General features: G+C 42.8%; 9 protein-coding genes and 1 long non-coding RNA gene across 24 annotated transcripts; 7 read left to right on the forward strand and 3 right to left on the reverse strand.

Annotated features, from left to right (window-relative positions):
• Positions 1-8,442: 8,442 nt before the first annotated feature.
• CRABP1 (cellular retinoic acid binding protein 1) lies at positions 8,443-24,412 on the forward strand. The gene is made up of 4 exons (XM_033921095.1): positions 8,443-8,512; positions 9,211-9,389; positions 19,048-19,161; positions 24,159-24,412. The coding sequence occupies exons 1-4, from the start codon at positions 8,443-8,445 to the stop codon at positions 24,207-24,209; spliced, it is 414 nt and encodes a 137-aa protein (XP_033776986.1). The 3' UTR covers positions 24,210-24,412.
• Positions 24,413-88,575: 64,163 nt separating this feature from the next.
• Positions 88,576-140,853, forward strand: IREB2 (iron responsive element binding protein 2). The gene is made up of 23 exons (XM_033920303.1): positions 88,576-88,866; positions 89,348-89,429; positions 92,711-92,800; positions 97,218-97,383; positions 99,691-99,828; positions 101,147-101,368; positions 103,350-103,419; positions 106,338-106,521; positions 110,766-110,905; positions 111,827-111,998; positions 113,345-113,442; positions 113,804-113,920; positions 114,543-114,702; positions 115,210-115,345; positions 117,839-117,923; positions 119,748-119,904; positions 123,573-123,697; positions 126,810-126,914; positions 128,340-128,482; positions 129,422-129,569; positions 129,655-129,777; positions 136,112-136,297; positions 138,393-140,853. The coding sequence occupies exons 1-23, from the start codon at positions 88,750-88,752 to the stop codon at positions 138,501-138,503; spliced, it is 3,075 nt and encodes a 1,024-aa protein (XP_033776194.1). The 5' UTR covers positions 88,576-88,749; the 3' UTR covers positions 138,504-140,853.
• A 3,722-nt stretch (positions 140,854-144,575) lies between these two features.
• Positions 144,576-161,183, forward strand: CHRNA5 (cholinergic receptor nicotinic alpha 5 subunit). Of its 2 annotated transcripts, XM_033921102.1 has the most exons (6): positions 144,576-144,815; positions 152,539-152,690; positions 153,141-153,185; positions 156,010-156,119; positions 159,240-160,071; positions 160,938-161,183. In XM_033921102.1, the coding sequence occupies exons 1-6, from the start codon at positions 144,749-144,751 to the stop codon at positions 161,109-161,111; spliced, it is 1,380 nt and encodes a 459-aa protein (XP_033776993.1). In that variant the 5' UTR covers positions 144,576-144,748; the 3' UTR covers positions 161,112-161,183. The 2 variants fall into 2 exon arrangements, with proteins under 2 accessions (XP_033776993.1, XP_033776994.1); XM_033921103.1 differs by lacking the exon at positions 144,576-144,815 and having other exon boundaries at positions 152,649-152,743.
• A 21,149-nt stretch (positions 161,184-182,332) lies between these two features.
• Positions 182,333-515,602, reverse strand: ZNF609 (zinc finger protein 609). Of its 4 annotated transcripts, none has more exons than XM_033920159.1 (10): positions 515,262-515,602; positions 391,820-392,708; positions 263,114-263,339; positions 232,096-232,183; positions 224,518-226,909; positions 223,098-223,461; positions 212,949-213,124; positions 203,315-203,540; positions 196,247-196,325; positions 182,333-184,891 (listed from the first exon to the last, which is right to left on the reverse strand). In XM_033920159.1, the coding sequence occupies exons 2-9, from the start codon at positions 392,564-392,566 to the stop codon at positions 196,252-196,254; spliced, it is 4,293 nt and encodes a 1,430-aa protein (XP_033776050.1). In that variant the 5' UTR covers positions 392,567-392,708; positions 515,262-515,602; the 3' UTR covers positions 182,333-184,891; positions 196,247-196,251. The 4 variants fall into 4 exon arrangements, with proteins under 4 accessions (XP_033776050.1, XP_033776047.1, XP_033776048.1 ...); XM_033920156.1 differs by lacking the exon at positions 515,262-515,602 and adding an exon at positions 514,494-515,188; XM_033920157.1 differs by lacking the exon at positions 515,262-515,602 and adding an exon at positions 514,490-515,188.
• On the forward strand, positions 513,642-555,640 carry LOC117348264. The gene is made up of 3 exons (XR_004536941.1): positions 513,642-514,004; positions 529,671-529,778; positions 554,639-555,640. It is a non-coding gene; the product is annotated as an uncharacterized LOC117348264 (long non-coding RNA).
• Positions 555,641-564,567: 8,927 nt separating this feature from the next.
• TRIP4 (thyroid hormone receptor interactor 4) lies at positions 564,568-712,335 on the reverse strand. 3 transcript variants are annotated; one of them, XM_033920643.1, is made up of 13 exons: positions 712,151-712,335; positions 709,806-709,975; positions 691,844-691,986; positions 677,845-678,063; positions 669,801-669,879; positions 662,442-662,556; positions 656,184-656,399; positions 655,251-655,374; positions 639,219-639,388; positions 637,424-637,548; positions 631,204-631,295; positions 578,771-578,873; positions 564,568-564,946 (listed from the first exon to the last, which is right to left on the reverse strand). In XM_033920643.1, exons 1-13 carry the CDS (start codon positions 712,228-712,230, stop codon positions 564,876-564,878), a joined length of 1,707 nt encoding a protein of 568 aa, XP_033776534.1. In that variant the 5' UTR covers positions 712,231-712,335; the 3' UTR covers positions 564,568-564,875. The 3 variants fall into 3 exon arrangements, with proteins under 3 accessions (XP_033776534.1, XP_033776533.1, XP_033776535.1); XM_033920642.1 differs by having other exon boundaries at positions 677,845-678,066; positions 712,151-712,334; XM_033920644.1 differs by lacking the exons at positions 691,844-691,986; positions 712,151-712,335 and having other exon boundaries at positions 677,845-678,066; positions 709,806-709,937.
• A 5,529-nt stretch (positions 712,336-717,864) lies between these two features.
• Positions 717,865-733,952, forward strand: PCLAF (PCNA clamp associated factor). The gene is made up of 4 exons (XM_033919725.1): positions 717,865-718,044; positions 718,905-718,988; positions 724,566-724,731; positions 733,768-733,952. Exons 1-4 carry the CDS (start codon positions 717,999-718,001, stop codon positions 733,823-733,825), a joined length of 354 nt encoding a protein of 117 aa, XP_033775616.1. The 5' UTR covers positions 717,865-717,998; the 3' UTR covers positions 733,826-733,952.
• A 17,118-nt stretch (positions 733,953-751,070) lies between these two features.
• Positions 751,071-1,006,224, forward strand: CSNK1G1 (casein kinase 1 gamma 1). Of its 6 annotated transcripts, none has more exons than XM_033919970.1 (15): positions 751,071-751,437; positions 792,892-793,091; positions 811,388-811,834; positions 837,174-837,214; positions 847,299-847,368; positions 877,968-878,119; positions 891,507-891,741; positions 906,004-906,089; positions 922,708-922,792; positions 932,707-932,855; positions 936,495-936,602; positions 941,754-941,813; positions 972,695-972,799; positions 980,934-981,040; positions 1,002,443-1,006,224. In XM_033919970.1, exons 3-15 carry the CDS (start codon positions 811,654-811,656, stop codon positions 1,002,495-1,002,497), a joined length of 1,434 nt encoding a protein of 477 aa, XP_033775861.1. In that variant the 5' UTR covers positions 751,071-751,437; positions 792,892-793,091; positions 811,388-811,653; the 3' UTR covers positions 1,002,498-1,006,224. The 6 variants fall into 6 exon arrangements, with proteins under 6 accessions (XP_033775861.1, XP_033775860.1, XP_033775859.1 ...); XM_033919969.1 differs by lacking the exon at positions 792,892-793,091 and adding an exon at positions 809,236-809,410; XM_033919968.1 differs by lacking the exon at positions 792,892-793,091.
• A 14,962-nt stretch (positions 1,006,225-1,021,186) lies between these two features.
• Positions 1,021,187-1,035,941, forward strand: PPIB (peptidylprolyl isomerase B). Its single transcript, XM_033919987.1, has 5 exons — positions 1,021,187-1,021,392; positions 1,026,295-1,026,408; positions 1,030,423-1,030,516; positions 1,034,209-1,034,393; positions 1,035,390-1,035,941. Exons 1-5 carry the CDS (start codon positions 1,021,261-1,021,263, stop codon positions 1,035,510-1,035,512), a joined length of 648 nt encoding a protein of 215 aa, XP_033775878.1. The 5' UTR covers positions 1,021,187-1,021,260; the 3' UTR covers positions 1,035,513-1,035,941.
• On the reverse strand, positions 1,035,773-1,121,395 carry SNX22 (sorting nexin 22). 4 transcript variants are annotated; one of them, XM_033919984.1, is made up of 9 exons: positions 1,121,055-1,121,395; positions 1,065,033-1,065,116; positions 1,062,687-1,062,791; positions 1,051,665-1,051,769; positions 1,049,754-1,049,848; positions 1,040,891-1,040,923; positions 1,038,272-1,038,339; positions 1,036,569-1,036,707; positions 1,035,773-1,036,512 (listed from the first exon to the last, which is right to left on the reverse strand). In XM_033919984.1, the coding sequence occupies exons 1-8, from the start codon at positions 1,121,115-1,121,117 to the stop codon at positions 1,036,595-1,036,597; spliced, it is 666 nt and encodes a 221-aa protein (XP_033775875.1). In that variant the 5' UTR covers positions 1,121,118-1,121,395; the 3' UTR covers positions 1,035,773-1,036,512; positions 1,036,569-1,036,594. The 4 variants fall into 4 exon arrangements, with proteins under 4 accessions (XP_033775875.1, XP_033775874.1, XP_033775877.1 ...); XM_033919983.1 differs by having other exon boundaries at positions 1,035,773-1,036,707; XM_033919986.1 differs by lacking the exon at positions 1,062,687-1,062,791 and having other exon boundaries at positions 1,035,773-1,036,707; positions 1,121,055-1,121,392.
• Positions 1,121,396-1,148,429: the final 27,034 nt, after the last annotated feature.

A 1,148,429-nucleotide genomic window follows, 5' to 3' on the forward strand; every position in this document is an offset into this window, starting at 1 on the left:
AAAAAGTAGATTATTTTCTTTTTAAGAAATGCACTGCATACATTATTCATTTGAATAAACGCCACATTTGTTGTTCATTACATCCTGTGTCCCATTGCACGTTCCCCCTGTAAATTAATTTGGCATTTGAATTTACTACTGCAATTTGCCTTCCAGAGGTATAATTTTTTCATGTCAGAAATAATTTATTCTATACTTTCTCAGACCAATCCCTTTTCTGGCACCAACTTAGCAAATAGAATTTATTGTATCCACAGAGGCTGTTGTGCCTTTGCATGGTCAGTCAGTGATCACAGGGGGATACTTTTGATCACAGTATTGGTCACTTATTTGGATGGATGATGGAGTGTCCTGGTACCATCTGCACATATATTACTTTCTTTTGTCTTTAGGGCAATTTTAAGAAGATTAATTATCTCCATCTACAAAGAACAGACTACCCTGGGGGACTCAGGTAAATAAAATGAAATCTAGAGATAGGGTGATGGCTAAGGAACGCATCTAAAGGCAAAATTATTTTTCTACTGCATCCAAAATAAAAATAATGTTGAAGTGAAAACAAAACTTCCTGTTTTTCAGTTCAAGAACTGGCACAGTAAAACATTATCTTGCTGCATTGTGGAATTGAGTGATTAAATAGGCATCATATTTTTTTTAATCATTAAGAAGACTTTCATTGGAGTAGATTATTTACACTCCAGTACAATTAATATGTGAATTTCACACAAATTAGGAAACATTGGTTATTTCATATATTAGCAATGGTGCAAAGACCATGGCTGTGGCCGAACTATGAAGGTGGTATAATCCTGGAGACCAAATAATAAAGTAGTAACTAGAATATGCATGTAACATCCTGTCTCAATGTCTTTCAAATGTGCTTTATTCAACTAGGATTCAATTTGACCAAAACTGAGACTTGGAAACTTTTCTGGCAGAATTGGCGACTTTGGCCAAGAAAAATATTCACATTAAATTTGATTAATACCTCAAGATACAGAGATTACAATGTAAAGTTATCTGCAGCACTGGACAAATACAAATTGCTATAGTCCAGGGTGTCCAACCTTTTGGCTTCCCTGGGCCGCATTGGCCGAAAAAAATGTTTCTGGGGCCGCACAAATGTGCAAATGCTGCAGCAAGACAGAGGAGGGAGCCAGCAAGACGGTAAATGCCCGGGGGCAGCAGAGGAAAACACTGCATCGCCCTCAACCGGGGCCTCACAAAATACTTCATGGGGCCACATCCAACCCTCGGGCCGCAGGTTAGACACCCCTGCTATAGTCTATGTTCAACAATAGCATTAAGGGGGCCCTATGTAACCCTCTATTTTCTTTCCAACCCAGTGGATGTTGAATTGAATTATATATAAGGGTGCAAGAATGTTTTGGGGGGAGCAAATTAACCAGTGGTGGCATTTATAGCAGGGGATTCAGGAGATGAACTAAACTGGCGGTAACTAACCTTGGCCCTTGTCAAGTCAGGTTTTCAGGATTTCTCCAATGAATATGCATGAGATCTATTTGCATATAATTCCTATGTTAAACATTAGTGCAATACATGCCCTTAATCAAGGTTAAAGTATACATTGTTTCTGCTGAAAGTCACCCATAATATTTGTCTCCTTTTGACTTCTGTGTTGATGAGAAGAAAAGAAGTTCTGTATCGCCACCACCTTTCCAAACTGTATCCTTCAGAGGGCTGTTCTCCCTGGAAAAGTGGAGACTTAGAGGAGACATGATAGAAACCTTCAAAATCCTGAAGGGTATAGAGAAGGTAGACAGGGACAGATTCTTCAGGCTGTGGGGAACCACAAGTACAAGGGGTCACTCGGAGAATTTGAAAGGGGACAGGTTTAGAACAAATGCTAGGAAGTTCTTTTTTACCCAGAGGGTGGTAGACGTATGGAATGCACTTCCGGAGGCTGTGATAGGCCAGAGCACATTACAGGGGTTCAAGGAAGGTTTAGATAGGTTCCTAAAGGATAAGGGGATTGAGGGTTACAGATAGAAGTAAATGTAGGTTATAGAAATGCTCAGAAACCACTTCACAGGTCATAGACCTGATGGGCCGCCGCGGGAGCGGACCGCTGGGCGCGATGGACCTCTGGTCTGACCCAGTGGAGGCAACTTCTTATGTTCTTATGTTCTTATATATAGACTGGCATTATGTGGTATTGCACTGCAGATTGCATCAAAAAATTACCATGCGATTCTAAGGCTGAAGCAGCAAGTTGCCAGGATGAGTCAGCCACACATAGGTGACTCCCAAACTGAGGGCTATCAAGGGATATTCTGTATATGGTAGAATCCTGATTAACTGGTACTCAAGCAACCGGCATTCTCACCTAATCGGCAAAAAAATTCACCAGCAAAAAAAAAAAAATCATCCCTGAAGCAGCAGCAGCAGTCTTGACCTGTGAAAAATCTTCCATTCCTCCAGCTCCAAAGCAGCAGCAGCGGTCATGAGCCATGAACACCCCTCCATCCTTCCCTCCCTTACCTGAAGCAGCAGCAGCAGCTCTGAAGAAAGGCTGCTTGCGGTCAGCCTCGGCAGGGCCTTTCCTCTGACACATCACTTCCGATGCGACAGAGGAAAGGCCCTGCCGGAGCTGGCCCTGAGTATTCTGTTTTTAGCGCTGCCTTTGCTTATTGGCTGCTACTGCTGCTTCTGTAAGTGAGGAGGGTCCAGGAAGCTAGGACCCGTGCAGATGGAGGGAGGGCAGATGGGGTGTGGGGGAGAGCAGACGGCAGAGAGGGGGGTAGGTGGACCAGAAGTGTGTGTGGGACTGTGGGGGGAGAGTCCAGCAGGGTGCAGGGGAGAGGAGATGGCTGGATGCCGGACCTATAAGTCGGAGGACAAGTGGGGCAGAGAAAGTGACCCAGAAGAACAGATGGTGGACCTACAAGTGGGTGTGGGGGGATGATAGAGTGAGGTGGGAAGGGAGACAAAACTATTTTTACAGTAACTTCAGGTAACAAGAAACTACAGGTATCCGGCATTCATCAATCCCCAAGGGTGCCGAATAACAGAATTTACTGCATTAGTGATAAGTCACCATTTACAACCCATGGAGTGTGCTGTGGTAGGATGTAACTGCATAAAGAGAACACGACAAATGTAAGCCAAGGATAGCAATGGATCCTTCTGTGAAATATTATAGGTTCCATGTTATACAGAGAAAATTTGTAGGAAGAAGTTAAGGAGGCTTTGTGGGCCCATGTGTCAGGTTAACTAGTTTGATGATTAAAAAAACAGATCTGGCCTCAATATGTACAAAAGAGGGTCTTTACTGAAATTTTTTTTTTTTTAAACCTTTTTTACCTATTGGACCTGGATTTGCTTTTTTCTGCATATAGAAACATGATGGCAGATAAAGGCCAAATGACCCATCCAGCTTGCCCATCTGTAGCATCCACTATCTCCTCTTCTCCCTAAGAGATATCGCCTGCTTGTTCCATGCTTTATTGAATTCAAACAGAGTCTTTGTTTCCACCACCTCCATGCATCTACCACCCTTTCTTTAAAAAAAAAAAAAAAAAAGGTATTTCTATAGATTATTCTTGAGCCTATAACCCAGTGGTTCCCAAACCTGTCCTGGGGCACCCCCAGCCAGTCAGGTTGAATATGCACGAGAGAGATTTGCATATAATGGAAGTGACAGGTATGCAAATCTCTCTCATGCATATTCATTAGGGATATCTTGAAAACCTGACTGGCTGGGGGTCCCCCAGGACAGGTTTGGGAACCACTGCTATAACCACTTAACTTCATCCTATGCCCTCTCATTCCAGAGTTTTCCTTCATTTGAAAAAGTCTCATCTCCTTTACATTAATAATGACAAGTAGATATAAAGTGGCTCATAATCCCCCCAAAAAACCCATCCAAAAAGTGGACTAAATCGGTACTTGGACAATCAAAAAGCCAGATCATCCAAGTACCGATAATCAAATCTGGTTTTAGACGTATCTAAAACCAGCTTAGGCCTTTCCCTGCCTCTAAATGCCTAGAGCGAAAAGAGGCATTTTTAGAGGAGGGGAAAGGGCGGGAGGTGGACTGACCTAGACTTAGTAGTACAGCAAGTAGAACCAAAACCTTTAACAGGTTGCCTAGTCAGAACTTGTACGTTTTGACATAAACTAAATCAAAACAGGTATAAGTTCCAAATAGGGGTTGCTGAGCTGATTGCGGCTGCTGCGATCAGCTCAACAGCCCTGGCAACCTGCCCACCCCCGCAACGATTGCGGCAGGAGAGATGCCCAATCTCTCCTGCCACGGGTCACGGCAGTTCGGAAGGGCAATCACGATCGCGGCAGGAGAGATGAGTCATCTCTCCTGCCGCAATCGTTGCCGGGGGGGGGGAGGGGGTGGATTCTGTAACCAGTGTTGTTTTTGACAGATGCTGGTTACAGAATCCAACTTTTAGGCGAAGGACTGGCCCCTCCTTCGCCTAAGAGGTCTTGTTTTGGGCTTTTGGGACCTAGGCTATTTTTTGGTTGATAATGTGTTCTAAGGTAAGATGTAGTGGTGGTCTGGGCATTTAAACTGCTAAACATAGAGGTAGGCCATTCTCAAAAAAAAAAAACCTCATTTGCTGCTACTTTCAGCGTTTAGGGCCTTAGGCCAAAAGGGGACTTAGACGTTTTTGGTTTTTTTTTTTTTATTATTATGCCCTTCCATATCTCAAGCATATCCCCTTCTCTCCTGCCTTTATTCCAGAGTATACATACTGAGGTCTATAAGTCTGTCCCCAGATGCTTTATTACAGAACCCACTGACCAATTTTATAGTAGCCCTCTTGACTGACTCCATCCTATTTATATCTTTTTAAAGGCGCAGTCTCCAGAATTCTAAATGTGATCTCACCAAAGACTTATATGATGTAATAAGGGTATGGGTAGAAGGTTGTATGTTATTAATTTCCGCTTGTCTTGAACCCAGTTCTTCTTTCTTTCCAGGGATGGGTTGGGATGTGGGGTTGGGAGGTTGGTAAAATGCTGTATCGCCCATTTTCTTTGTATATTTTGCTTCTTCTAATAAAAAAATTATTTTTGCATAAGCGTATGGGTGATGTCGGTCTGTTGGCACCTACGCAGATGTTTCTGTACAGGTCAAGAAGTGCTGCTATGAAACAAAGGCTGACGTGTACTGCTTGTCCGTACTCCTTGCTCTGCTGTTTTCCCCATGGCCATAAAGACGTGTGCACACCATATGGCCATGTCTCTGTGGAAAGGTGACTAGATCCCAATCCACAATAGCACATGACAGCCACTCTGGCACCATCTGTGTCAGCCAGAGCTGTGAGGCAGCTGATGGATAGGAAGCCAGGCTATTCTGGTGTGGTTTCAAGGGATTCCACCTAGTGAGAAATGATGAACTAGACTTAACATTCGGTCTGGAATTTGGGAGAAGGAATGGTATCAATCCACATGATTGCCAAAGAGATTGATAGGATGGCACAGCATTATTCAACCTAGTGGAGTCTACCAAACCAGAAACATCACCTGATTCTGTTTATATCGGTATATGGTTTACCTCAAGATTTCCTATAACCACTTCATTAACTAAAAGCAAGTCAAAGTGGGGTATAAAGGTTTAAAATGCAAATAAAAAGGCAGGAAAAACCCTTCATACTTTATAGGACAATTAGCGCACTCATACAGTGATAAAGAACTCCATACTTTTAAAGGAATGAATAGTTAACACATTCATATCGCAACTGAATAAATTCCCTAACCTCATTTATTAAACTTTAAAACAGTTTCAAAATTCAAATTCCACAACTAGGGAGGGCTGCCTGACCTCTGAATGCTAACTAAAAGCAATTTTGAATAAGTGTGTTTTCAGACCTTATAAGTCATTCCATAATCTGGGGACCAGGAAACAGAACGCATTATATCTGGTGGATTCCCATTTTATCTAAGAGGGACCAGGAAGTCTAAGGGCTCCTTTTACGAAGCTGCGTTAGCGGTTGAACGTGCGCTAATTTGCCGGCCGCGCTAACCGCTACCGCCTCCTCTTGAGCAGGCAGTAGTTTTTCGGCTAGCGTGGGGGTTAGCGCACGCTAAAAAGGTACATGCGATAAAGCCGCTAACGCAGCTTTGTAAAAGGAGCCTTAAGTCAGTGGTTGGTGAAAGAATGCGAAGTTCAGGAAGGGGAGTATAGGATAACAAGAGACAGTAGCTAATCAGGGGTACCTGACCAAAGTGTCTTAAATTTAAGAATGAGAACTTTGAATTGTATTTGAAATCATATTGGGAGTCAGTGGAGTAGTACAAAAAGAAAAGCTGCAGTGTTTTGAAGAGATTGTAAACCTTTCAATTCTGATTGGGTAATGCTTGCATAAATTACATTACAGTAGTCCATTTTTGAAGAGATGAATGTGTGGTAAAGGGTTTGTGATAAGTTATGATCCAGGAATTCCTAATTGATCTAATTTTGCAAAGAGAGGAAACCCCACTTTTAGAACTGCTGAAATTTGCTTTGAAAAGGATAATTGGAAGTCAAGAGATGCTCCTACATAACGGAAGAACTCTACCGGAATAATAGGACTAATAGAATGAGGAGGTATAAGAGTAAATACACTTCCTAGTTCAATCTGTTGGATCTTTGACACTCATTCAAATGATGCTCTATTTTTTTCTATGACTATGTCAGATGGCCTGCCTGGTACATCCTGGGATGCTCTGGGAGATATCATATATGAAAGCTAAATACCATTTAAGGAGAAAACTCCTTATATGATAATTAGGCCCCTCCCAGTTCATCCCATTTTAGGCTTAGGGAAGCCACCACTTATTTCTGGGAATGAACAACAAGGAATGTCTTGATTCCTTGGGATCCTATTGGGTACTTGTGACCACATTGGCTACTGCCATGGGCAGGATGCCGGGTTTGATGGATCTTTCATCTGACTCACTATGGCATATTTTCTGATTTCATGGCTCCTTTTTTGCCACAGAGGTAAGACTGCATTAGCAAGTTTGAGCATATTTAAATAAGGCAGTGAGGTGACTTAAGTGGGGGACAAGCATTTTTTACTTTTTACTCTTAGTTCAAGCTGATATCATTGCTGGAGTATTCTCCATAGGCTTCCTCCACCCATTTCCAGATGTTGATGATGTGATGAGAAAGACTCCATATATAAAAAAAAACAACAAAAAAAACCAAGTAATGAGAGGCATTTAAATTTGTAATGAAGTTGATATTATGCAGTTTGATGCAGAAGCAAAACTAGAATGAAGCAAAAAGATGATTTATGAGTTTTCTTCTTTAATGTGCAAATGCTATGAATTGTGTTAACATAGGTAACATAGAAACATGATGGCAGATAAAGACCAAATGGCCCATCCAGTCTGCCCATCCGCAGTAACCATTATCTCTTCCTCTCTCTAAGAGATCCCACATGCCTGTCCCAGGCTTTCTTGAAATCAGACAGTCTCTGTCTCTACCACCTCTTCCGAGAAACTGTTCCACGCTTTCTGAAAAAAAGTGTTTCATTAGATTACTCCTGAGCCTATCATTTCTTATCTTCTTCCTATGCCATCTCAGTATCAGATATTCAGAACTGGGCCATACTTAGATACCAGCACTGAATATCTGGGTATAATGCAGCAGCCAGCATTTATCCTATACCTAGATAACTACCCAGATAAAGTTAGGGCAGTTTTTTTTAGCTATCCTAATTTTATCTGGATAGTTACCCAGTTAACAGACTAAAAATGGCCGCCAACAGGATAACTCCTGGCTGTGCCTTAGCTTCATCCCAGATCACTCAAGCATTATCCAGATAGTGCCAACACAATCTGATCATATATTTCACAGTATTATTCAGATAATGCCACTGAAAATTCAGAAATGGACCCAGTAAATGGGACATCCAGGTAGGAGTATTTCCTACCTGGATAAGTTCCAGTGAATATTGACCCACTTTTATTTATTTTATGAGACTTGATGGAAACTTTCTAAGTTTCAAAATTGGTGAATGAAGCCCTACATAAAATCACAATCTGCTGCCAAGAATATGTAAACATGTAAGATGTTCATTTTTAAATTGGATATGAGCAGTATAGAACTCTGCTCATTTAGAAACATCACTTCTAGCAATTTAATCATGTTTCTTTAACTGCTTGCTCTAAGTTTCTCCCAGCTGCTCTTTTCTTAACATAGTCTCTCACAAAGCCCTTACCTTGCAAGAGACAGAAAGAGAAAAGAAGCAAGACATGAGTTGATTAGGGCGAGGAGGGGAAGTGGGAGGGTCGAGGAAGGTGAAGGGAGTGGGCTTACTCTAAATGTGACACATCAGGGAGGCTCAGCAGCCTTGGAGTCAAAAGGAGTCTGTGTGACTGACTGAGAGAGCAGCAGCATCCCTCCTGATCCCGAGTGGACTCTGAGCATCTCTTAGTCCCTGCCAGCCACTTCCCCCAACAGGTTCAACCAGTATGCCGGACTTTGCTGGCACTTGGAAAATGAAAAGCAGTGAGAATTTTGACGAACTTTTGAAAGCTCTAGGTAAGCAATTTTTGGAAGCTATAAAATGGTCGCTGCGTTTTTCAATGATATTTAATAATGGTTCTTCAAATGCCTCTCTGATCAGCTACGCCCCCAAATGCGGACGCTTTTCTGATCGCATCCTGCAGATAGCCAAGATCCTGGAAAATCAAATCTAGAATATGTCAGCTTGCCAGTCTACTACAGTGCAATACACTGGCCTTCATCCAGCATTATTATCTATTATGTCATTGAACTGCATTTTTAATCCCAGAAGGTTTTCATCTGTGTGCAACTGTTCCTTGTGACCCTGGGCAATTCGCTTAATCCTCCACTGCCCCGGGTACATTAGATAGATTCTGAGCCCACCAGGGAAAATGCTTGAACTACCTTCGTGTAAATTGCTTTGAGTGTGGTTGTAAAACTGCAAAAAGGCGGCATGCAAGTCCCAATCCCTTTCCCTAGTAGCAATTAGTGCTATATAAGTGGTTTCATTAGGATTAATATTGGTATAATGAAGACAAGCCCAGGATCAAAATAGAAAAAAATGCTTAAGGCATTTACCTGTGAAAATGATTGTAGTCAGGGGATATTTGATCGGCAGACTCTTGACATTTGTCAGATTTGATTCCTAAAGGGATGGATATCTTTGTTTGAGAAGAAGCTGGCATCTGATGCACTGCCTGGTGGGGGATTTTTGGGTCTTTTTTTTTTCTCAGGTGTCAATGCCATGCTAAGGAAAGTGGCCGTGGCAGCAGCTTCCAAACCACACGTGGAGATCAAGCAGGATGAAGACTGGTTTTACATCAAGACATCAACTACCGTTCGAACCACTGAGATCAGCTTCCGAATTGGGCAAGAGTTTGACGAGGAGACTGTGGATGGAAGAAAATGCAAGGTAAGGTATGAATCCATATTCTACTCTTAGCCTAAAGATAAATGAATGAGTCCGTCAGAAATATTAATTTCACAGGGTTTCTGAAACATTTTTGTGTTCACACCCAAAAGCAGTTGATTGGGGAGGGGGGGGGGATCATTTGCAAAGCACTTAGACACACAATGGTACTTTGTATGTCTAAGTGCTTTGAAAATGAGCCTCCCTGTGTTATAAATGTAAAGACTAATTATTGTCTTTCCTTGCCCTTCTGAAATTCCCTAATCTCATTTTACAAGAAATATAGACCTTTGCTTTCCTCAGTTTCGTATAATTTCTGATCTCTGTAGGCTGGGGTTTAGGATAAGCAGACTATAGTATGAGATGCTGAGTAGCAGTACAACTTTGTAATCCCTTATTTATTTAAAATTAATTCTATAGATTTTGAAAATGGTTTATTTAATTTCTTTGTTTCTCAGGGGAGAGATTTTGTAGGATTTAGAGAAAGTTTAACAAACAAAGAAAAAAAAGCTGCAAACAAGTAATTATACCTATTCTGAAAATGTTCCATAGCCTATACACTGTCCAAGCACGGCAATTATTAATCTGCTGCAATTTTTATAGTTATTATTTAATGATATGGGGAAAATTTGTGTCTTTGTCCCTGTTTCCACACTCCATATCTATAAAGTTTGAGAATGATAATCTCCTGAGTGTAATTACACCTTCTGAAATGTTCTGCACATTATTCACAAGAATAAAATAATAATAAAAGTTGTTCATATCTTCTGGTAAAGTGGTACATTTAAGAACATAAGAATAGCCATACTGGGTCAGACCAATGGCCCATCAAGCCCAGTAGCCAGTTCTAATAGTGGCTAATCCAAGTCACTAGTACCTGGCCAAAACACAAAGAGTAGCAACATTCCATGCTACCGATCCAGGGCAAGCAGTGGCTTCCCCCATGTCTTTCTCAATAACAGACTATGGACTTTTCCTCCAGGAACTTGTCCAAGCCTTTCTTAAAACCAGCTAGGCTATCTGCTCTTACCACATCCTCTGGCAACGCGTTCCAGAGCTTAACTATTCTCCGAGTGGAAAAAAAAAAAATCCTCCAATTGGTTTTAAAAGTATTGCCCTGTAACTTCATCGAGTGTCCCCTAGTCTCTGTAATTTTTGACGGAGTGAAAAATCGATCCACTTGTACCCATTCTACTCCACTCAGGATTTTATAGACTTCAATCCTATCTCCCCTCAGCCATCTCTTTTCTAAGCTGAAGAGCCCTAACCGTTTTAGTCTTTCCTCATACGAGAGGAGTTCCATCCCCTTTACCATATCGGTCGCTCTTCTTTGAACCTTTTCTAGTGCCACTATATCTTTAGAATCAAATGCGCTCTAAATGTATGGATGCCAATGAAGTTATCTGCATGTGCCAAGTACTTCTAAGTTGCTTCTTAACATCTTGCTACACTGTCAACAATTTATTGATAAGACCAGAAAGCTATAGCACTAATCACTGCGGAAGTGTTATCCAGATAATTATCTATTTCAGAGGATACTCATTTCTGTGATGTCCATTTGTAACTAATAGTTGTCATTGAATATCTAGTAAGTGTTTAAATTGTATGAACAAAATTCATGAATCCCCTGAGGCTGATGTACTAAAGTGGTATATCAAATCTATATATATAAAATCGGAGGTATGTATGTGTGTATGTATGTGTGTGTGTATGTGCCGCGATCACGCAAAAACGGCTTGACCGATTTGAACGAAACTTGGTATGCAGATCCCTCACTACCTGGGGTGATATGTTCTGGGGGTCTCGCGGCCCACCTGCACACGTGGGCGGAGCTACAAACAGAAAATCAGATTTCACCCATTCATGTCAATGGAAAAAATGTAAAAAGCTGCCAACGCAAAAACGGCTTGCCCGATTTGAACGAAACTTGGTATGCAGATCCCTCACTACCTGGGGTGATATGTTCTGGGGGTCTCGCGGCCCACCTGCACACGTGGGTGGCGCTACAAACAGAAAATCAGATTTCACCCATTCATGTCAATGGAAAAAATGTAAAAAGCTGCCAACGCAAAAACGGCTTGCCCGATTTGAACGAAACTTGGTATGCAGATCCCTCACTACCTGGGGTGATATGTTCTGGGGGTCTCGCGGCCCACCTGCACACGTGGGCGGAGCTACAAACAGAAAATCAGATTTCACCCATTCATGTCAATGGAAAAAATGTAAAAAGCTGCCATTCTCACTGTAATTCAAAAACGGCTTGACCGATTTGAACGAAACTTGGTATGCAGATCCCTCACTACCTGGGGTGATATGTTCTGGGGGTCTCGCGGCCCAAAACTCTATGTTGCTTGCTCAAGGCTGGGTTCACCCAAGAATTTATATGTTCTTGCTCCAGGAGGTGAAACTAAAAATGTTGTTTATAATCACGTTTTGCGTTAGTTGTATTGTATTCATTTTGTCAAATATTTCACATTATAATTTGAATATTGTACTTTTTATTAAGCTGTAAAAAAATAATTTAATTCACCACTATAAAGTATCTTTATTTGAATCCATTTACAGTGTTATTGCTATAATTAAATACCCGTGCAACGCCGGGGCATCAGCTAGTGCTAAATAAATAAAGTGCACCGATGCTCATGATAGCATTAAACACGTAACACATGTTATTAGCACATTTAATAAGCATTATTTAGCTATTATGAACACCAATACAAAATCTAAGCAAAATAACAAGCTGAATGCTTTGCAAATCAGCATGTGACTTATGAATGCATAATGAAACTATTATAGGAAATAACTGACCCCCCTCTTCTATTAAACTGTGCTAGCAGTTTGTAGGGCAGAGAACTGCGCTGAATGGCCCGCGCTGCTCCCAACGCTCATAGAAACTCTATGAGGGTTGGGAGCAGTGCAGGCCATTCAGCGCGGCTCACTGTGCTAACAACTGCTATCGCAGTTTCGTGGAAGAGGGGGGTTAATATATCTTGGCAGAGGTTTAGTTTTTTATTGCAAAAATGTGTCTGCATTAACCCAATAATATTAATTTGAGAAACATAACTCCAAACTAATCAGTACATCACTAAAAAGGGCCACTGACAGGCCTTTTAATGTCCATGTTACCTCAAATTACTCCATCCATTTCCTTGTTCATATCATTAAATCAACACAGTCTACTATCTGTCTTAAAAACGTCCCTGTTCTTTTTAGTAACCTGGATTGGCCACTGTGAAGAGAGGATGCTGGGCTCAGTGGACATTTGTTCTGATCCAGCATGGCACACCTTATGTTCTTATAACTTATCTGCTTTATCCCTTAGTAAAATGAATTGAAATAGCTGCATTTTGTATACAGTGCCTTTCAGCAGCTGTTGTCCACCTAGCTTTAATTTAAGAACATAAGAATAGCCTTACTGGGTCAGACCAATGGTCCATCAAGCTCAGTAGTCCATTCTTATGGTGGCCAATCCAGGTCACTAGTACCTAGCCAAAACCCAAGGAGTAGCAACATTCCAGCACCTCAAAGAATAGCAAGATTCTGGAACCCCAATGAGAGCAACATTCCAGAGCTGAGATTGTGATGTCATAATGCCTCATTCCACAGTGTCTCAGAGCCACCGTTATCAGTGATGTTACAATGGCTTGATTGTCCTATACTTGGCACAAGTAGGAACATAAGAATAGCCATACTGGGTCAAACCAATGGTCCATCATGCCCAGTAGCCCATTCTCACGGTGGCCAAAACAGGTCACTAGTACCTGGCCAAAACCCAAGGAGTAGCAACATTCCATGCTACCAATTTATACTCTATTTTTTTTTTGCTCAATCAGTTGCATAACTAATTTTTCAAAAACCCTTTTAATTCAACCTTAGGACTTCATGGAGAAAAATTCTGCTGTTTATCAGCTCCTGATTTTCCCCATTCTTGCCAAATAATTATTCCCCATAATCTACGGAACTTCATACTTCAAGGATTCATTGAAGAAATCCCCTCACCTTTCCTTCCGGAAACAATTGAAATCAATTCGGTTCCACCAACTATCGAACCCTATGCGATTACTCGCCATAGTCTGCGTATGAGCATTTAGCATTGACAACAGTGGCTCTAATTCTTGTTGATCTTTGTTGTCTCTGATTCTACTACTTGATTCTCACATGTTTATGTTTATTGTACATTTGATATCCCGCTTAATACAAAAGGTCAAAGCGGCTTTACATATTATAAAAAGAATTTTTAAAAACATATAGAAAAGAACGTCAATAATAATAGGACAGATAAAACAATCATAAAATCCATACAATTAAAACAAGCAATAAATAAATAAAAACTAAAATATAGGTAGTAGTGCCCTCTATCGACTCTTTCGCCTTTCTTCTACCCTCTGATGGTTTGTAAACATGTAACTCCTAACCCTAATGTATTTTAAGGTTTTTATTTTTTTAACCTCCATTCCTATTGCAGTAGTAATGTATAAACCGCCTAATACTTACGTACTAAGTTTCCAAGTTTATTGTAAATTTGATTGAATGCTTATCAAATACTAAGGGGCTCATAATCAAAAGAGAAAAACGTCCAAAAGCCGGCACTTGAACGATCATCATTCAAAAACGTCCAAGTGCCGATAATAAAACCGGGTGTTGGATGTATTTCAAAACGACCTAGGCTTCCACAGTGCCGCTGCACGACCATAGCTAAACGGGCCGCTTCAGGAGGAATGTCGAGGGCGGGATTTGTGCGGGACATGGGCAGGCTTAGACTTAGTTGCACTGCATGTATAACCGAAAGTTATACAGCACAGCATAGACGGAACTTGGACATTGTGACTTAGACCATTTAAAACATGGTCTAAGTCACAAAAACCCACCTAAAGTGACCAGATAAGCACTACAATCACATAATACAGACCCCCACACACTACCCCAGTGATCACCGACCCCCCAACCCCATAAACATAGTAATCACACCTTTAAAATTCAGCCTCCAGACCATCATCACCTGGCAGCCCAGCATAGGAAAGCCTAGTCGACCTGCACAGGTCTTGGGGGGTGGGTTGGTGGGTTGGGGACCCATGGAGAGGAGGACCCATGCCCATAAGCTCCTGTAATCACTGCATTGATATTGAAACATATGCACTCCCCTATACACCCCCAAACCCCTTTTGTACTGGCATATAAGTGGCTCCTGCAGCCATAAGGGCTATTGGGGTGGTAGATAAGTGGGTCAAGGGGATTCTGGAGGTGGTTTGGGGGGCTCACCATGACCTATAAAGGAGCTGTAGTGAGATGACATGGCATCCTTTTTGTGAAGTTCACTGCAGTGCCCTGTAAGGTACCCCACTATTTAGGTGGCATGTCTGGGTGTTCAGTCCATCACTTTGCAGACCCCTCCCATGTCCAACAGGGCTTGTTCTAGGCATTTTTGACTTGGACGAAAATGTGGTATAAAGATGGACGATTTAGCGGCTTGGACGATCAGATCAGCAGGTATAGTTAGACGATTTTCGAAACGAAAAAAAATTTGGATGTATTTTTCAAAAATGTGTCCTAAGCTCTTTTTTTACTTTGGACGACTTGCAACTTGGACGAAAACGGACTTAGACGTTCCTTTCGATTATGCTCCTCCATGCGTTTTACAACAATAAAATAGGGGTTAGAACAAAATTTAAAACAACAATAATAAGCAGACCAATTGTACTCAGACAAACACAAAATAAACGTACTAAGAACAAGCAGGAGAGGGGGGGGGAGAACTACATTAAATACAGGAAAGAGAATGCATATGGGAGAAAACCAAAATGACTAAGGGGATCAATGAGAAAAGAATCAGTGAATAGCGGTATATCAAATGTAATACATCCAATCCAATCTATAGCTAGATATCTAATTTCCGCAAAATAGACACAATCAAGAACTTGTTCTTACTTGCTGGAGAACATGCCTTCAGCTAGCATATTTCAAACTCAGGAGTTTTTGAAACTCAAAGGCCCGGATTCTATAAACAGTGCTGTAAGTTCGGCAGCAGTAGGTAGCCTACTGCCGCCGAACTAAATTGCTTTAGTTGGTTTTAAATTGACCATGCCTATTAAAAGAAACAACTAAAAAGCTGTTTAATAAAAAGTAGACGCCGGAATTCCATCTAAGCATGGCGCCTAGCAGCGCCCAAGGTCAAAGTAGACATGGTTAGGGGTGGAGATGCTATAGGTGATTCTCTGTCAAACTTAGGTGCTGATAATGTAGGTCTTTAAAACCCTGGCCTACGTTACCGCCACCTAAGTTTTTCACCTAAGTAGCCACGATTCGGTTAACGGTGTCTAAACTTGATTGGCACATAGCCAGTGCCGTTTATGAAGGTGCCGGCCGACATAGGTGCCATTTACAGAATCTGGGCCATAACGCACTGTTGAAGAGAGATATTATTGCTTCTAAATTTCCAATGCATCCTATTTCAATCATTTTCGCTTATAACGTGTTCACCATATTCTGTGCCTTGATCCTGAAATAAACTCCCATTATGAAGATCATTGATATTTCTTGATCATTATATTTCTTGTTAAATATGGCTATGGACTATTACAATTAACCATTTTAAGAAAAAAAATCTCATTTCCCTAGTCTTGTGCATTTTTTTTGTTGTCTTCGGCTTTAAAATCAGCTCAGATTCCTTATTGCTTTCATAAAGGCTCTTTTACATGAAAATGGGAAGGATAATCCTCACTGATATTTCAGTGGAGGACAATAGCTTAATTTAAAATAAAGCATTTTACGATGCAGTGCTGTCAAGTAATTTATGTTCAGGCCGAATGATGGAGTAGTACTCCAGAGCTGTATAAATTCATTATAACATTCTGTGTTTCCAGGACATAGAATGACAGGCACCTCATGAGACACAATTTATTATATGTGACAAAGATGTTTAACGGTTATGGAATGCAAATGATTTTGTACGTAGGCTATTGTTTGGCAGACAAAGAGAGATGTGGTTTAGTGGGAATAAAAGGCATGGAGTAGAGAAAGTTGGGGGGTATTGGGGCGGTGACCTGTCAAAGGCGCACAGGACATTGGTGTGGCGACAATCCCACCCCGACATATGCATGCAGGACAAATGTGTACCGCCCTATTGCCTTCCCGTTTGCGCTTTGTGGGGGGTTTAGGGAGACCCCCCCACATACTCGCACTCTCGGTCAGGGGTGTGGGGGGAACCCCCCAACACTTAGAACTCGCTCTCTCATCTCGCGAACTCGAAGCTTTCCCTTTTCTGCTCCAAGGGGCTACAATGAGGGGGATGTCGACGCAGCTCTCAATTACACCATTGCCGCAAACCCCCCCCCCCCAAATCCACTTACAATTTCGCTCGCTCTGAAGGGAAGGAAATAGGGTGGCGCGCAAATGTCAGGGTGGGATTGTCAGCGCACCAATGTCCTGAGCACTATTGACGGCGTACCGTTGGGGCCCCAGAGCATGCATGCAGTTTAAAGGATTTCAGTGAAGGGTGGGCATTCGAAATTGAATCTCTACAACAGGGGACACCAAAGTCCCTCCTTGAGGGCCGAATCCAGTTGGGTTTTCAGGATTTCTCCAATGAATATGCATGAGATCTATGTGCATGCACTGCTTTCAATGCATATTCATTGGGGAAATCCTGAAAACCCGACTGGATTCGGCCCTTAAGGATGGACTTTGGGCACCCCTGCTCTACAAGTTCTGCACACTTAGAAGGGAAGAAGGAGATTTTCACAACTCAGCTTTTTATCAGTTAGTTGTTTTTACTCATTTCTATTTACAGTAACTCCAAGTTCCAAGTTTATTAAGACTTTTTATCTCGTGCTTTATGGTAAAACCTTTTTGGCGGCTTACAATTCTAAAAATAAAATTTAAGGAATGTGCCGATTTAACCCCCTCTTTTACTAACGCGAAGCACGAGTTTTAGCGCCGGCAGTGGTGGTAACTGCTCCGATGCTCATACTGAGCGTCGGAGCAGTTACCGCTGCTGCCGGCGCTAAAACCTGCACTGTGCGTTAGTAAAAGAGGGGGTAGAAGACTAGGCAGTGAGGGTAAATAATAGAAATACATTCATTAAAAAGAAGGGAAAGGATAAAACCTAAGGTTTAGGGCGGGGGTAAGCAATTCCAGTCCTCCAGAGCCGGAGCCAGGTCAGGTTTTTAGGATATCCACAATGAATATGTATGAGATGGATTTGCATGCACTGCCTCCTTGTATATTTATTGTGGATATCCTGAAAACCTGACCTGACTCCGGTTCTCGAGGACCAGAATTGCCTACCCCTGGTTTAGGGTAATATGCTTGTATTTTCTTTTTCAACAATTTGCTGCAAATCTACACATTTTAGTTATATAAAAGCATCACTAAAAAGAAACGTTTTTAATTCTGATTCAAAAGATCCCAGATTAGACTCTAGTCATATATGTTTTAGTAAGGAATTCCAAAGAAGAATGTTGTATATACTTATGAACTCATGAACTAATTAGTACACTTCTCCCTCTGTATTTGTGATTTCAGCATTTGCGGTTTCGATTATTCACGTTTTTTAGCTTGCTGGCTCCTCCCCCCCAAATTACGTCAGCTTGCATAGAGAAATCACTGATTCCAAGCTTTTACAGAGAAAATCGCTGATTCCCAGCACTTTCTTCACCATGTTTTGCCTCTCCTTCAGAAACAGGCCAGGTCTCCCACCATGTTATTCGCCATATTCACGATGGTTTTTAATAGAAAACAGCGAATAACATATAAATAAGTTATTTGCGATTTTTCAGTATTTGCGGTTCTGTTAATCCCCTATCACAGCGAATAAGGAGGGAGTAGTGTAATATCCTTTTGAATCCAGACTCTCCCTGGAACTAGCACAGAACGTTGGGTTTCACATTTATCAACCTTCCCTTTGCCGAAGTAGATGGATATAAATACAGATATGCTGCCTGTAGAAAATTCTCCAATGTGATTAATTGAGTTTTCCGTGTGGTAACTGTAAATGTACTTCCCCAGAAACAGTGGCCTAGCGAGGGTGAGAGGTGCCCGGGGCAGTGGCACCCCTCCCCTGCCCTTTTCTTCCCCCCTCCGCCCTCCATATGCTCCTTCCCCGCCCCCTCCTACCACATGCGCAGTGCATCCCTTCCCCGCACCTCTGTAATGTTCCTGGCACGAGCGGCAATCGCTATGCTGCTGTCGCACCAGTGTTGGCTCTTCCTCTGATGTCACTTCCTAGGCACGGGTCCAGGAAGTGATGTCAGAGGAAGAGCCGACGCTGGCGCTAACAGCAGCTTGATACCAGTGTCCTGTGTTTGTTAGCATTGAATAATTCTTCTATTACATCATAGTTTTAAGATGACTAATTGCATTATTTTTGTTTAATAGCACTGCTATAAATTTAATTCAGGAAGAATCCTTTTGTATTTTCATTGAAAGAAAATATATAATGTTATTTCAATTTCTAATTTTCAACTATTCATGCTGCTGCTGCCCCTTGAAATCCTAATTAGTGTAAGCAGCTCTTCAGGATGTGATTATTCTTCATTTGCATTCCCTAGCAATCGGTTGGTGTGTGGTTTACCATACTATTACTGTCACTTCATGTGTATCAGTGCCTCAGCTTCGTGCTGCCACAGACCATAATTAATGTCCCTAATGGTTGTCTTGCCTGCAGAGTTTAGCCACTTGGGAGCATGAAAACAAAATCCATTGCAAACAGACCCTTCTAGAGGGAGCTGGACCAAAAACATACTGGACTCGAGAGCTGGCTAACAATGAGCTGATTTTGGTAAGGACTCACTTTGGACTCTTTCTGATAATGAAGTGTGATTTAAGGGCTCTTTTTACTAAGGCGCGCTAACGTTTTTAGTGCACGCAGGAAATTACCGCACGCTACGCTTCTAGAGCTAACGCCAGCTCAACGCTGGCGTTAAGGTCTAGCGCGCGGGGCAATGTAGCGTGTGCTATTTCGCGCATTAAAGCCCTACCGCGCCTTAGTAAAAGGAGCCCTAAATGTTTGACTATGCTCTGCAATTGTTCTGCGCATTAGGATCAAAACAGGCAAAATGGACAAAGAGTGTCAGCTTCTAGACGGTGCCTCATGAATACCAGAGTAATTCATTTCCCGAGAACATTAAATCTATTTAACACATTTATATTCTTTTTCTCAAAATTGTATTTAGTGTTGCGCAATGTTAAACACAAATAAAATGATATAGTACAATTAAATGTATATTTTTGTAAATTACATTTTGTGGCGGAGGAGAGGACATGGCCATATAAAAAAAAAAGTCCTTGGTTTCTAAAGATAAAAGCAAAAGGGTGCTGGAGTTTCAGAGCATATGACTGGCAATGTGTCATCGATATCATTTATTTTTCTCTGGCGGTAAATAAGTAACACTAGCATGTTTCGGTAAAATTGATGATCGGCTCCTGGAAAATAAGTAAACATTATTAATCTAATACTACACTGTATCCAAATTCAGCAAAACCAAAGGTCAACATAGAAAATGTGTAAGGTTATACTTTTTTATTGAACCAACTTAATACATTTTTTTTATTACCTTACACATCATCAGGGAGTCTAATTCTGGAGAGAGCTAGATCAATCATTGGGAAATCTAGGCAAAGAGCTGCCGCAGTCAAAAAAGCAGCCCAATAAGCCTGAGAGCTACACTAACTCGAATAACCATCAGCTTGTTCTTTTAGCTGCAAAGATGGTGGGCTGTTTTCAAAGTAGCTTATGTACCTGTGTAAATGGCAATTTGAAATTCCCCTCATTATGTGAACCTAAGAACATAAGAATTGCCACTGCTGGGTCAGACCAGTGGTCCATCGCATCCAGCAGTCTGCTCCCGTGGCGGCCCCCAGGTCAAAGACCAGAGCCCCAACTGAGATCAACCCTACCTGCGTACGTTCCAGTTCAGCAGGAACTTGTCCAACCTTGTCTTGAATCCCTTGAGGGTGTTTTCCTCTATAACAATCTCCGGAAGAGCGTTCCAGTTTTGCACCACTCTCTGTTTTTGCTATCTGCATATACCTGGACATGAATATCAGCACTTATCTGGCTAAGTGCTGACTCCTCCCCCAAGAATGCCACAAAATAGTACCACTGAATATGCCTGGTTAACCCTGGACAAGCAATTTAAACAGCCAGAAGCAATGTCTGGCTATTTAAATCACTTTGAATTTCTATCCCCTGTTTGTTTGTTTTTTTGCCAAAGCACTCCCTGATTTGAATAGTAGGTCGACTCATTCTAGGTCTTATTTTATGAGCTGAACCCCTTTTTTTATTGTGATTACTATAATCATATTCCTGAGCATATACATTATCATCTAATCTCTACCCCTCTTTTTGTTTTCCCTGTCTTCATATTTTTGTCTATAATAATTTACTTATTGTTTCTCATGAAATCCCAGTAAGGGGGGGGCAGTGGTCCACCCCGGACGCCCTCTTGGTGGAGGCTCTGGCACCCGTCCTCCTCTCCATCCCCTAATCCTAAACTAAAACTAAACTAAACCTTGGATTTATAGACCGGGTCATCAACCTCAAACAGAAGCTCAACTCAGTTTACAATAATTAGAAATAAAAAAACATAGAAAAGGAAAGAAGAAAGCACACAACCCACACCCACACACAGCCCCCCCCCCCGCCATGCGTGTGTGCCTCTTCCCTTTTCCCTTTTTCATTTTTGCAGCGCATGCAGTTTCATGAACTTCCTGCCCGCGTCGTTGTCAGCTCTTTCTAACATCACTTCCAGGTCCTGAATCAGAGGGAAAGTCAACACGACGCGGGCAGCAAGTTCATAATACTGCTCGTGCTGGGAAAATTAAAGAGGTACGGGAAGGGGGTTTGGGAAGGCAGAGAAGGGGTGCCACTCACCCTCACTACACCACCGGGTGGGAGTTGATATACTGCTGCTCTGTGGTTACAATCAAAGCAATTTGCAGGTTATATACAGGTACTTATGCACCTGGGGCAATGCAGAGTTAAATGACTTGCCCAAAGTCACAAGAAGCTGTGGTGGGAATCGAACCCAGTTCCCCAGGTTCTCAGACTGCTACACTAACCACTAGGCTACTCCTCCACCTATGAAGTTACTCTGGGAATGGCAATATAACTAATACAGCAAAAAAATAAATAAATATGAAAAAAGTTTAATATTTAAAAATTGATGTCTAATTATGCAGAATTGTTCTGAGAGGGACAATGGTAAGGTTGTCATTCATGATTGCGCAGTTTAATGATCAGATTCTCAGTCAAGAGGGATCTGTGGCCTGGAAATTTAATTGAGGGAGCAGTGGGCACAGCTAATTCCATCACAAAGGCCCAGATTCTCAAAACAGCGCCAGGTTTTCAATGCCTGCATTTCCAGCACCTATCTTTTACATAAAATCAAGCTTGGTGGTGCCGAACATCAACCCCACCCATAACCAAGCCTCTTTTGATGTTCAGCATCGGTGAGTGTCTGCATAGATGTGATTCAGGCGCCTTTTTTTCTAGGCACATTGCAAAACCTACTTTTTTTTTATTAATCGGTTTTTAACGGCATGGTCAGTTATCTCACCATTAATTGTCAATTAAAACACAACTTAGGTGCCATTCGGATCCACCTTTTGAACGTCGAAGAAGAAAAAACTCCAATTGAATGTTTAAAGATCAAAAGACAAAGAAAAATACATTCAAAATATTAATATGTGAGAGAGACTAATATGTGCACACAAGCCTACGTGGAGGAAAAGACCTCAGTGTCCACTAGATAAGCAAAAAACAGCTGATCCTAAGGACAAACCTACTTCAAATACAAATTTGAAGAGGCAGACATATCCTTGGTCTGAAAAAACTCCACGAAAAGGAATAGGCTAAATATCACAGAAGACTTATGACTGAGTTAAATGATCGAAACATTCAAGGTACTAAAGGGGATAGACTTAGTAGATAAGGACAGGTTGTTCACCCTCTCCAAGGTAGGGAGAACGAGAGGGCACTCTTTAAAGTTGAAAGGGGATAGATTCCGTACGAACGTACGGAAGTTCGTCTTCACTCAGAGAGTGGTAGAAAACTGGAACACTCTTCCGGAGGCTGTTATAGGGGAAAGCACCCTCGAGAGATTCAAGACAAAGTTAGACAAGTTCCTGCTGAACAAGGACGTATGCTGGTCTCAGTTAGGGCGCTGGTTTTTGACCAGAGGGCCGCCGTGTGAGCAGACTGCTGGGCATGATGGACTTTGACCCAGTAGCGGCAATTCTTATGTTCTTAAATATCTTCTATTAAATCTTTTCAATCAGTCAATGGCACTTATCTTAGGTTGAGCTTTCAATAGAAGTCTCTTCGACACATAATTCACTGCATTGAAGATACAGAAAAGGTACTTTCACCCAACTGAAATAGTGGTGAGATTACTCCGGTTTACTATATTTCATTAGCGATCTCACTCTGAACAGTGCCATTTTGAAAATGTGGCCAAAATGTATTGATCTAATAGAAGGGTATCACTTTTGAGGTTTTTTGTTTCTGTTTAGTTTGTTGATCTTCATTTCTATACATTCAAGTAAATTAACAGAACAGCCATACTAGTTTATCATCATTCAGGAATTTATAATGAAAAATTAAAATTGAAAATTACTGCTAGGGGTTGCCAGCGCTATTTTGAACCCAGCACTGGCAAGTGCGGAGAGAGGGGTCTTCAAATTGGAGGGGGGCAGTAGTCCCAGGTGGATGGGCTTGACTTTGGAGGGCACTTCTGGGAGGGGTATTTCCAGGTGGGAGGTCTTGAAATAGGGGGGGAGCTTGATTTGATGGAAGCATTTTGGGAAGGGGCTTACACACTGGAGGCCTTTGGAAGGGGAGTTTGTGATTGGAGAGCTTGGGGGATAACTGTTATATTGACTGGCCCCTTTATGAGTCAGCTTGGGAATATTGGGGCATGGCTTTGCAGTCTGATGTTCCTGAATCAGTAAAATAACCCTCAGTTTTTACCAGCAAGATATGTTATAGAACTGACATAGTAATGAGGGTTCTTGCATGCATTTTCATACTTTGCATCTCGTTACGGTGTATCCCACAATGACTTAATTAATGCCGTGTTACAGCACTGTAGTTCAAACAAGAGGTTGACCCTTGGTACTCCACAGAAATTAATCTTGAACAAAAACAAAAACGCTTTGGAGAAGATGATGTTCAAGATGCAGGCTTTATTAAAAGTACAGCTCAATAATCCACCTGAGAAATGCCTAGGACCCAAATCATTGTGGACTTGGACCCAACATGGTCCGTGTTATGACAAAACTGTCTTCCTCAGGGGTTCCTAAAGGTCCTGACATAAAGACTCGTGGATTAAAGACTAAAAACGACTCTAGATAAAACACTACATGGCTGAGAGCCCTTTAATACATTGAGGCAAATGACACGCGATATAGCTGTGACAGCTTGATAACTATCCCCCTAAATTTGATAAATTGAGACCATACTCCACATGCCCTAGCTGAGGAATGAGGTCTATTACTGTCAAGACATGTGCAAAATTAGCCCACTTGGAGATCTTGCCCATGAGTGCATAAGAACATAAGAATTGCCGCTGCTGGGTCAGACCAGTGGTCCATCGTGCCCAGCAGTCCGCTCACGCGGTGGCCCTCTGGTCAAAGACCAGCGCCCTAACGGAGACCAGCCCTACCCATCTATTTTAACTGTAATCCTCTTAGAAGCCTTTATTAAACTTTCATTAAATTCTAGTACTTAAAACAATGTTGAGTAATTTGTAACTAAAATATTTGTTTTGCTTCTAGACTTTTGGAGCTGATGACGTTGTATGTACAAGGATTTATGTAAGAGCATGAAGGAATTTTTTTTTTTACCAGCTGAGATGGACAAACTGAAAAGCAAATGTTGTGAAATAAAAAAATACAGCGATAACTGTACATTTCAGCTGCCAATGAAAACCTACATCTGGCAGTGTGCTTCATATCAAAATTAGGATCACAATTAATAAATGAGTGCAGTTTTGCTCTTTATTTTACTCAAGCACTGTTTTGCTTGTCTTTCAGGCTATATTTTTTTTTTCTACTTACATTGTATTTTGTAGTTATAAACTATGTATACTTAGTTATTAAATATGTTGGACATATCGTATGACTGTTCTTTCCATTCCTAATGTATATATTATCAAACTAGTCTTTAAGCCCGTTACATTAACGGGTGCTAGAATAGATGTGTGTGTCTGTCTTTCTTTCTTTCTCTCTCTCCTTGGCCGCTGTCTGTCTGTCTTTCTTTCTTTCTGTCTCTCTCTTTCCTTGGCTGTCCACCACCACCCCTTGCCTGCTCCCCCTGTCCAGCAGTAGCCCTTCTCCCTTCCTTTCACCTCCCCTGTGTCCAGTAGCACCCCTTCCCTACTCCCCCTGTCCAGCAGTGGCCCTTCTCCCTTCCTTTTACCTCCCCCCTGTCCAGCAACACCCCTTCCCTGCTCTCCCTGTCCAGCAGTAGCCCTTCTCCCTTCATTTTACCTTTTACCCAGTTTTCGTCGTGGTCTGCAGTGGTTTCGGGGTCGCAGTGTCGTGGAAGAAAGGCAATGTTTAAACCGGCGCAGGCTCCTACTAGTGGGGAAACTGCCGCACGCTCTACTGCGCATGCGGAAACCACCGAACGAAACAGTCGCACTCTCCTTCTTCTGCCTCCTGCTGCCCCATGCGCCGCAAGCTGCTCCACGCGCCTCAAATCGAATTCGGCATGGAGGCACACATCACGGTGGCAGGGATCACGGCCTCCTAAGTGTGCATGCGCACTTAGGGTTTTATTATAGAAGATTTACTCCAAGATTCTATAAAAGTTGTCCAGATTTGGTCACTCAAAATAGAGCGCTGATCCCATATCAGTGCCCATAATTATTAAAAGGCTCCATGATTCAATTATTGGAGCTAACAATAATTTGATTGTCACTAATTATTTGGGTGCCAAGCTGGCTACACACTATTAACAATGGGCACCTAAATTATATTGGGCAAGATTCACTAAGCCAACCAATCAACTTCCGACCATTTAGTGACCCCCTTTACGACCCAATTTCCCTCCGACCCAATTCACTAACCTATGTCTCGATCATCCTCCGATCCGCACATGCAAATGAGGGGGAACGGCATTCAAATGCAGGCAGGAAGTGATTCACAAAAAACAAAACAAAAATAAAAACCAACTCCAATGGGCTGGCCGATCCAAAAATAAGCGACTGCTGAGGCCCTTTCCGACTGCCCTGCCTTCTGTTGCCCTGCTCTCTGCTCTCAGTTCCTATCTCCTGCTCTCTCCTGCTTGCCCCGAATCTCTTGTTCTTCTCCTGCCTGCCCCGAATCTCTCCTGCCACTCCGCTCTCGCCACGAATCTCTCCTGCCCTTCCCCGCACTACGAGCCCATGGTTTTAACCCGCGGGTTTAATGTGGGTTAAAACCACGGGCTCGCATAGAAAAAAAAGAAACAAAAGTAAAGTAAAAAAAAAGGTCGCTGCTCTTAAGCATGCCCAGATTGTCTATAGATGGTCTGCGCATGCATCGGGATCGCTAGAGAGCGATCCCAACAGTCGGATGGGGGCGTGATTCCGATCGCCCTCATTTGCATGAGGGCGATTCGTGAATCAGCCCCCCAGAGACGGGTCGGATCCGATCCGCGCCCTTTGTGAATCTAGCCCATTGTGTGCAACTCAAAAGGGAGCATGGGCATGGGCAGTTTAGCAGCATTCATAACGTGACCATTTATTTTTTTCATCAAAATGGGACATCTATTAATTGTCAGTCCTGCCCCAATCCTGCCCTAGTCCCACCCCAATCCTGCCCTAGCCCCGCCCCAATCCCGCCCTAGCTCCGCCCCCAATCCTGCCCCCAATTTATTCCATTCATTTTTCATGTACACATATATCTTATTAATTCATAATGGTAACCATAAAATTTAAAAAAACACAAAGCACACTATAACCAGAGAAAATGTTAATTATCATTTATATTTGAGGGTTTTTCAAAGATGTCAAGGCAGATGACTTTAAAATAGCAATGTCACCTCAGTAACTATAGAAAAATAGACAAATATAGTGCAAAATATAGACATCAGATAAATAGCTTAAATTGGAAGATATTATGGTTTATAATCATGCCTCATTTGTGGAACTTGCTTCAAATATTTTACAAAGGCAATATAGGCATTCATGTACTTTATAAAATGGACAAGGGAACCAGGTTTAATTCCCACCGCAGCTCCTTGTCATTGCAATGATGTGTCTTTGACATAAAAAAAAAGTTCAATCCATGCATAAAATTAGTGCCTTTGCATAATGAAGGCATTTATAACATATTTCATTTTACTCCTTGTGCACATTTTGCACTTTGCTTGCATATAGCAAATTTTTAAAATGTATGCCAATATGGGACAAATCAATATATCCATAGGAGGATGTTTGAACTGTAACTTATATGAATTCTGTTTCCAACCAAGTTTCCAAGTTTATTTAAAATTTGATATTCCATGTATTAGGTTTCTAAGCAGTGTACATAGGGGTGAGACATAAAATAAGACACACAGTCGTACTAAAACAAGAGGGGAAGAGAGGGAAGAACTACATCGTCAAAATAGGAAAGCAAGACATTTAGGGGTGATACATGAGGAAGGGGCCCACCTGATATAATAAAGGTTTAACATGAAAAAAAGAATTACAAGTCAAAGGTGTCTTTAAATAGGAATGCTTTTAGATTTAAATCAATCTAATGACGATTCTTCACGTAACTGAGCTGGAATAGAGTTCCACAACATGGGGGCGGTGATTGAAAATGTAATGTAATGTAATGTAATGTAATTTATTTCTTATATACCGCTCCATCCGTTAGGTTCTAAGCGGTTTACAGAAAATATACATTAAGATTAGAAATAAGAAAGGTACTTGAAAAATTCCCTTACTGTCCCGAAGGCTCACAATCTAACTAAAGTACCTGGAGGGTAATAGAGAAGTGAAAAGTAGAGTTAGAGGAAAAATAAAAATAAAATAAACATTTTAACAAGACAGCATTGATCTAAATACTTTGGAAGGTAGAAGAGAGGAGAGAAAGGAATAGAAGCAGAAGGGGGAGCCGTTGAACAGTAGAATTCTGGAAAAATAGAACAAAACAAAGACAAAAGGCAAAACAATAGATAAGATTAAAGATAAATCATAAGCTGGAAAGAAAAATAAAATAAAACTGAAAATATTGTTGAACAAGTCATGCTAATGTGTCTTAGGGAAGGAATAGATAGCAAATGCTGGGTGTTAGAACAGATAGATCTTGCTGGGGTATATGGAATTAGAGGTCTCTCAAAAATTGGCACTGTCATTTAGATATTGGGACATTGGATCATCTGTTGTTCTATTGTCCTTTGATACTTAACTTTTGGAGGCCAATATGGGATAGAATTAATAACATTTTGGATTCATCAATTCCACTAACGTATGAGGCAGTCATTTGCGGTACAATATTACATGTTAATCCCTTTATAGATCAATATAAAGGTCGTCTTTTCCTGATAATGACTGGGATAGCCATCCAGTTGACCACCCGAAACTGAAAGAATTATGATCGTTTAAATTTTTTGTTCTGGTGGGCAAGTCTTTGGTCCAGTTATAGATTTGAAAAGATAAATGCTGATAATTTAGGTCATGGCAATATATTTAAACTAGTTTTTTAGCCCGTTACATTAACGGGTGCTAGCAGCCCTTTTCGCTTACTTTTACCTCCTCCCTGTCCAGCAGCACCCCCCAATTCCCATTCCATGAACCACACCAGGTGTTTTCAAAACCGACTCCTGCTCGTGAAAACATCAGCAAACAGACCCAGAAGCTTTTTTTTTTTCCCCCCCCAGAGCAGTTCAAGGCTTGGCAGAGAATTACAAATTTGATTGGATCTACAGTGAAAAACAGCATTTGTTCCCCCCCCCTCCTCTCTGTGCAGCAGCCACAGCACGTTCTTTACCCTACCCCCCTTTCCCTTCCCGCGTTCAGGCCTGCTATCTAGTTCCTTGGCACCCTCCCCCTTCCCTTGCCACGGTCTCACAATTTTGAAAAACTCAACTTCTGCTGGTGCTGGAGTGGAGCTCGATGGCTAATTGCCTCGGAGGAGTTTGAAGGTTGATTTTTAAGTTTTAAGGTGCCGTGGCGGCTCCTCTTACGATCGCCGCCTGCGTCAGAAGCCTCGAGCTTCGGGCGGCGACATCCGCCGCGGGCCGCCAACAGTTGCCACAGCCGACATCCACCTCAGGGGGATGGATAGAGCTTCGCGTGCATGCGCACTCCTATCTGCGGTGGCTTTCAGCTCACAGAAAACGGATGCACGCGATGGGAGTGCGCATGCGCGGCCTAGCATTTTATTATATTAGATTGGTATGGGGCCCACTGACATCTTATGTTACCTCTTTATAATTGATTATTGATGTGAGTCAGTATTTTTTATTTATTTAGGTACATATCCAGGGAAGGGTGGGAGGGGGGGTTATTTTCTGTCTTAGTTTTGCCTTAGGGTACATACATTTGGGGGGAGAGTGAATGGATGGGGGAATATCATTAATGAAAATAGAGTATGTTTTTTTGTGGTACTCTATGTTTTTGTGTTTTATTGAGTAATCATTGGGTGGGTGGGTAAGTGGGTGGATGGGGGAATTGGTTGATTAAGAACACGTGTAAGTTGAATGTGCTTTTATTATATTATTATATGTTACATTTGTTGTATAGCACTATTTAAGTTTTGAAAATCAATAAAGAATAGTAATTTAAAAATAAAGAAGTCTTTTGTAAATCATCTATCTCAGAACATATTAAAAATTAGTATAATTATGAGCTGTAAGGGCCCCTTTTACAAAGCCGCGGTAGCGATTCTCCCATGGCAAGTGGATCAAGGCCCATAGAAATGAATGTGCTGTGGTGCATTTGCCATGGGGAATTGCTACCACAGCTTTGTAAAAGGAGCCTTAAATTAGGGATGGGGGACTTGCCATGTTTACAAAATTGCTTTATACATTGGTTATTAGAATCAATTTATACCTAATTAGACAATTAACTTGTGTGCCTAACAGCTGCTGTTCTATAACCTTTGCATACAAATTCACGCCCAAGGCACATAAATTTGTACATGAGATTACAGAATGAAGGGGAGAACTGTGGTCAATTTTGTAACAAGGTGCCTATAAAAATACTCAAAACTTGCCTATTTTGTAAACATAGTTTAAATTGGAAGATATTATGGTTTATAATCACGCCTCATTTGTGGAACTTGCTTCAAATATTTTACAAAGGCAACATAGGCATTCATGTACTTTATAAAATGGACAAGGGAACCAGGTTTAATTCCCACTGCAGCTCCTTGTGACTCTGGGCAAGTCTTTTAACTCTCCATTACTAAAGCTACAAAATACATACCTGTATAGAATATGTAAACTGCTTTGATTGTAACCCAAAACCATCCATTCTTGGCTCAGGCCCATCAAAGACTATTCAGCAGTGGCTGCCTTGCTTCCCTCTCTCCCACATTGGGATCCAGTACTTGCTCCCCCCATTCCCCCACTTGCCTACAGCCCAGCAACTCCCTTCTCTCTCTGAACCTCCCTCTTCCCAGTGTATCTTATCACCTTTGCAGGCAGAGACAGCGGCACGCATCTGCTGCCTGCACCACCCTACAGACTTCTCTATGTCATGTCCTGAACTCACTGACATCACTTCCTGTTTCCTTTCTGCCAGGACATAGCCTGTGGGACTGGTGCAAGTAGTGAATACACATCACTGCCGCCACCCACCAGCTGAGGTATACCGGGGGGAGGGGGGGTAAATGCCAGATCCAGGGCAGAAGACAGGGGGCAAGATGCAGGATAAAAAGGGTGGATGGTTTGCCCACCCAAAATAACAGGTTTGGCTATGCTACTGGTGTGTACGCTGCAACTCTCCCTCTGCTGCACCCAAACTATGCCCCTGAAAATATCAGCTAAAAGTAGGTGCTATCTTTTGGTATGCTTGCTTTTTACAGGTGTCAGGTCAAAAGCGCGCCGGGACAAAGGCGCGCGCAGACAATTGAGCGCAGCGTGGAGGCGCACACCGCAGAAAATTACTGTTTTTATGGCTATGACGGGGGGCGTGGGGGGGAACCCCCCACTTTACTTAATAGAGATCGCGCCACGTTGTGGGGGCGTTGTGGGGGGTGTGGGGAGGCACGATCTCTATTAAGTAAACTGGGGGGGCTCCCCAACAATACCCCCCGTCGGAGCCCCTAAAAACTGTAATTTTCTTCGGCGCGCGCCTCCATCTTGCGCTCAGTTGTCGGCGTGCGCCTTTGTCTTTCGCGGGGTTGTCTATGAACCCTTTTTACATGTGTAAAACACCCACACAATTTTATAAAAATAATTTTCTATATAAAACATGTGGTTTTTAATATGCATAAAATGATTTTAGAAAATTATACTCACTACATATTACAGAAAAAGATATAATACTGCATGTTAACTGTTAACCTTGCTGAGATCCGATAAATGACTACATTTACAACAAAATATATATTAGGTAAGCTTGAAAAACTTAGTACATTAATAACATTAGGAAAAAAGCAGCAATACCACTACCTACAAAATCATATTACTCAATAGCAATACTATCATTATTTACCCTATTTCATTCTCCTATAATACCATCTCTGTCTGCTCTGTGCTATTTTTGAATATTAACATCCTCAGCATCACTTTCCCCAATAATTAATGTAGCATTTTCTCTGCCATCCCATTCCCAGCTACAACATTGTTATCCTACTATGCTGTTGCACTTATTGCAGTATTAAAAGTAGCACCATTAGATTTGTCATGTCAATTCTATCGCAAAAGACTGCCCGTGTCGACCTCCTACTACAGCAGTACAGCTAAAGAACATAAGAAGTAAAGGGATGGGGGGAGGGAGAGGATGGGAGATGCAGCCCTCACATGGAGGGAAGGGGGATTATAGAGAGGCAGAAACCAAAGCTGGACTTTTGCAAAGAGGGGAGAGAGCAAGAGCCAGAGAAAATGTAAACAAAAAAAACAACACAGTACTTTCAAGAACACTATAATCAAATAATCAGAATCTTCTATCTGTCCCTTCTTTACGACATATTGTTTATGACACAACACAAAAATCAAATTTTCAGTAAAAGTACCCACATTATGGAATGCTATCATGCCTTTACATCTTCACCAAGAATCTTCAAGAGCCAAATTCAAATCCAACCTCAAAACATTCCTATTTTGAGATGCCTATAATTTATAATTTTAAAAGCTTCCCTTTATTACTCTACATTTTAACTATATTGTATTCTCTTTTTTAAAAATATAACTATTGTATTTCTCCTTCTCTTTCTTTATGTATCATGTCAATTTGCCTTTGCTATCCCTGTATATGTATTTTAATTTTAAGCTATTTTTGCTTTTATTGTTAACCACGTAGATACTTGATAAGTGGTATATCAAGAACGAAATAAACTTGAAAGTTGATTATATGCATGATAATATGGTACATGTGCCGCATACATATAAAAACACCATAAACAGTAGGAAGCCTTAACTATTTTCTGCCAAATAAAATATTGTTGGAGCAACATGATTTTAGGCCTGGCCTGGGTCATAAAACAGGCAGCCTTGTCATGTCCTGGAGGGGTATCATCATGGAAACTGTGCTGCCGGGTCACATTTGTAAACCTGGCCAAGGTCTGAGCTCCATCTTATCATTAATTGCTAATTCCCAAATTGGGCAAGTCAACTGCTGGCAACTCATCTTTGAAATGGTTTTTAAATTATATTATTGACAATGACTGTGGGGTAATAATAGATTAGACAGGTTTCAATGTGACACCTGTGTTTACTGGAGATGCTCCAGGGCTTAGATTTTAGAGGCCAGCCGTTTACCTTCTCCATCATTAATCTTTCTGTGGTTCGGTCAGAGACAAGAGGCAATTAGAAGCTGATAACAGTCTTGTTTGGGGCTGGTGGCAATATTAGTGAAACCGAGAGGAATTCTGCACTCACTTCTGATTGTTGACAACCTTTACAAGCAAATAGCTTCTAAAAGGCAACAAATAAATGTCTATTTTGCTTTTAACTCTTTATTTAGAGTGCAAAGGTTGGGCAGACTGGATGGACCATTCGGGTCTTTATCTGCCGTCATCTACTATGTTACTATGTTACTATATGCATATCATTGGAACAAGCAATCCAGAAATATATAACAATCCAACGAAAGCCAGGCAATATTTGAATTTGCCCTTACACCTATTTCAGTTGTAGCTCAAGGTAAGTTACATTCAGGTACAGCAGGTATTTCACAGCCACAGATAACAGGAACCCATGACAGAAAAGCTACAGAGGTGGCAAACATCGTAATGAAAAGAAAAAAAGAAAAAAAAAAAAGCCCAAATCAAATCAAGGGGCATTATATTCGAAAATAGCTGAGCTCTTAAACTAGGCTTCTAAATTTGTGCCTTATTTTCAGCCAAACTTAGGGTCCATTTACTAAAGTCGCAGCAAAAGTGGCCTTAGGGCTCCGCTTATACGTGTCTTTCCCATGTGCTAAGGCCACTTGTGTCGCGGCCAGGAAATGGCGGTCTTTCCCATTTTCCGAATTAATGGCCACACACTAATTTTACCATTGGCATGTGGCCAATAAAAAAAAGTTACCGTGTGAGCCACTACCAGCACCTATTTTATAGGCAGTAAGGGCCAACACACTAACCCCACGCTAATCAGTTAGCATGCAACAATGCCTCGCATGCTAATTAGTGCTGTCACAACCACTCTCCACCCCTAAACATAGCCCCTTTGTGAAAAATAGAAAATAACGCATGGTGTAGGCAGGCAAATATACCACTGGATGCCAGGTCTGGCATTTTGCCCCACCCCCTCCCCCAGTTAAACCTCAAAATCTTTGCCAGTGTAGCAGTGACACATTTCAACTGCCTGCCTTGTTAACATTATTTCCTAGAAACATGATGGCAGATAAAGGCCAAATAGCCCATCTAGTCTGCCTATCTGCAGTAACCATTATCTCTTCCTCTCTCTTCTTGAATTCAGACAAAGTCTCTGTCTCCACCACTTCTGCCATGAGGCTGTTCCACGCATTTACCACCCTTTCTTTAAAAAAAAGTATTTCCTAAGATTACTGCTGAGCCTATCACCTCTTAACTTCATCCTATGCCCTCTCATTCCAGAGCTTCCTTTCAATGCGCATTTATGCCACATAGGTATTTAAATGTGTCTGCTCTCTGTCAGAACGTGGCAGAGAGAAGCCTGCAAATCCAGCAGAGGTACACGGGTGCTACACTGGAGAGGATGCTGAGGTAAACCAAGGCAGTTGCCAAGGCTGCCGTCTTTGAACATGGACTTTGCTATTTTGATTTGGTGAAATGCGAATAAGAAGATTGAAAAATGCTTTTCCCCTGAGGTCGCCCTCTTTTTTTTTTTGTGGCGAAACAGGTGGCCTTCTATCGGTAAGTTGTGCAATTGACTGCAAGATTTTGGCCTGGCTTGTACGACAGAGCTTTTAAGATAAGTGGTTACTTTGTTGTTGGGGTTGTTGTTTTTTTTTTTTTTGACAGTGTTGATATACACTTCTCCCTCCGTATTTGCAGTGGATGCGGGTGGAACATAGCCGCGAATATGGAAAAACTGTGAATAACTTTTCAACTGTGATTTGCGGTTTTTGGAAACAGCCACTATTATTACTATTGAAGGAGAGGCAATATCCCAGCAAGTTTAGGGCTTATAGCAAGCAAGCAGTGATTCCCAGCAATTATAGGGCTTATAGCAGACAAATAGCGATTCCCAACGATTTTCGGGCTTACTGTACAGTATAGCAGGCAAAGAGCGAGCCCCAGCAATTTTCAGGGTAATAGCGATTTTCTCCATGCATGCTGGGAAGCAGCGTTTCTCTCTATGGATGCTGGGAAGCAGCGTTTTTCTCTGTGCACACTGGGAAGCTGGGAAGCAGCTATTTTGAGGGTGAAAGATTTGAAGCAGCGATTTTGTGGGAGAAAGCATGGAAGCAGCGATTTTCAGAGTGAATGTTGGTAAGCGCTAAACATTTTTATCGGTACAGTAAAAGAAAAGGAACTTTACTCATAATGTAATTTTGGTGGGTGGAGTCAGCATGCAAAAAATTGCGAATAAGCGAAACCGCGAGTGCAGAAACTGCGATACGGAGGGAGAAGTGTACTGTGTTTTTGGTAACCACTTTTTCTTTGGTTTTCTTTTTCTTTTTTTGCATATCTGCCTCCTACCATTGGACCTATCACTAGTTACAAGATTCTTGTTATTGATTTTTCGTATTTTAGATCATCCACAGTATAACCCAGAATTGAAAGCACAAGTCTGAAAGCAGCGAAAGTATGATGTCTAAGTAGAGGCGTTTTTTCTGTACCTGTGATGATAGTGGCTCATTTTGCACTTTTTTATTGTCTTTGAGCCAAAAGATTGAGGTCTGTTTTTCTTCACTTGTCATTGTCCATATAATTGTAAGTGTTCTACGTGGATGTATGTGAAAATCATAGCATAGACGTCATACAGTGTGTATTAGTTTTTGGGTTTTTGGGATAGTTGCACGGACTGTGCCTTATTTAACAAGTGGTTGCTGCAAAAGATTAAATAAAGCAAGAAGAAAATAAACTGAAAGACATAGAAAAAAAACAATAAGAAAGTTAAGAGAAGCGAGATGTTAGATACTTAGAGAATGCCTCCAGCTGCTCAAAACTCTGAATGGTTAATTCAAGGGTTTAGCCAGCCCTCCAATTTTGGGGGCTCCCAGGGGTGGATGGGGTCAACACATTCCTCACTACCTCTTCATCCCCCCTCCTCCTCCACTCACTTGCTAAATATACCTTTGCTGGCAGGGATGCTAAAGAAATACAGTTCCCGAGCTCCTTCCCTCTTCTTTACACTGCTTCTTTAATGCAGAGGTTGGTGGCATGCCTCCTGCTGCCACTGGGACTTCGGGCACATGATCACTTGTATGCACGAGAAGTCTCGGCAGCAGCCAACCTCTGTGTGAGGAGAAGGGAAGTAGCTTGGAAACTGGCTGGTGAGGCTTCGACATCCCCGTCAGCTATTTAAAGGGGTGCTGTAGATTTGGGAGCCTCTTTTTGGACGAGGTTCCCTAGTCAGTATTAAGTCACAGATCAGAAAAATAATTGTGAATTTTTGGTTGCGCCGCTTGGAGGGGCAGATCAAGCATACTTTTCAGTACATGGTTCAAAATGCTGGCATCTAGACTGAGAGTTAATGTAGGGCTTTTATAGAAAAAGATTGTAAGCTTACTATTTGCTACAGACTAGGAGGGTAGAGTGTAAAATGATTTATGTGTGGATTGCCTTTTATGATGTATTTTATGATTTTTTGAGCACATAGGGAAGTGTGTTTTAGTTTGAAATCACCAATACAACAACTGGATAAGAGTGCACAAATAATGTCCCAAAAAGTAATTGAAATCAAACAAAAACAAAAAAATGGAACAAAATATATTTTAATGCCTTTAAACCAGGATGGTGCTCAGATTCCATAGATGGAACGGAAATTTTCAAAGCGGGGGACTAGCCCCTATAGAGTCTTTCACCAAATCTATCACTGCACCAACTTCTGAGGTAGAAAGGTAATTAAAATGTAGTCTATTGTGATATAATTGTGTGAAAAAAATGTGATTTTCTTTTTTTCTTTTTAACTAATTGTTTCTATATCTTAATTTTGGTTCTAACAAGAACAACCAAGTGCAAAGAAAGCGACTTAGCTTAAATGTCCATACAGCATAGTCCGGCAAGGTTCTAACGCGTTTCGCCCGATGGCTTCTTCAGAGAACCTGCTAGTAAAAAAGAAAAAAAGAAAATCACATTTTTTTCACACAAGTATATCACAACAGACTACATTTTAATTACCTTTCTACCTCAGAAGTTGGTGCAGTGATAGATTTGGTGAAAGACTCTATAGGGGCTAGTCCCCCGCTTTGAGAATTTCCGTTCCATCTATGGAATCTGAGCACCATCCTGGTTTAAAGGCATTAAAATATATTTTGTTCCATTTTTTTGTTTTTGTTTAGTTTGAAATTAAACATAAATATATGTCTAAAATTCAAATGATGCAAGTTTCAAGTTTCAAGTTTTCAAGTTTATTAAAATTTTTGATTAATCGCTTAATCTTGCTTCAAAGCGATGTACATACATAAAAGAAAATATTTAAATTACAACTATAAGATAAAAATTACATTTTTAAAATTAACAATAAAACATTAATTAATATATAACCATTAAATAAAAACAAACATGAACGAAGGGAAAAAGGGGAAATGAAATACAATTTATAATAGAAAAGTAGGTAGGGAAAAACATAAGGATGGGAGTTCAAAGAATTGTCGAAAACAGCATTATTAAATTCAAGGGAAGAATTTGTTAATCAAATGCATCTTTAAAAAGAAATGTTTTTAAGTTAATTTTAAATTTCTCAATGCCATTTGTATCTACTTCTGCTCTTTTGAACCTTTGATTAGGGGACATGAATGAGAGGGAAATCTTGCTTACCTCTCTGGTATTAAAAAAAACACAACTGAAAAAAATATTCAGCTTAAGAGTTCCACTTGGACATATAGGGCTCCTTTTACGAAGCCGCATTAGCGACTTTTCATCACGCGCTAACCCCCCGCACTAGCCGAAAAACTGCCCCTGCTCAAGAGGAGGCGGTAGCGGTTAGCGCGGACGGTGGATTAGCGTGCGCTATTACGCGCGTTAAACCGCTAACGCGCCTTGGTAAAAGGAGCCCATAGTTTTTGCAAAATCCAGTACATTAGTAGGTAAACCCCATACTAGACCTGATTAATGCTGCTCTTTTTTGTAAAATGGCTGACAAATGCCTGTTTTTCCTATGGCCTCATATATATTTTACAAAAGGCGCCAAGCACAACAAGCCTTTGGTAAAATACACTGCAAACTGAACTGTCCAGACGTAGACAACCCTTTATCAACCTAGCTGGCCTAAATAAAATTAGGCCTTTAAGCTTTTACACTATATTGTATCACAGACCCTTTAAAAGTATTCTAATCCTTATTCATATATCAAAGGAGATATTGCCCTGTTCATTTGATTTATTAACAAACTTGCTGTGCATTTTAAATTTCACACTTTAGAAGCACAAGCCTATTGCCTGCTGAATGAAAACATTATTGTGTATACATACTCAGTTGAGTATTCTACTGCCATTGTATTGTTTCCTTTTAATGCCCTGGGGTATGGCTTTGGCCATAGCTTCTTTTCTGAGTAATCAATCAGTCAGTCAATAAACATCAAAATGTTCCCCCTTCCTCCACCTTTTCTTCTTTTAGGCTTCTGACCTGGAAGAGATCAGCTAGCAAAGGGCAGAGGTCTTCTGACCCCAATTTTATTTTTCTTTTGGCTCGGCTGCACAAAAAAAGGATTAGAAATCCTAAGTCAAGAGATGTCTATTTTATACCAAATGTCAGAGTACAAAGTACTATTTTGGCCTTGTATGCTGTGTGTTTCACTAATTATTCACTGAATTTTGGTTATTTATTTACTTGAGTTGAGCACACGGGTGATATCCAGTGATGGTGTGTAGGTGGTGGCTTTGTGCCCCTCCCTTAGAGTGCTAAGCGCTGGAGGTTCTCCTCCCCTCGCTGATCCCTCACCCTGAGGATATCCCGTTCACTTATTATTATTGTTTTTTGACTCTGTTTCATTTACATCTAGTGCTTACTTAGAGGGTGTATTCACCTCACTCTCCTAGCACAGCCCTAATACCACTCTTAGAACCTATTGACTATACTGCCTGTTTGTTGCCTCTTGCAGAGTACAAAGTAAGACATGGTAACCCTGAAAAGGGCCAAAACCTTGGCAATGTTACCACTGCAATAGTAAACCTAGTATTATATGTGAATATACTGTACATAGGATGATTGATTTGGCAGAAAAGTATTCATATAAGTAGGATGATTGATGTGCTGGTAACATAAGTAGGATGATTGATTATGGCATAATTATGCCGGTATTAACAACTCTGTATTGTAACACCACTACAGAAGCCCCTGTAACTCTGTATAAAGCCCTTGTATAGAGTCCATGTATTGTAACACCTCGCAGAAGCTCTTTGTAGCTCTGTATTGTAACACCCCTACAGAAGCTCATGTATTTTAACACCTTTACAGAAGCTCATGCAAACCGCTCTGAACTGACTCCCTAGTCATAAGTAGCGGTATAGAAGCTCTCGATAAACAATGTTTCTTCAAACATGTATTACAGAAAGTACGTATAGTTTATTTTAAATATTTGGGTAATTTATTCATTCAATTTTCTATACCAGGGGTAGGCAATTCCGGTCCTCAAGAGCCGGAGCCAGGTCAGGTTTTCAGGATATCCACAATGAATATGTACGAGATGGATTTGCATGCACTGCCTCCTTGAGAGGTGGGTGGGTGGGGATTTTTTATACTATTAGATTTTATTTGTTAGATATTACAGTGCTATATGATACATTTTTGTGCACTTGTTATTTGAGTTAAAAATGAATAAAGATATAAAAAAAAAAAGAATGTGAAGTCTTGCTAGAAAGATTCGTAAAGGAATCAAATTGGCTAGATAAACACCAATATGGATTCAGGAAAGGTCATGGGGTGGAGACGCTATTGTTATCCACACTAGATGTGCTCCACAAAGGGATGGATACTGGTGCAACATTCTGTATGGTGTCCCTGGCTATATCAGCTGCTTTTGACACTGTTGACCCATGAATGTTGTTAGATAAACTAAAGATGGTTCTGTTCTTTCCTAATGAACAGGAAATATGTAGTAAAATATGGAAGAGGACTATCTTCAATGATGGTATTGAAAAAAGGAATCCTACAAAAGATCTGCCTTGTCAGCATTATTGTTCAATATCTATATTGCTTTGATAGGGCAAATTCTTGATCATTTAGAAGTGCGTTATTGTATCTATGCGGATGACATTTATTTTTTCTTCCCAGTGATGAAAGGGGTTGACTATGCCAACAAGTTGACCAACAGTATGGAAAAGATAAAAATCTAGATGTATGATAATACATGGAAAAAATAATTAATTTTTGTACCTTGTTCCACACTGGCCTGCCAGAATGTTTGAACCAGTGGGCAATAAAATAAGAGATGATCTTGTGTACCCACTTCTTTCTTGCAGTTCCAACCCGCATTAGATTTGTTAGCATCCAACTTCTGCAACTTAACCGAGGTCCATAATGTTCTATGAAGCACAAAGTAGAGTAATATTATCTGGAGTGGCACTACAATCAATAGTTAAAAACTGGAAAGATTTCACATTGTTAAATTTTCACTTTTGGTGGGAAACTGTGTGCCTTTTCTACAAATATGAAGCTAACCTAGCTGAAAGATATGGCAGCATTTAAGGATGTTTGGAGTTACAACAATGTGTGTAATGGAATGATTGACCTGCCAGACACATGAGAGGGTAGGTTGGGTGGATTGGGTGGGGATTTGGGTTAGGGAGGGATGGGTAGATAATGACATTTCTCATTAAGAATTTCTAATGTATGTTTACACATGTTTATAGCATTTGTGTGTTGTATTTTCTGTAAGATGTTAAAACTGATTAATAAAGATTGAATTTTTTTTAAAAAAATGAGATTATCAACCGAATCAGTAGGGGAAACACAAAAAGAACCTAAGCAACAGCTTTTTCAGTAGTTGGCCCACAACTGTGGAATTGTCTGCCAGGCTGCCTGAGACTCTGCAAGGACTTGAAATCTTGGTTCATAGACAACGGCGCGAAAGACAAAAGCGCGCGCCGACAATTGAGCGCAGCGCGGAGGCACACGCCGCACAAAATTACAGTTTTTAGGGGCTCTGACGGGGGGGTTTTGTTGGGGAAGCCCCCCAGTTTACTTAATAGACATCGCGCCGGCGTTATGGGGGGTTGTAACCCTCCACATTTTACTGTAAACTGAACTTTTTCCCTAAAAACAGGGAAAAAGTTAAGTTTCCAGTAAAATGTGGGGGGTTACAACCCCCCCCACCCCCCACAACGCCCCCACAACGCAGCGCGATGTCTGTTAAGTAAAGTGGGGGGGTTCTCCCCCCACCCACCCCCGTCGGAGCCCTAAAAACAGTAATTTAGAGCGGCGCGCGCCTCCGCGCTGCGCTCAATTGTCTGGGCGCGCCTTTGTCGAGGCGCGCTTTTGACCTGACACCGAAATCTTTTAGGAAGGAACTGAAAACGCATTTATTTGTACAAGCATTTAATCAATGTGGAATACTTTTTGTGTGAGATGTATGTAAAGTACGCCCCTGAAATTTGTGGGGGTTCTGTGAATTTTGAAAAACCCAAATGTGGTTTAAGGGGCTGATCGAAGGCAGGAGAGCACAGCTGGGGCGCCAACGGATGCTGAAAATCATTTGCGGTACCGCCTCTTCCTGGTACTAAAGTCAGGCTACACCAATCAGGAGCTGCTTTGACGTGCCAGATAACATGTCAAAGCAGCTCCTGATTGATGTAACCATGACTTTAGTACAAGGAAGTGGCGGTTGGAAAATACCGCAAATTACTGAGTCCGCAATTCGCAAACCTAGCAGGGGTTTACTATAATTAGACTAAAAGTAGAAGATCGATGTGATGGCTGATGTTGTTTTCAATGTTATTAGCTTATAAGGAGGAGCTTATGTATGTGCCTTAATGTAATCTGTTTACGATTAAGTGGAATAGAAATTTTAAAATTAATTATTTTTTCCATGTATTTGGTCAATGTTTGGTTTTTGGGGTGGTTTTTTTTTTTACTTTTATATTTATTCAAAATTTCAATTATTCCAAGGACAAGTCACTTGAAAGAAAATGCAGAATTAACAAAAAACAAAGGAAAAATGGCAATACCAGCCATTGCAAAGAAGGAAAATTTACGTTCTTATACAATCCATAACAATGTAGGATGAAGAAGAAGAAAATCAGAGGAAATCCTATGACTATAGGGCTCATTTAAAAAAAAAAAAAAAAACCATAGATGTCCAAAAGACGACATAAACCGGCACTTTGAGGTCTTACTAGTCAATACGTCCAAGTGGGCATTTTCAAAACTGACTTTTCAGATGTCTCTCTGGTCATTTTGTCTCCAATACATCTAAATCTTAAGTAGACATGTTAGAGGCTTGTTTAGGGTAGGATTAGGGCGGGCTTAGCACTTGGATGTTTTACAGCGATAATCAAACATTTCACAAAACATCGAGACCTGGGGGTTTTTTTTGTTTGAAGAATATATTTTATTAAATTTCAAATAGAACCAAACCAATACAGAATACCACAGTGTACCATATCTTACAGAGAATACAATAAATTGGAAGACATAGATATAACTGCACATCTTGACCCAGAAATTCTAACTTCACACAATAACTTAATTACTAGTCTAGTCTCTGCTTGGAATCTTTCATTAACCTCACTCTTAGATACAATAGCCCCACTAACCTCAAAAACTATCTCTCTTAAAAAAGCCAGCAATCCCTGGTATAATTCAGAGCTTTATCAAATCAAACGACAATTACGTTCTCTCGAAAGAAAATGGCGACAAAACAAAACAACCGACAATTTACTAAAATACAGAGATAAAGCAACTCATTATAAAACAAAAATTAATATGACAAAGAAAATTTATTATTCCAAAAAAATTGAGAAAGCGAAAAACTCCTCTATTCTTTATAACATTTTAAAATCAATGGACCCTTTACATAAATCAAAAACCTCAACGCAGAAATCAACCTTAAAAGCTCAAGAACTATCAGACGCCTTCATTCTTAAAATTAATAATATCCGGAAAACCTTCTCCCAAAATCTATCTGTTTGCATCAATGACTCTGATCAATCCGACCTTTTTCCTACGGCAAAATGTTCAAAGTTCAAAATTCCCTCCTTACAAGACATTGAATCATTATTTTCTCAGGTTAATCTAAAAGGTTCCCGATCCGAATTAATTCCTCCATTCTATTTAAAAAAAAACCTTTCTCACTTTGGTCCTTTTATATTGTCTCTTATTCATTGTAGCTTGACTACCTCTACAGTCCCATCAGAATGGAAATCTGCTTACATTACCCCCATTGTGAAAAATTACAAAACCAGTATTAACGAATTAACTAATTATCGTCCAATAGCAAACATACCATTTCTCGCAAAATTGACCGAAAAAATCATATTCAACCAACTTTCTGATTTTTTCGAAAAAACAAACGCATTACACCCGAACCAAACAGGTTTCAGAAAATTCCATAATACTGAGTATTCCCTAACAGGCTTAACCTCTAACATCCATTACTACCTCGACCAACACAAATCAGTAATACTTTTTTCCCTAGACATTTCCGCCGCCTTCGACACCATCGACCATGATCTCCTCCTAAGAAGACTAAAAGAAAAAGGAATTACCGATCAAGTCTTAGACTGGTTTAAATCTTACTTTACTGACAGAACCTCCATCGTCAGATTTAACAATGAGGATTCCACCCCTTACACGGCAACCTTTGGAATTCCACAAGGATCCATTTTGTCTCCTCTATTGTTTAATATCTTTCTCGCTCCTTTATTAGAACTTTGTCAGGCCATAGGCTTCATCCCTTATTCTTACGTAGATGATATCCAACTCTTACACCCTTTAGATCCTGAAAACACTACAGATATTTCCTCAATAAATCAAAAGCTAGAGCTCGTCCAAAACTGGTTAAACACAAACAAATTGGCATTAAACATTAATAAGACTCAATCCATTTTATTTAACTGGAAAAATGATATTTCTCTTTCTAAATCTTTTGTTCTCAACAACATCCCCATTAACATGGTATCTACAACAAAAATTCTTGGCATTTACATAGATGAAAAACTATCCTATCATGAACACATATCCTATATGGTTAAAAACTGTTTTTATAAATTACGGCAGATAAGATCTATTGCTAAATTTCTTACCCCTTCTTCTTTAAAGATCCTAATTCATTCATTTATAATAGCGAAAATAGATTATTGCAATGCTCTATTCCTAAACATCACACATAAAGAAATAAGAAGAATAAGCAAGCCCGAGAGCTGGTCTCGATGGGCGACCCTAACGCGGGACTGGGTGGCCCGCTGAGTCGCTCGTCGGGAACTTGCTAGTCGGGGCTAGGAGGGGGGGGGGGGCGGTCCGTTGCCGTGGGATCGCGGCTTCCCCTTTAGCAGGGCGTCGCAGCCGTGGGGGATTGTGGGTGGGAAGGGATAAAGGGAGGCGTCCTCGGAGGACCTAAAAGGTTTGGTCCTCCGAGACTGCTTGGCTCACCACGTGCGGTCTCTGGCTGGGTGCGCGGCCTACTGGGGCGGATCGTGTGCGGTTTTGCGGCGGGCGTCTTCCTTCCTTGCCGGTGCTTCGATTGCTCGATGGCGCGCACACCTTTGGCTTCGGCGGCGGACTCAGCGGAGCTGTCTATTCTGGCGGGGGACTCCTTCGATGAAGGAGACGCAGCTCCGGTAAGTGCAGACGCTGGGGCGGGTAGAGAGTTGCCTCCCAGGCGCTCCCGTTCGGCCGCCCGAACGGCGATTGCGCTGGAGGTAAGGAGGGAGTATTCGGTAGCCCGGGGATGTGCGGGTTCGACCCGCAGGGGTAGGGGCCGACTTCCTAGGTCGCGCCCACGTGGCAGGGCCGCGGCTAGGAGGGAGGAGGTGGTTGCTTTGCCCGCTGTTGTGTCGGGGTCCAGGCTTGTGTCCCGGGAGGCGGGAGAGGTGCCTGCGGTGCGGGTGGAGGAGCGGCACAGGCTGGGTCCGTCTCCTTTGGTGGGGTGTGAGAGCGGGGGGAGCGGGTTTCCGGGGGCTCCAGTTCTCCCTTCTGCTTCTGGGGTGGCTAGTGGCCCGATGGGAGGCTCGGCGGGAGGTTGGTCCCCTTGGGGTATGTGGGGTTCCCCTTGGGCTATGGGTCCGTGGGCTTCGGTTCCACCCTCTTTTCCTGCAGTGGGTCCCTCGTCTCCGTGGGGACCGGGTTTTGTTGGGGGATTCGGGGGTGGCGAGATCCGTGGTGAGGCTATGGGTTCTGCGGGGCTAACATACCCTCCTGCTGTTCAGGTTGCTGGCCCCTGTCCGGATTTCTCCCCACAGGCGGTCGCCGCTGGACGTGTTGCCATGGCCAGTACATCTTCTGCGGGACCAGTTCATGAGGGCCACACGGGAGCTGTGCGGAGGAGCGTCGAGGATCCGGCCCGGAGTGCTCAACGTCCTGCTATGGCGGCTGCTGCGGAGGGCGCCGCTTCTGAAGGAGGCGACGGCGGACGTGGACAAGGAGCTGACCGGATTACGGGTAACATGGCCTTAGAGGCTGGGGTTACTAGTCGGGGTAAGAAGGGGAGAAAGAAGGGTAAGGGTAAGAAGCGCCGTAGGGACAGGGATTCTTCTTCGTCCTCTTCCTCCTCTGTAACATCATCTTCCTCTACTTCGTCGTCGTCTTCTTCTGGGTCCAAGCGGCCGGTATCGAGTGGGGGTCAGGTACAGGGAGGTGATGATCGGGGGGCGCCTGCGTTGGTTGCGTTGTCAGAACTGTGGGAAAAGGTCCCGCGGTCCCTGCGGCGTAGAATTAGGAGGCGGGCCTGTGTTGATATATTCGCGCTAATGGAAGGTCGGGTCCGCAGTAGGAAGAAGAAGAGCAAGAAGGAGGGTGGGAAACCCAAGGTGGGCGTGGTGTCGCGTAATATTGTTAACTGGGTGCGCGCGTTTTTGCGTTTGGCCAGCGTATGGGGGAGAGAGAGACCTCAGGACTATGGCCTTCTGTTGGCTTACGCGGACTCCGTTTTGGATGCGTATCATCGTTTCGGGGGTTGGGCGTGGCTGAATTACGATGAAGCGTTCCGAGACAAGATGGAGGAAAATCGGCATATGTCCTGGGGCACGCAGGACATTAATCTCTGGCTCACCCATATGGCGAAGCCAGGAGTTTCGGGTCAGGGACCTTTGGGGAAGCAGTTTCAGCAATCAGCTGGGGCGGGGCGTTCCTTTCGTCCGCCCGGGAGTGCCGGTGCCGGGGGAGGTCCAGGCCTCTGCTGGCAGTTTAATAAATCTACCTGCTCCTTTACCGATTGCCGTTTCCGACACGCCTGTTCCCTGTGCGGTCAAGGTCACTCGGCCCTTAAGTGTCCCAAGAAGGGAGCGGGTGTCCCTCCCCCTCCGGGTAAGTGAGTCAGGGGCACACGGGTTACCCACCCCGGTTTTGGTGGGTGCCATGCGTCCGTGGCTGGCTCGGTATCGCGATGCGAGGGCGGCGGACGTTTTATTGAGAGGGTTTGGTGAGGGATTTAAGATACCATGTGTGCTGCCTTTATCGAATGTGCAGGCTTCTAATGCTTCCTCTGTGTCTCATCTTCGGGAGGAGGTTCGCCGGAAGTTGTCTGAAGAGATCGAGTTGGGGCGGATAGCGGGGCCTTTTAGTGCTCGTCCATTTCCGGTGATGGTGATATCTCCGCTGGCAATCATTCCGAAGAAGGAGCCGGGTAAATATCGCTTGATTCACAACTTGTCCAGGCCGGCGGGCCTTTCGGTGAATGACGGCATTCCGCGGGAGTTATGTTCGGTGCGCTATGCGTCCTTTGATAGTGCCCTGGGTCTCATTCGTCGTGTTGGCCCATCGGCTTTGTTGGCCAAGGTTGACATTGAATCGGCTTTTAGGTTATTGCCAGTGCATCCGTCCTCGTATCCTTTGCTGGGTTTTAAATTTGAGGGTGCCTTTTATTTTGATCGTTGCCTGCCGATGGGGTGCTCCGTTTCATGCGCCTTTTTTGAATTATTTAGTTCCTTTCTGCACTGGGTCACGACTCGGCGTGCGGGGAGGGACTCGGTAGTGCACTACTTGGACGATTTTCTTTTTGTAGGGGGTGCTGCTTCCGAGGATTGCTGGCGATTGAAGACTGTCTTTGAGTCTATAGCTGCGGAATTTGGCGTCCCGTTGTCGGCTGGCAAGTCAGAGGGCCCTGCTACATGTCTCACGTTCCTGGGGATTGAGATTGACACAGTAGCAATGGTTACTCGGCTTCCGCTGGACAAGGTGCGGCAGTTGCTGGATTTGATATCGCTGGTAGGGGGTGCTCGTAAGCCTACCTTGCGACTGGTTCAGTCTCTGTTAGGGTCCCTCAATTTTGCCTGTCGGGTGTTGCCTATGGGTCGCCCATTTTCACGTCGTTTGGCGGTGGCGACTGCAGGTGTTTCTGATCGCAGACACTTTGTGCGGATTTCGGCTGGGATTCGGGCCGATTTGCGGATGTGGTCTATGTTTCTCGAGTGTTTCAATGGTTCGCTTCCCATACAACTGCCGGAGGTCACTAATGTGGACCTGGAGCTGCAATCTGATGCGGCGGGGGGCGTCGGTTTCGGTATTTACTTCCAGGGCGATTGGTGCGCAGCGGCGTGGCCAGAGGCTTGGCGACGGGCGGGCCTTACCCGTAATGTTACTCTGCTGGATCTGTTTCCGTTGTTGGTGGCTTGTGAGTTGTGGCCGGACAGGTTGCAGAACAGGCGGGTGGTGTTTTGGTGTGACAACATGGGAGTGGTGGAGGTAGTCAACAGACAGACGGCGAAATGCTTGCAGGTGACTGCGCTGATGCGTGAGCTTGTCGTGCGCTGTTTGCGACTTAACCTGTACATTCGGGCGCGACACGTTCCGGGAGTGCAAAATAGCCTCGCTGACGCTCTTTCTCGTTTTCGCTTTTGCAGTTTCGACAGCTGGCGCCAGAAGCACAGCCGGAGGGATTGCCGATGCCGGAGCATTTGTGGAGCCTGGCGGAGAGCGGATCTGGTACCTCCTACAGCGCTCAGTAGCACCTACTACGTGGGTCCGGTACAACAGGGGATTTGTGACAGTCTCGGGTTTTCTTCAGTCCCGGGGATGGCTCCCTGGACCGGTGTCAGAGTTACTGTTGGCAGAATTCTTGGCCTCGGCGCATCTTCGGGGATGTTCTCGGAGCGCGGCGGTTGGGCATCTGGCGGGTTTCACGTTCTTTTGCAGAGCATTAGGGTGGACGTGCCCTTCGTCGGGGTTTTTGCCCCGTCGGATGTTAGCGGCGTGGGGTAGGATGGCTCCGCGAGTGCCTGACTCGCGTTTGCCTATTACCCATGCGTTGCTGGTTAACCTTGTCGAGGTGCTGCCTAGGGTGACGAGCTCGGGTTTTGAGACATGCTTGTTTCGGGCAGCTTTCTCCTTATCGTTTTTCGGTGCGTTGCGCGTAGGCGAGTTGCTTGTCCATCCGTCGGATGTCCTGGGACTGCGAGGCCTGAGGCGTACTCAGGTGTGTATCTCCGGTCCGACGTTGCAAGTTTTCATTGCTCGTTCAAAGGCGGATCAGCTGGGCAGGGGGCGTACGTTGGTCCTACATCAGGTTGAGGGTTGTGCGTCATGCCCCGTCCAATCGCTGGCTGCCTATATGGCGATCCGTCCTTCTTCTGCCTTGGCGTTGATGGTACATGAGGATGGTGCTCTTCTGTCGCGATATCAGTTCTTGGCCGTGCTACGTCTGGCTTTAGGTGAGTGCGGTGAGAACCCGGCTAGCTACGGCACTCACTCATTTCGCATTGGGGCGGCTACCAGTGCGTTCGCGGCGGGAGTTCCGGAAGCAGCCATACGTCGGCTGGGTAGGTGGTCGTCAGACGCGTATAGGGCTTACATCCGACCGTCGAGTGCGAATCATATGGATCCGAGGTTGGGGGGATTGGAATAGTGGTGGCATGGGGGCCTCGTGTTCGGGGGGTGGTGGTGGTTAGCGGGGTATGATGGGGAGGGGGGGGCCCTGGCGTGGCTCCCATTTTACTAACTGTGGGTTGTTGGAGGGCTGTGTCTGAATTCCGGGGTTTGCCTTGCAGGTGCCGTGCAGCGGGTCATGTCTGTCTGGATATTCGGGCATTCCTTCATCCACTGGGCTGGGGAGCGTGCAGTGGTCCGACCTGGTGGTCGTCATTTGGGTCTCGGGCATCGCGGCGTATTTGTCTCCTGGTGGGGACAGAGAGGCATGCGGTGGCACCAGTTGCTTCCTCTGCTGAATGATCTTCGTCGGCGTCCTCGCCGCCCGGATCTGTTGATTCTTCATCTGGGGGGCAATGATGTTGATGCGCTGAGTGGAAAACATCTTATCGACATGGTGATTGGGGATTTGGGATTAATACAAGGTTGGTTCCCCGAGGCTCGGTTGATCTGGTCCGATATCATTCCTCGACCCAGCCGGCTGGAGTCTCGGCGGTGGACCAGGGGGCTCATTAAGGTTAACAGACAGATAGGTCGATGGGTGGAGTCTCGGGGAGGTATTCAGGTGAGACATGATTGGGTGGATGTGTCTTGTGGAGGGTTGTTTTATAGGGATCGGGTTCATTTGTCCGATATAGGTTGGGATTTGTTGTTGGATGACTTCGCCACCTGTTGTGAGCGAGTGTTGGTCTCCTAGCCGCAGCTCTGTTCCTTGTGGGGTTGGGCCTGTAACTAGTTACAGTCCTGTGGCGGTATCCCGAGCTACTGGCTACTGGGGCTCATCAAGGGATGAGCGGTGGGCCGGCTGGGCGCCGTGCCTGGTGGGTCGGTTGACCATGGATAATGGGGCATGTGTGGGACATGCCACCCCTCAGACCCTAGCTTGGATGGCGGGGTCGGGGGCCAATTACTGCTGGTGGTAGCTCGGGATCTGGTAACAATGGTGATACCATTGTTAAGGGGTTTTTTGTTAATGTTTTAATTGTGGCTGTTAAATTATGTACCTTTAATTGTGTTAATTGTATTAAGAATATGTTATTATTCAATAAACAGGGCTGCGGCCAGGTTTTACCACTTAAGAGGTCTTGGTATTATTGGGATTGGGAAGAGGTTGGACGGGAGGAGGGGGTTATCGTGTTAACAGAAGCGGGTCACTCCAGGTACCGCTGTTATAAGCAAGCCCGAGAGCTGGTCTCGATGGGCGACCCTAACGCGGGACTGGGTGGCCCGCTGAGTCGCTCGTCGGGAACTTGCTAGTCGGGGCTAGGAGGGGGGGGGGGGCGGTCCGTTGCCGTGGGATCGCGGCTTCCCCTTTAGCAGGGCGTCGCAGCCGTGGGGGATTGTGGGTGGGAAGGGATAAAGGGAGGCGTCCTCGGAGGACCTAAAAGGTTTGGTCCTCCGAGACTGCTTTCCCACCCGCCCGCCCAATGGTTTATGGGGGTAGTATCGGTAAGGGTTGCGGTATCCCGAGCTACTGGCTACTGGGGCTCATCAAGGGATGAGCGGTGGGCCGGCTGGGCGCCGTGCCTGGTGGGTCGGTTGACCATGGATAATGGGGCATGTGTGGGACATGCCACCCCTCAGACCCTAGCTTGGATGGCGGGGTCGGGGGCCAATTACTGCTGGTGGTAGCTCGGGATCTGGTAACAATGGTGATACCATTGTTAAGGGGTTTTTTGTTAATGTTTTAATTGTGGCTGTTAAATTATGTACCTTTAATTGTGTTAATTGTATTAAGAATATGTTATTATTCAATAAACAGGGCTGCGGCCAGGTTTTACCACTTAAGAGGTCTTGGTATTATTGGGATTGGGAAGAGGTTGGACGGGAGGAGGGGGTTATCGTGTTAACAGAAGCGGGTCACTCCAGGTACCGCTGTTATACAAATAATTCAAAACACAGCAATAAAATTAATTTATAATGCAAAAAAATTCGACCACGTATCTCCATTATTAATAGATGCACACTGGTTACCAGTAAATCACAGGATCTGCTTCAAATTAATGCTTCTAATTTTCAAAACGTTAACATCCAACGAACCTCAATTTATCTCTAAAACTTTAATCCCATATAAACCTCATCGATCTCTTCGCTCTTCCGACCAATGCTTATTAACAGTTCCATCATTAAAAATCATAGGCACCAGAAGAGCTGATACTTTTACCGTCGCCGGCCCACAAAGGTGGAATAAACTTCCTCAATTTATTCGATCAGAAAAAAATATTTCAACATTTAAAAAACTTTTAAAAACATACCTATTTAATGATGCCTTCGACCTTTAGTAGTTTTTCTTTTTTTTTTATTCTTTTAAACGATTTACGAACTGGTTTTATTCTTATAGAAGCTAACGAAGTTTGCTTGAGCCATTTTGTTTTATCTTTTTACCCTACCTTTTGTACTTTCCCTTTTTTTCTTATTACCCGAAATTGTAACTTTTTAATTTTCCCATGCCCCTCAAGTATGTTTTAAATGTTTTTATTTTATGTCATGTAATTAATTATTATGTTAAGTTTCTTATCTCGTTTTATTATTATATGTACATCGCTTAGTAATTGTTATAGGCGATCCATCAAAAGATTGAATAAACTTGAAACTTGAACTTGTACAAAGCACAAAAATGAGATCCAAAGTTCTTATCATATTTCACCAAGGTATGCTGCTACCCACCCATCCACCCCCTCCCAAAAAACAGAAGTCAATGCACAATCCCTATTCCAGTGTGTCATGAACAGAAATAATTAAACATTCAGCAAGTGACTGCGCACCCTGGGCGTCAAAGTGGTCCAAAAAGGTTCCCAACATGAACAATAGGGCAGAACGTGATTTGGGAGTAATCATTAGTGAAGACATGAAAACTGCCAAGCAGGTGGAGAAAGCTGCATCCAAGGCTAGACAAATGGTGGGATGCATCCGTAGAGGTTTCGTCAGCCGGAGGCCCGAAGTCATAATGCCCCTGTACAGATCCATGGTGAGACCTCATCTTGAATATTGTGTTCAATTCTGGAGACCACATTATCAAAAAGATGTGCGGAGAATCGAGTCGGTTCAGCGAGTGACCACCAGGATGGTCTCGGGACTCAAGAACCTCCCATATGAGGAAAGACTGAATAAACTGCAACTATACTCGCTCGAGGAACGTAGAGAGAGGGGGGAACATGATTGAGACTTTTAAATATATCACGGGCCGCATCGAGGTGGAAGACGATATCTTCTTTCTTAAAGGAACTTCAACCACAAGAGGTCATCCGCTGAAAATCAAAGGTGGGCAATTTCATGGCGACGCCAGGAAGTATTTCTTCACCGAAAGGGTAGTCGATCATTGGAATGAACTTCCATTGCAGGTGATTAACGCCAGCAGCGTGCTCGATTTCAAAAAGAAATGGGAAATGTATGTGGGATCTCTAGCCGGGTGAAGTCTGGGGGTGGGTCATTAGCGTGGGCAGACTTGATGGGATACAGCCCTTTTCTGCCATCATATTCTATGTTTCTATATAATACGCTCGCCCCCCTAGGAGTGTCCAAAGAAGGCGTTCCATGGATGCCAATTCGATATCCAGACCTGTTTTTAAAATGAATATAGGCCATAAAGGTACCCAAACTGACCAGATGACAATACACTCCCATGAGTGTCGGAGCAGTTACCATCGCTGCTGGCACTAAAACCCGTGCTATGCATTAGTAAAAGAGGGGGGTAAGTGACTTGTCCAGGGTCACAAGGAGCAGTGTGGGATTTGAACCCACAACCTCAGGGTGCTGAGGTTGTGGCTCTAACCACTATACCACACACTCCCCAGAGTAATAGTAATAATAGCTTTATTTATATCCCGTCATACCTTTTCAGAGTAGATAAGTAAGGTCTATACAATTGCTTCTTTAAACAGAGGTATTTGATGAAAAGCTGTATTCATTACTAATAATACTCAGGCAGTTCAACAATTTGACTAGCGTTAAGTTCAAACTGACCATGATTGAGACATGTCAATGGCTGGAAACATCTTGAAGTTATTATACAGCCCATGATCAAGCAACTTAGGAACGCCACCAAAAAAAATGTATTTTAATTAAACATTATAGTATAGTAAAATAAATTTGAATCATTTGAAAATTGCTGGTATTAAAATGTCTAAAATATGATTGCATTCTACATTCCAATAACTAATTAGTGGTAGTCAATTTAGTGTTAGAAAAAGAGCAACAAAGCAATAAGTATAGCTCCTTCAAATTTTAAGTTGTTATACTAACTATGGTACAGTTATTGTACAGGATGTAAAAAGGACAGATTGTCGGTTTTTTAAATTCTGTTTTGTGGGGTAAATGAAGACAAGTATGTGTAGCCTACCTTTTGCCAAGGGCTGATGGTAACTCACATTGGGCAAGGGGGTATAAAAGAGATTTGTAGAAAGGAAAAAGTAAAGCGTGGGGAAAACAATATGCCTCATGACAGGGGTGGACCCATCCTCCACTGGCTTCCACCTAATTTAATCATTTTTGATAAGTGGTTAGGTGCCCCTGACCCATGGAGGGGCATTTTCGATAGGACATCTAATCCAATTGTAGACTTTTCCACAAAGACGTCCAAAATACAGGTCAGAGAAAATGACCATTTTCAAAACCGCAAGACATCTTTTTTAAAAAAAGAAATAAAATAAAATAACTTGTCTAGACATTCTGGCCCATAGCACATCTATCTTTTATGGCCATGTTAGAAAATGTGGATGTGGGGTGGGGGGCCAGCATTTTAATGGACTGGCCACACAGACATACCAACAGAGCAGTGGGGCACCTTAGGGAGTACTCCTGTGAACTTCACATAAAGGGTGCCAAGTTAACATTTCACCTTAAACCCCTTACTGTATGGCGAGTCCTCCAAAGCTCCCCCAAAACCCACCTGTCTACCACTCCCAATAGCCCTTATGGCTGCAAGTGTCAGCCACATGGCAGTACAGTAGGTTTTGGGTGGGTTTTGGTGACCTCCAAAAACTAGAAAAAAGAAGAATACTGCCAGAGGAGAAGCTGCAAAAATCAACTGACACAACCTGATGAGAATTATGAATAATAAAGAGGTTATGATCAATTAGGACATTCTGGCTTAAATTCTGTAAAGTGCGCCTAACTTTAGGCGTGCAATAGACGGCCTTGTAGCGCAAATGTCAATCAGCGTTATTTGGGCACTGTTTAGGCATCGTATAGACGTCTCTAATGCACTAAGCGTATCTTAGGCGTCTTTTAGGCACGTGTTCCCAAAAACCCCAGAGAGACGCCAGATAGACGTCCCTACGATGTTATATATAAAAAGGTGGTTTTTACTGATTTGTTATCATTATTTCAGGACTGTAAGCTTTAACATGATTAACCCAAAGTATACCATCATTAAAAGGATAATAAAAACACCGTATACCATGTTTAAAAAGGCTATTTATAATATATTAGTTTCAGTAGGAGTTGATCAGCATGGAAGGGGGGAAGCTTCACTCCTGTGCTACACAGAAACTTGTATAGTAATGGTATCATTAGCTCCTAAAAGAAATGTAAAGCATAGGACTTTGAGCTCCATATAGGCTTCAGATAGATGTGGTTTAAGCTCCAGAAAGGCTTCAGCACAATACATGCTATTTAGGTCATCCAATCAGCTTTCTCTGGGCATCCCACAGACGTTATTTGAGAGAGGTTTTTAGAAGCGATTCCTTGCTCTAAATCAGTGGTTCCCAACCCTGTCCTGGAGGAACACCAGGCCAATTGGGTTTTCAGGCTAGCCCTAATGAATATGCATGAAGCAAATTTGCATGCCTATCACTTCCATCATATGCAAATCTCTCTCATGCATATTCATTAGGGCTAGCCTGAAAACCCGATTGGCCTGGTGTTCCTCCAGGACAGGGTTGGGAACCACTGCTCTAAATAACACTCTCTTTATCATGAAAAATTTCTACAATCAGCTCATTCTTCTAAGCAAACATAAAGCCCATAACTTCAGTTGGCCAAGTTTAAAAACAGAATAAAACACAGAACGGACCTGAATGTGGCTTCTTTTTTTTTTTTTTTTTTTTTGAGTTCAATAAATTTTTTATTGAGTATTTTGAAAAATACAGAGAGCAATTCAAATACATAAAAAATAATATAACATTTTGTATATATATAGGGTTTATAAATATAAAATAAAACTATAAAGGATCATAGTATTAAGAAAAGCTCAGAGTAATGGAGTTATTTATGAAGACTGTATGAGAAAAAGATGAGATAGAACAGAATAAAAGTTAAGGAAAAAGGAAAGAAAGAGGAAAAGTGAAGAAAAGGAAAGGGGGACAGGAGTGTTTACAAGTCAGAGCGTACATATGAATCTAAGAATGACCAGGGTGATTTTTTGCTTTTCAAATTCTTAGAGATTTGGTGTGTAATTTTATTCTCATATGCATATGATTCAAATCTATGATACATACATAAAGAGTTCCACCAAAACGTATAATCTAATAATGAAGATGATTTCCAATTTTTCAGAATGTGCATGAGGGCCATTACCAACATGGTATCAATGAGTTTAGGAGGACAATTTGATTGCGCAAAGCAGGGATGTTGAGATCGAAGGATTATAATGTCCATAGAAATCTCTTCTGAGCAGTTAGTGATAGATTGTATGGTGTTCCAAATTTGGGTCCAAAAAGAGCGGACCAAAGTACAATGAAAAAACATGTGATCAAGAGTTCCCTCCTCTTTCAAACAATTCCAGCAAACAGAGTCTTGTTTTAATTTGGCTTTCCACATGCGAAATGGGGTCCATATTGCGTTCCACATAATAAAGAACATTGATTGTGAAACTCTAGCAGATAAAAGTGGGTGGTTTGTTGAATACCAAAAGAGTTCCCAATCAATGTCAGAAAGTGGCTTCTAATTCATTGCAAATTGAGGTATGGAGCTGCACAATGATGACCTCATTGTGACATCATCAAAGTGCACATGCACAAATAAAAGACAAGCCAGGAGTTAAACTCACAACCTCTGGAAGATCAGTATAGCTCTTTTACTCATTGAGCTATAGCACCTTCCACTCCAGTTTCTCTGACTCCCCTGTCATATCATAGTTTAGTGATCTGCTAAAGTAAAATCTGCTTAGCTATCATCTTACAGGTAGCTGAGACAAAAGACTGGTAGCTCAGTGGCTTAAAGCGCTGCTTTCATTGTCCCAAAAGCCAGAATCTCAAGTTGGGTTCAATAAATACTGGATTCAAATACTGCTGTTTTGTATCACATGCAAACTCAACTTTTGGAATAGATTGTTTCTAGTATTGCTAATATTGTGCTGCTTGAGATGAAAATTAGATGTGATTGGTCTGTAGCTTGTAATTTTTTATTAAAATGAGTATTTTGTCAGCTGAAGGGTATGAGGGAGTCAAACCCAGACCAGGCTCATACCCCAACCTTCATTCTAACCACTGTGCTACAGAATCAGCCATAAAAGCATAGCCTAAGTCCGTCTAAGTTCCAATTAACGCTTAAGACCCTTAAATCGCTCATTATCCACATAAATCGGACGCCTAAAGCACGCCTAAAATTAGGTGCACTTTACAGAATCTATGCCTCTGAGTCCAGCCTAAACAGTTGGATGCAGTAAAGCTGGTAATGAGAGAGAAAAATATAAGAACAGCAGTAGTAGGTAGGGTGGGATATGAGCTTGAATCCCCTCTCTATCGTTCACTATAAGACCCACCAGGCTACTCCAGACACTTGCTTGCTACTCTACTAGGATTTCCCATAATATCTGCAGCTGTCATAAAGGCTGGTAAGTACTGTTTCTTTTACATCTTTGGGGGTAGAAGGGGGTCTGTGACCACTGTGGGAGTGGGGGGGGGCATGCCTTCATTACATTACATTACATTACATTACTGATTTCTATTCCGCCACAACCTTGCAGTTCTGGGTGGATTACAAAGAGACAACTGGACATTTCCAGGATAATTACAGAGAGAATTCTGGTCATTACCAGGAGAAGTTACAAGAATAATGGAGCTGTATATTTCAAGAGCTACAAGATGCTGTACAAATAGGAAATAGTGCAGATCCAGTATATATACCGTTAGGGAAGCAGTTGACATGCTTGAGGCTAAAGAGAAGGGAACTGGTGAAGGGGGGAGGAGGGGGGAGTTGCGTTGAGGGGGATCTGGTTGGGGGTTAAGCCATCTGTATAAATTTTTTGAATAGGTGGGTTTTGATTTCTTTGCGAAAATATTTGTAGTCGTTTGTTGTTATCAGCAGGTTGGAGATAGTGTGGTCCAGTTTCGCTGCATGCGTCGCCAGCAGACTGTCAAATATCTTCTTGCGCTGGGTACCTTTGAGTGGGGGGTAGGTAAAAGGGGTCTTAGTTCTTCCCATTTGATTTTGTCTATTGGTGGTGTTGCTCGTGTGAATCCAGGATCTTTTTACTCCAGTTTATTGAACTATATATTTGGTTAGTCCTGGCAATAAATTGGGATCTTAAGATATGGATAGGATGCAAACTTAGATATCAGTTAGTATCCATAACATCCCTACATAGAGGAAACTGAAATCACCTATACTGCAGCCCAATTTGCCATCTTTCCTAATTTCTTTAAATATTACACCCTTTCCCTTCACACACCGAATTTCTGTCTACTGGATATTCAATGCCACTGCCCAGATATGGCTTGCATTGAATATCTAGGCCTAATTCAGCCCTCAGCAGCTTTAAAACCAACCACTATAGTAGACTAAATATTTTATTTGTAGAATTTATATGCCACTTATAGATTAAGTAGTTTACATTCAGGTACTCAAGCATTTTTCCCTATCTGTACCAGTGGGCTCATACTCTATCTAATGTACCTGGGGCAATGGGGGGATTAAGTGACTTGCCCAGAATAACAAGCAGCAGCATGAGATTTGAACCCACCACCTCAGGGAGCTGAGACTGTGGCTCTAACCACTGTGCCACACACTCCCCACAATATCATCCCCTATGTTTCTATATGTCTAAACGTTCAAAGGTGCTAACTCTATGGTTGTATGAGAACCCCCCAATATTGAACAAATTTTGACCAGGGAACATTCACTTGTACTGAGTTTAGCACCCCCAATCATTTTGGAAAAGTTGGCTCCTATGCAAGCATTCATGGTTTGTCACTGTCCAAGACGGTGTCAGGTCAAAAGCACGCCAGGATGAAGGCGCGCGCAGACAACTGTTTTAAAGGGCTCCAATGGGGGATGTGGGGGGGAACCCCCCCCCCACTTTACTTTATACAGATTGCGCCGCGTTGTGGGGGCTTGGGGGGTTGTAACCCCCCACATTTTACTGAAAACTTCACTTTTTCCCTAAAAAACAGGGAAACAGTTAAGTTTCCAGTATAATGAGGGCGGTTACAACCCCCCAAACCCCCCACAACGCCGCCGCGATCTGTATTAAGTAAAGTGGGGTGGTTCCTCAACAAAACCCCCCGTCGGAGCCCCTAAAAACACTCTTTTTCTTTGGCGTGCACTTCCATCTTGCGCTCAGTTGTCGGCGCGCACCTTTGTCTTCGGCGGTTTTGTCTATGAACCGTCAAAGACAATATGCTTGACCAGATGGACATTTGGTCTGACTCAGTTTGGCAAGTAATATAGGCCTCCTTTTACGAAACTGGATAGCAGTTTCTAGCGCGTGCAGCCACGCTGAATGGCCCGCGCTACTTCCGACACTCATTGGGTTCCTATGAGCGTCGGGAGAAGCGCGGCTCTCTGCGCTAGAAACTGCTATCGCAGTTTCATAAAACAGGGGGGCTATTCTTATAGATGTAAAAGGTGACAGTCCCTCTCTTTTACAAAGGTGCGCTAAGCTTTTTAGCGCACGTTAAATCTGCGCTAAACGCCAACACATGCATGTTATACTATGGACGCGTTAGCGGTTAGCGCACGCTAAATCCGTTCCTTTGTAAAAGAGGGCCTGTGTCTTATTCTAATAATGAGTTCACATATTTAAGAAAATCTCACATTAGAATGGAAAGTATGAGTATTATCAATTCAGTGATTTGGTTCCGAAATCTATTCAAATTATATTATTGCACTAAGAGGCATTTCCTGCATCACGTTATTTTCTGGTTCAGATTCTTTTGATGAATGCTAGCAATAAAATCTACATTTTTGTTCATGTAGAGCAGCTACTTTCCAAAACTGAAATAACATTTCTTGTCTAATGACAGAGAGCACATAGTCTTCATACATTCTATAAGCCAAAATCCATGAACATAACATCCTCTGCGCTTTATGAAGAGGTTTGGCTCTCTTTAGTATTGTTGAGTCACTGTGAATGTGGTTCGACTGATCTAGCAAAAAAGAAACAGATGGCAGTTATTTGTTGGCAATATGAAAAGCAGAAGTAGTTCGTAACAGCTAGCATACATGTTAAAATACACATTGTCCACATTTCACCACTTTGCCTCCACAATAAGACATCCACCATAAACTTTGTGTGAACTTTGTCTTTTGGTAAATGATCAAGCCATGCAACAAAGGCACTAGCTGTGGGAGCACTCCGTGTGAAATCAAAGGAAGCTTATACCCATCTATTCAGAGAGACTTTAATGGTAGTTTTCATTGTCCAAAGAATGCACATAAGTCTTACAAACTTTTTAATTTGCTTTATTAATGGGAAACTGTCATATACATATAGTTAATCTTTTTCTTTTTTGCTATTCCCTTATATACCAATATGTTATTACAAATTAGATACAGATGGGCAATCCTCCTGCTCTTTGCACATTTGTTCCTGTATTGGGGCAGCAGAACACAGTTTTGGTAGGAAAGACCAGATCAACCAACTTTCTCCCCCACCACCACTCAAAGCTCCCTGATGCTATATGGAGCAAAAGTTGGTCAAACAAGGGCCTCAGTGGCTCACCCCATTCTGCTGATCTGTGCACCTCCAAAAAGATATAAATAGGATGGAGTCAGTCCAGAGGGCTGCTACAAAATTGGTTAGTGGTCTTTGTCATAAATCGTATGTGGACAGACTTAGAGATCTTAATCCTCTTTCCTCTGGAGGAAAGATGGGAGAGAGGGGATATGCTAGAGACACCCCAGGGGTGTTAATGTACAAGAGGAGAGTCTTTTTCAAATGAAGGAAAACTCTGGAAGGAGAGGGCTTAGGATGAAGTTAAGTGATAGACTCAGGAGTAATATAAGAAAATACTTCTTTACAGAAAGGGTTGTAGATGCGTGGAATAGTCTCCTGAAGAAGGTGGTGGAGATGAAGACTGTGTCTAAATTCAACATAGTGTGGGACAAGTATGTAGAATCCATTAGGGAGAAGAGGAGATAGTGGATGTTGTGGATAGGCAGACTGGATGGGCCATTCGGTCTTTATTTGCTGTCATGTTTCTATTTCTAAAATTAGAACAAGCATGTTATTAGCTCCAAGACCAAAGATAAGAACGTGAGAGAGAGTTTGGAGGAAACACCAGAAGCAGGAACACTATCCCTCTCTTCTATTAAACTGCGCTAGCGGTTTTTAGTGCACAGAGCCACGCTGAATGGCCTGTGCTGCTTCTGACGCTCATAGAGTTCCTATGAGCGTCAGGAGAAGCGTGGGCCATTCAGCGCGGCTCCCTGCACTAGAAACTGCTAGCACAGTTTAATAAAAGAGGCCCTATATCAGTTGGAGAAGAGAAATAAAACAATATGAAGATAGCAGTAACTGAAACCAAAAAGTTATTTTGCAATAACACGATTAATCCGTCAAGAAACTCTTCCAAATGTCTCTATAGGATCTTTCATTAATATCCACCAGAGATATTATTGATGGATCTGCTTTGCATCAACCTGATGAAGATAGCCAGGCACATAATTTTCAGGACAAAAGAGAAGAAAGGCAAGGGAGATGTCCTTTCCACCAAAAGTAAGTCTCTATTGTGTCAAAAACACAATCCCAACAAGGGGACACTCTAAAACACAAGCAAAAACACATTTAAACTATACAACTAAAATAAAATATCCAAGAAAGCATCAGGGTGACATGCATATGTGGAATATGGTATAGGACGAATGTCAATGTAAGCTTAAAATACTAAAAGATAAATTAAGGTAAATGAAAATAAAGCAATTTAAAAGCATAAACAAAGGTACTAACATATGGTAAGTAAAATCTTGTGTTTAAATATAAAAATAAAAATGATAAAATATGGCATGTTTATAACAAATTGAAATGTAAAAACACAAAATTGGGTAATAATCATAAGCTAAGCTAAAAACATTAGAGAAAACACTGACATTAGTCCAGCATACCTTATTAAACGTAAAACGAGTGGCTTGAGAAATAGAGGAAGAACTGAAAAGGGAAAAATATAGGGCTCCTTTTACTAAGGTGCGTTAGGGCCTTAACGTGGGGAATAGCACACGCAAAATTGCCGCGCACACTAGACCTTAACGCCAGCATTGAGTTGGCATTATTCTAGAAGCATACCGTGCGGTTTAGCGCGTGGTAATTTTGTCCGTGCGCTAAAAACGCTAGCGCACCTTAGTAAAAGGAGCCCGTAATAATGGGCTGGATAAATGCCATGACATAAGAAAAGCTTTATTTTCAGGAAAAGATTAGGTCAGTAAGAGAGTCATTTACACACACCCTGGAGGACTGTATTGAAGTAGATTCTGTAAATGACATTATGCAAAAAGCTGATAGATATTGGAAAGAATTCCTTGTTACAACAGAAGTCTCTGCCATGTCAGGAGGTTCTGCTTTACGCAGCGAGTGGTGAACGCCTGGAATGCTCTTCCACAGGAGGTTATTAAGGAATCCACTGTGCTAGGATTCAAAGGCAAATTAGATGCACATCTCCTTATGAGAGGCATAGAGGGATATGGGTGGTAAAACTACATCAGGTGTATACCTGACTGGGCCTCCGCGTGTGCGGATCGCCGGACTCGATGGACCATGGATCTGATCCGGAGATGGCAGTTCTTATGTTCTTATGTTAAGGAGACTCTCTAAAAAATTTTGTTGCTTAGATATTTGTCCAGCTGTCATGGTTGACAGATTTTGTTAATGTATGCTTAAAAAAGGGCATATTCCTCAAACCAACATCTACCGTTGCGCTGACTCCCATACCTAAAGCCTCAGTAGCAAATCTATTAGAATTCTGTGTTAGCGTACAGTTCTCTGATTTTCCATGTCTAACTGATGGAGTTCATAGAACACAACACGGCTTCAGGGCTATGCATAGTACAGAATCCTTACTGTTAGAACATAAGAAGAACATAAGAAGTTGTCTCCGCTGGGGCAGACCAGAGGTCCATCCTGCCCAGAGGTCCACTCCCGCGGCGGCCCATCAGGCCCACTGCCTGAACAGTGGTCTCTGACTAATTTTATAAATTACCTCTAATCCTGTCCCTATAACCTTACCTCTACTCCTATCTGTACCCCTCAATCCCTTTGTCCTCTAGGTACCTGTCCAGACCTTCTTTGAAGCCCTGTAGCGTACTTCTGCCTATCACATCATCCGGCAGCGCGTTCCATGTATCCACCACCCTCTGGGTGAAAAAGAACTTCCTGGCGTTTGTTCTAAACCTTTCCCCTTTCAATTTCTCCGAGTGCCCCCTTGTACTTGTGGTTCCCCTTAGTTTGAAAAATCTCTCCCTGTCCACTTTTTCTATGCCCTTCATGATCTTGAAGGTTTCTATCATGTCTCCCCTGAGTCGTCGCTTTTCCAGGGAAAAAAGCCCCAGCTTTTTCAGTCTGTCAGTATATGAGAGGTCCCCCATCCCCTTTATTAGCTTGGTTGCTCTTCTCTGGACTCTCTCAAGTACCGCCATGTCTTTCTTGAGGTACGGCGGCCAGTAACATCAAAAGCAAAACCATACCTCAGCAAAAGTAAACAAACCGTTCTGTTACAGTTTGACATCCCTGCCGCTTTTGATGCAATGGACCACTCTCTATTACTTTTAAAACTTAGGGGTCCTTTTACAAAGGCGCGGTAGCGGTTTAACGCGAGGAATACTGCACGTTAAACCGCCTGCCGCGCTAGTACCTAACGCCTCCATTGACGAGGCGTTAGGATTTTAGGCTGCCGCGGGGGTTAGCGCGTGATGAAATGTCCGACGCGCTAACCCCGGTAGCGCGCCTCGATAAAAGGAGCCCTTAGTGAGCTAGACAAGAATGAAATAAAAAAAATAAAAAGATCAATTAAAGGGCTGCTGCTGGATAAGGTGATGGGGTGGTGGAGGACACAGGGGAGGAAAAAGGAAGAGAGAAAGGGTGGTGGTGGACAGCCAAGGAAAAAAGAAGAAAGATAGAAATACAGAAAGCGGCTAAGGAGAGAGAAAAAGAAATAAAACCACACCCTCACACACATATATTCTAGCACCCGTTAATGTAACAGGCTATAAGACTAGTATGGAATGATTTTTAAATGGTTTACAGAATTCCTAGGCAATAGAACAGGGGTGTCCAATGTCGGTCCTCGAGGGCCGCAGTCCAGTCGGGTTTTCAAGATTTCCCCAATGAATATTCATGAGATCTATTTGCATGCACTGCTTTCATTGTATGCTAATAGATCTCATGCATATTCATTGGGGAAATCCTGAAAACCCGACTGGATTGCGGCCCTCGAGGACCGACATTGGACACCCCTGCAATAGAAGATACGAGGTAAGAAAAGACAATATGAAGTCCAAAAGTTGGAGGGCCTTCTGCAGTGTTGTCACCGTCCTTGTTCAATGGTGCTATTTGAGAACCCTGGGTAAGAGTTTCTCCTTTCTACAAGTTCATACAATTTCTTATACAGACAATATCTTCCTCCTTTGTGTGGCCATAGAATCCTACAATGATACGTTGCAGTACTTAACGAGGCTCATTGAAGATCTGAGTATGTGGTTGCAGAAGAACTTTCTTAAACTTAGGGGTCCTTTTACTAAAGCGCGCTAGACGTTTTAGCGCACGCTAAACACTAATGTGTCCATTATAGTCTACTAGTTGTTTAGCCCGTTGCAGGGGTGTCCAATGTCGGTCCTCGAGGGCCGCAATCCAGTCGGGTTTTCAAGATTTCCCCAATGAATATGCATGAGATCTGTTTGCATGCACTGCTTTCAATGCATATTCATTGGGGAAATCCTGAAAACCCGACTGGATTGCGGCCCTCGAGGACCGACATTGGACACCCCTGCTAACGGGTGCTAGCAGCCCTTCTCCCTTACTTTTACCTCCTCCCTTTCCAGCAGCACCCCCACCCATTCCCTGCTCCCCCTATATAGCAGTAGCCCTTCTCCTTTTATCTCCCCCTGTTCAGCATCACCCCATTTCCAGCTCCCCATATCCAGCAGTAGCTCTTCTCCTTTGCAGGAGCCCTTCTCCCTTCCTTTTACCTCCCCCCTGTCCAGCAGCACGCCTTCCCTGTTCCCCCTGTGCAGCAGTAGCCCTTCTCCCTTCTTTTTAAGTCTCCCCCTGTCCAGCAGCACCTATTGTCCAGCAGTAGGTCTTCTCCCTTCCTTTTACCTCCCCCCATCTAGCAGCACCTCTTCCCTGCTTCCCCTATCCAGCAGTAGGCTTCCCTTCCTGTTACCTCACCTCTTCCCTGCTCCTCCTGTACTGCAGCACCCCCTTACCTGCTCCCCCTGTCCAGTCCGGTGATCTCCAGCCATCGGGCCGGCTCCTGCAGGGAGTGTAGTTCCTAGCCGGTCCCCGCCAGGCGTGCGAGCCTGCTCCGCCCCCTTCCGACCTGCCGGGAGTATTTGACTTCGACCCGACGGTTCCTGTTGAGGGAAGCACTCCTCACCGGACTCAGCAGTGAACTCCAGCCATCGTGCCGACATCCGCCTTGTCTTTTTTTTTTTTTTTTAGTTGAAAGACGCGGCGGTGGCTCTTCTCATGATCCCCACCTGCGTCGGAAGTCCGACGCAGGCGGGGATCATGGAGTAGCCACCGCCACGTCTTTCAAAGAATTGTAAGCCGCGCATGCGCACTTCCTATGTGTTGCTACAGCTCACGGAAAACCGGCGCACGCATAGGAAGTGCGCATGCGCGCCTTACCATTTTATTATATTAGATGACTCAAAAAAACAAGGGTAATCAAATTATCAAAGGTGATATGTAATATATGCACTATCATTGATCACCTAAAAATATTTTATAAGTCTCAAAATACCAGTAGTGTTTTCTGTTTGCAAGATGGAGTTCCCGTCCCGTACCCCTCCTGAAGAAGCCAACCGGTGAAACCCGGGTTGGGGAGTCGGTGAATCTGTGTGAATGTTGTTGTAGCTTTAAGGAGGTGCCCGGAGCAGCTGTTGATTGTTTCCCGCCATAAACCAAGATATGTTATTGCAGTTTTTTTCTATACAGATTTGGTTTATTGTATGCTCTGTACTGGTTTTGGTGGGTGAGACTGTGAACCACTATGACGGTCTCTCTGCACAGCTACTCCGTGATCTTTGTTCACTGGGATAATATTGTGGGTCTGAGTGTTCACTTTGTATAAGTTATATTCATGTATTGAATATATTTTGAGACTTATAAAATATTTTTAGGTGATCAATCAATGATAGTGCATTATAGTCTATGGACACGATAGCGTTTAGCATGCACTAAAATGGCTAATGTACCTTAGTAAAAGAACCCATTAGTAAACTGAAGACTAAGGTGCTTTGGCATGGAGATTAAAATTCACTAACAAATATAGATCTGGTGTTAGTTATAGGAGAAAAAAAACCTTGACTGATAAAACATCAAAAGTACTAGGCATTATTTTTGACTCTTATCTAACCTTTGGAGCACAAATTGACTCCTTAGTTAGGAAATTTTTCTTCAGAATGAGACAACTTAGAACAATAAAACCTGTCTTAAGTTAGACCAGCTTTAGGAAATTGCACATGTGGTTTTACTCCCCTATCTGGACTTTGCAGCTCCTTATATTGTGGAATCTCACAGAAGGAACATAAGAGATTACAACATCTCCAAAACATGGCAACTAGACAATCTTTCGTTCAGTGAAATATGAGAGGGCAGTCCATTATTGGCTGAGCTACACTGGCTGCCAGTGCAAAACAGAATTCAATTTAAGATTTCTTGCATGGTCTATAAAGCCAGATAAGGTGAGAACTCCAATGGACTAACATCCGAAATCAAAGTCATGCACTCCTTCTGCAATTTGAGAATGACACAGTGCTTTAAGTTGACTTTTCCTTCTCCTCAACAAATTCACTGGAAAATGTTATTCACGTCTACCTTCAAATTTCAAGGTCCCAAAATCTGGAACAGTCTACCGCGCTACCTGTGTCAGCTCTCTATCTACTACCAGTTCAGGAAAATGTTGAAGATATATCTCTTCTCATTGTAATTCTCATGACTTATACTCCTAATAGCCTATGGGGCTCATAATCAAAAGAGAAAAACATCCAAAAACCAGCCTAAGTCGGCACTTGGATGAACATTTCCCAAATACGTCCAAGTGCCAATAATAAAAATGGGTTTTAGACGTATTTCTAAACGACCTAGGCGTACATAGTGCCACTGAACAACCAAAGCTAAACGGGGCATTTCGGGAGGAGTGTTGAGGGCGGGAGTTGGGCGGGACGTGGGCCGGCTTAGACTTAGTAGTACAGCATGTATAACCGAAAGTTATACAGTCCAAGATCGACGGAACTTGGACGTTGTGACTTAGACCATGGTCTAAGTCACAAAAACCCACCTAAACTCACCAGATAAGCACTGCAAACACATAAAACAGACCCCTCCCCCCACACACTACCCCAGTGATCACTGACCCCCCCACCCCCGCACCCCCATAAAAATATTAATCACACCTTTAAAATTCAGCCTCCTGGCTACCTGGCATAGGAAAGCCTAGTCGTTCAGCACACAGGCAGCTTAAGTCATCTTGGGGGTGGGTTAGGGACCCATAGAGAGGAGGACCCATGCCCATAAACCCCTGTAATCACTGCATTGATACTTAAACATGTACACTCCCCTATCCACCCCAAAACACTTTTATACTGGCATATAAGTGGCTCCTGCAGCCATAAGGGCTATTAGGGTGGTAGATAAGTGGGTCTAGGGGATTCTGGAGGTGGTTTGGGGGGCTCACCGTGACCTATAAGGGAGCTGTAGGGAGGAGAAGCCATGGCACCCTTTTTGTGAAGTTCACAGCAGTGCTCTGTAAGGTACCCCAATATTTAGGTGGCATGTCTAGGTGTGCAGTCCATCACTTTGCAGACCCCTCCCAAGTCCAACAGAAAATGTTCTAGGCATTTTTGACTTGGACGAAAAGTTGGACGGAAATGTGGTATAAAGATAGACATTTTAGCGGCTTGGACGATCAGATCGGCAGGACATATAATTAGACGATTCTCAAAACAAAAAAAATTTTGGACATATTTTTCGAAAATGTGTCCTAGGCTGTTTTTAACTTTGGACGACTTGCGAATTGGACGCAAACGGACTTAGATGTCCCTTTCGATTATGCCCCTCCACGAATCTTATTGTAACTTCAATGAACGCTCAGAATTATTGTAAACCACAATGAATCCTTGTTGAAACTTGCAGGGTATAAGAAACTGTATGGTATGGTAAATGTTGGCAGATAAAGACCTGCTTGGTTTATCCAGTCTGCCTATCAGTCACATTCATTATCAAGGCAATGCTGAACCACAATTCAGTATGTTATTACATGTAGGGGGCTATTTTCAATATGATGTCTAAGTCCGAGTTTGGACATTTTGTGAAGTGTGTCCAAAAATCGTCTGATCTGGCTGGCAGGTGAATGTCCCTTTCCTCCCTCACTGCTCCATGCTCATCCCTCCCAAAGCTGCACACTCAGTCGAAGAGGCTGACCTCCTGATAGAAGTACCGTTCTTTGGTCAAGGGTATACCAGTAGCTGTGTTCCCTTGCTAGAACCTCTGAACAAACTGAAAAATCAGGTAGAGAAATGGCCATTTTTGAAACTGCAAAACATCTCCTTTTTTTTTTTTTTTTTTTTCAAAAATGGCTTTTCTAGATGTGTTCACCCTTAGTGCATCTATCTATTTTGACCATTTTTGAAAAACAAAACATCCAAATGAAAAACATACAAAACAAGCCATTGGAATGTAGAAGGAGTCCGCATTTTTAGTAAACTGACCACACAGACATCCCAACAGAGTAGTGGGGCACCCTGGGGAGTACTTCAGTGACCTTCACATAATGGTCCCTGGTACGCATCTCACCATAATCCCCTTATAGTGTATGTGGAGCCCTCCAAAACTCACTCAAAACGTACTGTACCCAACTGTTTATCACCCCAATAGCCCTTATGCTTGCAGGTGTCAACTATATGTCAGTACAGTAGGGTTTTAGTGGGCTCACATTTTCTATCACAAGTGTAGTAGTTAGAGTGGGATATGGCCTGGGTCCACTGCACAGACCACCAGGTTACTCCAGATACCTGTTCTTAGGGAGAGAGAGTAAAGTAAATGCTTGCTGCTGTACTAAGTCTGGCCATAACATCTGTACTGTTTAATTCACATCTTTGGAGGGTGAGAGAGGGTCAGTGACCACTGGAGGAGTGTGTGGGGGGGCGGTCAGTCTGGGAACCTTCTTGGCACTTATTCACTATTAAATCAGGTCTAGCCCCAAACTTCCAAACTGTGGCCTGGACGTTTTGTCAAATGTTTGATTATTACTGCAAAATGTCTAGGTCATAAGTCTGCCCTAGCCTCACCCAAAACATGCCTCCAACGCCACCCCCCCCCCCCCCCACACACACACACACACACTTTAAATTTAGATGAACTACTGATACAGGTAACAACACGAAAGAATAAAATAGTGGGGTGGCCATGTTAGTCCACTTTTCAAGGTAATATGTAGAAATAAAACAAAGGAAGTAAGGTAATATCTTTTTTATTGGACTAACTCAATGCATTTTAAGAACAGATCAGAAATAAGCACATGTTGACAAATATCAGTATATATAAGGAAAACATGAAAGCATTTAAGTGATAGTTTCACAGGAAGAGGGAGAGGTGGGTTGTTAAGTAGGAGACAGAGAGATGACAAAGGAGTTTTAAATTCTTTGCAGTGTGAAAGAGAGCCGAGATCTTTGCTCAGTCCTGTCTGGTAGATGTCAAGATATTTCATCATTATAATTTCATAGGTCTTACATTCTTGGATTGTCTTAAAATGTCCTTTCAGTATTCTCACCATAAAATTATTGGTGCAGTGGTCAGTTTTTCCAAAGTGTTGTCTGACAGAGGTGACATCCTGGTTAGTATTGCAATTTTTAATATGATATTTATGTAAGTTGATTCTAGTCTTTAGCATCTGGCCTGTTTCACCAACGTAACATCCCTCTTTGCATTGAATGATGTACACCACGTTAGAAGATGAACATGTGAAGGATCTCCCTTATGTTGAATGTTGTTCCCAAATGAGTGAATGTGGTTTTTGGCTCCGAGGCAGAAGTAGTGAAGAGTGAGTTGAACTCAGTTACGCACTACCCCGCCTTGAAAAAGGTTTGCAAAACGCGTTGGCATATAAGGAGAGGAGCATACTACTCTTCATGATAGATTGAAGAATACATGTATAGTATACTAAAAAGTAAAAAAAAAATAAAAAAAGAAGAAAAATAATAACAATGTCAGATTAACAAATCACTGGGACTTATGAGGATTGGAACCACTTGAAGGTATATCATTCAGTGGTGTTCTAAAGATCCCTGAGTAGCATACTCATGATTTGAGACATTGAAATAGAGGTTATGTGGTGTCTTTAAATGGAATAAAGACTAGAATCAATATAATGATCACTTTGCGGGAATCAATCAAGGAGAAAAGATGAATAAAGTTCTTGGATTATTATTTCCTGTTCTGAGTTTTGAAGAACTCTGTGGACAGCGGTTTTAAAGGGTGTCAGGTCAAAAGCGTGCCGGGACAAAGGCGTGAGCAGACAACTGAGCGCAGCGCGGAGGCGCGCACCGAAGAAAAAGACTGTTTTTAGGGGCTACGACGGGGGGTGTGGGGGGGAACCCCCCACTTTACTTTATACAGATCGCGACGCATTGTGGGGGCGTTGTGGAGGGTTTGGGGGGTTGTAACCCCCCACATTTTACTGAAAACTTAACTTTTCCCTGTTTTTAGGGAAAAAGTTACGTTTTCACTAAAATGTGGGGGGTTATAACCCCCCAAAACGCTGCCGCGATCTGTATTAAGTAAAGTGGGGGGGCTCTCCAACAAAACTGCCGTCACAGCCCCTAAAAACAGTCTTTTTCTTCAGCGCGCGCCTCCATCTTGCGCTCAGTTGTCGGCGGGTGCCTTTGTCTTCCACGTTACTGTCTATGAACCGTTTTAAAGACATCAAGGAAGCTGTGAAGTTCTGGTTTGAAGTTCAAGCAGAATAATTCTTTTCAAGGGGGTTAAAGTCATTGCAGGAAAAGTGGATGATGTGTATGGAGCTATCAGAGGACTATATTAAAAAATAAAACAAAATTTTTTTAAAACTCTTTTCTTTCCTACTGAAGTAGATAAATTATTGAATGCCCCTCACATATATTAACATGAAAGAGAAATGCCAAGTAGAGAACTATTACAAAAGAGAAATAAAAATGTGTCTAGAAATGCACTGCTTGAGGAATAGCAAAATTGCTTTCTGACACAGGCCATTGAGCAGCTCAGTCAGAGGCACTTCTAGACATAATGTTAAGAAATTAGTAACACATGATGAAAAAGATTAGAAGTGAAGTGCTCAGGAGGATACCTTCGCTCCAAAAACATGCCAAGAAAACCAATTACTGTCCTAAGTAAAGCAGTTAGTCAGTTTAATAGCGGACTCTTGACACTTCTGCAAATAACATTTTAATAAGTATTTAATTATCTTTTGAGTATTTAAAAAGGCATGTATGTTCCTACATTTAAATAAGTACTTAAAATTATCTCATTAATCCCTAATGGAAAAACGCATATAATGGAAATAAGTCACTAACTGAGTAACTAAATTACTCACTTTGATTAACAATAGGGTAGGACTCACATGCAAGGCAGAAGACACCAGTCTTGAGACAGGATCTGAACAGAGTGAGACACTGCGGTTATTAGCGCAGGGAACCGCGCTAAATGCTCCATGAGTGTCGGGAGCAGCACAGAGCATTCAGCGCGGCCCCCTGTGCTAATAACTGCTATCGCGGTTTAGTAAAAGGTGGGGGGACTATGAGGTGAAATCCAGAGCAAGACTTCAGCATCAAACAAATAAATACTTGCAAAGAAGTATGGTGAGAGTATACTTAGGGCTTCTGAAAATAGATATTTACTACTCCTACTACTATTTATTATTTCTATAGCGCTGAAAAGCATACGCAGCGCTGTACAATTTAACATACAATAGACAGTTCCTACTCAGAAGAGCTTTCAATCTAATTTAGACAGGACATTTCAGGGTTGGGGAGATTATAGTGGGTATAGGTATCTAACAGCAGTGAGTGGGAGTTAAGAGTTGAAAGCAGTTTCAAAAAAGTGGGCCTTTAGCTTGGATTTGAACAGTGCCAGGGATGGAGCATGACGCATTGATTCAGGCAGTCTGTTCCAGGCATACGTTGCCGCAAGAAAGAAGGGATGGAGTCTGGAGTTGGCAGTGGAAGAGAAGGGTACAGATAAGAGGGGCTTGCCCAATTAGCGGAGATCATGGGGTGGATCATAGGGGGAGATAAGTGAAGAGAGATATCGGGGGGCTTCAGAATGAATGCACTTGTAAGACAGCAAGAGGAATTTAAACTGTATTCGGAAATGGACGGGGAGCCAATGAAGTGACTTGAGGAGAAGGGTAATGTGAGAATAGCGGCTCTTGTGGAATATGAGTCACGCAGCAGAATTTTGAACGAATTGAAGAGGCCCGAGAAAAGTATGTTGCAGTAGTCTAAGCGCGAGGTGATGAGAGCGTGGACAAGGGTTTTGAGTGTGTGTTCAGAGAGAAGAGGATGGATTTTGGTAATATTATAAAGGAGGAAGTGACAGGATTTGGCGGTTTGTTGGATCTGAGCAGAAAAGAAGAGAGAGGAATCATAGATCACCCCAAGGTTGTGAACCGACGAGACAGGGAGCTTTGGAATAACCTTACAGCCCCACTTCTGAATCTGGGCTCCTTCCAACTGCTCTGAAAGCATCTGAAAACTAGGCTATTCACAAAAATGTAATGCTCTTTTCCTCCCTACTCAACCTCACTAAGTTGTTCCTTCCTTATATTAGGCTCTTGTAAACCGTGCCAAGCTCTATAATTATGGAGAAGATGTGGTATATAAACTTAAGGTTTAGATTAGATTAGAGGATAGTGTTATCCACAGAAATAGGAAACGGTGAGAGGGGGGAGGTGGGTTTATTATATCTGTGTTTATTTTTCAGGCAGTTGTATGTTTTTGGAGGGCAATGAAAATAGAGGTTTATGAGTGTTTTTTCACCAAGGACAGGATTTACTCTTTGGGGGGGTGTCAGTAAACAAGCGCCTTGGGCCTTAATACATTTTAAAACTCTCACAGACTTGGCACTTCTTTAACAAAGCTGCGCTAGCAATTTCTATGTGGCAAATATGAGGAAGCCTATTCAGTGCCTATGGGCTTCATTGCAGCTGCCAAGCGGGATTCACTAGCATAGCTTTGTTAAAGGAGCCCCTGACTACAGCATAAAAATGGCAGAGAAGGAAGCAGAATGCAAGTCGTGACATTTGCATTAGTGTTCAAGTTGGTGCAACGGATGTCTCAAAAAACAAACAAACCTGAATGGAAGATAATACCCAGTTAGCCCCAAATGCACTAAAGTCAGCGATCGTTGCTAAACCTGTTTTCACAGCTTTAGTGAAAATCGCTATTACCGACCCAATTCACATAATGGCGCACCACGTGTTTATTCCCCTCAATCGCCCATTTACCAATCCAGTCAAGCAAATTAGCTAAAACCCCATGCAAAGTAGCCCAGCGATTGATACACCAACATCGCTTGGCTATGCAAAAAAAAACAAAAACAACCCAGCCAAACACGGGTTTTAGCTGTTGGGACAAACCGACAGTTTAGACCTATCAGTATCCATGTGGTCAATGACCAGCTTAATGATGTCCAGATATGAGGGAAAGAATGTGGTCGGAGCCACAGAACTGAGAAGAAGACACTGACAGGACTTCCAGTTTTAACTCTTGCAGCGAGCTGGAAATAACACTAAAAAGTGCAGAAGCACTGAACAACCAGTGCACTGTGGGGTCTTCCCCTGATCCAGCGTCACCACCACCTCTTGGCCACTGTCCTCCCACATGTAAGCAGACTCTGCCAGGGAGACTTCATCCTGCGATTACAGTGACATGGAATTGGACTTGCTATTCTCCCAGTCTATGACTGACTGAACCTCCTGATCCAAGTATACGTCCTTGTCTCGTCGGGGCACCTGTCGAGGGGGAACCTCTGCGCTGCTGCAACTGGTGTACTGTTAACAACCGCTGAGGACCTTAGGCAATTCAAATACAAGGATCACAAAATCAGGTGTGAAGCCTTGTACTAGGGGTCTGTCCAACTCCTGCAGGGGCCCCCCCTGCCAATCCTTCTGGGCTCCACGGCCCCCATGCAACTGTATTTGGCCAATATAAATTCAGAAGGTTCCAGGAGGAGTCTATTCCCCTGGAGACACGCTTCTTGCAAATCCCCAGCCCTGAAAGACTCAGAGGAGGCTGAGCTTGAGGCTCCCACCCCTCCTCTGCATGCTCTGTCACATTCACAAATTGGACGCTCCTCGGCCGGCCATTCAGTGCAAACCTGGCAAGATATAGGGGTAAAAAGACCTAAGGAGTCCATCCCAGTTGATTTTGAGCAAAAATGGAGGGGTTTTGAGGCAAATGGAGGCAAAAGAAAAAAAAAAAGATTGTTTAAAATCCAAGATGGCCGCTGTCAGAAAAATTGCGCCAAAAACAGCCCATGGAGACAGCCCTGAAGGAAATAAATCACAAGGAAAGGGGTTTTAGAGGTGTGGGACCTGGGGATCAGAAACCATCAAATTCAACTTTTAAAGGACATGACCCTTCCCCCCACCCACTGATTTTCCCCATAGGCTTCAATAGCCTTACTCACTGTGCAATGTAGTGCCTGCCTGCTTCAGCTTAGGATTTCAGCTGGAATCAAAATGGGAGAAGAAATTTGTCTCACAGATTCAAACTTGGTTTTCTGGCTGCCAGTCCAACCAAGGTCAGACTGAACCTCAATCCCTGGAAACTGTTAGTCCTGGCTGAGCTGGGAAGAAGCCCATACAGCCTCAAGCTCCTAACTAAATCAGGTATGCGAGTAGCTATGTAGGGGACTGCCCTGACCTCTACAAAATCCCATGAGGTTGATCCTGCTAGCAGCATACTCCCACTGAGTGAGTTTGCGTCTTCTCCCAGGCAAAGGTCCCATCAGGAGGGAACCTCCGGGCATCGAGCCTCCAAATAACACTAAGCAGAAATACCTGAAAATAATAAAACTGCAGACCAGATCAAAAACACTGAGCAACTTGCTTGCAGAAAACAAACTGAGGGGGCAGGAGCAGCTCCCTGGGAAGAAGGTGGAGTTGGAAAGCATGATTGACAATTTTCTGCAAGCAACTTGCTAGTTCAGATACAAGACCTTAGCGTTCAGGAGCACTAGACACATTGCACTAGAACAGGGGTTGGCAAACCTTTTGACTCATGGGCCACAATGGGTTCTTAAATTTGACAGAGGGGCCAGACCAAAAGCATCTTTCTATCCCTCCATCCCTCCCATCCTCCTGTGCAGCAGAACCCTTGCCCAGCTTCGATCCTTCCCTCTCTCCCATCCCTCGTGCAGCAGAACCCTTGCTCAGCTTCCATCCTTCCCTCCCTCCCTCCCATCCCTTATGCAGCAGAACCCTTGAGCACCTGCCCCCACCGTGCAGCCGAACATCTGCAAACCCTACATCCTTCCCTCCCATCTGAACCCCGCTGACCTACATACCTACATACCTCCCTCCAGAGCAGCGGCGGGCAGGCAGCACTCTAAACAGGCTGCTTCGCAGCCTTCTTTCATCGGGGCGTTCTGTGTACCGCGTTACTGATGACATCATCACTGATGCGGCAGAGGGAATTCCCCGAAAGGCCGTGAAGCAGCCATTTCCTCATGGCAATCTGCACGGGGAAGGAGGGTAGGAAGATCGCTCCTGCCCCAAAAGTCTGCTAGACCACCAGGTAAGGCCGGGAAGGCAGCAGGGAGGTAAAAAATATGGGTTTTTTTATTTTCCCCCTCCCCAGAAAAAAATCGCGATTATAATATAAACCATTCTGAGCTCCCCTGGGAGAACAGTATAGAAAATTGAATGAATAAATAGTGTGAAACGTTTCAGCCTCTGATAACCATTGTGATGTCATAATGCCTCATTCCACCAATACCTAAGAGCCAGCCTCATCTGTGATGTCACAATGGCTTCATTATCCTACACTTGACTCACTTCTACTACATTTCGATTTCTGCAGTGGTTAGAGCTTCAGCCTCAGCACCCTGAGGTTGTGGGTTCAAATCCATGCTGCTCCTTGTGACCCTGGGCAAATCACTTAATCCTCCCCATCGCCCCAGGTACATTAGATAGATTGTGATTCCACCAGGACAGACAAGGGAAAATGCTTGAGTGCCTGAATAAATTCATGTAAACCATTCTGAGCTCCCCTGTGAGAACAGCATAGAAAATTAAATAAATAATAAATAGTGGCATGACAGGAATAGTAGTCAAAAAACTAAATCTACGTTTAGTAGGAAACCAGTGCCTAATTGCCTTCCTGCCAACCACAACTACAGTTAGTTGACACATCAAATACATCTTTCTAGTTAGAACAAACACAAATCCTACTTAAAGTCTTTATAAAGATCTTGCCAACGTAAATTCCCTGTGAAATCCACACAAAGCAGTGCTCAGTTGTTGCACTTCATCGGCCAGTGAAGAGGTGTTCATCACTCCGGTATGAGGCACCGCCACTGCTGGCCCCCTTCATTAAGTGCTTCTGACTCTCATCTATGAGCAGAGCAACAGTTGGTCTGGGAACAGGAACAGCAAAGATGGTACATGGCTCTGAAGACAACTGCTGTTGTTCACCCAAGCAGGCAATTGGGAATCTAGATTTAACACCTTGGGTAGAGAACACATTTTATAGGGAAAAAATGATCTGCCTAAGATAATGAGATGAAGATAAAGCCCTGTAGAATTACTGGGAAATCTGGTATATATGCCCTGTAGCATATGTTAGCAAACTCACATACTTGTGAGACGTAGATCATGGGTGAATTTGAGGAAACCATTCGTTATTAGAGAATTGGAATCATCTGCAAGAATGTTAACATCTCTGAGCAGAACAAAATGAGTTGAATCCACTATGGTTAGCAATCAAATTTTGACATTCAAGTGATAAAAACAGGAGGGGGGATTGAAAAATCAGAAAAAAAAAGTCTATGGGAGGAAATGCTGCTAACCAAAAGGGTAAACTTTCAATTAAGATTAGTGGTCAAATCTTGGAGTTAGGATTTTCAACCAATTAAACAAATTGCTAGACCCCTCCACACACACATTTTCCCCTCTTGGTTTCCAAATAATTATTGAAAGCTAGGGGGAGGTGCCTAAGCTGAGTAAAAGATTCTGGCATCAGCCAGGATTTTGTCAGATATCTCTAATTTGTGGTCTCTGACTAGGAAATATTTGTTATGGAATAAACATTCATTTGGAAGTTCAATAGTGATTCCAATAAACTATGAGATTTCCAGGGCAGGCCATTTTATATAGGCCTGATAACGATCAATCCAGTAGCATCTCTTACCTTATAATGAAGAGATGAAGAATCCATAGAGTTATGCCCATTAGCCCATGTCATGGGGATGGGGGGAAAAAGTTGCACATAGCTGAACTACAAAGAACAAACAATAAGCCCATATAAAAGTGCCCATAGCACCCTCATGAGATGCACCAAGTAGCACATTTGGAAAAGACATTTATGCTACTTTTCCTAACCCCTCCATACTGTAGTCCCTGGTTTATCTAGAGCAAGGGTTCTTAACCTGGGGTCCGTGGATGGGTTTCAGGAGGTCCATGAGGGTCAGATAAAAGTTAACCTTTATATTCACTGTACAGCCCGGGACTGTTGATTTTTCTCATAGATAATGAGAGAGTAGATGTAATAGTAGTAATGATGGTAGTAGAAAACGTAGTAGATCTGTTTTCATTTGCACAACTGGATTGTATTTCATAATTATAAAGCATAGCCATAACCTCTTTGCATAAAAAGGAGTGTTTTTTCTAGATTGTTTACTTAAAAATTTAATAATACGTTGTGTATGTCATTTACATAGAAACATAGAAATAGACGGCAGATAAGGGCCATGGCCCATCCAGTCTGCCCACCCTAATGTCCCTCCCCTACCTTTGCCCTGTGAATAGATCCCATGTGCAGATCCCATTTGGCCTTAAAATCAGGCACGCTGCTGGCCTCAATCACCTGTAGTGGAAGACTATTCCAGCGATCAACCACCCTTTCAGTGAAAAAGAATTTCCTGGTGTCACCTCGTAGTTTCCCGCCCCTGATTTTCCACGGATGCCCTCTTGTTGTCGTGGGACTCTTGAAAAAGAAGATATCTTCCTCTGCCTTGATGCGGCCCGTAAGATACTTGAACGTCTCGATCATGTCCCCTCTCTCTCTGCGCTCCTCGAGCGAGTATAGCTGTAATTTGTCAAGCCGTTCTTCGTATGGAAGATCCTTGCGTCCCGAGACCATCCGGGTGGCCATTCTCTGCACCGACTCCAGTCTCAGCACATCCTTGCGATAATGCGGCCTCCAGAATTGCACACAGTATTCCAGGTGGGGCCTTTATAAATAAAGTACATTATATTCATTGCATGCAACATTGTGTGTATGTGAATATTTTGGGGAATCTGGGTCCATAGCTTTCATCAGATTCTTAAAGTGTAACTGGCATATAAGATCATTATCCAATCATGCCTACTTCACAATATAACAATTCTCTAGCAATCCTTTTTATAGGTCATCATGTCCAACAATAATCATATAGCAGGGAGCAAAAAGCAAAATCACTCCTTGTGAGCTGCAATAATCAAATAGCAAAGAGCAGAAAGCAAAATCACTCTTTGTGGGCTGAGGTTCACACCAGACATTAGTATCAAATTCTTTTCTTTTAATTTATATATTGCCCAGCTCTTGCAAATCTCTCTTATTACTCCTGCCCTACATTTCATTCATTGCTATAACTCCTCCCACTATCTACGAGAGTACCTCTTCCTTTGCACGCATTAGTTTTAGTAAGTTATTAAAGAAAAAACGTAAAGATAATATTTAGCCCATACATGTTTGAGTGCTCTTGTATTAAAGCTATAGCATGTGCTACATTTATTTACTTACATTTCTTTCATACCACTTCAATTTGAAGTGGTTTACATTTATGTACTACAGCCTAGATTCACTAAAGATAGCGATTCAATCACTGTTGTCCGATTCCTGGCCGATTTTAAAACAGTGATTGATTCACTATCTTTTTTGCATGCAAATGATTTGCACGGAGGTGCAAATCATGTGCATGCAAACTCCCAACTCAGTTGCTCAGTGAGCGATTGAATCGGGCCAGAGCCCCGACTGTAGTGACAGAAGAAGCAGGTTCCTATCACTGCTGTCAGGACTTCTGCCAGTTTATTTTTCTTTTTTTTTTAATTGGGCAGATATTTTACGTGTATTACACACGCAAAATAATTGCCGGATTAAAATGTTTTTTTTTTAAAACCTCCCTTCCACCATGACAAGGTGCGCCCTCCTCCTTCCCTCCACAAACCCCCCAAAAATGCCCCCCGCTGCCACCTTAAAATTATGGCAAGAGGGATTCCCACTCCCTTCTGCCATTGGCCCCTCTTCTTCTTCCCCCCTAAAAAAATAAATGGCAAGAGGGATGCCCACTCCCTCCTGCCACTGAACAATAGCCCAGCCACCGATGCCCCCTGCACCCTCCCCCTCCCCATACCTTAAGTTGGGAGCAGGAGGGGTGCTCAGTCCCTCCTGCTCCTCCAGACTCCAGCGATGCATCTGCCTGAGCCTTAGGCCCCGCCCTGGTGCATCATGTGATACCCCAGGAGGGGCCTAAGGTGCCTGAACCAATCAGTGACATAGGGAGTAGCCTAAGGAAGTCCTAGATTGGTCATTGGTTCCTCCCAATCAGGGCCTTAGGCCCCTCCCCGTACATCACATGATGCACCTGGGCGGGGCCTAAGGCCCTAGCTGATGCATCACTGGAGTCCAGAGGAGCAGGAGGGACTGAGCACCCCTCCTGCTCCCAACTTAATGTACAGGGAGGGGGCAGGGGGCATAGGTGGCTGGTCTGTTGTCCGGTGGCAGGAGGGAGTGGGCATCCCTCCTGCCATTTGGGGTTTTTTTTGGGGGGGAAGAAGAAGAGAGGCCGATGGCAGGAGGGAGTGGGAATCCCTCCTGCCATAATTTTGAGGTGCCAGCAGCATAGGCAGGTGGTGGCGGGGGACATTTTGGGAGGGTTTGGGGAGGGAGGGGCACTTTGTCATGGGGAGGACCTTTTTTTTTTTTTTTTTTAAATTAGGCAGTTATTTTGCATGTGTAATACACACAAAATATCTGTGCCATTAAAATTTTAAAAAAACAAACAAACAGGCAGACCTGTCGGTAACACAGTTACCACCAAAATATTACAGTTACTGAAAGGTTTGCAGCAGTCGGATTTTAGGATTGTAAAACCCGATTCAAAATAGCTGAGCAATTGTTAGTGAATCAATCGCTTGGCTATTTTGCATGGGGTTTTACCAATCTGCATATGAGGATTGGATTGGGTAGGATATTCATCAGACAGCAGTTTAGTGAATCAAGTCGGGGAATAGGAATGATCGCAAAACCAGTAAAACTGGTTTTGTGACCATTGTTACAGGATCATTAAGTTTAGTGAATCTAGGCCTAAGTATTTCTCCCTATCTGACCCGGGGAGCTCACAATCTAACTATAGTACCTGGGGCAATGGAGTTTTAAGTGACTTGCCCAAGATCACAAGGAGTGGTATGGGGAAGCATTTAGTGTATGCTAATTTGATTAACACATATTAAACACTCCCCCCCCAAAAAAAAAAAAAAATATGGCCTGTGTTCTTTTGCTCCAGGCAATTCTGCTATAGTCTCTCCATCCCTCCACCCACCTGCCTCCCCGACTTCCAAGCCTCAGACTCATTACCAGCAGAGTCAGTGATTGAGACATCCACTGCTGGTCTGCTCCTGAACTTTTTCTCTGCCACATCACAGTTCCTGTGATGCAATTTCCTGTTCCTACACAAGTGGGACACAGCAGAGAAAAGAGTTCAGGAGCTGGCTGGCAGCAGGTGTCTCAATCACTGAAACTGCCAGCAACATGCCTGAGGAGCGGGGAGTAAACAACCCCAGAGTTGCTTGGTAATATAGCTCAGAAGTTGTTATAGGGAGCCCTCTCCAGCATCTAGACCCAAAACATTGCTGAATTCTGGCACTCAATCTTTTTCTCTGCAATGACTGCCAACACAACCTGAGGAGGTAAACCCACAGGCCAGCCAGAAAAGTGAATGGGCAGTAGAATGGAGAAGGTAGTTAGGAGCCGATAGGCAGGGACGGATTTAGATGAAAAGAGGCCCTAGGCTATTCCACTTATGAGGCCCTTTCACCTCCCATTTTTAAGTTTGTAAATTACATGAGAGATAATAAAATACATCATTACTGTGATATATATCAATATGTTAAATGAAACATGTTGTTCTTGGTACTAACATTTATAAAAAATGTGACACGGATAATAAATAAAAAAAAGTCGAGAACACTTATTTGGACATTTATTCTCAGCACTATATATAGTACTTGTAACAATAACTAATCAAACATAACACACAACATTGCCTCTTCCTATGTCCATAGTGCCCCCAGTGCGTCCTTCCTCACCTCACCCCTCCCTCCGATGCCCGCCTGCCTCCCATCCCCCTTCCATTGAACACCCCCCATGCCATCCTGCCTGCCTGCCTTCCATTAACCCCCCCACCCCCCTCCGATGCCAGCCTGCCTGCCTCCCATCCCTCTTCCACTGAAACCCCCCACCCCACCCCACCCCCCGATGCCAGTCTGGGCCGCCCTGTCCTGATGGATCCACGTTTTGCCTCTATCCCCGCGGGGCTGGGCTTTGCCCAGCTGTTTCCGGACTGACGTCTTTCCCTCCCTGATCCTCCTCCCAGGGCGAGAAAAAGAAAGGGAGAAGCCGAGTCGGCACCCCGTTGCGGCCGGAGCCGGAGCCGGTTCCGATCCCGAAGCGTAGAATTTCTCCTTATTTTCGGTTCAGTGTTTTAGTGTTCACTGTTTTTAGAATAGTGTAATTTTAATTTTGCTAACAATTTGAATGTAGGCCCCTCTTGATCTTGAAGCCCTAGGCTGAAGCCTACTTAGCCTATAGGAAAATCCGGCCCTGCCCAGAGGTCAGCCAGAAAGGTGAGTGAGCAGTGGAACAGAGAAGGTAGTTAGTGCACAACTTGTAGACTTGGGAAATTGTCAACCAATGAGGTTGATGGAATCTCCAGTGGTTTCAAGTGTAAGGGAGAAAGCTGCCAAATTGGGGGAGGGAAAGGTAGAGAGAAGGAAGACCAGGGAAGAAATGGGAAAGGAAGGTGGTGAGGAGGGAAGGAGAGGAGAGAGATGCCAGAGCATGAGAGAGGAGAGATGGATGGGAAGGAGAGGGAAAGAGACAGAGATGCCAGACTGTGGGGTAGGGTTGGAGGGAGAGATGGAAGGGAAGAAGTGGTGATTGTCCTCCTTTTTGTCTTCACAAATGTGGTAACTCTACCATGGGAGTGCACCTTTTACACATGAAAAGCTTTCCTTGATACTCTCTTGTATTGCCTTGGGCATTGCTGAAGAGCTACTTTCCACTGTTAAGTTTACTATCTCCTGGTGAAATAATATGCAGTAGAAAGAGTTGATGCCGGTGATCTATCCTGCAATGTTTTAATTTTACTCAGAAATTGGAAACATGAACAGAAGATGAGGCTTTTTTCCTTTATTTTTGAGTCAGAGTATAACTAGGTTCTAAGGCTCTCTTTCAACATAGCAAAGATCAGCTTTTTGTTTCCTGATGTTTTCAAGAGCAAACTAAATTTAGAGGTCAGTATTCAGGCAAATGGTCAACATAAAGGTATCAAATAAATCCTAATTAATAAATATAATTTGACATTACTATATAACCCCCTCCTTTACTAACGCGTAGCGCAGGTTTTAGTGCCCGCAGCGGCAGTAAAACTGCTCCGACGCTCATAGGAATTCTATGAGCGTTGGAGCAGCTATGGCCGCTGCAGGCGCTAAAACCCGCGCTACGCCTTAGTAAAGGAGGAGGTAAATTAGACGTTTTCAAATAATATTTATGTACAGACCTTTAAGGTTCTGCTCTATGCAGTTAACAGTGACCTCTAGTGGCTCTACTAAAATCTTTGACTTTGATTTATACATATCCTCAAAACAACAAAAAGATTGTGGAACAGAAGATCGGAAGCACCAGTTTGTAGTTTAATATGCGTCCAAATAACTTAAAAACAATCCACAAAGGGTTACATCCATTCTTCTGTTGTTTTGCTGCTTCATTTCCTTTGTGGAACCTTTTACTGCAATTTGATTTTGTTGTTTTATAAATATCCTCACCATGGCCAGAAAAGGCTCTCCGGACCAGTGAGGAGATTGCTTTTGGAGAGAAACTGTGATTAGTATAAAACTCCAGCTTTGTATGAATTGCCTTTGGCTCCTGTTTTCCCCGCCATTATACTGCATACTGAGGGAAAAGGACTCTAGCTCTGATACTTCAACCACTGTACCAGCTTCTAGAGGGGTCAAGGAATTTAGCTAGCCCAGCAATAGTGCCAAGAGGAGAAAAGAATTTGTGAGCAGTGACAGGGTCGCTGAGACTTTTGCACTTGTTCAGAGGGGTAGCCTGGAAAAGGAAATCAGTCCACCACTACTAAGAATAAGAAAGTAATAAAACAGTTGTAAAAACAAGAGAAATAACTAGAGATCCTGAGCCCGGATGCACTACAAATGGTTGCTCAAACCGAGTAGGTTGCTATGGGCCGATTTATTGTCTAATTTTGAAACGGTGATCGATTTTCCAATGACTTTGCATGCAAAGTAGTTTCGCAGAGGTCTGCCATAATCCCACCCTACCAGTCATTGGAAAACCAACTTTGACACATGCACAGAGCTGGTAGGGGTAGCCTCCTACTGCTCAGCTGTTTGGGGCAGAAAGACTTTTTTTTTTTAATGGACACTGGTATTGTGTGGGTGCTACACACTCACAATACCTGTCTACATTTTTAAAGTCATACCGGCCTCCCCAATGATGGCTCCCGAAAAAAAAGAGAGACAAGAAGGATGCCCATTTCCTCCTCACCTCAGCTACCCAGAAACCTCCACACTCCAGATCCTCCCAACCACCACTTCAAAGATCACAGCCACCTGGACACACTCCCCCTCCACGAAGATCACGGCCCCCAGTCACACCCCACACTCCCAATCCCCCATCCCTGTAAAAATTACGGCCATCTGGACACCTCTCCCCACCCCACAAAGATCGCAGCCCCCCTAAAACTCTCCCCACACAAAGATCCTTTACAGGATGGATGCCCATTCACTCCTGCCTCTACCACTGGGCTCCCCTCATCCCCATAGAAGAGAGCAGGAGGAATGCCCAGTCTCTCCAAAATGGCAGGCCTTCCCCTGTGATGCACTGAGAGGGGCCTAAGGCCCTGATTGGCTCAGGCACCTAAGGCCTCTCCACAATAAAATTGTGGGACAGGTAGACAAATATAATTTAATGGAACAGAGTTAGCAGGGGTTCAGCTGAGGGAAATCTTGCACCAGTTTGCTGGACTTCTTTTAAAGTGTGACTAAACATGTGGATAAAGGTAAACCAGTTGATGTATTCTATCTAGATTTTCAGAAAGCTTTTTGACAAAGTTCCTCATGAGAGGCTCCTGAGAAAATTAAAGAGTCATGGGATAGGAGGCATAGTTCAATTTTGGATTAGGAATTGGTTATCGGATAGAAAACAGAGGGTAGGGTTAAATGGTCGTTTTTCTCAGTGGAGGAGAGTAAACAGTGGAGTGCCGCAAGGATTTGTACTGGGAATAGTGCTATTTAACTTATTTATAAATGATCAGGAAATTGGAACGACAAGTGAGATGATTAAATTTGCAGATGACACTAAATTGTTCAAAGATGTTAAAACGCATGCAGATGTGAAAAATTGCAGGCAAACCTTAGGAAATTGGAAGACTGAGCATCCAAATAGCAGATGAAATTTAATGTGGACAAATGCAAAGTGATGAACATTGGGAAGAATAACCCAAATCATAGTTACCAGATGCTAGGGTCCACCTTGGATGTTAAAGCCCAAGAAAAAGATCTAGGTATCATTGTAGACAATATGATAAAACCTGCTCAATGTGCAGCGGCGACCAAAAAAGCAAACAAGATGTTAGGAATGATTAAAAAAGGGATGGTTAGCAAGACTAAGAATTTTATGTTTCTGTATCGCTTCATGATGCAACCTCACCTAGAGTATTGCATTCAATTCTGGTCACCTTATCTCAAGAAAAATATAGCTGAACTAGAAAAGGTTCAAAGGAGAGCAACCAAGATGATAAAGGGGATGGAACTCGTCTCTTATGAGGAAAGAATAAAAAGGTTAGGGATCTTCAGCTTGGAAAAGACACACTGAAGAAGATATGATTGAAGTCTACAAAATCCTAAGTGGTGTAGAACGGGTACAAGTGAACTGTTTTTTTCCTCCATCACAAATATAAGACTAAGGAACACCTCAGAGAATAGTTAAGCTCTGGAACGAATTACCAGAGGTTGTAGTAAGAGTGGTTAACATAGCTGGCTATCCAAATTAGCTCTCCACATCAAATTCACAAATTTAGAAGAAAAGGCATTACTAGGCAGGGCTGAGTCCCCTTTAGGTAACTCCACCTTACGTCTCTTGGAATCCACATAGCTTCCACGCTCCTATGCTTACGTAAGTCACTGTTCCGGAGCTTTGGAAGAGATCTTCTCCCAGCAGACAGGCCCCCCAATGTCTCCTCAGCCCTAGAGGCCCGAAGGAAGGCTAAGCCCGAAGCTCCCCACCCCCTTCATGCGCTGAGCTGCAAGTGGTACAAAGGCGCTCTTCCAGCATCCAACCAGCACAAATTTGGCATGAATTAGTGGTACAAGAGCCTGAGGACTCCACCCCTGCCAGTTTTGAGGCAATATAATGTGTTTTGAAGGGTCTGCAGAACTTTGGAAAAAAAATCAGGAAATCAAAGATAGCCACCATGGCAGTATTTTGGCACAAAAATACAGCTCAAAAACAACTAAAATTTAAAAATCCTGAAAACAGGATTTTAGAGGTGAGGGACCCTAGAGGAAGTAGCAGACACCTTTAAAAACAGCTCTTTCAGACCCCTCTCCCAATTTTGTCCATAGATTGTAATAGCCTTACTCACTGCGCATGTGCTCTGAAGGTGCTGCAGCCTGCTGCAGCTCTAAGAAGTAGCTGGTTCTGGGAGAAGAGTCACTGCCTCAGTCAGTTAGTCCTCCAAACACTGAGATCTTCAGGCATCCAGTCAGACTGAAGTCAGACTGATACTCAACTCCCATGGAACTGCACACACAAAGGGGGGGAGGCAAAATTGCAGCTGGCACCCTGAAGAGCCCTGCTGAACCCCCCTGTGGATACCTAACAGACTGTGCTCATACCCTGAGATTCAGCTACTAGGGATGTGGATCACACACTCCACAAGTTTTCTGCAGGCTGGCTAAACAGGTCCCCAAGGCATTAATCTGCCTGTTGCAGACCCGTTTGCTTCTCCATGCAGGCACAGCTTACACCCTTACTGGGGAGCTCTAGTGCACTGAAATTCAAACTGTGAAAAAAAAAAAACCCCCACCCAAAATAATAAAGAAATATGCAGAGCAGAAAGACACTTTCTGGCTCACAAACAGAAGGAAAAACTGAAGGGTGCAGCAGATCCCTCTGGAGAAAGAGGAGGAGTTGAAAACCTGGGGTGGATTCCTCCTGCATGCCTCACGAGCATGGAGAGAATACCCTACTGTCCAGAATGACACACCTATTGCACTAGTGCTTAGAGTGCATGAACATTAAGTGGCATTTTTTGTTGCAATTACACATACAGTTAAAAATTGCCTTTCACATGTATAGCTATCCAATTTAGTTTGTCTGCTTTTCTCTTATCATCAGGCTTGTGGGGCTGGGAGGGCTGTGGCCCCTCCACTTTGGGGTCAAACCCACTTAGTTGGCAGTGGAAGCAGCAACACAAAAAAAATAAAAGGAGAACCAGTAAAGTCCACCCATCAGGGCCAACGTTAGGGGAGGGTAAACAGGGCAGCTGCCCTGGGTCCCAAGGCTCAGAAAGACCTGGACCGGCATGGGACCGGGGGGGGGAGAGAGATGGTGGACAATAATCTGAAAGGAAAGAAGAGAAAAGGAGAAAACTTGGATGTAGGGTGGGGTGGAGTGGAGGAAGGGGAAAAGAGATACTTGAAGAGAGGACTGTTGAGAAGAGAAAGGAAGAGATTGTGAACCTGGGGAGGGAGGGATAGATAGGGGAGGCTAATTGAGAAAAGAAAGGGAGAGATGGTGGATTTGGAAATGGAAAGAAGGGAAGAAGGGAGAAATGTTAGGTCTGGGGGTGGAAGGATGAGAGAGATGCAGCATCACTTTTCCCCTCCATCCCATTGTTCAGCATTAAGGATGAAGGGAAGAACAACAATAGAAAAAGAGAGAGAGCAAAATGTTGGACCATGGGGATAGAGGAAGAGAGTTGAACCCATGGGAGGACAGAAGGGTAGAGTGGTGGGATAAGAAGATTCTAGGAGATAGAGAAAAAGAGACAGGGAGATATAGCCTGACGAGTGGAGAAAGAGAAGTGGATTCTGGAATAAGTCAAAAGGGAGAAATATGGTACATAGGGAATAGCTTGAAGGAAATATGAGGCTGGAAAAGGAGTGAGATGGGAAATGGGAGAGAGGTATTGAGAGGAGATGGAAAATTGATAAGTAGTTGAAATTTTTTAATTTAAAAAAAGAAGAGAATTGAGTGAACAGAAGTAGAAAAGAAAAAAAACCTGAAAGGATAGGTTACCATTTTTTCGGACCACAAAAATCGAAATGGCCCTGCCCTGTTCCGCCTCCGGCCCCACCCCTTTTCACCCCAGCCCCACCTTCAGCCCCACCCCATTTCACCACAGCCCCTCTCAGTTTAGCCTCCAGTCCTGCCCCCACAAATCTCCTCTCATTGGGACTTGAGTATCTGATTGTAAAACCGCTTAGATAACCTTGATAGGCGGTATATAAAATCCTAATACACTTGAAACTTGAGCTTTCCAAAACCTGGACAAATGCTGGATTTTGGAAAGACCGTCCAGGAGCTCAGATAGTCCTCTAAAAGAGGATATGCCCGGGTTTTCCCAGACATCTGGTAACCCTATGAAAGGGAAAAATCAGTATGTTGGAGGCATGCATAGTGAGGGAAATGCAACAAGAGAGGAGAAAAAAATGGACAGCAAGCACTGGAAAGAGAATTAATAGAAGATAGACAAATAGCAGCAAGAGAAACTGGGACCAAGATGATGGAAAATCAAAATGTCCGGACTACAAGGTAGATAAAAGTGTTTTATTTTGAATTTATTAACTGGAATTTGTTATCAAATATTTTTCTGCTATATTCAGTGGTGTAGCCACCAAATTTTCTCCCCACCTGAATGCAAAATATAAATACTTCAGCTGGTGGAGATCCCCAAGCCCTAGCAACTGAAGAAGACTTCTTCCTCCAGTCTTGCAACCAGAAGTCTCCAAGCTTCGCAGCTAGTGGCAGTATCCTTAAGCTGCCAGTGCTTTCATGCATACATGAGAGTCAAGTAGGAGGGGAGTGAAAGAGGGAAGGCAGCAGCTCTGTAATACTGCTGCCAGCTGCAGAACTTTGAAAGTTCTGGTCACTGGCAGTGGCATAGTAAGGGTGAGTGGCACCCAGGGCGGTGGTGTCCCCCCCCCGCTGCGCGCATGCATGCGCTCCCCCTTCCCTTTCCCCATACCTTTTAAACTTCTCTGGCGTGAGCAGCATACCACCCACTTCGGTGTTGCTTGCCCTTTCATGTCACTTCCCGAAAGTGACATCAGAGAGTGCACTAAAAAGGTATGGGAGATGGCAAGGAGCGTGTGCGGCAAAGAGGGAAGCAGGCAGGTGAGTGAGCAAGTGGGGAGGCAGAGAGGAGGAAGGATGCTACCACACCCTTAGGAAGACCATGCCCAGGGCAGACTGCAGCCCCCAGAACCCCCTTACTACACTACTGTTCTTGTATTATTTACCTTGTTTTAATTAGTTTATTTTTGATGATTTTATACCCTTGTTAACGTTACTCGTTATTTTATGTACATTTTAGAAACTTATTTTATTATGTGTACATCGCTTAGTAATTGTAATAGGCGATTAATCAAATAACAAATAAACTTGAAACTGGTCACTGGACTTGAGGAAGGGGAGGATGTGGTCATCAGCTGATGATGCTTGGGGATCTCCAGTATGTACATCAAGGGAGATGTTCATTTTGAGGGGGCCTAAGCTCAAAGTGGGAGGCCCAGCCCCCCTCTCATGGTTATGCCACTGATTAATTTCAGTACAAAATGAAGTACTTGCAGAGTTTAACTTTTTGGAGTTTTCAGTTCAGCTTTGGTATTCATATTTCTATTGGTAATTTGTGATCCATTGTTCTGTATTTGGTGAAGGTCTGTCATTTAAAAGTGGGTGGGGAAATTGGGAGATGGCGGGTAGGTAGAAGAGGGGCCCCCTTAATTTCTGCCCTAGGCCCCATTATGACTAAAACCAGCCCTGCCACCCATGCTAATCTCAAGACTCCCATCAAAAAATTGGCTAAGATACTGTGTCAAATTCTACAGTTATATTTTATGTCCATTTATTCACATTTGTACCACAAAAAAAATCAAATTTCATTATACTTCAGCCTTAAATTCACTGCACTTACCCATTCTGCTATTAGTTCTCCTTTATTTTTAATGTCAACGATCTTCCTTATCTTTTGGCATTTTCTTCCATGATTATAGTCTTGCATTTGATTTGATCTTAATTCAAACGTGGATAGTACAGAGATTCCAATCTGACCCTTGGTGTCTACTTTTATGTGAAAGCACTTAGGTAGAAATTGCTACATGGTGACACAAAAAAAGAAATGAAAAGAAAGTGAAAAAATGCTGATGGCATTCAATTATGTGGCTACCATGAAAATTCAGCGCACAGTTAAAACTCCTCCCAACGCCTTCATCCAAAATGGCCGCGGAACACACAAGCGTGCCTCATGCGAGTCACGTGACCCGTGGCCTGCCCAAACCTTTAGAGCGCAGGCTCAGCTTTACAGTGTGGCGAAAGAACCCCCCCAAGACAAAGTGGTAAAGGTAACGTTGAAAGTGCGCATGCGCGTCATGGGACGCAGGCGCACTGGAGGAGGAGGGGGGGGAAGACCGTGCCGGACCTAGCACAGTGAGCAGTGGGGAGCTCTGGGGGCCATTGCCGTACTGACTGCAGCTCCTAGTGGAGCAAAATGGCGGCGGAGGCGGCCAAAGCCAAGGAGAAGCAGGTCTCCAGCTTACAGCCGGCACAGCGGTTGGAAGAAAGTCCTGCGGGCGAGAAGCCCCTTTTGTTTTCCGAGACCGGTCAGGTAAGAGACGGACTGGGGCCTTCGTGGGGGGAGGGGGGTTTCCTGTATGTAGTTTTTATCCATTCTCTTGAGACTTCCAGCAGGAAGGTTGGCGTTTGCTCACTTTTAATGAAAGTATTGGTAGTAATGCATCCCAGAGGAAGCTGGAGCTGAATGTTAACAATGCCGGGCTCTGACGCCCCAAAGGCTGTGCTCGGTGAAGTCGAAAAAACCTATGCAGTTCACAGTTCAGTAATGTCCTCATCTGACCGGTGTGTCATAGCAAACGTGACGGTCAATGTCCTTAAAGAGATGGACGGCCCGAATGCTAATGTTGATCCTGTTGTCACAGCTTTCAAAGAGAAGAAACAATAGTGCCATATAATAAATGTAACTCACGCCTTTGTTGTATTGGATGTGTGTGTAAAATTATATAGACGTCTTATTGGTAAATGTTGAAAATATAAAGAGTCGATTAACGTGTAATTTGTCATAATTATAGTATGCTGATGCAGAAGTTGCCCATAACCTTAGCACAACACTGTCTTCTGACATCCCGACTGGTCTTCAGCAGGAAAGAAAAGGTATTCTTATACTTTTTTGTATAAGTGTTTCTGACATATTTATTAAATATTTTGTCAAGTTGTAATATGAACTCTTATCTAGCATCTTAGTTTTTGGGGAGAGAGGATGTTTCTTTGATATTTTATTTTTTTTTTAGTTCTGTGTAGTTTCTTGCTAATTTCTGTTGGCATTGTCTATAGTTGGGCTTTATTTTGAACTCTTACATGCAAAAAATTATTAGCTAGGAGTTTTTCTAATCACAAAAAATGAGTATTGGGCCAGGATGTAAGTGGTATTTTTTACCAAATTATGTAGCTTTGTATTTTTTCCCCCTTTGAAATGTTAAAATTTAAACAAATCTCAAAATTCTGTTTACAATTTCTCCTTTCTTTTTTCTTCTTTTTTTTTTTTTACACATTTAGAGTGGAATTATTTAACTTATGGCGAACCAAGATTTTTAAGCATTAATCTGCCTGGAATATAAATTTAGTTTTTCTGTTCTTCCTAAGAATCTGGAATTATTTTTGAAATCATATGTAGCTTGCAAGAGAATTCCATCAATTTGGTATAATTCTGTGCAAGTTAATTTGTGACCAGCATCAGATGATTTGACCCATAGTAAATGACAGCGGATAAAGATCTGAACAGTCTGCCCATTAGTCACTCTCATTATACAGTATATTCATGGTTAAATTGTCTTTTGTTTAATATTTTTGGGCAGTAGACCATAGAAGTCCACCCGGTATGATCTGAGTTGCCATTGAAGCCCACTCTATTCTGTCCTAACCATCCTGTCACTGGAGCTTCTATCAAAGCCCCCTCCAGCTCATCCTAAACCAAATCATCATATACGGAACATAGACAGTGCAGGATTGCCCAGTACTGGCCTTAGTTTGTTTTATACCATTCATTTCCTAATTGAAGATCCTTTGTGTTCTTCCCATGCTTTTTAAAAATTCTGTCACCATTTTCCTTTCCATCGCCTCCCTCGGGAGGGCATTCCAGTTATCTACCAAAAACATTTTTCCTAAGTCTGCCACCCTGCAACCTCAATTCATGCCCTCTATTTTTACAATGTTCCTTTCTCTGCAAAAGATTTGTTTCTATATTAATATTTTTCAAGTATTTAAATGTCTGTATGATATCTCCCCCTGTCCCTTCTCTCCTCTAGAGTATACATATTCAGGTCTTCCAGTCTCTTCTTGTATATCTTTTCGTGCAAGCCCCATATGATTTTCTCTGGACCTCTTCAACTTTTTATATCCTTAGCCAGATATGGCCTCCAAAACTGAACACAGTACTCCAAGAGTGGCCTCACCAACAACCTGTACAAAGGGCATCAACACCACTTTCTTTTGCTGGCTATGCATCTCTCTATACAGCCTGGCATCCTTCTGGATACAGCCACCACCTTATCACACTGTTTCATTGGTTCAGATCCTCAGACACCAGCACCCCAAGGTCCCTCTTCCCATCCTTGCATATTAGTCTCTCACCACTTAGTTCCCTCAGATTTCTACTCCCCATCACTGCACTTTGCATTGTATTTTTGTTTGTTTGTTTTTTTAATCTTTATTCATTTTTAAAACTTTCAATAAGTGTAGCATAAGATACAATCATTTTATACTTTAACATCACTAAATATACCATTAAAGTTTGACTCACTTCAAATATCCCTCCCCCCTTATACCCAAGAATTGTACTTAAGCATAATAAATCATAAAATATTCCCTTCCCCCTCCACCCTGGACGTGTATGAACAAAGGGAGAAAATAATATTCATTCTGTACAATATTTTGTTAATGGCTCCCAAACATCCCTAAATTTTTAAAAATGCCCCTGCTGTATGGCTATTACCTGTTCCATTTTAAAGATTTGGCATAACGAATTCCACCAAAAATTATAATTCTGAAATTTTAGTTGCCAAACATTATACCATTCTTCTAACTTTTGCAGATCTTTTTTCATGTTTTCCCTTGGCTTTGTTTACCTTCTCTTTTTCAAGCTATTCATAAACATTTTATTCCGTGAACGGCGTGATATCCACACCATTTTCACTTGTAATTTTGCTAGCCAATCGCAGTCATTCTTTAGGATTTTCTTCCGTGAACACAGAACATAAGTATTTGTTTAGCCCATTTGCTTTTTCTTCATCACTCTCCATATAGCGGTTCCTAGCTTCTTTTACTTACAATTCCATTTTTCATCTTCCTTCTTTCACTAATACCTGAAAAAATTTTTGCACCTCTTATATTTCTAGCCATTTGCTCTTCATCCTGCTTTTTCGCCATTTTCATCTGGTATTCCTTTTTGTGCTCCTCTTCTTGAGTATTTTTATAGTACCCTAACTCTTTTTGCCTTTATTTTCTCTGCCAGTAGTTTGGAGAACCTTATTGGTTTCCTCTTTCTCTTGTTTTTGTTTATTTTCCTCATATAAAGCTCTGTAGCCATTTTTATTCTTTTAAGCTTGGATCATTGCTTTTCCATTTCCCTTATGTTCTCCCATCCTATTAACTCTTTCGTCAAATACTAAAGTCTGCACGTTTGAAATCCAGGACTTTGAGTTTTGTGTGGCTGCCTTCCACTTTAGCTGTTGTATCAACTAAACCGTTGATCACTACCACCCAGGTGGGTACCAACTTGGACATTAGAGACACTTTCCCCATTTGTGAGCACCAGATGTAGTATTACTTTTTCCCTCGTCAGTTCCGTCACCATTTGTCTGAGCAGTATCCTTTGACGGGCCTCTACTATCTCCCTACTTTCTAAATCTGCAGATACAACTTTCCAGTCCACATCTTTCAGGTTGAAATCACAGCACCTCTCCTTTCTTCCCCAACTTTATCAAATTGCTGCGATTGAGTCGGAGGTCTGAAGACAACACTCACATGGATAGAAGTTCCTTCTTAGCTTTTCAAAGCTATCCATAGCGCTTTTTCCTTTCCCCAGTTCACCCTGCATTTCAGTCGCTTAGATATTGGTCTTTACATAGAGAGCATAGAGAGCTACTCCTCCACTCTTGAGAAATGACATGATTCCTTTCTTCCAGGGGGCTGTGAGTACTGTCTCCTTAGCATACTCAGCCAACTGAAGGGGCAAAAGACCTGTCCTAGTGAGATCCTTCCAGGTTCAGTTTTTCTAAAAGTCTGCTTTTCCATTCATGGCTAATCAGAGACTTAAGTTACCCAGGACAGTGGATGGTTGAAGAAAGACATTTTATGTAGAGAAAGCATTATTTTGAAAAATCAGCTTCATTAGAATAGTAATAAAGTATTAACTAGCGGTCTGGTCTATTTTCCAGGATGCCCTTTCCAGTACTTAGTAGAAACGCTGAACGACAATCCAGAGAAAAAATTCTTCAACGTGCAGAAACTTGGAGGTTCACAGTATGGTAAATGTGCTTTTTCTACAGACAACTCTTACTGTAATCAACTTAAATTGTCAGTTAACACTTTGCATTAGAAAAATAAGTAGTCTGTAACTGTTGGAGATAACTCATTGGACATTATTTTGGCCAAGCAGGTGTATAGACTAGTGCTACCCGTTTCACGATTCGAATCGGTTCACCGATTCACTTCAGGTGAATCGATTCAAATTGATTTAAATTTTAAAAAATCGGCTTCCCGATTCAGACCCTCTCCCCTCGCCCCCTAAAGCAGGAGTGGTAGCGCTGCTCTTGCTGGCCGCTGTCGCACATGTTTTAGAGGGCAAGGAGAGAGGGTCAGTTGGGAAGTGCTGAATCCAGCTTCCCTCATTGCCTCCTCGAAGGACTGCCCCCCTCTGAAAGACTGCCCCCCCACCCCCCGAAAGACTGCAGATGTCAGAGGAGGGGCGGGACCGCAGCAGAGGAAGCAGCTCAAAGCACTGCAGTGCAAAGAGCTGTAACCGCAATCTTCGGCTGAAGCTGTAAGGGAAACGGTTCGGGGAGGCCAGGGGGAACATGGAGGCCTTCCTGGGGGGGAGGGGGTGCGCAGTCCTTCAGTGGGTGGGACAGGCCTTTGGGGGGGTGCAGGCCTTCAAGAGTTGAACAGGCCTTTAACGGGTAACAGGCCTTTAAGGGGGGGTTAGGCCTTCAAAGGGGGGACAGGCAGTCCTTTGGGGGGGCAGTCCTTCAGGGGGTGGGACAGGCCTTGGGGGTGCAGGCCTTTAAGGGGGGAACAGGCCTTTAAGAGGGGGACAGGCCATAGATGGTGGCTTATGCCTTCAGGGAGGACAGGCAGGCCTTCGGGGGGGGGACCAGCCTTCAGGGGGGAGGTGCAGGGCTTCAGGGAGGGGGCAGATCTTCAGGGAAGGGGGGCCGTGGTGTAGAAGTACATGGAGGGAGGGAAGGGGGGTTCAAAGAGATGTGCATATGCCGGAATTTGGGGGGGAAGAAATAATGGGTCTAAAAACAGGAGAGGGAGAGAGATGGTGGACAATGGGATTTAGGGAGGGAAGGAACAGAAAGGGAGAGAAGTTGGACACAAGGGATGGTGTGGAGGGGGGATAGAGATACTGGATAGAAGGGTACTTGGGAAAAGAAAGGGAGAGATGGTGGACCCTGGGGTGGTGGGGAAGGAGGGAGAGATGCTGGATGAAAGGGTAGTTAAGAAAAGGTGGATCTGTGGAGGGAGATGAAAACAAGGAAAGATGCCAGACCTCCTGGGGAGGGAAGGGAAACGGAAGAGGAGGACAGAGATGGCAGATGGATGGTTAGCATGCAGAAAGATGAAAGGAGACCCTGGCAAGCAAGTTATCAGAAGACAACCAGAGCCTGGGACCAACAAGATTTGAATAATGACCAGACAACAAAAGGTAGAAAAACTAATTTTATTTTCCATTTTATAATTACAATATGTCAGATTTGAAACGTGTATCCTGCCAGAGCTGGTGTTAGACTGCAAACATGAGCTAGGATTTAACAGAGAGAGGAAAAGTCTTTTTTGTTTGTTTATTTTGTTTACACCACAGCGACAGTGTGGTTAGGAGAAGGCAAAGGGGGTGAAGAGGCTATAAAATAAACCCACCAGGAAGTTTGAAAAAAACACCCAATTGGGCAGGAAAATTGAATCGAAAAACCAATTCAGTAGGCTGAATCGAATCGAAATTTTTTTTCCTGAATCGGGCAGCACTAGTACAGACTGTCATTTGTCTTTTATATACTGATAGCTGTCTTCATTTGCTTATCTTTGATCTGAAGAAGGATTACCTTCGAAAGTTAATCTAACTGTGCTCTACATAGTCCAATAAAAAAGAGGTACCACTTGGATTCTTTTTGTTTTATTTCTTTTTATTTATTTATCTTTGAGTGGACTAACACAGCTGCCACACCATTTCTCTCAAGTTAGCAACTGGAACTTTACTTGGTGCTGGGGTGGAAAAGTCTTTTGAATAAAAGCATTTGTAACTTTTTTCAGATATAAAGCATGAATAAGATTTGAATATGAGTTGGATCCCATCATCATGGCATAGTTATGTGTGGTAGATTTTACCTAGGAGTTTGCCATCAGTGGTTTATTCTTTAAGCACATATTTTTTTAATGGAAGTACATGAATAAAAGAATGAGAAGTTGCATATATGTAACAGGTGTTCTCTGTGGACAGCAGGATTCAACCTTCAGCACGGGTGTCATCACCAGATGACAGTGCTGTACATTCTCTTGTCCCTTAGCTCAGGCTGTAGTGCAAGAGACTGGAGATAGAAGTGGACTAGTTTGCCATCATATTGCATTATGAGATGTGGAATGAGTGGGAGATGAATGTGAGAAACTTGGCAGTAATAGAGGGAACCAAGGCCATTATGGTGCAAATAGAATGAGATAGTGCAAATAGAATGAGATGAGCCAACTCTTGATGCAGTTTTTGCAGTGTTTTTTAGATGAGTGGAATAGGAAGGAAGGTAGGCAGGAGATGTGATGTCCCTCTGTTTGATATGGTACATGGTGACTCAGTTGTCAGTTTGTATTTGAACAATGTAGTTTGCTATCTAATTAGATAATGCTTTATTGTATGGTAAACTAGTCTGAATTCTAGTGGGGGGGGAGCAGGCAGGCTTCAGCACAGGTCGGCTTCGGGAGGGAGGAAGGGGTGGGACAAGGGCTGGAAGGCAGTAAGGGGGAGGGGACACAGAAGGAAGGGAGGGGGCATGAACGTGGGACACAAAGGAGGGAGGAAGGGAGCACTAACTTGGGACATAGGAGGCTGGGAGGGAATAGAAAGGGACAATTGTTGGGCCTGAGTGTGTGAGTGAGAGGGAAAAAGATGGTGCACATGAGGAATGAGGTAGAGATGCATGGGTAATAGAAGGATGAGAGAGAGAAATGTTATATGGTGGTGGAGAGAGAACAGGAGGATAGATTGAAGGGGATGCAAGGGAGAGAAATGTTGGGTATAGTGATGGAGGGAGAGATGACATGTTGTTGGAGAGGGGTGATAGAATGAGAAATGGGCATGAGGCTGGTGGGCAGTGGTGAAAAATGCTGCACATGAACTGGGGGATGAGAGAGGAAGAAAAGTTGGACTCCTGGAGGGACAGAGAGAGATGTTGGTTGGGGAATGGGACAAGGTCTGGAGGAGAGGAAGCATGCAGGAGGCAGAAAGAAATATTGGAAGCACAGTCAGAAGGAAGTACAACCAGAGACTCATGAAATCACCTGACAACAAAGGTAGGAAAAATGATTTTACTTTCAATTTAGTGATCAAAATGTGTCAGTTTTGAGAATTTATATCTGCTGTCTATATTTTGCACTATTTGCCTATTTTTCTATAGCTGTTACTGAGATGACATTGCATATTTTAAAGTCATCTGCCTTGACCTCTTTGAAACCCCCCAAATATAAATGATAATTAACATTTTCTCTGCATACAGTGTGCTTTGTGTTTTGTTTTGTTTTTTGTTGTTGTTGTTGGTAGATCATTCTGACTTGGTCATTTTAAAAGTAGCTCATAAGCCAAAAATGTGTGGGCACCCCTGCCCTACATAGACCAACACCAACTTACTTTCTTGCTTTTTTACAAAACAATTGAAACATGCTCAGGTTGTTGCCTGTATATCTGATTGTCATGTTTAAATTCTGTTACAGTTCTTGCCTCTACTACCTTCACTGACAGTTTGTTTTAGGCTTTGTCTTCTTCCCTTTTGATTCTTATTAAATCAATATTTAATACAAGGCCCATGCCCCCTCTTGATTCTTAACATTAAAATTTGTAATAATCTAGATGGCTACCAAACCTATTAAGGCTTTTGGATAGTAGGATTGTAGCCATGACCTTGCAAGTTACTAAGGGCTCCTTTAATCAAGCCGCGCTAGCGGGGTTAACGCGCGTGACTTTTCATCACGCACTAACCCCTGCGCTGGCCAAAAACCACCGCCTGCTCAAGAGGAGGCAGTAGCGGCTAGCGGTGTAACGCACACTATTACAGGCGTTAAACCACTAGCGTGGCTTGATAAAAGGAGCCCCAAATCTCTTTTGGAAAACTAATAAAGCCATACTGCCATTAACTGCCCATTGGCATGTTTTCCCCCCTATTTGTTCCTGTCCCTTTGTCCCTGAGCAAACACCAACAGTGCCTCCCTCATTTTCTTACTTGTTCTAATCCACTTTCCTTGCTCCAGCCCTCAACTGTGCGCTCTGTCTAAAATATTATTCATCTATTTTTTTTCTGTTGTCATTATTTTTTTCTTGAAATTTAGACTTCTTTCAGGTTCTAAATTGTAATATTTGTAATATTTAAGCATGTTCATTAATAAAAGAATAGTCTTGTAGTTGTACATTGTACAAAAAATCTGGATTGCAATATCTTGTTAAATTTCCTTAATTTCTTCTAGATAGTTTACCATACTGTATACGTGTACTGTTAGAAGCTGCTGTTCGTAATTGTGATGACTTCCTTGTGAAAAAGCAAGATGCCATGAATATTTTACACTGGAAAACTAAACAGACTCTAGTTGAAGTGCCCTTCTTGCCTGCTCGCGTTCTTCTTCAAGACTTTACGTAAGTGATATGTTTGCTTTTTATTTGTTTTAATAGAATTTTCTTTTCTACACATTCACCTCGGTTCATCCTCTCTAAAGAAACTATTCAGTGTAACCAAACATTTTTGTATATTATGTATCCTTGAATGTTAAGTTCCAAAAATAAAGCATAGTTAGGGCAAAGCAGTTAACAGTTGGAGGCATTCCCCTATCTGCCCTGCAGTTATAATAACATAGGACAGATATCGTGCAGTAAATGTACCAGCAGCATGGATACTGTGGCCTGCTGCTTTAAAAAATGAAATTGCATTCCTCCCTCCCTCCTCAGCATTAACCAGTGTATGTCCCTAGTGGGTTAGTGCTGGAGGGTAGAAGTGAACCCCAGAGAATCCTGCCTTGGTGCAAAATATTGGCTCTGACACCAAGTATAATCTCCTGCTAGGAGTTAGTTGCCACATAAGGAGCTCTGTGTGCAGCCACACCTATTCTTCACCCATAAACTTCCCAGTACATCACACAACATGGCAATTAGTCAATGGGTAAATTAGCACATGCTGTCTTGCATGTATGGTAAGTTCTCACACCCCCAAGTGTTTAACACCACATGCTAAGTGCTTGGCACACTGTAGTAAATAGGCCCCTTGGTATTAACCCCCAGATTCTGTATGGCACCTAGATTTGCTTGCTGAAATTTATGCACACTCCTGAGATGCACATACAAATTAATTAACTTAACAAGCTTTTAACCATCAGTAACATCAATGCTAACAACCAATTGTTGATAAGTGGCACCAAGTAACATTTGCAGGCATCTGGCTGTATGCTATTCTATAAGGCAGCATATCATCCAATAAACAGTATTCTACAAAACTTCAATTTTCTTCTTAGGTCTTCGGAAGTGCCAGTATTAGCCAAGTGTTTTCAATGGCTAAAATACTGTTTTGACACTGGCCTCCTCATTAGACCCGTTTATATTTTTTATATAAAGTGTTCTTAGTGCTTTGTGCTAAATTAAAAAAATGTTTTATACAAAAAGCTTCTGAACAATACTGTGCTTCTTTGTTCAGAAGCTATCATTGATCGGGATGGTGCAGAACGAAAATAAAAGGGGTGGACTTTTTTGATATAGCCTTCGGGCAAAACATGTCGAAGTGACAGGTCCCTTCCTGATATGAGCAACAAAGTAAAATAAAACAACAAAAAAGATAAGTTAAAAGCTTTTTATATAAAAAAAATTTTGATTTAGCACAAAGCACTTAATATTTATATAAAAAATATAAATGGGTCTAATGAGGAGGCCAGTGCCAAAACAGTATTTTAGCCATTGAAAACACTTGGCTAATACAGGCACTTCCGAAGACCTAAGAAGAAAATTGAAAGAATGATTGAAGTTTTGTAGAATACTGTTTATTGTATGATATGTTGATGAATTACAGTATTAAAAGCTTGGCTGCAGGACAATACTTGCTTATTCTATAGTGTGTATCCTGAAAGCGGATGTAACCATGGGAGGGGTTATGAGCAGGTCAGAGGCATTCCAAAACGTGTGTGTAGTTATAGAATTACGGGTCAACATGCCCAATTTGGACACCAGCATTTACACCAGGATTCAGCAAGCATAAGTCCAGCACATAACGTTTGGGTCAGGGAATCAGCACTAAGCACAATAGTATACAGAGCATATATTCTTTATAGAATTGTACTTAGCATCTTGCATCTATTTCTGCACCTAATTTTGAGCACTGTAGGGCTCCGATATTATACACAAATGGGTCTTTGCACCAGATGACACCCCCAAGTTACTTCCACAAGTTCCTGTCCCAGTGGGTTCACAAGCCAATACTGAGCTTCCCTTATGCGAGTTATTTCTTCTACTTTAAAACTGTTTTAACTGGGAAAAGAGTTTGCTCCAAGTGGCAGTTGAAACCTCATTGCTTTCTATCCAAACACATGTAAATTTAACCCTTTGGGTAAAATATGTTATAACACTTTATTCATTTGAAAATGTAATCACTTTCAAGAAGAATTGCTTTGTTCTCTCAGGGTTTCCGCAACTGGCATTGTGCTTGTTGCAGGTTTCCAGGTCTCACTGCAAGACCCAGAAACCTGCAACAAGCAAGAATTGCTTTGGCTGAATTTACAGCTGCAGCTTTAGCTACTGATATGAAGTCATAAACAATGACATTTTCTACATTTTTATCTTTATTGTGTCCTTGAATACATTGTTATCTGTAGCAAAGAAATTTGTATTGCTAGTGTTTATAAAGCACAATTTAAAAAATTGCAATGTGTACAGATACATTTTTTTTTTTTTTCTCCTTACCAGTGGCATTCCTGCTATGGTAGATTTTGCTGCAATGAGAGAAGCTGTGAAAAACCTCGGAGGTGATCCTGCAAGAGTCAGTCCTACCTGTCCAACAGATCTTATCGTAGATCATTCTTTGCAGATTGATTTCAGTAAATGGTATTGAAACTAAATTTTATATTTCTGTGCAGTTAAGCATTTGAACAAAAATGGTGATGATGGGACATACATACACAAGGGATGTCGTACTCCCAAAGCTTCAATAATTGAGTGTTCACAGATTTTCCAAATATCTTGCATTTACAAATTTCATTGGTTTTAAATCTGCACTCAACATAGTTTGTGGTAGTTATTAATCCTACTGCATGCCAGATATGCTAAACCTTTTTCCCCATAAATGTAAGGTGGCTAGATCTATCTGTAGTAGATCTACATCGGCGATTCTCAACCTTTCTTCTGTTATGACCCACCTGACAGACATTGTTCATATGTGTGACACTGAACACCACAATTCACAGCTCAACAAAAACTCCTTATTGTTAAAAATCATGCAATAGAAATATAAAATAGTCTTAAACAGAATTTACTCTAGTTCCTTTGTAAACTGTTAAAATTAAAGGGACTATAAATACTTTTGAGAAAAAATAAAATGTAATAACTTAATCAGTGAGAAATTTGAGATTGATTATGAGGTTGAATGGTAGACAAATTCACACTAAACTTACTGTCCACACCATAAAATCTTAACCCATCTGTGCAGGGTATAGAGCTTACAGCTTGTCATACAAAACAAATTCAAATTCTAGTGTTACCTCCAGTAGCAGCAAATCAAAATCCTTCCAGTGACATACATAACCTCCTTTTACAAAACCGCGATAACATTTTTTAGCGCAGGCCGGTGCAGCGCAAAACATTCAGCGTGCCGGCCTGCACTAAAAACCGCTATCGTGGGTTTGTAAAAGGAGGGGGGTTAATCAGCAAAGTAACACAAAACCCTTTAAATATGCTATTCAGAAGCTATTTAGTGAATAAATTTTATGGACAGCAGACCCTCAAAGTTTCTCATTATATCAGGTGGCAATTATTTTTGTAGGTAGTAGGCAAGGAAAAATTGGGACTAGTTAAGGAGATTTCAAGTACCTGGTTCTCCTCTTCCTAGTTTGCAGGCACAAATGGTGGTTAAGGAAAGAATAAGATTATTGTAAATGCTCAGTTTTGGTGACGTACCTCCCACCTCTTCATGACAGCAGTGTGCTCTGACACACTGGTTGAGAACCACTAATCTACACAAATGATCTAGTGCAATGTGTATGAAAAGCCGATCTGCAAAGCCGGTATACAGCAGTTCTTGTATTTGTTTAATTTTATATGACAGCTACAACATTTGTATACCTTGCTGATAGTTAATGTGCTTGTTCCTGAATATTATGCAGTAAAATTTAAATAGTAGCTAATGCCATTTTCCACTTTGGAACAGTGCTATACAGAATGCACCAAATCCTGGGGGTGGTGAGTTATCAAGGACCCCAGCAAAGCCATCTCCGCTTAAAGCTCCCATTCGGAAGCCACAATGCAGAGGACAGAGTAGCTGTAAAGGTCCTTGCAGTGGTGAAGAATTAAGTCCTGGCATGGGAAAGACTTCTACACAGATTGAGAACACACCGTTGCTTTGTCCTTTCCATCTGCAGCCCGTGCCCGAGTAAGAAACTCTACATACATTTAATTTTGTCTGACTTAGATTTGATGTTTTTGAGACTATAGGAGGGGTTAGCCTCTATTTCTAAGCAAATGAATTTGTATTAATTTTAATATTTTGAACAATTACAATTTGTATAATATGTTTGAGTTATTGTGGTTCTATGTTCTATGAAAGTCTTTGTGCTGCTTTCTCTGGCTTCATAGGTAACTGTGTATGTGCATATACAGTACATGTAATATTGTACAGGACACGGTACAGTTTTCTCTGAAGTCTCTCAAAATAGAAATGAAATGGATAGTATTGTAATTTTATTTCTTTCCCTCTTGTTTGGGAAGACTGAAACAGAGGGACTTAAACAAGGAGCTAGACTCCACAGACTTGTCTGCCTTTTTACTAGAGAATGACATGGTGGCTGTTACCTGCGGCTAGCCGCAGGTAACCTGTTGAAACAGGGGGGGAGGGCGGAAGTTTCTCCTCTGATGCAACTTCCGGTTGCGTCAGAGGAGAAGCTTCCGCCCACACACACGCAACTGCAGGCAGGCTCGGCCGACTAATAACATGCCATGAAGGTAAGGGGGAGGGAGGGAGATTCTCGGGCACGCAAGGGGTGCCGAAGGGCGGTGAGGTGGTGGGGAGAAGACGCTGAAGGGAAAAATGGGAAGGCAGAGTGGGGAGAAGACGCTGAAGGGAAATGGGGATTGTGGAAGGCAGAGTGGGGAAAAGACGCTGATGGGAAAAAATGGGGAAGGCAGAGTGGGGAGAAGACACTGAAGGAAAATGGAGATTGGTGAAGGCAGAGTGGGGAGAAGACGCTGATGGGAAAAAATGGGGAAGGCAGAGTGGGGAGAAGATGCTGAAGTGAAATGGGGAACAGAGAGTGGGGAGAAGATGCTGGAAGGGAAGAAGACAGAGATGCCAGACTATGGGGGCAGTGGAGGGAAGAATATGGGTGCCAGACCAATTGGGGAAGGGAAGGGAGAGGCACAGTAACGGAGAAAATGGAAGACGCAGAGAGAAGACAGACAGTGAATGGAAGGAATTGAATGAGAAGATGAGGAAAGCAGAAACCAGACAACAAAGGCAGAAAAAAAATTCTATTTATTTCCTTTTTTTTTGCTTTAGGATAAAGTAGTATATTAGTTGTATTGATAAAAATTTATAAACAAAGCTCTGCCAGCTGAACATCTCTTTCTAGTTCAGCAGCCAGAGCTTTGATTTATAAGGAAGGAATAAGCTAAATATTGCAGTACTGAGACTTGTATGGATGCTGCGGGGACAGTGGTCGCGGGGACGGGGCGGTGACGGGGACAAATTTTTTTCTCTGTGCCATTCTCTCATCTAAGTAACCCCATCCCCCAAATTTTCTGAAGGAAATTACTTATACTTTTATTTTCTATTAGTCATTATGTGCCTTCCCACCCCATTCATTCCCTCCTTTTTTCCTTTATTTTTTATTTTTTTTACTATTACTACTTATTATTTCTATAGTGCTACCAGATGCACACAGCACTGTACATTCTCTGATAGAGTTTCACGGCACTTGTTGTTTTTGATTCGTTACATCCTGTTTTGACACTCATGGTTCTCTATCTGTGATCACCAATGGTCCACCCAACTGGTTACCAAATCAGTTGAAAATTGTAGCATTGAACCCATTTTCAAATTTATGAGCTGACTGTGCTGATGTTATGTGTAATGCACAGCCAGACCATGAATTTTGAAAATGAACCTGGTGCTTTCAACCAAAAATAGGTCAGCAAAAATTATATTCAGGGCAAGCACATCATATGTTTCCAGTTCCTATGCTAGGGTTCATTTCTGATGTAACAATCATAGATCATATTTTCCTTCAAGCATTCCCACTGGCATCATAGACCATTAGTGGTCCTGATATTAGCATTTCTTCAAAGTTTAGTCCTTTGTTTAGAGTGGACCTTCCTAAACATGAAAGTATTTTGTTCTCATTTTCACTTCCTTCTAGGCCTGATATAATGTTAAAAAATCAAGAGATGGAATTTGGCCGGAATAGAGAGAGACTCCAGTTTTTTAAGGTATGGCTTTTTTTTTTTAACCTTTAAAGAGATGTGGTGTTTATCATGTATCATGGAAATCTGGCTCCAAACAGTCTTGGATCAACTAACTGAGAGCCTTATATATTTCTTTGTCTTCAACCAATTTGCATTGTTAGCAGGCTTGTTTGGGCATAAACAGACAAGAGTCTGTACTCTCTTAGATGTATCTTGATGAGAGTCGACTTCACCAGCATAATATAGACAACCTCTCTAATGCACTAGTTACAGTGGCAGGGGTCTTACTCCCTACAATAAAATAGCAGAGTAGTTGCTACAAGGATTTAATAGTCTTGTTTTCCATTTTTAAGGCATATTTCACAATAGTTTTGAGTAGTTTGGGGGGAGGGGGTGTGTCTCCATCTGTATTTAAATGTTGATGTATACATATGGCCACATATGTCAGAGGGGAAAGTGGGATATAAGTGCAAGCAATAATGGGAGGCCATGCTGTTGAAGCAAACATTCATGTCACCAAAGAGTGGAAGGAACAATGCGAGTTGTTGCCATCACTTCAGCTGCTTGCTGGTGTCAATTGATGTATTATGTGGGGCTGAGTGGTCTGGAAGAGATGCTGCATGAACTTTCCAACTTAATTTTATACCATGTGTGAATATTGTTTGTGTTCATATAATGAAATACTGTGCAAAGCACAGTGGGTACAGTTTTTTTCTGAATGATTGTAAGATAGAAACAGAAATGGATGAACTAATTTTATTTCTTCTCTTCTGACCCCTGATGATCAGTTTATGGAGACTTTTTTTGCATCTGAACACAAGGCCATTTGGCTCAGTCCTCTAAGTTCAAAAGGAACCTCAGATTTAGAAGGTGCCTTTTACAGGCAGTTCCCAGGTTAAGAATGAGTTACATTTTTAAAGCTGTTCTTAAGCTGGATGTGTATGTAACTCAGAACTTGTAGATTTTTAAGATTCTTGCTGCTTATCTCTGCTCCCAACTGACAAAAGGGCCAACTGTCCCTACTAGTGTTCCCTCTAAGGTACTCATATATAACTTCCACAAGTGATAAAGAACCAGTGTTATAGTGAGCATAACTATGCATACGTCAGTGCTTAGGTATCCAGGGATTAGGGTTAGCTGCCAGAGACTATGTTGAAGCATGCAAGCATTATGAATCAAGATTTCCCCATCCTGATGAAGTGATAGCGAAACGCGTCAGCTAAGGGAACAGAAATCATATATATAAAAGCTAAGTTGGCTTTATATACATACATAAAGTACATTACATAGATGAAATATGTAAAAAGAAAAAAATCCGTTAAAATGTCATAAATGCTAGGTTGGGATTAATGAGGATCATGGGTTATGCTACTCGGGTGGCTGTCTGAAAATCCCTGGATACCTAAGCATTGACATATGCATAGTTAAGCTCACTATAACACTGGTTCTTTATCACTTGTGGAAGTTATATATGAGCTGATTTGGTGAATTGATAAAGAGGAAATAAGTTTGGAAAATCCCTCTAAGGTACAGCATGTACAACCACACACTGTTCTTAATGTGGCTGAATGCATCATTCCTGAATATGCTACAGTAGGAGTGTATGCTACTGGAAATACTGCTTAGTAAAGTCAAATGAAGCCGCAACCGTGTTAAGTACGAGTCATGTGGTGGTTTACTTTTATTGTGGCTATTGACCTCAAACTAGAATTGGCCATCTGAGCATCAGATAAATATTTTGAAGAATTATCAAAAAGTACTGCATTCCATATCAAGTGAAAGAATTAAAGCTTTCCTTTGTGAGAAATTATAGACACCGTGGTGTGTGTAGTTTTCTTTTAATGTTGCTATAAATGAATTCTGTGATCACTGAGTCTTACCCTTTAATCAGTAATTCTCTGTACTGTAGATTAGTGTATTTAAATTGTTTGGGGTTTTTTTAAGATTGTAAAGGTAAGTAGCTAGCGGCGCACCCAGGCCAGCACGTAGGAGCGAGCTTTTCGTGCTGCCGGCTGGCCCTGCACCGCTGCTTGATAGGCTGCCGCAAGTTTTCACTGTTCTTGCAGCAGCCTATCAAGGAGCGGTGCAGGGCCAGCCAGCAGCACAAAAAGCTCGTTCCTGCGTGCCGGCCCGGGTGCGCCGCTGGCTACTTTACAATCTTCTGGAGGATTTCAACACGGGATACACGCTGGACCACTAGGGAACAAACAGGTACGCGAGGGAGGGTAGTAATTGTTAGTGTCGGCTGGGGCAGGAGATGAGAGGGATCCCTCCTGTCCCAGCCTACCACTAGGTGGTTTAAGTTAAGGGGAATGGTTACTGGTAATCTGCTGGCTGGGTTAGAGGGCAGAGGGGAGTACGGGACAATCAAGCCATTGTGATATCACTGATGAGGTTGGCTCTTTTTAGGGGGGCAGAGGGTACAGGGAAGGAAGGTGGGACAGTGTTCAGAGCCTGGCAGGAAGGGGAGACAGTATTCAGAGCCTGGCAGGGAAGGGGGCTTGGTTCATATACTGGTAGGGAATGGGACTGAGTGCAGGGCAGGGAGGGAAGGGGGCTGGGTGCAGAACTTGGCAGGGATGGGGGCTGAATGCAGAACCTTGCAGGGGAGGGCGTGACGGAGGGAACACTGGGTGCAGAGCCTGGTAGGGCATATTAAGCCCCCGACTTATATTTGAGTCTACCATTGTTCCTCCTTTGGGGGGGTGGGAGTCTCGACTTATATTCAGATCGTCTTATATTCGAGTATATACAGTAATAGGTTTGTGTTGGCTGAAAAAGTAGGAAGATATGCTTTAACAGAGAAATACAATACTCAGAAGTAGAAGATTGGAAATAAATGTGCCAGTGGCAGTTCATCTTTCAGAGCATGTTAGCTGGTTGGTGCTTTCTGAGAACCTTAAAATCACATGCTCCTCATTTTCTTCTGTGTTTTAATATAGTGGAGTTCCAAAGTCTTTAAGAATGTGACCATAATCCCCCCAGGAACTGGAATGGTACACCAGGTGAATGTGGAATATTTGGCTAGAGTTGTTTTTGAAGTTGAGGACTTAATTTTTCCAGACAGTGTAATTGGCACTGATTCACACATGACTATGGTGAATGGCCTTGGGATCTTGGGATGGGGTAAGTAGAACATAGATAAAATTAAGTTGATAATTCATTTTGTTTTTGTTATTTATGTACAGTGAACAAATTTTTCTCAAATGGTTTTTCATATAGTAACATAATAAATGACGGCAGATAAAGACCTAAATGATCTATCCAGTCTGCCCATTAGTTATTCTCATTAGAAATACATGATTAAGTTAACTTGTCTCTTTGATATTTCTGGGCCATAGACTAAAGTCCACCTGGTATTGTCCTAGGTTCCAACTGCTGAAGTTGCCATAAGCTCACTCCAGCCTATCCATCCTTCCTGTCGTTTGCTTATTTAAATCCTGAAAAAATGTTTTATATTTTTATGCTTTAAAATTTGAAAATATTTAACTGGATAAAAATGCATTGGTTGCCATAATGTTTCTCATGAGTGGAATTGAACACCATCAGCTTCTTCTTTCTTAGTACTGTACATAATTAAATGATTCCTTATTAGATTTCTACAGCTCAGAAAAACTAATGCATCTAGAATGAAGGAGTATTGGGCTTTATTTGCATTTTTAATTTTTATTTCCATATATTCCTTCCTCTACTTGCTGCTGTTGAATTAATGTATGATCCTTTTGTGGTCAAAATGGTTAAGTCTTTTGCAAGGAAAATCTTGGCATTTGACCATGTGCAAATTTTTCCACACTTATTCAACTACCAATTACCGTACATAATGTAGTGTTAGCTGAGGACTAGTGTGATGGTTAGAATAGCAAACAAAAATCCTGCTGATGCCCCTTATGATTTGGATAAGCCATTTCATGCTCCATTGCCTCAGATACAACCTAAACATTTGGATAAGCCATTTCATGCTCCATTGCCTCAGATACAACCTAAACATTTACTGATAGGGCTTGCATTATAGTGCATTTATGCTCATTATTCTCATTGAAGCCTGTTTACTAAGTAACACATTAACACAGTAAATGACAGCAGAAAAAGACATGGTCCATCCAGTCTGTCGAACAAGGTGAGTAGAGCTGTGCCCACCACTCTCTGCAGGCCCCAGTCACCCATGTTCAAATGCAACCAAACATGATGGGGATGATACGAGGGGTGTTGAATAATTTATTTACCTCAGTAGGAAAAGTTTTCCAAAAATTTTTGTTTTATTTTTCAATAAAGCCCCTTGATAGCTCCATACACTTCATCCACTTTTCCTGCAATGACTTTAACCCCTTTGAAAAGAATTCTTCTATTTGACCTTCAAACCAGGACATCACAGCTTCCTTGATGTCTTCATTACTTCAAAACTCGGAACAGGAAATGGACTGTAGGGTGGATGGTTCAGCTGCTGAAACCCATATTCTTGGATGGCAGCCTGTGATTGTCGTGACGTGCACCGGCGCATTATCGTGAAGAAGCAGCATGCCTGCTGTGAGTTCCTTGTCTTTTCTCCTTGATGGACTCCTGCAAAGTGATCATTTTGATGGTTTAACTCTCCCTAGTTATGATTGTCTTGAGTGGCATGAACTCCAAAAGCATAAGTCCTTCATCCCAGAAGACAGTTGCCATGAACTTGCCTGCAGATTTTTCTATCTTGAACTTTTTGGGGGTGGGGGATAACTTGTGCTTCTGCTACATTGACTCCATTTTGGACCCAGGATCTCTGTGATAGATCCAAGTCTCATCTCCAGTCACCAAACAATGATAAAAATTCATTTGGTCTTCATAGAACCATCTCCAAGTTCTCCTGACAGCACTGGAGCCTTGTGGCCTGACATAGAATCGGCATTCTTGGAACCCATCTAGCACTATCCTTGGACATGCCCAACTTTTTATGAATTTTTTTCCAAACTATACCTGCTGAGTTACCTATTTCGTCAGCTATTCAGAAAACCTTAATTCATCTGTCTGACATGTTACTTACCGTAACAGTTGTTATCCAGGGACAGCAAGCAGCTATTCTCACGTCCCACCCACCTCCCCTGGGTTGGCTTCTCTGCTAGCTACCTGAACTGAGGAGACACGCCCGGACCATCGGGCGGGAAGGCACTGGCGCATGCGCGGTGCGGGCATCTCGAAACTTCTGAGTTTCTTCAAGCAAGACATGCTTGTGAGACGTCCGTATCGGGGCTCTGTCGGATGACATCACCCACTAGTGAGAATAGCTGCCTGCTGTCCCTGGATAACAACTGTTACGGTAAGTAACATTGCTTTACGGAGAGGGTGGTGGATGCCTGGAATGCACTCCCGAGGGAGGTGGTGGGGAGGAAAACGGTGACTGAATTCAAAGAAGCGTGGGATGAACATAGAGGATCTAGAATCAGAAAATAATATTAAATATTGAACTAAGGCCAGTACTGGGCAGACTTGCACGGTCTGTGTCTGTATATGGCCGTTTGGGGGAAGGATGGGCTGGGTGGGTGTAGATGGGCTGGAGTAGGTTTTGATGGAGATTTTGGCAGTTGGAACCCAAGCACAGTACCGGGTAGAGCTTTGGATTCTTGCCCAGAAATAGCTAACAAGAAAAAAATTTAAATTGAGTCAGGTTGGGCAGACAGGATGGACCATTCAGGTTTTATCTGCCGTCATCTACTTTGTTACTATGTTTTACTTTGTATACTTTTATAGGCTACCTGAAAGGGTCTGTCCACATATAATTTAGGCTTCAGGTAAGGCAAACCAACTTCTAAAACTATTGTTGCTCACTAGCTGAGGTGGTAATTCATTGGCATTTATATTTAATTTCAAAAGGAAGTGACCTAAGGTATGAAAACTTTCTATCGGAGGCGTTTCAACTTTGAGGACAGAGTTGTGATACTTTAACTCACATTTGTAGATCAATGATAGTTGTTCTCTTCTTGCATTTCCAAAGCATTGTCTGCTGCAGGTTGGAGAATGACACAGGGACAAAATTTTCTCTGTCCCTGTGGGAACTCTTTTTCCCATCCCAGTGAGTTCTTTTCCTGTCTCTGTCCCATCCCTATAAGCTCTGCCCTCATCTGCACAAGCCTGAAACACTTTAAAATCATAAGTGTTTGAAGCTTGTGCAGTTACAGCAAAGCTTATAGGAATGAGGCAGCAACAGTGACAAAACATGCAGGGAAGGTACAGGGAAATTCAGAACCTGCGGGGACAAATTTGTCCCCATGTCATTCTCTATTACCTTCTAATATTCTTTCCTTTTGTGTCATCAGGCAAGTTGGAAGCCTTCCCTAATATATTTCCAGTTATTAGTCAACTTTAGTAAATTTTAACATTGCCTTCTTCAGGTTCAACATTCCGTTTTCTCTAACAGTTAAATGTTTTCAATATTTTTTTATTTTTTTTTTTTAACCAGCAGTAGGAGTATTAGTACAGCAGTTGGCTGATATGGAAAAAAGATGGTCTGTTGCTTTGTCATTCAAAATATTGAGCATCTAAGACTCTGGGACTTTTTTTTTTTTTAACCCCTTGGTCTCCATCTGCTGGTCAACAGGCACAACCCATAGGTTTCTAACTTGTCAGGTGGGACTAAAGGAAATAAAATTAGCAGATAAAACCTTATTTCTACTTAAACAAATCTTTGTAGCTTCTGGGTATGAGTAATAATGTTTCTACTCCATGGGATCCTATCAAGTACTTTGTGACCTTTGGTCTGATCCAGTATGGTATCTTATGTTCTTATTTTTATTTCTGAACACTCTGAGTCATTACATGCAACACATCTGTGGAGATGTACGAGTAGTACTGGTTCACACAGGGCAATATTTGGACTACAGTACTGTGCAAAATCAAGATTTGTTTTCCATTTGGGAGCCAACATTTTAAAATGTGTGTTTATTGGCCACCAGTAAATGTAATGGACTGAAAATTCCTCTAACTGCTCTGGCATGATCTGTCTAGTGAAGGAGGGGTGAGGACAACAATGCATCTATATACCAGTGATATTTATCCATCTACCACCCTAAACTGATAATGGTGGCAATGGTAGCAGCAAGTGCATATGTTCAGTGTCATGTTCTTTTAGCACACTGAGCACCACTGGTTAAAATCCAACCCATTGTTTTTAAATTGAAGTCCCAGTCTCTCTAAAGCAAAGGTAGGTCTGTAGCATACTGTATAAGACAGTATTTTTCATTATAATTGTTTAAAAAACTGTTTTGCTTTGTTTTCTTGTAGTCTTAGAGCAATATAAAGTGACTTTACTATAAAAAAAAAACAATTTATTACACTGACAGAAGTACCAGGTGAACAAATTTATCAAATCTTTATCCTGGATATATTTATTTTTCCTCCAGGAGTTGGTGGAATTGAATCAGAAGCAGCAATGCTGGGTATGCCAGTTACACTCACCTTGCCTGAAGTAATTGGATGTGAACTTACAGGCTCGACAAGTCCACTTACTACTTCCATAGATGTTGTCTTGAGTATTACCAAGGTAAGTTTAAAGTAGCCTAGTGATTAGAGCAGCAGACTGCAGCCAGATAACACAGATACTCCTTGTAACTTTGGGCAAGTTACTTAACCATCAATTGCCTCAGATACAAAATTAGATTGTGGGACCTCCAAGGATAGTGAAGACCTACTGTAGCTCAGAGCAAGTCATGTTTAAGTACTAAAATGAAGGGAGTTAAATGTAAATAACACAAAATCTGTTGATCAGAAAGACCAGATTAGGAAAACAAAATTGTGTTTGAGAATTTATAGCAACAGATGAAATCTGTTGTATATTAAGCTTTCTTCCTAAGTCCCCTCCATATTTCACTAGAAATATGTGACTGAAGTATCCTCCCAAATTATAGAATGGCAGTTCATGAAAAGTGCACTGCTATCTACTTGAAATGCTACAGATAATACTGAGTTTATTCTAAAAATGACCTACCACTATATATTAACCAGCACAAATAAGTTCTTTTATTGTTATGATTTGTCCTGAAGGGTTTAATTCTAGGTCATAATCTACACACCCTGGGGAATTGCCTTAATTTTACTTTTGCACTTGTCTCAGCATGAGCCTCATGGTACAGCCCTCTCTAGGGACCTGGACTTCAGTTTCCATTAGAGCCCTGTACAGGTGCACACTGTGTTTGACCAGTACTCGAATAATGCCATACCTATGCCTGTCTCCTCCACTCTTCCTACAGCTTTCACAGCCCCAAGCTGCCAAAGTAGCATGAGTTAACACCTGTACTCAAACCCATATTCTGCATTTACACTAGATTGCAAATTGGAGGGCTGCTTGATACATGTTGAATCTGGTCAAATAGCATAATATGCTATAAAATATATTAAGGTGTTATCTACTTTGAATTGTCCATGTTTTTAGAATAATGCATTATTTTTTTTCCTGTTGAAATAGCATCTCAGACAAGCAGGAGTAGCTGGAAAATTTGTTGAGTTTTTTGGTACTGGAGTTTCCCTGCTGTCAGTAGCTGATCGAACCACAATAGCAAACATGTGTCCTGAATATGGTGCTGCTGTGAGTTTTTTCCCTGTTGACAATGTAGTGCTGAATCACTTAAAACGGACAGGTAAGAATAAAAATGCTTTTATGCACACCGAGAACTCTTGCATCAAGTAGTAATCTTGTTTTTAAGGTGCATGCTTACTGTGCTCTATATGTTATGGGGTTTTTTTCCAAATCTTTATTCATTTTTATATCTCACAACAAGTGAACAATAATACAACAATTGGTTCATACAAATCACTTGAAAATCTTTTCTATTATCATTGTAAATACATAAATTTAAGTCCTTCCCCCACCCTCCCCTTCCACCAATAATATAATTCAAGCATATTATACATATATTATATTCAAAAATACTGAAAAGCCAGTACAATAACAATATACCCCCCTTTCCATTCTTATAACATACTATTTGTGCAAAAAAGGTGTCTAATCATCACAATATGCTGTCAATGGCCCCCAAATCTTTTTAAAATTATTATAGTTCCCTTTTTGTATGGCAATTATTCTTTCCATTTTATATATATATGGCACAGTGAATTCCACCAGAAGGTGTAATTAAGTCTGGTGTAATCCTTCCAATTGCTGGTGATATGCTGAATGGCCACTCCTGTCATTATTAATAAAAGTTTGTTATTATTTGCTGAAATTTGACTTTTTATTCTCATAGATGTTCCAAATAAAATTGTGTCATACGCTAGAACTACATGATTTTCTAATAAACAATTAATTTGAGACCAAACTGAATTCCAAAAGGCCATGATGCAGGGACAGAAAAATATTAAATGATCAAGAGTCCCTGCTTCCAGATTACAGTGCCAACATCTATTAGACTTAGAGCTATCTAACTTTTGTAACCTAACTGGGGTCCAAAATGCTCTATGTAATAAAAAGAACCAAGTTTGTCTCATAGATGCAGACACTGTACATCTCATTCTCCAAGACCAAATTCGTAGGCCATTGAGATGCAGAAATTTGATGCTTAATCTCAATGCTCCAAATGTCTCTAAAACCAGTCTTTGGTTTTTTTATTCATATATCCAGATATTAATTTATACCACTGTGCAGCTTGGTGTCCCAAAAAATCCGCCTGAAAGCACAAGAATTCCAGACCATACTGACTATTAAGAATTTTCCATTCAGGGAACCCCTCCTGAATAGCCTGCTTCAGCTGCAACCATTTAAAGCTTTGTGATTTGTTTAGACCATATTTATGTTGCAACTGTGAAAAATCAAGCAGGTTACCATTGGAAATAACATCATTTAAAGTTTGTATGCCTGCAATAATCCATTGCTTCCAGACAATTTTAAAACCACCAATTTTGATCTTGGAGTTTAGCCAAATAGATTGATTTAATGATTTATGTATTGGATTAGGTGATAATCTATATGTTATGTTAATGCATGCAGGTTTTGACCAAACAAGACTGGAATCTTTACAGACATATCTTAAAACTGTGAAGTTATTTCGAAGTGATCAGAGTTCTGAAGTTCCAGAGTACTCCCAGGTATATGTCACATTAAGCTTATATTTGTAATACCTGTTTTGCTGGAGTGGGCAGAAAAAGCCAAACTGCTTTGATTGCAACGGGAAATCACTGCTGTGCTCTGCTTTGTACATACATGCAGATACTACATACATGCATGTATGTAAACTTAGGTATCTGCATATGCTTGTGTTTAAGCACCAGATTTAATGTGAAACATTTGTGTAATATCAACTTGTGTGTGTTAAGTTTAACACTGAAATTACCAAAACCAGTTGATGTCTTATTTTAAGAAAAATTCTTCCTGTGCTAGACCATAACATCTTTTAGCAAAACATTTCTAATATGCATATTTATACTACCCAATTGTTTTTCCCCTGAGGTAATACAAATAAGTCTGAGCTCTATCAGTCCTTATGTCAGTGGCCCTAAGAGACCACAGGACAGAGTAACTGTGATGGATATGAAGAAGGATTTTCAAGCTTGCTTAAATGAAAAGGTATGCAAAACCCCCAAACTCTTCTCCCTATTCTTGCTTTTGTGATGAGTGCGTATGCTAGTGCTGAAACTGATTATCCTGGAAAGCTGGTTCATTTTGTGGATAAGTACTAGATATCGTTACTGTGAAAAGACTGTTATGGAAGCTCTGCTATTTCCTGTGCTGTATCTAGTCTATGCATAATTGAATGACTTAGTTTCCAGGTCTAGCAATGTCTTGCCTTTAAGTAAGGAAATATCTTAAACGCAGGAAAAAATATTTGTAAGATATTAATAAAAGTAAAGATGTATCGCCACCATCCCAGTGACTATAATTTTATTGCAAAGAATTTAAAGTGGGAACCTTGTTTTTCTTTTATTTAGAGCTTAAAGTACAAAACCCACAAGTGAGTAGATAGTGACAATAAACATTTAAAATTAACTTATAAAGGTTTAAAATTAACTTGACAAGAGAAACTACTTTTCCAATGGGGCACACTTTTATTTAAAATGTGTAACAGATAATCTGTTTTTGTGGGGGGGGGGAAGGATTTCAAGCTATGGCACAATAAGTAGTTGTCCTATGATTGAGCTCTTTTAACATATTGGCTTTTACTTTTCTGTTTTATTTCCCTTGAATCTAGATTGGCTTCAAAGGGTTTCAGATTGCTGTTGAAAAACAAAATACCATTGTGCCTATTCAGCATGAAGGGAACAAATATTCATTGAGTCATGGGTCTGTTGTCATTGCCGCAGTAATCAGTTGTACAAACAATTGTAATCCATCTGTCATGCTGGCAGCAGGTACGCCAGACATCTTAACATATCACTGTGTTCATTGTACTTTTCCAGTTTATGACCTTAGAGTAAAACTAGTTTGTCATAACAGGTGTCAGTATTCACATAGAGCAACTTATTTTTTATTTTTTTTCTTAGCAATATCTTTATTAGTTGATTGAGCTCCTTCGATGAGATCACATTGAGGGAATTTAGATCCTTTTACAGGTCTATAATTTTTATAGGACTAGAAAATAAAGTTAGACAACATGGAGATGATCACATCCTTTGCACAGGTTTAATTCCCAGGATGTCAAAGCCATTTTTTATAGTTGAGATAAATTTGAACATCTGGGAAAAGTGTAAGGTTTATAAAAAGGATTCGTCTTTGACCTGGGAAGAGCAAAAGAAATATGTGGTATGGGGAAGTGACTATGTAAGATGAGGATAAGATATCAAGTGAAGGGGTGGATTCGTAAGGGTTTGTTTTGTTTTTTTTAAGTTCTTTTTACTAAAGGTTATGTCCTTATTTAGGTCTGTTGGCTAAAAAAGCCGTAGAAGCTGGCCTTAAAGTAAAATCCTATATAAAAACAAGCTTATCTCCTGGAAGTGGAATGGTAACTCATTACCTTAGCACAAGCGGTGTGCTACCATACCTCAGCAAACTTGGGTAAGTGCCTTATAGGCAGGGCTTTGGAATTGTTTACTCTTTGGAATTGGGTATTATGTCTTCTTATATGGCAGGACAATTAGTTGCAATGTTTGAATATTTCCCAGGGTATAAAAAAATATTGTTTTTAAATTTTTAAACCAAAACAATAAATAAATGAGAAATGGTTCCTTCTTTCCTTTTCCCAAAGAAGCTTGGAGATGCCAACAAAGAGCATTAAAAATCTTATACCATTATTAACCACCAGGCCAATGTAAATGTATTGGTTTCTCCAGGGCCATGGAGTCGGTATACTAAACCTTTGACTCCAACTCTGACTCCTATTTTTCTACTGTCCAGCTCCTACTGATATTAGGCTTTAAATTTTTCATACTGAATCTAAAGTATTGGTAAATATAAGTTATGCTACCCTGTCCCCAGAGGGCTTACAGTTAAAGTTTTATACCTGAGACAATACAGGGTTAAGTGGCTTTTCCAAGATCACAAGAGTTGCAGTGAGATTTGAACCGAACTCCCCTAGTTCTCAACTCAGAAGCTTGGCATTATATAAAGGTTGTAATTTAGAGAAAAGTCCAGACACAAACACTGAAGTGTGCGGATGTTGCCATGATGACATCACGCACATGCGTGACATCATCACGTTGACATCTGTACATGTGCAGAGGCCTTCCAGATGGGCCCTGAGATGCCAGTAGGGGGTGCCAGCAGGGAAGAGGGCGGGAGAGAAGGAGAGATACTGGTGGCAGCTGATTGCCTACAGCAGTGTTTCTCAACTACTTCAAGCTAAGTACCCCCAACCATAGACCTCCCAAGCTCCACCGTAAACCCACCCAAGCTCTGCCCCAGATCCTGCCCCCTTTACTAATTGTAATGCAATTTTTTCCTTTCATTTTTCATATACACACAGCAGATTTAAATTCTCAAAACAGACACATTTAAATCACTAAATTGAAAATAAAATCATTTTTCCTACCTTTGTTGTCTGGTGATTTAATTAGTTTCTGGTTGGACTTCCTTCTGACTGTATATCCAACATTTCTTTCACAATCCAGCACCATCCTCTTTGGGTCCAGGTCTCTATCTTTTTTCCCTCTGCTTACCCTCCCCAAATCCAGTGTTAGTTCTCCTTTGTACCTGCCACCACCTTTGTTCCAGGTCTCCCTCTCTGTCCCTCCTCTGTTATGATCTTGCATCTCTCTGTTGCCTTTGCCCCTGATTTCAGGAAAAGGGGTGTTCTCTCATTGCTTAAAGAAATACTGACTAGGTATGGACTAGTGCTGCCCGATTCAGGAAAAAAAATTCAATTTGATTCAGCCTATTGAATCTATTTTTTTCGATTTGATTTTCCTGCCCAATTGGGTGGTTTTTTCCAAACATCCTGGTGGGTTTATTTTATAGCCTCTTCACCCTCTTTGCCCTCTCCTACCCACACTGGTCCTGTGGTGTAAACAAAATAAACAAACAAAAAATACTTTTCCTCTCACTATTAAATCCTAGCTCACGTTTGCGGTCCAACACCAGCTCTGGAAGGATACACATTTCAAATCTGACGCATTGTAATCACAAAACAGAAAATAAAACTCTTTTTCCTACCTTTTGTTGTCTGGTCATTTTTCAAATCTTGTTGGTCCCATGTTGGTCTGGTTGTCTTCTGATTGGCTCTCCTTCTTTCTTCTTTCTCCGTGCTAACCATCCATCTTCCATCTCTGTCCTCCCCTTCTGTTTCCCTTTCCTCCCCCGGAGGTCTGGCATCTTTCCTTTTTTTCATTTCCATCCCTCCACAGCTGCAGCGATGGACCCCACCATCCACAGACCCACCATCTCTCCTTTTCTCATTTACCCTTTCATTCATCATCTCTCTTCTGTATCCCTGTTCCTATGCTCCCTCCATGCCCAGAATCTTATCTCTCCCCATATCCAGCTTCTTCTTTCTCTCTTCTTTACCTGCTCTGATGTCAGGGGCAGGATCAGGGCAGAGAGAACGTGCTGCTGAGGACCACGGGCAGCTGCAGGGATCGCTATAACACCAGCGAGCCTGCAAGCTGCCCTATTAGCCTAAAGAGGTAAGAACGGGGAAGCTGGGGGGGAGGCAAGAGCGGGCAAGCTGGGGGAGGCCTTTCTGACCGACCCTCCCTCCTCAAGCAGGAGCAGCAGCAGATGGCCAGCAAGAGGCAGCGCTGTAGCTCCTGCTTTAGGAAGGCACAGGGGAAGGGTCGGCCATTGAATCAGGAGGCCAATTTTTTTATTTTTTTTTTTTCTTCAAATTGAATCGATTCGAATCGGTGAATAGATTCAAATCTTGAATCGGGCAGCACTAGTATGGACTGCAATGAACATTATGCAGGGTGATGTCAGCAAGTCAGTCTCCATCTACTGGCAGGTGAAGATAAACCTCTGGGTCTGGAGGGTCTAAAGGAAAGAGAATTGAAAAGGAGAAATGAGATCTCATCTGCTAAACGTAAGGTATTAATTTCTCATCTTTTCTAAATGCAGATTTGAAGTTGTGGGCTATGGATGTGCAACATGTGTTGGAAACACTACTCCTTTACCAGAGGAAATTGCGCATGCAATAAAAGAGGTAAATATGTATAGTAGAGCAACACAAGGTGGCTCATAAAATTAAATTAGGTTTTCAGATTGCAGTCACTAGTATATGTATCCCAGAGAATTAAGTTGGGGCAAGTCTTAAATGAACAGCACCATGCCCTGGCTTGCTCAGAAGTCACTTTTGAAACCACTATTAACAATTCTCTTTTTTGGAATTAATAAACAGATTCAAACATAGCAATTCTTCAGCTGGCATAGAACCGAACTAGAGCTACTGAGCATCTTTCTGTCTAATTCAAGTATCGAGAGATTTTAGAAAAAAATAATAATAATTTGTTCAAAATTTAAGTCTTTGGAAGTCTAATTTTATTTGAAATGCCCATTTTTCTTTTATGAAGAAATATGTGGGCATTCCACAGGGCACATGAAAGAGGTAGAGAGAACATAAGAATAGCCTTATTGGGTCAGACCAGTAGTCCATCTAGCCCAGTAGCCTGCCCTCATGGTGGCCAATCCAGGGCAAGCTATGTCTTCACCCATGTCTGTCTTCATAGCAGACTATGGACTTTTCCCTCCAGGAAATTATCCAAACCTTTCTTAAAACCAGTTACTTTATCTGCTCTTACCACGACCTCTGGCAGCGCGTTCTGGAGCTTAACTATTCTCTGAATGAAAAAATATTTCCTCCTGTTGTAACTTCGAGTGTCCTCTAGCCTTTGTAATTTTTGATGGAGTGAAAAATCAATCCACTTGTACCCATTCTACACCACTCAGGATTTTGTACACTTGAATCCTATCTCTCCTCAGCCATCTCTTTTCCAAGCTGGAGAGCTCTAACCTTTTTAGTCTTTACTCGTCCCCCTGCCATCCTTCAGCTTAATAGTATGGGGGGGTTGTCAGAGGACCCCTAGCTGCCTACTGGCAGGAGGGAGTGGGCATCTCTCCCGCCATCTTTCAATTTAAAGGTATGGGGACGGGGGGGCCCTGCAGGAGTGGAAATACATCCTGCCACTTTTTTTTTTTTTTTTTAATACTTGGGACTGGGGCATCAAATGGCCCTGGGGGGATCCAGTGGGAGGGAGGAATTGGGGAGGGATCTCTTAATTTGTGAGCAGGGGAAATTTTCTTGTGGTGGGGCACTGACAGGAAAGTAAGACTATGACAGCTCAGACCCTGCTGGTAAATTGTTGGCCCTGATTCCTCTAAATGGAGGGATGTTCCTTTCTACGAATTGCAAGGAGAACTTATTTTAATATTAATGATCTCATTATACTGCTGTTTTAATCTTAATGATGAAACGAACAGACAGAGAAAGAACACCTCGCCTTAGGATATCAGTATACAGACAAAAAAGGCAAGGGAGGCATCTGTTCAGCCAAACATACAGTTTTTATTTGAAATAGATAGTCTCTGACCTCATTGTATTACATTTGCATAGTACAATCAGATGCTGCTAGAAAGCACAGAAAAGACCACAGTGAGCCGTTTTGATAATCGGGAGGTAAAATATATGCATTTAACGATGGTTTAGTGCCATTGTTAAGGCTGCCTCTGTAAGGAATGAACTAAAACAAGATGGGATATAAATATAGAAAAACTCCCCTGCTAGTTGTGAATGAAGGCTTATGGTATCAAATCTCATTTCTAGTTTGAACTATGCTGGAGACCCAAGGGAGCAGGGTAAAATTGCAAAGTCAAAAAAATAAAATAAAATTAAGCTAGTGCAAACTTTTTGACATAGCAATGTATTTATTCAAATCAAAAATGGTGTTTGTACATTATACAGTATAATAGTTCCCATATTTGAAAAAAGGTATTTTATATTAAATCAAAATGTATTTGTTTTGCTTTCCAGGGTGACCTAGTGGCATGTGGCATTTTATCTGGTAACAGACATTTCGAAGGTCGTCTCTGTGACTGTGTCCGTGCCAACTATCTTGCTTCTCCACCGTTGGTGGTTGCTTATGCCATAGCAGGAACAGTAAACATAGATTTCCATTCTGAGCCATTGGGTAAGTGTATTTTATATCATTTTTCACATTTTTCCCTTCTTGAGCTTCTTTCCACCCTATCCCACACACGCAGGGAATGTGATCTTTAGAAACCCTTCGAAGCCTGAGAATGGAGGTCTACCACTTCCAAGATTCACACTTCACAGCATGCAGTGATAGTAAGCTTCATCTAGTTAATCTCTTCATGGGCCCAGGTGCACTACCTTTGCATCTGGATAGTACCAGCAAAGGGACCTAATTATCTAATTGCATGAATGTACATTAAAGCATATTCATTATCCTCTTGCTAAACTACTCTAGATGCAGGAGTTTATGCTTCCCAATCAGCAGATTTTTCAGCAGTATCTAAGTGAAGCATTAGCTTAATGCTTAATGTGATGGGCTGAAACTTGGGCATCTGGGGCTCCTTGTGACCGTGGGCAAATTAGTTAACACTCCATTGCCCCAGGTATAGAAAACAGATTATTGAGCTCACAGGAACAGAGAACATACCATAGAAAAGTGATTCTATAAGAAAGGTAGCAGCAATCTTCCTATGCAGGGGGCATTCTTGGTCTTCTGTTATGCAGACAGTGGGATTTTGTCATTTAGACATCCCAACTTGCAGTCAGCTTCTTTAGTTCCTTCTGACCTTGATCTGTTCCCAAACACTCCTTTTCCGACCCACATTGCGAGGCATATTCTATATCTCGGGCTCATTCCTCAGACTCTTTCTTTCTCCCTTTGCCTTTTTGTTTCTCTGGTCTGACCACCACCATTCACAACTTCCTGTGCTTGGACCTTGGTCTCAACATGTGTATTATAGAACAAGCCATCTTGATCCAGCTACTCTTACTCCCTTTTGCTCTCTTATTTCTTCAGAGTTTACTGCTCTTCAGTCTCTGATCAGGTCACTCTCTGGAGTGCTGCTTTTTTATCCACCTTCAATAAAAGGGACTCCTCTTTGTCTCTTTGGGGGCCAACCATCAGTTGATACACCAGGTCTAAAGGGCTGAGAAACTGTGGCAGAAGTCTCCTAACCCTGAAACTTTCTAGCCAGTGTAGTGCAAATTTTATCATTCATGCCTTGAGGAGTAAAGATGTTGGTACTATTTCCTTGTCGTCAATGTTCCTCAGCCTTCAAAGAAGTGTTTTGCCTTTTTTTTTTATTTATTAACAGGCCCTATTGACGCTGAAAACCTGAAAACCTCATCACTGAGGACTTTGCCATGATCTCCTCTGACAAATTTGAGCAGCTGTGTTTGTTAACTTCTTTATCTCCTGATGCTGCTTCTCCAGGGCTCCTTTCCTTCACTCTTGCTCTTTATCAGCAGGTGCCTTCATCTGCCCTCAGGCCATGGACTGGTTTTGCCTTATTTCTCTGATTTTTCTTACTAAGCTGGTTCCTTGACCTTATCCTGTCATCATCCCTTTTCCTCTGTATGGTTGTGTCCCCCTTGAAGATGGCTTCTTTGAGCTTCATTTGTTGCTGGCTTACTTCATTGAGGTGACATGCTTTCTTTTTCCTTACTCCCTCTGGAACTTGCACCCCATTTCCCTCTGTGCCGAGTTCTCTTATCACTAATTCTGATTGGATCTCAAGTCCTTCCTTTTTGCTCAAGCCTTTCCTGGCTTAGGCAGATGAGGCATGCAGGCAGTTCTATGATTTTGCAGTGGTCTCTCCTTTCCTGGTTTTGCTATCCTACATCGTACCTTGTAGATTTTTTTTCTTTTATTACTGATTTGATTTATATATCACTCTGCTTCTTAAGGGTGTAATATTAGATCCACTTAAACAGTAGCTATGCCAAGCAAGGCAGAACAGGGAATTCAACCATATTCTGTGGTTTTCAGGTTCTCAGTCCACTAGAATTGCTGATAAAGTTGCAGAAGAGCAAATCTGCTGCTTTACATTTTGAGTATAAGAGAATTCCTTCATATCAAAAGGAAAGAAGAGAACTAAACCCTTAGCAAAGAAGGTGCAAGGCTTCATACCCTCCTTCCTCCACCACCATTTTTTTTTCTAAATCTTCACCCCAGACATACTTTTCCTCAGAGATTTTAAATTTCAGGGTAGTAGCTCTGGATGTAGAACCTTGGGCACAGGCATTCATGTGTCTCCTGAAGGAAATGAATCGGGATATTCTAGTTAATCTTCTTGTCAGAGATATGTCTTCGAGGGGAAGCCCATGTCCAGGACAGCTTGACAAGGGAGCAGAGGCCTTAGTTGGGAGTGATTGGCTCTCTAGAAAAATTCAAATCTAAACTCAAGACTTCTTTTCAAAGATACTTATAATCTCTAACCTCAGCTCTTTCAATCATTCTCATGAAGATTTTTGAAGTATCTTGACAAGAACCTTTCTTTTGAAGTGAACCCTACCATAATGTATTTTCTCTCCCTTCTCTCTCCTCCCTTTTATTTTTATCTCGATGTATTTACTAACTTACCCTCACCTTTCCCTTTTCATTTCGTGTGTGTTGGTCCGTTCAATCTCCCTTTTTATTTATTTTTTTAACTCTAGATAAGTTCTTTTATTTCGTTTTTTAATCTCTATTTTATTGTAAACCGTTTAGATAACTATTTAATAAACAGTATATCAAAAATAAAGAAACTTGTAGAAACTTGAAACTCCTTAGCTAGGCTAAGACTGGTCAATTCAGTGTTTTATATACTATCTTCGGTCATGGGCAGAATAAATTAACCTGTTACTGTATGTATATATCACTTATGAGTAGGCACTATGCATTCCTTTATTAGACATGTTGACTGCAATGCTTTATAAATCAGTGTTCATATCTCTGTTAGACAACTGCAAATAATACATGGTTGTAAAATTTATAACCAACTCCGGGAAATATGATCATGTGATTTCTCTGCTCTGTGAGGAGCATAGTTTACCAGTCACAGAATAACATTTAAAGATGGTTCATAAGGTTTATTATTCTGGCTTCCCATTGTACCTGTCCCTGCTAGGTCATTAATATCTTCTCAACAAAACTGTTTTTTTATGCCATCTTTTTGCATCATTTTTCTTTGAACTATTAGAATAAAGATCTGTAGTGTAACTGGTCCCTCCCTCTGGAACTCCCTTTTCATATCTCTTAGGATGGAACATTCACTATAAATATTTAAGAAAGGGCGGAATACATTTCTGTTCCAAAATGCATTTGAATGTAATTAATGTTTTGTGTTTGTAGTATTATATTTATCTCTCTTCTTCTACCTGCCCTTTGCATCTCCTTAGGAGGAAGGCTTTGGTGCTCTTTAGCAACCAGTTTTTACTTTCTTTTTTGTGTGTCTCTTTTTATTATTATTTATTGTATTGTATTGTAAACCATTTAGATAGTCCACTGATTGGATGGTATATCAAGCATTGAATAAACTTGAATCTTGTTTGGATTAAAAAGAGGATATTAAGCTTTTCACTGATAAAATGTCCCTTGTATATAATGTGGTTGTTTGGGGATTTTTTATGACATTTATCCAAACAGTTCTAAATACAAGATTTAGATGCCAAAATAACTGAAAACCATGAAGTTAATATTAGAGATTTGCAGGGGTTTTTTTGTTTTCTTTTGGCATTGATTTGTTTTGCCCCATTTTCAATGAGCTGAACTACAGGCACCTTCTGTGTTCATATTTTCATACTGTATTTTAAATGCTTTGTTTATCAACAATAATTTTTCAGGAACAGATAAGAATGGCAAAGAAATATATTTGCATGATATTTGGCCCAGTCGAGAAGAACTTCATCAAGTAGAAGAGCAGAATGTGATACCATCCATGTTTAGAGAATTGAAAGAAAAAATAGAGGTAGGCTAATGTACTTCTTTTAAATTTGGTACTGCCAGGTATGTGATACCCCTCTACCTTTTTTTTTTTTTTTTTTAAATCAAGTTTATTAAGGAATCAAAGGAAAAAGGCAATAATAACAATACAGAGTAACACAAGAAAAAAGATGTACCAGCAGGCAAAAACCCCAAGGAAAACAGATGGATCATCAAACAGTGCCAAGCAAACTCTTCTACACAAACAGGAAACATTTGGGTTATTGCTGATAACATCTGTAACAAAGATGCCCCTCTACCTATCTTTTTATCATTCACATAGTCTTTAAGATTGATATGTATTTTTATGGTGGCCTACATAGTTGAGTATACAAATTCCCATATGTAACCCAGCTCCGTTAATACAAAGTGACAGCATGTCATCTGGGTAGACTGGCCAGTTCAATGTTTATCTACTATCTTCTGTCATGGGCAGAATAAATTAAAATACCAAAAAATTGGCAAAATTTTTAATCCTACTCTCAGAACAGGCACCAGAGAGCAGGATTAAAAATTTTGCCAATTCTTTAGTATTTTGATGTATATTCTTTGGCAAACCATAGGTTCTTTCTTTTGGCCTATTTGGCAGAATAAATTAACCCATTACTGTATGTATTTTTCATTTATGTAGAGATAAAGAGGACAATCTAGGAATGCATACATTCCAACAGCAGGGGAAATGCTATTATCCTAGGATGAGCAGGCAGCATATTCTCACATGCAAACTTAAATATGTGCCATGTAGAATGGCTGCCTTTGTATCTTGATAACTGCTGTGCACACCGATAAACCAATTTGACCAACCCTCTCTCCCCGCGCATATCTCACTACTGACCAAGTGCAGCAGCAGGCTAGTTTAAAAGTTATTTCTGAAAATATAGCCGGAGTGGAGAATGTTCAAGCAGACTTCCTCAGTTGTCACGTGCTAGATCCTGGAGAGTGGTGTCTAAGCCACATGGCCTTTCAGTTGATAGTGCAGTCCTTCCTTGATAGGGTCAGCCCTTCATGGACCTGATGGCCAACGCCAAAACATCCTGCTTCTTCAGTCGTCGCAGAGACAGTCAGGCCAAGGGCCTGGATGCTCTGGTTCAACCATGGTCAATGGAGGGGCTGTTGTATGTGTTCCCTCTGTGGCCATTAGTGGGCAGAGTTCTACTTTGCATTGTATGTCACCCGGGCTTGGTGGTTCTGGTGGCTCCAGATTGGCCCTGACGTCCATGGTATGCGGATCTGGTGCGGCATCTGATGTCTGATCCTCTGCCTCTTTCGCCCGATCTTCTGACTTGGGGAAACCCGGGTCCCTTTTGTCTTACGGTTTGGCTCTTCAAGGGAATGCCTAGGTAAGAAGGGGTATTCAGATAAAGTGATCTCCACCCTCTTGGGGTCCCGGACACTTTCCACATCTCGGGCTTATGTGGGATTTGGCATATCTTTGAAGACTGGTATGGGCTACGTAGAGTGTGTCTTTTCACGCTTCCCTGCCTAACATCTTGGAGTTCTTGCAGTATGGCCTGGACAGGGGCCTGGTTTGGTCTCTCTGGGTTCAACTGGCGGCCTTGTTAGCCTTTTGTGGGTTGCTACGGGGTAAACGGCTGACTGACATTCCTAATGTTGTTCGCTTCTTGCAGGCGGCCAAATTAATCAAGCCTCCTGTGTGGCCCTCTTTTCCCTCTTGGGATTTGAATCTTGTCCTGTCTAGGCTGGTGCGCCCCCCTGTTTTGAGCCTTTGGGCGCCTGCTCGTTGAAGGACCTTACTTTTAAGGCGGTCTTCTTGGTGGCTGTTACTTCTGCTAGACGTGTTTCGGAGCTGCAGGCTCTCTTTTGTAGATCTCCCTTCTTGGAGTTTTCTAGGGAGCGGGTAGTGTTCCTTCCTTTCTGCGAAAGGTAGTTTTTCCTTTTCATGTCAATCAAGGCAGAAGTCCTCCCAGTGTTGTGTAGTCGGGAGGGATCTTCTGAGCAGAAACAGTTGCACAAGCTAGATGTCTTTCGGGTTCTTTGCTCTTATGTGCAGAGGACCCAGGAGTTTGGGAAATTAGAACATCTTTGTCTTTCTTGCGGGTCCTCGTAAGGGGGATGGCGCTTCCAAGGCTGCCATTGCGCGTTGGATCAAAGAGACTTATGCGTCCGTATATCTTCTTCAGAAAACGCCTGTTCCGGAATTTCTCAAGGCTCATTCCACTCAGGGGTCAGGCAGCTTCTTGGGCTAAATCTTAGCTAGTGCCTCTGGTGGACATTTGTAAGGCTGCTGTTTGGTCTTCCTTGCATTCCTTTGTCAGACACTACCATGTAGACGTTCAGGCATGTCGGGACGCGGTGTTTGGTGAGCGTGTTCTGGTGTCAGCCCTTCGGAGGTCCCACCCATGATGGGGACTGCTTTGGTACGTGCTTGCTTGTAAGATACCTATACCGGTCTGGAGAATTGCTAAAGAAGGAGAAATTAGGTTCTTACCTGCTAATGTACTTTCTTTTAGCCTCTCCATACCAGTATAGGACCCCACCCTGTCTATTGTCATGCTGTTCTTGTGGCTGTTGTGCATGCAGATTTTGGGTTTTCTGCGGGTTCTAGTATTTTTCTAGGGCCAGGGAGAATATTTTCTTGCTAGGATATCTCCTTTGCATTTTCCAATAGCATATTAGTTGTTACTCCTGTTCGGAGTCTTGTTTATTTCTGTTTCAAGTTCTTAGATCTGCTTGGCTATTCGGCAGACTGGTAGGAATAGGAATAGGGAAAGGCACCTATTATGTACTATTCCACAGTTCTGTTTCAGTCTCCACCTGCTGGTCATAATGAGATATATACCCGCTTGTAAGATACCTATACCAGTCTGGAGAGGCTAAAAGAAAGTAAATTAGCAGGTAAGAACCTAATTTCTCCTTCACTCAGCTCATGCTTCGGTCAGAGGACTGGATATTCTGTCTACATGCTCTTTTTAAAATCAAGGTTTGTGGGGATGTGATTGTCTAGTGAGGGAGGACTAAAAAGCATTTTAAAACAAAAAAGAGCAAGTTTTTACATTCTACATCTTTGTTAAATGAAATAAATGGATTAAGAGGTGTTTGTCATTTTGTTAACATGAATATTGTTTTTCCTTCCCTAGAAAAAAAATAAGAGATGGAATTCTCTTGAAGCGCCAGATTCCATTTTGTTTCCGTGGGACTGCAAGTCCACCTACATCAGGTGTCCTTCATTTTTTTATAAACTTGTGAGTATATAATCATCTTAACTATAATAAACTGAAAAATTATGAAAGGATAAACATACATCTCAACAAAGCCACCCCTGGAAATCTTGGAAAGTAAATGGATCGATAAATGAATAGCTACTTTTTCTTTTGAAAGCCAGTATTACAGTTAAGTCAAACACCAGACAATATTCTTATGTTTTTTCTCTCTTAAAATAACAAAAGGGCCCTTTGACTAAACTGTGTTAAGTGCTACTGTGTGGCTAATGTAGAAAAATAATGACCTAACCTGGGATGCATTCCAATAGCCTCCCCTGAAATAATTGTGGGGTCTCCTTCTGTTCATGGAGAGAAGGACCTGCACACATTTTCAAATTGTTTTGTCAACTCTCGGGTAAGGAGCTTTTATTCTTGCTACTATTGTGCTTTGTTAAAAAAAAAGGGGAAAAAAAAGGAGAAAAGCACAATGCTTTGTGCCTCTCGTGCCAGAACCTCTTACGATGAGCAGGTACTAGTTTAATTTCTGTGAAATATTGAGATGGCAAACAAAACATGTAAATTTGAGCTATTAAAGACTTTTAGAACTATAATAAAGCTCTTCAAGTTTAACAGAATTGCTGCACTGAACCTACAGTACCTCTAGAATAGTTTTAACTTTGAGTTCTTGAACTAGTAAGCCAAACAAGCCAACATTATTTTGGCTTATCCTTTCAGTACTGCAGTGCTATATCAAATCAGTCTCCAAGATGTCTGAAACATCAATTCAGCATTTTAGTTTGCCCCATCTGATGCCATACTGTATCCACCACTCATTAGTCCTTGATAGAAAGGATAATGTATGTGTGGAATGGCATCTCAGTGGTAGTGGTAGAGACAAGGAGTGTATCTGAATTCAAGAACAATGGGAGGGAATAGAACTGGATAGGCTTATATGGTCTTTATCCACCACCATATTCCATATTTCTATGCATCCAAATAAGCAGTATGAAATTGCAACAGTTGCCACTAAACTGATTGCTACCTGGAAGCCTCTGCTTGAAATGAGAGAAGTTTAAGGAAGCTAGTTTTCAGTTTTTCTGTGGTCCTATTTGGCCTTAGGTATATTGTACCCACAAAACTCCCAGTGGAGTTTACTTCTGAAAATTTGGCAATGTCTGATGTCATGTTTGCATCTGCAAAGTAAATAGAGCAAAGTACCCAAAAGTTAGGGCATTCTTTTATTGGGGGGGGTATAACTCTTACCTTCTATGTTCCACAAGGGGGTAATTCTCAGGGGTGCCTTTACCACTGAGAATCCATATGAAAGATGGACCTTTAATTTATTTTGGCAAATTCATAATATAATTGATAAACTTTTCCCATGCTAATATTTCTTTCTTGACCTTTAATTTATTAGTCATGTGTAGTACATTCTTACTGTTTGACTTTTATTTCCTTTTCATTTAGGCCAAAGAACCTGTTATTCCTCAGGCCATCAAAAATGCACATGTCTTGTTATATTTGGGAGATTGTATAACTACAGACCATATATCGCCTGCTGGAAGCATTGCAAGAAATAGTGCTGCTGCTAAATATCTAACAAATAGAGGGTAGGAACAGTTTGAGTATTTACATCTACACCAGTCATAGCTTTATTGAACAAAAAAGTTGCTTACATTTCATTAAGGCACTTTGGGCTGTTTGTATTATGCAGCTTTCTCAGAAACAGAATTGGAAGAAATCTTCAGTACATCTGGCCTTTTGGTAACTTGTATGTGTAAGGGGGGGGGTTCACCTTCTAATCTCAAAATAAAAGTCTATAGATATTTTAATGAATATCTCTCTCCCCACCATCTCCTCCACCCCCACAAAAGAGTTTTAAAAAAACCTCTTCAGCAGGCTTATTAAGAGAAAGGGGATTAGATTTGGTATACCGCCTTTGTTTACAATCAAAGCAGTGTATATATTACTGTATTTGTATCTGGGGTAGTGGAGGGTTAAGTGATTGCCCAGAGTCACAAGGAGCTGCAGTGGGAATCAAACCTGGTTCTCAAGCTGCTACACTAACCATTAGGTTGCTACTCCATTTAGACAAGTGACGGGAACTCTTCACATTTCTGGTTTGACTCTTTTTATGACTTTTAACTCATTGAAAAACATTTAGAAATAATGACCAACTATAGAAGTCTAGAAATGGAAGTCCATAGTAATCCTTCTGATCCTTTCTTATAGGAATTATTTGAATCATACTTTGATATGCTAATATAGTATCATTAGTAGTATAATGATTCCTAAATGTGCAAGAATTAATAATTATCTGCCTTTCTGTTGAGTAGACTGACTAAACAAACAAGTAAATAAGCCAGCTATTTTAGTGGTCTTGCAAATGTCCATACCCAAGGTCACTTACAGCACCAGTTTCATTTCAACTGAAGTACGACGAAGAATGTGTTATACATCACTGTCCGGTATTAAGGAGAAATTACAACATATAACGTAAGTCAGGTTCTCTCCCAAATATTAAGTACAATTTTACTTTATTTTCTTAGCCTCACACCTCGTGAATTCAACTCATATGGTGCTCGAAGGGGTAATGATGCTGTAATGACAAGAGGCACCTTTGCAAATATTAAGCTATTCAACAAATTTATTGGAAAAACTAGTCCTAAAACTATTCATTTCCCTTCAGGACAGATGGTAAGTATGAACATAATTATTAGGGGTGGGAGTGGCAGTGTGTTTGCAATCAAAAAATATCTAATTCTCCCTATTTTGTTTGCAGCTAGATGTGTTTGAGGTAGCAGAGCTGTACCAGAAGGCAGGTATTCCACTGATAATACTAGCAGGAAAAAAGTATGGATCTGGTAGTTCAAGAGACTGGGCTGCTAAGGGACCTTACTTGCTGGTATGTTTTGATTTCAGATATCCTGACTTTGAAAGAGAAATGATTGAATATAAATTACTATTGTTTTATCTCTTACTATTATTATTTTATATTTGTATGCAATCTTAACTAGATCTTTGTTAAACATAAAATTTTTGTACAATCCCACGTTATTCCGGGACCAGTGGGTTATTTCCCTTTATCTGCCAGGACTTTGTAGGAAGCCTCAGAATTTCAAAGGCTTAAACCCCTTCTCCTCATATCTCATCACTGTGCCACTATCCTGCTCCTCTGTCTTCCTTCCTATAAGCCAGGCTGTAGGAATCTATCTTTTCTGCTCATATTTTATTTTACGTAGTTTCAATGTTTTGCATTCGCGGTTTTCACCCTCGTGCTGTGGAGGTTCCCTGCAGGGACATCCTTGACTGTGGGAGATCGCAGACCTTTGGAAAAAGTCTGTTTCTCAGTAAGCCCCCTAGTCAGCCTGCGCATCAGACCAGAGCTCAGGGACCACTCCCTTGGGAGCTTGCCTCACCCCAGGTTCGTCTGTGAGTGGGTAGAGTTCAGGCTGAGCAGTTCTGTGGAGGCGTGACCAGGATGAAAGCCAGACTACGTTCCTCTGCCAGGAGTCTGCGCAGTGTGTCCAAGGGTGGTGGAGGTCTCCGGCCCTGGTGGTCAGGCCGATGGGGCAGTCAGAAGATTTGAAATCTAGATTTCCAGTTCATTAAGGCAAAGGATCTCCCTGTGAGTTGTTTTCAGCACTGTCTGCAGTTTTTCCTCATTCAGCACGTCACAGTGAGTACAGGTTGCAGTGTTTTCCTGTCAGCACATGTTTGTTGGGTACAAGCTAATGGCTTGAATCAGAGATTTCAGGGGGTCTTTAAAAAGAGGGTTTTAGGTGGTTTCCCTGCATGCCGTACATCCCACCTCACCTCTAAAATCTGTTTTTGAGGGTTCTCTCTAGTTTTCCCAGGCTATTTTTTGTCAAAACAGGCCCTCAGTGGCCATCTTAGATTTTTTTTCCAGATTTGATTTCAAAGTTATTTTTTATATTTGCCAGCTTCATTTTTGAAAGAAAACCACAAAGATGACTTCCCCAGAGCAGGATGTCATGGATTCATGCCTCATTTGCAGTGGATGGCTGTCGGATGCACAGCCGTACTTCACGTGTGCTGCAGCCCACGAGGGGGAAAGGCTTGCCCGGATTTGATGCCTTTGACCTCCATCAAAGGTCTTCTAGCACCTTCTGTCCCAACTCCCACGAAAATGGCATTGAGGGGGGGGGCCTTGGGGAGTACGCAGGTGAGTCTCGGGATAAACCTGGTAAATCCAACAAACTGTCCCCAACTGGAGCGCAGGGGTCAGCTCCTGCCGTGGAGGATGGGGTTTCCCCAGATTGTTGATATGCTTTATCAGGCATAATGGGGGGGGGGAAGTCTCTACCTGCCTTCCTTTTGCTGGCCTCTGTGTTTGGTACAGGGACCCCTGTGACTGTGGTGAAGGGTCTTTTCTCTTGACTCCCCTAAGGGGTGCTGGCAGATACGCAAGTAGTGCCCATGGTTGCACCAGATTCACTTTCTATATATCTGCTTTCGCAGGAAGACGTAGTTGTGGCAGATCTGGTAGTTCTCCAGGATCTGGATCACTGTGGAGCCCCTGATATTGGGGAGGGTCCCACTTTATACAGATTTTTAAAGCACGCGTTTATTGTGGATTTGATCTCTGAATCTCTACAGGCATTAAAGCTGCAGCCTGAGCTGCCTGTCGCTGCAGAATGTTCCCTCATGAGTGACCAGAGGCCACAATTTGCCTCTTTTCCTGATCATCCGCAGGGTAATGGCGGAATAAAAATCACTAATGTAATGTAATCACCCTGACCTCGTTTGGATTCTAATGGACATCGAAAACACTCATAAGGGTCCCTTGCGCTGTGCTCGCACTGTGGCGCAGTTTTATTCCCTGGCCTTTAACAAGTGGTTTGCTTCCCCAAAGATGGATGCCTCGGTGACGCAGGTCCCCAAGTGTACTTCTCTCCCCAGTGTGGATTTTGTCCTTAAGCATCTGTTTGATTTGGCAGCCGCTGGTGTTCAGGCGGCATCGGCCTTTTCTTCATGGCTCAGACATGCCATTCCAAGCTGCGCCATGATCCTGACACTCAGGAACTGCTTCTACAGTTTTTTTAGTGCTCAACTTTTTGTGTTTGATTGATCCAGCCTTGTACTAACAAAGGACTTGTTATCTGCGAATTACAACATCAGTGACCCCTGATGCAGGCATTTTTATTCGCCGAACACAGTGCTGTGTTGGATCCACAGTTTGTGTATGTCTTTTACTGGAATAAACGAGACTCTTTTACATCAGTGATCCTATGTGGAGTGTTCATTGTCTGTTCCTACTGTTTTTTGTGTGATTTTGAACCAGTGTTTTTTTGGCCTGTTGGACTTTTGGCGTTTGCCTGATACCTTGTATGACATTTTGAAAGTCTTTGCTAAACTTTCCGCCTATTCTGTTTTAGCTCACAGGATGCTCTGGATCCGGCAGTGGTCTGGCGATTCTTCTAAAGTGACCAGCTGCCATTCGGCCAGGGTCTGGATGACCTTATGGCCAGTGTGCAGGATCACTGGCCACAAATTAATTCTTTCATTATGCTTTATTCACTTTCATAGTCCTTTGAATGGTACAAAATCTCAATCCTCTGAAAGCAAACAACTAAATCATAGCAAATATAGTAAATTCTTAGAAACTGGAAGTCTAATTAAAGAGCCCATATAATTGCATTTGAAAGGAAATAAATCGTTGTTACTGCTTGTAGGTTATAGTAACTTGTTTTGGACTAATGGCAGGATATGGTCTTCAAGTGCCTCAGATTTTCAAGAGATCCATACTGAATATGTTTAAGATGATTTGTATCTGCAATACTATCCTTCCAAAAATCAACCCAACACTACATACAATATAACATACAATTGATATACAAAACAGGAGAAAAGACCTCAGTGTCTAATAGGGGTGTTTTATCAAAAATGCAACTTCCCATTTAGACAAACCTATCTCAAAATATCAACTTTGAGACAGTAAGACACATCCTCGGTTAAAAACTCCAAGACAAGTAGAAAAATGTATTTCAAATTGCAGCTATCTTATAAATATATCAAAATATCATCACACTTATCTGAAAAAGTAGTCTTCTTAGTACTGGGCTTCGGAAGCAGGAAAAATCCGCAAAGTGGAGCATAAGCAAGGTGCAGAGCAGCTATTCAATCTCCACCGCCTGCACACTAATACCACAATTTCCAACAAGGCTCCCTGTTTCGCAAAAAGCTTCGTCAGGGAATTTCTGAAAAAGAAGAAAAAAGTAATACATAAGGCATCTTTCTTTTAAATCTCTATTTCAAAGAAAAAAAAAAGACACAAAGCAGTCCAGCTCACAGCGTAAATTATCCAGCTTCACCACCTATTGTAAAATGGCCCCTCAGCGTTCTTTCCGGCTTAAGTGTGCAAACATGATCACGCGTCAATGTGATGATGTCGTGACATTTCAAAAAGACTCCAAATTGACATCCTTGTGTATGCATGTCAAAGATATACAAAAAAGAAAAAGACAAAAAACATTTCCAAACAATCATGTCAGAAAAACGCTCTCCATTCTACACAGCTGTTTAATTTTATGGGTACACATGTTTGTAGAGAAAATATCCATCACTGTTCTCTGCGTAACAAAAGTTATTTAAAGCCACCACCTCAGGCTAAAGGAACCACACATTTTAGGACCCAGCATCGTAAATCTTGAAAACTATGATGATAATCCAAACAGTGCTGAACAAGTGGGGCTTCTGATTGTTCTCTAAAAAGACAGGACCGATGTTCTATCAACCTTGTTTTAAATGTCCGGGAAGTTTGCCCAACATAAAGCTTTTGATAGGGGCAATTAATAATATATACTACCCCACAGCTCTCGCAATCAGTTGCACTGTATAGTATACAGTGTTCCCCCAGTCGTTCGCGGTCGGCGGTTGGAGGTCCTGGTCATTCACAGTATTTTCCGACTGCGAACCGCCAACAAGGAGAGGGCAGCAGGAGAGAGCAGCCGGAGCATTGGTGAGTGCAGGAAATCACTCACTGTATGCTCCGACTTCCTCTTCCTGCACTAAGTCGGGCCTTATCCAATCAGAAGCTGCTTTGACATGCAGCTCCTCATTAGTAAGGCCTGATTTAGTGCAGGTAGAGGCGGTCGGAGCATACAGCGAGTGATTTCCTGCACTCGCCAGTGCTCCGGCTGCGCTCTCCTGCCTCTCCCGCTGCCCTCTCCAGTCTCCCTCATGAAAAACCATATTCGCAGTTTTTCAAGATTCATGGGGGTTTCTGGAACGGAACCCCCGCGAATATTGGGGGAGTACTGTATAGCTTTTATGGTCTACAGGATTAACAAAAGATGTTCACTCTTCCATCACATCACACACTGAACAGTGTCCACATTTGGTGTGTCCCACCCTCCCACTGCCATTACATAACACTGTTGAGGATTCAATTGCCACCTTGCTAGTTGGACTCAGGAGATCCTGTATGTTCTTGTCACTGAACGGTCTCTGAAACATGAATGCACAGACAAGCCGTTCCAAAACTTTTTTTTAAGCTGCGTCCATACATACTAACTTGCTGGGAATATGAAAGTATGCATGTAATTCTCTTGTCTTCTGAAGTAGGAGTAGAATATTCTAAGAGTTGTTCTCTGTGGTTATAGAGGGCTCCAGCATATGCCGTCTTCACACAGTGTTCTGGATAGCCTCTAACTCGCAACTTATTTTTTAATGTTCTCGCTTGAACTTTAAACTCTTCTTTGGTAGAACAAATTCTCCAATAACGTAAAAATTGAGAGTTAGGTAAACTTTCCTTTAAATGAACAGGGTGAGAACTTTGGAAATGCAAAAATGTATTTCTGTCTGTGTTTTTACTGTTGTAAAAAAACCAGAGTCCTTGATTTCAATAGAGACATCTAAAAATGATATCTTCCTCAGATAAAAAATGCAAGTGAACTTGATAGTCTGGGTACATAAATTCAGCCAGTCTACAAAGGACAAAAGGTCTTCAGATGTCCTACACCATAACGATATCTGTGAAAACCACCTAGATGGGTAGACATATATTTCTTCAAAATGTGCCATGAAAAGATTGGCTAAAGATGGAGCACATGATGCCCCCATAGCCGTACCACTACATTGCTGGTAAAACACATTCTGAAAAACAAAAAAGTTTTGTTTCAATGAAATCGATAAAGGTTGAATGATAAATTCTGAAGGCACCAAATGTGGATGAGGGCGAGATTCTAACGCCAAACTGAGCACTGTCAGGGCTTCCTCTTGAGGTATATTAGTATATAGCGATTGTACATCTAAAGTAACAAGAATAGTGTTCCTAGTTGGGCTATATTGCTGTAGAGTTTTCAAAAAAAATGTGTAGTGTCTTGCACAAAAGATTTAGTCATAGGTACTAAAGGATTCAAAAACAGATCCACATATTGTTTAATCCGCTCTAACAAAGACCCTTTAGCTGATACAGTAGGTCTCCCAGGTGGACATGAAAGATCTTTATGAGTATTAGGAAGAGTATATAAAAAAGGAGTTCGAGAGAATTTAGGTGTCAAAAAAATTAATTAATGTTAAGTGAGAAAACCTTGTTATAAGCCTTTCCCTACAACCTCCACAATCTGTTCTCGAATAGAAGCAGTAGGATCAATTGGTAAAGGACAATACACAGTTGTATCTTGAAGTTGACGTAAGATCTCACCAGTATATTGTATCTTATCCTGAACTACAACAGCTCCTCCTTTGTCTGCACAGTTACCAGGCAACGCATTAACTAATGCTGTGTAGCTTATATGAATGCTTCATTTTTGTTTTTAACAATTAAAGGTGTCTCACCCAGCCTGCAAAGTATCTGGTTTTGCCCAGGACCAATTCAGTTATTAGAGTTCCATACTGTAAACTGAGGGCAGCAGAAATCTTGAAAACTTCCAGCCTCACAATACTTCCTAATTTGTGTATGCAGTTCTCCTTTTTTTCAGTGTTCAAATTTAATACTTGTACTTCAACACAAACATGGTAGATGATTATTGCATGTAGCAGTTCTCTGCTCAGTTGAAAGATGCAGTTAACACAGGAAACCTAGATGGTTTGTTTCCGAAAAGTAGCTTTTATCATCAGAAAGGTGAAGGTGCTCTTAACTATTCAAAGAAATAGGCGTCCCTTGACCTATGCCAGTCCAAGTTCCAATAAATTTTCATGATATACTTCATATGTTATAAAATTACTGTGGTTCAAACAACCAACCAAATTACTTTATTTTTGTTTTGTTATAGGGTGTCAAAGCTGTTATAGCTGAAAGTTATGAGAAAATTCATAAAGACCATTTGGTAGAAATTGGCATAGTTCCACTTCAGTTTCTTCCTGGAGAGAATGCAGAAACTTTGGGCCTCACTGGCAAGGAGCAGTTTTCTATATTTCTTCCTCCAGAGCTGTCTCCCAGAATAACATTGGAAGTAAAGGTAAAGGTATATGCGATGTAATTCCTAGTAATGCCTATTTGTCTTTTTTCACCTTTTTATCCCACATTATCTGTAAAATCTATACTCGGTATAGAACTGTCGAGTATTTTCTGGATTATAAGTACATGTATTGTACCTTATAATTTGGTACTTATATTCCACACTATACCCACGAAGAGAACTAGGTAGATTACAATATAGGCACATTAAGACTTTCACAGAATGTAATTATAAGGTACAATATAAAATGATTTTTCAAAACCCTATTCACGGGTATTTCCCTAATTACTCTATTTTCCTGACAAGTTAAAAATAAAAGCAAAAATCTCTAACAAATCAAGCATACTCTGGGTCTCCCTGGCTAATTCAATTAAATTTGCATTTAAAACTTACAATCTGTGCAATAATTTTTCAAACAATCAAGTTTTCAGTTTCTTCTGAAAAGGAAAATAACTGAACTCCTGTTCCCTTGGTACAGTCTGACTGATTGCTATTGGGTAGGGGTTAATTGTATTTCTTTCCTGGGGGGAGTCTTCAGTCTGAGATCTGACCAGATTTGCTTACTAAGTACAAAGGCCCATATTCTATAAACAGTGCTGGTAGGCACCCAAGCTAAGTGAAGAACACTATTTAAACTGATCTTCAAGGTGCCAGCAAGCACCAGAATCGCACCTCCTTAGGTGCTTTATGGCACCAAATGCTACTATAGGCATGGCTAATATCATAAGTAGCATTAGGCACCATAAAGCACCTATGGACATGCGATTCATGTCAAAGGTAGGCGCCAGAAATGTAGGCCTTGAAAACCCTGGCCTACCTTTGCCGGAGACACAATTCTGTAAACAGCACCATCACATGATTGACATACAGTTGGCAGTCGCTTTTAAGGCTGCCACCATTTAGAGAATCCAGCCAAAGTATTCAAAAATCTATATCCAACATCATAAAAAATTCCAAAAAACAAGTATAAGAAGTTTAAAAATTGCCTGCTAATCTAACAACCAGTACAACATTATCAAGAGCAGGTTGGCATGATCCTGTCTTTTGCCTCTACAGAAAGGGTGGCAAAGAGAAAAGTGAATTTAGGGATTCAAAAGAGAAAATGAAGACAGGCTCCTGGTGGAAACAGACATTTTGGAGGTTAACAGAGGTGTCTGTACCACCATAAAGTTAGTCTTGGGGGTAAGATACAACAGTACAGAAGCAGATGGGGATTATTTGGGCTGGTGATATCCTCTCTTCTCCTTTTTTATATTTGCATTGTTCTGAGCATAAATTGAAGTTTACCTGCATTACTGAAAAGAAAAAAAATGCACCTCCTTAAGGAATCTATGCATCCACAGAGGTTGGGAATAGAGAATGACACGGTGACAAAATTCATCACCGTTCCCGTCCCCGCGGATAACCACGGGAAACCATCTTCATGCCATTCTTTAAGGAAAGAGGAAAGAATCAGACTATGAATGGCCACAACCACTGACCCGCAAGCTTTGCTTTGAAGAATGCTGGTGTAGAAGGATTGAGATTGAAATAGACACTAGAAAATGACATGGGATTATTTCCCACGGTTATCCGCGGGAACGGTAACGGTGATGAATTTTGTCACCGCGTCATTCTCTAGTTGGGAACTCTTGTTCTAGAATGTTTTCTACTTGTCACTGCTTATGAGGGAAGAACAAGACTAGCTTAATTTTATTTTTGTAGTTTGGCTCTGTAGTAAATATATAGTGTAGCTCATAACTTGGATTAGAAGAACATGAGGAGGTAGATTTGGTTGAATTTGTCTATTCAGTAAATACTCTAAAGAGATGGAACCCAGAGCATATGGAAATATGTAGAATACATATGGAAATGAAACTATTTGATGCTATTTTTCCATATAGTTTTAGATAATGTGTAAACACAATCTTTATTCTGTGCAGAGCATTTAAGCAAACTGTAATTGAAAGTTGTCTTTTGTCATGATAGCTTGCAGGAATAACTCAAATATCTTTGCCTTTTCTCTGACTGAAAAAGAATGTAGATAACTAAACTGCTACCAAAATTATGAAGTTGGAAAGTTTTAACCAGTATCAATGTTCTTTGTTTTGTTTAGGTAAGCACTGGAAAGGTATTCAGCGTGATCACTTTGTTTGAAACTGACGTAGAAATTACGTTATACAAACATGGAGGAATATTAAACTATGTTGCCCGAAGATTTTTATAGTACTGGCAAAATTATGGTCTAGGTACCGGCCAATCTGTGAATGCCTTGTGAACCCTGACATTCTTAACGTTGAACCACAGTGCCAGTGAGCTTGGAAGATCATTTTGTCCAAGGACATGAAAGAACAAGAATGACCTGAGATCCTTGATTCTAGTTGGTGCTATCAATATGGCTACCATTGACATTTTACAGTGTGTTTGATTGAACAAGTGAAAAGGAAGATACCGTATGGGACTGGTCTGTAAATAATCTCACTGAATAGAACACCGAATTCTTTAATCAAGATTGTCAGAAGATCTTCCTGCAGCTGTTTGAGTTTGTATCTATGAGGCTGTTTACTGCTGTTGGGCCAATTTATGGGGTGCTGGGAGGAGGGAGAGGGTTTGAACATCTGAGATGAGGCCACTAGTGTTTCCTGTCAGAAAAGGTAAGATTTGGATTTGCAGGCTTGTACTCATCTTGATGTTATCAAGTTGATGTTATCGAGCTACGCCTTTGCCATTTACAGTACCTTCAGTTTGAGCTGTTCATTATAATTTGTTTAGCTAAAGTGCCTAGTTATAAAAAGATTGTGTTTTATATTCACCCAGCACCACTGTCCTCTTATTTTAAATTATGTTAAGTGTATTCAGTCTCAGTGTATGAAGCATTTGAGATAACAGTTTCAAGTATAATTTTGATCAGGGTACATTTTCCTTTCAACTTTTAATTAGTTATTACTTGTGTCATTTTAGTAATGCTGAAAATTCCAAATTTTTAAATATGTTCTTCCTTCCCTTTTTTTACTGCCTCAGTTTTCTCTTTCCTTCCCAAACAGACCTCCATTTCCTGTCCATCGTTAGGCATATGCATAATTTTTAGGAATATGCACAAATAAAAACGTTCATCTCTGGATTTTTCAGACTTCTCCCCCCATTTTCGGGCATCCTTTGGTTTGTTTTAGATGACAATTTTATTTAAAAGAATTAATGCACATTAGAATTTTTAAAGTGCACAAACCAATTATTTCCTGTGTACAAAATGGAACTGTGAGGCATGCTAATAAATCATATTAATTTTTAAGTAGATAGATGAAAACATGTAACACAACACATGGGGGACAATTTATAACAGGGTGCTTGATAAGACCCTATTCTATGAAGAAATGTAAGTGCCTACTAGTGTAACCAGATCCGAAAGCGCTTATCATTTAGGCATGAGCACTTACACCAGCCATGGATCTAGGCAGCCCCTAAATTCAACAAATATGTGCATAACACAGGGTCCAACCTATGCTCCACTCCTCTGTACACCCCCTTGCAAATAAGCACTGTGGCCGGCTTTTACAAAGCTGCACTGCCAAGCAGTGCACGCTAAATGCCTAGTCGCACATAGAAATAGAATGGGTGGCTCAGCATTTAGCAGTTATGTGGCATGTTGGCATATAAGCAAGTATGTGTGCACATGCGTGTGTAAATGCTAGCATTGTAAATATTTATGCCCCAAGGATGCTTCATTTGTTTTTATTTTTTTAACTTCTGTGATTTTATTCTGTTTCTCCCCATTTGTAAAGTCAGGTTTCTGTCCTTTTGCTGTCTCATCAACTCTGATAGCATGCAAATAGCCTGCTTCTTGATGTTTGTCCATATATTGGGAAACAGGCTAAGAATGGTCTGTGAAAGGGCTTTGTTATTCCTTTTATTTGGGGAGGGAGGTAATTTTATAATGAGCTTCTAGTTTTAGGCACCAAAATTGCCTGAAAATGGCCTCTTAAAATACCATGCCACATATATGTACATGTGTAATATATTTTACGCATGTGCTTGCAACAGAGAGGTGCTGGTATAAGTGATCACACCTTTAAGAGACATTGGCCACTAGAGCTAATAATTTATAAAGAAAATTAGGCACCTTTATATAGTATAGGTTTCAATCAAGTACATTAAATAGTGCTTTCGGTAGGCACCTTGTTCTAAAACCACCCTTCTCTGAGGAGAACAGGTTTCAGGTCAGTACATTCAGCTGGTCAATAGCATTTGTTCCTCCCTGGAAGTGATCCTAGCCCAACTAAAACCTCAACTTCCCCTCCCCACTGCATTAAACGATGGGATCACACCATGTGTAGTAGCACATGATATCTTGTGTTAGCAAACACAGAACAATTCAGTTGTCCAGGGTACTTAGGGACCCTCAGTTAAATATAGGCTCAACATGGCAGTAAAAAGTTTTCTGGACAATCTTAATGTTAACAATTGTAATTTACGTTACTGTTAATTTATAGAAAGTAAAGTATAAGATGTACTTGTCATACAGCTGCTTGAAATGTTTTCCTTTTGTTTTAGTAAACTGAATAAAGAAAAAAAAAATCTTATTTTTGAATATTTTTTTAGCCCTGCTTCATTAGCTAACTGAATATGTACCTTTTTATTTGAAAGGCAGGAAATCCAAAGTTCATGCTTGGTTTGATGAACCCTAAACTGGCAATTAGAAAACCGCAGCCAAGTTGGGATCTCGGCCTCATACACCAACTGGTCATGGAAGTTCCTCTTTAAACCACTAGCTCAAGTATCCCTAAAATATCTTTCTTGGAAAGTTGCCAAAGCTCCTTCCAAAAGTTGTTCTTGATTTTTATATTAGTCAAAGCATATAGTTTTACCCCCAAAGCCACACACAAGTTGAGAAGAAAAACTATGTACCCTAGATTCCAGGTGAGCATCAAAATGTACATTTCTTGAAAAGAACTTGATTATGCCAGCTGTAAAGCAGCCAAGGTACATAGTGGCTTGAAAACATTTGTATGTAAAATTTTAACATGCATTCACCTCGACTTCATTTTAGAACCTTCTTTTATTACAAATCAATGCAATTCTCAAAGATATAGGGAGAGTACTTGGCACCCTGAGGTTGTGAGTTCAAGCCCATGCTGCTCATCCCCTGTTGCCCCATATACATTAGATAGATTGTGAGCCTGAAGGATGACAGACGGGGGTTTGCAGGTATTTCCTTGTTGCACAGTTCTTGCTCACTAGTTGTTGTTACTCCATCCTGCTGGGTTGCGCAGACATGGAATGGGGGCAGGGGAGGGGCTTTGTTTGTAAAACCATTTTGATTGACACAGGTTGCTTTGTTATGCTGTTCTTGTGGATTTGTACATGCCATCAATAAAAACCCGTTTAAACATAGATAGATTGTGAGCCCACCAGGGCAGGCAGGGAAAAATGCTTGAGTACCTGAATAAATTCATGTAAACCATGCTGAGCTCCCTTGGGAGAACAGTATAGAAAATTAAATAAATAAATATAGGGGAGACCTTGTTGCAGCTCTCCATAAACACCTTATTCAAATGGGTTAAAGAAATAGATACAATTTCCTGTTGCAAGTTTGTTTTTGTTGCTACCAACTGTGGGACTGCATTTATTTGCTGCAACAGAAAAGTCAGAGTTAGAAATCCTTAAAGAGCAGGAAATGCAGCCCCAAATGTCCTTCCCTCCTACTCTGCAACAATTAAAAGCCTTGTTGCTAGAGGTCACATGACATGCTGAGCAAGGTAGATGCATTTGTTCCTTAACTCTTAAGGGTGCTTTCACTACCTGGCCCCATCCATAGTTTGTCTCCCAGCAGTGATTTTGCCAATTGGATGAGACTGAAGGATCATGTATTTCAAGTCTATAGTGTAACCAGTCAAAGAGTTGTCAGAAAAATCATGGCTTACCAAACCAAAGATGGCAGATGCACCTAATGGACAATGTGATGTGAATCCATGATTAAGCAGCTAACAGATGCAATACTACAGGTATTGGATGGAAAATTGGATAAAATTAGTTAGTAACTCAGCAGGGGCTCCAGTGCCCTGACAGAGGTGAAGTGGAGCAGTGGGTATCTGATGTAAGCAGACACTGGGATAGAGGTTGTTTCAGAATGTGTGGCCCTGAAGGCTGTGGTGGGGCAGTGTGAGGCTAAGCTGAAGGACCCAGAAAACTCAGGTGGAATAATTTTTATGCCTGAATTGCATGGGCTTCCTTGAGCATTGGCTGGTGGATGAACTCATTCTGGATAAGCATTAGTAAATAGGTAGAGTAGCATGCCAAACCTTTGTGGCTATTACTAGAATAAGTATTGCATTACAGGCACATACTGAAGGTCCATTAAACCCAGAATGCTGTTTCCAACAAGAATCTGGCAGGATCCCAAAAGAGTAAAATAGATTTCATGCTGCTTATCACAGGAATAAGCATTTTCTCCAAGTCCGCATTAATGATTTATGGACTTTTCTTTCAGGAACTTGTCCAAACGATGTTTAAACCTTGCTATGCTAATCGTTTGTGCCACATTCTGAGGCAACAGGTTCCAGAGTTTGAGTAAAAGAATATTCTCCAATTTCATTGCATGCTCCCTAGTCCTTTTATGGAAAAAGAAGCAAGTGATTTGACGTCTAGCTGTTCTAATCCACTCATTTAATTTATTTATTGGGATTTATTAACAGCCTTTATGAAGAGATTCACTAAGGCAATATACAGCAAGTACAGGTCAACATTATTTTATGGGCCTTCGTATCTCCCCTCAGCTGTTTCTTCTCCTTTATCATTTTGGTTGGACTTCTCTGTACCTTTCTTAATTGAACCAGAGAGTGGTAGAAATCTGGAACGCTCTTCCAGAGGCTGTTATAGGGAAAAAGCACCCTCCATGGATTCAAGACAAGGTTAGACAAGTTCCTGCTGAACCAGAACGTACGCAGGTAAGATTAGACTCAAATAGGGCACCTAAGGGCTGCCACGTGAGCGGACTGCTGGGCGCGATAGACCACTGGTCTGACCTTTGTTGCATGAGCTATGACTACTTTCTACTGCAACAGTAAAATGGCCAATTCGCCTATACACTATTGCTGTTAGCACATGCCCATTAAAATAAATTAGTGCAAGAGCACTTACTGACACCTATTTTGTTAGGCAGTAAGGACTCATATACTAATCATGTGCGCAGAACTATTTAAGCTGAGGTAAGTGCATGTTAGCATTTAGAAGTACTCCAGCTTCGTAAAGGAACCTTACGTGAGTAGAGTTGTAATTTGCCTAGGAAATTAGGTGGAATATCAATCAATAAATACTCCATGTCCCCAAACAAAGCAGGCAAACTACACTTATTCTCCTCCCTTGTGTGGCTCTGAAACTGTTTTTAAATGCATAGTATGTCACCATTAAGTAAGGAAATGGCCTTTGATTTTAGTACAGGCATTTTTTTTTTAAAAAAAATCTTTATTCATTTTCTTTTTTTTTTCTTGATTTTTAATCAAAAACAGTGTCATACAATTAAAAGAACAGTAGGCATTACACTAATTCCTGTTCAGGTAACATAAAAATCATTCAATAATTTCAGATTCTTGCATCTAATATTATCAGAATATTACCTAAGATATACTACAAAAGAAGACTAAAGTTACCCAAATATCTCTATGAATATTTATTCCCTACCCTCCAACCCCCCCAACCACCCTGGATGTGTAAAGATGAAAAAACCAAAAGAAAGATATGATGATAAAAATACATTATGCTTTTACAAATTTAGTCAAATTTTATTGAATTCCTTACTAATCTTTATTCATTTTCAAAAGCCAACAGTGTAAGTGCAACAGATAAGCAAACAAATAATACAATAATCAGCACTCAATACATTCAAATGATATTTAAAAAAAAAAAAAGTGAACATAACTACAGCAATAAAAGATATTACATCCTTGCCAAAACATAATCTGGTCCGAGAGAATATTGACACTATCAAAACCAATATAACTGTTTTTCTTATTTCTCTCATTGGATTTGGAGAGTTATGCTTTTGTTTACTAGTGTCTGAATACATTTCCCAATGTTTGTATTATGTACAAGTATTAAAAGAAAGTGTGCAAACAATTCTTAATACATGGTGCATTCTTTTTTTTTTTGCATTTGATTCAGTGCTCGTTTGGAGTTTCATAGGACTACATGACAACAATCTATGCCTAAGTATTTTGAGCATGAAAATTGTACCTTCCAGGTTACCATACCACAGTGACATCCTAGAGCCTCCCCTCCCCACCTCCTCTTCTCTGGTTCCCTGGTTTCAATCTTAGCTATGGGCTGAGCTTTCCAGGATGAAATAACACGGGGTTGCAAGTGGCTGTAGAGGTGGGATCTTCCTGAAAGGAATGGAGGTAGATTTTGATCTCTTCGTCTTTCTTTAATGGATGCACTTGTTTGGCTCGCTGAAGATACTCTCCTTTTCCCACTTGCAAGATGAATGGGTGGAAGAAGGGATTTGTACTGCTGCTGTTCTGTTTGCGGGAGCTGCAACGAGCTAATAGTAAGTTGATGTTAATTTGCAAATTTGATTTCCCCGAGAATCAGTGCTCTCTGTGCCTGGTGTGAAGCAAGGTGGTCAGAAGGGAACATCGCTTAATTTCTGCTGTGATCCTTCTGGAGCACAGTCGTGCTATATGTTATACATTTTCCTCTAGACTGTGTTCACAACTTTTAGAACAGAAAACAAATACCTTTTTTTTTTTTTTTTTTTCATTTGATGGATGCCAGATGCAACATTTGTGTGTAGATGCCAGTATAAGCTTTTAATGCATGAACTATGTTTGAAAAAGAAAAACTGCAAATTCACAATTTTCTCCTGTAATGTTATGTAATATATTTTGTTGTTATTCCGAAATGCCATGCTTGATGATGCCACAAACATAGTAACATAGTAGATGACGACAGATAAAGACCCGAATGGTCCATCCAGTCTGCCCAACCTGATTCAATTTAAATTTTTTCTTCTTAGCTATTTCTAGGCAAGAATCCAAAGCTCTACCCGGTACTGTGCTTGGGTTCCAATTGCCGAAATCTCCGTCACAACCTACTCCAGCCCATCTCCACCCTCCCAGCCCTTGAAGCCCTCTCCAGCCCATCCTCCCCCAAACGGCCATATACAGACTGTGCAAGTCTGCCCAGTACTGGCCTTAATTCAATTTTTAATATTATTTTCTGATTCTAGATCTTCTGTGTTCATCCCACCCTTCTTTGAACTCAGTCACCGTTTTCCTCTCCACCACCTCTCTCGGGAGCGCATTCCAGGCATCCACCACCCTCTCCGTAAAGTAGAATTTCCTAACATTGCTCTTGAACCTACCACCCCTCAACCTCAAATTATGTCCAGTAACTTATAACCCAAGACGGTGCTTAATATTCAGAAGCAGATGATGTGTGGGGATGTTTTTTATGCCGTCTGCTTCAGGCTCCTGCTATCCCTTACCAATAGCGAGATGTATTTCTTTAGATGCCAGTTCACTGGAGTTTGGCAACATGCCACACCTTAATAGAGGGTGATCCGAAGGGTAAAACACTGTAGATGAGACTATGTTTAGTAGATATGTAATTTGAATCTTCTTAGTTTACACAGATTATGAGCATACACGGATACAGTACAAATAAAATTCTGTACTTATCAACATGTACCTAGACAGTTTACAATTCTAAAAATTTAAAAGAGAATAAAAAAAATAAAGAAAAAGGGGGAACAATTCTTTAAAATAATATATGTTCAGTTTGTCATATTTATAAAATGGAGAGAGTGCTTGCTCTTCACAAGGAAGTTATAATAGATTCAAAAAGATTTGGGGGCCATTGATTGCATATTCTAATGATCAGACACTTTGGACACCTTGTTATTACATAGGAATATAATTAGTGTGGGGATGGGGAGGTATGTTATGTGATTTAATGAATTTATTATTGATGGTTGGGTGGGGGGAGGGGAGTCTTTGTTTTTATATGTAATGGATAATAATTGTTAAGAATGTCAAGTGATTTGTACAAATTATCTGATTGAATATTGTACACTTGTTGCAAGAGTCAAAAATAATAAAGAATTATTAAAAAAAATATATATATATGTTAAATAGACAAGACATAAACAGAAGGATCAGGGGTGTAAAACACATTGACATAAAAATCAATAAAAAAGGGAGGTGAGAGGGCAGGGAGAACATAAGAATAGCCTTACTAGGTCAGATCAATGGTCCATCAAGCCCAGTAGCCTGTTCTCATGGTGGCGAATCCAGGCCACTAGTACCTGGCCAAAACTCAAGGAGTAGCAATGCTACTGATCCAGGGCAAGCAGCGGCTTTCCCCATATCTTTCTCAATAACAGACTATGGACTTTTCCTCCAGGAACTTGTCCAAACCTTTCTTAAAACCAGCTACAAAGGAGGGGGGATGACATTTCTTAAAAGTGGTTCATATTCTTATATTCTACAAATACCACAAGATTTGATGCAAATCACAGTTAATTTAACCGATTCTAATCATGAACTTCAAAAGACATAAAACCTACAGTAATGTTACAAAAAAAAAATCTACAAGTATCATAATTGCAAGTCCAGATGCAGTCTCTTTTAAAAAGAAATGACTTCAGGTGCTTGTGAAATGGAAGATATAAATCTAGTTTCTTAACATGAATAGGTAAAAAAATGCCAGTGAAAAGCAGCGTGATAAGACAGTGGTTCCCAACCCTGTCCTGGAGGAACACCAGGCCAATTGGGTTTTCAGGCTAGCCCTAATGAATATGCATGAAGCAAATTTGCATGCCTATCACTTCCATCATATGCAAATCTCTCTCATGCATATTCATTAGGGCTAGCCTGAAAACCCGATTGGCCTGGTGTTCCTCCAGGACAGGGTTGGGAATCACTGTGGTAGATCATATCTTAAATAAACATAAACATTATCTTGCTTTTTCTCTTTGACTGTAGTGTATTGTGATAGAGGAGTCTGGAATTAGAGCTGGAGGGGGGAGGAGAGTTTTATTGTCATTGTAGTCAAAAATCATCATTGTCTTAAAACCATTTTAATTGATTTGCCAAGTATGGTGAAGATTCCCTAATAATGACTTTTATGCAGGCGTTTTTACTGTAAACAGAAAATAAGGATAAGAAAATAAATCATTTACAACTCTATCTACGCTTCAAATCTTTTACCCTAAGGCAGGGGTAGGCAATTCCGGTCCTCAAGTGCCGGAGCCGGGTTAGGTTTTCAGGATATCCACAATAAATATGCATGAGATAGATTTGCATCTCAAGGAGGCAGTGCCTGCAAATCCATCTCATACATATTCATTGTGGAGATCCTGAAAACCTGACCTGGATCTGGCTCTCGAGGACCGGAATTGCCTACCCCTGCCCTAAGGGATCCTTCTTGAAGGCGAAGGTTCTGCACATCGTGGAAAATGATGTAAAAACTTTGCGATCTGTGGCTGGCAGTGTTTGAGGCTGGGAAGTAGTTGTTGGCTGCTCCTTTAATAGAAAATCAAGTCAGAGTGCAAGAGAACCATATTTGGATCGATCCAGGCTGGTCCATCTTAAAGATGCCCTCACCATTGCATTCGGCTTTTCTTGTTCTTGCAGAGTTATTCTTCCTTCTTTTCTTTCTCTCTCTCTTTTTTCCATTCTAATTCTTTCACTTCATTTCTAGTTGCTTTCTTCTTCGCTTTCTTTTGGTTCTCATTTGCCCATCCATTTCTCCTTCCCCTACTTGTCTTCTTTCCTATCCGATATTGTATTTCTTACCCTCCTTTCCCATTGGCACAGTAAGTCCTGTACGTCTTTTGTATGTTTGACATATGGTTCTCCTTGAATGTTGTAAAATTTTTAGCAATGTTTATCGCTTAGAAGATTGATTAAGCGATTTATCAAATTTTAAATAAGGCTTGAAACTTGAAAACCTAGTGCAGTTCTTTGATGAGCAGCACTGAGTAGTTTTGCCTAGAAGGGACTCCTTTTAGCCCTCAGCTGGCAGAGCGACATTCATTACTACTCAGTGGCATAGTAAGGGTGAGCGGCGCCAGGGGCAGTGGCACCCCCCCCATCCTGTTGCATGCCCCCTTCCCTGTACCTTTTTTACTTCATCAGCATGAGCGGCATGCCCATATCGATGTCAGCTTGCCCTTTGATGTCACTTCCTGGGCACGGGTCCCGGAAGTGACATCAGAGAGAGTGCCGATGCCGACGTGGGCAGCAACCTCGTGCCAGGGACGTCAAAAAGGTATTGGGAAAGACAAGGGATGTGTGTACGCAGCAAGGAGTGGAGAGGAGGAGAGATGTTGCGCCCTTAGGAAGACTGTGCCCACGGCAGACCACCCCCTGTACCCCCTTTACTATGCCACTGTTACTACTTATATTAAAGTACTCCCCCCCCCCCCCCCGAAATTCACAGCAGTTCCGTTCCGCCTCTTCCTGTTGTTAAAGTTAGGCTACACCAATCAGGAGCTGCTTTGACATGCAGCTCCTGATTGGTGTAGCCTGAATTTAGTACAGGAAGAGGCAGTCAGAAAATACCATGAAGTAGTGAGTCCGCGAAGATCCCAGCTCAATTGGAACTGGTGCTACAAACCTTCATTACAGCTATCCAACACTTTCCCCCTAGTTTATAACCGCAACCCCCCCCCCACCCCCACCCCCTCCCTCTGTGGCATACCTAAGCTGGTCATTGCTATGATGGTCCTAGGTCAGCAACCACGTACTTCTGGAGCTGTAGTTCTGGGCCCTGATCTAGCCAGCAAAAGTCAGCCTTTACTGCTGAGAAAAGCACAAAAACTGAATGGATGGCACAAAATTAGCAAGGAGAGGGATAAAGAGTTCTAGGGGAAGTGGTATTTTTCTGATGTTTATCTAAAAAAATATCATTGAATATATAAAAGTATATCAATCTTATATATCGACATATATTCTATTTCTTTGAATCTTAGTCTAGCATAAGAACATAAGAAGTGCCGCTGCTGGGTCAGACCAGTGGTCCATCATGCCCAGCAGTCCGCTACGTCCTTGTTCAGTAGGAACTTGTCTAACTTTGTCTTGAATCCCTGGAGGGTGTTCTCCCCTATGACAGCCTCCAGGAGAGCGCTGGAGATACTGGACATATTGATACTACTCATTATTGATCCAAACGGGTTAGTTTCATTCTCTGTACCAGGTGCTTCTGTACATAATCTGAACTTCTATCCCCATGCATTAATTTTCTGTCCAACTGCTCAATGGCAGATACTGAAGGTAGAAGCACAGTTTTAAAAACGATTTCACAGTTTCTCCTATGCTAGGCTCAGCCTCCCTTCTGACATGAAGGGAAGTTAGTACTTCAAAAGGGAAGGGGGGGCAGGAATCTAATGATTTAATTGTTCTTGCTGACCCAAACATAGTAACACAGTAAATGATGGTAGGGCACAAGCGTTTTGATTTTGACCTGTCCAGAAATTCCCAGTGTTTTAAAACCCTTTTTGCTGGACTGAGCTCATACAATAGATGTGAGATGGTAATCTTAGCATCATGGCGATCTCGCTCTCTCTCCTAGGCATATCTCTGCCTTTGAGCCCACCCTGCTCTTGCTCTGCGTTTGGGTTGCTTTTTTGTTTCACTTCATTCAGTTTGATGTCTATGACATCATCTTTAAATGCTGATGAAGAACAGATCTGCAGCCAGGAAGCTCCTTGCCCATTATCTCATTTTATTAGAATCAGTGAAATAGAAGTTGACGATAGGAGAGGAAGTAGCTAAATAGTCTAATTCTGCTTCTGACTTGAGCAAGTCATTTAATTCCCATTCCTTCAGGAACCGACTTAGGTTGTAAACATTTTGGGACATATTGTATTGAATATACAATGTCACCACACTTTTTTTATGTTGTTGTTGTTGTCTGAGCATTGCTTTGATTCCAGGTTTTCTTTTCTGCTTTTCTTTGATTTTTTTTTTTTAACTCTCTTTCCAGGGTCTTCTGTCCTTTTGATATTTCTCCAAGTCCACCATCCAGCTTTCCTCATCCCTTTCCTTCCTTTCAAGCATCTTTGTGTGTCCTTGTTTAATCCTCCTCCATATTCAGTATCTGCCTCTCTATCTTTTTCTATGCAGCATCTGTCCTCTGTGTCCTTGACCCTAGGCTCCCTCCATGCCCAGCATCTCTTCTGTGTCCCTGTCCTTCCCCAGGTCTAACTTCTCCTCACTCTGTTCTCTTCCTCCTACATCTCTGTTGACAACCCCCATGGTTTGGTATCTTTATCTCCCTCCCTCTATTGGTTCATCATCTCTCCTCCTGTCCAGTCTCTCTCTTCTCTCTGTCTCCCAGTCCAGCATCTCTCCCTCTTCCCTTCACTCCAGTTCTCTCTCCTACTTTCTTTTGTTCCAGGTCTCTCTCTGCCTTCTAGCTCCCACCCCCCCCCCCAGCATGGGCAGAGGCTCAGGTACTTACATGAGGGAAAAAGGCTGAGGTACAGTGGCAGCCATAGCATATTTGACACCCACAGTAGATCACATTTTAACACCTTTCCTCTGTATTACTTTCAGCAATAATCACGAGATGAAACAAATAATAATAACATTGTCTAGAATTGCCCTTAGGGCGGGATAGAAAATTTTAAATAAACTTGGAAACTTGATAATAGAAAGCAAACTGACTTGTAGTCAGTTTTATTATTATTTTTAAATTCTCTACAGAAATTGCACAGCCTTATCGCCTGCATCCAGGACAGGCTGCTCCTTCTGCCCCACACTTCGTCCACCATTGCTTTGGAGTGATTCATCTTGAGCAGTGTGGCGCAAGCTGTGTGCTGCAGCACGCACGAGATTCCAGGTGTGCCTTCCAGGGAGGAAGAGAGGCGCCAACGCTGACTGCCTACAGGACATGCCTGTTACAGCGAGAGGCACATCCTGCAGGCAGTCAGCCGGTCCCTCTCCTTCCTGACGTCTCTCCTCCTCTCCATGCCTTTTCTTTTTCAGCACCCCCTCCCCGGCGGCTCAGGGCCCCGTCTGGAAGGTCCCCGTGCATGCGTGGATGTCAACATGATGATGGCACGTATGTGCATGACATCGCATCAACATACATGCACTTCCGGATGCCCTTGAGCCTTGGTCCCCAATTTAGTGTGTCGCCAGCTTGCAAAGTTTGTGAGACACCGATCTAGAGCTAGTCTGGCTGATGTAAATGGAGTATCCATATGCTCCTGTTTGCAGCCCTAATGCTAGGTCATTAATATAAATAAATATGGTGCTCACATGCTTCCTTATGATAGCCATTGCATTTTAGGCACCAGTGGCTATGCTTTCCTCTTTGCTCAACACAGAAGTGATGATTTTCAATAAGTATTTGGATGTGTTGAACTAGTCAGTGGTACATCATTAGGTCAGAGATATTACAAAGCAGCTTCAGTGATTAGCTCTTTCACTGTGTTATATGTTTTATTAGATTCTCTTGTTCCTATAATATTTGGTCTTATTCTCCTTTGTAAACTTAATGGTGTTTCCAGGAAGGTCATATATAAAGCATACTGCCTGACATTGAGAATCAATGAGAGCAACACTAATAATCTCGTATTTCTCCAAGCCATCCTTCGTATACTGGACGAGATTCAGCATCTGGTAGGACTTCTCTAACTGAAAGCAGCTTGTCCAGTTGCTTTTCGTAATAGGTGGGCATCAGTTCCGGTTTGAAGAGCTCATGAAATCCATGCAGGCTATTGTGATCCTTATCTAGTTGAAAATGGGTGACTGGATCACACCGCCAAGCCAGGGAAGTGATACCCTGGTCATTCCTGCTCCATCTAGCGGCTTTTCTGATTTATTTTCAGAACTGGCATTAGTACTCCACGATTGGTTGATTCCTTTTAGATGCTGGATACACTATTAGCTAGCAGACAGATCCTTTTATCTTTCTTTCTTTATCCTTTGGTATATACTTTCATATTTGGGGGGGGGGGGTTCCTTAAATGTGAGTCTTTGACTCCCTTCAATTTTGGAATTATTATTTTTCTATTATCTGTTTGTTTGGAATTGTAACCCCTTTCTCTCTCCTCCCCCCTCCCCCCACAATGGTTTCTGTTACAAGAAGTATTTTATTGGAAATGTAAATTGATTTATCTTGAATAAATAAAAAAGTAAATAAATATACTCTCCCTGGCACAGCGCCCGTGATCAGCCCTGCCAAATCATGTAATTGTATAGAATCAGCAAATATAATTTAATTCATCTCTGTAACTACATTTTTCACTTCCCATGCAGGCTTATCTGAACCTTCTTATATGGCAAAAAGCGAAGCTCGATTATTTAAACATTTATTTCAAGACTACCAAAAGTGGGTGCGACCAGTTGCACATCTCAACGACACCATACGTGTGAAGTTTGGCCTTGCAATTACACAGCTGGTGGATGTGGTCTGTGTCTTCTTTTCTGATAGAAAATCCTAAGTGGAACATTTGCTTTAGAAGTAATCAATTTACTTACGTGGTACAGATGTCAGGCTGATTTCAAATATATTCCTCCTTATTATGACAGTGTAGTTATAAATGTAATGTCAGCAAGAAGAATTTATTAAAATAATGTGATTGGAACGCTGTAGAAACACACGTGAGTTTCCTTAAAATCAAGAAATGGATATTACAAATGTGAGAGAAGATTAGCATGAGGCTGAATGCACAGTTAGTAATGCTGAATAATAATAATAATGTCATTCATACTTACTACAGAGAGAGTTAAGATGTAGCTGTCAGCAATATTGCTCCAATTTTTCATAACTAGAATAATTCATAGGATTATCACTTGATGAAATATGTGAAATTCAGGTAGTCCTGCACTTAATAATCAAGACTATTTAAATTTTGTAGGATGAGAAGAATCAATTAATGACCACCAATGTGTGGTTGAAACAGGTATGTAAGAAATGTCTGCTGAATTATTATATAGTATCAAATCAACTAATATATCCACCTGAAAGCAATGCACAGTGCACCTCATGCATTTCTATCAACTTGTTGGCCAACAGTAAAACAGCTTAGCTGTCATAGTCTATTTCTTAAAAGCCACTTATTGCCCACCAGAGCAGAGTACCGATGTTCTCCTAGTTGCCATTGCCTGCTATTACCGTACATCCAGCTCTGGGATGTGTTCTCTCAACTAGGACCTCCTTCAGGGCTCTCATTACTTTCTGGGCAATATTTTCCCTCCTCGCAGCTTTTCAGGCTACTTATCTGTAAACATTAGGGAGGGCATTGATGCTTCCATGTATTAACAGCTGACCTTGATGCACTTCAATGCAAAACCTCTGATGAGGGTGGAGGGAGGGGGGGATTTCAGGCACTGAGGGGAAGATAGCAATGCAGGTGAATGCTGGGTGGTGGTGACTACTGCGTGTCAACGGTACAGCCTCTTATGTGAGTACCTCTGGAGACATCGTTAACCATTCCACCTTATGTGCTATGTTAGCTCCCAACGATTTCTGACTTTTTTGCTTTCCCTTCCATAAAGAACTGTCGCTATAAAAGCTATTTTGACAAATTATTTTCCTTTCAAGCAGCAGTTAGGGACAAAGCGCTTAGCCTGTTAATAGCTAGTGCTACCTCATATCCGCACTTTAGAAAATCTCTGAAAACATTTCTATTCGATAGATTTCTATAGGAGGTCTGTACTACCATTTGATAACTTTATAACTTGTATCTCCCGAGTATGTCTCAGCCTCTTCGAATTGTAAACCACGGAGAACTGAAAGGTATTGCAGCATACAAATAAAGATGTTGCATTAATGCGTGTTAAGGACACCTACATTAACTGTAGAGTGTATTCCCCACCCACCTAGTATGGATTTCTGCACAAGGTTTCTAAGATGATAGTAAATGCAAAGAGCTCAAGGGTGAACCATCCCAAAGAGTGAGATTTTTCAAATGGTACATCCAGGACATAAATGTAGAATGATTTATGTGTAGTATTGCTTTATAAATGAAGCATTTCACATTAAATGATATTGGCTTTTCTTTGGAGCCTCTGAAATAATACAGACAAATGGGGGAGTAATTGGGGTACATTTTATGAGCTGAAAATTGTCTTCCACCCAGTAGTTAAAAATATGTACATCGGTTTCAGAGCACAGGTACTTGCAGTAAAGGGAAAGGGGATAGGGCCGGGAGAAGCAGTAAGCAGGAAGGTGGGCTCAAATTTCTTCCTCTCAGTCTCATGAGGTTGTCATGGGAACTCACAGCAGCCATTTTTTTCAGCGAGGTTGCATGGGCTGGAGTATAAAAGGATTGCTCTTGCCTCGACTCACCCCACTGGACCTCCAGTAACTAAGGTAGGCCCGGGGGGGAAGCCTGTGCAGCTTCTCTTAGTCACTGGTGCTCCAGTGGGGTGGAGTCAGGGCAGGAATGATCCTCTTACACTCTAGCCCTTGCAGTCTCGCTGAAAAAATAGCTATCGCGAGGCTGCTAAAGTCTTATGAGGTTATCATGGGAACTCACAGCAGCCATTTTTACAACAAGACTGCACGGGTAGGTGTATAAAAGGATCGCTTTTGCCCCGACTCACCTCCAGGACAGGACCTGACACTTCACCTTGGGGGAGGTTGGGTTGCTCCTGTTCTGGCTTGGCTCACCACTGGACCACCAGGATTTAAGATGGACCCGCAGCGAGGCCACTGCTGGGTTCGGGAAAGGGGGGGAAGCAGGTGGGTATACGGCTGGGTGGCACTTGAATGTAAATCCTGTTTGTATTCAAGTTAACATGTATCCCCTAAAAATGTGGGGGATAAATATTATCTTGGTTTATATTTGGATCGGTTTATATTTGAGTATATACGGTAATTCCTTCAAAATAGAACTGTAGCCAACCCTCCAACCTTTTTTGAGGAGGGAGCCAAGAGTGGACATGGGGGGCAATGCATTCTATATCTCCCCCACCCCTGCATATTAAAAATACTTTTGCTGATGGGGATGCCAAAGCCCTATCTGCCAAAGAATTGCAGTACCTGAGTCGCTCCCCTTCCTTGTGCTGCTTCTATAATGCAGATGTCAGAGGCATGCCTCCAGCTGCCAAATCTAGGACCCCTCTCCCCCCCCAGCACACTAGTTTAATTGAGTATGCTCAAGATGTCTCAATCCTTCCTGCCAGAACCCTACCCCCACCAATATCACATGGCAGGAGGGGTGACCAGTCCTTCCTGCCCGTCACCTCACCAACTTCCGCATTACAGAAGTAGCACAAGGAAGAGGAGCAGTTCAGGCATTACATGTCTTTGACTACGAGGTTTCGGCTTTCCCACAAGCTGTTTAAGGGGGTGCTCAGGTTTAGTGGGGCATCAAGTCTAAAAATGGCTCTACGGTATTTTTCTTTTGCTAATGTGGATAATAAAATGAATCCAAATATAAAATGAGCCAAAATTAACTTTTGATAGCCAAAACATATTTCAGTAAACTATTTACAAGGAGTGAGGTCACAGAGGTACACATGCATATTGCTGCTAATATCTTCTCACAATGTATAATAATGATGTTGATATTGCAAAGGCTTGTCCAGCTAACTTTGGTGAGTTAGTGGCACTCGTTTTCAGTCAAAATTTTCCAGTAGCTGACTGGCTAAATATTGCATAGTGTACCAAATTTACTTGCATACAAAGAGATGATGGACTTTCTGGGATTCAAAGTTTCAGAGCTAAGATTGTTAGAATGATCTGAGTAATACTAGAAACTGTGTTTCTGTTTATTGTAGGAATGGCTAGATGTGAAACTACGATGGGACCCCGATGACTATGCTGGAATAAAATCCATTCGTGTCCCTTCAGACTCCATTTGGACGCCTGATATTGTTCTGTTTGACAAGTATGTCCTTCATTACCTGTTTTCTGTATTCCTATAGATGGTAATAGCTCACATTAAAACAAAGTTTGGTGTTAAGTGTGCTCGCTAAGCAATATTTTAGGTATGTCCATAATACACATTTGCCCAGCAGATTAATCAACTTTTCCAAATGAAAAGCAATGTCAAACAGCTCTTCCTTTTGTCCAGAAAGTCTTACCCCCTGGTGATTCAGCAAAAAAAAAAAAAAAGATTTGTTGCTTCTTTAGATTTTATTTGACCAGACAAATTCTCTAACTATCCATGTCTTCTTCTGTTGCAATCAGTAGCGTAGCGAGGTAAGAACAACCAGGAAGTGATATCAGATGCAGAGTTGAGGCTGATGTGAGCAGCAGGTAGGAAATGCTGCTCGCACTGCCAAAGCTTTAAAGAGATGGGTGGGTAGAGAGGTGACAGCAATGGTGTCTGGGGTGGTCTACATTCTCCACCTTCCCTTCCTACACCGCGAGTTGCCTACCCTCCGCTCAAAGGCACTCAGCGCAAGAAGATGTTTGACAACCTTCTTGCGACACAAGCAGCGAAACTTGACCACTCCATCTCCAATCTGCTGACGGCAACAGGAGATCTCAAAACATTTCGAAAAGAAATCAAAGCCCTGTTGTTCAAAACATTTATCCAGATATATTAACCCGTCCCCTCTTCCCTCTCCTCCATGGTAAATTCCCCTCCCAAAGCCTCCACTTTGGTAATCTCTTCCTCCTCAAAATACCAACCAAGAATACAGATCCCTAAAATGTAATGTAATCTTATTGTAACCTATTTGTAATATTACCTAGAAATGTCCAGTCATTTTTACGATCCAATTTGCAAGTTCTCCTGGAAATTATCCAGCTATCTTACCTCTTTTATAACCAAAAAACAATTGTAACGTTACTGGAAATGTCCAGTTAGCTCTTTTGCAATCCGCCTTGAACTGCAAGGTATAGGCGGAATAGAAGTCACTAATGTAATGTAATGTAATAAACCTTTGTGCTTGCTCATTCATATTCTTAGGTGCTTATTTAGAATCGCTATATTCTAAACACACACAGTAAAGGACCTCATTTTATATACTGTGCCCAAAAAATCTACACCAAATAAACCATGCTTAGCACTATTCTATAAGCCACATCTTGAGTTAGGCACAGTTTCTAGAATACACCTAGCGCCCAGTTCCGTGATTAAAATTTAAACGCAGCCAACCTGGTGTAAATGCCCCTGCCTAACTTAAGCGCTGATTAGGTGTGTTCTATAACAGCTCTCATAACTTATAGGAACACCCATCACCTGCTCACACCCCCCTTTTGAAATCAGCACAGAAGAATTTATGTACACGACATTGTAGAATAACGCTTAGCAAGCTGCGCATGTAAATTCTAATTAGTGCCGATAATTGCTTGTTAAGTGGCAATTATCGGCACCGACTGGGCTTGTTAGCCAATTAAAGTTGCGTATGCAAATTGGCAATGTGTACAGATTTGGGCATGCAATGTTAGTTGCCATATATAGAAACTGGGGGGTAAATGTATAAGTCCTGATTAAAATGAGGCAATGGGGTGTGGCCTGTCCCCATTTTTGTTTAAAATCATTGGCGTTAGGGTTTACACCTTCTACTTAGATTTCAGAAAAGGGCTCCTGTTAAGCAGCACTCCACTGAAAAGTTCAGGGGAGATTACCCCCCTTAATTCCCCAGTGGTTAATGTCCCCCTGAATACAAAACTGGCAAGGGACACTGGGCTCTATGACAGCTTTGGGAAAAATAAACATTTATGTTGCTAAAACGACTGACAAACGTTGATATGCTGGCATATATAGGCAGTGTAGTAAGGGGGGGGGGTTGAGGGGGGAAGTCCATCCCAGGCACCATATTGGTGGGGGGCGCCAACACCTCTTCCACCTCTCTGCCCCCCCCCCAACCTCTTCCCATTCCTCTCCTTCTGAGTACCGTGCATAGGACGTGGCGTTAGAGGGAGAGGTGACAAGGTTGTGAGGAGCACGTTGATGACTGCCGCAAGCAACAACTTCAACTAGAGGTACGGTGAAGGGAAGGGAGGCACGCAGCGGGAAGGAGTAAGGGTGGAGACAGGGTGGGGGAGGGGCGCCTCTCACCCTCGCTACACCACTGCATATAGGTCTGTCTGTGTTGCCATTTTGTAACATAAATGTATGTTGAGTTGAGGTTCATGTTGTCTCTCTGATATTTTAGACATTTATGTTTCTGAAATGGATGCTCCTGTCACCCTTAACTGGCACATAAACATCTACTTTTCCGTGTATTTAAGAATAGGATCTGCTGTACATTGGCAAATCCTGTTCTAAAACAGTAGCAGAACTTGAGACACCTCAACTTGAAGATCCCAATTCAAATTTGTATGATTTTTGTAAAAGTCACCTCCATATAAGGTTGACCTTGATGTTCCTCTTATTTGAATAGTTACTGTCTCTGCCCTTGGGAACTAGACTCTCTTCAGCCACAATGCCTTCAAGGTTACTCTGATCTGCCCACGCTACATGATTTTGTCGACAGAGGATCATCGGATGCTACTACACTAAAATGTATTATTGCCTCCGATGACTCAAGTACAGGACATGACAATCATCCTAAAGAAAGTGCTAGTTTTTAATTACATCCAGAGAATTGAGCAATGGCCTTGCACATTGTATTGAGCCTACTATGCTATATGACAGGGCTGCCCAAGTCTGGTCCTCGAGATCTACTGTCAGGCCAGGTTTTCAGGATATCCACAATGAATATGCATGAGAGAGAGATTTGCATACCAAGAAGGCAATGCAGGCAAATCTCTCTCATGCATATTCATTGTGGATATCCTGAAAATCTGGCCTGCCAGTAGATCTCAAGGACCGGACTTGGGCAGCCCTGCTATACAATAACACATCTGGGGGTTTTTGGTATCTCCTTCAAATTTCTGACACCAGAATTCTAATTCCTCCAACTGGAAGGATGCATACAGCTCACTCCAAGGCCAATTACACCATAGTTATTTTTGATGAGGGGGGAATGAATTCCCAAGGAAACATTTTTTCCCCCATAAGAAAAGAAAATTTGTAGCAAAACTGAATCCAGTTTGTTTTTTTCCCTTGTAGTGCTGATGGGCGTTTTCAAGGCTCAATTACCAAGTCAGTAGTAAAATATGATGGCACCATTACTTGGACCCCACCTGCCAACTATAAGAGCTCCTGCACTATAGATGTCACATTCTTTCCTTTTGATCTACAAAACTGCTCCATGAAGTTTGGATCCTGGACGTATGATGGATCACAGGTTGATATCATCTTAGAGGACCATGATGTAGACAAGAGAGATTTCTTTGACAATGGAGAATGGGAAATAATGAATGCAACAGGAAACAAAGGGAACAGAACTGATGGGCGTTGCCAGTACCCATTTGTCACTTACTCATTTATCATCAAACGTTTGCCACTATTTTATACGCTGTTCCTCATCATTCCTTGCATAGGACTTTCATTTTTAACTGTTCTTGTTTTTTACCTTCCCTCAAATGAAGGGGAGAAGATTGCCCTCTGCACCTCTGTCCTTGTGTCTTTGACTGTCTTTCTTCTGGTCATTGAAGAGATCATACCATCATCATCCAAAGTCATTCCTCTCATTGGCGAGTACTTGGTCTTCACTATGATTTTTGTCACCTTGTCCATCGTGATAACTGTTTTTGCTATTAACATTCACCACCGGTCCTCCTCGACACATAATACCATGGCACCTTGGGTTCGAAAGATATTTCTCCACAAACTTCCAAAGCTGCTTTGTATGAGGAGTCATGTGGACAGATATTTTACGAGAAGAGAAGAAACTGGTACAATCAGTGGCTCAGACTCCTCCAGGAATACTTTGGAAGCAGCTCTTGATTCTATCCGGTATATCACCAGGCATGTCATGAAAGAGCATGATGTCCGGGAGGTAGAGTTGCCGCTTCATTTTCCTATATTGAACTAGTTAATTTTTTTATTTATTTTAGCTATAGAAACAGTTGAAAAAACCCAGCAACACTAAGGCAGAGATAATCTGGAGTTGTATATTGTATTCTAGTAGGTCCAGGCACATGAGTGATGTGAGGTATTCAAAATGAACTTAAAACGGCAAGCTTGGAGAAAGCTTGCTTTCATTGCCAGTGCAATTTTGAGGTGAGAGAGGGAGTAAGAAATTTAGAGGCCCTCTTTCTAAACTGTGTTAGAGGCTAACACACACCTAATACAGCTTAAAATGATGTACCTTGGGAGGTGCTCAGGCATCCTGTGGTAAGTGCCAAATGTGTGTGCACTACAAATTTTTTTGTTTGAGGGGTGTGTCTGGGGGGGGCAGAGAATGGGTGTTCCTGTGCTAATCAGCACATTACATTAGTGCACACTAACTGGTTAATGCGGCTTTACTGCATGAGCCATTATCATATACATAACGCAATGTCTTGCAAACTTTGCAAAGCCGCAGCATACTAAATTGGTGGCTGCAGTTCGAGGGCATCTGGAAGTGCGCAGTTGTCAACATCCGTGCATGTGCGAAGGCCCTCCAGACGGGGCCCTGAGCTACCATTGGGGGTTGCTGGAAGGAAGTATGGAGAGGCGCCAGGGGGGAGAGGCGCTGTCACCAGCTGACTGCCTACAGGATATACCTCTAGTGATCCACATTACTTACCTAGAGAAAGAAGCACAGGGCATTGAAGGAAACAAACTTACACACACAGCCCCTGCTTGACAGTTCCATCACCCATTTTCTGGCAAGCAACACATCTATATCAAACATGTAAAAAAAATTTTCTCCTTTTACAGGTGGTTGAGGACTGGAAGTTTGTGGCCCAAGTGCTCGATCGGATGTTTTTGTGGACTTTTCTCCTGGTTTCCATCATTGGATCAGTTGTATTATTCATTCCGGTTATTTATAAGTGGGCAAATATAATTGTGCCCATTCACAATGAAAATATGCACGTGGATAAAAACACTTGAGTTTTAAAAAAATGCATTTTATGTTTATTTAGCTATCTTTAATGTGTACCAGTAGTTGTTAAAAAAATAATAAAAAAGCTTGATCCTGTATATTTGGAAATGTGGAGTATGTTCATTTTTTTGTTGTAAATTGCAAGTACTATGAAAAATTTAAATACACTCCTAAGAACTCTTAAGTTAAAAAAAAGAAAAATTAAACGGAACATTAAAAGTTCATAAAGAATAAACACTGCATAGGACATAGAGGGCCCGATTCCCTTTTAGAGGTCAACATAAGCGGCCACCTAAAGCAGCCGCTGATTGCCTATGAATCATGCGTCCAAATGAGAATTGCAACTACAGTCCCAGTCAGATGCCCAGGCCTACATTTAAGGCGTCTGTCTTGCATCTAACATAGATGCGTAGCGATGCTTAAACCCACCCAAGGCTACTTCCTGGCAAAAAACCACACCCACACACTGCCTTAGGTGTGCTTAAGCATCACTATGCATCTACATAGAGGCCTACAATTGGGCGTCCTGCCTCAGAGAGTTGCTTTTTTAAATGTGCATTCTGATTGGCTGCCAGATGGCGGTAGGATGCCTACCGTTGCTTGCCATTGGGAGGCGTGGTTTTTTTTTTTTTTAATAAAATCTTTATTCATTTTAAAACTTACAATAAGTGTGACTAAGTTAAAACATTTTAACACATATATCACTTAATATTCAGCAACAAATCAAAATCATATAATATTATCTCCCTCCCCCCTTTCATATTAAATATAAAAACACCATATGATAAAACTATTTTTACATATTCCTATATAGTTAGATGATATACTAAAAATAACCCCCCCCCCTGAATATTGAACTTATAAATTTAAGGGAAAAAGTGTATCTATTCATTACAATATTTTGTTAACGGCTCCCACACATCTTGAAATTTCCTTAAATACCCCTGCTGTGTAGCAATTACTCTTTCCATTTCATACATGTGGTACAACGAGTTCCACCAAAAATTATAATTCAGTCTACTCTAGTTCTTCCAATTACAAGTATTTTGTTGTATGGCAACCCGTCATTATAAGCAAAAGCTTATTATTATTTGAAGATATCTGACTCTTTGCCCTCATTGACATGCCAAATAATATAGTATCATAGGTCAATGTCACCGGGTTTTCTAATAAATAATTTGGCCCCAAATTGATTTCCAAAAAGCCATAATAAATGGACAATAGAACAATGAGGTGTGTTTTTGAGAATCAGGCCCATACTATTCACAAGATTTATGCAGAATAAGTATAATTTTATCTGAAAGCCATAGGGCCAGTTTTCAGCTGATGGAGTGACCGGTGTAAATGATTGCTGACTACAGTATTCAGTATAATCTGTACAGGCAGTGACACTGAATATACAGGTGGGGGAAAACCACCTTTCCAGCCCTGTGTTAAAAGTATATCTTACAGTAAACCGAGAGCAGTTGACCATTGCGTCTGCCTAGGCAGCTTTCTGCTTGCTCTTGCTCCAACTCTATTTTAGTATCAGACAATTTAGCAATTTTAATGGTCCAATTTTAGCCATATATATATATTTTTTTTAAAAAAAATACATAGATAGGCAATGTTCACTGGCAGTTGGTGACTAACAAACTTCCTTTGAATACTGACAAAGTTTCTTTGCTGACCGGCAGGGCCAGCAAAAGTTGTGCATTATTAAGGATGCGTTGTCTATGGAGGGTGTGTGTGAGAGAAAGAGAGAGGGAAGGAAAATGGAGGGGGAGAGAAATGCACCCAATTAGGGAGAAAGAGGGAGGGAAGGAGAAGGAAGACCAGAGAAGGGAGAGAAGAGGAAAGAAAGATGCCAGCCAATGGGGAATGAAGGGAGGGAGGGGAAGGAAGGAAGGAAGGAAAGAAAGAAAGGAGATACCAGACCATGGAAGGGGAGGTGCCAGGGCATGGGGGGGAGGGAAGGAAGAGACAAAGATGCCAGACCAAGGAAAAGGAAGAAGATGCCATAACAAGGAGGGGGAGGGAGAGATGAGGGAGTGAGGAGGGGGAGGGAGAGAGGGGGGTGAAGCTGAAATGAATCATGTACAAAGTAGAGAAGTGGCACAGGATAGACATGGAAGGAGCCTAGAAAGAGGAAAGATGCCATATGGAAAGAGAGAGGGCAGACAGTGAATGGAAGGAGCAGAGAGAGGACAGATGCTGTATGAAAAGAAGAGAGCGAAGAGAAGATGATTAAAGCAGAAACAACAAAAAGTAGAAAAATATTTTTTTTGTTGTTGCTTTAGAATAAAGTAGTATTGTAGCTGTATTGATAAAAGTTTATAAACAGGAAATGGAAATAAGACAACCTTTTTATTGGAATAAACCCCCTTCCTCAGGTCAGGACAGGATACCTTAACAGCAGTATACTGGTTCTGACCTGAAGGAGGAGGATTTGACCTTTGAAAGCTAATTGAAAAATGGATTAGTCCAATAAAATGGTATTTTCTTATTTCCCATTATTTTGTTTTATTTCTGTTTGTTATTTTGTAAAGTGATGATTGCTAGATAATACAATGAAACCTTCCACCCAATGTGTGGTGGCAGCCATAAAAGCAAATAAGATGCTAGGAATTATTTAAAAAAGGGATAGTTAACGAGACTAAAAATGTTATAATGCCTCTGTATTGTTCTATGGTGTGACTTCACCTGAAGTATTGCGTTGAATTCTGGTCTCCTTATTTCAAGAAAGATATAGTGGCACTCGAAATGACTCAAAGAAGAGCGACCAAGATGATAAAAGGGATGGAACTCCTTTCATATGAGGAAAGACTAAAAAGGTTAGGGCTCTTCAGCTGAGGAGAGATATGATTGAAGTCTACAAAATCCTAAGTGGAGTAGAACGGGTACAAGTGGATCGACTTTTCACTCCGTCAAAAATTACAAAGACTAGGAGATACTCGAAGTTACAGGGAAATTCTTTTAAAACCAATAGGAGGAAATATTTTTCACTCAGAGAATAGTTAAGCTCTGGAACGCATTGCCAGAGGTTGTGGCAAGAGCAGACAGCAAAGCTGGTTTTAAGAAAGGTTTGGATCATTTCCTGGAGGAAAAGTCCATAGTCCATTATTGATAAAGACATGGTGGAAGCCACTGCTTGCCCTGGATTGGTAGCATGGAATGTTGTTACTCTTTGTGCTTTGGCCAGGTACTAGAGACCTGGATTGGCCATCTTGAGGACTGGGCTTGATGGACCATTGGTCTGAGTCAGTAAGGCTATTCTTATATTCTTATGCTATTTCTCAGTTTTTTCAAATTTACATCTGCTATCTTTATATTTTGCACATTGGTCATTGAGGCCAGCAGCGTGCCTGATTTTAAGGCCAAATGGGACAGACACGTGGGATCTATTCACAGAGAAAGGTAGGGGAGGGTCCTTGGGGTGGGCAGACTAGATGGGCCGTGGCCCTTATCTGCCATCTATTTCTATGTTTCTATGTAAATTCAGGGTAGAATAAAATGTTTTATTTGGAATGTATCCATTGACATATGTTAGCTTTGGGAAATATTAATTGCAGATGTCTTTGTACTGTATTCAGTACAAAATATGGAGCCCCTATTTCAGGTTTGGTATTTCACAATGTGCCTGGTAGTGGAGAGCTTTGTGTTGCTATTGCTCAGATAACATGAAAATCAGGATTCTTTTTTTTTGTATGGTGACTTCCAAAGAAAAATGTTCTAGTTCTGATCTGCACGTTGTGGGAAGGTATAATATCAGCTCCCAAATAGCTAATTTTATTATAGTGTGTTAAACGAGCTTTTCTTTTGCTTTCTTTCTCATTTTGCTCCTTGTTTCTTGAGCTTCGTCTATCTCCTTTGTGTTTTTGTTGAAAAGCAGGTTAAAGTATATATGGCAAGAAACATGGTTCTTTGAGTTTGTCTGGCAGGATCTATTGGTTTGCTTTAAACATGGGTGACCCGGGCCTAAAAGGAGTGGTGTGCGAGGCTCTGTAGTCATTTACTGTGTTGCTGAAGCTACTACCCTCTAAGAAGCTGCTGCCATAGGCAGCTGGCCAGTCTTGCCTAATAGTTGGGGCAGCCCTTGCCCCACCCCTATTTTGGATGCTTGGGGGGATGGGGGCACCAGCTCATCCTTTGCCTCAGGCAACAGATTGCAATGAGCTGCCCCTGATTGCAATTCTTATGCACTCGACAAATAATCAATGGTCTATGACATAAGAGCCGTCTTTGATGCAGAAGGAAACTTCTTTCGATGGCTGGCCACTAGCTGAAGAATAAATTGCTTCTGTTCTTCATTTTTTTTTGTCAAAGTATCATATTTTTCAATAAGGCTTTATCCATCGTTCTGCTGCATCGTTAACAACAGTCAATTTGGATGCCCGATTCCAAAATCCCTTGAAGACTGGATTGTCAGTCCACTCTGTGGTATGTTTCTTCAGGAATATTTTCACTTTTGTTGATCCTCCTTCAATCAAGAGATCAAAAAATGACTATGTTCTCCATGTTACAAGACTTTCAAAGGTCACAGGTCTGGCAATGGTGGATGCTGTAAGTTTCACACCATTCATAGCTTTGTTTCTGGTGCAATTCTGTGATCAAAAAAGGCAAGTGCTTCTGGGTGCTCGGACAGAAATCATAGATCTTTGGAAGTGGCTGTGAGCACGTTATTTGCACAGAAAATGCAGGAGATATTACCTTCACTGGGCATGCTCAAAGATGGCCGCACATACTCTAGTTTTGTTTGGCAAAATGTGAATTGAAGATTGAAAAGATCTCTCCCCTGAGGTATCCTCCTTTTTTGTACCGCTAGTCCCCCCGCCACGAAATTGTGCACTGGACTGCTAGACATTGGCCTGCCTTGCATAACAGACCTTCTAAGATAAGTGGTTATTTTTTTCTTACCTTTTTCTCTTTGAGACAGTGTTTCCTTTCTGGAAACGTCAATCGCTCCTCCTAAACTTACTTGCTCCACTTCATCACTGACGCTGAAACCGTGGATTGAAGACAAAGTTTTATTTTATTTTTCTTTCCAGCTTATGATTTATCTTTAATCTTATCTATTGTTTTGCCTTTGTTTTGTTCTATTTCTATCATTTAAATTTCTCCAGAATTCTACTGTTCAACGGCTCCCCCTTCTGCTTCTGTTCCTTTCTCTCCTCTCTTCTACCTTCAAAAGTATTTAGATCAATGCTGTCTTGTTAAAATGTTTATTTTATTTTTCCTCTAACTCTACTTTTCACTTCTCTAAAGTACCCTCCAGGTACTTTAGTTAGATTGTGAGCCTTCGGGACAGTAAGGGAATTTTTCAAGTACCTTTCTTATTTCTAATCTTAATGTATATTTTCTGTAAACCGCTTAGAACCTAACGGATGTAGCGGTATATAAGAAATACATTACATTATACTGCGTTTTTGGTAGCCACGTTTTCTTTTGCATATTTGCCTTCTACAATTGGTTTGCTATCACCACTTATAAGATTCTTGCTATTGACTTTTCACGTTTTATATCATCCACAGTTTTAAAACATCTGTTTGAAAGCACAAGTTTGAAAGTAGTGAAGTATGATGTCTAAGTGGAGTTTTTTTCAGCACCTGTGATGATAGTGGCTCTTTTGGCATTTATTTTATTTTATTTTTTTTAGTGCCAAAAGATTGAGGTCTGTTTTTCTCCACTTGTTTTTGTGCATATAACTGTGATTGTCTTATGTGGATGCCTATGAAAATTCTAGCAAAGACTTCAAACAGCGCGTATTAGTTTTTTTGAATATTTAGGAGAAAACTGGTACCATTTTTGGAATCAGCAGGCCACATCTACCCAGAAACAGGTCTTACATTTGATGCGCCAAAATGAGTGTTGGGCCAGTGTTGTCGCTGTTAACCTAACTGTGAAAGCTATCCCAGTTCCACCCACAGACCACCCTGGCACTCTCCAGATAGTGCCACAACAGTCTGTAAGCAGTGGCATAGTAAGGGGGGTGGGGCAAGGGTGGTCCACCCCGGGTGCCATGTTGGTAGGAACTCTGGCACCCCTCCTCCCCTTATCTCCATACGCACCCTCGCTTCACTTCCAGGTGCTATGCACAGGAAGTGACATCAGGACAGATGACGTTAACGTTCTTGTTGCTCGTGGCAGTGAATAGAGGTGTGGGGAAGGGAAAGGGGTGCACAAGTAGCAAGGGGGATTGGGAAGGAACAGGTGGCGGAGATGAGGGGCAGGGGAGGAGTGCCACCACCTCGAGCGCCTCTCACCCTCGCTACGCCACTGTCTGTATGGACATTCCACGATGCTACCCGGATAGTGGCATGGAATATTCACAGATAGGTTTTACAAAACCATTTATCAGCATAACTGTAGCTGTTATCCAGATAAATGGCTATGAATATTGTCCTGGATAATTTTCCACAAATATTTTGTCATTTTATGTAACAAATTGTCTTGTCTAAATAACTTTACTCTTTAATCAGATCTTGGTTTTTACTATTTCGGTTAGTTCATATAAACAGTTTCATGTTGCCTAGAACATTTTTCCCTTGAAATATTTCAGGCTACGTGTGTGAAATGAAGCAAGCATTATAGCACTACCAGAGTGTAAAAAGGATTTATGTAAGAAGGCAAAGACTCTTAAAGAAAATAACCCCATTTCCCAGTGCCATTAATAGACTATTTCCAGAACTAGAGCCCTATGAAAAAGCACAACTGTCAAATAAGATCAGTGTATACTTTTTGTTTCAGTACTGGCAGAAATTCTCACCTCGAGGGGCTGTGAATGTTACCTCTGCAGTCAGACCATGAAGCAAAAACCTGCTCTAATCTAATCTAGTATTTCTGAGTCCCACTGTGCCTAAACAGGTTCAAGGAGACTTAAAATATAAGGATCTACAGAATGTATGTACTACATTATAGCAGTTTGAGGAGGGTAAGAGTTATGAGCGGGAGAATGGGGGAGGTTCGATGACTGTACTGGTATAACACTTGAGTTGAGTATAGGATTGAGTAGGTAGCCCCGAGGATGTTAATGGAAGGTACCTGTGTTCTGAGGTTTCCAAGGGGTTCTGACCGGTTCATCAAGCCCAGTAGCCCGTTCTCACGGTGGCTAATCCAGGTCACTAGTACAGTGGAACCTTGGTTGACGAGCATAATTTGTTCCAGAAGTATGCTCGTAAACCAAATTGCTCGTATATCAAAGCGAGTTTCCCCATAGGAAATAAGGGAAACTCGCTTTGATTTGTTCCACCTCCTCCTCCTCCGCCCCCCCCCCCCCCGAAGCTACCGGCGCTGCTCCATTCCCCCCCCTCCCATGGTCCAGTATCCCCCTGCGAACCGGCATCCCCCCCCCCCCCCGAAATGACATCCCTTACCCCGATCGGGCACCAGCACCAATGCAAAGGACATGCCGGTGCCCGAAGAGCCTGCCTCTTCTGGGCTGGGGGGTGCGTCGGAGATCCTCCCTCTTGCCTATGCTGGGCTGGACTGGGCCTTGAGCATTTGCGCATGCTCGAGGCCTTCTGGTCTTGCTCTCTCTGAGATTCTGAATCTGAGGATCTTGGAGAGAGCGAGACCAGAAGGCTTTGAGCATGCGCAAATGCTCAAAGCCCAGTCCAGCCCAGCACAGGCAAGAGGGAGGATCTCCGACGCACCGCCCAGCCCAGAAGAGGGATGATCTTTGGGCACCGACACCAGCATGTCCTGTGCATTGTGCTGGTGCCCAATCGGGGTAAGGGATGTCATTTTGGTGCTCAGGGATGTAGGATCGCCGGGGGGGGGGGGGATGCCAGATTGCGGGGGGTGGCGCTCGTAAATCGAGTCAAACTCGGTTTCCAAGGTGCCGATTTTGCGAATGTTTTGCTCGTCTTGCAAAACACTCGGCCACTGCAGAGTCTAATGCTGATTTCTGCTGCTGCTACGCTGGAGTCACAGTAGACAGCTGGCAGCTTCAGGACTAGTTTGCTTGATACAGACAATGGGGCCCTCCCTGGGGAGGGGATTGCCTTGGAGCATGCCTCTGTTTGCATCTGTGGTGGGCCTGGTAGCCAAGTTGTGGTGGTGAGGTTGTTGGTCTGTAGTTTGGAGGGATATTTTTATTTTCTGCTTCCCATCCTTCCTGTTGGTTGTGCGGTCAGGAAATCTTTTAGAGAATGCAGCCAGATCTTGCAGGCCCTTGGGGACATCTGCAACTACTGTGGGCAGGCAGACATGATGTGGACCTCCCTTAGGCAACGGACACCAACCTCATGAGGGTATGTGGAAAGATTTGGACAATTTCCTGGAGGAAAAGTCCATAGTCTTGTTATTGAGAAAAATATGGGGGAAGCTGCTGCTTGCCCTGGATCAGTAGCATGGAATGTTGCTACTCCTTGGGTTTTGGCCAGGTACTAGGGACCTGGATTGGCCACCGTGAGAATGGGCTACTGGGCTTGATGGACCATTGGCCTGACCCAGTAAGGCTATTCTTATGTTCTTACGTGAGCCAAGTAAAGGACAATTAAGCCATTGTAACATCAGCTGAGGTTGGCTGAGGTAGAGAATGACACGGAGACAGTTTACCACAGTAAACTGTGGTCACCGCAGTAAATCCGCAGTAATGGGGACATTTGCAACTAGTTTACCGCAGGAATGGGGACAAGACCTTTCACTGCCCCGTGAAAGCAGTGAAAAGTCTTCTTCTGTGGTAAAAAAAATTGTGCCCGTGTCAGACTCGGCATCCCCTCCCCAGCTCCTCTTGGGCCTATTTTACCTTCAGGAGCCAGCCATGCCATGATGAAGACAGAAGGAACCCAAAACCAAAGCCTGAGACCAATGTGATTTGAAGAATAAAATTATCAGACAACAAAAGGTAGAAAAAAAATTATTTTATATTTTGTGATTAGAATATTTCAGATTTGAAATATGTATCCTGCTAGAGCTGGTATTAGACATATCTGGGAACTGCAAAGCCCAGGCTGTGCTTCTGTAGCTTCCAGCTGGCTTAGGGCTCTCTCTCTGACCAGGGGGCATTTGCCCTAGATGCTCTCCCCTAACACTATTCCTGTCATGTGTGACTGAAGTATTCTGTTAGCTTGATTTTTCTATGTAGCATTCTGTAGTAATTTGGTTTGTTCAGTTTTCACTATTTGCAAAAGGGAAGGGGAGACAGGGGTTTTGTTGATCCTTGCTCTGTATTATTTATATTTATAAAATAAGTTCAGTATAAAATCGCAGGTGGGATCTGACAGTTTGCAGGATGGGGACGGGGATTGAGCTCACGAGGATGGGGCAGGGATGGGGACTGAGCTCACGGGGACGAGGCAGGGACTGGGCGGGAATGGTGATAAATTTTTTTCTCCATGCCATTTTCTACTCTAAGGCACTGTGAAATGAGGCATTATGACATCACAATCTCAGCTCTGGAGTGTTGTTCTGATTGGGGTTCCAGAATCTTGCTATTCTTTGAGATAATGGAATGTTGCTACTCTTTGGGTTTTGGCCATGTATTAGTTACCTGGATTGGCTACTGGACTTGATGGACCATTGGTCTGACCCAGTAAGGCTATTCTTATGTTCTTATCTTTTTTCTTTTTTTTTACAGTTGGGGTTTTTTCTTGAAGCCTGGTTTGGCAACTGCTAGTTTCTTTTTCTATTGATCTGATATTCTCTGGTATGGAGTCTTTTTTATTTTTATTTATTTTTGAGAAAGAGAAATCCAACCATTGAGCTGGGTGGATAAAGTAAACTGGAGGCACAGTGGTCTAGCACAGGATTATATGGAGCTACCTGCACATGCTCAGAGGAGACTCTCCAAAAGCCTTCGTCTGAGCTCTGGGAGAGCAAATTCGATTTAGGCTTCTTGGATGTCACCCAGGTGTGGCCAACTCAATCTGCTTGAACATGGAGAAAATGGGATTTTCTACATTTTAAAACTGGTGACAAAATTATTTCCCTTTCCCTGCCCTCAGATGCCTGAAATCTGGGGGTCGTCTGTTTAGCACGGTTTAGCATTACAACACAGAAACAAAGAACTCTGGTGGTAATTTGTGAGCTCAGTTGAGTCATAAGAACATAAGCAGTGCCTCCGCCGGGTCAGACCATAGGTCCATCCTGCCTAGCAGTCCGCTCCCGCGGCGGCCCAAACAGGTCACAAACAGTCATTAGTAAATATTAACCTGCAGAATATGTCAATCCGTTTGAGCTAGCTCATTATATCTCTAAGACTGGAGACTGATGTTGCCTCATTCTTCAGTTAGACCTGTCTCATCAATTGAGAACATTTACATAAATGCAATGAGAATATCTCCAGTGCTTCTATAATTTTTACAACAATACTATTTTATCTTTGTTTATTGAATATTTTATATACTGCCCGTCATGGAACAAGGCGGTTTACAACAATCTTGAAAGGAAAAGAACTACACGTTTAATAGAATAAAAACAAAAAGGGGGAGATAAGAGGGAGCGTGAGAAAAAGAAGAGGCCTTTTAACCCTGGACCTCATTCAAATCTCTAGACCAAAATCCCTAGCGAAAATGAGTTTTCAGGTGGGTTCAAAATTGCTATACTAGAACTCCAAAAGTAAGGGAATTCCATAACTCCAGGACAAAAGAAAAAAGGCCAAATGCCAAGCACCATTTCACTTGATGATATAACCAATCGGGAAATTCCTGTACATCACACAAGTTTAGGAAAGGGAAGATTAATCATTACAGCGGGGGGAAATGACCTGCAGTAAAAACATTTGGTTTCTTTGTTTGCATTCTCTTGGAAGTCGTTAGAGGACATATGGAAAACAGCCTGGGTTGGCCACTGTTGGAAACAGGATACTGGGCTTGATGGACTTTCAGTCTGTCCCAGTATGGCAATTCTTATGTTAGATCGAAACCACAAGAAATTTGTGAGGTGGTTGGAGAAGAAAGTATATGTATTGTGTACTTATGTTGAGTTTTCTGTGGAGGGGGGGTTGTGTTTTTTTAAAAAAAATATTTTGTGAATTTTTTTATTGTAATCTGCATAAGTTTTACATGGAATATAAATCTGAAAAGAAATATAATAAAGGCTAAGTTTCTGAAGCATTCCTTTATGTAGTTTTAACTACACAGTAGTGTTATAAATGGATAGTGTTTTATATCACCCTACATTTAATTCAATGTATGCAAATGGAGAACTGTGCAAAGCATAAACCGAGCAAGAAATAAACTGGTCCTTGCCTTCCTTATATGCATTTTTTTGGAACCTGGCATTGGAAATACAGAAATATTATCAAGCCTACTCTAATTGAGAGGGGTCACCAAACTTAGATTGGTAGAAAAAGACCTGCTCTTGAAACACTGTGGGTACTGAGGGCTCTTTGATATAGTGTTCAAAATGCTTAAATACTGATTTTTAAAGCACAGGGTGTTCGATCAGTTCATGGGAACTTTTTTGTAAGCATTTTTCAAAAGTTCACCAGGGTTTATCACCGCATTTGGCTCAATTCAACATTCGGCAGGAGGTGCCCCTGATGAAGGACACGAAGGGCGATCAGCTGGCACTCCCTGTAAACAGACTTTCTTACCGATGGATGGCGGTCTTGATTGAGATAAGTTCTTGTTTTTAGCAGCCATATTTTAACGTTTGACAACTGATATTTTGGGGCACAGCAAGAATGATTACTAAGTGACTTCACACTAGTCCGTGTTTTTGATTTAATGAATTAGGTTATTTTGGCACTGGGTACTTTGAGTAACTCTGCATATTTTAAACACTAATTAAAAAAAAATTTTTAAATATCAATTTTATCAGTTACAAGGTGTACAATATGATGTTTGTGGGTCATTCCTGCAATGCACTGTAGGGTGCCAAATGCGGTGAACTTTTGAAAAATGCTTACAAAAAAGTTCCCATGAACTGATCAAACACCCTGTACTTTAAAAATCAGTATTTTGAACATTATACCAAAGACCCCTCAGTGTTTCAAGAGCAGAGAGCAGGTCTTTTTCTACCATTGGAAATACAGAACCATGAATTCTACATATTTCCACATCAATAATTTTACTTGTATTTTGCAGATGGCGAGAATGGTCCATCTCACCGATACCTTGATTCTAGAGGCCAACCACATTTTTAAACTAGAGCAGCAGGTGTGAAGCAGCAAATAACGCAAGCAGCAATAAGTAGCAGTTCGTCCCCATTTTCACGAGAATCTCGGCGAGAGTGGGAGCCACAAGGCCTTGAGCCCAGGCAAGAGGCAGGATCTTCGGGTGCTGGTGTCAGATCGGGGTAAGGGATTGTGTTTGGGCGGCACGGGCGAGGGATGCCGGATCGTGGGGGACGACGTGAGCGGGGGGCTCGCAAGTCGAGTCAATGCTCGGTTTGCCAGGCACGATTTGTGAGAATGTTTTGCTTGTCTTGCAAAACACTCGCAAACTGCGTTACTTGCAAACCAAGGATTACTGTATTTTTTTGTCTGATCTAGAAAACAATGAGGAGAGCCTAGACAGCTGTTTCCAGTGTAGTATGCCACCTTGTGATGAACTTCATTTAAAATGCCAGTTACTGGGCAGGCAAAACCTCCTCCTCACCCCCCCCCCCCCCGCAAACACTTATTTGTTAATGTATATAGCGGATCAAAAACCAAACCTAGAAGCTAAAACAAATGAAAGGTTCATGGGGAAAGGGAGAAAAGGACGCCATGGGAGGGAAAGAGACATTAGAAGTACATATTACCCTCTGTAGAAAAAAAGACAAGAAGTGACAAATAGCTTTAACAGATTACTTTTTTTTTTTTTCTTCAATTTTTACAAAGCTAAAACTGACAAACTGTATATGAGACGTGAGGAGTTTACTCTTTCCCCACACCCATGCTGAAAACAAACAAAAAAAAACCAACCCTGTTTTCAAACATTTTCTTTTTACAATATTTACACAACATCTGTGGAGACAGCGAGATACAAAAAAAAAATAAATTCTGGTACAAGGGTATTTTAGTGCCTGGCACTACACAAAATGCATGCATGCACAAAAATCCAACAAAAACCTCTTGCCCATCTGTGGCTCTGGTTTGAAATGATTAAATCTGACACTTTTTTAAAAAATACATATATTTTAACAGATGCTGCAGAACCCGCTCCCCAGCCTTCCCCCACCAAAGTCCCTTGACACCTTTAGGGGGCACTGCTGTCTTTGCAATATCAGAGTTAAGAGAGTCTCAGGCACATGAAGTTACTCTATGCAGAGGGTTGCAAGATGTACAGTAACTAACAGATTTTTTTTTGCTTAGAAAATTACATTTTTTCACTACCCCCTTCCCCAAGATTCAGTGCCTTATTGCTCAACCCATTCTTCTGTTCCAAGACAAAAAGTCCCATTGAATATCTTGCACATCTGGCAACCCTACATCAAAGCTGTTGAGAAAGTCACTGCTTGCAAACACTGCCAAACTGAACGAGGGTGGGTGGGGAGGAGGAAGGGTAAGACATAGATATTAAAGGGAAAATTGTAAAGTTATGGAGCACCAAATATCGTATAACCACCTGTATTCCACCTATGACCTGGAACTATTCTATAAGATTCACAAGAAGTTCCCTTATAGAGAACATGTTGAATATGGCGTTCCAGAATGACTTGGATAAAGCATTGTGGATGCCATGTTATCCACTTTGAAGGCAATCATTAAAAATAAAAAGAACAAAAGAAAGGAAAATAAGTTGGTGTGAGAAAAAAAGTTTCACCTCAACACATTGTTGATAAGCTTTTGAAGGCTGAACCTTCTTCTTGTCAAGTATGAGCAAAAGATCACATCAGAATATATACATGAAAAGCATTCCAATGCTTTCCCTAAAGTCTTATGGGAATGCAAAGGGGTGGGAGGAAAAGTGAAAAACAGGGAGAGATGGATAAGTAATTAGATAATGACAAAGCACAGTATAATTTTTGGGTTTATAATATAGGAAAGGCAGATCCTTGATAAGTCCTTTCAGATGGGTATCAAAAAATATTTCATCATTTTAACTTCTACAGTCTCACATTCCTTAATTGTTTTAACATTTCCTCGGAATTCTGACCATAGGGACATTGATGCAATGCCCAGACCTTGAAAAATTCTCACCCCGCGAGGTGCCACATTTGCTTGCTTTGTTTGATGTGGTGCCTGTGTGAATTGATTCTCGTCTGTAGCATCTGTCCTGTCTCCCTAATATAGCACAATTCTTCACAGTTTCTCTGTCATACACAACATTTGAGGAAGTGCATGAATAGGATCCATTTATGCTGAATGCTTTTCTCATGTGGTTAGCTGTAGGGTCGTGTGACATGTGCTGGCACAATCTGCAGGGACTTGTGCACATCTCTTTTCTAGCTTTTGATGGGAGTTTGGTTTTTCACCACTATGAGATTCAGATTTGCTGGCTGTCAAGAAGGGCTGCACGATAGAGCTGGGACTTTCTGAAGAACACAAGTCCCTGCAATATACCAAGTTGCAAACTGAGCAAGCACATTTCACAGGACCGCACAGTAACATAGTAAATGACAACAGATAAAGATCTGAATGGTCTATCCAGTCTGCCTAATAGGGAATTGACTTAGTAGAGACAGAGAGATTATTCACCCTCTCCAAGGTGAAAAGAACGAGAGGGCACTCGCATAAGTTAGAATGGAAAAGATTCCATACAAACCCAAGGAGGCTGTTATAGGGGAAAACACCCTTCAGGGATTCAAGAGAAGGTTGGATAAGTTCCTACTGGAACAGAACATACACAAGTAAGGCTAGACTCAAATAGGGCACTGGTCTTTGGCCTAAGGGCTGCTGGGCACGATGGACCGCTGGCTTGACCCAGCAGCAGCAAATCTTATGTTCTTATAACATAACATAAGCAATGCCTCCACTGGGTCAGACCCGAGGTCCATCATGCCCAGCAGTCTGCTCACACGGCGGCCCAACAGGTCCAGGACCTGCGCAGTAGCTCCCTATCTATACCCCTCTATCCCTTTTTCCAGCAGGAAATCGTCCAATCCTTTCTTGAAATCCAGTATAAATGAATGTCTTTTTTCTTTGATATTTCCGGGTCATAGATTGCTTGGTACTGTCCTTAGGTTCCACCTACTTCAGTTGCTGTTGAAGCTCACTCCAGCCTATCCAAACCACATCTTGTCGTTTGCAGGATACAGACCGTAAAAGTCTGCCCGGCCCTGTCCTCGTGTTCCAAATGACTGGAGTTTCCATCAAAGCCCTCCCTAGCCCATCTTAAACTAAATTGTCATATATGGAACATAGACTGTACAAGATTGCCAAATACCGGCCTTACTTCTTCAATTTATACTATTCATTTTCTGATTAGAGGATCTCTGTGTTCATCCCACACTTTTTTGAATTCTGTCACCATTTTTCCCTCCACCACCTCCTTCAGTAGGGAATTCCAGGCATCAACCCACCCTTTCTGTGAAAAACATTCAATATAAAGGGATCTTTACTCATGCTTTTCCTCAAATGATATATACATGAAGGAGAAAATGTGACGAAAAATGATATTCTGGAGAGACTTGACAGATGCTACAGACAACAAGAATCATTTCATTCAGGCGCCACATCAAGCATTCAAGTTTATTAAAATCTTATCCCGCTCCATGGACATTCCTTTTGGGTGGCTTATAACCTAAACTTCAGTAATAGAAGTGATAAAACAATATCACATTTCACATACACCTCAAATTTGGGATAAATCGAATTACAAAATTTTATAGTAAAGGAGGGGGAGATAAACACAATCTGGTAAATCTTGTGCGTTCCAAAGCAAGCAAAGGTGACACCTCCGTAGGTGAGCATTAATGAGGATCTAGGCATTGCATCAATGGCCTTATGGTCAGAACACTGAGGAAACTTTAAAACAACCCAGTAATGTTAAGACCTTAGAAGTTAATCTGACTGAATTTGACAAGGATCTGGGTTTCCTATCACAGGTGAAATCATAAAATTATACTGTGCTTTGTCACTTTTGTCTCCCTGTTTCTCACTTTTTCCCCACCACTATTTTTCATTTGAGACTGTCGCTGGAATGCTTTTCAAGTATATCTTATACATATTCTGATAATGTCAGCTTTTGATCATACTTGACCCGAAGAAGGTTCTGTCTTCAAAAGATAGTCAAAAAGTACATCGTTAGTACAATAAAACAAAGAAGTTATCAAGTTTATTACGATATATCCTGCCTATCATAAAACACATCTAAGCATCTTACAATCTCAATCTAAATGGGAGGGGATGATGAGCAGGTCTGGACGTGACAATGAAAGAAAGGGGAGAACTACAATGATTCATAGGATAGTTAAGTGGGAAAAGACAAGAGGTAGGATAGCTGTCACCAGTCACTCCACGCAGCTGCCGTCACATTTGGAGTTTCTGGGGGGGGGGGGAGATCAAGGTGTACGCATCAGAAAAAAGGAAAATGTCAAGATCTGCTTTGAATTTGCCTAGGGAGGTCTGTAGTCTCAGGTTGCAAAGTAGAGAATGACATGGGGACAGATTTTTTCCCATCTTGTCCCCACAAGTTCTTTTCCTGTCCCTGCCCCTTCCTCATCTGCACAAGCCTCAAACACTTTAAAATCATAAGTGTCCGAGGCTTGTGTAGTTAAGACAGAGCTTACAGAAATGGGGCAGGGACGGGAAAATTGAGTTCCTGCGGGGACGGAGAAAAATATGTCCCCGTGTCATTCTCTATTCCAAAGCTCAGGACCCTGAACTAAAAATATAGTGCAAAAGGTGGGAATGATAAGGCGGTTTCAGTTTCAGGGTCTAAGGGTCTGAGAAGGACAATAGGGAGTCAACTATCTGTAAAAATACAGAGGAGTTTCAGTAGTGTGGATCTTAAAAATCGAGCATTAGGATGTTATGTGATGAGATGGGGCGCCAGTGAGCTGATTTGAGTAGTGAGGTGATGTGATTGAATCTGTAATTAGTTTTATGGCACTGCTTTGCATGATATGGAGCTGTTTATGATCTTTTATGCCTTTGTAGAATGAGTTGCAATAATCTAGGGAGCTAAGGAATGAACCAAAACATTTAAGGTGGATGGTTCTAGAAGGCTACAAATGGAACGGATAAGTTGAAGCTTACAGAGTGATTGTTGGACAACAGTAGAAACCTGGAGTGTGAAAGAGAGGGTAGCGTCAAGGATGATCCCTAGTACTTGAGTACTGGTTACTAGGGGGACAGTGGTAGAGCAGAGTAAAATGGAGGAGGAGAGTGACACACTGTGGTATTTGGAGAAAAGTAATAATTTGGGTTGGCTAGGGTTGAGAAGCAGTCTAATATCGGCCAGCCAGGTGGTTAAATGTTCTAATTTAGTGTTTATGGGAAGTGATGTGTACTTGGTTAGTGGGATCTAAGGTGCACATAGCCTGGATGTCATCAGCACAGACATATGAAGTGAAATCTAAAGACTGTAGGGAGAATTAGTAAAGGAGCCTGGTAAATGCTAAAAAGGAAGGGTAGGTGCAAGAATAGATCTCCATGGAACCCGAGGCAAGGGTAAAAGGGACCAATTGGAAAGAGCAGAACCAGTCTTGTAGGCCGAGCTCTTGCAGTCGGTAGAGTAAGATGGCGTGATCTACAAGGTCAAAGACTGCAGATAGATCAATGGACTAAAGAAATACAGTGGATATATGTTGTAACGCCTAATAGAGGGTTTCAGTACTGTCTGATTAGGGTGTAAGACATTCATTTTATCTAGAAAATCCTGCAATTGGGCATGACCTATGGCTTCTATTATTTTTGCTATAGTGGGGAAGATTGCCTGTTGGTCGATAATTAGCACAGGCAACTGATGAACTTGAAGAATCCTTAATTTTTGAGCATATAAATAGTTTTTCAAGTCAAAGTAAAGTATCAGTATTTTCCTTTCATTTGTTCTGTTTTATTTCTATTACCATAGTGACTTGAAACATGATAAATGCATTAGGCTGAACTACTAACTGGAGTCCTTTGACAATTTAATCTCATCAGACCTCCTGAATTTAACTGCATCAGACCATCTGAAAACAAAGATCTCACAACACGCAGGAAGTTTGGAAAGAAGCAGCAAATTTTGGCATTTTTCTCTGTTCAAACTGTAATGTCTAAAGCTCAAGACATCTCTTTGTTCACTAATCCAAGAGATGCTATCTGTGGGGACTGGGTGGAAACCAGGGTCATATTCCATAATTATAACTATGAAGATGCAATACTTAGCTTAAAAATAAGTGGTCATTCAACTCCTATCTCAATGTATCTAGGTAAACACAGGCCTGCGAAAGCCTAAGTTTATGAGTTTTTCTATTTGAAATCCAGCACAGAATTTAAAGGGGTTCATAACCAAATTGCTTGTTTCTTTCCTTTTTAATTTAGAAAATGAGACCATTCTGATAGCTGTCTGGAGACAATTTCTCTCTTAAGTGCTTAATCTCTACCTTGAGCCTAAATATTTGCAAGCTGTTGAACTAAAACATAAACCAACCAGTGTCTAGAGGAAAGAGGAACATCCTAATCCCAAGGGGGCCTCAACTCAGATGGAAAAGGGGCAGGAGGATGCTTTTGAGCAATGATCATGTGAAACACAGGCATCTCCGGAGATCTAGCCATAGTACTGAAGAGAGCACCTGTAGACATATCACCTGACAAGGTCCATGTATCACCCACTCATGGGCTGCTTCAGTCCTCAAAGTGGGAAGGCCAAAGGATTTGTGATCCCAACTAAAATGTACAAAAATCTACAGAAACATTCAATGCTCATAGACTGTTCTCTCTGCCAATGGCAAACACACGCAAAAATCCAGTAGCGAATATGACCATTTTCAAAACAGAAAACTGTCTCTCTCTTTGTTTCAAAAATGGCCATTTCTCAGATGTGCTTGTCCTCAATGGGTCTATCTAAACCATGTCCAAAAGAAAAATGCACAAAACAAGCCACTGGGATGTAGGGGAACCAGCATTTTTAGTAGACTGGTCACAGACATCCCACCTGAACAGTGGGGTACCTTAGGGGGCACTGCAGTGAACGTCACATACTAAGGTCTAGTTAAATCTTACCATAACCCCCTTTATAGTGTATGGTGAGCTCTCCAAAACCCACACAACATCTACTAGACTCAACTGCACAGCACAATAGCCCTTATGCCTGAGGGTGCCACCTATATGTCGGTACAGTGGGATATGGGTAGATTTCAGAAGGCTCACATATTCCACCGTAAGTGTAATAGTTAAAGAGTGGGATATGGGCCTGAGTCCCCACCTCTATGGTTCATTACACCGCCCACTAGGCTACTCCAGGAACCTGCTTGCTGCTCTACTAGGAATGGCCATAACATTTGAAGCTATCATACAGACAGGTATGTACTGTTTCATTCACATCTTTGGGGAGTGGGAGGGAGTCAGTGACTACTGGGGGGAGTGCCTTCATCCTTCCAGTGGTCATCAGTCAGTTTAGGCACCTGTTTGGCACTTATTCATTGTTAAACAGGTCTAACCCCAAATCCCCAAATTTTGCCTTGGACATTTTCTAAAATGTTTGATTATTGCAGAAAAACATCATAAACCCACCCTAGAACCCTCTAACACGCCCCCTAGAACATGGGTTTCAAAAATATTGAATTGAAAGGGTTTGGCAACAAAAAGGTCCATCTGTCCCTTTAGGCCACATTTTGGATGTTTTCCTTTTTTTTTTGAAAATGAGCCCCTAAAGCTCATTACTAATGCGGTTTGGGGGCCTCTAAAGAAGCTCCAATCTAAGCACCAGCAAGCTCCATAAAACAAAAAGCCTTTCATTCCCACAATTTCCGGAGGGAGGGAAAGCTTGGTGTAACATATCCAAACAACTCAAAACTATCCTTTTTTCCCTAGTGGTGTTTAGTGGCCTATCTAACACTCGACACACTTCCATGTCAGTCAACACACTGCTTATAAGTGGCTCACCATGTGACTCCCCCCCCCCCTCCCCAGCCTGTGTACAGTGCATCTGGGACCCATGGCCATCTTTCCCTATCTTCCTTTTCCTTTTAAATGGCAAGTTTGCAGCACCACCTTTGCAAGTTTCTTTGAACTGTATAGTGTGTTGCAAAAGCAGCAGTATCTTAATACACTGAGGCCCAAATTCTGTAACCAGTGCCGTGGTTGGTGGGCGCCAGGGTTTTCTGGCACCTACCTACGGAAGCACCATAGGCCGCCTAACGCCACTTCTGGCATTAGTCAAGCCCACAGTGGCATTCAACAGCCTAAAGTGCCTCCATAGACATGATTCTGGCGCCGATTTTCAAGGCACCGGTAAGCACCTTAAAACTATGTTACAAATGCCATTTGAATGGCGTTTTTAACTAAGTTTCAGCACCTAAAATATCAGCGCCGGTGTGCGAATACGGGCCTTACTGATAGAGCACCAAAATATCTCTGGGCAATTGTGGATAACTGAACTTAAAGGGGGATCTGACGTGTCTATTCCTAACTACTTTTGCTTACCACTTACAAAAGTTGACAAAAACGGTCAGTCAGGTATTGACACCAGCAGATGATAAAAACCGCTTTGCCAAATTAGGTCAGCTTCCTTTGAGAATCATTATTAGTCTTAACACAATGTTATTGAGCAGTAACAGGTGTCTGAAAAATGATTTTTAACCCACTGATTAGAAAATCATTCAGTAACCAAAGACAGGTCCCCTCGAGATCGCGCTCTAAGTGATTTATTGCTTTATGGAAGAGGGTGGAGCCTCAGGGAGAGAGACACCTGGTCCACAGAACTGGAGGATGGCATTTTAGGCACAGACCCAACTGCCAAATTGTTTGGCTCTATCAGAGAGTGTCTGGGAAATAAAATCCAATCTGGTATCACATAAGGCACTGAGTCATCACATTTCTTCAGTACTGTCTGTTCTCTCACACTTTAAAGCAGCTTCATCTCAACCCACTTTTAGGTAACTCTGGAAATCAAGTGTCTCTAATCAGCCTTTAATTGGCATTTAACAAATTAGCAATTGAGAGTTAATTAAACAGTAGAAGAGTTAATTGACTGGTAAATAATATTTAACAAGGCTATTGCTATTTAATTAACTGGTAAAGGCTAAGTTTCAGTACCTCAAATAAGCACCTAATTGTAATTTGAGAAGTATTGCTGAATTTTTTTTTTCCTTTTTATTTCGTGGTAGAAAATGCTAATCTAATGCTTATTAGAAACACCTGCTTTTAAAGGAGTTATGTACTACTTCTGCATTGGTAAAATGGGGCCACTTCCACTGACTCCATCTCAATTCTTGCACACAAGGCAGAAAGGGCTGGAGCTCAGTTTTTTATCCAAGAAAAGGAATTTAAAAATTGCACTTAATTCTGCTTTTTTTTTTTTTTCTTTTTAAATGAGAGCAGATCCTCTGTGGCCTGGAGGCTCACTAAGTCGCATAATCAATTAATCTAATCCTCAAAAGGCCTCCGACATTACAAATTCTGGGAGATAAAACTTTGATCAAAATGGTTCAAATCTGTGCGAGTAAAATAGAAAGATCTTTCCAGTCTATTCCTGGGCTTCAATTCTGCTCATTTTGAGACAATTTCTAATGCTGCTGCAGTAAAAGACAATGTGAATCTGCACATATAAAGGAGAACAAAGTAAGGCCTACATTTAACCATTTGTCTTTGCATTAAATCATGCCAGACTTTCCCACCAACAGGGCTTCCTCATGTTCATGTCACCCAAAAGCTCCCGAGGCTCCCGCACAATGCTGCAGAGCATTAAATACACCTGTAATTTTAGTGGCTGACTCCTCAAATATTGTAGCCTTTGCCATTTATTTTATAATCTATCCCTGGCAACCACTGAAGCACCGTTCTAGTTTGTAAAAAGTTTTTACATTTGTGTCATTTGGAGAGTAGCTTGGTTTTCACAGTACTAAACATGGTTTCACTCAGAGCTGCTAATATATACATACACACTCTGTGAAGAGTGAGTGTGTGTGTTAGCTATCCATATACACCATGTACATATCATGTACATATATACATATATATATATATATATATACACACACACACACAGTTTCAATATATATACACTTTCATTGCAAATACGAGATTGCTCTTTTGCTCTAAGTCAACCACATCTGGAAGGTGCTTTGCACCATGACTCAGGAGTGTTTTACACTCCCTATATCTTCCAGTCAATACCCTTCACAGACATATTCCCGGTTTATACAACTTGCTGAAATCTGTGAGAACAACGGCTTGAACTGTTCAGTGCCTGCAACGTGGTGCCTGTTCTGGGAATGCTAGAGCATAACGTTCGGCGGCACCCTGGAGACATTTTTGGCTAGCCTTTGGCTTTAACACAGTTTTGCTTATCCTACTGAGAATGTAGGCCTAAAATGTTCTGGAAAGGAAAGCAAGACTGAAAACGAAAGGGTCATATTCATAAGGAGTTAAATATTTTACCAGCAATTGAGAAACGCAGAACTCCTTAAACTACCAATTTTCAAAAGGCACCGTTCAGATAGTGCCAGAAAAAAAATTACCTCAGCGCCCTCCATACAATGACTGGGCAAAAATGCTGAAGTAAGCAGGGTCACTGCATTCCACATACATTCAGTGCTGCTGTCTCTCTATGTGGCAAACTGAATATATAATAATGTATGTTTAAAACGCCTCAACTAATATTTAGAAAATACAGTGACCTCCTGTTTAAATATTAACCCCAAAATATTTTAGCCTTTGAACTGTCTGGCTGCCTTCATTTGTTATATTAATCTCATCTCTGTTTTTGGATATTTTTATACATACAGAGATACTATTTTTTATATTAAGCAGGAGTGTACTTGTTGCTTTAAAATGACTGTGGAAAATGATAAAGCATCAACCCCAGTCCAGGCCATCAGCCAGTGAATTCAATCGTGATGTGTCCCCATCAGAGTGACTTTTCCTGTCAGCTCACATTTATGGAATGCTTCTTCTAAGGATGGCATGTCATAACAACAAACTTTCTGATGAGACACAAATAAAAATGCTTGGAAAATGTACAACGAATAGGTCTAAAAGTAAATGTATCCTTCCTCAATTTTAAAATAATAAAAACCCATGACATCCTACCAAATCCACTGAATAATGGAAGACCATCGTTTTTATGTGGTGCATCCTTGAAAAGGTGGATTCGCCCCAGTCTATTTTGACTCACAAACACGTGGCATTAGAACCAGAGCTGACATTTTTCACTGCGTATCCACATACATGATGTTAACACACAGTCGGTATCACAAGCTAAAAATAGCCCTGATTTTCTTTGCCGAGATTCATAAATAGCCCATTTCAAACCAAGGAGAAGACCACATAGCCGGCTGTTTTAAGAATGTGAGGGCAAGGGGTAAAATCGTTTAAAACCTTTGTTTTAAAAGCCCTTAGACAAAATGTTCTGACAAACAAGATCAGATGTGAAGCCCCCTCCCGCTGATCCTTCAGCTAACCTGCAACTTAACCATAACCGCAAAGCAGTGACTTCCTACATGAAACAGTGAACAGTATGAATTTGCATTGTGTTACAAAAAAAAAAAGAAAAACATTGTGGTGACTTTCATACTCTCAGTCAGTGAGTTCAGCATAGTCAACTGTCAGGAGAATAAATATTTTCTTCTTAAAGTACCAGTTCTGCATCTCCACAGAGGAGGTGGTAGTCAGCACGTCTCTTATAAAGGAGAGAAGAAGACTGTCCTTAGTTTGCCTCAGATTACGGCAGGAACTTCAAAACATAAACAATCAACACCATTTAACTGATGTCTAATGGAAATTCCAAAGCTTCCTCATGTGATCCAGTCACATGACTCGAGATAGGCTAAGTCACCCGTTGACATCTTCCTGTCAAAATAAAAAATTTTAAAAAAAGATTAACCTTTGACAAAATCTTATGCTTTCTGTTATTGCTCAGAGGAGGGTAGTGGGAAGAAGATCTTCTCCCTCTGTCCTTTCCTCTTTCTAAATTCTCAAAACTCCAGGTCCATAGGATGGGATGGGTATAACACAGGGGTTGTAAATCCAAACCTCAGGACACATGCAGTCAAGTCAGGTTTTCAGGATACCCAACCATGAGTATATGAAAGAGATAAATTTGCAATCAATGGTGCATGCAGATTTATCTCATGCATATTCTGATATTCTGGATATTCTGATAACCTGACTGGCTTGGTGTGTCCCAAGGACTGGAATGAAGTTTCCCAAGTTATAACTGCTTCCTGTGCAAACAGCATATGATTCTTTATGGATGGGCTAAGCACCTCAACTTACGAGTAGCTTGCAGAAGACATCAATCATTTTCTTCTCTCTGGCCCCTTGTTTCCCTGGGCAGTGCCCCCTCTCCTCAGTCTTAATTTCTGCAAATGAGTTGAGAAGATGTCTTTTCATCTGCTTTGCACTAGATTTTTTTATTTTGTGGATGTAATCCAATATTTTTTCAAGGCTTCCTTGTGCTACGAGGTTTCCAGTAGTCCTGGAACAGCTGGGCAGGATCTTCTGTCACAGGGACCCATAACCCTAGAGTATGTGAAATGCTTTGGGCTTACAGCACAGCTGCTGAGCACGCAGCCTTAGCATGAACAGGATAAGGTTATCATAACTCTTCTACAATTGAAGAAGCCAGCAACTATGTGAAAGTGTGGAAATCTTTTCAGCACTGGTGTAAGGAGACGCAGTTAGATCCCTTAGGGGCTCTCATTTTCGAGATCCTGTCCTTTCTGCAAGAAGGTCTTGAGAAGGGCTTGGAGGCAGGATCTCTCAAAGTTCAAATAGCTGGTCTTTCATGTTACAGAGCTAGAGTGGACCAGAAGGTCTTTGGCCTCTCATCCGGATGTGTCCAGATTCTTGAAGGGAGTTCTCAAGCTCTGTCCTCCAGTGCAGCAACTGGTCCCCTACATGAAATCTCAACACTGTTACAAGCTCTCACTAAAGCACCATTATGAGCCTCTGCTAGAGGCATCGTTCATCATGTATCTAACTGTGAAGACAGTTTTTTTAGTCACGATCACATTGGCAAGGAGGGTGTTGGAACTGCAAGCATTATCTTGCAGAGAGCATTTCCTCAGATTCACAAAAGCAGGGGTATCTTTATGCACCATGCCTTGCTTTCTACTAAAGCTAGTTTCAGTGTTTCATGTCAACTAGGAAGTGAAACTTCCCGCTTTTCAGCCCACAGGCAAGAAGAAACAGGACAAAGTATTAAAGTTGCTGGATGTCAGGAGAGGAGTTCTTTGTTATCTTGAGGTGACAAAAAGGAGATTATGAACTTACCCTGGTAAGCTCTTTTCCAGTAGATAGGTGAGACATTCTAGACAGTAGGGTTATTTCCCTTTAGCCACATACTGCAGAGGGAATCCAATCCGGATTTTTCACTCTGCCTCTGTTATACTTCACTGAGCTCTGTAGCTCCATCTTCAGTCAGTACCCAAACACGTAGAGCCACCCAATACACGTTAAGTAGAGGCACCTTTAGCAACAGGCTCAAACAAATTGTTCTGCTCAAACAATAACTAAACAGTACCATTAATCACCAACACAGGTTTCAAAGGAGTTCAGACAAGTATCCAAGAATCAGCTTGGAGAAGCATAAACAGACTGAAAACTGTAAGTAGGCACATTAAAGACAGGGCATAAGCCTAAAATGTCTCATCTATCTACTGGAAAAGAGCTTACCAGGGTTAAGTACATATTCTCCTTTTCCAGTGCAATAGGTGAAACATTCTAGACCAGTCGTTCTCAACCTGTGGGTCGCGACCCCTTTGGGGGGTCGAACAACCCTTTCACAGGGGTTGCCTAAGACCATAGGAAAACACATATTTCCGATGGTCTTAGGCAGTGTTCTTCAACCACCGGTCCGTGTACTGTTGCCGGTCCGCAGAAATTTTCTGCCAATCCACAGGGCCAGCACATCCATTGGGCCCATGACAGCATTTTTCAGCCGCCGGTCACTATGCTTTAATATGTTCAATTTGTAACTATGAAAATACATCCTGCATATCAGATATTTACATTACGATTTATAACAGTAGCAAAATTACAGTTATGAAGTAGCAACGAAAATAATTTTATGGTTGGGGGTCACCACAACATGAGGAACTGTATTAAAGGGTCGTGGCATTAGGAAGGTTGAGAACCACTGTTCTAGACAGTAGGGATGTATAAAAGCAGTCCCTCCAAAAGCTAGGGTGGGCTTGCTGTGCCGATCCTTAAGACTGAGGACCCAAAGGAATCCTGTAGAACTTGGCAAACAGGTGAAGAGACCAAGTTGCCACCCTGCAAATCTACACAGGGGAGACAGCTCTAACTTCGGCCCACAAAGAAACCATACTTCTAGTAGAATGCGCCTTGACGGATACAGGAGACTATTTCCCAGCAAGAATGTAATCTGACAAAATGGCCCTACGGATCCATCTGGAAATCGTGGCCTTGAAAGCAGGAGAGCAGAACACATCTGCAGTCATGCGTGCAGAAGGAAAGAACTGAAGGTAGAGCTACAGAGCCAAGTGAAGTATAACAGAGGCAGAGTGAAAAATCCAGAGTGGATTCCTTCTGCAGCATGCAGCTAAAGGGAAATAACCCTACTGTCTAGAATGTCTCACCTATTGCACTGGAACGAATTCTACCTGTTGGATCACCTATTTGTCTTGACCAGTGCTAGCCATCAGGGCAGACAAGACAGGAGGAGTTAGGCATTCTCCTGTCGGTGATGGGACAAGCGGCCACAACAACCGCGGCCGCTATACATATTGCAGCAGGGAGATCCCTTGCTGCCATAAGTATAGCAGCCGTGTCTAATTTAACCCGATTCTCTAAAGACGCCGGTTACAGAATCGGCGTTTAGTATAGGACGCCTCTCCCGGGCGGCCTGCCTGGGGAGCATTTTTTTTAAAAAAACGTGCATCCCGATTGGCTGATTAGATAGCTGTAGGACGTCTACAGCTGCCTAAAATCGGGACGCACTTTTGGAGAATCAGGCCTTAAATGTTTTTCTGGTTTGTGATACAGTTTTTTCTGGTTTGTGATACAGCTTTTTTGGTTTGTGATGACCTGTACCATATACAGGTAATAAATGTCTTTTTTTCAGCAATAAATGTGTACTGTATTCTTCTTCATGGAAAAATAAGACATCCCCCTGAAAATAAGACCTTGTGCATATTTTGGAGTTTTTAAAAATATAAGACAGTGTCATATATTCGGGGAAACAGGGTAGGTGGGTTTTTTGTTTCACCACCATTCTTTGCTGCCTTATTGGGTAGTTGTTTATTAACTCTTATTTACTACTGCAGAGCAATCAAACTTATCTGGATCAGGGAGCTCCCTGAGCCCCCCTCCTTTGTTTTCATTCCTCTCCTAAGGATTATCACTTGCTTTTGTAAAGATTGAGGAGAGAGGATGCTGCCCAGAGAGACAAAGAGGTGGAGAGAAGAAAGTGATTGATGTCTTCTGCAAGCAATTCAAGAGTTGAGGTTCTTAACCCATCTGTAAGGCATCAGATGCGGTTCTACAGGAAAGAAGATATCGATCCTTCCACATAGCACCAGTGTGTATCCACTGTGGCCTAAAACCATGTCCTTCATTCATGCATCCAGTTTCTACCAGGTACAATCTGATGGAGATAAGAACTTTGACCTTCTGTGTCAAGCACAAACAGCCAAAGAACCATGGAATTACAGCAAAATCAAAATGAACAAAGAGTGATACCATAAGAGCCAATATTTTACAATGGCTGGGGGGTGCTAAACCCAATGAAAATTACCCCATCCCTGAACACAGTCAATTCTCTGTGCAATATTGGGGGTGCTCAAAGACCCACGGTGCTGGCTTCTATGAGTAATACAATTTATCATAAGTCATGTTTAAAAATGGAGACTTAATACAGCAATTGCTCTAGTACTAACCTGATAATATTATTAACCGGGCCACAATGTTTTGACATCTTTGTAACAAGACATTCCCTTGAGATAAACGTGATCTCTGGTACAGTGAAGTGTTCAGTACAGCACATTTCCATTTAGGCATGCATTAGTAAGAAGATTTCTGCCAGTCTCTTCTCTGAAAGAAGAGACACTGAGAATAGAGAGAGCTGGGAGCAGGGTAGTGCCCTGTCCTCACCACTATACTAAAGCAGTGTTTCACAACTCGGTCCTGGAGTACCCCCTTGCCAGTCAGGTTTTCAGGATATCCACAATGCATATGCATATACTTGATTTGCATACACTGCCTCCATTATATGCAAATTTCTTTCATGCATATGCATTGTGGATATCCTGAAAACTTGACTAGCAAAGGGGGTACTCCAGGACTGAGTTGATTGTGAAGCAGACTGTAAACACCATACAGTCTTTATTCTCATCTCATGCTCTCTGCTTCTGTGTCCCTTCTTTATCACCAAACATGGCTGGGGCGAGATTCTGGGAGCAGAGAGAGGTCTTGTGCATAATACAAATATTTGTGCTTTAACCTAAATAAACTATCAATATGATGTTTAAACTGGGAGAAGTATAGTAAGAGTTCTGGAAACCTAGATAAGCCGCCAGAGAGGAGCACAGGTTTGCTCTAACCCCAAGGCATAGTGCCCTTTGTAACTAAAATGCCTTCGAGCACAACAGTTGTGAGAAAGTCTGTTCTCTCACAGAAGGGAAGAAAATGTAAATTACTGAGTGTACAAAGTATTGAAGTAGCTTTCTTCTCTACATTTACCTCAACTAATAAAAGTATAAGCTCCTAGTTGTAGTGAAATTTGTTTTGTAAAATAAGAATTACGTAAGTTTATATACCCCTGGCAGAATTTGTAAAATGTGAACCATCTGTGGAAAATATGAGTGATCCTGCAAAACACCATTCTTTAATTTAGAAATACTGGCCAGGAAGCTATCATTACAGAAATGTGTTTGCTTTACTAATCATAATGATATCTAAACTCCTACAGATTGGCCTGATCAAAAGTTTACCTACCTTGAATGTTTGGGCCGATAATATACATTCAAGTTGACATGCACACGTTGAGATGGCAATGAAGAGTAAGTAATAAACCAAAAAGCAGAACAGTTCAGGATGGAGACATCTGATTTAGAAACATAAGCACCCGAAATGGCCACATTTCACTCTCAGGCTGCGTCAGGGTAAAAACCGCAGGGTAGACCAGGATGAAGACATCTGATTTAGAAACACAAGCACCCGAAATGGCCACATTTCACTCTCAGGCTGCGTCAGGGTAAAAACCGCAGGGTAGACCAGGATGGAGACATCTGATTTAGAAACACAAGCACCCAAAATGACCACGTTTCACCCTCAGACTAAAAACCACAGGGGAACACTGATAAACTCCTCCTGCTAGTCACTTCCAATCCACAGAAATGATTAGTAGTAAATGATTCTTGCCATTTGTGGAGTGGAGAAGTAGCCTGATGGTTGGTGCAGCAGACTTTGATCCTGGGGAACTGGGTTCAAGTCCCACTAACATAGTAGATGACAGCAGATAAAGACCCAAATGGTCCATCCAGTCTGCCCAACCTGATTCAATTTAAATGTTTTAATTTTTTTTCTTAGCTATTTCTGGGCAAGAATCCAAAGCTCTATCTGGTACTGGGCTTGGGTTCCAACTGCCAAAATCTCCGTTAAAACCTACTCCAGCGCATCTATACCCTCCAAGCCACTGAAGAGCTCCTTGTAACCTGAGCAAGTTAATTCACTTTCCATTGCCCCAGGTGCAAAGATTGTGATCCCATCTGGGACAGAGAAAGTACCTGCATATAATGTATTCAGTGCTGTCTATATCTAGCAGGGCTATAGAAATGATTAGTACAGCCCTGCACAACATGGGGCCCAAAATGGCTCTCACTCCGCGCTCCTGCTCTTTTCCCCTAGTCTCACCTTTAGAAACGCTGCCGCTTATCGAGGACCAACAAGCTAATTATGGCAACCTGCAGAGCAAACCTAGCAGATTGCCGTCAGTCTCCGCACACGTTCCCTCTGCTGCAATCCCGTTCCTGACGCCATAGGAGGGGCGGGACCGTGGCAGAGGGAATGCGTGCGGAGACGACAGCAACCAGCTCGATAAGTGGTGGCAGAGCTTTTAAAGGTGAGACTAAGGGGGAAGCAGGAGCGCGGAGTGAGAGCCATATCGAGCGCAGCAGTCACAGCGCGGAAGATGACCTCGCTGGGTGTGGGAAGCAGCAGCGGTAAAGCCCTGCCCATTGCGAGTGCCCTGGCAGGATGGGGATTGCCAGAGATGCTGGATCTGGACACCGGGGGCAGGGACAAAAAAGGACCTTGAGGAGGGGTGGGAAAGCAGATTTCAACCAAAAAGGAGGGGGAAGACAGGGAAGATGCTGGACTAGAGGGGGTAGAGAGGGGAAACACCCTGAACCGAGGAAAGAGAGATGCCAGGACTTGGAGAGGGGGAAGACAAAGAGAGTGAGAGAGACAGAAAGACCTGGATCAAAGGTGGGAGGACTCAAAATGTTAGCAGAAGGAAGATAGAGGGAGAAACCTGAAACAAAGGGAAGGCAGAAGAGAGGGGGGCAGATGTTAGACTTGGGGGTGTATAGAGAGAAGAGACAGAAAGAGACTGCAGAGAGGTGGAAAGATTCTGGACCAGGGAGGAAGGAGAGAGAAAGAAGACCTGGAAGAAAGGAGAACAAATACTGGGGGGAGGGGGGTTGTTTGTAAGCAAAAGAAAGACAGAGAGAGGCCTGGACCAAAGGGAAAAGACATGAGGCAGATGCTGGACTATGGGAGGTGCAGACAGAAGAGACAGAGAGATGCAAGATCATAACAGAGGAAGGAGAGAGAGGGAGACCTGGAACAAAGGTAGTGGTAGGTACAAAGGAGAACTGACATTGGATCTGGGGAGGGTAAGTAGAGGGAAAAGAGAGAGAAACCTGGACCCAAAGGGGATGGGGCTGGATTGTGAAAGAAATGTTGGATGCACAGTCAGAAGGAAGTGCAACCAGAGACTCATGAAATCACCAGACAACAAAAGTAGGAAAAATGATTTTATTTTCAATTCAGTTTTGAGAATTTATATCTGTTGTGTATATTATGTATATGTGAAAAATGAAAGGAAAAAATTGCATTATAAATAATAAAACGGGCAGGATCTGGGGCAGAGCTTGGGTGGGTTTAGGGCAGAGCTTGGGAGGTCTGTGGTTGGGGGTACTTAGTTTGAAGTAGTTGAGAAACACTGCTGTAGGCAATCAGCCACAGCCAAGCCTCTCCTCCCCTGCCCTCTTCCCTGCTGGCACCCCCTACTGGCGTCTCAGGGTCCATCTGGAAGGCCTCTGCACATGTGTGGATGTCAACGTGATGATGTCACACATGCGCGTGATGTCATCACAGCAACGTCCATGCACTTCTGGGTGCCTCAAGCCGTGGCCACTACCCGCGGCACTCGCTACATTTTCCAACTTCGTTTCGGCCCCGGATCATTTTTGAGTTGTGCAGGCCTGGATTAGTAGTAAATAATTCTTGCATAGTGGTTATAGCTACAGCCTCAGCACCCTGAGATTGTGGATTCAAACCCACACTGCTCCTTCTGACCCTGGGCAAGTCACTTAATCCCCCCTGTTGCCCCAAGTACATTAGATAGATAGTGAGTCTGGCAGGATAAACTGGGAAAAATGCTTGAGCACCTGAATAAATTCATGTAAACTGCTCTGAGCTCCCTTGGGAGAATAGTATAGAAAATTGAATAAATAAATAAATAACAGCATTTTCTGTTAAAAAAAAAAAAAAAGTGAGCAGTGTGCGGCGTAATGGTCAGAGCTACAGCCTCGGCACCCCGAGGTTGTGAGTTCAAACCCCGCACTGCTCCCTATAACCCTGGGCAAGCCACCTAAATCTGCCACCGGGACAGGGAAAATGCTTGAGTACCTGTAAGTACACTGCTTTGAGTGTGGTTGTACAAGTCCCAATCCCTTTCCCCTTTCAAAGCAGGGGTTGTCAGTGTTCCTCTGCAGTTTCTACCCCTGATGCAGCCCAAGGGCGAAATGTCGGGTGCTTGTGTTAATAAATCAGACCTCTTCATCCTGTACTGTTCTACCTTTTGGTGTATTGCTCTATATCAGGGGTCTCAAAGTCCCTCCTTGAGGGCCGCAATCCAATCGGGATTTCAGGATTTCTGCAATGAATATGCATGAGATCTATGTGCATGCACTGCTTTCAATGCATATTCATTGGGGAAATCCTGAAAACCCGACTGGATTGCGGCCCTCGAGGAGGGACTTTGAGATCCCTGCTCTATATGCTGTGACAATTCTTTGCCTCTTTTGTCTGCTCAGTGAGGAGTAAGTATCCACATTTGTGCCTTGTCTGTGTACAGTTTGTTTGCTCTTGAGAAACCCTTGTGCATTTCATCCTGGGCTGCACCAACTTTGCTGGTTATTGAAGCATGGGGAAAGGAAAAGAACTGGCAAAGGATCTATGAGCAAAAGTAGTTCAACTTTATAAATCAGGAGAAGGATCTAAAAAGATAGCCAAAGATTTGAAAATGCCAGTCAGTACTGTCCAAACTCTAATCAAGATATAGAAAAATAATAGGTTCTGTTAATATCACGTCACGGTCAGAAAGATTTCAGGCACAACCTAGTAGATATGCAAAGAAAAACCCACAAGCAACTTCTACTGAAGTATACACTTCTCTGAAACAATGGGTTGCATGATACGGTTGCCAGAAAAAAAGCCCTTGCTGCACCAATGCCACAAAACAGCCTGCTTACAATCTAATCTTATATTTGTGTATCGCACATGCGTACGGAGGCTCAAGGCAACTCACAGAGAGAAGAGGGTAGAGAGAGGACAGAGCAGGAAAGGGAGGAGAAGGGGAAAGAGACTAACAAGCGGGTGGATACACATAGAGATTCAATTAATGCTCAGGTGTCAAAGAGAAGGGTTTCCCGTTTCTTCCGGAACAAGGTGTGGCTAGGCTCTGTTCTGATAGTTTCTGCCAGGGCATTCCAAGTCTTCACTCCCAGGAAGGTTATCATGGAGTGAAATATATATCTGTATTTAAGGTTTTTTTTGTGGTTGGAAGATTTAATTGTATCCTGTTCAGGATTCTACGAGAGGTAGACCTTGCCGTTGAGAATAGCTGGATAAGAGGAGCCGCTGAATTTTCATGGAGGATGCGATGAATGATGCATGATGTTTTGAATTTTATTCGTGATGGGATGGGTAGCCAGTGTAATAGTTTGATGAAGGTTGAAATAGAATCATATTTTTCAAAACAGCACTTAGAGAAGCCTCAGAACTTCTGGAACACAGTAATTTAGAGTAATGAGAGCAAACGTGACCCTTATGGTCAGAACCATAAACACTAGGTTCAGAGAGAAGTTAACAAGGCCTGTGAAGAGAACCACACCAGCCCTACCATGAAACATGGAGATGGATGTCTACTATTTTAAAAGAGGGTGGGGAAATAGCTTTCAAGCAGTGTCGTAGTTGTGGACTCAGTGGCATACTGTAAATGTCCCGTATTTCATTATAAGTCATCAAGTCACGGATGGTCCATATTCCACAATTTTGCCATATCATCCAGTTCAATGAGTCACCTTGGATTCTGATATCATAATTGGTTGTATAATGTCTCACTTTTCATTCGTACCAAACCAATAAAATCTTTGAACTATTAAAAAAAAGAGGGAGGGAGCTACAGCAAAACAGGGAATTTAGTCAAAATTGATGGCAGGATGAATGCAGTATCTTATCAGAAAATATTGGAGGAGAATTTGCAATCTGTAGCCAGGAAGCTGCACATGGAGCACACTTGGACAAAGATCTGAAACATAAGGCCAAATGGACCCTTCAGTGACTGCAGCCGAAATAAGTGAATGTTCTGGAGTGGCCATCACAGTCTCCCGACGTCAACATCATTGTGCCACTTGGGGAAGAACTTAAACATGGAGTTCATGCTCGAAAATCAAAGAATTTACAGTATCTGGAGGCTTTTTGCCAAGAAGAATAGGTAGCATTACCACATGAGAAAATAAAGGGCCTCGTTCACAACTATTAGAAAAGACTGCAAGCTGTCACTGATGAAAAAGGGGGCAATACACAATATTAAGAATTTGAACAGAACCAGCTTATTATTCCCTTTATTGCTATCATTTGTTTAATGAATGTGCTATTCTGTGATGCATAATTATTTAATTTGAAACACATTAAAAATAAAAGAAATGTGTTTTCCACAAGTGGTATACATCATCAACAAATTCTCTTACTGGAGGGTCTTGGTAAATATTCTCAAACCCTTCCCCCTCCATCTCAAAAGAAAGAACACTCAGCCCGGGCACATACTGGGGTAGTTAATATAGAAAACGATGTCAGATAAAGACCATATGGTGTCAGAATACAGAGTTTGGTGCTTAATAGATTGGGAGGCAGGTAATCCTATTTCATGGGACAAAGGAAGTTGCAGTTCTCCTGAAAGGAAGAGGAAATGGGGTCGAGGGTAGATTACCTTTGAGGGGAAGACAGTTGGTACCTGAGGAGTCTTCAGTACGTTACTCACTCAAATTTTTTTTTATTGTACAATGTCTGATTGTTGGATTGGATTTATATTCACAAATTGTTTTGGAAGATGTTTACTTGTTGCACATTCTTTATCAAAGATATGCCATCTAAAAATCATATAAAGTTCTAATTATAGATGGTCATTTATAATTATGGATTAAAGCACTTGGGCAATACCATATATACTTGTACATTAAACCCAAGTTTACTTAATATAGCTTGCAATTTATCAGCTGTTCAAAGGCTTTTTTAATTGCTCTATAATGGGTTTTCTATAAGAAGAAAGGCAAGAGACGGTCCCTGCTCAGAAGAGCTTATAATCTAATTATGACAGACACACAGAGGGGGCTAAAAGGTGATAGCGGACTATGAGGGAATGACATCAGATATGTTGGTTGGGTTAATATTTAAATGCAGGTTCAAATAAGTGGGTTTAAGAAACAATCCAGAAGGGCTTCCAGTGCAACTCAATTTATATTAAAGCCTTTTGACACTTTAGTCCTTCTGCATCAAGGGAAAAGTAGCAAGACCTTGCTCCTCAAAGCCTCTGCAGATAAAACAGCTAAGCGTGGAGGATCAAACAACTGTGCAAGACCACAGACCAGATAAAGACACAATCGATAAACTGCATGACTTTGTTAGCTATAATTACTCAGTCTAATTCCCCATGTGGAAGAAACCTGCTCTTACCATTCTCACCTCCTTGGAGGAGGGTACAAAGAAGGAGCTGAGCCTTGCTGGCTGGCCACAATGGCTGTGGAAGAAAGACCTGTGGAAAGAAGAAAAAATAAAAATAAAATAAAAATATTTATTTCTATAAAATAGAATTTTAAAAAACTGCACGTATACTGTACAGTTGAATGTAATACATTAATTTCCTAAGAATCTTGTAGACAAATACATTTTCAATGGTCTCCTAAAACGCTGGTATGAGCAAGCGGTCGCTATTAGAAAATTCAGATCTTTATCCCATATTGCAGTTTGAAACAACAGGAGACATTGATGCACTTCTGTTTTCTGATCAACTTGTTTCTAAGAGCCAAACTAAACCACAGAGAAAGCTCTTGCCTCCTAAAACAAGTGGGATGAGTAATAAGTCCTCATGGTCACCCCTCATTGGCACAAAATGATTCCTAAAGGAGAATCCAAAAAATTAGATATACTGTACCAAATTTCTTTAAATACTAGGCACAAGGAGAGCCCTGGGCGGTGGCACCTCTCCCTATCCTCTTCTCCACCCCCCCTCTCCAAGCCATTTCCTCACCCACCCTGCTGCGGGCATGGGCCGCTTCCCTTCCCCTGTACCTCTGTAATATTCCTGGCACGAGCAGCAAACTCCAACCTGCTGTCGCTCCTGTTTGGGCTTTCCCTCTGACATCACTTCCTAGGCGCGGGTCCAGGAAGTGATGTCAGAAGAAGAACCAACTGAGGCACGATGGCAGGTTGGGGGTTGCTGCTCGTGCCAGGAACATTAGAGGTACAGGGGAAGCGGTACGCATGGTAGTGGGGGAAGGGGGGGCAGGGAAGGAGCAGGCGGAGAGGAGGATGGGTGCCATGCCCCTACCAAGGCAGCACCCAGGATGAACACCACCCCCCTTTACTATGCCACTGGTAACACAGAGACACTAGGATTTAGACAAAGTAGCATAGAGCTGTTCTTTGTCAGAACATAAACTTTTATTTATATATCACCATACACCGTTAAATGTGATGCGGTTTACAGGGTTATCCAAAGGTTGGGCATGACCAGCATATGTTACAAGTTGGGGACATTAAGAACAGAGGGCTGAGCATAGATGGTGCAGAAAGGGGGGGGGGGGGGAGGATCTTTGCTTTGTAGGGATTTATTGTATAAATAGGTTTTCAGGCAGCATCTGAAGGGCATGTATGTAGGGTTACCAGATGTCTGGGAAAACCTGGATGTTTCCTCTTTTTAGAGGCTCCCGGACGGTCTTTCCAAAACCTGGCATTTGGCTGGGTTTTGAAAAGCCCCGACAAGCTCTGGCCACATCTGGAGGCCTCCGAACATGCGCAGATGATGTCACACACATCCGTGCATGCTCCAGGCCCTCCAGACTCGGCTGGAGCTCGTCCGAAAGAGGCAGCTTTGTGGGGGCGGGGCTGGAGGCGAAACTAGGTGGGATCACGTGTCTGGGGTTTCTCGGAGAAAAATATGGTAACCCTACATGTATGAGGGGGAGATTAGGATAATGGGGAGTAGCTCTCAGCTAAAACGGGCAGCCTGATAGGATAGCAGTTGAGTCACATATGCTTTTCGTGGCTTTCCAATAGAGTTGCTTTGCAAGAAGCATGTGGGAGTGAAGAATTCAAATGCTTCCATCAACTGGTTTGGTAGAAGGCATTGTATGGCTTTGTACATGAAACAGCCAAACTTGAACAGTGGACGGAAGAGAGATTTTATTATGACTTAACTACTTTACTTGTTGTCCAGAGCTTTCTGCTCTGCAATATATTGTTTATTGGAAGCTTCTAAACCACTACTAATGACAGGGGAGTCAATTCTGAGCTGTTCGCATGAGCTTCAGTAGTGGTGTTACAATACATGAGCTAAATATATGTGAATCTTACCTATTTATACCATCTATATATATATCCTACAATTATTGTTTCTGTATTATTTGTGAGTTCATCTTTGAGCAGCTCAAACTGCCCAGTTATAGAACTTCTCTCTTTCCTTACATTTCATTCTGTCGGGGTCTCCTTGTGCTTAGTATTTAAAGGAATTTGGTATATCACTCATTGGCAACAAGACGCTTGTGGACAGAAAATATATATCTAGGTGTTTAGTGCTTAAACCTCTTATACAAGCCTACTATAGCACTTCTAGACATACGCAGAACTATTCACATTATATGCAGGTACTTTCTCTGTCCCTTATGGGCTTACATCAAGTTTTGTACCTGGGGCAATGAAGAGTTAAGTAACTCGCCCAGAGTCACGAGGAACTGAAGTGGAAATTGAACCCAGTTCCCTAGAATCTCAGCCCAATGCACTAACTATTAGGTTACTTCTCAAGAGCCCATTAGGAAAAGAAAAAATGCCTAAATTTATTAAATGTAAACTGCTTTGGTTGTACCACAGAAAGGCAATATAGCAAATCCATGACCCTTTACACAAATGAGCCGATTTGAAATCTGATTTGTAGGAGAGAGGGTGGACATGGCAGAACAACTTCCCTTGACACCCAGTTTTCAACCCAATTAGAACTCGCATATGCACTACTTATTATCAAGATGCCAAATATTATGACTTCACAGCCCCCCTATTCCCAGAAGCCAAGCCCTCCCCTCATTCTAATACTTTCTCCAATAGGAGCTGTGGGTTCTATTGGAATGTTGCTACTCTTTGGGTTTTTGCAAGGTCCTAGTGACTTGGATTGGCCACCCTGAGGACGAGCTACTGGGCTTGATGGACCATTGGTCTGACCCAGTAAGGCTATTCTTATGGTCTTATAAAATAGGAAGTTACATCTCAGCACTTCCTGTCTCTTCTCTTCCTCCTGCTGGAGCAATTTGTGATCTAAGATGTTTAGCTCAACACAATCTATTTAATGTACCTGGGACAATGGGGGGAATTAGGTGACTTGCCCAGGGTCACATGGAGCAGCGTGGGTTTGAACCCACAACCTCAGGATGCTGGGGCTGTAGCTTTAACCACTGCACCACACACTACCCTGCTCAGAAGAGCTTACAATCTAACTTGGACAGATAGACAAGACATATAGGGTTGAGGTCCTGACTACAATACGAGTCGATAGAATATTGAAAGGAAAATTTCAATTCCATCCTTTATTTATTTTCTACATTTAGCTCACATCTTTTCAGAAGTAACTCAAGGTGAGCTATATTCAAGTACAATAAGTATTGTCCTTGTCCCAGAAGTCTCACTCTCAAGTTTATACCTGAGGCAATGAAAGGTTAAGTGACTTGCTCAAGACCACAAGGAGCAGAAGCAGGATTTGAACTGGGCTTCCCTCATCACTAAGCTACTTTTGCTCCCAAACCTGCTTCAGCACCTGCACAGAGAAAGAGGACCATGAATTAGAGTGCTCTTGAGTTCAATTCAAGTGTTGAGTTAGCCCACAGGTGTTACTGATGAATGACATCAGGTGAAATTTTGACACTATTGGTTCCCAAGATCCATATGTGGCCTTTAAGGACCAGTGTTGGGAACTTCAGATTCCAATTCTATCTTAGAGGACTACTAGCCAGTCATATTTTCAGAATACCTTCAGATAATATTCACAAAATAAATCTGCATACAATGGAAACAATACATGCAGATCCCTCTCTTGTATATTCATTGTGCATATTCAGAAAATCCTTCAGAATGTGTTTGGGGAAGCACTGCTCTAGAGCATTCCCAGCCCTGGCTGGTATAAAAGCAGGAGTAAAGCCAAGCCACAGAGCATGGAACATCTGCAAAGCATGGAGATATTGTAGGGAAGTTTTGGAAACTCTTTCTGCAGTGATAATCAATGGGAAGTTCTGTGACAATGAAAAGGGACTCTCTTACTGAGGATGCATTCAAACAAGTACTGGTTCCCATGTAAGGGTAATGAATTTGACATACTGCCTTTCTGTGGTACAACTAAAGCAAGTACATACACAAGTTCTACTTTTTCTGCCCCTTAGTGGGCTTATAATCCCTAAATTTTTGAACCAGGGCCACTGGAAGGCTAGGTGACTTACCCAGGGTCACAAGGAACTGCAGTGGGAGCTGAACTCAGTTCCCCCTGGTTCTCAGCTCACTGCACTAACCATTAGGATAGTCCTCTGAGGACTGGGTTGAGAACCCCTGCTTTTAATGATCATAGTAAACAGAGTCATACTCGGCCAAGTCCGATGAATGTAGAGAGCAAGTTTTGGAGCTAACCTTGCATTAAAAGTCTCACCATTTATTTTAGCAAATATTTTAACTGAGTCATTACTTTACGAAATGGACAAAATCAATATTTCAGTCCTTTTGTTACTAATGTGCATCTACTCTGTGGAACAATTTAACAATCCATATTTATCTTAAATTCTTATTTGCTTTTAGTTTTCTCAGGTAAAAAGGTTGTTGAAAATGGTTTACAAATTAAAATTACTTTGAAAGAAATAAATTATGAAAACAAAGTATTCTTTAACATGAAGGAAAATGCCTTCAGGGGGATATAAAGTAGAACTGCATAACACAATGTATTATTGTGACCTCTGCTGGGCAAAAAGCAGCACTACAGTACAATGCCAAAATGAAAGAGTGACAGAAATATCTATAAAGAAATTCTGGTTAACTGGAACAAGTTCACAGCAGAGAGATATCTTTCTGTTCTAGTCTTCTAAAACTCAACTAAAGCTGCTGTTTTATCTTGATTGGTATACTTATAATGGGATCAATTTTCAAAGGTGACTAACTTTGGGAATTTGGCACCTCTAAAAAACAGTAAAGGCTCACTGGCCAATATTCAAAGCGATTTAGCTGCAGCTGACTGGTTAAATTGCTTTGTTGGGGCTAGTCGCTGAAATTCACAGTTAACGCATAACTCAAAGCCAGCTGCGTTTGGGGCATTCTGGGGATGGAGTCAGCACTTGGTCTCTTAAGTGTTGATAATTGGCCCTTGAGTGGCCAGGTTTAGCGCATAAATTTGACCACATAAAGTCTGACATAGTTTTATGCGCTAATCCATGGCCACTTAAACGCTGAATATTGACTTAAGTGACGGTTAGCTGGCTAAAAAATAACCAGATATTCAAAGCTGAAGTCTGGACAGGGCCCTGTGCAGGTTTTGAATATCACCACAGCTGGCTGAATATTGATCCCTGAATGCCTAAATTTAGCTTCCTAAAAAGTGGATAACGAAAGGGGAACACAAGCAATATGTCAAACAACAAACAAAAAAGAGAACTGCAGAGATGATAAACAAAATACCAAGTCTTTAATCTGAATCAATAAACAGTTTGTATCCCAAAAATATAGTCCGCTTTGGGTTTCAAACTGGGACCCGACATGGTCCTTGTTTTGAAAAACACTTCTTCCTCAGGGGTCCTAGAGAAACCACATTCTAGTGAACCATTTGGTATACAACAATTTTGGAGGACGGAAAAACGAATCTGGTAAGCTCCTTCGCATTACAGCAGGTGCCCCCACCAAGCCAGTGCCCCCCCTTACATTAGTGCTCCTAATATTGGTTTTAATTCTACACCTATAGAAAATAGAAACAACAAACATACAAGACTACCAGTGAATTTGCTGGCAGATAGAGAAGAACTCCGATTTCAGAAGAAGAATATTCAAAAAAAGATAGCAGCAACATTTGGGGCTTTGAACACATAAAAACAAAGACCACATGCACAAGGGCCTCTCCAATCAGGAGTGAATGCTGATGGGGAAAATATAGGTGTGCATTAAAACTGTAAAATGCGAAATGTGCGTCGCTTTTTGGATGGCCCAAAGCACCTACATGTAAACAGCAGCACTGTAAACTCCAAAGTGTGCCATATACACACGTAGATGCCAAGCAAATCTTCAAAACCGATCTCCTAAATCTTGGCAAATGAAGTGAAGGGCTAAATTTAGGAAACTATATTTTAGGTTCTACATATAAAGTACTTTTCAGCTGAAAACAACTAAACTAAACTAAACCTTAAGTTTATATACCGCATCATCTCCACAGAAGTGGAGCTCGACATGGTTTACAGGAATTAATAAAGAAAGGAACTCCAATGGAAAGAAGAAGGGCTTGGTAAAAAGGAAGGAAAGAGGGGACTTAGTATAATGGAGAGGGAGGGAGTAGTTACATTTTGGAGAAAAGCCAAGTTTTCAAATGTTTTCTGAAGCGTTGGAGGGAGGTCGAACTCCGAAGTGGATCTGGTGGAGTTGGGATTCGAGGAGAGAAAGAGGGGAGGAAGGATGCCGTGAAGAGATTTGAAGGCTAGACAGACGCATTTGTAGTGAACCCTGAGGATGACTGGGAGCCAGTGAAGCTTAGACAGAAGCGGGGAGACATGGTCCAATTTGCTTTTTGCGAAGATTAGTTTAGCTGCAGTGTTCTGAATCCACTGAAGTCTGAGAAGACTTTTCTTTGTTAGGCTTAGGTAGATGGAGTTGTAGTAATCTAGTCTGGATAGAATAATGGATTGAACGAGGACAGCGAAATGTTGTTGGTGGAAGCAGAATCTGACTTTTCTTAGCATGTGAAGATTGAAAAAGCATTTTTTTACTAGGGAGTTGATGTGGTCGTTGAAGGACAATGTAGAGTCAATGATGATTCCCAGAACTTTGCTAGAGTGCTCAAGCTGCAGATTGGTGCCAGAGGATAGTGGGATGAGGGAGGGTAGCTGATCTAATTTTGGGCCGAGCCAAAGTAGTTTTGTTTTGGTCTCATTTAGTTTCATTTGAACGGTGAGAGCCCAGGATTGGAGATTTGTTATACAAGAAGAGATGTTATCAGAGAGGTTGGTGAGGTTAGAGTCGGTCTCGAGAAGGACAAGGATGTCATCGGCGTAGGTGTAAAGTCTCTAATCTTGGTTGAAAGTTCTCCTAAAATTTGAGAACTTAATTTAGATACTGAAATTTTTTTGAATACTACTCCAACAAGAAAGAAAAACTTTAGTATGACAGACCATGTTTCATTTTCAATGTCTTAATCATCACACAAGTTCTACAAACTTTGGAGGGAAATGAAACAAAGAATTCTCTTATCAAATTAAAGCAAAGAAGCTCCATTTGGGCCTGAAGATATTCTACCAAGCTTACCTGTTGCATAGGGCAGCTGATACTGCCCTGGAAGCAATGAGTATCCTAAATGGTGGTGGTGGTGATGCGTTGACATCAAACGCTGAGAAGGGGAGGTCCGCGGCCGATCGCTGTTTCTCTCTCCACCTCCAGGTCCAACGACACTACTAGAGATACCACCTCCCCCACCGCCTCCAGGCACCCCACAACCACCTCGATCCCTTTCCTGAGATGACTTGTCATTTATCTGCCATAAAAAAGAAAATAGTCACAAGGGCTTTGCACTCTTGACAATGTAATGACCCTTATTCCGTATATTCCTGGAAATTAGTTTTCAATTCACTACTCAACAGAACCACAGTGCAAAATACTTTAAAAATTTCTCCTAGCTAAAGGATTCAATCCACAGCCAAAATCAAGACAGTGGAAACAATCAGTGTTATCATGGTGTGTTCATATATGATGTAGGCATCTCTTGCTTTGGGTTTCATTTGAATTTTATTCAGCATTCCCTGTAAGGTGCACCCAGGCAGCATATCCCAGACTGCCATTGAACATTGGAGCTTAAAGGGCCCCAGGTTCCTGTAGAAGTGAAGTGGCAAGAAATTCATTCCTCTCCCAGTTAGTGCTCTGCACTGGCTGCCAGCATCACAAGCATCTGTCAACATTAACATTCAGCATCACATTGTGTTGGCATATCCAGAGTTTCAGCAAAGGCTCCTGGGATATTATATTAAAGAATCTAACCCTTGAGAATATATGCAGATAGACTGAAAGGCCCCTGCCCATAGTTTACATATTTTAAACCCAATGCTTAGGAATATTCTTCAAGCCCTGGATTTTCAAAAAAGATATGGTAAAGACAGGAGCTTGAGTATAACAAAGGAACCCAGACAGCCTGGCTCCATCTACCAGGTCTTCAAAAGGGTCACACCTCCTTGTCCATTAGATCAAAAGGAATACCAACAGGTGATACAGAAGATATTGGAAAAAGGGAGAAATACTAGATTTACCTAAAATAATAGGACACATATCCTCTCTTCCCACACACTCCTCCCTCAGTCATTTTCAGAGAGGCAGCCACATTTTTCCTTATACACAAAAGAAAACAGCTCTATGACCTCTCTCTTCTAAGTATTGTACCTTTGTACCTTTGTAATAAGCCTATTTCTATTCAAACTATATCTTTTCTGCACCACCCCAGGCTGTTGTCTTATTATTCTGCAATCCCACTATCTCTCTGTTGGGACCAAAAGACTAGCAAAGATTACAGCATCTTCAAGATTTGTTGACCAGAGTTTCTGGCTGCAGATCTCTTGCAACCGATTAAAGGGTAGGCGAGAAGGAGCTGAAAAGATAGAGGATCAGCTACAGAGGAGTGAGATGAGATGATAACGAAAGGATGCAAACCAAAAAGCAGGAGAGCGAAGGAAATAAGTAAGAACTGAGAGGATAAAGGAACCACACTGATTCCCATGGCTTGTGCACTATTTCCTTCTGGTGGTGATTTAGCAGTCGTTGCTGACAGGTCATGGGAAACATTTTGCTCAGGTTCAGATTTTTGATATGAAGCAACTACTGTCAATTCATATTTATTGAGGACGTCACCCTCAGTTTTTTTGACCTGGGTGAGTTTGTTTGAAAGGTTCAGCTTCCTACCATGGTAGAGAATATTGTTTTGATGCCTTTATTGAAAGATCTATCTCAAGATAAAAGTATGGTGTCCAATTATAGTCTTCTTGCCAATATTCCTATATTTACAAAGGTGATTGAGGACTGGGTGGCAGAACAATTTCAGGGTTATTTGGAATAGTATACTGTTTGGCTTTCGTAGGAGTTTCAGTACAGAGACCTTACTGGGCTGCTACTGGACCAAACAGGAATCTCAAAGATGGTTTTAAATTGGTTCAGAGTTCTTTTTTAATCTATAAATTGGTTCAGAGTTCTTTTTTAATCTATAGCATAAAGATGGCAGAAGATGGCTCAGCTTCTTCCCTATTTCTGCTTTCTTCTGTTCTTTTTAATCTCATGTGTACACTTGGGAGGGATTTATTAGAACTTGGGGTACATTTTTATTCCTATGCAAATAATATTACTCTTAATTCCAGCATCACCTGATTTGGATAGCACATTTGCTTATCACTGTTTTTTGACTCTGAAGAATTTGGTTAAGTCCTCCACAGCTAAAGCCTGTTCAGAACAATGTTTTTCAATTTCAATCGGAACAAGGAGAACAAGATCCTCATAGATAACAAGTAGCAGAGATGAAGTGAGGTCCAAAGAAGAGAGTAAAAATCTGAATCACCTTTAAGCGTTTTGAGTGTAGTTTTGGATCCGGCCCTTACTATGGAGATACAAGTTGCTCGGTTGACACATAAAGCCTTTCATGTCCTACAGAAACTTTGCAGTATTAGAAATAATTTTCTGCATATCCATTTTAGGATATTGGCTCAGGCTTTGTTTTTACCTTTGGTTGACTACTGTAACCTTGTTTTTGCTGGAGTTTCTCTGAAGTTGCAGAGTTTACGAAGTAGTGCAGCTGGGTTGATTTGTCATGTAAAATGGTTCGATAGAGCAACAGCTTTATTGAAGGAATTGCAACAGCTACCAATGCAAGTTCACAACTATTTTAAGGTTTGTTCTTTGACTTTTAAATCCCTTTATGGCAGTCTCCCAACTGTATAAATCGCTTTGGGCTTTTATCTGCAAACAATTTAATCTATTTGAGTTTCTTATTAGTTGTTTCTACATTTTCCATTAATGATTTATGATATGTATAAAAGATATGTTCAACTATGACTGTCCTATCAGACTACAAATTCCTGTTTAAAAAGTTTCTGTGTTGATGATGTCTTTGGGTTTTGTGTATTTTATTGAATATCCTAGATATGGCTAATCATCTTTGTTGTGATTCACACAGAACCTCTTATGGCACTTAGGAATTGGGTTGGCCACTGCTGGAAACAGGATGCTGGGCTTGATAGACCTTCAGTCTGTCCTAGTTTGGCAATTCTTATGTTCTTATGTTATGTTCTAAAGATGGCCAGCAGTGACACTCACATTATATTACATTAGGGATTTCTATTCCGCCATTACCTTGCAGTTCAAGGTGGATTACAAAAGAATTATCCAAGATGTATTACAACAAGAACTTACAAAAAAAAAAAATTTAAAAAAATTGGTCATTTTCAAAAAGAATGATAAATGGGTAAGGTTATTTGTTTGGGCTTTAGTGAGAGGTGGAGTTTGAGACTTGCGGTATTATTTCTTTTTTCAGAGTTTTCTTGAAGAGTATGGTCTTTATTTCTTTTCTAAAAGTCTTGTAGTCGAGGGATGCCGTCAGTAGATTGGCGATTTGGTTGTCTAGTTTGGCTGCTTGAGTGGCCAGAAGGCCATCATATAGTTTTTTTCCGTTTGACCTCCTTAATTGGGGGGTATGAGAATGGGGTGTGAGTTTTCCTATGTCTGGTTGCGGTGTTGTGGATGAGGCGGTTATTCAGGTAGTTTGGACTGTCTCCGTATAAAGTCTTAAATAGTAGGCAGTAGAATTTAAATTGTATTCTAGCTGGGATCGGAAGCCAGTGCGATTGGAGATATGCTTCTGTAATGTGATCATGTTTCTTTAATGAGTAGATGAGTCTTAGTGCTGTGTTTTGGATAGTTTGTAGTTGTTTTGTTATGGTTGTAGGGCATGGGAGGTAGAGGATATTACATTAGTCAAGTAGGCCTAGTATTAAGGAATGAACTATGACCTGGAATTGAGTTTTCTCAAAGAATTTCCGAACTTGTCTTAAGTTTCTCATGACTAAGAATGACTTTTGTATTGTTTTATTTGCGGTTGCATGGTGCAGCATCTGTCGATAGTTATTCCTAGCAGTTTTAGGGTGGTTTGTATGGGGTAGTTGATTGCATTGATTTCAATGTTGGTTATGGTTGGTATTTTGTTGTTTTCTAGGAAGATGAATTTTGTTTTATCTGGGTTCAATTTCAGTTTGTGATCTTTCATCCAGGTTGCTATTGATTTTAGTGTTTGGTATATTGTGTTCGTCATGGAGAGTTCAGGTTGATCGAAGGGTATGAGAATGGTAATGTCATCGGCATAGCTGTAGGAGGTTATGCCTTGTTTTTCCAGGTGAGAGCTGAGGGAGGCTGTATAGAGATTGAAGAGAGTCGAAGATAGAGGGGATCCTTGGGGAACTCCGCAGGGGTTTGACCAAGGTTCAGATTTTTGTTTGTCTGATTTTACTCTATAGGTTCTTGATTTAAGGAATCCTTCAAACCATGAGTATACTTTATCTGTAATACCTATTGTATCCAGGATTTGTAGTAGAATGTTATGGTCCACCAAGTCGAATGCAGTGGTAAGGTCTAGTTGTATGAGCATCATTTTTTTTCCTGTGCTGAGATGTTGTCTGGCTGTGTCCAAGAGAGATCCTAGTAGTGTTTCCGTGCTGAAGTTGTTTCTGAAGCCGGATTGTGTGGGATGGAGTATGTTATGGTTTTCTAGGTAATTGGAGAGGAATTTGGCAACTAGTCCTTCTATTATTTTGACGTAGAGTGGAATAGAGGCAATGGGTCTGTAGTTGGCTGTTTGGTCTATCGGTCCTTTGGGGTCTTTGAGGATCGGAGTGATGATGATTTCGCTGAGGTTGGTAGGGTAGTGGCTGTTTATTAGCGAGATTTGTATCCAGTTTAGAAGAAGAGCACAGAATTTTGTGCTGGATGTTTTTAGGAGATATGGTGGACAGTTGTTGAGGTCACAGGATGCATGGCTGTATTTTTTGTAGTATTTGTTGAATTCGGTCCATTGTATGTTGGGGAATTGAGACCATATTCTATCTGCTGCAGTAGAATCTCTATCTATGGGGAGTATTGTGAATTCGTTAGGATGGGTAGAGGTGTCATTGAGGGTAGCTCTTGCATTGGTAAAGTGCAAAGTGAAATTCCGCTGTTAGGAAATGGCCAGGAAACAGCAATGATCTTGGAGAAAGTTCTTGGTGCCGTGGCCAGACCAAAGGACAATATAAGAACATAAGCAGTGTCTCTGCTGGGTCAGACCAGGGGTCCATCCTGCCCAGCAGTCCACTCACGCGGCGGCTCATCAGATCCAGGACCTGTATAGTGATCTCTATCTATACCCTTCTATCCCTTGTTTCTTCAGGAATTCATTCAATCCCTTCTTGAACCCTGATACTGTACCCTGTCCTATCACACCCTCTGGAAGCGCATTCCAGGCATCCACCACCCTTTGGGTGAAGAAAAACTTCCTAGCATTGGTTCTGAATCTGTCCCCTCTTAATTTTTCCGTATGCCCTCTCGTTCTTGTAGTTTCTGAAAGCTTGAAGAATCTGTCCTTCTCCACTTTCTGTATGTCCTTCATGATCTTGTAAGTCTCTATCATGTCCCCTCTAAGTCTCCGCTTTTCCAGGGAAAAGAGCCCCAGTTTCTCTATTCTTTCAGCATATGAAAGGTTTCCCATACCTCTTATCAATCGCGTCGCTCTTTTCTGAACCCTCTCGAGTATCGCCATATCCTTCTTAAGGTACGGCAACCAATATTGGACGCAGTACTCCAGATGCGATACAACGGCAGGATGACCTCTTTTGATCTTGTTGTAATGCCTTGAACTGGAAATATCTGCTCAATATGGCAAACCGCAGAAATTGTTGATAGCTTGGCCATATTGGAACGTGAAAAGTACACTTTTATTTATTTATTCAATTTTCTATACCGTTCTCCCAAGGGAGCTCAGAACGGTTTACATTAATTTATTCAGATACTAAGCATTTTCCCTGTCTGTCCAGATGGACTCACAATCTATCTAATGTACCTGGGGCAATAGGGGAATTAAGTAACTTGCCCAGGGTCACAAGGAGCAGCATGGGTTTGAACCCACAACCTCAGTCTTGAGGAACTCCCCTGGATGAACTGACACAATCATGGGATGCAGGGTCTTCATGCAGAACTTTGAAACTTTCAAACACTGATTTAACCCCTTGAGGTCTAGCACCAGCCAAACGTGCTCTCTTTTTGGGGACCACAAAGTAAATGGAATAGAGACTGATTCCCTGCTCTTCCAGAGGAACAAGACAAATAGCCTGAAGAGATAAAACATTCAAGGTTTCTTGAATGGCGAATTCTTTGACGCCCACTCACACATGATTCTCCAAGGGTGGTCCAGTCCTTCCCAAACGACCCACCTCTAAAGGGGAGCCTCACAAGTCTAGCTTTGAAGGCTGAACCTGCAGCCCAGTTGTGCAGCCAGGGAAATTCCCCTCGAAAAGCTGCATAGCAAGTCACAGACTCCATCCGTCAGGTAGGCCAGACCAGCCTTAATCTGCATACCCAGATGGGGGTCCTTCCCCAACAACTGTTGATACCACTCCAGGCAAGCTCAAGCCACTTAGGATGTACAGACCAAGGCTTGAAGACCCAGAGCTGCCACCTCAAAGGCCCGCTTCAGGGCATGCTCAATTTTCCTTTCTTGGAGATCCTGGAGAGCAACTCCACCTTCCACTGGAAGCGTCATCTTCTTCACCATCGCAGACACCAAAGGTTCCTTCCTTCTCTTTCAACAAAGGGGGATAAAGGCGAGCAGTCGCCTAGCCCAACTTCAGACTCATATCTGGATTATGCCATTCCACTAAGATCAGGTCCTGAATGTCCGGATGCATGGGAAATGCCTTGGGTGGCCCCTGAATGCCCTTCATCTGGAAAGCCTTCTGGTTGGCTGTAGCAGTGGTCATTGGCTCCGCGATGGCACCGTCAATGCCTCCATAATCAGAGAACCCAGTTCTTCTCTATGGAAAAGTCTTAAGACATTCGGGTCATCCCCTTCGCCAGGTGGAAGCTCTCCATCCTCCAAAGGCTCTCTAAAGCATGCCTCTTCTGGGCAAAAGGAGGCCCAGGCAGATGGGGAGGGAGACCTAGACCAATCTCCACCATCCAAATCCTGCTGGTGCACCCTAGGATGCTTTGGCACTGGGGGAACCAATTGATTATCCATAGGGAGGGCCACACTGAAGATCCAGCCTGGTGCAACACTAGGACGAACTCTAGGGAGAACATTGATCCCTGCTGCATATCTATGCTCAATGACACTGAGGAAAAGAGGTCTGCAGATCCGGAAGACTGGAAAGAGGATAAATGATCATTCCCTTGTGTTGCCAAAAAGGCCGCTATTCCTGCACTGCCTGAAGCTTGCTGAGAACCTGCAACTTACCATGAATCAGAGGGTCATATTGCCAGCTGGAGTGGTATGCGGTCCAGAACCATGGATTCACCTGCTCTTTCCTTCTTGATATGTGGTTTACCTGCCTTGCAAGGACACCTCCCTGAGGTTTCCCAATGAGCTCTGCATCAGGGTCAGCACTTTGTCATCTCCACTGGAGTCGTCACACTGAGGGCTAGACCATCTGCCAAGACTTTTTCTCTTGGATCAGGGACTCCCTTAACTGTTGACAAGTGATTCCCCAAGGTCGAGCAGTGATGACGCTATCGAAGAGGAATGGCTGAATCAGGGAATCCTTCCACCCTCAGGCGCAGCAGTCCCCCATCCCTACCCTCTAGCTGCTAGCAAAGGAGTCCCCAAGTCGGATAGTAACCACTACTGTCGCTAAAGGGTGATCAAGGCCTGCACTGCCAATTTAGAAAATCCCTCACCTGCCAGACAGGGAAACTGCTTGCCAGCTCACATGGTCTGGGGTAAACGGAAACCCTGCTACTGATTCCCACCTCTTAAACACAAACTGTGTTCCCCTGTCTTCCTTTCCTCTCTTTGTAGTCCCTGAGAATGCAGCCCTGCTCTCCCTTGCATTTAATTTGATCTTTTCTTTTTGTTGTTTGTTTTTCAGAATCAGGCTGAAGTGGCTGCAAGACCTAGGAAAGGAACCGAAGGGCAGGAGATATCAGGAAGGAGGCAGAGGCTGGCATCACCATGCATGCAGAGCCATCCTAGGGAGTTCAAATGGAAGCCAGTCACCAACTGGACCAGGAGCAGTCTATCCAGTCACAGAGCTGAAAGCTACGTACATCCACCTGCTTGGAGATAGAAAATACTGAGGAGGTGAGAAGGAGGTTAGAACCTATATCTCATAGCTCTTCACGTGTGTTCTATCTCTACCTGCTGGTCAATGGACATAACTATTTCGCTGGTCTGGAATAGTGGGATGGATGCTATGGAATGCTGTATTCATTTCTAACTAACATAAAACAACACTGTTTGAGACAGTCCAGGGCCTTGTAAGGTGCTCTCTGGTTGCTGGGTAGCTGGCCTTTTGGAGCAGATAAAGATCACATGGAGACTTCCTAGGCAAGTAGAGATTTGTGTCTACCTGGCACTTTTGTTATAAAACCACCATTATTTGAGAACAAGAGTGTGCATCCTTTCTTTTGAAATAAAGGTTAACTTTCCTCAGTTATAAGGATTCTAAATGGATGCAGGTATTATCAGTGTCTAAGTATACAGACAGTAATTAACAGTAAAAGTCAGTAGCAATAGGGTATTCATCTTACAAACACTGATTAAAAAATCCATAGTCATGGGCATCAGCGTTCACAGCAACATGGTGTCACTATGGAGTTGCACATGAACCCATTAAACGTGGACAGATGAGGTGCTAGCTTTCACTTAATTTTCTGGAAGGAAAAGGCAAAAGACCAAGGGAGCGCTGTAAGTTGTCTGAATAAGCCAGCAAACATTGCGCATGTTTGAAGGAAGGGGATTTTCAGACAGCCAGTTTAGACAAGTTAATGGACTTAAGGACTGTCCTTTTAGTTTCCAAGAGATTTTCTATTACATCATTCCACAAATTTCGGAGAGATGACAACAGTTTTTCCCATTAGACTATCTAGCAGCCTTACTGTATATAATCCTTTTTCTTATTATGTGTGCTTCTCTCATTGTCTGAATAGTGATACTAACCCTTGGCCCCTTAGACATGACACTCTGAACTGAAAAGTTGGTTAGCACTGAATTGCTGTGACTGTTGGCAATACATGAGTCCCCACTCTCCCCCAAAGTTCCAGTGATTTTCCTATTTCCCGCTGTGTATTGTCCAGACATGATTTGCTTCCTCTTCCAGTCAGGTCTAGCAAGTAGTTACTGATTCCAAACCTCTGGCAGGAGTGTGTCATGATACACTTCAGCCCAGAGTGCAATGGGGTTATTTCCTCTACCGTACATATCATGGCCCTTCTCATGGTTCCATGAGGCTAGACTCTTAGAACTCTCTCTCTTATCTTTTTAATTGTACCTTTTTGAAAAAAGCCAAGCTTTCTGAGTTCTATATCTGCCTTAACAGCAGAGATTTGTATTTTAAAGAGGGCAAGAGGTTTTTAAGCCAAATTATCCACTTTCTGTCTAATATAATTTATTAGACAAGTTAAAAGGCGCTGCAAAAGACAATCTACCTTATCATCTAAGACTGTGGCTCTCAGCCAGGTTTTCAGAATATCGATAATGAATCTACATGAAATATGCATCCGCTCCCACTACTGAAGACACACTGATCTCATGCATATTCATAGTGGATATTCTGAAAACCTGACTGGCTGGTGCTTCCCCAGGACAGATTTGAGAAACACGTATGGTCGGATTTACTCTGCTGCCTCTCCCGAAATAAACACACACTGTCTTGGTGTCTACTCTCCTTACCGTGGGTGACTTGCTCTTGTAGTGACTGATGTGCTGCTGCAGGATGTCCAGTGCCTTTGACTCGGAGCTGGATTTACAGCTGACACTGGGGCTGGCTCGGGACTTCTCTAAGTCCTCACTCCCAGAGACTTTGTTCCCATAGGGGGAGAAGGAATAGCTGGAGGGCAGGTAGGAACCTGGCAAAAACACAAAACAAAACACCACACCCAACTAGTAAAGCAACAGTACTAACAACAGTCATATCATTTGGTCTATAGTCACAAGAAACAAAACCATTAGGTCCCCCCTCCTATCTTTACCATTTCCCATTTTTTAAACTTTAATTTTACTTCAAATCTATAATAAAACAACCAAATGCAAATACAACATATACAAACAGAACAATTATAAATTATCTAATTTCCCTCCCCCCATATAGTCCCAACAAAACAGCATAATAGCAAAAAACAGTGTTCTTCAACCACCGGTCCATAGAAATTTCCTGACGATCCACAGGGCCAGCATGTGCATCAGGCCCAAACAGTGTTCTTCAACCGCCGGTCCACGGTGCGATCGATGCGGCGTTATCTGAGCCAGCTCCCTCTTCCTCACTGATTCAGTGCACAAAGCCACGGGCAGTGGCTCCTACGCGCATCCTGCGCCTGAACCGGAAACCTTTTCTCTGACTTTGCAACATCAGAGGGAAGGCTTCCAGATGAGACACGGGACGTGCACGGAGCTGCTGCCCACAGCTTTGTGCACTGCATCAGTGAGGAAGAGGGAGCTGGCCCGAAGATAATACCAGGGGCGGAATAAAATGGCCAGGCGGGAGCAGGCCAGAAGGTAAGGCATAGCATGGAGGGAGGGAGACAACAAAGGTAGGGGTAATGATTTTATTTTTGAATTTAATGGTTGAATTATGTCAATTTTGAGAATTTACATCTGCTGTCAGTGTGCTTTGTGTAGTTTAATTTTGTGGTTAACCATTATGTGTTGTTAATAAAATTATATTGTGTATCTGTGAAAAATGAATGGAAAAAATAGTGTTACAATTAGTACTATTATGGGGGCGGGGTCTGGCCCACGACTTAGCCCAGTGTTCTTCAACTACCGGTCCACGGACTGATGCTGGTCCAAAGAAAAATTCTTTTATTTCTGCCGGTCCATAAGTGTAAAAAGGTTTAAAAACATTGGCAAATAAGATAGCATTAATAAAAAATAGATATAAAAAAGAAGAATAAAACTAGGTCCTATACTTGTACACATTCTGGAGAGACAAGGTATACAGTGCATACAATACATCCTGTCAGAATTATATTACTGTGTGCTGGCATATCCAGAAGGAAAGCAATGGATTCTGGGATATTATATTGAACAATCTGACCTTGTGAATGTCTGCAGATACACTGAATGGCTCCTGCCAATCTACATGTCTTAAGCCTAATGTCTGGGAGTATCTAGGTCTTTCAAAAGATATGATAACGACAAGTGCTTGGCTCCTGCTACCAGGTCTCTGCAAGAGTCATACTCGCTTGTCAATTAAGGGCCATTATTTCAAACAAATACTAAGGGCTAGATTCACTAAGCCCATCGAAGTCCTATCTTCCCGTCAAAGTCCTAACCCTCTGGCCTTGCACCTGCATGACCTGGTGACCTGGTGAGCTGTCTATTCCTATAAAATATACTTTTTATGCACTACCTGGCTCTTGTCTCATCATCTTATTTCCCACTGCCTCTGAGGCCTGAACCTGGGACCCCAAAAGACTACACATGCACAAAAGACTACATCTCCTAGACGTAAAGTGAACATCAGTGGTAACATTAAGTATGTGCTGAGTATATACCATTCTACAAATGGGGGTCAGACTTAAATCTAAATGTCCCTGCCAGTCACAGTAAATTTACATATAAAATATGCATGCCATAAGACTGTGTCTTGAAATATCATAATGTGGGAAGACCCGAGTTCTCCAACTACTATTTCAATTCAGATCAGAGTATTTCAAAGGGATTCTGCTATTTATTTTGACCCAGCACTTTCCTCCTGCACCGTAAAAAAACAGTAGGTTCGGGCTGCAGCCTCCTCCTCCCACTCCAGCTACAATGGGAATAGGTAAGCAAGTTCCAAAAGATGCCAGTGGCTTTTCAGGAAAACACAACAAAGGTTACCAATGGTGTTAGGTCTCTTTTTATTGTGATTGACTCAACACAATCGTGTTTTGGCCCACAAGAGGCCTGCCTCAGGAGTCTTGTAGTTAAGTCGTGATAGACAAAATCACAGTACTCTTTTACCCATCATGGAAAGTACTACTCCATATAAAACCTGCATTTGCGGCTGAACTGTAACAAAAAAAAAACAGGGCCATTGTAAAAATGGTGCGATGTTTAAATATCAGCTGTTTTTCTTTGTTACAGCTCAGCCGCATATGCAGGTTTTATACAGAGTACCGGTAGTACTTTCCATGATGAATAAAAGAGCATTGTGATTTTGTCTATCACGACTTAACTACTGAGGCAGGTCCCTTGTGGGCCGAAACACGATTGTGTCGAGTCAATCACAATAAAAAGAGACTGAACACCATTAGTCACCTTTGTTGTGTTTTCCTGTCAAGCCATTGGTCACCATTGTTGTGTTTTTTTGATATTCACGGTTGTGAAGGCAGATTCTCCTGTTCATATTCCTTGACAGGAAACAGCCATAAATAGGACTGGGACCTGGCATCAGAAGCCTTTCATTCAAAACCTCTGGTGGAATTGTCTCCTTTTATCTCCCTTCCATGCTCCATGGCTCCCTGTGGAATCCTGCCACATCTTGTAAGGAATATGACTCCCATTCTGCCCCACCCCCAACGCATCCCCAGTCTTGGCCAAATCTTGGTAATGTAGCAGAAAGTTTGAGCCAGGAATTATGTACATGGCAGTGCTAAACACTGAGCCACTATTGTTTTCACTTCTATCCTGCTAGTTTCCTTCTTTTCCTTTGGATGTCTGCCATAACTGGAACTGGCTATTACTAGGCAATAGAGCCATGACAATTCTTTGCATATTCTTGTAGACTTCCCTAGCCAGCCACTGAAAGGACCACCCTATAGTTCCTTCTGGAACCAGTACGTACATTCTAGTTCCAGCCAGCTAGTGTCACTATTGGGCAATGTCTGAACTCCCTCTGAAGAGCTATGAACACAGTTCCCAGGGAGCCAAAGCTGGGTCTTCTGCATGACATTGCTCTACCAGGTCAGTTTAGTATTTTGAAGTTATTGAATGCAGCCATTCCCCACCAATATGAATCAAGGAGACTGCCAGTTTATTCTGATCAGAGCTCCATGCAGGCATCACGCTGATATACATATCAAGTATGAATTTAATATACTGTATAAGGTTTAAAAGTGAAATCAAACAATTTTGGGCATATTTGGCAAAAAATGAAATTGCCTATTGTTTGAGGCTGTTATCTGTTATCTATGTACACCTGTCTTGACCCAGAAACCTCTAGAAAAAGTTTCTCAGTTTAAGTATTGGGTAGATGGGATCAGAACTCTTCAGAGAAGCACAGAGGACAGAGCCAAGGCAAATTGGGATGCCCTAGATACAGAAGCAATAGAGGCAGAGTTTTTAACTGTAGAAGTGTGCAAACATTTTATAATTAAGGAAAATTCCAGTAGCCTAATTACGGTAACTGGTTCAGTTAAAAATATTAAACACTTTTTCCCCCAGAGACCCTTGTCAAATGGTCCTGCTGGGACCCTCCACAGTTGGGATTATGGAGATTTTGGTACATTAGAAAAACATACTGATGTCTAGGCATGATGACTCCTAGAGAGGAGAGAGCAGGAGCAAGAAAGGCCTCCCAGGCTGGAAGAAACAGAAGCATCGCTAAATGGTCCTGAGTCCTGCAAACATCTCTTTTGGAATTAAGTCATTATACAATCAAACTTGAATAAGCTGTCATGCTGATGAAACCAGGGGTTTTGGTTTCCTGCAGGTACTGTGATGGCATCAGTTATTACATTAACTTACTCTTTTGGAGGCACCAAAGTTTAATGCCAAAATTTGGGAGCAACGTTTAAACTGTCCCCATTATCAAAGGTCTTCATCGGGTTTCAAAGAGAAGGCAGCTGCATGTATTTACTCTGAAACTTAATGAGAACATTCTGGACCTGCTTTGGGTAGCTTTTCTACAGAAAACAACACAGGAACACTTGAAAATACAATCCATGTATGCTAGCTTCCAATCCCCAAACATGGCCCAAGGCCTCTCTTTAAGTGAGGCTAACCAGTACCTATAGTGTGGAACACCAAGCATATTTTTAACAGTATGGAAAAATTATGTTCTTACCTGTTAATTTTCTTTCCCTTAGACGCAGCAGATGAATCCAGAGACCAATGGAATAGCTCACATCTACCAGCACGCGGAGATAGAGAAACTGATTAACAGGTGGTCCTACTGGCTGGCACTCCTCCTGTCTCATCAGTATAGCTCCTTGCCCAAGCACACGTAACCAGCAATAGGCATAGCATGTAAAAAACTTCTTTCCCATAACAAATCTCAAAATGCAATAATACAGAAAACAACCCGCCATAATAACAAACTGCGAAAGTTGCAAAAGAAAAAACCGAGAGACAATATCCAGAAAGGGTGGGGCTCTGGATTCATCTGCTGCGTCTAAGGGAAAGAAAATTAACAGGTAAGAACATAATTTTTCCTTCCCTAGCAACAGCAGCAGATGAATCCAGAGACCAATGGGATGTAGCAAAGCAATCCTCAATCTGGGTGGGAAGCAAACGCCGCCTCCGCAACAACCGAAGCACAAAACGCCCCTACCGCATGCGCCCCCACATCCAAGCAGAAATGGGGAGAGAAAGCACTCTCGGAAGACCAATTAGCTGCGAGACAAATCTCCTCCAAGGAAAAAACCTCTGGGCCGAGCCCAAGAAGTAGCCATCGCTCCAGCGGAATGGTCATGAAGTTCTTTCGCCAACCGCTTCCCTGCCAGCAAGTAAGCATAAAGAATGTCCTCCTGGACCCATTGAGCGATGGAGGCTTCGGACGCCGCCAAACGTTTGAGGCGTCCCTTGAAGAATACAAAAAGGAGATATAAACAACTAGAAGTCGTTAGAAACCGAGCTCATAGAGAACGCTACGTACATATCAAAAAATGCAGTGAATAAAAGCACTGCTCCCAATTTCCCCTCCCAGGAAGAAGGAAGGAAAAGCGAGCATGACATAAAAGAAAGGATGACACCCCATTAGAAAAAAATAATGGTACCATCCGAACTGATACCCCATATTTCGGAAATCAGAAATAGGAATCCCCATTGAACAAGGCCTGCAACATAGAAAACTGCAGAGCTGAAGCCATGGCCACAAGAAACCCCATGTTCAACGGCACAGCCCTTTAGAGTCCCAAAAGACAAGGATGAAATGAAGCCTTCGGTATACTGAGAAGTACGTGAAGATTGTACTCCAAACCGGGCTTTCTAAGAGGCGCATGAATATACTGCACTCTGTTTAGGACCTGAACTACATGAAGCTGAGAAGTAAGCGAAGAGCAATATACCTAGCCCTTGTAACAAGCCAAGAATGGCACTAGAAGCTGAAGGAAATTGAACGCTAAGCCCTTGGCAATACACCTGTGCCAAAAAGGAACTCTGGAGTGGTTCAAACGTTAAGAAGCACCCAAGAAAGGAAAAACCTCCAAAAGGAAGCAGAAGCCACAGGAGAAGACGTCCGTAGCACCTGGATAAGAGAAGAAACAACCTGCTTCGCATAACCCTTACACGTCAGCCAAGATTTTTCAAAAAACTAGGTCGTAATACTAAAGTAGTACAAATATCCATGTTGAACGGACCCTAGGCGAGCAAAGCCGAAGATACCAGGAAACTTCTTAGTCCGGCTGTCGAAAGACTCATCAAATCCGCAAAGTAAGGATGGCGCCGCCAATCCAGAGATTCTACAAATACTGTGCCAGGAAAGCGAGCTCGAGGTGGCAAATCCAAGCCATCATCAGCCAGCGGAAAACACTGAAAAAGAGAAGGCAGAAGCGAGAAAGGAGCCATGCAGCTACCCCCTCTAACTCCCACTCCCTGGGCCCGCCGAAGAAGCTAGGAAGCTTAGAATTGAGAGACGAGGCCATGAGGTCTAGGTCAAGCAGATCTCACGTCCATAAAAAGAGCTAGAACGCTTGAGCCACAAATCTCAATATCCAGGATGCAGAAGATTACACTATTACTAACATGCACACTTTCCAGAGCGTACACAGCGCTGTACACTGTAACATACAAGAAGTGGGCCATGCTCAGATTCCGTGGAGAGAAAGTCTATCCAAACTCTTATCCTGATCCATAAAAGAATCTGCCAACAGAAGACGAAGATGAGAGTCCACCCATTGAAGCAGAACAACTTCACCTGTCAATGAGTACAACACCTACTGCCCAAGCAGTAGAGAAATACCCCCATCCTAATACTGACCAAAAGGACCCTCAGCGGCAATCCGGAAGAATGATCTGAAGCTCCAGAAAGGTAGCCTGACCCTGCTCAAGAGCAGAAGAATGAACAAGTACTGAGTCGCCTCTGAAGACCAGACTCCAGGAGCTGAGGATGGAAGCCACGGAGCCCCCCAACCCGACAGCCCGGGATGGTCGGTGGTCATGAGATAGTCCAGCAAAGACCGAGGCATGCCTTGAAAAGAGAAATCGCGCTGAGCCACCAAATCATACAGAGTGATGCAGGAGGAGCATACCAAATAATTGGTGCCCTGAGATACCGGGAACCACCGGAACAAAAGCGACTGCTGTAGCGTAAGAAGGGGAAAGCAAGCCAAAGTCCCCAGTGGAGTCAGCAATATGGATCCCAGAAACTGTACAGAATCCCATACTCTTGGTCATGGTAAGCGAAGAAGAATACCAATCTGAGACCGAGACCCCACGCCCAAGTCTCCGGAAAGAAACACATGTCTCTCCTATATGAATAAAAACATCACCCAGATATACCTATAAATAGTACAGGAGAAAAGAGTGCTGTGCAAATTCAAAGATGCACGTGTAAAGAACTGAGGAAAAGATATCACCCTTTTCGTGTCAGTCAAATGGCCTGACTGGAAGTCGTCTGAATCAAGCAGGCAGTCAAGAAGAAATTAGATGAATCGCCTGGAAGCGCCAAAACGGTACCACCGCCCACATCACCTAAAACGTTCGTGAAGCCTTGGGTAGGCAAAATGGCATGTGCCAAAACCGAAAGCGCCGCTCCAAGAGAGGCAGGCAAACCAAGTGCCGATTCGGAGTCATAGAGAAAATGTAAATATACTCCCAGGTTGTCTGCAGAAATGTGTAACCCCGAGAAACTAATTCAGCAGAATGGGATCCAGCCTGCCTAATGCCCCCTATCTCGGGCACCATGCAGTAAGTGGAACAACGTCCCTTAGTTCCCGAAGAACTACAAGAACCGTCCTGAGGACCAGTAACACTGAAAAGGGAAACACAAAACATAAAGACTCCAAGTACGAACTGGAAAACCTGAGGAGAATGCAAAGATGCAAGCATCCTGAAAAATTTTCACAGCCCTCTGACCTGACATTATAGCGTCTTCTCCCTCATGAGAAAGCCTGAAGAGTCATTGGAAGAAGTCAAGATCCCCTCAGAATGAAGTGCAGAAGGTCAGGGAATGGAAGAATGAGACTGTAGGATCTGCAAGAAGATTCTTCTAGGAAAAATCAAGGTTCACAATGTAAAGAGGAATATACTGGAACCATGAAAACAGTACTAACCCCATGCAACATGAACGAAATACGTATGTCCTTTAAAGTGAATACGTACTAGACTCAATCAAGATGCTGCATCTACCGCCCCGTGGAAAACAACAGCATCCTCACAGGTATCAGACAAAGCTCACATCGTTAATGAGAGCTTCAGGGATGAGGCTAACAGCCACATAGTGCGTGATCCTCCGTGGGTTTGATAGAATAGGTACTGGCTCCTGGTTAAAAGGAGCTGTACAGCCCTTTCTGTCTGGTCGGGGGGGCCCGTCTAGCATGTGCCATGAGAAAATGGTGACAGGAGAAACCAGCGTGATAAGCATGGAAATCTGAAGTCCAGGCCCCCTCAGAAATAGAGAAAGAGAGTCCTGGCCGCAGGAATATGCGCAGTGTCATTATGCCCATAGAGACAGCCCGAACTTGGAAACTGCTTGTACTACCTTTAGGCATAAATATCCTGTGCCACTACTAGACACATGCAGCTCAGTACAGAGGTCCAAACAAGGACAGTTACCAATAGACAAAGGCTCAATCTGCAGGGACCCCAAGAGAGACAATGAGATACCTGTGTGAAATACAGGGCACTATCTTACTGCTGATCTCACTGTGCCATGAGTTGCCGTATGTCGCCCCAGTCTGGAGACAAACCGAGACTGGGTGACCTAGCACAGGTCAGAGTCTCTCTGGTAAACCCCTTGAGTGCTAACTCCAGAGTCCGATTAAACAAGCAGCTTCCTTCAAGGGAGTACAGCAGGAACACAGACATAGACATATAAAGCTGCCCAAGCTTGTCCCAAAGCTGGTGAAACACATACAACTTGTCTGAACCGGAAAGGAGAGAAGCCTCGGCATACCCTGACCAAAGTCAGCTGGAAATAAACTACCGGAACGCTGCAGCTCTCCCGCCATCGCCGGAGACCCGCTGCATCAACGCTCCTAGAAACATAGTCGGATTCGAGCCCCGCAAAATTTACCCTGCCGCGGCTTGCATAGAAAGAAAATCAGACTCGGGGAATAACCAGAAGAACGGCCCACAGTGCCGGAAAAAACATATCCCATCTCATGCGCGCTGCTATAAACCGGCACCTGCACATGGCCGTGACAAACACTGATGAAAGAGAGCCTCAGGATAAACAGGACTACTGCTGCACTGAAACCCAACAATGAGAACAAGTACGAGCATGAAATCGCATCGCTACTGCTGCGCTGTAACCAACAAGGAAACAAAGCGCGTGCATGCAAAGGGCGGGAAGTTCCGCCTCCTCCATGGATTTCTAGTCATAAAACTTAGCCTCAATAAAATATCCATACCTTAAATGTATGATGACCGAACCCACAATACTAAGACTCCCAAACAGAAGTTCAAACAACCGTAAAAGCCAGACATACTCACAAGCTAGTTGTTAGGGCCAGTTGAAGCCAGTTTGCAGCAAAAGCATGGCAGAATGTAACAACTGTGGTCTCTTTTTTTTTTTTTTTACAGAGAAGGGAAAGAAGAAAAAAATTGAGACCCAGTCAGACCCTCTAGCAATGGAGGGAGGGTGAGGCAGGGACAAGGGGGGGCCCAAGTGTAACCTCTAAAGCCGGCACCGTTTAGCCGGACACCCCTGTCTCACTGAAGAGAAAATCTCAACAGGAGAAATAGCACTGCCAGCTCACTGAAGAGAAACCTCAACAGGAGAAACAGAATGGCAGTCTCACTGAAGAGAAACCTCAACAGGAGAAACAGAATGGCAGTCTCACTGAAGAGAAACCTCCACAGGAGAAAATAAAGTTCCAGCCACAGCCAGAATTCAGGAGCTAGTTGAATAGCGACCTTTTCCTGATGGGAGATAGAGATTACTGATGAGACAGGAGGAGTGCCAGCCAATAGGACCACCTGTTAATCAGTTTCTCTATCTCCGCCTGCTGGTAGATGTGAGCTATCCCATTGGTCTCTGGATTCATCTGCTGCTGTTGCTAGGGAATGAGAGTAATTTCCAGATACTTAAATGATACATGTAAATGGCTTAGAACTTTTTTTTTTTAACTTAAAATCATTATATGAAGCTCCTTATAACTAGACAAGGACCATACTTCTATTACAAATGTTAGTTTTAATCTGTAGGACATAGTTGAGGGTCCTTCTGACAATCTATAAGAATTTTTACCTCCTCCTTAAAAGAAATGCCTTATTATTAATTAGGATATTTCTTCCTCTTGATGTGGATTTTGTCATTGCTTGATATGATTAGCTTTTGTTTATTAATAATCTATATTATATGTGTTTTATTTATTGTACATGATTATGAGAAGCAATTTTAAAAAACCCAATCCAATCCCAATGTCAAAATCCTATTTCATTGCTATCCTCAGAATTCTTTCAAATTACATTTGTTCTCACTTTCTTTGCGAGGTGTATTTTAGTGGCACTACATACCTGGGTAGTTCTGCATCATGACTGCTCCCATGCCACGATAGCTGGGGTGATTGGGGTCATACGCCTGGCTGTATGAGTAACCATGCATATAAGGGATGTAGGACTGGTGTTGAGAGAGGGGAGATGAGACGGGGACATGGACACTGGGTCTGGGGTCCTTCCCTAATAGACGAGGGTCCTCAGAAGGCAGTTTGCTCTCTGTGCTTGTACTTTCCTTCCCATCCTCCTTGGGGGCAGGCTCTTTGCTTCTACTCCTCTCTTCCTTCAACTTCCTGTCCCTCTCCTCCTTCCATCTCTCATCCTCTGCCTTCAGCGTATCTGAGTACTTGGGATAGACATAAGTCCACATCCGAGATTCTGCTTCCTGAGGCAACCAATCCAAATTAAAACAGACAGACATTATTATATTAGGTCCAACATTTCTACTCACCACAAAATTCATCCTCACTATCATCATAATGCATACATAAGTAAGTGAAAATGTATATTAACAGTGTTTTTACATTCTGACAGAAATCACAGTTCAACTGACAGAACAGTACATGTTGCCATCTCAGAAGTGTTAGGCCCAACAGCATCAGTATTTCATACTGGTTTCCCCTGTAGTTATGACTATCCTTCTACAGTGACGTGAACTCTTTGGCTCCTTTGTGCTTCCTGGTATATCAAGGGTGATTTCTTGTGGTACTGAGAAGCATAACCTCAGGTCTCCCTAGAAGGACAGGACCTCAAGACATGAACAAGTGCTCCAATTCTATCAAAATACCTTAAACACCTTTATCACACTGTTTAGGGACTTAGCACCAGTATCAAAAAAGTATTTGATTTCTGCATGGATTTTTAGCAGATAAAGGAAAATTGACAAGGTTTCTAGCACCTATACATATGAAGAAATATGAGAGAAAATACCACCATCCAAGCATAACGAATCTGAATATGCAATCCATGTATCACCATTAAAATCTATACCAAACTTAACTAAACAAGTAATAGTACTTAATGGTGATATTCGGATTCTTTGTGCTTGTCTTTTGGCTTTTATTTCTTTATATTTTAAAGAATATTAAAGTCATTGTTTGGCACATTGCACTACAAATTTAAAAACATGGTGTCATTTGACAACAAGACCAAAAAGAAAGCTATTTGCTGTAGAACAGTGGTTCCCAACCCTGTCCTGGAGGTCCACCAGGCCAATCGGGTTTTCAGGCTAGCCATAATGAATATGCATGGAGCAGATTTGCATGCCTGTCGCTTCTACTATATGCAAATTTCTCTCATGCATATTCATTAGGGCTAGCCTGAAAACCCGATTGGCCTGGTGGTCCTCCAGGACACGGTTGGGAACCACTGCACTAGAAAACAGCCACTGCCAACACAGGCAAGGGAGACAAACAGAAAAAGAATGAATTTAAGAGTTTACCTGTCGGTACCAAAGCACTGGATCCAAGGTAGACTGCCTGCTACACTCTGACCCTTGTTTACATTCAGATGCCTCTTTACCTAAATGGCCGCTGCTCTCACTCAGTTTTACCTTAAGCCCCTCAGTCTGCTGGCTCTGTAATTTTGAAGAGTCCTCCAGCTTAGGGATTATCACTGACTTGGCTACATCTGTACCTCCAGGTTCTTTAGTCTTACTTGGTCCTGATTTGACAAGGTCCGTAAGACTGGGGGCCTTAGTGAGAGTTGGAGGAACAGATGATTTGTGCTTCCATTCCTCCTTGAGAACGATTTCCCGTTCTCTCATCCCAAGTTCAGCCTTCTTCTCCACACCTCGCGGCTGCTGCTGTTGTTCCAGATTTTGTCTCTGTTTCTGCTGTTCTTCAAACTGCTGCCGATAAGCTGGGTTGGTGCTCAGCAGGTGGGCATGATAGCCTTGATCACTGTAGCCATATGGAGGTACATAAGCATACTGGTTGTAATACAGTGACTGCATGTACATGTTTGGGCGTTGCTGAATCACAGACGGTTGTTGGCTTGAGCTTCCCAGTTCAGCTTTCTTCTCTTCAGGAACTTCAGGCTTGGCCTTGGCCTCTGTAAGTTCCTGATCATCATCTTTTTTGACCTTCAAAGGCTGACCCTCAACAGCAGCCTGGTTGCTGGGATTCAAGTTGCCAGGACTTGACTGTGCATAATTGGGAGAGTAATAGGCTTCAAAGCTCTGATAATAGGGAGAGTCTTTAGCCTGGGGCTGGGGAGGAAAAAGCGGTTTCTTAGGGCCTTCCTTGACTACCTGATCAGAGTCTTTTGACTTCACACCTTCCATTTTTCCCTCTCCATCTTCTCCAGCATCAGATATATCAGAGTAGGCTGGGCTGTTGGTTTTTACAGATGCTGCTTCTGCCCCATTTTGAGTTACTACATGTAACGGAGCCATGGCTTGGCCCGAATTAGGATTTTCCAACCTATTGGACCCTCCAATGGAGGGACTTGGTGCATTGTCTGTAAAGCTGTAGATTTTGTCAGCCTCAGCTTTGATGCTAGCCAGCCGACTCTGGTGGGGATCAGAAGAGCCATTGAGAAGACCTTCCCCTTTGGTCCCAAGGTCTGCTGATGAGTCCCTATAAGGGCTTTTGCCATCTTCTGGTCTACCAACTTTGCTTTGCACTGTCGGGGTTTCAGTTTCCTTGCTCTCTTTTTTTTTCTTGTCCTTCTTTTTCTTATCCTTGGCAGGAGTCAAAGCAGGGTTGACAGTGGAAGGCTCTCCCATTACCGTGGGCTTTGGCTGAATAGGCTTGAGCTGAGGGCTAGTAGGCATGGCTTGAACTAAAGTAGTAGTTAAACCTGTAGACAACCCAGGACTTGAAGCAGTGAATGTTGTTGCCTGGATTGTATACATTTGCTGGGGAGCAATTGCTGGAGCTATGGGTCTAGCTGATTTCACACTTTTAGAAGGAATTTTATCTGGCTTGGAATTACTGTTACTACTTGATTTTTTCAACATGTCTTTATCTACAGATCTTTTCTCTAGGGAATCAAAGTCATCATTGCTAGTATCATCAGCCAATGATGGACAATCCTCTGAGCCATCATTAGAGAGTGCTCCAGGGTCCAAGTCTCCCTCTCCACCAATCTTCTTCTTGCTGGGTACTTTAGCACTGAATTTACTTGTCGGAGAGGGGCTGTGAGGCTCCAAGAGACGACCTTTAGGAGTAGTTGATCGAGCTGGTGAGAGAGAGCCCTTCTGAGAGACAGTGGATCCATTACAGCTCACAATGTCTGCATGAAGGGAAAGCTCTTCCCCATATTCACTGTCTACATCTGCCTCTGGTTTGCTGTCATCATCTGTATGTGCATGAGCCTGGTGGTACTTAAGCCCATTGATGTGTTTGTATTTTTTGTTACAGTTTGGGTGGGGGCAGTCTATGAGAACCGGTGAAGGACAATTTCTATCCAAGACAACAGTCTCCACTTTGATGGCTGTAAGTGATATAGGCACTGGCATGGGTGCAGGGGGCACAGCTGCTGAACCTGTTGAGTTGGTACGCACTCGCTTGGTGCCCTTCGAGTCTTCTGAGCTGGAATTCAGCTCCATATCAGAGAGGGGCTTGTTTTTTCGTTTGCTCGCAGAAGAAGGGCTAGCCTTGACATCCTCCGTAGCGTTGTTGGGAGGCGTGCGGTGATCTGACGAGTTCTGACTCCCCCGACGTCCTTTGCTGTTGGCCCCTGCTCGGGTCTTGCTGCTATTGCTGGTCCCTTTGTTTTCTGAGGTTGTCGTGGTATCGGTCACAGGGGTGTTGCTGCTTGGGCGCATTCGTTTGCCCCTTCCACGGCCATTCCGCATCTCTAAGTCACTTGTGGGCGAGTCACAGAACCTAAGGCAAAACAAAACAGATGCACAGTTAAAGCACAGGCTTAGAATTCTCATCCAAAGATTTTTTCATGTTGCAGAAGATGCCAAAATGAAATCTGGCTTTTCCCATTACTGTTGAAGTAACTTGAGACGCTGCTCTGTGACAAGGATATCATAAAGCTACTTTAAATCCAAGGGTAACTTAGCTTCACAGTTCATGCATTCAAACAATGCATAGGGTGTTGTGGAAACTCCCTGATCTTGTGAATGCGATAACATTAGCTGATCAGTGGTATCGCCACAGTACAGTACTTGCATTGCAAATTACTAGGTGCAAACAGATGTATCAAGAGTGAGACAGACCATGAAGAGACCTGAGTAGTTCAGTGGTCCAAACATGTAACGATCCTGATCAGGGCCAGTGTTAGGTGGTGAAAAACAGGCAGTTACCCTGGGCTCCCACACCTGTCTCAGGCTGAAGGAAATAGCCTAGTCTAAAAATGGCTTTTGGGCCTCCTTCCCAGTTTCTGCCCTGGGCCCCTGTACATCTAATACTACCCTTATTGCCAACCCTACTATGAGAAAGATACCTAAGAAGGCATCTTAGTGCCTCAAATATCATCATGTGGATTCTAGAGAATTTTTACTTTTTATTGGTATAAATTGTTTAAAACCAAACCAGAGTGGATGATCTGTCATGCCAAGAAGCAACTAAAAAAATTCAGATAAACCAGTACAGAGGTGCCTTACTCCAGGTCTCGAGGGCTGCAGACATGACTAATTTTCACAGTGTGGTTACCCTGAAAGCCAATCTGGTTCTTGGAATAAATGTAAGTATATATCAAACTATGCATTGCAAATATCATAAGTCAGACTTGTTTGTTGTTGTCAGGATTTTACTTATGTACCTTTGCCCTGTCCATCTGGGATCCACCAGAAACCTTTGACAAAAAACAGAAGATGCAATGAATAAAGGCCAAATTATTATTGACTAGTGCTTAAGCCCGTTACATTAACGGGTGCTAGAATAGATGTCTGTCTGTCTTTCTCCTGCCCCCCCTGTCTCTTTCTTCTTTTCTTTCTGTCTCTCTCCCTGCCCCATCTAACTTTTTTCTTTCTGTCTCTCTCCTTGCCCTGTCTATCTTTCTTTATTTCTTTCTATCTTTCTTTCTCCCTCCCGCTGTCTATCTTTCTTTCTTTCTTTCTATCTTTTTTTCTTTCTGTCGCTCTCCCTGCCCAGACCCTCACTGAATAGCCCGTTACATTAACGGGTGCTAGAATATATGTGTGTGTGTCTGTCTTTATTTCTTTCTCTCTCTGTCTCCTTAGCCGCTTTCTGTATTTCTGTATTTCTTTCTGTTTTTCTTTTGGCTGTCCACCACCACCCCTTGCATGCTCCCCCTGTCTATTCTCCCTTCCTTTGACCTCCCCTGTGTCCACCACCACCCCTTCACTGCTCCCCTTATCCAGCAGCAGCCCTTCTCTCTTTGTTTTACCTCCCCCCTGTCCATCAGCACCTCTTCCTGCTCCCCCTGTCCAGGAATAGGCCTCCGTTCCTTTTTTCCCCCCCTGTCCATCAGCACCTTCTGAAAGCTTGCTTGGCAATCTGAGTGGTATGGCTTTAAGGCGGTTTTTGGCCACCTCCAGTATAGTTATGTTATAGAGAACCTGGGCACCATCCATGGAGAAGAGCTGATTGGCAGAGAGAAAAAGTTCTGTTAGGTTCTCCAGATGTCTCATGTCTTCAAATCTCAGATTTAAGCAATCACCTCACATACATAACTGGCTCAAACTGCAACTTCTATTTCTGCTGGCATCTTTGTCTTGGGGGTGGCTCCTCCCTGGCGCTTTCAGGCCTTTCCCGGGGCGCGTTAACCAGGCAGGGATCGTGAGAGGAGCCACCATCGCGTCTTTCAACTAAAAAATACAATACGGCAAGGAGCAGCAGGGAGCAGGCCAGACCGAAAAACAGCAAGGAGCAGCAGGGAGCAGGCCAGACCGAAGAACCCTATGCCGCGCATGCGCACACCTACCTGCGGGTCCCTACATCGCACGGAAAACCGGCGCACGCAGAGGGAGTGTGCATGCGCGGCTTAGAGTTTTATTATATTAGATTAAATCATGGAATAATTTACCCCACTATCTTAAGTTTTTAATTTATTAAACCTTCTCATATACTGACATGTATAAGTTCAAAAAAAAACCCAAAACCCAAGCTTACAATCTGTCATGATCTTACTGTTGATAAAATGAATGTCTCAGATATTGAGATAAGGCCACAAGTGAGCGCTGCCAAGTTATTTTAAATGAGAAACAGCAGCTGGCTTTGCATTTCCTCCTGTGTGTCATTGATGGCCAGATCTTCACAACCAGTGCCAGAGAAGCACTCAGAGACACAACACCACAAAAACTTGAATACTGTCACTCAATGTTTACTGCAAATATCTATCTTCACAAAACTTGTTGAAGCTTATCACAAGACAGGGATAAAATCAATTTTTTAAAAGAAAAGAGTGCAGCTAGATTCTGGTCTAAAAGGCTGCCTGCCCATCCAGGGGAGTAATTTTATGACAAAATGCAATGTATAGAATAGTGTTTCACAGGCTTCTATGGCCTCTTACAAACCAGTCTGGGAGTATGCATGTAGAACAGGTGCGTGGACAGATCGTATCCATTTTTACACATGCACACATGGCAGGTGAAGAAAGACAGAGAGATTTGCATTTTTGTACACACTTTATAACACAAAACTTGGGACAATTGAATAATGAACACGTGGGTGAAACAAGTTTCAAAAATCAAACCAACACCTCACTTCTATCTCATCAATGCCACATTTAAAGAGTCAAAAAGTGCTCAGGACCGTTTGCTGGTAAAAAGATCACAAGCGGAGTAATACCCCCAAAAGCCGTGCCTTTTACTTTCAATCAATGCACTTAGATATCACGCATTGTGGCCATAATGCTCCTTAACATTAGAAAGTTATCTGGCAGCACTTATCTCAATGCAAATTCCAAATCCAACGGAGGCCACAATGAGCGATATCTAAGTGCAGCGATCGAAAGAAAAAGGCACAGCTTTTGGGGGTATTACTCCGCTTGTGATCTTTTTACCAGCAAACGCTCCTGAGCACTTTTTGACACTTTAAATGTGGCATTGATGAGATAGAAGTGGTGTGTTGGTTTGATCTTTGAAACTTGTTTCACACTTTATAACATACTTGCACGTGCGCTTGTTATTTTTGGGCTAGGTGCATATGTGTGTTCTTGCTTTCTCTGGGGTAATTTCATAAAGGCACATGTGTTTGTCTTTATAAAACAGGCATAACATATGTACTTGTGTAGCTTGTTATGCTATTACCTTTCTGGGATCTACACAGCCTCCTGAGAATACAGCAACATTTCCCTGCTTAAGTATTTAGAGCCCCAGTAAAGTCATACGGTTGGGTAAAACTTAACTATTCTATTGGTGCCATTTTCTCTCTCTTGCCTGGAAAGAGAATTTATTTAATTTATATGTACATATATATATATTTTTAAATAAATGTAATCACTCCTACTTTTGTTCACAGCAGTGAACAAAATCTATTAATAAAATTCTGCATTTTATAACAATTCCCAAGTCACCCAATCCACTCTACAATTTCTAATACATCCAATCACACCCCACACACAATTTCCCCAGTAATAATCTAGTTTAACCTTTTAATAGGTAATATAAATCCCTCAGCTATATTCTTCAGCCAAAATCTTCCTATCTAAACTTTTGTCTGTTTTCTGATGTGACAGAGAAAAGAACTCTGCACTGAGAGAGTAAATAACTTTTCATCTACCTCCATTAAAACAATGGCCTGACTGCATATTCTCAATTTGGTAGTAGTTTCTAAATAAAAATTTAAAAAAGGGGCCTGAAAAAACAGTCCAGAGACTTCCCTAAAAAGAACTCAGATGCGCTGAAGCAATGCTAACCATTTACCGTAATTAACAGTGCTGAATATACATATAAGTGGGAGGGTGCAGACAATATCCATTTAATTTTAAACTGCTAAATGAAATGGATAACTTATTGATTTAATAGCCGATATCACTGATAAAACAGGTAATTGCAAGCTCCGCTTTTACTCCTGTCTAAATCAGCAGGCCATTTAATAGGGGAAAGGGGGGCAGTCATGGCATTGATATATTGCCTTTCTGTGATATAACAACAGCAGTTTATATATATTATATATAGATATCTTTCTCTGTCCGTAGTAGACTCATGATCTAATTTTTGTACCCGAGCTAACTGAGAAGCACTTTTCCAAAACTCACTGAGTCCATTTTTTGTTAGTTTTGAGCTGTGTTGAGACAGAATTCATTTACTGTAGCTTACAAGCTATTTCTGTGTCAAAAACCCGTGGTCTTAGTTGCTATTTAGGTTTCTGCCAGATATTATGTCCTGGATTGGAAGCAGGATACTGGGCTAGAAGGCCATTGGTCTGATCCAGTATGGCCTGCTGGCCGGATGGGGTAGGCATCCCTCCAGCCAGCCTTTGTAAATAAGATAAGGGGGCGGAGTCGTTGGGGGCACAACGGTAGTGGTGGGATGGAGTGGGCATCTCTCCCACTGCCTGGGGGGGGAAGGGGGCGAAGGTTATTGCATGGCGGATGGCGGTGGGAGGGAGTAGGCATCTTTCCTGCTGCCAGGGGGTTTGCTTGACATTGGCAGCGGAAGGGGGTGGGCATGCATCCCTCCCGCCAATCTTCGATGGGGGGGTGGGGGTTTGTGCATTTATTCTGCGCATGTGCTGATTGCTATCATCAGCGATCAACATATGCAAATTAGCGACCCTCTGCAAACCTCATTTGCATGCGCAGTTTTTTAAGAATGACTCACCTTTTCGAAATCATTATAGTAGCATCCGTGACAACTGCCTGTTGGATTTTACTGCAAACATTTGATAATCTTCCCCTGAGTCAGTTTTGGAAAAGTGCTCTTCAATTGGGTTTAAATAACTTACCTAGGGTCACAAGGAGGAGTTAAAGTGGGAATCAAACCCAGTTTCCCGGGTTCTCAGCCCTCTGCGCTAACCATTAGGCTCCTCCTCATCTTGGTATCTTTATAAGTTTTGAAAATAAATACATAAGTGAGTTATGTATTCACCACCTGTTGGCAAGTACCTAACTTCCTTTGTAAATCAGGCCCAGTGTTTATTAATCCCTCGCTCACCTTGGAGGTGCCCAATCGTGTCGTGTGCAGTCAAGCAGCGTGCCCACGTATGTTTTATTCCGCCACGTCACATTCACCACCAACATACCTGAAAACCAAACAGAAATTAACCATTTAATGTAAAGTCACCAGGGGGCATGGATGGTGTCATTGCTCTGGTGCAGGGCAAAAGATAATGGCAACCTGTCAAACCACTTTCATTTTGAGGGCAAAAGTGATCAGTTCAAGAGGTTTCCCCTTCTCTTATTTCAACAACCTCCAGTGGCATAACATTCACAAACAGCCTACATCCACTGGAACCATTCTTAGAAACTATACAACCATCTGTTTTAGTGAAGCCAGGTTTACTTGCCTTAATATACAGTATATAGTAACTTATATACCGCAGAAACAAACCAGAAAAAAACGGTTCAATGCAGTTTATAATAAAATCAACCTGGTAAATTTCAGAGAACATACACACTACAAAACACTCAGATATAGGCAAAAAAAATGGACTTCTCACAACAGGTGATGCAAATAGTAATTCATTTACTTAAACCAGTGAACAGAACCAATTTGGTAAATGGATTATTGTGACCGCATGGATTTGTCTAAAGTTCCACGCAGACTGTTGCATTATCTTGCTCTCTCTAAGGGATTGGGACTTATATAACTACAAAAAGGCGGTATACAACTACACTCAAAACAGTTTATGTACAAATACTTCAAGCGTTTTCCCTATCTGTCCCGTGGATTCACAATCTACCTAATGTACTTGGAGCAGTGAAGGATTAAGTGACTTGTCCAGGGTCACAGGGAGTAGCACAGGATTTGAACCCACAACCTCAGGGTGCTGAGGCTATAGTGCTAACCACTACGCCACACACATACACAGACACGTCTAGTAAATCAAAGTTTCTTTTTTTCCTCTCTGTCCTATACAAGGTACAGAATCTAAAAGTTCTGCCAGCACAGAGTCAACTGCCTGCTAGATCCAGACCCACTTAAGTAGCCTGACCTTGCTCAAATAGTGTAGACTCTTCCCCCAAACTGTCACCATCTGATCATCTACCTGTCTCTCCATCACCCAAACACACTTTTGCCCTTCAAACCATTACTGAAAAGTTTTTATGGTTCACTTATATATTCTAGCACTGTTACTTTTCACTGACCTGAGGAAGGGGATCTAAGGTCCTGAAAACTGGTGAAAAAAATCGTATTAGCACAGACCAATAGAGAGGCATCACCTTATATTTTTTGTTTGATTTCTTTTTATTAACTTATATTTCTATACTTTCAAGTAGACCAACACAGCAAGCACAATCTTAATTCTGACCTGTCACATCGCAGTTTCTAAATTAAAGTCTCCTATCTGCATCGCCTGTCTTTGCTTTCAGACCAGCCTAAATCACTGCCCAAGTCCTCATCCCTCTCCTACCCAGTTGCTTCTGCCACCCTGGCAGAGGTTAGCCCTAGTCTCCTAGTTCCCTTATTGTGTTTTTTGGCTTTTTCCGAACAGGCGAGGATTCTACACCACTCTCCCATGCTATGAAAAGCCCCATGTTTCCTGTGTATTGCCACAGGAATGCATGGGCTCATTTTAGCCACCCTGACTGGTCGCTCTGGGCAGAATTTGCTTCAACGTTCATTACAATACTAGTTCAAAAGCAGCAAAGGAGGAATATTGTCAGAGCCGAGATGCAGTGGGAAAGCTGTGTGGGCTTCAAATCTGCTGCCAATCAAGACCACAAAGCAAGAATGTCTTACCATTTAAAAAGAGTTCTCTGAAAGACTGCACATATCCTGCAGCAGAGGTTTCCAGCACACAGAACCATCTGTTCCCAAATACACAAGGGGTGAACTTGGCCCAAATTCCCATTTCTTAGGTCTGAATAAGGAACCAAAACTGAATTTTACAAATCTTAGATGCTACAGCGAGGGAGACATCACAACTCCTTCTTTGTTCCAGGGTCTCTTCCCCCAGTCACAGGCAACTCTCACCTGCTCTCTAAATCTGTCCCCGAGTCCAGCCCTTCTCTTTCCTCCTCCTTCCTGTTTCCAATGTCCCTCCACTTTCTTCCTCCCTCGCTTTCCCTCCCTTCTCATAGCCCATCTAGCCTTCTTTTCCTCACTGCAGTAGTGGTGCATTCACCTACCTTAGCTACTGCCTTGTGTTTTTAGGCCTTTCCTGTGAGCGTCCAACCCTCTCTACGCAACGTCAGATGCAATGTCAGATAGGGCTGGATGTTCACAGGGATTGCCCAAAAATATGAAGCAGCAGCTGAAGTGGGTGAACACACTGCTACCACGATAAGGAAAAAAAGATTGGATGGGCTGCTGGAAGGGAGGGACAAAGAAGAACCGTCATGGGATAAAGGAAAGAGGAGGGATCCTGGAAAGAGAAGGGGCCTCTTGGGGCAGCGCCTTGCCCCCCCTCCCCCCCCCCCGATTCCTTGGGTCTGAGGCATGTGCCTACTGGGCTACCTTTAATCTGGCCCTGGGGAGGGGGAAGGAGTGAGGGAAGAATCCCAGCCATTGCTCAGCATCTATTGGCCACAGAAAGCCCACGTTAGATGGCTTCCAGGGCATGGACAGCCAAACTGACTGGGAAAAGTTATATAAAAACTGGAGAAAATAATCCCTCAGGTTGCTGCTGCCCATCAGAGGTGCTTCACTACTGAACTGTGGAAACTTCAAAGGAGCATCACACCAGAAAAGACAAAAGAAAAGGAATTGGTGAGCAGCAGACTGTTATCAACAAGAAATTGTGAAATGGATTTCAGAAGGAAAAGCTGCTTTTCAAGTCTGCTTCTCATTTTATTCCAGGATGAACTTATGATTTTAATTTTAGTGAGGTTGGAAACTGCTGTAACACCAGTGACTCTAAAGAAGAGCTGTTTTACTATGGATGTCGGGGAAAAATAAAAAAGTCTCCCTCGCTGTAGCATCTAAGATTTGTAAAATTAAGACGTTCAAATATGTCACGGGCCGTATCGAGGTGGAGGAGAATATCTTTTTTCTTAAAGGTCCCAAGGCAACAAGAGGGCATTCGTTGAAACTCAGGGGTGGGAAATTTCATGGTGACACCAGAAAATATTTCTTCATCGAAAGAGTGGTTGATTGCTGGAATAGTCTTTCACTAGAAGTAATTGAGGCTAGCAGCGTGTCAGATTTTAAGAAAAAATGGGATTGGCACGTGGGATCTCTTCACGGAGGGACATTGGTATGGGCAGACTAGATGGGCCGTGGCCCTTTTCTGCCGTCAGTTTCTATGTTTCTATGTAACCTGGGGACTGCCTATACCTGGAAACAACATATATTGTATCTGCTGAGCAATCTGGTGTCCAAAGGAAGAAATGCACCCAAAGATTCTCCACACAAGCACATATCTACAAAAGACAGTATCATCAAGAAAAGTCCCAAGCTGCTGGCTGTATTCGAACCTGTCAATTTGCCCAAAGAAGAACCTGCCTTTTTGTCATCAGCACTCACAGAAGACTCATTTCATCTTCATTTTTAAGACATGCTGTTGCCACCACGCTGTCTGTCTGTATGAAGACTAATCTTCCTCACCCCTGCTGTTTCAGATTCATGAAAGCATGAAAAACTGCCCTCATTTTACAAACACTGATTGATCATTTGGATTCTTTCTACACCCACCTGTTCCGAGATGAAATCTCGCTCACTTGGGCTTCCTATCCTGACAAATTAGCATCTGTTGCTACTCTGTGATTCTTAATATGCTGACATATTAACAAAAATATATAGGTGTCTGCTAGGTTTTAAGCAGTGTGTTCCAAAACTCAAAAGATGAATTGCAGAGGGTACATAAACAAAAGTCATTATTGGGATGGCCTCGAGTCAGCACACGCAGAAGACCTTGTTTGATTCCCCAAGTCTGGCTTCCATCCAGCTTCCTGGCAATGCTGCAGAGTCTGTGGCCCAGATGCACTAAAGCCAGCAATTGTCGCTAAACCTGTTTTAACAGCTTTAGTGACGATCGCATTTGCCACCCCGATGCAGAAAATGGCTCACTGTGTGGGTTTCTGCACGATCGCTCATTCCCCGATCCGACCATGCAAATAAGCTCATTAATATTGAAATGCCATGTATACTAGTAGAGCGATTGATGCTCTAACATGGCTTCCTGATGCACAAAAAAAAAGTGATCGCTTTTAGCGATCCAAAAAAAGCGACTGGTCAAGACCAGTCACTTGCCTGTCTAGCCTCAGTTTTGCCCTTTTTTTTTTTTTAAATGGGCACAGATGCTGTGCATGTACCTGCCTCATTAGGAAAAAAGAAAAAAAAAACACTCCCCCACCCCTTCAGTCGATGACAGCCCTTTCCGACAAACCAGCACCAGGAAATGACCTACCCCTGAGGCAGTGAAAATAGCAGGGGGAATGCCCACTTCCTCCTGCCATGCCAATCCCACCTCCCTGTGCAATAAAAAAAAAAATGGCAGAAGGGATGCCCACTCCCCCGAACTACCACCTACCCTCCCTCTCAAAAAAAGACAGGAGGTATGCCCACTCCCTCCTGCCACCGGATACTCCCCCGAATCCCTTCCCCGTATCTTCTTCCACTGGAAGCAGGAGGGAAGAACGAACCTTCTACCTTGAAGATCCGCTGATCCAAAATGGCGGGCCTTCCTGCCTTGGTGCATCATGTGATACACAGGGAGGAGCCCAAGGCCCTGATTCGCTCAGACACCTAAGGCACCCCCCTTAGGAGGAGGGAGTGGGCTTCCCTCCTGCCAATTTTCTCTCATGCAGAGGGAGGGAGGGAAGTCACCATGGCAGGAGGAAGTGGGCATCCCTTCTGCCATTTCTTCTCATGTTGGGGGGGAGGGGGGCGCATGGCAGGAGAGAATGGGCATGCCTCTGTTGTTTTTGCTGCCACGAAGGGGGGGGGTGTCAAGTGCCAGTTCAGTGGGGAGGGGAGCTTTTTTTTTTTTAATAGGGCAGATATTGTGCTGTAACATGCATAGCATATGTGCCCATAAAAAAAAGGTTTCCTGCCCCGAATAGCTGAGTGGCAGGAGGCTGTTTTCTGGGCTTTGCCTGCCGGCTCTGCATATGTGTGATAGTCGCTCTCACAGTGATCAATCGGACAGGAGAGAGGGGGATTATGACTAACCTCCACGTGAATCATTTGCATGCAAACATTTTAGTGCATCAATAGCTTTTTTTGATTCGGCCAAAAAATTGGACCCACATGGTCTTACCGATCCTCTTAGTGCATCTAGGCCTGTGTTTACAGTCTCCGTCATTGTTCAATAGCAACACCTATCTGTCAGCTTTCTGGTGTATGAGTCAGAAACAGCCAAAGGTCGTCACTCAAATACAAGGCTCGATGTGCATTATAGAATAGGGGAAAACTTTAGGTATCTGCAAATGAAGGCTCATGGTGACAAAGTCCACATAGGGACTGTTTTAACTGCATTGAAATCCAAAATGAACAGAAGGAAACTGCAAGATCCAAAAATAAAATAAACCTGAGCCTGCAGCACTAATCAAATGCAGAATACCTAAAACCATGCTCCTACCTTGAACTATGAGTTTTTTAATGACATATCTTTACTCCTTCTGATAAGAGATGTCAACCTTGAGACGTCCTGAACACAGCTCTCATTCCAAAGACCATGTGGCAAGGACACTAAAGCCACAAAGAGGAGTTGCTAGATATAAATCAACTGACCCAGCCAGTCTGCCTGGTTGGTTTGGCTATGCTGTCCAAGGTATCCCAATGGCAGAAGCTTAACTGTTTGCAAGTCTGCCAACATAGAAACATACAAAAAATGTTAGATAGAATCCACATGGTTTATCCAGTCTGCCCAACCTCCCTTCCTCTCCTGAATCGAGATTACAGTCCTCATCTCCACCACCTGCAAAGAGGCCATTCCACACATTGATCACCCTTTCTATAAAGAAATATTTCCTTAGATCACTCCAGAGTCTGTCCTTTTACCTTCATCCTATGCCTCCTCATTCCAGAGCTTCCTTTCAACTAAAAGAGTCACCTCCCGTGCACAGAGTATTTAAAAGAATATCAGAACTCCCATATTGGGACAGACCGCAGGTTCATCATGCCCCTATAATATTTCCCCTCTCCCACCTTTCTTCCATATTTCAGATCTCTAAGTCTGTCCTCAGATGCTTTATAATGAAGGCCATCCTTGATAAAAGAAATGCCGACATTTTCCCCATATTCTTGATGGCATTAGACCTCATGGAAAAGGTATTTACTGAAACTCAGATCTTCAACTATGAATCTGAATACATTTTCTATGTAACTGTCTAACCGGAAATGTGCCTAAATGTGACGTCAACTAAGATTATTACCATGTTTCCCCCAAAATAAGACCTACCCCGAAAATAAGCCCTAGTCGTAGGCAGCTGCACTTCCCACGCCCCACCCCTGTCGCGCAGCCGAACCCCTGCTGACCCTCCATCCTTCCCTCCCAATCGATCCCCGCTGACCGCGACCATAAATATCTTACGGCAGAGGAGCGTCGGGCCAGCAGCACTCACAGGCTGCTTCACGGCTTTCTTGCTGGGGCCTTGTGTGTACTGATGACATCATCAGTAACGCGGCACACAGAAAGCTCCAGTGAGAAGGCCGACAAGCAGCCTGTGAGTGCTGCTGGCCCGACGCTCCTCTGCTGGAAGGTATTTATGGTTGCGGTCGGCGGGAATCAGTTGGGAGGGAAGGATGGAGGGTCAGCGGGGGTTCGGCTGTGCAGCAGGGGCGGCAGCATGTGTTCAAGGGTTCTGCGGCACAAGGAATGGGAGGGAGGGAAGTAGGGAAGGATAGAAGCTGGGCAAGGGTTCTGCTGCACAGGGGGATGGGAGGGAAGAATGGAAGCTGGGCAAGGGTTCTGCTGCACAGGGGGATGGGAGGGAAGAATGGAAGCTGGGCAAGGGTTCTGCTGCACAGGGGGATGGGAGGGAAGAATGGAAACTGGGCAAGGGTTCTGCTGCATGAGGGATGGGAGGGAGGGAAGGTTGGAAGCTGGGCAAGGGTTCTTCTGCATGGGGAATGGTAAGGATGGAGGGATAGAAAGATACTGCAGAGGGAAGGCACAAGGGGATAGGTGAAAGGGGAGGAAAGATGTTGCACATGTGGAGGAAAGGAAAGAGGAAGAATTGGGGTGAAGGAAAGGAAGGGAGAGATGATCATGTACATGTAAAAAAAATAAGGCCTACCCGAAAATAAGAACTTGTGCCTTTTTTGGGCCCCAAATGAATATAAGACACTGTCTTATTTTCAAGGAAACAGTATAGTGCTACAGCCCAAAATGTCGATTTCAGTACCTTTTAACTGTTCTCAGAAATGGTCACAGGACAGCTTGTGGAATATCCCACTTAAAGGTACCTATGGAAGAAAACTTAACAATCCACAATACTGGAAGAACCAAATTATACATATGCAGGGTGCAATTATTCTTCTTCTTCATTTTTTCTATAACACTACCAGATACTGCAGAGTAACAAAGATGATGCAATGGTGCAATGATGCTTAACTCCCGAATGATATCGTATGGGGTGTCTCACTTCATTATGTGCAAAAATAAATTTGTATTGGGTTTACAGCCTGCATACTCCAATGCAGACTACAAGCAAAAGGGGAATCTGCATGCAAGGGAAGGGGGAGGAGTCAGACGAACTGCAGACCAGCTGGACTGCAGCAAACTCGTCTGACTTGTGTTTAGGCCTTGCAGACAAAGGTTCTTAGTAGACATGATCTGATGAATGCATAATAACTGGAAGAGGTATAAGGTGAATTAGCCTGGGGCTTAACATGTATTTATTCGGCTTATAAGATTACCTCGTGAGGGAAAGAAGCGGCTTATCTCACAGATGGGGATCAACATTTGGGAAAAAAAAAACCCACTTGCAATATTTATTTTCAAAACAAACCCAAGTACTACCCACAAATGATACTTACAAGGAGTGAAAGCTCTAGGGTCAGCACTTTTTAGCTCTTTGTGCCAACAAGGACTGGTTAGGGTAAGTGTCTGGAGGAGACCCCCTTGTGCCTCTAGATGTCACTGTTTCCCACATAACTAACCAACATGTAACAATCTGATGGCTATTTATCACTTATGCGCTTTCCATTCCAACTGCCACTTGACAATTTAATTTTGATCTCGCTGAATCAAAATTCAGACACAGGAAATTGTGCACCAGGTACAGAAAAATCTGTAGGAGTCGAACTGCAGCTTGTCATTGTGACATACCACGTTCCAGTGCAAATTCATAGCAGATGTTTGAATCTATTACAAAGTACAGCAGCCGCAGCATCTGGGTTTGATGTGTTTGTAAATCCATCAGGAGGAGAGACATCATTTTCCTTATGAAACCCTCACAGAAATGAAGAGAGGAAGTGAAATGCACTGCATTTTATTGAATATCATTATCATCCTGGGTGTTTTCTCTTATTTATTTATTTTTTTTACATCTTTCCCTCTGCAACACACAGTCTTTTAGCCAGAGGCCACAAATATGTAAGTCTTCAAGCTAGTCCTTGGTGATCCCCCCCCACCCCCATCTAATTTTTATTCAGGATATCCATCATAAATATGCATGATATATTCACTGCGGAGATACTAAAGACCACCGTGCTCCGAATGATCTCCAAGGACCATCATTGCCTGTTGTCCTATCAAGCATCATCTTGGGATAAGGACTTAAATCTTTTAATTGTGACTTCTAATACCTATCAATTATTTAGGAGACATTTGAAAACATATTTGTTTACTAGATATTTAGGTAATTAAAATACTTCACTTAACTGTAATTATTTTACTTTTGTAAATTGCATAGAATTTCACAGTATTGCGGTATAGAAATAAATTTTTATGTTATGTTATGTTGAGGACCACTGCCATAGACTACAGCTCACTGGAGTGACAGTATCTGAGGATCTGATGGTGACAAAATAGTGCGACAAGGCAGTAGCCAGCCAGGAGAAAGTTAGGCTGTAGAAAGAGACGCGTAACCATCAAAAGAAAGGAGGTGTTAATGCCCTGTCCTTGGAGAGGCCCCACTTGGGAGTATTGTGTTCCCTTAGATTGTGAGCCCACTAGGGACCGAAAAAGTACCTGCATATATAATAAAAAGAGAAGTCCATAGGCCATTATTGAGATAGCTTGGGGAAATCCACTACTTATTCCTACTTGGGATCTTGCTAGGCACTTGGGACCTGGGTTGGCCACTGTTAGAAACAGGGTACTGGGCTTGATGGACTTTTGCTCTGTCCCAGTAAGGCAATTCTTATGGTCTTATGTGAGCCAAGTATAGGACAATCAAGTCATTGTGACATCACTGATGAGTTTGGCTCTGAGGCATTGGTAGAATAAGGCATTATGACATCACAATCTCAGCTCTGGAATGTTACTATTTTCTGGGTTTCTGTCCGGTACTTGGGACCTGGGTTGGCCACTGTTGGAAACAGGATGCTGGGCTTGATGGGCCTTCAGTTTGTCCCAGTACGACAATTCTTATGTTCTGATTTCTAGTAGCGCTATAGAAATTACAAGTAGTTTTGGAGGCTGTACCTTGCTAAGGATGTAAAAAGATGAAGCGGTCCAGAGAAGGCCACAAAAATGGTGTGGGGCTTGCACCAAAAGATGTACGAGAAGAGACTGGATGGCTTGAATATGTATACTGTAGAGGAGAGAAGAGAAAGGGGAAATATAATACAGATGTTTAAATACTTGAAATGTATTAATATAGAAACAAATCTTTTCCAGAGAAGGGGAAATGGTAAAACTAGAGGAGATGAATTGAGATTGCATGGTGGTAGGCTGAAGAGTAATGTCAGGGTCGTTGATGCTTCGAGTGTCTTCCTGAAGATGGGGGTGGAGATGAAAATGGTGAGGGAATTCAAAAAAGTATGGGATGAACACATAGTATCTGTAATTAGAAAATGGTATGAAAAACAAAACTTAAAAGGATGCACGTGTGATGAGTTTGATTACAACTCCAGCTGTGATGAACTAAGGCTGGTACAGGGCAGACTTGTACGGTTTGCGTCCCGTATATAGAAATTCATTTAAAATAGGCTGGAGAGGGCTTCAATGGAAACTCCAGTACAGTAAACTCTCAGTTATCCAGCACCCATGGAGATTGGTGGATGCCAGATAACTCTAGTTTCTGGTTGCTTGAGAGTTACTGTAAAAATAGTTTTGTCGCCTTTTACTTCACTCTATCATCCCCCCACCTCCACTTGTAGGTCCAATATCTGTTCTTCTCTTCTTTCTGGGTAACTTTCTCTCCTCCCCTCCTCCCCCAACTTATGAGTCCAGCATCCATCCATCTCCCCTTCCATATCCCCTGCTGGACCCTCACCCCACAGGCCCACACACATTTCTGCTCCATCCACCCCGGGCCTGCCTGCCCTCCCTCCCTCCATGTGGGGCAGGCCTCTTGGATCCCCCTAGCTTTCCTAAGTAGCAGTGACAGCTGGTCAGCAGAAGCAGCACTGAAAACAAGCTGCTTGAAGTCAGCCCCAGCAGGGCCTTTCCTATGTCACATCAGAAGTGAAGCATCAGAGGAAAGGCCCTGCTGGGGCTGGCTGCGAGCAGCCTGGTTTCGTCACTGCCTCTGCCGACCGTCTGCCACTGCTGCTTTGGTGAGGGAGGGATGGAGAGGGGTTCAAGGCTCAGGATTGCTGCTGCTGCTTCGGGGCTGGAGGGAGGGGGTTCGCAGCTCAGGACCGCTGCTGCTTCGAGGACTTTTTTTTTGGGGGGGGCAGTAAACTTTTGTGGTGGTTGCTTGAATGCTGGATAATTGGGATTCTACTATAATTTGGAATGTGAGGACAGTGCCAAGTAGATTCAGATTGGCTGGAGTGGGTTTGACAGCAACAGTTGGAAATTAAGGACAGTGCCTCTATGTCTCAGAAATGTCAAAAGACAGACTATTTTATCATGAATGGATGAATGTGTCTGTTGAGCAGACTGGATGGACTTGTTTAGGTCTTTTTTTGCCATCATTTACTATGTTAACTTTGTGTCCTGGTAAATGTGTTGTAGAATCAATACTAATATTCAATTTTAATGTTTAAAACCCACTCTGAACAAGCAGAAGTATGTGTAAGCTTACGATATCGTAAAGAGCTTCTGACATATAAGCTAGACCTGTCTCCATGTCTGGAAACTCCAAGGCCAGAGTTGCCCCCAATCCTACTAGGGAGTCTACAACCTGATGGACCCAGGAAACGCAAGTCCTGGCAGCATAAGAACCACAAATAGCTTCCTGCAAAGATAACGCCAAAATCTCATAGGACTTTTTCAAGGATGACTCTAGCGTCCTATCCTGCATGTCCTTCCACCGGGAGGGTAGTCTTCTTCATCATCGCTGCCACAAAGGAATCCACCTTAGGAAGCTTTAATTTATCCTGTTCATCCTGAGAAACTGGAAAAAGGCACGACATAGCCTTAGCTACCTTCAGTCTTGTGTCCGGAATGGTCCACTGTGCCGTAATTAACTCCTGAATTGCTTCATGTACAGGAAAAGCTTTTGGCGGTTTCTTTGTACTCGCCATCTTAGAGTTAGAAGCAGACAGGGTCTGTTGCTCAGGGGCAGAAATATTCAGTGCCTGCAGTGCTTTAGAAATAAAAGACGACAATTCCTCATGGTGAAATACCCGTACAACTGTAGGATCATCCCCCTCAGTACTCCTAAGCTCTGCCTCCAGGTCCTCCAGATACACAAGTAAATTTATAATCATGTGTTTTGCGATGCTTTCTGGTAATTAGGATTAAAGATTTATGTGTTTATTTTTTTTTTTTTTAGTTTTGCATAGTCCCAGAGCCCTGAGGCAGCTTATTTCAGTGACCAGGTGTAATCCCCTAAAGCCAGCACTGCTCATCCAGGACACCTCAGCTCAACTGAACTAGAAACTAGAACAGGAGCTAAGCAATAGATAAAAACCAGGAGCCAGTACAGTAACATAGTAACATAGTAGATGGCGGCAGATAAAGACCCGAATGGTCCATCCAGTCTGCCCAAGCTGATTCAATTTAAATTTTTTTTTTTTCTTCTTCTTAGCTATTTCTGGGCAAGAATCCAAAGCTTTACCCAGTACTGTGCTTGGGTTCCAACTGTCGAAATCTCTGTTAAGACTTACTCCAGCCCATCTACACCCTCCCAGCCATTGAAGCCCTCCCCTGCCCATCCTCCACCAAACGGCCATATACAGACTCAGACCGTGCAAGTCTGCCCAGTACTGGCCTAGTTCAATATTTAATATTATTTTCTGATTCTAAATCTTCTGTGTTCATCCCACGCTTCTTTGAACTCAGTCACAGTTTTACTCTCCACCACCTCTATCAGGAGGGCATTCCAGGCATCCACTACCCTCTCCGTAAAGTAGAATTTCCTAACATTGCCCCTGAATCTACCATCCCTCAACCTCAAATTATGTCCTCTGGTTTAACCATTTTCCTTTCTCTGGAAAAGATTTTGTTCTACGTTAATACCCTTCAAGTATTTGAACGTCTGAATCATATCTCCCCTGTCTCTCCTTTCCTCTAGGGTACACATATTCAGGGCTTCCAGTCTCTCTTCATACGTCTTCTGGAGACAATATTGGATTACCAAGCGGTGTCCCATCCAATAGGATAGAGTGCAATTTACTACTCTCTATCTCCACCTGCTGGTACATGGACACAACCCACTAGTCACTGGATTCATCTGCTGATGGTGCAAAGGAAGAGACTATTAAACCCGACTGCATTTCTGGCTCATCTATTGTTTTGTTTTCTCTTTAATGTTTTAAATGTATTTATTAAATTTCAAAGTGCAAGCAAACAAATCCAGCAAAATATAACTTGTCTCTTACATATACGCACAATATGATCCCCCTTCCCCCCAGTTTTGTTAACACTACTTAGTTCCTATCTTCTTCCTCATTCTACACTTGAATGGGAAAACTTTGCTGAAGGTAATGACCCATGAACAGCTCAGGTGCAACTCTCCAAGCCCATTAAGTAAGGCCAGTCTAATTCTGAACTTAAGAGCCTGGCTTTAGTATGCCTTGCTCCATATCCAAAAGAGAGTCACAATAGAATGCCTATCCAGATCTGGATAATTAATTATACCTATATGTGGAAGCGATTAATTAGAAAGAAGGCCGCCTCCCCCAGAAGCAGGGTGAACACATGCAGACCCCTGCTTCTTGGCACAGACAGGCTGCTTGCTGCACAGCTAATTTAACAGCAGCAAAGTCAATCCAATTCTGTGTTTATCTCAGCAGGGAAAATACTTCTGGAGATGGAAATCTCATTTGTGGAGACAGAGGGGAAAGACTGGTTGTAATCGGGCAGAATTATCCGGCAAATTAAAGCTTCTAAACCACAATGTCCAGCTAGAATCAGTATTTACTAAAACACCTTGCATGTTTCCTCTGTTAGGAGATACAGCTTTGGTGTTAGTTTGTAGATATGATCTCTGAGGATTGTTCGTGTGTTTGTCTTATTATGTTTTTTTTATAATTTTATGTATGTAAATTATGTAAACCATTTATTGCTAGACGGTATAGAAATTTTTTAAATAAATAAATAAGTTCCCGAGTGGTATACAGTTTACAGCGCTGGGAGGGATTTACAAGTTTATTCAGTCTAAATCCACTTCTAATGAGTGCCTCAGGTGACAGATCACTAGCTGAAGGAGACCTTCACAAGACCAGGCCATACACTGGCAATACTGAAGGGGCAACCAGTGACTTTATGTACCACTGTGAGTCCATCATTGAGGGAAGTACTGAGATACCTCATAGGAGGGCCAATTGCTCAATGCTTTTTCCCCTCCAGGATTCTGCAGACCCTCAGTGGAATCTTCTATTTCCTCCAGTTGAGAGTGAAGGAGATCCTGCAAAGCTAGCCTTTGGCTTACCATATTTTATGATGTAAAATCCCAGATGCTTGGCCCCGCCCTGTTTTGTTCCCAGCCCTGCCCCATTCTGCCCTTAGCCCTGTCCCCACAAAACCTCATCTCTTCACTCCTGACCTCAGGGCCGCATCTGGAAGGCCTCCAAGTATGCACGGATGAATGTGACATCATCTATGCATGCTCAGAGGCCCTCCAGACGTGTCTAGAGCTCAGGACTTTCCAAAACCCAGACAAACTGCCAGGTTTTGGAAAGTCCGTTCACCCTGACAGTCCTCTAAAAAGAGGACATGTCCGCATTTTCCTGCATGTCTGGTAACCCTACCTGCACTCATATACGTGGTTTGAATTTCATTCGTGTGTGCGTTCTCTTTGCTGCAAAAAGGGAGCCTCGATGTGGGTGTTAAGGATGGGTTGGGTTTGCTATTATAAAGAGATTAAGTTTTTACTTTGCTAATGTCTTTTCTAGTAGATAGGTGTGTCATTCTGAACTGTAGGGTATTCTCCCCATTCTCACAAGCCATGCAGAAGGAATCCACTCCAGGTTTTTAACTCCTCCTCCTTCTCTGGGATACAAAGGGAGGAGCCTAAGGCCCTAACTGGCTCAAACACCTAAAGTTCCTCCCCTTGGAGGGGCCTTAGGTGTCTGAGCCAATGAGAGTCTTAGACCACTCTCAGTGCATCCCAGGATGCACTGGGAAGGAGAAGGTCCATTTTGCAGTGGTGGGCCTGAGGAGCAGGAGGGATTGGGCATCCCTCCTACCGATTTTATTTTATTTTTTAGAAAGAGAAGCAGTTGAGGGGAGGGGTAAGTTCAGGGAGGGAAGTGTAGGGGGGGTTCACAGTGGGCAGTGGCCATCCCTTCTGCTAATTTTTGCCGGCGTGGGGGGAGGGCTCCCTGGTGGCAGGAGAGAGTGGGCATCCCTCCTGCCAACTCTGACTGGCGCATGGGGAGTTTCCGCTGTGGCAGGAGGGAGTGGGCATCCCTCCTGCCTCTATTCTGTTTCCGGGGTGGATCGTCAGGGAGGCCGCCATGGCATTTTAAATTTTTTTTTAATGCAGCAGATATTGTGCGTGTGTAAAACATGCACATCTGTGCCATTAAAAATAAAAAGATAAAAGCCCCAACAGCTGAGTGGCAGGAGGCTACTTTGGGGCTTCCCCAAACTGGTTCTGTGCATGTGTCAAAAGTCACTCTCAGAGTAGTAATAGCAGCAGCATGTATCTGGGAAAAGCAGCTTTTTCACACCCATGGCGAAACGAACTCCCAGGTATTCTAGGTCTTGCTTCAGAAATGAGGTAACTCTTCTTAAATTTGACCACCCAGCCTAGCTTCTATAGCAACTGGATGACTTGGTGAACAGCCTGGTGTCCTTCAGGCTCTGATGAGCCAATCATCCAGAAACAGGTGGACTCAAATATTGAGCCTGCGTAGGTGTGCCACCACAACCACAATCACTTTGGTGAAGGTTTGAGGTGCTGTCACCAGCCCGAAGGGTAAGTTGGAAGTGCTGCTGCAAGACATGGAACCTCAAGAACCATGTGTGCTCTGGAAAAATGAGAATATGAAAGTAGACCTCTGCTAAATCCAGAGAGGCCAGAAATTCCCTTGGCACAATCGAGGTAACCACCTCGTTTCCATTTGGAACAGAGGAATTTTGAGGGCCACATTGACTGCTTTGAGATCTAGGATTAGTCTCTTGTCTTCGGAGTCTCTCTGGCATGATGAAGTATAGAGTATCTATTGGAGCCTGAGTCAAGACTCTGGAATGGGCTCTTTGGCCGCATTGTGCAAGAATTTTTGGACTGTTGTTCTGACCTTTACTTTTTTTTCTGGTTTCCTCACTTTCGAGTCCAGATAAAGCTCTGGGAAAGGCTGATAAACTCATTTGTACTCCTCTCGTATAATGTCCAGTACCCATCAATCTATGGTGATGTCCATCCATTCCTTATGGAAAGCCGAAAACCTCTCTCCAATATGCCAAGGCTCAGCCGATGGCCTGGTGTCATAATTGCCTCTTTGGGGAGGAAGAGCGTACTCCCAAACACTGTGAGCATCTAGCTTTCCCAAATCTTTGTTTGGCATTCTGAAATGATCTTTGGATCGAGGGACCTCCGGAATACTTATAACATCTGGAGGCAGAAAAAGTAGAGCACCTCGGTCCCTTAGAGTACTAGTGCCTACTGTCTGGCAAGGACTTAGGTTTACAGTCTTGCACACTTGAAATAAGGTCATCCAGACCTTTATCAAACAGTAACTGACCCTTAAATGGCAGCTTATTGAGGGTCACCTTGGAAGAATCACCAGACCATTGTCTGATCCACAGCATCTGGCAGGCAAAGAAGATAAGAGTAAGCAGACAGCTTACATCAATCACCACCCTAAAAAGGTCATACAGGGCATCAGCCACATAGTCCACCCTAGTGACCAAAAATGGAAGATCCATCATCTATGATAGTGTCAGGAGCATGACACAACTTGGAGTGACAGGCTCCGGCGACAAAGGATGCCACTGTGGCTGCAGAATCATAAATCCATTTGAGCACAAAACCTATTCTGCAGTCTTGGGCGTCCTTCAACACCACACTGCCTTCACTGGGAAGAGAAGTGTGCTTAATAACTTGCACCACCAGAAAATCCAACTTTGGGGAAACAAAAAGCTGATTAAAAGTATCTGCCATTGGACAGAGCTTAGACCTAAGCCTTTGCCACATGCAGAGGACCTCCCAGTGATCCTTGAGCATCTTTGTGATATCCAGATGGTTAGGAAAACAGGAAGACTCTGGCTTTGTGCTACTCATAAAGGAGCACTGCGCTACTGAGGAGTTTCTAATTTCAACTCATGAAGGGATTCCGAGATCATCCCCATCAGTGCTGAAGGTTTGAACAGTCTCCACACAGTGGGGTCTTCCCCAAGATCCAAAGTTTCCCCCAGATCCAGTTCCTGTAGATCTGCAACTGCAGCATCATCCCCCACTGTGGAAGTACCTGTCAGAGAAAGTAAAGAAATAAAAACAGCATCAGGATTATCTGAATCATCCATAGGCAGACTGACCCCTGACTGCGCATGGTTCTGTTGATGGGGACCCATGATCTTGAGGGAGGAAACTCCCGCCATGAACAGGTTCACAAGATTAATAAACCTGAAACATCATATTAATAATCTCTGGGAAAAATTCTTGCCCCTCTGGACCTTGTTTCGAACTTTTGGAGGTTTTTTTTGTGAGTTTGGTGCTGAGTCACGGCTGCGTTTCACTAGAGATGCACTTGCGCTGCTCCCCGCCACAACTTTGGACTTTTTCACAGGTTCATGGATGGACTGGGCACCAGAACCCTCCCGAAGGGCAGGAGGGGCCAAATCAAATGCTATCCCCTCCCCCCTTACATGCTGTGCAGCATGTGGAAGACGGATGCTCCTCTGATAACCATCCGCTGCCAACAGGGCATGAATCCACAGTATCCTGTCCTGAGGAGTCCATCCCAACCATCTTGGAAGCAAAACAATGTGTTTTGAGGCAGGTAAAATAATTTTAATTCAAACTGAGAAATCCAAAATGGCCACCACAGCAGTTATTTTAATGCCAAAAATGGCCTGAGAACGACAAACTAAAGTTTAAAAACTGGCGATTTTAGGATTTTTCAGGTGGGGGAACCCAGGACAACTCACCAAACCTCAGTCTGTTACTCACAGTGCCATGCTGTGTGCTGGGAGGTGCAAGATAGAAAGCTGCAAAAGCTTACAGGAAGATCCTCTGTCTCAAGAAACCTGAGCTGCCTGTTTCTTCTGACTGCCTCTTAAGTCCAACGCACCAGCTGGAGACGACCTCCACTCCTCCCAGAATCTGCACACGCCAAAGGATGGAGGAACACAGTTGGCCCCAATCCTGGATAAACTGCCACAGAGTCAAGCAGCCTGTGCTCACACCTACTAGCGGACAAACCTTGGGTGAGCAATGTTCCCAAGGGAACAGGCCCTGAACCCCGAACTGAGAATGTAGGCTGTCCAGGTAGGTGCACTGCAAAGTAGCCAACCCCCTGAAAGAAGACTTTGCCCTTAACATCTGTGATCTTCTGCAGTCAGTGCTGTCCCCCAAGGGGATCCTCTGCAGCACAAAAACATGTGAAGCAGCGGAAAAATACTGGAAAAAAATACCCCAAGCAGAAAAGACTAGCTCCTGTTCTCTTGCTTGTAGGAAGACAACTGGAAATTGGAAGGCAGTCTAGAGCAGTGGTCTCAAACTCAAACCCTTTGCAGGGCCACATTTTGGATTTGTAGGTACTTGGTGGGCCTCAGAAAAAATTGTTAATGTCTTATTAAAGAAATGACAGTTTTGCATGAGGTAAAACTCTTTATAGTTTAGAAATCTTTCCTTTTGGCTAAATGTTAATAATAATATTGTAATTTATAGCTAAATAGACATATGATCATGAAACTGTTTTATTTTACTTTTGTGATTATGATAAATATACCGAGGGCCTCAAAATATTACCTGGCAGGCCACGAGTTTGAGACCACTGGTCTAGAGGTAAGAGAGGAGAAGCAAAACTATGCAAATGAGAGGGCACAGGATGAAGTTAAGAGGTGATAGGCTCCGGAATAATCTAAGGAAATACTTTTTTACAGAAAGGGTGGTAGATGCGTGGAACAGTCTCTCGGAAAAGGTGGTGGAGACAGAGACTGTGTCTGAATTCAAAAGGGCCTGGGATAGGCACGTGGGATCTCTCGGAGACAGAAAGCAATGATGATTACTGCGGATGGGCAGACAAGATGGGCCATTTGGCCTTTATCTGCCATCATGTTTCTATGAGATTTCAAAAGATGGGATTGACTATCTGTGTTAAGGAATAGAGTGGGGTTGTACAAGAATGACAATGCCCCTAAATATCCCCTCTGACTGCTATGCACTATCTGGGCAGTTTATCGGATAATGGTAATATTCACTCTGCAACCTAATTAGCTAATTAATCTGCAAGTCTACTGCTACAGGTTATAGCTTCCATTTTGAACCAAGCTCCAGCATGGGCAAAAGCAACTGGGGATCACTGCTACTCATCCTACCCTAGACCACCAGGCACGTTAAGGGGTTCATAGTCATTTGCGCGCGAGACTTCAGCGCCGACAATTCAGCGCAAGACACCAGCGCGCTGCCTAAAAGTGACTTTTAAAGAGTTCCGACGTGGGGTATGAGTGGGGAACCCCCCAGTTTACTTCATACTCTTCGCGCTGCCATTGGGGGGGAGGGTTGGAACCCTCCATTATAGAGTAAACTTAACTTTTTCGTGATTTTTTATGGAAAAGTTAAGTTTTCTCTATAATGTGGGGGGTTGCATCCCGCACACCCCCTCCCAACAGCAGCGCAAACAGTCTAAAGTAACACCCCCCTGTCGGTCGGAGCTCTTTAAAGGTCACTTTTTAGGTGGCGCGCTGGTGTCTTGCACCGAATTGTCGGCGCTGCAATGTCGGTGCGCTGAAGTCTCGCACACGAATGTCCCGTCACCACGTTAAGGTAGGCTCAGGGGGGCCTTTGGGCAAAGTGGATGTGTGGGAAGGTGAGGGAGTGAAGTGCTCCTGTTACTTTTCAGGTCAGCATTAATTTTAATCACCATTCATGTTTGCACGTTAATCACAAACACTGACCGCAATTAATCAACAGCGTTAATTAACTTTATTTATAAATGTGTATCCCGCACATCCAACAATTCTGTGTGGGTAACAACAGTATATACATATTAAATTAACAGACAAACAACATAAAATCAACGGTACTCTTTCTATATAAGAACACCATTAAATGCAGGTCACAACAAAGCCTCCCAAAAAAATTCTACGAGAAATTTACAGAAAAAGACAGATATGCACAGATGCATTGGTCTTTAAATAAATATATATTTGATGAGTTCAGTTTCACAGCAACAAAATAAACCTATGTATGTGTTTGCATTGCTTGTTACTGTTTACAATTACTCTGTTTAGCCATGTTAAATGAAAGGTGGGAAAACAGAATTAAATAATAATAATTTTTTAAAAAAAACTATGGTCTGTGTTCATCAATACACATTTTAAATACAATAGCATCTTTAAAAGTGATCTGCTCAGAAAATTTAGGGAAATCAAAGCCACTGAGCTGTCTTCATTTCCCAAGTGAGCCGCTAATTTTCTGCTTGAAGCAATCCCTGGAATGAGGAATGGTGTGCTGGCAGCTTTCCCAGGGAAACAAGAGAGCCTCAAACTGAGCCAAAGGGCATCATGGTGGCACAAAGAAGTGACTGACCTGACAATACGCCGACCCCTTCTTCTACATGACAGGCTGGCGCTCCGCCACACAAAAATATTGAACCTCTGTAAGAGAAGTGTTCTATCAGTATCAGCCAAATCCCTCAATACAGTACAGAGTGACCTCTGGGTGCCTTCAATCCCTCAGAGCTGCTGGCTTCGCAGAAGCTGTCTGCAGGCAACCTGACCTGTGCTTAGTAGGCAGTAACCAGTCACCTTGAGGAGCAGCGCTTTGATTCAGGAAAGAAAAGAAACAGCACACCGCTAGCTGTTCAGAGGATCACTAATAGCTATTCTCATATGACCCTGGATGCTGCAAAATGTTTCTCTAAGGTCACGTTCACACATGACGTACTAATGATTTAGTGAAAGCAATCAAAGGATGCTACAATTACTCAAAAATCCATAGCTAGCCAGAAAATTGTAGTAAAAATGAAGCCTCCTTTTATAGATGTGTTGACTCATCTTTCCAGAGCAGTGTTCTTCAATGAAAGGCCCAGAGGTCAAAGGCGGTCCCCCATTGTCTCTGGGGTTTTTTTCTTTTGTTTTTTTCCTGCTTATTCTGCCTCTCTACCAGGCTCAGGACAGAAAGGGGAAAGTTGATGGGGGGTGGGGGTGAGGGGGGGGGGGGCGAGGAGCCACATGCTTCAAGGACAAGGCATTTCTCGACACAAAAAAGAGAATGCATTTGGAAAAAGAGGAAAAGAAGGTCGCTTTGGTCCTCATAAGTAGAAGTTGAGAAGGTAAGGAAAAAAAAGTTAGCTTTCATAAACTACAAAAGATCGCAGAAAGAAGAAGACAGGCTAAAATATCTGGAAAAGTTTAGAGAGGTTGGTTGAGTAGTAAGGAAATCAAAGATGCAAATGGAAGAAAAAATAGACTTTTTTTTTAGATATATTAGTGATAGGAAGAAGTGCAAAAGTGGCTTTGTGAGACTCAAAGGTGATGGGGAAAAATATGTAGAAGCTGATAAAAATAAGGCTGAATTGCTTAACAAATATTTTTGTTCTGTGTTCACAGCTGAAGTGCAGTGAGTGGGACCACAGAAGAGAAAAGGAAAAAGGGATGGAGGTGTGGTAGGCCCTGATCGATTTTTAGATGATTGTGTTTGTGAGGAGCTAGATAAACTAAAGGTGGACAAATCAATGGGGCCGGATGGTGTACATCTGAGGGTGCTGAAGGAACTTAGAGAAGTTCCGGTGGCTCCACTGACTGACCTTTCAATGCTTGTCTAGAGTTGGGAGTGGTACTGGAGGACTGGAGAAGGGCGGTTGTGGTCCCTCTGCACAAAAGTGGAAGTAAGGAAGAAGTAGGGAACTAAAGGCTGATGGGTCTGATTTCTGTGGTAAGTAAGTTAATGGAAACACTTTTTAAAACAGAGAATAGTGAAGTTTCTGGAATCCAGTGTATTACTAGACCTGAAGCAACATGGATTCACTAGAGGAAGGTCTTGTCAGACAACTCTGATCAATTTTTTTGACCGGGTGAACAGAGAATTGGCTCAAGGGAGTGTGCTAGATGTGGTGTATTTAGATTATAGCAAAGTCTGTGACAGTTTTCCACACCAGAATCTAATAAATAAACTGAATGACTTTGGTATAGGCTCCAAAGTGATGGCCTGGGTCAGGAACTGGTTGAGTGGAAGGCGACAGAGGGTAGTGGCTAATGGAGATCGCTTTGAGGAAAGGAATGTTACCAATTGTGTGCTTGTTGTTTTTAACATTTTTGTAAGCGACATTGCTGAGGGGCATGTTGCCGGCCCACAAGCTTTCTCCCGACGTGGGCTGGCGACGTGCAATCGCTGCACGCTAGCCCTTCCCTTCTATGAATGGCGGCGCAGCGGTGGACCTGGGCCAGAGGAAAAGGAATCGACGGAGGATAGGCAGGCTTCAGCGCAGCAGGGAGGGAGGAAGGCAGTGTCTGGTGCAGCATGCTGGCCCTTCGCTTCCCTTCCTGGAGTTGCAGCGCAGTGGCGGCCAGCAGGGAGCAGCGGCGGCGGGTGGGCGGCAGTCAGTCCACATACCCCCAACGAGTGGGACATTTTGAAAAGGTACAATGGAGTGGGTGGGGGTGTTTTTAAAAGTTACCTTCACTTCATAAGACACACCGAAATTTCCACCCAATTTTTGGGAAAAAAGTGCATCTTATGAAGCGAAAAATAAGGTATATTTACAGATGTATAAATGCATAAACACTCGACATGTGGTGTGCTGATAAACCAATGTAAAGTGATGAAAAAAACAAATGGAAGAAGACAATCCTGAATAAATGGTGCCGATCCATGTGATGTGAACAACAAAAATCAGCGACAGGTCTGGGGGTGCCGGTACAGTGACAGAACTGTTAAAAATGCATCTTATGGCATGTTTTGACTGTAGCTAATGAAAAAAAAAATAAAAAAAATTACAGGGAGAATCATAAATGGTCTATTTTGGGGATTTTTGGTGGGAGTAGTAAAACCACACTTCTTGAGCACGTGTATTATAGCAACCCTCAGCAGCGGGAGTGATGCCCAATCTCTCCCACCGCCAAGAAACACTCACCAGTACCTCCTGCTCTGCTTACCACACCCCTAACCCTGTAGGGCTGGCTCTTAATGATTCAGGTGTGTCTTTCATTCATTGTACTGAACCTAAGGCACTTGGATATGTAGAAATAAGTGTCAACAAAAACTGAGGTGATATGTTTTTGTTGCACTAGATTTCATATGCTACATTTATATGGGAGCCTTTTATTTTCAATTTGCTTCTGTAGCTGTAGGGTCCTGTGATGTGATATGCTCTTGCATAATTTACAATCAAGACAATTAAAGCAGGACCTCCCTAACCTGACTTGGGGATCCCACAGCCAGTCTCTCTTTTTTTTTTTTTTTAAGATACCTAGTAGAGAATAACACGGGGAAAAAATTTGTCCCCCGTCTCCGCAAGCTCATTCCCCATCCCCACAAACCATCTGATCCCATCTGCACAAACCTCAAATAGTTTTATACTGAACTTATTTTATTAAAGTATAAAAAGAAATAGATTCCTAGAAAACAAGATGGCGGCGGTGTGAAAGCAGTCGAGGCTAGAGCTCTACCTTACCTTGCAACTTAATTCATTTTCTTCGGAGCCTGACCACTGCTACGTGTTAGGCAATATGCCCCATAGTAAGCGCAAGGGCGTTATCCGGCAGGACCCTCCTTCACCCGGACAAACACAAATGGACCGGTTTTTGACCAGCTCACCGCCTGTAGTAGGTGGGGGAATCCCTGCTGCAGCACCGATGGAGGGAGACGTCAGAGCCTTGGGGTTTGAAACATTGCTTCCCCCTCCAGCAGCACAATCGCCGCCGAACCTGGCTACGGAAAGCGTGGGCGGTGTGACTTCTGGAGATCCGACGAGCTCGATCTATTCACACAGAGGAGGGCACCACGTAGCACAGGAAGCCGAGTCGACTACCTATCAAGGAGCAGAGGGAACTGACTCCTCGGCAGCGACTCTTCAGAACATAAGGAATGTACAGTATTTCCCCGATATTTGCGGGGGTTCCATTCCAGGAACCCCTGCGAATGTTGAAAAACCGTGAATATGGTTTTTGGCAGGGGAGACAGGAGAGGGCAGCCAGAGTGCCGGCGAGTGAAGGAAATCACTCGTGGTATGCTCCGACCGCCTCTTCCTGTACTAAAGTCGGGCCTCACCAATCAGGAGCTCCCTCTCTCTTCACTTCCCTTCAATGGCACTCAACCTCTTCCCCTCATCGGGTCATCTTCCTCCCTTCCCCTCACTTTTGCAGGCGCTTTTCAGAGTTTTCTCTTTCTGAGGTCGTGGCAACCGTTTCTCACAAGTCCCCCCCACCTACCCAAAACTTCTCCTCTGACGTACCTTCCTATTTCCAACTGGGCAGCTTGCATCAGAGGAGAAGCTTCAGGGTAGTTGCACTGGACTTGTAAGAAAGGGTTCCACGTCCGGACACCTCAGAAGAGAAAACTCTGAATAAAAAACATCTGAAATTAGGATGATCAAACACTGAGATTGACAAAAAAAATATGCTAGTTTTCTAGTCCATTATCAGATATTTGGCTGTTCAGCTGTAAAGTGTTACTTCTGTTCCTCCACCACTGCCTGTGCTGTAATAGTGTATGCATACAATTTAAGAAACTAGATTACTCTGTATTATTTAAGCCAAGTGTAACAGCTCTGTGTGTGGTGTATGACCGGCAAGGGAGAGGGAAGAATGGATGGATAGATAGATTCCAGCAGGCCTACGTAGGTATGTCTTAACACTGGTTTGGGGGGGAGGCAGTGAATGGTTGCATGCATGTTTGTGTTATGTACATGTGTCTTAATAGTGTGTTCTACTTCTGCGGAGGTAGTGTATGAGTTTAGGCCCAGGATAGCAGATAGAAGGAAAAAGGGGGTAATCTGTCCTTTCAAATTCTAACTGTTGTGATTCAGTATATCAAACTTTCTATGTTGCAGAAGCTGGAACTGCTTCTTCCACAGAAATGCACTGGCATTTCTGGAGAAGGGGGTTTATTTCGGCAAAATCTCAATTTGGAGGAGAGTGTGCCGCAGTGGTTAGAACTGCAGCCTCAGCACCCCGAGGTTGTGGGTTCAAACCCCATACTGCTCCTTGTGATCCTGGGCGAGTCACTTAATCCTTCACTGCCCCAGGTACATTAGATAGATTGTGAGCCTGCCACAACAGATAGGGGAAAATGCTTGAAGTACCTGAATGTAAACCACTTTGAGTGGGTTGTGTAACTACAAAAAGATAGTATGCAAGTCCCAAACCCTTTGATCAGGTTCATTTTCAAACTCAAAAGCGTTTTTTTTATTCTAGGCCTAATTTGGAACCATCCTGTGAAACGTTTGGAGAATTGTTTTGCACCTCCCCCACTCCCAAAACAGACATTCTTGACCCCTTAGGCATGATTTCTTTCTAACATTTATTGGGTTGGAAAGAATAAAAAGGTTCCCATGTATAACTTGTTTGCTGACCCTTATTCCAGATGTCTGAGGCCCAGATTCTCAAAAATTTAACATGGTCGCTAAACTGGTTTCTGACAGTTTAGCCTGCATGCATTTTAGCGACGGATTATCAAAATGGATTATCTCAGTCTTTAATGAGTTTTTTAGCAGTCTCTGACATTGCCATGCAAAGGAGCTCTTAAAAATCGTCGAGCCATTCTTCAACAGCGGTGTTGGCTTTTGGTGACAAAAATCAGTGACTGATCCAGGGGTACTGGTACAGTGACAGCACTGTTAAAAATGCATCTTGTGGCATGTGTTTTGAGTGTCTATTATAGCCCTCTTTGGCAACTCTTCACCAACCTCATTAGGAGGGGCCTTAAACAACCTGGGCCAATCAGAGTTTTAGGCCCTTCCCCGGTGCATCCCGGGAAAGGCCCAAGGTTCTGATCAGCCCATATGCATAAGGTCTCACCCACAGGAGAGGCCTTACACAACCTGGGTCAATCAAAGTCTCAGGCCGCTCCCCAGTGCATCCCAGGATGTATCAGGGAGGGGAAGGTCCGTCATTTTGAAGAGGCAGGCCAGTTGGCCGGAGAAAGCAGGCATCCCTCCAGCCAGCCATCTGAAAATAAGGTAAGGGAGGGTTGTCAAAGGCACAGGGAGGGGGTTGTGTGGCGGTGGAAGAGCGTGGGCATCTCTCCCACTGCTGAGGGGAGTTGGGGGGTGACGGTTGGGTGGGAGAGACTGGGCATCTCTTCCACTGGGGGGGGGATGTCGGTTGGGGGGGAAAGATTGGGCATCTCTCCCACTGTGGGGGGTGGTGGTGGTATGTCGGTTGGCCAGGAGAGATTGGGCATCTCTCCTGCTGCTGAGGGGAGTTGGGGGGTGTTGTTTTGCAGTGGGAGACATTGGGCATTTCTCTTGCTTTTATTCTGTTTTGGGATTTTTTTGTTTATTCTGCGCACTGTAACCAGCGATGGGCACATGAAAATTTAACGAGTCTTCTCTTCTCTCTATCACCTTCCTTTGCATGAGCATTTTGTTACAATCGCTATTATAATGGCTGCAACAGCAGCCTGTTGGGTTTTTACACGGTTTTCTGAAAATCTAGCCCTCGGTGGGCTAACATGGCAACCTTAAGTTGTAAAACCTGTGGGAAGGGGTGCCAGGAAGATCTCATTTCAGCCCTGAATAACATGGGGCAGTACAACCAGCTTCTGGAAATATGAGAATTTCTCACCATTGGTACTAATTAACACTGTCCATGGCACAAAATAGATCTGCGTTGCCTCTCTGCCCATCCGAAATCAACCCCAATTTCCTGCACTAGGTAGCCTAAGGAACTGGTTCTAGCTCTTGCTCGATTCACAAATTAACAATTAACTAGGTCAAGCCAAACCTATCAACAAATGAAGCATAGTGCCTTTCACTGGTGGCAGTTTGTTACAGACACTGGCAGGGCTGGGGGAGCCTTATCGAAAGCTGGGAGGATGAGTCAGTGTAGCAGACCAACAGCAGAAGCCCTGGTACTTAGAGAGCTCAGTGGTGCAGGTGCCTGGGAACTGCAGGGCAGCTGCTCCTGCTAAGCTCATATTACAGTATCAGCAACTATTATCACAGGGAATCTAAAGGGCAGTACAGACAGTCCTCCCAAGTGATTTTCTCTTGTCAAACTGATGCCAAATGCTAACGGCCACCAAACAGGCTATTATAGCCAAACAGGTGCGTGCCCAACTGCATCCACACTTGTTTATGCAGCCCTGTGAATCTTATGCAACAGTAGGCCCAAATCCAGGGGGTAAATGCACACACAATTACTCCCATGCCTACAGCCTCAAGCACAGCTCATGTTCCCCTCATGCCAGTACAGTACTTTTTTACCGTGTGCACAAGGACCCCCTTTCTCACACCACAGACATTTCCCCCCCTCCCGCCATCACCACCAGGTACACAGATATTGCTTCCTTCTGCTCTCTCTCCTCACAGGCACAACTCTCTGCTGCAGCAGCCTGCCTACATGGAGACTAAAAAAACATAGATTCCAAAGCAAAGAAAGAATTGCAGAAATAAAGAAATTGCAGAAGTAAAAATAGAAAACAAGTGGCAGGTGAAGCAAATTTGCGCATGGCTTCCTTTCACTTATATGAGAAAGTGGTTCCCCAACAAATATGCCTAATGAGAGGTGCTGCCACTGCTCATTTAGTTCAAAGAGCTGTGCAAATTTGCAAAGGACAGAAACTCCAAAGCAAGAGATATCTGGCCCAGTGGATATGGCTAGCACACAAAGCAGCCACTGTGCACTGGCAGGGAGGGAAAATCTCTCAAAATGTATACAATAAAAAAAAAAAAATGAAACATGCATGGGAAAATCTGAGTAGTCTGGGGATTATTATTATTATTATTTTTTTTAATAAGAAATGGCCATCAGATGGGAAGTGACAATGTGCAAGTGTGGGCTGACAGAACAGTCTATCCTAGGCCTTCCTGAGCAAACAAGCACAGAGGCACTGCCCAGAAAGTATTCCTTTATAACACCTGCCAAGCTTGGCTCAGAAAACCAAGAGCGAGTGAAGCTGTGCCTTGCTGAACTGCTGAACCAATTTCCCAAGAATGTGTCTCTGTAAACACTGATTTTTATAAAACCTGCTTCCACCGGATGCACAAGGGCACAACGATGGCCACAGACAGACACACCCCCACACACAGAACTGCTGCACAGTTTATGAGGACACCATACGGGTTTGCTTTTGTTGTAAATGGCATTAGATAAAAAAGTATGACTTGCTTTGCATGTGCAGAATATTTCCTTGAATTTCTAGAACATAAGCATAGCCTTCCTGGGTCAGACCGATGGTCTAGCTAGCCCGGTGGCCAATCCAGGTCACTAGTACCTGGCAAAAACCCAGATTCAGAGATACATGTTGAAGTGGCTAATGACATTGGACACAGAGAATATGACACTGCATCAGGGCTGTATAGCCCATCTGGTCTGCATTTCAGTCCTAGCGCAATGCTGCAGAACCCAGATTATTTTCACTAGTTTCCATATACTGTAGGTTGCTCTGCTAGCTCTCTAAAAGCTCTCTAAAAGCTTCCTGGCCCCTGGCTCTTCGGTAATCACAGCAGCACAGGAGGCAACATACACAGCTCTTTGGATATGAGCACAATCGCCTTCACTCCCTGAACTGCCAAGCAGCCAGCGTGGGAAGAGTCTGATGCGCCGTGCTGCAGGGAACAAGCAGATTGCTTCACAGCTGGAAGAGGATTTTTCATCCACTCCAGCAGGGACTTCCTCCCTATTCAGTACAACTGGATTAAAAATAAAATATTCCTCCACATACACACACACACATTGGAAAACTGAGACACCGTCTCCATTCCTACCAAAAAACAAAACCCCACACCTTATAATCCACAGCAGACTCCCAGCATTGAAAGGAGATGCTTTTTCTAGGATAAGGAGAGCTGAGACCCACGTCAAAGGATTCACTGTGATCTTGGAATCATAGAAACATAGAAGTTGATGGCAGAAAAGGGCTACAGCCCATCAAGTCTGCCCACTCTGCTTACCCACCCTAATGACCCAATTTCCTTATCTTGACCCTCGTAGGGATCCCACATGGGTATCCCATTTATTCTTAAAGTCTGGCACGCTGTCTGCCAGCTTGTTCCAATGATCAACCACTCTCTCTGTGAAGAAATACTTTCTGGTGTCGCCATGAAATTTTCCGCCCCTGAGTTTGAGCGGATGTCCTCTTGTGGCCGAGGGTCCCTTGAGAAAGAAAATATCATCTTCCACTTCGACACGTCCTGTGAGAGTACTTAAATGTTTCGATCATGTCTCCCCTCTCCCTACGTTCCTCAAGAGTGTAGAGCTGCAATTTGTTCAGTCTCTCTTCGTACACAATCGCAGCTAGTGAAGATAAACTGGTGAGAATCTCAAATGGGAACACACATGGGTGCAGGTGAACACTAGGACTGGCAATCCAAACCTAGGTCTCCCACATTCCTACACTAGTTACTAAAAGAAAGCCACTCAAAAGAACACATCAGTGGAGTGCTTCTACCGGCTCACATAGGTAAAAGGAACAAGCACACAATGTCTTTTAAAGCTTGACAAGTGGCTTTGCCAAATGTGGAGAGTCATTAGCCAGTACTAACTAAAAAGGATGCTCTCATGTCTTACTAGGGTTGAGAAAGAGAGTGCACATCTGGCCTGAGCCTGTGCCACACACACTGCCTATCATGTTTCAAATAATGAGATTTCTGACAAGAACACAAACATCCACACAGGCCCACAGGGACACTTGGCATCATGATCAGGCTGTGTATTAAACAATATTCCCTTTATACATCTGGTTGGGTCTTAGTCAATGGCAACACAGTGGCTCAGGTGATGACACTGTTGCCTCACCACTCTTGCCCTGACTTCTCACCACAAGCCACTGGCAGGCTGTGACTCATTTTCATTTCAAAATAGAGATATAAATAAAAGCAGTACCACCCAGTCAGGACCAAAGTTGTTCTTTAGCAAACAGGTGCTCGGCTGAAAGTGTCAAAACTAATGCAGCAAAATAAACTGAGGTCATCAGTTTTACTTGCTTGATGACAGTGGAAGAATACACCTTCAAACTATAGTGCTACTACTGTTATGACTATTTCTCATTTCCTATTGGAGAGCTAAACATACACAGCTCTGAACAGATAATAGGAGCTGTTGCAAAAGAAAGATAAGTAGGGTGACCAACTGAAAGGCCCAGTCTGAGCACTGGAAAGTGAGGGGGAGGAGAAAGCAGACCACCACGTCTTCTCTCTCTCCAAACCACACAAAGCTCCAGAACAGTGGCAAAGCTAACCATTCTTGGCTAAAGCCCATCCTATCTGATCTCCAAAACATTTCAGTGGCAGCTGCCTCGCTCTTTCTACCTCCATCCACAAATCACACATTTATTTGTTCCCCGCCCCCAGCCTGGAAACACTCTTCTCTGAACTCTCCCTTGATCTACCTCAGTACCTTTGCTGGTGGTAGCATTGATGCGTGTTAACTGCCTGTGCTGGCCCTATAGGCTTCTCGCTGTCATGTCCTGCCTTTGCTGATGTCACTTCCTCTTTCTTCTTTGGCAAGACATGGCAGAGGGAAGCTTGCAGGAGCCTGCACAGGCAGTGGACTTGCATTGCTGATACTGCCAGTGAAGGTGCCAAGATAGAGTAGGGGATGGGGGGAATTGCCAGGCAGTGGGTAAATGCCAGATCCAGGGGCGACAGAGTGAGAGAGAGGTGGGGGGAGGGAGGATAGTTTTTGAAGCCATCCCTATCATAACTCTGGGCCCACCCATAATGAACAGTCTGCTACACCCCTGCTCCAGAGATATAGTTCAAACAGCTGATGTGGATCAAATGAGGCAGTACCAACACAGTTGGAAGAGAAGCAGCTGGATTCAAGTACCTGGGGCACAAGAAGTGCAAGGGAATATGAGGAGGAGAGAACAGACTGGGATATGCCATCAAACATGTCTCCTCCATCCTCTTCCCTGAAACCACCTGGGTGTGATTTAGCTTGGTGACAGCCCTGCATAAGAAGAGCAGGTCCCTGCTCAACGAGCTTACATTCTAGCCAACACACAAAGACAAGCTAAATAAGTATGATTAATGTCAGCAAGGCTGCAGTCAAGGACAGATGAGTTTAAGATTTAAAAGTCTATTTAAAACGAAAACTATAATGCTTAAGGTAATATTAACATCAGGAGTCCAATCATATCCAAGAGAAGGCACATAAATAGGACAAATTTAAAAGGTTATCAAACCAGAATCTGCATAAGTTGAGTTTCATCGGTTGAAAAATAAGGGGGGGGAAAAAAGGTTTCTCATTGTACTGAAAGCAGAACAGGAAGCCATAAAATTATCTTACCATCTTCAGTTTCCTGCCACACGATCCCCTCCAGGTTCACGCTAGTCCCAGGTTCACAGGGGCCCAGACACTCGGGCTCAGTAGCCAAAGCCACGTCACAGGTATTAACCCCAACAGAGCGTGTGCGCACCATGATCTGCTCGCATGGTGACGAGATGTCATTGCTCACCACAGGCACAAGCAGGTGCAAGGGGAGTACTGGGGGTGTGGAAACAGGAGACTCCATCTGTTGGGAGAGAAGGGAAATCTCTTATCAGAAGTCAAAAGGGAGAACACATCACTAGCAATAAATTGGTAGTTGTCTGATAATATCAGCAGAGGAAGGAAGCAGAGTGAGACACACAGAACCTATGGTGTTTTTGCACTATACATGAACGACCACTAGGAAATACACAGAGGATCAATTACTGCATTCACATGGTCTCCAGAAGCAAAGGAGTCAGTCCCAGCTCAACCTAAGTCATTCTTTGCCCATTACATGATATTTAACCCCTACACAAACAGCAACTGCAGCCTGTGTATCATGCTTCATACAGATTCTCTGAGAGTCAGACAGCTTTGCTAATAGCAAAGGGAACAAACTCTCCCCCTCCCTACATCATTTTTCTCTTCCTTTCTAAAGCCCTGGTTCAACCTGAACTGCTCCCAGCTCCTACTGCATTTATTCATCTGCCTTTTGGCAAAGACCTACTTGTTTATTCAAATTGTGTCTCCTGCGTTCTCTCTTATAAATATCCATAAAAACTAGAGTAAACTGCTCATGCTCTCCACTGGCACTGACTGAACATTTTGACACCAAATTAGAAATTTCATATGGCAGCTCTGGTTCCATGTATCTTCTAGAAAGGTACCAGGCAAACTGCTTGACTGGCATTGTGGGAAGGCAAAGAGGCCTGCTCCTGAGGAGAAGAAAGCAGGTGAGGGAAATCTTGAAAGGATTGGAAAACCTCAAAACAAGCATTTAACTGAGAAAAACCAAAGGGTGATCTGCAAAGCATGAGAGCTAGGCACAGTCTGAAATGTGTGCCCTCCCATTCTGTACATATTCTATTCGTAGGCAAAAACTGTGATTCATAAATAAAAATCATTATAAAGCACTTACAAATGGGAACAGCCACATCAACACCTTGCTAGACGCAGGGTAAAAAAAACCTCAAGAAACTTTTTTTAATTAGTTAAAATTTCCTATGTCTGTTGTTCTGGGTGATTTAGAGGGTGGCTGGAAACAGAGGAACTTTTCAGGCAGTTAGAGAAGGCCAGATATAGAAGCTGGATTGTAACATAGTAAATGACAGCAGATAAAGACCTGAATGGACCATCCAGTCTGCCCATTAGTTAATCTCATTAGAATTACATGATTAAGTTAACTTGTCCCTTCTTTGATATTTCTGGGCCATAGACTAAAGTTCACCTGGTATAGTCCTAGGTTCCAACTGTTGAAGTTGCCATAAGCTCACTCCAGCCTATCCATCCATCCCATTGTTCGCTGAATATCTACTGTAAAGTCTGGCCAGTAACATCACAAGAAGAATGGTACACAACTGATTTATAATAAATTAAAACACCTAACACAACCATGTCTCTGCCACTTCTGCATCAGGAGTATTGTAGAGTCACAAGGAGTTCTCCTTTGTGCTATTGCAAATAGTCTCGTACACAAACAGCCCTCAATGAAACACACAGAGTGAACATTTTCCTTTATACTAAGCTAGTGACCTCCAGAAAGCAAGTTTAGAGGTTCATTGATGGTTGGTGATTTATATGTTCTTTACTCCGTTAGCATAGAGGAAAGCATTCACCTTATGTGTTTACTATTTGCATTAGCACAGAGAAGAATGCCTCACAGTTGAACTGTACCCCCCCCTCCCCCCCGGTTCAGCTCATGGCTAAAACACAGTCAAAATGGGTGTTTAAATAATAATAACTTGTATGCCACACTTCTCATGTTGTGTCAACAGTCCACCTTTTATATCCATGCTTTTACACTGCAGTGTTTTGATGTTTGCGAGCTCAAGATGTCTGGACTAGTGCTGCCCAATTTGACAAATTGACACCCCCTCCACCCCCGGTGAGACCTGACATACCTCTTGGGCCTAAAGCAGTAGCAGCAGTGGACAGCTAGCAGAGGAAACACTCTGAACAGGCTGCTCATGGCCTGTCCCACTGGGGCCTTCCCTCTACCACATCACTAATGACGCAGCAGAGGGAAACCCTGGCGGGACAGGCCGTGAATGGACTGATCAGAGTGCCTCTTCTAGCCATCTACCACCGCCGCTGCTGCTTCTGTATTACGAGACCTGATGTTATGTCAGATCTTAGGGAGGGTAGTCGGGAAGCGCTGCACAGGGGGATGGGAGGGAGGGATGGAAAGCTGCTGCAAATGGGGAGAAATAGGAAGAATTGATGGACATGGGGTGGAGGAGAGGTAGGGAGTGCAACAAAGAGGTAGAAATGGGTGAGAGGGAGAAGTCCTGCATATGGTGGAGGAGAGGAGACATGCATGGAGAAGACAGAGGAAGAAATGTTGGACATAGGGTGGAGGGCAGGAAGAGTAGGTACATGGGGAGAGAGAAATAAATATTTCACATGATAATGGAAGGGAGAGATGCCACATGGAGTGGAATAGAGAAGGACACAAGGCAAGAAGAGAGAGACAGAGAGAAGAAAGATGGTAGACAATGGGAAAGAAATGTTGGATATGGCAGTGGAAGGGAAAGTACAGAGATGGAAGATGGATGGTGAGCAAGGAGAAAGAAGAAAGCGTCAAATGGTCATGAGACCCTGGTGTGCAAGTTAACAGAAGACAAACAAAATCAGAGCCTGGGACCAACATGATCTGAATAATAAAATGACCAGACAACAAAAGGTAGAAAAATAATTTTATTTTCTATTTTGTGATTACAATATGTCAAATTTGAAATGTGTATCCTGCCAGAGTTGGAGTTAGACAGCAAATGTGAGTTAGGACCTAATAGAGATACCAGAGACCACCGAGACAGGACTGATTTTTGCAGAGGCCTTATCTGCACCTTCACTCACTGCACCACCTCCAGGGTTGTGGCCACGGAACCTAGGATCTATACTTTGCTCCATGTTAGTTTTGGGTCCTGCAACAACAAGAAAACTTGGGTTTGCAACTTAAGATGAAAAGGATCCAGAAGAAATACTACCCCCCTGCCTCATATCGAAGTGAATCCCCATATAATCTAGAGTCCGGGAGGGAGACGAAGTGGCTCTTGGAAAGATTCATCACCCAGCCAAACAACCGGAGAATGGCTATGACCAGGGACATCGCTGCATGACTCTCCGTCACTAAGGATATCAGAATCAACCAATCATCCAGATATGGGTGGCGCCCGATACCCTCTTTCCGAAGGAAGACATCCACCACCACCATTATTTTTGATGCTAGGTTGCATAGGGAGAGGTATGGCTGGTAGGAAAAAGGAGGTATTGATGCCCCTGTATAAGACTTTGGTGAAACCTCATTTAAAATATTGGATACAATTCTGGAGGCCGCACCTTCAAAAAGATAAAAAGGATGAAGTCAGTTGAGAGGAAGGCTACTAAAATGGCCTTCGTCATAGGGCATATGGAGACAGAAAAAGATGTCAATATGTATACTTTGGAGGAAAGGCGGGAGAGGGGAGATATGATAGAGACATTTAAATATTTACGTAGCATAAATGCGCATGAGGCAAGTCTCTCATTTGAAAAGAAGCTCTGGAATGAGAGGGCTAGGGATGAAGTTAAAAGGCTCAGGAGAAATTTAGGGAATTTTTTTTTTTTTACGCAAAGGGTAGTAAATGCGTGGAATAGTAGAAGTGATGGAGACAAAGACTCTGAATTCAAGAAACAATAGGCAAGCATGTGGGATCTCTTAGGGAGAGGAAAAGATAGTAGATGCAGCGGATGGGCAGAATGGATGGGCTATTTGGCCTTTATTTACCATCATGCTTCTATATTTCCATAAGCTGATCACAAGATGCCTCGTGGCCATTAAAAGAATAGCTCTTCCTTAGGCTGTTCCAGCAATTGGCAATATATTATGTTCCCTGCCTTGAGGGGTCATAGCACTGCCAGATCTGTAGAGGAGGAGAAACATGCAGAACAGCAACAGTACATGGTAAAAACATAAGAACTTACTAAGTCAGGCCAATGGTTCATCTAGCCCAGTAGCCCATAAATAGTAGCAACATTCCATGCTACCGATCCAGGGCAAACAGTGGCTTTCCCCATGTCTGTCTTAATAGTAGACTATGAACTTTTCTGCCAGGAAGTTGTCCAAACCTTTTTAAAACTAGCTAGATCAACTGCTCTTACCACATCCTCTGGCAATGTATTCCAGAGCTTAACTATTCTCCGAGTGAAAAAAAATATTTCCTCCTATTGGTTTTAAAAGTATTTCCCTATTACTTGAGTGTCCCCTAGTCTTTATCATTTTTGATGGAATCAAAAACTGATCCACTTGTACCCGTTCTACACCACTCAGATTTTGTAGACTTCAATCATATCTCCCCCTCAGCCATCTCTTTTCCAAGCTGAAGATACCTAACCTATTTAGTCTTTCCTCATATGAGAGGAGTTCCATCTCCTTTATCACCTTGGTCGCTCTTCTTTGTACCTTTTCTAGTTCTGCTATATCTTTTTTGAGATAAGGCAACCAGAATTGAATGCAAAACTCAAGGTGAGGTTGCACCATGGAGCAATACAGAGGCATTATGACATTCTTAGTCTTGTTTACCATCCCTTTTCTAATAATTTCTAGCATCCTGTTTGCTGTTTTGGCCGCCGTCACTGCACATTGGGCAGAAGGTTTCAGTGTATTGTCTATAATGGCACCCAGATCTTTTTCTTGGGTGCTGACCCAAGGTGGACCTTTGCATCCAGTGACTATGATTTGGGTTACTCTTCCCAATATGCACCACTTTGCATTGGCTATATGTAACTGTCTATCAAAGGTTGTACCAATGAGACAAACTGAATAAAAGGAGAGAAATAATAATAATAATAACTTTGTTCTTTTATACTGCCATAACCAAAAGTTCTAGGCAGTTTACACTAAAAAGAGCTGGACAATCAGCAAAATACAATAATACAGTAAAAAAAATACAAATATTTATAAAATAGAATTTCAATAATAAAACTCACTAAGTAATAAACTTATCGAACAACTTCTGAAAACTTCCGAAAACTGCAATAGGATAACATAGCTTGCTGAATACATTTACCTAACCAAGATTGTTGCCTACCAGCTTGAAATGCTAGGGTCCTATCTAAGAAGGTCTTATATCTACACCCATTAATTTTTGGATAAGGAAATAAGTAGAAGTTTCTAGTTTCTCTTGATGGTCTATGCAACACAAAATGAGGAAAAAGGTAAGCTGGAGACAATCCCGATATCAGCTTAAAGCAGATACAGGAAAATTTGAATAATACTCTTGCCTCCAAAGGCAGCTAATGAAGTAAATGATAATATGGACTAATATGGTCGTTCTTTTTTAAACCAAAAATCAATCGAACAGCTGTATTCTGAATTATCCTCAATTACCTTAGAATGTTTTTGGGTGCTCCTAAATAGATGATATTACAATAGTCTAAAATAGATAAAACTAATGCCTGCACCAATAGTCTGAACAATAAAGGATAAAGGATGGTTCTTAATTTGCACAATGTAAAAAAGCATTTTTGTACCACTAAGTTCGTGTGTTCTGCTAATATTAAAAGTCGGTCTAGTGTCCTGGCTGGGGAGGACGTTCTGCTCTCAGCTGTAAAAGCAGATAAATAACCTGCAAAGGCTGAACCATAAGACTGGCTCACTCTCATCCACCCAAGAAATCAGAGAACTTATTTGAGACATTAAGATAAGGTGCCAAGACAAGGCAAATGGCCTGCTAGTAGCAGTTGTACTGTGCTTGCTCAGCTGTGGCATACTGTCCCCACAACATATACAGAGTGTACCACGACGTGAAAAGCTGACAGCCCCAAGCAGTTACATCTCACTCAGCTTTGGTTGGATGCAGAAAACACAAGCTGTAGCTTGTCCTTCCTCCCACACTTGCACTGTATGGTGTGCCACGTATACTGTAGTTAGCTTCCTTGCAAGTGAGTACACAATCACACAGAACAAAATATGCTGAAATAAGCATTCAATCTGCCCCATCAGGAGCATCATGAAAAAAATATCATAAGACAGTGCTCCCCTAACTCTGGGTTGTGACCAAAACAGGCTCAAAAACTGCTTTCAAGATCATGACCAACGCCATTGGTTGTTATACCTCAGCTTGCTTGGTCTCACTGGGAGACTATAGCCGATGCTAAACCTGGGTTTGCAGGGGCAGCACAGGAGGAGACAGAGCTGATACCTCATGCTTATTTGCCCCGACAGAAAACAGCTGCAGTTACATAAGGTTTGGGAAGCAATGAGATAAGTTGGACCATACTGGGTCACACCAAAGGTCCATCAAGTCCAGCATATTGCCTCCCACAATGGCCAATCCAGATCACGAATACCTGACAAGATCCCAAGGAGTAGGTAGATCTTTTCCTTATTGCTCACAAGCAGAGATAAGCAATATCTTTCCAAAGCAGGCATAATGTTTCCTATTTACCTTTTCCATCCCACTCATGATTTTATAAATCACTATCATATTCTCTCTCAGTTGTCTCTTCTCCATATTTATTCTTTCTGCATAGAGAAGTAATTTCACCCCATTATCATTTTTGTTGCCCTTCCCTGTCCCTTTTCTATTCTGTCTTTTGAGAGATGCAGGAATCAGAACAGCACACAATTGTACCATGGATCATATTTTCCATCCCTTTCAGAATTATTTCAAACATTCGATTAACTTTTTTTGACCACTGTGAGCGGAGGATTTCAATGACTTGTCTACAATATTGTCCAAGATTCACTTCTTGGGTGGTGACTTCTGAAACAGAATCCACATCAACCACTGCAGCTGTAATGAACACTTGTGGCCCTCACAATTCTGCATTGAGAGAGTATAACCTCACAGAGTGGCACTTACTACCATGCATACTCCAGGATATAGCAATTATCAAGGGAAACTGGCGATTGTAACACTTGTGATGTGGCTTCACATTTTCTTCTTACACTGAAAAGAAAATTACACAGCACACTTACAGTCCCAGGTCCAAGACTTCTGAGAGCAGGTTGCAGAACATAGTATAAGAACATAATAATTGCTGCTGCTGGATCAGATGAGTGGTCCATCGTGCCCAGCAGTCCGCTCACACGGCAGCCCCCAGGTCAAAGAGCAGTGCTCTAAATGAGTCCAGCCTCATCTGCGTATGTTCCAGATTAGCAGGAACTTGTCCAACTTTGTCTTGAATCCCTGGAGGGTGTTTTCTCCTATAACAGATTCCGGAAGAGCGATCCAGTTTTCTACCACTCTCTGGGTGAAGAAGAACTTCCTTACGTTTGTACGGAATCGATTCCCTTTTAATCTTAGAGAGTGCCCTCTCGTTCTCCCTACCTTGGAAAGGGTGAACAATCTGTCTTTATCTGCTAAGTCTATTCCCTTCGGTATTTTGAATGTTTCGATCATGTCCCCTCTTGGTCTCCTCTTTTCAAGGGAGAAGAGGCCCCGTTTCTCCAATCTCTCACTGTACAGCAACTCCTCCAGCCCTTAACCATTTTAGTCGCTCTTCGCTGGACCCTTTCGAGCTACTAAAGGAAATGAAATTATCAGGTAAGACATAATTTCTGCTTCCTTAGCCATCAGTTCCACTGTTCTGCACAAGTGGAATATACCAAAGCAGATGTACTGGGCAGGGGAAGACAAACAACAGCCCTCCCAAAGTCCAAAGTGACCCTGGACAACACATTCAATCTGCAGTGATTGGCAAATGAATAGAGTGATAATTACATCAATGCCCTACAAATTTCTTCAAGGAACTACTGTCCAGGATGTAGCCTGAGCTCATGTGGCGAGGCTCGGTGTTGGATGGTTTTTGCAAAGTATGTGGTCTCAATAGCTGCCTTGATCCACCTGGCTTTGGAAAACATAGAAATATGATTTGAGCGGCAAAAATCTTTCATCTTCTTCAGATACCTCAGCAGCTTTCTCCGAATGACCAGCCTGTAGAGCCTCCAGTCCACAGGAGCAGAGCCCTCTCACCACAAAAGAGGGAAAACAAGCTTCCTTATTCAGATGGAATGGAGAAAGCACCTTAGGGAGAAAGAAAGGGACCATACAAAGAGAAGCTGAACCCTCTGCAATGGAGTGATATGGGTCCCGACAAGACAGAGCCAGTAGCTCAGAAATTCTTTGAGCTAAGGGAATAGCAACCAGAAACGCCATCTCAAGAGTGAAGTCTTTAATGGAAGCTGAGCACAAAGACTCAAACAGTCTTGGCACCACTTGGAGAACCAGATTAAGGTCCTATGAGGGAAAAGAGCAACTTACTGGGAAGCACAAATTCAAAATGTCTCTCAGGAAACAGGACACCTTCCCATGCAAGGCCATAAACTGGAAAGAGTAGCTGCTTGGACCCTCATGGAGCCCTGTGCCAGACCCTGCTGCAAGAAGCTAGAAAATCAATGAAATGAGCCCTCTAAAGGGACAGAGACCGTCTCACAAACCAGGTTTCAAAAACCTACCTTCTGCTGAGGCATAGAAAATACTGGATCTTTCCAGGTAACATCATCAAGCTAATTTGTCTATTTAGATTGTAGCTCTTTTGAGCAGGGGCTGCTTTCTTCTTTTTGACTCTGGACAGTGCTGTGTACATCTGGGAGCGCTATAGAAATAATTAGTAGTAAAAATAATATCAGTGAGGTCACTGGTAAAGTTTAGCTTTTTTTTTTTTTTTTACCACTAATTGCTGGTAAGAGGGACTAGCATCCACTTGTGTTGAAACAAGGTAGTTAGATGCTATGGAGAAGATAATAAGCCAACCCTCCCTCCCCATCCAGATTCAATGGAAACAACCTCAAGATACTAGGAAAAAGTGAAGCCCTGCTAACTTTAAACGTACAACAATTTGCTCACTTCTCATCCTTCTGATTTTTGTAATTGAGCACCTTTGGCTTTACCCTGGAACACACCTACGAGTCTCTCTCTTTATGTCGTCTCCAGATAGGATATTTTTTAAATAAAAGAATTTAGAGACAAGATCACATAATATCAACAAACCACAATACTTTATTTCCCCCTCCTTTTTTGAAACTGAAATGTTGCATAATATTTAAAGCTCGTCTACAACAGGGGCTCCTAAGGTGCGCTAGCGTTTTTAGCACGCGCTACAATGTCGCGCGCGCTAGACGCTAACGCCTCCATAGAGCTAGCGTTAATATTTGCCGTGTAGCGCAAGGTTAGCACGTGCTAAAAACGCTAGCGCACCTAGGAGCCCTAGGAATCAAAAGCACAAGTAACTGTGTTAAGACCTTTACAGTATTCAGAACCTGTACTTTTTTGGTTAAAATGAAACTTTAAAATCAAGCTGGGAGAAAAATCCTTATGGCCGGGTAACAGTGTCTGGCCAAGTCATGCAAATGGCATATTCAGGCCCTGGATGGCGTGCTCGTGTTGATAGTGGCACATGGCTTGGTTGGCACCTGTTAATCAAAAATGACACTAAAGTGTTGAGGTCCATAGGAAAAGTCCCTTCTAGTATCCTCCCTCCCCCCATCAAAAAAACTGAGCCCTGGATTGCAGTCACCAAAAGGCAAGTAAGTGTGAAAAAAATAAATAAATGCTCCTGCTCCCAAATTGTATGGATATACAATTTGTTCTTGTTATTTGCACATCTCATATTCATGATTTCACGTATTTGCAGTTATTTGCATTGTGACCACTATTCACACCACTGTGTTCGCCTATTCGTGGACCTGTGCACTTAAGTCAGCTTTCTTTGCTTTCACTTTGTGGTTTTGGCATTTCCTTCCAGAAATGGTCACCAAGCATCCCATGCAAGAACCCAATCCTATTTTTCCTATAGGATCCATTATTCACTTTCCTTGGTTTTGTGGCATAACTTGTATTGCTGGAACCTAAGCTTTAATTTCCCACAGATGCAGCATTTCGTTATTCACGATTTCACAGTTCGCAAACATTTTCAGGAACCACACTGCCGCAAATAATGAGGATGGACTATGAACATATAATTCTGACATGTACATGTAATTCTGGTTCAGTAGAAGGCAACAGAAGGTAGTGGTCAATGGAGGTCTCTCTTGAGAAAAGAGCCTGTTCTTTTTAACATTTTTTGTAAGCGATACTGCTGAAGGGCTGTCAGGTAAGATTGGACTCTTTACGGATGATACCAAAATCTACAATAGAACAGACACCCTGATGACGTGAATAATGTGAGAAAGGACCTAGCGAAGCTTGAAGAATGGTCTAAAATTGGACAGCTAAGATTGAATGCTAAGAAATGTAAGCTCATGCATTTGGGCTGCAAAAACCCGAGGAAACAGTACAGTTTAGGGGGGTGAAGAACTTTTGTGCACAAAAGAGGAGCGGGACTTGGGAATGATAGTATGTGATGATCTTAAGGTGGCTAAACAGGTTGAAAATGACGGCGAAAGCACAGGAAGAGGTATGGCCAGTAGGAAAAAAGGAGGTATTGATGTCCCTATATAAGAATCTGGTGCGACCTCATTTAGAATATTGTGTACATTTCTGGAGACCGCACCTTCAAAAAGATATAAACAGGATGGAGTCAGTCAAGAAGAATACTACTAAAATGGTCAGTGGTCTTCATATGGGAACTTTGGAGAAAAGGCGGGAGGGGAGATATGGTAGAGAAATTTAAATACAATCAGCAAAAAAATTGTTATTAGCCTAGGGGTGGAAATACCCCATGAAATTTAAATACCTTCATGGCATATATGTGCATGAAATGAGTCTCTTTCATTTGAAGGAAAGCTCCAGAATGAGAGTGCATAGGATGAAGTTAAAAGGTGATGGGCTCAGAAGTAATCTACGAAAATACTTTTTTACAGAAAAGGTGGTAGATGTGTGGAATAGGCTCCCGGTAGAAGTGGTAGAGACAAAGTCTGTGTCTGAATTCGAGAAAGCATGGGACAGGCATGTAGGATCTCTTAGGAAGAGGAGAAAATAGTGGATGCTGTGGATGGGCAGACTGGATGGGCCATTTGACCTTTATCTGCCATCATGTTTTTATAACTATAAAGCTCTATGACCTCACAATGCAAGTGTTAAGAGCCTTAGCCAATAGGAAGAGGAAGAGATAGTGGATGCTGTGGATGGGCAGATTGGATAGGCCATTTGGCCTTTATCTGCCATCATATTTCTATGTATGCTCAATTCCTTCTTAGCTCATGTCTATGTACAACTTATCATTACATATACTTCACCCATAAACCTGTTTAAGTTGATTCAAACCAGCTCTGCAACTTTCTTTCAACCTCCGATGCACATATTCCACTACCTTATCCTTGACTTTCACCTTACCTTTTGGAAATGTCCACCTCTAATAGCTGTGAGTCTTTGCAGATAAGTAATAGGAGGAACTGATCAGCGGTGCATTTCAAGTTTAGATTGCAAGAGCAAAAGGGTTGCAGACATCCACTAATTAGGTTACAAATCGTAGCAACTGTAAGGCAGCAAAACCAGTTTCCATCAGTATTTGGCCAAACAAAGGCTAGGGCTTTAGTGGGTGTGCCTTCAAGGACCACTGGTCTTCCCTCTATGACCTTGGTAAATGACCTTAACCTCCGTTTGCCACAGCTTCCTCATTCACAGTCACTGGGAAATTATCTGTTTCTTGTCTGTGGTCAGACAACTCCGCAATGCACAAACATTGAAAAGGCAAAACGCCCAGACAAGTGGAAGAAGCTGCTACCAATGCCTTTGAGGTACAGTGTGTGTTTTGAGATGACTGTGTTTCTGGAGCATGCTTGGTTAGAAAATTGCATTTAATTAATGTGCCTGGTTAGAAAAGCACATTAGAAAAAAAATTAAATATTTTCTTACAGTCAAAGGGAAGAACGAAAAGAAAACTGCTGAGGTAGAAGAGCACAGGGTAGAAGGGTAGACAACGCACACAACAGATGGCCATAAAATACACTGGATTTGAATGATCCTCACCCAGCATTTGAATGATCCTCACCCAGCAATGTCCATCTCCACAGGACCAATTAATCATTGGGCAGACTAGGCATTCACCTAGGGTGGCAAAGAGCAGTTCAGTCAAAACAAAACAGAACCCAAGAGTCATACTAACTCAAAGAACCATCTCTTAGCCACAGGGACAGCAGTTTCCAAATAGCTCTTTTGCCTGCCTTTTTTACGGGATTCTTCCGCGATAGATGCTACTGGAATGATTACAATTGTTGAGATTAATTATGAAAAACTCTGGGAAGTGCTTTTCAGCTTGAAAGATAATTGACGGGGAAGGGGGCTTCAAGTACACAGGAATCTGTACAAGCCATTAAATCATCCCTCTCACCACACACTGAAAAACTTCACATTTTTTTTAAGAAAGTGCATTTCTGAAATATTTCAGAATAACATTACTTCAGCAGAAGTGCATGCACAAGGCAGAACCTCTCACAGGGGCTTAAGTGGCCTAGACAGGTTTATAGCCAGTTATTATGTACCACACTGCTGAGCCTTAGCCAAAAATAAGCATTCCGAATTCAGAGAACTTCTCACAGAAAGCTCCTGAGGATTGCTGACCTGAGTCCAGCTTCTCCAAAGCCTCTCTCTTATGAATAGATGTCTAGCCTAAAACTTCCAAAGACCTCTCATCGGTATCTCAGCTCCCAATGAGGGGCTTCAGAGGACCTCTCTGAGAGATCAGTGAAGCTTGCTATCATCTTTGTCCATCTACACTAAAAGCTATTAAGTCATTCAATTTTCTATATCGTTCACCCAAGGGAGCTCAGAACAGTTTACATGAATTTATTCAGGTACTCAAGCATTTTTCCCTGTCTGTCCTGGTGGGCTCACAATCTCTCTAATGTACCTGAGGCATATTACATACACAACAAAATACTTTTATCCCCTGTTGAGAATGAAGAATGATGCTCTACAACAATAAATTGTTGGCCATATTACATACCCACCTTACAACTCCCCTCACCTACACCCATCACGCCTTGTAATACATTCCCCCCTCACCCATCACATAGCCCATGTCTTCCCTCATCTACTAGACTTGATCAACCACACACATCTTCGAGTACAGTCGGACCCAGCCCCCATCTTACACACAACTACATACCCCCCAAAAAAAACAAAACATACATCATTCCAAGACACACACCGGCATAATCCACTCCCCTCACATACAGACACACATACCCTTAGACACAAACCCCTTTCCCCATACACACACAGGGCTCCTAGTTGCACACACAGCCCCTCTGCTGAGTTTCAGTGGACTAGACAAGCTTTAATAAAAGAGTACCATAATCGTCTTAATATACAATAGATCATTTGGATTTATAACAAAATCTGTTGAGAGCTGCAACCACACTGCACAGAATCTGCAGCACCCAGCCAGCTCTGGGCTGGAGGACTAGCTATCTGTTCTGAACCTTTTTCTCTACATACATGCCTCTGAATTAAAAAGAGACAGCAATGCTGTTATGAATACTAAAGAGAGGCCTGGCAAGGTAAAGTGACCTGCCTAAGGGCATACGAGACACTAGGTAAAAAGCAGAGCTCCAGTTTCTACAGCATAAGAGATGGGGCCTTTACCAGGAGTACACATTCATTAGAAAATAAAGCAGAGCAGAGCAAATAAAAGAGGCGGGACACAGAATCCTTTCACACTGGCCCTTGCCAACACAATACTGTATGGTGTCCCAGACAGAGGTGAAAATAACACCCCTCCACCAAACTTCACTCGCCCTAGAAACAGAAAGAGGTGCACTAGCCCAAAACTAAACAATGTTACCAAACCCCTTAAAATTCCTCTCACGACAACACTGCTTGAGGGTTGTTAGCTCCTAACCTCAACCATAACAGAGAGGCACACAAAGTACTCTTCCTTTCAATGCCCCCACTCTCCTTGTAAATCTCTCTGCTATTATTCAAGTAGCCAGTCTGCCTTCTCCACAGCATCCCCTGCTAGTCACCTCCTAAGAGCAGCCAATACGATCCCTTGTCTGCATGTTCAAGTAGTCTGCTCAAGGAAGAACAGTCACAGCTCAGCCCAAGTGACTCCGCCACCCTCCCTCTCACTGCCCCCTCCCCAACAGTTAGTAGCTGCTTTGGAGAATTACTTTGTGTGTAGAGGAGGAGAAAAGGGTCTCTGTGGGCCTGAAGCAGCTCTGCTTCTTCCTACTACTCCACAGCAGAGACCTACCCCCCCCCCCCCAGCCCAGCAAACTACAGCAAGAAAGAAGCAACACAATGGGATTTAATTACTGCTCCAGCAGCAGCTCAGCTAATTACCGCCTGGTCGCGTTTCTAATCTGCATACACGCTGTAGTGCATAGTAATAAGCCCTAGTGATTTCTAGCTAATAACTAAGGAGTCTCCACAGCACTTTCAGGTTTAATGTAGAGCCAGAACAAAACACAAGATTTCATTTTGACTGGGCTTATCGAAAAGAAGGGAGAGAAAGCATGATTGCTGAAAAATACAGATCTCTCACTTTATGTTGTTTGGCTATCTTAAGGTAGATGTAAACCATCTGAAACATGGGATCCAACGTATAGATCAGCCATGCTAGGATTTCAGTTTGAACTCTAGCCTGGAGGCCTCAAGTACATGAAATCCAGTTTTCCTATTACCAGGACACATTGTTAAACTAACAGAGCCATAAAAAAAGTTCACAATTTAGGGAGGTTTCTTTGCTTGTTTTTGCCATATTGTAAACACAATGAAATTTCTTTTGGGAAAAGTCATCTCAATTTAAATTAAGGACTGCATATATGAATGGAAAAGGAGCAGAGCAATCTGAGTGCAATCAAGAAGACTGATGCAAGCCTGCTAGCAAAAGCTTGACTATAGGGACTTAGGGCTAGATTCACTAAGCAAACCGATCGTGTGCCACTCGGTTTTCGCTCACTTTCCGACTCCGGCTCGATTCACTAACCTTCCTCCAGACTCCATTCGCACCTGATCCGATCTGTGCATGCAAATGAGTAAAAAGGCATATAAATTTCTTAACGCCAAACCGACTGGCCTTTCCTGTCCAAAAAGTTACAATTGCTGAGGACCAGTTGTTTACATCCTCGCCGACTATTTCTGCCTAGCAACTGACGTCTGCATCTTTAAGAACCCCATTAAAAATATATATCTAACCCTCCAAAAATCCAAAATATATCAAAACTTTTAAATATATATAAACATTCATGTACATAAGCGTTAGAAATATATTTTTTATTTTTTTGGAATGCGCATAGCGAGCGCGGAAGTGAATCTTGGATTTGTAATGCGCATGGCGAGAAAATCACAGAATAACCCCGTGCTCTCCTTGCGCATTGTACATTTCAAATGTCAATGCCAAATAACAAAAAAAAAAACAAAACCCCAAAATCAAATAAAAAAATTTTATGGGCCAGCTATCCCTCCCTCCTTCCTTCCAGCTGGATTGTCGCGTGCATGTGACGTCAGGGTGTCGCTAGTGGTTGCTACGTGCTTCATGGCTGATAGAGCCGCACAACCTCCTGGAATTCGTAGGCTGTATATAACAGCGCATGATCTCAGCGCATTCAACAGCTGTTAACTGTTGTGCCTTCTAGCAACTTAATAGTATTTTTCCAGAGAGAAATGGATAGAGCTCGTCAGCTACACTATCTACTTCTTTTGGAACACGAGTATCCCGAGGAAGATGAGGCTACAGGTAGAGAAACAAGAAGGCGAGCACTTCCCTGCCTATGGTCACAGCTTGTACAGCTTTCAACAGTACTTCAGAAAAATAACGGTTGGTAAGAAGACTTCCTTATATTGCCTTTTTTACGATAACAATGCTTTGCGGTAGGCGCATTCGGAGCCCGCTAGTGATTAAACCACACCCCATTTCTAAGCAGTGAAGTCCTAAAGACATAGCGCATGCGCTATGAGCTTCAAAACCAACAAGGATACAGTGCGCACACGCGTCAATCGATGTTTCAGCGCTAATAGTGGTGTGTTTACTGAATCGATTGCCTACAATGACTCGAAAACTGATAGGACACGAATCGGATAGATTTTGGGACTTTATTGAATCCTGCCCTTAGATACTGTGGATTAAACTTCTCAAGAGATGTCCAGATCCCAGGGTGGCTGTTCTTATAAAATTCTTCTTAAACGAGCTTGAAGCAAGCTGCATATTAACATAAAACCATATATACAAAGGGGGACAAGCTTCAGAACAGAAAGCTCACAAAGGCCCAGATTCTCAAAACTTTAATGCCGTCGCTAAACTATTTTCCAGCAGTTTAGACTGTAAGAAGTTTAGCGACAGATTATTTCCCTCTTTAGCGAGGATTCTAGCAGTCTCCGACACTGACATACAAATAGGCTCTTCAACAATGAAATGAGCCCTCCAGTGGATTCTTAAAAAATACCGAGCTATTTTTAAAAAGCGGCGTTGCCTTTTGGCAGCTAAAAAAAAACAACTGGTCCAGGGGTGCCAGTCAGTGTCAGAGACTGCTAGAAAACCAATCTGCACTGCCCGACCTTACCCCAAATCCCCCCCCCCCTCCCCAGCAGCAGGAGAGATGCCCACTGTCTCCTGCTGCAATAAAACTTTCTTGCTACTAACCAGACCCCTCCCCCAGCAGAAGAGATGCTCATACTCTCCCGCTGCAGTAAAACCTTCCTGCAACTGGCAAGTAAATCACCACCCCCGCTGCCCCCTTACCTCCAAGTTGAAGAGCGGGACACGGACCCATTCCTGCCAGCTGCCTGCATTGTCTAAGGGGATGCACCAGGGAGGGGCCTAAGGCTCTGATTGGCCCAGGTTATATAAGGCCCCTCCCACAGGAGGGGCCTTAAACAACTTGGGCTAATCAGAGCCTCAAGCCCCTCCCTGGATGCATTGCAAAGGGGCCTAAGTCTCTGATTGGTCTGGATGCCCCATAGGAGGTGCTTTAGGCACCTGGGCCAATCAGAGCCTTAGGCCCCTTTACGATGCATCCGGGGAGGGGTCTGAGGCTCTGATTAGCCCAAGTTGTTTAAGGCCTCTCCCATGGGGAGTCGCGGTGAGGTTTTGCGTTGCTGTGTTTTTTGTTTTGGGTTTGTTGTTTTTTATGGCGGCGTTGACAGCAGCATTTTTCCTGTGTTTGTAGCAAATCTTAACTGCTGTCCGCCGACCTAATTTCTGTGCGTTATTTTTTAAAGAATGTCTCCGGTAAATGGCTGCGTTAGCAGACCATCGCTTTTTAACCCGGGTTTTTGAAAATCTTCCTCAAAGTCACTTGTGGCAGGGTGGCAGACAAATTTTATAACAGCAAGGTTTCTCTGGGAGCTGGAAGGGAAGGGCAGTATATGAGACTGGAGCCTCACTGGGAGGTGGAGGGGCAGTCATAGTTGGCATGAAGTCTAAGGCATTTGGGATCTCACAGAGAGAGAAAGAGATTATGGTTACTGCAGATGGGCAGACTAGATGGGCCATTTGGCCTTTATCTGTCGTCATGTTTCTATGTTTAAGAGAGTCATATTTAAAACTGGAGAATTTTACTGTGGTGGGGAGGTTCATGAAAGAGGCACTGGCAGGAAAGTGTGCCAGGCTTTAGGGTTTCATGGTGGGGGAGGAGTGGGGCGGAATCTGGCCAGTCACACTTCACAGACAGCTTAGGAGGGGAGTGTATGAGACTGAGGAGGAAATGAGTCTGGGTGAACAACAGCATTGTGCCCCCTGGCCTAGCCTTCTCCCCTAGCTACCAGATACTGCGGGAACCACAATATTACTGGGATAACTGGGAACAATAGTTGAAAGGGACTTACCATGACTTTTAAACTGTGGTCTGAGAAGTTGCATTCCACCTGCCCACCTCAGGAGCCTTTTGGTTCCTTGCACATTGTCTGTTGCAGTGGTGGGTGTATTCAAGCTAGGGCAGAACTTGATAGACTATGGATAGAGGCTGATTGTGGCAGGGGTGCCCCTTAACAAACAAGTAACGACTAACTGCGCTGTACAATCTCGGAACAATATACAGCTCACACCGAGCCTAATAAGGGCAAGTGTCACCCTCCTCGCATCACAGAAATCAGCGGTGATGATGGCAGTCTCGTTATCTATTAATAAAGACACAGCCTAATGTTTTCCATTAAGAAGTCCTGTCTCTCTGAGAATTGTGTACAGTTTTGGGTTATGAAAGAAGAGAACAATGAGAAGCAATACTGCAGGGTTTCATGGTAGGGTTTAAATCACAGCCAGGCTAGGAGGGTGGCGTGTGAGAATAGCAGATAGCATTCTCTACACTGAGAACTATGTAGTATTACCGTAAGAGTACCCGGCCGTCTAATACAAATTCTTCTTTCTGTTATTGTAAAGCAAGTGTAAATGAAAGCAGAGGAAAGACATGCACATTGGTCTGCAGAGATGAGACGGCAATACCAAATCCAGGCCAGGTTCGAAATGAAACTGTGTAGAAGCAGAGGCTTGGAATAAATATACACAAGGAAAGAAGGGCTTCCAAATGAGATTGAAAACCAATGAATAACCTAGAAAAGGAAGAATGGGAGGAGATTTCCTTTGTCATTCTTGGGTCAGCTACAGTGCACCTGGCTGAACATCTTCCATTTCTCCCAGTTTAGTCATGTGTGTCCATAGCATGTTCAGCACTGTGCTGCCCATGCAGATGATACTCACGCAGGATCTCTGCGATGTGAGCTACAGCGCACAAACTGTCCTACCGTCCTATATACAAAACATATAAACCTCTGCCTAGTAGGTTTGCCTAAAGTCCAAGAAAGATAGTAGAACCTAGACCTTGAGCTTGACTTAAACTTCACATCATGCCCTTTTCTCCTTTCCTTCCCCACCACCTTTTTATTTCATAGCAATGTAACCCTCCCCTCTTCCCTTTTGTATCTGGTGTAGTTGTTTATGAGATTTGACTAACTATGTATTTGTAACCCCCACAATTTTATTGTTTTTAATTTTTAACATTGTAATGTTGTAAACCGCTTTGGAAATGAAAAGCTATATCAAGTCATAATAAACTTGAACTTGAGATCAGATCAAAACAGCCCAGAATTGGACCAAAGCCACCAGGATAAGGAAGAGAGCATCTGATTCCAAAACTCCCCCCTACTGTTCCCTCCATATACCCCCAAAGCCATTCCAAAGAGGACGCTGCCCATTCCCCACACGAAGAAAGGAAGGGACAGAGGGGCACCTGAGCTCTCCTCTGAGGTTGAGAGAAGCCTCCTGCGCTTAAAATCAAGGATCTCATGGCACAATTGAAAAGACCCCCAGGAAGAGCACTAGTACTCCTAGTTCTCTTGAGCAATAAGCCCTATGAAGCAACCAGCTAAACTGAGGGGAAACAGGTTCAGACTAAGCCCCAGAAGATCAATACTTGCCAAGCTCTAGGCCTTCCAACTAAGCAGAAGTGGAATAACCGACAGGTCCCCTGAAATCGTGGCTACCGAAACCACAAGAACAGACTACAGCTGAAACCAAATGGCTGCAAAGTAAAGAGAACACAGCCACCCTTCTCTGCAAGGGAAAACAAAAGGCTCTTGCATGCAACAGCCAGGACCAGAGTATGAGTGGCGGAACTGCTGGTTGACCTCCCCCCAATGTTTCCTGATGACCAGAACAGTGCAAACTGCACTTAGAAATCTCTGCTGCCATTAACACAGCTGTTTTGCAAACCTGCAGGAGAAAATGTAAAGGTGTACACACAAATTTGCCACTGAATAAAAAATGGAAGACACACAAATCTCACCTGGGTGCAGCAAGGACCACCCTCCTTCTAGTGTATGCAGCAGGTGATGCTCCAATACTAATCTGAGCAGTCTCTTATCTTTTTTGATGTGAGTGGGAAAGGAGAAAACTGTATAGAGGACTAAAGGGAGGGTGGAGTAGGTAAAGGGAGGGTGGAGTAGGGACCTGGGGGAACCTGGTGTATCCTCTAAAGCTGGCACTGCACAGCCAGACACCCTTCAGTTCAACTGAAGTAGGCCAGAACAGGAGCTAAGCTGCCAAGACCAGGAGCTGGTAAGGATACATCCATCCGCCTTCTGAAGTTTTCTAAGAGACCAGGAGGTTGAGCATCCAATAAGGCATGCCAAGTTAGTATTCTCTATCTCCACCTGCTGGTAGACAGAAATAACCCACCAGTCTCTGGATTCATCTGCTGCTGATGCTAAGGAAAAAGCCATTACCCTAGCCCTGGGGTAGGCAATTCTGGTCCTCGAGAGCTGGAGCCAGGTCAGGTTTTCAGGATATTCACAATAAATATGCCTGAGATAGATTTGCATCTCAAGGAGGCAGTGCATGCAAATCCATCGCATACATATTCATGGTGGAGATCCTGAAAACCTGACCCGACTCCGGCTCTTGAGGACCGGAATTGCCTACCCCTGCCCTAGCCTACTGACAGGATTAGAAGCTAAAAATAAAATTAATTAATTAGAATACATTTCAACCCTTTGAAGTGTTAAAGTTAAACCATTATAAGTTGCTCAGAGCCCTGGCCACTGATATTTAGCAGTGCCACTGAACATTGGTTATAACTGCTAAGGCAGGGTCCATTTAGTGTCAGGGAGATCCGTGGACAGAGATTGAGCAGAACTGGTACTTAACCAGTTAGCTGTGATATTCAGTCCACTAACAGGTGAAGTAATATCTTGAAAATTCTTATTCTGAAGCAGAGATCCTGTAACTAAAAAAGCCACAACCCTAGTATCTGTATAATGCATCCTGTTCAAAGGAGGTACAGTAAGCAGTTTCTCTCCATCCAATCTTAGAGGCCTCACAGGCTGATGTATCTGTAAAGAGTGATATAAATAAAAAGGCAACACACACATCCCCCCAAAGAAAAATCACGCACGAGTCAGTAAAATTTTAAAACAAAATCTGAAATTGTAAAAGTGTAGTATGCTGCTTCTAAGAAAAACTGGATACCAATCGGTCAGCAGCATTTTGTACACCTTCAAGTGAGTATGAGAGCAAGCTCTAAAATTTAAGTTAATTGTAATAATCAGCTTTAGAAAAGTACCAAAATTTGTACAACTATTCTAAAATTATTAAAAGGAATCATTGGTTTAGCTTACTCAGCAAATGAATTTAATAGAAAGCTTTTATCATTAATATAACCTGGTCTTCCACAGTAAATTATTTTAACATAACTCCCAAACTATATAGTCTATTTTAAGGTGGGTCAGAAAAGGACAGCCACGCCCTTGACCATGTTAATGGAAACAAAAGCAATAGAAAAGCTCCATCAGTTGAATTCTTTACACACAATCATAATTGAATGAAATCATCCACTTGCATTTCAAATTGGCCTTTGTTTCAAAGACAGCTCATACTCAGATTGCTCTTGATGACCAGATTCCTGTCCCTAGGGCAAATAAGTATCTAATGAAGTCTTTTGACGAACTCAGAATTCTAAGTGCTGACCCTGCTGTTTCCAGACTGCTCACAACCTTCTGTATTATCAGATAACAGGGGATAAAAAAACCTCATGCCTAGTCCAAATGGGATCCGAGAAAGTGAACATCAAGTGAGAGCTAACAGTGATGATTTCTGCCTCTTATGGGACAGCTCACCACAATCTAAAACAGGGGCTCTTAACCGGGGATCAATGGATTGGTTTCAGGGGGTCTGTGAGGGTTAGATAAAAAGTAGCATTTATATTCACTATACAGTCCAGTACTGTTGATTTTTCTCACAGATAACAAGAGTAGATATAGTAGAAGTAATAATAGTAGTAGAAAACGTAGTAGATCTGTTTTAATTTGCACAAGAGGATTGTATTTCATAATTATAATGAGTGGCCATTGCTTTTTTCATTAAAAAGGAGTGGTTTTTCTAGATTGTTTACTTGAAAGTCTAATAATACTTTGTGTATGTCATATATGTATGAGACAATCAAATCTCGATAAATAAAATTCATGATATTCATTGCATGCAAAGTTGTGGTTATGTGAATATTTCTGGGGAAGGGGGTCCATAGTTTTCATCAGATTCTTAAAGGGGTCCATGACTCAAAAAAGGTTAAGAATCACTGCTCTAAAAGCTATCACACTTGTTACCCTCATGCTAGACTGTGTGAGGTGACAAGGAAGTACTAACAACAAAAACGGAATGTTTTATCAACCTTTCTGGCAATCATTCCATGATAATAAATACCGGTACTGTATTTTTCGCTCAATAAGACACACTTTTCCCCCCCAAAAGTGGGTGGAAATAAGGGTGCATCTTATGAAGCGAATATACCACCCCTCCCCACCTGTACCTTTAAATTTTGGAGGTCGGTAGATGGCTGACTGCTGCTTGTTGGGGCCTGCAGCGCACAAGCGCGCTAATGCCTGGGCCCGCGACACTTCCTAATTGTGCCAGTCGGTAGTGACCGATGTTCTAATAAATTTGCATGTTCTTGTTCTCCCACCCGTCCAAATTATGTCCTTGTTTTGACCCCATTCCCCCTACTATTATTTGAATTTTTATTCTTTTTAAGTAATTTTAAATATTTTCTTTTTCTTATTATTCCTATTATTGTAAACTGACTAGATACCTGTGATGGCCAGTATATCAAGCTATGAATAAACTTGAAACTTGCTGTAATCCCATTCGATCAATCACTGTGAAAGCAACTGACACATGCGCAGAGTCAGTTTGGGGAAGCCCCAAAGCAGCCTCCTGCCACTCAGCTATTCAGAGCTTTTTTTTTTTTATGGCACAGATGTTGTGTGTTGCACATGAACAATATCTGCCCCATTAAAAAAAAAAAAAAAGCTAGCCTCCCCCTCCCCGATGACAGTTCCCCCCAACAACTTCCCCCTGGTACCAAAATAAAGGCAGGAAGGATGCCCTCCTAAAACCACAAAACTTTCCCCTTGCCAGTCGAATCCCCCTCCCCAATTTTTCTTTGTCATATCTATATCTCAGAATTTATCAGTTAATGATGTGTATGTTGAGTTTTATCATGTATGCTGGACTTTATTAAGTGTAATCCACCTAGAACTTGTGGCAATAGTGCAGAATAGAAATTTGTTTAATAAATAAACAACATATCATTGTATTAGGTTAATTTTGTGTATAATATAGATTAGTGTCCTGGAGTTACACCTAACCAGTCTAGTTTTCAGGATGTCTGGTAATGAATACGCTGAAGATAGATTTGCATACACTGAAGACCCAATGTATGCAAAGTCACAGTGATTATTTTGAAAACCAGACTGATTAGGTAGGCGATACATGTCTATTATTCTAAACCACCATCACCAACTTTGGTCAGTGTTCTTTTCCAAACACCTTAAACAGAGATACAAATTAGAGAATGACACGGTGGCGGTTACTCACGGCCAGCCGTGGGTAACCCGCCGAAACGGGGAAAGAAAAATAGCAGTCGCTGCGGGGACGGGGACAAGGCCATTCACCGCCCCGTGGAGCGGTGAATGGTCTTGTCTCCGCAGTGAGGCATCAAGGATCGCGCGGTCCCCGCAGCCCCTGCCCGCCCAATGGATCTTAGGCATCTCCCTCCCTTCACCTCACCTTAGTTTGCAGGTTTTTCTTTTTGGCGACCTGCATGCTTTCAAAGAGACGTGCACGGCTGCTCAGTGTTCAATCTTCTGCTCTGACGCAACCAGAAACAGGAAGTTGCAGCAGAGCAGAAGATTGAACAGTGAGCAGCCAGCGACGGGCAGGGTCCGGCCCGGGAGGCCGACGGGATCAGGTCAAGCGCCCCGAGGAAAATGGCCTTGTTGGTGTGAGAGTGACGGGCGCCCCTCCCCCCATGGATCCGCCGCCCCCTCCCCAGAAGAATGCCTACGCCCGGCTCGTGCAGCAGCACCACAGCCCCCGCTTCAGGTTCTTCTTGAATCCTTCACCGACATAATGGACCTGCATGAAGGAGCCCCGAAGGAGGAGCCAGACGCGGCCCCCAGCCAAGGCCCTGCACCGGCCAAAAGGAGAGGAGAGGACGAGTCGAGGAAAGCCGGGCTGCTCATCGTCATTGACGCTTCGGGCAGCAGAGTCGTGTTCAGTTGCGCAAACGAAGAGGAGGGCAGCAAAGTGCAACCGAGAAGAAAGAGGGCAGGTTGGCCAAGGAGCAGCCTCGCCCCGCTTCCTTGCTCTCTAGTCCAATTCATTGTGAGGCTTTTGGCCCCTTCCTTCTGCGCTGGCAAGACTAGGCATGAGAAATCAGTGCTAGGAAGTAGAGAGTGGGGGGAAATGATGGGTTTTCAATGGGTGAAAACTCCGGAGGGAGCTCAAGAAGCTCCTTTGAGCTTGGGCGGTGAAGGAAATGCTGGCACAGGAAGTAGAGGGTTCCTTCTGCTTTCTGGGGCTTATTTGCAAGTAAACTTCCTTAGACAATGACATCCTAAGCCTTCCTTCACAACCCCAGGTGCTTTCTCCCTATCTGCTCCTCATCAACTAGCCCTGGTCTTAGCTGTGGATGATATCTCCTTCAATTTATTTATCCCACTAATACCAAAGAAGGTTCAAGGTGAGGAAGGTAGATAAATAGGCCACGCGAGAGGAGCTGAAGGGTGGTAGAAAGGAACAGATGGTAAAAGAGGGAGGGAAGGGTGGTGGTGGTGGAAAGGAATAGAACAGACATTGAAGGAGGGTGAAGGGAAATGTGGAAGACAGAGTGGGGAGAAGATGCTGGAAGGGAAGAAGACAGATGCCAGACTATGGGGGAGCGGAGGGAAGAAGATGGGTGCTAGACCAATTGGGGGGGGAAGGGAGAGGCACAGTAACAGCAAATGGAAGACGCAGAGAGAAGACACACAGTGGATGGAAGAAATTGAATGAGAAGATGTGGAAAGCAGAAACCAGACAACAAAGGTAGAAAAAAAAAATTCTATTTATTTATTTTTTGCTTTAGGATAAAGTAGTATATTAGTTGTGTTGATAAAAATTTATAAACAAAGCCCTGCCAGCTGAACATCTCTTTCTCTAGTTCAGCAGCCAGAACTTTGATTTATAAGAAAGGAATAAGCTAAATATTACAGTACTAAGGCTTATATGGATGCTGCGGGGACGGTGACGGGGCAGTGAATGGGATGGCAATGGCGGTGACGAGGCGGTGAAAGGGGTGACGGTGATGGGGCGGTGAAAGGAATGGCGGTGATGGGGCGGTGCAGAGGATGGTGGGACGGGGACAGGGCGGTGACGGGAACAGATTTTTTCCCCGTGTCATTCTCTAATACAAATAACTGCCTACTGCTTAATGGTGCTGGATTTGGCTCTCACATATTTCCTCTTCTGACTTAATAACTTAAACTGCCAGATATAAACCAAGCAGAAAACTTTACCAAAGTGTGTCTTGAGTAAACTGGCAAGAACTTCAAGCCACACGCATTGTCCATTAAGAACTTGGCTGAAAGATTTTCCATCCTTGGCTCCCATACAGTACTATCCACCACAGAATCCAAACTTCACTGAACCATATTTTCCTCTGGAAGCCTGCTTAGCTTGAAAAGGCTCTTTGGAATGGCTCCCTTGCTGTCTAGAAGAACACATGGCTTCTCTATAATCTCCCTTACTGTCAAAGCCACTGTGGCAAGTAAAATCAGAACTTAGGCTTTGCAACTTGAACACCTGGGCAGTTCCACTAGAGCTGCTTAAGTCAGCACCTGTGGCTGACTCAAGTCTTCCATACTGCGTACCCTTACTGCAGCACCTCCAACTGCAAGAACGAGTGCATTAGAACACCCTCACCCTAAATCCGCTCTGACAAGCAGAGAGAACAGAAAAGTGGTTCTGCACCAAGCCAGAGCCTTCTCTCCTGCTGTCACTACGACCCAGTCAAGAAGATCCAAGAAACTACAGTGGTGCCTCACACAACGAACTTAATTGGTTCCAGGAGCAAGTTTGTTATGCGAAAAGTTTGTTATGTGAAACGCGTTTTCCCATAACAATACATGTTAAAAAAAATAATTCGTACTTAAGCAGATGTCTGGACTCCTCCCACCAAACCAGGTGCCTCCATAGGTCTTGAAAAGGGAAGATGGGTGTCAAACTCTAAGGATGGCACATGTGACCCTTGCCCATGCCACCACAACCAACCTATACCATCTGCTGGAGGTCGAGAAATACTGAAAAGTTCTAGGCAGTACTAACCCTTACACCAGTGATGTTACTGGAAGAATTCAGTTTCTCTACCACCATCTGCTGGTAGAGGGCCACAATCATTGGTCTGGACTGGTCTAGGAGGATGAAAAGAAAGTTCATGTGTTCTTCAGAAGAGCTGAATAAACCTTGGCAGAGCATTTCTATTTTTATGACCCCTTAAACCTGTTGTGTCGAACTGTAGTCTTAAAGCAGGGCGGGGGGGGGGGGGAAGAAATCTTACCAAGCATTGCATTCCCAAGTTTCTTTCTCACTCTAAGCAGGTTTGTCAACGGTCAGTAATTTTTTTTTTTTTTAAATAGACTCTCAGTAAACGACATGCCCATAAAAATAATGCCATAAGCAATAGGGACCTGTGCCTCCGCTCTGGCTCATACTCTGTGAGGAAGCAGTATTGACAGTTGAAGTCTACTATTTGGTGTGCATAGGGCTAAGTCTTCTTGGCAGAGTATGTCTAGCCAAAGACAAAATGGAGATGGAAAACCTGTATCCCTAAGAAAAAGCCTGGTTGTCAGTAAAATCTGATAGACTGTTTAAAAAAAAAATTATGAATTTGCAACCCTAATTCTGAGAACCAATGAACATTTTACTCAGTGGATTCAGCCTGTAACAACAAACAGTAGTAGTTTAATGTCAATTCTTACCTAATATTAGTGGATTATTTGCTCTAGTTCTACAATCTACAGCTCCGATAAAATTTACATGTTTGGGGGAAGGAGAGAAGAGAAAACAGATAGAACTTAAATACTTGTTATATTGAACTAAGTTTAGAAAAAAATCAAAGTTTTAAAAAATATGGAATGAAAATTTTGGAGACCCATCACTGAAGAGAGAAAGCTCTGAATTACTTTAGAGTCAGTTAACTAAATACTGTAATTATTATAGAACTGTAATATCATCTTTGCTCCAAACTACCCACACCTCTACGCTTTTGCATACTTTTCCACCTGCTGATTCACTAATGAATGGAACTGTGATAGTCAATGCAATAAAACAGGTTTGATATTAAATGAAAGCAACACCAGAGAAATCTATGAAAACAAACAAGGTGGGGCATATGGGGGGTGTCTTTAATAAATGTGCCAGCTGTTACAGTTGAGAGGTGAGCACAACTATGTGAGACAATACATTCCACACAAATTTTTAGTCTCATTTTCTAGGTTCTGCTTATCTTCAATGAGCAAAAAAATAAAATATGTAAGATACAGACTCTCTTATTCCAACTGAAGGGATTCTTGGAGCCTGGTTGTGAAATCACTAATGTCTGACGTTAACTAGGGGCTATCAAATTAAAATACAAAATGGCAAGTTTCAATGTGATCATGTCATAAAAAGTATTTTAGTTTCAAATTCGAAGGATACAGGCTATGGAAAACAATAAAGACAGTCCGGGACTGAGCTGTAGAGGTTTGAGAAAGATTAAGGCCCGTTTCCAAACATCAGGCCTTGCATGGAGGTTGCCATGGCAACCTCCCTTCACTGCATAGTCTGATTGATTTCTCTTTCCCCTGACCTTAGCTTTTCTGCCATTCTGCTCTTGTTGTAATGAAAGGGGAGGGAAGACGACAAAAGAAGAATGGGAAAGCATTTGCTCGTTTTTCTCCTATTTTAATACAAAATTAGCTGTGAAATTAGCAGTTAATGAACGCAACCATTTTTATTTTTGCATTTTGGATAAGGAGGAGAAATTTTGTCCTCAAAAATGAAAGCCTCAGTAACCATCAATAAATAATGTATTCCATGAATATTGCTGAATTCTCTTAAGTGCATGTAGGGAGAATTATTCTCACTCTATTTTGAGAGACATGCAGAGTTGCAATTTAAATGCTTTGATGCACAAAATGTTATGAAGAGCACATTTTAATCTCTTGTTGAAAGGCACTAGACCAGATTTCTTTTTAAGACACACAAACCAATAATGATCAATTTTTTAATCCGGAATGAGAAGTATTTGCTTTGCAAGATTGCATGTTTCGTTTTAGCTAATAAAAATCAATGTTACAATGCTATAACTGGAAACCAATTTGCTCAGTGTAACTGAGTTTTATTGACACTAAGGCCACAATACTTCAGAATTCTAAACTATACAGGAAATTGGAGGTAAGTGTGCCAAAATGTGGGAAAATAGCACAAAGCTTTTTCTTTATATTGTTCTCACCTTCAACCCCCCCTCCCATCTTTACCCCTCCCCAGACAGCACATTCAGATGGCTCAGAAAATGCTTACTGGCTCAAGGAAAGTGTACCTCCTCCTCCCAGCATCCCCAGGAACACTTGTTGACTGACAGACCTCCGTAGCAGATATCCTCAATCTCTTCTCCTGCCTAAACACATTGGCATAACCAGTCATTACATAGAATCTCTACACTACAGCACACACTCCTACAGGCCAATTCTCAGAACTCCCGCGGTGAAGCCAAAAGCACAGATCCCATACCACCGGAACAGTGTAGAAAAATAGCTCTCCAATGCTCAAAGGAAATGATATTCAAATTACATGTACACTGTAAAAGTGAAAGCAAGGCCGAGGAACATGATTGTTGCTTCCGCAGAAGAGTTTTGTAGTATATACACTTATGCACCAGGCAAACCCAACTGTGAAGCAAACATCAGTGTCACTCTTCTGTGCCTTTAAAAATAAGTTTTTCGATTTTTTTATTTTACTTGGGATCCTTACATTTAAGCACAGAAAACAGGAGCTAAAGTGTGCTTTCACTTTTGGGTTTGCTCAGACTCGAAAGCATTATATTTCTCAGTACTGGCGTTTACAGGCTTGCACATGTTTTCTTCTGCTGACAAAAGAAATCAGAAGCAGCAGATTTTAAACTGGAAATCAAAAGGCATCTTTCTCTTCAAACATTCCACTACCAGCCCCAAGTTGGAGTTATTTTGCCAGCGATAAAATCAGAATTTGTGCACTGTTCTCTGATCACTGGGAAGGCATTGCAAATGGCATTATTAATATACGTTTGATTACATTTAAATACAATTTGCGGCCATCTCTGCCATGCATTTTGTTCCTGTGCTAAAGCCCTCTGAGCATTCCACACAAATTTATTCCTGCACAAATTGGTCTTACCACCAGCAGAAGGTTTTGAGAATTAGCTTGCTAGTGCCTGAACCGCAGGCAGCCTAACCTTATAAGATACATCTCTCAAGTTTTGGTGAAGTAGGCATGAATCGAATAGGAAAGAGATGGGTAGGATGGGGAATGGGTGGGTGGGATGATTTGGTTTGGTTATTTGGGGTTGCTCTCATTGTTGGACAAATTCAATATTTTCTTGCATTTCACTCCTGGATTTTACCCTTTCGAGGGTTTGTTGGGATAAATGAAGACTAGGCATTCTGCTCCAGGTAGCTGATTATTTTAATGTATCCTCTGTTTTACTTCTGGTTCTGATGGTACCACCTTTTTTTGATGGCTGAGTATAGTACCCTAAGTTAGAGAGTGGATTTATTTTACAGGGATAGGGGGAGTTGGACTGGGGTTCTGGGTAATTTCACTGATGTTCTGTATGCTAAGTGTCAACTCTGTATTGAGCATGGTTGTTGTATCTTATGTTTAAATCTGTTGAAAATTTTTTTCAACATCACTGCTTCTTTGCTGGAATTAAAATCTGGGTATCAAAACAATGTGTTATTGGGGGGGGGGGGGCGGGACGTTCCTTTTTTTAGTGAGATGATATGGATTCTGTCCAAGGTACTAACGGGTAACATCAACACTTCAACTGAGTTCTTACTGCTATAAGAAAACTGAAAAATAAACCACAAACACTCAAAACAACAACTTTGATAACTTTGTGAAAATCATTCCGAGACAACGGAACATATTACACAAGGCGCATTATATAGTACTGTTAGGTTTTAAACAAGTAAAACAAGTCAAGATTCATAAAAAAAAACAGATAGGTTTGTAGAAAACGCAGAGTGGTAGATACAATTTCCTTTCCTCTCTAGAATAACATGCTCATCCAGTGGTGTAAACCAAACACGTTATTTGAGGTACAGCATGATTTTATTACCACTCTGCAACAAACTTTGCTAAAGATGTACGTGGTGAGTGAAAGAGTTCCACTTTCTTCTGGCTTGCAACATACAAAATAGCTATTAAGGAAATTCAAAGGCGGTTGGCCTCAATTGATTTTCATATTTTTTTCTACCTAATTGGCTATACAAGCTAATTCTACTTGCTACCTTAGACCAGTGATTCCCAAACCTGTCCTGGGGGACCCCCAGCCAGTCAGGTTTTCAAGATATCCCTAATGAATATGCATGAGAGAGATTTGCATACCTGTCACTTCCATTATATTCAAATCTCTCTCATGCATATTCATTAGGGATATCTTGAAAACCTGACTGGCTGGGGGTCCCCCAGGACAGATTTGGGAACCACTGCCTTAGACGGAAGCATAGGTAATGTGAGCTACTGACATCTCACTTAGAACATAAGAATAGCCTTCCTGGGTCAGACCAATGGTCCATCAAGCCCAGTAGCCTGTTCTCACGGTGGCCAATCCGGGTCACTAGTACCTGGCCAAAACCCAAGAAGTAGCAATATTCCGTACTACCAATCTTGATGAATTTGTCCCATAAAAATCATACCATCATAGAAGCATCACTATCTTCTCCCTCAGATTTTCTCGACTTTCTTTGCTGGTCCACTTTATCCAGAATACGTCTCAAATCTGAGCCATGCAGAAGAGAAGTAATGATCAGCCTTGTGAGACAGACAGCATCCCCTGAACCGCGAAGGATGGACTGGAGCAGAGCATGCCAAAAACAATTGTAGATGACCAACTCTTCCAAATTCTCTTCAACTTTCTCTTCACTTGCGGTTTTGTCCAAACTAATTTGGAAAACATCAGGGACCCAGCGATCTTTTATAAAGGCACTTTTTCAAACATTCTACAAGACAGCACTGGGTTAGAACTGAAGAAAGTTATCAATATCAATATTTTTCAAATACTTAGCTTCAAAGAGAAAACCTTTTTTTGGTTTTAAAGTGAAACAAAATCCTGTGGAATAAATCTAGATAGCTACCACCTTGGCAACACTACCCAGGTCATAGTCAAGCCGATACATGCCTGCTCTCCAGGGATTTATAGCTTAAAATAATGCAATACTAACATGTTTATGTAGGTGAAGACTATCCTCAAGTGATCCTTCATAGATTCAGTAATATGAGACCTTCTCCTCCTCCTCACTGCCTACTTTTTTAAGGGAGGAAAAAAGTCCAGACAAATTTAAAGGAGCTCTAAAATGCTTTCTTTTTATGTTCAAATCTGTTTTATTAATATAAAAAGAGAACCAACCGAATCCAAAATATACAGTCAACAAGGCATAACAGTGCAAGGAAACACAATCCACCCAATCCTGCCCCAACAAAGCAGAGCCCCCCCTCCCCCAACACACACACACACACATACATGAGAACAGTAGAGAAGACGACCCAGAGGTCTCTAACACCCTAAGGGGTCCGGACTCTTGAGGCCCCTGGATTATCCAAAAAGGGGGGGAATCCTAAAAAATTGCAGTATCTGGTGCCGAGCTAGAGTTCAATATTTCATGGACTTCCTAAGGAATAGAATTCAAAATGAGACTACGCCTTCGCGGGGAGAGAGAATTCCGATAAGCATCCCAAACGATCAAAAAGTGACCACATCTGCGGGGGCGGCCCACCATCTCACGGGCCTCCCGCAAGGCCAAAGTATGCACCAAGGATCACCATCCCTAAAAAGGTGGCTTTTGAATGCTAACACGGACATTCCCGAGCAATGTTAAACATTAATCTGCTCTTTCCACTTTTCGGTCTTTTCCCCTCACCTCTCGTTCTTCCCTTATGTTTCTTTACTATCCAAATTGTAGTTCTTCCTTTTCCTTATGTTTCAGTCTGTTCAAAGTCTCTGTCTCTCGTTTTATACGTACACGCGTTTCCCCCTCATTTAAATTGTAAATCGCTTAGAATTTTATGTAAAGCGATCAATCAAATTTTAATCAACTTGTAAACTTGCCACTATGTCCCAGCTTACCTTCATCTCCTAGAGTACTGCCCTCCGTTTTGTTTTAAAGGCAGACATTCACTTCCTTATACTCAACCTTGCCTGCCTGACTGCAACAGCACCGACCAAATAAATGTTGGAATCAGTCCACAAACAACTGCAGCATTTCATACTTCTGTCTGATAAAAACACATAGTCACATTCATTATTGAATCAACGGATGTGGAGCAGTACATATTTTAGAGTTAGGAATACGGAAACATTTTCAACACCTACTCATAGGCTAGTGTATTTAAACTTTCCATTCTTTGATGGGGGCCCATAAGGATGTCTATCAAGCTTCAGATTTATTTTTTTTTAGTGTTTATTTTAGTTTCTTCACTGTAGTTTCACAGTTGTATGAGGTCTGGTTTTACTTCTTTTCGCATTGAGTCATACTGTAAAATAGATTGCCACACACAAGGCATCAATTGGAAAAATATGAAAAACTAGTGCCAAGCCTGCAATGAAGCTGGGAGAACTGACGAGCAAGAGATAGAACATGAACACAAACACTGGATGTGGCAAATTAGTATTCTATCCACCTGCATTTTTGAAGTACTGTCTCAATTACTCAGGATAGAGATTTGAATCCAGTGCAGCTTCTATTGCTCCTACTCCTAGGTCTATTTTGATCCTAATTTGTTTTATGTAAAAAAAAAAAAAAAAAAAAGGGAGATAAGAAAGTATAAAAAAAGAGTGCAACCTTTTTGTAGCCAGTTCAAAATTCTTTTTCCCTTCATCCAACATTCAGCTATTTGTGCTATCTTCATACTTAGCATGCATCACTATGGGTTTCTAATAGGGATTCATGTGTGTGCGGTGGAGGGGGGGGAGGGGAGCACAGCATATGCCTACTTCAAAACAACAGTATTGTAAATTGAATGTTGGCAATCCAATGTTTTCACCAGCCTACAGAGGTAGATGCCTTGAACTCAGCTCTGCTTCTCAGATGCCCGATTCAGGGAAAATGTTTTTGATTCAATTCAGCCTATTGAATCGATTTTTCGATTTGATTCGCTATTCCTGCCCAATTGGGTGTGTTTTTCTAACATCCTGGTGGATTTATTTTGTAGCCTCTTCACCCACCCCACCCATGCTGGCGCTGTAGTGTAAACAAAATAAGAATTTTCCTCTTTCTGTTAGGTCTAGCTCACGCTCGCTGTCCAACACCAGCTCTGGTAGGATACACATTTCAAATCTGACATATTGTAATCACAAAACAGAAAATAAAATTATTTTTTCTACCTTTTGTTGTCTGGTCATATTCAAATCATGTTGGTCCTAGGCTCTGGTTTCTGTTTGTCTTCTGTTAACTTGCTTGCCAGGATCTCCTGTTCATTTGACATTTTCTTCTTTCTCCTTGCTCACCATCCATCTTCCATCTCTTTCCTCCCTTACGTTTCCCTTCTCTCATCCAGAGGTCTGGCATCTTTCCTTCTTTCATCTCCATCCCTGCAGTCCAGTATTTCTCTAATGACTACTTCCCCCCCCTCCAAAGTTCCTCTCCTCCATGGGATCTGATAAGGCAGTAAATTTGCGCTCTTCAGGCCACCAGCAGCGCGAGTGAAGCTTTCCCTCTGCTACTACTTTGAACCTAAGTGGGACCAGGAAGCAATAGCAGATGGAAAGCTTCTAGCCGTGGATGCCAGCGTGTTTACTTCACTCAAGTTGCCAGCGGGCACAAAGAATGAAAGAGCAGCTGCAGCGATGGATTCCACCATTCTCATATCTACAATCTCTCCTTTTCTCAACTACCCTTTCATCCAGCATCTCTCCCTCCTTCCCCACCACCCCAGAGTCCACAATTTCTCCCTTTCTCTTCCCAACTACCCTCCTATCTAGTATTTCTAGCCCCCCTCCCTCCACACCACTCTTTTGGTCCAACTTATCTCCCTTTCTTTTCCCTCCATCCCATTGTCCACCATCTCTCTCTCTCTCCCTCCCTCTCCTCTGTTTTCAGACCCATTATTTTTTTCCCCTTCACCAACCCCCCCTCAGTCTGGCATAATATCCCTCTCTTTGGAACCCCTCTCTCCGTGTACTTCTAATAGCTACACCAGGGGGCCTCCAGAGGTCAGCATGTTTACCCCTTCTCTCCACCGTCATCATCCTCACCTCCTGGTCTCACTTTAAAAATTAATTACAGCCTGCAGAGGATTGCCGGTGCTGTAGCAATTTTAGCATGCTGCCCGCGGCCTCCTCCACATGTTCGCTATGGTCCCATCATGGACTGTGGCAGAGGGAACATGCAGTGGAGGCCAACGGCAGCTTGCCAGAATCACTACAGCACCGCCAATCCTCTGCAGGCCATAATTAGTTTTTAAAGTGAGACCGGGAGGCCAATGGGGAAGCCAGACGATGATGGAGAGAAGGGGAAAACATGCTGGTTTTCGGGGAGCCCATGAAAGCCGTAGGGCCAAGTTTAATGTGTCACTTAAAGTCCCGTCCCCCCCGTAAGCTGTGACACTGGGCCTCCTAAAGCAGAAGCAGAAGCAGCCAACCAGCAAGAGGCAGCGCTTAGGACAGGCTTTTCACTGTTAAAGCACTGCCACTCCTGCTTTAGGAGGCCCAAAAGTATACAGGGAGGAGGGTTAGTCACTGAATCGGCGAGCCTGATTTTTTTAAGAAAATGAATTGATTCAAATCGATTCACCGAAATGAATTGATGAATCAATCTGAATCGGTGAATTGGACAGCACTAATACACAGTGTAAGAAAGAAGAAATAAAAGGGAAAAGGAGTTTACATACACCTCTTTCATCATCGTCGTTTTTCCATATTAGTTCAGTCAATTATATTATCTCGCCTCGATTATTGCAATGTTATCTACCTCAGTACCACAAAAACTTGTCTTTATAGATTGCAACTGATTCAAAATACTGCTGCAAAATTGATCTTTGGGAAATGTAAATTTGATCACGTGACTCCATTGCTCCAGAGTCTCCATTGGCTCCCGGTTTATTTTAGAGTTCAATTTAAATGTGCTTGTGTTCTTTTTAAAATCCTATATGGTATCTTTACTTCTCTCCTTCCTTTATTTTGGAATGCTTACAGACTTTCTTTTGCAAGAGGTAACCAACAATTTAAACTCTCTCTACCTTCCTAAAAAGGGATTAAAGGAATCAAGATTTTTAGTCAATCTCTGATCTTTAAGTTTTCTCAACTTTGGAATGATCTTCCATTTCTTTTAAGGAGTTCCGGCTCACTTTTTCGCAAATCTTTAAAAACTGCTTTATTTGCTAAACACTTTGAAAATTAATTTCCTGAAATTTAGTCTTATTTTTTATGGTTTTTATTTGTTAAGTTAATTATTGTAAACCGAGTCGAGCTTTCTTAGAATGATGACTCGGTATATAAAGCTAAGCCTTAGATTAGATTAGATTATGTACTTCAAGCGTTTTCCCTACCTGTCCCAGTGGGCTCACAATCTGTCTAATATACCTAGGGCAGTGGAGTGATTTGCCCAGGGTTTGAACCCACAACCTCAGGGTATTGAGGCTGTAGCTCTAACCACTACACCACCGTCACCAAAGGAGTCACACCAGTCTCCTGGTCCTTGAAACAATGATCTCTTTGATCCTGGCATTCTTCGAGTCCTAGGCAAAGCTCAGCACTTCTGGGTGTGGGCTCAGATTTATAGATTTGTGTTATACACATCGGCAACTAGGAGGATGAGATTGTACACAAATCAAAGGGAGAGGAGGTCTTGAAAATCAAATAACGTTTCAAGATAGTATTCCAAAAAAACCAGTCAATTCTCACCTATTGCCCATACAGAGCTACTAAGAGAGTCCCATTTCTGAGAGGGAGATTTTAGGATACACCTCTTCCCGTCACTCCAGCTCCTGGCTCTAACCCTTGTATAACTCAATTCCACAGCCTTCTCTTAATTCTCCACTGCATCAACCAGCCACCTTCTCCATCAGCAGCAGTAGAAGCTTTAATAAACTGTCATTTCGTGTACAGCATTGCTTTTTTGTGCTCCTTATCTCTCCCTCCCTTCACTTTTCCAAAATTCTCTTGTACTACCACCCACTTTCCAGGCCTAACATGGACTATATCTCTGTTCTTCCCCTCCCCTGGGCCAGCATGCCTCTCTCTCTCTCTCTCTTTCCCTACCCTGGGACCAGCATATCTCTCTCTCTGTCCTTCCTTCTGCTCCCTCTCTGGGATTTAGCAATTGTCTCTCCTTCCTTCTCCTCCCCTCCTGCCCCACCTTCCCTGGAATCCAACAAGTGCTTCTCTTATCTCCTCCATTCCAGACACTCATTTTGACCTTCTCCATCCTTCACTCCCTCATGTCTTCCTAATTCATCCCTTCCTCACTATTCCCTCTGTCTTTCCCTCCATTATAATGTAGTAGAAGAGGAAAAAATTACCATGAGGCTGCAATGCTGAGATGGGGAAGATTAAGAAGCTACTGATGTGGGGGGGTCACATGATGGCTGGTTCCTGAGCGGACGCTCGTGCACGGAGCTCCGCTCTGACTTCCCCGATTTCTCCCCATAACGGATCGTCCATGGCCGGAATTTAACTTCTTTTCGCCTCACGGCATTTGGCCAGTGACGAGGCTCGGTGGAACACTCGGGGACGCGTGGCTTGACTCCTTCTGTGGCGGGGCATGCCGCCAAAAGTTTTGCGGCCGGCGAAAGTCAGCGGGAGCCCGGCGCGCAAAATGGCGGAGACTCAGACTGAAGCTTCAGCGGCCCACTCTTCAGAAGATGTGCTGCAGGTCTCCATGAGGCATCTCTCGCAGTTGCTAGACGACAAACTGGCTAAACTGCATGCCTCCATGCATGCCTCCATGGATGACCTTAAGGATTCTTTGGTGGGGCAGGCGGCACAGCTGCAGCAGGTGGAGGAGAGACTGTCGGCCCAGGAAGACCGGGCGGGGGTGGCAGATGGCAAGATTGCTTCTTTAGAGGCCCGCGTCTGCCAATTGGAAGACAAGGTGGAGGACCAGGAGAACAGGGCACGTCGAAAGAACCTTCGGCTAATTGGAATCCCGGAGAGTGTTAAAGATTCTGAGCTCCTGCACTTGGTTGAGCAGTGGTTGCCCAAGGAGTTGGGCCTGTTGGATAAAGAGGGCCCTGTGGTGGTGGAACGTGTCCACCGCGTGGGGCAACGTAGGGACTCTGACGGCAATGGCAGACCTCGAGCTGTGCTGGCCCGTTTTCACAACTATGCTGTCAAGGCCCGCTTGCTCGACCTCTTCAAGAGATCTCGCCACCTGGTCTATGAGGGCGCTAAGCTACTGATTTTTCAAGATTTCTCTACCAAAGTGGCGGAACAGCGGAGATCTTTCACGCCTTACTGCTCTCAACTGGTAGCCCGAGGAATAAGTTTTGCCTTCCTATACCCGGCTAAGGTGCGCTTGACCTATGAGAATCGCACCTTTACGGTGTCTAAGGCGGAAAAGCTGAAGCGCTTTGTCGAGAGCCTCCCTGCCTCGTAACGTGACTGCTTACCTTGGATGATTCTTGCTGTGGGAGGAGCGGGAAAGCTCCAGTCTTTGGTTGACACTTTGGGCCTCCCTTGTTTCCATGGGGTTTTCTCCTGAAATGGGGGCCCTCACTGTTCGTCTGACTGTTGTCGCTGTCCTCTGGATGGAGTTCTTCTGGCTGGACATTACCCTCATTTCTTCTGTCTTGGGGAGTCGGAACTTCGCCTGGACAGCTTGGTGAGATGTGTGGGGCGGCCTCCCCATACCAGCTTTGGAGCTTTCTTGGCCAACTACTGGACATCTCTTGGCTATCTTGTGGACTCTTTTGGATTTGTTGGGGGGCCAGCCGCCTTCTCCTGTTGAGAGGGTGGGGGTGTGGTTTCCCCGGTTTTCCTGTTCTTCTGGTTTCTGACTTTTTGATTCTCGGCCTTTTATTTAGTGTTCAGGCTGCCTTCTTTGTTCTCAGTTTTTGCACTGCTTTCTTATACCTGGGCCATGGATGAGCATGGCATTTGATGTTGGAACTGATTCTGGGGGGGGGGATTGGGGGGGAGTGTGAGTATCTGTGTTTGCTAGTTGGGGGAGTTGGGGGTATGAGAGTGTGGCTGTTCGTATGGATCGGGGATGGGGGGTTGTGGTTATGGGGGGGATGGAGGATGGGGAGCTTTGCCTGTAGGGGGGGGGGGTTGTTTGGAAGAGCTGACTGTTTGGTTGGGGGGCAGTGGGGGGGCGGGGTTGCATCCTGGGAGTCTGATCCAGTTTGATTCTCTGTATGAGTGGGCGGAGTGCCGGCGCGGCTGGGAGGCCGGTACTGCTGTCCCGAATGATCTGTGGTCTTATTTGTACCTTTTGGGTATAACCGACACTTATGAGTGGGGTTAGGGTTGCTAGCTTTAATGTAGATGGATTGCACTCCCCTGTGAAGCGCAGCAAGGTGCTTCAATACTGTAGGAAACTGCAGGTGGATGTCTTGCTTCTCCAAGAGACACACCTTAGTGCTCCTGAGCACGCTAAGCTCCGAAGGGATTGGGTAGGTGAGCTTGTATGTGCTTCCTATAATAATAGGCAGAGAGGTGTCGCTGTGCTTTTTCATAAGAAACATACTTGTACGCTGCACAAAGTGATTTCTGACTCTGAGGGTAGATATGTGATATGGGCAGGAGTGTTTATGGGACAGAAATATGTTTTTTGCTCTATTTATGCCCCCAATGTGTACTCTCATCGTTTCTTTTCTGTTTTGGTTGCTGCTCTTGCCCCCTTCTCTGAATACCAATTAGTGCTGGGTGGGGATTTTAATATTACTGCTGATCCTCTTATTGATTGCAGGCCTCCTAAGCCTCGTTTGCATCAGGGGGAACACAAGGGGGTCAACTTTGTCACTTCGCAGTTAGGCCTTGTGGACCTGTGGCGTACGCTCCATCCAGACGAATCTGATTTTACTTATTTTTCTCAAGTGCATAATGTGCATAGTAGATTAGACTACTTGTTAGTAGCCCCATCTTTATTATCTGGAATCCGGAGAGTGATGATTGAAGATGGCGTACTTTCCGATCATCACTTGGTCTGGATGGAGCTCCTTGATCCCCAGGTGCCCCAGAGGACCTTGTCTGGCTGGAGAATGAATCCCACATTGTATGAAGATACTGATTTTCGGACCTTCTTGGAGGAGCAATGGGATTCTTATCTAACAGACAATTCCTCTTCTGATGTTTCTGAGGTAGTGTTCTGGGAGGCCAGTAAAGCTGTGTTACGGGGTAAAATTATGGCTTACACTTCCCATAAGCGGAAGATGCAAGATCAGGCACTACTTGATTTGACCCGTCAACTAGGGTTGGTTCGGGGGGAGCTGCACAAATCGGGGTCAGCAGCCCTCAGGAGTCGGCACCTGGAGCTGCGCCGTCAAATTAATGATTTACTGGCACAGCGGGCCTTACGGGATATTCAGATGTATAAATATCGCTTACACCGATGGGGAAATAAAGCGGGGAAACTGCTGGCCTCCCTGGTCAATCATAGAGCTTGCAAGCGTCATATTTCCAAAATTTGGGCTCCTGATGGCTCTGAGGTGACCTCGTCCTCGGCTATACAACGGAGCTTTGTAACGTTCTACCAGGCCCTATATGATCGAGGGAACTGTGACACTGAGATGAGGGCAGAGTTCTTTCGTGATCTTTCTCTTCCTGTTTTGACCCAGGCCCAGCGGGATAAGCTCAATGCTCCGGTGCAGGGGGTGGAAATTCAGAGAGCTATACGGGCTTTAAAGCTAGCAAAAGCACCCGGCCCTGATGGCCTGGGCCCTGAATACTATAAATTGCTGGGGGATCGGGTGGTAGGTCCTTTTCAGGCTCTCTGCCAGGCCCTGTGTGTGTGTGTGGGGGGGGGGGGGAGTTTGCCTCCGCACCGACTCACTCACGCGCATATTGTTGTGTTACCGAAGCCTGGGAGAGCGGAGGACCAGTTGGGGTCTTATCGGCCTATATCTTTGTTGAATCAAGACATCAAGCTTTTTGCGGCCATTATGGCTGCGCGTCTTGGTCAGGTTTTGCCCCTTCTGGTTCATCCGGATCAAGCAGGTTTTGTTCCGGGTCGGTATTCCTCTGCTAATGTACTGCGAGCGCTTGCTGTGAGGTTCGGAAAGCCAAAAGAGAGTATGAAGAGAGGCTAGCCAGGGAAGCAAGAAATTTCAAACCATTCTTTAGATATGTTAAAGGGAAGCAGCCGGCTAGAGAGGAAGTGGGACCGCTGGACGACGGAGACAGGAAAGGAGTGCTGAAGGAGGAGAAGGTAGTGGCAGAAAGGCTTAACATGTTCTTCTCGTCTGTATTTACAAACGAAAACACGTCCAACATACCGGAACCTGAGCAATTCTTCAACGGAAGTCAGGCAGAAAAATTAACATCCATAGAAGTGAGCCTTGAGGACGTTCGTAGGCAGATAGAAAAACTAAAAACTGACAAATCCCCGGGTCCGGATGGCATACATCCAAGGGTTCTGAAGGAATTAAAGGAGGAGATAGCGGAACTACTGCAGCAAATTTGCAACTTATCCCTGAAAACAGGCGAGATCCCGGAAGATTGGAAGATAGCCAACGTTACGCCCATCTTTAAAAAGGGATCAAGAGGTGACCCGGGAAACTACAGGCCGGTGAGCTTGACTTCGGTTCCGGGGAAAATGGCAGAAGCACTGATAAAAGAAAACATCGATCAACATTTTGAAAAACATGAACTTCTGATAACCAGCCAGCATGGTTTCTGCAAGGGAAGATTGTGCCTAACAAACTTATTGCACTTCTTCGAAGGGATCAACAAACGGATGGACAAAGGAGACCCCATAGACATGATATATCTAGATTTCCAAAAAGCCTTTGACAAGGTGCCCCATGAACGTCTACTCCGGACTGAAGAACCATGGGGTGGAAGGAGACGTACATAGATGGATCAGAAACTGGTTGGAGGGTAGAAAACACAGGGTAGGAGTGAAGGGTCACTACTCCGACTGGAGGAGGGTCACGAGTGGTGTCCCGCAGGGCTCGGTGCTCGGGCCGCTGCTATTTAATATCTTCATAAATGATCTAGAAACAGGAACGAAGTGCGAGATAATAAAATTTGCAGACGACACCAAACTATTTAATGGAGCTCGGACTACAGAGGACTGCGAAAAGTTGCAAAGGGACTTGAACAAATTAGAAGAATGGGCGGCGAAATGGCAGATGAAGTTCAACATTGAAAAATGTAAAGTATTACATGTGGGGAGCAGAAACTCGAGGTACAACTATACAATGGGAGGGATGTTATTGAATAAGAGTACCCAGGAAAGGGACTTGGGGGTAATGGTGGACATGACAATGAAGCCGTCAGCACAGTGTGCAGCGGCCGCTAAGAGAGCGAATAGAATGCTTGGTATAATCAAAAAGGGTATTACAGCCAGAACGAAAGAAGTTATCCTGCCGTTGCATCGGGCGATGGTGCGCCCGCATTTGGAGTACTGCGTCCAATATTGGTTGCCGTATCTTAAGAAGGATATGGCGTTAGTCGAGAGGGTTCAAAGGAGAGCAACACGTCTGATAATAGGTATGGAAAACCTGACATATTCTGAGAGATTGGAGAAGCTGGGTCTCTTTTCCCTGGAGAAGAGGAGACTTAGAGGGGATATGATAGAGACTTACAAGATCATGAAGGGCATAGAGAGAGTAAAGAGGGACAGATTCTTCGAACTTTCGAAAAATAAGAGAACAAGAGGGCATTCGGAAAAGTTGAAAGGGGACAGATTCAAAACAAATGCTAGGAAGTTCTTCTTTACCCAACGTGTGGTGGACACCTGGAATGCGCTTCCAGAGGACGTTATAAGGCAGAGTACGGTACTGGGGTTCAAGAAAGGATTGGACAAATTCCTACTGGAAATGGGGATAGAGGGGTATAGATAGAAGATTACTGCACAGGTCCTGGACCTGTTGGGCCGCCGCGTGAGCGGACTGCTGGGCACGATGGACCTCGGGTCTGACCCAGCAGAGGCATTTCTTATGTTCTTATGTGTTACAGACCCCTACGTTGCTACGGGAACATCCGGATCAGGAGAATGCCCTTCTTGTTAGTCTTGATGCTGAAAAGGCATTTGACAAGGTTCTCTGGGACTACTTGTTTTGGGTTCTGCCGCAGGTGGGTATTATGGGGGGCTTTCTGGCCGGGATCCGCTCGCTTTATGAGCAGCCGACTGCACAGATTTTGGTGAATGGGGAGCTCACCTCCTCTTTTTCTTTGGCTAGAGGTACTCGTCAGGGCTGTCCGCTCTCCCCTATGCTGTTTGTGTTGGCCCTTGAACCTTTAGCGGCCAAGATCCGGCACCTCCGGGATTTTCGGGGTATACAGATGGGGTTGCAGGAATTTAAAATTAACTTATTTGCTGATGATATGCTTATTTTTTTAGGAGATGCAGTTACGTGAGTACCTATGTTAATTCAACTTCTCCAACAATTTGGTGCGTTCTCCGGTTTGCGAATTAACTTTGATAAATCGGAGGCCTTAGCGGTCCACTCGCAGTGTGTGGCGCGCCACGATCCTTCTTTTCCATTAAAATGGTCTGTGGGGCCGCTTAAATACCTGGGGGTTTATCTGCATGCGGACCCTCGGGTGGTTTATAGAAGAAACGTGGTGGATAAATTGGATGCGATAAGAATACTCTGCAAGAGGTGGATGGACTTTCCGATTTCTTTTCTCGGTCGTATTGCTCTTATTAAGATGGTCCTCTTGCCAAAGTTGCTCTATCCTCTGCAAATGGCGCCCCTTTGGGTTACCTCTCGGGATTTACTGGTGTATAAAGGTATTGTTTCTTCTTTTATATGGCGCTCTCGGTGGGCGCGAATTGGCTATCTTAAGCTTGTGAGGGAGCGGTCTCAGAGGGGTGTAAATCTCCCGGACCTTCGGCTTTATAACGTGGCGGCTCTACTTCGGTGGGTGCATGAAGTTTACTCGGGTGCGACTAAGTTTGTCCTGACGGGGTTCTGGTCCCTGTTGGCGGCTCCGGTGTCAGTGTTTAACGTTTTGAGACCTGGGGCCGGCCCTTGTGCCTCTTTGCTACGGCCCTTGCGCAGCGCGTGGTGCTGGTGGCGCAGGGAGATGGGGGGGCTCGTTGGGCCCCTCCCCCTTTTTGGAGTTTGTGGCTAATCCTGCCTTCCCGGCAGGTAAACATGCTTTCTTTGCGCGAGCTCGTCAGTCCGGGTGTCGATTTGTCGGTCAGATTGTCGCGGTGGGTTCGGGACGACTTTCTAGTTTTCAATCTTGTCAGGATCACTGGCCCTGGTGGGTGGGGTCAGAATTATTCTATTTACAAATCCGTAGTTACTGTTCCTCGCTCCGGTTGCCGACAGGGCAGATGCCTACTTTCTCTCCATTAGATGAGGCTTTTCTCTCCCTCTCGCTAGAGTTTAACACGTTGTCGGCCTGGTACAAGCTAGGGAGGACCTGGAAGCCTGCGGAGGTTTTTCTGTCTAGGATGGCGGAGGCTTGGAGTTCTGAGTTGGGAGAGGAGGTCACGGTTGACGACTTGTCTTTGTGTTTTGTGGAAGGTGCCGCGGCGACCCCTAACGTAGCTTTACATGAGATTCATATTAAGATCTTGCACAAGGCTTATATAACTCGATGCGCAGGGAATGCTATGGGCCTGTGGCCTGATGCCTTTTGCACCCGGTGCCCTGCTTTCAGAGGCACGATGGTGCATCATTTTTTGGAATGCTCTTTTGTGGGACCATTGTGGGTGCGGGTACTTCGGGAGCTGGATGCTGTTCTGGGGTGCTCTTTGGAGTGGTCATACAGGACTCTGCTGCTTGGTGTCACAGGTCCCTTGGTTGAGGCTGGGATTTGCGAACCTTCGCAACGCTTTGTGTTGGTGGCACTAGGGCTAACCAAGAAGCTCATTTTGCAACATTGGGTAGAAGGGGTGAGCCCTACGTTCCAGCAATGGAGAGCTAGTATGTCTCAGATGGCGATTTGGGAGAGGCAGCGCAAAAAAGACGCCACTAGTTGGCATTCAGTGGCTTATTTGGAGTGCTGGAGCTCTTTCTGACTGGGCCCGATTTCTAGAATGCAGAGGGGAGGGTGGGGGAGGGCGGTGGGAGGGAGGGGGGGTTGCATTTTTTTGTAGTTTTCTTTGAAAAAACAAAATGTAGGACTTTTCACGAGAGGTCCCTGTCTGATTATTTGACTTTTTGTCTAGCTGCATTGCTCATCTGTATTACTGTTTTTATGTGACGTTTTTGATGACTTGGCTGCTGTTTGTTTCTCTTGTGATTTGTTCTTCAATAAAAATATATTCAAAAAAAAAAAAAAAGAAGCTACTGATGTGATTCTGGGAACAAAAACGAAGTATGGCCACGGACCCACAAATGCTTGCATGCATAGGAGCACTCTGGGCCAGTGGAAAGAGCAAGTTTGTCTTGGGGCAGATCTTAGTGCCAAAGATTGAGTCCAAAAGCTATATTGGGGAACTATAAGCTTAGGATGAATATCCCCCAAATCCAGCATTATCTCCTCTTCCCTCCTTTCAGCCCAGCTATCTTTCACTCCTGATCTCTGCCCCCATCTGGTCTAGTCATCTCTCACGCCATCTGAGCCCTCGTTTTCCAAATGTGCCTTAGATTGCCAGCTGTGGCAGTGCTTCATTCAGGCTATTGCTGGTAAACTTGTGAGTCCCCTTCCTCTGCTAGATCCTTCCTACCAAAAACTGGAAGTTGAAGCAGAAAAATGGGATCTGGCAGAAGAAGGCCCCATGAGTTGGCCAAAGGCAGGTTTGGAGGGTGGGGGCTTAGAGGCTGTAAGAGATGCTGGATTGTGGGATGAGTGAAGGGTAGACTAATCTCTCTTTTTATTGTAATCCACCTAGAATTTAGGAGTTTCTAGTAACTTAGTAGAATGAATAACTTTCTGCAATGATAGGAACACAGGAAAAATGACAGGCAATACTACAAAAATACAGCTTTTCAGAACTATATGGTGATATTCATCTTCGAAAAACAAATTCCTGCAAAATGGATTAAAAGATATTGACACGTTATCTTTTTCTTGAAATGCCTTCATAAAGATATTCAAACTTAAAAAAAAAAAAGATTCCTAAATGCTTTATAATGTAACACCCCCAAAAAAATCCAGTTGCTGATTCTGCGATGAAGGAAATGGGAGTATAACATAACAAAAGACACGAAAAGAAGTCAGAGTTTAGGATCACTGATTGGAGGGAGCATCAGCCCCCTAGCTACCCATAGCCAAACGCTGCATTTTCAAAGGCTTAGTATTTACGTTCAAGTCCTAACACAACATGGCACCCAGCTACATAATCAGTCAAACTCCCACCTTATGTCCCAAACAGATCCCTTCCATTCCCAGGAGGAAACATGTCTTCAGATACCCCCTGGTCGGAGCCTCCAACTAGAAAGTGCCAGATGAAGGTCATACTCTCACTTCTTACCGAAGTATTGAAATCATCAACCTCCTAACATCAAATCCCTTATTGAAATTTTGAGCTTTAGAAAAGCAATAAAGACCTACCTCTTTACCTGACTCCTCAGGACAAGCTAGTATTAAGACTGTTAGTCCCAAACCACTGCATTCTTAATAGATGTTTAACTGACTATCTCCCTATGCATGCTTCAGGCTTCAAGTGTCTACTAAGCCAGAACAACTGAACTAGACACATCTCACTGTACCCTATTGCCTTAGTCTTCTGTTCCTTTTTGTGAATTATGCGTCTTGTTTGCTAACTGTTATGTATGTTACCATGTAACCTGTTCTGGGCTCCTTGGGGAGGATGGGATATAAATCAAATTTGATAAATGAATTAATCAATGAATCAATCGGTCCCTCTCTCCCACATTACCCCCACTCACTTGTGAAAAATATTCAACACTGGAGTAAATTTGATTAAACACACAAAAAATCCTTCCAACTAACTTTCATTTAAAAAGGTATGGAAGTCTAACACAACAACCATGTGGCACTGATTCCCAAGCCTTGCTCTTGCTTCCTGGACCGGCTGGGATTTGGAATGCTGCCGAGCAAAAAGGGCTCTTGTGACTCTTGGCTGAGAACTGTCAAGGCAATGACTAGACCGGAGGAGAGAAGAAAAATATGAGGAAAGAGAAATCTGTAACATAGAGGCAGCTCAATTAGGATGAAGGTGGGGTGGCAAAGAGCCACTACAGTCAAAGCAAAATAACAGGTCCTAATAGTCACATAAACTCAAAGAGCCAGCAGTGAATACTTTCATCTACAGAATCAGTGGGTAATTTTCAAACAGCTTATTTACCCAGTTAAAAGGTTTTAGAAATTGCCCTTTTTCTATGAACATATATATAGTAAAGTTTAATATTCAAAATTATGATGTACAATTATGCATTTTTCCAGGATCATTCTGGGAGGGGTGGCAGTGGAGTGATCACAATTCATAAGTTTGATTCTCAAAATCTCAGAGGGAAACGTAGGGCCCTCAAACATTGGGGGACAAAGGCTATATGTTATCCTAGGCCATCTAATATCCTGTGAGCCACCTTTCAGAACTGATTCCAATTGACCTAGATGCCCAAAGGAGGAGGAAGAACCAGGCCACAAAATAATGCAAAAACCACACAACTTACAGAATAGTCAATCACTTTTTTGTTACATTCACCCAGAACCGATCATGGAGTTCAATGCACTATATAACCAATCAACTAAAGTTATTTTAAACTACTTTTAGAGAGAGAAGCAATTCAGAGGCTTCATAATGTACCGTATCTTTCACTCCATAAGATGCACTTTTTTTTTCACCGAAAAGTGGGGTGGAAACGTCGGTGTGTCTTATGCAGTGAAGATACAATTTTTACCACCCCTGTGCCTTTTTAGAACAACCCCCTGCCTGTTGTACCTTTTAAAATGAGGCCCCCCCTCGCCGTACCTTTTAAAAAGTGCCGCCCCCCCATCGTACCTTTTAAAATGTGCCTTATAGCCTAGTGGTCCAGCGCTTTATCAGCCAGCAGAAGCTTGCTTTTTATGTTCCTGCTTTCGCCTGCGCCACTTCTGAATGGCTGCAGTCATTCTCGCGGGATTCACGAGAACAGACGGCAGCCATTCAGAAGCCATGCAGGCCCAAGCAGGAGTACAGAAAGCATGCTCCTGCCAGCCGATACACCGCTGGACTACCAGCTATAAGGTGCATTTTAAAAGGTACGACCGGGAGGGGGGGGCATTTTAAAAGGTGCAACATGGGGTCATTTTAAAAAGGTATGGGGGATTAAAAAAGGTACAGGGAGAGCAGATTGGCTTGGGGCTGGCTGACTGCCACTACATGCCCTTATCATTAGACATGCCCTGTCCTGGCCTACCACTAGACCACCAGAGGGGGGACAGGGTACAGGGCACACCATTTGGTTCAGAATTTTGTTTTTCCTCCTCTACAGGTGGGCGCATCTTATGGTCAGGTGCGTCTTATATAGCGAAAAATACGGTAACTGTATTTTCTCCACTGCATGATCCTTTTTTTTTTTGAAAATATGTTTATTGAGGAGTCAACAAGAGAGACCAAGAAAATACAAAAAGAATAGAACAATGGTCAACAAAAATACAATGAACTCAGTCAGGAGCGTAGAACACATCCAAGGAGACCTCTACTTATATCCAAAAGCATAAATGAGGTGTCTCTCATGGCAACCCCAACAAGTATTTTTTATATATAACAATCAAACAAATCCATCTGCGAAACCCCCTAAACATAGAACTCAGCAACCGCCCAGACAAGCACACCATCCACTCCCACAAGCATACCCCACATCCATACCCCCATCAATCAGACGCCCCCCCTGACCCCCCCAAGCTGGAAACCATAGGTAGATGTATGAACACCCGCCATAAGGCTAAGTATTCCATGACCTCAGGATTAGTAGAATGTTTATAATAACCAAGCTCAAAGCGGGCTAACTCATGCATTTGATGGATCCAACAGTCCAAGGGGATAGCCCCCGGCTGGGTCCAGTATTGCAAGATCAGACGTTTAACCGTCAACAACATCAGGTAGATAAAGCGCCTCTGAGGAATCGTGAGGCCCTGTTCCTCCAACAAAGTCTGGTCACCCAACAACAACGTCTTATAATCCCACTCAATAGTGCAGTGGAGAACCAATCGAAGCTGCGCGAAGGAAGAGTTCCACAGACAAAGCTCAGGACATTCCAAAAAAGAATGTAGGAACGTCTCATGTGCCCCGCCACACTTAATACAGGTAGGTTCCTCCCACAAACCCATCCTGGCCCCCCGTGCTGTGGTAATGTAGGCTCTATGGAGGATTTTGAATTGGGTCTCCTGCCAGGCCGCAGATTTCATGAAAGCATGAAGGGTGTGAAAGAGTGTCAGAAAAGAGTCAGGGGTATAATGAGAGGCCAGGTCCCTATTCCAGGCAATACATAACAATGTCAAAGGCCCCTGAGCCACGGACGAACGCACCACCCTGTACCAGAGCGCAAGAGAACTCAGGGCAGGCGGGATACTCAAGAGTTGTATATCAAGATGTCCACATGGCCACTCCGCGCCATACTACAAACAAAGACTCTGAAAGTAATGGCGGGCCTGTAAATAAGCGAAGAAGTGAGTTTTAGGTACGTTCCACCTATCCTGAAATTGGGCAAAAGAGTCAAATACCCCCGAATCCCCATCCATCATGTGAGCGAGTGTCGAAGCCCCCTGGACCGCCCATGCGGCAAAGGGGGAACATCCCAATCCTGGTGAAAAGTCCGGATTACCCTGTAGTTGCAGAAAAGGCGAAGCCCTGGGAGATCTCGTCTGCAGCCGGCGCCACCAGTGCCAGGCCTGGCAAAAAGGGCGCAAGAACTGTAACTTAGAGGACAACTCACCCCGCAGTCCCCGTGGGGCATGCAAAAGGTTCAAGAAAGTGTAAGGCGCGCACCATCCCTCCAGCCATCCTTGCGGGGAAAATCGAGCCAACCCCGTCACACCCTCGTGAATAAAGCGCATTAAAGCCGCCACGTTGTAAGCACGAATATCGGGAAGCCCCAGGCCCCCCTCCAGCTTGAAAAGGGTCAACTTAGCATAAGCAATGCGGGCAGTCCGGCCACGCCAAAGAAATACAGAAAAAAAGAGAGCAAAGCCGTCGGATATCGCACTGTAGAATCCAAAAGGGCACCGCTTGGAGGGGATAGAGCAGCTTAGGCAGTAAAATCATTTTAATCAGCGCCGCCCTCCTCAAGAGGGATAGCGGAAGGTCCCACCACGCGTGACACAGAGCCTGAATCTTATCAAGTACAGCCAAGATATTACTCCTGTACAGAACCCAAGGGTCCGGATGCAGATAGATACCCAAATACCTCATAGGAGTCATTACTGGGGGGAAAGGCAGGCCGGAATGCCACGGTTCCCACCCAAGCCCCGACAGGGGTAACAATTCCGATTTCGTGCAGTTCACACGGAGACCGGAGAGAACACCAAACTCCGATACCAGCTGCAACGCCTCCGGCAAATGGGTGGGGGCTTGGTCCAGGAAAAGTAAAATATCGTCCGCAAATAATGTAATATGGCACTCTGACCTACCAATGCGGATGCCGCGCAGGGCAGGACTGGAACGAATCTTAATAGCTAACGGCTCTATAGCTAGGACAAACAATAGGGGAGAGAGGGGACAACCCTGGCGAGTACCCCGGCAAAGTGGAAACGACTGCGAAAGGCTGCCGTTAATAAGTAGCCTAGCTTGCGGCTTCGTATAGAGTCCCTGGATCCAAGCAAGGAAAGTCCCATGGACACCATATTCCTGCAACACCCAAAAGAGGTACTGCCAAGAAATACTGTCAAAAGCCTTTTCCATATCGAGCCCGACGATCGCGGAAGTACCCCCTCTCCCCCTATGTTCATGGATCGCAGTCAACGCCTTAAGAAGATTCATCGATGCATAACGTTGAGGGACAAATCCCACCTGATCATCCCCAATAAGCTGAGGGAGAAACACATTGAGCCGAGTTGCCATGATAGACGCTAACAGCTTAACATCTTGATTCAATAAGGAGATAGGCCTATACGAACCGACCTGCGTGGGATCCTTTCCCGGTTTCGGGAGCAGGGTGATATGAGCAAGATTATGCGGAACGCCCGCGGGTGCCGAGGAAAGGAAATTGAAATAATTACCCAAAGGTTGGACAAGCAGGTCAGGCAAAAGTTTGTAGTATTCGGGGCCAAAGCCATCAGGACCAGGCGATTTAGTGAGTTTTAGTTTTTTAATCCCCGACTGGATTTCCTCTGAAGAAATAGGGGTTCAAATGCTCCGTCTGAACCTCGGACAACTGCGGGAGAGACAAATCCCGAAAGAAACGGTCCCGCTCCTCGATGGTAAAGTCTCTCCTCGCATAGAGCGCGCTATAAAAATCAACAAATTGCTCCCATATTTGAGATTCCTGAGTGAGGGTCTCTCCCCGAGAAGTCTTGACCACTCGTACAATTTGCTTCTTCCGGTAGGGCCTGACCAGATTTGCTAAGAGTTTACCCGCCTTTCCGCCCCAGCGATAAAGGTGAAATTTTTGATAGTAAATATCTTGACGGGCCCTAGCATCCAGTATCTCGTTAATTTGAGAGCGTAAGGAGCGAATCTGCTGCCCATCCGTGCCCTGTAGCGTCGCTCGGTGTCGTTTACGAATCTCAGCCAATTGCTCCGTCAGGGCAAGGAGTTTCTCCCCCTGTCGTTTCCGCTGTGCTGACACATATTGGATGATATGACCCCTCAACACAGCCTTCGAAGCCTCCCAGAACACTACCGGGTCTACGTCAGAAGTATTATTATACAAATCATAGTCTACCCATATGTCCCGCAGAAATTCTCGAAACTTCTGGTCACCATAGAGAGAGGCCGGGAACCGCCAAGATCTATCCCCCCTACGCTCCGTAACCGCTATAGTCACAAGGACCGCCGAATGGTCCGACAGAGTGGTATCCTCAATAGAAACCTTATCCACACGGTGAAAGAGAGCGTGGGAGACCAAAACATGATCCAGTCTAGAATACATGGAATGGGGGTGAGAGTAAAACGTATATTCCCTGTCAAAAGGATGAAGAGTTCTCCAGGTATCCACCACCGCCAATTGAGTACACAGAAAGTTCACACCCCTCTGGCCATGATTCCTAGGTCGCGGCCTGGCAGGAGAACAATCCACTGTCGGGTCAGCTGCAACATTAAAATCACCTCCCACAACCAATTGATAAGTAGGGAATTGAGCTATAATACCCAGCAGCCCAGAGTAAAAACTATGGTCATAAACATTCGGGGCATATAGATTGCAAAAAAGAAACTGAAAGCCCCAAAGGTCCCCTGCAACCATAATGTATCTGCCCTGTTTATCTTGAATTGTCTTGTGAACTTGGAGTGGTATGCTTTTATGAACCAGGATAGCCACTCCTCTCTGGCGGCCATTATAGGCAGAGTACCGCACATCCCCGACCCAATCCCTGCGCAGCTTCTCATGCTCAGCACTCGTAAGGTGAGTTTCTTGAAGGAATGCAATATCTACCTGACGCCGTCGAAGCCATGTGAGAATTTTCTTTCTTTTAATAGGAGAGTGGATACCATCAACATTAAGAGTCACCATTGTCAAATTAACCATAACTATGCAGCATAAAAAGCCACCAAAAGTGCAGCAATGTAGAAAAAGAAAATGGAATAAGAGACCAGGCCCCCCAGCTAAGCCCGGCCCCCATCGTTGAAAATACCCACAGTATCCAGCAATCCTCTGCCCTCCCCCCTCCCCACCTCATACACACCGACCAAACACACAGCATCCACCATGCATACTCCCCATTCAGTCCTCCCATCCTCACCCCCCTCCTACCACCCCCCTCCCCCCTTAGCATGCCAACCCCCCCAACATGCACTCCCAGAAACAGATCCCCAACCTACCCGGAGAGCCCCCCCCCCCCCCGCTACCCCCCTCAATGTCCCCTAAACCCCCAAATGCAGCAAGATCAAACTAGCACAAAGAACAAACAGATTGTCCAGTCGAAAGACAGAGCAAATAGTCCAGCAATATCCAGGGCTACAAACCGCAGCAATCAGGACAGGTCTCAAGGCAGGTCCAAGTGCAAGTGTGCCCCTCTCAGCCTCCAGCCAGCAGATGACAAAGAGAAGAATTGGAAGGAGGGCAGTAAGGATGAAAACCAAATCCACTCCATAGGCCCTGTAGTTCAGGAGGCATAACAAGAGATCCTGTAGATCCAGAGCAGGCAAGCCTGGAGGGTTATCCTGAGCCCAGTAGGACCACTCCCATCGCAGCGAACCCTCTGGAGCCCGAAAGTCCCACCAGGCCAGAGAAGAAACAGGTCGGGAAGGCATTCTCAGGCTGGCAACTGAGCCAGGAAAGCCCGAGCCTCCTCCACTGTAGCCAATGAATGGTTTTGGCTCTCATGCCAGACTCGTAGACGGGCTGGAAACACCAAGGCGAACTTAATCCCCTGATTGTGCAGATCGGTACAGCAGGGCGACATGGCCTTTCGCAAAGCAGCCACCCTGATTGAGTAGTCGTTAAAGGCCAGCACTTTTGAGCCCTCATATTCTAGGGCCCCCACCTTCCGGAATGCACGGAGCAGCACGTCCTTCTCTCTCCAATTCACATAGCGGGCAATAGCTACGCGAGGTCTCCCGGCCCCAGAAACACGCGCTCCTACACGGTGAGCCCGCTCGCAGGCAAATTGCACGGTGTTCTCCTCAAGACCCAGAGCGGTAGGCAGCCACTTACTGAAAATCTCATAGAGCTTCGCATCCGTGACCGATTCCGGAATCCCGATCAGCCGCAAGTTGTTCCGTCGGCTGCAGTTTTCCTGATCATCCAACTGTGCAGTTAACTCCCGGGTCTGTTGCTGCAGTGCCGCCATCTGCGCCGCCATACTCGTGCACGTGTCTTCCTGATCAGACACGCGCTACTCCACATCGTTCAGCCGCCGAGTGTGTGAGTCAAATTTTTCATGCATTTCATCAACCGCTGACTGTATTTTGTTTAATCTGTCCGCCAAAGCAGCCGACACAGATTTTGTAATGTCGGTAATCCAGTCCCCGGCCGGGATCGTGAAAGTGGCCTGATCCGCCGCCATCTTGGAGGGGGTTGACATAGATTTTTCCCGGGAACCCCTAGCCGATTTTATAGGCATACCCGGTGCTCAAATCGCTCTCCAAAGCACCCAGGGGGTAGCGGCAGCCTATCCCTAGCAAGTCAGCAGAAAAGCCCCAGGGGAAAAACCGGAATGCAGGTAGTAATCGCTGAATTTAGAGGGGACAGGGCGGGAGCTCTCCACACAGACGTCCTCTAATTAGGCTGCATCTCGTGACCCCTCCACTGCATGATCCTCACTAGATTTGATTCACATTGCACTCAGAGCTGCCAGGTACAGAACATGATTTGCAAAAGTGCAGAGCAGGCAAAGAAGGAGGAAAGACGACGGCAACAATTCAAAGAACCAGCTGTACTGCAAAATTTATCCTTCTCCAGTAATGACCTTTATAGGGGAAGGTGTGGCTCACTGGTAGAGCTGCCGCCTCTGCACCCAGAGGTTGCAAGATCAAATCCCAGTGCTGCTCCTTGTGACCCTGGGCAAGTCACTTAATCCTCCAATAGTGCCAAAGTCACAAAAAGGCAGTATACAAGTCCCTATTTCCTTAACCCACACCTGCCAGAACACAATTAACTAAGCAAATCTAGACCCAGGTCAAGTCTTCAACTCATAAGAAACTGGAAGGAAGAAACAAACACACAAAACAAACACACATCTCCTCTAGTCTATTCCCCCAAAAAGTTACAGAAAATGGCTAGTCTTTTCTAGCTTCCTTACTCTGCTGGCTGTTCCCTACATGCCAGTGAACACCATCTCTTTCCATATTCTTGGTGCTCACAAGGCTTTACAATTTGAACCTGGCCTGGAAGTCAGCTCAGTGCACCTTAAAGAGCGCACTATAGGGTTGCAGCTTTTCTTAAAGCATTTCTCCTAGATCTCCTGTGTGGCAGCACAGTGCCACCTAGCTGTTGGGTGGGCCCTCGGTACCTTTTAAGTCAAAGTTAGTTTGATGGTTTCTTTTGTGCATTTAAGTTTTTTTTCACCAGTGAGTGAGAGCAATGTGTGTAATAGAGTAGTTTTCAGGTATTACATGCAGAGAATGGTTCTTATAACTCTGTACAGTTGAAAACACCCTACTAGTCCGCACGCCAACAAAATCACATGTATTTGTATGTGTGCCATGCAGCATAGACTGGGCTGAGTGACCAAGGGCAGAAAAGCAAATACATGTTTTATAAAATGCATCTTTCTTAGCATCAGCTGTTCTGAGCCATCAGGTGCTCTTCCTTCCCACCAACAGATGGATGTAGAGAAAACTGAATTCAACCTTTGGCTATATTGTGTGGTGCTCTATGGAACAATCCAATTTTTTTTTTTTTTTTTTTTGCCTTCCTCTAGGGGTGGGAGGTTGTGTTGTGGTGCTCTGTCCCAGGCCTAGCTCTCCACTCTGCCTCATCCCTCCACCCCTCTTGTTCATTCATGCTGTTTGGTTATATCCCCCATGGGCTCCCTCTGCAGCTCTCAGGAGCCTAAATTCCCTGAAATTACCCTGGGCAGCCTTTTATTTCCTGTTTTAGGGAATAAGGCTTTTTGTTGCTCCGGTCCCCTTAAGGAATTTTTTTTTTTTTTTTTTAAAGAGCAGACCAGCCCTGAATAGGGAAATTCCCTTCCTCTGGGTTAAGGGATTTCCCTTAAATTTATACCCCCAGAAAGCCCAGGATGGCAAATGAGCCATCCTGGGCCAAAACAGCTTCATGCGGCATGTCAGGCCTATACCTGACTGACATATGGCCGAGAATGCCCGCCAAGAAGTGCTGTTCTAAATGCAGGAATTGGCAGCTCAGCAGTGATGCTTAAAAAAAGCACAGTTTTCCCCTGTAGTAGTACAGGAAGACCTTCACGACCCTGAATTACATCATGTTCTGGTGAGTTATGAATCCTGGTGTGAGGAACAGGCCCTATTCCCCTAGAGCAGTGGTCCTCAACCCTGTCCAGGAGGACCATCAGGCCAGTCGGGTTTTAGGGATAGCCCTAATAATATATATGCATGGGGCAGATTTGCATGCCTGTCACTTCCATTATATGAAAATCTCTTTCATGCATATTCATTAGGGCTATCCCAAAAACCCAACTGGCCTGGTGATCCTTCAGGACAGGGTTAGGGACCACTGTCCTAGAGGACTCAGGTTCCTGACATTTTGGGGTTCCTACAGCAGGGGCTTCCCGATTGTCCATATATATATATATATAAAACTGAAATGGCTCCAGCTTGTACACAGAATCACACACGCTCAAGCAATTCCTTCATCCTTTCACAAACTGAGGCAGTCTTGGAACAAATGATCTTTTCTTACATTACCTGCAGGCTGGGTGTTTTCTCTCTCTCTCTCCCTCTACCCTTTTCCTGGTATGAGAATACACAGTACACCTCCTTTCAAGGAGCAAAGAGGAAGGAAAGGGATCAGGGGAGCCTCCATCAGCTGCCCGGGGAGACTTGTGAAGGACAATGGTCCCTCATCAACACTTACAATTAGAGGGCAAATTCTCAAAAGGCGAAGCAAGCTAAGAGGGATTCCTGTGGGAAGACAAAATCTGCTGCGGGGTTTCTAGTGTTCTGCATGTGTGGTTTTGTGGGGTGGGGGCAGACTAATGAAAGTGAGAGAAGCAGGTGTGCGCGAATGAGAGAGAAAGAAAACATGAAAATCAGGAGATTGTATGTATATGACATTAGAAAGTGTGTGTGAGAGAGAAAACACAGAGGAATATGTAAAGGGATGTATGAAACAGAAGAGGGGATGAAGAAACACTAGACTGATCTTTCCTAAATGACGCCACATGAAGCCATTCGCCATCCCTCCCCCCAATCGAGGATATGAGCTTCCATCCTGGCACTGCTCAGCTACAACAGAAATCACAACCTGTGACCTTGTTGAAGACAATGCATTCTTTCAGGTTTGTTCCTTTTCACAAGCCTTTGTCTGAGAAGGGCTTCATTGTTCCTGGACTTGTATTGGCTCTGTACAAGGAAAAGCTAGTCACACACTTGACCTGCCCCATTCACTCTCGCTATTTGTTAGACAGGTCTCTTCAGTAACAGCTCCACTGTGACCAGCTTGGAGGTTCAAGTAGAGAATGATATGGGGTAACGATTTGTCCCTGGTCCCCCCGGGCTCTGCCCTCATCCATACAAGCCTCAAACAGTTATGATTTTTATACAGTATTTAAGCCTTTTTATTAAAGTAAAAAAGGAAATCTATCTTCTTTACAGCTGTCATTTATAAATCACAAATAGATACGAACACAGATCCACAAAAACCCCATCTTTTCTCCTCCATACCCCCTCCCTGCCCCACTTACAAGGACATCAGAAAGGGAGAACAAATAAAACCCGCTCTGTATGTCCTAGTGGGAAGAAATAGCCCCTGACCTATACCAGCATAACCTATACTTCAACTGGTCTGATTTTCTAAACCAAGAAGAAACAATAAGTCATCCACAGTTTCTTGATTTAGTCTAGCTCTCCTTTCTTCCACATTCCTTCCCGCAATAGAAAATGCCCTCTCCGAAGAGGTGCTGGGAGCAGAGTCTTCCCCTGTGCAACTTTTGCTAGTTTAGGCTAGCTCTGTTGCTTGTTTTTCCAAAATGTCCAAACATTGTTGTCAGTATCATCAGTCGAACATAAATAATTTTCCAACTCATTAATAACAGCCTTCCAACAAACACATTGTTCCATAAAAGTCATTAAGGAAAGTAATGGTTGTATCCATTTTCATTCTTTTGGTGAGGCTTGGGAGCAATTCCACCATGACACTCTCTAGAAATGTGGAACATGGAGGATCCCGAGATGTTGAACGCGAGCCTTCCATTTCAAGCTGTTGGTACAACCTTCTCAAAGATTTGGTTGCCTGTGTTTTTATATCTTCTGGGAAGAGAATTGGATTATCTTTCAGACATGGGTGTAAAAGGGAAGCAACTCTGAATAATGGATGAACAGAAAAATAAGGGTTGATTAAGTTCAAAATGCTCCAGTTGATGAATCTGTTGCCGTGTCAAACACTTGAACAACTGGGCACGTTTTGGAAGGACTGCAAATGGTAGGCGTCTGATCAAGAAAGACTCGTGTTGCCAGCTCAAAGGTAGACAAGACACAAATATTGTCATTTAGCAGTTCTTCATTTAAATCCCCAGTTTCTTAAGTTTATCACCACACTCAGCTGCTGGTTATTTAAGATGTGTTAGGTTTTGACATTCTGATTTTAGCATTTTATAGATGCTGTTCCATCTCGTTGAAACACCTTGTTTAATGTTGAGGCTGAATATGCTCAGAGACATAGAGGCAAAAACAAGGGGTATCTACCCCAAGAATATCGCCTCACCACCCAATCATCGCATATGCTTAAAGTGCCTTCAAACACCTTTTAGTGCTGTATATCACATCACAGTCTAATCATTTTTCAAAAACTATTCAATTAGAATGACAAGACACTTAGCTTTGTCAGAGGTTCTGACAGGCTAAACCTGTTTCGCTCCTGCGTCAGGGAACCACAAAGAGATTTAATCGATTGTAAAGATGGTATAGTCTCTGCTAGAGATTCAAAACAGCTTGAAGAAAATGTATGCTTATGAAGCTGTTTTGAATCTCTAGCAGAGACTATACCATCTTTATAATCGATTAAATCTCTTTCTGGTTCCCTGACGCAGGAGCGAAATAGGTTTAGCCTGTCAGAACCTCTGACAAAGCTAAGTGTCTTGTCATTCTAATTGAATATTTTTTTCAAAAATGATTAGACTGCGATATACAGCACTTAAAGATGTTTGAAGGCACTTTAAGCATATGCGATGATTGGGTGGTGAGGCGATATTCTTGGGGTAAATACCCCTTGTTTTTGCCTCTATGTCTCTGAGCATATTCAGCCTTTGAATTATATATATGAGAAGTCTAATGCTTATGTGCACAAGATTGTTCATCTTTTTAAAGGAGTGACCTTTATTCTTGATATATAAAATTTAAATCTATGACAAATGGACCTTCCTGTTCTCAGTCAGGTCAGTGGACCCACTCTATATAAAGACAAACTGCAGACCTCACAGCATACCCTGAAGCAAGCTACAATATGATGGCTGAAACGTTGGTTCTACCTACCCAGACGTGGCAAGACCCAAACAACAGCAACAATCATACTTTAGTTCAATTCCCCCCTCCCTCCCCCCAAAGTTCAAACTACTCTGTCAGTGCTCTATATGCCTAGCCAATAAAACTTAGCTTTTCTTCACTTCTCAGCCTACTGAGAGTGCTTACCTTGGACGATGAATGCCACCTAATCAAATCAGGTTAGCATGATGAACTGCAAAAAATCACTGCTTCAAAACACTAATCAGGCCCCACACTGGCATGATCTGCCATATTGTCTCTCCTATCCTCACTGATGCCAAGGAGCAATTTGCCCAGAAACAAAAGCAAGACACTGATCCAGCTAAGGTTTTATTTATAGGGCATCTGAAATAGCAATTCAGCAGCATCACATGGGAACTTTTTCAAGACTCCCACTTTGCTGAATGAACCATTTCCAAACACACAAGGGATCCCTCTCTATGTAAGGAGCCTGCTGCGTATAACAAAGCTTCAGAATGAAAAAAAAAAAGCTGCAATGACTTCAATTGCAAAAAGAACAGGAGTCGAAGTGTTTTAGAGGATATTTTATGGCTCTGTAAAAAAGAGGTCTCTGCTATGTCTCTATCTCCAAGGGAATTTAGATTTCTTCTGATCTGTGCCTGAGAGAGGATAAAGATGCCAAGGACAAGCAGGTCTGACCTCCTATGGCTGAAGCCTATAGTATTTCAAGAATCTCACCTCTCAAAAACTATCCAGGAAATGCATTCAGTCCTTTTACTAAGCTGCAGTAAAAACTGGCCTTAGCACAGTAGTGAAATGCCTGCTTTTTTCCATTTTTATCATTAACGTCCAATGTAGTAATATTGCCATTAGCACGCAATTATTTCAAAAGTTTACTGCATGAGCATTTACAAACACCTATATTGTAGGCGGTAAGGGTTCAAACAATAATTCTGTACTAACCAGTTAGCGCACGGTAAGGCAGATGTGCTGATTAGTGCAACACCCCTCTCCAGACATGCCTCTTCAAACAAAAAATTAAAAATAGTTTTTAACACATGGTTAGCATGCACACATTTGACAATTACCACAAGACGACCAAGTGTATCCCATAGTATGCCATTTTAAGATGCATTCGGTGCAGATTAGCGCTTAACACAGCTTAGTTAAATAGCCTCTTGGTTACTCCAATCAAAAGATATTGCCCTGTTTTATATAATTATATTGATGGGGGAAGAGATGATGAGGATAATTTATTGATGCTAAATTAAATTCCTCAATCTTTGAAGCAAAAAGGGCACACAAACTGAGGATGAAGATCTGGCCTACATATAGGCCTAACACTGCGAAAAAGAAAGGAAACTTGAAGAGCTGCTAAAAGCTAAAGAAATACACAGGTTAGAAGAAAAACAGAAACTGCTCACAAAAAAACTAAAGAAAATTATTTGAAAACTAAAGGAAAAAAAATCCCAAATGGGAAGGCACAATTGCGTTCACACTAAGATGTGTTCACTCTGCTCTGCGGAAAAATGAAGACTGAGGAACCTGCACCGGCAAGTCGGGCAGGAAGGCACCCATGCAAGCACGGTACGGCACCGTTAGAAACTTCTGTAAGCTTCTTGCTAGCAAGCATTGGCATCGGGCTCCACTGGGTGACATCACCCAGCTGTGAGAATACGAAGGCCTGCTGGTCCAAGGAGAACTGACGTTGTTTGGAGCTACAGTAAACTAAGGAAGCTGTTTATCCTCTTTGGGAGAGACTGCAAATAGAGCACCACAAGTACACTAGTAACATAGAAACATGATGGCAGATAAAGGCAAAATGGCCCATCCAGTCTGCCCATCCGCTGTAACAATTATCTCTTCCTCTGTAAGCGATTTCACGTACTTATTCCAGGCCCTCTTGAATTCAGACAGTGTCTCTGTCTCCACCACCTCTTCCGGGAGGCTGTTCTACGCATCTACCACCCTTTCTGTAAACATGTATTTCCTTAGATTATTTCTGAGCCTATCACCTCTTAACTTCATCCTATGCCCGCTCGTTCCAGGGCTTCCTTTCAAATGAAAGTGCAGTACTTCTCAATCTGGTCCCCAAGACACAACCGTCAGCCAGGATTTCATGCTATCCACGAAGACCAAGGAGGCAGTGCATGCAAATCTCTTTCACACATTATTTATTGTGGATATACTGAAAACCTGTATGGCTAAGGACTGGGTTCAGAAACGCTGCACTAGTGGGTTCATTTCTGAAACAGTCCCTCACCCCAAATTTACATAAACATACACACACACAACAAAAAAAAATCTCTCTTCTGTGGAAATTGGATTTTCAAAATTTAATCAGAATCCCACTTATCAGCATGAAAGCAGGAACACTACTCCAGTAAGTCTTCCATCAGGCATGAGGGACTAAACTTCCCCCTCCCAAAACAAATAACCTAATAATGATCCTTATGGGAGGAAGAGCAATTAAAAAAAAATTATTTTCCCACGTGTAAAGTCCTTTTTCCATAAAGTGATCTTTTATAAAATTGTGGACACAACGGCAACAAGATGGCATGTAGTTATATAAGTGCAATGCATAGGCATTTCTGAAGCATGCACTGGACAGAACTGTGATTCAGGAACATCTTTAAAAAAAATACTCAAATACATGCACACAACTGGGGTAGTTGTAAATATTTAAACCAGCGTTTGCATTTAACAGGGGCTAGTGCTGGGTGCTGATTTTATAAAGATAATAAAAACAGCAAAGACCACGCTGTCAAATAGGACAACGTACTTTAATCACAAACACGTGGAGGGCCATAATCAAAAGAAACGTCTAAGTCCAATTTGGACGTAGGGAGCTAGTCACCCAAAGTTGGCACCAGTAAAATGTCCATTCTCAAAAAGTACGTCTAAACTATTCTGTTTTTCGACAATCGTCTATCTGTACATTCTTGAGCAAAAATTCATCCAAGTCCCAAATGCCCAGAACAAGACCTTTTGGATGTGGGAGGGGCCAGTATTGTGATAGACTGGCCACCCAGACATGGCAACAGAGCAGCGGGGCACCTTACAGGGCACTTCTGTGAACATCACAAAAAGGGTGCCACATAAACATCGCACCAGACCTCCCTTATAGGTTAAGGTGAGCTCCCCAAAACCCACTATACCCACCTGTCTACAACCCCAATAGCTCTTATGGCTGTAGGTGGCACCTATATGGGTTTTGGGGTTTTTTTGGTGGTTAGAGTGGCTTATGGGCCTGGGTCCTCCTCTCTATGGTTCACTAGCCCACCCCTCAGACTATTTAAGCCACCTCTGTGCTCTACTAGGCTTTCCTATGCCAAGTGCTGATGTTCCAGAGGCAGGTTATGTATGTTTTTGTTCTGAAGTTTGTGGGGGTGCAACAGGGTCAGTGAACACAGGGGGAGTGTGTGTGTGTGGGGGGGGGATCTTTACTTTGTCTCTGCAGTGTTTATCTGGTCACTTTTGATACCTTTAGGGCACTTATACCTGTCTTTACATCGTCTAACTCACAACGTATAAGTTTCACCTAGGCAGTCTCGTCAAACATTAGATTACCCCTGCAGGACAACTAAGTCTAGGTCGGCCCAAACCCCGCCCTCCAAAAACACCCCTTTCAGCTCTGGTCGCACAGCGGGATTCAGGACTGGGTTCAGAAACACTGCACTAGTGGGTTCATTTCTGAAACTAACAAGTCCCTGGATACGTCCAAAAAGCCGTTTCGATTATCAGCACTTGGACGACCTGCCTTTTAGATCATCCAAGTACTGATTTGGGTGGGTTTTCAGATGAATTTAAGTTTTGATTATGAGCCCCATAAGGTGGAACTAGAAGCTTTTTACAGTGTTACAGTGTCTGTTGTATGTGTTTGTGATGATGCTTTGATAGATTTGTTAGTGCTGTCCATCATCTTTGTCAATTGTTTTTCTGGAATAATCCAAGTCTTGGACTCCTGATACTAAACTAAACTAAACCTTAGGTTTATATACCGCATCATCTCCACAATCGTAGAGCTCGGCACGATTTACAAGAGTTGAGAGAGAAAGGAAACTCCAAAGAGGTTAAAGGGAATAGTGAGAGGGATATCTGGGGGGCTTAGAAGGCCAAAGAAGGGGTAAGTGTTACATTTTTGAAAAAAGCCAGGTTTTCAGATGTTTGCGGAAGAGTTGGAGGGAGCTCAGGATCCGGAGGGGGGAGATAAGGTTGTTCCAGAGCTCAGTGAATCTGAAGGGGAGGGAGGTCCCTAGTTTTCCTGCACGGGAAATGCCTTTTAATGAAGGAAAGGCTTGTAGCAGAAACACAGTCCTTGTCGGGTCCTATTTCTGGTTTTAACAACTGAAAGCTGACTGCAGTTCTCTATGCCCAGTTTGTGTGAAGTTTTGCATCCGATGGATTATACTATATACGGTAATACAATCATTGGATGCTTGTTTGGAAAATCCCATAGAGACTTTATAGAACATGGGACCCTCTGCTATTAAGGATATTTAGTAATAAATACGGTAAACATTTGGAAAGATTAGAGAATATGATCAAGTCAAAGAATTTGTGAATTGTCTCTTGAAATTCTCATAAGATGGCATTAATGAAGGTCTACTTTTTGAGGATGCTGAGAGTTTGATTTTACTGAATTAACGATGTTTATTACAATCCAGTAACCAAGGGAGAGAGAATTCTTTAGATTTAACAAATTTTCGTGAAACCTCGCAAGATGTTACACTAGAGCAGGGGTAGGCAATTCCGGTCCTCAAGAGCCGGAGCCAGGTCAGGTTTTCAGGATATCCACAATGAATATGTACGAGATGGATTTGCATGCACTGCCTCCTTGAGATGCAAATCTATCTCATGCATATTTATTGTGGATATCCTGAAAATCTGACCTGGCTCCGGCTTTCGAGGACCGGAATTGCCTACCTCTGCACTAGAGCTACCCTTTTGACTACTTTTGCTAACTGTTCTTCTGTTTATTGTATTTTTTTTACAGAATAAAATAAAACTGTATATAAAAAAGGAAAAGGAAAAAAAAAAAAAAAAAGACAGCAGCTAAATAATGCAATTAGACTTACAGACCTGGATTCTTATAGGCCAATATACAGAATTGCATCTCCGGGAAAGATAGGCACAGGATTTTCCAGGCCTACCTTTCCAGCATCTATCTTTGTCATGAATGTGTCTGATGAGTGAGGGGCATACTTAGCACTTATACATTATGGGAAAAATTCTACAAGTGGCACCCTACCAGAGCCTAGGTTAATTAAGAAATGCCATTTAAAACAGCAAAAATCTGTAAAGTTAAAGTGCCTACCGACGCCAAAAAAATTTGGTGCCAGAATCACACCTCTGTAGGTACTCTAGGCCAGTGTTCTTCAACCACCGGTCCATGGACCAGTGCCAGTCCACAGAAATTTCCTGCCGGTCCACATGGCCAGCACGTACATGAGGCCCAAAACAGTGTTCTTCAACCGCCGGTCCACAGTGTGATCGATGCGGCGTTATCTTCGAGCCAGCTCCCTCTTCCTCACTGATTCAGTGCACAAAGCCACGGGCAGTGGCTCCTACGGGCATCCTGCACCTGAACCGGAAGCCTTCTCTCTGATGTTGCAACGTCAGAGGGAAGGCTTCCAGATGAGGAACGTGACGTGCAAGGTGCAATTAATACTATTATGGGGACGTGGTCTGGGGTGGAGATTGGGTAGAGATGGGCGGGGTCTGGCCCACGACTTAGCCCCATGTTCTTCAACCGCCAGTCCACGGACCGATGCCGGTCCACAGAATAATTATTTTATTTCTGCCAGTCCATAGGTGTAAAAAGGTTGAAAAACACTGTTCTAGGCCACCTAACACCACTTCTGGCGTTAGGCGGCCTAAAGTGCCTACAGAGGTGCGATTCCAGCACCTTTTAGTCACTTTGACATTACTATTTTTTGCTGTTTTAAACGGCATTTCTGAATTAACTTATGTGCCAGTAGGGTGCCTACTGGCACCTAAGTTTAGGCCCTGTTTATAGAATTTTCCCCATAGTGCATAAGTGCTACGCCAAACCCCTCATCCATCTATGCACCTCCCACAGGCACATCCCCTTGCAGCTATGCACTATAGCACTTGGACACTTCTAGAACAGCAACTAAATGCTGTAAATTAGTGCCCAATACCACAGATTAACTCCAGTTACCACAGAGGACTGTATTTTAGCACCAATAAGTACTTAATTTATCAATTAATTTTACATGCATAACTGGCAGTATTCCATAACTAATGTGCGCAATTTTGTGTGCTGAGTGCAAAAATGTGTGCACAGTATTACAGAGTGAGAGGGACAGTGCACCAAAACAGGTTTTACTATATATTCATTGCCCAATAACCACAGAATATGAAGCTCAGAGATTGTTCTCTGAGCTAAGATTAACTGGCAATAAGATATGAATTGTCTACTACGGTGATTTGGTTTTCTGTTAGTTGGCTCCGCAAACCCACCCATCCCGACCTTTGTAGTTAATTCTATCGCACAGGAGCTGAACGTGTAAAAGAGCGTGATGTCTATCGGTAAATATCCAGGGGTTACTGTGCAGTCACACATAAGTAATCCGAAGATTTCATTTTTCACAGAACGCTTTTGACGATGAGAGGGTCGCCTTCAAGAGTCAGGATTCATATCTTGCTGCTAAATCTGACAGCTGCACTGATGCACTGAGCTGAAAACGAGCTCCCGCCTGTCAGAGGCCCAGTGACCCTGTCTTCCAGCAGCCTGTGAAAGGCATAGAGCAGATCAGAGAGACAGAGAAGGAGAATCACTGCTGGCAGAAGGGCAGGTTAACAGCTTGTGTAGGGCCAGCCTAAAGAGCTCCGAGATCCTGTACTAAACACTCTCCCTGACAGTCATTTCACAAGACAGAGGAACACACTGACAGAAAGGGAAAGTGGAGAGTGTAATAATGGGTGGGTGGGTGGGGGAAAATGGTTGATTATGAACATGTGAAAGTTGAATGTGCTTTTGTCGTATGCTGCATTTGTTGTATTGCACTATTGAAGTTTTGAAAATTAATAAAGAATTATTTAAATAAAAAAATAATGCTATTAATCTATTCATCCAAATGTATCCAACAGTAGACTCCCAGCTATTTGGCACCCATGGAGATTGGTGGATGGCGGATAAGTGCAGTTTCTCGTTGCTTGAAAGTTACTTTAAAAAAATAGGCATAACTACTGTCGCTGCTATCTTCCAACTCCAAGCTCCTCCCCCCCGCCCCCAACTGCTACCCAACACTCCAAACCCCCACCCTCATGGTCACTGACACTGCTCTCCTCCCACCCACCCCCTATTGACCGGCACTATGCTTGCCATGTGCCAGTGTTGAAAAAGCCCGCTCATGAAATTCTAAGCTGGGCTGCTGTGGGGCTTGAGCATCTACCCAGCTCAGAACTTCAGCAGCAGCACCGGCACGCAGCAAGCATAGTGCCGATCAGTGAGGGGAGGAGGTGGAAAGCAGGCTGGTGGCCTCAGAGGTGGTTGTGGGGGGGGGGGGGGGGGTGGAATTTTGGGTAGCAGCATTGGTGGTCTCGGGGGGAGATTTTTTTTTTTGCCGGTTGGTTGAGCGCCCTTGTTAACCGGGATTGCACTGTACTAGGAATAGATCTTTATCACATCTCTTCTCAATCCCAGCCAGCCCCCAACACTCTATCTTTCTTTCTCTCTCCCTCCAGCCATTCTCTTTCAGTCAGTCTCTTTTTTCCCCTTCCCTCACCAGCTGCACTAGTACTGTACTCAGTACGGAATAGGGGACTGCAGGCCTCATATACAGTCATAACCGTATCTCCAGAGCTCACAATCCACCAACTTCAAACTTGCTTCAGATGCATAGAAAACAAGCTAGCCAACAACTTTTAAATGAATGCCACTCTTGGGGGGTTTATTTTTTCCCTCTGCTTTCTGGACCTGGTGGTTTTCACTTGTTCCACTGGGCTTCCTGCAAAATCACCAAGAACCTTCTTTGTAATTACTCTAGAATTTTTTTCCCCTAGTAATATACTCCCTTCCAATATAGAGTAGTTTACTTATTGCAGTGACATCTGACAGGGCTCTGACTGTTCCTCTACCCCACCCGAGCTATGAACACCATCTCCCTGGGAAGGGAAATTTGGATCTTTATACAAGAATTCCCTGCCTCAGCACAGGATTAAGGCATAAACTTCCTAGTCACATCCCTAGGGCTGGAAAGTTTAGAAGGGATCCCATATGCCGATTCAATTACTCCCAAGGCAGACTTTTGCCATGTCCCACAGAGATATGTCCATACCCCTCACCCCTGTTCACGGTTCTCCAGTAGAGAGCTGCATGGGAACAGGGACGACGGGAATCCCGCGGGAACCGCGGGTTCCCCCTTCGGGTCGCGGGGATCCCGTGGGGACGCCCCCTAGGGTCACGGGGATCCCGTGGGGACGCCTCTGAGAGTCGCAGGGTTCCTGCGGGGTTGGATGCGAGGCTCGTCTTCTCCCTACCTGCCCTGCCGCAGCACACAGCCGATAGGATGGAAGTCTTCCACGATGTCAGCGCTGACGTCGGAGGGAGGGCTTAAGCAAAGCCCTCCCTCCCTCTGACGTCAACGCTGACATCGGGAAGACTTCCGTTCCGATTAGCTGTGTGCTGCGATCGGCAGTGGCGTACCAAGGGGGGAGGGGCGGGGAGGGCGGATCGCCCCGGGTGCAGCCATAGGAGGGGGGTGCACAGCCAGGGGCGCTTCCTTTGTGGCGCTTCCTCCGACCGACCGACAACAGGCCCGGTCCGACAAACCTCCCTGCCCTGTAGCCGCGAATCTAAATTACTTTCTTACAGTAGCTTCATTACTCCAGCTGCTGTAAGAAGGTAATTTAGATTTGCGGCTACAGGGCAAGGAGGTTTGTCGGAACGGGCCTGTTCTGTTGTCAGTCAGGCGGGGAAGCACCACAAAGGTAAGGAGCAGGGAGGGAGAAAGGGAGGAAAGGTGGAGTGGAGAGGAAAAGATGCTTAAGGTAAAACTGAGGGGGGAGAAGGACGCTGAAAGCACTGGGGAAGACAAAGGGGTGGAGAAGGACGCTGAAAGGACATGGAAGACCAGGGGAGGGGGGAGAAGGACGCTGAAAGGACATGGGGAAGACGGAGGGAGAGAAGGACGCTGAAAGGATATGGGGAAGACAGACGGGGGAGAAGTACACTGACAGGACATGGGGAAAATGGGGAGGGAGAAGGATGCTGAAAGAAAATGGGGAAGAGAGAGTGGGGAGAAGACGCTGGCAGGGAAGAAGACAGAGATGCCAGACTATGGGGGGAGCGGAGGGAAGAAGATGGGTCCAGACCAATTTGGAAGGGGGGAGAAAGGGAGAGGCACAGTAACAGAGCAAATGGAAGACGCAGAGAGAAGAGAGATAGTGGATGGAAGGAATTGAATGAGAACATGAGGAAAGCAGAAACCAGGCAACAAAGGTAGGAAAAAAATTATATTTCTTTTTTTTTCTTTAGGATAAAGTAGTATATTACCTGTGTTGATAAAAATTTATAAACATTAGAGGCTCTGGTAGAAACTTGTTTACAAAGTATGTATTCTTCCCAATTAATATTTCCAAATTAATAAAGTCTTTTTGCTTATTTGTAAATGGGTTTCTACCAGAGCCTTTAATTCAGTAGCATAATTAAATAACTATTTCTGTAGTTTATAGGGATGGAGGGGATTCCTCGCGGGGACGGGTGGGGACGGTGGTGATTCCTCACGGGAGAGGGTGGGGACGGGTGGTACTTCTGTCCCCGCGCAACTCTCTATTCTGCTGGATCCTCCTCTGTTGTCAAAAGTTCTGAACTAGAAAGCCCCTCTACCCCTTTTAAAACATTATCTGTATTAAAATAGGGGTAGCACAACTAAAGGGTTAATCCTGCCCTGTCTGACCCTAAGACCAAACAGGTCACATGGGTCCCTGAGGCAACATGAGAAAAGGGACTTTGCTCAGTTATGAGATGAGTGGAAGAAGCAGAATTTGAATTCTGGTTTTCAGCGTCTTGCTCTACTTATTTGACCATTGTTTTCCAAATCTGTCTTGGAGGGAATTCACATTAAATCAGATTTTCAGAATATCCACAAAGAATAATTATGAGGTAAAACTTCCATGCAAATCTCTCATATGCATATTCACTGCAGGTATCTTAAAAACCCAAATAGCTAAGGGCTCTCTTAGAACACAGTTAGTAACCAGATCAGAGGCCCTCAAATTTTCTGAGTTGTGTGAATCCATTATTAACCTCCAAAAAGCTGAGGGACCCCAGTTTATCTCCTCCACTCTAACTGGACTTTCTCTCCCAGCACCAAGACTATTGCCACTACCCCTCCCCTGGCCAGTCTCCCTCTGTCTCGCTCCTCCTAACGTTTTTTTTCTTTTTTACTCTAGCCAGTCTACACCAGGCCCAGTCTCTCCTTCCTTCTATCAGCCAGTTCCCTCTAGTCTCTTTCTCCCTAGCCAATCTTCACTAGCCTCTCCCCCTCTTCCAGCCAATCCACACCAATCTCTCCCTCACTATTCTGCTCCATCCAGTCCTTAGAAGTCCCAATCTCTCTCCTGCCCGCCCCAGCCAGTTCCCAACATGCATGCATGCACACAAACCAGTGGTATAGCTACAGGAGGAAGGGTCCTCATGAACCTGGACCCCCCCCCCTGCTTTCATGGTTGGTGGGGTTACCAAGCCCTACCAGCCAAATATTTTTCCTGCAGTAGCACTTAATTCAGTAGACATGATCTGGCCACTCAGGTCTAAGTGAGCATGCACAAGACAGCTGGTATTAGTGGTCAAAGCACACCTGCTGAATTAAGTGCTGTTACAGGTGCGACTCAAGAAGGACAGTCTTCAGATGACAGGGCTTAGCATCCCTGCCAGCAAAGGTAATGTTGGCGGGAGGCTGTGGCAGCAGGAGGGAGGGAACCCTCAAGAAGAGACTTCTAGCTAGGCCCCTGACACACACACACACACACAAACTCTCTCTCTCTCTCGCACCATCCAGCCATTCTTTTTCAGCAAGTCTCTTTCCCTCCAAATAGTCCTCCCCTTGCCTATTGATTTTGCACCGCTGTTCCCAGGCCCTGCAGGCTGGTGCTTGCCCAAGCTTCACAGCTGCCATTCATTACAGCTCCACTGCCACAATCCCTTCTGCACACAGCCTGCACAGATGCCTCTAATCACACCATCATGTCTACTGTTACTTCTAGCTTGTGCAGACGCCTCCAATTCCATCCCTGCAATTCCATCCCTGCAGCTAAGGATGATGCTCCCGCCATCTCTACAGTCAATGCCACTACAGTAGTCTTCTATTCACACGGATTATAGCAGTAGGAAAATACTACTTCTTCACTGTAACCTGCAGACCTCTGTAATGGTCTCATGGACCCCCAAGGGTCCACAGACTAAAGGCTAAAGGTGAGACTGATGAACACAGCTCAGGTGAAAGACTTTGGTGTGACAGTGTCTGAGGATCTCAAGGCAATGAAACAATGTGATAAGGAGGTGGCCAAAGCCAGAATGATGCTAGGCTGCATAGAAAGAGGTATAGCCAACGCAAGAAAGGAGGTGTTGACGCCCCTATACAAGTTGTGTTAGAGTACTATATTCAGCAGAGGTCAGCCAAAACTGAAAGTGCCATCGAAACTGCACCAAAACTGTCTGAAACGTTTCTGCCAAAACAAAATGCAGTCAAATCTCATCACCTGGTTTTGACCAAAGTCAAAGCCAAAATTGAAAATTATACCTAGAAGCCCAGATCAGATGTATTCCCTGTACCATTTTTGCCAAGTCATGTCATACTATATTAGCCATGCTTTCTACCGCATACCGTATTTTTCGCTTCATAAGACATACTTTTTCCACCCCCAAAAAGGGGGTGGAAAAAAGGGTGCATCTTATGGAGCAAATACCCAAACCCTCTCCCGTTACCTTTATTTAATTCTGCCCTGTTCATACCTGCCTACCAGCCACTAGGCCTGCCTACCCTGTCCCGGCCTACCACTAGACCACCAGAGGGGGGTCAGGGTACAGAGCCTGGCGGGGAGGAGGGACAGGGTGCAGAGCTTGGCAAGGAGTGTGGGGTTGGATGAAGAGCCTGGCAGGGAGAATTTGGTTCAGAATGGGTTTTTTTCTTGTTTTCTTCCTCTAAATCTAGGATGCTTCTTATGGAGCGAAAAATACAGTATAATTGAATATAAGGACAAGATTTTTGGGCAAAGAAAATGGCTCAAAAATTGAGTCTCGTCTTATATTTGGGTCAGCGCCCACCCACTCCCCTCCCGGACTTGTTGCAGGCCTCTGCCAGTCTGCCATATGACCTGGTGGGCCGGGACAGGAGGGCCCCTCCCATCTCCTATCCCTGCCAATCTGACAATTTTTTTAACCTCCCTACCACCTCCGCCCGAGTACCTTACAGGGTACAGGGCAGGGAGGGGACTGGGTGCAGAGCCTGGCAGGGAGGAAGGAGGGCTGGGTGTAGAACCTGGCAGAGAGGGAGGGGAGACAGGGTGGACAACCTGTTAGGGCGGGAGGGGGGCTGGGTGCAGAACCTGGCTGCGAGTGAGAGGGGCTGAGTGCAAAGCCTGGAAGGGCACTGATTCTGGCAGGGCACATAAATATTAACACACACACACACACACAGTATTATATTCGAGTCATCCTTTTCTCCTCCTTTTTGGGGGAAAATGGGTACCTCGTCTTATACTTGGATCAACTTATATTTGAGTATATACGGTAATAACTGTGTTTAGAACATAAGAACATAAGAAATGGCTTCGCCGGATCAGACCCTAGGTCCATCCAGTCCGGCGACCCGCACCCGCGGAGGCCAAGCCAGGTGTTCCCTGTTGAGAAACCTTGTTTACTCGTATTCCTCAATGTGATTTGCGAGAAGGTGTGCATCCAACTTGCCCTTTGAATCCCGGAATGGTGGTCTCCACACGACCTCCTCCGGGAGTGCGTTTGTTGTGCTATGTTTTGCCAAACTATGCTCGCCATACCATATTTTGTCATATTATGTTTTTACCATGCTTTGATAACTACGTATTACCATCTTTATCAGACAATGTCTGCCATGCTATCTTTTACCATACTATAGTCTGAAAGTGTGGTACAGTGGTTAGAGCTGTGTGGATTCAAACCCACGCTACTCCTTGCGATCTTGGGCAAGTCACTTAGTTCCTCCATTGCCCCAGGTACATTATATAGATTGTGAGCCCGCCAGGACAGACAGGAAAAAACGCTTGAGTACCTGAATAAATTCATGTAAATCGTTCTGAGCTCCCCTGGGAGAATGGTATAGAAACTGAATGAACTAACAAACGAATAAATGAATGAATGAAAGTTTGGCTGTGTGAATGTGAATAAATAAGGGCTTCTGAGAAATAACAGAGTTTGCAGTCTGCATCCCTCTGCTAAATCCACAGTATTCAAGCCAGAATATAATAATGACCATGTTTTGCCTCCAAGCAAAATAACCTCCTCCCACATGGACTGGATGCTTTTACAGTGACTGACTTTGCACTCTTGGAGTGACAGGTGACATCATACCTCTAGAGAATCTAATTTCTAAGGCTCTTATCTCAAATTTACTGACAAATTCCTGCTAAACATTTTGTACCAAAAGCATTTGAAGCACTCTATTTACCATATAAACTACTGTGCAAGATCGTAATTGCATTACTTGCAATCGCAGTATGAAAAAAAGAATACAAAAAGTAGTGGCTCCTCCTTATCCCTGGACTACATTATAATCCCTAGTGATAAAGTCAGGGCAGGAGGGTTCATAGTCAGTGGCGCGCTGATAATTCAGCGCAAGATAGAAGCGCGCTGCCGAAAAACTTATTTTTTAAGAGCTCCGACAGGGGGTGTGAGGGGGAACCCTCCCCACACTTAAATGCATAGTGTTCGCGCTGTCGTTGGGTGTGTTTGAGGGATGTAACCCCCCACATTATAGAGAAAACTTAACAGTTTCCGATTTTTTTTAGGAAAAGTTCCGTTTTGTCTATAATGGGGGGTTGCACCCCCCACACCCTCTCCAACGGCAGCGTGAACACTATGGGTTCCCCCCACACACACCCCGTCGGAGTTCTTAAAAAGTAAGTTTTTCGGCGGCGCGCTTCTGTCTTGCGCTTGATTGTCAGCGCGCTGGTGTCTTGCGCGCCACTGACTATGAACCTTCCTGCCCTGACTTTATCACTAGGGATTATAATGTAGTCCAGGGATAAGGAGGAGCCACTACTTTTTGTATTCTTTTTTTCATACTGCGATTGCAAGTAATGCAGTTAGAGAAAACGGAACAGTTTCCGATTTTTTTCTGTCTTGCGCTGGTGTCTCGCGCGCGATTATCCCATCACCGGGCAGGAGCGATGCCCCAATCGCAGCAGCCAATTTGATAGTAGAGTTGCACGAGGTATTCCTGCCCCATACACACCCCTAGATTACCTGGGATGGTAAGATAGGCCCAGGGGGCCTATGGGAGGAAGAGGGAGGCATTTGGGAGCAACTCCTGTTTGGAGGAGAGGAAGGGAGACGAGACAAAGGACAAATTTTCAGTTTCTACCAAAAACAAATAGTTTTGACTAAAACTGAAAACATGGCCAAAAAATAAAATAACCTTTTGGCTGAATCCAAAACAAGGAAGAACAAGAATTTTGGGCCAGTTTCAGCATCATAACTGAAACTGAATATCAGTCAGCCTCTAGTGTTCAATTTTGGAGGTCATATCTCACTAAGGATGTAAAAGGACTTGAAGCGGTTCTCTGCCCATCAAGCTTGTTTCTTTCCTGCAGCTGTAGAAGCTCTCCAGTTTGGCATTCTTGGCCAAAAGTACAGCCTGTGCAGTGAGGAGGTCATGTGGGTCTAGGACTATTTCCAGCTTTTGGGCTCCGTGGCATCAACTCTAGAAGTGATGCCCAGGGCTTGGACCAATATGCTTCCTGTCCAGATGGCCTTTTTGTCTGGATATCCCCCAGCCCTTCTTTGAGGGGGGGCTGGAGGATATCCACCCCCAGCCCCCCCTCAAATCTCAAGCTCCCTTTTGGTTTTGCCTCCCTCTAGCTCCGAGATCTATTATGGCCTAGTCACTAGTAGGCTACTGCATCCATATACTGCAGATACACTGTACAGAAAAATGATTTGAGATTTAGCTCACATCTTTTAATCGGTAGCTTAAAGGAAGTTATACTGAGGAACTGAAAGTATTTCCCTGTTCCTAGAACAGGGGTAGAGAACTCCGGTCCTCAAGAGCCATATTCCAGTCAGGTTTTCAGGATTTCCCCAATGAATATGCATTGAAAGCAGTGCATGAAAATAGATCTCATGTATATTCATTGGGGAAATCCTGAAAACCCGACTGGAATACGGCTCTCAAGGACCGGAGTTCCATATCCCTGTCCTAGAAGGTTATCTGAGGCAATGGAGGGCAAAGTGACTTGCCCAGAATTACAACGAGCATCAGTGGGAGAAGCAAAATTTGAATCCTGTTTCCTTCATTCTCAGTCCACTGCTCTAACTACTAGTAAGCTCTCTCCTCCACCTATTTCAACATGCTGCAGTTGAAATACTCGTAAGATAATGCGCACTGACACTAGCAAACAGAATACCTCTTCACCACAGAGCTCACTTGTATAATATAACATGAAAAATGGGGGGGGGGGAGGAAATTACTCTATTGTAAGGTTGTGCTGTTATCGCCTGGCACAACATGCAGAACTGTATCCCAAGGCAACAGCATACACTGATCTACAGCCTGAGCTTCAGTTAGGGAAACACGTGGAGAAAGTACATCTGTATGAGTCTAGGTACACCCCAGGGGGACATGCCCTGCCTGTCGGGGAATGCCCTCATCTGGTTTCCTTTATTACCTCCACCACAGGGGAATTATAATGACTGCTCAACAGCAGTCATTCAGAACAGCAGGGGATGGTTCCCAGAATGCACTGGGAACCCACCCAGCTATTCCTCATTCTGCTTGTTAAAAGTGCTGGGTAAAGTGGGCCATTAAATCTCGAATTTTCAATTTCTGGTTTCAAATTGATTCCACTACAAAGGCCTCTTACTATTCTACTTAGAAACTGAAGGTTAGGATTGAAACCCCCCACAAAGAACAAGTCAAGATCTATAGCTGAAAGAAAAAGAAAAAGAAAGACAGCTATGAGCTAGAAATGATGTTTTGGGGACCAATCTATTTTATTTGACATTCATCATCTTGAAATTGATAACACTTCTGAGCCTCCTTCCACGATAGTTCTTTGCATAGGATGATAGGGTTTCAAAGAACAGCAAGTCCAAAATTTCAGGGTTATGAAGAAATTTCCCTGTATTAAGAATGGCTCGCTCTCTCTCTCACACACACACACTTACTTTTGTACTACATGGCTGCACTTTATCAATTTTACAGCTTTCTCTGCCAAGTCTAGCTCCATAGCTTACTTTTATCCATGGCAATCTGCTAAAAACCTACGATGGGAGATCTAAAAGCTATGATAATTCATTCTTTTTATGCTTTCCAGCCAATAAATAAATAAATAGAATACTACAGTAAAAGCCAATTATACAAAATGGTTCTATGCTTGTCTATGAGCAAAATAACTATTCAAAGAAGGAACAGAAGATCACCAAATCTGGTATATTGGAAGAAAATGGGAATACCTTGGATAAGTTCAACAACCTGAAACATCCAGCCAGAATTTTAGGAGAATGAAGCATCCCAAACAAATCTCCCTTGCTTTACTATGGGAATGTGGGCAGTTACAGGCTACAGAATGTCGACAAGCGTTCCATTCCAACAGCTCCTCCTACCTCTAGCAATTTGAGCAGAGCAGTATTCTAATCCGCTAAGTTACCACAAACAATTCTGATATCATTTCAAACTTTGGAAAGCAAGCATGGAAGTCAAGACATAAAGGTCTTAACATATTACAATGAGGGGGAAAACCACAGAGGGGTATAACGTGCACAGAACAGCAAGTACAATCCTGAACAAAGGCACACTATATGTACCAAGCTGGTTTTTAATTTGCCATCGTTTACTGTGTTACTATATAAGAATCTTATTACCACTTTCTGCAAATCTACGTAGGAAAGAATTCCCAATGTCATGCCTCTACATGCTTTCCTTGCTTGTTTCTTTCCTCATCTTTCTAACCCTCATGTGTGTTACTGCCCATGCTTAATTATGTTAGATGCATTGCTCTCTTGTGTTTGACCATGTCGGATCTCTATGAGGGAAAAGGTCATCAGAGAGCGATTAACTAGGGGGGTGGGTCAATGGAGTGGGCAGACTCGATGGGCCTCGGCCTTTTTCTGCCGTCACTTTCTATGTTTCTATGACCACATGATATGAATGGCTTTTGCAGAATGTCCTTTTTATTACTTCATAAAGCTAACACGTTAAAACTCACAGTAGACCATAAGCTGTAAACCGTGCCAAGCTCTATCTTTATGGAGATGATGCGGTATACAAATTTAAGGTTTAGTTTAGTTTAGATCCTACTCTTTCCTCCACCTCATCACCAGCACCACTTTATTGATCAACAGAAATTCTCTGAAGAACGGGTAGTCTTTAAGTCTACTGCAATTCTTATTGGTACCCAAGTAAAATCATCCCCCTCAACCTATCCTTAAAGTTTGCATTACTACGCAGGTCAGTACACGAATATATGGTGTAAAGACAATAAATAATGCAAGGGAGCCCCTAATGAACTAATGCATCTCAGCCATGATCCAACACCACCTACTAGTCTACAACCAAGCTTGACTAAATCCTACAGTACCTTTCCCTTTATCCGTCTCAGTAGGATTTTCTACATATCTCTAGAAACTTATCGCCAACAACAATCTCTAACCAGCTTTGTTATTCTAGTACTGGCCCCACACACATTGCGAATGTACCTCAAGTCATGCCTGAAATATCCTGAGTCTGTGACTCAATTGAATTGTATGTTCTGACACCTCAAATACGAAGTACAGAGGAGTTCTCAGTGATTGGAGGCAGTTTTATAAACTGGATAGAGCAAAAATAGGACACTATCATTAGTCACAATGATCACCAAGGACACCCACTCTGCAAGCTCTGATCAGCAGAAGGCAGCAGACTCAGGATTTGGTGGGGGGGGGGGAGACGTCACTTCCAACTCTAGGTTGAATCATAGCAACATTAATGCTTGTGAGAAGATGTGTCTGAGCACTGCTTCAAGGTGTTTAACACATCCAAAATTAAGCTAGACTAGTGAGGGTAATACTTCTACTAATTACATATGGCACAGTTGCTTCATCAAATAATTAATGAAAGAACACAGATGAGTGCATTATCAGTGCTTACAGGAGATGCAGATCAATAACCTACAGGGCTGATTCCACCTACACCAGCATCTCACTGAGCACTAGCGAAAAAAGGACAGCCATGGGTGCACGTCAGCAGTGGACAGAAAGCAAAGCATGCTTTAATTGCATCAGCAATCACTAAGCAACTCCAGCAGAGGAACCGTTTCCTTTACTTGATAACCAGCTACAAAGTAGGCCCTGTTTTCCCAGTATTGAGCAAACTCCTCGAGTGTGTTCAGGGAAGAGTAATTTCTAATGGATTTAGCACCCTCGATCGTTTTGAAAAGTTGTCTCCTATGAACAAGACTGAGGATTACTTAAAAACATAGCTGGAAAGATCTGTGGAAGAAAGTCAAGGATTTAATTTTGTCACACAGACGAATTAAGGTTTCCCAAATAGTTGAAGAAATGGGCATCTTCAGCACCGAAACAGCCATTGTGGATTACATTTCCCACATACTCAGCTCAGGGAACTTTGCACTAGTTCTCCAATTCGACCTGAGCAGTGTGTTCGACCTGGTAGACCACGGCATACTAGCTGTCTAGATGTCATAAGCATCTCTGGCCACGTGTTAAATTGGTTCAAAGGCTTCCTGAAAAACCAATTCTACCAAGTCATCAGAGAACAAGTCTACTCCCAATCTTGGACCAACTCCTGTGGTGTCCCACCAAGCTCCCTACTATCTCCAACCCTGTTCAATCAAAACATGTCTTCAATAGGCCATGAACTATCCAAACTAAATCTCCAAACATACATAAACGCTGATGACATCACAATCATCATCCCCTTCTCTGCATTATAGACTGAAACCAGATACTTCATTTCATCTGTCATTGATCATGTAGAACAATGGACAAAAAACTTCAAACTAAAACTAAACCCCCAAAAAACCAAAATATTTATGGCCACCCCAACAAACAAATACAAAGTACCATCAATCAGCTTACAAGGGATAAACTTTCCTATTAACCCCACTATAAAAATCCTAGGAATGACTTTAGATCAATAATTGGCAATAATTAGTAAAAAAAAGAATGCTTCTGCCTATTATGGAAACTATGTATAATAAGACCATATTTCAATTTCGCATCGTTCAGACTGTTAGTGCAATCACTAATCCTAAGCTCACTGGACTACTGCAGCATCATTTACCTAGGATCCTACAAAAAAATTACCAAAAGATTGAGAACAATCCAAAACACAGCCATACGACTTATTTTTTACCTGAAAAAAATCCAATCACATCACTCCATATTTCAAAAAACTGCATTGGCTACCAGTCAAGGCCAGAATAATTTTCAAATTCGGTTGCCTATGCTTCAAAACACTATTCAGTACCCACCTACCTTCTGAAACACTTTGTTCTCCAAAACAAACTCCGCCTCTCACGCAGAACACTATTATTCGCCTTTCTGGATCCCAAAGGATGCCAATTCAAAACATTCCTCGACAAGACAAGACAAGCAGGAATCAAGAACAATACTATAAGTGACTCCTTAACTCATCGTCATAACAATCATTCAGATCACTGAATATCCATTTATTTGACAAATTCGTTTAAACTTCCTCAAGCGATTTCCTTTACATCTACTTGCATGCTCCTGCCTTCTGATATATATATATATATATATATATATATATATAAAATTATATAATTATATTACACGCCTGTTTGTTTACTCCTACTTCATTCTCTTGATGAAACTTTGCTGCATTCCTGCAGCCTCTGTTGTTGTAAACCATCTTAAACTAAAAGGTATAACGGGATATAAATAAAGCTATTATTATTATCTCAGCATGAAAAGTTGGGCATTTTGCTCATTTCTGCTCCAGTGAAGAATAACCACTGCTACCCTTGAGAGGATCTCAAGTCTTGCTCTTCCCCATGCCCAGGAAAAATCACTGTTGATGCCTCTGAGGGCCCTGGTTTCCTGATTTCTGTTCTGAGGAAGAAGAATTAGCTATTGTGAGGTCCAAGCATCCAGGGAAGAATCAACATCATTATTTAAGGGATGGTATATCTGGTCTGCTACAGGGGGTGGGAACAGAGAGGGGAGTCAGTAAAAAAAAAAAAAAGACTGAGAAGGTGGTAAGAAAAGAAAGGAGAAAGCATAGAATTAAGAACAGATGCCCACCTCTTAAGTTTCACTTTTCATTGACAGACCATGTATCATTCCTATCTAAAGATGGCTCTGGTCCCAAGAGCTATGAAAGCATACAGAAAAATCATGTTGGCAGATTGAATCAATGGTCATAGCTTCAGCACCTTGCATTCTCTGTGTGAGGCATGCACACATGAACTACGACTGCTTCTGCAGCACAAGAACACTGATACACTGAAACAAAGCAAAAAGGAAACTGTCCCTTTCCAATTGTCTCTCCTTCTACTCTCTGGTCACATATACACAAAATACATATTCACACCCAAATATGCCCAAACATAGCAGACATGCTCTAAATGTTTTCCCACCAACTCTCCCTACCTCCATCCCTCACTGCTACCACACCCCACACTTACTAAGTTGGCCTTAGTGATTAAGATGTATATTTCATTTTATTTGCAGAAAATTCTACTGTGAAACCTTGTGATTTAAATGTCTACATTTTGTGGTTGCTATGTATAGTGATACCAAAATGTCTGAACCATGCAGACTGCTACCGATTGCTACGTGTACTGCCAATACCTCCAACATAGGACAGTGATATCATGCGGTTAAACTATAAAATCCATCCTTTGAAATCTGTTAACAGGGACATCTAATGATTTGATACAAGGGGTGTTCAATAATTTATCTACCTGAAATAGCAAGCGTGTGCATGTTGTGACATGTCTCAGGGTTACTCATGCACAGTTGCGGCTCAGCGCAAGTCTAACATTCCAAGAGACAGGATGTTAGGAGAGTCCTCATGTGACTCAAGTAAGAAACTGATATATCTGGAGCACCATTCAGTGATAACTTCCACTAACAGCAACTTCCACAGAAATGTGCAAGAAAGTTGAGGATTTAATTTTGTCAGACAAGATTTTCTGAATAGCTGAAGAAATGGGCATCTCAGCAGGTACAGTTTGGAAAATAATTCATGAAAAGTTGGGCATGTTCAAGGTTAGTGCAAGACGGATTCCAAGAATGCTGACGTTATGTCAGAAGGCCACGAGGCTCCAGTGCTGTCAGGAGAACTTTGAGATGCTCTTTGAAGACCAAGTGAATTTTTTCATCGTTTTGTGACTGGAGATGTAGGTCTATCACAGAGATCCTGAGTCCAAAATGGAGTCAATGAAATGGAAGCACAAGTTATCCCCCATCCCAAAAAAGTTTAAGACAGAAGAATCTGAATGCAAACTGATCACAACTGTCTTCTGGGATAATGAAGGACCTTTTTTTCTGGAGTTCATGCCACACAAGACAACCATAACCGGGGAGAGTCACGCCAACACAATTATTGCTTTGCGGAAGTCAATCAAGGAGAAAAGATGAGGAAAATTCATAGCAGGCATGATGATTCTTCATAATAATGCACCGTGCACATCACGACAATAACAAGCTGCCATCCGAGAATGTGCGTTTCAGCAGCTGAACCATCCACTTTCCGGCCTGGGCTCCCTCAGATTATTTCCTGTTCTGAGTTTTGAAGAAATCTCTCCGTGGACAGCGGTTTTCAAGTAATGAAGATGTCAAGGAAGCTGTGACGTCCTGGTTTTAAGGTCAAACAAAATAATTATTTTCAAAGGGGTTAAGGTCATTGCAGGAAAAGTGGATGAAGTGTATGGAGCTTTTAGGGGATTATATTGAAAAATAAAACAAATATGTTTTTTTTTAAACTCTTTTCTTTCCTACCGAGATAGATAAATTATTGAACACTCTTCAAACATTATCACACTTAGTTTTAGTTTTTTTCCAAACCAACTGGATGGTAGGGTATCACTCCATTCAAACCATACCATCCCTCTTACCTCCAAAGTCAGAGATGAGGCAGATGCACACACACAAAAAAATTCTGATGGGTTGGAAAGAACTCTATAAGCTATGCTCTGCATGCTTTTTCCCACTTGTTTCTTTTAGAGAAAAGACTCATAGCTTTTCTCTTGGGAAACTGACTCAGTTGGAAATACTTTTATCTTTCAAGATAATAAGCCTGAAGAACGAGTTTTTCAATGGTAAAAGTTCAAAAGCAAGCAGAAATCAGGACTAGGGATCAGAATCTTTAGGGAAATGCTTCCAAAAGCAGTATATCCTTCACACGAAATTGCTTGGGAAGTTGCTACTTGTTTGGGGAAGAGAGAAATTCCCATGTTTCTCACTGCTCCAGAAATAAATCTTACACAAAGATATTAAAGTGGGAGAAAAAGAATCTGGACAAGGGATTCAACAAAATAAAGTGCTGTCTCATCCACCAGTACTCGGGTCCATCAGCATCTCTGCTCTCCTCTCAGTCACACCCAACTCACTAGCATCATACTTTGAGAATAAGACAGAGAATATATTTAAACTATTTGATAATATGGCAATCAACTAGAGGATACTATTTCTGAAAGCAATTCATTAGATATACCAGTGGACAGAACATGGACTGCGTTTAATATTGTCACAACAGAATTAAGACCTCTGGTGAATAGGCTATATGAAATGAAATGCCAACTGGATCTATGACCATCCCACCTATACTGAAATATGCTGGAAGAAGTTCTCAATTGGTTAGTTGAGATGATTGATTCTACAATAGAGCAAGGATAGTTCTGAGGAATTCAGGGAAATTCTACGTTTATCTATCCCTAAAGGAGCAGACCTAGACCTATCCCAGGCTGCAAGCTACGGACTGGACGCAAGCATACCATTCATGATGAAGTTGATAGAGTTTGTAATCGCCACCCAACTAAAAGATTTTGTTTCAAAATGGAATTTACTATTAGCCTCCCAACATGGGTTCAGAAACAAACACATTAAAGAAATCAAGAGTTAGATCAGTTATTAAGCACAGGAAACAATGTTACTACTATAGTTCGCTATCACAGTAGCATCTGACATGGTCAACCACATTCTGCTGCTAAATAGACTAGCTGAACTAGGAATCTCAGGAATGGTATTACAATGGTTCCAAGGCTTCCTGATGTAAAGACACTACAGTGTGTTAAAAGATGGAGCCTACTCTGACTACTGGTCTCCACTAAGCAGAGTTATCACAAGGACTCCCATCTCACCACTATTATATAACATCTTCATGACCACATTGACCTCAAAAAGTCTCAGACCAGGGAAATGGCTCTTCTCATACACAGATGAGGTATTTCTACTAATCCACACAAGTCTGAACCAAGCAAGCATGACTACAATATTGTCCAGAATTCTAACTAAAGTGCAAGAATGGTTGGAGAAACACCATTGCAAACCAAACACTGAAAAAATCAAACTATTATGATTTGGGCAACATGTATACCTAATCCCATCTACCATACTCTGACAACCGGAACCAGCTTTAATATTGAGAAAACCTCCAGCGTATTGGAAGTCACTTTAGATAACATACTTTAGATAACATGATCTTCAAAACTTAACAAGCTAACAACTTAGTCCTTTCTTACACTACAAAAACAGAGGAGTGTGTGGCACAGTGGATGGAGCTACGGCCTAAGCACCCTGGGGTTGTGGGTTCATACCCCGCACTGCTCCTTGTGACCCTGGGCAAGTCACTTAATCCTCCATAGCCCCAGGTACGTTAGATAGATTGTGAGCCCGCCGGGACAGATAGGGAAAATGCTTGAGTACCTGATTGTAGAACCGCTTAGATAACCTTGATAGGCGGTATATAAAAACCTAATAAACTTGAAACTTAAAGACCCTACTTCTTCCAACAATACTAAAGGATACTGATGCAGGCAACAATATTGTCACTACTAGACTACTGCAATACTCTACTCTCAGATTATGAAATTAATGAAAAAACTTCAACTGATATAAAATACTGTAGCAAAACTCACGAACTACAAATCAAGATTTGACGTCATACCACTGCTTATAGAACTACAGAAAACAGAATGCGAACTATGTTGCATAGCATTTAAAATGCTATATGGTAATGTCCCTAACAGCTTCCCCAGATTTACTGTAGATCTGTGGACCAACGTAAAATTATCCTGCAGAAGCAATTAAAATGGGCAGGGTAAAGGGCTCAGGTTTAGCATATAATACAGAACGGTGAGGACACAGCGAAAGACAGGGTTAACATAAACAGAGGACCAGGAGATTCCACATCTCTGCCATCATTTGCTCATGCTTTAAAAGGTATCAGAAACTATAAAAATGCCACTGGGACATTGAAAATAAAAAAAGGAATACACTTGAACAGGAAAAAAAAAAACAAAAAAAAGGCAAGCTGGTCTTGTGAGGAGTCCTCTTATATCAAAACAGTCATTTTAAGTATGAAACCAGTATCCCTCTTGTTGTAAGAAACAGTTCTCACTGGGAGTCTATAATGGCACACCTTCCAGCTAGAAACACTATTGAAGCCAGAGAGCCTTGATTTATGAGAGCATCGTGAACTCCCTTAGTAAGAGCTGGCTTTTCACCAGCATCTGATTTGTTGGCAGGGACCTTAACATTTGTCTGGCTTGGAAGACCAGATTTTCCATGACTGCAAGGCGGGAGTCAGATCCACTCAGTACTCAGGCCTGCGGGAATCTGTTCACATGGTAATTACACAAAAGCCCTGTAAATTTATATGGTACAGAAAGCTTCTTTAAAACCCAACAAAATTAAGTTATTATGGACAACCACAGCTATTTGTAAACTAACCAAGAATCCATTGCAATTGCAATGCTAGATGGCAGTGGTACTTACTAGGTCACATTTTCAGCACAAATCCAAAAGATTCCAAAGGAATGCAAAAATACATCACAACAAAAAGTCATCACGATACAACTGACAAAACTGCAGTAAGTGCTAGCGCATGCTTACCACACTTTAAAAAGGCTTATCGAAGGATATGCACTACCGTCCCAAAGTAAATGTGTCTTTTTGTGTGCATACACCATGCACTAAAAAAATATTTTTTATTTTCCTTAAAGGGGGTATATTAGGGGGTGAAGAGGGGGCATGGACAGCAATAATCAGCATGTAAGGCATTGCCACATGCTGATTAGCATGAGGGTCTTTACACTCAGATTCTCTAACCGGCGCCTATGTCGGGGGTCACCTTAAAAGCAGCAACCAATCATGCGAGACCGCCGTTTAGAGAATATCACTTCAAGTGCCTACGTAGGCACAATTCACACAAAGATAGGCACCAGAAATGTAAGCTTCGAAAACCTTGGCCTACATTTCTGACACCTATCTTTGATGGGGGATCCTGAAAATAGTCCACAGCTTACCATCAACTAATCGCGGCAGTGGAATCCCCGATCAGCTGAGCTAGCTGGACTCCCCGTGAATTTGGTGAGTCCTGCTGGCTTAGCTGATTGGAGATTCTCCTGCCACAATTAACTGAACCAGCAAGGAAATCCCCGATTCCTCTCTCCCACCCACCCACCGACACTCCCCAGCACACCTCCAAAGAAAGCCTCTTCCCGCCAATCCCAGTACTCCACACAGTCCTGACATCCCCACACAATCCCAATATCCCCATTGTACCTTTGAATGGAAAACCAGCAGGAGGGATGCCCATTTCCTACTGCCTTTCGTTTCCACTTCAGCAGGGAAAAGTAGCTAAGGAGTCAGAAAAATGCTAAATTGTAAAAAAGACAGACTGACTCAGTAATTAACACTACCAAAGAGGAGAGCCCGCTGTACAAAAACTCAGCTCAGAGAAATAAAACTCTGAAGAGGGAGAGGAAAAGAGTTTATCTTCCAATCATTGCTTAATCAATGTTAAAAGCGAGTCCAGCTCAATGGTGTGAAAAAGGTTTCAAATATGTATGAATATCTTAATTGAAATACTGTATATGCTCAATTCACAAAACTTTTGCATTCAGGTTAACACTGAAATTTCTAAATGCACTTAGCTTGGTTGTAAGAGAAAACTCATCAGGGTCCCGACGCGGCCCCGTTTCGGTGTCTACTTCAGGAGACCCCGCCACACTGTAATTTGATATTTGCTAAGAAGTAACAACCGTGAAAGATTCAAGAGTGATCGTTCAAAATGTTGCACGGAAATTTTTTCAACATTTTGAACAATCACTCTTGAATCTTTCAAGGTGTATTGCTATTGTATGTAAGATGCTGCCTTTTCCTAGGTACTCATGTGTGACATGTGGCTTGTTACTAAAAATCATGTTTTTCGTGCAGATGGGGGGGGTCAAAAAATGATGGGCCTCGGGTGTCACATATGCTAGGTATGCCACTGGGAAGAAGATGTAAGAAATCTACCTGAACTGGAAATGGTTTTCAAGGGTGATGAGGCAGAGGAATTGAAAGAAATCTCGGTGAACCTGGAAGACATACTAAGTCAATTGACAAGTTAAAGACTGATAAATCACTTGGACTGGATGGTATACATCCCAGGATACTGAAAAAACTCAAACATGAAATTGCTGATCTGCTGTTAATGATCTGTAACCTGTCGTTAAAATCACCTGTAATACCTGAAGATTGGAGGGTGGCCAATGTTGCACCAATTTTTTAAAAGGGTTTCCGGGAATATTTGGGAAATTACAGACCGGTAAGCCTTACTTCGGTGCCAGGCAAAACAGTGGAAACAATTATAAAAAATAAAATTGTGGAACATGTAGACAAACATGATTTAATGAGACAGAGTCAGCATGGGTTCAGGCAAGGGAGGTCTTGCCGCAACAATTTGCTTGACTTTTTTTGAAGATGTGAATAAACATGTGGATAAAGGCGAGCCAGCTGATGTGTATCTAGATTTCCAGAAGACTTTAGACAACATTCCTCATGAGAGGCTCCTGAGAAAATTAAAGAGTCATAGGATAGGAGGCAATGTTCAAATCTGGTTTAAGAACTGGTTATCGGACAGAAAATAGAGGGTAGGGTTGAATGGGATAGGAACAGCGACTTATCATTGGGGAGAGGGAAGGGTAACTCAGCTCACTTTTTTTTTTTAATGGGGCAGATATTGTGCTTGTGTAACACGCACACCATCTGTACCCATTAAAAATAAAAAGGTATGGTATGTTATAAATTTATTAATTTCAGGGCTGAACTATCGGTAGGACAGGTAAGCGACTGGTCTTGACCAGTCACTTTTTTTGGATCACTAAAAGCGATCACTTTTTTTGTGCTTCGGGAAGCCATATTAGAGCATCGATTGCTCTGCTCGTTTGCATGACATTTCAATATTAATGGCCTTATTTGCATGGCCGGATCAGAGAATGAGCAATCGTGCAGAAAACCACATGGTGAACCTATTTGTGCATTGGGTCGGCAAATCCAATAGTTACTAAACCACTCTAAACTGGTTTAACAATGATCGTTAAGATGATTGCTGACTTTGGTGCATCTGGGCCTCTGTCTCAAAAGAGAAGGAGAGAAGACAAAACAGCCAGGCTCCGTAGGAGTGTAACATGCGAGCAAAGAGGAGATAGACTTATTTCATTTATTTCATTTCTTATTGATTAAGGTCACTCAGACATATATCTGAATGACTTTAATCAATTCAAGTTTTTGATGTGTTTATTAACAGACCCTTGATATCACCATTTCTATCTCCCCCTGGCCTCTCCACTCCTTTCTTGTTCAAAAGGGAAGGGTATCCAGGTAGGGTGATAAAGAAATCGTATCGTAGGGCGAAGTATAACCATCCAGAATGGCTCCTACAACCGTCTGAGGTTTCTAGCTCTGGTAATTCCCCAGACCAAGATAGTTATAGTGACCTTAACATTGAGAAAGAGGGTCAAACATTTATACTCAGACATAACGCTGAATCTGAACATATAGCCACAATTATTCGTAATCACTGGAGGATAGTGCAAGGTTGTCCTTGTTTTGAAAATTCTCAAATACGATTAACCTACACTAGAGGTAGGAATCTTAGGGAATATCTTAGATATAAACCAGACCCTGAGCAGATATCTACGAGTCGGGGGTCGCACTCGAAATGTGGTAGATGTCAGATTTGCCCGTTAACCATACAAGGGAGTGTGTTTGAAAATCCAAGTAATCATAGACAGTATCAGTTATGTTACACTACTACATGTAAATCTGATAATGTAGTTTACATCATCATATGTCCCTGTCAGAAAATATATGTAGGGAAGACGACCAGACAATTTAACATCCACATGGCGGAGCATAAATCCTGCTTAAATCACCGCAGGAAAGAAGCTCCGCTAGTAGCTCATTGTATACAACATAATCATGAGTTTAACCAACTGAAATGCATGATAATAGACAGAATCGAGGTTTCAGTAAGGGGAGGTGATAGGGGAAAAAAGTTATTACAAACAGAACAGAGGTGGATCGATCGCTTAGGAAGTCTACAACCCCAAGGGCTAAATATAGCCATTAACTGGCAAACTTTTTTCTAAGAATATAGTATGTTAGGAAGCGTGTAAGTTTATGCTGTAAGGGTAGGAGTGTCTGAAATGAGTGCTAGATAGTCCCGCCCATTGTATGGGGTGAAGTAAAGGATTATAGCCCCAAGTAGTGCAAGTCCGTATAGGAAAGATGACATAATGATAAGTAGATGGAGGTTGAGCGGGCTTTGGCCTGCCAAATTTCCGCCGGATGTGTCGTCAGACGCCGCTGTTAAGCTTTAAATAGGTGTGTTCTTTGAGCCCTGTGTATTCTCCGCTTTCTAAGCTTTGGGCACTCTGAGAGGAAGTCAATTTCTCAGAATAATATCTTTCCAGGAGCTCCGCGTTAAAGGTCATTATGAGGTTTGGGATAATATTTCTGTTTGTTCCTTAAGCGTCCCTGTGTGCACTTTTACTATATGGGGGTTTGGATAGTTGCCAACACTAAGTTGTTCTCCAAATATAAAGAAATATATAAATAAAAACAAATGTAAGAAAATAGAATAATAAGAGTAATAATCCTTAAGGATTGAGTGATGGTAAGAAGAATAGATATGATAAACTATAGAGAATATCTAAAAGATTATTTAAAAGAGCAGATAGTGTTCCTGAGAGCCAGCGCCTTGCATCCTTGTTTAGCGCAAATAGTTATGGGTAAGAGTGTTAGCATTAAGTCTAACTTTTAAGTGAAAGAATAAAGATATGGTTTGCTTTTTCTACAGTGGCTGTTGGTGCTTTCCTGATGAAGCCCCTTGTTAATATCTGGGTGCGAAACGGAGATCTTCCGTAGAATAAAATAGCAGGAGAAAGAAAAAAAGCTAAGTAATCCTGAATTATATGGAATGGGAATAAAACAGGAGAAAGCGAAAAAAAGCTAAGTAATCCTGAATTATATGGAATGGCGAATCATTAAATAATACATATTTTATGAATAATTTATAAAGAAAAAAATATAAATGCACGAATCATAGGTATAGAGATTATAAACGGGACCGATGATAGCTCACGATATCAGCCAGTGGCTTTGAAAATTACCTCAGGCCTCTCTGGCTGTGAGCACTTGAGACCCCTGTTAGTCTCTTATAATCCTACGATAGTGCATAGAGATTTGTGTGACAGCGCAGTTACGTAAGTGGATAGTGTGATTCACAAAAGGGAAGGGTGACAGACTAATATCATTATGTTCTATTGCCTGCCCTAATCACTCAAATTCAGTTCTACACCATGTTCTTTAGGTTTCCTGCCTAAAGCTAACTGGATTTTCTGGAATGTCCATGCATTCCTATTTACCTTCTTGTTATCTAGCTTTCCACCCCAGATTCTACTTTCACGCTGAGGATTTCATTTCCCTGTGCATACAAATTTTTGTTTCTGCACACAAATAGTCTTCCAATCAATAGTAATTAGAAAGTAGATTGCTCCCTACAGCTCCTTGTACAAAAAATAAAATCCATCTATGCTGCTGATAAGAGAGGATGTAATTTTTAATGACCAGGCTTACATCAGTCCCCACAACCTTAGCACTGACTGAGCTCATTACTACTGTATGCTTGGTGCGGCAGAGAAAGAAATAAAGCATCTTGTCTGCCAAACATGAGCCAGAAACATGCCTCGAAATTTGTGGCAATGTTGTAGATGACGGAAGTAAGAAAACAAGGTGGTAGCCAATCCACTAGATCCACTGTAGGAGAAAACAAAGCAGCAGACCAAATAAAATACAAATGTAAAGTCAAAGGACTCCCAGGAACACAAGGATGTGTCCGACGTGGCCACGTTTCGCCTCTATGGCTGCATCAGGGGCAAACCAGCTGGTGAGAAGCATACTAAAAACACCAAAGCTGTAAGATTGCAAATCTTCACAGATCGAGGTACATTTGTACTTACAGCTTTGGTGTTTTTAGCATGCTTCTCACCAGCTGGTTTGCCCCCCGATGCAGCCATATAGGCAAACCACCTGTATTGAGAACCAACTCAGAAAACGTTAGCTCTGTATTGTAACAATTTTACAAAAGCACAAGTATTATAATGTCTGTACTGAAACCAGCTCAGGAAACTTCTGGGAGAACAGGATAGAAATCGAAATAAATAAATAAATAACACCATTACAAAGCTCATATAAAACCGCTCATAGAAACATGATGGTAGATAAAGACCAAATGGCCCATCTGGTCTGTCCATCCGCAGTAACCATTATCTCTTTCTCTCTCTGAGCGATCCCACGTGCCTATCCCAGGCCCTCTTGAATTCAGACAGTGTCTCTGTCTTCACCACCTCTTCCGGGAGACTGTTCCACGCATCTACCACCCTTTCTGTAAACATGTATTTTCTTAGATTACTCCGGAGCCTATCACCTCTTAACTTCATCCTATGCCCTCTCATTGCAGAGTTTCCTTTCAAATAAAAGAGACTCGCCTCATGCACATTTATGAAACGTAGGTATTTAAACATCTCTATCACATCTCCCTTCTCCCACATTTCCTCCAAAGTATACATATTAAGATCTCTAAGACCTTATGATGAAGATCACCAACCATTTTAGCAGCCTTCCTCTGGACCGACTCCATCCTATTTATATCTTTTGAAAGGGCAATCTCCAGAATTGTACACAATATTCTAAACGTGGTTTATAGTTTATTATTTATATTCTGTCTTTAAACAAGACGGATTACAACCAGAATCTTATACAGATGTATCAATACCTCCTTTTTCCTACTGGCCATACTTCTCCCTATGCACCCAAGCATCCGTCTAGCGCCAACTTAAGATCATCACATATTATTACACCCAAGGCCTGCACAGAAGTTCTTCACGGCCTAAACTGTACCATTCCCTTGGGTTTCTACAACCCAAATGCACGACCTTGCATTTCTTACCATTAAATATTAGCTGCCAAATTTCAGACCATTCTTCAAGCTTCGCCAGGTCCTTCATGTTATTCACACCATCAGGAGTGTCTTCTCTATTGCCAATTTTGGTATCATCCACGAAGAGGCAAATTTTGCCCGACAGCCCTTCAGGAATATCACTTACAAAAATGTTAAAAAGAATAAACACAAGAACTGAACCTTAGGGATACTATTGGTAACATCCCTTTCTAAGCTTTGTAAACCGTGTCGAGCTCCGCTTCCGTGGAGATGATGCGGTATGTAAACTTAAGGCTTAGTTTAGTTTAGTTTAGTTAACATTTACAGGTTACACTTTGTTTTTTGTTTTTTTTTTTAAATCATACAGAGTTTTTTTGGTAACACTCTGTACTAAATGTAGTTATTCAAAATGAATTATACTCCAAACTAAACTTAAGTTTTTATGGATCTCCAGTCCCAGGTCCAGGGAGCTGCTAATGGGTCAGATTTTCAGGCTCTCTCTAAAGAATGCACATGAAATTTCTGCATATAAAGGAGTTAATGAGTATGCAAATCTCTTTCATGTATACAATTCATATCCTGAAAACCTGACTCACTGGCAACCTTCCAGGGGCTAAGAAGGAATACCAAGGTTCCTTTGTTTTTAATATGAGTACTATTTCTTCCTTAGAAATCTGCACACGCTTCCCTCTCATGTCACCCAAACCACTTTAGAGGCGTAGAGTCTTGAAAACAATTGATCATTCATGTGCTATTTAAGGGCTAGATGCAATGCCAGGTTCTGTTTTGCCTCCGGCCCTTACCACTACATTCTTGGATGCCTCTCTAAATGGCTTCTTCCTTCAGTCACAGTATGTAGCGATCAGCTCAGCAGCTTTTGTCTCTCCCTACCTCTTTTTCTCCTCATTACAACAGACTGACTTGGAATCGATGCCCAGGGCACTTAGACAGAGTCATATTACTCTCTAGCTGCCAGTAGTCAGAAGAGCCCCCGAGACCTGTGCATTCACACACTGAGCTCCTGCACATCACTTTCCCTGCCACATCTTCACTTGGGGTGATGGCCCTGGTCACTCTTTCTAGCTATCAGTCGCAGAGAGCAGCCGCCAAGGTCAACAGCTAGACTATACATCAGGCGTGCCTAAGTTCAATTCTCAAAGGCTGCAAAACAGGCCACTTTTTCAGACATCTCTAATGAACACCTGTGAGAGAGCTCTGCATGCCCACTAACTCTATTGTATGCTAATTTTTCTTGTGTATATCCAAGTGCATAATTTTGTTTTTGGCACTCAAGGACAAGCCTGAAATGAACATAAATACACACACAAACCATCTTTGAAATCTGGTAACATCAAAGTAGATGTGGTGATCTTTTAATAAAAGGGGCCGTGTCAAGGTGAATGATTGCTAAAGACAGGGGTTCCCAATAGGTCGATCGCGATCGATGGGTAGCTCGCCAAGGCAAAGTGAGTCGATCACCCAGGACTCACTTTGCCTTGGCGATTTATTGGGCCAACCAGTCTTCCTCTCCCCGACGTCAATTCTGCCATCGGAGAGGAAGTTCGGGCCAGCCAATCGCTGCCTGGCTGGGCGGAACTTCCTCTCCGACGGCAGAATTGACGTCGGGGAGAGGAATGCTGGTTGGCCCGAAGAAGGGAGAGCATGGGGCGGCGTCGGCTTTGGGGCCTGTTATCCATTGGTGGCGGTTTGGGTCCTGTTCCCCGATGGCAGTGGCATTGGCTTGGAGAAGGGCAGGGAGACAGAAGGAAAGAATAGAAACAGAAAAAAAGAAAGGGGGCATGAAGAGAGAAAGAAAGAAAGGTCAGGGAGAGAGGAAGAAAAAGTTGGGGGAGGGAATGAGATATGGAAGAGAGGAAGCATACAGGCTGAAAGAAAGATTGGATGCACAGTCAGAAGAAGAAAGTGCAATCAGAGACTCATGAAATCACCAGACAAGGTAGGAAAAATGATTTTATTTTAAATTTAGTGATCAAAATGTGTCTGAATTTATATCTGCTGTCTATATTTTACAATATGGTCCCCTTTTACTAAACTGCAATAGTGGTTTTTAGCATAGGGAGCCTATGAGCGTCGAGGGCAGCGCTGGGCATTCAGCACAGCTCCCTGCGTTAAAAACTGCTATTGTGGTTTAGTAAAAAGGGGAGGGAGGGAGGTATTTGTCTATTTTTGTATGGTTGTTACTGAGGTGACAGTGCATAGAGTCATCTGCTTTGACCTCTTTGAAAAAACCCCGGAATAGGAATGATAATTAACAATTCTATGCGTATAGTGTGCGTTGTGTTTTTTTAAAATTTTATTGTTGGTAGATCATTTTGACTTGGTCATTTTAACAGTAGCTCGCGAGTCAAAAAAGTGTGGGCACCCCTGGCTAAAGACATTGAGCCTTGTAATTTAGCAAACAGTATTATGTACTACAAGTTTGTTAAAATTTGATTAATTGCTTTACATAAAATTCTAAGCGATGTACAATTAAAATGAGGTAAAAACAAGTAATTGTCTAAAATATAAAAAGGGACAAAAGACTGAATCTGTACATTAGGAAAAAGGGTGAACTAAAAATTATATAGAAAAGAGACAAAAAAAGGGTATAGAATGAGAGGACCGGGAAAAGAACCTCGAGAGAAAAAAGAAAAGCATTTAATGCTCGTTGCCAAAGATAAGGCGATGCTAAAAGTTCAGGGAGGAGTCAAATTTAAAACTCAGACGCATCTTTAAAAAGAAAGCTTTTAAGGCAGGGGTGTCAAAGTCCTTCTTCGAGGGCTGCAATCCAGTCGGGTTTTCAGGATTTCCCTAATGAATATGCATGAGATCTATTTGCATGCACTGCTTTCATTGTATGCTAATAGATCTCATGCATATTCATTGGGGAAATCCTGAAAACCCGACTGGATTGTGGCCCTTGAGGGGGGACTTTGACACACCCAGTTTTAAGGGCTCCTTTAAATTTATTGAGACTCTACAGTGCACTGAAAATCTGTAATGTACAGTCAGCATATCATGGATAACCACCAAAGATAAGACACCTTCAACATGTCTGCTAACAAAAATGACTGCATTCAAACATCAATGACTCTTTGATACCAGCTCGTTATACAAGTGCACAGACACCTCTTGGGTTTAAGCACACTGTTGTACTGGGAGCGCTTTGTATGTCTGGTAGCGCTACAGAAATCATTAGTAATAGTAGGCCTCATGCTAATACACTGTGGTGCACACATGCCATGGTATTACTGTGGCAATTACCAGCCTAACATATCTAGCATTTGAAGGGAAAAAAACAAACTCAGTGCATCAAAACCAAGCTATTATTTTCCTAGATATACTCCCATCCTTGGAAAGGGGGGGTTTCTTCACTGAAAATCTCTTCACAGCTCATAGCTTTCTTTGTTGGTATAATTAGAGATTAAAAAAATAAAGCTATTGATTTTTACCCATCAATGGCCTAGAATTTATTTTCTCCAGCTGGAGCCTTTTTTTTTTTTGCTGTTAGTTAGATGCATATATCCTGCCTAATAAAGATGCCAGATTCCTCTGGTCATTAAGAACTGAATTAAGGGGGCAATTTTTAAACTATCGACACTGCTCTAAAGCCAAAGGTTCACCGCGGAGATCTCACACCTCATTAAGGAGAAGAAAAAAGCGTTTCTCTCCTACAAGCGCACGGAGAAAAGAGAGGCAAAGGTAGAATATAGGACCAGGTCTACAGCGGTCAAAATGGCAGTTAGGGAGGCAAAACTTCGAGTGGAAGAAATTCTGGCAAAAATCATTAAAAAGGGGGACAAATCCTTCTTCAGGTATATTAGTGACAGAAAAAGGAACACAGGCGGGATAGTACGCCTTAGAAGACCAGACGGAAGTTACGTGGAAGCAGATTCCGATAAAGCCGAACTACTGAATGAATACTTCTGCTCAGTCTTCACCTGTGAGGCACCGGGACACGGTCCGCAGTTGAAGGCAACACAAAGCACAGAAGACCCGTTTCAGAATTTTGAGTTCACACCAGGTGAAGTTTACAGTGAACTGGCAAGACTCAAGGTGAACAAAGCCATGGGACCAGATAATTTGCTCCCAAGAGTGCTCAGAGAATTGAGCGATGTCCTGGAGAAACCAACCGCTGAGCTATTCAATCTCTCCCTAAGTAAGGGGAAAGTTCCCCTGGACTGGAAATTAGCTAATGTCGTTCCTCTGCATAAAAAGGGTTGCAGGGCAGAGGCTGCGAATTATAGACTGGTGAGTCTCACATCAATAGTGTGCAAACTCATGGAAACACTAATTAAAAGCAAATTGGACACGATCTTGAATGAAGAGAATCTTCGGGATCCCAGTCAGCATGGATTCACCAAGGGTAGGTCCTGCCAATCCAATCTCATCAGCTTCTTTGACTGGGTAACAAGAAAGTTGGACTTGGGAGAGTCTTTGGATGTTGTGTACTGGACTTCAGTAAAGCTTTTGACAGTGTCCCACACCACAGGCTGCTAAGCAGAATGGAATCGATGGGGTTAGGAGAGACACTAACTGCATGGGTCAATGATTGGCTGAGTGGCAGACTTCAGAGGGTGGTGGTTAATGGTACCCTCTCTAAAACATCGGAGGTGACCAGTGGAGTGCCGCAGGGCTCGGTCCTGGGTCCACTCCTTTTCAACATATTCATAGGGGATCTGACTCAAGGGCTTCAAGGTAAAATAACACTATTTGCCAATGACGCCAAACTATGTAATATAGTAAGTGAATGCAGTTTACAGAATTATATGGCGCAGGACCTGCTTACATTGGAAAGTTGGTCCTCAACCTGGCAGCTAGGCTTCAATGCTAAGAAATGTAAGGTCATGCACCTCGGAAGCAGAAATCCATGCAGGACGTACTTCTTGAATGGAGAAACTTTAACTAGGACTTCAGCAGAACGAGATTTAGGAGTAATCATCAGTGCAGACATGAAAACTGCCAATCAAGTGGAGAAGGCTTCATCTAAGGCAAGGCAGATATTGGGTTGTATCAATAGAAGTTTCGTCAGCCGAAAGCCTGAAGTCATAATGCCATTGTACAGGGCCATGGTGAGACCTCATCTGGAGTACTGTGTGCAATTCTGGAGGCCACATTACAGTAAAGATGTGCGCAGAATTGAATCGGTTCAGCAGACGGCCACCAGGATGATCTCAGGGCTCAAGGGTCTCTCGTACGAAGAGAGACTGAACAAATTGCAGCTCTACACTCTCAAGGAACGTAGGGAGAGGGGAGACATGATCGAAACATTTAAGTACCTCACGGGACGTGTCGAAGTGGAAGATGATATTTTCTTTCTCAAGGGACCCTCGGCCACAAGAGGGCACCCGCTCAAACTCAGGGGCAGAAAATTTTATGGCGACACCAGAAAGTATTTCTTCACAGAGAGAGTGGTTGATCATTGGAACAAGCTTCCAGTGCAGGTGATCGAGGCAGACAGCGTGCCAGACTTTAAGAATAAATGGGATACCCATGTGGGATCCCTATGAGGGTCAAGATAAGGAAATTGGGTCATTAGGGCATAGACAGGGGGTTGGTAAGCAGAGAGGGCAGACTTGATGGGCTATAGCCCTTTTCTGCTGTCATCTTCTATGTTTCTATGTTTTATTTAAAATAAGCAGCGAACACCTTTATTCCCAAGATGCTAGGCAGGGGATAACAGGATCTGAATTAAAACTGGTAAATAAATACTATCACTGCACCTGTTTTCAAAGAAAAAATATTTGCTTGTTTTTGCTCAGAAAACTGCCATGGCACAAGACATCTGCAGACATTTTGGACATTAAAACAATGTGAAAAGATACGATTAACAAAAGTGGCTCCTGATTTCAAGTCATGTTAAATTTAAGATTTTGATTTTAGCATATGCCTATTACATATGATATGGATCAGGACTTAACTCATTCTATACAGTCCTGCTCACCTCCTTAGATCTTTCAGGGAAATCTTTTAACTATTCCGTCAATATCTCGATTTAGACTAGATATTCCTCAGAATATATTTAGCTGCTTGGCCCTTCATTATGAAATGTGCTCCCTTTGGACATGTATCAGGAAAGCTCATACAAGAAATTGAAAATAATTTATATGACAGCTCTCTGCTCAGGCTTTTAATTTACCAAACTTTTATAGAAGGAGGATTTCAGGTTTCCCTCCTAAGATGCTTTTTATCCCTCATTTGTTGCAATCATATGTTTTCTTAGATTGTCCTGTTGTGCAATTACATCACCATCCTTTTTAACTGCTTGAGTTTTGTTCCTAATTTCTGTTTATCTTTCTGGGAGGGGTTTTCTCTTATTAACTTGAAGAATGGTACTGTAGAACAAATACTTGTAAATGCATATATCTGTACAATCAGACACTATTTTTTCTTAAGTTGCTCTATTAAGTTTCACAAATTCTTAGCCATAAAAAAGACTTGTAATAAATTAGGGTGGATAACAAGAAACAATGATAACTAAAAAATAAAAAATAAACCAATACCAAAACGCTCTCCCAAGTGTCCCCAATATTACAAAACTTAGAGAAGACACAGAATTGAAGAGAGAAAAAAAACAAGAAAATAATCTTTAAGTCCTCTAACCCTTGTCTTCCCAGATCACTCATTACAGCCTTCTTCACCAAGTTGCAACGGAAACTAATTTTCTAGAAAAGCTTAGCAGATGTACATCTCAGGCAAAATAAAAGTGTGAACATGCATTTCAACATGCAATCTGCATGCATTATTTTCTTTCATCTGAAGTACGACTCCAGGAATGGAAGATTAGGTTTCGATAATCTTCTTTGTTAGACCCTGTAGGATTCCATACGCTAGGTGTTCAATCCTAACCCACAATCCGGGAGTTGCAGAAATCCAACACTTTTCTGACCACATGCTCTACCCCCTTAGCATGGCAGGTTGAGAAACTGCTACTCTTGTAGTGTCAAGGTTTTGTTGGCTTGGATATCCTGATGTTTGTTGTTTTTTTTTATATATGATGTCTTGTGTATTTTAGTAAAGCTACGACAAATTGCACTATAAGAAAACCTTGTGTTTGGAGTGTTATTATGTGGTGTGGGGTCTTTGGGGTTTGTTGTTCAGGATATTAAAACTGCCTATGTTAATGCTTCGTTAAAGTGTCCTAGCCCATGCACAGATTTGCCTGCTGCATCTCTTCTCCAGCTAGATTTAAAGGCGGCAAGAGAGTTTGTGAAAACTTGAGTCACATTTGGGCCTGCAGTGACACTTTAGCAATTAGACCGTAATGCCCATTCCTGTGGTAAAAGATATTGCTGAAGATAAGATCGTAAGATATACTGCACTGCATTAAATGAAAGGTCCATCGAACCCAGCATCCTGCTTCTCACAATGAAGGATCCAGGTCTCAAGAAGCCACCAGGAACCAGAGGAATAGAGAGCTTGGGTAAAGTGTGACTTTCCCTAAATACTTAGGCCTAGGAATTATGACCTTTTCCTCCTACATCCTACAACTTTTCTAAACCTTTTTAAAAACCCAACGATGTTAATCACATCTCCTAGCAACAAATTCTATTGTACATTGAGTGAAAAAAATACTCTGCAAATAAGGTTTTTTGTTGTTGGGATTTTTTTTAATATGCAACCTATTAGTTTCATGGATATCCTCTCATCACTTACTGCTATTTGAAAAGTGAAAAGAGGTTTATTTTATCTGCTCCACCCCACTCATGATTTAACAGATTTCCTTCATATTTTGGATGCCTGCATTTCTCCTATGAACGAGTTGTCTTTTTATGATTATTTGGCATTCTTTTCATTTTTATTTAATTTTTAATGTGCAAAACAACTTTGCTGTTACAAAATTAAAGCAGTACATCAAATTTTTTAATAAACACAAACATATCCCCCTCAGCCCCCTTATCCAAAGCATGAGTTTTGGGGCCTAACCCAGCCTGTGGTATATTAGCACAAGCTGCATTAGGGTATTTGCATAGTAATGAGATTCAAAACATATTTGCATTTTTTTTGCACCTCATTACTGTGTTATCCGTGTCGGCTTAAATATTGGCGCACTATATGAGTGAGGTCTGTTCAAAAAGTTCCAGGACAGTTTGAATTGTGCAACAGGATGTTCTTTTGAGACCATAGGCAACATTGAGTAGCTTGAAACTTCACGAGTAATATCCTCTTTTCTGTTTGTTGATATCTGTTTTCATCTTCGAGCTACAGCAGTTTTTTGTGAAAGTATGTTTTCGTGATCGGTTATTTTCCTCATTTGCTACCTCAATGAGCAGCGCTACAGCATGAAGTTCTGTTTTAAATTGGGTAAAACTGCTACAGAAACTTATGAAATGTTGAAAGTGGCTTATGGGGAACATGACATGAGTCGTGGAAGGTGTTTTGAATGTGTCTTGAAAGTGTCAAAATTCACGAATTTTGCGCAAAAGCACGATGACAGTTCTTCCCCAGACATCTCACTTTCCTGACTTGACCCCTACTGACCTCTTGTTTCCTAAACTTAAATTCACGCTGAAAGGAAAGTGATTCGACATCATTGAGGACATAAAGCAAAATTCAACGCAGCAAATTTTGGCAATTCCTGAAGATGCGTTTAAAGACCGTTTCCAGAAGTGGAAACGTCGTCGGGAAAAGTGTATACATAGGGAAAGGGAGTACTTTGAAGGGGACCCAATGGAATAAGTTGTAAGATTGTTTAATACATTTTTATATAATCAGTCCTGGAACTTTTTGAACAGACCTCATATTAGGCCGTTTAAGTTGCATTAAGGGCCTAATCATACTACTTAAAGCCCTTATGCCACTTGATGAATTTCCCCCTTAATAACTGAATAATTCTGTCTCATCACTTCACTCTTTGCCCCCCCCCCCATTGCAGATCATTTATGAATACATATTAAGAAGTACTAGTCCCAGTATACATCCCTGGGGGGTGACGGGTCAAAAGCGCGCGAGGACAAAGGCGCGAACAACACAGCGCAGACAACTGAGCACAGGGCTTCATTGCGCCAAAGAAAACCCGCATTTTAAAGGGTTCCGACGGGGAGTGTGGGAACCCCCCCACTCTACTTAATAGGGATCGCGCTGCCTCACGCTGCCATGTTGGGGGGATGTGGGGGTTTAACCCCCCACCATTATACTGAAAACTTAACTTTTTGCCTAAAAAACAGGGAAAAAGTTAAGTTTCCAGTAGAATGAGGGGGATTACAACCCTCCAAACCACCCATAATGCCAACGCGATCTCTATTAAGTAAAGTGGGGGGGTTCCCCACCAACACCCCCCGTCGGACCCCTTTAAAATATGTTTTTTTCTTTGGCGCGATTAAGTCCTGCGCTCGGTTGTCGGTGTGTGCTTTTGACTATGAACCTCCCTGGGGCACTCCACTATTTATCTTTATTTCTTAACACACTACAAATTCATCTTGGAAAAGACATCTGAGGATATACAGCAGTATGTGAGATTATTTTTGTTTTAAACTCAAATGCTTCTCGTATTTTAACATAATACTGAGATTGAGGAATATTTGTTTCTGGCGTCACTGCAGTGTTTCTTTTTCTGATCTGCTCATTTTGGGCCAACTGAATCCAATGCCACAAGCATTCATTCAACCCATCTGATCTTATTATGTCTCTCAACCCCCAACACAGGTCATGAGTTTGATTCCCACTGCAGCTCCTTGCGACTCTGAGCAACTCACTTAACACTTTGTTGCCCCGGGTACGAAATAAGAACCTGTCTAAAATATGTAAACCACAGAGAAAAAGTGGTATACAAGTTCCATCCCTTTACCCCTTTTAGCTTTTTCTTAACCATTTCCTCATTCATCATAGTTGCCCTTATGAAAGTTAACGGCTGTTGCAGTAGATGTCCTTAGTACCTTCACAAAGAAAAGAATCCAACACAACGGCAGTAAATGTCGGACAACAGGATCCAAAAGAAAATACCACAGAGCCAATGTATTTGATGCCAAGGTTTTATGTCAGTCAATAAATGTAATTTTTTGGTTGTGGCCCACCTTTGTCATAGGGAAACAAGGACCTGACATGGTCTGTGTTTCAATCAACACATCTTCCTCAGGAATCCAAATGGTTCCTTAATGAGGCACGTGCAAACCACCCTCCCATCCCCCCTCCCCCCCGAAACTTGTGGGGAATCAGTAAAAACCTTATAATGGTGCTTCTCAGTGCAAAGCTGATAAGTATCTTCACACCAGTTATCTCAACTTTTCTCATATTATGATCACTATTGCCCAGTGGCCCCGAAATCATTAATCTAATCTAATCTATTTCTGCGTCGCTCATACCTAGGTAGGCTCAAGGCGACTTAAAGAGGGAGGCGAGGAAGGATAAGGGGGAGGAGGAGTGGGAGAAGAGAAGAGGAGGGTAGGAAGGGGGAGGAGAGGATACAGGTGATAGTGTCAAATAGATGAGTTTTCAGTTTCTTCCGGAATATGGTGCAGTTAGGTTCCATCCTTGTCATTTCAGTAAGGTCATTCCAAGTTTTACGCCTAGAAAGGTGAGCATGGAGTGGAAAACACATTTGTAATGTAGATTTTTTTAGCAGAAGGGAGATTTAGAAATATTCTGTTGAGGGTTTTGCGGGAAGTAGACCATGCCTTGGAGAAGAGTTGGATGAAAGGCGCTGCAGAGTTCCCGTAAAGTATACGGTGAATGATGCACGCTCACGCCAAGTTCTGCATTCCACTGATGATTAGATCTAAAATCCTGCTGCTCCCCTTCTTGTTGGTTCTTAAACCAGCTGCTCCATGAATGTTTTGGGTAGTACTCTTTCAAAAGTGTTTTTGCCCAGGGAGTTCTAGGCACACATTCCAGAAGCTTCTTTCAAACCCAGAGAAGTGGCAGGTCCGGCAGAGAAGCATCAGATCAGGTAAGAGGGAGAGAGTTGCTACATCAGTGGGATTTGGGGGGGAGGTACAAAGAGGCAGACAGATGATTCTGACAAAAGTTAATTCTGCTTACTTTTTTTCTTGAATATCCAAGCAGGTGTATTTGGCATTGTTGATGATGTCCTGAAATAGGGAAGCTTCCTTGAGGGAATTATTTTCAGATTCTCTGCCTAGCAGTCTGAGTCATTCCAGCCTTTACATTTTGCTTAATGGGGCAAAGCTGTTAAAAGGAAAAAAAAAAAAAAAAATTATGCAGCAACCTGCTGCAGGTGTCTGGCTGACAGCTGGAAGGTGTCATTGCCAAGGAAGAATGATGACCAGGGCTAGAATAGTTTGGACAGGAGGGAAAGAGAGGCACAGGTACCAGACGATAAAACAAGCAAAAGGGTATGTACCATTAAAAAAAAAAAAAAAGAAATGAAAAGATGTTTGAATGATACAAAATTAATTACAAATGTAATAAATTATGCAGTGGGAATCAAACTCATGAACTGTGTTGGGGGTTCAGAGATATAATAAGATCAGGTGGGTTGAATGAATGCTTGTGGCATTGGATTCAGTTGGCCCAAAATGAGCAGATCAGAAAAAGAAACACTGCAGTGACGCCAGAAACAAATATTCCTCAATCTCAGTATTATGTTAAAATACGAGAAGCATTTGAGTTTAAAACAAAAACAATCTCACATACTGAAGTCTGTCCCTTTCACTGAGATTTTTTTCCTCTGTAAAAACAAAAAACGCCCATTATACAATATTGATAGCAAGTTTGTTGTATAACATTAACAACAAGACTGTCTGGGTCATTACGTTTCCACTGTTGGAGTGTATAGGAATATATTTATTGTGGATTCTTTCCCCTTATTTTTGATCTAAAGTAGATATGATCTTACAAGTGGCCAAAAAGGTTGAAAAGGTGACGGCAAAAGCTAGGGTGTATAGGAAGAGGTAAGGCCCTGGAGCCTTAGGTCCCACCTGGGGGCGCGGCCTGAGGCACATGGGCCCAACCCGACCATGTGTCTCAGGCCGCGCCCCCAGGTGGGACCTAAGGCTCCAGGGCCTATTCTGATTGGCCCACGCGCCTTAGGCCCCACCAGTAGGCGGAGCTTTAGGACGGATGGGCCAATCCGGCCTCATTCCTTCGTTGGCTGCCTGCCGGACAGGCGGGTTTGGCTCCCGTCTGTCCGGCCAACTACCAAAGGTACGGGGAAGGGGGGTGGGGGGGTCGTGGGGGTCGGCCAGGGGGGTCGCGGGTCGGCTGGGGGGGCGGTCGGAGGTTCTTGGGGGGGGCGGTCGTTGGGTGGGAGGGGGGTTTGCGTCGAGGGCAGGAGGGCCTGGGATCCCTCCTGCCCTTAATGTAGTGCGGGGTGGGGTTAGGGGGTCGCCGTGGCCAGGAGGGTTTGGGCTCCCTTCTGGCCCAACTACACAAAGGTACGGGGAAGGCGGGTGGGGGTGTTGTGGGGGTCGGCCAGGGGGGTCGCGGGTCGGCTGGGGGACGGGCGGAGGTTCTTGGGGGGGGGCGGTCGTTGGGGGGAGGGGGTTTGCGTCGAGGGCAGGAGGGCCTGGGATCCCTCCTGCCCGTAATGTAGTGCGGGGTGGGGTTAGGGGGTCGCCGTGGCCAGGAGGGTTTGGGCTCCCTCCTGGCCCGATATTGTTGGGGAGTCGGCGGTCCTTCGGGGTGAGGGTGCGAGTGGTCCTGCCGGGGGGGGGGGGATGTATCGGATGTCGGGGGGGGGCATCAGGCTTTCAGGATGGGGACAGACCTTCAAGGGGGGACAGGACTTCAAGGGAGGACAGTGCACGGAAAGTCAGGGGGGGGTGAACGGAGAGTCGGGACAGCGCATGGAAAGTCAGGGCAGTGCACGGAAGTCAGGGGGGGTGAACGGAGAGTCGGGACAGCGCACGGAAAGTCAGGGCGGGCGAAAGGAGCGTCGGGCATCATGCGCGGTATACCCGTGAGCGCGGTATACAAAAGTTTTTGTACATGTCATCGTGATTTCTGCGCGCTATACCCGTGTGCGCGTTTTACACGGGTGCGCGTTATATCCGCGAAAATACGGTACTTTGGAGGAAAGGCAGGAGAGGGGAGATATGATAGAGATATTTAAATATTTACATGGCATAAATGCGCATGAGTCGAATCTCTTTTTTTGAAAGAAAGCTCTGGAATGAGAGGACATAGGATGAAGTTAAGAGGTGATAGGCTCAGGAGTAATCTAAGAAAATCTAAGGGAGGTAGATGCATGGAATTCGCGGGTGCCAGTAAGGAAGCTGCTCAGTGCCGAGAAGCAGCACCAAATCGCACTGCTGCTCATGCCGCTGATTTGGACTAAGTGGATCCATGCAGCCGTGCACCAACGATCGGCAGAAGACCTTCTGCACCTACACTAGATCGGCAGAGGTAGGAAGATAGAGCAGGGAGGGGGCACAGAAGGCAGAGCCTGGGAGGGAGAGTGAAAAGTCTGACAGGGGAGGGGAGGATGGAAGGGTGCTGGGCGCAGAGCCTGACAGGGGAGGGGAGGAAGGAAGGGGGCTGGGTGCAGAGCCTGACGGGGTAGGACACTTGAATATTAAGCCGCCCAACATATTCGAGTCAACCATTTTTCCTCCTTTTTGTGGGAAAAAGGGGGGTCTCGACTTATATTCGAGTATATACGGTTCATCGCTCCTGGGCTCCTCTTCTATCCAAATCCTGATTTTCTCACTTGTCATTTCCAAAATTTACTACTGTAATTCTCTATATCAAGGCATCACACAAAAGGAAACCCGCTACTGGGTTTCAGGAAGGGATTAGATGATTTCCTGAAGGAAAAGAGGATTGAAGAGTATAGATAGAGAATTACTATACAGGTCCTGGACCTGATGGGCCGCCATGTGAGCAGACTGCTGGGCGCGATGGACCTCTAGTCTGACTCAGCAGAGGCATTGCTTATGTTCATTCAAAATACGGCCAAACTCATACATAGGTCAAGAAAATATGATCACGTCATCCCTTTACTCCACGAAGCATACTGGCTTCCCATTTCACATTGAACATACAAAATTCTTCTACTTGTCTTTAAGATTAAACAAACTCTCCATCCTTTCTCGATAAACTCCTTATTCCCTATGCCCCATCATGTGTCTTACAATCCAACAATCAAAAGTTACTTAATATCCCATCCATAAGAGATATTCTACACGCGCAACACTGTTTTCTCTGCCACAGCCCCTTCCCTATGGCATGCTCTACCATCAGATATCAGACTTGAAGAATCCCTTGACAAATTCAGATGCAAATTAAAGGCCTTCCTACTCAGGAATGCCTACCAGCCATGAAAACAAAAAAAGAGGGAACAGAGTAATAATCACGAACCGCTTTTAAGAAGTGCTATTCCCTTCCTATTGTTATTACTATCCCTTTTTTTACCTCCCTTTTAATTTATTTTATCTCAATGTACTTTACCTATTCTTACCCACGGGCCCCTTTGTTACCATATGTCTTTGTCCAATACGTCCTTGATATTTTAACTTTGAATGCCTCCCATTTCTTTCTTTTTTTAAGTTTAGTATTGTAAACCATCTAGGTAACCTTTGATAGATGGTATATCGAATATGTAATAAACTTGGAAACTTGGACAAAGTACCCCATGAAAGACTTCTAAGGAAAGTCATGGGATAGGAGGTAATATCCTATTATGGATTAAGAATTGGTTGAAAGTCAGAAAACAGAGAATAGGTTTAAATGGTCAATATTCTCAATGGAGAAGGGTAAATAGTGGGGTTCGTTAATCAAAAACAATATATTTTTTTAAGAAGATATGGGGTCCATTGGCTTTATTCGTTGATTCACTTTAGGAATTTTTATTTTTCTGATTTTATCACTACACATCCGGATGGGTGGGAGTTAACTGAAGATAATTTCTATGTATATCAAATTTTTGTTTTATTTGGTATTATTTTTAATTGACAAACACGAACTGATATGTTCTATGAAATTACTTCTGTAATAATTGTCAAATTAACAATTATTATTCACTATTTTAGTTTATGTACTTTATATTATTATTATTTGATAAGAAGGGTGGGTGGGTAAAACAATATTTTTTATAATTAATTGTATGAATTGGTGTATTCTATGAAAATAGTTCTGTAATAATTGTTCTATAACAAATGTAAACTGTAGTTTATAAAATAATAACATTTTTACAAAAAACCCAAAAACAAATGTAAACTAGTTTATAAAATAATAAAATTTTTACCAAAAAAAATAAAAAACCCCAATATATATAGGATAAAGAGAGATCAATTGTAAACTCGCAAAAATACCTCTCTTGTTAAATTTTCATATTCTCAATTGGAAACAGTGATGAAGTTTTCTCTTATTAGGCTTTATCTCTAACGATACACTAAAGTGTATCGTTAGAGATAAAGCCTAATAAGAGAAAAGTTATAAATAGTAGGGTTCCCCAGAGGTCTGTGTTGGGACCGCTGCTTGTTAACATATTTATCAATGATCTAGAGATGGGTATAAGTAGAGAAATAATTAAATTTGCTGATGACACAAAGTTCTTAAATCTAAAGAGGATTGTGAAAAATTGCAAGAGGTCCTTATGAGACTGGGAGACTGGACAACAAAATGGCAGATGACATTTAATGTAAGCAAGAGGAGCCCAAATTATAGCTACATGATGCTGGGTTCTATGGGCTAGATTCACTAACCTGCCCGATCCGTGGCAGGTCGACCAATTCACATCGGGTCCATATTCAAATGGGGGCAATCGGAGGAATGCCTCCCACCGACAACACAGATTGCTAGAGAGCGATCTTGACGCATGCGCAGACCATCTTCTTTGCCTGTCGATGGTCTGCGCATGCTCTCTCCACACAAAGGAGGGGGGGGGCAATCAGAATAAAAAAAATTGTACCGAATTTAGCACCTCGGTTGTTTAAAAGGTGCCAGACTGCAAATGAAAGAAGAACATAAGATAATTTTCTTCAAATCTGAATAAAATGCAATAATGCATACATCGCTAAAGATCCCAGGGACCGAATGCCACAACATACTCAGCTTGTACCACTGTACTTATAGGGGGGGCATCCAGTAGTCTGAACCTCTTTGGGACCCTGAACATATTTTTTATTTTATAAAAGTTATATGTTTAAAATTGTATATTTTTTCTGTACTCAAATAAACAATGTGAAAAAGATGATTGTCAGGAGTCTTAATCGAACTCTACTTGGGAAATTTTATTCTTCCGAGCTCTACCATTCTTCCTACATCCTAAGAACGAGGGGGGGGAAGGAATTTCCTCTGGCCTCGCTCTGGGGTATTGTATATGTATTTCTGAGTTTTAAAGTCGGGTTTTTATTTCTTTAAACTGGCACCAGTGGTGGTGTCAGGAGAGGACACTGCCCCGACTCTCCTGCTCTCTGCCACCTTCCCTGCAGTACGACCTCGTGGCTTTAACCCACAGGGTTAAAGCAGGGCTGCACTGCGGCGTGTTCTGGAACATGCCGTAGTGCAGCCCTGCTTTAAACCCGCGGGCTCGCACTACAGGGAAGGGCGGCAGAGATCGTCGAGGTGGCAGAGAGCAGGGGGAACCTCAAGCAAGAGGGTTTTGTAGGTTTCCTTTCATATCAGTTTGGATTTCTAGGCGGCAAGGAGTAGGAGAGTCGGCAGAGACATGAGCAACTGGTCCTCAGCAGTCGCTTATTTTTGGATCGTCCAGCCCAATTGGTGTTCCCTTTTCTTTTTAGTGAATCACTGCCTTCCTGTGTTGCATGCCATTTTCTCTCATTTGCATGCGTGGATCGGAATCAGATCGGGAGGAAGGTTAGTGAATCGGGTCCGGGTCACAAAGGTGTTGCGACTTGATCGGTGGGCTTAGTGAATCTAGCCCTATGTTAGGTGTTACTGCTCAGGAAAAGGATCTAGGTGTCATTGTTGAGGATATGTTAAAACTCTCAGCTCGGCAGTGGCTAAGAAAGCAAATAAAATGTTATCAGAACAGGAATGGAAAACAAAGATGAAAATGTTATAATGCTCTTGTATTGCTCTATGGTACAGCCGCACTTCGAATACTGTGTGTAGTTCTGGTTGCTGCTGTATCTCAAAAAAGATATCGCGGAATTAGAAAAGGTACAGAGAAGGGCGATGAAAATAATAAAAGAGATGGGACGACTTTCCTATGAGGAAAGGCTAAAACAGCTAAATGTCTTCAGCTTGGAGAAGAGATGGCTCAGGGAGATATGACAGAGGTCTGTAAAATAATGACTGGAGTGGAAAGGGTAGATGTGAATCGCTTGTTCACCCTTTACAAAAATACTAGGACTAGGAGGCATGCAATGAAGCTACTAAGTAGATTTTTTAAAAACTGGGATAAAATATTTCTTCACACAACATGTAATTAAACTCTGGAATTCACTGCAAGAGAATGTGGTAAAATCAGTTAGTTTAGCAGGGTTTAAAAAAGGTTTGGATCATTTCCTAAAAGAGAAGTCCATAGGCCATTATTGAGATGGCTTGGGGAAATCCACTGCTTGTTCCTAGGATAAGCAGCATAAAATCTGTTTTACTACTTGGGATCTAGCTAGGGACTTGGGACCTGGGTTGGCCACTGTTGGAAATAGGATACTGGGCTGATGGACCTTCGGTCTGTCCCAGTATGGCACCTCTTATGTTCTTATGTACAGTGAAACATTTTTTCAAAAAAAATATCAGAAAAACACACATATGGGGTATTTACGAGTACACAGATCACATGCGAGTGCTAGATATTTAAAATGCCACACAGACAGCTAGGTTACCTCTTTACATTTGAATTTCGTTTTTGTTTTTTTGTTTCAGAGCAGAGGTACACTGTCTTAGGACACCTCTTCCCCCAATATGCCTCAGGATCCTCTAGAGCAGAAATACTTATCTCTGATCCTCAAGGACCACAAAAGAGGTCTGATTTTCTAGGGCTTGTAGTCTAAATCTCATGAATAATCCCGACACATATTTTCCCACCGGTCTGTATCTCTCCCCTCCATCCCCCCCCCCCCATACACACACACAAAGGCTGAAATGGATCTCCCTAATCTGGTAGGTCCAGACTCTCGCTTCAGGAACAGTTCCAGGACTAGGGCTTCAAACAGAATGGACTGGCCGGAGTGCCTGCATCATCTCCTTGCCACTCACGGTCGCACAATACTAGCAAATTACTATAGAGACAAGCTGTTACAGCACTGCAATTACTGAGCTAAAATAACGTGTAGAAATACAACTTTATTCCAGCATACATTATAGGTGCAACGTCTCTCACAAAGTTGACCGATGTGGGTTTATACACTGAGCGCAGTTATACACAAACAGTGCAATGTCTCAGCTTTCTAGCTCTGCTCCATGGAGTACTCCTGAACTGCTTTCCTGGACAGAGTCCTATCATTGCTAAAAGACAAACCCCTCTCAAACAGTGGAGAGCAGCCGTGGCCTTTCTTAGAACCACAGCATGCCCAGAACTTACCAAACTTGCCTCCTGCACGTCTCTCTCCACACAAAGCCAGGGCTCTGCTGGTACCAGCTAACGCTTGTTTTCAGTCAGTTATTACCTCGGATAGCTTCCTGGCATTCCTCCATTCCTCTCCCTTCCGGATCTTTCACACTTCAAACGGATCTTCCCTTACGTCTCCTCATTTTTAACCTTACATCGCAGGGACCAAATACACCAAACATTCTCTTGCGCACAATTGCCCCTCTCCATTCTCCTCCTCAAATTGTACATACTGTTTCTTCTTCACCAATTTACACATTTTCACTAATATATATACACACATAGTTTAAATTAGCAACACACAAGGGGAAACACAATATCTTAAAATAACCATGTAGTGGGGCCTATGTAAATATATTCTTCCCAGTTCTCCCAGCTGTTCATGAAAACAAGAGGATCAGAGGCAACATGGATCACAAGCCCTCGATCAAAATGTAAATGCATATTTTAACTGAACCACAGATAAGTGTAGTGAACAAATTGATTGCAAACAACTAAAATCTATCCACACAATCAATATACAAAGCTGCATAAATTAACCACCTTACAAAGCTGGTTTGTGCAAGCAAATGCACACTTAAGCAATAAAAAAACAGACTTATCCCCCCCTTTTACTAAGCTGTGGTAGAGGTTTCTACCACGACCCATGCGCACTAAATGCTCCCATGCTGCTGCAAAGTAGAATTCCTATGAGCATCAGAGCATTTAGGGCTCTGGGCTGTGGTAGAAACCTCTACTGCAGCTTAGTAAAAGGCGACCTTATTTTGCTCTTTTTCCTGGGGGGGATAATTTTAAAAGCCATTTATAGACGTAAAACAGCAATTTATACCCAGACAAGATTATGGAAAAAGGAGTGTGGTTGCGATGTTGGTCCATTTTAAAGGCTGATAATGTTAAAAAAAAAAAAAAAAGAATAGAATGATGGTGTATTTTTTGACTAGCTTTTGAGTTTGGTTAGTGCAATTAAAAAAAGTTATTTTGTATTATATTTTACTTATGGATTATTATAAAACCGTCTGTAAAAAGTGCAGGTGAATGCATGTGCATAATGCCGTATAGAGAATACTTTTATCCATGACGAGCTTAGGAATTCCTGGAGGGGGGAATAGGAATGGGGCTTGGACTTACACTCATATGTTTGGAATTTTCTATGTATGTGCGTAAATTTCTAAGACATTATGCATCCTATCCAACAAGTGTAAATGACGCCTGTATATTTCCATGAGGTAATTAGCAGAGGGAATGTACATCCCCTTAGAAAACTGGTATAACCATAGGCAACAGAATGAGGTGGGCCACAGGTACCATGGCCCAACCAATATTTGCCGAATACAGCATCAGCAATTAGAGAGTGTTTGGAGCAGCACTGGATGTTGGTTTTTCTCTCCAACCAGATCGATGTCCACTGATCTAGGGTGTAGTTTGCTGGACTCCAAGAGTTGTTTATTCCAGCTGCCCTCCATGAGAATCCCAAATGCCCTCAGGCAAGAGTAGCTGCCCTCCATGGGGTTTTTATGTTCACTTCCTTTCTTTTTTAAGTGAGGAGGAAGACAAAGAGGAAAGCAACTCTGATGTGGGCAGCGGAGTGGGGTAGGGACCGGGCACCACCAGGTGTATCCAGAGTAGGAACTCCAAGAAACCTACAATCCCCAAGCTCACTAAATTTAATAATAAAATAGGAGATGAGCATATGATGAGACCAGGAGCTGGAGAGAGACCATCCATCCACCTGCTGAAGACAGAGAATACTGGCTAAACAGTGAGCTTACCATCCTATATATGACAGAGCTCACTTTTGGTATTCTCTATCTCTGCCTGCTGGTGGATGTTCAGAACCTATGTGTCTCTGGATTCATCTGCTCCTGAAATGCTGGTGCTCATGATTGGAGATTTTAGAAAAAGAATGGTTCGGGGCAGGGAGGCTGGAGCTAGGTTACATACTAGAAGAATCTCAACTGGGCAGACTGGATGGGTCAATTCCAACTTTTTCTGTCATCGACCGTGTGACTTTTTCATCTTAAATCATTCTTTTCTGAATAGTGTAAGAACACCAACAGTCACTACAGGTTCCTAGGGCCCTTGTGTACATCATAACAGGTTGTCACATGTTACCCTGTTCACTGCCTTCCTGGCTTGCAGCTACTGCTGGCTCAGATTTACAGTCTAGGGAAATGTGCAAGGAGAAGGCTTGGAGCATAAAGAGAGCAGCTACTTTAGTCATGGCAATGCCTGAGCAAACAAACACAGTAGGACAAGCAAGCTCCATGGCACTAAAGCTATAAAAAAAGGCAGGAAGGGCATTTTATAGGTATATTTGTAGGGGGAGGGGAAGAGAACCAACAACTCCTGCAGCTAAACTATCATGTTTCTAGATTACTGGCTTTATAATTATATCATTCAGCTTATGGAGCAAAGCACATTCATCATACGGATATCTGTAGCAGTAAACCCTTCCCAAGGAGTGCAAGGCTGGAAGAAGCACTCAAAAACCCTTTTGCTTCACTGGCAGTAGGACAGCGATACTTCTCCCATTTCCTAAATCTGAAAACACGCAGACACTTTTCTAAAAGAAACAGCACACTTTGATTTCTCCCAGTATGCCCAGATTGTCTCCCTTCCCTGCTAGGCTGTGACAAAATCTTAAATTATTGCAGAATTATTGCTTCTCACCTTTGCCTGGAGGCACACCTAGCCAGTCAGCTTATCAGGTCCACCGCCATGACTATGTATGAGATTGATCTGCATATCTAGGAGCCAGCTCTGTGGTGGCCAGTGATAGCAAGCTCCTTTACTGTGTCCAAGGAGAGGTAACTTGTATTGTATGTGGTAGCCCAATCATTTTGAAATACTGGCACTATGTTTGATTATAAGGAGTCAATATATCTGCAACCCCTGAAAACCCAAAGTTGCCACTAGGAGAGGTTTGAGAATCACCACTAGACCAGTGATTCCCAACCCTGTCCTGGAGGAACACCAGGCCAATCGGGTTTTCAGGCTAGCCCTAATGAATATGCATGAGAGAGATTTGCATATGATGGAAGTGATAGGCATGCAAATTTGCTTCATGCATATTCATTAGGGCTAGCCTGAAACCCCGATTGGCCTGGTGTTCCTCCAGGACAGGGTTGGGAACCACTGCACTAGACTATCCAAAACCCTCTCTCAATACCCCTCATCACATTGATAAAGGCAGCATTGCTTGGCGGGACTCTGTAAAAGGGAAACAAAGCCTGGCCTATATTGTACAACCGAAAATGTACCCAGAATACATATTGTCTCTGAATATAACTGGCCTTAGGTTACAACTGAAAAGGCAGGAGTTAAATCCCTTCTCTGATGGGTGCTTTTCCCTGTCAATAATTCTTGTGACAGAACCCTTGTAATTCAAGCACTTTCCACTGCTACTCCCACAAGCTGTCAAAGTACATTTTCTCTACTTACAGCTAATTACATACGAACCACAGTTATTTAAAAAAATGAATAAATAAAAAAGGGAGAGGAAGAAAGAGTATGTTTTTCCTTCTGCTGCCTTGTTCACAATAAAATGACATTCTGCCCTAAGCTTATGGACTGTTGCTTTAAAACACAGGCACCAGGTTAAAATCCTGATTAACAAGCTCATTCTTTCATTAACCCATGCTAATGTTTCTACTCAGACCAACAAAAGTCTCCATTCTTTAAAAACAAACTGCACATCGCCAGCACCACATCTTTGAACCAGTCCCATGGAAGCAGACTCCACCATCAACAATGTAAAAACTGTAGGGTGGTGGAGCTGGAGGCATGGGGGGGGGGGGGGGGGGGAGGAGAAAGGGGCACAGACAAAAAAAAAAAAAAAACCACCCAAATCCCTCAATACATTTTGTGATGACTGTAAGAGAAGCCTTACCTAAGGATTTCATGAGACTAGTACCAAAAGCAAAGTCTGCATTTAAATTGAGCTGAAGATTATACTCCACACGCTAGAGCCCCGGGGTTGTAATACGTCCCCTGTATCAGGCTAAGACTGCAAAGCTAAAGCACATTTAATAGCAGGCTGGCATCTTGCCAAGCGACGGAAGACAAAGAGAGCAGCGGGCATTCTGGTAGAGCTGCCATGAAGGGCTCTGATCCTTCACGGATGCATCCAAGTCCAATTTTCAGATTACCCATAATGAATATTCACAAGATTTATTTTTTTTTTTGTATACAATGGCTTTAGCTTATTGGATTTGAGGTTATCCAGAGCGAGTCGGCAACACTAGATAACCACAGGAAGATGTCCTTAGTTCACACTGCCACCAAACAGCTCTTGGGATCATCCCTGCTTTTACAGTAGCTCAATTTTTTATTTTTTTTTACATTAATTTCCTAGGATTTCCCACTTAGGAGCCAATGTAATGAAATGCAGTTTTTATTGTTTTAGGATCTTGCCAGGTACTTGTGATGTTTCCAGCATATTCCAGGATATTGGGCTTGATAGACTTTCAGTCTGTCCCAGTAAAGCAATGTTTTTATGTTCTTAGGCTTAGCACACAACTCAGCGCAGTTTCCAGGCACTATTGTATAAACTGTCATGGCTGCCCTAAGAGAAGTTTAGCACCCAAGACACCCCTGCACAAAGAACTGCCTAAATCAGAACACTGCCTACTTAAAATTTCAATGGTTAAAAAAGATATTAGCCGATAAACCGTGATGCAAAGAGGAACACAGAAGAGCAAAAGTTGCACAAGGTTTTGAATGGCTGGGGCTTTAGCACACATTCTGAAGAGAGGTATAAAACTAGCTTATTCTTTTGCAGAGTTAGGGTTTTGTGCCAGTTTCTTCTCTTTTGTTAAAGTGCGACAGAGCCACAACTATTTTCTTGATTTAAACTAAACTAAACCTTAAGTTTCTATACCGCATCATCTCCATAAAGATAGAGCTCGACACGGTTTACAGGTAATTCAATAAATGAGGGAAGGACATAATAAGAAATTAGAGGTTATGAAGAGGATAGCTAGCTTTACATTTTAAATAGATAGCTTTACGTTTTGGAGAAAAGCCTGGTTTTCAGATGCTTTTGGAATAATTGGAATGAGCCTAGATTCAGCAGTGGGGCAGGGAGGTTATTCCAAAGCTCAGTGAATTTGAAGAAAAGGGATTTCCCTAATTTAACTGCATACATAACATCTTTCAACGAGGGAAAAGATAATCTGAGTTTGTGGGCAGATTTGGTAGTGTCAGGACTCGAAGAATTCCAGGATAGTGGGATTAGGGGAGGAAGAATGCCATGTAGGATCTTGAAAATTAGGCAGGTACATTTAAAGTGAATCCTAGAAATCACTGGAAGCCAGTGAAATTTTGACAGAAGTGGGGAAACATGATCGAATTTGCTTTTTGCGAAGATCAACCTAGCCGCAGTGTTCTGGATCCGCTGAAGTCTTTACTGAATTAGCATTTTAAAAACAGGCCAGGAGATGAGAAACTGAGGTGAACAGGAATGCAAGGTTAAGGGGAAGGATGGACAATGTGATTGACTGCAGAAATCTATATATCACAGATATATACAGCTAGGGGCAGTAGTGTAGTAAGGGGGGGTAGGGTGGTGGCATCTCATCCTCTCCACCCACCCACCTCTTGAAATCTTCTCTGGCTATGAGTAGCACCTCCTCCCCTGCTACTTGCACCAGCCTTGGCTCTCCTACCGATGTCACTTCCTGGTGGCGGGGAACCAGGAAGTAACATCAGAGAGAGAACCAAGGATGGTGAGAGTAGAAGGGAGGAGGTGCTACTCATAGCCAGAGAAGATTTCAAGAGGTGGGTGGGTGGGTGGAGGCACAAGCAGGGGAGGCATTCTGCTCAGCGGTGCAGAGCGCCACCACCCAGGTGCCTCCTTCCCTCGTTACACCACTGGCTAGAGGTAAATTCTCAAAGAGTCAGCAAAAATTAGGGACTGGGATGATGCATGCTAAGGTGAATTCTATAGCAGCAGCTGTGTGTATAACTGCCATTACAGAATACTACCATAAGTCTATATTTGCATGCCTAACTTTCTTGAATTCAGACACAGTCTCTGTTTCCACCACCTCTTCTAGGAGACTGTTCCATGCATCTACCACCCTTTCTGTAAAAAAGTATTTCCTCAGATTACTCCTGAGTCTATCACCACTTACATCAGCTCAATAGCTGGCATAAATACTGTTTAAATGTAGGCAGTTATGCACATAAATGATTGCATTCTATAACCTGTGCACCTAACTACCAGACATGCCTCCAAATCACCCATGCCCCTCCCAGGTCTATGTTGCCCTTGAAGCTTCATACCTGAAATATGAGCTCGCAACTCATAGAATAGTGCCAAAGGCTAGATTCACTAAACTCACCGATCTGGGCGATCCGTGTCCAAGTCTTGCCGGGCGACCGATTCACTACGCCTCCTCATGCAAATTAATGCAATCAGAGACATGCCCCACAGCGCCCCCCTCGGATTGCTGCAGAGCGATCCAGACGCATGTGCAAACCAACTTCTTTGCCTGTAGATGTGGTCTGCGCATACAGTGGCTCTCCGAACAAGCGAGGTCAAAATAGGAGTGGGGGGGGGGGGCTTTACTGAAACAGAGCACGTTTGAACAGAAAACATTGCAGCCAGGAACAGAACACGCTTTTAACCCACAGATTAAAACCGCGGGCTTGCACTGCAAGGAAAGGCGGCAGAGAGCAGGAGAGTTGGCAGAGCTTACCTTCTTGTGCTTTTTGCACAAGGGAGATATTTTTAAAATGTTTTGTTTCAGGGCAGCAGGACAGTCGGCAAGAACATGAGCCACTGGTCCTCAGCAGTAGCTTCTTTTTGGATCGGCCAGCCCAATCAGTGTTCCTTTGTTGGTTTAGTGAATTGCTGCCTTCTTTACTTTGAATGCAATTTCCCCTCATTTGCATGTGCGGATCGGATCAGGTATGGATCGGATCGGGCAGAAGGTTTGTGAATCAGGTAGGGGTCACAAACTGGTTGCAAACTGGTCGGGACACAATTGGTGAGCTTAGTGAATCTAGCCCTTGGAGTAGTTAAGCGTATAACTGCTAACTAGTACTAATTATAGCCAACAATTGGCAGTCAATTATTGAATTAAGCTAGGCACACAACAGATTTTATTCTATAACTTGTGCATACAAATTTGTGGCTAGTCAGAAACTTGAATGCAAAAGTTTACAAAATTAGGGGGCTAATGCATGTATATGTGCATACGTGTCTCCAGGTCTCAGAGCAATTTCTGCATAAAATATTGATTCTGCTAACACAGAACTAGAACACGTGCACTAGAATTGTAGGCATGCTTCCACAGTGACTGCCGTGCTCTCTGTGTTTGCCACACACTTTTTGCATATATTGTTTACTGTTTCAGGTATAAATTTATTAGTATTTTTTAGGTGAAATCTGTTTTTTTATTAAGCAACAAACTACAACAAGTACAAACATCGGGCAAAAAGTCAAATATAGAAGACATGGCTCCCCTCCCCAAGAGGACTGGACTCATGTCCTCTCAGGTTACAAAGCGCCCCACCCCCCATATCTCCCCCAAAAGCAGACCCCCTCCAGAACCCCACACCCCAAACCCCCCGTCCCCCAGATCAGACAGGCAGAATGGAATACAACTGCAGTCTATTCAAGATACGACTACGAACCCGGGGAGACAAACTGTCCAAATAGGGAGTCCAAATATGAACAAAGTCTCTGCTCCGTCGACGAGAGGAAGAAGCCAGCATGGCCTCCCAGCCTAGAAGGTCATGTAATTTATTCCTCCAGTACCAGAAGGAGGGAGGAACATCTGCCAGCCAGAAATTCAATATACACTTTTTCCCAAAAATATAACATTTGCTCAAAAACAGTTTCTCCGTAGAGAAATAAATAAAAATGAGCGAACAACATATGATATGCAGAGACAGGAACAGAAACCCGTAGGAGACCCTGAAGAAAGGAAGCCAAGGCCCCCCAAAAGCTCTGAATACTCTCACAATCCCAAAGACCATGAAAGTAAGAGTTCACCTCCGCATGACAGGTGAGACAGTATTGGGTGTCAACACATCCCATATGGTAGGCCCGGCTCTGGGAGGCATACGCTCTCAACAAGGTCCTGAAGTGGCACTCTCGAAGCTCCGCACTATGCACCAAAGTAGGGATACTGCGAATAGCCCGAAGCAAAAAACCCACCCCCGAACTCCCACCCCAAATCCTTCTGCCACACTTCAGCACACGGCTTATCATATCTGCCTCTTAAGTGGAATAGGCCTGGCACCATGCACCTTCATTCACATCACCCTGTCCCTGCTCACTTCTAGTCTAGGCATGACCCTTCACTACAGCATCTGTGAACGTTTCCTCAAAAAAGCCCGGTAGTTCAAGGAGCAAAAACCAAGCTCAGGAATCAAACCTGGATCTCGCACAGAACCGATTCGTACATTTGCTCCTAAAATGGCAGGTGGTAGGGTATTCAATGTGTGCAGTTTTGCTTCACTCGGCAACAAGGAAAGAACAAATTCTCCTAAGAGCTAACTAACCTGGTTCCAGTGTCTTGGGACAATCTACAAAGCAGGCAAGAAACAGACAATATTACATGGGTGAAACAGCTCAGTATGAAATCAAGAAATTCAGAATAGTTTTTCAGGGAGACACAATGACTCCAACTTTATTTTCACTAACCTTTAACACAGCCGTTCTCTACACCCATTTCAAACTAATCCATGCCATTGCGCATACAAAAAAAATCTTCCAAAAACTTACTCTACAACCTTCAAAAAACTCACAAACTGTAGCTAGCCAGTAACTAAACTCTACAGTTCATGCTTCTTTTAAACACCAGCTGTGGCTTTTAAAAATATTGCTGGATATTAAATGCTAGGTACTGTTCGGACAGCAGTGCTGAATACCCAGGTAGGCCATGACCTGCTTAAGTATCAGACAAAGGCAATATCCAACAAAGGACATCAGTTTTTCTGTCTTCAGCTATCTGGTGTTGAATACTGCTACTATTCAAATAATTTTCCCTCATTACACCGCACATTACCCAGATAGTGTCACTAAAAATCATTACAGAGTGCCCTGGCACTATCTTGGTATTGTCACTGAAAAATCGATGGATGGTCCTGGTCAAGGGTACCCAGAGTGCTTTTGAATGCCTCTTGGGCGACTGTCCCTCTCAGCCAAGCCTAATTATGGTGCTACTTGATTCCTAAAATGCCATAGTTTCCCAAGGAGGTGAGGACATGTTCTGAATCCCTGCCATCCATTTCCCATCACCAGTAAATGGCTGGACAAGGTAGGCCGCAGCGTTCCTCATGCACTAAGCGCCAAACGTACACAACAAATAATGTAATTCTGTGTTAACGTGTGATGGACAGAAAGCTAACCTACCGCACTCCAAAAGCACAGGGCTGTATTTAACAGAGAAGACTTTAGCCCCAGTCAGATAGAGGAACCAGTCTGAAGGCAAGGCGACCTCTAATGAGACTGAATCATCGCACAGAAGAATCGCCACTTAATGTTCTTTAAGCCATATAATACAAGATGGGATAGAAAAGACAAAACAGAGCAGGGCACATTCTTTATACCCAGTGCAGTATAACACAGCGAGACACCCAGACTGAGTTTGGAAGACGGACGGATCTAACCAGTCTGCTAATGCTTTCCAGTCTTAATGGTAAAGCATGAAAAACTGGGGATTTATGACTCCCAGGAAGCATTCAACTGGTTAAATCGAATGGCCAACAGTGGCTCGGAACAACACGGCTTGGAAAGTTTAAATCAGCTTCTTTGCCTTTTAGGTAGAGTATCAGAGGCTTGGACTCTTGAAACACCTCCATATCTGGAGATATTCAGTCTCAAGCGTTTGCAGACATAGCCATGCAGCTCTTTTATGCTATAATGTAGTGCCCTCTTTCAGCCAGACTTATTGATCACCACAGCACTTCAGACAGGCTTCAGCTGCACAAGGGAATCTCAGCCATCCATGTGCCGAAGAGCAACCTACAGCCCGAGGCCTGCCCAAACGAGAAGCACGGAAGGGATCTTGACAACACAGAGGCATCACAGGAATTCTGCCAAACCCACAAGGTACCCTGATATTTATACAAATGAGATTTGTCCCATGATTTGTCCTGTGATATAGTGTGTATCCTCCAAATTTCAAAGATTAGAGCAAGAGTTCTCAGACCAATTTTAGGACACACCAGCCAGTCAGGTCTCACAATGAATACATATGAGAGATACGTCTGCAAGGAGACAGTGTATGCAAGCTTCTCTCATGCATATTCATTGTGGATATCCTGAAAACCTGACTGGCTAGGAATGTCCCAAAGTCTAGGCTGAGAATCACTGGATTAGAGGCTTAAAGGATTTCCCTTATATACACCAAGCTTTCCTCTGGGGCAATGTCTCCAAATGGGTTAGGTTTTGCACATACCATGACAGCAATGAACCTAAATCCTAAGTCAGGGTATGTGTAATATAATCTCAATATCTCAGATTTATGGTTTACAATCTCCATAGTACTTGCCTCATGTCCAAGACAGCTTGTACTTCTAATGTTCATAATCACAATACATTATATATCTACTTTTCATCTTCACCGCTTACCAGATTTTAGTCTTAATTTTTTTCACCAGTTTCTTTCATTTCTCTCACATCTAGTGCAAGGGAAACAATGAAAGGGAAAGGTGAGGAGACTTGACATGTTAGGACATGCCGCCTTTATTTTTCTCTTTCCAACATAATGAATCCTTGGAAAGGAATTGTATATCAAGGAATTGAAAAAAAAAAAAAATTCTTCATCTAGATGAGGGCAAAGGAAAAATTGTGTCTTACCTGATAATTTTCTTTTCTTTGGTCAGTGTCATTATTCTAAATCAGCAAGTGTTCTCTCTTCCTACCAGCAGATGGAGGTAGAGAAAACTGAATTCCACCAGTGACAACACCGGTTATATAATTTGTGATACTCTCCGGAACAATCCAATATTTTTCTATATCTTCCAAGCAGGTTGTGTGGTAGTTCTCTATCCCTGACCTAGCTCCCCCTCTCTGCTGACCACAGCCACACAGGGTGGTTGAGCCCTAAGCCTAACAACTGCTCCCAAGTCACAGACTCAGGACAGTACCTGTTTGAGCTCAGAGTTTGGCTCTGCAGCACCCAATTGCACTCCTTGGTGTCACTGGATGAGGCTTTGACTTGAAAAAAATGTTCATCTGGATGAAGACAAAATAACTTTCTAAAACTTTAAGAGAATGGGTCCAAATTTGAAAGGCAGGTGAAGAGACAGATTTCAAAAATAAGCCAACCAGACCTGGGGGTTGCAGAGGCAAAGCCCCATTCCCCACAAAAAGAGCCACCTAATGCATTTCTGTGGGAGAAGCCGGTCCAGCAGCTGCAACATACAAATATTGTTGCTATGTATCATAGTGGTTCTCGAACTGCACATTTCAGACTGCCCTCTATTCTCATTTTTCTTGGTCACAGACATACACCCAAGCAAAACAGATCCATGCATTAGGTATGTACAAGTAGATATGTATAAGCAAGTAGACTGATTATATATTATAGGCAGAAATAAGAAAGAGGATTGGTTTAACAGGGCTGTATTGAGAACCAGCTCAGAAAACACTAACTGTATTGTAACACCTTTACAAAAGCAGAAGTACTGATTGAGGTTTAATAATGTATAATAATAACAACTTTATTTTTACATACCGCAATACCACAAACAGTTCAGAGCGGTTTACAGAGGACGAGACTATATACAGACAGCGATATTACACAAAACTTTCGAAATTACATTAGCATGTTAAGAGTAATCAGATTTATCTGGAAATGTTTTAGAAATACATCAAAGCAGAAATGGAGTCAAAGAAATTTATCAAAGAGATAAGTTTTGATTGACTTCCTAAAAGTTTGATAAGAAAGTACGTTAAACAATTATTCCATTTGCCTGCTTGGAATGATAATGTTCTATCAAGGAATCTCTTGAATTGATTACGGTTTACTAATGTCTGTATTGAAACCATCTCAAGAAACACAAACTCTGTATTGTAACACCTTTACAGAAGCTCATATAAACTGCTCTGAATTGACTCCCCCAGTCATTAACAGCGGTATAGAATCTTCCAATAAACAATAGGCACACCTACACATATCCACATATATGCATGCACTAACACAAAGTGAAGGGTCAGAAATAATTCCACGAGGCATGCTCTGAGGGGCCGATTCTACAAACAGCGTATTAAGTTAGGCAGCAGTAGATGAAACAGTGCTGTAATTGACTGTGTCATTTAAAACTAATTAAAAAGTTGTTTTTTTAAAAAAAAAGGTAGTCGCCTGCAAGCGCCTTCAAAGATAGGCATTCAGTTCTCATCCATAGAGGTGCCTACAGGCACCTATGTCAAAGGCAGGCCTTATTTACACCAGAAGTCGATGCAAGTGTCTCTATGGAAGTGATTCTTGTTGAAAGTGGGTGCCAGAAATGTAGATCTGTAAAACTCTGGCCTACATTTCTGGCACCTACTCTGGAGATGCCCGCTATTCTGTAAATGGTGCTGTCATGTGACTGACACGCAAACAGCACTACTTTTCTGGGCAGCCGCCAACTGCGGCATTGTTTACAGAATCCAGCCCTGAATGCTTTCCACAACACCATCTTCCCTTCTGTTACATCCCTTTTTCTGCTGGGCTACTCTAGTGATTCATCCATATATTTCTCCTCTTCTTCCATTCTCTGCTTCTATAAATAATCATTCCTGTATCCTCAGCTCATTAACCCAGGGAAAATCTTTTGGCTCCTCTCTTTTCATCTGCACATATCCAACAGATTGCTAAAACCTATTGATTCTAACTCCATAAAATCACCAAAATCTGTCCCTACCTTTCTGAACACATTACCAAAAATCCCTTATCCACATTCTCAATTCCCATTCAGACTACTGCAACTTCCTCCTTACAGTTTAGTGGGGCACCTGTATCTCTCCTATAATATCTCTCCTCTTCCATCTGATCAAAAGTCTGTTGCATGACTTATCTTCCGCCAGTGTCGCTACATTCACATAACCCCTTCTTAAGCTGCTCCATTGGTTCCCTATCTGTTTTTGTAAACAGGTGAACTCTTACTGACTGCACCAGGGTGGGGCCTGAGGTGCTGATTGGTGCAGTTTAAGGCCTCTCCTGTAGGTGGGGCCTTAGACATCTAGGCTAATCAGAGCTTTAGGTCCCTCCACGGATGCAACCGGGGAGAGGCCTAAGACGCTGACTGGCCCAGACGCCTAAGGCCCCTTCTATGCTGTGAAACCTAATGATTGAATTGTATAGCTTCCTTAATGTTTGCTATATACAGCAACACCTACTCAATGAACTGGTCACTAAATGTACTGCCACCCAGTGATAAGAAAGGAAAGTGATGTCTAATGCCTTGTTACACAGGCACTGTAAAATCCTTTGGCATTTGTTGACAGCGACATCTAATGACTAGATATATTATCACACACAGTTTTATTTTATTATTCTTTCCAGAGCATCACTCTATTCAACTCATCTCACCTCCTCCTCTCCAAGAGCGCGCACACACAGGCAACACAGACAAAAGCACATACAAGCAGAAACATGCATAGGGGTTGCCATGTTGTGCATGCTTTAACTGTTTCAAATTGTCTCTAGTACAAAAGACGAAGTATGTAAGAGTTTTGTTGTTTTTTGTTTTTTTACAACTGCATCATTTAGAGAATTTTCTAGAAAAACACTTCTACTTAACTCCATGTGGGAAAAAAAACTCTTCAAAGATGGTACATAGGTTATTTGCCATTAAACAGGCCACAATATGAAGCAACCAATGCTGTTAAAGTCTACACACAAAAACCTACAGAGAGTTGGCTGGCTCTAGTCAACTCTCATGACCTCTCCCTTGGCTGAGAAGAAATAGACCTGTTGTGTCCTACAGAGCCATAGCATTTTCCAAGCAGGTCCAGACGAACAGTTACTCACACAATAATATAACAGAAATCCAAAAGAGGAGACAGCAGCTACTGTGATTTTATTTTTTTTAACTGTCTTAACAGAAACTCCTCCTCCTCCTCTTCCCTCTAGCTTTTCGCAGAGAGCGAGACAGCACACCAGGTCTACAATGGAAAGCAGCAGCTGCTCAGAGGCTACAGGCATGTACAGTGGGGGTCCATTATCAATAGCCTCTTTCCCTTCCCCAGCACTAACAAGAATACAAGAACATTATTTTTCTATGCCTCGACATGTCCTCACCCACGAGAGTCGCTCCAGTTATAAGAACACTGCCCGCATAGAGAAGAATGTAACTCCCACCCCCTACCACATATTCTTACATAAAGGGGTATGGACTCTCTCCAGCAGCCACTATCACTGTTGCTGCTGCAGAGAATATCAAAGGCATGTCAAGGGGCTTTTCATGTAAGCAGCTCTTAACGAGAGGGAGGAGAAGAGGGCACAGGCATGCACGCGCGTGCATGCACACACACACACGCATAAAATGAGATTTCCATCGATTGAAACAGGTGCCTTGGAAATGAGGCTGCAGAGCAAAGGCTTCAGCCCTGGCAGGTTATATTTCACAGCTCAACCCAAGCGCATCGACACACACAGCCAGTTTACACAACACATCACATGAAATACTGTATATACTCGAATATAAGTTGATCCAAATATAAACCGAGACCCCCATTTTTCCCCCCATAAAAGGAAGAAAAATGGTTGACTCAAATATAAGATGGAGGCTTAATATTCAAGTGCCCTGCCAGGATCTGCACCCAGCACCCCTCCATCACTGCCCATCTCCCTCCCTCCTGATGCCTTGCAGGGCTCCACCAGGCTTGCCGCAGGACCTGTTGGTCCAGTGGTGAGCCGGGAAATGAGGGATCCCCTGTCCCAGTCAAATCCAAAAAATACGCTGCGCAACCCCCCCCCCCCCCCAACTCCTCAGCAGCCTCGTGCTGGGCGGGAAAGGAGGAACCCCTTCTGAACTTGATGCCACACCTCCTTCCTACCTCCCCCACCTACCTTTCAGGTCTCTAGGTAGCCAACTGGTGCACTGAGCAGGAGCAATCTTCCTGCCCTCCTGCTCCATTTGAGCCAGCGTCCTTGAATGGAGCAGAGGGCAGGAAGATCACTCCTGCTCCGTGCACTGGCTGGCTACCAGGGACCTGAAAGGTACGTGGGGGAGGTGGGAGGGAGGTGTGATTGTCAAGTTCAGCAGGCACAGGAGGCAGAAGGGTGCACACAGGGGGAGGGGGAGGGTTTTGGATTCATCCGGGACGGGAGACAAGGGGATCCCTCATTTTCTGGATCAGCAGGTCTTGCGGCTGGCCCTGTGGAGGCCTGCAACATATAAGCAGAGATCCCCATTTTGGGGCCTTTTTTGGGCCCAAAAATCTCAGCTTATATTAAAGTATGTACGGTACATCCAAGCACAGCTAAGCTGTGCCAACCCAAGCTCCTGTGTTCCCCAGAACACCAGAAGGGGAAAAGTGGAAATGGGAGGGGGCAGTTTTACAACAAAGGGACTCGGACAGGGCTCTCACTAGACTAGAACCAGGGATAAAAACGTGACATTGTACCATATGTCCTATATTCTGTAATCAGCTTTCCTGGATTGCTTATTTGTTTTCATGTCTTTACTAGATTGTAAGCTCTTTTGAGCAGGGACTGTCTCTTCTATGTTTTGATGTACAGCACTGCACATGTCTAGTAGTGTTATAGAAATGATTAGTAGGAGTACTATGTCAAACATTTGAGAAGGAGGGAGAGTTGATTGGTTTTTTTTTTTTTGTTTGTTTTTAACTTACACCATTCTAGTAAAATGCAGAAAAATGGAAGAAACCCTTTGCCCCAAACTCATAACCAAAAAGTGTCCAGTGTAGCAAATGTATAACTGTTCTCCCTTCTCCTCCACCTGGTCATGATTTCAACGGTTTAACACAAACCACTTGACATCTGCAAGAGGAAATCTACCCTCAACAGCCATTTCAAGTAATGCTCTCCTCTCCCATTCCAGAGCCCTGTTACATTTCAGAGTCTTTCTTCATACTGTACATTATCTTTCAATATTTCAAACTACTTTGCTCCCCTACACATAAAAATGGTAAAGAGATGTCTTCTGGCAGGTTACAGAGATATTATCACTTAAAGCCTTGTAAATGCTTTGAAGAAAATTGCACTTTTTTTTTCCTCTGAAGGGCTGACACCATTCAGAAACCCTGAAGGAGGAACCCTCAGGCAGGCATACAATAGACCCAAAGGCAAGCATACCGGGTAGAGAATGACACGAGGATAAATTTGTCCCCCGTCCCCATAGGAACTCAATTTCCCCGTCCCATCCCCATGAGTTTTTTTCTCTGTCCCTGCCCCATTTCTGTAAGCTCTGCCTTAACTGCACAAGCCTCGAACACATATGATTTTAAAGTGTTTGAGGCTTGTGCAGATGAGGACGGAGCTTGCAGGCATGGGGCAGGGACAAGAAAAGAAAAGAACTCGTGGGGACGGGAAAATGAGTTCCCGCGGGGACGGGGAAAAATTTGTCCCCATGTCATTCTCTAATACCGGGTTCTAGAAAGATCCAAGGTCTCAGCCGCAACAATGCAGAAGAGAGAGGGATAAAAAAACAAACCAACCAAAAACCAGAGAGGAAAACCAAATATTTGTGAATGAACGCACATGGCTCCATAACAGAGCAGTTCTGATTCATCGTGAACACTCCCCTGCCCCCCACCCCCTGAAATCAATCCATTTGGACACATTACTTGGAAAGAATTAGAAAAGGAGAACCATTTCTCAAGGGAATCGATGATTCAGCACAGCAGTAAGAAAAGTCATTACGAGCTAACATCCATTCGCCAGCCCATGTGAAATGAGCTGTGGTCTGAGCTCAGCTCCCAACGGGCCCATGGCCATATCAGTAAAGCCACCGTCACAATTAACACTAAATGACAATTGACTGCCCATTGTAGCAAAGTTGTCAAAAACGGAATTAAAGAGGAAAGAGAACTAGTGTCTCTCCCCCCCCCCTCAACCATTAGAGGTGGTCCCTCTCTCCACTAAATACTCACAAGGCAGAGCCAGAAGGATGTCAAGCCACACCAAATAGTCTCAGCATAATGAGAACATTTTCACAGAATGGCCAAATATAAGCGAGCTCTGGTACAGGCTATCATGCATGTTCCAGCAAAAGCACATGCAACGGTGAAATAGGAGACAGGGGCTTAGTGCCAGGATCCTAAGTAAAGATTCTCATCAGTAATTCAAGGGCAGATGCTAGATAATCGGTAGCAGATTTATAGTTGAATGGCACGGAACTCAATTTCCCCCATCCCGTTCCCGTGAGCTTTGGCTGAGGCTTGTGCAGATGAGGACAGAGCAGGCAGGAATTGGGCAGGGGCAGGAAAAGAACTCACGGGGATGGGACGGGGAAAATGAGCTCCTGCGGGGACGGGGAAAAATTTGTCCCCGTGTCATTCTTTAATTTATACCCCTGGATGTCCTTAGGCATGAAGAAAGCTGACTGATTTTGCCTTAGGCATATTAGGGGTTAGCCTAGAACACCAAGGTTTTGGGATCAGCAAAAAGTAGGAAACCTCTATGTTTACTGGCATAGGGAAGAGGGTGGCGCAGTGTGGCTCAGTGGTTAAAGCTATAGCCTCAGCACCCTGGGGTTGTGGGTTCAAACCCACACTGCTCCTTGTGACCCTAGGCAAGTCACTTAATCCCCCCATTGCCCTAGATATATAAGATAGATTGTGAGCCCACCGAGACAGGCAGGGAAAAATGCTTGAGTACCTGAATAAGTTCATGTAAACTGTTCTGAGCTCTCTTGGGAGAACGGTATAGAAAATTGAATGACTAAATAATAAATTGATATCATGTCCTATCTTGGTGCAGCCGTCCATGTTTAAGCCAGGGCAAACATTTTTCTAACTTGCTGAAAATCAGCCACGTCAGCCCATGAGTTTTTAAAAGTGCTTGCAATGCTGGCACTGGGCTGGTGGTAGAGCTCATTCCCCCAGCTGCCTTGGCTCAATGGGCCTGCTTCAGGCCAGCTTTGGCCCCTCCCCCCCAGCACAAGTAAGATAGCGCCATAAAGAAATGGGAGATGGAACAAGAACATTTCCTTGTAGAGCACAATGCCACGGAAGTGACCAGAACCTGCAGCACCAAACCTCCCTCCATCTTGTCAATGACCCCGTCTCAGAGAGCAGTTGCTGGCGGGGACAAAATTGGGACAGCAAGACAATAGGGTATGGATACCACCTCAGACTAGCTTTTTATTACTGTCAGCTCATGAAGGTGGCATGAAGAAAGGAATGAACGTGGGGGGAGAAAGGAAAAGGGATTGGACTTATATACCACCTTTTTGTAGTTATACAACCACACTCAAAGTGGCTTACATACAGTACTTCAAGCATTTTCCCTATCTGTCCTGGTGAGCTCACAATCTAATCTAAAGTACCTGGGGCAGTGGAGGATTAAGTGACTTGCCCAGGGTCACAGGGTTTGAACCCGCAACCTCAGGGTGCTGAGGCTGTAGCTCTAAGGGACAGAGTGTAAAGGGGGGAGAGAGAGAATGAGGGAATGTGGGAAGGGAAGTGGAGGGACACAACAAGATGGACTGTGCATGCAACCATTTGCTTGAAGTGCTGCTATCACCGTGGGGCTCAGGTTCCCTTTTGCCATTATTAATAGATGCAACAGGGGAGAAGTGCTAAGTGGAATGAGAGAGGACACAAGCTCTGCCAGAGCTGCTGCCACCAGAGGTGTAACAATGGGTGAGAGGGAGAAGTCGTTTCCTCTAACATCCTTGACCTGGCCCAAAGTCTCAGAAGTTACAAAGAACCTCCCTGTCCTGTTTATTAGCAAATTGGATTATTAACTAGCCAACAACATCAAAGAATTACAGGGACCCAAGGGATGTCACTAACTACACAACATACGAACGAATACACTTACCAAAATATGAAAATCAGGCATACAATACTGACAGTCTGAGTTAAACTCAATTGCTGGCCTCCAAAGACTGCAGGAAACCTGCAAGTCATTTGCTGACCTCTTTGCACGTTTTTGAAGCCAGCCAAATTGAGCTCTTCAGTCTGTGCTAGGATAAAGCCAACATGTATATCAGATACCAGAGGACAGACCAGACAAGGCCTTTAATTCTCCTCACCCTCACTCAGTAAACAAGAGGAGCGCCAAAACATTAAAACAAAACCACCAGTACTTGCATCTGGAATGAGGTATTCCCTGCTGCGGCTGATGAAATGACTGAAACATCTAACCATGCAGCATCTGCGGAGGCTTGGGAAACCACAGGGAGAGAGCACACAATACGGCAGAGAGCAAAAGGCAGAGCTCCAAGGCACAGGCAGCCTTTCAGCAGCTCCACAGGAAGCTGCAGCTAGGCCAAATTGTGTGTCGATCTAGCCTGGCAAATGCCAGCACCTACTTCAAGGAGGGTAATACACGGTTCCCCCCATTCTTTGTTCCCATTAATGCAGAACCAGACCCACACATTTTCAGGTCCCCTCCCCCCCCCCCATAGCTGGCACCACTACATACAGGCACACTCTGTATACACTGGAGACTGTGACGTCAGTCACTAAAAAGAAAGCAGGTGCTGCTAGCTCATAAAATGCCTCCTGCTCATTATTATTTCTACAGCACTCCAAAATGTATGCAGTGCTATATAAATACATGTAAATGAGAGCCCCCCCCCCCCACAAGGTAGAGCTTACAGTTTAGTTAAAACAGACAACTAAAGGCAGCAGTAACAGAGCTGGGACAACAAACCCACCACACTCCCTGTCCCAGCCTCACCTCCTACCTGTAATGTTGCCTCATGATCGTTGTTTCTGTTTCTCTCTAACTCTTCTGGCAGTGCCTGATTCCAGCTACAACTAAAATCACATGCCCAAAGGGACAGGAAAGGGTAGGGCTACCAAGGGCAATAGGTTTACTATTCCCAAGCTACTGCTGCCACCTACTGCCAGTGGTGACAGCCGAGAGAGAAAAGAAGCAGGGGTAGAAAAGCCAGAGAAAGAAAGAGGGGGGGGGGCTGGAATAGACAAAGCAATGGATATACTCATTCCGTTAACATGTTTCTCCAATCAAACACACTATGTATTTTTTTCTTCCTTATTTTAATTATTCACATGAAGAAAAAAACACTGCAAATGAGATCAATCAGGTTTTAAATTTTAAGAAACCATGAAAAAAGATTTGATGCTGAACTGCTGATCTGTACTTTAAAGTTATAGGCAGTGTCATCTTACCTTCTCTACCTTGATCTTCTTCATGGTCCGGCACTCACTTTCTAGCTCCTCTGGCTCCGGCTTAATTCCCAAAGGATTTAGAATTGCACCAGGGTCTATGGCTATACTCCCAAGCTGCTCTGGGGTGGCCGTTTCTGCAGTCGGCCCACCATCATACTGTCCAACCCTCACGCCCAGGACCAAGGGCTGAAGAACGCTGGCCTCTTTCTCAGCAATGGCCCCCACCACCTCGATTCGCTCCTTCTTATTTTTAGATGATCCGCTCTCCTTATCCTTCTTGGAACCAGCTGTACTACGAGCAGCCTTGGTGCCCTTCTCTGAACCCTTTGGGGTGCCAGCTCCAAGCCCGCTTGAGTTGGCACCTTCACCTGAGCGTCCTTGTGTCTCTTTTTTGCCACTGCTTCCTCCCTCACTTGTAGAGAAAAGAGAGGCCGTTTGAGCAGTCTTGCCACTATCTTTGCTACTCTTGTTCCTTTTGGACTTTGATTTGGCCTCTTTGCCTTGCGGGCCTGGCACCGGTGTCACAAATTTGATATTTTCCGGCAATGTAGCTACAGCATTGGGTGCAGGGAGCCCTACTTCTTTGGAACCGGACATCTCGAGTTTCTGCTGATCCTTCTCCAAATCTGCATCCAGGTCAATGATTAGATTGCCAACACCAATATCCCACTCATCCCCACTATCATATGTCTCAACTGAATTTGCATCCACTCCTTTCCCTCCAGAGGCTCCACCGCTCAAGGACATCTTAGAGTCAACCAGCCACTTCCAGGTCCAAGGTGGTGCCCTGCTCCCACCACCCTCCCAAGTTTTTGGACTGAAGGGAGCAGTCGCAACTAGGTCCTCAGGCCTTCAAATGTTAAAATTTTCCCGGTTAACGACATCATTGCTGAAAAGAAAGGAGATGAAGAATATTGATAGTTAGAAAAAAAAAATAACTGCTGGAAGGAATCTACTTTCAGCTATATATCTGTACATGCTAGCAAAATACAGCAGAGGAGGCCATCCACTCGAGTTATCATAGCAAGATGTATCACAGTTTGGGAATGTCATCTAGAGGATGCTAAAGGGTGTGCTACAGGGGCTTTACCAATCATGTTAAGATAGCAAGCAAATTTCTCTTCCAAAGGAGGGGGGGGGTGTCAACCATAGTTTATTATTTATATTCCACCTTTATACAAGGCAGATTACAACATTACATACATAATTTAAAAATACACAAGACACTTAAAACCATGATGAACCTCTTCATAAAGGCAGTTAAATAAATAAATGGATGGATGGACCTCAAGAGTCACAATCTGATTGGGTTTTCAAGATTTCCACAATGAACACGCATCAGATCTATTTCCATACAATAGAAGCAGTGCATGCAAATCAATTTTGGCCACATTCATTGTGGAAATCTTGAAATCCCAATTGGTTGTGGCTCTTGAGTACTGTGGTTACCCACACCTATACTATACCCTGGGGACTAACATCTCAAGACGTTATTATTAAAGTAGAGGCCTCCACTGGTGTGACACTATGTGAGGCATTGTCTACCCAAAGCATTACAGCAAGCAAAGGCCTCTTCAGGGGTCTACAGATACTCATAAATGCAGACAAAGTTAGGGCATACTATTTTTGTTTTTACCCTATCTGTGTGCTTACTGGAAGAGACTCAAATGTGAAGTGCATTGTCCGCAAGTTAAACTCTCTACACTTGCAGTAATGTGTATTTACTACGCATATAAATAAAATTAAAGATTTTATTTCCACAGTGTAAAAATGCAGGTGAAAGCAGAAGAATAGATAGAATTCACAGCAGGTCATAAAAGAAGCAGAAGAAAACAAAGCAATTACTACGCACAACCAAAGGCATTTGGAGGTCAGAGGGCAGATGAATAAGTAAAAGCATCAGGACCAAAATCAGAAGCACCCAGGATTGTCCTGACCCACTTTCTAGATTCTCTCAAAGAAGTGTGACGTATTAGGTAAACCACACTCAGATTGTTTCCTTCTTTCTAGGGGAGACAGCCAGGTTCCCTCATCAAGACCTCTTTTGCTCTTCAAGTCAGTTAGGCCTAGGGATGCTGTGAAGACTACGTCCACAGTCTCCCTTCCCATCCTCTAAGTGTCGCACCACTCAATGCTCAATAGCACATTAGTACCACATTCTAAAGGGAAGCACAATTTGTGTCTCTCAGTTTGTGGTCCTTCACTGCCATTACTGGACTACTTGGATATGGGTTTAAAAAGGGAAAATACCAGACAGACACAAATGGGGGGTTTATGGAGCTAATTCCAAACTCTGTTTCCTATTCAGCTAGAAGCCTTAAAAAACAAAAGGAGAACTGTCAGATTTTTTTTTTAAACCCACAAAAACACACAAATATTGTTAAATGTAGAGTAAACATAAGTAGTGCCAATTCACTGCACACCACAAGAATCAAGAAGAGATTGCAAATATGCATTGTACGCACTCGGATAAGCACTTATAAAATTTCAAACTCCTCTCTCTAGACTGGTCTGACAAGACTAATCCCATACACACACAGGCTATGCGTATTGCAATAACTATTAGTATAGCCAGTGTGTGCGTGGGGGGGGGGGATTAATCATATACTGTATATGTTAACATTAGGAGCATGTACACACACAAAGCGCCTACTTTTTATGTAATGCGTGATTACCGTTATTTGAATATTTTTTACTGCTATAATTGTCTATTACCTAAACAATATACATAGCCAGTGGGGGGGGGGATTAATCATATATATGTTAACATTAGGAGCATGTGCACATACAAAGTGCCTACTTTTTATGTAAAGATATACCTCTAATGGCTATACATAAAAACCGGATTTACTTCGTTGATTAAATATCAAAAAACATCCAGTTGAGATAATCGTCACACACTCATAAATAGGTGCTCATAAAGGAAATACTTTGATACTCGATCCTCAGAGGGTAAATCTCCCATTGGCTCAAATGGACAAAGCCCACCGAACCCGATCTTCATAGGATCTCATAGGATCAAAATATATCACGTATATTTTGTCTAATCTTTTTTTTATATATATAAATTCAATAGTTTTCATATAAATAGTGAATATAAAACATTCACTTAGCTTGTGAATTTTATTTTAAAGAGGGGAGCGCCTCCACCAACATGTCCATGTCTCCCACGCCTTCCCCAGGGCCGAGGCTCCCCTAATATATTGTGTTACTCCACCGAAAACGCTCCGTTTGTTGTGCTATCATACTGATTAGCACAACAAACGGAGCAGTATGATAGCACAACAAACAGAGCATTTTCTGTTAAGGTGATTTAACTCCGGTCACAAGGAGCTCCAGTGAGAACTGAACCCAGCTCCCCTGGATTTCAGTCCACTGCATTAACCATTAGGCTATCTCTCCACTGGTTCTGCTTTATCTTCAGTTCCCTACACACGGGGAGGGTTGTAGGAGAAATAAGTCCTTCAGAACCCCATAAACCCAACAGGAAATCACCCTGTAACTGCACTCTACCTCGCCAGGCCTAAATACATTATATCTGTAATATGACCATAACACTGCCAGTCCCCACAGAGAGCCGAGACTCAAAAACAATCCCCAATATTCTATACTGCTTGTTCTCTCACATTCCCATATCACAATCATATCCAATTTCTTCCAGTCCCATCTGACTTCTTTACACGACACTATTACTATATAATGTGTCTGTTTGCACCCTGAACATTCAATAACCATTCATCCTATGCGATCCATTTTCTTCTTTATAAATGTATTCACTTGATACAAACAGCATGGGCCATCATAAATCATCCTATCGGCACAGAAAAATACAGGCATATATATTGTACCAATGCTAATTCAACCCCTTTACGTCTGTCTTACCATAACTTTGGAACTTACAATCAACAACTAATCAATGATAGCATGCCTACTGCTCACAAAATTTCAACCTCTTTATATAATAGTGGAAATGGATAATTCTTCATACAGGTTTTTGCATATGAATCAAGTTGGACCCCCCATCCTGTCTTCCCTTGGGATGAACACAGAAGATTTAGAATCAGAAAATAATATTAAAGATTGAACTAGGCCAGTTACTGGGCAGACTTGTACGGTCTGTGTCTGTGCATGGCCGTTTGGAGGAGGATGGGCAGGGGAGGGCTTCAATGGCTGGGAGGGTGTAGATGGGCTGGAGTAAGTCTTAACAGAGATTTCGGCAGGTGGAACCCAAGCATAGTACCGGGTAAAGCTTTGGATTCTTGCCCAGAAATAGCTAAGAAGAAAAAAAAAAAAAAAAATTTAAATTGAATCAGGTTGGGCAGACTGGATGGACCATTCAGGTCTTTATCTGCCGTCATCTACTATGTTACTATGTTACTTAGTTGCCACCAGAAGCAAAGAGGTACTGGTCAAGCAAAAATTAATTTGTAGGTGTATATGACAACCAAAGATGAACATAGGAATAGCCATACTAATAGTCCACCTAGTGTTCTGTTTCCACAGTGGCTAATCCAGTACCTGACAAAAACCCAAACAGTAGCAACATCCCATGCTACCAATCCCAGGGCAAGCAGTGGCTTCTTCCATGTCTGTCTCAATAGCAGGAACTTATCCAAACCTTTTTTTTTTTTTTTTTTTTAAATCAATACATTAACCGCTCTTACCACATATGAGCATTCTAGCAACGCACTTCACAGCTTAACTATTCTCAGAGCGAAAACATATTTCCTTCTATTGGTTTTTAAAAGTAGTTCCCTGTAACTTCATCCCTAGTCTTTATAATTTGGGATGGAAGGCCCCCACATCCTGTAACTTGCCAAGTTTTCTGGGACAACTGCTCACTTAACCTCATCAGGCCTGAAACCTGTTCCAATTGCTGTAATGTGTTTGGGACGTAACTAGTGTGATCAAGGGGATGTTTTAACTTGTTCTTTCCTTTTTGTCTAAGCTGCTCCATTCTGAACATGTGAGTGTTATCCTCTCCTACAAGCAGATGGAGGTAGAGAAAAATTTAGATTTTTCTAATGAGCCCATCAGGATAGCCTACTACTGTTCAGTGGAAATTTCCAGTATTTTTCTCTACTCCAGCATATGGTAGGTTGTTTGGGTTAATGCTCTTCTGATCCATGACCTAGCTCCCTGCTCTTCTGGCCAAGGCTGCACAGCAAGGTTGAGCCTAATGGCTGCCCCCAGGTTATACTGCCCCCAGGTGTATTGTAACCCATTACTATAGCTCACATATCATAGCTCATATATTGTAACACAATTACTGAAGCTCATGTACCATATGGTCATGTAAACCGCTCTGAATGGACTCCCAGTCATTAGCAGCAGTATAGAAGCTTTTAATAAATAATAAACATACTTTTTACTTGTGCATGCTATTATAAATTACCTTCGTAATGTACATTTCATCATAAAAGGCATGGATCCCTAGCCTCATATTGCCTGTTTGGGTATTTCACTCCAGGCTCTCCTGAAGCTCCCAGATATTGTTAAAAAAGAAAAAAAGAATTGGATCTGACTTAGCTTTATTCCCTCTATTGAGGAATAGAGCTAATTGAGCTTAAATTAAAAAACATAAATAAATAAAATAACTCCACCCCTGAGCACACCCACAGAAAGCAGTGGAATGGCAGAAATGACAGAGCCCCGGGCTCAATGAGGCATGTCTGCACATACCTGCTAGCAAGCGTTGTCCTACTTGCAAGAGCTGGCAGCTGAGTACAGTTGCCAGTTTTCTCTGCCCCTCCTATGATGGGCCATTTTCAACTTCAGAAATGTTCCGGGGGGGGGGGGGGGAGAGAGGGGGGGTCTGCCATAACAGCTATATTGGAACCCTTTGTTTTTTTTCTCCTGCTGCAATTTCAGCACAGGAGAGGGCTCAGACCTCTTTGGGGCCCCGACCTCATTGGGGCCGCTGATGTTTTGGCCAGAGCTTAACCCAAATGATTAAGCAAACTCTGCAGGCAGAAGTTGGTCCCTCAGTTAGTAGGGAGGTCCTAGAGGCCAGATGGCGCCAGCCAGAGCCCCATTCCAGGGACCAAGCATCACAAGGGGAACCAAGGGACTTCGAATACTCTAAGTGGCTCTGAAGTGACTCCTAAGGATCAGAAAGGCCTCTCAAAAAAACATCAAATTCTGATTTTGAGGAGGAGGAGCTTCCCTATGTGTTTTGGCTCTTCCATCAGCAGTTTTTTCCTTGTCTCACTGATGAGGTCATGGAGGCCCTGGAAATGCTTAAGGTTCTTGCTGCAGATCTTGTGGAAGGGTATCCCGTGTTAGAGGTGCATTTTCTTCTCCACAAGGCCTTCATGTGCATGATGCTGGTGGAACATTGAGTTACCTGATGGAGTTCTCAAGGGGGCTGTGCCCTGTAGCATCTGTATGCCTTCACCCCCAAGGACTTGGAGAAGTACTGGTTGCACCCCAAAGTAGACACACTGGTAACAACAAACACCAGGATGACACTTGTCTCCATGCAGAGGGGTTAGGCTCTCCATGGGCTTCATAAGAAATGGGTGGGACAGCAGTTTTGTCTTGGGTTTTTCTTTAGGATTGGCTGGCATTCAGGTCCACCATTTGCGGCAAATATGTAACTGAAGTTTCTCATCTGGAATCTGATGCGGCCTTCCTGACAAAAATCTTTATGATTTGGTCCGTCTATCCTCCCAGTTAGTGGCTACCTCAATGGTGGGACAGAGTGGACTGTGGCTCCATCACTGGGTCAGATACACGGTCTCCAAGAAGCTCCTCTGTCAGCTGCTCTTTAGGGAACACTTACTGATTAGGAAGGAGCTGGAAAAGTTGGTGAAGGACATGAGGGAGGTGTGTCCTCTCCATGCCCCTTAAGGAGGAATTTGTCACCTTAGAATTTCACTGTGATTCCTTACTAAAATTTGATAAACAGATTAGTCATGTAAAATCATGCTGGTATTTTCAACTAAAACTGATTCAGCAGATGAAATATTTTCTAACTACAGGTAACCTGGTTAAATTGGTCCATGCCTTTGTTACCAGTAGGCTAGACCAGTGATTCCCAACCCTGTCCTGGAGGAACACCAGGCCAATCGGGTTTTCAGGCTAGCCCTAATGAATATGCATGAGAGAGATTTGCATATGATGGAAGTGATAGGCATGCAAATTTGCTTCATGCATATTCATTAGGGCTAGCCTGAAAACTCAATTGGCCTGGTGTTCCTCCAGGACAGGGTTGGGAACCACTGCTTTAAAGGATGCTTTTTTGGCTCTAATAGCCTCTTTCACTTCACCTTTTAACCATGTCAGCTCTCATTTCCTCTTCTTTCCACCTCTGTTAATACATGAAATACATCTGGTCTGAGCTTCCACAATAGTATTTTTAAATAACATCCATACCTATGGATCATCAGTTTAAATTGGTTTGTAGGAAAGCTTTTGGCCTTTTAAGGAAATTGCAGGTAATACATAAATATTTTGATATAGCAGTGTTTGCAATTATAGTTCAATCACTTATACTTTCTTTGATGGATTATTGTAATATCTAGTAGTATACCTGGGATGTGCAAAAGGGCTGCTGAAGAGACTACAGACAGTACAGAATACTGCAGTTAGGGTGATCTTTTCGATCTCTAAATATGACACAATTACATCATATTTTATTAAAATGACAGTGGTTGCCAATACAAAGAAGGATAAATTTTAAGCTTTGTGTGATAGTTTTCAATATTTTATATGGTTTATATGGTCAAGATGCAACTATACATGAACAAACTGATTGCAGCAGATTTTTATACCAAGACCTCAAACACCCAAGACACTACTTAATTTGTTTTGTGTCCTTACTGGGGTGACGTGTTCATCATCGGTCTTGTTTTCTTTAATGCAGGCTATACCCTACTGCATCTATATGGTGCTATACATAATTTTAGGAAGAGCACTTAACTTATAGCCCGATGGCTACCCAGTCGTTTCACTGGAATGTTTCCTCAGGGGCTGTTGGAACATAAATGGTGCAGGGAAAGCCTATCCACAGTGTCAAAAAATAACATTGAAGAGAAGAGGAAACATTCCAGTAACATGGAATTCCTTAAAGGCAAAACCTCCCTGAACCAGGGCTGCAGTTGCCTTCGTGACCACCATAACGAGGCTGTTGACCTCAGGGAACAACCAATAATTTGCCACCTTCTCAGGAGCAAAGCTATATAAGTGAACCAGTATTCTGGGCGGCCTTCTGCAAAGGAAGTACTTGGTGAGCCCCCCCGAGTCCCTCCAACAAAGGGCTCTCCTCTACAAGATGCACATCTACAGTCCAAGCCATGACCAGAGAAGCAGTCACAGCAATGAGATGAGAATATCCCTCTGCCTGAAAAAGTCGAACAACATGAAACCACTCTTTCTACGGTTCCAAGGAACGACTAGATGCATTTTACAGTGCTGAGATCCCAAAATGGGCCCTTGCTGAACCTTTTGGGACCCCCCTCCCAAGAGGATAAGCCCCCAAAAGAGGCCTGAGCAGAGCTTGATTAACCATTCGAGTCAAGCTCTGGAGCTAAAATAAACACCAGGAACCCCCCCCCCCCCCAAAATAGAAGGAGTGGCAGAGCAATGTATCCATTCTAGCTAAAGAGGGGAAGGGAACAGCACATGTAAAATACTCATCGAGAGATAAAAATAATCCATTATCTTTTCCAGACAGCAAGCTCTAAAACATGGCATATGCATGCAGGCCGGCCTATGATTGTCTCCAGCCTCTCTCATCTCGCCAAATGGCAGAGTACAGCAAAAAAAAAAAAAAAAAAAGCACAAAGGGCCTCAATGAATAAGGACTTGTCTTTATTGACCCGGACTTACCTTTACAGAGCCAATACGAGCCATGTTTCGGTGCATAACACCTGCAACTGGGGGCAGCCAAAGAGCAAAATGCAATGAACTCAGGAATCAGAATCAGTCCTTAAACCAGAGAACAGAAAGCAGTCTCAACATCCTAACATAGTAGATGACGGCAGATAAAGACCCGAATGGTCCATCCAGTCTGCCCAACCTGATTCAATTTAAATTTTTTCTTCTTAGCTATTTCTGGGCAAGAATCCAAAGCTCTACTCAGTACTGTGCTTGGGTTCCAACTGCCGAAATCTCTGTTAAAACCTACTCCATCCCATCTAAACCCTCCCAGCCTTTGAAGCCCTCTTCAGCCCATCCTCCCCCAAACGGCCATATACAGACTGTGCAAGTCTAACCAGTAACTGGCCTAGTTCAATATTTAATATTATTTTCTGATTCTAGATCCTCTGTCTTCATCCCACGCTTCTTTGAACTCCATCACCATTTTCCTCTCCACCACCTCTCTCGGGAGCACATTCCAGGCATCCACCACCCTCTCCATAAAGTAGAATTTCCTAACATTGCCTTTGAATCTACCACCCCTCAACCTCAAATTATGTCCTCTGGTTTTACCATTTTCCTTTCTCTGGAAAAACTTTTGTTCTACGTTAATACCCTTGAAGTATTTGAACGTCTGAATCATATCTCCTCTGTCTCTCCTTTCCTTTAGGGCAGGGGTGTACAATGTCGGTCCTCGAGGGCCGCAATCCAGTCGGGTTTTCAGGATTTCCCCAATGAATATACATGAGATCTATTTGCATGCACTGCTTTCATTGTATGCTTATAGATCTCATACATATTCATTGGGGAAATCCTGAAAACCTGACTGGATTGCGGCCCTCGAGGACCGACATTGGACACCCCTGCTCTAGGGTATACATATCCTGTTCTTGCTTCAGCAGGAGATCAAACTAGAAGCCACAGCCAATAGCACTATCAAGTGGCGCTAAACTCCGTATTCAACTAGACACAGAACAAATCCATAGGCCTAGCAGCGGCCCTTAGGCTTAACCATGCTGCTCAGTCATGACCAGCAAAGCAGGCAGATAGGCCAGGGATAGAGGGGCACCGAACAGCCTAACAGAAAAAATAATGGAATCTTCCAGGGGGCATCAGTAATATCTCTACCTTTCTCCATTTGTGCAGAATGGTGAGCTGATGCTAAGAAAACGATATTTAAAAGCAGGGGGTATGGCTGCAATAAGAGTGGTCAGAATCTTTTTTTTTTTTAAGATACTAAACCAAAAAGTGACCTGGAAACAAGAGAAAAAGAAGCAATATGAACTGCCAACAGCAAGTAAAGTGGATTCAGCGACTGTTCTCTGGTTTCAAAACTCAGGCTAGAAACCAGTCAGCTCCTGTTATTGGCGCAAGTCAGGCAATGGAAGATGCCATCTCATCATTAAACAAGAAACTAGTCTCCTGAACACTAGAAGGCGGCTATCACAAATCAGGCTAGTAGAGCATCACTTATTACTTCACTGATACAGGGTACATGCACTGTTTTCCACTTCCAGGATGGCCAAAGACAGTCCCAGGGATTAACATGCTGCTTCTCTCCATCCCATAGCACCAATACATACATCCTGCACAGTCAATGCCACCAGCACCACAGCTGTCAGTCTCCTACTTATGAGCAGTAATGCAGCAAAGCCAGAGCATCTCAAAGGACACAGTGCCACCAGGATGCTCTGGGCAAAAAGCAAGCATTTCTAAATGATACCGCTTCAACATCTGGCTGGCTATGTCCAGAACTGGAACAGCAGCTGTACTAGCTCCTCAGGGTTGATGGAGGTACGCATAGCAACAGAAACCGAACATAAAAGTATACCGGGTTGGGGGGGGGGGAAGAGTAACAAGTAACCAGCTAGCATTTAAGGGAAAAGCCCAAGGCAGATGAGCTGTAGCGAGAATGGATTGATACCTGTCACCAGAAGCTAAGCCACTGCTATTTAAAAATGATCAATTATCTTTGAGCTGCAGTATGTGAGTGTCAGCAAGGCAGATCAGATAGCTCCAGGGACTGAGGGATGAGCTGCACCTGGACATGAAGCGAAAGATTACTGTCTATTGTTCAACCGTCCCCCTCCCCTTCTCCCCTCCCCCCCAAAAAAAAATATTGAGTGGCTCTGCCATGTGTCTATGCCTCCAAAGATAAAATCTTGTAAAAGAGTAATGATTAAATAATCACACAGGGCTGCAGCCAAACCATTTCCCATCTGCTCCCTGCAGCAGCTCACAGTCTAAACAGCTAATAATCAACTCCCTGACAGGTTATTACAAAGATTTTCAGGCCCAGAAGTCGGTGGCTGAAGCAAATGCTGAGCACACTTATTGAAAGACCCTGGAGAACAGATACTAGGGCACACAGCGCCAGGTTGGCATGCAGGCTTTGCCTAGTGCAGACAGGGAGGAAGGAGGATTCCACTCAACTAGAACTAATCAGTTTACCAGATAAAGAACAAATGTAAAGAAATTGTATGAATGGAACAAAGGAAAACATTGTAATTAAGTACACAATGACAAAGGTACTAGAACCCTTCAGGATGCAAGTACAGGCCTTCAACAGCACCACATTATGCAGAAAAAAAAAGGATCTCGCCGCAGGAGTACACTGACAAGAGGGTCTTTGCTGAGATATGGAAAGACTGTGTCAGACAAGCACACGCACACCCCCTTATTATAAGGCAGACAAATTGAGTAATTGTAGCAGTACTGCCAATAAGTTATGAGTCACACTGTTAGTCAGCCCTGCTTTCCCAGGATTTATTTTCTTCTCCACGCTTTCTGGCATTTCCCTCCATTTTGTCAACAGAACCACTCTGAAGTGGGTGCTTAAAAGCCCAGAAGTAGCTGGTGGGTCACAGGGGGGAATGGAAGTAAGGGTGCTCGACAGCGTAGGCTGTGACTGCACGAGAAAGAACAGTGCAGCACCTCACTCAGCAACAGATGCAAACCATGGAAGTCATTAACCCACCAGATGTCTTTGGGCACCGGAAGGTGAATTCATCCCATTTTCTCAGTCCTAATATAGCAGCTGCCCAGGATCCCTGGTTCCCCTGGAGCAGCCTCTTTCCTCTCATCCCCCACCATCTGTTCCTGTAGCAGCTCAGGCCCTGGCAGCCTGGGATGAGAGAGAACAGAAGGAAAGAGATGCAAATCACAGATATTTACTTTTACCAGTGGCCAGATCAAGATTTATGATAGCTACTGACCCTGAGCTCTTAACACACTGTAGTAAGACAATGCAAACGGTACGGGTTTGGAGTACTGTCTGCATTCTTTGGGTAAGGAATAACCCATTTCATGCTCAAGGGGTCTCTGAGGAAGAGGAAGAGATTAGAAACCTAAGTCCACAGTATGGATATGCAGACTGGATAGGCTGAGGGGAGATATGATTGAAGTCTACAAAATCCTGAGTGGAGTAAACAAGTGGATTGATTTTTCACTCCCATCAAAAATTACAAAGACATGGGGGACACTTGATGAAGTTACAGGGAAATACTTTTAAAACCAATAGGAGGAAATATTTTTTTCACTTAGAGGATAGTTAAGCTTTGGAACGCATTGCCAGAGGTTGTGGTAAGAGCGGATAAAATGGCTGATTTTAAGAAAGGTTTGTACAGGTTCCTGGAGGAAAAGTCCATAGTCTGTTATTGAGAAAGACATGGGGGAAGCCACTGCTTGCCCTGATTGATAGCATGGAATGTTGCTACTCCTTGGGTTTTGGCCAGGTACTAGGGACCTGGATTGGCCACCGTGAGAACAGGCTACTAGGCCTGATGGATCATTGGTCTAATACAGTAAGGCTGTTCTTATGTCTTTACCTGCCATTGTGTTCTAGGTTTCTATTTATTTAGTTTTTTAGCCCATCCTCCCCAGGAGCCCAAAAAGGGTTACAAGGATATATACACAGTAGTTTTGAGGATCAATAAGCTACAGAAAATTGAGATGGTTTTTGATAACATACGTGCTATAGAGAAACTAAGAACACACATGCTATAGTGAATCTACATGCTACAGGATCAATAATGAGTTACAGGAACAGCACACACGTTACAGAAAACTGAGATGATTTATATATATATATACTATACTATATGGAGTCTCAGAATAATATCTATATGTAAAGCACTGAAGAATTATTTCAAGTAACTACCAGCAAGAGTTTTGAACATGTACCAGCCCCTTTAATGTGCATCATTAGTAATTCGGTCTCACTGCATACAAAAGGGACCTGCTTTAGATTGATGCACATTGACAATGTTAACAAGTCAGGGCATACTAGAATCTCTGGCTATAAAAGTTACCTAAGCCTTAAGATATAGCAGAGCAGTCCAGCCGGTCAGTACCCCTCAGGACTGACCAAGGCCTAGAAAATTCAGCTGCACAAGACACACTTGGCTCTAGAATGGCCCCAGCCCTGTTACGCTAAGAACAAGTATTCTATTTAAACATAAAAGCAGACACAAAACAGGCACGCTCGTCTGATCGCAGCAATGGGAGTGGACACCAGGAGTTCAGAAATATTTAGAAAACCACCACTGCTATAGTGCAACTGGACTTTCTGAGAAAACGCCATATGCTCAGAAAAACAATCCTCAAAAGGATGTCAAAGAAACCTGAAAATGGATTTCTGCCATGTCACCCTTGTAACAGGGCACTGCCCCCAAGAGCCTGGCACTACTGCGCTGGTCTCATTTGGAGGATAAATATTAAGCAGTGTGCAGCTGACTGGGTGCTAGAATATGTGTGTGTGTCTGTCTTTATTTCTTTTTCTCTCTCTCTCTCTGTATTTCTGTCTTTTTTTTTTCTTGGCTGTCCACCCCCCCCTTGCCTGCTCCCCCTGTCCATTTTCCCTTCCTTTTACCTCCCCTGTGTCCACCACCACCCCTTCACTGCTCCCCTTATCCAGCAGCAGCCCTTCTCCCTTTGTTTTACTTCCCCCTGTCCATTATCACCTCTTTCCTACTCCCCCTGTCCAGCAGTAGGCCTCCCTTCTTCCTTCCTTTTCAGCCCCCCCCCTCCCCCCGGTCCATCAGCACCTCTTCCCCTGTCCATCCCTATCCCCCTATAATCAGGCCCGCCATTAATCTATAGGGTCTTGGCCAGGAGAGGGAAGAAACGCATGCGCATGTACCTGTTGCCAGCTCAACCCAGACACAAACACTTCCACCAAGCCCCACACTCCATTCTCTTCCGCAGCCATGAAGGAGAGGGGCGGGGACAGGGGGAGGAGCCACGGCTTGGATGCCTACCGAAAAGCGCAGCAGCAAAGGCACAGGTCGTATGTTGGGGTGAAGCGCAGTCAGCTGCATTTTTATATATATTTTATATATATATATATAATAATATATATATATATATATAAATGTAACCAATCAGCTGCACACTGCTTAATATTTATCCTCCAAATGAGACCAGCGCAGTAGTGCCAGGCTCTTGGGGGCAATGCCCTGTTACAAGGGTGACATGGCAGAAATAACATAAGAACATAAGAAACGCCATCTCCGGATCAGACCTTCGGTCCATCAAGTCCGGCGATCCGCACATGCGGATGCCCTCCCAGGTGTACACCTGGCATAATTTGTAGTCAAAAAAATATATATATAATAGCAAGTGGAATATTAATAAGACACACCACCAAAAAGTATTCCAAAAAATGCTCACTGCTATGGAGGAAATACAGACTAGAGATAAGGATATGTAGTTATATGGAGAAAAGACCTCAGTTTCCTCATAAAGAGGTCTCTATGTCTGCCGTACACAACTTAAAGCAGCATAGGAGAAAACATCCCTGGTCAGAAAAACTCCACTACATACTACTAGCAAAACGACTATGTTAGAATCAAAAAGACTAGTAGTAAGACAAAAAAACTTATCTCTTAAAGTCACAGTTCTCCAGGTGAGACAAGAATCCAGATAGGTAACATAGGATTATCACATTAATCTTCATTAATGTGATAATCCTATGTTACCTATCTGGATTCTTGTCTCACCTGGAGAACTGTGACTTTAAGAGATAAGTTTTTTTGTCTTACTACTAGTCTTTTTGATTCTAACATAGTCGTTTTGCTAGTAGTATGTAGTGGAGTTTTTCAGACCAGGGATGTTTTCTCCTATGCTGCTTTAAGTTGTGTACGGCAGACATAGAGACCTCTTTATGAGGAAACTGAGGTCTTTTCTCCATATAACTACATATCCTTATCTCTAGTCTGTATTTCCTCCATAGCAGTGAGCATTTTTTGGAATAATTTGTAGTCACCCATATCCTTCTATGCCTCTCATAAAGAGATGTGCATCTAGTTTGCTTTTAAATCCTAGGACGGTCGATTCCGCAATAACCTTGTCGGGGAGAGCTTTCCACGTGTCCACCACTCTCTGCGTGAAGCAAAACTTCCTGATATTCGTCTTGAATTTGTCCCCCCTCAGCTTCATTTTGTGTCCTCTTGTACGTGTCCAATTGGACAATGTAAATAGTTTTTTCTGCTCTATTTTGTCAATTCCTTTCAGTATTTTGAAGGTCTCGATCATATCCCTTCGCAGTCTCCTTTTCTCAAGGGAGGACAATCCCAGTCTCGTAAGTCAATCTTCTTATTCCAGTTTCTCCATACCCATTACTAGCTTTGTTGCTCGCCTCTGCACCCTCTCCAGCAGTTTTATATCCTTCTTTAGGTTGGGGGACCAATGTTGGACGCAGTATTCCAAGTGGGGTCTGACGCATTGCTCTGTAAAGCGGTATTATAACCTTCTCCGATCTACTCGTGATTCCCCTCTTTATCATGCCCAACATCCTATTTGCTTTCTTTGCTGCCGCCGCACATTGTGCTGACAGCTTCAGGGTCCTATCAGTACACCCAGGTCCTTTTCTTGTTCGCGCTTACCCAGAGTTGCACCTGACATTCTATACTCGTGTCCCATATATACTGTATACAGTATACACACACATCTCTGTAGGACCCCCTGAGGAAGGCTATTTATAGCCGAAATACAGACCACACCACACCATCTATATACAGTTTTATTGTATTTGTATTATTACACATTTGCTCTACATATGTGTATATTTTCTATCATATGTGCATTTTTTAAATATAGCAGCATTTAACTATATTGACTGTTTTTAATTTGTTTTAATAAATTTTGCAATCGAGAACAGCCTTTTTGTTTTGGATCTTCCCTTTTCCTGTGGAAATTTTTGGTGCTGGTTTTTTTGGTGTTATTTAGGTAATCAGAGAAGGATGTGCTTGATAATGGGCAAGAATGTACACTATTTATCACTGCTTCCATTATTTATAAGGGAGCTTATCCACTAATAAGGTGTGTGTGCCAAACTTTAGGAAACAGAGCCTTAAGAGTGTACTCAAGCTCCTTTAATACCGGTAGTAATATGCAAATCTCTCTGCTCCCCAGAGGAAACACGCCTCTAAACTCCCCCTGGTCGTGCCCTTCAACTACAGACCGCCAGACGAGGATCCTACTCACATTTCCTGCCAAGCTACAGGAATCAACTACTCCCGTGAATCAAATCCCTCGAAGGACTCCTGAACTTTAGGAAAGCAATTAAAACTTACCTCTTTCACCTGATCCCCTGCCTATTGGCCACCAAAGCAGCAAAACTGGACAGACAACTCACCAATCTGCTGTCATCGACCACACACTACAAAACCTTCAAAAAAGAAACAAAAACCCTACACTTCATAAAATACATAAAACCTATATAACACAACCAGTTTATCTCAGAAAAAAAAAGTTCAATCTACAGTACTCCATATGTATTTCCAAATATCATGACAATTCTTATGTAATCTGCCTTGAACCGCAAGGTAATGGCAGAACTGAAATCACTAATGTAATGTAATGTATTGCTTATTAGAAAAAGATTCTCTGTACAGATTAGTTAGGATAAACACATTGTACTATAAATATGGCAAAATGTATGATAATTGCATTGTATTGTATACATGACAACATGTAACCTGTTTGACTATATCTTATGTATGTTATCCTGTAACCCAGTGGTCTCAAACTCGCGGCCTGGAGGCCACATGCAGCCCGCCAGGTACTATTTTGAGGCCCTCGGTATGTTTATCATAATCACAAAAGTAAAATAAAAGTTTCTTGATCATATGTCTCTTTAGCTATAAATTACAATATTATTATTAAGACTTAGCCGAAAGGAAATATTTATAAACTATAAAGAGTTTTACCTCATGCAAAATTGTCATTTCTTTAAGAAGACATTACCGTATTTTCGCGGATATAACGCGCACCCGTGTAAAACGCGCACACGGGTATAGCGCGCAGAAACCACACTTGTATGTACGGAAACTTTTGTATACAGCGCTCATGGGTATACCGCGCATGCTGCCCGACTGGGGGGTGGAAATGGACCCGGAGTTTTCTCAGCAGAATTTCCCAGACCACCTCTTCCTCTCAACACATTGACACGCTAGTGGGTTTATTTTATAGCTTTTTCACTCCCTTCGGTCTGCCTGTCCCCCTTGAAGTCCTGTCCCCCCTTGAAGTCCTGTCCCCCCTTGAAGGTCTGCCTGTCCCCCTTGAAGGTCTGCCTGTCCCCCTTGAAGTCCTGTCCCCCCTTGAAGGTCTGTCCCCATCCTGAAAGCCTGATGCCCCCCCTCGACATCCGATTCTTCTCCCCCCTCGGCAGGACCACTCGCACCCTCACCCCAAAGGACCGCCGACTCCCCGACAATATCGGGCCAGGAGGGAGCCCAAATCCTCCTGGCCACGGCGACCCCCTAACCTCACCCCGCACTACATTATGGGCAGGAGGGATCCCAGGCCCTCCTGCCCTCGACGCAAACCCCCCTCCCCCCCAACGACCGCCCCCCCAGCCGACCCGCGATCCCCCTGGCGACCCCCACGACCCCCCCACCCCCCTTCCCCGTACCTTTGGTAGTTGGCCGGACAGACGGGAGCCAAACCCACCTGTCCGGCAGGCAGCCAACGAAGGAATGAGGCCGGATTGGCCCATCCATCCTAAAGCTCCGCCTACTGGTGGAGCCTAAGGCGCGTGGGCCAATCAGAATAGGCCCTGGAGCCTTAGGTCCCACCTGGGGGCGTGGCCTGAGGCACATGGTCGGGTTGGGCCCATGTGCCTCAGGCCGCGCCCCCAGGTGGGACCTAAGGCTCCAGGGCCTATTCTGATTGGCCCACACGCCTTAGGCCCCACCAGTAGGCGGAGCTTTAGGATGGATGGGCCAATCCGGCCTCATTCCTTCGTTGGCTGCCTGCCGGACAGGTGGGTTTGGCTCCCGTCTGTCCGGCCAACTACCAAAGGTACGGGGAAGGGGGGTGGGGGGGTCGTGGGGGTCGCCAGGGGGATCGCGGGTCGGCTGGGGGGGCCGTCGGAGGTTCTTGGGGGGGGCGGTCGTTGGAGGGGAGGGGGGTTTGCGTCGAGGGCAGGAGGGCCTGGGATCCCTCCTGCCCGTAATGTAGTGCGGGGTGAGGTTAGGGGGTCGCCGTGGCCAGGAGGATTTGGGCTCCCTCCTGGCCCGATATTGTCGGGGAGTCGGCGGTCCTTCGGGGTGGGGGTGCGAGCGGTGGGGGTGCGAGCGTCCTTCCGGATGATGAATCGGGCGTCGGGCGGGGTGTGAAATATGTAAAAAAAAATTTGTATACCGCGCTCAGGCATATAACGTGCGAAGGGTATGCGCGGTACGTAAAAACGCGTATAACGCGCGCGTTATATCCGCGAAAATACGGTAACTATTTTTTTCTGAGGCCCTCCAAGTACCTACAATTCCAAAATGTGGCCCTGCAAAGGATTTGAGTTTGAGACCACTGCTGTAACCCATTCAGAACTCATTGGGGAGAATGGAATAGAAAATTAACTAACTAACTTAATCAATCAATCAAAGGCCAAGTCACTGCCATTGATATGATGCGCACACGACCCCTCAAGCCATACATTTTAAAGGCAGTTTCAATCCAACTACTGGAAAAGGTGGCAGGTTAACCTGACTTATAAGAACATAAGAATTGCCGCTGCTGGGTCAGATCAGTGGTCCATCGTGCCCTGCAGTCCACTCATGCGGCGGCCCTTAGGTCAAAGACCAGTGCCCTAACTGAGTCTAGCCTTACCTGCGTACATTCTGTTTCAGCAGGAACTTGTCTAACTTTGTCTTGAATCCCTAGAGGGTGTTTTCCCTTATAACAGCCTCCTGCTTCTTCACTACTCGGAATAACTTCGTATCGCCTGCAAATTTAAGCACCTCACTCGTCGTACCAATTTCCAGGTCATTTATAAATATGTTGAAGAGCACGGGTCCAAGCACCGAACCCTCCGGCTTCTGTCCTAAAATTTAAAAGAAGGGCTAGTCTTTTGTTTTCCCAGCACGGAAAGGGAACAACATGCCCTGGATATTCACTGGGCCTGACAAATCAACCCCCAACAAGTTTTCTAGCGAAAAGGAGATAAAATACCACAGCCAGGATGTGCTAGAACATTCCTCAGGCTATTTTCTCTGACAGTCTGGAGCTGACATGAAAGGTGCCTAGGGCCCCCCACTTGCTAGAACAGCACTTTTGTTACTTCACAGGGTCACAGCAGCACCTGAAAGAAGCCACCTCGTGCCCACCTCACCAAAAGCCAGAGGGGGGGAAAAAAAGTCATCTCTTCTACAGTACAGTCACAGGAAGCATTTTAATCTAACTGACTGAGATTATGACTGCACTGAAACACTCATTCACAGTATACAGAATGATCCGATACAGCCTTAAATACTGTAGTTATCTGCATTTGTTAGATGTCACATGCTAGAAGTGGTCTGTGGTTTTCTGTGCACTGATCTAACTCTCCTCCTGACTTACCCCTAAGGAGCCTCAAACTCATAGACCGCAAGAGCATATCCAAATGAAGGTATCTCAAGAAACAGAACACAAGCTTAACTGTATGTACCACACACTTGGGGAAATATATCCAGGAAGGGAACTGCAACACCCATATGGTCACACATAAATCAACAATGTTACTGTACCACCCACCATCTTTCCCAACCCTCTGCATGCCCCCACGCCTTCAAAAGAAGCTAAGTGTGTCATCCAAGTAGCCATTTGCCCCGGGCAGGGCATAGAAAGGGCATCTTACAGGCAATGGCAAACTGTAATGGGTAATCACCACTTTCCCTATACTCCTGCCTTTCAGGAGCACTCAGGTTAATTTCTATAACATGACTCTAGTTTATGGTTAATTTACATATAGATAGTATCATGAAAGGCAGAATTATTTGTGATACTTTATGAAAAAAATTAAAAAAAAATTCACAATCTCCCTTGGGGTCCCAACAAAAACATAAAAAGATAGATAAAAAGCAAAAACTGTACCACCAGTTCCTCAGCAGATTTGTACCTGGCAGGTACTAATTATGGCAAAAGACAGAGAACCTTTGATGGCTGAACAGCCTCATTCACAAGGGCCTGCTTTGGAAACGAGCAGAAATGTCCTCCTCCTATTTCTGCCCCAACTTCTTATTTACTTTTATTTACCGTATTTTCGCGGATATAACGCGCACCATTGTAAAACGCGCACAGGGGTATAGCGCGCAGAAATCACGATGATATGTACAAAAACTTTTCTATACCGCGCTCAGGCATATAACGCGCATGCTGCCCGACTCTCCTCTGGCCACCCCGACTCTCCTTTCGCCCTCCCCGACTCTCATCTGGTTGCCCCGACTCACCCTGACTTTCGGTGCACTGCCCCGACTCTCCTCTGGTTGCCCCGACTCACCGTTCACCCGCCCTGACTTTCGGTGCACTGCCCCGCCTCTCCGTGCCTGTCCCCCTTGAAGTCCTGTCCCCCCTTGAAGGTCTGCCTGTCCCCCCTTGAAGGTCTGCCTGTCCCCCCTTGAAGTCCTGTCCCCATCCTGAAAGCCTGATGCCCCCCCTCGACGTCCGATTCTTCTCCCCCCTCGGCAGGACCACTCGCACCCCCACCCCGAAGGACCGCCGACTCCCCGACAATATCGGGCCAGGAGGGAGCCCAAATCCTCCTGGCCACGGCGACCCCCTAACCCCACCCCGCACTACATTACGGGCAGGAGGGATCCCAGGCCCTCCTGCCCTCGACGCAAACCCCCTCCCCCCAACGACCGCCCCCCCCAAGAACCTCCGCCCGTCCCCCAGCCGACCCGCGACCCCCCTGGCCGACCCCCACGACACCCCCACCCGCCTTCCCCGTACTTTGTGTAGTTGGGCCAGAAGGGAGCCCAAACCCTCCTGGCCACGGCGACCCCCTAACCCCACCCCGCACTACATTACGGGCAGGAGGGATCCCAGGCCCTCCTGCCCTCGACGCAAACCCCCCTCCCTCCAACGACCGCCCCCCCCAAGAACCTCCGACCGACCCGCGACCCCCCTGGCCGACCCCCCCACCCCCCTTCCCCGTACCTTTGGAAGTTGGCCGGACAGACGGGAGCCAAACCCGCCTGTCCGGCAGGCAGCCAACGAAGGAATGAGGCCGGATTGGCCCATCCGTCCTAAAGCTCCGCCTACTGGTGGGGCCTAAGGCGCGTGGGCCAATCAGAATAGGCCCTGGAGCCTTAGGTCCCACCTGGGGGCGCGGCCTGAGACACATGGTCGGGTTTGGCCCATGTGCCTCAGGCCGCGCCCCCAGGTGGGACCTAAGGCTCCAGGGCCTATTCTGATTGGCCCACGCGCCTTAGGCCCCACCAGTAGGCGGAGCTTTAGGACGGATGGGCCAATCCGGCCTCATTCCTTCGTTGGCTGCCTGCCGGACAGGCGGGTTTGGCTCCCGTCTGTCCGGCCAACTTCCAAAGGTACGGGGAAGGGGGGTGGGGGGGTCGGCCAGGGGGGTCGCGGGTCGGTCGGAGGTTCTTGGGGGGGGGGCGGTCGTTGGAGGGAGGGGGGTTTGCGTCGAGGGCAGGAGGGCCTGGGATCCCTCCTGCCCGTAATGTAGTGCGGGGTGGGGTTAGGGGGTCGCCGTGGCCAGGAGGGTTTGGGCTCCCTCCTGGCCCGATATTGTTGGGGAGTCGGCGGTCCTTCGGGGTGAGGGTGCGAGTGGTCCTGCCGGGGGGGGGGATGTATCGGACGTCGGGGAGTCGGCCGGGCAAGAGGGCTTGGGCTCCCTCTTGCTCCGATCGTGGATGCGGGTGCGGGTGGGAGCGCGTGCGAGCGGTCGTTCGGGGTGGGGGTGCGAGCGGTCCTGCTGGGGGGGTGAATCGGGCGTCGGGCGGGGTGGGAACTATGTTTAAAAACTTTTGTATACCGCGCTCAGCCATATAACGCGCGAGGGGTATGCGCGGTACGTAAAATCACGTATAACGCGCGCGTTATATCCGCGAAAATACGGTATTCAGTTTTCTACACTGTTTTGCCAGGGAAGCTCAGAACGGTTTGCATGAATTTGTTTAGGTACTAAAGCATTTTTCCCTGTCTGTCCCGTGGGTTCACAATCTATCTATTATACCTGGAGCAATGGGGAACCAAGTGACTTGCCCAGGGTTGCAAGGAGTTGAGCCCACAACCTCAGGGTGCTGAGGCTGTAGCTATAACCCAAGTCACACTCTTAGATATAGTGTGGTAGGAGATCGCATGGCAAGCATTGTCTAACAAAGATGGCAGACATAGTTAAAGCAGTACACAGCATGACAAAACATGGCGTGGCGAGACATAGCATGGTGAGCAACTGAGCATAGTAATGAAGAACATAGCACAGCAACATTGTATTATGAAGCATGGCTAACATAGTATGACATGACTTGGCAAAAATGGTAAGGCGAGCGTGCATGATGAAACATAGCACGGAGGACATGGAATAGCAAACATTGTTGCAGACATGGTATGAGAGATTGTGGCATGGCAGATATAGCACGGCACACCCAGTATGGTATGTGTGTGTCTTTCTTTCTCTCTCTCCTTGGCCGCTTTCTGTCAGTCTTTCTTTCTTTCCTCGGCTGTTCACCACCATCCCTTCCTTGCCTGCTCCCCCTGTCCAGCAGCAGCCATTCTACCTTCCTTTTACCTCCCCACTGTCCAGCAGCACCCTTTCACTTTCTCCCTGTCCAGCAGCAGCAGCCTTCTACCTTCCTTTTACCTTCCTCCCTATCCAGCAGCAGCAGCCCTACCTTCCTTTTACCTACCCATTGTCCAGCAGCACCCCTTCACTGTTCCCCCTGTCCAGCAGCAGCCCTTCTCCTTTTCTTTTATCTCCCCCTGTCCAGCAGCACCTCTTCCCTGCTCCCCAATACCTGCTCTCAAACCGCCGTTCCTACCCTCCCTCCATCCCGGCTTCCTGGTCTCTTCTGGCCCATCGGTACGAACCGCTGCTGCTCTTCATTTGCGTCTGCCCCTCCTCTTCAAAGCAGCCTGCTGAGGATCGTCGGCTGACTGCAGTGAACCTCGCAGGCCGCTTTCCACCACAGTAGCAAGTTTCATCTGACACGATCCCGTACGTCAGAGGAGGGGCGGGACCGCGTCCCAAGGAACGTGCTACTGAGACAGAGAGTGGACTGAAAGGTACGCTACAGCTGGCCGGCGATCCTCAGCAGGCTGCCTTGAAGAAGAGGGCAGATGTGAATGAAGAGCAGCAGCAGTTGCTACAGCGGTTTGTGCCAGCAGGCCAGATTTACTACCCCACGGGCCAAAGTTTGACATGTCAAGACTTACAGTGAGTGAGGGCGGGAGGGGGGAATCACCTCCTTGCGTCCGTGGTCGCCATTTCAAACTCCGCATGAGCAGTAGGAGCCAGAAAACCGCCACAGGCTCATTCTACTGGCACGGACCTACGGATCACAGACGCAGGGATCACGAAGTTTTGAAGTGTGCATGCGCGCTTAGGGTTTTATTATAGTAGATATATATACCTGCCACTCAGATAACCTGCCAGGTGCAAATCTGAGGAACTGGTGGTACAGTTTTTGTTTTTTATCTATCTTTTTATGTTGTTGTTGGGACCCCAAGGGGGATTGTGAATTTTATTTTATTTTTTTCATAAAGGATCACAAATAGTTCTGCCTTTCATGATACTATCTATATGTAAAATAACCATAAACTAGAGTCATGTTCTAGAGATTAACCTGAGTACCTAAATAAATTCATGTAAACCGTTGTGAGCTCCACTGGGAAAATGGTATAGAAAACGGGCTACTGGGCTTGATGGGACCATTGGTCTGACCCAATAAGGCTATTCTTTTATTTTTAAGCTTGCTCAAGGTCACAAGGAGCAGCAGTGGAATTCAAACCTTAAGTTCTCTGGTTCTCAGTCCACTTATAACTACTAAGCTATTTCTCCCACTATTGTTAACATACTCTCATAATAGCAGTGGTAGCTTTTTATTTTTGAATATTTTTCTCTCTTATCAGTGACAACAGAACAATTATGCAACACCATAAAAATGTCTTCTCCAGCCTCTGCCTACTTAGCTACGGGCTGCAGGTGGAGGAGGCAGTTGCTACAGGCTGTATCTGCTCAGTAGGCCAAATGCCCCCTCCCTAAATTACCATTTCAAATTTGATAATATGGGTCATTCCATGTCAAGTGATCAGATTCTTGGAAAGTGCCCTGCATGACCATCACGGATTTTGATGAAACTTCATATGCAGAGTCCACCATGTCTCAAACGAACTTTGGTAAAGTTTTAGTTTCGCCTGTGGAATATTTGTGGAGATATAGCCATTTGTTTGACCCCATACCACAATGAAATACAGTATGACAATGACATTCTGACAACTTTGAGACACAATATCTCCCGAGCTGTGTTTCCAAAAAAACTGAAACTTAGCTACCCTGCACAACTTTTGGAGCTCTATTCAGTGCTACCAATAATAATTTTTGTCGAGCACTGAGTGAATGGCTGAATTACAGTAAACTTGGTCGAAAAAATTAGTGCTCCAAAAAAAGTCAAAGTTTGACATTACTTAGCTCCCACAATAATTGAGTAATAAATGCGAAATTTGGTGCATGTCTCAGTACAACGTTGTTTTCAAAAGTACAATTTCAACCTCCAAGCTCTTTCCATTAGTTTACAAATTAAGTGTAAAGTTGCTAATTTGTGTAAAAAGGCCAAAAATAGGGTATTTTCAGCCTGCTTTTACAGAAAAATACCTTTTAGAAACTCTTTCAAATCAGTCTCATTAGAAAGAGCATATTTCAAACCCCCTAGAAAAGTGGACTTCATTTTTCAACACAGGTTAACAATGGCTGAAAAAGGGGGACAAAGTTGGGAGACGTTGCCACGGCAACAACCTCTATTTAAACATAGTTCTGTCATTTTTAAAGTTACAGTTTTGTATTGACGTAGTATTACTACTACTCTATTGCGTTGGTCCATGGTGACATTGTCACTACCAGTTCAAGAGTTTGAACTGGCAACCCCATCGCCATAGGGGTCCCGCCCGATAGCTGTGCAATACCAGCCACGGGTGGGCCACTTCGTCCAGGTTCCCAAGCCTCGCATTTGGTTTCTTTGTCAAGGTTCCAAAGCCTTTTGTTGGTATCTTTCTGGTTCCAAAGCCAATGATTAGGGTGTCTTATCCTAGGTTCCCAAGCCTAAATTGGGTATCTTATATGGTTCCCAAGCCGAAGTGAAGTCCACTTTGTTGGCATCGATTAGTTGGCATCCATTTTAAACTGAATTAATAATAATGTGGATCTGATAAAGAAAACAAGTTGTAATTTGTGATCTGCATGCAACAAAATTATCACCTCAATTTCTAGTTAGGAATAATCATTAATTAAGAACACTATAATTGTACCCAAAGCTTGAGTAAAAATAAACAGTGTGAAAAGTGACATAATTGTAAGTTGAAACATCTCCCAACTTTGTCCCCCTTTTTCGGGCATTGTTAACCTACGTTGAAAAATGAAGCCCACTTTTCTAAGGGGTTTGAAATATGCTCTTTCTAATGAGACTGATTTGAAAGAGTTTCTAAAAGGTATTTTTCTGTAAAAGCAGGCTGAAAATACCCTATTTTTGGCCTTTTTACAAAAATTAGTAACTTTACACTTAATTTGTAAACTAATGGAAAGAGCTTGGAGGTTGAAATTGTACTTTTGAAAACAACGTTGTACTGAGACATTATGCGCCAAATTTCGCATTTATTACTCAAATAAGAAAGTGCCACATATGGAAGTCTGGTCACTAATGCAATCAGGCACCTGGGATTTTGCACCTCTGGATATGCTCAACATAAACTGATCTAAAGACCTGGCTAATCTGCATGCTTCAGAAACCCATTTGACAATCTTAAGTACCAAAGCTACTTTACCCTTCTTCCAAGTGATCTCCAGGAACTGTACCGGCAACATGTTTGCTCCGTTTACAGGAGCACTTAGGATTCTTGCAATGTAGTCTAGTAAAATTCAATTTGCTCACAATAAACTAATGCCGATGCTGAGGAAATCCTAGGAGATAAGACCCTGTCAAATAGGGCTGTTATGAACTCCAGCTCTGTCAGCTGAAAACCAGTGTGTAAAGCATCTGGAGGGTCATTTCATGACAAGAGGGAGTAGTTTAACGGCTAGAGTAACTGGCTGAGAAGGTGCAAATCCTACTGCCAATGTTTGTGATCTCAAGCAAGTCACTTAATCCTCCATTGCCTCAGGTACCAACTTAGACTGTGAGCTCTCCAGGGACAAGAGAAATAACTACATTATCTTAATATAATTTGCCTTAAGCTCGTCCTGAAAAAGGTGTGAACTAAATCCCTACTTCCACATGTGAAGACTAAGTAGACATCTATTTCTTACCTAATTTATAAACGATATAAGTACTTTCATAAAGTACTAGGGGTAAAAGGATAGAAATTGCCAGATTGAAGCCATAGACATTTTCACCTGCTCAGAAACAGACAAATACATATGTCAAGAATGACTCCGCCTCCGACCTGCCCAAACACACCTACACGGGGGTCACATAAAAGTGCTTGCCTTCTCTGGAAAAGAGGAGACTTAGAGGGGATATGATTGAGACCTACAAGATCATGAAGGGCATACAGAAAGTGGAGAGGGACAGTCTTCAAACCTTCGAAAAATACAAGAACAAGAGGGCATTCGGAAAAGTTGAAAGGGGACAGCTTTGAAACAAATGTTAGGAAGTTTTTCTTCATGCAACGTGTGGTGGACACCTGGAATGCGCTTCCAGAGGACGTGATAGAACAGAGTACGATATTGGGGTTCAAGAAGGGATTAGACAATTTTCTGTTGGAAAAAGGGATAGAGATAACTGCGCAGGTCTTGGACCTGTTGGGCTGCCGCGTGAGCGGACTGCTGGGCATGATGGACCTCAGGTCTGACCCAACGGAGGCACTTCTTATGTTCTTGCCACTATGCATACTTTAAAAGGGCAATTCCTGATTATAAAGACCTTTGTATATGAAAAATCATTTATAAACCCTCAACCCATCATTGCAGATATTCCAACACAAATCCTGCATCGCTGTACAGCTGCTCCCTTACCTTATTTGATCTGGCTTAGAGTCAGCCTAGCAGTCACTTGTAGGTTCAGTTCCTCATTGTACCACTTCCCTGGCTGCTCTTGTACCTGTTGGCATGCCCTTTGAAATAAACAGCATCTGCCATCAACTTCCACTATGCTGGCTCTTTCTCCTTTGAGAAATCTCCTTTGAAATATCTTATTCCTCCCCCTTCCCTTCCCTCCCCCACACACACTTGCTTTTAATCCCTCAGACAACCCTGCATTACCATAATCCACCTGCTTGAAGCTTGGCAGTCACCTTATCCAGGAACTCAGCAGCACTTCATCCAGCCCCTATCAGATTCTTCCTATAATTAGACGTTTGCTCACCAAAGATCCTGGACTAGCAGCGCTAAAATTCGAATCTCACCATTTTTGCACAGAACACCAATGGTGCAAGCTTTACCACGCTCCTCTGGCCTCCCTGCTGAAGGACTGCAAGCTGTGATAATGGCTATAGTGGTACAGAGGCTTGTCCACTTGGAACTGGGTCAAAACCAGCAACTTTTCATATGGGCCACACCTTTTCAATTCTCAACTAATTGATGCAGGAACAGAATCTCATAATTTCGCTCTCTGAATATTACTGGGCTACTTTATCATACACAACAGGAAAATGAAGTTACAATATATTACATTACATTAGGGACTTCTATTCCGCCTATACCTTGCAGTTCAAGGAGGATTACAAAAGAGCTAACTGGACATTTCCAGTGAAGTTACAACAGTTTTGTTGGGTTTTTTTTTTTGGTTACAAGGGAGGAGAGGTAGCTGGATTAATTCCGGAAGAACTTGCAAATTGGATATTAAATTGACTGTACGTTACTGTGTGATATAACAAATAGATTACAGTTAGAGTACAAATAAGATTACGTTAATTTCAGGGATCTGAATACTTGGTTGGTGTTTTGGGGAGGAAGAGATTATTTAAGTGGAGGTTTGGGGGGAGAAGTTGAATTGTGAAGGTGATATGACAGAACTGTACAGAACTGATCCATTCATGAAGTGTTTACTGTAAAAGCTAGAAATATCCAGACAGCATGCGTAAGGTTTCTTTCATGTGAGGATGCACAAAATGCTTTTCAGCTGAATGCATCCAGGTATACACTTGCGTACAAGGTGAAGGATGAAGCAAAGGAGAGAGTCATCAACTATCCAGAAAGTGCAGAGGTGAGCACATGTGCTGTGAGAACTGTATTCTGCTGTTCTCCATTCCCCAGCTGTGACATTGCTGATTATATGCACATGATTGCTAGAACCCACCGGAATATGCACCCCTATTAAATTAAATCGAGTGTCTTAAATCTGCTGTCAGGTTCTTCGCGTACTTACCTCCATCTCCCAGAGACTGTTGTTCAAGCCACAGCAGAGGTTGTAAACCACTAAGCAACACCCAATCGCTCTTCCACAACAAGCATGGAAACTAACCTAAGTTGTCAAAGTCCATATTAACATACCCCTTGCTTCCTGACATTTTCTGGTACCTACCCCCAGTGCAGAGATCTGGAACAGAGTCAAACTACTGGCAAAGATGGATTAGAACAATGGTATTCAACCCAGTCCTCGGGGACCACCTGGCCAGTCGGGTTTTCAAAGTCTCCATCATCCATATTTATTGTGGATATCCTGAAAACCCAACTGGCCAGGTGGTCCCTAAGGACTGAGTTGAATACCACTGGCTTAGAATCAGGAAGTCATACCGCAACCCAAGAAAAAAAAGCACTTCCACCTGACTGCATGCACTCCCTATGTGCCTCGATTAGGGACCCTGAAAACGGGAGTCCAAGGGCAATGGAAGAGGAATTGCAGAATGAGGTACTGTGACAGCAAAATGAGGGGGGACATGAGAAGCTTTCAGTTTGAGGCCTGAGGATCTGGGCACATAAGTCCAGCATTTAAGGCTACAATACTCAACAGAGCAAATCGCACCACAAAGACATGTACAGCTGAATACACACATACTAGTGCTGCCCGATTCACTTTTCCCACCCAATCAGGCATTTTTTTTTTTTTTTTCAAATATCCTGGCAGGTTTATTTTGTAGTCTTTCTACCCGCCTCGCCCCTCTTTGCCCTCTCCAACCCCATGCCGGCGCAGTGGTGTAAACAAAATAAACAAAAAAGACTTTTCTTCTCTCTATTAGGTCCTAGCTCATGCTCACTAACACCAGCTCTGGCGGGATACACATTTTAAATCTGACATCTTGTAATCTCAAAAAAAAGGGATGGTTAACAAGACTTCTCATAACCCTCGATTTATCAGCAGCATTCAACATGACCTCCTCCATCATCTCAAAAACAGTGGAATTTCAGGTCCTGCTCTCCTTTGGTTTTCATCCTATTTTAAAGATCTGAACCTCAAAGTTCACTCCAGAGGCTCATCCTTTTCCCCAATCAGTCAAACCTACAGCATTCCACAAGGCTCTATTCTCTCTCTGCTACTCTTTAATATCTTTCTAGCTCCATTTTTGACTCTAGCTCAGTCAATAGGATTTACCACTTTTGCCTATGCTGATGACATTCAACTCCTGCACCCCATCAACTCTTCAAACATAAACGACATTCAAGAAATAAATACCAAACTTGACAAAATCAGCCTCTGGCTCCTAACTAACCGATTATCTCTTAACTTAGACAAATCCTGTGGCATACTCTTTCCGGCTAAAAATAACAAAACTTTAAAAGGACCAATTTGCATAGATTCTAGACAAATCCAAATCAAATCTAAAGTTAAATCACTAGGAATCACAAACTTCGACTAATTTGCTCTATAATTTCCATTCTTGAACCCTCCTCTATCCAAACATTAATTCATTCACTGATTATTTCACACATAGATTACTGTAATTCTTTATACCAAGGAATTACTCAAAAAGAAACCCGTCAATTGCAACTAATTCAAAATACTGCCATCAAGCTTATTCAAAAAAGCAAAAAAATACGATAACGTCACTCTGTTACTCCGTGAAGCCCACTGGCATGCATCAAATAACTTACAAAATTATTCTACTCATCTTCAAGATTAAACTAACACACTCCCCATCGTTCCTAGACAAACATCTCACCCCTTATGCTTCTCTTCGGGCCCTGAGATCTGCTGATCAGCATCTGCTGACTATTCACTCGCTTAAAGAACTTTTTTTACACTCGAAACACTATATTCTCCATCACAGCCCCCTCCCTCTGGAATGCAATGCCAACACACCTCCGCTTGGAAAACTCTCTCAAAAATTCAAAATCAAACCTTTTCTGTTTCAAGATGTATACTAAAATTCAAGATAACATCCTTTCCCCACCCTTCCTCAACGGCTAAAGAGAACCGCTTTTAAGAAGCGACCCCCCTTCCCTATTTGCTCATTCCATGCCCCACCTTACCTCCCTTTTATTTTTATTTTGACTTTGATGTAATTTTGAATCTTCCCTGACCCCAATACCTTTTGTATAAATTTTGTCCATATCTTTGTCCTTGTTCTGTTCATTATATTGCCCTATTTTACTTTTTATTTCTTTTTTAAATCTCCAATTTTAGTAATTGTAAACCATCCAGATATTTGTTTAATGGTCAGTATATCAAACTGTAAATAAACTTGGAAACTTATATTGCCCCTGTATCGCTCCATGTTGCAATCTCATCTGGAGCATTGCGTTCAATTCTGCTCTCCTTATCTCAAGAAAGGTATAGTGGCGCTAGAATAGGTTCAAAGAAGAGCGACCAAGATGATAAAGGGGATGGAATTCCTCTCATATGAGGAAAGATTAAAAGGTTAGGGTTTTTCAGCTTGGAAAAGAGACGGCTGAGTGGAGATATGAAGTCTACAAAATCCTGAGTGGAGTAGAATGGGTACAAGTGGATCAATTTAGTTAAACTCTGGAATGCATTGCCAGAGGTTGTGGTAAGAGTGGATAGTGTAGCTGGTTTCAAGAAAGATTTGGACAATTTCCTGGAGGAAAAGTCCATAGTCTGTTATTGAGAAAGACATAGGGGAATCCATTCCCTGCCGTGGATTGGTAGCATGGAATATTGCTACTCCTTGGGTTTTGGCCAGGTACTAGGGACCTGGATTGGCCACCATGAGAACGGGCTACTGGACTTGATGGACCATTGGTCTGACCCAGTAAGGCTTTTCTTATATTCTTATGATCCCTCTCCTAGGACAAGCAGACAGAATATTCTCACATGTAGGTTCCCCCTAGCTGCCAGGATCATGATTGTGAGCCTGGCAAAACCAAACGGGTTGAAGGAAAGTTGACATCTAAATGTGGAAAAAAAAAGTCTGTAGAACAGCTTGGCCGAACCAACTATCCCTTCTGGAATGATTCTCCAAACAATAGTGGGATGTGAATGTATGAACGGAGGACCAGATGTCTTCTTTACAGATGTCTTCAATGGGAGTGGAACGTAGATGGGCTACTGAAGTTGCCATTGCTCTTACTTTATGTACAGTGACACGACCTTCAAGCGATAGCCTACTCTGAGCATAGCAAAAGGAGATACAGTTCACCAGCCATGGAGAGAGGGCTCTTTTGGTAAAAGGAGCTCAGTTAGGATCAAATGAGAGGAAGAGCTGAGTGGAAGTTCTGTGAGGCTTGATCCAATCCAAATAATAAGTAAGAGCCTGTTTACAGTTCAATGTATGGACTGCAGCTTCACCAGGGTGAGAATGTGACCACATTAGTAGTAATTGTTAACCTGCAGCACCCATGTTATTAAAAGCCAGGAATCAGTGCCGGGAGTCAAGCTAATACTCGCTACCCCTCAACCGCAGCACCACCTGCTCCCCTACACCTAAGAAAGAATTTTACAAAGAGGCTGCAAATAAATGTTAAACAAAACAGTAGATAAGGCAGAAACCTGAGGCACACCTACATCAATGGGACACCGGCTGGACTGCTAACCACTGAATCTGATGATATTTCTCAGACAAAACGGAACAAGCTCAATTCCACACTGTCCCTCCAATACCTAATGCGTTCAAAATCTGGTGGCTACTGGTGTCAAATGCTGCAGAGATATCCAAAAGCATCACCAAAAACGATTTACAGTGGACTGAAGTAATAACCCAATAGAGTGCTTAGGGCAAAAACCCAAATTGATAGTCATCCAAGACTCTATACTCATTGAGAAACTCTTGCAACTGTACCAAGATAGCTTTTTCCAAACTTTTTGCGAGACACCCTAGGGACGAAATAGGGTGATAACTCAAAATCATCTCAGGATTTTGATGACTTTCATACAGGGCAAACAACAGCCTTTTTCAACTTGGTGGGCACATACCCCTCTTTTAAAGAAGTATTATGAATGGTCCAAGGGCCTCTTTGATTGAAAGGAATATGCCAGTTGAACAAGGATTCAAAACACAGGATGACCTATTAAGACTTAATGCTATCGACTCTAGCTGCTTAATTGACACAGATTGAAATTCATTCCAACATTCAATTGTAGGTGAAGATATAACTGGTAAAGGAACATCTTGAAAATCGCTTACAGAAAAAAAAATTAGCATGAAATTTTGACTTAAAAACAAGCAATCATTCTGGGGTGTATATACTGTAGTGAATTTTCAGACAACCTTAAATAATTCATTAGAGGATAGTGCTGCATCAACCAATTCTCTTATCAAAATAATCCTTTTTTATGTCAATATAGCATTTTAATAATTTTTCCAATTGTGCTTTATATGCCTCCATAGTAAATGCATCAGGATACCTTTACCACAAGCGTTCTTTATGCCATAATTCTTGATTTAAGGTCTTCAGTTGATTAGAGAACTAGGGGGCAGCATTGCCTCGTTAAGGGTGCCAACTTTTTAAGACAACAAACCAGGACAGCATACCAACTCTCTACAGTATCAGAGAGCTCCTTAGCATCTAAACCAGGGATCTCAAAGTCCCTCCTTGAGGGCTGCAATCCAGACGGGTTTTCAGGATTTCCTCAATGAATATGCATTGAAAGCAGTGCATGCACATAGATCTCATGCATATTCATTGAGGAAATCCTGAAAACCCGACTGGATTGCGGGCCTCAAGGAGGGACTTTGAGACCCCTGATCTAAACCTTCCAATTTTGATAAACAAGTTTGCTTATACCTCACTAAGGGCTCCTTTTAAAAAGGTGCGCTAGCGTTTTTAGCACACGCACCGGATTAGCGCACGCTAGCTGAAAAACTACTGCCTGCTCAAGAGGAGGTGGTAGCGGCTAGAGCGCACACGCTAAAACCGCTAGCGCACCTTTGTAAAAGGAGCCCTAAAACTAATTTGTCTCTCACTGAAAAACTATTTTTTTTCCCCCTGCTTATAGCATATTTTCATACAATAGAGGTACAGCTAAATCTGACCAAATGATGGTCAGACCAGGGAACTGCCTCAATCAAAACGGTCAGATTAGACCTTTTCAGGATTTTAGAATCTACAAAACATAGACCCAAAATGTGTCCTGCTTGATGTGTGCTACCAGAAACAATCTGAGACCAACCTAATCCTTCTAATACTATTAGGAAGGTCGTAACAGCTAAATCACTCTCAATCAGATCAACATGCAAATTAAAATCACCTAACAAAATGGTATTCTCAAAATGGTGATCTTATTTACCAGGAAGGAGGGTTAGGTGTCTTGCCCAGATTCAGGAGCTGCAGTGTGAATCGAGACCAGTTCTCCAGAGTCTTAGCCCAGTGCACTAACCATTAGGCTACTCCTCCACTCAAGCTACCCACAGGCTGGTAGGGGAATCTCTTATTATGACTGTTACAACTTCTACAGCACTACCAGATGTATAAAGTGCTGTACAGACACACTTTAAGAGTTCACGCTCCGCAGAACAGTTTGGGAGAAATCGGTTTATTATAATTGTATAAAGATGTTTACATGGTGGAAAGCTTAAAACATTGTATCGCAAATTGTGTGCTGTGGCGAGATTCCAAGTGTGCTGCAAGATGCCGGTGAGGAGGAGAGGCACTGGCCGACTGCTTGTGGCGAGAGACACATCCTGTAGGCAGTCAGCTAACGGCTGGCCACTCTCCTCTCTACCTGCAGCACACACACAGAAAGAAACACACACACATACCCCGACGTAGCAATTGCAGGCTCAGGACACCATCTGGAGGGCCTCGCACATGCGTGGACATCGATGTGCTGACATCACGCATGCAAGTGGCATCATCGTGTTGACATCTGTGCACTTCTGCATGTCCTCCAGGCGCGGCAGCAAGTTTAGTGTGCAAGTTTAGTGGCTGCAAAACGTTTGCGGAACACTGGCTTAGAACAAGCTTTTTAATCAATCACTTAGGAAAAGCCACCCTGCAACCAGAGCGAGTACTATTCCCTCTTGTTTCATTGTACAGTCAAGCCTTGGTTTGCCAGCATAACTTGGTCCAGAAGCATGCTTGTAATCCAAAGCACTCGTATATCAAAGCGAAGGTCCCCATAGGAAATAATGGAAACTCAGATGATTCGTTACACAATCCAAAAACTTTATGTACTCGTGTATTGCAAGATCTCGCTCGTTTAGAACAGTCATTACACTCCTGCAGCGCTGGAGAGAGAAGAACCATCGGCTCAGTTGTGATGATGTAACGCGTGTATACTGTATGTACTCGTATTGCAAGACCTCGCTCGTTTAGAACAGTGACTACACTCCCTCAGCGTCAGAGAGAGAAAAACCATCGGCTCATTTGTGAGGTTGTGACGCGTGTATACTGCATGTACTCGTATTGCAAGACCTTGTTCGTTTAGAACAGTCACTACACTCCCGCAGCGTCAGAGGGAAAAGAACCATCGGCTAAGTTGTGATGATGTGATGCGTGTATACTGCATGTACTCGTATTGCAAGACCTTGTTCGTTTAGAACAGTCACTACACTCCTGCAGCGTCAGAGAGAGAAGAGCCATTGGCTCAGTTGTGATGATGTGACGCGTGTATACTGTATGTACTCATATTGCAAGACCTCGCTCATTTAGAACAGTCACTACACTCCCGCAGCGTCAGAGAGAGAAGAACCATCAGCTCAGTTGTGATGATGTGATGCGTGTATACTGCATGTACTCGTATTGCAAGACCTCGCTCGTTTAGAACAGTCATTACGCTCCCGCAGCTTCAGAGAGATAAGAACCATCGGCTCAATTGTGATGATGTGACGCGTGTATACTGTATGTACTCGTATTGCAAGACTTTGCTCGTTTAGAACAGTCACTACACTCCCGCAGCGTCAGAGGGAGAAGAACCATCGGCTCAGTTGTGATGTGACGCATGTATACTGTATTCACTGGTTCACAGACTCGCATGGGTGGGATATGGTTATACCAGGCTACAATCTACTTCGTCGAGACAGAGAGGGCAAGTTAGGAGGGGGGGGTAGCACTATACACTAAGGATAATATCAAAACTACCAGAATCACAGAGGTTAGATACACAGGGGAATCACTTTGGGTAAACCTGGCCAGAGGGAATGAAAAATGCCTTTACCTCGGTGTGGTATACAGACCTCCAAGACAAAAGGAAGAAAAAGACAAGGAATTGATTGAAGACATAGAGAACATCACTTTGCGTGGTACTGACACAGTACTGTTAGGGGACTTCAATATGCCAGATGCAGATTGGAACACATTCTCCGCGACTATGAGTGGTAGCAGAAGAATATTAACCTCCATTAAGGGTGCACAACTCAAACAAATGGTATTGGAGCCCACAAGGGAACAGACAATACTGGACCTGGTACTCACCAATGGAGACAGTGTCTCAGAGGTATCAGTAGGAGACACGTTGGCCTCCAGTGACCACAACATGGTGTGGCTCAACCTCAGGAAAGGCTTCTCTAAAATCAAACACAGTAACGAGGGTTCTCAACTTTAGGGGCGCAGACTTCGACCACATGAGAGACTTTGTCCATCAAGAGCTGCAAAACCATGCAGAAACTGACAATCCGGAAACTATGTGGTCAAATCTGAAATCCATCCTGAATGAAGCAACTAACCGCTACATTAATACAGTAAGCAAACGCTGGAGAAACAAAAGACCACAAAAGACATTTAAGTACGTCACAGGTCGTGTCGAGGTGGAAAACGACATATTCTTTCCTAAGGGACCTTCAGTCACAAGGGGGCACCCGCTCAAACTCAGAGGAGGGAGATTTGGTGGTGACACCAGGAAGTATTTCTTTACAGAAAGGGTGGTGGATCACTGGAACAAACTACCGGTGCAGGTGATCAAGGCCACTAGCGTGCTCGACTTTAAGCCTAAATGGGACATCCACGTGGGATCTCTACGTGGGTCGAGCAGCACTCTGACTTAATGGGGTGGGACAGTGGAGTGGGCAGACTTGATGGGCTACAGCCCTTTTCTGCCGTCATCTTTCTATGTTTCTATGTTTCTAATGGTTCAGCAAGGAAATTTCGGACCTCATTAAAAAGAAAAAAGAAGCATTTATCACCTACAAACATCTTGGGAAGAGGGAGGCAAAGGAAGACTATCTGGTCAGATCGAAAGCTGTCAAAAAGGCAGTCAGGGAGGCCAAACTACGAACAGAAGAAGATCTAGCACGGAACATTAAAAAAGGGGATAAATCCTTCTTCAGGTACATTAGCGACAGGAAGAGAAACAAGGATGGGATAGAGCGCCTTAGGCAATCAGATGGAAACTACGCGGAATCTGATTCTACCAAGGCAGAACTACTAAACGAATACTTCTGCTCAGTATTCACCTGTGAAGCACCGGGAGCTGGTCCACAACTACAGACAAGAGACAGCCAAAAAGACCTGTTTCAGGATTTCGAGTTTACACCCAGTAGCGTCTACTACGAACTTTCAAGACTCAAAGTAGACAAAGCCATGGGACCAGACAATCTACACCCCAGGGTGCTCAGAGAACTGTGTGAAGTTCTAGCTGAACCACTATCCGTGCTCTTCAATCTTTCCATGCGCACGGGAAGAGTACCCCTGGACTGGAAAACAGCTAACGTAATTCCACTCCACAAAAAGGGCTGCAGAACAGAAACAGAAAATTACAGACCGGTGAGTCTCACATTCATAGTGTGCAAACTCATGGAAACACTGATCAAACAGAAACTCGACCAAATACTAGACGAAGAAAATCTACGTGATCCACACCAACACGGATTTACCAGGGGAAGATCCTGCCAATCTAATCTGATTGACTTCTTTGACTGGGTGACTAGTCATCTGGATGCCGGGGAGTCCCTGGACGTGATTTATTTGGACTTCAGCAAAGCTTTTGATAGCGTCCCACACCGCAGGCTGTTGAACAAACTAAAATCTATGGGATTAGGGGATACACTCACTACATGGGTTAGGGATTGGCTAAGCAGTAGGCTTCAAAGGGTGATGGTAAACGGTACCCCCTCCAAAACGTCAGCAGTGACGAGTGGAGTACCACAGGGCTCCGTCTTAGGGCCGATTCTATTCAATTTATTCATAGGAGATATGACCCAAGGGCTTAGAGGAAAAGCGTCACTGTTTGCCGACGACGCCAAACTATGCAACATAGTAAGTTAAAGCAGTGTGCCTGACACTATGACGCAGGACCTACGGCAGCTGGAACAGTGGTCGTCAACTTGGCAGCTAAGCTTCAATGCTAAAAAATGTAAAGTGATGCACCTAGGTAAAAAAAATCCACACAGAACTTACACACTAAATGGAGAAACCTTGTCCAAGACCACGGCAGAACGTGATTTAGGAGTGATCATTAGTGATGATATGAAGGCTGCCAATCAGGTGGAGAAGGCTTCGTCCAAGGCAAGACAAATGATGGCCTGCATCCATAGGGGTTTTGTCAGCAGAAAACCTGAAGTCATAATGCCGCTGTACAGATCCATGGTGAGACCTCATCTGGAGTATTGTGTTCAATTCTGGAGACCGCATTACCGGAAAGATGTGTTGAGAATTGAGTCGGTTCAGCGAATGGCTACCAGGATGGTCTTGGGGCTCAGGGAACTCACGTACGAAGAAAGGCTAAAAAAACTGCGGATGTACTCACTGGAAGAACGAAGAGAGAGGGGAGACATGATTGAGACCTTTAAGTATATTACGGGACGTATAGAGGTGAAAGAAGATATCTTCTGTCTTACAGGGCCCTCGGTCACCAGAGGGCACTCGCTGAAAGTTAGGGGAGGGAAATTTCATGGTGATACCAGGAAGTACTTCTTCACCGAAGGGTAATCGATCATTGGAACGAGCTACCTCAGCAGGTGATTGAGGCCAACAACATATCAGATTTTAAGAGAAAATGGGATATTCACGTGGGATCTCTAGGGGAATAAAAGTCAGGGAGTGGGTCATTGGTGTGGGCAGACTTGATGGGCTGAGGCCCTTTTCTGCCGTCAATTTCTATGTTTCTATGTACTCGTATTGCAAGACCTTGTTCATTTAGAACAGTCACTACACTCCCGCAGTGTCAGAGAGATAAGAACCATCGGCTCAGAAGTGATGATGTGGCACGTGTATACTGTATATACTTGTATTGCAAGACTTTGCTCGTTTAGAACAGTCACTACACTCCCGCAGCATCGGAGAGAGAAGAACCATCAGCTCAGTTGTGATGTGACGCGTGTATACTGTATGTACTCGTATTGCAAGACCTTGCTCGTTTAGAACAGTCACTATACTCCCAGAGCGTCAAAGAGAGAAGAATCATCGGCTGAATTGTGATGATGTGACGCGTGTATACTGTATGTACTCCTATTGCAAGACATTGCTTGTATCGTTTAAAAAAAAAAAATTTAATAAAATGTTTTGCTTGTGTTGCAAAACACTTGCAAACCAAGTTACTTGCAATCCAAGGTTTTACTGTATTTTATAATTTTGGCACAAAACTTAAAACACAGTGGCTAGAGCTATAGCCCTCAGCATCCTGAGGTTGTGGGTTCAAAACCCCATGCTGCTCTTTGTGACCCCGGGCAAGTCACTTAATCCTCCACTGCCCCAGGTACATTAGTTAGACTGAGAGCCCACCGGGACAGATAGGGAAAATGCTCGAGTACCTGATTTGTAATCCATTCTGAGTTCTTTTGGAAGGATGGGCTAAAAACAACTGCATGAATGAATATGTCACAGGTCATATCGAGGTGGAAGAAGACATCTTTGTTCTTATAGAACCCACGGCAACAACAGGGCATCCGTTGAAAATCAGAGGTGGGAAATTTCATGGCGACACCAGAAAATATTTCTTCACCGAAAGGGTGGTTGATCGTTGGAATAATCTTCCACCACAAGTAATTGAGGCCAGCAGTGTGCCCGATTTTAAGAAAAAATGGGGTAGGCATGTGAGATCTCTTCATGGAGGAAGTTAGGGGGGGTGGGTCATTACAGTGGGCAGACTAGATGGGCCCTGGCCCTTTTCTGCCGTCATTTTCTATGTTTCTATACTATGTGCAGGGTCCTGCATGGCGCTGCTACAGAGCTAATCTGGCAGTAAACTTGTTTCCAGAGAAAACATGTCTAGTCTTCCTCTTTCTTTTCAGCTATGATTTGCTTTTGCTTAAGTCTGAAATCCCCTAATGAGGAAACCATGCCTTAGCAGTCATGTCTCAGGGCCTGATTAATGGCTCCGCCCGGGGCTCTCTTCTAACCTGAGCAGGCTGCCCTCCCAAAGGGTGAGAACAGGTCACTTGCTCTACCACTGTAGTCCATGGCCTTTCCTGAGCAGAGGCTCTCAGCCATGAAACAGCAGGCTAACACCAGAACCAGCAAAGGGGGGGGGGGGATAGAGGGAAGAGGAACTCGACTTAACAGCGAAAAAGCATGTGCTGTCTTCAGCATGTCCTACAGCCCTCAGGGTCAGCTCTGTATCCTGTTTCTAATTAGGTTCTGGGTGACAAGGTCAGGGCCTGATTTTCGCATGAAAGGAGAAGGGACCAGCTAGCTACAGTTAAACCTGAAATATTGCTTTCTGAGCTGGAAGCCATCTGTACACACACCTGGGAAGCCCGGAGCTAGCCAGAAGCAGAGACATGGTTGCAAGACAACCGCAAAATAGCCTATGCTTTAGCTAATAAGACTGCAAACAACTCTGTTATTTAGATTTTTAAGATCTTCTTCTGATAGTAAACTGCCAAAACCGCCCAACAAACTGCATTACTGAAATGAGACTCAGAGACCAAAACACTGATAATTGTTTTTTACCATTTAATGACTTTCTTCAGCCCTTCTGACTAGAGGCAGGAAAGGCACATGTAGCGGAGTGAACATTTCCCATTCCAAAAGCTCTGCCACCTCCACCACATTAGTGGCAATTGTTATCTGCAGCACCCATGCTATTAAAAGCCAGGAATCAGCGCCGGGAGTCAAGCTAATGCTCGCCACCCCTGAACCGCTGCAGCACCTGCTCCCCTAGGCCCGGGTCCCTTCAGACGACAATGATGCAGAGACACTGTCCTCCAGGAACAGGTTGAAAGCTCAGTTAATGCTGGAAAATCACCAGGCTCTGACCCCAGCGTGTGGCAGTGCTCCCATAAGCAGCACACTATAGGCCTGTGTGATTATAGGATCACAGCCCCAGCTGCTGCTCTCTCCAGACAGCCGCTCATTGCCATCCACGTTAATTCAATGAAAGCTCCCAGACTGCCACTCTAACATGCTTCTCGTCCTCCAAGTGCTATTATGTCTGTGATGGGGAAACCAAACGGAGCGCAGGAGAATGGAAAACACAAAGAAATCTATGTCCCTGCTTTATGATAGCACTCTTATCATTACAGCATCCAGACCACTAGCTGTGTTTGTCAGTTTTGCTGCTACAAAACCAAGGCAGCAGGTGGCACCTTCCAGATTAACCAATTTATTGAGGCAAGAGCATTGGAGAGCAAACCTATAATGGTGCAACCAGACTCCATCATTTTTCTAATTACAGCACTTACCTATTCTACTACACAGATACACAAAGGCATACATATACATCCTAACTGCTATTTCTTTCTCAATGTATTTATCCACAGACAGAAAGAAACAGATGGAGTGTATATGCAACCAAAGTGTTAAAAGGTAAGGCTGGTATGGGCAGCTCTGGACCTCCATAGCTGCAAAACATTCAAGTTTTCAAGATCATTTACACCAAATATGCACGAGGTGCTTTTGCATGGACTGCCTCTATTATATGCCAATGTATCTTCTGTATATTCACTGTGGATATCCTGAAAATCCAACTTGCATGCCTACCCCCTGGCCTAAAGCTTACCACGTGACTCAGAGCAGGGGCTTAGCCAGCACTGGCTTTTGGAGAGAGGCCGTAGGTGGACTGGTGGGGAGGGGGGGTGGGAAATGCCCAAGACATACAGGGCAGGATTCTGGATTCATCTGCTTTGACTAAGGAAAGAAAATGATCAGGTATGAAACATAATTTTTCTTTCATTGTCATCAGCAGCTGATGAATCCAGAGACAAGTGGGATGTAGCAAAGCAGTTCTCAGTCCTCAGTAGGGCGGGACATAGAACAGAACGTAGGAAGTGGTCCACAATTCCCTGAGGATTGAAGGAAGAGCTCAATTAGAACTGCTGTCTGTTCCTCTCCAAGAGCAAGAACCGCTCCACCCTAAGCACAAAACTAAACCACAAAAGCAAATCATCGAAAGCCTGATAGTGATGGAACAGAATCCAAATCGCTACTGTACCTAGGAGAAAATGAACACCCCATGATGGAAAGGATGAGTAGCACTCATGTCCTAGGCAGACTTCAGAGAATAAAATATGCATGCCCTCATCTCAGAAAGATGGAAGTGGACTACGGAACACACCCGTCAGCCAAGAAAGACAGCTGTTTTGACAGCAGGTGGAGACTGCACACCTGAGAGATAACCAAAGGCGGATCAAGGGAAGCACTCAACAAAGGGTCCAGAGCTGTGTCCAGCAAAATAGAGTAGTGCGCAACAGCCAGCGACCGAGCTGTGCTCTACGATTTAGCCACCCACAGCTGAAGCCATGGATCAGTGCATGACCTATAATGATTGTGACAAGGCAAGCAACAGATGGTGGTGGGTTGACCAGTCCTACCGAAGGAGTGGTGTCAAACAAGCAGTTGGAGCCGCACTCTGCAGACTCACCCAACATCCCGATGAGAGAACACCACGCCGGCAGCAGTAATCACAAACATCCAGAAATGGAGTAATAACAGCTGAATGCATGCTCTATATCCAGAGATGGAGCAGCATCCATCAGGCAGCTAGATCCGGACTCTGTATCCAGAGAGGTATCAATGCCAAAGAGGAATCCAAAGCCTAAATCAACAGCCAAAGGAGCAGGCAGCCAGATCCTTGGCCCCATCCAGAGAGGAGGCCATGCCACCAACATTTGGAAATGGAATAGCAGCAAACAGGAAGCCACAGCCACATCCACACTCAACATCCAGAGGTGGCATAGTGGCAAAGAAGGGGAGTCAAATCCAATCTCTACATCCAGAGAGGAAGCAGTATCAGATAGACTACTTGAGCTGTGCTGTACATCCGGAAATGGAACAGTGTCCACCAAGCCATCCAAGTTGTACATCCGGAAATGTAATGATATCAAATAGGACACTGGATCCATGTTCTACATCTATAGATGGAGCAGCAGCAAACAGACAACCAGATGCATTCCCTACATCTGGCGAAGGAGTAGTGGCCAATCTGCAGCTGGACCCACGCTCTACATCCAGAGATGAAGCAGGCCAATCAGGCCACCAGATCCATGCTGCACATACACAGATGAATCCACACCATCCAGACCACGAGATCTGTACTCTACATCCAGGGATGGAGCAATGCCATCCATACATGGAGCAGTGCCATTCATGCAGTCGGATCCACGCTCTACATCCAGAAATGGAGCAGCACCAACAGATCGCCAGGGCTGCTTTCTACATCCAGAGAGAGAGCAGGCCAACCAAGCCACCAGACCTGCGCTACATATCCGGACACAGATCAGTGCCAATCAGGCTGCCGGATTCACGCTCTACATTGACAATGGAGCAATGCGGGCAGCCGGATCCACGCTCTACATCCAGAGATGGAGCAGTATCAACCGGGCAGCCGGACCCACGCTCTATTATCCAGAGATAGAAACATAGAAACATAGAATATGACGGCAGAAAAGGGCCGATGGCCCAACAAGTCTGCCCACTCGAGAACCCTCCCTCCAATGCGGGCAGCCGGATCCACGCTCTACATCCAGAGATGGAGCAGTATCAACCGGGCAGCAGGACCCACGCTCTATATCCAGAGATGGAGGCGTGCAAACAATTGCTAGGGCTGCGTTCAGCCTCTGGAGATGGCGTAGTGCCAACAAGCAGCCAGAGCTGCATTGCACTTCCAGCTGTGGAGTTACACCCAACAGGCCATTGGAGCCATTCTTCATCTCTAGAAAAGGAACTGTGCCAAGCATACAGCAAAAGCCACACTCTACATCCAGAGAGGGAACTATATGTAGAGATGGAATTCAGCCATAGATGGAGTTAAGGCAAAAGGCATCACCCTTCAAGTTTCCGAGATGGAATATCGCTGAAGCTGCAGGAGGAGCCCATCCCTATCTGTAAAAATGAATCTAAAGCACAGGCATCTCTTCCTCCAAATCAGGCATCAGGCAAATTAGCAATCAGGCAAATCAGGCATCAGGCTTCACTTCCTCCAATTTGAGCTGGTCCATACGGGAAGGATGCTGTGACCCACTGCCATCAAATGCCTGTGCCAACCCAGTGGAAGGCGCAACATTCCACCACCAACGAAGAGGCTGCGTGGCAGATACCGGGCAATATGGACTAGACGCAAGGACAGAGGTGCTAGAAAGTCCTCAGTTGTCAGGCCTCCTGGCGCACAGGCAGCAGCACACTAAGTAAGCCACAGCACAGCCAAGCAGGACCAGCAGAAGCTGAACCTCACCATCAGCAAAACAGCCCTCCCATCCAGAGGTTGGAGGCCCATAAGGGCACAGAGGACCATGCTTCCTGAGAAGGAGCTAATGGAAACTTCCAAGGTTAGCAGAGCTGCGACTCCAAGATAGGGCCCTGGAACCAAAGCAGGAGAAGACATGTCCTATTCCCAAGCCATGACATTGAGAGTCAGAGAGCAGCTAAATAAAGGATATTTCCCAAGAAGAAAGGACACACTGCCCAAACAAACAGCAAGGCACCACTCGAAAGATGATAGGAGCCCACTAAGAGATATTGTGCATGTCCTCCGGAAGATTAGGTTACTTAATAGGACTAGGGTGAGAGAGCCTGATAGGAGCCTCCAGTTTGGCTTAACCCAGGGGAGGCCAACAGCACATGGCGCCCTGTCTGACCAAGAAAATAAAATTTCTCCAGATGGGAAGCACAAAGCGCATACCACACTCCCCCAGCTGTCTCCCAAAATTGGGGAGCCCAATGGATACAAAGAGACACCAACCCCCTAGTAAATGAGCCAGAGGCCCAAGCTTGATGTCCCCCTCCCCCTCCGAATACACTCAAAAGGTTTCTTCTTTTTTTTGTAACACAAGCCTAGGAGCCAGGTTTCTGTGGCACATCTGAGAACCTGGAAACTAAACCACCACTCTCCTCAAACTTTTAAGGGACTTCATCAGTCTTGACGGTTCACAGGAAATCTAAAGGACAGCAGCGTCAGCAATGCCAGGATAAGAGTTCAGGCGTCTCTTAGGAAGGAAGGTCCTACTTGTCCTGTCTGCCTGTATAGAAGCCCCACCATAGATAAAGAGAGAGAGAGAAGGGGGTAGTTGAGCTGTGCAGAGATCTGTTGAATCTCTACAAAGAAGGATGAGTACAGACAAATACCAAATGAAGGTGGGGAAGGGCCCCCAACTCTCTCATTTCACCACAGGCCCAATCATATCAGCTCTTGATAGGATGGAAATAAAATATTCGCAGGAACCAACCAGATGCTTAGTAGTCAGAGTAGACAAGAGAATGCAGCCTAAAACCAACATGGAAAATACAAAATGAGGCTCCTTGCATCTGCTTGTCTACAATTCAATTAAAATAAATTTATAAAGACCAATAAGAAGCACAGCTAAAGTCAGCAATCATAGGGAAGCGTAAATGTTTGCAACCTAAAAACGGAGGTGGTCAAGAACACCAGCATTTCCCTTGCAGAATATAGAGGTTTATTTCTCTTGCACTCAATAAATGAAGGTATCAGCGAGTACATACTATATAAATCATCTCAGCATTCATGGCTGAGAGAACAGTAATAATGTGTTAAACACAAACAGAGCTCCAAAAATTGAAAATATTTGTTACTTTAGATGGAAGGAGCCACCAACCAGCCACTGAAGTGGAAAAGTATAGTGATTAAACAAAGGTGCAGTCACAAAGTGTAGACTAGGTTCCAAAACCACGGTCAATGAACCCTCTCAAGTCCATGAGCTACTATAGAAACTCAAGAGTCGAACTTGGCGGACCAAAACCAGTGCAGTCATAGCCTACCAAACATTCAAGCTTCCCCCATACAACCCCTCCCCCCTTACAGATGCACTCGTTAGTCACCAAGGAAAAAGAACTGCAAAGGAGGCATGGATCCCATAACCCCACGAATTGGGAAACTCGGATGGAGGCACCAATTGACAAATACAAGGTTACCCCCTACAATCCATACCCGCCTCCAATGCACTGACTCTCACCCCAATAGCCTAAAGGGAGACATTCACAACAAACACTGAAGCACAGCTACCCGACACCATCCTAATAAAAGGCTTTCCAAATCACTGATTCTGGCCGCAGGTTATACACGAGTAGGCTGTACAAACCGAGCAGCAAACCAACCAAACCTACTCAATGTGCTAAGACAGGATTGTAAGCACACATATCCAACTGGCTGCCTTTTTCCAAATGTTCCCAGCTCACTGCACTCCCTCTGGGTTTAGTAAGAAGCAATATTTTTTTTTAATGAAGGAGGAGGGAGGAGTGCCAGACAAGTACTAAATAGGGCAACTGAGGGACAGGTAGAGAACTGACACCACCAGATGTACCCTGAAATAGGCACCCAGGTAGCTTAATCCCCTAGCTCAACTGAATTAACATAATCAAAACAGAAGCTTAGCTGGGCCTGAAGCCAGACCTAGTCGCCGTTTGCAGGTCACACTGAGCAGGAGAGAAACCATCCATCTGCCTGCAGAGATAGAGGATACTGGATTACCAGTGAGCAGACTATCCAATATATGACAGCTCTCAGCTTAATGCTTTCTATTTCTGCTTGCTGGTGGATGGACACAAACCACTCATCTTTAGATTCATCTGTTGCTGATAACAGCATTGTATTTTTTTTTTTAATTGGTTTTATATTATAGAAAACAATTCTCAAAATATGTATTAGTGTATAAAAAATGCAAATTTAAGAAAGTGTAACAAAATACTGTAGAGAAAAAAGGTGCCCTCAAACTATAATCACACTCTCAACAACAGGAGTGCACCTCAGTGCTATACTTTGGAGGAAAGGCGAAAGAGGGGAGATATGGCATAAATACACGAGGTGAATCTCTTTCAATAGAAAGGAAACTCCAGAGTGAGAGGGCATAGGATGAAGTTAAGAGGTGACAGGCACAGGAATAGGCTCTCGATAGAGGTGGTGGAGTCAAAGACTATGTCTGAATTAAGAAAGCACATGGGATCTCTTAGGGATAGTGGAAGGGCAAACTGGATGGGCCATTTGGCCTTTTATTTGCCATCATGTTTCTATGTTTCTGAGCTTCCACTGACCAACCCTCTGAACCAGAATAAAGTGCTGCTGTGCTGAATACACTCTTCTTTCCTGCGCCAAACAAAGCCTCTGGAGCATCCCACCCTGCCTCCTTTGAAAGAGCTTTCTGTTTACGGGCATAATACTGTAGAGAGGTCTCAGGCAGCGCAGGAAAGGATCATGTGTTAGGCATGGCAGCACTCTATTTTGGTTCAGAAAGTTGGTCAGTGGAAGCTCAAAGCAAGATGATGCCAACCAGGATGGGGGGCAGATGAGGTGAGGGGTGTAGAAATGTTGTTGGGGGGGAGGAGAGAAAAATAGGGGGCAGGAACGGGAGACAAAAAGCTCTCTATGGATGGATGAGAAGAGAGGGGTTGTGATCCTACTTATGGATGAAGGAAAAGGAAAGAGAGAGAAACTAGATGGAGAAGTAGGAAGAAAAACTGAAGAAAGTACAATGTGAAAGATAGCAGGAAGTGAAGGAGGAACAAGATGATTAGAAAGGTGAATTCTCCAGACAACAAAAGGTATGCATAATGTTTTTTTTATTTTAAAAATCAACTGTGCAGGCCTGAAATCATTTTGCGGCTCTCTGAATTCTTTCATGACCACAATGTGGCCCTTTAGGTGAAAAAGGTTGGAGACCCGTGATCTAATGTAATCTTCCCCTCATTAAAATATTCTCCTACAAGATTCAAGATGTTTTTACCATATCACCTCCTTATTACCAGTTTCATAAAGAGGGACAGCATTCCTTCTTAAAGGATCTATTGAACAGACCTTTCAGCAGACCTGTCAGAATATTTGGAAGCTCCTTTAATATCCTTTGATATTTCTTATCTGACGTCGCCTCTTTGCCAACTTCTAGATTTTCTAGTTCCACAGAAACCCTCTTTCACAATTATCATGGACTCTGCTCCAACAACCAGATACACAACTGCCAGTCCTTCTCTAGTCCCTTTAGGAAATACTAAACAGAAGTATTTCTTTAGCATTTCTGCCTTCCTCTTCTCTGTTCATATATTTCTCATCTCCTCTCACTTTTACAACTCCACATGTGCCATTCCTTATTTCATGGACATATCTGGGGGGGGGGGGGAAGCTCCTTTACCTCAGTCTATCTGTCTTTTCTACTACTTGTGCCTTTGCTATTTTAACTACTTTCTTTATCTCTTTCAGAATTTTATTTTCCCTCGTACATCTTTCTAGAGCCCCTTGATATGTTTTGCATGGTAATCCTTCTGCCCTTACTTTGTCAGCTATCCCTCAGAAAACTATATTGGTCTCCTTTTTTTCCATTTAGTTCCTTAATTGGTATTTATTACTGTCACTGAAAGATTTTATTGTGTTTCCAAGTTTATTAATATTTGATATACTGCCCATCAAGTTTACAATTTCAATATAAGGAGTTCAATATTGTTTTTATTTATTTATTCAATTTTCTATACTGTTCTCCCACGAGGACGGTTTACATGAATTTATTCAGGTACTCAAGCATTTTTCCCTGTCTGTCCCGGTGGGCTCACAATCTATCTAGTTTACCTGGGGCAATGGGGGGGATTAAGTGATTTGCCCAGGGTCACAAGGTTTGAACCCACAACCCCAGGGTGCTGAGGCTGTAGCTTTAACCACTGCACCACTCTCCCCCTATTTTACCTACATCCTCCCACCTTGTCAGCATTGCCTTCAGGTACTTCTTTATACCAAAACTCTCATGTTTAAATCCAGGACCTTAACTTTTGGGGCATTTCACTCCTGCCATTATATCAAACCACGCAGTCTGGTGATCACAGGCACCCAGCAGCCTACCTGAACATTAAGAACATAAGAAGTTGCCTCCGCTGAGGCAGACCAGAGGTCCATCTCGCCCAGCGGTCCGCTCCTGCAGCGGCCCATCAGGCCCTTTTGCCTGAGCAGTGGTCCCTGACTAGCTTTATAACCTATCTCTACTCCTACTCCTGTACTTACCTTACTCCTATCCCTATAACCCATCTCTACACTTATCTATACCCCTCAATTCCTTTGTCCTCTAGGAACCTATCCAAGCCTTCCTTGAAGCCCTGTACAGTGCTCCTATCTACCACAGCCTCTGGAAGCACATTCCATGTATCCACCACCCTCCTATCATTTGTTCTAAACCTGTCCCCTTTCAATTTCTCCGAGTGCCCTCTTGTACTTGTGGTCCCCCTTAGTTTGAAAAATCTGTCCCTGTCTACTTTCTCTATGCCTTTCAGGATCTTGAAGGTTTCTATTATGTCTCCCCTAAGTCTTCGCTTTTCCAGGGAGAACAGTCCTAACTGTTTCAATCTGTCAGTATATGAGAGATTCTCCATACCCTTTATCAGCTTAGTTGCTTTTTCATTTCATAAGTGCTAGGTCCAATATCACCCTCACATCTGCCTTCTTTCTTACCTTTTGGACATCTTCAACCACCAGTCAGTCCGTCTAGGTTCATCCATCTGCTATATCACACCTGGAAGTGTAATAAACCCTTTCCAAGATAACCCACCATTCCTCCTCCTTCCGCTGTATAGCCTACATTTAAATTGGTTTTATTTCATATGATTTATTGTAAATAAAGGAGCCATCTCTCTTCCCATCTTATGCTGTCCTATCATAAGAACATAAGAATTGCCGTTGCTGGGTCAGACCAGTGGTCCATCTTGCCCAGCAGTCCACTCATGTGGCGGCCCTCTGGTCAAAGACCAGCACCCTGAGACTAGCCCTACCAGCGTACGTCCTTGTTCAGCAGGAACTTGTCTAACTTTGTCTTGAATCCCTGGAGGGTGTTCTCCCCTATAACAGACTCTGGGAGAGCGTTCTAGTTTTCCACCACTCTCTGGGTGAAGAAGAACTTCCTTACGTTCGTACGGAATCTATCCCCTTTCAACTTTAGAGAGTGCCCTCTCATTCTCCCTACCTTGGAGAGGGTGAACAACCTGTCCTTATCTACTAAGTCTATCCCCTTCAGTACCTTGAATGTTTCGATCATGTCCCCTCTCAATCTCCTCTGTTGAAGGGAGAAGATGCCCAGTCTCTAATCTTTCGCTGTATGGCAGCTCCTCCATCCCCTTAACCATCTTAGTCGCTCTTCTCTGGACTCTTTCGAGTAGTACCATGTCCTTCTTCATGTACGGCGACCAGTGCTGTATGCAATACTCCAGATGAGGGCACACCATGACCTGGTACAGCGGCATGATAATCTTCTCCGATCTGTTTGTGATCCCCTTCTTTATTATTCCTAGCATTCTGTTCGCCCTTTTCACCGCCGCCGCACATTGCGCAGACGGCTTCATCGACTTGTCAATCAGAACTCCCAAGTCCCTTTCCTGGGAGATCTCTCCAGCTACCGCCCCAGACATCCTGTATTTGTGCATGAGATTTTTGTTACCAACATGCATCACTTTACACTTGTCCACATTGAACCTCATCTGCCAGGTCGCAGCCCATTCCTTGATGATAAGGAAGATAAATAATTTCTTTTCAAGCTAAATTTTTCACTCATCTATTTCTTCTTCTTCAGTCTTCTTATGGTTATTCAAATTAATTTATCAGGGGGGGGTTCCAAACCACTCATGCTATCATTCATAGTCAACTGGAAATACTTTCACATTAAAATTGAAATTGATATGACTGCATCCCATCCATTGGACTCCCTGAATTATAAAGGTGTTTATTTCCTAGACTATAAGTATTTGTGCCTATAGCTTTCCAGTTGTTTCATCTCTCATTAATATAACATTATATATATTATTTTATATATATATATATATATCTGCTCTCTATCTGCCTGGTTGTTAGAAACCATTTTTGTGTTTAAGGGGCATGAGGTGGGAAGGTATTTGTTGGTTCATTTGTAACTGGGGTTCTTCCCTGTTAGTGAACTTAGTTACTGCTGTATGCAACTCAATTTCTCCAGGCTTCTGGTTTGTTTGCCAATAGAGCCTGTTATCCTTCATAATCTTCCTTTCAGCGGGAGGGGGGGAAGGGTGGTAGTTGTCTTTTGTTACCATGTGGATGATAATCTGTTATGTGTCATCTGGATTTCATTGAAAGTTAATAAAGATGATTTAACGATAAATGCTTGTCAATATATGAATTGAATATCTCAACTAAGAGTCTTAAGTTATTGAGTTAGGGTTTAGTGCTTATCCCGTCCTAAGAATCAACGAGAGGATCGGCAAAATAAAGAATCCTAAGAATCAACAGAGGAGGTTTGCATGGGTTCGAGCTCCTGCCAAGAAAACCTTTATTGGAAATTGTCATCGTTAGAAACAGTATAGGTCCTCATCTTAAAATAATCCTATCACTAAAGATCATGTTTAAAATTAGACTATCTAATTTGGCCTTTATAACAAATTCTTGTATATATCCAGGATGTAGCACTCTAATAGATATAACTCAAGCCCTCAATGATTATTATAATCAACCAGCTGACCAGTCTGCTTTAAGAGTGCTGGCCGAGGGTTCCCCACTCTCTTATATCAACTCAATACAGCAGAAAATGCTGCATGATCTGGAGTGCATGTTAAGATACAACTTATAAAGGGTGACAATGGATAAAAGAGGAACCATTCTTATCTTTCACCTCCTCACCTCAATTATTTTAGAGTCTTGGTACCAGCAGCCACCACCTTATTTCACTACAACCTCCTACAAGGTGATGCATCTGGGTAGGAAAAACAAGGAACATGAATATAGAATGTTAGGTGTAACCTTGGGCAAATGCGAGCAAGAAAGGGACTTGGGGGTACTGATAGACAGGACCCTGAAGCCATCGGCTCAATGTGCGGCAGCGGCAAAGAAAGCAAATAGGATGTTGGGCATGATAAAGAAGGGCATCACGAGTAGATCGGAGGACGTCATAATGCCGCTTTATAGAGCAATGGTCAGACCACACTTGGAATACAGTGTCCAACACTGGTCTCCATACTTTAAGAAAGATATAGCCTTGCTGGAGAAGGTGCAGAGGCAAGCCACAAAACTAGTCAAAGGTATGGAAAAATTGAGCTACAAAGAACGCCTCGGAAAACTAGGACTGTTCACCCTTGAAAAGAGGAGACTGCGAGGGGATATGATAGAGACTTTTAAAATATTAAAAGGATTTGACAAAATAGGCCAAGAAACATCATTATTCACTTTTTCAGATGCGACACAGACAAGAGGTCATAGACTGAAACTGAGGGGCAGCAGGTCCAGGACAAATGTCAGGAAGTTCTGTTTCGCACAGAGTGGTAGACGCTTGGAATGCTCTCCCGGAGGAGGTTGTGGCGGAGACTACCGTTCTGGGATTCAAGGGCAAGTTGGATGTACACTTTCTTGCAAATCACATCGAGGGATACGGGAAATCAGGGTCTCCAACAGGGAGCACCTAGCTTGGCCTCCACATGTGCGGGTCGCCGGACTAGATGGACCAAGGATCTGATCCGGTGAAGGCGTTTCTTAAGTTTTTATGTTCTCCTGTGAGGGAGTCTATAGGACACTACCACTACTCCTGTTGGATACTCCCTCACATACACCTTGAATGGAGAAACACTAGCTAGGACTTCAGAAGAACGGGACTTGGGAGTAATCATTAGTGCAGACATGAAGGCTGCCAAACAAGTGGAGAAGGCCTCATCCAAGGCAAGGCAAATGATGGGATGTATCAATAGAAGCTTCGTTAGCCGCAAACCTGAAGTCATTATGCCACTTTACAGAACCATGGTGAGACCTCATCTGGAATACTGTGTGCAATTCTGGAGGCCACATTACCGTAAAGATGTGCTTCGAGCTGAGTCAGTCCAGCGGATGGCCACTAGGATGGTCTCCGGACTCAAGGGTCTCTCATACGAAGAAAGACTGGGCAAATTGCAGCTCTATACTCTAGAGGAGCGCAGGGAAAGGGGTGACATGATAGAGACATTTAAGTACGTCACAGGTCGTGTCGAGGTGGAAAATGACATATTCTTTCCCAGGGGACCCTCGGTCACAAGGGGGCACCCGCTCAAACTTAGAGGAGGGAAATTTAGTGGTGACACCAGGAAGTATTTCTTCACAGAAAGGGTGGTGGATCAGTGGAACAAACTTCCGGAGCAGGTGATCAGAGCCACCAGCGTGCTCGACTTTAAGAATAAATGGGACATCCACGTGGGATCCCTACGAGGGTCGAGTTAAGGAACTGGGTCATTAGCACTCGGGCTTTATGGGGTGGGTCAGTAGAGTGGGCAGACTTGGTGGGCTGTAGCCCTTTTCTGCCGTCATCTTTCTATGTTTCTATGTTTCTAATGTTAGAACCACCTACTTAGGGGGAAGTGACATAGGAAGGAGAAGGCGGGGAAGCAGCTGCCAGAAGTATAAGAGGCAAGACCAGAGCTAGATTAAGAAGGTCCAGGGGAGAAGAAGAAAGAGGTGATTCCCATATGCACCTTAACTACAACCACTATACACTTTGTACCATTCTTTTGCTATCACCTGCGGGACTTGTTCTAAGGTCTACCTGGGACCAGATCTTGTTGCCTGACTGAAGGAAAACTGTTGCAAGACTGTGTTTGGGGGGTGGCAGTCACAAGGCGCAGTCCATGTCTTGGGTCCCGTCAGCCACAGGCCCATCTCACGCCTTTTGAACAAAAAGACTGTTCCTTGTATGCCTGGCCCTGTGAAATTAACAGGGGGCAGGACTTTTCTTTTGAGTTAATAAAGAGTTTTCCTTTACTGTTTGTGGTTGTGTCTGGCTATGTGGGCACGGGTCCAACCCAAACCCCACTCGCGCGCTGTTACACCTCCATACATACTTTTAGTGCGTGCAGTCACTGCTTCTGGCAGACAAAGTGTGCCTCTGGTTCATCTTCTTGGCTTGTAGGACACAGGACAGTCGGTCTATTTTCCAGCTCTGCAAGATTCACTCTCATTACAACAGAGCAGAAAAGCAGTAAACCTATAGAACTTTCAGAGATTGGTCTGCTCCCAGAGTTCAATTTAATAGGATCCCACTGTTCTGACACAGAACTCTCTGCTCTGCTTTCACGGTTGACTCTACCAGAAAGAAGAGCTTCAAGTTTCACCTCAATTAAACCTTCAGGAATGCTTACAAACCAGAGCAATTAAACCTCGAGGCATGTTTGAAACAAGAGCAGTCAGGGAAAATGTGCCAGACATAGCGCATCTCCCAGGGGGAAGAACTGCAAAACACATTTCTCTGCATCACACGGCCTCCTTTCTCCTCTTTTATGGCCAGCTCTGCATTGAACATGAACTTAACTTACTGCAAGGGTTTAGCTTTACACGCCGAGAAGAATCCTGCTTTTACTTCATGTTGTTTTCTGTGTACGCACACAATTTTTCTGCTATGCTCCTAGAGCAGTGTTCGCAGCCATGAAGTGTCTTACGCTGAAATCAAAGCCTTCCAAAAGGCATCACCATCCCATTTTAAGTTTTTAAGATCATCCCCATCAGGACGCCGCTTTTGTGCGTTTTGGGAACCTTTTTGGACTGACCTCACGCCTCAGGCATGCAGCAGAATGCTGAATACTTAACATATTTGCCATGATGTTTGTTTTTCTTTCGCAGGATTGTAAGATGGACTGTTGGAGGGGAGGGGAGATATGGGGGGGGGAATTGTCCTCGATGGTTTGGTTCTAAATGACTGTGTAATGCTGGTTTGCTGTGTGTATTTCATTAAAACCAATAAAAATAATTTAAACATAGAAGGGTCAGAACTATGGAAGAGTGTGAGGACCTACAAAGGGACCTAAGCAAACTGGAAGAGTGGGCGAATAAATGGCAGATGAAATTCAATGTAGGGAAATGCAAGGTCATGCATATAGGGAGAAAGAACCCGATGTTCAGCTACCAAATGGGGAAACTAGTATTAGAGGGAAGTAACCTTGAAAGAGATTTGGGTGTACTGGTGGATACAACAATGAAGTCAACGACGCAATGCGCAGCAGCCGCGAAGAAGGCGAACAGAATGTTGGGTATTATTAAAAATGGTATTACGACCAGAACAAAAGAAGTCATCCTGCCGTTGTATCGGGCAATGGTGCGCCCGCACCTGGAGTACTGTGTTCAGTATTGGTCACCGCACCTTAAGAAGGATATGGCAATACTTGAGAGGGTCCAGAGGAGAGCGACACGAATGATTAAGGGCATGGAAAACCTTTCATACACTGAAAGATTGGAGAAGCTGGAGCTCTTCTCCCTGGAAAAGCGGAGACTCAGAGGAGACATGATAGAGACCTACAAGATCATGAAGGGCATAGAGAAAGTGGAGAGAGACAGATTCTTCAAGCTTTCAAAACATAAAAGAACAAGAGGGCACTCGGAAAAATTAGAAGGGGATAGATTCAAAACAAATGCTAGGAAGTTTTTCTTTACTCAGCGGGTGGTGGACACCTGGAATGCGCTTCCAGAGGATGTAATAGGGCAGAGTACGGTACTGGGGTTTAAGAAAGGATTGGACATTTTCCTGTTGGAAAAGGGGATAGAGGGGTATAGATAGAGGATTATTACGCAGGTTCTGGACCTGTTGGGCCGCCGCGTGAGCGGACTGCTGGGCACGATGGACCTCAGGTCTGACCCGGCAGAGGCATTGCTTATGTGCTTATATAAAAAAATTATAAACTCAAAAAAGAAGATATCAGTCTAATACATACATACCTCTCTATCCGATCCAAAATATGTTTAAAGTATATAGAAAGAAAAAAACAATTTTATTAAAATTTCCGGGGCTGCCTAAGCAAACATGCAGACAGCCTTTCCAAATTTACCTTTATGCCTTTTTTTTTTTTTTCTTTGTTCCTCTTATGGAAAAAAGAAGAGATACGATTTGAGAGAAATCCACTGCCTCTCAACTGCCTTTGCACAAGACATTTAACTGCATCTCCCCCAAATTCAAGTGTGTAAGGCCTCACTACTGCAGAAACCAAAAAAACCACTGTGGAGTGACGATGTTCTTTTTTTTTAAATGGACTTTAAGAAAAGTCAAAGTTTAAAAGTACAATAATATAATATACTCAAAGATAAAATAATCCACTTGAAAATAAAATAATCCACATAAAAAACCTAAAGGACCTAGTCTGCTGAAGGCATGGGACCCAATACGGTCCGTGTTTCAACAAAAAGTCTTCCTCGTGGATTATTTTATCTTTGAGTGGATTATATTAATGTACTTTTGAACTTTGACTTTTCTTAATAAAGTCTATTTAAAAAAAAAGAACATCGTCACTCTACAGTGTTTTTTTGGTTTCTCATGTTGTTGTTTTTTTCTCTGTGGATTTCCTGAGGTCAATTTTCTTTGCTTAGGCCTCACTACTGCAGCATCTGGAGCCAGAGGAGTAAGTCTTGCTCGTTCCGGCCACTCCTAGTATGTCAGGAATATCCTCTTTATCAGGGACACTGGCAGTGGTGTTCACTATGAAGATGGCCCTGGAAACCCCATCTTGGAAGAAACACTGACACTACTGGTTAGTGGTGTTTGTCATAAATCATATGGGGACAGACTTAGAGACCTTAATATATATACTCTAGAGCCAAGATGGGAGAAAGGGGATACGACAGATGTTTAAATATCTCCATGGCATTAATGTACAGGTGGTGAACTCTAGAAGGAGAAGGCCTAGGGGTAATAGGCTCAGGAGTAATGTAAGAAAAAACTTCTTTACAGAAAGGGTAGTCGATGTGTGAAATAGTCTCTCAATGGAAGTGGTGGAGATGAAGATAGCATGGGATAGGCATGTGGAATCTCTTAGGGAGAGGAGACAGCGGATGTTGTGGATGGGCAGATTGAATGGCCATTTGGCCTTTATCTGCTAACACATTTCTATGTTTCTATGTCCTCCTGAAAACAAGTCGGGAAGGAGGCCATGTCATTAGAGCTATTTTTCTTCCAAATTTTGCTTTCTGCACAAGACCAGGCCTCTATTTCGTAATGCTTGGTAAGGTGTTACTAGTATTTCCTGTTAATAACTTTTACAAATTTCTTGAAACTTGCCAGAGAATATGGTGAAATCAGTTAGCTTAGTGGAGTTTAAAAAAAGGCTTGTATAATTTTCTAAAAGAGAAGTCCATAGGCCATTATTGAGATGGCTTGGAGAAATCTACTGCTTATTCCTAGGATAAGCAGCACAAAATCTGTTTTACTACTCGGGCCTTGGGTTGGCCACTGTTGGAACTAGGATACTGGGCTTCATGGACCTTCTGTTCTTACAGTAGAACATAAGATAAGTGTGCATATAACTCCTAATTAATGCCAATTAAGTGCCAATCCCAATTAACTCCAATCTAGGATCGGTGCCCAATTTTGGGCAAACTTTACAGATTCCGGGGGTATATGTACATACTTCTAATTATCCAGGTCATTAAAAAAAATTCCATATCCACATAGATCTCTCTATTATGCATATAATTGAATTTTAAATTTACCCTCTTAAATGTGCTAGCCCCGAGGCCTATATTGAGGGCTTTAGATAAAATATATTTAATGGAAGGAAAGACATTCATACAAGGGCATGACCTTTGTTGGCCTTTGACAGAAAGAAAACAATAATATTTTGAAAATCTTTTTGCAGTAATTAGTTCTCAACTTCTATGCCATCAGATTCTGAAAAAGCAGGGCTGGGTTGAAGGACTGGTCTTTGTAAAAGGAGATCTGGGATTAGTTAATGCACAAAACATTTTGAGAACAGATGTGTCTAGTAGATTCTCCTTAGGCAACAGAAATTGCATCCGAGAGAACCAGTCTGATTTTTGGACTCGACAGATGATAACCATAGGGCAAAAAATGTACAACAGATTTTTCTCCTCTCTCTATGCAAAAGCATCTGTCAGTTCAGTATGATACTTGCTGTGCTGAAGGATTTTTTTTTTTTTGTTCTGGAAGGTTGCCATAGTGTCTGACTGGCACATCCCATTTTCAGGTTTTGAAAAAATTCTGAATTTAGTTTCCATTTTTCTAGTTCTTGAGGTGAATGTCAAGTCTGCTGAAATGTTCTGCTTACCTGTAAAATCAATCACTGAAAATCATACAAGAAGGTTTGTTTGGGGGGGGGGGTTGTCCAGGATAAAACCCGAGATGCAACAGACATCAAGGAAGCACTTATGGCCAACACAGCATTTATTGATGCAGGAGAGAATCAAAATGCTGTTGGAATTTACCTTGGCCGCGAGTCAGAAAAGGTGTAAAATACAGCTTTTGTTTCTGCCAAACGCAAATGAAGATATTTTCCTGTTGATTCCAAAGATCTGGGGATGATGTTCAACAAACACAGCTATCATTTCTGATTTGCAATCAAGCTGATAGATTATCATGACAGACCACCTAGAAAAGATGCTGTTTCTAAATTTACTTTATCGCTGAAGTGTGGCATAGTGGTTAGAGCTACAGCTTCAGCGCCCTGAGGATGTGGGTTCAAACCCTGCACAGCTCCTTGTTACTCTGGGCAAGACACTTAATCCTCCACTACCCCAAGTACATTATATAGACTGTGAGCCCACTGGGGACAGATAGGGAAAGAGCTTGACTACCTGATTTGTAACCTGTTCTGAGCTCCTTTGGGAGGACAGGCTAAAAAATTGAATAAATAAATAAATAATACAAGATTTCTGAATCGCTCTAATACCATTTCGTTCAATGTGATTTAGATCAAAAAGAAGCCATAATAATTCTATAGGAAAATACAATTCCTTGGATAAAAAGATGTCACCTAAGGAGACATTTGAGAAACGTTAAATTTCAATCTACCAAATTCTATGAGCCAATTCTAATTAATACAAAAATGAAATGTTGCCATCATCCTGGATGAAAAACACCATTTTATTAAGATGAGTTCTGACAGAATGAATCCAACAGGATATTTCTGCATCAGTTGTCTAGTTCAAATAATGGATATTTGTTTATAAGTTTAAAACACTGCTAAAACTGAAGCACATACACTGTGCCACACAACGCCAGTTTATAAAAGAACATGTGCTTAACATGTAAATATGTCTACCATAAGACACGATTTGCTACTTACACATGTAAGTGGCACATTTTAAGAACATAAGAATAGCCTTACTGGGTCAGACCAATGGTCCATCAAGCCCAGTAGCCCGTTCTCATGTTGGTCAATCCAGCTCACTAGTATCTGGCCAAAACCCTAGGAGTAGCAAAAACCAAACCAGGACAAGCAGTGGCTTCCCCTATGTCTTTCTCAGTAACAGACTATGGACTTTTTTCCTCCAGGAAATTGTCCAAACCTTTTTTAAAACCAGGTACAAGTCCACAGGAAACCGATTAAAGAACTGTCCTCCAAAATTAGAGCTTTTTGGAATTCAAGGTGTGGGCCGAATGTTAGAGAGGCAAGCATAACCAATACCTTCAAGCATTCCTGCACACCCATGTCCCACTAAGAAATTAACTGAGAACGATGTGTGATGGGGAATTTTCCAGGATGCACATCTTTTGCCATTCGAACAGAAGATCGGCCAAGATGTAAAGGCAAATATGGTATAAGAAGTTTACCTATAAATTGTGGTGCCTTTGTTACTTGCGTTTTAAATGTCAGGGTCCTGGTAGTGTGCTCAGAGAGGAAGGGGCAAATTTTGGTGATGTTGTAGAGATAGAAGCAACAGGCCTTAGCAGTTTGTTGAAAGTGCCTAGAAAATGAGAGGTCAGAATCAAAGATAACTCCAAGTTTGCGAGCAGAGGAGACTGGGGAATGATGACTGTGGCTTCCCTTCCTCCCATCCAGTGTCTCTAGTCTCCCTGTCACCCTCCCACTTAACCTCTCGTTGCTGCTGTCCTTGGCTTCCTAAGCACAGCAGTAAAGATTCTCGGGTGAGACCATGTTCTGCACAAGTCTCTGTTAGGGGAAGGACCGATAAACCTACGACAGACTCTAATAATTCCAAGGCAAGGGATGGTCATGAGGGTCATCCAATCAGCGACAGACTGGGATATTCAGAGACACCATCCAAAGTGCCTCTGAATATCTTTACAGACCACTGTGCAGATAGTACCAGGGTAGAACCAGGACAGTCCAAGAACTTATCCAGATACTGGCAATATTCAGACTACTATTTTTTTTAAATAATACCTACAGTCTATGCACCAGCATTGATCATTCCTAAACATCGAGCAAGTTTTGCAACTGGCTTATCTGGGAAAGGGATACATTAGTGAATGTAGTGTTAGGGATATGCTTGCTTCTGAAATCTGATGGAACAAATTTTCCTGTAGAAAATAACAGCTTCCACACAGGCAAAAACATGAGAGTTAGCCTTTTTTAAATTTTCTATCAGGAAACTGATCTATATTAACACTGCCTAGGTTTATTCTGTGGAAAACGTGTTGTCTTCAACCAGGTCGCTATATAGCTTTTCCAACTGCGGCCCCAATACACTGTTCTCCTTCACATGGAATTCTGATTAAAAGTAATACAGATGAGGGGAAACAAATATCAGACCTGTTTCTAAGAGACTACTTATTCTATTCATTTCTATTCCACCTAAACCAGTGGTCTCAAATGCAAACCCTTTGCAGGGCCACATTTTGGAGTTGTAGGTACTTGGAGGGCCTCAAAAAAATAGTTACGGTAATGTCTTATTAAAGAAATGACAATATTGCATGAGGTAAAACTCTTTATAGTTTATAACTCTTTCCTTTTGGCTAAGTCTTAATAATAATATTGTAATTTATAGAGAGATATGATCAAGAAACTGTGTTATTTTACTTTTGTGATTATGATAAACATACCGAGGGCCTCAAAATAATACCTGGCGGGCCGCAAGTTTGACCTAAACCCTACACAGGTTATAAATTAATGTACATGAGCATTAAAACAATAAAACACATATCATTTACAAAACAAAACACAAACCGTACTAAAATATTCAAACTGCCTTTGATCAGCTATACAGCTATGTATTGACAGGCAAAGCGCCTTCAGTTGTTTCTTAAATATAATCATTAGTAAGCAATCCCAAACACAAGGGCAACTTATTCCATAGTAAAAGGGCTTGCAAGTAGCTTCCCTCATTTCAGCAAAACCTCTCTTTCCCATAAGGAGATACTAGCAACTGCTTTTTCACGTCTGATCTCAACATCCTTGCAAGGCAATAAACTTGCAACTCCTGGCTCAAATAAAACAAGCAACCACCATATAATGCTCTGTGAATCAACATCAGAATCTTGAACAGAACCCGAGATTTGATGAGCAACCAATTCAACCTGATAAGAAAAAGGGTAACATGCTGACATCATGACACTCCACTCACCAACCTAGAGGCTGCATTCTGTTAACGGCTGCAGAACCTTAACACATGCTGAGAAACACCCAAATAAAGAGCATTAAAATGATTTAGCTTGGAGCTACTATCCTAAAGCCATATGCAGGAATCATAGGTTTAATTTTACTAAGTGGAGATGATAAAAAGATGACTTTATAACAGCCATTATCTGATCTTGCTTAGTCAAACAGGTAGAGAGAATCAAACTCACAATTCTATGTTAGTGCAATCAAGGCACCCTGAAAAGCAAAAGGCAACCAAGGAGGATTTGATGTTTGACCTTTCATCTTGTCCTGTCTTTACAAAGCTCAGATTAGAGCTAAGTTTACAGGCCTACTAAATTAGCTACTACAACTTTTGAGGACAACTGATAATATTGTATGTGCAGTGTCCTGGGAATCTCATGGAATTTAAGCAGACACTGTATAATTGTTAACAAGAATTAGGAATTCTGAATACAGCGATTCATTTACCTTCTCCGGATTCCAATTCAATCTAACTACTCTCTGGATGCATAGGGAGATGATAAAGCAGACTGAACTAACTATTCATGTCATATATTCTCTTAAAGTAGGTATCCTCTTACAAATCGATGTAATCTTTAAACTAGAAGTTTTTGCAAGGATTGCAATGGCAGAATCGACACTGAGGCAACTGAACCACTTTAAGACTCTGTACTTTTTGGAAGTCTACTAGATATAGGGGAAAAAAAAGGCCTAAGGAATTCATCCTTAAGAGCAAGGCTGCACAAACCAGAGCCCAGGGGTGTCCTCCTGAGCTGTGGCAGTGTCTTACCATCATGGGCTAGTGCAGGGGTAGGCAATTCTGGTCCTCGAGAGCCGGAGCCAGGTCAGGTTTTCAGGATATCCACAATAAATATGCATGAGAGAGATTTGCATCTCAAGGAGGCAGTGCATGCAAATCCATCTCATACATATTCATTGTGGATATCCTAAAACCAGACCTGGCTCCGGCTCTCGAGGACCGGAATTGCCTACCCCTGGGCTAGTGGAAGCGATACCTTTGCTGCTCTATAGAGAATCAATCTGCCACTCTGCCATCGGAGTTCCTCCTCTGGGCAGTGTGGCCCGTCACTCACACACGAGCCACAACTTTTTCCCGAGGCCAAAAGATCTGATCATCTCTGCTTTACAGATTTCTCTCTTCAGTTTTGAGAATTTCCACAACTGCAGGACAAAATGGAGAAAAAAGTTTCCCTAATTTTTGCTGTCTTTTGTCACGGGATCTTTAAAATGGTTATATAAAAGATGCATCCATTAAAGTTAGCTTTTGTGCTATCCAGCATTTCTAGATGCACATGGCACTGTTTTTAGTGTACAAACATATGTACAGTAAAGTTTGCAAGTGTTTTGCAAGACAAGCAAAATATTTGATTAAATTTTAACTTGATATACAAGCAATGTCTTGCAATACAAGTACATCCAGTATACACACATCACAATTGAGCCGATGGTTCTTCTCTCTCTGACGCTGTGGGAGTGTAGTGACTGTTCTAAATGAGCGAGGTCTTGCAATACAAATACGTATAGTATTTTGTATTAAAATTTTGGAGTTGTGAAACAAATCGTCTCAGTTTCCATTAATTCCTATGGGGAAATTTGCTTTGATATGAGTGCTTTGAATTACAAGCATGCTTCTGGAACGAATTATGCCCGCAAACCAAGGTTTTACTGTATTATCAAAATATTTCTGACTTAGATTCTTCTACTTCTGTTTCAGACCAAATTAGAACTTTCTAGGGGGAAGCCAGGCCACAGTTGAACAGGGATGACTAGAGTTTAGAGAGAACAGTCATATCTCTGCTTCTTTTGTGTTTTTGTTTGTTTAGGGTTTGGGGGGCTTTTTTTGTTTTGTTTAAATTAACCATGCAAACAACGCAAGAATCCGGAACTATCTGAAACTATGCCACAACATTCCCAGCTCCTATCTGGCCAGCCTAATTGTACCTCTTGTTCTCCGTTTGCTATACTTCAGGGCTGTCCCATGCTACTTCCCAATCCTGCTGCCTGCTATGATTCAACTCTGCCGCCTGGAAGATGTCTTTAAATCTAAAGCCTTACTGTGGTACACAAGGCAGGCACATGCACAAGAAACAGGACATAAGTGCGCTACTTCGTGTGTACATGAGTGTACACGTTTTTCCAACACCTCTCTATATTATCTTTTATTCCAAACGCTTTAGAAATCCGGTCACTGTTCTTTCTCCTTCTGACCAGCTTGTGGTTCTCAAAACATTATGTCCCCTATTACTCTATCTAGACCATTCTACCCTCACAAATAACTTTCCCTCAGGTAAGAACCCTTTTGTCGGTTTCCTTTTTCTACTATAGTATTTCTTCTTCAAACCCTTCACCTCCTAAGAACTTACATATGGGAATCAATGGGAGGTAAACAATTCTTGACTGGAGATTTAATTTTAAACTTCAAACTTGATACCTTATGTTTAACTAACACATTTCATGGATCCTGAGATCTCTCATCTCAAACAATCTGCTCCTTTTAAGTTTCTCTATATTATTCCTTAACTAATCTTAGGGTGCTGAGGCTGTAGCTTTAACCACTGCGCCACACTCCCCCCAAAATGACTTACTATATCTAACTGCAAAATTAAAATTAAACCGAGAAAACACACACCTTATTAATTCCTCGCACCAGCTCTCCCAATTCTGATCTCCATCAAACCTTTTACTCCAACATCTTTATTTTTCTACTGTCTGACTCTGATGATATTGGGCTTTAATTTTTTTTTAATCCTGAATCAAAAGTACTAGTTATATTTCCCAGAACTTTAGATCCAGCATACATATATAGAGTATACATATTATCTAAGTATATAATGATAAAAATTTGCCATGTATTATAATGTAAGTATAGAGTGCCAACCCGAAGTCCTCTATGTAGCCAAGGCTCAAAGCGAGGAGAGACTGTAATTCAGGGGTGTCCAACTTTTTGGCTTCCCTGGGCCACATTGGCCGAAAAAAATTTTCTGGGGGCTGCGCAAACACTGCAGCAAGACAGAAGAAGGAGCCGGCAAGACAGTAAACACCCAGGGGCAGCAGAGGAAAACACTGCATCACCCTCGACCGGGGCCGCACAAAATACTTCACGTGTAATTCATGCTGGTAGGAAGGGGAAAGAGGGCTGGGGACATGCACACCGACTCTGTAGCTGCCAGTGACCATGCAGCCTACCATAGGAAAGAAGGTTGTAGTAGCTCATAGTAGGCTGTAGATTGAACTCTTTTCCCAATCAACTGCATTCCCTCTGGGTTCAACATCTGGGTGTGGTTTGTTTGGGGGGCAGGGGTTTAAGGAGGAATAAAGGGCATAGTCAGAAGGGGCTATAGGGAGTTGGTAGGGAACTGGCACCACAAGATGTATCCCAACAGGCACCCAGGAAGCCTGCCCCATGCTCCCAGAGTCGGCAAAGTCAAAAACAGGAGCGAAGTAGCGCCTGCATCTGGACCGAGCCATGCCTGAAGGCCATGCTGAGCAGCAGATAAGACCAGGAACAAAGACAAAGACCTTCCATCCACCTGTGGGAGATAGAGAATACTAAAGTACCAGTGAGCAGATCATCGTATATATGACAGAGCTCAGCTTTGTGTTCTATATCTCCGCCTGCTGGCAGGTGGACTTAACCCACTCATTTCTGGATTCATCTGCTGCTGATGACAAGGAATGTAAGTATTTATTTTGAAGCTAGAGTCGGTATAATTTTACTAATTCCATAGCCCTGGGCAGAAGCACTGTATTACTAAAGAATTGTTTCTCAACATTTAGCCAGTTGGGTTTTCAGGATCACTGCAATAAATATGCATCAAATATATTTGCACGTATTGGAGACCCGTTATATGCATATCTTTCTCATCCATATTCTATGTCTCCAGGACTGTGTTGAGAAGAATTGCCTAGAGGACTCAAGGGAATGGTCACAATGCTATGGTGCCTTTCATTTCACTCCGTTCATTCCACTCAATCACCTAAAAATCAACAAAAGCTCTAGGCAATATATAATTATACAAGCATAAAATCATATAAAACAAATTCAAGTCAAAACATCTTAAAAATCACAACAACAATGTCATCTAATTTTCTGACTGACAACAAATTACAAAAACAGAAACTTTTGTGTGCTGGTCACCAAATGAAATCCAGCTCAGGCCATCAGGGATTAAAAAGATGGCCTAAGTGATATGAACTGCAGCCCTGGTCCATTTCTTGGATCAACAATAGAAGCAATAGGAGTTGCCATACAGTTGAAAGATTAGATAAACTGGGCCTTTTCTCCCTTGAACAGAGGAAATTGAGAGGGGACATGATCGAAACATTCAAGGTACTGAAGGAGATAGACTTAGTAGATAAGGACAGGTTGTTCACCCTCTCCAAGGTAGGGAGAACGAGAGGGCACTCTCTAAAGTTGAAAGGGGATAGATTCTTCTTCACCCAGAGAGTGGTGGAAAACTGGAACGCTCTTCTGGAGGCTTTTACAGGGGAAAACACCGTCCAGGAATTCAAGGCAAAGTTAGACAAGTTCCTGCTAAACCAGAACGTAAACAGGTAAGGCTAGTCTCAGTTAGGGCGCTGGTCTTTGACCAGAGGGCCGCCGCGGGAGTGGACTGCTGGGCAAGATGGACCACTAGTCTGGCCCAGCAGTGGCAATTCTTATGTTCTTACTCATACTACAAACAAACCCCATCAGATTCCTGTATATCTGTGAAGTCTGATGCAGAACTTGCCACAGACTCAACCCAATTGTCATATAATTGCAACAACGCCCAGCCAGACTTATTAGCCTAGTTACCTAGCCTCTAGCTGAGGACTTCACTGTTAAAACTGGCCTAAGTGAGTTGTGAGGAAAGGTCTCGGTGCCACTGCCCAACAGAAGGCTGGTTCTAATTAAACTAGAAGCCCCACAGAGCAAAATAAAGATATTCTGGGTACTATTCAAGTTTTCTAAAATTGTTTCCACTCCTGCCTGTTAAAATCAAAGGATAAATCATAAGCATACCAGACCCACATACAAAGAAGCACAAACTAACCAGTTGCTACAGCTATGTCCAAAACAGATACCACCACATTCCAGCTGAGAGCCTGAGGCTATCTTATTCCCTAGCGGGCACTAGGATTCCTTTACAACTTAAAAGTGGGTCACAGAAACCACAGCTTTACATGATCTACAGCAGTGTTTCTCAACTTCTTCAATCCAAGTACCCCCCTAAATCTAATAAATATCAACTGAGTCCCCTGCCCAGGCTCCGCCCCAGACCCAACCAAGCTCCACCCCTGACCCCACCCCCATAATAATAGTACTAATTGTAATGCAATTTCTTCCATCCATTTTTCATATATACACAAAATATAATCTTAATACATAATGGCAACCACAAAATTTTAAAACACAAAACACACAGTATGCAGAGAAAATGTTAATTAGCATTTACCATATTTTTTACTCTATAAGATAGTAACATAGTAACATAGTAGATGACGGCAGATAAAGACCCGAATGGTCCATCCAGTCTGCCCAACCTGATTCAATTTAAATTTTTTTTTCTTCTTAGCTATTTCTGGGCGAGAATCCAAAGCTTTACCCGGTACTGTGCTTGGGTTCCAACTGCCAAAATCTCTGTTAAGACTTACTTCAGCCCATCTACACTCTCCCAGCCATTGAAGCCCTCCCCAGCCCATCCTCCTCCAAACGGCCATACACAGACGCAGACCGTACAAGTCTGCCCAGTACAGGCCTTAGTTCAATATTTAATATTATTTTCTGATTCTAAATCTTCTGTGTTCATCCCACGCTTCTTTGAACTCAGTCACAGTTTTACTCTCCACCACCTCTCTCGGGAGCGCATTCCAGGCATCCACCACCCTCTCCATAAAGTAGAATTTCCTAACATTGCCCCTGAATCTACCACCCCTCAACCTCAAAGTATGTCCTCTGGTTTTACCATTTTCCTTTCTCTGGAAAAGATTTTGTTCTACGTTAATACCCTTCAAGTATTTGAACGTCTAAATCGTATCTCCCCTGTCTCTCCCCTGTCCCCTGATCATAAGACGCACCTACCTGTAGAGGAGGAAAACCCAAGAAAAACAAAAATTCTGAACCAAATGGTGTACCCTGTTCCTCCTCTCGGGGTCTAGTGGTAGGCCGGGACAGTCAGGTCTAGTGGCAGACCGGAACAGGGCAAGGTGTAGCAATATTCCATGTGCACTTACTGGGTCAGACCAATGGTCCATCAAGCCCAGTAGCATGTTCTCACGGTAGCCAATCCCGGTCACTAGTACCTTGCCAATACCCAAGGTGTACCAATATTCCATGCTACCAATATAGAGCAAGCAATTGCTTCCCCCATGTCTTTCTCAATAACAGACTATGGACTTTTTCTCCAGGAACTTGTACAAATCTTTCTTAAAACCAGTAACCCGCTCTTACCACATCCTCTGGCAACATGTTCCAGAGCTTAACTATTCTCCGAGTGAAAAAAAATTTCCTCCTATTGGCTTTAAAGGTATTTCCCTGTAACTTCATCAAGTGTCCCCTAGCCTTTTTAATTTTTGACAGAGTGAAAAAAATCGATCCACTTGTACCCGTTCTACTCCACTCAGGATTTTGTAGACTTCAATCATCTCCCCTCAGCCGTCTCTTTTCCAAGCTGAAGAGCCCTAACCATTTTAGTCTTTCCTCCCCTTTACCATCTTGGTCGCTCTTCTTTGAACCTTTTCTAGCGCCACTATATCTTTTTTGAGATAAGGAGACCAGAATTGAACACAGTACTCCAGGTGAGCGATACAAGGGCATTATAACATTCTTAGTCTTGTTAACCATCCCTTTTTTAATAATTCCCAGCGTCCTGTTTGCTTTTTCGGCCGCCGCCACACACTGGGTTTTTACACTCAAGTACTTAAGCATTTTTCCCTATCTGACCCGGCAGGCTTACAATCTACCTAATGTACCTGGAGCAATGCCAGGTTCAAACCCACAACATCAGGGTGCTGAGTCTGTAGCTCTAACCACTAGGCCACTCCTCCCTAGTCAGCACAGCAATACCTACCCTTTGCCCCCTTCAGACATGCCCTCTCCAACATAAATTAAAAAATTTTTTTTGTGCATGCTAGCACTTACCGCAACTTAAGGGAAAGGAAATGGGACTGCATCCACCAAAGGTGGTTTATCATCAAAGCGGTTTACATATTATATACAGGTACTTATTTTGAACCTGGGGAGGTACAAAATAAGACTTGCCCAGAGTCACAAGCAGCTGGAGTGTGGTGCAGTGGTTAAAGCTACTGCCTCAGCACCCTGAGGTTGTAGGTTCAAACCCACGCTGCTCCTTTTGACCCTGGGCAAGTCATTTAATCCCCCCATTGCCCCAGGTACATTAGATTGTGAGCCCACCGGGGCAGACAGGGAAAAATGTTTGAGTACCTGAATAAAATCATGTAAACCGTTCTGAGCTCCTTTAAGAGAATGGTATAGAAAATTGAATAAATAAATAAATAGTGGAAATCAAAGTAAAAGGAACCCTAAATTCTTAACATTCCTATTAATCAATGTTAGGAATTTTGGTAAAGAAGGGAAAAAACCCCCAGAAGAACAGCAATTGTTTATAGAAGTATCACCAGCAAGAGATTATAGGTAGAGATTCTAATCCAAGGCGTTCAGAAAAATTGCAGTTTTAGGTGTTTATTTTTCAGGCAATTAGGTATTTTGGAAAGGTAATAAATATCTCTGTGTTAGGGGTTTTCACAACATAAAATCAACAATTTTACAAACATATTTTTGATTGTTTCCATTTTTTACCTATTAAATACTAAAATTTTTATACATTCTCTCTCAGTCCCATCATCAGTCAGATAAACACACATACACACATTCTCTCTCTCAATCTCTAATAATCCTCCTCAGGGGGCCTACGCATCCAAAAAAAGTGACATAAATAACAAATTAAATTGAAATGTCTGGTGTACTGAGCAGAATTTCCCCCATTTGTGCGATATAGTGTTCCCTGTGCAGAACTGATAGATAAAAGTGAGAACAATATTAATCTGAGAGGTAGCACCTTCAACTACAAAGTTCTATCATCAGTCAAGTGGCCTCCAAACATTATTTTCCTTGCATCAAGCCTGATCTATTAATAGTTGGATCTTCAGAGAACGCCTAGATTTGAATTATTGAATTTTTTAGACTCCCACAAAAAGCCTAGCAATCTTGTCAAAATAGTAGAAGATCAAAAGAAAACCAATCCATTTTAAATTGTGCGAACATCCAATCTTATTTAGAAAACGGTTCACAAATCAATTTACACTGTAATCATTTCTGCAGATTTAAGACAAGTTTGCGACAGTGAATCACCAGCCTCTCTTCCCCAAGTCCACACATCACTGGGACCAAGGATATAGTCTGTCAGCTGCTGTACTGGAAAGACCCAGACTAAAAATACAAGGTTCCTTTAGCAGTCATTAACTCTACCAGCATCCAAAATAGACATAACTTAACTATAACAAACACAGACTGGTAAATCAAATATTCAAGAAGATGAGTGTACGCCAAAATTAATATTGTCGGTAGTGTGCTTCATTCTTAGAATAATTCCAGTTAGGGCCCAGAACAGTAGCAGTACCACATCTGGAATAAACTATCCTGTAGTAAAGAGCCCTCAACACAGTCCACAATTGCACTGTTAATGAGCAGGAACTGTGTGGAAGAAGATAGTATGGCAAATAACCACCACCACCTCTTCCTCCTCCTCCCTGAGCTCATGTAGCCCAGCAGAGAACAACCACCATGATATCATCTTCATCCTCTTCCGAAGGCCCATGTGACCAAAGATGTGCCTTCTCTCCACAATCCTTCAATTAGGCCAACTACCTGTCACTGGAGTGGGTGCAACTGAGTGGCCAAAGAAAAAGAAAATGCCACCTTTTACCACAATGACTTCATCAGGCCATGTCATCAGAGCTGGTCTAGCTGAGGGGCCATGGAGGGAAATGTCATCACACTGGACTCAGGAGAAGGAGGTGGTGGTAGTAAAGACAGGCCCCACTGAAGTGTGGACTGAGCCAAGGGTATTAATTCAAGACATGGTACTGTTAGCCAGATATCAGACTACAGAAAGGTGCATTTTTAGGATTCAAGCGCTTGATATATTGTCTATACTTAGAGTGGATGAGTAGCCTAGTGGTTAGAGCAACAAGCTAAGGCTGGGCAAGTCATGTTTCAAATCCCACTGCTCTCACCAATACACCAAGTCACTTCATCCTTTAATACCATAGATACAAAATTTGATGGTAAACGCTCTGGGGACTGGGAAATAATTTACTGAACATGAATGTATCTTACTTTGAGATACCAGTGAAAAGACTTGAGCCAAGTGTAAATAAATATTATATCCCACGAACTCCAGAAAAAGACCTTTTTGTGATCCATGACCATTGCCAGTTTCTCTCATCTCACCACATGGCAGATAGGGAAGGGCCTGCTGAGATTTGGGGGGGGGGGGAGAAATTCCCTCGACCCAAAATCTGAGCACCTCTGATGCTTCCTGGGGTGCTAATTGAGGAAATCCCTTTAAGCTGCAGGGACACAAAATATAGCTCTTCCCTTTGTTAAGGAATTGAGGTTAACAGGGTTTAAAAAGAAAAAAAGAAACCTGAGATTGCAAGAAAACCTGGGAGTGTCAACCCCAACAGGGGTGCCAGGCAAGGCAGGGGTGGGGGAATGGGGAAATCCTGAAGCCACAGCCAGTAACACTATCAACTGGAGGCTATGGAGCCAAGTTCTGCATTTAACTAGGCACAGAATAAATCCGTAAGCCTAGGAACAGCGCTTAGGCTCAACTATGCAAACAGGGAGCTAGGCCAGGGGCAGAAGGGCACTGAACAGCAAACTACCACCTGCTGAAGCTAGAGAAAAATACTGTATGTGAATCTTCCAGGGAGTACCACAGCTTATCCAGTGATGTCACTGATAGAACTCAGTTCCCTCCATCTGCTAGTAGGAATGGATAACTAATTTGTTCAGAATGGTGAGCTGACGCTAAGAAAGAGACTTTTTAGGTAAAATGCAAGTATTAAAAGTACTGGCAGTACACTTCAGAGAATATCCAACATAGCCTGGTTTAGGAGCTAGGTTTCATGGCACAAGCAAAACTAACCCATTTGGAGATCACTGACCCCAGAGAGAAAACGGAATTAAACATGAGCATAAATGTACTTTAAAAGAACTGGGGAAAATACAAGAAACTTTGCACAGAACAGATCCTACTTTCAGGAGTTATGCATACTTGTAGGTACCTGCATTGTGTGGATACAAATTTTAAAAAACCCTGGCAGGATATATTTGGTGTAGATTGGACACCCATTCAAAAATGACTGTGGCTATGCACAAAAACACAGAAGCATGACACTGTTTGTGGTATGGCGGTATATAAAAATAAAGTTATTATTATTTAAATAAACTAAAACCAAGAATATCAAGCTCTCTAATGGTAAAGGTAGGGGTAAGATAGATGAACCGCATGCAGTAGTAGCAGTTTCAAGTTTATTAAAATTTTTGATTGATCGCCTATCATAGTTTCTAGGTGATGTACATAAAAAAGGGAAACATGAGACAAGGACAATGACGTACTCAATGATACACAAAAGGGAATGGGAGGAACTACAATAAATTCAGAAAAGTAAACGTAAAGATGTGAAAACAAGAGGGAAAGGGAGAAGAGGGTGGTAGATTAAATTCAAATCATGAGCAATGTATCAGGGTCGAGAACATAGTAGTAGTACATATGTTTGAAAACAGCAACTATTTGAAAATGACTAAATGCTCAAATTCATTTTAAGGATTTTAAGGACTTTTGGACAGTACTTCATCATATAACTTGCGCGATAGCTTTAGTTTCTCGGTGAGTTTGGGGGAAGGCATCAGACAGACATTGTGTATCATTTTATGACTAAACTAAACTAAACCTTAGGTTTGTATACCGCGCCATCTCTGCAAGTGCAGAGCTCGGCACGGTTTACAGAGTTAGGATAGAAAGGAACTCCAATTAAGGGTTAAAGGAAAGGAACTAAGAGGGTAGAGAGGGGCCAGGGTACGAGAGAACGGGAAGTATTAGATTTTTGAGAAGAGCCAAGTTTTCAGGTGACCCAAAAATTATTTTAAAAAGGGATGGTCAACAAGACTAAGAATGTTATAATGCCCCTGTATCGCTCCATGATACAACCTCATCTGGAGTATTGCATTCAATTCTGGTCTCCTTATCTCAAGTAAGATATAGTGGCTCTAAAAAAGGTTCAAAGAAGAGTGACTAAGATGGTAAAGGGGATGGAACTCCTCTCATATGAGAAAAAACTAAAACAGTTAGGACTCTTCAGCTTAGAAGAGAGACGGCTGAGGGTAGATATGATTGAAGTCTACAAAATCCTGAGTGGAGTAGAACAGGTACAAGTGGATCGATTTTTCACTCCATCAAAAATTACAAAAACTAGGGGACACTCGAAGTTACAGGGAAATACTTTTAAAACCAATAGGAGGAAATTTTTTTTCACTCAGAGAATAGTTAAGCTCTGGAACGCGTTGCCAGAGGATGTGGTAAGAGCAGATGACATAGCTGGTTTTAAGAAAGATTTGGACAAGTTCCTGGAGGAAAAGTCCATAGTCTGTTATTGAGGAAGACAAGGGGGAAGCCACTACTTGCCCTATATTGGTAGCATGGATTATTGGTACACCTTGGGTATTGGCAAGGTACTGGGCTTGATGGACCATTGGTCTGACCCAGTAAGGCTATTCTTATGTTAAAATAGAAGATAGTTACTACAGTCGACTCCACCTAAGTGCACATCGGTTAAGCGCATGCTTCAGTTATCCTCAGCTTACCACCATGGTTCCGTTTCTTTTACATTAAAGTCAATAGACATAAACTCCTTATAATTGCAATTCTGATAGGCACACAATCCACTTATGCGCACTGATGTTATAGGGCTCACCTCTATTCGTTCACGTTACGTTATGTTACGTTACGAACCTAACGGATGTAGCGGTATATAAGAAATAAATTACATTACATTACATTACGTTCACTCCGGTTAAAAGCAATCACGTGCTCACGTGGATGAGCCACGTGTTTCAGAACAACAGTCTAGGCCTGGCCAGGTGTTCGAACTTTCGGAAATGCACCATGGCGTCAAGTGGACAAAAGTCATTGTCTTTGGCTGAACTACCATGCTGGACAAAAGTCATTGTTTTTGGCTGAACGTATCGATGTCTTAAAGAGACTTGGCCAACGGGAGGGTCAGGTCTCTATTGCAAAACATTACAGCGTTCATCCTAGCCAGATTTCTCAGATTTACAAAAAAAAAAAAAAAGCAAGCCATATTGAAAGACTGGCAAAACAGCAGCAATCCTACCAGAAAACAGAAAATAATTGGGAAGGCTGGAGACGTTGAACAGGCATTGTAGCGATGGTTTGCTGAAGTTAGAAGTCAACAACTTCCAATCAGTGGGCCTCTGATGACGGAAAAAGCAGTACAGCTATCCGAAGAACTGGGCGTAGAAGACTTCAAAGCAACAAAAGGATGGCTGGAGAAGTGGAATGTTCGTAACAGCATAAAATTTAAGCAGCATAGCAAAAAACAAGATGCGGATGAGTTTGGTGCAGAAAGATGGGTCATGGAAGTATTGCCATCAGTCATTAGTGGATATGAACCATGCAACATTTTCAATGCTGATGAGATGGGCCTGTACTGGTGTGCCATCCCTGATGGAGCTCTGGCTTTCAAACGCAACAAAACTGTTGGCTTCAAGGTGCCAAAGGAATGATTAACATTGCTGCTCAGTTGCAATATGGACGGTAGTGAAAAGCTCGAGCCACTGGTGATTGGGAAGAATCAAAATCCTCAGTGCTTCAAAAACATTAAACGCCTGCCTGTTGAAAAAGAAAGCAACAAAAACGCATGGATGACGGTGACATTGTGGATTGAATGGTTGCAGAAGCTTGACAATCTGATGAGAAAGCGTAGGAGGCACATTGTATTGTTGTGTGATAACTGTGCAGCACACAGAAATGACATAAGACTAACCAACATCAAACTCGTGTTTCTTCCAAACACGACCTCCTTGATCCAAATTTCAAACGTCATTACAGGTTGCTCGTCTTAAGATATGTGATAGCAGTGATTGATGCAAGCATGGAATCCAGCCCCCGAGCTGCTGAGCTCGTGAGAAAAATGACGGTGCTCAACTCTCTTCACATGGTACGGGACACGTGGAGTCGAGTCTCATCATCAATGATTTCAAATTGCTATCGACAGGCGAGCTTCATTCACGCATCTGATGAGACAACTGAAGTGGACACTTCGTCCACTGAACTCCTAGTTGGGCTCTCGCCACAAGAGTTTGAGCTGTATGTCGCCGCTGACAATGATGTGCCCACATCATCTGACAGCACTAATTCCAATATCTGTACAATCTTAAAGGACACAGCAGACAACCAAGAGTCTGATGAGGACGGATATACTGCTGCGGTCATCATGACTAATGAAACACCTGCAGATTGTTTCCTTCTTGGACGCACTGAAGTCCCTACACACACTGTTGTTATCTGGAGATAAATGGATGTCACGACTATGGACAGTTTTACAGCATCAGTAGTCAGATACACAGCCTGAATCGTGCAATCTGCGTGCAGAAAACAATGACTGTTGGTTTAAAGAAAGGTTTACAGTGTATTGCATTAAACGGAACAGTGCTGTTTCTATAACTCAGTGTCCAGCAAACTTTCTCGAGCCACAGCACAGTAAAAGTAATGGCCGTGGCTCGAGGCACCTAGAAGTGCACAGATAGCGCTGTGATGACATCACGCGCTGCTTCTGAGTAGCACCTCCTTTTCTAGTGAATTCACCCTCATAACATGTCCAAAATAGGTCAGTTTCTGTCTGGTAATCTTACCTTCCGGGGACGACTCTGGGTTTTTATGATCAATCAAGAACATCTTTGCTGGTGATCCTAGCTGTCCATGGGATTCATAGAAGTCTTTCCCAACACCACATCTAAAAGGCATTGATTTTTCTTATATCTGCTTTCATGAGTGTCCATGTCTCACAACCATATGTCATGACTGGAAGCTAGTTGGGATCATAAAATGAAGGAAAATCCGGAATACTATTTGCAAATAAAGGCCCATCATAGAATTGCCCAAGAAAGGCTAGTTCCAATTGAGCTGGGAGTTCAAGAAACTAGAGGACAGTACTGTGTTAAAAGAAAAACGTTCCTCAGCCTTTGTTGACAAGCAAAGAAAAAATGTGCCAGATGTGGGCACCTCATTATTCCTTGCAGTAGTTCATTAGAAATTTTCTTTCTATGTCCTCTGTTTTTCCTTTTTTATATATCTTCCCGCTCCCTTCACTCTCAAGCAGAATATGGGAAATTTGGAAGATTTGGAGTCTTCTGGCCTGTTTTGCCACTTGCAGTGTAATGTAGCAAGTTCCAATTCACAGCATTATCAGCCAACTTGTTTAAATGCTAATATCTCCTTATGTTAGGCAGCTAGATTCTTTCCAAAACTGACCACAGAATACAGGTAGCCTCCAATATAATGACCCAATTCATTCTCCTCCAGAGGTTGCTGTAAATTTGAATTTTTTTTTTAAACACTGGTATACTTTTAATAATGGAGTTTCTGTTCCTGGGAAGCATTTCAGTACCTAAAAGCACAAAACTTCGCTCTGTAAATGGAAAAAAAAATGTGAAAACAATTACTACAAAGAAATTAAAACCATAAAATCCATTCGTAGTTTCCACCTGCAAGACGACGACTTTTTTAAGCATTAATCCAAAGAAGCTTGGGCCATAACCTATTTTTTCATAAGCCCTCTCTTTGTTAATGGGATCAACATTCCTAACGATTGAGGTCACTTTGAACTGCATTCAATATTGGGATTGTCTTCTTCAATCATTTTTGGAGCACACTCAAAGAACTGAATACTTCCAAAAGCATCATTGTCAATCCTGTATATAAGGGAGTTGAGAGATTAATTTCATCACTTAAGCTTACTTCTTCCATTTGCAATAAATAGGTCTTCATCAATAAGTTCCTGATCATGAGAGTCCAACAACTCATTCAAATCTTCAAAGAGAAAGTTTGAGATTCAGTCCATTTGCCTTCTCAACCACAGATCCAGAGACTTCTGGTACAGAATTTTGGAAGTTTTCAACAATATGACCTAACTGAGGACATTTCTTCCAAACTCCTTTGAGGCTGGATTCAATGACTGCTCTCCAGGTTCCTTTATTGATTTTTACAATGTCTATGATATTGAATGACTTCTAAAATTCATTTGATTGTTGGTTCACCTTCTACAAACTGTTTTTATCAATTTGTGATGAACCCTGGTCTATAGGTATAAGCTATGCAAGCATTTTAGAAGAGAGAAAGACAATTTCAATGTTCAAATCTGCATGTCGAAGAATTATGGGATGTCCTGGAGCTCTATCCAAAACAATTAGAGCTTTAATTGGAAGGCCATTTTCTGCACAATGATTTTGAACCTCAGGAGTAAAATTAGGAGAGAACCAGTCTTCAGAGATGGAAGTTGTTAACCAAACTTGGGAGTTTGATTTTAATAGGAAGGTTTTCAGTTGTCAAAACACTTAAAATGTCCTCCAAATTATAGAGAAGAATCTAAACACTCTGTACTTGGATTGTACGAGTAGTTAACTTAATGATTTCCTGAAGAGTGCTGACCTGGCCAGTTCTGGAACTATGATAGTGTACAAGGGATAATGGATAAGGGGAGGGAAAGTGAAGGGAGAGCTGGTTACTCAGAAGGTATAAGAATCAAGTCTTCTGAGATGATTTATCTGCTCTATTCACAGGTTAAGGGGAGAGAAGGGGGATGGATGGAAGGTTAATTGTTTTACTTGATGTTGTTTGCTTTGCTATATTATAATGAAGGAAAAGTCAATAAAAATTGTTTAAACATAGACAAGCATCTATTTTAACTTCACTGTCACCTATAACATTAAACCATAACAACAAAGTGAGTCTATCCTAAGCTGCTTTGACTCCAGTCAATGACGCCTCCTTCATTTGCTATGCAAGTTCTTTAATTTTTTTTCTGAAGAACAGTCTAGTCCAGACATGGGCAACTCCGGTCCTCGAGGGCCAGAATCCAATCGGGTTTTCAGGATTTCCCCAATGAATATGCATTGAAAGCAGTGCATGTAAATAGATTTCATGCATATTCATTGGGGAAATCCTGAAAACCCGATTGGATTCCGGCCCTCCAGGACCGGAGTTGCCCATGTCTGGTCTAGTCTCATTGATGTTGAAGATTTGTTGAGAATAGCAGCCTTCCTTTTCTATAATTTTGGCTTTTATGGAGAATGCTTTCTTTACCCATATCAACACTAGCCACTTTCTTTTAAACCTCAAATATTTTGCCCTACAGCTGTCTTCTGAAAGAACTCAATGCCATCAAGATTTATTTTAAAAGAACCACCCTTGTATGTTTCACCATGCCCTTGACCAATGGACTACAAAGAAATGTATATTGGTACCAGAACCAGTATGTGTCACATAAGGATAAGTTGTATTTTAAAATCATACACTAACTATCTGTGTGTTAAATTAGGATAAAACTTGTACTGAAAACCTCGCACCATAAGGATAACTATGGTAAACCGTAACCCAGGGGTGTCCAACCTTTTGGCTTCCCTAGGGCCACATTGGCCGAAAAAAAATTTTCTGGGGCCACACAAACATGCAAACGCTGCAGCAAGACAGAGGAGGGAGCCGGCAAGACAGTAAACACCCAGGGGCAGCAGAGGAAAACACTGCATCGCCCTCGACCGGGGCCGCACAAAATACTTCATGGAGCCACATGCGGCCCTTGGGCCACAGGTTAGACACCCCTGCTGTAACCAGTAAACTGTATGTTATATATATTAATATTAGACCCCTAGTATGTGTCAGGTTAGGATAAAAACTTGTATCGTAAACTTGTACTGAAATTATGTATGTTCAACCTGTAACCCTTTCTGAATTCTTTGGGGACAGCGAGATAGAAAATCTATTAAATAAATAAATAAATATATTTAGCTTTTGGCAATTCAAAGCAGCTCTTTGGCTACAATTGTTGCCTAACTGAGAGGCATATGGATGCACTGGGTCCAATCATTTATCCACAAAATTAAAAGCTCTTTTTAGTTAAATATTTTGTTTGGTCCTTTAAAATCGTACTTACAGTGGAATGGGACAGCTCAAATCTTTTAGCCAGTTCATCTACTTTTATCCCAGAATTGAGAACCTTTAGGATCATACGAGGGAGCGCTCAAACAAGAAGGAATGACATGGATATGGTTCAATTAATGATCTGAAACAATGTCAAAACCTATAATTTTGTTTTTGCAAATTGGTACTTAACAAAATAACGCTCTTTTCAGCTATAGTGGCAAAATAACACTCAGAATTTAGGAAGTTGGTTGGTCGAGCGAGCTGAGAACTTTTCAGCACCCCCTCTTATGCTTTAAATTTAATTTCTAGGTGCCACTGCTTTTCTTTTTCTCAGACTTTTTATCACTTATAATATCTAATAAAGGCAGATTATGGAGATGCATTATACAGGCAGTCCCCGAGTTACAGATGCCCAAATTAAGTACGACTCATACTTAAAAATGCAGTTGTGGTTTCATTTCAAGTTTATTTCAGTTTGATATTCCACTTAAAATATATCCTAAGTGAAGAAGTGCTTTTGCGCTCTGTGGAAATTAAGGATCATTAAAAAATACTTTGACTCTACATCCTTTAGATCACAGTTCTTCAACCGCCGGTCTGCGGACTGGTGCTGGTCCGCAGAAAATTTCTGCCGGTCCGCACAGGGCTGGCGAGATCAAGTCGGCAGTTAAATTTCCTGCCGACTGCGGTTCCTCCCGATTAATGTTCCTCCCAGCCTCAGGCGATCAAGATAGGCTGCCAACGTCGGGGCCTTCCCTCTCTGAGTCTCGCCTGTTCGGAAACAGGAAGTTGAAACAAAATAGGCGGGACTCAGAGAGTGAAGGTCCCGACGTCGGCAGCGTGTCTTGATCGCCACCCCTGCCGAGTTGCTGAAGAGGGCCGCGGGGAAGTTGCGATTAGACCGGAGAGAGCTGCAGATTAAGGTGCAGGTGGAGGGAGATGGTCAGCTTGTTCGAACAAGATCCTGGGGAGCCTTCACAGTGGCTGTCTCCCCTCCCACCAGCTCTCCAATTTGCCAGGGCAGTGATTTACCGGCAACTTCCTGCAGGCAAGTACCGAGAGCTGCTGGAAGGGGAGGAAGCCACTGTAGGAGGCTGGGAAGGTGCTGGATAAAGGGAGAGCTGTTACTGGACTTGAAGGGAGTTAGAAGGAGAGATGCTGCTGGGAGGGGAAGGAGGGAAAGGGATGGGAAGAAAGTTAATGTTGGATAGAGGAAGGAGGGAAGGGAGAAGAAGGAGAGATGCTGCTGGAAGGGGAGGAGGGAAAGATATGGGAAGAGAGTTAATGTTGGATAGAGGGAGGAGGGAAGGGAGAAGAAGGAGAGATGCTGCTGGGAGGGGAGGAGGGAAAGGGATGGGAAGAGAGTTAATGTTGGATAGAGGGAGGAGGGAAGGGAGAAGGAAAAAAAGGAAGGAGGGTAGGGAGAAAGAAAAAAGGAAGGAAACAGCTGGCAGTGAGATTACAGGAGGGCAAGGGGGGTCAGGGTGGAATGGAGAGATCAGATGAGAGAAAGGGAAGAGAGAGGAATGAGAAAGTAGAGAGACATTGATGCTGGAAAGGGGGTCAGCAGAGAAATGAGAGAGGGATAAAGATGCTAGATCTGGTGTAGGAGAGATAAAAATGAAGAAGGCAGTGAAGCTGGAATGAATTATGTAAAAAGGAGAGAGGAGGATGGACAAGGAAGAGGGGCATAGAAAGAAGTCAGATACATATGGAAGGGGGAGAGGGCAGACATTGGATGGAACGGGCAGATGCTGGAAGGAAAAGAGTGAAAAGAAGATGAAAGCAGAAACCAGAAACAAAAGGTAGGAAAAAATAATTTTATTTCTATTTTGTCATTAGACTATATCAGATTTGAATTATATATCCTGCTAGAGACATAACTGGGGACTGCAGTATTCTGTTAGCATGATATTTCTATGTAGCATTCTATAATAACTTGGCTTGTTCAGTTTTCTTGATAGTAGAGGGGATATATGTGAAGGGGAGGGGAGACAGGGGTTTTGTTGGTCCGTGCTCTGTATATTTGTATTTATAAAATCACAATTGTTCAGAATATTGTTTCTTTTTATACTTTAATAAAATACGTTCAATATAAAATCATAATTGCGGCTTGCGCAGATGGGATCAAATGGTTTGCGGGGACCGAACTCACGGAGATGGGGCGTAAACGGGGTTTTTAAATTTTAGTCCTAGTAGTTTGCCGGTCCACAAAATAATTATTTTATTTCTGCTGGTCCACGGGTGTAAAAAGGTTTAAGAACACTGCTTTAGATTACTGGTGCAGTCTTTGGTTCTATCAATACTGGACTACTGCAATATCGTTTATCTGGGTATCCCAAAGAAAACAGTATGAAAATTAAGAATAGTACAGAACATGGCAGTTCGCTTGATATTCGGATTGAAGAAAAGCGACCACATTAGCCCCTACTACAGACTGGTTGCCAATGGAGGCACGAATAATGTTCAAGTTTGCTTGTTATTTGTTTCAAGGAGGCCTGGGGACTGGCGCTTTCTTATCTTCTACCACATTTCGCACTATACAACCCCACACGGTCAACCAGAAACTGTAACATATTTGCATACCCAAGGAACACTGGCTGTAAATACAAATCCTTTTTTGGACAGGTCTTTCATGTTTCAAGCAAGCAAACAGAAGTCCTGGCTGGGTAACTACATCAATGGAGCTAGGCTGACCTATGGCGCCTCTCGGAGAGTAATTAAAACTGTACTGTTTGACAGATTCATCTCCTAAACAGAAGCCACACTAAATTTATATTTTCCTTCTGTCTATTTCTTGTGTAATATGTTGTACCTTCACTATTTGCATTCTGTAATTCGCTGATTGTCCAATTCTCTTCGATATGAACTGCCTAGAAGTCATCTGACTATGGCGGTATAGAAGAATAAAGTTATTATTATTATTATTATTATTATAAAGCATTGTTAAATTATTTAGAACAGGAAGGCTTACATAGACAATTAAAATAATGAGGAAGACTATACAGGAAACAAAAGGAAAACAGCAGGGGTTACATCATGTCATAAAATAAAACAAAAACTGATGGGGGGGGGAGAAACAAAAGAGAGTAAGATTAAACTGAAAACAGGATCCAGGTCTATACCCCAAAGGCATCTTTAAAAAGAAAGGTTTTAAGGCTAGATTTAAATTTAGAAGCATTGGTCTCGTCTCATATTCGTAGGGAGGGAATTCCATAGTGTGGGAGCCATGACTGAGAAGATTGTTTTACGAGTCATATCATACGCTATTTGATTTCACTGAGCAGTATTTCCAGTGGCATAGACTCCTACACTTCTCCTGTAGCAGATTCAGGAATGATGCATCCAGCCACATTAAGAACAGTGTGTGGTTGGTGCATGCTGTACCTTAGAACAGTGGATCGCAAACTGTGTGCCTTGACATACTGGCGAGAAGGAGAGTCATCCACACCGGCCGACTGCCTACAGGATGTGCCTCTAGGACATTGTTCTTTAACCGCTGGTCCGCGGACCGATGTCAGTCTGCAGAAAATTCCTGCCGGTCCACGCAGGGCCGGCAAGATCAACGCGGTTAAATTTCCTGCCCCGGTGGTGTTGGTGGAAATCTGCTGTTCCTCCCAGCCTCGGGCGATCAAGACAGGCTGCCGACGTTGGGCATTCCCTCTGTGAGTGTCGCCTATGCGGAAACAGGAAGTTGAAACAAAATAGGCGGGACTCAGACAGGGAAGATCCTGACGTCAGCAGCCTGTCTTGATCGCCAAAGAAGGCCGCGAGGAAGGTGCAGATGGAAGGGAGAGAGGTGCAGGTAGAAGGGAGCTGGTCAGCGTGTGGATTGGGGCCATCAGCAGCGTCTGTGCTGAGAGTCTGCCCACGTGCGGGATACGGCGGGTAGGGGCATCCGGCTCATCTTGGGCGGCAGGGCCTGCGGGAGCAAGATCATGGGGAGCCTTCGATAGTGGCCGTCTCCCCTCCCAGCAGCTTTCATACTTGCCAGGACAGTGATTCACTTTGGCAACTTCCCCTTTCCTCAGAGGCAGCAATGGACCCAAGGCTGCCTAAGTAAATCACTGCTACAGGCAAGTACTGAGAGCTGCTGGAAGGAGAGGAAGCCACTGTTGGAGGCTGGGAAGCTGCTGGATAAAGGGAGAGCTGCTACTTGACTTGGAGGGAGGTAGAAGGAGAGATGCTACTGGGAGGGGAGGAGGGAAGGGAAAAGGAAAAAAAGAAGGAAATAGCTGGCAGGGAGATTAAGGAGGGGAAGGGGATCAGGGGTCAGGGTGGAATGGAGAGATCAGATGAGGGAAAGGGGAGAAACAGAAAAATGAGAAAGTAGAGAGAGATTGATGCTGGAAAGGGGGGTCAGCAGAGAAATGAGAGAGGGATAAAGATGCTAGATCTGGTGTAGGAGAGATAAAAATGAAGAAAGCAGTGAAGCTGGAATGAATGATGTAAAAAGGAGAGAGGAAGCACAGGCTGAATGGAAAGGGGAGAGAGGCACAGAAAGAAGTCAGATACATATGGAAGGGGGAGAGGGCAGACAGTGGATGGAACAGGCAGATGCTGGATTGAAGAGACAGGGCAGATGCTGGAAAGAAAAGAGTGAAAAGAAGATGAAAGCAGAGACCACAAAAGGTAGAAAAAATAATTTTATTTCTATTTTGTCATTAGAATATATCAGATTTGAAATATATATCCTGCTAGAGATATAACTGGGGACTGCAAAGCCCAGGCAGTGATTCTTTAGCTTCCAGCTGGCTTAGGGCTCTCTCTGACCAGGGGGCACTCCCCTAACACTATTCCTGTCATGTGTGACTGCAGTATTCTGTTAGCATGATATTTCTGTGTAGCATTCTGTAATAAACTTGGCTTTTCAATTTTCTTAATAGTAGAGGGGATATATGTGAAGGGGAGGGCAGACAGGAGTTTTGTTGGTCCTTGCTCTGTATATTTATATTTATAAAATGACAATTGTACAGAATATTGGGTTTTTTTATACTTTAATAAAATACGTTAAATATAAAATCATAACTGAGGCTTGTGCGGATGGGATCAGATGGTTTGTGAGGACCGAGCTTGCGGAGGTAGGGCGAAAAAGTGGTTTTTTTTTATTTCAGTCTTGTAGTTTGCCGGTCCACAAAATAATTCTTTTATTTCTGCCGGTCCATGGGTGTAAAAAGGTTGAAAAACACTGCTCTAGGAAGTCAGCCAGCATAGATGACTCTCCTCCTGGCTGGGGTCTCTCCTCCTCTTCTCCCCGCACCTCCCAGATCCCTCCACCGAAGCGGGTCGTGACCAGATGGGCCTCCACACATGTGCAGATGTCAACACCATGATGTCACGCATGCATGCGACATCATCGCATCGACATACGCAAACTTCCAGGTGCCTTCTAGCTGGGGCACTGGATTTAGTATGCCACCAGCCAGAAAGTTTGCGAGACACTGCCTTAGAGGGAACACTGGTTTTGTCAGCTGGGAGCAGAGATAAGCAGCAAGAATCTTAAAATCTACAAGTTCTGAGTTACATACAAATCCAACTTAATAACAGCTTTAAAAATGTAACTCGTTCTTAACCCGGGGACTGCCTCTACATCACTGTGAGTGCAGACTGTGGATGAAACCCAAGATGACATATGGCTGAAAATGTTGAGTAGAGCAGTGGTTCCCAACCCTGTCCTGGAAGACCACCAGGCCAATCGGGTTTTCAGGCTAGCCCTAATGAATATACATGAGAGAGATTTGCATATAAGGGAAGTGATAGGCATGCAAATCTGCTCCATGCATATTCATTAGGGATAGCCTAAAAACCCGATTGTCCTGGTGGTCCTCCAGGACAGGGTTGGGAACCACTGGACTAGAGAGAGGTACATGGTTGTACAGTGGGGGATGTCGGTACTTCTCCCCACTCCCACCTTCCTCCCTAATTTGCACAGAATGCTGGCACCAATCCATTCCGCACCAATTCTAAGGTTTCAAGGAGGAAATAAAAAGCAGAATGTGCTGCTTAGGAGGAAATCAGCAACACTTCTTTTGAGAATACAGGAGACACTGAACTGAGGATCGAGAAACCAATGTCACAAGTAAATCCAATGGTACAGGGCGAAGCTATCTCCCAGATGTGGTGGCTCCCAAACCTTATCTCGAGTGAACCCCAGTCCAGTCAGGTTTTCAGAATATCTACAATAAATATTCATCAATTAGATTTGCATGCCACGGAGGCAGTGCATGCAAATCTAACTAATGAATATTTATTGCTGATATCCTGAAAGCCTGACTGGTGGGAATCCTCCGGGACAAGCTTAGAAACCACTGTGCTTGGGGGAAGGGATAAGAGGCCAGCAGTCTAGGGTGTATAGCTAACATGCAAGCTAAATCCACGGGAGTCTGATTTAACCTGCTATGGCTATAATTCATCATTAACCTGTTTTCTCTCTCCCTAACAACCCTCAACCCCAGGAGTGTCCCAAGGGCCACCACATTTTGAATAGCTAAAAGCAGCAAGATACAGCAGCTCAACAGTGGTTAAAACCACAAAGTCTTTGATCTAGCAGTCTACACTATAGTTAGGTGACTAGACTGCTAAATGTATTCTGCCTTTCTTTTCAAAGTATGTCCAGGAGCCAGAATCCCAGGCAGTAACTATTTGAAAAGCAAGGAAAAAAAAATTCCTCTTCTCTTTTAACGGCGGCAGCAACAGAAAAGTATATTTTCAAAAGCTAGCGACACTGCTTTGGCTGGGACGTGACAAGTAGCTTATATAATTTCAGTGCTTGTTTGATGCAGCTCAAGGATGCAAGGCTCAACCACAATCAAATAAGAAAAAAAAGGCCACAGAGTAACTGGGCTGACAAAACTGGAGCACATGCCAACATGGTTTAGGGCTCACACTGGGGCCTGGCTGCTAGCCAAAACTGAAGTTCATCTGTACTGCTTGGGAGGCAGAAAGAGTAAAAGAACAAGAAAGAAGGATGCTGTCTGGTAATAGACGACCGTTAGCATTTAAGTGGCTTCTGGGTCATTCCATGTCAAGTGATCAGATTCTTGGAAAGTGCCCTGCATGACCATCACGGATTTTGATGAAACTTCATATGCAGAGTCCACCATGTCTCAAACGAACTTTGGTAAAGTTTTAGTTTCGCCTGTGGAATATTTGTGGAGATATAGCCATTTGTTTGACCCCATACCACAATGAAATACAGTACGACAATGACATTCTGACAACTTTGAGACACAATATCTCCCGAGGTGTGTTTCCAAAAAAACTGAAACTTAGCTACCCTGCACAACTTTTTGAGCTCTGTTCATTGCTACCAATAACAATTTTTGCCGAGCACTGATTGAATGCCTGAATTACAGTAAACTTGGCCGAAAAAATTAGTGCAGGGAGTGGATTCCCCTATGTCTTTCTCAATAACAGATTATGGACTTTTCCTCCAGGAAATTGTCCAAACCTTTCTTACAACCAGCTACGCTATCCGCTCTTACCACAACCTCTGGTAATGCGTTCCAAAGCTTAACTATTCTGAGTGAAAAAATATTTCCTCCTAGTGATTTTAAAAGTATTTCCCTGTAACTTCATCGAGTGTCCCCTAGTCTTTGCAATTTTTGACAGAGTGAAAAATCGATCCACTTGCATCCATTCTACTCCACTCAGGATTTTGTAGACTTCAATCATATCTCCCCTCAGCCATTTCTTTTCCAAGCTAAAGATCCCAAACCTTTTTAGTCTACCCTCATACGAAAGGAGTTACATCCACTTTATCATCTTGGTCGCTTTTCTTTGAACCTTTTCTAGCGCTGCTATATCTTTCTTGAGATACGCAATACTCCAGATGAGGTTGCACCATGGAGCGATACAGGGGCATTATAACATTCTTAGTCTTGTTAACCATCCCTTTTTTAATAATTCCTAGCATCCTGTTTGCTTTTTTGGCCACCACCACACATTGGGCGGAAGGTTTCATCGTATTGTCCATGATGACACCCAGATCCTTTTCTTGGGCGCTAACCCCCAAGGTGGACCCTAGCATCCGGTAACTGTGATTCGGGTTATTCTTCCCAATGTGCATCACTTTGCATTTGTCCACATTAAATTTCATCTACCACTTGTATCTGGCGCCAAAACTCCTTCTGACTCAGTCTTCATGGCACAAAAAGTACAGTGCCCAGCTACTGTCCATCATTTGCCACAGTGGAAGCCAAACTAGAATATACAGCCAGGGCTGCAGCGGTCAAAAAGGCAGTCAGGGAGGCCAAGCTTCGAGTGGAAGAAAATCTAGCGAAGAACCTCAAAAAGGGAGACAAATCCTTCTTCAGGTACATTAACGACAGGAAAAGAAACACAAATGGGATAGTACGCCTAAAAAAACCAGATGGGAAGTACGTGGAATCAAACTCCGAAAAGGCTGAACTTCTGAATGAGTACTTCTGCTCAGTCTTCACCAACGAGGCACCGGGTCATGGTCCACACTTACAGACAAAGCAAAGAGCGGAAGACCCCTTTTGGAATTTCAAGTTTACACCCGAAGGCGTCTACTGCGAACTGACAACACTCCAGGTGAATAAAGCCATGGGACCGGACAATCTACACCCCAGAGTACTCAGGGAGTTGTGTGATGTTCTGGCAGAACCGCTATCCGCACTCTTCAATCTCTCCCTCACTACGGGGAGAGTACCCATGGACTGGAAAACGGCTAACGTTGTTCCACTACACAAAAAAGGTTGCAGAGAGGAGGCTGCGAATTACAGACCGGTGAGTCTAACATCAATAGTGTGTAAACTCATGGAAACACTAATCAAACGAAAAATAGACATGATCCTGGATGAGGAGAATCTACGGGATCCCAGTCAACATGGATTCACCAAGGGTAGGTCCTCCCTATCCAATCTCATCAGCTTCTTTGACTGGGTAACAAGGAAGCTGGACTCGGGAGAATCCCTGGACGTAGTGTACCTAGACTTCAGTAAAGCATTCGATAGCGTCCCTCACCGTAGGCTGTTGAGCAAGATGAAATCGCTGGGATTGGGAGAAACGCTAATTGCATGGGTCAAGGACTGGCTAAGTGGTAGACTTCAGAGAGTGGTGGTTAACGGTACCCTCTCTAAAACGTCAGAAGTGACAAGCGGAGTACCGCAGGGCTCTGTCTTGGGCCCTCTACTTTTCAACTTATTCATAGGGGACCTGACTCAGGGGCTTCAAGGTAAAATAACACTATTTGCCGACGACACCAAATTATGTAACGTAGTGAGCAGCTCCAATTTACACGATAGTATGACACAGGACCTGTTTTTGTTGGAACATTGGTCTTCGACCTGGCAGCTAGGCTTCAACACCAAGAAATGTAAGGTCATGCACCTCGGCAGTAAAAACCCGTGCAGAACTTACACCTTAAATGGTGAGACCTTAGCTAGGACTGTGACAGAACAAGATTTGAGAGTGACTATCAGTGCAGACTTGAAAGCTGCCAATCAAGTGGAGAAGGCTTCATCTAAGGCAAGACAAATGTTGGGTTGCATCCGCAGAAGTTTCGTCAGCCGGAAGCCTGAGGTCATCATGCCGTTGTACAGAACCATGGTGAGACCCACATCTGGAATACTGTGTGCAATTCTGGAGGCCACATTACCGTAAAGATGTGTTAAGAGCAGAGTCGGTTCAGCGGATGGCCACCAGGATGGTCTCGGGGCTCAAGGATCTCTCATACGAAGAGAGGCTCTACTCTCTCGAGGAACGCAGAGAGAAGGGAGACATGATTGAGACGTTCAAATAAATCACCGGGCGTATCGAAGTGGAAGAAGATATTTTCCTTCTCCAGGGACCCTCAGCCACAAGAGGGCATCCGCTTAAACTCAGGGGCGGGAAATTTCATGGTGACACCAGAAAATATTTCTTCACTGAAAAAGTAGTTGAACATTGGAACAAGCTTCCGATACAGGTAATCGAGGCCAACAGCGTGCCAGATTTTAAGGGTAAATGGGATGCCCATGCGGGATCCCTGAGAGGGTGAATGTAAGGATGGGTCATTTGGAGCGGGGGCTCTAGAGCAGACTTAGGGGGTGGGTCTGTGGAGTGGGCAGACTTGATGGGCTATAGCCCTTATCTGCCGTCATTTTTCTATGTTTCTATGTTTCTAACTTACCCGCCATAGAACAAGACCCACAGTAACTGCTGAGAAATGGCAAAAATTCCTCCACCCCTCCCCCACACACATGGAATCAGGAACAGTGATGCTCACTGATAAACTGAGCCTTTTTTTTTTTTTTTTTGCTCTGTACTCACAATTGCTGGTTAGACTATGTAGATCAGCAACCAGCCCCTGCCACCTGATCATAGGCCTTTTTTTATGTGGAAATATTTTTATTAAAGTTTTACAGGAAAAACAGCAGAAAAATGAACAACGTAACAGTGCAAATACACACACCCTCTCCCCCCCACCCCCCATCCCAGATACACAAATGTAAAGTAAAACAACCGTCTTCCAGAGAAAGAAATATCATGGGTTTAGCAAATTACTTCGAGCTCTATGTGATAGAGTAAGCCAAAATGGCTCCCAAATGGAGCAGTAAGTGCGTCCCTTAGGTGAGTCCAGCGTATGTATAAACAAGCGCTCCATAGATGCCTGCTGAAGCATGAGAGTACGCCAATGAGATAAGGTTGGCGATTCAGGTACAATCCAGCAGTGTAAAATAGATTTTTTCCCCAGCAAGAAGGCCCTCTCCAGAAATCCCCAAAACCCTTTAGGAGATGCTCTAGAAAGATGGTCCAAAGTAAAGAGCAGCTCGGGGCCCTGAGGATAACTAAGATGCCACATAGCTGTAATATGACGATGTAGTTGAGTCCAAAAGTCCTGAATTCGAGGGCAAGTCCAGTATTGGTGTCCTAAAGAAGCCTGAGGTTGGTGGCACTTAAGACATAAGAACATAAGAACTGCCTTCTCCGGATCAGACCTTCGGTCCATCAAGTCCGGCATGTATCAGTAGTGCTTAGTTTGACTCTATGAAGATAAACCGGGGACCGGTGAAGTCAAAGAAGAAATTTATAGTTCATTTCAATCAGAGTAACATAGGTTGTAATAACATGTATTCTCTTGAGACCAGTTTGAATTTGTAATCCAGTAACCACACAAGGTAGATCTCTAGACCAAAGAGCTGCATAATGATCATAGGAAATTGGTCCCAGGCTCTCCCGAAGATACCGAATATGGAACTTCAAGGGAATTTGGTCTTGAGCTGACAAACACAAGGCTTCCGAAAGAGCTTCTCTACTTTGGCTGGTAAGTCCTGTCCTCTGAAGAGACTGCACATAGGAGACCATCTGAGAATATGCTAGCCAATCCCCAGGTGTCCATTGATAATCCGCTTGCATCACTGTAAAAGGTGGCACAACACCCTGCGAATTAACCACCTGGAAAATGTATTGAATATTGGTAGTTCTCCATATGGAAAGTGGATAGATAGAAGTTCCCGGAGGGAAGTCCTTATTGTCCAGAAAAGGCAGGTAAACCGTATCAGTAGGTGGTATATTCAAAAACTTACATAACCTCCGCCACACCTGGCGAAGAGGAGTAATAAACATACCTCCACCATACCCACTCGGAAGATGACGAGTATGGAGCAGATAACTGAAGTGGTATGGGTCACAAAGCGTGAGCTCCGAAGCAGTCGCAGAAAAGTAGCGAGTGCCCCGGAACCAGTCGTTCAAATGACGCATTTGACACGCTTGTGAAATCAAGCGCAAGTTCTGCAATCCCAAACCCCCCTGAGATTTGGGAAGCATCAAGACAAGCAATGCCAATCTCGCATGCTTCCCATTCCATAAGAAGGACGTCAGGCTTTTGCCCACCAGTTTATCATGTTTAATAGACAGCAAAATTGGAAGCATTTGAAGAACATAAAGCCATTGAGGCACCAAAACCATATTATACAAAGCAATTTTGCCCAGCAATGACAAAGGAAATTCCCGCCAAAGTTGCAATTTTTGTTGAGTAAGAGTCAGGAGTGGCAAGACATTCAATGTGTACAATCTAGTGAGATCCATAGGTATCTTAATCCCCAGGTAAGTCAAATGGTCTGTTGCCCACCGTAAGGGAAAGTCTCCCATCCAGGTGCCAGGGACCTCCTTAGACAAAGACAACACTATCGATTTTTGAGAATTTAGAACCAGCCCCGAATACAAACTAAACTCGTCTAAAATGGCCAATGCCCTGGTCAAGGATGACTGAGGGGAAGACAAAGTCAACAATATATCATCTGCAAAGGCTAGGATGCGTAATTGAGAGTCCCCTTCTGGAAGACCGCTCAATTCATCATCTTTTAATAAAGTACGTAAAAATGGATCTAAATAGAGCAAAAACAGGAGAGGAGATAGAGGGCTTCCCTGACGCGTACCTCGTAGTATGGGAAAAGACTCCATTTTAGTGCCGTTGACCAAGACACTAGCCGTCGGAGTCGAGTATAACAATCGTATCACGCTGTGGAACCAACCCGTTATTCCCATATGTGTGAGAACCGCGAACAAGTAGTGCCAATTGACCTGGTCGAAAGCCTTGGCGGCGTCTAGGCTAACCAGAATACCAGCAGTGTGAGTAGCTTGGGTTCTATGGATAGTCATCAACAGTCGTCTAATATTTAAAACCGAGTGTCGATGTTTCACAAAGCCCACCTGTTCAGGTATAATCAATTGATGGAGTAAGGTAGCCAACCGGTTAGCTAACACTTTATCTAGAATTTTTATATCAACGTTTATGAGGGATATTGGGCGATAAGATTCTAAATCAGACGCCGGCTTACCGGGTTTCGGAATTAGTGTAATATAAGCATGGTTGGATCCCACCGGAAATGCACCCTCTACCAGCGCCTGTGTATAATAAGCCTCCAATGGGCCACAGATGTGCGTGAACAGGATTTTATAAAACTCCGGGGAAAACCCGTCTGGGCCCGGGGCCGAGCGATTCCTCAACTGTTTAACAGCTGATTGCAATTCTTTCCCCTGAATTGGCCTATTCAGTGCTGAGCGCATAGGAGAGGACAAACGAGGCATACCTGCATCCTCCAAATAGTCCTGCGCCTCAGGCCCCCCTCCCCCTCAACAGAAGAGTAAAATTGTTTATAGTGACGAAAGAAGCGGTCAGCTATATCCCGTGTTTTGCTCACCTTCGTGCCGTCAGGCAAGTGCAAACAAGGGATATAACGATTAGATCGTTTAGGTTTGGTCAGAGTAGCCAGTAATCTGCCAGGCTTATTCCCATGCTTATAATAATTAAATTTGGCATAATACAATGATTTCTTTGCGCGGTCGTGTAACAACGTGTTAAGGGCATTTTGTGCAGAAGTTAACTCTCCAGAACGAAGCGTGGGCCGATGTAAATGTTGCTGCTTAAGCACCACACATTCCCGCTCCAGCCGTACAATACCCTGTGCTATTCTCTTCCTGTGAGCTACCACATATGCAATAACATCCCCCCGTAGGACCGACTTAGCCGCCTCCCAGAACAAGAGTGGTGTCTCCCGGTGTTGAGCGTTAAATCGAAGATAGTCTTCCCATTTTTCAGTAATATATTTAACAAAATCAGGGTTATCTATTAAGTAAGCTTGGAAACGCCAACCCCCCAACCAAGGAGAGTCCCCCAAGAGGACATCAATCCACACCGGGCAATGATCCGAAATCGAAAGAGGGCCAATTTCCGAGGAATCTATCAAAGAAAAGGAACCCCGAGAAACCAAAATGTAATCTAGTCTTGAGTAGGTCTGATGAGCTCGGGATTGATGGGTGAAATCCCTCTCATGAGGATGGAGTAGCCTCCATGGGTCGAGTAGTTCCAGCGCTTCGCATAAGTAAGGAAGGCCTCTACCCATGACAGTTCTCTGTGTAGATCCCGGGCCCGATCTGTCCTGAGCATTATCCAAAACTTGATTAAAGTCCCCCAGAACCAGCAAAGGATGAGTTTGGTCCCTTTTACCTATGCGGATCAGAGTCCTAAAAAATTTGTGGTCATATTGGTTCGGACCATACACCATTAAAACATTAAACACTTGATCTGACATAGTCACTCTACAGTAAAGAATCCGTCCCAAGGCATCTGCAAAAAGCTGTTCAATCTTCCCAGGAAATCCCTTCCGAACCAATAGCACCACCCCTGCGTGTTTAGTAGAAGAGGACGAATGAAAAATCTGGCCCACCCATCCCTTCAGAAGCTTAGCATGTTCTGTGTTGGACAAGCTCGTCTCCTGTAAGCAGGCAAGATCCGCCTTGTGGTGTTGTAATCTACTCAGGATCTTGGTACGTTTCACTGGGGACGTAATGCCTCCCACATTCCAGGATATCAACCGGAATGTCTTACCACACACCAGGGCCACAGAAGCATACCTGCCACAAATGCAATCCCCGTGGACCCCTGGGTGCCCAGCCTTCACCCAGAGGACAACCGGAAGCAATTAACCATATAAACCCAGATGAAAAAGCAAACACTCTAAATAAACACCCTCTGGAAGCGGAAACAGAAACATCTGTATCCAAAGACCCCAATACCTTACCCACCCCCCTTCCCCTTCCACACCTCCCCCCTTCCCCCAACAACCCTATATCCCCCCTTATCTTCCCCTGAAACCCAAAAGCCATTCAGCACCCAAACGGACACTGAAAGGTAGAGCACGTCTCTTGTGCCATCGGAACCTGTCCCTCTTATAAACAAAAATATTTTACATTGCAGGAATAATGGTCAACACTCCAAATAAACATGGAAACATCAAACATGAAGAACATACACAAATACTGCTCAGGTATGAGGAGGAGTAGTAGCTCCCAATCAGTTGACAAAATCTCCAGCCAGGGTGTCCGAGTCAAACACATGCCATTTACCATCTAGGTATATTTTCAGAATTGCAGGATACAGGAACAGAAAACGGCATTTGAGATCCGCCAATTTCTTGCAGATAGGGTAAAAAAATTTTCTCCAGTCCGTCAGGGCCGACGAGTAATCTTGACCAATCCGTATTGGAGTAGATTCATATTGTAAGGTCTCCCGTTTTAAACGAAATTATACGCCTTTTTTTAAACTAGGTTTAGTGGCTCTTAATCACTTTTTTTTCCAAATGGTGAAGAGGGAGTGCAGAGAAGATTGCAGCAGGAGGAGGAGGATCAGAGGGTTAGTGACCTGGTGCCACCAGATACAGCCCCACTAGGCACCCAGATAGCCTAATCCCAGGCTCAACCGAGTTGGAGAACCAAAAACAGGAGCCTAATGGGATGATTAATCCAAGAACACTGGTGAAAGCCATCCATCTGCCTGCTGGAGACAGAGAATACTGAGAGACCAAGTCCTTGAAGGCCTGAGAAGGCCATCTTATACCACAGGTCACAAATTAGTGATCTCTATCTCTGCCTGCTGGTGGATGGACTTAATCCATGCGTCAGGATCCATCTGCTGCTGACAACAGAGAATAGGGCGTTTATGGTAAAATGCTGCCCCAGCCAGTTGGGGTACAGGAGAAGAGTTCAGGGGGATCAGACCTAATATAAGCGAACTAGGTCCCCTCTGAATCTTTGCTGTTAAAGGCACAGGGTTTGAAGACCAGTAATACAGGAATAACAGCCAGCTGATGAGCTCTTGTGCAGTGAAAGAGAACAGATAAGGAAACAAATACTGCGGCTGGAATTTATTTGCAGGAACTTGCAGCAGCAAGGCTGGGTGGGAAGGAAGAGAGATACCGAGGGAGAGGAGGGATCAGAATAGGATTCTCACGCCTGGGCCAATTTTTGGTTACAATTTGTCCCAAAAGGGCTTCCCCCTCCAATGACACAGCTGGGGTCCCTGGCAATCACAGAAACTGCTGTAGGATCTCCTGCTGCTAGATTAGCGGCAGCTGCCCGCCCTGTCTAACAGCCTTGCCAGAGTGGGCAGGTTCCAACTCGGCTAGCAGTGAAAAGAGGAAGAGGCTGCCAGGCAAAAGCAAAAAGCTGTAGTGATTAAACTCTTTAAAAACTGACAGCACTATACTAGAACACAGCACAAGCCATGGCCACCTGCAGCAAAGTCAGTGACAGAATTTTCACAGAGCACTATTATAATTTGCAAAGCTGAGGCATAAGCACATTACAAAGAGCAAAAAAAACAGGGAATGTTTGCACCTCTTGGTTTCTTTTTTTTATTGGCAAAGGAAATGAAGTTGGAAAAAAAAAAAAAATCCCCGGATGCCTGGTTACTCTGGTGAATACACTTTTGTTTGCCTGGTTCCTGCTGTGGAGCTGAGGAACTGTGGCCAAGCCACAGAGAACAGAAGCTGCTTGCACGGGGAGCAGAGTTCAATGGAAAAGGCATATGAGAAAAAGTTAGGTAATTGGAGAACTGGGAGAGAAAGAGGAAAAACAGCAAAGTGAAAAGGCAACTGAAAAAAAGCAAACTCCTCAATAAAATGAGAGAGAAAAGAGAAAACAATTAAATTTGCATAAATTTATTTTATATAAAATATTGTCTGATTATTTTTAAATTTGTTTATAGTCTGTCATGACAACGTTATGTGTTTATATTGTGTATATTGATTTTCTATAAGTTCTTTTTGTTAAGCTGCTTAGGTTTAAGCAGGGTATATTTTTAAATAAATTAAATAAAAAGCAAACAAAGGATAAAAAATGGAAATAAAACAAAAGGGCTTTTATAGAAGTGTGTGAAGCACTTAAGCATGTGAATTGTCATGCATTGTTAGTGTACAGTAAAGCTAAGTTACTGCACTGGCTTGACACTTAACCTTAAATTCTGTATATGGCCCCTAAAGTTATGCACATATAGCACTGCACATAGCCGATGTACATGAACAAGTCAATTGGGCTACTTGGCGCCAAAAGTTGGCAATTAACATGTCATATAATTGAAGCTAACTGTGAATAATTTAAAAAGTTATTTGCACAGCTCAGAAAGCACATGTAAACAGTATATATGCCAGGTGCAGTGTGTGACTTTAAAAAGGGGGTGTGGCCAGGGGCATTTGAGGCATTCCCAAAAGTCAGGCACACTGTTATAGAATACGCCCGGCGCATGTGTAACTTAGGCGTAGGCATTTAGGCCTGGTTTTAGCTGGCTTAAATGCCTGCTCCTAAGTTATGCATCGTGCACTGGTGCTAAGTGCAATTCTATAAAAAGGTATGCAAACCTTGTAGAATCCCGGTAAGTGCCATTTTAATTGGCACCAGGTTTTTAGGCATCATATATAGAATATGGCCCTCAGTGCATAATAATTACACATTAAGGCCCGAATTTTCTAACCATTTAAACACCATTTTAACCGAGTTTCAAGCACCAGCAGCAGAATCGCACCTCTATAGGTACTTTAGGCCGCCTAATGCCACTGAGGGCATGGCTAATGCCAGAAATGGAGGCCTGGAAAACCCTGGCCTACATTTCCAGTGCCTAGTTTTGCCAGAGACACGATTTTGTACCTGGTGCTGTCATGTGATTGACATACGATCAGGAGCCACTGACAACAGCGCTGGTTGCATAAATCCAGGCCTAAATGCACACCATGGAGTGGGGACAAGAGATACATAGATTTTAGGCAATTTACTGCTTGTTAACCGTTTATCGCTACATATGGTGCAGATCATTTAATCTCAAAAAATTAGAGAAATGTCACTCACCAGCAGTGGGCTATATTATTAAGATCCTTCATTAATTAAATAAAAAAAATGGGTGGAGAAAAAGGCCTCAATAAATCATTTATCACGCAGCAATTATTGATGATTTACAGCTGGCGTTAGTATTGTCATTGGCAAAAAACTCACACCCTGAAAATCAGGGGATCTATAGAAAAACAAACCCCACTACTGTGCACAGTATTCTATTTACAATATTTTTAAGAGCAATTTTAAATATTAAGTTAAATTTATATTTTCATGGTCTCATTTTATAATAATTTTTCAAAACATCATTTTAAAAGCTTCATTTTCAAAGCACCCTAGGTCAAAAACCAGATGGAGAAAGGATGCCAGAGGAATACTGCTGCTGCTGGAAATAAAAGCACCGGTATCAAACTTTTCTCTCTTCAACGGCGGTCAAAACATTCTCACAGCTTAAATTTCCAAGTTGGCAACAAAGCACAAAACTCTAAAGCTCATACAAGGAAAAATTATGTTCTTACCTGTTAATTTTCTTTCCTTTAGACGCAGCAGATGAATCCAGAGACCAATGGGGATAGCACACATCTACCAGCAGGCGGAGATAGAGAAACTGATTAACAGGTGGTCCTATTGGCTGGCACTCGTCCTGTATCTTCAGTATAGCTCCTTGCCCAAGTATCGTAACCATCAATAGGCATAGCATGTAAAAAACTTTTTTCCCATAACAAATCTCAAAAGGCAATAATACAGAATACAACCATCAATAATAACAAACTTCGAAAGTTGGAAAAGAAAAAACCGACAGACAATATCCAGAAAGGGTGGGGCTCTGGATTCATCTGCTGTGTCTAAAGGAAAGAAAATTAATAGGTAAGAATATAATTTTTCCTTCCTTAGCAACAGCAGCAGATGAATCCAGAGACCAATGGGATCCTCAATCTGGGTAGGAAGCAAACGCTGCCTCCGCAACAACCGAAGCACTAAACATATCTATCGCATGGCGCCCCCACATCCAACCAATAATGCTGAGAGAAAGCACTCTCAGAAGACCAAATAGCTGCGAGACAAGGAAAAAACCTCGGGATCGAGTCCAAGAAGTAGCCATCTCTCTAGCAGAATGGTCATGAAGTTCTTTCGCCAACCGCTTCCCTGCCATCAATATAAGAAATGGCTTCGCCAGATCAGACCCTAGGTCCATCCATCCAGTTGTCTGGTATTCGCTCGGTTCTAATTGACAAGTTAGCTAGGGATTGTAATAGTTCTCCGATTTTTACCTTAAGCTCCTTTAGCACTCTCGGGTGAATTCCATCTGGTCCAGGGGATTTGTCACTTCTTAGTTTGTCGATCTGATAGTATATCATGTCCAAATCCACATTCAAGCAAGCGTAAAGAATGTCCTCCTGGACCCATCGAGCGATGGAGGCTTTGGACACCACCATACGTTTGAGGCAACCCGTGAAGAATACAAAAAGGTGATCTAAACAACTAAAAGTCGTAAGAAACCTAGCTCGCGGAGAACGCTACGCACTTTCAAAAAATGCAGTGAATAAAAGCACAGCTCCCCATTTTTCCTCCCAGGAAGAAGGAAGGAAAAGTGAGAGTGTCATAAAAGAAAGGATGACACCTCCTTAGAAAGAAATTGTGGTACCGTCTAAACTGACACCCCAGATTTTGTAAATCAGAAACAGGAATCCCTGCCAAACAAGGCCTGCAACTCAGAAAACCGCCGTTCAAACAACAGTAAAAAAACACATACATACTCACAAGCTTGTTGTTAGGGCCGGTTGAAGCTAGTAAGAGCTGATTGTGCAGCACTAACAGGGCAGAATGTAGCAACTATGGTCTCTTTTTTTTTTTTTTAACAAACAGTGAAGGGAAAGAAGAAGTTTCAAGTTTATTGACTTTTTAATATACCGACCATCACAAAGTATCTGGCCGGTTTACAATAAGCTTTATAAAAATTTTAAATATAAAATGTAGTGAGTGAACATTAAAACATAATTTGACTAACATGAACGGATAGAAGGGAAAGGGAGGGGGAAAGTTACATATTTTAGAGAAGAAAGGGAGAAGTAGGGATGGGAAAAAACATATTGGGTAGGATCGCTTTTTTAAAGCGGTTGGTTGCATGAATTGGAATCGGAAGAGTTTATGAATAAAGTAAATGGGAAGAAAAAGGAAGAAAAAAAAAAAACTAAGAAAAGGAAAATGCATCTTGAAATAGAAATGTCTTCAAATTGATCTTGAATTTATCTAGATGTTGTTCTTCTCTAAGTTGTTGAGGTAAAGCATTCCATAATGTAGGGGCAACAACTGTAAAATTTATTTTTCGAGTATTATAGTCAGATCCTCTAGCAATGGAGGGAGAGTAAGGCAGGGACCTGGGGGGGCCCAGGTGTAACCCCTAAAGCCGGCACCGTTCAGCCGGACATCTCTGTCTCACTGAAGAGAAACCTCAACAGGAGAAAATAAAGTTCCAGTCACAGCCAGAATCCAGGAGCTATTCGAATAGCGACCATCACCTGCTGCTGTTGCTAAGGAAGATCTTGTTTCACCACCATACAAGTGATTTCTTCAGGGATTCAGAAATCTAACGTCCATCTTTACTCGAATTGAACTTCAAATAATTTTGTGCACACATAAGTTCGATTCGAGCAAAGATGGAAGTTAGATTTCTGAATCCTAAAGGCATTTTGTCACCTGAAGTTTTCTAAATTTCTCCAACCCTGTTTTGTTCTTTTTTCTAAGAAACATGATGGCCAATGAAGGCCAAATGGCCCATCAAGTCTGCCCATCCACAGCATTCACTATGTCTTCTTTTCCCGAAGAGATCCCACGTGCCTGTTCTCTCTGGGAAGCTTCAGAGTTAAATAAGCCCCAGGAAGCTACCAGCCCACATGATGGCATGAATCCAGCCTGGCTCACTACTTTGCTCTTTGGCTTGTCAGAAGGACTTTTCCTCGGCCTGATGTTCCTACATTCCTCCCCATCTCTCATGGAACCTAACGCCATCCCGATACAGACATAGGACCCCTGAGGAAGGCATTTTTTTGTAGGGTCAAGGTTCTAATGTATTTTTGTTACATTTTCAATAAAGCATTGCACTTTTTTACCTCCTGGCTCCAAGTTTTGGTTCCATTCTGTGTGACTTTGGACACCTGTTTTGTTGTGAAACCCTGGTCCTTTGCTTCTGACTTTGGGTTCGCAGTTGGTGCTGTGTGCCCCCTCAGCAGCATTTGTGGATTGTGCTCACTACTTTACCCTTCCACCAGGATTACTAGAGCGCTTTTCTCTCCTGGCTGTTTGCTTTCTAAAAGACAAACACAACAAAGACTGACTGGGGGGGGTAGGAGGTAATAACCAGTCCAACAGTTGCTGGTCTCTCAAAATCTGGAAGCTGCAGTGGATATAGTAAAACCCATTCTCAGTATAACCCAGAGCTCACTTCTTCCTCCTCTACTGCCCCAAATGCGACCCCAACCATGACCCTTTTCAGGAAAGGTCAAGGGTGAGCTGTCTAAATAATGACCCAAATTTGAGGCCTGTCCTCTCCAAGAGCTGGTCCATAGTCCCAGGGGGCAAGGAGTCCAGAACTGCTGTGCACTATAGAACTCTCCCTTCTGTTAGGGCAAAATAACATTTTACCATGATCTATGCATGACAGAGGAGAAAAACAGACCAATATTACCGTGAATAAAGTGTCCTTTATGCACAATAAAATGTCCTTTATGCAGTGGTAATGAGGGGTGAAGGTTCACCTGGAAACAACAGTCTCTCTCCAGAAGGCTGCAGTGAGGAGATGGTGCATGAACACAGAACTCTCAGTTTAGTTAAATGGTGCTCCAATTAACAAATTAATTGGGCTCAGACCAAATTCCAGACAGCTGTAGTACATCGTGCCCTCTCCAGCTGCTGCTCAATTCCTGGTCAGGCCCACCCTCCACCGCTCAGCTTCTTGGTCAGTTACTTACAGCTCTCAAGGATACTCCTTATCGCTGGCCCGAGGAACCTACTCTCAAGAGCCGATTCTCACCCACTGTCAGCAGACTGTGAACATCAGTACAGGTGCTGTAGTGTATGGTACAGTCACCGATGAGAAACAGATGATGCTATGCCTTCCCGCACAGTGTTCGCTCAGGGTTCATTAACTGAACCTTCCTAGGTAGGTTTCTGGTGTGGTATTAAATTAAATGCATGCATTTCCCATCCCCTTCAGTCACTTATTCTGCTCAAAACTGAAATTTTGCTCTGAAAGAAAGCAGTGTTGCTGTAGAGGTTCTTAGACTAACATAACCCATTCTTTACTATAACACGAAGGCTCTATCTTCACTGAAGCACTCTGTTAAGACTTAGTTGCTAAAAAGGTATTTGCAACACTACCTCGTTCCTAAAGACCACATTTTTTCAGACAAGTCCCCAATAAACACACATGTGCAATACCAGATATGAATACTTATTCCATCCCACAATATACTGTATGACATTTCAGAACTGATATGAAGGCAGACTCGGTTCCTCTCAAGATACATTAAATTTGTACCTTTCATGTCACCTCACAACCTGACTGCACTATTAATTCTGGCTGCTGTTTGTAACCTTCCTTGAATATCTGCTGAGCTTGCAGATCGCTCTCAGCTTGCCAAGGGCATTTATGTACTCCAGTTATCTAGTGCAAGATGGCATAAATATTCTACCACAACCATTAATGCCCCTCAAATTTCTACTTACACAATAAATTAACACAAAGAGGAGAGGGGAAGGTAAGTGACAAAAATGTTAGCAGGATACTCCCACAGTACTGTACAGCTCTTTCAACCGCTCCCAATTTTATTGTGAGCTTATTTGGGAACACCTGAATTTGCGTGTTTTATAGCTGCAATGTTCCGATAGAACAGTACTCAAATTAATAGCAAAAGCTGCAATGACTCAGGGCAAGATTCTCAGAAAATCGCGTTAAAAAGCGACAGTCTACTAACGCAGCCGTTTTGACAGCGAATTTTAAAAAGTGAGACATTCTCGCATGCAAATGATGTCGGCAGACAGCAGGGAAGATTCACTAAATTTACATGCATCAAATCGCTGGTGCTAGTGACCAGCACATGCATAGAATATACAAGGAAAGAAGCGTGAATGTGCGCATGTCCCTGGAAAGCAATGCAACACAATCAGCACTTGTGTTGTTTAAGCACAGAATATGCTTATGTCATAAGCGGTGTGTCAATCATAGGCATACAAGAGCTATTGGACGAATGGGAAGGGAGAAGCATCATCGACTTTTATCAATCGCGCATACAACATGCCTTTCTCTCCAAAAAAACTACTATAATTCAGGTAAAGCTTGTAATTTGTTTTTAATGTAAAATTTAACCAAGACCCACAGCCAGAAACACACAAGACAAGGCCATCATACACATGCTCTAGAAGAAATGTTGGCTTTTAACAAGCACGCATGAAACATACCTGTCTCTCCCATAAACTCAAAAGAATCGTGATTTTATTACTCTCCACTTATAAAATATATAGATACACTTTTTTTTTTCATTAGCCACAGTCAAAATACAAGTGCAGGCATTGTAACGGCACCCCTGGACCAATCGCTGCTTTTTGTTGCCAAAAGTCAATGCCGCTCTTCAAAAATGCCTCGGCGATTTTTCAAATCCACCAGAGGGCTCATTTCAATGTTAAAAAGCACATTTGCATGTCACTGTCGGAGACTGCTAGAAACCTCGCTAAAAGATAGAGATAATCTGTTTTGATAATCTGTGCGGGCTAAACTGCTGGAAAACAGTTTAGCGATCATGTTAAAGTTTTGAGAATCTTGCTCAGTCAGCAGTAGAAATCATTATTACATAATGGATCACATACCCTTGATTCTACAACTCTCTGTTCCCTCTACTTTTATTTCAAGGAGATTACATTACATTAGAGATTTCTATTCCGCCATTGCCTTGCGGTTCAAGGCGGATTACAAAAGAATTACAAAAATCGTATTACAAGAAGAAGATATTACAAGAGGAGATAAAGAGTAGATGAGATTGCTTTGGGGAATCGGGAAGGTGGGAAGTGGGAAGGGGGTGGGAAGTGGGAATCGGGAAGTGGGAAGGAGCTAGTGGTATTAAGTCATTTGAAGGAATTTCTTGAAAAGTAATGTTTTTACTTCTTTTCTGAATGTTTTGTACTCTGGGGTCATAATTAGTAGATTGGAGATTTGGTTGTCGAGTTTTGCTGCTTGTGTGGCTAGGAGGCCATCTTATAGTTTTTTCCGTTTAACTTCTTTGATTGGAGGGTGTGTGAATAGAGTGTGGGTTTTCCGATGTCTAGTTGATGTAGTTTGGATGAGGCGGTTTTTGTAATTCAGGTAGGTTAGGCTGTCACTGTTTATGGTTTTAAATAGTAGACAGTAGAATTTGAATAGTATTCTTGCCGGAATTGGAAGCCAGTGTGAGTTGAGGCATGTCTCTGTGATGTGGTCGTGTTTCCTCAATGAATAGATAAGTCTCAGTGCTGTGTTTTGGATTGTTTGTAGTTGTTTTATCATTGTTGCTGGGCAGGAAGATATGAGGAAGTTCACAAGTCTGTTCGGAACTCTGAAAACAAAATAATTCTGAGTGTGCAAAATTCCTTTCTATTAGTTCTGCAACTAGTTCATTGTGCACTCTAATTTCTTCCTACCGAGACAAAAAGTCGATACCTATCTTTCAACAGAGACTGCAAAAGTCCACCTAACATGCCAAGCTGCCCAGGCTACCTACTTCCAGTTTTATCTTCATTTTCTCACAACTAAGCGTTCTCTGAATTCAGCTATTGTTCTTACTCCTTCCTCAAAACATCCAATACCATTTCTGAGAAGAGTATTTCCTTATTACATAACATTAGTGATTTCTATTCCGCCAATACCTTGCAGTCCAAGGCGGATTACATAAATGTTTTCAGAAATTACACAAAAGTTTACAGGAATAGTATAAGAGAAGACGTAAGAGTTGCATATGAATTACCAAAGAGTTGTCGAGATTTTAAGGTGATAAATGTTTGGGTAATAAGAATTACCAGAGAGTTGTCGAGATCTAAGGTGGTAAGTGTTGGGTAAATGGAAAAATTATGTTCTTACTTGTTAATTTTCTTTCCCTTAGACGCAGCAGATGAATCCAGAGACCAATGGGATAGCTCACATCTACCAGCAGGCGGAGATAGAGAAACTGATTAACAGGTGGTCCTATTGGCTGGCACTCCTCCTGTCTCATCAGTATAGCTCCTTGCCCAAGCACACGTAACCAGCAATAGGCATAGCATGTAAAAAACTTCTTTCCCATAACACATCTCAAAATGCAATAATACAGAAAACAACCTGCCATAATAACAAACTGCGAAAGTTGCAAAAGAAAAAAAACCGAGAGACAATATCCAGAATCCAGGGGCTCTGGATTCATCTGCTGCGTCTAAGGGAAAGAAAATTAACAGGTAAGAACATAATTTTTCCTTCCCTAGCAACAGCAGCAGATGAATCCAGAGACCAATGGGATGTAGCAAAGCAATCCTCAATCTGGGTGGGAAGCAAACGCCGCCTCCGCAACAACCGAAGCACAAAACGCCCCTACCGCTTGCGCCACCACATCCAAGCAGAAATGCGGAGAGAAAGCACTCTCAGAAGACCAATTAGCCGCGAGACAAATCTCCTCCAAGGAAAAAACCTCTGGGCCGAGCCCAAGAAGTAGCCATCGCTCCAGCGGAATGGTCATGAAATTCTTTCGCCAACCGCTTCCCTGCCAGCATGCAAGCATAAAAAATGTCCTCCTGGACCCATTGAGCGATAGAGGCTTTGGACGCCACCAAACGTTTGCGGCGTCCCTTGAAGAATACAAAAAGGAGATATAAACAACTAAAAGTCGTTAGAAACCGAGCTCACAGAGAACGCTACGTACATATCAAAAAATGCAGTGAATAAAAGCACTGCTCCCAATTTCTCCTCCCAGGAAGAAGGAAGGAAAAGCGAGCATGACATAAAAGAAAGGATGACACCCCCCTAGAAAGAAATAATGGTACCATCCGAACTGATACCCCATATTTCGGGAAATCAGAAATAGGAATCCCCGTTGAACAAGGCCTGCAACATAGAAAACTGCAGAGCTGAAGCATGGCCACAAGAAACCCCATGTTCAACGGTACAGACAAGGATGAAATGAAGCCTTAGGTAAACTGAGAAGAAGTACGTGAAGATTGTACTCCAAACCGGGCTTTCTAAGAGGCGCATGAATATACTGCACTCTGTTTAGGACCTGAACTACATGAAGCTGAGAAGTAAGCCCTTGTAACAAGCCAAGAATGGCACTAGAAGCTGAAGGGAATTGAACGCTAAGCCCTCGGCAATACACCTGTGCCAAAAAGGAACTCTGGAGTGGTTCAAACGTTAAGAAGCACCCAAGAAAGGAAAAACCTCCAAAAGGAAGCAGAAGCCACAGGAGAAGACGTCCGTAGCACCTGGATAAGAGAAGAAACAACCTGCTTCGCATAACCCTTACAAGTCAGCCAAGATTTTTCAAAAAAACTAGGTCGTAATACTAAAGTAGTACAAATATCCATGTTGAACGGACCCTAGGCGAGCAAAGCCGGAGATACCAGGAAACTTCTTAGTCCGGCTGTCAAAAGACTCATCAAATCCGCAAAGTAAGGATGGCGCCGCCAATCCAGAGATTCTACAAATACTGTGCTCGGAAAGCGAGCTCGAGGTGGCAAATCCAAGCCATCATCAGCCAGCGGAAAACACTGAAAAAGAGAAGGCAGAAGCGAGAAAGGAGCCATGCAGCTACCCCCTCTAACTACCACTCCCTGGGCCCGCCGAAGAAGCTAGGAAGCTTAGAATTGAGAGACGAGGCCATGAGGTCTAGGTCAAGCAGATCTCACGTCCATAAAAAGAGCTAGAACGCTTGAGCCACAAATCTCAATATCCAGGATGCAGAAGATTACACTATTACTAACATGCACACTTTCCAGAGCGTACACAGCGCTGTACACTGTCACATACAAGAAATGGGCCATGCTCAGATTCCGCGGAGAGAAAGTCTATCCAAACTCTTATCCTGATCCATAAAAGGATCTGCCAACAGAAGACGAAGATGAGAGTCCACCCATTGAAGCAGAACAACTTCACCTGCCAATGAGTACAACACCTACTGCCCAAGCAGTAGAGAAATACCCCCATCCTAATACTGACCAAAAGGACTCTTAGCGGCAATCCGGAAGAATGATCTGAAGCTCCAGAAAGGTAGCCTGACCCTGCTCAAGAGCAGAAGAATGAACAAGTACTGAGTCGCCTCTGAAGACCAGACTCCAGGAGCTGAGGATGGAAGCCAAGGAGCCCCCCAACCCGACAGCCCGGGATGGTCGGTGGTCATGAGATAGTCCAGCAAAGACCGAGGCATGCCTTGAAAAGAGAAATCGCGCTGAGCCACCAAATCATACAGAGTGATGCAGGAGGAGCATACCAAATAATTGGTGCCCTGAGATACCGGGAACCATCCGTGGAAAATCGAGGGTGGGAAATTTCATAGCAATACCAGAAAATACTTCTTCACCGAAAGGGTGGTTGATCGCTGGAATAGTCTTCCACAACAGGTAATTGAGGCCAGCAGCATGCCAGATTTTAAGAAAAGATGGGATTGGCATGTCGGATCTCTTCATGGAGGTAGATAGGGGGTGGGTCTTGGTGTGGGCAGACTGGATGGGCCGTGGCCCTTTTCTGCCGTCATTTCTATGTTTCTATGTAACCAGGACAGGATTAATTATACCTTTTGGTGGGTAAATGTGTGTACCACATATAAGTATGAAAGAATGATGGCGGAATATTTGGGGACTAGTAAGTCCTTTAATGATGTAGGGAGTCCATTGACTATTTTTGTTGCATTAAAATAAGGGTCATGTTTCTTCCCTTTTCATTAGATTTCTTTACACATCCAGGGAGGGTGGGTGGGGGAAGGGAAATGTACGTTGAGGAGTTAAATTATTTAATTATAATATTGAAATCATATCATCTCTGGACCCTTTTGAGTACTGCCGTGCCCTTCTTCATGTACGGCGACCAGTGCTGGACGCAGTACTCCAGGTGAGGGCGCACCATGGCCCGGTACAGCGGCATGTATTAATAATTAAAATGAGGATGAGAGTAAATGATTATTTAATGTAATAATTGTGTAGTTATTAGTGCGTTTTATGCAGTATTTATGATTTACCAATTGTATTGTAATCAATAAAGATTTAAACAAAAAATAAATAAATTTTTCCTTTTGGCTAAGTCTTAATAATAATATTGTAATTTATAGCTAGAGAGACATATGATCAAGAAACTGTTTTATTTTACTTTGGTGATTATGACAATCATGCAGAGGGCCTCAAAATAGTACCCGGCGGGCCACATGTGGCCCCCAGGCCGTGAGTTTGAGACCACAGCTCTAGGTGGAACTCGTTTATCATGGATAGACATCTATAACGTACGCCTTGCATTAAGCAGGTCTGCAAAGCCATCAATATCAAGGGTCCAGGACAGAAACATTCAGCGACAATCTGGCGCATCTCGGCCAATATGCCAGAAACTGGTGCTCTATCACTAGTCTGCCAAATATGGCCTGGCAACTCATACAGAAAAGTGTTAAAGATACTACAGAATAAACGCAATGATTTCAGTGTTCAAGTTATATGCAAGTCCAGCCCCACTGTACTCTGCAATAGTGAACATTCTTCCATCAAACTGAGGGGACACTGCAAACTGGACATACAGTGCAAGGCAGGAGGCCATGCTGAATCAGACCATGGTCCAGGGAGCCCAGCATCCCATCTCTGGCAGCAGCAGCCAGTCCAAGAGACAACAGATCCCAAAAGGTAGATCGAGGTATAAGTGATGGCTTTGACCTGGGGGCCGGCGCGTGAGCGGACTACTAGGCCCGATGGACCACTGGTCTGCCCAGCAGCGGCAATTCTTATATCCTTATGTCATATTATTGTTTGTTATAGTTTATGAAATGATTTGTTTTTATGTCTTTTCGTAGTTTGTGACATTGTTTTAATTACATATGTTGGCTTGTAACTCGCTCAGAATTGTTGGATGGTTGCGAGTAATACATTTTTAAATAAATAAATTGTAATATCATATCTTTTACTTGTGTCTGTGCTTATTGTGGTCGCTGTAAAAGTGATCTTGTTCTCCAACCCAGCAATGGCTGCCTAATGTGTCTTCAATCATCATCAGCAGCAGTTTTTTGAAGCTGTGGGTCTGAAGATGGATATTGAGACTGTTCCAAGATCAATACGCTCTGTTGCAACTTAGGCACATGTTTCTGAGCAGGGGGAATGTCAAAGTCAGGAGCTTGGCGTTCAGGTTTGCATTGTTCTGTTTTGTTTGCCTGTAATCTTCTAAACGTGGAAGGGATACAAAGATCAGGGGTAGGCAAACATTTGACCCGTCACATTGGGGTCTGGATATTACATAATGGATCACATACCCTTGATTCTACAACTCCTTTGCCCAGCAGAATAAGGTTTTGTAAAACCAGCTAATCCCTGTAGTAATCTAGCGGTGTGACACTCTGGATTTCAAGGGTGCTGGGTGGAAGCAGGAGGCATATTAGGGGTGCACCACTGTCTTCTGGTAATCTCACAGGATTTCTGATGTGTTCCCACATCCTGCTGGTACCATAAGGTTTACAGCAGCCTCACAATCTCAGATGGATCATTAAGGAAACATGTTGCATATCTTTGTTTCTGTGATTGGAGGGGGAGAGGTTGGAAAAGATGGTCAGGTTTGGAGGTTTCTAGGAGTGTGTATGCATGGGATTGGAAGAGCAGGAATTGATGTAGGACAGGGGATCTTGCAGGTTTGTATATGTTCCTGGAAGAAAAGTCCATAAAATTATTAGCCAGGTAGACTTGATAAAGCCTTAGAGAGTGCCCTCTCATTTTCTCTACCTTGGAGAAGGTGAACAATCTGTCTTTATCTGCTAAGTCTATTCCCTTCAGTATTTTGAATGTTTCAATCATGTTCCTTCTCAGTCTCCTCTTTTCAAGGGAGAAGAGGCCCAGTTTCTCTAATCTCTCACTAAACGGCAATTCCTCCAGCCCTTTAACCATTTTAATTGCTCTTCTCTGGACCCTTTCGAATAGTGCTGTGTCCTTCTTCATGTACGGCGACCAGTGCTGGACGCAGTACTCCAGGTGAGGGTGCACCATGGCCCGGTACAGCGGCATGATAACCTTCTCTGATCTGTTCGTGATCCCCTTCTTAATCATTCCTAGCATTCTGTTCGCCCTTTTCGACGACGCCACACATTGCGCAGACGCTTCATCGACTTGTCGATTGGAACTCCCAAGTCTCTTTCCTTGAAGGTCTCTCCAAGTACCGCCCCGGACATCCTGTATTCGTGCATGAAATTTTTGTTACCAATATGCATCACTTTACACTTATCCACGTTGAACCTCATGTCGATGCCCATCATTTCTTGAGAGAGAGGAGAAAAGCCACCGAAGAAAGCACGAGGGAGCAGAGAGAAGGCAGAGGGTGAGGGGCTGAGGCAAGAGGTAGCTCCACCCACTCCCTCACATCACTCGAAGCAGACTCGAAGCTCCCCCTTAAAAGGGGAGGAGCCAACACCGCATGGCAAAGGCGCTCCCCTTAGCGAGAGCGCCTTTGCAAAGGGCCTCAAGAAGGACCAAGTCACTACACCCAAGGCCCAGGGAAGGACAGCAAGCAGGTAGAGAGAGAGAGAGGACACCAGCAGCAGGCAGAGAGAGAGAGAGAGAGAGGACACCAGCAGCAGGCAGAGAGAGAGAGAGGACACCAGCAGCAGGCAGAGAGAGGAAGAGGGAAAGGGAGAGGACACCAGCAGCAGGAGGGAGAGGGAGAGAGAGAGAATGGAAGCAGAGGGAAACCAGAAGATGATCTTTCCAGTGTTCTGCACAGACTGTCATATGTATGACTACCTCCCCTCGGAGAGACAGTCATATGTATGCGGTCGATGCCAGGAGCTGGAAAGCTTGAAGAAGGAAGTAAAGCGACCAGAGGACAAGATACAGGAGCTAGAAGGACTTCACACTACAGAGGACCCAATCAGGACAGCTATAGACTTCATGAATGAGAGACACATTGAGGAGGAGGTCAGGGAACTCAAGAAATTCATTGAGGAAGCCTACAGGAAGAGAGTGGAAGAAAATGAACTTCAAATGAACGATGAAGTTACACCAACACCAACATGGAAGGGAGACAAGAAGCAGATGACATCATAGAAGACACCCACAGAGGAATATCGCACGAGGGGGAGAAAATGGCTAGTCGAGGGAGGGAGAGAGGATCGACTGGTGACCTGCCTCCCAGGAGCGAGAACCAAGGACATCGTGGACAAAATTGGAAAGATCCTGGAAGGAGCAGACGGAAGAGACCACAGTAATGATCCACATCGGGACGAACGATGTCAGCAGGAGAGACTACAGAAGAAGCACGCTGATAGAACAGTTCAAGATTCTGGGAAGGAAGCTGAAGATGAGGACCCAGAAGATAGCGTTCTCAGAGATCCTACCAGTACCAAGGGCAGATGTGAAAAGGCAGGAGGAACTACAATCAATAAATGCATGAATGAGATGGTGTAAGGAAGAAGGGTTCCACTTCATGAGGAACTGGACAACGTTCTGGGACAAGAGCAAGCTCTACAAGAGAGATGGACTGCATCTGAGCATGGCGGAAACAAGACTTCTAGCAAACAACGTCAGGAGAGGAATAGAACAGGCTTTAAACTAAGAAGAAGGGGGAAAGCCGACAGTCAACCAAGCATCGATGATTCAGAAGAAGGTATCCCGTGAAGATACAGAGGGGAAAAAAGGCTGGGAAGAAACAATGGACAAATTACAGGAGTCGACTAACCCAGACAAGGAGGTTAGAAGGATTATAACAAAAGAGAAGAAACTAAAGACCGAAGCACTGGGAAAGGAAATGAAGACAAGAAAATACCAGGATCTAAATTACATATATACTAAAGCAAGGAGCCTAAGAAACAAAATGGGGGAATTAGAAGCCATGGCCAATGCAGAGGACATAGACATCATTGGAGTCTCTGAAACGTGGTGGAATGAAGAAAACAAATGGGATACAGCACTGCCGGGGTACAAGCTCTATCGCCAGGACAGGTCAGGACAGAAAGGAGATGGAATAGCCTTATACATAAAAGAAAGCATACAATCGACAAAAATGGACACAGCAGAGACGACCAACAAGCTGGAATCGCTATGGATTAAAATACCGGGATGGAAAGGGCCTGAAATAAAGATGGGCAAACCGGAGATATCGATGAAGAAATGGAAGCCGAGATGAAGCGAGAATGCAAAAGCGGTAACATGGTTATTATGGGAGACTTCAACTACCCCGGGATATACTGGAGTCTTGGAAGCTCAAAATGCACTAGGGAGACAGAATTCCTGGAGGCTATACAAGATTGTTTCATGAAGCAGCTTGTTAGAGAACCAACGAGAGGAAATGCCACTCTGGATCTAATCCTAAATGGGTTAAGGGGGCCTGCAAAGGTAGTGGGACCGTTGGGAAACAGCTATCATAACATGATCAAGTTCAAGGTTGAGGTAGGAATACCGAAAGGAAAGAGAACCATAGCGACAACTTTCAACTTCAGGAAAGGAAACTACGAAGCAATGAGGGAAATGGTAAGGAAGAAACTTAGGAACACTTCCAAAAAACAGCAAACGGTAGAACATGCCTGGTCTTTTCTCAAGAACACGGTGAGCGAGGCGCAAAATCTGTATATCCCCCAGATTCAGAAAGGGGTGCAAAAAGAGTCGAACAAAAGACCCGGCGTGGATAACTAAAATAGTGAAGGAAGCGATAGGCAATAAGAAAAATTCATTCAGGAAATGGAAAAAGGACAAAACTGAGGGAACTGGAATCAGCACAGGAAGTATCAAAAAGAATGTCACTGTGTGGTTAGAAAAGCCAAAAGAGAATATGAAGAAAGGAAGCACGAAATTTCAAACCGTTCTTCAGATATGTTAAAGGGAAGCAGCCGGCTAGGGAGGAGGTGGGACCGCTGGATGACAGAGACAGGAAGGGAGTGGTGAAGGAGGAGAAAGAAGTGGCAGAAAGACTTAACATGTTCTTTTTGTCTGTATTCACAAACGAAGACACATCCAACATACCGGAACCTGAGCAATTCTTCAATGGAAATCAAGCAGAAAAATTAACATACGCAGGCAGATAGAAAAACTAAAAACTGACAAATCCCCGGGTCCAGACGGAATCCATCCAAGGGTTCTGAAGGAATTAAAGAAGGAGATAGCGGAACTACTGCAGCAAATTTGCAATCTTTCTCTGAAAACAGGCGTGATCCCGGAGGACTGGAAGATAGTCAACGTTACGCCCATCTTTAAAAAGGGATCAAGAGGTGACCAGGGAAACTACAGACCGGTGAGTCTGACCTCGGTTCCGGGGAAAATGGCGGAAGCGCTGATAAAAGAAAACATCGATGAACATTTTTGAAAGAAACGAACTTCTGATAACCAGCCAACATGGTTTCTGCAAGGAGAGATCGTGCCTAACGAACTTATTGCACTTCTTCGAAAGAATTAACAAACGGATGGACAAAGGAGACCCCATAGACATCATATATCTAGATTTCCAAAAAGCCTTTGACAAGGTGCCCCATGAATGCCTACTTCGGAAACTGAAGAACCATGGGGTGGAAGGAGACATACATAGATGGATCAGAAACTGGTCGGCGGGTAGGAAACAGAGGGTAGGAGTGAAGGGCCACTACTCGGACTGGAGGAGGGTCACAAGTGGGGTCCTGCAGGGCTCGGTGCTCGGGCCGCTACTATTTAATATATTCATAAATGATCTAGAAACAGAGACGAAGTGCGAAATAATAAAATTTGCAGACAACACCAAACTATTTAGTGGAGCTCGGACTAAAGAGGACTGCGAAGAATTGCAAAGGGACTTGAACAAACTAGGGGAATGGGCGACGAGATAGTAGATGAAGTTCAACGTTGAGAAATGTAAAGTATTACATGTGGAAAACAGAAACTCGAAGTACAACTATACGATGGGAGGGATGTTATTAAATGAGAGTACCCAAGAAAGGGACTTGGGGGTAATGGTGGACATGACAATGAAGCCGACGGCACAGTGCCGCTAAGAAGGCAAACAGAATGCTAGGCATAATCAAGAAGGGTATTACAACCAGAACAAAAGAAGTTATTGCTTATGTTCACATTGCAGATCTTCGCAATCCCCCTGTGTCTTCACTACTCTGAATAACTTTGTATCGTCCACAAATTAATCACCTCACTCGTCATACCAATGTCCAGATCGTTTATAAAGATGTTGAAGAGCACGGGGTCCAAGTACCAAGCCCTGCAGCACCCCACTGGTGACACTCTTCCAGTCCGAGTATTGTCCATTTACCCCCACTCTCTGTTTCCTATGCTCCAGCCAGTTTTTAATCCACATGAGTATTTCACCCGCGATTCCATGGCTCGCAATTTTCCAAAGTAGTCGTTCATGTGGAACCTTGTCGAACGCCTTCTGAAAATCCAGATATACAATGTCGACCGGGTCGTCCTTGTCTATCTGCCTATTTACTCCCTCGAAGAAGTGCAGCAAGTTCATCAAACAAGATCTGCCTTTGCTGAAACCGTGCTGGCTGGTCCTCATCAGACCGTGTCCGTCAGTCATTTATCAAAACAAACATACACAAGACAACAAAAAAAGATTCACTTAAATAATTCCTACTCAATCATTTACCAAAACATTTCTAGAAAACAAAGTTTTAACCAATTTCCTGAATTAAAGCAAAGCCAGTAGCATTCTTTATATCTAATGGTAAGGCATTCAACATTACACCCTGCACAGTTAATATAGCATGCCAAACAACTTAATCTGTTTAATAGATTGAACCTCAAGATTGATCTTATCTTCAGATCGTAAAGCGCAACGAGGATGATATATCTGCAGAAGAGAGTTAAGTAGAGTTAGACATTTGTCCTTCAACAGCTTAAAGATTACACAAACCGTTTTAAACTCTATGCGATAAACAATAGGCAGCCAATGAAGATCACGCAAGGTAGACGTGATGTGGTCAAACTTGGATGCTCCCACAATCACGTGAGCTGCCGCATTTTGAGCCAACTTTAATAATTGAATCTTGTACTCTGGCAGGCCCAAATAAAGAGTTACAGTAATCACACATAGGTGTCAACATTGCCCCAATAACCGTTCAAAAATTCTCTACCAACAGATAATCTCTTAACCTTCTTAGCACACAAAGTCTACAAAAGACCTTGGAAATTACCATCCTGACTTGATGCTTAAAAGGCTGCATCGAATCCAATATAACTTTAAGATATTTACACTGACTTGATGCTGGAACCACTGCATTATCCAGTACAATCTCTGAAGGAAAAATGCAGATGCCTTTCACAACTAATACGGTACATATATATGGGCTCTTAAAGAATGAAATAGACTCCCATCTGAGATTAGGAAAATACCATTGTGTTTGGCTGTTAGGAAGGCACTGAAAACTTATTTGTTTCCCAGATTTTAAAAATGTTGACATTGTGTGTTTTAATTCTGTATGTTTATTATTTCACTGTACTTTAACTATACTATTCAACATCTTGAAATGGTAATTTGTCAAGAAGAGGGTATATATTGTTTTATAAATAGAAACTGCCATTGACATTTCTCAAAAGCAGATTGGTAAAGCAAGACACAGGATGTTACAATTGATTTGAGCCAGGTCAGCGATGCAGTTATTGTCTGACGTTCACTCCACGTCTAAAGCCTTGTTCCTCTTGTAGGAAAAATCTCCTGCAGTGACTGGATGGCACAGATCAAAGGGAGACAAGAGCTGGCTGCAGCTCCCGCTACCCAGCAAATGAAAGGACCTAGAAGTAGACACAGCACGCACTCTGGTGATCTTCCAGAATAACCAGGAAGTCCCAGAGTCTCATAAACATACAGTTCCTCTATCCCTGCACAAGAAATGCCTTAAAAGTAAATGTTTATGTACTTCCCATCAGACAGCTCTGAACTCTACAAGCCAACTGCAGCGGGGAGCACATCCGCAAGGAGAATTCTCTCTGCCCCAGTTCTCATTAGCCAGATATACATTGAATCAGTGAAGTTCTATCCTTAGTGTAACCTCATGGCATTAGATTAAAGGAACTTTGCTTATCTACCACTACTAATAATCACTTCTATAGTGCTACAAAGCATACGCAGCGCTGTACACAGTATATACAGGTACTTTCTCAGTCCCTAGTGGGCTCTCAGTCTGAGGCATGCTGTCCCTGGGGAGAGTGTGGCGCAGTGGTTAAAGCTACAGCCTCAGCACCCCAAGGTTGTGGGTTCAAACTGCTCCTTGTAACCCTAGGCAAGACACTTAACCCCCCTCCCCCCCATTGCTCCAGATTGTAAGCCCACCAGGAAAAATGCTTGAATACCTGAATAAATTCATGTAAACCATTCTGAGCTCCCCTGGGCGAACGGTATAGAAAATTGGATAAATAAATAGTGTGAAAAGTTTCAGCCTCTGATAACCAGAGCTGGTATTGTGACATCATAATGCCTCATTCCACCAATGCCTAAGAGCCAAACTCATCAGTGATGTCACAATGGTTTCATTGCCTTATACTTGGCCCACTTCTACTACATTTTGATTTCTAGAGCGGTGCAGTGGTTAAAACAGCCTCAGCACCCCAAGGTTCAAACCTACGCTGCTCCTTGTGACCCTGGGCAACTCACTTAATCCCCCCACTGCCCTAGGTACATTAGATATATTGTGAGTCCGCCAGGACAGACAGGGGAAAATGCTTGAGTACCTGAATAAATTCATGTAAACCATTCTGAGCTCCCCTGGGAGAACAGAATAGAATATTGAATAAATAAATATTAACGCTTTCTGTCAGAAGCGGGGGAAAAGGCCTTGGATAAATCAGAGTCCAAGAAGGTGGCTATTGCAGTGTTCTCCTGGCCACTCTAATTCATGCCTTCAGAAAACACAGACTGTGACACCGCAAGCCTTTTACAGTGCAACTGACAACCTCCACAGGGTAGAACTTAAGACTATCAGAGTTCTTGTATCCTGGACAATAAATTAGTTGGGCCTGAGAGCACATTGGTTCAGTTAAAGCCACAGTGACTGAAAAGACACTTCATCTCAAAAATTTAAAGTGATTTAAAAGTCTTTCCCCAGCTCCTGCTGTTTGGGGAGGGAGGGGTATAGTGATTTTTCTTCTTTAAGGCAGAGTATCTTTCTTTGTCTACTCAGTCTCACCAAGGTCTCAATGATTCTTGCTCTTGTGTCTGCCCAGCTGGTCTGTAATAATACCTTTTAACATCCTCTTCAAATCAATAAGAAACCCACATTCTGTAATGCACGCATTAGATAATGCAGTGTCCCACAAACTTTGTCGAGCCGCGGCACACTAAGCAAAGTGGCTGCAGGTCGAGGCATCCGGAAGTGCGGGGACGTCGCCGTGATGATGTCAACGCCAAGTGCAAAAGGCCCTCCCGAATTACCGGTGTGGGGGGGGGGGGTGCCGGCAGGGAAGATGCATGGAGAGAAGGCGAGGCACTTCCTGTAGGCAGTCAGCCCGCGCCTTCACCCCCTCCCCAGCATCTCGCAGTACACCTCATAACTCAGGAGTTTGCGATATACTGAGTTAATGTAATAGGTGCCCCTCTCTCTCATTTTAGGTAGTTTCCGCCCCTACTCCCTTATATGTCCAACTCAACTGGAACCAGGACGGGATCCAGTACAATGAATCTTTATTTACAAGTGCCTTAGAACTTTTTTTTCTTTTGTATCCCCCTTCTACCTCAGTCCAGCTATTGAGGCAACAGCCCTCCTTAGCCTCAAGTCACAGCTCCCTCTGCACCTCGCTATGGGCTTCCAGGCCTGTCCATTGTGTGTCATCACTCACCAATGAGCAAGAAGTCCTGCCTGATCCCAGCCTACCTGAGGAAAAGAAGACCTTAGCCAGGAATCATACCAGGTCCTCTGCATGGCACAGCTCTTGCCACTGGGCAGGGCCAGGAGGGTCTATGATCCCAAACATTTAAAATTATCGGTACAGTACAAGCTTAATTCTTCCAGTAGAGAAGGCGAAGCAGGAAGATTAAAAGGCTTTGGCAAGGTCTGCATAAGAAAAAGAGGAGCCAAAGGCCTTTTCTTGCCACCGAAAAGCAACCTTCTCATCTGAGGATTCAAGGAATAGCAAAAGCCTGTAAGAGGTTCTCTTACAGCTAGCGAAGCCCATCTCTGTGCTAGAACACTGACCTCTCACCACAAAGCTGTTCTTAGAAACTAACAGGTAGAGATGACACGGGGACAAATTTGTCCCTGTAGGAACTCAATTTCCCCGTCCCCATGAGTTTTGTCGCCGTCCCTGCCCCGTTCCCATAAGCTCAGCCTTAACCTCACAAGCCTCGGACACTTGGCTTGTGCAGATGAGGACAGAGACAGGAAAAGAACTTGCCAGGACAGGGAAAAATGTGTCCCCATGTCATTCTCTACTAACAGAGACATTTTGTAACCTGGTCCTAAGGCTCTAAAGGCATATGAGTATGTTGCACCTGTTTTATAAAGACAAGATATGCGTTCACATTCCAAGTAAGGTGGGCAAAACTGTTCCATGTAAGGTGGGCAAAACTGTCTATATAAGTGCTAGTAAGAATAAGTGCATTTTAGAATAAGTGTCAGTATTGCCCTGATACTAGAGAATGACACAGGGACAAATTTTTCCCATCCTGTCGAGTTCTTTTCCTGTCCCATTCCTGCAAGCTCTATCCTCATCTGCACAAGCCTCAAAAACTTTAAAATCATAAGAGTCCAAGGCTTGTGCGGTTAAGGCAGAGCTTACAAGAATGGGGCAAGAACAGCGACAAAACTCACAAGGACAGGACGGGGAAACTGAGTTCCTCTGGGGATAGCTAAAAATTTGTCCCCTTGTCATTCTCTACCTGCCTGATACCATCAGTAGGGCATGGCTGTGTGAATCTCTCTTCAAAGTAGAAACTAGGTCAATTTTATAAGAGCCTATTTGAGCATGTAAATATTGTATATACCCAAGTTCTTACAAAACTACCCCCTACACGAACATGCGATCTGGGGTAATAAAGGGATGTAACAAAACGATGCCAGAGTGCACCAGCAATATCATAGAAAGTGGACAGTACCACACATATGAAAGCAAAATTAACAATGTCCTTCCAGATAAAGATTTCAATTCATTTATCAAATGTTACCCTGCAAGTCTGAAATCTTTGTTCCCAAGGTGGCTCTTCCACACCCGTGCAGAACAGGGGAAGCAACCTGGAGGATGTGTACCCTAAAAGGGAACTCTCCCTCTGAAATAGGTCCAACAGGAAAGCCTACAAGGCTTGTATGTGTGCTCAAGGAGAGGGGAGGGGAGGAGAATTGACACATTTCTGAGTCTCAGACAAGGCATGAACCTGTGACCTCCATGCTGTGTACAATAATGGAGGGAGAGAAAGAGAGGGGGGAGGAGAATCTTTTCAGACCTCAACATCCACCTCCCTGCTGCTTTTCCCTGGATTCAGATAGATGTACCCAGCACTGGAACACTCTACTAGCAATGTTCCCTCTAAGGATTGATGAGGTGTGTGCAAAAAAAAATATGCATGAGCGACAAGTTACATATTCCACAAATTTATGAGCAGGCACGGAAGACGCATTTTTAAACAAATGTAGTTTATCCTTGTACTCCTTATGTATTTTTAATCATCTATGGATATGTTTGTATGTTTATTGTTCAAATGGTTTTTTATTTATTTCCCAAAATTTATTTTTGTTATACACATTGAAAATATTTGATATTGCGTTTAAATCAAAATCTCAAAAAACTTGAAACTTGAAACGAGTGCCCATGAGATTGTGGGAGGGTTAAATACTCAAAACTTAGAAGAATAACAATTTACTTAAAGTTTTTGCTTCGCCAGCTTTCTGGTATCTTTACATAATGCAGTGGCGTACCTAGCATATGTAACACCCGGGGCCCATCATTTTTTGGCACCCTCCCTATTTGTACGAAAAACATGATTTTTAGTAACAAGCCACACGTCACACATGAGTACCTAGGAAAAGGCAGCATCTTACATACACCCATTGTAAAACTAAACAAGCCAGACCAGCATAGATCAATCCTACACCGTCAATCCTAACAGAAAACTATGTCTTTCGAAAACACAGAACACAGAACACACCTTCGCCTAGTATGGAATATGTAATCACAAACTAACCTCTCCCTCTTTTACAAAACTGTAGTGTGGATTTTAGCTACGGAGGTAACAGCTCTGATGCTCATAGAATTCTGAGCATCAGAGCTGCTACCACCACAGCTGGTGCTAAAAAACGCTTCACAGTTTTGTAAAAGGGGGGATAAAATAAAAATACATAGACAAAGGTTAAATTGAACCAGCAAGAAGCTGGACTCTGCATACAATGCTTCACAGAAACAGTGACACATGTCTCCTAAAGCAATAAATAAATAGAAATTTTTTTCTACCTTTGTCTTCTGTGGTTTCTGCTTTCCTCATCTTCTTGTAACTCTCTTCCTTCCATCCACTGTCTGCTGTCTCTCTTCCCCTATATGGCATCTTCTCTCCTTCTATGCCCCTTCCAGAAACTGTATGCCTCCCCCTTCCATCTCTCCTTTCACCCCCATTGGTCTGGCATCTCTCTCCTCTCCTTCCCTCTCCCACACCTCTCCTCTGCAATCCCTTTCCCTTTTTTCCCTCATTTCCCTTTTCAATTTATTTTCTGCATCTGTATAGATTATGTTCTTACTACCCTCTCATCAATGTCCTTTTTTACTGTCTACCTAAAGCTTGCCACCTCTTTCCCTCACCCCTCCAATGTTTCCCTAACTCAATCCTTTTCTCCCCATCATGTGTCCTCCTTTTATTTATCCCCTCCTTCCATCATGTACCCTCTTTCTCCAACCCTTCCATCTAGTACCTTCTCCTCTCTCTGTCCACTTATCATCCAGCATCTGCTCCCCTCTTTCTCTCCTCCCATTTCCTTCTGGCATTTGCTCTCTTATCTCTCCCATCTGCACTTCCATCCAGCATAGGCTCCCCACTACCATCCAATGTCTGCCCTTTCTCCCTCCATCCACCCTTCTTCAATCAGCATCTTTCCCCTTTCTTTCCCTCCAATATCCTTCCCCCTTATGTCTCTCCCCTTTTTCTGTACATCAATTCCATCAGCACCACCCTTCCATACCACCCTGCCCCCTTTCTTTCCCTCCACCACTCTTCCATTCCAGCAGTCTTGCTCCTTTCTCTCCCTTCATGCAGCAAGGTCCCGCGATGAATGTAGCTGCCTGCTGCCAATCCACCCCACTCTGACGTACTTGCTCTAGAGCGGACTCAGCAGCCGCATGCTGGAAGGGCCCGCGATGACTCGTCTGCTGGCTCTGCTCTGGAAGAAGTAAGTTACGTTGGAGGGGGTGGACCCGGCAGATGCAGGGAGTTGCGGCAAAGTCCCGCAATGACTGCGTCTGCCGGGTCCACCCCCTCAGACGTAACTTACTTCTTCCAGAGCAGAGCCAGCAGACGAGTCATCGCAGGACCTTCCTGCACCTCAGCGCGGATGCTGACTCTGCTGAAGAGAAAATAAGTCAGTGGTAACGTGACCATTTATTTTTTTCATCAAAAGGGGACATCTATTAATTGACTGTGTATCCTTTCTTTCTTTCTGCACTCAGGCCCAACAATTATCCCTTTCTATTCCCTCCCTCCTTCCTTCCCGTGTCCATAGTGCCCCCAGTGCCTCCTTCCCATGTCCTTTGTGCCCCCAGTGCCTCCTTCTTATGTCCCCCCACTGCCTTCCAGATTTTGCCCACCCCCAAAGCCAGCCAGCTCTGCCACCTCTCCATTTTTTTCTCTCTGTCACCAACCCATCCCCTATGCTCTGGCATCTCTCTCTTCTCCTTTCTTTCCTTTGCACCCCATAGTCTGGTATCTTCCCTTCCCTGATTCTCTGGCATCTCTCTCCTTTCCTTTTCTTCCATCTTTCCCTCCCCCTCCATGCTCTCACATCTCCCCCTTCCTTTTCCCTTAGTCTGGCATATCTTCTTCCTTCCCTCCAAGCCCTGGCATCTCCTTTCATTCCCTCCCTCATCTTCCTTTTTCCTCCAGCTGGGAACCGCAACACTCTTCCCTGCAGCTCTGGACTTCCCCACACCTGCTCCCCCCAAATTGCCATGCTTTGGTTCCTCTTCTTCCTTTCTCCCTCCCCCCGCGGGACCCTGCGGCACCATCAACTCTTACTCCCTCTAACGCCGGCCCTGCAGCTCCGGACTTCCCCGCACCTTCTCCCCCCCCCCCCCCCCGGATCGCTATTATTTTAAATGTTATAACCACGGGGCTGTATCCATCAGTGGAGATGTCTAACCTCGGCCTGCCCCGGAACTCTTACTGCAGCAGCCGCCCGTCTAGGCAGGATCAGGAAGTCACTGTTGCAGTAAGAGTTCCGGGGCAGGCCGAGGTTAGACATCTGCACTGATGGATACAGCGCCGCCACTATAACATTTAAAATAATAGCGATCCGAAGGGGGGGCAGGTGTGGGGAAGTCCGGAGCTGCAGGGCCGGCGTTACACCAATAAAAACAAGGGGCGGACCGCCCCCCACTTAGTACGCCACTGATTGTGGGGATCATGAAAGGAGCCGCCGCTGCTGCATCTTAGGCGAGCAGGGCAGACCACCACCGCCGCCGCTTCCTCTCACCTCCGCTCGAGTGAGCGACACCAGAAGAAGCATGAGCGCGCTACTGAAAATAGTGAGCGATCGCTCATGCGCTCACCTTAGAGGGAACACTGTCTACTAGTACAACATTTCTGCATCCAAATACACCAGTCCTTGCACTAGTTAGTGGGATCTGGTTGTGGGGGTTTTTTTTGTTTTGTTTTTAATGGGGAAAGTGTCTATATCTGAATGGCGAAGACCAATGTAACAAGAGCCAGGGTACAGCTATCAAATGCAGACATAGGAAACATTTTCTTTTGCTGGCTACCATTAAAAGGTAGTTGGTGTTATCTGTAGTCAATAAACAATCCCAGGGAGTTAAGGAAACGTTTACAGCCACCTGCCAGGCTGGATGACAATTACAATAGAACCCAAAGGGAACTAAACATTTTAGGTCAAATGTACTAGTAGGATCCCTAGTGGTAGAACAGTGACCTGAGGCCCAGGAAAGAACAGTTCTCTGTCCACTGAACTCCCTCCTTCACTGCCTTAAATACAAACTTTAGACTGTAAACCTTCTGGAGTCAGGGCAACTGAATGTAACTTTCACTGAGCCACTACCGACTCCTTTCCTTTCTCTGTAGCTAGAAGCCTAGGAAAGATTGCTGGGGATTTTCTGTAAAGAAGAGAAAATCAGCACCAAGTAAAAAGGAGGCCATCCTACATATCAATATCATGTTGGAAGGTATAGGGGCCGTTAGAGATCCAGAGTTACTACAATTTAAAAAAAAAAGTTCTAAACATACTAATCCACGGGCCACAATCCAACCCCCCCCCACCAAAAAAAAACAAAAAAAAAAACCTCCTGCAATGAAACGCCAAAGATATTTTAAAGATGATCAGCCACTTGAGAAGGAAAAACACCTTTCAACAAAGCCACGGGATTCACCGGGTTAAGGCCTCGGTTTCGCACAAGCTCTCTGCAGCCCGAGTGACCCGAAATTGAGTGCAAGGGAGCGGCGTTTGTTACAAGTCCTTAGACATTTCAGGAAAGGAGAGTCACCGCCGGCACCGATGGAATTCGACGGAGGGCCAGAAGGCACATGCTTCCGACGTCTCCACTCTGAAACGCGGTTTTGCAAAGTTTGGGCATCTCCAGCCCTCGCCGTCTGCTTTGCGCACCGTTTCGACGAAGGAAGTAACGAAGCAGAAAAATAACCTCAAAAGTCATGAAAGCCGGGGCAGGATGAGAGATGAGATTAGAGATCGAGGGGGGGCTACAGCTGCTACCTCCTGCCCGGCAAGGAAAAAGGGGAGAAGGATCCCAGGCCACTCACTGCCGAGGTTTACTACTCCAATACCTTCTGGTAAGGCTCACTAGGGTTTAAAGAGGAAACAACCCCCCCCCACCCCCCCCGAAATGTCCTAATCCAGCCCAGACACTGGAAGTGGGGGAGGGGACACGATTCCACGCTGCTCTTTACAACCCCCCCAGACTTCAGAAATACGAAAACTGCAGGGGGAAGAAGAAAAAAAAAAAAAAACAAAGGCAGAGCTGAAGAGGGGGGGGGGGGGGGAGGACAAGATCTAGAGCCTGCTCTGAAAGGCTTTTTTGTGCGATTTCCCTCTGGCCCCGGCTAATGGTTTCTACATCTGCTTCGGAATTTGTTTTATTTTCTTTCACGTTTGCAAAAAAAATTAAGTCGTTCATCAAATACAAGCTGATTTGTTCCTCCTCCCCCCCCCCCCCCCCCCCCAATCTTTCATCAGAAAACACGTTCTATGCTTTTCAGTAAAATGCCATATTTACCTTTTATTTTTTACTACTCAAACGTATAAAATATTCACATACCTACCTCGTTTTTATTGCAATCCTAGACCCCCACCAAACAAAGCAGGGAGGAAAGAGTTTATGTGTACTCCATTACATCCCAACAAAAGCGACGAAAGATGCAAACACAAAAATATTGCATGATCCTCTTGCTTGCCTGCCCTTCCCTGCTTCTTCGTTCGCATCCACAGAGCAGGGGAAGGGCTCTGGTTACTGGAGCCGATCCATCACACGCTGGGATTCCCTCCTAGAGAACAAATTACACAAAAAAGAAAGAAAGCCGACCCAAGGAGAAAATCCCTTCTGCCAGGCTGCTGCTCGGCCTGGGCTTCCGCCGCGCTGCCCTCACGCGCTCTCCGACCGCCCCCCGGCCGCTGCCTCGTCCCGAGCGGCGCGGCGCCCGCTCGTGCGCTCTCGCCGCGGAGGCAGCCGGATCGCCGGCGCGCGCGCGCGCACAGGAGGACCCAGGATTGCGCGAGCTGCAGCCCCGCTACAACGTAACCAGAAGCCCCACAAGGTGAGAGCGAGAGCCCGGAGGCCGATCCGGGATCGGGAGTCGCAGCGGGAGAAACCCGGAGCGGCCGAGGCAGTCGCTGGCAAAAAAAAAAAACTGCGAAGCGCGGATTCTTAGGCAGGGGATCGGGAGTCACGCGGAGGCCTGGCCTGGCCGCCGCTGGAATTACAGAGGGAGACACCTGGAGCCCAGAAAAGTGGAAGAAGGAAAAGGTGGCAGAAATTGGCAACCTGGAGTTTTGTTTTTTTCTGTAATTGTACTAATGATCATCTGACATACCTGACTTATCACTTAGGCTGGCTTTATTGAAACTTGAGGATTTTGGTAATTAATTGTTCCTTCTGGAACAATTCAGTAAAGTTATCCACACTGTATCTGAAACAGGTCCATTTAGGATCCAGTGCAGGATTCTGGCACCGACTTGTAAATACTGTACTACATTTTCCCTTTAACCACTGTTAAAGAAAAAAAAAAAAAAAGAGAGAGAGGGAACGAACTTCAGGCAAAGCATTTACAGCCGATTATTCACAACCTTTCCCGACTGTGAGAACAGATCACTTTGGAGGAAGGGCAACGATTGAACAGGAAGCGCATGTGCTGGCAGCTGTGATGCTTGTATGGGCAGAACTTAAAAAGTTTTAAACCACTAGTGGAGTTCATCAAGGTAAGGAAAGAAGAGACCAGGGGGAAATACAGGAGGGAGGGAAGAGAGAGAGAGCTAGGGTTAAAGAGAAAAGAAGACATGGAGGAAGTGCTGTGGAAGGGAGCGTTAACTCCTGGGAGCTAGTCAAAAAATTAGCCCAAGAAAAAAAGTATTACTGTACCTTAAGGTTGTCAACCCAGTCCTCAGGACACACTTAGCTAGTCAGGTTTTCAGGATTCCCACAATGAATGCATGAGAGACATTTGCATAGAATAAAGGTAGTGCATGCAAATTTATCTTATTAGTATTCATTGTGGAGATCTTTAAAGCCTTACTTGCTGGATTTGTCCTGAGAACTGCCTTGAAAACTCCTGTAATACCTCTTTTGCAGGGCTGTGGAGTCAGAGGAAGGGTTAAAGTCTATAGAAATGTACTTACTCCAGATTAAAAAAAAAAAAAAAAAAAAAGTATGGTACTTTTATAGTTATAAAAACATATCTTAAGATCAGGGGTGTCAAAGTCACTCTTCGAGGGCCGTGATCCAGTCGGGTTTTCAGGATTTCTCCAATAAATATGCATGAGATCTATTTGCATGCAGTGCTTTCATTGTATGCTAATAGATCTCATGCATATTCATTGGGGAAATCCTGAAAACCCGACTGAATTGCGGCCCTCGAGGAGGGACTTTAACATCCCTGCTTTAGATCTTCAATTATATTTACCAATACAGTGGTACCATGGATTACGAGCATAATCCGTTCCAGGAGCATGCTCGTAATCCAAAATGCTCGTTTATCAAAACAAAGTTCCCCATAGACAATAGTGGCAACAGCAAGGATTGGTTCAGAACCCGGGGTCTGTACCTGTTGGGGCCAGGTGCTGCAGCGCCGTCTCTTCCGTCTGCCTCCTCCGTCCGTCATCGGAAGAAGAACCCGACAGTGCCGCTTTGGGGGGGGGGGTTGCCAGCCGCCGGAGAACTTCACAGTGCCTTCAGAGGGATGCCTCCTCCATCCGCCGGCCAGCCCTCCACGTCGGATGCCCCTCGCATGCTGGAGAGCCCCCACCCGAGCCCACGCAGCCGAGCGCCGCCCCACCCGCACGCCGTGCACGACACGCACAACGCCAATGATTGACGTTGTGCGCGTCACATGCAACGCACAGGAGGGACAGCACCCGGCCGCGCAGGCCCAGACCGAGGTCCTCCAACCTGCGGAAGGCACCCGATGTAGAAGGCTGGCCGGAAGACGGAAGAGGAATCCCCTGTAAGTGCTCATTGATCAGGGCAGCGGTCGGTTTGCGAGTCAAAAGTTTGCTGAGTGTTTTGCTCGTCTTGCAAAACACTCGCAAACCGGGTTACTCGCAAACCGAAGCACCACTGTACTTTAAATCAGTGTTTCCCAAATAGAGAGCTGCATGGGATGATGGCGATCCCACAAGGTTCACTTCTGGGGATGACTGGGATCACCCCCCCCCCCAAAAAAAAAAAAAAAAAGAAGTATGCATGGATCCAGTAGCGATGGATCAACTCTTGCGGGGCTCAGATATAAGAAAGAAGGCTTCTGGGTCAGCCACAGGCAGCATTTATTTATTTATGTATTCATTTATTTAGCCCGTCCTCCCAAAAAGCCCAGAACAGGTTACAAAAGTACATTCACAGTATAGACAGGACAGACATAAGTGAAAAGTACATACTTGGCAGATATAGCTTAGTAGATAGTGCAACATTCACAGAATAGATATAACGTAGCGTAGATTGATATTGGAACTAGAGAGTTGCGCGGGGACAGAAATCCCACCCATCCCCGCCCGTCCTCGCCAGGATCTTCTCCGTTCCCACCCATCCCCACCAGGATCCTTTCCGTCCCCACCCATCTCCGCAAGGAATTACCTCCATCCCCGCCCGTCCCCATAAAAAAACAGCAATTACTTCTGACAGGATCATCAATTCCACAGTTTCTTTTGTGTTTGCGCTGCTGTTTTCCTTGTGGAAAGAAGGAGAAATGTTGGGCAAGGGGCTAGTGGACAATAGTGCTGCTTGATTGACTGATTCACTTTGGTGAATCGAATTGATTTGTTTCCCCCAAAATCAGACTTGCTGATTCAGTGAACAGCTCTCACTCCCACTCTCTCTCCCCCTCCCCCCCCCCAGGTGAGGGGCCTCCTAAGGAAGAAGCCACGGCAGTGGGCAGCTAGCAAATGCAGGTTCTGAACATGCTTGTTCGCGGCCTGCCCCATCAGGGCTTCCCTCTGCTGCATCAGCAATGACATCGTCAGAGAAGCAGCAGAGAGAAGCCCTGGCAGGGCAGGCTCTGGCCAAGCATGTTCAGAGCCTGCGTCTGCTAGTTGTCTATTGCTACTGTTGCTTTAGGAAGAGGTCCTGGAGGAATGTCAGGCCTCACTACCGGGTGGGGGGTCGGGGGAGGCGGAAAGTGGGATGGGATGGAGGGACAGAAAGCTGAAGCACAGGGAGATAGGAGGGAGAATCAATAGGCTGAATCGAATTGAAAAATTTTGCCCTGAATTGGTTAGCACTAATGGACGGGCAAAAGTGTCTGGGGGGATGAGAGAGAGAGAGAGAGAAATGTTGGACATGGCAGTAGAGAGGCTGGGAGAGATACACCCTAGATCCCTCTCTCTCTATCCCCACTCCCTTTGCAGCAAGAGAGGGAATGAAAGAAAGAGAGATGGTGGACAGTGAGAGAGAGGGAGACATCTTGCACCTCGGGGTGGAGGAGAGAAAGAAAGAAATGCTGTGCAGTGGGGAAAAAAAGAGGGAGATTGATGCAGGACAGAAGGAAGTGAGGATGCTGTACAATGGGAGAGGGGGAAATGCTGGACCATGATAGGAGGAACCAATAGACAGCAACCGAGGAAGAATTTGCAGAAAATAGAAAAGCAGAAAAAAGAGAAACTGAAACCAATTTGATGGAAAATAAATCTCCAGATAACTAAGGTAAAAAAATGAATTTATTGACTGAAATATGTTAGCTTTGGGAAATGTATGTATGTCTTTGTATAGTGCTCAACAGAAAAGGAAATGCATTTCTGGTTTTATTTCTCCAGTGTTGAAGTACTTGCTGATGCTAGCTTGTGGGGATCCCCAAGCACAACCAGCTAAGGAGGACCTCCTCCAAAAGGTGGCTGGAACTCCCTTCTACCAAGCGTAGCAATCATTGACAGCATCCTTGAGCCACTAAGGTGCCAGCATCTGTGACTTAGGGACACGGCTGCTTCCTGCCAAGCTTGGTAAAAGGGATTTTTGGCCATCTTCAGAGAAAGTCTTCAGCTGACATAGCTTCATGATCTTCATCAGCTGGATTTTTTAGATTTGCATTAGAGCAGTGGTCTCAAACTCGCGGCCCGGGGGCCACATGCGGCCCACCAGGTACTATTTTGAGGCCCTCAGTATGTTTATCAAAATCACAAAAGTAAAATAAAACAGTTTCTTGATCATATGTCTCTTTAGCTATAAATGACAATATTATTAAGACTTAGACAAAAGGAAAGATTTATAAACTACAAAGAGTTTTACCTCATGCAAAACTGTCATTTCTTTAATAAGGCACTAACTATTTTTTTTCTGAGGCCCTCCAAGTACCTATAAATCTAAAATGTGGCCCTGCAAAGGGTTTGAGTTTGAGACCGCTACATTAGAGGCTCCAGCATAGACCCATTTTTAAAGTATGTGGCTCATAATCAAAACGTAAATATGTCTAAAAACCCAGCCAAGTCAGTCTGCACTTGGACAATCTAAAAGACAGGTCATGGGACTTTTTATGCCTCTGAATGCCACTGTGCACCCAGAGCTGAAAGGGGCATATCTGGAGGAGTGGTTAGGGCAGTATGTGGGTGGGATGGGGGCCGACCTAGATTTAGTTGTCCTGCAGGGATAATCAAATGTTTTACTAGACATTCTGGACGAAACTTAAACGTTGTGAGTTAGACGATATAAAAACAGGTATAAGTGCCAAAAAGGTATCCAAAGTGACCAGATAACCACTGCAAAGACCCACACACACTCCCCCACTGTTCACCGACCCTCTCACACCCCCACAAAGATCAGAATAAAAAACTACATACCTGTCTCCAGAACATCAGTGAACCATAGAGAGGAGGACCCAGGCCCATATAACACTCTAGCCACTAAATTTATAGTGAAACATATGTGCCCACCAAACTCTCCAAAAACCCCACTCTATGGCCATATAGGTGCCACCTGCAGCCATAAGGGCTATTGGGGTTGTAGACAGGTGGGTATAGTGGGTTTTGGGGGGTTTACCATAATCTATAAGGGAGTTCTGGTTAGATGTTTATGTGGTAACCTTTTTGTGACATTTACAGCAGTGTCTGGGTGGCCAGTCCATTGCAATACTGGTCCCTCCCATGTCCCTGCCCATCCCCCCATAAAAGTTATCAATGACCCCCCCCCCCCTTCTCCCCCTTACCTTATTTTCAGATGGCTGGCCAGAGAGATGCCTACTCCTACCAGCCAGGGGGCCCACCTCTTCAAAATGGCAGGCCTTCCCCTTCGCACGTGGAGGGACCTGAAGCTCTGATTGACCCAGGTTATTTAAGGCCCCTCCTATGGGTGGAGTCTTATACATCTGGGCCAATCAGGGAGGAAACAAAGTAAATAAAAGCGTTAATTCCCGCGGCTGGGGGATGGAGATTAATTGTGGGGATGGAATGTATCTTATCAGCTACATGTGAGTATGGGTTACATTCCATTGGGGATGGGCAGGGATGAGTAACATTTCTGTTACTCTGCAACTCTCAGACACAATAAGCCCCTGCTTCAAAGAGCTTAGAACTGTTTGTGGTATGGCGGTATATAAAAATAAAGTTAGTATTATTATTATGTCAAATGGGTAGTAGAGAGTTGCGTGGGGACCGAAATCCTGCCCTCCCCATCAGTATCCTGCCTTTCCCTGCCCATCCCCGCCAGAATCTTCTCTGTCCCCGCCCGTCTCCCCATAAAAGTTACCTATCCCTATAAAAAGCAGCAATCACTTCTGACAGTGAACAGAAATAAGAGATGCATACATCACCAGAAAGAATTAGAATAGACATTAGGTCATGTGACTGAGGGTCAACCATTTCTTGCTAAAAGAAATAAAAGAGTTGGAATTTTTTTGGCAATATAAAGCTCATATCTGTAGAGCAAATATCTGGTTCCACCACTTGGCATAGATAACTTGTGAGAGGTCCTTCTAAGATCCACAAATGATTTTTAATGCAGCAATAAGTAAAAAATCAAACAATACAACATCAAAATCATTTAAAGAAGAATTGAGAGAGGCACTTTTCAGGACAATGGTTGCATAAGCAAAATGTGACAAAACTGAACTGGAAACCCCAAAACAAACTCAGCAAGCACTTCATTTTGTACTAAACACAATTGGTGGCATAACTATGAGGGCCTCCCACTTTGAGTTTAGCCCCCCTCAAAATGAACATCTCCCTTGCTGTAGCTGGTGGGACATTTTGTTTTTCCATCATCGTGGTCCCAGTTTCTAATTCTTTTGCCAGGCCTCTGGATCCCCCGGGAGTCCCATAGCCCTGAGGGGATCTCCATGGGAGTCCCATAGATCTGACAGGATCCTTGCAGGGTTCCTGCGGGACCCGCGGGATTCCCACAATCCCCACTCCCGTGTTTTAGCTAATGGGTAGCTAAAACAATTGGAGATTTAATGAGCTGCTCAAGGTCACACAAAGTGCTAGTGAAGATGCAGGATTTGAAGCCTACTTTCTGATTTTGAGTCCAATATCTGTCAGTGTTCTTCAGTGCAAGGCCCAGGAGCCAGTAGCAGCCTCCACCAACCCTAAGTATGGTCCCCTGATTTTTCCCTCTATACATATTATTCTCACCTCCCTCCCCCCCCCCTTTAGGGCCACATGCATAACAGTTGTTCTGTTTCTGCCTGCACCATGCAGCTTTCTGTAAGTGTGAGACTTATTCTTTCCCATCTCCCACACTTTTCTCCTGAGACTGAAAGTTCAGTGAAGGAATTGGGGCGCCATACTTTTCAAACTCATTGAAGAGTCATGAAGTAGTGGAAGAAAATAGAATACAGTAGCTGCTTCAGAGGCCCAGAAGCCTGTGCAGAAAATATAGATGAGTGGGGGGGGGGAAGGGTAAAAAAACCTGGAGTGAGAGCCACTTTGCTTGTTTGTTTGTTTTTTTTAAATCTTTATTGAGTTTCCAAACTACAATTGTGCAAAACAAATAATACATATACATATAATATTACAAGAAAAGCACATTGAACTTACAGACATAAATAGAAACATAGATAGACGGCAGATAAGGGCCATGGCCCATCTAGTCTGCCCACCCCAATGACCCTCCCCTACCTTTCTCCATGAATAGATCCCACGTGTCTATCCCATTTGGCCTTAAAATCAGGCACGCTGCTGGCCTCATTAACCTGAAGTGGAAGACTATTCCAGCGATCAACCACCCTTTCAGTGAAAAAGAATTTCCTGGTGTCCCCTTGCAGTTTCCCGCCCCTGATTTTCCACGGATGCCCCCTTGTTGCCGCGGGACCCTTGAAAAAGAAGATATATTCTTCCACCTCGATGCGGCCTGTGAGATACTTGAATGTCTCAATCACCCCTCTCTCTGCGTTCCTTGAGTGAGTACAGCTGCAACTTATCCAGCCGTTCCTCGTATGGGAGATCCTTGAGTCCCGAGACCATCCGGGTGGCCATTCTCTGGACCGACTCCAGTCTCAGCACATCCTTACGATAATGCGACCTCCAGAATTGCACACAGTATTCCAGTTGGGGCCTCACCATGGATCTATACAATGGCATAATGACTTCAGGCTGACGTATGCAACCTATGATATGCCTTGCCTTGGATGAAGCTTGCTCCACTTGATTGGCAGTCTTCATGTTCTCACCTACGATCACCCCTAAGTCTCGTTCTGAACAGTTATTTTACCCCTCCCTCCCACCTAATATTCAAGAAAAATAAATACATATATAGAATCTATCCATAAAATTCCAATGCAAAACCCTCCCACCTCCCTCCCACCCTGGATATGTATGTTTAAAGACCTATAAAATAAAGAGAGCCATCTTGGAGGTTAGAAACAAGATGGTAAAGGCTAACTGCTGGGGATGGAACAGAGACTGGTTGAGATTCAGATGGAGAAGTGTTTAGTGGAAATGAGTTAGGTGAGAATGTGTGTGTGTGGGGGGGGGGGGGTGTAATGGGCTGAGAGACATGGATAGACAATGGGGAGAGTATGGATTTAAGGAAAGAGAGAACGCATGGAGGAGTACACTATTTTAGTTACAGAAGTTACTCTAAATTTGCATAAGCGGGCAAGCTGAGCATATCATCAAAGGAGGAAGCACCAGGCCAGTTGTATCATTGGATGGACTACCCCCACCCCCCATGCCCAGTGCACTGTTCATTTTGTCCAACGATGATCCTGATAATTGTTTTTCCTATTGTAGCCACCACTGGAAAAATAGTGAAGTTCGCTGATCTAAGCACTAGGCTGCTCCTTTCCTGTTTCCGCTAGCATCAGTGTTTGTCATGATACTGTGTGCATGCACATCTTTAAGACCCTGTTTTGCATATTCTTATGTGCAGTGATGCAAAGCAGAACTAGTTAAAAAGTGCACACTTACAATGTGACAAAATGGCACATTTCCCCTTGCCTTTATTTACAAAGTCATGCATGTCTGGGGGGGAACTGGATATGAAACCATGCCTCTGTCTCACAAGTCCAGATCCTCTGCCTCCCCCTCTCAATTCCATTTTCCTGCCCTCCTCTCTTCCCCATCTTCACAGTCTTTCTTCCTCTCCCCTCCATTTTCTATCCATCTTCCACCCCCTCACATTCTACCCTTCCCCTCCCTTCCATTCTCCCTCCTACATCTGGATTTCCCCGCCCCCTCCCCCAGCCTCCTTCTTTTGCAAGCACTCTGCAGGCAACTGAGCAAGGCCATGATGACATAATCGGGCGATTCTGCAAGTGAGCATCCCATCCCCCATGGGCAAGCACTGTAACCTTGCTCAGTTCTGCCAGCAGGAGACAGGTTCAGTCATGGGTCTTCACTCTGCCCATGGCCTTGCAGGGCAGTGACTCTCAGACTGTGTGCCCCGAAGAGATTCCAGAATTTTACTTTATTTAAAAAAAAATTCCCTTCATAAGTATACACTAGAATAGATAGCGTACGCAAGAGTCTGCCAATGTTATGAGCGTCTGTGTGCGTAAGGATACAACTACGGGAAGGGGTAAAACACGGACCTCATGGACCTCGCAGATCTAAACCCACACGTCCTTAAAATTCTGAGGTCCGTGCCGATTGTACTTATTTTCTGGCTCTGACAGACCTCGGTGACAACTTAGCGCTGACAGATCCATCTCAGCATAGGGAGGGAAAAGTATTAGGATCCGTCAGCGCTACAATGTCACCGAGGTCTGTCAGAGCCGATTTACTGGGGCTACAGGAAACCAGTTTAAAGGATTCGTTTTAGAGCCGCTCCAGCACTAGTCTCTGGCTCCGACAGACCTCGGTGACATTTTAGCGCTGACGGATCCTAATACTTTTCCCTCCCTATGCTGAGACGGATCCGTCAGCGCTAAATTGTCACCGAGGTCTATCAGAGCCAGAAACTAACTACAAGCGGCGCGGACCTCAGAATTTTAAGGACGTGCGGGTTTAGATCCGCGAGGTCCGTCAGGTCCGCGTTTTACCCCTTCCCTACAACTACCCAGACAAGCATCGTTCTTTGATGTGATTGGTCCTTGAAAACTAACGCAAGTCATTTTATTTTTTTATGCAGCAGTTATCCTAACTTCAGCAACAAAGCAATCAAGGCTTTGTTACCGTTTGGATCTTCTTATCTTTGCAAACTTGGATTTACAGCTCTGACAGAAATTAAATAATAAAAAAAAAGAGAACGACGGCAGATGGTGGATGATGAAATGCGTATTTGCTTGTCGACTAGCAAGCCGCGTTTTGAGTTAATTTGCACTCAAAAACAAGCTCATTCGTTGCATTGATTAACAATTCTGTTCTACCTACTTTAGTTTCGCCGTTGTTACAATTACCCATACACAGCTTAGGGCTCGTTTTACTAAGATGCGCTAGCGTTTTTAGCGTGCGCTAACCATGCGCTAAATGAAAAATACTAATGCAAGCTCTATGAAGGCGTTAGCGTTTAGCGCGTGCGGTATTGTAGCACACGCTAAGCGCGCGTGAAAACCGCTAGCGTACCTTAGTAAAAGGAGCCCTTAGAGAACTTTATATAAATAACTCTCAAATTTAATTTTTTGTTGCTTTTGCAATTTTATCATTTCAATTTTAATGTGCTGTGAAAACCACTTGCTCCGATCAGTGTCCTGTAGCTAAAAACATTTGAGAGACACTGGTAGGGATTGGGGTCACCGCAGCCTCTCTTTTCCTCTGCTGGCGGTTGTTGCTCCTCTTTACCAAATCGCCTCCTTTGCTGACATATTTCTGCTGGCAGGGAATGAGTCCCCACGAGCAGCTGCTGCTTCACCTCCTCTTGGCATGGCTTTCTTCAGTTTCCCTGACAGCGAAGGATGGGATCCCTGCTCACGATCTCACGATAATGCCGCCTGGGAGCTCCCGTTATTGGAACTCATAGGTTTGTCTGCACAACCAAAACCAAACCTAGTCATACATATAGACCAGGGATCTCAAAGTCCCTCCTTGAGGGCTGCAATCCAGTCGGGTTTTCAGGATTTCCCCGTGTCGAGCTTTACGAATGTAGAGATGATGCGGTATACAAACCTAAGGTTTAGATTAGATTAGATTAGAATATGCATTGAAAGCAGTGCATGGACATAGATCTCATGCATATTCATTGGGGAAATCCTGAAAACCCGACTGGATTGTGGCCCTCAAGGAGGGACTTTAAGACCCCTGATATAGACAGACAGATGGCCTTCACCAATAAGCACTATGAAACCCTCCTAATAAATTATTCCAGACTGGCCTTATACAATTAGGTTCTGATTCTATAAAAGCTGCCTAGGGCTCATGTCTCCATCCTGGATTATGTCTTAGCCTCTTGGGGCCTGTTCAACGAAGTAGAGCAAGTGGGTATTGGTTCCTATATGATATCTGATCATGCTTGGGTGTGGGTTACATGGGGGTGAGAGTGGAGAGGGGAGGACTGAGACGTTGGACTTTTCCGTTAGCGAAGGATGTCAAGCTTCAAGAGCGTCTTTTGAAAGGTTGGTAAGATTATAAGACCCATAATGTGGGCTCTCTCAATGACCCTGTGCTGTACTTCGGGGGGAGATTTTGAGTTATAGTATTTATGTTAAGAAAGCTAGGGACAGGGAGATCTTGCATTTGGAACAGGAGGTGAGAAGAGCAAGGCAGCAATATGAAGGGAATGGGACGGGTGGAATATTAAGCTGCATTATTGGAGCTTCAAGTAGCCCTTAATGAGCTATTACATCAGAAGGCGGTTAAATCTTTTGCTTATTACAAATGTCATCTTTATAAACATAGAAACAAAGGGGGTAAATTGCTAGCCCGGTTGGTGAATTCTAGGGAAAGGCAGAAAAAGATTTTGTGTTTACATACAGTTACAGGGGAGCAGGTCACTATGGATTACGGTATATATAGGCTGTTTGCTCACTATTATAGCCAATTATATGCTCAGCCAAAGGAGGAGGACTTATCAGGTCAGCTTTATTTGAACACTTTGCATTTGCCTAGATTGGACCCAGAGGAATAGGCGAAACTAAAATGCACTGATAATGGCGGATGAGATTATGTATGCAGTGCAACAGAGTCCTTTTTGAAAGCCCCTGGGGTTGATGGATTCCGGGTGGAGTTTTACAAACTCATGGGAGAGATGATAACAGATCTGTTTGCTCAGATGTTCAATGTCATGGTGCAGGCCGAGGCCATGCCGGACCATGTAAATGTTGCACGGATCTTGGTGCTGCCTAAACCAGGGCGGGATCCGTCTTGTGTAGGGTCATATCAGCCCATCTCATTGCTGAATGTGTAAATTAAGCTACTAGCAAAAGTGTTAGCTTATAGGCTCATGCAGGTTTTGCCAAGACTCGTACACGATTCTCAGGTTGGATTTGTACAGGGCAGATCTATAGTAAAGAATATGCATAAACTGTTGATTTCCTTGGAACAGATGGCGAGGCTACAATCGGATACTATAGTCATCAGTTTTGATGCAGAGAAGGCCTTTGACAGGGTTTGTTGGGACGTTCTTTATGCTACACGGGAGAGTTATGGTTTTGATGTTTTTCTTGTCTCAGCTATTCGGGCATTGTATGCATCTCCCCAAGCGATAATAAGTGTTAATGACTGTGAGTCCAAACGCCTCCTGGATACTGTCGAGGCACAAGACAGGGCTGCCCTTTTTCTCCGTTGTTATTTGTACTTACCCTGGGCCCATTGCTTCGGGATATTGCTGCTATGCCTCCTATCAGAGGGATCCCAGTAGGACCTTCCACCTTTAAAGCAGCAACATTTGCGGACCATCTCTTGGTACATTTGGCTTCTCCAGAGACATCGGTGTTTCATTTGCTTGAGTTGCTTAAGGAGTATGGGGACTATGCGGAGTTACGCACTAACTTGGATAAATCTGAGGCCCTCCTTTCATCGCTGGAACAGCAGGTGCAATGGGGATCTAGGTTTCCCTTACAGTGGGCAGAGGGTTCATTTAGGTTTCATGGACTACAAATGCCCATCAGTACAGTCAGGCTATATGAGCTTAATTTTCCTAAATTGCTGCGGGAAATGAGGCTTTTGTTGGAGGGGTTGCGGGAACTTCCTTTGTCCTTGATGGGTCGGATAAGTCTGATATGGATGGTGGTACATGTTGCAGACTCTCCCTCTCCAGCTACTGCATAGAGACCTCTTGTGGGATTTTGCTGGGCGGCTAGAAAACCGAAGTTGCAGTTTAGGCTGGCATCAGGGGGATCTCGGCTTACCCAATATGCAATTGTATAATTATGCTTATCTACTAAGGCATGTGGGAGAGTGGCTTTCTGTGACCCCCCCATAGTGATGGAACAGAACTTTTGTGCACATACCACCTACTTTCCATGTTCTTTGCATCCCAGGAACAGACTCCAATGGAGTTGAAGGGGAGTGTTTTACTAAAACCTTGCGGGTAGCATGGAGGCGGTTGGTCAAGTGATTGGAAGGGCATCCTTTTGTAACCAAATTATTGCCCCTGAGAGTCACTGTGCACTTTCCACTGGGGAGGGAGAATAGGGTGTTCCTTAAGTTGGAGAGAGCAGATATAACACGCTTATTTATTTAAAAATTTGTTTACCACGTAATGGAGAATGATGGGTCACCCCAGGTGCAGCTCCTAGGGGGCGCTCCTCCAATCCCTTGTTATATGCGGGGGTGTTAAAAATGATCGGCCCCAGGTATCACATACCCTAGGTACGCCATTGAGGAAACGTGCACCCTTGCAATGTGACAGAATGGTACGTTCAGCTTGTTTTATTTCTTTTCATAAAATGGAGCAGTTCAGCTGAAATCTCAGGGAGGCTGGAGCTTTCTGTGATGCCATTGATTGACCTTGAGTATATGAAAGTTCCCATGCTATTGTATAGTGGTCTGAATTGACTGACTGAACTTCCTGCTTAGCTTGTTCTAGGGAAAACATATTTAATGTTTAGTGATAGATTTACTACACACAACAGGTCAGAGAATGAATGTCATCAAAAGCAGGTGCTAAGGTATCAAAGAAGGATACATGCATGACATTATGAAATGTTCACACATTTCTCTGTATTTTATAACTACGTATTACAGCAACTTGTTATGAATGCTTTAATTATTTCCTGTCCCATAATGGTTCCCAAACCTAGGGTTCCTTTTACAAAGGCGCGCTAGTGGGGTTAACGCACGTGACTTTTCATCATGCGCTAACCTCCGCGCTGGCCAAAAACTACCGCCTGCTCAAGAGGAGGCGGTAGCGGCTAGTGCGTCCGGCGGTTTAGCGTGCGCTATTACACGCGTTAAACCGCTAGCGCGCCTTCATAAAAGGAGCCCCTAGTCTTGGAGGCACCCCACAGTCGGGTTTTCAGGAAATCCACAATAAATATTAATGAGAGAGATTTGCATGCACTGCCTCCACTGCATGCAAATCTCTCATGAATATTCACTGTGGATATTTCATTTCTTTATCTCCTCTTTATTATTCTCTGCTTGGCTTCCCTATCACATACAGGATTTCAGTTGTAAAGCTTCACTTTACAGCAGAGTCAGAATAACTAGCTTGCATAAAATTAAATGTTCACTTTTATGTGACAGTTCTCTAAGGCACACTGAAATCTCTCAGCTTGTGAGGAGATCACAGTGTCCGATCTTCTGTCTTTCTCCTCGGCTCCCCTCTGTTTGACCCTCTATGAAAGTGATGAGTCAATTTTATTCTCCATTTCCTTTTATTGCTTAAAGCACAGATGTCGTTAAAAAAACTAGTAATTATAAATTTAAAGTACAATTCTACCCCACCGCTCGGTGCCAATGTTGCCCAGCGGTGGGCAACACTCCTGGAGGAGTCAACTTTTCAGAATGATTGGGGGTACTAAACCCAATGGAAATTACCCCTTCATGGACATTGTTAAGGAGTGTGCTCAATATTAGGGGTGCTGAACCTATGTCTGTAATTTTGTAAGGTGATGGGTTTAGGGTTTAAAACCACCATTGATTTCACTGTATAATAATACTTTCAGATGTGCGGAAAAGGTGCTTTTGATACTGCTGAACCTTAGTTCAGTAACCCCCAAGATGAGCCAGCCTTAGCAGTTTCAGGGCTCTGTTCAGACAAACCTGAACTGCCACCACCACCACCATAGTCTAGTGTCTGTCCCTCCCTCTGAAACATCCCAACCCCACAATCCAGCATTTTCCACCTCCACTTAGTACCTTAAACAGTATCTGTCCATTAATCCACAGTTCACCAGCAGCAGCAGATTCATCAGTGCTGCCAGGTGCCAGTCTCAGAAGCTTTCCTCTGTGGTGTCAATGCCCTCTGATATAACTTCCTGTTTCTGCAGGGGTGAGATGCTGCAGAAGAAGGGTTCCAGACCAGACCCTGGCAACACAGGTGAATCGCTGCTGCTGCTGCTGGCAAGCTATAGACTAAGGGAGAGACACCAGTTAAGGTATGTGGGAGTAGGGGAGAGATGCTGGACTGTGAGGGACAGGGATTCACAGAGAGAGATGCCGGACCGTAGGCAGAAGGGTTTGAGAGAGAGGTAAGACGCCAGCCCGGTGGGCTGAGGGGAGGGAAACAGAGGTGCTGACTCAGTTAAACATGGGGCCCTGTATGGCTGCTCCTGTCACCCCTGCTTAAGGCCAGCCCTGGGTCCCAGGATTTCACTGGTGAGATGTGAGCAGGGCTGATGTTAGATATGCTGGGGCCCAGGACAGAAATGTGGAAGCAGGCCTCAAAGCTAGCTAGCAGGCTACACTTTCTTTAGCTTTGGGCAGGTGTGGGGCTCTCTGAGGCACAGGAGCTTGGGGCAATTGCCCTGTTTCTGCCTTTTAACACCAACTCTGAATGTGAGGTATTGGACTGAAGAGATGCTGTTAGGAAGTGGGTTGGATAATTGTTGGATTGCAAGGGAGTTGTAAATATTAATGGTTGCTTCTCTGCACTTATGAAAATGAGGCACAGGGTTCCTAAAGGTCTTATGTCTCCCTGTAACTATTTTAAAGATGTAAAATTAAACTAGAGAAACTGGAGTGATAAACAAAAAATACAAACATCCTGGTTATTACTGACAATTTACCAAATTCTTATAAATAGCAAGAAAATATATGTAAGTTCCATGGAACAAAAAGGCAATGGGGAGGAAAAAAGCCACAGATCCCAACCTCTACCCTTGAAATCAGTAGTAGGTATTACTGGGTAAGTTAACTTCAGAGGCATTAAAAAATTCCCATATTTGTTGTAATCTGATTCTGTGCAATGCTTTAGCCTCTTACTGGTAATCCTTAACAATTAGTAAATAATATTTTAAAACTGTGACTTAACTTAAAAAAACAGACGGTAGTGTTTTCCTCCTTATGTCATTCCAGTAAGAGATTATACTGTATTAGCTATTTTTTTTTAATTTCCTGTCTACTTTACCAGTTACTATTTGCTTTTCTAGATACTGTTGCTTGTCTTCCTCATTCTATGATCACTTGTAGTTTATGAAGGCTAACCTCTTTTCCTTGTGTTTTCAGCTACTTCATTGGAGAACCACAGCAGTCTTCTTTTTCTCTTATTTACTTTCATACATATAAGTTTGTTTCCCTTAAAAAAATCCTTTTCAGTTTCACCCTCTGCTTTTCAGTTTTCCTTAAATGTTCCCATCTTGTTAACAAAGGAGTAGGCCACCTCAGTCCTCGAAGGCTACAACCCAGTTGAGTTTTTAGGATTTCCCAAATTAATATTTATTTGTTTATTTATTTGATTCAATTTAAATCCTGTCCTCCCCAAGGAGCCTAGAGCGGGTTACATGGTATCATACATAACAGTTAGCAATAAGACATATTACAATTAACAAGAAGGAACAGAAGACTAAGGCAATAGGGTACCGTGAGATGCGTCTAATTTAATTGTTCTGGAGTAGCAGACACTTGGAGCCTGAAGCATGCGCAGGGAGACGCATGAAGTCAGAAGCATGCACAGGGAGAGAGTTAGTGTGTGCTTAGAGAGAGAGTCGGTTGAACATCTATTAAGAATACAGTGGTTTTGGAGTAACAGTCTGAATGCTAGCTTGTCCTGAGGAGTCAGGTGAAGAGGTGGGTTTTTATTGTTTTTCTAAAGTTCAAAAGTCCATTAAGGGATTTGATGATAGGAGGTAGTTGATTCCAGTACTTTGGTACTGGAGAGAATGACCTTTGCCTAGCACTTTCTAGTTGGAGGCTCCAACCAGGGGGTATTTGAAGACGTGTTTCCTCCTGAGAGCAGAGGGGTATGTTTGGGACATAAGGCGGGAGTTTGGCTGATATGTAGCCAGGTGCCATGTTGTGTAAGGACTTGAATGCACATACTGAGCCTTTGCAGATGCAGCATTTGGCTAAGGGTAGCTAGTGGGCTGAAGCTAGCTCTTGGGATACTGAATCGTGTTTGTGAAAGTTCTTAGTCTGATTGCTGTGTTTTGTACACATTGGAGAAGCTTTATATTTTTTTTGTCATCAGTCCATTGAATAGTGCATTGCAGTAGTCCATGCGGGAGGGGATGAAGGCATAGAGAAATTGTGTAAAGACCGGTTCAGAGAAATAGTTTTCCTTAGTTGTCGTAGATAGTAGAACGAAGTCAAGACCACTTGCGAGATATAGTCGGTAAGTGATATGAGTCTAGAAGTACCTCTAGGTTGCATACTTGGTCTTTGGCAGTTATGGTAGATGATAATATGCATGGAATCTATTTGCATGCAATTACCTTCCCTATTGTTCTAACCTTCTTTGTTTCTCTTTTTCTTTAATTTATTGTGGTTCTACCTGCTCACCTTATGTATGCCTGGTATTGTCCTCATCTAGTGTGATTTGAGTGTTGTTGGTACTCCGATTTTTTTAAAATGTACACCACTTTGAAATATGATATTGCAATTTAATCAAAGTTTCAACTAAACTTGAGAAACTTGGGAGATTGTCTAACTAAACTAAACTAAACCTTAAGCTTATATACCGCATCTTCTCTATAGAGATAGAGCTTGACATGGTTTACAAGAGTTTTAGAGAAAGGAAAACATAATAAGAATTAGAGATTATATATAGAGCAGCGGAATTTACGTTTTTGAGAATAGCCTCCCCCCCTCCAAAATAAGAATTCCTTGAAGTATTTTCTATCTTGACAATTAGGACTCTCTCTACCCATGTCCTAATAAGGAACTACATCTGGTAGTCAATGGAGGCCAGATTGTTTCTGATGGTACAGTGGGTGACTCTCTTTCCATTTCTAAGCACCAGGGTCCTGATGCTCAAAGGTCCAGTGCTAAACCAACAGCACAGAAACCTAGATGTCAAATGTTCAAAGCAAAGGGCATTCAAATTTGATGCATGCCTGGAGCATGGTAGAAACGTTTCAAGGTACATGTAGCTCTTGTACGCAAATCCAGACAAAACCGGAAGTGTAAGTTTTGGCGCCATTTTTCTGCACCTTTAAATATAAGCTTTTTCAAAACTTGTTTGCAGTTACATTTTTGAAAGGCTCATATTTATGTGCAGAAAAATAGGCGCCAAAGGGTGCTTTCACTTTTGCTCTGACTCACACACGTTTCTTTCTCACTACCAGTGCTTAGAAGCTATACGGGTTTCCTTCTGTTTCCAGAACAACACAAAGCCAGCAGTTTAATGCAGAAATTCAGAATAAATCCTCTCCTCAAAACCTTTAATACCATTTCCAAGCTAGTGGCAAGTTTTCAGCATTAAAGGCCATCATTATTTTCTGCGGTGTTATTCGAGCATTGGGAGGGAATACTGAGTAACCTAATTAACATACATTTAACTACAATTTGCAATCATTTTGGCTTGCATGTTGATACTTGCCCTAGAGCCCTCTAAACATTCTACACACATTAACATGCGTGTTACTCTAGGCTAATCACCTTTAACGCCCCCAGGTGTAGTGTGACTCCCCCTCTTCAAGTTCCTGTACCAGTTGCTGGAAGGAACAGTTCGCCCTATAGTTGATGGAGTGAATGTCCAGGAAAGCTGAGATACTCTAGGACAGTGTGTCGCAAATGTTTTAAGTTGTGGCACACTAAACTCGGGGCCACAGATGGAGGGTACCCAGAAGTGAGCGGATGTCGATACAATGATGTCATGCGCATGTATGATGTCATCACATCAACGTCCACGCATGCGCGGAATTCTCCAAACTCAGACCTGAGCCTCCTATTACTGCCAGTGGTGGAGGTGCTGCAGAAGGAGAGGTGAGGAGACGTGTTGAGGTGAAAGATGATATTTTCTTTCTCAAAGGTCCCTCGGCCACAAGAGGGCATCCGCTCAAACTCAGGGGAGGGAAATTCCATGGAGACGCCAGGAAGTACTTCTTCACGGAAAGAGTGATTGATCATTGGAACAAGCTTCCAGTGCAGGTGCATCCCAGACTTTAGGAATAAATGGGATACCTATGTGGGATCCCTACAAGGGTCAAGTCAAGGAATAGGGTCAATAGGATATAGACGTAAAGGGGTAGGTCAGTAGAGTGGCAGCAGACTTAAAGGAGGTCAGTAGACTTAAAGGGGTGGGTCAATAGAGTGGGCAGACTTGATGGGCTATAGCCCTTTTCTGCTGTCATCTTTCTATGTTTTTATGTTTCTATGAGAAGGAGCAGAGGTACCAGCGAGGAGGAGAGATGCACGTCGCAAGAGGCACGTCCTGTAAGCAGTCAGCCAGCGCCTCTCCTCCTCGCCAGCATCTTGTGGCACACAGTTTGCAATACATTGCTCTAGGGAGATCGATTGATGATAGACATTTTTACTTTGGGTTTTGTTTTTATTCTGATGTTTTAACCAGGATGTATTAGTTTTTGACCTAAACCACTTTGGTCATTCTTAACATAGTAACATAAGAATTGCCATATTGCGACAGACCGAAGATCCATTTACGATAGTGGCCAACCCAGGGCCTAAGTACCTAGCTAAATCCCCTAGTTTGAGCAGTCAGGCAATATACTGTATACATAAGACTTTAAAATAAGTAGATTTATTTTACTGCAAAAAATAGAGAGGAATGGTGGGAAGTGTAATACTGTACATTCTGTCTGAGTGTGCTTTTAAAGGATAGCATAGAAGATACACAGTGAGCTCACAACTGCTTGCTTTAGCCAACACTCCTTTTCCACATGCTTGAAAACGTAGATTACTGGGGCTTTGCAGGTCAATGTTCCAGAATAAATCTGCTTCTCCTTCTTTTATCAAATCACACAGTAATTTTCCTGATAAGAAAGACTTTTCTTATCTGTTGCTAGAATGACTGTTGCAAGCTTAAGAATAGAAAGCCTCATCCATCTATTCCAGGCCAGACTCCTCCAGGGAATACCAGACACTTCTGTCAGAAAGCGGTGCTGCAACTTGGCTTTCACCCCACAATTTAAAAAGGTGCAAGTGGACAGATAGAATACTGAACCAAACCTGAAAGAATCCGTCTTCCTCCTGCTCTTTATTCTTCCAGGAGAAAACTGGAGCCTTTCAAGGTAATAGCAACTTTTTCAAAGGTCTACGAGAATGAGGGATTGTTAACAAGACTAAGAATGTTATGATGCCCCTATATCGCTCCATGGTGCGACCTCACCTGGAGTACTGTGTTCAATTCTGGTCTCCTTATCTCAAGGAAGATATAGCAGAAATAGAAAAGGTTCAAAGAAAGCAACCAAGATGATAAAGGGGATGGAACTCCTTTTGTATAAGGAAAGACTAAAAATGTTAGGGCTCTTCAGCTTGGAAAAGAGACAGCTGAAGGGAGATATGATTGAAACCTACAAAATCTTGAGTGGAGTAGAACGAGTACAAATGGATCAATTTTTCACTCCATCAAAAATAACAAAGACTAGGGGGACACTTGATAAAGTTACAGGGAAGTAATTTTAAAACCAATAGGAGGAAATATTTTTTCACTCAGAGAATAGGTAAGCTCCAGAACACATTACCAAAGGTTGTGGTAGCTGGTTTTAAGAAAGGTTTGGACAATTTCCTGGAGGAAAAGTCCATAGTCTGCTATTGAGACAGACATGTGAGAAGCCATTCCTTGCCCTGGATCGGTAGCATGGAATGTTGCTACTCTTTGGGTTTTGGTCAGCTACTAGTGACCTGGATTGGCAACCGTGAAGATGGGCTACTGGGCTTGATGGACCATTGGTCTGACCCAGTAAGGTTATTCTTGTTCTTAATGAGGTGGTAATACAAGATTTTTCATGACTCAACAGGTCTTCAGGTGCTGTTCTTTTAAAAAAGTGTCACAACCTATTATTCATCCAGTTTTCCTATTCTCTGCTATTCAGAGGAGGGCAGATCTATTGCTTTGCTGCTGTTTGGGCTGTCTGTTCACCTCTTGGCCTTGTAGAAACCGCTAATGTTTCCTTTGCTTCCTTTCTCAGAGAGAGGCAGCTGTCTTGGGGCCCAAGCCTGCCTATAGCTGAAGGAAGTACAGCTTCGTGGCAGGCTTTGGCGCCCTCTCCCACATTTTCATCCTGAGCCCTGTCAAGTGTAACACTGGCCTTGACACAGTGCTATGCAGTCAGTGCTCAGTGTCGTTGGGAAAACGCTTTGGAAAAGTGCCCTCGGGGATTCATTTAAGAGATGTTGGCAGATAGGGAGCAATTGTTCCATTTCTAATTTGTGCATTTTGTACCTTGATGTGCAGTGGTGTGGTTATGCCCTGTTCTATATGTTGATTTGAATAAATTGTGTTTCTAGTTGCATTCAGTTTGGCATCCACTCATTATTTTTATTGCATAACACTGGCAACTCTGACTGAGATTGTTTCCTCAGAAGTACATTTCCATGTATAAAATAAAAGGATAAATAATGATGTTACTTGCCTTGTGGTTTTGGGCAGGTTAGAAAGCTCAAATAGTTGTTTGTGATCATAACAGTCTCCCTGCACCCCTTCATTCCTGAAAATCTGTGTAGTTTCCACTCACTGCTCTTAGCTGCCACATGGAACACCTGGGTTTGAATGATTCCTGCCTGAGCTAGGCTTGTGCTCACAGCCACTACACAATGCTGACACCTATGGGTGGGATGTAGGGAGCACATGCTGGCTGGTAAGGGGAGAGAAAATCAAACATGTTTTTGTGCTAGAGAGCATTGGCTCCTCAGCTACCTGAGGTTCCAATTGAAGTAGAGACCCAAAAGGAACAGCTAAAAGCTGCTAGGGCTGGAAAAACCCCCACCCCTATTATTGAGCACAGAACCAATTAGTTTGCATTATGAACAAGATACAACTATTCAGATGCTAAAAAAAAAAAACAACCCCAAACAAAAAAAACTGTTACTAGCTTACAAGAACTAAAATACAGGGTTAGAAAAATACCAAAACATTAGGTGGAACTAAAAGCAAGGAAAGAGGGGAAAACTGTATGCATACCTTTTAAAAAAAAAAAAAATTTTACAGATGCACTTTTTATTTGTGTCCCCTGCAGGAGCCCCCAGCAAAGTTAATTCTCTGTCCCAAGAATGCTTTCTTAGAGGAGGAAGATAAAGATACATAGTAAAGTTCCCATGCAAGTTCCAAATCCTATTCTCAGCCAAGTGTATCCAAAAACAACACCAGAGCAACCATTGCCAGCATGGCACCCAAGTATGGAATCTCTGAAAGGAAAACAAAGGGGACCTAGACAAGTATCTGGCAAACCAATGGAAACATGGCATCCTTAAGGAACCCAAGCATACATTTTTAGACAGCAGGGAGGTAGTGGCAGTGCACGTGACACTAATATTACTCAGGTTACAAGGCACGTTACAAGGCTTCAAAGAAGGTTTGGATAGGTTCCTAGAGGATAAAGGAATTGAAGGGTACAGATAAGAGTAGCGGTAGGTTATAGGGATAGTCTGGGACCATTGCTCAGGCAATGGGCCTGATGGGCCGCCGCGGGAGCGGACCGCTGGGCGAGATGGACCTCTGGTCTGCCACAGCGGAGGCAACTTCTTATGTTCTTATGTTATCAATATTCTGCTAGACAGCTATTATAGCAACAGATCTTGTGCTACTTACGGCTTGTATAGAACAGTTCACCGTTGATTCCCAAAGTTTTGTACTGAAAAACTAGGAGTCCTCTGAATGGCCAAGCACTATTGAACTCACTCCTTTGTGGCGCGTGCCTGTCACACGAGCTTGCGCAGGGTGCCATCTGCAGAAGTGGAAGTGCCTTGATGCCTGAAGAAGCCACTCCAAAAAGGGTTTTTTAAAAATATGTATAATATCCTAGCATACTGAATTCTCCAGGGACTAACAGAAAGAAGATGATCAAAGGTGAAAATCTACCCTCCCTAAATAAGCCTCCCTCAAAAATCAAAACAGAAGGATTCTAAAGACGTTGCATCTTTCAACTATTACAGTGCTCCAGACCATTCCCCACCCTAGGCCAGTTCTCTCCTCTGACACTACTTACTACCCATTCCCAGCAGGGTTCAGCTTCATAGGCCAGCATCAGTGTCAAGCAGTAGCATCAGAGGAGGGAAGTGTTCAAGTGGCAGGGTAGCTTCACTTATGGGCTGATATCACAGCCCTGGGCATTTGGCACCCTTTAGCGCTGGCACCCTAGGCCAAAGGTTAAGCTGGCCCTATACAGAGTCATCTAAAGACGTTATGGCACCCTGGACCCACTTCTGTTTTGATGCCTGCCTTCAGTGGTATAGTAAAGGTGGAGGGGGTGGTCCGCCCCGGGTGCTGTCTTGGTGAGAGCGCAGGTACTTGTACACCACCCTCTGCTCCTTACTGCCACGCTTGCACTCCACTTCTTCCCCCATACCTCTGTAATGTTCCTGGCACGAGCAGCAACCCCCAAGCTGCTGTGGCACCATCGTAGGCGCTTTTGACATTACTTCCTGGACCCGCACCTAGGAAGTGACATCAAAAGAAGAGCCAACACTGACACGACAGCAGCTTGGGGGGTTGCTGCTCATGCCAAGAATGTTACATAAGTATGGGGAAGGGAAGCGGCATGCGCGCGGCAGGAGGGGGTGGGGAAGGAGCGTGTGGAGGTGAGGAAGCGCCACTGCCATGGGTGCCTCTTACCCTTGCTACGACACTCCTTGCCTTGCACCCCAGACCCACTTCTGTTTTGGAACCCCCCCCCATGTCCCGTCTCCCAAGCCAGTTCCTTCCTCCTTCCTCAAACACTACTGCCCGGTCCTCACAGGATGCAACTTCATGGGCCAGCTGCTGTGAGGAGGGAGGGCTAATGTCGGTATCAAGCATCAGCAGGAAGATGGGAAGTGCTGCACTTCCCTTCTTCCTCCTCTGACTCTGATGTTGGTCCTCCACTCTCACGACAGCTGACCTATGAAGTCACATCCCGTTGGGACCAGACAGCAGTGTTGGTGGAAGGAGGAGGAGCAGAGTGGTCAAGCTACATCTCATAACTTAACTTATAGGCCAGTGAAGTCACTGTCCCGGACATTTGACACCCTTTAAAACCAGCGCCCCGGGTCAGAGCCTCACCTGGACCATAGGTTAAGCTGGCCCTGATTATGTACAATAGAATTATATGTATGCTAGAAGTATTTAATCCCAGGTTTGTACGGAGGCCATATATATTTTAAGCAGGCTTTGATATGGTTATTTTGAATTTAAAAATTAGTAGGGAAAGCTTGAGAAGCACGGATCATGTCATTTTTTCCAACTCCACCGAGGGATCCTGTGTTTAAGTATGCGTGTTTATGTGTATCTGTTTTGTCTCTATTTAAATCTCTGACATTCCTTTGGCTTGGAAACAATGATAGAATTAAACCAAATAAGTTAATATATTAAACCACTGAATGTTGCTGACAACAGATTTCAAAAGATGAATTTTACAATTTGACTACAGAATGCCATTGACCCATGGCTTCTACACCACTAGTTGGCAGTACACATAGTAAGCAGTAACAAATTATACAGGTCTATTGCTAGGTGTCACCATACATAGCACTCGTGATAAAGCTGAGTGGTTCAGTCTCCAGGTTTCCCAGTAGAATTTTCAGCAAAGAGTGAAATACACATTTGAATTACTAAGAGCCAGTGCAGCTGGGAAAGGGGAGTGGCAGTACTTGGGGGTGGGGTTAGGGGGTAGGCAATGTGCATGATGAGGAAAGCTTGCAGAGCACATGTAATGGAATTATTTCCAATCTGTGCATGCATGTGTATCTTAACTGGAGGGGAAAGAGGAGAGACAGTTTGAATGGAACTGTTTCCAAATGCTCCTTTAGTTCAGAAAGAACAATAAAATGAAACAAAAAGTTGTAAGTTTTTATTTTGAAGTTGAAGTCAGAGTGGAAGTTGGTATATTTGAAGCAACTCCATCAACAACTTCACCTCCACACCCTGGTTAGAGCAATGGCCTGAGAAGCAGGAACATCAGGGATTAATTATTGGTTTATTACAAGTGCTTGGGATGGAAAGAATCAAACTAAGACAAGGAAAAGAGAATTGTGTAGTTGTAATTACAACAGTACCTCTGCTTTGCTTGACTCATAACCCTCCTACGGAGACACAATGAATCCTCTTTAGGTTCCTATCACATCTGTCAGGATTAATGATTTTGGTGGTCAGAAAAATAACTGCAGAGAAGACATGAAAATGCAATGTGTGCTTTCTTGGTACAGGGCTTTAGCCGTTAACCCTGGTGGAGGGAGAAAATCTTCCGGTTAAAGCTCTGAATTAATTTACATTTTTGAGATATTTCTACCTTTGAAGTAATGCTTTGAATTAAGATTTTGGTTCCCTGACGCAGGATCGAAACGGGCCACGTCAGAACCTACAATTCAAGATAAGTTTGTCTTTTGAATGATTTTTGATTCATTATTATATGAGAAAGTGACACTGTGGGTACACAACTGAATGAAGACTTTTGAATTTCAACTAAAAATATATTGAATATGCGATGATTGGGTGGTGAGGTGAAAGTCTTGGGGTTCGCCCCTCGTTTTCACCCCCATGCCTCTGAGCACTGGTTTCATTATAACTTGATAAGACCTTCAGGAAATATTATTGAATATATTGGAGTGATTTTGTATCAGATTTGCTATAGCCTCTGTAATCACTCAGAGCACATCAAGTATTGAATTTATGGTCCCCTTATTCATTCTTGGTACAGGGAGCATTCGGTGAAATTGCATTGGGCTGCAGGATGGGGGAGCATATGAAGGGAGGAAGCCTCACTGCCTTGTGCTGCTGCATGCATGCTCTGAATCTGACAGCCATAAATGAAATCTATGAGGGGAGGAAAGAGAAGAAATGTCATTATTCAGTAATTAGTAGTTAATGGATGTGTCTGAAGTAGGGAGGGAGAGACAGCAGCAAACCTCCGCTGATCATTCTCCCAGCCATCTCTGCCTGTCATGAAATCTCTCCAAGCGTGATGGGAACCTCATCGAAAGCTGTTGAATGATTTTGTTGTGATCATGATGGATATTGGCTAACTCCAGTTTTATTCCGGTGCTACAGATTCAACGCACTGATGTGTAACTGCTGTAGAACTGTGATGCTTTGCAATCAAGGCAGGATTAATTCGTCGAGGGCCCCTAGGCACACAAGTACACTGGGCCCCCCTGCCCCGCCCCACCCCACCATGCGCCCAGGCGGAAACAGGAAGCTGCGTCAGAGGGAAGCTTTGGGCAAGCAGCACCGCTTGCACAATTACAGTTCCCGTTGCCTTTCTTACCCGCATGGTTTGCTTGTCTTACTTTCCGTCAATGGGGGTGGGGTGGGGCTGTGTTGCCAATCGGGGTGAGGGCCCGCGTTGCCGATCGATGCTGGAGGAGTCCATCACCGTTTGGAAAAAACAATGTTGATACCCTCCTTCATTGGGCCCCCCTGACCATTTCAGGCCCTAGGCACATGCGTACTTGGCCTATTGCTTAATCCTGCCCTGTTTGTAATGCTGCATTCCTGTGACAGTGACATGAAATTGTCACATTAACCTCTGGTAGTAGCCGGCCTGGCAAAGCTATGATGAACCTGAAAAAATTAATGCACCCAATGAGAGAAACTGAGACATCAAAATAGATCAACTGCTTCAAATGCAGCTACTGTACCTTGAATCTTGTAACCCAGGATCTTTTTTTTTGTTTGTTTCTTTTCTTTGATAATTGCCATTTCAGTAGGTTTCACACTCTAGTAGGACATGTTTTCACGGGACCATACAGCTACGAGTAATGCAAGCCAGGGAAAGTGACAAAAAAAACCCTGTGTACGCTAAACAGTAATTAGCACAAACACAAGCATTCTCCGGGGTACTGAAGAGTTCCGGGGGGCTGCTGAACACGTTTCAATGAAAACAATTGTTATCGCAGGAAAGGTGAATCATGCCAGCTTGACGGGGTGCCTGAGGTATGCTTTTCTTGTGAAATCTTATATAGAATGCACAACTGTTTTCTCAAGATGAAGACAACTGTAAAAGTATAAATACCCAAGACTCTAAAAATGGCTTTAGTAACATTTATTAGAACACATGAATTCCGTACACTGTACATATTCCGAAGGTACGAATGGTTGAGAGTTTGTTGCTTTAAGACAGGGGTGTCAATGTCCCTCCTCGAGGGCCGCAATCCAGTCGGGTTTTCAGGATTTCCCCAATGAATATGCATGAGATCTATTTGCGTTGCACTGCTTTCATTGCACGCTAATAGATCTCATGCATATTCATTGGGGAAATCCTGAAAACCCGACTGGATTGCGGCCCTCAAGGAGGGACTTTGACACCCCTGCTTTAAGAGAAGCAGGTTGCTCCAGGAGCGACTTGCAGACTGCGAGTGTGCATGAAACAATTAGACTTGCCTCACTATCAAAAACATAGACACCAGTGTGATCATCTTTGCATATGTCAGAACCACTCAACCCCCTCCCCTTTCTACTAAGCTGTGGTGGAGGCTTCTAAATGCTCTGATGCTCATAGAATTCCCACAAACATCGGAGCAGCGTCGGAGCACTTAGCACCCCAGGCCCAAGTCACTGAGGTGTCCTTCACCGGTGTCAGGTCAAAAGCGCGCTGGGACAAAGGCGCGCCCAGACAACTGAGCGCAGCTCGCGCCACCGCACCGCTCTAAATTACTGTTTTTAGTGCTCCGACGGGGGGGGCGTAGCCCACTTTACTTAATAGACATTGCGCCGCGTTGTGGGGGGTGGGGGGGTTGTAACCCCGCACATTTTACTGAAAACGTAACTTTTTCCCTGTTTTTAGGGAAAAAGTTCAGTTTACAGTAAAATGTGGAGGGTTACAAACCCCCCATAACGTCGGCGCGATGTCTATTAAGTAAACTGGGGGGGGGTTCCCCAACAAAACCCCCCGTCGGAGCCCCTAAAAACTGTAATATAGAGCGGCGCGACGGCGAGTGCTGCGCTCAATTGTCGGCGTGCGCTTTTGTCTTTCGCGCCGTTGTCTATGAACCCCTTCACCAGTGACTCAGGGGACTGAGGCCCAGATGCTCTTAACTTACCGTGACTTTAATGATTGACGCTAAACCAGATCTTACCGGTTTAGCGTTGAAGTATTTTACCTACATAATGGCTCACCGAGGCCTTTTCCATGCTTCCTAGCAGCCTCCAACTCTGCTATGTAAATATAGTAAAATGAGGTAATTAATATTAAAACTAGTTCTCCCAGTGATGCTCTGACATTGCCCCTTGATGCACAAAATGAAGTGCTGACTTTTTAATGCTTGAAATGACCGGCTGGTCCGGGAGTGCCGGGAGTGTTAAAAATGCGGTTCAGGTGCGTGTGTTGAAGGCGGGTCTGAGCCACATGCGTAAAAGCTTAGGTTGTCCATTGCATGCGAGGTAGAAGTTCATCATATTTGGAGAGGGGGGGGGGCTTGCCAATTGCATGAGGGAAGCACGTTTCCCGCCGAAGCAGTGCAAAAAAAGTTTTCACATTTCACCCCTCCCCTTCCCTACCCATATGATGTGCTCCTATAAGGCATGCGTATGATTGATGCTCATGCGCACGTTCAGGCCTCATTCCATGAAATATTCTGCGCAAATCTCATTTGCATACAAAGCTGTTTGAACATCGATCGTCGTTTTCAAATCGGACCCACAGGATTTTAATAGCAATTTTAGAGCATCTGGGTGTGAATGGTGTGCTCTGTTATTTAATCACTATGGCCTTCAGCAAGTACATTAGATAGATTGTGAGCCTGCGGGGACAAACAGGGAAAAATGCTTGAGTCCCTGAATAATCTGATGTAAACCGTTCTGAGCTCTCCTGGGAGAATGGTATAGAAATTGAATGAATCCTAATGGGACTCCGCCTTGCTTTTTCCCTGTGAAAATTCACGTGTGATCCAGGCTATTCTTGTTTTGTTTATTTATTTGAATAGCAGGTTTAACTCACCAATTGGCAAAGGTTGTAAATTTAGGAACCCAGTAGAGTCACTAAATGGGGTGTTAACCTCTGTATTTTATAGATTCTCAGCACCAGATGCTCTAAAATTGCCATTAAAATCCTGCGGGTCACTGTGGTGCCAGTAAATGGTCCAATTTGAAAATGGCAGTCGATGTTGAGAAACAATTTCGCATGCAAATGAGTTTGGCAGACATTCGCCATAATCCCATCCTATCACTTGTTGGAGAAAGTGACTGACACATGAACAGCAGGGGAAGCTCTGAAGTGGCCTCCTGTCACTCAGCTGTTCGGGGCAGAAAGAGTAGGTTGTTGTTTTTTTAAATGGGCACAGATGTTGTGCATGTGTTACACATGCACATCTGTGCCCATTTAAAAAAAAAAAGTTGTGCCTAGACCCCCTGGACGATGGCCCTCCTTCCCTACTCCCCCAAACTTAACCAAAAAATCAGCATGAGGGAAGCCCACTCTCTCCTGCCTCAGTCACTGAACCCCCCTCCCCCCCCACACCCAGGACTCTCCCTTTAAACTGAAGATCAGCAAGAGGGATGCCCAGTGCCTCCTGCTACTGGGGCCTCTCTGCGAAACCCCTCCCCCCACCTTTAAATTGAAGATTAGTAGGTGGGATGTCCACTACTTCTAAATGGTGGGCCTTCCCTGGGCCAATCAGCATTTTAGGCCCCCTCCCAGTTCATCCCAGGATGCACCAGGAAGTAGAAGGAACACCATTTTGAAGAGGTATGGGGAGTCAGGGATTCGCTAAGGCTCTGGCAGCAGGAGGGAGTGGGCATCTGTCCTGCCAATTAGCCATTTTGGGCATCGATAGCTGAAATACTTTGATGCTAAACAGGTTAAAACTGGTTTAGCATTGATCGTTAAAGGCATGGTGAGTTTTGAGCATATGGGCCTCAGTCTCAGCCAGTAGGACCAGAAGCAATCACCCTCAGCTCATAACTCAGACCCCATTCCTCAAATTGTTTCCATGTCAGTAAGACTCCTTAAAGCATGGAAGCTCTCCTCCCAATGTTCTAAAGGGTTCTCCATGGCTGCTACCGATGCTCCTAGCAGCTACTGAGAACCCTATTTAAATGCATTACAAGGAGCTCATTGATATTCTAATGAGCTTTTTTTTTGATGCACGAAAGGGAACCCCCTCCCCCCATTTAGGAAGAAATTTTTCTGGGTAGCTGTTGTGCACTCATACAACACACGCACAACAGCAGCGCTCTCCCCATCCCTCACCCCCAAAATAGGAGCTAAGAAGGCAGCCCCTGCTCTCCCTGCCAGCTCATCTTGATCACTGTGCTAGAGCTGTGGACCCTATACTGAGAAAAGACCTATTTCTGTCTCTCTTACTACATAACATGAGGTCATTTCCTAGCCCTGTGAGCCAGAAGTGATTCAGAGGGTAACAGGCAGGTGTAGTCCAGGTTATAGAAATGGGATGTCAAGTTCTCCACCCCTTAGCCTGCTGTGTGTTTGATACTCCAGTTGTAGTATGTCAGGATCCTCTTTGGAGGAAAGGCAAGCTGCTGGTCTTTGCTTCCCGTTAAGTTTCAGGTTTTGAGACCTGGCTGTCATGACTGGTGAAGATGATTAGTAAGGCTCAAGCACGTCATTAGACTGATCTATTTCCCCTAATAAAACTTTCATTACAATAACTACTTTGCATAAACAGTTTGTGAGACCATTCATCCATTACAGAGCTTTAAAAGAAAGGAGTCTGAAAGCGGAGTCAGCTGAAAGCCCTGAGCTGAGGCTGTTAATGTCTTCATGTAAAGGCAGGGGGTAGAGGGGGGGAGATAAGTGATGGGGAGTGTCCACTAACACTATAGCAAAAATAATCCAATCATTTCAGAACCACTCACTGCCAGTGGCGTACCTAGCATATGTGACACCCGGGGCCCATCATTTTTTGGCAACCCCCCCCCATCTGTACGAAAAACATGATTTTTAGTAACAAGCCACACGTCACACATGAGTACCTATGAAAAGGCAGCATCTTACATATTGCAGTGAGCAGTACATCAATACACCCATTGTAAAACTAAACAAGCCAGACTAGTACAGATCAATCCTACACCATCAATCCTAACAGAAAACCATGTCTTTGGAACACACAGAACACACTTTCGCCTAGTATGGAATATGTCATCACAAACTAACCCCTCCCCCTTTTACAAAACTGTAGTGTGGATTTTAGCCACAGTGGTAACAGCTCTGACGCTCATAGAATTCTGAGCATCAGAGCTGCTACCTCCACGGCTGGTGCTCCACAGTTTTGTAAAAAGGGGGATAAAATAGAAATACATAGACAAAGGTTAAATTGAACCAGTAAGAAGCTGGACTCTGCATAAAATGTAACACCACAGAAACAGTGACCCATGTCTCCTAAAGCAATAAATAAATAAATAGAAAATTTTTGTTCTACCTTTGTCTTCTCTGGTTTCTGCTTTCCTCATCTTGTTAATGTCTTCCTTCCATCCACTGTCTGCCCCTCCCTATATGGCATCCTCTCTCCTTCTATGCCCCTTCCAGAAACTGTATGCCTCCCCCTTCCATCTTTCCTTTCACCCACATTGGTCTGGCATTTCTCTCCTCTCCTTCCTTCTCCCACACCTCTCTTCTGCAATCCCTTTCTTCCCTCATTTTCCTTTTCAATTTATTTTCTGCGTCCATCTAGATTACATTCTTACTACCCTCTCATCAATTTTCTTTTTTACTGTCTACCTACAGCTCGCCACCTCTTTCCCTCACCCCCTCCAGTATTTCCCTAACTCAATCCTTTTCCCCCATCATCTGCTCTCCTCTCTCTCCCCACTTCCATCATCTGCCCCTTCTCCCTACTTCCTTCATCTGCCCCCTTCTCTCAATCCCTCCATCCACCACAGGCCCATCTTTCTCCCTTCCTCATCCTTCTGATTTTGGCAACAAGATCTGCAACCCCCCCCCACCCCCGATGACACTTAAGATCGGCAACAGGCCTCCTTCTACCCCTGGCATCAACAGAACTTCAGATCGGCAATGCGGTGCTCAGTCAAAGAGCAGAAACAGGAAACTGAGTCAGAGGGAAGCTTTTGACGTGAGCACTAGAGTATGACACGGGGAAAAAATCTGTCCCCGTCACTGCCATCCCATTCACTGCCCTGTCACCATCCCCGCAGCATCCATACAAGCCTCAGTACTGCAATATTTAGCTTATTCCTTCCTTATAAATCAAAGTTCTGGCTGCTGAACTGGAGAAAGAGATGTTCAGCTGGCAGGGCTGTGTTTATAAATTTTTATCAACACAACTAATATACTACTTTATCCTGAAGCAAAAAAAAAAAAAAAGAAATATAATTTTTTTCTACCTTTGTTGCCTAGTTGCTGCTTTCCTCATGTTCTCATTCCATCCACTGTCTCTCTTCTCTCTGCGTTTTCCATTTGCTCTGTTACTGTGCCTCTCCCTTTCTCCCCCCTTCCAAATTGTTCTGGCACCCATCTTCTTCCCTCCGCTCCCCCCATAGTCTCTGTCTTCTTCCATGCCAGCGTCTTCTCCCAACTCTCTCTTCCCCATTTCCCTTCAGCGTCTTCTCCCCACTTTCTCTTCCCCATTTCCCTTCAGCGTCTTCTCCCCACTCTCTCTTCTCCATTTCTCTTCAGCATCTTCTCCCCACTCTCTCTTCCCCATTTCCTTTCAGCATCCTTCTCCCCCTCCCCGTCTTCCTCATGTCCTGACAGCATCCTACTCCCCCCTCTGTCTTCCCCATGTTCTTTCAGCGTCCTTCTCCCCTCCATCTTCCCCATGTCCTGTCAGGGTCCTTCTCCACCCTCTGTCTTCCCCATGTGCTTTTGGCGTCCTTCTCCCTCTCTGTCTTCCCCATGTTCTTTCAGCATCCTTCTCCCCCCTTGTCTTCCCCATGTCCTGTCAGCGTCCTTCTCCCCCTCTGTTTTTCCCATGTCCTTTCAACATCCTTCTCCCCCGTCTTCCCCATGTCCTTTCAGCATCTTTCTCCCATCTTCCCCATGTCCTTTCAGCGTCCTTCTCCTTCCCCCCGTCTTCCCCATGTCCTTTCAGCGTCCTTCTCCCCATGTCTTCCCCATGTCCTTTCAGCGTCCTTCTCCTTCCCTCTGTCTTCCCCATGTGCTTTCAGCGTCCTTCTCCCCCCCTTTGTTTTACCCATTTCCCTTAAATGTCTTTTCCTCTCCACTCCACCTTTCCGCTCTTTCTCCCTCCCTGCTCCTTACCTTCTTGGCGCTCCCACCCGACCGACCGACAACAGGCTCGGTCCGACAAACCTCCCTGCCCTGTGGCTGCGAGTCTAAATTACCTTCTTACAGCAGCCGGAGCGTTGTAGTTGCATATGGCTGACTTAAAGGTCGTCTCTGATGCAACTTCCGGTTGCGTTACAGATGACCTTTACGGCAGCCACATGCAGCTTCAATGCTCCAGCTGCTGTAAGAAGGTAATTTAGACTCATGGCCACAGGGCAGGGAGGTTTGTCGGACTGGGCCTGTTGTTTGGTGGGCGGGGGGCAAAGCGCCACGAAGGTAAGGGGCAGGGAGGGAGAAAGGGAGCTGTTTCAACACCATTCACCGCTGAATTTTCCGGACCTGGCCGGCTGTGCACCCCCCTAAGACTGCACCCAGTGCGGACCTCCCCCCCGCGGTACGCCACCGCTCACTGCAAAAGCAATGAAAGTAGAGAAAAAGCCTCAGGTTGAAAGAGTCAAACTCCGTTGAACCCCCACAAGGAGTACCTAAAACAGGGTGACTCACCTTCAGTCATTGGCAGGAAAAACTCCACTTACTAACTGACTTTCTCATATACTCCTGGCAATAACAAACATTCATCAAAATATTGCAATACCTGGTTGTCAGATTTGATATTCTACCACAGAAGAATAATAGAAGATCACATGCTCTTTTTGCGTTTCCTTCGGTTAAGGCAGGGTTGTTCAACCTGTGGCCCGAGGGCCGCATGCGTCCCCGTGAAGTATTTTGTGCAGCCCCGGTCAAGGGCGATGCACTGTTTTCCTCTGCTGCCCCCGGGTGTTTACCGTCTTGCCGGCTCCCTGCTCTGTCTTGCTGCAGCATTTTGCACGATTGTGTGGCCCCAGAAACATTTTTTTTGGCCAATGTGGCCCAGGGAAGCCAAAAGGTTGGACACCCCTGGGTTAAGGGCTGCAAAAGTAAGATATATCTGAGCATACCCTTGCTTATCAGGCAGCATATCATGACAAAGATTTCAGATTACTCTTAACGAATTCTATTTCATATGAGCACTTTAGAGAGTTGCTGAAAACTTATCTTTTTCTAAATTTTTGACAAATTGTTTCTGCACTCTTCATAAAAACTATTTTTTTTGTTTTCTGTAGTATAATCCTTTGTAAACCGCATAAAACTTATGGTTATGCGGTCTAGACATTTGTTGTTATGTTATGAAATCCCTTTCCCAGGATGACATTCACTTGACATTCCAGTAGTGAAGTTCTTGAAATCCTAACGGTCATGAAAACACAGGGTCAGTGGCATAGTAAGGGGTGTGTGGACCACCCTGGGTACTCAGTTGGTAGTGTTGGCACCTCTCTGTTCCCCTGCCACACTCACACCATCCCTCCCCTCACCCCATACCTCTGTATTATCTTCGCTAGTGCGAGCAACCTCTATCTGTTGTTCGCGCTAGCCTGGTTCCCCTATGAATCACTTCTGGGTCACAGGGCCAGGAAGCGACATCAGAGGGAAACCCAACGCTGTTGCGAGGAGCATGCAGCCAAAGCCACTCACGCTGGTGAAGATTTAGAGATACGGGAGGGAGGGAGAGCACAAGTGTGGAATGGGGGTGGGAAGGAGCGGGGAGGGGGCACAGGAGGAGTGTGGCAGAGAGGAGGGCATGGGGAAGTGCGGGAGGGGGGGCGCCATAGCCCTAGCCAGGCGCCTCCTACCCTTATTACGCCACTGAACAGGGCAATAAAATTCAAAAATATATGCGCTAAGAAACGTTATTCATTCAAAATCAAAAGTACTTATCTTCAAATGACGCTCCTTAAACAACCTGGGCCAATTAGAGCCCTAGGCTCCTCCATGGTACATCCCAGGATGCACCAGGGAAGGGAAGGCCTGCCATTTTGAAGAGGTGGGCCTGCTAGCCGGAGGGAGTACACATCCCTCTGGCCAGCTATTGTAGTCAGGATGGGGGGCAGGGGGCCCAGTGTACTTGTGTGCCTAGGGGCCCTTGACGAATTAATCCTGCCCTGCCTGTAGTTGATTACCTTGTGGCTGCATGTAATCCTGTTATGCCTGCTGTGATCCTCTCATTTCCTTCACCATAAGTACCTAGCTGCTTTCTATCCCTTCAGATAGCACTTGATCAGGGTGAGGGGGAAAGCTTTTGAATAGTCACTTCTGGGAACACTAGGCATAAAAGCCCAGACTGACATTTTACTCCAGGAAGAGGACAAATGGACAGCTTCTCAAATGGGCACTTGAGTAATCAATGCTTTGTATTTCGCAAGTTACCGGTAAGTGGATTCTGTGAACCCTCCTCAACCACACACCAAACTCAGCATGGACATCCCTAGCAAGAGCAGCATATAGTAGCAACATTCCAGAGTTGAGATTGTGATGTCATAATGCCTCATTCCACTAATGCCTAAGAGCCAAACTCATCAGTGATGTCACAATGCCTTGATTGTCCTATACTGCCATAAGAACTATCATACTGAGAAAGACCACATGTCACATGAAAGCCCTCATGCAACACCTGTAGAACATGATGGGGTCAATATTCATCTGAACTCATCTGTGTATCAGAAGCTTCAAAATTGATAAGTGCTGCTCACCGGAACTCTGGATAATGCTTCTGACAATGATTACGGACTGCCCTAGCACCATCCAGATAGTGCTGGGACAGTCTGGAGGCAGAGTCAAGAGAGCCAGAAATTATTCGGGTTCCACCAATATTCAATGCTGGTACCCAGATGACTATTTGGATAAGTCAGGATGTCAAACTAGTAATTCTAATTTATCCAGACAATTATCTGGGTATCAGTTCTACAATACCTGAATATTGACTGCTTTATATCTGGGCATTCAGCGCTAGTATCTGGGTGTAAATTGAAACATACTGTCAAGCTTTATTAATTCAGCCCTAACCATGATGTTTAACTATTAGAGGGAGGGGTATTTATAGAAGCTAAGTTACCTGTAAGCTTCAGCAAATGCTAGAAGATCGATACTGTATTTTATAGCCAGAGCTGTTGCAGTTCATTTAATTTCTGGTTCTCCCAATGGTGGGAAAGAACTGTACAAAATTAAGGTCAACCTGACTTACTTACCTTTTAACTTGGAATAAAAGAGCTCTTGAAAGGGTAGATGAAAGAATGATAAAGGAAAGCAATTGATTCCGCTGTGGGCTTTGTGCTGGCATTAGTATGAAAAAAGCAAGGACTTGCAGTACATTAATTCCACCAAAGTGGTCCCTGTGGTGCTGAATGTTCACCTGAAATGGCTGATCTCTGCAGAAGGTGTCTGTTGGGAGAGTTTGCAGCCTTCCCCGGAGCTGTCAGAATTTGGCATCTTTCTGCCTAAACAGAAAACGTTATTCTCAGTTCACCATTTGACTAACTTGACAGGGGCTGAGAGAAGGAGAGACGTATGCATATATTTTGCATATTAAATAAAGATGCATTTGAATTTGACCTTTTTAAATAAAAGCTTTATGTGACATTGCATGTGTGCAGTTAACTTATTTTATCATTTTGAGGTAAGGGGATTTTAGATATTGATACTGTGAAGGGAAGAGGGAAATAGAGAAGCGAGAAGTACAGAGAAGAGAGGATAGGGAGAATCAGAGAAAAGGAGAGAAAGGGATGAGATTCAGGATCAGGAAGAACAATTGTTTAGGTGCAAATTGGGAGGAAGGCAATGCTGAATTGGCTCCCATCTCTCCACTTGGCCTTCCACAAAAGTATAAGACCAAACACTATTTATGGATGATTCTCTTACACCAGTGGTCTCAAACTCATGGCCCAGGGACCACATGCGGCCTGCCAGGTACTATTTTGAGGCCCCCATATGTTTATCATAATCACAAAAGTAAAATAAAATAGTTTCTTGATCATGTGTCTCTTTAGCTATAAATTACAATATTATTATTAAGACTTAGCTGAAAGGAAAGATTTATAAACTATAAAGAGTTTTACCTCATGCAAAATTGTCATTTTCTTTAATAATAATAATAATAATAATTTTATTTCTTATATACCGCTGTACCGTGAAGTTCTAAGCGGTTTACAGTAGAAACAGAAGAAATGCAATAAGTAAGATTAATTAAGATGAAGAGAGAGTACTTAGAGTTCCCTGACTGTCCCAAAGGCTCACATTCTTGCTAAAGTACTTGAGAAAAATAAATTAGTTAGGTTATAAACATAGAGTAAGACATTAACTATTTTTTTCTGAGGCCCTCCAAGTACCTACAACTCCAAAATGAGTTTGAAACCACTGCCTTACACCAAACAACAGCCGAGTGGATGGGAACAATGACAAAATAGTCCATAGATGAAAAAGTAAGATGCAAATTAAGAACCTTTATTGAGTCTAGATGTACATTGACTCAACATGAATCATGTTTCAGCCGTAGCCTGCCTCAGGAGTCACAAAGCTGTATTTTCTGTGATCATATAGTGCAACGCAAGCTGTAAAACAACAAATGGGACCCATGTTGTCTTGCATGTTGGTACGCTCCGAGTGAAAACAGATGTTTCTGCCATTTTTGCTCACAGCGTACCAAGGTGCATTACAAGGTGGTTCCAGCCCACTATGCTGTTGTTTGTTGTACATTTAGTCTGCAGCATGTTTTGATCTTCTTTGATCCCCTTATACTCCACAAAACCCCTCTCTCACTTTCCCCACCTTCCTGTATTCCAGATCCCTTCACCCATTATCACAGAGCACTTCTGATCTTATCAACCTTGGTCTCTTTCTTACACCCTCATTCATTCTCCCCCCCCCCCCCCAACATCTTCTCACTCACTGTTTTGTTCCTGTATCCTCTATCACTCTTTTGTCTCTCTCGCCTTCATCTGCTCACTTATGCTCCTATGACCATGTCATCTTGTAGACAAGAAAGATAGCAGTGGAACTCTCCAATCACATCCTCTTCCTGTGTTGTCCAGAGTCGGTCTCATACTTTGAACTGTGCAGGACATCAAAGCTCAATATCAATACTGGGACACAGAGGATGAGGATGCCTTTAGAAGCACTACACTGCCATTATCCTTCTCCTAATCAAAATGATCAGTGCAGGAGGAGGAAGAGAGCCACCAAGATTTATACATTTGGGACCTACCGGTAGTAATAGGATGAGAAGGTTGCGGCTCAAGATGAAGCACTATCACTGTTCTTCTTCCCCCTCCCACAATCAGCTGCAGTGATGGAGTAGAGAGGAGGACCACCAATCCTCCAACACTTCCGGAGGCTGTGATAGGCCGGAGCACGTTACAAGGCTTCAAAGAAGGTTTGGATAGGTTCCTAGAGGATAAAGGAATTGAAGGGTACAGATAAGAGTAGCGGTAGGTTATAGGGATAGTCTGGGACCATTGCTCAGGCAATGGGCCTGATGGGCCGCCGCGGGAGCGGACCGCTGGGCGAGATGGACCTCTGGTCTGCCTCAGCGGAGGCAACTTCTTATGTTCTTATAACAAATGTGACCTGAAATGTTGCACTGTTGCTATTCTTCCTTCTCCTGACCATCGGGATCATTACAGTGCTGAATGGGGAAGCCCTTGCCACTTCCACTACAAATATGGGGGTCAGATGAAGTGTTCCATTGGGTCTTATGTCTGACATTCCTGATGACCATTGAAATCACAGAGATTTTAGCTTGCAGATCTGAGCTGGAAACTTGGCTCATGAGTATAGCTTTTAATCACAAGCTTCAACACCTCCCAACTTCATATAATATAGTAACACTAGTATTTTAGCCCGTTACATTAACGGGTGCTAGCTGTCTGTCTTTCTTCCCCCCCCTTCCCTGTGCAGCAGCCACAGCAGCATTCCCTCCCCCTCCATGTCCATGTGCAGCAGCATTTTCCCCCACCCTACTTCCCTGTACAGCAGCATTTTGATCCCCCCCACTTCCCTGTGCAGCAGCATTACCTCCCCCCACACTACTTCCCTGTGCAGCAGTAGCATTTCCCTTACCCCCTTCCCTTCCTGCGGTCCCGACAAAGCTGCTGATTCCAGCAGCGTGTGCAGCACTCTACATATGCAGCTTCGGGGCCTTCTACTGCCCTGATTTACTCTGGCACGTCCCTGATGACATCATCAGACGCGGCAGAGCAAATCAGGGCAGTAGAAGGCCCCGAAGCAGCGTGTGTAGAGTTCTGCACACACTGCTGGAATCGGCAGTTTTGGAGTCGGGACTGCAAAGCGGCTGGAGTGTTTTTTCGGCGTTTCCCTTCCCGCCCTGCAAGGTGTCGCTGCGGCTCCTCTCGATCCCCGCCAGTGTCGGAAGCCTTCTTCGATGCTGGTGCTGCTGGTGAGAGGAGCCAACTATTGGGGAGAGCAGGGAGTCCAGAGCTGGCGGCCAGTCCTGTCGGCCAGTGTAGGTAGGTGCTGGGAAGGCTGGGGACTCGCGCATGCGCACTCCTGCGGCCACAGACCTACGGATCATGGAAGCATGTAGTTAAGAGTGCGCATGCGCGGCTAGGGTTTTATTATATAGGATAGTAAATGACAGCAGATCTCTAGAATAAGATCTGTGATTGTCTACTGTAACCTATTTGTTGTCTTGACTAGTCTGTTTTCATACGATTGTGAATGTCAATTTGTAACCCATTCTGAGCTTCTGGAAGAATGGGATAGAGATAGAAATCGAAATAAATAAACAGATAAAGACCTGAATGGTTGGTCCATCCAGTCTGCCCAATAGTTAAACTCATTGTAAGTTAATGATTAAATTAAATAATCTTTTTTTATTTGATATTACTGTGTCATAGATATTCACCTGGTATTGTCCTTATGTTCCAACTACTGGTGTTGCTGATGAAGCTCACTCCAGCCTATCCGAACCATCTCATCTTTTGCAAGATACAGCACTATCCTCCTGTTCCAAATTACTGGATTTCCCATCAAAACCGTCTCCAGCCCATCCTATATGGAATTGCCATATAGCTTCAAGTTTTATTGTTTGATTATAAAATGCATTATAATAATATCAACGTGGTGTACAATATTTGTAACAGGAGTGAAGAGGAAATGGAAAGAAAATGTGAGAGAGAAAAGAAAAAAGGAACTACAATATATAATAGGAAAAAGTGATAACCCCCCCCCCCCCTGTTTGTCTGTACCTTGCTTTAGAGACTTTGCAAACCTGTTAAAGTGAAAGGATGGAAGAATCAAATATATCTTGGAAAATAATTTGAGGATAACTTTAAATTTCTCTAGAGAAGTTTCAAGTCTGAGATGAGATGGAAGAGCATTCCATAATGAAGGGCCAGTAACCGAGAACATAGAGGAACATGTGAAGTCATAAACAGTGTGTATGGAGGAAGGAATTAACTTGTATAAGTAGGTTCTGTTGCAATGTCTACCCAGTACCGGCCTTAGTACTTTAATGTATACCATTAAATTTCTGTCTCCTTCTCTGTTCAGCTTCTGGCTGCCTCAGAGGCTCTGAACCCAGTCTGTAGGACACACATAGCCAGTCAGGTTTTCAGGATATCCACAAAAAATATGTATGAGATAAATTGCAGGTTCCCTTCAGAGCCCAACTAATCTTGACCTTAAGTATCATCACCGAGTGATGGAGGACTTGTCTGAGCAACTAGTGTGACCATATAGGAGAAGCATTGTGGAAAAAGATGCAGCCCCTGATGCATTGTTGGGGTTGGCGGGAACCCTTGATGTTTGTTGCACAGTATTACTGGTGCCAAAGCCAGCCCTCTTTTTGGCACAATGACAACTTTATTGTTAAAACAGTTGTTGACTTAATAAAGGAATCATCTCTACTCAACCACATTGTTGGTTTTCATTCAGCTGTTATTTTTGGCTTCTAATTTGCTACACCCTTTGTTAATACAAAATAAATAATAATGGCAGTACAAGTCTGGATTGATATCAGCTAAGTGTTTCTACATGCTGTACATTCTTTTGAAATATTGCACAGTACACAGGGGCGCAGCTTTATCTTAACTAAACCTGTTTGTCATGTCCAATCAGTGACCTAGTATGGATTTCTGGTAGCATTTAGTAGACTGAGGATACTTCATGCATTGCACTTCATCTATTGCTTCAAACCCAGTCAGTATCAATACCTGCAAACAGCACTGTTCTGAACCGGACACATATATGAGGTCACTACCATAAAGAGAGATTTAGGTTCAACTCCCAGTCTGGTCTATGACTCCCTGCATTGGTTGGGACTGGAGATGCCAAGGAAGCAGCATTCATTTGACAAGAGCAGATCATTCTGCAAGCATGACACCTTGTGGCTAGATTTCTGCAAGCATGACACCTTGTGGAATTATAGGATTACTGGTGCACAGCCAGTGGCGAGGGTAGGAGGCACCTGAGCGGTGGCATCCCATGTTTTCCTCTCTGCCCCCACTCCGTCCCCACCCCCCATGCCATACTCATGCCCTCCCTTTCCCCCATACCTCTTTAAATCTTCGCCAATGCAAGCAGCTTCTCTGGCCTGTTACTCACACCAGCATTGGCTTTCCCTCTGACATCACTTCCTGGCCCCGTGACCCAGAAGTGATTTCAGACGGGAGCCAGGCTGATGTGAGCATTAGGCCAGAGCAGTTGCTCATGCCATAAAATATTTAAAGAGTTAGGGGGTGGGGAGAGAGGACATGAGCGTGGCATAGGGGTATAGAGAGGTGCCAGCGCCCCTACCAAAATGGTGAATGGGTCAGTCCAAACCCCCTCCCCCCTCTTACTATGCCACTGTGCACACCCCCTGATCAAGGACTCATTTTGCAATGTCTGGGCTTGAAGAAGTTGGAAGGGGTATCACATGGGGGAAAACTCCCAGGGCATTTGTGAATGAAAAATGAGGGTGTCAGTTTCTGATTCAACTGGAATCGTTAAAAGGTAGAAGGATAGGGCTGAGTCAAAAAACAAGTCATCCCAAGGGGACAGGTATTTTAAAACAGTGAAATATAGGTAGTTTCAAGGCAACAATTCCTTTCTAAGTACTAAAACTCAAAAGTGATAAAAAGCACTCTGATTATCCCAAATATGTTTAAATTATGTTACGTGCTGGTCTTTGTCTTAAAAAAGTGAAGTGCAAGAGGCTATTAGAGCAATTAAAAAAAAAAATCCTTCAAAGAATGGAAGAATGATACAAATGAAGAAAATAAGAATCAGCATAAGAACTGGCAAGTTAGATGCAAAGCACTGATAAAGAAGGCTAGTGAGCACATTGGGATATATAGGGACAAAAATGACTTGAGTACCTGATTGTAAACCGCTTAGATAATAGGCGGTATATAAATAACCAAAATTAATTAATTAAATATGTAGAATATGAAGAGAAACTTGCCACAGAGGCAAAAACTCACAGTAACAACTAGAGCCAGAGTAACTCTATATTGGGCCCTAGGCAAGCATATATTTGTGGGCCTCCCTATCAGGGTCCTACTCCTCCACTATTATTTCACCTCTCCAGAAGTAGCAGTAAAAAATGCAGAGCCCAGATATGGATGTGATAGCAGTAATAGTTTTTGTGAGTGAGCATGGAGATTATGAAAGCACATGCTTTGAATGGAGCTTAATAGGTAGAGCTGGAGAGCAGCCAAGTCACCCAGTTTAAAGGGAAATTCAGTCCTGGATTTCTGCAACCCTATCCTGGTACATTATGGGACCCGAAGGGAAGATTAGGTTTTTACCCCGATAATCCTCTTTCCAGTCTAAAGGAACATGAATCTTGACCAATGGGTTAATTATCTCTACCCGTAAGTTTTTTGCAGAAGGAATCTTCTGCAGCTTTTCAGTTCCATCTCCTTGTGTCAGTGGGCACTGTACATCTCCTCAGTTCATAATAAAGCAGTTGATCACTCCTAAAAGAGGGGAAACAACAAGGAGGGCACGGGGAACTCCCCAACCAAGTCAAGTCTTTTCTGCTCTGCAACAAAGACAATTAATGAAAATCCCATGAGACTTAATACAAGCAAGGTAGACCCAAACAAGCCACCTACCTGAGTGTAATCAGCCCTCATGTTTATATAGCTATTATAGGCTGTCCCATGGACTTTGCCATAGCAAATAATTGCATTACTTATTGCACTTGCTGGACAGTTGAAAAACAATCACCTACGTACTCTCTTGGCTACTCCAAGGCAAGCATTTGGATACACATATATATGTCTGAGACAGCAAGCAGGCTAAATTGATATCTGACAGGGTGGGTGTCAAGACTCATTCCTTTATGCTGGAAAGAAGATTATTGAGACAGAACCTAATCTTATCTTCCAGTGCAAAAGGAGCATGAATCTTGACCAGTTGGATGTACCAAAGCTGTCCCCTGTGTCTAAGGGAGGGGGGAGGGTGCAGGTGAGCCTGCTGCTAGCACCAAGGACCCAAAAATGGCATCCATTTGCGCTTTCACGTCCATTCTGTAAAACTCTGCGAAAGTATGCGGAGTGGACCATGTAGCTGTCCTACAAATCTCCTTGGGCAGCACTGCCTGGGATTCTGCCCACAAAGTCACACCTGGTGGAATATGCCTTCAAGGAGAGTGGCAGCTGCTTACCATAGCCAATGTAGTCAGACAAACTAGCTATGTGGATCCATCTGGAAATTGCAGCCTTAGATGCTGGCTTCCTTGGTCCTTGAGATAATGAGAAGAACTTTCCTCATGTCCAGTAACTCCAAAACTTTGTCCTTTTTCTTTACTTCTGTAATCTGGAACGGAGGCAATGGGACTTCCTGACTGACATGGAACACCAATATTATCTTTGACAGAAAGGAAGGCACCATGCATAGAGACATATCTGCCTCCGTAAATCTGAGGAATGTTCTCTACATGACAGAGCCTGAAGTTCCAAAACCCTTATTGTTGAGGCAATAGCTACCGGGAAAACCATCTCGAGGTTAGATTCATTAGTGATGGCTCATAGAGGGATCTACAGAGGGTCCCTAGCACAATGTTAAGATATCATGTTGGAAATGGTTGACTCATAGGAGGATGCAAATGCAATGCTCCCTTCAGAAACCTGGACATATCCAGATGAGAAGCCAAAGACCCTTTCTCCACTCAAGCCAAAAGGCACAAGAGGCTTGCCACCTGTACCTTGAAGGGGTCAACTGCCAGGATCTTTTTGAGACTATCCTGAAGAAATGAAAGAACCGCAGAAATCGGGGCTCTAAAAGGCTTTACCTTCTGTTCCGCACTGAAAGGTCTTCCAAGCCTTAGCATAGGCTGTGACTGTAGCCAGCATCTTAGATTGTGAAGAGTAGCTATAACTCCCTCTGAATATTCTTTCTTTTTTAAGACTGCATGCTCAAGAGCAATGCCATAAGCCCAAAGTGTTCCAGACTCTCTAGGACAATTGGACCCAGCAAAAATAGCGCTAGGAGTAGTGGCAGTCTGAGGCACTTGTCCTGCGTTAGGCAAACCAGATCTGCATACTATGTGCGACACAGCCAATCTGGTGCATGAGAATCCCTACCCCTTGGAGGGTTGCTGTTCTTCAAATAATCCAGTCTCATCCAGTATCATTGTCCATGGGGGAATATGTACAACAGGTCCTTCATTGGCCATGGATGTACCACAGTGTCTATGCTGGCGCTTCCCGGCTCTACTTTGAGGCTGAAGTAACAAGAAGCCTTCTTGTTGACTACTGACACTACTAGATCAAACGTCAGCCTCTCCCAGTGCTTTACAATTTTGTTAAAAGCATTCATGATCAAAGACCACTTCCCTGAATCTAGAGCCTGGTGACTGAGATAGTCTACTTGTATATTGTCCATTTCTACTACATGTACCACCAACATGGCTTTTAGGTGGGATTCTGTCCAGCAAAACAGAGCCTCTAGCTTCTGCCTTTGCTAAAACCATGCTAACTGGTCCTCATCAGCCCATTTCCGTCAAGGTGATCAATGATGTGATCCTTTATCAGCGCCTCTACCATCTTTCCTGGTACCGAGGTCAGACTCACCGATCTGTAGCTTCCCGGTCTCCCCTTGAATCTTTCATGAAGATCGGCGTAACATTCGCCATCTTCCAGTGTTCCGGAATCTTTCCCACTGCTTGCCCTGGATCGGTAGCATGGAATATTGCTACACCTTGGGTTTTGGCCAGGCACTAGTGACCTGGATTGGCCACCGTGAGAATGGGCTGTTGGGCTTTATGGACCATTGGTCTGACTCAGTAAGGCTATTCTAATGTTCTTATGTGTTTCAGTTATGTATATTAGGACTTGTAACTTGTGGTCCTACATTAGCAAAGGGTTCAGTATGTGACCAAGGCCAGGTGTTCTGGTAGGAATGAATGTTGAGAAGTTGCATGTTGCATCATGGCCACATGCAGGAAGATATCTCTCAGCTCTCCTTCAGTCCTTTTAGACCCAAAATGGCCCTCACTTGAAAATGAGCACAAACCATTGTCAGGATGATTATCATAGAAGCAATAATGACATACCAAAGACATTTGGAATATTAGTTAAGGCAGTGGTTCCCAACCCTGTCCTGGAGGAACACCAGGCCAATTGGGTTTTCAGGCTAGCCCTAATGAATATGCATGAAGCAAATTTTGCATGCCTATCACTTCCATCATATGCAAATCTCTCTCATGCATATTCAATAGGGCTAGCCTGAAAACCCGATTGGCCTGGTGTTCCTCCAGGACAGGGTTGGGAATCACTGAGTTAAGGCATATTAGTTAAGATGGCCAAATGTTCTGACATTGAAGGAAAGAACTTATAAATAAATCAATTATAACTACATCTAGTTTATATGTTTTTTTATACTGCATTTACAGCAAAGATTCGGAAACTTCTGGCTACAACTTCTGCATAAATTCTGTTCCAAATTTTAACTAAAGGAGTAATAACAGATGAACAGTTGCAAGATTTTGCTTAATGTTCTTTATTCTTCTATCATGTTGATGTCCCATTAGCTAGATTTAGGGAATTATCACCTTCTCAGCTGAGGTGGTTAAAACACTTTCCTGCCATTCAAATTCGTTCACACTGCCCATGGCTGCGGGACTGCAGCACTGGAAATAAAAAGTGCTGGATCCCGACAGGATGGGGGGAGTGAAGGCCTAAATGATCATTAGTGACCAATCGTATTTATCAACCCCGATGCACAAAATGACTCATCGCTTGTGTTTTTCCATGTGATCACTCATTATTTGATCCAGACATGCAAATAAGATTGTTAATTTTAAAACACCATGCAAAGTAGCTGACCAATTGATGCTCTAATATTGGTTCGCCATGCACAAAAAATAGTGATCATCTCTAGCAGATGTAACACATGCACAATATCTGGCCCATAAAAAAATGCCATGCCAGTTCCCCCCCTGATGACGGTCCTCACCAACAAAACTCTGCAACCCCCCTGCGCCAGTCAACCCCCTTACTGCCCCCACCTTACCCTGCATCCCCAAACAACCCCTCCCCTTCCCCACTCCCCTTCGTTAAAAAAATAAATCAGCAGGCCTTCCTCTTTCCAGTGCATCCTGTAATGCACAAGGCCCCTCCCCTTAGTCAAGCCAATCTGGGCCTTAGGCCCCTCCCTGTGCATCCCAGGATGCACCAGGAGGGGGAAGGCGTGCCATTTTGCAATGGCAGGACTGGGCATCCCTCCTGCTGTTGTCTATTTTTAAGGTAGGGGTAGATTTGGAGCGGGGGTATGGTTGGGGGGCATCCTGTGGCAGTGGGCATCCTTCCTGTCGATTTTTTTTAGGAATGGAAGCAGGGAAGGGTCGGTTGGTGGGGGGCATGGCAAGGGGGTTCAGTGTGGGGGGGAGTTGATCTGTAGCGACAGGAGGTGGTGAACATCCCTCTTGCCGATTTTTGGGGAAAGGGATTCGGGGGTCCTTGCAGGAGGGGATGTCAATGTGGGGGAGCATTTGCAGCGGCAGGAGGGAATAGGCAATCCTCCTGGTGATTTTTTGATTTGGGGTTGTTTGTCGGAAGGACCATCATTGGGTGGGAGGCTTTTTTCTCTTTTTTTTTTTATGGGGCAGAAATTATGTGTGTGTAACCAATATTAGAGCTTCAGTGCTCTCTCTGACATCATTTCCTACAGTGCAGGTCCCGGAAGTGATGTCGGAGACAGCGCCAACGCCGACAAGCAGCAAGTTCGTGGCTTCTCGCATCAAAGTTAAAAAGTACAGGGGGGGATAAGAAGGGGCACACATGTGGCAAGGGGAGAAGTGCAGGAAGGATGCCAGCATCCCGAGGAAGACTGCGCCCAGTGCAGACTGCTTTCTTACTACACCACTGGCAGGGAGCTATCTAATTACACTTGCTAGGAGTTTGGATTTGGTAGGGAAAATAAATTATATTTTTAAATTAAAAAAGGAAATCAGTGGGGGTGGGAGGGGTTGTTGGTGTTTTCTATACCATTATTGGTCTGTAAAACTGAGCTTCATGTTATTCTTCTGTATGTTCTGTACCTTTGCTTGATTTGGATCAGTAAATATGGTTTTAACATAAAATGTAAATCCAGAGTAGTGGGGTTAAGATTATACCCTCAAAGAACTCCTCAATAGCTGGAAAATAAATACTTACCGGTAATTTTACAATTTATAAACTCTAAGACGAGAGGCTCTAATTAGCATCCATATATTATTCATGCTGAATGCTTATTGAAATGGTTGATATGCAGCAGTAAACAGGTTAAAAAATCTAAGCCGAGGCTCTCCAAACTGTGGGCCATGCAGGCCGCATTTGGGGTCATGACTCATAAGGTGACCATACGTCCCGTTTTGAACGAGACAGTCCCGTTTTCAGATCCCCTGTCCCGTTGTCCCCACACACAGCTTCGGGACGCCAAAATGTCCCGTTTTAGGGACAGCGTCCCGAAGCAGTGCATGGGGACAATGGGACAGGTGATCACTTCCTATCCCTTCCCTGCCACACCAAAAAAAAGAAAAGCCTCCTTCCAGGCCCGATTTAAACTTCTCCCCTGGTCCACCGCCACTGCTTGGTTGGCCCAGAATGTCCTCTCCCACGTCAGAATTGACGTTGGGAAGAAGGCTTCCGGGTGCGAGTAGTGGCAGCAGAGGAGCAGCGGCAGTGGACCGGGGAGGAAGTTTAAATCGGGCCTGGAAGGAGGCTTTTGTTTTCCGGGGAGGGGGGAAGGAGGTAGGCAGGCTGGCTGGCTCTGGAGGAGGAAGGCAGGTAGGCAGGCTTTGGGGGAGGTAGGAAGGCAGGATGACAGGTGGGGGAGGCTGGCTGGCTCTGGGGGAGGTAGGCAGGCAGACTGGCTGACTTTGGGGGAGTTAGGCAGGCAGGCAGGCTGGCTGACTCTGGGGGAGGTAGGTAGACAGACTGGCTGACTTTGGGGAAGACAGGCAGGCTGGCTTTAGGGGAGGCAGGCAGGCAGGCTCTGGGGAGGTAGGCAGGCAGACTGGCTGACTTTGGGGAAGACAGGCAGGCTGGCTTTAGGGGAGGCAGGCAGGCAGGCTCTGGGGAGGTAGGCAGGCAGACTGGCTGACTTTGGGGAAGACAAGCAGACTGGCTTTGGGGGAGGTAGGCTGGCAGGCTTTTTGGGAGGGGGTGGGACAAAGGCTAGAAGTCAGTGAGGGGACATAGGAAGGAGGGATGAAGGAAGGAGAGAAAACGGCAGAGAAGGGGGGGTTGTAAGTAGAAGAAAGACTAGAGAGATAAAGGCCTGGACCAAAGGGGAAAGACAAGAGGCAGAAGCAGGACTTTGGGAGGTGCAGACAGAGGGGGAGAGCCCCTGAGGAAGAGCAGAGAGAGGCAAGATCATAGAGGAGGGAGAAAGGGAGACCTGGAACAAAGGTACAAAGGAGAACTGACACTGGATCTGGGGGCACTAAGGACATGGGAAGGAGGCACTGGGGGCACTAAGGACATAGGAAGGAGGCGCTGGGGACACTAAGGACATAGGAAGGCACTGGGTCACCAAGGACATAGGAAGGATGCAGGGAATAGAAAGGGACAATTGTTCGGCCTGAGTGCAGAAAGAAATGAAAGATAGAATGCACAGTCATAAGGAAACGCAACCAGAGACTCATGAAATCACCAGACAGCAAAGGTAGGAAAAATTATTTTATTTTCAATTTAGTGATAAAAATGTGTCAGTTTTGAGAATTTATATCTGCTGCCTATATTTTGCACTATATTTGTCTATTTTTCTATAGTTACTGAGGTGACATCGTTGAAACCCCCCCAAATATAAATAATTAACATTTTCTCTGCATATAAGGTGCTGTGTTTTTTTAAATTTTATGGTTACCATTATGAAATAAGATAGTGTGTACGTGAAAAATGAATGGAAGAAATTGGGGGCGGGGCTATGGTGGGATTGGGGGCGGGGCTAGGGCAGGATTGGGGTGAGGCTAGGGCAGGATTGGGGGCGGGACTGAATATTAATAGATGTCCTGTTTTGATGAAAAAAATAAATGGTCATGTTAGCCTGTAAATATAGGTGCACCTTGGTGGGGTTGTTGGCACTGATACAGCTGTGAACATGGGGGTCACAGCTCAAAAAGGTTTGGTAAGCTCTACCTAAACAATGTTTTTTGCCATTTCTTTTCTTGTGGTACAAATTATTACTGACCACAGCAAAGTATTTTTATAAGTTTACAAGAGCTTCCAGGATAACACACTACATCTGGGAACAGCTCAAGAAATGCTACATCTGGGAATAGCTCAAGATTTTTACAGCCTGACAGAAAATTCACTTCCTATCCACTTCAAAATATCCACCATGGACAACACCCTTTGCAATAGTAAAATACATTTTTAGAGACAACACTCTTTTATTATGTAGTTCTTGGGTTTTCTTTTCACATTTCAAAATACACACACTACACTTTAAACATTTCTCAAAGTGATGTAATTATAAAACCAGCACTTTGTACTGTACTTTGGAAGGCAACATCTGCACAGCATTTCTTCTCATTGCAGAGAGATCCATCATGTTTCAACAAAAGAAACCAAGAGCAATATGGTTCACATCCTCAATGCGCGATATCCCTACTCTAAGACATGGGATGCAGGTAAACCTTTGAAAGTGAAGTAGCATTCATCAGCATTCTGTGTCTTTTGGCTTCATTAACCCTTTCTTAGCTCCCTGATGGATTTTGGACTCCAGTTTCCCTATTATTAAAAAAAAAATTAAAAAAAATTAAATCTTTATATACAATGCAAATGCAAGAACATTGATCAAGCAGGGTATATTTGTTACACTTAATTATCTTGCCTCAGAAGTCACTTATAAGGGTAGTTGGCCTCATATAATTTAGTATAATCTGATCTCAGCTAAATCCCCAAATACTTTAATTCTCCTGAAACACACCTAAAGGGGAACGAAGAGTACAGCCTCAGTAAAGTGACCTGATCAATACACTTCTCCCTCCGTATCTGCGGATTCGCTTAGTTGTGATTTTTTGGCTGCTGACTCCGCCACCTAATTTTCATCACTGAACCCAGCATTTCACATTGGAAATCGCTGCTCCTGGCGTTGTATGGAGCAAATCGCAGGTCGGGTTATTCACGGTTTATTATTTTTTTCAGGTGTATTTTACTGAAAAACCGTGAAAAACATACGAAAAGTTATTTGCGGTTTTTCGGTATTCACAGCTATGTTCTGCCCGCATTCCCCGAGAATACGGAGGGAGAAATATACTGAGGTTAAGGGTTTCAGTCTTATTCATATTTACCTTGAACCCTGATACCTGAGAATAAGTCTTCAAAATAGTTACTAGGTTAGGCAATGTGATCACTGGCAAAGTCAAAGACAACATGACATCATCAGCAAACATACGGATCTTAAACTCTGAACTACCCTCCATTACCTCCTTGTTATTAGTATTGAATCATATAGCAGAGGCAAGAGGTTCCACCAAAATGCAAACAGCAGTGGAGACAAAATATATCCCTGTCTAGTCCCCCTAGACAGGGAAAACATAGTTGAATTACCTCTGTTCACTTGCATACATACCCTAGGGTTAGAGTAAAGTCCCTGAACATTGTACCCAATCCCATAGTTAATATATGATCTAAAAATTGCCAGTGGCCCTGTCAAAGGTCTTTTCAGCATCAATCCCTAAAAGGAAAGATTGTTGCAAAGATTTAGAGGACACAGTTAAAATCTATAATTTTAAGAATATTGTCTGTGGCCTGGCTCTTTGGTATAAACTCCACTTGATCGGGATTGTACAAAAATAGGCATGACATTACTCATTCATTCTGCCAATACTTTCTACTACTACTATTATTTCTATAGCGCTATATAATCACAAAGAAGACAGTCCCTGCTCAAAGAGCTTACAATCTAAACAGACAAACAGGACTTTCACTAGTAATTTCACATCTGTATTCAGAATAGATATAGGATAAGACTGGCAATCAATTTTGTCCTTGACTTCCTTTGGTATGACAGATATCCAGGCTTCCAAAAAACAAGGAAATATCCGAGACCTACCCTTTATCCCATTCATCACATCAGCTAACAGATGAGACAACTCGGGGGCAGAAGCTTTGTAAAATTTCAAAGGAAGGCCATCCAGGCCAGGAGATTTCTCAGTCGTCATTGATCTAATAGAACAAATGTAAAGGTAAAGGAGATGGAACTTGATATACCACTTTATCTGTGTGGTTACAAAGAACCTCCTCTGTCTGATTTAAAGCTTCAAAGCGCTCTCTCTGCACCTCAGTCAGAGTGGGTAGACTAATGGAGTTCAAATATGAGTCTACAGCATCCACATATATAGGCCCGAATAAGAGAAGATTTATAAAGCAACTGGACTGAAGAATCTTTAATTTTCTCCACTGTTCTTTCAGTTCTGGCTTTCTTCAATCTATAGGCCACGATAGAGTTAGCCTTCCCAGAATATTCGTGAAGGGCCATTTTCAATAATTTGAAGTTAGATGTCATTCGGAAGTTGTCCAAAATCTAACAGTGAGACTCAAAATTTTTTTTAAAAAACCATATGGCATGTTTTGAAAATCACCAAGATAAACATCTAGGAAATCAGCATCCACAGATGGCATCACTGTTTGCTGATAAACATCGCCATGTGTTGAAAATACTCAAATAAAACATCCACTGTATGATCGGACATGGAGAATGTCGGCGATGTCTAGAGAGTACTGTGGTGGTAAACAATGTTCCCATGACATGCTGAACGTGTATATATAGCACTTTACATGAAGAAACATTTTTTGTGGGAGTAAGAAGTTATAGAGAAGAGGAGAGCTAATGGGGATAGAGAGACAGCAATGAAAGAGAGAGGATAGAGGGTGAGATAGAGAGGAGGAAGGAAAGACGTGAAGATAAGAGGATAAGAGGCAGAAGAGAGAGGGAGAACACTAGGAACATGTCGATCAGGAGAACACCCAACTATTTTCCCTGGGAATCTGGGGCCCTGGTACTCCTGTGACTCCATTATAGGAGGCAAATATTTAAGTTCCACCACCACTTGCCCCCCCTCCTTTGTAGGCTCTCAGGGAGACACTAGTCATCTGCTGCAGCCCACTATACGTAGGTGAGTATGAAACTGTGACCCCCCCTAGGAGTACTGCAAAGCTCGTGTGTACCACACACAGGTAGGGTGTAGCTTCAATACATACAACTGCTCATGTCCTCACAAAGAAAAAAACAAAAACCCACTGTGCAAAGCACAATCCATGCACTAAGGAATAAGGAGCTCACAGGGTCACCCCACCTCTGCCCTGCCAACATGTGGGCCTCATAAATAGAAGACCACTTCCCTTCCCCCTCTTGTCCCACATCTACATAGTCAGAGCAATCTTGGGGCCAGCTCACTAAAGTACACTCAGCCACCTGCCTTTCCCCAGTAACCAGCCCCACCTACCTCCAATAGTGCAAATGCACCACACAGAGGCCACTAGGCAACCCTTGGGCCCTATGCCCACCCCAGCTCACAACCCACCTGGCCTGTGTTGGCTAGCCCCCCAGCCCTCCCTGCAAGCAGTCTCTTGCCATCTGTCCCAGGCCACGTTAGGAGCATTGCACAGAATGTCACCAAAACAATCATGTATATGAAGTCCAGACCCATCACCTGACACCAGTCTTCCACAACTTGTAGGCTCCTCGTCCACCATGACCTAAACTCACTGTGGTGCCACTATAGGCTTGTGTACCAGAAGGATACAAACCTCATCCGGTATATATAAACTGCTATTATTATTATTATAAGATTGCACCTCAGAGCTGAATGTACAGTAAGTACCTCCCCACAGCATCCCTGCCACATCCCTGTCCCTTATCCTGTCCCCAGTGTGCAATGATCCTCCTTTCAGTATGCCCACAACCCCAAACAATAAGGTGACATGGTATGACTCAGGGGAGAGGGTGGCATTTGTCCACCAGCAGCCATCAATCCAAAAGGACACAGAGTGCCACACACTCATATCTACCACCTTGCAGCACCTGGGGGAAAAACAAAAGCAGACTCCACAGATACAAATAGTGGGTAAATATGACAAGCATAACCCCCTGTTCAATTGTCACCTGAAATTAATCAGGCCAGAAGCCACCAGAAAATCACCAAGAAGGAGCTGCATGATCCATCCACTATCTGCTTGGAGATTGAGAAAAATACTGAACATTTCAGGCTGCACGATACCCTTATAGGGCAAAGCCTGTGGGACTATTTTGTTGTCTATTAACTGGTAAATGGAGATAACTCATTTGTTCTAGACTGGTCTGGCATAGATGTAATGGAAGTAAGCATGCTTGCAGTGCTGGCATCAGGGCTCCCCTGTTGCCAATAAGTGCAACTCTTTACTTGACTTGGGACAGCTTTCTGATGGGTGAGGCTGGGGCAAAAGCAGACAGGCCCATATCAACTCAGGCTCAACTGTGGCTATGTCCCTGCTTCACTATCATATCTGTTCCATAACAGGTAGGTACAACAATTTATGCAGTGGCAGAGGAGTTATATACTGTATATCAGTGTCAAATTTTGAGGGAAGAGTTTGCCTCCATGTGCAACAGATTATTTTCGGCAGGACCAGGTCCTGCATGGAATGCACTCTTATTGTAGTTTTAGTTGGACAAATACAATCTTAGAGACACACAAAATGATAACACCAGAGTTGATGTTGAGTTTTTCCCTTTATAAGTATAAGACAGCATTTTTGGTGTGCACACACTAGAAAAGTCCTTTTGTTAGTGGCCATTTTCTTTCTAATAAAAGAGAAGGACTATAGGAATTTCTATCAACATGACATGAAAAATCATTTAAAGTGAAAATCAGTGTCATGTGATATGAACCCTCTCTTCTATGAGTGGAGATATTTCTGGATCTAATCCCCCTCCCTTCCCTCCTAACCTTCCTTCATTTACAATCTGTTCAAAGCACATCACACACACACACGCTGATCTGAAGTGATACTCCATGAGGTTATCACTCTAGGTTGAAATCAGTATCTAAGTCTTGTGATGTTTTATTTATTAAGAGACACCAAAGAGAAGCTGCTGCCTGAAGACAGGAAAGAAAAAAAAATAGCATGTCAAGAAGGGAGAAAGCAGATACTGAACAGCTCGTACTATACTTGAAAGAAGATGATCTTTGTATTACTCTCCAAACTTGAGATAGATACGAGATAAGAAAGTAAGATGATACTTATATTAGGAAAAAATTGCAAGACAAGCGAATAGTGACAGAAGGCTTATAATATCAAAATTAAAGAATCAGTTTCCAATCTGCCAAATGACACAGGTTATGGATGGTCACACACCATTTAAGCTCTTTGAAATTAAAGAAAACAAAACTAAAAACCCAAACACACAACAGAGTAAGCTTTAAATGGAAGTGAGAAAATAAGAAAAAAAGGCAAGCTTGTTTTGTATTGATCTACCTTACCTCAACTGATTACAGTACAGAAACTGGTGCTACAGACATTCTATTCTTCATCAGATTCTAATGTGCTAATTCACTAATGAAGAGAAATTATCAATTTCCAATAGTTATAGTGGAGAATTTGTAATACAGATGAAGGTAACCCTCCCCCAAGAAATAGAAACTCACCAAATCTTGGTGTGCTGCAGAATAACAGGGAAATAAGTATGATGCAGATGAACCAGACATAAGTGATAGAGATGCCCAGCAAAGTAAAATGATCACAGCTGATCCATCCTATTTATCAGATAACGTCTCTCTTTATATGTTAGCTAGAATCATTTTGGAGGCTCTCTACATAGCCTAGGAATGGAGTTATTTTCTAAATGTAGGAAACCTAATATTTAAGTTACTTACTTGGAATGACAGCCCTCTGTAGGCGGCAGGATACATCAGATAAATTAATGGATGATGCCATTTGAATATGCCAACACAGCCTGCTCTAGAAGAGCTCAGGAATAACCCAGAAGAGTTTTCTTGAGCATGTGCAGGACTTCCTATGCTGGTGCCACAAGACTCCTCAGTATCTTTCTGACCTATTTAGATGTTAACTTTCCCAGATGGTATGCCTCATTTATTCTGCTGTCTACAGGCAACCTTTGGTAAATGTAAACTTTGCTTTCGACGATCTGGATCAATCAGCCACAGAAGTAGGGAATCTCATAACTGGATTCTGCATGGAAAACCAATAGATTTGGGGAAGATGACTATAAATTGGAAAGTTGCTTGTGTAAAATCACTGGCTTTGCAAGACATATTGTCTAAGACAAGTAGTGGAATATAAATGTATGGATAAAGGACCACATTGTAGTTTTACATATGGAAAAATTATGGCTTACCTCAAAATTTTCTTTCCTTTAGACTGTTGTACTGTTCTGCACAAGTAGGTGTTATCCTCTCCTACCAGCAAATGGAGATAAAGAGAAAAACTGACTTTTACCAGAGACCTCACTGGTATTAGGTGGTACTCTCTGGAAAGATCCAGTCGGCATCTGCCAAAGCAGTAGAAGGTCATAAGAACATAAGAAGTGCCTCTGCTGGGTCAGACAAGAAGTCCATCGTGCCCAGCAGTTCGCTCACGCGGTGGCACAACAGATCCAGGACCTGTGTAGTAGTCCTCTATCTATACCCATCTATCCCCTTTTCCTTCAGAAAATTGTCCAATCCTTTCTTGAACCCTATTACCGTACTCTGTCCTATCACGCCCTCTGGAAGCTCATTCCAGGTGTCCACCACCCGTTGGGTGAAGAAAAACTTCCTAGCATTGGCTTTTCCAAATGCCCTCTCGTTCTTGTAGTTTTCGAAAGTTTGAAGAATCTGTCCCTCTCCACTTTCTCTATGCCCTTCATGATCTTTGTAAGTCTATCATATCCCCTCTAATCCTTCTCTTCTCCAAGGAAAAGAGCCCCAGTTTCTCCAGTCTCTCCATGTATGAAAGGTTTTCCATACCTTTTATCAAATGGGTCACTCTCCTCAGAACCCTCTCGAGTATCGCCATATCCTTCTTAAGGTATGGCGACCAATATTGGACGCAGTACTCCAGATGCGGACGCACCATCGCCCGATACAACGGCAGGATAACTTCTTTCATTCTGGTTCAAATACCCTTCTTGATTATACCTAGCATTCTATTAGCTTTCTTAGCGGCCGCCGCACACTGTGCTGACAGCTTCATTGTCTTGTCCACTATTACCCCAGAGTCCCTTTCTTGGGTACTCTCAGTCAATAACATCCCTCCCATCGTATAGCTGTACTTCGGGTTTCTGCTTCCCACATGCAATACTTTACATTTTTCTACATAAGAACATAAGTAGTCGCCTCCGCCGGGGCAGACCAGAGGTCCATCCCGCCCAGCGGTCCGCTCACGCGGCGGCCCATCAGGCATATTGCTTGAGCAGCGGTCCCTGACTAATTTTATACCTACCTCTTACACTTATCTCTAAACCTTCAACTGCTCTTATCTGTACCCCTCAATCCCTTTGTCCTCCAGGAACCTATCCAGGTCTTCCTTGAAACCCTGTATTGTGCTATTTCCTATCACGGCCTCCGGAAGGGTGTTCCATGTGTCCACCACCCTCTGTGTGATAAAGAATTTCCTTGCGTTTGTTCTAAACCTGTCCCCCTTCAATTTCATCGAGTGTCCCCTTGTTCTTGTGGTTTCTTTCAAATTGAAAAATCTGTCCTTGTCAACCTTTTCGATGCCCCTCAGGATCTTGAAGGTCTCTATCATATCTCATCTGAGTCTCCGCTTTTCCAGGGAGAACAGCCCCAGCTTCTTCAGTCTGTCAGTGTATGTAAGGTTTTCCATACCCTTAATCAGTTTAGTTGCTCTTCTCTGGACTCCCTCAAGCATTGCCATGTCCTTTTTGAGGTACGGTGACCAGTACTGTACACAGTATTCCAGATGCGGGCGCATCATAGCCCGGTACAGTGGCAGGATGACTTCCTTCGTTCTGGTCGAGATACCCTTCTTAATGATACCTAACATTTGGTTTGCTTTCCTCGAGGCTGTGGCGCACTGTGCCGACGCCTTCAATGTCGTGTCTACCATCACTCCCAGGTCTCTTTCCAGCTTACTGACCCCTAGCATTGATCCCCCCATTTTGTAAGTGAACATCGGGTTCCTTCTCCCTATATGCATGACCTTGCATTTCCCTACGTTGAAGCTCATTTGCCACTTTTTCGCCCATTCTTCCAGTGTCGTAAGATCCCTTTGGAGATCCTCGCAATCTACCGTGGTTTCAACCTTGCTGGGGAGCGGGTGGGGGTGTGTCGGGCGGGGAGTACGGTGGTTGACTGACTGGGGGTGTGGGCATGGGGAGTATGCGTGGTGGCTTGAAAGTACTAGGTCAAGTATTGCATGAGGCGGTGGTCTGTAGTAGTGCTGCCCAATTCAGGAAAAAAAATTTCGATTCGATTCGATTCAGCCTATTGAATTGGTTTTTCGATTCGATTTTCCTGCCCAATTGGGTGTTTTTTTCAAACTTCCTGGTGGGTTTATTTTATAGCCTCTTCACCCCCTTTTCCTTCTCCTAATCACACTGGCACTGTGGTGTAAACAGAATAAACAAACAAAAAAGACTTTTCCTCTCTCTATTAAATCCTAGCTCATGTTTATGGTCTAACACCAGCTCTGGCATGATACATGTTTCAAATCTGACATATTGTAATCACAAAACAGAAAATAAAATTAGTTTTTCTACCTTTTGTTGTCTGGTCATTATTCAAATCTTGTTGGTCCCAGGCTCTGGTTGTCTTCTGATAACTTGCTTGCCAGGGTCTCCTTCTTTCTTCGTGCTAACCATCCATCTGCCATCTCTGTCCTCCCCTTCTGTTTCCCTTCCCTCCCCAGGAGGTCTGGCATCTTTCCTTTTTTCGTCTCCCTCCACAGATCCACCTTTTCTTAACTACCCTTTCATCCAGCATCTCTCCCTCCTTCCCCACCACCCCAGGGTCCACCATCTTTCCCTTTCTTTTCCCAACTACCCTCCTATCCAGATATCTCTATCCCCCCTCCACACCATCCCTTGTGTCCAACTTTTCTCCCTTTCTGTTCCTTCCCTCCCTAAATCCCATTGTTCATCATCCCTCTTCCTCTCCTCTATTTTAGACCCATTATTTCTCCCCCCCCAAGTCCGGCATATGCACATATCTTTGAACCCCCCTTCCCTCCCTCCCTCCGTGTACTTCTACACCAGGGCTCCCCTCCCCTGGTCTGTCTCCCCTGAAGGCCTGCATTTCCCCCTGAAGGCCTGCACCCCACCCCAAAAGGCCTGCCTGTCCCCCCTGAAGGCCTGTGCCACCATCCCTGAAGGCCTGTTTCCCCCTTGAAGGCCTGTCCCCCCTTGAAGGCCTGCATCCCCCCCCTTGAAGGCCTGCCTGCCTGTCCCCCTGAAAGCCTGTCCCACCTCCCACCCTGAAGGCCTGCCTGCCTGTCCCCCCCTTGAAGGTCTGTCCCCCCTGAAGGCCTGCACCTCCTCCTGAAGGCCTGTCCCCCCCTTGAAGGCCTGCATGTCCCTCCCTGAAGGCCTACAACCCACCCCTGAAGGCCTACAACCCACCCCTGAAGGCCTACACTCCACCCCTGAAGGCCTGCCCGTCTCCTCTGAAGGCCTGTACCCCTCGAAAGGCTACACCCTCCCTGGAAGGCCGCACCCCCCCTGAAGGACTGCATACCCAACCCCCCCGGAAGGCCTGTGTGTTCCCTCTGGCCTCCCGGAATCAATTTTCCTAATTTCAGCAGCCTGCAATAAGATCGCTGGTGCTAGGGATCTTTGCAAGCTGCCATATGGTTTCAGAGTGTCTTCTCTCTGCTGCGGTCCCGCCCCTCCTCTGACAGCGGCAGAGAGAAGAGAGCTCCGAAGCCGTACGGCAGCTTGCAAAGATCCCTAGCACCAGCGATCTTATTGCAGGTTGCTGAAATTAGGAAAATTGATTCTGGGAGGCCAGTGGGAAAGACGGACAGTACAGCAGCGGGAGGCCAGCGGGTAAGTCACTTCCCGACTGACCCTCCCCACTCGCCCTCTAAAGCAGGAGTGGAAGGCCAGCAAGAGGCAGCTTTAGGGGAGAGGGTCAGTCAATGAATTGGGAGGCCGATTTTTTGTCCTGGTAAATCGATTCGAATCGTGAATCGGGCAGCACTAGTCTGTAGTCCTCGGAGGTATCAGGAATGTTCACATCCCTTGCTGTCTGTGGGGGGAGGACCTGGCTGGGGGGTCCTTTCCCACTTATATATAGGATTGCCATGTTTCCTTTACACTGTTGAGCCAGTAGAGTATGGTTAAATTGAAAATTTCCACATTAAATGTGGCTGGGATCCATTCTCCTATCAAACGTAGGAAGGTGTTGACATGGTTCTGCAAAGAACATGTTGAAATTGCCTTCCTACAGGAAACACATCTCACGATCATAGAGCATTAGAAACTGAGAAGGGACTGGGTTGGGGAGTAATACTATTCCTCCTATAGTAGCCAACAACAGGGGGTGGCTATTTTGATTCACAAGCAACTTCTATTTCATTTGCATAAAGTTTTTCAGGATAAAAAGGAAAGATTTATGATAGTCCTTGGGGAGCTCTGGGGGCATAAATTGTTGCTTTGTAAGTGTACGCACCTAACATTTATAGCCACAGATTTTTTTCAGGAATGTTGGCAAGACTGGCACAGCACTCGGGTTATCAGATTGTTCTAGGGGGGATTTCAACATTATGGCAGACCCTACCTTGGATTGCGCTCCCTCAAAATGCTTCACTCGAGATCACGGCGGCAAGGGGATAAACTTTTTGACCCAACAGATTGGACTTTTAGATATCTGACAGTTGATGCACCCCACAGAGCGCACTTATACCTTTTTCTCCAATTGATATAACCTCTACACTCGCCTGGATTACCTTTTGCTGTCCCCTTCGTTCCTGCCCATGGTGGAAGTAGACATTTTGGAGGGTCCCCTTTCAGATCACTCTCCCGTGTTGCTCTCTTTCCTGTTAGCCGCAGACCCTACTGAGTGGATTTAGCGCTTCCCTTGTTATTTGTACAAGGATCTTACATTCCATAACTATTTGCGGGACAAACGGTTAGATTACTATGGTACTAATTTTGCACCTGACTTTGACCCGGGCCTCTTTTGGGAGGCGTCCAAGGTGGTTCTTAGGGGCTTCATTATAGTATATGTTGTGGGTAAAAAAAGGAAACAGGAGGGGAAGCTGCTGATGTTGTCTGGAGAGATGCAACAACTACGGAAGTATCACAAGAGCAGTCTGTCTGAGGCAGATCGTTCTAGACTGCAAGACCTTCGGAAGCGGGTTAACACCATCCTTGTGGCCCGGGCAGAACGGGACATTTATTTCCGTTGCTATAGTCTTCACAGATGGGGGGAGGGGAAGGCGGGCAGTTTGCTGGCCCGATTAGTTAGTCCATATCATAAACGTCAAGTGATTACGTCTATTACAGACCCGCAGGGCCGTACGCACACCACAGAAGCTCATATCCACCAGCAATTTGTGACCTATTATAAAGATTTGTATGCCCACAGGTCTTTTGCAGAGACGGATCGGGATACGTTTTTTCAGAACGTCTTACTCCCTCAGCTTACACAAGACCAGATTCAGGCTCTAAACGCCCCCATCACACTCTTGGAGGTGGAAGCCAGTATTAAAGGGTTTAAACTTACTAAATCTAAGGGACCTGATGGGTATGGGCCTGAATTTTATAAGATTCTTTCAGACATTATCTCACCCTCCCTGAACACGGCTTACAATACTCTGCATTCTCATAAATCTCCAGGACCCGATGGGTTGGGCCTAAATATTATAAGATACTTTCAGACATTATCTCACCCTCCTTGAGCACGGCTTACAATACTCTGCATTCTCAAAAGAGTCTGGATCGCTACAATATGGCCCATGTTGTTCTGCTACCCAAGCCAGGCAAGGATCCATCCCAAATGGGCTCTTACAGGCCCATATCACTCTTCAACCAAGATGTGAAGCTGTTGGCTGCATTACTTGCAAAGTGTTTGCATGCCTTTTAACATCTCCTTATCCATAAGGATCAGGTGGGTTTTATTCCAGGCAGATATGCCTCTATGAACTTAATTAGAGCAGTGATAGCTATCTACTCTAGGAGGGGGGGGGGGTGTAACAGTAGAGCTTTAATAGTGGGCCTGGACATGGAAAAGGCATTCAATAGCATATCCTGCTCCTATCTTTTTTGGGTCATGGGTCGTTATGGCCTGGAGGGTACTTTTTCAGAGTGGGTGCGCAGTCTCTATTTTTCCCCTCAGGCTCAGCTTCTTGTCAATGGCCACCTTACCTCTCCTTTCCCTTTGGAATGAGGCACACGTCAGGGTTTTCGGTTATCCCCACTCCTCTTTCTTCTTGCTATCAAACCATTGGCGGTTAAAATACAATCGGACCCTATTCTTCAGGATATTCGGATGTGATTGGGAAAGTCGCCTTAACTTGTTTGCAGACAACATCCTCTTATATTTAGAACAAGCCCATTTACATTTGCCCCGGGCTCTAAATCTAGTGCAGGACTTTGGGACAATATCTAATCTCCGGGTTAATTGCGCCAAATCGGAACTACTCCCATTGGCTTTGGAGAAACATGAGCGCTGGCATGACTTTTACTTATTCCACCAGTTCGGAAACCGATGCGCTATCTGGGGGTTTACTTGAATGTCCATTCGAACCTTATGTACCAATATAACGTCCTTAATCATATTGAGGCCATCCACACACTCTGCGTTAAATGGAAGGACCTACCGCTTACTCTTTGGGACCGAGTGGCTTTGTTTAAAATGGTCCTATTACCAAAACTCCCATTTCCCTTATGGATTACCACTAAAGATGAGCGGGCATTTAAATCTATTCTTCTTTCTTTTATATGGCGTAATATATTGTCCTTAGATAAGCGGCTGGGTGGCTTGAATCTTCCAGACATTCGTCTGTACAATGTAGCTTCATTGATGTGGTTTGTCCACGAGGGTATCACGGGATGCTATAAATTTTCCCCAATCGATGGACGACTGCGTGGTGCACTTCCCATTCCTTTTTATCCTTATTGCATGTGTCGCCCGGGGTGGTTCCAATTTTTGACGCCTTTACGCCAGGTGGTGGTGGAGGAAACAGCAGCGGTCCCCTCAGGCATCTCCCTTCCTCCCTTGAGTAGGGAATGCTGACTTCTTTCCAGGAATGGGTGTTTCCGGGTTCCGGTTATGGGCTGTGTCTGCGGCACCTTCTTGAAGGGGACATAGAGGTTTTCCCCACCTTTTCTCAGCTGCAGTCTAGATGGGAGCTTCCGGCCACACATTTTTGGGCATATATACAGATCCAGCATTATTATTCTTCCCTGGTCCGTCAATGGGGGGGAGCAGTGGCCTCTCAGCAGATCGGATACACAATTGGCATTGGTGCTCCCGCAGATGAACCGGTTAGCTACATGGTACAAGGTTTTTAAGTTTGCCCCTTCGGCTCTATTTCTGGACAGGCTGGCTGGCCTTTGGTCTGGAGACCTGGCAATTGACTATTCCAGAGCTCAATTCTTGGATCTCTTTGCTAATCTTTCCTCCTTAGTGGGCTCCACAGACCTTAGAGAAACGCAATTTAAGATATTGAATCGTGCTTATATTTCTCGAGCTCAGGGCAAAAGTTGTGGGTCTCTGGGATGATGCCACTTGTTCCCATTGCCAGAGGGCCCCGGGCACACTGATCCACATGTTTTTGGAGTGCCCTCATGTGGCTGTCTGGCTTAAGGTTCTCCCCTTCCTGGGCAGAGTGGAGGGGCGGTGAGTGCCCCGGGACTATAGCCTATTGTTTTTAGGAGATCAGAGAGAGTTACTTCACAGGGGATTTGCCCTTCCGCACAGAAAGTTCCTGTACACTATACTCATGTTAGTAAAAATCCATCTTGGTCGCTAAAAATTTAAGCATTACTGTACACATCATCCCCGACCCTGAGGAAGAACGAAACGTGTCGGAGGGGAATGATACAGTTATGCTCCAAGCCAAGCTAAGTAGCACTTATTATAGCTTTATGAATTTTTGAACAAGCACTGGCACTTTAGAATGAATTAAGACACTGAAGAAGGATTGTGGGGGTTTTTTTAAATAAGAAAAATAAGAAAATTTTCACAATGTTCCGATGAAGATGGTCACCACACCAATATTATAATCAATATAAGAGTATAAGTGTGGCATTCTGAGGAACTTGTTATTAGAAGATTTTGAGGTTTATACAGTGGTGATTAAGGTATTTCTATGAGAAAATAACCCATCTGTCTAGAATGTCTCACCTATTGCACTGGAAATTAAATTCAGTGCCTAGATCAGCTAAGCGCTCCGATCTAGACACCTAACTGTAGGCATGTTTTGTAGAATCGGGGCATTAGGACTGGCCAAGGGGTTCTTTTGTTACCTCAGACATGCTGCCCATAGTAGAGAGATTTAAATAACAAGGAAAAATGTGGAAAAGCACAAACATGTATTGATATAATAAAATGTCTAAATGTTTTTAAATAAATACATTTTGAATTTTAAGTTACCAGAACTTACATATCTTGTGTTTTCCTTTGATGGGGAATTTCAAGATTAGCTCCTGTGGATATGTGCAGATGAAGACAAATGGTGATCCTGACTCCTGACATAGATTGGGATACTATAAAACACAAGGGAAAAGATATATAAGTCATATATATATATATATACAATTCTAGTGTTATTAGGCCTGATTTTCAGTAATAGTGAGTCAGGTAAAGTGTTGGCATTTATTTGTATATTCAGTAGCACATTGTTTCCCCTTTCCTATAAACTTCAGAAGTAGTTATTTTATTTAATTATGCTACTAGTAGAGACCCATTTACAAATAAGCAAAGACACTTTATTAATTTTGAAATATTAATTTATATATATATATATACACATACACCGTGTTTCCCCGAAAATAAGCCCAAGCATGATTTTCGGGGTAGGTCTTAATATAAGCCCTACCCCCAAAATAAGCCCTAGTCCCTGAATTTGCTGGCAGCAGCCCCCTCCCGTTGACTCTTCCATTTCTCCCTCCAGTCTGAACCCCGCTGACCCTCCGACCACGAGACCTACTATCTCCCTCCACAGAGCAGTGTCGGCAGCACTCTAAACAGGCTGCTTCGTGGCCTTCTCCCACCAGTGAATTCCATCTGCCGCATCACTGATGATGTCATCAGCAACGCGGTGCATGGAGGGCCGCAAAGCAGCCTGTTTAGAGTGCTGCTGATGCTGCTCTATGGAGGGAGGTATGTAGGTCTCGTGGTTGGCGGGGTTGAGATGAGAGAGAGAGAAGGAAGGATGGGATAGTCAGGGGGGGTTCGGCTGTGCGGTGGGGGGGCTGCTCAAGGGTTCTGCTGCAGCTGCATGGAAGGAAGGGTTAGAAGCAGGGCAAGGGGCACGAGGGATGGGAGGGAGGGACAGAAAGATGCTGTGCTTAGTACAAGGATTCTGTTGCACAGGCGGATGGGAGGGAGGGATAGAAAGATGCTGCAGAGGGAAGGCATAAGGGGAAGGGTGAGAGGGGAGGAAAGATGCTCCCATTTACAAATGCTCCACCTGTGGGGGAGAGAAAGGAAAGAAGAAGAATTGGGGTGGAGGAGTGGAAGGGAGAGATAATTATTGTATATGAAAAAAATAAGACCTACCCCGAAAATAAGACCTAGTGCATTTTATAAAAGGTGGTATATAAAGCTTAATAAACCACAAACCATAACCATGCATTTAAGGAGCACTGCTGAATATACATTTATGCATTGGCTACAACTTCCACTTATCTATTTCAGCTACATCTGCTACTTAATGGTTCTTTACTGGAGATGAAGCCCAAAGCTCCCTCCCCCAGCGCACTATGGCACACGGTATACGGTCGCTGATCTGGCACTAATCCGGTGCAATCAATGTACACATTTGACAGTTTAGGGGCTGGGGAGTCAATCCCAAATGATTTTTAATCAAATCAAGGGGTTTTGAGGCAGAAATAAAACATTGAAAAAAATTGATAAAAATCTAAAGATGGCCACCACCAGTGAATTTGCACCAAAAACAGCAAAAATAAATAAAATCTGAAAATAAAAAATAACAATTTGGGGTTTGGGAAGGTAGGAGACCTGAACCCTACCCTCAGAAATTCTCAAAATAAGTTTTAGAGAGTTTCACAGACCACCCCCCGAAATTCCCATAGGAAATAATGGAGGTGTAACTCACAGTCTCTGAAGTGCCTGCCTGTCAGTTCTGTACACTGCAGCTGAATGGAGGAAAAGGATTTTCTGCCTCAAAACAACTTCAAAATGACCAGACTTGAAGATCTTTGGACTGCCAGTTGGACAGACATTGACTGTAACCTCTGCTCCCACGGATCCTCTCCATGCAACCTTCTTTCTTTTTTTACTCAGGACGCATACAGCCTGCGCTTAAACCCCCGGAAAAGTCAGAGGGCAAACGAGCTTCCAGGGGAATGGATCCAAAATCTAGGAAGGGTGACACACAGCATGATAGCTCTACAGATCTACCGAAGTCTCTCAGTGAAGAAGCAGTTTGGCTCTGCGAGACTGGGTCCTTTCCTCTTATTATTAGGATTTTTTTATATATTGCCTATCAAGGTTATCTAAGCAATTTTTTTACAATCAGGTACTCAAGCATTTTCCCTATCTGTCCCGGTGGGCTCACAATCTATCTATCTATCTGACAGAGAACTCTCACAAAGGGGGCTCAAGGCACCGCAAAAGTTGAACTTTAAGTGAAAAAATAAGAAAAACATGCAGAGCAATTCCAAACAACTTCTGCATGGATTGCTTACAGAAATTGAAACTAGAGGGGGCTCTAATTCTCTCTCTAAGGTAGGAAGAGCATGTACTCAGAAAAATGTTTGGATTTCTACAACTCCCGGATTGCGGGAAGGGATTGAACACCTAGCATACTGAATCCAGAAGGGACGTAACAGAATTGGGCAATACGTGTACTAAACAAAGGAGTCAAACATTGGTGCTGTAAACCTGGACGAGTCAAATCCTGAAATTCATGGCTTACAAAATCAAGTGCAATAAATAAAACCTCAGCAGAATAAATATTATTGTCTAATGGAATCACTTGATTCAAATAAAGCTATTTTAATACAGCTAGACCTGGTATTTTATGCAGGAAGCAACACACAAGGTCTTTCTTTGGCAGACAAAAAAAAAAGATATAATTCACAGAGAAGGGCTGGAAAACATCACTTTCATTTCTGGATACAATTTAGTTTCACTGATCTGAAGAGAATATTCCCATAAGACAAGAAAAAAAAAAAAGCAGCTTGATAACTTTATGTTTAATGTTACATAGTACCAAAGGGCTGATGCACACAGTAAATGCAGTTTCTTTGTTTGATTTGCTGTGCTACCACAATCGCCCAATGCTAAAAGGAGTTTTATATATGAGCAAACTGAGAACAAATTACACAGATATCAGCACACAGCTCATTTAAACCCACGGTAATGAACTTATTAAATCCAAATGCAAAGGAATGTGTGCTTTTTTTTTTAATACCAGGGCTTTAATGTCAAACCAGAGGCATGCAAGCTTGGAGGAGGAATCCACTGTTAGAAGGGAGCAGCTGGCTGTTCCAATGCCTATCGGCAGTCAGAGTTATATCAGCCATGGCACACAAAAAAGGAAAGTCTTTTGTTGCTGGCATTGAGGTTTTCATGTCTGTTTCTTCTTCATTCAGCAAGCCTGAATAACCTGCCATGTTTTCTTAATTTGTTGAAGAACATGGATTAAAAAAACCCCAAAACATGGCAGGGAATGAGGAGCTGAGAGGGAGATGCTGAAGCTACGAACAGCAAAGCACTGCAAAGATTCAAACAATATTAATAATATTGACGTGCAATACAGTATCTCAGTACGTGCACATATCTACATGCAATGAAACTTTTGAGTGCAGATACAAATTGTTATTCGCAAAATATAGCTGCTACAAACACAGACCTTTGTGTGCATGCTTCTGGTGTACTTTCCCATTCTTGCTCTCAACTTATTTGCACAGCATTTGGTTAGTGCACTGGGCATCAAGCCTCAAGTGCAATACCTGGGGTTTAAGTGTTTGCTCAAGCTGTTCTTCTCAGACATCCTTGTAACAAACAGAGAAAATAGCCTTCACAGATAGTCAAAAGAGAGCAGTGACAACTCAGAGAGACATCAAAAGACAAGTACACAGAACTACTTTACTGAAATCCAGATGTATGATTAAACCTGACTGTATAGAGGCCAACCATGTTTCATTTTGACCTGTATTTGGTTTCTTTTCAGTTTTGGATGAAAATGCTGGTATTTCTGGTGCCTGTGGCTCAGGGTGACTAAAGTAGGGAAAATCCTGTTATAAATCCTGTGTTTTAGGGTAGCACTGATAGAACCTGCAGTTTTGTTTAAAATACTGTGTTTTAGGTGGTATAGAGCCTATATTTCTGGTGCCTGTGGCTCAGGGTGACTAAAGTAGGGAAAATCCTGTTATAAATCCTGTGTTTTAGGGTAGCACTGATAGAACCTGCAGTTTTGTTTAAAATACTGTGTTTTAGGTGGGATAGAGCCTATATTTCGGTCTTACTAGTATTCAGCCATTGTTTTCTGCTGATTAGGTGGTGAAGGGAGGGGCTCTAGTTTACTTCTAAGGTTAATTGCATTATCTTTGGGACATTGCTGTGCAAGGCTGCCCTGTGAACTTCTAAAAGCTAAGTTACTCAGCATTTCATATTCTGCTCTTTTGACTGGTTTTCAGCATTATATCTGCTTAATTTCTCTTCTCCTCCCTGTTTCTTACTAAAAAAATATAAAAAAGCACAAAAAAATAAATCCTTCTCTTTCCTCTGTTAAATCTTATTTCCTCTTCCTGCAGTTTTGTTTAAAATACTGTGTTTTAGGTGGTATAGAGCCTATATTTCTGGTGCCTGTGGCTCAGGGTGACTAAAGTGGGGAAAATCCTGTTATAAATCCTGTGTTTTAGGGTAGCACTGATAGAACCTGCAGTTTTGTTTAAAATACTGTGTTTAGGTGGTATAGAGCCTATATTTCTGCCTTACTAGTAGTCTTACTTATAGTCCCACCAACCACAGGGACCACTATTCATATATAGAGACCCATATAATCAGGACTACTCAAATCAAGTCACTTCACAACCAATCAAGATGTCCTTTATTCTTTGCAATCACTGTGGTGCTTTAATTCCAAGACATACTATTTGGAGGCTTAAGGCTTGCCCCATCTGTCTTCAACTTGCCAGTATTAAGGAGGAGCTCTGCAAACTTAAACAGGAATTGAATACAATTAAAGCAGCTTCCATCACTCCACAAAATCATACCAACTTACCACCTCTACCTCAAAGAATAAAACAGCCCAGGAATAAATGGGTCACAGTAGGCTCAGGAAGACTGCGACATGTAACACATAAACATCCACCTTCACTAATATTACCTCTACAGAATTCCTTAGCTCCACTAGTGCACTGTGATACTCAGGAAAACAAAAGGGAGGTGGGACTGGAACCAATGAAGGTAACTCAAGAGAACAAGCGCACCTAAGTACAAATAAAAAAGCCAAAAACAGAAAACTATTTCTGTTGGGGGATTCCATCATCAGAGGCATTAACCTTGGAACACAGGGCGAGGAGACCAAAATAGTGAAATGTCTTCCAGGATCCTCAGCTACCAGGAGTTCCAGGCAAATACTGACTATAATTAAGGAAGAAACTAAAGATTTTAACACTGATGCTGTTATCCATCTGGGAACAAATGACCTGGCCAACAACTCCACACTTGCAGCACAGAAAGCTTTTCGGGAGCTTGGTGAGGGCGTGAAACCTTTTGTAAAGACTTTAGCTTTTTCTGAAATACTGCCTGCATATGGAAAAGGAGAGCAAAGAGTGAAAAACACAGAGGACTTTAATAGATGGCTCAGAGCCTGGTGTCATCAAGAAGGCTTCAGGTACATAGGAGGATGGGGAAATACATGGAAGGACAAGAAGCTATATTGCACTGATGGGCGACATATTACTACAGCAGGAAAAATAAACCTTGCAGAGAAATTTAGACAATATTTTTCTAGGCATTTAAACTAGAAGGTGGGAGCGGTGTTTGTACGAAGGACAATTATAGAGACCACCCCCGGCAAAAGAAAAGATGTGATAGTAGTAAAGGCTGCAACATAAGCAATATCAGCAACTCATTTCTTAGTATTGCAACGGAAAGTGAAACGACACAAAAATCCATACGAAAAAGGAGATTATCGCTGAAAAATAGCTGGAAAGCGATGACCACAAATGCTCACAGTCTAAGCAACAAAGTTCATGATCTGCAAGCCCTGATATTAGAGGCAGATCTAGATATTGTTGCTATCACAGAGACATGGTTCAGTGAATCACATGGATGGGATGCAAACATACCGGGATGTAATCTTTTTAGGAAGGACAGAGATGGTCATAAAGGTGGAGGAGTAGCTCTCTATGTAAAGATCAATATCCAAGCGACCAAAATGCAAGGGACCTGGGGAGAGGAAGAAGCGATATGGATTGCTCTAAAAAGAGAAGATGGAACTTCTATCTACGTGGGTGTAGTCTACAGACCTCCGACTCAATCGCAGAAAATTGATAAGGATCTGATTGTGGATATCCAAAAGTTTGGAAGGAAAGAGGAGGTTCTGCTGTTGGGAGATTTCAACCTGCCGGATGCGGACTGGAATGTTCCGTCTGCGGAATCGGAAAGAAGTAGGGAGATTGTGGATGCCTTTCAAGAGGCTCTGCTCAGACAAATGGTGACGGTACCCACAAGGGAAAAAGCGATATTGGATCTGGTCCTCACAAATGGAGAGAGTATCTCTAATGTTCGAGTGGGTGCTCACCTGGGTAGTAGCGATCATCAAACGGTTTGGTTTGATATAACGGCTAAAGTGGAGAGCAGCCGCACGATACTTAAAGTCCTAGATTTCAAACGTACGGACTTTAATGCAATGGGAAAGTACCTGAAGAAAGAGCTGTTAGGATGGGAGGACATAAGAGAAGTGGAAAGACAGTGGTCTAAGCTGAAAGGAGCGATAAAAATGGCTACGGACCTTTATGTGAAGAAAATCAATAAAAACAAGAGAAAAAGGAAGCCGATATGGTTCTCCAACCTAGTAGCTGAGAAAATAAAGGCGAAAGAGTTGGCGTTCATGAAATATAAAAAAAACCAAGAAGAGGAGAGCAGAAAGGACTACAGGGTGAAACTGAAAGAAGCCAAGAGAGAGATACGTTTGGCGAAGGCACAGGCGGAAGAACAAATGGCTAAAAATGTAAAAAAGGGAGATAAAAATTTTTTCAGATATATTAGTGAAAAGAGGAAGATAAAAAATGGAATTGCTAGGCTAAAAGATGCTGGGAACAAATATGTGGAGAGTGATGAGGAGAAAGCAAATGTGCTAAACAAATACTTCTGTTCTGTGTTCACAGAAGAAAATCCTGGAGAAGGACCGAGATTGTCTGGCAAAGTTACATGAGAAAATGGAGTAGATTCTGCGCCGTTAACGGAGGAGGGTGTTTATGAGCAACTTGAAAAACTGAAGGTGGACAAAGCGATGGGACCAGACGGGATCCATCCCAGGATACTAAGGGAGCTCAGAGAGGTTCTGGCGAGTCCTATTAAAGACTTGTTCAACAAATCTCTGGAGACGGGAGTGATTCCTGGGGATTGGAGGAGAGCGGATGTGGTCCCTATTCATAAAAGTGGTCACAGGGATGAAGCAGGAAACTACAGGCCAGTGAGCCTCACTTCAGTTGTTGGAAAAATAATGGAAGTGTTGCTGAAAGAAAGGATAGTGTATTTCCTTGAATCTAATGGGTTACAGGATCCGAGGCAACATGGCTTTACAAAAGGTAAATCGTGCCAAACGAACCTGATTGAATTTTTTGATTGGGTGACCAGAGAGCTAGATCGAGGACATATGCTAGATGTAATTTACTTGGATTTCAGCAAAGCCTTTGATACAGTTCCTCATAGGAGGCTGTTGAACAAACTTGAAGGGCTGAAGTTAGGACCCAAAGTGGTGAACTGGGTCAGAAACTGGCTGTCGGACAGACGCCAGAGGGTGGCGGTTAATGGAAGTCGCTCGAAGGAAGGAAAGGTGACTAGTGGAGTCCCTCAGGGTTCGGTGCTGGGGCCAATCCTGTTCAATATGTATGTAAGTGACATTGCTGAAGGGTTAGAAGGAAAAGTGTGCCTTTTTGCAGATGATACCAAGATTTGTAACAGAGTAGACACCGAAGAGGGAGTGGAGAATATGAAAAAGGATCTGCAAAAGTTAGAGGAATGGTCTAATGCCTGGCAACTAAAATTCAATGCAAAGAAATGCAGAGTAATACATTTGGGGATTAATAATAGGAAGGAACTGTATATGCTGGGAGGAGAGAAGCTGATATGCACGGACGGGGAGAGGGACCTTGGGGTGATAGTGTCCGAAGATCTAAAGGCGAAAAAACAGTGTGACAAGGCAGTGGCTGCTGCCAGAAGGATTTTGGGCTGTATAAAGAGAGGCGTAGTCAGTAGAAGGAAGAAGGTGTTGATGCCCCTGTACAGGTCATTGGTGAGGCCCCACTTGGAGTATTGTGTTCAGTTTTGGAGACCGTATCTGGCGAAAGACGTAAGAAGACTTGAGGCGGTCCAGAGGAGGGCGACGAAAATGATAGGAGGCTTGCGCCAGAAGACGTATGAGGAGAGGCTGGAAGCCCTGAATATGTATACCCTAGAGGAAAGGAGAGACAGGGGAGATATGATTCAGACGTTCAAATACTTAAAGGGTATTAGCGTAGAACAAAATCTTTTCCAGAGAAAGGAAAATGGTAAAACCAGAGGACATAATTTGAGGTTGAGGGGTGGTAGATTCAGGGGCAATGTTAGGAAATTCTACTTTACGGAGAGGGTGGTGGATGCCTGGAATGCGCTCCCGAGAGAGGTGGTGGAGAGTAAAACTGTGACTGAGTTCAAAGAAGCGTGGGATGAACACAGAAGATTTAGAATCAGAAAATAATATTAAATATTGAACTAGGCCAGTTACTGGGCAGACTTGTACGGTCTGTGTCTGTGTATGGCCGTTTGGTGGAGGATGGGCAGGGGAGGGCTTCAATGGCTGGGAGGGTGTAGATGGGCTGGAGTAAGTCTTAACAGAGATTTCGGCAGTTGGAACCCAAGCATAGTACCGGGTAAAGCTTTGGATTCTTGCCCAGAAATAGCTAAGAAGAAAAAAAAAAATTTTAATTGAATCAGGTTGGGCAAACTGGATGGACCATTCGGGTGTTTATCTGCTGTCATCTACTATGTTACTATGTTATTTTTGGCTGAAACAAACTTACTTTTTACCCATAGTGAATACTCCCAAACAGTAGTGGGCTCAGCTTATTCCTTCCTTCTCCCCCTCCCCAGAACAGCGGGCTCAGTAGTAGGCTTGGCATCCTCTACCAACCACCAACCCACCTTAGAGTTCCTGGTAGTCCTGGTAGTCTAGTGCAGTGTTATTCAACCTTTTTACACCTATGGACTGGCAGAAATAAAATAATTATTTTGTGGACTGCCACCGGTCTTCGGACTAGTGGTTGAAGAACATTGGGCTGTCATAGGCCAGACCCTGCCCATCTCTGCCCCAGACCCCACCCCTATAATAGTACTAATTGTAACACTATTTTTTCCATTCATTTTTCATTTATACACGCAATATAATCTTATTAACAACACATAATGGTTAACTACAAAATTAAATTACACAAAGCACACTGTATGCTTCTCAACATTCATGCCTACCAGAACACAGATAACCCCTATGCAAATACGGGACCAAAAACTAAAAATACTAATATATACAAACAAAACTCTAAGATTCAAGACTCTGCATGCAGTACAACCTCCAAAGAAATAGAAACAAATGCATTTCTTCCTGAACAGTGCAAAATACAGACAGCAGATGTATATTCAATTGACACAATCCAATCACTACATTTAAAAATAAAATAATTCCCCCTACCTTTGTTATCTCTCTCCCTCCATGCAGTGCCTTAATTTCTGGCCTGCTCCCGCCTGGCCGTTTTATGCCACCCCCGGCGATATCTTTGGGCCGGCTCCCTCTTCCTCACTGACACAGTTGCACAAAGCCGCGGGCAGAGGCTCCTCACGCGTCCCGCACCTTATCTGGAAGCCTTCCCTCTGACATTGCGACGTCAGAGAGAAGGTTTCCAATTCAGGCGCAGGACATGCGTAGGAGCTCACGGCTTTGTGCACTGAGGCAGTGAGTAAGAGGGAGCCAGCCAGAAGATTACACTGCATCGATTGCACTGTTTCGGGCCCAAAGCACATGCCAGCCCTGTGGACCGGCAGGAAATTTCTGCAGACTGGCACCAATCTATGGACCAGCGGTTGAAGAATACTGGCTTGTTGGAGCAGGAGTGAACCCCAATCGCTCCTGCCCATGCCATTTCCATCATCAAAATGTATGCTGTGACCTTCAGTAGCAGTCTCAGGAAACTGGAAAGATGGAAATTCAGCTTGAGTCTTAGCAGCATTTTCTTCCTTATTTGTGAGAATTAACTAAGTTGCTTTTTACACAGATATTTGAAAGAACTGAGGACATTACCCAGGCTGAAAATACTGATATTGACAACCCCTAACGCGGACATTATGCTGAAACACAGCTTGTGTTTGGTCCTTCATTCAAGTTTCAATGTTAACCCCTCCTGGAGGCCTATTGTACTTTGTTTGCTTGGCTTGGTTTTCAGTCCTTTGGGCTCCCTCTTTTCTGTTCATCTAGTGTTATACAATTCCAAAACAGAACTATGATTAGACTTTCTCATCAGGGATTTTTCATACAAATTAATCTGGTTTTCTCTGTGTGACGCACACTGATATATTTTGTACTATCTAAGAGCACAATATAGGACTTTCTGAGTGCTATACAGCTAGGAACTAGATCAATGGTATTCTCTCAGTTTATGATGGCCGCCAGAAGAAAGATCTGCATGCCTACTACCATTTTCGTAATAGAATCTCTCTCATGCATATTTGTTAAGGATGACCTGATCACCTGTTGGAGGCGCTTGAGGACTGGAAATAAAGACTAAGGAGACAATACAGAAAGTTGGTTAACACTAATTTGAAACAGTTTTACTGTGAGATAGCGATACAGAAAGTGTTTCAGCATGGAAAGCCTGATTGCATTGAAATGAATGCAAATGCAGTGCTATTTGCTACCTCTTGGCACTAGGGATTTATTTATTTTGAAATATACTGGTGGGGAGCAGAATGGAATGGGCTAAGTCAGGGGCTGGTGTAGATCACTGGCAATTATTTTTTAATTGATACGTTTCCTGTCAGTGCCTGAGCGTATTGCACGTAGTTGACTTACGGCAATTGGAAAAAAAAACAAACCAACAACCCTCTTACTAAATTAATTAACTTGGTTCTCAAAAGTCAAATCACAATCCAGTATAAAATCCCAAAACCCTAGATTTTTCCTCAACTATAAGTATCTCGCCAGTAAATGATACTATTGTTTTTACTCATAAAACCTTCTGGATTGCCAAAACAAATCAACTTGGTTTTCTGTTTATTCAATCTTAAATTAATAGATGTTCAATTATCAACTAATGTTAATGTATTCTGAATAAATCTAAAAGCCTCCTCACAATTTTCTAAAGCTGGACTCAAATATATATCATGCATATAAGATAAGACAAATATTCCTAAACTAATCAGCCATTCCCCCAAATGGCTCATATACAAGTTAAAAAAGTAAGGGCGTTTTGATTGTTAAAGTTACAGTTTTCCAATAATAAATTATAATTCTTTAAGACAGGCTAAGAGTTAATTATTTTTTATTTTGTTGTATGCATACCTTGACATTAATTGGCATTTTATATAGAGGACAACTGAATTTCAGTTTCAAATTCAGCACCAAAACCTGACAGAGTTCTCAAAAAGAAGACATATCAAGTGACTATTCCAGGCTTTTCTTGAAATCAGACACAGTCTCTGTCTCCACCACCTCTTCCGGGAGACTGTTCCACGCATCTACCACCCTTTCTATAAAAAAGTATTTCCTTAGATTACTCCTGAGTCTATCACCTCTTAACTTCATCCTATGCCCTATCATTCTAGAACTGTCTGTCTTAGATATTTATTTCCTGCTCCTTGCTCCAGGTCCCACAATTTTATTTATTTTTAACTTTTATTCTGTTTTTTAGCACTTATCTTTTTTCTGCCTTTTCTCCTGCTTTCACATTCATATTTAAATCCTGAGATTTTAAACAGGGAAAAGGTAATGGATGGATTTGAGGAACATTCTCACATTGATCACCTGATCTTCCCTCACTTACCACTATTTTCAACCCTGCCTGTTAGGCTTTCCAGTTTTTCAGTAGTCTTCTCTGCAACTCCTCTTTTGTGTATAGAGGAAAACAGGCCATAGGGATAGGCAGTGCAGAACCTGTTAAAAACTGTGTGGCCGGCTCTGCTTCCCTATGTAAATTGAAATCAACAGGCAGCGAGGGCTGAAATTGAGCCACTGAGGTGCAAATTGGAAAAGAAAGCCCTGAGCTCTGTTTTGCTATAGTAATCAAGGAGCCAGGAAGGACTGCACCAGATTCATATTGTTGCTGCTGGGACATAAGCAGTGCCAATCTCTAACAAGAAAACAAACTACATTATGGGGGCAGGAAGAGAAATCCTGCTCAGGAGCTTATAGAAAAAGGAATGAAGGATTCGCCAAAATCACCATATGGTATATTTGAATGAGAAATGACGTAAAACAACTAGTTGGCGTTTTCTGCCAGGTATTGTGATGAGGGTGATGAGAATTCCCTCTAGTAAGCCATGGGAAAGTTTTCATGAATTTTACTTGAGAAGATATTTAGGATAAAGGGTTTATATAGATTATTTTTGGCTTTTTTTTTTTTTTTTGTTTTTCCCTGATGAAGCCAATTATGGCAAAAACCAGGAACCCAGTCAGATTTTGTTTGGTGACACAGGGTGAATATTTGGTGGTTATCATTATGGAAGTTTCCCTGGAAGACATTCTTAAGCACTAAAGAGAAGTGAGAAAGAAAAACTGAAACAGGTAAGTGCACTTAATTCTCTTATGCTTTTTGAAATTAGTTGTGAATCGAGATACTGTGGACTAGTGCGATGATTGAAAATGGACGCTTCCTCACTTTGACTTAAAAAAGAGCACATGCATGTGAGCTACATTAGCAGCCGTTTTGAGTGATATACAATTGAAAAGAGTAAATTATTATAATACTAGCTTTATTTTATTTTTATTTTTGCATTGAAATGTTAATAAAGTGAAAAATATGAAATTAAATATTAATCCAGAAATTAGAGATTTGTATTGAAATTAACTTGTGCTCCCGCTTTGGATATATTAGTAGGCCAGCAATAAAGCCAGATTGATTAGGGTGCACTAGCTGTGGGACCCAGCTCATCAGTCTATCTATCAATATCCTAGTAAAAATCTTGAGGCCAACCCCTAGAAGGGAAATAGGCCTACATTAACCACACAAGGTGGGGTCCTTGCTCTGTTTGGGTAAAACAGTCACTCCTGCCAACCGCAAATAGTAAGGAAGATGGTCCCCTGCATTTAATGAGTTGAAAAAGCAAGGGAGGCAGAAAAGAGTGCTGAAATACTATATAGAATTTGGCTATAAATCTATCAAGGCCAGGCGACCTTCATGTCTTTACTGTAAGGACTGATGAACTTCCACTAAAGTGACAGGGTGGTCCAAGTACTGAGAATCCCCCGCTTCTATAAACACCCAACCTGACTGACCCCAAGTACGCATCAATTTCTTCTTCTCCCTACCTCCCCCCCACCGGTGCACATAGTCTTATAGTATTGTACAAAGCATTCCTGGATCTCCTTTCCTGTTCTCACTAACATATCATCTACATTCTTTTTTTGTTTAATAGTTTTTATTGAAATTTTCAAAAAAAGGAAATAGCATGAGAATTCTGCAATCACTGGAATGTCAGCCTATGGGATACCAGCCTGCTTGCTTTGTTATTGTATTCAAAAAAGTATCTATATGAGTATCTGCAACTGAAATTGTCAAATATGCCTGTCTTCAGGTTTGTGTTTATAGTCTCCTCCAATCTCGAGAGAGTTTTGTACAGAGTCGAAACAGCTTCTTACCTCTGTCTATTTTTATAAACTGCCAAAGAGATAAGATGTCCCCTCATAGTGGCTTTGAGTCCTTCACAGACCATCCTTGGTGATGCCTCCCCCCATGTTAAACTCAATATATTCTGCAATAATGGATCTTAATTTCTCCACCAACTCCCGGTTTTCCAATAGGCTGGTCTTCCAATAGGCTGTCATTTAGCCTCCAATATTTCTGGTCCTGTCCCTGTGTGATCAGCCAATCATACCCACACCGGGCATGGTCAGACCAAGAAATTTGCTCTATCCCTGCCTGGGAAACCTGATGTAACTAGCCTCTCTCCACTAATATATAATCTATTCTGGAATAAGTACAGTGTACTGCAGAATAGTGCATATGGAGGGACATAATCAAAACAAACATTTGTTTTGGGCCTAGGGCACTAGTTACCCAAAGTCGGCAGCATCCAAAGTTCATTCTCGAAAAATACGTCCCAAAAATATTTTTGGGGAAAATCGTCTACTTCTACATCCAGCTGTTTGATCGTCCAGACTGCTAGTACGTCTATCTTTATACTATATTCTTGTCCAAAAAATTGTCCAAGTCCCAAACATCTAGAACAAGACCTGTTGGAAGTGGGAGGGGCCATCAAAGTAATGGACTGGCCACCCAGACATGAGAACAGAGTAGTGGGGCACCTTATAGGGCACTGCTATGAACTTCACAAAAAGGGTGCCACATAAACATCTCAACTCCCTTGCAGGTCATGGTGACTGAGACCCCCTAAACCTACTATACCCACCTGTCTACAACCCCAATAGCCCTTATGGCTGCAGGTACCACCTATATGGAAGTACAGTAGGGTTTTGGTTTTTGGGGGGTAGACTCACATTTTCCATCATGAATGCAGTGGTTAGAGTGGCTTATGCCCTCCACCCTACCCCCAGACTACTTAAGCAACCCCTGTGCTACTTAGCCACCCCCCCCTCCCCTCAACTACTTAAGCCACCTCTGTGCAGCTCTACTAGGCTTTCCTATGTCTGGTGCTAATGTTCTGGAAGTAGATATGTACGTTTTTATTCTGATTTTTAGGGGGGGTCAGTACTTTGTGTCTGCAGTGGTTATTCTGGTCAGATTGGATACTTTTGGGCACTCAGACCTGTTTTTAGATCGCCTAAGTCACAACATATAAGTTCCGTCCAGGTAGCCTCATAAAACTTTCGATTATCCTTGTAGTATGACTAAATCTAGATCAGCCTACATCCCACCCTAACCACTCCTTCAAAAACGCCCCTTTCAGCTCTGGGCGGAAAGCAAGATTCAGAGGCCTAAAAAGTCTCTGGACATGTTTAAAAATCTGTTTTGATTTAGCACTTGGACAACCTGTCTTTTAGGTCGTCCAAGTGCCGATTTGGGCAGGTTTTTAGACATATTTCTGTTTCATTTATGAGCCCAATAGTCTTTTAACCTGGGGGTATAGCCACCTCTGTACATCCACTAGATGGAATTCTCAGAGTAACTCCTTCAATGCCTCTCTTTCTTGCCTTCTATACAGTGGATAGAGAGGGTGAGAGATGTCTGGGGCAGTGATGCCCCTCCCCCACCCTTTTCTCTGCCCCCACCCCTTCTGCTGTGCACATACCCTTCCCTTCCCCCATACCTCATTAAAGTTCATGGCAAGAGCAGCAACTCCAATCTGCTGCTCACGCCAGCGTCGGCTCTTCCTCTGATATTGCTTCCTGGGTATGGATACAGGAAGTGATATCAGAGGAAGATCAGATGCTGGCACGAGCAGCAGGTTGGAGTTGTTGCATACACCATGAAAATTAACAAGGTATGGGGGAAGGGAAGCGGCACACACACACGTGGTAGTGGAGCGAAGAAGGATGGGTGCTGGCGCCTCAGTGAAGACGGTGCTCGTGGCAGACCTCCCCCTTACTATGCCACCGCTTCCATATGAAAACCTCCTTCCAGAGTTATCCAGGTGCGGCATGCAAGTAAAATTGAAGTCCCTGCCTACATGAAGGTAAACTTCTTTTACCTGTAACAATTTGGGAATCATGGCTTGAAAAAGTCCCCTTGCCCCTCATTGGGAGCATAGATGTTTACAAAAGTCAATTTCTACTCATTAATACCCACCACCATTACCAAATATCTGCCCTGTGGATCCCGCACTACCTTACTAACTTCCACAGCCAACCCCCAAGCAAAAAGAATACCTATACCACACTTCTTAGAGGTGCCTACTTTCATGGGAATCGAGGATCCTGGATCAGGCGCTCATGATCTCTAATTATGTGTATTTTCTGTAAAAAGCAGATTGTGGCCTGGGTTTGCATCATCTCCTTGAAAAGAGCTTTGTACTTGTGGCATGAATTAAGTTCTTTTATATTGTAGGACATAAGCTTTAACCCGCTTTTATCCATCCTTTGCTTAGCTTATCTACCACACTCAGACCTACCAATCCCCCCATCAGATCCTCCTTGCCCCTCCCATCCATATACCCCTTCCCACAACCTAGTGGGATCAATATGACCTCCCAACAAAAAGACCTAGAACACCCCCCCAATAGCCATAGTCTCAATAGTCTCCCCCTATATCTGAATCCCAATGTCCAATAAGTAAGCAAAATCCCCAACCCAGCTCACAAAGCACTAACCCCCTCCCCAGCCACTCTCCTGACAGTTATAGTACCAGTTCATAGTTTCCATTCACACTCCATGCTCTCTGAGTCAATCCACTGAATATCAGCTCCTCTTTCAACCAATATGTTCCACTGAAGCCCTTTTGAGATGGCCCCTATTTTCATCCATGCTCAAGCCCCATCATCAATTATGGGTTCCCTCAGCTCAATGATCTGGTGCTCATTGATCTCCCACTCTTTTGCCAACGGAATACAGTCAAACGCTGCTGAATAGGGCCCCTCCTGATGTTCCTGGTTTTGGAGCACATTCAATCCTTTCAATCCATCAGTGGATTTAGCTTCCCAAAGAGGAAAGTACACCGGTAACGAATGTTAGTTTTAGTCAAGGCCTGGGTCACCTCTTTAAATGATCTTCGTTTCTGGAGAGCACTGGCTGCTAAGTTTTGATAAAACTCCAAACAGCCATTTTAAGTAAACACTCCCATGTCTCTCACATGGTGCTGCACCTGCTGCTTCAGGACAAAACTTTGCAACGCAACCACTATATCTCTAGGTTGGTCTTGGGCATGAGGTCCCAGTGCCCTTTGAGCCAGTTCTATGCTTGGATCCAACTTATCAGCCAGTATCCATCCTATTATATTGGTGAACACCTCCTGGGCATTCCTGTTAGAATTGTCATTAGGCACCCTATGCACCCTAAATTGTCCCAATGGGTCCGATTTTCCATTTTGTTGACCAGCTCATGCAGTTCAGCCTGCAAGTCTTCTATTCCACACTGGGCTCCCACCACCGTATATTCACATAAGTACATCTGAGTTTCAACCCCATCTATGCGGGTACCCATATCATTGAGATCATATTTAAGCTCTTAGATGGCCTCATAGACTTGCAGAGTCAAAGCAGATATTCAGCTTTTACCTCTGTGAGCCACTCATGCATATCATTCCTTGTCAGTGAGGCAGGACAATCACTCTCACCCATTGCTGAGTCCCTCTCCTCCACCGAAGACTGACCAGGAGGCCCACTGAGCACTCTCGCACCATGTGGCGGACGACCCAGCATTCAGTCACTGGCACAACTCAGAGGCTTCTCAGCTTCGGTCTTTTTCTTCAACGCCATCTGATCAGACTCTCGGCTATAGACGGAGCCCATGGATTAAGAAGCCATCTATCCTGGTGACATCCACTGTTGATGTTTTAAGCAAAACATCTACATTCTTTATTTTTGACTTAAGTTTTTATCTGCTCCTTCACAGTTTTGCATTACCTATTTAATTGAAACTGGCAGCTACTGTGTTAAAAATTATGGCAAGGATATCTAGTCTTTGTAGACTCTTTCACCAGGACCACCCAAATTTGTAATCTCAGTTTCTATTCAAGTCAACCTTTTTTCCTCCTTTTTAGGAGGGAAAAGGTCACACATTTGAGTATATACGGTAGTGGATGAAGCTACCATTTTATCAACTGAATTGATGTGGTGCTACAAACATGTAAATTATCTACATTTACCCATTTCCTAACATTCTTTCTCTGTGCTCCTCAGCAATTCCCAGCATGTAACAATGGGAAACTATAATATTTTCTGTTCTAATATGTAATTAGCTCTTGGATTTCAAATTAATTCTTTTTCAGATAATAGTGTAGTACTCTTTAAAGTCTCAACCCAGTGCCAGACAGCTTTAAGTTTATAATCTATTTTGAAAGACATTATTTAAATAGTACTTGTCAACAACGCAGAAGAGCTTAATCCTTGACCTGTTTCCTCAATCACAGTATCAGATGACAAATAGTACCTGTGGTACAGGCAATTAGTATTGCCGTCTAAGCATTTTTAAATGTTTTCTATACCACATTTAAATGATACATAATTTTTTGTGTGTTATGCAGAATCTTTTCCAGATCTGTGCTTTCAAAACTCACTTCCTCCCCTTAAAATTATTGCTCAAATTAGTGAGTGGGATACTGGATAGTGATGGTGAAACAGAACACTGCATCTAGATAGCTAGCATACTTTAAGCAAGTTAGGGGTCCTTTTACTAAGCTGCGATAGTGGTTTTAGCGAGCGCAGAATTGCCGCTCGCACTAGACACTAACACCAACATTGAGCTGGCGTTAGTTCTAGCCGCGTAGCGCGGGTTTAGCGTGCACTAAAATTCTGCGCGTGCTAAAAACGCTATCGCAGCTTAGTAAAAGGACCCCTTAGTGTGTGTAAAATCTATTTGATGTACATTAAAAGTTTCTCATGTGTGTTAAAACTTTATTAAATGTCTGAAATGGATCAAAAAAACAAAAATATCCCCAAATTGTGACAAAGTCTGAAAAAAAAAAAAAAAAATCCAAAAATGAACCAAAAATGCTTTGCTTATACTCATCCCCAAAATACACAGTAGGAGGAATAAGAGGAAATCTTATTTGGGCTGTAAAAAAATCAGTTTCTCTCAGATAATTTATGTATAAACAACTATGCTTAATTCTGTTAGACTAACTGAATGCCCTAAAAATCCATCTCATGCACTAGGCTTTAAAATTCCAAGGCCTGGTTGCTTGGGAGTCTGAAGCTCTGGATCTAGCATTTAATAGAAGCCCTTACTCTGCTGGATGCAGCTTGGGTCCCATATATCTCTCAGGTTCTAGAAGCCATGGATTTGGTTCTTGGTCAGGGGCTTTTATTGCAAGGCATGGGCTAGATTTTATCACATGGTTGTACATGAAGGCTCACAGCATTATAGTCCTATAGAGATTGTCTTGAATCTCTCCCACTATACACATGGAAAATAATAATGGGGTGCTAATTTTATAAAGGCAAAATATCAAAATAGTAGCAGTTTCTGATAAATCAAAAAATGATAAAATCTTTAAAAATACCCCCCCACACAAATCTTATCTATTGTATAAATATCAAGTTGACTATGTGAATGAAATGGGACATCAAACCCAGTGCATCTAAAAATGCAAAATTTTAAGTACTTTGTTGGCTCAGCTGGCGCCGGTTTAGAGTAGACAGACGGACAGACCTCTCTGGATACTCAGCTACCTCAACTGGAAACCAGCTCTAAATATCTTTCCTACCTTTTGCTTGACAAAGCATACACTAACTCTAGGAGACCTTTGGAGATAGTTTCCAAAGCCTCACTGTGCACTCAGCCCTAGACTCTCTCACCCACACTTAGGCTCACATTACATATATAAACGCACCCACAAATCACCCTCAACACCTTTCACCTGTTATCCAACCAAATGCAACCTAAACAGACTAAACATAACAAAATATAATTCACCAACACAAATGATTAATCTCCTGAAACTTATAACAATCTTACTCATCATGTGCTTTTCCATTCCAGTCAACATCAACCAGGGCAGATACAGTAAACTAAGAAACTTCCAAAAGAAAAAACCCTCCCAATACAGCCCCCACAACCTAATATTAATCCCCACATCCCCCTTCACCCCTACAACAAAAAACCTGTCGCCCTCATAAATGCCAGATCAGTAAATAACAAAGACATCATTCTAAATGACCTCCTCACAGATAAAAATTCCTGATTATTGAAACCTGGCTTAAAGATAATGATGGAGTCACATTAGGTATGATTTGCCCCTCTCAGGCTATCAAGCCTTAGCATGCTCCCGTTCAAACAAGCAAAAAAAAAAAAAAAAAAAGAGGAGTAGCAGCAGCCATTATAAAATCAAACATCATCCCAAGACTGATAGACACTATCACATTAAATGGCATCGAATGCCTCACCTTCTCCACTGGTCACACCAGAAGCCACAACTTTTCACTAATCTACAGAGCCCCAAACTCCCCCATGAATGCCCTAGATGATCTCATAACAGTCATCAGTAAAGCTATCTCCCACCAACAAATCGCCATCCTTAGTAACTTCAACTTTACAAACTACCCAAACATCACTGAGACACCAGCTGACTTCATAACAATATCAGACCTAAGCTTCCACCAGATCATCACCTCAACCACCCACACAGTGGCCCATACCCTTGACCTAGTTTTCTTACAAAAAGACCAACCTGCTGACCCTCACATCCAACACATCTCTGAACCAGTACTCTGGTCCAACCACCACCGTATCACATTCCATCTCATAAACTCAGCTATAGAATTCCTGACCAAGGACACCACCCCTATGTGATGAGCTATGCGGTATCACCCCTACAGATCACCTGGCCTATCATGTGCCAAGGGAGAAACACATACAGAAGCCCTGTCTCTGGCCATGGTTGAACTTGGGCGTCTAGACCTGCACTTCCAGGCTCGTATCCTTGATTGAAGAACCGATCTACCTTCTTGTTTTTTGCAGTTGCCATGAGGTAGAATGTTGGGCAACTCCATCTGCTCACAATGGCCTGGAATGCTTGCAGAGAAAAAGTCCACTCTCCTGGATCTAATTTTTGCCTGATGAGGTGTCCACTCTGGCCACATGCAACGCCGCGATTGCCTACAGGTGTATTTCTGCTCAACCAAACAATGCTTTTGCCTCCTGTCGGAGTGGTGTGCTCCTGGTGCCTCCCTGCCTGTTGACATAAGCCACTGTTGAGGCACTGCCTTGCCCTCCAGCAAAGACTGCAGTCGGAGTAGCGCCATCCGAATTGCAGTAGTCTAGGCGAGAGGTGATGAGGGTCTTGGCAGTGCACTCAGAAAGGAAATGTCTGATTTCAGCGATATTTTAGAGAAAGAAATGACAGGTTTTGGTAGTCTGATGGATATATGAAGCGAAGGAGAGAGATGGTCAAAGATTATCCCAAGGTTGCAAGCCGACAAGACAGGGAGGATGAAGGTATTGTTCACAGAAATAGAGAATGGGGGAAGAGGAGAGACAGGTTTAGGTCTTGGACATGTTTAATTTTAGATGGCGGTGAGCCAACCAGGTAGCAATGTCAGACAAGCAGGTTAAAACCCATGATTGAATGTCTGTCAAGATGTCAGGTGTAAAGAGAGAGATTTGTAAGTTGTCAGCAAAGAGGCAATACTGAAAGCCATGGGAGGAGATTAGAGCACCAAGGGAAGAAATGTAGATGGGAAAAAGAAGTGGTCCCAGGCAGAACTCTTGAGGTACACTGACTGACAGTGGGATGGTGGTGGATCAACCACAGTATACGCTAAAGGTGCGATGGGCAAGATAGGAAGAAAACCATGTGATAACAGAGCACTAAAATCCAAGTGAGGACAGAGTATCGAGTAAAGTGGTGATTTACCATGTCAAAAGCTGCAGATATATCAAGAATGATGAAGATGGAATAGAGGCCTTTGGATTTGGAGACTTTTGTAAGGGCAGTTTCTGTAGAGAGGAATGTAGGATGGGAGGTCAGTCAGTCTGGGAAGGGAGAGATAGTTGTGGTGAGTAGGATAGAGAGAAGGGAGCTAGAGGGCAAAAAGGAATGAGAAAAGGGATGAGTCAGAGAAAGCAGTGTGGTGTGAGAGGATAGGAAGAGAAAGAGTGGGGCAGGAAGGAAGAAGCCTGGGGGAGACAGATTAGGTAAGGGAATAGCAAAAGAAAGGAGAGTAGGCCAATATGAAGGGATGGGTGGTAACAGCAGGGGAAGCAAAAGGGATGAGGGAGGAAGATACCTGGCACAATGTGCTAGGGAAAAGAGAGGATGGAAATGGATAATGGTGGTGTTTTTATAAAGGTAGGAAATGTGATGATAGGGATACATGGCTTCATCAATTTGTAAGCAGGTAGAAATATTTTGTTGGAGTTTGCCACTTTTGCAGTAAGTATTCAGAAAATATCATCATATGCCACTGCAGTAAAGACTGTAAGAAAGTTCCATTTAAGAATAAATGAACATAAAAGCAGGATTACAAACCAAGTCATAGAAGTGTCCTCAGTGGCTCCCTGTGCTGAGCAGTAGCATTCTTTTAGAAACTTGCACTGCACCACCACAGATCAAATCCCATCTTCAGTGAGGAGTGGAGATAAACTGATAAGGTGAACAGCAATTGTTTCTACTCTTTCTCCAGATGGATAATTTTCTGAGGCTGGTCTGTTTTTTACTGAACCTTTGGAACTACATGAATTTGAGCAAGAGTTGAAATTGCTTACATGCAGATCTGCAGTGGCTCATGACTCTAAGGGACACTACCATTTAGATGATCAATGCCAAGCAGTCTTGGGTTTAAATCTGAGAGAAAAATGTTTTTTTTCTTCCTTTTTAGAATAATGAGGAAGGAGTGGCCTAGTGGTTAGAGCACCCTGAGGTTGTGGGCTTAAACTCTATGCTGCTTCTTGTGACCTTGGGCAATTCACCCAATCCTCCAATGTCCCAGGTACATAAAATAGATTGCGAGTACACCAGGATAGATAGGGAAAATGCCTGAGTACCTGATTATAAACCGCTTGACAGGCAGTATATAAATACCTAATAAAAATAAAAGAATATACTTACAGGAAGTAACAGCAAAAGCTATAATAAAACGTGAACAAAATTTCAATTCAAATGTCTGGAATGGTCACAGACAAAAGATGCAAATGCATCTAAGATGAAAAGAAATTTAAACAATCATTTTGCTGTAGCAGCTCTAAAAAGATTGGGTGAAACCAAGCAAATTCTAAATCCCACAAGATGTTAGATGGAACTCTGTTGTGAGCAGTATATCAAGAACTAGCTTATTCTGATGTTTGTGAACAAAACAGAGAGAAAATAGATGGCACTGATACAACCAAAATCTTTAATATTGGGCTTAAGAGAAATGTTGAAGAGAGACTGCCACAGGAGGTCTTGGCAGCCATTGCATCTGACGCAACAACACAGGCAGGAATGATTAGGGTCCATTCCTGGATAAAGGGTCATGGATTTGATATACTGCCTTTTTGTCCCTGGCTGGCTCAGAATCTAAGTTTTGTAGCTGGGGCAATGAAGAGTTAAGTGATTTATTCATGGTCACAAGGAGTAGCAGTGAGAATTGAACCCCATTTCCCAGGTTCTCAGCTCACTGCACTATTCCTTTCCTGACCCCACAGAAGCCACTAGACCATCAGGGCTTCCTAAGGTAGGCCCAGGGAAGAACTAAGAGTAGTCAGGGTAAGGGGTGGGTGGGAGAGTGAGTTTCTGGTTTCTTCAAAAAATGCACACATATTTTCAGCTGAAACCCAAAACTGGATTTCAGTGCCGATCTGAAACAAAGAATCAGTAGGCCTTTAATCTGGAGCGAGAGCATTTAGAGAGTGAGGCCCAAGCAACTAAAGGGAATTTTTCATTAAGTATCAAGCCACAACCCAAACATGACTAGACCAATGAGCAGATTTGCTTTTGAGAATCAAAGAGTATGGACTTGGAATCATAGGACCAAAACAGAATGTAAGTATCCTAGGATAAGAATTTAATAGTCACAGTGGCTAAGATTAAATCCTGAACTTTATTCAACCTAGAATTGGCAAGTCCTGGTCCCTCAACAGAGGAGATAGATGACAAGTCACTTAGCCATTCAATTTAAAGCCAGCACATATATTAGTGTAGAAATTAAAATAAATTCTCATTTTCTACACTTCTAAGGAATTAAACTTGCATAATGAGGTTAACTGAAGCTTTGCAGCACAGTTGTTTTAATATCTAAATATGTATTACCTTTTCTGCATTGACTGCATTTTTTTTTTTAAACCCTTCAGAGGCATGCTGCAAACGAAGATGTCTGGAAGGGATAATGGAACACTGAGCCCATTTGCTGGCAGAAAACCTGGATCATTCCTCACCGTGACCGTGAAATGAATTTTAAAAAAGGCCTCTTGGCAGAAAGAGCAAGAGGCAGCTGCTGCCGCCTAAAAGAGGCCTGTGTGAGGCAATAAATCAGACCAACCCACCATGACAGCTAAACTAAGCACAAACTCTTTTCGCTGAGGAGGGCAAGAGTTCCAAGAAGCCAGTAAAACCCTGCAGAAGGCTAGTGACCAGAAATGCTTTTAACCTATGTGTCTTGTTAAAAACATATTAAGACTAAAAAGCCTGGGTCTGCATCAACAGATCAAAGCATCAAGTTCCAGCTGTTCTGCAAGCTGAAAGTATGGGGCTGTTGGGAGGGGGTGCATTAGGAATACATCTTGCTATTCTGCCCAATGTGAAAATTCAGCACATCCAATCTCTCCATTCCAAAACTGTGGGCAGGTGGGTAACTACTTTTCTTTCACACCTCATTAGATTCATAGCTGTCAGTCTAATATAACAGGTAATTAGGCACTAAACAATCCATTTCTCCTCCTCTTCATACTTCACTGTTCCTAGCTACAAAATTATCTCCAGCAGGTTCTAAGAGTTAAAACATTTGGTATCTTCTAGTCAATAGTCTGGAGTTACCTCCTCTCAACCACACCTTGTTGAAACCCTAATGATAGGTCCAACCAAAAGCCCAAAGTCTTAAGCGTTGTACATTTTGTTTTTATTTTGATCATTGTTCCCAACTTAAATGCTGACAAAAAAGTACAGTCTGGGTTCATGAACATGGAAGGGAAAAGGAAAAGCACGTCAAAGCAGACATTCAAAGTGGTGAGCACTGCAGGATTAAGTGACTTGCTCGGGGTCACAAGCAGTGTTCCCTCTAAGCTGCGCTGGCGCACAAAATATTACATCCAGCGCACAAGTTTCACGTCACAGCGCACGGCGGGCAGGGCGGCGAGAGGAGAATCGGGCGAGTTGGCTCATAACTTGCTGGCGCCCGATATTTGTAGCGCACAGCGAAAAAAATTTTGCTCACAACACCCGCCCGCTTAGAGGGAGCACTGGTCACAAGGAGCAGAATTGGGATTTGATCTCACAACCTCTGTGTGCAGAGGCAGCGGCTCAACCAATGAGCCACAGCCCTTCCTCACAGTACTTATGTATTCTGAATAAAATCTCTCATTTTCTCCTGTTCTGAACATAAGAAAAGTCAGACCAGATCCAAGAATCCCAGCAACTTATCTCTGACAGTGGCCAGTCTAGGTCACAAGTACCCAGCAGATTCTACTGAATTTACTAACATACAGAATTTCTGCAAAAAAATAAGAAATAGTCATATGCACCAAGTTTCTTGTTCAGAACTTAGATTGAAAAGTGTGGCACTAGCTTGGTGGTTCAATCAGGGCTGTGGTGTCGGTACATAAAACCTTCGACTCAGACTCGTTTATTTATGATATCTCCACTTTGACTCCAATTCTGTCTCCTTTATTTATATAGGAAATGTAATCGTCCAAGTACTTGATATCAACATATATTCTAAAAGCAACATATCCTGAAAAAATGGGTTAATCAAATTATCTGTGAAATAAGAAATTTAAGCATTATAATGCAGTTGGCACATTTTCACCGACTCCAGTAACCTAAAAATGGCTTCAAACTAACTCCATAGCCCTGGGTTCAATGGCACTGCTGCATGCTGTCATATTTTGGAAGGCTTGGGTTTGATTCCCAGGTCAGGTCTTTCACTCCCTAGAGGTGGCCAGGCCTGGGGGAGGCTGCAGAAGCAGTATTCATAGTTGTTAGTTAAGGGAGAGGAGAAAAATGGAGTTTCAGCCTTCACTCAACAGTGACACCTACTGGCTGGAATTAATGGACAAAGCATCCTTTTACAATCGGATGCCTAAGTGAGGTGTCCAAAAATCTGTTTTATAAGGGCAACCCTTAGGTACCTGAAACCTGCCATTGTAGCCTGTAAATGCCAATGCATACGTGCTCTAAAGCACGTATAAATGTGTGCATGTACTCTTATGCATGCAGAAGCATATATTATAAAATATGCAGGGACATGGCAACTCCAACCCCTGCTCTAACCCAAGGAATGTTAACAAGTACTTACCTGCACAGCAAGTGTAACCTTATCATTGCACATATGCAATGGGTAATTTTACAAAAGGCTGTTTCCACATACAAAAACTGTTATAAAAATGTCCTCATACTGAGCTTCAGAGGGGTTTTGTGGTCTGTGGCTCTGGGCCAAGGTCTGTCATGTCAATGCTAGGCTAAGTGGGTGATCATATGAATAAGGCAGAAAAGTTATGGAGTAGTTATGAATGAAGGTTTAAAAGTACCATGGTCTAACAGAAGCTGGTTTTGATTGAGCTGGAAACACTACAAAAGCAACAGGAAACTGCCAAGGAAAAATACCATAAGAAAATAAGACTCAGCGGAGGGAATTCAATGATGCATATCACTAAAAGGTCACATTTGGAGAAACCAGGATCGTTTCAAACACTCCTGTACATTATTATCTTGGGATAATTTTGGTGCTGTTCCAACCAAAGATGTCAGAACGTGCAAAGTATTTAGCTTCCTCAGAATGAATACAGCTAGAATGTTAAAAGCTGGAATTCCAAGCTGGTCCCTTTACAATACACTGCCACTACACTAAGCAATATTCTGTGTCAGATTTCTGCTTTCAAAATGTTCCATTTATTAAATACATCATAGCAGGAGGTTAAACTATCAAATGCTGATATGCATGCCGTTGCTTTAGTTTAATTTGGATCTGGTTATATAAAAGGTTCACTTTAGTCTCATTTTAAAAGAAAACAAACAGGACAGATTTATGGTGCTGGATGGGGTCCATGCCATCCAGTGACTGCTCTAGTTGGTCATCATATGTTTTCTTTCATATCAAGAAAAGCAGAGTCTTTTCTTTAAGGTGCTGAAGCTGTAGCTCTAACCACTAGGCCACTCCTTCCTCATTATTCATTAGGCCTGAAAGTTCAGATTTTTCCAGATGTCTCTAGGGTCACAAAAAAAGGCATGGGCACTTTTTGCTGATAAGACCAGGAGTACTTCATATTGGTGCTACTTTTTCCTTAAGATACCCTTGTAAATGTATTGTCAGTCATCAATCCATAAAATGTGTTTATGTGAAGTTGCTATTTAAAGGTTCTGAGGGATTACCCTTGAAAAACAAGTCCACTGCAGTTCCCCTGCCCTGGAGGTATCAGAGGAGACTCAGCACATGGCTTCTGCCCGCATGGCATGTGGCACACAAAAGTTCCTCAGCTGGCCATCCAGTACAAAATTGGCACGATACAGGGGTAGAAAGGCCCGAGGAGTCCATTTCAACTGATTTAAATCAAAATTGAGGGGGTTTGAGGCAGGTGGAGGCTTTTTAAATAAAATTGGGAAATCCAAGATGGCTATCGCAGGAGCAATTTTGCACCAAAGAATGGCCTGGGGAAGCTACACTAAAATCCAGAAAATTATGAAAAAGGGTTTTTTGAAGTGGAGAACCCTATGTCTGGCCCCAGAAACCCTTAAAACTGGAAATTTCAGAACCCCTCCCCCTGATTTTCCCATAGGCTGCAATAGCCTGTACTCATGGAACTGTGCTGGTGCCTGCCTGCTTCAGCTTAACCTGTAGCTGGAATTAATGGAGAAGTTTTCTGCCTCTGGACTGGATTCTGCTGCCATCTTTGGGCTGTCAGTCGGGCTGAAGACAGACCAAAACACCACAAAAAAGGGAGGTAAAATGTAGCTGGAACCTATTAAAACCCTCGGTCCACCACAGTGCCAAACAGCCTGCGTTTAAGCTCCTGATAGATCATGGATGAGAACCAGCTTTTAGGGGAATGGACCATGAGCTCCAAAAGGTTAATGCAGGCTGGTTACACAGGGACCCAAATGGTTGCCCTGCTAGCTGCTAGTCTGCATCCTCTCCCAGGCAGAGCTGCCCCAGAAAACTGGGGTCCTCTGGGCACCAAAACCTCAAAATTTAGAGAAAAAATCCCAAAGACAATAAAAGTTGTCAGAGCAGATCATAAAAACACCTTCTCAGTTCATTTGCAGAAGGAAAAATTGGAGATGGCAGTGCAGTCCAGGGGAAGGAGGCAGAACTGAAAGATGTGATTAACCTTCTTCCAGCAAACTCTTTGCAGAAGGATGAGATCCAGAATCCTTTGCACTACCAAACTTCACTGGCTCCAAGTGATTTCCAGAATCCATTTCAAATGCTCCTGCCTGGCTTTTAAGATCATTCACAGCATCCTTCCTCCCTTAATCCCACTATCTTTTAACTCCTTGAGTTCTGACTTTACCAGACCTACCCAAAGGTATAAACTATCCTTTCCCTCTCTACACGGTATTCGCTATGCAGGCAAACTGGGAAAATCCCTTGTCTTCAGAATCACAGGTCTTTGGAACGACCTTACTACCCCACTGCGGAACTTGGGCTCCCTCCAATTATTCCGCAAGCAACTGAAAACCTGGCTTTTCACTAAAATGTAATTCTATCCCCCCTTACTCTTCTCTTCTATATATAAGTTCATGTAAACCTTTTTTTCCTTCTCTTCCTATATTTTAAGTTCTTGTAAACCATGCCGAGCTCCACATCCGTGGAGTTGATGCGGTATATAAACTTAAGGTTTAGTTTAGTTTAGGTTATATTAAGGCCACTTTTTATTGCAGCTTAGTAAAAGGAACCCCTAAGTAAAGACTAGTCTCAGGATTACGTAAAGAAATCTCTCTACAAAGAAAACTGTAGTAGAAGATACATGTGCGGACCAGAATCCTAACACAGAACATGGCAGCAGAGAATGGTCCTTAATTTGTGAATGGATTTTAAGTATAATATCCCTAAATCCATTCTGGTCATAACTGAAATGGCTCTATTCCCAGTTTAATCTACTACTATTTATTTTGGTAAACTAATTCAGTTTAAATTTTAAGGGCCGACATTCAGCAGGTCAACGACTAGATGACTTTTGGGAGAATTTCATCTGGATAACTTTGTTCAAATAAGTCTTATTGCTGAATATAATTTAAAAAAGTTATCTAGATGACTTTAGGAAGCTCTACGGCTCATTTTCAAAGTTTATTTAGATTTACTATCCCACACACTGGACTGGCCTTCTAGGATGTTCACCCTCTCCAAGGTAGAGAGAACGAGAGGGCACTCTCTAAAGTTAAAAGGGGATAGATTCCGTACAAATGTAAGGAAGTTCTTCTTCACCCAGAGAGTGATAGAGAACTGGAATGCTCCTCCGGAATCTGTTATAGGGGAAAACACCCTCAAGGGATTCAAGACAAGGTTGGACAAGTTCCTGCTGAACCGGAACAAATGCAGGTAGGGCTGATCTCTGTTGGGGCATTGGTCTTTGACCTGGGGGCCCCCGCGTGAGCAGACTGCTGGGCACAATGGACCACTGGTCTGACCCAGCAGCGGCAATTCTTATGTTCTTAATCTTTCTCCCCCCCCCTCCTCTAGTTTCCCACTCCCCTCCATCTTACCGTCCAACCCAACTATGATAAACCTGTGCCTCCTTCTACGCTACCTGCAATTCCGATAAAAAATTTTTGTAAATCCGGGTTCAGACCGGATCCTAATGTAACGAATGTAAACCGCCTAGAACTCTTTGGGTATGGCGGGATATAAGAACCTAATAATAATAATAATAATAATAATAATAATAAAACTGAAGGGAAGGGGAAAGGGATCATGCAGAAGAAGACAAAGACATGATCGTGTGGGTAAGGAAGGTAGAACTATAAGAAAGGATAGTAGGTGCCAGAGCCCAACCATTCAATCCTAGAAGAGTATTGGACTGATTAGGAAGGAGCCACAAGTAAGCATCTTTGAAAAGAAAACCTTTAGACATACAAAGAAAGATTAGGTTCTTACCTCAATAATCTTTCTTGTAGATGTGTCTAGTAGTTCTGAACACTATGGTTATTTCCCTGATCCCACAAGTTGTTGCAGAAGGCTATCACACATCTTTCAACTCCGCCTCCTTCTCAGTGGGATGTTTCATGCCTCCTCAGTTGTCCGATCTGCAAGCAAGTTTAGAAGGTGTTTTTCTCATCTGCTCTGACATGTTTATTATTTTTGGGTTTTGCTTTTTATCTGAATTTCAAGGCTTGGTGCCTTGAGGTTCCCACTAGTCTGGGACCTCTGTATGGAGAAGTAGACTTGCTGCACTGAAGTCTGCAGCTAGCAGGATCAGCCTTCAAGGATACCTGACTAGCCAACCTGCTTTAATATTTTTGGAACTCGGGGGTCTGTTCCCCTAGTAGCATGCTCACATCTCTGATTTATCAGGAGCTTGAGTGCAGGCTGTTTGGCCTCATGTTTGGCCGTTTGGGCTTTATCGGTAGCTGGCTGCGTTTTTTTCTTCCCCCCTGTCAAAGAGAGGGTGTGGTGAAGTCTGAGGATATACATACAGACAGGGCCAACTTCACAATAGATTTGAGGATTTGAGAGGGGTTGAGGCTCAGTCCAACATCTGTTTGACTGGCAGCCTGAAGATCACATCTGTGGAGTTTATTTGAGGTAGAAATCTTCTCCAACATCCGATCTGCACTTCTGAGCTGAAGCAGGCAGGCACCGCATGGTACAGTGAGTAAGACTATTGTAACCTATGGGGAAAATCATGGGGTATTTATTTGATAGTTTTGGGAGTGTCTGGGGTCAGGTATAGGGCCCAGATGCGTCCCTCCTGCCAGACTCTCTTTGGAAAAGGTGCGGGGGTTTGGTGGTGGTGGGGGGCTTTGGAGTGCCATAAAAAAAATTAAAAAGGCAGATGGAGGGAGGGGAGATGGGGAGTAGGTGGACTGGAGGAGAGATGGGGAGAAGATAGATGGGAGAAATGAACTTGGTGGAGGGGGAGATGGACTTGGGAGATCATGGAGAGGGGAGATGAGGGGAAGGATAGAAGAAATAAAGATCTAAAAACAGGAGAGGGAAAGAGATGGTCGACAATGGGATTTAGGGAGATAAGGAACAGAAAGGAAGAGAAGTTGGACACAAGGGATGGTGTGGAGGGGAGGGATAGATATACTGGATAGGAGGGTAGTTGGGAAGAGAAAGGGAGACATGGTGGACCCTGGGATTGTGGGGAAGGAGAGAGAGATGAAGGATGAAAGGGTAATTCAGAAAAGGTGGATGGAGACGAAAAAAAGGAAAGATACCAGACCTCCAGGGGAGGGAAGGGAAACGGAAGGGGAGGACAGAGACAGAAGATGGATGGTTAGCACAGAGAAAGAAGGAGACTCTGGCAAGCAAGTTATCAGAAGACAATTGGAGCCAGGGACCGATAAGATCTGAATAATGATCAGACAAACAAAAGGTAGAAAAATAATTTTATTTTCTATTTTGTGATGTTGGACCACGAACGTGAGCTAGGATTTAAGAGAGAGAGGAAAAGTCTTTTTTGTTTACGCCACAGCGCAAGTGTGGGTAGGAGAGGGCAAAGTGTGTGAAGAGGCTATAAAAGGGGTGAAGAGACTATAAAATAAACCCACCAGGATATTTGAAAAAACAAACAAACAAACATCCACTTGGGCAGGAAAATCGAATTAAATCGAAAAATCGATTTGATAGGCTGAATCTAATTGAATTTTTTTTCCCTGAATCGGGCAGCACTACTGCACAGTGCTAAATATTAGCTCAGTCAGGTCAAATACAACTAGGTCCCTGCACTGTCCCAAGTCCTGCTTACATATCACAAAATGTATCTAGTTAACTTACAAAATGTGATAGAGGATTTATAAAATCAAGCATTTGTCTGGGTAGTGCCTGATATTATCTGAATAAATCTTTTCAATGCTGGTCTTTAATGACCAAAATTTATAATGCAATAGAGTAGTAAAACATCATTTGGATGTCCTATCTCTGGCTCTAGATTGTGAGCGACAGGTTAGTTTTCCACAAAGAATGTGTTACTGGAGCTGTCCTCTACCCTTCTTAAAATCCGACTCTATCGAACGAACATAGTGCTACATTTTAGTGCCAAACCTTGCACTTTAGCATTTCAGTTTACTTAACTTTCTGAGTCAGGACAGTTAGAAAGTCTCTCTTTTAGGGTAGCAGCTCATCAGAATTGCCCATTTAATTCCTCTTGATGCCTTCAAACAGATGATTTCTGAAGAAAGAATGCTATGGGGATTTCAGACTCAACATAGGACATGTCACAGATCAATTACACAGCATATTCTTTAGCCCTAACACACTGACCTCCACATAGAGAAACACAAGTCAAATACCAAAAGCTTAGCAACCTGATTACTCCCAGACACAGATCCTAGAACTGTACACTATGCACTACTGCATTTTTTTTTAACTTGACCTGACAGTTTGCTCCTGCTCCTCTGGGTCACAAGGGAATAGGGAGCACCATGGGGATCTGGTGCTATAAACCTGTGAATTTTCCCCCCTGCTTGCCATCTCCCTCCAGTTATTGAAGTGATAGATCTCAGTCAGGGATCATGCACCACAGCTGTTATCAGAGACCTTAAATCTAGCTATTAGATGTCACCTTTCAGCAATGGCAACAGTCTCTGCTTGCTACCAGGGGCTGCAAACACTCCCTCAGCAGCATCCCCAGCTCACCTGAGAAATGGAACCAGGAAATGAACTCCTGGCCCCTCTCCAGGGCAAGATACTGAGTCACCAAGCTAGTCCTAAGAGTGCATATTTGAAGAAGGAAAACAACCCACATGCTATTTCTACAATAAACCACATCTGAACCTTAGAAGCAGAAGGCAGTGAAGAAGTATGGTGTAAAGCCAGCCAGCCAGCAAGCACCAGGAGACTGAAGAGTGTGAACTACAGAACGAAATATAACACAGATTTCAGACTGATAGAATTTCCAGAGATAAACACAAAAGAAAAGCACTTAGCCAGGGTTTTCAAATAAAAGCCTACAAGGTCTAGACTATAAGGAAGGAGCAGGTCACAGTCACAGCTGTAGATGATTAGGAGCTTGGCAGCAAGTCTAAACATCTTTGTTGAAGAAGAGAGAGAGAGAAAGAATCTCTGTAGAGTGGTCTAAGAGGTTGCATCCTCTCTACCATTCTGCAGACCCAACTGCTGAGGGGCAAATAAGGCACAAAGGAGATTTTGCCCTTTGTTTCTAGCCTTGATATCCAAAGCCAGAGTGTCAGAGACTTCTGCTTCTAAGGCCAAGTCATACTAAGGTACCATGGGTAAGGAGGGGGCCTAATGTGATGTCTACACTCACCCTAGCCTTTCTGTTTAACAAGCAGAAACCTGACCCCTGAAGTCAAAGGGCAGAGAGCAGCCCAGAAGGGTTCAGTCACAGAAGAGAGAATTCCTTCCAGCTCTATGCCCAGTAAAATTGTCTGTGAAAGGCAAGATAGAGACACCAGGCATTAAGATGAAAAACGTATGAATCTATGGGACAGAGGTTGTCTTAGAAAGTGAAAAGAAATTAATTCAATTAACAGAGTAGTGAAAGAAAGGCAAAAGGCATTATGGAAGTTTTCTCAGGGCAAAACGAGATAACTAGAACCAATAAATCTGTTTCCTCATCCAGACAAGATTGATTGAGACTAATTTACAAGCGAGAGCCGAGCAATTCATCATTGGCTTTAGTTCTTAAAAGTGGAACCTCAATGTACATCTTGTGATTTCTCATTCAAATTCTGCTCTAGTTACACTCATGAGTAAAAAGCAGCCAATGTGAGGGCAGAAAGCTAAGAAACTAAAACTGTGGGACAGGATGGAAATAATGAGGGTTTTTTTTTGTATTAAGTGACTTGATAGTTATACTGTGCTTGTATATGGTAAAATTTTGACTTCAGATGGTATATGTTGGGATAGAAATCTAAAAGATTTAACTGTTATTGTGTGTAAAAGAAAGAAGCAAAGAAAAATTATACTTTTGTTTTCTTTGGTTACCTCAAAGAATAGAGTAGAGACTGTATAAAAACAATTGAGAGAAGTTTGCCTAGGCAACTAACATAGAAGCACTGAAACATGATGGCAGATAAAGTCCAAATGACCCCATCCAGAGCATCCACTATTTCCTTCTCTTCCCTAAGGGATCCCACATTCTCCAGGATGAATATTTTGCTCCACTCAGGGCTGGATTCTCAAAACTTCCCGTGCCTTTAACGACGGTCATATTCCAGCTGGTTTAGCATGGAGGTATTTTATCGCCCGATAACCAGAACAGCTCACCGTGGTCTTTTTCAAGTTTTCTGCCATGCAAATGCAATACAACAAAGGCTAGAAAATAGGCTCATTAATATTTAAACGAGCACTCCAGGTGATTCTCCATCATTGCTGGATGATTTTCCAAGCGAGGCGCTAGCTTTTAACAACCAAAATTAACGACTGGTCCGGGGGTGCTGGTACTATGAAAAGCATGCCTCGGGCATGTGTTTTTGGGTGTGGCTCATGATAAAAAATGTTTTAGAAAGCATACTATTCACATAAATTATAGTAATACTAGTGTTAAAGCCCGTTACATTAACGGGTGCTAGAAAGCAGCCCCCTTTCCCTCTCCCCCTCCAGTTCCTCCCTGACTGTCTCCCTGTGGCCCCCTTCTGTCTTCCTGCCCCCCCCAAGCAAAGCTGTCTGCCTCGCAGCACTTTTTTTTTTAATCTCGAGTTATGTGTTACCTCCAGAATACCTTATAATGTCCTATAAATAAAGCTCAAGGGGTGTTTGGTTTGTTTTTTGGGGGGGGTTTGGGGAGGGTGACTACCTTGCACTTTCCTGTACAGCATCGGTATGAGTATAATTTTGTCATATCATTTTCCTTTTGACTGCCGATGTTTTTCTCATTTCCTTCAAGCACCTTTCAGGTTCCTCTTATTTGCCGCCCCTTTCCCACGGTCCCGACAAACGTCCTGACTCCAGCAGGGGCCGCAGCACTCTAAGCACGCTGCTTCATGGCCTTCTACTGGCCTGATTTGCTCTGCAGGGCGGGAAGAGAAGAGGAGTGGCGGCAAGAGACTAAGGGAGCCGAAGGGATGGTCGGATGAACGGGGGTTTGGGTGTGCTGGGGAGAGGAGCGAAGACGACGACCTAGTGGCTGGAGTCTTTTTTCGGAGCTTCCCTTCCCACCCCTTGAGGTGTCGCCGCGGCTCCTCTCGATCCCCGCCAGTGAGAGGAGCCGACAGGATGTCCAGCGCTGGGGTCCAGTCCTTCTGGCAAGTGTAGGTAGGTGCTGGGGATTCGCGCATGTGCACTCCTGCGGCCACAGCCTACTGATCACGGAAGCACGCTGATAGGAGTGCACATGCGTGGCTAGCGTTTTATTATATAGGATAGTGATGGGGAAAAAATCTCAAAAGCACGTGTCTTGAGAATGTGTATTAGAAGCAGATATTAAAGGCATGTCTTATACGTGCTAGTTGAAAGCCAACAATTGCACCTCCTCTCCATTCTATAGCGCTAGCACACCTATGATTGACACAATGACATAGGGTTGCTGGTAGTTCTCTGCTCCTTCTATCCACAGACTATTCTGAGCATGTGCCAATCGCCATCACCAGCAACTAATCTCATGCAAACCTCCACAAATCTCATGCAACCCTCCACAAATATCATTTGCATGTGTGGTTCTTCGAGAATGACTCATCTTTTTCGAATCGTTAGATTTACGGCCAATACAGTAACCTATCAGATTTTACCGGTGATATCGGAGAATCTGGCCTTCAGTGGCTAAAAGTATTTATGCAGTTTCCCCAGCAGAAGTACTTGTAAGTGCAGGGAAACAAAACAGGGCAGGGAGAGGCAAAATACACAGGAAGGTGTGCTCAGATTTCTTCTTTCAGGTGGGGCCACTTGGCTTTTTTTCTCTTAAACATGCCTCTCATAAAAACATTGAACAGGATCAATACACTGTCCCCGAGGTTCTGTAATGAGTGAGAAAAGGGGTTTCAAAAAATGAGATAACCTTCAAATGAGTGTGAAACAATCCTAATGAGTGAGACTTTGGTGCACTAGAAAGGGCAGAGTATAAAAACGCTGATCTCCTCATCTGTCATATTAGTCCACCTCTTGCTGTCTGCGAGATAAGTGAGGCTGGCAGAGTTTCTTTAATTCCAGGGAAGATAAGCCTGAAAAACACAGCAGTGACTCATGCACTGTCAGATAATGGGCAGAAGGAAGAAAACAATTAACCAGCACTTCACCTTTAAAATACAAGCCAGACCACAGAGTGTGGAAAATTTAAGAACCGACAATGCCTACCTAGGAGACAGCAGTATTTCCTACCTGCTGCATAATTTGAAGTTAAGTAGGAGGGGGACTGAAATGTTAGTGTAAGCATTTTCCCAGGTTCTTTTCTACAGTGCCCTGAGACAGCTTACATTAAAGTCTTATTTAATGTAGTTCAGCTAGAACCGAGATGATAGAACTGCACCTACTACTCCTCCTTACATCTCTCCTGCCAACCTAACTGGCATTGCAACCAAGCCAGCCAGTTCATTTTACTTTGGTAGGTTACAAAAAGATAGGCTCATACTGTGATAGATACATTGGTTATGATATCTGTCAATGGAAATATGACCAATTAGATCACTTGGGAGACTATTTCTTACATGAGTCTTCCCAGGGAATTTGGATGCACCAAGGAATATTAAAGGAACATTTTATTTTATTTTTTAACACTGTAAACCAGTCAGGTGTGCTTCGATAGTCGGTATATTAAAATTAATAAACCTGAACTTGAACTAGTTTCCTGTAGATGTTAGCAGAAGAAGATGTGATTCTGGAAACTGTGTCTATCTTAAATAATTGGGTCTTCTTTTTTTTAATGTGGTACATCGATAAAAGAAATCTGTTGCCTACTGCTACTGCCATGATATCAAGACAGTTCTGCACACCTGCTGCCCTGCACATAGAAGTACACACCTACACCAATATCAGATGTGATTTCCTAATATTACAATAGCAATTAAAAAAAACCAACAAACCTGAAGATTGAAGTAACTCCAGCAGTAATTTACAAGAGAGTCATGATGAACGCAATCTTATTATCACACCTTCCTTTTCAATACATGTAAGCTGGTTAGCAACTTTTCCCTCTATCCAGTTTAAGCCAAGATCTCCTGGTGCTATGCTTTTCAAATCATAAGCCAGCTGCAGTATATCCGGCGATGCCCCTAGCTTGCAAGCCATTGTAATAGAATATGTAGCTAAAGAAAAAAAAAATATATTGGCCGTCTCTAGCCTGGTTCCCCAGAATTATCAATGTAATATCTAGTACTTACATGAGTCAAACATCCAAAGTACAAGGTTCCAAGCTGAACTTGGTCTACGTGACTGTAGTAGTTATTATTCACATGTACGTGGTAGAGGTGGCAAATGCAGTTGGGTGTTGCTGCTTCCCTCCGGGCCACTTTAGCTAACTGTCTTGGACTTTTGTACTTCTTAAACCATGCCCTCCTGACCCAATCCCATGTCACTTCCTCCTTGGGAGAACTACATGTTTTAAGTTGGCTCCGACACGAGGGAGTATCCTTAAGGGGAAGTAGTAGAGTCCTATAGACTCCCCCACAGTGCACTTTAAAATATGAAAGAGTTAGGGATAATCAACTGGTTCAAGTTTGTTAACTAGAATTCCTAATGAGTTGGAAAGTCACTTCTAGGTTTGTAGCTCCTGGTAAAGGGCATTCTGGGAGCTTCTCAGTGGTAAAGACTGAATGAGAAGAACGAGGGTTAAAGCACCAGTGACTTGAACTATGGAACACAAATGTCAAACCTAAGATCATGTGTTATACTGTATAGGATCAAAGATCTATCAAATTCAGTATCTTGACAGCAACTAACCCAGATCACTAGAAGTATCCAGAGCAGGGATGGGCGACCTGTGGCCCACCACTGAACTTTATGCAGCCAGCAAAATCACAGAAAGTATACACAGAAAACATCATTAACTAGAGTTTTTACATTTTTAAATACTCATATTGCATTTCCCAAATATTTTCAGAATAGCCACTCTAGCAGTTTGTTTCAATCATTTTTAAATACATAATTTAAAAAAATGTAACTATCACAGAAGGTCTATGGAGTTCTGTGCATTATCAATTCCAACATTACATGTTGGGGCCCGCCAGGAATAGTACTGACAATCACGTATATAAAGCTTGCTCACTCTTGATCTAGAGGAATCCAAAGAGTAGATTCAAGGTTAATTCAAACCCTTAAGCCTCCTTTTACAAAACTGCGATAGCAGTTTCTAGCATGGGGAGCCACACTAAATGGCCTGCAGTGCTCCCGACGCTCATTGAGTTCCTATAAGCGTCGGGAACAGCGCGGGCCATTCAGCGCAACTCCCTGTGCTAGAAACTGCTCCTTCCTTAATGGGTGGTTTCTCCTTTCTCCTCTTTTCGTTAGTACCGGAAAATCAGCCGATGTTCACAAACAAAATGGGGGGAACACCACTAGGGGTCAGTAACCTGGAGAGAGACCTGGGAGTGATGGTAGACGCAACACTGAAGGCATCGGCGCAATGCGCCACGGCCTCAAGGAAAGCAAACAGAATGTTGGGTATCATTAAGAAGGGTATTACGACCAGGACGAAGGAAGTCATCATGCCGCTATATCGTGCAATGGTGCGGCCGCATCTGGAGTACTGTGTCCAGTACTGGTCGCCGTACCTCAAGAAAGACATGGCGGTACTTGAGGGAGTACAAAGAAGAGCAACTAAACTGATAAAGGGAATGGAAAATCTCCCATATACCGACAGATTGAAGCAGTTGGGACTTTTCTCCCTGGAAAAGCGGAGACTTAGAGGAGACATGATAGAAACCTTCAAGATCCTGAAGGGCATAGAAAAAGTAGACAGGGACAGATTTTTCAAATTATGGGGCACCACAAGTACAAGGGGGCACTCGGAGAAATTGAAAGGGGACAGGTTTAGATCAAACGCTAGGAAGTTCTTTTTCACTCAGAGGGTGGTGGATACATGGAACGCGCTTCCAGAGGCTGTTGTAGACAAGAAAACATTAAATGGTTTCAAAGAAGGTTTGGATAGATTCCTAGAAGAAAAAGGGATTGAGGGGTATAGATAGGTATAGACCATTACTCAGGCAATGGGCCTGATGGGCCTCCGTGGGAGCGGACCGCTGGGCAGGATGGACCTATGGTCTGCCTCAGCGGAGGCAACTTCTTATGTTCTTATAAGCGAGTATTGATGCACCCCTGATAAAGCTCTTGGTAGAGTTTAACGGGGACGCTCAGTTAAGAGTGCATTAACACATCACCTCATAACATAGGAGAAAGCCGTTATTTATCAGTTGTATGTAAAGCTGGGAGAAGATTATATTTTCAATCTACGGGGGAGACAAAGCTAAGTATAGTACTTAATAAGTTATAGAGAAAAGCTTTGCTGCCCCTCTAAGACTATTATAAAAGAAACAGTAAATTAAGACAGTGTTGAATATAAAATAGTTTTTATTAAGCAAACATAAAAAAGATAGAAAAAACAAAAGGGAATATATAAGCTTGCACTAGGCTGTTATGACAAGACTTGATCTAAAATCATACAGCCGCAAGCATTGGAGGTCACCTTTTCCCTATAAAATGCTTAAAGAATAATAATCATCAATATGCACAGTGTCAAAGAAGTTGTGTTAGACAACTATTTCAGACATTATCAGGTTAAGGGTGATTAGTCTGGAACAATACTTTTGAAGGAATAGACGTTTTATAAGATGGACAATCCTATGCTGCCATACAGACATTCATGTCCCTTGTTTTCCCCCATTCATAATTTGGATGTTTCAGTTTGTGAAATGGATGTTCATGCTAAACGCTTCCAGTACACAGATATGCATCTCACATATACTATATTTTAGCACAGGCTGTATGTATCCTGTTCTAAAACACATATGAAATAGACATCCACTTGTGATCTGACTTGCATGTCTATATTCTGAGCTGAACATCCTTTCTAAAAAGCCACTCCAAAAAACTAGGAAAGTAGCACTCGGGAGCCATCTGCTGCTTATGAGCTGGAGCCAGATAACCACTGTATGCAAAGCACATGAAGGCATTTCACAGTTTTTAAGCTCTCGAGGCTCCCTCTGCTGGCTAGCTTTTATTTCAAATTTTAAAGCCAGAAAAGCAGGAGGGGAAGCACAGAAAAAGAGCACACATGCATCACTGTCTCACACCAGCTCAACTGAAGGAGTTTTGCCCTACTGCATCCACAGATTTGTAGTTTTCATTTTCCCAGGCATAGAAATGACAGTAAACAAAACAATAAGGCAATATACATAAACTAGTCTTTAAGCTCGTTACATTAACGGGTGCTAGAATAGATGTGTCTGTCTGTCTGTGTTTCTTTCTCTCTCTCTCCTTGGCCACTGTCTGTGTCCTTCTATCTTCCCCCCCTCCCCAAGCAAAACTGTCTGCCCCCAACACACCCCTCCAACCAAAGCAGCCCCCTTTCCCTCTCCCTGACTGTCTATCCGTGGCCCCCTTCTGTATTCACCCCAGAGCAAAGCTGTTTGCCCCCAGCACAGACCTCCCCCCCAAAGCAGCCCCCTTTCCCTAACTGTCTCTCCATGGCCCCTTCTGTCTTCCCCCCACAGCAAAAGCTGTCTGTCCCCAGCACACTTCCCCTCCCCTCCAAAGCAGCCCCCTTTCCCTCACTGTCTCTCCATGACCCCTTCTGTCTTCCCTTAGTGCCCCCCGTGCCGCCTTCCATGTCCTTAATGTCCCATTCAATGTCCTTAGTGCCCTCAGTGCCCCCAGTGCCTCCTTCCCGTGTCCTTAGTGCCCTTTCCTATGTCCTTAGTGCCCCCAGTGCCTCCTTCCAATGCCCCCCTCAATGCCTTTTAGACTTTGTTCCACCCACACCCTCCCCCCGAAGCCAGCCTGCCTGCCTCCCATCTCCCTGTGCAGTAGAACCTTTAATTTCTACCCCCCCATACAGTAGAACCTTTAATTTCTACCCCCCCATACAGTAGAATTCGCCATTTGCAGCATGTTTCTATCTACCCCCCGCCTCCCCCACGCCACTACCGCTGCCATGCAGCCGACCCCACTGACCCTCCCATCGTGAGACGAACACAAACCTCCGGCCTGCAGCAGCTCCACAGACAGTAGAAGGCTGGAAGCAGAATGTTTACAGTGCTGTTGAGCTGCTGCAGGCCGGAGGTTTGTGTTCATCTGGCGGTGGGAGGGTTGGATGGTAGGCTTAACCCGTCGGGCCGAATTGTAGCCGTGTAGACACCTCCTTGGGCAGCAAGGTTCGGACGCGCACCGCCATGCGTTTTCGTCGACCCAGGGCTTCGGCGCCATCGACGAAGGGAAAGAGGCGCAAGACGCGAGCCGCTTCATCTTGTTTCTTCGGCAGCCGCCCCTTCGCCCGGAGCGACTCCGACCTCTACCGGGCCCTCCAGTAGCTTACACTCGCACATCCGTACTCTCCCAGCAGGGAATTTTGAAAGCTGCGGCGCGAGGTGGAGAGCAGGGAGGCTGTGGTGACGTAAAACGCACGCATGCGCACTCGTGTTTCTGCGACGGATCAGGGAACACGACTTTTGAGTGCGCATGCGCGGCCTAGCATTTTATTATATTAGATGAAGTGATATGACAGCTTTGTGCACATTATTGCAGTGTATGGATGCACTGAGCATCCAAGAAAGCACTAAGATAAACCTACACTTACTTCTCCCTCTGTATTCGCGGTTTCAGCATTCACGGTTTTTATCTTGCTGGCTCCTCCCCCCAAATTATATCAGCTTGCATAGAGAAATCGCTGATTCCAAGCATTTACAGAGAAAATCACCAATTCCCAGCACTTTGTTCACCATGTTTTGCCTCTCCTTCAGGAACAGGCCAGGTCTCCCACCATGCTATTCATTATTTCACCATATTCACGACAGTTTTTAATAGAAAACAGCGAATAACATATGAGAAAGTTATTTGCGGTTTTTCTGTATTTGCGGTTCTGTTAATTCCCTATCACAGCGAATACAGAGGGAGAAGTGTATATGAAGTGCAGTTAAGAACTTTAACAGCACTAACACAACAATATGAGACTTACAAGGCAGCTGGCTTGACTGCATGGAGGAATCATGGTTGGATCTTTGTCACAGCATCAATAACTTTGGTGGCTATGGGGAATACTACAAAACTTGGCAATGAGAAAGGGGCATGTGTTTTAGTTTAGGTACTAGCTTTGTGAGAAGCACTGCTGAAAATAGCTGGGCCAAAAATAGCCTACTAACAGAGGTGAAAGATTTGGGGCATGATCAGAAGACGAAAAACGGAAATTCACGTCAAGTTGGATAAGGCAGTGTTTCTCAACTCTCTCTTGGAGGCATTCCTAGCCAGTTAGATTTTCAGGATTCCCAATATGAATATGTATTAGACAGATTTGCATACAACAGGTCCCGTATTAAGTGTATCTCCAAGAAAGGGTTGAGAAGAACCAGCACAAAGTATTTTGTACCTGCAATCAACCTAAATTGGATGAATTTCTACTGGTTAAACTAAATATTTGTCATGCATAGGAACAGAGGAAAAGTCTATGCAGTCGTCCAACAAAGCAGCATGCTTTGGGGTGGTTTGGACAAACCTTTCATTATATGTGCATTTCCTATTTTTGCAACAGAAATCCAAGTATACTTCAAAAACTCTGCCATCATTTACACCTGCTTTGCAGCATACAAACAACTGTCAGTTAACTGCTTTTGTTTGGACATGCATTTTGGAGGAGCGATTGGTGGTGGCGGTAGATTGCGATTACCGTTCTGGTGTTCAAACCACATCAAACAGTTAAAACATTGTGTTTTATAGCTAACTCCTTAATAGTTCCCACTTGAACATACAGTTTTGCAAAAAGTCTGACACCTGCTGACATTTACATGTGTAGCCAGGAAAACTCAGCTGCTTACAAGTATTATGTGCCACTACTTACATATACACAGTCCCAAGTGATTCTGTATTTTTTTTTTTCTTGCAAAATGTTTCTACTATATATACCTCCAAATCTACATTTTTCTCAGGGACTTATATGAATTTTAGTATAGGTTCCATATTCAATGAGCCTTTTGCAAAATTCATTGCAAATTGACACCTTGGAGATGACTTTTATGGGGCTTTGAATAAACGCTTACACTGCAGCAAATTAATTTTTCCCAAGTATATTTGAAGCAAAAAGTCTGCAAGGACGTTGGCTGGATCATTGGAAGGACAAGAGGTTAAAAGGGTGCTCAGGGAAGAGAAGGCCAAAGCAGAAAAACCAAATGGGTTTTTGCTTTAGTCTACTAAGAAGGGTGTCTGGGAGTTATCTACACTAGAAATGTAACTAGGATAATGATTCAGAGGAAATGAAGCAAATCATGGTGAACTCCAAAGATTTAATAGAATAAACTGACAAAGTAAAAAGTAACAAATCATAAAAAAGTAACAAATCATTGGGACCAGATGCATACACTTTCAAGTATTAAAAATTTGAAACTGAAAACTTATATTTTCATTTAAATCAGCTATGGCATTTAAAGGTGGAAGGTGGCCAATATAACATCCATTAAAAAAAATAACTCCAAGTATGATCTGGAAAACTATAGATAAGTGAGCCTGACATCAGTGCCAAGCAAAATGGTAGAAGATATTCTGAAGAACAAAATTACTGACCATCTGGAGAGTGACAGAATGAGACACAGTCAACATGAATTTTATGAAAGCAAAGCCTTGCCTTACAAATCTGCTGGATTTTTTTTTTTGAAGGAGGCAATAGATATGTGGATGAGGTGATTGATATTGTACATCTGTCAAATGCCTCCTGAAAATCCCTCAAATCCCTCACTAAATTCTTTTCAGAAAATTAAAAGTCATGGGATAGTAAGTAATATATTTGTGGATAAATAGCTACAAGAGACCCTAGTGAGATTGGGGAACTGGGTATCTAAATGGCATATCAAATTTAATGTGAACAAATGAAAAGTGATGCATAAAAGGAAATCAATCCTAAGGCACTCTACGCTGGGTTTCATATTAGACATCACCACCCAAGAAAAAGATCTTGGGCTTACAGAAGACAGATTGAAGATCTTCAGCTCAGCATGTGGTAGCAGTCAAAAAATAGCAAAGCAATTGTCAGGAATTATTAGGAAAGGAATGGAAAATAAAATAGAGGATATCATTAGCGCCTCTGTACAGATTCGTGGTACAATTGCATCTCAAGCATTGTGCAGTTTTAGTCCCCACACGAACAACCAAAAACAAAAACATCTTTGCATACCCAAAGATCACAGGCTGCAAATACAAATCCTTCCTGGACAGAACCTTCATGTTCCAAGCAAACAGAGAGCAATCCTGGCTGGGAAACTGCATAAATGAAGACAAACAGACCTACAACGCATTCCGAAAATCAATTAAAACCACTCTATTCGACAAATTCATTGCCTAAACAAATGACCTTCTCTCACTATGTTAATTCCCCACTGCAAACCCTGATGTAATCTATCCAGTAACTCCAATATCTCATGTATTCCTTCCCCATGTAACTCCAATTTCTTATGTAACATTTCTCTTCATGCATTCTGTAATTCGCTGATTGTCCAGCCTTCTTTCAATGTGAACCGCCTAGAAATCATTTGACTATGGCGGTATAGAAAAATAAAGTTATTATTATTATTACAAAGGTAGTAGACACCCCAGGCAAGCCTTGCAGGGGTATCCCCTGTATCACACCTGAGGCCCCATCTTTTCTGAACAATACCATCATGGATTCTGCATGCCTTCCTGGAAACCCTGTACTACCTGGCATCCAAGGATATGCTGTCCACATGCACTACCACTACTACTATTATTTCTAGAGTGCTACCTGACATATGTAGTACTGTACAGAATCACGAGACAGTCCCTGTTCGAAAAAGCTTACAATCTAAACAGACAAGACAGACAAAAAGGATGCCAGGGTGGGGGATACAGTTAGGAGGGGATGGTTAATTTGCTGGCTAGGATGGTGAGAAGTGGCCAGTGGAGAGTAGGGTTATGAATTGAAGGCTATATCAAAAAGGTGAATTTTCAGTCTATTTTTAAACAAAGTAAGGGAAGCGGTGCGACAGACACACTCAGGTAGTTTATTTCAGGCATACGGAGCAGCTAGATGAAAGGAATCAAGTCTAGAATTGGCAGTGGAGGAGAAGGGTCAGATAAAAGCATCTTATCTGAAGAACAAAGTTCTCGGAAAGGCATATAAGGAGAGATAAGAGAGGAGAGATACTGAAGGGATGCAGCATGAACACACTTGTAGTTTAGCAATAGGAGTCTAAACTGTATGCCGAGGTGGATAGTGAGCCAGTAAAGTCATTTGAGGAGAGGGGTAAGGTGAGTGTAGCAAGGTTGACAGAAGGCAAGTCATGCAAGATTTGCATTGTTTGGAGGGGGAAAGACAGTTCAGCTGGAGACCTGTTAGAAGTAAATTGCAGTCGTTTAAGTGTGAGGTTATGAGTGTGGACAAGGGTCCTGGTGGTGTGTTCGAGAGAAAGGGGTGAAATTTGGCAATATTGTAGGAGATAGAAGCGACAGGCTTTAGTAGGCTGTTGGATGTGCATAGAAAATGAAAGGTCAGATTCGAAGGTTGCAAGCAGAGGAGACTTAAACGATATCAGTATTATTTACAAAGATGGAGAATGGAGGAAAGAGGAGCAGCTCATTCTTGGACATGTTTAGTTTCAGATGGTAGTGAGACATCCAGGCAGCAATGTCATCAGTCAAATAGGCTAAGACTTTTTCCTGGATTCTAGGTGAAATTTCAGGTGTAGAGAAGTAGATCTGGGAGTCATCAGCACATAAAGGGAAGAGATCAGGGCACCAAAGGAAGAGGTGTAGAGAGAGAGAAAAGACAGAGACCTGGGGTACGCCAGTGCACTAGCCTTACAGTCTATCTTGTGTGAAGCTGCAGAGGACAGTGTTTCACAGGAAACACTGGAATGAGGTAAGCTTCATTAGTGAGGCATCCTGTATCAATCCTGATCAGAGAGACCATCTGGAAACCCATCAGCCTCTCATTATGGGTGACTGTATGTCACCTCCTGGACAGATGTATACTGTTCTTGATTGGTCTAGGATTGTCACCTGTGAACCACTGAGGCACGGCTAGCACCAGGTTTGGGAGAAGTGAAGGGAAGACTACCTGATGCCATACGCATCTCTCTGAGGAGAGAGACTGAATTGTCAGTAACACCTATGAACTGTGTCTTTCTGTGCCAAGTTCAGTACAAGGAAGAATTCAGGAGGAGATTTATGACTTCCACCAGACTGAGAATCCAGCTACCTGTGTAGGGCAAGAACTTGTAGAACTGTTCCCGATACTAATCAGGGAATTCACTGTGTACAACTAGAGCCCTGAATTGGAACCAATTTATCACCATCGGAAACTGAATCTGACCTCTAAGAGTGAAAATGAGATTTCTTCTATAGTTCAGGGGCTAGTCACTCACTTATCTTAGCCTACCAAGGGTTGGTTATTCTTGGACATATGGTTTATAGCCCAGTATAGCTGCTGCTTTGTTATTTCTTCTCAGGAAATACTGTAGTGTAACCAAATATATATCTATTTTGTTTAACCCTTAGTATTTTTATTTATTTTTTTTTTTTTGTAACTTGCTTGCCATATTTGCTAATTATTATTATCTATAATAAAAAATATATCCCACATTGACATTATTTCTTCTTATAAAGGCAGCACTACTAGAATTTCAGGGCCTCTTAAGTGCCGTCCAGAGTAATTACTATCTGCGTGATTTTCTGTATTGTAATTGTACCTACAGCCTTACACTCCCACCTCAAGTAACTTTCAGCCTCCCAAATTTTGATAATCAAACTAAAATACAAATATACAATAAGAATGAAGTTTAAAGTATGACCTAATGGCTCTTTGAGTTTGTGGCTGTTAGGACCTCTTGTTTTACTTTGTCTGCAGCTGCTCTTTGCTGCCCCAGGTAACCATCTAGTTCTGCCTAATTTTTGGACCTTGTAGTCTTGTAGTCACCCAGTCTCAAAAAGTAATGTTCTCCCCAAAACCACATGAATGGGTGCACCATTCAGCTGATTTTACTCATCACCCAGCCAATTTAATAGAAAATTGTATAGAACCATGTAGTATGGGCTTCCAGTGACATTACCAACCAAGATGGTGGGTTAGAGTGGAAGCTCTGATCCTGGGAATCAAATAGCCTCCTCTCACCCATGTGGAGCTGACTTGAATTTGGATTTCCAAATATGCGCTGAGAGTGGAAACCTTGCAAGAAATCCAAGAAGAATGTCCATGTGCAAGTCGGGAGAGAGTACATCAGAAAAGGAGTCAGAAAGGGGAGCCTCCCCCAGGCTTCAGTGCATGGACAATTCAGCTGCTGTCATAAAAGCCTACCTCCAACAATGGGCTTCAGATATTAAGAGCGAGGAGGCAGCAGTCAAGGGCAAAATCAAGGAGGCGGTCAAGGAAATTAGACAAGACTTTGCTGACCTTTTGGGGGTGGGTGGAGGAAACAGAGAGACGGATCGGCGATCAAGAGGACGTGATGCAGGATTGGAACTCAGTAATCAGTGAGGCCCAGAAAGAATTGCAAGATTGTCTATCTCGAGTGGAAGATCTAGAGAACAGACCGCAGAGACATAATGTCCATATATGAGGGGTCCCTGACACGGAGGAGTACAGAAATGTCACTGAAGTAGTGCAAGAGATTTACAAACATATCTTTACACCTGAAGTGGATCATTCTATGACCTCTGCCTGTACTCTGAAAGTGGATAGGGCGCCCAGGACTTTGGGCCCTAAGAAAGGGGACTACCCCCCACAGATATAATTGCGTGTCTGCACAATGTCACTGAAAAGGAGAAGCTGGTACAGAAAGCCTGAGAAATGGGCATTATCTCATGGAAATCTCATAAAGTAGAGATATTTAAGGATCTCTCCCCTATTACACTGCAGAGAAGGCGGGAATTCCAACCTGTGCTGACATCTCTGAAACAGAAAAATATTAGATATCGCTGGCTGTTTCCATTTGGACTGTTAATCACGACTAACAATACTCATAAAAGAGTGACTACGGAATCCAAGGTATGGAACTCGCTGTGTGCAGAGGGCTTGGTAGCTAAGGAGGACATGACGATGCCTGGCATGTTTGATGCTCAACAACTGAAGAAATATTGATGGCATGTGGCTCTGCAAAGATCTCAGAAGCGGAGACCTGATGCGGGAAACAGCTTTTGAATTTTTCCAATGCAGGTTTAGCACGCAAATAATTTGGTAGATTATTCCAGAGCTGAGGAGCTACAACCGAAAAAAATAGTAGATCTTCTTGTACCTATTATTTTTAAGGAGGGGATAGTCAGCAGATGCTGTTCTATAGATCTAAGTGTCCTAAATGGAGTGTATGGTATCAAAAGACAGTCCAGAAATATTGGTGCATTAGATTGTTGGATTTTAAAAGTTAACAGAGCAATTTTGTATATAATTCTGTGTGAGACTGGTAACCAATGTGTCTTTTGCAGAAGTGGTTTTACGTGGTCATATTTTTTGAATTAGTAATGATTTTTATTGCTGTGTTTTGTATAATTTGCAATCTTCTCATTTCTTTCTGTGTTATACCCCGATACAATGTGTTGCAATAATCAAGCCTAGAGATAATTAAAGAATGGATAATGATATTAAGAGCTACTGGATTTAAGACTTCTGCTAAAGATCTTATAGAAACGGTTCTTAACCACTGAACTGATCTGATCGTGATATGTAAGTTCCTGATCTAATATTACTCCCAGTATTTTTGTCGTCATTACTGTTTGAAGTAGAGTTTTATCTAGAAGTATATAGAGGTGAGAATTTAACATTATTTTTCCATGGGAAAAACATTACTGAGGATTTTGGTATGTTCAGTACTAACATATTATCTTTAAGCCATTGACTTATCTGCTTTAGTTTAATGTTAATGTTATTTATCTCATTGGGGTCTTCCAAGTTCAATGGGTGCAGGAGTTGAATATCATCAGCGTAGGCAAAAGAGGAAAATCCAGTTGATTGACAGAGGTTAAGTAAAGGTTACAGAAAAATATTAAATAAAAGTGGAGAAAGAATTGAACCTTGGAGGAATACCATAGGAATTTGAATAATTATTTGAAACAGAGTTGTTAAAGACAACTTCTGACGAGCGATCTAGAAAATATGATTTGAACCAATTCAGTACTTGGTCAGACATACCAATAGAAGATAATCTGTTGATGAGTAAATGATGATCTACTGTGTCGAATGCCAAGGATAAGTCAATTGAAATCAGGAGAACAGATCTGTGAGGATCCAGATAGTACTGGATGCTAGTTGTAAGGCCTATCAGTAGTGATGGAAACAAGTCTATGCAATGGAAGATTACATTTTGTCACAAAAGAATAGAAAGAACTGAATATTTCCTAACCAGTAGTGCTCCCTTTTAAAGAAATCATTCCAAATAGTTCTTCTTTAACACGGAAGTCTTCAAAAACCATCCGGATAAAGTCTAGTAACTGAGCTATGTCTCTTATGTCTGTAGTTGGAGTGAGAAAGCAACACAATTTGAAACATCCTCCAACAATTTTTCAGTTGTGTCTCCATACATCTTTTCTATTCGCCGCATGACGGTGTTGCTTGACAATTGTATATCTTGAATAGCAGCTATGATCTCTTTCTTATTTTTAAATCCTTCAAAAAGATTGTCAGTTGCTTCAAGAAAACAGTCTTTTACAAATTCCTCTTCAGTGAAAAGTTTGCATTTCTTTGCAATCAGGTTGTTGACCTTGAAGGATGTTATGGTTGCATTGACCGAATGTGACCTTGGCTTTGCCATCAACTGTTGCTGAGTAGCCAATTTAAGTTCTTTGAGCTTCAGTTTACGAATTTCACTTTTGGGTGCAAAATCGCCATCAAACTTATTGCTATGCAGAGCCTTATAATGATGTTCCAGATTACCCTGTTTGGGTAAGGATACAAATTAGACAACAACACTTGTCTTTCACCATGATGAAGAAGTAGTCCATTTCCCATTCATCATGAAAATGGTAGGTTTTGCTCTTCTTTGGAATACGCATCTTCGTTATATTGGGGTGGCTGGATGTAAGAAGGCCAAATCTGCTAAATTAGTATAAACACTGGCTGAATCTGGTCCAAAACCGTCAATGTCCCAAAGTATTAAAGATCAACAGGAACTGAAGACCTATGGATGATGTGCAATACAAGGACTGGAGATGCCAAAACCAAACATGCAGTTCTAAAAGTAAAAATAAGAATTCATCATACTGGCACCAATAATCAAATACCACCAAACAATCATCAAACTCAAACACCTATCCGGCAAACCACCAAATAAAAATTAAAAAAACACCAAATAAAAATAAAAAACCACCAAACAAGTTCAAATATCACCACATGCGATTTAATAAATTCTGCACACAGTGTAGAATCTACGCAAAGGCAAGGCGAAATAAAATTGCAGTGTAGAATCAACGCAAAGGCTAGGCAAAATAAAATTGCAGAGGCAAGCAAAAGTCACAGTGGTTAGAACAAAATTGGAAAAGCCCACCAAAATCACCAAATTCTTGACACTTTGTTGTGTCTGCCCAAAAACGTTTATTGAAAGCGAACTATAAAACGACCAACAACCAGCACATGACACAACTAATATGGTAAGTGTATTCAGGTAAAGCCCGGGTGAATGGATATCACCCGGTATATAACACACTTCTAAGGGGTGTTGGGGTGGGGGCAGGAATGGGTGATTTTGAGAGGGAGGAGACCAGGTATGATGCCAGGCCTGTGGTATATCATCACGGGGCACGGGCAGAGGACCCCTGGGGCACCCACAAACTATTGGCATGAAAACAACAAGCGCCCCAATACACCCGCAGGCAAGATTCCTGCAGGCATGGAAAAAAGACAGGCAAAAGGATCAGCGGCAAGCCCTTGGCAAACGACCTGCTGGCTTGAGCTCTCTCCTAACAACGGGGCGAGCTGCTGGAGAGATGGAGCCAAGTGGGGCTGGTGATCTACCTCTGACCCCTCTGCGATCTATAGGTAGATCGCGATCTGCCTGTTGGACATGCTTGCCCTAGAGGAAAGGAAGGCTAGGGGAGATATGAAACAGATGTTTAAATATTTGAAAGATTTTAATATAGAAACAAATATTTTCTGGAAATGAGGAAACAGTAAAACTAGAGGACATGACATGAGGTTGGAGGGTGATAGACTTGGGAATAATGTCAGGAGATTCTTCTTCAAGGAGGAGGGTGGTGATACTTGGAATTCCCTTTTGAGGGACGTTGGAACTTAAGGACTGACAATGCCCTTGGTCTGTATCCCAAAAATGGTAAAGGAAGACCAGGATCAAGTATTCTATACCACATTCATAGTTGGTTTAATCATGAACTGATGAGTGCAACTGTTGGGCACACTGGATGGACCATTCAAGTCTTTATTTGTTATCATCTACTACACTACTATGGTGTTCATTTTTGAAGCATATGTCTAAATGGACATCCATGCACTTGAAATCTCTAAATCCCCATTTTACAAAGGCAGAAAAGGGGCAACACTGCAGTACAGTACATTCAAATAGAAATGGAGCATGCTATGAGTGGGACTAGGGAGGGCCCAAAATCATGACATCAAACACAATTATTGAACAGGAAAAAACATCCAAGACTACTAGAGGGATTAAAGCATAACACTTCCTTAATCCCCTATTGGTTGCTGTCCCCTTCCCTCTCTCTTGAAAGAGGAACTGAAAGATATCAGGCTCTATGACAGTTTTAGGTATTATGTGCATTTTTAGTAAAGCAGGAAGCAAGTCTGAGAAGAAGCCTAGTTAGAGTTACCAGACATCCTGATTTCCCCAGACGGCTTTTTAAATCCCGGCACTTTGACTGATGATCAGTTAGATCCACAGTAAAGTCAGGACAGTCTTATTTAACCAACAGCACCACTAACTAGTTCAGTACTTGTTCTTCTCAGGCTTAGCTCAAGAACTGCCCCAGAACTAACTGGACAATGTAGGGGTGGTTAGTGATATATTCCAGCAGTACTGATCATTTCAGTGCTGCTGAATATCAGCAGTTAGGGGGCCACAAGTGATTCAACTGGAAAGGAACCTCTTGTTTTGAATATCGGGTGGATATTGTTTAAGGCAATGCTGCCACACAGTAACTGCAGAAACTCATATTGCTAGCAATAGAATATATTTCTCATGAAACAGGAATCCAACTCTAACTTTTCAATTGAAATGAATGAAGACATTTCAATAGAAAATGGATGAGAAATCTGACACATTCAGTCAAGATAAACTTCCCCTTCCATCCCTGGAAATAGAATTCATACTAGTAAGTAGTTTTGGGAAGAAGGTACAAGTATGAAACAGAAGTAAAGTGTATCCTTTGTAGAAGTCTCTGATTTCTGATTTACTGTGCCAAGTGATACAGCAGATCGTCTACAGATTTTAACCAACTGTCAACTCTCAAAGAGCTATCCTTGCTCACCTGTTCCTTAAACTGCTCTTGTGAAACACAATCTGTCACATTCACACAGCCCAGCAGACATCCCGATGGGTAATCCTTGGGAAACTCAGTATCTGTAGTGAAAGACAAACATGTTAGAAGCAAGTTATAGGTATGAAAAAATGAATGCTGAAATGCTGGTGCATAGTAATATATTTAAGCTGGTTTGGGGCCTGTTGACATCTTTTATTACTTCTCTGTAGTTGTTTTTTGTCTTTAATTTCTGTGCCATTTCCATACACATCCAGGGCTGGGAGGGAGGGAGGGGCGTGGGATTGTACTATTATATTATTTTAAATAAGTGTAGGTTATTGAAAGAGTATAAACATTTGTGTTATTGATAAAATCGATGGGTGGGTGGGATAAAATGATTGATTTTGAATATCTGTAGGTTGAATGTGCTTTTCTTGACTTGTTATATGTTTTTATACCTGTGTGTTGCACTGTTAATATTTGAAAATTAATAAAGATTAGAAAAAAAAAAAGATAAACCCTCAGAAACACCCTAAAAAGTTATCTGATAACATCTTCAGTACATACATAACAGGTACTCTGTATATTTTCAGCTAACATCACACAAATCTACTCCTGCTATGTGCATCCTTCTTCGGTTAATTTGAAAGGTGATTAATCAAATCAAACATAAATAGATTATGTACTTACCCTGGTAACCTCTTTTCCAGTAGATAGGTGAGATACTAGACAGTAGGGTTATTTCCCCATAGCTGCATGCTGCTGCAGAAGGAATCCAGTCCAGATTTTTCACTCTCTAGCTCCACCTTCAGTTAGTACCCAAGCACATAGAGCCACCCAATACATGTGAAGTAGAGGCACCTGTAGCAACAGGCTTAAACAAATTGTTTTGCTCAAAAGGTAATTAAACAGTACCGTTAACCACCAACACAGGCTTCAAAGGAGCTTAGAAACTACTCCCCAATAAATTGAAACATATATACAAATTTTTCCAGCCCTCAAGGGCTGACAGGCATCCAAGAATCAGCCTGAAGAAGTATAAACAGACTGAAAACAGTAAGCAGGCGCAAGAAGGACAGGGCAGGAGTCTAGAATGTCTTATCTATCTACTGCAAAAGAGCTTACCAGGGCAAGTACATAATCTCTTTTTCCAGTGCAATAGGTGAGACATTCTAGACATTAGGGATTAGACATTATGTTAGGGATGTACAAAAGCAGTCCCCAAAAAGCTAGAGTGGGCTTGCTGCACTGTCCCTTAATACTGAAGGCCCAAAGGCAAAGTCCTGTCTTGCCGCCACATCCACTCTGTAGAACTTGGCAAACGTGTGAAGAGAAGACCATGTTGCCGCTCTGCAAATCTCCTCAGGGGAGACAGATCTAGCTTTGGCCCACAAAGAAGCCAACACTCTTGGTAGAATGTGTCTTGACAGAAACAGGGGACTATTTCCCAGCAAGAATGTAAGCTGATGCAATGGCCCTATGGATCCATCTTGAAATTGTGGCCTTGGAAGCAGGAGCACCTCGCTTAACTGAATGAGTCGTCAGCACAAACAAATGGTCAGAGAGACAAAACTCGTTAGTGACTTCCAGATAATGCAGAAGAACTCTACACACTTCATTTCTTCAACAGGTGGAGCTGTCTTGGAACTGGCTGGTTGAAAGGCAGGCAAACACACTTCCTGATTAACATGGAAAGCCGAAACTACCTTCAGGAGGAATGAAAGAACCATCCGAAGGGAAACCCCCTGCCTCCAAAATACGGAAAGGGTCTCTGTAAGACAAAGTCTACAGTTCTGACACGATGCATCAAAGTAATAGCAACCAGAAAAACGCTCTTAAGCGTCAAGTCCAAGAGGGAAGCATCTCGAAGGGGCTCAAAAGGAGCTATGGTAAGGCTAGACAACACCAAATTAGGGTCCCAGGAAGGGAAAGGATGCTTAAGCGGTGGTCTGACACGAAGAGCCCCCTTCAAGAATCTAGCAACATCAGGCTGAGACACCAAGGAGGACCGATGCTCCGGTGATCTAAAACAGGAGAGCCTGACAAGAAGCAACAGATATTCCAATGATTGTGTGGGCCTCGGATGGCTCTTCCTGAAGTTGACAATCCAGTCCAAGTCCTCCAGCACATGGAGCACCCACTCCATCATGTGCCATCCCTCAGCCAACAAGGGAGCTCTGATCAGCCAGTCATTCAAGTAAGGGTGACCTGGAGACCCAAATTTTGCAGGTAAGCCACCACTGCCACAATCACCTTGGTGAAGATCTGGGACTCTGATGCCAGCCCAAAGGGTAGTGCTAAGAACTGGTAATGCTGTTCCAAAACATGAAACCACAAAAATTTGCAGTGAGTTGGAAAAACGGGAATGTGCAAGCATGCCTCTGTAAGATCCAGAGAGGCAAAAAACTCTCCTGGGGCAACTTCTGCAATGACCGAATGCACGGTCTCCATTCGGAAGCAGGGAATCTTGAGAGCCACATTCACGTGCTGAAGATCTAGAATAGGCCTCCAATCTTCTGAGCCTCTCTTTGGCATGATAAAGTATATAGAGTATCTGCTTGAGCTTGAGAAGTCTGGCGGTACCGTATCTATAGATTCAATATCCAGTAAGCACTGAACGGTGGCCTGAATCCCGAGCGCCTTCTCCGGGTGACCTGAAGGAGAGTCCATGAACTAATTTACTAGAGGCTGAGCAAATTCCACCTTGTAGCCCGACAGAATAATGTCCAAGACCCACTGGTCATACGTAATGCACATCCAGGCAGGTAGAAACGCTGAGAGCCAGCCCCCTATCCACAGAGAGGAATCCCTCAGCCTGGTGTCATTGAGGCTTTCTGGCAGAGGGTGCAGAACGGGAGGTAGAAGGCTGGGAACACCTGCAGCCAGCATACCATTGTTGGGAACCCTGTGAAAATCTCTGTGAAGTGGCATTTGCATATGGTCTGGAGCACCATGAGCCATAAAAATTAGAACAACCAGAACCCCTAGAGGGTCTGGGTCTACTATTAGGCAGAGGCTTAGTGTGACAGACCATCACAGAATCTATGAGGTCATCCAGACCTTTGCCAAATAATAACTGCCCCTTAAAAGTCAGCCTAGCCAACATGACTTAGAAGTGAATCACCAGTCCACTATCTGACACAAAGCATCTAGCAGGCAGAGATGGTGTACACTGACACCTTTGGCAACACTCTCATAAGGTCATATAATGCATCAGCCATATAATTTATCCCAGCCATCAGAAATTGAGGAAGGGGATCCACCGCCTCACTCTTCAGTATGCGAAGTTGAGAAAAACAGGCGTGTGCCACAAAAGACGTCGCAGAAGTAGCCTTGATTCCTAAAAGTAGCTGCATCAAAATGTTTCCTGAGGACCACATCTACACAGTAGTCCTGCATTCCTTTAACACAACACCACCCTCACTGGGGAGAGAAGTGCGCTTAAACTAAACTAAACCTTAAGTTTGTACACCGCATCATCTCCATAAAGATAGAGCTCAACATGGTTTACAGGTAATTCAATAAATGAGGGAAGGACATAATAAGAAATTAGAGGTTATGAAAAGGATAGCTAGCTTTACATTTTAAATAGATAGCTTTATGTTTTAGAGAAAAGTCAAGTTTTCAGATGCTTTCGGAATAATTTGAATGAGCCCAGGTTCCGCAACGGGGCAGGGAGGTTATTCCAAAGCTCAGTGAATTTGAAGAAAAGAGATTTCCCTGAATACATGACACCTTTTAACAAGGGGAAAGATAGTTTGAGTATGTGGGCGGATCTGGTAGTGTCAGGTCTCGAAGAATTCCAGGATAGTGGGATTAGGGGAGGAAGAATGCCGTGTAGGATCTTCAAAATTAGGCAGGTACATTTAAAGTGAATCCTAAAAATCATCGGAAGCCAGTGAAGTTTTGACAGAAGCAGGGAAACATGATCGAATTTGCTTTTTGCGAAGATCAACCTAGCCGCAGTGTTCTGGATCCACTGAAGTCTTTGAAGATTTATCACCTGCGCCCCAAAGAATCCACCCTCAGCTGGCCCAAAAGCTGCTGACACTCCTGTGCCAGAGGATACAAGCAGGACATAGCTCTAGCAATTTTCAGACAAAGTTCCCTCCAGAGAGTTAAACTGCTCCAAGACCAGAACGCTCATATCAGGGTTGCAGGGAAAAGTTGCAGACTGTGAGCGCACACCGCAAAGCCAGGAGAAAGAAGTGGATGGAGCCTGCTGAGTGACTAAGTTCAATTCGGCAAAGACTCAGCAATCAGGTCTGGCAGAGCCAAAAACTAAATAATCGCAGGACCGTAGGATCATCCCCGGGATCCAAGACCCCAGAGGCATCTGCAGTTCCAACACAGTGTGCCTGATCTCCTGCCCTGGGAAGCGCTGTACCTTCAAACAAGGGATCAGTGAGGGAAACATCAGCATCCAGGTCCTCCAGATCAGGTAGTGTGAAAGCCGCAGCAGGCTGAGGCGAGGACGTGCCCAAAGGCACAACACCATTAAGAGATGCCACAGTGGCGGATTGAGACTGCTCAGGAGGAGAACACTTGTTCTGAAACTCAGACCACAAAAATTTCATAAATTTGGCAAAAGTGTCCAGCTTCTGGGGCATAGAGTCACCCTTAGATGACTTGCATTTGGGTTTCTTAGGCTGCAGAGGGTCCGTAGCCTGGCTAACTGAAGTAATAGTTGTGCCAAGCCACGAAAGCAACGACGGTTGCCCCGCCAGGCTAGCTGAGCATTTTGTCATCTGCTTCAGCAGGGGATAAGCTAAGTTGAATGCTGCAGCCCCCCCCCCCACCCAGCTGTACCATGCAGCACATGGCGCAAGGATGCTCTAAAAGCATTAAATTTGTACAGTCCTGGCAAGAAGCCAAACAAGAGCTCAAGGACTCAATCTCAGCAGGTTTCGAGTCAAAATTTGCAGTTTTGAAGAAACAGGGAGAATGCTAAAATCCAAGATGGCTGCCATAAAAAAATATTTGCGCCAAAATCATGTTATTTTTCACACTTCCCAAACTCTGAAAACAGAAATTTTATGATTTTTAAGGAAAGGGAACACAAGGGAACATCCTGAAACACTCAAAACCCTACTTTTTCAACCACCCCAGATTTCTCTCACAGGCTGTCACTGTGACATGACAAGATCTGTGTTGCAACATGCTTTCATCTCTCTCACAGTAGCTGAATGAGAAAATTCACTGCCACAATGCTGGGAATGCTTCTGCAAAGCTGAACTTCGGGCTGCCAGTCAGACTCCTATATCTGACTATACCTTCACCCCTGCGGACCAACAGATGTGCACCGGGACGGGTGGAGGCGTGAAGACGCAGCCAGCACCCTGCAAGACACCGCCGAGCCTCTTAAGGGTGCCTAATAACCACCCAACTCCTGCTTAACAGTAGGTGAGACCACATCAGGGACAGCCTTGAGTTCCAGAGAAAGCTATGCAGGCTAGCTAACAGGTACTCAGTGGGATCAGCCTGTCAGCTACAGACCAAATTTGTACAATCTGAGGACAAAAACCTACTTACAATCCCGTCTTTACAAATCATAAAAACCAGATGTAACACACTTTTCTCTGTCACTGCTCGCTATACTTGGAACCTATTACCAGCTCCGGTAAGAGAAGAAAAGACCCTGAAAAAGTTTAAATCAAAATTAAAAAGTTACCTATATAGGGATGCCTTTAATTAATTAGCCTTTGAAGTTCAGTTAACAGTTCCACTCAAAGAAGGCAAGCACTGATCTAATAAATCTCCTATTGTTCTTTCCTTTTTCCGTTCTCTTTCTTATACTAAATTGTAGTTCCTCCCCGCATTTCCCTCTCATGGGATGTATGTCTGTGATTCCCCAAAAATTGTTTGTCTCTCCTATGTAAATTTTTATTGTTCAGCACTTTGTAATCCATGAAAAAAGCAATTTTATCAAATATGAATTAAACTTGAAACTTGAATTTTCAAGCAGGCAGAGCTTACCAAATTACCCAAAAGGGACGAAATTACATCAAATTAAAAATATTAAAATGGGGAGAGCAGAACAAACACTCCTGCAGGCATGTGTGCAGAAGGAAAGAACTGAAGGTAGAGTTAGAGAGCCCAGTGAAGTACAACAGAGGCAGAGTGAAAAATCTTCTGTAGCAGCACATGGCTATGGGGAAATAACTCTACTGTCTAGAATGTCTTACCTATTGCACTGGAATAAACATTAGTACTATTAATACCATCTCACCTTTCGGCAGCAGCATTCTGTAGGAGGCTTCCAGCTGGGAGATCTCTTGTGGGGCTGGTCTCTTGGCTGTTGCTGCTATCCACAAACGGCCTCGGTGAGAGCTGTACCAGGTTCTGCCTTCCACTCTGCAAAACACAACAAATCCAAAACAGAAAATGTACTTCAAGTTCTGCCAGTTTCCTCTAAAATTCACTTACACTGTATTTAAATGACACAATAAATATGGGAAGGAAGAATCATCCAGGCAAAAGAGATGTATGACACTCCATTATAGACTAAGGAAATAAAATTTATAATCATAATTTCACAGAATGTTGTAAACATCTTCCTGCCAAATAGCTGCAAGCAAACACTTCTTCAATAAGATAACCTTAAGAGCTCTAGTTTCATTTATATGCAGTATGTATGTAAGGGATAAAAAGATTTCTTATTTAACAGTTTTTAAACTAGGTGAAGCTGCATAAGGTTAATTAACACACCTAAAAGAAGAATAATTAATGTTTAAGAAATGTTTTGATGTTTACCACTAGTTTCTTCTCCATTTATACTCCCACCAAAATGAAACGAGGGCTAAGACATGGACTCATCAGCTTTCACTTACAAGTACTCCTACTTTTATTTTCACAGTCCACCCACTCCCCTCCAGTCAATCCTTGGAGCATGATCTTTTCGGTGCATGTAACTGTGGACTCAAATTTGGCCATTAGAAGTCACTGTTGAGTAAGTGTTAGGGCTTCCCCATCTCTTTTTTACATGATTGTATAATTTTGTTGAAGAAAAATTTTCCACTCTGGGGGACTGTAAAAGTTGTTTCAGCATGATTCCCAGCTAAACAACACGAATATTCTTGGGAGCAGGTGTGGTAAGTCTCAAGTTTCTAAAAAGCCCAAACTGGTGTGATAGTCCACCTATTATTTTTAAGTAAGTAAATTAAATAAACCATTTGGGAAGTCATTCAAACTATAGTGTCGCAAGCTCCACAGTCCCCTAGGGTCAGCCCTATTTGATTCCTGGACCAGGAACGTACTCCCAAATTCAGGTTCTTCTGCATAGATGTGTATAGTACTGATGCTGGAGCCAAAACTTTCTCTCTCTTTCTTCTGTCTGGCAAATTTTGACCACTAGGCTAAAAATTGCATTTAGTATTTAGCATATTACAATGAGAAATCAAACTGTCCCTGGGTATTTTTATTGCATATTTTTACTTTGAAGCTTGCTGCAAATACAAAGTACCTACAGACATTTGCATCTGGTTTTTGTGCAGGTAGAATTTACTGGAAACAAAAAGGAAAGGGGTGTGATTTGATATACCACCTTTCTGTAGTCACAATCAATCAAAGTGGCTTACATATTATATACAGGTACTTATTTTAAAAATCCAAGCAACACACTGTGGAACAATGCACATACTTTGAGATAAATTGGAAGAGGGCAATTTTTAGAAATCAGATTTATGAAAGAAAATCACTATTTGCTTATATAATTATTTGAAAATTGCCCTTTTAAAACACTTAACACATAAATGAAAAAAATATTTGAGAAGGTGATAACGTTACCACCCATTTATCATGTCTTTTGGAGAATAACCAACATGTATGAGATATACTGAGATTACTTAGAAATGTACTCAGGCATGATATATTGCTCCACCTGTAGAACCTCGTTAGAATCCGAGGACCCTGGCATTTCCTTTTTTTGTCCTCACAAATACAAGATACTTTTAAGGAAGAAGGAGGTTGCGTTACAATGTTCTTCTACAACTGCATCCAAGCTATGTTTTGAGTCAGTATTTTACCTTTTGATTCCTTTGATAAGCAATGATGCCCAGGGCTGATGCATGCTGAGACACATGCCCTCATCCGACATCTCTTGCAACTCCCGATCCTGAATACGCAGTCTGTTTCTCTCTGCATCTCCCAAGAATGAACTCTTTCTGTGTGTGCCTGAACCAGTCTGCTCTACCCACTGTGGGATGTATAAAAAAAACAACAGCTAATCAGAAAGTCAGCAAAACATGCAAGCATTTCTAACCCTCAACAACCCAACCACAAGCAAAGCCTTGCTTCAAGGATGCCAGTAGATGATATCTTACCAGCCATGAACTGAACTGACATCCACTTCCACACTGGACTATTTTAAGATAAATGGATTCTCGTTTGTTATGGATACAAGGGATCCTACACATTGCAGAACTATAAAGAAACCATGGCTGACAAGGCACCTACAAACCATGTACCATTAATTGTGGAATATCACAAAGTTCTGCCCTTTCACTAGTACTCTTCAATATTTTTATAGCTCAACTTTTAAGTCTCATTCAAGAATTTGGAGTCAATGTGTATTGTTGTGCAGATGACATTTTGATCACGGTTAAAGTTGATCTCCTGAACTTAGATCTTACTTTGGCTCAGGATTGTTTGATGACAGTAAACACACGGCTGAAGGCTAGAAAAGATCGCAGAAAGAGGAAGACAGGCAAAAATATCTGGAAAAGTTAAGAGAGGCTGGTCGTGTAGTCAGGAAAGCAAAGACGTAAATGGAAGAAAAAATATAGCTGACACGGTAAAACAGGGAGACAAGGCATTTTTAAAATATATTAGTGATAGGAAGAAGTTCAAAAGTGGCATTGTGAGACTCAAAGGTGAAGGGGAGGAATATGTAGAAGCTGATAAAGAAAAGGCTGAATTGCTTAAAAATATTTCTGTTCTGTGTTCATGGCTGAAGCACCGGGAATGGGATCACAGAAGACAAACGTGAATAGGGATGGAGGAATAATAGACCCTGATTGATTTTCAGAGGGTTGTGTTCGTGAGGAGCTAGCTAAAATAAAAGGTAGACAAAGCGATGGGGCCGGATGGTGTACATCCGAGGGTGCTGAAGGAACTTAGGGAAGTTCTGGTAGCTCCGCTGACTGACCTTTTCAACGAGCCTCTAGAGTTGGGAAAAGGGCAGATGTGGTCCCTTTCCACAAAAGTGGAAGTAAGGAAAAAGTAGGGAATTATAGGCCGGTAAGTCTGACTTCTGTTGTAAGCAAATTAATGGAAACACTTTTAAAACAGAGAATGGTCAAGTTTCTGGAATCCTGTGGATTACAGGACCAGAGGCAACATGGATTCACTAGAGGTAGGTCCTGTCAGACAAATCTGATCAATTTCTTTGACTGGGTGACCAGAGAATTGGATAGAGGATGTGTGCTAGATGTGGTGTATTTAGATTTTAGCAAAGCATTTGACAGTGTTCCACACAGATGTCTCATAAATAAACTGAGTACCCTCAGGATGGGTCCCAAAGTGACAGGCTGGGTCAATAACTGGTTGAAAGTGAAAGGCGACAGAGGGTAGTGATCAATGGAGATCGCTCTGAGGAAAGGGATTTTACCAGTGGTGTGCCTCAAGGTTCTGTTCTTGGGCCTGTTCTTTTTAACATTTTTATAAACAATATTGCTGAAGGGTTGTCGGGTAAGATTTGCCTCTTTGAGGATGATACCAAAATCTGCAATAGAGTAGACACGCTGGATGGTGTGAATAACATGAAGAAAGACCTAGAATCATCTACCACAGGATATTAGAAGTAACCACAATTCATTCAAAACTAGACTTAAAGATCTTCTACTTTAAGGAGTCATTTGGAACCGACATATCTTTACCAGATATTTTCCATATTTATTTATTGATTGAACGTGATTCAGCAGCATGAATCTTGGAGAGTGGATATTTGGGTCAGTATAGAAACCTTTTTTTTTTTAACTCTTATAACATTGTGCTATATGTATCCTATCGCTTTACTTTCCTATCTTTAATGGAGTTCCTTTCATAAAATATTTGTATTGTAAACCGTTTAGATCTGTTATATACTGAAGCGGTATAACAAGTTCTAATAAAACATAAAGAAAATAAGATTATGTTATTCCTCTTTTTTAAAAAAAATTTCATTATATTATATTATAATATATGATACAAAATGTAACATATGATTAAAAAATAATAGAAGGGTGGGGGGAGGGAAAATGAATAAAATTTATCCAGAATATATTGTATTAGATATAAATATGTTATTGAATAATTATCAATTATATTCTAATATGTTGTATACTTTTATAAAATTTGAAAATTAAAAATATTATATTAAAGCAATAAAAGGGTGGGGGGAGGGTGAAGGGAAAAATCAAATCCAGACATACATTGTGTTAGATATAAAAGTGATACCATGCATTTATCAACTGTATTTTATTATTATGTACACTTTTTGTAAAATTTGAAAATAAAAATATAATGGAAAAAAAAAAAAAAATTTCATTATTTGCTGATCTCTTGCAGAGTTAGGTTTAAGAATATAGTACTGACCCATAGGGCCTACCATACTGTACTTGTCTGCCAGGTTATTTACATTCCTTATCCCCCCCTCCTCCCCCCCCAAGGATGTTGAGATCATTACAAAACCATAGGCTAATTGTGCCTTATTTATAAAGGGTAAGATGCTTACCAGAGCTTTCTTTTATTTAGCACCCTATTTAAGGAACTTGCTTCCAAATTATAATTTGTTTAGTTTCACACAGTTTTATTGGTGATGAGTATAATCCAATAGGACAAAACCGACAGAGTTAACCGACAGAGTTAACCGAAAGATAATACAGATGCTCCATAAATCACAAATTGCACTCCAGCACCATTTTCATATATAAAACAACTCCCTCCTCTCGCTGACCATTTTTAACATGCAACAATTTTGTACTGAGGACTTTATAACTATATAACAATAAAGAGAATATAACAGTACAAAACACATCAACTTGCTCAGAACTGGACTAAAGTGGATACTGGAGTAGGGAAAACACCTCCCTCCCCTCCAATACCCCAAGACCCAATCCACCCTCTCCCCCTCCTTTGTGTTCCCCCTACCCCACCCCAACTAGGAAGCTTGGAACTGGTAAAAAGTAGAACTAGGGAAGAGAAAAAGAGAAGATTAGTGACCGAAAAGTGAAAGTGATTGTAGATAGGGATCCCATTTGTCCAAGAAACTCTTCTTCCGTTTGCTAGTACCTTTGGCTTCCATTGCCTCCCAACCCAGAAAGAGGGAGCCCGGTTTGACATCCACTCCTTCAGGATAGCTTTCTGTCCCAAAATACTCAGCTTCTGGATGCAAAAGATGTGGCCCCCGCCCCCTAATCCCACTAGAACCCATTAGGCCCAGCAAAAGTACCTCTGGAGAAACTGCCAACTTCCAACCCAGAATCCTAAATAGGCTCTCACCCTTTTCCAAAAAGCCTGCACACTGGGGCATATCTAAAACACGTGAAGGTAGTTGGCAGCCTCCAGGTTACATTTCAAATACTGTTGAGCCTGCAGAAATCCCATTTTGTGCAATTGAGATGGTGTCATATAAGCCCTATGGTTAAGCCGAAGAGCACATTCTCTCTAATGCATGCTACGAACCGCTGTTTGGACATGCCTCACACCCATGCACACATCCCAAAAGATAACAGACCACCCAAATCATGCTCCAAATTATATCTGCTTAAAAGGAGAATTTAAAAAAGTTTAAATGCTTATTGAACACTGTTATTTAAAGGAGACCTTTGGCATCGACTTGGAGGGTGGTACAGTGCAGCATTTACTGTGGATTAATAATACCTGATTATTAGTTTTTGTAATGAGGTTTGAATGATTCTGTATGACTGTGGTTGGGTCTTTCCTATCTACTCGATAGAGCTCTTATAGATTAATTTTATACTATATATTTTTAATGTGTTTTTAATTTTGTTAACCATTATGGTCTGTAAAGTTAAGCAGGCTATGAACTTTGTAATAAACATATTTCAACCAGTGACTACCTCATAAAAAATTTTGAAACAAAAATGGAAATAAAACACATGGTCAAACGAATACATTGCAGCATATTGTCAAACTAGTTTCAGAATTTAAACACACAGACATAAAAGCCCGACAGTGTATTAAATTTTAGGTCTTTTCAGCTCATACAATCACACCTAAACAGGTAAGAGGCTTATGTGTGTTGGACTATTGAGTCTTATGTATGTTCATTATTATTTCATGTGTTTACGTAACTCACACTTAAGTGATTGGTGGGTTAGAAATGTTTTGAAATAAAATACAATAGCAATCTTACATGTTTTTTTATGGATGCAAGATTGTTAAGAATATAATTTTAAACAGGATTTGTTGCTAAGAGACATTCTTCTAATAATACATTAGCTTGGCTTTTTACATGTTTTTACATGTATTTAATAATACAGATTGGCTTTTTACATGTTAAATTTAACAAAAGCCATGGATGATCCGGCTTTTTCTGTCTCTTTGGATGCAGAGAAAGCCTTTGATCGAGTGGAATGGACTTTTATGTATCAGGCATTAGATTGGTTTGGTATAGGTTCTGGATTTATACAAATGATTCAGACGTTGTATAGCTCCCCTGCTGCAAGACTGTATATTAATAATAATTTATCAGAGCGTTTTAATTTGCGGAGGGGGGTTAGGCAAGGTTGTCCATTGTCTCCTTTGCTTTTTGATATTGTATTAGAACCCTTGTTATTAGCCATTCAACAAGCAAAGGGGATACAAGGTATTCCTTGTACAGATTGGGAATATAAAATATCTGCATATGCAGATGATATACTGCTTTATTTGAGGAATCCAGAAATTACCATGCCATGCTTGCTTGAGTTAATAGAGAAATTTGGAAAATTTTCAGGGTATAAGATAAATTGGAGTAAGTCAGAAATTCTTCCACTTAATGTACATTGTACGAAAGGCTTATTTGATTCATTTTCATTTATATGGAAAGAAGATGGATTAAAATATTTAGGTATTAGAATTAAAAATACGCTGGAAGATACAATGAAAGAGAATAAAATTTTTTGTTAAAAAAAGTAACTGAAATGTGTGAGCAATGGAATCCTTTACATCTTTCTTGGTGGGGGAGAATCCAAACTATTAAAATGATGATATTGCCTGTGGTTTGTTATCAATTGAGCATGATACCAGTTTTTTTTCAGGGGTCCTTTTATAAAAAGTTAAATGGTATTCTTACAAAATTTGTTTGGCTGGGTAAAATGCCCAGAATTGCCTTAGTATCTTTACAAAAATCAATTGTGGAGGGTGGGGTAAATTTTCCTAACTTTTATAGGTATCATCAAGCCTATATTTTACGCCAGGGTATGTATTGGGTCCTCCCAGAGCTCATGGAAAATATCCTGGATTGGCTGTATTTGGAATGGCAACTCATGTTTCCTATTAATTTGTCTCATGTTCTTAGTGTTACGATGCCTAGAAAATATAAATAGAACAGAATTTTGATGGATACATGGAAAACATTACGTTATGTCAGCAATTTAACTCCAAACCCAATACACAAATCAACATACCAATCTTTATGGCTAAACTCCAAGATTCAAGTTGGCGGTTTTAAAATCGTATGGATTATTGCAGATATACGGATTCTAGGTAATGTTATTTTAAATGGTAAACTGCTTGATTTTTCGCAGTTGCAGCATAAATATGGTCTTAACAAATCACAAAGTTTTAAATGGTTGCGATTGAAGCAGGCTATTCAGGAGAGATTCCCTGAATGGAAAAATCTCAACAATTAGTATAGTCTGGAATTCTTATGCTTTCAGGCGGATTTCTTGGGTCACCAAGTCGCTCAGTGGTATAAATTAATATCTGGATTTATGAATAAAAAAATCAAAGAATGGTCTTAGAGACATTTGGAGCACTGAGATTAAGCATCAAATTTCTGCGTCTCAATGGCCACGAATTTGGTCTTGGAGAATGAGATGTACAGTGTCTGCATCTATGAGACAAATTTGGTTCTTTTTGTTACATAGAGCATTTTGGACCCCAGTTAGATTACAAAAGTTGGATAGCTCTAAGTCTAATAGATGCTGGCATTGTAATCTGAAAGTAGGGACTTTAGATCATTTATTATATTTTTGTCCCTGTATCATGGCCTTTTGGAAATCAATTTGGTCACAAATTAATTCTTTATTGGAAAACCATGTAGCTCTACCATATGATACAATCCTATTTGGAACGTCAATGAGAATAAAGAGTCAAATTTCATCAAATAATAATAAACTTTCATTAATGACAGGAGTCGCCGTTCAGCATATCACCAAAAATCAGAAAAACTACACAAGACTTAATTACACCTTCTGGTGGAATTCATTGTGTTATATATATATAAAATGGAAAGAATAATTGCAATACAAAAAGGGAATTATAATAACTAAGAAGATTTGGGGGCCATTGACTACTTATTGTAATGATTAGACGCCTTTTTACATTGAAAGTATAATTATAATTATGGGAGGGGGGTTTATAGTTATAATATAGATTTAATCAATAATTATGAAGATAGCATATATATGTTAACTTTTTATTATAATATCTGTGAATAGGGTGGGTGGGGGAGGGGGATAATTTATGTACTTCAGATGATAATAGAAAGAATTTCAAGTGATGTGTATGAATTAATTGATATAATATTGTACACTTGATGGAAGATGAAAAAAATGAATAAAGAATTTGAAAAAAATATATAATTTTAAGACAGCGCAGAGCTTCATAGAACATAAGCAATATACAACAAAGAAAAGGAAAAATTCAATTGAATAAAGAAAAAAACATAGTGGCAAGTTACTCATACCCACTCAAATGAAGAGTATGTATGATGGTTAGGATAAAAAAAATTCTCTACTACTGGCTCATCTCTGAAAATTGCTTTAAAAATTTTTCAATACAGGGCAGAAGCATAGGAAGATCACTCCTGTCCCGTTTCACCCCTGGACCAACAGGGCTTTAAAAAATAGGTTTATTAAAAAAGTCAGGGAGGTGGGATAATAGGAGGGAGCGATCCCACCTGTCCCAGCCCACCAAGGCTTATAGGAGCCCAGGGGAGGCCTGCAACAGGTCCAAAACGGGGAGGGGGGGAAGTGTTTAATAAATTATCTCCAGAACATCTGTATCCACAGTTTTTTGTTTTCATCGGTGGATTGTTTTCACTGTGGATTATTGGGTCTCCCCATTTTTCTTTATAAATCAAGACCCCCATTTTGGGGCCCAAAAATCTCAGTTTATATTAGAGTATACGTATATGTAGTTTATATAACTACCTTTTTAGCAATTGCAAAAAAGTAAGCCTGTTCTCAAAACAGGAAAGTTACTTTATCTTCATGCACTCTGTATATTACTTGCTTACAGGTGGGTATACTGAACTCTCACCTTAGATACTCCTCCACATACTGTATACATGATCTAGTAACTAAAGCATCACACCAAAAGGATAATGCAAAGATCTACAGCACAATTACATATACCCAGAAAGATTATGGAAACATAACTCAGTGAAGGAATTACTGATGGCAGGTATTTTATTTAAAATATTTCTTAATCACTCTATTCTACAATTCTAGGCAAGGTACAAAATAAAAATCTGTAGTAGTAATAGTAGTTATGCTTCAGCAGCCAGAGTATTAACAGCTGCTATTAGATGTACCCTTCTCCTCCACTACCAATTCCAGACTTTGTTCCTTTCATCTAGCTGCCTCATATGCCTGGAATAAACTACCTGAGTTTGTCCACATTCCCTTCCCTTTTTTAAAAGAAGACTGAAAATCCATATTTTTGACGTTGCCTTCAATCCATAACCCTACTCCCCACTGTCCTAGCCATCAGATTAACATTCCCCCTAACTGTATCCATACCATCCTGTTTGTCTGTCTTGTCTATTTAGATTGTAAGCTCCTTCGAGCAGGAACTGTCTCTTTCATGAATCTGTACATCTGGTAGCACTATAGAAATAATTAATAGCAGTAGTAAACATAGTTAAGTTAACATCATCCCAAGTACTGGAACACCCATCTTCAGAAAGGGTTTAATACTGAAATAAGGTTCTGAAGAGGCAAGCTGGCAGGTCTGTGATCACCTCAGCCAGAAAATGTGGGAGAAACCTACCAGAAGGAGTTCCAATTGGCTGTAGAAACAGAACCATCTGCTGAAATCACAAACTGCTCTGATGCACCATAGCTTGCAGTGTACTGAGCTAATCAGTTGCACTCTTAAGAGTTCTCAAGAGATGGGAGCATAAGCCTGGCAACATACTGTGCTGCCATATGGTATACTGGTGATCAGTCAGCCATCTGGTACAGCAGTAGCACACCATTAATTCTGGGCATCTTAAGTAGAGCTTGAAGGCACTGTAGCTATAATTACATTACATACTCTGTATTTTAATACAATGTTAGAGCTCAGAGGCTACATATTATAAGTAACTTATACAATCTGCAAATATCTTGGCCTGAGCCATCCACTGCTTCATTGCAATAACACTTACTCTTCTAGTATAGAGTACTCTGGATCTGTTATACTAAATGAAAATTTATTGATGCAGATAAAACTTCTACAAAGCGGGTGGTAGACACCTGGAACGCGCTTCCCGGAGAGGTGATAAGACAGAGTACAATTCTGGGGTTCAAAAAGGGACTGGATGACTTCCTGGAAGTGAAGGGGATAACAGGGTACAGATAGAGGTTTACCTTACAGGACATTGAGCGAATAGGGTATGGACATTTTAGGTTAGGTAGGAAACACTTTCAGGTCATGGACCTGGAGGGCCGCCGCGGGAGCGGACTGCCGGGCACGATGGACCCCTGGTCTGACCCGGCAGAGGCAATGCTTATGTTCTTATGTTAAAGCAATAGCTGATGTTATCAACATTTCATGTATGACCCAATGCAGAAAATAATGCATGAACACACTGGTTCAATAATATCTAACAACAAATTATAGAAACAAAATCACACTAAATTGAAGTAAAACAATTTTCAGAGGATGAGGGGTAAAGGGAGGAAGGTAGCATTATATTGTTAAGTACAGTTATTTAAACAACCAAGAGCCCACCTCTGTGCCAAGACTCCTTGAAGCTTCTATAATTACAACTTTTGGAATTCATTTTAGCCACAACAGGAACCACAAATGATGATGACTGATTAAAAGAACAGACTTGTTTCCAAAACTGTGCAAAGAATTACATGAAAGTGAAACAAGACCATAGAGTCTAAGATGGCAGCTAGTTTGGTTGTGATCCAGACAGCAGAGACTGCATAGACGATACAAATGTCTACAATACTTGAGGAAAAGTTAACAAAAGATTAGGTTCTTATCTTTGCTAATCTTCTTTCTTGTAAATCCACACTCTATTCCTGGACAAGTGGGTAGTCAATTCCGTCTCACGAGATCTTCAAATCTACTGATATCTACCCCAGACTACAAGATGTTCAGAAAATAAATAAAAAACTATACTCTTCAAGAAATTCCTGAAACAGTCCTAACATCACTTTTACCGTCCTTCCTCCCTCTTCCCGCCACACTGAAACTACCGGCCTTCTCTTTACCTCTCTTGAAATGACAAATGATCTTCCATTGTAATCCGCCTTGAACTGCAAGGTAATGGCGGAATAGAAATCTGTGTGTTGGTGAGTGTATTATGCAAACAATGTCCGGTGTGTTTGGAGTGTTGTTTGTGGGTGTCCCTGGTTTCACTAAAATTGAACAGAAGTTTGCGGCTTGTGTATTCAAGGCCGCCAGGCTAGCCTTGGCTCATCGTTGGCGGTCACCAGGCATTCCTGGTTGCTGTGAGATATATCGTTGGCTGGATTACCTCCAGTTGATGTCTAAGTTGACAGCTATTCACTATAATACTTTGGGTACTTATCACAAGATATGGGATAGTTATGTGCAGTGGCAGGCAGCATAGTCAGTACTGTAATCTTGTGATTTATTTGAGCCAGTTGATGTCTAGTTTGATGGCCCCCTTTTTTGTTTATTCTTATTTTGTTGGGGTTTTGGGAGAAGAAGGGGGAGGTTTAGCTTTTGGGAGAGGGATAAAAAATGGGAATATTTTTGAGAATACTATATTTGCTTCTTAAGCTTTTTTGTATTTGGCTATGATGCATTGTTTTTATGCTGACTTGTATTTGTGTTTTGTTGTGTGCCATTCGCTTGAAATAAAATTATTAAAAAACAAAACACTTCAGGGCTGACCAAAAACTTAAAAAAATAGAATTTTAGAGGATGTGCACTAAAAACATAACTGTCAAATAACAGTTTTAAAGAACCCTCCCAACACACACACAATTTTCCCCATAGGCTGTCACACCCTGTACTCACAGACCATGTGCTGGGAAAATGGTGCTGCAGCCTGCTTCAGCTTTTTAAAGTGTAGCTGGATCTGGAAGGATTCTCTGCCTCAAGCTGCGAGTCAGCTGTCGCACCAAGCTCATTGGGCTGTCAGTTGGACTGTTCCTTTACCCCCCCTTGGGACTCAACAGATGCAGAAAAGAAGGAGGGAAGCAAAACTGCAGCCAGCATCCTAAGTGCCCCAAAGGATGCTATTGATGCCTAACAGCCTGTGCTCAAGCTCTTGACCAAGTGAAGGAAGTGAGCAAGTGCTGAGGGCTTGGTACCCCGAGCTCCACAAATATTCAGCAGTCTGGCTGCACAGGTCCCTGAAGGATATACCTTCCAGCTGCAGACTAAAGTCTGCTCCTCTTTAAGCAGGCACAGCAGTCCTTTGAGCCACACAAAACCTTGAACAAACAAAAAAACCCCGCACAACAGTAATGAAATAAACAAAGCAGATCAGAATGACATCTTCATGCTCGCCTACATAAGGAAGAACTGAAGGGGGCAGCAGAGACCATGGAGGAGGAGTTGAAAAGCTGTAATTGACATTTTCTGCAGTATGCTCGTGAGCACATACGGACAACCCTACGGTTCAGCATACTATCCCTTTTGCACTGGAAGCTCTATTAAGTCCAAGATGTTGGATTCCATTAACTATAACTTTTGAGAATTTAAGTTAGTCCATGATACAAAATGGGAAAGATCCAGCAGCAGGGTGAAACTGGTTTTCACTGATTTTACATGAGCCCTGATACTTTGTATTTTATGCAATCATTTTTGTTTTTTACTCAAAAAGTCAGAGTATTAAATAATGGGAACTTGGGAGCCTCAACAGAGTGGAAGATAAATTGCTGAAGGAATATTGGATGCTGGTGTTGTAAAGGACCTAAAGGGCCTTTGGACAAATTGGAGAGCTGGGTAGGTAAAAGGAAGAAATGGTGAGCCTATCAGTCATATGATGAACAGGTATTGTTAAGTTTCACTAAGCCTGAAATCAGTGAGGGTAGTAGCCCTGAAAGAATATGAACTGTGAAGAGATATATATAATTAACTGGACTCAATGTTCCAGCAAAGAGGCCTTGAAGCTTTGACTTAAAACAGTGTGTAAACTCCAGCCAGCAAAGGAAATGTTGGGGGGGGGGCCCTAACAGATATGATGTTGAAAAGTAACTTCAAGTTCAAGTTCAATTTTATTTGATAAATCGCCTATAAAAATTTTCTAAGCGATGTACAGTTTAAAACAAATTAAGGGGGAACAAACAGTCCTAAAACAAATTTTAACAAATTTTAAAAACAGTAATATAGATCAGTGGTTCCCAACCCTGTCCTGGAGGAACACCAGGCCAATTGGGTTTTCAGGCTAGCCCTAATAAATATGCATGAAGCAAATTTGCATGCCTATCACTTCCATCATATGCAAATCTCTCTCATGCATATTCATTAGGGCTAGCCTGAAAACCCGATTGGCCTGGTGTTCCTCCAGGACAGGGTTGGGAATCACTGATATAGATAACAAATAGTATTAAAACCTAAAAGGTTTCATGACTAACTGGATACACTAGGAAAAAGGGGAAAAGTTACAAATTATCTCGGTCTAGGAAAGAAGAAACAAAAAGGGTAAAAACACATAAGGAAGGGGCAAAAGAAAAAAATGGAAAAAGAAGAAGATAAAAAAAGAAAAATTTAAATTATCAGTTAATAAAAGCATCATTGAATAAAAATGTTTTTAAAAGTTTTTTGAACGAGATGAGGTCTTTTTCTTTTCTTTTTTTTTTTCATTTAAATATCTTTATTCGTTTTTACATTATGCAAACAAGTGTACAATAATTCAAGTCATACTATACATTCTTCACTTGAAACTCTACATTCATTTTATACCATAAACTATCTCCCCTCCCTCCCTTTCCATATATTACCCCTCATAATGTCATAAAACCCACCCATCCCTCCTCCCCCCTACATATATTTAATGGGGATAAATATAATTATTTATTTATTATAATACTCAATTAATGGTCTCCACACCTCTTTAAATTTCTTATAATAACCTCTCTTGATTGCCAATGTTTTTTCCATTTCATACACCTGACAAACCGAACTCCACCAGAAACAATAATTCAATCCTCTATAGTCTTTCCAGTTATGTGTTATATGTTGGATGTGGCAGAGCGTTCCAAGTTTGAGGAGCTAAAACAGAAAACATTTCATTTCTCCTTGTACCCACTATTTTTAAAGAAGGGACTGATAATAGGTCTTGAGATAACGACCGAAGAGATCGGGGAGAATGATATGGAATAATCATTCTAGATATGAACTGTGGTTCATTAAATAACAGAGCTTTAAAAACTAAGAATGCTATTTTAAAAGTGATTCGGTGATTGATAGGCAACCAGTGGGATTTGATCAGTAGTGGAGTTACATAGTCGTATTTTTTTGCTTTATGAACGAGTTTTATTGCAGTGTTTTGGATTATTTGAAGTCTCTTCTTTTCTTTTTGCGGTACGTTGAACAGCAGAGAGTTGCAGTAATCTAGTTTTGAAATGATCATAGAATGAATAAGTATGTTAATGGATTTTGGTTCTAAAAATGAAGAAATGGATCGTATTAGACGGAGTTTGTAGAAACAGGATTTAACGATTTGGCTAATGTGATTATGAAAATTTAGGTTAGTGTCAATGATTATGCCTAAGATTTTTAAGGAAGATACTGATTCTATTGGAGAGTTGTCGAGTAAGAATGAAGAAATTGGAGTGATATCTTTTCTCCAAGTAAAAAACATTGTTTGAGTTTTCTGTATGTTTAATGATAGTTTATTAGAGCTAAGCCAGTTTTTTACTGTGTCTAGTTTACTATTAATTGTTTTGATTTCTTCATCTTTTTCGGGGTCAAATGGGTGAAGAAGTTGAATATCGTCAGCATAGGAAAATGAAGTAAAACCCAACGATTGACAAGTCCTGACAATGGGAAAGTGTACTGCTTCCAATTACCTTATCATGTCAAATAATTCTTCTGCAACTTGAAAACTGCTAACCTTAGAGGAAATGATCTCTAACTACTGAAGCTGAATGTATTATATAGGCGGAAAGAAAGAAACAAAGAAAGAAAGCGTTATAAGGTGTGTTGTAAATGTGAGAAAGGAAAGGAGTATATTGTTCAAAAACTTTGCTATCGTGTAACACAGGGGTGCATTTGCATACAATGCACTGCTTTCATTGTATGCTAATAGATCTCATGCATATTCATTGGGGAAATCCTGAAAATCCGACTGGATTGCGGCCCTCGAGGACTGACATTGGACACCCCTGGTGTAACAGAATGAATGGAATGTGCTGTAATTCAAGGTTTTATTAAAAATTTGATTAATCACCTATTAACATTCTGGGGGGATCAAAATTAAAATAATTAATGAGAGCCAGAACATGGAGAAGACCAACAGACAAACGGAAAACAAGAGGGTAGAGGGTGAAATACAATATTTTAGAAAGAAAAAAAAAAGTTAAGGAAAACACAAAAGGGAAGGGGAAAGTTAATTGAGAGCTGCCTTTTCAAAGATTGTAAAAGAGTCCTGAATTATGGAGAGGAAGCTTTTTAATGCTCCTTTAAATTTATCAATATTTGATTCCTCTTTCAGGTAAGAGGGCAGGGAGTTCCAAATTTGGGGTGCTGTAACAGCAAATGAAGTGGTACGTCGCATCTGAAAAGTTTTGAGGGAGGGAACAAAAAGTTAATTTTGAGAAGAAGATCTTAGAATTCTAGCTGGAGTGTGTGGAATCAATAGCTTATCGATAAAAGCTGGTAGTCTGGATTTGAGCGCTTTGAAAGTGAGGAATGCGATTTTGAAAGTGATACGATGTGGAATGGGAGTGTGCATTTTTCAATAACAGAATGACATGGTCATATTTTTTTGCGTTGCTAATAATTTTAATAGAAGTGTTTTGAATGAGTTGTAGCCCTCTGATTTCCTTTTGCGCAATTCCTTTATAGAGAGAGTTGAAATAATCAATTGTAGCGATAACTAGCGAGTGAATTAGAATATTTAGCGAAGAGGCTTCAGGAAGCTAGAAAGGGATCTAATCAGTAGAATTTTATAAAAACAGTTTCTGACCATAGCACTGATTTGCTGATGATAATTGAGCTTGCTGTCTAGGATCACGCCCAGGATTTTTGTTGCGAATATCTCAGTGATCGGTGACCTATCGATGCACATTGGGGTTGACAGTTGTATGCCCTCCTTCCAGGGAAAGAGTAGGCAGTTTCTTTTGGATGTGCTTAAGGACAGCATATTGTCTCTGAGCCAGTTTTTGATCTTGGATGGTTTTGAGTTAATGGCCTGCATTTCAGTGAGGTTTGTGGGATCTAAAGGATGAAGTAGCTGAATGTTGTCAGCATAAGATGTAAAGCCTATAGATTGGCATAATGTCAGAAGTGGGGCCAAATAAATATTAAATAACAGCGGTGATAAAATTGAACCCTGAGGAATGCCGTAATTGTTAGTGTAAGTTTTGGAGGAAATACTGTTAAGCAATACTGTGTAAATTTGATCTTTAAGATAGGAGCAGAACCATTCAAGAGCATGTTCTTTGATACCTACCGCAGTTAATCTGTTCAGGAAAAGTTGGTGATCAATTGTATCGAAGGTGGCTGATAAGTCTAATGAAGCTTAATACAACTAAAACTAAGCTGTTGTAGTTAGGTCCAAGATTGGACTGTCTTCCTCCTACTGTAGCTCTGGTATCTGGGTCCTCCTTACCAACTGAGTTCTCTGCTAAGATATTGGGAGTCCTTTTTGATTCCTCTCTTTCCTTTAAGGACCAAATAAATTCCTTGGTAATGAAAAGCTTCTTTAGTTTGCGAATGCTGAGGAAGGTTAAATATCTTTTTCATCACTGTCATTTTTCTATCTTAGTTCAATCAATTATATTATCTCGTCTTGATTACTGTAACGCTATCTACCTCGGCATTACAAAAATTTGTCTTCATAGATTACAATTAATATAGAATATTGCTGCGAAGCTGATCTTTGGAAAATGTAAATTTGACCATGTGACCCCCTTTGCTTCAGAGTCTTCCTTGGTTCCTGGTTTATTTTAGAATTCAATTTAAATGCGCTTGTAATCCTCTTATTCCTTTATTTTGGAATGTTTACCAATTCTCCTTTGCAAGAGGTATCCAACAATTTAAACTCTCCCTTCCTTCTAAAAAAAGGGATTATAGTCAAGATCTTAAGTCAATCTTTGGTCTTTAAACTCTCAACTCTGGAATGATCTCCCCTTTTAAGGAGTTCCAATTCATTTCAATTTTTCCATAAATCTTTAAAAACTACTCTATTTGCCAAACATTCTCCCCTGAAGTTAACCATCAGAAGTAATTATGAAATATAATTTGCTGTTCACTTTCTCAGGAACACCCTGAAATCTCCACTTGCCAACTGCCAACCTTTGACATGGAAAGATCTCATATCTTTACTAGCACTCTTTGGAGGACTGAATCTTCCCTAGGAATGGTCAATTGAAGAGGCTGTAAGCCACACACTGACCACCAAAGGCCCAGTATGCAGAATACAGAACAGGTTACATAAAGACAATCACAGACCACACACTCATCATGGATACAGGCTACATTCTGACCTCAGGTGCAGGCCGCAAGATGTTGGGATTAACCAGAACCCCCAGCTGCTTCTCAGCTATCAGCTTCTCATTCCTCACACTCCCCATCATCCCAGATGTAATGCTTTGGATAGTTTCATCCAACCTGCAAGGACAAATATAGTGACTGCACTAATTCAAAGTCTCTCCTTTTGGAATAATAACCTCAACATCATTACCTTACACTCATGAATAAGGCAGTCATCTACAAAGCAAAATGTAGTAGACTTTATTTATCACCACGATGACTTGGGAGAAAAAGCATGTAGAATTAAGCTGATATACTGAATAGATTTACCCTTTAGAACACAATTTCCCAAAATTGCCCCAAGGCCCTCACAACCAGTTGTGTTTTCAGGATATCAATCATGGTTATGTGTATACAAATCTCTCCCATGCAGTCATGATGAATATCCTAAAACTCCAACAGGTTGTGGAACCCCCAGAACAAGTATGGGAAGTTCCGTTTTAGCAAGATGAAAGGTGGGTTGGCCCAATTACACATTGCCATGAGAAGGATCCAAATTTGATTCTTGAATCAGGTTTTCTGCTTTCTGGACCAAGTGGGGCTGATGATGCTAAGGCAGAGCTCAAACCCCTGAACAAAGAGAATCTCTACCATCGCTTAGTGGTAACATGTAGTGGTTGAGGACCATCACAGCAATAATTGGGCTGAAATGGGAGGAGGAAGATAGTTACCAATGCAAGGACATTGATGTCATATTCCAGTACTGTTTATGACCAAGCTGGAAGTGTAAGGGAACAAGTAAAAAAAAAAAAGTAAAGAAAGGCATGATATGGGATAAAGCAGATTCCAACTTAGGATCTACTGAAATAAGAGATACATGGATGTGTTCAGTGGTACCATTTTTTTTTCAGTGTTTTCAGAACTTTTAATCAGTGTGCAGTACTCACTTGTTATGATACTCAGAGAGGCTGTCCTTCTGCTCCAGTATCTGCCTGCCTGCAAAGTCAATGGTGATTTTCTGGGAGAGGCGTGAGGCATGCTTTAAGTCTTGGAGCTCCTTCTCCTTCTTGCGCAGAGCCTCCCTCTCTGGTTTCGACAGCCACTGATTGGAGTCCGTGGCAAAATAATCTGACTCATCATCAATTACTTGGGTACGACATGCACTGCAAAGAGAAGGAAAATATTGGTTTGTCTCGTAGGTCTCCATTATTACAGAAACCATTTTTCTAGCCTCTGAGTAATGTACCAGATTTCTTGGTTCACATTTTATGCCTGAATGACTGAATCCTTTAGAGGTTGTTATATCTTTTCTTGCATCAACATATGTAAGATCTAACTGCCAAGTTTTACTAGTATTGTTCTTTTAATGCAGTAAACACATTAAATAACCCAGTTATTCATTAAGAAAAGCAAAATTATTATTTCCTCCTTTTTCTCCAAAGGAGATATGGTAATTAAAGTCTGAAAGCTCCACTACCTAACCACTCCCACCATTATTAAACATAGAAACACAGAAACATGACACCAGATAAAGGCCTAATGGCCCACCCAGTCTGCAGTAACCATTATCTCTTCCTTTCTCTAAGAGATCTCATATGCTTATCCCACACTTTCTTGAATTCAGACACAGTCTGTCTCCACCACCTTTTCCAGAAGACTGTTCCAAGCAATCTACCACCCTTTCTGTAAAAAAGTATTTCCTTAGATTCCTCTTGAGTCTATCACCTCTTAACTTTATCCTATGCCCTCTCATTTCAGAGCTTCCTTTCAAATGAAAGACTCAACTCATGCGCATTTATGCCACATAGGTGTTTAAACATCTATCATATCTCCCCTCTCCTCCCTTTCCTCCAAAGTATTTATATTGAGATCTTTAGAGTCCATCAAAGTCTGAACCAACTTATCCAAATCATCTCCAAACAAAAAAGACCCCCAAAAGGGAAATTTTGTGAGTTTAAACTTGGACGTCACATCCGCTGACCATGCTCAAAGCCAGAAGGTACGACGCGTGGCCACCCCAAAAGCCATAGACTTGGTGGATGTCCGGACCAAATCATAGAGAGGGTCCAAGAGGAAAGAGGCTGCCATCTCAATCTTTGCCACCTCTTGATCCACCAAGGGCCAGTCATCAGACTCACAGTCAAGAACACGCTCAACCCACCGAAACACAGCCCGCAAAATTCTGCTTAAGGATGGACTCCAACTTATGCTCCTCAGAGTCCCGTAAGGCAGAATTGCCCTCTATGGGCACCGTATGCCACTTAGCAATAGCTGAGACCATCGCATCCACTACTGGCGACGGGATACAAATGAGCCATGGTGCGTTCAAGCCGAAAAGGCGCTTCCAGCGTATTCCACTGCACCAGGATAATATCCCGAATATCCTGATGCATAGGAAAAGAGTGGGATGCAGAGCGGATCCCCCAAAGAAGAGGGTCCCCAACACGCGGGGGCTCAGGAAGTGCCTCCTCAAAAGGCAACACAGAGGAGACCTGCTGAATTAAATCCGGGAGCTCGTCTCCCTGTAAAAGGCGCACCATGGATGCCTCCTCGCCTGCAGATGGAAAAGCCGAGGCCCTGCTACCAGCTGCCGTCACCTCGAGAGGATCCTGGAGATCTTCCCAAGGGTCTAGGTCCTCATCAAGGTCAACACGCTCCTCAGACCACAAGTCTTCATCCCAAGCCACCTGCAGATGCTTGGACGAGAAGGAGGAGGACGGGGCACTAAAGGAGTAGTGGGGGGAGAGCTGCAGGAGATGCAGAGAGAAAATAAATCCCCGAGACCCCTGGGACAAACGCAGGACCCCCCAGCCGCCTGAAAATATGCTCTACAGAAATCAAAAAGCAAATCTGGGGAAAAAGCCCCCAGCGGCCCCATGGGACTCCCTGCCACAGCAGGGGACCCGGCTGAAACTGGCCCCTGTTTTTCCAATACAGGGGGAAGGTCACCTGAGGCTGTAGACAAAATGGAGGGGCTTACCGCCAAAACCGGTGAAGATCCCACCAAAAATGAGCCCTTCACGGCCTGTAGCGGCTGGAAAGCCTGAACTGACCCAGCCGCTAAAGCAGGCAAGCCAGCATCAGCTGTAAGGGAATCCCCAGCCACTTTGGCGATAAGGGAATCCTTTTTACCCTTACCATCAGTGGCTGAGGAAATCCCTCCATGGGCAGCGGGAGAAATCCAGGCTTCCCCGCTGTCAGCTTCCGACTCACGAGGCACTTTTGGCGGGGAGCCCTGGCCACTGGCACCCACTGCCAACGAAGCTCCTCCACTGCTCCAGGCTACACAGCATCTGTACAGGCCGGCTGCGAGTGCCTCGCATTAGAGAATGACACGGTGACAAAATTCATCACCGTTCCCGTCCCCGCGGATAACCGCGGGAAATAATCCCATGTCATTTTCTAGTATCTATTTCAACCTCAGTCCTTCTACACCAGCATTCTTCAAAGCAAAACTTAAGGGTCAGTGATTGTGGCCATTCATACTCTGATTCTTCCCTCTCTCCTTAAAGAACATGAAGATGGTTTCCCGCAGTTATCCACGGGGACGGTGATTAATTTTGTCACCGTGTCATTCTCTACCTCGCATCTGGAGCACAATGAGCACTTTTTTCCTTGTAAAGTGCTCATTGCTCCATACGCGACCTAGCTAAACAAAAAGTGCCGGATAGGTAAAAAGTACAGTAAATTACAGCAAATTTAAAGGGAAAGCAACCCTTCAGACCGGCACTGCCTCAGGATTATTTTTTTTTTCACAGAACAGACTCCACTGGCTCTCAAAGCAGTATGCCTTACTTGAATTTGGGGCAAGGCTTACTGCTGATGCACCTCTAAAAAGAAATGTTGGGGAGGTGGAGGAAAGGGACCCAGCACAAGTCTCGCCGGGTGTGACACCCCCAAGGTCAGACGGACCCCCAAACAGAGCCCACCCAAGCTCAATCTGGCACCAAAACGGGGACTAGGAGCCCTAAACAAATTCCAACAGCCCTAACTAAGGGAGATGGGTACAACTCACACACACCTGCTGGAGACTGAGAGAAGACTGATGGAATAAGGGAGGGTCACATATTATTTACTATTCCAAAGCTTTGTCTCAGTCTCCACCTGCTGGTCATGATGAGATATAACCCATCTGTAAGATCTATAGCTATACTGGTCTGGAGAGTTGCTAAAGAAACAGACTTTTCCCAAAGGTCTGCGATCTCCTGCAGTTGGAGCTGTCCCCTTGGAAAACTCCACAGCACAAGGGCACAAACCGCAAACAATAAGACAAATTACACAAAATAAAACATGAGCAGAAAACGCAACCGCCTACAAACTGGCTTGTAGAAAGAAAGACTGACATTTACAGAACCAGACAGTGAAGATGTATGAGGGAGAGGGGGTTCAAATTTGAGGCTTCCTACAAAGTCCTGCCGGGTAAATGGAAATAACCCACTGGTCGTGGAATAAAGTGGGATTGTACAAAAATGAACAGCACCTTTGACTCTGTTTCAACTTATTTTTATACTCATTTTCCTTCAAGAGTTTATTTATTTTCCTTCAAGAAGAATCATTGCTTAACCAACTCTCTTTAATCTGCTTCCATCATAAATAACTTCCTTAAAATAGTTTTTAGGTTTCTCTCCTAACCTTATTTTCTCTCCTTACTCTTTATGATTTAGTTCCCTCTTGCTTGAGAGATCAACCTTCCTCATAGCATCGCCTCCCATTTCACCTGAACCATTAAAACTTAAAATATTCTTCCTGATTTCTACACTTGTCTCCTATCATTCTAATAAACTTTTATTTATCCTCCATTTACCCAGATACGAGCCTCATGATTTGTACATACTTTGGGTTCCAGCTCCACCTCTCATTTTCTTAATGATCTTAGCCTCTGCTATTATACGAGTATCTTTGTAAGAATAGCTCCAATGCACTCGAGAGAGAGAAGTATAGTTTCTATTCCCTTCATTCTTAAACTTCCAGGTGTATATCAGCATGACCCCCTTCAGCTCTCTCCCATGAATATAGGATCTCACTGCCTCTGCTTCTTCCCTCGAGGTATCAACTGTTGGGGTTTAACATTATATTCAAGTCCACATACCAGATTATCATCTCCCCATTTGTATGCTTCTTACCTTTTCAGTGAAGCACCCCTGCTAATCTTGGAATATCCGACCTTACCAGTGTAATATTAAATTTCAATTAGAATCACTCTTGGTATTATGTACCTAACATTCACATCTCTTTACATCCTAATGGCCTCCAATTTGTATTTTTTAGAGATTAGTTTTTGACTAATTATTTCTATATTGTGCTTTCTTATTCTTCACTTGAGTAAGGTCTGTCCATACAGATGCTCAAGGCCCAGCCCAGGCAAGAGGCGGGAGCTCGTATTCACCCTTACAACGAGCAGAAGGGCTATCAAAAAGTCCCCCGACGAAGCCAATAATCTGGCGAAACAGGTCCCGTCGGGCTCTTATCACTAACTCAGATAAGTGCATTACATTTTTGTTCATATTACCGATTAAAAAGTGAGATGTGTTGAATACACGACTAAAAAGTTTTTTGCTAATCGGTCATAAGAGGTTTGTGAGACCAATGATAGAGAACCTGTCCTGCCGAGTAACCATTGTAGAATTAAATATTATTTATGGTGCAGGCTTCTGAGGTCTTTTCCTCTTGTTCAATACCAATCCAATTGCGTGTAGAACCTGTATTTTTTTGTTTTGTTGTCTACATTTAAGAGGTTCTAATCCATTTCAGTTCCATAGCAGTTGTATACTCCATATATGCCATGTGTGAGCAAGGTGCAGTACTGCAATATTCTACAAGTGTTGTGAAGAGTTCATTTTCTGTGCAGGAATCTGTAGTAGTCTGGCTTGTACTGTTTCCCCAATAAGAGGTATTATTGGCGTTCTAAAGCTTGGTATAATATTTGCAGTGCTACTTTTTTCATTAGTAGGGATAATGCTATGTGAATGCTGCTGGTTAATATTGTTATAGTACGTCACATTTGCACTAAGTGAAAATACTTTCTGCAGGATTTTGTATTACTTTACAGAGTGCATAGAAGTGGATGGAAGCTTTGTTGCTTCTAATGATACATTTCTATAGGATCATTCTTGAGAGGAGAAAGGTCTGTGATTAGTGCATTAGTAATCAAATTAGTAGGTGGAGGTTCTATGGACCTGAATCCTGATATTTTTAAGTCCCTCAGAACTCTGGCTGCTGCTCATAGGTACCATTTGTCACATCTCTTTCTCTCCACATACCCCCCTCATCAAATCTCCTTGGCTCCCTCCTTACTCATGTGGCCTGATCCTAGCTGACAGCAGGGGAGTGGCAATAGTGGTGTGATGGACAGGCATTTCTCTATTAAGCTCTTCCTGCCGTTGGTGCCTCATTCAAAGTTTTGAACCAAAATGTGTGCTGCAGAAATCTACGGAGCAACATGCAGGCCAAACAGATGATCTACTTCAGGAAAATCACAAAACCGGAAGAAGCACCACAGTCAGGAAAAATGAATGAAAGAAGCACTAACTTATCATGCTACCAGCTGAGCTCAGATCTAATCTAATCTAATCCTTAGGTTTGTATACCGCATCATCTCCACGTTCGTAGAGCTCGACGCGGTTTACAGTAGGAGAAATAGGAAGGAACTACAAAACAAACATCACAAATATTTTAGGGCTCTTTTTACAAAGCTGCAGTAAAAGTTTCTCCACAGGCCAGCAAGGTAAATGCTCTGACGTTCATAAGAATTCTATGAGAATTGGAGCATTTACCTTACTGCCTGTGATAAAAACTCTACCGCAGCTTTGTAAAAAGCCGTTGTTAGTCTCCAAAGATAAAACAGAGATACGTTTTGACTAGAGATGTGAAGCCCGCTTCAATAAATTCTTGTGAACCAACTCCATAAATAACGGAGTCCACAACCTCATTTGAATTCTGCATTTTTAAAGTTAAAAATTGCTACTTGCAAAGATCTATAGAAATCTGCAATGGGTCCATGGAATATTCACAGAAAATTTCAGTGATTAAACATCATACTTTAATATTCTTGAAAGAAAAAAATTAATTCCCACATAGATCTTGAACCAGTTGGCTGAATTTTTATTTATTTTGTTTTTGGCCATTTAGAAACAATCAAATTAGTTGGTAAATTCCTAATTCTGACCCCCCCAGGGATACTGTTAGGCCATAAAGTTCTCTCATACCTGGTCCTTTCAAACTCCAGCAGTTTATCTTTATGATGCAGGGCTTTCTCCAAACCTGCCCGGAACCGAGCTTCTTGATGGGGCAACAGGTCTGTCTTCCCAGGAGCCTCACTACCTAGGACCAGACATAGAAGCTCTTTCAGCACAAAAGCTACAATTTACAAGATGCAGATAACAAGTTTATTCTGTGTGTGGCTTTTAAAACTACTCAGCTTAACCACAAAGGGTGCTTGCTGATTAAAACATAAATAGTTCCATTATCATCAGACAGAACTGGGTTACAATAATCTGATATTTAGGCTGGCAAATTACAGCAAGATATTACTGTGCCACAGCATACAGGCCCTGTATGCATTTATTTCTTTTGGAGATTTATTAACCATCTTTATTAAGAGATTCACTCAAGACTTTGTTTAGCAGCCTATAAGATAATTAACAGATTTTAGCATGTATATATGGCCTCTCTCAGGGGACACTGTTTCTATTAGCAAAACCACCACTGTTCCTGGAGCATGGGTCAAATTTTAGCTCAAATGACGCAAATTCTCAGCCAAGCAGCGCATACAGGAATCACTTCTTCCTTGTCGTTTCCTAATAAAACATTCAAAATCAATCCTAAATTGAAACTCAACAAAACCTGAAGATGATACAAAAGTCAGTAGCAAAATCTCCGGTTGTGTTAGTTCTCTTTTAAAGATATTCACTACCACTGCGTCTGTTTGGTCTGTTTAAATAAGAATGAGCAGTGCTTGGCAGACTTATCCTCTTTCCTTACAGGGCCATATTGCTCTTTAAAATATGATTCCACAATGGCTCTATTATTTTCAAATGTTGCCACTGCTTTGCATTGTCCATAACCATTCTCGGCTCAGTTGAACTGTACAACGCTTTTTGTGGAATGGTAAGCGAGCAAAATTAACTCTCCTAGAGATAAGGGAGGGTTAGGGTTGTTAAACTTACATTTCTTGTCTATAGCGTATCAATTGCGACATCTTAATGACAGGTTTAGGGGGACTTCCTATTTTACCTTTATGGCAGTCGAATTGGACATTCTTGCACCTTATTCTCTGGGAACTTTGCTAAATGCCTCCAAAACCTTCCTTAAATCAGTACTGGCACACTACCCAGTATACCCTCCCGCCAGAGCTGCTTGGAAATGGATGTGTACCTATTTGAAATTATCACATACTGGTTCCCCATTAATAACTATCAGGGGCAATCCTTTATTCAAGCCTGGTTTGGAGTCTTCCCAGTTAGAAAAGTCCATGCAACGTCCATGAAGCAAATTGCATCAGGTCCTCACCCACATGGGCATGATGCGTACTTACCAACAGTTGGTACAGTGCTATGGACTTACAGCTAATGATACTTTGCCATATCTTCAACTCAGACACTATATACACTCTCTACCTGTGGCAACATTAACTTTGACTGTATGGAACGTCCTGAAGGAAGTCTTTTGTTTGGAGGTACAGTCCCTAATCCCACCCTCTATTTTCACCACAAATATCTATTAGAATCATCACGCAGTATCAACTTTGCTTCTTTGGGGGGAACAGTGGTCAGCGGATATGGGCACTCAATTTTGGATACTCTGTTACAAATTGCCCTTAAAGCCTCATCACAGCGTTGGTCCTCAGTTCCTGTTTGAATTACAATATAAGGTGATACTGCGTTTACACATCTCTCTGTCCAGAGCACACCAAGCTAGGCTGCACCCGGATTCTTGTTGTCCCAAATGTCATCAGATTAATGCAATGTTGGGATGTTGTGATGTTGAGACTGGAGGCCCTGAATATGTATATCCTAGAGGAAAGGAGAGACAGGGGAGATATGATTCAGACGTTCAAATACTTGAAGGGTATTAATGTAGAACAAAATCTTTTCCAGAGAAAGGAAAATGGTAAAACCAGGACATAATTTGAGGTTGAGGGGTGATAGATTCAGGGGCAACGTTAGAAAATTCTACTTTACGGGGAGGGTATTGGATGCCTGGAATGCGCTCCCGAGAGAGGTGGTGGAGAGTAAAACTGTGACTGAGTTCAAAGAAGCGTGGGATGAACACAGAGGATTTAGAATCAGAAAATAATATTAAATATTGAACTAAGGCCAGTACTGGGCAGACTTGCACGGTCTGTGTCTGTATATGGACGTTTGATGGAGGATGGGCTGGGGAGGGCTTCAATGGATGGGAGGGTGTAGATGGGCTGGAGTAAGTTGGAACCCAAGCACAGTACCGGGTAAAGCTTTGGATTCTTGCCCAGAAAAAGCTAAGAAGAAAAAATAAAAAAATTTAAATTGAATCAGGTTGGGCAGACTGGATGGACCATTTGGGTCTTTATCTGCCGTTACCTACTATGTTTTATTCTTGCCCAAAGATCTTGCGCTTTTGGTATGGTTGCCCCCTCTCTCGCCTCCTTCTTAGATATATTTAAATTTATTTATTTAAGTTTTATATATATATATATATATATATATATATATTTTTTTTTTTTTTTTTTTTTTTTTTGGGGGGGTGAGTGGGCAGTGAGGGGGGGTTGAATTTCTAATAAGCTTTGTTCATGTTTCTAATAAGTTTGTTCATGTTTCTAATAAGCTTTGTTTATGCTGTTTGTTTTGCTCTGTTGATCAATAAAATATATTTGAAATAGGAATGAGCAGTGAATTCTATGTGAAATTTGAGATAGTCTGGAGGTGAAAGTCTACTTCACACTGAACGGATGGTCGCCGTACTTGAAGAACGACACAGTACTACTCGAAAGGCTCCAGAGAAGAGCAACTAAAATGGTTAAGGGGCTGGACAAGTTGTTGTACAGTGAGAGATTAGAAAAACTGGGCCTCTCTCCCTTGAAAAGAGGAGACAGAGAGGACATCATCGAAACACTCAAGATAATGAAGGGAATAGACTTAGATAAACATAGGTTATTCACCCTCTCCAAGTTAGGGAGAACGAGAGGACACTCTCTAAAGTTAAACGGGGATAAATTCCGTACAAACGTAAGGAAGTTCTTCTTCACCCAGAGAGTGGTGGAAAACTGGAACGCTCTTCCGGAGGCTGTTATAGGGGAAAACAACCTCCAGGGATTCAAGACAAAGTTAGACAAGTTCCTGCTGAATCAGAACGTAAGCAGGTAAGGCTAGACTCAGTTAGGGCACTGGTCTTTGACCTAAGGGCCGCCACGTCAGTGGATTGCTGGGCAAAATGGACCACTGGTCTGACCCAGCAGCGGCAATTTTTATGTTCCTTGAAAAAGCCATTAAAGTTGGCAAAACAGGTCCTGTCAAGCTTTAAGATAAGTGATTGAGTTTCTCTGCTGGGTTGAAGAAAAGTAATTATTAAAAGTGTAAGATTTATTTTAAAGAAGATTAATAAAGAAATCTTAACCATAGCAAGACAGTTTTAGAATAAGGAGGGGAAGGTTTAGACCAGGGGTCTCAAAGTCCCTCCTCGAGGGCCGCAATCCAGTCAGGTTTTCAGGATTTCCCCAATGAATATGCATGAGATCTATGTGCATGCACTGCTTTCAATGCATATTCATTGGGGAAATCCTGAAACCCCGACTAGATTGCGGCCCTATGCATATTTATTGGGGAAATCCTGAAAACCCGACTGGATTGCGGCCCTCAAGGAGGGACTTTGAGATCCCTGGTTTAGACGATCAATGATTGAAACCTGGAACCAGTCATTCTTGGCTTAAGGCTTTGTTTACCTATTTCCAAATGAGTTTCTGAGATCCTCAATCTCCCTTTATTCACATTCTATACATTTGACTGTGGGACCTCATGTACTGTTGGGGAGTTTCTTTTTGATCCCACATACCATCTTTTGGCTAGGATCAGTTGGATATGGGAAATCATCCCCAACAAATGAATCTGTTCTGATCAAACAAATAAGATATGAACCGAGAACAATCCAACAACAACAATATGCCAAACAGAAGCAGAGAGGCTCAGGCAATACCCCCTATAGACCCTAGAAATATACTCTGCTGCATAGCCCAAAGGGATGACTAACATCCAAGCTACAGATTTGGAAAGAACAAAATCGGAATGAGATAGCAGGCAGGCACAGGAATGACAGGACAGGGGTCCAGAATGACACAAATATCTACTAGAAAAGATATTAGCAAGGTAAGAACCTAATCTCTTTTTCCAGTGCAATAGGTATGTCATTCTGGACAAGCGAGACATACAAAAGCAGTCCTAGAAATCTAGAGCAGGATGACTGCGCTGATACATAGCACTGAGGACCCAAAGGCAGAATCCTCCCTTGCCACCACATCCACTCTGTAAAACTTAGCAAATGGATGTAGAGTGGACCAAGTCATCGCCCTACAAATAAATCTCTGCTGGATGAGACTACCCTAGCTTCTGCTCACGACGAAGCTACACTCCTGGTCGAATGCTCCTTCACGGAAACAAGGGGCTATTTCCCACAAACAATGTATGCTGATGAAATGGCCCTTCAGAGATCCACCTAGAAATCATGGCCTTGAAAGCTAGCGTACCTTGATTAGCTGAATTAGTCAACACAAAAAGATGGTCAGAGGGCCTAAACTCATTGGTGACCTCCAGATATCGAAAACACTCTTCTTACATCCAACTTATTCCTTGAATAAAATAAAGAAAAGAGCAGAGCAGAACAGAAACACTCTATCCGACTTGCGTGCAGAAGGGAAAAACTGTAGGTGGCAGTAGAGCTCTCAGTGAAGTAGGAGGGTTACAGAAAAAAATCCAGAGTGGATTCCTTCTGCAGAGGCTCACAACCTGTGGGAAATAACCTGCTTGTCCAGAATGACACACCTATTTGAACTGGAAAGTGAAGTTGCTTACCTGTAACAGGGATTCTCCATAGAAAGCAGGAGAATGCAGTTACAAGACAGCCTTCTTGAGGAGCAATAATAAAGGTTGCAAAGAGGCAAACTAAATCCTCTATAACACTAGGCTATAATGTGCCATGGACATGAAAAAACAAAACAAAAACAAAACCTGTGCATAGAATAGCACTGATGGTTCCAATTACATGGAGCCACATAATGAGAAAGCGCAAACTCCACTGTTTTCCATATAGCTTTACCATTCAGAGGAGTTCTAGTCCTCTTAAACAGATCAATTACTTCTTCACATAATGTACTTATTCCCCCCTTCCAAGCAATACTCACTTTAGTTAGACGCTGTTATGGGGCATCTTAACCCTCAGTCCATTCCTTTGACCTTTCTGACTTGGGCCAACACCTGACCCCGTCATGAATTTTCAACATTCTGTCATCAATACTCTATTTGTTCCTTAATCTATCACCACCACCCTCTTTTTAGTTACAGATAGCTAGGAACTCGCCAACAAGTGTGACTGCATATCCCCTGCTTGTCTCCGGAGAAAGTGAAATTGCTTACCTGTAATGGGGATTCTCCATAGTCAGCAGGGGGAATGCAGTCACACCTACCCTCCCAACTTCCCCTCTAATATATATATATTTTTCAGCTAGAAACAAAACTGACCATCAAGCGGATGAGCCACGGATGGCAGGAGATCCTGCACATGCTTAGTAATCCAAAAGGCTTAGGGGAGAGCACCAACACACAGGCTCAGGCAGAGGACTTCACCAAGTGTGACTGCATAGCCCCTGCTTGTCTCTGGAGAAACTGTTACTGTTTTAGTCACCATCACCTATCCCAAGAGAACATTTCACTCTTCTACCACTCTTTTCCTTGGAACAGTTTTGTCTCTTGAACAAATACCTGAAATATCTCTATCATGACTCCTCTACTACACAGTCATGTTGATTCCTGAAAGTAGGTTCCATTATTTCTGCAAGAAACTTGTCCAAGTTTGAAAGTCTATAAAATAAAGGAGGCACACAGCCTAAACTTCACAATATAGAGATTACTGTAGTAATGAGGCTGGTAGTACCTATATCAAAAGTTTGGGCTGCATGCCTCTATTAGAGGAGGCTGACTGCAGTTTGGTTTCAGATTCAGCTTGAAAAGAGATCAAAATTCATTTTTGGTCACAGCAAAATATATTGTTGCCAGTGTTTGTTTTTGACAAACCTGCTACTTTTCAGCATTAGTCGGATAACTCCCTCCTTCAAACCAGATGTAGCACATCTCCTTCCTGGTGCCGGTCAGCAGAAATTTTCTGCCTGTCCACAGGCCCTCACCTTCATCGGGCCCAAGAGATTGTTCTGTAGCCACTGGTCCTCGGTACGATCAATGCGGCGTCTTCGGGCCAGCTCCCTGAATGCTGCAGTGCCCAAAGCTGTGGGAAAAGGCTCCTATCCGCAGCCTGCACCTGACCCAGAAGTCTTCTCTCTGATATCGCAACATCAGAGGAAAGGCTTCCAGATGAGGTGCGGGACATGTGTGAGGAGCCACTTCCCACACCTTTGTGCAATGCAGCACTCAGGGAGCCAGTCCGAAGACCCTGCATTGATCGCACCATCGACTGGCCTGAAGCTAACATTGGGGGGGCAGGCCAGAAGGCAAGGCACATGGAGGGAGAGAGACAACAACAGTAGGGGAAACGCTTTTATTTTTTTTATTTAGAGATTTTACATCTGTCCTAATTGTCTGCCCTAACTGTTCAGGAAGAAATGCATTTGTTTGTTTTTCTCTGGAGGTTGTACTACTTGTAGAGTCTTGCATCTTAGGGTTTGTTTGTGAATATTAGAACTTTTAGTTTTTGGTCCTGCATTTGCATGGGGGGTTATCTGTTTTCTGGTAGGAATGAATGTTGAAAAACATACAGTGTGTTTTGTGTATTTTAATTTTGTGGTTAACCATTATGTGTTAATAAGATTATATTGTATGTGTGTATATATGAAAAATGGATGGAAAAAATGATGTTACAATTAGTACTATTATGGGGGCGGGGGCAGGGTCAGGGGAGGAGATTGGGTGGAGATGGGCACGACTTAGCCCAGTGTTCTTCAACTGTCGGTCCGCGGACCGGTGCTGGTCCACAAAATAATTATTTTATTTCCTCCGGTCCACAGGTGTCAAAAGGTTGAAGAACACTGGTCTTGATGTAGTCAGGACATGAGCAATCCTCATTCACTCCTGTCCATGCTGGCTCTGCTATCAAAATGGCTGGCGTGACCTCAAGCAGCAGCTTTGTGGAAGGTCATGGCAGCCATTTTTGTAATTGTAAGGCAGAGGTAGAGGCAGCCATTTTGAGAGCAGAGTCAGACCTACCTTACAATCACAAAATGGCTTCCGTGATCTCTCACAAAACTGCCACGAGAGATCACATCAGACTTATTGATAATAGAGCGGACAAAGGCAAGAAGAAATGAAGATCACCTCTTTCCCAACACCCCTACTTTGTTTCACACATCATAGAACACAGACACCACCAACCTGACATCAGTTTCTTCAGCAGCTTCTGGCTCTTGTTGGAATCCCGCTGCAAAATGTCCTGCTCCTCTCTTGTGCACACCTAAGGAAAGGAAACAGCACTACAAGTAAAACAGCAGCCATATCAGCTGTAATATTGCCCTGAGCCCCTCCTTCCGTTTGTAAGGCCACCAAAATGCCTGCTTTCCTTGAGGAAAATAATTTTGCCAGACAGCAATGTTACTTACCGTAACAGTTGTTATCCAGGGACAGCAGGCAGCTATTCTCACTAGTGGGTGACGTCATCCAACGGAGCCCGATGCGGACATCTCACAAGCATACTAGCTTGTAGAAACTTTTAGAAGTTTTGAGTTGCCCACACCACGCATGCTCGAGTGCCTTCCCGCCCGATGCACCGGGCGTGTCTCCTCAGTTCAGATAGCTAACAGAGAAGCCAACCCAGGGGAGGTGGGTGGGACGTGAGAATAGCTGCCTGCTGTCCCTGGATAACAACTGTTACAGTAAGTAACATTGCTTTATCCCAGGACAAGCAGGCAGGTAGTGGGTGACCTCCAAGCTTACCACAATGGGACGGAGGGAGAGTTGGCAACTTAGGAGAACAAATTTTGTAACACTGTTTGGCCAAACTGTCCATCCCGTCTGGAGAAGGTATCCAGACAATAGTGTGAGGTGAAGGTATGAACCGAGGACCAAGTGGCAGCTTTACAAATCTCCTCAATCGGTGTCGATCTGAGGAAAGCTACAGAGACTGCCATTGCTCTGACCTTATGGGCTGTGACTTTAATGTGAAGGGGTAATCCAGCCTGGGCATAGCAGAAAGAGATACAAGCCGCCATCCAGTTGGAGATGGTGCGCTTAGAGATAGGGCGTCCCAACTTGTTCAGATCGAAGGAGAGGAAAAGTTGAGGAACAGTTCTGTGAGGCTTGGTGCGTTCCAGGTAGAAAGCCAAAGCACGCTTACAGTCCAGAGTGTGAAGAGCTGATTCTCCAGGATGAGAATGAGGCTTTGGAAAAAACACAGGAAGAACAATGGATTGATTCAGATGAAATTCCGAGACCACCTTGGGGAGGAATTTGGGATGAGTGCGAAGGACCACCTTGTCATGATGAAACACTGTAAAGGGCGGATCCGCAACCAATGCTTGAAGTTCACTCACTCGACAGGTAGAAGTGAGGCCAATGAGAAGCACCACTTTCCAAGTGAGAAATTTCAGAGGAGCCTTGTTAAGAGGTTCAAATGTAGGCTTCATAAGTTGAGAAAGAACAACATTGAGGTCCCAAACCACTGGAGGCGGTTTCAGGGGAGGATTGACATGGAAAAGTCCTTTCATGAATGTGGAAACCACAGGATGTGCAGAAAGAGGTTTCCTCTGAAGAGGCTGGTGGGAAGCAGCAATTGCACTAAGGTGGACTCTGATCGAAGTAGACTTGAGGCCAGATTGAGACAGGTGCAAAAGATAGTCCAAAACAGAGGACAAGGGGGCATGTTGAGGCTCCTTGTGATGAGAAAAACACCAAGTAGAGAATCTAGTCCATTTCTGGGAATAGCATTGTCTAGTAGCAGGCTTCCTCGAAGCTACCAAAACAACCCGCACAGCTAGTGAAAACTGAAGGGAAGTTACGCTGAGAGGAACCAAGCTGTCAGGTGTAGCGACTGCAGGTTGGGATGAAGCAGAGATCCCTGATGCTGCGTAAGCAGAGATGGAAACACCGGCAGAAGGAAGGGCTCCCTGCAGCTGAGTTGCAGAAGGAGGGAGTACCAAGGTTGTCTGGGCCACCGAGGAGCAATCAGAATCATGGTGGCCCGGTCGGACTTGAGCTTGACCAGAGTCTTTTGAATGAGAGGAAAAGGAGGAAACGCATACAGAAAGAGATTCCCCCAGTCCAGAAGAAAAGCATCTGCCTCGAGACGATGAGGGCTGTAGAACCTGGAGCAGAACTGAGGCAGTTTGAAGTTGTGGGGAGCTGCAAAGAGGTCTATCTGAGGTGTTCCCCACAGGGAGAAGATTTGATGAAGGGGCGTAGAATGGAGAGTCCACTCGTGAGGCTGTAGAAGACGACTCAAGTTGTCCGCCAAGGCATTGTCCGCCCCCTGAATGTAGACAGCCTTGAGGAAGGCGTTGTGGCGAATCGCCCAATCTCAAACTTTCAGAGCTTCCTGACAGAGGGAGGCCGATCCCGTGCCTCCCTGCTTGTTGACATAATACATGGCGACCTGATTGTCCGTACAAATGAGGACCACCATGTCGTGAAGTAGATGCTAAAAGCAGTGAGAACAATTGAAAATCGCCCTGAGTTCCAGGAGATTGATATGGCACAGACGATCCGCACTTGTCCAATAGCCCTGGGTGCTGAGCCCGTCCAGATGAGCCCCCCAAGCATAGGTCGAGGAGTCGGTCGTGAGGACCTTCTGATGGGAAGGCATGTGAAACAGCAAACCTCTGGAAAGATTGGAAGAGAGCATCCACCAGCGAAGCGACTGCAGCAGAGCAGGAGTGACCTGAATGTGACAAGTCAGAGGGTCGGAGATCTGCGACCATTGAGAAGCCAGGGTCCACTGAGGATTCCGCAGGTGAAGTCTGGCAAAAGGCGTTACGTGAACCATAGAAGCCATGTGGCCCAGGAGCACCATCATGTGTCTCGCCGAGATGGACAGACGAGAAGAGACCGAGCGACAAAGATGAAGAAGAGCCGCCAGACGCTGAGGAGGAAGGAATGCCCTGAGTTGAATAGTATCCAGAACAGCTCCGATTAAGGGGAGAGACTGTGAAGGTTGACGATGGGATTTGGGAAAATTGATCTCGAATCCCAGACTCTGCAGAAACCAGATTGTCCTCTGAGTGACCTGAACGGCCCCCTGAGATGTGGAATCCTTGATGAGCCAGTCGTCGAGGTAGGGAAACACCTGCAGACCATGGTTCCTGAGTGCTGCGGCCACCACAACCAGGCATTTGGTGAAGACTCTGGGAGATGAAGCTAGGCCGAAAGGGAGCACTCTGTACTGAAGATGAAGGTGTCCCACCCAAAATCTGAGGTATTGATGGGAGGCCGGATGGATGGGACTATGAGTGTAGGCCTCCTTGAGATCCAGGGAGCATAACCAGTCGTTCTGCTCGAGGAGGGGATAGAATGAAGCCAGGGTCAACATGCGAAACTTCTCCCTGACCAGGAACTTGTTGAGCACCCTGAGGTCCAAAATCGGACGCAGGTCGCCTGTCTTCTTCGGAACAATGAAGTACCGGGAGTAAAAACCCCTGTTCCATTGGTCCACAGGGACCGGCTCGATGGCACGAAGCCAGAGCAAAGCCTGAGCTTCCTGAAGAAGAAGGGCGGTCTGGGTTAAGTTGGAAGGATACTCTCTTGGAGGATGTTACGGAGGAACATAATGGAACTGAAGAGAGTATCCCTCTCTTACGATGGAAAGGACCCAGAGGTTGGTGGTAATAGTCGTCCATCGATGGTAAAAATGATGGCGACGACCTCCGATGTGCAAAAGTGGGGAGGGAAGAACGATGGAAGTTATGCTCCCTACGAGACAGTCAAAAAGGCTGGGGAGCCTTAGGGACAGTAGAAGGCTGAGGTTTTTGCTGGGGCTTCTGCTAATGCTGCCTCTTTACTGGCGGCCGAATGGCGGGGGCCTGCTTCGGCAGGTAGCGCCTTTGATAAATCATAGGAGGACGAGACGGACGAGAGATAGCAGGCTTTGGCTTCTGGCAGAGAATAGACTGAAAAGATTTTTTATGTTTGGACAGCTTCTCCGTTGCCGCCTCGATGGACTCGTCGAAAAGGTCCGCTCCCGCACAGGGAACATTCGCCAGCCTGTCCTGGAGATTCGGGTCCATATCAATGGTGCGAAGCCACGCCAAGCGTCTCATGGCCACCGAACAAGCAGCCGCTCTGGCCGAGAGCTCAAAGGCGTCGTAAGACGATTGCATCATCTGCAGGCGGAGTTGTGACAATGATGCCAGCACCTCCGAGTGAGTACTCGAAGCGAGCCTGAGAGTCCAGATAGGGTAAAAACTTTTGAAGAATGGATAGAAAAAATTCAAAGTAGGTTGCAAAATGAAAGCTGTAATTCAGGACTTGAGAAGCCATCATCGAGTTCTGGTAGATGCGCCTGCCAAATCTGTCCATGGTTTTGCCCTCCCAGCCTGGAGGAGTGGAAGCATATACCTGGGAGGGATGAGACCGCTTCAGAGAGGATTCAACCAAGAGAGACTGGTGCGAGAGATGTGCCCCGTCGAAGCCCTTATGGTGCACCGTGCGGTATCGAGCATCCAACTTCCCCGGGACCGCCGGGATGGAGTATGGGGTCTCGAAGCATCTCATGAAAGTCTGGTCCAGAAGCTTGTGTAGAGGCAGGCGTAGAGACTCAGCAGGAGGTTGAGGAAGATGCATCGTCTCCAGATACTCCTTCGAGAACTTGGAACCCGAATCCAGAGTGATATCCAGATCCACCGCCATCTGCCTCAGGAAGGACGAGAATGACAACTGGTCCGCCAGGGCCGGGCCTCGAGGCGGGCTCGAAGAAGATGAGGCAGCCTGGTCCGCCGATGCCGAAGACCGGCACGGAGAGAACGAACCCCCACAGTCCTCGAGTTCCGGCATAGGAGGAGAGGGCGAGTACTCCGGAGAAAACTCCTGGAAAGGTTGCTTCCGACAAGGCGAGGAGTCTAGATGAGTGCCTCGATGAATGCCTCGATCGATGACCGGAACTATGTTGAGAAGCAGGCCTCGAGCGATGAGGCGAGCCACCGAGTAGATGGGACTGGAGGCTGTGGATCGAAGCATCAGAGGCTGAGACGAGGCCCCCAGAGGCACTCCCCAAGGTTCGAGGCCCGGCATCGCGGAGGAAGGGTCCGGGCCAGGCAAGCCATGCATCGAGGGTATCGGTTCCAAAGGTGGCATGGGCAAAGACTCTGCTCCAAGCGAGACATGCCCCGAAGTCAGACCAGACACTCGCCGAGACTCTGCTCCCAGCAGCGAGTGTACGCCGAGGAGGCACCGGAAGCGGCTCGACCTCGCGGGAGGCTTCCGCGTGCCCAGGCTGGATCTGGGAGAGAAGAGTCGGCCCAATTTTGGTAAAAAGCTCGACAAATCGCTTCTCCATCAGAGCGTGGAACGACGCCGGCAAAGAGGGATCCGCATCAGCAATGGGACCTCCCGCACGGACATCGGTCACTCGGCCGCCAGGGGACTTGGATTTAGAGGCCTTGGGCACCTTAAGCACCACTGGAGGGATAGGGGGCTGCGCTACCTGACCTGAAGAGACATCGGAAGGCACCGCAGCATGCGTCGGAGTCGAAGCCGGCACGAACGAGGCAGGCTTGAGCAGACTCGAGGCCGAAGATGTAGAATCGGAAGTCGAAGACGTGGCGCTCTGTGAGGAGGGCAGCACCGGGGACACCTCCATGCTAAACAGCGACTCCCACAAAATACAGTGACGCTTAAACGCACGTACTGTGAGCGTGGAGCAAGGCCAGCATGATTTCGGAAGGTGTTGAGGCCCTGAAGACAGCGTCGATGCGGGTCCATCAACGAAATCGCGCGCTGGCACTTGACACACTTTTTAAAACCGGTAACAGGCCACGGCCACGCCGGTCGAACGATCAAATTAAATTTTCAAATTTTTTTTTTAAACAACAAAACTCAGCGTGAGCCAACTAGAATGAGCACAAAAAAAACCCTAAACCCGCGGGCACAGAAGGCACAATAAAGGAACTTCGCGCAGAGAGTTTCAAAGGCAAACTTCTCAGCTCCGCGGAAGAGAAAGAACTGAGGAGACACGCCTGGTGCATCGGGCGGGAAGGCACTCGCGCATGCGCGGTGTGGGCAACTCGAAACTTCTAAAAGTTTCTACAAGCAAGTATGTTTGTGAGATGTCTGCTTCGGGCTCCGTTGGATGACGTCACCCACTAGTGAGAATACCTGCCTGCTTGTCCTGGGATAATACTATTTATCATTTAACGACTACTGTTTATCATTTCTATAGCACTGAAAGGCATATACAGCGCTATATATTTAACGTTCAATAGATGGTCCCTTTTCAGAAGAGCTTACAATCTAATTCGGACAGAAAGGACATCTCAGAATTGAAGAGTTTCTGGTAGAAGGAATGGTACAGTGGGTAAAGGTATCTGATAGCGAGTGGGAGTTAAGAGTTGAAAGCAGCTTCAAAAAGGAGAAATTAGGTTCTTACCAGCTAATTTTCTTTCTTTTAGTCACTCCAGACCGGCACAGCACTGATAAGTTATAATGCACCTCTACCAGCAGATGGAGACGGATACAAACTTTTGGCTGTTGTATAAGTGGGCCGACCAAACAGTCATCCTGCAGTGATAATCGAAAGTTTGACGAGACTGCCTAGACGGAATTTATACGTTGTGACTAGATTTAAAAACAGGTCTAAGTGCCCAGAAGGTATACAAAGTGACCAGATAACCACTGCAAGGACAAAGTACAGACCCCACACACTTCCTCAGTGATCATTGACCCCCCCCCCCCATACTACTATAAAAATGTACATATCTGCCTTCAGAACATCAGCACCTAGCATAGGAAAGACTCGAAGAGCTGCACAGTAGTCTAGGCTTAAGTAGTCTAGGGGGTGGGCTAGGGTGAAAGGAGGACCCAGGCTCGTAAGCCACTCTAACCACTGCATTCATGGTGCCCCACTACTCTGTTGCCATGTCCAGGTGGCCAGTCCATTACTTTGCTGGTCCCTCCCAAATCTAGGTCTTATTCTAGGCGTTTTGGACTTGGACGATTTTTTGAACAAGAATGTGGTATAAAGATAGACATACTAGTCATCTGGGTGATCAAACAGCTGGATGTATAATTAGACAATTCTAGAAAAAAAATATATTTTGGACGTATTTTTCGAGAATGGACTTTAGACACTGCTGACTTTGGGCAATTAGCGCCCTAGGCTCAAAACAGACTTAAGACGTTTTTTTCTATTATGCCGCTCTAAGGATATAACCAACATAGCCCTTGCCAGTTTAAGACACCATACTGGACTGAGATAGACAGCAGAGACAGCTACTGCTGCCTTTATTGATGCAGGACTCAATCACTTGGATACTGCTTTGGTGATTGATCACAAGGTGAAGAGGGTTCAGACAAGAATAAACGAAAAAATTGGATGTACCGTTTGAGGAGGAACTGCAGCAGAATGGCATCATTGCATTTTCTTTGATGGTCCTCGTGATGATACTTGTTAAAGGCAGAACAGAATGGCAAAATGTATTCAGGTTGATGAAAAAGGAACATTACAGTTTTTATGGAGCCAGATATCTGTGCAGACTCATGCAGAAATAACTGCTGATAATTTGGTTGCATAGCTGAGTGTAAGAGGAGCAGACAAAACTCTTCAAGCTATTGGAGGCGATTCCTGTAATATATTGTAATGTAAAAAAACACTGGTTGGGAGGGAAGAATGATGCATTATGTTGAGAAGAAACTACCAAGGAAGCTGGTGTGGACTGTCTGTATTCTACACCCAGGTGAACTACCATTCAGGCACTTGATGACTGCTTTAGAGGGCAACAACAAATGGACAGGTCCCACTGGAAAAATATTGGATTCTACTACAGAATTAGAAATAAATCCCAATTTTACTGTTGGCCCTGATCTTCTTCAGCTCAGTGATAAAGTGATCAAAGACTTAAACACAGATCAAAGCTAAGGCTAAAGAATTTTAACTACCATTAGAACAGGTGTCTTGCCAAAGGATCTGGCTCTTTTGGAAATAGGGTCTGTGTCACATAGCAGGTGGCTCACAACAGAACCTATAATCGCCACCACAGTATTTGCTGCAGCATTATAATAAAACAGTGTATGAGTGATCTGCTCTAGACTGAAAATTAAGTCATCTTGGACCTCCTTATGTGGCACATTTAATACTTCCTGCTTTTAGGGCAGTTGCAGGTTTTCAGGCATGCAGCCTTACTGCAATGCACTTGGGGATACAGTTTGTATGACAAATAAAATATGAAAATACAACTTTTTAAATGTATTGTAACAGCAAGTTGAGAGATTCACATACCAGAGTACCACAGAATAGACAAGGTCCAGAGCCCTCCTGCTCACAGGCGATGCGCCCACATGTCAAGCAGTTATTGATGAGTTTGTGCTTCTGTGCCAGGCATTCACAGGCGTGCCGCCCAGGGATGAGAACTGTCAGCCTATCTTGCCCTTCTTTGGTGTACAAGCTCACAAATTTCTGCTTTTTCTTGGAGGGGCAATTGCTGCTGGTCTCCTGCACCTGCTTTATCAAACACAATACAAAGCTATAAGCTAATGTGGCAAGAAAACAGAAAGAATAAAGCAAACAAAAGCACACATTTCAATATGACCCTACTGAAAGCGATTAACTTGATAAAAATGAAGTCATTTTAAACAGAGTAGGTTCCAAGTCTATGGGTGGTGTTTACTCTAAATTAAATCTAATCAGTTTATCTGAAAGCAAGCCCAAATAGATTGGCAGACTGAAGTCAGCAATTACTGCTTTTTAACACAGCAGAAAACAGTTTTACAAAGAACAGAATATACTATATATATGGTACTAAGGTATTTTACATATAAACAAGGATTTCATCAATCACACATTTAGAAACTGCCAAAACACAGGACAAGTCATTTCTTTGTAAGAAATCAAGGATTGCTCGGGGGGGGGGGGGGGTTTCAAGTTTTATTTAAAATTTGATTCAAACGCTTATAAAAAATTTTCTAAGCGATGTACATTACTAAAAAAGATGGGCCATAGTAACATATAAGAACAAACATAAAACTTGACTCACTTGAGGCTAGGAAAAGGGGTTGAACTACAATAAGAGAACATAAAAGGTTAGAACATTTAGGTGGGGTTTGGAGTAGCCAAGAAAAGGGTTTTTCAGGGGGGATTTTAAGATTAAGAATGAGCAAAATAATTTAGTTGCCCATATCCAAGGCCATTACCTTTCGAAGGCGACCCTGTAAAGGAAACTTTTCAGGGAACTCTTAAACCTATCATACTGTTTCTTCCCTAAGATAGACTGGTAAGGAATTCTAGAGTTGGGGAGCTGTAATTGAGAAGATGTCAATATGCCAGGTATTAATAGCCTTTAAGAAAGGAATAGAGAGAAGATGTTGATCAATGGATCTTAGTGTCCTGGATGGAGTATAATAGAGTATAAGAAGCCTGTCTAAAAATACAGGTGATTTTGTCAGTCAAATTTTAAAGGTTAATAGAGCTATTTTGCATGTAATTCTGTATGAGTGTCTAGGCTCTATAAGGCTTACTCATGCAAGGTGTTCCTCCTCATTTACTATGTGTCAGCATGGGCACAGCTCCTAGATAAGAATTATGATCCCAAAACATGAATAAAAATGTTTCATTCTTTACTGAAAATCCGTATAGCTAGCTCCATGGTAGAAAATGGATACGTGATATAATATTTTGGTGTGTTTGCAATGCATGTAGGGCTCAGGTACTGCAGAATATTGGAGAAATTGTAGGGGACAGGTCATTTATTCATATATGGTGGTCCTGTCCTTAGGCTCGCCAGTATTGGAACCAGACAGAGATACTGGAGGTGCAGCCACCAATGATAATGGAGTACTGCCTATTAAATTTGGGTCTACCAGGTTTGTGGGCTAAGGAGAAGCAGCTTATGGCCTCTATTGTTATGGTGTTGATGGACTGGAAATAGCGTATAGTACCGTCTTAGGCTCAAGTGATTGCAAAACTCCAAATAAAATTGAAGTTTTATGTTGAATTAGACTGAGTCAATCCAGCTCCTTTCGACTATGGTTTAGTCTGGTTCATGATGGGCTACTCTCTCTGGGAGTAAGGGGAGCATGGGAAGGTTTCATGGGAATTGGAATAGGAAAAGGGGGTGGGGGGGAACAAGTGTTTTAGCCATGTACTGAAGAACCACAATATGTTGGATGCAACATGTTCTTAATGTTTGTTTTCATAAAATATTAAATAATAAATACATAAAAAAAATAAAAAATCAATGTCCCCTAGGGGACGTAGCCTCATACTTAATTCCCTACCTTAATTGTTGGGTGTATCCACGTTGGTTTTGGTTCTTAGCGTCCCTCTGCTCTGGGGGTGGGGAGCGGGTGAGGGGAGGGGGGAATTAGGCTTTTTTTGGGGGGGGGGAGGGGGAGAGAGTGTTTCGTCCCGATGATTGCCCTGGGGTCAGAGTCCAGACCCTTGGGTATCCTATGTGTTCTTTTGTTCCCTTTTTGGGACTGCATTCCTCTCCCTGATTGAAGGGTTAATGAGGGGGAGGGGTGCTTTGACCGAGCTTACTGGGGGTTTATGGGTGGGTATTAATGACACATGATTTTGTATTGTTCTGAGTTGTTCTAGCGGATAGCCCGCCTTTGTTTGCTGTCCTTTGTATGTAACTGTTTTCTTTTGGTTCTGCCTGTTTTCTGTTAATAAAAATTGTTTGCAATCTAAAAAAAGAAAAAAATAAATAAAAATCAAGGATTAACCCCCCCATGAGACATTAAAATTTAAAACTATCAAAGCATTGTACATAAAAAGCAACTCCCCTATCTCAACCATGTTACTGTTTTAATGTGTTTAACAACTATTCAGTCAATCTCAGAAGATATGCCAACAAACAGAAGAGAACACTTTCGCAGGATGAAGCATTCAGAAAACCACAATGAAGATGACCAAGGGTGCTAACAATTTTATTGACTCTAAAGGACCTGACACGTACGTGTTTCAGCTAACCGGCCTGCATCAGGGGTCTACAATCAACATAAAAATATCAACATAAAAAATGTAATTATAACAATACATATTAGATAAAAAGTTAAACTTGAAGATACATAAAAATGATTGACAAACTCAAATAAGAGAAAATATTACATCTTCATATATTGTATACACTGGGTTTTTTTGTCAGATCATATTTTTAAATGATACATTATATATGGTTATACTCTTTTCAGGATATTTTGCACAGTTCTGGCAAGTAAGTTGGCACTTTATGGTTTTTGTATGAAGTATGCTGAAATACTTTTCAATCTTTTAATTAGCATGTTCCCACCAAGCACTGGAGGCATTGTTTTGACACCAATATTTTATGTTGCTCACATATGCAGCAGCAATATAGGTTTTTCTTTGTGATGGTTTGAGTTTCTTGATAATGTGTAGCTCACACATTCACCGACAACATTTATTTTTTTGGAGCAAGTTGGCAGTTTAGGTATCATAATATTTATTTGGTCTACATCCAGAACAGTAAGGTCACTATCATATCTTTTAGTTAGAACAAATAGCATTTACATATTTTTATATCTTTTAGCACTTTAGTACTTCTGTGTACCTCTGCACGTCTTTTTTTTTTTTTTTTTTTTTTTTTAACACATTGTGCTCCTCTTTATCTTACATATTGTCTTGAAATCACTTATTAATCCTTTCTCTGACTTTGTTTGTTTTCTCTATTAATATGGAGCACATCATCACCATCCTTTACTGAGGTACATAATACCACCAGATTTATTTTATAATCCTCATATTTTCAGACGTACATCACTATCTCATAAGATTGTATTATTCCACTGATGTATGTTCTTCACCAGAGCAGGACCGGAGCTCCTCCTTAAAAGGGGAGGGGCCAATGGCGCCCAGCCGTTCGGCGCGCATCAAAGGCGCGCGCCTTAGCGTAGGGCCTTGAGAAGGGACAAGCCACCACTGAAGGAGACAACAGCAGGCGCAGAGGACACACAGCAGATACAGAGGACACACAGCCGTTCGGCGCACGGCGAAGAGCCTTAAGAGAAGCCAAACTACACTTAACAAGGATACCTTAGAGCAGCAAGCAAACCTCTCACTCACCCTATCCTTTTATCCCTTCACCCTCATCGTACAACTCTCATACTAGCTCACAGACAACCACCCTCTCGGATACCCTAATCTCTTAAACCTCTCAGACACCTCAATCTTCCAGATCTTAGACACCCTAATCTTTCAAAATCTCACACTAACTCTCAGATAGATTTTCTAATCTTTTTTTTTTTTCCCTCAAATTCTCTAATTTACTGACAGGCAGACCTTGGAAATGGCAGGGAGGACTAGAAGCGCCAAGTCTACTATCAAGACCAGCATTCCAGTCACCATGGGGATCCTAGAGGCGACCATGGACTGTGTGCAGATGGAGGAGAACCCGGGATAGAGGTGGACAGAGGTCTCCGTGCAGACCGAGGCCATCCCCCGGCGTTACACTACAGTCTCCACGCAGACAGAAGAGACTGAGGAGGCCGCTCAGCTGGATGGAGCCCTCTTGCAGGAACTGAGGAGCCTCAGGGAGGAGGTGCAACGCCTGAGAAGCATCCGAGAGGACGAGGCCTACATCGACGAAGTCGCCCAGGAGCTGTCCCAAACCACAGAGCAGGTCCACGACAAGTCCATCCTCGAGACACCCAAATCATCAGCTTTGAAACCAACAATTGGAATACAGGAAATGGCTGGCGGCACTGACTCCTGGCAGCTGGTGACCTCTTCCACAGGCAAACATAGGAGACGCCCCCCCCCCCCCCCTTTTTCAATCTCTTCATCTCCTTCTTTTTTTTCCCCAACAGGGCAGCTCTACGTCAACCCCTCATCTCACCCTGAGGAACAGATTCCAGATTCTTCAGGAAGGAACTACCGATGAAGAACAGGAGCAGGCCCAACACACAGCTCCATCTACTGACCGAATCCCCCCGAAGAAGAGGCGCAGAATAATAGTCATTGGGGACTCCATGCTGAGGGGCACCGAGGGACCAATTTGCAGACCAGATATACAATCGAGGGAGGTTTGATGTCTGCCTGGAGCCAGGATACGGGACGTCACCACCAGTCTTGATAAACTACTCATGCCCCAAGACCACTTTCTTGTACACATAGGAACAAACGACACTGCCAGGAACACCCCGGAGACCATCACCAAAGACTTCGGAGCCCTGGGAGAGAGGCTGCAGCGGACAGGAGCGCAGGTGGTCTTCTCATCAATCCTCCCAGTTAGAGGCAAGGGCAGAGCCAGAGAAGAATGTATCCGGAGGACTATACCGGGCTACAATATACTTCGTCAGGACAGAGAGGGCAGGTTAGGTGGAGGGGTAGCATTATACATTAAAGAGGACATCAAAATCACCAGGATCACAGATGTTAAGTACACCGGGGAGTCCCTCTGGGTAAACTTGGCAAGAGGCAGAGAAAAATGCCTGTATCTTGGTGTGGTATACAGACCCCCAAGACAATTGGAAAACATGGACGCAGAATTAATTGAAGACATAGAAAATATCACTCTACAGGGCGACGCTGTACTGCTAGGGGACTTCAACATGCCTGATGTAGACTGGAACACGTTTTCAGCAACAACTAGCGGAAGCAGGAGGCTATTAACCTTCATAAAGGGAGCACGTCTCAAACAGATGGTTATGGAGCCCACTAGAGCCCAGGCGATCCTCGACCTGGTACTCACCAACGGGGAAAGCGTCTCAGAGGTCTCGGTAGGAGATACGCTAGCCTCCAGCGACCACAACATAGTATGGTTCAACCTTAGTAAAGGCTTCCCTAAGTCAAACACTAAAACAAAGGTACTAAATTTCCGGGGCACCGACTTCACACGCATGGGAAACTTCGTCCATCGGACGCTGCAGGACCAAGCGGAGACCGGTAATGTGGAAACTATGTGGTCAACCCTGAAATCAACTCTACCCGAAGCGATTAGCCACTACATAAAATCAGTAAACAAACGGCAAAGAAACAATAAACCCCAATGGTTCACCAAGGAGATCTCGCACCTCATTAAGAAGAAAAAAAAAAGCATTTCTATCCTACAAGCGTACGTAGAAAAGAGAAGCTAACGTGGAATATAAGACCAGGTCTACAGCGGTCAAAACGGCAGTTAGGGAGGCCAAACTTCGAGTGGAAGAAACTCTGGCGAAAAACATTAAGAAAGGGGACAAATCCTTCTTCAGGTATATTAGTGATAGGAAAAGGAACACAGACGGGATAGTACGCCTTAGGAGACCAGACGGAAACTACGCGGAAGCGGATTCCGATAAAGCCGAACTACTGAATGAATACTTCTGCTCAGTCTTCACCTGCGAGGCACCGGGACACGGTCCACAGTTGAAGGCAAAGCAAATCGCGGAGGACCCGTTTCAGAATTTTGAGTTCACACCAGGAGACATATACAGCGAACTGACAAAACTCAAGGTGAACAAAGCCATGGGACCGGACAATTTGCACCCAAGAGTGCTCAGAGAATTGAGCGATATCCTGGCGGAACCGTTGGCCTTGCTCTTCAATCTCTCACTTAGTACGGGGAAAGTTCCCTTGGACTGGAAAACAGCTAACGTCATTCCTCTGCATAAAAAGAGTTGCAAGGCAGAGGCTGCGAACTATAGACTGGTGAGTCTCACATCAATAGTGTGTAAACTAATGGAAACACTAATTAAACGTAGATTAGACATGGTCTTGAATGAGGGGAGTCTATGGGATCCCAGTCAACATGGATTTACCAAGGGTAGATCCTGCCAATCCAATCTCATCAGCTTCTTCGATTGGGTAACAAGAAGGTTGGATCTGGGAGAGTCCTTGGACGTCGTGTACCTGGACTTCAGCAAAGCTTTTGACAGCGTCCCACACCGCAGGCTGCTGAGCAAGATGAAATCAATGGGCTTAGGAGACACGCTAACTGCATGGGTCAATGATTGGCTAAGCGGCAGACTTCAGAGGGTGGTGGTTAACGGTACCCTCTCTAAAACATCGGAGGTGACCAGCGGAGTGCCGCAGGGCTCAGTCCTGGGTCCACTCCTTTTCAATATATTCATAGGTGATCTGACTCAAGGGCTTCAAGGTAAGATAACATTATTCGCTGATGACGCTAAACTATGTAATATAGTAAGTGAATGCAATCTACAGGATACTATGGCGCAGGACCTGCTTACATTAGAAAGTTGGTCCTCGACCTGGCAGCTAGGCTTCAACGCCAAGAAATGTAAGGTCATGCACCTCGGAAGAGACAATCCATGCAGAGCTTACATCTTGAATGGAGAAACTTTAACTAAGACTACAGCAGAACGAGATTTAGGAGTAATCATCAGTGCAGACATGAAAACTGCCACTCAACTGGAGAAGGCTTCATCTAAGGCAAGGCAGATAATGGGTTGTATCAAGAGAAGTTTCGTCAGCCGGAAGCCTGAAGTCATAATGCCACTGTACAGAGCCATGGTGAGACCTCATCTGGAATACTTTGTGCAATTCTGGAGGCCACATTACCGTAAAGATGTGCTCAGAATTGAATCGGTTCAGCGGATGGCCACCAGGATGGTCTCGGGGCTCATGGGTCTCTCATACGAAGAAAGACTGAACAAATTGCAGCTCTACATTCTCGAAGAACGTAGGGAGAGGGGAGACATGATTGAGACATTTAAGTACATCACGGGACGTGTCGAGGTGGAAGATGATATTTTCTTTCTTAAAGGACCCTCAGCCACAAGAGGGCATCCACTCAAACTCAGGGGAGGGAAATTTCATGGTGACGCCAGGAAGTACTTCTTCACGGAAAGGCCATGATAGATCATTGGAACAAGCTTCCAGTGCAGATCGAGGCCAGCAGCGTCCCAGACTTTAAGAATAAATGGGATACCTACATGGGATCCCTACGAGGATGAAGATAAGGAATAGGGTCACTAGGGTATAGACTTAAGGGGGTGGGTCAGTAGAGTGGGCAGACTTGATGGGCTGTAGCCCTTTTCTGCCGTCATCTTTCTATGTTTCATTTTGTACAATATATGAAGATGTTATATTGTCTCTTGTTTCTCAATCATTTTTTGTCTCTTTTTATGTAATATGTTGTACTGTTATATTTTAATTACATTTTATTATATGTTGATATTTTTATTGTCGATTGTAGACCCCTGATGCAAACCGGTTGGCCGAAACATGTACATATCGGGTCCTTTAGAGTCAATAAAGTTATTAGCACCCTTGGTCATCTTCGCTGTGGTTTTCTGGAAAACAACTACTCATATGCATAACCCAGATGCGACAAATCAGAAATATTTGGTTATCTTATCCAAAAGGGAATCAACATATTGTACTACAGTGGTTCTGAAACCAGACATATTTACTCTGATTTTCAGGATGTTTTCTATGACTGTGCATGAGGTAGATTTGCATATAATTAAGGTAGTACATGAATATTCATTTTAGATATCCTGAAATCACACTAGCTGGGTGTTTTCTGAAGATTGGATTGACAAACTTAACAAGTTTTTTCTATTCCACTTTTACCTAAATAGTTCAAGAATGAATAACAGAAATAAAAGAACCATATCAATTTGTCTGGGAATTACAGATTTAAAAACACAAAACTTACATAATATAATTAAGCTCAATCTAAAATCAATCAAGATGGAAACATAAAAGATTTAAAAATTTTTCTGAATTGAAGATAATGCCCCCAGACCTGTAATCCCATAGAAGTTGGTTCCAAAAACTAACCAATTGATATTGAATTGACAAGGGACAATTATCGAATAAATTTCATTTGAAAAAGAATTTCTCATTTGATATTTAGAAAGAGGGTTATTCGATAAGGACACTAGATTTGTCAGATAAATCAGGGACATTACCTGTTAAGAGCTTATAATCTGCAACTCTTAATTTGAATTTTATTCTAGCTCTCAAAGGTAACCAATGAGGTCTACTGTAATAGGGTTATAAATGCTCAAATTTCCATAAACCAAATATTAATCTTGCTGCTGAATTTTGAACCAAATGTAAAATTGATTAATAAGAGATTTATCCCCCCCTTTTACAATGCAGTGCTAGCGGTTGCCGCGCAGTAAAAGCCCTTTAAATCCATATGGGTTTCAGGGCAGTTACCACAACGACAGCGCTAGTGCAGCTTTGGAAAAAGGGGGTTTAGAGCAGATGACCAATAACAGGTTGCAGTAATCGATTCTGGACAAAATCAAGGCCTGCACTAAAATCCAAAAAAGATTCAATCTCAAAATATTTCCTTATAGTTCTCAGTTTTCTCATGTTCAGATTACATTGTTTAACTACATATTGTACATAACACATGGATAAGTTATCTAATTCTACTCCTAATATTCATGAATGTAATTCAAGAGGAAAATTGTTCCCATCAATAGAAATTTTAGGAGAATATCTTGGGTATTTCTGGGAACCAAGCCACAGAAACTTTGCTTTATTGTGTATCTAAACAGTCAAACAGACCTGTGAACAGTAGCAGTGCCTCAGCATGTGCACTAACTTCATCACAGATATCACTGCAATATATCCACACCCCAAAGAAAAATGGGGAGAAAACAATCCACAGTGAAAACAATCCACCAATGAATATAAAAACTGTGGATACAGATGTTCTGGAGATAATTTATTAAACACTGGCATATAAAACTATGAAAATTCAATTAAAAAAGTACAATGATAAAAAAATACAGTGATAAAAATCCAACCGGACCCTGCACGGTCTGTGTTTCGGCGAACACGCCTTCCTCAGGGGTCCAATGGTTTGCAAAATCACATATAAAGAATTGAATTGAAAACAGTCTATTGTCTTTAAACCTGTGAGCAAAGAACACCAAAGACAAGCTGAAGTAGCAAAAAAAATGCGTGTAGGGTCCGGTTGGATTTTTATCACTGTATTTTTTATCATTGTACTTTTTTGATTGAATTTTCATGGTTTTATATGTCAGTGTTTAATAAATTATCTCCAGAACATCTGTATCCACAGTTTTTGTTTTCATTGATATATCCACACCCATCATTTGTCAGGGCCAGCCTGGGGCCTCAGCCTCTCAGTGGGGCTGGATGAGCTGCAGAGAGTGGGTTCATAAACTTTCTAAGAGTAAGCACTGGTGGCCATGTTCTTTTTTAAATATAGGTTCCTGGAAGAAGCTTCCAGATCTACTACCTAAGGAGAATGGTCCTTTGAACTATTTCTTCAGAAACCCCACAGGTTATGGCCCTAAACCATACATCCCCTCCCCCCCAAAAAAACCCCAGTTCCTCAATTCTCAAAATTCTCCCCAAGTCCAATCTGTAAATAAATGGACCGTGTTTCTACTGTATTTATGTTAATTAAGTAAGTATTTGGTATACTACCTTTTCTACACAGCAATCAAGGCAATTTACAAAGTAAAATGACTAGTTCCTCCCTTTGAGAAAAAGCTTAAGTATTAGCAATAAAATGCATTTTCCTCAGCAGGAGCCTGTCTGTACACTCATGACCAGAGTGCTGAAGCTGGAAGGCAGGCTGGTTGAAAGAGCAATGTTTACTGAATAGCACACCATTATGTCGCCGGTGCTATTTCGCACACTGCTAAAGTCAGAACACATATTTAAGTAATGGTTTGTTGTTGAGGGGATGATTTATCTAAATTGGTCTTACATCGGTTCCTTTGTAATTTAATGGTTTCAAGCTCTACAGAATTTAAGGCTCTACATCTGTTCTAGGGCTGTTTACCAACACAGTTAATAAAACTGGTTGGAATAGCTGGGCTTTGATTTTGTTTGCAATCAATTAGTATTATTTTGTCTAACTGGAAATATTTACACAGCTGCAAAACTAGGACCTGAGCCAAAGAGATTTTGATGAAAAGATGCCATCTTTTCCATGACAGCAAACACTGGAAATGGATACAAGACATCAGCAATTTAATCTCCTCTCCCTGCTGGTAATGGGGAGGAGGTCGAGCTGGCTCGACTGACCTGCATGCTGGTCCGATGTAGTCCCTCCGTGGCAGCGTGGGCTGGCTCCCGCCTTCATCTGCCCTCAGCACGCCGTTGTTGCAGCTTGAATTCAATGGAGCTGGTCCTATGCTGGTTCGGGAGGAGGCAAAGCAGTGCTCCCACACTCCTCTCCGCTAGTGGCTGGACATGAACACAAGGAGCCAAAAGCCAGAACTCTCCCATCCACCACGAATAAAAACAGGACCCAATTCTTCAACTCTTAACCGCCACCATAGAACCATTCAGGCATCAGGCAACGGCTCCCTCAGCTGCCAGATCGGAGCAACTGTCAAACTGGAAATCGGTAGGTGAGCTCAAAAGAAGCAAACACCAACGAGACTGGAAGTCCCAAATGAAAACAAACAAAAAACCAACAAAAAAGAAATTTAAAAGAAAAATCAACAAAGGCAAAATAAAACAAAAACAAAAGCAGGACAAGGGAGACAGCACAGAAGATGACCTAACTGGCCGCCATCTTGTTGGAATATTCATTTCTATCTCTATCTCTACCTCTGTCTTTATATTTTTATCTTTACTTTTCATAAATTGTTTCTTCAGGTACTTTAGTTAGATTGTGAGCCTTTGGGACAGTTAGGGAATTTCCAAGTACCTATCTTATTTATTTTTATTTATTGTATCTTTTAAAGCATCATTTTTGTAAACCGCTTAGAAACCTCAAGGTTATTAGCGGTATATAAGAATTAAATTAAATTAAGTGTTCACAGACTGCTCTCGGCTCATGACTCTTAACTTGCGTGTCATGCAGTGCAGGGAGGTAGGTCACTGAGCCTGGCAGCCTACCACATACTCCTCCAGGAGCAGCATTTCTAGTGGTTTCAATGCTATCTATCCCTGCATGGTGCTTCCTCCTTCTTTGGGCATGTTCCCTATTCAAAGGAATTCTAAAATGTCACCAACACAGTTAATGACCTTATTTATGGATATATTTTTAAATATGTTATCAGTTAAAATTAAGTTTTGGCGATATACTAATTCCTAATCACATTATTTAGAGGAAGCTCTATGAAAGAAAATTTAATAGCCACCCAATGTGGTGTTGTTTTAAGTGGGTGAATTGCATCTCTTGAGAGCTTCCTTTAATTACACATATCTATTACATTATAATGCCCTTTTTTTGTCAACTTTATATTGGTCTAATTCAGAGAAAGCAGCCATAGAGACAGACAGCTTTGCAGCTCATAAAGACCAGACTTCTTCTGCTGTCACTATCCAAATTTTAAGAGTATGAACGTAGATGTTGGAACTGGAGGGGGGGGGGAGAGGGCTGGATGTTAATGACAAAAAATATGAGAAGGGAGGACAGAGGGAATCAGGTCTGGAAAAGAAAGGTTGGGAAAGACAGATAAGGATATCGGATGCTAAGGCTAAACTGGGCCATAAGATGTGGTAAGATTCTCACCAGTCAGATACAGTTGTCAAAAATCTCTCCCAAGCTTGGCACTGGGTAATTGGCGCCTTGAGGGGAAAAGTGGATTTACTACTAGAGCTGGGTTGCTGGCAGCATTCTGGCTGTACAAGACCTGCAGTAATGTGCACTCTTCAGTGTTCTCCAAAAATTACTATGTTCCCTACTAAAAGTTTTGAATGGCCTCAGCCTCCCTCTTCCTTTCTCCTCTAGCTAAGATTCAGCCTTTAAGATAGCTATGGCAATAGCTGCATTTCTTATCTGTTCTACCAGTGGCACCTGTCCTTCCTCTGTAGATGAGTAGTATGAATCACTGACCTTTCAACCACATGGCATAAAAAGCAGAATTAAAATATTTATAAATCACACTATCCTACATTTCTAGGTGGTGTATATTATAAAACATATAAAATTTTTCACCATAAGATAAAATCATAATAAACCACACTGGAAGTAAGCCACTGGTACTAATGTCCTATGTGTGTGTGGGGGGGAGAGGGGGAGGTTAGGGACCCATGCCCATAAGCCCCTGTAATCACTGCACTGATACTTTAACATGTGCACTGCCCTATACACCCCCAAAACCCTTTTTTACTGGCATATAAGTGGCTCCTGCAGCCATAAGGGCTATTGGGGTGGTAGATAAGTGGGTCTAGGGGATTCTGGAGGTGGTTTGGGGGTCTCACCGTCACCTATAAGGGAGCTGTGGTGAGGAGAAGCCATGGCACCCTGTTTGTGCAGTTCACAGCAGTACCTTGTAAGGTATCCCACTATTTAGGTGCCCTGTCTGGGTGTTCTGTCCATCACTTTGCAGGCCCCTCCCACGTCCAACAGGGCTTGTTCTAGACGTTTTGGACTTGGACGGACAGTTGGACGAAAATTTGCTTTAAAGATCGACGTTTTAGCGGCTTGGACGATCAGATCTTCAGGACGTATATTTGGACGATTTTCGAAAGTCAAAAGACGTTGGACGTCTCTTTCGAAAATGGGACTTAGGCTCTTTTTGACTTTGGACGACTTGCGAAATGGACGGAAACGGACTTAGACGTCCCTTTCGATTATGCCCCTCTTAGTATGGGCATCGGGAAAGGCCAACAAGAGGAATGTTGCAAAAGCAAGAACCAATACAGTAGAAGAAATAAAATATATATAATACTATTGATGCAAGTGGAATGCTGAAACATGGCTTGTAATAAGTTTATTAATTAATATTATATAGTATATAGACAGCTTTTAGAATGTTTTTATAACCATAAATATGATAAGAGTCTAAAAAAATTTAAACGGTCTTATTTGAGCACTGCTTTGCACATTGATTAGATAAGGAGGAGATGAGGAACAAGACCATTTTTCCCCTTATTTTCCTATATCTATTTTAGTTTATTTAGCTTGAATGTATGCTTGACTATTTACTTATTGTTACTACGGTATGTATGTTATGTTGTAAGCCACATAGAATTGTTGGATATGTGGGCTATAAATATTTAAATAAGAAAAAAAGAAATGTTATTAATCGTGCTATTGGTAAACCCTTTACTGTTTAGTATGGGGTTTTTCACAATATGCCTGGAAATTTGATACCAGATGATGACACCAGAATCAAAATATTTTTGTATGGTTAGTTGTATGGGGAAATGTCCAAATTCTGCTCTGCACCCATTGCTGGCAGCTGAGCATATAGAACATTTAACCTGTGATTATCATGTGTGAAGTATGTCACATATGTAAGCACTCTGCCCGTCAAGAGCAGTGGCTCTCATCTCACCTAGTGCCGGTCCTGACAGAATGCCAAGCACCATGACTTTCTAAAACACTCAAGTTCTGGTACTAGTAATACAAATAGTAATTGCTAACCTTTGCTAAATCAAGGGGTGTTTTTACTTCTTCCACCGCTGACTCAGTCTCAACAAAAAGAGCAGCCTCCTGCTTATTGCGTCCCTTACGCCGCCCCTTCCTGGTCTGATCGCCAAGGCCCATCTTCTGCACCTCCAAACCCTCTACATAGTAAGAAACAAAGTGAAAAGTATGAAATGCAGAGAAAACAACTGTTGAAACTCTGAATGAATTCCAGTGTCCTGTGTTCCAGCTTACACACATCAAGCCCTTTGCAAGTCTGACTCAGGTACTGCTGACTAAAGAACTGGTTCTAAATCCAGTCCTTTGGACATATCTAGCCAGTAAGGTTTTCTGGATATCCACAATGAGCATGCAAATCTCTCATATATTTATTGTGGATACCATGAAAATCCAACTCCCTGTGTTGAGAACCACTAGCCTAAAGCACTTTAAATAAAATTTAAAAAACACAAAAAAACTTTTGTTATTGAAATTGCATAAATAACCAAGTATAAAACAGCATTGTGAAAAACTTATTCTATAAGGGCACTCTCTAAAATTGAAAGGGGATAGATTCCGTACGAACGTGAGGAAGTTCTTCTTCATCCATAGAGTGGTAGAAAACTGGAACGCTCTTCCGGAGTCTGTCATAGGGGAAAACACCCTCCAGGGATTCAAGACCAAGCGCGACAAGTTGCTGCTGAACCGGAATGTACACAAGTAGGGCTAGTCTCATGGCGCTAGTCTTTGACCAGAGGGCCGCCACGTGAGCGGGCTGCTAGGCACGATAGACCACTGGTCTGACCCAGCAGCAGCAATTCTTATGTTCTTATTAAAGTTCCATAGAGAAAGCAAGCCTCCTCTCCCCCCCCTTTATCCTCCAAAGCCCAACAATCAGGGTAGTAAGATTAGAAATCAAATTAAAGAAGTCTAATAGGGGGGTCTAACCTGTAGGACAAGGTGCAAAATGAATCCCATGGGGGGGTCTAAGGGATCTGGCCAATCGTAATCTTAGGCCACTCCCAGTGCATCCCAGAATGCACTGCGAATGGGACCTAAGATTCCGGTTGGCCCAGGCGCCTAAGGCTCCTCCTACAGAAGAGGCCTTAAGCGCCTGAGCCAATCAGGGCCTAAGGCCCCTCACTGGTGCATACCATGTTGCACCAGGAAGGGGCAGACCCGCCATTCGTGAGAGGCAGGAAGGATGCATCCGGCCAGCCAACATTTTAAGGTAGGGAGGGTTGGGGGGATGCCCACGATGTTTGGGGGGGTCCCGGCAGGAGGACTGGGCATACAATGAAACTACAAACTAGTATAGGGTTGGGAATAAGGATAAAAATAGGGGCTGGTATTGTTTACAATGAAAACTGATGATGAAACATATTGTTTATTGAATTTTAAACAAAAAGATTTAACATAAAAGGAAGCTTGATTGTCGTTAGGGGCATAGATATTTAATAAAAAGTATATACTTGTTGAAAAATCTGAATCTTAAGGAGAATATATCTCCCTTCTCACCACGAATTATCCCTTTTAGAACTACTGGTAAGTATTGAGAAATCAAAATTCCCATCCCTTTCGTTTTCTGCTATTAATTTATTAGATGCTAAATATATAATGGAAAAAGCTTTATGCCTAAGCAAACATTCATGTCTAACTAGTAGATGTTTTTTTTGAATGTATTAGTATCGAGGCTTTTGATCATAGAGCCTCCATCCCCCAGAGGTTTCTACCGAGGCACAGAGCGTTAAGTGCTCCGGCACTCATAGAATTCCTATGAGCATCAGTGCTCTGGGCCACATTAGAAACCTCTACCGCAGCTTAGTAAAAGGAGGGCTCAAATCAATAGTTGGCACCTGAAATGAATGTTAAACGCCCCCATACCAAATGTGAGGAGACTTTTTTTCACTGGAGGGAGACTAGCTAGTGATACCATTCAAAATCAATAAGATCACCTACAATCTGGGAGTAGCTTTCTCAAAAGCTAGATCTCCAAGAGATGTGCGACAGGGTGAAGTTCCCATCGAGTTAGCAGAGGGAGTCTGAGCAGTGGAAATGAGCTCATTTCCTTACAAGCAGCTGCAAAGGAACCTGGGAGCTGTCTACTTACCCTGAGTGGAAAAGGGTGCTGAAAAGAACAGCTCCTAAGCAGAGAGCTGGGGAAAGCAAAAGCTCCTTTAGGTCAATAGAGCTGGAAGTGGCCAGAGCGGGGTCAAGCTTGACAACCGGTAGAGGGCCTGGTCAACAAAGAGGATCTCTGGGAAAGTGAGCTACTGGGAGATTTCTTACGGAGAGCATCCAAGGCACCAGAAGAGTCCTCAGGGCGTGTGTCCAGGAGAAGACGACAGAGTGACAGAGAGCTCTCAGGGAATGTGAAGACTGTGCGACTAGGAGAGTCCTCAGGGAGTAGTGCCATTAAGAGCTTGGAGTGACAGAAGAGTACTCAAGCTTGATGACTGGCCATGATCAGGAGTCAGAGGATAGATAATGACATGTTTTTGCTAAGATTTTCTTAGTGTATGTATACATATGTAATGATCTATTTGTGAATTGCATTATTCTGTAAAATGTTAAAATTTAATAAAGATTGAACTAAAGGAGTCCGAGATCCTAGGCTGATAGGGACTGGCGAGTGACCAGAGGGGCTATTGACGACTAGCGGAGAGACTGGGTAATGATACCGAAAGTTGCCAGAAGACAGCCTGTAGAACCAGAGACAGTTGGTCAAAAGTGACTGGGGAGGGGCCAGTTGCAACCAGCAGACAGCCCAAAGACCTGGAGAGCCAATGAGGGTTGGAGAGGACCCAGTGAAGAGCGATACCCTGGAATGACAGTGACTGGTGAGGCCGGTGGTACTGGTAATAGTACCAGAAGCTCCCCAAAATTCCAGGACTCCAATGGAGGGTTTGGAGAACCCAGTGGTGACCAGGGAAGAGCTAGGAGGATCCTGGTCGGGTTTTAGAAGTATGCGAGTGAGAAAGAAGACCTGAAGTGCCTGGAGATGATGGAGTGACGGGCGATGACTGCTCGGCCCAATCACAAGATGTTGCCAAGTTGTTTTTTATGGTTTGCTTTTTTTTGGGAGGGGAGGGTTATTTATTTATTTATCATATTTTCATTAACATATCAAGTATCCACTTATACAGAAAGATAAAGTTAAACAGAAATAAGAAAAATACATTACCAATAATAATGATCTAGCCAGAATAATAGGAATTTAGTAGCTTAACTTTAACTCAAGTCCTCAATATAGAATCCAAGGCTCAGAATCAGCGAGCAGTTAATAACACCAACAAGAAACATAAGAAATCAGAAAAATCCATTAGTTAAGGAAGTATATCAAACTTCAATAAGCACTCATGTTGTCCCTGCTTTCAGTCGTCGAGCCTCAGACAAGAAGGTTGTCAATTGGCTAGGGTCAAAAAAGACATATTTTTGCATTTGATATTGTATCACACATTTACATGGACGACAAAGGAAAAAAGTCACCCCAAGAGTAATAACACCCGGTTTCATAATCAGAAATTCACATCTATGTTTTTGTGTGTCTCGTGCCAGGTCTGGAAACATTTGTATTTTAAATCCAAGAAATTCCTTTTGTTTATTTTTGAAGAAAAGTCTAAGTGACCAATTTTTATCTGGTGCTAAGGCTACTGTAAGAAGTGTTGCTGCTTTCGCCACTTCCCTATCCGAAAGTTCCAAAAGCGATGTAATATTAGGTGATTGCTGATCTTCTTCTTTTAATTTTAATTGTCCTTCTCTCCTTATAGGTAGATAATACACCTGAGAAAATGGTGGCAACAGATCCTCTGATATTTCCAAAACTTCCATCATATAGCATTTTAATATATCTCTAGGAGGTATTGTAGCAACTCTAGGAAAATTGATCAATCTAAGATTATTGCGAGAAAAGTTTTCTAAAGATTCTAATTTCCTTCTCAAATTTATATTATCTCTTACTAAAGTTTCCATATTTGTTTGGATACTACAGTAGAGTTTTTAAAGTTGTGTAATCCAGTTTTATGATTTTTAATATCAGTTTCTTGGGTATTAACTTTTTGCTCCAGCTGAGCCAGCTGGGGCTTAATCGATTTAGCCAGGTCTGCCACGAGATCCCAGATTGAATCCAAAGTTACCTCTCGGGATTTCTCCAATGTAAAAGAAATCTTTTGAATTTCAGCATTCATATTCTCACCAACTGGCGTCTCCTCCTGGTCAGGGCTCTTCCGTTTGCAATCCACCCTCGAAACAGATGAAACCCCAGGCTCCACGGGGCTCTCCTGTAAATTCAGGGAGTCCAGCTCCAAGTTCCCCTCCCTGGTCTCAATGGCCTCCGGGGAGAAGTGCACTCTGCCCTCCAGTTGCTCCTCTACCTGCAGGGAACTGGCAGTCTGGGGAGGAGGGGGAGGTGCTCTGGCGTTGGGGCTCAAAGTGGTCTCCAAACCCAAAGAGATCACCTCCATCAGGCACAGAGCGACTTCAGCAGGTGCATCGACGCCGCCGATATTTCCTGCATTCGTCGCAGGAGCTCATCAATAGTGCCGTGACTGGCCTGGCCGAGAAATCACGAGGCTCCAGCGGCACTTTGGCCTCTCCTTTTCGGCATGGCTCAGAGGTAAATATCTTGTAAAGGTTTGAAGCAAACTTTTTGATGAGACGTCCTATGACGAACCGCTCAACTAACGGGTACATCCGCCATCTTGGATCCAATGTTGCCAAGTTTGTTCAAAATTTGATATACCGCCCTTCAAAATGTCTAACTGGTTTACAATTAAAAAGTAGCAAATACTGTAAAACAAAATAATACACAATTACTACAAAGGTGTAAAAGGAACAAACATTGGGGAGAACTTCATTTTTTACAATAGAAAAAAGAGGAGGCAAGGAATGCAACTCAATTTCATATACAGTATATTCATTGTCAATATCCTGAAAACCAGCCTGGCTTGGGGTTTCCTAAGGACTGGGCTGTGAAATCCTGTTAGGGTTGATAGGAGCAGGTAGGTTGTTTAAGAGGGAGGAAAAGAGACTTTTAAATACTGTTACTAATTTTATTTTAGCTTAAAGTTATTTGGTCTTTTACTGTTGCAAACAATGTAGGCCAAGCATTAGTGGGGATTTATCAGTGCTTTAGAATGCTTCCTAATATCTCTCCTCAAAACAGATAGCACACACAAGGTCATTCTTGTTTATAAGGGCTGAAGCTTAGCTGTAACAGAAAAGAGCTGGGAAGAAAGATTCTTATAGCAGCTGCTGGACAAGGAACAACTCGCAGCACCAGGAGGTTAGAGTCTTAGACAAAAGCCAAGTACACTCGAGTTTAACTACTATTAGATACTAATTAAAAAGTTTTCTTTTATGTATGCAATGATTTCTGGTGGACTTGGCATCCACTGCAAATACATGCTTCATTCAGAGGACCTGTGAAATAACAGCTAAGCAGATGGCATTAGGCAAAAGGCTTCCGATTCATACTGTGGGTCAGTGCCAGGCACAGAGCCACAGAACACAATGTTATTCCTGTTGTATACCCCTGAAAGCATAAAACAGCTTATGCTTTGATTTTAAAGTGGACTAGCATAATTTTCTTTTTAATGCGTGCTTAAACTGACATTTTGGTTAAACTAGTGACATTGCCATTTCATGCAGGGTTTAGCAACTCTTGTGTTCTTGCAAACACCAATCTGATTTTTCAGGATATCCAAATGAATAGCTCTCAGATGTATGTGCCTTCACTAGGTCTACAAAACAGCCTAATTTACTAATTTTTTTTCACCCTAGAAGTCACATAAAACTTTGGTCTTAAAAGGAATAATTTTGTACGGGTATTTCTGTATCTATTTTACCTATGGGAAAGGGTTTTTATTTCATTTCATTTATTCACTTACTATACTGTTACAAAACTGACATGCAGAACTAATCTAATCTGAATTTCTGAATCACACTTATCCAGCACAGGTTCAAGGCAATTTACTGGATAAGAGACCCATGCAGTGTCATGGGTAAATAATTACATCACATTGTAGAGGAAGGTTACATTGTTGTAAGAGGATGTCCAGAGAATGTAGGACAGATTTACTATTACAAGGAAATACAATATCATAGAGCAGATATGTCAAACTCTGGCTCGTGGGCCGAATCTGGCCCGTGGGGTAATAAAATTTGGCCCGCCAGACAATCAAACATTTTTCCTTAAGCTGGCCCGCCGGCACATTTGTTTTATCGAAGTACGAATGGCTTCCCGGTCTCATTAAAGCAGCTTGTGTGAATGCGCTAGTCCTGCCAAATGAAGACCTCCCAGCAGAAGGCACACACACTGTGCAGCTGGCGGCAATGCGTCTCCCCAAGCTTCTGCTGCTCCATCCCTCACGTATGCTATGGTTGTGCAACTTGTGCAGAGAATGGCAGGAAAAGGAGCAGCGTTGAATTCGGGCCCTGACGCCGCTGAAGCACGTTCCCTCTGCCATGGTCCCACCCCTCTCCTCTGATGTACGGAACCGTGGCAGAGGGAACATGCTTCAGTGGTGTCAGGGCCCAAATTCAACACGGCTCTTTTTCCTGCCAGTCTCTGCACAAGTTGCACAACCATAGCAAACGCGAGGGATGGAGCAGCAGAAGCTTGGGGAGACACACTGCTGACAGCTGCACAGTGTGTGCGCCTTCTGCTGGGAGGTCTTCATCTGGTTGGACTAGCGCATTCCCACCAGCCACACTAATGGGGTACTCAATTTGGGTGGGCATGAGGCCACTGCTCTCCCCCCCCCCCACCTGCATGACTTGGGACAACTCCAGCCTTGATTAGTCCATTAGATGAGAGGTATTCATCTGCAGACAGAGAGCAGATAAAATACATCAAGAGGGGGAGGGAAGGGAAGAAGAAAGAAGGAGACCCTGGCAAGTGAGTTATCAGAAGACAACCAGAGCCTGGGACCACAACACAATTTGAATAATTACCAGACAACAAAAGGTAGAAAAAATAATTTAAATTTTCTGTTTTGTGATTACAATATGTCAGATTTGAAATGTGTATCCTGCCAGAGCTGGTGCTAGACAGCAGGCATGAACTAGGACCTAAAAGAGAAAGGAAAAGTCCTTTTTATTTATTTTGTATACATCATGGAGCCGGTGTGGGGTTGGAGAGGTTGTAACACTATACTTCTACTAAGACTAAGGGGTCCTTTTATTAAGATGCACATTTAGCGCGCACTAAACCAGTTAGCGTACCTTAATAAAAGGACCCTTAATTATCTTAATTAAAAATTTGGCCCGCGACTTAGCCTATGTTTTCAATTTCAGCCTCTTATGTGATTGAGTTTGACACTCCTGTCATACAAGAAGATTATATATACCGTGTTTCACCGAAAATAAGATCTACCCTGAAAATAAGCCCTAGTCGCCAGCAGCAGCACTTCCCCCTGCACCCCCACCGACCCTTCCATCTCTCCCTCCCATGCGAACCCCGACTGCAAGCTGAAATACCTGGAAACAAATGGCAGTGTCGGCAGCACATGCTGGATCGCGGCCTGCCCTTCTCACACCTGGCTGTTCTGTGCCGCGTTGATGATGACATCATCAGTGATGCGGCAGAGGAATCTCCGGGTGTGAGAAGGCCGCGATCCAGCCTGTGCTGCCGACACTGCCGTTTGTTTCCAGGTATTTTGGCTCGCGGTCCGGATGGGAGGGAGAGATGAAAGGATAAGAGGGGGAGGAGGGTGCGGGGCAGTGGGGAGGGGGGATGGGAGATGGGAGAGAGAGAAAAATGCTGCGCAGGGGGATGGGAGGGAGGGATAGAAAGATACTGCACAAGGGGATGGGCGAGAGGGGAGGAAAGATGCTGCAAATGTGGGAGAGAGAAAGGAAATAGGAAGAATTGGAGTGGAGGAGAGGAAGTGAGAGATGATCATTGTACATGGAAAAAAAAAACAAAAAACAGACCTCCCCAAAAATAAGACCTAGTGCCTTTTTTGGGCCCAAAATTAATATAAGACAGTGTCTTATTTTCAGGGAAACACGGTAGTTGCAGGGAGGAGACAATTATGGGTTCACCACTGGATTAAGAACCATGCAAATGGGAGAGGAAAGGAAAACTATGCAGTTTATAAAACTAAAAACCATTAAAAAAGAAAACTCCATTTATTATACGTATAGTAAATAGAAAAGTCACTCATAACAAAGGAAAGACATACATCTATGGAGATGAGTGCGTGCCAGGTGCCAATCTCATACGTTCCAGTTATGGAGAGGAAGGAAATGCCTGTTCAAAGAGCCACTTTTCACTAGAACTTTTAATTTAAGTGATCCCTCTGCACGTAAATTATCAATTAGGACTTATTACCGCCTTCCTGTAGCTATTATTCAGAAATAATAAGTTGAACTTTGGTAATAGACAACTACAGCAGCAAAAATATTCAAACAATACACATTATGTTACTTACAATGTCAACATAATACAGGCAGTCCCCAGGTTAAGAATGAGATACATTTTTAAAGCTGTTCTTAAACAGGATTTGTATGTAACTCAGAACTTGTCAGATTACTTACTTTTGCTCCCAGCTGACAAAAGGGCCAACTATCCATACCAGTGTTCTCTCTAAAGTACAGCATACACAACCATACACTGTTCTTAATGTGGCAATGCATCATGTCTGAATCTGCTGCAGAAGTGCAGGATAGAGGTCTGCACGGGAACGGGGATTGTGGGAATCCCCCCCTAACCCACGGGACTCCCAGGGGGACCTCCCTCTGACCCACGGGATTCCCATGGGGACCCCCCTCTAGCCAACGGGACTCCCACGGGGATGGAAGGCTTTGGAAGCAGGGTTCGTCCATATAATATAATGGACACAAAAACGGGTTCCACCAAAGAGATTCCACAAGGAAAACAGCAGCGCAAACACAAAAGAAACTGTGGAATTGATGATCCTGTCAGAAGTAATTGGGACGGGGCAGGATGGGGGACGGGTGGGGATGGAGGTAATTCCTTGAGGGGTTGGGTGGGGACGGAGAGGGGATGGAGGTAATTCCTTGACAGGATGGGTTCAGACGGAGAGGATCCCGACGGGGACAGGTGGGGATGGAGAGGATCCTGATGGGGACGGGTGGGGACGGAGAGGATCCTGGCGGGGATGGGTGGGATTTCTGTCCCTGTGCAATTCTCTAGTGCAGGAGTCTATGCTACTGAAAATACTGCTCAGTGAAATCAAATGAAGCCACAACCGTGTTTGTAAGTACGAATTGTACTTAAGTCAGGCGTTTCTAACTTGAGGACACATGAGAACATCTTAATAGATATCTCAATAGACAGCATACAGTGTAAGCAGAAACGGTACAGACAGATAAAACAGAAAACAAGTGTGATTAACCAAGATCAATTTCATGCCCCTTTTCTGACTCTATGTGCAATTGTTCCTTAAGTTAGGAGTAGATAAGCAAGTACTGCTACAGTATGCACAAGTGTATGTGACTAGCTAGCTAATTGTTGTTTTCCTTTAAAAGTCTGGGAGACAAGTCAAGTTAAGCTTTCACCTTCTTCCTGAAGTAAGAGTCTTGCATTAAATTAAGCTTTTGTAGAGGGTATGATTAAGGACATACCTCACGAGGAGCTTAGCATTATAGAGGGAGAACCATTCTTCAAGTGCTCTGGTCCATTCCCTTTAAAGACCTTGAAGATGAGACCATTTTAGATTTAGCCCTGTATTGCACTGGATGTGAAGTTTTTGCAAGAATCTGCAACATGACCTCAACTTTCTATTCGTTATGCACAGCATTCTGAATCAAACTAATACATTACAATAATCCAGCCTTGATACTGGTAGAGGCAAAGCCTAATGGTTAGTGAGATCCTGGAGAAATGCATTTGATTCCCACTGCTGCTCCTTGTGACTCTGAGCAAGTCACCTAACTCTACTGCCCCAGGTACAAAATAGGTACCTGTATATAATACTGTATAATAGTACATAACCGCTTTGATTGTAAGCACATTAGGGCAGTATATCAAGTCCCATCCCTTTCCCAATATTATGATAACATGAACCACTGTGACAAGACCTGTCTGCCTGATAGATGGAGAGAGACCGCATAGTTGTCACAGATGACAGAGGAATCTCCTGAAAATATGGAGGATCAGAGTGTGAGTTTAACTGTACCCAGGGTGAAAAAAATATATTTTAAAAAATCAGATTCTTTTGATTTAAATTGGATTTTTTTTTTTTTTTTTAAATAAAATGCTTTTATAATGAAAATAAAAACCTATCTTTTAGGTAAAATTTAACAAACATAGGCCCTCTTTTACTAAGCTGTGATAGAGGTTTCTATTGCAGCTCGGAGCACTACATGCTCTCACACTGCTCCAACACTCATAGAATTCCTATGGGTGTCGTAGCATTTAGCACTCCAGGCCATGGTAGAAACCTCTACTGCGATTTAGTTAAGGGGGGGAATACCGTATTTTCACGCATATACCGCGCACCCGTGTAAAACGCGCACACGGGTATAGCGTGCGGGAAACCGAAATTTATGTAAACTAATTAATATATAGTGCGCACACGCGTATACCGCGCACGCTGCTCCTTGAATTAAAACCTCCTTCTGCCGTCCCGACTCTCCTCTCGCAGCTCTGCCCCGAATCGCGGCCCTGCTCCTGCCTTGACGTTCCAACTCTCCTCTCGCAGTTCTGCCCTGAATCACGGCCCTGCTCCTGCCTTGACGTCCCGACTCTCCTCTCGCCTCCCTGCCCTCTGCCTGTCCCCCTTGAAGTCCTGTCTCCCCTTGAAGTCCTGTCCCCCCAATAAAGGTCTGCCTGTTCCCCTTGAAGTCCTGTCCCCACCCTGAAAGCCTGATGCCCCACCCCGAAGGACCGCTGGCCCCCCCCCCCACCCTGAAGGACCTCTCGCACCCCCCCGACGCCAGTGAGCCCTGCTGCTTCCTTTGCCGGTGGTCCCGCCCCTTCTCTGAGCCCTGCGCTGATGACGTCAGAGAAAGGGCGGGACTGCGGCAGAGGAAGCAGCGCAGGGCTCAGAGAAGGGGCGGGACCGCCGGCAAAGGAAGCAGCAGGGCTCACTGGCATCGGGAACCAACGGTAGGCTGCATCTCCGTGCAGGGGGGCTGGGAGATGAATCGGAAGTCGGGGGGGGGGGGGTGCGAGCGGTCCTTCAGGGTGGAGCATCAGGCTTTCAGGGCTGGGGGATGAATCTGACATCAGGGGGGGGGAACTATGTAAAAAAAAATTGTACAACGCGCTCACGCATATACCGCACATGGTTATGCTCGGTTTGTAAAATCGTATATAACGCGCGCGTTATATGCGTGAAAATACGGTAGTCTAAGGGCTCCTTTTACAAAGGTGCACTAGGGCCTTAAGATGCGCAATAGCGCGTGTTAAATTCGAGTGCACTAGCCACTACCGCCTCCTTTTTAGATTTTCAGCTACCACACGCTATAGCGCATGGTAATTTTGTGCATGCACTAAAAACCCTAGCGCACCTTCGTAAAAGGAGACCTAAAAGTTATTTATCATGAAATAAGGATTAGTTTTCAAATTATGTAGCATGAAACTGTATATTCATGCAATGTTTACATTTTTTGGTAAATGAATTTCATTAATTCATACATAATTAAATTTTGCATAATAAACAGGCAATTTTTCTATCTAGAAGATATTACACAGATTCTTGGTTTTGATTTTCCCAAAACTGTGAATTTGTGTCTGCAGAGATAATATGCTATTCATAGCAAAACTTGTTATAAAATATACAGAGTTGAGAAAAAGACCTTAGCAGAATACTCAACAAGTCTTGGTATCTTTGTGTGTATAACCCAAGGTTTACCATATTATTCTCTCATTGGAGGAGAAACGAAAGATTAGGTTGATAATCTTTTTTCTTGTAAATCCACACTTTATTCTGGGACCAGTGGGTTATTTCCCTCCACCTGCCAGGATCTGTAGGAAGCCTCAAAACTTCAGAGGTTATTACCCCTCTCCCTCATACCTCATCACTGAGCATGCTCCTCTGCTCACCAGGAACATCTGTAGAGGATAATAACAAGAGAGAGAGAGGAACAGGGAACTCCCCGGCAAGCAAATCAATTCTGCTCATATAAACAAATGTAACAATGAAATAACAGGTTATGAAACACTGGAAATCTGAACGACAAAGCAGTGCTTTAGGGAGCCTACACTGTCAGAAGGGGGCACCTGAACTAGGGACCCCCCCCCCAAATAAGTTCTAAATCCAGTCTGAAGGCATTCTTATAAAGGCTGGTCAGAAAACAGAAATTCAGCTTACCAGTACTTGTAAGGCAGACAATCGGCAAATCAGCAAGCATAGGGCGGGTTCCCAGAATAAAGTGTGGATTTACAATCCCACTTTATTCCATTACCAGTGGGAAGTAACAGAACAGCCCCAAAAATTTAGGGTGGGACCGATGAGCCTGCTGCCAAAACAGAGGCACCAAAAGTGCTTGGCCACCACATCAATCCTGTAAACCTTGGTGAACGTATGCAAGGAGAACCAGGTAGCAGCCCTGCAAATTTCGTCCAGAAAATAGCCAATGACTCTGCCCAAGAGGATATAAATCCCTCTGGTTGAATGAGTCCGTACCCCGAGGGGGGGAGGATTCTTTCCGGACGCCACATAAGCCACAGAAATGGCCATGCGAAGCCACCTGGATATGGTAGCTGTAGAAGCTGGCTTCCCTCTGTGGGCAAGACCCGCCAAAACAAACATGAAGCAAAACTCGGCGACATCCAAATACCACAATAAACTTCTGCGCACATTCAAGGACCGCAACACGCAGTCTTACTCCCTCGAACCAGAGGAAACAAAAGCAGGAAGTCGGACTTCCTGATTTACATGGAAAGTAGAAATCACTTTCTGAAGAAAAGAAGGAACAGTACGCAGCATCACTGCAAAATCCGTAATAAGCAGAAAGGGATCCCTGCAGGAGAGAGCTTGAAGCTCCGAAACTGTGCAGGCTAAAGTAATAGCACCCAGGAAGACTGTCTTGATCATGAGATCCATCAGAGATGCCTGCTCTAGAGGCACATATGGGGGACGAGCCAGAGAGCAAAGAACTAGATTAAGGTTCCAGGTCGAACAGGGAAGGAGCAAGGGAGGAAGCCCTAGTTGCAATGCGCCCCACAGAAAACAAACCACACCTAGATGAACTGCCAATGAGCACCTCAGGGAAGGAGGGCCCATACACGAAAGACCAGCGATCTATACCCAGAGCGAAACTACTGCTAGACCTTTCTTCAGACCATCCTGCAGAAACTCCAGGACCTGAGAAATTGATAGAAGAGAAGGGTCCACCTGTCTCAGGGCGCACCAGGCCTGGTAATATCTCAAAGCCTTCACATAGGACACCACTGTGGACACTTGTGGGTCACTATCCACATCAACAGATGCCCTATCATAGACCACAGCAGGAAGACATAAAGACCACCCTCCCGGAGGCAGGGCTGAACCAGAGCATCCAGGCCTGAACCAGAATATCCAGGCCTTCGCTGCCGACCTCTTGATGACAACTGAAGAACCGATTGGCCTTCTTGTTGGTCGCAGTCAAATGCTCTATGAGAGAGTCACACCTCTCCGGGGTCCAGTGTCTGACAACTGAGAAAGTCTGCTTGAATGCTGTCCACTCCCGTTACATGTGCCACAGACAGCACCACAAGATGTTTCTCCGCCCACCAAAACAGCAGTTGAGCCTTCACGCTCAGAGAGGGACTTTTTGTGCCTCCCCGAAAGACGTAAGCTACCACCGTGGCATTGTCAGAGAACACAAAGATGTCTCGATGACGGAGACGACCCTCAAAGAAGAGAAAGGCCAGCCAAATTGCCCGCAGTTCCAGGCAATTGTACTCTGATGGCGCCTTCCAGCCCTAAACAGGGACAATCACGCACACTGCTCCCCAGCTTTTGAGACTTCGCATCTGTTGATAGGATCACCCAATCCGAGATGTGGAGCAGAAATCCCTGGGACAGCAAGAAAGGATGCAACCACCATGCTAGACTGTTGCGGGCCACCGTCATTCAGGGCAGGAGTGCATGTAACGGGTCCCGCTATGGATTCCAGCGCGAAAGCAGAGCAAGAGCAAGAGCAGAGGGTCTCTGGCCCAAAGAACCACAGGGATCATTGCCACCATGGTCCCCAGAACCTGGAGATACTGCCAAGCCGTCGGGACTGGAGTGGCCAGGTCCCCGATAACCTGTTGAAGCTTCACATGAAGGGACACGGGTAGAAACAGTGTTCTGACTCTTGTGAAATCGAACTCCCAGGTACTCCAAATCCTGGGTGGGCTTGCGGTGACTTTTTCTAAAGTTGTTCACCCAGCCCAGATGTTGCAGCAACTATACCACCTGACGGACAGCCTGATGCCCCTCGGACAGATACGGGTGAACCAGGACACTCAGGGTGCTGTCGCCAATCCAAAGGGCATTGCCGCAAACTCTAAATGTTGCCCCAGAACATGGAATCGCAGATACTTCCGGTAGTCCGGAAAAATGGGAATGTGGAGATACGCCTCCATCAGATCCAGGGAGGCTAGAAACTCCTCTGGTGCCACCGATGCGATCAATGAGCGCAGTGTCTCCATGAGGAATGGAGGGATTTTCAGGACTGCATTGACCACCTTGAGGTCCAGAATTGGACTCCATTTGTCAGATCTTTTCTTTGAAACGATGAAGTATATAGAGTATCTCCCAGAACCTTAGTCTCGCTCCTGCACTGGTTCAATTGCCGCAATATCCAAAAGTCTGCACCTGAATCACCTTCTCGGGATGGCCCATAGGGGAATCCAGAAAATACTCAGTCAGAGGACAGAAAAATTCCAATTTGTATCCATCTCTGAGGACCTCCAGAACCCAGCAGTCAGAGATGATGGCCTTCCATTCCGCCACAAAGGCCAACAACCACCCCTTGATGCGTGGAGGAGGTGACGTCGGCCTGGCGTCAGAACCGTTTCTTAGCAGAAGCCGCCAGCTGACGTGCTGCAGACTGCTGATGGCAAGACCCGCTGAAGCGCAGTCTGTGGAATGACCCAAGTATGGACGAGAATACGGAATGGATGAAAATTAGAATGCCCAGAACTCCTAGAAGGGCGGGACCTGCTACCAGGCAATGCCTTAGGTTTACAATCCTGAACACTGGCCATAAGGTCATCCAGACCCTGGCTGAACAGGAGCTAACCCTTGAAGGACAACCGGTTCAATGTAGCTTTAGAACAGTGATCTCAAAGTCCCTTCTTGAGGGCCGCAATCCAGTCGGGTTTTCAGGATTTCCCCAATGAATATGCATTGAAAGCAGTGCATGCACATAGATCTCATGCATATTCATTGGGGAAATCCTGAAACCCGACTGGATTGCGGCCCTCAAGGAGGGACTTTGAGACCCCTGCTTTAGAAGATAAAATCACTAGATCACAACCAGATCAAGAGTATTCAGCGAGCCAAAACAGAATAGGCGCCAAACTTGGCAAAAACTTTCAAGATATCATACAAGACATTAGCTATGTAATCCACTCCTCCAGAGATGAGAAAAGCTCAAATCACAAAGCACCACAGTGTCAGGATCATGGTACAGCTTGGAATGGTATGTCCCAAGTCATGAAAAAGGAGGCCAACGCTGCTTTAACACCAGCTGTGGCCAAATCAAAAAGATGCTTAAGAATTAAATCCATGTGTCTGGACACCTGGACATCCTTCAGGATCCCTCCCATCGCTGGGGAAGGATGTGCGTTTGGTGACTTGCACCACCAAAGAATCCACCTTTAGGGAAGTAAACCACTTGTTAAAGCTATCTGACATAGGATAAAGTTGCGCCATGACTTGAGTACATTTCAAGGGACCCTCAGGAATCTCCCAGATATCTGTAAGAATCCGAACAATGTCAGGATGATCAGGAAAAGAGGCAGATATCCTCTGGTCACTCATGAGGGAACATTCAACAGTAACTAGCTGTTCCATCTCCAGCTTCAATTCCTACAGAGATTCAGAGATTAAGTCCACAAGGTGTACGGTTTGAAGATTCTGCACACAGTGGGGTCCTCCCTCAAATCTCAAGCTCCGCACAGATCCAGATCCTGGAGATCCGCCAGATTCGCCACATCCATGGATGCCATAGAGCTGCCCTGCTAAAGCAGAGGAATGGCAAGGGCAAACTGAAGGAGAGTCCATGAGCCAATCTGTCAGAGATAGAGCAAATGCCAACTTGTAACCCAACCAAATAATGTTCAAGACCTATCTGAAGAGGTGCATCCCTTAGCCTTGCGCCACTGTGCCTCTTCAGCAGGGGGCACAGAACTGGAGGTGGAAGGCTAGGAACGCCTGTAGACATTATACTGTCATATGTAGCTCTGTGAAAATCTCTGCGATGTGGCACTTGCATACCGTCTGAATCACTGCAAGCCACAAAATTAGAACAACTAGAACCCCAGGAGAGTCTAGGTGTGCTATCAGGCAGAGTCTTAGGGCGATAGTCCATATCAGAATCCATAAGGTCATCCAGATCTTTGTCAAACAATAACTGCTCCTGAAAAGGCAGTCCAGCCAAAGAAGCCTTGGAAATGGAAACAGCAGCCAAAAGCATTCTGCAGGCAGAGAAGGAGTAAACCAACACCTTTGCCAAACTCACATAAGGCCATAACAAAGCATCTGCCCTATAATCTGTCCCCGCCCCCCCCAAAAAAAAAAAACAACCAAAAACGTTGAGGAGGGGGAACCACCACTTCACTCTCCAGTGTGTGCATTTGAGAGACAGGCTCGTGCAACAAAAAACGTCACTTAAGCAGCTTTAATGCCTAAAGCAGCTGCGTCAAAGAGTTTCCCCAAGGACCACATCCAAGCAAAAGTCCTGTATATCTTCTAACACTACACCACCCACACTGAAGAAAGAGGTGCATTGAGTCACCAAAAAATCCACCCTGGACTGATCCAAAAGTTGCTAACACTACTGTGTCACAGGATACCAGTGTAACCTAGCTCTAGCAATTTTCAGAGCACCCTCCAGAGCAGGGCTGCCCAATTCCGGTCCTCAAGATCTACTGGCACGCCAGCTTTTCAGGATATCCATAATGAACATGCATGAGAGTGATTTGCATACCAAGAAGGCAGTGCAAGCAAATCTCTCTCATGCATATTCATTGTGGATATCCTGAAAACCTGTCCTGCCAGTAGATCTCAAAAACCGGAATTGGGCAGCCCTGCTCCAAAGAGTCAAACTGCTCTGAGATCAGAATGCATGTATCAGGGTGCCAGGGGAAGGTAGCAGGCTGCAAGCACACACCATAAAGCCAAGAGGAAGAAGTGGTCAAAGCCAGCTCCAGGGGCATGGTCACCCTAAGGTGACTAAAATTTGTGTTTCCTAGGCTGCGAAGGGTCCACAGCCTAGCGGACGGAATTACCAGCCGTGCCGAGCCCTGAAAGACACGAAGGCTGCCCCGCTGGGATAGCTGAGCATTTGGTCACCTGCTTCACCAGGGGTGAGGCAAAGCTGGATGCTGCAGCCTCACATGAGACCACTTAAGGGACGGCCCTGAGCACCAGAGAATACTCTGCAGGCTAGCTAACATGTACCCAGTGGAATCGGCCTGTCAGCTACAGACCGAAGTCTGTGAATTCTCAAGCAGTCAGAGCTTCAAAAAATTTTCTCCAAGTACTAAATTATCCAAAAAAGGGGACAAAATTACATCGAATTAAAAATACTAAAATGGAGAGACAAGAACAAACACTCCTGCTGGCATACGTGCAGAAGGAAAGAACTGTAGGTGGGGCTAGAGGGCCCAGAGAATTATAAACAGAGGAAGAGTGAAAAATCCAGAGTAGATTCCTTCTGCTGCAGCACACAGCTATAGGGAAATAACCTACTGTCTAGAATGTCTCACCTATTGCAATGGAAAGTTGTGTTATTAGCAAAACAACAAAAAAATCATAATTAAAAACAATACCCCACTTCAACACTACTAAACCACATAGCATTTTCATACCATCCTTCTTTCGGTACAGCTGCACAGGGTCAGTAACTGAAGGTTGAGTGTGCTTTTGCCACCTAGTTATCAGCTCCTCTATAAATTGATACTTCTTGGATTCAGTTCCTTGGATTAGGTCATTAACGTATTCTTCAACCTCCTCCTCATTCTCAATTGACAAAATATATCTGATAGAAAAAAAAGCAGCAGCACTTAGTAAAACATAAATGTCTGGAAAAGACATAGAAGTCCAAACCATGCAGTTTCTAAAGAACTAGTTTTAAGACAACTCCTCAACTCACTTTCTTAGGAACAGAATCAGTGGCTTTATGGCTACAATTATATGTAAGACATTCCTAAATCAGTTTGACAAATTTAAACTGGGCTAATATAACATATGTTGAAGATATTTTTATCACCGAATTATGTATTTTGTGCCGTTAGGTAACGTGCTACATTCTGGAAAAAATAGTCTATGCATTAAGGTCCAGATTCACTAAACTCACTGATCTGAGCGATCCGTGGCCGTGTCTTGTCAGGTGACCTATTCACAAAAGAGTCTCTATGCAAATGATTTGATCAGACACCCACCCACAAGCGATCCCATGGATCACCGTAGAGCGATCTAGATGCATGCATAGACCATCCTTTCTTCCTGGAGATGCAATCCACGCATGCATTTGCAAAGCTTGAGGTCAAAATAAATGGGGGCAGGGTGGCTGCACTTGCTGGCCCCACAAGAATCATTTAAATCAGACTGGAACAACGCCACAGTGCAGGCCCGCTTTTAACCCACAGGTTAAAAACACATGCTGGCAGAAAGGCAGCGAGCAGGGCACTTTTTGCACAAGGGAGATGTTTTATTTTGATGGTTTCAGGGCAGCAGAGCTGGGATTTCAGGGCAGCAGAGAGCAGGACAGTCGGCTAGGATGTGAGCGACTGGTTCTCAGCAGTCGCTTCAGTTTGGATCGGCCAGCCCAATTGGTGTTCCTTCTTCTCTTTAGTGAATCGAGGTTTTCCTACTTTGCATGCCATTTCCACTCATTTGCATGGGTGGATCGGATTGGGCAGAAGTTTAGTGAATCGAGTCGAGGAACCCATGCAAACTGGTTGGGACACGATCAGTGCGTTTAGTGAATTTGACCCAAGATCTCAATTCAAGAATGGTTATTTTTAACACCCAGTCAAGAATTTGTCACTTAAGAGAAACTACAACAAATCCTTAGATCCTGTGACAGTTTTCTCTAGGACCAGCCCCATTAAAACCAAACAAAAAAAAAGGTGGAGGGGGAAAAGGAGATTTGGAAATAAAAATTCATTTTGCTTATGTTCTGAATGTTTCCTATTTAGGGATTTTCATTCATTCCCTTAAGCAGTGGGTTATCTGACTTTTTTACCCAATTACAATAGTGGCTGCAGTTTAAACTGGAGGCTTTCTCCTCCGTTAAGTGCCATTTTCTGCCTCACTTTCCAAGCTACGTCGGAGGAATCACCAGTCTTAATACAGTCCAGTTGTTCCTGAGGAAGGGGGTGTGCACCCCCGAAACGGAGTCCCGTTGGACGGATGATGTCTCACATCGGCTGGCTGTTCTATTGTTCAGAGAAGCTAAGTACTTCCTTTCATTGATTGGCTTGGTTCAGATTTGGACAGATTTGGACACTTTCCTTCCTTGTTTGGCCCCCCTGACAAGGAGTAGAGACAAGAGTTTTCTTGACTATATATATTTGTGTGTTTTTTTGATTCATTTATATCTTTTTTCACACATAGCACTTTTTGGGGGTGCACTTGATTTATTCTCACAACATAACAGGAAGAACCCGGGGATGTTTCACAGTTTACACTCTTTCTGAGTGTTAGCCGGTGACAGCCTTTCCCCAAGTGGGCGGCTGTGTTACTGAGGGTTCTCCTGTTTCACATTATACCTTTTGCAGGTTTATTCAGGTCAAGGTCAGAGTTCTCTTGTCTCTCCCCCTTGTCGGTTTGTTTTTCTTGGGGTTGGGGAGGTTTTTGCTTTTGTGATATTTTTTCCTCCCTTACATTTTTTGGGTTTGTGTTTTGTACTGAATGAAAATATAGCAAACGCATTAAAACTACCACATCAGAACTGCCAACCGTTTCGTGGAATCATTTCCAATTCAAGAAAATCAAAAGCAAAAAGAAGAAAAATAACCGTACCATTTAGTTAGTGAGATATTAAAAAAAATAAATATATATATATGGTACTTTTGTATACTATGATAAGCTTAGTCGTATCCTTCAATTTTAATTAAAAAAAAAATAATCCAGCCTTTCTGTTATCACGATCCCTCATAATCCCAGAGATAGAAACACAAACGGAACAAGCCCAGAATAAAGGACTCACTGCACTATGTCCTCGTTGACATCCAGACCGAAGCTACTCTGTAGCTGCGACCTACACCAAGACACTAGAGGTTCGCCCATATCTCGCCGGAGCTGCGCTACAAATGCTACAAGACACTCTTTCCCCTTCCTGCCACTGATTACAGTATAGTTATCCACCCGGAAGCGTTTGACAAATAACCCACTATACAGCCGTGGTCCATGCTTTTATGCTTCCCCTCCGGAAACTAGGCTCCCTGAATGGGAGTTCCACTTCCACTAGAGTTTAACTTTGTAGGCTCTGCCGAAAGGTTTTTAAGGTTTGTACGTGATGATGTAAGAATAAAATGCTTTCTTCCTCTGTTCCTTCCCAGAGATTCTGTTCTGACGGTACCTTGTTTACAGGGTGTCGAACAAAGCAACACACCCAGCAGAGTTTGCTTTTATTATCAAGATCACCAGAAGACAAAGCTGGGCACAGGCAAAAAATATTAAGGGACCCGGCTCCAACCCCACCATCAGTCCAAATTACAGTTCTTTTCCCCCTCCCCTTCACCTCTTTGTACAACATTTGTCCCATCTTCATGCAGCATTTTTCCTTCCTTCTCTCCCCATGTCAAACATTTCTCCTCCATGCTGGTATCCATTTCTCCTCCATGCTGGTATCCATGCAGCATCTTTTTCCTTCCCTCCCTCAGTCCTCTTTAGGTAGGGTTACCAGATGTCTGGGTTTTGGAAATCCCCAAGCTCAGGGCCATGTATGGAGGCCCAATGCACATGCATGGACATCAATGTGATTACATCATACACACATGCAAATGCATGTGACATCATCACATTGATGTCTGGACATGTACAGAGGAAGGGTTACCAAATTTTTCTCTGGGAAAACCCTGCCCCGTTCAGCCCCAGCCCCACACCCACAAAGCCTCCTCTATTCTTCCAGATGAGCTCCAGCTGTGACTGGAGGGCCTGGAGCACATGCAGATGTATGTGACATAATCTGGGAGTGTGTGGCGCAGGGATTAGAGCTACAGCCTTAGCACCCTGAGGTTATGGGTTCAAATCTCTCACTGCTCCCTGTGACCCTGGGCAAGTCACTTAATCCCAACTCCTATAACTTTCTCACTTATATTCAAGCAATGATTTACTTATGCCACAATTTCATTGAAAGTTTCATGCACATCACATCTGAATGAGGGGGAGAACCTCAGAACCCCGTGCGTAATAATGTCAGTTTCTGCACTAGAAAGGGAAAAGATCTTCACCAGCTCTTGACCCCCTTCCTACCTACAGCAGACATAGTAAATGTTTCAAAATGGTGTCAGAAAAGTCAAAACTACTTAGCCTGTAGGTTCAATGTTCAGTGTTGAACATTCTACCTACAAGCGAAGGTAGAGAGGGACAGATTCTTCAGACTGGCGGGGGCAACAAGAATTAGAGGGCACTCTAAAAAATTGAAGGGAGATAGGTTCAGAACAAATGCCAGGAAGTTCTTCTTCACTCAGAGGGTGTGGACACCTGGAATGCGCTTCCAGAGGAGGTGGTAGAGCAGAGTACGACTTTGGGTTTCAAAAAGGGACTGGACGAGTTCCTGAAGGAAAAGGGGATCCAGGGATACAATTAGAGGGTTACTATACAAGTACAAAATGCTCTAGAGTAATAGATCACTACAGGTCATTGGCCTGAGGGGCCGCCACAGGAGCGGACTGCTGGGCATGATGGACCTATGGTCTGACTCGGCAGAGGTAATGCTTATATACAGGACACTAAATGAATAGGGAATACATGATTTAAGTAAAGGATCACTTACAGGTTCAAACAATTTTTATTGATGCAAACAACAACAAATACAATGCCAGAGCACCCCAAAGGTGCTCAGTACAAACAAGGATGCATCATATATAACGTGCTGGATACCCAAAGCACAACAACTGGGTGTAGAGTAAACAAATTATTGTTCCGAAAGGTAATAATCACAAAAAACGTAAAGGGAACAATTGACGTCGGGAAGAAGCCAAGAAGCAGCGGCGGTCCAGCATTTCAATCGGCGCAGCAGGGAGGGAAAGTGATCGGCTGTCCTGGTGCCCTGCGCACAGCTTCGGGATGCTGTCCCTGAAAACGGGACATTTTTGGTGTCCCGAAGCAGTGGGTAGGGACAACGGGAGGGTCGGTCCGAAAACGGGACTGTCCCATTGAAAACGGGACGTATGGTCACCTTAATCATATATAATATTATCACAAGCATGGACAAAAGAAGAGTAACATCAACCAACCTCCCCCCCAGCCTACTCTACAGAGGGCGAGCAAAATGAAGGAGAGCGGAAAAACCCTCCAAGGCCCTGGACTCTTATGAGCCCCGAAGATGCCGCACCACCTCCTCCCCCCACTGAAGCCCTCTTATCATGTCCGTGTCTAAGTGCCAGAACCTTCCCTACCCCTCACACCCCTCCCCAATCCCCCCCCAATGGAACTCTCCACCCTGCCCCACCAGTACTCTCCCAGCCTGACTATCCGAGTGCCCAGATTGGGATACCTATCTTAAGACCGCACTGTGGCCCTTTGGATGCAAGGCTTGCAGAGAAGGCTCCCAGATATTCAAGAACAACATCTTTCATTTCCTAGACCCTCCAGCATCTCGTGCCTCCCAGATGGCCAACTGATGCAACTGGTTCCGCCAATGCCAAAACGCCGGAGGGTCAGGGACAGTCCAGCACTGAAGAATTAATTTCCACTGTCTTAAAGTTATGCAGTTGCTATCTAGATACAGCAACTGCTCATCACTCTATCCAGATATTCAGTGCCAGTTGAAATCTATGTTCCATCTAAGCTGAATACTAGCAAAACCCGAAAAATGGGAGATGGAGCAACACTCAAAAAAGAATAATCTCCCAAAACCCCAAGAAAAGGAACTAGATGAGGGGGAGAGACAACCTGTAGAGTGGTGAACTACTACCACTCAAAGAAATATAATAAATAATATCAAATATTTTAGATTTTAGAGAGCCCTCAGTCACACAGCCTCCCTCCGGGAACCCCCAGAAGTAACGGCTGTCACTGGCTTACACCCAACATGTTAACTGTGAAACATCCCCGGGCTCTCTGTGAAATTTGGTGATAAATAACACGCAAAAAAGTGCTAATAGGTGCAAACTAAATCAAAAACACACTCTACAAAAAAGTTTGTACTCTGCCAATCCGTTGTAGCCTGATGATTTGGGGGCTACAGCTCAGCTCAGCTATTCCTGAGGAAGGGGGTGTTCACCCCCGAAACAGAGTCCCGTAGGACGAACTGGTTATCTGCTGGCTGCATTTCTCAGAGAAGCTAAGTACTTCCAATTGGCTTTGCATAGTTGAATTTGGACATTCGAACTTTGTGTTCGGGCTCCCTGGATCAGGGGTAGAGACAACTTTTTTGTAGAGTGTGTTTTTGATTTAGTTTGCACCTATTAGCACTTTTTTTGCGTGTTATTTATCACCAAATTTCACAGAGAGCCCGGGGATGTTTCACAGTTAACACCCTGTTGGGTGTAAGCCTGACCTTCGAAGACCACACCAACACCCAGGTCAAAAAATGCTTTCATACCCTCTGGAAACTTCGCACCATCAAACATTACTTTGACTTCCCCTCCTTCAAACTGCTGGTTCAATCCCTAATCCTAAGCACACTGGATTACTGTAATATAATTTATATAGGCTCCTACAAGAAAACCATCCAGCGACTGAGACTTATCCAAAACACTGCAGTCCGCCTAATCTTTGGCCTCAAAAAGTCAGACCACATCACCCCTTATTATAGAAAACTACACTGGCTGCCAATAGAAGCGAGAGTCATCTTCAAATTCGCCTGTCTCTGCTTTAAAACCTTAACTGGCTTATCACCGATTTATCTGTCTCACCACTTCGTGTTCCCCGAAACCACAAGCACACGTAATACCAACCTGTTTACCTACCCTTCCCCAAAGGGATGCACCTACAAAAGATTCTTCAACAGAACTCTCTCATACCAAGCTGGCAGATGGACAAACTGCCTGACCACCCTTATTTCATCTGCCCCATGTTACTTATCCTTCAGGAAATCTCTCAAATCTTTCCTCTACGACAAATTTCTTGAACCTCCCCCATCACCAAATAACTAAAGACTACCTCTTTAGTTGGCCTCTCGCACTGCCTCACCACTACATACTGAACTCTGCTGTATATGTACTGTCCCCTGTATGATAAACCTACTCTGTTTCTTTACTGTATAAAATACCTATACTGAATATGTACAGTTCGCATTGTATCATCGCTGTAAATGTACAGTCTCTTACTCTGTAAACCGCTCTGAACTGTTTGTGGTACTGCGGTATATAAAAATAAAGTTATTATTATTATTATTACTTCTGGGGGTTCCCGGAGGGAGGCTGTGTGACTGAGGGCTCTCTAAAATCTAAAATATTTGATATTATTTATTATATTTCTTTGAGTGGTAGTAGTTCACCACTCTACAGGTTGTCTCTCCCCCTCATCTAGTTCCTTTTCTTGGGGTTTTGGGAGATTATTATTTTTTTGACCATCTAAGCTGAACACATTCTAATAATAATAACAATAATTTTATTCTTATATACCGCCAAAGCCATAATAGTTCGAGGCGGTTTACAATAAGAAGTACTGGACAATCAGTGAAAACAATACAAATCATCAGAAATACATACAAGATAAAAATATTAAAAAAAATTAAAACAATGAATCCTTAGGTTACAAATCGATCAAACAACTGCGTTTTTACTAATTTCTAAAAATAAAGTAAGATGGAGCATGCATAATAATATATTGCTCACAGATTTGACATGGTCGCTGACAAAAATAGTTGCAAATCTGGAAAATAAGAGATTTTTTAGAACTTGTTCACATGAGAAAAAATTTGCACGCACCTGGCCAATTCTTAGAGAGAGGGTCACTTTGCAATCCAAATAGCAGTACATACCAAAGAAGTGGCGCATGCAATCAATCTCATACGTGTTAATTGTGTGCATTCTTGAAAATCAAACCAGATGGGTGTAACCCATGGACTCTCCAGAAAATTAGATCCACCCCTGCCTGAAAAGATCTGCTAATTGTGTATTAAAATGTCTCTGTTAGGGTACAATGCACTTATTGATCTTGGATTTACTAAAAGGTTAATCTTGCCCTGAGGCATAGATTCCAACTTTTCAAAATGATTGTGGGGGTGCTAAACATAAAACAAATTACCTCAGCCTAGACACGTTAGGATCTTTATCAATTTTGGGGGATGCTCAGAGCCTATCGGCACCTATGCTCTGAGGTGTTATACTGGTGAATAATAACCCCCTCCCCCCCCCCCCGATACTGCTGCAAAAGAAAATTCAGTGTTTTCCACAACTGATAGCGGCTAAGTTTGTTCTCAGGTAACTTGCACCTCTTATTCCGGCGGAATTCTGCGAGTGCCAGATAGTGGTTAACATAAACAGGCGACACAGGAGGAGAAAGCAACCCGCTGTGCAACAGGTCACTTCCTCCTCTACTGATTGTGTCTGCATTGAATGCTGTGCAAAATTCCATACGTCCTGAGAGAGTGAGTCATTCTGCACAAATTCCGTACTTGCAGCATTCCGCCAGAACGCTTCACTACGTTGGAATTACGAGCGTGCGTGGTGTTTGATTGAAGGTGAACGCGGGCATTTCAAGGGCCTCCTATTTGCCGAGGGCGGGACCTGTTCGTCCGCCTTGGCCAATGGCAGCGAAGTTGAGCGCTGTGAGTGACGAGGCAGTAGAAGGCGGGAGCAGGCGCCTTTAAAACTTCGGCGGGAAACGCCGCATTTGGTCTTGCGGTTCTGTGTGAGTTAGGAGATAGGAGAGAGAAAAAGATGGTACGAACGAAAGCTGATGGTAATTCTGGAAGCTACAGGAAAGGTAAATATTTAAAAAAATTAAAGCTAAGCTGTATAGAAGAGTACAGAACTTTGGTAGAGGTATCCGCAATTGAACCTCGGATTACAAAATTAAAGCTGTTAACTGGTTTTCAGAAGCAAGTATGTTAAGTAGATAAGGGAGCTATTTACTTTATATGCATTAGTTTCAGTTAATTTTTGTGTGGAGGGTGGTACGAAACGCTTCTAAATGGCGTGGAACTCTTCTCTTTATGTTGTTTTTAATTTCTTTACTTCCCGCTTTATGTACAAAAATATTTTATTAACGTACAAATTCGCCAGGCTTCCTATTACTTATAATAGGGCTGCATCTTCATTTAGACTTCCATTTAAGTAGAAAATGTCTATAGAGGAGGGTCACGCAAGATTTGGCGGGAGTCCTGTAAATGTCGGGCGCCAACAGTAGCCTCTTTCCGATACTGTCTTTTCTTTGAAAGGGGGTGTAGCTATTTGTCCTGTTATTTTCTGCTGTTTTTAAGACTTGTGCACTGCAACACGGGATTCTAAGTGTGCACGTCGTCTATCCTTTTTTTCGGTGGGGAGAGGTAAATAAAAAAAATTATGTTACTGTTCCAAACGTGACGTTTTTGGCGCCAGAATGTCTGTATCCGGGTATATTGCCTGCTGTATTCTTTTGCTGCAGTAGAAAAGGAAGCAAGCATTATAAGCATGGTTAAAATCTTCTAAAAGATAAGCAATGGGCATGTTTAACTCCACTCTTTTTTTTTCTTTCTTATTCTATTATAACTGTTATGAGATCTCCTAGGAAAACATTTGGCTCTAGTGTTTAAGTAATGGGCATGTTGAATTCCCTTTTTTTTTTTTTTTCTTGGTCTATTATAGCTGTTGCTGCCAGAGCCCCTCGGAAAACATTTGGCTCTAGTGTTAATGTTTCTCATGCTGTGATTTCCCCTTCAGGGAAAAAAGGTAAGATGCCTGTATAACTTTAATATTCATAGTTCATAGTGATTAATTCTAGTCTTTCTGCAATAACATCCCCCCCCCCCACACACACACATACACACAAGCCAATAACTAGTAGCTTGTAAGAGATATAACAAATTTATAGTTGTAAACTATCATATGCTTTGTGGTTAGAGATGTACCAGTTGTATGTTACCTGACTGAGAAATTTTTTAATGGTGTTAGAGGAGCAACACACTCTACTGGATCATCTTTCTTCAGTTGATTTGAGGCCAGTATTGTCGGGGCAGGTCTAGATAGACCATGAGGAGTTTCTTCCTGTTGTCATTCACTGTTACATACTGTATTAATGTATAGGTAAGCTAGTATGTGTCAAGGGGGTTTGCCAAATGGAGTTATTCAATAGCTAGCAAGGAAGAAGTTTAAGTAAACTGCTGGAAGAAGTAAGGGGACCATAATCTGTCCTGTCTAGTGCTGCCTGATTCACAGATTTGATTCAATTCACTGATTCACTTTGGTGAATTGTTTTTTTTCCTTAGTATCAGATTTGCTGATTCAGTGAGTCTTGCGACTTCTCCGGGTCTTCTAAAGCAGCAGTAGTGGTGAACAGGCTGCTCTTGGCATGCCTGCTGGGGCCTTCCCTCTGCTGTGCCACTGATAATGCAGCAGAAGGAAGCCATATTAGGCAGGCCGTGAGCAGCATGTTTACTGCTGCTGCTTTAGGAGGCCCAAGGGGTGAGGTCTTACGGGAGGTGGGATGTTTGATCGGGAAGTGCTGCACAGAGGGATGAGAAGGAGGAATGGCATTCCCTTTTCCTGCAGAGAATCGTGCTGGCTGTGTTGCAGTATTGGCAGCAATTTCCACATACTGCCTGTTGCTGACCCAGAAGTGTCTCTACAGCAGCAGGGAGACTTCCGGGTTAGTGGCAGGCAGCATGTGAGTCACTGCTGATACCATGTCTGAAGAAGCAAACCTTGGAGTACAGGGGAGGAGAGGAAGAAAAGTTTGGTGGCACAGGGGGAGGGAAGGGGTGAAAAGAACTTCAGAAAGGAAAGCTGGTGGCACAGGGGGAGGAGAGGGAGACGTGCATGGCAAGAGGAAAGGATGAAATTGCACATAATGGAAGGAGGAAGAGAGAGGGTGCATGGAGGGGTATAGAGAGATTTGACATAGAGCATAAGGCAGGGAGAGAGGTGTTGGACAAGGGGGTATATGATAGGGATAGATAGATAGATGCACAGGAGGTGGAAGGGGAGAAGGGAGGTGTTGAATCTAGGAGTAGAATGGAGTGAGATGCCTGGAAATGGGAGTGAGGAAAGAGTGGGAGAGTGCAGCAGGAAGAGATAAGATGTCAGGCTATGAGGGTGGGGAGGAGATGCTGGGCTATAAGGGTGGAGGATGGAAAGTACTGAGAATGGTAAAACCCTGAGGGTGAGGAGAAGGGTGGCAAGGAAATGGACAAGAGGATAGATATAGCAGAGTAAAAATATGGTAATGGAAGTACATTGAAGATAAAAGGGAATGGAGTGCTGAGGAAGGAATGAGATGGGGCATGGGAGAGTGCTGAAGAAGGAATGAGATGGGGCATGGGAGAGAAGATAGAAATTTGATAGGTAACTGAAAAGTGGAAAAGAGGAGAAAGGTAAGAGGCAGAAAAGAGGTAAAAAGGAATGATCAGTATGTACGAGGCAGGTATGAGTCCAGGTATAATGAGGGAATAAACAGAGTAGAAAAGACAAATGGATAGTAGCCACTTGAAGGAGAATTAGCAGAGAGGAAAGCAGACGGAAAAAAAACTGGAACCAACATGATAGAAAAATAAAACATCCAGACAAAGGTAAAAGAAAACCATTTTATTTTAACAGTTTAAATGGAACATGGATAACAGTTAGCAAAAATATGATTTAAATCAGGGGTGTCCAACCTGTGGCCCAAGGGCCGCATGTGGCCCCATGAAGTATTTTGTGCAGCCCCGGTTGAGGGCGATGCAGTGTTTTCCTCTGTTACCCCTGGGTGTTTACCATCTTGCCGGCTCCCTCTGTCTTGCAGCAGTGTTTGCGCGTTTATGCGGCCACAAACATTTTTTTCTGGCCAATGCAGCCCAGGGAAGCCAAAAGGTTGGACACCCCTGATTTAAATGTTGACAAACTTGCAAAAATTTGCAGACTTTGCCAATTTTGTGTGCAGAATTTTGAATTTTTGTACAGAATTCTGCCAGGAGTATACAGATAGAAAGGGGTGAGAGAAATCTTGCATATGGTGGAGGGGAGGGAGACATGCATGGAGAAGAGAGATATAGGGTGGAGGGCAGGGAGGGAGAGATGCTGCTTGGAGGAGAATAGAGAGGTTTGACCCAGGGCACAAGGCAGGAAGAGCAAGAGAGATGGTAGACAGTGGGAAAGAAACAGGAATGTTAGATATGGCAGTGGAAGGGCAGGTACAGAGATGAAAGATGAATGGTGAGCACAGAGAAAGAAAATGTCAAATGGGCAGTAGACCCTAGTTGGCAAGTTAACAGAAGTCAAACAGAAACCAGAGCCTAGGACCAACATGATTTTGAATAATATGACCGGACAACAAAAAGTAGAAAAGAATAGTTTTTATTTTAAATTTTGTGATTACAATGTGTCGGATTTGAAATTTGTATCTTGCCAGAACTGGTGTTAGCAAGCATGAGCTAGGACTTAACGGAGTGAAGAAAAGTGATTTTTGTTTACACCACAGTACCAGTGTGGGGGTTGAAGAGGGGAGGGTGGGGGGTGAAGAGGCTACAAAAATAAACCTGCCAGGCTGTTTAAAAAAAATCATCTGGCAGGAAAAGTGAATCAAATTGAAAAATCAATAGGCCAAATTGAATCAATTTTTTTTCCCTGAATCAGTCTGCAGCACTGTTGGCAGAAGCTAGAAAGCAGTGCTGCTTTCCTGCTATTTCTTCCCCTGCAATCGGAATCATACAGAGCCCTATTTGTGAATCTTAAAATGTACTTAAATTTGGGTGTATGGAGCCCAATATGCTTGTGAGCTGGGGGCCCACAGGGTTAATCCTGCCCTCAATACTGTGGGTGTTCAGAATGCTGCTGTTGGAAATGAATGCACTTGTATTTTTGTGTTGAGACTTGTGAACAAAAGTTTGAGCACTTAAGGCTAGCTTAAGGGGGGAAAAATAAATGCAAGCTCAACAAATCCCAGGCTCCAGGTTCTACTTGGGTTTTCTTGCCCCCTCTATATGTATATATATTTGAGCTGCAAGGTTTATTTAATCTTTTGTTTTGAGTTTCACAAGACTTAAATCTCAAACTTTGGTACTTTGTGGCTCAGGGAGCCAAATTGTAGCAGGGAAATTAAAATGTTTCAAGGCAGGTTGCAAGGTGAGAACTAGAAATGGGGTCAGATTGGGTGAAGGCTAAGGTAGTGTCCCATAGCATGATGATATGTGAAACAAAGGGGCAACTATTTGATTCCCTTAGGAAGTGGTATGTCACAAAGCTGGCAATGCTTCTGGAAGGGAATTGCCTGTTTTTTTTGGCAGGGATGTGCTGTGGTATATTAAGGGACTAATTTTAAGGTTTCAGACAGTCTTATGTTGACTGGGGAAAGCTTTAATAAATCAGTTACTAAAGGAACTGCTTATGGTATAGGATTTTCTTCCTGGTCCCCAATCAAATGGATGATACCGGGTGTGTGGAATGGAGGGGAAATGAGAGGAGTTGGGAATGGCTCTTAAGATTCTGTGAAAACTTGAGGCCTAGTGTTGGTGTGAATACACTTGCAGGTCCCATTTTATGCTGTAGTGCAATGTTTTTCAACACGTGGTATGTGTACTCCTAGGGTACGAGAGTTGCTTGTGTGTGTGTGTGGGGTACTCAGTGCTAGCGCTGTATCAACTTCCTTCTGCTGTTGCATATACACAATGCCGGCACTGTATGTCTCTTCTGCCTTCCCTCCCTGGCTTCTCACTGTATTTTTAACTTCCCCACACAGCTTCCCTCTAGTGTTAGTTTAGCCGGCAATTCCTTCCATCAGACAGCCTTGGGCCTTTTCTAGGCCAGCCCACCTCTAATGAAAGAGGAAGTTGCATCATCGGAGGCGGACCAGCCTAGCAAAGGTCTCGAGGCTGCCTGATGGAACCGCAGCTAAACTAACGCTAGTGACAGCTATGTGGGTAAGTTAAAAGCACACAGTGAGCTGTTGCTAGGGAGAAGAGGTACTGCTGGAGACATTTGGAAGGGAGAAGGGGTACTGCTGGATATGGGGAGAAGTGCTGCTTGACTAGGGGGAGGGAAAGGAAAAGAGATGCTGCTAGATCTGGCAAAAGAGAGGGGAAGGGAAAGGTACACGCTGGCAGGGAGGGTGAGATAGTACATAGGGAGAGAGCATATTAGTTGTGAGTGGAGTTGGGGGGAGGGAAGAAATTGTTGCATGAGGGAGAAGCGGTGCATGGGGAGAGATGGACTGGGGGTGAGAGGGATTTCACACTGGAGGGAAGGAATGAGTGTGCAGAAGGCAGAAAGTGTTGGACTCAGAGGGAGAGATGGATGGGGAGGGAAGAAAGGAGGATAGGAGAAATGTCACTCAGGGGGAGAGGGCAGAGTAAAAGGTTGGACAGAAAGGAGGAGAAATGTTAGATGTGGCAGAGGGAGTAGGAGAGATGCACCCTGGATCTCGCTCTCCCCCACTTCATGAACATAAAAATAGCCTTACTGGGTCAGACCAATGGTCCAACATCAAGCCCAGTAGTCCGTTCTCACGGTGACCAATCCAGGTCACTAGTACCTGGCCAAAATCCAAGGAGTAGCAATATTCCATGTTACCAATCACAGCAAGTGAGTGAGAGAGAGGGAGACATGTTGCCAATAGGGGTGGAGGAGAAAGGAAGAAAGGTGGACTCGGGGAAGGACAAAGATGTTGGTTGGGGAAGGGAATGAGGTCCGGAGGAGAAGAAGCATGCAGGAGGCAGAAAAACATATTGGCTGTACAGTCAAAAGAAAGTGCAACCAGACTCATGAAATCACCAAACAAAAGTAGGAAAAATGATTTTATTTTCAATTTAGTGATTGAAATGTTTTGAGAATATCTGCTGTCTATTTTGCACTATTTGTCTATTTTTCTATAGTTGTTACTGAGGTAACATTATATATATTAGTTATCTGCCTTGACCTCTTTGGAATAAAAAATACAAATGATTTAAGATTTTCTCTGCATACAGTGTGCTGTGTGTGTTTATAAATTATGTGGTTACCATTATGTATTAAGATTATATTGAGTATGAAAAAATGGATGGAAGAAATTGCATTACAGCTAGTACTATTATGGGGGTGAGGTCTGGGGTGGAGCTTGGTTGGGTCTGGGGCAGAGCTTGGGTGGGGGTACTCAGTTGATATTTGTTAGACTTAGGGGGTACTTGGCTTAAAGTTGAGAAACACTGCTATTGTGTACCTTAACCCTCAGTGGTTGGTGACTGGACCCAGCTTCTATTCAGAAATGCTAGACATTAATTTAAAGGGTTTGGGGGTTTTAGTTACAGAAGAATAACTTAAAGCTTCTATGTAATACTTAGAATAACTTGTTTTAAATTTTAGCTGAAAACAAATATGCAGGAGGGAATCCAGTTTGTGTGAGACCTACACCCACATGGCAGAAAAAAATTGGTGAATTTTTTGCATTACCAAGTCAGCCTGAGAAGGAGAACTGTGTGCCTTTGGATGATGAGGCAGGAAGCAGTGGTCTGGCTAAAGTTCAGAAGAAGTAAGTTAAAAAGCAATAAACCTTGCATTTATGAAACTTCTTGCCAACTCAAAACTTAAGGTATCCAATCTAGAGTTGAAAAATAGCACCATGTACTAGTCAGAGTTGGATTTTACTTGTCCAGCACCTTTGAATGATGTTTGGGGGAATGTTGCTGAATTACAAATGACTTGGCCTCACAGTATTGAGTTCATCGATGCTTACAATGTTTTGCCAAGTGACTGTACTGGAAGCAACTTGACACAATGGGATATTTATTGCTAAATTTTGGTTCATTTATTTTTGTTTGCCAATACATAGGGGGATTTAATATTGAAACTAAATATTGATCGAGAAATTCTCATACAGGAATTAGTCCATAGGAAAATAGAAAAGTAAAAATTGGAAAGAAAACATGCCATATAGTCTACCAACCACATACTGATTTTAACACGTTAAATTTAGCTTTATACTAACAAATCAAATTATTTCTAATAAATGCACATTCCTATTAAGGCTGCAATATTACCATCTCAAAGGAGTATTGTTTATCTATCCTGAACAAATTGTAATTAACTATTGATATAATCAACTTCAGGGCCTTCTGCAGTGGTGAAGGGATGCCTTGAAGCAGACAGTGCATAATGTAATGGTTTTAGCAACCGTTAGCATGTTAAGCTGATAGTAAATGACCTGATTATAGCGAGTACATTCATACAAAAGCAAATATTACAACATGGAGAGATTTTGATTTGTGTGAATTTTCTGCATTCAGCCATCCAAGTCTCTGAAATTCTAAAGTTACATTCTTTTTCTAATTTGCTTTTTTACTTTAAAAGCAGTAGTATAGTGCCTCTTCAGAAGTATTAGAGTAAATATGTACACTACTTTAACTTGAAAGTGCTATAAAAGTGTAAAATGTTTGAATTATACAAAACCTTTTCATAAAATTGTGAAAAGAGCCACCTAGAACCGACAGTCTGGAATACCTGGGAGTCTGGTTCAAGATGGGAAAAAAATTCCTTCCAGAAGCCCACAGGGAAAAAGCTTTTGTATTGGATATAGGAGTTTTGGGGAGAGCCTAGCAGTATTTTCAGATTCTGGGGTCAATGGGGGGGAGTGGCGTAATGGTTAAAGCTACAGCCTCGGTACCCAGAAGTTGTGGGTTTAAATCCACACTGCTCCTTGTGACCCTGGGCAAATAACTTAATCCCCCATTTCCCCAGGTACATTAGATAGCTTTTGAACCTGCCAGGACAGACAGGGAAAATGCTTTGAGTACCTGAATAAATTCAAGTAAACTGTTCTGAGGTCCTCTGGGAGAATGGTATAGAAATAAATGGTTGCAACCATGGATGTAGTCCCTGGGCAAGGGTGCATTTGCATCTTCTCCAAGAGGTATCCATTGCACCAGCAGCTTCCTTGGACAGCATAAGCCTATCGCAGTCTGGTCTGGTGGTTGAATCCTCTCACCAGAGGGTTCCCCTTTGCATATTTTCATCTAGGGGATGCTGGTCTCCTTCCCAGAGGAAGTGGTTAATCAACCACTTGGAACGTCGAGCCATCTACCTGGCACTCCAGGAGTTTGGGAGCACCTTACAGAACAAAACAGTTTGAGTTTCTCGGACAATACATCGGAGGTGGCCAATGTCAATTTGCCAAGGGGACATCGAGTGCCCCTCTTATGCTTGGAAGCAAAAATGCTGTTTTGCTGGGCAGAGGCTCATCTGGCATACTTGGTAGCGCATGTGCAAGTGGTCCAGGAAGTCTTCACCTGCATAGTGAATCAACCTGATGGCAGCTACTAACAAGAAGGCAAATTGATTCTTCAGTCAGATGCGAACCAGGAAGCAAAGGTCTGGATTCCCTGGTTCCTCCCTGGCCAAAGGTAGGTCTACTATATAAGAACATAAGAACATAAGAAGTTGCCTCCGCTGAGGCAGACCATAGGTCCATCCTGCCCAGCGGTCCGCTCCCGCGGCGGCCCATCAGGCCCATTGCCTGAGTAGTGGTCTATACCTATCTATACCCTTCAATCCCTTTTTCTTCTAGGAATCTATCCAAACTTTCTTTGAAACCATTTAATGTTTTCTTGTCTACAACAGCCTCTGGAAGCACGTTCCATGTATCCACCACCCTCTGAGTGAAAAAGAACTTCCTAGCGTTTGTTCTAAACCTGTCCCCTTTCAATTTCTCCGAGTGCCCCCTTGTACTTGTGGTGGTCCTTAATTTGAAAAATCTGTCCCTGTCTACTTTTTCTATGCCCTTCAGGATCTTGAAGGTTTCTATCATGTCTCCTCTAAGTCTCCGCTTTTCCAGTGAGAAAAGTCCCAACTGCTTCAACCTGTCGGTATATGGGAGATTTTCCATTCCCTTTATCAGTTTAGTTGCTCTTCTCTGTACTCCCTCAAGTACTGCCATGTCCTTCTTGAGGTACGGCGACCAGTACTGGACACAGTACTCCAGATGCGGCCGCACCATTGCACGATACAGCGGCATGATGACTTCCTTCGTCCTGGTCGTAATACCCTTCTTAATGATACCCAACATTCTGTTAGCTTTCTTTGAGGCTGTAGCGCACTGCGCTGATGCCTTCAGTGTTGCGTCTACCATCACTCCCAGGTCTCTCTCCAGGTTACTGACCCCTAGCGGTGTTCCCCCCATTCTGTATGTGAACATCGGGTTCTTTTTCCCCACGTGCATGACCTTGCATTTCCCTATGTTGAAGCTCATTTGCCATTTTTCGGCCCACTTTTCCAGCTGCGTTAGATCCTTTTGGAGATTTTCGCAGTCTCCCCTGGTTTGAGCCCTGCTGTATAGTTTGGTGTCATCTGCAAATTTAATAACCTCACACTTGGTTCCCGCCTTCCCTCTGTGCAGGATCAATGACAACACCAGGAAAGGGTGATTCTAGAGGTGCCAGACTGTCCAAGATACCTATGGTATACAGACTGTCTGCAAAAGGATCACAAGTCTCGAACTTTCCTGTCATCCCCTGCTACTCACGTAGAATGTACTTATAAACCTGTGCAATGAACTTTGGTTTTAGTAGCACAAATGCTGGTATCTTACATAAGAGTGCCATGACTTGGAGTAAGTCTCTGATCCTTGAAATGATTGCTTCTGACCTGCTGAAAAAAAAAGTACCAAAAGTGGGGTATGACTGACACACATATTGCAAGATAAAGGGCTATGGAGTATCATTAAAAAATGAAACTTATCAATAACATCAGAAATAACATACCACTGTAGCGTTTAGGCTGTAAAGCATGAAGACTGAAACGTGCATAGAATCATTCCCACCGTATAGTACACAACTTACTAAAATTGAGGGACTTTTTTTTTTTTATTCAAACCATTTTTATTGTAAATGAAATGTGGCAAAAACAAATACATACACAGTCCAATTCAATAAATAGTGTAAGAACTCAATACCCTAAATAAAGGCCAACAGTAGAAAGAAAGAAAAACAGCTAGCTCACTCTCAGAAACAATACAAATACACGACACACATGCCACTCAAAATTTTATAACCTTTATCTCATTTGTATCTTCTTGCTCAGTGGGTCATATTTTGCTCCTGGCTCTTCTTCAGCAAGTCCATGACAAAGCTGCATATTCCTAGGTGTGGCATCAGATAAGTTTATACTGTAGAATCAACCTCCCTCTGTATTCGCGGTTAAGATTATTCAGTTTTTAGCTTGCTGGCTCCCCCCCCCCCCCCCCCCCGAGTTACATCAGCTTGCATAGAGAAGTTGCTGATTCCCAGCACTTTGTTCACCTTGTTTTGTCTCTCCTTCAGAAACAGGCCAGGTCTCCATGTTTGCGGTTTCACCACATTCACGATGGTTTTTAATAGAAAACAGCAAATAACAGTTATTTGTGGTTTTTCAGTATTTGCAGTTCTGTTAATCCCCTATCACAGCGAATACGGAGGGAAAAGTGTAGTTAAGAGTTTCTATCTGGTCTACTTTTTGGTTATGTACCACTCTGGCTTTCCAGATTTCCTCTATTAAAAAAAGACACCTGGTCCTGCTCCCAACCCTGTCCCCACACTAACATCCCTGGGATTGGGACGTCTGGACAGTATCTACACATGCATGGATGTTGTCAACACAATGTCATATGCATGCACATGTCATTACTTCATTGGCACATGTGTAAGACATTACTTCCACGCATGTGCAGATGTCCTCCAGACACAGCCCTGAGGTCAGGAACTTCCAAAACCTGAACAAACTGGGTTTTGGAAATCTTACTGGGCACCCAGACAGTCCTCTAAAAAGAGGACATGTCTGGGTTTTCCCAGACATCTGGTAACCCTAACAACTCTAGAAGGCTTTAAGGTAGCTCTGAATCATTTCATGATTTTTATTGTCTTTTTACTTTATGCTCTAATTAGCTTTAATTGCACATGATGTACCTTCCTTGACATAGCATAAGTATATAACAGATGACGTTTTACAACTATTTCTTCAAAAAATTTAACTTATCCAGGATATTTTTCTGTGAACTAGCTTCTAAAATGCAAAAAAATGGTAAAATTACTTTTAAAATATATACCATCTATTGATACTGAAAACAAGCTTTAAATAGTGTGAAACTAATTTCTGCTTGGACATCCAAGCTTCCCAATTTTAATATTTTAAAATTAGAATCTTAAACCTAAACTCTGATTGGCTTTGTTGTATGGTAATTGGAGAACTGGGACTCCCAAATATGAAACTCTATAACATTGGCATGCCTCCTTATCAATTTGCATGATTGGACCCTAAGGAATATACACTTTGGGATTTGGAAAGGGAGCCGTTTCAACCCTATCCATACTTTTTGCTGTATTCCCCATACCTTTGACATTCCAACAGCATGTCTTCCTGACTGCAGCACGGGGGTGGGGAGGGGGGGGCTTTGAAAGGTCTTACCATTGTTGCGGTGTAATTTATTTAACACTGACCCAATGCCTGTTATAGGTAATTCACACTCCTCCTCCCCACTCTCTACCGGGATTTCAGCAGGAGACCTTTGCGAGATAGGCCTGACTGAGGAGGGCACATTACAATCTTTTGATACCTTGCAACAGCATCAGTGTGAATGAGTGACTGGTATGCCTATATTCAATTAACCCACTATATACATACTATGCTTAAAGACAATTGCACCTTGAGAGCCTATGCAGCTTTATGATTTTATACTTCCTAAGCAAATTAGACTGTCACTTTCCAGCTTGCATAAGACATCTCTCAACTGATGCCTTATAAACCCTGTGCCTCCATTTTGAATGCGTAGACATCTGAATTAAATCTCAATATCAGAAAAGAATGATTTTTTTTTCTATATTGCATAACCTCCCGTTAGTGGTCCATAATGCTAGCTATAGGGGGAAGTCACTACCATATTTTTTTAAATTTGAAAATGTTTTTATTAAATGCCATAAAAAACAAGCAGAAACAGCAATATAATAACTACAGAACAGTTGCACAGGGATTCTTCAATAGGCCCATCACACAAATAGGAAAAAACAAAACAATATATTCCACTCAAGAATTTTCCCTCACAGCTTAATGAGTCTTAGAAAATGACCAAAAGCAAAAATGAGGAGAAAAACAAACAAAGGGTACCATTCAATGAAATACCCAAAATTCAAATTGTCACCAAATGTGGTCAAACTGATGCAGTATAGCATGCTTAAGGGCTGTAATTTTATACATAGTATACAAATGATGCAACTAATTAATTATCCACCACCAAATGCCAATAAGGCTATTCTGATTGTTTCCAACAGGCAGCCAACACAAGTTGGGCAGCCATAAAAACAATCCTCCAGATTGAAGTCTGCTTTGTTGGAGGTCTTATTTGGGAAGCTCACTATTAGAGGTACTATACCAAAAGGCTACAATTTATTAAAGCCTCTATTGTGGGAAAGAAATGTATCATGCAACAGTGAGTGCAAATTTCTCCTGTTTTGGCAATGGAGAAACTTAATTCATTAGTTACTGATATGGGAAGCTAGAGATGCATGCTTTACTTATAAAAGGAAAAAGATTTTGGTAAGTTTGGGAACTTTACCTTGCAGCCCTTCTCACTAGGGCTCGTAGTAGAGAATGACACAGGGGAAAAAATCTGTCCCTGTCACCGCCCCGTCCCCGGCCCACCATCCTCTGCCTTAGTACTCTATTATTTAGCTTATTCCATTCTTATAAATCAAAAGTTCCTGCTGCTGAACTAGAGAAAGATGTTCAGCTGGCAGGGCTTTGTTTATAAATTTTTATCAACACAACTAATATACTACTTTATCCTAAAGCAAAAAATAAATAAATAAATAATTTTTTTTCTACCTTTGTCTGGTTTCTGCTTTCCACATCCTCATTCAATTCCTTCCATCCATTGTGTGTCTTCTCTCTGCATCTTCCATTTGCTGTTACTGTACCTCTCCTTCACCCTCCCCCAATTGGTCTAGCACACATCTTCTTCCCTCCGCTCCCCCATAGTCTGGCATCTGTCTTCTTCCCTTCCAGCATCTTCTCCCCACTGTCTTCCACATTTCCCTTCAAGGTCTGTTCCTCTCTACCCTCTTTCAATGTCTGTTCTAGTCCTTTCCTCCACAACCCTTCCCTCCCTCCTTTACCATCTGTTCCTTGCTATCACCCTTCAGCTCTTCTCGCGTGGCCTATCTATCTACCTAAATTACAATGTAATTTGTGCAAGCCGCTGGAGCCTGCAAGCTCGGTCCCTGTCCCATCCCCACAAACTATCTCACTTCTGTGTTTCTATTTTCCCCATTTCTAATATCTCCCCTATGTATCTGGCATTGCCCCCCCCAGTGTCCATATACCATCCCCATGGCATGTTGCCTTTATGTCTCTGTCCCTATGCCCCATTCACATAATTTCTCCTCTTTCTGTTACCTTCCTCTGTCCAGATTTTCCTATCTTCCTCTTCCATACCAGTGTGTCTCTTCTTTTCAACCCCATCTAGCTCCTTTCCCTCTTTCTTCCCCCACCCCTGCTTCCAGCATCTAGCTCACCTGCCTGTCTTCCCCTTTCTTTCCTGCTGTGGATTTCTTTCTTTCCCTCTTCATCCCCTTGGCCCAAGTTGCAGTGATGGGGAAGAGGAAAGCCAAGAATCTATCTATTGCAGGTTCCCTGAAGTAGTGTTCAAGGACCAAGAGCCAGCTGATCATCCCACTTAGCATAGTCTGCTCCTAAATACCATAGAGGAAGAGCAGAGTACCCCCTGTTAGTGCAATCAGTACTTTTCTGGAAATTTATCACCCCTGTTCTAGGCAGTGTCAATTGTAGACCTTAAGGATAAATAGCATTATGGGGTACAATGCTTGAGCATCCTATGATCAGCAACTGATAAGCCAGGTCAGATTGCCTGAAGTACTTTTTTCCTTTCACTCCCTCCTTCCTAATTTGAGCCGGGAACACACGCGATTGCGCGGTCCAGCAGCCCCCATCCTCCCTCCACCTCACCTTATATTCCGAGTTTGCCGGCTTTCTTTTTCCCGAGCTGCATGCATTCAAAAAGACGCGCATGTGCGGCTGCACAAGTCGATCAAACGTCTCCTCTCCTGCAACTTCCTGTTGCGTCAGAGGAGAAGATTGATTGGCTCACGCAGCTGCGCGTGCACGGCTTTTTGAACGCGTGCGGCTCGAGAAAAAGGAAGCTGGCAAACTCGGAATATAAGGTGAGGTGGAGGGAGGGAGCTGGTTAAACACTACCGGCAAGCAGTGGCTGCGGGGACTGCGCAATCCTTGATGCCTCACTGCGGAGACAGGACTATTCACCGCTCCACAGGGTGGTGAATGGCCTTGTCCCCACAGTGACTGCTATTTTTCTTTCCCCGTTCCAGCGGGTTACCCACGGCTAAACGCAGCTAGCTGCAGGTAACCGCCACCATGTCATTCTCTAGCTCGTAGCTTCATAATCAAAATTTGTAGACCATGGAAACCTGCTTTCTGTCATCCAAATTGTATTTCCTTTATACCCGATTGAGGGTGGGAGGGAGTTTTATTTTGTTTTTGAAAAGTTCTTTATGCAAGAGAAACAGGGATTCTTTTGTATTTTGGAAAGGTAATATAGAGAAAACAAAAGGTAATACCTTTTTTATTGGACTAACTCGATGCATTTTATGATGAGCTTTTGAAAGTAACCCTTAGATTAGAAATAAGCAAAAGTTGGACAAATCAGTATATACCGTATAAAGAAAACATGAATGCATTTCAAGGATAGGAAGGGGTAGGTGGGCAGGAGACAGAGGTGGCAGAGCAGTTTTCAATGTCTTTGTAGTGGGGGAAAAAAAGCCCAGATCTCTAAGGCATGTCTGGTAGGTATCAAACTACTTTATTTTGATTTCAAAGGTTTTACATTCTTGGATTGTCTTAATTCCCTTTTAGTATTCTTACATTAATCACTTGGTGCAGTGGTCAGTTTTTCCAAAGTGTTGTCCAACAGAAGTGACATTCTGGTTGGTATTTCAATTTGTAATATCTAAGTTGATTCTGGTCTTTAGCATTTGGCTTGTTTCACCAATGTAACATGCTTCTTTGCACTTTTTATACTGAATGATGTATACCACATTAGAATCTGAACATTTGAAGGATCCTTTTATGCAGAATGTTTTCCCATGAGTGACCGTGGGATCATTTGAGATGTGCTCATGCAGTTTGCCACACTGCAAACTGCATGAGCACAATGGTTAGGTTGGGTATTGGAGGGTGGGGTTTGGCGTTTTGTCCCTGGATGACAACTTTTTTTTTGTTTGTTTTTGCTGACTTTGTATTAGTTATTTGGTAATCAATAAACTTGTGTTTCCTTATCGTGGTGGGGTGGATATGGGAGGATGATTCTAAGGGGGAAATGGTAGTTTTATGTTGAATTGAACAGACTGTTTAACCTGTTTTGTTACTGTTAACATTCAATAAAAATAGTTCAAAAGAAAAAGCTATGTGGGGGTCAAAAGGCTAGGGAAAAGTTTATTGCTAAAAGCAAAGCATAGCTTCTAGTATCTCTACTGAGGCCAATTCTAAACCATGATAATTCTGTCCCCAACAGGTGTCATCCTTTACCACCTGATCCTGCAGAAGATGATGCTGGCTTGGAGGAGGACTGAAAACTCACTTATTACTTATCCATATAACTTCAGTGCTTGAATCAGCTGTTTGCATTGTACATTTTGTATATATTTTCAGGTGCTTGTCTTGTACAGAACATTTAAATAAACCTATTTAGCCTTTTTACTAATGTATTTATATGCCTTACCAATTAAAAAACTTATTCACGTTGGAGGCAATTTACTAAGAGATGTACCAAATATTTTACTATTTGGCAGAATACAGATAGAAACATAGAAACATAGAAAAAAGCGGCAGAAAAGGGCTATAGCCCACCAAGTCTGCTCATTCCAAGTATCCCTCCCCCCTGAGTTTACTCCCTTAACGATCCCACATGAGTATCCCATTTTCTCTTAAACTCCGTCACGCTGCTAGCCTCTATCACCTGGAGTGGGAGTCTGTTCCAATGATCCACCACTCTTTCGGTGAAGAAGTACTTCCTGGAGTCTCCATGAAACTTCCCTCCCCTGACTTTCAGTGGATGCCCTCTGGTGGTCGAGGGTCCCATGAGCCAGAAGATATCCTCTTCTGTCTCAATGCGTCCCGTGATGTACTTATACGTTTCAATCATATCTCCCCGTTCTCTTCTTTCCTCAAGTGAGTACAGCCGCAATTTCTTTAGTCTTTCTTCATACGTGAGATCCCTGAGCCCCAAGACCATCCTGGTTACCGACTGCACCGACTCGATCCTCAGCACATCCTTTCGGTAATGTGGTCTCCAAAACTGGACACAGTACTCCAAGTGAGGCCTCACCATGGCTCTGTACAACGGCATCATAACTTCAGGTCTCCTGCTGACAAAACCTCTGCGGATACATCCCATCATTTGTCTTGCCCTGGAGGTAGCCTTCTCCACTTGATTGGCAACCTTCATGTCCTCACTAATAATCACTCCTAGATCGTGTTCCGCCGTGGTCCTAATCAAGGTCTCACCATTTAGAACATAAGTTCTGCACGGGTTTCTCTTTCCCAGGTGCATTATCTTGCATTTTTTAGCATTGAATCCCAGCTGCCAAGTAGTCGACCATTGTTCCAGAAGCAGTAGGTCGTGTGTCATATCATCATCAGGTAACAAGCTTCTGCCTACTATGTTGCAAAGTTTGGTGTCGTCGGCGAACAGCGATACCCTTCCTCTAAGTCCCCGCGTCATATCTCTTATGAATAAGTTGAATAGAATCGGGCCCAGGACCGAGCCCTGCGGCACTCCACTGATCACTTCTGATGCTTCGGATGGGGTACCGTTCACCACCACTTTCTGAAGTCTACCGCTCAGCCAATCCCCAACCCATGTAGTTAGAGTGTCTCCTAATCCTATCGATTTCAGCTTGTTCAGTAATCTTCGATGAGGGACGCTATCAAATGCTTTACTGAAGTCCAAGTATACCACGTCCAGTGACTCTCCAGCGTCCAGTTGTCTAGTAACCCAGTCAAAAAAGCTAATCAGATTAGTTTGGCAGGATCTTCCCTGGGTGAACCCGTGTTGGTGTGGATCACGCAGTTTTTTTTCGTCTAGGATTGTGTCAATATTCTGTTTGATCAGTGTTTCCATGAGTTTACACACTATAGACGTGAGACTCACTGGTCTGTAGTTTGCTGTCTCTGTCCTGCAGCCCTTCTTGTGGAGTGGGATTACATTAGCGGTTTTCCAGTCCAAGGGGACCCTTCCTGCGCTTAGGGAAAGATTGAAAAGAACAGATAATGGTTCAGCCAGGCCTTCCCTTAACTCCCTGAGCATTCTGGGATGTAGGTTATCCGGTCCCATGGCTTTGTTTACTTTGAGTCTTGATATTTCTTCGTAGACGCTACTGGGTGTAAATTCGAAATCTTGAAATGGGTCTTTCTGATTATCTCCTTTCTGCAGCTGTGGACCAGCTCCCGGCATTTCGCGGGTGAACACTGAACAGAAGTATTGGTTTAGTAGTTCTGCCTTCTCAGAATCTGATTCCGCAAAGTTACCGTCAGATTTCTTCAGGCGTACTATCCCATCTTTATTTCTTTTCCTGTCGCTAATATAGCTGAAGAAAGATTTATCCCCTTTCTTAATTTTCCGTGCTAGCTCTTCCTCCATTCGGAGTTTGGCCTCTCTGACTGCTGTTTTGACAGCTTTAGATCTCTCTAGATAGTCCTCTTTTGCCCTCTCTCTGCCTAAGTGTTTGTAGGTGATAAATGCGTCTTTTTTCTGTTTAACTAGGTCTGAAATTTCTTTACTGAACCATTGGGGTCTTTTGTTTCTCCTGCGTTTATTTACTGTTTTTATGTATCTGTCTGTTGCTTTGTGTAGTATGGACTTCAGAGACGTCCACATGTCCTCCACATTGTCAGATCTTGCTTGTTTATGCATCTCCTGATGGACAAAATCTCCCATGCGGTTGAAGTCTGTGCCTCTAAAGTTGAGAACCCTTGTTGCTGTGTTTGTCTTAGGAAAACCTTTCTTGAGGTTGAGCCATACCATATTATGGTCGCTGGAGGCTAGTGTGTCTCCTACTGAGACTTCCGTGACGCTATCTCCATTGGTGAGAACTAGGTCTAGTAATGCCTGGTCCCTGGTGGGCTCCAATACCAATTGCTTGAGATTTGCTCCCTTTATGGAGTTTAATATTCTTTTGCTGCTACCCGTAGTCGTGGAGAGTGTGTTCCAATCTGCATCTGGCATGTTGAAGTCTCCTAGCATTACTGAGTCCCCGCGCAGTGTGATGTTCTCTATGTCCTCGATTAATTCTATGTCTTTGTCCTCCTGTTGCCTGGGAGGTCTATATATCACACCAAGGTATAGGCATTTTTCCTTTCCTCTGGCCAGGTTCACCCAGATGGATTCCCCGGTGTATCTAACATCTGTGATTCTGGTGGTTTTGATGCTTTCCTTAGTGTATAGTGCTACTCCTCCCCCCAATTTTCCCACTCGGTCGCAGCGAAGTAGGTTGTACCCTGGTATAACCATATCCCACCCATGCGATTCTGTGAACCAGGTTTCAGATATCGCTATCACGTCAAGATTAGCGTTTATCTCAGTCTCTAATTCTAGAATTTTATTGCCCAAGCTGTGTGCATTAACATACATAGCCCTCCATATCTGTGAAGAGATTCCTTTATGAGTTAGTGTGGCTTCTAAATTATCAGTGATTTTTCTCTCTGAATAATTGTGGATATCATTGGTACTTACCTTAGATTTGGTAGTGTCAATGTGACTCGCCTCCTCAGGGTGGTTTCTTACTGCTCTGGGATATAAGTATGTACCCTCCCCCAACTTACCTAGTTTAAAGCCCTGTTGAGTAGGTGGGCCAATCGATGTCCAAATACGTTTCTACCTCTTCTGGTCAGGTGGAGTCCGTCTGGCCCCTGCAGTCCCTGGAGTGTATCGCCGTGGTTCAGGAATCCGAAGTTCATTTCTATGCACCATTTTCGGAGCCATTCGTTAGTCCGTTGAATACGCTCTTCTCTCGCTCTGCCTCTGTTTCTCACTGGAAGAATTGACGAAAAGACCACCTGTGCTCCTGTCTGCTTCAGCTTCTTTCCTAGTGCTCCAAAATCTCTGGGGATGTTCTCTGTGTCGCTCCTAGCAGTGTCATTTGTGCCTACATGGATGAGAAACATGGGAAAATGATCATTAGGTTTTAGAATTTTGTCCAGGCTAGTGGTAATATCCTGGATCCTGGCTCCAGGGAGACAGCAGACCTCTCTTGATTGTAAATTAGGCCTGCAAATTGGTCCCTCGGTGCCCCTTAGCATGGAGTCGCCAATGACTACCACTCTTCGTTCCTTTCGAGGGGGTCGGTCTGCGTGCTCTGGATTTGATGTTGTGTGCTGGGTATCCTCGTGAGCCTCTTCTGCTGTTTCCTCGGTGGTTTCATCTTGTAGGATTTGAAATCTATTTCTGAGAGTTAGCTGTGGTATTGATGAACGGCTATCCTGTTGAAGAGGAAAAGAAAAAGAAGAAGAGCGTGAGAATGGGGTGGGTTTATTTCGCTTGCCCGTAGAGGAGGTTACTAGCTGCCAAGGGCCAGCATCTCCAATCATCTCCTGTACTCCAATTGTGTTTAGTGCTGTCGGTTTGGGCGTGTCAAGGATGGACCTGTCGTGGGTTTTCTCTGTGATGTGTGACAGTTCCAGGATGGCGTCGTCGAAGGCCTCGTCATCTCTTATGCTCCTCAGGTAATGAGCATTGAGCTTTTAACACACAGGTGTCAAAGTCGGTCCTCGAGGGCCAGAATCCAGTCAGGTTTTCAGGATTTCCCCAATGAATCTGCATGAGATCTATTTGCATGCACTGCTTTCAATGCATATTCATTGGGGAAATCCAGAAAACCTGACTGGATTCCGGCCCTCGAGGAGGGACTTTGACACCCCTGTTTTAACATAACAAAAGCAACACAAAACTAGGAATCTGTTTCTCAGAATTTAGCGCAGATAATCTGTATTTGAATTTAAATCACTATTTGGCTGAATTCAAAGGGATTCAGGGCCAAATCAAATACAAATATTTGGTACAGCCCTTTTAATATGCATTACTTGCTGCAGGGCTTAACACACAGTGGAGGGTAATATCTATAGAAAACCTAAAATTAGGTATTGGGATGTACCAAGTCTAAGTTAAGCTAATGTAATATCAATTGCCACATCTATAAATTCACATTTATGCCTAACTTGAGGTAGAAGCACCCAGGCTGGCTTCAATGGCTGGTGAAAATGCTTATGCTTAACTGCAGAATTAAACAGTTAGCTTAGCACTTATGCTTGTGTTAAATACTAAACATGCCCCTCCAGGTGCACACAACTTGCAGAACTAAGGGCAATTAGTTGCATAACTTTTTTTAGTGCTAATTAACACTAAAAGCCAATTGTGGTGGTTACCAATTAGTGGCTAAAGTAACACATGGTTTGAAAGTTTGGACAAATTCCTGGAGGAAAAGGTCAGTCTGCTGTTGAGACAGACATGGGATGGTAGAATGGAATGCTGGCTACTATTTGTTTTTGCCAGTTGTGACTTGGATTGGTCTCCATGAAGACAGGTCTGATCCAGTAATGCTATTATGTTAACTGATAGCATGCAAAGTTGCATGTACAAGTTACAAAATGCTAAGTGTAAAATTATGCATGCAAGCTTAAGCAATCATAGGCATAGCCAACAGGGTGCAGTTGCAACCCCCTAACTAACAGAAACAAATGCAATGCTAAATGCTTGAAGCCAGCCCTGCCATGGCCTTTCCTCTGTTGCATCACTTCTGAACAGCAGAGAAAAGGCTCTGGCGGGGCTGACTACAAGCAACCTGTAGACAGAATTTATTTTGCTGGCTGGCTGCCACTGCTAATTTGGAGGGTCTGTGGGTAAGAAAAATTGGCTCCACATGAGGGGGACCGATTAGAAGCCAGACCCATATGGGAAGGAAGTGGGGTTGTCTGAGGACAGCAGGGAGATGCCAGAGAGGAGGAGGGAGGGAGAGGGAGCGAAAAGACCTGGAGGAGGGGAAGAAGACAGAGGGTGAACTGAAATAGGGGGAGGAGGGGACACGGATGGTGGACCCACAGGGTGAATGGGAGGGGACAGATTGCTGGACTCTAGAGTGAAAATGGTTGCACTCAATGACTGAGGATTGCTTGAATGAGCTGTATGTTGTGTGTATTGAAAGCTTGTTCAGGAAAGAAGGATAGAAATAGAACAGGAAATTCTGGAAAGATTTAGCGCAGATGCGTTAAAACAATTTTTCTTCAAGTTTTCAATAGCACATCCTCTAACTTCAACCACAAATATCTACTTTCTTAGCATACACCATGTATTCAAGCTTGAGGCCAATCCCAGTGTAGTTCTCTAAGATCATTGCACTCCCTGGCTCGGATCCAGCCTATGCCCATGTATACAATTAGGGGGAGTATCTTAATCATGGAGTTAATTTACTCCCTACTTAGCTAGGACTAAGCTATTAACTGACCTTTTGATATTCTTGATCTGATTCAAGCTAAAATACAGGTAGGACTAATTTTCATAAATTGCTGGCCAGCATGAGCTAAAACATGGATTGACTGAATAGGAAATATAGAACTAGCTCATCCAAAATAACTTTATCTTTAGGAAAAGTAGTAAATGTAATTGTAGTGCAGTACCTAGCTCCCCCCAAAAAATTACCCCTTTAACATAAGAACTGTCATACTGGAACACACACAGGGTCCAAGCCCAGTATACCGTTTCCAACAGTGGCAAATCCAGGTAACAAGTATTGGGCAAGATCCCAAGAGTAGACACAGATTTTGTGTTATCCTAGAAATAAGTAGTGGATATTCTTAAATCCATCTTAATGGCTTGAAGATTTAGGAAGTTATCAAAACCTTTTTAAACCCTGCTAACTGCTTTTGCAACATTCTCTGGCAATGAATGCTAGAGTTTAATTACATAGTGAATGAAGAAATATTTTTCTAGCTTTTGTTTTAAATCTACTAAATAGCTTAATTGTTTACTACTTAGTCCTAGCACTTTTTGGAAAGAATAAACAAGTGGTTTCACTTCTACCTGTTCACTCAACTTAGTATTTTATAGACATCGGGGGAGATAATGAAATGGGTAGGTGTGAATTGCTTGTTTACTACTATATTTCCAAAAATGCTAGGGGTCATGTGACAAAGCTTAGTAGATTTAAGGTTAACAATATTTTATTCATATTGCAAAAAAGAAAAAACAAAGATTAAGAACCGATTGATATAATTTCTTCTAACCCACCTCCCCCCCAGCTTTAACCAGATAGAAATGTCATTGGTGGAAAGAAAAATTAACAGGCAGAAAGTTATATAGGACCAGCAACCCAGCCATGAGGAAGAGAGCTACCAACCCACCACCCCAAAAAAAGACAACATAAGCAGTGCCTCTGCTGGGTCAGACCAGAGGTCCATCATTCCCAGCAGTCCGCTCACACACGGCAGCCCATCAGGTCCAGGACCTATATAGTAATCCTCTCTATACCCTTCTATCCTCTTTTCCATCAGGAAATTGTCTAATCCCTTCTTGAACCCCAATACCGTTTTCTGTCCTATCACACCCTCTGGAAGCGCATTTTAGATGTCCACCACCCTCTGGGTAAAGAAGAACTTCCTAGCATTGGTTCTGAATCTGTCCCCTCTTAACTTTTACGAATGCCCTCTCGTTCTTGTAGTTTTTGAAAGTTTGAAGAATCTGTGTCCCTCCACTTTCTGTGCCCTTCATGATCTTGTAAGTCTATCATGTCCCCTCTTAAGTCTCCTTTTCCAGGGAAAAGAGCCCCAGTTTCTCTAAACTTTCAGCATATGAAAGGTTTTCCATACCTTTTATCAATCGTGTTGCTCTTTTCTGGACCCTCAAGTATCGCCATATCCTTCTTAAGGTATGGCAACCAATATTGGACACAGAACTCCAGATGCAGGCATACCATTGCCCGATACAATGGCAGGATAACTTCTTTTGTTCTGATTGTAATACCTAGCATTCTATTTGCTTTCTTAGAGGCCACTGCACACTGTGCAGACAGCTTCATTGTCTTGTCCACTATTACTCCCAAGTCCTTTTCTAGGGTACTTTCACCCATTATCCCTCCCATCGTATAGCTGTACTTCAGTTTTCTGCTTCCTACATGCAAGACTTTACATTTCTCCACATTAAACCTCATCTGCCATCTCGTCGCCCACTCTCCCAGTTTGTTCAGGTCCCTTTGTAAATCTTCACTGTCCTCTTTAGTCTTAACTCCACTAAATAGTTTGTCGTCTGTGAATTTTATTACCTCGCACTTCGGCCCTGTTTCTAGATCATTTATAAATACATTGAACAGCAGCGGTCTGAGTACTGACCCCTGTGGAACACCACTCATGACCTTCCTCCAATCAGAGTAATGGCCCTTCTACCCTTTGCATCCTTCCCGCCAACCAATTTTTGATCTATCTATGCATGTCTACTTTCAACAATAACCCTCCCCCACCCCATTTATAATTCTGTACTAAAAGCTGTGAGATTTGTTTAAAAACAACCATACATAGCAAAGTGTTAGATATATATAAAAATCTGAGACATTAAAATAACCCCACCCAAAAAAAACCTAACAAACTGAAACCTAGATCCATTTCCCATACTGTGCTTATTGTAGTAGTGTCTGCACAAGAGGAATTGAAACAGTGTATTTTATATAGATTTCTACTTTAACCCACCTCAGGTTTCTAGAAGTTTACAGTGAGGAAACCAGGAGATGCTTCCTTAGAAAAGTAAACTAGCACAGTAAGTGATATTCCATTAGAGCAGTGCTTCTCAGTCCAGTCCCTGGAGTGTGCCCAGCGTATCTGGCCTTCAGGATATTCACAATGCCACAGGCTGTATCGAAGCAGATCTCTTTTTTAATTTTTTTTCTTAAATGACCCACAGCAACTAGAGGGCATCTGTTGAGAATCAGGGGAGGGAAATTCCATGGTGACACCAGAAAATATTTCTTCACCGAAAGGGTGGTTGATTGCTGGAATAATCTTCCACAACAGGTAATTGAGGCCAGCAGCGTACCAGATTTAAAGAAAAGATGGGATTGGCATGTGTGATCACTTCATGGGCATAGTTAGGTGGTGGGTCATTAGTGTGGGCAAACTAGATGGGCTGTGGCCCTTTTCTGCTGTCATTTTCTATGCATAATATAGGTAAGCATACCATCGAGGCAATACATGGAAATCTCTCAGTATGGACTTCCTGAAAACCTGACTAGCTGGGCGGACTCCAGGGACTGGACTGAGAAGCATTAGAGGCCACCTCTAATGGAATTTGGCAAGACAATGCCATACAGACATTGTGAGGGGGGAGGGGAGAAGTGTCAAGGTCTCTATAAAACTTGCTTTCACTTTAATTATATTAACAATTATAGCACAAAAAACACCAAAACCTTATTCCACCAGCTGAATCTTGTCACTGTCAGGGGGAATTTTCTATAGGCTGTCGGTCGGGAACTCAGGGGCAAATTCTATAAGAAGTGCCCAAAAGTTGGGCACTGCAAAAGGCACTGTTCAATGCAATTCAAATACAATTGGGTGCTGTTTAGTGAAATGCGCTGAGCAGCACATTTTTAGACACCTATTTTGGAGGTGCCCAATAAATAGGCCAGCTCTAGGCACAAAAAGTTAGGCGGCCATGAGAGCATTTAAGCATGCTTAATATCAGCAATTATGTAACAAGGTGCCTAACACATAGCCACACCCATGCCTAACATGCATAGCACCTATTTTTTTTGAAGGCTGTCTAAATTTTTAGAGGTGCCTTGTTACAGAATCAATCTTTCTTGATAAGTGATTACATTTCAATTATTGCTGATTAAAAAGCTTAATTGGGCTTGTTCAGTTTAGATAGGCACCTATGAGCTTAATGTGGAAGGGAATGTATGTAATCTCCCCATATTTTAACAAAATTTTTTCTGTCTAAAAGAACTTTGCACTTGACCCCATTCTAATAACATAAGAGCATGAAGCCTATTTTGCCAGACCCAAACTGAGGGTGAGTCAGCAGAAGTCCAAACTCCTAATATAACCTGTCTGGCGAACAACCCAGCTTCTGAATAAACAGTTTATGAAAATGGGATCTAAGATGAAAAGCTCCATATTTGTCTAAGAGGAGACCCAAAGGTGAGAGAAATATCCTGTCCTAATAAGGCTTCAAGATATTGAACCACATATCTCCAAAATACTTTTAACTACTGGACATCCCCAAAAGGCATGAAAAAACAACTGCAAGCTTCTTTGCGTCAGAACTAAGAGGGAATGCAGGCTCTGGTTCACCACATATTTCAGGGAGGTATCTTCTGCATATTTTTCAGCACCTTCATTTCACAGACAAATCCAACCTGTGGCTCTGCTATTAATTGAGGGAGAACTCGAGCCATACAGTTAGCCAAATCTTTTAGAAAGAAACATACTGATAAAAGCTAAGAGTCTGATCTCTACCCAGTTTCAATAACATCCTATCTAATAAAAGGCTAGCCGCGCATGCGCATTCCTATTTGTGTGCTTCCGAGATCAGTAGGTCTGTGGCCGCAGGAGTGTGCATGCGCACTAATATGTCACCAGCCACCGATCGCCTCAAGCTGGGACTGCAGCTAGCTGCCGATCTCCGTTCCTCCAGCGGGGAGGGGGATCTAGGAGAAGAGGGATCGCGGCCGCTCAGCGCCCCCACCGAGGAGCCCAGCAAGTTTCTGCTGCCTGGGACCCAAGTCCTTTGCTGCCCCCCCTTCCCTTCCTGCGTGCCCGACTGGCGATTTAAGCAGCATGTGCAGCAGTCTTCACACGCTGCTTCAGGCCCTTCTACTGCCCTGATTTGCTCTGCCGCGTCTCTGATGATGTCATCAGGGACGTGCCAGAGTAAATCAGGGCAGTAGAAGGACCCGAAGCAGCGTGTGAAGACTGCTGCACACACTGCTTGAATCGCCATGTGTAGTCGGGCCCGCGGGAAGGGGGGGCGGCAAAGGACTCGGGACTGCATTTGTAGTCGGGACCGCGGGAAGGGAAAGGAGGGTAGAGGAAATGCTAATGCTGCTGCACAGGGAACTGGTATGGGGGGAGGGAAATGGAGGGGGAGGAAATGCTGCTTTGGACAGACAGACAGAGGGAGGAAGGGAGACAAAGAAAAGAAGAAAGACACAGGGGTAGGTGCACAGGGAACTGGTGTGGGGGGAGGGAATGCTGCTTCGCACAGACAGACAGAGGGAGGAAGGGAGACAGAAAGAAAAGAAGAAGGAGACAGGGGCAGGGAGATACACAGAAAGACAGACAAAGGGGGCCAGGGATAGAAACAGACAGAAAGAAAGACAGCGGGAGTTGCGTCAGGAGGGGTGTGGGATGTGGCAGAAGGAATTTTTCCAATGGCTGCAACTGGGCGGCTGTCGGGAACCTCTGATCAGGGGCAGAGCAAGGTAAGTGTATCATAGGGATAAGAAGGAGGGGGGGGGAGAAAAAGGAAGGGACGCCTACTGCTTGACAGGGGGAGAAGGAAAGAGGTGCTGCTGGACAGGGGGGAAGTAAAACAAAGGGAGAAGGGCTGCTTCTGCATAAGGAGAGCAGTGAAGGGGTGGTGGTGGACACAGGGGAGGTAAAAGGAAGGGACAATGGACAGGGGGAGCAGGCAAGGGGTGGTAATGGACAGCCAAGGAAAAAGAAAGAAAGCGGCTAAGGAGAGAGAGAGAAAGAAATAAAGACACACACATATATTCTAGCACCCGTTAATGTAACGGGCTATAAGACTAGTTATATATAATCTAATCTGCCTGCAACAAAGGTGGTAAAGATCCCTTCTGAACAAAAGCATTAAAAGTAGAGGTCAAAATGGGGGTGATCTGATTGTAGCCACCTGGTCTGAATAACTAAAGACACCTTATCTTCTGAAATGGGGGCACAAAGCATCTGTTGTTGATCCAAGACCTTAGGTACTGGGATGTTATCCAAATACAATTCATTGGCCAATCCTTGTGCAGAGGGCAAATCATAGAGCGTTTGATAAAAAGATCAAAATACCTCAGCTACCTTTCACTCTGTGTGGTATGGGAGTGGACCGTTGTACATAATCTTAAAATGCAGGAGCCTCCTCAACAAATTATTGCAGCTACTGTTGCAAGTGTGGCAGAAGGAGCTGTGTTACAGGTTGCTGCATCAAGTATCTGTCAAAACAAGATGGCTGCAGCCATTACTTATCCTTTTACATGTCTTTGGCCTAGATTCACTAAGCCTACTGACCAGTTTGTGACCCTGACCCGATTCACTAACCTGCCCAATCTGCACATGCAAATGAGGGGAAATGGCATGCAAAGTAGGAAGGCAGTGATTTACTAAACAGAAGGAACACCGATAGATATTTGGGGGTTAAATATGTTTTTCTCCCCAGACCAACTAAGGGTATTCCTTGATATGAAGAAATTGGTCACTGGAAATATTTAGTGTAATTGAACAGTCTATATAGAAAGTGGGATCACTGTTAAGCCACTCTTCCTGTTTAGTTTCTTGATGTACTATTCTCCTCCTTAATTTCACTTGGATTCTTTGACCTATGCCATGATTGAGGTCTAAGGAAGTTTGTAATTTTTTTTTCTGCAAAATTCTTGTTTCAATGATTTCTTCTGTATTACCTAAACAAGTATGTACTTGTTTATAATTTTCAAATAACAATAAATAAAATAAAAAGAAGGAACACTGACTGGGCTTGTTGATCCAAAAAGAAGCAACTGCTGAGGACCAGTCGCTCACGTACTTGCCGACTGTCCTGCTCTCTACCACCCTGAATTTCCAGCCCTGAAACCATTAAAATACAAAACATCTCCCTTGTGCAAAAGGCTCTCTGCAAGCCTGTGTCTTTAACCTGCGGGTTTAAAACTGGGCTGCACTATGTTGTTTCCAGTCTGGCTGCAAAGCATGTTCTGTTCCCTTGTGCATGCATGGATCGCGTCTCCAGGCAGAGAGGATGGTGTGCACATGCATCTGGATCGCTCTGCAGCGATCTGTGGGATTGCTTGTGGGCATGTGTCCGATCAGATCATTTGCATGGGGAGTCTTTAGTGCAGGGGTGTCCAACCTGCGGCCCTATGAAGTATTTTGTGCGGCCCTGGTTGAGAGTGTGTGCTGCGGCAGGGCAAGTAGGATAAATTCAAGGCAGTGGCGTACCAAGGGGGGGGGGGGAGGTCTGCCCCGGGGCAGCCTTGGGGGGGGGGTGCAAGCCGGCCAGATCCCCTTACCTTTGTGCCGCTTTCCCCCGACCAATCGACAACAGGCCCGGTCCAACAAAACTCCCTGCCCTGTAGCCGCGAATCTAAATTACCTTATTACAGCAGCTGGATTCAGGGCAGGGAGGTTTGTCGGACCGGGCCTGTTCTGTTGTCAGTCGGGTGGGGAAGCGCCACAAAGGTAAGGAGCAGGTAGGGAGAAAGGGAGGAAAGGTGGAGTGGAGAAGAAAAGACGCTTAAGGGAAATGAGTAATATTGAGGGGGGAGAAGGACGCTGAAAGCACTGGGGAAGACAGAGGGGGGAGAAGGATGCTGAAAGCACATGGGGAAGACAAAGGGGTGGAGAAGGACGCTGAAAGGACATGGGGTAAGACAGAGGGGGGAGAAGGATGCTGAAAGGACATGGGGAAGACGGGGGGGAGAAGGAAGCTGAAAGGACATGGAGAAGACAGAGGGGGAGAAGGACATGGGGAAGACAGAGGGGGGAGAAGGATACTGAAAGCACATGGGGAAGACAGAGGGAGGAGAAGGACGCTGACAAGACCTGGGGAAGATGGGGGGAGAAGGACGCTGAAAGGAAATGGGGAAGAGAGAGTGGGGAGAAGATGCTGAAGGGAAATGGGGAAGAGAGAATGGGGAGAAGATGCTGAAGGGAAATGGGGAAGAGAGAGTGGGGAGAAGACGCTGAAGGGAAGAAGACAGATGCCAGACTATGGGGGGAGCGGAGGGAAGAAGATGGGTGCCAGACCAATTTGGAAGGGGGGAGAAAGGGAGAGGCACAGTAACAGAGCAAATGGAAGACGCAGAGAGAGGAGAGATAGTGGATGGAAGGAATTGAATGAGAACATGAGGAAAGCAGAAACCAGGCAACAAAGGTAGAAAAAAATTCTATTTCTTTTTTTTTTTTTTTTTTTGCTTCAGGATAAAGTAGTATATTAGTTGTGTTGATAAAAATTTATAAACATTAGAGGCTCTGGTAAAAACCCGTTTACAAATTATGTATTCTTCCCAATTAATATTTCCAAATTAATAAAGTCTCTTTGCTTATTTGTAAATGGGTTTCTACCAGAGCCTTTAATTCAGTAGCATAATTAAATGAAATAACTATTTCTGAAGTTTATAGGGACGGAGGGGATTCCTCGCGGGGATGGGTGGGGATGGAGGGGATTCCTCACTGGGACAGGTGAGATTTCTGTCCCCGCGCAACTCTCTAGTATATATCTCATCATGACCAGCAGGTGGAGACTGAGATAAATCTTTGGATCTGTACATATCATGTGACCCCCCCTCTCCAATTACCTTAGTCTGCCGAATAGCCAAGCAAAACTAAGAACTATATACAGAAAAAGAAACAAGATTCCGAACAGGAGTATCAACAAATAAAAACAGAAATGCTGTTGGAAAATGCAAAGGAACAAATGCAAATAGCAAAGGTCCCCACAGTTCACCAGCTACGCCAGCCAAGCCACAGCCGCTGTTCTTAATCTCCCCGGCCCTAGAAAAATACTAGAAACTGATTGAAAAATGAAAATCTGCATGCAAGAACACGACAATAGAAAGGGTGGGTTCCTATACCAGTCTGGAGAAGCTAAAAGAAAGTAAATTAGCAGCTAAGAACCTAATTTCTCCTTTAGCACTCTCCAGACCAAATAGGATTAATCTTACAAGTGGGACGTACCAAAGCAGTACCCATCATGGGTGTGACCCCTGAAGGGCCGACACCATAACACGCGCACCAAACTCCGTGTCCCGACGCACCTGAAATTCCACACGATATTTTGATATTTTTGAATGTATAATTGTTGCACATTTTATATGCTTTGAAAATCAATAAAGATTTATTTTTAAAAAACGTGTTGTCTGCTAAGCTGCATTCAATACCAGAAGCCATGAGGCAGGGTTGGCACTGGCTCTGTAAACATGTAAACAAATTAAAATTTCTCTATGGTCAATGATGTTACTTCCAGTGTAGGGTAACAAGGAGCTGGATCTTGATACTACTAAGTCATATCTGAAGTGTTGAACAAATCAAGACTTGCACTATGTAAGAGATGTGGTGACAGTAAGGGAGGCTGAAATCCTGAAGGAAGAAGGGCAGATATTTAGCATCTGACTGATAGTATGCCTAAGTTGGCTGTTATATTAAGGAAGGAGGTTCTTTTGAGTTCTTGATAAACTGAAGTAATCATATGCCCATCCCTCCTAGGAAAATCTCCTGACCTAACTCAAGCATATACAGTAGGTCAACCAATTGAATAGATCTATTAGAAATTTTAAAGGTGCAGATTTAATAACAACAGGAGGACAAGGGTTCACAAGAGCAATAAAGATTTGCATATTTTGTATATAATTGCCTGAATTGGTCCCAATCAGGGTGTCCAAATTAATTCCAGACAAGGTCAGCATGTTGGGAGTTTTCTAAAGAGGCTGTAGTTCCTGCATATAAGTCTGCAGAGTTTGAGCTAAATAACCTTAAATTACTAATTTTAGTACTAAAATAGGAAGCCAAAATGTCCGAGGTTGGAGCCTGTGTAAACAATTTACATCAGAGAGAGGCAACCAACTTAAATAGTTGTTTTGAATTAATTACATTAGATCCAATCTTAGCCGAATAGTATGCTTTATGTTTGTCTTTTAACAACCTTGTATAAAAGTGAACTCCCTGTTTCCAATTTTCCCGATCTACATCTGTTCTTGATTTGTGCCATGTTCTCTCAAGACTTTTATTTGAACGTTTAAGATAGGCCTGCACAACTCAAAAATGATCCGGGGCTGAAATGAAGTCGGAAAATGTAGCGAGGGCCGCAGGCACCTGGAAGTGCACGGACATTGCTTTGATGACATCATGCGCATGCGTGCCATCATCATGTTGACACTGCGCATGCACAGAGGCCTTCCAGATGGGCCCTGAGATGCCAGTAGGGGGTGCCAGCAGGGAAGAGAGGAGAGGCCCTGGTGGTGGCTGATTGCCTACAGTAGTGTTTCTCAACTACTTCAAGCTAAGTACCCCCAAACACCTCCCAAGCTCCTTCCTAAACCCACCCAAGCTATGCCCCAGATCCTGCCCCCTTTACTAATTGTAATGCAATTTTTTCCTTTCATTTTTCATATACACATAATACATACAGCAGATATAAATTCTCAAAACTGACGCATTTCGATCACTAAATTGAAAATAAAAGCTGTGTTCTTTGTCGTTCTGTGCATGCGTATCCTACTAGCCCTATTCTGAGTTTATCCAGCCAGTGTTTGCTGTAACGTGGGAAGAAAGATTTACTAGATACAATATACAGTATTATGTAGAGGTAGTTTAATGCTTGAACTGCTTCCATTATTTTAATCTTTATTAGAGTCTAACTCTGTACTGTATTTTTTGTTTTAATTTAGTATCCCCTCCTGACGAAGATAACGAAACCCGGGTTGAGGGGTTACAGTACACACACCTTTAATGGAGTAGTTTGATTGGCGAGCACAAAGCTGTGGCCAGTGGAGACCTGCCGATCGTCTGACACAGAGTGATTTATTCACACACACACAGATAACTTTTATTTTATTTTATTTAGTTTATATAGAAAATCACACTGCATTTAGTGGTTATATAAGGCGGTCGGGACAGTGAAATACCATGATGGTCCCAGAGGTAATACCCCTGTGGTTTATTTTTTAACCATCATGGTTGTGGGTCTGAGTATTTCACACATTTATAGGAACAATTTATTGCTATGTTAATTTTACACTGTGACTAGTATGAGCATATGATCTTAAGGAAACCAAACAGGTCGAAAGGGTGACGGCGAAAGCTAGAAGGATGCTACGGTGAGGTATTGCCAATAAGAAAAAAGGAGGTATTGATGCCCATGTATAAGACTCTGGTGAGACCTAATTTAGAATATTGTGTACAAGTCTGGAGACTGTACCTTCAAAAACATATAAACAGGATGGAGTTGGTCCAGAGGAAGACTACTAAAATGGTCAGTGGTCTTCGTCATAAGGCATCTCAATATGTATACTTTGGAGTTAAGGCCGGAGATGAGAGATATGATAGAGACTCTGCACTGTCATACGTAATGATACCATACTGTCATTAGTAATGATACCATTGCTTACGTATGCAAAAGGTGTAGTTCTAGTTTATAAAACTTTTGAGAAAAAAAGGTAGCTTCACTATAACTCTGAAACGTTGCATGCAACACCATCATTTCCTAGACATCCCTAAACAAGCGCATTCTATGCATCGCTTTACTTCCTTGAAGGCGTATCCTTTCGTTACAGCACCTTGGCGTCTGTGCTATTAATAACGAGAGCAACTACATAAATATCCTGACATCATTAGGTTCCTGTAACCACCAGCAGCTGTCTTCCTGGTTCGCTGAACGATCTGATACCTGGAAATGATGACGCCCGCCACAGCTGTTTGCACAGAGACCTCGGGCGTCTCCGGCTGAGACACTTCCGCATAGCAACGCAATACGCGGTTGCTAGGCCAAAGACCCGCTACGGCCATAACCCGGAAGTTCTTTCCTGCTCGCTCTCCCGGTACCTGGTCTCCGCCCTTCTTTTCCTCTGTCAGAAGGAGGGCTTCACTGTCGTCAGCACTTCCGGTTCCCTCTCCCTGCAGTGAAGGAAACCGAGGTGGAAAGAAGTGGTAGTACGCTGGATTTGAGCGGCTGCGCTAGCCGCCCAGGGGGAACTAGGAAGCGAGCGCCTCTGGTCTCCTTGTCTCAGGGAGGGGCCCGGGCCGGCGAGGCTTGCTCCTTTCTTTCCCTGTATATTTGCGCACGGTGAGAGGGAAGTGAAGTTGCTGTTTCTGCTACCGCCACCCCCCCTCCCAAATCAGGTCACCGTTGCTTGGACTGAAGCTAAGAGATGTATCGGCGGTGGTGGAGGATGGCCCGTCCGGTAGGGTCCGAAGCTTAAGCAGCGGCCAGGTATACAGTACTGCTCTGTCCTCCTACTGCCTGGGGAAAGGGAAGTATGAAATGCCACGGAGTGTCCAGGCACTGGGCAGGGCAGCGCTCCCTGGAGTCTGGTCTACCTTGCCGGTTGCAACTCCTCCTCGCAAGATTTTTCTGGCATTTGTTTCGTGCTTCTCTCTCATTTTCTGGTTCCGAGTCCATCCATGGACTTGACTGAAATGCGTGGAACGAGCATGTTGGGGTGGGATTTAGTTGCTCTGACTTCATTTTATTTAATAAATGGTATTAAAGAAATTATTTCCTACAATAGTGCGTAGGTTGGTCCTTTTGAAGAGGAGAGCTCAGGTTCCTTTGCGTTTCGTTGCCTGGGTCTATGACGATCTGAAGGGAAAAATATTGTATGGGTTAAAAATGACTTACAGTTGTCCTTTTGATAAGTAAATCAATATTTGTGTTTGATAATAGTTTTGAATACTTTAAGCGAAATGTTTCCAGCAAAAGATCAGCCATTGAAAACATTTGAAACTAGGGTTCGTGTGGTAGTTTGATAAGCTATATTTTTCTTTTAAACATTATTTTTTTTGTTTCCACTTGTTTAACTTTTGAGTATGTTTGTCAACTAGTGTAGCTTACAACAGTACATGAACCTGACACAATATTATGAAATATTATGAGCAAAATTGACTTTCTTTGAGTTTTCTGAAAGAGGTTGAGTGCCCATTGCAAATTATGATGCTAATATTATGCTCACAATTAATGTACTTTCCAAAGAGAAACAAAAATAGGCTTATGGGTTTGCTGTGTGTGCTCCTTGCCATTCAAGGGCTGGATTTGTGTATTGTGCCCTCTAAACTGTAACATTTAAGAGATCCTCCTATTTTTAGAGTAGTCAAAATAGAATATAATCTAGAGCAATAATTAACATTGTTGTTAATTTATTATCCAATAATATTCCTAATGGAGGATCAGGTTAATCTTGAAAAATGCATCCTGGGTCTTGAGAAAACTTAGAAGTATTAGAAAATATTTGCATCAAGACCAAAGTAGATTGGTGATTCTTTCACTAATTCTAAGCAAGTTAGGTTATTGTAACATTATCTGTTTTGGGGTTTCTAAGAATTTTACTTTAGAGAATGTAGATAGGAAATAAGCCAAACCACTGAATTTTGGACTATCACCTCAACAAGTACGGCGGAAGAAGATGCTTGAGACTACCTTTGAATACCAAGGTCTCCTCATTTGGAACAAATTGCCAACACACCCAAGACAACCCACCATCTACCTTGACTTCAGGAAGAAACTTAAGACATATCTTGTCTCTCTATAGCCACTCTCTTATTCTCCACCCCTTCCTCCCAACAACCACCTTTCATTCTAACAATGTAACTTCCAAACTTGATCTAAATCTTATTGTAAATCACATAGATTCCTTGCAGAAATTGTGGTATATAAGGCACTGTATTGTATTTATAAAGTGAAAAAAAATCAGGATTAATATGACTTTTTTTATCACCTTACACTGGCTTCCAGTAGAGGCCAGAATAATGTTTAAATTATGCTGCCTATTATTTAAATTCTTATAGGTCTTGACTTTCAAAAATATTTTCAAATATATGTAGATCAATATTATGACATTTGCAATGCATTGTTTTACAGTTTCCAAGGGGACTACTTAAAAAAAACACAACTGTTTACCATCTTATCCTCTTATCAAGCTACTTCTAGTTGGCCAACTCTTCCAAATGAATTAAAATCTATATCAAATTTTAGTGTCTTTTAAAAAAGCACTGAAAACAATCATGTTTTGAAAGTATATTTTATGTAGATAAGTCAGATAACGTCTCTCTATAAATGTATGAGTGAGTGCTGAAAAGTTCTCCGCCTAACCAACTTCCTATACAGTATTCTGAGTGTTATTTTGCCACTGTAGTTGAAAAGAGTATTATCTTATTTCGTTAAATGCCAATTTGCAGAAATTAAATTCTATATTTTAACATTGTTTCAGACCATTGATTGAACCATATCCATGTCTTTCTCTTCTTGGTTGATATAACTTTTCAGCACCCCCTCGTAAACTGGCCTATTACCAGTAAATCCTAGATTTACTGATCTAGCTTCTTTGCAGTATTATCTGCTATGAACTAATTGTTGGCAATAGTGGAATATAAATTAACTGTAAAAGAAAATAGACCCCCCCACCCCCCAAAAAAAGTCAGTAAGTGAGGTCGTAAGCTGTACCCTGTCCTAGATTATATGTAAATGTGGTCCAGTGTGTCTGGAGTTGAAGAAGATCCTGACAGTGATATTTTTAGCGATTCATAAAGAAAAGTGCAAATACTTGTGTATGTTTCAGAATATTGTCTCCATATGAAGGTGCTAGCTCAAACACTCCCAGTATTCAGCAAATTCATTCACTGTTTAGGCAGGGGTAACGTTTTGTAATGGGTTTCACTCCCCCAAGTATTTTTGAAAAATGGAATCACCTGGTTTCATTAGTCTAGAATCAAACATTTTATTATTGATGTTAGCCATATGAGTGTTTTATGCTTCCTCAGATATATGTTCAGAGGTTAAAGTAGGCCTTTTTGTGTGCATATAGACCTGCACTGAAAACAGTTATTGCCAGTCTTTCAGTGTCGGGGAGAATTTACCCTTTCTTTGCATTGGTCTGCTTAACATACTATGCCATCAAATTTTCTTATCCTCTAGTTATCAACTGCACATTATTTGTAATCTGTTTCCTGATAATTTTTTTTTTTTTTTACAATGAAATAAAAAATAATTTGAGACTCATTTTACATATAAATTCATTCATTCTTGTATTCTTATTTTTTATTACTTATCACTTGCTTTGACTGACAGTTTATACTATTTGCTGGCTGGTAGGTAACTTAACTTCAAGCATTTGACATGTGCAAAGATCCTACATATGTCGGGGTTCATTGGCACAGTCATAAGTAGTGAGCTAGTGGTAAAAGTTTAGTACATTGCATGCCTTGACTTACTAATTCCTGTACATATTTGCCATGTGTATAGGTTAATTTGTTTTAGATGGAAGGTGTTCTGTGAGTGGAAGTAATTTTCCTTTCTGAAATTCCATATAGAATTACAAATGCAAGGAAACTTTGTTATAGATTTATTGACTTGATGCTGACTTGTACAGTACATGTATTTGATCTGTAGATATTATCTTGTTTAGTAGACTTCTTTTAGCTTCTGGGCAGATAATCTGATAGAAAAGGAAATAAGAACAATATATAAGGTATTGATTTGTGCTAATACATTTAGGGGTCCTTTTACTAAAGTGCAGTAAATTTTGCAGCTACTGCATTAACTGTTGGGAGCATGCCTGGAATTTGCTCATGACAGCTAATGTGAATGAACTTAGGATTGTCTGTGGCATTAAGTGATCTGTGGTATCTACTGCATTAGTAGCTAATATACTACGCCTTTAGCAGAAGTGAAAGGTATATCGGAGAAATTATTGATAAGTAAATGTTATGGGAAAAAAAATGTATACCTAATTATTGCTTGAGTCCGACTACCCCATCATATTGATACAGGAAGAATAAGATTCATTGTTTCATGATGTATTGGGAGTTGAGATCAACCAGTCACACTAAAAAACTCTGTAAAGCTCATAGAATTTATGAACAATGGAATTATAGGATCTTCAGATGGTTGTTAGAGTGTATAACTCAAAAATTCAGCTCAGTTCTTCATTGAACTGGTTTAAAGACAAAAAACAGAAAGCAGATTTAAATGGTCCATATTCTCAATGGAGAAGGGTAATTAGTTGGGTTCCCCATGGGTCTGGGCTGGGACCGTTGATTTTTAACATTTATCAATGATCTAGAGATGGGAATAACTAGTGAGATAATTAAAATTGCTAATGACAAAGTTGTTAAATTGCAAGAGGACCTTGTTAGACTGGAAGACTGGGTGTCAAAATGGCAGATGAAGTTTAATGTGAGCAAGTGCAAAGTGATGCATGTGGGAAAGAGGAACCCAAACTATAGCTAAATGATGCTGGGTTCTATGTTAGGAGTTGCTGCCCAGGAAAAGGATCTAGGTGTAATTGTTGAGGATCGTTGAAACCCTCAACTCAATGTGCATCGTCATCTAAGAAAGCAGAATATTAGTAGTTAACAAGAAAGGAATGGAAAACAAGATGAACAAGTTATAATGCCATTGTATCACTCTATGGTACAGCTGCAACTTGAATACTGTGTGCTGTTCCGGTCACTGTATCTAAAAAAAAAAAAAATATAGCGGAATTAGAAAAGGTACAGAGAAAGGTGATGAAAGGTTTGGAACGACTTCCCTATGAGGAGAGGCTAAAGCGGCTAGGGCTCTTCAGCTTGGAGAAGAGATGGCTCAGGAGTGATATGATAGAGGTCTGTAAAATACTGAGTGGAGTGGAAAGGGTAGATGTGAATTGCTTGTTTACTCTTTCTAAAAATACTATCGTGTTTCCCCGAAAATAAGCCCTAGTATGATTTTCGGGGTAGGTCTTAATATAAGCCCTACCCCAAAAGTAAGCCCTAGTCCTGGGATTCGCCAGCAGCAACTCTTCAAACCGCCCCCCCCCCCCGCCACGCAGCCAAACCCCCCTGACCCTCCATCCTTTCCTCCCATCTGAACCCCGCCGATCGTGAGCAAGCCCTATATACCTTCATCCAAAGCAGCGTCGGGCTGGCTGCACTCTAAACAGGCTGCATTGGTCTTCTCTGCTGGGGAATTCACTCTGCCATGTTACTGATGATGTCATCAGTAACATGGCAGAGGGAATTCCTTGGCGGAAAAGGCCGAAGCAGCCTGTTTAGAGTTTAGGGATTGCTGCGAATCACATCTATAAGTCACGTTTTAAAAATTGAGATGGTTGATAATTATATACTCTTAACAGCCATCTGAAAATCCTATAAATTCTTATATCTTCTATGAGCTTTACAATCTTCTTTAGTGTGGTTGACTACTGATTAGAGATTAGCCTTGTGATATACAGATGTGTTGGGAGTTGAGATTGGCATATTAATAATAATAATAATAATAATAATAACTTTATTCTTCTATACTGCCACAATCTTGCGACTTCTAGGCGGTTTACATTCAAGAGAGCTGGACATTTCAGCGAGTTACAATATGCAGATAGTCAGAGGAAATATAGAGTACAGAAACTTTGAGAAAGTGGAAATGTAAGCTGTACAGTTTGCTAAGCGAATATATAAAATATACAGTTTGCTAGGAAATTTCCGAGAGGACCTGTTAGGAAAAAGTCGCGAATTACAAAAAATAAAAAATACAGCGACAATTACAATATACAGCGAAATTCCGAGAGGGCCTGTTAGGAAAAGGTCATGAATTTATTAGGAAAAGGAAAAGGTCATGAATTTAGGAAAAGGTCATGAATTTATTATTCTAATAGGAAATGCAAGGAATTCATGAACATATGGATACATTTATTTGAATAACTTATTCCCCTTGTCTAGGAGTCAAATACTGAACAAACTACAGACTCGGCCCAGAACTTTTGTTCCCTGTCTTTAAAAGGGGGATTAGTGGGTGGAAGGCGAGGTAATAGGGAAGAGGTAGGGCAGTAGGTAGAAGGGGATAAAACAGCTTTGGTTCTTTTTGTTATAGAACTGAAGTTATAAGAAACTTGGTTTTGATTGGATTAGAGTGATGTTTATAATTATACAAACATTTTTGTCTTTGTATTTACATGAGTTGTTAAAAACAATAAATAGAAGATTAAAAAAAAAAAAGCTAATGTATGCTAGATTATCATGAGTTAACTGCAAGGTACATTCCATGTTATACTGTTGACAATAGCACATATGCTCATTCTCATATTAAACCACCACATGTGCTAATTTTCACAGACTTTTCCTTAAAATATAAATACTGTAAACCACTTCTACGTTTTAGAAAATGGTAGGATATAAGAACATAAGAATTGCCGCTGCTGGGTCAGACCAGTGGTCCATCGTGCCCAGCAGTCCGCTCATGCGGCGGCCCTCTGGTCAAAGACCAGCACCCTAAATGAAACTAGCATACCTGCGTACGTTTTGGTTCAGCAGGAACTTGTCTAACTTTGTGTTTAATCCCTGGAGGGTGTTTTTCCCTATGACAGACTCCGGAAGAGTGTTCCAGTTTTCTGCAACTCTCTGTGTGAAAAAGAACTTCCTTACGTTCGTACGGAATCTATCCTCTTTTAATTTTAGAGAGTACCCTCTCGTTCTTCCTACCTTGGAGAGGCTGAACTTCCTGTTCTTATCTACTAAGTCTATTCCCTTCAGTACCTTGAATGTTTCGATCATGGCCTCCTCTCAGTCTCCTCTTTTCAAGGGAGAAAAGGCCCAGTTTCTCTAATCTCTCACTGTACGGCAACTCCTCCAGCCCCTTAATCATCTTAGTCGCTCTTCTCTGGACCCTTTCGAGTAGTACCGTGTCCTTTTTCATGTACGGTGACCAGTGCTGGATGCAGTACTCCAGGTGAGGGCGCACCATGACCTGGTACAGCGGCATGATAACCTTCTCCGATCTGTTTGTGATCCCCTTCTTTATCATTCCTAGCATTGTGTTCGCCCTTTTCACCGCTGCCGTGCATTGCGCGGATGGCTTCATCGACTTGTCGCTCAGAACTCCCAAGTCTCTTTCCTGGGAGGTCTCTCCAAGTACCGCTCCAGACATCCTGTATTCGTGCATGAGATTTTTGTTACCGACATGCATCATTTATCCACGTTGAACCTCATCTGCCATGTTGATGCCCATTCCTTGAGCCTGATTATGTCACGTTGCAGATCTTCGCAATCCCCCTGTGTCTTCACTACTCTGAATAACTTTGTATCATCCGCAAATTTAATCACCTCACTTGTCGTACCAATGTCCAGATCATTTATAAAGATGTTGAAGAGCACAGGTCCAAGCACCGAGCCCTGTGGCATGCCATTGGTGACTCTTCCAGTCCACTCTCTGTTTCCTATGTTCCAGCCAGTTTTTATTTCACATGAGTATTTCACCCTCGATTCCATGGCTCGCAATTTTCCGAAGTGGTCATTCATGCGGAACCTTGTCAGACACCTTCTGAAAATCCAGATATACAATGTCGACCGGGTCACCCTTGTCTATCTGTCTGTTTACTCCCTCAAAGAAGTGCAGCAAGTTCGTCAAACACGATCTGCCTTTGTTAAAACTGTGCTGACTGGTCCTCATCAGCCCGTGTCTGTCAAGGTGATCAATGATGTTGTCCTTTTTCAGCGACTCTACCATCTTTCCCAGTATCGAGGTCAGACTCACCGGTCTGTAGTTTCCTGGATCTCCCCTCGAACCTTTCTTGAAGATCGGCCTAACATTCGCCACCTTCCAGTCTTCCGAAATCTTTCCCGATTTGATCGACAGATTTGCTATTAGTTGAAGCAGTTTAGCTATGGTCCCTTTCAGTTCCTTGATTGGTTAGAGCATCAGGCTGCAAACCAGGGAAGCCTGGTTCAAATTCTGCTGCTGGTCTTTGTGATCTTGGGCAAGTCACCTCAGGTACACACTTAAATGGAAAATCCACCAGTAACTCTCCTTAAGCTGAAAAAGGTGTGAGAGAAATTCAAATAAATAGCTCTTACAGTAAAGTAATGATGGCTAATATTTATACTGACACAAGTATCCTCGTATGTGAAGACCATTCCAAGGCAAAAAAGCAATAGTGCAAATGCATTTGTTCATAGAATGAATGGGTTTGTACTGCATCTGATTAGTCCAGTTAATGAGTCTACTGTAGATGTTATGGCTCAAAAGTAGTGGGCTTATTTTAGAGTTAATACATATAAATTCTTAATCTCTTTTTCAAGGAACCTGCTTTGTGCCACAGCTGATGATTTCTGAAATGATTCAATTTTTCGATTTGCTTTTCCCACCCAATTGGGTATTTAAAAAAAATGTCCTGATAGGTTTTTGTAGTCTTTCCACCCACCCCACGCCGGTGCTGTGGCGTAAACAAAATAAATCAAAAAATACTTTTCCTCTCTTTGTTAGGTCCTAACTCATGCTCGCTAACACCAGCTCTAGCAGGATACACATTTCAAATCTGACATATTGTAATCACAAAATAGAAAATAAAATTATTTTTTCTACATTCCACTGCCATATCCAACATAGGGAGTGTTGGTTGTTGAATCGGTGAGTCCGATTTTCTCAGACGACTCGATTCAAATTGATTCACCAAAGTGAATCGTAGAATCAATTTGAATTGGCGAATTGGGCAGTACTATTATACACATACTAGCTGATTACCCGGCGTTGCCCGGATATTTATTTATCCCAAAATGTCCAACCCCCTACATGTCCCACCCCACTATGTCCCACCCCCCACGTTACCCCCCCCCACATGTCCCATATGCCCCACCCCCATGTCCCAACCCCCTACCCTCCACATGTCCCAAAGGAATGTCCCTCTCTATGGGGCTGAACTTAGACTTAAACGGCATCGGGAGTGTCGGTATTCATCTCTGTGAGCCCGAAAACTATGGGTTGGACATTAATATCTGTCGCTTTTGATAATTTTAACATATCACCCCCTTCCCACCCCCACAGTATTTTACCCCGTCCCACCTGCACAATATTTTTCCCCAGATAGTAAGTCATATGTGTACCAAGTTTGGTTGAAATTTCTCCATGCGTTTCAGAGTTATGCTGAGTATTCATCTGTGAGCCCGAAAACACTATGGGGTAGATACTAAAATCTGTCATTTTCAATCATTTTTACATATCCCCCCCCTTCCCACCGTGTTTGTCCTCAGATAGTAAGTAATGTGTATGTCAAGTTTGGTTGAAATCTGTCCATGCATTGAAGAGTTATGCTGGAACATACATACATACACACACACACATATATTCAAATTATAATGTGAAATATCTGACAAAATGAATACATTACAACTAACGCAAAACTTGATTATAAACAACATTTTTAGTTTCACCTCCAGGAGCAAGAACATATAAATTCTTGGGTGAACCCACCCTTGAGCAAGCAACATAGAGTTGTGGGCCGCGAGACCCCCAGAACATATCACCCCAGGTAGTGAGAGATCTGCATACCAAGTTTCGATCAAATCGGTCAAGCCGTTTTTGAATTACAGTGAGAATGGCAGCTTTTTACATTTTTTCCATTGACATGAATGGGTGAAATCTGATTTTCTGTTTGTAGCTCCGCCCACGTGTGCAGGTGGGCCGCGAGACCCCCAGAACATATCACCCCAGGTAGTGAGGGATCTGCATACCAAGTTTCTTTCAAATCGGTCAAGCCGTTTTTTAATTACTGTGAGAATGGCAGCTTTTTACATTTTTTCCATTGACATGAATGGGTGAAATCTGATTTTCTGTTTGTAGCTCCGCCCACGTGTGCAGGTGGGCCGCGAGACCCCCAGAACATATCACCCCAGGTAGTGAGGGATCTGCATACCAAGTTTCGTTCAAATCGGTCAAGCCGTTTTTGAATTACAGTGAGAATGGCAGCTTTTTACATTTTTTCCATTGACATGAATGGGTGAAATATGATTTTCTGTTTGTAGCTCCGCCCACGTGTGCAGGTGGGCCGCGAGACCCCCAGAACATATCACCCCAGGTAGTGAGGGATCTGCATACCAAGTTTCGTTCAAATCGGTCAAGCCGTTTTTGAATTACTGTGAGAATGGCAGCTTTTTACATTTTTTCCATTGACATGAATGGGTGAAATCTGATTTTATGTTTGTAGCTCCGCCCATGTGTGCAGGTGGGCCGCGAGACCCCCAGAACATATCATCCCAGGTAGTGAGGGATCTGCATACCAAGTTTCGTTCAAATCGGTCAAGCCGTTTTTGCGTGATCGCGGCACATACACACATACACACATACATACCTCCGATTTTATATATATATAGATAGTGAAAGATTACATATGTGTACTACCCTTGCTAGAACTCCACAGCCTTTTCTGCTCCCAAATACAGTACTGTATTTTTTTAATAAATGCAATAGGAAAGCTTTTATATTGATTTGCATTTGCATGATCCTAGAAGGAATTTTTAAATGCTTTTTAAGTGATATGGATAATTTGATGTTAATTTTCCTTGGATTCTAAGAGTGTAAGAAATAGCATGAACAATATTGGAAAGATGATCTAAGTCATAAACGTATGCTTTTATATCTAATTATGGTAGCTACATAATGTCTGGTATGGTTACATTGAGCACTCTGTCATAGTGCTGGCCTGGTTAGAACGTTTAATCATTCTGGTAATTTTAGTGAAGCTTTCCTGAATATCCTAGAGTCCTAGAGGCTTTGTTTCTTTGTAAGAGTTGTTACATTGCTTAAGGGAGTTGTGCAATTTTATTTTGGTTGCCTAGATATGCTGCTTCTCATATAATGGTAATTTGTGAAGGAAACAGAAACTTTACCATTCTTATCTGAGAACTTCATTTTTATCCAATTTCTATGCATTACATTTTGTAACATGCAGACCAATATGGAATTCAAAATATTTTCTTTATTTCTGGTTCATTGAGAAGGCACTGTTTCCTGCAAGCAGAACATTAAGAATTACTACCCACATAGAGCAGAATATTAAGGATTATAACTGTTGAAGAATTGTGTATAGTGCTGGTAGAGCAGCAGATGTTGACCCTACCCATCTGGGGTAGTTTCATGTCGACCTGTGCTTTTCTTTGATTTGTTTGTGTTGAGAGTATTCAAGCTGAAACATTTTCTTTGAGCAACTCCTGCGAGTGTCATGAATATGGATGTTCTCATTATCATATAGACAGGCAACCTTTTAGTTGTCTTCTCCTCTAAAGAAAAATAAAGGCTACACGGAGGTAAACAACAGGGAAATTTGAACTGCATGATGATTAATGCAGTGTCAGTGGGGGGAGGAGGAGGAGGCAGCAAAACCGTAACTCCAGATTTTCTGTCTTTAAGGGCTCCTTTTACTAAGGTACGCTAGCGTTTTTAGCGCATGCAAAAGATTAGCGTGTGCGCTAGCCGAAAATCTATCACCTGCTTAAAAGGAAGCGGTAGCAGCTAGCACACGCTAAAACCGCTAGTGCGCCTCTGTAAAAGGAGCCCTAAGTGAAATCAAGGCTGGGATGGTTTCACTTTTATCTTTCTAGTAATCTTAATGGGCTTTCTCATGTAATGCTCATAGTTCCTTATTGAATTTAACTTCCAGTCTATATTCTAGAACATATAAGGAAACTTATAGATTTTTTAAATTTTATATAACATTATAGTGGGTTACCACATAGCAGAGCTGAGACGTCTAGAGACTCAAGCTTTAAACTAGTGGTTCTCAACCAGTGTGTCTGGACACACTGGTGTGTTCTAAGAGGCAAGAGGTGATTATAAAAAATTGGTGTAAACACTAAGCCTGTGTTTCCTTTACAACCATCAGTGTCAGCAAGTCATTGTCAGAATTCATGAGAGTCAGTTTCATAAATTCCCCCTATAACTAGTCCCTATTTCTGCTTTCTCGCTGCCCCTAATAATAACTGCTGCCTCCAGCTCCAGTTGAAAAAAATTGCCGGTCTGATATCCATAGATTCTGTTGAATAGTATGTTTACAGGTTTTGTGTTGCTTCACAATATCTGGCAGTGGAGGGATTTTGTGATGCCAGAATTTGAATTTACGAGTTCATATGTTTTGTTGTATGACAAGTGAGAATTCTGGGATTGATGTTGCATACAGATTTTTGATACAGGATAGGCAAATTCATAATAAACTTAAACAATGAAATATTTAGGCATGCTTTGTTCAGTTGTGAGTCAATGTTTGGTGTGTCACATACAAGAACGTTGTCTGTAAGGGGTGTCACAATAAAAGAAAGATTAAAGATTAGAACCACAGCCTTAAACAATGCATTAATGTTTGAATTTTCTTACAAAAAGGGTTAACAGACCTATAAACCTAATTATTATTATTATATTGATAGCCCACCTCTATCCAAGGCGGGTTACACACTGTTTTTGTTGGAACTGTTTTCATGAACATACATACAGTGTTGAGACAATCCAGCAAGGTAATCACAAAGAAAAAGGACTCACCATGTACAAAAGATTAAAACACAAATGTATTTTAAACAATTTAAAATTGTCTAGTTTCTTGATATTTGTGTGTGTGTATTGGGGGGGGGGGGTGGTTGGTCCTTGAAATCAGTTGTAAACTCTTAGTAAAAAGTTGCTCACTGCATTGAGAATACAAAATGGACACTCAGAAGATTGCTCTGTGAAAATTTGAGATTGCCATCCATGTCTGCATGATTTTTCCCTCTCTACGGGATAAAATTGAATATCCCCTAAGGCTACATGGAAGAAAAATGCAGTAGACTGGTAATCTTCATTATTTTTTAAGTAAGGGTCATACTGGCACGAAGACTTTAGTGCAAAAGACAGAGCCATTACTAGACAACGTATCTGATGCCCAGCACCCTGGACAGTGAAAAATGAGGGCCTTTTTGCAATGATGAATTCTGTCTGGCTGTTTAATCACACTTGGATCAACAGGTGTAACTAGAAGATAGCCTGATTCCTCAGATTTGTTCTCTCCCCTGTACACAGTATCTCACCTTTTCTTTGCCAATCTCAATTCTCATCATCCTGCCCCTGTTTCTTCAAGCCAGTTTATTGTTCCTTCAAATTCCACAGAATCTTGCTGCTGGTGTCACCTCTGGGGCGGCTATTCTGTTTTCTTCCAACATCATGTGGCTATAGGGGAGTTTGTCACCCAGTATCCAAATTTCTTCATAGTTATTTAGTCTTGTGAGACTAATATTGGCATTTGGATGCTGTCTGGCTCAAATTCACTGAGAGCTGCTCAGTCCCAAACCAAAAACATAAGAGTTGTTTTGAAAGTAATGCCAATAGCAAGCTTTGTTTAAAAAAAAAAGAAAAAAAATTAAGGGAAGTCGGGGAGTTCCTCTTTTTGAAAACGCTGAAAGAGCCACATCTAACTTGAAAGGAAGACAAGACTCCTCTGAACATAACAAGTATATAAGAGTCCTGACAGGATAGATCTTGCAATTCAGAGACTTGTCTGGATGAACAAATTGCAACCAAAAATACCACTTTTAAGGTAAGGCCCTTAACTCTTTCAGGACCATAAGGATCGTAGGCCAATTTTTGTGGTTTTGACGACATTTTTATGGTAAAAAGGGCTTGCAGATGCCAAAAAATTGATTTTTTTTGTGAAATATCATTATTTTTATTTTAAAAAATCACACTTCTGGCTTATGGACAGTGTGGCAAGTGAATCTTCTCGTCAATCTGGCAACGACGCTAATGAATGAATGTCGGAACCAGTTTGTTTACATAAAGGCAGTATCATATGGAATCCGTACATATCAAATTTAGAACTGTAGACTATCCCAATCAAAATTGATAGGATTTTAAAGTTATGGGACAAATATGTCCCTTGGTCCTGAAAGGGTTAAAGGATACCCATTTCAAGGGCTCAAAATAAGACCTTTCCAAGGCATTGAGAGCCAGTTTGAGGTCCTGCTGGGGCAAAACAGCTGAAGAAGAGGTGGGGGGGAGGGGGACAGGCAAATATGTGTTGATTCTATGCAAAAATAAAATGCATGAACAACCTCATATATCATTAGGGACACGCTTCAAACTTTGCTGCTAAACCAATAAAGAGTTGCCACTTGGACTTTCAGAGAGTTCAGAAATAAACCCTGCTCCAAACCCTCTTGCAGAAATGTGAAGAACTCTGCCTGCTATGGGGAGAACGTGTAATCAACACTATTCTGCTCAAAAATCTATCGGATCTGGACATCTGCCAGTGATGTGTACTGTCTATGGGTCTTGAGGAGCATGGCTATGACCAAGGCAGAGTAACCTTTGTTCTTTAGGTGACGTCTCTGAAGGGTCACACCAGAATGGGTCTGGATTCTCCATGATTACTGGCCCTGCCTTAGTAGATCCTGATCCTATAGAAGATATGGCAGGTGTAACAGATCTGTGTATCAGGAGCAATGGGGCTGGTCTGGTGCCACAAAGATCAAAAGAAATGCAGAGGATCTAGCCAATGAGAGACCAAGATGGAAACACATAGAGATGCTTCCTTTCCCACCAGGGCTGCATTAGGCCATCAATTCTGGCTGAGCCTATAGGGAACATTGTGCATTCCAACATAATGCTATCATATCATAGCATGGAGGGCTCAAGTGCACCATCAGAAGCTGAAAAACCAAGGGAATTGGCTCCCATTCTCTGGATCCAGGAATCTGGATGAGCATTCACTGTTTTGCAGTGTGCATTGCTACACTGAGATCAGTTTTGCCAACATCATAGCGGCACTCCTGGTTCCTCATTTTGGCATTCCCAGCAACATGTGAATCACGTTTCTCTTCAACAAGGGAAGAAACATTGGAAGAGCTAACTTAATGGCCCTGGCTTCTAGATAGTTGATGTATAATTGGGTCCCCAGCCTGAAAGACTCGCATAAGTAGTTATTACCAGCCAGTTGAGTAGATCTAAGTGAACTCTCTTGAGCAAATGCTTGGGATTGTCCCACCAAGCTAGACATCTCCACAGGGCTTCAGAGGAGCTGTTGTGTGTCAAACTCCTGTAAGAGAGGAACCCAATGAGACATTAAGGCCTTCTGAAGAAGATGCATATGGGCCTTTGCCCATGGTATCATTTTCAGTGTCATTGCCATGGAGGTGAGAAGCTGGAAATAGTCCCAGCTCCAAGGGGCCTTCTGTGTTGATAACGCTCCTTTTTTTCCCTCACCTTGTGATTTGTAGCTTGAGCATTTACTCCACTGGGAAAAACACTGTCCCTTGCCCCTGGTATCAAAATATTCCCAGGACTTCTTTAGCAATTGAAAACAAAAGACCTGATCCAGTAGGACAATCAAGTTTCAAGTTTATTAAAATTTGCTTAATCGCTGAATGACTCCCACAAATTTTTGCGAGAATTCATGGGAGTCATTCAAGAAGCCGAGCAGCAGTGACAAAGTACGCTCCTGCTCGGTACTGCTCTGCAGCTGAAGCCGAAACTTGTGGCAGCAACCAACCGGGTTAGCAGCGAAGCAGGAGCATGGAAAGCTTTCTCTTGCCCGCTACACCTCTGTACCACCAGGGATTCCAGCAGCAGAGGAGGTATGATGGACTGGGCAGGGAGAGGGGACAGGGTGGAGAGCCTGGGAGGGAGGGAAGGGGGCTGGGTGCAGTGCCTGGCAGGGAGGGAGCTGGATGCAGAGCCTTACAGGGGAGGGCACTTGAATATTAAGCCGCCCAACTTATATTCAAGTCAAGAATTTTTCTCCTTTTTGGGGGGAAAAATGAGGGTCTTGACTTATATTTGGATCGACTTATATTCAAGCTAGTCAAAATGTGTATTAAGTATTATATTGTTTTAATTTTAAAAAAAACTTTAGAGTGGATTATTTCATCCAAAATTAAAAATTAAATTTTTTTTCTACGTTATTTTCCTAATTGTATTGGACCCAATCTCTTGCTTCTGTTTTCCTCTAACTTCTCTTAACTCTATTGTCAGGGTTATGAAGAGATTTGCCTTGGGTGAATCTCTTCATAAAGGCAGTTAATAAATCCAAATTAATAATGTCAGTGTTCTCTTCTGCTCTTCATTTCCTCCACTACTTCTCTCTTTTCCATTTATTTTTCTGCCTAATAGTCCTGATTTCTTTCATTCTTATTGTCTATTCTTCTATTTCGCTCTTTACTGCATGTACCTATAATGTTTTATCTTTCACTCACATCATAAACCTAAGAATTAGATTAGATTAGATTAGATCATCTCTCGTATGCTCCAATCTTTCACTCTGTTTTCTTTCTGCTTCCATCCAGCATCTCTTTCCCCCTTATTCCATCTAGCCTTTGCACCTTCTGTTTGCTCAAGGACCATCAGCAGCAGAACAGGAATGTTGCATTCTTTGGTCTCTATGCATATGACTGCCCCTCTGCTGGAAGTTCTTCCTCCTAAACTGGAAATCAGCATCAGAAGAGATAGAATTGTGAGGCCTCAGCCTCTCTGAAAGCATCTGCCAACTGTTTGTTGTTTTGTTGCTGAGATCAGTAGAAGGTGAAGGTGGTAGCGGGAGGAAGGGAGGTAGGGAATGTCATAGCTGGGGCTTCCAGGTGCCTGTTGCAGCTTGTAAAACTATGCTGCCCTAGGCAACTGCTTAGTTTGCCTTATGCAGGGACCATCTCCCAGTACAAAGATTAGGAAAGCTGGAGAATTGGGCAACAGTATAATAATGGGTGATTTCAATTACTCTACTCTAATCAAAACCCCATATGGAAACAGACATCCACTCTGCAACACTAAAAGGCCTCAATCACATACAACAATCACACAACACAAAACAGCAGGAGAAAAAACAAAAAGAAAAAAGAAGTGGAGAAAAAGCCTCATTTCTGCTTCATTGGCAAAAAACTCCACTTCTTCAAAATAAACACTCCTGCTCACCACCAAAAAAAATAGAAAAAAGCACTGTGAAAGCACTGTGGTGCCAGTAGTTTGTGAAGTGGAATGAGAGCCCAAGGAGCATGGTGGGTCTGGAAAGTATGCATGTGATGCAGTGGAATGGATACCCCTGACGCAGCGAATGAAACGAAACGGAGGGTTCCCTGTTGGGTTTAGTGGCTGCAAGGCCCAGGAGATGAAGTCTTGGACTGAGAAGTTCCTGGATGCCAGTGGCAGCTAAGTTGTTTCTTTCTTTACCTGCCTCCTATGCAAGATCCTGGACCGTATTGCTGTAGTGCTCATTTGTCCACATTATCACGATTTGGGGCTGTGGGTCCCGACGTGCTGTTTGATATCACTCTGTAGGCTATCACAGTGCTTTTTTCTATTTTTTGGGTGGTGAGTAGGAGTGTTTATTTTGAAGAAGTGGAGTTTTTTGCCAGATGAAGCAGAACTGAGGCTTTTTCTCCACTTCTTTTTTCTTTTTGTTTTTTCTCCTGCTGTTTTGTGTTGTGTGATTGTTGTATGTGATTAAGGCCTTTTAGTGTTGCAGAGTGGGTGTCTGTTTCCATATGGGGTTTTGATTAGAGTAGAATAGTTGAGTTTACTGACTCTGGTCCCGAGGTGAAGTGTTTAGTGATTTCAATTACCCAATTCACAGGATGAGATAAATAATTCCAATCCACTACACTAGCAATATCATTCCGAGTAGCCTGTAATTTCAGTTTATGGGCCAAAAGCCTACTATTTCTGTTATTAAATTCAAAATATTCTTGACACGTTTTATTTAAAGCCTCGGCCATATCAACCAATTCCAATTCTTTCAATTCTGATCTCAAGGTGGCCAAGTGCTCCTTCTCCAAATCAGAACGGACTCACCCATGAACCTTCCCTTCAAAATCCAATAATTCCGTCCTTTTGGTATAGATTGCCCGGCGCCTATCCCTACGAAGAAACGCTTCCAAAGTAATCGCATGACCTCCGACAACCGCTTTCAATGCCTCCCACAAAGTAATAGGATCAATATCAATATCATTGAACTCAAGATAGTCACGTAACCCTTTCGCCAAATAATCTACCTTTGTAGAGTCAGATATTAAAGTATCATTAAACCGCCAGGAAGCAACTTGTCGCAAAAAAGGCCCTCCCTTCAAGACCAACAAAACCGCCGCATGATCCGTAAACACTGCAGTATGTATAGTACATGACAATACCCTATGATATAAAAAACTATTCCCTAACCAATAATCAATCCGGGATTCCAAATCATGAATAGCAGAATAAAAAGTATATTCCCGAGTCCCCAGGTGTAAAGCACGCCATATATCACAGAGCCCCCAGTGAGAAATCAAAGTGTACAATGCCCCTCTATTTCACCCCCCCAAACGAGGAACCCCCAACCAAGCTGTCCACAGAGGGATTTAAAGGCAAATTAAAATCACCCCCCACTAACAACAACCCCTCCTGTTGGAACTGCAACACTCCCTCCAATGTAGTGAAAAAAGTACCCTGATCTACATTAGGGGCATAAACATTACATAAAGTATACTGCTGCTCATGCAAAGAGAAACAGATCAACAAATAATGCCCTTCCGGATCCCTAATAACTTTAGTAACCTGTATCTGCATCCCCTTAGCAAACAAAATAGCCACCCCTCGGAGGCCTCAAAAGATATTCTGCTTTAGGCAAAAGATCAGTCTCCTGTAAGAATACTATATGAGTCAGATGATGTATCAACTCTATATATAACAGGTGACGCTTAGCCAGAATATTGAGGCCCCGCACATTCACAGATACAAAGCGTAAGTCCCCCATCAGAACCCCAAATCACACAATGTAACATAGTAGCTGCGCACTACAAGCAGCCCCCCCATGTCCCAGTGCCAAATGGCCAAACATACACACAGCAAACCAACCTCCCTTCCCCTCCCCTATCCCCCATACACCCTCCCTCCCATCCCTCAACTGTTGCAGCAAGCATTGCCTTATGCTTACTACAATGGACTAGGAAGAGTCCTTCTCCACATACCCTCCCACAAAAAACAAAACCCCCAGCACAGAAAACCTCCCCTTCCCCCTGACACACCATACTCCCAACTAAACTGAAATCCATCACCACCATAAGAGCCCCACTCAATACAATCAAAACAGGCAGAAACCCATAAGACCTAGGCACCCCCTTCAACAGTATAGAGGTGCCCTAAGGGCATTATCCCTCCCAGACATCACAGACCCCACCAAAACCAGCATAATGTCCACAAAACATTCAGGTGCCAGATCTGATCTCTGACCGTTGCGGCTCCACAGAATGTCTCTTTAAGCGCCCACCATGATGGCGGATCCGCTGCCAATGAGGGCACGGTGGCAGACCCAAACAGGAAGGACCCTCTCGCAACTGAACTGCAGAAGTAACCTTAGAGGGCAATAGTTGAATCCCTAGAAAAAGCTTCATGGCCTCCTCCAAGGTTTTTACAATTCTCAGGATAAAAAAGTATAGCAAAAGGATAACCTCCAACGGTAACAAATGTTTTTCTCATTAAGGTACCACAGTAAGGGTTTCAGTTTTGCCCTTCGGCGCAAAGTAACTGTCTTGATAAATTTGCAGGTCAGAAGTGTTCTACTTAAGCTCCTCCAGGCCTCTGGCCTTATGATAGATTGCTTCTTCACCTTTAACTCTTTAAAGCACACAATAATATCTCTTGGCTTATTGCCTCTTGGAGCCGCCAAAGCTCTGTGCGCTCGCTCAGTCGCAACCAGTAGCTTAGGCCCCTCATCAGGAGTCCCAGCAAACAGCATACCAACAATCTTCTGCACCACCTTCTCACAATCCTTATAGTCCGCTACTTCTGGGAGCCTTCTGATCCTCAAATTAGTACGATGACTCCTATTTTCAAGATCTTCTAGCTTGTCAAAAACAAAACCCTGCTGAGAATGTAACTCTATGCAACGCTTGTCCAGTCGCCCCAGTACTGCATGTTGCTCATCAACCTTTGTCTCCATCTCGCTCACCAGCGATATCAGTTCCACCATTTCTACACGTAAATCCGTAGCGAGGGTAGTAAAATCCTCGTGTAGCTCTTTCATTTCCTGCTGAAGTTGACAAACATCACATGCACCTCAACCAGTGGATCCACCACCATAGGTAATGCACTCTCCTCCACGATAGCCACTTGAGAAAGCGATGCCATGGGTCCTTTTTCAGTTTGTGACATCAGTTTCGCTGAAGCAGACCCCAACGGACCAAAAGCGAAATCGCATAAAATTTTACGTGTGGATTGAGCTATCTGCCACCCAAATACAAGAGGGCACTGTTTCCCCCAGTGAAAACTACCCCAAAGAGTAGCAAAAAACAGTCGTGGTCAGGAGGACTTGGCTCATAAATTCGGAGGGCATGCGGAGCTGAAAAATCAAATATCCATCTTGGACGATGACGTCTCTTCCTTCCCCAGAGCACATTTTCTGAAAACAGCAGGAGCGTACAAGCTGAGTTTCTTCTCACTCTAAACTCATCATGTGATACCAAACATTGTTGTTTTTATTCTGACATTCTTTTGATGACCCAGTTGAAGGAACTGGTATTTCTGTATATCCTTTGTTACTAAAAACTATCATTTATAAGATCAGTTTAGAATGCAGTCTGTGCAGAGGTTAATCATTCTATAGTAAAAAAAAAAAAAAAAAAAAGGTTTGGGAGAAGTTCAAAAATACTTCTGTAGGTATGTGTGTGTGTGTACGTGTATATATGTATATATATGTATGTATATATATATATATATATATATATATATATATATATATATATATATATATATATATATATATATATATATATATATATAGCTGGACTGAAATTTTCCCAGTGTGTTTCACTCTTGAGCATTGTTGCTTAGCAGTCTTTTAGGTCACTTTCACCACACAGTGTATTGATCAGAAAATCGCCTCATTACCATCACTACCATAACTCTTTGTTGAGTCATGGCTGGCACAAAAGAAAATATTGAAAGTGCTCATCAAAGAGCCATAGCCATAGTAGCAGATCATTGCTTCCTTAGAATTGGGAGTTGTCCTGAAAGACTAGAAATGGGTGGATGTATTTACTCTGCACACAAATGAAAGTAAGGAGGAGGCTGGGAAATACAGGCTGATTTGGCAAGAATTAAATGGAATTGCTGCTAAGACAGAGGTTAATGAAGCTTGTGTGAAATTCAGTAGATTGCTGACTTCAATGCAATATGATTTTACCAGAGGTAGGTCTCATCAGACAAATCTGTCAGTTTCTTTGGCAGGTTGACCAGAGGAGTATACGTAAATTGTAGCTAGGCTTTGGACTTGGTTCCACATAAGTGATTTATAAATAAACTTAACACCCTTGGTATGCACACTAAAATAACAAACTAGGTTAGCCACTGAGTGTGAAGCAGAAATGGGTTGCTGTAAATGAGAAAATGGGCATTACTAGTAGTGTGTCTTAGGGATTGGTCCTTAGGCCACTGGTTAGTTTTTGTGTTTGATATACTGCATACCAATGAAGTAAAGCTATGCTTTTCATAATAATAATAAAGGTAGTCAATATTACATGTAATAGAAATAGCAAATAAGTTTACAATAAAGTAGTAAGTAATGTACAGCAATTGTAGTGATGAAAACATTCTTTTCAATATTTTGGTGAATGACACTGAAAAGCCAAAAAGATGCTTGGGTGTATAGGGAGAAGAATAGTCAACAGGAAACGAGGTCATAGTGTCTCTCTATAAGTCTCTGGTGAGACTTGAATTCAGAGTATTGTGTGTAATACTTTTCCTTCAGAAGGATACAAACAGGATGGTCAGTGGTTTTTGTGATGAAGTATTTGGAGAAAGACTCTAAAGATCTAACTACATATACTTGAAAGAAAGTAGGACAGGAGAAATGTGGCTGACCTTTTAAATACCTTGGAGGTATGCGTTGCAGGAGGAGCTTTTACAAAACAAGGAAGGTTCTTAAACAAGAAGTTATAAGAAAAGGGTGTAACGGAGTAGACAGGAGCAATCCAAGAAAATAATTCTTTATCCCAGGACAAGCAGGCATGATATTCTCACATGTGGGTGACGTCATCTACGGAGCCCCGATGCGGACAGCATTTCAAGCAAACTTGATTGAAGATTCAAGCTTGCTGTGCTGCACCACGCATATGTGCCTCCCGCTCCACTAGAGGGCACATCCCCTCCTCGTGGTCTCCAGTTCGTTTTTTTCCGCTGTGCTAAGAAGACACGTTTTTTCTTAGCTCTGCCCCAGTGCCTTCTTTGCACCGCGATTTGTTGTTTTTCTTCGTTAAAAGTCGCTGTGCGTATAAAATTTCTTTCTTCTTCCTGCTCTTCGCGCTTTTCACGCTTTTTTCTCGCGATCCGGGGGCTCCCGGGTCGTCGCGGCCGCGTGGCCTGATTGGTCGTGGTTGCCTGGACTTCCTATGTCCCAGCCCGTTTCGGGCTTTAAAAAGTGCACCAGGTGCGAGCGTCTTCTATCACTCACAGACCCGCATCGCTGGTGCATCCTCTGCCTGGGGGCTGATCATCCAACAGAAACTTGCCCCTGGTGCGCAACCTTCCAACACCGGGTGCTCCGCTGCCGACGGGCCCGCATGGCGGACCTATTTGCTGCCGATCAACCCTCGACCTCGGCCTCGAGATTGGCCCCGGCTTCGGCCCCAGTCTCGATCTCGGCCTCGGGTACCTCGGCCCCGCCTCGGGACTCGACCTCGAAGACCCCGAGCTCTCAGAAGTCTTCGGCTCCGGGTAAGTCCCCTCTTCCTTCCTCAGGTTCCATACCTCCAAAGAAGCCAACCTCGGGGACAATGGCCAGACAAGGGGGGAGTTCCATGCCCACGGCCCCGGCGAAACCCCCAAAGACCTCGGGACGTGCCTCCACCACTCGGGAATGCTCTGAATTGAGATCGCCCCCGGTGGAGTGCACCGCGGCCTCGGACATGCCGTCGATGCTGTCCGTGCCGGTATTCCAGGAGCTGCTCCGAGCAATGATCACAACGGAGTTCTCCGCTGCCATGGCTCACCTTCAACCGGCCTCGACCTCGACCTCGCGTGCACTGGACCAGCCTGAGCAACGCGTCGAGACCCCTCGAGGCAAAGCACGCCGTTTTCGCCGCCTCTCTTCTTCTTCGGACTCCTCTCCGAGGCACTCGAGGCGCACGTCCCCGGCGGAGCACCGCGGGGCGAAACGAAAATCGAAGCCCCTGTCTAAAAAGGCCTGGAGTTCGCCTCCGGTTCAAGGCCGCTCCCCCTCGACCCGATCGGGGGGACCGCTATGGGTTACTGAGCTGTCTCTCACTAACCCACAGCTCCTACTGACTCCCCCTCGGACCGGGGCTCCGGTCCTAGGCTCCAGGCTTTCGCCGAGGGAGTCCGGGGAGGGGTCACCGACCCGACATCGGTCGGTACCCCGTACCCCGGCGTCGTCCCCGAGGGGTTCCTCGAGGCGACGCAGGTCCTCGACCCAGGAGCGTTTCCATAGCGCGTCCCCGGTGTCGGATCGAGGGTCCGAGCGAGAACCTCGCTATTCGAGGGAGGCTTCCCCTTCCTTCTCGGCGAAACGGAGGTCTCGGTCACCGTCCCCGCAAGGGGCCACGGGATCCCACCGACCTTCCTTCACGAGGTTCGTCCAGGACATGGGACGTGCCCTTGTCTTGGACTTACAATCCGACTCGAGGTACTCCAAGGAGTACCTGGCGGAGCTGGATATGCCTTCCCCGCCCCGAGAGTCCCTCCGGCTACCGCTGAACCCGGTACTCCGGCAGATCCTCATAAGGAACCTCGAGACTCCCTACATAGTGACGGCGGTCCCATCTAAAATGGAGTCTAAGTGCCGAACGGTGCCTTGCCCGGGGTTTGAGCAACCACAGTTATCCCACCAATCCTTACTGGTGGAGTCTTCTCTGAAGAAAGCTCACCCCTCTAGAGTGTCCGCGGCGGTTCCTCCTGGACGCGAAGGCCGGACACTAGACAAATTCGGACGCCGTTTGTATCAGAACTCTATGATGGCCTCTAGGGTCCTGAACTACACTTTCACCTTTTCCTCCTACCTGAAACACCTCATTGGGCTGCTGGCTTCCTTCTCGGGGGACCTACCTGCCCCTCGCCAGGCAGCGTTTGGCCTCCTCATCGAGGATTTTTCCAACCTCCGACTGCACTTGTTCCATGCCGCTTACGATGGCTTTGAACTGTCTTCCAGGGTCGCAGCCTTCGCGGTGGCCATGCGCCGACTGGCGTGGCTAGGGCTCGTCGATATGGACCCTAACCTGCAAGATCGGTTAGCTAACCTCCCTTGCGTCGGGAAGGAACTGTTTGACGACACCATCGAGGCAGCTACGAAACGGTTGTCGGAACACGAAACGTTCCTTCGCATCCCTTGTCCGGCAAAAACCTAAACCGCAAGCCTCTCGCCCCTTCTGGGGATTGCCTCGCCGCTACCCCCAGAAGTCTACTCCGGCCTTTTCCAGACTGCCGCCGCGACGCCCCCAGGCTCACTCTAGGGCTCCACCAAAATCACAGCCCACTGTGCCTGCGAAGCCGTCTCCGTCCTTTTGACGGGATGAGCGGATGGGGGCGGGCCCCCTCCGCACCTCCACCTGGTCTCCTTCCCATCGGGGGCCGCCTACAAGCCTACTACCCTCGCTGGGAAGCCATAACGTCGGACTCATGGGTCCTTGGCGTGATCTCATCAGGGTACTCGCTCAACTTTCGGGAGGTTCCTCCCGACAGCCCACTAAGTGCATGTCCTCCCAATCGAGCGCAGCTGTCCCTCCTCCTCTCCGAGGCACAGGACCTCCTTCGCCTGCGGGCGGTGGAACCGGTTCCCCAAGATCAAAGGGGCCAAGGGTTTTACTCCCGATACTTCCTGGTACCGAAGAAGACGGGAGACCTGCGCCCAATCCTGGACTTGAGGCGCCTGAACAAATTTCTGACGAGGGAAAAGTTTCGGATGCTTTCCCTTCCGATTCTTTACCCCCTGATCGACGAGGGCGATTGGCTCTGCTCCCTCGATCTGAAGGAGGCCTACACCCATGTTCCGGTGCACCCTGCTTGTCGCAGATTCCTCCGCTTTCAGGTGGGGGACCTCCACCTACAATACCGGGTCCTCCCCTTTGGCCTGTCCTCGTCCCCCCGAGTCTTCACGAAGTGCCTCGTAGTGGTCGCGGCTGCCTTGCGCTCCCAGGGTCTGCAAGTATTCCCATACCTGGACGATTGGCTGATCAAAGCCCCGACCAGGGAGGGGGTTATCTCAGCGACCTGACAGACTATTACTTCGCTTCAGTGTCTGGGGTTCGAGATAAACTTTCCAAAATCCCAGCTGTGCCCCTCTCAGTCCTTACAATTCATCGGGGCCGTGCTGGACACGGTCCGTCTTCGTTCCTTCCTCCCCCCTCAGCGGCGGGAGGCGTTGGTAAATCTGAGCCGACAGGTATCGAGATCGACCTCGGTCTCGGCACGACAGATGATGACGCTCCTCGGCCATATGGCCTCCACAGTACACGTTACCCCGCTTGCTCGCCTTCACCTGCGGTTACCACAGTGGACTTTGGCATCACAATGGCGTCAGGATCGGGACCCGATCTACCGCCATGTGACAGTGACTCCTTCCTTGCAAAGATCGCTCCATTGGTGGACCGACTCTTCAAATCTTTCCAAGGGTTTGCTCTTTCTCGCCCCTCCACACCACAAGGTCCTAACCACGGACTCGTCGGAGTACGCTTGGGGGGCTCATGTAGACAGTCTACACACTCAAGGTCTGTGGACCACAGAGGACCGTCGCTGCCACATCAATGTGCTGGAGCTTCGGGCCATTTACCTCGCCGCGGTGGCCTTTCAGCATCTGCTTCACGACCGGGTGGTTCTCGTCCGCACAGACAACCAGGTAGCGATGTACTACGTGAACAAGCAAGGAGGGACGGGGTCTTGGCCCCTCTGCCAGGAGGCCTTACGACTCTTGGAATGGGCGGTCTCCCAAAACATCTCCCTTCGAGCGGTTTACATCCAAGGGGAACAAAACTGCCTGGCGGACAGGCTCAGCCGCCTCCTCCAGCCACACGAGTGGTCCCTGCATTCTCAGGTGCTGCGACAGGTGTTCGACACGTGGGGGACTCCCCAGATAGATCTGTTTGCCTCCCCCGACAATCAAAAACTGCCTCTCTTCTGTTCAAGGATTTACTCCCCAGACCGTTTCGAGGCCGATGCCTTCCTCCTAGATTGGGAGGGAAAATTCCTCTATGCGTTCCTGCCGTTTCCCCTGATTCTGAGGACGCTGGTCCATCTAAAATCTCTGAGGGCCACTCTGATCTTGATTGCTCCTCGATGGCCCCGCCAGCCTTGGTTTTCCCTACTACTTCAACTCAGTGTCAGGGAACCTCTGCTTCTGCCTGTCTTTCCCTCTCTGCTATCTCAGAATCGGGGTTCACTGTTACATCCCAATCTTCAGTCTCTTCATCTGACTGCTTGGTTTCTTTCCCCTTGACTTCCTTCCCTGTATCTCAGTCGATCAGGGAAGTGTTGGAGGCTTCTCGGAAAGTCTTGACTAGACTCTGCTATTCCCAGAAGTGGACTAGATTCTCGTCCTGGTGCTCCTCTCACCGCCAGGACCCGGTGTCGGTCCCTGTGTCTTTGGTTCTTGAGTATTTGCTCCATTTATCTCACTCTGGCCTGAAGACCAATTCCATTCGAGTCCATCTCAGCGCCATTGCTGCCTTTCATCAGCCCCTGGAAGGGAAGGCTCTTTCACTCCATCCCTTGGTTTCCCATTTCATGAAGGGGCTTTTGAATGTTCATCCTCCCCTCAAACCGCCTCCGGTGGTTTGGGATCTTAATGTGGTTCTAGCTCAACTGATGAAACCTCCATTTGAGCCTATGGATAAGTGTCATCTTAAGTTCCTCACTTGGAAAGTGATCTTCCTACTCGCTCTCACTTCTGCTCGGAGGGTTAGCGAGCTGCAGGCCTTGGTGGCGGACCCACCTTTCATGGTATTCCACCACAACAAGGTGGTCCTCCGCACTCACCCTAAGTTTTTGCCTAAGGTGATATCTGATTTTCATCTCAACCAGTCCATTGTTCTGCCTGTGTTCTTTCCCAAGCCCCACTCTCACCCTGGAGAGGTGGCGCTCCACACTCTTGACTGCAAGAGGGCGTTGGCTTTCTACCTTCAACGCACTCAGTCTCATCGGACAATTCCACAATTGTTTTTGTCCTTTGACCCTAATAGGTTGGGACGCCCAGTTTCCAAAGCACACCTTGTCCAACTGGTTGGCTGCTTGCATTGCTTTCTGCTACGCTCAGGCTGGTCTCGTGCTGAATGGTTGAGTTACGGGACATAAAGTCCGAGCGATGGCAGCTTCGGTAGCTTTCCTCAGGTCCACGCCTATTGAGGATATCTGCAAGGCTGCCACGTGGTCTTCGGTTCATACTTTCACCTCTCACTACTGCCTGGATACACTGTCCAGAAACGATGGCCGGTTCGGCCAATCGGTATTACGTAATCTGTTTTCTTAAATTGCCAACTTCCCTCCACCCCTTCGTTATTAGCTTGGAGGTCACCCACATGTGAGAATATCATGCCTGCTTGTCCTGGGATAAAGCACAGTTACTTACCATAACAGGTGTTATCCAGGGACAGCAGGCATATATTCTCACAACCCGCCCACCTCCCCGGGGTTGGCTTCTTTGCTGGATATGTGAACTGGAGACCACGAGGAGGGGATGCGCCCTCTAGTGGAGCAGGAGGCACACATGCGTGGTGCAGCACAGCAAGCTTGAATCTTCAATCAAGTTTGCTTGAAATGCTGTCTGCATCGGGGCTCCGTAGATGACATCACCCACATGTGAGAATATATGCCTGCTGTCCCTGGATAGCACCTGTTACGGTAAGTAACTGTGCTTTATGGATAGTGGATGCAGGAACTGCTTTTCAAGTAGAGATGATGTTGACCAGGACTGTATTTGGATTTAAGAAAGCATGGGGCAAGGCCAGGGAGGAATGGATTGTATAACTGAGCAATTGATGTGGATGGGCAGAATGGAAGGGACTTATGTGTTGTTTTTCTTTTTTCTGTTATTTTCTAAGTTTCGGGGGGGGAGGGAGGGGGTCCTTCTAAATTTTAATTTTTAGTAAGGAGTTTACATTTGGTAAAAGCTTGCTAGATTGAATAACTGGAAAAATCCATGATATGATGTAGATAGAATATATTCCTGTATGTTTTTTAAATTGTCCACAGCATACTATGTTAACATCTTTTATATTTGCTGCAGTATGATTGCTGTTGCAAATGCCAAGTGAAGTTTTTCAAGGTTTCAGCAAGTGAAATAGGTAATTCTAGGCTAGATTTCTCTCCTTTTCTTCTTAAATTAAAGGTGTTGAGTAAATGCGGTGACTACCTTTCTGTTGTTACTTTTATGTTGGTTACTACAGCTAATGTTTGGTTGTCAGTTAAACAATGTTTAATTTCTATTGCAGAACATCTTTCTTCTATTCAAGATCTTAACTTGCTGCTGCTATATTGCTCAAGGCAATTAAAAAGAATAATATCTAGCTAAAAGAAAATATAGTTAATTTAAGACATCAAAATTATACAAGCATTTTTTGTTTAGCTAGCTCAGTGGTTCCCAAATCTGTTCTGGGGGACCCCCAGCCAGTCAGGTTTTCAAGATATCCCTAATGAATATGCATGAGAGAGATTTGCATACCTGTCACTTCCATTATATGCAAATTTCTCTCATGCATATTCATTAGGGATATCTTGAAAACCTGACTGGCTGGGGGTCCCCCAGGACAGGTTTGGGAACCACTGAGCTAGATCATGTAATACATCAAATATTTTCTCAGCATTTTTGTAAGGTTGAGGGGAGAGAGTAGTCTCTCTTTATCTTTTTATTCATTGCTGTTGGGATGTGTAGGAATTTTAGAGCAATCGTGCAGAAATCATTATTATAGTAGCTGTTCTACTGTGTGAAAGGAGACACATTCTTTGCTGCCTGCTAAACTTGTGTCAAAATTTTTCTTTGCACAGAACTTAACATTGTTGTTGTTGGTCTTATTTCAGTACTGGGAACATTCTTTGCTGCATTTTTATTCTCATCACTCAGTAACTGGGCTATATATTTACTAGCATTATGAGGTTTGGTAGTTATTTTTAAGGCATATTCATGCCAGTGTTACAAACCTAATGCTCAATAAATGATTTTCTTGTATATCAGTCCGTGGCATCAGAAATGGTGATTGTGCTTGATCACTCCATTGAATAACCATTGTTCCTGTTCATAAGAACATAAGAACATAAGCAGTGCCTCCGCCGGGTCAGACCACAGGTCCATCCCGCCCAGCAGTCCGCTCCCGCGGCGGCCCAAAACAGGTCAAGACCTGTCTGAATCATCAGAAGGGGCTCCCTTGCCACCTTGGTTTCCCATTTAAGTCCTGCCTTCCTATCGAAGTCCTAGACCAGTCCAGACCAGTCCTAGACCAGTCCAGACAAGAGGGTTGTATTCCCCTGCTATCAGATGGAAGTACAGAGATAACTAAACGATTTTAATAACATCGATGGTATAAGGACTGGTGCAGTCTGGAATTTTCAATATTTCTTTACCTCCGGCAGATGGTGTAGATTTGTTCTGGCTGGTATAGTGGGTGTGAGACCTGGCTATCTACCATAGCCCCAGGTCCTTTATAAAAACATAAGACAGACCAAAGGTCCATGAAGCCCAGTATCCTTTTATAATTTTTGTCGCCCTTCTCTGTACCTTTTTTAATTCTGCTGTAGCTTTTTTGAGATACGGCAACTAGAGTTGCACATGGTATTCAAAGTACCATAGTACGATATAAGGGCATTATAAAATTTTCATCTTTGTTTTCCGTTCCTTTTCTGATAATTCCTAACATTTTGCTTTCTTAGCTGCTGCCACACATTGAGCTAAGGGTTTCAATGTATCCTTAATGATGACACCTAGATGCTTTTCCTGGGCAGTGACTCCTAATGTGGAACCCTGTATCACGTAGCTATAGTTTGGATTTCTCTTTCCCACATGCATCACTTTGTATTTGCTTACATTAAATGTCATCTGCCATTTTGACGCCCAGCCTTACAAGGTCCTCTTGCAATTTTTCACAGTCCACTTGTGATTTAACAACTTTGAACAACTTTGTGTCATCAACAAATTTAATTATCTCACTAGTTATTCCCATCTCTAGATCATTGATAAATATGTTATAAAGCAGCGGTCCCAGCACAGACCTTTTGGGAACCCCACTAATTACCAAAACTCTACTCCTCAGTCAGATATCTAATTCAAAAAATATGATTCATATCTCTTGCACTTATATTATTAATTTTTAATTTTAATTTCAATTTCATTTCTCTCTTTATAATCTTTGTTCTTTTGCTGCTTCTTTTATCTTATTTTTTTTTATTAAAAAGGAGGAAAAAGCCTCAGATCTGTATGCTGCCAGCTAATAAACTTCCAGGCAATACTTGAAAGGGAAAATATGTCGGCTTAAAAAACCTCTATTACCCCCAATCATTACGTGATTAAATTTCTTCTCTATGAAATCCAAGGCAAACTGGATTAAGTTGCTTGACATAAAAAGATGTTTAACTGGATGAAATGAAGCTGCTGTTTTTACAAGTTCTTTCAAATTCTAACAGAATTTCAAGCTTCTCCACAGTTCCAATGTATAAATTCTTGCAACTTTAAAGATGAAAAACTCACAGTTCAACTTGATTTTGACATGAAAAGCCAAAAAGCAAAGACTCGTCAATCAGTGATTCCATGACAATGTGAGAAAAACTGACACTTTTCTTTTTATGGTCCCATTCTCTGCTTTCAAAATGCTTGATGTGCTAAATGCAGAGGGCTCTGTTTCACATTCTCCACTCCACCGCCAACTTAGGCATGCCACCATTTTGCCAAAGGCTGCTTCAGGGCTAGAAACCTCTGCTACCTACAAAAGTGATATAATTCAGAAAAAAACACTACACCTAATATTAGAAATTAAACCCCTCTGTCAAAGTGAAAAGTTTTTACCTTCGGTGCTTAAATTCCGTGCTCACCACTGGCAGCAATGATGGCTGCTGCCCTGGCCGGCCTCGCTTTAACTTGGCGTCTGACATCAGAGATGATGTATTAGTTCTTACAACAATTGCAGGATCATTTTGACAGCTGATTTATCATGAGAAGATCAGAAAAAGTAAATGTTGAAAAAGTAGGACTTGCAATTCCAACCAAATGCTTTTTTTGCTTTTCATGTCAGTCAATAAACTGTGAGTTTTTTTCATCTTTAAAGTTGCAAGAATTTATACATTGGAACAGTGAACATAAGAAGGTTGAATTTCTGTTAGAATTTAAAAGAACTTGTAAAAATGGCAGCTGCATTTCATTGTTAAACATCTATTTATGTCAAACAACTTAATCCAGTTTGCTTTGGATCTCATAGAGAATAAATTTAATCACATAATGATTGGGGGTAATGGAGTTTTTTTTTAAGCCGATGACGTGTTTTCCCTTTCAAGTATTGCCTGCAAGTTTATTAGCTGGCAGCATATCGAGATCTGAGGCTTTTTCCTCCTTTTTCGTAAAAAATAAGAGAAGACGCAAAAGAGCAAAGATTATAAAGAGAGAAATGAAATTGAAATTAAAATAAGAAATTAAATAATATAAGTGCATGAGAAATCCATTTAATGATTTTGTCCTTTCATTGGAGAAAAAAGTCCTTGTGAAGCAAGAGATTGAATCGTATTTTTTGAATTAGATATTTGTCTGAGGAGTAGCGTGTTGGTAATATATGAGGTTTTCTCAGTATTCTGCATACATTAACTTTTTGCGATTGAGGAACCCCACTATTTACCTTTTGACCATTTTTTCTCTCTTTCAACCCTACTATTTACTCTTCTCCGTTGAGAATTTTGATGTATTTTGTCTTTTAACCAGTTCTTAATCCATTACTTTCTATCCCATGACACTCTAATTTTCTCAGAAGTCTTTCATGAGGTATTTTGTCAGATGCCTTTTGAAATCCAAATACATGATATCAACGAACTCACCTTTATCTACATGTTGATTCACCCTTTCAAAGAAATGCAGTAGATTAGTGAGGCAAGATTTCCCTTTGACGAAATCCTTGTTGGTTTTCTCTCATTAATCCATGCTTATGTATATGTTCTGTTATTTTGTTCTTTATAATAGTCTCTACCATTTTGTCTGGCACTGACGTCAGACTCACCAGTCTATTGTTTCCCAGATCTCCTCTGGAACCCTTTTTAAAAAATCGGCATCATGTTGACTACCCTCCAGTCTTCCAGTACTATGCTGGATTTTAGAGAAAAATTACTAATAGTAGCTCTGCAAGTTTATTTTCAATTCTATCAGCACTCTGGGATGTATACCATCTGGTCCAGGCAATTTGCTACTGTTCAGTTTGTTCTGTTCAGTGTTATAGAAGTTAGGTTATCTCTGATTCATCAGAATTGAATACCATTTCTGGCATCAGTAACTGCCCTACATCTTCCTTGGTGAAGACTGAAGCAAAGAATTAATTTAATCTCTGCTATGGCTTTGTCTTCCCTGACAGCCCCTTTTATCCCTTGGTCTTCTAGCAGTTTTTGGCTTTTAATATACCTAAAAAAGTTTTTATTGTCTGTGTGTTTTGTTTTGTTGTTTCTTCCAGCGCAGTCTTTTCAAGTTCTCTTTGCCTTCCTTATTAGAGCCTTGCATTTGACTTGCCAGTCTTTCTACTGTTTACAATTATTTTCAGTCGGTTTCTTCTTTTACTTTCTGAAGGATTCTCTTTTGGCTCTAATAGCTTCCTTCACCTCGTTCATTAACCACGCTGACTACTGTTTGGTCTTCCTTCCTCCTTTTTTAATAAATGGAATATATCTAGTCTGGGCTTCTAGGATGGTATTTTTGAGTAACATTCATGCCTGATGTAAATTTATGACCTTTGTAGCTGCTCATCATTCTTTTTTTTTACCATTCTCCTCATGTTATCATAATCTCCTTTGTTAAAGTTAAATGCTGTTGTATTTGATTTCCTATGTGAACTTATTCCAGGAATTATATCAAATCTGATCAAGTTATATCATCACTGTTATCAAGCGGCGCCAGCACTGTTACCTTCCACACGAATTCATGCGCTTCATTAAGAGCTAGGTCTAGAATTACTTCACCTTGTGTTGATTTGTGAACTAGCTGCTCCATAAAGCTGTCCTTGATTTCATCAAGGAATTTTATTTCCATAGCATGCCCTGACGTTACATTTACCCAGTCAATATCAGGGTAGTTGAAATCATCCATTATTATTGTTACCCAGTTTGTTAGCCTCCCTAATTTCTGATAACATTTCAGCATTTGTCTATTCATCCTGGTCAGGCAGATGGTAGTGCACTCCTATCACTATCCTTTTCTCTTCACACATGGAATTTTTACCCATAGGGATTCCAAGGTGTGTTTCTGTTTCTGTAGAATTTTCAGTCCATTCAATTTAAGGCCCTCCTTAACATATAATGCTACACCTCCACCAATTCGATTCACCCTATCACAGTGATATAGTTTTGTACCCCTGTATGACAGTGTCCCATTAGTTATCTTCCTTCCACCAGACTTTGGAGATGTATATCTATCTCTTCATTCAGTGCAATATATTCTAACTCTTCCATCTTGTTTCTTAGGCTTCTAATTTTTGTATACACACATTTCAAACAATGTATGTCATATTTGCTCAGCAGTTGGCAAGGATAATTTGCAATCTTTAAAATCAGTCTGCTCTGTATTTAAGGAAACCTATTCTACCATGGCCTGTATTGCAATCTTGCTATCGGGATACTCTGTCTTCTCTTTTATGATAGTTTATAATTTATAGTTTTTTTATTTATAGTCTGCCTTTAACATGGCAGATCACAAATCACATACATAATAAATATCACAGATCATACATATAAAATCAAACCACAGAACAATTTATCCTTGAACCATGCTGTACATTTTCTTCCAGATGACAATTAATTCTTCAGCATCCATACTTCATTTGACAAAATAGTTGCCATTTCAGCAGTTTTTAAAAAATACTCAAATTCCCTTTCTGCTTTACATAGGCCAGAAGTCTGTTCCATGCTGCAGGGCCTGCACAAGAAAAAATACTTGCTGTAGTTGTTTGTAGTCTTAATTATTTTCTCGTTGGTATAAATAAATCGCAGCATCCTGCAGAGCGTAACTTTTGAAGAGGAACATAAGGCAAAATACTATCAAGTAATCAAATATTTAGGAGCTACCTGATGTATGCTTAAGTAAGTTTGCAACAGCAATTTATATTGTACTCTATATTTCATTTTAAGCCAATAAAGAGCAATATAGTATTCCAACACACGATTTCATTTTGCTAACTTAAAAAGGGCTTGAATGATAGAATTCTGGGTAACTTGTAGGGTGTGCATCGCAGTTGAAAAAATACCTAACAGCACCAAGTTATAATAATCAAGGCTGGATAGAATAACAGCTTGAAGAACATATTTGAAATCATTCCAAGAAAGATACCATTGAAGATCACTTTATAGCTGCAGTTTGAAATATATTTTCTTTATCATCATGTGAACATATGCAAAGGCAGTTGTGAATCAATAATGACTCCCAAGTATCAAATCTCAGATGAAAATTTAATAACTGTGTCCAATACCTGGACAGAAGTTAGAATATTAATGGCAGAATTTTTGGATAAGCACATTACTTTTGTCTTCTCTGTTAACCATTAACCTATTAATATCCATCCATTCCTTGATCCTAACCTTAATCTCATTCAATCTCGTGATGGATTGTGTTAAAAGATCCATCTACTGACAAAAAAACCCCTGTATGTCATCTGCATACAATCTGTACAAAACGTCAAGTTTTCGCAGCAACTTGCACAAAGGGAGAAGATATAAATTAAATAGCACTGCTGACAGGGCTGATCCCTAAGGGATTCTAGTTTTTATCACCCTTTGAGCAGATAGTTTTCCATCAATATTTACCTCTTGCTTCCATTCACATAAAAACGAGTTGAACCAATGGAAAAGTACCTCAGAAAGCTTACAATCCCTAAGGCTATCCAACAGAATGACATGGTCTAGTGCAGTGGTTCCCAACCCTGTCCTGGAGAACCATCAGCCAGTTGGGTTTTCAGGATTGCCCTAATGAATATGCATATGAGAGATTTGCATATAATGGAGGTGATAGGCATGCAAATCTGTCCCATGCATATTCATTAGGGCTATCCTGAAAACCCAACTGGCTGATGGTTCTCCAGGACAGGGTTGAGAACACTGGTCTAGTATGTCAAAGGCAGCAGAAATGTCAAGAACTACAATCAAGTAATCTTTGCCGTGATCAAATCCACTTCGCAGTTCGTCAAGCATTGATACTAATAATGTCTCCATGCTGTGGTACTTTTGAAAAGCATATTGATAAGAATCTAAAATTGCATATTTTTGGAGATACATATCCAATTGCATGTACACTAATATTTCTAAAATCTTTGACAACATCGGTGAAGATGCAACAGGGCAAAAGTTCTTAATATCTTTGGCCCCCCATTTTTTTATCCTTAATTAAGGGTTGAACAGTTGCTATTTTCAGTATATCAGTCACTCCCCCTCCACCCCCGTCAGCATTAAAGTCATCATTTATGTGATCACAGGACAGATTTTCCTATCCAGTTCCCCTAATACTAAAGGCGAACACAAATCGCCCAATGCAACAGTTGGTTTACATCAGGGGTGTCAAAGTCCCTCTTGGAGGGCTGCAATCCAGTCGGGTTTTCAGGATTTCCCCAATGAATATGCATGAGATCTATTTGAATGCACTGCTTCATTGTAGGCTAATAGATCTCGTGCATATTCATTGGGGAAATCCTGAAAACCCGACTGGATTGCAGCCCTCGAGGAGGGACTTTGACACCTCTGGTTTTTCTTGCATGAAACTGTTTACTTCCCCTTCTTCTACATTCTCAAAACAATCCCTGCATCCATCCGGTCACTCCTAGCTGGATATTCTTCACACAAACTACTTTTTGGAATAGCTTTAATGATTACAATTACTTTTGACTCAAAAAAAAAATTGAATTCATCTACAGAAAAGGGCATAGTAGGTTGACTAATGTTTTCATTATTAGTTAGTTTAACTACATTAAATAGTTTACGAGGCTTATTTAATACTGCTATATTAGTTAAGCTTCGTCATATATGATTCTTTCGATTCCAGTTTCTTGCATTTACGCCAGTCTCGTTCATTTTTCCTCAATTGTCTGCGCATAACCACTAACTCATCACTAAACAATTTTTTAAATCATTTCCCTGACATACAGTTCTTTCTGATTGTGCCATCCCTCCACTGCTTTATTAGGTAATGTAAGATCTATCTTCTCTAATGATGATATTCCCTATTTATGATTATTTCCCTTTTATGATGTCATTTTGCTCCAAGCTTTGCTTTTTTGAGAAACTATTGGCCTTCCTCCGGTTTCTAGTTTGAAAGCTGCTCTATCTCCTTTTTAAATGTTGACTCCAGCAGCCTGGTTCCACCCTAGTTAAAGTGGAGCACATCTTTGCGAAATAGGTTGCCCCTTCCCCAGTATGTTGCCCAATTCCAAACAAATCTAAAACCCTGCACCATCGCCTCATCCTTGCATCGAGACTCTGGAGCTCTGCCTGTCTCTTGGTCCTGTGCATGGAACATGAAGCACTTCTGAAAATCCTAGCCTGAAGTTGGCTTCCAGAATCTTCCTACCACATTTCTCTATGTCGTTGGTACCCAGATGTACCAAAGGCAGTAGACTCCTCCACAGCACTGTCTAAAATTTTATCTATGTGATTCATAAGGTCCGCCACCTTTAGATCAGGCAGGCAATTGACCAAACGATCTTAATGTTCACCAGCCACTTAGTTAACTACATGCCTAATGATCAAATCCCCCACTATAACACCCATCCTAACAATTTCCTTTTGGACAGAAACCCCTGGAGACACATCCTCGGTGCAAGAGAACATTGGTGGGCAGGTCCTGGCTAAAGGATTGCCTCCTACTTCACCAAGGTGATGCATTATTTTAAGAAGATCTCCCTTCTCTGAGGCAGCACAGAGGCTGCCAGACTGATGGTGGGACTTTTCTGTAAGTTCCCTGTAGGTCTCCTCTAAGTATCTCTCTGTCTCCCTCAGCTCCTCCAAGTCTGCTACTCTCGACACGAAGGATCCCTGAATTAAAAGAGGTTAGTATTGACACAAAACTCTACAGATCAACTCTACAGAACTTCATTTATGATGAACAGAAATGTGCAGGAATGGTGCTTAAATGGCAGCCCTGGCAGCGAATCTGATATCGGAATGACGTCTACGGTGTGGGTCCAGTATTTGGCAAGACGGCTCGAGATAGGCTGGAGATATGAGCTTGAACGTTACTTCAGCTGATGCCGGGTGGACTTCTTCAGCCTGAGTCCTGTGGGCGGCAATATGGATCAGGAGCAAGAATGCACGTTTTTACCATATTCATACAGTTAGAGGAAAAAAATCTTATAGTGGAACTTAGCAAGTAAAATGAATAATTACTGGATTGTTGGTTTAATATTTCCTCAAAAATGAATGCGACTGTTAGGCAGACTAGATGGACCACAAAGGTCTCTCTGCTGTCATTTACTATGTTACTAGGAGCTATGTTCATATGCTTTCCCCACTTGTTTTGTATTTGTTTAAAAGCTATGTTGTATTGGGCCCTACTTTGATCCTCTCTAGGCTCCTCCTTCATCTTTGACAAAAGTGGGGAAAGGAGAACTAAATTTAATTATAGTACACTGCTGAGAGAAGAGTTTTTGTGTGAGATCTGTAATACTGCCAATCTTCTAAAACATTTGGTTTTTGGCATGCTTTGTTTACAGCTTTGAAATGGCAAAATAGAGTGAGATGCAGCGGGATAGGCATTTTTTTCATAATTGCATTCTCAAAGTTGGTATGTTACTATATTTCAGCATTCAGGTAAATCTGATCATATTTTATTTTTGAAAAAAGTTTACTGCTTTTCAATACGAGTACAAGTTGAAGTCGAATAAGAAACTACTGAAACAAGTAGCCATTTTTAATAGAAAGAAATTTTGTATGTTGGAAAAAGTCTGTACCTTAAAAAAAAAAGAAGGCAAGCCACACATTGTTGGTGAATGCACTTTGTGTGAGTTACAAACCTTTTAACTGTCTGAATAATTCATTGGTCTCCCTGGTAGAATGATGCAGAGGTTTGGCCTTTTTTGTTGATGCTGTAAACTTCAAGCAAGCTGATGGGAAATATACTGTATACAGTCTTTGCATTGATCATTTTGGAGATCACTATTTCTACTTTAATAGTGTTTATTTTAATTACATATCCTTTTTGATTTTGCTTTGCCTTTGATCTTTTAAATAAAGAGTGTCATTGACATTTGCTAATTAAATATGGACAAAATTTATATTGGTAATACAGACAGACTACCATGCACTTATTCTTACTATTGGAAAAAAAAATTTTGTTAAAATTTGAGGCTCTGATGTTATATTTACATCGGTGATTTTAATAAAAGTGGGAAATATGAAACTACAGTGTATATACCTGAATCAAACAATGTACGAGGTCTGATAATTAAGTTCACGAACTCATCCTATAAAAAGTGCTCCATACCTCATTGCTGAATTATCACTACTGTCACCTTTGAAGTACTCCCCTTGGGAAGCTATGCATTGATGTCAGTGCCTAGTCCACCCTTAAAAGCAATTTTGGAACTCTTTTTCTGAAATACTCATTGGAGCTGTTGTTATCCTTGATGTCCTGAATGTCATAAAAAAGAGTCCAATGATAGCCATTTGAGTTGAAATTCAGAAGGGAGTATGAATGTTTTACCTCTAAGAATTCTACAGAAAGTAGAAACAGCTTTGCCTTTAGTGGGTAAATTATACCAATTCCTTATGGAAGCTGTTAATTTTAAGACAGTATAGAATTTGAAGGATGATGCAAGTGATAATGTTAACCATTGTGTTTTACAATTGTTTAAAGATGAATACATTGAAATTGTTTTGGAAAGTGAGAATTGAAGAGAGTGTGGTGTAGTGGTTAGAGCTACAGCCTCAGCACCCTGAGGGCTGTGGGTTCATATCCCGTACTGTTCTTTGTGACCCTGGGCAAGTCCATGGTCACAAGGTACTGCTCCAAGGACATTAGATAGATTGTGAGCCAGCCAGGACAGATAGGGAAAATGCTTGAAGTACCTGTATGCAAACTGCTTTGAGTGTACTGTAGTTGTAAAAATACAAAAAGGTGGTATACGAGTCCCAAAAATATTTGATTCAGAAACCAGATTCCACTTGTTTGCCATTTTTTCCAAAATAAGAATTTGATTTTGTGTTTTAATTTTGGATTATTCCAAATATGCATTTGAGGCTCAGAATATAAGGAAACATTAAGCTAAACTTTTTAAAATATTTGTGAAGAAGCATTGTAGCCAAGGCTTGTAGTGAAATAAGAGAACTAATTAATATTTCCAGGTCTAACCAGGTGGATATTTCATTGCTAAAGGGATCTGATTGAAGCCAGAAAGCAGCGTTTTTGGCTAATGATGCTAAAAGAAAGTAATAAAAATCTGGTATGCTCATAACCCCGTTAGCTTTGGATTCCTTCAATTTCAAAATGGAAATACAAGTTTTCTTATTGTTCCATATAAAAGCTATAATTTTATTATCTAACCAATGATATGATTAGGCCAGGGGTGTCAAAGTCCCTCCTTGAGGGCCGCAATCCAGTTGGGTTTTTAGGATTTCCCCAATGAATATGAATGAGATCTATTTGCATGCACTGCTTTCATTGTATGCTAATAGATCTCATGCATATTCATTGGGGAAATCCCAAAAACCCAACTGGATTGTGGCCCTCGAGGAGGGACTTTGACACCTGTGATTTAGGCCAAGGGCATAAGAATGATGTCATAGAAAGAATATAGCTTATTTGCTATTTTAAGAGATTCTACCCCATTATGTTAAGTATAGATGAGACTCTTTGGTAATAGTTTGGCAGTTTTTTAATTTTGGTAATATTTAGAGTTAATATCTGAGAAGAGTCTTTATGAATGAGAATGTCTAGATATTTCAAGGCATCAGGTGCCCATGTAAAGTTAAATTTGTTTAAGATCAGGAGTTACAAGATCATTCAGAGGGATAATTTCATATTTTTCCCAATTTACTTTGTATTCTGAAAATTCGAAATATGTAGATACCAGAGTTTTAAAAGCTGTAAGTTTGTAGGGTTAAATATGAATAATAGTACATCATCTGTGAATGTTGCCAGTTTTGTGTCTTTGATTAGATTGTATGCCTTGAATCTGAGTACACTGACAAATTGTAGATAATGGGGTTCAAGGGCTAGGTTAAACAGTAGGGGGGAGAGGGGGCAGCCTTGGCGTTCTTCTTTTTAGAATGATATCTTTAGTTAAAAAATCATTAGCTAATATTCTGGACATTGGTTTACAGTATAGAGCTTAATAAAATATTCTCCAAAATCAAACCGTTTCAGAACCCGCAGTAGGAAAGGACATTTAGCCCTGTCAAAAGCTTTTTAAGTGTCTAGGGCCAGCCCCACTATGGGTTCTGGAATGTCTTAAGCTAGGGTATTAAACTGAGGCTTTTTCAAAAATGTTATCACCTATTTATCTAATTTTAATTTATTCCGCTTGGTCTTTGGAAACTAATATATCAATGATTTTGTTAAGTCTTGAAGTTAAAACTTTTGCCATAATTTTATAATCTAAATTTAGGATTATGGGTCTATAGTTTTTAATAGCATTAGGGTCTCTATTAGGTTTTGGGAATACTATGATGGTGGCTTCTGTAAATCTGTGGTGTTCTGGGTATGTATGAATGAAATTAAAGTAACTTAGTAAATGAAGGATGAGTTGAATGTAGAATTTTTTTTTTTTTTTAATTAACTTGTGACTCCATCTGGTCCTGGGGCCTTATTATTCGCTAAGGATGTTATAGCAATAAGAATTTCTTTAGTTGAAATGGGAGAGAGTAATTCTTTTGTGGCTTGCTTTGAGAGGGTAGGAAGAGAAATGTCATTCAGAAAATTTCATATTTCCTGATTAGAGGGATCAAAATCTGATTGAAATAATTTAGTATAAAATTTCTCAAATTGGGTTAACATTTTGTTTATAATCTGTTAAAATGTGACCATTATTATCATATAGGGAAGGGATGTTAATTCTTTTTCTCTTTAAGTATTGAGCTAGTGATATATCCATTTTGAGGCTTAGATAAAAATATCCTGCCTAGCATTAGAGGAGATGATGGAGTTATAATCATATCTTAGGGCTCCTTTTACTAAGGTGCGCTAGCGTTTTTAGCACACGCAGGATATTACCGCGTGCTATGCGGCTAGAACTAACGCCAGCTTAATGCTGGCGTTAAGATCTAGCATGCACAGCAATTCAGTGCGCGCTATTCCGAGCGTTAATGCCCTAACGCAGCTTAGTAAAAGGAGCCCTTAGTTTAAGGAGTTGATGATAAATGTTAGTATCTTGATTTTTTAAGTGTTGAGATTCTAATAGCTCTGCTCAAGATCTTTTTCTTGTTTGGAGTTTTTTTTTCCCCAGGCCATTAGACTAATGATTTCTTCATTGCAGGGAGGCTTTATCTGCTTCCCATACAGTGGCAGGAGAAATTTCTGGATTGGTGGTGTTTTGAAAAAATTATTTTTTAAATTCAGAGGGGATTTTTTTTTTTAACAATATTGTCATTTAGAATAAAATTATTTTATATCCAAGAGGTGGATTTATTTCTTGTATCTTGACATTTTAGGAAGGTTGAGACGTGAGCATGATCAGAAAGAAGTATTGGATGAATAATGGATTTTTTAAAGATAGATGATAAATTAGTAGATATAGATACTTTTTATGATAAAAGTTGACCATGAGAAGACTTTTGTTTTTGCTTGTTCACATTATACAGGCATATTGGTGACAAATTCAGTAATATGAAATTAGTATTGCATACTGACAGGATGGCGTTATGATGAAATATAAACCAATTGTGAGGTGGAAGGAATGTATCATAGAGAACGTTGGGTAACTGCTCAGAAGCAGGAATAAGTATCGGAATGATGGGCTTTACTGAAGAAATAGAGGGAAAAAGAAGACAAAGAAAAATGAGTAAGTAATATTTATGTAGTATAATAAAGTGTTATTCAACCTTTTTACACCTATGGACTGGCGGAAATAAAAGAATTATTTTGTGGACCGGCAAACTACTAAGACTGAAATCCAACCACACACAACTAATCTGAATATATATAAAAAAAACCCCGTCTCTGCCCCGTCCCCATGAGCTCGGTCCCCGCAAACCATCTGATCTCATCTGCACTAGCCTCAAATAGATATGATTTTATATTGAACATATTTTATTAAGGTATAAAAAGAAACAATAATCTGTACAATTGTCATTTTATAAATACAAATAATATAGAGCAAGGATCAACAAAACCCCTGTCTCCCCTCCCCTTCACATATATCCCCTCTACTATCAAAAACGAATAAGCCAAATTATTACAGAATTCTGCACAGAAATATCATGCTAACAGAATACTGCAGTCACACATGACAGGAATAGTGTTAGGGGAGTGCAACTAGGTCAACTGACCCTTAGTCAGAGACAACCCTAAGCCAGCTGGAAACTAAAGAAGCATTGCCTGGGCTTTGCAGTCCCCAGTTATGTCTAACACCAGCTCTAACAGGATACATATTTCAAATCTGATATATTCTAATCACAAAATAGAAATAAAATTATTTTTTCTACTTTGTTGTTCATCTTCTTTTCACTCTCTTCATTCCAGCGTCTGCCCTCTCTGTCTCTTCAATCCAGCATCTTCCCCTTCCATCCACTGTTTGCCCTCTCCCCCTTCCATATGGTAAATGCCTTCTTTCTATGCCCCTCTCCCCTTTCCATCCAGCCTGTGCCCCCTCTCTCCTTTTTACATGATTCATTCCAGCTTCACTGCTCTCTTCATTTTTATCTCTCCTACACCAGATCTAAGTATCTTTGTCCTTATTTTTGTGCCGACCCCCTTTCTAGCATCAATCTCTCTCTACTTTCTCATTCCTCTGTCTCTCCCCTTTCCCTCATCTGATCTCTCCCCTTTCCCTCATCTGATCTCTCCATTCCACCCTGATCCCTTCCACTCCTCTAATCTCCCAGACAGCTGGTTCCTTCTCCCTTTCCCTCCTCCCCCTATCCAACAGTAACTCCCTTCACTTCCCCTCCTCCCCTCCCAGCAGCATCTCTCCTTTTCTCTTCCTCCAGGTCCAGTTGCAGCTCTCACTTTTATTTTCCGTTGTCCAGCAGCTTCCCAACCTCCAACAGTGGTTTCCTCCCCTTCCCTCCGGTCACCTCCCGGCAGCTCTCAGTACTTGCCTGCAGCAGCGCAGCAATTCACTTAGGCAGCCTTGGATCCCTTGCCGGCTTCTGAGGAAAGAGGAGGTTGTATCATCAGAGGCAGGCCGTGACTCAGCAAAAGCCCCAAGGCTGCATAAGTGAATCGCTGCGCTGCTGCAGGCAAGTACTGAATTGGGCCCCCCCCTGATCTCTCCAGTCCTGCATGGACCAGCAGGAAATTTTTGTACACAGATTTTGCCGGCCCTGCACAGACTGGCAGGAAATTTCTGTAGACCGGCACCAGTCCGCGGACCAGTGGTTGAAGAACACTGGTCTAATATATGAAGACTAGTTTATAAAGAGGGGACAGCACAATACAATGAGTAGTAAAATAACGTCTTAATGGTAGCTCCCCTTTAGTTGTAGTTAAATTTAGTCAGGATTTGTGTGTTCCTTAAACATTAGATGTGTTCTTAAGATGTCTGCTTTGGTCCCTAAGTGTTAGTTCATCGTTCTTGTTCCTTTTTCTTTGTACCTTCACAGTGGTCCAGTATGTCTGATAAAATCTTGATAAGTAGTGTGTTCTTTTTAAGCTACCATCTTATATTTTATTATGGATGGATACTGTACATCTGATAGTCACTAAATAAAACCAGCTTATGTATTAAGACTTGGAAAGTTCCCTGGTGTGTAAATATTGTCATGTAGGACCTTCTGTTAGCTCAGCAGAACATATTCCACTGCAGCAGACCAGCTTGATGGGAGCAGCTGCTGCTTCAGAGGGGGAGGAGTTGCTGCTGCTTTAATGGGGGCCTTGGTAAGACAGGAAGTGTCACAGCTGCTGACTAGAACTGTTTTCTGCCTCCATAGAACAGGGGCTACAAGGGGGGGGGGACACATTTAAAATATTAGACAAATCCAGTTTCACCATTATGTCCAGTCATTAATAATTAAAAAAAAACAACCCCAAACATAAGCAGGACTTTCTTGAAACAGATTTTGATGACCACTGGCCAGTGCAGTCTATCACAAAGGGTCTGTTGGGTAGCTTATATAGGGGTTTAAAAGTTCAGAGATGGTTGCATTTGTTGCACAGAGTTTTGGCCCTCTTGGTTGCAGATTTTGGGTATTATGATATAGAGAAATTTTTGAATAGTTTATATATGATTCCCAAATTAGTTGACGGCAAGGTTTTGCAGGAACTGCTTTATAAATTTGTTTGTTACATATGTACATACAACCCTCTTGTGCTAAAAAGATGGGTCTCCCTTCTGATGGGGCCTGTTTCAAATGTGGAGCATCAGAGGCATCATATAAACAGTGTCTGGGACTGTCCATTTATCCATCGATTCTGGACTGCAGTGTGGTCCTATTTAAGTGGCTTAGACAAGTCACATTGGACTCCAGATTCCTTGATTTGTTTACTGAATGATATGACTAATATATGTGATGGCACAAGAGCTTTAGGTCTCTTTTTTGCATAAGTCAGCTCATCTTGCAAAAAAAATTGTATCCTACAGCAGTGGATTTCTAACACCCCTCCGAACTTTGTGCATTGGAAAAATCGTATGCATGAATTATCGTGTATGGAGAAGCAATCTGTACATTTGAGGGCATGGCAAGAACGATGTAAATTCTTGAAGTTGTGACACCCTTTATAGATGTTTTGCCAGTGAGACTTAAGATCCTCAATTCTAAATGATTTGGACGTGTAATGTAGCGGCACCCTTCCCTGAATCAGAGTGTGCAAACGATTAGTTGTACAAATTTAATTGTTTTGTTAATTGGTGTGGGGTTGGGGGGAGGGTAGGATTTTTGAGGATTTCACATTGTATTTGTTATGTGTTTTTGGTAGATTTCTGAACCTAATAAAAATATTTGCAAATAAAATATTAGACAAAAAGCAGACCTTAAAATGGCAAATAGAACAGTAAACAAACAAATAGGGAAAGACATGGGGGGTACAGTTTAACATAGCTAGACATGAGGAGATTTTGGAGAAATAAAAAGGGGTGTGGTAGTTGGACTGAGTAAAATGTGTATGGGCATGGAAAGGTTATTTTGAGGTTATGTGTATGTAAAGAGTGTGTAGATGTGGAAGATAGATGTAAGGCAGTATATCGCAAACTGTGTGCTGCCCGAGATTCCAGGTGTGCCGGGGAGGAGGAGAGAGATCGTCTTCGGCTCACTATCTACAGGATGTGCCTCTCGCAGCGAAAGGCACAACCGGTAGGCAGTCAGCTAGCTGGTGACAGTGTGCCTCCTTTCCGTGCCTCCTCCCTTCCAGCACCCCTCACTGGTGGCTCAGGGCCCTGTCTGGAGGGCATTTGCATATGTGCCACCGTGAGAACAGACTGCTGGGCTTGATGGACCATTGGTGTGACCCAGTAAGGCTATACTTATGTTCATTGTGATGACATCACACGTGTGACATCATTACATTTATGTCCACATCATCGCATTTTATGTCCGCACACTTCCAGATGCCCTAGAGTCTCGGCCACCATGTTTAGTGTGCTACAGCTTCACAAAGTTTGTGAAGCTGTAGGCTCTGATGTAGGGTGAGGCTCTGATGTAGGGTGATAGTGAGGAAAATATTTTTGAAAGAAGTATAGTTGTCTCACATTTCTCCTCATTCTATCTTATTTTGTTTAAGGAACCCTGAAGAAGGCAAAGTTCTGCTGAAACATGTTCTGGTTACAATTAGCATTCCTGGGAGAAATTAGTGTATTGTGAAAGTCTTTGGTTTTAATGTTTTAATAAACTTTTTATTTGATGACTGCAGCCACATCCAGGGACTATTTGTTCCACTTTTGTTGTTTTGGATTTATCAGTTTTATTTATTAAAAGCATGGCCTGCAGTGTCTTAACATTCTAGGCAGGTAACAGAAAAATATATATGTACATAAATATTATTGTACAATAACACCATAGACATTTAATTATGTATGTAAGTAAGAGACTGGGTTTGTGGCACTGGTTTAATCTGAATATTTTTGGGTTTTTTTAATGTGTGTGACAGGATTATGTGTGTAGGTGGGATGTACATTTTGTGAGATAGTGTTTGATTGTGGGGTTTGGTTATGGGAGTTTTCAAGCAGGTGGGTATGGATGTATGCGTTGGAGATGTGAACTGAAAACAATGATTGGAGATGGATTAGAAGGTGCCTTCCTGAACTCACCTTCAGCAATTGGTATTCTCTGCGGTGCATATGGCCGGAGTAGACAATGTTCAAGTGGATTATCTCAGCAGACGGACATAGGACCTAGGAAAGTAGATGCTATCTCTGAAAAGGTTCCAGGCCATTGTGAAAAGATTGGGTTGTCTGATGTTCAACCTCATAGCAACTCTGCAACAGGAACACAGATCAGTTCTTCAGTTGCAGATGTGGGCCTGGAAGTGCAAGGCTAGATGCCCTGGTTCAACCAAGGCCAGATACTGGGCTATATACATGTTTCTCCCTTAACCCATGAAAAGCTGGGTAATCTGCCAGATAGCTCATCACACAAGAACAATAGTTCTTGTAGCACCAGTATATCAATCTCATAGACTACAAATGGAACGAAGTTTCAGACTCCAAGTGCATCCAGACTTATTCTCACAGTAGCTGATTGCCCTAGAAGATCAGGGACACCTTGGTCTTACAGCATGGCTCTGGAGTGCACAGTGCTAGTTCAAAAAAGATGCTCGGAAGTAGTCATTGCTACTCTAGAGCCAAAAAGCTGAAGACAGTTTCAGCATATTCTAAGACATGGGAGATGTTTCAGCGCTGGTGCAGCAAAGATAAGTTAGAGCCGGGCAATGCCCCCATCTTGTCCATTCTAGTGTTCCTGCAAGAGGGCCTTTTATAAGGGAATGGCAATGATGTCACTTAGAGTTCAAGTAGCAGTACTCTCATGTTTCTGGGACTGAGAGAAGAGAGCTTTGCTAGTGGCCTACCCAGATATAGTTAGTTTCCTGAAGGGTCCCCTGAGACTATAGCTTCCAATTTGAGAATACTTGCCATCCTGAAACCTTAATATAGACTTATATGGACTCAGCAAAGCCCCATATGAGCCCTTACAAGAAGCTCCCCCACATAGATCTGACTGTCAAAACAGTCATCTTGGTGAAAATTACTTCTGCCAGGAGAGTCTCAGAATTGCAGGCCATGTTGTACAGAGAGCCTTTTCTCTGAATCACGGAAGTGGGAGTAATGGTTCCCTCTGGTGTTTCATGTCAGCGAAGAAGTTAAGACTGCCAGTTTTCACCCACAGGATCTAAGAAGAAAGACGAGGCCTTACAGGCTTTGGATGTCAGAAGTGTGTTATTGCATTGCCTAGAGGTGACCAATAAGTTTTGTCTCTCAGATCATCCTTTCATGTTATCCAATCAGATGAGATGGCACAAATCTGCTTCCAAGGTGACCACCTTCAGATGGATTTGTAGGTTATGTCCTCTGCATACATCTGTTGTGGCAAACAGCCGCCCACCTCATTGAACACACATTCAACAAGATGAGTGGCTTCCTCTTGAGAGGAACCAAGGGTGATTCTTCTTGAGATGTGTAGGTTGACCACCTGTTTATCCCTTCATACTTTCACCAAATTCTACAAGTTCATCTCTCCCATCCTAGACTTTAGGGAATGCTTAGGTATGTCCCTATGGTTCAGCAAACCATCCCTATTGCACTGGAAAAAGAGTTTAGGTTCTTACTTTGATACCTTTTCCAGTAGGTAGGGCTGGTATGCTGCATGCACCCCCCCCCGCGCCCAGCAATTATCTGATGTGCCTGCTTTCTGTCTCAACCTTAGTGGTGAGCTCCACAACTAAGATTTTCCTGTCAGACTATTGGATTATCAAGAATCTGTGTATGTAATCAAATAGAAGTATGGTTGAGCACCTTAAATGTTCAGGCTATTATGTTCTTGTATAACTTGTACTTTTATTACATTTATTGTCGCTCTCAGAGGCTTGTAATGTTTTCATTCAGTGATTGTTTTAAAATTCATCTGAGCAGATCAGACACTTGGTTTTGGGGAGTTCCCTGTAACCTTCCTTCTCCTATCTTTTTCTATAGGGCTGTTGTCAGCTTTGGTAAGAACTGAAGGGAGAAGGAGGAGGAGCTAAAAAGCTGTGGTTGACATCTACAGAATGTTTGAAGCAGGCATGGATAACCCTATGGTTCAGATACGAGACCTTGCTGTATTATCAAGTTAAGAACCTAATCTCTTTTTTTTTCCTTTGTATTTAAAACAAAAGTAACATTTCTGATGCTATTTTAAATGAAGGTTTCAAAAGGTATCATTTACAATCTCTTTTGGTGGAAATTGCATTAAAGCATTTTTTTGCTTAACATTTCTACTCCTTTGTGGTTCCTTTAAAAGATGGAGCAACCACTATTGTATTTTTAACCCTATTTTGTGTTTTAATTCAGCCACTGTAGCAACAACTTTGAACCAGAGGCTATGCACAAAGGTTTCTTTCAGATAGATTAGATAGATATGCATACTTTAGAGCTGTGGTTCCCAACCCTGTCCTGGAGGAACACCAGGCCAATTGGGTTTTCAGGCTAGCCCTAATGAATATGCATGAAGCAAATTTGCATGCCTATCACTTCCATCATATGCAAATCTCTCTCATGCATATTCATTAGGGCTAGCCTGAAAACCCGATTGGCCTGGTGTTCCTCCAGGACAGGGTTGGGAATCACTGCTTTAGAGACCTAATGTTTGCTACAATGAGTATGCTTTAGAAAGCTTTTTTTCAATATGAAGAACCTGATTGGACAGGTGTGCCTCCAGGAGTTGTTCCATAAACACCAGCACGTCATATTTGACAGATTTTAACAGGCTTTATTCAAATTATCTTCTTTTGACCTTTTAAATATCAAGGTATATATCAGGTTATAAATAGGGGGGTTGCTTCTTAAGAACCACATGTTGATAGTATTGAACACCATTTAAAATTCTCAGAGCTCCCAAGACACTGATGGTGGGACTACAAGACACAATTATTAGAGAAGAATGACATTCCCTAATGATGTAGTCACTTACTTTAGTATGTAAAAGAATGTGTTGGTAGCCTTAATAGGGATTTGTTCTCATAACTTACTGCTTAAGAGCTAAATTGCTTTTCACAAGCAAAGACATCTGTTCTTGATTTTGCAAGTTAATTGCTCTTCATTAATCCTGTGGGGATTGCACAGTATTAATCTGTACAGTAAAATACCTTGTGAGCTGAGAATCCACTCATATAAAATACAACATCTCAAGGGATATATGTATTTCTATGCAAGATTATTTTTTTAATATCAGGAAACCAATTTTGTGACCTAGGTAGTGTTGGAATTTTATTTAAAATCATTGTGTTACTCATTTATGCTTTATTGGCTGCTTTAATGTGCCACTTGCTTTATTCTTGAAAATAAATAATGAATAAAGGAGGCCCTTTTCACAAGATGTGCTATAGTTATATGTAGATGCTGCAAATAATATTAAATGTAAAGAAACCAGTTTACAGAAAGTTAAGAGGATTACATAATCTTGAATATCTAGAGTCATCAACTACTTTGATGTTAGTATGAAGCCCAAAAGTGGGCAAGCAGGTCCTGTGACCCAACTAAATAATATAATTTTATTATCAAAAAGGGATATTCTTGTATACTTTCCATTTTATAAATAGGTGTCCTCTTGGTGCCTAAATATAGGTACACTGTTACAGAATTTCCATCTAGCAGCAGCTACTTGATCTACTTTCCATACCTGTACAAGGTTCTACAAATTAGACGTAGTGACTTGAGAGGATGCTGCTTTTGGGTCCTCTGTTTTGCAGCAGGCTTATCTGTCTCACCCTAGACATCTGACGCATTGATACATCACCTAACATACAGACTCCTGTGTTTATGTAACATAATAAAAGATTAGGTTCTTACCTGGATAATCTTCTTTCTGTTAATACACACAGGAGTCTGTCCAGCCTGCCCTGTGGGTTTTTAATTTGCCTGCTTTCTGCCTCGGACAACTTTATACTGCAGAACTGGAGTTCTTCTCCTGTCAATTGGTTGACCATGTAAGAATAAATTACTGAGTTTGTTGAGCTTTGGCGCTTCTTATGTGTTAGTGCTAGTTGCACATAGCAGGTTGGTTCATTGATACATCTATGTTGCAAGTTCATGATAATTATTGTCCTTTTTTGTGAATTACAGAGCAGAACAGAAATGTATGACATCTCTGGGGAAGTTCCCTGTGCCCTTCCTCCACTCTTCTGTTACAGTGGAGATCAATTGCTTTGGTATAGAGCAGTGGTCTCAAACTCAAACCCTTTGCGGGGCCACATTTTGGATTTGTAGGTACTTGGAGGGCCACAGAAAAAATAGTTAATGCCTTATTAAAGAAATGACAATTTTGCATGAGGTAAAACTCTTTATAGTTTATAAAACTTTCCTTTAACAGTTAAAAGGAAAGATATATAAACTATAAAGAGTTTTACCTCATGCAAAATTGTCATTTCTTTAATAAGACATTAACTATTTTTTCTGCGGCCCTCCAAGTACTCTATTTTTTTCTGCAGCACTCACATTTAAAGTTCAATATCTTTTCTTTCTCAAAACTGGCACATTTCAATCACTAAATTGAAAATAAAATCATTTTTCTACCTTTGTTTGGTAATTTCATCAGTCTCTGGTTGCACTTTATTCTTCTGATTGTGCATCCAATACTTCTTCCTTCTTTCAGCCTCCTGTATGCTTCCTCTCCTCCAGACCTCATTCCCTCCCCCAACTTTTTCTTTCTTTCTCTGTCTGTCTTTCTCTGATTCCGTGCCCCATTTTTTGCTTTGTTTCTGGTTCCCTGTCCCCCCTCCTTCTTTCTTCCTTCCTCCGTGCCCCTTTTTTTGCTTTTTTTTCTGGCTCCCTGTCCCCACCCCACCTTCTTTCTTTCTTCCTTCCTTCCTGCCCTCCCCCATGCCACCGCCGCCGCGGAATAGGCTGCTGCTGCTGCCGCTTTCGGGAACAGGCCATCTCCCTGCTTCTCTTCTGCACGGGGCCGACCAACTCTCGCTGCCCGATGTCAATTCTAATGTCGGAAAGGACGTTCCGGGCAGCCAGGCAGCGATTGGCTAGCCAGAACGTCCTCTCGACATCAGAATTGACGTTGGGCCGCCAGAGTTGGTCGGCCCTGCAGGGAAGAGAACAGTGGACTGCCTCCCCCCCTTGGTACGCCACTGGAGCAGCAGCGTGTCTGGCCGGCTCGTTCGTTCAAAGCCGCGGGTGGCGGCTCCTTGCGAGATCCGCGCCTGCGTCTGAAGCCTCTCTGATGTTGTGACATCAGAGAGGCTTCCGATGCAGGAGTGGATAGCGCAAGGAGCCGCCAACCCGTGGCTTTGAGTGAACGAGCCGGCTGTTGCTCCAAAAGGAAGAGAATGATGGCCTCCAGACCGCGGGCCGCAAATAAAACCTGGAGAGTCACATGCGGCCGGCGGGCCACGTGTTTGAGACCGCTGGTATAGAGAGTACTATACTCCATTGGTGAAGGAGGAGGAGCTGAAAGATGTGATTGCTATCCTTCAGCAAACAGTTTGTGAGTACGGATTGATCACCTAACATAAAGTCTCTTGTGTGTATTAACAAAAAGAAAATTATCCAGGTAAGAACCTAATCTTTCAATCTATAATTACATGCTAAAGTGGCTTAGCATGGGCAGGAATGATATTTACATGCTTAAATTATGGGACACTAAATGCTATGCACTTAGATTTATTATAAAAAGGAAACAGTTAATACAGCAAAAACAAACTATATAAATAATAATCAGCTATGTCAGATATCAGCAGGAACCATTTTTCACATTATAAGTCAAAAGAAAGTGGGCAGGAGGTCTAGTGTAAACTTAAACCAGGTCGTGTTGGAGTGCTCTAATTCAGTGTTTTTCAACCTTTTTACACCCGTGGACCGGCAGAAATAAAATAATTATTTTGTGGACCGGCAAACTACTAGGACTAAAATTTAAAAACCCCGTTTCCGCCCCATCTCCACTAGCTCGGTCACCTCAGTAACTATAGAAAAATAGACAAATATAGTGCAAAATATAGACAGCATATATAAATTCTCAAAACTGACATGTTTTGATCACTAAATTGAAAATAAAATCAATTTTCCTACCTTTGCTGTCTGGTGATTTCATGAGTCTCTGGTTGCGGTTCCTTTAGTCTGTGTATCCTTTCTTTCATTTCTTTCTTTCTGCACTCAGGCCCAAGAATTGTCCCTTTCTATTCCCTCTCTCTTTCCTTCCTATGTCCTTAGTGCACCCAGTGCCTCCTTCCCATGTCTTTAGTGCCCCTTCCTATGTCTTTAGTGCACCCAGTGCCTCCTTCCCATGTCTTTAGTGCACCCAGTGCCTCCTTCCCATGTCCTTAGGGCCCCCAGTGCCTCCTTCCCATGTCTTTAGGGCCCCCAGTGCCTTCTTCCCATGTCTTTAGGGCCCCCAGTGCCTTCTTCCCATGTTTTTAGGGCCCCCAGTGCCTCCTTCCCATGTCTTTAGGGCCCCCAGTGCCTCCTTCCCATGTCCTTCTCACTGCCTTCCACACTTTGTCCCACCCCCACCCCCGAATCCAGCCTACCTGACTGTCTACCTCTTTCCCTCCCTCCCTGGCCAAAGCCAGCCTGCTTGCCTGCCTACCTCCTTCCCTCCCTGCCGCGCAAAAAAAAAAAGCCTCCCTCCTTCCTTTCCCCGGGACGGCTGCTATCTTACTGCCCTGCTGCTGCTGCTACTGCTAAAGCCAACACAAATTCTTCTTTCCGATGTCAATTCTGACGTCGGAGAGGACGTTCTGGGCCTTCCAGACAGCGAAGCTCTGAGTGGGGACAACGGGACAGGAGGCCCTAATCTTGTCGGCCCTGCGCGGACTGGCAGAAATTTCTTGCGGACCGGCGATTGAAGAACAGTGCTCTAATTCACATGTAATAAACCACTCAAACTACCATAAGTATATTGATCCCAAAGAGGCCTGGAAATGGAGTCTTTTTTTAACCCCCCAGCTAAAATTAAAATTATAACCTGCTATAAGAATAACCACACAGCTCTACCTCCCACTTTAAAAAAAAAAAAAGCCACATGATAGCACCTATATGAAAATTGCTTTGAACAATATCTGACTTTAGTAGTAGTACTCTAAAGCAAGTTTAGTATCAAACTACAAGTACTGTGTGTAAGCATGCCAAGTGGACAATATTACACACTTAAATATTGTTTTCAGGCGCTAATAAAATATTGGTTTCAGGCACTAATATTACACCAACCATTGACCTGGTGTAAATGTTGTTGCCAAAATGTAGGTGTGTTTGCACCAATCTATGCTAGTATTCTTATAAACAGATAAGAAATGTACTTGTGAAAGAATGAGAGTCACTAGAGACACTACGCCATATATCAAAATAAATATCTATCATTCAATTTAATAAGTGTATGTGTAGCCTCAGTGTGATTGTTAAGCTATTATGGCTACTGCCACCACGGAAGTCCCAGCTTGAATCAATCGGCAGGCTCTATTGCAAGCCACGCCCACACCATCATAGGCTTACACATGTGTGGTGCAAAAACACAAAAGTGCTTTAAGTGAATTTCATAAATAGAAATAGAAATATGTAAAAATCTCTCTAGTGAATCTCATCCAAAAACTCATTAAATTACTAAATGTCTCCTCAATGTTCACAATTAATAATACTTAGCTCAAAAATGGCATTAAATTTCATCCATAATTCATTCAATTTCTTTAGTCCATGACTCTTTCATCTTCAATTTAAGTTGTCCCCACTGGAAAAGTATTTTTCAGGCTCTACTAAGCCTAGTTTCGAGTAAATCCCTTCTTCAGGAGCCTTCTGTTTATCCAGCCAAGGGCTAAGAAAATCAAGGCATGAGTGAGCTGGGCAGCAAACGAACGCTGCCACTTAATCTAAACTGGAAATGATGTCATCCAATCCAAACTGCAACCCGAACGGGGAACAAAAGGTTTTACAATATAGCCCCCCATTTAAAATTCTTGTTCAATCCATAAGGAGCGACAGTATCCAATTCAAAAATCCAATACTGCTCTTGTAAATGAATGCGGACTTTTTTGTCCCCGATGTAAGTATCAGGTATGCTTTCCATAACCACCCACCGAAGTTACTGAAAAGTGTGTCCTTTGTCCATACAGTGAAGCACCGTGGAAGATGTAGTTACTTGTATGTTAATTCTGCTCTGATCTACCAGTCTGGTCTTAATTTGTATATGAGTGCACATGGACAAACAATAACATAAATAACCCATTTGGATCTGCATGTTGTCCGATGATATAATTTGTAACCCTTCTTAGTTGTGGATGAACAAAAACCTCACACTCCATAGATGTTGTGCACATGGAGCACGATTGATGCCCCCCAATATCCACTTGTTCAAAGCTCTCTGATGAAAATCTTGCCGAGGTCACTAAATTAGCCAAATTCTTGGGTCTAGCATAAGCTATACAGGGGCTTTCCTAGAAAATCTCATGCATAGACAACACATGCTAATGTTTCCGTATAATACTGGCAATTTGACTTGCCCTATCCAAATAGGTCACCACACAAATGTGTTTGTCCATGGATTCCCGTTGTTGCGGCTGTAATAACAGAGCTGGATTGGCAGACTGGATGGACCATAGGGTCTTTATCTGCCATCATCATCTACTATGGATTGGCATATAGTGCTCGGCGAAATGCCTATTGGATGGTTCATTCCAGATAATGTCTATCCCTAAACCGTTGCATTATAATTTTTACCTGTTGTTTAAATTCTTGGTCCAAAGAGCAAATATATCTCACCCTCAAGAATTTGCTAATAGGAAGAGTCTGCTTTAAACGGACTGGATGGCAGCTATCGTAGGTGAGATACGTATTTTTGTCTGTAATTTTACAGTATACTGTAGTGTATAAACAACCCTTCGTCTTAGTGATTTTTACATCCAAAAAAGTTACCGAACTTCTATCCCACGTAAGAGTGAATTTGAGATTCTTGTCCAAACCATTCAACCACTGCAAAAATTGTTCCAAATTCTCTTGTATCAGTTCATATAAAGAACACATCATCTATGAATCGTACCCAAAGGGTGTTGTGTTGGTACCAATGATATTTGTGTAAATGTTCCTCCTCAAAACTGGAGACATACAAATTAGCCATAATGGGTGCCATGGCCGTGCTGTTATAAAGTAAGCCTAAATTATAGAATTCAGAGTTGTAGAATTTCCCCTGTATGTATAAGCTAGGTATAGGAGACTTGGACAGATTGCAAATGTAACTTGAATCATCTAGCTTTAATGGTTCAAGTTCTGTGAGTATGCAGTACTCTTGTTTATCTGACTAGTTTGTAAGCCTCGTGGAACCAGGAAATATTTTTTTTTTGTCAGCGTTGCACAGATGGGTTATCCCTTCTTTTCAATAGGTAGTGGCAGAAAAAAGACTGAGTTCTACCAGTGACCACTGAAGAAGCTGTGGTATCCCCTGAAAGATTCCAGTATTTTTATCTATCTTCAGCAGGCAGTAGATTGCTGTTCAGTGTCCCTCTGTCCTTGACCTAGCTCCATGCTTTTCTGGCCAACAACAGTGAAGCTGCCAAGATACACCTACAGTGAGTGAGGACCACCTGAAGGACAACCATAAGGAAGACGGATCTATGGCTGGAGAGATAGTCATACACCAGGGACACCGACCTGCGGCTAGAGAGGTAAGAGAAGATAGAGAGGACAGCAATTGTCTTGGGGGGACTCCATCATCAGACAAGTCGACAGCCACATAGTGGGAGGAAGACAGGATCGGCTGGTGATCTGCCTACTGGGAGCCAAGGTAGATGATATAGTGAGCCACCTTGACAGGATCATCGACAGCGTAGAAGAGGAAGATACAGCGGTGGTGATCCACGTGGGGACAAAACAATGTGAGCAACAGGAACTAAAGCAGGGAAGGACTGAAGGACCAGTTCCGGATGCTAGGAGGGAAGCTGAAGACCAGAACACCGAGGGTAGCGTTCTCGGAGATTCTGCCGGTACACAGGGCCAACGAGAAGAGGCAGATGGAGCTGCAAGCAGTCAACGCATGGATGAGGCGCTGGTGTGAGGAAGAAGGATTCTACTTCGTGCGCAACTGGGCGAAGTTCTGGGGGAAGAGCAAGCTATTCAGAAAGGATGGACTCCACCTCAGCAGAGACTGAACGAGGCTACTTGCAAGCAACATCAAGAGAGAAATTGAGAAGTTTTTAAACTAGAAAGAAGGGGAAAGCTGATAGTTGACCAAGAGTCAATGGTTTGGGAAACGTTATGCCCAGAGGATACCGTGCAGGAAGATAGCAGGGAAGACTCACCGGATCGAAAGGGACACAAGAGGGAAGGAAATGCAAGAAAGTAACAGGCTGCAAACGCAAGAAGCCTAAAAAATAAGATGGGGGAATTGGAAGCTATGGCACAAAAAGATAACCTTGACATCATCGGCATCACAGAAACATGTCTGGGACACTATGCTACCGGGCTACTAGCTATACTGCAGAGATAGATTAGGTCAAAAAGGTGGGGTATTGCCCTATACGTCAAAGAGGGAATTGAGTCTACTGGAGAGAACACGCCGGAAATGAAAAATAAGGTAGAGTCTCTATGGGTCAAAATTCTGGGAACAAATGGAACAGAAATGAAGATCGGCATCTACTACCGACACCCAGGGCAGTCCGAAGAAATCGATGGAGAAATGACGGATGAGATTAAACACAACTGCAAGGGAGACAACGCAGTTATCAAGGGTGACTTCAATTATCCGGGGATAGACTGGAACCTAGGCACCTCCGGCTGCAGTAGGGAGATTAAGTTCCTGGCTGCTGTAGGCGATTGCTTCCTGGAACAACTTGTCAAAGAAAATACGAGATAAAATGCAATTCTGGACTTAATTCTAAATGGACTATGAGAACCGACACAAGGTGTAGAAGTATAAGGGACACTGGGAAGCAGTGATCACAATATGATCCGCTTCAACCTGGACAGGAGGGCAAAACATCGATCCAGAACGACAGCCACAGCACTGAACTTACGAAAAGGGAATTATGAAGGGATGAGACTCATGGTGGGGAAGAAGATTAAGAAGAGGATAAGCATTGTAAAAACGCTAGAGCAAGCATGGTCCCTTTTTAAGGACACAGTCACTGAGGCGCAAAATCTATATATATTGCGTATCAACAAGGGATCCAAGAGGAAAAAGAACAAGGAACCGGCATGGCTCACTTGTAGCGGTGAAGGAAGTGATCATAGACAAGAAGACTTCGTTTAAGGAATGGAAAAGGTCAAAAATGGATGAAACTGGAAAAATCACAAACATCATCAAAGCAGGTGCCATAAGGCGGTAAGAGGGGCCAAAAGAGACTATGAGGAAAAAATAGCCAAGGAGACAAAAAACTTCAAGCCGTTCTTTCGATATATTAAGGGGAAACGACCCGTGAAGGAAGCGGTGGGGCCGTTGGATGAACATAGAATAAAGGGAGTGCTAAAGGAAGACAAAGCCATCGCTGACAAACTGAACACATTTTTTGCGTCTGTATTTACCGAAGAGGATATACACAACATACCGGAAGCTGACAGGCTATACGCAGGAAATGAAGACGGGAAACTGACAGGATTAATGGTCAGTCTAGAAGAGGTATGCATGCAGATTGATAGGCTTAAAAATGATAAATCCCCGGGAACGGAGGGCATCCATCCGAGGGTAATCAAGGAACTGAAAGATGCTATAGCTGAACTAATGATGTCACTGGTAGAACTCTATCTTTTCTCTATCTGCTGGTAGGAAGGGATAACCCATTTGTGCAAAATGGTTTTACAAACTAAAGAACAGAAAATTAGCATGTAAGGCATAATTTCTCCATATATTAGTTAACACTATCTCCCATCTTTTCAGAATCAAGGGAAGGAGAAGCAGACAGGAGATTTGGGAAGTGCTAGGACTAAGGGTAGAGGAGCTGCTGAAGGGATCCTTGGAAGAAGGCACTATTATGGAGTTTGAAGAGTGGTACTGTTCTCCTGAGACAGCAGGCAATCTGTAATTTATATAATTCAGATTAATTGATACTTAGGTAGGAGAACACTCTTCTTCCATTCTTATGTATTGTATAGTCATTTTCTTTTCTGTGCTTTTAGAATTATCTGTCTTTTTCTAAATTCAAGATGAATTAAGTAGAAATTCCTCAAAAAAATAATGGAGCCAATTTTCAGAAATGAATGCGCATTTTGTGCACTTATACATGATCCAGTAAAAACAAACAAACATATACATCAGACTTCTCTTGGTCATCTTTCTGACAGCTGAAACTTTGGCTTGGATTCAGAGGCATAACTTTGCAAGCATATTGTAGAATATCCATTCATATATGTAAATTGCAAGAAAAGAAAAAAACAACAACTTATGACCCTTGATCACATGACATCTGAAAATTTAGTGTGTATTGGATGCAAAAAAAAGGAATAATGTGGCATTAATTATAAGCACATATTGGTGAAATAAATAGGTTTTCCCCAGAAAGACCCCTTTCATGAAGCTGGACTGCTAGACATAATCAGAAAATTTGGTATGGATCAAATATATAATTAAAATATTATTGGTTGACAAAACCGTGAATGCATATTTGTGAAATATGTGGCTTCAAAAATAGCAGTCCTGTCAGAATCTCCATGTCCTGAAAAGCTGGTGTCAATTGGATATAGAAAACAAAAAATGTAATAGGTTTATTTAACACTGTGCATATATTTGTGGAATACTTGGAATGTGAAAAAATACCCACACAAAAATGCAGCAAATAATTGAAAAATCTTAACAAATCTTTCTAGGAGAGAATGTTTACTTGAGGCCAAAGTTTTCTTCTACATTGCCTTTTTTTCAGCAGCTCTGAAATAAAGTCCTGCTTTCCACATACTGTAGTTGTACAAGCCTAAACTCTGTGAAGTAGAAATACTGGCTACAGGCTTCCTCCTTGTCCTGCTTTTCTCCAGATCAAAGTTCTTTCCTTTCAGATTGCCTTATAGTAGGCTTGTCCAACATATGACCCACCAAGTGCTTTTACCTGACTCACAGAAGCTTGGAAATTCTCATGCAAGCAGCAGGATTCCTGCTTCCCCACCATGACTCAACTTGGCTCTCTGCAAGCTTGAGCAGTGTGGTGCTGGAAATTCAAGTTGGTCTTGTGGTTTCAAGTCTCACGATAGACCAACCTGAACCTCTGGCACTGAATGGTTCAGGCTTGCAGAGAGCTGAGTTATAGTGAGGAAGTAGAAATCTTACTGTTTCTTCTACAGCTGAAGTCAGGGGAGGGGGTGGCTATAACACGAGAGAGAGAAGATGTGATAAAAGGCTGTTGGGGTACAAGAAAGAGAGACTGGATGTTCTTAGAGCATATGCATGAGTGTGCTTGTGCACATGCGTGTTTTAGCCCTCTGAATGTTAGAATATCTGATCCTTCAATCCTGCTCTTCTCTTACCTCTTCTTACTCGCCCTCTGTTCCCACCGTACCACCCCGGTCACCCAACTGTCTCCCACTCCTTCCCAATTCTTTCTGATCTGATGTAACTTTACAGCATCTCTTGTTGTATACCAGGGGTCTCAAAGTCCTTCCTTGAGGGCTGCAATCCAGTCATGTTTTCAGGATTTCCCCAATGAATATGCATGAGATCTATGTGCATGCACTGCTTTCAATGCATATTCATTGGGGAAATCCTGAAAACCTGACTGGATTGTGGCCCTCAAGGAGGGACTTTGAGATCCCTGTTGTATACCGTCTTGAACTGAAAAGGTATGACGGGATATAAATAAAGCTAAATAAAAATAAATAAAATAAAATATAAAATGTGGCCCCTGTTAGAAAAAGGTTGGACAAGCCTGCTTTACAGTCAGACATGCAACGTTTTCAGCATATACAGTAAATCTCTGTTATATAGCAGCTATTGTAGAACATTATTTAGAATGTAGCAGCCTAATTTGTGCCTATATCTTTTTTTTTTTTTTTCCCCCTCTCAGTATAATTCACATCATCTAAAAATGTTTACTTTTTTCTCCTAGGGCTCAGTGGATCTTTCGCTTTGGATGATCTTAGAACCTAGTCAATGAAATTAATGTGTAATGAAGATCCACTAAGCAGGCTGGATATGGCTCCAAGGAAACATCAAGCATTTATTTGATTCTTACTGAAGCCTTACACGCAAAGTGAACCATTTGGATCCTGCTGGATTTTATATATCTTATATTTATTACTATCCTTTGGAAGAGAGGAGCTCAGACAAAGAACTCTGCCAGTTTTTCTGGCAGGGGCTTGCTTTTGTAAGATCATGGACCATTCCAATAGGGAGAAAGATGAAAGGCAGCGGGTAGCCAAAGCATTGCCAGTGAGGAGTGGCCATAGTTCACGACCATCCAGTTCAACAACATCGTCTGGTGTTCTTATGGTGGGACCTAATTTCAGAGTTGGCAAGAAAATAGGATGCGGAAATTTTGGGGAGCTCAGATTAGGTAAGAACTTGGTGGTTCATATGAGCTGCTTCCTTACTCTTACACACAAACTAGATACTGAGGCCCTGATTCTATAAAGGGTGACTAAAGGGTGCCTAAGTGCCACCTAATGCTGAGTGGGACATATGTGTCTAAAGTAAGTGATTAATGAGACATTTAAGGGTCTTAACGAGCGATAATTGGCACATGGATGTCCAAAGAATCTGGACGTCACTTTGTAGGCGTTGCCACAATTTCATGGATGCCCATTGGGAAAACTCACACCTAAGGGAATAGGCATGGGTGTGGTTTCAATATGGGCGTCCTTTGATTCATTTGCATAACACTGAGCAACCTGGGGTGTCCATCTCATGCCTACATTGTAGACGAATGTAAACCAGGTCTACTTTTGAGCATAGTTTGGGCTTCAGATAGACCTGAGTTCTATGGATGGAACTAAGGCACAGTTTGGATGTCGTTAATGCGATCTACTAAATAGCTCTTTGGGTTTTTATTTTTGCTTTATTAAGCTCAAAATACATTTAATAAGGCACCACATAAACAGGGTACATCAAAACAGATATATTGCATGCAAAATCTTCTATTTTTGTGGACAAAAGCAATGTTATTTGCTATTTAGAGGAAAACATCCATTAACTGAAGCAGAGCATATGAAAAAAACCACCGCTTTAGGTTTCTTGCTAAAAGCTACCCTTTTTTTCTGATTAAACAGTGCTCCAATCAGCTCATTACTGAAAGCAAGGAAAGCACATGAAAAAAAATATATAGTTTGCATACATTGCATCATTTGCAAAAGCTTAAAAACTAAGAAAAACAGATACAGACCTTATTAGCATGGCTTCTACTTCATTGCAAAAGGAGGTGTGCAGCTGCACAATGCTGACCTCATTGTAAGATCATCAAGGTACACCTGCAAGGTAGAATGCCACAATTAAAATGTGTGCTGGGATTTGAACCTATGACCTCTGGAAGATGGGAACAGGGCTTTTACCCATTGAGCCACAGCAGCTTCCACTAATGTCTTTCTTCCTCACATCTAATATGATAGCTTAGGGATCTGCTAAGCTATGATCTTCTCAGGTATTTTCACATGACTAGGATCACTAAGCTTTCATGGTAGGACTTCCCATGACTGAAAGAAAGTGGCTTTGTCTCAATGGGTAAAAGCCCTGTGCTCATCTTCCAGAGGTCATGGGTTCAAATCCCAGCACATATTTTAATTGTGGCATTCTACCTTGATGATCTCACAATGAGGTCGGCATTGTGCAGCTGCACACCTCCATTTGCAATGAAATAGAAGCCACTCTAATAAGGTCTGTATCTGGTTTTAAGCTTTTGCAAATGAAGTTATGTATGCAATCTATATATTTTTTAATGTGCTTTCCTTGCTTTCATTAATGAGCTGATTGAAGCACTGTTTAGTCAGAAAAAAGGATAGCTTTTTAGCAAGAAACCTAAAGCTGTGTTTTTCATGTGCTGTGCTTCAGTTAATGGATCTTTTCCTCTAATTAGCAAATAGCATTGCTGTTTGTCCACAAAAATAGAATGTTTTGCATGCAATATATCTGTTTTGATGTGCCCTATTCATGTGGTGCCTTATTAAATGTATTATGAGCTTAATAAAGCAAAAATAAAAACCCAGCGAGCTATTTAGCAGATCGCATTAAGGACGCCAAACTGTGCCTAAGTTCCGTCCATAGAACTCAGGTCTATCTGAAGCCCAAACTATGCTGAAAAGTAGTCCGCCTTTATAATGCCTATAGGACCTAGTTTTACAATTGCTATGCAACTTGCTAGCTCATTGTGTAGCACACTGGTTAAACCTACAGCCTTCTACCCTAATGGTTCTGGTTCAAATCCCAGTCACTCTCTCTGATGGAAGAGAAATAAATAAAAGCTTTAAACAGATCCAACTCCTAGTATCGCAATTATAATGAAAAACACCATAAAATTGCCATTCTAATGACTTCATAGTAAAATATTATAACATTAAGGACATTGTTTGGACGTCTAATTCTCGCCTAAAACCCAGTTCTCTAAAGGACGTCTCAAAATTTAGATTCCTAAACAGTGCTGAGCATCGCTGAGCACAATTAAACATAAGAACATAAGAAACGCCTTCGCTGGATCAGACCTAGGTCTATCTAGTCCGGCGATCCGCACATTCAGAGGCCCAGTTAGGTGCTCCTTATTGAAGACCCGGATTTCCCGTATCCCCCGATGTGATTTGCAAGAAGGTGTGAATCCAACTTGCGCTTGAAACCCAGAACAGTAGTTTCTGCCACAACCTCCTCCGGGAGAGCATTCCAAGCACCCACCACTCGTGTGAAACAGAACTTTCCTACAATTCTACAAAGGACGCCTATTTTGGACATCCAAATGGCGCCTAACTTTAGAAGCGCTTTGCAGAATCAGGGCCTGAATGTACAAGTACAGAGTTCACAATCCATTTTACAAATAACGATTTTTTTTCTTTATTAAAATTTATAATTACAACTTATCTACCAAACCCCTTCAGTTTTCTTTTGTATTTAGGTGTAGGAAAGAAGTTATCTTTTTTATGTGACTAACCCATAACTTCTGTAAGAGCTTTCAAGAGTAATACAGTACTTTCTTAATCAGGTCAACATTTAACTTTTACTTTTAGCCTGTACAGCATACTTGATTTCTTTTGTTCACTGCCATTGCTTCTTTTATCATGTCCTTGCAACAAGTCAGTGATGAGGCATGCAGAAGAATTCATAGATTGACAGGAACTTGATAGAAATGGTAATAACATGTCTGATAAGGCCTCTGAAACTGAATTGAAACCATGGTGTCATTTCATATAACTATAGTAAACTACTACTGTAAAGCAGAAATGGATCAGAACCTCTTCAATGTAACAAACAGATCAAAAAATGTACAGGTTCTACATGCAATTGAATTGAATTGATAATGAACAAGAGGAAAAGACCTCAGAAGTCTGCACCATAAGGAATAATAAATTCCAGCGATGGTTTCTCAGCAGGACAGGTTCTCTATCATTGATCTCAAAAACCTCTCAAAACCGATTAACAAAAAAATTATTAAACAGTGTATTCAACACCTGCACAGTTTAATCGGTGTAAAATTGGTAATATAATGCACTTATCTGGATTAATGATAAGAGCCCCAAAACCGATTAACAAAAAAATTATTAAACAGTGTATTCAACACATGCACAGTTTAATCGGTGTAAAATTGGTAATATAATGCACTTATCTGGATTAATGATAAGAGCCTGACGGGATCCGTTTCGCCAGATTATTGGCTTCGTCGGGGGACCTTTTGATAGCTAAAAAGCAACAGAAAAAGACAAGTGCTTAAATTTTACTCAAACAGATAAATGTTAAATACAATTGTCACGAAGTTTATACGAAATAGTACTCACTGCATTCAGTCTGAATTACAACACATCAAAAAATGGCGCCGGTGGCGCTAGAACGCCACGCATGCGTACTTAAAGGGACAACACGATGACGTCACTCAATGTATTAGAAAAAAGAGTGCCAGCCGATATTGCTGTTTAAACCCGCAGGTTTCAAGGAACTTAGCTTAAATTTCCATCTTGCTTCTCTTTGCAGGAGTCTCGTGTGCCGATCACCTCCCCGATCATTCTTGATTTCTTTATCGATGCACATACACCTTAGCTGATGGAATTCATGGGCGAAATCAAGGCAATGTTCTACTATGGGGGCACTGGTTTTCTTAAGCTTCAGGTTGGATCTATGCTCACACATCCTAGTCCTGAACGGGCGAATTGTTTTTCCGATATAGACTTTAGCACATGGACAGATGATGGCATATATAACAAAGTCAGAATTACATGTCATGAAATGCTGCAAATGATACATCCTATTGTCGACAGGATTAGTGAATGTGGAACCTTGCACAGTAACAGCACAGATGCTGCACGAGCCACACTTGAAAAAACCCTGTGGCCACGAAGTTCTTTCAACTGAGGCGGTGCGGTACATGGAAGGACTCAAGATGTCTTTTAAATTTTTGTCCCTAGTAAACACAATTCTTAAAGGGACATCTTGGAAGATAGGTAAAGTTTGAATAATCTTCCAATTTTTCTTGAGAATGTTGGCAGGAATACTTCCATGTGCTGTAAACCGCACCACACAGGTTTGGACACTGTCATCGCTGTCACTGGATTTATTGCTCGCAAACAATAAATCCCGATTATAATACTTGGCTCATTTCTGTGCACATTTTAAAACTTTCTGTGGATATCCACGAGTACTTAGTTTTTCACCAAAAGATTTTGCTTGGGTCCTATATCTACTAGCTGTCGAGCAATTCCTCTTAATGTGAAGGAATTGTGAAAAAGGAAGATTATTCCTTAATGCAACAGGATGGCAACTTGTGTACTCTAAAATCGTATTTCTGTCAGTTGGTTTGATATGTAAATCTGTAGCAAAAGAATCTTCTAGCTGTATGACTGTCACATCTAGATAAACAACAGAAGACCGGGAGAAATTCATCGTAAATTTGATGCACTCATCACAAGAATTCAGCCAAGCGTAGAACTGATGTAGTTCTTGTTCCGTGCCACTCCACAGCATGAAGATGTCATCTATATAGCGGAACCAGTGGAAAAATTTAACTTGAAAAGGGGAACAATCAATCCACATACATTCAAACGCTGCCATATATAAATTGGCGACTGAAGGGGCAAAAGTGGCACCCATTGCCACTCCGGTTTTTTGTTTATAAAAGATGCCATCAAAAATGAAAAAGTTCTCTTTCATAGTGATTCTAGCCAAAGCCAACAAGAAATCCATAGGTATCGAATGAGGTCTTACTCTCCTGTCAAAAATGTCCTTTAACACTTGTAAAGCGTCATCTTGAGGGATGGAAGTATACAACGAGACGACGTCCAAGGTAACTAACAAAAATGGAAAACTGCACGCATCCACTTGTACTAATTTGTGAAGAAAATCTGCAGTGTCCTTAATGTATGAAGGTACTTTCGGAACCTCGTACTTCAAAAATTGATCTAAAAAAAAATTGACAATGGTTCCAACAGGGAATCACGGGATGACATGATCGGTCTCCCCGGAGGTTGCTGGAGATTCTTATGAATCTTTGGTAACGTGTAAAACACTGGAATCGTGGGCCATTGTTTATTTAAAAACCGATGGTCTTTCTGTGTGATGAATCCAGCTATCAAACCCACATTCGTTAGTTTTAGGATTTCTCTTTGTAACCTAGTAGTAGGATTAAATTCTAATTTTTCATATACATCATGTTGACTCAATTGCTGACAGATCTCATTGTAATAATATTTTTTATCCAGGACTACAACAGCTCCTCCCTTGTCTGCTTTCTTAATAATAATGTTCTCATCTTTCTGAAGAGTGGATAAAGCTATTCTTTGCGCAGAGCTTAAATTCCCTTTGACCTTATGACGAATTCTGTACCAATCATGAATATCTTTCAAAACACATTTTTTAAATGTGCTGATAACCGGGTCCACTGGGCCCGGAGGCACCCACTTCGAATGGGGACTTACAATGGTACGGTCATAACTCTCCGTTTTATCACTGAAAAACAAACGCAACTGAATAACCCTCAAAAATTTTTCAAAATCAACAGAAAATTTGAACAAATCAAAGTTAGATGAGGGAACAAATGAGAGTCCTTTTGACAAAAGATCAGTTTCATCAGCAGTGAGAAGTTTATTCGAAATGTTGACTACCACTGGTTTATTTTCGCTTGAGACCTCGTGTTCGGTCGTGATCTTGGCGTGCCTCTTCTGCCTCTCAACCTTCCGCGTCTTTGAGGTTGGCCCGATCGTAAAAAAGCCTGATTGGAGCTATTAGTGGAATGTGTTGTAATTCAGACTGAATGCAGTGAGTACTATTTCGTATAAACTTCGTGACAATTGTATTTAACATTTATCTGTTTGAGTAAAATTTAAGCACTTGTCTTTTTCTGTTTCTTTTTAGCTATCAAAAGGTCCCCCGACGAAGCCAATAATCTGGCGAAACGGGTCCTGTCGGGCTCTTATCATTAATCCAGATAAGTGCATTATATTACCAATTTTACACCGATTAAACTGTGCAGGTGTTGAATACACTGTTTAATAATTTTTTTGTTAATCGGTTTTGAGAGGTTTTTGAGACCAATGATAGAGAACCTGTCCTGCTGAGAAACCATCGCTGGAATTTATTATTCCTTATGGTGCAGACTTCTGAGGTCTTTTCCTCTTGTTCATTATCAATTCAATTCAATTGCATGTAGAACCTGTACATTTTTTGATCTGTTTGTCATTTCATATAAGCCACCTGAGCTTGGATTTGAGCCTGTGGTCTGTAGGTAAACCCCCACCCCACTATAAAACACTGTGACTGTTCTCTAGAGACATTCAGAAAGGAGCATAATTCAAAAGTTCCGATATAGGTAATGTGGTTTAGAGTATGCAGTCAGTTCACTTGTAAAGACATCTCCATAGAATGAAAAATAGAGCATTAAATTTAATAAGTTTAAGTGAGTATTCTCTTTATTTTTATGTGATGTGTTAAAACTCATTACTATATCTGATAATTCTTTGTTCTAACTTGATTATAGAAGTTTGAGGTATGTACTCAATATAGGGAATTTCAAACTATGCATTTAAATTTGTTTTATAGTGGCAAAATTCAGCAGAGATCCAGATCTAGCTGCTTGCAGAAAAAGTTAAAATGGGTAATATTCATATACCTTGGTGTAGCATGAGAGATAGTTCTTTTAGCAAAATTATGTTTGTGAATATTTGATAGACCAGTTTTGCTTTAGAATGAGCACATAAACATGATCAAGACAAAAGCTTATAGAAGTGGTTATTCATGATCAAAAGCATGTAAATGCAGAAGGTTCAACAAATATTCTGCAATAGTACTGTTGGATTTTAGTTATGAAAGGCCACAATTTGGTTTTCAGGCCAGTATAGTCACATTTAATGTTTATGCAATGCAATACAATTTGAAGTTGTAGCAGCAGCTTTATATTTTGGTTATTCTGGAAACCAAATTGTTGGTGATCCATTTATGTTGTGCAGAACAGTGACTACTATGGACTAAAAAGTTTTGAAAAGGTTAGCCAATGGAGCCGCCAGAACTTCCCTAAATCTCGGATATATGAGGAATGTTCAATAATTTATCTTCCTCTATAGGAAAGAAGATAGTTTTCAAAAAAATGTTTGTTTTTATTTTTCATTGTTGTCCCCTGATAGCTCCATACACTTCAACAACTTTTTCTGCGATGACTTTAACCCCATTGAAAATAATTCTTCTGACTGACCTTCAAACTGGGAATTCGCAGCTTCCTTGATGTCTTCATCACTTGAAAACTGCTCACCACGGAGAGATTTCCTCAAAACTTGGAACATAATTAGAGGGAGCCAGGTCAGGACTGTAGGGTAGATGGTTCAGCTTCTGAAACCCACATTCTCGGATGGCAGCCTATGATTGTCTTGACTTGTGCACCGGCACATTGTCATGAAGAAGCAGCACGCCTGCTGTGCTTTCCTCTTTTTTTTTCTCCTTGATTGACTCACGCAAAGAGATCATTGTTTGGTGTAACTCTCCCCAGTTATGGTTGTCTTGAGTGACATGAACTCCAGAAGCAAAAGTCCATCATGATTCCAGAAGACAGTTGCTATGACTTTGCCTGCAGATTTTTCTGTCTTGAACTTTTATGGGGTGGGGGGATGACTTGTGCTTCCACTGCATTGATTCCATTTTGGAATCAGGATCTCTGTGATAGACCCTAGTCTCATCTCCAGTCACCAAACGATGAAAAAAATTCACTTAGTCTTCATGTAACATCTTCTGACAGCACTAGAGCCTCGTGGTCTTCTGACATGGCATCAGCATTCTTGGAACCCATTTTGCACTAACCTTGGACATGCCCAAAATTTTATGAATTATTTTCCAAACTGTACTTGCTGAGATGCCCATTTCTTCAGCTATTCAGGAAACCTTAATTTGTCTTTCTGACAAAATTAAATCCTTGACTTTCTTGCATACTTCTGTGGAAGTTGCTTCCACAGGCTGTCCAGTGTGAGGGTGATCTTCAATAGACTGTCTACCCCACTTAAACCTGCTTGCTCCAAAATTTTACTTTGTAGGATGATGGGGAAGACTCACCATAAATTGTAGTCATGAGTTCTTGGATCTCCTTTGGCTTTTTCCCTTCTTTTGTGAGAAATTTTATCACTCTGAACGGTGCTCCAAATCTAGCAGTTTCTTACTTGATTCACATGAGGACTCTCCTGACATCCTGTCACTTGACATGTTAGACTCCACTGAGCCACTACTGTGCATGAGTAACCTTGAGACATTTCACAACGTGCACAGACTTATTTCAACATGTTTTACTACTTTGTTTCATACTCAGGTAGATACATTATCTCATGTATAACGAACCTCCAATCCTGGGCCCACACCGTACAAATAAAACTGAACGAGTCCAAAACAAAACTACTTTGGCTCGGCCCAAAATTAGACCAACTACCCACCTTCATCCCACTGTCCTCTGGCTCCACTCTGCAGCTTGAGTTCTCAAGCAAAATTCTGGGCATCATCATTGATTCTACATTGTCCTTCAACGACCACCTCAATTCCTTGGTAAAAAAATACTTTTTCAGCCTTCACATGCTGAGGAAAGTGAGATCCTGTTTCCATCAAAAACACTTTGCCGTCCTTGTCCAATCCATCATCCCTTCCAGACTGGACTATTGCAACTCTATCTACTTAAGCCTAACAAAGAAAAACCTTCAAAGACTTCAGCGGATTCAGAATGCTGCGGCTAAGCTTATCATTGCAAAAAGTAAATTTGACCATGTCTCACCGCTCCTGTCCAAGCTTCACTGGCTTCCGATAATCTCCAGGGTCCACTTTAAATGCGCCTGCCTAACTTTCAAGATCCTACACGGCATCCTTCCTCCCTTTATTCCACTTTCTTGGAATTCCTCAAATCCTAATACCACCAGATCCACCCAAAAATTAAAACTATCCTTCCCCTCATTAAAAGGCATTTCCCATGCAGGAAAACTAGGGACCTCCCTCCCCTTCAGAATCACTGAGCTCTGGAACAACCTTACCTCCCCTCTTTGGAATCTGAGCTCCCTCCAACTTTTCCGTAAACATCTCGACCTGGTACTCACCAACGGGGAAAACGTTTCAGAGGTCTCAGTAGGAGATACGCTAGCCTCCAGCGACCACAATATAGTATGGTTCATCCTTAGGAAAGGCTTCCCTAGATCAAACACGAAAACAAAGGTACTCAATTTCCGGGGCACAGACTTCGCACGCATGGGAGATTTCGTCCATCAGACGCTGCAGGACCAAGCGGAGACCGATGATGTAGAAGCTAAGTGGTTAACACTGAAATCAACCATACATGAAGCAACTAGCCGCTTCATAAAATCAGTAAATAAACGACAAAGAAACAATAAACCCCAATGGTTCACCGCGGAGATCTCGCACCTCATTAAGGAGAAGAAAAAAGCGTTTCTCTCCTACAAGCGCACGGAGAAAAGAGAGGCAAAAGTAGAATATAGGACCAGGTCTACAGCGGTCAAAATGGCAGTTAGGGAGGCAAAACTTCGAGTGGAAGAAATTCTGGCAAAAAAACATTAAAAAGGGGGACAAATCCTTCTTCAGGTATATTAGTGACAGAAAAAGGAACACAGGTGGGATAGTACGCCTTAGAAGACCGGACGGAAGTTACGTGGAAGCAGATTCCGATAAAGCCGAACTACTGAATGAATACTTCTGCTCAGTCTTCACCTGTGAGGCACCGGGACACGGTCCCCAGTTGAAGGCAACACAAAGCACAGAAGACCCGTTTCAGAATTTTGAGTTCACACCAGGTGAAGTTTACAGTGAACTGGCAAGACTCAAGGTGAACAAAGCCATGGGACCAGACAATTTGCACCCAAGAATGCTCAGAGAATTGAGCGATGTCCTGGCGAAACCGTTGGCTGAGCTATTCAATCTCTCCCTAAGTAAGGGGAAAGTTCCCCTGGACTGGAAATTAGCTAATGTCGTTCCTCTGCATAAAAAGGGTTGCAGGGCAGAGGCTGCGAATTATAGACCGGTGAGTCTCACATCAATAGTGTGCAAACTCATGGAAACACTAATTAAAAGCAAATTGGACACGATCTTGAATGAAGGGAGTTTTCGGGATCCCAGTCAGCATGGATTCACCAAGGGTAGGTCCTGCCAATCCAATCTCATCAGCTTCTTTGACTGGGTAACAAGAAAGTTGGACTTGGGAGAGTCTTTGGACGTCGTGTACCTGGACTTCAGGAAAGCTTTTGACAGTGTCCCACACCGCAGGTTGCTAAGCAAGATGGAATCGATGGGGTTAGGAGAGACACTAACTGCATGGGTCAATGATTGGCTGAGTGGCAGACTTCAGAGGGTGGTGGTTAATGGTACCCTCTCTAAAACATCGGAGGTGACCAGTGGAGTGCCGCAGGGCTCGGTCCTGGGTCCACTCCTTTTCAACATATTCATAGGGGACCTGACTCAAGGGCTTCAAGGTAAAATAACACTATTCGCCGATGACGCCAAACTATGTAATATAGTAAGTGAATGCAGTTTACAGAATTATATGGCGCAGGACCTGCTTACATTGGAAAATTGGTCCTCAACCTGGCAGCTAGGCTTCAATGCTAAGAAATGTAAGGTCATGCACCTCGGAAGCGGAAATCCATGCAGGACATACTTCTTGAATGGAGAAACTTTAACTAGGACTTCAGCAGAACGAGATTTAGGAGTAATCATCAGTGCAGACATGAAAACTGCCAATCAAGAGAAGGCTTCATCTAAGGCAAGGCAGATATTGGGTTGTATCAATAGAAGTTTCGTCAGCCGAAAGCCTGAAGTCATAATGCCGTTGTACAGGGCCATGGTGAGACCTCATCTGGAGTACTGTGTGCAATTCTGGAGGCCACATTACAGTAAAGATGTGCGCAGAATTGAATCGGTTCAACGGACGGCCACCAGGATGATCTCGGGGCTCAAGGGTCTCTCGTACGAAGAGAGACTGAACAAATTGCAGCTCTACACTCTTGAGGAACGTAGGAAGAGGGGAGACATGATCGAAACATTTAAGTACCTCACGGGACGTGTCGAAGTGGAAGATGATATTTTCTTTCTCAAGGGACCCTCGGCCACAAGAGGGCACCCGCTCAAACTCAGGGGCAGAAAATTTCATGGCGACACCAGAAAGTATTTCTTCACAGAGAGAGTGGTTGATCATTGGAACAAGCTTCCAGTGCAGGTGATCGAGGCAGACAGCGTGCCAGACTTTAAGAATAAATGGGATACCCATGTGGGATCCCTACGAGGGTCAAGATAAGGAAATTGGGTCATTAGGGCATAGACAGGGGGTGGGTAAGCAGAGTGGGCAGACTTGATGGGCTGTAGCCCTTTTCTGCCGTCATCTTCTATGTTTCTATGTTTCTATCTGAAAACCTGGCTATTCTCAAAAATGTAATACTTCCTCCTTCTCTGGTATACTAAGCCCCTCTAAACATTCTTTATACTATGGCCTATAACCCTTCATTGGAGTTCCTCTTCTATCCCAACTCCTGTAAACTGTGCCGAGCTCTACGATTGTGGAGAGGTTGCGGTATACAAACCTAAGGTTTAGTTTAAATTATTGAACGCTCCTTATATGCTATCTGTCCCTATTGCATTTTCCCTATTATGTTGAACATAGTCCTGTGAAAATCGTTCATCATCTACCTCCATTCCCATTTGTGTTTGTTTTTTGCAGTCTTGCACCCCTTTAGCTGTGAGTATAGCTGGCAACATAAATGAGTTTTAGCTGCACCCAATGATGATTCTTTGAAAGAGCTTAAGAGTAAAGTTTAGTTTAAGGAAGAAGGGGAAAATTCTGAGCTGTTAAATTTAATGTTTGCTTTTAGGGAGCTTTTGCAAGTTAATAGCTAAGATATTTACAAAGATTGGGATTCTGAATAGTCGTTGATAGAAGTTAATTACATAGGACTGTTGAAATTAGAATGCAAAGGAAGTACAGTGATACCTTGGTTTACGAGCATAATTTGTTCCAGGACCATGCTCGTAAACCAAAATACTCGTATATCAAAACGAATCACTATAGGAACTAAGAGAAACTTGCTTGATTCGTTCCCAACCACCCCCATCCCCTGAGGCCAGCGGCGTTGCTCTACCCCCCCCCCCAAGAACCGGCATTGCTCCCCCCGCCCATGAAGGCCCCCCCACGTGATCCGCCATCCCCCCGCTCGTTTTGCCCCCCTCCCCACGATCTAGCACCCTCCGCTCGCGTCACACCCCCTCCCTGCTGCGATCCGGCATCAAAAAGGCACCCACCCATCCGATCACATTTCTTACCCCCCCCATTTGGCACCGGCACCAACGCACAGGACATGCCGGTGCCCGAAGATCTGCCTCCTTCTGCGCTGGGCCTTGAGCATCTGCGCATGCTCAAGGCCTTCATGTTCCCGTTCTCTCCGAGATTCTCGGAGATCCAAGAATCTCGGAGAGAACGGGCCCATGAAGGCCTTGAGCATGCGCAGATGCTCAAGGCCCAGTGCAGAAGGAGGCAGATCTTCGGGCACCAGCATGTCCTGTGCGTTGGTGCCGGTGCCAAATGGGGGGGGTAAGAAATGTGATCAGATGGGTGTGTGGGTGCTTTTTTGATGCCGGATCGTGGCGGGGAGGGGGTGTGACGCGAGCGGAGGGTGCCGGATCGCGGGGGGGGGGGGGGGAGGCGCTCGTAAATTGAGGCACGCTCGGTGTCCGAGGCACCGATTTTGCAAATGTTTTGCTCGTCTTGCAAAACACTCACAATCCGGTGCACTCGCAAACCGAGGTACCACTGTATAGTCAACATGGATAGTAGGAGAGGGTTCATGATGACATGGATATGGTCAGATAAGCAAGAGAGAGAACTAATCACAATTTTGAGAACAGTTACAGGTAATGACAATTCATCTATTCCATATGTAGAAATTAAGACTCAACAAGCCATAGATGAGATTATTTTAATCTTTTTTATCAGATGACTTAATACAGTATATCTATGACAAGCTTTTGAGAGTTGAACTCCCTTCACCAGACCAGTCACCAGTCTGATATTACGTTAATCAAATAAAAAGCTCTTGCACCACTTGTTTGTTTAACTCTTAATCCATTTGGATAGATAGAAATAACACAGCAACCAAATATATTCTGTCCCATATACACTATTTTTATCCCAGGACAAGCAGGCAGGTATTCTAGGTGACGTCATCCAACGGAGCCCCGATGCGGACATCTCACAAGCATATTTGCTTGTAGAAACTTTTAGAAGTTTCGAGTTGCCCACACCGCGCATGCACGAGTGCCTTCCCGCCCGATGCACCGGGCGTGTCTCCTCAGTTCTTTCTCTTCCGCGGAACTGAGAAGTTTGCCTTTGAACTCTCTGCGCGAAGTTCCTTTTTTGTGCCTTCTGTGCCCGCGGGTTTGGGTTCTTTCTGCTCATTTCTGTTGACTCACGTTGCGTTTTGTTGTTTTCCCCAAAAAAATTTTGTTCGATCGTTCGACCAGGCAGGTTGAGTGGCCGCGGCCCCATGGCTTCGACCTTGCGGCGGAGCTTTTTCGGCCTATGTCCCAGCCTGTTGCCGGTTTTAAAAAGTGTGTCAAGTGCCAGCGCGCGATTTCGTTGACGGACCCGCATCGACGCTGTCTTCAGTGTCTCGGGCCCCAACACCTTCCAAAATCGTGCCGGCCTTGCTCCACGCTCACAGCAGGTGCGTTTAAGAGTCGCTGTATTTTGTGGGAGTCGCTGTTTGGCATGGAGGCGTCCCTGGTGCGGCCCTCTTCCCAGGGCGCCACGCCTTCGACTTCTAATTCTACATCTTCGGCCTCGAGTCTGCTCAAGCCTGCCTCATTCGTGCCGGCTTCGACCTCAATGCAGGCTGCGGTGCCTTCCGATGTCTCTTCAGGTCAGATAGCGCAGCCTCCTATCCCTCCAGTGGTGCTTAAGGTGCCCAAGGCCTCCAAATCCAAGCCCCCTGGCGGCCAACTGATCGACGTCCGTGCAGGAGGTCCCATTTCGGATGTGGATCCCTCTTTGCCGGCGTCGTTTCATACCTTGATGGAGAAGCGGTTTGTCGAGCTTTTTACCAAAATTGGGCCGATGCTTCTCTCCAAGATCCAGCCTGGGCACGCAGAAGCCTCCCGCGAGGTCGAGCCGCCTCCGATGCCTCCTCGGTGCACACTCTCATTTCTGGGAGCAGAGTCTCGGCGAGTGTCTGGTCTGGCTTCGGGGCATGTCTCGCAAGGAGCAGAGTCTTTGCCCATGCCACCTTTGGAGCCGATACCCTCATTCCATGGCTTGCCTGGTCTGGACCCTTCCTCGGCGATGCCGGGCCTCGAACCTTGGGGAGCACCTCGGGGGACCTCGTCTCAGCTGCTGATGCTTCGATCCACGGCCTCCAGTCCCATCTACTCGGTAGTTGCCTCATCTGGGCGTCGCTCACCTCGTCGCTCGAGGCCTGCTTCTAGACACAGCTCGGGTCGTCGATCGAGGCACTCCTCGAGGCATTCATCGAGACACGCCTCGCCTCATCAGAAGCAACCTTTCTGGGAGTTTTCTCCGGAGTACTCGCCCCCTCCTCCTATGCCGGAACTCGAGGACTGCAGGGCTTCGTTCTCTCCGTGCCGGTCCTCGACATCAGCGGACCAGGCCGCCTCATCATCTTCGAGCCCGCCTCATGGCCCGGCTCTGGTGGACCAGTTGTCCTTCTCGTCCTTCCTGAGGCAGATGGCGGTGGATCTTGATATCACCCTGGATTCGGGTTCCAAGTTCTCGAAGGAGTATCTGGAGACGATGTATCTTCCTCAACCTCCTGCCGAGTCTCTGCGCCTGCCTCTGCACAAGCTTCTGGACTAGACTTTCATGAGGTGCTTCGAGACCCCTTACTCCATCCCGGCGGTTCCGGGGAAGTTGGATGCTAGCTACCGCACGGTGCACCATAAGGGCTTCGATGGGGCACAGCTCTCACACCAGTCTCTCTTGGTTGAATCCTCTCTGAAGCGGTCTCACCCCACCCAGGTCTATGCTTCCACCCCTTCCTGGCCGGGAGGGCAAAACCATGGACAGATTTGGCAGGCGCATCTACCAGAACTCGATGATGGCTTCTCGAGTCCTCAATTACAGCTTTCATTTTGCCACCTACTTCGAGATTTTCCTCTCCATCCTGCAAAAGTTTTTACCCTATCTGGACTCTCAGGCTCGCTTCGAGTACTCTGAGGTACTGGCATCGTTGTCCCAGCTCCGCCTGCAGATGATGCAATCGTCTTACGACGCTTTCGAGCTCTCGGCCAGAGCGGCAGCCTGTTAGGTGGCCATGAGGCGCTTGGTGTGGCTTCGCACCATCGATATGGACCCAAATCTCCAGGACAGACGTTCCGTGTGCGGGGGCGGACCTGTTCGACGAGTCCATCGAGGCAGCTACGGAGAAGTTATCCAAACATGAAAAATCTTTTCAGTCTATCCTCCGCCAGAAGCCCAAGACTGCCATCTCTCGTCCGGCTCGTCCTCCTATGATTTATCAGCAGTGCTACCCACCGAAGCAGGCCCCCACCATTCGACCGCCAGTGAAGAGACAGCATCAGCAGAAGCCCCAACAAAAGCCTCAACCTTCTGCTGTTCCCAAGACTCCCCAGCCTTTTTAACTGTCTCGTAGGGAGCATAACTTCCATCATTCTGCCCTCCCCGCTTTTTCCCATCGGAGGTCGTCTCCATCATTTTTACCATCGATGGACGACTATTACCACCGACCTCTGGGTCCTTTCCATCGTAAGAGAGGGATACTCTCTTCAGTTCCATCATGTTCCTCCGGAACATCCTCCAAGAGAGTATCCTTCCAACTTAACCCAGACCGCCCTTCTTCTTCAGGAAGCTCAGGCTTTGCTCCGGCTTAGTGCCGTCAAGCCGGTCCCTGTGGACCAACGGAACAGGGGTTTTTACTCCCGGTACTTCCTTGTTCCGAAGAAGACGGGCGACCTGCGTCCTATTTTGGACCTCAGGGTGCTCAACAAGTCAGGGAGAAGTTTCGCATGTTGACCCTGGCTTCTCTCTATCCCCTCCTCGAGCAGAACGACTGGTTATGCTCCCTGGATCTCAAGGAGGCCTACACTCATATTCCCATCCATCTGGCCTCTCGTCAATACCTCAGATTTCGGGTGGGACATCTTCATCTTCAGTACAGAGTGCTTCCTTTCAGCCTAGCTTCGTCTTCCAGAGTCTTCCACTAAGTGCCTGGTTGTGGTGGCCGCAGCACTCAGGAACCATGATCTGCAGGTGTTTCCCTACCTCGACGACTTGCTCATCAAGGATTCCACGTCTCAGGGGGCCATCCGGGCCACTCAGAGGACAACCTAGTTTCTACAGAGTCTGGGATTCAAGATCAACTTTCCCAAATCCCATCTTCAACCTTCACAGACTTTCCCCTTCATTGGAGCTGTTCTGGATACTATTCAACTCAGAGCGTTCCTTCCTCCTCAGCGCCTGGCGGCTCTTCTTCATCTTTGTCACTCGGTCTCTTCTCGCCCATCCATCTCGGCGAGACACATGATGGTGCTCCTGGGCCACATGGCCTCTACGGTTCACGTGACTCCTTTTGCCAGACTTCACCTCCGGATTCCTCATGGACCCTAGCTTCTCAATGGTCGCAGATCTCCGACCCTCTGACTCGTCACATTCAGGTCACTCCTTCTCTGCTGCAGTCGCTTCGCTGGTGGATGCTCTCTTCCAATCTTTCCAGAGGTTTGCTGTTTCACATGCCTACCCATCAGAAGGTCCTCACGACCGACTCCTCGACCTATGCTTGGGGGGCTCATCTGGACGGACTCCGCACCCAGTGCTATTGGACGAGTGCGGATCGTCTGTGCCATATCAATCTCCTGGAACTCAGGGGCGATTTTCAACGCTCTCACTGCTTTTCAGCATCTACTTCATGACATGGTGGTCCTCATTCGTACGGACAATCAGGTCGCTATGTATTATGTCAACAAGCAGGGAGGCACAGGATCGGCCTCCCTCTGTCAGGAAGCTCTGAAAGTTTGGGATTGGGCGATTCGCCACAACGCCTTCCTCAAGGCTGTCTACATTCAGGGGGCGGACAATGCCTTGGCGGACAACTTGAGTCGTCTTCTACAGCCTCACGAGTGGACTCTCTACTCCACGCCCCTTCATCAAATCTTCTCCCTGTGGGGAACGCCTCAGATAGACCTCTTTGCAGCTCCCCACAACTTCAAACTGCCTCAGTTCTGCTCCAGGATCTACACTCCTCATCGTCTCGAGGCAGATACTTTTCTTCTGGACTGGGGGAATCTCTTTCTGTATGCGTTTCCTCTCATTCAAAAAACTCTGGTCAAGCTCAAGTCCGACCGGGCCACCATGATTCTGATTGCTCCTCAGTGGCCCAGGCAACCTTGGTACTCCTTTCTTCTGCAACTCAGCAGCAGGGAGCCCTTCCTACTACCAGTGTTTCAATCTCTGCTTACGCAGCAGCAGGGATCTCTGCTTCATCCCAACCTGCAGTCGCTACACCTGACAGTTTGGTTCCTCTCAGCGTAACTTCCCTTCAGCTTTCATCAGCTGTGCGCGATGTTTTGGAAGCTTCAAGGAAGCCTGCTACTAGACAATGCTATTCCCAGAAATGGACTAGATTCTCTACTTGGTGTTTTTCTCATCACAAGGAACCTCAACATGCCTCCTTGTCCTCTGATTTGGACTACCTTTTGCACCTGTCTCATTCTGGTCTCAAGTCTACATTGATCAGGGTCCATCTTAGTGCAATTGCTGCTTTCCACCAGCCTCTTCAGGGGAAACCTCTTTCTGCACATCCTGTGGTTTCCAGATTCATGAAAGGATTTTTCCATGTCAATCCTCCCCTCAAACTGCCTCCAGTGGTTTGGGACCTCAGTGTTGTTCTTTCTCAACTTATGAAACCTCCATTTGAACCTCTTAACAAGGCTCCTTTGAAATTTCTCACTTGGAAAGTGGTGCTTCTCATTGGCCTCACTTCTACCCGTCGAGTGAGTGAACTTCAAGCATTGGTTGCGGATCCGCCCTTTACAGTGTTTCATCATGACAAGGTGGTCCTTCGCACTCATCCCAAATTCCTCCCCAAGGTGGTCTCGGAATTTCATCTGAATCAATCCATTGTTCTTCCTGTGTTTTTTCCAAAGCCTCATTCTCATCCTGGAGAATCAGCTCTTCACACTCTGGACTGTAAGCGTGCTTTGGCTTTCTACCTGGAACGCACCAAGCCTCACAGAACTGTTCCTCAACTTTTCCTCTCCTTCGATCTGAACAAGTTGGGACGGCATATCTCTAAGCGCACCATCTCCAACTGGATGACGGCTTGTATCTCTTTCTGCTATGCCCAGGCTGGATTACTCCTTCACATTAAAGTCACAGCCCATAAGGTCAGAGCAATGGCAGTCTCTGTAGCTTTCCTCAGATCGACACCGATTGAGGAGATTTGTAAAGCTGCCACTTGGTCCTCGGTTCATACCTTCACCTCACACTATTGTCTGGATACTTTCTCCAGACGGGATGGACAGTTTGGCCAAACAGTGTTACAGAATTTATTCTCCTAAGTTGCCAACTCTCCCTCCATCCCATTGTGGTTAGCTTGGAGGTAACCCACTAGTGAGAATACCTGCCTGCTTGTCCTGGGATAAAGCATAATAACATAGTAACATAGTAGATGACTGCAGATAAAGACACGAATGGTCCATTCAGTCTGCCCAACCTGATTCAATTTAAAAATTTTTTTTTTTTTTTAATTTTTTTCTTCTTAGCTATTTCTGGACAAGAATCCAAAGCTTTACCCGGTACTGTGCTTGGGTTCCAACTGCCGAAATCTCTGTTAAGACTTACTCCAGCCCATCTACACCCTCCCAGCCATTGAAGCCCTCCCCTGCCCATCCTCCACCAAACGGCCATACAGACACAGACCGTGCAAGTCTGCCCAGTAACTGGCCTAGTTCAATATTTAATATTATTTTCTGATTCTAAATCTTCTGTGTTCATCCCATGCTTCTTTGAATTCAGTCACAGTTTTACTCTCCACCACCTCTCTCGGGAGCGCATTCCAGGCATCCACTACCCTCTCCGTAAAGTAGAATTTCCTAACATTGCCCCTGAATCTACCACCCCTCAACCTCAAATTATGTCCTCTGGTTTTACCATTTTCCTTTCTCTGGAAAAGATTTTGTTCTACGTTAATATCCTTCAAGTATTTGAACGTCTGAATCATATCTCCCCTGTCTCTCCTTTCCTCTAGGGTATACATATTCAGGGCTTCCAGTCTCTCCTCATACGTCTTCTGGCGCAAGCCTCCTATAATTTTCGACGCCCTCCTCTGGACCGCCTCATGTCTTCTTACGTCTTTCGCCAGATACGGTCTCCAAAACTGAACACAATACTCCAAGTGGGGCCTCACCAATGACCTGTACAGGGGCATCAACACCTTCTTCCTTCTACTGACTACGCCTCTCTTTATACAGCCCAGCATCCTTCTGGCAGCAGCCACTGCCTTGTCACACTGTTTTTTCGCCTTTAGATCTTTGGACACTATAACCCCAAGGTCCCTCTCCCCGTCCGTGCATATCAGCTTCTCTCCTAACATAGTAACATAGTAGATGACGGCAGATAAAGACCCGAATGGTCCATCCAGTCTGCCCAACTTGATTTAATTAAAATTTTTTTTTTTTTTTTCTTCTTAGCTATTTCTGGGCGAGAATCCAAAGCTTTACCTGGTACTATGCTTGGGTTTCACCTGCCGAAATCTCTGTTAACACTTACTCCAGCCCATCTACACCCTCCCAGCCATTGAAGCCCTCCCCTGCCCATCCTCCACCAAACGGCCATACACAGACACAGACCGTACAAGTCTGCCCAGTAACTGACCTAGTTCAATCTTTAATATTATTTTCTGATTCTAAATCTTCTGTGTTCATCCCACGCTTCTTTGAACTCGGTCACAGTTTTACTCTCCACCACCTCTCTCGGGAGCGCATTCCAGGCATCCACCACCCTCTCCGTAAAGTAGAATTTCCTAACATTGCCCCTGAATCTACCACCCCTCAACCTCAAATTATGTCCTCTGGTTTTACCATTTTCCTTTCTCTGGAAAAGATTTTGTTCTACGTTAATACCCTTTAAGTATTTGAACGTCTGAATCATATCTCCCCTGTCTCTCCTTTCCTCTAGGGTATACATATTCAGGGCTTCCAGTCTCTCCTCATACGTCTTCTGGTGCAAGCCTCCTATCATTTTCGTCGCCCTCCTCTGGACCGCCTCAAGTCTTCTTACGTCTTTCGCCAGATACGGTCTCCAAAACTGAACACAATACTCCAAGTGGGGCCTTACCAATGACCTGTACAGGGGCATCAACACCTTCTTTCTTCTACTAACTACGCCTCTCTTTATACAGCCCAGAATCCTTCTGGCAGCAGCCACTGCCTTGTCACACTGTTTTTTCGCCTTTAGATCTTCGGACACTATCACCCCAAGGTCCCTCTCCCCGTCCGTGCATATCAGCTTCTCTCCTCCCAGCATATACGGTTCCTTCCTATTATTAATCCCCAAATGCATTACTCTGCATTTCTTTGCATTGAATTTTAGTTGCCAGGCATTAGACCATTCCTCTAACTTTTGCAGATCCTTTTTCATATTTTCCACTCCCTCTTCAGTGTCTACTCTGTTACAAATCTTGGTATCATCTGCAAAAAGGCACACTTTTCCTTCTAACCCTTCAGCAATGTCACTCACAAACATATTGAACAGAATTGGCCCCAGCACCGAACCCTGAGGGACTCCACTAGTCACCTTTCCTTCCTTTGAGCGACTTCCATTAACCACCACCCTCTGGCGTCTGTCCGACAGCCAGTTTCTGACCCAGTTCACCACTTTGGGTCTTAACTTCAGCCATTCAAGTTTGTTCAACAGCCTCCTATGAGGAACTGTATCAAAGGTTTTGCTGAAGTCCAAGTAAATTACATCTAGCATATGTCCTCGATCCAGCTCTCTGGTCACCCAATCAAAAAATTCAATCCGGTTCGTTTGGCACGATTTACCTTTTGTAAAGCCATGTTGCCTCGGATCTTGTAACCCATTAGATTCAAGGAAGTACACTATCCTTTCTTTCAGCAACACTTCCATTATTTTTCCAACAACTGAAGTGAGGCTCACCGGCCTGTAGTTTCCTGCTTCATCCCTGTGACCACTTTTATGAATAGGGACCACATCTGCTCTCCTCCAATCCCCAGGAATCACTCCCGTCTCCAAAGATTTGTTGAACAAGTCTTTAATAGGACTCGCCAGAACCTCTCTGAGCTCCCTTAGTATCCTGGGATGGATCCCATCTGGTCCCATCGCTTTGTCCACCTTCAGTTTTTCAAGTTGCTCATAAACACCCTCCTCCGTGAACGGCGCAGAATCTACTTCATTTTCTCGTGTAACTTTGCCAGACAATCTTGGTCCTTCTCCAGGATTTTCTTCTGTGAACACAGAACAGAAGTATCTGTTTTGCACATTTGCTTTCTCCTCATCACTCTCCACATATTTGTTCCCAGAATCTTTTAGCCTAGCAATTCCATTTTTTATCTTCCTCCTTTCACTAATATATCTGAAAAAAATTTTATCTCCCTTTTTTACATTTTTAGCCATTTGTTCTTCCGCCTGTGCCTTCGCCAAACGTATTTCTCTCTTGGCTTCTTTTAGTTTCACCCTGTAGTCCTTTCTGCTCTCCTCTTCTTGGGTTTTTTTATATTTCATGAACGCCAACTCTTTTCGCCTTTATTTTCTCAGCCACTAGGTTGGAGAACCATATCGGCTTCCTTTTTCTCTTGTTTTTATTGATTTTCTTCACATAAAGGTCCGTAACCATTTTTATCGCTCCTTTCAGCTTAGACCACTGTCTTTCCACTTCTCTTATGTCCTCCCATCCTAACAGCTCTTTCTTCAGGTACTTTCCCATTGCATTAAAGTCCGTACGTTTGAAATCTAGAACTTTAAGTATCGTGCGGCCGCTCTCCACTTTAGCCGTTATAAACCAAACCGTTTGATGATCGCTACTTCCCAGGTGAGCACCCACTTGAACTTTAGAGATACTCTCTCCATTTGTGAGGACCAGATCCAATATCGCTTTTTCCCTTGTGGGTTCCGTCACCATTTGTCTGAGCAGAGCCTCTTGAAAGGCATCCACAATCTCCCTACTTCTTTCCGATTCCGCAGACGGAACATTCCAGTCCGCATCCGGCAGGTTGAAATCTCCCAACAGCAAAACCTCCTCTTTCCTTCCAAACTTTTGGATATCCACAATCAGATCCTTATCAATTTGCTGCGATTGAGTCGGAGGTCTGTAGACTACACCCACGTACATCCATCTTCTCTTTTCAGAGCAATCCATATTGCTTCTTCCTCTCCCCAGGTCCCTTGCATTTTGGTCGCTTGGATATTGATCTTTACATAGAGAGCTACTCCTCCACCTTTATGACCATCTCTGTCCTTCCTAAAAAGATTATATCCCGGTATGTTTGCATCCCATCCATGTGATTCACTGAACCATGTCTCTGTGATAGCAACAATATCTAGATCTGCCTCTAACATCAGGGCTTGCAGATCATGAACTTTGTTGCTTAGACTGCGAGCATTTGTGGTCATCGCTTTCCAGCTATTTTTCAGCGATAATCTCTTTTTTCGTATGGATTTTTGTGTCGTTTCACTTTCCGTTGCAATACTAAGAAATGAGTTGCTGATATTGCTTATGTTGCAGCCTTTACTACTATCACATCTTTTCTTTTGCTGGGGGTGGTCTCTATAATTGTCCTTCGTACATACACCACCCCCACCTTCTAGTTTAAATGCCTAGAAAAATATTGTCTAAATTTCTCAGCAAGGTTTCTTTTTCCTGCTGTAGTAATATGTAGCCCATCAGTGCAATATAGCTTCTTGTCCTTCCATGTATTTCCCCATCCTCCTATGTACCTGAAGCCTTCTTGATGACACCAGGCTCTGAGCCATCTATTAAAGTCCTCTGTGTTTTTCGCTCTTTGCTCTCCCTTTCCATATGCAGGCAGTATTTCAGAAAAAGCTAAAGTCTTTAGAAAAGGTTTCATGCCCTCACCAAGCTCCCGAAAAGCTTTCTGTGCTGCAAGTGTGGAGTTGTTGGCCAGGTCATTTGTTCCCAGATGGATAACAACATCAGTGTTAAAATCCTTAGTTTCTTCCTTAATTATAGTCAGTATTTGCCTGGAACTCCTGGTAGCTGAGGATCCTGGAAGACATTTCACTATTTTGGTCTCCTCGCCCTGTGTTCTAAGGTTAATGCCTCTGATGATGGAATCCCCCAACAGTAATAGTTTTCTGTTTTTGGCTTTTTTATTTATACTTAGGGTGCGCTTGTTCTCTTGAGTTACCTTCATTGGTTTCAGTCCCACCTCCCTTCTGTTTTCTTGAGTATCGCAGTGCACTAGTGGAGCGAAGGAATTCTGTAGAGGTAATATTTGTGAAGGTGGATGTTTCTGTGTTACATGTCACAGTCTTCCTGAGCCTACTGTGACCCATTTATTCCTGGGCTGTTTTATTCTTTGAGGTAGAGGTGGTAAGTTGGTATGATTTTGTGGAGTGATGGAAGCTGCTTTAATTGTATTCAATTCCTGTTTAAGTTTGTAGAGCTCCTCCTTAATACTAGCAAGTTGAAGACAGATGGGGCAAGCCTTAATTAAGCCTCCAAATAGTGTGTCTTGGAATTAAAGCACCACAGTGATTGCATAAAATAAAGGTCATCTTGATTGGTTGTGAAGTCCTGATTATATGGGTCTCTATATATGAATAGTGGTCCCTGGGGTTGGTGGGACTATAAGTCTTACCCTTATTCCTATGAAGGGAAAGGGAAAGAGGAAATAAGATTTAACAGAGGAAAGAGAAGGGTTTATTTTTTTGTGTTTTTTTATATTTTTTTTAGTAAGAAACAGGGAGGAGAAGAGAAATTAAGCAGATATAATGCTGAAAACCAGTGAAAAGAGCAGAATTTGAAATGCAGAGCAACTTATCTTATTGAATGAAGTTCCAGGGCAGCCTTGTTCACAGCAATATCCCAAAGATAATGCAATTAACCTTAGAAGTAAAACAGAGCCCCTCCCTTCACCACCTAATCAGCAGAAAACAATGGCTGAATACTGGTAAGACAGAAATATAGGCTCTATCCCACCTAAAACACAGTATTTTAAACAAAAATGCAGGTTCTATCAGTGCTACCCTAAAACACAGGATTTATAACAGGATTTTCCCTACTTTAGTCACCTGAGCCACAGGCACCAGGATTTAATTAGAGTTAACAAAGTCTTACCCTTTTTCCTATGAAGAGGAAGAGGAAATAAGATTTAACAGAGGAAAGAGAAGGGTTTATTTTTTTGTGTTTTTTTATATTTTTTTTTTAGTAAGAAACAGGGAGGAGAAGAGAAATTAAGCAGATATAATGCTGAAAACCAGTGAAAAGAGCAGAATTTGAAATGCAGAGCAACTTATCTTATTGAATGAAGTTCCAGGGCAGCCTTGTTCAGAGCAATGTCCCAAAGCAATGTTACTTATCGTAACAGTTGTTATCCAGGGACAGCAGGCAGCTATTCTCATGTCCCACCCACCTCCCCTGGGTTGGCTTCTCTGCTAGCTATCTGAACTGAGGAGACTCGCCCGGTGCATCGGGCGGGAAGGCACTCGCGCATGCGCGGTGTGGGCAACTCAAAACTTCTAAAAGTTTCTACAAGCAAGTATGCTTGTGAGATGTCCGCATCAGGGCTCCGTTGGATGACGTCACCCACTAGTGAGAATAGCTGCCTGCTATCCCTGGATAACAACTGTTACGGTAAGTAACATTGCTATATTGCATGGATATTCTTGTATAAAAGGTGGCAGTAATCATGATATTGTAAAATGAGTTTGTGTTTAATCAGCTCTACTAATTGGACATAGAACTGCTGCAAAGTCCAAACTCCTGCAGAAAGGAAGGTCAAAACTGGAAAACTGTTGATGCGTTGGGAATGAACTTGGGCTCAAAAACTCATGTACTGCCGTATATTTTCTATGTCCCTTTAAAATGTACTGTAAGCTACAGAAGTAAACCTTATGTCATTGAAAGTGTTGTCGTACCCCTAGTTATGATTTTGCTGCATACTTACCTATCAGAATAGCTTTTACTGTACAAGTTTAATAATTTGTAGAAAACACACCAAGTGCTGGCTTTGTTTGTTTTCCCCCCCCATAGGCAAAAATCTCTACACCAATGAATATGTAGCGATCAAACTGGTGAGTAGGATAAAATCTTGTAGAATTTTTCCGTTTGGTTTATTTAATTTTCATATCTACTCTTGATGCTTTGTGACTAAGAAAAAAACCTATCATTGTCAGTGGAAGTTAAGCCTTGAGAGGAGGACTCAAAAAGTGCTGTACGGGAGCTGAAGTGATTTATTTTATTCAATGTTGACAAAACTATTTTCACCTCACCCTCTTTCTGAGCCTCCCTAATGTTGGAAACAAACATATTACAAGGGATACACCTACGCTATGCACTCAGCAGAAACTCAGTCTGTATCAGCTTTTTCTCATCTACTTTCACTTTCAGTGATGTACTGTAATTCTGTTTCCATTACTGGAGAATACTGACATTAGTCCATTAAGGTTTTTAAACAAGTAATACCACCAATTTGACCAAAGACCAGGCTCTTCCCTTTCCATTTTTTATATTTGAGGTAAATTATTGAAATGAATAGGTACTTAGAGTGGAGTGTACAGTATAGTATTATGTTAATGGAACTAGTTGATATTTGCACAAATGTCCCCATGTTGTTTCTTCTTGATGTATGAAAAATGTATTAAGTTTACCTGTGTGCCTAATGATAAAATCCCTGCAAAATTAGTTCTATCCTAATTTTATTTTATTTTTAGTCAGTAGCATACCAAAGGGGGGGGGGATGGCCACTTCAGGTGCACGCTCTAAGGGGGTCCACAGCTGGTTCTGGGACCTCCCACCCTACTCTGCTGCTGCTTTTCCAAACCAGCAGCAGCGGCAGTAAACTTTAAATTCTAACATCACAGAAGGGATAGAGAAAGAAGACACAATACAGTACAGCTGGGGGCAAACGCTCTTCTGACAGTAGCAACTTGGGCTGAATAATCTTGAAAACAGAGGATTGTTTTTCATAAATGATTTTTTTTCCCAAATACTGTTTTTATTGCATTTTCAAACAATAACAAATACAGAAAGTTCAAGAAGAGATACATAACAAAATCCCCTTCCCTTCCCTCCTCCCTTCCCCTAGGCAGTAACAGGCGTTATATAGAGAGGTTGGGAATCTCCATAACATTAAGTCTGTCTAGAGCAGTGGTCTCAAACTCAAACCCATTGCAGGGCCACATTTTGGATTTGTAGGTACTTGGAGGGCCTCAGAAAAAATAGTTATTGTCTTATTAACGAAATTTTGCATGAGGTAAAGCTCTTTATAGTTTATAAATCTTTCCTTTTGGCTAAGTCTTAATAATAATAATAATAATAATAATAATATTGTAATTTATAGCTAAAGAGACATATGATCATGAAACTATTTTATTTTACTTTTGTGATTATGATAAACATACCGAGGGCCTCAAAATAGTACCTGGCCCCCGGGCCGCGAATTTGAGACCACTGGTCTAGAGTGAGAATCTCATCTTGTTCTCCAGGTGATATAACAATCCCAAACTTTATAATATGCAGGTAAGGTGTTCCTTCGAAGAGCTGTAAGTTTATATTAATTGACTATGGTCCAGCTTCCCCAATAAGCAGTTCAATTCTGGTATACCTTGCAGAACGCCAATGGCATGTGGGATCTATCTGAGCTACTGTAAACAGAAAGATTGCCAGATGATGTTCTTGATTGCTATATTCCAGGAGGGGCAACATTTAGTAAACAATATTCAGACAACACAGGAAAATGTTTCCCAGTAATGCTGACCAGTAACTGGCCAACTTTTTGCCAGTAGCTCCGCATCAGGGGGCATTCCCACCAGATATGGTGGAAATCTCCGCACTGACCACATCCCCTCCAGCAGAGATTGTTCTGGGTGCCATATATGCGAGACAATAGTAAAGTTTTTTTTATAACCATTTTCAATCAGGTTGGAAGATATAGGCAGTACAAAGAGATTTCTGATTATCAATTTCCAACAGCAATCGTATCCTTTCCAACCCAATTCTCCTTCCCACTGCCCTCTATAGAGATTATGGGGATTCTCTCTGCCCAATAATGCCAAATAGAGCTATTAGCCTACTCTGGATGACCGCTTTGAGTGCTTCCCACAATAGCACAGGCCGAATATCTTTATTTATTTATTTATTTATTTTTATAGCCCGTCCTCCCCAGGATCCCAGAACGAGTCACAAGGACACATACATAAAGTTCTCAGGAAAAGAGATGCATACAATATCAATAACAATATCAAGAGCACAAAAAAACCTGAAGTAGAAAGAAAGCAAAATGTAAAATAAAATAAAGTCTATAAAGATCACTTCATCAGTCCGATCAGTGAAACATGAAGGACCTGACAGCAGAAGACAGCAGGCCAAAGAAAGAAGGCAGGCCACAGAAGATCCATTGATGTCCCCACTGCAGCCGATTGGGAAAAAAAGACGCGGGCTCCACAGTCAACCACCCTCACAAGTTAGTGGAACAGGAAGGAAAGATTATCTCCAATGTAGGCCATCAGGGCTCTCTGCCATCGATGTAGAAAGGAGCCGAGAGCGCCAGGCAGGACTAGGGATATTCGGAGATCTCTTTTGCTATGACTTTACCATGTGTGGGCTTGGAGAGTAAAGTGTCTTGGAAACGCCATTGTGGTCTAGGTCTCTGTTCTAGGCCTCCTCGCAGTGCGAGGAGAACAGGGGCGTAATCGCAGTAAACACTGTTGGCTATCTGACATGAGTGTAGGCTGCGAAGAAGAGAGGCCTCTCCCAACCAGAAATCTATCCTGGAGTAGGGGTTGTGCAAGGGAGAATAAGTATAATCGTTATCAGTAGGGTATACATGATGCCATAAATCCATGAGTCCCGAATGACGCAGCAAGGACTGTAAGTGTTTCCTATCTTTCTATGCATAAAGCACTTTTGAGGTAGAATTATCCCTGACTGGATCGAGGGTCGGGTTAAAATATCCTCCAATTAGAAGAATCCTCTCTTTGTTTCTGCATACTTGTTTTTGCAGAAGAACACACAGCCGGTGGTAAAAGTCTCCCTGTCCATTAGGAGCATAAAGGTTGACCAAAGTATATACCACAGCCCCTAACTGAACCACTAGCAAAAAATATCTACCCTCCAGGTCTCAATATATGTGTTGAACTTGCAAAGGTATACCGCTCGCAAACAGTATCCCCACTCACCACATCTTTTTGTTAGATTTATTGGATGCCATATAGATAACAGGGAACCCAGCATTGCATAGTAAATATTCATGTTTAACCAGAAAATTAGTTTCTTGTATAAACACTACAGTAGCTTTAAGGTGGGTGAGTTCTTTAAACAAGATATGCCGCTTGGTAGCTAAACTAAGGCACCTAACATTCAAGGTCAGAAAGTTCAAATCCCCCTCATCAATGGTCATCAAGATAACTATCTCAAGGACAGCTAGAAAAAAGAATACAGAAAAAAGAGATTGGAAGAAATGCCCCCTACCCGTGACTATAGCGACTATCCCCAATCTCTCCTACTTCCACCAACCTCAGTATACTGCTACCCCCCCTTCCCTTGGCCCCACCATTTCCTCTCCAAACCATTCCTTCCCCCAACTTTTCCATATCCAACCAGAAAGGCAGGGCCCCATATCTAACAAGGCCTGCAATATAGGGGAGAAATGACTGGCCTACATGCCTCAAAGCTAGTATCACCACTCTTGTATCCCCATCAGTCAAACCTGCCATTGCATAGTAACAGCATGCATTCAAACATAAAAAATGCCCCCTCCCCCCCCCAAAAAAAAGGTGGGGGCAAAGAAGAGTCTGCTTTGTATCCAGGCCAGCAAGTAAAAACAACCTGGGCACCTCTCCGTGGCCATGTATTCTCTCTGGTGAAATCAGTTATAATCAATATCCATCAAATTTGTCCATTCAAGAGCCAAATAGACTTGCCGTCTTGCTTGTGGGAGACTTCCATTTATGACCTCTCTGCTGCTGACTGTATGGTCAAACGTCCTCCAGCCCTCGCCATACGCTACCATCTGGGTTTTGGGAGCCGAGAAGTCGCCAGTCGAGGCTTCGCTGGCTGGTCACCCTATGATTGAATATCCAAAGCAAATCGTTCAGCAGAAAATATCAGAGTCCTCCTCCAGAGAATGGATAGTGTGCAGCTTTCCATCTAAGTAAGAGGAGAGTGAAGGGATGGTGCCATTAGTATTTGATGTTTTTCTCCCATAGATATTGTAGGAAGGGCCTTAATTCTGCCTTCTGTTCAGTGTAACTGCCGACAGGTCTTGATGGACCTAAATTTCATAAGTGTCCCATTGAAGGCTTTCCTGATCCCTTGCCGCCCGCATGACCTTCTCTTTGAGCTTATAGTCAGTAAAACAGGCAATAATGTGGTGGGGTTTATTTCCACGTGGTATTGCCAGCACCCAATGGGCTCGCTCAAGGAGGATAGATTCAGGAAGAACTGTTGTTGTAGAATCTGATGGTAATAAGCTCGCTATTGCTTGAACTACCTGGGTGCAGTTAGTGTAATCCCCAAGCTCCGGGACTCCTCTTATCCGAAGGTTGGAATGGCGACTTCTGTTCTCGAGATCTTCAAGATTATCGAGAACATATTTTTGCTGGGTAACTAATCCTTTTTGTATTGGGAGTCCACGAGCGCCATATGCTCATGCTGTTTGTCCAGGCGTTCTTCCTTGTCAGTCACCTGCTGTCCCAGGTCTGATATTGCGCTTCTGAGGTCAGCTGCTAAGGTGGTAAGTTCTTCTCTTAAGCCCTCTTTTACTATGGTGTGCTAACCGATTAGCGCGCGCTAAACGCTAACGTGTGCATGTTAGTCTATGGACGCATTAGCGTTTAGCATGAGCTAATTGGTTAGTGCGCCTTGGTAAAAGAGGGTCTTATTGTTTTTAATGCCTGCCCAAATCTTGTGTAGCATGGTTCGGACCTCTTCCATCGGATCCAACATGGGAGGTGTGACAGAGCCTCTGTCAGGGTCTTCAATTAGGCCTAGAGCTGCGGCCCATTGCGCCTCTCTGGCCACCATCTTGGGGCACTCCTGGCTGCCGGGAGTAAAAGCAAACTCTTGCAAGGTCTGGTACCGAGAAATGGACATCTGTTTTCACCAAGCACAAAAGGCTCTCTTCTTCCATCGATTTATATAATTTAAGCCCATTTGTGCCAATTTTTGATTGCGATAGGGTGCGATAAACTAGGGAGGCATGCAGAGCTTCACTCTCAACCATCCATTCCGATTGATGACATCTTTCATAAATGATTTTCATTAGCAGATAGTTCTCAAAATTGCTTGTTTTTGTCCATATTTGAGAATTTTTAGGATGACTACACATGATATGCTGCCATTTTTCCTAGATGGGCCCACATGGTGAGCATGTTCCACATGAAGCAGTCCCAAGTGTGTACCAAGCTGAAGAGACCACATCAGGGCAAGCCTCAAGGAAGCCTATCAGTTTGTCCTCCACTAGTGAATCTGGTAGGCCTACAGCCTTAGGTTATTCCTTCTCAAGCGATTATCAACATTTTCCAGCTTAACTTTAGCTGCTGTTAGTCTCTCTATCTGGTCTTTCTGCCATTCTGCCTCCGCAACTTGATCTTTCGGGTCACTGGGACTGATAATGAACCTTTAATCTCATATTATCAAGATGCTCATGGGCAACTTTAGTCCTGTCATACTAGCTTTGGATCCTTTTCTCCAGGGTTACTTCTACTGTCATCATTATTTCTGTGGTGATTCCTGCTGTCCAAATGGAGCAGACTAAGAGACTCTGAGTGCCAGGTATCTGCCATTTTGTTTTCCAGTGCCCTCACGTTTTCCTTGTCTTTTTGTGGAGATTTTGCAGCCATTGTAGCAGTTGTCCTGTTAGTAGCCTAGTCTTTTCTGGAATGATATCAAGGTCCTCCAGGATTAAAAGCCTGATTCAGGGGGTAGGCTCAGGAGCTCCACAACTCAGTTTCTTCATGGTGGTACATTAGCTCCAGGATTTTTATGTTTAAATATATTTTTTAAATTTCCAAGTGCGTGCTAGCAAGTGAAACAAAATATAACAGTGTTACATAAGAACATAAGAAGTTGCCTCCGCTGGGGCAGACCAGAGGTCCATCCTGCCCAGTGGTCCTCTCTCGCGGCGGCCCATCAGGCCTAATTGCCTGAACAGTGCCCCTGGCTAATTTTGTAACTGCCTCTAATCCTATCCCTAATACCTACCTCTACTTCTATCTGTACCCCTCAATCCCTTTGTCCTCCAGGTACCTGTCCAGACCCTCTTTGAAGCCCTGTAGCGTGCTCCTGCTTATCACATCCTCTGGTAGCGTGTTCCATGTATCTACCACCCTCTGAGTGAAGAAGAACTTCCTGGTGTTTGTTCTAAACCTTTCCCCTTTCAATTTCTCTGAGTGCCCCCTTGTACTTGTGGTTCCCCGTAATTTGAAAAATCTGTCCTTGTCTACTCTTTCTATGCCCTTCATGATCTTGAAGGTTTCTATCATGTCTCCTCTAAGTCTCCGCTTTTCCAGGGAGAAAAGCCCCAGCTTCTTCAGTCTGTCACTATATGAGAGGTCTTCCATACCCTTTATTAGCTTAGTTGCTCTTCTCTGGACTCTCTCAAGTACCGCCATGTCCTTCTTGAGGTACGGCGACCAGTACTGGACACAGTACTCCAGGTGCGGGCGCACCATTGCACGATACAGTGGCAGGATGACTTCCTTCGTCCTGGTCGTGATACCCTTCTTAATGATGCCCAACATTCTGTTTGCCTTCCTTGAGGCTGTGGCGCACTGCGCCGACGCCTTCAATGATGTGTCTACCATCACTCCCAGGTCTCTTTCAAAGTTACTCACCCCTAGCGGTGATCCCCCCATTTTGTAAGTGAACATCGGGTTCTTTTTCCCTACATGCATGACCTTGCATTTCCCTATGTTGAAGCTCATTTGCCACTTTTTGGCCCACTCTTCCAGCGCTGTCAGATCTTTTTGGAGATTTTTGCAGTCCTCCTTGCTTTCAACCCTGCTGTATAATTTGGTGTCATCCGCAAATTTAATAACCTCACATTTTGTTCCTGTTTCCAGGTCGTTAATGAATATATTGAACAGGAGTGGTCCCAGCACCGACCCCTGCGGAACTCCGCTCGTGACCCATTGCCAGTCTGAGTAATGGCCCTTTATTCCAACCCTCTGTTTCCTGTCCGCCAGCCAGTTTTTGATCCATTGGTGGACCTCCCCTTGCACCCCGTGGTTCCATAGCTTCCTTAGTAGTCTTTCATGTGGTACTTTGTCGAAGGCTTTTTGAAAGTCAAGGTAAATGATGTCTATAGATTCCCCTTTATCCACCTGGCTGTTTACCCCCTCAAAGAAGTATAATAAGTTAGTGAGGCATGACCTGCCCTTGCAGAAGCCATGCTGGCTCGGCTTTAGCTGCCCAGTGTTTTCGATGTGCTCCCAGATGCAGTCTTTAATCAGCGCTTCCATCATCTTTCCCGGGACCGAGGTCAAACTCACCGGCCTGTAGTTTCCTGGGTCTCCCCTTGAACCTTTCTTGAAGATGGGCGTGACATTTGCTATTTTCCAGTCTTCCGGAATCTCTCCGGTTTTTAAGGATAGGTTGCATATTTGTCTAAGTGGCTCAGCTATTTCATTCCTTAGTTCCTTGAGTACCCTTGGGTGAATGCCGTCCGGACCTGGCGATTTGTCGCTCTTTAGCCTGTCTATCTGCCTGAGGACATCCACTTTGCTTACCTCTAGTTGGACCAGATTTTCATCCTGATCTCCTTTTACGATCTCCTCGGGTTCCGGAATGTTGGTTGTGTCCTCCCTCGTGAAGACTGAAGTGAAGAACTCATTTAGCCTGTCAGCTATCTCCTTCTCCTCTTTTACCACTCCCTTTCTGTCTCCATCATCCAAGGGTCCCACTTCCTCCCTTGCTGGTTGCTTCCCCTTGACGTACCTGAAGAATGATTTGAAGTTTGTTGCTTCCCCCGCCAGTCTTTCTTCATAATCTCTTTTTGCTTTCCTAACCACTCGGTGACACTCCTTTTGGTGCTTTTTGTGCTCCTATATATGCACAGTACAACCCCCTTCCCCCAGTCAACGCCCCCCCTCTCCCCCCCGGTTCCCATGCAGAGGTATCAGTCCAAGAGCACACAAGGCAAAAACATAAACAAAGTCACAAGTTCAATAATCTACTCTGAGTAAGACCCATCCAAAAATGTTCCCACATCAAACAAAAGCGATGACCAGGTCCTGTTTCAAGATCACCAAATTGCCTACGTTCCAAAGAAGCATGTATGATCATCAATGATCTCCATTGACTATAAGACAGTGGTTCACTGAACAACCAATTAGACAGAATGGACTTCTTGCCCAACAGCATCACTCTAGCCACAAAAGCAGTCAATCCTTTAGGTTTAGGAGATGCTATGTTATAGAATCCAAAAAGTGCTCATGGGGCTGGAGTCCACTGCCGGCCTCAAAGCGAAGTAGTAGATTGACCCAAACGAAGCCAAAACTGGAGAATGTAGGGCAAGACCAAAGCATATGATCCAATGAGGCGTGAGCCTGAGCACATTTAGGACTGTTATAAACTGGAGTAATACCCATCCAGTAGGTGCGCATGGGCGATAGAGACGTAGAACAATCTTCAGTTGTAGTTCCCAATGAAGAACATTGGAGGACACCTTTCTCAAGTTTTTCAACACTTGCTGTACTTGTTGGGCAGTGAGAGAGCACTGAAGATCCTGTGCCCATGATGCTGCCAAGATATCAAAATTAGGGCCTGGTTGATAATCACGTAAGCCCACATGATAAAATCTAAGAGGTATCAGTTGTTGAGCAGAGAAGCTAAACAGTTCCGATATGGCCTCTCGGCAGTCCTCTGTTGAATGACAAGCACGCAAAGAATGAACATAATGGTGAACTCGGTAATATGCAAAAATATCCATCTCAGGTAAGCCAAACGTGCATTGTAAGGAAACAAAAGAAGCAAAATGTCCGTCTTCAGTATACAATTGGAAGATGTATTGTAATCCTTGAGTGGCCCAACGCCTAAAAGACACACTCTTTAGACCAGGCAGAAAGTCACAATTGCTCTGAATCGGGAGGTATGGAGAAACCACAGATGACAGTTTTAAACAACTATATACCCACTGCCACGTCTGCTTCGCAGGGGCAAAGATAGGGTATTGTGCCGCTACGGAGCGGAGGGCCAGGGCTGTAACAAAGAGCTGATATGATATGGAGATAACAGTGACAGTTCCAGTCATTTATGTGCCTGATCTAGCAGCCCATAACCCCCCCTCTCCCTGGGAAGGTAGCTTCAGGATTTTTATATATCAGATTGTGTACATTATGGATTTTCTGTGTGCAGTTCATTAACAATTTGAGTGAACAGGGGAAAATCTATGATAACATGCCAAAGTGTAGAAGTTTGACAGTGTGCATGATTCCTCTTTTATGGTGTGCGCTTTTTGTTTTAATAAACATATAATTTAAACAAAGAAAAGCTTTTCCAAACTCCACTATGGAAGGAAAGCCAACCCACATGCTGGAATACATACAGTGAGGCCTTTATAACATCTAGAATTCTGAAGGAGCCAAATTTTATACTCATAGGCTTAAATTAAAAACAAAAGTTCAAATTTTTTTCTAATAGAAACATAAAATGTGAAACTTCAACATTGCTATGTTACTGCAGTTTCTTGCCTATTTCAAGGGGAATTTTAAATGTATTACAAAAAAAACAACAACACCCTAAATAGAGGCAAATAGTCTTGTGAAATTAATAATGATTGTAACATGCAAACCATAACATTCTTTGTGTAGCTTTACTGTACATTTGAATCTTTTTGTATTCTGTCTGATATGAATGTTGCGTCTGTATTGTTCCTGCCCTTATTCAAGATTCATTGAATAAATCTAAAATACAGAAGAAATTTAAAACCAAATAGTAGATTTAATTTGAAGGTATGTTATCCTCGGAGTGCTTAAGTAGGGCATAATAAGAAAACGCAAGAATAGTACTGTTTTCTTTGGAAATTTACCAAAACAGAAACTGATTCATTTTGATATGCATAGAATTTGAAAGAAAATTATTAGGAGCAGTGTGTTCTTGCTTTATGTTTTTCTTGATTCATTATTTCTTTCTCATGCCTTTTTTGTTTGTTTTCAGGAACCAGTGAAATCTCGTGCACCACAGCTTCATTTAGAATACAGATTTTATAAACAGCTGAGCAGTGCAGGTAAGCAAACCCCTGTGTTTAGAGGTTGTGTTTTTTGTCTATACTTCAATTCTGTTGTTGCTTTGAAGGAGTTGTACGCATTTACATTTAACACTGGAAAAGCAGCCAAGTCAGCTGAAGCTTGCCGCCAAACTTGTCATTGGTTTAAGCAACATTGTTAAATCACTGCATAATATCCTAACACATAGAGTACAGTTTTGAGTCCCATTGTTAAAATAAAAGGTAAAAACCACCTAATGTAGAGTCACAAAATTAGTAAGATTAGCTTTATTGAAATTCAGGACTCGAGGGCTGCAAACAAGTCAGATAATCAGGATATCCCTAATGAATGTTCATGAGTCTTGCATGCCCACTGAATCAAGAGTATACTAATCTCATTAGGAATATCCTGAAAATCTGGCTTGTTTCAGACCTTGAGGACCAAACTTTGGACAAACCTTAATAAGGTGTTAGGTGAAACTAGTTTGAGGAAGACTGAATATGGCTTTGCTAAATAAGTGATTAGTTATTTGTGCTGCTATAGACCATGAACTTATAACAGCCCTGTGTATTTTTTCTATGAAATTTGTACAATCCTGCTAATATTTGGAACAAGCATGGGTATCACAAAATCTTTGCCCAAAATGTCTCACATTGTGCAGGTATCACAAATGGGGATCATCATGAAAAGCTAGACTTTCATATTTCTCTCCTTTGGGGGTTGATGCAGAAAGATATGCAGTAGAGCTGGTTCAGCACACTGGATCCACTACAAAATTAAGATGAAAAAAATCAGCCACTGGCATTCTACTGTATATGCAATGAGCAGACAAATTACTGACATGTAATTTGCAGCTCATTGCAAAATGTCACACTTCCTGTCAGTGCCTGAGTGATGATTGGCTCAAGTTTTGACAGAAAAAGTGACATAAAAAACAAGCTGGTAGTCTGCACTGGCCCAGTCTTCTGACTGCACCACTCTCCCTGCCCCCTCCAAGATTTAAAAAAAAAATCTTTCCCTAGTAGAGTAGTGCCCCCTCCCGAATAAAAATATTTAAATTCCTGGTGTCAAATGGTTGTACCACCCACCCCTCCCCAAATCCACTCTTGGTTAACAAGAGCAGGATACATTCTTTCTCTTCTGCTTCTGGCATTGCATTCTTTTAAAATGATGCCTCCTGGTACATTTTTTGTATCCGGGGGTGTTGGGATGGTTGGGTGTTGTAAAAAGCTATCTGGGGCAGGGGAATCAGGTTACATAGAAACATGATGGCAGATAAAGGCCAAATGGCCCCATCTGCAGCATGCTCTATCTCCCTAAAAGATCCCATGTGCCTGTCCAACATTTTCTTGAATTCAGTCTTTGCCTCCACTATTTCTACCAGGAGACTATTCCACTTATCTAATACCCTTTCTTTAAAAAAGTATTTCCTATGCTCTCTCATTCCGGAGCTTCCTTTCAAATGAAAGATTTGCCTCATGCATGTTTATGCCACGTAGGTATTTAAACGTCTCTATCATATCTTCCCTCTCCTGCCTTTCTGCTAAAGTATAGATATTGAGATCTTTAAGTCCGTCCCCATACACCTTACGATGAAGACAAACCATTTTAGTAGCTTTTTTTTATTGACTGAAGCCATCCTGTTTATATCTTTTTAAAGGTGTGATCTCCAGAATTGTACATGAGGTCTCACCAGAGTCTTAAACAGGGGCATCAATACCTCCTTTTCCCTACTGCCATACCTCTCCCTATGCACCCTAGCATCCTTCTAGCTTTTGCTGTTGCCTTTTCAACCTGTTTGGCCACCTTAAAATCATCATATACTCTCTCACGCCCAAGTCCCACCCCTCTTTTGTGCACAAAAGTTCTTCACCCACTAAACTGTACTGTTCACTCAGGGTTTTGCAGTCCAAACGTACAACCATTAAATCGTAGCTGCCAAATTTCAGACCATTCTTCAAGCTTTGCTAGGTCCTTCCTCATGTTATTTACACTATCAGGGGTGTCTACTATGTATATTGCAGAGTTTGGTATCATCTGCAAAGAGGCATACGACTTAAACATCTTTTGTGCTTGTGTTTGTTCTATTATTTGTTGTTTTCTCCTCAATTGTGGCCTTGGAAGAATTGAGTAGAGACATTCAGAAACTTTTACTATTGAATTGGATTGAAACCATGCAGGGAACAGGCAGATATAGAGATTAAATTGCTTAATTTGTTACAAATATGGTAGATCTCTGTTTTCTTTGGATTGTATTTCTTGCATAGCTAAAACAAGATCAAATCCCATTTGATTTGAACATGACTTATGCTAGTGCTTATTTAATTTGACATAAAACTAGATTTTGGTTTTGATCTTATAGTTTTTCATTCTTTTACTACTAATCATTTCTAAATTGCTGCTAGACCTAAGTAGCGCTATACTCTTGACATTTTTGCAACAACTGAAGTTTGGATGTTATCCACAGATACTCTTTTTATTAATGAACTTTGTCCACCCTAGTATGTTATGCATTATCATTGGGAAAAAAAACTGTATGTGGAGATGGAGGGATGATATGTTGACCTTAATCCTGTAGCTAATCAGCAAAGATTATTTTCACATTGGTAATGTTCTATTTAATCTAATCTAATCTAATCTAAACCTTAAGTTTATATACCGCATCATCTCCATGAGAATGGAGCTCGACACGGTTTACAAGAACTTAAAATAGTGGGTAGAGAAGAAGAAAAAGGATTACATGAACTTATGTGTAGAAGGGGGGAGAGAAAGGGGGGAAGGATAGAGCTACAATTTGCTGAAAAGCCAGGTTTTCAGTTGTTTGCGGAATAACTGAAGGGAGCTCAGGTTCCGCAGCGGGGTGGTGAGGTAGTTCCAAAGACCTGTGATTTTGAAGAGAAGGGATTTTCCCAGTTTGCCTGAATAGTGGATGCCGCGTGGAGAGGTGAAGGCTAGTTTAAGCCTTTGGGCAGTTCTGGTCACAGAATTGGCCCAGTACCTTTTCATGGTTCATAGCAAGGCAGAACATGATCATGGGGGGGGTAGTATGATGATGTACCAAAGAGTTTTACAGCAGTATTTTGTTCTAACTGAGTGTATATGAGCAGGATCAACGCAAAGGCATCTGACATCTTAGGTGAACCTCAACTGTCTGCCCTCTCTTAACCCCATGAGTGTCTTAAAGCTGTATAAACCCCCTGTAGTCCAGCATCTCCCCTTCTTTAGCCCTCCCTACCCCACTTCAGGTAGTCAGCTCCCCCTTCTTCTTCCTACCTGCTTCAGTGGCAACTGACTCCCATTATATCCTTTACTCCCTCTACTCCCAGGGGTGTCTCAAGGCCATACTTCTCTCAGCTTGTAGTTCATTATCTCTTTCCTGTCCAACCCACACCAGATGGCTAACAGTGACCCCCTTTACACGTTCAGCCCCCAGGAACAGCTCAAGGCTATACTCCACCACCCCACCAAAGTGGATAGCATACCTCTTCCTCTTTCTACACCACTCCAGTTGGCCAGTGACCCTCATACTCTCTACTCCCTCTACCCCACCCAAGGTGACTCAAGGCCAATTTCTTTTCCCCACAGTATATCTCTGTATCCCTTTCCTACCAACCCCAGAAGGCCAATGACAGTGACCCCCTTTACACTTTCTACTCCTTCAGCCCCCAAGAACGGCTCAAGACTGTACATTCCTCCTTTAATCCAGCATCTTCTTTTTCCCTTCTTCTCTCCCCCTACCAAGGTGGACAGCACACTTCTTCCCAGTCCTGGTCATCTTTTCGCAATTTCTGGTTGCACTTCTTTCTGTTATGTGCTCTTAACTGTGTTTCAAGGGCCTTATCCTTTGGCTGTTTTTCTCTCCTCCACTTTCTGCCCTACATCCAATTTTCTCCTAAATGTGGGTAGATAGCTTGTAACTGGCCTAAAATGCAAATTAATTCTAAAGTTGACCAGCAAATGGTCCTACCCTTTTCCCCTATCCCCCCACAGCGTCCTGCATTTCCCCTTCCCTCCTCTTCTCTTCCTTCTACCCTCCCACATCTCCGTCTCATCTCTCGAGTCTCTTTCCTAATCACCTCCACCAGGTCCAATGTCTAATCTCCCTTCTCCTCTGTCCCTTGTCCAACATCTCCCCTCTTCCCTCCTTCTTACTGCTGCCTCTCTTGCCACACCTCTTCCTGGGCCACTATGAAGGTACTCAGTGCTAATGTGAGGTTTTACAGCAGAGGTTTACATTCAAGCGCTGACAGGCCCTTCCTTCCCCTTAATATATGAGTGCAGGGTTCTACTAGAAGTTCCCACAGCTACTCAAGAAGAGAGAGCAACAGTGGCAGCAGGGCAAAGGACAGGGAATAGAGGGTACTGGTATGGGACTAACATAAGGAAAGGGACATAAAAGGAAGCTTTCTCTGGTGTGCTGTCACTTTAAACAGATGCCTTCTTCACTTAGTGATAAGGCCAGCCTTGCATATGGACAGGGATCCCCAAACTCAATCATTGAGGGGCAAAATCCAGTCTGGTTTTCATGATTTTCACAATGAAAATATGAGATTTTATCTAATCTAATCTTCTATTTATGTGTCGCACATACCTACTCAGGCTCTAGGCGACATTAAGAGAGGGGTTGAAAGGCGATCAGGAGGAGGGAATAAAAGGGGGCCTTGAAAGGAGGAGGTAAGAGGGGGCTAGAAATAATTGTTGTCTAGGAGCTCATCTAGCGAAAGAGGTGGAAAGATTCATTTCTGAGTAGTCAAGTAGGTTCAGTTGTCAGAGGAAGGTATACACTGCCTCTGTTGTATCCATATAGCTCATACATATTCACTGTGGAAATCCTGAAAAGCTGAAAGGATTGTGGCTCTCAGAACTTTTGAGGAGGACCAATCTAGAACCTATTACTGTAATCCAGCTGTGACAAAATTAGAACAGAAATCAATATTATAAGGCCATTAAAGTCCAAATATGGCTTGATAGCTCTGTAGGGCCACAAAGGAAGCTCACGTTATCACTGCAGTCTGTGAGGCTGAGCGAGTATGGCTCAGGTAGCAACCCAGTGCAGAATAAACGACTCTTTAAGACTGGGACACTATAGCTGCCTTATTGTGGTGTGCTTTTATTACTTAATACAGTGTTTCTCAACAACTTCAAGCCAAGCGCCCCTTAAGTCTAACAAATATCAACCGAGTACCCCTGACCACTGACTGTCCAAGCTCTGCCCAAGCTCCGCCTCAGATCCTGCCCCATAATAATAGAATTGTAATGCAATTTCTTCCATTCATTTTTCATATACACACAGCATATTCTTATTAACAATAAATAATGGTTTCCACAAAATTAAACTACACAAAACACACTGTATGCAGAGAAAAATTTAATTACTTTTTATATTCTGGGGGGAGGGAGTTTCAAAAAGGTCAGGGCAGATGACTAAAATATGCAATGTCACCTCAGTAACTGCTATAGAAAAAATAGACAAAAATAGTGCAAAATATAGACAGCAGATATAAATTCTCAAAACTGACACATTTCAATCACTAAATTGAAAATAAAATAATTTTCCCTACCTTTATTGAATATAAGAATTGCCGCTGCTGGGTCAGACCAGTGGTCCATCATGCTCAGCAGTCCGCTCACGCAGCAGCCCTTAGATCAAAGACCAGTGCCCTGAGTCTAGCCTTACCTGCGTACGTTCTGGTTCAGCAGGAACTTGTCTAACTTTATCTTGAATCCCTGGAGGGTGTTTTCCCCTATAAAAGCCTCCGGAAGAGCGTTCCAGTTTTCTACTACTCTCTGGATGAAGAAGAACTTCCTTACATTTGTACAGAATCTATCCCCTGTTAACTTTAGAGAGTGCCCTCTCGTTCTCTCTACCTGTCTTTATCTACTAAGTCTATTCTCTTCATTATCTTGAATGTTTCAATCAAGTCCCCTCTCAGCCTCCTCTTTTCAAGGGAGAAGAGGCCCAGTTTCTCTAATCTCTCACTGTACGGTACCTTCTCCAGCTCCTTAACCATTTTAGTCGCTGTTCTCTGGACCATTTCGAGCAGTACTGTGTCCTTCATGTACAGCGACCAGTGCTGGATGCAGTATTCCAGATGGGAGCATACCATGGCCTGATACAGCAGCATGATAACCTTCTCCGATCTGTTTGTGATCCCCTTCTTAATCATTCCTAGCATTCTGTTCACCCTTTTCACCACCACTGTGCATTGCGCGGACAGCTTCATTGACTTGTCGACTAGTACTCCCAAGTTTCTTTCCTGGGGGGTCTCTCTGAGTACTGCACTGGACATCCTGTATTCGTGTATAAGATTTTTGTTACCAACATGCATCACCTTAAACTTATCCAGGTTAAACCTCATTTGCCATGTCGCAGCCCATTTCTCGAGCGTGTTTATGTCACGTTGCAGGTCCTTGCAATCCTTCTGTGTCTTCACTACTCTGAATAATTTTGTATTGTCTGCAAATTTAATCACCTTACTCGTCGTACCAATTTCCAGGTTGCTTATAAATATGTTGAAGAGCACGGGGCCAAGCACCAAACCCTGCAGCACTCCACTCGTGACACTTTTCTAGTCCGAGTACTGTATTGTCTGGTGATTTTATTTTTCTAGTCATCTTTTCACAATTTCTGGTTGCACTTCTTTCAGTTTGTGCTCTTAACTATGTTTCAAGGGCCTATTGGCTGTTTTTCTCTCCTCCACGTTCTGCCCTACATCCAATTTTCTCCTAAATGTGGGTAGATAGCTTGTAACCGGCCTAAAATGCAAATTAATTCTAAAGTTGACCAGCAAATGGTTTTTTAATATTTTTATCTCAATATGCATATCTGTTATATTCAATGAACATGCATATGAGATAAATATATGCATATTGAGATAAATATATATAAATATTTTCTGGTCAATTTTAGAATTAATCTACATCCATCTTTGGCATTACCTTTTAACATTCAACTTTTTTTTCCCATTTTTCTGCTTTCTTCTCAAAATCTTTTACATGTCTTCCCTTCCTTCCTATCTCTCTCTTTTCCCATGATCTGGCATCTTTCCTCCCTCCTCTCGGTGGTCTGACATCTCTCTTCTTCCCTTCCTTCCTCCCCCCCGTGTAATATTTCTTCCTTTCTGCCTCCTTCCCAGTTCAACATTTCTCTCTCCATCCTCCAGTCCAACATTTTTCTGCCTCCTGCATGTTTTTTCTCCTCTGGTCCTCATTCCCTTCCCCAGTCCTCATTCCCTTCCCCAACCAATATCTCTCCTTCTATCTCCCTCCATGAGTCCAACTTTTTACTCTTCCCTCTCTCCCTTCCCCTGAGTATGACATTTCTCTTTCTCTCCTTTCTGCCATCTCCATCCAACATCTCTCCTTCTCTCTCTCCAATACTTCCTGCCTCCTGCACACTTTCTCTCTCTCTATCTCCTTGCCCCTTGCCTCATATGTGACATCCCTCCTTCCCGTCCCCTAGTCCATCTCTCCCCAGCCCTACTCACAATTAATAAGCTCTCTCCCCATGCACCATGTCCACTTCTCCTCCACCCCATGCCAATTTCTCCCTCTCACCACTCATTCCTCCTGTAACAATTTTCCTTCCTCCCCTTCTCCCCAACCCCATTCACAACTAACATGCTCTCTCCCTCCCCTCCACCCCATGTCCATTTCTCCCTCTCTCACCACATCCCTCCTGTAACATTTTTCTTTCCATCCCTCCCTCCCTCCCTCCGTCTCCCCAACTAACATGCTCCCTCTTGCTTCAATGGGTTAACGACAGTGATTCATACATGCTGCTTACTGCTAACCCAGAAGCCTCTCTCCTCTGTCACATCCCTCCTGAGTAGAATCAAGAAGTTTTGACAGAGGGCGGGACCCAGCAGAGGAGAAGGTGGGACCCAGCAGGGAATGTGTAGGAATTGCTGCCACTAACCTGTTGAAGTAACAGAGTAATAATAATAATAATAACAGCTTATATACCGCAATACCGTGAAGTTCTATGCGGTTTACAAAGATTAAGCAAAGGTACAAATTGATTGACTTTAAGAGGGGAGGAAGAAAGAGGGTTAATAGGACAGGAAATCCATTTTTGAGGAGAGAGTGATCAATAGAACAAATTAATCGCTATAGAGGGGAGAGAGAAGAGAGGATCAGTTGTCTAGATACTTTAGGAACAGGTGTGTTTTCAGACGTTTCCTAAATTCCTCATAAGTAGTGGGCGAAAGCAATTGTTCTAGGTCTTTACCCCATGATGCTGCTTGGTGCGAGAGAAGATGTTCATGGTGTTTTTTCAGTTTACAACCTCTCACTGGGGGGGAAACGAAGTTGGAATGTGAGCTTCTCTTGTGTCTGTTGGCTGAAAAGACGAAAAGGTCAGTTATATATTTAGGGGCAAGTCCGTGTAGTGCTTTGAAGCAGAAGCAGGCAAATTTAAACTTTACACGCGCCTCCATTGGCAGCCAATGCAGCTGCCGGTAGTAGGGTGTCACGTGGTCAAACTTCCTCAACCCAAAGATCAGTTTGACCGCTGCATTTTGCATCAATTGTAAACGCTGCATGTTCTTTTGGGAAATTGCTAAATAGGCGATGTTACAGTAGTCAAGTAGACTCAGTACGAGGGATTGGACTAGGGTTCTGAATGCCGCTGTATCGAAATAATAGATCTGAGTTTCCAGAGAGTGAAAAATCCCTTTCTGATCAAGGAGTCTGATCAAGTTAGGCACTGATCCAAAGTTACACCTAGTATCTTTATGGTAGGTTGGATAGGGTAATTAAGATTATTGATACATAGTGGTGATTTGGTGTCAAGCGGATGTGGCGAAGCAATGAAGAAAGTTGTCTTTTCTGAATTAAATTTGAGCCTAAAGGTTGTCATCCAGTGCTCCATCACGTTTATGGCTTCTGAAGCTTTAGGAATAGTTTCAGAGATAGAATTAACGAATGGGATGATGATCGTAAAATCATCTGCATAACTAAATAGTTTTATCCCTAACTGGGTTAGCTGTGTGCCTAGCGAGGACATGTAGACATTGAAGAGCAATGGAGATAGCGGAGACCCTTGTGGCACACCGGATGGATTGCTCCAGGTATCTGAAAGTTCATAATTAAAACATACTTGATAAGTGCGGGACATAAGGAAGCCACGAAACCAATTCAGCACCTCGTCCCTGATACCAATGGCGTCTAGGCATTGCAGCAGTTTCCCGTGGTCTACTAGATCAAAGGCAGAACTCATATCGAATTGCATAACCAGGGCATTAAGGCCCTTACTAAACAGTAAGGGCCTTATTGTCTAAACAGTAGGCGCAGATTGTCTAAAATAGCCGCAATTACTGTCTCAGTACTGAATAATGGTCTAAAACCGGATCGAGTTTCATGTAGGAGAGAGAACTGATCCAGATAATCCATCAGTTGGGTGTGTACCAATCCCTCCATAATTTTTACAATAAACGGAATGGATGCTACTGGTTTGTAGTTGGATATTATAGCTGAAGATTCTTTTCGATTTTTTAGAATTGGGGTTATTATTATGTGACCATTATTAGAGAGGAACTTCCCAGTTTTTAGATTATGAGCCAAATATTGCATCAACGATAGTTTAAATACTAAAGGTGCCGCTTTCATGATTTTTGGGGGGCATGAGTCTAGAACGCAATAGGATTTAGAGTATTTGTTATATAGTCTGTTGTAATTGTTCCACTCTAAATCTTGAAAGGAGCTCCAGATCATGTCTGCCGGTGTATCATTTCCTTGGGTGATAGGTATCGGATGATCACTAGGGTCGTTTGTTGAACAATGAATTCTAAGGTTTTTAATTTTCGAATCGAAGTGTAGTGCTAAGTCATTTGCAGAGGGTAACTTAGAGTTGTTTGTGGGTGTGGTGTAGCGAGCGGTGTCAAATAAATTTGTGATCAGGTTGAATAGCTCTTTTGTATTGATTCCTTGTGAACCATTACAAGATGAGTTGATTTTAATTGAGTAGAATGCTTTACGTTTGTCTTTTATCATTTGCTTGTAGATTTTTATGTTAGCTCTCCATTTGTTACGGTCTGTTAGTTCTCCTATTTTTTTCCAAGTTCTTTCTAGTCGTCTAGCTAGTTGTTTCAGTTTTAGAAGTTTGGTGTCAAACCATTTGTTATATTTATTTGCATTGCTTTTGCTATTGCGTATAGGGGCGATTTTATCTAAAATGGATGTGCTGGTTGTCATCCAGTGATCCCAGAAATCGATTCCTTCTTCTATCTCTGATTGCAATTCATATTGTGACCAGAAATCTATTGGATTAATATAGCCTCTGGTATGATGTTCTCTTTTTAATATTGGGTGTATTTTAGATTTAGAATAAGACCAGATTAGCTTGAAATAATAAGTAAAATGATCAGACCAGATATCATGACACCAGGTGCCTTTACGTATAGAGATGGCAGGGTTTGGGATGTCCTTTGTGGACATGGCTACCATATCTAACTGATGGCCTTTTTCATGTGTTTGTGTGGGTAGAGGGAGGTTGTAATTGAATAGGGATAGAAAGTTTTTAAACTCTTTCGCGTTTGTATTGTCCTCTTCATCTAGGTGTAAGTTTATGTCTCCTGCGATGATATTGTAAGAAGAACCGAGTTAATTGTTTAGGACAAATGCACAGAAGTCTTCTTTGGCTTTTGGCCAGCTTTTTGGTGGGACATAGAATAATATGCATGATAGGGATTCTTCTAGATGACGGTTGCTAATTTTACAGCTAGAATTTCTAGTTGGTCGGTCATTTTGGAATCTAATAGTTCAAACTCAAATCCATCTTTAAGAATAATTGCTAGACCTCCTCCTTTTTTTCCCCACGCGGTTTAGCGTAAGGATTTTAAAATTGTCTGGTAGGAGGTCAATTATTATTGGATCATCTTCTGATAGTAACCATGTTTCAGTTAGTAAAAGGCAGGCTATTTGCTTGTTAATGATCCAATCATTAATTAGGAAGGCTTTATTCCTGACAGATCTAGTATTAAGGTATGCACAGGGGACAGATGTGGGTGTGATAGGTTTGGTAGCGGTATTGGTTTTGATGGGTTTTACTTGCCTTATCTTTTTTTAAGGGTTCGTTGGTGTCTTCTTTTATTTGAGATAGCAGTAATGTAATTTGTTATGTTTTCTTGTGGAATAGAGATGTGTAAAAGTGAGGTATCCGGGTAGTTGATTGATTGTGATTGTGGGTGGAGGGAGTTAACATCTTTGATGTTGCCAATTAGCAGACAGATCAGGAAAATCAGGAGGAGATTCATGTTTGCAGGGTATGGTATTTCTTCCTAGCACAGAAGTGTAATGGTTTTCCTGTAAATTCTTGAGTTATTGTTTGTATGGTTGTTGACTGGATTGGTATAGGTTTTGAAGGTGGTCCAAAGGGATATAGATCTTAAGCAGTTCTACGACAAGTCTCTAGTAATTACACATGCAGCTATCAGTTACTCATGCATTTAACAGCTATTTGTGTCTCTGATGATAACATATGCCTCAAAAATTCCTAAGTAGTCCTAATTCAAGACTTCACCAATTACACATACATCTAGTGGTTAAATTTTCATCTAGCAATTGTATGACTCTGATGGTAACATATGCCTAGAAGTTACATATGCAGGCAGGCAGTTCTTAATCGCAGGATCGGGTCGATGGGCTCTCTGTAGTGGCGATGGCTGATCCCGCTGCTTGGAAATAAAAAGCAGGTAGTTATTGGGCGGAGCACAGATACTCGGCAGAATCGGGTCGATGGTCTCCCGATAGTGGTGGCTGATCCCTCTGCTTGTTTTTAAAAGAAAGCAGAGTAGTGTGGGAGAAGCAGGGACCAAGACTGCAAAATTAATTGCAGGGGTAGTGACAGTGATGACAGTTGCTCCACAAGGGGGTTGAAGAGGGAGAGTAGAACTACACAGTGCTGCATACCACCCAACCAGCAATTCACGTGCCCCTAGGGGTATGTGTACCACATGTTGAGAACCTCTGACTTAATACACTGGAGGGATATATTAATGTAGCATTTATACAGCACCCTAAGTCAGAACAGTTCACAACTTCCATATATAATTATGCTTACTATCTAAGAGATTGAAGATATAATGACTTGTCAAAGTTCACAACAAATATCCATAGTAGAGGCAGGATTTGAACTCATTAAAGGAAATTTATTTCAGCATTTACGTTGCACTGTACACCAGGGTGTTTTATAATATATGCAAGATACAAATTCATGTCTTGAAGAGTATAGATACAAATTTGCAAGCTGTATTAAAGTGATATATATCTGCTGAATTTTCTTTTAAGACAAGTTGTGACAGAGCATGGTTTGTTTTTATAAATGTCTTTTATAATGATTGCTTATGGGTTGACCGATGCATCTGAATCCTGAGGTCAGCTGAACCATATTAGACAGTAAAGGGCCTTATTATTGCATCTCTTGGAAGGCGGTGGGGGTTAAAAGTAGTAGGATGAGCAGGTCCTTGGGTTCTAGTAATTTTGTGCATAGTTGTGATTTTTTGTATCAAAGTATTTTTGCAGTTCTCGCATAAAGTTTGTGTTATTTAGCATGACAAAGTATACAGTCTCTGAGAGTACTTACCACCCTAATAGGAAAGAGAGACTTACTGGATGTTACGCTCTTAAAAAAAAGGTTATATCAATGGAGTGATCACTTCACACTTCCCTTGGATTTTGAGAAAGAAGGTGATTGCTTCCACTAGGATATTTCAAGAGTATTTGCACTGAGAGAATAAAGGGGAAAAAGTAGAAAAAAATATCTCCATTCAATGCAAGCCATCCTAGGAGAGGAAACTTTAGCAGAGATGAGAGTATGTCTTAATCTATCATTAGTGGTCTAAGTGTTTAGGGAAGAGAGTAGAGGGGAAATAATGATTTTTGTTTAAAATGAGACATTTCTCTCTAGCAGAGGGAACATGTTAATGGAGTTTGCAACTCTCATTTCACTGTCAAAATAACATCCATACCTTTATTTATATATAATTATTTTGTTTTTGTTTTCATTTCATCAAGCTAGCATCCTTTGGGAACTTTTCTCCAATGGCAAGATGCTAACAGGGTGAGAAGCCAACAGAAATACAGTAAAGAAGCTCTGTAACAATGTGTCTGTATTTGAACCCAAAGCAAAATGGTTGTTTAATCTCTTGAAAAAAAAAAATGCTAGGACTTCATGAGCTATGATTATAGTATGAGGTGGCAGAAGAGCATGTTATCTTGAGCCTTAAATTGTCTATTATCATGCAAGCTGAGTTCTACTGTAGAGTAGATTTTCTAGCTACACAATAACTTCCTTCTCATTTGAGTTTACTGTTGCTAGAAAAATATTCCAGGCATATTTCAGAACAGAATGCATACTGACTTTAATCTCTTTCTAGCCTAAGGTTCTGAGAAGACTATAAAATAATTTTTTCTGAAAACTAAACTTTTACATTCCGATTGAAAATCTGACTGTTTCTCTGAATCTGGGGTCTCCCTGTGTGACAGTCAAGAGTATTAAATTATCAGTACAATCCAAAAGATTGCATTTATTTTCAAAGAAAGATCTCTTAAGGAGTGAAAAGCAGTATTCTTATGTGCTGCACAATGCCAGACTAAAAACCAGGGAAGCCCAGTTCAAATCCCACTGGATCTGCTTGTCATCTTGGGCAAGTCACTTAATCCTCTGTTGTCTCAGGCACAAATTTAGATCATGAGCCTTCCAGGGACAGAAAAATGCCCACTGTACCTGAATGCGCTCTGCTTCAATAGCTTTGGGCTTGGGTAAGAAGCTTATTCTGTAGCAAAGACAAAGGATTCTGTACCATAGCTGTTACTTCCCATTAGTCGTGAATCTGCAGAACAGTGTCACTCAAAACTCTGAACTCCTCCCTTTCTGCAGGGGAGAACAGTTCCCTCTTCAGTTTTTCCTTCTGCAAGCAAACTCAGATGGTGTTTTCTGCTCTGCTTTCTTATTATTTTGGGTATTTCTGCCAGATGGATTCGCATAACAGTTTCGTCTTCCTACATTGCCTGTGGTAAACAGCCCCCTATCTCAATCGCAGCACATTCAATTAGAATTGTGACTGCTTCCTGGGCTGTTTCACCTGATGAAATTTATAGAGCCCTCTCACCTCCTGTCCCGGGCAACTCTAACAGTTCTCATCTCCCTCCCACCTGGCAGGAGATCACGTGATGCAGTTACGTGTTTCTGCATTGCTCAGATCTTCCCACTACCAATAACCCTAATTTTTTCATTTATCATGAGCTTTCAAGTGGAATTTGGAATTGAAGATTAATTATACTCATATATGGACAAATTTGTGCACAAGCAGGGTGTTAATATGGTGGCTAAAGCAAAAAAGACAGAGAGACAGCACCTGGGAGATGACAAGATGGCAGAGGGCCCCTCAGTAGTACCTGCCATGATCTTGGAGACCCAGATAGAGCAGCTTACTGCTTGCATGTTGTGCACTGTTGAATCCAGACTGAATAAAATATCGGTGCAGTCTCCCTCTTGGGAGACTGCACGCTCAGCTACTATGCAGTGCACCACTGAGTTGGAAAAGCAGGTGTTAGAGGATCCCTTAGTGTGCACCAAGGCAGCGTTGATAGCTTTGCAAGCACTCACCAAGACAAAGACTGATAAACTTAATGAGCTAGAGAATAAATTGTGTCAAAACAATTTGCACTTTTTGGGCATCCCAGAATCTGTTGGGGATGGGCTTTTGCTGCAGAAACTGGAACAGTGGCTGATTAAGGAACTGTCTTTGGCGGTGTGGCCACTATTTAGCATTGAAAGAGCACATCGCCTAGGCCGCAAGCAGCATGTGGCCACATGACCGAGGGTGGTGATAACCCAGATTCACAACTATGCCCACAAGATGGATATCCTAAGGGAAAACAAAGCAAAAAGGGACAGCCTGCAATTTGAGCATTTGCCAGTGAAAATTATTATACCCTGTGGTTTTGAAGATTTTATTCTAATGGACTGTGGAAGAGTTTTGACTCTGCTGTAGCTACCCAAGATTTTTTGAACTCTCAATCTGCAGCCCCAGTGGGACCGGAGTGACATAGCTCTTGTATATGAAGCCCTGCTTGAGCTTTAGACTTTCTTTGGAGTTTACTTGCTCATTTTGTAATTTTAGAATGCCTAGTAACTATGTTGGTATGCACGAGTGTGAAGTATATGTGGCCTGATGCTAAATGTGTGGCATGCCGGGTCAAGTCACAGATAAGTTTCACTGTGGTAGTACTCAGGTTGACCTGCTGGTGACCCAGAGTGTGGTATGAATGTGCAATCAATCAGTTCTGTGCATTTCCTTGCTTTTTGCTAATCAGGGGACTTTTTGTTTTCCCCCAAGCTGGTCAATTTGTGATGTGTGGGTCTGGGCAAGGGCTGGGTGCTTGGACCTAGTTTTGATCTCATTCCTTTATTAATTTAAGGTCCCTTTACTGTCTCATGGATGCAGAGGGGTGACTGATTGCACATTGCCTCCTGGAATGTGGCAAGGATAACATCTCCTATTAAACGCAGTAAAATCTTGTCTACATTGCAGAAATAAGATGCTGAGAGCAAACAAGACAAAACTGCAGATCTGTACAAGACGCAGACAAAATTTATTTGTGACAAAAAAATATATAAAAATTTTTTAAAACCCTTTACCAATCAGGGGACCCAAGAAATAAGATGCTGACATTATTTGTTTACAGGAAACCCAATTAACAGATCAGGAACATCTAAAGCTTAAACTGGGATGGGTGGAGGAAGTTTTCTATTCATCTTTGGGGAAGAGGGGTAGAATGGCAGTCTTGTTAAAGAAATCTCTACAGGGGAAGGCAGAGCTCATTGAGAAGGACCCCGATGGACTTTTAATATTCCTTGAAATTCAGATTCAAGGGTACATGTATTTTTTGCTAAATCTTTATGGGCTCAATAATTTTTCACCAGCATTCTATAAGAAGGTAGTTACCCTCTGCCTACCATAAGTAGATCAACCCTTGCTTTGTTGCTGGTGATTTCAACTTAGTAATAGAGCCCCATCTGGACAGATCCTCCCCCATGCCAATTGTCTCTGGTAAGATTTCTTTTTTCATATGTTTGGTGAAATTCTGAAACTCATTGACTCTTGGAGGGCGTTGTATGTGGATGAATGGGATTATATGCATATTTCCAAGGCACATGGAACAAGATCTTGGATTGATTATATATTATACAGTGAACAGTATTTTGGTCAAGTTATTTCCTCATACATTGGGACTGAGTCTTATACCACACGGTCATTTGGCTTGATCTTAGGATCACCTCTACAGGTGCCCCTGCCAGAATGTGGTGCTTTCCTTCCTACCTTTATAACTATCAGGACTTTAAAACCTATTTACGGAAAAAATGGGAGGAATATAAACAGCACAATGAGGTTTTGGCCTCTAATACTATGACTTATTGGGAAGCTGGGAAGGCAGTGTTGAGGGGTGACGACATAGCCTATGTGAGCACCCAGAATCTCAGAATGTTACCCTATTGGAACACAAGTTGTAACATGGCCGGAGAAAATATATCTCACAATCGGAGAGTAATTTGGCAACATGGCATTCCACCAAAGTGGCATTGCAAACTCTCCTACATGAAAGAACTATGCAGACCCTCACATATCAAAAATACCATCTGCATAAAAATGGCAACAGGCCAGGTAAATTGTTTTCTAGGTTGGTGAAAGTTAATGGGGCTCCTGCTATATACCAACTATGAGAGACACTCAAGGGGTTTCGCATACAGCCACTATTAAAATCATTGAAATAATGCATAGGTACTTTTTTAAGTCATATAGGAGGGGGGAGCTGGTGGATATCTGACATTGTATACTATCTCCAAGGGGCGGGTATGCCTCGGTTTTTGCCCCAAGTCACTGAGGCGTTGAATGCACCCCTACAGCCTAAGGATCTGCTTTCTTTTTTGAGTGCGTCAAGAAAAATGGTTCTGCTCTGGGTCCAGACAGATGCACCTACAAATCTTACAGAATGTTCTTTTGTGGCTTGCACAGAATTGTAGGATGCTGCGAGCAAGACATTTTTAAATAAATAAAAGATACTTCAATTTTGGCTATGTAAGCCTCTGTTGGAATATTTTGAGATGTGCATTGATAAGACCTCTCTTCCTTTACACTCAAATGAGGTGTTTATCGCCCTCTTCCCTAAGCTTGGTAAGATCCCTGATAGTTTGTTTCACACTTTGGAATATGTGGGAATTTCTGGGTGGTTTAGGGAGACCATTCGGACCTTATATCACCAACCATAAGCATCCCTGTTGGTCAATGGTATTTGCTCTTCCTCTTTTCCTAGCCACGTAGGTACTCGCCAGGGTTGTCCGCTATCCCTATTATTGTTGTTGTTAACAATGGAGCCTCTGTTTTGTGCGATCCATCTGGAGGGGGACATCCAGGGAGTTCTCGTTTGAGGCTCCCTGTTCAAGGTACTAGCCTGTACAGATGATCTGCTTTGTATACTTACCAATCCACTATGCTCCCTGGATGTCTTACTTGAGATGATACAGGAATATGGAGCACTCTCAGGCTTTCATCTTAAACATCGAAAATCGCTGGTGTAGCCACAGGTTAGGGAGGATGACAAAAGGAATTTTGCTTGACGTGTGCTTCAGACACAGTGAAGTATTTGGGTATGACAATCTTAGAACAGTTGGGTGAGCTTTATAAATTGAATGTGCACCCCTTGATACAAGATACCCAACATAAGTTGGAATTGTGGCTGTCACTCCCCCTCTCATTGACAGGGAGAGTCCACTTATACAATATGATGATTGTCCCTGGGTGGCTCTGTAAATTCCAGATGTTGCCCTTGGTCCTTAAACGTAGAGATGAGAAAATACTGTGTAGGTTAATTCAGAGGTTTTTGTGGTGTGGAAAGAGGCCACGGATACCCATTGCTAAAGTGTTGTAGCCCCAGGCCTCTAGGAGGTTAAGGTTACTAAATACTAAACATGATAGTGGCTGGCCATAAGAGGCACCTAAATGACTGTATTTCCTTTTGCTATGCTTGGGCTGGGCTGATACTAGGTGGTCATGTTATTGTGCATAAAGTTCGAGCAATGGTGACTTCAGTAGCTCACCTGCGTTCCACTCCCACTGAGGACATCTGTAAAGCAGCCACTTGGTCCTCAATTTATACATTCATATCCACTACTGTTTGGAGAATTATTCCAGATGGAATAATTGGTTTGGCCAAGCAGTTCTACAGAATTTATTCTCCATTTAAATGTCAATTTCCCTCTAACTTTTTTGATTGTCCTAGGACAGGGGTAGGCAATTCCGGTCCTCTAGAGCTGGAGCCAGGTCAGGTTTTCAGGATATCCACAATGAATATGTATGAGATTAATTTGCATGCACTGCCTCCTTGAGATGCAAATCTATCTCATGCATATTTATTATGGATATCCTGAAAACCTGACCTGGCTCCGGCTCTCAAGGACTGGAATTGCCTACTCCTGTCCTAGGATAAAGCACAGTTACTTACCTGTAACAAGTGTTATCTGAGGACAGCAGGCAGATATTCTCATGGTCCTTCTACCTCTCCTATTTGACTTCTTAGCTTTTTTATTGAACTGATGGTCCTGCGAGCTGAAGGCATCGGCGCATGCATGGTACGGGCAGTCTCAAGACTTGCAAAAGGTTTAAAATGTCAGTACACTTTTAAACTGTTTGAATTGAGTTCCATGGATGGCATCAGCACAAGTGAGATTATCTGCCTGCTGTCCTTGGATAACACCTGATACAGGTAAGTAACTGCTTTTTGCTTTAACTGAAGTTTCATTGGCTGCTTCCTTTCCAGCTCCACAGAAGCTGCCACCCCATACAACCACCTGGTCTGCCTAATGATTAAACAATACTGGTGTCTTTGGGGTGAAGGAGTAGAATAGGGAGAATGTCAGTCTGGTGTGTGAGACAAGAGTACCTGAGTCGGAACGGGAGGGATGCCAATGCTGGGATCATAACGGATGTCTTGGCTTGTTTCAGATAGCATATACTTTGGTTAAATCATACTAACTCCTCAATTCCAAAGAACTGTTCTTTCTGATTGTCTAACCCTGAAAGAAGATAACGTCTCTAAGATACTCAATTTAGACACATCTTTCTTTGAAATCTCAGATTAATACTGTAGTTAAAAATTATTTTTCTTAAACTCCGTTAACTCAGAAATATTCATTCACTTTTCAATGAAAAACATTTCTCAGTTCTGGTTGAGGCAACGATCCTTTCTTCTTTGGATTACTGCAATGGTCTTTGTCTTTTATCAGCTCAGTTAATCTCTAAATTGCAAGTTTTACAAAATATAGCAACCAAGATGGTCTTTGGAAAAAAAAAAAAAAAGTTTGATCGCACTATTCCTTCCTTGCACTGATTGCCTGATAATGCCTGTATTACTTTTAAATTACTTTCTGGGTTTATAAAATGTCCAGGTATATGCCCAGAATATTTGTGTACTCTGTTTTCATTGTCTTCCATTTCTTCTCGATGTGGGGAGTTTGTCTCATTTTTATTTTCCATCCTTTTCTGGGGTTAATGATCCATATTTGGGGGTCTTTGCCTATTGAACTTAGGATAGATAAGAGACATAATCTTTTTGTAAATACTTGAAAACTTATTTGTTCCAGAAATCATATTCTTGATTACATAAATTTATGGTTACCTTAGGTTCAAAGCAGATAACAAAAGGTCTTTGGAGCTGTTGCCGCGTGGATTTATAAAACAGGCTGTAAGGGGTCCTTTTACTAAGGTGTTCTAAGACACATTAGTAAAATGACCCCTAAGTTTGGATGTTGGCAGACTATAAGTATCGTATAATATATCATATAATTTATCTTTGCAGACAACACCAAAAGAATGATGCTATCTGTGAAGATAATTGTTTTTTGAAAGACTGATTACAGGAGAGGGTTTTATTGGTTTATGATAATTCAAATGTCTGGAAGCTCTGTGTAATAGATGAATACCACCTTTCTCTGCTTAAGAAATCTTTGAAATAGGGTTGTACCGAATATTCGTATTTAATTTGATTTGGCGCTGAATAGTGCTCCGAACACATTATTCATATTTATTTATAGTTATTTATGAATAGTTATTTAAACTTGATATGAACAATCCAGGGCTCTACCGTGCTAAATCCTACTGAAATAAACACTGGATCTCTGGTTTCACATTGCTTCTTTTATTATTTGTTATATTATGCCCATTATTTGCATTTGATATTCATATTTGACTGAATAATATTTTTCATTATTCATATTCGGCCGAATAGTAAAATATGTTATTCAGTACAGCTCTAGTTTGAAAAATATATCAACTTGGTTTCTGTTGAATTCTGTTTGCACTTGTGAAATCATGAGCACTAGCTGTTGTTTGAGTCAGGCATTTGAAAGCTTCCAATACAATTTATATTGGCTTGATTATAAAATCTCTATAGCCTGCTTTTTAAGTGAAGCCAGAAGGATGACGCCCGTATAGGCACAAGGATGTCTATTGTGCAGCTCCATGATTCTGATCTTTATTAATGCTATCATCTGTTGGCTGTTTGCTAAATGAGCCTTGATGAGCTTTTAATGAATGAGTTAAGAGTATTGTCTTGTTATAAGGCAGCTTAAAGCACTTGCTTTCACCTAAACATCCAAAACTTTTTTTCAGTAATGGCAGTACAAATCTAAAATGCTCCTGTGTAGCAGTAGACTTGTTAACACAGTTTGAGTGCTGCAGTAATTATCTGGGCATGCAGTGCATTTTTGTTTAGCTGTTCAGTGCAGGGCACAGAAAAACAGTCCATGCCAGAAACAATAGGAGCTGCTGCTATGAGGCAGATGGCCTTTATTTTAATGCAATTGCTGTTGGACCATTCTGTTGAGATTTTCTTTTACAATTGGTACAAAGTAGAGGGTTTGCTTTATTGCTGCTATAGGGCACTTAAAAAATTGACATTATGCATGTCTTGATTTTATTTTTGTGCCTAACTTATTCAGTGTTTCAGAAAAAGCAGCTGTCATATGGGAGGAGAATACATAAAGTTTCAAGTCTGTACTGTTTGGGTTTAGGCTTTCAGATTCTATATTGCTGTGAAAAACTAAAAGAGAACCACAAACCCCACCAGAGTAGCCTTTCCTGGCAAATTGTGGTTCTGTGATGAAAACGAACATTACCTCACATATTCTGTACAATCGATTTGGTTTTAAAATTAGGGATTTGTTCTAATTTGTATTCTTAATATTTAAGCCATTACAGGCTTTTTAGCGTAGCCTGTGCATGCTGACAGGAAGGCTGTAGCCAGGCAAGAACACTCAAATTCTCATAAATGGACATGTAGGAGGAAGAGAAAAATGCTTTGGATGTTGCATGCTTTCTCTTGCCAAGCAAGTAGGGAACTAATGAAAATGTGGATGTTTTGTCATTACTACAGTGTGAAATGCTTGAAGCTGCAAAATACTTGTATAGGGTGAGCCAGAGTGTAGGAGGAATGTGTTTGTCTCAGACAAAGCACTATATTTTAACTGCTTTGTAAGCTGCTATATGTAGTAAATGTATTTTCCATTAGCCCAACCTATGTTCAGAAGCAATATTTTCCATAAGCCCTACCCCAAAAATAAGCCCTAGTGGAAACGCTTCACCCCGCTACCACTGCTGCAGACCCTTCTTTCTTTCCCTCCCATCCTGTTGGACCGTTTAAGCCGCTCAGTGCAGGAAGTTCGGAAAGTCTTGCAAATAGCGCGCTTACTATCTTCCTGTTACTGCTATTCCTGTATGCCTGTTAGCTTGAGTAGTGCGGCGCGAGAAGTTCGGGCAGGTCTCGCGGTTTAGAATCTCGCGAGACCTGCTTGAACTTCTCGCACTGCGCTACTCAAGGTAACAGGGAGCGGAATGGCAGCAACAGGAAGGTAGTAAACACGCGATTTACAAGGTGAGGAGAGTAAGTACCGCAGTAAGAACTGGAAGAGGAGATGAGAATGAGACAGAGTGACTGGAGGGAGGGGGAGATGTGTGTGTATGTGAGACAGTGAAGACTGGAGAGCAATATAAGAGACTGACAGGCTGATTGGAGCGGAGATGTGTGAATGAGAGACGCACGCAAAAGGAGAACACTGGAAGGAGATGATAAGAGAGTGAAACAGGGTGACTGGAGGGGGATGTGAGAGAGAGACTGGGTGAAGGCATGGGGTATATATGAGAGAAAAAGAGACACTAGTTTGAAGGTTGGAGAGGGGTATGGGCATGAGAGATGGTGGAGAGTCACAAATGTGTCCTGGTTCACTTAAAATTGAGGTACCTTTGCAATGGCTGCTGAAATACTGTGTTTCCCCAAAAATAAGACAGTGCATTTTTGGACCCAAAATTAATATAAGACAGTGTCTTGTTTTCGGGGGAAACATGGTACTTCACATGTAAAGAGTAAATATTACAGTTAGATTCCTCCCTCCTGCCCTGATCGTGTCGGGGAGGGTGGTGGTTCTTTGGGTAGGAGGGCTTGGGTTCCCTCCTGCCCGTGTCGGGGAGGGGGGGGGGGTGGATCGTGGCAGGGGAGATGAGCCATCTCTCCTGACGCGATCGTTGCTGGGAGGAGGGGTGTGGGGTCTGGATTCTGTAACCGGTGTTCTTTTTGGCAGACGAATCCACTCTCTAAAAGGAAAAAAAAAATAAATAAAAGTAGAATCTAAAATATGCGGTTAAACCAATTTTGACAACATAACATTAGGAAAAATTATCCCATTTTTTTCTGCCTGAACCGAGGTTGCATTTTTTTTTTATTCTTCCATTCATATAGAGACACTAGAAATTTGGCTGATTAAAAACAATTTTGATTATTTCCAACATGCTGGCTAAATCTATAACGCGGGGAGCATGAGCCGTTTGATTTAAGGGGGATTTCCTTGATACAGCCCTTTGGGGCGAAACGTAGATCTATGTCGGAGTGCCTACCCCCACTCACGTAGACGAAGATGAGTATCTATATTTATATTGATTTATACTAAAGTATTTAAAACATTTAAAAATATTAAAAAAGTTACATTAGTGGCCGATGACGACTATGGGTACCAGTATTCTGTATGATCTAAAAGTTTAGTGGCGTACAGGAGGCACCACTGAGGTCTAAATCAGATAAACCAATTAAGACTCCTCGTATGATATACATTTTGATTTGGTAAAGGGGAGTTCTGAAAATCAATTGAGCTGGTTGTTTGGCTATGTAACAAGGCATAGAGTGCAGAATGAATACTCCTAGAGCAATAGCATAAAATTATGGTTCAGTCCTTAATGTATCTTTTATTTAGAAATCATTTACTGTTTATGTTGTAATTTTTTTTTTTTGTTGAACTATAGCGGCAGCTTCTTTGGCTATCAGCCCCATTTATGAGAAGACGCTCTGCGGCAGAGAAATGTGTAGGAAATCAGAGGGAGGTGCAGAGAGGGAGCAGAACAAAGCTGTGGGCTTGAGCAATTTTATGATCATGTGAACCCTCAGGTCCACCAGCTAGTCAGGATTTCCCTAATGAATATGTATGAAATGTTTGTGTATTTTGGAGGCAGTGCATGCAAAACTATTGTGCATTCATTACGGATATACAGAACATCTGAGTAGCTTTCGGGGGGGGGGGGGGTGAGATACATGAAGACTGATTTGTGTGCCACACTTCTGTTCTGTACATTTTTTTGCTAGCCTATAATACATAGGGTACATCACCATCTGCTGACTGAGCAGACATGCCTGTGCTTATAAAAAGAATCTCTTGATTCCCTACTGCTAAATTATTTATTATTGTTTATGTAGTAGTAGCAGATATAATAGATGGTCTCTACTTTTTGACACATGACAGACAAAACACACACAGCACTAAAACAGTAAGTCCAAGGTTAGGCAGCCAAACTAAAGATTGGCTTAATTGAAAAAGGGGCAGCATTAATTAACTCTTTGAGTGAAGCCTCTTAAGATTCTGCATAACTTACTTTGTTGAGCATCAACTGAAAAGGGCGTGTGCTAAATCCAAAATTCCTTCCCATTCTATATAGCCAGTGGTGTGGGTAAATTGGAGGGAATTATGGCCACCCCTAAAAGTTTGAGCAGTACTGTGTCATCCAGACTACATTTTTTGCAATCCTAAACAATCCATTTAGAAACTACATATAGAATTCTGAGAAAAATCAGCAAATCATAACATTAGCAGCTGAAAATAGCACCCAGCAATAACAATCTTGTAGTTTCCTTATCTGAAAGGTTAAAATTATAAACAGAAAGGCTTCAGAGAGTATCCCAGTCACCACGGAGTCCTGTAAGCCCTGTTTTCACAGCAGGCTACATGGATCCCATGAATAGAGAAGAAAACCCCATTTCTGCCTCAAAAACTGCCTAACTTGTGGACAGAAAGTGACATCTCGGCTCTGGATGGTAGCTTGATCCCTGAGCTCCTGCTTCCTAACTAACTTAGCTTCTAGTTCAATAGGAACGTCAGTCTGAACCACTGGGTTTATGCACCTTCACCCATGGAGTGTGTGTAGAGAGTCTCATTTGCATTTTTCCACTTTGCCTCCCTTCTCCCTAGGCAGTGGGGTAGTGTGGAGGGTGGACTGCCCCGGGTGCCATCGTGGTGGGGATGCCGGCACCCTCTCAATACCCCTCTTCCCGGTCCTCTTTAAATCTACGCCAGTGTGAGCAACTTTTCTGGCCTGCTGCTCTACACGTGAGGTGATAAGAGCCTGTCTGTTCTGCTTGTGTTTATTTCTTTATTTTTTTTGGGGGGGGGGTTTCATCCGCTTTTCGTGCTGCAGAGGTGCCCGGTCTCAAGACATCTCTGGCTGTTGGAGAACACATACTTTCAGCTCAGAAGTTTATAATCAAAGGGTCTCCTGCATTGCAGGGCACCCACTTAGCTAGCCTGCACTAATAGTTTGGGAGCTTGGAGATCAGTCCCTTGGTAGGCTCACCCCATACTTGAGCACAGGCTAATCAGCTCCTTGGTAATTTTTCTGGATTGGAGCTGATTATGTTCCTTCCCTCCCCTTCCCCCGTGCGTGTGAGGTTCAGTAGGCAGTTAAGGTCTCACTCCCATTAGAGGGACAGAGAGACATGTGGAAGAAGCAAGCAGTCTGGTTTTCCAGCTTGCCTGAAGCAGAGGTTCCTCCCCTTCAGCTGGATGCAGTGTCAGCCTGTGCAGCTCCCAGCACAAAACATGGCACAGTGAGTACAGGGCTGAGAGCTCATAAAAAAAATTAAAATGGGGGAGGCTCTCCAAAAGTGGGATTTTTTTGGGTTCTGGGGTAAGAGCCAGAGTCTCCCACCCCTAAAATTGTTGGTTTTTGACCCCCAGGGTAGCTCCTACAGGCCGTTTTTAGCACCAAAATTGTTGCCATGGTGGCCATCTTAGATTTCTTGATTTTTGAATAAAAGCCTCTATCTGCCTCAAAACACCTTCTGTTAACGTCCGTTCCAGATTCCATACGCTAGGTGTTCAATCCCAATCCGCAATACGAGAGTTGCAGAAATTCAACACCTTTCTGATCACATGAGAGCTAGAGTCGTATCCAGTTTCAATTTCTGAAAACAATCCATACTATTTATTTGTTTATTTTGATTTCTATCCCGTTGTCACCAAAGAGCTCAGAACGGGTTACAGGTTAAACATACATAGTTATAATTTACACTAGATTTGCCATAATTTCAGTACAAGTTTCCAATACAAGTTTTTTCCTAGTTAGACATACATTAAGGGTCTAATACTAATATATATAATATACAGTTTACCGGTTACAATTTACTCGGGTTTTTCTTACAGTGCAAGTTTTCCAGTACAAGTTTTATCCTAATTAACACACAGATAGTTTACAGGTTGGATTTGCCATAGTTATAATACAAGATTTTACCTTATAAGCTTTCCTTACATGACACATACTGGGTTCTGGTACCAATTTAAGACCTACTCTGTATTCTCCAGACACTTGTAGGGAATGGGACTGACTGAGCCACTTAAACATATATTCTTAAAATGTTAAGTACAGAGTGTAAGTGGGAACATCAGTAAGTGGGAACTCGTGTGAAAGATTTGATCCGAGTTCACCAGGGTTCAATACTGCCAAAAAGCACTGGCGTGCCTAGCAGACATTACCCACTCATATCATTTTAAAACACTCTGCTAAGCTAATCTAAAGATTTACCACTTGTAAAATCTTATTAATCTACTTTTTCCATTCTTTTTAAATGTGTTTTTAATTACAAAAACTATCAGTTGCCCAAAACCCTAGTGTCTAAATAATTTAAATGAGAATTAAAGTGCAAAATTCAATAATGCTTCTACATAACGTTCAAAAAAGCTCCTGAGATATTCAGTCTTGTCGATTTTAGACCCTAAGTGAAATGGCTAAAAAACAGGAACTTATCTTAATCTGCAAACCGCTGTTTTTTTTCATACAGGGTGCCAGCTGATTGCCCTACAGAGCCCCGTTTCATAACCTTCGTCAGGGGCAACCTCAGGGGCATCTTCCGATGCAGTGGGAATCAAAAGCTGGTTCTACGCGGTGCAGCTACAAATAAAAGCAAAAGTATTTAAATCTTATGGAACGATCTCCCGCCCTCTCACTCTAGCTCAGTGGTCTCAAACTCACAGCCCGGGGCCCACATGTGGCCCGCCAGGTACTATTTTGAGGCCCTCAGTATGTTTATCATAATCACAAAAGTAAAATAAAACAGTTTCTTGATCATATGTCTCTTTAGCTATAAATTACAATATTATTATTAAGACTTAGCCAAAAGGAAAGATTTATAAACTATAAAGAGTTTTACCTCATGCAAAATTGTAATTTCTTTAATAAGACATTCACTATTTTTTCTGAGGCCCTCCAAATACCTACAAATCCAAAATGTGGCCCTGCAAAGGGTTTGAGTTTGAGACCACTGCTCTAGCTGATACTAATTGTCTACTCCTCAAAGGACTGCCCCTAAAGATGGAGTGATAGATTTTCTATCCAATGATTCTCCTCTAGCCCTCTAATGTGGTTAATATTAATAATCCATACAAATAAACTTTTATGCGCTTGTGGAAAAGTATTTTTATTAACCTTCATCCTTTTTTCACACACACTTAGGAGGCTAATATGTTCTTCCTTCACCCCCTCCTCGCACACCGCGGAGTTATGTCGGCCCTCTGGGGGGTGGAGCTAGCCTTGCCTTCCTGTAGTGTCGGTTGAATCATTGGATAGAAAATCTATCACTCCATCTTTAGGGGCAGTCCTTTAAGAAGTAGACAATTAGTATCAGCTGGAGTGAGGGGGCGGGAGATCATTCCATAAGATTTAAATACTTTTGCTTTTATTTGTAGCACAGCTGAACCACGGAGAACCAGCTTTTGATTTCCACTGCATCAGGAGATGCCCCTGAGGTTGCAGTGGATGGCTGTTAGTTGTGCAGCCATGTTTCACATGTGCTGCGGCCTGAAAGGTGGGGCAAGATTTTCTTGAATGCAGTGCCTTTGACCTCTGGGGAGGATCTTCAAGTGCCTTATGCACTGACTCTCACTCTTTGTAATGTTGATCAGAACTTCTAATAAAAAGTCCTCTAAAAATAAAAAAAAAAAAAGCTGCATAACTTACCATCTTTTAACAGTTTTAATATAAGATTCTGTTTGTTTTCATCTTGCTAGACCAGTGCAGAACAATGGGTTATGTCCTCCTACCAGCAGGTGGAGGTACGTTAGATAGATTGTGAGTCCACCGGGACAGATAGGGAAAATGCTCGAGTACCTGATTGTAAAACTGCTTAGATAACCTTGATAGGCGGTATATAAAATCCTAATAAACTTAAACTTGAAACTTGAGGTTGAACTCTTCCACTGACATCACTAGTGCAGCAGTTTACTTTAATAAGCTTAACTTCCTAGGATGTAGTCTATGGCCTGTCTTTGTGGTTGAGTCCCTTGGCCAGTATTACCCTTAGTTCAGCCCTCTAGATTCCTGAGCCTTTCAGTCTCTTATTCAGTGAAGTGTACTGGCAGTGATTGTGGTGGTGGTGGTGGGGGTGTTCTCTCCCTTTCCACTTTCGTAGCGTACGCCCCTGCAGAAACCAGTTAAAAAGATTTAATTGAACAGACAGGCTTTATTCCTTTGTCTGTTTGCCAGGGAAATTTCTTATTAAAAAAAAAAAAGAAGAATGAAAAAAAAAAAAGGATAAAAGGAGGCAGCAGCAGGAGGTTGATTGGAGCAGGCACTAGCAGGATTGAGTGGCAGCCCAGCTCCTCGGTGGGTATGAGTGTGCAGTGTTTGGACCTGTTGGACAATGGAGTGTGGGTACTGCTACTGATTATTTCTCTAGTGCTACTAGACATACCCATCACTGTACACATTATATACAGGTACTTTCTCTGTCCCTGGTGGTCTCACAAGATGTTTTTGTATGGGGAAAGGGAGGGTTAAATGACTTTTCCAGGGTAACAAAGAGCTGCAGGTGGAGTCAAACCCAGTTCCCTGGGATCTCTGTTCATTGCACTAACCAGCAGACTACTCGTCCACTGTAATCTGAGTACACCCAGGGGAAAGGTTTAGTTTAAGTTTATTACAAGAGTATATTCATAACAAAACAATTAGAATACATGCATACAAACTACACCAACAAATGACAAAAATCTGCTGTCCATGTAGGGAGGACCCGTTCTTATCCAGCAGAGGCTTCAGTGTCAGGGAGTCCTGGTGCCAAGCCCAGCCGGTTTAGCAGGGCAGTACTTTACTGACCGAAGCAGGGAGAGCAGCTTTGACAGAAGGGAGTAGCTGTGCTTAGCAATTGCTCTTCTGAGCAAGCGCCAGTTACAGTTTCTCCCGCTCTTTATTGGCAATTCTCCGCACAAATAACATTCATATAATTTGCATGCTATTATGCTGAGAATCGCCCGTAAAATAAAAATCTCTCCCTCTAAAGCCACTATATCAACTCACTGGATTTTACCAGTGTGTTTTGAGTCTCTGCCATAGGAAACCATGTTGGTATTCTGTGCTTGAAAGAGAGTATGATTAGGCAAAGTAAGAAGACAAACCTTGTGGATGGTGTTTCCTTGCTGGGAATTGGAGACATAAGAACATAAAATTAACCTTACTGGGTCAGACCAGTGGTCCATCAAGTCCAGTAGCCCATTCTCACGGTGGTCAATCCAGGTCACTAGTACCTGGTCAAAACCCAAGGTGTAGCAATATTCCATGCTACCAATACAGGGCAAGCAGTGGCTTCCCCCGTCTTTCGCAATAACAGACTATGGACTTTTCCTCCAGGAACTTGTCCAAACCTTTCTTAAAACCAGCTACGTTATCCGCTCTTACCACATCCTCTGTCAATGCGCTCCAGAGCTTAACTATACTCTGAGTGAAAAAAAAATTCCTCCAATTGGTTTTAAAAGTATTTCCTGTAACTTTGAGTGTCCCCCCTAGTCTTTGTAATTTTTGACAGAGTGAAAAATCGATCCACTTGTGCATGAAAAAGAAAGATGTAAGTTGGTACAGTAAAGTAGAATAAACATGCTTTTGTTCAAGCACATTAGTTAAGTAAATAATATATGAAATGGAAAGAACATAATTCTCTAACATCTTCTTGAACAAATCATAAACTGTTAACAGTGCATATTTCTTTTGATACAAAGACTTGGGTATGGTTTGGTGTTCCCAGTAATTTTATTTCTTATCTCCCATCCAATCAGTAATACTCAGTTGTAGTAGTAATTTACCCCAAAATATTTCTTTGTCTGTTAACCAACTTCTTTTTAACTTATTTAGAATATAAATAATAAAGAAACTTCTGGGATACTCAATATTTTAAGACTACATAAAACTTTAGTCATTCAGAATGCTGCTGTTCGTCTCATTTATGGTCTCAAAAAATCTGATCATGTAAGCCCGTATTACAAAAAACTACACTGGCTGCCGGTGGAAGCAAGGATCATTTTCAAGTTTGCCTGCCTCTGCTTCAAAACCATAATAGGTTCATCCCCAATCTACCTGTCGCACCATTTTGAATTTCCAGGCACCACTTGCACACGTAGTGACTACCTGTTTGCTTTTCCATCCTTGAAGGGCTAAGAGATTCCTTGATATATCATTATCATTCCAAACTTAATTTCAAATGCACCCTCCTACCAAACCTTCAGGAAATCAATTAAAACCTATCTCTTTGATAAATTTCTCTGACTCCTTTCCTGTCTTCTTGTATCTTTGAAATGCTTCCGGATAAATCTTGACTACTCTTGGCATGCTAATGTAATTTTTTTTTTTTTTTTAAACATCGCAGAGGTCTCTTCCTCTGTAAACCGCTATGAACTGCTTGTGGTATTGCGGTATACAAAAATAAACTTCTTATTCTTATTACTTTAGTTCTCAGATTGGAAGATAGCAATTTATACTGAATGTCCTTTCTAGGTCTTCTCATGTCTGTGCTGCTTCCAGAATTTGAAGATTCTCCATTTTATTTTAAATCGCCTGAAATCTGTTCTATAGCAGAAAAAGCAGCTGTTTGTCTTGAAAACAGGGGTATGTGGAAAAGTTAATAGGGTTAGAAGGGAAATGGTGGTAGATAATTAAAAGTTCAAGCTAGGCTTGAAATCTTGTTTAATAATTTCTTTCTCTTTCAGCTGAAGGCCTTCCCCAAGTATTCTATTTTGGACCTTGTGGGAAGTACAATGCCATGGTACTGGAGTTGCTTGGCCCTAGCTTGGAAGACTTATTTGACCTCTGTGACAGGACATTTACTTTGAAGACTGTATTAATGATAGCCATCCAGCTGGTGAGTAAACTAAAAGTGGTTGTAAATGAAGTTTCCAATGGTTTGTGTTATACAGGCTATTAAAAGACTAAAAAATAACTCATTCTTATACAATCTCACTTTATTCCAGGACCAGTGGGTTATTTCCCTCCACCCACCATGATCTGTAAGAAGCCTCAAAACTTCAGAGGCTTTTACCCTCTCACTCATACCTCATCCCTCATCACTGAGCATGCTCCTGTGTATATCAGTCTTTCTTCCTACAGTCCAGGCTGTAGGAGCTTATCTTTTCTTCTCATGTTTTTATTTCGTGATCTTTCAGTATTTTTATTTGCGGTTTTCGCCCTTGTGCTGTGGAGGACCTCTGCGGGGACATCCTTGATTGCGGGAGATCACAGACTGTTGGAGAACATCTGCTTCTGAGGAGTTCCTTGCTTGACAGTAAGCCCCCTGGACAGCCTGCACATCAGATCGGGACTTGGGAGCTAGCTTGCCCCAAGTTTGTCTGCTAGTTGGATGGAGCGTAGACTGAGCGGTTCCATGAAAACTTGACTGGGATCGGAGCCAGACTGCATTCCTCTGCCAGTTGCTTGCATGACATGTCCATGGGTGGCGGAGGTCTCTGGCTATGGTGGTCAGGATAGTGGGACAGTCAGAAGACTTAAAATCCAGTTTTCCAAGTTCCCTGAGGCACAAAATCTCCTTGTGAGCTGTTTTAGCTCTACTTGCAGTTTCCCTCATTCAGCACATCAAAGTGAGTGAGGGCTGACAGCCTAAATCAACGATTTAGGGATTCTTAAAAAGGGGTTTTTGGGTGGTTTCCCTGCATGCCCTACCCCTTCACATCTCTAAAATACTGAAATTGCCATTTTTTGTTAGTTCCTGTGATTTTTCCCAGGCTATTTTTTATCAAAATTGGCACCTGTGGTGGCCATCTTGGATTTTTCTTGATTTGAATTTAAAGTTATTTTTCATACGTCTCAGCTTTGTTTTTGTAAGAAAACCTTATAGATGGCCTCCCCAGGACAGGATGGGATGGATTCATGCCTCATTTGTAGTGGATGGCAGCCGTGTTCCACGTGCGCTGCAGCCTGCAAGGGGGACGAGGTTTGCTTGGATGCATTGCGTTCAACCTCCGAGGAGGATCTTCAAGCGCCTTCTGCCCCGACTGCTACAAAATTGGCATCAGGGGGCCTTGGGGAGTGTGCTGTTGTTGTTTTGGTGAAATGCAAGCATTGTTGTTTTGGTGAAATGCAAGCACGGCTCCGATGATAAACCTCATATCTTCCAAGCATTCCAAATCTGAGGTGAAGTGAGAAGTTTGTGAATATGCTTTATCAGGCATACTTAGTTAAAAGTCTCTGCCTGTTTCTATTCCACTGGCCTCTGTGCTGGTCACAGGGACCCCTGTTTCAAGGGACCAGGGTCTTTCTTCTTGCCTACCTGCGGGGATACCGGGGAGTATGTCAGCTGTGTACGCAGTTGCACCAGAAACACTTTTCATTCCTCTGCTTTCTCAGGGTGGCTCTCCGGCGGCCATGGATGTGGCGAATCTAGCGGATCTCCAGGATCTGGACCTGTGTGGAGCCTGTGATATGTGGAAGGACCCCACGGTGCACAATTTCTTTAAACCTGCGCACCTTATGGATTTAATCTCTTGAGTCTCTGCAGAAATTGAAGCTGCAGTCTGAACAGCCAGTCACTGCTGAATGTTCCTTCATGAGTGACCAGAGACCACAATCTGCCTCTTTTCCTGGTCATCCTGATGATGTTCAGGTTCTTACATATATCTGGATCACTCCAGAGGGTCCGTTGAAATGTGCTCGGGCCATAGCAATGCTTTATCCCATGGCGGAAGGATTTAACAAGTGTTTTGTTTCTCCAAAGGTGGTCTCTTTGGTAGTGCAGGTCACCAAGCACACATCTCTCCCCAGTGATGGGGGTGGTGGACCTGAAGGATGTTCAGTACTGACATGTGGATTTAATCCTTAAGCATCTGTTTGATTCGGTGATGGTTTTTTACTTCATGGCTTGAGTATGCCATTCCAAGATACGCCATGATCTTGACACTGTGATGCTTCGTGGTTTGGATTTTCTCATCTCCAGGGTGGATTACATGGCTAATGCCTTGTACAGCATCTTGAAAGTTTTCACCAAGCTAGACACCTATTCTGTTTCGGCTCGCAGAAATCTCTGAATCTGGCAGTGGTCTGAGGATTCCACTTCTAAGGCTATATTGAGTCGGTTGCCCTTTAAGGGTCAGCTCCTGTTTGACCAGGGTCTGGATGACATGGCCAGGATCATGAATCCAAGGCATTGCTCAGAAGCAGGTCCCACTTTTCTAGGAGTTCTGGGCATTCTAATTTTTGTCCCTTCTGGTGTTCTCGTCCAAACATGGGCCCTTCCACAGGACAATGGTCCTTTTCGTCGGGCAGACCATGTTTCAGCGAGCCCCGCCATCAGCAGGATGCAGCAAATTGGCTGGCGGCTTCTGCTAAGAAACAGTTCTGATGCCAGGCCGATGTCTCCTCCTCTATCGGGAGAGGGGGGTTGTCGGCCTTTCTGGTGGACTGGGAGGACATCACCTCTGACTGCTGGGTTCTAGAGGTTCTCAAAGAAGGCTACAAATTGGAGTTTCTCTTTCCTCTGATCGAGCATTTTCTGGATTTCCCTGCAGGCCACCCTGTGAAGGTGGTTCAGATGCAGGCCACAGTCTGCAGACTTTTGGATATTGTGGCAATCGAACCCATGATAGAGCGAGACTTAGGTTTTGGGAAATACTCAATATACTTCATTGTTCCAAAGAAAGGATCCAACGATTGGAGAACAATTCTGGACCTCAAGGCGGTCAGTGCAGTCCCTAAGGTTTCTCGATTCCACGTGGAGACAGTGTGTTCATGTTGGTGGTGTCGGAGGGGGGGGGGGTGTTGTGTTTCTAGCTTCTCTAGATCTGACGGAGGCGTATCTGCACATTTCCATTTTCCAGGACCACTGGAAGTATCTGCAATTCCATATGCTAGGGCAATATTTCCAGTTTGCAGCACTGCCTTTTGTATAGGCGACGGCACCCTGGATCTTCACAAAGGTGATGGTGGTCATGTTGTCCCATCTTTGCACCCTGGGTGTCCTGGTTCACCCGCATCTGGCGATTGGTTGATCAGAGCTCCCTTGCTATCCAAGGGGTGTTAGGCTATCCGACAAGTGGTACAATTGCTGCAACATCTGGGCTGGGTGATCAATTTCAGGAAGAGTCACCTTGAGCCCACCCATAGATTGTTTTCACATGGATCAGAACACAGTGTTTCTACTCGTGTCCTCTCAGGAGAAGCTACAACAGGTTGTCAGAGACTGTCTGACCACTCCGATCCCGACGGTATGGCAGTATCTCCAGGTTCTGAGGACCATGGTGGCAATAATTGATGTGTTCCCATGGGCCAGAGCTCATCTTCACGAGGCTCTGCTTTTGCACTGGAATCCACAGTGGGATCTGTTACATGCACCCCTTCCCTGGACGACGGTGGTGTGCATCAGTCTAGCGTGGTGGTTGCATCCTCTCTTGTCTGCTCCAGTTCTCGGATTGGGTGATCCTGTTGACTGATGTGAGTCTAAAAGGCTAGGGAGCAGTGTACATTACTTTCCCTGTTCTGGGCTGGTAGATGCCATCAGAGTGCAAGTGGTTGATCAATCGCCTGGAGCTGCAGGCAATTTGGCTGGCTCTTCTCCACTTTGAAGGTCGTCTCCATCATTGAGTCATCTGTGTGTTCTCAGACAATGCAACGGCAGTGGCTTATGTTGATCATCGGGGAGGCCCAAAGAATCCCTTTCTGAGCATGGAGGTTTAGCTGCTCTTTTGGTGGGTGGAGAGGCACCTTGTGGTGCTGTCTGCCATGCACATGGCAGGAGTGGACATTCAAGCAGACTTTCTCAGTCGTCAGATTCTGGACCCCAGAGAGTGGTCACTCTCTGAAAGAGCATTCGATTGCATAGCAGATCAGTGATGGTACTCCACGTTCAACCTCATGGTGACTGCGGCCAACAAAAAGGCCAATCAGTTCTTCGGTCATCATTGGGAGGTAGGCAGCAAAGGCTTGGATACTCTGGTTCAGCCCTGGCCCCTGGAGGGTCTTCTTTATGTCTTCCCTCTGTGGCCCATGATAGGGCGTCTGTTGAGATGGATAGTGGATCACTAGGGTCCAGTTATTCTGGTGGCATCCAATTGGCTGAGGCAGCCATGGTATGCTGACTTGGTTCGGCTCCAGCAGGATTGGTATTCCGGTTACCTTGTCATTGTCGCCTCCTTACACAGGGATTGTGATGGAGGATCTGGACTGCTTTGGTCTTACGGTATGGCTCTTGAGCGCACGGGGTGCGGGCTCATTCAACCAGTGGAGTTTCCTCCTCTTCATCAGAGACATCAGCTGTGTGTCTGGACGAGATTTGTAGGTCCGCTACCTGGTCCTCCTTGCATACATTCACCAAGTTTTACAGGATCGATGTGCCGGCCAAGCAGGATGCTGCTTTTGGCTCCTCTGTATTGACAGTGGGCTCATTAGTCCCACCCTGAATTTTTGGGACTGCTCTGTTATATCCCACTGGTCCCATAATAAAGTAAAATTAGGTTCTTACTTTTGCTAATCTTATTTCTTGTAAATTCTTACTTTATTCTGGGAACCTGCCTTATCTGTGCTGATTCACCGATTGTCTGCCTTACAAGTATTGGTAAGCTGGATTTCTTTTTTTCACCTGCCTTTCTAAGAGTGCTATTAGACTGGGTTTAGCCTTTAATTTGTGGGTGTTCCCTAGTTCAGGTGCCCCCCTTCTGACAGTGAGGGCTCCTTATAGCACTGTTTTGCCATTCAGGTTTTCAATGTTTCATAACCTGTTATTTCATGTTTCATTGTTGTTGCATTTGTTTATATGAGCAGAATTGATTTACTTGCTGGGGAGATCCCCATTCCTCTCTCTCTCTTGTTCTTATCCTCTACAGATGTTCCTGGCTGCTTTAAGACTGACTGCTGTACATAGGAGCATGCGCTCAGTGATGAGGTATGAGAGAGAGGGGGTAAAAGCCTCTGAAGTTTTGAGGCTTCCTACCTAGTGGGTGGAGGGAAATAACCCACTGGTCCCGGAATAAAGTGAGGATTTACAAGAAAGAAGATTAGCAAAGATAAGAACCTAATCTTTCATATGAGACAATTTTCTATAAAATAATTGAGCATGTAGAACTGTGTTGTGTGCAGTGGTGTAGTAAGGGGGGGGTTAGATCTCTCCAAGTGCCACCTCTCGGTCCCCCCTCCCCTGCATACCTCTTTAAATGTTTGCCAGTAGGACAACATATTCTATTTGCTTCATGCACCGTTCTCAGCTCCCTTCGAGATCAGGACTTGATGTCAGAAGGGAGCCAAATCTGACACGAGCAGCAAGTGGAAGATGCTGCTCGTGCCAGTAAACATTTCAAGAGGTTAGTGGGGGGAGGCACTCAAGTGGTGTGGAAGAGTGGGAGGAGTGCTCAAGTGCTGGGGAAGAGTGGGGGAGTGCATGGTGCGGTGATGTGGGGCGCCACTACCCCAGGCACCACTTCCCTTGTTATGCTACTGGCTTTATGCACTCAGGTTCTTATAAAATTGCTGGGATTGTAAATGTACTAAATAAAGAAATGAAAAAATAAGTAAAACAAAGCATATATATTTAGGTGATATACAGTATATGCTTAAGCATTGATGGAAGTAGAGAATAGGAAGAGCAGGTGCAGGATTGACAATACACTTACTTTATAAATGTACTTTTTTTTGTTTCCTGCATACATAGTATATAGTCACACAGTTATACCTGCCTTGGACAGGTATAAATCTGTGCAATTACTTTTGCTGGGGTAATGTTATAAAAGCAGATAGGCACATGTTGCCTTCATAATATAAAGCAGTGATTCAAAAATGTTTAAAATACCTACAGGTAAGATCATTTGAAATGGTTCTGCAAAAAGGACAACTCTCACCTGATATTGATGAATTAAGAGACCATTAGGTAGGAGCTTATGTTGGCTTATATTTCAGTCATTGCTAATGCAGCATTCTTTCAAAATCCAATGTGGATTCGTACAATAGTGTTGGACAAGTGAGCAGTAACATCAGATTAGTATTCGCTATTGAAGTTTTCTGCAGTTTGATTGAGAGAATGGCATATAGTAGCTTAGGAACATCTACTTCAAAAAATTGCAAGCCGTGGAATTGAGGGTGATATACTCACGTGGATTAAAAACTGGTTGGCGGATAGGAAATAGAGAGTGGAGATAAATGGACAATACTCGGACTGGAAAAGCGTCACGAGTGGAGTGCCACAGGGTTCGCTGCTCGGGCCTGTGCTCTTCAACATATTTATAAACGATCTAGAAATTGGCACGACGAGTGAGGTGATTAAATTAGTGGACGATACAAAGTTATTCAAAGTAGTGAGGACACAGAAGGATTACGAAGACCTACAACGAGACATAAACACACTTAAGGAATGGGCCGCAAAATGGCAATTAAGGTTCAACGTGGATAAGTACAAGGTGATGCATGTCAGTTACAAAAATCATATGCACGAATACAGGATGTCCGGTGCTATACTCGGAGAAAGTCCCCCAGAAAAGAGACTTGGGAGTACTTGTAGACAAGTCAATGAAACAGTCTGTGCAATGCGCAGCGGCGAAAAGGGCAAACAGAATGCTAGGAATGATTAAGAAGGGGATCACAAACAGATCTGAAAAGGTTATCATGCCGTTGTACCGGGCCATGGTACGCCCCCATCTGTAATACTGTGTAACACTGGTCGCCGTACATGAAAAAGGACATAGTACTACTCAAAAGGGTCCAGAGAAGAGTGACAAAAATGATTAAGGAACTGGAGGAGTTGCCGTACAATGAGAGGCTACAGAAACTGGGCCTCTTCTCCCTTGAAAGAGGAGACTGAGAGGGGACATGATTGAAACATCCAAGATAATGAAGGGAATAGACTTAGTAGATAAAGACAAGTTAGTAGATAAAGATATTTGAAAACCTGGCTTTTCTCAAAAATGTAAGCCTCTCTCCAACTTAGATATCAAAAACTCTTATATCTGACATCCCAAGTCCTCTAAATATTCTTCACACTTCTACCTCTAACCCTTTGTTGTAGTTCCTTCCTATTTCATCTACTGTAAACTGCGCCGAACTCTACGAATGTGGAGATGATGCGGTATACAAACCTAAGGATTAGATTAGATTAGATTAGACAGGTTGTTCACCCTCTCCAAGGTAGAGAGAACGAGAGGGCACTCTCTAAAGTTAAAAGGGGATAGATTCCGTACAAATGTAAGGAAGTTCTTCACCCAGAGAGTGGTGGAAAACTGGAATGCTCTTCTGTAGGCTGTTATAGAGGAAAACACCCTCCAGGGATTCAAGATAAAGTTATACAAGTTCCTGCTGAACCAGAACATACGCAGGTAAGGCTAGGTCTTTGACCTATGGGCCGGCGTGTAAGTGGACTGCTGGGCAAGATGGACCACTGGTCTGACCCAGCAACGGCAAATCTTATATTCTTATCCCACAGATCAAGCCAGATACCAGCAGAGAGAATGCCAGATCTCTGCCCTATGGCCCCTATGCAGCAGCCTCATTTCCAGTATTCTCTCACAACCTATGCAGCTCTGACAGGTCTGTGGGCTCCTGGCCTGTCTCTCAGGTTTAGTAGAGCTCTTAAGAATTATTGGAGGCTGGTTCAGACCGAAGTATAAACCTGGTGGTGCCAGTTAGCTTAGCAGGGTTTAAAAAAGGTTTGGATAAATTCCTGAAAGGAAGTCCATAGGCCATTATTGAGATGGCTTGGGGAAATCCACTGCTTATTCTTAGGATAAGCAGCATAAAATCTATTTTATTTCATGGGATCTAGTTAGGTATTTGAAACCTGGATTGGCCACTGTTGGAAACAGTGGCCCATACTGGGCTTGATGGACCTTCTGTCTGTACCAGTATGGCAGTTCTTGTGTTATGGGGAAAGCCTCTGCATTTTCCTGAGGTTGGTAGCCTGGAATTTTGCTACTCTTTGGAATTCTGCCAGGTACTTGTTACTTGGGACCTGGGTTGGCCACTCTTGTGAACAGTTTTGTAATGTAAGGAATGATTTTTGGACTAAGTTGTTAGCTCATTAAGTTTTGAAGATCATGTTATCTAAAATGATTCCCAGTACTTTGGAGTATTGAAACTGGTGCTAGTTGTCAAAGTAATAGTAGATGGGGATTAAGTGTGTATGTCACCCAAACCATAATAGTTTGGTTTTTTCAGTGTTTAGTTTCAGATGGTATCTCCCTGCCCACTTTTGCACTTTAGTTGGTGTTCTGGACAAAATTGTAATTGTATAGCAAAAGGTAGATAAAATGTTAACCAACAACAGTCTTTTTCAACAACCTTTATTTCAGTCCCAAGAAGGATCCTAGTTTCACCAATACCAAATTGCCTTCCTCAGGGGACAATGAACACTTGAAAAAAATTAGGACATGCATAAAAACTGTACATAATAAACATACATAAAAACCGTACATAAAAACTGTACATAAATAAACAACATAACCGTAAATCAGGGCTGCCCAATTCCGGTCCTCGAGATCTACTGGCAGGCTAGGTTTTCAGGATATCCACAATGAACATACATGAGAGAGATTGGCATACCAAGAAGGTAGTGCAGGCAAATCTCTCTCATGCTTATTCATTGTGGATGTCCTGAAAACCTGGCCTGAGAGTAAATCTCGCGGACCAGAATTGGGCAGCCTTGCCGTAAATAATAAACAGCATAACTTGCATGGAACATATTAGAAAAAGCTAATTGCAAATGAAAAAGATGTGAAGGTGAGATGAAAAGAGAGACACGCCAATGTCCAATACACTACATAGTCTTGAAGAGAAGTATATTTTCAGTGCAGAGAAAAGATCATATATGTAGCATGCTGCTAAATTGGATATGGTGAAAAACATGCGTACTTGCAATGTATAGGAAGTGAATAGAGATGATTAAAAGACTAACGTATATTATTTTGTAAAAAATGCACTTACATCTACCATGAGGCGTTGTAAAAGAAAGGTAATTCAAGCAAAAAAGATTGGGTCTAAAAAAAGACACTTTTTACATGAACAAAACCAATCACAATTGATTGCTTAAAGGAACAAACATCAGATATTGTTGATAATATAAATAAAAGCAACATTTAAAAAACTATGGAAAACTATAAAGAAAACAGACCTTATATAGAGATGCCAGTATTGTGAACTAAAGAAACCACTGAAATGATGTGCCTAAAATATACCAGCTAATAAGATGACAAAAATAAAGGCTCAAGATAATGCGACTAGAGCTTCCTTCCCGGTTGAGGAATTCAGATGAGTCAACTATGGAGGGGTTATAGCTGGCGATGTCTTCACCGGCTCCACGATTAGGTGGAGCAGCAAAGGCGGATGATATCTCGTTGTGCGTGGAGACCCAGTTACCTACTTTCCTGGATCTGGAGCAAAAAGGATTGATTAAACCAGCAGTAGTCACTTTGGACTGTCTCTTTTCTAACTAGCTTGTTTTTCTGGTTAGTTTTGACTATTTTCAGGCTCCCACCTGCCAGTGATAAGTTATATGCGAAAGTTTTTTGCCAATGATGCTTGGGTGGAAGAGAGTGGGAACACCTCTCCATGTCTGAGGCTTTTCTTTCGCCTTAAAATACTTTTTCTGGCGTTGGTGTGTACTGACCAAATGGAGTGATTGTTTTCTAGTATATTGTATATTTTCCCTCCATTTTTTGTTATTTGTTTTATTGGCAAATTTTCTTTAATTTGGAAATTTTTCAAAATCTAATAAAAACATCTATGATAAGGTTATTAAAGTTACATTAGACTGGGTAAAATAGGGTTTTTGACATAGATAAATGAGATTAAAATAGAGACCTCTCAAGGTTCGTAGAAAAAATGGCTGAGATTTTATTTACAACTAGTAAATAAGTGAATGATATACATTTTCCTTTTTTAAATATATTTGGGGTTTTTTTAATTACTTGTTCTGTTTATTTTTTTTTTTAAATCATTGTACTCATACAGTTTTATTATGCACTTGTAAACTATTACAGTATATTGTAAATTAGCATTTCAGTTTATATGATGCAATTTTTTCGATCACCGGTGATGATAGTCTACTCAACTGGAAGATGTTCTCATATCTGAAATATTGTATTCTTTATCTGACTTGACAGTATGGGATTTATGGAAGTTGGTACCATTCCTAAGATTCTATTAGTTTACCCTAGTTCAGTGGTCGGCAAACTGCGGCTCGCAAGCTGCTTGCAGCTCTTTAGCCACTTGAGTGCCGCTTGAGTGCCCAACCTGCTTTCCTTCCCTTCTCACTGCCCTCCCCCAAGCCACCGTCATTGGGGAACAGGCTTCCACCGCCGCCATCGGGGAACAGGCCGGCACCGAGTTCTGAGCTCTCCCTGCTTCCCTTCCCCGCGGGGCGACCAACTCTCGCCACCCGACGTCAATTCTGATGTCGGAGAGGACGTTCTGGGCCAGCCAATCACTGCCTAGCTGGCCCGGAACTTCCTGTCCGACGTTGGAATTGACATCGGGTGACGAGAGTTGGTCAGCCCCGTGGGGTAGGGAAGCAGGTAAAGCTCAGAACTCGGCAGCGGCCTGTTCCCCGATGGCGGCGGTGGCATCATGTTCCCAATGGCGGTGGCTTGAGGGAGGGCAGGGAGAAAGAAAGAAAGGGAGGGGAAAGAGAGACAGAAAGAAGGGAGATGGGAGACAGACAGAAAGGGGGCATGGAGAGAGAAAGAAAAAGGGGGCATGGAGAGAGAAAGAAAAAGGGGGCAGGGTGAAAGAAAGAAAAAGTTGGGGTAGGGAATGAGGTCTGGAGGAGAGGAAGCATACAGGAGGCTGAAAGAAGGGAAGAAATATTGGATGCACAGTCAGAAGAATAAAGTGCAACCAGAGACTGATGAAATTACCAAACAAAGGTAGGAAAAATGATTTTATTTTCAATTTAGTGATCAAAATGTGTCCGTTTTGAAAATTTATATCTGCTGTCTATATATTTTGCACTATGACCCCCTTTTATTAAACCGCAATAGCCTATGAGCATCGAGAGCAGAGCAGAGCATTCAGCGCAGCTCCCTGCGCTAAAAACTGTTATTGCGGTTTAGTAAAATGGGAGGGGGTATATTTGTCTATTTTTGTATAGTTGTCACTGAGGTGACATTGCATAAAGTCATCTGCCTTGACCTCTTTGAAAACCTGCGGAATATAAATGATTAACATTTTCTCTGTATACAGTGTGCTTTGTGTTTTAAAATTTTTTATTGTTGGTAGATCATTTTGACTTGGCCACGAAGGTAAGGGGGAGGGAGGGGAGCTGCTGAAAGACATCTAGTAATCCTTGCAGGCTTGACTGTGCAGGGAATTATTTTTGTAAAATCATGTTTTGTTATGTGACTGGCATTATTTAGACTTTAATGTCTATGAATGAATAGAATGAAAATGATATAAAATTGCTTGCTTGTTTTTATGTGCGTGCGCTGAAGGAAAGAGGAGAGAGAGTGGGCTGAGGACGCTGAAGGGAAATGGGGAAGAGAGAGTGGGGAAAAGACGCTGATTTATAAATTGACAATTGTACAGAATATGGTTTCTTTTTATACTTTAATAAAATAAGTTTAGTATAAAACTATTCAAGGCTTGTGTGGATGGGATCAGGTGGTTTGCGGGGATTAGGACCGAGCTCGTGGGGACAGAGACAAATTTTTTTCCCCGTGTCATTCTCTAGGCTCTGCCACGAATCTATTTCGACTACGTGCAGGCGAGTGAGGTGTCAGTCGGGTTGACATAGCTGTCGTAGCGCAAGCGGGCATGGGGTATGGCTCTCAAAAAAAATCTTAATAATTGTACTGCTGATTTTGGCTCTTTTGCAATTGGAAACTCAAATCTATGAATCCAGAGAAACATGTAAAATGACAAGATGTCATAGGCGTGTAAAAGATAATTCAATAATCACTTAACCACTGTTTGAGTATTAAAAAAAAGTGAAAATTAACCTCTGTTGTATACACATGTCTGTGTTTGTTTTTTGCTGGTGCTCCAATAGGGATATTTGTTGAAGGGATTATTGCAGCGGTCTCAAACACGCAGCCCGCGGGCCGCATGTGGCTCTCCAGGTTTTATTTGCGGCCCGCGGTCTGGAGGCCATCATTCTCTTCCTTTTGGAGCAGCAGCCGGCTCGTTCGTTCAAAGCCGCGGGTTGGCGGCTCCTTGCGCTATCCACTCCTGCATCGGAAGCCTCTCTGATGTCACAACATCAGAGAGGCTTCAGACGCAGGCGCGGATCTCGCAAGGAGCCGCCACCCGCGGCTTTGAACGAACGAGCCAGCCAGACACGCTGCTGCTCCAGTGGCGTACCAAGGGGGTGGGCGGTCCACTGTTCTCTTCCCTGCAGGGCCGACCAACTTTGGCGGCCCGACATCAATTCTGACGTCGAGAGGACGTTCTGGCTAGCCAATCGCTGCCTGGCTGCCCGGAACGTCCTTTCTGACGTTAGAATTGACATCGGGCAGCGAGAGTTGGTCGGCCCCGTGCAGAAGAGAAGCAGGGATATGGCCTGTTCCCGATAGCAGCAGCAGCAGCCTATTCCGCCACGGCGGTAGCATGGGGGAGGGCAGGAAGGAAGGAAGAAAGAAAGAAAGAAGGTGGGGTGGGGACAGGGAGCCAGAAAAAAAAGCAAAAAATGGGGCACGGAGGAAGGAAGAAAGAAGGAGGGGGGACAGGGAACCAGAAACAAAGCAAAAAATGGGGCACGGAATCAGAGAAAGACAGAGAAAGAAAGAAAAAGTTGGGGGAGGGAATGAGGTCTGGAGGAGAGGAAGCATACAGGAGGCTGAAAGAAGGGAAGAAGTATTGGATGCACAGTCAGAAAAATAAAGTGCAACCAGAGACTGATGAAATTACCAAACAAAGGTAGGAAAATGATTTTATTTTCAATTTAGTGATTGAAATGTGCCAGTTTTGAGAGAGAAAAGATATTGAACTTTAAATGTGAGTGGTGCAGAAAAAAATAGAGTACTTGGAGGGCTGCAGAAAAAATAGTTAATGTCTTACTAAAGAAATGACAATTTTGCATGAAGTAAAACTCTTTATAGTTTATATATCTTTCCTTTTAACTGTTAAAGGAAAGTTTTATAAACTATAAAAAGTTTTACCTCATGCAAAATTGTCATTTCTTTAATAAGGCATTAACTATTTTTTCTGCGGCCCTCCAAGTACCTACAAATCCAAAATGTGGCCCCGCAAAGGGTTTGAGTTTGAGACCATTGGATTATTGCATTAATTAAATAGCCTGTGTGCCTAAGTGATCCATGTTTTTCTGTTTACAGATTTCTCGAATGGAATATGTGCACTCAAAAAACCTCATTTATCGTGATGTGAAGCCAGAGAACTTCTTAATTGGTCGACAAGGCAATAAGAAGGAGCATGTTATTCATATCATAGACTTTGGACTGGCTAAGGAGTACATTGATCCTGAAACCAAAAAGCACATACCTTATAGGGAACATAAAAGCCTCACTGGAACAGCAAGATATATGTCCATCAACACTCACCTTGGCAAAGGTGTGCTTAGTTTGTTGCCTAAGGAAGTGGTCAAATTGGTTGTCTCGTACTCATTTTATTATTTTACACAAATCAAATGGAAATGATTAAGAAGTTATATTAAAAAAAGGTTCAGGATGGTGATTATCAGAAAATGATACATGGAAAGTAGGAAATAGAGCTGTTTTTCCGTCTTTTACTTTATTCAAAATCATTCATCATTTGTCTAGCTATCCACAGGTGTACCATTGATTCTGCCTTAAATATGGCAAAATGTCAGAAATTGAGTTTGTTATAGTGATTTTCTTTTTGTAGTTCGTTTAGAAGTTAGAATCGGCACACCTTCTGTTTTTCTGAACCAACCACATAGTTCATGGGTATGTTATATTATGTACTCCTGTTTACATTCTTTAAAATTTAATTTTTTACCATGTTTGTTTGGTCCCCAGATTATATTAGTGAAGGTCTTTGCTTATCTTTAATACTTTAGTTGTGATTTTCAGAGCGTGTGAGCATGAATGAACAGATTATCAAATGATAAATGATCTACTTAGAGGGAAATGTTCAAACACAATTTTTATGCAGTTAAACAGATAATTAGATTATTATTCCCTCACCCCCTGGGATTGAAAGTACATGTTTTGTTCAAAGTGCATGCACTGTTATTTTCATAGCCAAAATACTCTGAGATTTGGAAATCCATGTGTCTACTCTGCATTTGCTTCGAAACTGGTAAAAGCTGACCTCATTCTCTTTGAAAATCTATTTGCAAGCCTTCAGGACTAGAATACCTGTGGATGTGCAAGCCTCATGGCCAGTTTCAGAATTTGTCCCTCGGTGCCATAGAATGGCAGATACATTGAAGAATTGTTTTATCCAATATTTTGTGCCGTGCTAAGAAGTAAAAATGCATAGAGTTGGGAGAGTCTGCTTCATAGGGACCTACTTAAGTTTTGTAGATTAAAACTTTACAAACCTTTACTAAGCTATGGCAAAACATGGCCTTAGGGCACCACTGAGGTGACTTTTACGACAGACATAAAATGGCCAATTTTTCACCTTTTTTTGTATTAATGGTCAAGCGCTAATATTACCATTAGTACATGGCCATTAAAAAAAAAAAATTCCTGTATGAGCACTTAACCGCAACCTGTGCTGTAAGTGGTAAGGGTTCACATGGTATTTCTGCGCTAACCAGTTAGTGTGCGGTAATGTGAATGTGCTAACCAGTCAGTTCATGAAAGTCCATTCTCCACCCATAACAGGGCCCTTAAAAAATGTTTTTGAAATATTTTTTTTTGCATGTGCATGTTTCAGAGTTATGGCAGGGCACCTAAGCATGACCAGTGCTTTTCCGTTTTTAAGTCTGTTAGGCGCACATTAGTATCTAGTGCAGCTTAGTAAAACAGCCCCCAAAACATTAGATTACTAGATTCTTGATATACCACATTTCTATAATACAACCAAGGTGGTTTACATATTACATACCACTGTCCCTAGTGGACTCACAATCTAAGTTTGTATCTGGGGCAATGGAGCGTTAAGTGACTTGCCCAGGATCAGAAGGATCCACAGAGGGAACCAAACCCAATTCCCTTGATTCTCGGCTCATTGCGCTAAGCATTAGGCTACTCCTACTTTAGGCATGGAAAGACTAAAAAATGAATTGACTCACAGAAGCAAATTTTATTTAATTTCTCTAATTGAATCAAACAATTGCTGCTGGAGGTATGTTGCTCAAAACTTTTCATTTTGTTTAGTTTCCCGTATTTATCAGTATTCACATGTTGTTGTTTTTTTTCATTTTGTGAGCGGTATCATTATTATAGAAAGAATTTGCACTGTTTTGCACTACAACACATGAGAAATCTTGAAATTTCAAGATTTTTTTTTTCCTGTTCCTATGTCCCTAATTGCTGCAGCAAAGAACTATGAATAATGCTGGTTCTGCTTCTGTTATAGTACAAGGAGTAGAGGAGTAGCCTAAAGGTTAATGCAATAGCTTTGGAACTTGGGGAACTTGTGACTCAGAGCATATCACTTAACCTTCCATTGCCTCAGGTACAAAATAAGTAGCTGTATATAATATGTAATTTGCTTTGATTGTAACCACAGAAAGGCAGTATATCAAATCTCATCCACTTTACTCTTTATAAGAGAAAAATGTAGAAAGTTTGGAATGTTTCCAGGAAGCTGCTATTCCTCTTCTGGCCACTAGGAATAAATGATCAGTTTAGATGAGATACTTGTCAAAATGCATTAAGTGAATTCAGGAGGGAGGGATTCTCTCCAGCAAAATGTAAATTTTTTTTCCAAAAATTCAGTCTCTCTTCAGTTATTTTAAGTAGAAAGTTAAACTTCATAACTCCACAGTTTTTAGGTAGATTTTTCACTATTTAGGAAGGTTCGGACTATCATGGGATTTTGGTGGTGCTGATTTTCCTTTTCTAGCTGAATCTTGGTTTCCATAATTTTGTACTCACTGTGGAAATTACTTTACTGCATGAGCCAGTTCCTTCAGACTTCAACTTACATTTTTCAGGGATTTTTATTTGGCAAGTCCTGTATATAGGGAACGACAGGTGAAGGTTAAAAATATAAATCCTGTAGGGAGATCTGTATATAATTAAGGAACACATGAGGGAGTGGAGGGTTAATTGAGACTTGAACCCTGGCTTCCCTGGTTCTTAGCTTGCTGCTCTAAACCCTAGGTAAATGAATCATAAATTCATACAAGTAATTCGTTGTATGTCTTTTATCAATTTTGGATGTTTTATTGTAAACCGCATAGAATTGTAGGCTATGTGGAATATAAATTTTTTTAAATAAATAAATAATTCGCTAATACTGCTGATGATTAGCAGCAATATCTAAATAAGAAAGAAGGGAAGAAAGGAACATATTTATGCAATATCGCAGTTTTTATTCAGAATAACTTCTTTAGAACTATTTCGTAAGCTATATCATTTTTCAGAACTGATTTTTAAATGAAGAGTTATGTTGTGATCCCTTGGTTTGAGAATACATGTTTTTTAAAATATTTAAAATCTAAAAAGGAGAAAAGAAACTGCCCAAGTCCAAATAAGAACATAAGAATGGCCTTACTGAGTCAGATCAATGGTTTATCAAGCCCAGCAGTCTGTTCTCATGGTGGCCAATCCAGGTCACTAGTACCTGGCCAAAACCCAAGGAGTAGCAACATTCCATGCTACCGATCCAGAGCAAGCAGTGGCTTCCCCCATGTCTTTCTCAATAACAGACTATGTATGGACTTTTTCCTCCAGGAAATTGTCCAAACCTTTCTTAAAACCAGCTACACTATCTGCACTTACCACAGTCCAATAAAGAGAGTAGGTTAAAATGTGGTAAGCCAAATACGTTTTTTAATATTGAATATCATTGTGGATGGGAAAGAATATCAGAAAAATAACAAAAAAGTCATCAGACCTCTTATAGTCACAGATATTAAAAGTCCAGTCCTCAACCAGTTTCTTATAATTTCTCATTCCATCTATATAAAAGAAACCAACCAACATCTTGTGCCAACATGTAAAGTCTTACATAGTTATTCATAAAAGTCAATAATACAGTAAACCCTCGGTTATCCGGTCCTCGTTTATTCAGACTTCGGGTTTAACGAACAAAATATTCGGCATCGGGCACTTCCGAGAATTGAAGTTCAGGCATGCGTACTGCCAGAAAATACACAAGCCTCTAAAACAGATCCGTTTCCGGAAGCAAATTAAGCAAAGAGCGAATCTCTGTGCTACTTTGTGTGAACACTGATGGTTCTCATAAATTAGAACCAGTAGTTGTTGGTAAATCGTGTCATCCAAGAGCTTGCTTAGTTTACCTCAAGTATATTTCAAGCATGGTTTTTTGAAAATTTTGTGCCAGAAGTTAAGAGATTTCTAGTAGAAAAATTATCTATACCAGCACAAAACGTCAAAGCACTGTTAATACTTGACAACACGCCTACGCATCCATCTGAAAAAATTTTATGTAGTCAAAATGGGAAATTTAAATGCACGTTTCTTCCCAAAAATACAACATATATTCTCCAGTCTATAGACCAGGGAATAATTCTGGAAACCAAGACGATATAGAAAAAAACATTTTTGCAAGAAGTTATGGTGGTGTTGGAAGACGAAACCGAAGAAAGAGACGTTGGAGATTGCAAAATCTAAAAAAATATATAATATTAAATCAGCTATAATTTTGTGGCCGCTTGGAAGGTGGTAAAGTGCGAAACATTAGTGAATGAATAGAATAAACTATTAAATAACATCTAGAGCGAATTACAGTTCCACGGATTTGAAGTGGAAGATTTTTACACAACGATGAAAAATGCTGGCGAAAATAATACGAGAAGAAGCTCTATTAGAGTGGCTGGAAGAAGATGAGGGTAATCCTGAGTATCAAATAATGTCGGAGAGTGAGATAGCTCAAGACGTTATAAACCAAAAACTAGCAGATGACGAGAGTGATGAAGAAGAGCCTACAACAAAGAAAATGAAACTGAGTCAAGTTAGAAGTCATCTTTTTAAAAAATCTTTATTGATTTTCAAACTACAAATGCGCAATAAATGATTCACATATTTGTACATTATATAATAAGCGCAACAAACCTTACAAATATTACTGCACAAAGAAATTTTCCCCCACCCTCCCAGTTAATAAACAAATAAATCAAAACCATCATGAAACTATTTATAAATTCCTATCTCAATACCATTTCCATTCCCCCACCCCCCAGGATGTGTATGTTTACATGTCCACAAAATAAAAAATTATTCCTTTTTACAATATTTAGCCAATGGCTCCCAAACATTTATCGACTCATCGTCGGACCCTGAGTTGCAGCAATATTATTCTCATTTCCGCAATTTTAGAGAAATTATAATTAATAAACAACAATGTTCCAAAAGGCAAGAGACATAAGGAACATTTTTTCAGCCAATACGAGAAAAAACTCCCCAACCCAACTCATTGTCAATGTAAATTACGGTAGTTTTTCTTATGATGTGTTTATAAATAAATTTAACTTTTAAGATATATATTTGCTTTAGTACAGTATTTTACTTTCTTAACTCAGTATAAGCAATCAACAATAGTGCTTTGTCAAATTTGTTTGTTTTTTAGAGTAAAATGGTTTTTATTGATGACATTCAACCAGTACAGGTCCAACAAATAAAATTACACAAATTCTTAGTTACCACCTGATGCTTCCCCCCCTGTCAAATATCCTTTCCAGTTGTACCCCTTGGGTCCAATTTAACCCCTCCAGTTACACTTTCCAGTCTTCCATTCTCATACCTCCTAGTCCCTCCCAGATCCCTTTCCACTCCTAGGACTTACCCAGAGGGACAAGACAGGTTAAGTCTCCTTCCACTCTTGTCCAATCTTCACTGGCTCCCAGTGATTTCCAGAATCCATTTCAAATGCTCCTGCCTGGCTTTTAAGATCCCCTAATCCCACTATCCTTTAACTCCTCCTGACTCCACCAGACCCGCCCAAAGATAAACTATTCTTCCCCTCTCTACGCGGTATTCTCTATGCAGGTAAACTGGGAAAATCTCTTTTCTTCAAAATCACAGGTCTTTGGAACGACCTTACTATCCCGTTGCGGAACCTGGGCTCTCTCCAACTATTCCGCAAGCAACTGAAAACTTGGCTCTTCTCTAACATGTAATTCTATTTTCCCCCTTACTCTTCCATTCTATGTATAAGCTCATGTAAACCTTTTCCTTTCTCTTCTTATATTTTAAGTTCTTGTAAACCGTGCTGAACTCCACTTCCGTGGAGAGGATGCGGTATATAAACGTAAGGTTTAGTTTAGTTTAGTGTACAGTGATCAGCAGTACTAAAAGGTTGTATAAATAAAATAGGAAGAGAGTCATCAAACATAGTTAATTACAGAATCCCCCTCTGCTCCCACTTCCACTCTATCACCCCAAATTTGTTTTAAAAAAATATTTATAAGATTTCAAAATAATCACAAAGAATATATCTGTGTAAAAAGTAATATCTTTTTATTCCTACAAGATACAGTATAATCAGCATAAGTATTAAAAAAAAAAAAAAGAGGAGGCTTACAATCACAATCATGAAACGCTCCGTCTTTAACAGTATTCAAATCTAAACTGAAAGCTCATTTTTTTGAGGCTGCTTTAAACTCCTAATTCCAACTCACTGTATGATACCTATCATTCTCTCTGCAAGAAACACCCCAACCCTTATCTGTCCCATTTATTCTGTCTGTCTTAATTAGATTATAAGCTCTTCTGAGCATGGACCATTTATTACATATTGAATATACAACACTGAGTATGCCTTTCAGCGCTAAAGAAATGATAAAAAGTAGTAGTCAGGAAGCCTGCTACTGGAGTTGGAGTCTCTGGTTGGATCACTTACACTATCTACGATGATTAATAATTCGGTAGGCACATATATATATGGGCACATCATAACTACCACAAAACATCCAAAAGGAACTTGAATACTTTATTCTGGCATCACACCATTCTCTTAACAATCTGATTCTTGGCAGAAATGGAGAGGGGGGGGTTCTCCATTGAATAAAGAGAAGCACATGAGTGAAAAGTAATGATATAATATCTTCAAACAAACTTTCTGTTGCAAAGACAGGATTCTGTACTGTAGCAGTTGCTTCCCAGTAGTTGCAAACTTTACAAAAGGGTGTCATTAAAACTCTCAACTCCTCCCCTTCAGTTTTTCCCTCTGAGAAGTTATGTTCTGATCTGCTCTGCTTTCCTTTTATTATTTTTGCAGTCTATTCCTTTTTTCCTGTGTGGCTTCAGAGGTTCTGTTTTTGGGTTTACTCTGCTGGGGAAAGGATGCAGACCCGCAAGGGCAGTCTGCTGCTCTCAGGCAAATCTCTACGAGTACCTGTGGAACCAGCCAGCTTTGTGTCCCTTCAGGTGCTTGGGGTTCATTCCCCTGGGAGCTTGCTCACCCGCTGATTCATAAGGGGCTTGAGCGCAGGCTGTGTGGCCCCTGTGTAACAACCCTTGGGTATCAGGGAGCTGGCTGTGAATTTTCTCCCCCCCAACGCATCATGTAGGGGGATTAACCAGTATTGGAGGACATTGATTCTTCCATCTGCTTCCATTGGTGGCATATTAGCATTGAGTCTATTTGATGCATACCATCTGTACCAATGTTTAAACCATGTCAACGCAGATACATTGCAGTGGACAGAGCTTTGCCAATAAGAATCGAGTTGGGGGCGATACAGGTTGTCATATCTGAAGCGCATCGCCTTTTCAGGCACTCACGCTTCGACGCCTGTGGCACTTTTAATACCATTGATGTTGTATGGTTATGGTGCTTCCTTATTGCTGGACATCACTGCTGATTAAGACTTGATGCTGTTATACATCGATATAATCCCACCCTGCGATACCATTGATACCTGCTCAGTCAGGTATCAGTACATGATTTGAGATTGCAGGAGGATCACTTTTTCTGTAGACTGATCTCTACTTTAGTGTCAGCAACCTCATCGGTGCCAATTAGCCTGACTATAGTTCTCATAAGGCGCAAGGTACTGCTTTGGAGTTTATCCTCAAACGTCACTCTCCTTAGTATCAATGTTCTTTAAATCATCGTCGATGTCATCTGTAGAGCAGTTACTGCAGCATTTGCACTGATGGTACCAGTCCTAGATCCAGGGATATGGGTGTACATTGTCGAAGAATAACTTCACATCGACGCCGGTGTCGTCCTTCTGTGCAGATTGTGTTCCTTACAGGGTGTGCATCCTCTTTGAGGTCCCCCGCCCCTCGGCACCCTGCAGCACCTTTGATACCCACTCAGGTATCAATGTGGGATATTTGTTCCAGGATTGATGACTTTATCCACTGCTTCGCACAGAGTGGTACCGAACATCAGTCACCAGTAAAACACCGATGTTCTTCACATCAAGGCTCTGCACGGCACAGCATTCCATCTCTAGTTTCTTAATTCCCAACAGTCTTTGGACTTTAATTTCCCATGGATTCCGCTGCGCAGACTCACATAAGAAGGGAATTTGATTTCTTACATTGAATTTCTACATTGACATTGATGGTTTGTCATCAGCTTCATCTAGGTCTCCGAAACCAGTTTAGTTTTTGTGACCTGCTTCTAGAGGCTGCTTTGTTCAGTACTGGTCCTGCCTAAGCATTTTGGGGCTATAAGGTACCAAATCCAGTTTTTCTATCAAGGCATTGATCTACATTGCATCCGCCTTTCCATATTAAGTCAGGAATCCACAAGGGGTGTAGAGCCTGTAAGGTGTTTTTTTTTCCTGTTGTCTGGATGTTTCAACATTAACAACACTAGTAGGGAAATCTAACATGGGTGTAGAGCCTGTTAAGTTGGATGCTCTTTCATGTTTAATAAAAACAGCCCCCCAAACCTTTCACAGACTAGAAAGTATATAGCAAGGTCAGCTTATGATGCTTTTGAGATGTCATCCAGAGCATCTGCTATGTCAGTGGCTATTACATTACATTACATTAGTGATTTCTATTCCGCTTGTGCCTTGCGGTTCTAAGCGGATTACAAGTTAGAAGACTGGACATTTCCAGTAGCATTGCAGTACATATAATCAAGAATGCGTTAAGTTACAATTGTTGTTCTGGACTTTTCCAGGATAGATTGGTAGTAGATAGTAGATAGTGATAGGTTGTTTAGACGAATAGAGATAATATTGTCCGGATTCTGCTGTTTAGACGAATAGAGATAATACTGTCCGGATTCGGGTGTTGCTGGTGGTGGTGTTAGGGTAGTCATGAGAGCATTTTCTAATACTTTTGTGAGGTTATGATGATGGGAAGTGTTTTTTGAAGAGATGAGTTTTCTTTTCGGAATGCTTTAATGTCTATTGATTTGGTCAGTAGATTGGTGATGGTAGTATCGATCTTTGCTGCCTGTGTCGCTAAAAGGCTGTCATATAGTTTCTTTCGTCGTGTTCCTTTGAGAGGGGGGTGAGTGAATAGGCTCTGAGTTCTCCTTGATCTGTGTGAGAGGTTACGGTGTAGTCTGTTGTTTAGGTAGCTGGGTGCTGTTCCATGTATTACTTTGTATAGTAGACAGTAGAATTTGAACTGGGATCTTGCTTTTATTGGTAGCCAGTGTGAGTCTAGGTATGCTTTGGTGATGTGGTCATATTTGCCTAGTGAGTAGACGATTCTGAGGGCTGTGTTCTGAACTGTCTGTAATTGTTTTATCATGTAATTTGGGCATGATAGATATAGGCTGTTACAGTAATCTACAATACTCAGTACTAGGGATTGTACTAATATCTTGTATTGATCTTTGTTGAAGAATTTTCTTATTTTTCTTAGGTTACGTATTGTGAAGAATGCTCTTTGGATGATTTTGTGGATTTGAGACTGCATTGTGCAGTTTCTGTCTAGTAGAATTCCCAGGATCTTGAGTGTGCTTTGCATTGGGTACTTGATTGTATTTACTTCTAGTTCTGTGAGAGATGGTTTTTTTTCCCTTTCCAGTAGTAGGAATTTAGTTTTTTCCGAGTTCAGTTTTAGTTTATGACTTGACATCCATTTTTCTACCGTTTCCATTATCATTTTCAGGAGGTTTGTGGATAAGGGGTCTTGAGACGTCTAGCTTGACTAAGAGTCTCTGATAAGGAATTCAATCTCCAGGATAGATTAGCCAATATTTCATGTTTAGGAAAAGAACTTTTTGGTGATTCCATTGAGGTGGCCAAGCAAAAATTGATACTACATGAAAAGAACTGGAATTCTTTAGTTAGAACAAAGAATAAACCTGCAGCTTCACAGCAGTCTGCTAAGCCTTCTTATTCATATCAGAGGCAATATGCTTCTAAACCTTCTGCTTCTAGGCCACCACCACAAAAAAAGCAAAAACAACCAATCAAGCAGAAAGGTGGAAAATGCTATGAATGCTTTACTGCTTTATCCTCTAAGCAGAATCAACCAGGCTTTTTTTAACTGATGCATGCCTCCCATTGTACCATCAATGTATATACAGTACTTTTCAGAATTCTCATACAATTACCTTGAGTATCTTTCCCTACTTATGTTTTTCCTATTGTTTAATGGACATTATCCACAACACCCTTTACTCCATCTTCTTTTTATTCTAAAGGAACCTGGAGGTTAGAGAGTGGTTGTAGGGGAGGAGGCGGCTACTACATCCTTTTTAGGATGTTTTTTTAAATTACTCCAGTTTATAGCAAACAGTTTCTCACTTGAAGTTTCATGATCTGAAGTCGGAGGGTTGTACGCTCGAACATCAGTGCGCACTACCAAAATTCCAATAGATTATAATTATACCTCTGAACCTATTCTGCTATGCATTTTAAATAGGTCACACTCCTATCTTTCAGTTTCATTTCCATATCTAGAGGGAGAAAATAAACATGCTCAGACACAATGAGCATATGCAAGTTTTATAACATTGCATACTATCATTGACTATTGTTCCACTGCATTATGCTGGGATCTCGTCTTACTTTGGTGATATGTTGTGACCTCTAAACTACCTCTAGGCCACCTCCTTTTTATCTCTTATTGATAGTACATTTCGTTTCTGATAATGTGGTACAGTCATGTCCTTTGTAAGACTCATTCTTGTTTTCTTATTCCTTATGGGAAGACTCGGAACTCCTCCATGGTGACATCGAAATTCTGTAATCTTGTTCCACCGTCTGAATCATTTTAACTGGCCCTGAGGTCAATAAAACTGATCTCTTACTAGATCCATTTCTTTATGGTCTAGCATGGTACTTTTTTTCTTACTTTTACCTAGCAAGGAGGAGTTCAGGGCTGCTGTGGAGGAGCCGAGTGGTTGGCCTGAAGCCTTCTTTCTGCCATCATGCTTCTAAATTTCTGTAGTGTGCATTTCAGCCTGCTTGTAGTTCCTTCAATGGAGTTGGGTACTGGAAATATTCTCGCACATTTCTCTAGTTTCTATTTCTAAAATCCACAGACAAAACCTTGTTCTGAATCTACGTGGTTTTCTGGCTGGCCCTCTGATCTTATGCTTATGCATAAGCCATATGGCATCCACAGTTCATGTTAGCCCTATTCGCCTCAGTGCTTCAGTGGTTTCTGGCATCTTAGTGGTCTGAAGCTTTCGACCCCTTACCTGAGAACATTAAGGTCACTTCAAAATCTTGTCAGTGATGGATGCATCCAGTCAGTCCTCATTGCATCCTTCTCTGTGCAACGCTGAGTTTTCTCCTGCGGGTTACCCATTTCCTCTAATATTTTCTGTTACTTGTGACCACTTTCCTTGGAGCATATCTGTTGCTGCACAGGAAGATTCTGTTTAGCACCTCAACTCTGCAGGTATAGTGCCTTTTTTCGTTTAGTTAGGTCGCTATCAACTCTTTGACATCTTACCTTCAGTTGATGCTGCTAGCTCAGAAGTAATATCTTCCATTTTGGGGGGCACCATACGACTAAGCTCTGTTTCCCATCATCCCTCCTCTATAGCAAAGTGAGAGGGTAAGGAGTTCAATAGCAAAGGCTTGTTATTTGTTTTTCCTGTTCACATTCTTGGGTACACATGTTTTCTTGTTGCACTTATTTACTATAATATATGTAAATTATGGAATCAACTCCCTCCTGCCATTAGGGCAATTGATAACTTATTGACCTTCCGGAAAGCAGTAAAGACACTTTTTTTCATGGACCGGATCAATTCTGGTCTCAAACTTTGACAGACCTTGCTTCAACGTACCTTACCTCAGAACACCTGTGCCTGCTAACCAGTTCTACCGTTCACTGTAGATATGTTAATACCCATTCGTGACTATGATTTATTTTCTTAGATTCTACAAAACATGTGTTCTTAGTCACATTCTCTATAAGTTGTAAGTTATTGATTCTGTAGCTTTGTGTTTTGATTCTGTAGCTTGTTATTGACTCTGTAATGTATGTATCTCTGTTCCTGGAAACGTTGTGTATGTTTCCTTGTAACCCGTTCTGGGCTATAAAAATAAATAAATAAATAAATACTACTCAGGGCCACATTTATCATGGCTCTTTTCTCTGTTTGTTATTTTTACTGGGAGAAAATTTATATATATTTGATTCCCAAGTTTCTAATGCGAAATTAACCAGGCTACACTACTTTACTTCTAGAAGTATACTTTCATGGGTTCAGGTCCCAATTTTAGTAACGCTCTACCCTTGCTAAGTTCTTATTTTTTTCAATAAATAAGGAGCCTAAAAAAAAAGTCATCAACTTTTTGTTTTTACAGGGATACTAAACAATTCTGTTCACTCGTTCCTTATTAAATCTCTGAAGGGATTTCGTCTTTACTGACATATTTCTTGTGTAATATGCTTCCCCCTTCTGTTCTCTGCTAATTCTCTCATTTTAAGGCTTATTACAATCCTTTCTCAGCCTTCTAGAGAGAGAGAGAAAAAAAAAAAAAATATATATATATAGTAACAATATTTTTTGTCAGGAGGTTATTTTCTCCACAGTAAGCCGCTATGTCGTTTAAATTTTATACTTCATAGCACTGGCTTTTCTTTCCTTCTAGGATAGTTCCTCCTTTTTATCCTCTCAGACTATTCTTTTCACGAGAAGCATGCTTTCGTTGTTTACAAAATGTTTTTCCTTCTCATTCGTATCTACTCTAAGACCTGGCTGATTTCTCCTGTTAATTTGATTTGTTACATATGGGTGCATTTATCAGTAGTCCTTTCTTACTTGATTCTTGAATCTTTTTTTGGCGTCTCCCTCTATAATTAGATTCACCTGCCTCTAGGAGGTTGTTTATTATTTTCTCAACCTCCATACATATGAGTTTTCTCAGAATTCTTTTACTTCTAGTAGAGCATGGAGTTCCTCTATTCATTTTTTCCGTTAGGTTCCTTCCCTTGCCTCCGCACTCTCAGATCAGACATGGTTTTTGCGAGGCAACTCAAATTTTTCTGAGTTCTTGGAACCCAACTCTCCCTCCATTCCTTTACTAAAGCTAGGGAGTCCCACATGTGAGAATATGCTGTCTGCTTGTGTAAGGATAAAGTACAGTTACTTACCATAACAGCTGTTATCTGGGAACAGCGGGCAGATATTCTCACAACCCGCCCTCCTCCCCTAGTTGTCTTCTGCGCTTGGGCATAGAACTGACAACCTCATGAGCTGGCATCGGGCGGGAAGGCACTCACACATGCGCAGTGCGGGCAGTCTAAAAGCTTATTAAAGCTTAAAGTGATACTACACTTTCCACTGTCCGTACCAGGACTCCGTGGATGATGTCACCCAAACGTGAGAATATCTGCCTGCTGTCCCAGGATAACACTTAATAACCAGCTTCTCCTAAAATACACTTGTTTGGGTTTTCTTCAGGAATTAAAGCAAATGAAAATAATAAAACTCTCAGCTGTGGGGTTATCCAATTGTGTTAATCCTACTTGTTAATGGAAAAGACAAACATATAACAGGGTGCGGGATAGACAGCAGAATAAATCACATACCCCATTCACCTTCCTGAGGAGTTGATGCTTGAGGTTTTCTGAACTCTGTGAGATCCATCCATGTTAGTGCTGTCATATGGCATTCCCCTGGTTGTTCATCTGATCTCTCTTGGCTGTCGACAAATAACTCCCATGGCAAACAAAACAAAAGGTTTGGAAGTCAAAGTCCATTACAGCAAAAATAACTACAATAAAAGGATAACTTGAAATATCACATGCTGTGCTGACTTGTTGGATAGACTGGATGGACCATGCAGGTCTTTATTTGCCATAATTTGCTATGTTACAGCACAATTTTATTTTGAGGTAGTGGTAAGATGGCTGCTTAGATGATCTCAGTCCTAGGACGGTATATAAAATTTTAATAAAACTTGAAACTTTTAATAACAAACTTAGTAGCAATGAGGGAGGGGCATTATAAATAGAATTAATTGATTAGAGCAGTGAAATAGTTTAAATCTTGCTTTCTTGCTGAGCATGTACACCTAGACATGTGAATTTACCTGACAAATTTGGTGATAAAACCTGACTTCCCTTCACTTTCTTTTGGTAGCTGTCATCAGAACTGATATACCGGTAGTCACCTCAAAGGTGTAAACTTTAAATATTTAACGTACTAAATTCTAAAGTACATTAAAATTCAATTTAAATTAATTGTTCTCTATATATCTGAACATTTAAGAGGATCCCACTGTATTTCAGTATTGTACTTTTTATGGCAAGACTTTTTAAAATAATCTGTGAACACCTTTAAGAAGATGCAGCTATCATGTGAAGTATGTTTGTCTTTTAGAGCAAAGTCGGCGAGATGACCTAGAAGCACTGGGGCACATGTTCATGTATTTCCTCCGAGGCAGTCTACCTTGGCAAGGGCTAAAGGTATATTTTATAAGGAAATCCTTTATACATTAATCCTCTTGTAATTTAAGGCCAGGTGAGTTGTCTATAATAAGGTCATATGTAAAATATGCAGTTCAGATTACTACCCTGAAAATAATCAGATTTGCAATGTTTATACCCTTTCGTAGCCTTTTCCCAATTGGTGTAGTCAAATGACACAAACCTTCTGTTTTGGATTAATGAAAAAATATATATATGTACTCTAGGATTTCTTTTATTTAGCCTCCATTTCAAAAGGAGAGGTGACCTAATTAATCTCTCTTGAAGTCCCAGCATTTTTGAGGGCTAAATCTCTCACAAAAGATGATAATTATGCTTTTAACTGCAGAACAGCTGAGGAAAAGGTAGGTGCTTTGGTAGGGATTTTTCTGGGTGGGTTTTTTTTTCTATAGGTGCAAATACTTATGCAATATGCAGTATGATTGGGAAACCTAGAGTCACCAAAGTTGTTGGCATCAGTTACAGCTTCTGCATCTGTACAGAAAATGTGATCCAAGAAGAGGGGCTGGTTCCATGTACAAGATGTCTTCAGCTTGAATCTCTTATTAAAGAGGTGAAAGAACTGAAAGAGGAGGTGGGAGGTTGAGAAGCATCCACAAAAATGAGAAACACATTGATGAAATGCATCAAAGGTTTTCAGCAATGGGAAAAAAGAAGCTGTGCTGAAAGAGGACAACTGGACTCAGATGAGACCTTGCAGTATCAATATCTTGATTCCACCTGCCCTCAAACTGAAGAATGTATGTAGCCCTGGAAGTAGAACAGATGAGAGCATCCCAGGGAGAGAAGGAACCGAAGATCAAAATTCCCAAAGTTGCTAGATCAGTGACCACTAGGAGGCAAAAGGTAGTGGTGGTTGGTGATCCCTTCTGAGGGGTTCAGAAGGGATCACCATACTGCAAACCATACTTGATGTTCCTGACAGGTGCCAAAATTTGAGATGTTTTGGAAAGCTTGTCAAGATTCATCAAGCCTAATGACTTTTCTGATGTTGTTTATCCATGTTGTCACAAATGATACTGCTAGGTAACCCTCCAAACATATAAAAAGTGACTTAATGTCTTTGGGAGAAAAGAAGCAGCAGACAGGTGGTATTTTCATCAATCCTCGCATCCTGGAGACAAATGCATGACTGCACAGATGGTGTCTGGAATGGACATGGAATGATTTTCCAAGGGCCGCTGAGTATCTATCATGGGAAGATGTGTCATTAAATACCTCTACACAAATGGGAAAAAGGGGCAACGTCTGGAAAGCAATATATACTAATGCCCGTAGTATGGGAAATAAGGTTCTGAATTTAGAGGCTGTGATGAAAGAGACTGATTAGGATTTAATGGTGGTTGCGGAGACAGTTCATGGAGAATCATGACTGGGATATAGTTATTCTGGACTATAATCTGATCAGAAAGATGGGGTAGGAATAAAGGAATGGGGAGAGTAGCATTAAATGTTAAAGAAGATAATAAAGCCACACAATTGAAGGCCCTCAATGTAAGGAAGAGGCACTGTGGGTCAATCTGTAAAAAGAGAATGGAAAATCTATGAATATTGGTATGATATTCAGGTCTTTTTCACAGACAGAAGACAGATTTAATTAAATACATACAAAATATAGCTGTGAAAGGGGACGTACTACTAATAGATGATTTTAATATGACAGATATTGATTGGGTATCCTTATTGTGCGGCCTTCTAGAAGTAGGGAGATCGTGGATTCTCTAGGAGTCTGTGTCAACGGTACCGTAACAGAAGTGCGCCGGACAAAAGCGCACCAACAATCCCATGCAGGGACTTATGCACACCGGATTAAACACTTACTGTTAGCGCTGTGAGAGGGTGTGTGGGGGGAACACCCCCCCACTAAACTTAGAAGTGTTCGTGCTCCCATTGAGGGGGGAACCTCCCACTACACTGAAAACTGCCATTTTGCTTAGTTTTTTGGGTATTCGGCAGTTTTTAGTGTAGTGGGGGGGGGGTCCTCCATCCTCCCAATGGGAGCACGAACACTTCTAAGTTTAGTGGGGGGTTCCCCCCACATACCCTCTCACAGCGCTAACAGTAAGCATTTTAATCTGGCGTGCCTAAGTCCCTGGGCGGTATTGTCGGCGCGATTGTCGGCATGTTTTTGTCTGGCGTGGGAATGATGGGTCACCGTTTCATCAGTTGATAATGGAACCCACACAAGATGGGGCTATACTGGACTTAGTGCTTATGAATGGGGTGAGTGTTTCTGATGTTATATTGAATGATTATCTGGCGTTCAATTATAACTGAATGGTGTGGTTTAATATTAAGATAGGCATAGAGAGAGTTCATTCAAAATTGAAGGATCTAGATTAAAAAAAAAAAATACTAACTTTGTTCAGATGGAACATCTTGAAGAAAGAGGAAAGAGAATGGGGACTTATATACCAGCTTTTTGTGACTTTGGTATTTCAAAGCTGACGTTCGGAGTGGTGGGCACTGGGTCACAAGGAGCAGCACTGGGATTTTATCTCACAGTCTCTGGGTACAGAGGCAGCAGCTCTACTAGTGAGCCACACCTTCCCAGTGGGCAATACTGAAAGGAGCTATTGTAAGAGCAACAAACATTTTTGTAAGAGGAAAAGAAGGCCGGTTTGGTTCTCAAAAGTAGTAGCTAAAAAGGTAAAGAAAAAGTGGTTAGCCTTCATAAAATACAAGCGATTGCAGAAATAGGAAGACATATGATAATATCTGAAAACCTAAGAGAAGCTGGTACAGTACTCAGGAAAGCAAAGATGCAATGGAAGAAAAAAATAGCCAGTATGATAAAATGGGGAGATAAGACATATTTTTACATATATTAATGATGGGAGGAAGTGCAAAAGTTGCATTGTGAGATTCAAAGGTAAAGGGGAGGAACATGTAGAAACTGATGAGCATAAGGCTACTACTACTATTTATCACTTATATAGCACTCTATTATCACTATATAGTGCTGAAAGGTGTATGCAGTGCTGTACATTTTGACATTTAATAGACTGTCCCTGCTCAGAAGACTTGCTTAACAAATTTTTCTGTTCTGCATTCACAGCTGAAGGGCAGGGAGCATGATCACAGAAGACAAACACAACTAAGAATGGAGGTGTGGTAGACCCTGAATGATTTTCAGAGAACTGTGTTCATGAGGAACTAGCTAAACTAAAGGCAGAGAGCAATGGGGCCGGATGGCATAAATGATAGGGTACTGAAGGAACTTTTGGTGGCTCTACTGGCTGACATTTTCAATGCTTCTCTAGATCAGGAGCTGTTCTAAAAGACTGGAGAAGGATGGCTGTGGCTTCTCTCCACAAAAGTGGAGGTAAGGAATAGGTTGGGAACTACATGCTGATAAGAATAACTTCTGGATATGTAAATTAATGGAAATGTTTTTAACACAAAGAATAATGAAGTTCCAATAGATTATAGGATTTGAGACAATTTGGTTTCACTAGATTCAGGTCTTGTCAGACAAATCCAATTAATTTTTTTGACTGGAAAACTAGAGAGTTGGATTGAGGAGAGAGTGGTAGGTGTGGTGTATTTAGATTTTAACAAAGCCTTTGATGATGATCTGTATAAACGGAGTGCCTTAAATATTGGCCCTAAAGTGACCAGCTGGGTTAGAGTTAGGTTGAGTGAAAGGTGACAGAGGATAGTGGTAAATGGAGCTCATTCTGGATGTTACCAGTAGTGTGCCACAAGGTTCAATTCTTGGTTCAATACTTTTTAACATTTTTGTAAGCGATATTGCTGAAGATCTGTTTGGTAAGGCTTGCCTCTTTGTGAATGATGACAAAATCTGTAATAGGGTAGACATCCCTGATGGTGTAGACTACATGAGGATGGCCATAATGAAGCTTGAAGAATGGTCCAGAATTTGGCAGCTAAGATTTAATGCTAAAAAAAATTGCAGGGTCAAGCATTTGGACTGCAAAAACCTGAGGGAACAGTAAGTTTAGGGCAGTGCTTTTACTAATTTTTAAGTGAGGGCCATTTTGGATCCAAAAGGGTTGAAGGAGAGCCGACAACTTCCTACTTGGGGCCATGACACCAATAATACTTCTCGACATTAATTCCTACCAGAACACTTGGCCTTGGTCACACATGCAGAAAACAGATAAACCCTATGGAAATACAGGACCACAAACTAAAAGTCGTAATATACACAAGCAAAACCCTGAGACACCAGAGTATGCATGCAGTAAAACATCAGAGAAATGCAGAATATAGACAGCAGATGTAAATTCTCAAAACTGACATATTTCAATCACTAAATTGAAAATAAAATCATTTTCCTACCTTTGTCGTCTGGTGGTTTTTATTTTTGTAATATAAGTGCTATATAAGTCTCTGGTTGCACTTCCTTCTGTCTGTGCTCTTAACTTTGCTTCAAGGGCCTTCTTATCCATTTGCTGTTTTTCTCTGCCTTAAATTCATCTTTGGCATTCACTTTTAACATTCTATTTTCTTCCATTTTTCTTCCTTCTCTATCTACTTTTCCATGTCTTTCCTTCCCATGTATCCATATGCACTATTTCTTCTCTCTTTCTGTCTTCACCTCCCCTCCATCCATGTGCACCATCTCCTCCCTCTTTCTTCTCCCCTATTCCCATCTATCCATAAACAGTATTTCTTCCATCTCTCTTCCCTTCTCATCCCTGTGCACATCTCCCTCTCTCTTCCCGCTCCCATTGTCTAACATCTATCTTCCCCCTTTCTCTCTCTTATAATCTGGGATCTTTCTCCTCTCCTTCCCACACTTTAGCATCTCTCTACCCTCCTTCCCTTCCCTCCTCCCCTCTTTGTTTTCTAGCATCTCTCTCTCTTTCCCTCCCTCTACCATAGTTTTGAATCTCTCCTTCATCCTTCCCTTCCCTTCCCTGGTCTGGCATCGCTGTCTCCTTCCCTTCTCCTCCCATGATTTGGCATCTCTATCTCCTCCTTCCCTTTCTTCCCCTGGAGGTCTGGAATCTTTATTTCCCTTTTCTCTCTATCCCCGCGGTCTAGTGTCTGTTACTCTCATCATGCATTCCTCCCCCCCCCCCCAAATGTAGTATCCAGTGCTTGCTCACCATTCTCATTCCCAGCAGCACATATCATTTAATTTGGAAATAACAACTGATATCCCAGTAGATAGATACTGGAGAGAATTTGTAACAGTTACGGAACTTCAGGTCAGAATGTTATGCAACAAGACTAGGACAAAGCAAATGTTCCTTGGACCCGTTTCCATCTTACATCTTCTGAGAAATCTCCAATCAAGCTATCTCCTGGTAAACCATTATGATAAACCATATTTTAGATAATGGCTTTTTTTCTGCATCTATGGGCCATATAGTTCTTACCCCACTACTGAAAAATACTGATCTAAATCCTGCTGCTCCGATGAATTATCATCCTATTGCCAGCATTCCTTTAGTAACTAAGCAGATTGAGTCATCGTTTTCAAACAACTTTCAACTTATTTAGATAAATTTTCCATTTTGTTGCCCTTTCAACATTGATTCCATTCTAATTTTAGTACAGAAACCTTATTACTATCACTGATTTCTAAGATTCAAAACCTATTATCCCAGAATCGCTATGCCATAATTACAATTTGATCTTTCAGCAGTCTTTGACATAGTAAACCGTCATGTTCTAGTTTAACTGCTTTCTGATATGGACATGGAGGATAAAGTTCTGACCTGATTCAAAAAATTTCTTTCATTGAGGTCCTGTGTAATGAACTTTGGGTGCACTTCATCTTCTGCATGATCACTGGTGTTCCCCAGGGTTCCTTCTACTATCCTCTACATGACTACATTAAAATTTTAAAAAACTAAGCCCTATCGAATCGCTATTTACTTATGCGGATTATATTTTTATTTTGCTTGAAGTCGACCCTAATTTGATTAATCTTACAGCCAACATAAATTCTTGCTTATCCAAATTACAGTCGTAGTCATCTCTGGTTCAAATGAAATTAAACACAATAAAAACAAAATTACCTTGGTTTGGTCCAGAATTTGCAAACTTTCCTAATTCAAGTACCTTAATTCCAGTGATGATCTGCTAATTGAGTCATCATCTAGAGTGTTGGGAATATTTTTTGACTCCTCCCTCTTTCCATTGTCAGGTGAACCTTCTGATTAAGAAATGTTTCCTCAGTTTGCATACACTGAAAAGCATCCATCACCTGTTTTATCCACATCATTTTGCAATTTTGGTCTAATCCATCATTTTGGCACAACTGGACTATTGTAACTCCATTTACGTGGGTTTGCGCAAAGGAAATGAAAAGAGACTCCAGTTAATTAAAAATACTGTTGCAAGATTGATCTTTGGTAAAACAAAGTATGACCATGTGTCATCTCTGTTAAAGAGTTTACATTGGCTTCCTTTTTGATTGAGAGCTCACTTTAAATGTGCCTGCATAGTATTTAAAATCTTACATGGCATATTTGATTTGTTGGTCTCTCTAGCTTTAAATTCTTTGAGATCCTCAAGTTGTAGAACTATCCATGTATTTAAATTTTCTTTTCCCAATGTAAAAGGTGCCTGATCTGTCGGTAAAATTGTTCATTCCTTCCCCTATTTAGTAACAGCAATTTGGAACGACTTACCTTCTCAAATAAGATCCTGTCTATCCTTTCAAGTTGTTTTTGAAAAATCCTGAAAACTACTGTGTCAGCGTTTTCTAGCAGATAAGTTTCCATGAAGTTAATTCTCTCTATTAACCACAATTACTGTTAACCAAGTCGAGCCTTGTATCTCAGGGATGACTCTGTATAAAAATCCAAGATTTAGTTTAGTTTAGTCTTCGGTCCATTGGCAGCATGAGTGAAGTAAACACGCTGCCTTTGGTGGCCTGAAAGCTTTCCCTCTGCTACTGTTTCCCTCCAATGCAGGGATAGGAAGCAGTAGCATAGGGAAAGCTTCTGGGTTGCCAAAGGCAGTGTGCTTCACTCATGTGCTGGTGGCCCAAAGAGTATGAGCAGCACTGCTGAGAACGAGAACGATGAGTAAGCACCGGATCTTGCCAAGGAGGAAGGGGGACTCCGGATAGTTGCGCGGGCTGCCATTGGCTTGTAGGCCTTGCATTGAAGACCACTGGTTTAGGGAGTTAAGATGTTTTGTGCTCAAAAGAAGAGCAAGACTTGGATATGATCATAAGGATGATCTTATGATGGCTAAACAGGTAGAAAAGGCGACAGCAAAAGCTAGAAGGATTCTTGGGTGCAGAGGGAGAAGAATGGCCAATAGAAAAAGGAGGCGATAATGCCCCTGTATAAGACTCTGATGAGACCTCTTTTAGAATATTGCATACAATTCGGGAGACCACATCTTCTTCAAAAAGATATAAACAAGTTGGAGTTGATCCAGAGAGGGCATAGAATGAAGGTGAAAAAAGGTTGATTCAGAAGTACCCTGAGAAAATACTTCTTCGCAGAAAAAGGTGGTGAATTCATAGAATGGCCTCTTGGTGGAGGTAGTGGAGACAGAAACTGTATCTGAATTCTAGAAAGTTTTGGATTTCTAAGAGAGAAGAAGGGATAATAAATAGCATGGGTGGTCAGACTGGAAAGGCATATGATATTTATCTGCCTTCATTTTTCTCTGTTGAATCCTCAAAACACTTTATCCTGTACTTATCTCTTAGCTGGATATTTTCTGCTGCTTTGTTATAGACTGCCGACACTAATGTGCTTGTTTCTGACAAATTACTACACCATATAGAGCTTGTGTGCTACATAGGTAGTTTACTAATAACTTATCCACAAATATGTGGAGCGATTTCCTATATGTTTTTCTGATTTGAAAGTAACATAATGCTACTAGTAGAATTCATCATGACGTGATGAGAAATTTGGATTGCTGCCACATGGCCTTAGTTTAATAATATTTATTTTTTGTGCCCTGGATTTTTTGCAGTGATGTGTAAGATAATTCCCATGGTTACAATGTCCATCTAAAAGAATTTATAATCTCATTTTTGAACTTTAGAAGGTTAAGGGAATTATTCAAGGCCAGAAACCATGTAGTGGATAATTGAATTGGTTTAGGATTTTCAAGGTTATTGTACTGCCAGGTTTGTCTATATGGCAAACCACTTGTGTGTAGTTCATGGTATTAACCCATTTATGAGTTTTCTTCTTAACAATCAGTTTAAGACATTGCAAACCATAATTTATTTCTTAATTTACAAATCTAATGGTCCATCAGCTTGCTTTCTGGTTCCATATGTTTAATGCTGAGAGTATTCCTCTAGACCCCTAGTTGGGTAATTTATATAAAATTATATTTCTTCCTTGCATGGAGGAGGTTTTCAGTTCTCTTGATAGTACTTACTGTGTTATAGGTTACTTCATGGTGGACTGGGGTGGTTAAAACATGAAAGCTAGAAATTCTATCCTTGGTCCTGAATTCAAAGAAAGAAATCTATTTCTTCTGTATGAACCACTAGAATCAACTTTAGAGTGGAACTGTCTTTAACAATTGTATTAAAACATCTGAACTTTAATAGTGCACACGAGTAGACACATACCTCTGCTTTGAAAATTATTTCAGAGAAACTATGCACACGCATTTATAACTGCTTTTTAAAAATATGTATGTAAATACAGATCCCTGCCATCTTGCCCAGGAATGCCTTGGCTTAGTTCAGCTAAACATGTAGTATGCTTATCAACATATTGAGTGGGAACTTTTACCAAAGAATATATCCATAGGCAAAGCACTGCTTTGCCTTCAGATATGGCTTTGAAAATTACCTTCTTGATTGGGTAAAACACTGTTTTGCTCTTGGACATGACTCCCGGAGGAGTGGATAAAAGTGGCCTAATAGTTAGAGCAGCTGCCTCAGCACCCTGAGGTTCTGAGTTAATTCCCACTGCAGCTCCTTGTGACTCTCTGCAAGTCACTTAACACTTCATTGCCCCAAGTACAAAATAAATAGCTGTCTAAAATATGTAAACTACTTTGATTGTAACCACACAGAAAAAGCATTATCCTAGGACAAGCAGGCATAGTCTCATATGTGGGGTGATGTCATCCACGGAGCCGAGTACAGACAGTGCTAAAAGTGTATTGGCACTTTAAGCTTTGTGAAGCTTCAAGATTGTCCACACTGCACATGCGCAAGTGCCTTCCAGCCCGACATTGATTCGCGGTTCCTCAGTTTTTCGTTTTCCGCAAAGCAAAGAAGTTCTGGGTTGGTTGTTGTTTTTTTGTTTTTGTTTTTTTTTTTACTCCGTCCAACATTGCCTTCCATCAGCGGTGTTTTTGCCTCTTGGCTGTCTCTTTTTCTTGTTTTCTTAGTAATAGTATTTTTCATTTACTTTTCAAAAAAAATTTATATCTTTATTTTGTCAGCCAGTTCCTCGACCGGTCCTTTCTAAATTTTACACCATTGAGTCTTTCGACTTTGCTGTTGTGATTTTTCCCATCCATGTCGAGACCTCTGAGTGGTTTTAAAAAGTGCTATCTGTGACAGTGCCAAATTTCTATCACTGATCCGCATAGCTGGTGTGTGTTTATTAGTATTTATAGATCGCTATTTGATAGTTCTAAACAGTGCTTAGGGCCTGAGCATCAAGTGGATACATGTGCTCGCTGTTCCACCTTACAAAAGTACTCTTTGAAAGCTCAGCAAATCCAGCAGCAGAAGCTTTTTGGTTCGGCAATGGACTCTGTCAACAAGGCAGGTCCATTGGTACTGGCATTGACATCGGATGCTACTCTTCCATCAAAGTCTGCTAAGAAGCCATCTTCCTAGCCAGCGTCTCAGGCCTCCACTGCATCGAATCCCTCTATGCCGACCAAGAGAAAACATCAACAGTCTCCTTCAGTGCAGGCAGTGTCTCCTACAAGGGGTGTATCCTCATCGAGATCACCCACTCCTAGATGCCCTGCAGCATGATTGTACCGACTGTTGAGCCAACGGTACTAGTGCAGATTTTCCAAGACCAGTTGTAGAAGTTTCTTAAAAGAGAATTCAGTGACATTTTTAAGCTCTATTCTATAGTGATGCAAACACTGACTCCCTCGGTACCGGCCCAACCAGAGCATAGCATCTCAAGGCCCCAGGGTACTGGCTCAAGGTCTGCGTTGAGGCAGTGCCTCTCTGCATCAATGCATTGAAGATCTACATCTACTTATTGTCGATCGGCATCAATTGATTGCATCAATATTCTCCATCACAACAATCTAGGAAGACTTCGCATCGTACTGATGCACATTCTTCTGCATATGAAAAAGCTTTGCATGGTACTGATTCATCCTTTTCGCATCAGAGATCAAGATCCAGATGTTCCAGATGAAATTCATCATCATCATCACCATCATCTTCGCATTGGTACTGGCATCATAGAACAAGTCCTTCCCATCATACTTCACACATTAAGAAACAACCTTCTTCTCCGTCATATAGAGAGTCACCTGCTGCACCAGATGTTGATACCTCTCTCACCATTCTGATATTGACAAGGAACCTAAATTATCAGCTCCAGAATCCTATGGAATTCCTTCAGATTCATCTCCTCCACCTCCCAGGCAAAGATCTCTGGAGGGGCTCTCCTTCACTAAATTCATCAGAAATATGTCTATTAAGTTAGTCTGACATTGAGCCTATGACAGAGCTCTTAAAGGCTTTGGATTTTGATGAGCCTTTTAAAGAACTTCTTAAGCTGCCTCTACATAATCTATTTAAGCTCTTTTTAAGAACTGGGAGATTCCTCTTTCCATTACTACAGCCCCAAGGAAAATTGACTCTCTTTATAGGATTCAGTCTTGTCTTGGATTTGATAAACCACAATTATCACATCGGTCATTGCTGGTTGAATCCACTCTTAAGAAATCCTCTAGCTCCAGAGTTTATGCTACTGCATCACTTGGTCGTGATGGTCACACCATATACAAGTAGAAGTAGGGAGATCCTGGTTTCTCAACAAGGAGAACTGTTCCAGCAGTTGGTAATGGAACCCACCCGCAAGAAGTGGTCATAATGGACTTAGTGCTTTCAAATGGGGAAAGTGTTTCTGATGTTACACTGGGTGATCATCTGGCATGCAGTGGTACAGTTTAATATTAAGATGGGTATAGAGAGGGCTCATTCTAAAGCAAAGGTTCTAGACTTTTAAAAAACTAACTTTGTTCAGATGGGGAATTACGTCAAGGAATTGTATGGATGGGAACGTCTGGAAGGAGTGGAAATGCAGTGGGCAGAACTGAAAGGAGTAATTGTAAGAGCAATCCAAAAACAAAACAAACTGTGGAAGAAACACAATGTTCTTTGACTTTCCTTTATTTCTTCAATTAATGTAAAAAAAATGTCCACATCAACCTTATTAAAAACTAACGAACCTGACATAGGCCGTGTTTCGGCTAACAAAACCTTCCTCAAGGGTCTGGTCGTAAAATAATACGTTAGTATTGTGGAGTTGATTTCCAAATCGCAAATACTGTGGTGGAGAACAAAGCAGGACTAACCACTGATGCACTCTCACTTTTCACACAGTAGTTTTCTGTGCATCAGCGGTTAGTCCTCCACCATGGTATTTGCAATTTGGAAATTAACTCCACAATACTAACGTATTATATTACGACCGGACCCTTGAGGAAGGCTTTGTTAGCCAAAACACGGCCCGTGTCAGGTCCGTTAGTTTTTAATACAGTTGATGTGGATATTTTCTTGACATTGATAGAAGAAATAAAGGAAAGTCAAAGAACATTGTGTTTCGTCCAGTTTGTTTTGTTTTTGGATTGCTCCTTTTTCTGTGGAACATTGGGTCTTTCTGTTTTTTGCCTCTCTTAATTGTAAGAGCGACAAACATTTTTGTGAGGCAAGAAGTAAAAGAGGAAAAGAAGGCCACTTTGGTTCTCAAAAGTAGTAGATAAAAAGGTAAGGAATAAGAGATTAGCTTTCATAAACTACAAAAGATTGCAGAAAGAAAAAGACAGGCAAAACTATCTGGAAAAGTTAAGTGAGGCTGGTTGTGTAATAAGGAAAGAACATAAGAATTGCCGCTGCTGGGTCAGACCAGTTGTCCTTCGTGCCCAGCAGTCCGCTCATGCGGCGGCCCTTAGGTCAAAGACCAGTGCCCTAACTGAGTCTAGCCTTACCTACATATATTCTGGTTCAGCAGGAACTTGTCTAACTTTGTCTTGAATCCCTGGAGGGTGTATTTCCCTATAACAGTAAATGGAAGAAAAAAAATAGCTGACCCATGGTAAAACGGGGAGACAACGTTATTTAGATATATTAGTGATTAGGAAGACGTGCAAAAAGTGGCATTGTGAGACTCAATGGTGAGGGGAGAAATATGTAGAAGCTGATAAAGGCTGAATTGCTTAACAAATATTTCTGTTCTGTGTTCACGGCTGAAGCACCAGGAGAAGGACCACAGAAAACAAATATGAATAGGGATGGAGGAGTGGTAGACCTGATCGATTTTCAGAGGGTTGTGATCATGAGGAGTTAGCTAAAATAAAAGTAGACAAAGCGATGGGGCCAGATAGTGTACATCCGAGGGTACTGAAGGAACTTAGGGAAGTTCTGGTAGCTCTGCTGACTGACCTTTTCAATGAGTCTGTAGAGTCTGGAGTGGTACTGGAGGACTGGAGAAGGGCGGATGTGGTCCCTCTCCACAAAAGTGGAAGTAAGGAAGAAGTCTAACTTTAGTGGTAAGCAAATTAATAGAAACGCTTTTGAAACAGAATAATGAAGTTTCTGGAATCCTATGGATTGCAGGACCATAGGTCTTGTCACCCAAATCTGATCAATTTCTTTGACTGGATGATCAGAGAATTGGGAAGAGATAGTATACTAGAGGTGGTGTATTTAGATTTTAGCAAAGCCTTTGTCACTGTTAAACACAGACATCTAATAAATAAACTGAGTGCAATTGGGATAGGTCCCAAAGTGGTTGAGTGGAAGGCAACAGAGGGTAGTGATCAATGGAGATTCCTCTGAGGAAAGGAATATTACCAGTGGTGTGCCACAAGGTTCTATTCTTGGGCCTGTTCTTTTTAACACTCAAAGCGGTTTACATATAGGTACTTCAAGCATTTTCCTTATCTGTCCCGATGGGCTCACAGTCTATCTAATATACCTGGGGCAGTGGAGGATTAAATGACTTACCCAGAGTCACAAGGAGCAGTGCGGGGTATGAATCCACAACCTCAGGGTGCTAAGGCTGTAACTTTAGCTACTGTGCCACACTGTCCTCACATTTCCTGAAGAAGAGGCAGAAACAACAAAAGCCTCAAATCTTAAACTTCAGTGCCCCCAAAACCTGCCCAGTATTTTGACCTGCCTTTGGAGAGCATAGCCAACATTCTTCAATCTCAACCTCTTCCGCATCCCATCGGAGGTCAACTGCTGTTATATTACCATCGCTGGACTCGCCTCAGACAAAATCATTTGAGAAGGTTACTCTCTCCATTTTACCACCATGCCTCCAGACAACCCTCCAAGAGAGTTCTCTTTCACCTCTCATCAGATGTCCCTTCTTCAGGAAATCTATGTTCTATTCCAGCTAAATGCCATAGAAGTAGTACTCTCTTCCCAGAAATATCTGGGGTTCTACTCCAGGTATTTCCTAATTCCAAAGAAGACAGGAGATTTTCATCCCATTCTTGACCTCTGAGCCCTCAGCAAATATCTAGTCAAAGAAAAGTTTTGCATGCTATCCTTGGGGATCCTATACCCTCTTCTAGAATGAAACATCTGGCTGTGCTCTCTCGACTTCAGAGGCCTACATGCATAGATCCATTCATCCCAAACACAGAAAGTTTCTAAGGGTCAGATAGCTCATCAACACTTCTAGTACAAAATCCTGCCATTCTGCCTTTCTTCCTCTCCAAGAGTGTTCACAAAATGCTTGGTGGTGGTCACAGCCGCTTTAAGGTCTCACGGGTTGCAAGTGTTCCCGTATCTGGATGATTGGTTGATTGAAGTTCCAACACCTCAAGCAGTACATTCAGCAACTCGGCTAACAATAACTTTCCTCCAACTTCTAAGGTTCGAAGTCAACTTTCCAAAGTTTTACCTCCAACCTTCTCAGATATTAGAGTTCATAGGAGCCCTGCTAAACGCTACTCTTCTATGGGCATGTCATGGGTCACATGGCATCAACAGTTCATGTCACCCCCTTTGCTTGACTTTACCTAAGGACAGCTCAGTTGATCTTGGCATCACAATGGTCTGAGGCCACGGATCCCATGTCCCAACGGATCAGTCACTTCAGCACTTCGTCGATCTCTTCATTGGTGGTTGAACTCATCAAATCCCTCCAGAGGTTTATTACATCACATTCCGCCACATCAGAAGATTCTCACAACAGACACGTCCATGTATGTTTGGGGAGCTCGCTTGGTCAGTCTCAAAACTCAAGGTCGTGGTCTCCTAGAGAACAGACATTCCATATCAACTTGTCAATACGCTATGCCCTAGGAACATTTCAAGATCACATTTCCAACAAAGTCCTCCTTGTTCGAATGGACAAACAAGTAGCCATGCACTATATCAACAAGTAGGGGGACACGGGCTCTCTTCCTCTTTGTCAGGAAGCTGAGCACATTTGGAATTCGGCAATTCCTTGCAACATATTTCTCAAAGCCATATATATGCAAGGCAAACAGAATGCCCTCACAGGCAATCTCATCAGATTTCTCCGACCTCACGAGTGGTCTCTCAATTTCACAGTCTTGTGCCACATCTCCCTTTGGGGGACTCCTCAGATAGACCTGTTTGCGTCTCCCCACAATCACAAGTTACCTTGCTTCTGCTGCAGACAATACTCTCCTCATCATCTCGTAGCAGATGCTTTTCTTCTGGATTGGACAGACAAGTTCCTCTAAGCATTTCCACCAATCCCACTCTTTCTGAAGACGTTAGTCAAGCTCAAACAAGAGTCAGCCACCATGATCCTGATAGCTCCTTAGTGGCCCAGGCAACCTTGGTTTCCTCGTCTATTTCTACTGAGTGCCAAGAATCCAATTCCATTGCAGATCTTTCCATCTGTCAGAGTCAAGGATCTCTTTTACATCCCAATCTGCAGTCGCTGCACCTAACAGCTTGGTACCTCTTGGTATAACTTCAATAGAATTTAATCTTTCTGACTCAGTACAAGCAGTCATAGCTGGTTCCAGAAAGCCGCCTACTCAGTAATGCTATCAGCATAAGTGGTCATGCTTCATGTTATGGTGTAACCTCCATTACTTGAATGCTTCATCCTCTTCTATTCCTTCAGTGTTGAACTATCTTCTCCATTTATCCAACAATGGACTTTAGACTGCTTCGGTCAGAGTTCACCTCTGTGCTGTTAGTGCTTTCCATGCTTCTTTCAACAATAAATCTCTGGACACTCATCCGCTTGTATCACGGTTCACGAAAGGACTTTTCAACTCTAAACCTCCAATCAGGCCCCCTCCAGTTGTTTGGGATCTTAATGTAGTCCTAGCAAGTCTGATGATATCGCCATTTTGAACCACTGGCATCTACTCATTTTAAGTATCTCACTTGGAAAGTGGTCTTTATGATCGCTATCACTTCTGCTCGTTGATTGAGTGAACTTTAAGCATTGGTTTGCGACTTGCCTTTTACAATATTTTATCATGATAAAGTGATTCTCAGAACTCATCTGAAATTCCTACCCAAAGTAGTCACAGAATTCCACCTGAATCAATCCATTGTGCTTCCAGTATTTTTTCCAAAGCCACATTCTCATCCTGGAGAATCCTGCTCTTCACACATTGGACTGTAAGCGCGCCTTGGTTTACTACATTCAAAGAACTCAGCCACACAGGGCTTCACTTCAACTGTTTGTCTCCTTTGATCCAAACAGATTGGGCCTACCTGTAACTAAGATAACTATTTCTTCATGGTTATCGGCCTGCATCTCCTTTTGTTATGCTCAGGCTGGGCTGCAACTCAAGAATTGTGTAACAGCACACAAAGTCCAAGCTATGGCAGCATCAGTAGTTTTTCTTACTTTCTACTCCCATTGATGATATTTACAAAGCAGCTACTTGGTCCTTAATTCATACATTTACATCTCACTATTGTCTGGAATCCTACTCCAGATGAGATGGTCGTTTTGGCCAAGCAGTGTTACAGAATTTCATCTTAATGGCCAACTCTCCTTCCATCCCATTTCAGTAAGCTAGGGAGTCCCACATGTGAGAATATGCTGCCTAGTTGTCCTAGGATAAAGCACAATTACTTACCGTATCAGGTGTTATCCGGGGACAGCAGGCAGATAGTCTCAAATCCTTCCCACTTCCCCTGGTTGGCTTCTTATCTTGCTTACGGAACTGAGGAACCGCGAGCCAACATCAGGCGGGAAGGCACTCGCGTATAAGCAGTGTGAGCAGTATCAAAGCTTCACAAAGCTTAAAGTGCCAGTACACTTTTAGCACTTCGTACCAGGCTCCTTGGATTACATCACCCCACATGTGAGAATATCTGCCTGCTTTCCCTGGATAACACCTGTTACATTAAGTAATTGTGCTGTATATGAAGTCCCATCCCCTTTACCCTTTGATTAGCAATAATATATTTTTAAACAATCCACTAATGTATGTGAAATATGTTCTCTCTTTCCTGTAGGCTGACACATTAAAAGAGCGATATCAGAAAATAGGAGACACAAAGAGAAACACGCCTGTTGAAGTTCTTTGTGAAAACTTTCCAGGTAAGGCAGGAATGCTTTCTATCCTTTTGCACAGCATGTAAATAAAAGAAAACTATCCTCCTGATATTAAGCCTCTGGCGATAAATGGTATTAATCTCTGACTGCTATGGGCTGGTTCTAATCTGGATACCCAATACTGGAGCAATGTTCAGGTCAGCCTCCAAACCAAAGTTAATGGAATGTTGGCCGATCTTCAGTGCCAAAATCTGCATAGCTAAGTGGGCAAGGATAGAAATGCCTTTTGTATGGTCCTATCTGCCAAGTTAGCTATGCAGTCTGCAGCACTGAATTTGGCCATTGCCCACGTAACTGCTGGCTACACCCTAACTCTGCCTATGGATTTCTCCAGCACTAACTTCACAGTGCCACAACAGAGGGGAATATTCAGCAACACTGTGTGGTTAAGTACTGCAGAATATCTGGGACAGCTTAAACCCTATTAAATACTCATTCCTACCTGTATAAGGTGATCCCAAAATGAACTTAGTAAAATAAATAAAGTAGGCTTGTGCTACTTATTCATGAATGGAGAAAGATAGGCTCAACTGAGATGAAGATAACCAAATGAAAACAAAATGATTCATAGTCTCTGTTGATTCATAGTCTCTTAATATGTGCTAGAATCTAGCACTCAGGACGTATGGCTTGCTGTTAAATCACAAAGAAATAGATTCAAAATTATTTTCCCATCAGCTATTGTAAATTCTAGGAAAAGCTCACTAGGGTAAGTTCATTCGTGGGGGTTTAAATGCATAAGGAGGGTTAACGACAGTTGTCTTTGTTTTTTTATGCTACAGACATTATTTACGGTTATTAATATCAGTCTTTGTCATGCCAAGACATTGTACTAATCATCCAGATAGTTTCTGTTAAGTCTGTGGTTCATTCACAATGAAAGCACAACATCGCCCAATTACCGTAGATCTGAAGAAGGTATACAAATTGTACTTTGGCTGTCCACTGGGTGACCAGGATAAATCTTGGGCTTCACATATCATCTGTACCAGTTGTTCCAACGGACTTCATGATTGGTTCAATCGACAAAGGCAGCAATGTCATTTGCAAACCCAATGATATGGAGGGAACCGTGAGACCATATTAAAGATTGCTATTTTTGCCTTGTAAACACCAGTGGATTCTCAGCTAAAACTAAGCACAAAATTATATATCCTACTCTGGATTCTGCTATTAGGCCTGTTCCTCATGATGGCCCACTGCCTGTCTCTGTACGTCTACAAGATGAACTTGCTTCTGTGGAACATGATGAGGAATGTGATGATGATGCAGCAGCTGGTCATAATCCAGAATTATCTGATCCTGATTATGTGAATGATGACGATTCAGACCCAGAGACCTCTATACAAGCTGAGCTCAATGATCTTATTCGTGATCTAAATCTTTCAAAAGAAAAAGCAGAACTTCTTGCTTCAAGGCTTAAGCAAAAGTACTTGCTTGCAAAAGATGCTAATATAACTCATTACAGAAAAAGGAATCATAACTTAACTGGCTCCTTTGGGAATCTTGGATAAGGCAGAAGCCAACAGGTCTTGAGTATCCACAGAAACTCAAGACCCCACATAGGATCAGTGGTCATATCTTTATTCATTGTCGTGGCAGAAGCTTTCTTGAGCCCAAACTAATAAACTGTCAATACAGTGCTAGAGAGCTGCTGAGAGAGGTGACATATAATTTTTGCTATATACTGGGCCCAAATATAAATATCTTTTTTCTTCACATTTGAGTATTCCACTCTGCATTATCAAACTGGGGAATTGCCTTCAATTTGGAAACATGTATTAGTTAGACCCACACTGAAAAAAAGGGAATTTAGACTACTACTACTACTACTACTATTAATTATTTCTATAGTGCTACCAGACATACGCAGTGCTGTACAGAGTCACAAAGATGAAAACTGTCCCTGCTCAAAAGAGCTTACAATCTAAAAAGCCAAGACAGACAAACAGGATGTCATGGATACAATTAAGCAGCTGGCTGGGTTGGAGGGCAGAGGAGTAGGATTAAGGATTGAAGGCTATATCAAAAAGGTGGGTTTTCAGTCTGCTTTTAAACAAGATAAGGGAAGAGGCTTGATGGACAAACTCCGGTAATTTATTCCAGACATAGGGGGCAGCTAGATGAAATGAACAAAGTCTGGAATTGGCAGTAGAGGAGAAGGATAAAGCTAAGAGTGGCTTATCTGAGGAGCAGAGTTCTCTGGGAGATGTATAAAGAGAGAGAAGAAAGGAGAGAGATATTGAGGGGCAGGAGAATTAACACACTTGTAGGTCAGCAATAGGAGCTTGAACTGTATGCGATGGCAGATAGGGAGGTAGTGAAGTGACTTAAGAGAGGGGTGACATGAGCGTAATGAGGTTGCTACAGGATGAGTCGTGCAGCAGAGTTTTGCACAGATTGCAAGGGGGAGAGATGACACTGCTGGAGACCAATTAGAAGTAGATTGTAGTAATCTAAGCATGAGGTTACAAGAGTGTGGACAAGAGATAAAAGTGGCAGGTCTTAGCAGCTTGTTGGATGTGCGTAGAAAATGAGAGGTCTGAATCAAAGACGACTCCTAGGTTGCAAGCATAGGAGACTGGAACAATGACAGTAGTATTTACCAAGATGGATAAAGGAGGAGGAGCAGAGGATTTAGGAGGAAAGAGGGGCAGTTCAGTCTTGGACATATTTAGTTTCAGATGACGACAGGACATCCAGGCAGCAATATCAGCCAAACAGACTCCTCCTATAATCTCTAATCTATATATGGCTAAGATCATGAAAGGGCTGTGTTTTATACAGCATAGGGATTTCATTTAAAAAAAAAAAAAATTATATATATATACCACAATACAACATACTTGCCAACCAGGAATTAGGGGCAAAATTAGCCCCAAAACTAGCCTTGAAGCAATTTGCATGAGATACAGGGATTTATTGACAAGGCTAAAGCATTACTTGAGATTCATTGGACCTCTCCATGGCCTTTAGTTTAGCTATGCCATTACATCTGAGTGATATTGAAATAAGAGTAGAAGGTTGTCTCAGGAAGGGATTTGTTCCTTTGGTTGTTCCTCTCTGTCTTTGATCTTAGACAAGCAGTTGTTCAACTGTGTCCCCAGAGGACCCTTTTTCCCTTTTTGTTGAAGCTCTGGGGCAGTCCAAATAGTATGTCATTTTTTAGAAATCCTCCTGCTTGCTTTAGTCTAGAGAATGACATGGGGACAAATTTGTTCCCATCCCAACGAGATCTCAATATCCCTTTCCCTTCGAGTTCTGTCCCTGTCCCATTCCTGGAGAAAAACCAGGTTTTTCTCTTGACATAGCGGGCTTTGCCTGTGAAACAAGTGGCCTTTGTTGAGATTCTTTCAGTAGAAGAATTTTTGCAATTGCAGATGAGAATGGGGATTTTACAACGAACTGAGTGGTGTGATAAGGTTCTTTTTTGTGGACTGAGGGTTTCAGAAATAAGCCAGAGGAGACGCTGAAGAGGGACTGTTAATTCCTTGTGCAAAGAGGGACTGTTAATTCATCCTTGTGCTAACTCTGGGAGCTTGCTCAGAGAGGCAAGGCTCGCTCTCTGTTTGCATTTGTCTCCTGTGATAAAAGAAGCCAGGGGAGGTGCTGCTACATTTGGAAAAAAAAAAAGATTCTAGTGAGAAATAAGTTCCACCTCACGTCTTGGACTCTGTATAAACGTTTGTGACCTGGACTGCCCTCAGCTCATGCAGATAAGTTTTGCTTTGTGGTTGGGGTTTTCTCTCTCTCTCTCTTTCTCCTATTTTTGAGACTTCCTTCCTCTAACAGCCCTGCTCTGCTGTTGGAAAACCCTTTTATCCGTGCTAGTTTTTTTGGAATACTTGGTGACATATTTTTCAAAGTGCTTTTTTTCTGGCAAATACAGCCAATGATATGATTCTGTGTTATACTACTGCATAGTTCATTTAGACAGCTAAGGCTGCCATCTATGCTTGTTGAGTCTATGGGGCTGCTTTGAGTAATTTTTTAGTATATAAATGGTTCCTGCAGCAGAAACATGTACTAGTATTGCAACATTAGTTTTTTCACATTATATCTGTTAATCGATGTGTATAAAGAGTGTGAACCCCTATTTTCATATTACCGGTATTTCTAATTGGATACCAAAGCAATATGACATCAAGATTATTTTTTTTCTGAAACAGAAATAATATGAGCGATAATAACTGAAATATACTTTGTACTTTTAATATAAGTGTCAGGCTTTTACTTGTATTATTAGGTTTAGTAAATAGAGTTGAAACAGTTTGGTGGCAGCAGAAAGATTCTTGTGGCCACTCATCAGTTAACATGTTGCCAACTCTGATAGCTGTATATGTGTAAAGAAAGTTGAAAAAATGACTTTCAGGTGTTAATTAACATTGAACTTTAAGTTCCTATAGATTTTAGTTGCTGTGTTCAGCCACATTTTAACTAGAGTTTAGTTTCTCACACTGAGGTGTAAAATTAACACACTAGCAAATAAATTTTAAGCTGCTTGGCAAACAGAACAAATTACGTATATCTGATATTGATAAAGGACAAATAAAGGAGAAACAATTATTATGAGAAGGCTCAGAAAGATAAACAGAAACAAAAAGTTGTCATATACTGAATATTTATTTTAAAAATTTCTATCCTGCTTATCAACTAAGCGGGTAACAGTACATACATAAAAAATAACAAACTTTACAAATCCATTAATACATTATATATAAAAAAAAAAAACAACCACATATTAAAAACCATCATTTTTTATATTCAAATCACATAGGAGTGCTCTATTATCTACTGATTTCAGAATAATCTGGTAAGAAAACCTCTCACAAATAGGCAGGTCTTTAACAGTTTCTTAAAAGATTTAAAGTCTGCACATACTCTTAATGTTCCTTTCATTGAATTCCAAAGTCTTGGACCTGTTACCAATATAGCAGCCATACTGGTTTTTTTAATATTGCTTTTACATTCATTTTGTGTTTTATTCTTTCCTGTTTTAGGATGGAGTTCCTTTTATATTTTTCTGATTTTAGTGTACAATTTTTGTAAACCGCTTTGAACTATGTTGCAACTAAGGCGGTATATCAAGTTTAATAAACGATAAGCCCTTAGACTTGACTAAGATTTGGCAGTATATCAAATAGCATGGTGAAAGTAGACTAACTCAAAAGTAACCTAAGGAAATACTTTTTGGTAAGAGTGGTGAATGCATGAAACAGCTTCTTGATGGAGGTGGTGAAGAAAATTATACAGTATTTGAATTCGAGAGAATTTAGGATAAGTATATAGGATCTTTAAGAGATGAAAGAATAATAGATAGCATTGGTGGGCAGACTGGATAGGCCATATGGTCTTTACCTGCTTTCATTATTCTCTCTTTCTGTGGGTGTTTTATTGTACATTTTTATTGTCAGCAATCAGGACTGAGGTTTCCTGAGAGGAAGAGTGAGATTTTTGTGGAAACAGGTCAGATTAGCTGCCTCTACTCTTAGCGTGGAGCTTGAAGCTTTCAAAGTATAATCATATTTCCTATTTTAAGACACAGAATATGTAAAGTACTAGAGAGCCAAAAGAGTGGGCTTAAGACCATGGAGTCTGCCTGCAATCATAGATATTGTTTGCACTCTGATACTGTTGAACACTGCCTGCTCCTTGATATGCTGTCCTCACTAGGATTCCAGGGTTCTGCTCTCTTGTGATTTTCTTCCTATCTCCCCCATCGCACCTTCAGTGTATGCAACAGTGGTTCTTCCTCCACAGCCATCCCGCTATCAATTGATGTACCTCAAAGCTGTGTCCTAGGACCACTCCTTTTCTCAATCTATACCTGCTCACTTGGAGCACTGATATTCTCCCATGGTTTCCAGTGTCACCTATATGCTGATGACTCCCAGATCTATCTCTCTACATTGAACATCTCTACTGCAACCTAGACTTGAGTCCCAGCCTGTCTGTCTGACATTGCTGCCTGGATGTCTCTCACTGCCATCTAAAACTGAATATGGCTAAAACAGAGCTGCTCATCTTCCCACCTAAACCCACCTCCCTACTTCCCCCTTTCTCTGTCTGTGTGGACAACACTCTCATCCTCCCTGTCTTGTCTGCTCGCAGTCTTGGGGTCATCTTTTACTCCTCCTTCTCCACCCAAATTCAACAGATCACTAAACCTTGCTGCTTCTTCCTCTATAATATTACCAAATCTGGCCTTTCCTCTCTGAGCACACTACCAAAAATCTTATCCATGCCCTCATCACCAAACACTTAGATTACTGCAACTTGCTACTGTCAGGTTTTTCGCTCTGCCATCTTTCTCCCCTTCAATCCATCTAGAATTCGGCTGCACGACTCATATTCCATGAGAGCTGTTATGCTCACATTACACTTCTCCTAAAGTCACTTCATTGGCTTCCCATCTGATTCCGAATACAATTCAAACTTCTCTTACTGTTCTACAAATGCATTCACTCAGCTGCCTCTCATTATCTCTCTTCACTTCTCTCCCCCTATGTTCCCCCCTGCAGGCTCCACTCAACTAGTAAGTCTCTCCTATCTGTGTCTTTCTCTTCATCTGCCAACTCCAGACTCCATCCTTTCTGTCTTGCTGCGCTGTATGCCTGGAACAAACTGCCTGAATCCCTACAGCGGACTTCATATCTGGCAGTGTTAAAATCCAAGTTAAAAGCTCACCTCTTTGAGACTGCATTCAGCTCCTAAATCTCCTCCTTCAGTTCTGCATCCCCAAACTTCTGTCATGTCTGTCTGCCCAAGTTAGATCGTAAGCTCTTCTGAGCTTGGACTGTCTATTTAATGTCAAAATGTACAGTGCTGCATATGCCCTTCAGTGCTATAGAAGTGTTAAATAGTAGTAGTACTTGTTTTGTGTATTAGGCTTTCCTGTTTTAGGTTGGCATCCCTTTTCTTTTTTTCTAATTTTAATGTATAATTTTTGTAAACTGCTTAGGCCTATGATTTCATGGTAAATCAAATAGCTGATGCTAAATAGATGGTTCTGTATGGGCTCAGTTCAACATTGTGTTAAATATTTTCCTTCAGTCTAAAAGTGAGTTGATATGAGGGGTTATGTAATATTGAACTTGGAGGCAGACACAAGCCATGGGAGTTTCCATCAGAAATAGAATTAATACCAGATGACAACTCTACTGGTCTGTAGAGTGTGGAGAAAGTATGTTTGCGAGGCAGGAGCAGAACAAAACCCTACTAAGACATTTGTGCAAAAGAGAAAAGAAGGGCTTGGAGCAACAAATTATGCAGGAATGCCTGCCTGTGCAAAATGACAGTAGGCAGGCTATGGAAGAGGCCTCACTCAACTCGGCAAACAGTGATGCTCAGATTGCAGGCTCTAGGGCAGGGGGGCCGAATCCAGTCGGGTTTTCAGGATTTCCCCAATGAATAGGCATTGAAAGCAGTGTATGCACATAGATCTCATGCATATTCATTGGGGAAATCCTGAAAACCCGACTGGATTCGGCCCTCAAGGAGGGACTTTGGGGACCCCTGCTCTAGGGAATGGTTAGATACAAACCCAGAGAGTGACACTAAAGTGATGCTACAAACTACAAGAGAAGATAACGCAGAATGAAATGAAAAATTAAACTCCATCTAAGAAGAGCTCAGAGGAGTCCAGATGGAGCTCAAGCAGATGGTGGAGAGAGTCGAGTGGGCAGCATGTATTTGATATCAAAGATGAGCTGGGGACTGTAAAAGGAGAGAATGGATCCTAAGGATATATGATAAAACTGACTCATGTGAAAACTGGATGATTTGGAGAATCCATTCAAGAGATGTAATGTAAGGGTAGTTGGGAGTCTTGGAAAACTTGAAAAAAGAAATAAGGTAGCATTTTTAGACATACTGTTAAAGGAATTATTTATCTCACCAGCCTTGCCCAATAATTTAGTAATCAGGAGAGTTCAGGAAGTTCTTGGGAAACAACTGCAACAGATGGAAGACCCAGGCCAATACTAGTTAAGATCCTCAACTATAGACATAAAGGCCCTGAGGGATGTCCTATACAGAATTGGGCCTATACTAACCCCGATTCTGTCACCGGCGTCCATGTTACAGACGCCGGTTAGAGTAGACGCGGTCGCTACACTTATCGCGGCAAGGAATCTCCCTGTCGTGATAAGTATAGCGGCCGCCTGTCTGATTGCCAGCAGGAGGGTACCGAACCCCTCCTGCCAGAAGGCTGCGCCCCTGACACTCCCGATCGCCGGCAGGACGGTGCCCAACCCCTCCTGCCGGAAAGCTGCATTCCCTCCGGACCCCCTATGCTAGCACCCCCCTAACCTCCTCCCCCCCAACTAACCTCTAAGGTGCCATCCAGCCGGCAGGCCTGCCTCATTGAAATGAGGCGGGCCCGCCCCTTCCCGGCCCATCCCCGCTAAGGCCTGATTGGCCCAGGCGCTAGAAGCCTGGACCAATCAGGCTATAGGCATAGTGAGTCCGCCCATCCCCACTAACCCTAAGGCCTGATTGGCCCAGGCACCTAGAGCTCTGCCCCTTCTCAGCCCATCCCCTCTAAATCTAAGGTCTGATTGGCCCAGGCTCTAGAAGCCTGGGCCAATCGGGCCTTAGGGTTAGTGGGGATGGGCGGACCTGCTATGCCTACGGCCTAATTGGTCCAGGCTTCTAGAGACTGGGCCAATCAGGCATTAGACTTAGAGGGGATGGGCAGGGAAGGGGTGGGCCCGCCTCATTTTGACGAGGCAGGCCTGCTGGCTGGACGGCAGCAAGACCCGTCCGTCTGGCCAACACTTTAGAGGTTAGTTGGGGGGGAGGTTAGGGGGTGGTAGCTTGGGGGGGTCGGTAGCTTGGGGGGGTCGTTAGCGTGGGGGTGCAGAGGGGGTGCAGCTTTCCGGCATTGTAATCGTCTCTTCCTCTACTATGGAGATGCCTAGGGCCGCCTAGTTTCGCCTAAGGTTTTTAAGTGAGCTTAGGTGTCTTGCGGGCCTCCCTAGGCTCCTGGAGGCACCTTCAATATAGGCGGCCTGCCTGGGGAGCATTTTTTATTTTTTTATTTTTTTAAACATGCATCCCGATTGGCTGATTAGACAGCTGTAGGACGCCTACAGCTGCCTAAAATTGGGACGCACTTTGTAGAATCAGGGGCAAAGAGCTGGTTTCGGCATTAGCCAGAAAAGAAGGGACATTAAAATATAGAGATGATATGGTTTCTCCAGCACTTTAGTGCAGAACTAGATGGCAGATACCAACAGTTTATAGAGAATTCAAAATGTGGTTGCATTTGCACGGGGTGCAGCTAGCACTATTGGGCCCCACAAAATCTCATGGAAGGGGAGGTGATAATTGTATTTGCAAAGATGTAGGAGGTGAAAATATTCCTGGCTCTGCACTTTTCTGGATAATCTCCCCCTCCTGAAATGTCCTCAGGTATGGATGGGAAACAACGAAAGTGATACATTCACACACATGTACACTGAAACCATGTTTTACTTAAATAGAGCCCAAGGTGATCAACTGCTTTGCAGTATGCTGCACTGTACATCTTTGGCTTCATCACACCCTACTGACCATTTCATTTTTCTGTTCTTCTATTTTTTGTTTCCTTTCTTACAACTTTTTCTTCTTCTGGTGATGGAGCATTCATTCTATGCTCTTACAGTGCTACAAGGTATGCCTTAACCTTTTTCAATGCTCAGCTATTCAGCTATTCTGTTCCTGTTTGCCATTGAGGCTCACATGAAATGTGAGGAAATACTACTTTAATAAGAAACTAGTGGACTCCTAGTTGTACTCTTTACAGTCAGCTTGATAGATTTTTTGCATTTAAGAGCAATTTCAGAAGATATCTGAATTAATCGTAGAAGTCTGACTTTCTTTAAAGTGGCCACTTTGTTCTTGTTTCTTTTCAACAGAGGAGATGGCAACTTATTTAAGATATGTCAGGCGGTTAGATTTCTTTGAGAAACCAGACTATGATTATTTACGAACACTCTTCACAGAGCTGTTTGAAAGAAAAGGATACACGTTTGACTACGCCTATGATTGGGTTGGCAGGCCAATCGTAAGTATTATGTGCAGATGGCAAATCCCCCCCCCCTCTCTCAATAAAAGTACCGGTAGTTTGTTTTAGGAGTTGTGGTTGCATATGGAAAGTCCATAGGACTTAGATGTCTCTCTCTCTGTTGTTGTTTGTAATTCAGGGTTTTGGTTTTCAATAATTTTTCATCTAAGAAACAATATTAATATGTTACAACTTATCCACAGCCAAAATCTATACCACCTGCTATGCCAGCAGCTGCTAAGTAATTCCCATAGTCAGATGTTCTCCCACCTATTTCTCTGCCCCCCATCTCTTAATCAGCAAATCTCATTTCTCTTTTTAATACATTTGAAAAAAACAATATGCTGGTTGAAAGATGGATGACACTTTTTTTTCTTTGCAAAAGTTGAATTCCTGATTTCCTGATGCAGATCTTTGAAACATGATCTTGTTGAAGGGGGAATTCTTTAAGCTATCTGTTTTCATATTACATTTTTTTTAAATTACAGTTGAAATACAATGGATTGTCCCCTTTTTAAGCAATACTGTAATCTCTGCCAGCACCCTTCCTCCTGTGATAACATTAAAGAAAGTCCACAATCACTTTATAGAACTTAGCTGAAAATCTATCTAGGCCTGGCAGTTTTTATCTATTTTTAAGGATTCAATTGCTACCTTAACCAACTCTTCTTATCCTGCTATTCCAATGTGTTTTGTCCTTCTACCAGTAGATGTGAGGCAGATAAATTAAAATATTCCAGTTGACAGCATTGAAATAAAGAGTGGTACAGCTTGAAACAGTCAATAGTTCACCTCCTCCAGCAGATGGTGCATATCAAATTGGTCAGCAGGATGCAAGGATAGGCCCGATTCCTTAGACTGGGGTCTATGGGCTGCAATTCTGAGGTAGAGTCCATGGCTGGAGCTCCTGGGGACTGATCTATGGACTTTCCAGTTGAACTTGGAGCAGCACTGCATTCTCTGGCCCTGAGATTAGCCTGCAGGCTCTCCTGAAAAGAGCATTTAATGTGCTTTTAGTCTTTCCACCTCCTTGCAACAGCATTCATCACTTTAGTGGTGAATTCAAATCCTTAGTATTGATTGTGATCACTCTTGGGCAGGTGCCACCGACCATACCCCATGTGCCTTCACAATCACACATGCATGCCCAGTTATTCTCCACCGCCCCCCAACTCCTTGAATCTTAGGGCCCACTATTAAGACCTCCCATTAGCAATGCTTCCCATCGGAGGTATGTGACTTACTGGAACATAGCCCTTCTCATACCTGCATCATTCCTCTGCAGTTTTTCTCCCAGCCCTCATTACACATTTTGTGGCTTGAGCCCAAAACTAAGGTTGTTCTTGAGACCCACCACTCTTTCCCCAGCTTGTTGCTCTGTACAGGCCTCATTTTCTATACTTCTCCCCAACAGCACTTGTATCCTTTCAAGATTTGTTAAACCTGTGTTCATAGCTGTTGCAAAAGCCCCACACACTTGGCAGTCAAACTGCCAAGTCACTGTGCACCACACCTCACTAGCACGTAGACACTTTCAGGCATACTATCCTTTCACAACATCTTTTGTCCTTGCTGACTCTTCAGTATATCTCTGTACTGTCCTTCCTTCATATTACATTCTTTGTCACTTTTGGTGGCCCCATCTCATTTATCCCACTGGACTCATCTTTTGACCATCTCCTCACCCCCACACACACATACAGAAGGTAGAGCTTATATTGCTTCATCCCTTATATGCTTTTCCTCCGTAGGAGAAAGTTATCCCAAATAGGTAGATCCATTAACATGTAATGTTCATTATGCTTCCCGGAATATCTGTTCTCTTCTCCTTAGCAGTGTGGATAGCATGATGTCTACAGAATCTTCTACTTTTGGAGATTCCCAATCTGCTCAAAGCTCCCCTTTTCCACCAATTTTCTCCTTGAATTTTCGCCTCTTTCCTCAATTTTCTCCAGAGTACTGCATTCCAGACCCAGTACTTTGTGTGCAAAATCCCATTTAACATCCATGCCCTCTGTTAACTCCCCTGCTGCCTACAGTATGGTGCAAGAGATTTTCTGAATCTCCTCATAGCAGAGTGAACTCTGCCATTTTGGGATCCCCCTAAAACTCAAATTCTGTCATCTCAATCTGTTTTCTAGATCCTCAATCTTGTCTGCCATTTAGCTTTTGCTTTTATAGTTAGTTGTTATTACAGTCAAAAGAACCTCTTGTTCTTCAACACAGAGCTCCACTTCTCCACTCTTCGTCCAATTACTCCAAAATACCCCTGGAGCTCAGAACTTTTTTCCAGAATTTATCCCCTTATCATCAGTTAGCTACTTTTGAGACCCCTAAAAAGCTCTCATCTCAGGTAGATCTCATTGCTGTCACTTCTCCCAAAAGTGGAGGAATTTATGCTGCAGCTGCATCAGAGGATCCTCTTGACTCAGTACAGCAATGTTGTTTTCAATCCTAGTGCTTGGATCCAAGGATGTTTCCCTTCACCATTATCACTGCTGGTACTTGTAGGTGAATTTCCACTCTGCAGGGGTGCTTTTAAAATTGGTTACACACTGTGCTATTTATGCCAGGTAATATGGTCTGTCTGGATCAATGGGATCCCTTCTCTTTGGATGGATTTTTTAAGTTCATGTGCAAGCTTTTAGGGCCATTTGGAAATGGCTTCTGCTGGGATTATAGCACCATGAGGTGTTCATTATTATATAGGGTTTTTTTCCCCATTTTAATTCTTTTCAATGAAGTCCAGTAATTGTATTGATAGTCCTCAGTCCTCAGTGTACCGTAATCTCATTGACAGAAAAGAGAAAAAAAAGCATATATTCTATTTTGCTGTCTTATGAAATTAGGAAATCCAATGTTTTCATAAATTTCTCCTGTGGAGGGAGTAATTCTTGAATCTTAGTCAAGAAATGTATTACGTTTTTGTTTTTTTTAAACTAATGTATTAATTTTAGCGTTTTTGTTTAACTTGTATTCTCCCTGCCCCGGTCATAAAAATTAGTAAATCAAGGTCTGGCTTTGCTTGTTTCTTTAAATCAAGAGTCTCCCCAAATATTAATGAATGCCTCAAGTGTTCATTCAGTGTTAACAGCTGAAGAATAACCACAAGATTGGATTTTCTATCATTTCATTTATGTTTAGATCAGTGGTCTCCAACTCAAACCCTTTGCAGGGCCACATTTTGGATTTGTAGGTACTTGGAGGGCCTCAGAAAAAAATAGTTAATGTCTTATTAAAGAAATTACAATTTTGCATGAGGTAAAACTCTTTATAGTTTATAAATCTTTCCTTTTGGCTAAGTCTTAATAATAATATTGTCATTTTTAGCTAAAGAGACATATGATCAAGAAACTGTTTTATTTTACTTTTGTGATAAACATACCGAGGGCCTCAAAATAGTACCTGGCGGGCCGCATGTGGCCCCCAGGCCCGTGAGTTTGAGACCACTGGTTTAGATGTATTATGTAAACTTTTGATATCCATGTATATTGTATATATGAGTAGATTTTTTATTTACAAATTCTTTAAACAAGATAACTTCTGGCTGCTTTGTGTGTGTTTACATATATTGCACTGGGGGTATAGGAGGGAAAAGTCTGAGAATAGTTTTAATGACTGACGAGTTTCACTTTTCAGCCTACTCCAGTGGGCTCAGTTCACGTAGATTCTGGGACATCTGCAATAACACGAGACAGCCATGCACATAGAGAACGGCCATCGCAGCAGCAACCTCTTCGAAATCAGGTATGTCGCATGCTGCTATTTTAATTTTTTTTTAAAAAGCTAATGTGTCTCAGCTTACCCTCTAATTTGTAGAAAGTCTGTCTGTCTGATATCACTTATCAATGATATTTGTGAGGTAACAGCATGGCAAAATGACTAATTTCATGGCCTTGTTAAGTGGTGCTGGTCCAGGCAGCGAAACTAACCATTGGAAGATCTTTGCGCTTTGTTGTTTTCATATAGGGTATCCTTAGCCCATCTAGTAATAGTGAGCCCAAAACTGTTTCCCTACTGCTCTCCTATTCCCTAACCTTAACTATTGTATATTTGTTTTAGAGTTTTGAATAAGGTAGTCACCTGAGTAAATATAGTTTTTTTGTGTGATAAAGTTTTAATAATGTGAACTACACAGAAGGCTGCTTTAAAAGCAGGTTACTGAGGGGTTGGAAGCTGCAAATGTAGCGCTTATGTGCTTCATATTATAACGCAGTTCAGATAAATAACTGGTGGTGCTGGACCTTCAGAGGTGATGGTGATTGCAAATTGTGACTGACTGCTTCTTGATTGTGTCTAATTGGTGAGCAATGCCTAGTATATAATAGTATCAATTAGGCAATTAAGTGAGTGTGCCCGCTAAATTTTTACCCATTATACAGTACGTTGTTTTTCAGCAGATAATGAAGCAGGTAAAGTCCTGTAATCATAGTATGTCTTCACTGACATAAAAGTATACTCATTAACTATAGCACTGAACAATATAATACCCCTGGACTGGAAAGCAATTGCCTTCTCTCTACCTAGTTGATGCTGCTGTTATGCTTAGGTGTCTATTGATCCTGCTTTAAATTCTTGTTCTATGCAGTGGGAAGGCTGCTCTTCTGACAGCAGCAAGTATTAAAATGGATTTAAAAAGGACAACTTTTCTGAAAAGGAATCTTTCTACTGTGGTTATCAAGGACAGATAATCCCTTGACAAAATCAGTCTGCTCAGCTGCCCCTGCTGTCATCACAGACCTACTCGGGCCTAGATGCACTAACGTCAGTGGTCCTTAAACGATCATCGCTAAACCAGTTTTGACTGGTTTAGCGACGATCGGATTTGTCAACCCGATGCAGAAAACAGCTCACCGCCTGGTTTTCTGCAGGATCACTCATTCTCTGAACCGGCATGCAAATAAGGTAATTGATATTGAAATACCATGTAAACTACCAGAGTGACTGATACTCTTAACATGGCCTCCCATTGTATTAAAAAAAGTGATCACTTTTAGCAATCCAAAAAAGCGACTGGTCAAGACTAGTCGCTTACCTGTCCCACAATACAAAAATATTTATAATGGGTATCGGATGCTCCTCCGATCCCCCTTCCCACCCCCAGTACCTTTGTCTGAAGAGAGCAGGAGGGAGGCTCAGTCCCTCCAGATCCTAGGCCTGCTGATCCAAAATGGCAGGCCTTCCCTTCCTCGGTGCATCATGCGATGTACAGGGAGGGGCCTAAGGCATCTTAGCCAATCAGGGCCTTAGGCTCCTTCAACAGGAGGGGAACGGGCATCCCTCATGCCAATTTTTTTTTCTCACACAGGAAGAGAGGTGTTGGCATGGCGGCAGGGAGTGATTTTTGCTGGCATGGGTGGGGGGTCAGTCCCCAGTGCCAGTTCATCAGAGGGATATCAAGAAGGGCTGTCATGGGGGGGGAGCTTTTTTTTTTTTTTTAAAATAGGGCTGATATTACACAGCATCTGTGCCCATTAAGAAAAGAAGAAAAAAAAAAGGTTTCCTGCCCTGAACAGCTGAGTGGCAGGAGGCTTCCCCTGGCTGCTCTACACTTGTGTGAGTCACTCTCACAGCAATCAGCCGGACAGGAGAGACGGGGATTGTGATGAACCTCCATGTGAATCATTTGCATGCAAAAATTTTTGTGCATCAATAGCTCTCTTTATAATTGGCCAGAAATCAGATCGAAGTGGACCCACGCAATCTTACCGATCCTGTTTAGTATATCTAGGCCTCAGTCTCCCTCTTTTCCCCCTATTGTTATTGTCCTATATCAATTTCATACATGCTTGAATTCTGTAATGTTGCCGACTTTACTTCAGACTCTGTGACACGTACTCTATGTAGGAATTATCTGGCATTACATAAGTAGAGTGATAAATTTGGCCCTCCTTTACAAAGCCACGCGATCATTTTTAGCGCCGGCCGTGATGGTAAGAACTCAAACGACCATAGGAATTTTAGAAGCGTCAGAGTTCTTACCGCCACAGCCGGTACTAAAAAGGCTAAAACAGCTTTGTAAAGGGGGAGGGGGGCTGTTGTGTTTTATAGTTCAAATAGTTAACCAAGTGGGAGTATCATAAATATTAAACCTTTGTTAAATAAAACCCAGCCCTCTTCAAACTTTTCCACCCAAAAATATATCAGTTTTAAACATTTGTTAACTTTATTGGACCTTGGTTAACGACTTTTTCACATGAGGTTCTTATCCTCATGACTTGCTAAATTATTCATTAGCCCTTACTTGACTAATACTTTGCTCTTATTTGATTTTTTTTTTTTTTTTTTTTTTGCATTTATTTATAACAACATTTTAGCTGACTTGTCTTTCTATTCATCCTTTCATCAGGACCGTAGAGTCAGCTAAAATATTATTAAAAATAAATACAAGAAATGACATCAGTAGTAGCATACTCTGCCTGAAAATGTATTGTTTATATTGGAATCCTTCTCATTTAGGATCGTCATTCACCTTGAGTGGCAGGTCTCGCTCAACGATGTGTCTTAATGTTTCTAGTGATTTGGAGCCAGAGCTGGGAGGATTGATATGTAACTTATTTCCTAATGGAACCTGATGCTGTAATTAATAAAGGAGCTCTTCAGAACGGTGTCAGGTCAAAAGAGCGCCGGGACAAAGGCGCGCCCAGACAATTGAGCGCAGCGCAGAGGTGCGCGCCGCTCTAAATTACTGTTTTTAGGGCTCCGACGGGGGAGCGTGGGGGGGGACCCCCCCTGTGGGGGCGTTGGGGGGGTTTGGGGGGTTGTAACCCCCCACATTTTACTGAAAACTTCACTTTTTCCCTGTTTTTAGGGAAAAAGTTAAGTTTACAGTAAAATGTGGAGGGTTACAACTCCCCAAAACCCCCATAATGCCGGCGCGATGTCTATTAAGTAAAGTGGGAGGGTCCCCCCCAAGCCCCCCCGTCAGAGCCCTAAAAACAGTAATTTAGAACGGCGCGCGCCTCCGTGCTGCACTCAATTGTCCGGGCGCGCCTTTGTCTTTCGCGCCGTTGTCTATGAACCCTTCAGAACACTAAGGTTTTGCATCTAATGCATGTTAACTGCAGAAATTAAGACGTGTTAGGTGCAAAACTTTTGTGATACTGTTGGGAGCATTCCAAGCACCTTTCCAGTTATTCTTTTGGAGGTGTAGTTAACTGCATCTCTTTATCTGCCACATTAGCAGTCAGCATGTGGAAATATGTAGCCTTCATGTTAACTGCAAAGTGCATTCCCTGATCGTGCCCCCTAATAGTGATTTCTGTGTTAGCACATGCTAATTGCTATGTTAAAATAGTTACCAATTAATGCAGTGTCACACTACCACTGCTCATCGCAGGAATTAGCATGCTCTTAATTCAGTTTAGTAAATGGGCTTTTTAATACCCTACTACAGCGAAAATGGTCTCAAGTTCCTACTAGAAGCAATCACAAAAACCAACGAACTTGTGAGACTTGGCTAAACAACTTTCCAAGTCGAGTATTGAATTACTATGAACCCCTCAGATTCCTGCGCTGCTAAGTACAATTACTGTAACAGCTGATGGTAGGTGGGCAGTTCTCTTTCATTGGGTGTTCATAGTTTTTCTTTTTGTATTTTTAAATTATGCATTAAAAACTTATCTTTTGGCGTACTTAAGTCTATATTTTATCTGTGACTCAATAAATGAAAACTGGCGGCACTTATCTTTTTGTTGCCGCTTGTGTTTCAGATACGCGCTGCCGGTGCAAGTAGAGCCCGACGGGACCCGTTTCGCCGATAAGGCTTTGTCAAGGGTCTGGTGTTCTGGCTATGAAAAAAGAAATGTGTAACATTAATTATTACATACCCGAACATTAAAGGAAATAGTCAAGTACTAAAATAAGATTCTACGAAGTTACTCACTGTGCACAGCTACGCCTGTATATGACAGGTCTAAAGAAAATGGCGCCGGCAAACAGCCGGATGTAAATTGCTACGTTATATATCGTATGCATGATGACGTCATTTGCATTTGAAAAGAATTATGCCATAACACACTTATAAACAACCTGAGAGAACTACAGATTAGAAAAAGGTATTTTAGTACTTGACTATTTCCTTTAATGTTTGGGTATGTAATAATTAATGTTACACATTTCTTTTTTCATAGCCAGAACACCAGACCCTTGACAAAGCCTTATCGGCGAAATGGGTCCCGTCGGGCTCTACTTGCACCGGCAGCGCGTATCTGAAACACAAGCGGCAACAAAAAGATAAGTGCCGCCAGTTTTCATTTATTGAGTCACAGATAAAATATAGACTTAAGTACGCCAAAAGATAAGTTTTTAATGCATAATTTAAAAATACAAAAAGAAAAACTATGAACACCCAATGAAAGAGAACTGCCCACCTGCCATCAGCTGTTACAGTAATTGTATTGAGCAGCGCAGGAATCTGAGGGGTTCATAGTAATTCAATACTCGACTTGGAAACTTTTTAATACCCGTCACTTCACTCTAGCAGTTTGTTTTAGGCCTGTCAATCTGAAATCATGTGGAATAAAGGAAAAAGGAGTTTCAAAGTTGAGGTGCCATGAGCCTTCATTGATAATTTTTTGAGGCTTCCTAGTCCTATCACCAAACTAGGCAGTATATCTTCCTTCCATGGAGCAATAACTGTTTCAATTGATATTTGGAGAATTGTATTAAGTAATGGACAGATTTCCTTTCATGGCAGTGAAATCCTTGTTCATAATGTAGCTTTAAGAAAAGTAAACTCTTATAACACCTTGGGGGCATACATAGCTGTTCTGAAAGTGCTTTTATTAGTAAAACATCCTGGGCTTATCTTGGTATTCTGTATGGTGTATGATTTATAATAGTAGTTCTAAGCCAGATGATTTCTTTCTAAGGGCATTCCCTTTTTCTCTCTTTGAGGTTCCTAAAAGAAGCAGTCCGAAGCTTATTGGTTCACCCAGTCTCATAGGAAAGAAAAGGGTGAGATATACAAGTAGGAAACCATGCTGTGAATAGGGGGATACCTGCCATTGAGATAAAAGTTAGTAACACAAGTCAGCAATGACCTCATTACACTGCACATGCTTTCATATTAGTTAAGTTTTTATATTCAGTTACTGTATTGCTAAGGATAGAAATATGAATAATTCTGAATTCTGCTTTCCTTTTGCAGATTCTACTATATAAATGCCAGCAAGGCTCAATATTTAGTAACACGAGGGACAGCCAAGTATACTCAAAGCTAACTTATCTCGTCTTTTCATCTCTTTACCCGCATGTGCTGGTCACGCCCTCTGCTTCCTCTCCAAACCTTCCCAGTGTACAAAGTGCTTTGAATTAGAAGCTATCTGGAGTATGTGCAAAGGGTTCCATGTCATAGACATCTTGGCAAAGGAGGCCTAATCTCTTCCTCCTCCTCCTGGAGAGAGGAACAGTGTGAAGGTTTATTGACAAGAAGGCAGCAGGATGCTATCTGACGTATGTAATGCTTCTGGGAGCTGCTTCTGTTGCTCCTTCCTATCAAAAGCACTTTTTAGTCCTCCTATTTCATTCCCAAAATTAAAAGATATTTTTGTAGAGCAGTGTGTTTTTCTTTCTTCATTGCTTGCTTTTCTTGTAGTTGATGACAGGGGAACAATTGCAGTATAAAAAAATATTGCAGATGTTTAAATATTTTGAGTGGTGTTTATAATGCTTTAGAGTAAAATATCAATGAGGCAAAAAAAATAAGAAAGACAAAATCAAAATTCTTGTAAGCAAGAGTTGGAAATGTGTGTCAAATTAAGTGGGAAGATGGTAAATGGCATCTGAGGTGCTCACAGCCTTGGACTGAACTGATCCCAGATATTCAGTGCCAGGGAATGCCCAGCTTCCGGCATTGAATAGCCAGGATTAAGTGGTCACATGGAAGTTAACTGGACACTGGCTGATATTCAGACCAGTGCCCGGTTAACTTCACCACATAAGGTTAGGACAGCCTTTTTGCGATTACTTAGCTAGTTAGTGGATGGAAAATCACCACTAATCAGCTAAATTTGCGCTCTGCCCATGGCCCACTCCCAGGGCAGGATTAATTCGTCGAGGGCCCCTAGGCACACAAGTACACTGGGCCCCCTGCCCACCCCACCCCACCATGCGCCCAGGCGGAAACAGGAAGCTGCATCAGAGGGAAGCTTTGGGCAAGCAGCACAATTACAGTTCCTGTTGCCTTTCTTACCCACGTTGCATGCTTGTTTTACTTTCCATCGATGGGGGGGGGCAAGTTGCCAATCGGGGTGGGGGGGGTCCGCATTGCCAATCGATGCTGGAGGGGTCCATCGCCGTTTGGAAAAAACAATGTTGATGCCTTCCTTCATCGGGCCCCCCTGACCATTTCGGGCCCTAGGCACGTGCCTACTTGGCCTATTGGTTAATCCTGCCCTGCCTACTCCTGACCTGGTTAGGGAATGGCCAATTAATGCAGATGTTCAACAGCACAAACTGATTAAGTTCTGCTGGATAATCCTGGGTAAACTATTTAAATGGCTTTGAGCCTCTCCTAGACACTTTGGGCTCCTTTTACAAAGGTGTGCTAGCGTTTTTAGCGCATGCACCGGATTAGCACGCGCTAGCTGGAAAACTACCGCCTGCTCAAGAGGAGGCGGTAGTGGCTAGCACACGTGGCATTTTAGCGTGCACTATTCCACGCGTTAAGGCCCTAACGCACCTTCATAAAAGGAGCCCTTTGAATATTGGGACCTTTAAAATTAGTATTTGTGTAAATTACAATTGACTGTGTTTCTTTCAAGACCTGAATTTAAAATGGATGGCAGAAATTATAGACTTGCTTTACAGTTTTGAGCAATGTAGGTTCAGAAATGATAAAGCTAAATTGAATTTCTCTTCAAAAATCTATGAGTGGGGCAGAAAATAAAATGATGATTTCTTAAAAGTAGCAGAGTTGTTAGTCCACTTTAAAGATAAGTTGAAATGAAACAAAATAAAAAATAAAAGAAGGCGATACCTTTTTTAATATACTAACAATATATTTTTTGACAATATTTTGAAGGTAGAACCTTCTTCAGGTCAGGATTGAGTAAAAGATGACATTATCAAAATATGTAAACAAACATGATAGCATTCCAGTGACAGTTGAGGAAATAGTAGGATTAGATTGAGGTAAGGGGAAGAAGTGATAAATAGGGATAGGCGAGTGGATAATCAGAAAGTAACAAAGCAGTATAATTTTGTTTTGTAATATGATAGAAAATATAGAACATAAGAACATAAGAAGTTGCCTCTGCTGAGGCAGACCAGAGGTCCATCGTGCCCAGCGGTCCACTCCCGCGGCGGCCCATCAGGCCTATTGCCTGAACAGTGGTCCCTGCCTATTTCTATAACTTACCTCTTACTCCTATCCCTATAACATACCTCTACTCCTATCTGTACCCCTCAATCCCTTTGTCCTCTAGGAACCTATCCAAACCTTCTTTGAAGCCCTGTAATGTGCTCCTGCCTATCACAGCCTCCGGAAGCACGTTCCATGTATCCACCACCCTCTGGGTGAAAAAGATCTTCCTAGCGTTTGTTCTAATTTGAAAAATCTGTCCCTGTCTACTTTTTCTATGCCTTTCAGGATCTTGAAGGTTTCTATCATGTCTCCCCTAAGTCTCCGCTTCTCCAGGGAGAACAGCCTCAGTTTTTTCAATCTGTCAGTATATGATTCTTAAGACCTGTCAATCCAGAACTGGAAAAACTATGAAAAATCATAAAACATTCACAGCTACTTCTCCAGAAGGATAGATTACTAAGAGAGAGATTCCCAGCTGTACCAGTGCTGGCTTTCCAACCACCAAATCTAAAGCAAAGATTTATGAAAAACTCCCAACAGAAGCTCAAAAGAGATGGCACATTCTTGGAATATACTAAATTGCAGATTGTGCTAGCAAATGTCAGAACCCCACAGTTACCCACATTGGGAAAACATTCAGTATAAAGGGATCCTACTCATGCTGTTACTCAGTTTGCATACTCGTATATTACTTCATACAGGAAATAGGAAGAAGGGTGCTTGGTTAGAGAGACAAAGACAAGACCAAATCCTAAAGCAAGGATCAGTAACCTTTTTAAAGCAAAGAGCCATTTTATCCTAAATGTTTGACCCAAGATTTACAAAGAGCCGCAATGGGTAGAGAAGGGGTTTTGAGAGATGATTTTTTAATGCAATATGGGTATAACACAAAAACAAAACTTCAAGTACTTACAGAAAATAAAGAAAAACAATTTAATGAGACTTTTGACACTATTTCCGCAGAGTTGTTTCATGTCTATATCTCCCTCTCCCCATGCACCATCTCTCCTTCCCCTACTCTCTTAAGTCCATTTCTCCTTCTCTCATCCCTCCTGCAACATATTTCTTCTCCCCCAACCCCAATCACAAATATGCTTTTTCTTGTTTTAAATGGTCAGCGGCAATTCCTGTGGCTGCCTGCTGGTAACCGGAAGCCTCTCTTCTGTCAAATCCCACCTGGGAAGAAACATTAAAATGTGACAGAGGAGAGACTTCCAGAGTAGCGTCAGGCAGCTGTAGTAATCACTACTGCTAACCCATTGAAGCACGAGAAGAACACAAGAATAGCCATACTGGGTCAGACCAATAATCCATCAAGCCCAATAGCCCGTTCTCATGGTGGCTAATCCAGGTTACTAATACCTGATCAAAACCCAAAGAGTAGCAACATTCCAGCATCTCAAAGAATAGCAAGATTCTGGAACCCAAATGAGAGCAACATTCTAGAGCTGAGATTGTGATATCATAATGCCTCATTCTACAGTGCCTCAGAGCCAACCTCATCAGTAACTTGGTTCACGTAAGAACATAAGAATAACCATACTGGGTCAGACTAATGGTCCATCAAGCCCAGTAGCCCGTTCTCACGGTGGCTAATCCAGCTCCCTAGTACCTGACCAAAACCCAAAGAGTAGCAACATTCCATGCTACCGATCCACACAGTAATGTAGTGAGAGAACTGTTGGTTGCCAACCACTGTTTTAGGAGAAAACACCCTCCAGGGATTCAAGACAAAGTTGGACAAGTTCCTGCTAAACTGGAACGTACGCAGGTGAGGCTGGACTCATTTAGAGCACTGGTCTTTGACCTGGGGGCCACTGCGTGAGCAGACTGCTGGGCATGATGGACCACCCTGTATGACCCAGCAGTGGCAATTCTTATGTTTTTATGTCCTAAAGACAAGAATCCTCTCACATAGGCACCAAAACATTTGCCACAAAACAAATGAACTCCTATGGAAAGCTCTATTTAGCACAATACAAGTTTTTACAGCAAGCGTTCTCAGTAAATTTGAGAGACTTGAGATATTACTCTATGTGCCATGGCTTAGGAGTGAGGTTTATTATCATCATAGTATGTGCAAATCTCACCCATTTGGAGAAATTGTCCCTAAGACAAACCAAAATGACATCTCTCTAGGTGAGCATTTTTCAGGATCTGATTACTGCATCAGCGGCTTTATGGTCAGAATACTAAGAGGAAACTTCAGAAATTTTACATTCCTAATTGTTTCAAGGTTAAGATAAAGTATTTTGACTCCTACTTGACAGGATTTACCAAGGATCTGTGTTTTTCTAACATATTATAAGCCATATAATTATATTGCTTTGTTTCCTTCTGATATCCATCCATCTCTCCCTGTATAATTTTTCCCCTCACCTCAGTCTAACCCTATCTTTTCCTCAGCTGTCAATGGAATGCTTTTATGTTTTACTTAAAAGATTTTTGATATTGTCATCTTTTGTTCATTCTTGACCTGAGGAAGGTTCTGGCATCAAAAGCTTGTAAAAAGAAAATAAATTAGTCCAATAAATATTACTATAACTGTATAATATATCTATATCTATATAGTTTTGTTTTGTTTTTATTTCTAGTTATTACCGTAAAAGTGCTTAACACATGAGAATGAGGGACCCAAACTATAGCTATGTAATGCAGGGTTCCATGTTAGGAGTCACTGCCCAAGCAAAGGAGTAATTTTGAGGATTATGTTGAAACCCTCAGCTCAATGTGCAGAGGCAGCTAAGAAAGCAAATAGAATGTTGGGAATTATCAGGAAAGGAATAGAAAACAAAGATGAAAATGTTATTATACAGTTGTATTGCTCTATGGTACGGCCGCACCTTGAATACTGTGTGCAATTCTGGTTTCTGTATCTCAAAAATATAACAGAATTAGAAAAGGGATGGAGAAGGGCGATGAAAATGCTAAAAGGGATGGCATGGCTTCTGTACGAGGAAAGGCTAAAGTGGCTAGGGCTCTTCAGCTTAGAGAAGATATGGAGGTCTATAAAATACTGAGTGGAGTAGAAAGGGTAGATGTGAATTGCTTATTTACTTTTTCTAAAAATACTAGGACTAGGGGGCATGCTACTAAGTAGTAAATTTAAAACAAACCAGAGAAAATATCTCTTCACACAACATATAATTAAACTCTGGAATTCGTTGCTGGAGAATGTGGTGAAATCAGTTAGCTTAGCGGGTTTTTAAAAAGGGTTGGATAATTCCCTAAAAGAGAAGTCCATAGGCCATTATTGAGATGGCTTGGGGAAATCCACTGTTTATTCCTAGGATAAGCAGCATAGAATCTGTTTTACCACTTGAGGTCTAGCTAGGTACTTGGAACCTTGGTTGGCCACTGTTGGAAATTAGGATCCTGGGCTAGATGGACCTTTGGTCTGTCCCAGTATGGCCATTGTTATGTTCTTATGAGTCAATTGGACCTGGCTGAAAGGGAAATGAAGACTAATGCACAGATTCAGCCTGTTTTGATAGTTGGAAAAGTGGACTGTAGATTAGTAATTAGGGTGTAGACTCTGATATATGACTACTTCTACTTTCTAAGTACCCTTAAACAAGTTATAGCCTGTTTGCATTTTCCTTGGCTTTTTGTTGTTTGACCAATGGTTTGTTCAGCTTTGTTTCTGCAGCATATAAACTTTTGAGAGAGGAAAAAGTGAAAAATCAAATTTTAAAATCCCAAATAATGGGTTATGTTTATTCTCCATGATGTCTGTGGGGCACAAATTTTAATGATTACAAAACAATTGAAGCAAGTGTAAAATATAATCTGGAAACCCTGTGACAATGCTGTATAGACCAGAAGGATGCTGTAGTGGTTTAAGCATCTGCATCTAACATGTCTGTGAACCAGCAACTCGCAATTCAAAAACCAGGGTGACTGATTCTGCTTTTCATTTTCCTCTTTGAAAACAAATGGCAGTTGTAATTTTTTTCCCGCGGAAGATTTTTTGAAGCAGTTGCTCTCTTTCTAAAGATATTCCCCTGACGCGGCCACTTGGCGAAACAGGGCCTGTCGGGAATACTGAGTTCATGCTTTGAAAAGTGTGTTTGGTTCCATATTGGAGCAACGGATATTTCATTCCACTGCTTGTGGGAGATGAATGGAAGATAAGTGCAAGTTTTTACAGTTTTTTGCTGTTTTCTGCAGTTTAATTGGTGTATCTTAAACTGTATCTTTGTGAATCTTTTCCATGGAGTTTTTTGACCTGGGATGTGTTTTGTATGGCAGTTTATAACTGAACATATAGTTTCTTGGTTGTTTCCTTGAAACACTGAGGTCTTTTTCTCCATGTTAGTTACTTGCCTTTCAGCCTGTTACCTTCCACTATTAGCAGCTTTATTCTGAATATTTGCTGGTTATTTTTTTGGTTTTCTGGATATTCAGCTTGTATACTTTTTGATAAGTTGTAATTCTTTACCTTTTTATTTTGTTTAAAACTCTATGCATTGCAGTTCTGTATTCCTGTTTGCTTTTTGATGTAGATATCTTAGGCTCTGTTGAAAGGTTTTGCTAGTTTCAGAATAGTAGAAACATGTTTAGGAAGTTTTGTATCCTTTAGAAATAGTGAATTAATTTTAAACCTTATGAACTCTGGAGCAGTAATGAATTTTTAAATATTTTTTTGGTTGCAATAGAACATCTTTGAGGTATATGAGGGTGATACCCTTGGCCGTTGTGATGGGTACAGTTAACCTGAGTGTCTTCCTTTCCATGTAGTGTTCTAGGAAGTATTGTTTTGTTACTAATGATGATGGCAATCACTGTCATTCTTAACAAATTATAATGAGATGGATGGAGCATGAGCCATACAGGCTTGCAATAGAGATAAGGATGTTAGCAGGGTAGGGGAGAACCATAGCTAGGGGGCCTTTTGTGGCCCAAATCACTTTTAATCCATCTCTGTCGCTGAGGTATCTGAGGCCCAGGTGCTTGAAATTTGGAAATATCCTTTGGTGATTACTGTGTTTATAAACTCTTGAAATGTCCCCAGAAAGTTCTACAAATTGATTATTATAGCCTTAGTGCATACTGTATCTATCATTTTCCTTGCAGAAGGCCTCCCCCTACTGGTCAAAATATGCATGTTAATCTGCTCTGTCATAGTGCATGAGTGCCATCAATATTTTTCCAAGTTTAAATGAGTAGATGCCATTTTCATCAGCATCTTACTAATATATAAGAACTTTTGAAGGTGTGAATAAAAATATGGATAAAGGTAAACTCACCGATAAAGAATATGGGGATTTTCAGGCATCATTTGATAGTCCTTGGTGAAGTGACTCAGTAGGAAAGAAAAAAAAAAAAAGTCATGGGATAGAAGATGACATATCATGGATTGGATAAAAGATAGAAAACAAAGATTTAGTAGTTGGTTTCCCCAGTGGAAGGAAGTTAATAATGATTGCCTCAGGAATCTTTACTGGGATTAGTATTTAACTTATTCACTAGCACTCTGGAAAAGGGACCATACAATGAATTGATCAAATTTGCAGATGAAAAGCCATTAAAACACAAATAGACTAAGGAACTCCAGAAGTAGCTTACCAGGCTAGTAAACTGAGAGGCAAATTCTGTAAAGGATGCCTAAAAGTTAGGTGTTGTTTAGATGTCCGGGAGCACAATGGTCAGCGTGATTCTATTATGCATAGACATACAATAGAGAATCGCACTCTGTGACATCCAGCAAATTTAAGCACATCTATATAGTTAGACGTCCTTTATAGAATCGCCTTTTAGGTGTCGCATAAATGCCCTGACAACATCTATAACATTATTGTATTTTAGCATTATGATGTCATTAAAATGCCGATTTTATGATGTTTTTACATTAAAATTGTATGCAGTAAAATGGCACTACTGTTATATTTTATTTATCTTTTAATTGTTTATATACCATTTATATCCTAAGTGGTATTTACATTTTGCTACTTTATCATATTTCCCTTCTGTTCCGGTGGGCTCAAACTCTTATCTAGTGTACCTGGGGCAATGTGGGGATTAAGTAACTTGCCCAGGGTACCTGACCATCATAGGGACTTGAACCCATGACCTGTGGAAGATGGAAGAAATACCTTTAACCACTGAGCCACAGGAGCTTCTGTTTAGGCAGGGGTTCCTATTTTTTTTTTAGTGACAATCTGCCATCTAGGTGCATATTGATGATGTCACAATGATGTCAAGAGTGTGCATCAGACAAGTCCACCTGCTCTGAATCACAGCTATTGTGAGTAGGGTTTCACTTCTTATTTTCTTAAACTTTTGGAATGAGGTTTAGTATGCAATATATTTTTTCATGTGCTTTGCTTGAGTAATGCGTTATTAAGTATCTTTTTACCTTAATATCAAACTGGAGTATTCTTTACTCCCCAAAAACAAAACCCATACCATTATATCGGGACACCTCCAGCACGCCTAACCCTTGCCTAGCTAGTGCCCAACTCATGCCCAAAAGTAGACCTGGTTTTGCAATGGCTACATTTTAGGCACGATTATAGATGCGTTAGGACGCTGAGCAGCATGCAATTCTGTAAATGGACCTCTAAATTAAAACCACGCCTACCTTTATCACAGGTGCCTATTTTGTGAATCGCGCACAGCCTTTGGACGTCTAACTTCCAATTATTGCTTGTTAAAAGTTGTTAATTGGGTTTATTCAATTTATTTGGACGCCTAAGTGGTTGTATGTCCACATTGTGGACACCTAACTTTAGGCGTCCTTTACAGAATTTGCCCCTGAGTGTCTAGATCACAGGTTAAAATTCAAAGTAGATGTGTAAAGTGATATATAGAGAGAGAGAGAAAAGAAACCATTATGGGTACACAATACTGACTTCTATATTCAGTCACCATCCAGGAAAAGGATATTGGCATCATGGTGGTTAGTGGTTCTCAGCTCAGTGTGGCAGTCAAAAAGAATTGTAGGAATTATTCAGAAATAAATCAGAGAATATCATGATGCCTCTGTATAGATCTAAGGTGGAACTGCACCTTTAAAGCTGTCTGTGATTCTGCCATCTCCAAAAAGACAGCAGCGATAGAAGGGATACAAAGGACAAAAAGTAATGGAGATGGAACAGATTAACTGTGAATAAAGGCTGAACAGAAAGGGCTGTTCAGCTTAAGGAGAGCTGATTGAGAAGGGGGCATGAGATATGTTTATACAATTATGAGGGAGCAAAACAGAGAAATGTGCACTCTTTCAAATACTAGGAATATACTAGTTTAAGATTTTGCAAACAAGCCCAGTCTTGACTTTTAATTGCAGCCTTTCAAATCTAGATTATTTTCAATTGGGACACTTCAGCCAGGACTATACTTTTCAGATCCTACATAGTGCTCTTTTTAAAGCTCAAGAACTGTGTGGGGGGGGGGGAGATGCTGGAGCTGGGTTAGGGTTTGGGAAGAGCAGTTGAGAAGCTGGCTAACTGCGGGGAGTGTTAGGGAAAGAAGAGAAACTGTCCACTTCAGGTTTAAAGGGGAAGAGAAGCTGGCCAACTAGGGGAGGGAGGAGTTAGAGGGGAAGGGGAAATGCTGGCAACCTTGGGAAGGGAAGATACTGACCAATAGAGGGGGGGAAGTGATGGGGTTTTGAGATTCCTTGGGGGGGGGGAGGGGGGTGAAGAATGGGCACACAGCTGAAGGTTCACCTAAGGTGTCCAATACCCTTGGGCCAACCCTGCCTAAAGATATTTCTTATGTTTTTACTGAGCCACCTAGGATTTAATGAAATACTGGAATATAAATTGGAATAAAATAAGGGATACTGCATGAAATAGGTAGCAGATTTAAAACAAATTGGGGAAATGTTTGGGTTTGGTTTGGGGTTTGTTTGTTTTTTTTTTGGGGGGGGGAGTTTACTCTGACATTTAAGCCAGAGAATTTGTTGCTGGAAGATGAGGATGAAATTAAGGCATCTGACATAACCGGGTTCTTAGAGTCCATAAATGGAAGAACCCTGGGAATGCCACTGCTTATCCCTGGGACCGAGCAACCGGAAATGGATGTACTTTTGGACCTGGTTGGATATGTCTTAGAAATCAAGATTGGCCACTGTTCGATGGACTGACAAAATAAGGCACATTTTAGTTTGTTTTATTTTAAGGGGAAATTCATCAACAGACGCTATCAATTATCGGTAATGCATTCTAAACACTAAGACACCCATAGACATATAATGAGCGTCTTAGCACTTAGTGCATGTTGATGATTTCCCTCCTTAGGTTATTTGAAGATATTCTTTAATCTTTAATTTGTTGTCCAGTTTTGCTAAACGAGATAATCAGTATTATAAATCCTATTAATACATGTAACGTATATCCTGATAGTGAGTAGATTTTGTTGCATTGTGTTAAAAGAATACATTTTATCACTAATGAAGAAACTCAAATCACTCCATACGTAGGAATGCTAAAACTCTGTACATGAATAAATAATGGAATGATAAACTTTTGGTGGACCAAATGGTAAAATGCAATCGAAAACTGGTCTGATAAAAATAACCCTTTTAAATAAATAATGAACAATTCCACTACAAAAAAAACCCCATTTCCTGCAACAATGAACTTTGGCTGTCTGTTTAAAACAGCATTTGTACTCTCTGGTTATGCATTTTAATGATTTGCACTGTATAATTGATGAATATCACTCAGGATCCTCTGTTAAGAGTATACAGGATGGCAGCACTGCTAAGGTCACCTCTGTAAATGTACAAGCCCATGAAGACTGAGATTTGTGAATCAATAGAACTCTTCTAATTGTTTCATTGTTATCTTCTATATTATGTTAGTGTTATATTGTGCTTAATGCCCAGCTCACTGACATAGGGCTAGATTCACAAAGCAAAAGATCATGTACCAATCGGTTTGCAACCCGATTTTACTCCGGCCCGATTCACTTACCTCTCTGCCGATCCGATTCCAATCCGCGCATGCAAAGTAGGCAGGGACGCGATTCACAAAACAAATTTTGTGAACCGACTGGGCTGGCCGATCAACTCAAGAAGCAACTGCTGGGGATTAGTTGCAAACGTCCTTTCCAACTCTCCAGCTCCATTGCCACCCTGCTCTCTGCCCTTCTCCTGCCTTTCAGCCCTCCCCTCGTCGTCCCGACTTTCCTCTTGCCCTGCTTTCAGCCTCGACTCGCCGCCCTGAATCCAAACTCCCCCTGCCCTCTGCCACCCCGAATCTCCTGCTCTCTGCCTCTTCACCGCAGTGCGAGCCCTTGTGTTTCAGCCTCGCTTTAAACCTGCGGGCTCGCACTGTAGAGAAGGCAGCAGAGAGCAGGAGAGTCAGGGACATTGAGTTGAAACAAGTTTGTAGACATGCAAACTAGCAATTCATGGCCTGCTGTATCCTGCAAACTGGGCACTAATGCACAGAATACCGCTCCCTGAGAAACGAACCACAAAACAGGGACACAGGAGGAGGAGCTTTCAAGACTTTTATATTTTCTTTATCTTCATGAAGTGAATGAAAAATAAAATTTGGATTCTTGATGATCTTATTTAACTATCATCTGTTTAAAAATAACTCATTACTTTTGCTGCTGCTGGGGATCGCCCTTCAAGGGAGTCCGCCCCCCCCCCCCCAAAAAAAGAAAAAAACAAAAACCCCAAAACAGAGCAGAAATGAACAAAAACGCATGCGCAGACTATCTACAGACTACTATGCGGTACAGGGAAAGCAGATGGTCTGCACTTGCGTTTGGATTGCACATTTGCAATCTGTGTTGGCAGATAGAGGCGTTCCTCCGACTGCCCCCCATTAGAATATTGCTGGTTTCTGAATCCATCAAACCTGCCCAGATTGGACACAGATCGGTCATGATCAGGCAGGTTAGTGAATTCAGGCTTCCTTGTTTGTTCCCAGGCATTGGGAATGTACATAAATCCTGACACTATGCCTGCAGTAACTTTTTCCTTTTAAAGTATTCATAATTCAGGGACTTTTACTAAACTCCAGTAAGAATTGGGCTTAGCGCTTCCTTACATGGGTCTTTCTGTGCACTAAGCCCATTTTTTGTACAGCCGTGATAAAGCCTATTTTGTAATTTTTTTTTGTACAGTATTTGTTTCATTTATGGGTGAAGAATGAGTGTGGGTGTGGTAACCAGTTAGTGAGTACACATTAGCATGTGCTGTTTACAACTTCCACACTCGTTCTCCACCCCTTATAAGCCCATTAAAAAAAAAAATTATTAAAAAAAAGATGCTCACTTAGGCCTAGATTCACTAAACTCACTGATCTGATTTGTGGGCGATTCGTGGCTGAGTCTTCCCGGGTGACCGATTCCCTACAAGTCATCATGCAAATTAATGCAATTGGAGGCACGCTCCACAGTGACCCCAGAGATCGCTGTAGAGCGATCCAGACGCATGTGCAGACTATCTTCTTTGCCTATAGATGCAGTCCGCGCATGTACTTGCTCTCCGCACAAGCGAGGTCAAAACAAGGGGGGGAGCTTTAATGGAACAGAACACGCTTTAGCAAGAGCTAAATGGAACAGAACACACTTTTGACCCGTGGGTTAAAACCACGGGCTCACCCTGCAGGGCAGGGTGGCAAAGAGAAGGAGAGTCAGCAGGGACCGAGCGGCAGAGAGCAGGAGAGTCGGCAGAGCTTGCCTTGTGCTTTTTGCACAATGGAGATGTGTTTAAAATGTTTTATTTTTGTTTTGATATTGGGCTTGCAGGGTTGGGATTTCAGGGCGGCAGAGAGCAGGACAGTCAGCAAGGACGTGAGCAACTGGTCCTCAGCAGTCGCTTCTTTTTGGATCAGCCAGCCCAATTGGTGTTTCTTCTTCTGATTAGTGAATCACTGCCTTCCTACTTATGCATGCCATTTCCCCTCATTTGCATGTGCAGATCGGATCGGGCAAAAGGTTAGTGAATTGGGTCGGGACACGATCGGTGAGCTTAGTGAATCTAGTCCTTAGCACACAAATTGCCAAAATTAATGTAGGATGCTTTAGCATATCCTTTGTTAGGCCATTTTTAATGTGTTAGGCCTAAAGCAGCTTAATTTAAAAAAAAAAAAAAAAAAACAACAACCCAAAAAAACCCTTTTTTAAAAAAAAATAAAACAAAATGCAGGGCAGTTATGGTTAAGTTTTTAGTTGAGATTTTCAGCAGGAAATATCTTATTTTTCCATTAAGAGCAATTGGCAAGTGAAATCATAAGAGCATTTTCTGAAAGACTTAATAGTTCTTTTAGTGCACAAAGTCCCCCTTTTATCAAGTCACATTAGGGGTTTTATCGCCGGCCGCTGCAGTAAAAGCTCCGATGCTCATAGAATTGCTGTGAGCATTGGAACTTTTACCACAGCGGCAAGCGATAACCCTAACACAGCTTGATAAAAGAGGACCATAGTTTGTAGCTGCTAAATTTAAAGGGGAACAGGGCATGCTTTTTATTTTCCTTTTTTGAAAACTGACCACAATGTATGCAAGCTATGTCCACGAGGTTTGGGTGACACTGATTATAACATAGACCTGGAGACAGAGATATTTAATATGCATTTAGTATTTATTTTTAACAAAAAGTTGAATTTCATTTGGAGTTGGATCCTCTCAGTGGAATATGTGGGCATTACAAGATACTTTTTGTAATTGAGGATAATGCTGGAAAGTTATCCAGAGCAACTGTACTAGAAATGGAAACTTTGTAAGAACAGGTATAAGACAGAGGCTGCCAGTGCAAGATTTTCCCTATACTTTTACAGTAATATGTTGCATCTCTGCTCTGCTGGGATCATTTACAGGGGCAAGAGGTTAGGTGAGTCTCTCATGCCTTACATCAATCATACCAATGAATAGTACATCGACAGTAATAGCCAAGGAATGTCTACTTATTCACTAGGAACTTCCTGACAGTATAAGAAGTGCTTGTGCTCTGAAAACTGTGCCTTGGGGTCCCTGACTAGAACAGGATAAAGCAAAAGTACTTACCTGTAACAGATTCTCTCCAAGGACAGCAGGCATATATTCTCACATATGAGTTATGTCATCCACAGAACCCAGTATGGACACTGCCAAGTGCACTGTCACTTTAAATCCTTAGGTGGTGCCCATACAGATTGCCGGTGCCTTCTTGCCCAATATTAGTTTGTGGGACCATCAATTCAGTAACAAAGCTAAGAAGCCAAGTAGGAGAGGTGGGCAAGTTATGAGACTATATGCCTACTGTCCTTGGAGCACATGTGCTACAGGGTAAGTCTCTTTGCTTTCTCTGAGGGCAAGCAGGTGATATATACTCGCATATGGGTCTCCCAAGCTTCCTGAATCATGTCTGGAAAAGGTTAAATATACATAGTAGATGACAGCAGATAAAGACCCGAATGGTCCATCCAGTCTGCCCAACCTGATTCAATTAAAATTTTTTTTTTTTTTTTTTTTTTCTTCTTAGCTATTTCTGGGCAAGAATCCAAAGCTTTACCCGGTACTGTGCTTGGGTTCCAACTGCCAAAATCTCTATTAAGACTTACTCCAGCCCATCTACACCCTCCCAGCCATTGAAGCCCTCCCCTGCCCATCCTCCACCAAACGGCCATACACAGACACAGACCGTGCAAGTCTGCCCAGTAACCGACCTAGTTCAATATTTAATATTATTTTCTGATTCTAAATCTTCTGTGTTCATCCCACGCTTCTTTGAACTCAGTCACAGTTTTACTCTCCACCACCTCTCTCGGGAGCGCATTCCAGGCATCCACTACCCTCTCCGTAAAGTAGAATTTCCTAACATTGCCCCTGAATCTATCACCCCTCAACCTCAAATTATGTCCTCTGGTTTTACCATTTTCCTTTCTCTGGAAAAGATTTTGTTCTACGTTAATACCCTTTAAGTATTTGAACGTCTGAATCATATCTCCCCTGTCTCTCCTTTCCTCTAGGGTATACATATTCAGGGCTTCCAGTCTCTCCTCATACGTCTTCTGGCGCAAGCCTCCTATCATTTTCGTCGCCCTCCTGGACCGCCTCAAGTCTTCTAACGTCTTTCGCCAGATACGGTCTCCAAAACTGAACACAATACTCCAAGTGGGGCCTCACCAATGACCTGTACAGGGGCATCAACACCTTCTTCCTTCTACTGACTACGCCTCTCTTTATACAGCCCAGCATCCTTCTGGCAGCAGCCACTGCCTTGTCACACTGTTTTTTCGCCTTTAGATCTTCGGACACTATCACCCCAAGGTCCCTCTCCCCGTCCGTGCATATCAGCTTCTCTCCTCCCAGCATATACGATTCCTTCCTATTATTAATAATCAAATACATTACTCTGCATTTCTTTGCATTGAATTTTAGTTGCCAGGCATTAGACCATTCCTCTAACTTTTGCAGATCCTTTTTCATGTTTTCCACTCCCTCTTCGGTGTCTACTCTGTTACAAATCTTGGTATCATCAGCAAAAAGGCACACTTTTCCTTCTAACCCTTCAGCAATGTCACTCACATACATATTGAACAGGATTGGCCCCAGCACCGAACCCTGAGGGACTCCACTAGTCACCTTTCCTTCCTTCGAGCGACTTCCATTAACCACCACCCTCTGGCGTCTGTCCGACAGCCAGTTTCTGACCCAGTTCACCACTTTGGGTCCTAACTTCAGCCCTTCAAGTTTGTTCAACAGCCTCCTATGAGGAACTGTATCAAAGGCTTTGCTGAAATCCAAGTAAATTACATCTAGCATATGTCCTCGATCCAGCTCTCTGGTCACCCAATCAAAAAATTCAATCCGGTTCGTTTGGCACGATTTACCTTTTGTAAAGCCATGTTGCCTCGGATCCTGTAACCCATTAGATTCAAGGAAGTACACTATCCTTTCTTTTAGCAACACTTCCATTATTTTTCCAACAACTGAAGTGAGGCTCACCGGCCTGTAGTTTCCTGCTTCATCCCTGTGACCACTTTTATGAATAGGGACCACATCCGCTCTCCTCCAATCCCCAGGAATCACTCCCGTCTCCAGAGATTTGTTGAACAAGTCTTTAATAGGACTCGCCAGAACCTCTCTGAGCTCCCTTAGTATCCTGGGATGGATCCCGTCTGGTCCCATCGCTTTGTCCACCTTCAGTTTTTCAAGTTGCTCATAAACACCCTCCTCCGTGAACGGCGCAGAATCTACTCCATTTTCTCGTGTAACTTTGCCAGACAATCTCGGTCCTTCTCCAGGATTTTCTTCTGTGAACACAGAACAGAAGTATTTGTTTAGCACATTTGCTTTCTCCTCATCACTCTCCACATATTTGTTCCCAGCATCTTTTAGCCTAGCAATTCCATTTTTTATCTTCCTCCTTTCACTAATATATCTGAAAAAATTTTTATCTCCCTTTTTTACATTTTTAGCCATTTGTTCTTCCGCCTGTGCCTTCGCCAAACATATCTCTCTCTTGGCTTCTTTCAGTTTCACCCTGTAGTCCTTTCTGCTCTCCTCTTCTTGGGGTTTTTTATATTTCATGAACGCCAACTCTTTCGCCTTTATTTTCTCAGCCACTAGGTTGGAGAACCATATCGGCTTCTTTTTTCTCTTGTTTTTATTGATTTTCTTCACATAAAGGTCCGTAGCCATTTTTATCGCTCCTTTCAGCTTAGACCACTGTCTTTCCACTTCTCTTATGTCCTCCCATCCTAACAGCTCTTTCTTCAGGTACTTTCCCATTGCATTAAAGTCCGTACGTTTGAAATCTAGGACTTTAAGTATCGTGCGGCTGCTCTCCACTTTAGCCGTTATATCAAACCAAACCGTTTGATGATCGCTACTACCCAGGTGAGCACCCACTCGAACATTAGAGATACTCTCTCCATTTGTGAGGACCAGATCCAATATCGCTTTTTCCCTTGTGGGTCCCGTCACCATTTGTCTGAGCAGAGCCTCTTGAAAGGCATCCACAATCTCCCTACTTCTTTCCGATTCCGCAGACGGAACATTCCAGTCCGCATCCGGCAGGTTGAAATCTCCCAACAGCAGAACCTCCTCTTTCCTTCCAAACTTTTGGATATCCACAATCAGATCCTTATCAATTTGCTGCGATTGAGTCGGAGGTCTGTAGACTACACCCACGTAGATAGAAGTTCTATCTTCTCTTTTCAGAGCAATCCATATCGCTTCTTCCTCTCCCCAGGTCCCTTGCATTTCGGTCGCTTGGATATTGATCTTTACATAGAGAGCTACTCCTCCACCTTTATGACCATCTCTGTCCTTCCTAAAAAGATTATATCCCGGTATGTTTGCATCCCATCCATGTGATTCACTGAACCATGTCTCTGTGATAGCAACAATATCTAGATCTGCCTCTAATATCAGGGCTTGCAGATCATGAACTTTGTTGCTTAGACTGCGAGCATTTGTGGTCATCGCTTTCCAGCTATTTTTCAGCGATAATCTCCTTTTTCGTATGGATTTTTGTGTCGTTTCCCTTTCCGTTGCAATACTAAGAAATGAGTTGCTGATATTGCTTATGTTGCAGCCTTTACTACTATCACATCTTTTCTTTTGCCGGGGGTGGTCTCTATAATTGTCCTTCATACAAACACCACCCCCACCTTCTAGTTTAAATGCCTAGAAAAATATTGTCTAAATTTCTCTGCAAGGTTTCTTTTTCCTGCTGTAGTAATATGCAGCCCATCAGTGCAATATAGCTTCTTCTCCTTCCATGTATTTCCCCATCCTCCTATGTACCTGAAGCCTTCTTGATGACATCAGGCTCAGCCATCTATTGAAGTCCTCTGTGTTTTTCACTCTTTGCTCTCCCTTTCCATATGCAGGCAGTATTTCAGAAAAAGCTAAAGTCTTTACAAAAGGTTTCACGCCCTCACCAAGCTCCCGAAAAGCTTTCTGTGCTGCAAGTGTGGAGTTGTTGGTCAGGTCATTTGTTCCCAGATGGATAACAACATCAGTGTTAAAATCCTTAGATTCTTCCTTAATTATAGTCAGTATTTGCCTTGAACTCCTGGTAGCTGAGGATCCTGGAAGACATTTCACTATTTTGGTCTCCTCGCCCTGTGTGCCTCTGATGATGGAATCCCCCAACAGTAATAGTTTTCTGTTTTTGGCTTTTTTATTTGTACTTAGGGTGCACTTGTTCTCTTGAGTTACCTTCATTGGTTCCAGTCCCACCTCCCTTCTGTTTTCCTGAGTATCGCAGTGCACTAGTGGAGCGAAGGAATTCTGTAGAGGTAATATTAGTGAAGGTGGATGTTTCTGTGTTACATGTCGCAGTCTTCCTGAGCCTACTGTGACCCATTTATTCCTGGGCTGTTTTATTCTTTGAGGTAGAGGTGGTAAGTTGGTATGATTTTGTGGAGTGATGGAAGCTGCTTTAATTGTATTCAATTCCTGTTTAAGTTTGCCGAGCTCCTCCTTAATACTGGCAAGTTGAAGACAGATGGGGCAAGCCTTAAGCCTCCAAATAGTATGTCTTGGAATTAAAGCACCACAGTGATTGCATAGAATAAAGGTCATCTTGATTGGTTGTGAAGTCCTGATTATATGGGTCTCTATATATGAATAGTGGTCCCTGGGGTTGGTGGGACTATAAGTCTTACCCTTATTCCTATGAAGGGAAAGTGAAAGAGGAAATAAGATTTAACAGAGGAAAGAGAAGGGTTTATTTTTTTGTGTTTTTTTTATATTTTTTTTAGTAAGAAACGGAGGAGAAGAGAAATTAAGCAGATATAATGCTGAAAACCAGTTAAAAGAGCAGAATATGAAATGCTGAGTAACTTAGCTTTTAGAAGTTCACAGGGCAGCCTTGTTTCAGCAATGTTGAATATACAGGAGTCTGGCAAAATCCAACAGGGTTGGAGGGAAAGTTGGCTTTAAGTAGAGAATAGATTCTGCAGAACTGCTTGTCCAAACCAACTCTTGTGGAGTTAAGCTCTAAACAATAGTGAGAGGTATACATATCAACCAAGGACCAACTTGCCGCTTTGCAAATATCCACATTCTGTTACATCTCCTCAGGAGTCCGTATATTAGGTGTTCAATCCAAACCTGTGAACCGGGTCTTGCAGAAGTGTGATACAGCTTTCAGCACCTCCCACATTGCCAGCGGAGTATAATGCCCCCTTCAGTTTTTTCCGTTTGCAAGCAAACAATGCAGAGGTGTTTCTGATCTGCTTTGGTTAATTTTTCTTTTTCTCTTCAAAAATTTGGTTCTCTGCCTGGAAAAGGACACAGATTCCAGGGGCCAGACTGCAGCTTCAGGTGGACCTGTGAAGCCAGCCATCTGTGTGCTACTTCAGGGCTTGGATTCTGTTCCCCAGGAGCCAGCTTGCCTTCTAAATTTTTCAGAGGCTTAAGCGCAGGCTGCAGGTGCCCTTGGGATATCAGGGTTCATGGCTGCATATTTACCATCCCGGTCATGCTTCAAGGTTTCATGAGAGTGGAGGTCTTGATCAGGGCAGTCTGACTGGTAGCCTGAAGATTTCAAGGTTTGGAGTGATTTGGAGAAGTTTGAGGCAGAAAAAAATCCTTTCCATTCATGCAATGTCTATGCTTTATTAAACGAGTCTTCAAAAGTCTACAGATCTGTTCTACATAGATTTTCTTACATGAGCAAGCAAGTGCATAAACCACACTCTGACTCACAAGTCACAGATTTCAAACCAAACTTCTATTGAGAAACTGGATCAAACAGAGGCTGAAAATTACAGACCAGTGAGTCTCACATCAATAGTGAGTAAACTCATGGAGACATTGATTAAAAACAGATTGGACACTATTCTGGCGACGAAAGATTAAGGGATCCCCCACCAGCATGGCTTTACGAAGGGAAGGTCTTGTCAATCCAATCTGATAATCTTCTTTGACTGGGTAACAAAAAAACTGGACAGGGAGAGTCCCTGGACATCATGTATTTAGACTTCAGTAAGGCTTTTGATAGTGTCCCACACCGTAGATTATTGAACAAAATGAACACGATAGGACTAGGAGAAACACTGGCAGCATGGGTAGAAGACTGGCTTAGCAGCAGGCGTCAAAGGGTAATGGTAAACGGTATTCCATCAAAAACGTCGAGAGTGACCAGTGGAGTGCCACAGGGATTGGTCTTGGGCCCGATGCTATTTAATATCTTTGTAAGGGATCTAACTCAGGGACTTTGAGGCAAAATTACATTATTTGCCGATGACGCTAAACTATGCAACATTGTGGGCAAGGCAACAGAACCTGACAGCGCAACCAGGCCCAACACTATGGAGCAGGTCCTACTTTTACTAGAACAATGGTCCAGTACTTGGCAACTAAATTTTAATGCCAAAAAATGTAAGGTAATGCATCTTGGTAGTGGAAATCCATGCAGAACATACACCTTGAATGGGGAGAACTTAACAAGAACTGTTGCAGAAAGGGACTTGGGAGTAATCATCCGGGAGGATATGAAAGCTGCCAATCTGGTGGAGAAAGCTTCAGCCAAGGCTAGACAAATGCTGGGTTGCATCAGAAGGAGCTTTATCAGCTGAAAGCCTGAAGTCATACTGCCGTTATAATGATCACCTGGAGTACTGTGTCCAGTTTTGGAGACCACACTATCAAAAGGATGTGAAGAGAATGGAGTCTCCAGAGAATGGCCACTAGGATGGTCTCGGGACTTAAAGATCTCCCATATGAAAAACGCTTATACTATCTCGAAGAGCGCAGAGAAAGGGGGGACATGATAGAAACATTCAAATATATCACGGGCCGCATTGAAGTGGAGGAAGAAATCTTTTTTCTTACGGGTCCCACAGCAACAAGAGGACATCTGCTAAAACTTAAGGGGGGAAGATTTCATGGTAACACCAGGAAATACTTCTTCACCGAAAGAGTGATTGATCGATGGAATGGTCTTCCACGCCAGGTAGTCGAGGCCAGTAACCTGCTCGACTTCAAGAGACAATGGGACAAACAGGTGGGGTTGCTGCAAAGTTATACTTAAAAGATGGATTCTCAAAGGAGGAAGGGTTCTTGAGTGGGCAGACTTGTTGGACCGCTGGCTCTTTTCTGCCGTCATACTCTAAACAGGGGAAAAAAATTAAATGTGGACACTAGATACTTATTTTCTTGATCAAGTAGAAGAGAGTGGGTTTTTTGATATGTGTATGATTTATTATCATTCTATCGTGGAAGTATATTTCTTTCAGAGGTAATTGAAGCGCATCTTAGTAAAAGGAGCCCTTAGTGAATAATAGATTCCTAGTTTCCTATTCAAAAGTTATGAAACTTAAGAATCTTTATCACATTTCTCCTCTGTTTATTTTCAAGCTTAAGAGTCCTAGCTAGCTTTCTATGCCTCCTGTCCTATGGAAGTTGTTCCAGGCTTTTAAAATCCTTCTCTGCAGTAGGATAAATGCCAAAGATATACTGTAACTCTTCAGTATAAGGCAAGATATAAGCAATGTACAGTCCCACAAAACCAAGCAATATTTGTCCCTCTAAAATTAAAAAAAAAAAAATCCACCCTCCTCCCCCAGAATGATAAGGCACCGGTGGCAAAGCACTACAAGCAGGATGTCCCCATTGAGAGTGCAAAGGGAACCTGCCAGGCCTCATGAGGATGTGACCTGCCTACTGTCCTCCAGCCAAGTAATGTAATTGGCCCAGATCTTACCAAACTGGGATAATATATTCCTTTTCAAGGCAGCTTAGACATCAAATAAATATGTTGAAGTTTCTGCAAGAACTCTGGGAACCCAGGTAGAACAGGTTGCTTCTAGGAAGCTGCCAGAACAAGGTGATCAGCAGTAATCATCAAATGTACCAGATGTCGTCGAGGGGTTGGCAAATGCATGGGACCAATATTTAGGAGACAACTCATGTCTTGTTGAAGGGGAATCTGCAATATCTGAGACAGGAAAGTTATAATGCGATCCCAAAAAACCTGATCCTTCAGACAATCCCACCAAATATGTAATGTAATGTAATTTATTTCTTATATACCGCTACATCCGTTAGGTTCTAAGCGGTTTGAAGAAAATATGCTGAAAGATGCCCAATTGATCACAGGCCCAGAGAGCAGATCCCAAGCCAAACATGGTGAAGAGGCAGTGCGGGGTATAATATCACTGCTAGAACATTTTATAGCCATTCTTCACCATGTGGCTAGTGATCAAGACCCTCAACAAGGACTGTAATCATTTCTCTCAACTTTTAGGTTCAAAATGTATGCCCAAAAGATCTTCCAACCAAAGCTGATACTTAGTAGGTGCAGGATCTTGAAGCAACAAAGCTGTGTAAAATCTCAAAATATTACCCACTCTCACCTAGGTGGGTCACCTCAAGACATAACTCTGATTGATTGAACATGCCGCTTAATAAAGTCATCCACCTGATGGTAGCAAGAGAGATCTTTCAGGGCCATGCAATATTTATCTCCCAATTCCCCAAAAGTTCTCAGCTCCCCATCCCCAAATATCTGATCTAAAGTACATAAGCCTCTAGTGACCCAGGCATGAAAAACTGGGTCCACCAGTCCAGGTTCAAAATTAGGTGCATACTGAATAAAGGATGCTATAAAATAAGTCCTATGGTTGATTTAGAACAGAACACAATGTTCAACAAATAGACATAATATAATATACGTTTTGGAAAAGTCCCAATTTCTATTGTGTTATAAATGGACAATTCTATTGCATGTTAAGCTGGAGGTTTTAGAGAACCTTTTATAATAACTTCACAGGTGATAACAATATTATATATTCACTGTATAGGAATAGAGAAAGTGATAAGGCAAGCTGGCAGACCCATACTTTAGCAGAACTAATTAGGAAGTGTTACCTCAGAAAATAGTAATAGGATAGCAGGTAATGGTCCACCTCACCATATGACTAAATGGCCAGTTTTTCCAGTAGAATGAGATGAGTAGTGGACTACCCCAGGAATCTGTATAGAGACAGTTTTACAGTTTATTAAATTTCATATACCACCAAGCCAGTACTTAAGAGTACCTAATTATTATTCAATGTATGGTAATCTGCTTTGGATTAATCTCTTCAAGAAAAAAGGTGGTTAATAAATCCCCAAAAAATAAAATGTAAATTTAGGTGGTTAACAATGAAAATACAATAAAACAAATCTTGAGGTAGGGCAGATCTAATTCATACATAACCTAAACAAGTAGAAATAATTTTTAAAAATCCTATTATATTTCATTATTCTGCATACCCAGGTATACCAGTATACTTTCCACTTTTCCTCAGCCTGTGATCTGATTGCCAATTTTATTTTTTTTTTAAATGTTTTTTTAATCATTTGAATTTTTTTTCAAACCCATTTCTGCTTGGATATCTTTAGGCAGACCATTCCACACATGGAGTGATCCATGGAAAAGCGCACAGGAGTGATCCATGGAAAAGCATTTGTACGTGTAGATTCCGACAGCACTAGTGACTAATGGCAGGCATTCTATGATCTTGTAAAGATCTCAGTACTCTTGATGGGTGTGTATGGAATAGCGAGATTGGTTAAATAAACAGGAATATGTTCATAATATGCTCTAATGATTTTAAAGCAAACTCTATAATATGTAGGTAACCAGTGAAAGTGCAGAAAAGGTGGAGTAATATGGTCAAACTGCCTTCCATTACCCAGAATTCTCAGAGCAGTGTTTTAGATTGTCTGCAAATAACAATAGAAACCATGTTCCCGTAGGCTAACCTAGAAGCAAAAAATGCATGAACCAATGTATGTAAAACAGTCTAATTAAAATAATGTTTAATAAATCATAGTTGTCGTAAGATACAAAACCATCTTTTTGATAAAGCTCAATTCTCAGAAAAAGACCATTTATAATAAAAACAAAAAATAATCCCTACAGTGAAAACAGAATTGGGATGGGTTTACCAAAAAGAATAGGAGAATGAGTTTCTGGATGATGGATGATCTTCCTGTCCTATTATCCAGATGTTTGCTCAACATTTAAGACTAATTTCCTTGACAGAACTCTTGCTTTCCAAGCAAGTCAACAGAACGGTTGGCTAGGTAACATCATTAAGCACTCCTCATCCTATCTTAACTTCAGAAAACTAGTTAAAACCAACCTGTTTAGCCGATTTGTAACCAAGAACTCTTAAAGCCTTATCCCTGTATTCTACTTACATGCACTCGATGTCCCTACATTGTGACTTTTACTCTCTCTCTCTCTCTCCCTCCCTACAAATATTCATATCCAGTGGTGCCTCACACAACGAACTTAATTGGTTCCAGGAGCAAGTTTGTTATGCGAAAAGTTCGTTATGTGAAACGCGTTTTCCCATAACAATACATGTTAAAAAAAATAATTCGTTCTGTAGCATAAAATATGCTAAGATGACATAAAAAAAGATAAATTTATCTTGTTAGAGCTGGTGTTAGACACAACTGGGGACTGCAAAGTCCAGGCAGAGGCTTACGGCTCTCTTTGACCAGGGGGGACAGTTGCCCTAGTTGCACTACCCTAACCCTATTCCTGCTATGTGTGACTTTGGTATTCTGTTAGCATGATATTTCTGTGTAGCATTCTATAATAATTTGGCTTATTCAATTTTCTTGATAGTAGAGGGGATATATGTGAAGGGGAGGGGAGACAGGGGTTTTGTTGATCCTTGCTGTGTATTATAATCACCCCCCACATACTCCCCAGTACCTTTTTAATCATCCCCCCTCGGTACCTTTTTTAATTCCTCCCATCTTTCCCAGCCAGTGGCGTACAGGCCAGAAGCGCAGAGATCAGGAGCAATTCCTCTGCACGCCTGTGTGGGCCCATGCCGATCTCCGAATGGCTGCAGTTAGTTCTTGTGAGTCCCGCGAGAGCTGACTGCAGCCATTCAGAGATCAGCGCAGGCTGGCTGGGAAATTTGCTAGACCACCAGTTACGAGTGAGCGGGTGAGATTAAAGTTGCAGCAGTGGTGGCTTTTTTAAAAAAATATGTGGCGGCGGGGGGAGGTTTAAAAATATGCGGTGGCGGCAGAGGCTTAAAAATATGCAGCAGCGGCGGCAGGGGGTTTTAAAATATGTAGCACCACTGCACAGGGAGCCAGGCGGAGAGAGGGCAGTTAAGCGCAGTGCCTGCGCGGAAGGATGCAGCTCGGGCGACTTCGTTGTGTGAAACGAAGTTCGTTGTGGGAAGCAAGACCTGAAGTTCGTTGTGCGCAGCGTTCGCTGTGCGAGGCGTCCGTTATGCGAGGCACCACTGTATTCAAAGACTTCATTGTAATTTTTCGCTGACTGTCCAACTCTTCTTATTGTAAACCGCCTCGAACTACTATGGCTTTGGCAGTATATAAAAATAAAATTATTATTATTATTAATTTACATTTCTAAAGCCATGTTGCAATAGATTCTAAACACATTTGCAAATTTATAAAATCGAAAGTTGCTGAAGATACTTTAGTAACTAGAAGAGTGTTGTCTTCATAACCATAAACTTGAATGCCAAAACTCTGAATAATTGTAATTATGGGACTTGAAAAGTAAAGGAAATAGTGAAGGGCCTTGAAGAACTCCATAGGTCTGTCTGTTTCACATATTCGTAAATGATGTGGGAAAGGGAGTAGTGAGTGAGGTGATCAGATTTGCAATGTTAAAACACAGACTGTGAGGAACTGCAGAAAACTTTGTCAAATAGGGAAACTGGGCATCTGTATGGACAGTAGCAGAATGATGCACATAGAAAAGAGAACCTAACTATAGGCACAAAGGCCCCGAATCTGTAAAAGACACAGTTAGATGCCTAGATGAGTGCACGTAGCTGAACTAGGCATCTAACTTATTTTTTTTAATTGGCATTGATAATTGAAAATACCATTACAAACCAATTAAATGATGATTTAAAAAAAAATCTAATTAGCTGATAGGTGCCTACACAGAGGTGCCTACTGGCAATTAGGCATGATTTGGGGCAGAGTTTGGACATGGATTCAGTTAGGCACATACATTTGTCTAAGGGCACAACTTGATTGTACATATGTGTATAGACTTATACATGTACAATCAACTTTTTAGGTACCCTGATAAAATGAATGGATGCAAACAAATGCACATCTCTAATGGGTATTATTTGCAATATATACGTTTTTGAGATTTGTAATGGTACTCATTATAGAAAATACAGAGGAAAAGAGTACAGACAACTCTGGGTTTCAGTAGAAAACTATTCCTCCAAGAAGCACTGCTGCTTGTTTTAGACAGTAGTGGTATAATCAGGAATCTGGTGGGATGGAAGAACAGTAAGGAAAAAACACTGGTTATGTGCCCCAGGGTGGATTAATTTTGCTGACGGTATATTAACTAAAATCATCAGTACAGGGGACAGCTGAGTGGTAGACAAAGGATTTGCACTTACTAGGCAAGAATGAGATTGAGGTGAAGAGTGTGAAAGGAAGTGTCACTTAGGGCTAGATTCACTAACAATAGCGACTCAATCGCTGTTGGCCGATTCTCTGGCTGATTTTCAAACAGCGATTGATTCACTATTAAATTTGCATGCAAATGATTTGCACGGAGGTGCAAACCCACCAACTCAATCGCTCAGTGAACAATTGAGACCTGCGCAGAGCCCTAACAGTAGTGACGGGGGAAGCAGCAAAAAATAATTTAAAAAACCCAGTTACCGAATAGGAAAAGTAGGTAATGAGATGGTTAAATATAGGTTTCTAAACCAATTTCTTAAATGCTAATAATCAGTAGAACCTGCTGATAAAAAATTACTACTCCATCAACCAATCAGCTTTTGAGCAACTCTATGTAGTTGTACAGAAAATCCCCATCAAAATTTTTTTATAATAAATTGTGATGAAACTATAATAAACATGGGAGGTGAGCGTATCATAATGTAAAAAAGGGTCAGTTCATAGGACCTCTTATGATTTAGATATTTCATTTGAGAGAGGCAGCGCAATTTAAATTCCCACACACAGAGGAGTCATACTTTACATCGACACTGGTTGTGACAAACAGCCATTTTGAGATAAGTGTTGCCTTTCTGTTAAATAATGTTTTTCCACACAAGGGATTAAAGGTAGGGTAGAGGGGGAGGGGTGAGCCTATGTGATTATGCAATGAGGACACAGGATGTGGACTTGGAATGATATATAAATTATAACTGATCCCATTTTTACATTATGATACGCTCAACTCCCATGTTTATTATAGTTTCATCACAATTTATTATAAAAAAATTTTGATGGGGATTTTCTGTACATAGAGTTGCTCAAAAACTGATTTTTTTAAGTTGATGCAATATTAATTTTTGATCAACAGGTTCCAGCGATTATTAGCATTTAAGAAATTGGTTTAGAAACCTACATTTAAACATCTCATTATTCACTTTTCCTATTCAGTTTTCGTTAAGGGTATGATGTTGTTTTGAGGCCTGTATTCTGGTGGTAACACAGTTACCGATAGGTCTACGGCAATCGGTTTTTAATATTGGTAAAACCTGATGCTAAATAGCCAAGCAATGTATGTGAATCAGTCGTTTGGCTTTTTTGCATGAGGTTTTACTGATTTGCATGGCTGGATTGGAAAATGGGCAATCAGGGGGAAAAACATGCAGTGGGCTGTTTTGGGAATTGTCGGTTAGCAGCGATCATTGTGAAAAAACAGGTTTAGCTGACTTTAGTGAAAGATGTGTCTAAACCTACTCAGCTTTGTAGGAAGGTATTTCTTCAACTAAAGTCAAAAGTGCCTCTTTTTTTTTTTTTTCTATAGTCTTTGAGAATAATAAATATACACTCCTCCCTCAATATTCGTGGGGGTTAGGGGGCAGAGTTGGCCCGTGAATATTGAAAATTTGCAAAGAACTTTTAGGCTGACTCTGACCCACCCCCCACCTCCCTCCTGCCTTCCCCCCGGCATCCCAGACCTTATCTGGTGGTCTAGAAGTCTTTTGGGGCAGGAGCAATCTTCCTGCACTCCTGCCTGTGCAGATCACTCATCCAAAATGGCTGCCGTGAGTTCCCATAGTCTCGAGACTACGATAGGCATTCACAGCAGCCATTTTGGATGAGTGATCAGCACGGGGCAGGAGCGTTGGAAGATCACTCCTGTCCCGAAAAACCGCTAGACCACCAGGTAAGGTCCGGGGAGGTCCAGGTAGGGGTGATTCTGGTTTTAGGAAATCGTGAATAATTGAAATCGCAAGAGCTAAAACTGCAAATCGGGAGTGAGAAGTGTATGTGTTTGGATCCTTTGCAGCTTAAGAATTTCCTCATTGGGAAACCAGTGAAGGAGAAATCAGACTGCAAGTGATGTGTCTTTTAAATTTTTTTTCTTTTGAGGAAGGATAAAAAAGTTCAGTTTTATGATTGACCTGACTTAGATTTTTTTTTTCCTTTATATTTTACCTTTACTGTTTGTTCCTAGCAGTGTACTGGTAGATATCTCCCATTACATGGATTTGAAATGAGCATTTGTTTCTTTTGGATTTGTAAGAAGGATATTTCATGTAATTGTATGTCAAGTTATATAATCTTACAGAAATTTTGCTAATAAAAAAATTGAAAAAGTAAGTTTGAAAAGGTGAAATGACAATAGGCTCCAAAGTACAATTAAATCAGGGGTGTCCAATGTCGGTCCTCGAGGGCCGCAATCCAGTCGGGTTTTCAGGATTTCCCCAATGAATATGCATGAGATCTATTAGCATACAATGAAAGCAGTGCATGCAAATAGACCTCATGTATATTCATTGGGGAAATCCTGAAAATCCGACTGGACTGCGGCCCTCGAGGACCGACATTGGACACCCCTGAATTAAATCCTTTCCAAATCATTGTTATCCAGTCAACGAGCGCATATTTTTGATGTCCTTTCTATAATTTTTATGGATTGGCACTGCAGATTTTTTAGTAGATTTCCTGCAGTGATGTGCAATAGAGAATGACATGGGGAACAAATTTATCACCATTCCCGTCCCTATGAGCTTATCCCTGCCCTGTCCCCACGAGCTCAGTCCCCACCCTGCAAACTGTCAGATCCCACCCGCACAAGCCTCGAATAGTTACGATTTTATACTGAACTTATTTTCTTAAAGTATAAAAAGAGACTATTCTGTTCAATTGTCATTTTATAAACACAAATAATACAGAGCAAGGATCAACAAAACCCGTCTCCCCTCCCTTTCACAAATATCCTCTTCACTATTGTGAAAACTGAACAAACCAAATTACTACAGAATGCTACATAGAAAAATCAAGCTTCAGTCACACATGGCAGGAATAGTGTTAGGGGAGAGCAACTAGGGCAACTGCCCCCTGGTCAGAGAGAGAGCCCTAAGCCAGCTGGAAGCTAAAGAAGCATAGCTTGAGCTTTGCGGCCCCCAGTTATGTCTAATACCAGCTCTAGCAGGATACATATTTCAAATCTGAAATATTCTAATCACAAAATATAAAATAATTTTTTTTTTCCTACCTTTTGTTGTCTGGTAATTTTATTCTTCAAATCACATTGGTCTCAGGCTTTGGTTTCCTTCTGTCTTCATCATGGCATAGCTGGCTCCTGAAGGTAAAATAGGCCCAAGAGGAGCTGGTGAGGGGATGCCGAGTGTGACACGGGCACAATTTTTTTTTACCACAGGAGCAAGACTTTTCACCGCTTCCACGGGGCAGTGAAAGGTCTTGTCCCCATTACTGCAGATTTACTGCGGTGACCACAGTGTACCGCGGTAAATGATCCCCGTGTCATTATCTAATGTGCAATATATAGACAGAAAAGGACTCTCTTGTTTTTTTGCTTAGTATTTTTTTTCTCCACTAGGATTTTGTGGATAAAACAGCACCTGCTTAGTTATATTAAAATGGAGAGGTTATAGCATTCTACAGCAATATATTTAATTTAACTGAAATAAACCTATAGGTTTCATTCATTTCAAATACATTTTCTGTACATCACTTGACTAACAGTATAGAGGGGGGAGTGGTAGTTTGTGTGCATATTTTTAATAGCAAGAAGTTTATTCCTCTTCCTTCGGCTATATTCAGTACATGATCATTTCCCATTGAGTTGGGAGTGGCAAGACATTAACTCTTCTTCCCTCCCCCCCTTCCCATATACAGATGTTCAGTCCTGCTCTTGGATCTTGATGTGCAGGGTGAGATACTGACATGTTTCAGCGATTGCACTACAGATTCCAGTGCTCCTGGAGTCTTACTAATGCTTTTCTCTTTTGGTCATGGAGGGGTGGAAAAACCACCTGAGATTTATAGTGATGTCTTCAGTAAGAAATATGGAAGTGTATGTTTGGTGAGAGGAAGGGGTACATGACTAGCTGCTTGAGGAGATGGTCATAAAAGAATGAAATAAAGGACTGGCTGTGACCTTCTGTATTACCTAAGGCTAGGGTTTCTCTATGGATGGGGAAGAGGAACGAATGTACACCAAGCTCTTTGTTTTATTTTATTTTATTTGTTTTAACAAGCTTTATTAATACTTTGTGTTTGCTTTGCTCTCTCTTTCTTAGATAATCCTTTTACTAACACAGTAGTTTTTTTTTCATTGCTTTATTCTGTTGCATCTACCTGTGCTTACCTTGCTCTCATGCTTCCTTAATGCCTGAGCAGACCACAGAACGTCGAGGAGCCTGGGAGATGCAGCCCAGCCGACAGACAAATACGTCTTACCTGACATCTCACTTGGCTGCAGATCGGCATGGGGGATCAGTACAGGTATTGCAATCCTTTCTGAGCTGTGCAGCTTTATTAGCAGACACAAACTACTTCAATGTTTAATCAGATTTCTAAGGTAGCATCAATGTTTGAAGGCTTTTTTTTTCCCCCCCTCTTTCCACAAAAAATGGCTTGTGCATTAGAACACATCATTGTATTGTAGCTTTTAGTAAAGTGGCTTTTGAATTGCAACAAAATATGGAACACCTTGTAACATGTTCCGCCAAGCTGCCAGTATTTGAAATAAACGGTTGTTAATTGATTGAGGGACATTGATTAACTTTGTGGTTCTCTCAGACCAACTATTGTTCATGATACTTTCTTGGCCTTCTAGGACTCTAATGAGGTTTATTTGTAGCAGGGATTGCTTCCATGGGTTAAATTTGAACGTATACATTTTTCACACACATTCAAATTTTGTTCATGGGCCATGTAGCAACAGTTGTATTGTTCTTGGCAAAATGGCACATACTTTTCTGTTCTCTTGAGGCAATAAGTGCCATAAACTAAATAATATTTGTAGCTGGTATTTTCTGCAAAGCATATATTCAACACCCTCCAAATAAATGAAGATATAAAATATACATACATAAATAAATATCATAAGTCCTCCAAGTTTTCCTGACTCCCTAAACTTTTTCTTTTGGCAAACTTAATTATATTTTTTAATGGGAAGTTACTTTGACTTTACATTAAATATGGCTGCTCCCTTTGCTTGCTTGTGCTGTTAAATTACCATTTTGCAGTATTGGATTTTGATTTGATCACAGTATTACACAAACAGAGCTTCCACTAATTCCCTTAAGATGAAGGGATATTTCTGTGGCAAACATGTTGCATTCCACAGTGAGAATGGCTTGAATAGGGATAAGAAATACAGATTTCAAGTACGGTAAATTGATGCCCTATAAAAAGTGCTTCTTGTTTCAGGTTACTGCCTTTGAGGTGCTTATGGGGCAGACAAAGGCTTGGTTTTGCAATTTTAGAAGCAGCAACAGCTGCTACAGAACTGGATTTGGAGCTTGTAGATTTTTTTTTATTTTTTTTTTAAACCCACAACCCTGAGCAGAATAGGATTCAGTGGGTGACTGCAGACCTGAATCGGAGTCGTCAGACTGGTAACATAGCTAGAGCAGGGACTGGAAGTGAACCAGAATTGTGGGCCTGAGATTAGAATTGGAGTTCAGGTTACCAGACTGGAGCAAGGGCTGAAAACGAACCGGAACTGCAAGCCTGGTACTGGAATCAAAAAAAATAGGCCAAATACCTGAAACAAAAACTGGTAGTGAACTGCTGCCCTGGAGCCGAGAAAATAGGCAGTAAAGATTCTTTATGCAAGAGATTTAATAGCAAGTAGATTGATTAGCCTTCAGCAACTCTTGCTAACTGAGCCCTAATCAATCCCTGATGCAAAGGGGGTGTGACTTTCGGGTCTATGATGCTAATTATTTATATGTACAATTTTGAAAATAGTCACTCTATAGAATGATTGAAGTAATCTATATATGATTCTTATTCACTCCGAAACGAACTCTGCTCAGAGTCATGAAGGCAGTTACCACTGCCTCACCACTCAATCATTGCAGTGTTCAATATGGGTCAAAACTGTTACTATTGTTGTTACTTAAGCTGCTACTTATACTTTAAGAGCTTAAGAATATCTTTCAAATATAAGAGACTTAGCTTTATCAATGTCTCTGACGTGCCACGTTTCGACTACTGCTTCAGGGAACCGATAGTTAAATTCAGTGTTTTGAAAAAAGACGTTGTCTCAAAATCTTTGTATAAAGTCACTTTTTCACTCGCGGTTTAATTCCTCTCCATGCTCCAACCGCGAGTGAAAAAGTGACTTTATACAAAGATTTTGAGACAACATCCTTTTTCAAAACATTGAATTTAACTATCGGTTCCCTGAAGCAGTAGTCGAAACGTGGCACGTCGGAACCAGAGACATTGATAAAGCTTATATTTGAAAGATATTCTTAATATCTTAAAGTATAAGTAACAGCTTAAGTAACAACAATTAGTAACAGTTTTGACCCATATTGAACACTGCAATGATTGGGTGGTGAGGCGGTGGTAACTGCCTTCATGTCTCTGAGCAGAGTTCGATTCGGAGTGAATAAGAATCATATATAGATTACTTCAATCATTCTACAGAGTGACTATTTTCAAAATTGTATCAATCACTTTTAGTCACTCAACACATAAGTATTGTTGAGTTCATTGGCCCCCAAGTATTTTTTGACTGAATTATTTATCTGTAGCATAAATTTGCTGCAGGTTACTACTACCTGGTGTCATAGTTAGGACACTCTTTGTGAGCTCCTGGGTTAACTTTTGTTCAAGCCCCCACTTGGTAGTACCGTGTTTCCCCCAAAATAAGACAGTGTCTTATATTAATTTGGGGTCCAAAAAATACACTAGGGCTTATTTTTGAGGATGTCTTATTTTTTTCATGTACAACAATCATCTCTCCCTTCTTCTCCTCCACCCCAATTCTTCCTCTTTCCTTTCTCCCCCACCCCCCATGTGCAGCATCATTCCTCCCCTCTCACCCATCCCCTTGTGCAGCAGAACCCCATGACCCTCCCACCGTGAGACTGACATACCTCCACTCCAAGGCCCTCCTAAAGCAGCAGGGGTGGGGGTTGCTGAATTGACGAATCCCATTTTTTCAGCAAATCAGGCAGCACTAGTGACAGGGATGGAGTAAGGGAGTGTTGGGGGATATTTGGGGGGGGGGTTGGGGGTTGGTCATAGGTAGGGCTTATATTAGGAGCATCTTTAAAATTCATGTTAGGGCTTATTTTCAGGATAGGTCTTATTTTCGGAACAGATTATTGAGATCCTGTGGCACCTTCACAATTTAAAAAGTGAATGCTGCAACTCCACATGTATTTCCCATGCCATTTCACACTTGTGTTGCACTAGTCTAAACACAGATTGGGTCAGTATATAATTGCAATTGGTGTGATTCCTTATATCGGTCTTGCTTTTGGGTAGATTTTTATTTGTGTGAAGTCCCCTGTGGGTCTGCCCACGTCTCTGCACCTGCCAAGCTCAAGTCAGAAATGTTGGAATTTTATTTATCATCTTTTATATTGCATATCTCTGAAAGATATTAAGCGGTTCACAACAAATAAAAAGCATCAATAATAGACATCACAATAAAACTATTAAATTTGCAGCCTTACAAATATAATCTTTCCTTCTAGAATTGAATGAATTATTCTAGTTGTTTCCAGCTCTTTCTCAGGGGGTTTTCTCCCTTAACCTTCTCTTTTTTCCCCCCTCATTTTCTCTTTCATCTTAGATTATATTTCCTGGTTTGGATGCTTTATATAAAAATTTACCTATTAATTGTTACAGCTGTCATAATTTCTGTCACTGAAAATATTTGCATTTCTAGACAACTAAATTTTACTGGCCATGTATACTTTTAAAGTGTTAAAACTTGGTGTTTCATGATCCAGAAAACACAGTTCTGTAGGAAAATAATTTCACAGTAACCTCCTAGTGCTGAAGGCCTTTCAAAAATCAAGTTGAGAATAAAATTGTGTTGGCTATAAAATGTGGTTGATATGGTTTATCTTATGCAATTAAAAAAAAAAAAAAAAAAATGGTGTCCAACAAAAATAAATTTTACATTGTTTTAAACAACATATGAAAAGTTAAATTTACATGTGGTAAGAAGTAACGATTTAGGCCCTTTTACTAAGGTATGCTAAGCGTTTTAGCGCGCGCTAAATCAACATGTGCGCTAACCGCTAACGCCCATAGGATAACATGAATGTGTTAGCGTTTAGCGCATGATTAGCGTACACTAAAAAGCATAGCGCACCTTAGTAAAAGAGGGGGTTAGTAGTAGTAGAAATATAGCTTTGGGTAAGCCCAGGGACATAGTCTCTTCCAAAAATATATAAAGAGAGAACAGTCTGAAATCCAGAAAATTGTGAGAAAAACTTCCATATGGGTACTGGTAAACAAGAGGATAAACCCCCATCACCTTCAAATAACCAAAAGATGCGACATCCACAGCTACAGTTTTTTTTCCCCAAAATGAAAAACCAGAGCCTGACAAGGGGCCCTTTTTTTGCCTTAAGCCTCATTGGAAGAAAAGATTTTCTCTCTCGCATCAGATTGCTGCAATCCTTAGCATACCCTTTTCCCAAATTGCAAGTACTAATGCTGATTTGGGGCCCCTTTTACAAAGCCGTGGTAGCAGTTCGTCTGCAGCCAATTCTATTCCTATGGGCTTTGGTGAATTTGCCACAGGAGATTCACTACCTTGGCTTTGTAAACAGGGCCCTTTGGCATCCTGCCTCACCCTTACTAGTATAACTTTCCTACCCTATGGCCCTTGAAAGTAAGTCAGTAAACTACAGTAATGGATAAATAATAGACATTGGTGTGTGCCAGTTTCTGTGTTGGTTGAATGTGTCTAAATAAGAAGATAAAGATTGATCATCCAAGTATACTCCTCACTATAGGAAACCATAATGTAGAATGTTTCCTTTCATAAATAGAGAAGGCATGAGCTATCATTGTGGTGCCAGATTATCTTTATTTTATTAGTGATTATCGGTAGTTTAATATACTCAATAAACCACCTTTCAATCCAGTACCAATATGGTTTGATGATATGCTAAACTCACAACTTGAAATTACAATAAAAACTTTATTTAAAAACTATAAAACTACAACAATACAGAAAATCATATACACAGAGCCTTGATTGTAGTTTAGCAATGACTTTTAGGGATTCTGTAATCTGATTTTAGGGGGAAAATGCTAGGGATTGAAATCTTTGAGAACGACAGTTCTTTTTGTTATGATGGCTCTAATATGTGAGCCTGTTGATGTTTTCTTTTGCCTTGGGTTTTGCTAATATTCACTTCCCTGCACACGATGTACCGTAGTTGTAGGTAGATCACTCAGTAGAAAAAAAAAAAAGCTGTGCCAAATCAAAACAACGGCTGTCTTTGCTGGAAGTGAAAATACTGTAGGATATAGAAGCACTGCAAGCAAGCTTGAAAGGGTGGTTTCATTAAAATACAGGGCTTAATTTGAAGCCAAAATAGGAAGTGGACTGGTGGAGCCAGAGGAGTGGGCAGTACAGAGGGACGAAATTTAAGGAGTGAAGTGACTGATCTCTACTGCTCTGATTCACGTCATCCTCTCCTGCAGTCTTCTTGGAAGGGAGGTACTGGAGCAGTACACCCATGCTGCACTGGAGTCTGAAAAGATGTGGTAGAATTGTGTTTCAGGCCATTCCCCCAGAAAATAAGCCCTATTAAAATACCAAAAGAAACATGTTCCTATTTGTGTAGCATCATATCCCATAATGGTACCCTAAAAGAGAAATGCAATATTCAATAATACCCAAAATAATCTCAAGAAGCTCCTTTCAGATTTCCGAGTGATCCAGGTCCCTCTGAATGATTTTTACTACCGTGTTTCCCCAAAAATAAGACACTGTCTTATATTAATTTGGGTCCCAAAAATAGCACTAGGTCTTATTTTCGGGGATGTCTTATTTTTTTTCATGTACAATGATCATTTCTCTCTTCCTCTCCTCCACCCCAATTCTTCCTATTTCCTTTCTCTCCTCCACATGTGCAGTATCTTTCCTCCCCTCTCACCCATCCCCTTGTGCAGTATCTTTCTATCCCTCCCTTCCATCCCTTGTGCAGCAGAACCCTTGCAGCTTCTATCCATCCTTCCCATACCTTGCAGCTTCTAGCCTTCCCATCCTCTGTATAGCATCTTTCTATCTCCCTCCGCCACTGCCACGCACCCACCCCGCACCCCTTCCCCCCAACCAACCCATCTCTCCCTCCCATCCAAACCGGGAGACAGAAATAAATACCTTATAACAAACCGGCAGCGTCGGCAGCAATCTAGACAGGCTGCTTCGTGGCCTTCTATCACCAGGGCGTTCCTCTGCCTCATCACTAATGATGTCATCAGCAACATGGCAGAGGAATGCCCGGGCGATAGAAGGCCATGAAGCAGCCTGTTTAGATTGCTGCCGACACTGCTGGTTTGTTATAAGGTATTTATTTCTGTCTTGTGGTTCGGATGGGAGGGAGAAATGGGTCGGGGGTGGGGGGAACGCTGCTGCCGGTGACTAGGGCTTATTTTTGGAGGTAGGCTTATATTAAGACCTACCCCAAAAATCATACTAGGGCTTATTTTCGGGGTAGGTCTTATTTTCGGAGAAACACGGTAGAGTTTATTGCCAAAGCATATTATACTAGTGTTCTGGAGACAAGCCATTGTTTGGACCCTGCTTTTGGATAAAAGGGCTGTGATATATGGTAATAAAAGCTTGTTAAAAAGGTTAAATAATTACTTAGGAACTCCTTTATAATTTTATACATATCATGAGAATGATTTGCAAATAACTGATATACTTTATGCAAATTTTTAACACACCCTGTGTTTCTCTTGGAAAATTATCAAGTGCAAAGTATGTGCCAAAGCCCCTATATATAAAATCCTGAGTGATGTAGAATGAGTAAAAGTAGATTGATTTTTTGTCACCCTTTCAAAAAGAATAGTTAAGCTCTGGAACTCATTGCCAGAAGATGTGGTTACAATAATTAGTATAGCTGGGTTTAAGAAAGGTTAGGACAAGTTCCTGGAAGAAAAGTCCTTGGTCTGGTATTAAGACAGACCTGGGGGAAGCCACTGCATGTCCTGGATCAGTAGCATGGAATGTTGCTACTCTTTGAGTTTCTGCCAGGTACTATGACTTGGATTAGCCACAGCTGGAAACAGAAAACTGGGCCACATAGACCATTGGTCTGACCCAGTATGGCTGTTCTTGTGCACTTTTCACCTGTTGCTGGTGTGAGAGATGGAGTAATGTGTACACTGAAAAATCAAGTGCATTTTTCCAATTTTGTTGATCAGTTTAACTCACACACAGGTAATGGCTTAATGAGGGTGAGCAACAGCCAGAGCGGTGGGGCCCCTCCCCCGCCCAATTACCCACCCCCTCTGCCACACGTCCCTTCTCCAGACCTTTTTAACTTCGGCACAAATAACCACTAACTTACTGTCCACGTCGGCTGTGGCGCGCTCTCTGACGTCACTTCTTAGGCGTGGGTCCAATACGTGATGTCGGAGAGCGGCAAAGCCGATGCAGGCAGCAAGTTGGTGGCTGCTCGTGCCAAAATGATAAAGATACTGGGGAAGAGGAGGGGTGCTGGCACTCTGAGCAAGATGGTGCCCGGGGCAGACTGCCCCCTCCTTACTATGCCACTGCACACAGGAATGGTTTTTCCTCCCATGTTAAAAGCATGCACACTATGGAAGCCTGCGTGCATTTTTAGCTGCTCCAAAGAAGGCACTTTTAGCCAAGTCCTCGTACCCAAGTAAATCACTTTTACCCATGTTAAGGGGCTTTGATAATTGCTCTATCAATTTAGGGCTCCTTTTACTAAGCTGTGATAGCAGTTTTAGCACGCGCAGAATTGCTGCAGCATTGAGCTGGCGTGACTTCTAGCCGCGTAACGCGGTTTTAGCTCACGCTAAAAATGCTATCGTAGCTTAGTAAAAGGAGCCCTTAACATTTCCGAAGTCCACAGTGTTTTTACTTAAAAAATAGAAAACAAAACCCACATATTTACAACATTTCTAGAATTCTCACTATTAATTTTGAATTAAAATGAAAATCAGCTTACCAAAACCGATTCCCGTAGTAGAAGTAGTTCAATGAGGAGTAAGGCATGATGTTTTGAAGATAGCCACGTTATTCTAATTCAGAGGTTCTCAGTCCAGTCCATGAGATATCCAGAATGAATATGCATGAGATAAATGTGCATGCTCTGATTCTTATTTGCAGATCTACCTCATACATATTCATTGTAGGTATCTGGAAAACCTAACTGGCTGGGCATGTTCCAAGAACTGGTTTGTGAACCCTGGAATACTAGTGTGCATGCCTGAAAGCCTTCTAAAATTATACAAACTACTGTGAAAACACAAATAATCTCATGTTCTAGTTAAAAAAAATTTTTTTTTTAAATCCTTGCCACAGATGAATTGTTGGAATGTTAGAACTGCCACACTTCTTTAACACAGTTTTCCTGTTTGTTGCTTTTCTCCACATTTGCTTTTTTAGGTGGTAAGCTCAACCAATGGGGAGCTCAACGCTGATGACCAAACGGGGGCACAATCTAATGCACCAATCACAGCGCAGGCAGAGGTGGAAGTGGTGGAGGAAGCAAAGTATGTTTGCTATCCAAGATCCTTCACTCTGAATGCTTCTTTACAGTCTTGTAATGCACTCTTTTCATTGCATTTATGTTGAATTTTCTGATACTTGTTTTCATAGCATTTCACTCATTGCTGCTTGCATATTTTAATCCTGCACCCCTAATGCTTAGCGACTGCAAACATGAATTGGCTTTAGCTACTTGTTTCAGCTACAAATATGTTTTTAAAGTAGCCCCATTAGGAATCAGATTTTACTAATGGGTTTTTAGAACATGATAAAGAATACTTTAAATCATGATTATAAGCCCAGATCATGTGGCAGGAAGGAAGCTTGATTTTGCAAAAATATCCTTTGCAAAGTTTTTTTTAGAGTTCTGTGTCTGTTTGGTTTGGCTGCTTTTTCCTCTGAACCTGTCTAAGTTCAGTATTTCAAGATGATCTGACTAAGATTTATATTAGCTAATTCACAGGGAATGTACTAATGTGTGAATAATAGTATCGGGGTATAGTTAGGAGATCCTCATTCTGCATGTGATTAATTTCTTGCTGCCCGTTTCACCTGTTAATGTTCAGCAGATACTCACTATTGCTCCCAAAATAAACCTTAAGCACCCTGACAGCCACATCTTAATAGTATTAAAACACGTAGGAAAATGTGAGAAACTACATCCCTTCCTTCTGAATCTTATTCAGTTTTGTCACATGACATTTTAGTGCAAGAGGACTATAGCTTCCATTATTTACCACCACCACCACGTTCTTATGCCTTTATATAGCATGACATATATGCGAGGGCCCTGTTGATTAGCTGGTTCCAATAACTTTTTGTAAAGTAGTAGTAAAGTAGAGTAGAGTATATTTTATTCTGATGAGGGAGTCAAACTGAGGGACCTCTCTGTGTCTCAGCTGTTCAATAATACATTTGATACTATGTAGTTTGACTGGTGTTTAAATGAGGATTCAACTGCTCATCAGTATTCCTTCTAATTTTGTGTGTATATGGGAGATGGGGGGTGGGGGGAATATCTGTGTGCCCCACATTTTATCCTCCTGTCTCTCTTCCTTCAGTCTCTAACCTCTTACCATCTTCTCCATCTCTCTCTACCATTTTAATTCTCAAGCTCATCTTCTCTTGATATCTGATCTAGAGAATGATATGGGGACAAATTTTTTCCCATCCCCACTGGAACTGATTTTCCCGTCCCGTCCTTATGAGTTCTTTTCCTCTCTCTGCCCCATTCCTGCAAGCTCCGTCCTCATCTGCACAAGCCTCAAGCACTTTAAAATCATAAGCGTTCGAGGCTTATGCGGTTAAGGCAGAGCTTACAGGAAAGGGACAGGGATAGCGACAAAACTTGCAGGGACAGGAAAATTGAGTTCCTGCTGGGACAGGGGAAAATTTGTCCCCCTGTGTCATTCTCTAATTTGATTTCTCTCATTTCTCCTCCCCAAGTTCTTCTTCCCTCTTGATTTCTTTTGCCTCTTCCCAAGGTTTCTTTTGCTTTCTTTCCATCTCATGTCTTTATTGTTCCTCTCTCCTATCCCGTTTGCTTCCTTACTCTGTGAATTCTGTCTCTCTCCCTGTTCCCTTTTCCAGATTCTGCTGTCTCCTATGGTTTCAGTCCTGCTTTCCTCTGGCTCTTCCTCCTCTGATCCTATGTGCTCCTTTCTTTCATGTTTATTTCCTCTGGCTTTTTTCTGTCATCCTTACCTAATCAATCTCCTCCTTTGGGTCCCAGTCCTAGCTACTCCTCCTTCCCTGGCTGAAGGTGCTCAGGCATGAAGCCACTTTATTGTCCAATGACTCTAGGAAACTTGCAGTTTTTGAAACGCATGAAGCTTCTTACATCTCACATTATGATTAACTTGAAACAGTGTAGGTTACTTTAGTGATTTTTATTCTGCCATTCCCTTGCGGTTCAAGGTAGATTACAGAAGAGGATTTCTGGACATGTTCACAGGTGTTCCAGAGTAGAGCGGGTTGCTTCAGAGGATTGAAATGTTTCATATGGTGTTAGTTAGTCTTCATGGATTTCTTGAATAGCAGGGTTTTCATGAGGCTGCTGGAATCGGTTAGTTGTCAGAGGCTACAACTGAGGAAAGTATAGTAGCACTCCTGCTGGAGGGGAGTCAGAAGGAAGAAGGAAGGCACAAGGATGTAAGCATAGTAACATAGTAAATGACGGCAGATAAAGATCTGATCAGTCCATCCAGTCTGCCCATAAGTTATACCCATTTTAAAAAATGCATGATTAGATTAACTTGATATTTTTTCTTAGACACTAAAGTCTGGTATTGTCCTAGGTTGTAAAGTCTGAGAATGTTGGTTGGGAAATGCGCAAATAAATAGAAGCTATATGCGAGAGGGCTGTAAGTTGTACACAGTTCTCAACCCAGTCCTCAGGACATACCTAGTTAATCAGGCTTTCAGGATACCCATAATGAATATGAATGAGATAAGTTGCATACAATGTATTTATTTATTTCGATTTATATCCTTTCCTCCCAGAAAGCTCAGGATAGGTTACAAGTTAACGTACATAGTTTCAGACAGTGGAGGAATATAGCGTCAATGGAGGTAGAGCTTTCAAACCTACCTCATGCATACTTATTCTGAATATCCTAAAAATATGACTGGCTAGGTATATCCCAAGGACTGGATTGAGAACGCCTGGCCTGGAAGGAACACTGACTCCTTATAATTTGGAGAGGATCACCGTCACAATTAAGTCATTTATTTTCCATTTTTTAAATGACTCCCTACTCAGGTATTATATTAAAAAGAGTACAAAAAAATCCATTAAATGTTATGCTATTGCTTAGCTTAGCTTATATATACAATTAGGTCTATGCCAATAACACCATTAGCCCTCAACAGGGAAAAGAATAAATCCTTCTACAGTATATTGCAACACTTTACACAGTAAACATATTTTGGCACCACTTCCTTGACGGAATGATTTGTCTTGTTGGAACTTTACAAGTTATTCTTAGGATTGTTTTTCAGAATAGAACCAACCCTATACTGCTAGAACTGCCCCGCCTTTTAGCTGTCATATGCAAAAAGCAAAGTCTCTGTTAGATGAGTATAGTGACCAAGATTTTTAGAACATGCTGATTTGCAGAAATGGTTAGTTTCATGCACATTTGAGCTTTAACATTCCCTTCAATGCTCTCCAAATGTTTTAAGGTCCAAGCAGATACTGAGGGGGTGGGGTAATTCCAGAGGGAATAGAATCCAGGTGTAATCTAAGTTCATTCGATCTTTGGTAGGTGCCCAGATCTCATTGATTTGTTAATGAAACTTACTTCCTCCTCCAACGTTATCTTTAATATTTAATTCCAGGCAGTTCAAGCTATTAGCTGTCTATCCATAAAGATTTGATTTCTGGCTTAGATGTAGTTGAAGGCCACTGACCAAGTGCCCTTAAATCTTAGCTTGATTGCTGGATATTTGCATACAACAGAGAAGTAACTGAATAAACCAAAAGCTGTAAATAAATATTCAGCCCGTGGGGATAAAGTACAAATGCATTGCCTTAGTTTGGGACCTCTCTATTGCAACCCATAAACATGTTCTAGGTAGTACTAGAAACCCATAAACTGTTAGGCTGTGTGCTTGCTTAGTCCTGCACTGGAGAGTAGCAGGAGTAGCTGACCTGATCTCTGTGGTCCAGACCGGGGCAGGGATTGGTCATCCTGTGTACTCTTCAGGCAGCCCTCCTAGGGGGGATGGGCAGACAGCTTGGCCCCTAACAATAGACATCATAGTGCACTTATCAGCATCAGCCCCGTCACTCCACTCGCTCCAGTTCTCTACCCCTGACTCTGCCCTTCTCCCAGGCTCCGCCTCTGCTGGTACAGCAGAGATTGCATCAACCCATGCAGTCAGCACACCAGAAAAAATGCAGTTTGGTACATGGCAAAGTGAGTTAGCATGGGTGAGCTGAGCATCAGGCCCTGGAGTACTGTAAGACATGACAAGCAGGCTAGCTGAGAGCAGGAGCAACAGCAGACTGACAAAAAGGAAGTTAAGAGGTAATTTATGTTTGAGGGGTTAGGGAAGGAGAGGTGCTGGATGCAGATTTTTTTTTGGGGGGGCGGCTAAGCAAAGGAAAGGGATATGATGGACATGGATGGGGGGAGTACCTTGAGCCTTTAAGCCATCCATAGAAGAAGGGTGCACTACTCAAGAGTATCAAATACTCTTTGGCACATCAGCATCGCATGTGATCACATACTTAAGTTATTTAGTTCTTTGGATGAAAAAATCACGGGACTACATCATCATGTAGTATAAATAGTAGCATGAAAAGCTGTAGAACTGAATACCCCCCCCCAAAAAAAAAACAAACAAAAAAAACACCCCAAAACACCCCAGTTATTTTTCAGAACAGGAAATCATCTTTCTCTGAGGACAAGCAGGCATTATATTCTCACATGTGGGTGATGTCATCCATGGAACTACTACTTATCCGCTATAATAAGTCCCTTAGCGCACATGTGCACTTCAAAGTTGGTGGGTCCGTGATCCATGGCGCTGTACCTACGCAGGCTGACGTCTGAATACGCTGTGCTTGCCGGCTTCTCGACTCTGTTCCTTTGAAACCGGAGACGAGGGGGGGGGGGTAGGGAGGAGAAGCGAAGCCAGCAAGCACAGTGTTAGAGCCCTTGGAGCTCTAACACTGGCCAAAGTTGGCCACTGTTAGCTCTGTTGGCCCTGGAGCTCTAACACTGGACAAAGTTGCTTCTTGACTAGGGCGGCATTGAAGGAAAATAGGGCAGGGAAGGAGGCTTCAACTTGCTGCTCCTGCTTGCTTCAGGCCTTCCTCGCTGCCGGGTCCTGCCTTTGCAGAAACATAAAGTAGGTGGGACCTGGCAGTGACGAAGGACTGAAGCAAGCAGGAGCAGCGAGTTGTGAATGCTGTGTGAGACCCGGAAGGGGGGGGATAAATGAGAAACGCTGCCGATGCATGTGTGAGACCGTGGGGGTAATGCTGCAGCAGCACCCTTTTGGGGAGACAGAGGGAAATAGGGAGAAGGAAGACCAGGGAAGGGGAGGGGAAGAGAAATGCTGCTGTTGCACAGGGGGGAGGTAAAAAGAAGGGAGAAGGGCTTCTGCTGAACAGGGGGAGCAGGAAAGGGTTCCTACTGGACAGGGGGGATAGACAAAGAAATAAATAAATAAATACAGACAGACAGGGAGCCAGGGAGAGAGAAAGAAAGACAGACATACAGAAAGAAAGAAAGAAATGCCCAAGTCTACACATCTATTCTAATGTAACAGGCTAAAAAACTAGTCACTTATATAGCGCTGAAAGGCATATGCAGTGCTGTACGCTTTTTGGAGAACCACAGCAGAATCTGCCTTCATACAAGTGAACAGCAAGAAAACACAACAAAGGTGACCAATTGGTGCTCAGTCTCTCTTTATTGTATTTGACTCGACACGATCGTGTTTCGGCCCAAGAGGGCCTGCCTCAGGAGTCTTATGGTTAGATCATGAGAAATGCAGCTGATAAGAGAGCCAACTTGTGCTGCTGTCCATACCAAAATGAAAGTGACTTTTATAGACAGTCCCTGCTCAGAAGAGCTTACAATCTAACTTGGACAGACATGACATATAGGGTTGGGGATGCAGAGCCCAAGGTGAGAGGAGTTAGGAGTTGAAAGCACTCTTGAAGAGGTGGGCTTTTAACTGAGCCCTGAACACTGCCGGAGCCTGAGCCCACTGTAGGGATTCAGGCAGCTTGTTCCAAGCATATGGCGCAGCAGGGCAAAAGGGACAGTTTGGAGTTGACAGTTGAAGAGAAGAGCACAGATAGGGAGGGACTTACTAGCTGAGTGGACTGCACTATCACTTTAAATAGTTAGGCAGTGCCTATACCATATGTATGCTGATGCCTTCCTGCCCATCATTAGCTCATAGAACCTTCGATTCTTAGTTTTCTACAGAGCCGAGAAGCTGTGTTTTTGATTTCTCCTCAACATGTCAAACTTAAAAGTCATTTTTTGTGCCTTCCCAATTTTAGTTTTTATCATTTTCTTCATAATTCTTCATTTTTTCCCATTTTTGTTTCACTTTAACCTTGAGTTTGATTCATTTCAGTCAATTTTGGGGGGTCTTTGAAGTCCTTATCCGACCCAGAGAGCTTCAATATTTCTCTGTATACTTTTCATTCGACCTCAGGCCATCAAGCCTTTTCACTTCACATTAGCTGTTTCAGTCAAATTTTTGGGGGGTCTTTGAAGCCCTTATTTGACCCAGAGAGCTTCAATATTTCTCTGTATACTTTTCATTCGACCTCAGGCCATCAAGCCTTTTCACTTCACATTAGCTGTTTCAGTCAAATTTTTGGGGGGTCTTTGAAGCCCTTATTTGACCCAGAGAGCTTCAATATTTCTCTGTATACTTTTCATTCGACCTCAGGCCATCAAGCCTTTTCACTTCACATTAGCTGTTTCAGTCAAATTTTTGGGGGGTCTTTGAAGCCCTTATTTGACCCAGAGAGCTTCAATATTTCTCTGTATACTTTTCATTTGACCTCAGGCCATAAAGCCTTTTCACCGCATTAGCTGGGTTTTTTCCCAATCATGTCAAAGAGGGTGCCAAGTGGCTTCAAGAAATGTACTCAATGTAATCAGAACATTTCAGGCTCTGACCCCTATAAATTGGTGTGTTCAGTGTCTGGGTCCTGACCATCAGGACATTCATTGTGAACTCGGTCTGCATATGGGGGACGCGGGGGCGGGTCAGAGCCGGACCAGAAGATATTTGCGGCATTTCACCATTCGGGGTCCGGCTCTGCCCCTATCCCCCGCGAATCCAGAGGGAGAAGTGTACCCTGAAGTGTAGTGATTAGCATATTTTGCAGTATTCCCAGTGTTGGAAAGTAGACCTTAGAGTAGGTGAAGATATAAGAACTACTTCATTACCCCTTTCCATATAAGATTTGTAAAATTGTAACCCCTTTTCTATGTGTAAAGCTAGTGCACACCCACATATGTACAAAAAGAGTTGTGTAGAAAATGTACATCTGCTTTTAAGCAATCTCTGTGTAGGTGTTCCTAGGTGTGGTTTGGGCAAGGTTGAAGTGGTATTGATGTACACACTACTACTATTTATCACTTATATAGGCTGAAAGGCATACGCAGCGCTGTACATTTTGACATTTAATAGACGGTCCCTTCTTGAAAGAGCTTACCATCTAATTTGGACAGATAGACATGACATATAGGGTAGGGGATGCAGAACCCAAGGTAAGGAGTTAGGAATTGAAAGAACTCTTGAAGAGGTGGGGTTTTAACTTGGACTTGAATACTGTATCTTTTTTCCCCCAGACTGACTCAGATTTGTAAGCAGTGACGGAATTCAAAAGGGCATGGGCTAGATCTTTAGCAAGAGGATGGGTTCAAAGTAAAATAACCCCCCACTTTTACAAAACTGCAGAAGCGGTCCGCAGCACAGGCCAGCACACCGAATGCTCTGCGCTGCTCCTACTGCACATTTCATAAAATATGTGTACACATGTGCAGCATGCATGTACAAATTTATACTTTTTGTTTGGGGGGGGAGAGCAGGTGTAAACGTGTGCATTTGCATGCTACAGATGCTGGTTCTGTGTGCCTATATTGCCTTTATAAGTTGGGTGTCTTTGAAATTCTCACATAGGCATCCTGTTAAATCAAGCCTGTAATGTTTGTTAGATGGGTCATTAATCTGAAGCCAGAAATAAAATGCTGTTGGAGACATGAGGTGCACCAAACCAGGTGTTTGGGATATGTTAAGCAATATTTTCAGGTAGAAGGTTTTGTTCTAACACAGATGTTTTCTGCATGTTTGCATGGCCATGCTTCTGCTTCATCTCTGTGTATTAATATCTCTCACTCTCTCTCTCTCTGTCTTTTCTCTTTACACACACTCTGTAGCTGCGTGAAAATGCTCAACTTGTGGTGAGTCCCCTGTCCAGTCCGCACAAAAGAGAGTGTACCAGACTTGACTGGGAATTCAAAGAAAAAATGATTCTCTGTAAATGCAGCTTTAAAGAAACAAATTATATATGCATACACTCAATAACTGATGAGAATCTGATATGCTGCATTTAGATTAAAACTGCAGTCTTCCTGTTTGGCTTAGTAAGCCGTGAAAACTATATATTTTTTTTATCTTTTTGAGGCATGACATTGGGTGTAAAATTTCTAGTGGATATTCCCACAGTCTTCGTTATTAATAAGATACTAGATATTCTGATCAGTGCACTGGCTAAAAGGTATCAGGCTTATTTTTTCCCTTTTAAATTTCACTTACTGCTCCATTGAGGAACTATTGCTTAGGAGATGGTTTCTTGTGAAGAAATGCATTTCAGTGTGGCCCGGAAGTCATAGTGCAGGCACACACATTGACAGATAATCGAAACTGGAAGAAATATTATATCATACAGTATTGTTGGTCAAGGTTGGTTTTTTTTAAATAGCATTCTTAGAATATCATCACTTCCAGTGCAAAAGAGACGCGAGTCTTGACCAGTGGTTGTTCACCTCTACCCACAACTTTTTGGAGAAGGAATCTTCTACAACAGGGCTGCCCAAGTCCGGTTCTCGAGATCTACTGGCAGGCCAGGTTTTCAGGATATCCACAATGAATATGCATGAGAGAGATTTGCTTGCACTGCCTTCTTGGTATGCAAATCTCTCTCTCATGCATATTCATCGTAGATATCCTGAAAACCTGGCCTGCCAGTAGATCTCGAGGACCGAACTTGGGCAGTCCTGTTCTACAGCTTCTCAGCTCCGCCTACTTGTGTCAGTGGGCAGTGCGCCATCTCATAAGAACATAAACATTGCTCCCTGTGGTGGCCCCCCAGGTCCTTGACCTTTAAGTTCCCATCACCTACATTGTTTGTGCCCTAGTAACCCTCTATCCATACCCTGTAATCCCTTTCTCCTTCAAGAAGTCATCCAAGCCCTTTTTGAAACCCAACATTGTACTTTGTCCTATCACCTCTCTTGGAAGTGCATTCCAGGTGTCCACCAGTGAAGAAGAACTTCCTAGCATTCATCTTGAATCTGTCTACTTTCAGTTTTTCTGAATGCCGTCTTGTTTTTCATGTCCCCACTAGCCTGAAGAATCTGTCTCTCTCCACCTTCTCCATGCCTTTCATGATTTTATAAGTCTCTATCATGTCTCCTCTAAGTCTCCGCTTTTCCAGGGTAAAGAGCCCCATCTTCTCTAGCCTTTCGGTATATGCAAGGTTTTCCATGCCCTTAATCATCTTTGTTGCTCTTCTCTGGACCCTCTCGAGCATTGCCACATCCTTCTTAAGGTGCGGCAACCAGTATTGGACGCAGTACTCCAGATGCGGGCGCACCATCGCTTGATACAGCGGCAGGATAACTTCTTTCGTTCTGGTAGTGATACCTTTTTTGATAATGCCCAACATTCTGTTCGCCTTTTTTGAGGCCGCTGCACATTGTGCCGCTGGCTTTATCGTAGTATCCACCAATACCCCCAAGTCCTTTTCTAGGTTGCCTTCCCCCAGTACCCTCCCTCCCATCGTAATAGCTGTACATCGGGTTCCCTTTCCCTATGTGCAAGACTTTACATTTCTCTACATTGAAGCTCATCTGCCATCTTTTTGCCCACTCACCCAGCTTGTTCAGGTCACTTTGTAGTTCTTTACATTCTTCAACAGTTCTGACCCTACTGGAGAGTTTTGTGTCGTCTGCGAATTTTATAACTTCGCATTTCATCCCCGTTTCCAGGTCATTAATGAATATATTGAACAGCAACGGCCCCAGCACTGACCCCTGTGGGACACCACTCTTGACCTCTTTCCAGTCAGAGTAGTGTCCCTTTACTCCTACCCTCTGCTTCCTGTCCGCCAGCCAATTTTTGACCCATCTGTGCACGTCCCCTTCCACCCCGTGGCTCCACAGCTTCTTTAGTAGGCGCTCGTGGGATACTTTGTTGAAAGCTTTTTGGAAGTCCAGATATACGATGTCTATAGGGTCTCCTTTGTCCAGTTGTTCACTTATCCCCTCAAAGAAATGCAGTAGGTTCGTTTGGCATGATCTTCTTTTACAGAAACCATGCTGGCTTGTTCTTAACAGATTATTTTTTTCTATGTGTTCACTGATACTTTCCTTGATCAATGATTCGGCCATCTTCCCCGGAACTAAGGTTAAGCTCACTGGTCTGTAGTTCCCCGGGTAGCCTCTCAATCCTGTTTTGAAGATAGGTGTAACATTTTCTATCCTCCAGTCCTCCGGGATTACCCCTGTTCTCAAGGATAGATTACAAATCAGCTGCAGTAACTCTGCTATTTCGTCCCTGAGCTCTTTCAGTATTCTTGGGTGGATTCTGTCTGGGCCTGGAGATTTGTCAGTTTTTAATCTATCTATCTGCTTGAGCACGTCTTTGAGGCTTACTTCCAAGTATGATAATTTTCCCTCTTGATCCCCCTTGAAGATTTTTTCTTGTTCAGGCACGTTGGATGTGTCTTCTCTTGTAAAGACCGAAGAGAAGAACGTATTTAGTCTATCAGCCACCTCTTTTTCCTCCTTCACCACTCCCTTCCTGTCTCCCTCATCCAAACGTCCCACCTCCTCCCTCACTGGCTGCTTTCCTTTCACATATCGGAAGAATGGTTTAAAATTTCAGGCTTCCTTGGCTAGTCTCTCTTCGTATTCTTTCTTTGCTTGTCTGACCATTCGGTGACATTCTTTTTGCTGCTTCCTGTGCTCCTTCCAATTTTCGTCAGTTTTGTCCTTTTTCCACTTCTGAAATGATTTTTTCTTGTCTCCTATTACTTTTTTTACTTCGTTGGTTATCCATGCTGGGTTTTTTGTATGATTCTTCCTGCATCCTTTCCTAAATCTGGGTATATACAGGTTTTGTGCCTCGTTTACCGTGTCTTTGAATAAAGACCAGGCTTGCTCCACAGTCTGACCTTTTTTGGTTCTGTTTCTGAGTTTCTTCCTCACCATTTGTCTCATGGCATCATAGTTCCCTTTCTTGAAGTTAAACGCTGTTGCATTGGTTCTCTTCCCTTTGGGTAACCCCATTTCTACTTTGAACCGGATCATGTTGTGGTCACTAGTTCCTATTGGTCCCACGACCTCCACTCCCCGTGCGGGTCCTTTCAGCCCGTTGAGGATTAGATCCAGAATCGCTGACCCTCTCATTGGTTCCTTTACAAGTTGTTCCATGAAGCAGTCCCTTACAGCCTCCAGGAAATCCGTTTCCTTTGTACATTTTGAATTTCCAAGACTCCAGTCTATCCCGGGATAGTTGAAATCTCCCATAACTATGGTGTTAGTATGCTTGCATTCCCGCCTCAACTCGGCTTCCATTTCTGTATCAGTTGCTTCATTTTGCCCAGGTGGACGGTAGTACAGCCCCATCTTTATCTCGGATCCATTTCTACCTGGTATTTTAACACATAGTGATTCCAGTTGGACATTTGTCGCTGTTGCTGCGTCCACTCTGGCCTAGTGAATGGTGTCCTTTATGTATAGTGCTATCTCCTCAGTTTCTCCTTTTGCAAGCAAATTAAGACGGTATCTTTTCTTCTGCTCTTAATTGAGTGCATTTGATTTATTATTTTGGGGGTTTTAATCTGAAGTTTGAGGCTTCCCGGTGCACTAGAGAGAATCCCAGAATTTCTGGCACAGCTCTGCCTGAGAGAAGATACAGTCTCTGGTTTAGAGGACTGTAACTGGGGGGAGGGGGCAACCCTTTCACAGGGCACCTACCTAGCCAGCCTGCACTAACTCTGACTCCGCCCCCTGATTTAGGTGCTTGAGCGCAGACTAAGTGGCCCCCATATTGGTCCAGAGGACTGTAATGGGTGCCGGCTGCATCTCCCCCAACCGAAGACACATGAGGAGCTAGTGGGGTCGAAGGTTTCAGGCTCTTGGAACCTGTCTAAAAGGCAGCCTGAAAAGACAAGCTTCTGGAGGATAGTCTATGCTTGTCTGAGGCACAAATCTTCTCTGTTGTCCAAATACAGTGTGAACTGTTGCAGGCACAACACTAGGCAATTCTGTGAGTACATTCTGTTACTGTCTATGGGAGACTTTGGGGTGGTCCAAAGACTGAAATTCTAAGGGTCTCTAGGGCTTCCCATACTGAATTTTTGAAAGTTTTATATAGCTCTCCCGGACTGTTTTCTGGCACCAAAACATTGCCACCACAGCCATAATGAATTTCCCAATTTTATTTTAGAAGCCTCTATCTTCCTCAAAACACCTCGATTTTGAGAATTGATTTCTATGGACTTCCCAAGCCTTCTACCCCTGTATCATGCTAGTTTTGTGCTGGATGGCTGGCTGAGGAGCATCCATGTGCCAAAGGATTTGGGGCACATGAAGAGAGTGAGAGCGCTGGTTTTAGCCCCCTCTAGTCCCTCTAAGGGAAATGTTTAAAAAAAAAGTGGCTCCCACAGCTAATACCTTTGGTCTAAGCTGCAAGAAAGATTTATGTCTTAATTGTGTTGGTCTAGAACAGACATGGGCAAACTATGACCCATGGGCCATATCCTGCTCGTTTAGTTTTTTAATCCGGCCCGCCGACCATCCAAACCCCGCCAACCGTGAGCCCTAGAAACCTCCCTCCAGAGCAGCGATGGGCTGGCAGCACTCTAAACAGGCTGCTTCATGGCCTTCTCTCGGGGAATTCTCTCTGCTGCATCACTGATGATGTCATCAGTAACGTGGCACGTGGAAGGCCCTGACGAGAGGGCCGCAAAGCGGTCTGTTTAGAGTGCTGCCGGCTCGACGCTGCTCTGGAGGGAGGTATCTAGGACTCATAGTTGGTGGGGTTTGGATGGTCGGCGGGCCGGATTAAAAAACTAAACAAGACGGATATGGCCCGCGGGTCGTAGTTTGCCCATGTCTGTTCTAGACCAACACAATTAAGACATAAATGTTTCCTGCAGCTAAGACAAAGGTTTGGTAGAAGCTCATAGAGAGCTTTGTACATGAAGCAACCTAGTTTGAATATAGATCGAGCCTGTGATGGATCTTAGCGGGCCCTATTGGGAGCACATAGGCTGAACAGGAGGGCATCCTATACTCGAGGGACCCAGGCGAACCCTAGTAGGAGGTGAGGGTGCCCTGTATTTGGCGGACTACAACGAGCCTTGCAGGGATCAGAGAGAAGCGGATACCCTAGCGGCGTTTTAGCTGCATGTGTGAGCAGCAGAGAGCAGCACTCTCCCTCAAAAGGTCTCAGCCGGGCCCCGTTGGGAGCAGAAAGGAACATGAGTGGAGGTGAGTCTTGACTTTTGGGAATCCGTTACGAAAAAACAGACTGTGGTATGAACTATGAATCAATTACTTTATTTTTAAGATAGTGAGCATTTCAGCCGGAGGGGGATTGAGCCCAGAATTTCCAGGAAGTGCTTTTTAGGCTTCTAGATAGGGCTGGAGGTCTTTCTGCTCCTATACTGGGGATAACAACTCGGAGGTTAAGATCTAAATATTTATATCAAGTCAAACATAAGAATAAAAAGTGGGATAAAGCCAATTTAAATTGGTGAAAGAATTAATTAACAAATTCTTGGAATATTTAACATCTGGAAGTGAAATAATCCTTGTAATATGGCTAATAAAAAAATTAGACCTGATCTTAAAGTGTTTGTTTATCGTGCAGAAGAACCAGAGGAAACATTGACTTCTAAACAACCTCTCATCCAAGAAGAGGTTGAACCAAATATGTGTGGTAAAGAAACAACTGAGACATTAGAATCTCCCCTGGTTGATTCAGTATAAGCCAGTAAAGGAGATTTACAACATTGGATGGCTGACATTAAACTCTCACTAGCAGTATTTACCTCAGATATTAAAGTTAATATTGTTGGTCTATATAAAAAATGGATGATATGAGTCAGAATCTCTAGGAATTTGAAGAATTGATTATCTCACATGATCAGGAGAATGCAGAAATACAAAAACACTGTAAACAAATGGATTCATCAATAGAGGAACTATCCCTTAAAGTTGAAGATGGAGAAAATAGAGCAAGGCGAAATAACTTGCGATTTCGTAGAATCCCCGAATCAGAAGAATTTAAAGATACAACGACTTTTATACAATCTTTATGTCATAAGTTCTTACAAATGGAAAATCCAGAAGCAGACTTGCCAATTATAGAATTTGAATGGATACATCAGGCATTGGGGCCACATAAAGCTGAGAGGCCAAGAGATATAATAGCTTGTTTTTTAAGATATCCACAAAAAGAGAGAATGGTAAAGGTAGCACGGAAAATTGGCCATTTATTGTAGACATGTATGTATATGTCTCCAAAGCCTTGTCTTTGAGCAGCCAAGAGAGTATGAAGATAGTAACATAATAGATGATGGCAGATAAAGACCCAAATGGTCCATCTAGTCTGCCCAACCTGATTCATTCTAAAAATTGGTTGGTTTTTTTTTTTCTTCTTAGCTATTTCTGGGCAAGAATCCAAAGTTCTGCCTGGTACTGTTCTTAGGTTCCAACTACTGAAGCTTCCATCAAAGCTCACTCCAATCCATCTACACCCTCCCAGCCATTAAAGCCCTCCCCAGCCCATCCTCCACCAAATGGCCATATACAGACACAGACCGTGCAAGTCTGCCCAGTACTGGCCTTAGTTCTTCAATATTTACTATTATTTTCTGACTCTAGATCCTTTGTGTTCATCCCACGCATTTTTGAACTCCATCACTGTTTTCATCTCCACCACCTCTCATTCCAGGCATCCATCACCCTCTCTGTAAAGAGACATTGCTCTTGAGTCTACCACCCCTCAACCTCAAATTATGCCCTCATTGTTTTCTGACTGTCAATCATGTACAATAAGTGATGTGATAACTCCCAGGTAAAGTCCTGGGAGAGCCTATTTCAGCTGTACAAATGAGTGCCGGTTGCACTCAGGTAGGTGGATTTTTTGGGTTCTACCTTGTTTGTATTAAGTTTCATGACGTCTAATTAATTGTCTTGTTGCAGAGCAGAAAGACCTCAATTGATCAGGGTGTTCCCTGTGCCCTCCTTGTTATTTCTCCTTTTTTAGGGGTGATTGCTTTGGTACAAATTAAGGAGATGGGGCACTGCCCACTGACACAAGGAGATGGAGCTGAAAAGCTGTAGATTATTCCTTTTACAAAAGCTCACAGGTAGAGGTGAATAACCACTAGTCAAGACTCGCATCTTTTTATACTGGAAAGAAGATAATCAAGGTAAGAACCTAATCTTACCATCCCCTGTACACTAAAGACCATATAGGTAGCAATGCAATTTACAAAAATACCTACAATCCTCAGATTACAAGGCTTGAATGTGTCAGGAGGGTAACTTCAGGCTCTCTTCACCATCTGGCAAATCTGCTTTCTGACATGTAAATACTGCACTGAAATAGGAAAAGGTGGGACAAGCAGCCTTATGTGGGAGGATAAAAGTTAAATATAAATGATAGAAGATAAGAACAGTCTCACTCAACATGACTTTTCCTATGATCCGTCAAACTCAGCATCTGATCTCGGACAGTGGCCAGTCTGAATCACAAATTCCCAGCAGATCCCCAAAAATAGATCTATTTCTCATAGCTCATTTGTGGGGATGAGCCAATGGCTCTCCCACGTCTGTTAATATTTTTAATCGACTTTCCTCCAAGAACTTGTACAGACCTCTCTTGCATCCCACTGTGGTGGTGGTCTTGACCACGTGCTCTGGCAACAGTTTCCACAGCTTAATTATACACTGTGTAGGGGACTTTCTGCACTTTTTCACTGTTTCATAGAGTGTCCGCTTGTTTTAATGTTGTTCTAAAGGTTAAACATACGTTCCCTTTCTAATCATTCCACCCCCACTCATGATTTTATAAACAAACGTATCCTGGTTGTCTTCTCTCTAAGATGAACATCCCTGACCTGTTTCATATTTCTTCTGTCCCCTCTTTGGTTTTTGGTTTCTCTGAATGTTTTCTAGTTTTTCTATTTCTTCTTTGAGATGGGGGCATGCGTACTTCTTGAGGTATGGTCACACAAGGGATCTATAGTGGTATAACCAACAAACAAGTAATGCTGGAAGTATCAAATAAATACACTAGATACAAAATTACTTCCTATGGTGATGCACCAACTTAGCCGTGCCTCAGTGACCGTGTCATCCAGTACAATGTATCTGTACATTTATTGTAAGTCAACGGTCTGGTCTCAATCATCGGCCACTGGCTATTTGAAATGTTTAACTATATTTTTTTAACTTTTTCAAAATTTTTTAAGAAAGGCTGTCTTAGGCTCAATTTGAATGCAAAAAAACATTATTGAGATAGTACAAGACTCAAATGGCTATCTTTAGCTCAATTTAAATGCAAAAAACATTTGTAAGATAGTGCAAAGCTTAAATAGCACTTATCTTTTTTTCTTCTGAAGCACTGTGAATCCCAACGGGGCCACCGTTTCACCCGTTGTGGCTTCGTCAGGGGATCAAGTAACAGTGCGTTTTTACTTTTGTATGTGCTCCTCACATTTATGCTGCTGAGGCACGGCTAAGTTGGTGCATCACCATAGGAAGTAATTTTGTATCTAATCTATAGTGGTATCTCAGTTTTGTTCTCATCCCTTTTAGAATAATCCCTCGTATCCTCTTTGCTTTTTTTGTAGCATCAAAGTACACTGGGTTAACAATTTCAACATATCCACAGTGGTTCCAAGATATTTTTCTAGGGTGGTGATTCAACTCAAAATACTGCATTTTATACAGATAGCTAGTTTTATTTTTCTGTGTGCTTCACTTTGCACTTGTCAACATGGTATCATCTGCCATTTACATACCCAGTCTCCTAGCCTCGCAAGATTATTCTACAAATCCCCGCAGTCCTCTGCTATTTTAATGACTTTTAATAAATATGTCATCCACAAGTTTGATCACTTCATTCATTCCTATTTCCAGGTCCCAGAACTGATGATTGGGACCCTCCACTAGTGACACTTCTTGTGAATATCTGGCCATTTAATCCTACTCTGTTTCCTGTTTTTTACCCAGTTTTAAGACCATAAAAGGGTACTTGCCACCTAATGCATGACACTCTCATTTCTTAAGGAGCCTTTAATGAGGGGACTCCCTCAAGCACCTTTTGAAAATCCAAAAATATTATATCAGCTGGCTTAACTTTATCTACCTATTTATACCTTCAAATAATCTGCATTAATTGAGAGAGCAAGAGTTGCCATTTCTGAACCCAAGATGAATCATTCTATTAAACCATGTCTATCAGTGTGGTCAGTAATTTTTTTAAAGTATAACTTCAGTCATTTTGCCAGACACTGATGTCATGCTCCCTGGTTTATAAATTCTCAAATCACTACAGCATTCTTTTTAGAATTCAGCATTATATTGGCCATCCTCCTGTCCTCGGCTATTATGGCCCTTTTGAACGAAAGGATTATAGGTTATAGATGACTAGTAACAGGTTAGCAACTTTGTTATAGCTCTTTTTAGGGATCTTAAAATACTATCTAGTCTTGTCAATTTGTTGCTCTTGAGTTGGTCAGTTTGATCTGTTTGTGTCTTTTAGGCTTACAATGCTTTAGTTGCTCTGAATTATCACCATCAAAGAAGGTTTCCAGCATCTTCTTCAGTAAACACCAAGGCAAAGAAATTGCTTAATTTTTCTTCTATTATCTTACCATCAGCACGCCTTTAATTCCTTAGTTACTCGATGGTCCAACTGACTCCCTTGTGTTCTTTGTTTTTTGGGTGGTGGTTTTTTTTGTTTTGTTTTATTTGGATGCACTTGAAAACATTTTAAGTATTAGTTCTTGCAAAAACTGGATACCTGCAGGACCACTGTCTGCACCTTAATGTTGGTGAGTTGTTTAGTTATTTAACCTTTTAATTGGCAGATGGTGAAACAGCTGCTTTACATAACTTGATGTTGAATGAGAGCAACCAAGATAACAGGCATTTGCCAAGATAACAGGCATTTGGAGATGCAGCTCTCCCGTAAGAGCCATAGAAGACACGTGTTGCTTCTGAGCAACAATGTCAAAGGGTTAAAGTTGGGAGTAGGGATTCTTAATTATACCTAATAAACTTAATGGGTGTTAAAATAGTTATGCTATTTGATTTGCTTCTCAGTGAATTGCACAGGACCTAGCAATAATCTCTTACTAAGGGTTAATCATTTGCTGATGAAAATCTCCAATTAAGCCCTGTGCTGAAAAATTTCCCTTCTATCTTCCTAATTGGCTAAAAGGCCTATAAAGCAAAGATTGAACCTGGGGTAAGTAGAATGGCTTAAGTTACAGCTTGATAATACACAAACAGAAAACCTTTAATTAGCTTTTAAATGACCACAAAACGTATCACTAATTCAAAATATCAATTTTCAGTAAGTTCTAAGACAATTTCTAAGTAGATAAATACTTAAACATATGGACACCATTCCATCAGTGGCAGGTCCTGTCTTATTACTCCCTTGGGATGGTTTACTTTAAGTAAAAGCACAATTTTTGGATCTAAAAAGGGCTATGATGGCCATTTGAATTTTTGTTTTAAAGTGGAATGTGAGCCATGCGGCCTTGGAGCAAGAGTCTTCCACACCCAGATCTCCTTATACACTCGCGCAGAATGTATCTTGAGCCACTGATTGAAAAACTTTGATCACATTCAGTAGTTACAATTACAGTAACATTCTCAAGGTGATTTGTATGCCAGGAGGGTGATTATCTTCCTGTGAGTATTGTGTTTATAGCAGGCATGAATCAAGGCATGTACTTGTACTACAAACTATTTACTGAAATACATTATGTACCCAAGCTGTTGAGTATTCTAAAGAATTCACAGTGGATTAGTAGTTAAACCTTTTAATTGTCAAACACTCTTATGAGGTTAATTTAGGAACTTAGATATTGAGTAAGGACACAAACTTGCAGATCAATCTTAAAAATATATGAAACAAAACTAGTGAAAGATCTTCAAAGGAATTCAAAACATAACGAGCAGTGTTATGAAAGTCTTTTTTTCCACAGAGATTGTACCACCCTGTCTCCCTCATGTAAAAGACTTTTCAGCATGTCCTGTGAGACTTGATTTTTTTTTTAATTTTTATGTATGTCATAGTCTGGAGCCCTTCTCTTTGTACATTGTCTGCATGCACTGAAATTTCATTCTGTTTAATTATCACAAATCTTTATATTGTTCATGTCTGCCTCTGTGTTTAGCAAATGCCAAGCTTCCTCTTTTCATTCCAGGCTGACTCGGCAACCTCTCCAGTAGCGACCTTGTTGTGGTAGAGGGAAGGGGTTCGGAATATGAGATAGAAAGCATCCAGGTTGAAGAGGAAAAAGTCTTTTAAATGCTTTTCTCTCATACCACCTGAAGTATAGCTTTGAATAGTTTGTAGAAAAATGAAGATCTGATTTTGTCAAACGCCAAATATTGCTTTCCTATGGAAGAGAGCCAAAAAGAATAACCTGATAAGCACCTAGATTTCTATATCTTTTTTTTAAGCCATGTGGGAAGCAGAATTTATCTTATATCGTGTGATGTATTTAATTTATATAGTTAAGTTTATTTCATCTAATTAGAGCAGACATACATACCAAAGATGTATTGGAAAGGGCCTTTGGAGGGGGAAAAAAGTTGGTTAAGTACAAGGGGCCAGCAAATAGTGGAGCCAGTAAATTAATTTCCACAAGTTCCTCAAGTACAATTCTTCTGCTTCCCTGCATATTTGTGGGATATTGACACCAATGGATGCTGATATGGCTTTCTTGGAGACAATGCTTGGGACAAAGTGCTTAAGCCAATATTTTAGTGAGACCCACTTATGCTATTAACATTGTGTAATATGTCCTATATCATGTCTTCAGAACTAGGTTGTTTGGTTAACAGCTATAGAGTATTACTTTTGCCCATAAGTAAGTCTGAAATCTAATCTACTTTAAACTCATTGGAGGAAAAAGTTGATCAACGAATGCATTTATACATATGTAGATTTCATTTACTGAAACATGGAGAAGAAAGTATTTTTCTTCAAATGGAAAACATTCATGGAACCTTTCTTACTACATAAATGCCATTATTTATCCTTCAGGACCACATCAGATACCTCAGCCTGAGTGCTGGAATTAGCCTGTGCTTGACCTAAGGAAAAAAAAAACCCTACCTCTGCTGTCTAGTCATAGCATTTGTTTATTTCATACCGACCCTCACGCTGGTTCATTAAGTTGTATTGCAATATTATTTTTTTTAGATTAGGCCAATTTTTGGAATGGATAAGGTAAAATCCAGTTAAGCAACTTTAATTACTGTTCTGAGTTTCAAAGAATTTTTCAGATAGTATTGCTTAAATTCTTGTTGTTTTTCAAGTTTAGGTAAATTTTCTTATGCTTTGTCAGAAATGCATAGCTGGCTGAAACCTGAACTTTACCTCAAAACTCAAACCCAACCACTAGCATGCCCGTTCTAATGATAAAATTAGATAGTGCCTTCTTACTAGGACTAATTGGAATCTGGGATTTATTTTCAGTTGAAAACATAAACATTTACAATGGATTTAGCATTGCTTCTCATCTATAAGTGGTGTTTTCCATAGACTGCAAGATTGATGTCATCTTACAATGCCAAGGTGGAACAGCTCTCCCAGAACTCAGACCTAAATACAAACTTAAGAGCATGTATAACCGTTCTCATTCATAATAGTACCATAGTTCAAGAATTAAGTCTTGGGGAGATGGAAGAGACTGTGTGTCCAATCAGTCCTTCCGATTATAGAAAAAAAAAAATCCTGCTAAGGTGAGAAAAAATTATTTTTCCATTAACAAGTAGGATTGAGTCAGGCATACAAATAGGTGGCTCCCAAGCTCAGTGCTGATTATTTAATATAATTTGTCAATTTTCCTAGAACAGCCCAATCATAAAAAGTGAAAGTTTCTAACACAACTCAGCCAAATGCATGTTCTCTGGCTGGTCTGGTCTAAGCAGAAGCCTGAAGTAAAGGCCTGAGTTGCTGTTTTGTACATGATGTCTAGCAAAGCTGATTTTCAAGAGAGGGTGGACAAAAAAACTTGAAAGACTGTGGAGACGATGTTTGTGGTTAGGACAGAGAGCTGTTCTGCCCAGTGCCATTGGATGGCATCACCCACTTCTATATCTAATTCAATCCTGCTTGTTGATGGGTAAAATGTTATACTTGATTTCTGAGAGAGGTTAAAAAAAAGTGTAGCTAATTTCCCTTTAAACACTGCTGTTTTTGAAGTGCAAGCTCATTGGTTGAGTTTCCAGCTAGTGAAGTTTGCAAGTGATAAATTTTTATATTTGTGTTGAAATGCATGTAACTGACAGTTAAACAAGAAATATTAAATGTTCTTGTTACCTTTTTATACTTTTTTATTTAAATTATTTGAAATGTCTGTCTTGCCATAGGTGCTGCTGTTTCTTTAAGAGGAAAAGGAAGAAGACCACCCAGAGACACAAATGACTGGTGCCCCCTGGAAATGTCCAGGGATTTTGCAATTATAAACCATGCCTTCAGCTCCTGCCATGTCTGACCATGGTGAGGGAGGGGAACTGGGTGAAATCTTAAACCAAAAAGAAAGTCAAGAAACATTGAAAAAGGGCAAATTTTAAATTGGGAACAGACTACTTGAATTAGTTTTCCTGACCTCCTACGTTCAAAGATGGATACCTCCAAAGCAGATGTTGTGGTTTAGCACCAGACAGGCTAGCCAATTCCTCCTCCTTCAGCGCTTGTGTCAGTGATTAAGGGGAAAAATTCAGAGCTGAAGAACTGTATTTTTATTTTTCAGAGAAGGGATGTTTGTTGCCTCATGTATTTCTGCACTCCCACAACTCCCCTTTCTCATACTAATCAACTGAGAAATAAGTTATTTAGACTAAAGGGTGCAATTGCACTCTTGCAGGTGGGAGGAGGATGGTTGCCGGAAGAAAACAGGAACTTAATGGAATGAATATGGGAGAATTTGGGAAGAGAAGAAAGGCAGGGTAGCCATCTAACTAAACATCTTAAGCTACATTTGATTTTTCACTTCCTCAGTCCTATTTCATTTTTTTATTTTTTATTTTTGTGTCAGCGGTTACACTGTAATGTAGCATATAAGCTGTGAGAAATTTGTGATCTACTGTATATTTTTTTTCTTTCTTGTCCATTTTCATGTGTTCTAGCAGCAACAGAACTCAAGATGGACAGTAGACAAAATGATACTGGTTGCACTTTTATTTGGAGGAATGAGGGGAGGGGGCATCAAAGTCTACCAGTAGAAGAATCAAGAACTCAAAGGGACGCAGTCATGTTTGTGAAAAGGAAAGAACATTTGTTTCCAAGGGCCTTATTCAAACAAAATGGATTCTCACCATTCTGTGCCTGTGGAAAATACTCTGTATTGAATAATGCTTCAAGAGTGGCGCAGCAGGAAAGAGAGGTAAATTTTAGCTGTGGAATTAGCAGCTTATGGACTGCATCTGATAAGCCAGATCGTAGTGCTCCCATGTGCTTATCTTTTGTGCTGCCCCACAAGGAGGAATTAATTTAAAACAGATTCAAGGAACAATATACAAGCTTCAGGTCTCCACTTCCCACCCACCATCTGCCCAAAACAGTAAAATTCTGAAATGTAATTGCATTTGTTTTGCAAATAATTTACAGTGACATGTTTTGTAAACTTTTCTTTTAATTTCACTGTCCTTTGGTCTAAGATACTACTTGAATGAAGAGCACACATCAGGTATCAGCAATGTGTCACCACAAGACTTCAGATATAAGCCACACTAGGATAAACCTAGAGAGAGCAGCATTGACTTGACGTGGATAATGATAGGAAACAGAGGTCATCTTTTTTTTTTTTTTTTTTTTTTTAATCATAGAAGCCATGGTGACAGCCCTTTTGAAGAAGAGCAGTCACATCGGCTCAAATTTTAAAATCCATAATTAAGAAAAAGAACATTAAGATGCTGTTTAGGGCGATTCTGTGTGGTGTCAGGTTTTGTGCTTTTTGTGTCAAGTTTATGGGGTTTTGAAGAGATGAAGTTATGAGCCACCGAGTTAGAGAAGTTAAAGGTGAACAGTGTGATGTGGAGTTGTGTGCATATGGTATGTCCAAAGGCATCCTGTCTTTTTAATTGGAAGGGATACGTGCAAACCATCCTAAATAAGAACCCCACAAACACTAATCCTCTATTTCTCTGGGGACTCCATTCTGAGGATATCTGCCTTCAACAATATAGTTTGGCCAGTGACTGGCTGACTGTCTTCACCAATAAGCAATGTACAGTAACAAATTTGACGATATCTTCTGCTGTGCATATTATCAAATTGACACTGCTAGTGTCATTTAGGGTTCCTTGCCCCATTCCATTTAAACATGGAGACCACCTAAAATGGAGATTATGCAAATGACTGCTTTATTCCCTCTGAAGGATACACCACCTTGGACATTAACATGCCATGTCATCAGAACAAAGATTGTATTCAGTTTAGCAAGAGGTGACTTGAATCCATTTGATGGTGCTTCTTGCTATGAACTCCTCCGTATCTAGATTACACCACAGTAATGTGGCTCAATCGACATCACGTGTTGAAAAATCCTTGTGCTTAGCACAAAACTGTATTGAGCTATGATTGCGAGAAAAGTTTTAATTTTACTAACAGATAGGTGCTCCACTCTATTATGGCTATAGAATGTGACCTTTTATCAAATTCTTATGCGAGTCGCGTGCAAATTCAGCCATTCATTTTTGTTGTTTTTAAATTAATGTTCTATGAAATTTCAAGATTTACAAATGCAGCCATTCTAAGAACAGATCTAACTTTTAGCCACTTCTACTTGCTAGTGAAGCTGCTTTTCTGGCTTTTGTTGGACAAAGTTGAGGCGGAAGATTTGGCCTGTGAATTGGTTGGCATTAGTCTTGGGGGGAGAGAACCCATCACTAACAAACATAGGTCTAGGTTTACTAAAGTGTGCCACTGCATTTAATTTCTTCTAGCATACGCTATTTACTGCAGGTACCATTTTATGTGGTGGGGGCCTGTTTACTAACATTCGGTACTGGCATTCATGCATGCTATCAGTAAATGAAGCCCAAACTTTCAGAAATGTAATTAAGGTACTTTTATTGATTAGCCATTAAAGCATTTCTTGCTAAAGAAATCAATTGTATAACGGAGATAAATGAAGGTCCACTTATTGTATGCCTGACATCACACCACTTTTTGAAGTCAAATTTCTGCTGTATTCCACTAGTAAAGGGGCTTAATTGTTGAAATAACACTGTAATAGAACTGCATTCCTCTGGTTTATTGCATGCCATTCCATGTCATCCAGCTTATCTGCCTAGTGCATGGTATATAGCTATTGTCAACCTTCATTATGCATATGTTTTTCAGACCTCTATGGACTGCTTAGACTGGTACAGGTCAAGACTAGATTTCAGAAGTGAGGCTGTGCTTCTGGCTCCTTTCTTTCCTGTGTATGAAGTCCAAGCAGAGATCATTATAGTGCCTCATGCTGGTTTTTCCAATCCAGTGATCAGCTATACTAAGCAATTTGACATATACACAAATTGGAAGAAACGTAGAACTTTTGGCTCTTTATGAGGCGTTTTTGGTGGATTCACTAGCTTAGCTGCTTTCTGCAAAACGTCTTCCTGCCATATTGTGGTAGCCTAGAAAGAAATTGCTCCAAGAAACCTTGTTTTGTTCTGTCTTTGGTTGCAGGAGTCTAGATTAAGCTGCAGATTGGCTTGTTAATGTGCTTTGCTAGAGTATACGCAACTTTCTTTTTTTCCATTTGGCATTTTTCTTTTCAAGGTCAAGGAGGTCATTTTCAAAGGGTAGGTGGCATGTGCACATGTGTAAAGTAGCTATTTTAGAAAAGCTACCACTAACATGTATATCTACAACACATACAGATTTCAAGGGGGCTATGATGTGGACAGACTTTTTAAGAATATACTTGTATTTCATATTTTACAAGGGGAACAGACTTGAGTTTCCCCATCTGCACGGCCCTAAGTTTCTCACAAAACTACAAGCTAATCATCCTTTGGATCTGGGATTCTGAGAAGTTGTAAACTAGAGAATGACACGGTGACAAAATTCATCACCGTTCCCGCAGATAACCGCGGGAAACCATCTTCATGTCATTCTTTAAGGAGAGAGGGAAGAATCAGAGTACGAATGGCCACAACCACTGACCCTCAAGCTTTCTTTGAGGAATGCTGGTGTAGAAGGACTGAGGCTGAAATAGACACTAAAAAATGACATGGGATTATTTCCCGCGGTTATCCGTGGAGACGGGAACGGTGATGAATTTTGTCACCGTGTCATTCTCTATTGTAAACTTCCTCAAAAAGCCAAACATGAACTCAGCTTCCGAATTGACCTCTCTTGTGTGTACGGTTTTACAAAATCTGGCACGTACCGTATGCAGGCGCTCTTTATTTTCTATGTGCTTTTTTGTAAACTATTTCTGCATGTTCTTATATATTTTGCCAAAAGGTTCCACTTTTTGTAAAATACCTGGGACGTTGTAAGCATCCTGACTTAAACATAACCTTTTCTGACCTAATGTCCTATGCAAATTGGAGCTTCTTTTCTGGTAATTTAAGAATGGCACTCCTTAATCCATATTCTGTCACAGTCTGTGAATGTGTAGGGTTTTTTTTTTACATTTTTTTAATTTATGTTAGGGATGTATTTATTTTTCTGGTCATTGTCAGGGCTTTATGTTCACTTCTGTAATATGATACAAGACGCATGCTTTGCTACAGATGACCAGGCTTCTCATTCAGTTTGTAGTAAAGAACTGCCTTGACAAATCTTACTGCTTTTGTTGGAAATATTGATAAAACTATTGTGTAGCAAGAGAAATTTAGGGGGGTGAGAGTTACTCTTGTTAATATGATTTGGAAAACTTTCATTTTTAATTGTGCAGTGCAGCTGTTCCACTAATTTTGAAAGTTTCTTACTTTTGACTGAGTGACCTGAGCAGTTTGTCTCTCATATACCTCATACATAATATGTTTACTGAGAGAATTTTTTTCTAACAGTGAAGCATGCTGGAATGGATCTTTGTACAGAAATCCTGTATAGCACTGTACACTTAAACGTGAACATGTAAAAAAAAAAAAAAAAATCAAACAACTGTATAAAGAAAACTTCATCCTTGCCATCTAATCTCTAGCCTTTTTGGGCTAAACTGTTTTAAAGCCTAAGTGTTTCTGTGTGCAAGACCATCTGGGGTGGAGGGTGGGAGAGATCAGGCCATGGAAATGAAAAATAAAATAACAATTTTACCTTCTTATGGAGGTCTGTGGTGGGTTTCTATGTAGAATCATGTTGCAATCATATCACTAAAAACAAATTAGGAGAGCAGAGAAGCAAAATGGTAATACAAAATGATGATAGGGGGTAATGCAAAAAAAAAAAGGAAAAGGGGAAGAGTCCAGGACAGGATTTGACAAATGGAAGGCGGAAGAAAAGCAGGGAGGGAGGAGGGTCGGGGTGAGGCAAGGACAACAGTGCTTGTCACACTACATACTACAGTATTTAGCTCTCTAGCTCCCACTGCTGTAAGTTATTTTTATAAAAGCAGGCTGTCCAAATTATAACAGGGTTTCAGCCAAGAAGATCTCTTGTATGGCTAATTATGCAAGTAATGTCTGTTCCGAACACTCACAGCTTGCCCGAGGCAGTGGAACAACTTTTGGGTTGGTTGGGTCAAACAAAGCAATCCCCCCAATTTCTCTAGTTGCTTATCTAAATTGGGCACAATATTGGTCAGGTCATGGCCTAGTTCTGCTTCCTTCCTCCCTCCCCCCCCTTTGTTCTTATGTTGCCAGGGCCTGGTTGCTTGCTGATCTTATCTCCTCACTAGATACCATTGGGGTCTAATCAACCCCCTCCCCTCTCCTGAAAGCACTGTTCTTATGAAGGAGCTCCCAAAATGCAGACTTTCACTGGCCATCCAGCCATTCCTGCCTTAAAGAAGGACAAGGACAGATGAAAAAAAGCCGTGAAGCTCTCCTAAAACCTATGACCAGGGATTTTTTTTTAGCATGGGTTGTCTTATATTATAAATAGTATAGTTATACATCCAGAGAGATATACAGTAGTTGTACTTTATTTAATTATGCACAGTTTATGTGGATTATTACTTGGCCAGAATAAATTTCAGGCAAGTGTTGTTGGTTTTTTTTTTGGGGGGGGTGGGATTGAATAAACAAGAAAATCCAAGTGTCTAAATCTTCAGTGTTAGGGAATCAAGTTTTGGACTGCTGCTTCAGTTTCCCCCTGCCCCTTTTGGCTTTTACCTAAATCGTCTGTGGACTACAGTACCATAAGCCTTTATTTGTCTAAGAGTTTTCTTCCATTGCCAACCCTCCCCTGTCCTGTCAAAAGCATCATAGTAACTGTGCTTTGCCAGGCCCACAGATTGCAGTTCCTTCTGGAATCGGGTACGTGAGCAGCTAATGTCTAGCTGTGAGGGGTTGCTGCTAGCTAGTGGTTGAGGAGAGTTCTTTCTTTCTTCTAAAGATGTTAAACCTGTTTTAAAATACAAATCAAAGTGCCATGAAGCGCTTAATGGTCTACTAGATAGCCAGCAGGCTTTTCATTCTAATTCAGAGGTAATTACTTCCACAATATGCAAATAATCCCAAAACGACAGGATTCAACATATTTGCTTTCGAATACTTGTAGGTTTTTCTCAGGACAGGGGTCCTTATGACTGCCAAAAACCTGGATATGTTCAAGTTTCATATGAAAGTATGAACTTCAGAAACTGCTGTGAAGACCTTAGTCCTCTTATTTGGTTTTTTTTTCTGTTGCCTTTTTGACCCTTGCTTAGTACTTGTAATGTTACACTGACTCAGGTAACTTTTTGTTGTTGTTGGCTTCTGTGAGGGAGTAATTGAAATACCTGCTGTGGGGAAGGCAGGCCTGTCCAATTTGTGAGATAGGGATAACAACAGATAAGAACTGGTTGATCTAGTTTTGCTTTCTAGTACCCCACAAAGTGCCTGCAGGCAAATAAATGGATGGCATGAAAACCTCCAGCTGACTTACCGTTCTATTCTTTGTCCTATCTGAATATATGACTTGAATGTATTAATTGATTGGTTAGTACACTTAGGAATATTTATTTTGTTATATTAATTATTTTTCTGGGTGATCTGCTTTTGATTTTAAATAATTTGGGGACGTCTCTCCTTAGCATGCTGGTAATGCTTGTTTATACCATGCTCTCTTGCACTAGTAGCATAGTAAAATTTGAACTCATACCAAGGCAAGGTACAGAGCATCACAGTTTAGAGAACAGGCCTAGTCCCCAGGTAATTCTAGGAATTTCTGGTGGTTTAAGCCAGATGAGGAAACTGGACGGAAGTCAAAAAACAAAAATCTAATCATTTTTCCAACCTCATCTCCTTATCCCCTAGAAATAAGATATCAAATTGGATTTTTGTTAAAGATCAAGTAAAGAGGTTGAATCTGAAGATTGCAAAGACTGATTACAGACCCTTGTTTTACCTTCAGTAAAAGTGCACTGTGCTTTCTTGTATGTTAATGCAGCTGGATGTATGGCAGATGAGACAATAATCCATAGCCCTGTGAGGAGCTGGCTGAGATGTCTTAGATTCTTGAAGTCAAAAGTTAAAATTTATTGAGAAATATTGCACTGCTGTATAGTAATCCAATATGTTCAATGTATGTGTTTTCCTTTTATAAACTAATTGTGTTGACTTACTACTCCATTTTTTTCAACCATGTTTTGTTGAAATCTAGAATCTTTGCAACTTGTACATCTATTATTGTTGTTGTCAACCTCTTTCTGAAACTGTTGAATGATGATGTTTGGGGATTTTTTTTATCTTGAAATTTTAATTCTGCAATGAGTTGTTTGATTATTTCCATATTACTTACTGGATTAAACATTCAATTTGTTTGCCTTAAAAACAAACAAAAAAACCCAAACAAAACCAAAAGGGCAGGCCAACATAACTGGTATAAGATATCAGCCACTATATTCACATTGTCATGAAAGACAAACAGACTAACTGTTATTTTTTATTTATTATAAACAGTTCAGTATTGACTAACTCTGGACCCTGAGTTGTGCAAAATATTCAAATTTCAACTATTCCCATACTGAATATGCAAGAGATCTGCCTCAAAGGAATCTCAGTAGTTCATTTGCTTGTGCTTTTGGAAAGCTAAAATCCAGACTGATCTCTGACACTCAAAGATCAGAGTTGTGCTGGCTTTAGATTGCGTGCAGGTTGAACGTTCTCTCCCCAAAATTCATCCATCATTACGTGCCAGTGGGGGGGGGGAAAAATTACAGATGGGATAAACTGTCCTGATGGATTCTATTAGGGGATATAGAATTGCCGAAACTCTGACTTAATTTGGAAACAAGGTCTCGAGAGCTGTTCAAGTTTACATGTGCTACTGTTTTTGGAAGGGTTGAGAGGATGATTCACTAATCAACGATGAATAATGTTGGGCAAAAGAGGAGCCTTGGAAATAGCACTAAAGAGATATGCTTTCTGCCTTCACCTTCAAAGTTATTAGCAGGAACTGGTCATCTTGGGAAGAAAGGGAGAGATACTGGAGGTTAAACAGCAAGGAAAATGGCCATAAAAGGAGGAATGCCTTCAAAAAATATAGTAAGTTTTCAGCTGGTGACTATGCACTACAAAAGAACTCAAGAATATCTATGGACCAGCTAAAACCAACAGAACCATTTTTCCCTTTGTGTAGACTGGACATCTTCCATGTCGTGTTTAAGGGAGCTTTATAGTAAGTAAATGCTCTGAATTAGATCACTTATCTGTACAAACTGGCTGCTTTTTGAAACCATGGCCTCCCTTGTAAGGTTCATGCATAAACCTTTGGAATTTGGTTTATTGAGTCTTTAAAAATTATAATTGTATTACTATTTGTTAATATTTAAAATAACTGCTTCAGAATTGTCCTGTGTTTTTCCATGAATATAATTAAAATACAACTGAGTTTCCAGATTATCTGTTGCCATGTTTATTAAACCCTGCTAAAAAGATGATGTGAAAATAGGATATCTGTTGGAGACTGTCTTTTATTTCCCTACAAATACTGCTGTCCTTAGTGAAAAAAATATTCTTACTGGTGATGTCAAGGCATCAGATTATGCCACCTGCTGGTGATGCTACATTATAATTACTAATTGAATTGTCCCTAAAATGAATTTGTAATGCATTCTGTTTTGTTTTAAAAGGATTTGAGAGGAACAATACATTTCTCTCTTTGTGCAGTTCAACTTGAATGCATTTGAAAAATGCACAGAATGCATTCCAAGCTCATTTTAGAGCAAGGAACAAGAACATCGTACTATTTGAGTCGCGAGATTAACCTTTCAGAAGATGATGATAATCTGACTGTTCTTCATTATTAGCAACAAAGGGACGATGATTAAGGAAATAAAGGAAATGAGTTTAAAGGGGCACAGTCTCCAGTTTTATTGGATGTTGCAAGACACACCTGAAAGAGTGCCTCTGAACAAATCTGTTTCCAGCATTATGAATGCAGCTCCTTATAAAAGTCCTCCTCGCACGTCTGCTTATTAGATGAATACAGTCTTCATCCAAGAGCTGCGAATATTGCTGAGGCAGTTCTTCCTATTTATGTATTTTCTTTAAGCATATTATAATTTTTCTTATTTTGGGGCCCTTTTACTTAAGTGAACTAAGTACTAACCTGCGCTTAATGTGGAAAAAAGGCTTACTGTAAAACATGTTATAGCATTTAAATAATTTGCTTAATTGTGCACTATATACAGTAAACTCTGTTATCTGGCACCCATGGGGATTGGTGGAGGCCAGATAACTAGTTTCTGGTTGTTTGAGTGTTACTGTACAAATAGTTTTGTCTTTCTTCCCACCTCACTCTTATCATTCCCCCATCTCCATCTGTCCTTCCCTTCTTTCTGGGTCACTTTCTCGCCCCCTTCCCTTCTCCACTTCTCCCTCCACTTATGGGTCCTGCATCCATCCATCTCCTATCCCTCACACCCTGCTGGACCCTCTCCCACTTCAGATCCATTTCCTCCCCCCCCCCATCTGCTCGCTGTCCCTCCCTCCACATGAGTCTGGCCTCCTGGACCCCCCTCACCGAAGAAGCAGCAGAGGCAATGCTGAAAACAAGTTGCTCACGGCCAACCCCGGTAGGGCCTTTCCTCTGCCATGTCGGAAGTGGCGCATCAGAGGATAGATCCTGCTGGGGCTGGCTGTGAGCTGCCGCTGACTTGCTGCTGCTTCAGTAAGTGAGAGAGGGATTGGGGGTGGGGGGTTGTTCATGGCTCAGGACTGCTACTGCTGCTTCAGGGCTGGAAGGAGAGAGTGGGTTCATGGCTCAGGTTCCTGCTGCTTCGAGGAGATGTTTAAAAATCTTGCTTTCTGTGCCACTTGTGATTTGGTAAGACTGTCTTCTGAGAAATATTTGGAAACTAGATAATGTGGGGTAATAACTAAAATTAGGGCAGTAGCTCAGCTTAAAAGTTTTCATCTGTGCTTAAAAAAACACAAAGGTGTGATAGCCATACTACCTCAAACTGTTTTAAAAGTTTAGGGAGAATTGTAAACTATTTGAAGCAGGACTACGGTAAAATATTTCTGCAATTGTGAATAGTAATGCCTTTTAGATTTTTTTTCAATTCTTATGTTCACATGTCTTTATGCTGCTCTAGTACTGAGAGTAACTATATGTGGAAGTCTTTCAAATCACCTACTACACATTTAAATAATTTAATTTGTCTCCTGTTGGTCTTAACACTGTAGCCAGAATGGGTGATGTGTGTATTGAGGCTTCTGTGTGATTTAGCAGCAGTATATCATTGCTGCAAATAAAGATACTTATCTGTAGCAGGTGTTCTCCAAGGACAGCAGGCATATATTCTCATGTGGATGATTTCATCCATGGAACCTGGTACAGAAACTGCCAAGTGGACTGTCACTTTAAATCTTTAATTATCTCACCCAAAAAAGGCACCCAAACACACAATTGCAGTCTTCTCAATCCATGACTAAAAGTGCTCAGAACCGATGTTGGTAGAAAGACCACAACTGGGATCACACCCCTTAAGTGTAGCTTTCTTAGTCTATCTTAGCACAAAATAGTCTGTATGCATTGAAGACTGTGTACATTCGATGTATTGAATTAATGAAGTAGAATATCTTGCACTTAACTGAAGCAGGTTTATATGCCCATGATTTTGATGTGTTTCACCGGGTCGGCTTCTTCAGAGAACCCACTTTAACTCTCAATTTAACCAAGTGGTCAACTTCTTCCTAAGAAAAAACATACTTTAAAAAACATTCAAAATTTCAGTAAAGCTTCTCTCGGCGCCACTGGTGAATATCTCTCGTTTTTCTAATGACACTTCCTCTTCCTGTTTAGTAGCACTACCCCTTAGCAATTTATCCCAAAAAAACACCCACCACTCGATCTCATGACTGAGGCCAAATGGGGTTACCGTCAGCCAGTAGTATATCCAAGCCTGCTCTTGCTTCCACAGATATGCCGGCAAGTTTCTGCCCCGCTGTAAACGCGGGGCCTCCAGTACCACAAATTTCAGATCGTCCAAAGAATGAGATTTTTCTTGTCAGTGTAAAGTTAATGGTGCTGATGTGTCCCCCTGTTGGATTCTGCTCAAATGTTCTGTAATTCTAACTCAAATGGATCTAATGGTGTGTCCCTCTGTTGGATTCTGCTCAAATGTTCTGTAATTCTAACCCAAATGGATCTAATGGTATATCCTATATACAGCTGATGACATGGGCACATAATCATATAAACCACCCCCTCTGTTCCACATTCAGTCTCAGACTGCAGAGAATATGCTTTCTTCAAGTGCAGATGCACAATCTCTTCTTTCATTATGGTGTGGTCGCACCCACTGCACCGGCCACACCAATAGTGTCCTCTTTTGTCACTTATGATAGATGTTCGACTGCTGAACTGTGACAGTCACTAATTCCCTTATACGTATTCTTCCCCCTTGAATAGGCAAACCAGGGGTGACTCAAAAATGCCATGGTACTGTAAGATATGCCAGTGGGTTTTAATGACTTTTTTGATCTGAAATGTCCGGTATGAATACGGCAATACACAAACCAAATTGGACTCATTGGCCACATCACTGGTCTGTAATAGGTGTTCATGTTGGGGCATACAACGCTCTTTTGTAAGTCCATTTAATAACACCCATAGGGTAACCTCTTTCAGTGAAACTTTGCCACATGTCCTTCAATATTTCTTTATTCTCACTGACTGTGGTACAGAAATGTTATAGCCTCAAAAACTGACCAACCGATAAGTTTACCTTCAGATGTCTCGGGTGATAGCTGTCAAAACACAATAAATTGTTCCAATCGGTATTTTTCCAATGAATGGTGGTCTCAAACTTTCTTTGCTCAAGCTTAATACTGATGTCCAACAACGAAATAACACTGTGACCCACAGTAGCTGTAAAAGACAGATTGGGATCACAACTGTTCAACCACTGTACAAATGCATGAAATCGCTCCACCATGTTGACCTCTACCAAAAATGTTATCTATGAAGCATTTCCATATGTAGATGTCATCCTGGTGAAGTGTATAGAAAATGCTCTTCAAAACTGCTGACATATAGGCAGGCCACCGAAGGAGCCATCGTGGCACTCATCTCTGTACCTTTCACTTGCATAAAAAATACATGTTGTCAAATAGGAAATAATTATTCCCCAAAGCTATCTGAGCTATTGTGAGCAAAAAACTCCACTTGAGCTGATGTCATTGATAGGGTTAGTTTATTATACACTGACATATAAAAACATGAAAATATAATGATAAGAAATACAGTGATAAAAATCCAACCGGACCCTACACGGTCCATGTTTCGGTGAACACGCCGTCCTCAGGGGTCCAATTGTTTACAAACTCACATATAAAGAGTTGGAATGAAAACAGTCTATAGTCTTTAAACATGTGAGCAAAGAACACCGCAGACAAACTGAAGTAGCAAAAAAAAATGCTACAAGTCATGGTAAAGTAAACAAAATTTTTTTTTATTACAGAAGATAACAGAAATGTGTGAGCAATGGAATCCTTTACATCTTTCTTGGTGGGGGAGAGTTCAAACTATTAAAATGATGATTTTGCCTATGGTTTGTTATCAAATGGATATGTTACCAGTTTTTTTTCAGGGGTCCTTTTATAAAAAGTTAAATTTTATTCTTACAAAATTTATTTGGCTGGGCAAAAAGGCTAGAATTGATTTAGAATCTCTACAAAAAATGATTACAGAGAGTGGGGTAAATTTTCCAAACTTTTATAGGTATCACCAAGCCTATATTATGCGCCAGGGTATGTATTGGATCCTCCCAGAGCCTGTTGATAATATCCCAGATTGGTTATGGTTGGAATGGCGCCTCATCTTTCCTCTGCGATTATGCCATCTACTTAGTATCAAAATGCCTAGATTATATATATATATATATAAAAAAATAGATTATTTGTAGACACATGGAAAACAATAAGCTATATTTATCACCTATTCCAATTCACAAATCAAACTATATGGCTGAACTCCAAGATTCAAATTGGCGTATTTAAGGTCATCTGGAAGCATTGGATGATTGCAGGTATACGTGTATTAGAAGATGTTATTTCTAATGGTGAACTGCTTGAGTTTTCACAGTTGCAACATAAATATGGCTTCAACAAATCACAAAGTTTTAGATGGATGCAACTGAAGCAGGCCATTCAGGCGGGGTTCCCTGAATGGAAAAATCTTAATGATCAATATAGCTTGGAGTTCTTATGCTTTCAGGTGGACTTACTGGGACAACAGGCTGCTCAGTGGTACAAATTAATATCTGGATTTATGAATTAAAAAACCAAAGACTGGTCTTAGAGACATTTGGAGCATTGAGATTAAGCATCAAGTTACTGTGTCTCAATGGCCACGAATTTGGTCTTGGAGGATGAGATGTACCATGTCTGCATCTATGAGACAAACATGGTTTTTCCTGTTACATAGAGCATTCTGGACCCCTGTTCGTTAAAAAAAAATTAGATTGCTCTAAGTGATAGACGTTGGCATTGTCATCTTGAAGCAGGGACTTTAGATCATTTATTGTTCTAGTGTCCATTTATTATGGATTTTTGGAAGTCAATTTGGGGCCAAATTAATAGTTTATTAGAAAATCATGTGGCATTATCATTTGATACAGTATTATTTGGCATGTCTATGAGAGCTAAGAGCCAAATATCTTCCAAAAATAATAAACTCTTACTTATTTTAACAGGAGTTGCCATACAACAAATAACATATAATTGGAAAAATTGGAATAGATTAAACTACAATTTTTGGTGGAATTCAGTGTCATATTTATAAAATGGAAAGAACATTAGCTATTCAGAAAGGAAATTTTAATAAATTTCAAGATGTGTGGGAGGCATTAAGAAATTATTGCAATGAATAAGTATTATTTTCCATGATTTGTACAATTGAAAGAATGGGGGGGAGAGGGGACTTTATTATATGGTATAAGCATTAAGAGATGTTGAAGGGAGGGGAGGGAAAGGGACAATTCTATTTAATATGAAGAATTGTAGAATTCAAGTGATTAAGTCAAAATGGTTGATACTTTTTGTTGCACTTGATGTAAGTTATAAAAATGAACAAAGAATTATATATATATAAAAAAGACATGGTAAATAACTTCAAGAAATTTCCATAGTCGGGTCATGCTGCAGCGGTACATGATATTGAGTATCCATAAGCTGACTCATGGCTTCTGCAACATAAACATCGGTATCCAGTATAACAACACCCCCACCCTTTATTGGCGGGGTGTATGATTATAATACTGTCTCTTGCTAATGTATGAATTGCCTGTTGGTCCATGGCTACATTACATTTAATCCTACTGGGGAACCCCCCCCCCCACCAACTCTAACTTGTTAATATCCTGATCAACCAGATTCTGAAAAACCTGTACCATACTCCCAGAGAATTCCAGGGGGATGGTTTGTATAAGCCCAGCTGATTGTTGCTCTCACCCACCCAATCTTGAAAATATAATTTTAAATTTCATTTCCTTGTGAATTTGTACATGTTGATATGTATATGCAAAGGACTGTAATTCGAAAAAGTTACAAATGAAAGACCTTGTGAAAGCACAGAACATTCAACCAGAATTAAAGGCCCACTACCTGGACCTTGAGAGATGTGACTACTAGGCCTTTTTCTAATCCATCTTAAAGGAATTCTAGGATCAAAGGAATTAATGCCATGAAAGGCTCAACCTAATCATTGGTGCAGTACAGCTGGAAAACCTTCCAGGCCTTAGTATAGGCTGCAAATATTGATTGCTTCTTTGCTTGAAGTAGAGTAGCAATGACTACCTCAGAATAGCCCTTGTGGGTCAAAGGCTGTGCGCTCATTAGCCATGCAATAAGACCAAAGCGATCTGGCTTGTCCATGGGAATTGGACCCTGACTGAGAAGGACTAAATGCATAGATAGCTTGAGCCATCTATCTTGTGGAGACGCACAAGATTTGCATACCAAGGCCAGCCTGGAGTAGTGCTGCCCAATTCAGGATAAAATATTTTGATTTGATTCAGCCCGGAGGTCTGCCATTTTTCCTTTTTTCATCTCTATTCCCGTAGCTGCAGCAATGGACCCCACCATCCCCAGATCCACCAGCTCTCCTTTTCTCAACTACCCTTTCATACAGCATCTCTCCCTCCTTCCCCACCAGCTCTCCCTTTCTCTTTCTAACTACCGTCCCATCCAGTATCTTTATCCCCCCACACCATCCCTTGCGTCCAGCTTCTCTCCCTTTCTGTTCCTGCCCTCCCTAAATCCCATTGTCCACCATCTCTCTCCCTCTCCTGTTTTTAGATCCCTTATTTCTTCTATCCCTCCCCCCATCCCCTCCCACCAAGTTCACCTTTCCCATCCTCCTCCAGTCCACCAACTCCCACAAGTCTTTCTCCCCTCTCCATGATATCCCCAAGTCCATATCCCCCCTCCACCAAGTTCATCTCTCCCATCCGTCTTCTCCCCATCTCTCCTCCACTCCACCAACTCTACCAAGTCCATCTCCCCTCTCCATCCATCTACCTCTATTGTGATGTTACAATATGTTGCTGGAGGCGGTAGTGATTTAGCGATCCACAGAGTTCTGCTGCCACCACTGTTTCTTCTCTCCACTGAGGCCCGCCCTCAGTGAAAACTTCCTGTTTCCGCTTGGGTGGTCAAATAGAGAAAAGCTACTGCCGTTTTTGCCTGGCCGGGGAGGAGAGAGCCTTGCTGCTGCAGATCTGCAGCAGACACCTGTTCAGGCTTTTCCTCTGCCACCGGAGTCCTTGCTTCTGATGTAACTTCTGGTTTTGCAAAACCAGAAGTTACATTAGATGGAAGGACTCCGGTGGCAGAGGGAAATCCCAAACGGGTTTTCTAGCAAGGTGGCCAACAAATTGGTAAGTTTGATTTTTTTTCAAAAACAAATCGAAATGAATTGATTTGAATCGCGAATTGAGCAGCACTAGTCTGGAGCTCCCAAGATCACAATTCCCTGGCGAGATACAATTCTGCCATGGGCCACGGGAGTAACCTTGCGTTTCCCAGTTTGCCTCTTCAGCTGTAAAGGTGTTTTGCCTTTGCGTTCTTAGCTGATGCCACCAGGTCCATTTCTAGCCTTCCCCAGCATTGTACAATGACACTGAACAATTTGGGACAGGGACTAGAAAATGACATGGTGTCAGAATTCATCATCACTCCCAACCCTGGGAATAACTGCAAAAAACCATTCTGTGTCATTCTTTAGTGTTTCTCAACCTCAGTCCTATACCAGCATCCTTCAATGCAAGGCTTGAGGGTCAGTGGTTGTGCCCATTCATACTCTGATTCTTCCCCCTGTCCTTAAAGAATGACATGGGGATGGAAATGAGTATGAATTCTGTCACTGTGTCATTCTCTAACAGTGACTACTCCCCTGAGGCTAGAGTCTGCTGGCTGAGAAAGTCGGCCTGTGTCTTTTTCACTCCTGCTATGTGGGCTGCTGAAAGTGCCTGAAGATGGGCGTCTGCCCACTGGAACAACATATGAGCCTCCAGCTGTAAAGGAGCACTTCTGGTGCCCCCCCCCCCCCACCTGTCTGTTCACATAAGCTACCGTGGTGGCATTGTCTGAGAACCCTCGGACTGCCTTTCCTTCCAGGTATTATTCCAACGGCCTCAACACTAAGCGAATGGTTTGAAGTTCTGGACGATTTATAGACCACTTCTGCTGCAGGAGGGTACTGGATAGCTGTCACCGTGGGCTCCCTAGCTGAACAAGCTACCATTGGTTGTTAGGGTCACTCATGAAGAGAGCTGGAGGGGGTTAAGCCCTTTCATAAGGTGCTTCCTTGGAGCCAGCAATGCAAGCTGTTCTTCGCATTCCCTATCCAGGGAAGCTGAAGAGGGAGCTATACTCTACTTCGGAAGGAAGAGAAGCTGAAAGATGTGATTGATACCATTCTGCAAGTGGTTCGTGAGCATGGATTGATCATTTACTGTATGGACTCCTGTCTATATGTAACAAATGTAGTTTATTTTGTACACTCTTCAACAAACCCCAATATCAAATAGGAACAAATTGAAAATTAGCTTAGTGAGACCTACTATGCTAAAGTAAATGTGGCTAGGTTTTAGTTGAATTGATTAATGTAGCAATTATGATTTGTTAGATTGACCACACATTGTATTACTTTTATTTGGTTTACCTTGCACCTTTTTTCTAGTAGAAGCTTAAGGTGAGTTACATTCAGAGACACTATTTCCTTGTCTCTGAAGGGCTTAAAGTTTAATTTTTATACTTAAGGCAAGAAGGCAGTAGTGGTATTTTAACTGGGCTTCCTTGATTATCAGTTTGGTGATCTGCTTTTATCTGAGGGAATTAAGTCAGTTATTTTGAAGCCTCTGTTTTTATGTCAACTTTGCATAATTATGCAAATAGCAATTTTGGAAAGTTGCTATTTGCATTTGTAGAACCCTCAAGCTGCCTAGATTTGAAAGCGGGTGGCTTGGACAGGATTTGGACGTGACTAATAGACAAGTGGCTGCTTGAGACGTCCAACCCTCGAAAAGACATCCTCCTCTACTTTTGCAGCTGCCCCAAAGCCTACGTGTCAGCTTGAAGGGACAAATACAAAGATCTCTCTTGCCCCCTGCCCTCACCAGAACGCCTTTCATCCTATCTTTGAAACCGCAGACGCGATATATCTATTCCCACCCACCCAGCTCTTAGTGGGGCTGTCCATGATAGGCCGGGAAGCAGGAACCATGCCCAGTTCCTTACGCTCCGTCACGTACTCAGGTTTAAAATGGTACATCAGTGCTGGATTATAACGCACAATATACCATACTGCGCCCTATTTTTTTTTTATTACCGCGCTCTCTTTCCTTCCCTCACATCGTCATTAAAAGCCTTTAACCCCAGCTTTGGCGCTATGCCTAACCCCACTAGTTCGTAGTAGTCTCCTACTGTAACAACCCCTTTCTCAAGTTCGTAATGTTTGCGCCTGTCCAGCATGCGACTCTCCCTCTGATTGGCTGCTTGTTCTATCACGTCCTTCTCCTATTGGTACAGCACATCTCTACGAAAGAGTGTTTGACGTGGCAAGAGCCAGAAGCCTCTCTTCCCCACCCCTCGCCGACCTCATGTTAACCGATTGGTGAAGGAGAGGGGGGCCGAAATCCTGCGATGCTGTATATTCAACTTTGTTACATTGCATTCAGACTGCCTATATAAACGATACTACATTATTCACCTGCCAATTTTTTCCACGAAGGTTGAAGCAAGGTCACCCGATCTTTTATAACTACATCTGCTAAAGATGTTATTGCCCCCTCGCACCTTAGACTCTTCCGGTCGTAAAACGAGCGTACCATCATCCTTTACAGGGCGACGTAATTGCATAATCGAAATAGTCTTGTGCTTTAACCTCTTTAAAATGTAAAACAGCAGTGCTGGGTTTGCTGCTTATTTCAAAATATATTTTTTTTTTAAAAAATGAATTTTGCGTCAATGCTTCTGCTCTTCTGTTAATCTGGCCTTCCGTTGGTACCTTCCAGAGTCTGACCGTAAGGCGCCGATTGCGTCACGTCCGCTTTGTCGTTCCTTTGTGGTGGCTGTTCCCAAGTTCTCTCTCGTTCATGCTCAAGATCCTCGAGAGAAACATGAAGCTGCTCTTCGTCGTCGCTTTGATTGCAGGCTCCATCATTTTCCTGCTCTTCCCAGCCGCGTCAGAAGCGAATGAGAAGAAGGGTCCTAAGGTGACTGTCAAGGTAAAAGCAGTTGTGCTTAGGGGCTGCCTCCCGCTTTCCTTGCTGCTGTTACCCTGGGTTTAGGTTTGGCGTCGGTAGCACAGTGGCACCTTAGCGCTGGTTCATTGTAGTTGTTGAAGAATCAAAGTTTGTCGACGATTAAAAAAAAAAAATAGCTGTTTAAACAAGAGGTTTTTAAAAATATAAACAAGCTGCCTTTTAATTTAGGTCACTTTTGATGCGAGCTAATGCTTTACAGGCAGTAATCAGTGGTTTGCAGAAAAGACACCACTGCAGTATTCTGCAATAGTTTGCTTCATCATGAGCCGGGACTGTTTTGCATACTCACAGAAATGGAGATCTAAAAACCAAAACAGCCATATAAAGAGCTTTTAGAGAATGACAAGGTGACAGAATTTGGCAACATCCCCGTGGGAAACCATCCCCATGTCATTGTTCCGGGAGAGAGGGAAGAATCGGAGTATGAATGGGCACAACCACTGACCCTCAAGTCTTGCATTGAAGAATGCTGATGTAGGACCAAGGCTGAGATAGGCACTAAAGAATGACACAGGATGGTGTCCTGCAAGTATGGTGACAAATTTTGTCACACTGTTATTATCTACTTTCTAGTTAGGACATCTCTGGATTTTAGGCATTGCATCCGACAGTGTTCTGTCCTACCATTTTGGAAGATGACAGCACTGGAAAGAAGAGGAAATGGGATCATTCCTGCTTCCTGACATCAAGTGGGTGGAGGAGGTCTGGGGACCCACATGGCTTCTGACCCTATAAACATCTCCCAGGAGGCCCAAGTAGGATCACTTAACTGTCACACTTCATCTTTACTTTTGTCCTGAGCTGGAGTAAAAATTCAGCCTTACCAAATTAGCACAGTTTCTTAACATTAGGAGCAATTAAAGATTTATCAGCGTGTGTTTTGCACATCCACTGTACTACTCTTGTGTATGCTAATTTTACTTGTAATTTTTCCATACTAAGGGAGAGATGTGCAGAACTCTGCTGCTGCTCAGAAAACACAGGGTTGAGCACTAATCTGGAACAGTAGCTTTCAGAGATTGGCTGTCCAACCAAATTGTGCTAATTCAAACAATTAGGTTGCAATGTACTACACCAATAAGCAAGGAATGGGTTCCTACCATCTGTGTCAGGAGGCCATCAGAATGTGGAACTGGGCTGTTCTCAGGACCACATACCTGGTGGGAAAATCCAACAATCTGGCTGATAGATTGAGCAGGGTCATACAACCACACTAGTGGTCACTTAACATAGGCATTGTCTAAGATTATTTTTGAGAGTGGGATACTCCCTCAATGAATCTCTTTGCCACCCCTTATGATCGTAAAGTCCCTTGGTACTTCTCCAGGCTCAGCTCACATGACAGATTTGCATCAGATGCCTTTCTCTTGCATTGGGGGACAGGTGCTTGTGTATGTGTATCCCCCTATTCCTCTTATAGGAAAGATTTTGCTGAAACTTGGACAAAACCAGGGAATCATGATTCTGATCTCCCCATACTGGCTCTGGCAGATCTGGTTCTCTCTTCTCTTATCTGAAGAACCATGGAATGGTACAAGTTCGAGTTCTTTTGTTCCCTTTCAGTGGGAAAGCTAGAGAAAGAGGTCAGAGTCCGAGCTACAGTACAGAGGCTACTAGACCATAGAACCAGTACCAGATGAAGAGTTGGGCTTAGGCAGATAGGTAATTGCCTTGGTGGCACCAGAATAATTTCTCTCCTATCAGGATTTGACCGAGGCCTTTCTGCACATTCCCATCTTTCAGGATCACAGGAAGTTATTGAGATTCCACGTTTTAGAGCAACATTTCCAGTTCTCGGCCCTGCTATTTGGACTGGACACAGTACCATGCACCTTCATCAAGGTGATGGTTATGGTAGCAGCACACCTTCGCAAGGAGGGAATACAGGTGCATTCATACCTAGATGATTGGCTAATATGAGCTCCATCTGAACTGAAGGAAGGACAGCAGTGGCGTGTGTGATCCAGCTTCTGCAGAATCTGGGCTGGATGATAAATTTCCAAAAAAGCCACTTGGAGCCTACGCAGTTCCTGGAGTATCTGGGCATTCAGTTCAACACAAAGGAGAACAGTTTTTCTACTGAAGCCCACAAAGCTTATGTGACAGATCAAAGACTTTTGAAACAGGCCAATGCCAACAGCTTGGCATTACTTGCAGGAGCTGGGATCAATGGTGGCATCCATAGATGTAGTCCCTTGAGCAAGGGCTCACTTTTGCCCTCTTCAGTTTGTGTGTCTATCCTGTAGGTCTCTGCAAACAGATGCGAGTGCTCCTCCATGCTTAGAGGCTCAAATGTTGTTTCAGTGGGTGGAAATCCCCTTGTTGACTCTCTCAGTGGCACATGTTGCAGGAGTAGACAATGTGCAAGCGGACTTTCTCAGCCGTCAGACCCTAGATCCTGGATTATGGGCTCTCTCAGGAGGCATTCAATAAAATTGTGAGTCATTGGGGGCACCCGACATTCGATCTGATGGCGTCAGCAACCAACAAAATAGTGGCTCGTTTTCAGCCAAAGAAGCAAGCCAGGAAGCACCAGTTTGTATGCCCTGGTACAACCGTGGCCACGGGTAGGGCATCTGTATGTGTTTCCGCTATGGACTATGATAGGAAAAGTTTTGAGGAGAATAAAGTCGCACCCAGAACCGGTGGTTCTAGTAGCTCCGGATTGACCGAGATGACCATGCTATGCAGAGCAGATCTGGTCCATCTTCAAAGGGACCAGGGTCTCAGACTACCCTGTCAACTGGGGTTACTCTCGTAGGGCCCAATCACCTTGGAGGAACCAGAGCACTTTGGTCTTATGGCATGGCTCTTGAGTGAGTGGCCCTAGTGTGCAAAGGCTATTTGGAAGTGGTGATTGCCACTCTTCTGAGGTCCAAGAAGCAAGCAACATTGGCATCCTATATGAAGGCCTGGAAGTGCACAGAGGAGTGCTGATCTAGTCATGGCACCAATTTCTTTGGTTCTAGCATTCCTTCAAGAGGGTCTTGTAAAAGGCTTGGTTGTTGGCTTCCTCCAAGGTACAGATAGCGGGCCTTTCGTCCTTCAGAACTCAGGCTAACAAAAGGACATTGGCCTCTCATCTGAATGTGTCCAGATTCTTGAAGGAAGCACTACACCTGTATGCTCCAGTATCTCAACTGTTTCCAACATGGAGTCTTAATCTTGTCCTGCAGGCCCTCACTGGAGCTCCATATGAGCCTCTGGAGGAAGGCATCATTGATGCACCTGATGGTTAAGACGGCATTTCTGGTGGCGGTTGATCAGTGCAACGTGTGTCAGAACTGCAGGCTTTGTCCTGCAGAGAACCCTTTCTTAGGATTTTGGAGAATAGGGTAATACTGCATACAGTTCCCTCTTTCTTGCCCAATGTGTTTAGAATAGGGGAATTAAAACCCAGTTTTATATTCCTAGAAATCCTGAATGACTTGAACAATTATTGGGAAAGGCAGTGTATAAAATGTAGATGTACAGAGCAAACATAATTGTCTTTCATTTGGCATATCTGGCCCTTACAGTGTAAAGCATATATGCAACTTGGATACCCAGAAAATGTGGGTAGGTGGGGACAAGGCTGGGTGGATCAGCCTGTGCTATCGCCAAGTCTGGTCAGTCTCTATTGTTCTGGTTTGGTGTCTCCCAATATGCTTGAATTGGGCACGCTGAGCTCTGCTAGCTTGAAGTCTGTCCCAGTTATCCACTACTGCTGTTAGCATTACTAGACATGTGCAGTGCTGTAGACATTTATATGCAGGTACTTCTGTCCCTAGTGGGCTCACAATCTTAAATTTTGTACCTGGGGAAATGGAAGGTAAGTGACTTACCCATAGTCACAAGGAGCAGCAATGGTAATTGTACACAGTTCCCCAGGAACAAAGCCTTCCCTCTTACCCCCTCACCACCCTTCAGCACCCCTCACGTGTTCCGAGAATCTCCCTCCCTTACCTTTGCGGCACATTAGTTTCCAGCGTAACTTATTCAAGCCGCTGGAGCCTGTCTGCAGTGGTGTGCGTCTCTGGGCAGAAGTTGCGTCGGAGAAGAAGCTTCTGCCCACAGGACGCATGCGACTGCAGGCAGGCTCTGGCGGCATGAGCAAGTTACTCTGGAAACTAACGTGTTGCAAAGGTAAGAGGGAGGGAGATAGATTCGGCCGGTAGGAAGGAGGGGGCCATGCGCGATCGGTGACAAGGCCATTCACCACTCCACGGGGCGGTGGATGGCCTAGTCCCCGTACCCGCAGTGAGCACTCCCCCCCTCACCGTTTTGGCAGGTTAGCCGCAGGTAACAGCCACCGTGTCATTCTCTAATGTGTATTCATTGTGGATATCCTGAAAACCAGGCCTGCCTGTGGACCTCAACAGCCAGAATTGAATAGCCTTGCTGTAGAATCCCCTTCAGCCTGAGTTCACAGAGATTTTGCTATTACTATAGTTAGTGGTAGAGCTGCTGCCTCAGCACTCGGACATTGTGGGATCAATCCCAGCACTGTTCCTTGTGACCCTGGGCAAATCGCTTAAACCTCCATTGCCCCAGGTACAAAATAATTACCTGTATATGTGTAAACTGCTTTGAATGTGTAACCATAAAACGGTGGTATAAAAGTCCCAACCCGAGGGGGTAGCCCTATGGAGGACCTCTCACTGTGGTACATGTTTGGGGGAGGGGGCACATGTGCTCTCACAACTGTATCCAAGGAACGCCCACACTGGTAGCCTAGATGCACTAGCAAAAAGCACTGATGCGGAGTCACTCTACTTGGGCATGACCAGCTGGAGTGCCTCAGGTAGAAAACTATTTGAATGATGCTTATATGCCATCCTCGGCTTGTACAGAGCTATTGATTTTGTTGGTCCTCTTCCTCAGATCTACTTTGACATGCAAATTGGAGATGAATCAATTGGGCGTATTGTGATTGGACTGTTTGGAAGTACTGTTCCAAAGACCACAGAGAACTTTCTTTACTTAGCAACAGGAGAGGTGAGTCTTACTTTCTTGTGACATTGTTGCATGTATGACTCTTAATTGAAGAGAAATTGATTCCAAGCACACTGCTAAACATATACAGTACTCCATTAGGGGAAGCATTGCCAACCCACTCTATTCCTAACTTGTAGTTCATTATTCTGATTCAGTGTTGGCCACCTGCATAGCTCTTAGCAGTGCACCTCATTCCTGACTTGTCCCATACTTGAAAAGTACAGTAGCTGGCTGTGTTAGCTTTATTCATATTTAGCAGCCATCTGCCCTGTAAGAGGCTGGTAGGCCCGCCCCGGGAGGCACAAAGGGGCTGACCCAGGTGAGTCGCAGTAAAACTTTTTGCCAATACAGTGGTACCTTGGATTATGAGCATAATCCGTTCCAGGAGCATGCTCGTAATCCAAAATGCTCGTATATCAAAGCAAGTTTCCCCATAGGAAGTAAGGGAAACTTGCTTTGATATGTTCCCACCCCAAACCTTCCCCCCCCACGAGAACCGGCATTGCTTCCCCCGAAGGCCCCCCCCCCCCCGCGATCCGGCACACACACACCCCCCCGCCGCCATCATGCACCCCCCGCCGCCATCGGGCACCCCCCGCCGCCAACTGAGATCCCCCAACCCACCTGAACCCTCTTCTTACTTCCCTCTGCATCGGCATCGCCGGCATCAGCATGTCCTGTGCCCGAAAATCTTCTTCCTGTGCCGGGCCTTGAGCATGTGTGCGATGCCGATGTGGAGGGAAGTAAGGAGGGTTTGGGTGGGTTGGGGGATCTCAGGTGGCGGCGGGGGGATGCCGGATCGCGGGGGGGAGGGTGCCGGTTCTCGGGGGGGGGGCGCTCGTACAGCGAGGCAAGCTCGGTTTACGAGGCACCAAATTTGCAAATGTTTTGCTCGTCTTGCAAAACACTCGCAAACCGGTGCACTCGTAAACCGAGGTACCATTGTAGCTGCAATCGGGAAAGAGGGAGAGGGGTTGTTGGACCCGCAATAGGGAGGGATGGGGGCTGCTGCTTCACCTGCGAAGGGGGGGGAGGGGTTGCTTGGGCTGCTGGCACTTGTTGTCCTACACTGAGGGGAATGGCACAGCGTTCATGCAATTTCTCCCTGAGGTTGTTTTTGCTTTTTGTATGCAGCGGCCCTGTGAAAATTCTAGCCAGTTGGCTTCAGGTATATTTTGTCAGCAAGGTTAAAGGAGCCGGCACTTTTCACCATAAACGGGCACGTTTGTTATCAACGAAACTGTGGAGTCGGAGTCGAGGAGTCAGAGGAAATTTCGGGTACCTGGAGTCGGAGTCGGAATTAAAAAAAAGCAAGTTTAAATGTCCCAATTCACAAAAAGTTATAATTAATGACTTCTCTACTGTAAGAATAAAGACCAATGCATGCCTCACGTAACCGCAAAACGAACACGTGCTTCACTATATGGCACGCAACGCACAATTCGGAGCACCAATACTTATAAATGTATTCTCCCTTGTTGTTTACAACTTATTTCCAACGTTCAACAAGGTTTTCAATACCTCGTTGGTTGAAATCACCTGGTGTAGACTCTAAAAATTCATCCAACCAAGCTCTCCCACCATACGCACAACATCTTTTTATGCGGATGAAGATCTTATTTCACGCGCGGGGTCGTTTGTTTACCGAAGTCGGGGAGTCGGAGTCAGAAGTACAAAAAACTGAGGAGTCGGAGTCGGAACATTTATCTACCAACTCCACAGCCCTGCAGGGACCGAGCTTATGGAGATAGGGATAGAGTTACCATATGGCTCCAGAAAAAGGAGGACAAATAGAGACCTCTGGGTTTTACTTTCATTGCTTTCAGTGGAAGTAAAGCCCAGATGTCTCAATCCGTCCTCCTTTTTTCTGGAACCATATGGTAACCCTAGATGGGGACAATTTTTTTCCCCCTCCCCCATGTCATTCTGTACTGTGAAGGCAGGATTAGCCCTGGAAAGGTCAACATTGTTTAAGGGTGACACCTAGTGGCCTGGTCTAGGGCTTATGAATGCAGATTTCAGGAAAGAGAGCTGGTGAATGGTCCCTCATCTGAAAACTGATTGTAACGAGCAGGCTGGATATGTTAAGAGGGGAAATGCCCAGGAAATCCTAAATAAAGGCTGAAGTGCTAGATTCCAGCCCTCGGTTCCAAGTGGGCTGGAAATACAAATGGCCCAAAAAAACCCTGAAAAATTATCTAGAGGCAACCTCCAAAAGGGGGTGGGGGAGGTAATGCTATGGAATGACTGAGGCTTCTAAGCTTAACAGTAGAACCAGGGCATACCAATTTTACATACCCATTTATTTAAAATTTTTAATACTGCAGCTGACGTCCTTTGAAGAATTTCTCTCTCTAGACCAGCGTATCGCAAACTGTGTGCCATGACACACTGGTGAGAAGCAGAGTCATCCACGCCAGCTGCCTGCCTACAGGACATGCCTCTCGCAGCAAGAGGCACATCCTGTAGGAAGTCAGCTGGTGCAGATGACTCTCCTGGCCGGCATCTCTCCTCCTATCCCCGCACCTCTTGGATCTCTCCACCAGTGGGTCGCAGCCAGATGGGCAACTGCGCATGATGTCATCGCATCAATGTCCGCACATCTCCGGGTGCCTTCTGGTCGGGGCACTGGATTTAGTGTGCCACCGACCAGACAATTTGTGAGACACTGTTCTAGACAAACTTTGACTTCAGAAACTAAAGCGAAACTTGCTAACTACTCAAAGGTTTCTTGCCAGAAGCATATTTGATTCTTTCGATGTCTTTTCCTGCATGTCAGCTGTAGCAATAGTTATGCACAGGCTGGCTTGGCTCAGTTTCTGATTTGGAGACATTCAGTCTCTCAGATATTCTTCATAGGGGTGACAGCCTTTAAGAAGATAAGGTTGAAGAGGCTATGGATAAATTAAAAAGCATGCAGATATTATTACAACCTTTTCAAAATCAAAGCAGGCTTCTTCCACATCTAGTAGAAGATATTCAGATCCTTTTATACATTTCTATTACTACAATATAAAATATACTCTTGTCTGTTGCTCTATATGCAACTTCCTTGACAGCATCTGAATACAGAATATTTAACTTGTGCATGTGCTTAGATTTGTGGCTCTTGAAAAGTTAGAAAACTTAATGCTGTGTTAAATATTTTTTTGAGAGATCTTACTCATTTTTTTTCCTTTTGCTGCAAAAATAAATGGATGGCCCAGCTTAGAGGAATTACGACTTGGCTCTGCAGAGAGATATTCTTCATCGTAATGTTAAACAGCTGAGTTTTGCAGAACAGAGGCTTTGCTTGCTGTCGCAGAACTTCTTGCATAATCCTATATATACTAGTAAGACAATTTGAGCACTATTTTTTTTAAATTATGCAGAATTTCTGCATACTGTATCTTGAAATTTTTGCATAGGATTCCCCAGAAGTTTTGGATCCTCTCCTGTCCAGCCCTTGCTCTCTCCGACTTATCTACATTTCTTCTTCCCACAGCCCCCTAGCACCCTAGCTCTCCCCCTCCTCTTTTTGTACCAATTCATGTGGCAAGATGAGGAGAGCAGCTGCAATAACACTGTGTTCTTAACCTGACTGCCAATTTGAACCACATTAGCCGTACGATATCCTGTGCCATTCAAATTGGTAGTCTGAGTTTGGGATGGCATGTGAAGAACATGACTATAATTAGTGGGGGGAGGGGAGTCATGCAAGCTAGTGCTGTAGCAAGGATATGGGGGAGGTCTGTGCAGTGTTTAGGGTAGCATCAGGACTAAGGTGGTGGAAGAGTAGACAATGTAGGTGTTTGCCTTTTGGGATCCATGTGCTTGGGCCTTCTGAGTCCATGTTGAAGTGAGAAGCACCAGGTCATGATAGCAGCTGGGCCCTGTGGTGGTGGTGGGGAGGCGGCAACAACATCCTCCCAGGAGTGGTAACTCTACCCTTCTTTTCTTGTGCAGGAGACACTGCCTTGCTGCCCTCTCTGCTAATGATTTTCCCGTCTTGGTTGTGTTTCTGTCTTTGTATAGAAAGGATTTGGGTACAAAGGCAGCAAGTTCCACCGTGTTATTAAGGACTTCATGATCCAAGGAGGAGATTTCACCCGAGGAGATGGCACTGGAGGTATTAGTTGCATTTTTCAGCATGCTCTAAAACGTTGGACTTTCCAATTTTTCAGTATTTCTTCTATTCACCATTTAAAAAAGTTGTTTTTTTTTTTTGGGGGGGGGGGGGGTTAGCTTTATCTAGTGTGGAGTAGCTGGTGGCACCTTTTATTGAGGCATGAGCTTTTGAAAACGAGAATCTGAATACATCATTCATACCATAGGGTTGGAATGGTTAAGTTGGAGGGGCTTTCAGATATTCTCTTCAGGAATTGACCAAAAATCTTAATGAGAGGGATCTCTGCTGTTTTAACAGCAACCTGAATAATCTAAAACCTCTTTTCCTTCTTCCTCGTGAATACTCTAAACATGCCATCTCTCATCCCTTTTGATTTTCCACTTGTCCTGGCTAACGTTGCTTCATTTTTTATCACAAGCAGCAACAAAACCATCTGTTTGCCACCACTAAACTTTAATGAAATTCAGTCAGCTTTCTCTTCATGTAGACTTCACATTTTGCCCTCCTTTACAAATGCAGGACTACAAGCCCCTGCATGAAGTTGAATAATAGCTTGACTGGCAAACTTCTCTGGGAGGATGGGACATGGAGCTGGTCAGCAGCCTTGTTAGAGCAGGTTGAGAAATTATAATCAGCAGTTGTAAATGCCACGCTGAATCTAGGTCTTTACCATCACTTAGTGATGGTAGCATTCCAATCCAGGGTCAGGCGTGTTCTCTAGAGCAGCATTTCCCCCAAGTCAGTCTTGGAGTAACCCCTTGCCACTTAAGTTTTCAGGATAGCCACGATGAATATGCATGATTCATTTGCATACACTGCCTCCTTTCATGCATATTTATTGTGACTACCCTGAAAACCTGACTAGGAAAGGGCTAGCAGTGTTTCTCAACTTGGTCCTGCAGTACCCCCTTACCAGAAGAAAGAAACAGGGGAAAAAACACCATCACAAACACAAATATGCAGAAACCAGAGTGGAATTGTCCAGATAAGAATGATGTGCACTAAAAAATGTCCTCCAATTTGTCTGGTAGTATGAAGACCTTTATTGTTCAAACATCAAAATGACATGCACATGTTTCGGCCATCAGGCCTGCCTCAGAAGTCTTAAAAGTCGCAAATGATGATATATACTGGCACTCACAAGGATTTGACCACAAATCAATCAAAGAAGAGTGCCATCTATAAAAATGGTGGACCATCAAAGTAAAATTGAAATCTCAGTTCTCCAGTCAGTCCTTGCAAATGGTAGCCTTATGCCACTTGCTTCCTCTTGCAGCTCCAACAGCACTCCCTGGCCTGGGCTGTAAACATAGAGAATGACACGGTGGCGGTTTACCCGCGGCCACCGCATTTTAGCCGCGGGTCACCCGCCGAAAACGGGGAAGAAAACTAGCAGTCGCTGCGGCGACGGGGAAAAGGCCATTCACCGCCCGCGGGGCGGTGAATGGTCTTGTCCCCGCAGTGAGGCATGAAGGATCGCGTGGTCCCCGCAGCTCACACCCGCCTGCCCAATCGATTCTAGTGTTTAGCCAGCTCTCTCCCTTCTCCTCACCTTAGTTTGTAAATTTTCTTTTTCGGCGACCCGCACGCTATCAGAGAGACGCGCACCCGCTGCTGCTCAGTTTTCAATCTTCTGCTCTGACGCTACCGGAAACAGGAAGTTGCAGCAGAGCAGAAGATTGAACACTGAGCAGCCGCGTGTGCGCGGCTCTTTGGGAAAGCGTGCAGGTCGCTGAAAAAGAAAACCTATAAACTAAGGTGAGGAGAAGGGAGAGAGCTGGCTAAACACTAGGATCAATTGGGCAGGCAGGTAGTGGCTGCGGGGACCGTGCGATCGCTAGTGTTCCCGGCTCAAATTGGAAGGAGGGAGTGAAAGGGAAAAGGATTCTGGGCCAAGGGGATGAAGTCGGAAAGAAAAACCCACAGCAGGAAAGAAAGGGAAGGACTGGCAGGTGAGCCAGATGCTAGAAGCAGGGGGGGGGGAAGAAAGAGGGAAAAAAGCTAGATGGGGTTGAAAAGAAGAGACACACTGGTATGGAAGAGGAAGATAGGAGAAATCTGGACACAGGAAGGTAACAGAAAGAGGGGAAATTATGTGCATGGGGCATAGGGACAGAGACATAAAGGGGACATGCCATGGGGATGGTATATGGACACGGGGGGGGGGGGCAATGACAGATACATAGGGGAGATATTAGAAATGGAGAAAATAGGAGCGCAGAAGCGAGATGGTTTGTGGGGATGGGACAGGGACCGAGCTTGCAGGCTCCAGTGGCTTGCACAAATTACATTGTAACGTGCCATGAAAATAAGAGGAAGGAAGGTAGATAGGCCACGCGAGAGGAGCTGAAGGGTAGTAGAAAGGAACAGATGGTAAAGGAGGGAGGGAAGGGTGGTGGTGGAAAGGAATAGAACAGACATTGAAGGAGGGTGGAGAGGAACAGACCCCCAAGGGAAATGTGGAAGACAGAGTGGGAAGAAGACAGATGCCAGACTATGCGGGAGCGGAGGGAAGAAGATGGGTGCTAGACCAATGGGGGGGGGGGGGGTTAAGGGAGAGGCACAGTAACAGCAAATGGAAGACGCAGAGAGAAGACACACAGTGGATGGAAGGAATTCAATGAGAAGATGTGGAAAGCAGAAACCAGACAACAAAGGTAGAAAAAAAAATTATATTTATTTATTTATTTTTTGCTTTAGGATAAAATAGTATATTAGTTGTGTTGATAAAAATTTATAAACAAAGCCCTGCCAGCTGAACATCTCTTTCTCTAGTTCAGCAGCAGGAACTTTGATTTATAAGAAAGGAATAAGCTAAATATTACAGTACTAAGGCTTATATGGATGCAGCGGGGACGGTGACGGGGCGGTGCAGAGGATGGTGGGCCGGTGACGGGGACAGATTTTTTCCCCTTGTCATTCTCTATGTAAACAGTGGGTGGGCCCAGCTTCTTCTACTCCCAGGTCTAAGGCATTACCCTAGCTTGAGCATGAAACGCTGTATTTGGTAAGAGACCCGTGTCTTCCCTCTCACCTCCCCCAACTACAGCAAACTAATGCCAGTAGTGTGGAAGAAGCTGGGCCCACACCACTGTTCACAGGCCAGGGAGTGCTGTTGGAGCTGCAAGAGGAAGCAAGTGGCATAAGGCTACCATTTGCAAGGACTGACTGGAGAACTGAGATTTCAATTTTACTTTGATGGTCCACCATTTTTATAAATGACACTCTTCTTTGATTGATTTGTGGTCAAATCCTTGTGAGTGCCAGTATATATCATCATTTGCGACTTTTAAGACTTCTGAGGCAGGCCTGATGGCCGAAATATGCGCATGTCGAGTCATTGAATGTGTCATTTTGATGTTTGAACAAGCTACCATACTACCAGATGAATTGGAGGACATTTTTTAGTGCACATCATTCTTATCTGGACAATTCCACTCTGGTTTCTGCATACCCCCTTGCCAGTCAGGTTTTTAGGTTATCCACAGTGAATATGCATACACTGCCTCCATTATATGCAGATTTCTTTCATGCATATTCACCTGACTTGCAAGGGGGTACTACAGGGTTGAGAAACACTGCTCTAGAGCAATATGCAGACTAGTTTATTGCTAATAGTTCCGCAACATATAGATGAGACTTCTCATGTTGCCCATCAATGGGTGCCATTTTGTGGTATTGTTTCATTACAGGTAAGAGCATTTATGGAGACCGATTTGCAGATGAAAACTTTAAATTGAAGCATTATGGCGCTGGCTGGATAAGCATGGCCAATGCTGGCAAAGACACCAATGGCTCCCAGTTCTTTATTACCACTGTGAAAACATCCTGGCTTGATGGCAAGCATGTCGTGTTCGGCAAGGTCCTCACTGGAATGGTAAGCATGCAAACATTGTATTCTCTTCTTGTGCAGACAGAACTCTCTAGAACAGGGCTTCCCAGATCTTTCCTCAAAGTCTGTGAAGTAGCATTGGAGACGCGGTGTAGACACGTCTCGTATTCACTGACACCCTAAAATTCATTCTCATTATCTCTCTTAAAAGAGAAAAATCCAAGGTGTAGCACAATACACATAGCTATATTCCTATAGTTAGTTTTAACCATGTCTGACCACAGGATAGGTGAAAGACTAAAGGGGCCTAGTTCTAATGTATAGCTTTCTGTTAGTACCCTTATTATCTTTTTCTCTAGATTACACACTTCTTCCAACACAATGTGTCCCACCACCCCAAAAACCTTACACTTCTTGTAATCCAGCCAAACAGATAGACATGAGGGAAGCCACTACTTGCCCTGGGACAGTGGATCCTAAACCTGTCCTGTGGGCAGTCTTAGCCAGTTATGTTTTCAGAATATCCACAAGTGCTGCTCCAAAGTGCATCAGGAAGATAATATAAGAGTTGCTGCATTGTGACAAGACCAAAGGACCATCAAGCCCAGTATCCTGTTTCCAACAGTGGGCAAACCAGGTCACAAGTACCTGCCAGGATCCCAAGGAGAAAACCAGATTTTATGCTGCTTATCCTAGGAATAAGCAATGTATTTCCCCAATCCATCTCAATAATGTCTTATGGTCGTTTATCTGCCATCATGTTTCGATGGTGGAGACAGTGTCTGAATTCAAGAAAGCATGGGACAGGCACATAGAATCTCTTAGGGAGATGAGGAGATAGTGAATGGGCCTTCATGTTTCTATGAAACTATCAATAATTATTTTATTTTATTTTTTAATCCTGCTGAGCTAACTGCTTTTACTACATTCTCCAGCCCAAAAGCAGACTTGTATTGCTTTTTTCATACATGAGACTGAGGTAATTATAGTTTTATCATTACAAAGCATGCCCCACAACTTATTACTTGTTTCTTTCTCTAGGAGATAGTGCAAAAGATTGAGAATACTAAAACAGATAGCCGAGACAAGCCTCTCAAGGATGTCGTCATTGTAGACTGTGGGAAGATTGAGGTGGAGAAGCCGTTTGCTATTGCTAAGGAGTAAAGTTCAATGGAAACAACCATCGCATAAAGGGTCCAAGCTGCTACACTGAAGGGTCAGTTAGGAGGAAGGGACCTCCTTTTAACTGCCCTATCCATAATTGATTACAACATTGCCTCAAATTCTAGTCTTACTTAATTAGCTGCATCTACCAAAGTACAAATCCTCTGTTGTCAGAATTGCAGCCAGGTGAGCTTCCACTGAAAGCTGAAATGGTGAGATTGTGTTCTCTGTGTGGTTGAACTATAACCAGGTGTTAATACAGATTTCCCATATACAAAGCTCTTGTGGGGTGAAACCACCATTTATAATACTTTTTTTTTTTAAATATTAAAAGGCATCACGAGCCATCCATTTAGCCTGGGGGTGAGTTGTAGTTGGGGAGACAGGAGCAAATCTGATCTACCACAAATAAATGATGGTTCTGTTAAATATTTGTGTCTTTGCTGCCTTAAAAACTTTCCACAGTGTGAGAAATTGCACCAGTTGCCTAGAGAAATGTGTGTGTACTTGGGATGTTGAATGAGAATCTGAATCTCTTCTGCCTTCACAGTTTGTGTAGCTGCTTTGGGAGTGTGAATGCGACTACCTGCTGTTGAATGGAAGAAACACTGACTGAAGCATTTTCTAACACATTTATTTAAAGAACACAAATTAATACCAGCCTGAGGCTGTAAGGTAGGGAGGGGAAAGCTGCAGTGGATGATTGCAGCCAGCTACAGTCTGTCTGTCCAGGGGCAACCCTGTGCAGTATGCTCCCAGCTCGAGGGCTTCTAAAGCAGCTTATTCTTTGGTTGCAACAGTTCTGCATCCAGTCTTCTTTCAAGCATTGCTCACATAGGAGAGAACCTGTTTCTTAAATCTGCATCCTTTTTGGGAGGAGCTTGTACTTCCAGTACTGTCTCTCGTCCTCTTGCACAGTAAGTACATGCATTGTTCTGAAGTGACAGTCTCTAGCAAGCTTTGCCTTGGGCCCTTTTTTTTCTTTCACTAAAAGGTAGGCCTGTCTCTAGCAAGCTTTGCCTTGGGCCCTTTTTTTTCTTTCACTAAAAGGTAGGCCTTTAGCCCTATCCTAGGCCCATCTGTCAACGAGGTGACGGTAGCTTGTCCACCTTTGGACCAATCTTCACTCCAGTACTGGTGCCAAGCCTGTAGTGTCCCTCTAGTACACCAGTGACAACTAGTTCAGGCAGGAGCTCTGTAATATGAGAGAGGAAGAGTACTTTTAAGCCATAATGCATTTTAGCCTTAAATAAGCTCATGTTTACTGTGAATTTGGCAGTGAAGCAAACCTTTAAATAAAGTTTTCATATTTCTCACATGAAAGGAGCAAGACAAAAAGCACCTTCAAGTTTGGCAGTTAAACTCTGCTTTATTGATAGACCAGACAAGGGCTGTGTTTCAGTAAACAGGGATCAATTGAATTAAAATGTATGTTTAGTTTGTTCTATTTTAATGTTATGTGGTATATCTATATGTCATTTTAGGATACCTGATGCAGGCTCTTTAGCTGAAACACAGCCCGTGTTGAGTCTGTGCTGGATGATTTTCAGCATGCGTTTTATTATTGGTTGCTAATAAAATGTGGTTTGTTTGAAGACCAGGAATTGCTTCCAGGGGTGGGTCTGAGGTAGAGCAGGGGCTTCTGGAACAGAGAGGCAGATGCTGATATGGGGTCAAGGAGAGACAAAAGATGATGAGGTAAGTACACATCCCTCTCCAAATCTGTTGTTTCAGTATTTGGTTATTCGTGATTTTTTTTCTAAGGTAGATAAAAACAACAACTTTATTTTGGACCTTCCCCGCCTCCATCCCAACCTTACCTGGTGGTCTAGCGGGCTTTCAGGGCAGGAGTGATCTTCCTACACTCCTGCCCCGTGCAGATTGCCAATAGGAAATGGCTGCCGTGAGCTCCCGTCGTAGTCGCAAGGTAAGGGCCAGGGGTGGGTCAGAGCCGGCACAAAGTAATTCGTGATTTTTTTGCAGTCCAGCTCTGCCCCTAACCCCTGCGAATACTGAGGGGGATGTGTAGGGGCAGAAGGGATGCGAGAGGGAGAGATATGTAGAAGGGACAGGAGTAGGGTGGAGTTTGGTGGGAAGGATAGGGCCAGGCCCACCCAAAATGGCAGGCCTTGTTACACTCCTATAACATGCACAACAAAAAATACTTCATCTTTATGTAATTCAGATATTCCATACACGAGGAGTTCCATTTAAAAAATATATATTTTCCTCTGCACCTGAGGCTCTTTACAGCTCTGTCTTGTCTAGTGCTTGGTTAAATTACATTAACATCTACAGCTGAGACAGTACATAGAACTCACCATTGCAAGACTGTCTTAGGGATGGGGGAGGAGGTCATAGAGGCTATGAGGCCACATACAAATAGCACTGTAAAATGGTGCCTCCCATAACGTGATGAAAGCTCTCATACTACTAATTAACCCCCTGCCCCCCCTTGTACAAAGCTGTGAACGTTTTTTAGCGCCTGCCAGCATGCTGAATGCTCCAAAGCTCATAGAGTTCATATGAGGAACAGCACAGAGCATTCAGCACACCAGCCTGTGCTAAAAACCACTTTCATGATTTTGTTAAAATAAAATAAAAAGGGGGTGGGGGGGAAATGTGCAAGAAATGCCCTTCAAGAACCCGTTTCCTAATTCACTCAGTATCTGAACCATTTTTTTGTAAATGCAGCATCAGAATGCTAACATACACCACTAGCGTATTCAGCTTTGGCTTCCAGCTGAGCAGGTCCTTACCTGAACATGAAGGGAGAACATAGGGGTCTTTGTGGAAACCCACCACTGGTCTGTGGCAGAGTAGAAAGCTTGGGGGAAGAGAGGAAGAACAAAACAACTGTCAGCATTGAACAGGGCAATTCCCCTGTATGAGGTGGGAATGAATTCTTTTTACTTTTCTGATACAGATCTGACCCCAAATAATGAACCTTACGACACAGTATGAAAAGGTGGAAGTTGGCTCTGATTTCCCCCCACCCGCGTCTGCAACTGGAGTAAAGGGGAAATGAATTATCCCAACATCTCTGTTAATGTGCCCTTTTCAACTTGTTGATGTTATGTGTTTGTATTCTCTGCACTACTTTATTGCAGTGCATCAAGTTACTACCGTGTTTCCCCAAAATTAAGACCTATGGTGTTTTTTGGGCCCAAAATTAATAAGACAGTTTCCTATTTTCAGGGTAGGGCTTATTTTTTTCATGTACATGATCATCTCTCCCTTCCTCTTTCCTTTCTCACCCCCACATGTGCAGTATGTTTCCTCCCCTCTCACCCATGCCCTTGTGCTTTCCCATCGATCTTTCTATCACTCCCTCTCATTCCCCTGTACAGTAGAGCCCTTGCGCACCCCGTCGACCGCGAGCCATACGGGCCAGCATCACTCTAAACAGGCTTTGCGGTCTGTCAGGGAATTCCCTCTACCGCATCACTGTTGATGTCATCAGTAATGCGGCACATGGAAGGCCCCGATGAGAGAAGGCTGCAAAACCTGTTTAGAGTGATGCCAGCCCGTATGGCTCGTGGTCGACGGGAGGGAAGGATGGAGGGTCAGCGGGGGTTCAGCTGCACGGGGGAGGAGGGGAAGCACTGCTGCCAGCAACTAGGGCTTATTTTTGGGGGTAGGGTTTATATTAAGACCTATCCCGAAAATCATGCTAGGGCTTATTTTCAGTGAAGCATGGTATATCACATAAATTAATGAAAAACATGTAGATATTTAATTTCTCATTACATTGACCTGAACCTGTCATGAGGTTTGTGTGTCCTCCAAAATTTATGATGGTGTGTAGAAAGGACGAGGAGAAATTCCCTAAGCCCTACTGGTCCTGTTGTCTGTTAATTTACCTTCCCCCCTTTTTCAAAACCATAATCGCTGTTTTTAGTGCAGGCTGACATGCTGCTCCTGATGCTCATAGGAATTCTATGCCAGCCTATGCTAAAAATGGCTATCGCAGTTTTATAAAAGTGTGTGTATGGCGGGTGGGGGGGGGGGATAGATTGTAAGCTCTACTGAGCAGGGACAGTCAAATATACTGTTGTACAGCATTGCATATGATTATCAGCGCAATAGAAATGTTAAATAGGAGGAGGAGTAACGAAGTGCTGAGAAGATAACCATTTCCTTATAAAAGGCAGAACCTTTGAGGTAAGCATATGGTATTATTAGAAATATATGTGACTATCTGGGAAAAGTTGATCAAAGTCCTCCGAAACAAAAAATTGAAGATTTAATGAATTCATTCGGAGCAAACAATGTGTGATACAGCAATGGGACTTGGAATGCTGTATGTGAAAACATTTTTTTAAAGTTATAGAAGGAGGAAAGTGTGGCGCAGTGGTTAGAGCTACAACCTCAGCACCCTGAGGTTGTGGGTTCAAACCCCGTGCTGCTCCTTGTCACCCTGGATAAGTCACTTAATCATCCACTACCCCAGGTACATTAGACAGACTGTGTCAGCCCACTGGGACAGATAGGGAAAATGCTTGAAGTGTCTGTATGTAAACTGCTTTGAGTGTTTACAACCAAAGACAGTATACAAATCCCTTTCCCTATACAATCTCCAAGTTCAAACATGTAGCTTTTGCAGACGGTTATGGACCCATTCAACATTATGTAGCTGCTACTTTTCCCAGAGATAGAGAGTCACATATGGTTGCCCATAAGAAGTTTGTTCTAGACCTTGGCATTCTGCCACTGATTTGTCATTTCAATGCATTCAATCTCTATTAAACAGCCCTGGGATGAAACTGACCTGAACTGTACCAGATATTTCTCCAAACTCTCAGCAAAGAGAACCACATTGTTCTATTTCACTACTTTTAAGCCATGGTGTGTGCAGGTGAAAAAGGACATAAAACTAGTATGCAAAAGAACCAGCTACGCTGGTGGAGACAGAACAATGAGAACCCATCACCAACTTTATGATTTTAGCAACAGTTCACTAGGTGGCGCTACTCTGGCATGTGAGGTTAAACAGTACACTTTCTTCAAGTAACTATGAACCAGGACCTTTGTTTACATTTCCTGACATTCAATGGCTGTGGAAGCTGGACCTGACCTTGATTCTGTGCAGGGATTATGTCACTGATCCCCTTTCTGCCATCCTAACCAGTCTCTCACCAACTCCTCTAGACCATGTAGCAATTTTTGCTGGCTTTCTACTGCCTGCTAATTCTTTATGTGATCAATAGACTTATTGATGTCAGCGGCTCTGAATCCTTTAATAAGAAGCACTTTTCTTCTCTGTCACATGGCTTCTGCCTACCCTCCCTCCAACCGAGTTCTCTGCCAACCCCATTTCTGGAGACAGAGCTGAACAAAGCCCCAAATGAGTATATGAAGAAAAGATTTTAAAGTACCTGTTTTGCTCTGACGATAGCTCTGTCAGTGAGCTGAAATGTAAAGAACAATATTGATAAATATGAGGGTACTGTCAGTAAATCACACAGGCACCTGGGGCTCAAGTGGTCATGGTTTATATTTGGTTATGTTCTCTTTTGATATACGCTTATTGGCATGTGTCATTGATTGGTTTTCAATTTTAAAAAAAAAAAAGTAAAGTGAAAAGTTCTACAGTGAAATAAATTTCTGCTGGATGCTGATCTGTAAAAAATTTACAGAGCAAGACCAAATATGGACTGAGGGAAATCTAGTTAAAAGGCAGATCAGGCTTGAAAATAGGCCAGATCGGATGGCTTCAGAGAGAATCCAATTGGAATCTTAGGCCACTCCCAATGCCTCCTAGAATGCACTGGGAAAGAGGCCTAAGAGTCTGGTTGGCCCAGGCACCTAAGGCCTTCCTATGGGATGGGCCTTAAACGCCTGGGCCAATCAGGACCTTAGGCCCCTCCCCAGTGCATCATGGGATGTACCAGGAAGGGGCAGGACTGCCATTCAGCCAAGGTGAGCCAGCTGGAGGAAGCTTCCAGCTAACTTAAGGTACTTTGGGCAGGGTGTGTGTGTGTGGGGGGGGGTGTTCCGGCAGGATGGATTGGGCATCCCTCCTGCCAAGGGATATCTTGGGGATGTCTTGGGCATTCCTCCTGCCAGTAGTCTTCATGGGCATGGGGGGGGTTCCAGTAGGAGGGATTGGGCATTCTTCCTGCCATGTACATTCGAGGGGGTTCCCTCCTGCCAGTAGTCTTCATGGAGATTCCCTTGCCCAATCAGTTCAGCGGCAACCCAATTCTCTAACTGGCACCTGTGACAAGAAAGGCTTTCCTCTAACGTCAGCTCTGAATTTAGAGGAAAGCCCTGTGGAGCTGCTTCAGGAGAGAGGGAAGAGTGGGGAACCCTGGCAGCGGGTGGGGCAGGAAGCAAGGAGGGATCTGCTTTGATGGACGGGCGGACAGGGATCTCCAACAGCAGCTTCAGCTGGCTGCAAGGAGGGACCTCCAGCGGTGGTTGTGGCTTCGTTGGAAAGGCAGGGAATATCATCTGCAGCGGCCAGGCCACATACCCCCAACAATTGGTCCGCATACCCCTAAGGGTACACGTACCGCATGTTGAGAAACACTGCGATAGATGACCAAGCTCCCTACGAACCCAAATAGAAACATCCATATCAGAACCCATAATATCTAGACTGTAACACTAAAAAAAAAAAGCCAATTTTTTCTCCTAACCAAATGCCATAATCATGCACTTATGCAAACAAACCAAGTTATGTGTGTCATGAACTCTAATGAAATAATGTAATCCCTGGAAATGGCCAGGATCTTCTAAATTGTAAATCACATTGAACTCCTTCTGGGGCATATTAGCAATCCATAAATACTAATGTAATGTAAAATAAAGATAATTGGTAATGGGATAAAGGTCATGGAATCAAAGGATCATTTTTTTCCATGTAAAATGGGGAACTTCAAAGTTTTTTAGAACTAAGGTACAGCCATGTTTCAATTAATTTCTCATTAAAGATTTTATATCTTATAGAACAAACAAACCAAAATTCTTTCCCTGTAGATTTATTGAAGCCAAATAATTTTTGCCAACCAAATATTTTATCTTTTATAACCTCCACAGCACTGCTTCTAATGAACATACTTTTCAAACACTCCAGGGTAGTTATTAAGGTGTGTCACAGGTCTACCATGTGTAATTTGATTGTTAAAAGGCAATAATGCATGTTATATTATCATAACACACAATCCAAATACAGCAAATTGAATAGTATGGCTTGTAGTGAACACCAATCATAAACTATATGGAGTAATGCAATAAAACTTTCCTGAGATTTTATTTTAAAGCACTACTACATTACACTCAGGCTCTATATACTGTATTAAAAAATCCACTATATATAGTATATAATAAATAATCAATCCTTTGCATAAACAATCATATGTGTTGAGGTCTATATTCAGATCCACTTACCTCAGTGCTCAAATTGAAATCAATGTGAAATCTAGAGCAGAGGTTGCTAGCTGGGACCATCATAACCACAGTGTACAGATTCTTCAAACTTTCAAGAACGAGAGGGCATTCGGAAAAATTAAAAGGGGACAGATTCAGAACCAATGCTAGGAAGTTCTTCTTCACCCAAAGGGTGGTGGACACCTGGAATGCGCTTCCGGAGGGTGTGATAGGACAGAGTACGATATTGGGGTTCAAGAAGGGATTAGATAATTTCCTGAAGCAAAAGGGGATAGAAGGGTATAGATAGAGGATTACTATACAGGTCCTGGACCTGATGGGCCACCACGTGAGCGGACTGCTGGGCATGATGGACCTTTGGTCTGACCCAGCAGAGGCACTGCTTATGTTCTTATGCTTATGTTAGTCCCATAGAGTGCATCATATGTAACTTGCAAAACCCAAATAAAAAGATGTACTTAAACATAGTAACATAGTAGATGACGGCAGATAAAGACCCAAATGGTCCATCTAGTATGTCCAACCTGATTCAATCTAAAAATTTGTTGGGGTTTTTTTTCCTTCTTCTTAGCTATTTCTGTGCAAGAATCCAAAGCTCTGCTCGGTACTGTTTTTAAAGCTCACTTCAGTCCATTTACACCCTCCCAGCCATTGAAGGGATCCCCAGCCCATCCTCCACCAAACGGCCCTATACAGACATAGACCATGCAAGTCCACCCAGTACTGGTCTTAGTTTTTCAATATTTACTTTTATTTTCTGATTCTAGATCCTCTGTGGTCATCCCACACTTTCTTGAACTCCGTCACTATTTTCCTCTCCACCACCTCTCTCGGGAGCGCATTCCAGGCATCCACCACCCTCTCTGTAAAGAAGAATTACCTTACATTGCTCTTGAGTCAACCACCCTTCAACCTCAAATTATGCCCTTTGGTTTTACCATTTTCCTTTCTCTGGAAAATATTTTGTTCTACGTTAATACCTTTCAAGTATTTGAACATCTGAATCATATCTCCCCTGTCCCTCCTTCCCTCTAGTCTAAGGTATACATATTCAGGGCTTCCAGTCTCTCCTCATACGTCTTTTGGTGCAAACCTCCTATCATTTTCGTCGCCCTCCTTTGGACCGCTTCAAGCCTTTCTGTGTTCTTCGCCAAATACGGTGTCCAAAACTGAACACAATACTCCAAGTGGGGCCTCACCAACGACCTGTACAGGGAGCGATGCAGCATTTCTCTGGTAAGTATCCTCTGCTGTAGAAGTGAACGTAGAAATAAAAAAAATAAAAAATAAACCAAAAGTACCACAAAATCAACAATCCACACCCGAAGGTACCTAAACCCGGTCCCTCGACTCGAGTTTCGCTCCACGCATCATCAGGAGGGAGTAAATTACAAAATAAAAAAGGCTAAAATTATTAATAACTCTTTCTTCATGTGTCGGTATCTTAACACCTGCTTCTACATCTATTATAAACAAAATTATATGGAAAACATGTATATTTTGAATTATTCAATGTTCTAAAATTTGCAATAAGCTGTATGAACTAACCTCACGGGATATGGGCTCCTGCCTCGGGAAGTGGCTGAATAACCAGAAGCCAAGGGGGACGCTGACCTATAACCCTTCTTATACTGCCCTTGCCGCCTCAAAATCAAGCCTTGTTATGATACCGGGACAAATTGTCAGAGAAAACGTGACACGAAAATCAACAACTGACAATCTGTGTAAAAATGATTTGTAATGTGTTCTTCTAAATTGGGGGGGGGAAAAAAAATCAGAAAAAAAATCCTCCTTATTTTTCACTGGACCCGAGGCAAAAAGGTTATAAAACCGTCACAGGGGAGAAATTTAAACCTGAAACCATTCTACTTCCTGGTTGTCCCATTGGATGCAGGGTCCACCACTCAAAAATGAAACGCTGTTCACGATTTAACAATGACTGACATATTGCTACCCGCAGGTAACTGTATCTGAATAATTACTGTATATTGAAGTTCCATTTCTGAGTAGCCCATCTCCATCCAGTGGGCTACCAGCGGAGCCTGTAAGCGGCCAGTATATTGCATAGATGCTCCCCTATATGCATCTTAATCATGCGTTTAGTGTGACCAATATAATATTTTAAACAGGCATCTAATGCAATATACCACCCCCTCAGAGGTGCAGCTTTTGGTTTATCTTTGTTTATTTCTACGTTCAATTCTACAGCAGAGGATACTTACCAGAGAAATGCTACATCGCTCCCAGATAAGTACTTCTTTTTATCTGGGTTTTGCAAGTTACATATGATGCACTATATGGGACTACACTGTGGTTATGATGGTCCCAGCTAGCAACCTCTGCTCTAGATTTCACATTGATTTCAATTTGACCACTGAGATATGCGGATCTGAACACAGACTTCAACACATATGATTAAATGTTTGTGCAAAGGATTGATTATTTATTATACACTATATATAGTGGATTTTTTAATACAGTATATAGAGCCTGAGTGTAATCATGTAGTGAACACCACAAGCTACGTTATTTCTTGAAAAATACTGCTAGTTATTCTTCCATCCTAGGAGTATCAGGCTACAAAGCTCCTAGATACTTCTTAAAGGAGCCATGCAATATTCTGAGCTGCCCCCTAACCCTTCTCCCATAGATCCTCCCCCTTTTTCCAGATTCCCCCTCCAAATCATCCAGAGCACCCCCTTCCTGAAAGGCTCCCCAGGCCTATATGACACAATCCCAAATAGAACCTGACAAAGGTAGAAGAAGCAGGTACTGGACACAAACATCACAGTATATGACATGATATATGATGACTGATAAAGACCTGCAGGGTTTATCCAGTTTGCCCAATAGAGAATGACACAGGGACAAATTTTCCCCCTTCCCCACAGGAACTCACCCTGTCCCATTCCTTTCAGCTCTGCCTTAACCACACAAGCCTCAAACACTTATGATTTTAAAGTGTTTGAGGCTTATGCAGATGAGGACAGAGCCTGCAGGAATGGGGTATGGACAGGGAAAGATTGGTCCCCGTGTCATTCTCTACTGCGCAACAAGGCAGCCAGAGCTGTACCAGCCATTCTGTGCAGGTTACATTCCTCTATGATCGATGTTTGGCATCAAGAATAGGGCAGTCGGCAACCTGTTATAATACCAACCAATTACATTGGACACAGTTGTTTGGGAGGCTTTTTGGATGGATCTTACACCTCATGCCCGCAGTCACATCTTGAACACGTGATCTGTTTTTGGTTGTAACTTAGTGTACTGTATGATTATTGCTGTTGTAAGGGCTAGGGAAGGAGGGGGAGGTGGGAGATGGGTAAAGTACTTATACAAAGTATTAATGCACCGACTATTAAGATTGCATGGTTTTTCACTTGAAATTTAATAAAAATATTTCAACATAATAATTATTTTCCTGTTCATCTACTACCGTGTTTCCCCGATGATAAGGCAGGGCCATCAAATAAGACAGCCCCCCCTTTTTTAGAAAAAATTGTAAAATAAGGCACCCCCCCCGCAAATAAGCCACCCACCGATACCTGCGCTTACCCGAATCGGGTGGTATGGTGGGTGACTCCGTGTGGTCCCTCCGTCTACCGCGGGGGTCGGCAACCCGTGGCTCCAGAGCCGCATGCGGCTCTTTTCCACCTTTGCCGTGGCTCCGGTAGTGTGTCACACAGGCATGCAACTTACAAGTCCGGCGTCGCGGCGGGAAATAGCCATGCTGAGCAGTGAGCTCAGCAAGTACACAGATGAAAGCCTTGCTTGCTGATTGGTCCGGCGGCCGTGCCGCCGGACCAATCAGCAAGCAAGGCTTTCATCTGTGTAGTGCTGAGCTCACTGCTCAGCATGGCTATTTCCCGCCGCGACGCCGGACTTGTAAGATGCACGCCTGAAAAAGAAATCATCCTGGCCGGGGTCGGTGTCATGCTCCGGAGATCTACAGCCTTCCTATCTCCCTCTCCCTTCTACCTGCTTCCGGCCACATCCCCTGCTCTGCGGCTCTCTTCGGCAACTCAGCAGCAGCGATCGACACAAGCTTCTGACGTCGGGGCCTACCCTCTGCGAGTCCCGCTTGTTTCAACTTCCTTTTTCCACAAAGGCGGGACTCATAGAGGGAAGGCCTCGATGTCGGTAGCTTGTCTTGATCACCGCTGCTGACAAGTTGCTGAAGAGAGCCGCGGAGCATGGGGGTGTTGCCAGGTGCAGGTAGAAGGGAGAGGGCCAGATGCAGGACTCGTGGGTGAGGGAGCAGAAGAGAGAGAGAAAGAGAGAGGGGAGGGAAACAAAAGGAAATATTTCATACTGGGCTGGGCCGGAGTGGAGGGAGGGTGGAAAGATTCTAGCTACAGGGTGCAGTAACAAAGGAAAAGGGGGGGAAAGCTGAAAATGGAGATAGTGACACAAAGAAGAGAAAGGGTAAGCAGGACCTACTGAATAAGGATAGAGATACAGAGGGGACATGAAAGGGTAAATAAGGCATCCCCCCGAAAATAAGCCCTAGAGCATATTTTGGCCTTCCAAAAAAAATAAGACAGTGTCTTACCATCGGGGAAACACGGTACACCCATGTCTGAAACACAATCCAAATTATCTTCCAAGATGATATAAAAATATCTTTGAGAAGGCTGTACCAAAACCAGATTGAACCAGAAGACTCTCTATTTGTGATTTATAAATGATTGTATAGAATTATATACTTTAATAAAAAGATTTCAATATATTTGACACAATTGTAATCATTGTCAGTTTAAAATGAACTCTGTTGTTGCTTCCCTCTCAAAAGATACATGAAGAAATAATGGTAACTAAAAATCATACTTTTTCCAGTTAATCTTGGGCACCTCTAGACAAATAGAGGGGCATAATAAAAAAAACATCTAAGTCCCCTTTTGGCCTAAGGTCTTAAACATTGAAAGTAGAAGCAGGGAAAATGTCCATTATCAAAAAAAAAACGTCCAAAAGGAGTTTTTTTTTTGTTTTTTTTAATAATGGTCTGCCTCTACGTTCAGATGTTTAAACGCCCAGATCAACTAGTACACCATATAATCAACCTACAAAAAGCCTAAGTCCCAAACGCCCAAAACAAGGGCTTTTAGAGCCAGTCCTTCGCCTAAAAGCTGGATTCTGTAACCGGTGTCTGTCAAAAACAACACCGGTTACAGAACCCCCCCCCCCCGATCCGGGGCCCAAGCCCTCCTGGCCCGCAGTACCCGAACCCCCGACTACGTTCGGGGCAAGAGGGAGCCCAAGCCCTCTTGCCCTGGTGGCACCCCGAACCTCCCCCCTCCCTCCCCGCCGAGTCCAATGGGGCCAGGAGGGAGCCCAAGCTTTCCTGGCCCAGTGATCTCCAACCCCCATCCCCCCCAATCCGGCCAGTAGGGAGCCCAAGCCCTCCTGGGCCAGCAACCCCCCCTAATCCCCACCCCCACTAAAATATGGGCAGGAGGGATCCCAGGCCCTCCTGCGCTCAATGCAACCCCCACTGCCGACCCGCAACCCCCCCCCCGCTGACCCCATGACCCCCCCGCCCCCCTCCCTGTACCTTAAAAATTGTTGGTCAGACAGATGGGTACCAAGCCCATCCGTTCGACAGGCCAGCCATCTCTGGAATGTCTGGCCTTAGGGCCTGATTGGCCCAGGTGGTTCAAACCCCGCCCATAGGTGGGGCTTGAGGTGCCTGGGCCAACCGGAATCGGCCCAGTTGTCTTAGGCCCCTCCTGTGGGTGGGGCCTTAGGCATATGGACCCAACCGGCTCTCCTTCCCGTATTTTAGTGTGGGGGGGGTGGGGGTTAAGGGGTGTCGCCGGGCCAGGAGGGCTTGGGCTCCCTCCTGGCCGGATCGTGGGTGGGGAGGGGGGTTGGAGATCGCTGGGCCAGGAGTGCTTGGGCTCCCTCCTGGCTCCATCGGACTCGATTGGGGGGGGGCGGGGTTGGGGATCGCGGGGCAAGAGGGCTTGGGCTCCCTCTTGCCCCGATGCTGTCGGGGGTTCGGGGTGTTGCCGGTCAGGAGAGCTTGGGCCCCCTCCTGCCCGATCGCAATAGCCGGAGGAGGGCTGATCGCTGCAGGAGAGATGGCTCATCTCTCCTGCCAGCGATGGTGATCGCCCACCCCCCTCCGAACCGCGGCACTTCAGGGTGAGGATCACCGGCAAGGGAGATGCCCTGCTGCAATGCTCACCCTGAAGTGCCACGATTCGGAGGGGAATGGCAATCATCATTGCGGCAGGAGAGATGAGCCATCTCTCCTGCAGTGAATGTTGCAGTAGGGGGTAGGCAGGTTGCTGGGGCCGCTGAGCTGCAGCGATTAGCTCAGCAGCCCTTTTTCAGCACTTATACCTGTTTTGACTTGGTCTAAGTCAAAACGTATAAGTGCTGACTAGGCAACCTGCCTAAACTTTTGGTTATACCTGCTGTATGGCTAGGTGTAGGTCGGCCCACCTCCCGCCCTTTCCCCTCCTCTAAAAATGCCTCTTTTTGCGCTATGCATTTAGAGGCAAGGGGAAAGGCCTATGCTGGTTTTAGATATGTCTAAAACCAGCTTTGATTATGGGTACTTGGACGATCAGGCTTTTTGATCGTCCAAGTAGCCATTTAGGACACTTTTTAGACGTTTTTTTGTTTTGATTACGAGCCCCATAATGTAATAACCTTTCCTAAATAATATACTTACTGCTAATTGTTAATCTTATTAGTGATGATACAACTTATTAGTTTGGATAACTTCTACGTATTTCCAATTGTATTTGTACTCAAAAGGAAAACTTTTCAACAACATTTATGGAGAAAAAGAACAAACTGAGAAAAAAAAAAAAGATACTTGTTTGGCAGAGTACTCACTCCAAGCTGCAGTTTTTACTGCTATGCTGAAAATGTTTGACCTTGAGAAACTCTAGCAATTCCTTGGGCACATCCTGGTTGTGGCACAAGACGCCCTTTGAAGAAAAGATATCAAAATCATCAGAGCAGACCAAAGCAAGAAAAGCAAACCATTAAACCTTCAACATCTCTTCTTACTACAAAGTGTGCAGACTAGTTTACATTTCAGCAGAGCAGGAAGTTAAGGTTCTCACAAGATAAAACCTCTACAACCTCCGTTTCTTTCAAAGACAAGCCTTGGGGAAGAGAGGTTACATGGAGGTAGAAGCCAGGATCACAACGGATGAGGTCCTGGAACCAAAGAATCAACTAGTACCTTACAGAGATTTTTAATATAAGAATAGCCATACTGGGTCAGACCAATTCAGGTCACAAGTACTTGGCAGAATCTCAAATAGTAACAAGATTCCATGCTACCAATCCTAGGGCAAGCCATAGCATCCCTCATGTCTGTCTCAATAGCAGACTATGGATTTTTCCTCCAGAAACTTGTCCAAACATTTTTTTTAAACCCAGCAATGCTAACCGCTGTTACCACATCCTCTGGTAACGAGTTCCAGAGCTTAACTATCATCTGAGTTAAAAAAAAATAAAATATATATATATATATATATATTTCTTCCTATTCGTTTTAAAAGTATTTCTATGTAATTTCATTGAGTGTCCCCTTTTTTTTGTACTTTTTGATAGGGTGAAAAATCGATTCACTTTTATCCGCTCTATAACACTCAGGATTTAGTAGACTTCAGTCATATCTCCCCTTGGCCATCTCTTTTCCAAGCTGAAGAGCCTTAACCTCTATAGCCTTTCCTCAGGTGAGAGGAGTTTCATCCTCTATCATTTTGGTCGTTCTTCTTTGAACCTTTTCTAATTCCGCTATATCTTTTTTTTTTTTTTTTTTTTTAAAGATACGGTGGCCAGAACTGTGCGCAGTTCTCAAGGTGAGATCATACCAAGGAGAGAGACAGAGGCATTATAATATTCTTGGTCTTATTAACTAACCCTTTCCTAATCATCCCCGCCATCCTATTTGCTTTATTGGCTAGCTTTGCCATACACTGGGCAGAAGATTTCAGCGTAGTGTCTATAATGACACCCAGATATTTTTCTTGGGTGCTGACTCCTAAAGTGGACCCTAGCATGAAGTAGCACTGATTTTGCGTTATCACAACTTTATTTGCATTTGCTTCTGTAAAAGGCTGCTTTTTTTAAACAATATTTCTACCATTTATTTCCATTTGAAGCAGCTAGTTGGGATGCTGACTTTTGCCGATTAGATAATTCAAATTCTTATTTGCATTATAGGAAATTGTTGAAAGCTTATCTATTTGTTCAATTTTTTAGAAAATTGATGATGTGCATTTCGCTGTGAATTATTCAGTCCTTTTATTTTGTTAACCGCACTGATCTGCAAAGTGTTGCAAGGTAAAATAAAAGTTTTATGTTATGCTATTTGGATTATTCTTCTTCCCAATGTGCATCACTTTACATTTTTCCATATCAAATTTCATTTGCCATCTGGATGCCCAATCTTCCAATTTCCTAAGGTCTTCCTTCAATTTTTTCACAGTCTGCAAACATTAGATAATGATAGCTTTCTACATTGCTCCACAGACAAAAACAAAAGAATAGATGCTTTGCTAATTACATTCCTAGCAGACTCAGAATCTCAACTGGGATTCCATATTGCTTATTGGATATCAGTGTTGGGTTGATCTAAACTGGCTGTAGTGTCAGATAATGGTTACTGCGGATGGACTGACTAGATGGGCCATTTGGCCTTTATCTGCCATCATGTTTCTATTAGCATTTCTGTAATAGTGTCACCACTTTATTTGGTATTCAGGCTTCCGGGCCCTGCTGCCACTTTACCTGGATATAAGCCTCCAAGCCCTGTCGCCGCTGTTCTAGGACCTTTGGCATCCAGTTTGGGACTCGTTTCGGAGGGAAATCAGGGACTTTGCAGTTCTTTTTTATCTAAGACATAAAAAGGTGCAGGAAATCTTATTCTGTTACATGGGCTGTCTCAAATTTGCATTCTACTGTATATTCAACATGAGGCACACCATGGGGACGCACTATAGCAAAATGACACATATCAGCTATCACGGACCTCTGGCAAGGGTTGCGAGAAAGGTCTCTGCTTAAGACAGCGGTACCAGCAACCTAAAACATTCACTCAGCAGTTAAACAATATCATTACAGTCCCCTATTTAAAAGGATTTATACTCTACACATCTTAACATCTGAGCAGAGTACATGAAAACAAAACCAAATTAAAGTCAACAAAATATAAAATCACAAGGGTAAAATCATCATTTAACTCTTTATTTGGCATTGTTGCTCAGAAGCAACATGTTCTATGGCTCTTATGGGAAATCTGCCTGTTACCTGGCACTGTTGCTCTCATTCAACATCAAGTTATGTAAAGCAGCCGTTTTTACCATCTCCCAATTAAAGGGTTAAATAAACAAAGTGAGACCAAAGCAAGCAAATAGAATATAGCAGTGTTTTTCAACACTTGTTTCATGAAAAAAATCACGAGGCACACCACCATTAGAAAATGTTAAAAAATTTAACTCTGTGCCTATATTGACTATATATAAAGTAATTCTCTTGAATAGGAATCAAATAAACACAAAGAAAGTATTTTATAATTACTTTATTATGAAATATTAAGTAAACAGAATAGTGAAAAATTATAAAATACTTTATTCAGTGCGAAACCTGGGCCTGTTTGGCTGAACACAAAGCTGATATTCTGACTGGAATCGAAGAAAGACACACACGTAGCTCTTCATCAACAGCCGTTCCCTTCACCGCCCCGTCACCGTCACCGCCATCCCTTTCACCGCCCCGTCACCTCCACTGCCATCCCATTCACCGCCCCGTCACCGTCCCCAGTACTGTAATATTTAGCTTATTCCTTTCTTATAAATCAAAGTTCCTGCTGCTGAACTAGAGAAAGAGATGTTCAGCTGGCAGGGCTTTGTTTATAAAATTTTTATCAACACAACTAATATACTATTTTATCCTAAAGCAAAAAATAAATAAATAAATATAATTTTTTTTTCTACCTTTGTTGTCTGGTTTCTGCTTTCCACATCTTCTCATTCAATTCCTTCCATCCACTGTGTGTCTTCTCTCTACGTCTTCCATTTGCTGTTACTGTGCCTCTCCCTTCACCCCCCCCCCCAATTGGTCTAGCACCCATCTTCTTCCCTCCGCTCCCGCATAGTCTGGCATCTGTCTTCTTCCCACTCTGTCTTCCACATTTCCCTTCGGGGTCTGTTCCTCTCCACCCTCCTTCAATGTCTGTCCTATTCCTTTCCACCACCACCCTTCCCTCCCTCCTTTACCATCTGTTCCTTTCTACTACCCTTCAGCTCCTCTCATGTGGCTTATCTATCTACCTTCCTCCCTCTTATTTTCATGGCACGTTACAATGTAATTTGTGCAAGCCACTGGAGCCTGCGAGCTCGGTCCCTGTCCCATCCCCACAAACCATCTCGCTTCTGTGCTCCTATTTTCTCCATTTCTAATATCTCCCCTATGTATCTGTCATTGCCCCCCCCCCCCCCCCGTGTCCATATACCATCCCCATGGCATATCCCCTTTATGTCTCTGTCCCTATGCCCCATGCACATAATTTCCCCTCTTTCTGTTACCTTCCTGTGTCCAGATTTCCCCTATCTTCCTCTTCCATACCAGTGTGTCTCTTCTTTTCAACCCCATCTAACTTTTTTCCCTCTTTCTTCCCCCCCCTGCTTCTAGCATCTGGCTCACCTGCCTGTCCTTCCCTTTCTTTCCTGCTGTGGGTTTTTCTTTCCGTCTTCATCCCCTTGGCCCAGAATCCTTTTCCCTTTCACTCCCTCCTTCCAATTTGAGCCGGGAACACGAGCGATCGCACGGTCCCCGCAGCCACCACTCGCCTGCCCAATCGATCCTACTGTTTAGCCAGCTCTCTCCCTTCGCCTCACCTTAGTTTGTAGGTTTTGTTTTTCGGCGACATGCACGCTTTCCCAAAGAGCCGCGCACGCGCGGCTGCTCAGTGTTCAATCTTCTGCTCTGCTGCAACTTCCTGTTTCCGGTTGCGTCAGAGCAGAAGATCGAAACTGAACAGCAGCGGGGACCGGGGGAGTCTCATGGGAGCGCGTGCGGGACCCGGCCTGAGGCCTAATCAGTGTCTGCACCGTAAGGCACACCAGGCAACATCTCACGGCACAGATAGCAACCTCAATCCCCTAAAAGATTTATGCTTAGTATTCATCTCCACAGCTCATTGCTTATTAGAGAATCTAAACTGAAAATTCTGTGGAATGAAGCAGGTAGTATGATATTAAAATATTGTCTGAGTTTTAGTGTGCTTGGATCCAGTGTTCCCTTGTGCCAAGTAGTATATCACATGCAGTTCTTAGCTATCCATTCCTAGGATCAATTTCCTTCCTAAGTTAATACATTACTAAAAGTGTCACATTGCCTCATATAGATAACTGCAAAGAGTATCTTGATTTCACACTGTTTCTATAAGCTTTGAATTGCATCATATTTATATTTAGGGCCTGATTCTGGAAACAGCGCCTGCTGCGGTGTGTGCCTACAAAACAGGTACTTACCACTAGTAGGCGCTGTTTCCAGAATCATGTCCATTTTCTTCTACAGATGCTTTTAATGTAGGCCTCAAACATCAAAACATTAAAAGAAAGCTCTTCTATCCATCCTCACCGGGACCTCAGTGGTACCACTCTGGCTCAGCTTATATACCCAGTCATCACTGGTCCATTGCTAAACTTCAATATTAATTTTAATTTTATAAGTTTAACTTTACTTTTACTTAATGTATATTCATTCATTTATATTGAAAAATAAACATGTTGCATAGAATCAACACTTAGGGTTCCTTTGACAAAGCCGCGCTAGCGGTTTTAGCGCATGCACTGGATTAGCGTGTACTAGTGTGCGCTAGCCGAAAATCTACCGCCTGCTCAAAAGGAGGTGGTAGCAGCTAGCACGTGTGGCAATTTAGTGCGCGCTAAGGTCCTAGTGTGGCTTTGTAAAAGGAGCCCTTAGCTTTGAAATTTGTAGCGCTCAGTCAGGGGGGTGATTAGTCCGACATGTTTCGTCATAGTCGCTTTTTCAAGGACACTCCTGCAGAGAAAGAGAGGATTACTCTACAACCCTCCCAAACTCAGTATAACAGTATGCATATATTCTTCTATATTTTATATCAAAATACTCACCAAAACCCTGAGCATTAAACACCTCTCATACCAGTATTTCCCTGGACCAAGATGGCGTCAGCTTCTCAGCGTTAGATTTAAAACCCTGTATAAACTCCTCCTCCTTGTACTGCCCCACCAATCAAAATCTCCCCAGTCAAAAAAGGCTGGCCCACTCTATTTCTGCATTAAGACCTAGCGGGGTCACTGTTCGTAATACATGTATCCATGTTTGCTCCTTCCAGTTTAGAAATTCTTCTAAGTTATCACTCTCCCCCCATCATTAACATGATCAATAATTCTCCATCAAACCTGCTCCACTGCATGGCCCATCTCTTCCCAATGTGGAACAACAGGAGCTTGAAGTACTTTATTCACAATTCTAGACTTATGCTCATTGTCTTAACTTAATTTGATGTTTAGTACGATCAACATATATTAAGTTACAGGGACATTGAATTATGTAATTGACGTGTGCTTTCGCAAGTTGTATTGAATTTAGATTTAAATATCCTACCAGACCTGGGGTCAGTCCAGCATTCCCCAATCATTGTTTGAGTATACCACTGACAGTGACCACACTCTTTATGTATTGCTGTAGACCTGCATTGAAATAATTCACATTTTTGATGATAAAATCTATTCCCAATCATCTTCCCTCTTTCAAAAGCAATAACTGGCAGGTTTTCAAAACATGAGAAAAGTTGTAGAGTTTGCCAGTTATTTCTAATACTTCTCTGCACAAATTGCACTGGTCTGGAGTAAGGTAAAGAACACACTAACATTGAGTTAGTAGATTGTTCCATTTCCTGTAATAGCAAGTCCTTTTATGCAAAACGAGCTTTTGTTTAAATTTGTTTTATTGAGCATTTTGGATAGTCAGAAAATCTAGTTTCCAATATTGAAACTTGATGTTTATATTCAGTTAGTGTAGTGCACCTTCAATTTGGAACTCACTCCCATTATACTTGAGAGCAGAACAGAGTCTGGATAAATTTAAGATTAGCCTAAAATGCTTTCTTTTTAAAGATGCTTTCGACTGATTTACCCCATGCTTTTAAATTTTATTTTAATCCTTAAAATTAAAATATTTTCCCTCTTACCCTTTTGTTTTTATCCTCTGTTTTTATTTTTGTTTAGAATTGTAATTTTTTTCCTTTTGTTATACCCCTTTTCCCCCAAGTCAGTTTGTCATGTATGCGATTTGTTTTTATCAGATTTTATTGTACAATGCTTGGAAATTATATGTTAAACGTTTAATCAAATTTTAATAAACTATATTCTCCTTAACCACAAAAATTGTCCAATTGGAAGGTTAAATTTTAAATTATATGGGTGGAAACTCAGAAAATGTAGTTAGGAGTTACGCTCCATCGATTTTCTATTTAGCATAGTACAAAAAAACAAAACCAGCCAGCATTTTACAGGCCTACATTGAAGGCATCTGACTTGCACCTATGAGAAGTGCCTAGGCACGCCTATGGATGCCTAAGGGCACTTCCGGCATAAACCACGCCTGCACCAGCCTTAGGCATCTGTAGGCATGCCTAGACATCTCTGTACATGCACGAGCAATACCTACATTGTAGGCATCCTTTGCCACATTGATTTTTTAAAAAAATGTGCATCCCGATTGGTATGTTAGAAGGCAATAGGATGCCTACTGCCATTTACAATCAGGATGCTGTTTTTAGAATCAGGCCCCCCTAGGGGGTAATTTTCTATAATTTGCTAAAAGTTGGGTGCTAAACACTAAAAGGTTCATAATCGAAATGGAAATACGTCTAAAACCCCACCTAAATCGGCATTTAGACGATGAAAAAGACAGGTCGTCCAAGTGCCGATAATCGAAACAGGTTTTAGATGTACAGTATCTAAAAGTAATTTAAGCTTTTCCCTGCTGATTTACGCCCAGAGTAAAAAGGGGTGTTTTTGAAGGAGTGGTTAAGGCGGGAGGTAGGTGGGATATGGGCTGGCCTAGACTTAGTCATCCTGTAGCGATAATCGAAATTTTAACGAGACTTCCTAGACGGAACTTATATGTTGCAACTTAGGCAATTTAAAAACAGGTATAAGTGCCCAGACGGTATAAAAAGTGACCAGATAACCACTGCAGGGAAAAAGTAAAGACTCACACACACTCCCGCTGTGATCACTGACCCCACCCCCCCAACCCCCATAAAAATCAGAATAAAAAAGTACATACCTGCCTCCAGAATATGAGCACCTGACATAGGAAAGCCTAGTAGAGCTGCACAGAGGTGTCTTATGTGGTCTGGTGGGTGGGCTAGTGAACCATAGAGAGGAGGCCCCAGGCCCATAAACCACTCTAGCCACTGCATTCATGGTGAAACATGTGCACCCCCCAAACTCTACTGTACTGCATGTCGGTATCAAAAATCTCAAGCACAAGTACAGGATGTTCGGGGCTGTACTTAGAGAGGCCTCCCAGGAAAGGGAGTCGGATGACACCCGCAACCTCGGGAGACCCTTGATACAGCACTAGTCGGTGCGAAACATGTCATGACGGGTCAGGCTCCCAGGCGTTGGTTGATATAAGCTAAGTACACACATTACCTTTTTATATAAGGAAATAATTTATAATTGAGAAAAAAAGAGCAACAAATAGTAAAACGTATATGGGCAGCCAATGATGAAGTGCCACGTAATTCTTCCCGCGGTCATGAGATAATACAGCGGTGAAGTGGTGGGGCTGAGGCTTACTCATAAACGATATGAGTCCTTAGTATCCAGTCCAATAGGATAAGCTTGTTATATGAATATTTAGGACTGGAAGGAGATAGCTAGTAAGTAGATGGCCATACAATTTGGAGAACTTTAGGCTTGAGCACATATGGTAGCTCTATAGCTGGTGTAAATATTTGTGCCTAATTGCTCAGTTAGAGGTTGTAACCCGCAAGCTCCGGGCAATGTGTCCAGGACTGCGGGAACAAGGATTATGCCCTTGTGAGCCGTGGAAGGCTCCACAAGGAAGGAAAAAGGATTTTGCCCACAAGTCAGGTAAGTTGTTCATGAAAACCAGGACTGGATTTATTTAAGTTGCCAAACCGTGAAACCAAAAACATAAATAATTTGTCAGGACTTTTCACCAAGCAATCCAGTCTTTTTAAAAACAAAACTCAATTTCAATATCATACACAATAAAGTTTCAAACTCAAATAACAAAAGGGCTCTGTATTTATCAATGAGCCTCAGCTTCAAAGTTTTTTCAAAAAGAAAAACTAACAAAAAGAAAACAGTCTCTTTTCTTTGGTAGTAAACTTGGATTATGGTCAGTGACACAGCACTGCACTCCTTCAGCAATGTAAATTATGCTGACCAGGTGGTGTGCTCCACGTATTGTAATATCGCTACAAAATAGAGCCCTCTATCCCACCTCAAAACGTGGGGCTAAATCCCCACCACACTGGCTGGATAAAGTCCACTTTCTCCACAACAGGGAGAAACTCAGCAAACAATAAAACATATGTTCTTTGAGTCCCAAATTCCTGTGCTTCCCTGCTTAAACCTCAACAGGGTGGATTAAAGCACAGCTTCAAAAAAGTAACAAAACAGTTCACACAAAACATTAGTCTTGCAAATCCCCTTTAGGCAGTTTCCTTACTTGACTTGGAGAAACACACTTCCATGGGTTGACTTTCTGATTGAATCTCTGTGCCTGGTTCTAATTCCAATTCCATGGCTTGTGGAACTTCAGAGAGGTCAGGAGTCATCTCAGTGCCAGCTTCAACAATCTCCTTGAATTCTGGGGTTTGTTGGTCCTGCAGAGCTCTTAGTCCTGAGCTAGGTTGCCAGTACTTTCCTTGTGACTGTTCTCCACCTCTCCAATTCTCCCTCTGCCTTTCCAACTGCTCAGACCTGAGATTAAGGAACTTGCAGCACCGCCCAACCTTCCCAGGTGCAAAGCATTTCCGGTCACAAGACCTGGGAAGTTGAGGGGGAGGGGAAGTCTGAAGCTCAACCCCCAAGCTCCCTCTGCTGGCTTTAGTAAAAATAGCAGGCGACAAGGGAAACTGTTCTTTAGCTTGGTCAGAATGAGCACTAACTGCTCCAGGCATAGGCCTTATACTAGGGCCAGTCCTAGCAGGCCTACCTCGCAAACCACAAGGTATAATTGCTAGTATTTTACAATCTGCACCTAGAAGAGCTAGACACACCCCTGACCTGATAGACCCCCTCCCAAGTCTACTCCATCTAGCAGTTGCATGCTATGGAATTTGCTGTACAATTTGTAGACTATCGACTAAAGGTGGCTACACAAAGCCTCCACCAATTTGATCCACTTTATCACCGCAATATAGTTTGTACCCCAGTATGGCAGTGTCCCTTTGGTAATCTTCCTTTCACCAGGTCTCAGAGATGCCTATTATATCTATCTTTCCATTTAATGTAATATATTCTAACTCTTCAATCTTGTTTCTTAGGCTTCTGGCATTTCAAACAATGTCATATCTATTTTCAATTTGCTCAGCAGTTGGCATGGATAATTTGCAATCTTTAAAATCAGTCTGCTTTGTATATAAGGAAACCTGGTCTACTGTATTGCAATCTCGCTGTCAGGATGCTCTTTCTTCCTCTTCTCCCTTAAAAAGAGAAGACTGAGAGGGGACATGATCGAAACATTCAAGATAATGAAGGGAATAGACTTAGTAGATAAAGACAGGTTGTTCACCCTCTCCAAGGTAGGGAGAATGAGAGGGCACTCTCTAAAGTTAAAAGGGGATAGATTCCGTACAAATGTAAGGAAGTTCTTCTTCATCCAGAGAGTGATGGAAAACTGGAACACTCTTCCGGAGGCTGTTATAGGGGAAAACACCCTCCAGGGATTCAAGACAAAGTTAGACAAGTTCCTGCTAAACCGGAACGTACGCAGATAAGGCTAGGCTCAGTGGTCTTTGACCAAAGGGCTGCCGCAGGAGCAGACAGCTGGGCACGATGGACCACTAGTCTGACCCAGTAGCGGCAATTCTTATGTTCTTATGTTTCCTTTTATGGTGATATCTTTTAAAGATACCTTGTTCTGAACCATGATCTTTTGAATGACTGTCGATCTTCCCCCAGTTTCTAGTTTAAAAGCTGTTCTATCTCCTTTTTAAATGTTGACACCAGCAGCCTGGTTTCCAGGGCAGGATTAACCAATAGGCTCAGTAGGCACGTGCCTAGGGCCCGATGAAGGAGGGCAACAACATTGTTTTTTCCAAACGGCGATGGGCCCCTCCAGCATCAATCAGCAACGCGGGCCCCCCCCCACCCGATTAGCATCGACAGAAAGTAAGACAAGCAAGCAACGCAGGTAAGAAAGGCAACGGGAACTGTAATTTTGCAGGCGGTGCTGCTTGCCCAAAGCTTCCCTCCGACGCAGCTTCCTGTTTCCGCCTGGGCGCATGGTGGGGTGGGGCGGGGCAGGGGCCCAGTGTACTTGTGTGCCTAGGGGCCCTCGACAAATTAATCCTGCCCTGCTAGCTTCACTCTGGTTCTTTGTGGAATAGGTTCCCCCTTCCCCAGAATGTCTCCCAGTTCCTAACAAATCTAAAATCCTCATCCATGCACCATCACTTCATCAACACATTGAGACTCTGGAGCTCTGCCCTTGGATCCTGTGTGTGGAACAGGAAACACTTCTGAAAATGCTACCCTGGAGGTTCTGGATTTTAACCTCCTTCCTAAGAGCCTAAATTTGGCTTCCAGAACCTCCCTACCACATTTCTCTATGTCATTAGTACCCACATGTACCAAGACTGCAGGCTTCTCCCCAGCACTGTCTAAAATCTTATCTAGGTCAGTGTTTTTCAACCTTTTTTGGGCAAAGGCACACTTGTTTCATGAAAAAAATCACGAGGCACACCACCATTAGAAAATGTTAAAAAATTTAACTCTGTGCCTATATTGACTATATATAAAGTAATTCTCTTGAATAGGAATCAAATAAACACAAAAAAAGTATTTTATAGTTACTTTATTATGAAATATTAAGTAAACAGAATAGTGAAAAATTATAAAATACTTTATTTAGTGCGAAACCTGGGCCTGTTTGGCTGAACACAAAGCTGATATTCTGGCTGGAATCGAAGAAAGACACACACGTAGCTCTTCGTCAACAGCTCTCAGTCTCTCTCTGTATTTGGTTTTTATAGCAATCATGCTTGAAAAGCTAATCTCACACAGATATGTAGTGGAAAATGGGAGCAATGTCAAAATAGCTTGGTTTACCAGAAGGGGGAACTCCTTGGCGGTATCCAACCAAAAACTGTCCAAAGGTAGATCAGCAAATCTTAGCTTGAAACCACGATTTTGTCTCAGTTCAGTTAGTTCCTCCTGCTCCTGTAAAGTCATGTCCTTTCCACCAACTGATGCTGAGCTATAAGGGTCTCTAACCCAGTCAAGGCATTCAGTGGAGACTGAAGAGAAATAAAATGACAACTTCTCCTCAAGAGTTTTTAAATGTTTAACTATTATCTCACACAGTGCAGCAGTGTGAACACCTTGCCATTGCTTGGTGAGTGTGAACATTTCAAGATTGCCACTTTCCACGTGTTGATGCCAGAGTTGCACCTTTGAACGGAATCCATTTATTTTATCTGTACTTGTAAGCAGGTTTTCACTTCGGCCTTGCATTCGTGTGTTCAGTTCATTCAGATGATAAAATATATCTGCCAGGTATGCCAGCCTTGCACACCACTCATCACTTGCAAGCTGCTTTGCGTAATCTGACCTCTCATTTGTCAGAAACACTTTAAGTTCCTCCCGCAGCTCATACACACGAACCAAGACCTTGCCACGCGACAACCACCGGACAGACACTTGTGCAGTTTTCCCACTTAAGTCCTCCTTTTTCAAGGTATTCTGATGTGACCCGAAAAATTTCTTCTCCTGTTGTTTTTTCTGGCAATGCCTTGCAAAAAAAGAAGTTTTCTCTAATTGCATCACCATCAACAAAACGCACATTGGCCAAGAGTTGAGCATGTCCACTGATATCAGTAGACTCGTCAAGTTGCAATGCAAATTTCTCACTGATACGGATCTTTTCCAAAACCACACTTTCGATGTCTGCAGACATGTCATTAATACGTCTGGAAATTGTGTTGTCTGAGAGAGGGACTTTGGCTATTTCCTTAGCTGCTTCAGGTCCGAGCATCTCCTCTACAATAGCTTTGCAGGCAGGAAGTATTAATGTCTCTGCCACAGTGTGCGACTTTTTTGACTTGGCTATAAGTTCAGCAACTTGATAGCTAGCTTTAAGAACTCTTTCATTTACCTTTGTGGTTTTTCTCATGAAAGTTGCCTGTTTCTCCGTGTTGTCACGCAGGCAAACAAAATAGTCCGCATTCTTGTTTTGAAGCGAAGGGTGTTTCGTTTGGAGATGGCGTTTAAGTTTGCTTGGGACCATAGCACTGTTAGCTAGCTTTTCACCACACACCACGCACAGTGGAGTTGGTTTGTTTGCATCTCCAGTGAAAGTAAATTCAACTGAAATATAGCTTTCGCTATATTGCCTTGCGCCAGAGAATTTGCTTGCGCTAACCATCTTTGCTTTCTTTTGACCCCCACTCATACTTGGGCTCTCATCTGGCTCCAAATTTTGTTCAGAGTCTAGTTCTTTCCTTTTCAAAAACTTGTCCATCACTGCAGTATCTCACTGTCACTCAGGACTTACTGCGCTTGTCTCCTCCAGATAGCCGCTGTCCGTCACACTCAGCACTCTTCTGATCGATCCCCGATGAGCCGGCGGATGACAGCTCCAGATGACAGCTCTGTAAAACTAAACAAGCCAGACCAGCACAGATCAATCCTACACCGTCAATCCTAACAGAAAACCATGTCTTTCAAACACACAGAACACAGAAAACACCTTCGCCTAGTATGGAATGTGTCATCACAAACTAACCCCTCACCCTTTTACAAAACTGTAGTGTGGATTTTAGCCACAGTGGTAACAGCCCTGACACTCATAGAATTCTGAGCATCAGAGCTGCTACCACCACGGCTGGCGCTAAAAAACACTCCACAGTTTTGTAAAAGGGGGGATAAAATAGAAATACACAGTTTCAACGCTGTAGCTCAGAGGTGCCCAAACTTTTTGAGCTTGTGAGCTACTTTAAAATGACCAAGTCAAAATGATCTACCAATAATAAAATTAAAAAACACAAAGCACACTATACGCTGAGAAAATGTTAATTATCATTCCTATTCTGGGTTTTTTTCAAAGAGGTCAAGGCAGATGACTCTATGCATTGTCACCTCAGTAACAACCATACAAAAATAGACAAATATACCCTCCATCCTTTTTATTAAACCACAACAGCAGTTTTTAGCGCAGGGAGCTGCGCTGAATGCCCAGCGCTGCTCTTGACGCTCATAGGCTCCCTGCGCTAAAAACCACTATTGCGGTTTAGTAAAAGGTGACCATATTGTAAAATATAGACAGCAGATATAAATTCAGAACTGTGCATAGTAAGTGAAGGGAAGTTTTCATCTCTGGGAATTTACCCAGTTAACTATTAAGTTATTTGGGCAAATTCCTTTGAAAACTGTGGTAATACTGCCTCCACTTTGCTAAATTTAAAATAAAATCATTTTTCCTACCTTGCTGGTGATTTCTGGTTGCACTTTCTTCTTCTGACTGTGCATCCAATCTTTCTTCCCTTCTATCAGCCTGTATGCTTTCTCTCCTCCACACCTCATTCCCTCCCCCAACTTTTTCTTCCTCTCTCCCTGACCTTTCTTTCTTTTTTTCTGTTTCTCTTCTTTCCTTCTGTTTCCCTGCCTGCCCCCTTTCTTTCTTTCTCCCTGCCGTTCCCCAAGCCACTGCCACTGCCGCTGCCATCGGGGAACAGGACCCACCAATGGATAACAGGCCCCAAAGCCGACGCCGACGCATGCTCTCCCTGACGTCAATTCTGCAATCGGAGAGGAAGTTCCGCCCAGCCAGGCAGCGATTGGCTGGCCCGAACTTCCTCTCCGACTGCAGAATTGACGTCGGGGAGAAGAAGACTTATCGTCTCGATAGATTAGATCGCCAAGACAAAGTGAGTCCTGGGTGATCGACTCACTTTGCCTTGGCGAGCTACTGGCGCCCCTGCCTTAAAACACTGCCTAGGACCCTGGGGGAGCCCGGGCCCCCTGTCAGCTCCGGGCCCCTGAATGCAGGACTGGTAGTACTGCCCTGATGGCGGCCCTGCGGCACACCAGGCAACATCTCGCGGCACACTAGTGTGCCGCGGAACAGCGGTTGAAAAACACTGGAATATAGTGCAACCAAAATAACAAAAATGTCTCAAACTAGCAAATGTTGTTATAAAATAGAGCACCTGCCTCTGCCATCGAGTATATCAGGGTATGGAAGGTAGTAATGGAAGACTAACACTAGGGGATCAGCACTGACATTTTGAACCTGAAGCCAGATGAAGTGAAGTATTTAAACTGTTAAAGCCAAGTCAGCGCTGGAGTCCGGTGATTCATTGAAATTTTTGGACTTACGCACTAAAATAAACCCCTCAATTTTAATTCATATCACCACATTTTTGCAATTACTCTAAGGTGGATGGAGGATTTGGACACACGATTAGAACCTGCCCCGCAGGATGGGGATCTGGAATAATCAGTTTATTAAGACCTCTTCTGTGTGGCCAGACAGCTTCACCGCTAGACCAGCGGGCTTTAAAAAGTAAGTTGTGGAGGGGTTCAGGAGGCAGGGGTGGGTCAGAGTCACCCCTAAAGTTATTCGCAGGCCAGCTTTGCCACTAACCCACATGAATATGGAGGGAGCAGTGTATTACTTTTCTGTGAAACATCCAGAAGACAAATGAGGTTTAAGGGTTGGAGAAAGAAAGCAAGCAGATACATGAATAAAAGTAATCAAAATCTCCTTTGCAGTGAGGAGCAGGGAGACACTGTAGCATCTGCACAAGTTCTGGGGAGAGTGGTCACACAGCTATGAAGCAGCAACACTATATTGGCCCAAGATGAAGTGAGCAGGCAGTAAATACAGTATTTCTCTCACCCTTTTATGAAGAGCATGGAACTCGCTGTACCGTCGCTGTAGTGAGTGCTTCCGACCATTGAAGAGAACGTCCACCTTAAACACCTGCAACAGTAGAGGGTAATAGTGGTCATCCGAAATTTGACTAGTTTTCAAATTAAGCCCTGCTCAGGTATTAAATGAGATCTCTGTGGCCAGGAAAGCTACACTACATTTCCAAGAAAGACCGAAAGGCGGGGGGGGGGGGGGGGGGGGGGGGGGGTGAGGGGGGAAGAAGGGAGACAAGGAGTTAACAAGAGGTTTTTCTGTCGTGCTTGGAATCTGTCTAAACCAGAGATGTCAAAGTCCCTCCTCGAGGGCTGCAATCCAGTCGGGTTTTTTGGGATTTCCCCAATGAATATGCATGAGATCTATTAACATACAATGAAAAGCAGTGCATGCAAATACATCTCATGCATATTCATTGGGGGAATCCTGAAAACCCGACTGGATTACGGCCCTCGAGGAGGGACTTTGACACACCTGGTCTAAACTGAGTAATGCAGTTCTCATACCAGGGACATAACAGCACCTTGCAGTGGCCAGAACACCACCACCCACACTAGAAATGTCTGTGGAGCGTGTCCTTGAGGCTGAAAAGAAACACTAATCCTACATTCTCCACAACTGAATGACTCCTGAAAGGAAAACACACTCGCTCTCTTCTCCAAAGGTTCCAGCAGCTCACTGGTATTGTCAAGGCTGCCCATTAGAAAGATGACACAGCTGCACAGCTGGAAATCTTGGGGGAACCCTGCACAACAAAAATGTTAATCTAGCCTAATCTAATCTAGGATTTATGAATTGCACTAAGCCTAAAAAGGTTCAAGGCGATTGACAGTACAATTTAAGCAGATACAAATTAGTATAGTAAAGGATGTCACAGGTGGTACATTTCAATGCAGATTGAGCGATAGAACAATACAAGAGGAAATAAACTAGTATTATTGTAAGAGCGGGAATGCAAGGTATATTTATTTATTCAAAAAAATTTATATTCCGTACATCCTACAATTCTATGTGGATTACAATAAAATACAGGTAATAAGATTTAACCACACACTAATACCATATGGGAAACATAAAACATAACATGAAAAAAATAAAATAAAATGTCACAGCAGCATAACAAATTCCCACTCTCCCCTATCTTAATTGAGAACTAACTCTGAGCAAATCACTGCCTGCTACAAGTACGCACAAATGGAAAAGTTTTAAGTTGCTTCCTAAAGCATAACACAGAAGAAGCCTGTCTGAGTTCCAAAGGAAGCTTATTCCAACAAATAGGGCCCTGCACAGAAAACATCATCCTACAGATTCACTGCAAACAGGGAAGGCACATCAAGGCAACACTTATCCTTTGAGTGTAAACTCCGTGCCGGCTGATAAATATGTAACAACGAACGCACCAATTTGGGACCCGCAAATTCCTGGTAGCTTAGTTCAAGGTCACATGCATGATATTGTGTGTAATATTATTGAAGTATTAAGTGTTTGTAGGCTCAAGGGTCATTTTTCTGTGTTGAGTCCATATGGTGTCGAAGAGGTAAGTCTTTAGTTTCTACATACCATATTTCAAAAATTCTGATCCAAAATATCATCTGAATAATTAATTTAAATGCAATACAGAAATGAGAATTTGGAAGTGAGGTAGAAGAACAGAAATAAAGAATGAGGAGGATTTGATGAAGGAGAATTAGGGAGGGGGAAGAGATGTTTTCAGCTGGATACGTTTTTGAGCATTCTCTGCTTGGCTTTTCGTGTCACCTTTTTCCTTCTTTTGGAAGAAATAGTCCCAAGCGTCTGCTAAAAAAAAAAAAAAAAAAGAGAGGATTATGCCGATAACTTTATGGACTTGTCCCACCTATCTGATTTTTTTTTTCTTGTTTTTTCACAACCGGCAGAAACGTCCACTGATCAGTCTTGCTCTGAAATGCTGCTATTCCCAAGGAACTGAGCTCTTTAAATATCAGTGTGTCATTATAGGAATTTGATGTCAGCTTTGTGACATCATAAAGAGGAAGGAAACAATCTCTCAGCCTGACACAGGGCAGGGAATCACAGGTAGGATGTGATAATATGACCTAGGTTTAGTAGAAGTTTCTAGTTTCTCTTGATGGTCTATGCAACACAAAATGAGGAAAAAGGTAAGCTGGAGACAATCCCGATATCAGCTTAAAGCAGATACAGGAAAATTTGAATAATACTCTTGCCTCCAAAGGCAGCCAATGAAGTAAACAATAATATGGACTAATATGGGTGTTCTTTTTTAAACCAAAAATCAATTGAACAGCTGTATTCTGAATTATCCTTAATTTCCTTAGGAATTTTTTGGGTGCTTCTAAATAGATGATGTTACAATAGTCTAAAACAGATAAAATTAATGCCTGCACCAATAGTTTGAACGATAAACCATAAAAAAATATTTTGATCCTTTACCGTATTATTCAAATTTTCCTGTATCTGCTTTAAGCTGATATCCGGATTATCTCCATCTTACCTTTTTCCTCATTTTGTGTTGCATAGACCATCAAGAGAAACTAGAAACTTCTACTTATTTCCTTATCCAAAAATTAATGGGTGTAGATATAAGACGTTCTTAGATAGGACCCTAGCATTTCAAGCTGGTAGGCCACAATCTTGGTTAGGTAAATGTATTCAGCAAGCTATGTTATCCTATTGCAGTTTTTGGAAATTAATTAAGACCGCTTTGTTCGATAAATTTATTACTTAGTGAGTTTTATTATTGAAATTCTATTTTACAAATATTTGTATTTTTTACTGTATTGTATTTCGCTGATTGTCCAGCTCTTTTTAGTGTAAACTGCCTAGAACTTTTTGGTTATGGCGGTATAAAAGAATAAAGTTGTTATTATTATTATTACCACTTGAAGTATTTTACTGTCCGTCAAGCTGTAGATTTTTTACTTTCTCTCTAGGTAAAAGTGGTCAGCTAGTGTGCCTTGCTTCATCCTGTGTCTGAAGGGGGAGGAGAGCATTGTGGATTGAGTAGATTAGCTAGATTCGATTCGATATAGCTGCACCACTAACTTGGCTTGATGAGTGCGCAGTGGGATTGCATTTTCAATATCATTGTGCAGATATCATTTTCAAAGTTGCGTATTGATGATATGCAAGTAAATTGGTCCTGAGTTTTAAAGTGTTAGCAGGAAAGGGTTTAGTCTGGTATTATTTATGAGTATAGAGTGTTTTTTAAATCCCATAATTTTGTAACCAATCTATAAGCGTTTAAAAAATGTGTTAAACTGATTGCTTCCCCTGTACTGGTTCAATTATCTAATACGCTTCTACTGAATTATAAATAAAATGTATTTCATTCAATAATACATCCTTATAAAATGACTCAGGCCTTGGTACACTAGAATGGGAAAGTACAATATTTGAAGTAACAGAGAAATAAGCAAAAAAAACTTATCTAGCTGAAAACCCCTCTCCCCTCCCGAGTTCTCCATATTTTCTTGTCTTCATCAAATCCTCTTCATTCTTTATTTCTGTTCTTTTCCCTGCCTTCCAAATCCTCTTTTTGCTTCATACAGCTTACTAGAGACAATATGCCAGAAATCCAGCAGTCGGGCAGCCAATAAAAAAATCAGTCAAACAATTGCTAGACTTCAGAGTTAGTACAGCAGAAAGTTAAGGGTCAAGCACAAGATAAATCCCAGAGAATTCAAGAAACCTGGAAAGAAGCGAGAGGAAAAGCAGATTTACTGCAGCCTGTGGCTTTGAACCAGTAAGTAAACTGAGCAGGGCTGGTGTAATAATTTTACGTGACCTAGGCGAATCTTTACTCTTGCACTCCTCTTAGTTATCTTCAAATCTTTAGACTAGGGTTACCATATGGCTCCCGAAAAGGAGGATGGATTGAGACATTTGGGTTTTATTTCCATTTAAAGCAATTGAACGTCTCAAATTCATCCTCCTTTTCGGGAGCCATATGGTAACCCTCCTTTAGGCACCTGTCCTCTGAGATTCTGATAAACTCAACAATACGATCACCTCAATGCCACCCCTCCCAGAACAATCCTGTAAAAATGCTTAACGGATTATTTGAACAGTCTCACTCTCCCTTGCTTCTTTTGAATTTGTGCAGTTGTCAAAACTATTGATTTTCTCTAACTGCAGCTGACCCCCCCTACCCCATAGCTGTTGCCTCCAGAAAAAGGAGGACGGATTGAAACATTGTGGAAGTAAAACCCAAATGTCTCAATCCGTCCTCCTTTTCCAGGAGCCATATGGTAGCCCTAGCCATGGTCTTCCCTAATGGTTGGGGCGGCCATCTTTTTTTGTTTGTACCTGACCATCAGCTTGCTATTGTGAGTGGCCAGATCAGTATCACTCTAAAGAGAATGTTACTATTCTTGTCTACAGACAAATCCAAAAAAAGCTATCAGCACAGCCTCCCATTTCCTAGCAGAAGCTTGGAGTATTTCTTTAAAAAAAAAAAAAGTCTTTGGGCTCACTGTGCAGTGCAGTGAGGGCAGGTGCACAGTAATCTTTGATAAACACATGCCTCTGTATATACAGATAGCAAGCACAACCCTTGCCTGCCCAAAATGTTCAGTATCGCTGCGCAGACATTTAACATGCTCCAATGCACTGGAATGGCTTCCATCCACAGTGGGTAAAAGGGTTCAGGAAGCAGTAAAGAAAATGCCGATTCCCAAAGAGATGGGCAGAGCCGCAGACCATAGAGGGAGGAGGAGAAAGATGGCAGCCAAAAGGAGCAGATCTAGTCCGGTATCACAAATAGCTGGCAAAATTCCCATAAAGTAGCAAGATTCCATGCTACATACGCCCAGAGAAAAGCAGCGGCTTTCCTCAAGTCTAACCTCCAGGAACTGTTTGAACTTTAAAAAAAAAAAAAAAAAAAAAAAATCTAGATTAAATATTAACTGCTTTAACCAAATCCACCGGCAAATGAGTTCCAGAGCTTAACTATGCACTAGTGGAAAAATATTTTCTTCTATTCGTTTTAAATATATTACATAACTTCAGTCTGCACTTTTTGAAACAGCCAAATCAATTCACAATTTACCCATTCCACTCTGTTCAGGATTTATTTTTTTTTTTTTCCCCAAATATATTTTATTGCTTTTTGTGAAAAAATACAAACACACGAGAATGCAAGGTGTACAACAAGGTAAAGTGAGTACCAAAACACATCCCAACTTCACCATATACCAGATCTACCCCCCCCCATTCCCCAGGCCCCAATTTCTACAAAGGAAAAACACAAAATCCAGTCCAGTGCAGTCCCTTCATAAGAATTCAAACATTCAATAAATGACTACGAGCCCTAGGCATTAAAGTGTCCCAAAAAGGTGTCCAGCAAAGACAAAATAACCGTCCCTGAGCAGAGTCAAAGGAAGGAAAACAGAGCCTCTCCATAGAAGCTTGTCGAATCATCAATGTTCGCCAACGAGAAAGTGTCGGAGAATCTATAGAAATCCAACAGAGCAAAATTGCCTTCTTCCCCAATAACACCGCTCTAGACAGAAAGCTTCGAAATCCCTTCGGTACAGACAGAGGAACATGATCCAACGTAAACAACATCACTGGATCCAGTAGAAAGTTGTAATTCCACATGGTTTGAATATGTACATTGATCTGATGCCAAAAGGCAGTAATCCGAGCACAAGACCAGAACTGATGACCCAGAGTAGACAGTGAGTGAAGACATTTGAGACATTGGTCTCTGTTCAGGATTTTAAAGACCTCTTCCATATTCCCCATCAGATCTTGCCTGATGAACTTGCTGCACTTCTTTGAGGGAGTAAACTGGCGGATAGACAAGGGCAACCCAGTCGACATTGTATATCTGAATTTTCAGAAGGCGTTCGACAAAGTTCCACAAGAACGACTACTTCGGAAAATTGCATGATATGGAATCGAGGGTGGTGGATTAAAACTGGCTGGAGCATAGGAAACAGAGAGTGGGGGTAAATGGACAATTCTTAGACTGGAAGAGCGTCACCAGCGAGGTGCTGCAGGGCTCTGTGCTTGGACCTGTGCTCTTCAACATCTTTATAAACGATCTGGACGTTGGTACGACAAGTGAGGTGATTAAATTTGCAGACGATACAAAGTTATACAGAGTAGTGAAAACACAGGGGGATTGCGAAGATCTGCAACGTGACATAATCAAGCTCGAGAAATGGGCATCGACATGGCAGATGAGGTTCAATGTGGATAAGTGCAAAGTGATGCATGTCGGGAACAAAAATCTCATGCATGAATACAGGATGTCCGGGGCGGTACTTGGAGAGACCTCCCGGGAAAGGGACTTTGGAGTTCTGATCAACAAGTCCATGAAGCCATCTGCACAATGCACTGTGGCGGCGAAAAGGGCGAACAGAACACTAGGAATGATCAAGAAGATGGTTACACAAACAGATCAGAGAAGGTTATCATGCCACTGTACCGGGTCATGGTGCGCCACCTGGAGTACTGCGTCCAGCACTGGTCGCCGTACATGAAGAAGGACATGGTACTACTCGAAAGGGTCCAGAGAAGAGCAACTAAAATGATTAAGGGAATGGAGGAGTTGCCGTACAGTGAGAGATTGGAGAAGCTGGGCCTCTTCTCCCTTGAAAAGAGGAGACTGCAAGGGGACATGATCGAAACATTCAAAATACTGAAGGGAATAGACTTAGTAGAGAAAGACAGACTGTTCACCCTCTCCAAGGTAGGGAGAATGAGAGGACACTCTCTAAAGTTGAAAAGGGATAGATTCCGTACAAACATAAAGAAATTCTTTTTCACCCAGAGTGGTAGAAAACTGGAACGCTCTTCCGGAGTCTGGTATAGAGGAAAACACCCTCCAGGGTTTTAAGACAAAGTTGGACAAGTTCATGCTAAACTGGTGAGACTGGACTCATTTGGAGCACTGGTCTTGACCTTGGGGCCGCTGCGTGGGCGGAGTGTTGGGCAGGATGGACCATTGATCTGACCCAGCAGTGGCAATTCTTATGTTCTTATGTCTCCTCCAAACTGAAGAGCCTTAACCTTTCTTCAGATGACGATCGTTTCATCCCCTTAATCGTTTTGGTTGCAGTGGAGAAGTTGTCAGTTTTGACACGAAGGATTAAAGACTATCACCAGCCTTTGCATCAGCTCCATGCTCTGACCATCAAGCAGGTGTTGTTGCAGCACTGTCTGTGGTCATTAGGTGGTGATGTCTGTCTACCACAAAGGATGTTACAAGTGTGCATTAAAACCAGCGACAGATTTCAATCCTCCAGCTGCTCTTATCTGGGCCAGGCCTCCCCTCTGAAAGGCTGGCTGGTGTGGATGGGCAGTAATGAGGTTCTCCTCCTCAGAAACTGTGTCCTGCAGCAGATACTAATCTTTCCTTTAGACGTTGCATCTGCCAATTATCCCAAACAATGACAAGTCCAGACTTCTAGCAGCACACCGGTTGCCCCTAAGCCAGTGTCTCGCAATCTTTCTCGAGCCGGGGCACACGGCTTGAGACACCTGGAAGCGCGTGACGTCGCTGTGTTGACATCATGCCCTTCAAACGGGCCCTGTGCCGGCAAGGAAAAGGGCTGAAGAGGAGAGGCGCCAGCTGATTGCCCACAGGACGTGCCTCTTTTTGCTAGAGGTGCATCCTGTAGGCAGTCAGTTGGCAAAAGCGCCTCTCTTCCCCAGTGTGCTGCGGAATCTCAGGAGGCACACAGTTTACGATACACTGCCCTAAGCAATTACCTTTTACTAATCATTTATATAGCGTTGCTACATGTATGTAGTGCTGTACAGATTATATGCAGGTACTTTCTCTGTCCTTAGTGAGCTCACGATCTAAGGTGGGTGGGTTTGGTGTTTTTGTTTTTAATATCTGGGGCAATGGAAGTTTAGGTGACTTGGCCAGGGTCAGGAATTGAACCGAGTTCCCTAGGGAAAAATCCCACTGCATGAACCATTAGTCTACTCCTCCCTACTTTTCTGCCCATAGGGATGCTCACCTCGGATCAGGAGTAAGGTGTAGGTGTGCGTGGGCATGCGTACGTACATACGATGACTACTTGGTTCTATTCTACTGTGCAGACACACATAAGAGACAGTCTCCATTCTAGGAAGCTTACAATCTATTCTAATCCCTGTGACACAGCTCTTGCCAGCGATTTCACAAAATACTGGCCTGTAAGCTCCACCACCGCCCTCTTTCATGGGTCTTGGAATATTTCTGGAATTTCCTTTTATTGCAAGTCTTGTCTTTTTTTTTTCTTTTTTTACAAAAAGCAAGGAACACAATGCTCACAAGAGTTTCAAATCTAACAAAATGTTCTTTCCAAATGATGGAACTTAACAATATCAAATAGTTCCAAAATTGAAGTGTTAAGTAAAACTAATAGCATAAGAGAGAGACTTGGAGGCTCATTTCCAAAGCACTTAGACCACACAAAGTGCCATAGGTTTCTATGGCACTTTGGGGTCCTTTTATCAAGGCGTGGTAGGGGTTTAACGCGCGGAATACCGCCCGTTAAACTGCCTGCCGCGCTAGTCGCTAACGCCTCCACTGACGAGGCATTAGTTTTTTGGCTTGCCGCAGGAGTTAGCTCCGACGCGCTAACCCCGCTAGCGCACCTTGATAAAAGGAGCCCTTTGTATGTCTTAAGTGCTTTTCAAATGAGCCCCTTTGTTTCTTATAGTCTACTCCCTTCCAATACCAAATAACCCTCTCCAATTCCCACTATCCCCCAAAGAGCTGTGGATCCAAAACAGAGGACATGACCAACTCCCACATTCCCAAAGTATCATATTTGCATTATTCAGAATGAGATTCCTCATTCTTGGATTAAAAGACTGAGGGCTCCTTCTACTAAGCTGCGGTAGCGTTTTTAGTGCGCGCACTAACCCCTGCGAGCTGCAAATTAGCGTGCGCTAACCCCCGCGCTACACGGAAAAACTAACACCAGCTCAGTGGAGGCGTTAGTGTGTGTGGCAATGTAGCGCAGCTTGGTAAAAGGATCCCTGAATATAGGGATTCCAGATGGCCAAGAACTGTTTGCTATGCTTTAAGGGCGAGATTCCCTCCTTTAGCTTTCCACATCGTTAAAGTGTGCAACTGACTCCTCCATTGCCAAAATGATGGTGCTTCAGCTCGACGCTATTTTCGAAAAACACATTTTCCCCCCTACTAAAACCATTTTCAAAACACATTTTCCCCCCTACTAAAACCATTTTCCGCACAAACTGTTGCTCCTTATCCCCGACTCCTATAGCCCCTGCAGAGGCCAAAATTAAAATCTTAAAGATGCCCTATAAAGATGACATGAGAAGAGAGTTTAATATCATCAATAATCTCCTCCTCCCAAAATGTTTATTTTAGGGAACTTTCTTTCTTTTTTTTTTGTAAAGCTTTGAATTGTGTGATTTTTTGAAACGCACTCACTGAAACACTGTGACTTGAGACTAGTATGTTCCTGTCAGTCTCCTCCTTGCTGCAGATGACACAGGAACAACCCACACTGGTCATACCCAGTTCCTGCCTTGCCAGTATACCAGGTTATGGCCAACCCTTTGCCTGACCACAACAAAGACTCTCGTGCTCAGCCCTGCTTTATAATGCTACAAGCATGAAAGGGTATGTGCTGTTCCACAGAAGGAAGCAGTGGCGTAGCCACAGGGGCCTAGACTAAGGCTGCCAACTGGATACAGATTCACAGGACAGGGTTGATGCAGTCCTGGATTTACCCCATTGCATGAAGGGACTTGTAGTTCTGATTTCCCTATGAAAAGCAAGACTACAAGTCCCAGCATGCACTTAGTGTCTCTTAGTGCAGCGCCCTCGACAGGAGAGTCTTACACCTGTTTTGTATGATATTTTGCTTGTTTTATCCTATTTGGCTCTTTGATACTCGGACCCCTGAGGAAGAAGTGGTGTTTGAAACACGGACCGTGTCGGGTCCAGTACAAATGAGAACAAGGACCAATTATTTGGATACATTTATTTTATTTATGCTATTTAGATATGTTTTAATGACTTTTATTGAATAAATTCCTGCACCTTGGACATTTTTCTGCAGTTTTGTTGTGGTTTTTTTAGCCTTAGCTGCCTGCCTTAGCAGCAAGGAAGTCAACGGCACAAGCTCAGTTCATGAAGCATTTGTAGAAATTAAAGCACAGAGAGAAGCTGCATTATACCATCTTTACCTGTTTTTAAATTCTGGTATAACATTTGTTGTCCTAAAATTAGTGAAGCATTCCCTCATCAGTTCCCAAACTGTGAGAGTTGTGACCTCACATGGAGCTCCAAATTATCATCTGAGGTCACAACCATGTTTGTGCAAAGGAAAACAAAGGCAGAGCAGCAACATTCCCAGCTTGGGCATGGTGCGCCAACACCACAAGTGTAAGGCTCAACAGGGCCCAGGGACTGGCCTAGAGAACAGGATGAGAAGGAAGCCTGGTGCCAGCACTAAGCAAGGGCTGGAGTTGCATAACGCCTCAAGTGAAGAGGACGGGAAGCACTCCAGTAGAAGGTCTCCTTTGCCCGACTATGCTAATGGTCGGGGAAAACACTTCATAATCTAGTAGTATCGCCTTCTCTCCCCCATTTATAATATGTACTAGACTACCTTAAGTCCGTACGTCAAGCTCCATCTCTGGCCGTTTTCATATTTAGGCTAAAACCCCACTTTTTTGAGGCTGTTTTTAAACTCCTAACTTCTACTCACTTGTAAAGTGCCCATTGCTGTTTTAATTATTCCTACCAAAAGCAGTTCCCTAACTCCTATTTGCCCTGTTTGTCTATTTTGATTATATTGCAAGCAGGAATTATCTCTTACGTGTATCATGTACAGTGCTGCAGAAATTAGTAGTACAAGTAGTAAACCGCTTTGTACCACAGGAAGAAAGCAAATTAAATCCCTTCTCCCTTTCTCTAGTGGTATCACCCTCTCTCTCATCTCACAAAAGTGAAAGCAAATGCAGCACTCTAGGTGTGGTGCAACCTAACCTTATATGGTTTTGCTGTCTCTACCTACCTATTTTTGGGCGCTATTATTACTATCTTGACCGAATACAACAGAGGTTTGTTATTGCCCTCTGCAAGCCAAAACCTAGTCATCCCTGGTGATCCCCCAAGCAAGTTCCGACCCTGCATTAAGCTCTAATAAGATCTGGCTCTGCCACAGGCGTGTTGCTGGGCCAATTGTTGGGTAATCACTCTAAACTAAAGATCTGAGCTCACATCTCACCTCAAACTATTATATGGCTGTCAACAAATCATTTAATCTCTTTGTGTTCTAAACCCTCCCCCCCTATCAATTGCTTGATATTCAGGGGGAGGGGCCTTAAGCATCTGAGCCAATCAGGGCCTTAGACCCCTCCCAGTGCATCCCAGGATGTACTGGTAAAGGGAAGGCCCGTCATTTTAAAGATGCAGGCCTGCTGGGCAGGAGGGACTGGGCATCCCTCCTGCTCTCTTCTTCAGTATAATGTAAAGGGGCGGGGCTGGGGAGGCAACAAAGGAGGAAGTGCGTATCCCTCCTGCCAATGATCTTCTTGGGGAGGGGTCATGAGTGAGTATGTGTATGTGTGTGTGGGGGGGGGGGGATTTGGGTGGCTGTGATCTTTGTGGGAGGAGGTCAGGAGTGGGGGGGGGGATCCAGGTTTCCGAGGTAGGAGGAAGCGGGCATCCCTCCCACATCTCTTTTTAATTTTCAGGGGCTGTTGTTTGGGGGGAGGGGGGAGCAGCACAACTTTTTTAAAAATGGGGACAGATATTGTACATGTAACACATGCACAACATCTGTGCCCATTAAAAAAAACAAAAAAGTCTTCCTGCCCCAAACAGCTAGCGGCAGGAAGCTGCTTCGGGGTTTCTCCTCCCCCTCAACTGTTCAGGTTTCCCTCTGCTGGCTCTGCACATTTGTCAAAGTCACTTTTCCAATGACTAATGGGTGGCATTATGGCAGACCTATGCAAAACTGATTTGCATGTGAGGATGTTTGAATGTCGATCGCCGTTTTCAAATCAGCCCCGCAGTAACCCGCAGGGTTTTAATGCCGATTTTAGTGTATATGGGTTTCAGTACCATGCAACTTATTCTGAAAAACACTTTGGGCACTGCCAGCGCACAAAAAAATAACAAAATGCAGGTTTGCCCTCGCGCAAGACCACCTACCTAACAAGTTCTCACCTATTCACAGAACTCGTACAGTATGTAACCCATCCAAGAGAGCTCTCAATTTTTTTTTTCTTTACACATAAAGAGTGCCCTGAATTTTCTTTTTTACACTAGATTTAATTCTCGTGGTTTTTCGCCAGAGTTCAAAATGAACAGCGCTGTGTAGGCCTTTCAGCGCTAAAGAAGTGATCAATAGTAGTAGCAGTAGTAGTAGAACTTTGATGAAACCATGCTGAGGAGGTGGGGGAAAGACCAGGTCCAGGGTGTTAACCCCCGTGCAGTGCAGGTTCCATTTCAGCCAAAAGACCATGGCATCATCCTCCTCAGCTCCTGACTCCGACCTTTCCCTTGGATCAGGGGTAGGCAATTCCGGTCATCGAGAGCCGGAGCCAGGTCAGGTTTTCAGGATCTCCACAATAAATATGCCCGAGATAGATTTGTATCTCAAGGAGGCAGTGCATGCAAATCCATCTCATACATATTCATGGTGGAGATCCTGAAAACCTGACCTGGCTCCGGCTCTCGAGGACTGGAATTGCTTGCCCCTGCCTTGGATCATAGCCATCCAGAGGTTGAGAAGTAACCAGGATGAAAATCAGTTGGAGAATCAGCCCTAGGGCTAAATCAATACTCTTGACTATTCCACAATTTTGGGGTAGCAGTCCTGCGCCCAGAAAGAACAAACTTAATCAAATTGTACAATTGGCAGGCAGACTTCTTGCTGCCCCACCTCCAGGGATTGGAGCCCTGAACAGACAAGCCATGCCACCCTTTCCCCTCCTTCTCGCCAGGCTTCCATGCACTGCTGGCCTTGGCTGGCAGTCTGCTGCCTCCGCTCAGCTCACCCATCTCTCACTCACTATAATAATTCAAGCATTTATTACGTGAACAACATGCTCTTTACTAACTTGGTGTTTCAAAGTATCAACTCATAAAAGAGTCAGCAAGGTCTAACTAGCGTCCCAGAATACAGAATGTGCTCTACACCCACGCAAGGAGAAGGCAAGTTGGTTTGAAAGCATTTGGGCCTTTTAAAGAGGTTTACGGTTGCTTTTTAAAAGCAGTTCTTTTCAGGAATATTTTGGTCTCGATGACTCATTTAAGTCAATTAGGTTATGGTGCAGGAGTTCACAATCCAGTCCTTGGGCCACACCTAGCCAGTCAGGTTTTCAGAAAACCCATAATGGATATGGCAAGGCAGATTAAGGTGAAAGTGTGGCTCAGTGGTTACAGTTACAGCCTCAGCACCCCGAGGTCGTGGGTTCAAACCCACTCTGCTCCTTCTGACCCTGGGAAAGTCACTTAATCCCACTACTGCCCCAGGTACATAGATTGTGATCCTACCAGCCCAGGGAAAAGTACCGGAATAAATTCATGTAAACCGTTCTGAGCTCCTCTGGGAAAACGGTATAGAAAACTGAATAAATAAATTTGCCTGCGCTGATTCCATTGAATGCAAATCTATCTTATGCATATTCATGTCTCCATGGAATGTTGCTACTCTTTGGGTTTTGGTATTAGTATTAGTGACCTGGATTGGCCACCGTGAGAACGGGCTACCGGGCTTGATGGATCATTGGTCTGACCCAATAAAGCTATTCTTATGTTCTCTGGAAACCTGACTGGCTGGGAGTGTCCTAAGGAGTGGGTTGAGAACCTCTGCTTTAGTATCTTGTTAATCCGAAGGGTCCCTGGCCCTTAAGTCCCACAAGAGCAAAATCAGGCAAGTTGTTTGGGTACAGCAAATGATGGTGACTGAACATGGAACTGATGATTTGAACCAAATCTCAGGGTTGCACTTAGTGAAATGCGATAAGTTAAAACCAGAACTGGATCAGCCTGTTCCTTATCACATGCATGAGCTTGTAGTTTTTTTCACCTTCCCACAGAATTCCCTTAACAAAATCAAGCTTACAAATATATTATATGCAATAGGACAAACCAGGAGCACACTAGCCTGTTCCTTATGTCACGGAGCTGGTGGCAGTTTAAACAGACATTTTTGTATTTAGGTGGCAACTTTGGCAAAGGTGCCCAGTGCTGACCTCTCCTCTCACTGCTTCTGCTGCTCTCTCTAGGGCAGAGATATCCATATTGATATGCAAGAGGTGGATTTGCATACAATGGAAGCAGTGCATGAAAATCTCTCTTATGTATATTCATCAGGGACGGTGGTAGACAAGCTGGGGCCCAGGGCAGAAATTAAGGAGGAGGTCCCCAATTCTTCTCCTCCTTGTCCCCTCCTCTGTTTTCCCACCCATCCAGCATCTATCTCTTTCTCCTCCTCCTCCCCTCCCCACACTCACACCCAGGTCCACCACATGCCCTCCCATCCAGCATCCCTCCCTTCATTTAAAAAAAAAAAAAATGTGTTTGGCTTGGGGAAAAAAACAAGAATTGCTTTAGTATCTCTACAAAGGCCAACTGAGGAGGGTGGGGTAAATTTTCCCAATTTTTATAGGTATCATCAAGCCTATATTATGCGTCAAGGTATGTATTGGATCCTCCCTGAGCTCTTGGAACATCAGCCAGATTGGTTATATCTTGAGTGGAAAATCATGTCCCCAATGCGACTTTCTCATATATTAAATATCAGAATGCCTAGTTAGGCTAAGAACAATGTGATTTTATTGGACATGTGGAAAACAATTAAATTTATTGATAAATTAACAGATGTTCCCATAATGAAATCTACTTTGCAGTCCTTATGGTTAAACTCCAAGATTCAAATAGGCGGTGCTGGGATTGCTTGGAAGAATTGGATGCAGGTAGGTATTCGGACATTAGATGATGTTATATCTAATGGAAATCTGCTTGATTTTTCACAACTGCAACAATCATTTGGAATTATAAAATCTCTACAATATAGATGGTTGCAGTTGAAGCAGGCTATTCAGAGTGGGTTCCCTGAATGGAAAAATTAAAAACTTATTTTAGCTTGCAGATCCTTTGCTACCAAACTGATCTAGTAGGACATCAGGCTGCCCAGTGGTACAAATTGATTTGTGGATTTTTGAATAAGAAACCAAAAAATAGTCTTAGAGACATCTGGAGCATCGAGATAAAACAGTATATTTATGTGCCTCGTTGGCCACGAATTTGGACTTGGAGACTGAAATGTACAATGTCAGCATCTATGAGACAAACATGGTTATTTCTGTTACATAGGATTTTTTGGACTCCAGTTCGATTAAATAAAATAGATAGTTCTAAGTCTAATAGATGCTGGCACTGTCATATTAATATAGGGATTTTGGATCATCTGCTATATTTTTATCCTTTTATATTTATATTTTGGAAGTCAATATGGGGACAAATAAATCTTGTTCTGGACTCAAATGTTCCATTATCATATGAAGCTATACTATGTGGAATAATACTACATGTGAAACCCACTTTAGATATATATAAGAGACGTCTTTTTATGATCATGACGGGCATAGCTATGCAATTGATCACGAGTAATTGGAAAAACCATGACAGATTAAGTTACACTTTTGGTGGGTGAATGTACGCACTACATACAAATATGAAAGAATTAATGCATAATGTAGGGGATTTAGTGGTGTATTTAATAAAGTTTGGAGCCCATTGACTAAATTTATGGAGGTATGATAATATTTCTTTTATTCATTTCCTATACACATCCATGGGGGAGGGGGGAAGGGAGGGAAATAAATAAGTACTGATGGTGACATTTAGGTAACTTTAAGAATTATTTAAATCATATATTATGTTAAATTGTATTATTATTTAATATATGAAATTTGAAAATCTCGAATGATATATAAGTTGCCTGTACAGAAAATAGTGCATTGTATGTAATACCTACTGTTCTTTATTTGTTTGGCACTGTTTTTAGTTTAAAAATCAATAAAGATTTATTAAAAAAAAAACCAAAAACAACAACAACAAAATAAACAGATGCTCCAGGGGGCCCCCCCATGTGCCAGGATGTCCTTCCCTTCTCCCTACCCCATTCCAAAGCCCCCCTCACTGTTTAAAATGCTAAGGGTCACTGGCACAGCAGTGATTCTCTAGTGCTACTCGCAGCTTCCTCGACACTTTTCCTTTGCCACGGTCCACCCAAGTGGAAGCAGGAAGTTGCGGCAGAGGTGGGTGGTGCACGACAGAGGAACCATGCTGCGGAAGCTGCGAATAGCGCTAGAGAATCACTGCCGTGCCAGGGACCCTTAGCATTTTAAACAGTGAGGGGGGCTTTGGAATGGGGTGGGGAGAAGGGAAGGACATCCTGGAGCATCCTGGAGCCCCCTGGAGCATCTGATTTTTTTATTTTTTATTTTTATTTATGAAGGGAGGGATGCTGGATGGGAGGGCATGTGGTGGACCTGGGGGTGGGGGTGGCAAAGGCTTCAAAACATGGTGGGGAGAAGGGAAGGACATCTTGGCCACACAGGGGCCCACTGGAACTAAAGGGGGCCCAGGGCAGCTGCCATGGTTTCATGCCCCCCCCCCCAGATATTCATTGTCACTCTTCTGAAATCTAACTGGATGGGTGTGTACCGAGGACTGGATTGAGAATCCCTGCTCTAGGGCAAGCTAAATACAGGCACCAGTCATCCCTGAATTGAGGGTAAATGGACAATGCCAGCAGGTTCTAAGATGGGCCTCAGCAAGATTTGGGCCTTTGGGTCATGGCAGACAGCACAGATCTACCAGCAAGAGCTTCCTGCAATTGCCAGTGCTAGGTTTCAATTCATCCAGTCAGGATAGTCAACACTGTATGAGCAGAGAGGGAGGAGTATAAAGACAAGGAGGGAAAGGGGGAAGTACAGGATAGACACAGAAAGAGAGAAGAGAGAGGAACGGGAGCAAAGGTTAGAGGTCAGACTGTTCGCTATGTACCTCTGCCCTCTGAGGGTACAGGAAATGAAGGTGGGGGTGGTTAGGGATATGCACTGTGCTTTCTCTCCATTCATTTAAAAAAGCAACCATGTGGGATGTGCACAGGAAAAAAAAAGAGTTTCCATCACATAGCCTGATAAATACAACCAAGATAGAGACAGCGGCTGGATGGTGCAGGGCCAAACAAACCACAAGAACATCGAACACAGGGTTAAATACTTCTACTGGCAAATGCAGCAACAATCCAATTACTTTTACCAATCTGGAGGGAAACATGGAAATTGGGCGTCAGAACAAATAAAAACAACAAGTTTGGTAAACAATCACAAGGGAAATGGTGCGTGTTCCATCTTCATCTGTTTCTGGACTTTTAGAAAAATGTGTAATGGGATACAGTACAAACCACATGAGGGAGATCGCGAGAAAAGGATGGTAGTTTGTCTTCTAAAGATAAAAACAACAGACTGTGGATGTGGATGTCCTGAAAGATGATTTTTTATTCGCTCTTCACAATAAAAATACAAATAAAAGTCTGAATAAGTAATACACCTATGATTGTCCTAACGGACCCTACATGGTCCGTGTTTTGGCGAAACCGCCTTCCTCAGGGGCCGGATGATATAGGATACAAAGATAAAAATATGAGCAAAACAATGTACATGTACGCGCCATCAAAGACACGTACATTGTTTTGCTCATATTTTTATCTTTGTACCCTACATCATCCGGCCCCTGAGGAAGGGGCCTGTAGTCCAAAAATGTCATGCACGAATACAGGATGTCTGGGGCGGTACTTGGAGAGACCTCCCAGGAAAGAGACTTGGGAGTCTGATCGATAAGTGGATGAAGCCGTCCACGCAATGTGCGGTGGCCGTGAAAAGGGTGAACAGAATGCTAGGAATGATAAAGAAGGGGATCATGAACAGATCGGAGAATGTTATCATGCTGCTGTACCGGGCCATGGTGCGCCCTCACCTGGAGTAACTGGGTCCAGCACTGGTCGCCATACATGAAGAAGGACACGATACTACTCGAAAGAGTCCAGAGAAGAGCGACTAAGATGGTTAAGGGGCTGGAGGAGGTTAGAGAAACTGGGCCTCTTCTCCCTTGAAAATAGGAGACTGAGAGGGGACATGATCGAAACATTCAAGGTACTGAAGGGAATAGACTTAGTAGATATGGACAGGTTGTTCACCCTCTCCAAGGTAGGGAGAACTCTCTAAAATTGAAAGGGGATAGATTCCGTACGAACAAGGGGGGGATGTCTGCATGACTGCTTGTTTGCCTGGTTTGTGTTGACTGGTATGGGTGTTGCCCCGTGCGCTGGGGATTCTTAGGGATAGGCACTACATGTTGAAAAATTTATAGGGTCAATGGGGGGTACCGGGATGTTCTTGCTGTTGAATTGTCCTGAGAGAGCGGTCTGGAGCTTTATACCTCTTGATGTTTTCCTGTGTAACATGGTTGTTATATTATTTCTGTTATCTGCTGTTGCTGATTGTATTGCTCTGTTCACAGCCGCTTCTGTTTGTTCATGAATTTACTGCATCCCGTTTGTTCCTCTGATTGACCTTCATAATAATAATAAAAATGATATGAAAAAAAACCCAAAAAAGGATTCCGTACAAACATAAGGAAGTTCTTCTTCACTCAGAGAGTGGTAGAAAACTGGAACGCTCTTCCAGAGTTTGTCATAGGGGAAAACACCCTCCAGGGATTCAAGACAAAGTTAGACAAGTTCCTGCTGAACCGGAACGTACACAGGTAGGGCTAGTCTCAGAGCGCTGATCTTTGACCAGAGGGCCGCCGCGTGAGCGGACTGCTGGGCACGATGGACCACTGATCTGACCCAGCAGCGGCAATTCTTATGTTCTTATGGCACCAACTCTACCACAATTGGGGGGGGGGGGAACCCATCAAGCAGCCATTAGGGCCTTAATGTTCACCAAGGCCCCGATTCTATAAGGTGTGTCTTAAAAATAAAAATTGGTGCCGACTAGTGTGGTGCTAAGCACGACTCTATAAAAGTTAGATGCTTTACAGCAGTCCCGCAAACTTTCTCGAGCCGTAGCTCGAGGCATCTGGAAGTGCGCCGACATTGCCGTGATGATATCATGTGCCTGAATGACGTTATCACGTCGACATCCGTGCATGCGCGAAAGCCCAGCAGACAGGTCCTGAGCCGCCGGTGGGGGGTGCCGGCAGGGAAGATGCACAGAGAAAAGGAGAGGCACATCCTGTAGGCAGTCGCTCTTCTGAGCAGGGACTATTTATTGTATGTTAAAAATGTACAGCGCTATGTACACCTTTCAGCACTATAGAAATAATACACTTCCCCATTCGCAGTTTCGGCAATCGCGATTTCACATATTCGTGATTTTTTGGGGAGGGAGAAAAAAAGAAAAAAACCCCATAGTTTAGCCTTCCCCCCAGGCGTCCCGGCCTTACCTGGTGGTCTAGCAGGCTTTCGGGGCAGGAGCGATCTTCCTACGCTCCTGCCCCGTGTGGATCGCCAATAGGAAATGGCTGTGGGGAGTTCCCCTTCGTAGTCTCGAGAGACTACGGGAACTCACGGCAGCCATTTCCTATTGGCGATCTGCACGGAGCAGGAGCGTAGGAAGATCGCTCCTGCCCCGAAAGACCACCAGGTAAGGCTGGGATGCCGGGGGGAAGGCAGGAGGGAGGCGGGGGTGGGTCAGAGCTGGACCAGAAGATATTTGCGGTATTTCACCATTCGCAGTCCGGCTCTGCCCCTATCCCCCGCGAATCCGGAGGGAGAAGTGTAAATAGTAGGAGCAGTGAGCCAGTACCGGCGCCTCTCCTCCTCCTTTGGCACACCTCCTCCGGCACACCTGAAATCTTAGGAGGCACACTAGTGTGCTGCGGCAAAGCATTTGCGATACACTTCTTTACAGAACTGTACTTGGGCATCGCTAGGTGTCCTAACTTTAGATGAACCCTATTAATGCCAGGGTTTTCTTTGCCTAAATAATGGCACCTAATTCACAAAGAGGCACTTAACATAAGAACAGCCTTACTGGGTCAGACCAATGGTCCATCAAGCCCAGTAGCCCATTCTCACAGTGGCCAATCTAGGTTACCAGTTTCTGGCCAAAACCCAAGGTGTAGCAACATTCTATGTTACCGATCCAGGGCAAGCAGTGGCTTCCCCCGTGTCTTTCTCAATAATAGACTATGGACTTTTCCTCCAGGAACTTGTCCAAACATTTCTCAAAAACACCCATGATCTGCACCAACCATGTTCACTTTTAAGCACTTTGGACTAGGTACCAAGGCCCAGATTCTCCAACCGTTGCTGATTTTTTAGGTGCCGGAAGGCAACCAAACTCAGTTAAAAAAAACAAAAAAACCCCACCGTTTAATTGATGATTTATATATATATCTTAAAAAAATCAGTACTAGAATCGTGCCTCCATAGGTGCTTTAAGCCACCTAACGCCACTGTGGATATGGCTAACACTGGAAGTGGCGCTAGGAGGCCTAAATCGCCTACGGAAACACAATTCATCATCAAAAGGTAGGTGCCAGAAATATAGGCCTGGAGAACCCTGGCCTACATTTATGAAGGGAGGGATGCTGGATGGGAGGGCATGTGGTGGACCTGGGGGTGGGGGTGGCAAAGGCTTCAAAACATGGTGGGGAGAAGGGAAGGACATCTTGGCCACACAGGGGCCCACTGGAACTAAAGGGGGCCCAGGGCAGCTGCCATGGTTTCATGCCCCCCCCCCCCAGATATTCATTGTCACTCTTCTGAAATCTAACTGATGGGTGTGTACCGAGGACTGGATTGAGAATCCCTGCTCTAGGGCAAGCTAAATACAGGCACCAGTCAGCCCTGAATTGAGGGTAAATGGACAATGCCAGCAGGTTCTAAGATGGGCCTCAGAAAGATGGCATGATTCGGTACCATGTGTCATATCATGGGATTGACATGCAATCGGTGACCGCTGACAACAGTGCCAGTTACAGAATCTGGGCCCAATTTTTTTTTATTTTATTGTGTTTGAGTTAAGCGCCTAAGTCCAATTATAAGGTGTTTTGTGCCAATTGTTGGCACCGATTAAGCCTTTTAATCAAGTTAGGCACCTACATTGGCTAGGCATGCCAATGAAAGCATCTAACTTTAGGCAGACTCTACTGTATAGATCCACTTTAATGCTAAGAAGCCCATAGGTATAAACCCTGCTTGATGAATTCCCCCCTTAGTCCCTGTTGTAGGTAGCCTGCCAAAAACATGTCTTTATTTAATCTTCCTGTAGCATCTCTCAGCAGTATCAAAATGGTTTACCAATAAAATACTGTTAAAAACTAAAACATGTTGGTTTGCTTAACTTACCTATTTTTATTTGAAATTATCTCTTTTTTAAAAAAATAATGCATTGTAATCTACTACTGCTTATCACTTATAGAGCGCTGTACATTTTGACATTTATAGACGGTCCCTGCTCCATTCTCTGTCAGTAGCATTTTGCTTTTTTTTTTTTCTGAAATGCCTGCCAGTTCATTCCATATGTTTATACCAACAGAATATGGTATTTTTTCCTTCCCTGTCAGAGGCAGAAGAGTCCTGAAAGGCCATCACAGTGCACACCGTCACAGCCTGACACTAAGACAAACTGCTCCCCCGCCCTTCCTGGCACATCTATTTATTCCGTCGATTGCTCCTTCCAGCTGGCACCGCCAGATATCTGCTTGGCAAAGAGCTGGAACAATAAATGCGCTGTGTTCACATACTCAAACAGTGTCTGCTTTGGAAAGTGCTGGGGAAACAAGAGCTGCTTGGAGTGAATGTTTATCAAGATCTGAGGGCAAAGGGTATAACCCAGGGGTGGGCAAACTTTTTGACGTGTGGGCTACAATGGGTTCTTAAATTTGAAGTTGGGGCCAGACCAAGAGCATGTTTCTATCCCTTGATTCTTCCCATTCCCTGTGCAGCAGAACCCTTGTCCAGCTTCCATCCTTCCCTCCCTCCCTCTCTTTGTGCAGCAGAACCCTTGAGCACCCGCCCCCTGCTGTGCAGCCAAACCCCCACTGACCCTCCATCCTTCCCTCCCATCCGAACCCCGCTGACTGCAATCCCTACATACCTCCCCTCCAGAGCAACATCAGGCCAGCATCACTCTAAACAGGCTGCTTTGTGGCCTTCTCTCGTCAGAGTCTTCCGTATGCCGTGTTACTATGACATCATCAGTGATGCGACAGAGGAAAGTCCCCGACGAGAGAAGGCCGTGAAGCAGCCTGTTTAGAGTGCTGCCGGCCTGACGCTGCTCTGGAGGGAGGTATGTAGGGATCGCAGTAGACGAGGTTCGGATGGTCAGTGAGCCGGGTTAAAAAAAACTAAACGGGCCGGATATGGCCCACCCATATCTGGTATAACCCAACAGCTTATAATGTTACTTATCATACTGTCATGCCATACTATATTTGCTACACATATATCTACCATACATAATACTATGTTTGTCATTCTATGCTTATATATAACACTGTTTGCCATGCTATATTTGCCATACTATGCTGTATATATAATACTATGGCTGCCATGCTTTGTTAACTATGGGGTCCTTTTCCTAAGGCGCGTTAGCTGATTTAGCACATGCTAAATGCTAACGTGCCCTTTATATTCTATAATCACACCAAGCACAATATTCAATCCAATTTAAGGGTGCTCAATCTAATAAGTCTCCAATCTTCAACTAGATAGTGAAACTTTACTATCAGTTTTTGTGCATCCTTATAATATCTTTTATCAGTTTAATTGTTCAGGAACCTCAGCACCACCACTCAGAGCTCAAACTCGTTCATTGCTCTAAGCTTTACGTGTTAGCTCCTCATCGGATCCTTTTTATAGCTATACACTTATTTGCTATAAAAGCTTATTTGTACAAAGCAAATAAGTGTATAGCTATAAAAAGGATCCGATGAGGAGCTAACACGTAAAGCTTAGAGCAATGAACGAGTTTGAGCTCCGAGTGGTGGCGCTGACTTTATATTCTATAGACACATTAGTATTTAGTGCACGCCTAATTGGCTAGCATGCCTTAGTAAAAGACCCCCTATGTTTTGTCATCTCTGTCAATGTCCTGCCATGCCAAGTTTGCCATCACCTTGTATAAATACACTTTAAAATGTATGTAAACATATAACCCGTTCTGAGCTCACCTGGGTCGGCATATAAAAACCAACCAACCAAATCAATCATTTGTCACCCACTATCCAAGGAGACACCAATGGTCAGGTGATCCTGAACTCCCAAATGAAGCTAAGCAATGCATAGTAATAACCTGCATAGTTGCGTCAATTTTAATTTTATTACAAGCGGTCAGCTCCTCACTCTAGAAATCTCTGAAAGGGAGCAGAACACCCCGACTGACTTCTGGACCTGGAACGGTTTCTGCACAATTCCAGTCCGAACCTGCAGAGTCCATGCTAGAAGCCAGGAAACCAGAGAACATATGACAAATTCTTCTCTACTGCATCCAATTAGCTTCCCACAGACCCTTCAAAGGTTGAAAGGGGAAGGGGGTACTATTTTGCCGATTACAGGCTCTTCCTAAAAGGCTTTCTCTACTCATTGAAAGAAGAGACCATGTCAGCATACTCATGAGCAACGTATATTCATGACCCCAAATGGTCAAACACATCAAGTGCCTCAACTTCAAGAAAGGATAGATATCAATCTAATCTAATCTAATCTAAACCTTAAGTTTATATACCGTATCATGTCCATGAGTATGGAGCTCAACACGGTTTACAAGAACTTAAAATAGTGGGTAGAAAGAAGAAAAAGGATTACATGAACTTATGTGTAGAAGGGGGGAGAGAAAGGGGGGAAGGATAGAGCTACAATTTGCTGAAAAGCCAGGTTTTCAGTTGTTTGCGGAATAACTGAAGGGAGCTCAGGTTCCGCAGCGGGGTGGTGAGATTGTTCCAAAGACCTGTGATTTTGAAGAGAAGGGATTTTCCCAGTTTGCCATAGTGGATGCCGCGTGCAGAGGGGAAGGCTAGTTTAAGCCTTTGGGCAGTTCTGGAGGAGTCGGGACTGGAGGAGTTGAAAGACAGTGGGATAAGAGGAGGGAGGATTCCGTGAATGATCTTGAAAGCCAGGCAGGAACATTTGAAATGGATTCTGGAGATTATTGGGAGCCAGTGAAGTTTGTCAAGGAGTGGGGAGGCATGGTCAGACTTGCGTTTTGAGAAGATCAGTTTGGCTGCAGTATTCTGGATTAGCTGGAGTCTTAGAATACTTTTTTTTGATAGATTTAAGTAGATGGCGTTGCAGTAATCTAGTTTGGAGAGGATGATGGATTGGACAAGGATGGCAAAGTGTTGTTGGCTGAAGTAGGATCTAGCTTTTCTCAGCATGTGAAGGCTGAAAAAGCACGATTTTGCCAAGGAGTTGAGGTGGTCATTGAGGGAGAGAGGAATCGATAGTAATACCAAGGACCTTGCATGAGAACTCAAGCTGTAGTGTATCGCCTGTGGGTAGTGCGAAAAGTGTGGGCAGGTGTTCGAATTTTGGGCCGAGCCAGAGTAGTTTATGTAGAGAAAAAAAATGCAAACTATGTTCCAGTTCTCTCACTCTGTGGGTGAATGCAAGTTTTGTAAATTAAGCTCCAAGTTCCGCTCCTAAAATATATGTAATAATATGGTTTGCAGTTTACTAAACTTGCAGTGCCACCTTATCAATACTAATGTATCATCAAGCACAGAAGGAGATGAATGCAATGCCCAGATGATTCTATTAAACAGGCAAGGAATATATTACAAAAATACAACAGTTTGACAGAATAAAGGGAGAACGGATCACTGGATTCAGTAGAAGGGGAGGATGGGAAGTGAGAGCATGCCTGGAACAAACTGCCTGACTCGATATGTCGGGCTCCGTCCCTGGCAGTATTCAAATGCAGACTCAAAGCTCACTTCTATGGATGATGCTTGCAATTCCAAACTCCAATCTACCTTCTAGCACCGGTATCTGTCTTATCGTTCCCTCTGTAGTTCCCCCACCTGAGCATTGTGTATTGATGCACCTTCTTGAACAGTTTGCCTGTTCTGACTAGATTGTAAGCTCTTTTGAGCAGGGTCCATCTCTTCTGTGCTTTGATGTACAGCGCTGCATATGTCTACTACTACTACTGTCCACTCAGTTGTGTCCGACCTTAGGATACTTTGTAGGCCTGTCCTTGCCCTGCTTCCCTGTTTTCCATGGCTTCTTTCAATTGCTTGATGTTCATCCCCGTGTCATTCTTGATGATATCCAGCCAACGGGTCTTTGGTCTCCCTTGCTTCCTTTTACCACTAACCATTCCGAGTAGCTCCTCCTTTTCTAGTGAATTCGCCCTCATCACATATCCAACACAGGTCAGTTTCTGTCTGGCAATCTTGCATTCCAGGGACAACTCTGAACTTATATGATCAAGAACATCTTTGTTGGCGATCCTAGATTTCTAGAAGTCTTCTCCAGCACCACAGATCGAAGGCGTCATTTTTTTCTTCCATCTGCTTTCATGAGTATCCATGTCTCACAGCCCTATGTCGCGATTGTCCCAATATATCTATTAGCCATATGTCTAGTAGCACTAGTAGTTGTAGAGAGCATCACTGTTACCAGAGGCAGTTACAGTGCTCCCAGGACAGGGAGGGAATTGCAGCAAAGTGTGCCCTGCATTGTCAATCTGAGTGAATCTCTGTGCCAAGAGAGTCTAGTATCTCACAACCTTACTACTTCCCCTCTCTCCCTTTCCGGGGAGCACCACATGCCTGATTGGCAAAATGAAAGTGCTGGGACTTGCCTAGTTGGATTATTGTAATTCTGTACATCTAGGTATCAAACAGGGTAGTTTAAGAAGACTTCAGTTAATACAGAATACGGCAGCTAAACTCATCTTTAGGAAGAGAAAGTACGATCATGTCTCCCCCTCTTTTGAGAAAGCTTCATTGGCTCCCAATCCATTTTAGGATCCAGTTTAAATGCACCTGCATCATTTTTTTTTTTCAGGCACAATACAACCATATGTAGAGCTTCTTCATAAAGAGCAGAAACAGAAAAAACAGAGCAATCTACATAAATTATGAACAAGCAAGGCAAAATACAATACAAGAGCTCAAACATATATGCAACTAAAGCTCATAAATAGCAGGCCACCCTCAACGAGCAGCATGGAGATAGAGATACCAAACTGGTACGCATAGGCCTGGTTTAAAGCATAGAAGAAGAAGAGACAGGGCTCTCACTCACCGCTCCCCCCACCCCACAACCAACCCACAACCGCTCCCACACATATACCCCAGCCACCCCCCCCCCCCTCAATTCACACCACAGGCAAAACTGTCATGCTCGGCTAAGGAGTCCCTAATAAGGGCAAGACGTCCAAACAAAGTGTGAAGCAGACACCAAGAGAACCCATCAAGGTAGACATACAGTTAATACACAGTTATGGCTCTCCCGGGGCTGATAAGAAACACTCCCAAAGAGCACAATAAGCTTTCCACACATCCATAGGGTTGGAATTATAGATGTGGAGCTCATATTGGACCAAGGTCCGTATCCGGATCTGCTACAACTGGTAGGAGGGGGACTCAGGCGAGGCCCAATAGTGCAGAATAAGTTGTTTCCCCACCAGAATAGCATGAAGAATGAACTTCTGGGATTCCAGAGGCACACCCTGCTGAACAAAGTCCTGCACATCCCCCAACAGAAGTGTGTGGGGGTGTTTCAGTTAATAGTCCGTTGAAATTTAGACTCAAGGCAGCGGTGAACCGGACCCAAAAGGAACACTGCAGGCAGTCAAAAAAAGGAGTGTAGGAAAGTGCCAGGATGTTGTCGACATTTGACACAGGTATTGTCCGACCACAAAACCATAGTGCAGCCTTTGATGCGGGAGATGTAGACTCTATTCAGAATCTTGAACTGTGTTTCCTGTAAAGAAACAGCTTTTACAAACACAAAGATATTACAGAAAAAGAGAAGCAAGTCTGAGAGTTTGACCTCCATACCCAACTCTATGGACCAATCCCTTGCTATTGGCTGAAGACAGTGCTCCCCCTGTAAATCCCTTCCCCACTTATACCAAGTAGAAATTTTATTCATGCCTGGGTACGTAAGGAGAGCCTTGCTGTCCAGAATACCATAATCCCAAGGGAGAAGGGAAGGAAGGGCGAGAGAATCATAATAATGTCAGATCTGCAGGTATGTGAACTGTGCAGTCGAGGATAGCCCCCAATGAGCCTGCATTTGAGAGATGGAACGAAACTGTCCCCCACCTATTCGTAACAGGTCCCCCAGAGTAACCTCTCTCTCAGCCCAGCCCCCAAAGCCTGGAAGACCAGAAAAACCAGGCAAAAAACGGGGGTTACGTATTAGAGAAAGGAATGGGGATGTGTGAGCCAAACGTTGCTGCTGGCCCCTCCACCAGTTCCAGGCCCTACGGAAAGAGGTAAGAAAACCTAGAGAAGGATATGCCAGCCAGATGGAGGGCCCCTGCAAACCATGAATGTAGGACGTAAAAGACAGAGGGGTACAACACGAGGCCAGCAGTCCCACGGGAGAGTAACGGTGGTGTGGTACCAGGTGTTCATGAATCCAGCGAAAAAGAGATGCAGCATTATAGGTGCGGATATCCTGCAGGTGAAGCTCCCCCTGGGTCTTAGCGAGGGTTAACTTCTGAAAACTTATACAGGTGGATTTTGAATGCCAAATGAAGGTCTGAAGGATCTGATTAAGATGTCGCTCATCAGGTCTAGTGAGCCAAACAGGCAATGTCTGAATAGGGTACAGAAGTTTCGGGAACAAGACCATTTTTACAAGCGCAACCCTTCCCATGAGGGACAAGGGCAAAGACCGCCATCTGAGGCATAGAGCTTTGATTTTCCCAATTGCAGTAGTGATGTTGGCCTCATATAGTTTCTGGGGGTCTCGATATAATGTGATGCCGAGATATTTCAACTTCCCAGGGGCGATGCCCACCCCAAGATTATCATACCAACGATCTGTGGGTGAATCATGCAATAAGAGGGCCTCGGTTTTGTCAAAATTAATTTTTAGACCAGAAAAAGATCCATATCTAGTAATGATGGACATCAAACGGGGTAAGTGTCTGTCGGCATGCTGAACATATAAGAGCATGTTGTCGGCGAATAAGCTGATGCGAAACTCATGACGCTCTAGGTGAAGGCCTTCCAACACGGGATCCTGCCGGATACTAGCAGCAAAGGGTTCCAGGGAGAGAAGGAACAACAAAGGTGAGAGTGGGCAGCCTTGAGGCGTCCCCCTCCCCAGCGGAAATGCCTCTGAGAGGCTCCCATTCACCAACAATCGTGAGGTAGGGCAGGTCATTTTTAAGTTTCTCTATGGAATATTTGGTCCCTTTATACTAGAATACCCTTAGATCTTGTCATTCAAAGGAATACACAGAGATATAAACTACTGTTCCCTTCCTTCAGAGGAATTAAATCAGCCGGGAAACTCAAGTCAATCTTTTGCTTATAAACTGGTAGAAATGTGGAATGGGCTTCCTGACTCTGTCAGATTGATAGGTCAGTTACAACAATTTTGTAAAGTCCTAAAAACTTTATTATTTACACAATACTTGAACAGTTTACCTAAAGATTCAATGAATTGATTGCTCTACAACACTTATTTTCTCTTTTGCTCTTGTTTGCTTTTTTTGTTGGTATTTAATTACTCGTAAACCGAGTCGAGCTCCGCTGGGAGATAACCCGGTATATAAATCGAAGATTAGATTAGATTAGATTTGAAAGAGAGGAAAGATGATCTCTCTGAACTGCAGCATGTCCCTGAAATAGAGGAAGAGGCCATGCCAGCGGCACAAGCACATTTAGGGTTGTCTCTGCAGCGGCTTCAATGCTGAATATGGAAGGCACCAAGGCATGCCCCTGCACCTCCTTCAGGCTCATGCTTAACTCCTTGGCTGGTATAAGCCACATTGAGCCAGTAACAAGACAAGTGAAAAGAACTCCACCACCACCACACACACACACTCCTGGCACTGGGCCAAAGGTTAGAAGTCGGAAATAGCAAGGGAGAGCTGCCAGACATTGGTAGGGGGTGTCAACTAGGTAACTGCTTAGGACCCTGGAACCAGCACACCAAGCCTGAAGCCAGCATTACAAATTACGCTGGTCCTTACAAATACAACACAAAATCTCCTAGAAAAAGCAATAAACTGGACTGACATGGATCGCCAAAACCAACTACATCCCTCAGCTCACATAGAACACAAATTGACCTTCATCTAATACAGGATAACGGGCCACAAATTAGAAATAGATAGCTAAAAGCTCATAACAAAATACTGAGAAGCTAGACTCTGTAAGCAGGGTGACAGAGAAACAGAAACACATCCTATTCTCTCCTGTGCTTTGCAAAGAGAAAACCAAAATGGCTACATGTATTCCAATTTCTAACAACTGACAAAATGTTTTTCTACCTTTAACTGGGAAACTAACTTGGTCCTGGTCTCTCTTCCACTTTCCTTTTGTAGGTCTTCAAAAGTTATTTTCCTTTCCTTTCCATTTCTTCCATCTTCTTTCCTTCCTTTCTTGCATCTGATCAACATTGTTCTTTCCTTTTTATCTCACATCACCCCTAATTCTCTCTTCACTACCTCTCTATCTACTCGTAGCTAGATTGCATCCCTTTTTCTAGCCTTCTCTCACACCCACTTCAGTCCTCAGGATCCTTCTTTTTACTTCTCACCTACTTCCCAACTTTCTGTCTCCCAGTCTCCTGAATCCTCTCTCCTTCACTCACTCCTAGTCCTCCATTTCTATTCTACTGTTTGTACTCACTTCCTGTCCAGCCTTCATCTACTTTCTTCTATTTCTCACCCACTCCTAAAGAGCAGGGACTCGGGAACAACAAGAGGATGACTCAGGATGGGGCAAGGACAGAAGGTAGGAAGGTGCTAATGAAGAAGACAAAAGTTTCCAAGTTTATTAAATATTTGATTAATCGCTTATTAACATTCTAAGCGATGTACAAAGTATAAAATATTAAATTACAAAAGTTGAAGGGAAACAGACAATGTAAATACGACTGACAAGACAAATCAATGATACAGAGGGAAGGGAGTAGATAAAGAAATACAATTTTAAAAAATAGTAAAGGAAACATATAAGGGCAAAACAACATTAGGGAGGGGAAAGAAATAAAAACCAGAAAATTTAAAGCATAGGGCTTAGTAGAAAACCCTAATCTAGTCCTACATTCTAGTTATATTAGCTATCAAATGCATCTTTAAAAAGAAAGCATTTTAGTTTGCTCTTAAATCTATCCAAACCTGATTCTTCTCGTATATAAATTGGAAGTAGATTCCACGTTTGAGGGGCTGTAACAGAGAAAATAGAATGTCGCCGTGTATTTATAGATTTAAGAGAAGGAACTGTCAAAAGATGCTGGTCAATAGATCTAAGTGATCTAGAGGGAGTATAGGGAATCAATACTCTATAAATAAAAGAAGGTGATTTGTATAGAAGAGATTTAAAAGTTAGTAGACTTAGTTTGTACGTTATTCAGTGAGCAACTGGAAGCTAATGCGCTTCCTTAAGTAACGGAGTCACGTGATCAAATTTTTTAACGTTCTTTATGAGTTTAATTGAGGCATTTTGTATAATCTGTAGACGACAAATTTCTTTTAGAGCAATTCCTTTGAATAAAGCATTACAGTAATCTAATTTTGAAATCACCAGCGAGTGAATTAGTATATTTAGAGATTTAGGGTAAAGGAATTTGGAAACAGAGCGAATTTGCCGTAATCTAAAGAATGTGGATCTAACAATACTACTAATATGTTCGTGGCAAGGTAAGCTTGCTCTCGAAAATAACCCCAAGGATCTTAATGGCACTAGTTGATTGCAAGGTAGAACCTTTAATAGTAATAGGAAACGAAAGCTTGTGATCATCTTTCCAAGGGAAAAACATAACATTAGATTTGTTAACGTTCAAGGCTAATCGATTTGTCTCGAGCCATTGGTGAATCAGTTCTAGTTTCTTGTTAATAGCTGTTATTTCAGAAGAATTATTGGAGTCTAGTTGGTGTATAAGTATCATCAGCATATGCAAAAACATTGAAGCCAATGGATTGGCAAAGGGTCAAAAGTGGAGCTAAAAAAATGTTAAACAGCAATGGAGAGAGAATAGACCCTTGGGGGATGCCATATGTGACTGAAAATTGTTCTGATATGCTATTATTAAAGGCTATGATTGATGAACGATTGGTAAAGTAGGATCTAAACCAAGAGAGAACCTGGTCAGTGATACCAATAGACTGTAGTCTTTCTAAAAGAAGGCTGTGGTCAATTGTATCGAAAGCTGATGAGAGGTCAAGAGAAATAAGAAGAACAGATTTATGATGATCTAAAAAGTAAAGTATTGAAGTGGACATGCCTATTAGAGAATGTTCAGTAGAATGATACTTTAGGGCAACGATGTAATTTCCAAAAGTATGGAGTTCGTCCTGAGGAGAGGGAGGTGGGAGTCCACGGTGTATGTGGCCGATACCAATGGTGTCCCTCTGCCATTCAAGGGGTCTCTTGGGAGGTCCCGGGGAGATCGATCACTTTAAAATCTAAACAGGTTACGGATTGCAATTCACAGGGGGTTATTTACTCCATTGTGTGTCCTTGTGACCTCATATACGTGGGACGTACAAATAGAAAAATAAAAACAAGATTGACTGAACACAAATCTCGTGTTCTTAATGAAATTATGCATGCTCTGTTGGTTGAACATTGGGTGAAATTTAAGCATACTATCAGCGATTTTAGATGGCGTGTTATAAATAAAGTGACAGGGTGGGCTGGAGAGGGAGATCCGGTTAAATTAAATGAAAGCGAACAAAGATTCATTTTTATGTTGGACACTGCTGAACCGCGCGGACTCAACAGCGAGATTGAATGGGGGACACTGTAATTCTAGCCAGGACCAATCAATCGCAGGGGGCGGAGTTTTCTATAAAGGGAGTATTTAAATCGGGACCGGAGGACGCCGCCGCCATCTTTTTCTCGCAAACTATAGGAGTCGGATGACAGCGGCACCCTTGGTAAGCACGCTTTGAAAAGTTTTTAGATATAAAGAATATAAATTTATGAAGGGCGGGACACAACTGTATGTAACAGCTCTTTTGTTCACCTTACAGGGAGACCCTTGAAAAAACACCAGTACGTGTGAAACATGTCGGGTCTGACTCCCTGGGTTTTTTGGCTGAGGATAAGTACTATCTACTTTTAAAGTATATAAGATGATGGGAAACAATTCCAAACTGTTTTGAAATATTTATTTCTAAAGAACTCACACAAATAAGTATTAAAAAAGAAATTTAAAAAATTAAAAACATACTTTTCAAAAATTGACAGCCAATGATGAAGCGCCACAATATGCTTCCCGCGGTATGAAATATTATATGCGGTGGAGTGGTGGGGCTGAGGCGTCGTTTTGAAAGACAATAAAAAGTTTATTATCATCCAGACACACAATACTTTCAGGCTTTTTTAATCAGGCAGATATTTTGCGTGTATTACACATGCAAAATAACTACTCGGTTAAAATAAAAAAGCCCCCCTCCCCTGAAATGCCTCCTCCCTCCCCAAACCCCTAAAAAATGTCCCGCGCACCGATACCCCACCAAACACAAGGCAGGATGGATTTCATCTCCCTCCTGCCATCGCAAACACCATCTGGCCAGGCCCGGCCCAGCCCACCTCCTCCCCATACCTTTAGAAACGGTGGGAGCACAAGGGGTGCCCAGTCCCTTCTGCTCCTCAGGCCTCCCGAGTCCTGTGTCTTCGGGAGCATGAGGCAGGGCAAAAGTCCTCCTGCTGCTCCACCGCAATACTGGCCTTAGGCCATGCCCCGATGCAGCATCTGATGCATGGGGAGGGGCCTGAGGCCCTGATTGGCTGAGGTGCCTCGGCCTCCTCCCTTGGGAAAGGCCTGGGGCTTCTCAGCCAATCAGGGACTTCCTTAGGGAGGAGTCTAAGGAAGTCCCCGATTGGCCATAAACAAGAGCTCCCAGTGTCCAGAGGTCATACCCATTCAACCCATTCAAAACCCAAGCACACACCAGCATACACACACTTCATACACTCCCCACCCCCAAACATTCCAGCCCCCTCCCCTGTTACGGCATGGAAGTCCCATGTAAAATCTAGAAGGAAAAAAAAAAAAACAACATACAGCTCCAGGCCAGGCCCGGCATAGTAAAAACATAGCCCTCAATTAGAACCTTGCAGAACCCCTCCCCCCCACACACATACACACACTCAGAAAAAAACAGCAGTAATGCACACAATCAAGCTAGGCCTTATAGGGAAAAAGAAAACGCATAAAACAAAGCGTGTGATGTAAGGCCTAAAACGGAACACAAACAGGTAGCCCAGGAATAAAAACCCCTTTCCACAACTTATGAAGAAATACAAAAGAAAATAACGGGGGACTGGGAAGAGGAAGGCAGAGAAGAGGAAACAGAGCAAGCCACGAGTAGGTAGCAAGGTACCATTAAAGCATCCCCATTACATAAGCAGTATCACATAAGAAAAGGCGTGTGGGCAGACCCCCCTCCCCCACTCAAAGAAAGCCAACAGAAATTCACACAAGCAAGCAAGGCCACATATGAAAAGTAAAATGCAGAAAACATAAAACATGCCATAAGGCTGAAAATTTGAAATGAATAGGTGGCCCATGAACACACCTATTCATATAGGCCCCCCCCACAGCGCCACACATGCAGTGTCAAAAATTACAGCCGATATGGTAATACAAATCAAAAGGGACTAAAAGGAGGGAAAAGAAAGATTATAGAACAAGTGTGCCATTTCCACCCTCTCATAACACCCACAATAAAACATAGGAGAAAGACTCGCTGGCAGTCCCCTCCACCCCCCAGAAAAAGCCAACAGAAATTCACAAGTGTGGTCTCATAGGGAAAATATAATACACCCAAAAAAACAACAACCCAGAAAGCAGAGGGCCCACCACAGAGCTAGATATACAATATCAAAAATAGCATCTTATAGAGAAATACAGCATTAAAGGAATGAGGAAGAGGCGAGAAAATGAAAGAAAATAAAGCGAGCAGAGAGCAGAAATCTATGTGCCATTACAACACTCTCATGACAGACAAGAAATCTTAACACTAGGTGCTCACAAGCAGGCCCACCGGGCTCCTGCAAGTGGGAGCCTCCAGAAGCACAGCCCAAAGTCTGCAGCTAAGTCGGCTCTTGCCGGGTCCAGCTCCTGTGGACCACTGCGTACCCTGACTGGGACAGGTAGTTTCCTGGTGCCTGCCGTGCCTTCTTATGGACTGGTGTTCTGGGGAGGCTGTCAGCCTCTTTTACAAAGCCGCGCTAGTGGCTGTGCTGCGCTAACGGCCCTGAAGCCCATAGAGATTTAAAGGGCTTCAGGGCTGTTGTCACATGGCAGCCGCTAGCACGGCTTTGTAAAGAGGCTGACAGCCTCCCCAGAACACCAGTCCATAAGAAGGCACGGCAGGCACCAGGAAACTACCTGTCCCAGTCAGGGTACGCGGTGGTCCACAGGAGCTGGACCCGGCAATTGCTTAAAGGCATCCAGCTCCGTAGGTGTATTGAAAAAGGAGACTTTGTTATTGAAAGACACCCAGGCTCAAGCTGGATACAGCAGGGAGAAGCGAATTTGCCGTTTAAACAGCTTGTTGCAATAAGGTGTCATTGCTCTCCTATGGGAGGAAACCTGAGGCAGGAAATCTTGAAAGATCAGGATTTTGCTGCCTTCTATTTGAAGTTGCAGGTCCTTCACTCTACGGTATTGGGCCAAGATCTTCTCCTTTATCGTAAAGTTGGGGAATCGAGCGATGACTGGCCTCGGTCTCAGGTCATCATCTTGGCAGGGCCCCACACATAACAATAGATTCCATCGGGTCAGGAAAGCCCACGGCTTTAGGGAGCCAACCCTCCAAGCCACTGGCGCAGGTCAACCTCTCGGATCAAATTGGAAACCCCCTCGAAGCGCAGGTTATTGCGTCGGCCCCTTGGTCCTTGAGGTGGTCAGAAAGGACTTTATTCGCGGACTCCAACGTGTGAATACGCTCTTCAAAATTAGCCGCACTGTCCTCATGGTGCGCGATTTGATCTTCCATTTGTTGTAGCCAGCCAGCATGGGAATCTAGACTCTCTTTAATGTCCTCCATAAAGGTGTGGATTTTGGCCAGCTTGTCCTCCATGACCAAGGTAAGTGAGCGGGTCAACTCCTAGACTGTTGCCATCTTGGAATTCTGCATCTTCTGTTTCTCCTTAGCACCTCATAGCGTTTTAGTAGCCATCACACGATCGCACCACCAAACAAAGGATTGCTGCCGATACAGCAGATCTTGAGCTACAAAATAAGTGTCCATTGCGGGGGGGTTGAGGCCACAAAGGCTGGTTATGTCGGCATGGCCCGGAGCTGCGGAGGTGCACGTCCGATCAGTCTTCCAGCATCACGTGCCCCCCTCCCCTGAAGCTATTTTTAGGTAACAGTAGACAGGAACTGCCGTGAGATGGAGAGAGGGAATAGTTTTCCGCAAGAATGATTTGAGACAGGGTGTTAAAAATCACATTTTGTAATCAAAGAACTTGATATCAAAATATATATAGTCTGATGGTCTGATCCCTGAATAAAGCATATCCTGAAAAAATAGGTTAATCAAATTATTATCTATGAAATGAGAAATTTAAGGATTATAATATTTGCATGACATACAGTTTAACTCTATTAGGAGTTGGAGTTGAAATCAGCACATTTTCATCGATTCCAACTCCAGTTACCTAAAAATTGCTTCCGACTCCAACTGCTCTGTGGTCCCTTTATGTATTTGAGGATCTGTCTGGGATTGACGTCTATGACTAAAGTGTTTCTGTGTAGGTCTCTGCAGAAGTTCTCAGTAGAAAGCACATTGGTATTTCAGGCCCTGTACTAATATTTGCATTGCAACCTTTTCCTAGCTAGGATGGTTGCTGCAAGTCTCAGGAATCTGTGCTGTTTTCATACGACATCAAATGGGTTTTAAGAGATTTTGCAGGCCTTTCAGGAATTATTTTGTCATCACAGCAGGAAGTGAATTTACCTCAGAATACTGTCTTTGTGCTGTATATGCTAATTTTCATTTTCATTTTGTATGTAAAATATTTTCAAAACGTTTGGGATGCGAGAGGCATAAGCATTACGCTGGAACTGTCTGCAAGGAAGCTGACAGGAGGTTAAACTGACTCAGAGGATAACCAGCTGAGCATGAGTAGAAATTATTCAGGGATCAGACCATCAGACTGGAGGAGTATGAGAACGTGAGATGGGTGAATGAAATAGTTGGAGGGGAAGGAGGAGGCAGAGTCAGTCAGGTGATGATAGGAAGTAATGGAAGACTTGGGGGGGGGGGGGAAGCCATATAATTAAAGACTTATGCGTTAGCTTCCCAGTAAAGAGGGGATATGGAGAGGCAAGTTTTGGGACAGGAAAAATTGGCAGGTGGATGCTTATGAAAGACAGATAAGATTTGAGTAGACAGACAGGAGATGGTGATATTAGGAAGAAATGGAGAGGCAGAGAAGACAAATGGAGAAAATATCAAAAGGGGAAATGAAGAAGGGATAAAGACAGAGGAGCAGAAAAGCTCTGGCTGGAAGTGTGCTATAGGAATCAGGCCAAGTTTCAAGTTTATTTAAAATTTGATGATCGCTTTATCGTGTATTCAAGGCGATGCACAATTCTAAAAACAATTTATGACAGTATACAGGGAAACAAAAATTCCTATAGCAAATACATGACTTGATTTTGGTTCTGTAAATTAAAGTACAGACGCATTTAATATAATTGCATAGGGCTTAAAACAACTGAGGCTCAGGATCTCAAAATTCATCAAGGCCACAACTTCTGTTAAGCGCTACTGAAGGAAGCTGGAAGAAGCTGCAGTATTTTTCTGTACAGCGAGAGCGAATAAACAACTGGTGTGCAGTGCCAAAACATACAGACTCGTAAGACCAAGTTAGTCTTCCCCTGCTGTTCCAAAACAACTGAAGACATATCTCCTGCCAAAGCCGCAAAAAAAAAAAAAAAAAAATGCTAAGCTGAAACAGACAAACTGTCTAGAGTGCACTGCAACATGAGACCTGCTGCTGAAATGGTACAAAGAGCGATACAGGACAACTGACTTTCTGATTTGTCACCGTCATGAAGCAACTCTCTACCTCCTATGAGCTGTTAGCCACTTTTAGTAAGCACACAAAGCATGCCACGGAATCCTTCCCAACCCCCCTGCGTGTGCCTCCACTTTTAGTAAGCACACAAAGCATGCCACGGAATCCTTCCCAACCCCCCTGCGTGTGCCTCCACTTTTAGTAAACACACAAAGCATGCCACGGAATCCTTCCCAACCCCCCTGCGTGTGCCTCCACTTTTAATAAGCACACAAAGCATGCCACGGAATCCTTCTCAACCCCCCTGCGTGTGCCTCCACTTTTAGTAAGCACACAAAGCATGCCACGGAATCCTTCCCAACCCCCCTGCGTGTGCCTCCACTGGAAGGCTATTCCACAAATTTACCACCCTTTTCATGAAGAAGTATTTTCTAAGGTTACCCGAGTCTGTTCCTTTTCACCTTCATCTTATGCCCTTTCATTACAGAGCTTCATTTCAACTGAAAGACTCGCATCCTATGCATTTATACCATGGAGGTATCTAAACATCTCTATTGTGTCTCCTCTCTCCCAAAGTATATATATTGAGATCTTTAAGTCTGTCCCCATATGTTTTATAACAAAGACCACTGACCATCTGAGTAGCTGTCCTCTGGACTGACTCCATCTTGTCCTTTTGAAGGTCCAGTCTCCAGAATTGTATACAATATTCTGAGGTCTCACCTGGAGTACTGTGTCCAGTACTGGTCGCCGTACCTCAAGAAGGACATGGCGGTACTCGAGGGAGTCCAGAAAAGAGCGACTAAACTGATAAGAGGTATGGAAAATTTTGCATACACTGACAGGTTAAAAATGCTGGGGCTGTTCTCCCTGGAGAAGAGGAGACTTAGAGGGGACATGATAGAAACCTTCAAAATCCTAAAGGGCATAGAGAAAGTGAATAAGGACAGATTCTTCAAACTGTGGGGACCCACAACCACTAGGGGTCACTCGGAGAAATTGAAAGGGGACAGGTTTAGAACTAATGCTAGGAAGTTCTTTTTTACCCAGAGGGTGGTGGACACAAGGAACACGCTTCCGGAGGAGGTGATAGGCCAGAGCACTTTACAGGGGTTCAAGGAAGGTTTGGCTAGGTTCCTAGAAGATAGGGGGATTGAGGGGTACAGATAGAACTAGAGATAGGTTATAAAAGTGGATAAAAACCACTTCACAGGTCACGGACCTGATGGGCCACCGCGGGAGCGGACCGCTGGGCGAGATGGACCTCTGGTCTGACTCAATGGAGGCAACTTCTTATGTTCATCAGAGTCTTATATACAGTTGATCATTCCCTCATTTTTCCTACTGGCCCCTATGCACCCAAGCAACCTTCTAGCCGTTGCCATAACCTTTCCTGTCTGGCCACCTCAAGATCATCGCATAAAGTCACACCCAAGTCCTGCTCCTCTTTTGTACACAAAAGGTTTTTCGCTCCCTGAAGTGTACTGTCCTTCAGATTTTTGCAGCCCGAATGCGAGACCCTGCATTTCAGGAAATAAAGATAGCATGATCACCTGGGACATTCTGATTTCGGTCCAAAGCTCCTCGCGTTGGCGAACAGGAGACCAAAAGGTAAAGAAGAAGAGAACACAAGGACTGGATTGATGACAATACTTCTATTTTGTATGACGTAATGTAGCTGTAGAAGCTCGATAGTTAGCAGATACAAGCAGACCAAGACAACGTGGTAAAATCATAAAAACAGTTCCGGCAGTTGTGGATGCTGTTAGCTTGATTAAAAACAGCTTCAGCAAACACTTTGATATTAACTAGATTTATTGTTATATGTTTGCTTTGTTATGGACCATTTTGGGTTGAATATTCTATAGGGAAAAACTGTTTGAATCTCTATTATGAGCATGGGTGTGGTGTAAGTTGTTTCCCTGCCTTAGAGGCAAGTAGGAGTAGGTAAAATATAGCATTAAGGTATGAAGAATTATAACCATGTTCCAGCAGCACTTGACGTAGAAATAAGGATATAACAAGTAGACTACATGTTACAATGGGAGACTACATGTTACAAAGGCACTATGTGCCTATCTTGTCGGTCGCCTTTGTAACATGTAGTCTCCCATTAATCTGTTGGAATTTGACTTTATAATGCTGATGGCATAAACAGTGTTATTGCTGGTGCTTTTCTTGACGAAGCTCTTCTAAGTATAGTATGAGCGAAACGGAGATCTTCCGTCGTCATGAAGCTAAGTACTTCATAACTATATTCTTGAATGGGAGAGTATTGTTTATTAAATGAAGACCAGTATATGAATTAAAAGAAGACCTGTGAAGTATTTATATAAATCAAAATAAGACTTGCAAAATATTTAATATATTTAAAATAATAAAAAAGAAAAAGTGTTTTGAGAAAAAAAATTGAGAAAAAAGGAGAATATACAGGACCGATGATAGCTCACCCTGTAGATATTGGCTTGAAAAATACATCAGGCTTATAGCTGTGAGCGCTTGAGATCCTTAGTATTTCTAAGTATTTCTCCATCACATCCAGTTTGGATATATTGTCTTGAGCTTTAGCCAAACTTGTAAGAATTTAGTGTGTTTCACATGAGTTTAAAAGATATTTTAAATTATTAATAACATACTTGAATGCAGATTCACAAACCGAATAGGTATCTTTTACAAAGTGGGAAAAAACCCCACCACCAGAAAACAATTATTTAGTCCACAATAAATGTAGAGCCAAAATAAGTAAAAATTAGAAGAAAATCAAAAATATATATTATTCAATGGGGACAGAAAAAAAAGAAACAGCCAGCAGCCAGTTCGCATTATTCTGTTGGAGGAACAATAGATCCAGTTATGACTCACAAACACACACACCACCTTCTCTGGCCACAATAAATTCCAAACAATTGTTTAGTCTCAAAAAAAGAAAAAAAAAATTTACCACCATAAGCAATACAACATTTTGCCGGAAATTTCAGAACAAATGTGGCACCTAGAGACAGGACTCTAGGCCTATATGCCAAAAAAAAAAATTCCTTCTTCTCCATTGCGACACTTGTGAGATATCTGGAAAAATATGTGTTGAGCCTAAAAATTTGAGCATTTATATATCTGAAATAAGTTTTTAGAATCAAGTCTCCATCAAACTCAAGAGCGAAAGTCACTACACGTGTTGTCCTTTCAACAATTACTTCCAGAGAATTCCCCAAGAAATTTGTCAAGTCCATTTCACCTCCAGCAATCTCAGCTTTACCAGTTGGTGTAGCGCTAATTGGTTTAGATTTAACGGTCAGATATTGTGCTCTTAATTTTGGTGGAAAATTTTCAGCAGAAATCAATAGAATATCACGTAAATACCTACGAACCATCTCAATAGCTGAGATTACTGAAGACCTAGGAAAGTTTAAAATTCTCAAGTTATTTTTCCTTTGAAAATTTTCTATATACTCCAGCTTTTTCTGAATAAAGATCGTTCTTTAAAAAATATCTAGTTGCAAATCTTTATCTTGACTGATCTGCTGCTCGTGCTTTTGAATGGTCTCACCGTACTCTTTCAGGATTTCACCGTAGAGAGTTGATCTTACCAGAATCATTCCTCAGTACTGCTACAGCTTTTTTTCAGGTTGAAGTCCATAATTTCTATTGCTCTCCAGATATCCTCCATACTAACGATGGTAGGTTTCACCAACTCTCCATACTGTAAGTTCTCTTCTCTGAATTCCCTTTTTTCCTTCGGTCTCCAAGCTGGAGATCATTATGGCATGTCTCCATCCGGGTTTTCAACCATACAGGGTCCCCCAGATGCTCCTCCAACTATGGCATTTCCATTTCCTCCAACTATGTGCGTTTCTGTCTCTATTTTGTCTGACTTTCAAAAGAAGGAGCAATTTGAATGGTGGTTTAGAAAGAAGAATATAAAATCAAGTGTGATCATATATCAAACCATTGAATTCATTATGAAAGATTTCAAAAGATGGATTCTGCAGCTTAACCAAAGGGTGCCTCTGTCCCATGGCAACAAGTATTAGCTGGCAGTACACATCACAACTATTAAGAAAGATATATGGTTTACTTTCATACGCATCTGAAATCACTAAGTGGCATATCAGGAACAGGGGTACAGAAAGCAGGTGGAGGGTTGCTTAATTTTCTTGAACCCCCAATTCACTCTAACCCATCTTAAATGTTATGTGCCTTCTCACTGTGGGGTTTTTGTTTTCTCTGTGCCTGTTTTGGTCCCATTCTGCTAAATTGTCAAGAGCGTTATTTTGTTGACATTCTTTTTTTTATTATCATTTTTAAACATACAGTATCAAGAATTAATCTTGTACAGAAAAGAAAATATTAGCTAAGAACATATACACTGTAGCTAGAAAGAAAATACATAGGCTAATCTATCTCAAGGCCACATAATAATTGAGACCCTTGATTGCTAGAACGAAGAAAAACAAACTTACAAAAATTTTAGGAAAACTAGGTTCCAACATCTGAGCCAGAATTTAATTTCTAGGAGTTCAAAATCTTCAAACCCCTTCAAGACGCTTTAGGGACAGAAATGCAGTTAAGTGTGAAATATTTAAAAAAAATACGTATTTCAGGGATTTATATTTAACTACACATTTACAAGGGTATCTTAAATAAAAGGCACCCCCTATAAGCAAAACTCCAGGTTTTAAGATCAAGAATTGTCTTCGCTTCTGAGTCTACAGCAAAACATCTGGGAAAATCTGAATTTTTAAACCCAAAAATTCTGTGTGTCTATTTTGGAAGAACATCTTCATTATCCAGAGGATGTGGTAAGAATGGATAGAGTAGATGGTTTTAAGAAAGGTTTGGACAAGTTCCTGGAGGAAAAGTCCATAGTCTGTTATTTAGAAAGACAAGGGGGAAGACACTGCTTGCCCTGTATTGGTAGCATGGAATATTGCTACTCCTTGGGTTTTGGCCAGGTATTAGCGACCTCGATTGGCCACTATGAGAACAGGCCACTGGCTTGATGGACCATTGGTCTGACCCAGTAAGGCTATTCTTATGTTCTTATCAGGTAGAAGGTCAACTGAAGCTACTAAAGTAGATGGTTTAGCAACTTCTTTATCAGATCTCTCTAATATGGTTGAAATGTCTAATAAATCTACTTTGGGATTTTGATCATTAGTTTTCTGGTCTTGTAATATTTTTTGTGACTAAGGAGAAAGGGAGACTTGATGTCGCTGGAATCAACAAAATTTCTAGGAAATATATTTTTAACATTTCCCTCGGTGTTTTTATAGGTACTTGAGGGGACAGACATTATTGGGATCATTGGGGAAAGGGGAAGGGATATGATTTACCATCTTTCTGTGGTTACAGTCAGAGCGGTTTACATTTTATATACAGGTACTTATTTTGTACCTGGGGTAATGGAGGGTTAATAATAATAATAATAACAATTTATATACCGCAATACCGTTAAGTTCTATGCAGTTTACAATAGATTAAGCGAGGTACAAATTGATTGAATTTAAGAGGGGGAAAGAGGAGAGTTAATAGGACCGGAAATGCGTTGAGGAGAAAGAGATTAATAGGACAGAGGAATCACTATGGAGGAGAAAGAAGATGAGTGGGTCAGTTGTCTAGATACTTTAGGAACAGTTGAGTTTGTAGACGTTTTCTGAATGCCTCATAAGTAGTGGGCAAAAGCAGTTGATCTAGGTCTTTACCCCACAATGCTGCTTGATGTGAAAGAAGGTGTTCATGGTGTTTTTTCAGTTTACAACCTCTAACTGGGGGGGAAACAAAGTAGGAATGAGAGCTTCTCTTGTGACTTGCAGAAGGAATCAAACCCAGTTCTCAGGCCGCGGCACTGACCATTAGGCTATTCTTTCTCTCTACTAGGAGCAGCAGTCGAACGCTGTTTTGAATGGTTGAGGAGGTGAAACAAATTTGTGTTGTAATCCAAGAAAAAGGGACCAAGTCTTAGAAACTGAGTTATTCAGCTGACAAAGTAATCAAGAAGAGGCCGATTCAAATGCAACAAACCACATCTTTCTATCATTTCATTTGCCAGAGATACAAGTTGCTAATTAAAACGGTGTATCTGATATGGTTGCCTCATTTCTCAAGCAAGCGTACACTAAGACTTGGTGCCTTTTAAGGCTGCGACACATTTAATCTAGCTCCATCCCTTTTACCCCATATAACATCCCCCACACTCTACTCAAAAATTCCTTTGATTCTACTTTGCTCCACCTTCCCTTCCTCTGACCCCCCTCCCTTTTGTACTCCCTCCCCAGCAGTATTCACCTTTCCTCCCTTTTGGCTCCCAACCATCAGCGAAGCTGCCTTTCCAGACCCCTTCACCTCCCTACAGGCAGCAGTGCAGCCCTTCCCTAACACCAGGCCAGCAGACCCAAGGATCGGTAGAGGAGGTGGAAGCTCTCACACTTCAGCCCAGCACCATAGGACGAGGAGACAGAAGCAGCTTTAAGGGGGACAGTATGTGCATCTGTTCTACCTTCATCTATGCAGCCGTGTTAGCCAGCACAAATCGTGACACTAGAACAGGGCTTTAATTAGTGGCACACTGCCAGCCCCACTGCACAAACACTGGCCACACAGCTTCCCAGAGGAGCGTGAAAGGACAGAAGAAGCTACTGTGCCATCTTCAAGGAATTGAAAATGTAATCTTTGATCTTTCCTTATGGATCTTGTCCAAGCTGACTCAGGGACCTAAAAAAAAAAGGCAATGAAAAGAGCCGAGGCTATGCACTAAGGACCAAACACTACCTCAGCTAGTACACCAATAGAAGTAGAAGTGAAAACTTATCCCCAGCAGCCAACTTTTCCTTCCTCTACTCCAGTGTATGCCTCCTGAGATTTCTGGTGTGCCGCAACACAATGGCGAGGAAGAGAGTCGTCCATGTCAGCTGCCTGCTTACAGGACGTGCCTCTTGCATCCTGTAGGAAGTCAGCCAATGCAGATGACTCTCCTCCTAGCCGGCATCTCTCCTTCTCCCTCTCCAACTCCTGGATCACAGCCAGATGGGCTTCCGTGCATTCGCGGACATCGATGTGATGCTGTCATGCATATGCAGGATGTCCGCGCACTTCCGGGTGCCTTCTGGCCGGGGCACAGGATTTAGTGTGCCGCCAGTCAGAAAGTTTGCGAGACACTGCTCTACTCCAAAGCTTAAGACCAGGTTCTTAATATTTTTTGGTCCCCATGTTCTCTTAACTGATCAATGAAACCCTTGCAATCCTTTCCTAAACCATTTTGTCCACTCGTGACTTCTGACAGCTCCTTATGTCACCGTTAGCCACCAACAGTGTTAACTGCTAACATGCTACTAAAATTACAATCATAAATTCCCAATGTCCCTTATATTCTTATATTGATAAATAAGATTACTTCAGGGCCTCAGATTTGCCATTATGGTGCCAGAGATTTCTATGGTCACCATTTCACTTTGGCTTATGGCTTCCTCACTAGCCCCATCATACTTTTTTTCATGTTTTTTATATATAAAGTGCTCAGTGCAGTATCAAAAATTTAAATATGTTATTTCTTAGTATAAAAATCTTGCAGTAATTCAACAACTTATCTTAGATCTTTCCTGTTAGTAACATCGGGAAGGGACCTGTCATTCGACATGTTTCGCCCTCAAGCTGTATCAAGAACAGTTCCCCCTTTTATTTAGAACTCTTAAATGGGGCGAGAAAATTTGAAAAGGGGGGAACTGTTCTTGATACAGCTTGAGGGCGAAACATGTCGAATGACAGGTCCCTTCCCGATGTTACTAACAGGAAAGATCTAAGATAAGTTGTTGAATTACTGCAAGATTTTTATACTAAGAAATAACATATTTAAATTTTTGATACTGCACTGAGCACTTTATATATAAAAAAACATGAAAAAAAAGTATGATGGGGCTAGTGAGGAAGCCATAAGCCAAAGTGAAATGGTGACCATAGAAATCTCTGGCACCATAATGGCAAATCTGAGGCCCTGAAGTAATCTTATTTATCAATATAAGAATATAAGGGACATCGACTTAAATAACCAACATAAATTCCCAATGTCTTACATTAAAACCGCAATTGATACTAAAATTATAGTGGCACACAGCTATATTACCAATAATTGTCCTAACAACTGCCTTCACTCTGTCTAGAAAGTTTCAGCAAAATTGCCTCAGATTTCAAGAACCTTCTATGCTCTCTGTTTGACCTCTTCCTGCACCACTTGGGGATGCAGGAACCACTGGTTAAGATTCCCTGATCTAAGATAATATACCAGAAGAGTGGTGGTTGAATGCGAGTCATGTTTCTGATCTGCGTAAGGAACTTTTATGGTTGAACTGTGTAATTGTTCTGTTTAGATTATAAGCTGAATGCCAGTAAAACCACTGTGATTTGGGAACCATATTTAGAGTCATGTGTTGATTTCACTGGGAGAACCTGGAGATGCTCAAGGACCCTAAAGAGAAATCTGCCTCCCAAGGACAGACCCTGCGTTATGGGAGTGTGTTGAAGGAAGTCATAGACCTAGGTTTTCTACTGCTTTGAATTGTGCAGTCAGACAGTGTTTCAGACAAGGAATGTGAGGGAGTAAAGAGGATGGCATTCAGTGTTTCTCACTGAAGGTCACTGCTGGCATAAAGAAGGGAGGACTGTACAGAAACAGAGACTGGCACGTAGAAATTATTTAAATAATTGGGATGTGTCCTATGTAAAACACCTGGCACATATCATACAGGTACAAACTGGTTTTAGGCAGAATTTGTTTCCCTCAAAAGTGTGTGAAGACACAATGACCCTCTCAAACTAACTGACTAACCGATACTCATAACTATCTCATAACTCATAACTTGTATCATTGTATGTACTCTGCCAGAATAGGTGGTGCCACAGGGTATTACTTATTAGTGGTAGTCAGTTTACAAGATTAGCAAGTGTTATATTACTAAGTGGTATTACTTGTATGTACTAACTAGCCATGCAGTGGTGTAGTGAGGGTAGGAGGTGCCCAGGGCAGTGGCAGCTCCCCGCAAACCATACTTGCACTCTCTCTTCCCCCACCCCCACCCCGTACCTCTTTAAATCTTCACTGCTGCTCACGCCAGTGTTGGCTTTCCCTCTGACTTCACTTCCTAGACTAAAGAGGACTGAGCTAGCACTGATCCTTGAGGAAGCTGCTAATCATTTTTAAGTCACCAGAATGGACCTCACTGACTAATTACCCATTTCATGGAAAAAAAAATTTTCTTTTTTTTTAATAAATTCTTTATTCATTTTCAAACTTACAATAAATGTGATAATATGTCCAAACAAATATCACTTAATAATCATCAATGGTACAAATAATATGCTCTTTTCTCCCACACTTTTCTATCATGTAATCAATACCTTATACAATAAAATTGCCCCCCTCCCCCATCTTGGGTTTTGGCCAAATACTAGGGACCTGGATTGGCCACCGTGAGAACGGGCTACTGGGCTTGATGGACCATTGGTCTGACCCAGGAAGGCTATTCTTATGTACCTGCCTTTGCTCCTTCTTTCTATCCCTCCCACACTTTTAGCACACCTCCCTCTCGCAGCACTCCTCTGGTTTGTCCCTTTTATCTGCCCTCACCCCTGCCCCCCACACAGCAAAGTTCTGCATACCCCCCTTCTTCTAGCACTCTTCAACCCCAGCAGAGGACGAAAACAGCTGTGTATCTGTCTTGATTGTGAGCTCATTAGAGCAGGGACCGTCTCCTTTGTGACTATGTACAGCGCTGCGTATGTCTGGTAGCACTCTAGAAATAATAGTCCAGGCTGCATCCTCCTCCTTCGCTGTGCTAGCCATGATTGCTGAATTTGAACAGTCGCAATCAGTAGCTGAGACGTGTAGGGGGGGGGGGGGGGCAACTTCATTACAGCTTGCGTTTGTGATATGTATCTTTTTCACTCTTCAAACTCTGCTGGACTTTCAAGGCAGGAGTATATGCATGGCCTTTCACTTTGAAAATTACCCCAGGAAATCTGGGCAAACTCAATTCTACTTGCTATTTGGTATGCAGTAACTTTTCATACAAGAAGTACATGTGTAAGTGCAAATCCCATCCCAACTCCATCTGCAGAAGCCGCTTCAACCTGGGGCAAATTAACGGTTCATAGTCTAAAGCGCGCGAGGACAAAGGCGCGCCGACAACCGAGCGCAGGACTTAATCGCGCCAAAGAAAAACCGTATTTTAAAGGGCTCCGACGGGGGTTGTTGGTGGGGAACCCCCCCACTTTACTTAATAGAGATCACGCTGGCGTTGTGGGGGGTTTGGGGGGTTGTAACCCCCCTCATTATACTGGAAACTTAACTTTTTCCCTAAAAAACAGGGAAAAAAGTTAAGTTTTTAGTATAATGTGGGGGGTTACACCTCCCACGCCCCCCCCAAACATGGCAGCATGAGGCAGCACGATCCCTATTAAATAGAGTGGGGGGTTCTCCCCCCACGCCCCCGTCAGAGCCCTTTAAAATACGTTTTTTCTTTGGCGTGATTAAGCCCTGCGCGCTTTTGACCCGTCACCAAATTGACAGGCATAAAGCTGTATGTGAACAAATTTTCCAGCACATAGTTTGGGAAATGTTTTTTTTTTTTAATTTTTAAAATGCCCATTTTTTTTTGGCTTTCTAAAAGCCATTGCTTTTACCTATGGAAATAGCTTTGAAAACTATCCTCTTAAGCGTATAGTTAGAAAGGAAGAATCTTTAATAGATTAGTCCACAGAATCCCAAAGTTGAGAGAGCTGAGGATGGTAGAAGAGCATAAAAGAACAGAAATGGCTGCAAAGGTGCAAGAGAACAGATTTTGTGGAGCAGAGGGGCTCAAAACCAGACAAAGAAATTCATTCAGAGGACAAAAGAACATTAAGGTTCTAGAGATAAAAACAGCAGGCTCAAGAGAAAGGGAAAAAAGGGAGGATAGTGGGAAACGGAGGTAGAAAGATCAAGGGAGGAGTTTGGTGAATGGGGCAGATAATTGCATGGTTGAGGAATTAATGGATAGGGTTGGAGGAAAAGTGTGTGTGTGTGAGGGGAAACCCAGAATGAAAGAGAACAGAATCAACACTACTGAAGAAAACAAATGCAGTACTAGTGTCCAAAAGATAGGTAAGTGGTTTTGAGATAAAATCCAGATCAGAATAGGAGAAAAAGGAAAAGAAAATCAAATCACATCACATACCGATAGTCAAAGGAAAGGAGACCAGCTCCAGCACCATGTTCCACAAGAGAAGTGAGAACAGCGGTGGAAGCACAGCATACGGAAGAAAGCAGGATACCGAGTTAGATGGACCATTCTTACGAGTATGTTCTTATGCCTGCAAGCCTGAAAGCTATCAGAGCAGTGTAAATTCAGGTACAGTGGGTATTTTTCCTGGCCCCTGAGGTCTAACAATCTAAGTTTGTACCTGAGGCAAAGTTGGTGGCCAAAATATAAACAACCTGCGCTATGCAGATGATACAATGCTCATCACCAGCAGCAAAGAAGACATGTTGTATCTACTGAGAAAAGTCAAAGCCAAAAGTCATAACATGGGATTAGAACTGAACATAAACAAGACGAAGATCATTAACATGGAAAATAATGAAGATTTTGAGCTTGAAGTGCTCATTAGGTTGTATCTACTGAGAAAAGTCAAAGTCAAAATTCATAACATGGGATTACAACTGAACATAAACAAGAAGAAGATCATGGAAAATCAAGATTTTTGAGCTTGAAGGCGATAAGTGTAGAAGTTGTAAAGGATTTCAATCTCCTGGGCTCTTTTGTAAACAAAGAAGCAACTAGCAAGGAGGAAATACTCCGCAGAATAGCACTTGATCGCTCTTCAATGAAGGCTCTCAACAAAGTATTCAGAGGCAAGGAGGCAACACTCCAAACGAAGATCAGACTTGTCCACGCACTCATTTTCTCAGTGGTCAGTTACGGATGCGAAAGCTGGACACTATGGAAACAAGACAGAAAGAACATAAGAAAAGCCTTACTGGGTCAGACCAATGGTCCAGCAAGCCCAGTGGCCAATCCAGGTTACTAGTACCTGGCCCAAACCCAAGATGTAGCAATATTCCTTGCTACCGATACAGGGCAAGCAGTGGCTTCCCCCTTGTCTTTCTCAATAACAGACTATGGACTTTTCCTCCAGGAACTTGTCCAAACCTTTCTTAAAACCAGTGCTTTGGTGCTAGAGAAGGGTTTTAGGCATGCTGTGGCCCACCAGAAGAACTAACAAATCGATTCTGTAAGAGATCAAACCGGCTATGTCACTCGAAGCCCAAATGATGAAGTTATGACTGTCTTATTTTGGGCACACCATCAGAAGAGAGAGATCACTGGAGGAGGACTTCATGTTTGAGAAGATCGAAAGAACCAGGTGAAGATGGTGACCTGAAATTAGATGGCTGGACACATTGAAAACAACCATTGGGATGACGCTGGAGGACCTTTCCAGACTAGCACAAAACCAAATTATTTTTAGATATACAATTCATCAAGTCGCTAGGACTCGAGCATGAGTCGATGGCTCCTAACAGCAAGAACCTAAGCCAATGGAGGATTAAATGAGTTTGCCCAATATCACCTGGAGCTGCAGTGAGATTTGAATGGGCTCCCCTGGGTCTTAGCCCACTGCTACTTCTTAGCCCACTGCAGAGGGTCTGTGGATTGAGATAAAGTAATAGAGCAATGTGAAAAGCTAACAGAACAGCATCACCTCTGCTCTTCAATCATTCCACTGCACCTCGTCTCCTAACGTCTTGGTTTGGAGAGGGCTTCTGCTTTCACTTTCAAGATCAGTGTGTACAATGTGCACATTTATACATCTTAGACAAAAGCTAGGAGATTTTTATCACACAGCCTAATTTTCTTTTCAATTTTGTTTTCGGGTTTGATGTTTTTATGTTGGTTTTTTGTCCGATATATATTTTTTTTTTTGGGGGGGGGGGCAGATGTTTCCTTTTTCTTTCATATTTTTCTTTTTTGATCCTTTGTTCTTCCTTCCCTCCAGCTGCTGCTACTTCCCTCCCTGACCCAAGGGCAGGCCATATCAAACTGTGACCACCCTCCTCAAACTATAGCATACCTTGCATTCCAGCTGTTCAGCACTGTCCAGATGAAGGAAGCACAGCTCTCCAAAGCCCACTTAATCACTAGGGAAATTAGGTGGTTACCTCAGTATAGTCAGTGGTGGGCTGGTAAATTTTTAGAGCCAAAAAACAAAGAAATAAACCCCAGGAGAAAACAGCAGAAATCGTACAAGTGGGGATGGAACTGTGCACATCAACCAGGGATAGATTAAATGAATAAATATTGATTGAAATATTAATGTAACAAACTTGGATTTTTCTGTTACATAGAGCGTTTTGGACCCCGGTTCGTTTACAGAAGTTAGATAGCTCTAAATCTAATAGATGCTGGCACTGTCATCTTGAAGCTGGGACATTAGATAATTTGTTATTCTATTGTTCATTGATACTTGCTTTTTGGAAATCAATATGGGGGTCAAACAAATAGTTTGTTAGATAATCCGGTGGCATTATCCTACGACACTTTATTGTTTGGCATGTCAATGAGGCTAAAAGCCAAATATCCTCTAATAATAATAAGCTTATACTCATTATGACAGGGGTTGCCATACAACAGATTACGAATAATTGGAAAAATTGGGATAGGCTGAATTATAGCTTTTGGTGGAACTCTTTGTGTCACATATTTAAAATGGAAAGGATAATTGCCGTGCAGCAAGGAAATTTTAAGAAATTTCAGGTTATTTGGGAGCCACTAACAAGATACTGTAAAGACTGAAATTATTGCATAGAATAAATATTAATTTTTTTCCCTTTTGTTCATACACGTCCAGGGTGGGAATATTTTATGATTTCTTGTGCTTATGAATAATTGTTGGGTATAAGGGAGGGGGGATATTTAATGCGAGTTAGAATTTGATGATAAATTAAGTGATGTGAAAGTATACAATGATTGTATTATATGGTACACTTATTGTGAGTTTTAAAAATGAATAAAGATTATATATAAAAAAAATGTAACAGTCTCTAATCACATATTCACTGTGTGTCATGGGGGTAGCAATGCATTCCTCCCTTCCCCTTTCCCCTCCCATGTGGATATGCTAAGCAGGCAGGTATGCCAAGCTCTGCCAACCAGACCGCTGCTTGGTTCTGGCTCTGAGCAGCTTGCCAGAACTTCTTACGCAGCATGCTGCTCAGGACCAGAAACATACAACAGGGAGCGGTGCCATCTATTTGGCTGGCGGGGCTCGGCATGCCCCACCAGCAAAGTAAAAGGAAGTTCAGGAGGCGGTCCAAGCCCAAATTTTGGAAATCGGTTATTAAAGTAGCCACGGGGGGGGGGGGGGGGGGGGGGCTACTTTAAATAACCAGCTCCCCAAAATTCTTTACAAAAATTTAAATAGCTCTCGCAAGCTGATACAAGCTGGCTCTAGCATACTAACTGCCTATAGTGGCAGTGAGCAGCTGCATTCTCAACAAACAACAGATCCTGACAGCCACATAAATTCAAAGAACCATCAGGGCATACAATTACCTATGAGCAGGGTGGGCAATTTAAGCACAGTTACTTTTCTGCAACAGGCGTTTATCCGAGGACAGCAGACAGTTATTCTCACTTGTGGGAGATGCTATCCTGCGGAGCCCCGGTATGAACTTTCCAAAGTGCGCTGCCACTTTAAGAATCCTCAGTGCGCTCACGTCATCTCCCCTACTTCCTCCTGTGTCCCACGAGCCCTGAGGTTCAATTAGTGAGCAAAAAAGCAAATGAGGGGAGACAGAAGAGTTGCAAGTATAACTGCCTGCTTGTCCTCGGATAACAACTGTTACAGAAAAGCAACTGTGCTTTATCCCAGGACAAGCAGGCAGGGTTATTCTCAAGTGCAGGACTCCCTAGCTGCCAGGATCATGCCTCCTGATAAGACCATGAGCCTGGGGAGATCAAGCTGGTTGGAGGGATATTGGCTTTTAGGAGTTAAATAAATTGTGCAAAACAACTTGGCCAAAATGACCGTCACACCTGGAATGGGTCTCTAGGCAGTGGTGGGATCTGAAGGTATGAATGGAGGACCAGGTTGCAGATATCCTCAATGGGAATAAAGTGGAGATGAGCCATTGTAGTTGCCTTGGCCTGAACTCTGTGCACTATGATATGGCCTCCAAGTGGCAATCCAGCCCTGGCATAGCAGAAGGAGATACAGTCTGCAAGCCATGTAGAGATGGTCCTCTTAGTGACAGGAGCTCCCAGTCTGTTGGAATTGAGTGGAAGTCTGTGAGGCTTGGTGCGATCCAAATAGTAAGCAAGAGCTTGCTTGCAATCCAAGGTGTGGAGCGCCACTTCCTCAGGATGGGTGTGTGGCTTGGGAAAGAAGACTGGGAGAAAGTCCGAGACTACCTTCGGGAGTAATTTAGAGTGGGTACAAAGGACAACCTTGTCATAGTAGGACACTCTATATGGAGGATCCAACATGAGTGCCTGGAATTCACTGACTCGGCGTGCGGATGTGAGGGATACGAGGAAGGTCACTTTTCAGGTAAGATGCTTGAGCGATAAAGACGAAAGTGGTTCAAAAGGAGGCTTCAGGTGGTGCACCCAAAGGTGGCAGGCCTGGTGAGGCTGATGATGATGGTGGAGCATGAGAATTCCCTGGCATGATGACTCCACAGTGCTTAATTAAGCTCCAGGAGCCACGCTGGTCTAACGTATAACGTCAGGATGTCAGAAGGAGGCCTTCAATGCCTCAGCTGTGCACCAGATGAAAAAGGGAGCCGTAGAGGGCAAAAGCACTGGCCTGCCCAGTATAGAGCCTGTGGGGGGAGGTAGCAGGCTCTTCTTGTCCTTTCTGGGATGGCTCCACCACTGCTGTGAACTGATGCCAGAGGCCAGCTGCCCACTGTCTCCCTTCGCCAATATGGGCCCAACAAAGATGAGCTTCAAACAGAACACACACACTGTATGGCTTCTGGGCTCCACGGAAGCAGAAGGAGCTGCAGGGCTCATGGGACACATGAGGAAGTAGGAGAGCTAACATATGCACAGTGTGAGCGTGCTGAAGGTTTTTCAAGTGGCAGTATACTTTGAAACGTCCGCCTCTGCGTTATCCACACGTCAGAATAACCATGCCTGCTTGTCCTGGGATAACAAAAATAGTCCCATTTGCCTGCATAAACGGCTTGATTAGTTTTACACAAAGATCAAGTTCCGTAAACTTAATATTTAAAACTATTATGTTCAATTATGTAATTTTACAGGAGGAGGGATATTTAGTAGCATAAAACTTAAGAGAAGCACAAGGCTGAAGGTTCGCCTAGGACAGTGTCTCTCAAACTGTGTACCAAGGCACAGTGTCCAAAAGAGATTCCGGGTGTGCTACGAGAGAGTCCAGAATTTTAATTTGTTTTTAAAAATTCCCTTCATAAGTATACACTAGAATAGATGACATGTACACCATGTACGCATGAGTCTGTCAATGTCATGAGCGTCTATGTGCGTAAGGATACAACTGCCCAAGACATCATTCTTTGACTTGATCGATCCTTGAAATCCAACGACAAATAATTTTTATTTTTTTTTAAATGCAGTAGTTATCCTGACTTGAGCAACAAAGCAGTCAAGGCTTTGTTACCATTTGGACCTTAAGTTTGCAAACTTGGATTTTGAGCTCTGAAAGAAATTAAATTTAAAAAAAAAAGAGAGCATAGTAACATAGTAGATGACGGCAGATAACGACCCGAAGAGAAGAACTGCAGATGGTGGATAACGAAATGCTTGTTGACTATCAAGCCGCGTTTTGAGTTAATTTGCACTCAAAAACAAGCACATCCATCGCATTGATTAGCAATTCTATTCCATCTACTTTAGGTTCACTTATCCATATATATAGCTTAAAGAACTTGAAATAAATAACTCAAATTTAATTTTTTGGTTGGTTTTGCAAATTTATAATTTTAGCTGTAATGTGCCACGAAAAACCATTTGCTCCGTTTGGTGTGCCAGAGCTAAAAAAAAAAAAAAAGTTTGAGAGACACTGGCCTAGGGAGTCCAATAACTTTCCACTAGTCCTGCTAGTCATAAATATATTATTAGGCCAGTAAGTTGTGGGTTGTAAACTGCCCTCTATTTTAACATGTGTCTATAAAGACGACAACTTTATTGAATTTAGTGTTAAATCACCACGGGAGGGATGTAATAAGTGCAGGCAGCTTTGTCCATAACTTAGTACAACATCTATGCACATTTTTCTGTGCTACCATGACTGCCCAATACTGAAAAGAGCTTTGTGCATGAGAAACCTGTGCCGAAGCCACTACACAAATATCAGTGCATGACTCATTAAAATCCCATAGTAACAAAGGTACCAGCTAGTAAATCCAGACACAAAGTGTGTAAAATATCTAACCCTTACCACAGAGTTTTCTAATGCCAAAGCAAAAGTCTGAGGAGTAAAACTTTAGCTCATTTTTCCTGTGGCTGGCATTAATGGGATTTCATGTCTGCTGCTGCTTCTTTCTGAGAGCTTGAAGCGCCCATACATTTTTTTTTAATTTGTTGAAATGCAAGGATTAAAAAAAAAAATTCAGAAAATGAGGACAGGGTGCAGTAAAGGGCTGGAGCTATAATTTTTTTCACATGCCAACAATAAATCTGATGCACAGAAAAGCATTCCAGCACATGCATGTGTGCAAAATATAGCTTTTGCAAGCACACCCATATGTGCATGCTTCCAGTGTGCTCTCTTATGCTTGTACACAATTTTTTTTTTTTTTTTTTTGCATGCAACGTATTTGCATACTATTTGCTTACTGCATTAGACACAAAATATCTTTCTCTAGGTATGTGTTATGAAACAGTGCATGGCTCTAAAACAAATTACTTCATCAGCCCCCAAATATCTAGTTCGTCAAGAATGCCCACAGCAGGTGGCTTCATCCTTTGCTAAATGCCTTGATTGACAGACGTCAGAAACCGAGGGCAAGAGCACCAATCACTGACAAATTAAAATTATTAGGGCTACAAGAAGACAGAATCAAACCCATGACTTTTCACGTGTTTTTTTTTTAAATATTGTAGTTTAAAAATACTGCAAGAGTGGAAAGTTTTAGCATGTTTCACACCAGCCCCCTCCCCCCGCCAGATCCTAGGGTCACCAACACAAGACTCAAATCTGCTAGTTATGCAGGTACCTGGCATTTTAATTCCATAGCTAATTTTATCTAGCATTCGTTTTCTGCCACATAAAATCACTCACTCGCTTTTTTTATTTTCTTGACTCCCTAACTTTTTTTTTTAGCTTGTCACTATAATCACATCAACTAAATAATTAACACTGCAGTACCTCCCATAGCTTATTATGCAGACCTGGTTTCTAAATGAAAGAGTTTGCCGCAAAGCAGGACTTTACCAAAGACAATTTCCCCAAAGCACAAGCCAGGAAGAAACCCCTTAACAAGCAAACTCAGAGCTACGTGTACGGACTCCAAATGCAAATTCACAATCACGGCAGAGAGGTCACTAAATGTATTTCTCCTTTCCAGATGCTACATGAAAACGGTTTCCGATGATCTTCCGTAGCACTGAAACTTGATTCTCCCCCTCCCCCCCCCAACCAAAAACAAAACAACCACCTTGCAGCTAAAAATATTCCCCAACCCCAACTCTATCAGAATTCCCAAACAAATCAGTCAAGAAAAAGAAAAGCAAGTGCCATGGAAGCCGAGAAGAGCAAGAAGGGAAAGACTTTGCTCCCCTTACCGTGTGCGTTTTCTCCGCGTGCAGGACCTCTTGCCCCACCGACGGGATATAGACCTCGATCATAACTGAGAAGTGCAACGACCGAAATGCGCCACCGCCGCTCTAAAGCTCCTGTTCAGCCGGGGAGGGGGTGGGGGGGGGGGAGGACCTTGGTGCACCTTCCGTCGGCGGCCAGCGCAGGGATCGGGTGACAGGAGCTCGCGCAAACCCCAGGACAGCTGCTGATTCATTCATTGGAGCCGACGGCGAGGCACCAGCGACTCTCTCGTTTCGGCGACCACACCCCCTTCCCTACAAGCCGCGCCTACCCTTCACGCTCCTCCCGCTCTGGCGCGCTAACGTCAGTGGGAAGATCCGGCGGGATACACCCACCTGTTGAAGTCCTCCGCCCCCCCCCCACGGACTCCGCCCCCTTTCTCCCCTTTTGATCTGTTGTTTTAACCCTTTCAGGACCATAAGGATCGTAGGCCAATTTTTGTGGTTTTGACGACATTTTTATGGTAAAAAGGGCTTGCAGATGCCAAAAAATTGATTTTTTTTGTGAAATATCATTATTTTTATTTTAAAAAAATCACACTTTTGGCTTATGGACAGTGTGGCAAGTGAATCTTCTCGTCAATCTGGCAACGACGCTAATGAATGAATGTCGGAACCAGTTTGTTTACATAAAGGCAGTATCATATGGAATCCGTACATATCAAATTTAGAACTGTAGACTATCCCAATCAAAATTTATAGGATTTTAAAGTTATGGGACAAATATGTCCCTTGGTCCTGAAAGGGTTAAGAGCCTAGGGCTGAGGTCTTAGGAGAGTGGCCCCGCCCTAGCAAAGGTCATGTTTATCTTTCCTTCCAATGGTTAACAGGCTCAGGCAGTTCTGCGTGATCGTTTACTAATATATTAAAGCCTAATTTTGGAGAGTTTTTCCTGTTATGTAGTCAACAAACGATCCTCTTATTGGACTAGTAACTTCTGCTTTCTGGCATGTTCCAGTGAACCGTAAGGACCTTAAAGTCTGCTCAGCGGTTAGGTATTTATTTATTTTTACCATTTCTATACCACTTATAGCAGGGGTGTCCAATGTCGGTCCTCGAGGGCCGCAATCCAGTCGGGTTTTCTGGATTTCCCCAATGAATAGGCATTGAAAGCAGTGCATGCAAATAGATCTCATGCAGATTCATTGGGGAAATCCTGAAAACCCGACTGGATTGCGGCCCTCGAGGACCGACATTGGACACCCCTGACTCATAGCCTAAGTTGTTTATATTCAGGTACTCGAGCATTTTTCCCTATCTGTCCTGGTGAGCTCACACTCTCTACATGGGGCAATGGGGACTAAGTGATTTGCCCAGGGGAACTAGGAGCAGAGTGGGATTTGAATTGAACCCACAAGCCCAGGGTGCTGAGGCTGTAACGCAAACCACTGCACCACAAAAATAATGCTAAAGCAGGGCGATTCCCTTCTTGGAAGTCATCAGAGAGATGAGGGGCAGTCAGATCTCTCCTTTCATTTGAGATTTCCTTTTGGATAAAGTATATATTAAGATAGTCCCAAAAAAAACCTCTCACCTCAGTATTTCTTTTCCTTTTTATTCTCTTACTCTGAAGTCTGGGCACTGTTTGACCTGTACAGAAATACCAACCCTGCAGCAACTCATAAGAAAGTTCAGTGTGGAGTCTGGGCGTTTTCATGTACTCGGTTTCTGCCCCCTCCTTTTGCATGCACAAGGGCTGGAGCCCAGCATTAAGGGCTCCTTTTACAAAGCCGCGCGTAGGGCCTTAACGGGCGGAATAGCGCACGCTAGCCGCTACCGCCTCCTTTTGAGCAGGTGGTAGATTTTCAGCTAGTGCAGCGTTATAGCACGCGCTAATCCGGTGCGTGCGCTAAAACCGCTAGCGTGGCTTTGTAAAAGGAGCCCTAAATGTTCCAGGGATAACACCCTTCCACAGGAGGAGTGATGGTAGGCCCAAATAACATGACAGTACTTATGAAAATTTGGCTCCAGTTTCCTAAATCTGTACCTGCATGTACGTATATCGGGTCAAACTGCTCCTGTAAATGGGAATTGTTGAAGTAACAATCTGAAGTGAGCGGTGCTTTTTTGTGCACTTCACTCCGAGTCCTTGGTGTGGTTAGGACAGTGATTCCCAACCCTGTCCTGGAGGAACACCAGGCCAATCGGGTTTTCAGGCTAGCCCTAATGAATATGCATGAGAGAGATTTGCATATGATGGAAGTGATAGGCATGCAAATTTGCTTCATGCATATTCATTAGGGCTAGCCTGAAAACCCAATTGGCCTGGTGTTCCTCCAGGACAGGGTTGGGAACCACTGGGTTAGGAAGCATTTGCAGGTAAAGGGGGATGGGACTTGTATACTACTTTTTCTGTGTGGTTACACAATCAAAGGACTTACTTTGTACCTGTGGTAATGAAGTGTTACGTGACTTGCCCAGAGTCACAAGGAGCTGCAGTGTGGAATTGAACTCGCAACCTCGGGGTGCGAAGGCAGCTGCTCTAACCACTAGGCCAGTGTTTCTCAACCCGGTCCTGGAGTACCCCCTTGCCAGTCAGGTTTTTAAGACATCCACAATGAATATGCATGAAAGAGATTTGCATAGAATAGAAGCAGTGTATCCCTGTGATTGGTAGCATGGGATTTTGCTACTCTTTGGGATTCTGACAGGTATTTGTGATATTATTGGAAGCAGGAAACTGGGCTGGATAACCCAGTAGGGCAACTGACCCAGTCTGGCAACTCATTTGTACTTATGAAGTCTGCCTCCATAGCATCCCACCTCCAGACAGCCAGGAAAACAAAATACCAGCTACAGGTGAGATAATTCTTATCAGAAGAAAAGAATAAGGTGCTTAGAATAGAATGCTATGTAAGCTGATACTCAATGCACTACAGTCATTGATACTACACAGATAGTGAGTATCTGTGGTAGCTGCCCCTGTTGGTCTTTCTTAACTCCCAGGCTGGCTAGTTGACAGGAATGTGGAAACTAGCTCTTCAAATGAGGGACACACATCCTACTTCACAGTTTCATAAAGGAAGAGTGAGAAGGGATGTGGTGTGCTTTCTCTCTACTAGTAAATGAAATGTAATAAGACCAGACGCTGCACATTGAGATCATGTCTCTAGTGTGTTGTGATTAGCTTAGACTTATTCTGATACTAAGCGATTTCCCCTTCACTTCCCATTTATTTTAAATTGTCTTACAAACCCCAGGAAGAATGACATGCCATAGTTTTATTTATCACCATTATTTAGGTAATCACTCTGTATAAATCTATTGGGTTGAAGCATTTCAGAGGTTTTTTTTTCCTTTTTCACTGGTGAAGTTATCTTTTCATCTCCTCTCCTCCTTTGTATCAAGACTACATTATTTAACTAATCAACAGGACTTTTCAAAATATGAAATAGCTTTAATAAATATTAATACAGTACTACTAAAAATGAAGAAAGCTATTAACCTATTAAACTATAAATAATATAAATTTTATTAGAAATTTTAATTCATCAGTCAACATAATTTTTTTTTTTTTTTAAATCTTTATTGATTTTCAAACTTTGATCATGCAATACAATTGGTAAATCATAAATACTGTATAGGACGCACTAGTAACTACAATTATTACATTAAACAATCATTTACTCCCATCCTCATCTTAATTATTAATACAATAATACATATGATGTGATTTCAATGTTATAATTAAATATTTTAACTCCTCAACGTACATTTCCCTCCCCCCACCCACCCTGAATGTATAAAGAAATCTAATGAAAAGGGAAGAAACATGACCCTTACTGTAATGCAACAAAAGTAGTCAATGGACTCCATACATCATTAAAGAACTTACTAGTCCCAAAATGTTCTGCCATCATTCTTTCATACTTATACGTCAACATCAGTCAAAACAATCTTATAATAGAAAACCACCCCACTCATTCATACTACAAAACCCCTCAAGTGACCACAAAAACTTTCAACCTAACAACATTATTGGCCATCTTTATACTTTATCTTTATTGAGTTTAAATTATATGATAACACAATCATAATGAATAAAACAGTATCCACCTTACAATACATAACATTAAAAAAATATAAGGAAAATTTTAACATTCTTTCTACTGTTAATTAGTCCACAAATAATGAGGGAGAAGTATCACAAATCGGAGACTAATTAATTAATCCAGCAAATTATAAGAAATTTAGGCTGACTGAAGTGGACCAATTAACTAACTTGGAATATTTTCTTGGTTACAAATAGGGGTACTTGCAACCATCACCTCCTTATCTAATATAAACCTTGATAACTGTGCAGATTCAAAAAAGATATATTTAGCTCCCCTATAATTAACTAAGCATTTACAGGAGTATCTCAAAATAATGTAGCTCCAATTTTTAACACCTGTGGTCTCAAGAGCAAAAACTGTTTCCTTTTTTTTTTAGTTATCCTAGAAACATCTGGATACATTCTTATTTTTTGATTCAAAAACAAAACATCTTTATATTTAAAAAACAACTTCAAAAGCAATTCTCTATCTGAATCTAATGCTAATTGTACAAAAAGTGTGGCAACCATTAATTCCTCTGATTCTGACTTCTCTAATAGGTTTGTTAAGTCCAAAACATCTATTACTGGTTCTTGCTTGTCCTCCGGAGTCTTCTTCTTTCCCAAGGGAATATAATATATTTTTGAAATTGGTGGAAAGGAACTCTGTGGGACTTTTAGAATCTCCGAAAGATACCGTTTAAACATATCAAGAGCTGTAGTGGATATTAACTTTGGAAAATTAATCAGTCTCAAATTTTGTCTCCGTACTACATTTTCAAGAACCTCCATCTTGAAATTGATATTATCATTATCCCTCATAAGGAGCTGATTTTGTGCTCCCAATATTTCCAACTTTTTTTCCTGCTCAAGTGATTTTTTCTCAATGTTCACCATAACTTCCAATTTAGACCGGTGAGTCTCACATAAATAGTGTGCAAACTCATGGAAACACTAATTAAAAGCAAATTGGACACGATCTTGAATGAAGGGAATCTTTGGGATCCCAGTCAGCATGGATTCACCAAGGGTAGGTCCTGCCAATCCAATCTCATCAGCTTCTTTGACTGGGTAACAAGAAAGTTGGACTTGGGAGAGTCTTTGGACGTCGTGTACCTGGACTTCAGTAAAGCTTTTGACAGTGTCCCACATCGCAGGCTGCTAAGCAAGATGGAATCGATGGGGTTAGGAGAGACACTAACTGCATGGGTCAATGATTGGCTGAGTGGCAGACTTCAGAGGGTGGTGGTTAATGGTACCCTCTCTAAAACATCGGAGGTGACCAGTGGAGTGCCGCAGGGCTCGGTCCTGGGTCCACTCCTTTTCAACATATTCATAGGGGATCTGACTCAAGGGCTTCAAGGTAAAATAACACTATTCGCCGATGACGCCAAACTATGTAATATAGTAAGTGAATGCAGTTTACAGAATTATATGGCGCAGGACCTGCTTACATTGGAAAGTTGGTCCTCAACCTGGCAGCTAGGCTTCAATGCTAAGAAATGTAAGGTCATGCACCTCGGAAGCGGAAATCCATGCAGGACATACTTCTTGAATGGAGAAACTTTAACTAGGACTTCAGCAGAACGAGATTTAGGAGTAATCATCAGTGCAGACATGAAAACTGCCAATCAAGTGGAGAAGGCTTCATCTAAGGCAAGGCAGATATTGGGTTGTATCAATAGAAGTTTCGTCAGCCGAAAGCCTGAAGTCATAATGCCGTTGTACAGGGCCATGGTGAGACCTCATCTGGAGTACTGTGTGCAATTCTGGAGGCCACATTACAGTAAAGATGTGCGCAGAATTGAATCGGTTCAACGGACGGCCACCAGGATGATCTCGGGGCTCAAGGGTCTCTCGTACGAAGAGAGACTGAACAAATTGCAGCTCTACACTCTTGAGGAACGTAGGGAGAGGGGAGATATGATCGAAACATTTAAGTACCTCACGGGACGTGTCGAAGTGGAAGATGATATTTTCTTTCTCAAGGGACCCTCGGCCACAAGAGGGCACCCGCTCAAACTCGGGGGCGGAAAATTTAATGGCGATACCAGAAAGTATTTCTTCACAGAGAGAGTGGTTGATCATTGGAACAAGCTGGCAGACAGCGTGCCAGACTTTAAAAATAAATGGGATACCCATATGGGATCCCTACGAGGGTCAAGATAAGGAAATTGGGTCATTAGGGCATAGACAGGTGGTGGGTAAGCAGAGTGGGCAGACTTGATGGGCTGTAGCCCTTTTCTTCCGTCATCTTCTATGTTTCTATGTAATGATTTTTCCTCCAATTTGCCCACTTTTTTTTGCAATTTTAAAGTCTCAGAAAGTATCCCTGCAGAATGGGTAGACAGAGTTTGCAATTGATTTCCCAGGGAAATCTGTAATGTTGAGATTGCCTCCCAAATTGAGTTTAAGTCCACCACTGAAGGTTTTTCTAGAGGAGTTAGGAAACATTTAATATCTAAATCTTTAAGCTGCTCAGTACCTGTTTGAGAATTTAAAGGTAATGGTGATTCTTGCCGTTCCTCCATTTTCCCCAAGACCGCCTGCGTTGAAAATGCAGTAGACATTCTCCGGGCTGCCAGTTCTTCATTTTCCTCCTCCTCACAGCTCCCGGAAGTTACTGCCACACTCTCTTCACTCTCCTCACCCTGCAAACACAGTTGAGGGAGTGGCTGCGCCGGCGTGTCTCGTTCCTCCGGAGAGAAGCTGACCGCCTCAGAAGAGGTGGAAGGGCTCTCTGAAACGCCCCCATCTTGCGCCGAGGACTCTCTCACCAGATCTCGTTGGGCCCAGCGTTCGACGAACACATCCATAGGGCCAGGTAATTGCTGTGACTTGGGTTCAATAGGAAAAACCCGAGTTTTGGACTTGCGCTTCACCATTATTAGGAAAATAAGCTCAGGAGCGTTCAGCCAAACGACTTCAGTCCACCGTCTTCAATTGACTCCTCCCCCATCAGGGCCATTATTGGCCATCTTGAACTCCAAAGAATAATGCACCAATCTCACTTAAAAAGTTCTTCTGTAGCTTTCAAAGATGAAATAATCAAATATCACAAATGTTCAGCCAGTAGATGTTTCACCACTGTTAGTCAAGCCCTTGAAAATAAGACCTTGCCTGATTTTCGGGGTAAGTCCTAATATAAGCCCTACCCCAAAAATAAGCCCTAGTTGGATCGACCCCTGAAGCCCCTCCTGAATGTCCCCGACACTCCCCGATTCGCTGGTGGCAGCACTTTCTCCCCCCCCTCCCCGCCCATGTGCAGCATCTTTCCTCCCCTCTCACCCATCCCCTTGCGCAATATCTTTCCATCCCTCCTTCTCATTGCAAGCAGCAGAATCCCACTGACCCTCCCTCCGCGAGGCCGACATACTTCCATTCCAAACATCAGCGGTGGCAGCACTGAACAGGCTGCTTCGTGGCCTTCCCTGTGCCGCCGTGTCACTGATGACATCATCAGTGATGCGGTAGGGTGAAGGCCGTTGCTGCTGTTTGGAATGGAGGTATGTCGGCCTAGCGGTGGGAGGGTCGGCGGGATTCTGCTGCACGGGGGGAATGGGAGGGAGAGATGGAAAGATGATGCGCAGGGGGATGGGTTGGCGGGGTCATCGGGATTCTGCTGCACATGGGAATGGCTTCGTATTATCTGTTCCACAAAGATCAAGACTTTTTTTTATTTAAGAAATGTTATGACATCTGAAATTCAGTTGTTTAAGGATGATCTGTAATAAATCGCTTTGAACTGCTCATGGTATTGCGGTATACAAAATAAAGTTATTATTATTAACCATTTAAAACTCTATTTTATAGGGAAGATGTGGCATACAAGAACAATGCTTAGATTAGATTAGATCTAACACAACATAATAAAATTGCTTTTGGGGTTCTGCTGCATGGGGGAGATGGGAGGGAGGAAAAGAAAAAAGCTGCACAAAGGGATGGGTGACAGATGATCGTTGTTTTGGGGAAACACGGTAGTAGTACTCCCCCCCCCCCCTTTTCCAACTCTATTTTGAATATCTACGATTAAATTTCTGTCCATTTCTGTGAAGGAGGCCTGTATATCATACCAATGTAAATATATTTTCCATTCATTCTTTCCAGATTGACCCATAGTGCCTCTTCCTTTTCCTGTAGATCCTGTAATTGTGTGGCTTTAATATGATCTTTAACATACAACACCACTCTCCTCCTTTTCTTCCTACTCTGTCTTTCCTGAACAGATTATAGCCTGGTTCTCAGTCATGGTTCAACATAAACCATGTCTCAGTGATTGCCACTAAATCCAGAACCTCGTTTCCCATATTTCAAGCATTAGTAGGGTTACTGTATGGCTCCAGAAAAAGGAGGATGGATTGAGACATCTGGGATTTATTTCCATTGAAAGCAATGAAAGTAAAACCCGGATGTCTCAATCAGTCATTCTTTCCCTGGAGCCATGGAGGGGCATAATCAAAAACAATGTCTAAGTCCCCTTTTGGCCTAAGACCCTAGGCGTACAAAGTAGGTAGCAGGGAAATGTCTATTCTCAAAAAAAAGTCCAAAATGTTTTTGGGTTTTTTTTTTAAAGAATGGCTTACCTCTACGTTCACTATAAATAAAAGACTGACTCAAGTAAATTATACCACCCAACGAGACAGACCCGCTATACAGTAACTCAGCTCAGAGACATAAAACTCTGAAGAGGGGGAGGTCACCCCCTCTTGGGGCAAGAGTGTATCATCCAATCATAGCTTAATCATTGATAAAAGCGGGTCTACGTTCAGCAGTTTAATCGCCCAGACTTCCACTACGTGTATGCTTACAACACATTCCCAACCAAAAAATCACTCAAGTTCCAAATGCTCAAAACAAGACCTTTTCGGCGAAGGAGGGGCCAGTCCTTTGCCTAAAATCATGAGTCTCTAACCAGTGTCTGACATAAACAACACCTGTTAGAGAATTGTGGAACTGTCCCCTCTTCACAACAATCATGGCAGGAGAGATGCCCAATCTCTTCTGCCACTACCCCCCACCCCCAAACCCCTGCTGGACCACCCAGCCCACCCACCGGACCCCTCCAATCCCCCCTCTAACCTCTTTTTGATGGCTAGCCATCCGGCAGGCCTGCCTTCATGTGGCGGGCCTGCCCCTTCCCGGTGCATTGTGAGATGCACTGGGGAGGGGCCTAGGGTCTGATTGGCTCAGGTGTCTAAGGCCCCGCCCAATTGGAATCTTAGGTTGGCCTATATGCCTAAGGCCCCGCCTGAATCTTCCCCTAACCATGCCTACTATCTGGTAGGTGCCTCAGAGTAGACACCTACAAGCTAATTATTTATTAATTGTTCTCTAATGGCACTTTTCAATTGGATGGGACCAATTAAGCCAAATTGAATAAGTTAGGCACTTAGCTCCAGGCATTGTTTATAGTCCTGTACAGACTGCTGCCGCTGTTCCTGCCTTCATACTTTGGATAAGCGCTGATGAAGGGGAGGGGGAGTGAGGGTCTGCTATTTTGTTTTCTTCTAGGGTCGCATGAATTTTTAAGTGTTAAGGTGCGATTATATTAGATAAGGCTAAGGCAGTATTTCCCATACCTTTTTCTTCTCACACAAGAAATCCCCCAAATGACAAAGCTCACTTTCACTTTCGGTGGATGCAGACCACTTTTTTCCTCATTTAGTGGAACTCCGGGAGATAAGGCAGCCAGTGAAGTTTCTTTTTCATTTTTTGCAGAAAGAACCTACTGCTTGCATTTCTCAAACCCAAATACAGAGATTACAAAGATGGAAAGACCAAAGAGCCCCATCAGCATATACCACTTTCACTTCTTCATTTGGTTTTCCTCTGACAGCCTCTGGACAGGGGAGCTGAAACATGTTTGATGCTAGAGATATGGGAAAACTGTTTATGAACTCTATAATGGAAGTCTGCATCCTCATGAAGGGAGTTTGGGGAAGAGTTGGCTATAGCAACTAAAAAAATCCCTTGTTCCTGTACCTGCGTTCTTAAGGTCATCTTGAATATTTTAAAACATTTCTACAAAATGTTCCCATTAAGAAACATGGGAATGCTGAGTGTTGACGTAGCATGGAGAGGGTGGGAGGGGAAAAGTGGCTGAAAGAGCTCATGGAAAATTACGTAGAGTTGGGGGAGAGGTGCAGGAGACACGATGCACAAGAGTCTGAGATTAGGGTTACCTTATGGCTCCAGAAAAAGGAGGATGGAGACATCTGGATTTTACTTCCATTGATTTCAATGGAGTGGCGGGCTGGAGAAGCTGCTCGTGCTGGTGAAGATTTAGAGGTATGAAGGGTGGGAAGGGAGAGCGCAGTGTGGCATGGAGGCATGGAAGGAGGCCACCTCCCACCCTTTCTTTGCCACTGATACCACTTTTCTGTGGTGCAACCAAGGCATTTACATTGCATATATGCAGGTATTTTGGGCTCACAAGCTAAGTTTTTATGCCCGAGGCACTGACGGGTTAAGTGACTTGCTCAGAATCAAAGGAGCCACAGTGGGAATCGAACCTGGTTCTCGTCCCACTGCACTAACTCTTGGTTAACGTTAGCTGGTTTTAAGAAAGGTTTGGACAAATTCTTGGAGGGAAAGTCCATAGTCTGCTATTGAGACTGCTTGCCCTGGATCAGTAGCATGGAATGTTGCTACTATTTGGGTTTTTGCCAGGTGCTAGTGACCCGGTTTGGCCACCTTAAAGATGGGCTAGTGGGCTAGCCACCTAAAAGTTTCTGCCGCAGCCTGGGGCGCTAAATGCTCCGATGCTCATAGGAATTCTTTCATTGTCGGAACATTTAGCTCTCTGAGCCATGGTAGAAACTTCTACTGCAGCTTAGTAAAAGGGAGGTGATTACTAAGATATATATATATATATATATATATATATATATATCTACAGTATATTACGGCTGCATTTTTAACGTGCTAAAATTTTAACGTGCATTAACATTTTTAATTACATTAAAAGGTGAGTTCAGCATACGTGCTACCCTTTTCCTCCCTGAACCTCTGCTATAGTGCTTTAAATCTTACCTTGCTGGCAGCGATTCATGTAACCTGAAGGGGTTACAATAAAAATACCTGGGAGCCAGGAGTGCCAGGCCTGTGAGTGGAAATAAGGCCATGGAGGTTTTGCAGCAGCAGGTCGCTAAGAGGTGTCAGCGGCAAGAGAGGTGGAGCCACGTCAACCTGTGTCCAACGCTGACGGTTACAGGAGACTGAAGGCTGCAGGCCGGGATGATTATTTCAGCTCATAGGTGCCGGCTGATAGAGCAGCGTGTCGGGGCTGCCGGCTTGTGGCTTGGTCATTGGGCACCGCATGTGGGCAGATGACGTGGTGGATGTCATTCCATTTGACACATCACACATGCATGGTGACCAATAACCAGGCCACAGTCCTTCTGGCAGCCCCGATGTGCTGCTTTATCAGCAGGCACCCATGACCCCTGTGGTGCAATGGGGAGAAGGGGAATAGAGATGCTGGACATGTAGAGGTGGAGAAGACTGGAAGGAGAGAGCAGCTGATGGGGGGGGAATGCATGGGGGGGGCTGAAGGTTGAAAGGACAGAGGTGTTGGGCCTGCAAGAGGGGTTTGAAGGAAGAGGAGAGAGGTGCCTGACCTGTGGAGGGCTGGAGGGAGAGGAGAAAGGTGCTGAACCTATAGAAAAGTAGACTGGAGGAAAAAGAGAGAGGGCCTGGATCTGCAGAGGAGGGGGCTGGAGGGAAGATAAAGAGGTGCTCGACCTGTAGAGGAGTGAGAGAGGTGCTGGACCTGCAGAGAAGGGGGCTGGAGGGAAGGGATAGAGGTGCCAGATCTGAGGTGGTGGGGAGGACTGTAGGAAAGGGAGAGTGATGTCAGATCAGGGATGAAAGAAGAAGGGGATCAAATGGGAGAAAGAACCAGATGGTGGAAAGGGGAAGGAAGAGATGGGGAGAAATGCTGGATGAGGTAGAGTCAGAGAGGAGAGGGACACGTTGGTGTGGGGGAGAGAGAGGGGAGCAGCTGGACACAGGGTGAAATGTAGAAACTGAGGGGAGATGATGGGCATTAGGTAGGAGCATAAGAAATGGAACATAAAGAGGAGATGCCCCTCTGTGTCCATATGTCATTCCCATACATTAATATCTGACATGGAGGGTAGACTAGGAAAAATATGGGAATAGAGAGGCAATGCTGGACACAGCACAGAAAGAAATACTAGACATGGAGGAGAATAGCAGCACAGAAGGGAGATGCTGGACATGGGGGGCATAGGGATACAGAGGGGTAATGATGGATGTAGGAATATAAACAAGGGAAATACTGAACAAGGAAATATAGGGACATAGATGTAAGATGGATAGTGGACATGGAGAGAGAAGATATGTCAGATGGATAGAAGAGTTGAAAAGACAGAGGTAAGCAGAATCAAGAGACTGGGACCATTATAATTTGAAAAATAAAATGACCAGACTACAAAAAGGTATAAAAAAAAACATTTTCTATGTTGTGAATAGAATCTATTGGAATGAACATCTTGCCAGAGCTGGTGTTAGACATGACTGAGGCCTAGGACAGAAAACTGGGAAGTGAGTGACTCCAAAGTCTATTACCAGGCTGGCTGAGCCAGCTTCAGCTTCTGGCTGGTTTGGGTCTCTTTCAGGCCAGGGAGCCAAGAACAATTACCTTAGTTGTACTCTCCTAAAACCATCCCTGGCAGGTGCCATATTATATTTTGCATAGGAAGAAATATCTGTCTTGTATATCTGATAATGTACTATATGCAAAGTCAGGCAAGGGATTTCATTATGCAGCTAGTAATTTATGTTTATCATTTGTGGTCAGTTATTCTATATTTGGTATTAGTGTTCCATGTGGGTGAATGATGTATTCTGTTAGCATTAACTTTTTATGTAGCATTCTATAGTAATTTGGCTTGTTCAGTTTTCACTGTCGATTATATTGCTATTTTAGGATCCCAATATAATATTTAGGGCATCATATTTTCATAAGTGAGATCCTTGTTTTGGAAATTAGTGCTGCTTTATGCTTGATTTCATTGTATTTTGTCTTGATTAATCGCTACCACACAATTCTCCTCTTTTACGAACACATAGGGCTCCTTTTACGAAGGTGCGCTAGCATTTATAGCGCACGCACTGGATTAGCATGCGCTAGCTGAAAAACTACCGCCTGCTCAAGAGGAGGCGGTAGCGGCTAGCGCACGGGGCATTTTAGCCTGCGCTATTCTGGGCGTTAAGGCCCTAACGCACCTTCATAAAAGGAGCCCATAGTGCGGGTGGTAGCGCCAGCAGCAGTGGTAACTGCTCTGATGCTCATAGAATGCCTATGAGCGTCAGAGCAGTTTCCGCCGCTGCCAGCACTAAAACCCATGCTATGTGTTTGTAAAAGAGGGGGCATGTGATCAATCATGATTAAAATTTTAAATATTCCTGTAGTCCTAATATATATTATATATATGTATCTGAATTATCTAAACAAAAAAGCACAAAATATGCAAATATTTAAAATATATATGTTTAAATGCATACAAGATAAAAAATTATACTAACATTTGAAATATTTAAACATATAAAACAGAAAATGTAAACAAGGCATATTTAAATTAGAGGCTTATGAAGATAAAATATACATAAAGTCTAAATAGTAAGGACATATTTCACATACCTCAAATCTAATAGATAAATGAAATATTTCTGACAATCAAAATTTGTGGGGATACATATAAGTACATATAACTTATGTTAGCAAAAAGAGCCTATAGAGCAGTGGTTCCCAAACCTGTCCTGGGGGACCCCCAGCCAGTCAGGTTTTCAAGATATCCCTAATGAATATGCATGAGTGAGATTTGCATATAATGGAAGTAACAGGAATGCAAATCTCTCTCATGCATATTCATTAGGGATATCTTGAAAACCTGACTGGCTGGGGGTCCCCCAGGACAGGTTTGGGAACCACTGCTATAGAGGATGAAAAAAAGAAAAACAAGGGAAAGGAGGAGAAAAAAGTTTAAAAAAGAAAAATAATAAAAATGATAAAAAATGAGGAAAGCTAATGAGAAAAATAGAAGGGGAAAAGAGAAAAAAAAGTAAAAACCAGGAGAAATTAGAAAAAAAGAGAGGAAAAGTTGTAATAGAGAAAACAAGAGAAAAGAGAACAGTAAATAGTAAAAAAAGAGAAAAGTAAAAAAAAGTAAGGGATCCTTTTACAAAGCTGCAGTAGCAATGCTGCTGCAGTAAATGTGCCGATGCCCATAGGAATTGAAAGGGCTTTAGGGCATTTACTGTGGCTGCATCGCTTCTGCTACTTTGTAAAAGGGGACTTAAAAAAAGAGAAGAGAAAAAGGAAAAAGTACAAGTTCACCTCTGTTTCTTGCTGCTTCTCAATGCTTTTTTGTAGTTTAATTTTATGTAAAAGACAGGGACGCTAATGAGCTGACTGCAGAGATGGTGTTGGACTGAAACACGGCTTAGTTTCTGGGTAAATATTCCAGATAAAGTTCTCCCATGATTCATTTTACATATTTATTATGTGACAATTCGGGAATCCTTAGGGCTCCTTTTACAAAGCTGCATTAGCAGTTTAACGCATGTAATAGCGTGCGCTAATTTGCCGGCCGCGCTAGCCACTACAACCTCCTCTTGAGCAGGTGGTAGTTTTTTTCAGCTGGTGCAGGGGTTAGCGCGTACTAAGGGTGCGTGCAATAAAGCTGCTAACGCGGCTTCGTAAAAGGAGCCCTTGGAAAATAGCTGTTTCTTATGAGTTTGGGGAAGGGCTAGGTGAATTATAGATGTTATGATGAGATATTGAGGGAGCTGTAGCTGATGGTTGTTTTTAAGGGAGTTTAGGGACCCTTTTGTTAAAACGTGCTAAGCACTAATGAGTGTTTAAATATGTGAAAAAAGGCTCGTGGCAAAACAAGTTAAAGCATTTTTTGGGTAAATTGCTTGTCAGCGTTTTAATCAAATCTTTGGGGGGTGTTTTATGCAGGGAATGGGCATGGAAGCATTATCCAGTTAGTGTGTTCTGATTAGCGTGTACTAACTAGATAATGCAGACATGGCAAAAATTTTTAAAAGCTATTTTTGGGCCACGTTAAAAATTAGCTCAGCATGCAGGAATGTCTCGCATGAAAATGAGCAAAGCCCATTTCTTAACATATTTTAGTAAAAGAACCCCTGACTCAGCAAGGAAGGTTTTTTTTTTTTGTTTTTAATATTGGGTTCTTTAATTAACTGGATTGTTTAATAGTTTGGAGAAGTCACGCCGGTACATACCTGTCTGAAGTGTGCACAGGTGCACGCTTCTTTGGGCCATATGCTTTGGGCTTTCCCTCACAATCGGCAGTTTTGGCTTTGTTTGGGCCATTACGTATCTACATTGTGGAACCAACGCTGGACTCCAACCCCTCGAGCCCTATTTGGATATTATACTATTACGCCTCCAAAATCAAAAGGGATGACAGCTTTTCTTGCCAGAGTGATGCTTATGGGCAAGAAAGTCATACTTACTAATTGGCTCTCTAATGACCCGCTCTCTTATGGTCAATGGAGATCACTGATGATAGTACAAGCCTCTTTGGAATGTAGTCATTTTACCATTTTTGATGCAGGACCAGGCCGTTCTTTTTGTTTGGTCTGGGAATGTTTTTGGATGGATCTTACTCCTCATGCTCGAAGTTGACTTTTGAACCTGTGAAGTCATAGTCTTTTTATGTTGGCTGCTTTGGATTTGATGTTTTACCTCAGGCTTTGGGATGGGGGGTGGGTTGGGGGGGAGATTGGGGGTTGGGAATTGCTTTGTGCACTTCTGTAAGATTTCAGCTGCGCATTATTGTTTGTATTTCTGGCACTTTTCTTTCAAAGGTTAATAAAAATTATTTGCACATAATAGTTTGAAGAAGGATGGGTAGATGGGTTGTACATCGCTCTGATAGTTTTAATTAGCTCATGAGCAGCATATAAAAGGTGTTTAAATAATAATATTAATAACGGCATTGGTGTTTGTCGTTGTTGGTGGCCAGTGACTCCACTCTTTGGGGAGGCTGAACCTGAAGATCAGGCAGCCCTAAGTTGCACAGGATCTCTTCTAATGGAGGAGGAGGAGGAGTCATCGCCCATGAAAGGGATTTAGGTATCATTGTTGATGATTCATTGAAACCCTCTGCTCAATGTGCAGCAGCGCTAAGAAAGCAAATAGCGTGTTAGGAATTATTAGGAAAGGAATAGAGAACAAAGTTGAGAATATTATAATGCCTTTCTATTGCTGCATAGTGTGATTGCACCTTCCCCCAGATTCTGTGTCACCCAAAATTAGGAATGGAATTTTAAGTACAGATTGCTAACCATCAATTATTGGTATTAGCAAGCCCTTACCACCACCCCCTCTTTTATTGTTTATTCAAAGTATTTGATTAAACGCTTATCCAGCAGTACAAAGCGTTGAACAAAATTTAAAAATTACAGGAAGACAAACGTGTCTGCATTGTAAAACATATATATATATTAAATTTTTGGACAAACCAGGACTAGACAGACAAACTCAAATCTTTAAAACAATAGAAAAAAGGGGCGGAAATACAATTTTTATAGAAAGAATATATAAAAGGAAAATACAATAGGAGAAGGGAAGTAAAATCAAAAAATGATTAAGAAATTAATGGCATGGGAATAAATAGCAGTTGAATTTGTTAAGGTAGGTAGATAATTTGTTAGCCATTATATGCATCCTTAAAGAGAAAACACTCTAAACCGCTCTTAAATTTCTGCAAGTTACATTCTGCTGTTAAATATAAAGGAAGAGAGTTCCAGGTCAAAGGGGCGGTTGCTGAAAAAATAAGGGTGCGACGAGTGCCAATTATCTTCAGAGATGGGACGTTGAGGGGATGCTGGGATGCTCTAGGGGGATCATAAGGGATCAAGAGTCTGTCCATAAATGCCGAGGCATTGGTTTGTAGAGTTTTAAGTCAAGAGGGCGATTCTGACGCTCGTAGGAATTCTATGCGCATCGGAGCTGTTACCGCCATGACCAGCTATAGGGGGGAGGGGGGGTTAATTGGCAGGAATTAGGAGTTAAGTGTAGATCTTCTCTATACCCTGTTCTATAAAATGCGCACCTGAATTTTACAGTGCACAACTCCAGAGGGGTGTAACCATAGGAGGGGCGTTCCCAGAGTTTAGGCGTAGTGTTATAGAACGCGTGCATTTCCATACCTAACTGCCACTAGTTGGGTGCAAGCATTTACATCAACATTTTGCAGGCGTAAATGCTCACACCCGAAGTTAGATGTAAAATGCGAGCTAGGCCTGTATTCTGTAGAGGCCATTCCGTGCAAAAAGCTCTTTGCAGAATACTGGCCTAGCACAGATTATGAGTACAGGTCTTGCAAATCTCAGGGAACTTAGTAAGTAAATGAATAATTATTAGATTGTTGGTTCAACATTGTATTCATAGTCAGGCAGACTAGATGGACCATGCAGGTCTTTATCTGCCGTCATTTACTATGTTACCTACCTTTATATGATATGTGTGTAGGCATTTCCAGGGCTGTAGTTTGGGTGAGGTATGATGTATGTGTGTACATTTATAGGATATACTGTATGCCTGCATGGAGAAAGTACATGCATACATTAACAATAGCTCGGAGCAAGTTTAAATTCATGCAAGGGCATTTCTGTGCTACTAGGTGGAGTTCTGGGTGCTGATTTCATAAAGACACATACTGTATTTTCCGCTCCATAAGATGCACCCAAGAGTTTAGAGGAGGAAAACAAGAAAAAAAACATTCTGAACCAAATTCTCCCTGCCAGGCTCTGCACCCAACCCCACACTCCTTGCCAGGCTCTGTACCCTGTCCCCCCTCTGGTGGTCTAGTGGCAGGCCGGGCTAGAGCACAAGACAGGCCGGCCTAGTGGCAGGGAGGCAGGCAGGTCTAGCGGCCTAGTGACAGACAAGCAGATAGACCTAGTGGCAGGCAGGGCAGGGCAAGGCCCCCCCCCCCTCGACAGGGCCCTCCCCTGAGGCAAACAGGCAGGGTCCCCCCACCTGGAGGCAGGCAGGGACCCCCCCTTACCTTAACTCCTCTGGCGGTCCAGCGCTGTAGGGCAGGAGCTTTCAGCCTTCTGCCCTTTTCTCCTGCTTTCTTCCGAGCGGCAACCAGGCAGGTGCGAGTTTTTCGCTTCTGTCTTGTCCCGCGCCGCTCTGTGAATGGCTGCCCCAGTTCTCGCGAGAACTGGGGCAGCCATTCACAGAGCGGCGTGGGATAAGGCAGGAAGCGAAAAACTCGCACCTGCCTTCTTGCTGCTCCGACTCTGCTGCTGCCGCTGGGGAGAAAGCCGGAGGGAAGGGCAGGAGGCTGAAAGCTCCTGCCTTACAATGCTGGACCGCCAGAGGAATTAAGGTAGGGGAGGGGGGTTAGTTGGTATTCGCTCCATAAGATGCACCCTTATTTCCACCCACTTTTTTGGGGAAAAAAGCGCCTCTTATTAGAATGAAAAATACAATAAGTTGCCTTTGTAAAATACTATCAAAACTGCAGGAAAACATGGTAATATAGAATATCAGGTGAAGAAACACCTTGGAAACAAAACAGACAACAAGGCTATGATCACTTGGGACATCCCCATCCTGACTGATAAAAAGCTGGCTACAGTGGTAAAAATATAAAAACCAGTATGGCATGGATTATAGAGGTGTAGGTCACAAGCAATTACTCCGTGAATCATTGAGTAATTTCTTGTAGAGAAAGGGAAGATCCCCAAGTACCAAAACATTGCAGTCCAAAACTAAGAAACATGGCAGAAGGATACAGAAATATTTTCTGTTTTGGGTGCCACAGGCTTGATTAAAAAGAGCGTCCAAATGCACCTGAACTCCAGAAAGAAGCGCGCTTTGGCACAATGCAAGTACCACAAGAAGCATTGGCTGTAAATTTGCGATCGTACTCTGCGTACCCTGGTTTAGGATGAGGTTCATTCCTGTCATGGCGGGTGTCAGGTCAAAAGCGCGCTGGGACAAAGGTGTGCGCAGACAATTGAGCGCAGCGCAGAGGTGCGCGCCGCAGAAAATTACTGTTTTTAGGGCTCCGACGGGGGAGCGTAGAGATCGTGCCACGTTGTGGGGGCGTTGGGGGGGGCTTGGGGGGTTGTAACCCCCCACATTTTACTGAAAACTTCACTTTTTCCCTGTTTTTAGGGAAAAAGTTAAGTTTACAGTAAAATGTGGGGGGTTACAACCCCCCAAACCCCCCCCCCAATGCTGGCGCAATCTCTATTAAGTAAACTGGGGGGGCTCCCCAACAAAACCCCCCTTGGAGCCCCTAAAAACAGTAATTTTCTTTGGCGCGCGCCTCCGTCTTGCGCTCAGTTGTCGGCGCGCGCCTTTGTCTTTCGCGGTGTTGTCTATGAACCGTCATGGCATGCGCAAAACTAAGAAAGCACTTGGATAAGAGCCGAGTTAGGTCTCACAGACGAGGACAACAATGCAAATAAAGGAGTCGCGAGACAAAAGATGTTGCGTACTCAGCGATGGGTAATCCAAGGTATCCTTTATTGGTAGACAATACGGTGTAAACAGATGGATTACCCATCGCCGAGTACTCCTCTAGTTGCATGTGTAAAACTAACCCATTTGGAGAAATTGCCCCATGTCACCTGATAACAAACAGATTTGGGTCTCCCTTCTTAGCAAAACCACCAATACTTATATTTGTCAACAACACGTTACAAACAGATCTCACATGCTGGGGTTGGATATGATGTTCTATGACCTGTGTTGCTATTTTCACATCTGTAGACAATGGATGAAGCCCATGTCCTAGGAGCAAATCCCTGGGCCTGTAACTAACCATTCATGTCTCGTACACCTGCAGATGTGAACAGAATTCATATTGTGTTTCATTGCCCCCCATTCCGCCTTCCCTTTTCCTGCCTGGAGATCTTAAGTCCTTTTTTGTCCCCGTCTTAATGGCAGCTCTCTTATTCTTATGTATTTACAGCTGAGGGAAAGAGACACTCTCTGTGCTGCCTTCCCTCCTCTTGCCCTATCTCCTAGATGCCAACTTCCTTGAGCCAGGAAGTGTAAAGAAACTCATTGCTTCATCAGACTTTCTTACCAGTATGTGCTGGTGAGTAGGAGCTGGAAAAATTCCCAAACCTCTATTTGTCTTCTCTTGTTGGGTGAGATTAGACGTACGGTCTGAGTCACAAGCTGATTATGCCCCTTTTTTTGCTGTGTGGCCGACACTGGAAGTCTGTACAGGATGTAGATGGGGAGCTCACACCCTACTGAAGACATTAAACTCTTTGGACCACCTAAAAAGGATTAAGCCTTTATTCTTTTTACTCCCGAGCTCTCTTTACCTCCTTCCAGAACTGATGAAAAGATTAAAAAGGTCTAGGCTTGATAGTGAGGTGTCCCAACACTACAAAAACACATTTAGGGGTCCTTCTATAAACTGCATTAGATGATAGGTCATTTTTTGCTGCTTTAGGCATGCATTAACACAGGGGACATTTCTGGGTTAGTTTTGCTATCTGCACATGTAAGGCATGTGGTATTTAATTTTTTATTTTTTTTGAGAGAGAGTAGGGTATGAGTGGATAGTGGGTATGGAAGTGGTAATCAGTTAGTGCGTACACATTAACATGCATTGACTACCACAACTTTCAGAACTAAATGATATGCCCTTTATCAAATGCAGCAGTTCTCCAGGAAGAGCAGATGTAACATGTGATGTATTTTATAGTTATGTACTATCACTGGAGAGACGGGTACAAGAGACATCAAAAGAGATTGTGAGACAGCAAAGCCAACAAAAATAGAAGGAATGGGAGGAAGAGAGAGGGAGAGAAAAACGGAGAAACAAGCAATCAGATAGAGAGACTTCAAGAATTCAGAATTAGAAAAAGCAGATTAAATTATTTGTAACTCGTATGTTTATGGTAGTTAGATTTCCCCATAATTAAACTGGAACATTTTAATAGAGAAACTAAAAAAATCCTCTAATTTCCTCCACTTTGCACACTTTTATCATATTTTTCTCCTAATAGTAGCAATGCTAACAAGCTTTGCTCAATTTATTAACCTTCCTGTTCCATGGCTGTACTGCTTTATTTGACTATTATTTGTGGAAGGGCACTTTCGATAGGATGTCTAAGTCCAACTCGGGACGTCCAGAGTCAGACATCCAAAACGCAGAGTCCATCCATAATCAAAAAGACATCCAGGAAGAGCTAGCTAAACATCTGAAAGATCGCTGTCTAAAGCCTGTTCTACCAGACATCCAACTATCTCTGCACCTGCAACCCCTAGGATCGCATACAATGAGAAGACAAGGCAAGGATCAGGGGAGAGGAAAAAGGGAAGGCATATATCCACTAGTTCTCATCAGTTCCAAAGCATACATTCTCCCATACACTTGTATAGTTCATTGCCGCAGTTAGGGAAAAAATAAACACAAGTCACCACAAACACTCAACAGTGGATATTGAACCCCCCCAAGCCTTTACAGTGCAACACCTCAGGCTAAACCACTACACCACGCAATCAGCTGACAGAAGGGAAAGGGTTGAAGGACAGTACAATGACAGAGAGCACTCATTATATCCCTAGCCCCTTGAACTGATAACCCCTCACACACCCCAAACCACACTCATTGCATGCACCACAGTCGTCTCCAGAGATTGGGATGCTGCCTTGCAAGATCTACCTAAAAGTCCAAAACCTGCAGCCCAGTGCATATTCTCAGTACAGAGCCTCCCTTAAAACCTCTCTCTCCCTCCCCCTACCCCACATGAACCCCACCTATATCCATATGTTCTCCTCCCCCTCCAAAGATTCTCTTAGTAAGGGGCTACATTGCCAACCCAAACACCACTCAGCTGGCCAACAGTTAGCATTACTCCTCCATACAGACAGGTACCCAAAGGTTACATCCCCTACCCTCAAACCACAACCATGCCATCTTTGAGGGTGGGGTCTCCACATAAGAATAGTCTTATTGGGTCAGACCAATGGTCCATCTAGCCCAGTAGCCCGTCCTCACAGTGGCCAATCCAGGTCATTAGTACCTGGCAAAAACCCAAATACTGTAGTAGCAACACTGACACAGTTGGGGCAATGCTCTGCTGGTGGACTTCAGGCAGCATCAGATTATATATGATTCCCAACATGCCTGCTCCTATAGCCCTGTGCATACATAATGTCCCATCCATGCATCATCGCTGGACTCTGTTGTACACTGCCAGGCCACCTGTCATCTCATTGGTGCCACCCCTCAGACCTGAGTCCTTGGTGCCTTAACCCCCCCACCACACACACACACACGTATATCTGTGCCATTCCCTGTCTCCTGACTTTCTGCAGCACTAGATCATCCTAATTCAATGTTTTTACCTCATGCAGGCCAGTGTCAGCAGGCTGAGGAGGACCAGGATGCCTAGGAGGTGGTGATGGACCAGGGAACCTGGGAGGCCTCTGTCAGGCCACAGAGGATGAGGAGGATCCCTGGGCAGACATGCCATCCCTGGAGGGTGAAGAGGAGGGGGAGCCTCAGGGGCCACAAATTCAGGGCCAAGGGCACCCCCTACAGTGCCCATTCCCCCTGAGCCCCATATGCAGCTCCTGCAGCAAGTCTGAGTCATGCAGAGACTCAAGGTCAGGTCCTGGCCCAAACTGTGGGGCTCCTGCAGCAGCTGCAGGAGGTATGCTGGCAGTCTCGGTAAGAGACTGGTCCAGAGAGGCACAACAGTGGACATATTCGACAGGCCAACAGTCCATTGAGGGCCAGATTCTGTTTCCAACAGTTGCCAATCCACCTCGCAATCTTGCAACATCCCAATGACTGAAAAGTTCATTATTATAAGGCCTATCCTTCCCATATCCTTTGGACTTTACCAACTGTAGTTCATCAGGACTTATATATGGATATACTGTACAGCAGGGGTGCCCAATACGTCAATCGCTCAGGCAACCCCAGTCTATCACGGAGCCATGCAGTTTCCCTTCTCTTTTTTTTTTTTTACCTCTTGACCGGCGTCCAATTAATATGCCTCTTGAAGAACGCCAGCCAATCAGAGTGCTGGCAGGGTGGAATTAGAAGATCGGCGGGGGGATGGAACTTAGCCCACTACAGGAGACAAAAGCGCCACGATTTTAAACTGTATATACTTTGCGGCAATACAAAACATACATCCGCGTTGGAGAAAAGGATTGAAACATGACAGTCTTTCAGCCCCCCCCTCCCTAATCCATGTTATTTTCTGCAAGCCCAGCAACAATCAGAACGAAAAAAGGTCTGGACCATGACAGCCTCATCCTGAGCCACAGCACCAACTGTTAGACATACAGGTTAAATTGCCAATGGGGCATCTGGGAAAACACTGAGGCTAAAAAAAGAGGAAAAGCGACTAGGTCGGGCTGTAGGATCGGAAGAGGTAAGTGCTTGCTTGAAACGGAACCGCAGATCCATTTAATAGGCACGGTGGCGCTGCTGCGAGGGGTAACTAGCGGTCATTCAATGAGGGAGATCTGAGGTAAAAGTCCTCATCCAGACAGGCTGACAGATGTCTAGGAGGAATCCTCGCCAAGGCTGTCTCTGAGCTGTGTCGTCCCCCCAGCCCCCGGGGGCAGGGTTACATATTTATTCAGAATCGTGCAAAAAGCTCCGAGAGTGTCTGACTTGCAGGTCAAACTTTTTGTTTGGCCAACCTGTGCAACTTAGATCCGTTTCTCTGTGTTGCATTTCTCAACAGATCTAAAAGAGAGACCAAACATTGCACATTTTGGGAGTTTAAATTTGGCACCCAAAAAGCAATTGTTCTCTTAGATCCGTGTCAACGAAAGAGGCTGTATTTGTGTGGAGTCTTGGGAGATTAACAATGTTGGAAGGTTGCATGTCTGGGGCTGCAATTATTTCAGTGCTGGAGATTCCCAGTTCACATAGCTAATAGGCCGGCAGTTCCCAGCAGAGGATAAGGAGAGGAATTGCTGAACCAATCAGGGCTACTCCAGTTTACAGTTGGCAAGGAAATGTGCAACAGCTACCAGGAATTAAAGATTTCTGACCTGCTCTGACTGCCCATGGGCAGAAAAATTGTATCCAAACAACAAAAAGCCTCAGGGCCTGATGTAATAAATCAGTGGTCTTGGCTAATTTTGAAGGAAAGCTAAGTATCTTCTTACTTGGGGACATGATGCCACTAGCACTTCTGGACATTCATTCCTATCAGAACATCTGGTCTTCGGGGGGGAGGGGCCTTCAGGGGTGGTGGTGCAGGACTTCAGGGGGGCAGGCAGGCCTTCACGGGTAGGGGGAGGATGTAGGCCTTCAGGGGGGGACAGGCCTTCGGGGGAAGAGGGCTCTGGTGTAGAAGGGAAGGAGGGAGTGAAGGGGTGGGGTCAAAAAGACGTGCATATGCTGGACTTTGGGGGGGAAGAAATAATGGGTCTAAAAACAGAGGAGTGGGAGAGAGATGGTGGACAGTGGGATTTAGGGAGGTAAGGAACAGAAAGGGAGAGAAGTTGGACACAAGGGATGGTGTGGAGGGGGGATAGAGATACTGGATAAGAGGGTAGTTGGGAAAAGAAAGGGAGAGATGGTGGACCCTAGGGTGGTGGGAAAGGAGGGAGAAATGCTGGATGAAAAGGTAGTTGAGAAAAGGTGGATCTGTGGATGGAATCGAAAGATACCAGACCTCCGGGGGAGGGAAGGCAAACAGAAGGGGAGGACAGAGATGGCAGATGGATGGTTAGCACGAAGAAAGAAGGAGACCCTGGCAAGCAAGTTATCAGAATTAAACCAGAGTCTGAGACCAACAAGATTTGAATAATGACCAGACAACAAAGGTAGGAAAAATGATTTTATTTTCAATTTAGTGATCAAAATGTGTCCGTTTTGAGAATTTATATCTGCTGTCTATATTTTGCACTTTGGCCCCCTTTTACTAAACCGCAATAGCGGTTTTTAGCACAGGGAGCCTATGAGCATCGAGAGCTGCGCAGGGCATTTAGCGCAGCTCCCTGCGCTAAAAACCACTATCACGGTTTAGTAAAAAGGGAGGGGGTATATCTGTCTATTTTTGTATAGTTGTTACTGAGGTGACATTGCATAAAGTCATCTGCCTTGATCTCTTTGGAAAAAACCCCGGAATATAAATGATAATTAACATTTTCTCTGCGTACAGTGTGCTTTGTTGTTTTTTTTAAATTTGATTGTTGGTAGATCATTTTGACTTGGTCATTTTAAAAGTAGCTCACAAGCCCAAAAAGTGTGGGCACCCCTGCTGTACAGTCTTGAGAAAAAATTAGGACCCCCGTGAAATATTCCGTTCTTTCTTCAGAAATGTTCACGTATCAATGTAATTGCAGATAAATAAAAATTTATCATGAAACAAAAGATGTCCACAAAATTTTTTCCCATAACAAGAGGATTCAGTATTACTATTAATGCACGTTATTTATAGTTTTGATTTTCCCTGACATGTTTAGAAAAAATAAGAATCGACAGCAATTAATGAAAACAGTATTTTTTCATACACAAAATGAAATCAGAAAGATATGATTGTGAGCCTTTGGGACAGTTAGGGAAATTTCCAAGTACCTATCTTATTTATTTTTATCTATTGTATCTTTTTAATGCATCATTTTTGTAAACCGCTTAGAAACCTCATGGTTATTAGCGGTATTTAAGAATTAAATTAAATTAAATTAAATGAATGTACAGGGCTACGCTAAAATCCTGAAGCAGATTTTAAATTATATAGAAATAGCTCAAAAGTATCATTTGTTTCAGCGGTCAGTATCTTTATCTATACCATATCTCCCATATTCTAATAGACAGTCTGTTATAATATGTGAGTTTTATGCTGTGAAGCCATGGTTTATGCCAGGGGTGTCCAATGTCGGTCCTCGAGGGCCGCAGTCCAGTCGGGTTTTCAGGATTTCCCTAATGAATATGCATTGAAAGCAGTGCATGCACATAGATCTCATGCATATTCATTGGGGAAATCCTGAAAACCCGACTGGACTGCGGCTCTCGAGGACCGACATTGGACACCCCTGGTTTATGCAGATATCTGTTTAGCTAAGAAACAAAAGGCTGGTGGAGAGTTGATGTCCAAGATGATGACAGACTGCCCCAATTTGCCAAAAGGTCCACATCTTATGTTTTATTAATTCTATCTGCTTTCTCCTCTCTCCCACACAGTGATTGCAATCGGCAGAGAAATAAAGTATATTGCTTGTTCTTCTTAATTAATCCCTGAGGGTAGAACAAAGTTATTCTTGAAAACCTAGTGGATATGTGACACATTTCCATCAGTTATGTAAAATATCACACACTGAATTCCATCAGCAGCAAGGTTGACCTTGCTCTCCAACACGTTGCGACTAATTCTTTTTACAGATGCAGAATATTTTGCAGAGATATTTTGCCTTTTTCCTGCAAATAACTATTAACACTCTCCTGCCCCTCCTCAGCAGTAGGAATTGCAGGGTGCCTCTAGAGTTCATGTTCCATATCTGAAAATAGTAAGTGGGAGAGCATGGCGCAGTGGTTAAAGGTACAGCCACGCTACTCCTTGTGACTAGGTAAGTCACTTAATTCTCCGTTTACCCCAGGTACATTAGATAGATTGTGAGCCTGCTGGGACAGACAGGGGGAAAAATGCTCAAGTACCTCAGTAAATTAATGTAAAACCATTCTGAGCTCCCTTGAGAGAATAGTATGAGAAAAATAAATAAAATAAGTTACACCTTGCCATTATATTAAAGGAATAAGTGGAGAAATTCAGGAACATGCACAAGACAGACACATTCTATTTCTAATTATGCTGATCTGGGAAGTCTATTTATGCTTTGGAAGCACTTTGCACATATGTGGGTTTATGAATCACAGCTGGGCAGTCATGCACTGCCTGAAATATCTCAGGTTCTTCACTGTATACTCTAGGCAGCCAACGCACATTGCAACATACTTAAAACTTGAAAGGAAAACAGCTGCTTTTGTGCACTCAGACAAAGAATCAAATACCAGGTCTTTGAGTTCATATGACTTAGCAAAGGAGGCTGTGCTGCTGACCTTCCTAAAATGCAGAGCCCAGCAGTTCTGGAATTATTTTTTTGCCCCCTCTGCCCTTTCTACCACGATTACCAGTTGGGCCCAGCTCTGATTCCCGCAGGGCTGGATTAACAGCAGGAGCTTGGTATGCATGGTGCTGGTATGTTGATCTTGGTAATCTCTAAAGCTGTCCACTAGCATCAAGCCTGCCCTGAGCCAAAGCTTGGGCTGCCACTTGCTGAACTGGCC

The sequence above is a fragment of the Geotrypetes seraphini genome, chromosome 14 (genome assembly GCF_902459505.1).
Source record: "Geotrypetes seraphini chromosome 14, aGeoSer1.1, whole genome shotgun sequence".
Taxonomy (NCBI): Eukaryota; Metazoa; Chordata; class Amphibia; order Gymnophiona; family Dermophiidae; genus Geotrypetes; species Geotrypetes seraphini.

Bases quoted from the DNA above. Each gene is read 5' to 3' on its own strand.
- CHRNA5 (XM_033921102.1), top strand. From the start codon at position 144,749: ATGAATGGGTGGAAGAAGGGATTTGTACTGCTGCTGTTCTGTTTGCGG. The intron at 144,816-152,538 runs GTAAGTTGATGT...CTTCCCATGCAG, and splicing joins GGAGCTGCAACGAGCTAATA to GCTTATCTGAACCTTCTTAT. The intron at 156,120-159,239 runs GTATGTCCTTCA...TTTCCCTTGTAG, and splicing joins GATATTGTTCTGTTTGACAA to TGCTGATGGGCGTTTTCAAG.
- CRABP1 (XM_033921095.1), top strand. From the start codon at position 8,443: ATGCCGGACTTTGCTGGCACTTGGAAAATGAAAAGCAGTGAGAATTTT. The intron at 8,513-9,210 runs GTAAGCAATTTT...TTTTTTTCTCAG, and splicing joins CGAACTTTTGAAAGCTCTAG to GTGTCAATGCCATGCTAAGG. The intron at 19,162-24,158 runs GTAAGGACTCAC...TTTTGCTTCTAG, and splicing joins CTAACAATGAGCTGATTTTG to ACTTTTGGAGCTGATGACGT.
- IREB2 (XM_033920303.1), top strand. From the start codon at position 88,750: ATGGCGGCGGAGGCGGCCAAAGCCAAGGAGAAGCAGGTCTCCAGCTTA. The intron at 117,924-119,747 runs GTAAATATGTAT...TTTGCTTTCCAG, and splicing joins TTGCGCATGCAATAAAAGAG to GGTGACCTAGTGGCATGTGG. The intron at 123,698-126,809 runs GTAGGCTAATGT...TTCCTTCCCTAG, and splicing joins AATTGAAAGAAAAAATAGAG to AAAAAAAATAAGAGATGGAA.
- TRIP4 (XM_033920642.1), bottom strand. From the start codon at position 712,230: ATGGGCGAACCTCTAGTGTCTTGGTGTAGGTCGCAGCTACAGAGTAGC. The intron at 578,874-631,203 runs GTGAGCAAGGAT...TGTGTTTTATAG, and splicing joins AAGAGCAGTTTAAGGAACAG to TATCCCAATCTATGTCAGGA. The intron at 564,947-578,770 runs GTAAGTTCTGGT...TTTTAATAATAG, and splicing joins CAAAGGAAAACACAAGATAT to GGAAACTGGAGTCCAAAATC.
- ZNF609 (XM_033920159.1), bottom strand. From the start codon at position 392,566: ATGTCCTTGAGCGGTGGAGCCTCTGGAGGGAAAGGAGTGGATGCAAAT. The intron at 226,910-232,095 runs GTGAGCGAGGGA...GTTTTGCCTTAG, and splicing joins CACGATTGGGCACCTCCAAG to GTTCTGTGACTCGCCCACAA. The intron at 223,462-224,517 runs GTAAACTCTTAA...TGGTTGCCTCAG, and splicing joins CAGTGCTTTGGTACCGACAG to GAAGCAGAATCTCGGATGTG.
- PPIB (XM_033919987.1), top strand. From the start codon at position 1,021,261: ATGCTCAAGATCCTCGAGAGAAACATGAAGCTGCTCTTCGTCGTCGCT. The intron at 1,021,393-1,026,294 runs GTAAAAGCAGTT...CCTCTTCCTCAG, and splicing joins GTCCTAAGGTGACTGTCAAG to ATCTACTTTGACATGCAAAT. The intron at 1,034,394-1,035,389 runs GTAAGCATGCAA...TTCTTTCTCTAG, and splicing joins GCAAGGTCCTCACTGGAATG to GAGATAGTGCAAAAGATTGA.
- CSNK1G1 (XM_033919970.1), top strand. From the start codon at position 811,654: ATGGACCATTCCAATAGGGAGAAAGATGAAAGGCAGCGGGTAGCCAAA. The intron at 932,856-936,494 runs GTAAGTATTATG...TTCACTTTTCAG, and splicing joins ATTGGGTTGGCAGGCCAATC to CCTACTCCAGTGGGCTCAGT. The intron at 972,800-980,933 runs GTATTGCAATCC...TTGCTTTTTTAG, and splicing joins GGCATGGGGGATCAGTACAG to GTGGTAAGCTCAACCAATGG.
- PCLAF (XM_033919725.1), top strand. From the start codon at position 717,999: ATGGTACGAACGAAAGCTGATGGTAATTCTGGAAGCTACAGGAAAG. The intron at 718,045-718,904 runs GTAAATATTTAA...GGTCTATTATAG, and splicing joins TTCTGGAAGCTACAGGAAAG to CTGTTGCTGCCAGAGCCCCT. The intron at 724,732-733,767 runs GTAAGTTAAAAA...TGTCCCCAACAG, and splicing joins CTGGCTAAAGTTCAGAAGAA to GTGTCATCCTTTACCACCTG.
- SNX22 (XM_033919982.1), bottom strand. From the start codon at position 1,062,653: ATGGACAAGTTTTTGAAAAGGAAAGAACTAGACTCTGAACAAAATTTG.